Source organism: Podarcis liolepis (assembly GCF_965112155.1).
Source record: "Podarcis liolepis genome assembly, chromosome: 6".
NCBI classification, from domain to species: Eukaryota; Metazoa; Chordata; class Lepidosauria; order Squamata; family Lacertidae; genus Podarcis; species Podarcis liolepis.
In genome coordinates this window covers 47,035,244-47,951,415 of record NC_139559.1, presented here as the reverse complement: position 1 = coordinate 47,951,415, position 916,172 = coordinate 47,035,244, and the positions used below count along the sequence as shown (strand labels likewise).

Genomic DNA, 916,172 nt, shown 5'->3' with positions numbered 1-916,172 from the left:
GAAATTCCTACATTGCAGGGGGTTGGACTAGATGACCCTTGGGGTCCCTTCCAACTCTACAACTCTGTGATTTCATGATCTAGACCAGCCCCCTGCAGTGCGGAAATCGTTTGCCCAATGTGGGGTTCAAACCCATGACCTTGAGATGAAGAGTTTACTGACTATGGCTCTCCTGCCCACCCCCATTTCATCACTGCAACAACCTTGTGAGGTACTAAGAGAAGGTGGCTGGCCCAAGGTCATCCAGTGAGCTTCGTGGTTGAGTAGGGATTCATATCCTGGTCTCCCAGGTCCTAGTCCCAACTCTCTGAACCATTACACCACAATGGCTCTCATTACTATTACTATTACTATTACTATTACTATTACTATTACTATTACTATTACTATTACTATTATTACTATTGCAAAGCATCCCTCCCAGAGAATTTGTAAACTGTGATCAGGGCTCTCTGGGGCTTAATGTTCAGTGCCAAAGCTTAGCCCTGAAAGAAATGAACCAGTAATGAGCATGCACAGAGTACCTTTTTCTTCACATCTTAGAGCAGGAGTTGCCCACATAGCGCCCTTCAAATGTTGCTGGACTACAACTCTCATCATCCCACACATCCTTGGCCATGTTGGCAAGCATCCATGGGAGTTGCAACCCAACAACACCAGGAAGAAACCACACTGGCTGTGCCTCTCTTGGGGAATTGCAGCCAGCTTCCATATATCTGGGACTGGAGGAACGGCTTCTGGTGTCCTGAACACTTGGGGCTCTCTCGCAACATGAGAAATTCCATTTGGGAAAACCCCAACAGTTAAATCCTTTTAAAAAGCCAATTTATAATGCATTGTAAATACACACAATGGAACTTCTGTGCCTGGTGCATTTGGATGAGTAGACCCATTCTGCATTTTTATTTTTATTTTTAAACTACAACACAAAGTTGATGTGGCTATAATGGCTAGTACCAAGGTTTTGGGAGCTGAAAGAAGAGTGTTTCTGTTTTTTTTGCCATGGCATGCTATTCATTCTCAGCAGCTGTTCAAATGCCCATAATTTTCATTTTGCTGTTACGCAGTCTATTGAGAAAGTGACACCACAGAAATACTACTTGTATGCTGTCCTTGTATAAACATGCACAAAAACGCCGACTGTGTAGGCAAACATTCTGCATGGATTTCTGCACAGAAGCAGTTCAACTCCCACTCAAAGTGGGAATTAAGCAGCCAAACTCTGTGTTGAATTTCAATAACAAGTGTGGACAGGAATTGATAAGAGGCTGCCTCGTACCGGGTCAGACCGTTAGTCCATCTAGCTCACTGCTGTCAGCAAGGATTGGCAAGGTTTCAGGCAGGCGTCCTTAATCTATTTATTTATTAGATTTCTCACCTATCCTTGACTGTGGAACTCACTGCCACAAGAGGCAGTGGTGGCCACCAATTTGGATGGCTTTAAAAAAAGGATTAAATGCATTCGTGGAGGATAAGGCAAGCAGGGTCCACTAGCCATGATGGCTATGCTCTGCCTCCATGCTCAGAGAGAGTATGTTTCTGAATACTAGTTGCTGGAAACCACAGGAGGGGAGGGGGCTCCTGTGCTTGAATCCTGCTTGTGGGTTTCCCACCGGCATCTAGTCAGCCACTGTAAGTCCAGGATGCTGGACTAAGTAGCATCTTGTTTATAAAATGGGGAAGGACTGGAGCGTTTGCCTTGCACACAGAGGTTCCCAATTCTTGTCATCTCCAGTTAGGGCTGCAACCCGGGATAAGCTGCCGCCAGTCGATATAGACGATTATGGATCACATGGGTCAATGTTCAGATTCAGTGTAAGACAGTTCCCTATGTTCCTAAGAGCAGGATTCAGGTCTTCTGTAGCCTGTGAAATATTTTGTAAAAGAAAGAAATTGGGGTTCCATCTCTTCTTAGAGCCAGTTTACAAGACGACCATGGGTGGAGTGGGGTGGGGTGACTCTGTTCAATCAGTGCAAATCTTCGTTGTGATGAACTGAAGGAAGAAGCCTGTGCTAGTCAGACAAGCAGAACTGCATAGGCTACGCTGGACAGCAGCCTGGACCAGATACCCTGGCTGAAACCTTCTCTCTCTCCCCCCCCCCCCCCCATTTGACTTCTCCAGTGGGTGGGCCAGCGCCAATCATTCACTGGCTGGAGCCTGGTGCTTTCTTTCCCTTCCACCTCCTTTCCTTTTACACCAACTTTTGCAGCACATTTTGCTTGTGTACGTTTTTGCATGTACAAGGAACCTGCTTGCGCAAGGCTTGCCGCTCCAGGAATGGTGCTTCTTAAAAGGGCAATGCCTCCAGCTTTCTCACAGCCTCGCTCACTGCAGGTGCACAGAACCTCAAACACGTCCCTTTCTTTGGACTGATTCATCATAATAATAAAACTGCTAGTGGTGCTGCTGTATTCCCCACTTAGGTAGTGCCCACTATGTAATCAGAACTTCCGTTCTTTGATTTGGAACTCATGATGACTCACATACACAAATTCAGATCCTCTTTCCAATGAAAACAACAACAGCAATACACTTTTATGCTATTAGATACACAAAAAGAAACTGGGGGGGGGGGAGAGAAAGAGTTTATGTACATCAGGCTGCAATCCTGTACAGAGTTACTTGGGAGTTAGTCTTATTGAACTCACTGGGAATCACTTTTTAAAAGACATGCCTAGGATTGCACTCTCAGAGACTGGAGGTGTCTGTTATGTATTTCTGTTTTTAAACAGTTGCATAACGGAAAGCATTAGCATTTAAATACTACAGCCATAAGTGAATCAATAATAATAATTTGCATTGATATAGCAATTTAGAAGCACTTCCTATACATTATCCAAATACTTGTTACACAATAGGCCCATAATGTATGTCTCCACCCTGCTATTGCAGATGCGGGAGCTGAGAGGTAAGCGCCAGCGAGATGCACCTTGTGGGTTCACATCTGAAGGAAAATCTAAAACGGATGGATGTCTCGGATCGTACTACTAATCCCTTGAATAGACTATTACTCCCTCAACTCTGGATATAAAGGAAGCAATTTGACAGAAACCACAGCTGTACATCCTTGGATTATGAATGGGGACTCCATTCAAACCCAATTGAAATGAACTGAAGTTAAACAGAAGCAATGCATGCTGGTGGGCCATGGTTGAAATAACTAGGATTTTATTTTTTTTAAGACAGTTAACATTGTTGCCTCTTCAACTCGTCAGGGGGCTGCACAGGTATATTGTACAGGTGTTTGTTCACAACAACAACAATAGATCTAAAATGTATTCACTGGCAGGAGCTCCAAGAAAATGGTTCTCTACCTGGGCATTTTACCCTGAGAACAAAGGGTTTTTCTTTTGTCCTCAGAGCACAGTAGCCAAGCACCATCACCCTGGGCAAATGACCAAATCTATTTTAATGTTCTGCTGTGTAAACCTATGGCTGATGATGGATCGCTGGTGGTTGGAAAACTTGCAAAATGGCTGAGCCAATAAAATATAAAAATTATGCCTTTTCATCATTTTTTGTAGCACAAAATCCTATACACACCTACTCAGAAGTAAGGCTTGCTGAGTTCAATGGGGCTTACTTCCAGATTAATCAGTACAGGACTGCAGCCCAAGTCTATTCAACAGCACCCATCATCCTTTGGGTGACTATCTGCATCCTGATTTATAATAACAAAACAAAACCTCTCTGCTCTGCCAAGACAAACTCCTTAGCAATAGATAACTTGTTTTGAACTGGATGTAGACAACCAACCAGCCTAGAACAAAGCAGGTGCAGAAAACCCAGCATCAAAGATGCTAAACTGGAACACACAACTCCCTGTACATTGACATGGCATAACTGGAGGCAAATTAGGCCAAGTTTCTCTTAAACTCCTGTCTCTGCTGCTAAGGGCCAAGCAGTCCTCTAGCTGCAAGCCAATCAGGCAGGCAGGCAGACAGGCTGGAGCGACCAATGGCTCCCAAGGATACAGGGAGGAATGTTGCCTCTCCTCCTAGCCTACTGAGTGAAAACAAACAAGTTAGACAGTGCCATTCAGGAGGAGAATGGCCATCAATTAATTACACCCTGGATTTAGGATCCTTCCTGCGAGCCATGCGAAGGAGCCCAACACCATCCAGGACAAGAGCCGCATAAGGTTGGAATAGAACTCAGATACCCATTGTGAAGTCTCCAAAAGCACCTTGGGATATGAGCGTTATTGATGCATGCACTCTGATAAGAAAGGAATGCAGAAAAATGGGGCAGGGAGGGAGGTGTGGTGCTGGCTGACAGCCACTGTGTGAGGGAGGACTGCACTGCAAGTTACAAAAGCCATGTGCAAGGGCACATCTGTGTGGGAAGGAATAGGAAACAAGCAAGCGCACTGTAACATGCAACCATCACACACGGGTTATTTTCTCTTTTGAACACACACATGATGTCTGCAGGATGTCTGGCACGTTCGACTTGATTTGGTGGCAGATCTGAGGTTCTGCCCATAAGGAAAACTCAGGCTTGCTAGACTCCAGCTGTTTCTGCTATGAATTCAGAAGTAGAGAAAGAGTTGTGAGGAGAGGCTAGTTTCCAGCACTCTGTCTAGGATGGCACCGGGAGTAAATGGGTGAGCTGTACTTATTTGTAATTGTTCATTCATTATTTCATGAATACTCAAGTAGGCTTCTGCAATGAGCTGGATCCCCAGAGGGCTGATTTCTCCATGCTATTTGGATGGGTCTTTGCCATGGAAACAGTAAAAATAAAATTACTAGGAATTGGAAACTGGCTATATATCTTTAAAAAATAGCAGCAAGGAATTAAAGGCTTACATCATTTTAATGTCTTTTTAAATCAATTTGAATCCAAGTTGAGAATACCCTATTCTCTCAATTGTGTGCAACAACTAGATCTATTATGATAACCTCAGTCTAAAAAGTTTAGGGGATATTTTATTCAACCACTTTTCATTCAGGATTTGAGGGAAAGCCTTTTGCAAAGCAAAAGCAGAATACAGGATTTTATGGCTGTTATCAAAGATGGTCAAGGTTGTGTAATGGCTTTTAGCTACAGATTGTATGAACCTGTAAAATAGAATGGTATCAATTGGGGAAATACTGTACATTCAGTGAGCAATGGAACCACTTCAGATTGTTCTAGGTGAGAATCTCCTCCTTGCAGACTCAGGTATCCTCATGGCAACGCCACCATTATGGTAATGTGGCGGAAATCACAAAACAATTGGCCCAGTTTGTACATAACAGCACACCATTGTTAATGGCTTTCTGTGAACACAAAGATGGCTCCCATTTTGGTGAACAGGAGCAGCAAATCATAATTCTTGGTTTAGAATTCTTCCTGACCCAAGGATCAGGCTTCACTTCACTTAAGAAAATATTGCCTAACCAATTATTAGGGATTGCTGGTTTGGATGTAACACTAAGATGGGGAATGTGGGTTGTTGCTCCCACATGTGAGGAGAGGAGCTGCGTGGGAACAATCTGTACAGTCATGGCAAACCATTAGCTAGGCTTTACTGTGTGACATACAAATGCTGCCAATATGCTTTAAGCATGGAACAAAAGACCCTGGCTGCAAGGACCCCAAAGAGTTGTGTGGGTTCTGCTAGCTAAGTGATTAATTTCAGAAGATCTGTAAATCAGGGCTTATTATCTTCCTGAGAAGTCTATTATTTAGCATTCGAGCACTTGGAAGAACTGGCAGTTGCAGCCACAAAGAGCAGCATGAATTAAACTGCTCTGGAGAGTGATGATAATGGAAATGATCGCTCTGTGCTTGGTCCACCTGGCTCAGGCCATCCAGATGAAGTAAGGAGAACACACATTTAATGGAGAATTTGGGGCCCTGTGAATGCTAGTCCTGGAGGAGATGAGGAACTGCTAATTCAGCAGCTCCGCATTGCCAATTGATTGGTTATGGAGGGTGATGCAGGAGACGGCTGCATGCATCTGGGCTTGTTGCCTGAGCCACTGATCTGAGAGACGGGTTCAGAGGCACCAGGGCAGGAAGATATTGACCAGGATTTAATGGGGGAGTTAAAGAGGCTGCTGCACAGCTGAGGAAGCTGGTGCTGCTCACAGGCCAAGCTTGCAGTCCTGCCTCTTCATATATTTTTTTACTGTTGAAGTGAAGACATCTCAGCAGCAGCTTCCACTTCTTGGGGAAAGACCTGGATTCCTCTCTCCCCCCCCCCCACTTTGTACAAACGAACATAGCATAGCCCTAAGGCGGCAAGTGAAGCACACAGATTGAGAACAAGTCAAACAAGTATTGGAAAAGAGGCAATGTCAAGAGTGGCCGGGTGTGGCCCCCAGGGAACTGCTAAATCATCACATTGACAATAAAGGGAACCCTTCTGTATTGTGGACTCTGTTCTGGAGGGAGGACAAAGGAGGGAAAATGGCACCGCCTAGTGGAAGGAAGGGGGATGTGATCGGTTGAGAACCTCAGGAAGGAAATGGTGATAGCACCCTGGCCAGCTACTAGCTGGCCTCCTCCTAGACAGGAGTGTGGGGTGCTGGACAGACTCTCAAGCACCCTTCCTTCCCTGTGGCCTGCTGGCATGTTCCTTTGCTGCCCCACCAACCTCATCCTGACCCCACCTGCCTGCCTTCTTCGTTTACAACCAGTCCAGGAGGTGGGCCTTACCATCAGCTTCCTCCTCTTTAGTCTCAGCAGGGAGGAGGATGGGGGCAACATTAGAAGTAGTTGGCTCTGCCAGGCATTCTCTGTGGTGTCACTGACTGTTGGGCCCTACCTGCCCCAACGGGCAGCAACCACCACTGAACTGGAGGCATGGAGTTGGTGGGCAAGGCTCCAGGGGGTGACTGGCCTTCATATAGCAAGAGCTCCCAGAGGGTTGTGGCTGGTTCACAGTATGGTTTCTACTCACACAGCTCATGCGGACAAATGCAATGCATGCACAGAGTAATTACAGACCGAGCCAGCAACCGCTCCTGTAATTGTTGCAGCTGGGAAGTCACCACCTTTGTTTATCTCGCATTGTACCCGCCTGGGGATGGTTGCGTGGGCAGAGATGGCATTACGTGAATCGACCCTTGGCACCTGGAGGGTTTAGGTGGCTGCCTCCCCAGCCAGGGGCCAAAAGAAACATCTGCCCCGTGCTTGCTTCATCCTTTGAACTTAATGAGTAGCTTCACTTTACTGGTGACTTTTAAAGGGAAGCTGAGCTGGCGCTGTGCATCCAGAGCATTAAAATGTACAGGAGAGGAGGAGCTTCTGATTTCAAGTGGTGGTGGTGGTGGGGAATTGCATGGTTGAGCCAGTCAGATCATCACTCTACCAAGTTTCACTACAAAAAACAACCACCATATACTGTATTTTTCCATCTATAAGACTAGGTTTTTTTCCTAATAAATAATGTCAAAAATTAGGGGGCGTCTTATACACAGATACATCTCCCCCCATTTTCTTAAATATGAGTCCCCCAAAATAGGGGGTGTCTTATACATGGGGGCGCCTTATAGATGGAAAAATACAGTATTTCTCACCACCCTCTGTATAGTATAGCAGACTCATGTCTAAAGCAGACATCTTTAATTGACCTCTGGATTCTACTCCTGTTGGCATTTTGGTCTAGAAAGCATATTCCAAGAGACCACTCACATTTATTTTTTTTAATCTTGCTTATCCTTAAACCAGGACTCTGAGATAGTTCAGGTTTGTCCAAAGCAGTTTGTCCAAATGACTTCTTGTTTTGGTAGGGATTTCAGTCTCCCGTAGTGAATGCCCACACTGCATTTACTGCCTCACACCTGTCTTCTTGATGCAATCAAGACAGCCTCTGTAGTTCCTTTTCCCAACTTATCAAATGCATGCGGTAGTGATACATTCCTTGATCTGTTCTGGGGGGGAGGGGGAGGTTATGTGCCAGAAGTCAATCCAAGTATCTGAAGATAGGGTCACATGTGTGCATGCATACACCTGGGAAGGCAGAACTATACAAGTGCTGTCATGTTTAGAGAAGAATGGGGGTGGAACAGTGAACTGCAGCTGCTCTTATTTCAAAACCTATCAGTTAATTGGCTCAGAATCACCCCAACTGTATGCTGATACATGCGAAGTTTTCACAAATTTCTCCCACTGTGGACCAACTGCAGATGGGGGCAAGTTCACCTTTAGCACAGCCATTGGGAGTAATCTCACAAGTCAGATCAAAATTATGACTTGTTGCATCAATCCTTCAAACACGACACTTTTGATCACGGGGTTTGCTGCCATTGATAGGGCCGCAAGTCACGGAACCAACAAAAGGCAAGCCAAGATCTGATGGGTATACGATGACCAGGTGGTGAGAGCAATAGTTTGAAACCATGGTTCTGTTCCTTCTCCTTTCTCAGTCCAACCTTAGGCTTTACATGCATCTTCATGACATTTGGATGAGAACTCTGAAGCTGTCAGCAGGGTTGCTCTTTTCATAGTAGGAGAAAAGGAACCTCTGGGCTGCCTGCCTCTGTGCCTTGCAACTCACCCAGCACTGAACAAACGCTATGCAAGAAACACATGCTTGGTTATCTTAGCACACTCAGCTCTATTTTTTCTCACTCCTTTCAGGGGGTATGCTGTTAACTCTGGTACATTTACCAAGTTTGGATTAACTGGGACCCCACTGTGGAGCGTGTTGGATTAACCCACCTAAGCAGTCTGATTTTCATTCTTGGTTTTGCTGGGCCGGGCCAGTTAAAAAGACCACCACCCACCTTCCAGAATTAAACAGAAGGAATTTGTCTACAATGATTGGGTAGATTTTGTCTGAGTCTCTCTCCCCTAAACCCCCATCTTATTGCACTAGGACTGTGGCAGCAGCCAGAAAACAACACGCAATCATCAGGGGTGATGAAATCACGTCCCCCACCCCTCCTACCCTCCCCTCCCCTCCTACCCTCCCCTCCCCCTCAGGGCTGCAGCAAGCAGGAATGTGAATTTCCAACCCCCTTTTTTGAATTACAAATTGGAGCCTCTCCAAGCTGCTCCTTTTGTTCCTCTTTCTATTTAGTATTATTCTCCAGTGTGGCTGATCAAAGGAAGCCAGGGAGCAAGTGCTCCCAGTCAGATGGATGGAAGGCCCATGGCCATTGAAAGACTGCTCCTGCCTCTCTGGGTACCAGCTGCTCTTTCATGTGCAAAAAAAAGTCCATGGGGGGGGGGGGAGAGGGAGAGGTTCAAAACCAGCTATAGATTTAATAAGATCAATACTTTGAGGAACATGAGCATTTAAGAAACTTTGTAAGAAATCCTCTACGGGCTTCTCCTTCTTGTAGGCCAGGCTGAATCTTTCTTTTAATTAAATGTAATACTTTGCAGATTTGTTTAGGAGGCTTTCCCAGGTAAATACTAACCAGGTAGAGGAGCCAGAAATATTTACATAATGAGAAAATGACACACCATTGTAACCCGTAATCCAAATTCACTTCAGCTTTCTTGCTTGTGGTATAAGGCAACAAATGCAGAGTTATAAGTACCCAGAGGGTAGGAGCTATGGCAGAAGGGGACATTCAGTTCTAGAGTAATGCTCTAACAGGTATCTTTTTTTAAAAAAAGAAAAAGAAAAATTCATCCAGCTGAAAAGGCTTCTTAAAACAAAAAAAATCTTTGTTTCCAGAAAGTAGAAATAGTGAGTGCTATTCAAAATATTCACCCCCACCTTTCCTTATATAGTTCATGACAGCTTATGCATGTAGTGAAACAGCAGTATATATTAAAAAAGCCAACAATAAAACAGTATGAAGCAACTACAGTAAGAAATGCCATAAAACATCATAATAAGCCAGGGTGAAAAACCAGAAAGACTGGGTATAAAAATAGGCACAATGAGGCACTATAATCACTCTCATATATGCATATAACAATCTCTGCTATAGAGTTCTTTGCAAATTCACAAACTAATTCATATTGCTGTTAAGCAACACTCCAGCACTCCATTCACTAACTGCAGTCAAATATACTATCCATTCTTTCATATAAACCCACGCAAGAGAGGCTCCACTCTACCTCTCACTTACTTTAGAGACGTTATTATACAAACATAGGGTATATACCTGCATGCTACTGTGCTTGGAAAACTGCTGCACTTCTCCAGCTAAATTTCTTTGCTGAAATGGGATATTTCGCTATTATTGTTGTTGTTTAGTCATTTAGTCATGTCCGACTCTTCGTGACCCCATGGACCAGAGCATGCCAGGCACTCGTGTCTTCTACTGCCTCCCAGTTTGGTCAAACTCATGTTAGTAGCCTCAAGAACACTGTCCAACCATCTCGTCCTCCGTCATCCCCTTCTCCTTGTGCCCTCAATCTTTCCCAACATCTATAGCCATCTTGAGAGCTGTCATATGGAAGAGGGAACAAGTTTGTTTTCTCCTGCTTTGGAGGACAGGACTCAAACCAATGGATTCAAGTTACAAGAGAGGAGATTCCAACTAAACATCAGGAAAAACTTTCTGACAGTTAAGAGCTGTTTGACAGTGGAACAGTCTCCCTCAAGAGGTTGTGGACTCTCCGTCCTTGGAGATTTTGAAGCAAAGGCTGGATGGCCATTTGTCATGGATGCTTTAGTTGAGGTTCCTGCATAGCAGGGAGTTGGACTAGATGACTCTTGGGACACCTTCCAACTCTAAAATTCTATGATTCCACTATTTCTGTTCTGTTTTTTCAATCTAGGAAACTATTTAAGAAACTGTATTTTTTCTGCTCATCAGCAGCACGACTAGGCACGAACAAGCTGCATCCTACACTGATTTAGATGGGAGGAAATCCTACTGAATTAAGTTGGACTTAGCAAGTAAACTGCAACTTTGTTATTTCCTCTTACCTTAATCTTAAGACCATGACTAAATGCAAACTTTGTGGGTACAACATCAATCAGGGGTACCATTTCCCCTCCCACTGCACGAGTTTAACAGCTCGTCTATTAGAGTGTTATTGGAGAGCTAGCTATATTGACATACTGGTTGGTCCTGATAAACATAATTGTCTGACTCTAGGTTTCCCCTCCTTATCAACCAACAGGGATTTCTTTGCCTTTTGTATGAAAGGGAAAGCACCAATGATGGAGAAATGGTGTCTCTATTGCCACCAGCTGGTAAGACGAAAGCATGCCTCTCAAGCTTACTTATAGGGGAAAATTCTGGCCCTTTTGCAGCCTCTTCCCTAAAAAGACATGGGTTGTCTCCAACGATGTTCTGCTTAGGTAGGTAGACGTGTTGGTCTGATGCAGTAAAAAAAAATTGTCCAGTAGCACCTTACGAGATCAACTAAGTTTGTTCTGGGTTTAAGCTTTTGTGTCCATGCACACTTCTTCAGATACTCAAGAGTAGATGTAATTGGATTAATGGACCAAATTTCCCCTGGGTAGCTCAAAAAGGTCCCTCCTACTGTTGATCTGATAACTTCTTTCAGGTTATTGAAAAAGCTACATTAAAGGAAAGAAAATCCTTGATGATTTTTTTAAGTGCACTGGAGTGGAAGGAGTGTTTTGTTGGTCACCAGTGATGTCAGATATGGATAGGTCAACACAACCCAAAGATACATAAAAAAGGAATGGAAGTTTAGCGATGGCAGGAAATTTTCCCAGCAAGGAAATTGCTGTTTGAAGCTTGTAAAATGCTGTTTCTTCACCTCTGATATGAATGGAAGATGCCTGGACATTCCACCTTCTCCAGACAACTGCTTAGTGTTTGAGCTAATTGCTCAACTCCTATTTACCTTTGTGTCTTCTCTCCAAAGAGGAACCCTGTGCAATCTCATATAGGTAACCTGAACAGTTAAGAGGGTAGGACTGAAATTCCAGATTGATAAGGAGCTGGCCAGGAAATACTCATCTATGTTAGATGAGTTCAAGTCTTTAGGACCAGATTAATTGCATCCTAGAGTGCTAAAAGCTTGGTGACATGCACTCTCCATTTCTATCTTTCATCTGATATGGGATTCCTTTTTGCTATGCAAATTCCACAGATATTATTAAATATTACAATTTGAATGAATTAAATATCCAGAAAATTACAGATAACTGAGGTAAATGGAAGATACAGGCCAAGTTATGATGCTGACATGGAAGTATTGCACAAATGTATTTGAAGGCATACAGCTAATAGGCCAGTACTAACACAAAACAAAAAGTTGGGTTCTATTAACCTGCATTTCATATCTGCAAACTATGGCCGCTTACACATCTGTGTAAAACAGTCCGCTTCATATGCGAGCAGATACAAGTAATGTTGTTAAAGGAATCCAAGAAATACAGAAGTCATAAAATACAACTGAGAAAAGCATCATTTTTTTTCAATGCTTGCTTTATTCACTGAGTGCCACCATATCAGGTAAAATCCTATGACTATGCAAAGACTGTCTTTACAGTAAAATGCCTCATGCCTATACTTATTTTCCCTTTTGATCTTTGCTTTATCCCAGTGTTGCTTCTGCTCAGCAGAGATTTTCAGCAAATAAACATGATATAGCAGTTTGTTCCCTCTGCTTGGATTTGCAACTAGGGGTTTGAATAGAAACTGTTTCCGTAGATAATTAACATAATGTAAGACATACAGACTTCTGGGGAACTGGTCAGCACCTCTAGTGCTTTCCACATTCAATGTGAAAACAAACACCAGTGGATCCTCAGAGCCAGCATGGGAAGGAGCATCTTCCCAGGCTACAGAGGGTGGAAGCCGAGATGGAAAAAAGTAACTTGCCCATGGTGACAGGAGGGATGAGACAAAGCAGGAATTCATATCCAGGACCCCCTGCAGCTTTATGCACTAAACTGTGCAATCTCAGAAAAAGTAACACATACGTAGATCCCTTTTAGGGACTGTTCACATCCATGTTCTGCATCTTTCCTTCCAGTGCACAGTCCCCACCAGCCGATTTCTTTTTGCTTCCCTCATGCTGTTTCTTCTGCTTCTTGGAAAGTTCCTGATCAATAGGAGCAGGTTTTACAAATTTTATCATTTCTTTCAAGCCTAAAAGGAGGAAGAAGGCAGAGCAAGATAACAGAGTGAACACACCAGGGCCAAACTTCTACAAAGGAAGTATCAACAATAATCCTCCATCTGTTCTCACACATCACACCAATCTTACACACCAAGTCACCTTGATTAATTTACTCCATGTCCTTGAACAAAGTAAAGGAGACAGTGTTAGGGACAGCACATCTGAGCTTGCCCACCCTTTTCCAGCCAAGGACCAGAGAGACCCACCTGCATCCTCTTACATACTGCTCCTTTTGAAATGTTATGGGTCAGTAAAAATAGCAACTGTAATGAATTCTCTTTGTTTAGATATAACCCTTTACTCTAGACAGGAGGAAATTGTCACAATTGTTTTATGAGTTGAGAAGAGTTATTCGGCTCAGACAACAAGGACGATTAGACGGTATAAAATAAATAATTATGGATGGCTATGGGGAGGGCAACAAGCATTTTCTTTTTATTACCTGGTGGCATGAAGTCCCTTAATTTCTCTGGTACAATGATTCCTTCCTCTGTCTGGTAATTCTCAAGGATGGCACATATAGCACGTGTTGTAGCACACATCGTGGCATTGAGCATATGCACAAACTCCACCTTTGAGGGCAGAACATTTCATGTTCTCAGTAAGTAAAAGCAAGTAAAAGCAGCAGCAAGAAAACACATTTTTGAAGAGGATAAATACCATCTCCAAAATAACCATTCCAATAAACCTAATCTGTCATTCTGTTACTCAGTCATCTGAAAAGGCAGAGCCTTCAGTCTAATAAATAGTTGTTCCAATTTAGGAACACTACAACTAACATTTTCTAGCTTAGCTTAACCAATCACTTTGCAACAGACTTCCTTATCTAAACATTTTAGAAGCAGCAAGGTAGATTGCACTGTTAGTTGAACTAGATAACATCCTCCTTTTCTGTGATAATTGTGAGAATGAAAATAACTGAGCTTTGCCTTTAAATGTGTTTGTATGAATCTTGGTTTGTTTACTAATGTCCAATATCTGAACACCAAGTAACTATTAGGGGTTGTTTGACTTCACTGGATACAACCTCTGTCTTTCAAATTAAAAATAAATCTAAAAAAGAAAAGGAAAGCCCAATGATTATTCATTCTTCAGGTTTCCATTTCTACACTCTTCATAATTTTAAGGGATTACATTTTTTACTTTTTTCAAGAAAGCAATCCTAGGGCTCCTTGGTAGCAGTCAGTTAATTCTGAACTGGCAAGTGGACCATTCTCAAACTGGTCACTTCCATGGCAGAATCACAGAAGAAGTAGTGAGACAAAATGACAGGCAGAAAACCTGGATCTTTATGGGAAATTATGGAAATTAACAGGGCCTTTCCAACTTTTGCTAGATCTCCAGAATCAACATTACTGCCAACTTGTCTCCCTAGCAAGGACTCAAAGTTGCAACCTATTGGGACAATCAACTCAGATGGCGAATAGAAAAAACTTATCAGACTAAAGCAAAAAGGCAGATGTTTTCCTGAAGGCTACATGGGTAAACAGCAGCACCTTCTTAAGAACCCAAATAATTATTTAACTAGAACACCAGTATATTGTAAATGATGCACTGGGAGAATTGTATATGTAAAATATACAAAGCAGCCTACTTTGTCCATCATCTTCTTGGTTTGTCCATAACGGATCCGCAGCCGACGTGCCTGGTAGTCAGTGCAGTTCGAGCAAGAAACAAGTTCACGGAAAGCTCCCGAACCTGGGAACCATGCCTCCAAGTCCAACTTCTTACTGGCAGCATGATTCAAGGAACCTGTAACAACATGAGGTGGCATTTAAGTACTGATTCAGTGTTCTAATAATGGGAACTGAAAGATGTGCCTTTCTCACCCCACTCATAGTTTTGGAGATACAGAATGAAACCAAGAGTAACAAGGAGATCTATGGTCATTTCCCTCAATTAGAATGTGTGTTAGTCTGGACAATAAACATGAGTACATGGCTGCATGCTGAGATACTACAGATCTTACAATTAAGAGCAAATAAATCCTGATGCAAATGACCAGAGATTACTGGCTGTCAGGTGCAATTGTGTGCACACTTTCTAGGGTGCAGGCCACAATGAACACTGAAAGATTTAACTTTGAGAAACCAAACATAGATTAGGCTGCAAATTATCTGGGGGGTATATACATACCTGAGACAATATTCACAATATGGTAAGGGATGCCCAGAGATTGATAGAACTCTTCAGCAGTTGCAATCATCTCATCAAACATCTCCCAAGACTTGTTATCATGAGGTGATGCGTAGACAAATTGCTCAATCTGGAAAGGGTCAAAAGCAGAAACTTCAGAGGAGGAAATAAAAAACAAAAGAAAGTAGCAATCCTTCATAGACACAAAGAGGAATTTGAATCCCAGAATATAATAATTATACTGTTCTGTGTCTTCTGTGACTTAACATCAACCCCTAAAATCAGTTCCTTTGGGAACAATGCTTATATTCCCAAGCTTTTGACAGCATGAAAAGTCGGGGGGGGGGACCCTGCAAATTTTACTACAGATATCCTTACCAAGAAAAAACAACGAAATAAAACTTCTGAACACAATCATAAAATGGAGTTGAATGTAACCCAACAGCCTAATGCAACCAAACACAACATTCAGTTACCAAACATAAGCCAGCTTCTAAGTACTACTGAGACAGAGAAAAATAGTTATCGGTCTCCTACTGAATATAGACAACACTTTCAATTGACATAAACTGTTACAGAGGAACACCAATTTCATTTCAATTGCCCAATACATTTCAACAATGCAAACTTCTTCAACAGCACATCGCTGAAAAACACACACTATCTGGGGATTGACCCAAGCAAAGTCATTGTGTGAGTGGAACAACTTCTGTTCAGTTAACTTTCCTCCCTTCTCCTTTCCCATGTGCCCACCCCACCCTCAGATCTGATCTGGAGGGAAGCGGGGATTGGGGGAGGGAGAAGAAGGGGAAGTTCTGTTGTGTGAACAGAAATTGTCTCGTTTGTGAAATGAGTAATACAACCCTGGATTAATAACTTTTGCAACTGCAATACCTTTTCAAATTGGTGCACACGGAAAATGCCTCTGGTATCCCGGCCATGTGAACCAACTTCCTGGCGGAAGCAGGTAGACAGCCCAGCGTATTTGATGGGCAGGTCCTCTGGCTTCAGCCATTCATCCCTGTGCAATGCTGCAATTGGCTGTTCAGATGTAGCAATCAGGTATTTCTCATCAATAGTGTTATCGTCGCTCTTCTCACTGCCTTTGCCAAGTACCTGAGAAGTAGAAAAAGTTAGTCCGTTAGACCAGTGCAGCAAGATGTCATGTACATAGACAAAGCGTCAGTGGACCATTCCAATGAAAGCCCTTGTGAGCTAAATTACTGGTTCACTGGATCATATAATTTCTTCTATGATTGCTTTTCTAAGTTGTTGCTTAGCTACAACTTAGCTACATTAATTACCTTTCATATGAAAACATCACTAACCATTCTGACGCCCAATGACAAACAGTTAAGTACTTGTGGATCAGAAAATGGGGAAGACATGGCACAATGCCTGTGATGATTAGAAACAATGTTAACAAAACCTTTAACCTATCAACACAACATTCCTTTTCATTATCATAAATTATTAGCACTGACTGTGGCTGATGGTAGAAATGCTTCCTAAAGAAGTGTGCAGCAATTTGAAATGAAGGACAAATATTGAAATACAGTCAATTATCTGACTGAAAGTTTACCAGCAGTATTTGAAAAATTCCACATGGCTCCAGGGACATTAAGGGAAGCAACACAACACTTTTCTAGAAGCTTATAGAGTTTGCTACTAAAACAGTAATTTTACCCTTCCCACCTTACCTTGTAGAGCTCTTCATCGAACTGGCTTAGCTGGGCCACTTCCTGCATCACCTCTTTTCTCATGAAGAAAGGGGTATAAACAGGGGTGTAACCTTTGCTACGTAGCGTCTGCAGGGCATACTGGATGAGAGCTTGCTCTAGAAAAACCAGGGCACCCTATAGAACAACAAAGAAGAAAGTAGGTAAGTGAATATTCTGCTCCCGAGAACCCACATTTTGAAACGGCACTGGCAGGAACGTTGTATTCTGACAGTCTTCTACAGCTTAGATATTAAACAAACCACTTTGTGAAGGTGGTGTTTTGGCTTTGAAAAGCAAGGTACAATTTTCAAAATAAATAAGTTTTCTTCTGGGATCCCAATTCTCCCAGTCCTATAAATAGCAATGATTAAGAAGTTAAGTTCTCACCTTTAGAAAGTATCCTCTGCTTCCAGCAACAATGGCTCCCTTTTCTCCCTCATAGCCATCCACCATGACAACCAAGTCCACATGAGAATACTTCTTCCTCACTGTGCAGTCTCCCCATAGCCTCTCCACTTTGTTATCTGCATCCTACCCATGTGATAAAAAGGGAGAAAGTTTTGTTCTAGGCCTTTGAACATCCCAATAGAAACAATATCAATCCAATTATCTGATTATCTCATCCATGATTTAATTGTATGTGTTCACATGCACAATCCTGGCTGGTATTTGCTTGCACAGTAGCACTTACAATTGCCAGAAGCTTCCTGCACTGCATTTGCTCTCTACTTGTGGCATGCTGCCATCTGCATCCTATAGGCTGACTGAAGAGAAGGTGGTGTGTGGGTTTGCTCTGCCCTGGAGAAGGGGCTGAGATGCAGAGGAAGCAAGGAATAGATCTGATGGTCTTTTAGTTTCCTGCAGAGCTGTCACAGAAGCACCCAGCAACTCTCTTAAGTGCTTTCAAAATTACTACTTGCCAACAACTGGAATGAGTATGACGTCTCCATGGCAACACTCTTAGGCAATTATTCCAATGCAAAATCCAACCAGCCCAGTACTGTATCAGACTCACTAAATAGTATTATTAAACAAAATATTGTCTTGTTGGACAAATGGTTGGTTCCAAGCCACACATCATGGGTAGGATTCACCTAAGGGGCCCTGCCAGTGGAAGCCTAATGCAGGGACTTTCACTTGCACAACGGGCCTTCCTGTTGCATGAGACCTGCACCCCCCGAAATTGTCTCAGGGGGTGGGTGGGTGTCGGGAGAACCACCAGAATAGCACATGGGGGAGGGGAGACTGTTCCACCTGGCAGGTTGATATGCTTGCACAGATGCGACATTTGTAATACCATGATGTTGAATTCCAGCCTAAGTCTGTTTCCCATACATTTCCTAAACAAGATCAGGGTTTTGTGCTTATTTGGGATTTTTTTTTCCATTTGTGACTTTCTTTTCTATGGGGAACACTGTTTTAGAATACAAATTGCATAAACTTCTCAACCTCCTCACCTAGGATGTACTGTCTCACACCCTCAGGACTTTATACCTTCAGCTTGCCGTCTCCCCACCCTACCAGCAGGACAGTTTAATAGTGATGCACAAGGCTGTAACAACCAAACCACACACTGTCTTTCATGCACATTTATATAAAAGTGTGGAATTTGCTCCTACCTCATCATTACTGATTGGCACAGAGGGATGAAGGAGATTTCCAATTTCTCTGAGGTTTTCAAACCGCTCTGCCTCCAGCTTCAAGCGCTCCTCATCACAGTTCAGTATTGCTTCATCAATTAGAAGACGAACTTTCTTTATTTGGCTTACTTGAAGACCCTGAAACACAAAAGTGGGCCTAATATAAGAAATATAAGAAAAGAATAATATCTTGTGAAAATAGACACATCCATTTTTTGGAAACCGTAATTCTATCAACTACAGTTTCACATTTCAGCCGGTGGTCTAGCATCACCAAGAACCAATGTTGGTTCTATGGGACTCAGGGTAAAAGACAATACCTGGTTTACTACCAGCAGAAACTCAGATAAGATCTTTGGCTCACACATAGAAAGCCTCATCAAGGACTAGCTTTGCATTATGCATTACAGACATGTAAGTCTTAGAGTGGCACAAATTAGGGGCCAAAGGACAAGACAATGGTTGATTGATGAAGTTTCTGATCCAAAACTCATGTCAGCACAGTATCCTGTGCAAGAATGCTTTGTGCTACTGCTCAGTTTTTATTATCATAACAGAAGATTGGGCTCCGCAATAAAATACCATACGGTGGAGGGCTTCTGTTCAGGACCACAGCAAGCTAGCCATGTCTTTTTCCAAGATACTCCATTCCACTGCCACCCTGCTAACTGTCAGCATTTTGTGCCCACCGAACAAGCTTGGTCCTCACTGCGGTTCCTTCCCATACATCCCGTCCTGCCCTGCCCTCACTTTTTGAGACATCTGGAAACCTTGGTGTTTTCCAAAGCCTGCTGATGCTTCTCTCTTGTGCATGGACAATGCTGTTTTGGCTGTATAAGTACCTACACTCAGAAAGCATGTTTGCTATTAGTATATACAGGATCTTTCTCACTTCAGAGTGTGCTTGCTAACAAAAGGTGCCAATTGGCATACGAAGCCCTCTACCTATCTTCTTCACAATTTTTCTGCTTTTATGGCAAAATGAGTAATGCAACAAGAAACATGGCAAATAGTTTACTTATTAAATTCCTCTACCAACACATTTTATTCCTATTGTCAGGGTGGCTTACTAGTAAAACACAAAATAAAGCAATAATTAAAATAACGTAACCAACGAATATCAGCAGAAAAACAACAATCCAAAACAACAACCCTATAAAAAAAACCAGAGGTATAAAATACTTTGGCTTGTTGCTGAAAGGAATAAAATGAGGAAGCAAGTTCTAGGGCAGAGGTCCACTATCACAGTGTAGTAGAGCTGAACATACAATAGATGGTAAATTAACTGCTCTCGGATATAAAGCTTTTATAGTATCTGTAGTAGCAGCTGCAAGGCTGCAGTGTGAGGGAGAAATTCTGTGACTTGTGGAGTTATCAAAATGGCAGAAGATGTATGCCCAGCAGCTGGTGCCTGGACAAACGATTGTGCAAGGCAGGAGGCTTAGCTTCTTATTCTTTTTTTTTACTACAGCTGCACAGACAGTGCAAGCTGTGCTTCCTACTGAATCTCTGCATTGGCTTATTCTATATCCAGAAAAGCAGCTGCTTCTGGGACAATAGCAAGTATGAAATCTCTGTGATGATCTATTGCTCGATAGTAAACACACATCCTTTTAAAAAAATATTGTTACACTTATATCCAGCTTTTCTCTAAGGACCACCAGGTGGTGTACATGTTTCTCCTTCACCATTTTATATTCAAAATAACCCTATGGAATAGGTTATACTGTGAGATAGTGGTGGCCTAAAGTCACCCCACTATAAATTGTTTCAGTAGCATAAGAGGACTTATTGTTTTTAGTTCAGTGCTCACACTTTAAGTGCTTTTTACATGACAGTCGAATATAATCCAAAATCTTCCCAATGTAATTTTAGAATTAATTTGAGGCACCCAGAAAAACATTTTTAGGTTTCTCTGGACCACCAGCATAACAACTGTACTGAATACAGGTTAACAGTTCAACAAAATGTGTCTGGCTATATATGGAAGCAGAAGTATAGTATACACAATGGATTCAGTCCTCAATCAGTCAGAAACAAAGTTAAGGAATAAATATGTTCCAAAAATCCTCATTTTTTTATTGTAAACTTCTTTATTACAACGTAATTATCGTCTATACAAACTTTCTGAAACATAATAAAACCTTAATGGGCCAAATCCTAGACAACATAAGGAAGACACAATACTTCTCTTTAAACTACAATTGCAAACAACTGTCCTGAATAAACAATTTGTTATTCATCAATATAGCTATTAATACAAACTTTACTAGGCCAATTAATAAAACCAAAATTCTTTATGTTTTTTCCTACAGATTCAAAGCTCCTGGTTGTACGTGCATATACTCATACAGGGAACCTATATACTTTCCATCTTGGGGCAAATAGGAGCTTTGGGGAGGAGAGCGAGAATTTAGTTAGGAAAGGGTGCAGAGGGAAATGGTTAAACAATTTCCTTTAGCATTGTTTCCACAATCAAATTCCTTCCACAGACTCCTTTGATAAAAAAAATGCATCAGGAGACCCGACTGCAGATCTCCTGACATCTTATCTAGTTTGGTCCTTACTCTAACATAGGCTCCTACATTTTCACTCACTATGCTAGGGTAAATTAGCCGTCACTGTTGGCAAGTATAGTGACCCGAGTTTTATTCCCAGGTTGACATGTTGGGGTCATCCCAGCAGTTATGCAGCAAATCCACCCCTTCCTTAGCTCTAAGACTTGGAAGAACGCTGGGAATAGTTTGGCTCCAATGCTGCCAAGCCAAATGGTCCACACAGAGCTGAACCGGCCATGCCACTCCCTCTGTTCTACAGCAGGAAGGGGAGATGAGGAGCTTCCTAAACCTCAGCATCCATAGCCGCTTGACTGAGCAGTGGACAACAGGCAAGCCTCACAGTTCTCTTGCCCATGAGAAAAGGATGAACTAGCAGAGTGAGGGGCAAATTACAGATCCACCCCTCCCCCAAAATTGTATTTCAGCTCAGGGTATAAGAGAGGTGAAAAAACACACTTTAAAATCCACTAGCTAACCTGCATAGGGAGAGAATTACCACAGCTCCAACATTAGAGACCAGTTGGTAACTGATCAATTAATATAGTGCAAGGGAACAAAAGAATCAGAATGCAATTAACATATTTTCTTGTTCACACACGCTCCTCACCCAATCTGAAGCTGCACAAGTGACATGGGTGAGGCGAAAAGCAAACACCAGAGTATATTTCACAGATACAATACACTGTAAACCAGTGAATGGTCAAGTAAGAAACTAGTTGAAAATAACTTACTGCTAAGATGTCTGCTGTAAGTTCATCGAGATTTTGTGCATTTTCTGGTATGTGGTCATCATTTCCTACTGGCTCCTTTTTCTATATATGTAGAAATACAAAAAAAAAGCAATCAATTGGCAAATAAAAAAGCGATAGAACAAAAATATTCTACAAATGCAGGTTGTATTTGTACAAATATTGTACAAATGCAGACCTGCCTAGATCATTGGTTTACATTTCCTAGTAAAGATTATAAAATATCCATCATACATATCATTGCCATGTTCTCTCTCAGCAATTCCTGGAGTGCTCTAATGTGGGTGAGGAGAACAGAATGACCCCTTCAAAGTTCTACTTAGTCATGACTGAACTAAGGGCTCAGTGCAAGGAAGCCCCTCTTCATATACACAATTCCATTTTTGCCACCATCAGAGTGCTCTGAAGCAGGTGGAATATTACAATCTGCTCTTCATGGCAGTGCTGAGGACTTTGTGCAGAGGCAGCCTCTGATGCCATCATTTCCATTCTAAAGCCCTGCAAGCTTGAGGAGTAAAACTGGGGAAAGGATGCGGGGAGGAAATAGAGTTCCAATGGAGGTTATTGATCTCTGTGTGTGGCGTATGTGTGTCCTGCATGCCCGTGAAAGGATGATGGTGTACATGTTCATTTTAGCCGCACCCACTTTTACTTTGGCCATGCTGACCTTGCAGGCATGGTCAAAAGGTAATGCAGCCTTTGGGCAGAAGAGGGTAGCCACCCCTGCAGTAAACAAACAAATCTGGTATCACCCTTTATTTTTTCAACACAGTATCAATTGGAAATAAAACTGGAAAAGTACTCTTTCAGAAGTGTTAAATTAATAATTTGGAGATACTAAATCTACTTCATAAGTAAAAGAGAAGGCCTGTCTCCTGATCCTGCCAACACGTGTGGGCCCTCACTGTCATTACATGCCCATTTGTGGAACTCCTTCTCATTAGGGGCAATGTTATCCCACTCTTTACTTAAAATGCAATTCTTTTCTCAGGGATTTAGCTGCAAGGATTAAAGTCTTGGTATCTGTATTTTACAACTGCTACTGAGGGCCCATAGGTTTGTCATTTTATTGTATTTTTATATATTTTGTACACTCCCCTCAGATTCTGTGTATGAAAGGCAGTTTGAAAAGCCAGTCAATAAATAAAACTCACTTTCCCCTCACCCAGTTCTAAGTGATTCTGTCTCATTGCTTGGTGGGAGGGAATCAGACTGTGATCCTAAGATGACAGTGGGCTCAATTCAGCTTGACAACTTCTTTGTGCTTTAGTGTTCCGTAATATTAAAATGGGACATGGGTGGCACTATGGGTTAAACCCACAGAGCCTAGGACTTGCTGATCAGAAGGTCGGTGGTTCGAATCCCCGCAACGGGGTGAGCTCCCGTTGCTTGGTCCCAGCTCCTGCCAACCTAGCAGTTCGAAAGCACATCAAAGTGCAAGTAGATAAATAGGTACCGCTCTGGCAGGAAGGTAAATGGTGTTTCTGTGCGCTGCTCTGGTTCACCAGAAGCGGCTTAAATCATGCTGGCCACATGACCCGGAAGCTGTATGCCGGCTCCCTCGGCCAATAAAGCGAGATGAACGCCGCAACCCCAGAGTCGGTCATGACTGGACCTAATGATCAGGGGTCTCTTTACCTTTAATATTAAAATTAATAGTATAGTTGAGCATGCTGCCTCATCATCATACTCTCAGACATACCACTTTTCTTCTGGACAGCTCCCAATCTGTCAATCCTTTTATTTCCCTAATGGCGTTTTTCATGCCACTGATTGAACTCTACATGTTTTCTAGCACAGTTAATCACAAAACAAAATGGCATACATCATAGTGGTTTTGGTAACCAATCAGAAGCTGTGATTCCAATAAATCGCACCTTCATTTTCTCGCCTATAGTTTTGCTGCAAAGGTTCTTCAGTTTGTTCAGATTGTCTGCACGGAATCTGCCTGGAAGGAAAACATTTGAAAAAATGCTAAGAGGCGTCTACATTTAAAGGATAAGTTTCTACACAAAATCATAAGTCTATTGAACTATCTGGCGGCTGCTGCTGCTACTATGGGTGTAGCACAGATTAAAATACGTTCATTCTGTTAAACTGGAGATTTTATCTTATATTATGCATGATACTGCGCAAAAGTTACAATACCCAGGCAACCTCTGAGAAAGGATAGTAGTTTGTAAAGTATTATGGGAAGTGATGGCATATGCTTTTTCTCATTTAATCTCAGCAAGAAGATGCAATTCAGAGGCCTGCAAATACAGAACACTCCCACTACCAAAGGAAGCAGCTTCCAATTCTGAACACTCATTATGATTTTTGCATGGTACAGTAAAATGAAGTTTAGCATAAATTGAATATCTCATTTTTATTTTAGTTGTTATTGTTGCTGGATATATATATTTCAAAGTATTCCTCATCCTACTTCCAAAATTTCCATATACAGACAGCAGCCAACGCTGTACTTGATGGCAATGCTTTACTTGAAAACTGCTAAAGGTCTTAGAAATCACTTAATGATTTCTACAGCAACTTAAACACAATCTGCTAGATGCTGTATAACTTTAAATTCTATAATGATGGCTTCTTTAATTTAGTATATCTTGTATTTTATTATATTACAATTTGAATTCTATATCATTTCATAGACTCCTCACTACCCGCATACTGGAGATATTGAAAATGAAGTCTAGGAGAGATGGTTTGGGGCATAGGATCATATGGTGAACCTCCATCTGATTCTAAATGAGTAGCAGTGGTCTCAGGCACCTGAAGTGACAGGCCCATTCCATTTCCTCCCCCCCCCCTGCCCCTCATTTTCTGGTTAGAGGGAATAAAGCACATCTTTCATCACAGGCAATATTACCAACACTTTGTCACAATGTAAAGCACAATGTAAAAGGCATTTAACACAAGTTATCAAAATCGCTGGCAAGGAAACATGCCCACAGAAAATGAAGCAGTGCTGCGGCTGATATGAGCTCTAGCGTGCCAGAGTCACTTTCTATGATGCTGGTTACAGCAGGATTGCATCAGACTAGGCAGCACCAATGCCTGAACAGCGTCCTGCCAAATCGCAAGCCCGTCCATTTAAAGGGCAATGCAGCTGTGAAACACCAGAGAGGACAGCGAAGAGAAGAGGAAAACCCTAATTGGGAAATACAATTAAAACAACAACACCCTACACTTTTGGGAGGGGTGGGGAAGACAGATGGGAGCGCCCTGAAGCCCTCTGAAGGGATGACTTCCCCCGATGTTTCAAAAGAGCCACTCCAAACCTTCCCCTTCGACCGGGGCCTAGAAATAAAGCAGCAGAAGCAAAAACTGGCCGCAGGGTCATCCCTCCCCGTTGAACCTCATGGCTGGGGGGGGGGGGGGAGTGAGAGAGAAAGAGAGGTCTGTGTGCCCATTCACACGACGGCGGGGAGGGAAGACACGGCCGTGAGGAGCCCCTTTCTTCTCACGGGCCTCACCCCTTATCCCACGCCGGACGCCACCGAGGCGAGGAGTTCAAACGCGGCTCCTCACAGAGGTAGCGTGAAAGAGGTTCAAGGAAGAAACGTGAGGATGGGGAGACACGTGTCGGGGTCGCAAAGGCCCCCTTAGGCTGCCTGCTGGGGCGTCGCTCTTTCTCTTCTGCCTCTTTCCTAACGACACCCCTACAGCCTTATCTGACACCCCCATCCACCCATAGCCCCACGTACATCTCCGCCAGGCCCCGTCGGCGGCCACCAGCGCGTCCACCAGCGCCGGGTCCTTGAAGCGCTTCCGCTGCGTCTCCCGCACCAGCTCAGGGTCTCCGCCTTTGTCGGCGCGGAAGAGGTCCAGGTCGAGCACCATGGCGCCGGAGGGCAGCGACTGGAAGCCGAGGAGCGGCGCCGGCTCAGGACGGAGGAAGACGCTCGACAGACAGCTAGCCCGCCCGGCGCAAAGCGACAGGAGGAGAGCCCGGCGAGGCCACGCGTGCGCACTGCGAGCGCGGAGGGGCGTGGGAAAGGCGCTGCGCGTGCGCAGAAGATTCTCACGTAAAGGAGGAGGAGCCTCGCGCAGGGCGGGCGTTGGGTGTTTAGAGCGCCACCTAGAGGGCACGCGCTAAGCGTGGCGCATGCTCAGGCGGGCTGCGGGTCCTCTGCAAAGTGGAGCTGGGATGGTCCGGACAGGAGCAGCCTTGTAGGCTTCCGTGCTCAGTGAGGGTTCGTCAGGGTTACAAAGCAAGACCAGCGTACAGCGCAGAAGAAAAAGCGAGAAAAGGAGAGCTCTAGGACGGGCTGGGTAACATTGTACTGCAGCAGCAATTGCTAACGCTGAAGATACATAGCTGTCAACTTTCCCCTTTTCTTGCGAGGAATAAGGGAATTTCCCTTTGAAAAAGGGAAACGTTGACAGCTGTGTGAAGGTAAGAGCCCAGTGAGGACTTGGGAACCCCCAGCTGGCTGGTTTGAGCACTGTGAGTCAACGAGCAAGTTAGGGACACAATTCCATTATTCAGTTGTAGTGGAGCAATAAAGACAAGTTTTACCCACTGTCTGGGAATAGGCAATTTGTAGTAAGATCACAAATTTTATGGTCTTGTGTGTTGTTGTTTTTTAGTATACCTAAAATTATTTGCTTATTAGGGGCTGCCCCACATTTTCTTCAAAAGTTTGCTTTGCACAGGTAACTACCATAGTTATCAAATTTTTCAAAAGTAGGGGGTCCATAACTTGGCTTTTGAAAGATAAGGGGTCATCAGTAATTAGCTAATTCAGAACCACTAGTTTAGACCACAGCACCACCATGGCCCAGTCCCTATTGGTAAATACAGCTGTCACAAAGACACTCTTAGTCTCTAGTACTCAAGGGAAAACTCTCCTTCCTTCGAGGTTTTTAAGCAGATGTTGAGTGGCCATTTGTCAGGTATGATTCTGCATTGGCGGGGATTCGACTAGATAACCCTTAGGATCCCTTTCAATTCTGCAATTCTAATAAATAAATAACAATAATCTGATCCTATGCTTTCCAACACATAGCTGGCCTGGATGGACAACAATTGTTTTAATAATACTTGCACTCCCTGTTTCAGGGAGAGCATTACTAGGTTTACTGCAATCTCACGGAGCTCAGTGATCCCGCCCTTCCTTCCAAAAGGGCCCAAAGTCATCAGGTTGTCACCTCCCCATTTAGGACATGTCTCAAGATGCTACAAATGCCTTGCAACTGTTTTGAATTTGTACAACTTGCAGCTTTGGTTGTTGCTAAAGCAAGAAGTGCTATATGTGTTTAATTTTTTTAAAAGGTAAAATGGTAGCATGCACAACCTCCACAATCACAACAGCATTGAAAAAGCAGCCTTTTATGAAGCCTAATGGTTCAGGCAAACATTAATAAAAAAGAACAGTTCTAGCATTTAAGCTAATTGCTCTTGACCCTTTATTTTTTATCTAGAGGACCTGACTATTTTATTGGATGTGCACAATAAAACAATTCTTTTCCATATCTCAAACCATTAGCTGTTACAAGGTCTTGTTTCCACTTGTATAAATAGAAGACCTACCTTTAAAGCTATTTCCAAGAATGATGTTGATTATAGCATATATAATAAACCAGTGGGTTAAATGTTAGTTGCCATATTTATACACCACTAGCAGAAGGGATGTAGCTCACTGGTGGAACATATGCTTGGCATGTAAACAGGGAGAGATCTCAATCCCTGGTATCTTCAGTAGGGCTGCAGAAGACTTTCTTTGGGCAGTGCTTGAGCCCACTGCCAATCCACGTAGACAGTACTGAACTCAGTTTAACATGACTGGGTACAATGCAGCTTCTCATGTTTCTAATAAAACCAAGTTGCAAGTTCAGAGTGGGTTTCAATGAGAAGAGGCGTGTTGGTTGCTTTTGTGTGTTCTGCCAGAGTGCCTATCACCATGACCAAATTCATAATAGTATAAAAGAATATTTCAAGACCCTTCAGCTTTAAGGTGCATACACAGCACACTTGTAAAAGCAATGGTTAAGCAAAGTCATGCCCCATACTTTTTGTGTTTGTTTGTTTCACTTAAATGTTTCTTATTCTGTGAGACCAACAGAACTAAAAATACAGAGAAAGGAGGCATTTAAGGACTGGCAGTATAGATGCATCTTTTGGTGGGACCATAACACATTGGTTTATAAGAATAGTGTCCCAGCTTCAAACCACAGTACAGTATTTTCCATTAAACACAATCTCACATAGATGGGCCAGAAAAAAATTAAGATTCCACAACATGCTGCCAGTTAGCACAGCCAGAGATACTCAATAGTAGACCCATTTAAATCAATAGCAGAGCCATTAAAATTGAGCTAGATGGTTAATTCATCTTGATGTAAAGCAGATCCTATTTAATTTTTATGCTGTTTAATTGTTATAAATGATGCAATAGTGAGAGTTCTGCACCTTTACTTCATCTCCCTTATATCATTCCAAGCAAGAGAGAGATCAGACGAGTTCAGAAGTGTTATTGTTTTTAACCCCAAAAATGTACATGCAATTCTTGCCTCTAGAAACTATTAAATTCTATTAAAATCATATATAAAAGGAACCCAGCCCATTTTGCATACAGAGCAAGTTAACCTGCAGTTTATCGTCACAAAGCTGAAAAAACACAGTTATATAAATATAATCCAATCAATTCTGTAACATACAGAGTTGCAAAAAATCATTGTCATCCATGTAAGAAAGGTATCATATTGTAGTCCCTGAATAGCACTTATAACCTAGTCCACACAAACAATGAAAGTCCTTGAAGATTGCTGCTAGGACAACAACATATCTGGTATGTCAATCAAATCTTACAGATATTGGTTTAATCCATAAATAGTTTCAAGCATATACAAAATATAGCAAAGACAAAAAGCCAGAATAATAAATCACAACTTCATACAAAAACAGAAGCAGTGATTCTATGAAATTGTCAAAAGTACCCTTCTGATTTCACTTGATGCTCTGAATTAAATTTAAGAGCAAGTCCAGAGAATTAGAGAAGGGCCACTGCTGTAAACTCATATAAATGGCACTGGTCAGAAAGTCTGGACACTTCCTACCCTCAATAATAAGTATAGGAGTTAAACAAATAAAAACAAGCATTACTCTTGGATTAGCCCCCTTTGGGGAGCAAGTAATACAATCTGGGGTGAGAATGGCACTGAATCTTTTAAAGGTGTTGCTGCTAAAACTCCACATCCTCGCTGTACTTCCTGCTTACTGCTCAACCATGAATTTATTCAAAAGTTGGGGTACAAAATACCCACTGCCTGACCATAAGATTCTCTTCTCTACTCCCTGTTGCATCAGCCCCAATGGTATGAAGTGGTTGAATGTGTTTGACTAGGTGATGTTGCAGGACAGAACCAAGGAAAAGTTGCAAATGTGTTATTCTGGATGTCCAGCTGCTCTCCATGTCCCACCTCCACTGTCAGATGCTGCATGTTGCTGGGAAACAACTGTTGTCGCTGTGCTTAGGCGCTGCTTGCAGGCTTCCTGGAAGCCTATGGTTTGGCCATGATGAGAACATGAAGCTGGAGGAGATGGGCCTTTGGCTTGACCCAGCAGGGCTGCTCTTATGTTTGCATGCCCAACCAAGTGAATTGTTGCCTTTACCACTCAAACAAAACATCTAATTTTCCAAACCAAAGATTTTGTGGGGGTGTTTTGCACCACTTACATTCTTAATAAAATGTTTCCTGATCTTTAAGGTCTACTTTGCACCCTATCTAGATTGTGGCTGGTGCAAGTGCCCCTCCCCCTTCTCTCTCTCCCCCTCCCCCCTTACACTATTGAACAAATGACATACAAACATTAAGTCTATGTGTTAACAAAGCCGCAGAATCATCCCAAAGGATTTGTTGCTGCTTTTGTTTCTTCTCTTTAGCATAAACAGCAGAGGGTGAAAATAAGCTTTTTCAGCTTGATGTGAGATGCTTAGGTAAGCTGACCTCTGCAATAGACTCTGGACTTGGTTTACACATCTCTTTATGGTATTCTTTCTGCCTAGTGCTAGCTCTGTGCTTCTGGTTCTGTTTGGTTCTGTTTGCATAAGAACTTATTTTGGAAACAGTCCTGAGTTCCTCTTAACCTTTCTTCCTAAGCAATGGGGAAGCTATCCATCAACACCTTCTTCACCACTGGCAATTTATCAACAGCTTATTACCCAAGCTCCTCTCCCCTATCCTGGGTCTTGACAACAGGGTGCCACTTTCCACAGTAGTATTCCAGGCTGTCCCTGAATATATCTTTCTTGTGTAAAATAATGGAACCAGAGCCCAGAGATTTTCAGATGTGTCACTATATTAAAAAGGGCCAGTTTCTCTTTCGTGTCTCTTGAGGTCAGTTTTCTCATCCTCTGATGAGCATCTCAGGCTTCCTTAGGCCATAGCTTTGGAGTACCTTCCAAGTAAAATAAATCCATTTTCCTTCTGATTGAAAACAGGTAGCAGTGGCATTTAGCACTAGGGAAAGCTAGCTACTGGATTGGTTTCATAGTCACAGGATTCACTGGTGAAGAAATAAATCTCCTCTTCCAAGGAATAGCCTGAAATCTGACCGTAAAAAAGCTACATGGACATATATCAAAGTTTATGGTACGGTGACATTTCACTGTTGATGTAAGCAGCATTATGCTAAGGGGAAAAACATCCACAAGCCTCCGCAGGGTAACTCACCAAGTAAAATGCAGCCCATCCACCATATATGGCAGCTCCTCGATTACTCCATTTCCCATAACCTATAACACTGCCCACCGCCATCTTTGATTTCTTCTCTTGAAGGAAAAGCAACAGAATTACAAATCCCAATAAACTAAAGTCAACCTAAGCCAAGGTTAGCCCTCCTTACCTGCAGTTGTACAAATTCCTCCCAGCTGCTCTAAAGGTAAGTTGTTGTTGTTGTTGTTGTTTAACACTTGTACAATATAGATAGAAAAGTAGAGTGTGTGGAAATTGAGAAAGTTACTGAAAGCAGAACTAAGAGTAATGTCATTGGAATTAAAACTGAATGACTGAAAGGAGGAGCTGGGATTCTGTATTTTTCTTCATTGAAGTGCTTTATACTAAAGGCTATTTTAACCTGCCAAAACAAACAGAGAGATGAAATCAGTCAACATTGGCTTGGCAGTTGTCAGTAATGTTGACTGAATTCAGGAGCAGCCATTTGTAATGTATTCAGTGGCTGTGTTTGGATATAACACTGGCTAGTAAAACCAAAACCTAATTATTTCTTCACTATTTGCCAAATAAAAAATCTGCATGCCTAGGCCTGCACAAAATTACATGAGGAAGAATTGTAAAAAAAACAGCAACAGAGGGCTGTCCAGGGGTAGGAAGGGATATTTCTGGATAAAGATCAGGCAAGGAAATTGCATAAAATGATAAACATGTTACCTATTTCCCCAGTGAAAGTTGAGGAGCTGGATTTGCTTTAAGCTGAATTCTGTAATTCATGGTCGAGAGCTTTTTTTTCTAAAAGCTTTTCCACTCATCCTTGGGCCTGACAGGGAAATGATTGACTGTAATTCTCCAGCCTCTATTTGCCATGGCATACTTGATAATCACAGCCACAGATCTAGCACCTGTAATTCACATAACTTGAAAAGAAGTAAGTATTAATTCTCCTGGTGTTCATGCAGGATAATTCTGCTGGAAGTTCCGCCTGATTCTTGATACTGTGTAAAGTATTATACTTTTGTTCCTCCAAAGGAAAGTGTTCCAATGGGGCACGGACAATAGGCACACATTTTCCTGGATGGTAATTCTGAAGTCACATAAAAAATAACACCTCCTGCCTCAATATCCTAGGATAAGGGTTTTCAAGTATTGGAGAAAGTCAGCACAGGGATAAATGATTCCCTTATTGTTTTAAAACTAAAGGTCTACAAACAAGATGCAAGACTGCACAGCATTTCTCCATAAGTCATCGCTATAAAAACAGACGAGGAAAATCCAGCTACTCTGGGCCATAATCTTTTCAATGTTTAAATCATACCCTTTCTAAATGATTGAAGTATACTCCTTCCAGCCTGGACCACATGCAGATTCTACTATGACGGAATTTAGGGAACCTTTAATGGAATTGTCACTTGCAAAGTCATTGCAGACTGCTCTGGCATAAGAAACAGTCATCCTATAAAAGTGAGGCTGGTTGGCGGAGTGCAGAACTTTGCAATTTGAGCCCAAATTGTATCTCTTCTGAAGGATTCTTAATGAGGCAGGCAAGCCTCACCACTGTTTGACAAAATACTGTTGCTGCTTTAGTACACAGAGAAAGTATTTTGAAGGTCAAGTTGGTGTTAAAATGAAATGAACATTTACAGAGCAGCTGTGTGCATATATACTTCACCTAGGTGAGGATTGCAGCCTTAAGAGCCTGTCTCAATGGGCTGACTTAATTAATGGCAATGATATCTTGAGCTGTTTTACACATTTCTGGTGTCAGGGGAGAGAGGAAATGCAGCTATTGTCACCAGCATAGAACAACTTTTGTTGAAAGGTAAAACCCAAAAGCATTATAGAAGAGTGGGTAGGGAGTGCAGGAAAACATACAAATATATATCTACATATAATTTTAAAAGCACAGTTGTATTTGGCATGGTTTTGTTTCGGGAGGGAATGTTAAAATTTTCGGTTTTAAAAAAGTACAGTAAGAAGCTGAAGTTAAAAGTGTATCCAATAAGGCCACATGGCAAGTTCATCAAAGTGCAGGGATTAACCAAGGAGAACTCCCAAAGCATCCTGCAGGAAAGGCATGGGAGGTGGGCAATCCATTCCTAAAGATCCATGTCAGTGGTGCCAGAGGAGGTCTTCAGTGGGACCGAGTCAAAGCCATCAGATGTTCTCTAAAGACAACATAAAACGAAGTGTGAGTGGGACTATATAAAATGTCATTTGCAACTCTCAGAGCCCCCACCTTTTGTTTGAAGTAAACCAGATTATGTCATATCCCAGTATTTAGTAACACGGAAAGAACACAGAGTGCAATCCTGCACCCTATGCTCATGAAAGGGCAGTAGGGTGCAAGGGCAGCTCCCACAAAACTCTTATGATAACCAGCTGCCTCCATGCATGGTCTTCTGACCCTGTCAGAATGGCTATTGTAGGAGTGTTACGGGAAACACAGTGCTACCTAAGTGCTATATGGAACCACAGTTTAGTTCTACTTCCAGCTGACTGCAAAAAGCTACGTCTCTGGAGTACTTAAGGACCTTAGCATGGAAGCAACCTGTGCTGGATAGCAGTGCATTCAGAAGAGACAGTTGGTGGGGAGGTGAGGGTTGTCACTGAGCCTTGTGGGAGCCACTCAGCAACCAGCACCCAGAGAGGACTGAATTCAGAAGGATCCACCCTGTGGATAGGGTGCTGGACATGGTTCAAACTCCACTTCTGCAATAACCTCACCAGCAGCTTTGTGCAAAATAATTATTTTGGCCTCCGTCTGCAAAATGGGGGTAACAGTGATCGCAGCAGTTGCATCAGGCTGGTTGTGAGGATAAGGAACTATTATGTTGCAAATAGAAATATATGCTAACACCTGAATATTCATAATCTCTTGATTAAAGACCCTAATTCAAGCAAGGCAAGACCGTACACATGAGAGTTGGCCAACATTTTAACAGAATGTATTTACTGGGGTGGGGGTGGGAATAACTTTTGGGTCACAAGCAGAAAGGCCCACTTTGCTTGTAATTTGCAGGGGAGTGGAGAAAACCCACCCACACTCTGTGTACAGTGTTCAGTTCCCATAATTTATTCCAGACATGGCATTTGAACCCCACAGGCCCAGATTTCCATAGCTCTGCCTTGGTTCTCCCCAGCTCCATCAAGTCAGAGCAGCCCTGGCTCTGGCTCTCAGAAGACGAAACTGAGCAAAAGGCAGGCAGATATGTGACACAGAGCCAGTCATATATGATTCTGGACAGCACAACAAGCAGCAGCTACTTGTTCCAGAGACAAGCCAGGGCTCAAGGACCTTTCTGGGTAAGTTTAGCATCCTACACTTGCAGCCTGCATTAACACCCATTGGTGTGTCTCCAGCACACATTGGGCCTCCTTGCCTTCCTCCTCCAAAATAAAGGTTGTGGCACCATCCCCCTTTGGGAAAGGAGAGGCTGCAGCTGTAGAAAGCCTGCAGCGTGGCTTGGATTTCCCAAGAATACCATACCATGCTGGGTCCCAGTCAGATGTCACAAGGCCATATTGTCATCCCATCCAATGCCATTTGGTTACTATACACCCTCAGTCAGCTGTTTTTAGACATAGGGGACACAAGACAATACCATCTACATTTGGTCTCTATCTACCTGGAAGACTCCTCCTCTTAGCTTATTGAGAACAGCCCTACACACAGACTCCTGCCATGCCTGACTGTACCTAAGAGAAGCCTACAGGAAAACAAATAGCCACATTAGGGGGGGAGGGATAAAATGAAAAATAAAAGCAGCGCACCATTAACCAGAACATCAGTCAGTAGAATAGGAAACACAGTAGCACGTGAATATAGACTCTGAGGCTGGAGAAAGCTCACAGATCTAGGATGAGGACGTTACTGTAATCATGACTTTTGATTGGTCCCTAGCCTGTAGCATCCTGGAAGGTTAGCTGTGTTTGATGTATTTGTTTGGAGAGAAAATGTCCTTTTCCTTTTGCTACTCTGTCAAGATTGTTAACAGGATAGAGGAGGAGAATGACGCTTTAATCACTCTTCTCCCTCCCCTCCCCCCAAACCCCTACTACAGCCTGGGTCTTGCACAGTCAGCAGCCCATGCTAGAAATCATTACTTCAAAAATAAAAGGATAGTGACTACTAGAAAAAGGCACACACACACTTCAGGGATACTGTACATATTAAGTGAATTGGGAAGCTGTCTATTCAGATGTGGCCCCACAAGTTCAACATGACATGTTAGACATCTGTCAGGTTAGATAAACACTGGAGCCAAGCCCAAGGCCTCTGTTGCTTCATGCTGGCGCATTACATGTGCAGGCTGGGCCTCACAAAGCACCTTACCTTTGTGGTGAAAGCCCTTATTTTGCCAAAGAGAGAATTCTTGCTTGTGAATATCAGGTCATCCTCTGCATCTTCCCCCTCCATAATGGCACAACTGTCAGCAGCTGGCAGCTCACTGTCCTTGGCACTGGAATTCATCACCAGCTTGGAATATTTATACTCCAACCTTCAAAGATATAAGACAGACATAGAGAAAGCCAGATAGATGATGGATGAATAGAGTTTGAGTCCCAAAAATGGGACACTTGTGGGGTGGGGGGTCACTTTAAAATCTGGAGATTCTAAGCCATGCTTCAAGCCACATGAAAGCTGTCTGTTACAGGTAGAAAAAGAAATGTTTTGTACACCCCAACAAGCATGCACAGTCATACACATTCAGAATCCAAAGGATTTATTAGCTTAATCCTATGCATGCACTGCAAAGGTGGGATATTTTCCCTCCTGGAGAAAATTCAAAAGGAGCTTGAATTTCAGTTTCTCCAAAGAGGAAACAATTCTGTTTCCCTTCTCAGAATATTCAGCTGCTGATCTTTGCCAGCGAGCATTTCAGAGCCCCATCTGCTACTTGGAAGTGGAGACCTCTTTCCTGGGTGCAGATAAGCAAGCTGCGAAGGCTTCTATTTCAAGTGGTGGTGGGACTAGTATCCTCTCTGCCAGCAGATACTTTCATATGTAAGCATCCAAAGGGGACACTTATCATAGCATAAATCCACTGGCAGCAGGTACATTCAAGCAACAGTAGACCTGATCCCCTGTAGTTGTTGAGAAACTGATGGGTAAGAAACACTCTTCTTTGAAGAGGTTTCATCACAACTACAGCTGGAATTGGATCACTGCTCAGCAAACTCCACTCAATATTTGCTGGTAATGCCACCAGCTTTTTCTAGTGCATATGCTGGGAAACTAATTCACAGGATCCATCTGCAAGTTTTGTAGCAATATGGTGAAGGGGTGACTCATAAAGGGCTGTGGCTTGTGAAAAGTCATAGGCACTCCTAGCCAGTCAGCATCCCTGTAACTACACAATGCTAACCTGATGCCCTGTGTCTCATATTGCCCACAAGTAAAGAGTGGGGGGGGGTTTCTTCCCCTATATATCACTGCCCTTATGAAGAAGTCTCATTTCACAAGCTGCACCGCTTTCACAAGGTGCTACTGAACAGGGCAATGGATGCACTGTTTGTGAATGTGTTAAAGTTGCATGCACTTAACGCTTCTGGAAAATAAAAACTGGTTTGTTTTTGGTGGGTCTTTCTTGCGTTTTGGGCATGGAAGAATAGGCAGGGTTGAGAATGGGGTGATAAGAAGGCAAACTGGGGAAGGCGAGAATGCTATCACTGATATGTAACAATGTATAAAAGATAGACATATTATTGAAGAGCTTGTTATTTTTGAACACAGACTCACCTATTTGCTTCTGCTGTGCTGTTCAAGGTTGCCATCTGATTTAAAGGGCAACCTTGAAAAAGGTATTGGGCAGCTATGAAGCAAGCAAGTAAGCCAGCCAGCAAGCATGCATGCATAATGGGCAGCAAAAGAAGCAGCTACTCACTTCTGGTTTTTCTTCCAGAAGTAGCAAGTCATTGCAGCCAGCAGGATAGCAGCACAAGTCCCCGCCGAGATGCCCACTTTGAGCCAGAAGTCCATGGATTTGCAAATGCTGACTTTTTGATCTGGGAGCGAAATGCCTCCTGAACACAGCTTGGGCTCCCTCCATACATACGTGGTTCTCTGTGGAAGGAAAAGCAGGCATTGCCTTCTTTTAATCACATGCAGTCGCAGCTCATGTTGCATTTTTGTACTCTTTTTGATGCTGATGGTCTTACTGTACATTTCTGTTTTACCCTGTAGCACTTAGGAGAGATTTTATGCTAAGCCATTTAGAAATGGTTTTCAGGGAAATAAACTGAAACCAATATAGAAATGTAGCGTTGATGCCACCTTACAGATTCGAAGCAACAATAATAGTTGTACCACCACCACCACTCTAGAGGGATCTTGAATCCTCTTAACAAAAATAAATCGGTACATCATTGCTGAACCTGCTACTGAAGCGGTTTATTGTTGTGAAATCAGTGGAACTGACTTCAGGTAAGCATGTTTAAGATCAGACAAGTATGGTTTTGTGACAACTCCAGGGGGGGAAAATGTTTATTTCAATCTAGTGTCTCTGCCTGTCCTAACGGGCATGTTCACTAAATGATCATTGGGCTGCCGTAGCTGTTGATGACTTGTTTTAATGTTCATATAATAGTCACAAAAATGGGCAGCTCTCAGGCCCTGAAGATAAGAACTCAAAAGAAGGCATTCTGAGTCCCTACCTGAATCCCTCCAACACAGGCGCTGATGATAGCATGGTAGTCATCTGCAGAACAGAGGGGGCAGGCTTCAACGGTCTCCCACAGGAAATGGAAAGTGCATCCGTCACAGGTTCCTTCAGGGCACTTGCTGTTTGAAAAATTATAAAGTGCCATCTGAAATGGAGTCTAATCAGTGGCTCACCTCATGACCTAGCTGTTGTGGGTCTCAAGACATTACCTTGTCCCAGACCTGCCATGAAAGTGACTCCAGGGAACCAAAGCCATGCCTCATGTACGTAGCGCATGAACTCTGCTGCATGGAACACTTGTTCTTGCTGTAAATGCTATTTCTTTCATAGCTGTCAATAGGTCTTAAGCATTTCCTGTATCTGAGTTACACAGGCCTCTTGGAGACCTGTGACATTCATGAAAGAATTTAAACCCTGCAAGGTTATGATAGGCTTAATTGTTACCACCATTATACTCTGACTATACCCAATAGACCTCTGCATTTTAAAGAGGTAAAGAAGTTGTGTTGGTATGTGAAGGAACGGATATGGCAAAGCTTATGCCGATAGGTTAGGTCTGTAAATGTAAATGAGACTGAACTGGGTTCCAGAAGTGTGTCACAGTGATAAACGTCATATAAAGTTGGTGGCATATGAATGCAACTTGGTGTCTTTACACTTTTTGCCAAAAAAATAGCTACACCTCCCAAACCAGACTGGGACTATAGTGCAGCACAATAAAGTAGTTTTAGTATTCCTCCCCGTATCATTTTTCCAATGAAAATAACTCCACAGCAGGAAAATCATATGCACATTTCTATTTCCCCTGCATCAGGAACAGCAGCCTTTTATTGGGGGGGGGTAGCACCACTGGGGGAATGGTGCAGAGTGGAAAGGGTCAATGTTAACACAACTTCATCTTGTGCTATAGGCCTGACCCAGACTGGAACTGTTATAGCTACTATTGGGGGGGGGGGGGAGAAAGCTTTAAGCAGTGGAGATGCTTTTATGCATCTTTTAGTTTTGCCTTTAGAAGGGTTGTGAACACAGGAAGCTACCCTATGCCATGTCTGACCTCCAGCTACTCAGTATTGTTTATGTTGTCTGGAAGAGGCTCTCCAGATCGCTTCTCGGCCTTTTGGCTAAGATCAAGTGTAGTGGAAGAGGCTCTCCAGGATTTCAGACGGGACATTCTCAGCCCTATCAGGAGATGCCGGGGACTGAACTAGAGACCTTCGGCATGCAAAGCAGATGCTCTACCACTGAGCTACAGTCTTTGTTAAATCATTATTCCTTAGTTCTCATTTAAAAAAGCAACTATTAAAATGCATAAACAAGATGAGCAGCCAGCTTGAAACATAGGAGTGGACAAAACTGAAATATAAATTACAACTGGAATTGGAAGCGAGTGCACCCAATACGAAAGTAAGTGCTGTTCTCAGTGTGACTATTTTTACAGCATCGAGAGCATTTATTTACATATTTTTTCTCCACCAGTTTTTCCAGTTTTTGCCCCACTGTAGAGTTTGGAGGAGAATGTAGTTTTAACAGGGCGCACCTGCTATTGAGACTGACTAACCTTTGAACTTACCTCGGCACAGAGAGCACTCCAGAGTGGGGTTTTAGAGGATCACATCTCACTCTAATGGCAGTAGCTCTCCCAGCACTACAAGTCTGAGTCACATCACTGGATCTGCAACATATATGCATGTTATGAAATCCCTGCTAAAGCTGAAGGCCCTGTCCTTTACAAGGCTTCACGGTACTAGCATTCCTCACTAATACAGCTGTCACTCGGGGGCAACGCAATGCTGTATCTCCCTTGTTTCTAGCATGTTTTCATACTTTTAAAAAGTGGGAAACGCTTAAGACACGTGTACTGTATCATTTTTCTTTTTCATACAAAGGACTGCTGCACAGCTGTACAAATGGCACTAAAAGAGGAAATCTGGCCCAAGGAAAAGGAAGGACAAATCACAAGGATAGATTTTCCCAGGGTATGGGAATACTAAAGATTTCTTGAAAAGTTCCTTCAAATTAAGCATAGGAATGCACTGAAAAGTAGCATCCAAAAAATGATCCAACTTCCTTCTCACACATTCAAGTCCCACCTGCCAGAGGCTAGAGACGAGCTGAGATGAAGGCGGGGAGAAAAGATGCCAAACTGGTTCTGCAGAATCAAAGCCACTCCTGCTGGTAACAGCAGTAATACTGTGACTGGTTCACGTGCAAATCATCACTGTGTACCTCATGAACTGTGTACCTCATGAGCAAGCAAGAAGCAGCAGAACCCAGGACCTTCCAGAGAATGATTTGACACAAGAGCACTCTCTCCTCCTGCGGTTTCTAGAAACTGGTATTCAAAAGCACTACTATCTCTGATTGTGGAGGCAGAGCACAGCCATCACAACTAGTAGCCATTGATAGCTTTATCCCTTCATGAGTTTGTTCAATCCTCTTTGGAGGGTTCCAGAATGCCAAAGCCCCCCAATTCCCTGTGATGCTGAAATACTAAAAAATGTTCCAAGACACATGAATAACCCAGAGTTTTCCACAGAAGAAAACTGCTAAAACTGCCTTCACCTATGTTTGGCAGGCTTGTAGCTTACCTGTAAAAAAATATCACATCCGGTAAGCCCACATTCTCTGCAGGGAAATAGTCAGGAAAAGAAGTGATGTTGTCCAGAGTGGTCTCCCTTGTTACTCCTACAAGTTAGAAGCAAACCAGTGAGAAGGACAGTGCACTGAGAAGACAGTGGACGTTCCCAGGACCACCCCTCTCCCAAAACTGACTGTGCTAAAGAGCTTCACAGAGGAGAATCCAATTTCAATTCTCTCTTCACTGCTTCCAGAAAACAGGCTTGCCTTGTTCATTGCTTTCCTCACAAATGCTGATCAGGGTCAGAGAAACAAGTGAGGCCTGTTGTGCCTTTGGTTAGGCTCTGTTAGTGTGTGTGAGTGACCCAGGTTTAGCTATTGGATTGCCAGGTCTTGAAAAAAATAAAAATAAAATGACAATATATAAAATAAAAGTAGATTGCCAATTCCTGGAAATAAAATATACTTTATTTTATGGGCCTGGAGGTGGTGCCAGTGATTTGAGGTAGAACAGAACCCAGTGCAAAAAAAAGGAGAAGTATTTCTCTAGCTATATACTTTTTTTAAAAAAAAGAAGCAGCAAAAATTGGGAAATTGCTATGACTTTCCCTCCTTTGCTTTCCTGGGACCTGGACAGAAAGCAAAAAACACAGATGAGGAGTGGGGAACTAAAGTTTAGTGGCACTGAGTAGTGTAGGGTTTTCATCAAAGTTGACTTTGTTTTAGATGAAGGAGCCACACTGAACTCACTACTTTTCCATTCAGTTGTTTGACAGTGGAATGGACTCCCTTGGAACATGATGGACTCTCCTTCATTGGAGGTTTTTAAACAGATGTGGGATGGCCATCTGCCAGGGATTCCTTAGCTGTAATTCCTGCTTTGCAGGGAGTTGAGCTAGACAACCCTTTGGGTACCTTCCAGCTCTATGATTCTATGACTTATCTAGAAGGCATAATCAGGGATGTTCCTGTCACCTGAATCAGCACATGCAACTCCCCCAAAAGCCTCTATCAAACAGCAACCAGAGTCCTCTGTTCAAAGCACAGACTTATGCTCCCTGCAATTCTCACCTACAAAGCGGTCTGCCAGGCTCACGGGTTGGGAAGACACCACTGATTTGTAAGCCATCACATCAGAGGGGACAATGATGGACTGGCATACATAGGAGGAAGTTGATTTGGAGAACTCTGTCTCTTTGCCCAGGATGTGCATGTCTGTGACGTTATCCGTGCAGGTTGCCATTTTCCTTCCCTTCAGAGAATTGCAAAGGGGGAGAGAGAGAGTTGGCTGGATCCTTGTCTTTATAAAACCTGAAGTTCTTTTTAAAGGAACCATAGTAAGAGGACTCAGATGAACCCACCCTATTGCACTGAAAGCACGAGGAGGGTTTCAAAGCCTAGCACCAGCGCCTCTGATCACCGCATTTTCCATTACCCATGCATGTTGGAAGGGCGTCTATTTGTGTATCAATGTATGTGCGTAGAGCTCTCACATATAACAGGGGTGAGGAGTCTGGGATAAACGGACCCTGCTTTGCATGGAGAAGCTCTATGTAGCTCTATGTACACACAAAGAGCCTATTCCAAAGAGTTCTGTATGCATGGGTAGGGTGTGTGGTCACCAGCTGTCATTGGTAGTGGGGATAAATCAATGATACTGTGACACACACACTTTCAGTGCACAGGGATCTATTAACACCCATCCTTTCACAGGAGAGAAGGGCAGTTGCATCACGATAGTAAAACGTTTCCCTTAAGTTACAGATAAGAGACCTTCAAGAATTTGAGCTGTTTTGTTGCGGTGGTTCAGCTAGAGTAGCCAGGAGAATGGGATTCTGCTAAGGAAACGTTCTGCGGCTCCGGGGTGAGCATGGGTGCCTAGAAACTCTCTTCACATAAGAGTGATTTGTACCATATAAGCCACTCTCACATGTTGGGGCCCTGCATAGAGGATGGGCTTCTCAGAAGCCTCGCCACGTACTTACATGATTCCCACAGAGGCTGATGTTGAAGTGGTGAAAATACTTTAGCCCTTTGGTGGTAAAACTGGGCCCCACCAAAAAGGAGGTGCTATTAGACAGCGCTGAGAAGTCATACTCCAGAGTCCTGCCGTCCGCGATGACTGAGAGGTGACAGTCACTGTAACAAAGAGAATGGATCTGGGGAGCAGAACATTTTTTTACAGTCAATTTATTTCCTCATAGAGGAGCTCAGAAATTGTCATCGTCTCCAGCAGCATGTAAAACCCAAGTTTACTCTGAGAGGAAGGAGCCCAAATGTGGCTGATTATTCTCAAGCTGGCCAGGTTTATAGTGATCCAGAATCCCATAAGCTTCTGTTCACAGGAATCTCACTTGCCAATTTCCTCCAGGGAACCATGTGGATAATTACACAAAACAGAATATGTGGAGATGAACCGCTTAGCTGTTATAATGCCATTTCCATTTTGGCAGGAAATAACTTAATATTTCTGAGGAAAGACAAGCTTGGGGTTTTTTAAAAAGCAAAACTCTGGGATGATTTGGTAAGGGAAGAATCCCTTTCAGTCTACAGGTTCCACGTTTTCAATAACAAAAATGCAAAAATTTATTAAGACAAAGTTTTCAGTTATATATCTTCTTCTTTTTTAAGGATCTGGCCTCATGCATACCATGTGAGCGGGCGGGCTCTGATGACTGGGTGGGATCTTGCCTGCCACTTCAAGTGAAACTCTCTCCGGCTAACAGATCTGCAATTTCTTCTGCATGCAATTTCTTGTGCATGCATGTCTGTAATTTTGGATAAGGGGCGGTATACTAATACTAATACTAATACTAATACTAATACTAATACTAATACTAATATATTGATACTGCCCTACTGCTGCTTTTAATGGATAGCCCTCTGCCAACTAAATGATTTATAAACTTAATGGGGCGCTTTTATTTAGCTAACAGTGTAGATCATTGCAAATTGGCCAGAAACGATAGGCAGAAAGGAGGACAATATTACCGGGTTATTTTTTGTGCCGGGGCCACAAGGGATGCAGGCCTGGCTGCCATAGGGCTGGTGAGCTTTCAGGTACGTGTTTGCTGCACATGGGTAGCAGCCCCCAGAGCTTCTGTCAATGTAGTGGCCGTGTGGGCAGGAAGTACAGGACGAGCCCGAGGATTCCAGAGCGCACACCCGGCAGTATGACGCTACGCCTTCGATGACGTTGGTCACATTGATAGAGTACAGCTTGGCAACATCGTTGGTGTATTTTCTTCCCTAGAACAAAACACAGAAAGTGTCCATAGGGCCTTGGAGAGGTAGAAGCGTTTGATAAAGGGAAGGTGGGATGCTGCAAATGAGGATAGCATGCCTATTCCTTGCTAGGACATCTTTGATTAGCAAGACACTGGGGTATATCTGATTCCTGGCAAGGAACTCCCCATAAAAAGGATAACTGAGGAGCTGGCTGTGAATAGAAGGTTCCCCAGAAAGTGATAGTCCATACCGGCTCATGGTATGCTGTTCTTTGGAAGGCCCACGTGAAGCTCATGGTGGCGTTCTTTTCAATGATGTAGGTGTAGGATTGCTTTCCTTTCGAGCCAATCCAGGTTTCCACAGGTGTGTTGGTTCTGGAATTGACACCCTGCCAGAGATAAAGCAGGGGCCTAGTGAGTAAAGAGCAAGCAACATTTTCTACCTAAATAATTATTTATTATTACAGATACAGATATTTCCATAACGAGTATAAGCAGGGAAATCAGGCTAGGCAGATTGTGAGAGCCTTGGAATAGCCAACTGAAAAGGAGGGGGGGCATTAGTGGGAAGGAAGCAGTTAAGAGGACAGATGACACTGAAGTTGGGGAAGAGAGGCTATAGTGACTAGGAGGGATTTTCCTTCGCGCCCATTGTAGCCTAAGAGAAGCTGATTTGGGCTGCAGGTCAGAAAGCACAGGAAATTCAGAGCATCATTTGCAAAATCCAGTAATACTCATTTATTTTAACATTTTCACAAGTCTTTTTCATTTTGCACTGTGCATGATGAGTGACCTTGCTACCTGTCCAAAGTGTATCTCTGAACAAAATGTGCCTAGAATAGTTTTCCAGTTCTTACACTGTTTTTATTAATAATATTAATGTTATCAACAATGCTGATTTTTTAACATACCAACAGGTGGTATACCTATATTTATTTTTCTCGCTGCCATGGTGGCATTTTGACACAGAGTCCTCACAGAGCTGTAACTACAGGATGCAGGTGGGCTATTGTACCTTTGAAAATATCCCCATAGGAATATATTGATTTCAGATGAAAGTTTCCGGAATTGGGAAACAGCCAAGATATTTGCCTCTTTTTCTAAAGGCATCAACTACAGAGGAAGGAGGGGCATGTGCCTTCCACAGCCTGTTGTGCCTTGGGAACACAAAACCCCAAGGCAAACTAAGCAAGAGAAAGCTTATCCACTTTGGAGAGAGAAGAAGCTGGATCAACTTACCACCATGAAATAAAGCTCACAACTCATACTGCAGATCGTTTCAAAGACGAATGTGATTCTTGCAATCTCTTTACTTTCGGAGTCCTCCATCACCGATTGTGGGGAACTGCAAGAGAGCAAGCAAAACTCAGGGGGTATCTATTTGCTCAAGGTCTTGCTGAAAACAGAGCAAGGACAGGAGATGGGAGCAGGAATGTCTGGAAACAGACCACCTCAGTTAGCAAGGCTTACTTCAGCAAGCCATGAATCTGAATGTTTCCCTCAGCTTATCCTCTTGTTTGGAACACAGTTGAAGAATCTGAGGATGGCCGGTCCAATAAAATCAAGCACTCCAGTCACACGCATACATTGAAAGAATGGCTGGTTCCAGGACATGGCAAAAATCAGGCAGCTGCTGAGAGCTCATATATGTTTCAAGGATTTGTTAAACTGAAAAGCCAACTCAATCCCTCATTCATTCATTCTGTTATTGTTCACTAATGAGCACAGTGGAAGAAGTAATGCAAGCAGCAGACTCTTAAAGGGGAGAAGGTCCCACTGCTTGGACTCAGTGCTCCTACTGCATTTTGGATGCATAGGCTTGCCATCGCCAGCTCAGCTACACACTCACCTGAACCCAGGAATCACCAGTGTCAGTATCATGAAGTCATTGTCAGAGGCTCCTGCTGCTGTGTAGATGTAGTCACCAGCTACTTCCCACCCTGAAACAACAGACAGAACACCATCTCCATGCAGTGAAAGGGCATTACTTCAGCTGGATATCATTAAATACACAGCTCTATAAATGCTTACATACTTCTCAGAGACACGGGAAGTCCAGTTGCCTGAGGCCAGAACTAGACAATTTAGCATGACGGCCGCTGAAAGCAGGCAGCCCTGTGTCTCCCCTCTCTTTGATCTGGCAACATCTGACACTACGAGTGGAATGAGCAAGCGTCACTGCGCTGTGAACTTCCCCACTGCTTGAAGGGGCAAGAGACCTCACAACATGACAGTGCCCACCCATGCAAGAACTGCCCCAACGCCTCGGGTTAATATGTCCCCATGAAGATACCTGCCATTCCCTTATATTCAAAACTGGTTCCACTGAGGACCGTCGTCTCCATGTTTGCTGGCAGCGTGTTCCACCATTTGTATTCAAAGCCTAGAGCTGGTTCAGTCCCAACGGTGCAGTTGATGCAACCTGAGAACAGAAGGAAGCAACATTACAATGCTGAAACTCGGGAGGAGGAATGAACTCCCATGTGGAAGGCTGTCACTAGGAGGCTGGTGGGCGCTAGCAGCCCTTTCTAAAACAAAGAATGAGAATAACCTATACAGAGGCAGGCTTGGCAGCAACATGCTTCAGTGGTGTGCACATGCGCATGCATACTGAACATATACTGCACACTTTTTTCAGGTGGAAAAATCCCCTTGGGCAGAGCTTTCCCACTTGATATCAAAGTGGCAAAGTGGCCCGATGAGTTCTAGCCACTATTTTGCGGTATCTTGACATATGCTGGGGGGGGGGGGTGTTTTCCAGGACTTACACTTACATTGCTACCACAAGATAATATTACCTTGCAGGCCTTTACCAGGAGAGTCGTTGCATATTGATTCTTCCATTTGCAAAAGTGGTTGGGTAAGCAAACCCTAAGAATAGGCTGGTAGCCGCCTCTGCAAATTACCAATGAATTTCCTGATAGAAGGGGAGTGTCATATCATGCATTTTTGTTGTGGCTGTTTTTAATCAAGTAAGTGACAAAGAGGAGCTATCTGTGTAAGGACAAAGCAGCCAGTTCCATAAGCTGTATTCAACCTTACAACTCTGTTGCCATTGGCAAGAATGTGGAATTATGAGCAGTAACGAAGAATAGGAAAATGAAGAGCTCACACAAAGACTGGGCTCCTTTTTATGCCACCTCTGAATGCAGTAAGCATAAATAACATCAACTCCAAATCAGTAACTTCGGGTTCCCTGCATGCATCCCCACTGACACTGCACAGGTCCCTATTCATTGAAACGTTTTAAAGAAAGTAATTCACGTGACAATTTGGCCAGCCAAGAAGGAAAGAACAGAACAGCATTACCAGACCCATTTGAATATGATCCGTATGGGCAGGGCTCACAGGAACTGGTGTTTGTCTTGAAAAAACCAGGATTGCAAGGTGGGCATGTAGTTTTTACGCCAGAAGCAGGCAATTCCACAGAACCGGGGAGCTCCTCGCTGCAGATCTTTGGTTCGGCCCACTTATACATTAACTGAGTCTGTTGATATAAGAAAGAGATAGGAGCAAACATTTCTACACTTTGATCCGCAAAAAGCTGTGCAATGCCTAGATATCTCTTTACATGAACAACAATTACACAGGCTCTCTGCCCATCTGCAAAAAGCATTATGAGAATATTCCAGGAAAGAAGCCCCAAGATATTAGCTCCTCCTCCTCCCGGGTGTTCTGAGTTCCCTCCCCAAGTTTAGTAATATACTGTCAGTATGAAATGGTCCGCATGGGGGTGCTCTTTGCACACAGCAGTGATAAGAAGAGCCTTGCTTGAATTGACCCAACTACCCCAACATTCTGCTTTCACAGTGACCAGGTGCCAGTGCTGGCGTGATACATTTTGCCCCAGAGGGCAGGAGACCCCAAAGTCTGTCACTGCAAGGAATCCTACACAGGCTTCCTTCTCTGAGGCAGGACACAAGGGGAGAATGTGTTTCTCCCCTTTGTGTCCCATTTAGGCTTCCTTCTCTTGGTGGTGGTGGCATGATGATGGGAAGAACAAGTTTCTCCCCTTCGTCACCACACACCACCCCCAAGAGAAGGAAGCCTGCAGGTTCATGCCACATCCCGCTGTAGCCACTTCCCTCTTCCTGAGGTAGACAAGGAGCTGAGGCCTTTCCAAGGCCACACACCTCTTCTAATAAGGAGAAACCAGCAGCAGTGGGTTCTGCTAATTAAAAGAGGTGGGTAAGCTTAGCCAGCCATGCCATCTTCAGGGCCTGACTCCTTTATATTCCTGCATGCTCACTTACTCCTTATGTCCCTGCTTATTAAAGCATGAACAATGCTTTGCAGTACGGTCTTTTCCGTTAAAGGTAAGCTCTATAGCTGTGTACGTCAAAAAGCTAAACAAGAAATTTTCATTATTTAAACGCCACCATCACAAACAAGGAAATCCAGAAGGTGAATTACCTCTCCATTGGTATCACAGGCTGTATGAGTATAAAAATAATCCTTATCTGTGCAAGCTGGGCGTGGCTTGCATGATGCTGAACCTGGTTCTTCATTGAAAAGAGGAAACAATGGTTAAAACCACGTGAGCATGAAAGAATCAATCTAGCAACAATCAGCAGGAACTTCAGAAAGGTGCCATGCCCATCTCACACACATGCCCATATTTTATCTCTGTGTAGCGGGTACTAATCACGGCTACCATAAATCTATTCAGTGTATTTAACCGGAGCAATGAGAAGGGCAGTGTGTGCATGTTTGCAGATGTACAGGTCGTTTCAGGCTTCAGTTCCAACATTTGTTCTCCTAGAAATTGTTAGAAGCCATTTGCCTTCTATTTGCTTAAGACAATTGAATTTGACGGGAACAAAGAACACATTTTTGTATCATGTTAAAGGAGCAGGCAGTTCCCAGCCCTTTTAGGGTAAGAAAAAGTGGCAGCAATTGATGAGAAAATTGCAGGGATTTTGCCCTGAAGATGGAGCATTTTGTCATTAAGCTGAATACTCCCTTCCCCATGTAGGAAAGGGGAAACCCAAGGTCCATTGTCGTCTCCTATAGTTTCCAGCAGCCTGGTAAAATGCTTCAAGCATAAGGTTTTGAAGCTGATCAAGTCAAAGTCTTCCTACACGACAGCAACCAATCAAAATGCTGCAGTCTGATGTGCCAACTGCTGCCACTTCTTATAGGGGAACAGACAACACTGATATTGCACTTGCCAAATATGATGCAAGCCTGAGATAGCTAAGTCGGTAGAACATGAGACTCTTAATCTCAAGAGTAATGGGTTCAAGCCCCATGCTGGGCAAAAGATTGCTGCATTGCAGGGGGTTGGACTAAATGACCCCCGTGGTCCCTTCCAACTCTACAATTCTGTGATTCTGTGATTCTAAGCAATCACAAAGAGGAATGAAACTGCTATGAGCCTGTAATTTGAAAGTAACTTTCCAAGTCTTTCTGCAAGGCAGAGTTCCATAGAACTGAGCAAATTGCTCAAAGCATGAAGGCGCTAACAAAATATATCCCTCATTATGCAGAGAGCAATACATGAGAATGATGCCCCAAATCCAGCTGTGTAAAATTCCTCCAAAAACACAGAACTACGGATCAAAAATCTGCTTGAGACTTAGACCTACTTTCCATGGAGAGGATAAAAATGTGCCTACATTTAATGGGCTAGATCTTGCCAAACTTTTGTTTGGAGAATTCTCTGAAAAAGCTCAAGATTTCCCCAGTAATTTTCCAAAGCTCATATAGATCCAGGCTGGGCTAATTTCTCCATTGTTGCGAGTAATCTTGCTTGCCAGTCCCCACCCCGCAACTTTCTCAAACTTATCAAATGCCCAGGGAAGAAGGAAAATGGCACCCAAGTGGGCATGCAAAAGCTGGGGGGGGGGGTTCCCTATGCTTCCATCTTGCAATAATAAATGCTTCTAAGCATGCCAACACCCTCCAATGATGAAGGGAATTTAAATAACTGCACTTTTAAATGCCTCGCTATCAATAAGCCAGGAGGAAGTTAAAACGATACTTCTTGGTGCTTGTGTTAATGGAAACTGCTTAGAAATAGCTTTTGGCAAGGATAGCTAATGGGCTGTCTCCCAGGAGCTCCCATCATCTTTGACCCACTGTCTATTCTGGTTTGGGCTGACTGAGGCTCATCTGGGTGGGCACTACACTGGCTACCCCAGGCTTTTGGTTTCATCTTCGCTTACTGTTTTCCCTCCTCTCCCCCTCAGTTTCACATGCTTGTGAATGTTACTGGGAGAAAGAAAATGGTGTGTGTGATCAGAGGGATGATGCCAAATCATTACAAGCAAAAGCAAAAGCAGTACCCAACACTGCAGACTTAGCCTCTTACAGGGGAAAGAACATGGCTACATTAATTACATTTTTGAAGAGGAGAAAGAAGAGCAACTGGATTTTCTTCGTTAGAGCAGGTGCAATGGGTTCTAAGCTGGCAGGAAGATTTAGGTAGCATATTCAACTGAACTTGGAAGCTGGGCAAACAGCTGGGGATACGGGATACTTTTGCTTAGTAAAGCTATGGGAATACCCATAGCTCAGTGGTACTGCCCCTGCCTTGCATATAGAAGGTCCCAAGTTCAATCCCCAACATCCCCAGGTAGGGCTGGGAGAGATTCCTGCCATAAACCCTGGAGAGCCACTGCCAGTCAGTGTAGACAATATTGAGCAAGATGGACTCCATATAAAAGCAGCTTCCTATACTTCAAAGTCATAAATCAGCCTCCTTCATAAGTTTTCTGATAATTAGCTAAGGTGCTTACCTGAGTACATTGCCGGCTCGCACTGGTGACAGGAAGTAGCTGTTTTGCTGGAGTAGGAGTTTGCTGGGCATGGCTGGCAGAAGGAAGAACCTAATTTGGCTGTGTAGGTGCCTGCCTTGCAGGGAAAGCATTCAGAAGTGAAGGCTACTCCTAGGGAACAGGGGGGAGGAAAGGAGTGAGGTTGGATAGCAGTGCAAGAGAGGAAAAAAAACCTTTTAGCCGCTGCTGGGCACAACGACAGCTTGCATAGTGGCATCAGACCCGAGACATGCACCAACCAAACACAAACCTGTAATCTCAATGTTCCTCACCAACACAGGCTTGGGAGTTTTGGACCACACAGAGAAGGCTGTCGTTCTCCAAAACAGAACATTGTTGCCCTGACTCAGCTGCACCTGCAAATGTTCAAAGCACAGACAGTTCAAGTCCCAGCTGATACTCAAAGGCTGTACCGTTTGGGACTTCAGTACGGAGTCCCAGAAGCACACACAGGTCTCCTTCTCCAAGCTCCTGTGGGCCATAAGCACAGTTAAGGAGCTCTGTGCACTTACAGTGTGCGTCTCCCACCCTTTCTCTGTGGTTCTCATCCATCGTGACTCCTCTACAGTTGGCTGGCACTGGTCATTCTGAATCTGCAACAAATGAGAACCCGGGATGAGGATGCATGGGATAAATAAGTTGATTTGTAGTAGTCAGCTTAAGATATCACAGTAAAATTAACGTTTTTGCTGCTGGAGGGCAAAACTCTTTTGTAGGACCAAGTTCTAATGCTGTAGTGTAGAGAGAATGTATGCATAGCTTTAAAGGCTGGAAAGATAGGCTGCTGTAGGTTTCTCTGGGCTCCTACAAAGTACAATATGGAGAAAGTGCCCTAACTAATCCTCCAGCAGCAAACCTAGAGCACACTGTTCAGAGATTTTTAAGAAGTTAAATGGTTTTGTGTCCATTTTGGCATTCAAGGCAACCATTCCTGTATCTACCCACTTTCTTAAAGCAATGTAGAGGAAGAGCCACTTCTATGAAAGAAACTGTGATAAAATGCACCTCAATACACTTCGGAGTTGTTAAGTTATCTGAAGTGCACTTTAAAGAACACAGTGGTATATGTTAATGGCCCTGGAGATGGTATAAATGTTGGAAAAGTCTTCTTGGCTACTGTATTGTAGTGAATAGGGAGGAGAGGAGATGCCAAAGTAATAATGCTGTTGTTTTAAATGAGCATCATTATCTTTGAAGCGTTAAAGAAGGGAAACCACTGTATCTTGAAAGGACTGCAAAAATAACTGCTGCCAAAATTCATTTGTCACCGGATGAAGTCCAACAAGATGCAACATTCATTTTTCAGATAGGCCCAGAAAGTGAAAACTAGTGCAGAGGTGGTCATATAGGTAAAGACAGTGCCCAGAAGAAATCCTCCCTCACTTTGCATGCAATATTAGCAAGGTAGATTGAGTTATAGGAAACATACAAAGAACTCAAAGACGATGCTGCTGTCTTGGTAGATATACTCAAAGGAGACAGTGCCAGATTGCTTCAGATTAACAGCATACACCAGAGTGGCTGTGCACTCGTCTGTGTTGGAGGCAATGTAATCTCCCTTAAGACTCCACGTTGACCTGGAACAGAACAAAGAGAAAAGCCCAGCCGTTAAGGGAGTGCTACTGTACAGTTCCAGAGAACAGACATTCCCTAAACATTACAAGAGAGTTACATTAACAAGAGAGATGGGTAAGAAAGCTAAAAGCACAAATGCCAGATGTTATGTCTCCACTGAAATATGGGTGTAATATTTATGAAGGATTCGTTCCACCATTGTAGCTAATATACAAAATTGCCCAGAAACTTCATGATCTCCAGATAAGTCTGTTTTATCTGGAGATCAACAACACTTCAGCAGGCTGCACTTAGTTGAGCCATGTTGGCATTTTATACTGACGTATTCAAGTCTATTCCACATATTCCACATATGTGATATACAGGTCAGTATATTCCCTGTATATCACACTCTCATTATATGCTAGGCCACAGCATGAGGCTGCAGAATGATAGATGCAATTACAAGGGGACAAAGCACAGGTTCTGTTTTGTGCAATCATTTCTAAAGCAACTGAAGAAGAAAAAAGAAATGCACCCACCCTTATTTTACATCTGTTGTAATGTAAGGCAAAGGTGAAATAGGAATGTGGGGGTCTTAACTAAAATGGAGACCCTTTGCCAATCTGGTTGAAATTTGGCAGGTCTTATAACCTGGGGGGGGGGTAGCTGAATGTCCCCGTCATGCCATTCAAATAGAAAACCCCAAATTTACAAGCTGGAGATGTGCAGTTTATTCTCTCATTAAAGGGAGTGGGAAAATGAAAAGGCAGCAAGCAGAGGTAAGAACCAAAGTGGACGGGTGTTAACCCAAAACTTTCATCTATATCCTTCACATGCTCCAAGACAGGGGCAGATGATGCATCTCTTGTGCCTCCTAGCCCAGTCCTGGTTCTCTTCCCTACCCTGTTTCTCTGCCTACTATGGAGTAAAATCAGAATCATAGCAAGAAGGGGAAAGGACGGGCAAAGCAGTCAGTGGAGGAACATGCAGGGTCTCAAACTTTAGAGGGGCAGACAGGATCTCAAGGTTGATGATACTGCCCTAAGGGAAACTTGGTTTAATTTCACACATCATCAGTTTACTTAATTCAGAAAGAAATAAAAGAAATTGTGGTGATTATCATCATGCTTGCTTCTAATGACAAACAGTGTCACTTTGGGTGATAAAACTGGATGGAGGTGGAAGCAGGAAAACATGGCCAAGGGTAGCAATGCTGATTTGCCCTGCGCTGATGTGCAGACAGTAATGGGGTGAAGGTGGCTGTAAAGACTCCTGGAAATGAAAGGTAAGAGGCACCTTTAGCTTCTCTGACAAATGACAAGCATGAAGGAGGGGCAGAGGAGAGAAAACCACGGTGGGTGGTGGTGGTGAAAGAACTATAAGTCTCTCTCTTTCTCTGTGTGTATTTGTGCCTGTTTTCTTCCAGACTTAAGACAACCCTCCATCCCCCCAAAATTACACTTCCTGATCAATCAGAAGTGTTCCAGTCTGTGAAGCCCATTCTTTCCCCTCAGCTCATCATTTTCAGTCTGAAAAAATATGCAAGGATCTTATTCACTTTGCAGCAGAAGAGAGATAAAAGCCAAGAATACATACTATAAACTGCATACTTTGGGATTTCATACACATTTATGAAAACAAAAAGGCCACTTGCTCCTGTTCTTTTCAGCAAGAGGAACTCAGAACCTTTCACATGCATCGTCGCCACGACTCCATGAAAGGTATCCTGGATCTAAGGCAAACTGGAGGAACCAGACAGACCTTTACTTAATGAGACGAACTAGCAATGGTAATAATCTGCCCCTCTGCTTCTACAACTGTGCTTAGAAGTTTGATGAATAATTTAAGTGATATGAGAAGTAGGTTACATTTGCAAGTTGCACAAACACTTTTCAGCACCATGGTATTGAGTTTTTTTTAGCAAAAAACACTCTTTAAAGGACGTCTTCTGCCTGACGAGTCTCAGCTAGCTTATCTTCAGCATCAAAATGATTAAAGCACCAGGCAGGAAAACAAGGTCCTGGGCTCCGCTCGTCGGAGCATTTGAGGCCAATGGACAGACTTAAAGCCCCAGAGCTTGTAAAGCAGAGCTAACACACTGTACCCCTTCAAATCTATGCTTCACAAAATATCCTCACTAAAACAGTTTTAAGCTTAACATCCATTTTCCTATCAGGATTAAAAAGTACAAGTAATCTCAAAACACAAATGACTCAACTCCAGGTGACTGGGCTATGGCAGAGATCAGCTAGTGCTACTGTGGCAGCTAGGACAGCTATCTAAATTGAGGTCAAGGTGGTAGGTTGCCTTCCAGTCTTCACTAATGGACCAGAACAGAGACTCCTGTTCTACTGACAACATAGGAAGCTACAGTACATGCCTATCTTTGTGGGCTGCAATGTGTGGGAGGAGTCAGCCCTGCCCAGACTGCAGACCTGGATTCTCTTCAAAAGAGGACCAGCATCTTTCAGAAGATCTCCATATTGCCAGTGACCATGAAGAGCCATTGGATCTGGATATCCCTGCCTCAGAACTGGAGGCCCCCCCACCAGTTTCCTTCTAAGCCTTCCTGACCTGGGGAGACAGACACAGGGGCAGGTTTGCACTGCCTCCTATTAACAGACTAGCAGCAAGGAAGAATATAGGCACGCCACATGAATTTTCCAAGATGCATGGTTTCTAATTAAATGCACTGGCAGGCTGCTCCGAAACAAAAGGTAAGGGTTTGGTTCCTCCTCCGCGTCACCTTACTCATATGCAGACATTAGCACACCCACATTACACACAGTATCTTTAAACAGGCTTTGCGCCTTTGTGCTAATTATGTGAACGTGGGATCACTGTCAGTGCAGAAGAGAACACAGGAGAGAGGCACTCAAAGCCAACATGGTTAAAAATCCAACCAGGACCAGGGAAATCCAGGTCCAAAGCCACACTCAGCCATGAAGCTCCCTGGGTGGACCTTGCACAAGTCACTGTCTTGACCTTAAGGGATAGCTGGGTAAAATGGGGGTGGACAGCCATGTATGCCAACCTAAGCTCCTTGGGAAAGGGGTGGGGTGCAGATGCAATTAAGTAGAAAGAATTTTGGTGAGTGTAGATCTGAAGCTTTACATTCCAGCTGAAAAGCAAGTCAGGCAAAACAGCCCTCTTAAGCCTCATGTTCTGAAAGGAACAACCAAAACTCCAGGATAGTGACAAGGAATTTGAGAGGTATTATTGTTAGAGGAATATTGCATTTGAGGAGATGTGCTTCTGCAGGGAGGACACAAACACAGCTGGAGAAACTTCATTTAAGATGGTCATGTAAGGAAAAGAAAAACCTGTACAGATTCACCAGACCTTAACAACCCTGCTTCATGATTTATATGCTTAATTCCTTGATCGAATGCTTGTTTGAAGTTGATCTGTAAGTTTGTAGCATCTTAGTTCACTCTTGATTCATCCAAATAAGTTGTCTGTAGCCTCGTCCTCCAAAGCCACCTCCCATTCCTCCTGCATCCCTCACCTCCAGCAGACAATGACCCACCAACAGTGCAGTGTCCCCAAGACGAAGTCTCCTGTCACTGCTGATCACCCCTTTCCACTCCCTGTTGCTGCCCCCCAAAGACAAATCCTTAGCATTGGAGAGGGTACTGCCCCCATCATTCACCCCAACATTCCCTGGATTGGGCCTGCCCCCTCCCAAGCTGCTAGGAGTTTCATTGTTCTTCCACTCCCATATGAGGGTCATCCTCTCCTCAGTCTCCTACGGTCCAGGTCCATAGGTGGCATAAGTGCTGGTCTGGGGTCTGTTGGGTGGTTGAGGCAGTGGCATCTCAGGATCTTGTGCAGACCTACCCTGCTGAATGGCAGCCACAGCGCCCAGCAAGGCAGCAAGCGGGAGGCCAACCACCATGTCCATGAGGGCTACTGGGCCTCAGAGGCGCAGAATGCATGTGAGCAGAAGACAGCTCAAGTGCTGTCCATGGTGCTGATCTTTGTGGCTGGCAACTCTGCCGAGACATATTCACTGAAACCAGAGTAGAGAGAGGATGCAACTCATCCACAAAGAGAATGCACACCCACCTCTGGGATACATTGGGGAGAGGCTGTGCAGCTGAGCTGGTTGGATAGCCTCCATAGCCACACCTTCCTCCACTGGTGCTGGCACTGCACCACCACCTCTCCCATCCCTGAAAGATCCTTGGGAATCGAGGCCACTGATACATTACCGACATCACTCTGGCTGTTGTCCGTGTCTTTGATGGGATATGGGCAAGGATCTTCTTACCTGCCTCCAAGGCTTTGTTCAAAGCCTCCATTAATATCACGCCGGAGCAGATTAGTTCCCAGGCTCATTTCCTGATGGCACCAAAGGTGTCATTCCATTGCTTGCAGGTGGAACCTGTCATGCAATGGTGGAGGCAGAGGGAGCCAATCCTCTCAAATGCACTTATGTGCCACTTTCTCTGTAACTCCAGATAGGCACTATTATAGGGCACACTGTACTACCCATGTGGTGATCAAATGGGTGTTCAGAAAGCTGACAATGAGACACCGGTGCTTCCATGACTTGATCCCATAAATCAGTCACCAAAGCAGTGCAACCCATCAGAAGCTGCCCATGGTGGAAGATGTTGCTGGGCAGAAACCCCTGCCAGGGCACGGAGGATGATGGAGGCTGCACAGGCAAGCAATCATTCAGCCCATAATATTAGCAAATCCTGCTGATTTCTGCAGCCTTCTGAATGCACCCCCAGCTATCAATCACTGTGGCCTTCCACCACTTCTCCTTTCTTCCTGTGGCTGGGCCCCTCCCAGCAACTCTTCCTCCCCTCCTCCAGCTACTTGCTCCCACCACAGTTCCACATCTTTCATCCCTTCATTAGCTCCTCTGCCTGCCCCATCAGCTGCTGTTTCCTAATGCTTGGTGCCCCTCTGGCACCCACCAGAAAACTTACTCCCCTGGATGTGAACCCACTCATTCCCCCCCCAACATTGAGTTTTGCTTCCTGCAGTTTGCTGTGTTGGGTTTTCCTCCTTCCCATTACCCTCTGGATTTGGTTTCTCTCCTATCACTATTGAGCTTGGGTCCCTGCCTTCACCCCAGGTTGGTGTTTCCCCCCTCCCTTTCGACCATACCTCCTGTCTCCATTGCTGAGGGTAATCCTGCCCCCCGTTTTGGGGTTCTCCACAAGGTTAGCTGCTGGTGGGTGCATTTTCACCTGCCCTGCAATCTGTGGGTGGGCAGATGTATTTCTGCTGGTGTGGAGTCCCCCCCCCAGCAATATAAGCAGTTTTTCAGTGGGGGAGGCCTACTTATGTCTCATCCAAACCTTTCCCAGACAGGGAGTTATATAGTGGTCTGGACTGCTTGAGCAGAGATCTCAGAGCAGAACGTAAAACAAGGAATGTCAAGAGAAATTAAAATACTGACAACAAATCTTCTCTATATACTATTTGACTAATAGTATTCTTCATAATTAAAAAGATGCAAACTAGAAGTGACAGACGAAAAATAATGTGCTCATTAAAATTGAATGGAGATTCATATTAAAAACCTGCAGTAGAAGTTATTTTTCCATCTTCCTTTACTGCTAAGAAGCAAAAACTGAAATTTCAAAGATGGCCTTTAAATGAAAGAAATAATACACCGCTCCCCTGGCACACATTTGCCTTTACATAAAGGCATCTAATGTTAAAATTATTCCATTTCCTTTAGCACTTTGTACCCATTTTGCAAAATATTGATTTCCCACCCCCTATAGTTTTGTCACTTCCAAGGGGGAGAAATTAGAATAGAAAATAAAGCTATTAAATACTGGTTTGAACTGATTTTACAAACTAACCACATTACAATACTTTAGGAAATTACTGAAAAATAATATGCTGGTACATTTCTGCAGTGAAGTCTGTTTAATTTTAAATGTTTTAAAAAACCCAATACTGCTGTGAACTATTCCTGGGGCTATAATTCATAAAGCAATAAATTTGTCAGAATCTAGTAATGTACTTTTTTATTTAGAAATTAAATGGCTGTCTGTTTTGTAAGCAAACAAATCCCTGGACTTAAAAATGAGAAAGTCACAATATCTGTTCCCTAGGTAAAAATTAGCAGGTCAAAATAACCCAGTGGGAGCAATGACAGAATCTGCTATTGCAATTAAAACTTAATCAACTGTCTGTTTCTTACCACTGTGTGACCATACCAGTCTGGAACCTGGGCTTTCCTTTTAAAAACCAAACCAAAATGAGAGTCTAGTCTATATGGCTGCAAAATAAGTGAAATCTCAGGTGCAAAGGGGAGACAGAATTTCAGCTGGCAGGAAATGGGGATTCAGTGCATTATATATCCTCTTTGTCTCTTATGATTAGGGGAAGCAAACTGAATTATGCACAGTAAGTAAATATATGCAAAATGTATTTAATTTACTTAACCCTGGTGAAGAATTCTGGTCACATTGGGAGAATTTACACACTCACACACAGAGTGCCAAATGTCAGAAATGCTAGGGTGCTGGTGCACATGAACTTACCATTTCATCTATATACCAGGGCTGGCCCACCTATGAGGTAAGGTGAGGAAGCCGCCTCAGGCAGCAAGATCCACAAATGCAGCAAATCTGGCCTCAAAAAAATGCATTGTCCATTGCTGCTGCCATGGGGGCAGCAACAGCTATGACAGGCTACTTGGATGCTGGATCTGCATCCTCTGCATCCTCCTCCTCCTCCGCAGCACCACCATGCTGCCTCCACTGCATGCTCTCAGCAAATAGGAGGTGCTGTTGGTGCCCTCCCACCCTTATGAAGAAAATGGCAGGGACTATCCTTTGGGGTCTCCTGGCTCTGTACCAGCCCAATGTGATTCAGAGTGGGCCTCTTTCCTCATGCAAGAGCCCTCCCCCCCCCCCGACATCCACACTTTCCCCTGCTGTAGATCATCACTCACCCCCTTGTTCCCTGGCATGGGGGAGCACCATTTTGTGGTTCGCCTCTGATGCCAAAATGTCTTGGGCCAGCTCTACTATAGACACAGTGCAGCAACTGATCAAACTTAGGGAAGAGAGTATTTGCCCTTTCCATCCCATCCCATCGCTATTCTCTGGGGTTGCTCTGTTCCATATCCTGCTTTGCCTGCCTTTTGGTTTGGCTTGGAGAATTCTAAAGTTAGTTTTTACTTGGCACATTGCTCAATTTGCAGTTCATGGCTCTTCCTCCCCCCCCCCCCGCCCCCTAAAGTGACTAATCCACACCAGCACATATACATATTGATTAAATCATAGTTTAAAATTGAACCTTGATGCAACCACATCAGGATTCCTTTTTTTACACAGAGATTTAATCCATATGCATACATGCTGATGTGAATCACCTAGCTGTGAGGAGGGAGGGGAAGCTACAATTGAGAATGGCATCAACTGAGCACGTGCAGCAGTCTGGAAATCAAAGGCAGGAGACTAGCAAGATACTACTCCAAAAATAAGTCTGGGTAATTCAGACCCTCAGGATCTGTGGAGAAATTCACAAGCACCCCCACTTAAACAACGTGTTTAGCTTTTAGAATCAGCAGTCTATGTGATAATGATGTGCTCTAGCAGAAATGAGAGCAACAAGCTCACTCACATGCTGCAGTTTCCCAAGGACTCTGATAAGCTGTAATCAATTTCAAGGTTGGTTGCTTTGTTGTCAAAACCATGGGGCAGCTCATCCCACTCATCGAACCTGATGCCAGTGCCCAGAGAATATGTGCCCTCTGCACACGGCATGCATGACTGGTTCTTCATGTCCAAGAATTCGCCAGCTTTGCAGGAAAATGCTGAAATGCAGAAGAGAAAAACTGATCAGGGGAAAAAGACAAATGAAAACCAAACAGAGACTTCCTTGAGTGATTCCTAGATTTATATAACATGCTGCCCCAATGCATTTGCCCTGGCCAGACTGCACTCTGGGGATCTGTGGGTTGCCACTTAATAAGAATCACAAGTTGGGAGAGTCCTACTGTGCTCATGTCCTGCTTCTGTTTCCCATACGCATCCAGTTCACCACTGGTGTAGCTTCTTATACAATTTCAAACCACAGTTTCCTACAACATCCAGACTCCAAGAATTGTGGTTTGCTTAAAATTCATTGAATGAGAACAAACCAAGATGTAACTATGGTTCCTAATCCTGGTTTGCTCATTAACTAGTCATAGGATTTGGCCCCTGTGGGAATTCATGGGGCTTTGGATCCAACAGACTCACAGCCTCTGGTGCCCTGCAATGTCCCATTTCAAGGCTTTCTGTGGTTTACTGCCAATGGGAAAACCCACCAGCAGAAGCTTCCCACCTGTCAGAGAGAAGCTCAGGACCTCTGGCATAGCAGAGCACCGTCAGCAATGGAGAGGCAATACTGCACCATCCTCCCACTCCCCCAGCCATTAACATTGGGGGGGGGTGTCCAAATTTGTATCTAAGTGCATCATTACAAAATTTCAGCAACATGTCAATTTCAAGTCACGTATGCCAATGCTAACTGTATGTGTGGGAAGTTAACATACACAAAATACAGGCAACTCTCCACCTGTGTGGGGGTTGCGTTCCGGGTCATTGCACGTGTCAGCAGTCGCAAGTAAACCCATTCCATCCCCTTCTGGGGCCAAAAGCAACACAGGCATTGGCGGTTGCACGGCAATCAGATGCACGAAAAATGGTCACCGCCTGCATTCAAGGATATTCTAAGCATGAAATTGGTATCTCTCTCTTCTGAATGTTCAACTATTAACAAGGGTAGACCTCATTTTAACACATTGCACGATGTGACATCTCGTGCCCCATGGCTCAACGTGGCTCTGGAGCCTCCAGTTGGCTGGAATAAACCATGTAAAGGGAAGGTGTGGTGACAGCAGTCATAGCTTACAGCATTTTGTGCCTTTGATGGGGTCTGGCAAGCCGGTGCAGAGTCCTGGGTTGTGCGGCACAGCTACTCTCCATCTGGAGCCTTGGCTGTTACATGCTGTGTATTCATAATGGTATTCAGACTGAAAGAGAAAGTGCAGGGGTGAAATAACACCAAGCGCATTTAGCACCAATGATAGATGCTTTCCCACTTATTATAGAAGATTGGCTCTCCACAGGACATCAGGTTATTATGCTCAGAGCCGCAGAATTTTGCACAATAGGAACATGTAAACTAGATTTGGTGGCCCCAACATTAAGGTAGCACACTAAACGTGCCACGGGCTGGTCTATCTTATAGACACATGCAATTCTATTCTCTAGAGCAGCTACTTCTAATTTATATTAACTGAGAGAATAAACTGGACTTTTATAATCCTATGCATATGCCTACAAATTCCAGAATCAAGGCAGTTTTGAATAACTGTTCTGTTGATAACAAGCCAGACCTTAAAGCAGATAAGATTCCATTTACTAAGCACAAGCCCATTTCCAGAGAAGGTGTTCATGCCACTAGAAAGAAATTGTGCTGGTACTGTAGTTGTGCAGAGTATGAACAAATGTTATCCAAATCCATAGTAGAGCCAGGGTACACGAGAGCTCCAGTTACCTTACTACATGCAGCAAAATCCTATTTCCCCGACTCCTGGCAGGTCTACATGTTAGAAGAAAAAACACAGGATTCACAACCCCATGTTTTCTTTATAAGGGAAATGCTAGATGGGTGGCATTTTCAAGCGAGAGAAAATAGGGAGTGCTCTTCCTATACCTATGGATTTGGCTTTGCAAAACATGAGATCACACACAAAGCCTGGTGCAGGGAAGGCATCCTTTGCTCCCTGCATCATTTCTGAGTTATGCAGAGCAAGGTGATAGAATCCAGGGGCAGGGATTGTTGTTGTAGCTGTGGTTGTTGTTGATTTTACGAAGCATATTTATTCACAACTGCTCTAAATTCTCAGGGCTCCTCTAGATTCTAAATATTTAGCAAACAAAACTATGTTTATCCTAGCATTATTAGGGATTAGTGTAACAAAACTGGTTGTTCATTAAACAGGTTCCTGGAGAAACCCGGATATAAAGTGTTGCCTAAAAGGCAAAACAATATTTCTTTAGTTCTCTAAACAGATGGAGTACTGGAGTATTTGACCAGGGCCAGAGAGAACGCTTCTGGAAATGAGCCAAGTCCACCAATTCTCTCATGAGTCACCTGACCAAGTAATGCGCTCTCTGTTTCTTTGCGATGAAGGCATACAGGGCTGTTCTACATATTTATTCTGAGGCTGATCTACCGGTATATATTTATTTTGGCATTTCCTACTTGCTATGATGTAGCCATTCTCATTTTAGTAGAAAATGCAAACGTCATATGTTTAATCTGTTTAATGGACTCTGTGTTCATTCTATACATTTCATATGTACCGTATTCAGTTCTGCTGTTAGCCACTAATATTAACCAACTTAATAAAGATTAATCAATCCTACTGGGCAACTGCTCTTCTTCCTCTCTTAACAGCGACTCTCCTTTTTGTGTCCAGCTTCAAACAGTAAATATACCTAATTTTCATTTATAAAAAGAAAAAGTTATTCCTTCGGAGGTAGTAAGATGCATTAAAATGTGTGGTATGTAGTACACAGCCTTAGCCTTGGTTTTCTGTTTGGTGCCAGGTGAGGACCTTTTTATTTGCCCAGGTCTTTCGGCTTGTTTGCGTTTCATCACGCTGGAATGTTGCCTTCTTTATTAGCAACATATTGTACAGTTTGATATTCACAGAATCGTAGACTTGTAGAGCTGGAAGGGACCCTGAGGGTCACCTTGTCCAACCCCCTTTGATGCAGGAATCTCTTGCCCAATGTGGGCCTTGAACCCACAACTCTGAGATTAAGTCGCATGCTCTACTGGCTGAGCTATCACACTGTCATTGTATATTATTGTTTTAATTCTTATGAGCTGCTCTGAGAGCCTTGGCCGAAGAGCAGCCAACACGCAAACAAATCAAATAAATCAAAAATCCTTCCCATAAAAACAATCTTGACTTTTGCTTGGGACAAAAATACAGCAAACTACCTTGTTTAGGATCTATCTTGCTTCAGAATCTAGATGCCGTAAGAGAGAAGCTTGTTTTGCTCCCCGACAAGAACAAAGGCCGGCTTGCAAATGCATTGGTAACTTTCTTAGGAACAAATGTAATTAATATCATACATTTGCTTAATAGCAAATGCAATCTCCAGCTAAGCCCCCAAGTGGCTAGGTTAACATGCTTTTTATATGTTTTTCTTATAAAAACTCTTTATAATGTGTTCTATTGTCCCCTGAAAGGGCTGGCTCAAGACATTTTGCTGCCTGGGGTAAAAGGCACTCTAGGGCTGTCCATTCTATGTAGAGAAGCCAACTGGACCAGCTGTTGAATCTTACTTCAACACTAGCAAAGATCCACTAAAAAAACAAACAAACCACTAACACTAGCAAAGATGGCGCACTCCACCACATCCCATGGGGCATGCAGGGTAGACCATGTGGTGCACACCTACCTCTATCATCCAGCTTCTCGCTGCCACACCACCACCCACACAGCATGTGCTACCCGAGGCGGCTGCCTCACTCTGCCTAAGGTCAAATTCTGGTCCCCAACTACCTTCCTTGTGATCTAATGCTACTCATTTCATTTGTAGCTGCATACTTCTAAAAGCTACAGCGAGCCAGAAAATCTCATTCTGGCTTGGGATTTCATTATTTGGATATAGTAATATTTAAGAGCCAATGTAGTGTAGTCGAGAGAGCATTGCACTAAGACCAGGGTTCAAATATGCCCCCCTCCCAGGTATGAAGCTCACTGGGTGCTGACCTTGGGGTCAGTCGCTGCCTAACCTACCTCACAGGGTTGTTGTGAGGATAAAATGAGGGAGGAGAACTATGTACTCCTTGGAGGACCGTTGGGATATAAATGTAAAATAATAATAATGAATAACAGGAGGGAAGACCCTTCAAAATATTAAAGTATCTTGGAACGTAGAGGAGTGGAGTCAGAGAATCAGGCGTGCATTCCCAATTCCCAATTCACCCCAGAATTCCAGCATTTAATGGGAGGTTTCTTTGAAAGGAAAAAAAATGCACCACACCATCCCCATACCATTCAGGGTCAGAGCTGGCTGTGCCATTTTGTGGACAAAGGTGCTTTGGTGTTAAGCATAATTCAACACAGCGATTAGGTCCAGGTTGGCAGTTTGCTCACACATCACCTGACATGTAGATTAATCTCTTTTCTGTTTGTAATACATGAAGTAGCCCTACGTGAAACAGTGGCAACGAAAAGGCAGCCTTTTGTAAAAGTTTCCCAGATGTTAATTTTATCAGGATTGATGAAAGCCAGTTCTTTGCTTTCTGTGGACACCTGCCCTGCCCTTCACTTATCTTTGACTGTGTTCCACACATCCATATGGAGGAACAGCTGCTACATGGGTAAAGTGTTCCCTGCTAATCACCTTGAAAACCTGACACCTTCCTCTGTGCAGAGGCCAGGGAGGGTTGTTTATGAAGAAGTTAAGCTAATGCTCAAGGCAAATGCAGCCGGCTGGAAGAGTTAGCCTAAAAGCCTGGCAAAAATCACCTTTTGTGTTAAGCTGCAAGTTGAGCACGTTATCTTCCCACTCCCCCCCAAATCTAAATAGCAAGGAAATGAATAGATTATAATCTGTTAAGAAATAAGGTTCTAAGATTTCCTCGTTATTTCTTAAAAAAACAAAACACCTAATTATTTCTAACACCCAAATCTATATACCTGAGAAAAAGCTCTGCATTTGGACAAAGACATGTAGGGCAGCTGTATAAGAGCAATGATGTTGCTGAGAAACCTCTGCTTTTGTTCTTACAGCCTGTGTAGTGTCAAACTGCAGTCCTCTGTAGACCTTCAAAGTGCCTGCACAGTGATAAACAGGATTACCACCGTCCCCTTCATGGGGCACCTGCTGGTTCCACCTGCCATCCACATGTTTGACTTAAGGCAGTGTGTGCAAAAAAGCTTGCTTGCAATGAACTTAATATACACAGACCTCTGCACAATCTGTACATGCAAAGCCAGAACTCCCAAACTAAGAGGCTCCTATGAAAACCAAGAAGTGGTACGAGACTCAAATCTTTTAAAGATCTGATGAAGCAACCGACAGAAAGAAAGAATCTGAAGCAAATAATGGGGCCTCTGTTTGACATAAGCATAAATTAATCAGAAAGGGAGCTGTCAAATGAGGCAAAAGCACACACAAATCAAGCAAAAGGATGCAAGATTTCTCAAAGAAGCTAACTTTAAAGGGCTGTGAGAGAGACAATAAAACAGCAGGAGAAATTCAGAGCTGATAAAGACAAGTGTGGAAATATATCAAAAGAAAAGCTCAAAAATGGTAAGCAAATGTAAATAATGAATTACAATTTAATTAGGATGCAATCCCATACTGAAGATTTGACAGCTTTCAACTTTGGCAGAAGCCCCCACCACATTGGTGGAATACCAGATATGCAGCCACCACGGCAGATTTGCCAGGGGAGATCTGCTGGCGTAAACCCTCCACTGGTAGAGCCATTCCACCAGCAAAGATACGCCAGTGAAGCAGCTGGAATGGGGTGCAGGGCACGGGCAACGTGAGGAAAGAGCGCACTTGTACCATATTCTACACTCCTTAGATCTGCAGCCATGAATGCCATAACTTTACACCAGCTCAGGGAAAGAAAGAAAAAAGCTGTGCTATATGTCCATCTAGAAGGATGTAACCCATCAACATTTAGGATTATCACCCATGCCCTATGTTGGAGGACATAAAACCTGTTCTTTCACACCAGGGACAATGTATCATAAAACACAGCACTCCCACTATTATATTAAATTTATATTAAAAAGCAGGATTTCTGGGGAAAGAGATGGGGGCTTCTGGAAAAAAGGGAGCAGGGCCACTTGTCACTTTTTTATTACAAAGAGCAGTCTCTATATTCTTCTCACGGGGTCCAGGCTGTCTCATTGATTTGTCCACTTCCAAACGGCTGCTTTGTGGTTGGGTGGGGCCAGTGAGGGCCCCCTCTGATCTCTTGGGCCCTCAGCCAGCACTCCACCTGATACACCAGCAGTACAGTAGTACCTCGGGTTACAGACGCTTCAGGTTATAGACTCTGCTAACTCAGAAATAGAACCTCGGGTTAAGAACTTTGCTTCAGAATGAGAACAGGATTTGTGCAGTGGCCGTGTGGCGGCCCCATTAGCTAAAGTGGTACCTCAGGTTAAGAACAGTCATCCAGAATGAATAAAGTTCTTAACCCAAGGTACCACTGTATCTAAACCCCCTACACAGAAAGGCTACAACTCAGACAATAGGGCACACGGCATGGGCCTGTATCTCTCTGGCCTCTGGTAGCTCACATTTGATGCTCACATGCAGGTTTCCCCCCCTTGTTTCCTGTTTCCAAAGGAGCCACTTTGCATCAACACAGCTTCTCTCCAGATAACTCGTACAAAACACAAGGATATTGCTGAAACTTCTCTTCCCAGAACCTTATCTGGTACAGTATCTCACCTTGGAGCTTCAGGCCCAAATGCCAAGTTACCTTCCGCTCCCACAACTGGAGATGCAAGGACACAGCACCCCACACAGGTAAGCAAGTTAAAGAAAAACCCTTGCTGTAATGTATAACCGTTGCAGCTGCCTCCCATGTCTCCCCCACTCCTTTCATAGTACATAAATACGGTGTCTTGCTTGAACCATCTTGCCCCAACACACTTGGCCTCCCCAAAATCAGTGCTCTCTACATAGAGGAGGTACTCATCCTCACACCCAGGTGAACTCTTCATTGGCAAAGGCCAGGCACTCCTTTCCAACTCGGTTGGCAAGGCTATAAACAAGCATGAGAGGGTTCTGCTTCTTTTATACAGAGCAAAAAAAGGGGGAGGGGAATAAGTAAATCAAAGGATTTTGCCGAACTTGTTCAAGGAAAAAGTTTAGTTCTTCAGCACCTTCATTTATAGTGCAAACATGATATATTTTTCCTCCTGCTTAACTTAAATTCAGAAGGCTTATTTAGCTTTGTTGCAGAACAAGCTTTGGAGTTTTGTGACATGTTAAACAATGTTTTGGCACTGTATTAGCATTTTCTTAAACTAATAAGAAACAAAGGGCTCATGAAAATATAGAGCCTTTCTCAAGCACCATTTAAATTAGATCTAGCTAGTGTGTAAAAAGTGATTTTGTTCCTAGGCTGATGAACAGCAAGTGGTTCAAAATAGCAATTGAAAACAAGCCAAGCCTTTGAAGTTTCACAGCACTTGAATATCAGGGAAGGGAAAAGGTAAGACAAGAGTTATTATATTAAGACTGTTTGACAGGGAAGGTTTTTGAAATCCCTTGATCTTTCTCAGCACATCCAGTTTTCACAGAAAGGTGCAGCCACACACATTTTCTTCTAGAACAGTATATGCCACTTGATCACAGAAGAACTATCAGACTTTGGAAGAAAATGCATTTTAATACAGGAGAAAATGCTACGGGTTTTGTGCTTTTAAAAAGCACCCAGTATTTTCCTCAACCAAATACAAATATGTGCACTGCAAAACTTTTGCCATGTAAAACTTCTGCAGGGAGTATTTCACTTCTCTGTTCCCCTCCCCAGAACCAAAAAGTGTTGGCGATTATGTACTTGGCTTCATTTTAGTTTCATCACGTCTACCATCGCAACGTACATAATAGAAAGAGGTTAATGAATGTGTTCAAGAAGGGAGAGGGACAGAGGCTGAACCTAGAGAGTGAGCAGAGCCATGCAAAATCGGGTGTGTAGTCAGAAACAAAACCATGCATGACCCCGTGACAAAAACACACACACTTTTTCAGTACTTGCTCTGTCTGGTGTAAGTGGACTGTACATCTGCCCATGGAACAATGCTGAGTGGAACCCCCAGTCTTCCAAATCACAGGCATTCAACAGGGCTAAAGATCACCCTCTAAATAAAGATGTGCAGAATGTCACTTGGGGGTGGCGCTTGAAACTATGGTCAGCAGTGCAAAGCTGGGGGCCAAACTTGGCAACGGATGGTTGAAACTAATGTGCCTAGCTTTCTTATAATTTGTGGCTGAGGGGGGATCAGGATTTGGACCCTGTACCAAGGGGCAGTTAACAGTGTCTGTCAGCCATGTTCCTGGCAAAAATCGTTCTTGCCCCGTGCCCCAAAAGCTGCTATTTGAACCAGGAGGGAAAGTTCTACTGGCATCAAGGGAAGCTTCCCTCCTTGTCATGTCTCGTGTCCCTTTCCATCCCTGTACTGATGTCTGCACGTGTACCCTGCAAACATGTAAAGAGAAATACAAGAATGGAAAAGGACAAAAAACAAACTAACATGGAACAAAAGGCAATCGTTTGGGCTCAGCCCAAGAGATTTGGCCCAGATCCCTGCCCTTATCTGTATGCACAGTGGCACAGAATTCTCATTACTGGTTGAAGCAGAGAACAGGGCAGTGCATTGCTCTCTTTCAGCCTATGCAAGCAAGTCCCGGTACTGTAGCCAGCTTCCAGTATTTTTAAAACATTTCACTGGGATAGTAAAATTCTTGAAGGAGGAAAAATTACATAGTACAATTCCTGATGAAGCTCAGAAGGGCTACAACAAGTGCTACTTTTCTGTAATGAAAGTCAAGTCCAAGAGGTCTCAAGTGTAACAGCTACAAGTTGAGCTTCCAGGCTGGATCCACTGTCTTTTAACTGAACCTGCAGAGGCTCAGTTGCTGAGCACTTGCTTTGCAAGCGTGCCGCCCCAAGACCGAGAAAGGCCTCTGTGGGAGAGCAATTCCCAGTCACGGTTAATGAGGCTGAGTGAGATGCACCACTGCATCCCAACCACCTGCACTTGTTTAATGGGTACAGTGCCTTCCCTCCCACCCTTCACTCTGTGTGCCTAATTCAAGCTATTGTCAGAATATCCTCCAGACCTATCAATTTGCCTCTTTGAATGCCAGGGGTTTTTTTGTGGGGGGGTTTTTGGTTTAATTTTTGCTTCAGTCTTATATGCAGCAGCTTTCGGCATTTTGAATTAGATATGGAGCTAGAGCAGCCTACAATGCTTTTAAACCTAACTGTTTGTTGGATGTAAAAAATATGTGGGAACACAAAGTCAAGCACTCAGTTTCATGCATTCTGTCACTTAAACACCCAACTGAGATTGCAACCTGTGCTTTTTCGATTGCAGAGAAATGTATCTTTTTACGTGGCAAAACACCGAAGGACAAACCATTAGCAGCTCATATATATTCAGTCGTGTCTGGATGTTACACTAAACCACTGTTTAAAAGCAATGTGAATGAGTCTACCTTGCTTCAGGGCTCTTGCTACCTACCCACAGCTAAAAGAAGGAACATATAAGCGCTTGCTTTGCTTTCAGTAAACTATGACTTCCTGCATTGTCAAAACTGAGAATAGTAGTTTAACACTAACTATGGTTAGGGTTTTTATAAAAAATCAAGACAGCTTCATAACTCACAATTTGAAGTTGACTTGTTTGAAAACTAAGCACAGTTAGTGAGAAAACATTATTCCTGCTTCAGATAGCACGGGAAGTCACAGTTTACAAGTCACAGTCATGTTCTTGGCTGTATGGGAGGAATAGAGTTGCTCAGGAAGAGAGGAGGCTGATTCATGCAGTGTTAAATCATAGTCTAATGTTACATCTGAACTTGGTCATTGCCTTCCCATTTTCTGTAAGGCATACATGAGTCTGTCTGCTCCCCATCCCTCTATCTGCATGTATGTGTGCAAACCCATCACTCAAGAGCGGTAGATTAGCACAGAGTTTGACATTTCCAGGCTATTAAGGAAATTCCACTTTTAATGAGCAAGAACTTCTGTGCGATTCAAGACAATTCTCCTGGACATAAGCTTACTGTACATATCCATTTATTTTCCTTGGCAAGAGACTGGCATTTGCTCCTGGCACTTGCCTGAGCTGTTCTTTATTTGGCACATTGTAAGGATAACCTACCCGAGTGCAATGAATAGCAGGTAAGTCAGAAAAAGGGGGAGAAATAAAAAGAATTCTACTGACAAACCACTTTTCCAGACAAGAACATATACTAAATATGAAAAAAAAATTAAAACACAAATGAGGGGTATATTATGAAAAACAATTAACAGTCATGTAAAGAAAAGATACTTTTCTTCTGTAGAAAATAGATAGTAGATAAATTTAAAACACACACACACATTTGGTCTAACACAATGGGGAAGGGCTATTGTTCGGCTCTACGTTTTGCATACAAAACGTCCCGGATTCAACCCCCTATGTCAAAGCCTTTTCTTCAGTGTGCGGTTGGACAGAAATGAGGAGTTGAGGGGAAACTGTACCATTAGAAAACTAATAATGTGAAGTTTGAAAAAAAAGGGGGAAATTAGACATGTGAGGCATAAGTGTTTATTAAGCAGTTAATTGACATGAAATGTCAGGGACAGCATGTACCCAAATTGTATCAGGGTAGAATGTGCTCCATTTCCATACTTAAAATAAACTGCCCAAACCAGATTAAAACATCTTCTTTTGGGCGGGAACCACCTCTTCTTCACCTTTTGGCAGGTAACACTTCATTTTATCCTTGTAGTTACTCTTAAAATATTCCTGTTTTTGCACCTGTCACCAAACTAAGGCAGACTCATCTACCATATAGTGACGGTTCATTTATAAGAACTAGTGGCTCCTATGGAGAAACTGCCATTGATACAGAGTGAAAAGCACGCTTTGTGTTTGTTCAGCCTTTGCTATTTTGGTGGGGGGGGTACAATTGGTGCAGTTGCTTTTTTAAAAAACCCCCCCAGTGTCTCCAAGCAGAGCTGGGAAAGACTTCTGTCTGAAACCCCGCCAGACAGTATCAAGCAGGTGTGGCGGTACATTGGAAACTACTGGCAGATCTCTGGGTGATTTCCAGGAGCTTGGTAAGGGATTCCAACTGTCTAGTACAGTGGTACCTCGGGTTACAGACGCTTCAGGTTACAGACGCTTCAGGTTACAGACTCCGCTAACCCAGAAATTGTACCTCAGGTTAAGAACTTTGCTTCAGGATGAGAACAGAAATCATGCTCCGGCGGCGCGACAGCAGTTGGAGGCACCATTAGCTAAAGTGGTACCTCAGATTAAGAACAGTTTCAGGTTAAGAACGGATGTCCAGAACGAATTAAGTTCTTAACCCGAGGTACCACTGTAATAGCAACACCAGAAATAGGTGGGGCAACCCAGCCAGATGGGTGGGGTATAAATAAAAAAATAAATAAAATAAAAATAAAATATCACACACACAAATCCTAAATTAGGCTGCTGAAACAAAGAAAGGCTGCAGGGAAATCTAGGCTGAACATATGTTAAGGGGCACCTTGTCCTTAATTCTTAGGGCTTGTCCACACTTCTGCTTGCCCCATGCCTAGAAAGCATGGGTCTAAGCAAGTTTCCCCTTGCCCCACTCATTTCCCAAGAAAAACCTGCTCCTTAGCTTTAAATTGGAACAAATGGCAGTTCACGAAAAACCCGTGCCATTTGTTCTGACTGATAACAAAAGAGCATTTTTTCCCCAGGGGAAAGCAGTGGGACAACAGGAAGTGGATAAGCCCTTAGCTAAATTTATTTTGCACCTGGCTCTGGTTGGGGGATCTCATGAGTTCTAGTACAATAATATGGTAGATCCTGCAAGACCACCCTCCCCTGGTGTACAATGTAGATGACTCTGAGTTGGATGAACAGTGGTCTGAGTTGGTTGGTATAAGGCAGCTTTCCATGTTCTCAGTCCCTGCTTTCTCACACCTGTGATGATCAATCAATAGTAAAGAGACCCTTTTAAGCAGAAAGTGCTTTCATACCAGTAAAGGTCACTTAGCTGCTGTAAGGAATGCTAAGTTTATCACAAATGTGGAAATGGGTATTTTCAGGAAACTGCAGCATTCTTCCAATGCACTCAGAATAATTCTACCTCCAGAAAGCTGGACCCAGAACCTTGTACTGAATAATAATAACTGAAGCATAGTTGAAATATTGGCCAGTCTTAAAAGCCGCCCAGCTGCCTCTGTAAGGAACAGGTTGTAAAAGCAGCTAAGGAATAACAAGGAGTTCTTATCTGGATTCACCATGTACTCCTCCTTCGGGCATTCTGAACCAGGAAGCAAACAAGGCTGCAATCTGGCACTGGGAGTGTACCTGCCATTCCAACTCTACTTCCTTCTCCCCCATGCCCAAAGTATCTCTGCTGTTTGAGGTGGCTCTCAATACCATTTTACAAGCGGTTTTGTCACTGATGACCATACAAACAAGTTCTATTTCTTCAGAACATTTTGCTTTTTTAAATGAGCAATTTAATCTGTCTTTATGAGGCATGCAGACATTCTTTGAGAAGATTAGACACATGCCTATTATGAAGCAAAAGTGGTCCGTTTCCTGGAACTGTGTTAGAAGCCCAATCTTGTTTGCAATCTTCTGGTTTCACTGTACTTCTGCTGGCAACTCTCCTCATCCCTCGATTATCAGAATCAGATCTCTTCACTAACTTCCCTGTCTGAGATGGAACAATAGCAAGTTCATGGAATGCTGCTTAACAGCAAATAAAACTGCTGGTCCAAGCAAGCTGGGATTCTCTATCCTGGCTGGCACATGTCCTTCCCAGCCCAGATGGCAGGGACTAAACCCAGATACTTGTTTCACACAAAGCTTGTACTTTAGTATTAACCTGTGTTCCCTCCTCTCTTGCTTTGCTAGCAGGGAAACATTTCTGATGCAGGATCCGGACTTCCCTGGCCACATAGTACAAAACTTATCTAGGGCATCCACTATCCTCATTTCTCCACATACATCCTCAGAAACCCCTGGGCAACCGTTTATGGATTAAAAGTGGCTTTTCCAACTCAGCTGAGCCTCACAATGTTAGACAGCCTAGGCCCCTGTCGGTTACAAATCCTCCAAGTTACTGGTTTTTCCAGTTTTACTTCATGTACACATAAACCGCCACTCAGCCTCTGAAACCAGCAGCCTGTAAAAGGCAAAATCAACATTTTAAGTTTCATTTATTGCGTGTTCACCACCTGCTCTCCTTATCAGGTTGATTCTTCACTTCACTTTCTCCTAGCACTAATTTCCAGCATTTTCTTTCTATACGTGTTTCCTCTCTAAACCACTTCTTCATTTAACTGAAGAGATTGAAGGTATGCCATTTCATCTCTGTAGCAACAACTTTGAAAACGTGTGCAAAACGTGTGTGAGCACAGTGGGGTGTGTGTGTGTGTGTATAAAATGCATGCACTACCTTGAGATATTAGCAAACTGGATTTTACAAAGGTCAGAACCACCCTTTTCTTGTCTCTACCAGAAGAAATTAGCAAGGGGTCTGTGGTGAATAGGTGCACAACATGCTGGTCACAGATGCCAACTTGAAGAAAATATTGGGGGGGGTGCCTCTCCTCACTTCTCCCCTCTCTCCACACCACCTCCCTTCACCATGAGGACACAAGCCTGTAAAAGAGGGTGGTGTCCAGCTAGGAGGGAGGTGGCTGTCCAAGGGAGGAAGGTGCCAACTTGTGGAAAATAGGGAGGGTTCAGCTCCCCCTAAATATTCTATTGGAGGACCAAAGGGACCAGGGCCTCACAGAGTTGGCACCTATGTGCTGGGCTGTGTACACTGCACTCCCCCCCCCCCCTCGCCACCGCTGCCCAAACAGCATGTGTTGCTCCTATCCCAATATCCACTCCCAATCTCCAGGGGTTTAGAACCAGTGTCTGTTGAATATAGCTGGATTCTCCCTTCAGGCATTCACTCTAAAGAAAGGTTAGGAGAAGATGCAGCCGTGCACACACTTTGGGCCCTGATGCATTCAGCTAAACATCTGAATAGGGCTTAAGGAAAAATGACTAATTTTTGCTGGAATACACAGGGCAGAAGCTGAAAGGAACTGAAAAGAAAAATCTAAATGTGGAGACAAATGGTTCTAAATTTAACTCCATAGTGGTAGGATTACTACAATGTGTTTCAGGGTGGATATTTTTTTTTAAAGTGAGAAACGGAAGTTACAGCTCTGTGTTGTGCAGCAAGGGGGCTAGGTGGGGCAGGTGGATATATCACAGAATGTATAAGGATCTACTGGTGAAGCAACAATCACCACAGACCAAGCCAACCATTGTTGCACTTGAGCACAACATTTAAGAAACAGGCGAACTTGCACACGTTTGCCAGTTGCTCAGTTGGTCATCTGTATTGTTCATTCATTGCTACGGGGCTTCAGCTCAAACAATAAAACATTATCCTGGAAAGGACAATGCCTCATTAATGAGGCAATAATTGCACATATGTAAAACAAAGAAGAGTGCTAATTAGGCTGTTCATGCTATTGTCCATGACAGGCCACAACAGAGTGAATTCAGCAAGATCCATTCTCCAGTTTGCTATGGCTCCATACCTTTTCATACCTAAGCTCTGAGCGTGGATGCAAATGATAAGCATTACATAGAGAGCACTTTAAACTGGTGTCTCAGGCAGAATGTCCAATGTTGACACATCAGTTATTTGTAACACTTTGCCTTACAGGCTGCTACACACCTCTGTGTCTTGCAATAATGTGGTACACAATGGGGACCGCACGTGATGCTCACCCACAAGGAGCAGCACTCATGTGCCTGGATTTAAAAGAAGCCACTACATGGCTGCTCTTCATTACAAAGTCAAAGACTTGCAAATTATAAAACATTGCATGTATAGCAATGGTGATTGGCAGCCTTTTCAGTTCAGCTTCTTTGTGCCAAAACACCTGATCCAAAGACTAGCTGCAGCAGCACTTAAGTGTTAGGAAGGATGTGCCAGCAATACAAAATCATAAAGCATGAAAGTTACATCAGCACTACAGTACTGCTGATTGACATCTATGCAGAAAAATGATGTAAATTAGGAAATACCTGTATTATTTAAAATAAATTACCAGGGGATTTTCAGTCCCCTGAGGCTCCAAGACTCATACCTATTTAGAGTTTGGAAGCTGCAATGTGGCTTGTCTAAAGAGATTCCTAAAACTTGAGAACGGCAAGCCAAATCCAGTTGTACAGGATGCTTTGGCAGCCAAAAGCAGCACACACTGCAAAATTGAGTATAGCTCCCAGGACCTCCTGCTTCTTTTATAAACGAGGATAAGGATTTCCACAGAATGGAATCATTTTAATTGAGGTATATGGACCTGAGTCATCTCAAAAAGCAGAAGAGGGTGGTGCAGTGTAAATATACAGCGATATACATAGTTCCAAAAGGGAAGTAGCTGGGATTATGGCTTGAAAAATGGCACATTACCTGGAAAATAAATTGCTATCATTTATCTTCTGCTGGTTCCAATTGAGCAGCAAATTACGTGAAGGAAGTAAAATGTCAGTTTGTGTAGGAGAAACGTTTACACAGGGCAGAGGGGCTTCTGGAAGAGAGCTGAGAAGGAGGAAGCAGGTGGGACAAGCAGCCAATCAAAAATGATGACCAGAAAAAAACACAACTCCAACTGAAAGACAAGCCTGGCTATTAGTAGAAAGGGGTGAACAGGTAAGGGAGCTGATGAAGCATTGCAGGGGCAGAATGAGACTAATAAGCCTGATGTTTGATGACAATTTTCTACCTTGCTTTCCTCACTCTATTATATTCCTAGAACCTTGGGCCACTCAATGATGATGCACGTTGGACATTTCAGGACAGCAAAATAAAATACTTATTCTTACAGCAGATAATTAGAGTATGGTGATGGTGATGGCTGCAACCAGCTTTAAAGGGGTGATTTGATAAATTCATGGAGGGTAAGGCTGTCCATGGCAAACAGCCATGAAAGCTGTATGCTACTTCCATGTCTCTGAATACCCATCACTGAGGAATAGGATTGCAGAGATTGCTCTAGTGCTCATGTCTTGCTTGTAAACTTTCCAACAGGCACCATCACTGAGATAACAGGATGTTGGAGTAGATGGACCTTCAGCCTGATCCAGCAGGGCTCTTCCTATGTTCTTAGCTCTACAGAAACTGACCTCATGATCAAGAATCTGAAGTAGCACTATGTACCGTAACAGATCCCCTTCCTTGTATGTGGGTACTCAACAGCCCAGTAGGGAGCCAGTTATGCCTTCTTGTTTTATGGTTGCCACCACCTATTTCAGTCTACAGCCTGTCCTGCCACCCCAAACAAGGATGGATCTGGGGATGCCCCATTAACTATTAGATACTGGGATCCCGGACCAATGCACCTTGTGCCTCCAGCCAATCCCCTGCTCCTGGTATCTCCCAGAGGATAGATTAATGTACTAGTCTAAAAGAACTCTGATCCTAAATTCCTTGTAGCTTTAATTCCAAGCAGTCTGGACACATGGGGATGACTAGAATCCTGAGGTTGGCAAATGCACACATTTCAGTGGTCAAGTTATGAAACTCTATTAAGAATAGAAGAAAGAGGGGAGTAGGCAAATGTTCAACAGAATACTATAAACAAAATGAGAGCCTGGTGGCTCAAACCCCTAACTGATCTAACCAGTCAGCACTGTATTTCTAGTTGCTTATGAGTAAGCTGCAAGAATGGTCAGCTTCCCAGTGCATAGCAAAATGCTGTGTGGCCCTGAGGCAGAAAGGTCACAGGCCCCGAGGTGGGGAAGCAAGAACAAAGGGAATGATCCTAGAGTACCTTTTCATGGGATTCCTGCCCAATGACCAATCAGACCTCAAGTCACATTTTATAGGTAAATGGGAGATACTTTGTCAGAGTAAGGTGAGAGGCTGAGGAGTCGTTTAGGGTTTAAATTAAGACCCAGATTTTCCCAACTTTCCGTCAGACAGTTTTAATCTTTCTCTTGTGAGATAGCCAGCTGGGTGGGGAAGCTGCGAGGGCTTTGCTCACAGAAATAGAGAAGCAGGAGACCAGTGCTCCTCTGTCACAGTACAGTGGTACCTCGGTTTAAGAACAGTCCGGTTTAAGAACAATTTGGTTTACAAACTCCGCAAAACTGGAAACAGTGTCTTGGTTTGAGAACTTTACCTCAGTCTAAGAACAGAATCTGAACGGTGGAAGGGCACCGGCAGCGGGAGGCCTCATTAGGGAAAGCGCGCCTCAGTTTAAGAATGGTTTTGGTTTAAGAATGGACTTCCAGAATGGATTAAGTTCGTAAACCGAGGTACCACTGTACTTATATATTCAAGAGTTTACTCATACAGCATATGGTGAGGCTAATGGGGGTGGGGGTGGAGTGGGAAATGCAGGTGTTTATCTGAATATCAAATAAATCTAGTAAAGCAAGGACAGCTAAGTCCAGGCTTCCGGTAAGAGGAAACACACAGTCATCAGTGTACGGGTGATAACTGTAGCACATAACCAATTACAGTTGCCTTACTAGACCAAGGTTATAAAAGAGTGAGGAGAAGCTGAAAACTCATTGATGCACAAGATGTACAGTGAAAAGGGCGATATTAAGACTTATAAATGCAGCAGCAAATATTTCTCAATGTAATTGTCCTATACATCAGCAGGAGCTTTTATCAGTGTTTCCAATGCAGAACACTTTTTGTCTCACCTCAATATTTACGATCTACAAAAGCAAGCAAAAACAACCGTTTTTGTTTCTTTAAAAGAGTCCTCTTAATTCAGAAATATAGGAATTAGTCTGCGGTTTTATCTGGCCTTAGGCCAGGGAGGGGAACCTGTGACCCTTTAAATGTTGTTCGACTACAGCTGCCGTCGTCCTTGACCACTGGTTATGCTGCGTGGGGTTGATGGAGTCCAATGAGATCTGAAGAGCACAAGGGCCCCATCCCTGGTCTACAGAGGCGGCTTCAGACAAGAGTATTTCTCATCCTAACCTGGAAATGTCAGGGTCTGAATCTAGGGTCTGTTGCAAGGCATGTATGTGTTCTACCTCTGAGCTACAGAGACATATGTTTTATCCCATTTTTTGCTGCCTATAGCAAAGACATAAAAAGAGTACTTTGCAAACCTCTGTGGGACCATTGAGTAATACAAAAAGGAATTGGTTGAGGGGTTTGGGTTTTTTTGTTCCATCATAAGCATCTGCCTAAGCATTAGCTGACAGGCCTGAATCAAACGGGGTGGTGAAAAGGAGCATATGCCCTGCGTGGCAGGTTAGCGGAGAGGAAAAACTGCTGAGTGGCTATAGAAAGTCCTTCCTCCTTGCCCACCCCAAGAAGAGGAAGGTGAGAAGCTGAAGCAGATGGGACGCAAAGGGGAGAAAGGGGGGCCTGGTGCCAGTGGCAGACTTTGGGTTTTCAAATTTCAGCAGTGCCCTGTGCCATGCTGAAATTCAGCACATGCGCGCGCGCGCACACACACACACACACACACACACACAGCCTCTTGCCTTCCATTCGAAGTCATTGTTTCAACACTCAGTGCAGGTGAACCAGTCATGCTTGGCTAAATCCACCTCTGCTGCTACTCAACTCCTGCTGGGGAAGCTGAACCTGAACTTGGCCAGCAGACCAGGACAAGCTCAGAGTCAGAGCTTCCCAGCTTGTGTGTGTGTGTTGAGGTTCCACCATAAAAAACAGGGAAGGGGGGGAGGAGGAAAAAGAGCCTCAAGCAAACCAGCTCCTCCATCCATTGATCACTGCCTATCGGGGTCTTTGCACACCCCCAATCCCTGCATGCCATTTCCCAGGGCAGAGCAACCCACCATTTCTCAGTGTTGCAAAGAGTTGGAGGAGGGCAAGATGCTGCCTTCAAGACTGTCTGGCTGAGGCTGGGGAAGCACTTGAGGTCCCACCTGCCTGCCAGGTTGAGGTGTAGGGGGCCCCAGGCAGGCTTCCTTCTTGCTGGGGTGGGCAGCAGTACAGACTTTTGCCCCCTTTGGCAAAATTCGTAGATCCAACACTGCTAGCTAGAAGTACCGAGCAGCAGCAGCAACTGATCCTAATTACTTTAGGCAAAAAACAGGTATGAGTCTCCTGGAGCCAATAGTCAGGATCTATATCAGCATAAATTAAATAAAAATACAGCTATTCTGTTCTGCAGCTATTACTGATCCCATTGAGCAAATGAAAAGAGATGAAGGAGTTTCAGCAGGCTCCGCGCTCTCAAAGATGACACTGGGAGAATTGGTCATTTCTAGAAAATGATTTTCTGGTGGGTGGGGTCTGAAAGAGCAACACTTTGATATATGAAAATGCACTTCATATGTACCCCAGGGGTAGGACATGGAATTACAGTGGTACCTCAGGTTACATACGCTTCAGGTTACATATGCTTCAGGTTACTGACTCCACTAACCCAGAAATATTACCTTGGGTTAAGAACTTTGCTTCAGGATAAGAACAGAAATTGTGCTCCAGCGGCGCAGCAGCAGCGGGAGGCCCCATTAGCTAAAGTGGTGCTTCAGGTTGAGAACAGTTTCAGGCTAAGACTGGACCTCCGGAACGAATTAAGTACTTAACCCGAGGTACCACTGTATACATGATGACTGGAATGAAATACTAACTCATTTTTTTAATATTATTTCACAACTTACCCAAGTCCCTAACCATGGTCAGGTTTTGTCTGTTCAAAGGCCTTTCCCTTGATGCTGGGCTTTCATATTGAAAGAGGACAAACACTAAGGATGGAACCCTAATCCCATTTACATGGGAGTAAGTCCTACTTAATTCAATAGGACTTACTTCTAAATAGATACACTGTTAGCCTTTAGCAGGCCTTTCACTTTTAAGAGATATAACAAAAAAGAAACCCACATGCGGTATTCTACCAAATTGCTCATTAAGAAGAAAAACTGCTTCCAGGCTCCTGAGCAATAAATGCAAAAGCTTTGGGGATATTTGACAAGCTCTTGGTACTTATGCTTATTAATATTAAAATGGGAATTTCTTTAAAATGCTAATTGCCCCAATCCTATGCACGTTTACTCAAAAGTAAGCCCCACTGAGCTCAGTGGGACTTAGTCCAAAGAAAGTGTGTGCAGCATTACAGCTGACATAACTTTATTTTGAATTTCTTAGACTACCTATAATTAGCTACATACTATTTTGTACCTCCTCCTCTGTCAAATGGTTGGCTACAGCCTGCCCAAAATGCCTAGGGCCAAAGCAGACCAGACGCGATGCAGAAATAGAATCCCAGTTTTATTAAACTTCAGCAAATAGCAGCTGCATGGGAGCCCAATTATAATTCTCAATAAGATGAATGGGCTGAAGGCTTTCCCATCCTTGCTTAACACACACACAAAATAGAGGGTGGTAGTCAACTAAGTTTCACACACAGTTGAGTTCGGTCCGTTATATTCAATGAGTCTTTTAGCAGGGAATTTTCCTAAGGTTGTCTGACCCCACCCCCATCAGTCACTCCCAAGGCTCTGGACTCTGGTCCTGGATAAGTTGAGAACTAACATTTAAAGCCTGAAGCCACATTTAATTTCAATCATCACATATCACTCCATGTTCTACCAACCAGGGATGCATAATAACTGGCTTTTCAGCAGTTGCTCTTTCGAAACCTAGGCAGCAAACCTGATGCCAATCTCCAGTTTGTCCGAAATGCATCACTTCTAAGGCAGAACTAATTTTGCTGATATTCTGAAAACCTTCATCGACACTCTACCCTTGAATACATTATTCCTTCCTTCTCTCTCCTCCAGAACACTGCACATTAAAACCAGAAGCACTGCTCCAGTGAGGGCTGCAGGAGATTATACATTTAAATAAAACATGCACAGAATTAATAATAAAAGTTAAAAATAGAGAAATTAGTCAGCTTGAGTTTGGCGCTTTTTGAACCTGGCACTTTCTGTTGCTATGCAGGGCAACAGAAAAGGGTGCTGGATTCAGAGAGCGCCCAATTCAAGCAGAGGCTGGGAAGCAAGAATAGGAGCACCCATAAGAGAACACTTTTGAGTCTTCTTTTTCAAGCTGGCATCTCAACTTTACTTGTGCAGCACCTCAAATCATATGATGCCAGGTGATTAACTGGCTGACGTGTTTTTCCCCTAAATGGCCTGGTGGGCATAATTAGGCCCATGAGCCAGAGATCTCCCACTGCTGCTGCAAACTCTTCAGCACCACGATTCCATTCTATGAGAAGGGAGGCAGAAAGCACCACCCACACGCCCGCCTCTGAATTCATGAGTGGCAACTAACTGTCACAAGCCCCCACCTTGCTTGCTCCATCTTTACTCTGGACACCCAGAGGTGATCTTGTTTTAGCTCACCCCGGGGTGATTTTCCCCCTCAGTCACAAGAGCTGCCTGAAACTGGATTGCAGAAAGGGCTGTGTTATATATAAGTCTAGACAAGTTTGTGTTTGTGAGGTCTCTTTTCATGGCTGTGCTACATATGCAATGTACTAGTGCGATAAACTGCGTCAAGGTATGATACTTTAAAATGGTAGCAGTGGGCCTCCTGGAAAGATGAGCAAATGAATAAAGTGAAATAAGCCCCACTGCATCTCGGGGAGGAGGGATGTTTTGCTCTGGCTGTTGGGTTGCCTTTGGCCGAGTGGGTCATCCAGCTTACTCTTCGTGTAATTGGTTGAGCAAGACTAACTTAAATCCTTTCACAAAGTCTACCCTTGAGTATGACTAGATTCAACCTTCAGTGAAAAGGCAGTTGATTAATCAACTAAACATTATTTAATTGGCTGACAGGCCTAAAGCAGTGTTATTGCCAGGTTCATCTCTAACTGTTTGGCTGTGAGAATAATCCTCCTGCTGGAGCAAGTTCCACCAACACCTATGAGATTAACTTCCAGAAGGGATGGGCCACGCGGCATTTTTGAATGCATAATCAGCATTCATTCCCTGGGATTCATGCTTATGAAGAAATGGGGAAGTGCAAAGAACACCTTGGCTTGCCTCCTATAAATATATCATTCAGCCATTTCACATAGTTGAAGTTACGTGCTTCTCACTCTACCAAAATCTGAAGGAGAAAGAATTGGGGAGAACATTCATCCTCCCCACCTCCAATAAGCACTTAAGAACAGAGGCCTATGCCTCCCTTGGACCCCGAGGGAACTGTTGGAGGGTAGGTTTGCTGCTCCTGGTGTTATTTGGGGGAATCAGCCACCTATGGGGTGCTCACTTTGCTAATAGATGGCTCAATAATGGTAACTTCAAATTGCCTGCTTTAGTTTCTTCTCAAGTTCCTTTTCAAGAGTTCCAAAGTAATCAATTTTGTTTGTATTGTTTAAGTCTTGGGAGCTGCAGGCACAAACAATTATGCACAGCACTGCACCCCCAATAGAACACCATTGTTGCTACATTTTGGCACAGACAAAGGCTACAATAAAAACATCAAAATGGTATTTCTTGGTCATTTTGAAGAAGGGATTAGAATGAAGAAGAGCCCTACCCACGGCTACGATAGCCGAAATGGAATTCCTAAGTCCAGAGACCATATGCCACAGAATACAAGTTGCTGAGGGATAATAAGTTGTGAGGGCTCTTGCCTTCAAGTCCTGCTGGTTGGTTTCCAGAAGGCATTTGTTTGGTCCCTCAGGGAAAACAGGATGATGGCATTAGATAAATGGTTTGATCCATAAGGCCACCTTTGTTCTTAACAGAGAAAGAACTGTCAAGGGTGGAGCTCAGACATATAGTTACACCCACAGCATACATGCAGTACAAGAAGCCATACAAAAATGGAATGAAAGTGCATTCTGGCTGTTGTACCAGCTTTGTGCAGGTGCAATTTTGGGTGTAACAAGATACCAAAAAAAACAAAAACAAAACACACAACAAAGATAAACCAGTAACAAAATTGCAAGAGAGAAAATGTACTTTTACAGACTGCAAGTTAAATTCAGAAAGCCTTGACATTCCCAGATCTTTAAAAAGCACACACAACACACAAGTGCAAGTATATGGCAAGCGTGGTGAACTACCTCACCCATTTCAGCCAATGGAATGTAACAATGGTCTGCACAATGACCAGAGATTAAAAAGTGTTAATACCCATGCACCTGGCAGCTATTTACGTGTAATTTTCCTCTGCTTTGTTTCATTGCCTTTGATTTTTGTTTCCATTGTCTATACTGTTCATATCAGTTTTCATTAAGGAAAAACAGGCATGCACAGGAGAAATTAAAGTCACTCTTTGTTGACATACTAGAAAGTTACTGCGATCTGACTCACAGGCAACCTGCCATGTTACATAGGGGGGGGGGGAGGAGCAAACACAATCAGTTTCCCAAGGTAGATTCCAGTCAGCGGTCAATGGGGGTTGGACCGCGCTGATCCTCCAATTTAAAGACAGACAAACACTCTTCTCCAGGTTTGTGAGATGTGTCTTTATCGTTACTCCTTAGTTAAAGTGAAATGCAGGTGGTGGTGCTAAAAGTCCCTAAGGGACAGTTTAGAACTAGTTAGAACAGATAATCTGGTTTGATAGCTACTAAAATAATAATCCTGTGGTATCTTAAAGACTAAAACTGATCAAAGCGCAAGCCTATGGCACGCCAAGTGTGTTCATCCCATAAATGTACCTTTTTTTGCTACAACAGAGGCTACCCTCTGGAATGGGTCACTAAGAGGCACCAACAACAAAAAGAGAACCATGTCCAGCATATAGGAAACATGGAGGATAATGATCCAACAATGAAAATCACTACCCGCTACAGTACTGCCCTGGCTTCAGTCTGTTCCAGGAAAACTAGAGATTTCTTCCCCCTTCCCTGGTGGTGGCTTGAAGTTAGCCTCTCCAGCCCCCATTTAAACATTCCCACAAACGGCCTGCCAGCCCTCCAAGTAGGTTTTGCTCACAGCAAGCTGTTGTTAGCATGCTGGCTAGGTAGTGTACTGGCCCCCACAAGACCCCCCTAGGCGAAAAGCAGCCAAGTGCACTTCTGAGGTGTGCCTGCCTTGCTCCAACCCTTCCTGGGGCTACAGCATTCATTGATGCCGAAGAAACAATGCTCTTCTAGCGTGCCTTTTGCTCCACAAGCATCGCAGACTACTTTGGCGTCGAGTTTTATTCTAGTCAACACAATTAGATTTGCTTGAAGCCAAGTGTTTTTTCTAAGGCGTTTCAAATTCAGACACACACCCCCTCCTCTGCTCCAGGACATGAAAGCCCCCTGCTCTTCCCCGCCGGTACCTCTTTGCAGGCGTGCAGCTCCTCTCCCGGAGTAGCGGCGCCTGCCCAAAGCAGCAACAGCAGAGAAAGCAGCAGAAGCGGCAGGCGCCTCCGCCCGAGCTCGGCACCAGGGAGGCACCGCCAGCACCCAGCTGTATCCGGCCGAGGAGGATGGACCCCGCCAGCGGCCCCAGCCATCGTGGCGCAGGAGCGGCACCGAGCAGCTTCCCCGCGCGTCTGGATGAGGCGGCCACCGACTCACAGGTGCAGCGGCGGCGGCGGTGGCAAGAGCAGCAGCAGCGGCAACAGCAAGCAGCGCTCTCAGGCGGAGATGGGATGCGGGAGCCCCGCCCCCTGCCCGCCTCGCGCCGCCCACACCTCGCTGCCTAGCAACCGCAGCTGCCTCCGCCGCGCCGGCCTTCGGCTCCCGCGCACCTGAGGCGGCTTGAAAGATGCGCCCGGGGGACAGAGGCCGTTTGCTGCGGGCGCGCGCGTCTTTCGAAGGGCGCGCGAGCCTCGTGGCGCGCTCGCCGCCGGCGCGTGACAGGCCGCGCGACCATAACAAAACAAAAGCCCGCCCGCCTAATTTTGAACAATAGGAAACGGCGTAGCCGGAGGGAAAGAGGTTCAAGGGTTAGGGTGCAAGCGTAACGTCGTTGGCCCCCTGGGAGTCAGCCGCGCTGGATTCAGCAGGAGTTGCTTCAGAGTAGACGATGGTTAGGCTCGCTCTGGGAACGACTAGGCCACACCACCTGCTGAAACCACTTCAGGGGGTGAACAACTTGAATTTGGAAGAGGGGCGATCAAGCCCCACCCCACATAATCGATCACATGGCATACACAAAATAAAAAATTCCTTCCAGTAGCGCCTTAAAGACCAACTAAGTTAGTTCTTGGTATGAGCTTTCGTGTGCATGCACACTTCTTCAGATACACTGAAACAGAAGTTGCCAGACCCTTCTATATAGTGAGAAGGTGGGGAGGGGTGTTACTCAGAAGGGTGGTGGGAATGGGAGATAGGCAGATAGCTGAGATGAGCCTGTTGACGACTCTTAACGACTGCAATAGGTCTTACAGGAAAAGGCAAGGGGTGAGAAGGTGAGAAATGGCTTAGTCGTGTATAATGAGATAAGAATCCAATGTCTTTGTTCAGACCAGGTCTCTCCATGGTTTTAAGTTTGGTAATGAGTTGCAATTCAGCAGCTTCTCTTTCCAGTCTATTTCTGAAATTCCTTGTAGTAAAACAGCTACTTTGAGATCTTGTATAGAATGCCCTGGGAGATTGAAGTGTTCTCCTACTGGTTTCTCTGTTTTGTGATTCTTGATGTCAGATTTATGTCCGTTTATTTTTTGGCGTAAGGTTTGGCCTGTTTGTCCAATATAGAGAGCTGAAGGATACTGTTGGCATTTGATGGCATACACAATGTTAGACGATGAGCAATTAAATAGTCCCGAGATAGTATGTGTGATGTTGTTGGGGCCAGTAAGGTGTTGTCCGGGTGTATGTGTATGGCATACACACTATTTGAATGATGACGCACATCAACTCAGCGGGGGCCGTTCCCAGTGCCGGATTTATGTATAAACTAAATAAGATATAGCTTGCCCCCCCTGAAATATTTAAAGGGGGGGGACTGGATGTACATTTCCAAAATATAAGATAAAAAACATAAAATAAAACCTACATACAGAAAGTGTTTGTGTTGTGTAGGCTTCTATGATGCAAGCAATGGGCCCCCAATCATTTTAAGTTAGAGCTTAATAATTATTTCACTATTAATATACTTCTTAAATGTATTTCAGTTCAACAATTGCTTTGTTTAAATACATATTTTATGTGCAAATGGCTTTAGATACCTATTAGGTCCATAAATTACCATATAGCATATATTCAACACAAAAAACAGTGACAATTTGTTGTTGACAAAGGACAGCGGGACATATAAAGGGCCCCATTACCTTCAGTAGCTTAGGGCCTCATCAAACCTAAATCCGGCCCTGTTCAGCCCCCTCAAATATCTCATTGGAAAGGCCGAAGGAACCTCGGGGCCCGGGCCCTGGGAACTACGGTATCTGCTGTGAATCACTCGCAAAACACTCCCGCTCTTTAGGCTTAAAAGGACCTTGAATATTATAGGTTTGTTGTGACAGCTCAGATTTTTCCTCTTCTTCTGTTCTAACGGGCCTCCCAACCACGTTTACAGAACGACTATGCCCACTGATGTGGTTGGTATAAATGGGGTGCTTTCGGTGTAGGATGCTTAGAACTGGGTACCGATCTATTTGCAGCGCAGGTGTTCCATGATCTTTCCCTGGTTGGTGGTTTATTCGCGAGCACCACAGAAAAGCAGCAAACCACGGAAAGCCAGTTTAAAACAGCAGCGAAACTGAACATTGAAAGCGCGCGCGCGCGGGGGGGGGGGTGTTTTAAAAATCAGTTCGTCTGGAAAACAGCAAGGAAGAAGCCTGACCACTCTGAATTGGAAAAGTATTTCATTTTTATTTATTTTTCATAAATCATTTTTATTGGGTTTTACAAATACAAAGTACAAATAAACACAAATTAGGGGGGGGAGTATCTATATTGGAAGAGTATTTTCCATGCAGCTGCTATTTGCCGCCAGCGAGGAGGTCCTGTCTCTTGGGTCTCACCAAAAGCCCGTCGTTTCTAACTCTCCATGCTATTGCACAGTTCTAACTCTCCATGCTATTGCACGGCCGCGTGCATCTGTTGCACGAGCGTGCTGCTTGGAATGGCGCGTGTCTTTGCACCAGGCCCTCGCGGATGTCTCTTCCTTTCTTTTCCCGGGAGGTAGGCGGCCGGGATGTTGTTTTAAACTTAAGAGGGCAAATGTTCCTTCCCGCTTTTAGCATACCCACGCGGCTGTTATAAACCGGTTTTCCTCGCAAACGTTATTAACAGGGAACCCACTTGCAAGTCTTTAAATAGGAAAACTACATATACAATTAAGAGCGAGATTAACTATTCGGTGCACTTGAACTACCAGCTATATAAAATCCTAAAAAAAACCAAACCTATTTTGGTAAATAAAATAATAATAATCCGCCAACGTCTTTTATTTCTGGGGATCGCGGCGTCAAGTCTGGAGCATCTTCTCTCCTCCCCGCCCCCGCCTCTCCCGATCTCTGTGCTGACTAGTCAGCTAATTACACGTTGCTCTCTCAGAAGACCAATAGCCTTGCGCCCTCCCATTTGCACCGTCCTCCTTTCCTGCTGTTTATCCCTCCGGGAAAATTCTGACGTTTCCTTCCCTGCGCCGCTTTTTGTGCTACCATTTCCAGCCATTAGAGGGCGCCTTAGAGACTGTGCTGCGGGCTCTAAAAGCCCGGGAAGACGGTCGCTTAGCAACCGTCGCCGGTTCCTAAACAAACCTGACACGCGGCGAGAGGGAACCCGCGATCTGCTTTTGCTGCCGCCACTGGATCGCCCATCCTCTGGAGCATGCCAACCACCAGGGACCCCTTTCCATTCCCACACTATGAAAATGAAGAGACCTGCACGGGCAACAACAGATGTACCCAGGTAAGAGGGCCACCTTTTAAGAATGCCCTCACCCATTTAAAAACATTTTTAAATGCACCCCTTTACATTTATATTAACAAAGCGCCTAAAGTCATCCTCATCGGAGGGCTCATGCTATTGAACCTCTTTGGCATTAATGCAACACTTGCTTCTACCTGACCTCATTGCTCTACCGTCAGGTGGGAAATGTTATTTGATTGTATTTTTTTATCCTGCTTTTCAGACAAATATTGCCACCTAAAGAAGCTCAGGTCTATTGTTTGTTTCATTTCTCAGTAGCTTTCAGAAGAAAAAGTCTCAAAACAGTTTGACAATAAAATACAGCACGTATAAACTATTTAAAAGCAGAGAGGAAAAAACACTAGCAGAGAAGTCTGAACCTGGCAACTAACAGATTTTATTGCTTTGGTTTTTTTGTAAATTGCTTTGAGGTTTTTTACGGTCAAGCAGTGTACTAATTTTATGTAACAAACAAATAAATAAAAACTGACGACGATGGTGGCAGGCATCTCTCCCTAGCAACAGCATTCCATAGACAAGAACACAATGGAAAAAGGCCTTTTGTTGTGTTTGAATTATTTTTAAAGAGACACAAGACTCAGGCTTACAAACAAAACAACAACAACAAAAGGGGGGAGAGATACACAATAGTTTCAAACCAGGCATTTATACGCACATTTGGGCCAGGCCATTCTTCGCTTGTGTTTTTCGCAGAAATGCAAAGGAAGGATGCAAAAAGAGCCCATTTATCAACCAAACTATTAACCTGGATTAAAAGGGTTTTGAATGGGAGGACTGTTATACTCCTGCTTAACTTTCACTGGGTAGAGGAAACTTCTTATAAAAAATAAAGACTGATAAAAAGGAAACTGAGAGGGAAAGCCAAAGCAGGAGGGTTAGATATCTTCAGAACACTTGGGAATGGGGGAGGAAGGGTTATCCAAAACTACAGTAATAGAAGCTGAGCTACTACTTATACTGCAGATCAGGAAAGACGTCACAAAATCCAAAATAAGGCCAGAGTGATTAGCAAATGAGAACAAAACAAAACAAAACGACAATTTTTGGCAAAACAAATGCAAGCAGACAATGCAAAAGTAAGGCATGGAGGAGCAAATCACCAAAACCATTAGGACTAACAATAATAAAATGCTTTCAATACACCATAATCTGGAAAGCAACTAGAGAAGCCCCCCCTCCCCCCTTTAAAGATTTAACTGGCCCTTGGACCTCTCCTCAAGCCACTCCCCTCTCACGGGCCACCCCCTTACTTGGCTCCCTGAGCATTTTCCCAATTGCAGTTTGTCCTGGAACTCTGATAATGCCTCTTGCTTGCTTGTGTGTGCAAACCATCCTATTGTAGAAAGGTAAAATGTGCATATGTTGCTTTGCCTACTTTTGTCTTTGCCTCCAGCCACCATTGGCATATGGCCCTCAGAAGGTTGCAGAGAAGGGAATGTGTCCCTTGGGCTAAGAAAGAAGATTCCCTACTCCTCCCAAGGAGTATTTGTCCTGGTTTACTGGCCGCACTGGTGGGACGCGGGTGGCGCTGTGGGTAAAACCTCAGCACTTAGGACTTGCCGATCGTCTGGTCGGCGGTTCGAATCCCCGCGGCAGGGTGAGCTCCCGTCGTTCAGTCCCAGCTCCTGCCCACCTAGCAGTTCGAAAGCACCCTTAAGTGCAAGTAGATAAATAGGTACCGCTTTATAGCGGTGCAGGCTCGCCAGAGCAGCTTCGTCACGCTGGCCACGTGACCCGGAAGTGTCTTCGGACAGCGCTGGCCCCCGGCCTCTTAAGCAAGATCGGCACGCAACCCCAGAGTTGGTCACGACTGGCCCGCATGGGCAGGGGTACCTTTACCTTTACTGGCTGCACTTAAAGCATCTTAAAAAGTAGAGACATCACCTTGCCAACAAAGGTCCGTATAGTAAAAGCTATGGTTTTCCCAGTAGTGATGTATGGAAGTGAGAGCTGGACCATAAAGAAGGCTGATCGCCGAAGAATTGATGCTTTTGAATTATGGTGCTGGAGGAGACTCTTGAGAGTCCCATGGACTGCAAGAAGATCAAACGCATCCATTCTTAAGGAAATCAGTCCTGAGTGCTCACTGGAAGGACAGATTGTGAAGCTGAGGCTCCAATACTTTGGCCACCTCATGAGAAGAGAAGACTCCCTGGAAAAGACCCTGATGTTGGGAAAGATGGAGGGCACAAGGAGAAGGGGATGACAGAGGACAAGATGGTTGGATAGTGTTCTTGAAGCTACAAACATGAGTTTGACCAAACTGCGGGAGGCAGTAGAAGACAGGAGTGCCTGGCGTGCTCTGGTCCATGGGGTCATGAAGAGTCGGACACGACTAAACGACTAAACAACAACAACAACAACACTGGCCGCACTAAGCCAATCTTTGCCTTTGCGCAGAGAGGAGCCTGCAGCCACTTTCTTCCTCCACACTCTTTATTTGCTGCAAAATAAAAAAGGGGGCTGGGAGAAGTGGCCCAATGACGCAGGCAGCACTTTCCTTCTTCTCCACTGTCACTCACCAGGAAATCTATTTTCACGTGGTCATAAATCTACCTCTCTGCACCCTCAGATTAGGATGCACATTACTGGTAGTCCTGGGAACATCTAAGAGAACCCCTCTGACCCACCTATCCCACAAATCTACCTTAACCTCAGTTACGTTTGACCGGCTGGCTCCAGGTGTGAATCAACAGTGACTTGTATGTTCCTGGTCAGATTGACTGGAGGGCACATCAACATAAGGAAGCAGCTATTTAAACTGGCTTTTGAGTGCCAGGTGGCACTTTGGAAGACAGAAGGCAATACTGGAAGATGTTGTCACAATGCACTAACCTCAGATAAGAATGCACATTATCAATACATTCCTTTTCCAAGCAAGATAAAGGACTCCATCCATTCCCTTTCAACAACTTGGGTGAGGGAGCACAGAGACGTTCCCTACCCCATACATTATACTCTTTCCAGTAATGGAAGAAAGTGTAAGTACATTGCAAGGAGGATTGTGGGAATAGAGAGAATACCAAATTTTATCAAAGGATGGTTCTAAAATCTCAAAGCGCCACAATATATTTTGGGACTGCTGAAGCCACTAATTTTACACAAATGCACTTTTATGAAAAAGTACTTTTAAGAGTAACTTGGAGACTCTAGACGACAAGACTACTAGTCTCTACAAATAAATGTAGCCTCAGCAATATAGAAGTGCTCCTCGCTTAAAACACTTCTCGCCCTTCTCTTTAAACCAGAGGCTGCTTCTTGGTGGCCTGCACACAGCAGCAAATCCACAGCACGTGGTCCATCTGCTGCAACCTGTTGCCATGCCAAGGCTGTCTTGCCAGGCTTTGCTCACTCTTTTTGAGGAAGAACAGTGGCTCAGTGGTAGAGATTCTACTCTGATTGATTGACTGGTTTTCTATACCTCTTAATATATTAAAAATATTTCTACCGCTTAGTATATTAAAATATATCTAAGTGGTGTACAAAGGATGGCTGGCTAGCATCCATTGCCACATTCTCCACCCCAGTTCCAGGTACAGTAAGTTTGTTGAGTTTCCCAGGGTGTCTAGAGAATGGAAAAGCCCCCCCCCCCGGTTGTTCCTTCACCCTCTTGCTCTGTCCTACTCCTCCAGCCACTTTGCATGCAGAGGGTCCCAGGTTTAATTTCCAGACAGACACACAGACCTCTGCCTAAAACACTGAAGACCCTCTGCCAGTCCATGTAGGCAATGCTAAGCTAAATGGACGGAGGGTCTAATTTAATATAATGTAGCTTCCTGCATTCCCATCTCAGAGTATAGAAGAGAAATGATGTGAGGTGAAAGAACTCATGATGCTGCCTCTTCTGCCAATGTGCTGCCCTCTACTCTGAAAATATGAGAACCAGCAGGTTGGGAGTGTGTGTGTGGTCGTTGATAGGAGGAAGGTCATTTTAGCTACAGGTCAGAAGACAACTCATTTTTAACCTCATGTAAATCATCCCATAGACCCTAATCTAGCACAGGCAGCAGTGTCAGGCATATCAATTTTGGCTTTATAGATTTGATTTTATGTACTTAGCTTACTCACAGCCAAGTTCACTCTTGCACGAAGCTTTATGAATGAGCATGGGTTACTGTTCACCCAGAAAAAATACTGATAATGAGCGCTAAAATGCATCAACTGTTACCCAAAATTTGCTGATGGCTGAAGATTAGCAAATGTGGCATCAGTTCCCCAGAACACAGACACAGCATCCATACCAAGAATTTGTGGAAAACAGAAATGTCTAAAACAGCGTAGGACCTGGGTCCAAAAGGCCGTGGGAGAAAGGGGTAAAAGCAGCACCCAATATACAACCTCTTCTACAGCAGCTTCTATATGCACTTAACAAGAGCTCCAGATGCACATCCCAACTACTTTTGTTGCTCACTGGGTAACTATGAGAGAGAAAGGGGCATAAGCGAAAGTGTTACTTTATAATTTGACCAGTAATACTACTCAGTGAGGCACAATGCCTCATTTTGGTTTCAGATTGGTCATCCTGAAATAGCACTGCACAGGGTTGGCCCACCTCACAAGTAACTTGGCTGGCAGGGTCCATCTCCTCAGGCTGAACAAGCTTGCAATCACTCCTTTAAGTCTCTTATACTTCTTATTGATCCAGAAAACTCCCTACTGTATGCCTACTCATCTTGCACAGCAACGAGACCCCTGGAATCGACTACATGGAACACCTACGCTAGCAAGCATCAGAAGAGAAATCTGGTATACAGAACCTGAGGTAAAAATATTCCCCTGATGCTACCATCCTTTGCTTGTGTTGCAAGGCTCTTTTGCTTTGCCCTCAATCGAAATAGGTTGGGCTTTCATACACTGTCAGATTTGCTTTTAAATGGGCTACACTTTGACCCATCAACACGTGTAAGTTGCACTGTGTACTTAAAGCAGACTTATAAAAACATCAATACAGTGGTACCTCTGGTTACGTACTTAATTCGTTCCGGAGGTCCGTACTTAACCTGAAACTGTTCTTAACCTGAAGCACCACTTTAGCTAATGGGGCATCCCGCTGCTACCGCAGCGTGATTTCTGTTCTCATCCTGAAGCAAAGTTCTTAACCCGAGGTACTATTTCTGTGTTAGCGGAGTCTGTAACCTGAAGTGTATGTAACCCGAGGTACCACTGTAATGATTTCCCCATCCCTCCTTAAATGCCTAGGTTTCCAAAGACAGTCTGGATTTTAACCTCAGTGCCCTGTACAATCACCACAAAGACCTGCTTAAAGACAAGAGCAAGGTAGTTCTCCATAAGGAGACCCTATTTGATGACCATGGGTAAGTGTAATTCATTGCTCTTGTAGAATTCAGCAAACAGCATGACTCTCCACAGAATTTGCATGAGCCAAAGGTGCAACATTTGTAGCTATGAGGCAGGTTGTTTCTGTACTTTACTGAAAACGTTTCTTCATCTATGTGCAGATGAGACACACCATTCTCCTGCCACAGTAAAACAGTGCAGGAAGTGCTTCTGCTTTGGCTTGTATTGCATGGGTATCCCATATCTTATCCATCTGCACTTGCAGTAATAGGCACGTACAGACAATGCTGAAGCAAGCAGCTTTGCACTGCACACTGGAAACCCAAGCCAGTGAATGTTACCTTGGCAAAATATGGGTCTCTACTTACTTAGCACTCTATATTGTCTTAGGGTGCTTCTCAGTGAGAGCACACCTACAGATCTTAAATCACTTTAACGCTTACAGATACAAAATTCATACTCCAATGCAAAAAATATGGAAGTGATGGCCTCTGCCCAGAATTTATTACTTTCTTGCATGTTAACACATGTTCTCACTCTTGTTTTTGAGACAACTGAAGGGTTTAGAGCCTGTGAAGGAACGCACAGCATCTTCGATTCAGCAGCCTACTTCCAAGGGTATATCTGTGAGACACTGGGTCAACCCAGTAAGAGAGTCAATCCACAATATTGAAGGAGCTATTGGTAAGCACAAGTTGTAGACATTCATTTTACCTCTCCTAAAGAATTACCCCGAATCCCCGCAATGGGGTGAGCTCCCGTTGCTCAGTCCCTGCTCCTGCCAACCTAGCAGTTCGAAAGCATGTCAAAGTGCAAGTAGATAAATAGGTACCGCTCCAGGTGGTAAGGTAAATGGCGTTTCTGTGCACTGCTCTGGTTCGCCAGAAGCGGCTTAGTCATGCTGGCCACATGACCCGGAAGCTGTACGCCGGCTCCCTTGGCCAATAAAGCGAGATGAGCGCCGCAACCCCAGAGTCGGTCACGACTGGACCTAATGGTCAGGGGTCCCTTTACCTTTAAAGGGAGTAAGATCATAAATCCATAGTGACCAGCTCGTGTTCAGCAAATCTAACTCCTACCTAGACACCCTAATCTCCCAGGTCCTTTTTAATTATTTTGAATATCAAGCTTCTTTTATTTACATTATATAATCATATTCTTCAACCTATCCCTGTGTTAAAAACTAATACATTCAGAGTAGATGTACTTTTAAAATCAGGGTGATGAAAGCTCCTCTACATTTATATTCTGCTTGAGAAACCACTGAAATGAATGGTGTGGATCACACTTTAAACTAGACTGGAGAAAAGTCTTTAAAAACATTGTTGAAGAAGAGTTTGGATTTGATATCCCACCTTTCACTCCCTTTAAGGAGTCTCAAAGTGGCTAACATTCTCCTTTCCCTTCCTCCCCCACGACACTCTGTGAGATGAGTGGGGCTGAGAGACTTCAAAGGAGTGTGACTGGCCCAAGGTCACCCAGGAGCTGCATGTGGAGGAGCGGAGACGCGAACCCGGTTCCCCAGATTACAAGACTACAGCTCTTAAGCACTACACCACACATTGGCCACTAATTGATAAGAAATTTAGAGCTAAGCAGAACACGTGCAGGTTCTGTGCATTCATTTAGATCTCATTTTTTTTTTCTGTTATGCTGCATAACATCATCTGGAAACTTTTGAATTGATGGTTTTCAATTTAACACAAGAAATTAAGAGCTTCCTCTTAAATTGATGTGTGGTACTATTTAAGCTCTGATTGGAAAATTTCTCAGTGTATGGAATACTCAGAAAAAGTTGACTGTGACTTTTGTCTTTTCAGAGTCTCATCACACTGCAGCCACTAACAGTGGATACTCACGCAAAGAGAATGGTGGGATCTTCTACCACTAAGGGTTTTGCATGGCCATGATTGCTGCTTCTGTCCTTTCAGCCTGTGTTTACGTGTACCTGAGTTAAGTCTTCAATGTTTGCTTTCCTTTTAGGATCCTTGATTAAACCATCTAGCTTCACTGAATTCTAGTAGCAGCACAGCTATACTGTTCCCCAGTACTGTACTTGAGAGGAACAAACTGCTTCTTGCCTATCAACAAAGTCCAAGTTATCAGGCCTAGTAAATCCAGAGATTTTGGTTAGGAATTGAATCAGTTACAGTAATCTGAACTGAAGTCCTAAAAGGACAGCATTTAGAAACTATCACTTTAGGCAGGCAGTGCATTGCACTCTCACAATGAAAAATGCCAAGGTTAAACTGTTGTAAAAGCCATTTCTCTACTAATTCAGGCGGCTAGCTAGTTTCACTGTGTTTAAAAAGGGCACTGCACATATGGACAGGAATGCCCATCTTTATTACTACTGAGTCTTGTCTATGCAAACAAGTCCAAGGGCTGAACCCTTAAAAGAATTAAAGCAAATAGTACAGTGGTACCTCAGGTTACGAACTTAATTCATCCCAGAGGTCTGTTCCTAACCCGAGGTGCGCTTTCGCTAATGGGGCCTCCCACTGCCGCCGCACTTCAGCTCACATCTTGGGGCAAAGTTCGCAACCAGGAGCATGTACTTCCAGGTTAGCGGAGCTCATTACCAGAAGTGTTCATATGTAACCAGAGGTTCCAATGTATGTTTAACATTCTCAAATGAGAACAGGCCAATTATTTCTCAATTTAGCCTAGCAAGCAATCTCTCTAAGTATGTCTTCCTCCTCTCGACTCCAAAAGCACATGAAAATGCTGACAGGTAGAAGGAATTGTAGATTCCCTTTGTCATTTTGAGAACTTAAATTCTGAGTCTTAGGGGAGGCCTGCTTTCTGTAATTTTAACCACCAGAGGCCATTTTAACTGTTACTGTATTATCAGCCTCCACATGGTGGCAATAATTAGAGAAGCAGCCCTATAAGACATGGGCACATCTTGGGAAATATTGCACAGCTCCACAGAAGGAACCACGGAACATGCAAGCATCATGAACTCTTTGAACGGAGCCTGCAAGTGTCCTTTTATAGCACAAGGAAGAGGCTTATGACACCTTAAGGACTTAACGAAGAGCTTTCTTGGACTACAACCCATCTCACCATCAGTCCACTAGATGGAATGAAGTCGGGGGTGGGGGGAGCATGCCAGAATTAATTGTTCCAAGTTGTTTTCGCACCGCGAATTCCATTAGCATTTATTGGGAAGGCCTTTTCAGGAAAGCCAGCAGCCTTGTGCAAGGGACGGGGATGGTGAGCGGGAGTCGTTGTCGCAGCAAAGGAAGACGCCCGAGGCAGGAACAAAGGAGCGGCTCAGGCGGAGCTGCTGCGGTCGAGCCGGATCAGAATCGCTCCAATACACATTGGCCAGGAGGAGGGGGAAGGGGAACCCCCCCCCCCGCAGCCTCCAGCCTCGTCTATCTGATCAGTTCATCACCTCCGGCTTAAAACGGCCGCCCGCTCGCTTCACCTGCTTCACTGCACAGCGCCCGAGAGCTTCGCAGGGAGAAGGGTTCTTCTCATCTCAGGCCTGGGGAGGCGGCAACATCCCGGCCCGATCAAATAAGATCAACGTGTAAATGAGGGAAAGAAGTGCCGTAGCGCAGGGGCTCCACACGCGCGCCACTCAACCCACGCACACGCCTCACGCAGCGCACGTACCTCCTAGCATCCCCACACATACCTTCCGCGCCCCACCACAGCCACACACCACTCGCTCTGCCCCTGGCCACTCTCTGAAGAAGCTCCTCGCGCCCCGCCTCCGGCTTTTATACCCCTGCCCCGTTGCATGATGGGAACCGCGCAGATCGCGTTCTCGCGGTCCCTGCTGAGTGCCCCGCCTCTTTCGAGTCACCCTCAACTATCAAGAGAGGGGCGCGGTTTGTGGATTCGCAGACCCTGTTCGCTTATAGGTTTCCCTGTGGAAGTACCCACAACCCCGGAGATTCCGGGGTGGGAGTGGGGAAGTTCCCTGAAGGAAATCGGGGTGACATTCAGTATTCTGGCGTCATCTGTGGCTGGGCAGCGGCTTGTGTTCCCTCCGAGCCCCCAAAACAGCAGTAAAACTTGGAAGCCCTCGTGCTGCTTAAAGAATGATTCCCCCGCCCTTCGCCAGCTGCTGTTACCACCGAGAGCAAAATAACTGACCTTTGTGGGAGTAAAGTTATGGTAGACAAGCTAGCCACCTGCAGATTCGCTGCCCTGCATTTTTGCTGGAGACTCGGGGGCAAACTTTAGAAATCCTTTTCTTCTTCGTCCATTGCCATGCTACCGAGAGGAAAGCCATGGTCCGGGTTATCCTTGCATCCAAAACCAGCTTTTGATTCGTCTCCCATACAACGCTTGGCTTTGGGCCATGGTTTGTCTGGAGCAAGAAAGCCCTGTTTTATTTCCAAGCACACACACACTCTCTTGTTCACTCAGCCATTGTTTGCCTTAGCTGCAAGAACTGGGCTTGCTTTCACTATTACAAGAGATACAAACATAATCAGAACAAAAGTCCCATTATGTTATATAAAATTGGTTTCCTAGTAAATTCTAATAATAAATGTACTTGGGCTTGTGGCTGAAGTCTCTGTAATAACAGTAAAATATATAAGAAGCTACAGCTGTTTTCATAGCCATTCCTGCAGAATATCACTTTCCAATTATCCACAATGGGAAATGGAAAAAGACCCACTGCATAAAGAGCTGAGGGGCTGTAAGTGAACACTTAAATGGCATGCAGTGCAATATTTCATTTGCTATAACTAGAGTTACAATTCTAACTATACTCACTACTAAATTTAGCAGCCCTGGTTTAGTATAATGAGATATTCCAAAACTCCGAAAAGATATTCCATATCCTCCTCTTGAAATCTGCCTCTAGGAATGCTAAAACCCTCCAGAACAAATTTTGAGGGCACACAAAGGGCTGTCAGAAGGAAAAAGAAAGGTAGAGTCCATTCTGATCCTGCATAGACATCTTTAGATACAACTCATAGAATTTTGCAATGCAGTGCTAGCTTTTCAATGGAAGGGCAGATGGAATAACATCAAAATAAAGAACATAAACAGATGGCCTCCAATGGTGAACTGAGGATGGTTTATTTACCCAATATATTTCTAGCTTGTTGACTTTCTCAGAGGCAGTTTTTACACTTGTAAAAGAAACAAACCAGAAGATCAAAAATATGTGCTACCACCATCACGAATGCACATTTGAGGTCTCTTCTCAATATTCCTGCATTATTTTAGGGGAAAAAAAGTTTAAAAATAATTTTAAGGTGGTTGTTGTTGTTTAGTCGTGTCCGACTCTTCGTGACCCCATGGATAAGAGCACGCCAGGCACTCCTGTCTTTTAAGGTAGTACACATTTATTGCCTAACACCCTTTACATAGTCAGCTTCTCGTGCTAACGATTAGTTCCAGCTTATGTCCTGCCTTTTCAATATGTGCTTGTGTGTGAAGTTGACATTTCACTCCATACAAGAAATCAGGAGTATAAAGTCAAGCAATAAAAGCTTTTGAAGAGTAATAGAATGGCTCACACAATGATCTTGGTCCACTCTCCCAGCCTGAACTACATTGCAGGGTTCTTGTGAAGAACATGCTTGCCATACTGAGCTCATAGAGGAAGGCTAGAATAAAGATTTGATAAAAGAGAAATAGTGGTTCATACTGATTTTACAAATAATCACACTATACAACATGATAGCTTAAGCCATAATACAACTGTTAGTCTTTAAGGTGTTAAAGACTATTTAACTAGATGGAATTCAATATGTTGAGCTATAAAATCCAAGTTATCTTTTTTAAAAAGTACAGACATATTTAGGGACGCTCTCACTGCTATATCAATTCATGCTCCCTTGACGTGAACATGTCTTGAATTTCTTGAAGATTTTTTTCATGAGTAAAGATTCCAATAAGCTTTCCTGATATATTGGTTGAAAACTGAACAGAAAATACAGATGCAGCTGAACAGGCTAGAGCACTGTGAAGAAAACAGAAAAACACCATCTATTCCCATTTTTATATAATTTTGTATTTACTTTTTCACTAAACACATGCCTACAGTATAATTGTGCACATAACCTTTTCATACAGTGGCAAAGGCTGCCAATTTCCTCTTACCAAGAGATTTGGGGAAGCTTTAACCCTCCAGATGTTGCTGAACTACAACTCTAATTATCCCTGGCCATTGCCCATGTTTGCTGGGTTTGATGGGAGTTGCAGTTCAGCCAGGTGTGCCAACGCCTGGGGGTGGAGGGGGTCTTCACCCCCCTCAATATTTGCTGGCAGGGCCCCCTTGATGTTGGGAAGTTGGAGGAAGCAGACTGCAACACTGTCCAGTGTCTAGCTCCTCCCGAGTACAAGAGAGGAAGCCATGCTGCTCTGGGCTCCCCACTCAGCCTCCTCCCAACAATGTGACGTCACAGATATACATTGTGCATGTGACATCACACACACATGACACATCAGACACAAGATGGCACCTCCAAGTTCAGCAACATCTGGAGGGCCAAATGATTCCAACACCTGCCTTACAGATTCTGCACCTCTTTAAGCAGGCTTACTGGATGGGTAGCTCTTCAACTTATATTTCCCTTTCTTGCATTTTTATGCAAGGAAAATCAGAATCAAAGCAGTATGCTAGGAAAACTATTTTTCCTGTAACTGTAACTGCTTGGAAACTCACACAATATTGACAACTCAGCAGCACTTTCTGTTAGCAGATCAAAATGATTTTGTACATAGCATGGCTTTGTTCATAAAGTATCACACTTTGTTACTAGGGATAAATTTTGAAAGAGTACCAAAATGTTACATTTTCTTAAGAGCACCAAACAGATCTATTTCAGTTATGCTTTCTTCCTTATAAAAACACTTGCAAAACCACAACCCATGGCATCATGACTCCTTTGGCATGGTTTCTCTCAAGTTGGACACACAAAATATATTGGGAAACGTAAATTCTAATGTAATATTAAACTACATTTTTTTACATGTCATAAATTATTATATAGCACCATTAGTATAAAAATACTGTTTTCTAAAAGCCTGACAAGCTGAATGCTGTGTTCAATTCCTACACTTCATGTCCTCTCAGAAGGAAAGAATAGGAGTAAAGGAAGACAGGATATTTCAGATTTGTCCCTGGCACATTTATGGAACACTTCCACCAACAGCAGTCTTTGCTTCTTAGTTAGATTTTTGGTTGGTGTTGTGATTTACACATCCCCAGAACATGTACGTATTAACTAAACTTGTTATTATGGGTTCTCAATCTCTTGTAAAGTTACTTACATTCCTTGGAAAAAACAGAACTAGAAAGCAAATGATCATCTTTACAAGGACTTAAGGCCCAAATCTTTCCTACAGTCACTAGATAAATATAGGTATTTGGCTTACATAGCAGAAATTAGAATATTGATTAGCAGGCAAAGAAAAAACTTGCCTTATTTGCAGCACTGCATCCTAAACTGCAGCAGAAATGTTTGGATAATAGTACTGTTTTATCAATTGGTAGATACAATTGATACACGGGTGGCACTGTGGTCTAAACCACTGAGCCTCTTGGGCTTGCCGATCAGAAGGTCAGCGGTTCGAATCCCCACAACGGGGTGAGCTCCCGTTGCTCGGTCCCAGCTCCTGCCAACCTAGCAGTTTGAAAGCACGCCATAAGTGCAAGTAGATAAATAGGTACTGCTCCGGCGGGAAGGTAAACGGTGTTTCCGTGCGCTGCTCTGGTTTTGATGTTCCGTTGTGCAGAAGCAGCTTAGTCATGCTGGCCACATACAGCTCCTTCAGCCTGTAAAGCGAGATGAGCGCCGCAAATGGACTTAACTGTCAGGGGTCCTTTACCTTTTTTAGATACAATTTTATTCTGTATTGCATTGAGTCTGTGCTTTTATACTTATTTTGAAGTTGAAAACATCTTAATTTTAGTATCAGAAAACCACTCTCAAATCAAATACCACTCTAAACAGGAACTGAACATTATGTGAGCACTAAACTTGGTTTTTGCTTTCTCAGTTCCCTGGAACATGCAGCTGGTAGAATTCATTCATATTCCTTCAGTTCCGACCCATGAAAATAAGAAATAAAATGTCAAGAGGCTATTAGATACAAAGTATGGGGAAGAAAAATAAGGCAGGTTTATTCACACACATACTTCTGAAATACCCAAAGGCCCAGTTAGGGCTCCAGTGTACTTCTTGCCAATTTATAAAAATGCGGTAAGAGACAGTTCCTGTCTGTGATGACATACAAACTTGCCTTTTCAGTTTTATGCAAACTATGGATTTTTAAAAAATGCCCCAGTCCTGAAGTTACTTGTGAATTTCTGTCCATCAAGTGTTTTCAACATTGAAAACTTAAAATAAAACATGCACTTTTACTGCTTCTACTGTAGCTGCTTCTACTCTAGATGATGACTTCCTATAATGTAAGGACAAGGTTAAAAGGGAGTACAATTCAAATAAGGACAGTGAAGAAGAAAAAGAACATAAAAGGGAATCATTAAAAAAAAAGAAAGCAAACATAAATCTTTCACCTTTAAAGTCTATACACTTTCCAAAATATACAAGTTATGATCTTTAAATGTAATTTAAACATTTTAACATCTATTAACTTATGTAACAGCATATGTCCCCATTGCTTTCTCCTACACAGCAACATCCAAAAACTGGGTATGTTTGAATTGTTGTCAATTGTTAATTGTGTGCTACAGAACTTGCAGCATTTCAGCCATTCTTGGCTGTTTACAAGAGGTGGTAAGGCTGTTAATTATGCCAAGGTGGTGCAAATATATCACCAAACAGCATTTTATTTCCTTTGTGATTCAGATTGTTTTTTTCCTTCAAGGGTAAAAAGTGCATAAACACTTCTTTGAACTGTGCAAAGATTTTACTCTATTACTAGCTAGTTTACCATATCCAGTTACTAATTTTTATGTAGCTTTATCCTCCAATCTTAAAAGTGCATTAATAAAAGAAAAAAGCCAATGAAAGCAAAATCCACACCTGTACTTTGCTGTTCATTATTACATTTTTGGGATTTAGAGCAATTCCCTTTAAAACACCAGGAATGCAAATCCTTCCCCCCTCTATACTGTGCCAGACTCTGGAAACATAATTATTCACTTCCATTTGCCACAAACATTTGATGGTTTTCCTTGTGCAAATTGTAGTATTGATTTTAAGAATCTGCACATAAAACAATCTTTGTTGATCATTTTCAAGCTTACTAGAAGCACAGACGATGGTTGCTGTTATAAAAGCCACTCCCTTGGTCTCAAAAAAGGCTTGGTCATAGAAGAATTTCCCCTTGACATCTGTGCAGGGTTCTGTGTCAGTTCCTCTAAGAGATATTTTGTCCTCTGAAGCAAAAGAGATATGCCTTCTTTAGCATCTTCATTCAAACAACACTGTCCATCTGAAGTGCTGAGATTCATTTTATAAAGAGGACATAAAAAGCCATTACAATGCAGGATATTGCCACTGCTGCATGGAGTCTAGTACCAATCACTGCCGCTGGAAAACAAGAGAGAGATTTACAAGTTGTAACAGTATAGAGCACACATTACTTCTTAGAATTTTTGTGAGAATTCAGCATAAGCATTAGATCGTCTTTATTACCACATAAACTAAAGCAAGGGCATCAAACTCAACTACGCTGGAAATCCAAATTCCCCACTAAGTAATTGCCTAGTGACCATATTAGAAATGGTTAATAGGGGTGGGGAGAGATGCAAATTCTGCCTGAATTGAACAGTAAGAAGTTCTACCTCACTGAGTACTTGTTGCTTACCACTTACTAAGTTCTGTTCTACTAAAGTTAGTATTTTTTTTACAGCAGCTTTAACAATTTTGTTTGCTCTTAAGCAATTAAAAGAATGAAGCTGAGAACCAAGATTTATTATGCGCTTGTCCTGTTGTAACCTAGAGATCCTAGGAACAAGTGGTTCCCCACGCTCCTCAATAAAACAGCTATCAAAACTCACCATAGAACCAACAACAAACCCCCCCACTCTCTGAAGCGACCGATCGCATAAACAAGCCTGTTGTGATGCATCCCAAGTCACAATGCAGACGCTCCATTTTACCAACTGTCAGGAACATTTCCTTGAAGGTTTGTTTGTTTGTTTAACATTTTATGGCATGAACATTTTATGGCTTGAAATAGGCAAAGAACTTCTTCCTCTCCTGGCAGTTTGTGAAGGCTGCCCAGACTTGTTCCCACCCATTTCGCCTTCCCTCCCGGTTGATCCCTGGGGTTGAGAGCGAGAGGCTTACCTTTGTAGAATACCCCCCAGACGCCCCTCTTCTCCGAGAGCAGCCAGACTTTCAGCCGAGGCACCTTCCGGAAGTAGGCGCAGGTGCACACGAAGAGCAACCCGAACACCAGCAGCCCGTCCAGCGAATACACTGCAAGGGAAGAGAGAGAGAGGCCGTCTTGAGTCAGGGCCTCCCGGCTCTTAAGGGTGGCGGGCAGCGGGGGGGGGGGTCTAGCGAAGAAACCCCCAGGCCAGCCTCTGGTCCTCGCCCCGAGGGCGCTGCCCCGCTCTGGAAGGTGGGGGTGGCAGTTAGTCAGAGAGGAGGAACAAGGCGCAGGGTCACTTTGCGGGGCAGCCCCCGCTGAGGCAAACCCCCACCGCACCCGTCTCACCGTTAGCCATGACGGAAACCCGCAAGGCCCAGACCAGGTCTCGTCACCGCATCGCCCAGAATGAACGAACGGCCAGCGCGGCACCGGAACTTCCAGTGCCGCCAATAGAGCTCCGGCGATGGAGCGCTCTCTATGGTTCGCCTCTTCCTAGAAAGGTGGGTGCGCGTGTCGCGGCATCAAGGCAGCACTAGCAGAAGGACGGCTGGTCGATTTGTTTCGAGAGCGCCCTGGCTTGTCAGCGGCGGGTCTCGCGACCGGATTTCCTGCTATCTTTTGTTTTCGTGCTGTCTTTTGTTTGAAAAAAAAGTGCAGATATCCGGGACTGTGTTGTTGAAGTGCTGTTTGGCAGCCACACACAAAAAAGGGGACGGGAGTATTTTAAACTCGATTTTCTTGTGGGATGCGAACATGTGAATGGGGCGGGCTCACCTTTCTTCTAGCTATTTTTTCTTAATCGCCATGCAGATGATTCTGTAGTAGCAGAAAAATAAACTGCTCAATATTGTTATAATTTTCTCATAGCTAATGCGGGGAGCGACGCTTACAACAACCCTGCCATGTAGTCCAGTGTTACTTACCTCCATATTATAGACAGGGGAGTAGGAGTTACAGTGCATTATAATCGTTCCTCAGTCAGGGACTTACACTGTACTTCCAAGAGCTGTCACTTAATCGAGCACTACTGATGAAATAATCTAACAGACTGCAATGCTGCTCAATATTCACATATAATTAAAACAAAAACAAAAAATATATAAACCACTTACAATACAAATCTTTATTATGGTCATAAGGGACCTCTGACTGTTAGGTCCAGTCACGGACGACTCTGGGGTTGCAGCACTCATCTCGCTTTATTGGCCGAGGGAGCCGGTGTACAGCTTCTGGGTCATGTGGCCAGCATGACTAAGCTGCTTCTGGCAAACCAGAGCAGCACACGTAAACATTGTTTACCTTCCCGCTGGAGCGGTGCCTATTTATCTACTTGCACGTTGACGTGCTTTCGAACTGCTAGGTGGGCAGGAGCAAGGACCGAGCAACAGGAGCTCACCCTGTCGCGGGGATTCAAACCACCGACCTGATCAGCAAGCCCTAGGCTCTGTGGTTTAGACCACAGTGCCACCCGCATCATAGACGTCATAGACCAGCATAAAAGGGTGGGATACTTAAAAAATATAAAACTACTTAATTAAAAAAAATTAAGCAGTGTGTAAGAATAATAAAAAGTAATTACTAATAAAAAACAAAATCAGGACACACACACAGTAATGTCTGGGTAGGCTTGCTGGAATACAAACATTTTCAGCAGGTGTCTAAAGCAGTAAAGTGTGTCAGCTTAAATATCAATAGGGAGTTCCAAAGATTCAGAGAAATCTCAACCATCCGGTCAGCCCCATTCCCCAAATCCACTGCTTACTTGTATGAAGATACAGTGCATTCTTACCATTCTAAAAGAGGTCAATAGGGATCCACATCATTCCAAGATTGACTGGTTTTTTTAATGATGTTTTTAACTAGGCAAGACTGCTTTCTTATCTTCATGGGGTAGCATAAAGGGCTCAGAGCATGTGAAACCTTTTCCTCATAGAAGTTCTATGATAGGGCAAATACTAGTGGGAGAAAGAAGAGAAGGGATAATGGACACAATAGAAATTATGCTTTCACTAGAGGGATGGGTACCGGTAATTGTGCATCTCCAATTTAAGCCATCTGGCCAAAACAGAAGGCTCATCTGGTAAGGAAATGGTAAGCAGACACCTCCCCCCTGCCCCCGCCCCCGCCATACAACACTAAAAATAGTGCTGTAGCAGTAGCATTCTAATCTCTAGTCACACTGCTATGCTACCACATGCACAAAACTAATAATGGAGTGTCCAGTCTTATCAATGAGAACTCAGAAGGAAGTCCCCTTGTGAATAAGGTTACAGCCTTACTGTGACTTTTGAGTGGGTGTGTATAGGAATGTGCTATAAAATAAAATATGTGGGTTATACAAGCTGCTTCCCCATCCTCTCTTTATTGAGAATTTTATTTGTTGAAAAGAAGCTGGAGGCAGTTCCAGAATTCCAAAGATTCTGGATTCATTTAGGAACGGCAATTTTTCATACACTGGTACAGAATCACAAAATGCAGTGTAACAGAATGTAATCTTCATAAATGGCATGAACAAAAAAGTCCTGCACTGGGGTCACGTCCGTAGTGAGTTAATTGGTAGCCACTGTATGGGGGCAGCAGGTGGGCATTGGCAGCAGCACTGGCGAAGCTTCTAGAGATGCTATAGGCATGTCTGCCATGTTCCCACCAATTTGGTATTTTCTACCCATGTGTGCGCCCCTTTCTCAGCTGAGCTATAGCAGTAATAGCAAATCATCAGACCCAGCAATGTAATAGGTGTTTAGGATTGCTCTGTTAAGATGTTAGCCCAAACAACTTTATCTGATTTGTAATAATCTAAAGGGTGCATAATTCAATAATCCATTTTCTGCTGAACCTTGTTGATACCCTAGGAAATGTTTCAGCGTTCCAGACTTGGAAAATGACATCCTCTGCTTAATCAGCCAAAGGTTCTTAAAGGAACGTGTCACATGACACCTGTCCCCCCCCCTTTTTTTTTTTACATCCAACAACACACCCAGGGATTAGTCTAAGGGCTTTAATAGGTTTTGTGAAGAGCCTGCTAAAAGAAGCAGGGCCCATCCACAATCACATTACCGTCTCCACTGCCAAGAAAATCAACAGGAGGACTTAGTTCACAGGTGTTTTTCTAGAAGAAAGTGAAGCCAAGTGCTAAACTGTTCTGGCACAGTAAGTACTTCAGAGACAACGTTCCACAGCTTTAAAGGAAAGGAGAGTGAGGAGGGAAAAGCTTCCTCCAGTCAGTGCCATGGGGGCCTCCCAGTCAAAACGGGTGAGTAGCTTTCTTGTTGATGGTCTGATAAAGGGGATGAAGCCTGTGTCTGTCATATCCCTGACATCATGACGATATCTTTTTGATCAGTCGGCCACATTCTGTTGCGTATAGTCTTTGAACTAAGTCTATATGACAACAGAAGCATGGCAATACGGCAATCTATAAAGCAATCTCTTGAGAGGCAGAGGTGTTTCTGATGGCTGACAACTGTGGAATATTAATCTGCTGGGGGCTCTTGGAAGCTTAACCCTGAGCTTTTCTTAGAAATACTATATGACCTTTTTATTTGGGCTTAATCGTTTCATCTTGACTGCTTCTAAACTGATGAGTGGGTGGGCTTTGTGTAGTATGAATGATTAAGTAAGTATAATGGTTTAAATCTGAAATGAACAATATACTGTATATTAGACCTCAGGGCTGGCCCAAGTCATTTTGCTTCCTGAAGTGAAGGACAAGATGCCATCCCTTCTATTCCAGGAACAGCAGCCACCCAGCCTGGCCACTGAATCTTTCTTGACCACTGGGGATGGAACAGGCACCATATGGGGTACAGGGCAGGCTGTACTCCCTATAGCTGCACCATTTCACTATTAGAGCTTCATTAGGGGCTAAGTACTCCCCCCACTGGTGTCCTACAGTGTGAGAGCAAATACATTTTTATTTTTTTTTAATGTGAGCACCAACAAGGCTGCTTCTGCCTTAGAAGCAATTTCTCTTTATATTTCCTCTCCTCCTCTGTCTCCTGTTTCTCCCTCTCATGAGTGCCTCACCCCATAGTCGCCTTTGACTGGACTTAACCATCCAGGGGTCCTTTACCTTTACCCTCCTCTAGCACTGAACCACACATTTCTCTTACATTTAATGAAAAGCCAAGATAGGGAATAAACGTATTGTTCGATTGTTATGCTACTCACAGAAAGACTAAACCCTCCATTACAACTGGACTATGTAGAGGATGTGGCATCTCACACACTAGAAAACGGTGCTGTCATATTTCTCAGAAGTGCAAAAGATGGGAACTGTTGTTCACCCACAGTGCAGATGGACATAGTGTCATACACATGCTTTGTGTTAATCCTCTGGTAACCTCTCTTCAACACAGGGCTGTTATGGTGCAAAAAGTAATTGTGTCAGACCTGTCCTGTTCCATACAGGTGAAGGAAACAGTTCTTGCCCCCGCAAAACAACCTCCTGCAGGGATAAACTCCTAGATTATACTTAATCCTGCTTCTATGTCTAGTCATCATTTTCACTCTTACGTTGATCCACTGAACCTATCCCCTTTCCTCTCCACAGCCACCTAACCAAAATCCTAATTGAAAAGGATGAGGTAGATCTGCCAGAAAGGCTACTTTTAGAGATGGTTTGTTCACACTTCAGCTGAAGCAAGATGAAACTTTGTATTTCTTAGGGCTTGCTCAAACTGTCGCTTAATGTGGGTAGTAAGTTTCCTGTACCTCCATGAATTCTCCACCACCCATAGGACTATCTCCGTATCACTTCCTTCCCACAAGTTCCCCTCCCTCAACCTGGATTTGCTCATAGGAATGCTCTGAAAAGGAGAGGGTATGAAAAAATCCAGCTCAAGGGAGGGCAAAGTGTGGGAAGGATAACATCATATGGACAATGGAGAATTAATGAGGGCACATTATCCACATAAAGCAACAGTATGGATGAGATTTTAATCGGCGCAGAGCAAAGCAACACTGATCAACATTTCAATAAAAGGGGAGAGATTGGGTCTAAAGGCAGAAGGAATACTGATGAAGCTGCATTTATGTTCCTGAACTTCATAGGCATGGAGATGATGGTTTTGAGGACAACTTTAAAGCAGCTGAGCTAGTTTTCCAGGGAAAGAGCCACATCAGGTGAAGGGGAGCAGCACATGCTATTCTTTAAGCATAACTGCTAAAACTTGGCATCTAAGAAATCCATAACAGGAATGTTTGTCTTTTCCCTGAATGATGCATTCAATCTGCTGCTGCTGCAGTACATCCCTCTAGCAAATGTGTTGTTTGTCTTTGGAGATTTAAACCTGTAAGGATCAGGCAGGGCCAACCCTATGATTAGGTGGAGGGAAGCAGCTGTCTCAGGTAGTGAATGCAACTGCCCCACCCCCAATTGCTCCTGAACCCCTCCCCCCAGCCATTTCTCCCATCCTCCTGAACTGACACTCTGGCAGTGGCCAGCAGTCTCACCTAGTTATCTCCCAGTGCAGAGCCTTGACCTAGCAAACAGGAAGAGAGGCAGCCAGCCCAGGCTACACACCCCAGTAGGCACTATGTATGTGAATGCATTTCTTGGCACACATGACTGATGCTGAGGCATCCTTTGTCTGAGCAGGCAGCAAATGGGTACCAGGCAGGGCAGTGACTGAACAGGCAGCAGCAAGGTTTTGGAGGACAGAGCATGCTCTGAGCTAGCCTGTTGCCCTCAGTTTCAATGGTGGACACTGCCTCACCACAAGTGTTGAAGTAAGATTTGACTGCCTGTCTGGTCAGCTTCTCTATGGTGGAATATGTGGTGGGGAGATTGTTTGTGTTATCATATCCTTTGCCTCAGGCAGCAAAATGTATTGGACGGGCCCTGGATATGTGTTAGGGATGTTCTGCTTTGCCCGCAGCTCCATATGATTAGGATGTAGAAGAAATAGAGGTTGGTTTTGTCTGACCTGCTGAAAGTCTATGTGCAGGTACATTAACAGAAGTACTCATTTGCTCCTCTGTAAGACCATGCAGGGGGAAAGTAATGAGGATGCCTGGGCAGAAGCTCAGAACGCTCTTGTATAATGCCCCCCCCATGTGTTGTTAGTATCTTCTCAGTGTCCATTAAATGCCTGGGAACAGGCAGGGTAGGCCTGCTGGCATCTATGCCATTATAATAGTCTTGCATTGTTTACTTTGGATGAGGCGGCCACAAACCTGAGCCTGACAGATGACAGGCTAATCAGCAGTGGCTTAAAAGGGAAATCTCATCGGAGATGGAAAACCTAATCTTTCAAAGCTGCACAGAGAGACCGAGGGATCCAGAATAGCTTCATCAGGTTGAGATGATCCTGTGTGAATGATCAGAGCAAAATAGAAGAGTTGGGCAAATTAATGTCATACAGAAAGTAACATGGGGTTAGGAAAATGCACAGGCATCAGACATAAGGCAGCCTATTAGCACTGTGGATGACGGAAAAGCTTGATTTGCAAAGGAAGGAAGGTCTGTGAGCGGCAGCTGGGTATTCCAGAGCCAGAAGCGAACTGTAGTATCTGGACTCCTTTCCAATAGAAGGCAGGCAGGTGATTATGAGGGTTATTCTAATGATTTTGGGTTCAGCTAGAGGGTATGTTATAGTGACTGGCCCAAATATGGTCTGCATTTTATTCTGTCTGGCTCCTTTCACCTGCTAATTTCACAGCACTTTAGTAACATTGGCAAAGAGCTTTATTTTTCACAGAGACTTTGGTATAAAACCTTCATGCATTGGCCAGTGAAAGAGCTGGAGATTGAGCACCAGGCACTGGAGTGTTTCAGCTGTTTGCCTCCACTTGTATATTTGTAAACAAACTGCAATATTATAAAATGTCATAAGCCTCCCATGATCTCCTTTCAAAGGAAACCAAACCGGGGTGAGCACTACACCCCTGGGACGCAAATGTGGTGAAAGCAGAAGTGCAAGCATTTGTTGATCCATTGCTTTTTGAAATGCTGCCTTTTCTGTTCCAGGGTGAATACAGAACTCAGAAGAGCAGTCTGAACCCAGGTAAGAGTATTTCACAGCAGGCTGGGGGTACCTTCTTCAATCCAAGGGCTACATTCTCTTATGTGGGAAGTGCATGCCAGTGGTGGGTGTGGCCAAGGATAAAAGTGGGCAGTGAAGTGCATGTGGCGTTTACCTTTATGCATGGGTGGGGGCCAGCTGTCTGTCCTACAGTCCTAAGCAAAAAGCAGAGGGAGTAGTTATAAATATGGGGAGAAACTATGCAAGCATTATGACCTGGGGGGTGGGAAAATGGGGGTTGTGTTCCTCTTACTCACTGAATGTATTAATTGGCCATAGCAGCAAAAGTCTGTTGTATGATGCATAGAAGGATGGCGTCTATTCAGCCTGTGACTATTGGAACTTGCCCCAAGTACTCTTTTGGAGTCTAAAGGGTTTTTGCATATGATCAAAATAAGTGTGCCCCTTTATTTAGCTTCTTGTTAGCTCTGTGCTAGTGGGGGGGGGGGGCTGCCTTGTTAGAGGTAGGGAATGCTGGGTGATTCTCTTCCAGGTCCTTGCCAGTACTGCGTGTGTTCATTCCGTTCTGTTCAGCTTTTCCATCACCTTGTGAAACCTTTTTAAAACCCACATAAAATTTCCTCTTTTAAATGTCATTCACATGGTCATTTTTTAATGGAGTTATAAACAGTTTATCAAGGTTTTCATGGTTAAATAATGGTATAAATGTGCCCCGGAGTGGTGAAAAAAGAGGTAGCAACCATAGATTTCAGGTACTGAAATGTTCAGTGGTGGAATTTGTGGTTTCGCCACATGGGGGTGCATTTGTATAATAATAATAATCTGCGTGGAAGACTTAACATAACAGAAGTCTTGATGGACCACCTGTGACTGACCTGATGTGTCATTTGCATTACAATGCCAACCCTGTCTTAAAGGATCTCAGAAATGGAAGAGAATTCAAGCCCGCACTTCAACTGCATGTGAATTGCCTTGTTCTCAACCAAGTCATTCAGTAAGCCCCAAGTATTGAGGAAGATCTACACCATGGGTAGGCAAACTAAGGCCCGCAGGCCCAATTGCCTTCTCAATCCGGCCTGCAGACGGTCCAGGAATCAGCATGTTTTTACATGAGTAGAATGTGTCCCTTTATTTAAAATGCATCTCTGGGTTATTTGTGGGGCATAGGAATTCGTTCCTTTTTTTCTCTTCAAAATAATAGCCTGGCTCACCACATGGTCTGAGGGACGGTGGACCAGTCCACAGCTGGAAAAGGTTGCTGACCCCTGATCTACACTATGATATGCCTATCCAAGCCATTTCATTAACATTTAGAGATCTTTCCACAGCTCACTACTGGAATAGTTAGGGGACAACATGCCTCAAGAAAACAGCAATGGGAAGACCAACCTAGCCCCCCCCCCCCACGGACCAGAGAGGGAGCAGCTTCAGGGTGTTAGGACCCTGGGGGTCAGACTCCCCCAACTTCAGTGGGTGAGGCCAGGGATTCAGAGGGGAAGAGAGAATGACTCTCTGTGGGGAGAGTGTTGTTGACATTAGGTCCTACTTTACACCACTCTGGAACCCTTAAAGAAGAGCAGGTTAAAAATACTTTCAACAAATTGATGCTGAACAGCTTTGTAGCCAATTTACAGTATGAAAGCAGAGAGGAAAATTTGTAATGAATTTTCTGAAGGCTTCAAAACTGTTGTCATGCCATTATGTTCCAGAAGGAGACAGCAGAAGCTTTGAGCATGGCACCTACCAGGCATCTGAAAGCCACAGGAGTCTCATTGAGCCTAAGAAACTGCCAAACCCAGTGAGGGAGTCCAAGCACCATCGGGAGTTGCACCGGGAACTGATTTTCACTCAAAGGAGGTGAGAGTGTCTTTAATCCAGGAATTGCAGTAGTTTAGGCACTAAAGCTTTGAACAGAGAACATACCATGAATTGGCCCCTGAGGTGTACCACAAAATGGTGCCTCCCTGGCCAGGGAAGAACAGTTGAGTGAAGATCTGCATTGGGAACAAGGCGGGGAATCAAATCAATCTTACATGACCGTTGGCGTGAGAATCCAAGGCTGCCAGAGGGCAGGGGCTGCTCTGAATCATACCAGGGTGGTGTAGAACTTAGGAAATTCCAGAGGGTTGCCATATGTCCTCTTTTTCCAGGATGTGTCCTCTTTTTCATGGGTAGAGTTGTCATAGTTATAAGTAAAGGTAAAGGTAAAGGTACCTCTGACCGTTAGGTCCAGTTGTGGACGACTCTGAGGTTGCACGCTCATCTTGCTCTATAGGCCGAGGGAGCCGGCGTTTGTCCGCAGACAGCATCCAGGTCATGTGGCCAGCATGGCTAAGCCACTTCTGGCGAACCAGAGCAGCGCACGCATTTATCTTCCCGCCAGAGCAGTACCTATTTATCTACTTGTACTTTGATGTGCTTTCAAACTTCTAGGTTGGCAGGAGCTGGGACCGAACAACGGGAGCTCACCCCGTCGTGGGGATTCGAACTGCCGACCTTCCGATTGGCAAGCCCTAGGCTCTGTGGTTTAGTAGCACAATCTCTCTTAGGTGTGGGTCCATGAGATATCTCTCAAAAGCACTTAAATCTAGCATCTAGTATGGCGACTCGGGGTATCCACTAAGCCAAATAAGAAAGGGATTTTTGCCCAATACACAGGAGAGAAACCACACTGGGACTCCCAATCGACTTGACTGGGCACTGGAGGAATATAACAGTCCAATTCTTACAGAGCCCATATTTAGTTCTTCATAGGTCTGATAAGTTAAGCGTGTGCCCAAATATAATATTTTGTCAGGAGAACCCTGGGTTATCATGGAATCTGGTGAAAGTCAATGGGATGAAGGAGGGGGTGTAGAATAACAGGCATTGTGGAAGAGAAGAAAGGCTCATCAACTTCTGCTTTTGTGCTGTGTTGTCCTTTCTGTAGGGGGATCCTTCCAGAACACAAGCCCGAGCTTCAGAGAGTTCTAGAAGCCAGAAGAATCAAGCAGCTGAAGCAGCAGGAAGAAACCCAAAAGCCCTTGACAGATCTGGAAGAAGAGCTAAGAAAACGACAGCAGAAGCTTGACCAGGTCTTTACCATCTGTTCCCCAGTTAGTTTTTCTGGATGTATCACAACATCAAGTTTGTCTTATAACCTCCTTCATCCTACTGTGATCAGTCCATATTATTAATCCCTAACACACACCCAGCTCATCAAGGCTTATTTGTCTTCCTAGCAAAAACAGCATCTAATCACAAAGAATCCATTTAACCCCCACAGAGATAAAATTCCCAGCACCCTTAAACTACAGTTCCCAGGATTATTAGGGGATGTAGTATCTATATTGTATAGAACCCTTCTCCCTTGTGGCAGCCTTCCCCTCAGGTGTGACCAGCATCTCCTCTCTCAGTTCCTTCTCCATCGTTCATCTTCAGAAGTAAAGATAGCCAGTTCTCCTTCCAGGCCCAAACACACACACAGTTTTGATATTACGCAGACCCTGTCCTCCAAGCACCTCTTCCCTTCTGGTAAGCAGATATTGCTGTGTTTTTACTGTTTCAAAAACATACCAAATCAGTTTTAATCAGAAGTGACAATGGGACACAAAGGTGGAAAGCAAGTATAGAACCCACTAAGGAAGAAAGGAAGTGTAAAACGTTTGAATATGCTGAACTGGCTGGTCTGACGAACAGGATAAGAAAAAATGAAGAAAAGGAATACAGTACAAGGAGGAATGGACAATGTTTACTGAATATGTTAAGAACCAATATAAGCAAAAACATAGCTTAGCAGGTCTCGAGTAAATCCAGCAGAGTTGAAATAGAGTATTTAATAGATAACAAATTGGATGATTAAAAAGATGTGGATTAAGTGGAGTAGTAGAAAAGCAAAGGAACCAGGAAAAGGGTGGAAGGGAAGTCATATGGTGTGTGTGTGTGTGTGCGTGCGTGCGCGCACACACACACGTAAGTGGGACAGGGGGAGGGGAGGGAGTTAAATATGCTGTTTTTGAAAATGCAAAAAATAAAATAAAAAAAGAAGTGACAATGGGACAAAAGCTGTGTGTGTGTGTGTGTGTGTGTGTGTGTGTGTGTGTGTGTAAACCATGGGCAGCAATGCCTCCCTTAAGCATTTTCAGTCCTATCAAAATTGCTGCTAAATCCAATGTCAGTGAAGCTCAGGTGTGAGTGTACGACTTTCATTTAATCAAACAATAGGGGCGTTGGTTTTGCAATAGGCTGCAGCCTCATGTTTGTGCAGAATTGTCTCTCTGGCTAGAACCAATGAAAAGATGTTGAACATTTCCCCTCCTTTACAGTATGAAAGGGAGCTGGTCTTGAAGGGCGAGCAAGATGGCCGGCCTGAGTTCATCCTCGTCAAAGAGAGCCTGAGGAAGATAAAGCTGTCTACAGAAACAGACATCAGGCAGACATGAGAGCCAGGTGACCGCAAGTGCAGTTTCTATCCGAATGGCTCCTTGATGGAAGATCACATGGAGGAATCCTAGGATGCACCACAGCCTCCCATTGCTGGCCTGCAGAGCCCCTGCTCAGGTTAACCTCAGGCACTGGGCAGCAGGAGAAAGTCGGAAGCAAGGACTAGCCTCGTGGTGGCTTTGGGTGGAGGCTGGTTGTCATTCAGCCATGACAGTTAAGGAAACATGGAGACGAAAGGGCAGATTGGAATCTGCAGTGGAGGCGGTGACTTGGCATGGCTGCCTTTTTAGTTTTTTAGGGGGGGAGGGTTGTTTGTTGTTTGTTTTGCTATTCAGTAATGCATCATTACAAAGAAAATACTCTTCTTCTTTTATTTTTTGCATTCCAAGCCTTACTAGGCTCCCATCTGATCAAGGCCTCTCTTTTCTCTTTGTAAAAATGTTGATAATGCTCTTACCTGATAGCTCCAGTGTCAAATTTTCTATGCTTAGATTGAGATATAACCCACCATTAAAGCTAACTTTGGCATGGAGAAACGTGAATGGTCTAGTGGGGAGATGTATGTTTGCAACTGTATTAGGCTCATGGATCTATAATATACGCCAGATAATGTTTTCTGCTGGCCTCAATTTCTTACCTATAGAATTAAGGGAACAATTTCAAGTGTCTCACGGGTCACCATCCAGGAGAAAAGCATTAAGGATGGTGAGATACGCAAGTAGAGGCACAAATAACAGGTGGATGAACTTCGGATGGTTTGAGATGGTGGGAAAGGGTTGGGAAGCTTCCTTAGCCTGGCAAAGAGTTAAAAATGCAAGCTTAGCCTGGCAAAGAATCAAAAATGCAGGTGTGGAGGCAGGACTGGTTGTTTATCTTATCTGGAAGTACTGGTAAGAACCACAACAAAATTGCTAGCAGGAGGTGAGTTACAGTTCATGATGCTATTTGACCTGTTCATCTGGAGACGCTGCCATCAGTTGGTTTCAGCAAACGTTACACTTATTGCTCTCATTATTATTCATCACTTATATAGATCTCTCTTCGAGACAGGCTGCCCATGCGCCCTTTCACACTCCTCTCTTTGAAGGCATCCTCTGTTGGGTGGGCTGGCCAGTCCAAGCCCAGTTTGAAGACAAAGCAGGGAAAGAAGGGAGAGGAGGGCGTTAGTTGCCCGTCAACAGCCCCCAGGAAGCAGACTGAACAGGCATACACAGGCCACCTGGCCACAGCCTTCCTCACTATGGTGGGGTGCATTGTATTTCTATTTAAATGATAGGAATTATTTATATATCTACATAGGAAGCTGCCTTATGCTGAGTCAGGCCATGAGTCCCTCTACCCAGTATTGTCTACATTTACTAGCATCAACTCTCCAAGATTCCCAACAGAGAATCTTTACCAGGCCTACCTGGAGAGATGTCAAGGATTGGACCTTGGACCTTCTGCATGCAAAGCAGATGCTCTACCACTAAGCTAAGGTCCTTCCCAAAAGGGAATGCAAATTAACACATGACAAATTTCATCCACTTTGGCAATGTGTAAATGACCACCATACTTCTAGATGAGCTCCAAAAAAAAAAAAAAAAATAAATAAATCTGTCCAAGGATCCAATATCTGGGGTGGGGCAAAGGGTATGCTCATGTATAGGAGGCACAGTGAACACCTATATTACACTTAAATCATGTGCAGTGAGGTCACACACACACACACACACACGGGTGGGGAGAAGAGAGATTTCCCAGCTTTAGTTGTGGAAATAACCAAAGGAAGTGCCTGTCCTGAAGCAGAGCAGATGTGTTAGCCAACCTTAGCCCCACAGAACCATAATGAGTGGTGGGCTTCAGTGGTTATCTGAATGGGCAGGAATGTGGGCCAAAGAGCCAATGTTGCCTTGCCCAGTGCTTCTTTCCTCATCTTAAGTATATTCTGCAGCTGGTATTGTTTGGTGATTTTATTATTTTTTAAAAAAACCATGTAACGGTCTGGATATGTAGTATACATACACGAAGTATATGTAAATCCTCTTTTCTCAGTGCAGACTCAGCCTTAGGTTATTCCTTTTCTAGGGCATTAAAATACACTAACAAGCAGATTCATTGGGATTCACTTTTAATAGGGTAGCTGCAGTTTATGCCGTGGCAGCTGAAACTGCCCCTTCCTTGAAGCTGATAGCTTTCGTTTTGTTGACGCTAAATTCAAACACCACAGAAAACCAATCTGGTGAACTTAAATGCTTTTGAGTTGTTGGCTCTCCAGTACCTTAAAAGGAAAACAAACCAGCCTCTCAGAAATGTTTGCATTCGTTAAAGATGCTCTTTCAACCCTCCCATAGTACTATGGGAAGAAACCTGATGTTCCCAATGGGTAGTCAGCCTCAGACCTGTGTCCCACATCCAGTGGTGCCATCAAGGCAGGATTTGGGGACAGACGTCCAGGGCCTTATTTCAGCACAATGAGCAGGAAGCAGGAGAGGAAACATGAAGGATTTGTGGGAAGACATAAGGTTAAGAATGGCATTTTCTTCTGGTGATTTCAGGCAACACTTGTTTTCTTCTTCTTCTTCATTACATTTCTATACCGCCCGTCCTCTGAAGATCACAGGGCGGTTGACAATATAAAAACACAAAGCACATACCCTAGTAACAAAGAAAAGCAATAAATTCACCCTTACACACTTTAAAAAGCCATAAGTTGTTTAATTAGCCAAAAGCTTGGGTTTTTGCCTGGCACCTACTTTAATACTAGTAATTTAATAGATTTGAGAACTCAGGTGGAAGCCCTTTTGCAAAGAAAGCAGTAGTGTCAAAGAGCAGAGCTTGACATTATACTCTGTGTGAAGACAAACAATTTTGTATATGATGATCATTTTGTTTAAGAATCACTTGAGACATCCTGAAAACAATGCTATTTAATAAAAACATATATAAAACTATATATTCAAATCCATTATAGATACTAACATCTCCATCTAAAAGGCCTGTTTTATGCATGTTTATGGCCAGTGATTCATTGCACTTCAAAAAATAAAATCAAAATTCTGCAACGAGAAAAGCAATTGTCATTGGGTTTGCACATCGTGGCACACTCCACACCACTGAGTGCGTATGTGCCCCTGGCCACACCCAGGAATGCCAATACCCACTTTCTGCAATCTTGGGTTTCCAAAATTAGGTTGATCTGATACCTTCTAGCTTGGCCCCACCCTTTAACTCTTCTTGAAAACAAAAGGAAGTCACCGCAGATCGTTAAAAGCAACAAGAAAAGAACTTCTCCATTTTTTTAAAAAAAAATAAAGACACCCAGCCTGTTACAGATCATAGTGCTTTGGCCAGCCTACGCAATAGCAGCAACTTAATACTCTTTGGTGGGTCCTTGACAAGAGATGGAACCTGCTCAGATGGTGACCGGATCATCGATGACTGAAACCTGGAGCGGAGATTTTGAGTCATCCGCTATAGACAATTATGGTGACCGGGTGAATTATGACATTTGCCACCTGCAAGAACTGCCATTTGCCTATATCTTTATCCCCACCGTCTACTACATTACTTTCCTCATTGGTTTCTTCGGGAACCTCTTTGTGATCCTGTTGATGGCACGAAAGGAAGGCCGGAAGAGGCTCGTGGACACCTTTGTCCTCAACCTGGCCGTGGCTGACCTGGTCTTCGTATGCACCCTGCCTTTCTGGGCTGTATCAAAAGCCCTCGGTTACTGGTGCTTTGGCGAGGGGCTATGCAAGTTGAGTAGCTACGCCATCACTGTGAACCGTTGCTCTAGCATCTTGTTCCTGATGGGCATGAGTGTGGAACGCTTCCTCGTGATGACCAAGCAGTGGGATTCCAGGACCATCAGCACCAAGAAGAGCATAGCTGTGAGCTGTGGTTGCATCTGGGTGTTCTCCCTTCTGCTGGGGATGCCATCTCTATTCTACAGAAAATTGAACCTGGTGGATGACAAGTATTTGTGCCATGACGAGCCCTCCCCCACCTTCAGCTTGATTATGCTCATCTTGACCTTCCTCCTGCCTTTGGGAGTAATCTTGTTCTGCTACTGCTCTATCTTCTCCAAGCTTCAAAGCCATGTCCACCTAGGCAAGAGGAGAAACAATGCCCTCAAGATCATCTTTGCCATCGTTGGAGCATTCATCTGTTCTTGGCTGCCCTTCAACGTGTTAAAGGTATTCTTCGTCTTCACCATGGCCCAGGACATCCATCCCCGCTGCTCAGCAATGATGGCTCTCACGTGGGGGCTGACCATCAGTGCTTGCCTGGCATTCGCAAACAGCTGTGTTAACCCTATCATCTATGTCTTTATGGATCAGCAATTCCGACAGCAGGCCCTGAAGCATTTCCCTGCTTTCTGCAGCAAAAGGGGAAATGTGCAAAGTTCAGCCCTGTCCTTTTCATCCACAGACACAAGCCTCCTATTTGCCAGCAGGAAGAAGCCCACACCAGCAACATCAGCTCGGGTAGGAGACCCAGAGAGCAAAGGGGTAGGTTTGTAAGCCTCCAAGAGTGGTATAATGTTGGCTGGACTGCTGCGAAAAGCCAGCAAGATTTCTGGGCTATTCTAGTTGGGGAAAGGAGCGCAGGGAGATGAGTTAGAAGCCTGTATGCCAAAGGAATGGGTATAAAGATTCTGACCATTTGATGTAAATCACAGTAATATCAAGGAGGTAGAATTCAGTTATCCAAACATGTATATCAAATGCATAAAATCAACTCCCACTTATGTAAATTGCCTACCAATTGCTACTGCACAATAAGCAGGCAGATTTAACCTATGTAAGACTTCATAAAATGATTTCAACTGTCTAAAATGGTGGTATTATAGATTTAAATAGTTGCAATTACAGTAATATATGCTGGTGAAAAGTGAATGCTTTTAGCTGTATGTACAGTTGCTTGCCATCTGCTTATCTCCCCATATCTAGATTTCATGTAGCTTTTACTAGTTTGATGAACAGCTGTTGATCCTTGATTGAAAATATGCTTAAATGAATAGAGAAGGAAGATGAAAAAAGTTGTTGTGTAATTCTATATCAAATATTCTTTGAAGCAATTATGTGAAAAACCACCTGCCAAAAAAGCAATAAACATTGTATGTTTAACTAAACAATAACTATGCATTTTATTTTGTTTTGTTTTAAATGTCCTATTGCCATGATGAAGCTGTTCTAATTTAGTTTTTCAAACAGTTTTGTTTCCCTGAAGTCTGGGTTTCTTACAGTAAGCTTTCTTAATTTTGATTAAGAAATATATAACTCTGCAAATTTGTGAGACCTTGTTCCTTAACCAAAAGCAGGAAAACTCTTCACACAACAATAAATTCAAGACTACCTTTCACATAATTCAAGTCTATGGCTGAGAGCAGCTAAGTCATGAAATGTTGAAGGTGTCAACTAAAAGGAAAATGGGGTGGGGTAGGGTAGGGTGGGGAGACTGGCCAGCTTGAAACCATAACACAAGGGTGAGTGTTTTTGAGGTTGAGGACAATATTACCGCAGTGGACAGCTGCTTGGGGTCACATTTCAGAGAGGGCAAGGCTAGTCCCACATGCAATTACAACTTCTTCACACAGAATATGCATACACCTATTTCCTATTGAAACGGAGGCACATACTTAATTCTTAAGCTATATACCTTTAATGTACCTTTAAGGTATATTCAAAGCTCCCCCCACCCCAAGAATCCTGGGAACTGTAGTTAAAGGGTGCTGGGAATTGTAGCTCTGTGTGGGGTAAACTACAGTTCTCAGGATTCTTTGAGGGGATGTGCATGAAATGTATTTAATATTCTTGTTGTTATTCATCACCATTTACACAAGCATCTCAATGTGATGTACAATTAAAACAGCAAAAAGTGTTTTAAAAGCACCACAGATATATTTAAGAAACAATACAGTACAAAATAGGCACTCATGCCAGAGACCCATTCATCTAGCTGGGAAAGCCTATCAGACAAAAAGGTCTTCAGTTGTTTCCGGAAAGTGCAGAGAATAGGTGCCTGATATATCTCATACTATTCTGAAGAGCAGAGGCAGCTGCACCAAATTTGCTGCTTCCAGTTACTGTGGAACAGACTTCTGACATCTTTTGAACCTGCAGAAGCTCTGCTGCAGACCTCACTGACTTACTGGGTATATAAGGGATACCATAATAAGGTGGTCTCTCAGCTTGCCTGGCCCTGAGCTGTACAGGCCTTATATGAGATAACTCATTTCATGTTATGGTGTAACTCCACTCACGTTACGCTATCCCTTTTCCTAACAGACTTTAAAAATAAAACAATAAAACAAGTTTTGTAAATATAAGGGGGAAAGCTCTTCAACTCTGGCACAATTCCCAGCAGCTTTAAACTGCAGTTCCCATGATTTTGGAGGGGCAGATATGCTTTAAATGTACTGTGTGGCTGCAGCCAGGCTTAAAAAAACACACAGCAAGTTTCTATTGCCAAAAAAGAAAAAGAAATGACTGGGCTGGGGTGTGGGAGAAATGCCGCTTCTTAGACCTGCATTGACTAATTATGAAACACAGTCTTTCACAGAGACTTTGATTTTTTTTTTTTAACAGGTTCATCATAAGGTTTGCTGAAACTTAGGTTCTTAGCATTTAGCTCTGAGGCTAAATGCACTTAGAGAAAAGAATTAGCTCAAATCACTGCTTGTTGAATGCAATGCAATGATCTCTCGAAAATCTATTACTGTATGCAACAATCAATTTCAGCTTTGTTGTTTGCATTAAAATAAAGCTGCATTCCTAAGCGTGCTTACTTGAAAGTTACGGAAACTTACTTCAGAGCAGGTATGTTCAGGATGGTAACATTAATGTAAAATATTTTCCCTTAAGAAATCTAAAGTACACTTTCCCCCACTCAAACAAACAAAAACCCACGCACTTTTCCACCTCTGTGCCTTTTCTGGTAGCGATGATCCCACTACAACATCAAAGAGAATATACGCTCGAAGACCCCCTTTTGTTTTTTCTATAACAAACACAGCCACCCGCCTTAAATTTAGGAGCAGCACAGATCTTTAACGGGACGGCGAGGGGGGGAACCCAAAAAAGAATTCGAAAACACTCAAATATGGATAGGGTGTGTGTTTTTTTAAAAAAAGAAACGAACAATTTCGAGGAGAAAAGCCCTGGCCGCTTATCATCATGGCACGTTTTTCTGCTCTCCGTGTCTCTTGAAGGACAAAACAGCACTTGGAGCAAAAACCTCTCTGTGTAAAACTGCGCGTCGAAAGGCTCCGCGGGGATGAAGCCGCTTCGCCTCCGCCGCCCAGCTAGCGCGCAGCAGCGTGGGCGCTTTGATATACCGGACAGGAAATATCCTGGGGGGAAAGAATGGAGATGCTGCTTCTGCGCGGGGACATGTCCTGCCTTCAAAATCTCAAAGCCCACGGGGCAGATGCACAACACCATACTTTTAGAACCAGTGTTTATTTTCTTTTAAAAAAAATGTTTAGGGGTACTCTCATTTTGACTCGAGAAAATCAGCATTTTATTGTTCAAATCGGGGAAAATAAATACAGTAAATGAACAAAAGTACAAAGATTCACAAAATGTCTAGGGGTAAGTGCGTTCCCCCCAGAAAAAGCACTGTTTAGAACACATTCAAGGCTTAGTTCACCAGCAATTTCTCAGAAAGAGAATTTTTTTTAAGGAAGATATGACCAGGGCCTCTGAATAAACAAAGCTCCTGAGATACTGCCGCCCTAGCTGAAGCCTAATCTATTATCTTCAGATTTTGAGCATCTGCAAGAACAGGCAGTATTATTCCATGAGATGCCAAGGTATGAATGAGCCCAGTCTCAAGTTTCAGAAGTTTGCTAAAATAGTAATAATGATATTCATCTAAAACTTACATCCTGCTTTTTATCCCCCCAAAAGAGAAATTCTAAGCTTCTTGCGATAAAATAAAACCCCACAAAATACATTGACAACCATCAGAAAATAGCAACATTGTAAGAACAGAAATCCAAAATTGACAAAACTAACAAACAACTCAACACCAAGGAAAAACGAAGTGAAGGTAAAGAGAAAGGAAAATAATTCTAACATATTCATAGTAAGCGGAGAAATGTTTTTCAGCTGAAGGCCTTCCTAAAAACTCAGATTTGGGCCAAAACCCAAAAAACATCAAGGCTTGGTGAATTTAAATAGGAAGCAGACTCCATGGGCTGTGCCATCATAGAGAAGGCACTACAGTGGTACCTCAGGTTAAGAACTTAATTTGTTCTGGAGGTCCGTTCTTAACCTGAAACTGTTCTTAACCTGAAGCACCACTTTAGCTAATGGGGCCTCCTGCTGCCACCACGCCGCTGGAGCATGATTTCTGTTCTCATCCTGAAGCAAAGTTCTTAACCTGAGGTACTATTTCTGGGTTAGCGGAGTCTGCAACCTGAAGCGTCTGTAACCTGAGGTACTACTGTCTTTGTAACTACTTGCTTGCCCTTAGACAGCCACTCTCTGTCCTCTCTGTGATATCAGCTTTGCTGTCCTCCACACATTAGGGGTTGGACTTCTGCAGCAGGGGGCTTCTATACTCATGTTAGTAAATCTTGTAGGAATCCCACATGAGCAGAGAAAAGGTCCTGATGCAGAAATTGGGCCCCAATGCAGGATGTAATGGTGATGTGACAGAGGTGAAGCCAGGGCCGTCTAAAGCAGTGTTTCCCAACCTTTTTTGGGCAAAGGCACACTTGTTTCATGAAAAAAATCTCGAGGCACACCACCATTACAGCTCCGTGACGTCAGCGTGCAGCGTCACGCCGGGAGGGACGCACGAAAGTGTAAGTTTCAATTTTCCCCCTCCCCTTGCCTTCCTTCTGTGCCAACCGCCAAAAAGCCAAGACTTTAGGGCAGTAGGTCGACACGGAAGAAGCTCCTACCTAAGGACAGGTGCGACGGCCGTGTCCTCTTCTGCCACACTTGGCAGACCTGCCTCACGGTCGTGACTCCCACCCTGATTTCTCCCCGCAGGTCGAGCGGCACAGGCAGCCCAATGTGTCCAGCCCAGACACAAGCCCCGCTTCCCCACTCTAGATCCTGAATGCGACCAAGTGCTCTGGACTCCCGAGCAGGGTGGGAAAGAGGACTCGCATCTGGTAGCCTCCGGGCTCCTCGCCTGCTCGAGGGATGGCATTGCAGGCAAGCTGCCGGCCGTCGCCATCGCCGCCCCCTCATGCGAGTGGACCTGCCCGGAGTGGTGGGCCGGGGGAGGCTCGCTCTCTGTGGGGATGTGGCCCGCACGCGCGGCCCCGCTTCCTCCTGCCCAGGGCTGAGCTCCTTACCCGCGATCTCGGTCTCGCGCACGCGGATCCCACTTATTCCGAAGCTCGTGCCACTAGCCGGGGCTCTCACACCGTGCCAGGACGAGGCGGCGCGGCCAACTGACGTCATCGCGGCTCGCCGCCGCCCTCGACTTCCCTGTTCCCTCCCCTCCCTCGGGTCGCCGTGGTTACCGAGGACTCCAAGCTGCTCGGGCGAGCGTGGGGCATTAAGTGGGAGAAGGAAAATTAAAATTAAAACTCGCCTGAAGGCCGCCTCTCCGGATATGAAGCTATCTTTCGAATTTTTTAATTTTTCCCGCGGCACACCAGGCAACATCTCGCGGCACACTAGTGTGCCGCGGAACAGTGGTTGGGAAACACTGGTCTAAAGCATATCTGGCGCCGTGGTGCAAAGATCCCTCTGGTGCCCCCCCCGGCAACTCCAAAACAAGGGAGGGGGCGATAGAAAATGTCCTCTGCCTCCCCCACCGCCCTGATCCCCAGCGTGGTGGTGGCAATCAAGCAGGAAAACGTGCTGGCGGACAAGCTCTCCAGCATCTGGGTGTCCGAGAAGGCAGCCTGGGAAAGCTGCGCGCTGCCTTTCGCCAGGAAGCAGGAGGAGGACAACGACTGGGAGCAGGGCCATCTTTAGCAGATGCAGAGGCGTGGGAGGGAAGCTGCGCACCCGCCAGCCATATGGGCATGCAGGGAAAGGGGAGGCTGCCGGCAAAGCCGCACAGCTCCTCCACTCGCTAGGGCGCCCCTGAGAGGCCAGCGCCCTGGCACAACGAACCACTAAGACCAATGGGAAAGACGGCTCTGGGCAGGGCTGGCACAACACCTTTTCCTGCCTGAAGCAAAAGACAGGGTGGCACCCACTTTGCGTTCTGTGCACAGGTAACCAGACTGCCAGCTGAATCTTATGCCAACACTGGTGATAGGGCAGCATCTCCCACCACACCTGAGAGTAGCAGGCTAATTTAGATGAAATTAGGATTACGTACTTTAGGAAAAAAATAGGATGGGCCATGTGGCACATGCCACTCTGTCCTCCATGTCCTACCACTGCTCCTTGCCCTGCAGCACCTGAACCATCTCACCCTGCCCAATGGTAGAGCTGGCCTGTGAATAGGTTTAGAATTGTACTTGGAACAGGCAGAAAGAAACCAAGAAATACATCTAAAATGAATCAACACAGACCACAAAAAAATTATTTGGCAGTTATCCTGTATTTGGATTACCTTATCAGGTTTACAATTCTGCAGTTTCTCAGTTCTAAAAGCGCAACATTCATTCATGTTAGCGATATACCAGCAGCATCAAATGACAGAAGGTCCTCCAGAGGACTTGTCTACTGAGTATTCCCCTTGATTTGCAAAGCTTATGTGGAGTTTAGATTACATCTGGTCTTTATTTGGCATTTGTTCTGATATGTTTGCTGGGAGGTTGTATTTGTGTGGCAGTTATACATCTTCCCATTAATCATTCATTCATCTGACATTTCTCAGTGGGTTTCCCTGTTGCTTTCCTAACTGCAAAAAACCCATTGCTGTTTTTTTAAGTGGGTTTGAGGTACTAGGACAAGAACACCTTAATCCTACAAACCTACATTTGCACTTGATTCCCTCCCACAAAATACTGACCAATTTGGAGGTGACCAGAAAATATAAACAGCCAGGGATATATAATACTGTATATAAGCACCCAGGGATGATGCCTTGAGCTGAACCTGCTCATAACCCTGTTTTCTCAAGAGAGCATTATGTGCTGAGGTGGGATGTATTGCGCTCACAGTGAGTTGCAAATAACTGCACAGGCTCCCCCTCATCCACCACAGCTTTAGGCGGTCAGGTTGCACACCCAGCAGGAAAAATAAGCATTTGGTCTGATTGGGTGCAGCGTATTTGTGGGCTCAGAATGGTCAGAAATATGCAACCATCATCCTATGCAAGTCTGTTCAGAAGTAATTCCCACTGAATTGAAATGAACTTTCTCTTAATTCAGTGTGTTGATTGCAGCAGCCTTACAGTCCAATCCAATGTATGTTTACCCAGGAGTAATGCCTACTGTGCTACTCCTAGGTGAGCATGCAACACTTTACTAGACATGTCTCAAATCGCTGTTTTGATCAGTACTTGCTAAAGACCTCTGTGTGGTCCCTGCACCTTGCATAGTGTTTCTACAATGAGTAAGCTTTTAAACAACACAAACAAAGTGGGGCTTCCTTCTGAATTGCATTGTGTGTTTAGGATGGCAGCTTTAAAGTCCAATGCTATGCATGTTAACTCAGAAGTAATTCTCTCTTGTTCAAACATCACAGTTTTAATATGTTGTGGGTCTGTAATGCATAACTGCTAAAATCTTAACCTGAAGCGGATTGTTAGATTCGTGTCTGACAAAACCCAGGTTTTCAGAATTATGCTGGCTGGTAACCTAGGATCTCTGTTTGTACTCTTTCAGAAAGAAGAACATGTGATGTTGAAGTAGCAGCTAACAGACAGGCACCATAAGCATTAGGGTGTCCCCTAGTGGCACCATGAGAAAGACTCAGATTCTGATGCAGTGTGCATGTGGAGAGGGAAGGGATGTGATCTGTGCCCATTGTTTTGCAATTATGTAGATCCTAGCATTATCCCCCACTATTCTACATGGGAATCATGGAACCAGTTTTGATGCCACAGGGAATCTGGCACATAATATACACAATGCAAAAACATGCCAAGTTTTTTTAAAGTGTCAATCCGCATGCACAGAGACTGCTGGTATGTTATAACAGCTGAAAATGCATTTACCTGCATTATTGCAATAGCATACTGGAGACCCTTGCCTAGAGGTATCCTGAGCAGTGTCAACTCTTTCTATGCATGTATGGAGGGCTCTCTTTCACTCTGCTGTGGAATGAGAGTGTGAAAAGGGATTTTGGATCTCAAACTGGAAGTTTCAGCAGAACCCAGAAAAAAGAATTAAGGGCTGCAATCCTAAACACACTTACGAGGGAGTAAACCCCAAGTGAACATAACAGGAACTTTATTCTGAGTAAACATATGCACAGGATTGTGCTATAAACCAGATGAAACTAATCTAGATTGGAATCAAATGATTCTTCCCATTTTAACATGGAAAGTGTGGGCGGGAAAAATTATTCTTCACAAGAACAGTATAATTCAGGGTCATCTACTGAAACTGGTTGGCACTAAGTCAGGGCAAGCAAAAAGAAGAACTTCATTGCACATAGTTTATTGCTGCATGATATATAATTCATTGCCACAGATATAACTACAGTACTGTCATTACCATAGATTAGTTTTAAGGGTTTAGACAAATTATTTGAGAACAAGAATTTTATTTTTTTTACTAATAGTTATTATCAATAGCAGCAAAAAAATGGAGCCGCCCTAATCAGACCTAGTATATCTTTGTTTGCTGCACATATCATGCATCTCCATCATGCCTTCCATATGAGCTCCTCGGGGGCATCTGGCTAGAGACAGCTAAAAAACTGGGTGGAGTCAGCAACCTTTGTGCTGATCCAATTTAAAATAAAAATCAATATTTCCAACCAATTCTTAATGTTCTCAGTCTGGTGCAGTTGAGCAGGGTATCATTCTTTTGATGCTTACTTCCTTTTCAGTACTAAAACAGTAAGCCAATGCAAGATGTGGCTATGTCCCAAATACTGAAGTATTTCAAGATTATAGCTGTTCTAAGGCAGTTAACAATATACAATTTTATCAATAGTCAATTTAAATTACAGTCAATAAGACTGGTACAATGCTATTCAACAGCAACCAAAAAAACCTCCAGCAGTAGCATATATATGGTAGAACCTTCAATTAAAAGCCACAGAAAGCAAATGAGTTTTTAAAACTTTCTTAAAAGCTTGAACTGATGGAGCCAGTCATACATGTATTGAAAGGACTCCCCCCCCCCCGAAGAATACAACCTCCACAGAGTTTGCCAGCCCAGAGATTTTATGTCCCAAGAAATGAAGAAAGCATGGTGATTGCTTTTAGTGATAGGAGTGGAAAGATGAAACTAGAGTGGGCACAGTCTAGAGAACTGCACGACTAAAAGCCCAGTGGGTACATGACTCCCATTCTCTCCCCTACCCCACAACAAAGAGCAACTCCTCACATTTCATTTGGGGATTTTTTTTTTTTTTTTGCAGGTGAGTTTGCAGTATGCAGGCAATTAAGAGCTACACATCCCACAATGGTCTATTGATGTTTGTTTTTAATTTCTTTTTGCTTTTAACCGTTTTTTTTTAACTTTTTGTGATTTTATTGCTTGGTTTTATGTTTTTATATTGTTGTAAACTGCTGTGGTGTATTTTTATGATACAGTGGTGTGTGTGTTTGTGTGTGTGTGTGTGTGTGTATGTGTGTATATATATATGAACAAATAAATAAATATGGCAAAAAGGTCTCCTGCTTCCCATAGAGATGGGAGCTTTTACAGGTTGGAGTTGTCTTGGAGTGGAAAGCACTAGAGACTTATGGTGCCTATCTGCAGACGTGCAGGTTGAGCAGCCATAGGAGTGCAGAAGGCATTGCACAGCACAGCCAGGCAGTGCTAATCCTAAAGGCACAAAAGTCCCATGTCTCAAGGACTCAAACAAGTCATCCTTCTCTCTAAATAGGGTTTGCAATAAAAAATTAAAAACATTAGCAGATGCACCCAACGGGCTGCCTAGCAAAATGCTGAAAATCACCAGCTGTGTGTACTGGCTTTTTCTCATAACCACCATGTGTCAAAGTTGTTGAGAGAATGGGCCTTAACTCTATGATTCTGCAGTTCTAACTGCAATGCATAAGCTGAAGAACCAACAGCCAGAACAAGCTATAAGAAGAAAGCCCCCAGAACTCACCGTCTTGCAATGAGGATACAAGTCTCTTATTCTTCCTCCTGATGTTCCATTGCTATTGCATGAAAGTTACAGGATGTTTACAGGCAAACTGGTACATAGTCTACCGTTTTATATTTTATTTAAATTGTGGCTTTGCCCATACCAGCAGTGTTCGGATGGCCCGAGACAAAAATTTCCTACTGCCTACTCTGCCAACCACTCAGGATGTGGTCAGCTCAGCAAAAATCTCATTTTCGGTGTCTGATTCATCTCACATACCTTGTGGATACCTCCAAGAGCATTTTCTCATGGGGTACACAGACAGGGCAACCTAGATATGCCCTAAGACTTCAGCCACCTGCTCTGACTTTTGTTGGGAGAAAAGACAGCAAGCACTTCACAAGGAACGTGACCAAGTTATTCTCAGAGTGCAATTCAGCTGTGGACTTGCAGTCGCCTGATGCAACTGAACTAGACCAGAACATAGTGGAATCTGGCTGACTGAGATGTCTTCAGAGGCGTTGACATCAGCTGGAAATTGCTGAATTCCATTCATTTCAGCAGCAGAACCAAGGAGTGTAGAAGCTGGAACAGATTCATGTGTGTGTGTGTATCAGCAGCAGACTTCCAGTGTGAAGTCTGAAGCTCCAACAACTTTTCTGGAGTGTGATTTGGTTGTGCCACCCATAACTGTGTTTGACATACAGTGGTACCTCAGATTAAGTACTTAATTCGTTCCGGAGGTCCGTACTTAACCTGAAACTGTTCTTAACCTGAAGCACCACTTTAGCTAATGGGGCCTCCTGCTGCTGCCGGAGCCCGATTTCTGTTCTCACCCTGAAGTAAAGTTCTGAAGCACTATTTCTGGGTTAGCGGAGTCTGTAACCTGAAGCGTATGTAACCTGAAGCGTATGTAACCTGAGATACCACTGTAATGCAGACAGCATTTGGGAGAGTTGGCCCAGGGGTGTTGGGATCAGTTGGGGATTCATACCAGGAGCCTCTTGGTCTGTGCCCCTTGAGCCTACAGAGTGGAGGAAGCAGCAACAGTATAGTCTTGTTCTCTTGGGTCCCAGAATAGTTTTACCTAGGCAGCACACTGGTTCCTTCTGAGTTGACCTGGTTGTAAATGCTTCCAGGTCAGGGATGATCAATGCCAGACTTGCTAATTTGGTGGTCTAATCGGGGTTCATATTTTCAGTGCAATGGGACGCAAAACACAGTAAGTGGGAAAAGATCAGCACACACTCAAGGTAGTAACTTAAAACGAATTCATTGGTTTAGTGATGTATAATGCGTCATCCAAAGTACAATACCCATCTGACCTGAAGATTTGGCCTCCTCCTAGCATCCTCCAGCCCATATAATTACTGAACAGAATTTGTAAGTTCCCTAGCATGACCTAACTTCTAAGTGACCTAGCATCCAAGCACTTTGAAATAAAAGACATATTTACTTACAGTTGTGGGGCAGGCTCCTGTGGCCTTCAGCTGGGTAGGAGCATGTGAGGGACAGACAGACAGACAGACAGACAGACAAAGATTCTTGAAATATATTTATATTTATCAGGAACTGGACCAGGAAGATGGCACTTCCCAGTGCCATTACTTCTGTAGGCACATAAGATAAGGACCAGCCTACCTCAAGCTGGCACCCTCCAGGTGTTTTGTACTACAACTCCCATTAACCCTACCCAGCATGCCCAATGCTAAAGCAGGTCTGGACTTGGTCAGTGCCTGGATAGGTGACTACCTGGAAACCACATATATGCTGCCTTGGGGTCCATGCTGTAAGGAAGGCAGGATATAATAAGCAAGTTTTTAAGACAAGCTTTGCAAGAGGTTTGTTGTCAAAATTAAAGGTTTAGAATTTACAGCCAAACAGAACCAAGTTGTTAAAATAGGCATATAATCAAAATTGTAAGTCAGTACACAGTGTGTGTAAGATAGTGGAGCATGTTTACTTGCTTTACTTTACCAGATGTTGTTAGTACCCCAAGGTGGTACTCTGGAAGGCTAGCACAGGAAGACAAGATACAGGCAACTATTTTTTTCATTCTAGGTTAAAGTTAAACTAGATTTTTAAAGTGCCAGCTTTTCACTAGTTTGGGTCTTATCAGTGTTGTTGTCATCATGTTACACAAATGGACACGTGTCTCTATATATGGCAGGGTTGGAAACCCCCATGTCATGCATAAACACTGCAGTTGTATATGTGGTCAAGGCACTCTAGACAGCTACATAAACCAGCCTAAAACACTTACACCACCTGCACAAGCTGAGTATATTTTTCAGACACCGCAAAAACCTTCTGCAGAGGTTTACTGTTTCCTTATGTGAGCTAACATCCATTCTTCTAACCATTACACAAATCCCTAGTAAATGACAGGTTGTTCTTCAAAGACATTGTGTTCCACAAATAGGATTAAGAAAGCTGAAAAGGATATGGACTAGCACCAGGCAGCAGATTAGCGGCAAAAAGAAGAACAAAAATGCTTGTAATTTTGCAGAATCAGCAGCTCCAATTATGAATTTGCTGAGCTGGAATCCATTTCAAGGCCTTTTCGTAAATGGGAAAAAACCTCTCCCCATGTTTTGCTGCTGTTGTGTGGGAGACATGGCACATCTGGAAAATTTGCAGTGGCATAACTGCTTTTTAAAAAGTGGGTTAAAATTTATGTATGCATGTTCCTCTTATCCCACACATCACTGAGCTTCTCCTGTTGCAAGAGTGGTATCGGCAAGTGCACACCTTCCATTAAACAGCCACACTAAAAATTAAAGCTACGTCAAGAACTCCCTATTTGTCCCTGCCCTGAGTAAGCATCTCTACTCTGCCGCCATGGCCATTGGTGCAGGATAAAACACAACCCTTGAAAGTGGAAAACAAACAAAATCTCTACACGAAACCAAGATTCTCACTAAAGAAGAAGAAAAAGTCAGCAGGAAAAAAGAGCTCTAAGCTGCCCTTCTTTGTACTGGGTAGTATATGTAAGAGCGAGAGTCTCCTGACTAGTAGCCATACTGAACATATGCCTTCTAGCAGAGCTCTCTGGGTAGTCATAGAATCAGAGAATGGTAGAGTTGGAAGAGACCATGAAGGTCATATAGTCCAAACCCCTGCAATGCAGAAACCTTTCTTGTTTTTTATTTTGTTGTTGCATGTACAGTATTTAGTGCCATGAGTTTGAAGGAACTCTGGAAGTTAATCGGGGAAGCAGTACGATGGATAAATCCATACAGGGTGGAAAGCCTAACAAAGTGAAGTAACTGAAAGTGCTGCATTACATTTTACATATATATATCTGCATTTAGTGCATTGGCTGCCTGTGTCTCATACAGTACACTGGTCAAGAAGCAATAATCAGTGGGGGGTCTCTATTAGAGGTGGCCTTTCCAATAAACAGGAGACAACCACCTGGACAGCAAGATGCCTCCAGCTGTTCCTTCTGAGTGCCTCAGCTATTCTCCTCTGCTGCCTCAGGTGTGGTGGAAGACACTATCCTGTCACCAGGGTTGAAGGAAGATTCGACTGCCCTTCTTGCTGGCTTCTGTGCACAGGAGGGACGGCAGTGCCATCTTGACTTTCATCTCAGGCAGGAAAAAAATATTGGGCCAGCCCTGATCCCTATTAAGTGTAAATCATCTTGAGATGCTTGTTTAGAAGGGGGTTAAAAACAGATAAATAAATAATGATGATAATAAACAAGTGTAAACTCAGTGGCCACAGCAGGTGTGTTTGTTTGCTACCATGTAATATTGAAACGGTCCTTAAATCTAGCATAGTGCTTTACTTGTGGGGTTGCTTTTAAAACAACAATAACACGCACGCCTCCTGTGTCTTTAGTAACTGGGTGAATGCAGAAATTCACTAGATAAAAACTTTCTTATCCTGAGAATTCAGTGATGGGAAAGCTTCACCTGTTGCATTTCTGCTCGCAGCTTTGCTGGTCCTCACTTGGTCCACAGACAGAGATTTCAGAGATAAAGCCCTTTCTGTAATGGGTATTCAATGACGGATAAAGTCTCACCTGTTGGATTTCTGCCTGATCACTGATCCACAGCTGGTTCATGGGCCGACTCAACCCATAAAGCTTCTGACAGCCTTCTTCAGGACAGACCATTTATTTAGCGTCCCGTGTCAACTAGCTGCTTGGAGGGTTTAAAAAGGATTCGGTGTGGTTGTTTTTAGAGGGTTCAAAGATAGATCTCAGGTGGGTGACATCTGCCATCGCACACCAGCAGGGCTTTCCAGGGAAATGCAAACGAAAGCGCCTGGGCGCCACAGAGCAATAACATGAAATATCTCTTGCTTCGCGGGGCCTCCTCTCAGTGTCAACCTTTCCTGGGGCTACCTTCTCGCGGGGAGGCACCCCCCGCCCCTGCCCACTAACTTCTTGTTAGTTTGCCATTGTGTGTTGGGCCGAGAGTGCTGCTAATCCATCACTAATGCGACATTAATAGCCAGCTGCCGCGCACACTTTCCTTCTGGGCTGCCCCGAGGGAGAAGCGCCGCTCTCTCCCCGCGGCCATTCTTTCGCACGTTCGCCCCGGGTCTCCCCGCAGAAAAGCAACCACAGGGGGGTCATTGTGTGGCTTGGAAGAAGCGCTTTGATTCAGCAAATGACTCTTTCCTACCGCCAGGGCCGAGGCAATCCTGGCTGTAGAAAAGGGGGTCCCTGAAGTGAGGCTGTTCCCTCAAAGGGCGAAATTAATCAAACCCACCGACCTAGCAAACAAAAACTCGGTCGGGCCTGGCGTGTTGTTGTTTTTTTACGCCGCATTTCACAGAGACGCTCTCGGGGATTTCACATCTCCGTTGGAAAAGGAGAAGGGCAAGCAAGGCATTCACCCCTCTTTCCTTGGAGGGAGTGGTATGCCCCAGGGACAGATGTCTTCAGATCTTTTTAACATTTGGGATGCCGCCGATGCCGAAGTTAAATGAAATACCGCAAGGGGGGGGGTGGAGAATTTAAGCAAGCGCACCAGAAGCATGGCAGCGGAGAAGCTCGCGCTCCCGGGGGGTAACGGGGAAACTCAAATAAACTGAGCAAATCACACACACACACACACACACACACACACACGAAAGGTAAGTGGAAACAGAGCATAACTTTTTGTAAATGTAAAATTTAGAACTTCTAGCAGCTCACACCAGGTGAGTAAGCGTGCATTCCTTGGAGCTAAAGAGAAATAAGCAAAGAGCACTGCTGAATTAGCTGGTTCCTGGAAGTAATCTGCGACTGCCCAATTGTCGTTTTCTGCCCGGTTGTAGTTTCCTGAAATTTTCTGATTGGCGCTGCCTTTAATGGAAAGAGCAGACTAAAGCTTCTGCGGGGTTTCTTTGGCTTCCAGAGATTTAGGACCTGAACAAATGAATGCCTTAGCTCTGCAGGAAATGTTTTCAGGTTTATTGGGGGGGGGGGGAATAGGCACCGCGATTTCACATTACTACTTGTAAGATACATGTTTTGGCGAGCAACTTGTCTGAAATTGCCTCTCCAATTAGATCAGAGGTGGGTGAACTTTGGGTTTGTTGGGTCTACTTTGTTTATTGTTGGGGGTTTTCCTGGATCTCTCCAATATCAACGAACCAGAGCCAGATGCAAAAGGCATACAACTTAGTATTAAAGAACAGGGTACCTCTGAGCCTTGGGATTTCATTTATGTTGGAGTTTGAATTGCACTTACAGCCCTTTCCCACAGAAGTTCAGTCCTAGTTAGCTTTTTTTATTTATTTCAGCAGCCTAAATGGGGGGTGGGGGGTGGGAGTTGTTGTTGTTATTATTGTTAAATGATTGGGTGTCGGAGACACTCTCCAATCTCTTGCAAATCAGTTGATGGTCTCCCAATAGATCCTGATCTATCTACTGCCTGCTCCTGATTTAAATCAGCTGCCCTGTATTTGACTGCTTCCTCCTCCTGAATAGAACTGTGGCCTAGTGGTAGCTTGCATGGTTCCTTTGTTTTAAGAAAGAAAATTATTGTTTCTGACCACAAAAAGCTTCTTAAGGGGGCAAATCTCAAGGACATATTTTTCCTTGTTTGTTTTTTTTACTGTGTTCTGCTTTCCATGTGAGTTAAAAGTTCTGAGGGTTGAATCTTCAGGTGGTTGCTATAACATTTTTGGCACATAGCAACAAACACAGAAGTTAAGGACTATTACTGAGAAGCATGTGTGAGGCTTAATTTGATCCAGGGCTGAATGGCAGAACCTAACTGGATAATGGATCAGAACCTGACTGGATAATGGGGCACAGCCTAAGAACATGTGCAAAACTAACTTAAAAGCCCCTGTAAGCATGTGCAGAATGCACATCCTTACCACAATGCAATGTCAAGAAGCCCCCACACATCTGGGAGTAGGGCAGGAAATACTTCTAGGCAGTCCTGAGCTATATGATCTCTCACACTAGCCACACACAGCATTTTTGTCGCTTGCATTAAGCTTACATGTTGTAAAGTTGGGCCAGAACTGTGGCATTGGATTTCTGATTTCTCACTCTGCTTGTCATTCCTTGCTCTAACATCTCACTGAGGGATGGAAAGGGTTCCTTTAAACAGTGCACTTTTACTTTTTAAAATGGATTTGCATAGTAACTTTGCACAAGGTAATTTTGGGTGTGTTTTTCTAGTGCTGTGCTTCTATGACATGTGACCCTTGGCTGTTTGTTTGCCTGCATCGGGGATTCAATGCAGTTGCAACAAGGTCACATTCAGTCGGCAGAGCATGAGACTTAATCTCTGGATCATGGACCCCATGTTTGGCAAAAGATTCCTGCATTGCAGAGGGTTGGACTAGATGACCCTTCTGACCCCTTCCAACCCTACAATTCTATGGTCATTTTTAATGCACCTGTTTATGAAGAGGTTGAAGGACCTTAGTGATAGAGTCCTCAGCATTTTATTCAGAATTAAATCCAGTGGATATCAATGGGCTTTTACTTCCTAGTAAGCATGCTTACTAAGTTACAGCTTAGGTATACTGACTATGGCACATGCTATAGCTAATGTATGTGGAATTCACCATGAGGTGGTTTAGGCTGCAATTAGTCAGCCTAAAGTCTGCTGAGTCCCATAGACTTTGGAGGTTGGGAAACAGGTTGGCATAGCAGTTCACCCACAAAACAGTTTTGCAAGAGATGAGACTTGAAACCCAGATTTCTCAGATCAGACCACCACCTTCACTTCTTCGCACCCTATCCCAGCTTTTCCACCCTGTATCATGCACACAGAAACCTTTGCCTACAGAGCACTGGAGCATCGGCACTAAGGCGCAGTATGACAGTCCCTTGAGATCCATGTGCAGACTGAGGCTTCTCTCCCCACTCCCTCAGTTGCTGAAAGTCTTCACCATCAATTCTGAAGCTCCTGTTGCATGGGGGACAGCAATTCATCAAAGCTCTGCTAGTGTGAAATCGGCTTGGTTGGTGGGTGGAATGTTGCAGGTTCCATGCAGGATGGGAAGTAGGCAACTGCAGTGGCCTTTATCTCTCTGGAGCAGAGAAGTTGGCCTCTCCTCCCGGCCTTGATGGGATGATGGATGGCTTGCATGCAGGGGGCACTAAAAGGACATTTGTCCTTCAGTGTTCTTTATTTTCGGAGGGCACGTCTGGCAGCCAGCGGAGAGAGCGAAATGAATCCCTTCAGTGTTGTGGTGTTCCCTCCTGCGTGGCTGTCGAAGCCGACAGAGCCTGGGAGAAGGGAAGATGGGACATGGCTCTTTGGGAGGAGAGCCAAGAGGGATGATTGGAGTATTTATGATAAACTTCCTCCTCATAGTGTGGCTGGGAAGCCTCTCCGGAAAGCGCAATGTAACACAGGTTATTTTGTACAGTGTTTCCTTTGGCAAGGGGAAGCTTGAAAGGGAGGGGAGGAATAGCTGGCTTAAGAAGACAGCCCAATTCTCAGAGACAGGCATACAAAGCTCAAAAGAAGAGGTCGCTGTTTGCAGATCAACAGATTCTTTATTCAGTGGCACCTCCACAGATTGTTCAAAACAGAACGTTTCACATGCATCCTCCAACGCTCAGTTGTGGCTGCTGGATAAATACCTCAACAAAGAGCCAAAGGAGAAAGCAAGCGGGGCCTTTTATTTATTTTAACAGGCCCTGTAATATATGATTCCTATTTTTCATAAGGACTGTTGCCCTTTCATTGAGTAAGTTAGGGAATTCCAAAAAATGGTTTCCCATTGACAGAAGTATTGGGGAAAGTTCAGTGTGTTCTTTCTCCTACATCCCAGAGTCATGAGGTACACATATGTCCATGCTGACAAGGAGAAATATAAAGTGTGAACTGTGGGTGGCAGATGGAGTTGGCTGGTGGCCATTTCTGTTCTTATACTGGGTGCACAGTTATGTTGTACTTTGAGAACCCCCACATTGTTAAAATAACTACAGAGTCACTTTTTTAAAGCACAAACGAAAACATCACCATTTCACTTCTCTCAGCAGCCCCTACAGTAACACTCATAGGGCGACACATTACATTAAATCATAGCTGTCAACTTTCCCCTTTCCTTGCAAGGAATCCTATTCGGAATAAGGGAATTTCCCTTTAAAAAAGGGAACCGTTGACAGCTATGTGTTAAATGAACCCAGCATCCAAAGGAGGCATGATCAAGATTGGCACCACAGCACAGAGGGAAGAGTTGTTATTATCTTTAAATTTATTACCTGCCCTTCACCAGCAGGTCCTAGGGTGGGTTATAACAATTTAATATTCAGAATTAAAAGCAGTTAGAACAGATTACGCTCCCCCCTAAACATACCATGCTCCCTCCCAGGGCTGCCACCTTCAGTCAGGCAAAATAAGACACAGGTTGGGGGGTTGAGGCATGCACACACACTCATGAGGCCAGATCCTCCAACACTTTGGGATGGGGGCTCCCTGCATTCACCCTCCCACCTCCCTCACCACCCTGGCCCCGCTCTTCCCCTCAACTCACATAGATGGGCAGGGGCCAGGGTTAGCCGGCCAGCTCCCATGAGCAATTTGAGCCACAGCTCCAGCTTTTCGCCCATGCTGTTATTGGAAGAGACTTGAGCGCAGAGGAAGAGCAGAGGTCAGGTTGGGATGGCGGAGGGAGCCAAACAGCGGCAGACCCACACCATGCTAGACCATCAGGCGGGGGCTGAGGAGAACCAGTGAGAAGGGAAGGAGGGGGAGAGGGAGGAAGAGGAAGGTCACTCTGTCCCCCTTCTTCTGTTGTCGCTCTCACTGGTCTGGGCTCCTCATCAGCCGCACCCACAGTGACACAACCGCCATTTTGGGCCGGCTGAGCTTAAATATGGGGGAAAGGCTTGAAGTCCAAACAGGACAAGGATACTTTTTAAATATATATAATAATTTTTATTAATTTTTCCAAATATTTTTAAACATGACATACATCTTATATATAATACATAAAGGGGACTTCCGGGTTAGCGCGATCGGCAAATGGCGGATTCCCTCCGAGCCCCAGAGGGAATCGGCTTTGTAGAAGACGGGTCCTGCCGCGGCGGCGATGCGGGGACCCTCAGAAACCAGCGGCGCGGAAGCCTGTGGACCTGGTAACTCGGCAGGCACCATTTGCGCCCTCCCCGACCAGCGAAGAAGCCTTTTTAAAGGCTTCAGAGCCGGTGACGGAGAGTGGTGTGGTGCTGTGAGTGGATCGCTTCTTCTACGGAGTGAAGCCGCGAGCCATGGCCGGAGAGCGCTGACTTCTTCTTTGAACATTTGGGCTCTAAAAGTAACAACCCGTGAGTAATACGGAAATTGGACTTAAAAATTTCCTTTAATTGAATTCGGTACGACCGGGGGAGGTGCTAAAAGGAAGTCCGCCTCCCCCCCCCTTGCAGGCATTTTAAAAGCAAGAATCAGATAACTAAGGTTGTGAGACTGTTTCTCTCTTGTTGAGATAAAAAATTTTAATTCCACGATTTGGCTATATAAGTTTTGTGCTGGAGGACCAGAATTGACTGTGTGAGTTGAAGTTTAACCCCCCCCCCCCCCGGATCCGGGAGCGACCCGAGAGTGAGCCTGTGGAGGATTTAAATAGTTTGACAGCTGTCAAATGAGCTGCCAAAGTCAGGAAATTTGGCTTTGTGCTATCTCTACCGGTTATCTTTGTTATATTGGACTTTAAGCTTTTGGAAATAAGAAATAAGAACAAAATAACCTGATTGTTGGATACTGTAACCAGAATCCCTCTAGAGGGGGTTTGAGATACTACAATGGCTGCAGATGGAAAAGTACAGGCAGAGTTGGATAGAGTGTTTCATTTCCTGGGAATATTGCAAGAGCTGAGTGATGTTATGGCTACAAATCTTATAACCTTGAATTCTAAAGTAAACAACTCTGCTGAAATCGGTGAGGATCTGATTCAAGAAGAATCTGCAGCAGGAAAAGAAGAAATTTGTGTTGTTTTAGAGGAGTCGAATGGAGGAGCTGAAATGCGGCAGGTGGAGAAGGACAACCAGAGGCCTGTCAGGATGGAAGTTAAGGAAAGCAAGGTTCGGATGATGAAAACTTGGTATGAAATGGAGAATGAAGATTGGGGACTCTCTCCTATGGGGAGTCCGAAAGACCTTTGGATTACAAATTCGATAAAGGTGAAAATTGAAGCATTTGGGATATTTGGGACATTGGCATCTGAAAAGACCAAGAAACAGGATCTGGACCTTTTCTTTGAATATGGAGGCCTGGTTGGAAAAAATACAGACCCTAGTGGGTCAAAGCTGCTCCGAGACTTGATGTTCAACATGACGGAATGTCAACAAAACCGGCTGAAAGGGACTGAAAGAGACTTAAGGGCCTCGGACGTGATAGACCCAGGCTGAGAACTGATGGACTGAAAGACAATTTTTGGAGAGCAAAACCGGGAAAGGGGGTGGGGAGATTTTGGAATCCAAAGGGGTATAATTATATGTTTTTATTGGATAAGTTGATGGGTAACAATTATAAAAATTGGGAAACTCGTGAAAGGGAACTTGGGTCGACCTTAGAAAAAGGGGTAAATGTTATGTATTGAAATGAGGTTTAGAAGTTTAAATTCGATAAATTAAGATAATTTAAGTAAAATGTTAATAAGGGATAATTTGGGGATAAGAACTTGTTGAGTTAATTATTGGAATAGGGATGCAAGAAGGGGAGGTGGGGGAAGTCCAGGAAAGTGGTTAAGAAATTAAGATTTTAAAACTATATTTGTTGTGTGTGTGTTGTGTGTTGTGTCTGTTTGTTGTTGTGTTTGTCTAAAAAACTTTTTGAAAACCCTAATAAAAATTATATATATATACACACACACACACACACACACACACACATATATATATATATATATGCTTTCGTAGATTTTCACGGGTACAGGAATGCAGGTTTTGGTGTCTTCGGGTGTCTTCCCGTGTAAGAGTTGGGGTGTCTAGGCGACGTTTCGACGAGGTCTCACTCGTCATCTTCAGGCTGGTGCTTTCGGCTTCTTGTTACTGGAACAGAGCAGGATCTCAGTGTTTGAGTTCCTATAAATACTGTTGAGGGGGTGTGGTGTATAGCCTCCAACGTTCTGGGCAGAGAGGAAGTTCCCAGGTTAGTGTGCCTTTTCTTCTTTTGTTCCTTAATTACTTGAGGGATATCTTGAGTGATTTCTTGAGTGATATTCTGAGTACCACTTAGGTGGGTCATTAAGTGTGGATTAGTTGCTTTAGCACCAGCCTGAAGATGACGAGTGAGACCTCGTCGAAACGTCGCCTAGACACCCCAACTCTTACACGGGAAGACACCCGAAGACACCAAAACCTGCATATATATATATATATATATATATATATGCAGGTTTTGGTGTCCTCGGGTGTCTTCCCGTGTAAAAGTTCCAGTAACAAGAAGCCGAAAGCACCAGCCTGAAGATGACGAGTGAGACCTCGTCGAAACGTCGCCTAGACACCCCAACTTTTACACGGGAAGACACCCGAGGACACCAAAACCTGCATTCCTGTACCCGTGAAAATCTACGAAAACATATATATATATATATATATATATACACATAAAGACCAATTGACCATCTTGGCCTTAGACTTTCCTCCTCTACTAATGGTTTTCTTATTTATGCTCCAATATTGCATTTTGTTATTATTATTATCTTTAAATCCTAATCTTAAATAAATCAATTAAAAATCATACTTGATAATAATTGATAAATTTGACCCTACAAAACTTCTTGTAGCCCTACTTAGTGATGTTAATTGTTTACAATTGTCTTTCAAATACAACAAAAAATTATTCCAGTCTTTCAGAAAGATCTGGTCCTGCTGATTCTGAATCTTCCCAGTTAATTTTGCCAATTCGGCATAGTCCATTAGCTTCATCTGCCACTGTTCTTTCGTCAGAATCTCTTCCTGCTTCCTTCTTTGGGTCAATAATATTCTTGCTGCAGTCGTTGCATAAAGAAACAATGTTTTATCTTGCTTAAGCAAGACAGGACAAGGACACTTTTGTCCAAAAATGGGGTGATTCCCTTTTTCTAGGGATGGGTGGCAACCCTATTCCCTCCCTCCCCCACCAAAAAAAATTATTTACTGTAGGAAGTAAGCTGCTCTTGGGACTGGCTTAGAGAGGAAAGGCTTTAAAATCCCTTCGCCTTACAATCTTGATGGAGGACGCCCGGAATTGCTGTTTTAGAAATACATAAAATGCAGTCGCACATTTAATGTAATGTGTAGTTTGGCCTATCAGTTCACCAAGATTCTGTTCTCTTAAAAGTAAGTGGAGTGAATATATTGGTCAGACCAATAGAAAAGTCTACCAAATTGCGAGGAGCAATTGCCACTCCCAGCCTCCCTCACCCTCCCACCCACTCCAAGGCCAAAACATATAGGTTATCATCACAGTAGAAGGCATTCACCACCTGTCCAGGAGTAATAAAGATACAGGGACTGACCATTAGGTCCAGTCGCGGATAACTCTGGGGTTGTGGCGCTCATCTTGCTTTATTGGCCAAGGGAGCCAGCATACAGCTTCCGGGTCATGTGGCCAGCATGACTAAGTCACTTCTGGCGAACCAGAGCAGCGCACGGAAACGCCGTTTACCTTCTTACCAGAGTGGTACCTATTTGTCTACTTGCACTTTGATGTGCTGGAGCTCACCCCGTCGTGGGGATTCGAACCGCCAAACCGCCGACCTTCTGATAGGCAAGCCCTAGGCCAGGGGTCAGCAAACCTTTTCATCAAGGGGCCGGTCCACTGTCCCTCAGACCTTGTGGGGGGCCGGACTATATTTTGAAGGGGGAAAAAAGAATGAATACCTATGCCCCACAAATAACCCAGAGATGCATTTTAAATAAAAGGACACATTCTACTCATGTAAAAACACGCTGATTCCTGGACCGTCCATGGGCCAGATTTAGAAGGCAATTGGGCCAGATGCGGCCCCCAGGCCTTAGTTTGCCTACCCATGCCCTAGGCTCTGTGGCTTAACCCACAGCCCCACCCTCACTGGAGTAATAAGCATAATCTAACCCCACATTTCTTACTTGCTGGGGACAGGGCGGGAGGAATGGAAGATGCTGCATACTAGCGACCTCTACTGGCACAAGTATAATTATTCAAATAATGCAAATACAGTAGTAGAAACAGAAAGTGCTTGAGGAATTCAGTCTGCAGATTTTTCTACCTGATCTGTATCTCTTTGCCTAATATGCAGATTGGAGCTTAGCTATACACCAAATATTGGAATGAATATTTGTGCTGATGAGTGTTTTATTTATTAACCACAGGACAGTTTGCAACAAAAGATAAGCAATATGAAACATAATACTGTACATTATAAGCAGAAACATTAAAAATAATTATCATACAGCACATAAAAAAACATAATTAGCAGCATCACAACATAAAAAATGACATCAGCCTTTAAATATCTTTTTTTTTAACATGAGTTTTTACCTGGTTTCTGGTAATATAAAGTGGATCCTCCAGTGTCCAAGATATCTGGAGTCTACACGTTGAGGAAGGTTGGTTTAAATATTTTAAAAAATGCATTTAGATACATATTTTGCAATAAGAATGTATCTATACATTTAAATCATATTTTGAGAGAAAATACACATTTAAATATGCATCAAAGTATGTATTTACCTGCTTTTGAGAGGAAGTCAAAAAGAAATTTGCAGATCGTTGCAATGTGCAAAAATGTCCTGGACTGGAAATACACATATAAACCCATTCCTACTATATGCATAGCACCCTTGCCTGTTTATTTGCCATGGATTAAATAGAAGTTCTCTAGCTTGTTTGTTGCACAACCTTGCCTTTTCATTCTTTGAGAAGAATCAAAGAGAAGAAGCAGAGTTGGAGGTTATCTAAGTCATTTTCAGAAGACCTTGACTTGGTTTCATCAGGAGGTGGTTAGATCCCAGGCATTGTTTCCAGATGCTCCTTTAAGCACTTGGGAAGTGAAAATTGCCAGGGGCGGATCAGCTTATCAGTACATACTGGACAAACAGTTTACTTCTGGGGCCTTTTCTTGCGTATGCTTACCACCTTTTTCCTGCAAAAACTCCTTTGCCTTTAACACCTGCGTTCCCAGCAAACATTCAAGAGAGTGAAGCATTTCTAGAAATGGCTAGCCAGGTGAGGTGGAGCTGCCATGCTAAGTTCCTGGCAGGAGGGTCTCTATTATTTACCTGCACAAAGGGTGGATTGGTACAAATGCACCTGCTGGAATGCCAAATTGGTGGCATTGATGTGTTTGCCAGGTAGAGGGCCTTCTTGGTGGTGGCGCCCACCCTGTGGAACACCCTCCCATCAGATGTCAAGGAAATTAACAACTATCTGACTTTTAGAAGACATCTGAAGGCAGCCTTGTTTAGGGAAGTTTTTAATGTTTGATGTTTTATTGTGTTTTTAATATTCTGTTGGGAGCTGCACAGAGTGGATGGGAAAACCCAGCAAGATGGGCAGGGTATAAATATATTATTATTATTATTATTATTATTATTATTATTATTATTTATTAGCACTCTACTGACCTCCTCACCTCACTTCTTCCCAGTAAGCCAAGAGCATCCCACCTGCCAGGAATCTAGCATAATCAATCCACTTCACCCAGCAAGCTGCTTTGGAGCATTTCTCATCACTACATCTTGGGAAAAAACTTTGCCTGTGTTGCAGGTCAGTTTTATTTATTTATTATTACGTCTGTATCCCGCCTTTTCCCCAAGGAAGTCATTTTATCCTCACAGCAACCCTGTGAGCTAGGCTAGGTTAAGTGATAGGGAAGGGCCCAAGGTTTCACGGCTGAGTAGAGATTTGAACCCTGGTCTCCCAGGTTCAGCGTTCTAACTGCTGCACCACACTGGCGCTCTCATCAAAAGAAAACAATTTGCTAGTGTTCGAAAACAGTTGCTCCCTTGTTGCCCCACCGTAACCCCCCCCACTCAAATATTAAATATAAAGAAACAGATTAGGACCAGAGAGCAGATGATCCTGCGCTGTGTTTGTGGGGTGCTTCCAGACACGGGAGTGTTGTCTGATGGGTGCTACACATGCATGCATTTTTTTTCAAAACACTCACACGTTGTTGGCATCAAAATGCTGGCCTGTATTTTCCCCCATTTAATCTTTATTTATCCTTTCCAAGGGAAATCGGAGGGTGGTGGAAAACCTGTTTCCAGTGACTCATTTGTGATACCTAAACAGCCTGTTTGCAACATAAAACTGCTCTTTTTTAGATTAAGTAGCTAAGTCAGAAGGAAGAAAATACAAGAAAATGAGAAATCTAAAGGCGAAAGCAAGAAAAAAGGAAAAGAAAGAAAAAACTAAAGATAGAGAGTAAAATAAAAGGACTTCTGGCTCTCTGCAGCTACATATGATATTCTTTCTTTAAGATCCAACCATTCTATAGTCTTTAAACCAGTATTTTTTTTCAATTTTCAAATCCAGATATTACAAGTTCATTTTCTCTTTCACGCAAAAAATCCATAAGAAATTTCCAATCCTTTGCAAACATTAGTAATTATTTTTCTCTTATTAAACATGTTGGCAATTGTGTTTTCTATGGATGGCTGTTTGCTCCGATTCAGCAGTAAAGCATGGGATTTCGCAGAGAAAGAGCCAAGGCAAACAAAAACAAAAACCCTGCTCAGATAATGGAGCTTTAAAGTGCAGACCTGTGCCTGGAAAGTGCAGTGCAGAAGGAAGTCTGCATGAGCCCTGAGTTCAAGAGGCGCTGATTTGGTAGTTCCTCATTAAAGTGCTTTTGAAAAATTATTTCTCCTCCATCCCTAGCAAACACTTATAAAAGTCTTGCTGTGCTCTCCAGACACCAGTTCCAGACTTTAATGGTCACCCCCGCCTCCCGTGATGCTGTCTGAACACACATCACCCTGCTGTGTGGCAGGGCCTGTCCAGTTTTGCACCTAGACAAAACTTTCAAATTCTGTCTGGCAAAAAGATGATGATCCATCCCTGGCCATGTGCTGGGCCTTTCTTTCTCTGCTTGCTGTCTGGATCTGTCTGCGTGATCCAGGAAATCTTCACACCATCACCAGAAAAGGCAAAAGTCATGCATCAGTCACTGTCTCTAAATAGGTACACAATGGGTGATTAGATTAGTCGCTGACTGTTTCTTTGAAATGATGCGTTCTGTCGGCTGGTGCTTTCAGAACTTGGTTTGCACACTGTCTTTAGAGCATCCGAGTGGAATAAACCTCTTCAGATGCTGTATATCAAATTGTGTGGCCTTGTCCATTGGAGATGTAATACCCTCTGATAAAGAAAGAACATACTACACCTTCCGTAAAGGTTTGAAAGTTCTTAGTCACCCGGCAGCCTTGTCTGTAAAGGTAAAGGTAAAGGGACCCCTGACCATTAGGTCCAGTCGCGGACTACTCTGGGGTTGCAGCGCTCATCTCGCTTTACTGGCCAGCATGACTAAGCCGCTTCTGGTGAACCAGAGCAGTGCACGGAAACGCCGTTTACCTTCCTGAGCAATGGGAGCTCACCCCATCGTGGGGATTCGAACTGCCGACCTTCTGATCGGCAAGTCCTAGGCTCTGTGGTTTCACCCACAGCGCCACCTGCATCCCTTGTCTGTATCTGCAGCCAAATACCTAGCTGGCTGGTGGCACCCACTGTTTCCCCAAAAAGGTGCAGTTAGGGTGACATATGCATGAATTGGGGCATTTGGGGTAGAAAGATAATGGGGCAGTTGAGTGCAGCATGTTGCAAGTGAGCATAATATATGAGATTGTAGTATGTGTTTGCTGCTTATTTCAGGCCCAGGGGCCAAATGTGGTAATCTGGATCCCTCCATCCCTTAGGGCTCTTTCCAGGCAATACCACCCACCGGCTTTACCTCACACCCTCCTTGAGTGTTTTTTGGCTGGGCTGCAATGTGCCCTTGAGCTCTCAGACTGATTATCGCTTGCCTAAATGGAGGAGAGAGGGAGATGTGTGTGTCGAAACTAGCGTACTATACAAAGGTAAAAATTACATTCATTGTTCTGCCCACTTTGCCAGAGCTAAGGCTCCTGCTAGTGCAATGGGGCTTCCCCCACTTCCCCCCAAATCCACTTTGGAGAGTCATGAGAACCCCCCAGAACAGAATGTAGGGAGAGGAGAAACAGAATAGTTCTGTCTGGCAATTACAAATGCTCATGCTGATCTGCCTCAGCAAGGCAGCACCATGTAAAGTGCGTTACATTAGTACGTGTGACTGTGGCAAAGTCTGCCTTCCTCAGGACAATTTGCAGCTGGCACATCCCCAATATTGTGGAAAAGCACCCTTGGCCACAGCTGTCACTTGTCAATTCAGAAGCCGTGGTGGACTCGGACGTGCTTCCAAGTTGGAAATTTGCTCCTTAAGAGGGGACTGCAACTCCATTCAGAATGGGCTGGATTCCGTGAAAAGATCCTCTGCCAGAACCTCCATCTTGCCTTGATTGAGCTTCAGTTTGTCTGTTACATTATACCCCTCGTGAGACAGATTCTTCACACTTACAATGAGCAGAATTTTCAGGCTTTATAATGATATAATATGGAAAAAGCCAGCTGTCTTAACTCTACAGCTGCTCCCACAACTCCACAGTATATAGATAGATTACTGATAAGCCTAATCAGTGGCCGTATTGTATGACGGTCAGAGTTGAAGGGAAGATTACCACAAATATACTTTGGCATTTTACCTTGAAGTGTGGTAAACAAGCCCAGAGGGTTTCTTCCTCTGAATAAACACCACACATTTCTTCAGTAACCCGTAGAGCAGAGTGAGTAAAGTTTCCAGGGTAAGATTTTTGAGCTGTTCTGCGTGTTTGCCTGAACTGCAAATTAGTTGCTCAGAGCGGACTAAGAGGAAGCAGTTGTTATGACTGATAATCTTAATTAAAATAAATTAATTTATACCATGCCTAAGTGGCAATCATTTTGCAAGCACCATCTTATTCACCCAACACTATAATACAGGTTATTCCTGCTTCGCAGATGGGGGATGGGGGCAGAGAAGCAAAATTTGCCCAAGGGAGTCCATTGGCTGAATTTTTGAAGTCTTCAAAAGTTCCAAGGTTCACATTTTATCCAGTGTGGTCTTGTAAGGGCTAAGCCAAGAGCAGCAGTCTGAGGTGGGAATCAAGAACCGTAGAACTAAGTCATCAGAACCAAAGAACAAACTGGGAAGCAGGGTTAAGAAACAAGACAGGAAGTTGGCTGGGTCAAGAAGAAGCCACACCTTAGGGCTGAAAAGCAAATCAGGACTGTAGGAAAAACTGGGAGGCAGAATCAACAAGCAAGCCAGAACCAAAGAGCAACCAAGATATCAAAGCATGCAAAGACCTAGGAAGGTATTGTTTCTCAAACAAGTTTCAGCTGCAACAGGAAGCCTGCTTATATTGGAGTTTCCAATAACTAGCCTGGGTAAGCCTTTATTGAGCACCCAGGGTCTGAGAATACTTACTGTGAACCTCCCCCTGGAGTTCAACTACCACTATGGAACATCTACCCGCAGATCCCACTAGTGGTTAAGCGTTGGGTATGAAAACAAGGAGCCCAGACTGTAATAGCAGCTTGTTTCCAAAGGGCAGTATGGGGAATCTATGCTCAAATAACTATTTGTTGCTTCTGATGTTTGGTTGGGAACAAGTGAGGAAACAGCTGCACAGAGAACGATTGGGTTTTGGCAATATAGGAAACAACTTGATTTTCTGCGCCCTATTCTGAAGTACACTACTGGAGCAGGTGTCTTAAAAATGGTCTCCAAGCAACGTCTCTTCATCAGCGCTTCACTTTCTCCATGTCAGCACAGGCTGCAAGGCAGCTTCTGTGTAGAAGTAGTGAGGCTTTTGAGACTGACTGGGGACGGTATAACCAGTGGGTTTGAAAAATGATAGCAAATGCCCTCCTCTTTGTGCCTTTGAATTAGCTGTGATGCACCCCCCACACACCCACACCCCCCCTCTTATTTGCTGTGCTGTCCAAAGGGAAATGCAGCTGGACCCACACAGCTTCTGCCCTCAGTCGCACCTTGAGCAGGCTGGATCAGGCCAGTGCCCCATCTAAGTCAGCATCCCAATGGCCTGCCAGATGCTTGTGGGAGACAAGCAGGACCTGAGCACAAGAGCACTCCGCCCCCCCCCCAAGTTTGAAACAGCTGTGGGAGGAAGGGGGGCTTGACCCTTCCCCTGCCTACTTCTTTCTCACTGCAATTTCTGCCCAAAGGCTGTTTTCCTTGCTTGCAAAGGTAAACATGATCAGGAATTAAAAACAGTGGAGAGGAAAATGTATTGCAGGGGAAGGGAAGGAGGGGCAGTGAAATAGTGGCAGATGTGGGGAGAGGAAAGCACCCCTCTTTTACTGCTGCAGACCACCATCTTCCCTAAGTTGTTTTTCCTTAATACAGTGGTACCTCGGGTTACAGACGCTTCAGGTTACAGACTCCGCTAACCCAGAAATAGTATCTCGAGTTAAGAACTTTGCTTCAGGATGAGAACAGAAATCGTGCTTCGGCAGCGCGGCAGCAGCAGGAAGCCCCATTAACTAAAGTGGTGCTTCAGGTTAAGAACAGTTTCAGATTAAGAACGGACCTCCGGAACGAATTAAGTACTTAACCCGAGGTACCGTTGTAGTAGCAGTTGTAGTAGCAGCAGCAGCAGCAGCAGCTGTCAGGGTATTGTTAAATGTGTTTGAATGTAATGCATAGTAGTTTTACCCTCAGTACCAAGTACAAAACAGTGTTATAAAAAGTGGCCCCTGAGCTTTCTGAAGTGTAGCAACATCTGGTATCCAAATACTAATGATCTCATTACTTATCATCGGAGGGCTCAGAGTATGTTTATATTGCAATGAGTTATAAGTGTGGAATCAAATTAATTTTGGGTATGCAATGCCTGTGTGTTGGTCTGGATCTGGCTGCAGTGAAAGCAAACATACTGCTGCTTTCTCTTTTTCTTAAGGATCAGTTCAGGGGCGAGGGAGGGATTCCTGAAAGAGGCTGTCCCTCTAGTCCCTCCCCTTTGGTGCCATGTGTTGGCTTGTCCTTCTGTGCCTGGAAGGATTTGGCTGTGCTGATTCCACTGTGGCTGAAAAGGTATTGCTCACCTGCCCCTCCCCTCTGACTCAAGTCAAAACAAGTAACACAGTTTCTTTGGCAGAGCAAGACAGTGCCTGGAAGAGGGAAGCAGCCGAGGGGTCGGAAGTGTGAACTCAACAAAAAATCCAGCAGCTTTGGAGATTGGAACACTAGGACGGAACTGGCTTCCTCTCGCTCATTTTTCTCCTGATACCAGCTATTCTGAATCAGGGACCGAGCCCAGCAGGTAAGGGAGTCCTGTTGCTTTCTGATTCGAAAAGGGAGAGAGGGCTGTTGTTTATTGATGATCAATATTTCCAAATCATTAGAAAATGTTGTGGAGTATTTATTTTTCGGAATGTAAGTATCCAGCTTCCTGGTGTTCATGAGATAATTAGACATAGAATGGGACCTGTTACTTTATTGAGAATCCATTAATACTTGGTTACATTTTTTTTAAAAAAACAGCTCTGGTGAAATCAGCAATTCTCTTCCTCTTCTCTGTGGGTTATTTCACATGTTGCAGATTCCCTGCTTAAAGGAAGTCACAACTATAGCATTAAAATCCACAGATGGGTTGCCATGCGTTGCATGTGCAAGCTTTTTGTCCTGGTTGTGGCTTCGTGGCTTCTGAGTGTATGCGGTTACATCTACATGCTGCCTGCCTGTGATTTCTTACATGGAAGTTGTTTTTGTATTGGAAATCCATAATATGAGGTGCAGCTCTTGGTCTGCTGGGACCCTGGGTGCTGCCCTGTTGTTCGTTCTCTCTCTCTCTCTCTCTCTCTCTCTCTCTCTCTCTCTCTCTCTCTCTGTCATCCCTGTTTCTGCGGGGCAATGCAGATGAAGTTCTCCTGGGCTAAAAGGTGGGAAGGCAGCCCGGTGGCTGGAGGCAGAGCAGAGACAGAAAGGGCCTCAAGACAATATCATTTTCTGTGCTGATTATCTTGCCTGGTGGGAGGAAGGAACATTTGAAGTTTTTGGCAGGGACTGTATGCACATAGGAATGTAGGGTCCTGCAAAACTGGGGTTATTTCATGATGCTTTTATCCAGCCAGTAGTAACTGGTGAAGTGATACATTGGGGAGTAAGAGGCTGCCACCAATGAGGGATTACCAAAGGGCCGGCGAGCTAGATGCCTTTACCAGAGGGATGTGGCAGCAGAGATATAGGGGCTGCTAGGTCTGCAGGCATATGGCAGCTGGGCATGAGCTATGATACCAGCAGCCGACAATGGTTGTCAAATACCGTCGTACCTTGGATCCTGAATGCCCTGGAACTTGGATGTTTTGGCTCCCGAACGCTGCATACCCAGAAGTGATCGTTCCACTTTTTGGAACCCGAACGTCCAATGGGGCTTTTGTGGCTTCTGGTTGGCTGCAGGAAGATTTGATTTTCAAACATTTTGGAAGTCGAATGGACTTCCGGAACAGATTCTGTTCGACTTCCAAGGTATGGCTTTACCTGCAAGGTGCTGACTTGGCACCCTCACATGCCCCGGGCACTAATTCGTCAGATAGGGGCCCCTTATCCCTTGGCCACCATTCAATGTCCTCAGTGCACTGAGCGCCCCTTTTAAGCTCACTGCCTCATCTGCCAGCTGCTTCAGGCGATCTCCTAGTCCTACACATTTGCTGGCCAGCTCCACATTATGGAACTGGGCTGGGGATAGTCTTGGTATGGCTGGGGTTAGTGGTGGTGTTCTTCATTTGTAGGAAGTGTTTCCTTGAGCAGTGCAAAAGGGGAACACAGCCTTCAGTGGCAGCGGGATTGTGGGGAGGACCCCTAAACATTGGGGCGGGGCGTGTACATATAAGCCATTTCAAAATGGCACAGGGAGTAACTTGACAACTAGTATTGCTTCTAAAGGCACTATCCGCTTGCTATCCAGGACACCAGACCTCTTCCCTATACTGACCGAAGTGCAGCAGCCATTCTTGTTGGAGGCAGGCAGGGCCAGCCCTGCCATTGCACAGAGTAGGGCCACCACCTCAGGCAGCTGGTTGTGTATGTCATGCAAGGGCAGCAAATTCTCAAATTTTGTTTTTCCCCTTATTATATTTTTCCTGCTATAGGGGTTGCTTTTGGGATTTGCTGCCTCGGGTGTAAACATAACATTTCCAGCCTGAGATGTAGTGTGGCTTGAGGTGGGACGGGTGCCACTTGCTGCTTCACCTCGGGCAGCAAAATATATTGTGCCAACTCTGGGCTAGTGTTGCTGCTTCCCAGCAATTGGGGTTTCGTGGTTTCGCAGCTGAAACGCCACCGAATTCATTTTTGGTGCAATCATTTTTCTGGTTTTCTGAAGTCTGTGGTATTCTTCCAGGCAAACAGATACATTTTGAAGATACGCTTCAGTGCTGAGTATATTTTAGCCGCATGTTGGCAGCTGATACAAACAGGGAGAATATAGCAAACGAGGTATAATGGGAAGGTATTGAATTGTGGGAGCTCCCACCTGGATATGTGGAACCCTTCCTTCAGTGGAGGCAAAATAGACAGCCAAGCTTTTCAGGGTGTGGGGTATCTGGGAGGCTCCTTGGGGGAAAGGTGGTGATAATTATTGCTTAGTATTGAGATTTTAATCTCTTAATTGTTCAATTAATCAATTAAAACTGCACAGTTAATTAAAAATAATAATTCAGCTAGTTGGCAGCCCTGTTTCTGCCTTGGTGTGTAGAAGACAAACGAAAAAGAGCTCATTCAGCATGAGTTACTTTTAAAACTGCCCAGGGGGTTGTTTAAACATCTCTGTGACTATGGTGGGGGCAGGAGGAGGGCTTTGACTCACAGTCTGGGATTGGGCACCTGGAGGACTTTTCCGGATTATTGGTTTATTGCACGATAAACACACAGTTGTCCGTATTATGGTGGTAAATGTCTGACATGTCTTTCCTGAAGTAGGGGGTCTGTTCTGGCCAGGGATATTGTGTTTTCTGAGCACACGAATTGCTGTGATGTGGAATTGTAACACATTTGCCATAGCTTGCCCATCTATTTGTAGCGTTCAGCTCTGTCTGGACCATGATACTGTTTTGTCTCTATTACAGAGATGGGTAGAGAAACTCTGGCCTTCCAGGTGTTGTCATTGGACTCCCACTCCCATCATCCCCAAGCTAGTACAGCCAATGGTCAGGAATGATGGGATCTGAAGTCCAACAATGAGGGTCATAGGTTCACTATCTATTGTTTTTGACATTGCTGGTGGCAAGCAGCATTCGTCATAGGGACATGGGAGGCTTCCTGAGCCCAACGACTGGTGTGCTTAGCTCATTACTGTCTCCGCTGACTGGCAGCAGCTCTCCAGGGTTTCAGGGCTCTCTCCCAGTCCTACCTAGAGATGCTGGGATTGAATTTGGAACCTTTTACATGCCAAGTGTGTGCTATGCCACTGAGCCACAACTGAGATTATGTCCCAGTAACACTGCGACATATTTCCCTTCCCAGTCTTGCACAATTATATAAACTGTGTGTGTGTGTGTGGTGTGTTTTGTTGCTGCTGCTGTACTTATTTCTCTGGAGTAGAATGTGCCCTTGCTGTATTATTCCAGCACAAGAGAGCTTCATCACATCCATGTCCCATCAGTTTGTTAATCTTCCCACCACCTGTCTTTTTCCCCCCAGTTCCAGGCTGTGCACTTACTTTCTTCAGCCCTGGAACATCTTGTATTCAAAACCAAAAGTAGTGTTCTAAGTATAGGGGGAAAGGTAGGGGGCTTTTGGTGAAACCACACCTGCCTGCATTTTAGCTAAATCACAGTTTCGCTGCCACTTCTAAAAATGATAGCTATTTGGCCTCCAAGCCTGAGGCTCACCATCATCCCCTCTGGCCACCCTGAAATTTGAGCATGGAGAGCAGGGAGTAGGACTAAGGATGAATGGATCTGCCAATGTCTGTTTCCCAGAGTTTCTCATTATTCTGTGCTTCTTCCTTCCAATTCCTCAAGTCCTCATAAACGTTCATCAGCGTTTTAGTGCAGATCTCCCCTGCTAAACACATTTTTGGGGGAAGCAATTATCCCTAACATAATGCATTTTGTATGTAGTTTTCACTAATATATGCATTTCATCCACACTGTTCCCTGATGTACCCATTTTTGTACACATTCTTTGGCTGGACAACTGCTTTGCAAAATCTGGAGAAATCCAAATTTCTGAGGATGACTGTGTTTCAGTTTGCGTATTGTTTTAGGAAGTGTGGAACAGTGTGGAACAGGGCGTTTCGAATTGAAATGTGAACCAAACATAATTTCTCTCAAACCCTTAGGCAGGACATTGCTCCACTGAGTCCAGCTAATAGCCCCTCTTATTTAAACAAGCAAACCAAACTTTATTCATTGCTGTTATCTGGAAAGCCCCTGAGTATGTGTCAGTAGGTCAAAGCTGCAAACATATCCCGGAGGGAGTTTTGTCAGGCTGAGTAGTTGGGCAAGAAATTCGTAGAAGATAACTAATTTTCTTTGCAGAGCTGCAGGTGGGACACCACCAGCCCTTTGGAATTTTGGCCGCGATGCTTGATGTTGAATGTGCTTCCCCCGAGTAGGCATGTCCAGCACTTCTAATCTTCCAATGGGGATTCTGCAGACGTAGAAGGATATGGAGGCTGCTTCCCATAACCATTAGCTGCATATTGGTTACTGCAACTCCACATGAAATTGATTCATGCGCTGAGCTGGTTGTGTGCAGGCCACCAATTAGGTGGGAAAGTCACCTGCAATTAGCCTCACCCACATGGTTCTTCTGGTGCCAACACCCATGTGGGGCATTAAGCCAAAGGAAAGTGACTCCCACATCACACATGCATGTGAAGAGGGGCAGACGCTTAGATGTTGACTGCATGTTACGCACAAGTGAGCCCTGGTGCTATATTCCTCTCCTTTTTTTTTCTTTTGAAAAGCCACTTTCCCAGCTGTTTGCAGCAGTGGAACAACAGGCAGGGAGATGTTTTGGCATGCCTCCTCCCACTACTCCTCTGAAGTGCTTTTCTGTAATGATAATGATGGTGGTGGGGCTCTAATAGATGCATTTGATTATAATGAGTTGGCATCCCCTCCGTCTAGCTGACTTCCTACCCTGAGATTTCCCTTCCTTGAGGAGGGGGAGTCATGTGATTCCATTGCAACACGGCGGAGGTTTGATTACTCAATTATAAAACATCTTGTTTTGGTTCAAGACGCCAAGGTTTATGGCATGAGCACAGTTTCTCTACAGGAGCATGCAGACACACCTTTGGGTGCTAAAGTTTTCAGAGGGCGCACAATTGCCTTCCAGATTTTGCTGGGAAATGCTTGGAGTTTGCCAGTGATTCCTGCTAGTTAGAGCAGAACTTGGGAAGAGGGTAGCCTGGACGAGAACAGACCACCGAGACAACTTTTACAATACTTCCTATTCCAATCTTGCTCTTTTACAAGGAGCCTGGAATTCCGCAGTCTGCTTCCCAGCTTGGTATATTTGATATTACGTACATGCTCAGGAGTTAAATAAAAACTGGGCTCTGTGCCCAGGGAAACTAGTTCTTCTCTGGTAGAAAGGTTTATGCATCTACTCAGCGGCTGCCTGCAGCAAACTTCCTCTTGGCTAGCAAACAGGCAGCGTGAGTCTAATCCACGGGCGAGATAAGCTTATTTGGCACAGAGGACCACACTGGAAATGTTGTTTGCCATCACATATCCACACTTTTCTCTACAACCAGGAGTGTTAGAAATGTGCTGGTGTTTTTTAAAATGAAAACTGGGAAGTCTCGGGATTCTAACAAGTCCATAGGTTGCCTAAAGGACCTTGCCTTATATGTTGCACAACCCTCTTCTAGTCTTTCCCAGGCACTGAGAGCTGTTTGTGCAGCTTTAAAGAGGCCAAGTCAGCAGGGTAATAGCCCAGCGCGGGCAGAACAAAAGAGAGGGTGTAGACTTTGAATATTTGGATAGGAATTGGGCAGCTGAATAAATTCAGGAGGGGTGTGTGAGAATTGTTGGAACTAAACTTGCTTAGCTGCCTAGCATCTCTGCTTATTTTTGCAATCAAACTGGGAATAACCTACTTAAGGCCTGCATGTATTCCTGGTAACGTAGTGTCTTGCATCAGAATGGGTCTCTTCAGTTTTGGTGGTGCTTTAACATGCTTGGACATGTCATTAGGATGGGACTGGAGGAAGGAAGGACCAGTTAGAAGTATGTAGCCTTATTGGGTACACGGATGATCATGTCAGTCTTTGCATTCAGATACATGAATAGGAGAGAATGGAAACTGACTTGAATGAATGTTTCCTTCAGAAGCCCCTTGACTTGAAAACTTTGTTGACTGAAAAATTGCAGCCAGTTCACCCTACAGAGCAGATTAGGATTCAGGGGTTGTGGCTTTATTGCTTGGTTGGATGTTTATTCCTACATGTCAGTTTATTACGCTGTGTTATGTTTTTATTTGCAGTGGACTGCAAAAGTTTCAGTATGCAAAGGTTGCATCTCTTTGTTCAAGTAGAATTGCGCTCTGGATTTTATGCTGATCTTTGGGGCCTCCCACAGGGCTCTTCAGGTTTGGATTATCATCCCTTTCATTGGGGCTTGCAAAGCACTGTGCCTTTGCCTGTGCAGTTTCATTAAAAACCACGTGGGCTAAAACAGGTCACCTGGTGTCATTGTGATGTCATAGGGATATAAGGGTCTAACCCATGGGTAGGCAAACTAAGGCCCGGGGGCCGGATCCGGCCCAATCGCCTTCTAAATCCGGCCCACAGAAGGTCCAGGAATCAGCGTGTTTTTACATGAGTAGAATGTGTCCTTTTATTTAAAATGCATCTCTGGGTTATTTGTGGGGCATAGGAATTCGTTCATTCACCCCCCCCCCCAAAAAAAAATATAGTCCGCCACCCCACCACAAGGTCTGAGGGACAGTGGACCCGCCCCCTGCTGAAAAAGTTTGCTGATCCCTGGACTAACCTAACAGCCGGATCCAGTTCCCCACTCTAGATTTTGGCTTGGATATTTCTCTTTATTCATGCCACTTGATCCCTTAACAATACAGTAGAGTTTGGAATGGCTGTCCTTTTTGTTTCTTTGGAGTGTCACTCTCCAGTCATGCCTGTAATCATAGAACATAGGTGGGCTTCATCATCAGTGGATGTTGCAAATAGGAAACAGGCACAGTTCATGGTACTGCTTCAGCCACCCCTTCCTTGGTGGCTCTTGTCTTTCTACTTGTCCACGTTAACTAACTTCTGCTTTGTTTCATGGTGATATCTGTCTGAATGTGTGAAATTGTGGATATATAAGCTGCACAACTTTGGTGAAGGAACACTTTGAAGCTTAATCAGAGTAATGGCAAAGGAGTGTTGGCACATGTTCACAGGGCAGGATCGAGTCCTGCTGGTTTGATACCTGTTTCGCCCATGTGAGGATGCTGGACTAGATGGTCTGATCCAGCAGGGCTCTTATTACATGCTCATGTGCTTATCTCATCACTAAATGCAAAGTGCAGTAAGTGATATCTGCAGAATGGATGGAGGCAGCAAGGGTGTGTTCCTTGTCTGCTGTTCATCTGACCTGGCCCTGCAATTTCCCATGTCTGCCCATTTTTTTATTCGCATTGATCAGATGTGGAGATTATCACATGTGAGCCTTGACAAACCCCATGTGAGCATGCACACTTTAGGCAATATTTCATTTTGAAAAGAGATACGAAGCATTGTTTCTCTCCTCCCCTCCTTTTTTAAAAAAGCTAGACTAAAAAGCTTGACCATCTTGGCACGAGTCTTACTGTGGATCTTTGAAATATAATAGGTTTTGCTATGAAAGTCAAAGTGAAAACCCAACCTTGTTGAATTGCGAGTGCTGTGAATAGACAGCTCTGAAATGAACAATACTTTATTAGTCTTCATGGGAAGCTTATGCAGGCATATTCACTGTAACAGGAATCCCCAGTAAGGTGCCTGCGGGCACAATTGTGCCCTTTAGGATTTTCCCTGGCACCCACAAAACCTCTGTCCCCTACTGCCTCCTTTGTCAGTTGTAAGCAACCCCAGTAAAAGGAACCCTGATCCACAGAACCTGACATTCAGCATGCCTCCCTAAGCAGCTTTGGTAGAAGAGGGAATTTCTGTAGGTAGAGGATGTCCACAACAACCTTCTGATGGACTCTCCTTCTTGACATAATTACTGAAAGTGCAGCAGCCCTGTCCTCTTTTGCTTCTGGCCACCTTCCCGTAGCTGCATTGGGATCAGCTGCAGAGTTGTGGCATCTTGTAGTTCTGAGGGGGGTACACTCTGCCATTGCAACTGTGCCGCTTAACTCAGTTTTATGGATGGGAATAATCTTCAAAGGTCTGAAGCAGTGTCACCCTATAGCAGATCTCTGCTCAGTGCTGTGAACCTTGTCCGTCCAGGCCCAGCCCCCTTTGCGTTTTGTTTACCAGGAGACTGGTAGGGCCAGGATAAGCTCCAGACAGAAACTCAGTGTGACTCTCAAATTGACTCACCCAGGTTGGGGCAGGGGAGTGGCGTGTAAACACCAGGGGTTTGCTGCAGGAGGTAGGCTTGGAGCCACCCCCAGCTGTAGGGAAAGTGAGAGACTATCCCTGCTGAATGACATGTCCCAACATCTGCAATGGGACCTTGAGCAGCTCTTCTGTTACTGGAGCTTGGGTTGGAGGATGGAGGAGTGTTCTTGGCATGGGGAAGCTCCTTTCATTCATTGCCAGAGCTGAGGAGCTGTTTGCTTAGCACACCCCGCCAGGATTAAGAGGAGGCTCCCCACAACTTTTCCCCTCCCAGCCTAGCAGGAAAGAGAAGAGTAGCAGGTGAACTAGTCAAGCACATGGGGAGCTGAGAATTGCCAATCAAGTTTCCTTCAGGAAGCCCTCATAAATTGCAGTTAACTGTGACAGAACACAGCATGAATATTTGCTTCAAGGACTATGTAGTGCTGGTAAGACATGGACCTGAAGCCAAAGAATAAATCTGCCCCTGCCTCCCCGCAACTTTCCCCAAACCAGAAAATCCTCTTTCCGGTGTAGATATACAGAGCTGGTGGAGCCTAGAGGCCAAGCTACAAACCAGGGTGTCCCCAGTTTGCTTCTCACTCTGCCATGAATTCACTCTGCAGCCTTAGGCAAGTCTCTTTCTCTGAGGCCAAGCCCTTCACCTCCCTCCCATCTGCCATACAGAATAATAGCACTGACCTACTTTATATTGAAATACTTTATTGTCACTTGTAGAATTTGTATACAGTGAGACTACTGTTAGGTTACTATAGGGTTGCTGTGTGATGTGCAACAAAAAAATGTAAGTGAAGTGTTTTGAAAACTAGGAAAACGCTAAATCAATTCTAAATTATTACTGTGTCTGTTACAGTTCATGCTCTGTGTGCTGCTACACTTGAATTGGGTTATAATATGAATGTCCAACTTTGTATGCATCGGATAAATATTACCTGTGCAGTAGGGTTACAGACAAAGATTGATAATTCTGCTTGTTGGTTTGCAGAAGTTTATGGGTGTTTCTGAAGAGGAGCTTTCCCTGCCTTTGTTTGGGTGCCCCAAACAAAGTGTCAAGACATCTGCTGTTGTTCTGCTGTGTGGGTTAATTTTGGTCTCACATAGTGCACTGGATTGCACAACAGCCAGGCTGTAGTGGCCCAGACCAATTTTATATTTTATCTTTGCTGAATAGATTGATGGATAACCAGGATGGAATGCTGGGTTTGGGTTTGCCAAAGGCCAGTTTACACAGGAGCCCTACAGTGAGGCTCCACTTGGTCGGATGCTTCTAGGTGACTATTTCATGTATCACTTATGACAGACGCTGCAGTAATTGATAGAGAGCCCATATCTTGCATTCTCTCAGCCCTGTTATTGCCACTTGCCTGCTCTCTTCTTCCAGGACCTGAATTTCCTCCTTGTAGTAGTCGGAACCAAGGAAATCATTACAGGAATTTCTGCAGCACTGGGCTAAGGCATTTTGTTCCCCAAGATGTAGCAATGAAAGCTCCTCCCACAGTCATGGTGTACAGTATTCAAGGATTGTGGGGTGAGGGGAACAGCCACAAGCGCTTCTCTCCCCGCTTTCTGGCGGTCAAAATATAACGGTCAGAAATTAAATAGCTAATAATTTGCTACCCTTTCATGATGGCCAAGTTCAGCTGCTTGAGGCAGTTGCCCCACTATACCTAAGCGTAGAGCCGGCCCTGAACTTTGGAACTGGTAGGTCCTTTAGCAACATGGAGGCTCTGACCGTGTGGAAGCTCTATATAGAGGGGTTGTATATGAACTGGAGTGAAGATGTGGCATAAGTATATAAATAATCTGTGTGTAGCACACCTGTCTTTGCCTTATTGTGTTAGCAGGAGACATCACAGCACTTTCCAGGTGTGATCCTACTGCTTCCCTCCGTAGAGCTCGGTCATGAAGAGTAAGGATGAGACCAGTGACACAGACAGTGGGATCATAGTACAGTCAGGTGAGTGACGGATGGGGAAATTCCTGCTCATTATCATGTAGTGCCAGCATCGTCTCCTGGATTTGTTCCTGTGTCAACAGGTTTAAGCAAGAATGACTGCACTGTTTGGGGTGGGTGGGGGGTCTTCTTTCTGCCCCAAGCCTGTAAACTTACCATAGAAGATTAGACTAGAAGGTATCACCACAGCTGCATGGAGATCAAAGCACAGCTGTGAAAAGAACCCTCTGACTCATTAGTCATGGCTGGCTCCTTGTTGATTCTATTTCAGTCCGGCTTCCTCCTAGCTGGGCTATGATGTAGCCCAAAGTGTTCAGCTGGGGATGCCCAGGATACCAGAAAAGAGTGTGATCTTGCGTGGACACATGGAGACAGGAGCAAGGGCTATCAAGGGTGGGCTTGGATTTTGGGGGCTGGTGTTACATGGCGGAATCCTAGTGCTTTAAAAACAGGAGGAACCTGTGGGGAACCTGTGACACGTCAAATGTTGTGGGACTCCCATTAAGTGCAGCCAACTTGGCCAGTGTTAAGGGATTATGAGAGTTGTAGTCCAACAATATCTGAAAGACCACAGTTTCTCCCCTCCCCCAACCAGTTTAAAGTATTGTGCTTCTCAATCTCAGGCTTGTGGGTTCGAGCCCCACATTGGGTAAAAGATTCCTCCATTGCAGGGGGTTGGACTAGATGATCCTTGTGGTCCCTTTCCAACTCTACAATTCTATTATTCTATCTTGTGATATAACTGGTTCCTCATCATAAAAGATTTCTTTTCAAAAAACCTTAGTAGCATTGAAATACAGGCAGAGGGTAGTGTTCAACTTACTCAGGGTAGACCCATTGAAATTAATGGACCTAACTTAGTCATGCTCATTGATTTCATTGGTATTACTCTGAGTAAAACTTAGTTGAGTACCATCCGGGGTGTTGCAAAGTGGACGTAATCCCTACTGATGACTCCGTAGGAGACTATTTCACTAAAATCCTTTGGCTGCTCGGTATGTGGCATACTTTCTGCATGAGTAATATCTGATCATTGTACTTACTTAGTTATATATAAACTTTAGAAACAGCTTCCATGAACAATTAGCGTAAAAGTGCTGAACAACATACTTGTGGTAGAAGTAAATAATCAGGCCACACTTAAGATGTGATGTTGTATATACAACAAGATTCCCTCTCATGTAGGAAGCTATGGCATATGATGCATCTCTTAATGGTTTTGAACTATCTGTGTGTACAGACAATGAATGGTAATCTTTTTTCATAGGGTGGGCTCATGCCAGTGAACAGCACTACTTTGGGATCTATAGTGCGTGGCAGCTCTAAGCAAGAGTTGCAGTGGGGGATCCAGACAAACAAAATAATAAGAGAGTTCAGCGTCCACTTCCTAGTCTGATTCCTTTTGCAACCCCAAGTGCTTATTTGATATCTCAGGGCACATCTGAATAGAAACTGCTCCCAGTTTAGCAAGTTAGTTCTAAACTGGAGACGTTTCTTCTACCATCACCACTCAGAAAGTGTTGTATGGTTTCACACACCCCTGCACCCACCCCTACACTTATGAGGGAATGGTCTCCTATTGTCCTGTATGAATGAGCTAGTGTGGGTTGAGATCTGACCTTTATGTGGCTTGTGAGGAGTCAACAATCTGGCTGAGTGCCTCTGATCTGTGGAAGAAGCAGCATGAGCTAAAATCTTCTGGAACTGCTGTCTTAAGGCTTACAAATATCAAAGACTCCTTTTTGTTCCGGTCTGTGAGCAGAGCACCCAATCTGTTTGCTTAGTTCTGTAATAAACTTAATGATCAGGAATATCACCATGGAGTCTCTTCCTTATCTGATCTGTGATGACCTTGAGGTGCTTGCAGCTTGGAAGTAAGAGCTAATCAGTCCTGGCTGTTGTACACATTCCATACCCCACCTGATGAGCTGTCAAGACAGCCTCTCCTTTGATGTCCCATGCCATTTTTATGATAACTGCTAATGACACCGGTCTTTAAGATGCATTCGCAAGACCTGCAGCTGGCTCCAGAAAGTTGCCCAAGGGCATCTCTGTATGGGTCATTAAATATTGCTGCTTCCCTTCCCGCCCGTAGCACCTGACAGGTCATCAGTCTGTGTCTGTCTCAACCCTTCCAGGACTAGACAGCCCCATGTCTCCAATGAAGGATCTGACACAAGCTATGAGGAAACAGCAGAAGGCACTGGAGGAGCGACTAGAGGCCTGTGTGCAGGAGCTGCGAAGGCTGTGTTTGCGCGAAGCGGTAAGGGGCCAGGAAGTCTGCCGGGTTGCCACACACCCTTTGGGCTGCATGAGGTGTCCTGCTAAAGTAAAGAGGGCCCATCTTTAAGGGCTGTGGTTCTTTGGACTCGGACGCTCACAGAAACTGGAGAGGCTTTCCTCAAAGATCAAAGACACTCAGACATGAGGGAGGGGCAATGTAACCCAAAGGTAGTACTAGGAGAAAATATCTGGGGGCGAAGAAAGGGCAAAGACTGTATCAAGAACACTTTCCCCATTGGAGAGTTGCTCCTGCATTATTCAAGACGTTAACTTCTAAAGCAACCCATAATTAACAAGCTTAATTAAGCAAGCCTAGCCATATGCTGCAAGTGAATCTGATGAGGTAACTTTTCCCTCCTGACCTGAGATACTGCAAATAGTTAAAAATTGAACGTGGAAGTTTCTCCCAGAGAAAATTTTCTGGGCCCCCTGGATCAGAACCAACCCATCAAACCAACCACTATTAGTTGTGGTATTTTAATGCGTCAAGGAGAAAATAATTAAAACAATAAACTACCCTTTCTAGCCTATTGCTATTACCCTCAGTTAAAAGAGTACAAAACAAATGGGTTTTTGGTTGGTTGGTTGGTTTTGCAGGACACCAGAACTGTACCTTGCTCTCTTGAATGTTTTAGGGAATATTTTCCGGAACTTTCTATTACTTCCCCAGTCTATTTCCTACCTAACACTATCTCTTCATGTGCCTTGCCATTAGTTTTCAGGGGGCACTGGAAATAATTGGATTTGTAAATATGTTTAGGGAAAATGTTTTTTAAAAGGAAATTTAGAGCTGCCCAGTGGTTTGCCATTGTAATTGGAGCACAAAGCACACACTGCTACAGCACACCTGTGCATCGTGTGTGTGTGTGTGTGTGTGTGTGTGTGTGCGCATGTGTGTGTGCATACATACTTTCTTGCTTAGAGACACATTTCATGACATTTGGAAGCCTACAAAGAGTGGGAGAAAATCCCCAGAACTGGGAATCTGGCAGCACTAATGCAGAAGAGTGTTATAGTCAAACTTCACACAAGAGGAATCTTGAACTCCCAACTAACAGTGGAGTGTGGGGCATGTCTTTGGCAAAGGGAAGAGAAATGGGTATGGTTGAACAGGACCTGGTTTGCGGGAGTCTGGACTACTTAAATTACTTTTCACATTTTTATCAGTCACTTTTTCATCACCTAACATAATACAACTTTTGCATAATTTGAATTTTTGAACTGCCCACCTCTCCCCACCCAGTACCGTAACTGTCCATTTTGGGTCTGGCTGCACTTAAAAAAAAAAAGCAGCTTTGGTTTGGAATGAACTCAGGCCTGGTTATTTTGTGTGGCATCTATCTATGGCTGTCTTCTGTGCCTGAGGTTAACTTGATGTCATGGGACACTGAGGAAATAGAAGAAGCTGCCAAGCTAACAAAATAATGGCATGAGATCCTATTTAGAGAGAGAGATTGATAGACAGGTATTTTGTAAGCTGCTCTGAAGACCCAGGGTGTGACTGAAAGTACACAGTTCTAGGAACTGAACCTTCCCTTTGCTGTTTTCTTGACAGGAACTGACAGGATTGCTTCCTTCAGAGTATCCTCTGAAACCAGGAGAAGTGGCTCCAAAGGTCCGACGTCGAATTGGTGCTGCTTTCAGACTGGATGAGAAGGCCTTTCTCTCCAGAGGAGTGGTAAGGGGAATCTTGCTGAGGTGCTTCTCCTCCTGAGTTTAGGGAATATGGGCAGAAACAACACTTCCAATTATCCAGGGCGCTGCTTGGAAATCTGCTTGTGGTGGGAGTCACTACCAGCTGTCATGGCAACCCTTGCTGCAAGCACAGAAGTGTCCAGAATGAGATGGGAAGAAAAATGTTGTGCTGCTGATACTAGAGTCACTAGACCATTTTTTCCTGGCAGATGAAGCTGCAATTCAAAAGCAACTTCCCCTCTCTACTGGCAATCACCAGCAAACCACCTCACTGAGAATCAAACTGGTTTCTTCTGAGAGCCTTTACAGCCAGAGATAACAAAAAGCCACACAATTTCAATTTGCACAGTAAAAGAGTTCTCTGTGTCAAGTGCAAGAGGGCGAAAAGCAAGTTTCCCCCTGGTGAGGGCATGTACATACCCATGTAATTTTCCATCTGTAATCCCTTTCACCAATTGTCTACATGAACCTGCAGTTCTTAACAGGCAGGCAGCCTTTATAGAAGTGGGGAATTTTTTTGTTTTCACCGTTTTTGAAACCAAGTTAAACTAATCCAGGAAAAACCCAAACACGTTTCTTTCTTGACAAGGAATGGCTTGCATTAGGATTATGCTGTGAATTCCCACTGAAGACGATACAGTGCCAGGAAGCAGCTGTCAGCTAAAAGAGGACTTTGGGGAATGATGAGGTTGTTCGGGTTCAGCATCCTGTTAGAAACTCCCAAAGGGACAGAGACGCTTCAGGCTCCAAACACACAGAGGGAGTTAGGCCTCATTTCCATCAAAGGTGTGGGATCTGTTGACTCTTCAGCTATGCAGTCTCACTCTCTCTTTCTCTCCCCTGTCGTCTGTTTTAATAATAATCTTAGTAGGAGGCGGCCTAGGTGTGGTGCTGCTTATTATTTTTTTGCTGTGTACCCATAGTGGGTGGCACAGGGTGTGGGCTCCAAGTGGAATTGTGTGTGTTTTGTACAAGTGTTCTTGCTTACCATAGCTTCTTTCTCACACACACACTTAGCGTAACTTTGGAAAGCTTTTCATTTCACCTTCACCTTGCCGAATGTCACCTACTAACCTGCCTTTTTGCTCCCTTTCCCCAGCCATTAGGAAGCTCTTGCCCCAGAAACATAGAACATTTCCTCTTAGTCTGTGGATAGTTTTCCTCCTTCAGAAGCCTGGGCAGGGCAGACAGCTGGGAACTGGGCCCAGGACATCAGTCCTATGGCTCATACAGAAGAACACACCCCTGTGGATTTCTTAAATCCAGAATAATTACCATCCCTGGCTCAGGATTCGCAAATCCCTAAACTGGATTAGAATCTCCATTCTGCTCATAAGCAGGCATTGAAGGAGTGGGAAATCACCCGTCTATTGTTATTTAATTATCCTGACTGTGAGTGAGACAGGAAGATTTAGTTCAGCCTGTGATGCCTTTCTACACTAGTTGAATGCACTGGGGCGCTCAGATGCAAAAGAAGACATTTGGGCTCCTGTGCTTTTAATAGTTGAATTGCAGCTGGTGTCATGCAAGCTACATTTACTGAGGTTCCCACTTCTATGCAGCTATTAAAAATGCAAGAACCCTGCTATCTTTTCATCCGACCACTCTAGAATGCACATGGAATGTAACTGGGAGATGCATGAAAGCCATACTCAGTATCTGATTTGATCTACCAAAGGATGTAAGGAAGGAGCCTATGATTTATGAGTTGAAGCAGGGGATAGGGTAATGGTAGTAATGTCTTGGAAGCATCCAGCTGCCAAGAGTGCCCTAGAAATACAAGAAGCTGCCTAACGCCCAATCGGACCATTGGTCCATCTAGTTCAGTATTGTCTATACCCGTGTTTCTCAAAATTGGGTCTCTAGCTGTTTTTGGACTACAGTTCCCATTATCCCTGACCACTGATGCCTGCTAGCTAGGTATGATGGGAGTTGTAGTCCAAAAACAGCTAGAGACCCATGTTTGGGAAACCCTGGTGTATTACAAACTAGCAGGCAGCAGACTTTCCCAGCCCCAGCTGAAGATGCTGGAAATTGAACCTAGGATCTCTTGCAAGCTCTGCCACTGAGCTGTACAGCCTTTCCCCAGGCTTCTCCATTGCTGTGATTTTGGATTCTGCCACTTTAGTCCTTGTGTGCCCCCTTTTGAATCGCTGGGTCGCTCCATAGTTTCATAGTTTGGAATCCATGTCTGTTCTCCTCCGCAGGATCCTCTGAGCATGTTGGAGAGAGACCTAGCTCTGCAGCTGCAAATTGCTGAAGCAGCGCGATGTCTGTCCCGGGAAGAGAATCTCACCAAGCAGGTTCGGAAGCGCCGCAAAAGTGCTGTGCTGAAGGAGGAAAAGAAGCTGAAGGAGCTGGAGCAGTCTGTCACAGAGTGCCGCCAGGCAGCCAGGCATTCGTCACAGCTGAGGGCCAGTGCGCCAGCCTTACAAGGTGAGCTGGAGCTTAGAGTGGCAGGTCTGAGAAATGGGTCCTTTGCGTGTGGTGATAATGACAATAAAAATATACAAAGGGAGGTACAGTGGTACCTCGGGTTACATACGCTTCAGGTTACAGACTCCGCTAACCCAGAAATAGTGCTTCAGGTTAAGAACTTTGCTTCAGGATGAGAACAGAAATTGTGCTCTGGCGGCTCAGCGGCAGTGGGAGGCCCCATTAGCTAAAGTGGTGCTTCAAGGTTAAGAACGGAACTCCGGAACAAATTAAGTACTTAACCTGAGGTACCACTGTATAGTAAAATTGTTCTTTGTGGCCACTGTACAGCAGGACAAAACTGAATGGTGATAAATTGAAATGAGTAAGTATAAGGAAGAGGGTTTATTAATAATAAAAAAAACCCAACCAAAAAACCTTGAGTTGTCAGGAAATGAAGACAGAGTCTGGAATTAAATATCTGTCCTTAGAAATCAGAAGTAGGTCAGACAGGCTTCTGACAGGCGTGGTTTAGTTGGAATTCATCCCAGTTCAAGGGAGGAAACTGACCTTTTATGGCTTCTTCCTGCCCCTGTAATCTACGCAAACTGCAGTTTTCTGTCAGCGGTTGCCAAAGTGAGCTCAATCAAGAACAGGGAGAGCCAGCTGGAGGAGGAAGCATGTAGAAACTTGCAGCGAATGACGCAAAGACCTGCAGTGCCAGATTAACCCTTAGGAAGGCGTAGAAAGTTAGATAGCTCTGGATCCAAATCTCTTGGTTTTATAGGGACTTGGGGAAGTTGGCTGCATGGGGTGCAGTGGGAAATAAGCATGCAGGGCATGGCATTGTAACACTCACTCTCATAACACTAGAAACTGCAGGCACTCAATGAAGCTGAATATTGGAAGATGAAGGACCATGCACTGCGCTTCACACAGTGCATCGTTAAACCATGGAATTTGCTCCAACAGGAGGCAGTAATGGCCCCCAGTTTGGATGGCTTTGTTAGAGGATTGGACAAATTTGTGGAGGGCAAGGCTATCTAGCCATGGTTGCTATTTTCTGCCTCTGCTGTCAGAGGCACCATGACTCTGAATACCAGTTCCTGGGACCCACAGGTGGGCAGGCTGCTCATGTTCTGGCTTGTAGGCTTCCCTTGTGTGTCTGGTCGGCCACCGTGAGAACAGGATGCTGGACAAGGTGGGCCATTGGCCACTGGCCCGATCCAGCAGACTCGTCTTACATTCTGATGGTTCTTGCCCAGGTATTCCATTAAGGAAGCATCTACGGTATATTGATAATAGGTCCACTGGTGTGGGTGGGCGGTTGCTTATATTCTCTGTCCAGCGTTTTTTGCGCAAGACTGCAGGAAGATGCATGTTTGCACGTGAGAAATTGCTGCTTCCCTCCTCTGCCGCTTGCCTGAGGAATCCCACAGCTGCCCTGCTGATGGACGAGATGTCTAGGCAGATTGGGCAAGAGGTCTCAGCTTCTGAATGAGGCCATCTGGCCCTCCCGTTGGCCACAGAATCGCCTGGGGGCAGGCAGTAAAAGAAACTCAGTGGCTGGCAGCTGCATTTCAACACAGAGTTAAGCATGCTTAAGGCCTCCGAAAATCAATCAGATTGAGGGCACTTAACTCTGCATTGGATTACGGCCAGTTTATAGCATCCATACTGCATTTGAAGAGTGAAAGAATTTTTAAAATATTAATTCGTAATTAAGTGTTTTGCCTGTTTGGGAAGAAGATTCCCCAAATATGACTCTAAATCCCCTCCCAATTACTATTAATTCACTGCATCAGGGAATATCTCTTTGAGGAGCTTAAGTGTGTGTGAATGCAGGGCTTTGAATGATGTGGTTTGAGGCTCTGGGAATTAGCTCAGAACTAAGAAGTATGTGTGTGAGAGAGAGAGGGAGAGGGAGCTTTTATTTCCCCTTTCTAGAAGCTCAGTGGGATTTATGAGCACATATTTCTAGGGAGCATCAGAGGGTTCTAATAACTGCTTGAAAATCTGATCATTGTTCCTCCTTGTCTGTGCCAATTCTTGTGTCTTCCCCAGGGTTCAGTGCCTCTGATGAGAACTCTTTGTTGGATGCTGTTGCGGTAGAAGAAGGTAAACTAGATAACTGTGATCTCTGCACTGTCATTACCGTGTGCTTGTGACTTTCCTTCACCTAGCGTAAAGTGGTAGTTAAGCCTTTGAAGAGACAAACTGTATCTGATCACTGCTCTCTGACATCTTGTCGAGGTTTGGCCCTGATTCATACCACATGACTAAGAATTAGGCCACAGCAGCCAGCTAGACTTGCAAGACAGAGAAGAGAGTTAGTGAATGGATCTCATCTAAATTTTCAGAAGATTCAAGTACAAAGGTGACTGATAAGTGGGTCTTTTGTGACTGTGGATATCTGCTAAATTCCACATCCTGTTTTGGTTTAATCTAGAGTGATAAGAGTCTGTGATAAGTGATTTGGTATATTTTGAATGATATAGCCTAAACCAGTGGTTATTCATGCTTTTTAAAAAATCTATTATTAGATATCTTACTTGCCTTTTACTATAAGGTGCCAGGGTAGACTACAGCAATAAAATAAACAGTTTTGAAACAAGCAAAATAGTCACAACTATAAAACAAGAAAAGTGTAAAACAGTTAAAAACAGTTCTGTACATAAAACAATTACAAACAATTCCACATATGAAAACTGTTAAAAGTAGTTCCAGTATAGATGCAGTTTGGGATGAAGTCCTCCATTTAAATGGCTTGTTGGAACTGGAAAGTCTTCACAGGTGCTGAAAACACAACAGAGGGAATTCCAAGGGGCAGATTCCAGCACACTAAAGGCCCAATTCCTGTATTGTGCAGGGTTGACCCCATTACAATATGGTATTTGCAGGAGGCCCTCACCTGCAGAGTGCAGTGATTGAGTGGGTTTGTAAGGGGTGAGATGATATTTTAGGTACCCTGGTCCCAAGATGCATAGGGATTTGTACACCAGTTCCAGCACCTTGAATGTAACTCAGTAGATAATGCTACCATCCAGGTTTTAGCGTTGGAATGCTGCAGTTCTTTCCTTTTCCTTTTCTGAAGAATCCCAGGTGCTGAGCGCCCATCTTCCGCCAATGCTCACAGCTTCAGCTCGCCTCCAACCCCCGCCTGGTTCTTTGGCTCAGCCTCTGCGTTCTGCGCTACTAGAAGGGCAAACCCACTACCAAGCCACTGACGTGGAGTGCTCTCCCATCCAAAACAGCCCATGGAAAGAGACCAGTCTGGACAAGCCCTATGAAAAGCCAAAGAAATCTACTGAGCCCAGCAGTGTGCCAAGGTCAAGACCTTTCTTCTCTCCCTCTTCTTTGGATATGCTTGCGTGGTCTTGAGATCAGCCTCTGTTAATGTTTGTTTGCATGCATGTAATATGGAAGCTACTGTAGAGTCTGTCCTTTACTTCATTTTAAGAACAATAAGCATTGTATTGTTTTGCTGCTTTATTGTGATTGTGCAATGTTTCCATTTTTTTATTTCCACAAATCCACCTTAAAGTTGCTTAATTTAATAACATGAAATGAAATTGCCTGTAAATCCCAGCCAATATAGGCTTCACAATTGCATTGGGGAAAGTGTCCTTTGAGAACCACTGACCTAGAAACTTAGTAGTCCAATTAACTAAGCCAGAACAGCGGGTTTTGTGGACCCACTTGAGTCTTGCTTTCTCTTTTTACTCCTGTTTTTCACTCTTAGGGGAGATGAAAGGGAGGGGGATTTGACCCCTGACCAGAGCCTCTCACTCCTTTGCACACAAAGAAAGATGACAGGACTGCAGGCAGTTTCTTACTTGATGTTCTTATTGTGTTCTGTTACAGCAGTCCAGGCCTGCTGTCTCAACCGTCACCCAGCCGTACCCCTCAGACAACTGCTGAGGCATCGCCATGCCACTTTGCTCCTCCCAGGAAGCTGGAAGTAAGGAAACAGGCTGGTTCCAGTGCCCCACAGACACCTGAGTTCCTGGGAAGGAGAGGACAACCTCAACTGATGAGGTACTCTATGGACTTATGGTCAATTCACGTACTCAAGCAGGTGGCCCTGCCTGTTGGTACCTAATCACTCTTTGAAGTTTGAACATGTCAGATACCTTGGGGTGAGGCTATATGTACGTTGTGCTTCTATTATCAGGCCTCACAAATGCAAAATTTAAAATTCAGCGTTTTGGGAATCTCAGCTCTCGGTTATTTTTGTTGTTGTTATTATTATTATTATTTTGCAAAAAGGGTTTTCTAGTCCTCCTAGCTATGAAAATAGGCTTGAAGGCAAATGAGCAATGTTTGGGAATATGTTGGAAGCTAGAGGAAGGGCAAACAGGATTTCCAGCAGTTAAGGGCTGGGGCTTTGTTTCATGACCCTCCTTTTTCCAATTGCGTGCAGAATAAACTATACAAAGGAAGCATATAATAATGCAAAGCAGCTCTAAGGAGATTGCTGTGGCAATGTAAGCATTTCTCCTTTCTCCTCCCCACATCTGACATAATGTTCTTGGAGTTCTCCTGACAATTCCTAGAGTGGTTTAACCAGTGCTGTTTTTTCTAAACTGCTCCCTTGTTCTCTTGTAATGGCAATGGCGCCCACCTGAGTTCCGGATGAAAAAAGCCCTGGATTTAACAATCAATCCTTCCTTGTAGGGAACTCTAAGAACTGTAGGTGTGTGAGGGGAAGGGGGCCTCCTAACGACTCTCAGTGCCCTGAATGAACTACACCTCCCATAATCCTTAGGGGGAAGTGCTTCAAAGGTGTTAAGGTGGCCATTGCGAGCTCCTGATAGATGGTCTTAACTCTCTCCTTCTGGCCTCCAGGGTGTGTTCATCCCGGGAAGGCTTCGAGTCCCGTGGAAGAAGCGCATTGCCAAGGCGGCGTCCCACCTACTACACTGTCACCGTCCCCGAGTACTGCTTCTCTGTGCCCAAGGCCAACCCAGCCGCCAAGCCCACCTACCACTCCGCCTCAGAAGACAGCAATTCGGATGTCTCCAGCATCTCCTATACCACCTCTGCCGGTAGCAGCAGCCCCGACATCTCCTTCCTGAAGCCAAGCTCCTCGGTCCCCGTGGAGGAGCCCCTGCAGCCGTTTCAGAACCAGACCTCCAAGGGGAATGGGCCCGAATACCACTGCCAGTGTCCTCAGAAGCTGCTCTCACCGCTGGGCTACTTCTCTGCCGTTGAATATGACAACCACCTGCCAGCTGGGCGGGAGCTTGGCCACAGCCGGCCGCCCTTCCTGTCTGTAAGCTCCGCCCATTTTGCCTACAAGGAAGAGGCGGTGCCTGTGCGGTTCCACCGGTCGGTTGTTTCTCACAGCAGGGTGGTGCGCACCCCATCTCTGAAGGACTGCTCCCCGATGGGGCCCCGAGTCCTCTCCAAGTCGGCCGTGACAGAAGAGCTAAAATCGTGGCACGAACGGACTCGGCTGCGTAATGCGCGGCCACATTCCCTGGACAGACAAGGGGCCTTTCGCATGCGCAGCGGGCCCGGCCGAGAGTTGCGCCCCTCCTGTTCCATGGGGCAGCAAATTCAGGTGAGGATCTTTGGGCAGGAAGGTGTCTTGGGGAGAGAGGAGCCAGCCTCTTATTTACTGTTTCGGCAAGAGTTTCCTCAATATTCCAGCTAGACCTGATTAAGGAGAACATGCTAATGTGCCATGTTCATAGATAAGCTCATTTTCTATGAACAAATTAGTGCAGAAGCCTCTTAACGGGTGTGGGGAATCAGGAATCTGCAGCCCCCAGATGTTACTGGGACTCCAACTCCCATCAGCCCCAGCCAGCAGGGCTAATAGTCAGCATGATGGATCTTGTAGCTCTCCAGATGTTGCTAGACTACAGGTTTCCATTCCTACTTTACAGGCTGTTAGTATCTGGGCACACAAGGAATTGAAAGCTCTGTGTGTGCGCCCATGTGAATAGGAAAAATAGAGGAAGGCTTTCATGAGTACTAGCAGATCTGTAGAAGCATGCTATAGTGCTGCCTCCTGTAAGATGAAGGCAGGTGCCTCTCAGGTGCGATTCACTTCACTGCTCAGGTTGTTATGTTTCTTTTCAGTTTTTTGCGGCCTGCTATGGCTACCAAAATGTCGACTGTCTTACATATTCATGGGCAAAAGCTGCTGTTTTGGCACACCACCAGAATGTGTGTTGGTGGAAGCAGTATTCGCTCATGGCAACCAAGAAACATGGCCTGCTCTCCGTGAGTTGGAGAGCCATCCACAGGCTCAGGGAAAAACAGATTCCACAGACTGCTATCGCCTCACAAAGGCGCACTGCACTGCTGGGCCTTTTTATAGCTGGGGGGGGGGGGCAGCACAGCTAGTGGGTTTGGCTGCTTCTTTTGTGCTATTTTCTAGCAATGTTGTGAAAAGCTTTTTTATTATTTTAAAAGTGCATTTACAGGTCCACTGAAAGCACTATGCTTTGGAACAGACATTTGGCACAGCCCTACGACTAATTAGAAGTTAAGCACAAATGCATGCAACACTACCACAAATTCAATTTAAAGTAATAAGATAGTGCTTTGGGATGGACTGGGATGGGGACTTGAGAACGGTAGATCATGGGAGGGGTGCCTAAGCCTTTTCCCAAGGGCCATTCAGCTGCTTCAAATCACCACCCCAGTTTCAGATGTTTGTTTGCACTGAGAGCTGTTGGAGTGTTCCAAATTACTCATGAAGAGGAGTCTTCTGGCTCAGAGCCTATAAGAGTTGACTCATGTTTGTGGCAGAGGGGAAATTTCCAAGTTCTCTGCCCAGGTAATTTTAAAAATAATAGAGTTGTATCCAGTATTAATCCTACTCCGGAGTAGACCCATTGAAGTTACTGGACAAGACTAACAGGCTCCTTAATGGCGGTAGGTCAACTCTAAGTAGGACTAGCACTGAATACAACACATTAAGTAGTACCCACTTCCTTGAACCTCAGTAAAGTCCAGTAGTCCTTAAGCTTGTTCTAGTTCTTGGTTCTGAAAGTGAGATGAGCGCCGCATCCCATAGTCGCCTTTGACTGGACTTAACTGTCCACGGGTCCTTTACCATATTTTTTACTGTATGCTTGTTGGGCAGTTTGTTAGATAGGAAAAGGTTATGTTGCTGCTCCTTTGTTCTGATGGTTGGTGACAACGGCATTGCCTTCTGGCAACTCTGCACGCTGTTCCTTGAGAAACATAGTCAGTGAGAGGAATTCTGAAAGATATGAATCCTGGTGGTTCCGCTTGGAGAATTATGTTCTTTCGATGTGCAAAACTGTTGCACAATGAAGCACAGTTTTTTCCTCCTTGGGCATCTCCCTCGCCTGCAGCACAGGGCAGAAGCCCACAGCCATGCGAGCAAGAGCTTGCCCTTGGATTCCTCCCATCCTCTTCAATGCGTGCCTCCCCTCACCTGGAAACAGAGCTGTGAAATTTTAATCAGACAACTCTGTGCTGTGCTAGGAAGCATTCACATGAGCAAGAGAAGACAGCGACCATAGATTGCACGTTACGTGTTTGTCTAATCCATCTTCAGCACAAGGAAACCACCCAAAAATGCAACATCAGATAAATCCCTGGCAATTCTATGCCCATCAGTTGGGGCACATGTGCATTTTCAGGTAGTTTTATTTGTGAGTCCTAGAGGCCAGTTACGCTGTTTCAAAACCTCCTTTGGCCAGTTCATTTAAATCTGTGGTCCCCATTCAAGAGATAGGGGAGCTTTACTCACCTAAAAGGAGGAGCCATGAGGACAATCTCCTTGTATAAGCATCGGTTGAAATAGACTCCAGTCCACAAAAGCTCATTACTTTATTAAGTCTTTAAGATGCCAGTTTGCTGCAACAGACTAAAATAGCCACCCCTCTGAGAGTGAGCTCACACTTCAAGTTTGCAGGTGGGTGCTCCTCTGGACATGCCTGTGAATAATGGGTAGAAACCGTGGAAGCTTCACGTTGATTACCGTATTTTTCGCTCTATAACACGCACCCAACCATAACACGCACGTAGTTTTTAGAGGAGGAAAATCTGTAGGCATGCCACCCGTAGGCATTTCCTCCATAACACGCACAGACATTTCCCCTTACTTTCTAGGAGGAAAAAAGTGAGTGTTATGGTGCAAAAAATACGGTAATAGTTAGAAGCTGTTTTGGTTTTGCACCCATGCATGCCAATATAAATATAAGAAGCTGCTTTGTAGTCAGTTAGACCATCTTATGCCAATATTGCTACTTTTAAGAGCCTCTTTTAGTCCTCCTTAATGCATAAAGCTATGGCAAGCTCTGTTTATTTGCCTGCAGGGGCTCAGCTTTTTCCGTGAATTCTTTAGGATGCTCTAGACACCTAATTTGTTTTACAGCAGGGATGGGGAGCTTGTGGTCTTCCATTTGTTGCTGGACTACAAGGCCCATCATCTCTGATGATTGGCCATGCCAGCTGGGGCTGCTGGGAGTCCCAGCCTCTTTGGAAGGGCCACAGGTGCCGCAGCCCTGTTGAAAAGTGCCAGAGCACCTCCTTTCCATGACTCTCTATGTGGTGGGTCCTCTAGTCCAACCCCCAAAGGTGAAAGCATGAATGGTAATCTGGCTGGAAAATATCACAGCATTTTAAAGACACTTAATTTAATGGCACTGAATGGAAAGAATAGGAAAGATTGCCCTGGAAACTTTATTTTTACACTGCGCTTAATGATGGGAGAGGAATTGATTTTATAGGCATGGAGAAACATAATGGGCCACATTTTCCTGAGGCAATCAAGATAGGAAGTGACCGTCAGCTGTAACAAATGTTTTCATGTTTGATGAAGGAAATTGTATTTGGTGGTGGTAGGGTTGCTGCTGCTGGGGAGATGTGCTGTTGCGACAGTTCCATTAAGAGGCTCCTTTTTTTAACCTTCCAGGTTCCCCGTGTCCATATCCTGAAACGGTCTTTTGAGGGAGCCCCTGTGCAGGTCTACGTGCCAGAAAATGGAGAAATCATTACTCAGGTGTAGAGACTGCTGAATCACCGTGACTTCCTGCAATTCGGCAATGTCAGCAGGCTGGCTGCCTAGACCGACCCGTCTCCCCATTCCAGGTTGGAAAGACGAGGCTTTGTGTCAAACTTTGGTGTGTTCTTCAACCATCTGATCCTGCTTTATTAAAGAGAACACTTTAGGGGCTATTCTGCAACCTATGTGAGACTATATAGCTCAGTCTCTTCCTTTGTTCCTATGATGAACTGATGCAATAGACTACTGCAACAGACAGCTGGGTTTGCTGTCCTGTGCGGAATACAGAGCACAGCAAGATCCCTCACCCCTCTTAACTAGTGTTTGCTTGTCTGCCTATTTATTCACGTCTGTCTGTGGTGGAAAGATCTTGGGAGCCAGCTGTAGGTTATGAAAGCAAGAACTTTAGAACTTTTTATAGCTTTTCAGAAAAGAGCCAAGCCTGACTACATGAATTTTCTTTCCCCTGCGGAAGCAGAATCTGCCTGCCCTCACAAGTGCTAGATGTGGAGCCTCTGTTGTCTTCCTTTTTCTTGCATAAAGTAGTGTGATGTAGCAAACAGGCAATGGAGGCAAGCAAGCTTCCCCAAGTGTAGTTTGGTGTGCATGCCCTTTCCCTATTGTTTTCCCTTCACAACTGCTTTTCACAGCATTTGCCATGTTCTTGGTTCTGTACCTACATCACAACGATTCTTAAAAGGAGCCCTTTTCATGTGTGGCTCTATCTTTGTATGAAACCCATCACTTTGTGGAAGGGGTTTCTCATTATACAAGCATGTCACAAGGAACTGAGAGTGACTCTGTTTGGTCTCAGCCCAGAACCTTTTCAACTTACAAGTCATGGCAAAAAAAATGGGCATAAAGCCTTCGTGCTTTTAAGGCTAGAAATGTCAGTTTTGAAAAAGAAAAGCAGATTCTCCGGATGCCAGGTTTGTACTTAATTTGCCGTGCAATCCTAGACTGGACAAACACAAGATGTTTTGCTTAACCTCTACTACTTTCTATGGGGTCTTTTCTAAGTACCCGTCTCTCTTTAATATTGGTCTTTGCTTCTCGGGTAACCTAGGGATGTTAAAGCACTAATTATGGTATCATGATGATCAAGTGTGTGGTATTGCAACCAACACTGTTCTTAATATTAACTTATTTGTACAAGGTTTGCCAGTGGAGGGAGAGGGAATATGTATGATGTGCAACTATGAAAGTTACCTGGACTCGGCTCAAAACAGTGTTAAATCTACCTGAACATTTTTATATTGAATAGGATGCTTTTTCTGAGTCCTTGTGTGTTCTAATCCTTGCAAGTCATCATTTAGGAATTGACTCTGCTTTAATTACTTCTTTAGAAACAGTCAAAAACAATGTTTTGTTGTTGCCCCAAAGTGTGCTGTTAATTAAGTAAAGAAAAGGCAAAAAGCCAGGTCATAAAGATACAGTTATCAGATGACACTTAAATTCTGGCCAGGCTCGTTGCTTCTGGGTTGGTTTGTTTTTAACTTCCTAGATCAGAGCCACTTGCTCATACCTATATCAATATCCATTTCCTCATCAGCTCAATCTTCGTACCACTGAAAGAGCCTTTTGAACTTACACTTAATGGCCTGTTTTATTTTTATTAAAAATAATTATTCTCAGATCTTGTTTTGATGTTTATTTATTAAGAGGAGGAACAAACACATTCATTGGAAAACCATGTACAGCGGGAGCTTTAAATAACTTACACTATTTACATAGCGGTATAAAATAATTACACACCTTATCATGTACACACGCACACACACATACATACGTGTGACCATTTTGCCTGATGGTACAAAACCCCCAAAGAAGCCCTGAACACACACGCCAGCCTTGAGGGGGAGAAAACACCTTTCAGGGCAAGAAAAGGCACCTGTCAATTGAAACATGATTATATATGTATACATAAACCAAGAGGTGGAGCAAACGGGCCTATGGTGTTTATGCACCTTAGGGGGCGTCTTTCACCCCAGCTCCTTTCTTGGAATGCAGGGATGGTGCATGTTATCCTACCACCAGGAGGCCTATTCCCAAAGCAAAGCCTTAAGAACACCAGGAGAACCTGGCAGAGATTTTCCCAGGGCTGCTAGATGAATCAAACAGGTTGTACAAACCCACTTTTGAGTCTCGTTAATGACAGTGTTCTCTTAATGAACATGCACATTTACTCCCAAGGGCTACTCAAAGCAGACGAGGTTTTCAGCTTGCTTATTCTGACCCTTCCCACCGTGTGCTTCACGTAACTGTTCAGAGGAGGTAAAATGGCTCTCCTGGTTTGCACCCAATTTCATTTGCAGGGTTTTGCACTTTGTCACGTTGCTTGGATCAGGACTATTAAAAAATAAAGAGAGAAGGGGGTAGCTTCTTCAATATGAGAAAATATAATCCCATACCTAAAAAGCTAGCAATAGCACTGAGGCACATGGGACTATATGGCAATATGGTCAATAATTTAACAGTTAAGCAGAGTGCTGTCGGGCACAGTGCTTTCAGGTATATCAAGTAATACTTTACAAGACATTTCATATTTCTTGTACTAAACAGACTTCCTCCAAGGAAGAATGGAGGAAGTTTTAGGTGAACTGTGTGCAGCTAATTCACAATGTATTCCTAGAATATATTTTTTTACAGGCAACTACATTCACAGGTGGACTACAAGCTTCTGAAAATATCGGACAAGATAGCTTGTGTAGCCATGTGAAGGCGTGAGGATTGTGCTGATTTCATTACCGATGGAAGATGGTCCCTCTTCCAAGGCTTGAATCACTTGGACCTCTCTGTTATTCTCAGCTGAGAATGCTAAGTCACGAGAAGACTGCAAAGGACACAATGATTCAATAAATATCAGTCTTAACATTTAAGAAGAGCTTATTAAAATTGGTGCTGCTGGTGGACACAGTACAAGCTGTGAGCTTGAATGTAAATCAGTCAACAGCGAAGGCAAAGCACACTTGCTTTCACCTTGCCTTCACCTCACTTTTGGGACTTAGGGGTCAGTGGTAATGTGCGGTCCCCAGACTAATTCAAGTTTTATTAACATAAAAAACCCCCAAAGAGTAGAACTAGACACCTTGGACCATGAGGTAGGTTAACTCAAAACAAGCCCTCACCCTTTTTAAATTTCACTCATGCGCGTGCACATACACACACCCCTCTCCCTCCTGCTCCCCCATCCCCAAATAATGCACAAGACAATACACAGAACTTTTTGAACACCCATACAGAATTACAGTACAACAACCTACTCCCAATGGAAGAATCTGCAGCTTCACTGCATGGAGCGGATGAAGTTCACACCCAAAGCCAGTTTATTAGAGCAGAAGACTCCTATAAACCAGGGGGCAGAGCTGTGGAATGGTCCACCAGTGTGCTGCTTACCCCAAGTCTGCTGGTTGAGGCATGAACTTGGTCCTTGGTCAGGAGAGCACAATGCATGTCAAAAGTCCATTTATACCACATATTAACAGCCAAGTGAGGAAACGAAGGTTTTGAGGAGTGCTCTGTGACTCTCCAGTGAGGGCTGGGACAGCCCTGCTGTGTTACACACAAACAGAAAGCTTCATCTCTTGCAAAGTGATGCTCACACAGGGTCCATGAGAACACTTAAGTGGGTTGAAACTCCACCAGTGAAAATTCAAGTTGATTGAAGCACACAGAGAGAAGCTTCTCCTGCTTATTCATTGCAGAGTCTATTATAAAGACATGAGTATTGACGTGAACGGATGCCAAGCAGGTGTAAGTAAACAGGTGATGGGGCAAGACTAAGAGGGCAAGTCTCATCATCCCACATCTGGGGAAATGTGAAGACAGGAACGCATCACCACACGCTTGTTCAAGTGTTTCTTACCCTGTTAAAAATCTAAAGGAAAAAAACTCACACATTTCTGTTCCAATGCTTAAAAGGGTCCTTTCTCCACCTGAGAGGAGAGAGTCAGTTTCTGTTGCCATTATTATTTTCTCTTATTGGAACAGGACAATGTAAACAGCTTCACAGATTGAAATAATGCATGTTTCTCCCCAGGCTGCCTGTGAAGACTTTCCCAGGGAGAAGCCAAAAACATATTCCAGTAGCTCACATCTTTTTTTTTTTCTTCTCCTGGGAAATCTAGCACTATGAAAAAAGGGACCAGCATTACAATTTCAAGTCTGAAGCTGGAACACAGAAAGCAACCATTCTTCCAAACTAACAGAAATCTTGATTCCACAGTTGAAGAAAAAGTGATAATCCAAATCCCATATTAATCATCATCCATTTGACAGACCTCACTTATACAGTAGAGATTTTTCTTTTTTATGTTCTCTTGGTAGGGCTCTAAGCATTTGAAAAGGAAAACCTTTGGCGATTCTACTTTTGGAGCGAAAACTGAGAAATATCACATGTGCTTAACATTTTTTAAAAGGTGGCTAACTTTGCCACCCACCCTTCCCCCTTCAGAAAATCACACACACACATACACACAGCCCATCAGTGGTGGGGTGGCAATAAGAGAAAGGAAGCCAGCACATTAATACTCATGAAAGATCTAACTAGAACAAGAAATACCCTCTAAAACACAACAATCAACTATGCAGGAAACACATCCAGGAAGCAGCTGGCATGTTTAGATTTCCTCTGGTCAGTTTCACTGTTAAGCTCTGAAGGAATGCCATAAGCAGGGCACAGGCGGCCATAGGAGTCGATGGGTATGGATCGCTCAGGCGTGATGGAGTGAGGAATGAGGTTTCTTGCATCTTTCCTTGATAAACCCCCTTGGCCAATGAACACCTAAAACCACCTATTTTGCAGAGCTTCTCACATAGCCTGGGGGGTGCCTGTTTGGGTGGCATGTGGATTCTGATAGGAGAAATGCTCTCAAATGCCTCAGCTTGACCTTCCTCCTTGGCTGACAATGCCATGGTGGGAGTTTCACAGTTCAGTGTCATTGCAAAATCCTACCAAGAAAAAGAGACATGGAGCATGGAAACTGGAAAGGAAAGAAGGCTCCCTCACACCATCCAACCAACTCACTCACTGGGGCACATGGTACCAAAAAGCCAGGGTGCCATCTTTTCCTGAAGCCCTGAGTGTGTGAGATTCTGGTGGGAAGCTAAGCACGTCCTACCCTTGCAAGCATGGCTCAACAAGAGAACCACATCTTGTCTTCTCGTGACCTCCACCACAGTCACCATGTCCAAGTAGTTCCCCAGGTTCTATCTAGGTTGTGCTGTTCAGTAGCTTCCTTGCACTCCAGAGTTTCACTGTCCAGTCACTGGGGAATGAAGGGGAAAAGGTGGGAATATGACATTTAGAAAGTCAAAAACCAAACACTGAACAAGCTCAGATAAAGGGAAAATGGAGGTGCAAACCACAGATTACATAAATAACATGCTTGTAAAAAGTGTGCTTAGTAGATAGGTGAATATTTATTTTGAAGGAAAAGCAGCCACATGGGCTCCCAGTCTGGACCACACTCCTTAATCTGGGCACTGTGCTGATTTCCCACCCAAAATCCTTCCCCTCCTGCCTTTCACTCTCTTGCAATGCCCAAGGACACCATGAAGGCACACGGGCTACTCCAGAACAAATGCCCTGTTTAAAGCAAGAGAGAAATAATTCAAACACCTTCACTTACTGCAAAACCAGAATTCAAATTGGGACCTGCCTTGGGGGTTGTACTCCCCCACCCCCTACATGGTCCCCATTGACATTTAGACACACAACACACACACATACACACAATTTTATTTGTATGCCACCTTTCCACAGTTCAAACCATGCTCAAGGTGGCTTACAACATGAAAGGAAATGCGTAACTGCAACATAACAAAATTAGTCATAAACAATAAATAAAACATTAAAAACACACACAATCAAACTGAACAATTTCCACATAAATCACGCCAACCCTAAACATAGTTTATTAGAGGTTAGCTTCATTGATTTCAGTGGGACAGGCTTCCAAGTGAAGCATGCAGCCTTAATAATGCAACCAAGCAGGCATGTCAAGGAGGAAAGTGAGATGGGGTGTTTTTTTGCATGCCCACTTTGGAGGTGAACTGGGAAGTAATGTCTCCCTTGGAAAACACCTCCACTTACTGCCCTAAAGGGAAAGAAAAGCAAGTAAGCATTGCATACCGTTAAGAAGCAGCTGAGATCAGCTCGCAGAGAAAGGGGTTAGGGACGAGAAAGAGGGGAAGGGGGAACACAGCAAGAAAAAGTGAGCAGGAGAGTAGAGAAGACAGGAGGAGGGTCAAGGCAGACTGGTAGCACGGCCCTTGATGGCAAGGACGCGTCGTGGAAGGCAGGGGGTGAGCCCAGGCACGTAATTCCATAACTTTACCCGGCAGTCACTGTGGCACATAGAAACAGAGAGAGAGAAGAGAGACAGAGAGAGGAAGAGAGAAAAGGAAAAAAGAAACATGGTCGGAAAAGAGGAGATTAGAGACTCCAAAGGGGAAGAGAGTGAGTGGTGGGGCCTGGGTTGCCCTCCCTGGGGAAGCCCTCTTGCCAAGTCTTTGGCCCTTGCTCTGCCGGAATCTCCATGGGACCATGATGGGTTACCAAGAGTCCCCACAGCTCAGTTCAGTTCGTGACTGCTGGGACAAACCAGCTTGTTGTGCCTCAGTTGAGGAGCTATGTCCTTAGGTGCTAATCACTGGCTACTACAGCAAGGCACCCTTTCGTAAGGGGCAGTGCCAGAAATCAACCTGAGGTACAAACAAGGAAGCACCATGCAGAATCTCGCTGGAGATGTGATGAGGAAGAGGTGAACTAAAGAACCATGAAAAAGCTGGTCCTTGCTCTCAAGGATGCACAGTAAGCGACTCTGGGAGATCGGTGTTGAGACGGACACCACTGCACTATGGCTCTGTGAGCAGGGCAGCCACAGAAGCAATGGCTTCCTCTGGCTCCTCCGTCAACCAGGTGCTTGGGCCTGTAACCAGCTCATCTCTGGTGGCACCTCATTTTCTTGAGCAGCTTGACTACACATGATGGGATGCAGCGGGCAAAGAGTTCGTGGTAAAGAGAAGCCCTTGCCCTTAACACTCACCTGGAAGCTGTGAATATGTGCTTAGAATTGGTGCAGATGGCATTGATGGGGCTGTCGTGCCCCTTGATGTCCCCAACGGGGGTGAAGTTATCGACATTCCAGACCTTCACTGTCCCACCACGGCAGGCACTCAGCAGCATGGGCCGGCTAGGCACAAAGGCCAACGCACAAACCCAGTCTTTGTGTGCATTTGGGATTTGCTAGAAACAGGAGTCACAATGAGCTGAGTTAGCATGGGCCTGTTGCCACACCCCAAAAACTTTTCCACCCACGGATTTCTGAATGAGATGACTTGGGAGTTAAAACAAAGCCCAAGGGAGTGGACTAGATACTAAAGAAGAACTGGAATAACACTGCCATTCATTGTAGGTGTTGGTTATGCCATAAAAATAATGCCACCATGCCATTAATTTGTCCTGAAGGTTATGGCACAGTGGCAGCTAAAACCCAATTGGCCCACACACCAATCTTGCAAATGCAGGGGAATTCTTTCATTGGGCTTGTTCCTAATAATGCAAACAGTCTTAAAATGAGGACACCTAGCTGACACACCTCAGAAACCTGAACAAATGTTTGCAGATCGATATCACCACCTGGAATTGAGGCTAAATTTGAAATGGGGAACTGGCAATGCAAAAGCAAGGCCACACACTTGAAAACTGTGAACACTGCAGCAACAAGAGGAGAATTCTGCATGAGCAGGGCCGACCCTTTCAACAGGGATTCCAATTCTTAACTAAGCCAGGACAACTTCCTTCCTTTGGTTCTTATGTGACACATTTGGCAAAGACAGAAGTTACTGGATTGCACTCAGAATGGCTGTTGGCTTGGCCTTCCCACAGCCCTTGCCAATGGCCACCCAGTATAGGACCCACACAGAGCTTGGAAGATTAGGGTAACATCAGAGGTACTTGTCCTCTATAAGCAGTTTTATCCATTTAACTCTAAAATAGGGCACCGAAGGGCATAGATCAGCAGTGGAATATCTGTGGCTTGCTTGATGTTTTTAGACCCCCAACTCCCATTGGCACCAGTCAGCATGGCCAATGTCTAGGGATTATGGGAGTTGCCCCAAGCTCCCCAAACTGGGCACACACATGCCTTGGGACTAATTGTGCTTGTTACCAGTAGTAAACTAGATAACCAAGTCAAGGACCACTAAATAGCTAGAATAATAAATAATACAACACATAGGCAATAAATAAGACCCCCCAACAAGACTTTGAAGGCCAATGTTGTTTGACTGCTGAAATATACAATGGAAATATAAACTTATTAAAGGAAGATAGTAGGATTCTTTTACAACTGCTTTCCCTAGTCTGGTAGCCCTAAACATCTGGAGGACACCAGATTCTACTAGATACTGCCAGCAAGTCAGTGCTCCAAGAGATTTGGTCCTTGCTCACCCTCTCTCTAGAACAGGCATAGGGTAACTTTGGCCCTCCAGATGTTTGGGACTACAATTCCCATCATCCCTGACCGCTGGTCCTGTTAGCTAGAGATGATGGGAATTATAGTCCCAAACATCTGGAGGGCCGGAGTTTGCCTATGCCTGTTCTAGCATAATCACCCTGCTTTTTTGAAGAGGCTTACTGAGCTCAATACAATCACTATCTGAATTTCAGCATCTAAAATTTCCACTGGCCTCATGGTCCGCCCCCTTCAGGGATGTCAGCATGGGGCCTTCTTACCCCTGCACTACAAGAGGAATTTATGCGCCAAATGTATATTGACACCCTCAGCATAATTCACACCACACAAATGGTATACCGCCTCTGTCTTTGAAAACCCAGCATCCTTCCCTATCATCCCTCATACCTGGATGAGCTCCTGCTGGTCCAGGTCCCATTTCTTGATTCCGTTGTCCCTGGAGCCGCTGAAGAGAACATCTCCCTGAATAGCTAGGCACTCAATGCCATCATAATGTGGGGGTTCAAAGTTGTGAGTGGGGCCAATGTTCCCAACAACGCCTTCCACAATCTCAAACATCTGCAAAATGAGAAGTGGCAAAATAAGAATCCACAGCCCAGGTTCAACCTGCAGTTAACCCTGGGCTCAGTGTCCCACGCTTTCAGAAAGGTAGGCATTGTGCTAGATAGTCCTATAGCTTTCCCTGCTCCAGAGTAACTCTTAAAAATAATGGAATGGATTCAACCAATGAGTCTTGCTAATGGAAGGCTGTGCAATGACTTCTACTGGTGAAACAGGGCTTTTCTCCCCCTTCTCTGCCCATGCACCCCACCCAATTGACTTGATTGGGGAGAATAGCCCCCAGAATGGCATATGGTAGGAGGAGAGGAGGACTCATTCCCTCTAGCAAGCTGAAATCCTTGCACTGATGGAACATAGTGCTACTCTGAATTCTTCCCCTTTTTTATATATGATATTTATTAAAGTTTCAAAGAAAAGATTACATAAATAAAAAGAGAAAAATAAAAAAGAAAGAAATAAAAAATAAAAATACAAAATACAAAATACAGAAAAAAGATAATAAACATTTAAAAAACACATCAATCTTTCCGTACCTTACATTTCATTTCCTTGCTTCCCTGACCTCCTCACACCTCCCTTTTTTGTATTCCAGTTCTATTAATTAATTCAGCAATTCCTTTCCCTCTTTGTTTTTATCTTAATCCTTTAACTTACTAAATTATGACTTTGGATTTTCACCTGTTAACAATCCATTTTTACATACACCTTAATAACATTGCTGCTAAAACCACTTAACTTCATTCAGACATAATTCTAACATTCATTAATTTTGCAATATTTCTGTAAATAGTCTTTAAATTTCTTCCAATCTTCTTCTACCGACTCTTCTCCCTGGTCTCGGATTCTGCCAGTCATTTCCGCCAATTCCATATAGTCCATCACCTTCATCTGCCATTCTCTGAATTCTTCCCTAAGTATGTTTGGTTATGTGGGGGACTAAGGATGCTGCCAACAGTGAACTCAGCAAAGCATAATTATTATGTCCAATACCTTGACATAATGATCTTTAGATCCCGTGATGACTAGGTCATGGTTGCTTGCAGTCCTGTTCACCGTGAGACACATCACTGGCCCAATATGGCCTGTCAGCTTCCCAATGGGCTGCAACCTAGTCAAAAAAGCGGAAAGGGTAGTGTTGAGAAATTAACAGCAGGAACACCCCCCCAAGTAATGCCCAAATACTAAATGTATTCATAAAGGGGTTGAGTTTCAAGTTCTTCAGTGTGAGTAATTGAGGAGTTTGGGTCATGGCAACAGTCTCTTGCCATTCTCTTCTGGGCATTTTTGCAGATTTCCAAACAGTTTGGAATTGTAGGCAGTTCGCCTCCTCTCACCTGTTTAGCTCCCAGATGCGGACAGAATTGCCAGTAGCTGCATAGAGCATGGTGCCTGTGGGGTTCAGTGCAATCTGGTTGATCTGGTGCTCTCCTTGCACACTGGTGATGGTGCGGGTGGAGGTCCCAGCACAGGCATCCCCGGCAATCACCTGGCCTGATGAACTAATAGAGGGAAAGAGGGAAAGAGATATAGAATCATAGAATCATAGAATCATAGAGTTGGAAGAGACCACAAGGGCCATCGAGTCCAACCCCCTGCCAAGCAGGAAACACCATCAGAGCACTCCTGACATATGGTTGTCAAGCCTCTGCTTAAAGACCTCCAAAGAAGGAGACTCCATCACACTCCTTGGCAGCAAATTCCACTGTCGAACAGCTCTTACTGTCAGGAAGTTCCTCCTAATGTTTAGGTGGAATCTTCTTTCTTGTAGTTTGGCTCCATTGCTCCGTGTCCGCTTCTCTGGAGCAGCAGAAAACAACCTTTCTCCCTCCTCTATGTGACATCCTTTTATATATTTGAACATGGCTATCATATGACCCCTTAACCTCCTCTTCTCCAGGCTAAACATGCCCAGCTCCCTTAGCCGTTCCTCATAAGGCATCTCATATGATGGGGAGTCTCACAGAAGCAGGAATGGAGTTCAGCTGCAGGGCAAGAGACTGCAGATTTGCCTTTGCCTTTCGGAGGAGGCTACTCAGACAAAAGCAGCTCCAAAATAAAGAGCAAGGAAAGGTTCAACTCCACGAGGGCCAGGAACAGCAATATGTTTTCAAACCCACAGATCACCTGGAAGGAATTATTCCTCAGAGGAACAGTTCTAGCAGATTGAAAGGAGAGCCTACTGAGGGTTTGTCACAGGATTAGACCTGGTGTGCCATTTTTTATTCTTAAGAATAGTCAGTGCAGGAGCTCCTTGACTGGGACTGTTCTGATGTGACTTTGCTATGTTCATCCTTGCACATTGCACAGTAGGACTAAGCATGTGACAAATGACATGCATAATCTGGCCTGTAGATGTTGGAGGAAGCAAGTTTGGTGGGTAGAGAGATGGCCCTGTGTCAGATGTCAAGGCAAAGGAGCTGTGCCCTGTGGAGCATTGCGTTCCACTGCAAAACAGGATATAGTAGACCAGCAAGCAGGTGAGGAGCACCTGCAGATACAATGCTATCCAAACATCAGCAATCAGAAGCAGATTGTGGGATCTCACAGTTCACTTTCCCCTGCCTTATGCCGCAATGGATGATTTGGCACAATGTTGTGTGACCATGGATAGCAATGGATTATGCTCTTAAACCCCACTTTGTTAAACCTTACAAGGCCACAAATGAAGCTTCTAAAAACTCAAAAGCAGCAAAACAGAAAGCTGCCAAGTACTTACGTGAGAGTACGAATACACTTTGCAGAATCCCGGATGTCCCACACTTTGATGTAAGAGGTAGAGACTGTGAACACCAGGCCAGAGTGGTTACTGTACTTTATGGAAACCACATTGTTTGGGTGGCCTTTCAAGGAGGCAATTTCCTGGCCAGTCACCAAGTTCCACATTTTGCAACTCCGATCTTTGGAAAGAAGAGAGAACTTCAGTTGTGCCAGAAGTGCCCTAGTTTCCCATCTGAGAGCAGTAACCACCACTCTCTCCTAAGCAACGTATTTCTTCAGTGATTCTAAGATGTGACTACTATTTTAAAATGTGGACATACAGCAGATAAGATGGAAAGCAGCCGGTTTTAATTCAAATTTGAAAGGTTCAGCAGTTGCAGAAGTTTCTTTTTTTTCTGGGACAGCCATTGTCTTTATAGTCATCCTTAACTTTTTTGCCTCCCACTGCACTTATCGGAAAGAGACATGACACTTGTTATGCCCATGTGTGTGAGCAGGCACACACATGCTTGACTTGCCAAGGAAAATAGTGGGAGTGCAATATATCTAGAGGGCACTTGTCATGTGATACACCATACAGACTGAGCCTACTAAAAACTGTCTCCATGTAGTGGCTACTCCACATGTGAAGCACTTTAATGTCACTGTTCACAGGGGCGGGGAGAATGGCTGTCCCAATTGCAGCCATGGGGGCAGCTTAGTTCCGTCAACCATGTCCCTGGGGTGATGCAGCTGCATCATGACACAGAGTCCTTCAAACAGAGGTACTGGGGCAGGGGGGAAGGTTGCTGGGCAACTTGTGTAAGCTAGGGTAACTAGGGCGGGGAAGGCAATAGTATAAAAGGGTGGGGAAGGCAATAGTATACTTTTTCTTCCACCACCTCTGAAAATGCTAAATTTTTCACCATTTCTGAACATTGCTGGAAAAGCTCCAATCAGAACTTCTGGCTCAGTGTTCATTCATACCAGGCTTAAGCCACCAAAAGCAGCTCCCACCCCCTCTCTCAAACACACACCTTTGGATCCAGAGAACAACAATTCATCTGTAGCATCCAGGCACAGGACAGGCTTGGTGTGTCCTTCTGCCACAGAGATGCATTGCAGTGGAGCTGTCCGGGCACTCCTGGACCCTCCCACAGGGTTGATAATGCCCCTTGCATGGGAGAAAAAGAAAAATGCTTTGAGAGATGGTTCCTGCAGCTGCAGCAATCAGGCATCCTTAGAGTAACCGATCATGCACCTGGGAATCACACTGCTCAGGAGACACTGGCGTGCCAGAAGGACCAGACCCACATTAAGCTTAAAAGAGAAAAAAAAAGGTGGGGGAGCAACAGGCAGGCAAGCACATGCAGAATCAAGCTGAAGAGTATGTCACAAAGTTCTGGGCACAAACATCTTCAAGTTACAGGATGGGTGAGATGCTCCATCATTGGTTATATACTGGTGTCAGTATTATGCTGAAAGCTGATCCACTCAAATGCGCTTCAAGTGTTTTTTCCCAAAGAGGAAACATAGGTAAGAGCAGGGCTACAGAAAACATGTTTAGGCCCCTTTCCGAGCACAATTCAAAGTGCTGGTACTGACCATTAAAGCCTTAAACAGCATCGGCCCTGTATACCTGAAGGAGCATCTCCACCTCTAGCCTGGACACCTCAGTCCTCCTCCGAGGGTCTTCTTCTGGTTCCCTCACTGTGAGAAGTGAAGCTTTAGGGAACCAGGCAGAGGGCCTTCTTGGTAGTTGCGCCTGCCCTGTGGAATGCCCTTCCATTAGATGTTAAGGAAATAAACAGTGATTTGTCTTTTAGAAGACATCTGAAGGCCGCCCTGTATCAGGAAGTTTTTAATGCTTGATGTTTAGTTGTGTTTTTATATTATGTTGGAAGCTGCCCATAGTAGGCGGGGTGTAAATAAACTATTAGTTGTTGCTATATTAAAGCCAACTAATGTTTTGTGCATTCATAGAAGTTCTTAATGGAATTGAAAACTGCAATGCACAGCCCTGAGCACCAGAACGTGTGTATTTACATACAGCTTTGAATGGGAACACAGGAAGCCACTTTATGCTATTAATCAATCCATCTCAGAACATTGACTGAAAGTGGTTCTCCAGGGTTTCAGGCAGGAATATTTGCCAGCCTCACCTGGAGATATCATTGAACATGGAACCCGATGCATGCAAAGCATCCATAGAGTGACAGCCCCTTCCTCATCAACAGCTCCAAGTTACTGCATTGGCTGCTTTGTTTCTGAAAGATTATTTCAAATTTCAGCCTCCAACTCTCTTTGTGCAAGATCAAGGCGCAATGTAACTAATATAGTTTTCTTATCACATGCCAAGAGAGGCACTGGCTCTTTGTAAGTAACAAAAATCTCCTTTATTTTTTGCTCTGAAATGAACACATGGGTCCAAATGATTGTAATTATTTTAATAATCCAGTTGGTCCCATCTAGCATCATGTCATGTTATTCTAGACCTATAATCTTTGTAACTTTGACAACTCAAACTCCTCTTCTCCAGAATGTCTCCATCTGAGTCGGGCATGAAATCGGTGCACCACCTTGTGGTCAACATGGAGACACTTCAAACCTTCCCGGCAACAAGCTTTGTAACAGCTCTGAAAGTTGGCAGCAGTTTCTTATTTGAATACATGGGATCACCAAGACACATAAAGTTTAAAAAAGGAATGGAGCCCCTTCCCCAAAAATAAATCACATAAGAGTGAGTTAGAGGCTTGAACACGTCACACAAAACTTTTCTCCTAGATCAAAGTTGAGAAGCGGTAGTGTACAATACTGTTAAAATACATATCAAATATAGAAATGTAATGCAGTGAAAAAGTAGGGCAGAATTAAAGTGATAATATACTGAAACCAAGCTCCAGCTTGGGAGTACAAGTGAGTTTTTAAAAGATGCCTGATCAGCATCGATAGGGGCACTCACCTAAACTCAGAGGGAAAGTGGTTCTATAATAAGGGTGCCACTGCAGAAAAGGCCCTCCCGTTCTAATGTTCATGGATTTATGAGTCAATACCAAAATCTTAAACTTGGTCCAGTAGTTTATTGCCATTTTCAAAAAGTATGCACTCTTTTGGTTATTAGGACAGAAATAAACATAACAGATTACATTTCCCTTACACATGTGCGCCCCTCCATCTTCAGTGGGGTTGGCTAACGTCTTGAAAGTTTATTTTACACCCAGAAATAAGGGAAAGGCATTGCCGCTTGCTGGAGTATCGCTTTAACACGAAATCCAGTGACCAGAATCAGCATTCAGGGCCTCCGATGTATTCACAGTACGAGGCTGGACTCCATTATGCAAATTTTAAAACTACCATCCATCCATTTTAGCAACTATGGTAAAAATAACTCGCCCCAGATAAAAAGAAAACAGGGGCTGGACTTCTGGGCTGTAGTGGCAGATGGAAAAGACATGGGGTCCTCCCATAGGCTTCATGAGAGCAGGACTGCCAAGAACTGGAAGCAAATGGGAAGCTTGGGGGAGGCAGGGAGCTGTGGCTGAAGGGCATGGAAATGTTCTCAACTCAAATGACTCCAAGACTCTGAGCCTGAAGGGGAGCTGCCTGGACATTTCCCGATATTCTCTCCACCACGAGGCCTAGAAACTACTCAAAAGCCACATTCGTGAAATCATGGCGCAATTACGACACATGCAAATGGTTAGCTCCTAACTCCAGGTTATAGACATGCACTACCTGCAGGTGTATGCTTGGTCCATTCCAAACAAAAACATGCCACAGGATGGTGTCTATTAAGTGCCGGGGGAAAGAGACTTGAGATTTTCAGATACACGTGCGTGTTGGTGGATTAACCCCAGGGTGTGTCCTAATGAAGCATGCTGAGTGCGGTGAGCCCTACTGTTTCAGTTAACATAGGAAGGGGTCCCAATGGAGCACTCTAATCAGCTGGGAAGGCAAATCTACCAGCAAGTAGAAGCAGCACAAGGAAAGAAACGTCACACCGGGTTCAGTTACAAGCAGGTTTCAAATGCAGGGAGGGGAAAAGAATGAGAAAAGAGGAAAGCAAGAAGAGTTATATAATAAATAGTAAGTTTTATACCTCAGCACCTCCGAGACAGAGGAGTCACTGTCATCAGACCTAGGGACAGAAAATTAGCAGGATTATGGGTAATTAAAACCAGGAGAAGGAAAAGCAGCAGCATAGTCAGAAAAGGAAGGGTTGTTATTGCATCCAAGCTAGCAGGGCGGGCAGACATAGGAGAGCAGACCACAGACAGAAGGGATCAGGAACAGGGGGTGGGTGGGTGCGTAGCAGAAACCATCATGAGTTTTTAACTAGGTGCTTCACCACACACTTGCAAGCCTGTCATTGCAGCCGTAAGGCTCGGAGCTTGGATTAAGAACAAAAAGGAAGTGGAGATTCTCAGGATGCTGAGTTATTGTGCATGTGTGGTTCTTCTGCAAAAGAAGGGAATGTGCACACATCTGGGAATGCCTGCCCAAGGCATAGCTACGGGTGGGCCAGCTTCTGAGAATGTTGGCGGTGACTCCCATGCCACCTCCAAATGGGAATATGGACCCAATGGTCACAGAGGTCACTCTAATGCCAGCATAGCCCCAATAGGTTCCTTTGTTCATTTATTTATTCGGCTGCTGTTCTGTGTTTTGAAAATTCAGCATCATCCCTGTGTCCTTGAAGATCAAGGCAGCCCATGTTAGAGGAATCCCATTGTGTTAACTGAAGCTCTGTCAATACTGCCACCAGCTGTCGTTCAGGAGGCTTGTGGAACACACTCCAGAAAGGGGTGGGGAACCCAAAGCTGACATGCTGGTGTTTAGAAAGCAGGACTCACATGACCTTGTTTTCCAATATCTTTCCAATATGAAGACATATCTGGAAGGCTTAACTTACACCTGTGCTGGAAAAAGCATACCAATTCCTCCCCCACACTAAAACAGAGGTAACCTGTTAATAAAGGGGCACCAGAGCAGATGGCCCCTATAGGTTGCAGACAGGGTTGGAAAGAGATTCAGAACTGCTACCCATAACATATGTGGAGAATAGGGTGCTTTTGAGCTTAAAGCACCGACTCAGATACTTGGCCGCAGAGACCAAGGACTTTGATTCACATGCCTCCACAACAGCGCATAAGAGGCTCCCTGAACGATTTGACAGGTTTCACAGTAATTGCACCTAAGTGTCTAGCACCTAAGAGGCATGGTGCTAATTCCAGTGCAAATAGGGCCCAAACCTGGAAGTCAAAGAAAAACATGCCATTCTTGGTGCTGGGTAGAGTGGGACATAAGGGGACGATATCCCTGGCACTGCCAGTTTATCCATTCTGTTGTCACCTTCTATGGGGATACAAGTTTCCCCAAGTTCCGCAGGCGGCCTTACTTGTCTAGTGCTGAGCCCTGGCTCTGGTTGCTGGTGAGGCGGGAGAAAACATTCCGGTCGTTGCGTGGCCTGCTGGGAGGGGATGAAGGAGGAGTGAATCCAACATCTGGGTTCCTAGGCAAGAAAGAGAGAGGCAGTGGGTTCCACTAATTATAGAACTATAATCTTGCAGCACTGTTAGATCCTGCATCACACAACAGTTCATTTTCCTCATTATGAGCAAAGTGTAAGAACTGCTGCCAATTGCACTCACTCACTCACACTCACCTGATAGGCTGGCCCCGGTCATATGACTTCCTCCTGGTGAGGGGTGATGTGTCTGCACCACGGGACTGTCTAGGGCTAGATGAGAGGCAGCCATGGTTAGTAAATACCCTATCCAAAGTTGGGCTCCCTCAGCTTTGAAGGAAACTGGGAGGAGCAAAGCCTTGACCAGCTGGTTCTCAGAGCAGATTCTAATATTCTCCAGGGCACACAGAACAGTCCTGCACCACATGCAGGGAATTCCTTCTTTGAAAGCTCCTCCACATCAGAATCTCCTTGCAGATGCCAAGCGACACAACAGGGAGGCTAGGATAAAAACATTCTTACTGCACGTGCCAGCTGTGTGTGCGCGCAGAGATTTTGATGTGGAAGCACATTCTGGGACATGTTTCTCTACGTGCATTACAAGATGGCACACTTCTTGGGAGGGCTGTACCAAGTGAGTTTCCATAAGGTCTGAAGTAGCCCTCATTCTGGGGACTGGGAGGACTATTTCAATTTTCAGCACTCTTGGTGTCCACAGGAGCTGCCTGCCCTGGTTCCTGCCTGGCTGATGGTGGGCTGTAAAGGCTATGCAGTTCACACCACCTAGGTTTGTCCACCCACAGTAGCAGCATCTGGGGGAAAGGGGGGGTGTCCCTGCCTTTCAAGTCTTTCACTATAGTTTGTAAACCAGGAGTACTTGAAGCTGCCAGTTTATAGGTCTGGGGAGAGGACTTGGGGAACAGTTTCACAAGAATGAGGGATCCGATGCCGCCGTGTCACGGCTACTCCCCATGAAAGACTGTGCCAGCGAAGAGGGAAACTGACTGACCCCAGAACAATGGGGTCAGAACATGACTTTCTGTTCTTTCCTTGGTTGCGCTCCCTTTGCCCACCAACTCTTCACCCTCAAGTAGGGCAGAAATCATGGCAGAAATCCAAAGCCAGCAGTCACCTACACCACAGTTTTCCCAACACGATCCATACACAGATCACCAAGTACGCTACCATGGCTTACAATGTACTCCCTCGGATGGGCAGGCTGATGGTGCGGGAGACCTTCTCCTTGTAGTAAGGATCACGGATGGAGAAGCCAATCCCATCCTCTTTGATCTCCATGAGGGATGCCAACGACTTGGTGATGTTCTTGGTGGAGATGTCCAATGTGGGCCCTAGACACTCTGCAGACACAGCTTTCATCTGGCCAGACAGCTTGGGCTCCCCCTAAAACAAAGCCCCAGAAAACACAAAGCAAACTAAGGAGCAGCAGATGGCAGGGCAACACGGGAACTATTCCCTGGTTGCCACTGTAGCTGGTGCTCAAATTCAGCCTGGGAAGACTAGCATTTCTTGGTCACCTCAATCTCAGAAACCCCTGCAAATATCCCAAGCAGCTTTCCAAGACCTTCCCACTTCACTCTGAAATTAACATGGACAACAACAGAACACACCACCTACCACTGAGCAGCAATTGCTGGTCATTCAGAAGAGACCTAATGAAGTTCCTGTGCCCCCCACCCCCTCCATCCCACTAGAATTCAAGTAGGCCAGTCTAGGGCCCATTGTTTTCTCTGGATAAAAGGCTTATTCAACAGAGCCATGGCTAGGACAGACAGAGACATAACACACATCAGTCCAGGGCTTTGTTTTAATTTCATTGCCGATTCACTGGAGGAGGGCCAAAGCTTAAGAATCACCATCTGGATGTACAGCACCACGGCTAGCTGCCAAAATGCAGTACAAATATCATAACTTGGCCTCAGTGAAATGTAGGGAAGATGAAAAAATGGTGCATATATCCGTGGGGGGCTGTCCACCATTTGGAAAGCTACAGAAGAAGAACGTGGCAAGGTCAAAGTGCCATGTTCCGCTTTAAAAACAAACATATATAAACAAATATAGCCAAACATAAATCTGACCACATGGGGCACCTTCAACAAGAAAAAGCATTTCTGTACAAAAATGACCAGGATATCCTACAACGTTGTCAACATTTTCATGTCACTGACCATTGTTCAGGTTGGTGAAAATCTTAAACTCCTTCCTGGCTATTTGAAGCTTTTGTTAGTTCTGGATGGATCTGCTAACCATCTTTCCTGGGAATTTCCATAACGAAAATGTATAACAACAACAACAAGAATTGGAAGTGTTTGCCAGACTCAAACTTACCCTACACTTGAAGTCATCCTGACTGGCAGAGCCCTTCATGGAGAAAGACTGGGAAAAGCTGCAGGGACACAGAGAGAGTTTTGTGCACACATAGTTTCAGTAAGAACTACAGAGGTGCAAACTAACTAAGAGACTCTCCATCCCAGCAGAGCTTCAGCCCTTAACTCAGGAGCCCACTTCATTCTTGCACCACAGGTTTTCTAGCTTAATTCCAGAATTTTACAGAAAAGAACCATGTAGGGATTTCTTTCATACTCAAAGCTGACTTTGGAGGGTGGCTACATTGGTCAACACATGGAATTTACACCCTGCCCACCTTTTAAAGCCCACCACAGCCTAGAGGGAAAACAGGCAGAAAACACTCAACCTGTGCCCTGCAGTCTCTCTGGGTGCACAACTCACCTCCCCTCTGAGGCCATGCTGAATTCAGAGACTTCCTCATCTGTACTGGCATAGCCATTCTCTGTGCAAAAGGATAAAACAAAAACCAGGTAGAGCGCATCCACTAGCACATGGGTACTTAGCTCTGGTGTTGGACCAAAACATACCCCTGCTTCCCTCTGACCCAGGTCATGAATTAGGGTAAGCAAAAAAGAGGATTTCTAAGCGAACATGATTCTATCTCAAAGAAGCAAAAGCTACTCCAAACTCCCACCTTGCTGCACGTTGTGGATGAGCGCCTGTAGCTCAGGGTGGGATTCTGCCTTTTCCCGCAAGGCATCCAGGATGTGGTGGTTCTGAGAGGAGCCAGTCACATCTGTTTGTCTCAAGCGGCCTTCCAGCAGGCGGATCTGGGCTTCCTTCTGGGCTACCTGCAGGCTCTGTTTTGCAAAAATTGGAGGATTAGGCAAAAGCTCAGCGGCAGCTTTCCTACTTGTGAAATGCCCTCTCTAGTGAAACACCTCTGTCTCCCTCACTCCATTCTAAAGCAAAACTATTCAAAGAAGTTCATTAACCTTGTCCATCAGGACTGATCGGTCTACTTGGGGCCTTTGAACAGACCAACTTGCTACTGAAGAGTTGCAAAGCAAGATGTGGCTATCAGATCTCTGGTCCACATGAGAGAGAAAGGCTGCTTAAAAAAAATTATAACTTACCTTGTCTATGGATGCCTTGAGGAAATTGTCCAACAAAAGCCGTGCCTCAGCCAAAGAGCAGGAGCTGATCACCACAGAGGTGTCTGTGGAATCTAGTTCTTCCTAGAGACCCACAGGAGAAAAACAACAGAATGAGAAAGTCTGGGAAAGGGCAGTTGCAGTTTGCTACCCATGCCAGCAGTTGGACTGGTTCCTTTGCTAAAGATTTAGCTCCATAGGCTAAGTGGCTTTGCAAGAGACCCATCCAGCAGATTTGTGCATTAAAGGAGTAGTCAGTCTCATATTATCAACTTGCTCCAGACCCTGAACCCAAATCGTATGCACTACAGAGTGGCCTTCCCCAAATGTGGTGCCTTCCAGATATTTTTGAACTATGACTCCCATCATCACCCCTGACCATTGGGCATGCTGGCCATGGCTGAAAGGCATTGGGAGTCCAAAACACCTAGAGGTCACCAGGCTGTGGAAGCTGTTATAGGCCAATCAGAAGCCTTTGCTTGAGATGACTACAGACCAGCAAGTTCACTTAGGATGCTGAGACTTTCACACAATTGCCAAATTCTCAGAACTCTTAATAGCGGATTGATACTATTTTGTTAAGAATTTGAATTGTTATAATGTTAGTACCACTGATACAAAACCATTTGTTTGGACTGCTATTTTATGCTTTTGAAAGGAACTGATACACAACCGTTTATTGTGTGTTCGGGGGGCATACATTTATGTGGAAAAGGAACATACCAAATAAGAAGGGGGAGGGGGGAAGAAATAGCAGTTCCTCAGAGGAAATAGCAGAGACCCAGGACTTTCCATACTCTACAAGTTAACTTCCCAGTCTCTGCGTCTTACATTTCCCCAGCCCACCCCTTTTAAGGAAGCAGTAACACACTGAAACAGCCCACTGTAAATGAAACAAGAGTTTAACTCATTAAGGTAAGATCAGAAGACATAGTGCTTCCTGATCCACCCACTGTAACTGATTATCTACACAAGAGCTCAGCCAGCCAACCTCAGCTCATCACTGGGTCCAGGTCCAACTGCATTCCACCCTCCCAAACTGCTTGCATCATGGATAGATCAGACGCACCTTGGTCTCTTCAAGCTGCATGATGGTGGCCTGGCAGTCAGAAATGCCGTCATTGATGTAGTCAATGTTGGCTGCCAGCACCTCAATCTCCTCATTCAACTCCTGCAGCCCCTTCTGCTCTTCAGGGTTCTCTGTCTGCAGCTTCTCCCTCTTCCCCAGAAGCATCTCCTGCATCAGTGACAGCTCCTCACGTTTCTGAAAATGGGGAACAGAAGGCAGAATGTTTCCTCTTTGCCAGTGCTGTGCAGCCCCTTCTCTGGCTCTCTTCCCAGGCCCTTCGCCTTCTGCTCCAGTGAGAAACAGCCATTTTTCATCACCTTGATGAGTCGCTCCATATCCGACTCCAGATTGATGATGGTCATCCTCTGCATGACAATGTCAAAGACACGGCGCTCCAGGGACTGCCACTTCATGCGGGCTGTCTTACTGAAGGTTTGGTTTGCCCCTTTCTTTGCGAACTTCTTCCTGCAGATGGAAGTCATGTATGAAAAACTGAACAACATGATCTTGGAATTATCCAAAACCAGAGATGGAAAGGCTCCCAGATGTTGCTGGGCTCCACCTTGCATCAGTCACAGCAAAATGGCAAAGCTGGAGTCCAGCAATATCTGGAAGGATCCTCATCCCCGTGCTAAATATTCTGGGTCATTCCTACCCAAGCATACTGGGTGGATGGAAATGGGGGCACATAGAAGCCAGTGGATTAGAAGTCAAGACAGGCCTCAAAGGAATCTATATCAGACGGTTTTAGACACCTAGGTCAGTCTGACTTACTTAGAAAACTGCTAACTGGGCCAGTGTCTTACCTGACGGTTCGAGTCCCATTTGTGGAAGGAGGAGGATCTCCCAGAAAGGTGTTGATTTTCCGATTCCATTGGCGCACAATGCTGGAGACAGAACGAGAACTAGATTCTGGCTCAGAGGAGGTGGTGCTGGTGGAGACCTCTACACCTGAGTCCAGCATGGTTTGCTTCTGATTCATTCTTCCAGCAACCCGATCAGACATAGGTTTGGCCAGACGACGCAGAGCAGAGACCTGGACAACAACACAACAAAGCAGTCCAGAAGAATGGAAAATATAGAGGTGATAACAGACAGATACAGTCTTAAGCAGGGCTGCTATGTGAAAATTTCTTCAAAGTGTTAGCTGCTCAGTCTCCAGCCTCAACTCTAGTCTCTACTCATCCCTAACAGAGATCCACAAGTGCAAAGTGTCTGCTTACAGTATCAGCTGTTTTTATGGATGTTCCCAGTAATATTGGACATTCATGTTAGAATGAGAAAAATGCCACAAGTTACCTACATATGAGCTCAAATGTGTAACGAAATAAAGAACCATGTTGGCAATCACACACTAAGCCATGTGTGACACAGCAGGTATGACGCCCAGTTGGATGACACTGAACAACAAAGTTGCTCTGGGTAAAAAGAGAGTGGGCATCCTAAAGGAAGAGAGAGAAATCGTGTAACCCACAATAGCTCAAAAGAATTTTGGATGCAAATTCTTTCTGTCAGATCATCCTGCTGTGTCCTATCTTTTCTGTGAAATATGAGGAAAATTGTAGCTTTGCCAGGGTTTTTTCTGGTGGGGGGATAGGTTGTTTTTGTCTAGGTGAGATATTACATTCGCCTTTGTATTTTGGAAAGGTGGTTTAATTATTTTTAAGAAAAGAAAGAAATAGTTTGTCCATCGTACACTGTTCCATGTAAAGAATTCCTGATGAGTGGGAGAAATATTCCTTGTCTGGTTCATTCATGTCTCCAGTCTGAGTGAGTGCTTATGACAGGTAAAAGCACACCCACCAAAAATATCCACAAGCCTTTCTGCATGACAGTGAGAGGCTTTCAATATAGCAAAAGCCAAGGCGAGTGTATTTTTAGAGGAAACTAAACATTTGACTTCCTTGTGAGCAAGAAGGTCACCACTCACCTCTTGGGTTTTCCTGCGAAGTACAATCTCCTGCTGCCGCTTCTGAGATTCTAGCGCTCGAATCTGAAACTGCAGGCACAGCATGATAAAAGTTATTAACAAAACCCGCAGGCAGATGATCTCAATGGGGTGATGTCAGTCTTGACTTAAATGGAGACAAATGTGTATTGGTGTAAAAGGAATGTATGGAAGGAAGCCAACTCCTCCTAAACCACAATAGGTCTCAAGTTGCTTTGGAGCACAAGAGGGGAGAATGCTGCTGCTTTCATGTCCTGCTAATAGACTTCCCACAGGCAACTGGGTTGGCCACTGTGAGCACAGGACACCACACTAAATGGTCCTCTGGTCTGATCCAAGAGACCTCTTCTTATGTATTTGTAGACACACAAGTTATTTTTGTGAAGATAGCTGAAGGCACAGCTTCGCTTTGCATGATTGCTCTGATTATACTGAGCGTCTTCCCCTCTCCTGTCCACCAGCAGTCTATGGGTTTTTGTAAGCTCTACTAGGAAGAGGCTTCTCAAAGCTTCAGCAGCCACAAATGGTGCTCTTGCCCACCTCCTGCCTCCTCTGCTCCTTCTTCAGCTGGGCAATCTCCCGGTTCCTTTTCGTCTCTGCCAATCTGCGCCGCTGCTGCTCCTCACGCATTTGTTTCATCAGTGCCACCTGTAGGGCACAAACAGACTCAATGCCAAGCTTAATAACTGAGAAGCTGGCTTGCCCCAGTGACTATCTAGGGCCACTTCCCCCAGTTGGGTGCCCAAGCTGGGTGGGCTGAGGGTGGGAATCCAAAACACCCAGAAGGTGCCCTGTTGCTTGAACTCAGCCAAATGAAGAATTGCAAATTCCCAGGCAAGGTACCTTGGCTTTCTTCATCTCTGCCACTTCTGCATTCAGCTTCTTCAACTCTCGCTCATATCGCGACTGGTTCTTGAGGAGGCGGGCATGCTCCTTCTGGGCTGCCTGCAACTTTTGCAGGTCCCTGTTCATCTCCCTTAGACGCTTCTCATAATCTGCTTTGATCTTGTTCGCCTTCTCTTCTGTGTAGCATTCCATGGAACCTGAGGGAAAGAACAAAGGAAGTATGTAGATCAGGAGTGATGGACTACAGCTCCCATCATCCATGACCAATTGGCCATGGTGCCTGGGGCTGATGGGAGTTGGAGTCCCAACAACATCCAGGGGGCCACAGCTTCCACATCTCTTGATGCAGATTTTAAGTACTGTACTCAGTGCCAATGTCACTGATTACACTTTAAGTGTATGGGTAGAAATGTTGCTTAAGCAATCTTTCCACCCTTGTATCACAGCCTCGGTTGAGAATCCAAATGCAAAATCTTTCATTATCAGCAAACAGATGCTGTTCGAACTGTCAAAATCGAATTTCACCCCAGTGGCATGCCCTTACTCAGGTTTTGCAGGACCCTGTCCCTCTCTTGCTGTGTGTCACGGATCTTGTTCTGCAGTAGAATCAGCTTCTCCTCATACTGGTGCTTCAGAGTTTGCAGGCGCCGCTGGCTGTTCTCCAGCTCATCTATTAGCTTCTGTTTGATCTCGATCTCACAGGTCAGGTCAGCCAGATCAGCTTGGAAATTTGCTGCTACATAAGACACACACACACACAAAAACAAAAAACCCTTCACCATCTTGAAGATAGTGGTATCGAAACTCATTACAACCTCCACTAAAGACAAGAATAAGTTGTATCCCTTTTATGGAATTGAATGCTAAGAGAAATAGGCTAGCATATGTACAGACATGTTTCTTGTGCTATTAAAAGGATTACAACAGTAGTTCCAGATGGAAAGCATGGGGGCTGTGGATTCAACATTTCAAACCCAAATGAATTAAAGGCCATCCCCTCCAAATATCCTGAAGACTGTGTGTGTTGTATTCACCTAGAGACTGCACTAAGAGTCATCAGCCTTTCAACACTTGCTGCAGTAGCTTACCCTTTTCTTCAACATCCGAGTCAGAATCCACCAGGCTTTCTTCACTTCCCGAATCATCTTCCTCTTCCTCCTCCTGGCCACCTTCTTCCTCGCAGCCACTCTCATCCCGTTCCTCCTGAAAATAGAAGGTACAGTGATGAGAAAAAGGGGAGTGGTGATGCAGCTTGTTCCAAGGAATTGCAGTTCCAACCCTGCCCAACTTTTGGTTGCATATGGCAATCTGCTTTCCTTGGTTCGCTAATTTGTTCCTATGGCAATCCTTAATTCAATGCATTTTGCACTGCTTAGGAACACAGGCACCATGGGGATGTTACTTCTTACAGTTCATACTTCCTTTCATGAATTCAACCTTCTGTTCTTCTAGCTGACGAATTAGCAAAACACTAGAAGATCAGCGCTTACCATTGCCCTGGACATGGATTCAGAAATCAAGCCAGATGTTGGGAAGTGAAGGCAGAGAAGATCTAACACACACCACCAACAACTCAATCAAACCATGATGTATTTTTCCTGGCCATTCATTCTACTAACTTCCAAGCCTTTGGCTTTCAACTCTGCTCTTCAAAGCAAGGACCCTAGAATGTAATCCCAGTGTACACAGCGGGCCTACTGCATTCCCAAATGTTCATCTTAAATATATCAATATAACAACCCCCTGCCCCCAAAACAAGAACCAGTGCAGAAATAATGTAATGACTGTGCACAGTCAAAATTATGCCTTTAGCAGTGCACTGTTATTTCCTCCAAAAATAAACAAGTGTGTCAGTTTTAACCAATTTATTTAACTTTATTTAAATCAAAGAATGTTTCCATTTTGTAATGTGCACAGCCCCAGGCTTTTAAGAATCCAATGGCATCCCACAGAGACATCCATGTCTTGCTTTTCTTGACAGAAAAGCAAGACATAATTCACGTACTTAAAAAAACACACCTATTTGTCAGCCTATTCTGCTCCATTTATCCAAGGGCGTTGGATTAAAGAGAAGCTTGCATTTCTCAGAGGAGATGGCAGGAGATATTTTATTGAGACTCAGGAGCCTAAGGAATTAGTATGGCAATTGCTGAGGTCAGGAAACGTTTGAAGCAGATGTTAAATCTGGCTGAAGGGAATAGCACTTGAGATGTCCTTTACGGCCAGTTTCTCATTATGCTGAAAAATTGCCACAGGGCTCATCCTGATGCCACCAAAGGCCAGCAGTAAGTTTGGCACCCTTAATAATTGCTCAAAAGAACCCAGAAGTTGTATGCAAGAGAAGGGCAAGATCTCTTACCTCTTCCACTTCATTCTCATCTGTCTCATCTGCCTCATTTCCCTGCTGCATCCTCAACCTCTTCTTAAACCCTTCTTTCTCTGGGCTGCAGAAAAGAAGGCAGTTTTACATGAACATCTGTTTCTAAATCATTCATTTTTATTCCAGATTGCAGAGTCACAAAAACAGGCCGTCAGGGCAGCTAAGAAAACAAACACCACTCCAATTACAACAAATCAAAACAAAACATTTCATCTGCATAACTAATGGGAAGGGGACATTTGGCTAAGCTCTTTGCTTGCAGTCACTCTCACAAAGCTTTCTGCAAGACAGCAAGTATTTACCATCCTTACAATACAGAAGGGAAAATCAAAGCTCAACACAGAAAAGGGTGTTGTATTGTAGATCACGAGAGCTGCATTACAGGAGTCTCATAGAGTGAGAATGATGGAAAACAAATATATTTTGATACTTCTAAAAAGTTCTGAAGGCCCAGCAGCCTAACCAGAGTAGAAGGGTCCTGAGCAGATGCAAGACAGAGGAACCCATTTTACCTTTTCCTTCGCAGCTTAGTCTCCTTCTTCAACCGTTCTATATCTTGCTTGGCCCACTGGATGACTTCTGAGGCCTCAGCTTGCACAGAGGAGACAGGGCTATTTGAAGCTCCCAGCCCAGGAGATGAAGATAAGCCCAGGGAATAAGGAAGCCTAGAGGAAACTCGTGATAGACCGCGACGAAGTGATTCATTCATAGCTTCGCTCTCCAAGAGCTTTGTCCTACAAAGAAGACAAGAGACAGCAGTCACCTCATAGTGCCCATTATATACTGAAGTCCTGACATGAAGACAGAGACAGATTCCTATGGGAACTGTGGGGAGTAGAGTATCTGCTAGCCCAGAATCACATGGATACAAGTTCATCTGATGCCCTCATTGACACGCAGTTAAGGGACTCAAAAAGACCATAAGGGAGGATGCTCAGCTCTTAACTCTTGACAGCACACAGTTTCATTAACAGGAATGAGCAGGACCCAAAAGGCAGTATAATGTTTAATCTCTTGACTCAGCAGAAAAGAAAATCTGAGGGAGAAAACACTCGGGGGAGTGGGGGGGGGGCTGAGAAACCTTCTAGTTATGATCATTCTTGATGTGAGGGGGGAAAGAAGATGGAGTGCTGGGGGACACACACTCCTTCCTCATGATGTCTACAAAGCAGTTATCTCAGATAAAGGGAAGGGGCCATTGCTCTGCGGTAGAACACATGCTTTTCAATGAAGAAGACCCGAAATTCAACTCTTGGCATCTCCAGCAAAAAAAGAAGCCCAAGTGCAAGGTGCTGCGGAGATCATGGAGTGACACTGTCAACTGGAGCCATTTGTACTTATCAAATGCAAATTTTGATATCCTGAAATTCTGTTAGTCAGAACATCAGAAAATCAAGGAAGTCATGCTACTACTATGATTCTTTGACATTCTGAAGCAGAATATTTGACTACCATATTACTTGCATCTGCTTCTATCCCCCCAGCTCCATGCTTGGCTATCTGCATCCCTGTATCACTCCTATTGCATGCCTGGCCAGCAGGGGGCTCATGCTACTACATGCTTGTGTACTTGTGGGAGCTTCAGCTGTTTGTTCCTGCATCTGTGGCATACTGCTGCAAGTTTATGTGCATGTGGGACCTGCAACTGCTGCTCTCAACTTTATTGCCTTTGTGTGGCTGTGAAAGCCACCACTGCAGACAATGAGGTTATTTTAGGCACCTTTGTTTACAATGCCCATACCTTGGGAGCGCACAAGTGAATTTATAAGTACCACAAGTCTCTTATATCAAAGGGTTGTTTCTTTTTTATTATTATTAACGATTTCTTACTTTACAAAAATACGTGCATTGTCTCTTTTTTAAAGTTGTGTTTTCTACAGATCAGTTTCATTTGTTGTGAGACATTAGTGTTGCAAGCAGTATTAGGTTGGGAAGAAAAGAGGGGGAAAGAGGACAAGAGGGGATCTTGAGTGGGGTGGGGTGGGCAATGCTTCTATTCTCTTCCTTAGTGTATGTGTGGGGTTTTGTGTCAGCATCACTTGTATGGGTTCTCTTATTATTCGCAAAGGGTTGTTTCTGATCCTAAAGTGCTCATCATTTGAAGATTACAGTACACAAAGGGCAAGAAGCCACAGGGGTGAAAGTACTGGCTTAGAGCTACTTCAATAGTCACCAGTTTAGAAGTTAGATAGTTTTCTCTTTCAAGAAGGTATGGCCACTTGCAAAAAGAATAAAAGTGGGTGGGGGAATCCAGAGGACCACTCTGTCTTACCTGAGCTCCTCTATTTCCCGGATGTAGTTCTGAATCAGAGCACCAATAGCTTCGTTGCCATCACCTGGGAGAACAATGACGCAAAGACACAGAAATTAAATTCTAAACAATAATGGAGAAAGATAGACAAGAGCAAGCAAGATCCCAAAGAAATCAGAGAAGCCCAATTGCTACGGAAAACAAAAGCAGCCAGGCTAAGCATGCTTCACTGAACATATGGCTAACATCATGCACAGTTTGGTCCTTCATAAAACCAACCCTGAAATCTGTAAACGCAATTTTTCTCTTTTGACTTTAAGGAATATATAGTGCCATTTGTATGCTGTCTAATGAAATGGTCTCAAGACCCCAAACAGTTGCCCCTCTCAGCCTCACCTGCCTTGGCAAGAATCAAGTTGGCTTCTTGGCTCATCAAGTGTGTGACACGGACGTTGATGGCATCAATAGCTTCTTGCATGGCCTTCACACGCATACGCAAAGTGGTGTTCTCCTTCTGCAGCATGGCATTCTCCTGGAACAGGTCGCTGTAGCCTTCAGAGCCATCCTCTCCAATGACACGCTTACCCTTTGGAGACAGAAATGAATGAAAACACCAGTAGGAAGGGCTGGAGAGAACATGGACTGGGGTGGAAGACAGTCGCCCTGTGCGCATCCCAATTAAGGGGCATAATCATCACAGTATACTTCAGTCATCTCAAGCCTTCTGCCTGTAATGGTAGTCTTGCACATACAGGAAGGCTCTGAAGTTGGGGTACTTTTCAAGTATTTTATAATCCACCTTTCTGCAGAAATAGTTCAGTGACTGCCATGTTTTTTTGAACCAGCTCTTAAAGAGTTGCATAAAAGATTTATATTTATGTTTATACGCCAGTCTTTGATCATTGGGGCTTCTCAAAGTAGAGTATTGCATTTTAAAAGACAGTAAAATCTATCACCTGAACTTTTAAAAAAGAGATTAAAAGACCACCAATAAAAGTGCACCACAAGCAAGAGCTTGTGGCAAAATCATGCAATGGTGGACTTTGGGCTCTCAAATTTCAGCGGCGCACTATATACTGGGTTTGCTCTCTCCAAAATAGGTTGCTATCATCCCTATTTTGAAGATGGAGAAACTAAAGCTTAAAGAGACCTGCCAATGTTCATCTATAGCAAATCATCTGCAGAATTAGAACTTTTCAAATAAAAAAAGGGAGTAGGCCAAATATGGCATTGATATATTTTCTCCAGGGGAATTTAACTGGGTGTGCAACATTCCGAAAGAGGGGGGGGGGGAGAAAACACCACTAGGGACAAGGGACTTCGAGTGCTGAAGTTGTGCCACTCAATGCAAAATGCTCCTGACATCTCCTTACCGCCTTGTACTCCATGAGCTCCATCTGAAGGCGAGCAATTTCAGCTCGCAGGGCACTGATCTGCTGGCTCGTCTTATCCTGGTTCACCACCACTTTGTTCTTGATGTTGCGAGCTCTGTTGGCATACTTAAGGGTATTCAGGGTCTCCATAAAATCCCGATCAGAAGGGCTCACGCAGGCAATCATTATGGTTTGGCTACAAAGGTGGGAGAACAAATAAGGTCAAGCACAGGAGGGCTGCTAGTCTTCCTGCCACACCAGCTACCTCCCAGGGAGAGTAGCAGTGCAGAGGTCAAGCCATTTCCAATGCTGGCAGTCTGGCAGCTCAAACCAACCAGCTGCAGAGGGCTCCAATTTGTTGAATGGTGAATCAGAGTTCAGACAAGAGTTCTGAACAACCTTGCCCCCCCACACTTGCCTTGGGCAAATTACCAAATAGTCTGCCAAACAGAAAGCGGGAGTTCCCAAATCCAAAAGGCCATGATAAGACAGACAAAGAACATGAAGGAAATTTGGGGGGGGGGGGAGAGAGAGAAGGGCAGCTGTAAAAGGAAACAGACTAGAAAAGAGGGGGAAAGAAGAGATTACAGTGATCCCATGTTAGGAGGTACAGTTGCCAGAATTCTGGATCAAAAACAGCTTAGGCATATTATGTAAGCATCTATTCTGCAAAAGCCAATAATCACATTTGGAACCCAGCAAGAAATGAGGCCCGGGATGTGTTTAAAATACGTTCCTTGGCACATCTGCTGTGGCCTTGCCTTGGGACCTCTCATTAAGGGCTCCCATGGCCATGCAGTGTTAATTATAACACACAATCCAGACAGGCTCCTCACCTGCAACCCCCAATGCCAGTAACCCTGCAAAAGCTACAAACAGCTGTTCTAGTGCCTCTTTCCATTACCTGTTGCCACCAAGGGAATCTTGGAGGAGCCGAGTCAGCTTTGAATCTCGGTAGGGCACATGCAAGGCTCTCTTGCTCTGGTCCCCAAGGGCGCTGATGACGTTTCCCAGTGCTAGCTATCAATAAAAAGGACAAGTCGGCGAATAAGAGATGGACCCTTCCCTTGTGCCTTTATTCTGGCACCATACATTCCTCATAGAAAAGTCAATGCAGCTTCAAGCAGTTATTCCCTTTTTGAGGTCACAAATCAGCCCCCCACCCCCACTTACTGGGCTGAAACTTATACTGGTAAACACCATGACTTTTCCATTACAGGGATGAACCATATAAACCACATAAACTTTGTTGCTATATCATCATGACTGAACCTTAGTCTACAGAATCTGGCTTTCACAGAAGCATCCATCCAACCCTAGAGAATCTCAACTCATTTTTAAAAAGATACAAGCACCAATATTATACCTGTATTATACATGCTTGCAAATGTCACTGTCACTTTCAGACTATACTATAGTTCCATTTCCACAATTCCCTGTCTCTTAAATTTGCAGTGGCTTCAGGGACAGAGCCTTGCCCACCAAAAACAACATAGATTTCATGGCGTATCCCAAGGGTCAGCAACTTAAGGCCCAAGGGCCACAAGTGGCCCGCGGGAGTCGTTTATGTTATGTTGTGGGCGAGCATATCAGACGACACAGCGATTCTTCAAACAGCTCTTGTATATTCAAAGGCCAGAACAGAACTGAACTGAAGAGCTCAGTCAGCCTCCTTATATAGAGCTCCAGAACAACGTAACTGTAGCAACTTTCTAAAACTATCCAATCACTTTCGATCCTTCATTTGCATAACTATCTACAGTATCCCCCTGCTGGCCCAGGGTGAGAACTTCAGTACATAACAGTTTAACTGGCCCACGAGCCTCCCCTGAACTGAGTCGCCCGCTCAGCGAGTCCCCGCGCGCTGCGCTAAACCAGCGCAACACAGTGCGGGGCTCACTTTCGCAGCACCAGAAATCGCGTCTGCGCAGATGCTGGAAATCGCAGGTGCATGCGCTCCGGACCACGGAAAGATCTTCGCTGGAGTGAGCCGGCCCAGGCGAGGTAAACCTTGCGGACCCCTGGTGTATCCCATTCCATGAAGCCTGCATGCTACAACAAAGAGCTCTTATATGCCTAGACCAAGCCATGGTTTGTGCAAACTCCAAAACAGTAACAAAGGTGCTGGACAATACTTGGTTTGCCAGACAAAATATTACAGGACATGGCACCTGTTGTCATATCCAATGCTGACCCATTTGTATGATAAAGGCCATACCAAACCACAGTTGATGGAGATCCCTTCCTTGGCTCTCTCGCCAGTTGCACCAGTCCGCTTCAACCTCTCTGAGCCAGCCAGGTCAACAAAGTGGAATTTGGCTGTTCGCGTCTCATATTCACTAGAAGGTTGGGATCCCTCTAGGAGACTGTTGGAGTCTCCATTCACCTGCAATCGGAACACATCCCAGAATCATTTCCCGAGGTGTAATGGATTCTGCAACTGCTCTACCCCTGTCCTCCCCTTCTCATGTCCTTACCAAGTGTACAGGGGAGCAGACGCGCATTTGGCAAAGGTAGATGGTGAAGATGGCATGGGAGCGGGAGCTCTGGACATTCATCTGGGTGCTGGCTGTGGTTCGAGAGAGAGCTCCCTGCTTCAGGCACTGAATCAGCTGCAGGGACAGAAGAGATATGGGATGGTGGTTACACTTTCTACCAAGATGCAAGGCAACACATGCACACACAAAAGCAAACTGAATCATTTTTCAACCTTGCTTGAACAGGCATACAGCTTCCTGCTGGATGCTATTTCATCACTAGCTCTTGCAAAAGTCAACCCCCTACAGAACTATAACAATCAGGATCGAGCTAGATCTGACATGCAGTCGTGTGTCTCTTTCTCCTGACAGGGCCAGAAGGGAGAGTGACGAGGAGGCCAGGTTGGTAGGGTTGTTCAACTCTGTCTCCTCTGGTTTTTTCTCAGCTCAAAATCGTACAAACTCCTAGCTCCAAATACAATTTAGTACTTTGTTGAGGAGGTGTTAATTATTACCACTGGATCACTTATATAAACTAAATTATACAGCGACAGAAAACCTGGCGAGACAGGATTTGCAAATTTATCTGAACTTACAAGATTTCTTGGAAAGACTGGCTTTCTTTGATAAAGTAATGACTGTGGTGCCTGTTTTCTAATGCTTCTAATTGCTTCCTGTTTCACTGTCAATATGTAAATGACAGAGATAGTGAGTTACTGATTTTGTCCGTTTCTTCTTATAAATATGCAAGAACACACAAAGGAACATACACAACAATATAAATATTTATGTATAAATAATATGTCTAACACACAAACCCCTCCACTGCTTAGGGTCACAGCCACCTCAGGCGTTTCAAGCACATGAACCACAGCTCTGTGGAGGGTAAACTACAGTTTCCAGTATTATCTGGAGGAATTCTTCAAATGTATTTTAAGTGTATGGTGTGGGTGCAATCCATGTGCACACACGCACGTGCGTGCGCGCGTGCACACACACACAGTGGCGTAGCGTGGGGGGTGCAAGGGGTGCAAGCCACACCGGGCGCAACATCTGGGGGGGCGCGCTCGCTGCCTCCGGAGTCGCCGAAGAGCCTCGGGCGCAGGCTGTAGCAGAGCCGCATGTCTCGCGGCGCCCGGCTGAAGGCGCCCGGCAGGCAGCGGCTCTCAGTGCTCGCCGCGGAGGACGCGCCAGGCAGCCCCTCCTCACAGCCCCACCTCCGCCGGTGCTGCTGCAGCTGCTGGGCCGTTGCATTTTCCTCGCCTCTCTGCCCCCCTCCTCCTCCGGGCAAGCGGCATCGTTTGGGCGGCAGCGCCAGCGGCAACTCGCAGGTTAGGGGTTAGGGGGGGGCGCAAATTACGTGCCTTGCCCCGGGTTAGGGGGTGCAAATTACTTGCGTTGCCCCGGGTGCTGACAACTCACGCTACGCCGCTGCACACACACACAGACCTCCTATTGAATATAATACTTCTGGCAAATGTCCACAGATGCTTATCCCATAATAAATTTGTCTGTCTTAGTTGTTTATAATTGAAAGGAAATCCAGTCAATATTATATAAAATTAAGCTTGTCCAACAAATGCACTAGCAGTTTAATGCACACGCCAAAGAAGACACCTAAGAACGGAGATCTGGGATTACCTATTAAATTAAATGACAACACTTGTCAGATTCAGATGATAGCACAAGAAAGCTTCGTATGTAACGTACTGAACTGAGTCAAACCCTTGGGTCCCTCTAGCTCAGTACTGACTGGCAGAAGATCTTTGGGATTTTAGACAGGGGTCTCTCCCAGCCCTACCTGGAGATTTCAGGGATTGAATTTGGGATCTTCTGAATGAAGGGTGCTGTACCACTCAACAACAGACCCTCTTGAGATACAGAAAGGGCAGTTTGAACAGAAACGTCTTTACACCCTTTTCAGGGGTGTTTATTACAGACACCTGTATGGCTAAGGACTCCATGAACTAATAGAAAGATAACCGTTTTCTTAAAGGTCTGGAATGAAATACAAATGTGATCATCTATATCTCCCCATGCCACACTCTTCTTAAAGACTTTCAACTACCAAAATGAGGCATTTTTCAATACTGCAGAAATTGCCTTGGTGAGTTTTAAGGTATTGGGCAAGACAGTAGTTTCACTGCACATGAAGACCAAGCACCAAAAGGGAAAATAGAAGGAGAGTGCCAGTGTTTCAGCTTCTTTGTAATTAAGGCACTCTCTTATCTAAACTCTGAAACAATTGCCTAAGAGCTCTGGCAATATATGAACTGTGCATCTGAATCAAATGAAGGCCATGATATCTAGAAATTCACGGCGAATTATGGGAAGAGATATTAATTTCTCACTGTAAGAAATAATTAAATGTTCAATTGAATTGTGATAGTTAGAGTTCTGAAAAGGGCTTTTTTGTCCTATTTGCATAAGCAAATTATTTCCTATATTTTTAACCTGCTTTTCAGACAAATTATTGTCTCTGAAAACGACATGCATCAATTTAAAAAAGAAAGTGACACACAGAAAAAGCCTGCCCATCAGGTTTGCAAACTGAAAGAAGACACATACAAGAACTCAGTGAAGGGAAAAATTATGAGAGGGGCACATTCTATATGGATTGCTAGATGGTGTATATTCCTTAGTCTTTGGGGAGGTGGAAATATTGTTTGTGCTTGGGGCTCCTGCTGGAAAAATTGTGGTTCAAGGGGAGCATTCTTACCCATGTGGTTGAGTTGGCTCAAAATTAAATATTTCTGGTATGGGATATTAAATATAATGACTTTAATTACTAGTTATGTATTGCCTTTCAGGGTCAATGGAATTCTGACTTGGAATATTAAAATTTCATATTCAAGAACAGCATTGTCATATCTATTGATGGTTGCTAGGTTATGCATTGCAAATGTCTGGAAACATGCAGAAATTCCCAGTGATTAAATGTGGTTTAAAAAGATACCAGACCCTAGCCGTTATGGAGAAAGTGATGAGTATCTTTCAAATGAGAGAAGTGAGGATTCATGCAGATGAATTCACTAGAATAATGGCAGCTGCTCATTGCCTTCCAGAAGAATCACACTCATGAATAGATATTTGCAAATATGGATTGTGAATTATTTGATTCGTTTTATATTGTGAATGAATTTTATACGGTATTTGCAGGTTGTGTGTGATGGTGTGAGCTTCGTCTTAACATTCAGGAACTATATTATTTACTATAGAAAGATCTATGCCACCATGCAGTATAAATTCCCAGAGTGGGAACTTCTGTGAAACAAAACCCTTTCCTGGCTGCTATTGTCTTGCAGGTGGGAAGGGGTGGCTCTGTCTTCGTTGCTGGTAGAAAAGAAGTTTTACGCATTACATAAAATAATAATCGTAACTGGGGAAATAGATGCAGGACCTGCATATAAATTCTAGCAGCTCTCAGACTCTGCAAAGGAACAAAGAGACTATCTACTATCCAGGATCACTGTGATAACAAATATTAGTGAAACTCATAATGCTCCCAACCATATTCTATATTCCAATATATAGGATATTCTATATTCCAACATATAGAATAGCAGCTAGAAAAAAGGGATCATCATTTCCACCAAGGGGGAGAAATGTGGGAAAACCACCAGAAAGTTTAAGGAGGATATTCCACATTATTAAAAGCAAAATGCATAAGAATTAGAGCGCTGACTCATGGCTGAAAAGTGGGTTATGTTATGGACTCCACCCAAATAAAGCACGCAAACAACTGAGTTCTGCCATGCAGACTGGTAGCATCTGCAGTGAGATCAGGATACAATTAAGCAGCAGCCTGAAACACAGCTAAGGAATTCTCATCTCATAATGTTTCCATGGGAAAACAGCCATGGCTTATTCTTGCAGCACATACTCAAGATCACTTACAGCTTAGAACTCTTTAACCACCTCATAAGATTTGCACCACATGCACACCCACTGCAACACACCCACTCACTTACATTAGACGCATAATGATGGCTGAAGTGGAGACTGTTATCTTAAGCCCTCTCCAGGCATTCAAAAAACTCACAAGGGCATAAACAGTTGAGTGCCAGTAGAGCTGCACACACCAGCGCTGCCTCCAATGTCTCTGCTGGCTCCACCCAACCTGCCCCCAATGCCCCTGTTCCTGTTGGCTCCATCCAGCAGGCTGAACATGCTTAGAATCCCACAATCAGGAATGCCTAAAGAGGACTTTCATTGAACATGGAATCAAGACATTGTAGCTACTAATTAACATGAAACACAAAGCTGAGGTCTAATGTATGAGGAGTTGGCCACGTACCTCGTCCTGCGAGCCAATAAGACGTGATGTGACACCTGTGGTGTAGATCCCACCACTGGTATCTTCATGGATTTTGATGTTTGACTTCCGGTGGCGGCAATCAGGGTCTCGTGAGCTATCAAAGAGGTCCAGGATCTCTTCGTTATACAGCTGAATAAAGACATGGGTGGGGGGTGGAATTGATACTAGGTTCATTGATTCATGAAGGGCTCCACAGGTACAAAATGATAGAAATGGGTATTTGGGCTTGCAGTGTGCCTTGAAGATCAAAGCAGAGCTTGACATTTAGCTAAAGATTGGCCCTATTGATTACAGCATGAGAGATTGGTTCTGTAGTCAACAGCAAATCTGCAATTCTCTTCTAACAGGAATTTGAATCACAGCAATTTTATGGGGAACAGGGCTAGTAACAGGAAGAAAAACTGGAAGAACTAGAGATTCATAATCGTCTGGAGCAATAAATGTAAAAGCAGCATGGAATTCTTCACTCCTCTCACCACTGACAAGCCTACCAGAGAGATGAAATCTTAAGTTGGCTGAGGCTGCTGCATCCCCAGACAGAACAAAGCAAGCAGGTCTGCATCATTATTGCGATCTGTTGACTGATGCATGAATCAGCTGCATTTCCTCTATGAAAATGTTTACGCATTGTCAAGGTCAAGCGACGTCTTTAATGGGTCTTCTGTGCATGATAGCATAGTGGTGGTATAAAAGGAAGCACGTGCCAAGTTCTGCCCGAGTGAAGGAGCATCATGCCTCCTCATTTTCAAATGCAAATTCTAATTTAATCTCCTTCACTTACTCGTGGATGTACAGGCATGCCCCATGCTGTAATTTGTATGTTAACCCAGATTAAATTGTGCCCCTACACTGCACTTAAAGGTACCCTTGCCCGTACAGGCCAGTCGTGTCCAACTCTAGGGTTGTGCGCCCATCTCACTTAAGAGGCCGGGGGCCAGCGCTGTCCGGAGACACTTCCGGGTCACGTGGCCAGCGTGACGAAGCTGCTCTGGCGAGCCAGCACCAGCGCAGCACACGGAAACGCCGTTTACCTTCCTGCTATAAAGCGGTACCTATTTATCTACTTGCACTTAGGGGTGCTTTCGAACTGCTAGGTGGGCAGGAGCTGGGACCGAAAGACGGGAGCTCACCCCACCGCGGGGATTCGAACCGCCGACCATGTGATCGGCAAGCCCTAGGCGCTGAGGTATTACCCACAGCGCCACCCGCGTCCCACACTGCACTTACTGCTGCAGAAATTAAAGAAGAAATTAAAAAGCCCACTTCATTCAGTAGCCTCAGGCATACCTGTATGTGAACTTATGCCCTCCTTCTCACACTCCCATCTCCCTACAGACACCAAGGCACCTACCTCCAAGAACTGTGCACTGACTTTAAACTCTGGTACTGGCACACCCTGTTCCTGCGCTGCCCGCTTGCGCTCCTCTATGCCAGAGAATAGGTGGGTAATGGCCCGTGGAATTATGCCATTCTCATCTTCGGAAATGTTCACATCAAAGCCGGTTCCCATGGTGTACGTCTTACCTGCACCTGTCTAAAAGTAAATGGAAGAGATGCTTTATGAGAGCCCAGCCTCACTATGAGGTGGTGAAAAAATGGAAACACCAACAACTGGGAAACACTGGCCTGTGAGTGCTCCAATTGGAGAACAGCCTTTACCAAAGGTGTCATGGGCTTTGAAAATGCTCAAACTCAGGACTAAAGGGGGAAACATGCTAAGAGGAAGGCACTCTTGGCAAACCCTCACTATGATCAACTCCTGCCCAGAAAACTATGTCCCCACTGTGGAAGGAGGTGTGGATCCAGAATTGGCCTCCACAGACACTTACGGACTCACTGTTAAAACCGTGTTTATGGAAGACAATCTTACTCGGCTACAAGTGATCACCAAAGAAGAAGAAGAAGATTCCCTGGGACTCTCCACTACTGCTCCTTAAACCCACCACACAGAGGGAAGTACTTGAGCAAGTTTTACTCAGAGGAGACCCACCGAAATGAATGGACCTGAATAAAACTTAAGTTAAATAGCACTCAGAATCTTTACAAACCCTTCATTGCACTTTATAATTCCAGTTCAGACACTCCATTCCCCATACTTATCCTGGTTATTCAGCCAGCTTAGAGTCCACGTATATCTATTGCAGAGCAGAGGGAAATAATATCACCATGGCAGGTAACTCAGTGTAAAATTAAAGTGAGCATTGTATTCCATGCTAATTTGCAATTATTTTATTTTGTTTACAAAGCACTCTTCTTACACCTAATTAGTTCATTTCAAATTCTCTTCTACCCTTTCCCAAGGTTGTGGTGAAAGCCAGTGTGGCTAGGGCAATGGGCTGCGAGATGGGAAACCTAGCTCCAGATCCTCACATAGCTATGAAACACACTGGGTGGCCTTGAGCAAGCCAATGTTTCCCAGCCTCACCCACCTCATAGGGTTCTTGGGAAGCTGAAGTGCCACTCCTGAGGTGGTGTCTCTTGGAAGAAGGGTGCAAACCAACAAAGGCTGAGTCAATGATTGTTGGGGGAGGGAGAGAAACAACAGTGGGATAAACACAAGAACAATGTGATATGAAATGGCTATGAGATATGATATGGAAGAAAAAGAAATGATCCAATAGAAAAAATGATATAAAAGCAGAATATAATGCCCAGGCTAAAATATGCTATATGTTATAGTGTTGGACTAAGACCTGGGACCCTGGGGTTCTGGTCCCCACTTGACCATGAAGCTAACTAGGTGACTTTAGGGCAGTCACTGTCTCTCTGCCTAACCTACCTCACAGGGTTGTTGTGAGGATACAATAGGTGGGGAGAACCATGTACAACACCTTGAGCTCCTTGGAGGAAAGGTGGGATATATAAGGGCACTAAATAAATTAAGAAGGAGAAAGAAAGAAAGAAAGAAAGAAAGAAAGAAAGAAAGAAAGAAAGAAAGAAAGAGGCTTCGACAGCAGGACATTTCATTTTCAACCTTGCATGGCTGAAGTCCTGCCAGCTGAAATTGTGCAAATTAAATGCACACAAGGTAGAGACTTTAAAAGCTCTTTCTGCATCAGGTTTCCCCAGTGCAGAGTTTTTAAGGTCTTTGGCTTGTTTGGAAGGGGAGAGGGGTAAAGCCTTCTCAGAAAGGTAAGGAAGCTCTGCAAGGGCAGTTCAAGTACACACATCTTTGCATGTATGTGCCATCTCTGGAACGTAACCTCCACACAACGATTGATCGTACTGTACTTCTTCATACAGTGAATAGTTTAACTATGCAAATTGCTCCCAGAAGCAGTACTAATGTCCGTCAACTTGGAAAATAAGGATATCAACGGCTACTAGACATGATGGCTATTTTTTATCTGCCTCTGCCTCTGAACGCCAGTTGCTAGGAATCACAAGTTGGGCAGCACTGGTGCACTCAGGTCCTGCTTGTGGTTTTCCCACAGGCATCTGGTTGGCCACTGTGGAAGCTGAACCAAATGGGCCACTAACCTGATCCAGCAGACTCTTCTTACCTTCTCAAGGTTGGCATCATTCTGATGCAAATGGTAGCCTGAACCACTGCACTAATGAATTGGGTGTGTCCACCAGCTACCAGCTGGCTTTTTGTCATCATCAGCATTGACTCCAGGTATTGCAGTGTCCTTGGGCAAGTCTGTGCATCCCCATGTGTGGGCCCTCCTCCTCCCCGCTGTCACCACTGCTCATTTGTTGACCATCTCCCATTGGGCTCAATCTGCTCAGCTTCCCAGAGGGATCAAGCAACACAACCACAGTATGCTTTCCTCACTCATTACACAAGACAAAACCTCTGAGGCTGACATCTTCAAGTGATCTCCACATTTTTAAAAAAAAACAAAACACAATTTTGTGAAGCAGCCCTTTGTTTTGTTATCAATGGGTCTCTGAAAGGTGATAGAAGGCACTCACTGTATGTGAATGCACCAACCTTACAGAATTAAGGTCAATTTTAAAAATTGCAGTCAGAAGAGCTATTTTGCTGCTATTAATATTCATGCCTCTGGAGAAAACCTCTGTTCCAGCTGTTCAGATGCAGCATATGTCACTCTTAATAAATATCTATGACCAAGACAGCCTTCAGCAGCTAAATACTGGAGAAACTTGCGGGGTTACTGGCAAAAAAAATATTGGGAAAGCCCCAGTGTGGTTCTTCAAGTCATACCAATACATTGGGTTGTATTTAGCACTCTGGTTTCTCTTCAGATCATATAAATCTTTTGCCTTTTTCAATGTAGCACTAAAGAGATTTTCCCATCAGTGCAAGCATTTCTGCTTGTGCAATGGAACAGGCTCTTCTTCTCCTGCATGTTGTTCTAATGGATCTCCCCACCCCAGCAGCAGATTTGGGGAGAGAACAGAGTAACGTGTGGGAAAATCCCATTGTACCAGCTTCCACTAACCCACTGGCTTGTTCTGCTTCTCTAAGCAAGTGTCTGAAGTGGGTTTCACCTTTTCTGAAGGTTTAAGAAATTAGTTTATAATGCAAAGTATCAACCCTTCCCCAAAAAACATTTCCCCACTACCACCTCCCCTCAAGCCACCACCATCTTTGAAGCAATTATTTCACAAACATGAAAACATGGTTCCATCTTTGGGCAATTTGGCCTCAGGAAGCACCTGTAGGGTTCTGAAGAGGTTTAGATGTGCACCCACTGAATTCTAGAATACGGTATGAAGGCATGTGATGCAGCAACTTTGCTGGTCTGTGCTTGGATGGCAGGCTACCTGGGAACCCCACCTTGAGTTTGAAAGGTTGAAAGGAGGAAAAGATCTAAGTGCACAGAGGCTTAGTAACCACCATACAATAAAAGCACATGGTCCCCTTCAAAGAATCACGGGAACTATAGTTTACCCCCAAGGAGCTACCACTCCCAGAACCCCTAACAAACTTCAGCTCCCAGAATTCTTTGGGTGGAAGCTTGTTTGGTGTATACACAGCCATAATCTGACCCCCCAGAATAAATTCAGCTTTTCCCTTAACTGTCAGCAATGCAGACAACAGTCATGACTGTTCCATGCTAAATTAAGATGATAAACCTGAAAAGGCAACAAATACTCTGAACAGCTCCTGGCAGAGACTGTGAAGACGGTAAAGGAGCCACCTACCTGGCCATATGCCAACACAGTCGCGTTGTACCCCTCGAAGCAGCCCTCGATGAGTTTGCTCACACAGGTCGTGTAGATTTGTTCCTGCCACGTATCCAGGTCAAAGACAAAGTCGTAGGTAAAGGCTTTGTCCTTTCCCAGGAGCACCTGGGGTTCGCCAGGTGTCACTGATGTGCAGATGTGGCATCCTTCTATCTTCTCCTTTGGCATCTGAGGACGGATCCTGGAGAGAAAATGGAGGGGGAGGAGTGAGGACAAGTTCCCTTTATTTCGCAAGCCAGGGATGGGGAACACTTATCAGCCGAAAGTCTGATAAACCCTGGTTGTTGACACCTGAGATGTATATACTTAGGACCCATCTTCTTTCTTTGATTGGAAGTTTTTAAACACTGTGCTTTAATTATTGTCACCAACCTGTCAGGGTGACATTGACAGATAAATAACAATGATAATCATAATAATAACAACTCCTTCATGGGCAACCTTCCTGAGGCTGCATATCCATGGTATGAGTGACAAAACTGGGTGTGGTCAGACACACAACTCTCTCCGTCCAGGCAACAAGAGGTATGTGCATCAACCAATTCTGCAGCAACACTAAAGAATTCATTAGGGAGTGAGATGTCACATCCAGTAGCTATTCCAGGGCACAAACACCACAGAGGATTTGGGGCATATTAAAATTAATATTGATTGAATCCAAGTAAACAGATTCTCATGGTGCATCCCTAGTGTACAAATTCTGAAATATGTCATCAACAACACTGTAGTTTAATCTGCATGCTGCCTTTCCACAGTTAAAATCATGCTCAAGGTGGCTTACAACGGGAAATGATTTACATGATTACAAACAAAAGTAGTCATAAGCAATAAGGGAAACATATCAAAAAGTACACAACCATAATTGAACAATTTCAGCATAAATCATTATAAGATCTAAAAACAGAGAATGTATTGACTAATTTCCAGGCAAAACAAAACAAAACAAAACAAACCTCTAAGTAGTTAACAAAGTGCCATATATAAGCTTGGCACTATGTTAGTAATGTGGACTAGCCAATTTGCTATTTTTAAAAAACCCAAAACAGAGTCCTGTGGAACCTGAAAGACTTATCAGCTTTCAGGGGCTACTAGAGACATGAAACGTTAATCTCAGTTGACATGCTATATATAGCTGCACACGGGTGTACACACTGAAGAGGTGCATGCAGAAAGGAGGAATTTTTAACAGAAGGGCTAAAGGCCTTTAAATGCAGGAGGCGCATCTGTTACACTGCTATGCAAAGATCAAAATGTAGACAAGATAGATACAGTGATTCATGTGTTATCTCAGGGAAGGGGAAATCAGTATTTTCTACCATGGACTCCAGGAAAGGGGGTGTGGGAAAGAGGGGAGAATTAAAACATCCCATCCTGTCCATGGCACTCGGGAGAGCAAAAGGAAATGACACAACAAAAACTGCCTTGCATTCTGGTGCCCAAAAGGGAACAAAGCAGCTCCTTCCTACATCTGCTACTTGTACAGATCCTGCTCAGCTTTGACCATGCGGTGTTTGTGCTCAGAACCAAGGCTCTGGACTTTTGCTTCCTGGAACTTCAAAAGCTAGCACCGCACAGAAGCCACTTACAAAATTCAGGGGAGTTTCAAAATCCATTTGTGATATGGAATGGGGTGGGGTGCCACATCGGGGTGAGGCCTACTGTGCCAAAATAAAATAATGTCAGAAAGTCCTGCTGGGGATCCAAAAGACCTTTGACAAAATGAATCTAATTCAACAGGTTGTGGTCTTTCGAGCTGTTCACTAGGAAGGCTGTAGCTGCTAGGAAATCATCTCCATGATGGGCTGTTAATCATAAAATCAATAATGGCTTAGAGTCAAAGGGCAGCAGGTTGATGAAGGCCGGCTTAGGCTCTGAGGGTGGGGAACATATCCAGTAGGATAAGGCTGTCTCAAAAGGCTGTTTAATGCCCCCCCTTTACCTCAACCCACCCCGCCATCCCAGAGCGTTCACCACCCTACACCACCTGCACCTAGAAGAACTGGCAGCTTTGCATTAGAGAGATGGAAGCAGCTAAGCTATTACTCCATGTAACCCAGGCTTAACGAGTCACAAGGTGACTGGTAATAGCACTAACATGACCTGGCAGGTGTCACCCTTCTGAGCTGTTATGTCATAGCTTGGTGAACACAAGAGCGCCACAGGCACAATAGGCTTTATTCATCCAATACAAGGACCTCACAAATCCGCATTAGAAAAGACCCATTGACGGCTCATTCCACTCCAAGCCCTTTGGCCAAGCTGCTGTCCCTTTTTCCTAGCAGGAGGGGGAAATAAACTGGTATTTCACCAACTGGCTAGCTTAACCCTGCTGCATGTGGGCTGGAAGTATTAGACAAAAACGAGGGTCATGCCAGGACTTGCTTTAACACCCTTGCTGTGGAGCCATCTGCCATTACCTCTTCATTAAGAAATGGTGAGGAGATGTGGTAGGATTTAAAGGTCTTCTAAGCATTGCCCTCAAGACGGTGTTGGGGCCTCAGCCTCAACCCAATCTCAATCATGTACCGTATTTTTTGCACCATAACACTCACTTTTTTCCTCCTAAAAAGTAAGGGGAAATGTCTGTGCGTGTTATGGAGGGAATGCCTACGGGTGGCATGCCTACGGATTTTCCTCCTCTAAAAACTACATGCGTGTTATGGTCGGGTGCGTGTTATAGAGCGAAAAATACGGTACATGCAGACGGCTCTCTCAGCTTCAGGGTCTGACACAAAACCCCAAAGGGTATCTTCCAAAGACTTCAAAACCCACTTGTTAGCAGTCAATAGGAATTAGAAAAGGCCAGAATTAGAGAGGTATCTCATTGTCATAGGAAGCTGACTGACTGTGACTGACAGTGGCCCTCCAGGATATTGGGCAGGAGCCTTTCCCAGCCCTAGCTGCAGACACCAGGGATTGAACCTGGGACTCTCTGCATGCTAAGCATGAGTTCTACCACTGAGCTACAACACTTCCATGAAGATCAAGCGAGGAAAGCTTTGCACTAAGCTCGTTGCCTGGCCCACAGCAACTGAAGTTATCCAAGCCCAACTTCAAAAAGCAACCTCTCATTGGCAAAGGTAGGCACCTGACTGACAAATAAACAGCTGCTTTGAGTGAGGGGGCAGATGACAATGGATAGCACCCCATCACTGGAAGTGTGTGCTACTCCATGGGGTGGAGCACCACCAATTTAGTGTCACTCTAAACTTTTGAGTCCTGCAATTAGCAGCTCACCTTTCATGCAGTCTTGCAACTGTGTACCAACAAAACAAACACATAGTATATGGTTGTTAGGCAGAAGCACTGTCTGCTTCACCAGAGAAGAATTCTTGGCAATGTCATATTCCTGACCTATAAAACTAGAATGCATGAAACCAAAACCCAGATGAGCCGTCCTGGCAGCAATTGCTTTTTTGACCTTTTAGCACCCGAATCATCAAGCGATGCATCATCTATCATCTCTTGAAATTGCTGATGCTAACAAGCCACTTCCTCTGTTACGAATAATTATTTATTTCTAAAGAAGCTTGATTTCCATTATTATTATTATTATATAATGGCAAATTTTCATTTTGGTATTTCCACCAACAGAGACACTCTTTGAACAACTGGGTGAGAGACATGGAAACTTTCTTCAGTGAGATGCTCTTTGTGCAAACCTGTGTTCAGCCTCCTCTCCTCAGAGCCAGGTAAGTTGCCAAGAACACCAGATCTGATGCTTTGTGGAAGAGGCATACATTGCCATCTGGGGCTCTAGTCAAGCCCATGAGTGTGGTGGCATCGGGTATGTCTGACACTGACAGTCACAAGACTGCAACCTCTAGCGAGAGGTTTACCATGTGCCAGCAAGCCCACGTCCACTTTGCAAAGGATGTTCAGAAACGGTGGGGCTGCTCCCTTGGGTAGGCTACATATGAGCCTTTCTGTGCCGCCAGGATGGAAAAGCAGCAGCCCCCATGACATGATTGCCATGACAACTGAGTCTCGGCAGCAGGAGGAGGGAATGAGACAACCCAAAAAGGGAACACACACTGACACACTATACAAAACACCACTCGGGTAGTTTCTCCAGTGGCCCCGACACACACACAATGGCCTGGCTGTTTAGCTCCATCAGCAAAAGCCAACATTTATAGAGAGGGGAACCAATTGGGCTGGCATCCAAAGCACAAATGGGCTCTAGTCTTAAGAGTGAAAGCCACAGCCCTGAGGCCAAGAAGGAGCTTTCCCCCTTCCCCACCTCCTTGGCAGCCTCGCTACATAGAAATGTCTGATCCAGGAAGATTCCCCACAGAGAGGATTCTGTCCTCTTATTTCCCTGTCAGCCCAGACTCTGTCCTAATCTTTTTTTTGACAGCAGAATGCATCCTAAAACTATCCCTGCTAAAAACAGAGATCAGATTCTTTCTCACATACGGCTAGTACAGCGCTGTGCCTAGCAACTGCCCGCCAGTAATGAACAGCCTGAGTTGTGAGTGAGTTTATTAAGAGCTTCGGCTCACTGTTTCATGATCCACCATGGAGGACGTCTCCCTTCCTTTGCTTTCCAGTCAGATCAGAGGGTTTTCTTGCATTGGTCAGAACAGATAGGATAACTTGGGGACTCTTGTTATCAACATAAGCTGCTCATTTCCCTGTTTTATTCTGCAGCTGTTGAGAACTAGAAACTTAGGAAGCAGAGAAGCACAGTCTAGAACAATTTCAAAGTTAAGTACCTAATTGACATGGATAGAAAGCCCAAGTAATTGGAGAAAAGCCTGAGCCTATCAGACTCAATCAGCAAATGCTTTTTCTTGCTACTCAGCTTGAGAGAGACCATTAGCTCTTCTGTAAGAGCATTAGTGCTATCCTGAAAGTGCCTGTAGGAAGCCATTTCTGACTTCATCAAAGAAATGGGTAGTGGAAGTACCGAGAGAGAGCCCGGACTTTCAAGCACCTTTGCTAAGAGCATACGTAATGAAGGAAGAGTCTAGAAAAAGCACGGGTTGCATCATGCCAGAGCAATGAATATAGCTCAGTAGACCATGTGCTTTTATTTCCCCTCTCCATCACACCTTCCCCTCCTCCCATCACAAAGCACACAGAGAGAGAGTGAAACAGAAGGAAACCAATCCACACTATGGAGGATAACGACACAGGGAGTTGTGCTGACCATACTTCTCTTGATATATCTGCAATACAAAATCTAGCTAATGTTCAACTTTATGGGAACGAAAATTAGACCTTTCAGTGGCAGACATAGCTATGTACAGGGAATGCCAAAGCATACTTTTGGAGATTTTTCAGTGTGTTTGTGAATTTCCATCTAGCCTGGAGTCACGAATTCCTTATTTGGTAAGAGTCAGCCTTATCTTTTATCACTTTTCAAGGAACCAAGCGCTTTTCAACAAGGCATTATGCTGATATACAAGTCAGCAAGCAAGGAAGACTTTGTTAATAAACCATACAGTACTAACTTTCAGGACTGCAATTTAAACATAAATTAGAAACCTCTCTCCTCCCATGAGTAGGTACCTGGTAGGGTACTCTATATGCTCCTAGCATGTCTCCATGCAAGTAGTAGGAGGAGTTTTGATACGCTCCAGCAGCTATTACTCTGTGAAGAAAACAATCCCACATTTCCAGCTGTATCAAATAGCTAGGATTGAAAGAGACAATTTCCTACATCAAGCCACCAGGCTTAAGCAGACAATTAAGAAACATGTTTCCCATAAAAGTCAGGTGGCGATCTGTTTTAATTTTTGTGTGGTTTTTATTGCATTGTAATACATGCAGACTATACATGTAGACTGCTTTGATGTTATGAAATTGCAGTGTACAATTTTTTATTATTATAAATGGATAAATATTTTGGACTTCGCCCAAATGAGGGAAGCCTTTCCAATAGCAGCAAGAATAAAAGACATTCTCCTCATTAAAACCGGCTGTAGAAAATCGGCATCATTTTGCCATTACCGGCCTGCAGACGTCTACAACCACTACTCCGAAAGGCAGGCCCCTGGACAGGGCAGAGTAAGGCAAGACTTTATGAAGGGATTCAAATTTCAAACAGAAACAAATGTACACAGCTGGGGGGAGGGGGGAGCTGGATACAAAAGAAGGAAATTAGTGTTTTGTTTTGAATTACCCCTGCCAGTTTTACACTAGGGGGCTTGTTGGAGGCCTCTGCTTATGGGCGTCCTTGAAGGCCAAATAATACTAACCCTGATCGATCCTATACAGTGGTACCTTGGTTTACGAACTTAATCCTTTCTGCAAGTCCATTCTTAAACCAAAGCGTTCTTAAACCAAGGCGTGCTTTCCTATAGCAGCCGGGGACTCAATTTACAAATGGAACACACTCAACAGGAAGCAAAACATGTTCTGCTTCCAAGGCAAAGTTCACAAACCAAAACACCTACTTCTGGGTTTGCAGCATTCTTAATCCAAGTTGTTCATAATCTAAGCTGTTCTTAAACCAAGGTACCACTGTACCGGCACTGCATTACAGAAAAGAAGGCCTCAAAAGATCTCTCTTTCAGGATATTTTCACAACCTTAGGGAAAGGAAGTGCTTCATATGGATTCAGCAGCCTACTTTCCACAGGGCATTATACTCACAAATGCTTCCAATTAACACAGACTATAAAAAGCGGAGAAATTCTGAAGTAGGCACTCAGGGCAGCTTCTGCAATCTATAAAGCAGCTCTCATTCAGTGGTACAGTTAGGTAATTTGGGACTTTGGACTTAAAAGTCTTATGGGGTAGGGGGTGCCCCTCTTTAGATGGATTTGTGAATTACTTCACTTACTTAAAACTGTGGTAAGCCAGTCCTGCTGTATTTGGAACAGGCCCCTGGACTTTTCTGCACTGCCATCGCCAGGGCTCCCACTCCCAACTTCAAATATAGTGTCTGAGTTACCATTATCAAATGCACCAGTTGCATGCAGAACCACATTTGTATCATTTTTACAAATTGGAACAGAATTTCCGGTGTCACTCCCCAGTGTCACACTTCATGTCAAATGTAAGGACAAATTATGATATAAGGGACAGCTGGAGTCAGAACAACTAATATTATTGAATCACTGTACATTTCCAAATCTTTGCCTGGATTAGTCAAGGCTATGAAGTACTCTCCTAAGGACACTAAAATACAGATTATACAGCAAGACAACAGATTCACTGCAACTCATAAGAGAACCATACACTTCAAGAACCAGCCAGGTCCTTTAAACAAATGCTCCATCTTCCCTGGGCATAATTCAACATGTAAGAAGATCAAGGAAGAGGCTATTTAAGCCATAATGTCCATGACCAGGGGACTATTACCATGAAATATAGATTAGACAAGGCACAAATGATGAGGCTTCAGGGTCCCATTTATCACGGGAAGAGCTATTATCACCCCAAATGTAGGCTGGGAAACAGGAATGGCAGATACTAGCATAATCTGGGATGGTTGCATAAGAGGAATAGCCTGTCTTGTGCTAGACTTCTGAATTTTGCTCTTCCACTGGATAGGGCTACATTAAGGGTTTTCCACACATCAGTATTGGGCTATATTTATTTTATTAGGCAACTGGACCTGAAGCATCTATGCCAGGAACCCCCAAACTCGGCCCTCCAGCTGTTTTGGGACTACAACTCCCATCTTCCCTAGCTAACAGGACCAGTGGTCAGGGATGATGGGAGTTGTAGTTCCAAAACAGCTGGAGGGCTGAGTTTGGGGGTGCCTGATCTATGCTAACAATGTTTAGAAATGACTGGACAACTCAAGAGTGTCTTTACAAGGGACATTCTCTTATAAGAGAGCAAAATTTTCTTGCATGGCTATAGAACCTAGTTAAACCCATATTCTTAAAACTGCCAATGTGTCTCTCTGACTTTAGTTCCCCCCCCCCCCCCGATCCTCTTAATCCATTCTGCCTTGCACCATGAAGACAACTCTTCCAGAAAAGTCTGTTTCCAATCTTGTTTATATTATGATCTTTGAAGCGGACATGCCCATTGCTCTTATTCTTCACAATGAGTTTTGATCAGCTTGCATTTTTAATGCAAACAGCTGCTGAATCATGTCACCCAAGCGATACAAATTGAGCAAAATGGCAAAAACTAGCACCATTTGCAAATGATTTTGCTTCTTGCAACCATTAAGAAGGGAAGGAGTTATACAAAGCACTGAAGCACCTTTTCCTGATCACTGAAAGTTCTGCAAAGCCCCCATGCAAAGTTCCTAGGCATTCACGGTGTACTGCCAAACAGTTTCAAGCCTTGAGAAAAAGGTATGTGCATTTTTTAAGCCGAGATCCTCAGGATGTTGAATTCTGTGCTCAGTACAAATTTCAGAACTGACCTAGCTCTATGTCATTTCATTCTGATGTACCTAAACACACAATGTTTGCAATGGAAACATACATGTAGCATAAACTCCAGAAACTTAACTACATGTTGGTGCTAAAATGCTTTTCCATATATTTATATTTAAAATATTGAAATATATAGAAAATATGTTTTTAAAACTGCTTCCATGAAAATAGCTAGCAAGTGATAAATGAATAGGTACTTTGGTGCTGATTTAAAAATTGAGTTTAATGGATTTCTCAGGATTTATTTGTTTTTAAAGGGCCACTCAGGGGAACTGGACTTTCTCCCTCTCCACCCACAGGGCTATGTCATGGTCAACAGTATGGATTGTAATCGATTGCAGTTCCACTTGTAGCTCACAGCAGAAGAGCAATGCTTAGTAGCTCTAGAAACTCCCAGTCTGGAAGCAACCCTGGGTTACAACATGCTTAACCTCTACACACGTCTGCGATTGCAAGGGGAAGACTGCTCCCATTTAACAGCAACAGAAATTGCACAACATTCACAGCACCACTGCCTCCTCGCTTATACCTCCCAGGAGAGGGCATCTGGGTTAGATTTGCATGTAAAACTCCTCTTTGCACACACCAAGTCCCAGGCCTGTCCTTAGTTTCATGTAACAACGCAGAATATTTTGACAGCATCTGGTACAGGATACTCCCTCAGAGCCCAGGAGGTCAGATCAACCATGAAGAAAGAGCTAGGGAATAAATAGCCAAGCTTTCCTGTTCTCTGCAACCCCAAAACCTGCTGGCGAGGAAAGCCACTTCTCTTCCACAGACAACTACAAAGAACTGTGTTAAAAATATCCTGCCCCTCCCCTTAATAGTTTTGCCCCTATACTTCTCAGGACAAAGGCCCTGTTCATGGAAGAATTTATGTACTCAGTAAAATACCACTTAGATTCTGAGTAGTGAACAGTATTCTCTAGCCTTAAGAATGTTCAAAGTATTTTACACACACACACACACACACAGAGAGAGAGAGAGAGAGAGAGACAGACAGACAGACAGACAGACAGAGACAATTTCTCAGTCATTTTAGTACATGTGTTAAACAACATGTATTACATGAATTCTCTAGGCTGAAGTTGATAATATATCTTCAGAGTGCAGTGCCACAGCTACAAGCAAGAGCAGTTAAGACTGATATCAGCATCTTTACTCAAACCAACATTACTGAAAAACTACCACCTACTGCAAATATGGGTAACAGTAAGCAAACCATTCATTTACCCCTAACAACTCATTTTTTTTTAATAAGAAGCTATGGAGGAATAAAGGGATGAACCTTAAATTTCATTCTTTTCCTTAAATCAGGAGCAACCTTTTAGACCTTAGGGCCACATTCATACTCTGTCAGCTCTCTGTGGGCCAACTGTAAATGTGCGTGATGTCTAAGATATTTGTCAGTTAAAACAAGATGTCTTGACAAATGTCTCAACGGATCGTAGGATGTGGAAGCCTAGCAATGTTTTCCCATTCCCATTTACATATTCAAATATTGCTGCAACAGAGTGAAGAAGGGAATTGATTTTAATTTGGCATTTGCACTTTTTCATTCTAGAAAACACCTTAGGCATTTCCTCTATTCTTTGACTGGCTCTCATAGACCATCAGAAGATGTATTGTGGACCACATTCTGCTACCACAGAATGTGGTAGAAAACAACAGAAGTCCTGTATTTCAGATTTTGCAGCTCCTAAAGGTCTAAATTACAAATATGCAGGAAATCAGAAATTGGATCCCACAATGTGTGTGCCTGCTTTTATTGAAATGCAGCTGGGAGAAATTGCCCCTTTTTTTCTGAGCCACAACTGGGATGGGGTGGGGAAAACAGGATTTTGATTAGGAAAAGCGTTAAGTATCACTTACTAGTGATCATAAAACCAAAACCCTAACAACCTTCACCCCCAGGTGAGTAACAACTTTTTAAAAAAAGAAAATGAATTGGAAGTTCTAATTATTATTGCCTCATGATGTGCTGTTTGGTCTTACACACCTCTTATTTTTGAACAGCTCTATCTGCCTCACCTGACTATTCACAAATTGGTATATGAAAGTAGGACTTGCTGGCCCAGCAGCATCTACTGCACCTACTAAACAATATATCACCCTCCCCAGACACTGAGATCTCAACCAGAGGCCCTCTTGTGTTCACACACCCACACACCCTAGGTCTGTGAGGTGGTACAAGGCCTTTTGTGTGGCAGCTTTTTGAAGCTTTTGGGGACCCCCAAAAGATTTATGTAGTTCAGGTGGTCTTCCCTCAAGTAATTTTTGTCCCATTTGCTGGACTGGATTATGTTGTGGAGGATATGAATGAGTTTTATTGTTTTGAAGTGTACTGGTAACACTTATTTTAGTGTTGTTTTATTGTTGCAAAGCACTTTGGAAGGTCTTCGTCCAGAAAAGCAACACAGAAATGTTTTAAAATAAATAATACCAAAATAACTAAACTGGGATAAATTGTGCACCACCATGCTGCTAAAAGCTTTTATGTCTGGGACAAATGCCCTGGTGTGTCATCACAATGCCAGGGTGAAAGGGAATTCTGTGTAGAGCAGGGGTGCCCAAACTTTTTTCAAAGAGGACCAGATTTGATGAAGTAAATATGAGTGAGGGCTGAGCTTTTTTTAGGATTTAAGTTGTTGAACTTTTTTTTTCCCCCCAAAGTTGTTGTGGGTTTTTTAGGATTTTACCCCTGGACATATACTGCCATGGGGGCCAGATTAAATTGACCACTGGGCCCCCCGAAATAGACTTTGGACATTCCTAGTAGAGAGGAATTCACCGATCTTAAGTGCTTGTGCTTAAGCATGTTTTTAAAAGGTCCACTTTGTTTTTAATGGAACCCACCTTGTTCATGGAAAAGCACAAGAACTCTGTGGTGCAATCCTGTTCATGTATAGGCAGAAGTAAGCCCCACTGAGTTCAACAGGACTATGTTTCAAATAAGTGTGTGTAGGACTGCAGCCTAGAAGTCTGACATAACTTTCACTGTGCAGAAAACATGACAAGAGGAATCACCCAGAGACGAGAATGGTAACTGTCATCAATCCATTCCCTTTATTTGTATCACATGTTCAGAGCCCTCAAGGCGAGATTTAGCACAAAGAAAAGCAGAACTGTCTGAAGCTCAGCCCAGGCAGGAACTAACCTCATAACTCTCACCACTGGAACTCACACTCTTCAAACATGACAGTCCCATTTGCATAGGGGCCAGAAAAATTAGACAAAGCGGATGGGGAGGCAGTTTTGTGAATGTGATGCTAGTCAACACCATTCTGGTTCCTACAGAAAGAAGCTTGCCAGATGGGGAAAGAGATTAGAGCCCTGCTTGAAGCATGATGCTTGAAGAGGGAACGGAAACATGAATGGGAGTGAGGGGCAGTGCGTGCCAGCTTCCTCACACACATCCCTGCATGGGGCAGCAGCACCCTCTCCACCACTGACCTTCTTGCATTGAACTGGAATGTCTGAAGTGGGGTGCTAAGCACATTTTCCATTATAAGAAGCTTCCTCACAACCAGGGTCCCAGTAACATCACAGGGCTCCTAATCATTGGGAGGCTTGAGACCTTCCCAGGCAAGGCAAGAAGGACAAGGGTGGAATGGACAGGAATGTTGGGGTGTGGATGCCATGGACATCTCCCTGGTTGTGTTGCCATGCCCTGCTCAGATATAAAGCCTGAAACAAGTCTTCAGTTCTCCAGGACAGAAACTGGAGAGGCAAGAAGGAAAAGTGAGGGAGACCCGATCCAAATTACCATATTCTGCACTGCTACAAATAGGTAATGCAGCCTGAGCCATGCAGCAATAGACCATGTAGAAATAGAGGAATGGCAGGAATATATACCCAACCCAGGGGCTCATGGGAATCTTTGAAGGGGGAATCAAAGTCAGACACTGAAAGGGGGAAGCAGGCTTATTTCTCTCTCACACACACAAAAGATAAGAAAAGTGCTTGTTCATTTTGCCTCATATTTCAGGTTCTACAAATGCTAGAAACTGACATTAAAAAAGAAAACTGCAGAGCTAAAGTTTTAGCCATTCAGAGGGGCCATTCAGGGGGGCAACTTCTTCCCTTTGCCCTCCTTGTGGACCCCAATGACACTCCCCCCATCTTTTTGTGTTGCAAATGAGGCAGAATTATTGTTTCAGAAAGCATTTGGAGGAGCTTTATTTTAGTGTATGCTGAATTTTAACGGTTTTAATTCTGTGATTCTTATTACTATTTGTTTTGCATTTTGGGGGGCTCCAAAAACACCCTGCTGAGTACAGATCCGTGCAACAACTTAGAAAGAAATGAAAAGCTAGAGATGTGTATCATTGTATCAGAATGAATGAAACATTGAACCAAACTGTTTATTTATGAACCAATGTACTTCTAGGCCGATTACAAAGTAAAAAAGCATCTTACAATGATACAGTACATGCATTAGAGCATCAGATAAACAGTTGAGAGTTTAATCTCATTTGTTTTGAAATGAAAGCACAGACTGATGAACAGGTACATTTCTCATTGTTCCCATTCATTTTTCTAGTGGCAGCAGACCTGATCTCTGCAGCCATTCCTGGCTACCACAGCCCAGAACACGGCACCCCAATTCCTTCTCTTGTTACATACTTTCTCACAGATCCATATTCCTACCTATTCCTAATGGCAATCCAATGGCCAATCCCACCTGCCATTCAAGAACAGCAGCATCAGCTCTGCTGGTTACTGCATGAAAGTTCCAGAGCTGAGCACACAAGCCTGCTGTCCTTTGCTAGCTCCTACTGTGTCTTTCTTGCATGGACGGATTCAGTGATGCCAAATGAAATCTTGTTGACATGACATCAGGCCTTCCAAAACCCTAGGAAGAAAGGCCCCATTTGTGCTGAGAATTAGCCAATAGCAGCACTTACATCCCTTCACACGGGGTAAGTACTGTATTAGACAGCGCCATCCCCTTGGCAATGCTTACTCCAACTGACAGCTTTGTAGCCAAGGCAATAATATGCCTCCCAAGCCAGAGAAATAATGTCTCATCCAAGAAGCTACCATGATAAGACTCCTCCATTCAGGATTGTCATCCCCTCCAAGCTATCCTTTGCATACCTGACAAGCATGCAAGTGTAGATCCCACATACATTATGGCACACCTGAGATGCTCCAGCAGCATTGTGGAGAGATGTTTCTCCATGGCTTCATTCCAATTCACTGCTATAATGTTTTAAAGGTCTGGCACCACTAGTGCCCACTGCACTCATTCTTCCCACCTTGGCAAGGAAACAATTGCATGAGAAGAACCTGCAAGGGCTGGCTCCATCCACATGGTGCTGGGCCTTTAACTGCTGCAGCAGGATCCTGGGATTAAATACTGCTGGAAAAGCAGACCTCAACCTATTGCCAGAATACCTAAAAGATGCTTCTGTTTCTCATTAGGTGGTTCCTTCAGAATGCCATGATGCTGTAGTACCAAAGTGGTTTCCAGGTGGGCAGCTCCGGCCATACAGAGGAGGACAATTCTTGTGCTGCTCCCTCGTACCATACGTATGCACTGGAAGGGTACAACTTGCCTCTCATCCAAAACATTGAGGTATTTACAGATTCTTCCATATGACAGCTACAAAATGCTTTGCAAATATCTGATCCCTCGGTTTCTTTGTTCCAATTCAGCTCCCATCCTGTGCAGGTTCCATCTTTACAAGCAATGTTTTAAATGTGCTTTTGAGCCTCATTCACTATTTCTGCTGCATGTTGTTAACACGGTCACAGAATCATAGAAGTGCCGAGCTGGACGGCACCCACAAGGATCATCTAGTCCAAATCTCACAATGCAGGAATCACAGCTGAAAAATCCTTGACAGGTGACCATCCAACCTACGTTTAAAAACCTTTTTAAAATCCTCAACCTTCCAAGGCCAGAACATAGCAGGAACATCAATGCACATTGCAAAACTGACACCAGCTACAATCAGTTTTACACACCAGTTTAACCCATGGAAACATGAAGAACCCTGCTTGGCAGGGGGTTGGACTCGATGGCCCTTGTGGTCTCTTCCAACTCTAGGATTCTATTCTATGATTCTATGCTAAGCCAGTGTTTCTTAAACTGTGGGCCAGGGACCATCAAGCAAGCATTAGCATCACAGCCTATCCCCTGGTCATGCTGCAGCCTTCTGATTGGATGCACCCTAGCAGCAGCTCCCTGCATGTGCAGTGCATGAGCATGCCTGGGAACAGGAGTCAGGTTAAACAGCGGAGACAAGAGTGAGAGTGTAGCATGCAGATTTGCAATGGAAGAAATCGTAGCAAGGGGAAAATAGATAATGTGCCAGGAAAGGAACAGGAAGAAGGGAGGTAAAAGAGTCAAAGTGGATGTGGGAGGTGAAAAGGAGAAGACCCCGGGAGCAGCTGCTGAGACTTCTGGGTCCTCTGCTTCACACACATGCCCACAAACCACAGCTGGCCTCCTACTGAGCCAGGAAGCCTTTCCCGCCTCCTCTGAGGTGAAGGAGTCAAAGGGGCCACTGAAGGAAGTCAGAGAGACAAAAGTTGAATATTTTAATAAATAATAATAAACTGGGAATAGAGGTGAAGGGGATGCTCACTCTGCCAAGCTGTCAAAGAAGAGGAAGAAGTGAATGTTAAATGGAGCCAGGGAAGAGGAACGAAATAAACTGGCAGTGGAAACAGGGAACAAGTTAGAGTGTGAAAGGAGGATAAATAACAGCAGACAACTAAAGATACTTTTGAGAGAGATGTGCTGGGGTGAAATATAAAATAAAACAAACCCTTCTACACTTAGACCCTCTGGATCAGCAATTCTGCTTAAAATGGGGAGGCTGGATCACAATACTTCCAATCCCTTGACTTAGCTTGAGAGAACTGTGGAACTCTCTGCCACAAGGAAATCACCATGGCAAAGAATTTAGTGAAGAAGGATTAGATATCAGTAGAAAATGATGCAATTAATATTCTCTGCCTCCATCTCTCCCCACTATTTTTCCTGCATCTACTCTGCCATAAAGCAATCCAATATAATGGACAGCAACAGCTTCTACCTTCCCTGCGCCCTGTGGAAACAGACTATTTATACTGAGGACACACCTATTTAGGAAGAAACCAGCATTTTCACTCCCTCTCCCCCACTTCCATCTATACCCGCCAATTACATCCTCCACGTCTTCCTGAGGCTTGAATGACATCAGAGTAAATACTGGCAGCGTGGGAGCAAGGAGCTACTGGGAAGTGGGGGGCACACTTTGTGTTCTTTCACCAAGCATAGCGCCATTAACAAGTTGGCAAGCTATCATCTGAAACCAATTCCTATGGAATACTCCTGCTTTTTGCCCCAAAGGGGTTGGTACTGAAAACTTGCCATTTCACCCCCGCCCCTTACAAAAAGGAAAAGCCACTTGGCATATGCTGGAGTAAGACATGAGGAGGGAGGGGGCAGTGTTATTAGCAGCAGGGGGCTCCATCTCTTGGAGAGATCAAGGACATGGCATGCTTCAGCAAGAATGTTTACAGAAGTGGCTGAGGTCTGGAGGTTGCAAGGGTTTAAATAAACTTGAGAAATCTACTTCCTTCCCCCAGTTTCACAAGCTCCATTTCCTGGCCCTCCTCAGCTCTGACAAGAGCTCTCAGACACTTCAGGAAGTGCTCCGAGGCCAATCTAATTTTTCTAATTTTTATTTCTTGAAAGCACACATCTCTGGCAATTGGTATGCAACAGGTTTGTTTGTTCTGTTTAGCTCTTTTGCCTAGCAGTTCTAAACCAGGCCCATAGAAACCCTGTGATTCTCAAACCCTGTGAAAAACAATGGCACACAATACGCCATCACCACAGAGCAACCTTAAAACCGGCCACACCAAGTGCTATCATTCAGGTTTACTGATATCAACAAGCTTGCATTTTCAGTGGAAACAACCCATCCTGGGTGACTGAGCTGGACTCTACATAGTTATTTGCTGAAACACTAAACAGCAGAGACTAGGAGCAATCTTTGCGAAGCCAAGAGCTGAAGAATATGAGCATGCAACAATGGGCGTGGGTAATTTCTGAACTAAGGCGGGCAGAGCCTGCTAGATCATAGTGCAAGCAAGCAGGAAACCCACAAAGTACCGTAATCAGTTTATCTCCTGCAAAGCCACTTTTGACGACAGCCAGAGCCTGAGTTTTTATGCTCAAATTATTTCCACCTTCAAAACCAAACCGAGTTAACATAATGCCAGACTTAAAACAGCCTTCATTAAATTGGTCCCAAAAGCTACGCAGACATTCAGAATGACCAGAAATTGCACTGTGGTGTCTGAGATTGGTCTGGAGTGGACATTAGGCAGACTTAAAACTTAATGAAGCACATGTAAACGAATTTAAGCAAATAAGCTTTTAAGACAATCCACAAACAAGATAAATGTGATTATTTTTTAGTCTGCCCAGGGTCTGATGGCCCTTCTTCCTGCTGCGGGTGTCATTTTAAAGCAGTACAAAATGCACTTCTGTACAAAATGACAGTGTTTCTGTTTCAAGCACATTCAGATTGGGGGGTGGGGGGGAAATCCTTGATCAAACTTGTTCTTAAGTATTTAAAAGGGGGGTGGAATGGCAAATAATACATACACGAGCTCTACACAACTGATGCAGCACGTATAGATTTAATTTTGCACTCTGGTCCCTGTATGCAAGAAAAGCTGCTCTTAGCTGCTTGAATTAAACTACTGTATCAAAAACCCTGATCTGCAGGAAGATTCTGTGTCATCAGTTAGCAAATGATGTCAATGGCTTCCCAAGTCAGAAGTAGGCCTGGCCTCCCTAGGGATGTGCAGTTCTCTCAGAAGATACAAACTAAACTCCGTTCAGATCCCCCCATTGTTTGTATGTGGGACTTGATTGTTAGGAAGGCAGAACACCATTCCCTCTGTATCCTACCCCTTTTCAGTACAAAGAGCAATGACATGAGAGACTTTTCACTGGTTTTTGGTTTCTCTAGGATTTAGTTTCTCGTCCTTTGCCTCCACCGTCTCTCTAGTGTATTGCAGTTGATGCTCCCCTAACAACTCCTCCCTTTAAAAACACACACCAATCTGTCCATGTGCAAATCTGGCATTTCCCATATAAATCAGTTCCATTGCAAGGTGCCTCTTGGACAGTTCCCCAACCCCCTCTTGTAAACCACTGAAGAAGCTGAAAGGTTTGACATCACATGCTATAGCATTGCAATTAAAGTAAGAACAAAAATCCTTTCTTTCTTTCACACATGTCAGTTCCTTGGTTTGAGATGCCATTTCCTAAGCTGCATTGAAGTCTGTAAAAAAAATGAGAGGGCATATAAAACCTCAATCTCTACTGCAAATGCAAAAAAGAGAGAGAAATATATGGGGAATGACTCAGATACAAGCCTGTTTGAAACAGTCCTCATCACACCTAAAGAACCAACAGAGGCAGAAAAGCAGATTTCTTCCACTTTCAAAGAATGTGTCTCTAAGTATTCCACACAGACCTCTCTAAGCCTGCAAGTTGGCATCATAAACTAAAAACGGTTTATTATTATTTTTTTAAAAAAATCATCATGTGAAAAAGATTAAAGAGAAATCTGGATAAACGGATCAGCTGGTAAGGCAAACGGCAACCCATTCTGTTGGAAGCTGGCAGGGAGGCAGACATCGAGAGAAGGATGATCATTACCAATTTTTCTATATATAAAAAAGAAGGCCCCCACATAGAGATATGTGGTTGCACCACTTGAAAGAAAGTGTTACTGTCCTTGCTGTTTGTTTGAGAAGCTTAAAAAGGCTTCTGCTTGCAGGACACGCTCAGTGACAGACAAAAGTAGAACAAAGATAATTATTAGATGTGGAAGAAAATAACACAAGAGGCAACATGGAGTCGCTGAAGGTTAATTGTGCAGCCACTGTCTGGCACAACACCACAGTCCCAGGCTACAAGGGAAAGAACATTTATCCATCACCTGGCATGTCACAACAAGACATGAATGGAGTGGCGTGTAGAGCTCTAGGGGAGGTGGGAGGAAGCGGGGGAGAGAGAGCGTTGTGCAGGCTTCTGCCAGACTAATCTGATATTCTTTTTTGAGAAGATAATTGGTTTTCTGGGCAAAGGAAATGCCATAAAGCATTCGCTGCAGTACCACATCAGCAATTATTAATGAAACTGGAGGATATATATGTACAGTAAGATGGATAAGGAACTGGCTACAGTAAATGGAGAAAGGGTTTTGTTAAAAGGCAGACCTTCAAACCAGAGTGGAGTTAAGGGGTGGAGTTTCTCAGTGATCAATCCAGAAGCCCATTTTTAACCAGTATTTTCATTCAGTTGGCAAGGAAACTATAAGTGAAATCTGCTGATGATGCAAATTAGAAGATGCTACCGATAAAATGGAGAATCATGAAGCAACAAAGAATTGGCCCACTCCTTAAACATCAAAGCACTGGCATGTGGAGAGTCACTTTTCCATGGGTGTGTCCCACGATGGTGCTGCAACATTTAAAGGGACACCATGTCTAGGACCAACTGCATCAGAACCAGCTGTATGACAGCTGAAGACAAGGATCCACATGGCTGGCTCTGCCCACACCATAGCAGGCCCAAAAATGTTAAAGCTGCACCAGCTCAATGACCTTTTACTCACTAGTCTTATGACTGGTTCACACGCACACACAATTTTATTGTGAGATGGAGGGTGAAAATCCACTCTCTGCAGACACTATGGACAGGTTACAATGACCACAGAGAATGAAAACAACATGCCAATGGAAACTTCTCAGTGCCACAATTCTAATATGATGGCAGCCTGCTGTACAGATCCTCATCTCTGAATAAGGAGTTTCCATGGCCTCACGGGATATCTCTAGAAGTGCTTGGGAAAGGTATGGAGGTTCTCCATTCAATGATGGCTGCCCATGTGATAAGCTACTCTACATTACAGCTCCAGAATGGAAAACTCACCATGGGAATGTGGTTCTCAGCAGCATCCTTATTGGCTACTGTAATGTGTCAGTCCTTCTTTTAAATCAGGGTTGAGCAATTTGTGGCCCTCCAGATACTTCTGGAGTACAAACTCTTGTCATCCCTGATCACTAACCATGCTAGCTAGGGTGGACGGGGGCTGGAGTGCAACATCTAGAGCACCACAGGTTCCCTACCTCTACTCTATAGATATTAAGCAGTGTTTGATCTGTTTCTCAGATGTTACTATGCAACCATCTCCCTTCTGTCTGCTCCATATTCAAGGAGCTGAGCCACATTATCAGAAAGGTCCATCCACTGACTATTATGCTGGCTGTTTGGCTGTAATAATAAATGTCCATTCAATCAATCAATCAATCAATCAATCAATCCACTGACAGATCTTTTCCATTCTGCATGTGTAGGTTGTACTACCCACCGAAGGCAGAGTGATCATCCAGACTCCCTTCTGTTTTTCACCCCACTTCCCACTTACTATTATTATTTATTAATTTTTATTATTATTTTTATATCACCCTTCATTCAAAAATCAGAGGGTGGTTTAAGTATTAAAAATGCAAAAGTACAAAGCCTAAAAACAAACAAAAGCAGTAACCCCACACACAGTTTAAAAGGCCATAGATTGTTTCATTAGCCAAAGGACTGGGAGAAGAGGAATGTTTTTGTCCAGGTCAATTCATATGTGGAGAGGACAGCTCGAGGTATTGTGGTCCTGAACTGTTTTATAGGTCAAAACCAGCATTTACTACGTATATCCTGCATCCATTGCAAATACTTGTGCATTGCTCAGATGAAGAAGAGTTCCAATGAATTCTCTCAGAATTCTTAGCTCATCGCTCAAGTACATGTAGCCTTGTAGCTGTCCTAAGAGAACAATTTTGCTTTCTGAACATGTTTCTCTAAGTAAGCTAGCACACTGTACATATCGACATCAGAGTGCTTGAATATTGTCAAGAGGAGATCTATGAGTCAATGGATGGAGATGTCAAATTCACTTTCTCAGGAAGGGAGCCCAAGACACCCCTCAAAACTGTCATCTGAACACAGGCCAGATCAGCTTCAAATACAGGGGGAAGGCAATTAAGGTTTCATACTTCCCCAAATATATTCCAAGTCATTCCCTTCTTTCACATTTTTCAGTCACAGTGTGAAGAATGAGCTCCGCTCTTGAGCACAAAGCATTTCTGATGTCTGCTTCAGTGACTGCTAAGAGCTTCTGAAAATCTACCCATCTATATGCATTGTTAGAAGATTAAGAACTGGGCTTTCCTGTGGCCAGTTCCCAATGGGAAGGAGGGAGTGGAGGGAGAAGAAGATAGGAATGGCTGCATTTTCTGTATTGTTTGGGCAGGATGCAGCCTCAATTTGCCCTTAAAATAAACTCATTCCCCTCCCTTTAGTTTCTGAAATGGCCAAAGGCAAAAGAAAAAAAAAGCAGTTTCTACTGGATTCAGTCAAAACAGAGAGCAGACAAAGCAGGCTACCTTCTGTTTACAAAGAGAATAATTGCACAGGTGGAACCAGAGAGAGGGGCAGATGTCTGTCAAAGGCACAGGCAAGACCCCCACCCATCTCTTCTCTAACTGGCCTTCTCACCTCAGCTCAGTCCCCTTCTCATCTCACCATACCTGCAGTTTGACAAACACTTTCAAATGAAATGAATGATGCCTGATGCCAGTCCTCACGGCCCCCTGCTTAAGCACATTTAACTGAAACAGCACATCTTCCACTGCCTCGTTTCTTTGTTGTCTCCCCAGCATCAAATTATAGAATGTGTTTAAAAATCTGTCGGAATTATGCAAATTAAGAAGGCTTGCATAGATCTGCTTAACTAAGTGCACTTGCAGAGGAGGGGAAAGATAAGGAGCTAAGATGAAAGCTGAAGAATGACTTCCTCCTCACCTCAGGAAATCCTGCTGTGTCCCACTTGGCTTGAGAATGCACTCGACACAAGTCTCAGGTTCTCACCGAACCACTAGCAATCTAGGGGGTCCTGTGGCACCTTGAAGAACAGCACTGCTTTTATTGAGGTGTATGTTTTTGTAGACTAAAGCCCAGTTTGTTAGATGCCTGAAGTGAAATCTCAGTTAGGAGGTATATATACACACAAGAGTAAAAATAAGAAAAATGTAAGGTTGGAGTTGAATGGCAATGACAAGGGCTTTTTGAAACACATTGCCCTTCAACTGACACCTTACATATTTTTCTCTTTCATGCACATACCTGCCAACTGTGATTTCACTTCATGCATCTTAGGTCCATGAAAACTTCAGTCCATGAAAGCTTATGCCATGATAGATAGAGGATAGATAGATAGATAGATAGATAGATAGATAGATAGATAGAAATGTGTTAGTCTTTAACCACAGTACTCTTGGTTAATTTTGCTGCTATAGACTAACCCATGGTCATCCATTTGGAAAGCTAAACCATAAGGTCTAGAAACTTGGGATTGTTGAAAATAAAAGCTGAGTTTCTAAGGAGGAGAAGTGTCTGCACCAAATAAGGCGCCCTGTGCTAGTGTGATGCAAATGTAGACACTTAAATACTTAAATAGTCACAACACTAATAGGTAAAGCCTGTTCCCCATAGAGAAGTACACCTGTCTGGAGCAATAATGCCAAAATCATATGTAAGATCCAGTGCCTCCCCCTACACTCTGAGCAGGGAAAAAGAAGGGTCAATTTTCAGCACCAGGTCTGATGGACTGGAGGTCTGCCCAACTTTCTGTTTCATTATCTACACATACTCAGAGGCTCATCTGCTCGACTGAAAAATGTTCTCCTGTATTCCTGCCACAGAAGAACACTAACTTGGCAAGGAGGAGGTGGTTTTGTAAACTACAATTCTCTCCTTTGACCTCCCTGCTTAGAACACCCAGATCCTGAGTATCTCAGAGATGCCCTACACACACACACACACACACACACACACACAAAGGTTCTAAGGGTGGAGAGTTCACAAGCCAGGAAAGAGAGGCAGGAAAACCACCCTGTTTTCACAGTCCTCAGGCCAATAAATTAATGGTCTCTGGACAAACCTGGCCAGATGGGAAGTGCTCGTGATCACACAGCAAGAGATTTCAGGATTCCCGCCCCTCCATCCTTGCTTCTGTGTAACAATGGTACCCTGCTATGCAAGGAGCAAAACAATACAAGGCTCCATTTCTCAGGCTTTTTAAAAAGGTGCTCTGTCACTTTAGATTCAAAATGAAGAAGCCCAAACAGAAACCATGCTATGTCCAGGTGAGCGTCTCTGCGTTAGTGGCCTCACCCACACTTGCCATGTCTGATCTTAATACAGGGTTTTGCACACAAATGTGCCTCCCACCCTGACAGAGGCAATGAAGGGTTGCCAAAATGGCAGCTCCTGGTATCTGTGCTCAGCATACACTAGTATGGTGTTCGGATAAATTCTCCCATCACCGTTTCAATTCTATTTGACAAAGACCACTTAACGTCTCCAGATGACAGACTGCATTGGGAACTGAAGGCAATATCCTGAGACAGCCATCGCTAACCCTCCCCACTCTAAAACACAGCTCTCCCTGTGCAGAGCTCATGGACTCCACTGGTCATAGTGCCTCTGTTTCTTTTATTAAAGAGCCTTCAAATGCACAGACACATCCAAAGGGCATACATCTTCAGCGGCAAGAGTCAATACAAAGGAAGAAACCTTGGGCAGTGGGCCACTGCATTAACACCGCCCTTCTCCTGCAGTGGGAAAGCAAATTGCCTGGTTTCAGGTGAACCGAAAGGGGAATGTTGTACTTGCAATGCAATTATTACTTTCACAAGAAGCAAAATGGCTAGGGAGCGACAGCATTTGGCAAAGTGTGTGAGAGGGGGAGAGAGAAAGAGATGGGTGTGAAGCAGTCCTGCCATTCACAGAAGACACTGCATAGGCAGACTCACCCCCAACCCCACCCCAAACGAAAGGATGATGCTCAAAAGATATCAGGCACCTGCATATGGCAGATTAAAGCACAAACTCTGGTTAGAGGGAAAATGAACTGACAGCCAAACAAAACAGATTTCGTTGTTGTTGGAGGGAGATAAGAGCTTAACAAGGGGAAGGAACCAGCCAGCCCGTACGGAAACCTGACAGCAGCGGATTTATCTGAAATATCAATAACGGGGATAAATGGAGTGTGCAAAGAGAGACAGAGGCAGAGACGGGGCTGAAAGGAAATGCAGCAAAACGCAGAGCAAATGTGCAAAATACAGGATTTCCTTGTCTCTCTTGCTTTGACTTCAGAAAAAAATAGGGAGGGGCAGCTCTAGGTCTCTTCAGGAGACAAATACTCCAAACCTGCTTCTTGCACATTACTTATGGAAGCAGCAGAAAACTGGCTTCCACAGACAGAAACAGGATTTAATTGTAAGAAGAGATTTGGGTTTAAACTCACAGGGTAAAAGAGGAGAGGCAAAAAGGAGAAGAAAAAAGGACGGTGTGAGGTGCGGCGGCCAAAATATTGATGTGGCTAATCACATGCGCATAAACACAGAGACCGATCAGCCCAGCAATTGGACAGTGCAGTCCCCCCCACTCCGGGTGACCCTCTGCAGCAGAGACAAAGAGGAGCAGGACAATACGGATCGGAGTGTGTATGTGTCACCCATGCCCCACAACCGGTAAAGCTCACACGCCCCTGCCTGCAGGCGGAGGCGCGCGCCTCCCCCCAAGGATGCCCGTCTAACAGTCCCACAAACGCGGGTCTGTGTGCCAAGGGCAGGATCACCGCTGTAGGCAAGTCAGCCCAGCCCACGCCGCTTCCCAAAATGCCCATGTCACCTGAGGGAAGACCAATGGCACAAGCTCCCCTCTGCCGTAGGGAGGCTCCCCTCCCCACCCCCGACAGATCGGAATGAATGGACCGGCCTGCAGCGAGCGGCGCGAGGGACACCCTTTGTCTGCGCCCACCTGCGCCGAACGTCTTTCTTTCCCAGCCCGCCCCCCCCCCCGCTCTTTTCCGCCGAGCTCACCTCACGGCCACCTTGACGCTGCAGCTGTCCCCCTGGGCGGCCATGCCTTCCTCCTTCTCGTTCTCCTCCTCCTCCTCCTCTGCCGCCTCCCCGCGCCGCAGCAGAGCGCTGCCCCCCAACCACCATGGGGCCGGGGCCAAGACGAGGCTGAGGCGGCGACTCGGCTAAGAAGAGCGCAAGGCGCGGAGGCCGCCTGGGGCAGGAGAGGGCATGCTGGGCGGCGGCGGCGGCTGCTCTTCCTACGGCCAGCCGCGCTCTCTCGCTTCCTGCCTGGGAGAGGAGGCAGCGGCGGCGGCGGCGCGCAAAGCTACGCAGCGCCCTTCTCCCTCCTGCCCGCCCCGCGGCAGTAGCGGGACTGCTGAGGGAGCCCGCGCGGCAAGCTAGCCTCCAGCTGCCCAGCGCAGGGGGCGGGGAGGGGGAGGGGCGCCGAAAACGTCGCCCCCCGCCCCTTCCGTCGAGGAAAAAGGTGGGGGAGGGATTCAGTCGGATTTGGGGCGGTGGGAGGCGAAAGCCGAGGGGGGGGCGCACTACCAGTAGGACTCAGTTCGGAGGTAGGGAGGGACCCGAGAGCGTGCTCTCCATGCAGTCAGGGGTTTAAAAAAACAAAACACCAACAAAAAGTCCTTTAAAGACGGGGCGGGTTTTTAGTGAGGCATAAACTGCAGCCCATTTCATCTCTTAAGCATGTGCAGAGTGCCTTGATCTACCCACAGCCGCCCATGGTGCATTCAAAGAAGAGCCGGAATGAGCTTGGAAGTTGCCACGAATTTCAAGTGTGAGCACATGGATCGTGGGACTGTCCCCCCCGCTAATGTAATATATATGTGTGCGAACCGGGTGCAATGCGGAGTAGGAGGAGTGAAGCTGCAGGACAGAGCTTTTGTGCTCTTAAAAGATATGATGCGAATCTCCCCTTCAGCGCTGTGGATACAGTGGTACCTCGGGTTAAGTATTTAATTCGTTCCGGGGGTCCGTACTTAACCTGAAACTGTTCTTAACCTGAAGCACCACTTTAGTTAATGGGGCCTCCCGCTGCTGCTGCCGCCGTGCCGCCGGAGCACGGTTTCTGTTCTCATCCTGAAACAAAGTTCTTAACCTGAGGTACTATTTCTGGGTTAGCGGAGTCTGTAACCTGAAGCGTCTGTAACCCGAGGTACCACTGTAAACTGAGACGGCAATCGTAATTTCATGGGAATAATTGCCTTTGAACTCAGTGTGACTTACTTCTGAGTAGACCCACATAGGACTGCGGTGTGGAGATGCCCAGCAGCCTTTTCTCTTACTGATGGGTAAGAGATGTGAACTGTGTTAAAGTCCTAATAAGGGGGCAGGAGAGGGACACTTAAGTTTAGGGCAGTAGCAGCTTGAGATAGAGTCTCTTTTGCCCCCTACTGGCCACAGATTGCCAAGCTGCCCGCCTTGCATCCTAAATAACTAAACAAAAGTCCCCTCTTGTAAACGATGCTCTAAACCAGCGTTGGTCAGCCACCTGGTGCCCTCCAGATGCTACGTGGGGCTGATGGGAGCTGGAGTCCAACAACATGTGCAGGAACACAGATTCCCCCATCTCTGATGCAGGTGGCCTTTCTCCATTTCTGTGAGCATGGGAGGGATGCTTGTTTGCCTGTCCAGAGAGAGGGACTGCATGTATAGCAAACAGGAGTTCCCAGTAGTTTGTAACTGGAAACCTGTGCCTGCACACATTTCTGCTTTTTATTTATCACATTTATTTATCACTTGGTGTCCTACTAGTTGCAGTGGGTGGGAGAAGTGGGCAGGCAACACAACCAGGGAGATAATAGATGAGGGAAGCCAAGGCTGAACAAGAAACACACATGCATGTTCTCTGGATTGGGTGCTGGCAATTCTTTTAGTGCATCTCTACCTACCATGTGTCTTCTTCATCTCACAATAGGATAAATGTGTGTGATTGACGAGTTCTTTGTAGGTTAATTAAAAGCCAGAGGCTCTGGCTAGTGTGTTTCTGTTTAAGATGTTATAAATAATTTGTTTCAAGCAGTCATATTGGCTGGGGATATATATATATCTCCTTCTGCTTCCCTTAGCTTGTCTTCTTGTTAGGCAAGCAATGTTGAAATCCTGGTTTACGATGACCATTATAGCCAGCTGGCTAAGCTGGTTACCTTCCTTCCTGGGGAGTAATTAATAGCTCCCTTTCACATTTAAATACTGAGCCTTTGTATTGATGGATCACAGAAAGCCCTGCTGAGAAGACAGAGATGTGCTAATGGGGCCAGTATCAGTTCCTGGCATCCTTGGGCAGCTGCCAGGGCCCCAGAAGGGTCACTGCTTATAGCTGCCCTGGAAAGCTGGACCCAGGACAGGGATAGGAAACCTGTGGCCCTCCAGATGTTGTTGGATTATGGCTCTTATTGGGCAGGACCACTGGCCAAATGAGGCACAGCTTTAGACTTTCCCATTACCCAAACATTTTAGATGGTATTTTAGGAGTTCTTCAGTTTTACGTCTTTAGTCTGAACTATAGGTTGTTGGGGATGCGGGTGGCGCTGTGGTCTAAACCACAGAGCCTAGGGCTTGCTGATCAAAAGGTTGGCTGTTCAAATCCCCGCAATGGGGTGAGCTCCCATTCTCGATCCCTGTTCCTGCTAACCTAGCAGTTTGAAAGCATGTCAAAGTAGTAGATAAATAGGTACTGCTCTGGTGGGAAGGTAAATGTTTACATGCGCTGCTTTGGTTCACCAGAGTCATGCTGGCCACATGACCCAGAAGCTGTATGCTGGCTCCCTCGGCCAATAAAGCGAGATGAGCGTTGTTGGTGGCTGTTTGTTTCTTTGTTTAAATATAACTTCAGTGCCCTGAAATCTTCTGATGAAGGGCAGTTTAAAATGTTATAAATAAAATGAATGGATTTACATAAATGTCAGGTGGTTGGTATTAACTATTAATTAGCTTGTTGATTTTATTTTTTTAACTTTTAGATAGTTATTTCCAACAGTCTTTTACTGATAATTCTACTGTTTATTCTTTTAGTAAACCGTTTTGAGGTTTTAGTACAATGAAGCTGTATATAAATCTTGTGATTTTCTCTGAACGTTTATACTTTTGTAGCTCCCAACTGCAAACCTAGAGCTTCAAGACGTTTATCCTTTGTCAACATCCAACGGATATATTTTATTGTTATAGCACTGCGTGTGTATAATATATATGATGAATTGGTCAGTGTTTCACAAGCACTAACTGTATGATGGGTGGATTCATCATCTTTATTGTACTGCATGACACACTAACCCCTTTCTGATTGCTTAAGGAAGCTTTTTAATGGGATGCTTAATTTTGAATGCCTAATGCCAGCTGGCAAAAATACTAACCTCGAATGATGGCGCAAATGATGGAGCATTTCCATCTCTGTTTAATGATAACTGGTTGTCAACATGCATCTTCTCAATGAAGGCTAAGTGGACTATATATTGGCATCTCTAGCTTCTATCACAACGTTGATTCTGCACCAATGTGCTGCAAAGTCTTCTCAGCAAAGTGTTTTAATCAGTTGAGAGAAAAACTCTAGACAGCCTTTGGGGAGGGAATGACTTTGACAAGTCAAAGGAGGAAAGTTGATCATAATTTGCCTTGACATAAAGAGCACAATTGATTGATTTCCTTGCTTAAACAACAGATACTTTGCTTAAACAGCGGATACTGAAGAGTCCATTCAATTCCAAATTTACCCCCAACCCAAACATATTTGGTAGTAAATATCGAAAGCTTCTCTATACAAATGAGGCTCGATAAATTGGCTTCTTTGCATCTCACATCCACCTTTGCTGTCTAATGTTAAAAACTGTTAATGGTGGAGTCAGCGCAAAGGAAGGAATGGTGGCAACAGAGACTGTGGCAGATTTCAGAAATGGTGATGATATGTAGGGCTTTTTTTTCAGAGGGAACTCAGTTCTGGCACCTCTCATGTGGGAGAGTCCCAGCACCTCTCTGGTGGGTGCCATTGCCGTTCTAAAGGTGAGTTCTGACACCTCTTTTTCTAGACTCCTCTTGCCATTTGCTTCTCTTCCTAACTGTAATTTGTAATTAAATGCTTTGAAATGGAAACAATTTATTGGACAGCTGGGCATGTAACTAGTACTCACTGCTCCAGGGTGGTTCAGGATCCCTGGCTGGCTATAGCAGAGTTTGCCTCCAGAGGGAAGAGGATTTTCTTTAAGCACCCTAGAGAGAACCCTCTCCAGCTCAATATTCACAATGGCTTGGCTGTGCATTCTGCTTCCCAGCAGCCCTTTATCCATTCCCCATTTTTTTGACTTAACAAATAAAGGCCCTGAGAGCGGCCAGGCTCTATTGATTCAGCACCTCCCCGGGGATGCATAATTCCTCCGTATTTTAATATCTATTAGCGTTGAGATGAAGCCAGTTGTGTGGAAGGAGCTGGCTGCTGAGATTGTGTTGGGCTTTAAAACGCAGGATATATTAGGAGGTGGGGCGTCGTGGCATAAGAGGCACACCAGGCAGGAGCAGCAACGAGGAGCTACGGCAGCTTTTGTTGTCTGCAAAAGTGGTAATAGAATTTAGCTGCTTCTCTCTCCACTCCACCCCAGGAGCTTTTATAGGAGTAGAACCAACTGACAAGGGGGGGAAAGAGCCTGCTTCTCTGACTTTTATAGCTCAATCTGCAGCAATCGGCAAGCAAGCCTTTTCATATCATAGAGATAAACATTATCCCCTACTAATGTCTGTAGATCAAGCTGCTGTTAAAGGCACAGGATAGCAGGCAAAAAAAGAGGTTATGGCTGCATTATAAAGTCATAGAAAAGAGCACTGGGTAAGATACCCTTCCTCAAAGTTTTCACACACCCCATGTGGACTGAGGAGCTAAGCTAAGTGCAGTGGGTAGACTATAACTCAAGAATATAACTCATGTTCAAATCCTCCCATAGCCTTGAAGATCACTGGATGACCTTGAGATGGCCACGTCTGAGGCTGTGGGTTTTGTTTACTTCTGTTATTTCATTTATATCTGGTAGCACTAGGCTCTAGAGAAGCTGTCTGGTTCTGACTCATACTGTCTTTGAAGATAGAACCATAGTCAGTGATACTTTGCAGCTCAGGATTGCATCATACACTTTCAGATTTGTTCAGATTTGTTGTCCAGCTCTTCAGATTTTCATCTTTGTATGGCTGTCACTGTGGTTCTAGGAATTTAGTCCTTGCGGCAGTAGAGGCATGACTAAGTCAACATTTTGCAGATGAAAATTTCTGAAACTCATTGTGCCCTGAAGGATTGTTTCTTCCCCTTTTGAATGTTGCTGGTCCCTCTTCATTATTTCATCCATTAATCAACTCCAGAAACACACAGGGAGGCAATCTTGGGGGCTGCCAACAACAAAATTCCTTATACATATAATTATGGAATTCTAATTCAAAGACCAGGACAACTGGTAAGGTAAGTTTGAGAGCAATATATGTTTAAAGACAGTGTGAATCAGAACTCTATAACTTTTCTAAGAGTCAGTCTTTCAGTATTCTTGACTTGCCAAATCCCTAGCCCAAACTAGCGATTGTTTGTGTGATTTAATTAAACATGCTGATGTGCAATTATTAGTGTAAAGCACTATGAACCTAGGAATAATGTGGGCTAGAATTCTAAATGAATACACACTCAAATCTTCCAATATCTGTTAGCAGCCAGCTAGATAATTCAGAGACTCTGCAAAATTCAGCAACAAAACCCTTCAATCCTATTTTTGAGGTGTAGCTATGTGAGAGAGTGTGGAACAGTGTTTAGATTTTAATGCTTTCATTCTATTGCTGTGTTTTTATTGCTTTTACCTGTTTGTAAGTTGGCCCAGAAAGTTTTTGTTATTTTAAAGTGAGGTGTAACTATTTCAAATAAATAAAAATAATCATTCCTGGTTCTTTCAGTTTATTAAAAGTGCTAGCTTTTCATCATTTTTACTTTCTGTTCAAAACAATGTAATCAAAGGGCACTTTTCAAGATGTTTCCAAGAGGAAATAAATTCGCTAGGTAGGAGGGATCTTTGATATTAAATATTGGGAATATTTGGTGATCTATCATCTAGCTTGTATGCTGTCGATCTCATGAGAGCAAGGAGACCCTGCTGGGAGAAACACCTGGGGAGTTCTATTTCTAAAAAAAACTCCTCCTTTGATAGCCAAGGAAAATAGGTTTCCCTCTGCCATCTTTTCCATTAGCCTGTTATGCTGCCGATGGCAACCAGTCAGGGATTGCTATGAGCAAGTAATGCAGTGCTTTCATGGTAACCACCCGGAAGCAGACAAACGGGTAGCACTTTATAGCAGCCCTGCTGGGGAAAAAAGAGATAAGGCTGGGGGCAAGATCTCACAGTCTGGAATTTGGAATGGCCATGCAATGAGCCTTTTACAGAGATGTATTTGAGTCGGTTTCCCTTCTCTTCAACAAAGCAACTGCAATCTCCTCCACCTCAGTCACCTCCACCTGGAAGGCACCAGCCATCTCATTTCTTGCCAGTTTCAGGAACGAATAGTCTTTAGCCAGGGATTCAAGTCCTCCAGAATTCAGAGCCTGTGGGAGAAGAAATGGAAGCCCATGCAATTAATGTCAATGCATTTCAGTGAAAGAGAAATACCAAAAACAATGCAGAAAATAACACAGTTATTCCAAGACTAAAGAAATGTGTCAGTTCTGTTCTGTACGGATCCATGCTAATTGTGGTGATTTTTCACTCCCATTTCCCATTTAGGACTGAATTCTCTGACATCCCTATTTCCCTTCTTCAACATCCCATTTTGTCCCTTCCCTTGACCCTGTCTCAAACCCCAACCACTTCCAATGAACTTGTGTGTGATGCCCACAGCTGTACTTCCCGCAATGATACATTGGGCAATAGATATTGGTCATAATATCGATATGGAACCATGGGAACGATTGTGGAACATGGTTATAAAATTTACAGCATGTTATGGTCTAAGAGAAAATTACAGTGGTGCCCCGCAAGATGAAATTAATTCGTTCCGCAAGTTTTGTCGTCTAGCGAATTTTTCGTCTTGCGAATCACGAAATCCCATAGGAATGCATTGAAAATCAATTAATGCGTTCCTATGGTCAAAAAAAGTCCAAACAAAGCCAAATTTGGTACAACAACAGTTTATTAACTGCTCTTTAAAGTCACACATACTGTAAAGAGCAGTTCAAAAATTGAAGGGAAAATAAATTAACTTTATAAACAAAACATGTCTTTGTTTTTAGACAAAGGAAACAAAGTCGCGAGACGTTTTCGTCTTGCGAAGCAAGCCCGTAGGGAAATTCGTCTTGCGAGGCAAATCGAAAACGGAAAAACCTTTCGTCTAGCGAGTTTTTTGTCTTGCGAGGCATTCGTCTTGCGAGGTACCACTGTATATGAAAATGATGTATTGATGTTACCTAACACCAAGAAATTGGCAAAAATGTATAAATCCAAATCAAATAAGTATTGGAAATGTCAAAAGAAGGTTATTTTTATCATATGTGGTGGTCTTGTAGTAAGGTTAAAGCTTACTGGGAAATGATATATAATGAATTGAAAAGGATGTTTAAAATAGCATGAATAAAAAACCCAGAAGCTTTTCTTTTGGGAATTATAGGGACAGAACTACCCAAACTGTAAAGAAATTTATTCATGTTTGTGACTACAACAGCAAGAATGTTACTTGCCCAAAAATGAAAAGAAGAAGTCCCAGAAAAAGAAGAATGGATACCAAAACTTATGGGATATGCAGAAATGACAAAACTTACCGGAAGAATAATAAATCAAGATAACAGACTTTTAATAAAAGAATGGAAAGGGTTTATTGAATATTTACAAACAAACTGTAAACAGATAAGAACATTGGCAGGATTATTGTAATAACCTGCAGTTTTATAAGTTCTACTTTATATTTAAAGTAGATGAATAAATGAGCAAATTAAGTTAATTTGGATATGCAGAAAATATTAAAAATAAATTTAAGGAACTGCAGAAAGAGGAGGAAGGAAGACAAGTTTTGAAATGTTAAAAGGATTGTAAGATTATTGAAATGTATAAAACTGAAAATCATAAATAAAATATTTTTAGAAAAACAACAACAGCTGTACCTCTTGGATGAGCTGAATGGAGGCAGGGGTAGAGGTTTCCATACTCCTTAGTGCATATCCTTCATTGCTGCTTGTAGATGGTGACCCTTCACCATCATTGGACTCCTGTTGTGAGCCAATGGATGCCTTGGGGAAAATTGCATGGAAACAAGACCAAATAGATCTGAGTGGCATCAACCACCAGCCTCTTTATTACCCAGAGTGCAGCAGGCCCTGCCCCTGCCCCAGTGACCTTCCTTATTAAGATTGCTATCCCCATTGATCCTGAGGCACAATTTGCAGATGGACATATCTACAGTGGGGATAAAATGATTCCTGCCTATATTTTAAGAATTAAACAAACAAACAATCTTTATTACGGTCCAGAGACCAACAAAACATTACAAATCAATACAGAATTCATACAGCCTACCCCCAGGTTAATCAAGCACTTTGTTTGGAATATAGGGCTCATTTGTTCTTTCAACCACCGATAAAAACTTTGCCACTGCCAAAGTTCTAGCTTTTGTCCGGTCTTCCAGTAGGAACCTGACATAGTGAGCCTCTGACTTTCCCGGGAAAGGCACCAGCAAGGGTAGTATCAGTTCAGCCCTGGCCTGCTCATACTTCGCACAATGTAACAAAATATGATTTATGGACTCGATGTCTTGAGCACACGAGCAAAGTCTGTCCTGGTAGGGAACTCCTCTCAACCTACCATCCAGCACTGCAGAGGGGAAGACATTCAGTCTGGCCTTGGTGAAAAGGCTTCGATAGTTAGGTACTGTCAGGTTTTTGATGTAAGGTGTTAACTCAAAGACATACCCATATTGAACTCCTGCTGCCAGTGGACTACAGACTGCGTGTGACCGAGATCGCAAGTCACTGTGTGCATTGTCCCATAATCTTTGCTTTAAAGCCTTTTGGGCGCCTTCATAGCCCAGGTAATACAGTTGGGGGGGAGACAGACCAATAGAGGTGGCTTTTTTAGCCATGGTTTTCTGCCATTTGCTGACAAATTCCTCATTGGTGATATGTTGGTACAGACCCTTCCCTAGATTGAACACTGAAATCCTGAGCCAATGTCTTAGGGCAGCCCACCATGCTCTAGCTGAAATTGGGCATTCACCAGCTTCCAACAGAAGTACGGAGTTGGGGACGCAGTTAGGTACCTGCAGCAGAGATTGTATAAATTTTGCCTGAAAGCCATCTAGCTTTGGCAGGTCCCCATTATGCCAGACATTTGCTGCATACAGGAGTTGGGAAACGGGCTTTGCGTTGAAAACCCTTAAGGCTGCTGGAACATATTTGCCGCCCTTTGTGAAGAAGAATTTATGTATGGCTAGCTTTGTAATCTCCGCCTTTTGAAGGGAGGTTTGCCAATGGTGCTTCCAAGATCTTGTATGATGGAATGTGAGCCCTAGGTAGCTGAAGTATTTTACCTGTTCGAGGTTATGGCCATCCAGCACCCATTTAGACTGGGAGAATCTTCTTTCGAAGACTAAGATTTTAGATTTTTCATAATTAATGGATAAACCATTTCCAGAACAGTAATCAGAAAATTTCCTCAACAGATAATTTAAGCCCGGCCTGGAACGCGAGATGATGGCTGCGTCATCAGCATACAACAACAAAGGGGTCCTTCTCATTCCTATTTTTGGAATGTGTCCATCTGGGTCCATTAAGTTCTCTTCTAGGTCATTTAGGAATAGGCAGAACAATGTGGGGGCCAAAATACAACCCTGTCTCACCCCCCTAGTCATCTCGATGCTGTTCGATAGCTGTCCCTGTCGACCGCATCGGACCTGCAGTTTGGTTCCATTGTACAGGGCTTTTATAAGAAAGAGAAGTCGTTTGTCCTGCAAGATCAGACTCAATTTGGACCATAGCTGGGATCTGGGGATGGAGTCAAATGCTGATTTCAGGTCCATAAAGGCCACGAAGAGTTTACCCTGTAGGTGTCTGGTATACTTCTCAGCTAGGAAGGACAGCATTAGACAGTGGTCTGTTGTTGAATGATTCTCACGGAAAGCTGCCTGGGCTTCAGATAGTATATTATGTTCATTTAGAAAAGTTGTCAATTTGCTACTGAGGAAATGGGCATATAGTTTCCCAATTATTGAGAGCAGGCTAATAGGCCTATAATTGGAAGGTACATTTGGGTGGCCTCTCTTAAAGATTGGGACTACTATAGCATGTTTCCAGCTATATGGTACCTTACCAGAGTTATTTACTACCGTAAAGAGTGCTGCCAGAAGCGGGGCCCACCAGTGCTGGTTTGATGTAATCACCTCAGCTGGGATAAAGTCTTTCCCCGGAGCCTTTCCGCTCTTCAGCTTGCCAATTAATGTATGGACTTCCTCCACAGTTACCGGCCTCCAATTAGGGAGCAGTGACAATTGTACCCTGTCATCCTCCTGTGAACTGGAAGGGAGGTTTGGACTTTCCATAAATATATTTCTGAAGTGGTTCTCCCAAACCTGAGCTGGAATGACACAGCTGGGGGCTGAGGAGCTATTTCTCATTGAGTCGGAGACCAGTTGCCAAAAGAGTTTAGTTTCATTGTTTAGTGAGGCATTCAATAGCAGGGACCAGGAATTTTGTTCGGACTGCCTTTTTTTTGAGGCCAAAAGGGCTTTGTACTCTTTTTTGATTTTGAAATAAGATTGAGGTAAGTAGCTTAATCCAGCGTTTCTATAGGCCAAATAGGCGTTCCTTAGGGCTTCCTTCTTTGTGTGGCACTCTTGGTCAAACCAACTGCGCCCTTTCGCAGTGCGTGGCTTGCCGGCTGAGTTTATGTTAACCGAGACCACATCCTGCAAGGACTCAATGAGATTTTCGTAGGCTGTCAGGGAGGAGTCTATTGATAAATTGTTTATTATAATTGATCTTAACTTAAATGCAGTTTGTGAATTCAATCTGTTCTCAACTGCAATTGCTATCTCAGGTGTCCATTTTTTCCTACGCAATGCTGGATCATTTGCTTTGTCTATGTCCTCATGTTCTATGTGAGAGTGCTGAATTGAATTTTGGCCGGTAATGGAGATGATAAGAGGTAAGTGGTCACTTTCAGTCCTATTATCTATTGTGAATTTTTTAATTGATTCGAAGGCCTGTCTGTTAGTGAGACAGTAGTCTACTGTGCTGGCCCCATTTGAATTTATGAATGTGTACTCGCCTTCTCTGTCCCCGGGGAATGCCCCATTAGCAATGATCAGATCCAGACTTATTTGTAAAAAAGCCAGGCAGAATCCAGCATAGTTGATTTGGCAATCTTTCGAATGTCTGCGTGGGGGTGGGTTTAGCAAGAGGGCGCTATTTTCCTTTAGATCTCTTAATATTGGGAATTTTATTTCCAGGCTATCATCATTTGAGCCTATTCTGGCATTCATATCTCCCATTAGGTAAAATGGTGAGCCAGGGTACCTAATTTGTAGGGAATAAAGGAAACTATGGATTTTACGCCACGTGCTCTCTATCTGTGTTTGCACTGTATATGGTGGAATATACACTGAAACAAAAATAATACTCTTGGATTCCATATGCAAGGTGATCCCCAGTGCCAGCTGCTCGAAAACTGAGCACTCAATAACTTGTGACGTCAATTGAGTGGAAACCAGAGTTACTAGGCCCCCCCTCGGTCGTCCCCTTCCAAGCGGTTTAGAGGCCTTGATTTCATAGACGTCGTAACCGTCAAGAGCTATGTTATCAGTTGCCCAAGTTTCCTGCAGCATTATTATGTCAAAACCCATTATATAATCACGAAATGGCTCGTCCCCAAGTTTGTTAGCCCAACCTGCTATGTTCCATGAGATAATGTTAAAGCTGCTCGTTCCATAACTGGCTTGGCTTCATTGTGGTGGGGAAATTGTTATCAGCTCTCCCACTGGTTCGGTAATGATGCAACCGTTCTTAGGGTATGCACGGTGTTGTTGTTCTCGGGGTTGATTTGCAGCATTTTCCCGATTTCCTGGCATCGACGGTGTTATTTGGATTGCTGGTGCCATCGGGGGGTCTTCGTCAAAGATAATTAAATCTGTCTCTGGCTTTCTATGTGTCCCATTTCCCTTGGGAGGGTCGTCACTTGGCATTGGCTGATCAGATTCCAGTTGGGATAGAGGGTGGTGAAATTCTGGATCTGCCAAAGGCGTAATGGAGAGTCCTATCTTTGAATTATCTAGCTTGGGCTGGCGTTCTTTGTGTGTTTGACCTTTTTGGTCTGATGTTTTCCTCTCCAAGTGAGTGTTGCAGCTGGGTTCACCGCACATATTCATCTTTGACGGCCCTTCCGAATGAATCATGGCCCTGTGGCGAAAGCCCTTCGGCAGAGAGGGTGCTGATTGCTTGGAGTTGGTCCGGCTATATGACAAGTTTGGCAGTAGTTGTTTTCGTTCTGTGTCTTTAAAAACACGCCTCAAAACAATATTATAGTCCTGTAAAATGGCCCTATATTTCAATAGCATTTTAGGGGTAGCTGAGTCAGAAAATGTCAGCGTGAGTCTAGTGTGCTGGGGGTCCGTGCAAAGCAAGTTTATCGCGATCAGAGTGTTGCAATGGATATTTAGTAAAAGCTTAAAGTTTCTCTTCACACTGTCGATTGATTTCCAGTAAGGCAGGATACCATTAAAAGGATATATGTCCAGAGCTACTTGAGTACTTTGTAGGATCAGGTCCCTACTTTCGCTTTTGTTGTTTTTAGTATTTGTAGTCTCTTGGTTATCAAGTCTGGGCCGGTTGCACCCCTGTACATGATGGTCTAGAGGGAGGGCAACGCTATGGTCGGTCTCTTTAGTACTGAGTTGGCTATTTTTGGCTGTCAGGAGCACCAACTCCGCCAGGAGAGACGTTACCTTTTGTAATTTGATGTTAATTTCCTCCACTGTTCTTGCAGTCAGCAGACAGTGGTCCGCGAGTATTTCTGCATAGAGCGGTGCCCCCTCAGATGGTAGTTCATGGGATAATTCATGAGCGCTCATCTCAGCATTCTCCCCTGGGCGATCTCCGCCCAATAAAGCATCCCCACCTACCTGGGAATGAGTTCTGTTTGGTGTGGTAGGTTCTGAGTTCTGTGCTTTTACAAAATCATCCATTTTGCTCTGCTTTCTCTTCTGTGGGCTCCCTTCTGGAGATGAGGCCGGTCGTTTCTTTTTCCTAGTCATTTTCCAGGGATAGAGCCGCTGTAAATCAGAGCAGCTTCTGCTGTAAATCAGGAAGCTCGGCGTCTACCCACGATAGGGCGTCTAATCTCCACTCCTGCTGGGCTGGAGCTAATTAGGGCTTTCTAGACTTTCTGTAACTCAGGCCCTTGACCTAAGCTTTGTAAATTAATAGCTGCCAACTAACAAAAATAAAGAACTGAGGCTGATAAAAGCTAATAAAAACTGATAAAAAAGCTAGTAGAAACTGATAAAAATAATAAAAACAGCATCAACTGATGCGGAGTTCAAGTCGACGCTACTACTAACGACGACGCCATCTTTCCTTTCCACGTGTTTAAAATACTGTTCATATAACGTTGCCAGGTGTGTGCATAAAATATGGCTTGGATAGTTGGATATGCCATGATGCTCCCCCCCTCCTTTGAGTTTCATCTGATATTGGAAGAGGAGATAGACAAAAGTGCTTATCCTCTAATGGAGATGGTCTGGCACAACCTCAACATCAAATGAATTGCGTTTACTGCAAGTGGGTGCATCCGTCAGGCACTATCCACCTGTGTGGATGTTTAAGAGGGGATGCAAGACCCAATTTCCTTGAGTAGTCTAGATGACATTGCAGATATATTGAGTTCCATTTTCCCTGTGTTGCCCTCCGGCATTTTGTCAGAACTGATCTGTGGCAATTTTTTAAAAAACTGCAAATGCAATTGCTGAGTCAGCCTGTCCACTGTGAATAGGCAAACCACTACTGAATGTTTTCAAAGCTAATGTCCTTCAATTAAGTTTCTTCCTCAGTGGTTCTATCCTTTTATTGTTTCCTGTTGAGTGTGGCTGACATTCATCAATCCACAGAACAGTGCCTCTGAATTTCCCTTTATTGTCAGTTTCTGTTCTCATATGAGAAGGCTTAAATTACTGATTTCCTCCCATTATTTTACTTTTTTTCATGTTCATGTAATGAACTTTCTGTGTGTGTGTGTGTGTGTGTGTGTGTGTGTGTGTGTGTGAGAGAGAGAGAGAGAGAGAGAGAGAGAGAGAGAGAGAGAGAGATGGTACTTATTGTATGGAGTACAGTCACCTCTATTTCTGCTCCCCGTGGCAGCCATTTTGTACCACTTTTATCAAGGCTTGAGTATTAGCACCTTATTATTATAATACCAAAAAAGGCATACACACACACAGTGATAGACAATTGAAAACAAAACATACTAATGGGATAAATAAATAAAACCCTCCTCCAAGGGAACTGAAGCTGAAATTAATGAGCAACAGGGTGGTTATTTCAGAAGCTGAAAATGACTTTTGCTGAGTGAGGCTTAAATGCAAACAAACTTTACAGAAGGATTTTGGCTATGGGGGAAGGCCACTGCTGGGTAATATGGCACTATATTAAGTGTCGTGTGGAATCATATTAATTCTGCTTTCAGCTGATTGTGGAAAAGCAAACTTGAACAATGCTCAATCATTCTAATGGGACCGTAGCCCATATATGTACACATCCTGTCTTTTGTATCTGATGTTGTATGGGGAACACTGAAAGCACAGGGTTGTGGTCTCTTTAGCATGCCTAAAGTGAAGCAATGTGACATTTACCTGCTGGATGGAAAACTGTTGTTCTGATTGGCTCTGGACACCATGAGCTGGCACCTTGCTCATTTTTTGTTTACGGTTTTTAGGCTGAATAGAGCACTTGCTGGCTAGAGGGGAGAGGGAAAAGAGACAAAAGGAATCAGAGATAATTACATTTTCCAAGTCTTAAAAGGTGATATTTTGACTAGACCCATGCCAGTTGCAAACGCTTTCATTACACAGTCTCCTTTGTCAGATCAGCAGTTAACCTCCTCCCACACTAACCTGAGTATAGGCATACAGTGGTACCTTGGGTTAAGTACTTAATTTGTACTGAAGGTCCATTCTTAACCTGAAACTGTTCTTAACCTGAAGCACCACTTTAGCTAATGGGGCCTCCTACTGCCGCCGCCCTGCCGGAGCACAATTTCTGTTCTCATCCTGAAGCAAAGTTCTTAACCCGAGGTACCGGTACTATTTCTGGGTTAGCGGAGTCTGTCATCTGAAGCATATGTAACCTGAAGCGTATGTAACCCGAGGTACCACTGTATAGGGATTATGAGATTAGACTGGCCTTGGAAACTCCTGAATACTAATTCATTTTCTTCCCCAACTTGCCCACTCCAATTCCCCCCCCCCCCCAGCAATCAATGAAAAACTTTTGAAGAAAAGCTTTAGGACAATTCTAGCCCTAGCAAGAACTCACCTAGGTCAGGTAGCCGATGAGATGACGGTAGCATCCTCTCTCTCACTAGTTCATTCTCATACATCACCCTATGGAGCAAAGCACTGATAGTAAGTTCCAAGAAAATACCCTGTCCCAAACAACTATTAGTACTCTTTAGGGTGACCCAAGGGACGTGGGTGGCGCTGTGGGTTAAACCACAGAGCCTAGGACTTGCTGATCAGAAGGTCATGGTTTGAATCCCCACAACAGGGTGAGCTCCCGTTGCTTGGTCCCTGCTCCTGCCAACCTAGCAGTTCAAAAGCACGTCAAAGTGCAAGTAGATAAATAGGTGGGAAGGTAAACGGCGTTTCCGCATGCTGCTCTGGTTTGCCAGAAGCGGCTTAGTCATGCTGGTCACATGACCCGGAAGCTGTACGCCGGCTTCCTTGGCCAATAAAGTGAGATGAGCGCCCCAACCCCAGAGTCGGTCACGACTGGACCTAATGGTCAGGACCTAATGGTCAGGGGTCCCTTTACCTTAGGGTGACCCAGAAGACTATGATTTTACATCAAAAACAACAACCCAGAGTTATTGACCAGACCATAGCTCTCCAGCACTTTCTTTTCCATTTTCCAATCTTTTCCTTCTCTCTCTGGACTCAGCTAGATTAGTAAAGAAAAAGCGATTTATATGTGTTGTATATGCAATATAACATACTGTACCAGATGGTGCTGTGGAGTCCCGTTTTTCTCTACCTGTTTTCTCTGCTTAAATTTACAATGCATTTAACTGAAATGCTTCTTTGATGTGTCTAGATCCAGCCTGTGTGTGTGTGTGTGTGTGTGTGTGTGCGTACCACAGCTAAATATATATATGTGATGCAATCCTCAAAGAGGCTTCTCTTTATGATGGTTTAAAAGTTTCACTCAGTACAGAATGCTACTTTCTCTTCACAGAAAGAATTGAAAACATACCATACATGCTCTCTATCCCCTATCCACCATTTGAAGCTTTCAAAAAGTTGGGCGCAACCTATTGCCACCTGTATATCCCAAAGCATTTCTAAGGTTTAACATCCATGCACTAAGTTACCACTGCGAGGGCATACAGAAGGGCATTCTCATGGGTGCCCATCACTTCTGGAATGCTCTTGCCAAGAAAGCTAAAGCTCAGCACCTTTCAGAAGTGATCAATATGACTTCTATTTTTTGGGTGGGATTTTGGTGACAAGAAGGTGTTGGGTGGTGTCCCTTATGGTGGTTAATAGAAGGCACTTTGATAACATTCCCAGGGTAGAGAAAGTTTATTTTTTCATTTTTTAACAAAGGTGGGGTTACCAGTAAAGGCAGAGGTAATGGTGCATTTTTTTTTAAGAACCCTTATGTCACAAGAATATAAGAACAGCCTGCTGGAACAGGACAATGACCCATGTTCTCTGTTCTCACAGTGGCCAACCAGATGCCTATGGGAAGCATGCAAGTAGGACTCAAATTCAACAGCACTTCCCCCTCCTGTGGTTTCCAGAAACTGGTATTCGGAAACATACCACCTCCCATTTCCTCTTGCATAAATTTACCAGGCCACAGCAAGCTGGGCCAGCATGTTCTCCCATAATGCTTCATTTCGAACGATGTTACCTCATAACTTAGTGTTGCTCCATATGTATTATAACTTGGGGCGAGGGACTGATGGTATCCCCTACTGCTGCCATCTTTCCCCAAAATATGCATCAGGAACATTGTGAGAGAACGTGGTCGCCTAGCTAGCTACTGCTTGCAGCAGTTCTTGGCTGCTTCAATCAGTTGGAAAAATTTATTTAAAATGAAAGAAAGTGGGTTGTGGTTTTTTTTAGGGTTGTCACCTCCGCCTTTACTGGTAAGTCACTCTTTCTCCAGTTTTTTTTATAACTCCTGAATACTAATTCATTTTCTTCCCCAATTTGCCCACCCCAATTCCCCCACTCAACAATCAATGAAAAACTTTTAAATAAAAGCTTTAGGACAATTCTAGCCCTATCATGTTATATCAGGGCTCAGAAACTGTGCAAAATCCAATCTTTAGTGGTCCAATCTCATGCCAGAATCAGCCCTCTGAAAGGAATGCTGCTCTCTCAGCTTGTTATGCTCTTGGTTTCTTGGGCTTTACCCCGTTGTTGCATTGTTGTTGGCATTGCTGTTGCTGTTGTTCACATTGCCACCGCCTCCTGGTGGGAAGTCGTCAAGGAAGACGGGGGAATCCAAATCTTCGCTTCCCATCTCAGTGAATTGTAGAGGTCTCTGGCTAGCCATATGAGGTGGTAGCGGGCTGCTTGGTTCCATGAAGGTGTCAACCTGGCCAAACAACCCCCCTGTCCTCTGCATTCAAGGGCAGGGGAGAAAAGAGAGGAGGTTGTTATTTTGGTCTTTCTTAAGCCCTTTGTGTTCCAGCTGGGGGATGGAGGGAACAAGATCTAGTTAGTTAAAAAGCACAAATTATATTTAGGGGCAAACCAAACATTATATTAATAGTGTTTTAAACTACCATGTTTACAACTACCTAATTCAGGCTTCCTCAACCTCGGCCCTCCAGATGTTTTGAGACAACAATTCCCATCATCCCCAACCCCTGGTCCTGCTAGCTAGGGATCATGGGAGTTGTAGGCCAAAAACATCTGGAGGGCTGAGGTTGAGGAAGCCTGACCTAATTATTTTAAAGGGTGGACTCAACTTACCTAGTTATTATTATCTTGGGGTTCTCCATATTTAATATTTTACTTGTGTTAACCAAAAATAGTAGAAATGTGTGTGCACATTTTATTTTGCTCAGAATGTTTGGTATATAAATAGACACACCACAGAGAGCTTCAGGATGCCTCGGCTTTATTTGTTGTATGTTTCTTTAATTCAACTTGGGGTGCTTAACATTGAATGATGGCTGACAAGGAGCCACAATTTGAGGTAAATGTGTTGGGTGTCTCGCATAATCTGTGGGGGTCTCAACTTCCTCTTAGGTTAGAATTCCACTTCTGCTTTATCTCCTCCACCCACCATTACAACGAGTATTCTGTAAGAATATAAAAGACCACTAACACAAGTTTAGTCAATCAAACAAACAGAAAACAAAATAGCACAGGTGCTTCTGCTCTTTAACATTCAACCAAGGAAACAAAACTGAATGATGAATGATAACTTCATGGGGAGACAAATGGAGTGGGGAATGGACTCATTCTGTGAGGGGAGCACTGCAAGTGTGTTATTGCTGAAGCTTTCAGTTGAGGGTTAAAGGATATATTGGATGCCCATTAAGCAAACTTTATATCTGTGCTCATACTCACCCTATAGATGCCCTCCTCCATTGCTGCCTCAACCATGGCTCTCTCAAGTTCCTCCTCTGCCGTCAGATCCCCAGAGATTGCTCTTTTGATCTCAGGAGCTGCTTCCTCTTCAATGGTCCTCAGGCCAGCCTCATTGAAACAGCACAGAAATGATTATCATTGGCAAGGACCATTCATGCCAGAGAACAGGAAGTTAAGGTGTGACCCAAATCACTTTCTCCTAAGTCTTGATGACTTTCCTTCCCATGAAATTAACTTGGAGGTCAGGCTCTTACAGTATATATCCCTAGTCATGCACAGATATGAACTTGCCAGCATCACAAAGTACTGTATATAAACCAGTGCTTATGTTGACAGGGGGAACACTCAGTTAAGCTGCATCACACAAGTGGGTGTGGTATAGCTGGCGGGGGGGGGGGGAGTGAAAATTCACCTGAGCACAGCATTATAGTGGCATGTTGATCTTTTGAAAAAGTTCTTTTAAAATGTGCTATAACACCCTTAAAATTTTAAACATTACTGTGTGATGACTCCCCCCGCCAAAAAAACCTAGACTGAAAAGGGCAAATTTAAATAATCAGAGAGAGGAAAAAAAGCATGCTGCTAAATGGCGTTGACTGGAAAAGTGCTAACAGAAAGCATTGGCTTAGACACCCAGTTAATTTCCACACACATCAAAACCACGCTTCTTCAAATGCTAGAAAGCTCATTGCCGTACAACCACCCCATAAACAAATCAGAACTAATGCACAATAAAGGCCAGATATCATCTAACCTCTGCGTAAGCTTTGTGCAAGAAAATCAGGATGGATGCTCAATAAACAAGTTGCCCAGAGGAACTCTAAAACTAAGGCAATCTACATATGCAGATACTGTGCTATTGTCCAATTCTTTCCAAAAACAAAAATGGATTTCCTGAAACTGAAAAGAAGCATGGGGAAAGCACACAGAAACATTTGATGGCAATGGAAGTGTCCAGATGGACGTTGATTACAGGATGGACTTTACTGGGTGCTCCCAGTTGGGTGTTTATTGTAGGACAGCTCCTCATGCATGGCTCTTTTTTTTTTTAACTGGGTCCACACAATGTTGTTGGTATCAAAATGCCAGACCATATTGTCTTTCCTCCACCCACCATTGAATCTGAATTTCCTTTTTCCAGGGAAAATCTAATAAATCACAAAGGCCAGTTACAAGGTATGTGGATAACCCATTTGCAATATCCAGCCCCTGCCTGTAAACACCAAATGTCATTCAAATGCCCCCTGTAAATTGAATGAACCAAGAGCAGCAATTCCAGAGGAAACCCAAAGCATGAAAAATTCAAGAAAGATTTGTCCATAAGCATTTTGTGGGAGAAGATGGGGGGAAAGGGATAATAATTTCGTGGGAATATTTGCAAAGAGATTATTTTGTTTAAAATGCCAGCTCTTTAGAGAATCCCAAAATAGGGCCATGAAAACTGCAAACAACTGCATCACAGTACCTGGAATCTGCTGCATATGAGAGAACCCAAAGCACCTCCATTTCCCTCTCTTCTTTCACTCCATTATGGGCTGGAAATCTTTCTACTCTGCTGGGTCAGGTGTGTCCCAACTCTCACTTACCTGGATTTCAACAGCATTCTTCTTGGGCCGGTATCCGTAATACTCTTCCTGGCGCTTCATGAATTTTCTGAAGTGCTCCTGGATGAGGAAGGTAGCGTAGAACTTGCCCACGGTCACCTCATCATCTGGAGGAGGAGTAGGCACAAGTAGACATTAAGTTTGCTCAGCAAAAGAACCCAGCCAACTTGTATGCATATGCCAGGCTGCTTGAGAACACACAAAGGAGATTTGTGAAATGCAAGCTGCAGAAAGAGGGTTGGAGATAAATATATATATGAAATAGTTGCATTCTATGCAGTGCTTCCTTTAAACATATTTGTTTTGGTAAGCCTATCCAGGCACACAGAAGTTAACATGTTTTAATTTCTTTTTAGATTACAGCTGATTTTAATTGTTTTTTAAAAAATGTTTTTAATTTATTGTTTTAAACAATTTCTACTGATAATTCTGATATTTCTTGTAAACCACTCACAGCGGTTCTCAATCGGTGGGTCCCCAGATGTTGTTGGACTACAACTCCCATCATCCCTGAGCTCTGGCTTTGCTAGCTAGGGGTGATGGGAGTTGAAGTTCAACAACATCTGGGGACCCACAAGTTGAGAAAGGCTGGCTTAGAGTTTTTGTTAAGGTCAAATGGCATTTAAATAAAGAAATTAAGGACTTGCCTCCAATTGGTGGAATGACTTGATCCAGGAGCTTCATGCTGGTTCTCTTCCATATTTTTTTAATAATCATCCTTAACTCTTCATTGGCTTGTTCAAAGTTACCTGCAAAAGCACCAACCGCTTATATGAAACTTACTGCATCGGATCATTGGTCTGTCTTATCCAGCAGAATCGACAATATACCTACATCTCATGCAGATATCTTTCCCAGTTTCCTACACGAGACACTTTTTAATTGAAGGTGCCAACTGATTGAACCAGGTGTTTTCTTCATGCAAAGCATCCATGCATGGCATTGAACAAAACATTACCAATAAGTCAGCCACAATGGTCTATCCTATCCTCCTCATTATCTTCCCTCAGACAACAAGTACTCATGCCCAATTAATCAATGTTCTCTTAATTAATTCATTAGCATCTCTTACAATAAAATCTCATCATCTCCCCCACTTCCTGACATACTACCGTACAGCCTGGTACTTGTGTAAGATCCTTTTAAATCAAACATTAGCTTTATTGTTGGCTTGCTGTCCAGATTTGTTAAAGAAAAGTTGTTTCTGCTGCTCTTTTGGGGGGCTGCTGTTGCATTGCACTGAATATTTTTAGCTGCTTTGAGATGTCTCCAGACCAGATAAGGCTGGCTACAGAACAACAACTATAGCACATATTGTTGTTGTTAATATTATTGTGCTAACGTAGGTAATATTAATATTTGCCTTTGATAAAGCTTAGGCTCCTTAAAACTCCAGAAGCGGCATGGAGTTGGCACGGCTCCACGATGAAACTACTTATGCTAATTTAAAACAGATGAAGACCTGACTCTTGGAGGTCTTGTGATTAAATGCACCAGAAAGGCATTAGTTACTGTTGATTTATGGCATCATCTGCTGGGCCTATGTAATCACGCAGTAATGGATTTTGAGGTCAGCAGAGCTTCTGCTGACATATAAGGTGACTAATGTTCTTCAGAACTTGTGAGATGAATAATGGCAGCTGTGGGAGAGTGCAGAGGAGTTATTCAGGAATGGATGCAGCTATTGATACATTTCATCTCTCACCTTCTGTCTTGATCTTGAGAGCCGTTCTCACCAGAGCAAAGAGTGTTGCATTGAAAGTGACTGTGCCGTCACTATTCAGGGGCATATTCATGCTCACCAAGCGCTGCAAAACACACACCATGTCAGAGACAATATATCCCAGGTTTTTTTCAGGCAGAGCGTGCTGAAACTCACTTCTGGCACCTCCCAGGTGGGCGCCATTGTCATTATATGAGAACAAGGGTTCATGGTGAGTTCTGGCACCAATTTCCAGAAAAATAGCACTGAAGGTATCATTTACATTCACAAACAAACAAATTAAGTTTTAAATTGGGAGTGAGAGCTTGTAGAACCAAATTAACGAAAGGGGAATACGGTAGGGAGGGGGATGGGGGAGTCCCAGAAAGTTGGTAATGAAAGTAAGGTTTCAAATTTTTTTTCTTTTTTTCTTTTTTTTGTATTTTTACTTTTTGTATTTTGGAAACTTGAATAAATATGATTTTAAAAAAAATACATTCACAAACAAACACACTTGGAACACACCCATATGTCCCATACCTGAAGGAGCGTCTCCACCCCCATTGTTCAGCCCGGACACTGAGGTCCAGCTCTGAGGGCCTTCTGGTGGTTCCATCACTGCGAGATGTGAGGTTACAGGGAACCAGGCAGAGGGCCTTCTCAGTGGTAGTGCCCACCCTGTGGAACACCCTCCCATCAGATGTCAAGGAAATAAACAACTATCTGACTTTTAGAAGACATTTGAAGGCAACCCAAGTTTTTAATGTTTGAAGTTTTATTCTGTTTTTAGTGTTCTGTTAGGAGCCGCCCAGAGTGGCTGGGGAAACCCAGCCAGATGGGTGGGATATAAACAATAATTTATTTATTTATTTATTTATTTATTTATTTATTTATTTTTCTGTAGATTACCATTATTCATTTTCTTAAATTTATATTCCACCTTTCTTAAGTCCTGGAACCCAAGACATCCAGACACTGAGCAGACTAGATCTGCTTCACTTCAGTGAGACAAAGGTCTTGTGTGCCCTTCAGGCCATACCCAGGGAGTCAGTGTCCTACTCTCCATTTGACAGATAGCATTAAAAACACCAGTTCTTCATTCCTTCAGCTTAAAAAAAATATCTAGGCGATAAGGACTGAATTTTGTACAGGGGCCAGGGGGTGGAGACTAGGACACGAACTCAGACCTAGTTAGGACTGGTAAAGAAACATTTCCTCAAGATTCCTACCTTGCAAGCCACACGGTGTGGACAAAACTTCCCAAAGCCCAGGGGAGGCTGGATTCGTCTCAACAGAGTCACCACATCTAGATGTTTGATGCGGCCCCTGAGGAAGAGGAAGAGACAGCCATGTTGCAGAAAATGGCACACAAGTTTCTAGCTAGGGGGGCTGAAGAGACCACAATTCAATTGGCTATTTGGACCATTCTCTAATCCCAGTGAATGCACACACAGCACATGCTTATTTTCTTGACATGGTGATGAAGCATACAATTAAACATATATGTTTTGAAGTATCCTTGAAAGTGGCAGGTACTTTCTGCCTTAGAGCACACTAAGAAGTAGGAAACCCGCCATGTGGAATGTTGAGTGGTTGGGCAAGGTCTCAACGCCCTCCAGCTTTGTGGATAGGTGAGGACCCACATGGGCTGAAATCTTTTGCACATACGATATACAAATGTGCTATATGAAACAATGTAGTCTGATGAGCCACTGTGATAAAACACAGGTTCGCCATGACATGTACAGGCGATGCAATGGGAAGCCATAACGAATCCCAGTTCCCTTCTGTATGCATACCTCCATGATAAAGAAATGCAAAAACAGTTTATGCATTATTGTTATGTGAGCACAATTTGTAAAGTGGGTCTCCTGGTTTATAAAAAGCTCTCACAAGAGACAACTGTATTTTAAAAAAAAGTAATATTGACCCCATTTTATTTATTTAAAGGATTTCTGTCCTACACTGCAAAGGGCAATTCTAGATTTCACCAATGGGTGTTAGTCATGTGCCCAGGCAAATGTAAATCATTCTGAGTACTTGGAAAGTCCTTTCTCACACCTGATCTAGCCTGCTGTGTCTCAAGAGGCATCAGCCATTCTAAATCTACCCTGACATAATTTGGGAACAAAATACTATATCTTCTTCTTCTTCTTTGGCAATCACTCGTAGCCAAGTAAGATTGTCTTCCATAAACACGGCTTTAACAATGATTCCATAAGTGACTGTGGAGGCTAATTCTGGACTCACATGTCCTTCCACAGTGGGGACATTGTTTCCTGGGTGGGAGTTGATCACGGTGTGGATTTGCCAAGCGTGCCTTCCTCTTAGCACGTTTCTCCCTTGCGTCCTGAATTCCCTTTTACCAGGGCAAGAATGACCACAGCTAGAAGTCCCTGATGTCCCTATTTGAAACATACCTTCTAATAAATTAATGGGGATTCCAAGTCAGTATAATAAATCAAGGTTTTATATTAAGGCTGAAACAATCTGATAAATGAAAAGAGAGCTCATAGCAATATTTCTCATTCTATTATCACACATCTGACTTTATACTCATATGCCTTCCAAGCATTGACGTCCCACAACATTTCTAGGAAGTTACATTGAGCTCTCTTTCCAGTGCCAGTAGAAATTCAGAGCCAAATTAGACAAGACATTTGCCAAGTAATCTGTTTTCGCACAGCTGATTAAAAAAAGAAAAAGCTGGTGTAGAGCATCAATGGAAGGTTTCCTTTCACTGTGAATAGCAGAAATGGGGTGTGATTCTGATCAAGGCCATGGCATAAGCATGTACTGGCTAATTATTATTTTAACATAAACAAAAAAATTGACAATAGGTCAAACTACATGATAGACTTCATGTCTAGTTGGCCCACAGATCCAGTGATTACAAATGTAATAACTGATAGTTTCTCACTTGGCTTCAGGATCGTATTCTGCCCAGATTTTTTTGAATTCATCCAGGTGATGAGGACCCAATATGGACCAATCCCGTGTGAGGTAGTCAAAGTTGTCCATGATAACAGCGACAAAGAGGTTGATAATCTAAGGAGATATACATTGGCACAGCTTAGGTGTTAGATAGCAGAGAATAACGGTCCTCTGAGCTGCCCACTGGAATAAAGTTGGCCGAAGGCCTGTATACCAACCCATATAAAACTAAATAAAGTATAATCGAAGGGGTAGTTTGTCTGGGAAGGTAATGCATGTCATAGGCATTCTGCAACATTGGTTAGTTCAATTCTTAGGCTTGTGAATACACCCTTCTGCCCAGAATCCTTGGAACAGTGGTTCAACCCCCCCACAGAGCTATAATTCCCAGTACCCTTAAGAAACTACTGTTCCCAGGATCCTTTTGGTGCTGGTGAGGAAGAGGTGTGATTTAAGTGCATGTGTAGAAACAGCCTAAGTGGTCAGTTCATATGTGCAAGTCCATCAGGCAGCCAACCAGGTCAGTGTGCTAGGAGAAAAGTGGTCCTTATACAAGCGTGCTCCAGAAGTATAAACAATGACTGAGCACACCACTGTGCTGGGCTGCTTGTGGTGACACATTGACTTGCTGTTTGTGATTGTGACAAATCATTCGTGTGATTCCCTTGCCACATTGATCACCGCTCTCAGCCTTGGATGTAACAGAACTGACCTGCCACTGCCACAGTGCCTAAGAGGCAAAATTGATGAGAGAAGGAAACAGAGAATTCCAGGGCTACATTACACATTTATAGCTATGTGTTAATATGAACTGTGGCCACCTGAGAAAACTAAAATGAGACAGAATATTTAATGAGTGCCCAGGCCAGGGATTTGAGAAGAGTCATTTCTGTTTCCTCAGCATGACAAATGTCACTAGCTTATTTGCTGCAAGCTGACTAAGGAATGTTTATTGATGGGCAGCTTTATACGTTTATTATTTATTTATTAGTATTTATTGTTTAGTGTTTAGTATTTATTAAATACCGTACATTTAATACTGTACATTTAATAAATATAGTAATAATAAGCAATGTTAATCTAATCTTCCCTTAATTTTACTAAATAATTACAGTGGTACCTCGGGTTAAATACTTAACCTGAAACTGTTCTTAACCTGAAGACCATTTTAGCTACGTAATGGGGGCTCCCGCTGCCGCTGTGCCACTGCTGCACGATTTCTGTTCTCATCCTGAAGCAAAGTTCTTAACCTGAAGCACTATTTCTGGGTTAGCGGAGTCTGTAACCTGAAGCGTATGTAACCTGAAGCATATGTTACCTGAGGTACCACTGTATAGCAGATGAAATTTGGTATAGGGGTAAATAAAGCAGGTTAAAGACTCCTTCACATTGGCAACGCAGGTGGAAGGAGGAAGAGCAACAACCTAGCTCAATGCATTTTAGTCACAAGCAAAATTCCCTCTTTCCCTCTCTCCATAATGGCCATTGATTGCCTTTCAACAGCAAACACAAGGATACCTGCTTTCTGATTATTCCTGAATTTGCAGTCTTTGAGTGGGTTTGATGGTCACAGATTGGCCCCTGAGCTATGACTGGTGATCAGCAGCTCCTAAACCCCATTTCTGGAGTCCCCTTCCATCAGCAAGAATGAATTGAACTATGTGTAAAGCCAAGACTACTGCTGAAGAAATGCTAAAAGGTCTTTGAAGGAGAGAGGGGAGTATTTTAAAAAGTGAGCTGAAAATGGTTTGGGAGACATCATTGCCTCCTGCAACATATACACAAATTTCTGATTTGACCCACAGTTTTGCAAAACCTGTTTGGCCAAAGGTGAAGGTAGGATGATGTTATGCATCACGTGCAGCAATTCCCTCCATCAAACCACCTTCAATGCCCCCCCCCCCCATGATCATGTCTAGTTTGCCCCTTAATGATGATTGCTACTGTACCATATTTATCCATATGCTACAAGTATCTGCTAACTGACTAGGAAATAAGCACAAGATCAGAGAACAGAAATAGCTTACCAGGAATGCGCATAGCATGTAGAAGCTGACTAAGTAGAAATAAGCAAAGTCTGAGCCACAAGTATATTCTTCCCCAGGAGCAAAGTCAGATTCAGGGTCACATTGCTTGCCATAGCTGGCAGCCAGTAAGATCTCCTGCCAGGCCTCACCAGTTGCACACCTAGAGAAAGGGAGAAAGTGAGGCAGGGTCCCCTTTCCAGAAAGTATTCTCTAGATTAGAGGATATGGAATGACCAGCATTCTAGGACTCTAATCCTGGGTACTGCAAAATTGCAACCATTACCTCGTTTCCATTTGTGGGACTTTCATTTCTGAGTTGCCAGAATTAAAACGAGGAGTGCACCTAACACTAAGGGTCTATTCTGGCATGTTGTTATTGTTTATAGTCCGGCTTTTCCCAAAACTGGGGCTCAAGGTGGCTTATAAACAAAATAGTGACCATCAGCATATGAAGACTGAGGAGGTATTGTGGAAGTGCCAGGGTCATAACTCAGGGAATGGGCGGGACAGATCCATGCCATGTGTTTAAAGAACAAGGCTTTCCCCCCAAAATCCTGGTAACTGTAGTTTGTTAAGGGTCCTGGGAATGGCAGCTCTGTGAGGGGGAACTACATTTCCCAGGATTCTTTGAGGGGAAAGTGTGCATTGAATGCACTTTAAATGTACAGTGATACTGACCTGAATAGCAGCAGCACTGCTTGTGGGAACGTCTGAAAGTTGTTGTTCCGATTTATATAGGTTCCATCCACCAGAGCAATTTTCCCAAACATCTGTAAATCAGAAAGTGCCACTGTGATAAACCTGCACTTTTTGTACCAAAACCTGTTCTCTTTGTACCAGTTTCCTTTTGTTTCTTGCTACTTGGTTGGATATAGTCTTAGCCATGTTTAGAGTAGACTCACTGAAATTAATTGAACAAGTTAGGCATGACTAACGTAAGTCCCCTCAATTTCAATGGGTCTCCTCATGACTTGGCTCACATCCACAGTATACAGTTTAAAGCAATCTCATACAACTCTAAAATTCATGGCTCTCTCTCCCCCCTTTCCCAAAGAATCATGGGAACTGAAGTTTGTTAAGGATCCTGAAAGTTGTTAGGAGACTCTTAGAAAACTAAATTTCCAAGGATTCTTTGGGAGAAGTCATGACTCTTTAAGTGGTGTAAGAGTGCAATCTAAGTCTGAATCTAACCAATTGCTGCTTTCTACTTTAGTTGTTTACTGTCTTTCTGACTGCTGACATCCCCCCCCCACCCTACCCCACCAAGGAAGTGAAGTGACTGCAGTTGCAAACCTCAAGCTTACTAGAGATTAAGTTACACTGAACTCATACAAACATAGCAAGAGCTCTCCTGAATCAGGCCCAGGGAACATCTAATCCAACACTGCTTCATACAATGGCCAACAAGATGTTTCTGGAAGCCTACAAGGACAACATGAAGGGAACAGCCCTTCACTGTGCCATTTTCCCCACAGCAACTGGTATTTAAAGGCCAGTTGCCTTTAACCCTGGAGGTTCCATTCAGCTATTAGCTGAGGACAGATCTGTTCTCCATTGATTTAACTAAACCCCGTTTAAAGCCATTTACACCAGTGTTCAGTCCCATAGAACTCATGGGACTTATTACTGAGTAAATATGCCTAGGATTGGGTTGTAAAACTCCAGACTGAAAGCCCACGGGAACTAAATTCTTGTGGCATCCTATGGAGTGACATCTCTATTTGCAGGTCAATGGAGAAGGACATGAGACCTGCAAGGTATAATGATTTAATGGGTCAGATCAGGCACCATGTCAAGGGAGATACACCTTGTTTCAAAACCTCTGCAGGCTACATGGTGTCCCAAGCAATTGGGATGAGGAGAATGGGGAGCTGAGACTGAGGAAAGCTTCCAAGGAATAGAATGGAATGACAATATGATATCTGGCCTTATTACCATGGATGGTTTATAACTGGGATCTTGGCTTACACTGCCACTGAGAGAGTTTTTGTGTGTGTATATCCTCACCTGCATCCCAATCACAGCATAGATAAAGAACAACATCACAATCAGCAAGGCCACATGTGGCAGTGCCTGCAGAACAAAAGAGAGAAGAACCCAAGGGTCGCAAAACTGCAGTGCAAAGTCATGAGCCTCAAATGAGATGGGAAGCGTTGAATCATAATGCTTGTCTCCAACCTCACCCAACCTCTAGAACTCTTCAAGCTCACGTCCTTTCAGCCAATGTGATGCACTTGCCTGGAAAGACTTGATGAAGGTCCATAGTAGATTTCTAATGCCTTCTGATCGGCTCAGCAGTTTTACCAGCCGTAGGACACGGAAAAGCCGGAAGAAAGTGATAGAGATTCGGCCACCCTCATCAGGATCTATGGCTTGCTGTGGAAGGAGCACATCCCTTGGGCAGTGAACAAGCATGAAGCAGGTAGAAGGAGATAAACTTCATTCAAGAGTAGATCTGATGTGTTCATCAGGCATGCTCATAATAAGACAGCAACCCCCCACAATTTAATTGTGGATTAGGGGGCCAACCTGGTATGCACTACTGAGACCTGGGACGTCAGGCTGCAAGGTGTTGACTTTCATCAGCAATGTCTTTCTGGGTTCTCAGTGCACCACCAACATAGGCAAGGGCTGGAAATGGTGGGTAGGATCACTGTGGCCTATAAGGATTCAGTCTTCCTTTACTTCACTTCCCCCTGCTGAATTCCTGTGTCCACCAGTTTGGGCACCAGGGACAGATGGGAAATTTTGCTGTTGTACCGACTGCTGCCCAGCAGCCCCCACGTCTGAGCTGACAGAAGTGGTCTCAACATGGCTACTGACAACCCCCAGACTGATTGACTACTGTAATGTGTTGTACCTGGCTTTGCCTTTGAATACTATTTGGAAACTTCAGCTAGCTCAAAACACAGTCTCCAGACTGATGACTAGGACCAGTCAGTTGGTGGTGGTGATATATCTCAATGATATTGAAATAAATTCACACTGGCTTTCAGTCAATTTCTGATCACTCTTCAAAGTGCTGGTGTTTAAGGGGAAATGCCTACACAGGTTAGGTTCCTGAAGGACTTCCTGCTCCCAAAACAACCTGAGGCTGTTCTATAGTTGTCCCTGCCATCTGAGATAAGGCAGGAGTTTATGGAATTCCCTCCCCAGAAAATAATGTTGGCACTAGGCAGATTTATTGTTCTTGCTGCCTGACAACACCATTTTTATTCTCCCAGGCTTTGTAATATACCTTAATGCATTTTTCTTTTTTAACATGTTACGTTCTATTTCTCTGTGTTTCTCTTGTTTTTGTAAATGACTCTGGAAGCTCTGCTGAAGGATGGCATATATATACGTGTGTGTGTGAGAGAGAGGGGGGGGGTAAACAAACAACACTTACTTGTGTTGTGACGTCTCCCTGGATCACCGGATTCGTCTGTAAATATATCCCAAGTTATAAGTACAGCAATAATTTCAGTGCAGGTAAAACAAGGACCTCAGGGCCAACAGCATGCTAAGCTAAGGGGTTGGATAATACTGCAGGGGTCATTGCATGCTGACTCAGGTTTGGAATACAGGAAGGAGTTTCATGCCACCGCCATTAAAAGGTTCCTCAGTCTTCTAATAGATCTCTTGGTTCTAAGCCTAGCAACCCCTCCCTGGGCTAACTTCATGTTACCTGCAGAACTGTTGGACTGCTGGGTTTACTGAAACTAAGTATGAGTCTGCACCATCAAAAATCATGAGTCCAGCATGACAAGAAGGAAGTGAGAGGAACAGTCAAAGGACACAGTTTGTACCTTTTTAATCAGAGTTGGGAGTTGGATAATTTGGTGCCATCATATATTTTATTGGCACGCCTATGCTACAAGGGCAAACTAGATCAAAGCTGCCATAACTGCCATGGTCTCTCCCAAGGAATCTTAGGAACTATAACTATTTGTGGATATAAAAAAATAACCTTCACAGATGTACCAGTATGATAGAAGGCTCATTTTGGGAGAAGCCCTGGCAGGAAACTAGTTTAGATTTGTAGTGCATACGTATCCTAACACTGTGCAAATGTTCTAGTAGTGAGCACTCAGTGCATAGTTAATGCACAATCAGTCCCATGGCATATTTGCAGAGCAGATTGCCTGGGTCAGTTGTGCAACAGCACACAGCCAATGCAAAACTTTGTGCTTCTGCAGAGTAGTAAAAGGATCATTTTGAGAAAAGTAACTATTGCATTCAGACTTCAGTTTTCTGGCTGTTGGCTACAGAATCTTCAGATCTTGATGTATCTTCTATAATGAAGCTGCACAGAACACGTTGGCAAGCTGGACCAGGAATGGAAGGAAGCTATAGTGTAATCTAGATGTGCAGTGATGCACTTGCTGTGCATCAGAAACAAAAGCTGATAATTGCACTGCCAGCGCTTTGCAGGACTGTTATTTTAGTGCAACCATAAAAATGCCACTAAAGCAGTGTTAGAAGCTAGAAGCTGTTAGTTCTATGCAATAATGCCTGTACAGCACCTACAGAATGTGATATATTACTGCTAATCTTGTATTACCCCAACCTCTTGTGACAAGCCAAAAGAAATGCTTCTCTATTTGTTGAACATGTGAAAGGGGAGCAAATAAAAACCAGCACCCTCCCACCACCAGCATCGTCTTCTCTTGAGGCTCACAACTTTCTCTCCCTTTTCCTCCTTGATGGCAGAATCTCTGAAGACTCATGCAGTCCACACTAACACAGCAGGGCACAGCAATATGGAATGGTCTAGGAAGGGACAAAGGGATATATGAAAGAAAAAGGTTCTCCACAACAAGCTCATGCAGCTGATATTTACAATGCCATTACAGCCACCGCTTAGGCAGTACAATCCACCTCTGGAAGCAAGAATTATCTGTTAAGAGAATGAAAGAATCAACCGAGGAATCCTACAAATGTAGTGGGAAAGTAGAGAAGTGAAAGACAGAGAGAAAGAGGGACAAGGGATGGAGGAGAAGGAAGAGGAGCCATTTTTAGGAAGGAAGAAAAGGTGGTCCACAACAATAGAAGGGCATGATGGGAGATCCTATGAGACCAACAAAGAAGAAGACAGGCAGAAAGGAATAAGGGATAAAGGATAAAGGATAAAGGATGCAGAGACTGATGCATGGAATGAGGACTACAAATGACTTGAACAGAGTCTAGAGTGTCCTACTGGAAACAGATTTTTAAAAGCAGCCTAGATAAGAAAGTTCCAGCTAACAATATACTACAATAAGCCTTAGACAAAGAAACCTACTGGAGCATCATTGAAGGCACAGATATTCCTAGATTAGAAGCCTACAGAAGTCTATGATGCATGGCCAGCTACACTCAGATTCACCCACTGTCATGATCACCCACTCATGAGCCAGAATTCAAATGGGGGGGGGGGGCTCAAGTGCTATTAGACTCCTCCATAAGTGATTAGATTTCTTAACATGTCTTTTCCCTGCAAGGAGCTCCTACAGTGATATTTCATGATCAGCTCTTTGAAGGATGGGGCTCCTGGAGTGCCTCCCACCATGCTGAGTTCTTCTGAAAACATTGACACTTTCTTTTACACATTGAAATAATTCAAAGACTGGGCAGAACCCAAGGGGAAACAAGGAAGATGGATTTTTACAGAATTAAACAAGATGGCTCATGCCAAGAGAAGTATTTTATCCACAAATGCTTGTTACAATTAATTTTTTAATGTATTCAGACAGAACTGATTAATAGCCAGACATTTTAAAATCCTGGCTGACTTGTGTGCTATACCTGCGGCAGATGGTTATATTGACTTCAGCAGCAAATAAATGGTTGTGTGCCTTTGTCGGATTTGTGCTCTGATTGGTTATTTGCATTTTCTTGGCCAGAAACTCTGAGAAAAGTGCTGTATCTTGCGCAAAGCAACATACGATCCCTATGGAATGCCCACAGATTATGTTAGAGGCACTTTATTATACTTTCTGTTATTTGTTCTTGGACAGAAGACCATAAAAAGAGCATTATTAGCTCATCTAAACAGCTCACCTAGCAGGGAGTTTATTAAACATCAATACACAAATAAATGAAACAAATGGACTAGGAGGGAGGAAGGAGGAAGGAAAGACAGGAAACATGGAAAAGGACCAGGCTAGGTTCATAAGTCAAAGATACAGTGTGCTGGAAGGGGAAAACAGCAGCACTAATGGTGGTTTTGCTTTCTGTGGAATCAAAATCAGACTATGTGACCCAGTCAGCACCACAGGGTGTACAGAGAGTACTTTAGGAGAATTAGGGCTCCAAGCATTATCCCTCTCACTTTCTTGCAGTTCCCAGCTGTTCAATGGGAAGCAGCATTCCAGTGGGACAGACAAAGAACCCTGGAAAGAATGAACTCAGAGCCATTCTGTCTCTGGTACTGAACCAAACATCAGGTGCAAAGGCAAGGGAAGCAGAATATTTACCAGTTCCCAAGTCCTCAGACTAAATTCCTAAATACCATTGAACTTGATCTCCTTTCACCTTAACTACTTAGCATATAGATCTCTCACCAGAGTTTTTTGGCCATTTAATGAATCAGGGCATATTCAGCAAGTATTGAGGTGGATGTAAATCTAGTAGATAAAGTCTTGCATGTCCCCAAAGATACCTGTACCTTCCATCCCCTGCTCACCTAATAAGAGAACAACAAAAAGTTCAGCTGTATCTTAAAACTAAATCCTTGGAGTGACTCTTTGTACTTGGGCTTGGAAACAACTCATCAAGCAAGGTAGATATTTGCACTGACATTTCCTAATACTCTAGCACTGGCTAGAGGCAAGCTGGAGCTATAAAGAAACACAGCAGGTTTTTCCAGGGATTGGAGTATTTAAAGGAAGACGATGTTCAAAATAAGGAGATGATGGTTTTGGTCTTAGTAATACTGAATCAGGCACGTACACTATTGATGAAAGCTGTTCTAGATCTACCTCCTTCTAAAGCTGTTTCTATAGCCATAGATAACTGAAAATAGTAGCATTAGCAGTGCACTGAGAACATGAAGGCACATAAATGCATTCTTAACTCAGCAATATCTACTCTTGTCCTTTCTTTAAATTCATATGCAATGCAGAGTACACATGTGCTATTCCACCCATGGTATATTTTCAATATACTCTGGTGTATACGATAGCATGCATGCACATATATATAGAAGGCACAATTTATATATGCAAGTGTTGCCATGAAGATAGTCACACTGTAAGCAGACATAATAAGCAAATACTCGAAGCATGGTTGCCATGGACAGCAAAACAGAAATGATCTGCAGGTACCATGAGGCAAACCATCTCAAAGTTGACTTTATACTAAATTTGCCAGCTACATATTACTTGCTAAGAACATATGCTTAGAGAGAACACAGAGATTACTGGGCAGGTGAAGTTTCCTGGGCATGGGGCCACATCAGTCCATTAGTTATGATCAAGGAAAGGTCACCTCACAATACTTCTTGATGCCTGAAGCTCACAGTATCCACTGAGCTTATTCACATTTGTGGATTATGAGATGCCTACCATTCCCTTAGCTTAAAGGCAATAAACCCTCTTATCTCCAGAAGGAAACTGAAGTCAAACAATAGCTTCTGTGAAACAGATATTCTGTTTAGACATGCAATAATCATAACTGTGGAAAAGTTGGGAGACTGATGCTGCTACATAGCATGAGGAACAGTTTTCTACTCTTCTTCACTTTCATGGCTGCCCAGTTTGAAGTGTTCCCAGCCCCCACACTCATCCAGTGCTGGGAGCCTTTCACTTACATCAATCTGACTCAGGATGACATCAATGATGCTGCCAACGACTATAAGGAAATCAAAGACATTCCAAGGGTCCCCAAAGTAGCCCTGGGGGAAAAGGAATAAGAAAGTGGGTTCCAAAGAAGTAAGACAGGACCTTTCTGGCACCTTCCCAACCTAAGGACTGATGTCAAAACTTGTGTGACTTGGTTAGGACTAAAAAAAACTTACATGCAACCATTCCCTCCTCCCCAGCAGTATCCCCCTTAAAGTGTGGCATGTAACTCTAAGCCAGATATGGGGAACCTGTGGCTCTCCAAATGTAGTTTGACTACAACTCCCATCATCCCTGGCTATGACTATGCTGGCTCAGGCTCATGGAAATTGTAGTCCAAAGATGTATGGAGGGCCATAGCTTTCCACCACTGCTCTAAGCAAAATGACAGACCCACTTCCCTCAAGGAGCCTTATAGGTCCATATCCCAAACTCACCTTAGCCTTGAAGGCTATAAGTTTAAGGATCATCTCCACAGTAAAGAGAAGGGTGAAGACCACATTAAGGATATCTGAGAGATGGTCCATTGTCTCTGATTGATTATAATGCTGTAAAGATGGTTAAAAGTAGATGATTAATAGAGTTAGAAACAAAGCCCTGTAGACCAAAAGGAAGTCTATATTATGACAAAGGGAGAAATCATATTGATTGCTAGATACCAAGTAAAAGAGATACACATGTAGAGAACAGTTCATCTTGATGAGTGAGCTGTATGGTTGTAAAGCCCCACTTATCCAACATACCTGTACTAACAACGCCTCTCATTGCTCACTTGTACAGTGGTACCTTGGTTTAAGAACAGCCCTGTATACGAACAATTCGGTTTATGAACTCTGCAAAACCGGAAGTAGTGTCCTGGTTTGTGAACTTTACCTCGGTCTAAGAATGGAATCTGAACAGTGGAAGGGCACGGGCACTGGTAGGCCTCATTAGGGAAAGCGTGCCTCGGTTTAAGAACAGTTTTGGTTTAAGAACGGACTTCTGGAACGGGTTAAGCTCATAAACCGAGGTACCACTGTATTTCTATATTGGAATCCCTGGAATAACAGCCCAGTTCAGTTACATTGTGTGTAGTGTACAACTGATGGATAATAAGACCCACCCATATTTCTAAATACCAGATCAGCAAGTGCTCATTATAGGGGCCTGTTTTGTAATTCTTCTTCTCCAGGCACAATTCAGGATCCCACAATCATCACTACAGCTGCCATTCTACAGCTGGGCAGCTGTTCCACTCATCCATACCTGCATGCCCAAGCAGATGGTGTTCAATGTGATCAGGAAGAACATAAGGTACTCAAAGTAGGAGCAGGTCACAATATACCATATCTGGTACTGGTAGGGGTTCTTGGGAATGTAGCATCTCAGAGGGCGTGCTTTGAGTGCATATTGCACACACTGGCGCTGGAGCGAGAAGAAATACAATGTGGGAATGGGGCTAGGCAGTGCCTTCCATACTTTAGGTTCTCTTGTTCATTATCTCAGCATTATGTGCCATACCTGGTTCTTGTCCAGCTCACAGTTTTTGTACTCTGTTTCACCCTGCTCCTGGAAGGTTACGATGATAAAACCTACAAAGATGTTCATCATGAAAAAGGCTATGAGGATGAGATAGATGATGAAGTAGATGGCAACGCCCATGCGATAGTTGTAGATGGGGCCCACGTCCTCAGCGCTTGTGTCAATTGCTTTGTACAATAACCTGGAAGAGTTAGAACAGCAGTCAAGATTAATGGGCCTGGGCAAAAGACCTTTGAAGAAGTGGGCTATGAAAGGACTTTGCTCGATGGGTTATCAGCTCAGGTATCCATGCCCACTCTCAAAGGGTTTTCCCAAAAATCAGTATAGCTAAATAAATGTAGAGCTATAACTCTTTTACTGAGGGGTTCCAGGCAACTTTTCCTTAAATGCACTGTTGATGTATTATGCTTTCTGATTCTCAAAGCACAATATTTTGTTGCTGAGAAAACATGTTTTTTAAAAAACCCAGTAACTGCATCAATTGCCATGGTTACATGAATGTCTGGTGAAGCTCTCTGCGTATAGTGTCTATAACATCGTTAGTGATATGCATTAAAGCTTCCCCTTTCAGTGTTATTTTGCTTGCACAGTATAGCTAATTAGCAACAGTAGCAGCATACCAGCTAATCCTTCTGACAATTCCCAACAGCCCACCTTGCACTTTGCCCCATGCTGGGTTCTGAACTCACTTAGGCCATCCTTCAAAGGTGGAAACAGTGAAGAGAGACATCATGGCTGACAATACATTATCAAAGTGGAACTCATTGAGTGTCCACATTCGCTCTTCCTCCACAACCTGTGTTGGATCAGCATCGACGTATGTGATGAAGTATCCCCTGGGACAAGAAACTTTATATTAGTTACAGACAAGGAGCCTGCACCTTCTGTTAATTCGTATTAGACTACAGTACAGTTCTATGCAGGTCTACTTGGAAGCAAGTTCCACTGAGTTAAGGATTGTAGCCTAACATTTCGCCAATGCTGAGATAGTCACTCAACGGCAGTCACTACAGCAAAAAAGGAACTTGCTCAAGTTGCGTAAGACTGATCCAATGAATCCCAGGCTGGCTCATCCCCTCCTTGGCCCTAGAACATCCTGTCTGGGGCTTGCCACTGGCTGCCACTGCTGGGGAACCCACTGGTGGCACTTCTGTCTGCTCACACATTTGGTGAGTGGATGATGGATTACTGCACCAGCAGAGTAATGGAGGAGTCACTCTGCAGAGGGACACTGGCAGAGGCTGGCAGGGCTGGATGGAGGGACACCACCCACCCACTGACCCCATCCTGGCACAATAGAGGTGTTTTTCTTTTCTTTTATTGCTCTGTTAACACAAAAGCTACTCTGGCCCACAGCTTCCCGTCACAATTATCGTGTCCCAGGCTGCAGAAGACTATGACGCATAACCAAGGCTTACCTGCATTCTTCTGCAGTGATCTTGGTTGAATCTGTGCAGCTAAAGAACTTCCCCTACATTTAAAACAGAGATCAAAAGTTATAGGGATTGTTGGTATTTGGCTGTTTCCCAAATATGGCCTCAACAGTCCTGAGAGTACTGAAAAGTGAATGTTTCCAGCTACACAAAAGCCAGGGCCCAGTTTTTACTGTTGAAGGAGAGGAGACAGTAATTCATGACAGTTTCCCATTGCTGACTGGCAAACCATGTGGGAGTTGTATTGAAAGGGAATAAGATTTTGCAAGTGACTTACACATTGACTGTGAGGAAACTGCAGTGATGTTATTAGCTTCCTTGAGGTATGTATTGACAGGCTGCAGTGGCGCCATGTTGCACCCAAGATTGAGAGGGCCCGTTGTGCGTCATGTGTGTGTGTGTGACGTCACACACTTAGACCATCATTTGGGTAGGTTTGGGGGATTGAATATGCTTTTTTAAAGGAAGGTTACACATCACAGAAGGACCTGAGGGTGACCAGACCAAACAGAAGGTATTGGGCCAGGCGAGACAAATGAGAATGGTTAATTCAGTATAGTGGCCCTGAATTGATTATCTCTGGCAGCAAGCTATCCTTGTTTATATAAACAAGCTTTTACAAACTCATGGACTCAAACAGTGTGGAAGTTCATTCCATCTAGGAAAGACTGTCACCTTGAAGAGCTGCACCCCAATGCAGGCAAACATGAACTGTAGCAAGGCGCTGACAAGCACAATGTTGCCGATGGTCTTGATAGCCACAAAAACACACTGTACTACATGCTAGAGAGAGAAAGAGAGAGAGGTTGGTTAGATTTTATTTGTCCATTGCTCACTGTGATTTTTCTGAATAACTGTGGTCCAGCAAAATATAAGTAGGGATTGCTTTGCCTGGTTCATGCATACATTTCAATGCATGCTGCTGGCTTAGAGAGGTTGTCACATTTCCCTTACTATCCCTGATTTCTGGGTTATCCAGAAGAGGAAAACATTCCTACAACCCCACTCACCTTCAGCCCCTTTGCTCTGTTAATGGCTCTCAGTGGTCGCAGTACTCTGAGCACCCTGAGGATTTTCACTACTGAGATGGCACTGGACCTGTGGCAGAAAATGAGGAAAATATTACAGTGGGAACCCTTATTGTGCTTATGTTACATGGATTCTGCCCTGCCTACAAAGAATGACTATGGCCTTTTGATTATATCTAGTGATTGAATGGGGCATTCCATGGTTGGGACTGCGAACCAGAGAATGCTGTAGGACTGCCTTGCTTCAGAGAATTCTTCAGAAGGCAAAACCACTGCAGGGTGCATTCAGACATGTGGAATACTGCATTGCCCTAGTTTTCCTGATTATAATGCTACCACTTCTGAACCATTTTCTAACATTCCTTTCACATTCCTTGTGTTATGGAACGATGGCTTTTTGATAGATGTACGCTAAATTTAATTCACATCTGTGAGTGTGGAGTGACACAACAACAAAAATCACTGGGCGATGTCACTACTCCCCCACCCCTTCCGCACATGTGTGCTTCTGTTCTCCCATGATTCCCCCATGAAAACAGCAGGAAATAACTGTATGCTTGTACACCGTCCCAAATTTCCTCACTTTACTCCCAACTCTAGTTGGTACAACCAGCCACAGTAAATTACAGAACCAAAGAGCCTTTGAACGAGGGTGAGGGGACCATCGGAGGAAAAAGGCAGACCTTTGCAGCAACTAAGACTTTCACAACCCAGTCAGTAGGATCAAACTACAGGAGCTGATTGTACCTCCACTTCTCATACCGATGCAGTGGGGTGAAGGATAACTGTTTGACTCTCAGAGCACACCCACACCACAGACCTAAACTGGTTTAACAGCCAATCCCTTTTTCTGGGGAACTCTGGGGATTGTAGCTCTGTGAGGGGGATAGAAATCTCTTAACAATTCCCAGTACTCTCAAGAAACTGCAGTCTGCAGGAATCTTTGGAGAAAACAGTTAAAATGGTACAAAATCAATGCAAATGTATAGTGTGGATGAGGCCTCAGTATGTTGACTGATAATGATGGCTGTGAATATTTGTTGCTTTGGGAGCAGAGCTCACCACTCTTCATGGAGCTCCTAATTTTCAGGGTCTGAGAGACGGTCAGCTCCTCATTACAATGTTTCCCCTTATATTTCAGGGGGTTTCTTACTACTCTATGGTCACCCAGAGACATCCCTCATATCCCACAGTTGCTGCCAAAGACACAAGGAGAATGTTAACCCCTATCCTACTTCCCTCAGAGTTGGCCCTACCACAGATCGATGAAACCCAGGCCTGTTCTTCCATCACAATGCTTACTCAAATCCCATGGAGATAAGAGAGACAGCCACAACGAGCAAGTCCAGGATGTTGAAATAGTTGCGGCAGAAGGATCCCTTGTGTAGGATAGCACCGTAAGTAGTCATCTGTGGGGAGCAGGAAGACTCAGTTAGGCCCAGTTTTTGTATTACGTTGAGGATACTTCTCTCAGCAGCCTAATTCTGTAAATCATTGGATCTGTGGGTGTTGACTGCTGTGTTCAGGATGAAGCAGTTGTCTGAGAACGAGCACTTCATTATAAGCACAGAGTTGGCAAGCTTGAATTTGATGCCTGCTATCTGTACAGGTGGTGAACTATTCAGATTGCCAAATCAGCACAATGGAAAAAAGATGAATAAGTAAACATTGGCGATTTCCAGTCCCGTTTTATGATTCCATTGGAATTCCACGACATCTCTAAGTGTGACTCACCTTTAGAACAATTTCCACTGTGAACACAGAAGTGAAGCCAATGTCAAAATATCCTAGAATCTGGAGATAAAAACAAGCAAAGAAACAGGATGCTATTTTTGTCAGTGCAACTCAATTGCTATATACACAAACATGTCTTTTAGCAAATTTGCTGGGTTCTGGAATGAGAACTATAGAAGAAATATTATCTGAATATTGATTAACAGAATCTCCTATTTCTTCAAGCTCATTTTGCAGTCTCCAGGTAGTCCCAGCTAAACCAGCATGAACAGTACTCTGATTTCTAAAAACAAATGATTGCAGAAATGTTTTTGGTTATCCCCAAGAAAACCTGTTTTTCCTCTACATATTATTTTAGTTTGCAAATACATTTAGCCATGAATACTTTTAACTTTTTACTAGTTGCCCATTATCTTCTGCTTTTAAAATAATTGTATGGTTGTATGATTCTATCCTTATTTTAAAATAATTGTATGGTTGTATGATTCTATCCTTATTGAGTTTCATGAAGAGATGACTTTTTAATAAAGACTTTGGGTCAGAATGACACTTTTTGGCTTTCTGCGATTTATGCATGAAAACCAGTCACTTATTTTCATCTACAGCTTCCTGTTGTTGCCTTTTGCATGTTGTTTCAATTTCATACCAAGTAGTTTTCACCAAGAGGCAATTACAATGGATGCAGGGCTTTCGTAAGTCACTCTGGACCACCCATTGGTACCTTGCCAGTAGCTCAAGGAAGCCTATCTAGTCACCTTATTCCTGAAGGACTCGGCCCGTAATGGATCCTCAGCTGCCAGTGAGACGCTGCTGAGAAGAATGAAGAGGAGGATGAAGTTGGTGAACCAGGTGGCATTCACAATCCGGTGGCACAGTACACGGATCCTGAAGAGGACAATTTAGGGAAAGAAAGGGAAGGTCATATTCTGCTTAAGCAAAAGAGTTCATAGTACAAAGGGCACCCAATGGGGAATTATACTGTTCACCAATGTGCTGGCAGAAAGTGCACATGTGATGTTTCTATCCCCCTCAGAGTACATTTGGAATATGGGCACTCTACCAATTTGTAGAGCAGAATTGTTGAATGAATTGAGCCTGTGTTTATGTGGGTTCTTGGACAACCTAGTCCATAACATTACTAAAGGAATTACTACTTTACGGTCCTTTCACTGCCAAACTGCAGCGTTTTTACAGCTGTGGTGCTAGTTTAATAACAATTCAAGGAAAGTCTGAAGACCAAGAGGATAGTCTGAATTGAAGGCATCTGCCTATACTGATGTCTTTGCCGAGGTTAAGCAAGCCTGGCCAGGAAGGAATTTGTGCCTGGTGGCAAATATTCCCGGTTAGATCGTCTTCATATCTGAATTCCTAGCCAGATCAGAAACCTAATCAGTTTCTGTCGTGTGCCTAGGTAAGAGAGAGAGAGGAAGGAGTAAGGCCTACTTGTTGGTTGGGCTAAAGATGAAGAATGAGCTGGCTTCGGGCATGGGAACTGCCTTCTCCTTCAACTGCAGCTCTGCCAGAGGACGTGGTCGAGGACTCAGTGGAATTTCAGGCTCATCTTCTTCATCGTCACCTGCAGGGCACACAGTCGGTCACTGAAAAGCTTCATGCAGAGGCGCTACATGCGCAGCCAACAGGTTCACTCATTTCTAGGCTTGCTATTAAGCAAAAATATAAGCATCAGAGTATCTCAACATCCCTAAGGGGTGCGGATGGCGCTGTGGGTTAAACCACAGAGCCTAGGACTTGCCAATCAGAAGGTCGGCGGTTCGAATCCCCGCGACGGGGTGAGCTCCCGTTGCTCGGTCCCTGCTCCTGCCAACCTAGCAGTTCAAAAGCACGTCAAAGTGCAAGTAGATAAATAGGTACTGCTCCGGTGGGAAGGTAAAGGGTGTTTCCGTGCGCTGCTCTGGTTCGCCAGAAGTGGCTTGGTCATGCTGGCCACATGACCCGGAAGCTGTATGCTGGCTGCCTCAGCCAATAAAGCGAGATAAGCACTGCAACCCCAGAGTCGGTCACGACTGGACCTAATGGTCAGGGGTCCCTTTACCGTTACCTCAACATCCCAACACAGCATTAAGTCAGTTCAGCCCAGAATTCTCTTCATTCCTGTGGTAGGAATGAAAGAGACAAACCTTCCTTACCTGGGAAGTCAGCGGAGGGATAAGGGTCCTTGATCTCATTGACATTTGATTCAAACTCATCCACCTTCAACTGAATAGAAGAAATAAAAATGAAAGGAAGCTCAGCAGCGTAGGCAAGCTCACTCGGATACAGTTTCTGAAAACCTTCCTGAAGACTGATTTCTGCTGGTCTATTTAAAATGACATTGCTTTTATTGTATTGTTTATTCTTAACCATTTTAAAAATTTCTGTTTATACTGTCTCTATCGTCAAGTGTTTTGTGGGAGCTTTTTTTTTAAGAACCTAAACAAAAAAATAAAACAAAAGAAGGCACTTGTTGCTGTCACCCATGGGGGAGACATTCCATTCAGTCTGCATTGAAAGGTGAATCTACCTAAATCACACTCTCTGTGGGGAGAAATGCAGTGATCCGTTGAAATCTTTCCAAATTTCGCAACACGGTTCTTCAGCCAAGAAATGTGTACAGAAATGCACACACTAGCATGAAGTGTGCATAAAAATGCATATATTAATTAAATAACATCAAAAATGAATTCTATTGGGGAAAATGGATTTGCAGGAATGTGTTTTTTTAGATAAACCTGCATAGAAAATTCACAGGAGAAATTCGTAACACAATGTTGATGAATTTTCATGAGGACTTTTAAAATATAAATTTGCAGACTGATGTGGAAATGTGGGGAACTGAACTCTGGATTGGAAAAGGGACAAAATGGAGAGAAAGCAATATTGACTGATTCACCCACTCCTAGTCACCCCTGGCTGACCTTGGCTGTGGTGGGCATTCCTTCTCCCTTGGCTTTCTGTTCCAGCTTCTTAGCCAGCAACTGCTTTTCCTCTTCTGACTTCTCCGGGTAACCTCTAGAGTGAAGAACCAAGAAAGCAAGAGGAGAGGGAAGTGAAGCCAAGGGGAAGCTATTATTGGGGGGGGGGCAGGCAACACCTTACAGTTCAGCCAAGCCCCCTGTTGGGTCCCAGATGAGAACCCAGAAGTAGATATTGTCATGGCCACCAGGAGGCAAAACTGACCGGCCCATTTTCTTTTTCTTCCTCTCTTCAGCTTTGGCTTTCTGGGCAGAGGTCAAAGTTTCAGCTTCAGCAAGGTTGTCCACGGCAATAGCCAAGAAAACATTGAGCAAGATATCTGGGTTGTGGGGAGCAAGGCTAAGGAATTATTCAGTGTGAGTTTAGGTAATATAAACCTGAAGCCCTGAGCAATTTGCATCCAGGATATCCAAAGGACTCCCTGAGCCCTTCTATCCAAGCTTGATCACTGAGATCAAGAAATGCTGTTGGTTGTTCCCCATGTTTTAGAAGCTTGACTGGCTTCAGCAAGAAGTTGGGCATTTAGTATCCTATGCTATGAAATACTCTTCCAGCACAGATTTGGCAGGCACCCTCATTTCTGACCTTCAGATGGCTCTTGAACACTATGTCAACAGGCCTATTCAATGTTTTGATTGTTTAAGGTGAGCTAGTCACTTTTATGATCATTACATATTGTTTTATCTCTTTTGTAAATGTGGTTGTACACTGCCCTGATATTTGACATGAGGGGTGGTCTCTATATTTATAAATAAATAAGACTTAAGAGCATGTTCTTAATAAGCTAATAATCCTAATAATGGGGTACAGCTTCCCACACCATTCAGTTTGGCAGGTAGAGCAGAATGAAAAGTGCAGGAAGCAGTCAGAAGAAATGGGAACCTCATTTCAGAAATGAGGATCCTGGTGTGCAGATTGTGTATTGGTCCTCATAGCCACATGCACACACCCATCTACCTCGTGGACAGAAAACGGACCAACATGAAATGCTGTCACCATGAAAAGCTGTGAGAAATACTTACATTGCATCTTATGGTGATGTTGAAAAATGAATACATGAGAATTCAGTGGATAAGAGCTTTTATCTGACTCTATGAATAGAGGACTCCATCCCCCTAATGGGGCAAAGAAAGGATACAATTCCCACAGACAAAGAGAACAATGAAGTAAATGCAGACCAGCACACCAGGGTAGACTGGCCCTCCATAAGCCATTATGCCATTGTACATAACAGAAGTCCAGTCTTCCCCAGTCAGGACCTAGAAGTAGACGAGAGAGATTTTAGCAGCAACAGGGTATCCTGAGCACAGCCATTGTATGAGGCCTGGCTTCTCCAACCTGGTGCCCTCCAAATGTTGTTGGATATCTGGTCCCATCAATCCCAGCCAGTATGGCCAATGGTCAGGGGTGATGGGAGTTGTTGTCCAACAACATTTGGAGGACAACAGGTTGGGGAAGACTGCATTAGGTTCTCATCTGAGTTTGAAGACCTCTTCGTTAAAGACCCTTTTCTCACGCCCCATTGTCCAAAAAGTCTATGCGTTCCCAAAGTTCAGACAATATCCCACAATTCACAGATTCCTATTTCCCCCATTGGTCACCCATTTTCTGCCAGAACTTAGTACAAAAGAGAACAATTGTCACCTACAAAACCCTGCCCTTAAACTGGCTTATTAAAACCCCCAAGTTGTACCTGAAAGACAGTGATGAGAGCCTGAGGGAAGTTATCAAAGGTGCTGCGCCGTATCACTGTATCATCAAAGTCAAACCTCCCTCCAAAAAGTTGCATCCCTAATAGGGCAAAGATGGTCATGAAGAGGAAGAGGAGAGTGAGGAGGGAGATGATGGAGCGCACCGAGTTCAGCAGAGATGCCACTAAGTTGTTCAGAGAGGTCCAATACCTAGAGAGGGACACCAACGTTATGTGCACACCTATGTGAAGATGCTAAGATACTTACAGATCCAAGAGCCAAGCTTTGAAGTGCAGCTTTCTAGCTAAAGACAGAGAATATAAATCATCCTAATGACTAACTAACTAAAACTAGTTATAATCTCATGGCTGCCATCTTGAATGCAGTTGAGCATGTGCAGCCACATCCAATAGGGCAACAAACTCAATTTATTTATTTGCTTTTTTCACCCGCTCTTCATCCAAGAAGTGATGCCAAGGTGGGGTATGCCAAAGACTAAACAAAGACTATAGCAGCTCAAATAAAGGCATTAAAACAATATAGCATTGATCTGTATACAAGATATACTGTTGGCTGTATTAAGTACAGCTGCTCAGTGTGCTCAGTTGCAATCGGCAGGGAGATTGCTATGCCTGGATGACTCCATCTTCTGTTCTGCCATCTAATCTAGCTTGATACCTAACATGACTAGTTCCCAGGACTAGAGAAGCTATTTTCAAACATCATAGTTCATCCAAGGGAAAGTTTGACAAATCACTGCTCTCCACTACAGATACGTAGGCAGAGAACAGGGGGCAGATTTAATCAATTTGTTCAGCCTCACTCAGAGACACCAGGAGATGAAATCTCACATCTTCTTTTACTTTGTAGAGATGGACTTGAGGCAGGTAGCACACGGTGGTCACATGCACACCAAATATTTAAAGCACAGTGATACCACTTTAACAGTCATGGCTCCCCCCAAAGAATCCTGGGAACTGCAGTTCGTTAAAGGTGAGAGTTGTTAGGAGACCCCTTGCAGAACTAGTTCCCAGCACCCTTAACAAACTACAGCTCCCAGAATTTTGGGGGTGGGGTAGGGTTTAACATGACTGTTAAAGTGCTATGGGAGTGCTTTAAATGTATTGTGCGGATGTGACCAACACTATGGCCACCAAATGAATACACAGGAGCTCTGCCAGATAGTACGAGAGATGCATCTAGTCTAGCATTATGTTTCCAAAACTAGCTGGATGCTTCTGTTCCGCTTTCAAGCCTCCTGCATCTCACCAGGATGGCAAAGGTTCTGGAAGCCAAGTCCCATGAGAAATGGTTGGCATACTCACTTAGTTATTTTGAAGAGCCTCAGCAGGCGAATGCACCGCAAAACAGAGATGCCCAGGGGTGTCATGGAGGTAATTTCCACCAGTATGATCTCTAGGATGCCAGTGCACACCACAAGGCAATCAAAGCGGTTGAAGATTGACATGAAGTACTGTCGGAAGCCCAGGGCATACATCTTAAGAATCATCTCTATCGTGAAGAGGGCCAGAAGCACCCGGTTGGCAATATCTGTAAGCAGAATGATGAATGGACCAGATCTCCTCTGACCACGAGGAGCCCAATTCCTCTTCAGAGAGAGAGAGAGCATGAGGGTTGGGAGGAAGAAGTGGAGGTGGGAAGTCCAGAATTACTTCCTTCACTCTACTCAGCTCTCCTCTGCTGGGAAATAGTGCTTCCACTTGCAGAAGCCAGCTAACAGAAGTTGTTAAGAGTGCATGCAAGAACCAAGCTACCTGTTACATGTAGCGGGTGTATAATGTTAGGGGTTTGTGGGGGGAGGGGGGTAGCCTGTATGCTGAGACCCTTCTAATTCCTAAACACAGCACATTTGAAAATCTAAGGTAGGGTTGAAACTTCTTGATAATGGCCCTCTAAATATGGGTTGTTAAGGTAGCAGGTAAGGAAATAACTGAGCAAAGTTCTTGCTGCTCTTGCATTTTGAATAACATTTTCCAATTTCCAATTTAAATATATATACCAATATACTTCCTGTCCCATGTTCCCCTGCAGTCTGTACAGTTTTCCCTTTGACTTTTGCCTTTCACACCTTAGAATCAACCTTTTACATTATGGTTAGGGCTAAACTATATTATATGCAGTTGCTGCTTGAGGCAAGAAGGAAGTATATTGGTATGGGAACATGTTTGGCATGGGGTTAAAGAGGGACTAGGGCACTGAGAAGCAGAAAGGAGGATCAAGCAAGGAAGTTTAGGATTGAGAGCATCACAGCACCACCCCGTTAATCAGAACCTTCAAAGTTCCCTTAAACAGAGTGCCCAACTCACCTTGAGCCTTGGTCAGCCAATCAGGTTGTTGGTGATGCTCAGTAGCTATTGAGATGGTGTTCAACGCGATAATCAAGAGGACAAACCAATAGAAAAACCTGGACTTAACCAGTTCGCGGCATTTCCTGCGGAGAAGACGGTTCGATCGTCGCCAGTGTCGACTAGAGAAAAAGGAGACAGTTAAAACCAGAATGGTGGCAGATGAACCCCTGAATATGGCTTCAGAACCCTACCTATTCTTAGTTTTCACTTGCTCTAGCGCCCGTGTTTAGAATTTCACAGGACTTTTGAAAAGCATCTCTCTTACTAATATGGTCATTGTGGTGCAGCACTAAAGCAGGCCTGCAAAACACAACGTTCACCTTCCCTGGGTATCTGAAATCTCCAGGATGGCTTCCAAATATTTAGTTTGTGCCTCTTTAAGGGGAGCATATAAGGCCTAACAAGGCCATCAAAACTGCAGGTGCAGATGGAAGAATAAATAATCCCTGTGGTCTCTGGGATAAATTCAATGTTACGCTAAGTTAAAGTACCTTAGCAGTGCGCTAGCTGTGCTAGCAGAATGGCTGGCGCAAGGAAAGGCGGGAAGCGAGCATGGTTCTTGTGGTTGGTGGCACAACAGATAGATGGGGCTGCAGGGAGAAAATGCTTCCAACTCTATGATATACCCGCCATCATTTCTCTGATGAAAATAGGGACATCCTATTCAATAATAATAATAATAATAATAATAATAATAATAATAATAATAATAATAATAATAATATTTTTACTATTTATATCCCACCCATCTGACTGGGTTGCCACTCTGGGTGGCTTCCAACATATATAAAAACATAATAAACAGTAAAAATTTCCCCATACAGGATTGCCTTCAAATGGCTCAGGGGTAGGATAATTCCATAACCTCCAAATTTTTTCCGATAAAATAGGGACATCCTACCATACCCTCGAACATTTCTCTGATGAAAATATGGATGTCCTAAAGAAAAGTGGGACGTTCTAGGATCAAATGAGAAACTGGGACGGCTTTTGCAAATCTGGGAAGTTCCTGGAAAATAGGGACACTTGGAGGGTCTGCTATGGTTCTTTGACTCTACAGTGTAAAAACACAAAGGGGTCTCAATCCTTCATTTACTCAATTGACAGAGATGATCTGACTGATACTGGACATCTCTGGCTTTGGGATTTAACGAGCATTGCATTAAAGAGATAGAGTGAGAGAGATTGCTATGGAGTGCAGAAAGGTCCAACATGGGAAATATTTTGATTTTTTAAAAATGAAAATTCACATTTCCAAAGATATTGGGGGGGGGGATATTTGAAAAAAGATGTAAAAGTGATGCTCACAGCAAGATTTGAGAGCTTTGGGGCTCTTGCACTACAGCAGGACATGAGCATGTGTCAGGGAACTGACATCGGAGCGAGAGGCGAAGGGGAGGCTCCCAGATGATGCTGACGAAGGACCCAGCAGCAGGGGGAGAAACAGCTCAGTAGAGGGACAAGTCAATCAGCGTAACACCGGGGATAAAGGAAGGCAGATGGGGGGAATTGGAGAGAGGGCTCCAGGACTCTTCACTGGACATCAGTGAGGAGAGCCCAGGTCCTCCGCTACCCACGCCTTCCCTGCGCAGAAGACTCCCGCGCAGTGAGAGGAGGAGGAGACTGGGTGTCAAACAACTTTTATGTTGGAAGAGGTTCAAGAAATGCCCACTGACAGATTCTGCCAGTGACTGAGGCAGCCACCATGAGAAGGGGCTGCGCAGTCAGAAAGGTTTAACAAAGCAAATTAACCGAGAAAGGCACCAGTTTACGCACGAGTAACTCATACCCATTACAGCATGTTTGGATTGCCATGCATGATATGCATGCTACTTACAAAAACAAAATCCATTTATTCATGCCCTCAATCTCATACAGGCTCTCTGTCTCTGAGCCACCTTCGTCTGATGGCATCATTCCTGTGAAAGATAAAGAAAGGTAAGAAACCTGTTGTGTTATTTACAAAACTATTATCATCAAATGCTACGTAGCTCTGCAACTTTGCCCAGGCCTTCGATTTTCCTTCCTGCTTCCTAATCTCCTTTTCTCTCAGACTACATTTCGCAGCAAGCACTGCTCTCAGCCCTATTGATTCTAAGCAGTATCATCAACAGGCCAGAATAAACAAAACCAAAACGACAATCAAAAAAGCTTAGTACCCTCTCCACGTGTCCGGTCGCTATCCATGACTTCCGCATGGGTGATCCAGTCCATGTAGCCTTTCATGTCTTCCTCCAACTGCTGCTTCTCCCTCAGTTTCTGGAAGGTACCCCGTGATTTGGCTTTCTCACGCTCTTTGGTGAATTCCCTGGGGGGGAAACTCAGATGAGAACTTGTATGGCATAGTGATGGGTCAGGGAGTCGGTCCTGAGTTCAAGTCTCACTCAGTAGTGACTTGGTGGTTTCAGTCAAGCCACTAGCTCTGTGCTTTAAACACACAAACACACACACACACAAACATCCCTGCTAGAATCTGGATCTAATTAAAGTGTCCTACATTACAAGGTGAGGGTTAGAAGGATTACTAAGATAATAGCCTGGTTTGCACATCGTGTTAAGCCATACTTAATGTTTTACTGTGGTTCAACATGAAAGAGCAGTGTGCTGGTACATATTGCTGAAAAGTCCCTGCTTTGCTCCACCCCTGCTCCTGGCAGTGCCATGCTTGCGAAGTGTCCCCAGCCAGTCCAATATGTTGCAAGCAGAGCAACATGCAACTGCTTGAGTGTGCTCTATCCATGCTGCACCACAATATGTGCTCATATATCTATGATGTCCCTTTCAGGCCCTAGCATTCTATTGATGCATCAGGTCTGGCAGTGGGAAATGGAGCTACTGGAATATGGGACAAAGGAAAGGAAGCTTTCATGCATTTTTCCAGCAACATAAAAAAGTCATCATTTCCTCATAGGACTTAAACTGTTTTAAGTCACATTCAGGACAGACTGCCCTGTTGATGCTGCTGAGAGAGTAGATAGCATACCACATGCTATGAGCTGCTTACCCACTGAGCACACCCAGGATCAGATTAAGGATAAAAAATGACCCAAGTAAGATGAGGCTGACAAAGTAGATCCAGGGCCATTCATTCCCAATGGCATCATTTACCTAAGGCAGAACAGAAATGTGATGATAATGATTTGTAAGGTGGTCCATATACATGGCACTCTGGAAATCTTCTACTTTCTGTGGAAAGGGCTGGAGAAACAAACATGACAAATCTGGGAGTAGACCATGACTCATCCATCATACCTTCTTTTCCACTAAACAAAACAAAAACAAAACAAAACCTGGGAGACCTGGTGGGTAAACTAAAGGTGAGGATGTGGACCCCTCCTAGATTTTCTGCAGTATCTGTTTGACAAATTATTTCTTGTTTGTAAAGGTAAAGGTACCCCTGCCCGTACGGGCCAGTCTTGACAGACTCTAGGGTTGTGCGCTCATCTCACTCTATAGGCCGGGAGCCAGCGCTGTCCGCAGACACTTCCGGGTCACGTGGCCAGCGTGACGAAGCTGCTCTGGCGAGCCAGAGCCGCACACGGAAACGCCGTTTACCTTCCCGCTAGTAAGCGGTCCCTATTTATCTACTTGCACCCGGGGTGCTTTCGAACTGCTAGGTGGGCAGGAGCTGGGACCGAATGACGGGAGCTCACCCTGCCGCGGGGATTCAAACCGCCGACCATGTAATCAACAAGTCCTAGGCGCTGAGGTTTTACCCACAGCGCCACCCGCGTCCCTATTTCTTGTTTGAGTCAGTGCTAATTTCAAAGGTAGGTATGTTGTTCACTCTAAGTGAATGTTTATGAGGTTCCAAATATCTTATACTTTTGGGGACTCCTCAAACTGGAGCCCACACTTTAAGGATCTTCTAGAACTTGATGTCTAGCCTGTGCAGACAGGTGCCCTAACTAGGGGAATGCTCTGCATGTGGGGTGACCAATTTACTGAAACAATAGTGTCATTCTGTAGTGAGTGAGTCCACTACCCAGGAGATGACATGACTACATGCCCATAGTTCCTCATCCTCTACATTTTGCAAAAGAGCCCTACGTTATCTTCCTCCCTTCCTGCCCAAAGCTTAGCCTACCCAGTAGAGGACTTCAGTCCAGCTTTCCATCGAGATACACTGGTAGACAGTCAGCATAGAAAACCCAAAGTTATCAAAGTGGGTGATGCCATAGTTGGGTCCTGGCCAATAGCCCCTGCACTCTGAACCAGGAATAGTGCAGCGGCGCCCATGGCCTGAATTTGTACATGGAGATGGTTTTTCATTTTCCACGGTTGCAATAATATCTAAGGAAGGAAACAAAGGGACATATGTGAGGCTCTGTCAGGGTAGCTTGTGCTCACTGTTATCTGTCTATTTTAGCATGTACCCCTTTCTCCAGTTCTAATGGAAGCAGTTTCAGAGGATGCAGCAGGCTTCTCGTTTGCATCTACTTCCTATTTATGCAAGAGCACAAAAGGCAGATATTTTGCCTCATAGATGTAGCTCAAGGTGATGCCCCAGACCCCTCCTTGCAGCTTTATAAATTATGAGCAGATCAACTGCACCCCCTACCTGTTCCATTGTAGTAGCAGGTCTTGTGCATTTTGCCCTTGAAGAGCTCCTGCCCCATAATGGCATAGATGACAAGCATGAAGACAACAAGCACAGCAATGTGGATCAGGGGCAACGTCGCCTTGACGATTGAGTTCAGTACCACTTGCAGACCTGTAAGAGGAAGGAAGAGAGCCAGCTGTTCATACCATCTTTATTCTATTGACTGCATTGGAGATGGGGAACCTGTGGTCCTCCAGATGCTGTTAGACTCCAACTCCAATCAGCTAAACTAGCATGGCCAGTGGTGAGGAATGGTGGGAGTTGGAGTCCAACAGCATCCGAAGGGCCATAAGTTTCCCACCCTTGCACTACATCTTTCTGCTTTCCAGTTGCTGCCATATACTGTCATATGATCCCATCTACAATTTAACCTTCTAACCTCATGAGCACTGACCTGCATTTCATAAGGGAGATGTGGTGACTTCTACAAGACTGTGCAATAAATAAACAGTGGTGCTATGAACACAGCAACAAACTCATCGGGGGGGGCAGGGCTTGTGCTATTTTTCGGTTTTCCCCAGTTTTACAGCTGGGTGGGTAGTTGAATCTTCCTTCGGCAATGGTCATGGGACAAAACTTCCACCACACTTGGGGAATTTATTAGTAGGCACTTGACAGGGACTGGGCAGAGGAGGAATGGTGGAGACCTTCTTCCTATCCTGACCCTTCCAGTGAGGAGGAAGAGGAAGACAGTATAGATTTACAACAGGGGCTTGAGGGAGGTCACAGCCCAGAGGCAGATGAGGGGAAAAGCTGGGATATCATGGGAGAGCTAGAACCACTGGCGGAGGAAGAGGAGTGGGGGGGGAGCGCACCCCCCAGCCGCATGATCCCGGTGGGGTGCCGTTGTGGCTGCCCCCCACCCACACTGGGCGCCACACCCCCGCAGGTGGCGTGCCATGCCCCCAGGATGTGCACCACACCTCTGCGGGCAGCGTGCCCTGCCCCCAGGATGTGCACCACGCCCCTGTGGGCAGCGCGCCATGCCCCAGGATGCGTGCCAGCCCCGCCCCCACCTGCTCTCCGCCCCCCTGGTGCAGGAGCATGAAGCTCCACCACTGGCCAGAACAACACCCAGCTGACACGTTGTCATTAGAAAGCATTCCAGACCCTCCATCTCCCAGAACCCAGCGAGCCTTAAAAGTAGGAGAGCAAAGAGCTCAAAGACAGAAGGCACGTAGCAGCACCCGTAGAGGAGACGATGAGAATGACGGATGAGGTAGTGGGAAAGACGGTGGGGTGGAGATTCACTAGGGACAATGCCATTATCCAAGAGGCTGGGTTCTATAGCCTCTCTCTGTAAAGATTGAAATAAAAAAGGACAGTAAGAAACTTCTCCTTTGCCTTTATATTTTCCTGGGCAACCAGCCAGGAGCTGCTGACAGCATCCTGACAGCACTGGGCACAGGTTATGGCATATGGCACAAACAGCTGTATCCTTCAACACCTCACTGCCACTGCCCCATCAGCACCTGCCATCTGAGGCAGAATCCTAGCTTTGCCTCATGGTAGGACTGACCCTACCTGGGAGAAGTTTCCAACTGCTATACCCTTTCCGTAGCAACAAGGCTGCTCTTTTCTTTCAGGAGGAAGCAGAGACTAAAGTCAGACTCATGGTGCTGCTGCTCTTGAAGATGAGGAAGAGAGAACAGAATGCTACAACATCTTCAGCCTCCCATTCACTTTTAGCTGATGTCAAATAATGTGCACAAAGTTAGTGTCACAGGCAAACTGCATTATTTTGAATCATGCTGTTGGTTCATCAGTGAATTGGTTAAACAGTATTGTCAACACTGGGTGGCAGCAGCTCTTCAGGTTTTTCAGAGAGGAATCTTTCCTAGCCCTTCACAGAGGTACCAGAGATTGAACCTCGGCATTCAAAGCATGTATTCTACCACTGAGCCACAGCCCTCCTTTTGGTGAAGCAAATAACACAGAAGTTCTTGCCATCGTAGTCAATGCTCTCCGTGAATCAACAAATTGAGCCTTTAGTGTTTGTCAGTTACCTAGACTCAATTACTGTTTTGGTTGGCCATATCTGTTCTCTCTTCCAAGGCTACCTCACTGCCCCCATGAGTGTTTGGATGTGATTAAATACTTTTCAAACTCTTTGAAGGCCAACCTGCAGGTGTCACCTGTTCTAGTTACTTGGCATAGCCTGTTACAGTTTCCTGCTCCTCACCCCAAACAATTTAACATAAGAACATAATCCATTTTTATTTCTTATTTCTCTGATTATCAGTGGAGTCATGGATAGTCAATGGGGTGCTCTCTGGATGTTGTTAGATTCCAACTCCAGTCGGCCTCAGTGATGGCTGCAGTCCAATGATATCTGGAAGATATCTGGCTACCCCTGGCTTAAGGGAGTTGTGTCCAGTCATCATTGTTCTAGCCTTCTGCCTGCATCCACTCATCTAACCCAAAAGACATTTCACCCACTTGGTACTCCTGACACCAGGCGTAGGGGCCGCAGCACCCGAAAGGCTCTCAGGGCTTTGACATCAAAGCCACCCTGCCCACTGAGAAGGGCGCTTTCTATTACGCTGACTCTCTCCAGGATCACTGTGAAGACTCTGCAAGACAATGGACAAAGAAAATGGTGAACAAGGGACAGGAGTGTGGTGGGAACTATGCAGATACATCAAGAGGCAAATAACGAATTAAAGGGAAAGTTTTTAGACACCTCCCCACAATGTTCCCAGGAGGAAAGGAAGCTTGGCTCCTATGGCTTCTGCAGCCACAGTGTGCATGTTGCAGCTGTTGCATGGAGGCTACTTTTAAACAGTGGCGTAGCGTGGGTTGTCAGCACCCGGGGCAAGGCAAGTAATTTGCGCCCCCTAACCCGTGGATTTGTGCCCACTAACCCGTGGATTTGCGCCCCCTAACCCTAACCCCCAGATGTTGCGCCCGGTGCGGCTGGCCCCCCCCTGCACCCCCCACGCTACGCCACTGCTTTTAAATCACTCCACATAGATTGAGTCCAGTGGGAAAGCTCTGCAGTAGAATGACAAAAATAAAATTAAAAATAGCCTGATTTGCACACTGTGGGGCGCTGCACAAAAACAGCTCGCCACATCAGCAACCGCACGAAGCAAGGGCAGCATAGGCCAATATGTGTCATGGCTGAACCTCACCGCATTTCTGTGCTATATTAACTGGGTGATGCAGAAAAATACTAACTTCATCACCTCACTTCTCTGCAGCACACTGATTAGTAACTGAGCAGGCAAAACTGTATATTCTGGGTTAAAAGTCCGGCTCTGCTCTAAGCTGGAGTGCCTGGTTGGTCTCACAGCTGAGTCATAAGGTTCAGCAAGTGGTAGTCTCATATGCCTCATACCATACTTTACTACTTTTATTTGCAGTTTGTACAATGTTTAAAACTCTAAAAAGAAAAAAAGCTACAACTTACTGTGCAACCCTCAAAATGCCTATCCAGAAGCAAGCCCCATTATATTGCAATCCTATAAATGCTTACCAGGGAGCAATGCTTTTTTTCTGGGGGTACACAAGGGTGCGCATACCACTAAATATTATGTGAATCTTTGTATTTTTAGCATTTATTTGAATATGTTTAACATAAATTTCTAATGAAATCTAGACATACACACAGAAATAAAACTGAGCTTCTTTACCCCAAAAATACTATTGTGAAATCCAGCACATTCCAGCCATTTCGGAGGTAGGCGTCTGCATGGAATAAAAATCCATAGGCAATTATCTTTAGCAGTGCCTCAATGGCAAATACTGTGAGAAAGAAGTATTCTAGCTTCTCCTGCAAGACAGAGAACGGGAGAGGGAAGATGGGCAAGATTAGTGATATAGATTACAGTCTCAATCAGATCGCCACACTCTAGTTCCCTTCCCTGCAATACTTTGGACCACAACTCCCATCAGCCAACACATTTCGGCCATAACAGCTCTGCGCTATCTCAAAATTCATCGGAGCAGTTGCATCGTAAATCCATAATTTTCCAGGTATTGCTTGGGTCACAGTGGCATTTCCTCTTCCTTTTATACAGCCTTCCACACTATCAAGTAAACCTTGGTTCCTGTTTCCTTTAAAAGACTGGGATAGGGAAGCTCAGGCCTGAGGGCCACATGCAACCACCAGGTCACTCTATTTGGCCCTCAGGACTCCCCCCAGCCACACCTCTCACTGGCCTTGCCCAAGTATTTTTGCCTCCATAGTGTTTTGTCCTGAAAGTCTGTTAGCGCCTCTTGCTTGTCTGGATGGAGGATTGAGAGGGATAGATAGCAGCCTACTGCACACAGGTAAACTTTACATTCATTTACAGATAGGTAGCCGTGTTGGTCTGCCATAGTCAAAATAAAAAAATTCCTTCCAGTAGCACCTTAAAGACCAACTAAGTTAGTTCTTGGTATGAGCTTTCGTGTGCATACACACTTCTTCAGGTGTATCTGAAGAAGTGTGCATGCACATGAAAGCTCATACCAAGAACTAACTTAGTTGGTCTTTAAGGTGCTACTGGAAGGAATTTTTTTATTTTTACATTCATTGTTCTGCCTGCTTTCACCTCTGACCCCTGTGTCATTGGCATGTAGCCCTCAAAAGGGTGTGCAGAAGACAATGCAGAAAATGGTTCCCCACCACTGATACAGGAAAACACAAATGGCCGTTGCTTTTCCCCTAGATCAAGATGAAGGAACAATCCCAAATGCAAGATCCCTTTTATCAACAAACTTTAAAACATATCTTTCAAGTGCTCTGATTGTCCCACGACATCCCAGAATTACAGAAGTCATCCTGGCTTCTGATTTGATCCTAGAATGTCCCATTTCCACCGCTAACGAGCTCAGGGAAGAAAATGAACCGGCGCCTGCAGTGGTGTTGCACTCTCACATGAGCTAGCTGACTCACACGGTATCAAAAGCATGTGTTTTCATCAGAGGGATGTTGGAGGGTGTGTGTGTTTTATGTACATCAAAGGGTCTTAAAGACTAACTGATCCATTGTAAAATAAGCTTTGGCCTTTTGAGGACTAATTAAGATTGTGGGCCTTTTATAATTCTACAGCTTCCTTATTCATCAAATGCTAAGTAACGTGTTGCATACAATGTGATGCCAATTACACAGCCATATAATTGACATGGGGGTAATTACAAATATGCATGTTAACCAATTACTGAGAACTTTTCACTCAAAAGCATGCTGATAGAGTGTAAATCCAATCAGCATGCATACTACTGTGCCTTGATCTTAATTTAAAGCTGGATAAGTCTTGTTATGAAGTAGTTTCCAGGGGGTAGCCATGTTAGTCTGTTGCAGCAAAAACAACAGAAATATTGCAGTAACTGACAGACTAACAAATCTACAATGCCATAAATTTGCCCACTTTGTCAAATGTATTCGTTCATCCACTTTATACATCTGATGAACCGGATTGTAGTCCACAAAAGCTAATGCCATAATACATTTGTTAATTTTTAGGGTATCGCCAGACTCTTTGAAATGTAAGAGTAGTCAATATTAACTAGAAAGCTCAACTAATTATTCAAGATGCTGGGTGGTTTTCAACTAAGTTTAACTCGGAATAGACACATTGAAATGGACTTAAACTTGATGTCCTACTAAGGGCTTGTCCATACTTAACACTTGTCCTGTGCTTTCTAGACATGGGTTTGAGAGGTTTTCTGTTTGCCTCACAGGTTTCCCCCAGGAAAACCTGCCCTTTAGCACTAAATTGGAGCAAATGCGAATCTACAGAAAACCCAATTCACGATTGCTCCCATTTAGCAGTAAAGATCAGATTTCCCCATTTTGCTACAATCTATACAAGATGGATTCATGCTGACAGATTTTTCATGGAAGTGGATACCATATTTTCAGCCAATCATTCTTTTTAGAGTTGCCATCCCATCGGGGGGAAATAACGGCTGGCCCTTGCGATGCCACGGCAGCACTTTTCCCCCTGGCGCCGTTCAGCCCGCCCTCACTTAAATATAGTGCACCCACCTTACAGAACACCAGTTACCCGAATTCCTACAAACTACCCCAGATTATCTTGTGGGGGACTTGTGTGAGGGAAAACTTAATAATTTGGAGTCTCAGGCAGGATTTGATGAAATAAACAAGAAATATTTTATTAAACATAGGAAGTTCATGACACAAAGTGGGTAAAACATAGGATACATCAGATTATAAAGTTATTTCACTTCAGTTCTTTCTCTGTTGTTGCACAGCTGTTGCCGCTTAATACTTTGGTTCTTAAACAAGGTGGTATTTTCTGTCAGTTACACACCCCTTTGACAACCCTATTCCTGAGGTACTCCAAGGAACAGACCCAAGGGATCACCACACCCCTCTTAACTGGTTTGGGAGTCCTCTCCTTTTGTAGAAGTATTTTCCCCCTCCTGACTAGAATGAGTCCTAAGTAGACTGTATTCTCACAGCTTCTACTTCTCCTGGCTCAGCCTCAGCCTCCTAGTTAATTCCTGGCCTAATTTCTCTTACAGGACACCACATACTGTCCTTCACACTAAGCTCAGAGACTCCTTTCTCTAGCTTGTGATATATTCCTCAGAGTGGATGTTTCTACACAGAACCAACTCTCTCTCCTCTCACTCACTATCTCCCAACCTCTGTCCCAACCTAATAGACTGTCTCTCCAAATCCTCTCCTTTTCAACTCCCCCTCCTGGAACCCCGCCAATCATAAGATGCTGTTTGTTCACCATTTGCTGGCAGGGAAAAAGAAAAAGTAAACACTTAGTGACCCAACCTGCCCAGCAAAACAAACTTTTCTGTTACGGTCCCTTTTTGGGGGGGGGGTTTAATTGCCCCAAAGGTAAGGGCAAATCTGCTCCTCATTTCTCTGCAAAGCCTTGGAGATAATATGACTTGGCTCCCTTCCACAGCATCCCTTTTGCTTTGGCTCTCAAATGGAAGCAATATTAATCTGGTTTTGTGTTTTTATAGGGGGACCAATGGATTCTCTCGCCATCTGGAGTGTCCCTGGACCAGCACTCCATTGAACAACTCTGCATCCCTGCCAGCACTTTATGGCCTGGGAGATGTTACCCAGCAAAGGTAAAGACAGAAGGAAACTGGGGCAAAGAAGCTGCTTTAAAGCCTGGTCCATCCTTCTTGACCTGATTGTTGGCATGGTTACCTTCGCCTGTCACAGCCTAGAATAGTTACTGTGGTTGTACTTTCCTTCTCCCAGCATTCATACCAGAGGCTGCTGTTGCCTTCTTCTCCCTCACAGCTGCAACTGTCCGTCACCCTAAACTCCCCTCAGGGTTGCCAGGGCCCCTTCCCTGTCAGGCTTTGCATGTTTCAGAATGAAGCAGACTGAAGTTACCTAGAGTTATTCTTTCTTTATATATTTTGCACTCGTTCCCAAGACAAGACCCTTTCAAGTGTCTCTTAACATACAGGCAAGGCTGGTTTCAGGGTTTGAATGACAAGGGGGTGGAGAAGGCCCTTATGTTTTTTGATGGTCCTCTTGGTTTTAGAAGGCTATGGAGGATGGGTGGGCATAATCTGGGTAAAATTGGGGAGAGGCAAGGATAGGATTTGTGGAGTCCATTAAAGGCCCCCAAGGCCAGTCCTAGACATTTTGCTTCCTCAGATGACACCTGCTCCCCACTCCACATACAGAAGCCAAATAAACACTGGTGATGGGGCAGCACTCCCTACAGCACTTGAGCTATTAGGTTAGTTCAGGGCACTCAGAAGATGCCATGGGACAAAAAGCTGAAATTAGTAAGGGTAAGTGGCCCAGGAGGAATAGCTGGGGGCTGCAAATGTGCCACCTGAGGCAGGTTACTCACTCTGCCCAATAGTAGGGCCATCCCTGAAGGCCCCCCTCACTTATCCTCTATACTAATTGGCGGTTCTGCTAACACACAGTTCACAATTTGAAACAGCTTCTTACAATAGAACTACTAAATTCCAACTAGCACACGGTTCCTGTTTATTAACTCAGTGGGTCCTAACTGGGCTCTCATGTCTCAGTGATGAGGGGGGCATGTTAGCATGCAACTTGGACAGGTCTCCTTTGCCTTTAATAGCTTGAAGAGCATGGGGAAGTCTGACAAATGCAGCAGGGCTGGTGACTGGGACAGTCTGCTCAGCATTTCCTTGCCTTGTATCTTTCTATGAAACAGCAGCTCTATGTTGGATGTCGTTTAGCAATTCCAGTTATTTAGGAAGACATTCCACAGCTGGGAAGCAAATGTTAGCCAGAATACTGAAGCAAATTCCTTTAGAACATGCCCTGAAGAGGCTGAATTATTTCTCTCTTTTTGATATTTTATGGGGGGTGTTACTGTACATAATCAGTACACAAAATTGTTAAATATTAACAGAAAATTCATATTTTCCTTATGCAACTAGACACAGCATTTAGGAAGGGTGCAAGCAGTCTCTTACACACAAATGTTGCAGACCACATAAAATTATTCCTCTGTAGTACCTATTTCACTAGTAATTACAAATTATAAAAAGTAAAAACAGCAAATGTCCTTTAAAATGTCTCTCCCCCTCACCCACAAAGAATAGGTCTTTGAATCTGTCTGTGAATCCTGCCCTCCCTAGGCACACTGTCCTTTGCGCAACTAAATTATGCATCAGTGTGTGCAACTAATACATTCTTTCATTCTCATTCTCTCTCTTTCCCCGTTCCCATGTTCTGCTTGATGATTGTCAACTATCACAATATTCAAGATTACAGAAGAGGCAAGCTAAGAATATAATGGACTGGGCTTGCTATGGATCAACTTTCTCTTTCAGAGATGCTTCTGAAAATATGGGGATTTGGCATTCACATAGTCCCTGGTAATAAAGGGATAAAAGCCTTCAGCCATATGCAGTTGTATTCCAGATGATCCATCCCTGAAGTTTCCTTCTTATCAGTGAAGCCATGGAGGTCACCTCTCCCAAATGCATTTTGAAGAAATGCAGGGAAAAGACAAATAATATATTTTGGATGTGACATTGTTATGGAAGAAGAGGAATTCCAAAGCATCCCATTCTTGAACAGTAAGGTGGAACTATTTTTATGCTTGTAGACAAAATTTTGAAAATGATTGGGCAGAGAAACAATTGAATCCCCACACTCTGATCAGAAATGGCCAGGTGAAACTTCCAATGGACAGAAAAATGGCAAGAATGTGGTACACTTCCTTTCCCCTATCTATTGTCCCAAGATGCAGTTGACCAAATATATCTGTGCACAAAACAAGGTCATACAGTAGCTTGAGGTTTGAGATTTTGTACATTAAATATTAGGGACAGGGGATGATCTTTCCAATGGTGCCTGTCTGAGCAATTACAGTGGTGCCCCGCAAGACGAATGCCTTGCAAGACGAAAAACTCGCTAGACAAAAGGGTTTTGCGGTTTTTGAGCTGCTTCGCAAGACGAATTTCCCTATGGGCTTGCTTCGCAAGACGAAAACGTCTTGCGTTTTTTGCAAGTTTGTTTCCTTTTTCTTAACACCGTTAATACAGTTGTGACTCGACTTCGGGGAGCAACTCATAGAACGCGGTGTGGTAGACTTTTTTGAGGTTTTTGGTGATTTTTGAAGCTTTTCCAAAACTTTTCCGACACCGTGCTTCGCAAGACGAAAAATTCGCTAGACGAAAAAACTCGCGGAACGAATTAATTTCGTCTTGCGAGGCACCACTGTACTATGAAGGTAGCTTGGAGCGTCAGACACTGAAAATAAGTAATGGCTCGAGCCAGGGAGTGAAGCACTCCGAGAGAACAATAGCAAACAGAAATAATAATAGGAATTTCTTACCAGTCTTGTGTTTGCTTTGTTGGTGTCATCTTCAGGCATGGGCACGTAGATCGCCAGTGCAATGCAATTGGCAAAAATGGTCAGCAGGATGATGGTCTCGAAAGGTCTGTGGATGCTTGCTAAAGAAAATCTGGTCACTTAATATTGCAGCATGAACCAGAATAGTTAAAAACCATTTAGAGGGCATTCGTGTTAATAACAAATGTTAATTAAAGAGGATTGGGAAAGGCCATCGCAGATGAGAAGACTGAGCCAGAAGATGTTAAGAAAGAATGATCCTTATGGTGCTGGTCTTAATAATTATTTTATGTAAAATCTCATCTCTTTCTGGTGCTTAAATATATACCCTTTAAAATTACACATCACATTTTCCCACTAAGTTCCAGGTGTCTTAGAACACCAAGCATGTCAGACATCATAGAATGCAGCCACAGGTGTGCTGGAATCTTAGGTAAGGCAATGTTTTGCAAAAATATTTTCCCAGTTCTGCTGAAAACAGCAACATCACAAAAAAGGGATGGGAGGGAAATTCAATTCAGTTAACATTTAAAGGTGAACCTACCTAATATACACTCTCTTAAATAATATGTGAAATGACCCACAACCATCCTTTGAAATTCACACTTCTTTTAAATTAGCCATGCAATTCTACAGCCAAGTAATGTGTACAAAAATCCATGTACTAGGGTAAAATAGGCACAAAAATGCATATATTGGTGAAAATAACAAAATGTGTATTTGGTATGCAATATGGCGTACAAAAATGTGCATATTAGGAGAAATTTGCATTAAAATGCAGGTGGTTTTTTAAAAGGACCCTTTTAAAAATAAATAAATCGCAAACTGATGCAAAAATGTGGAGAACTGAAAAATGAGAAAAATGAGAAACTGAGAGAAACCAAAATGGACAGAATCATCCAGACTGTATCTAGCCATGATTGATTATTTTCTGGGTGCAGTACAGTTTACAAGGTGCCCAGAGTAGTTCTGAGGGCATGTAAGGTTGTTGGAGATGTGTATTAAATGTCACTTGATGCAAGCTCTCCCTCTGTCCGCCTCTCTCTCTCTCTCTCTCTCTCTCTCTCTCTCTCTGTGTGTGTGTGTGTGTGTGTATGTGTGGATCTTCTTCCCTGTTTGTGGTGATCGATCCCTTGACCTTCCCAATGAGGAAATGTTTCTTCTCCCTCCCCTATACCCCAGAGGCATAAGAACCCACTCAATCCTCTCACCTTCAAGGTTATACTAGTCCCAGCATGCTGCAGTTTGTATGTGTACAAAGGGTAGGTACAAAAGGCAGCTAATGGAACAAACCCAGACTTCAATGCCATGAGTGAGCGTGGTAAGGTGAGGCTTGGTGGTTGAAGTAGAACAACAAGGGGTTCTTGGAAATCAACCTGCATGTACAGTATTTAAAATGCAAAACTTTTTTTAAATGCAAAACTGTACACGCTCAGAGCATTTATCCTTTCCCCTCCTTGCCAGGTCTGGAAAACTGTTGTTCGTTTGTTGCCTTAACATATCAGCAACACAGAAGCAGTCATAAAGTTGGAATGGTGGTGTGGGAATAGCAGCCCCGCCAAGTATCCCAATTTTCCAGGGACATCCCTAATTTAGAGAAGCTGTCCTGGTTTCTGATTTGATCTCAGAATGTCCCACTTTTCCTTAGGATGTCCCTATGTTCACTGGAGAAATGTAGGAGGGTATGGAGTTATCTGACCCCCGAGCCGTCTGAAGGCAATCCTGTATAGGGGAGTTTTTGCAATGTTTCATGTTTTATTATGTTTTTATATATGTTGGCAGCTGCCCAGAATGGTTGGAGCAACCCAATAAGATGTGTGGGGTATAAAAAGCGAAATTATCATTACAGAATGGGACGTCCCTATTTTCATCCGACAAATGTTGGAGGGTGTGGAATACAGTGGTGCCCCGCAAGACGAATGCCTCGCAAGACAAAAAACTCGCTAGACGAAAGGTTTTTTCATTCGCGATTTGCCTCGCAAGACGAATTCCCCTATGGGCTTGCTTCGCAAGACGAAAACGTCTTGCGACTTTGTTAAACCGTTTAAACCGTGCTTCGCAAGAAGAAAAATTCGCTAGACAGCAAAAATTGCGGAACGAATTAATTTCGTCTTGCGGGGCACCACTGTAGAAGGTGAATTTAAACTTTGTGCTTCACATCTGAAGCAATACGTAGGACCACCTAAAGCCCCTCCCCACTCCCAAGACTATTATGCCCAGGATCTGAAATCTAGCTGCACCACTGAGAGGAGACAACTATGGTGGCTATGATGATAAGAAACAGCCGTGCATCAGCTATTAAGGCTGCAATCATGAGGTGGTGGTGAAATATGAAGGCAGTTCAACCACTTTGTCCTGTGCTCTGCCAGCAGAGTGGAAGCATGAGTGGGGAATCCTCCGTCCACTTCTGGGCTTTAATTTGAAAACAAAAACCCAAACTTTACTGGACACACTTGGAGGGAAAGGGAAGGTAGAGATTAACTCATGTTCAGGAGTGTGACAACATTTCCCCCCAATTTGAAGACATGTTTGGGAACTGGGATGGCCCTGGAAAAGGCATATACATTTTGCAGTAGAATTCTCCTTTGATGCTTCGCCCATTCCTAGTATACATACAGAGGGCCTTCTCAGTAGTGGCGCCCGCTCTGTGGAACGCCCTCCCATCAGATGTCAAGGAAATAAACAACTATCTGACTTTTAGAAGGCATCTGAAGGCAGCCTTGTTTAGGGACATTTTTAATGCTTGATGTTCTATTGTGCTTTTAATTCTGTTGGGAGCCACCCAGAGTGGCTGGGGAAACCCAGCTGGATGGGTAGGGTATAAATATGTTGTTGTTGTTGTTGTTAAGTTGGATCCTCTACATCCGAACTGCTGATTGGCACACACCCTTTGGGGCCCAACAGACATTGAGCTCTCATGTAAACTGGGCCCAGTTCATTGGAAGATCTGGCAATCACAGGGAGAGAGGATCCAACATCAGAATTCTGTCTCCAGCATTAGAGAAGCAAGCCCAATCTATCCCATGCCCCCTGGGGCACCCTTACAGGTGCCATAGGATTATACCCTAAGTGTTTGGGGGTCTACTACAACCACCACCACCACCACCACCACCACCACCACCACCACCACCACCTTGCATTCAGGCTTCAGCAGAGATGAGGAGCAGGGAGATGGCTTTACTTAATAAGTACACTTGAGATAAGCATATTTAAAATGTTTTCTGGGTGTATTGTGCAACTTGTCATTGATGCAATAATGGCGCGTTAGTAGTGGGTTTATACGGGACTAGCCACACACAATTCTGCTTTATTAGTTGTTCTGCAGTGCTCATCATTTCTATCTGGTGGGGTGGCACTTTTGCACTATGGAGCAACAAAAGGGACCGAAAAACAAGAACAAACCTGGAATATTTGTGGTATAAAAGCTACACAATTTCCGCAGGAAATTATGGCACCTTGGAAATGAAGCAGTATGGCCACCCTGAAATATTTGTGGGTATAAACAGTATTGAAAGTGGAATCGTGTATGGCCCCACACGCACACACACACACAATACCATTGCGAGCACAATAAATGCTCAAGAATGGGCAGTAAAAAGGACGGGGGTGGGGAGACTCTCCATATGCAACAGTGGGACATACTATATTATATGACTCTTCTACTGCAGCTGCTATTTTGATTCTGAAGAATCAAAGGATCTTTAGCGCTAGGAGTATGAATTGTGTTATAATGTAAAGCATGTGGTAATGGTCACAGTGGACACCATGTTTTCATAGCCATTGAAGCTGTTATTACATAAGGATGAGCAGAAAACAGAAACAACCATCCATCCAAGGAAAGAAACAATGATACTACCTGGAGAATCCCTGAAAACTTAAAAAAGGGGGGGGGGTCCACTATGTATTGCCATTAATTATTAGTAGAGTTCAGCATATGCGGTAGAGGTTAGTCTACTCCTACGTTATTGGATTTGGATGTTTTGTGGTTATGATTAAAAGGTTCAGCACCACACAAAATGGAGCTTAGTGAAAAGAAAAGAAAGAAAGTGAGAGTGAGAAAGAAGGGGAGAGCACAGGAAGGGGCCTCATACGGAGTCAGACTATTACTTCATCTAGCTCAGTATACCAACTCTGACTGGCAGTGGCTCTCCAGTACAGCCGTACCTTGGTTGACGAACGGCTTAGTTGCCGAATGTTTCATCTCCTGAACGATCGAAAACTGGAAGTGAGTGTTCCAGTTTTCGAATGATTTTTGGAAGCTGAACACCCAGCGTGGCTTCCAATTGGCAGGAATCAGAAGCCACACCTTGGTTTTCGAATGGTTCTGGGAGTCAAACGAACTCCCGGAATGCATTCTGTTCGTCAACCAAGCTCTCTCCCAGGCCTACATGCAGATGCCAGAGCCAGGGATGTTCTGCACGCAAATGAGATCTTCTCCTATAGAGCTATGTCCCATCCCCATTATGCAACAGCGTACACTTTAACACGAAAAGAAATACAAACTTCTGTTGTGCTAAGTGAACAAATGGTTTGTAGGAGGGAATGCAGAGAGAGAGAGAAACTTCTATTCCTTGGCAAAGTAACAATGAAATATGAAACACCAAAATAAACATTTCCATGCAACCAGAAAGCATATTTCCACTGTATAAGTGCTCAATTTGATTTCAACACACTTCCAGTCCCAAATTTTAACACACTCAGAATTTCATTTGCCAGGACCAAGGAATGTACTTAGGAGAAGGATCTAAGTTTAAGAGAGGTGATGCTGTACCAACCAAATAGGGAAAGAGAGCAACTGAACTTTAATATTATGTACAAATTCAGTACAATGTGCACAATACTCAAACACATTTCAAGATGAGGTTAGCAATGGAGATGAGGCGTAACAACTGGTGGGTGGAAAGCAAAGAGTAGCTGTGGTGATGGAAGAGATGGAGATTTGAGTGTTGTGTGTACTCTGGCATGTTAGAACACACTCACTGATTCATTCCAGGCAATTCAGAGCATCTTCCTGCATTGACATTCCTACTACCTTAATCAGGCCCCTGCAAATGTCTACTCCCTTGTAAAAGTGTCCAAACCAGTGTCCTATTAACTTCATGCTTTCCTTACTACTAAAACTATTACCTAGCATGTACAGACTATGTGATAATGCACATTCAGTGCTGGATGCAGGTGCTGTTCACACAACACTGTCCTCATGTCATTCTTGCCCACACTACTGATCTAAAACACATTCTTGCACGAATGGCTTTCATCTGCTTTATGCTGAGAATGCACTTCTCAAGTGCTTGCTGCCACCAGGTTAGTTATTTGTTCCTTAAAGCTAATCTTCACCATCCCAAGTTATAGTGTGTCACAAGCAGAGAGCAGGAGACAATAAGCAACCACAAAGCAGAGATGTCTATGCCATTCGAGAAACAGATTGGTAAAACAATTCAGAAGGCTCCAGCAAATGAGTCAATTTGCACACTATCAAGATAGGAAAAAGAAAGGAAAAAAATCCTCACAAGGTTAATAGCCAGTCTGACTTGGGGGAAATTCTTTCCTAACATCAAATATGTGGAGCTGTTAGAGCCTGAGCCTGAAGCAAAACTAGCCTGTCCAGAAATGTCGGAGACATTATCAGTGGTCTTTGAGCAGAGGACTTTCCTGCTTAACACTCATTGACTTCAGCTGTCAAAAACTTAAAGATACAAGATGGGGAGGGGAGGCTGTTCCTGAACTCATAGTACTCCAGTTGAGGATCCAGATGAAAGAACCATCATAAGCCTCCCCAGTTCCGTTTTGAAACCCATGCAATTATTTGCATCCGTGACTGTGTTAGATAAATGATTCCAGGACTGTATATTTCTAATAGTCAGGGACCAGGACTGTGTTAGTAGAAAAGCTCTTGGTTTACACTCACATCCACACATCCACTTGGCAATACAGACCAGAACCAGTGCTTTCCCCCTTGAGTTCTTCCCTGCACCACCCCCACCGAGAGCCTCTCTGTGACAGAGATAAATGCCAAGATCAGTTGCTTTTGAGCTCTTCTTAAGGCGGACATAAAAAGCAACAGCTGCTAGGTAGAGCTTAGAGGTTTACAAGAGGGTTTCAGCGCTAGCAAACATCTCCCAGCCCTTCCTCCAGTTATCAGCAACCGCTCTCTGCGCATGGCTGCTGCTGGGCTCCAGCTTAGAGACAACCCCACCGCCGCTTTCCTCAAAGGATACTTCCATTCCACAATGGCGATGCAGGCCTTGCGCACTGGGTTCTGGAGGGTGAGGCAGAATAGAGAGCGGAGAGGCCTGGGGGGAAGCTCCAGAGCTGCTTTCTTGGCCTTCTCCTTCTGTTGCTTTTTCTTCTGGCTGTCGTCCTGGCCAGAAGTGGGCTCCATGGTGACTCTTCCCCCGCTAGTTGCCTACTCCAGCCAGGCTTGGCTTACTGGGCTCCCTCCTCTTCTTCTTCTTCTTCTTTGCCTTCGCCCCGCAGCCAAGCCCCCTTCCTTAGTCCAAGGGAGGCTGAAGCCCCCTCTGGGTCCCTTTCCGGCTCGGTGCAGTGTGGGCTGCGGCGGGGCTGGAAATTGCACTCCCACAGACACAAATACACCAAGCACGAGTTTAAAATTAGCCACCAGCCTGGCTCCCAGGGCTGTCAGATTTCCTGAGACAGCAAAAGTGTCCCAGCAGCTGTTCCTTCTTCATACTCAACTCATGGCCATTTTTGAGCTGCCCAATCCAGGTCAGGGGAAAGGATGTGTGGGGAGGGGGGGCAGCAGATAGGCCTCGGACATCAACACTAGAGAAGGGAAGTTCTAATTCACTCCGATTCATCTCCCTTTCCAACAGCGTCCCCATGTTCTCTCTGTGCAAGCAGCAGCAGCAGCAAATATTCCCTTTGGCATCTTCACAATGGTTGCAGATGGATCTTGCCAAGGGGAGTCATGGCAAACACATTCCCAACCCCACCACAAAAAGTCAGAAGTGACTCGTGTTGGTGTTCATGTCAAGTCATGTGATGGCTGGCAGCCAGTGTGGCAAAGTGCCACACGAGAACAACATGGTGCTTCATGAAGATTTGCTGTGCTGATTCAGTTTCAGGCAGCCTGCATGGCACTTCATATTGGAGCCAGTGTGGTGTAGTGGTTAAGAGTGGTGGTCTCGTAATCTGGGGAACCGGGTTCGCTTCCCCGCTCCTCCACATGCAGCTGCTGGGTGACCTTGGGCCAGTCACACTTCTTTGAAGTCTCTCAGCCCCACTCACCTCACAGAGTGTTTGTTGTGGGGGAGGAAGGGAAAGGAGAATGTTAGCCGCTTTGAGACTCCTTAAAGGGAGTGAAAGGCGGGATATCAAATCCAAACTCTTCTTCTTCTTCTTCTAAAGTGGACCTTTGCCTTCGAATAATATCCAGGAGTCCCCAGACTGTCTTCAAACTATTTAAGGAGTAGTAGCGGCTGGTGAGGTAGTACAGGTGCGGCTCTATTGCTCTCATGGCTTCCCAACATAGTGGGTCCTATCTGCTTAGAGAGGCATGGCAAGTATGTGGCAACAGAGCCATACCAACACTCCTGCTGCCACACACCACCTCTTGATAAGCTGGCATGAAAATTTGTGTGCATATTTGAGCTCATGTCTCTTAAGAAACATATTTTTTTGTATACAATTCAGCCCAATTGTACACATTTTGGCAAGTAATTTCCCATAATATGATGCAGTTTTGTGCACACATTCCACTAATATGCACCTTTTGGATAACTGCATTGCAAAATTCAGGGAAATGCTAATTTCTTATGGAAGCTCTGTTTGGAAGGTTCTGGTAACGGTTCAGAAAGCGCCAGATAAGTAGATTCACATTATAATGTGTACCAGATCAATTTTCATCCCTACAATGATAGGGTTGTCACAAAGATGTACACTGAGAAACCTACAGGTGTAATATGTGAAGCAGCCCTGAGTCTGGCCTCCTGCTGGTGTCCTTCCTCTATCAGCCCCAAAGAAAGGGGCATTTCTAGAAATGTATATCTCTACCAGGGGAACCCCTGTCCTACCATTCCACAGTGCTGAACTGTTTTGGTGGCTTGGATATGAGTAGAAGTGGCTTCATTTTTAAAAGAAAATGTCAAATCTTGTGCTGAGTTATTTGTAAAAGTCTGCAGAGCCTGTCTCCTCTTGCCCAGACTTATTGTTTGGATCTTGATGGCTGCTCCTCATAACGTCAAGGCTTAGGTCCAACACTGTCTAGGAAACAAACCCATATTTTTGGCCATACTTAGCATTAATGATGCATTTGGGCCTGAGCTTCAACCCTGTGGAATGACCTTACGAATGATTTCATGAAGTGATTTTGGACCAGTGGCTTTTCTTGGCCTATCCTGCTTCATGGGGTGATAAGGAGGATAAGTCTCTGAGCTCCTTAGAAATGGCTAAGACTAAGCGAAGGAGACTTAAATTCAACATCAGACCACTTGTCAGATTTCAATGAAACCTAGCTCCTTTGGGCAGTGCAGGGCTGGTGTAAACAACCTCTGCTTATCTCTTGCCCAACGCAGCAATTGCTTACAGGTATAGGAATCCTTAATCCATGCAGATCTCCTCAGCCTATGACAGCTCTTCCATTATTTTCAGTTGAGAGACCTAATCCACATGTCTCCCTCTCCAACATTCCAAGCATCCATGAATTGCAGCAGCTCGTCAGCATTTGCCATTGGTTAGTTTGGAAGTCTCTCTACATTATATATTTTCATCTGAGCCCAAAACACTAACATAGCTGGGGGCCCTTTTGAAATAGAGTGTATGTGGCTTTCTCAGCAAATAACAAAATACAGTATATACATCTGGACAAATAATGCAAAAAGCATACAAACAAAAAACCTAAATAAAAGTTTCCTCTGATCAAAAAGCCAAATATCCTCTTGGCTTTTAAGAAAGGCAAAATACAGTTCTAGCTTGGAGTCTCTCATTCATATCCTCTCTTCTTATCAAAAGGTTCTATTGTTTTCACTGAGGACCTTAGGGAGAGCTTTGAAGCGCTTGGCAAAGCTCCCAATGCTTGTAATGGGTTATAGATTACAGTTTATTTAAAAATAGCACCAGGATCGTATTCACTTTGGGACCAATAGCAATAGGGAAGCTCTTTGGTGCCTGATAGACACAGCCAAATAATAGTAACAATTATAACACCGGTGTTATAGGGTCATGGGCTGTGTGCACAACAGAGTCTTAATGCGCATGTCGGTCACACAAATCAAACCTCACAGGCCCAAGATCGTAAATTTGTAGCTCTCCAGATGCTGTAGGATCACCTCTCCCATCACCCCTGACCATTGGCCATGCTGGCTGAAGCTGATAGGAGTTGCTGTCTAACAACATCTGGAAGCTCACAGGTTCTCCACCCCTTACCTCAGAGGTTTAAACCCTTTTTGAGTCTATGACTCCTTTGACCAATTCCTTCTTTCTGTAGCTCCCCTGTGGGGAAATGCACTCTGAGCCCCAGAAGCCTGCCTGCCTTCCTGCGCAGTCTCCCACTTGTCTGACCATTCTCAACAGCAAGGGCTGACGGAGGCGCTGGTTGGCCTCCCTCACCCACTTGCTTAGTTACTCCAGCACCCCTTGGCTAGCCCCAGAGGCACCATTCACCTGGGGAGCTTGTAGCCAGGGCTGCTGCAACAAACAGTCGTGCAAACCTTTGGGAGACAGGGAAACAAGAGGGCATCAGAGGAGGGAAGGAAGGAAAGAGGAACAGAGGCCCTCTGTGTTGCCCGCGGCACCCCTGACCATCATTCAAGGCACCCCAGGGTACCACAGCACACTGGTTCAAAACCACTACCTTACATAATCTCACTTTTCAATGGAGGCCATTCTTGCATTCTTTACATGATCATTATATAATACACGTGTAAGAAGAAATATGGTGTGTACAATGTTACAGACCGGACCTTTTGTTATCATCTATTAACATTATTTTGCAGTTTTTGTTGTGATGCCTCACATTTGGCATATAATCTGGTCTCCTTCTAAGTAAATCTAGGCTGTGCTGTCTTCTGACTCACCGATGATGACATAAACATTTTTATATAGCTCTTTTGGAGTGTTTGGAGCACTTTATATAAATTAGCTCATTCATCTTCACAACTATCCTAAAAATATATATGGGTGAGTCCTATTATAGGAATATTACTGGTGGGGCCTGAGCAAATGCTGACATGGCAAAGGCCAGCTAGGGATCTTGTGACTGAGCTGGTTCACACTTCAGACCAAAGCTTAACACAATCACATAAGGGTGCAGGTCTCCAGAAAAGAAACAGCATCCCTCCTCCAAACAACGCACAAGCACCAAACCCAAGAGCAGACCTTGGTTACAGCTCACTGTTTGTCTGGAGTGAGACACACCAGAAGTCTGGGTTTGGATGGCACACTAAGTCAAACCATGGCTTAGCTCACACCAGCAATCCAGCGGGAAGATTAGGAGAGGAGTGCAGCAGCCAACATCTCTTGCATGCTCATGCATTTGTGCTAAGCCAAACAACATGCAAACCGGCACTCTAGCTCAAATGATCGGTCTCACAGGTGGGGAACCTCCAGCTCATGGGCCAAGCCTGGCCCACCAAGAGGTCCAATCTAAATTGTTTTAAACTGTTTTCAACATTGTGCTTTAGTTGTTTTAACCTCATTTGGGACTTTAGGGTGAAGGGTGGGTAATAAATTGTAATAATAATAATAATAATAATAATAATAATAATAATAATAATAATAATAATACCCGTGATACCATTTCCCCCCAAACCATGCCAGCTTTTCAATGGTGGGTGGTGGTAGAGTTCAATTCTGCTGGTGAAGCAGCCCACCACAGAGAGCAAGACTGAACCCTCTGCTGATCAGTCCAATCCTGCCAGGACACCTCACTTACTAGTCACCTTATGTCACAAATATGTCAGATGGTGGGCAGGTGGATAACCCCACCCACCTATCAAAGATGGCCATGAGGTGTGGAGAGATAAAGTTCTGGCCCACCAGACCAAAACATTCCCCCACCTTGCTCTCTATGATCTTTCATGCAGAGAACTGTCATCGCTTCATTTGCTCTTGGGCAGGCCTGGATCTTGATGGTAGCCTGTATGTTGTCTGTCCTTCCCTGTGATCTTTTTCCAGATATCCCCTGGTTCTGGGATTCCCCGCCCCCTCTTCCTTGCAAAGTCTAAGGGGAAGTGGCATACTTGGCCCCTCTGCCAGCAGAAGATCTTGGAACAGAACCAGGAAGCCATGTTTTCTCTCACAGGGGTGCCTGAAGTAACCACACTGTACCGCACAGTGGTATGTGTTGTTGGGATCCATTTCAACATTGCTGAACTGACCATGTGGGCAGCTTCCCAGCCAAGAGCCGCCTGCCCTCTGCCACACAGTCCTAAGAAGAAGGGAAGGGCTTCAGGCATCTTGAGAAGCTGCCAACTGCGTGAGGGACAGGATGGAAGAAACTGCAGCTGTTCCGTTCTGTCAGTCTTTGATGTGATAGGAGGCCAAAGCTCTATTGTACAGAGATCAAACTAATGTTAAAAAAAACTCCAGACTTTTCTTATGTGAATTCACATTGTGGAATAGGCTATCCTGCAGAACATGACGCTGGATCCTGCCCTTTGGACACCTTGCATTTTATACTAGCAGCAGGCATGGCTATCTCACTGGAACTTGTTTTCTAGGGAACTGGGAGCAGGATTGTGTTTTTAGGACTGGTGTCGATTTGAAGCACACCTCACTGCCACTGGACCTGCACTGTAAAATCAACAAGCTCATAATTTGAAGAAAATGAAGACTTTCTCTAATTTATAGAACTGATACGAGTCAAAGGGGACCAAATGGCTCTTCAAATTCTTCCACAAGACTGGAGCGCCCAGTTGAAATCTCCCCACAAATAGAGGCATCCAAGCCAGACCACAATGTGCCACAAGAAAAGAGAGGGAACATAGAACACTGCCAGCAGAGAACGTGCCCTCAAATGACTCAATCTTCAGAAGCGGTGGGGTATTTCTGGTGCCTTCCCCAGGGCCATTTTCTATCTGGAGAGGTTTGTGGTTTTGCTGCTTTCTCCTTTACTGTATGATTGAATAATACTGCAAATCTATTAGAGGACCCTCCATTTTTTGAGAAATAATGCAGAAAATGCAGACGTTTCGCTGAGAGTATGGGCAAGTGGGCATTAACAATGGCACAGTTCTTGTAAGAGGATGGAGGAATGATCTCTCAACCAACCTTTGCCAACCTGGTGCCCTCCAAATATTCTGGACTAAAACTCCCATCAGCCCCAGCAAGCTATGGCAGGATTAATTTTGGGGTGGGGTGGGGATGGAAAATTTAAACCATAGTCTGTGGAGACATCTGCTGGATTAATGGAACATAGCAATTGTCAGAATAAATTGTGGTCGTGATGGTGACCTAAGATTTTTAAAATGTAAATAATAATAATTTAGGCCTGTGGTGTGTTTCCACTCCTTACTTACCTTACTGTATTGTTACCAATATTTAAAATGAAATTGAAACCTGCGTTCTGGTGAACATTGACCATCAACTGCCAATACTGTATTATATTGCTGAGCATACAGCAAGATGCCAGAGGCACAAAATTAAATTTCACTTACCGTACTAAAATATCTTCAGTAACCCTGCTGGTGCTCACTAGTTTGATGCCAAACATGATATAATTGCTGTTTGTGGTGGTTTAGGGCCAAATTAGACATTTTGAGGGAAACAATTAAGCTTATGAACTCATTATTTCCTCATAACATGAATACATTACAGGAGCATTTATGGAGCATTTATGGGGAGCAATTGGCAATTTTGGATCCAAATTGGATACAAAATGGCCTGTTTTCCCAAGCAAAATACCCCCCTTTCAATACCTTTGTTCTGTTTCCTCTTAACAGATTTTGCAATCTCCTGTGTACAGAAAAATAATAACCTTGAATCTGGAGTCTAAATCACAAACACACATGCAGGAAGCAGATTCATTTCACATTTGCCGGCCTTTCCAGATTTCCCCCATATCATCAAAGTACGAATTTTAAGGTGTGAAATGGCACTTGGAAAATGAGAACACCATATGGATGTTGTTGTTTAGTCGTTTAGTCGTGTCCAACTCTTTGTGACCCCATGGACCAGAGCACGCCAGGCACCCCTGTCCTCCACCGCCACCTGCAGTTTGGTCAAACTCATGCTGGTAGCCTCGAGAACACTGTCCAACCATCTCGTCCTCTGTTGTCCCCTTCTCCTTGTGCCCTCCATCTTTCTCACATCAGGATCTTTCCCAGGGAGTCTTCTCTTCTCATGAGGTGGTCAAAGTATTGGAGCCTCAGCTTCACAATCTGTCCTTCCAGTGAGCACTCAGGGCTGATTTCCTTATGGATACCCCTACTTTAATAGGGGTACAAGGCAGGTTCCAGTGCCCATTATGCTCCCGTGTGGACAAGCCCGTAGCATCATGCTTTGTGTGACACATGGCCTCTCCCCCATAGTGGAACATTTTCTCAACTGACTTATTATTTCATTAGGAATTTAGGTTTTACAAGCTGGTTCCAGATGGGAGTTTATGATGAAATTGGCGCTGCTCATGCATACAATGGTGTGGATTTTTTTCCAAGCACCTTCATGACATTATCAAAATTCCAGGCTGCATTTTTGAAAATCTAATCTGGATGCCCCCTTACTGTGAAAAATCAGTTAAGCAAAAAAAAACAATCTGCTCTGTGTCTACCATCACCACTGGGCTTTACTGTGAATGTGAGGCTGCCTTGTGTCCAACATTTCCGGGCACTGTTCACATGACCAAACCCACCCACCTTTTTTGTAGAGTTTATTTGAATTTCCCTATCCTGGGAAACACCAAAAGGAAAGCAAAATCCAGACCTAATCCACCATTGCTTGGCTGCTAGGCAGGCTGCTGCTGTTTGATTTCTCTTTAGTTAAGGCGATACCAGAAAGATCTATGTGACCTGTGGGAAGTGGGGGTGGGCTGCAGAGTTTGTGTTTGCTCCCTTGTTTGGAGAGCGAAAGGAAAAGGAGAATGTTCTTTCTTAAACCTGCTCACACAAAGCATGTTTTGAAGAACAGGTTAGGCTCTGTTGCATCATTAGCTCCTGATATGTGCTGGTACTAGCTTTATCATGATTCATAAAGCTTAAGTCCCATTTGAATGCAGCATATCATTAGCATGCATAAAGCTGTTACCTAACCATACCATACTTGCCAGGTTGTAAATCCCTTGAGTCATATGATGAATATATTCTGCATAAATTCTCTGCAAGTTGGAGTCAGACCTATAAGTCCATCCAGTTCAGTGTTGTGTGCACATACTGGCAGCACTCCCTATCAGTCCTATCTGCAGGTGCCACTGTGGGTTGAACCCGAGACTTTCTGCATGCAAAGCAAGTGGTCTAACCACTGAGCTACAGGGCCAATCCCATTGAGCTAGAGCCCTTATGCCTGGTCGGGCTGTTGGGCACCTAGGCTGGGGTTGTCTCTGTGGCGTTCATACAGAGCACCCGGTCGTTTCACAGACTATTGACCTGTACACCACTGCTTTATTCTTCCACTACCACCAACTAAGTTTCTTCGGGCTGAAATACTGAGTCTCAGTCAGGTTGTAAAGTCAACAACAAAGATTGAAGTTTATTGAAGAACAAACAAGTTTTAAATATGTCTAGAACGGTTTCTCAAATGCAGCCCTTAACTAGATGTGGCACTATCTCACACTGTCACACTCTTCTCTCTCAGTTCTATCCCTGTCTCCCACTCTTAACTGTCACAACCGCTATATTCATCTTTTACTCGCTCTGTCTGACTCTGACTCTCCTCTCTCCCAATGGTAAAAACCCTGGGCTGAGCCTCAAAACCAGGTAGGCTCCGCCTCTGAGCTTTCTCATTGGTCAGTCTACATTAACCATTCCCATCCCCCTGTACAAACATAATCACAAGGAATGGGCAAACGCCACATCCTCCTTCAGAGTTACATATCTGACAATGGATGGAGATGTAGAGGTGGGTCTTTCTTTCCAAGCCCCTCCAACTGTGATGCTTTCTCAACCAGAGAGAGATTGGATCTGGATATCGCTGCAGGCAAGGCCCGTGTGCTGGGCTGCTGGGTTCTGGCACTCTGGAAGATGCTGCCATGTCAAGCCAGACTATAGCTCAGCGGCCGAAGATGTGTTATGGAAGGAGAAGGTTCCAGGTGGTGTTGGAGTGAAGTGGCCTCTGGGATGGGATACTCCAGGCCTCCAGATGTTGCTGGACTATTGGTCCCATCATCCCTGGCCTGGTCCTTGTGACTGGGGCTGATGGAAGTTGTAGTCCAACAGCATCTAGAGGCCACCATGTTGGTAATGCCTGCTCTAGGGTAGGAAAGATGCAGGGTGAAACTGTTGGCAGCTTTATTCCAGTGGCAGCACACCCACTGCAAAAATTCAAAATATAAGGACAATGTTGTAGGGACTGCCACTGTGGTAGCATTGTTTGGGCTCCCACCCCACAAGTCTGAGACCTTGGACCTAGTGGCAGATACAGGTGATTACCAACAAATTTGGAGGGAGAGGAGTTTGAGCCACATGTGGATACCAGTTGCAGAGGGTGCCCTCTTTATAGTTCTCCACCAGAACAGCCCATTACAGTCAGTCACTGGACCAGTTTGAATGTACTGCAAAACCATCTTGTGTCTTGCAAGCTTAAAATTACTACACCCAACATGCACTGCCATGTTTACGCTTTCCGGAATAGCCCAGCTGTTGTGAAACTGGGTAGCACAGCAGCTGGTTCCTCAAAGAAGTTGCAAGAGAAACATCTGAGATAACAGGAACATTTTAATGAATATTTAGAACACATGTGGGCAATAGACCAAGGTCTTGTCCATCACGTTTACATTCTATGTCACTACTGCATGAGTTACTATAGCACAGATTATAGTTTAAAGCAGCCTCCCCCAACCTCGTGCAATAACAACCTTGAAAAATACAGAGTTTGGGGTGTCCCCCCTCCCCTTTGTTTTCTCTTCTGCACAGGTTCTGTTTCTGTTTCTCTTTTTTGTTTGTGTCTCACCATGTTTGGTGCATGTATACTGTATTTTTCGCTCCATAAGACGCACCTGACCATAAGACGCACCTAGTTTTTAGAGGAGGAAAGCAAGAAAAAAAATATTCTGATCAAAACAGTGGATGTATGATTTTTGTGGTTCATGCTGTGGCCGCAGACATGTGATTTGATGGTGAGTTTGGGGTAGCCCAATGCAAAAATCCTGAGGATCCATGTGAATCCATGCTTTGTAACCAGGTTTTTGAGCCATTGCGGCCCCACGCAACAGTGGGTGCATGATTTTTTGTGAGCAGGCTGTAGCCATGGACATGCTATGTGATCTGATGGTGAATTTGGTGTGACCCAATGCAAAAATCCTGAGGATCCATGGGCTTTTACCTCCGCCCTCCCAGGCAGCCTTCTTTATCGTTAACGTCCCTATCTCCCTCCCAATCACTTACCGATCAGCTGCTTCCTTTCAACACTCCCTTCCCTCTTGTTTGCCTTAATGTCTTTTCCTTAGCTGGAGCAGTTTTTTGCTCCTCCTTTTCTTCTAGTTTCTCTCCTCATTGCTTTAGTCTTCTTGTCTCCTCCCTTTACAAGTTCACTGCCTTTACCTCCCCCCTCCCAGGCAGCCTCCTTTATTGCTAGCGCCCCTTATCTCCCTCACGATCGCTTGCTGAACATTGGCTTTGTTTCAACACCCACTTCCCTCTTTCAAAAAAAGAAGCATGATCTGCTTTTCGGCCCTGGGCAATTCGGCTCCAGGGACCATGCATTCACTCCATAAGACGCATAGACATTTCCCCTTACTTTTTAGGAAGAAAAAAGTGCATCTTACGGAGTGAAAAATACAGTAGTTATGTACTTTCTGAACTTTCAATAAAGGTGTTACACGCGTGCACACACAAAAAAAGATCTGACCTGCAGACTCACTCAAGGTTTTATGGGTTATTCTAGCAGTTGCCTACAGAAATGAAAATATATTTTTCTTTTTTCTTCATAGCAGCACCTCAAATTTGAATAATTTAGAACCAATACAACATGGAGGGGGGATGGCCTGTCATTCTCTTGCCTCTGAGACCATGCATTGCTGAGCTTTGTGATGTCATGGACTATTTTATGCAGTTTGTAATAATTTGGGGAGGGGGAACCTATCACCCGCAGAATTTTGACAGGCAGCACACTTTCCATATATGAAGGCAAAAGAGCTGGATGCTCTCTGCAGCAGTTTCAGATCCTTTCTGCCTTTGGTGAATCGTCTTTCAGGCTTTAGAGAGCAATATGCTTTGTCAATACTTTGTTCCGGTTGCATCTGACAAACCATCACTTAGACCTTTTGAACTGTCTTCCAAACCAGCTGATCTCTTCCAAAACACGCCACAACCTTTAGAAGAAATGATACAGGATAAATCAAGGGAAAATTGGGAGCGAACACATTGCAAACTTTGAGACTGGAGCCAGAGTCTATGTATAATATTACATTTGAAAACACCCTCATTTGAGGTACACACCTGCATCTAGGAGTCAAGACAATATAAAAAGCCTGAAGTTCTAAAGACCAAAGATCAAGAAGTTCTGTACTCACTAAGGATTTCCATTCTCGGGGTCCTATACTAAAAGGCCTTGATCCCACCTATATCTGTCAGTTTGGGCCAGACTACATTCTGCATACAAATGCAGGAGACAGGAACTCAATGACACCTTTTAGACAGGAAAACCAATTTGGGAGAGGGTGACTGGGAAGTAGAGAAAGAGCAGGTGGGGAAAGGGTTAAGCGCACGCCTGACCCTCCCACCTCTTCTCCACACATAGATTGACATAGTTCTAAATCTTATAAATTCCTTATAAAATTGCAGTCAAATATCAACAATTAAGAACTACCATTTCCTCTAGCCAATCAGAGGCTGTCTGCTTGGTTAGGTTGGTTGGTTTTTTTAAATAAACCATACACTAGACAAAGAAATACCTAAGTATATTTCTGATCCAATCAACACAAAATTCACTCTTCTTGCTAAGTCATTGCTGAAACAATTAAAAATCAAACCCCATTCAAGAATCTCATCTAGAAAATCCTTACCTTTTACAGAAAGACCATGCCGCTCTTGTAGAAGGTTTAATGGATGTAATTTGTTGCAATATGAATCTTGTTACCATACTTAGCAATCCGGGTGTTTTCTGCATTTGTAAGATAGCTGAAGCTACATCCAACGGGGTATGAAAATAATAATAGTAATGGAATTAATGATTTATAGAAAAGAAAAATCAGATTACACCCACAAATCTCCACAATATATTTCCCTAGCAGCAGCTATTAAATGACTGGGAAATCCAATTGTCCAAGTAAGGGGGACATGGCAGATATATATATAACAATACATTGTGTGAAGACAGTGTATAGCATAATACTAGGACCTGGTGGTACAATATGTTCAATCTGTACTCTTCTGTTTTGGCTTGAAAGAGTTTTACTTGTTTTGATTATTGTGTAAATTGTTTTACTTGCTTTTACAGTCTGTACTATTGCAGTCTGCATTTATACAGTCTGTACTATTGCAGTCTGCATTTGTACAGTCTGTACTATTGCAGCCTGCATTTATACAGTCTGTACTATTGCAGTCTGCATTTGTACAGTCTGTACTATTGCAGTCTGCATCTGGGTTTCTCACCTTTCGGGCAATGCAGAGACAGTTGTGGTAATAGTCTGCTGCCTGCCCTATGGACTGTACCATTCTTACAATTAGAGGGCTTGGAGAAGTCTTTAGGAACTGTCCTGATAGGCGTGCTGAGGACGTCCACCCTTGGTTGTTGGCAGGAAGCCGCTTGACCAGCATGGAACAACTCTTTTTTACTGAAGACACCAAGAAATTCAACTGTTTTGGCACGAGAGCAGGTTTCAAAAATATCTGACAAGAAATAATCAAAGAAACAATCAAATACGTAACAAGACATAATCAAATATGCAAAGTAATACAAATGGCATTTTTAAGAACAGAAAAATATCTAAGGGGTTTATAAGCTTTATTGGCTATGCCCTTCCCACAAACCAGGTAAAAGTGAGAGCATATTGCTTATGAGACCAACTCTTCTTAAAATGCTAGAAGCAAACTCCAGAGTTACATAGAACTCTTCTCCAGATGTGAGTCTTCAAAAGGAGGGGGAAATAGATGTTGCATAATGAGCAAAATCTGCTGGTTTCGGGGTGGGTTGGGGTGCGCATAGTTGGTTGGCTGAGATTTTAAGGCACAGATAGTTACTCATAGGTGGCCATTATGCCACAATCAAGTCCAGTTTGGCCATTCTCATGTAAATGTTACTTCCATTGACAAAGGAGCTTCAAGACAGGCATTTATTTGCTTGCTACTGGTGTAAGCAAGGGGTGTTTGTTTGTTTGTTTGTTTGTTTTTGTAGCATCTGCCCGGTCAAAACGCCAGCCTGGATCCCCCCACAATTTAATTAGGATTTATGCAGAAAGTTATTTATTTCAAATGTGATTCCTTTTTTAAAACAAAAAACAAAAACCACCAAAACCCTCTCCAGCCAAGCAGCAGTCTGCTATAGCTGAACGACCTGTTTGCAATATTAAGCCCCCATCTGGAAGTACCCAAAGATAAGTGTTAGATGCTGTTAAGTCCATAATCGTCTTTCACACTGAAGAAAAAGTTACAGTCCAGAATAAACAGACCAATCTCCTATGTACAGAAGAATAATACCCTTAAATCTGGAGTCTAAATCACACACCAGCTTCAATGTGGGTTTCTCCTAGGCCAAGTGAAGAAAGGGGGTTGGGTTTATGGAGTCTGGACAGTGTACTCTTAATTCACTGTGCCTGTGAAAACAGAATAACGCTGTCTTCACATTACACCTGTGATTGCGGTATAGAAATCTCTCCAGAAATATATAATGCTGTTTACTTGTGTTTAGAGGCACAACTTTGGGCCAAAGATTGGGGGGGGGGCAGCGATGCAGCACATGCGTAATGTCGTGCCTGTGACATCACACACACGTCATCAGGAGGAGAGGCGCATTGTCAGGAGGAGTCATGTAACATTTTATGAGCCACGTAGCACTTACTGTTTCTCTGCAAGAAGAGAATGGCATCCAGATATCCTTGTGAATAAAAGTCATTCAAAACCTAGGAAAAGGCATGCAATGCGTCAAAATAATCTTGGACAATTGGACTGTTCCACTTGTCAGTGGTGTAAGAGAAGACTGATGTAAAATGTAAGCACTAAATTTATTTAAATTATATTTAAATGTTAAGAAATCTTTATCGTACGTAAGTTGTATTCTTTGAATGTGTCTCTTGGGATGGTTAACAGTGCCCTTTTGAGTTCATTCCCCGCCAGTGAAAAACCCCTTTAAAAAGCAGTGCATCCAAATATGGCAATTAGATCAAAGTCTGGCAATTTGAACACAGAACTTTTCAGACTGTATAAAATAAGTGCTTGTACTCCAGTGAGCCTTTGCTGGCATCCCCTCCCCCTTTCGGTGCTCTTCCCCACCCAATATTTGTAAGCCATTTCTTAATTCTACTCCCTCATCTTTCTTGACAGACTGATCAACAACATAATAACTAGACGATTGAGGAAACCTACCCGGCAGTTGGGTGGAAATATGGCATAGCTAATTCTGCACAAGTTCTCTATGGATATCTGAATGGTGCAGTTTGCGATATGAAAGCCGTAGAACATTGCTGGGCAGTTCCGAGGGCAGATGTCAGTCTCTCCTGTAAAAGGAGACACTGTGATGGCAGTCTCCAAGTCGGAACAAGGCTGCAAGTTAGTGAAACCTCCATCAACATACCGCTGCAAGAAAGCAACAGGGGTGTTTCAAGATAATTGTGTTAGGCGAATGCAGCACAGCTGAAGCAGAACTAGTACTTTGAAAGGTTAACAGAAAAAGCTGCATTCTAATACTGCTATTGTTGATTAAATTGCTTGGATTTCTAATAGCAAGTCACCATCGGACTCTTTCTTTTGCTGTGAAATATTTTTTGCTGTTTTTATTTTATTTTATTTTAAAATTGCTTGTGTTTTTACTTGAGTGGATGAAAATTGGTTTAAAAATTATATACCACCTGATGGTTAAAAAAAGAGAAAGCCTCAAAGCGGTTAACAAAATGATAAAAGAAGAAAATGAAAATAAATTTACAGCATTAGCTTAAAGCGTGCAAAAAGTTAAAATAATAAAACAAGTTAAGATTCACATCCACTTTCTAAGCTCCTTGTATAAACTTATGTAAACTGAAAGGCAATTGCTATTTATAGAATTCATATATCTGTGGTATCCCTGAAGGCGAGGCTTTTGGGGGGGGGGTAAAAAGTTAGGTACTGGCTGGCACTCACACCTTGCTGTGGGTTCCAGCACAAAATGACTGCCATTACAACACAAAAGAAAAGAAACTATGGTGATTTATACCAGAGAGTACCAGAACACAAAAAAGCAGTGCTGGAAGGAGTTCTCAGTCAGTGAAGCTTCATGGTATAACGACATTCTGCTGTTAGTATAGCAAACATAGTTTGCATACTCTCCAACATCCAGGGATCCAAATTGGGACACTCTTTTTTGGGTCCCGAGCTCTCGCAGGAGCCAGCTAACTCATGCCAGAGCACTGGGACCAAAAAAGCGGGACATTCTGGGATCTAATCAGAAGCCGGGATGGCTTCTGTACTTCTAGGATGTTCTGCTTAAATCGGGATGGTTGAGCACTATAAGTTTGTGCGTGTATTAGACAGCATGAAAAGACAGAATAACCAGCCTTCTCTAGGATGGTGCTAAATAAACTCACCACACCTCGGAAGGAGGGAGGGATGAAGCCAGCATAGATTGGGATAAAGCAGCTGCAAACCAATGCCTGTGGGAAGAGAAAGAAGATCTCTGTGTTGTGGAGGCATTAGATGGATAGAAGCAATTCTATCATATTCTTCATTTAAAGGGACAAGCTGGTGAACTTTAGTGGCTAAGCCAGAAAGTCCTTGAAATTCAAACCTTGATTCTGCTATGAACTCACAAAGTATTTTTATTATTACCTGCCCCTCACCCCATGGTCCCAGGGTGGATCACAACAATTAAAACACTTTAACAATTAAAGCACTTTATTCATTACAGGATATTTATTGAGGGTTACACCCCCCCCAATCAAGCAGTATATAAATTTCATGAAATTATTATTTTTTTAAATTCATTTTATTACTTTGATGTTAATTTAAGTATTATTTTAATCTTAATTTCATCCCATAGAAGAGGAACTGTGTAATTACCTGAAATTGCAGTGAAAAATACTATAAAGAGCTTTGAAAAATAAAAAATAAAATAAAAAATGAACTTTTTGTCACCTGGATAAGCTCCTCTTTGGAACTGTACTCAGAAACCACAACATTTTGGCCATCTACCAGACGGGTGAGAGAAACATAAAGCCGCCCTGTGGCCATCTGGTGAGAGTTCTCTGGCAGAATTTGGTGCAGTCTTTTCTGCAGGATACGAACCACACTGCAACCAGGGGCAAGAGGGCCAATTATGGGTTTCCTGGTATCTTGTGCAGCCCTATAGAAAAACCTTTTTACATCATCTGGCAGAGGAGAAAAAACAAGCATTTATTAGAAAATGGCAGACAGGATTATTAGAATCACCTGTTATTAAATTATGCTCTTGGTTGTTTATAAGAATAGTTATCCACACATTCCCTCCCATTCTTGCTATCTTGACAAATGCAGAGCTGGGACCAGGCATCTGCAGATATCACTTCCAGCTCTGCCCTTCTTCTGAACTGTTGAACTTAACACCATGATGGGGGAGATGGGTCGCAGTTAGATATGAACTGCTGACTGAAGCCTACATATGAAAATCCATGTTATTTAAAGCATGCTAAAACAATTAACAGGTAGCTGGAAGGGACAATTACTCATGCACATGCCACAGAAGCTAATTTGTCTTCCATGTGGGGAAATGAACAAAAATAATACAGAGTTCATTCGCAAACCATTATAATGTTCCTTCATGTTCCTTCATGTTCTCCCACAACCAATATTCAGACATATACTGTCTCTGATACTGGAGGTAACATCTCGCTATGAGTTTGTGGATGCCTTGACTCCCCTAAATTGGTTTAATGGGTGTTGGAGTTTAATCAGTGCTTGGAGTATTGAGCAGTATCAAAAAACAGTTTTTCCATGCGCAAGAAATTGCCTGGGAGAAAGAAGAGGAGCCATTAGCAGGGAACAAAGACAGGGAGATGGACTGTTAGCAAAGCAAGACTGCCAGCAAATGAGGAGAGCTCCTCCCTGAACTCTGAGATGGTGAACAGAGACAAAAGGAGAGGATTGGATTTAGGATTTGAGTGGGCTGTGACATCATCGAGGGGAAAAGGGGTCAGGCTGTGTACGTGGAAAGCTGAAGAGCAGGGGACTAGCAGTTGACTCTGAGGCTGCAGCAATGGGAGAAACAGGACTCACTTGGGGTGTAAAGCTGGGAGCCCCTCCATCATACACTCAGGTTGTATATATGCATAAATAAACCATATATCATAAAGACACAACAGTCTCAGCTGTGCCTCATTCCCAACGAAACACCAACCCTGATTAAGTGCCTGGAACCCCTGAGATCTCACACTGCAGTGGCGTGTAAGAATATATAGGCAATATGACCACTGGTAGCCTTAGCCTCCCTGAATTTGTCTAATCTTAGGGTGGTGATCTGAAAATAGGCCTTTTTCTGTTTTCCCGTGCTGTGGAATGCCCTTCCCTCTGCCATACGTGATGAAGCAACCATTAATTGCCACAGACGTCTGGTGATAACTTTCCATGGCCCATAAGAATGGACCCTGTTTTACATGTTCAAATCCTCTGGATTTCCATTTTATTTGCTTTTCTGTGCTTTTATATTGCTATTATACTGGTTTGAGGGGTTTTTTGTTTTTGTTTGAATAATATATTGTTTGGATCTTTGAGATACTTTTTGAACTATTAAGGCAGTTTATAAATGCTTTTAGATAAGTAAATAAAGAAAACAACGCTTTTATAAATCAACAGTTGTAAATCATTAGCAAGACCATTGTTGCATCTGCCTGAGAGGGGAAAATGCCACTTAGAATCATAGAATCATAGAGTTGGAAGAGACCACAAGGGCCATCGAGTCCAACCCCCTGCCAAGCAGGAAACACCATCAGAGCACTCCTGACATATGGTTGTCAAGCCTCTGCTTAAAGACCTCCAAAGTAGGAGACTCCACCACACTCCTGGGCAGCAAATTCCACTGTCGAACAGCTCTTACTGTCAGGAAGTGCTTCCTAATGTTTAGGTGGAATCTTCTTTCTTGTAGTTTGGATCCATTGCTCCGTGTCCGCTTCTCTGGAGCAGCAGAAAACAACCTTTCTCCCTTCTCTATGTGACATCCTTTTATATATTTGAACATGGCTATCATATCACCCCTTATCCTCCTCTTCTCCAGACTAAACATGCCCAGCTCCCTTAGCCGTTCCTCATAAGGCATCGTTTCCAGGCCTTTGACCATTTTGGTTGCCCTCCTCTGGACACGTTCCAGTTTGTTAGTGTCCTTCTTGAACTGTGGTGCCCAGAACTGGACACAGTACTCCAGGTGAGGTCTGACCAGAGCAGAATACAGTGGCACTATTACTTCCCTTGATCTAGATGCTATACTCCTATTGATGCAGCCCAGAATTGCAATGGCTTTTTTAGCTGCAATGCAAATATTTGTCTGGTAACTGGTAAAGGCATAGAGCAGAGCTTTCCAAACTTTTCAAGTTGGTGACACACTTTTTGAACATGCATCATTTCGCAACACAGTAATTCAGTTTTGCATCACTTTTTGACATGGTAATTCAGTTTTACTAGCAAACTGGAGATTAAACGAACCCTTTCCAGCCCCAGGAGGAGCTCAGGGAGCGTTCGTGCAACACACATTGCAGCCTACACACTAATGTGTCACAACACAGTTTGATATTGTGATATGATTACATGCATAATCATAGGCGCTTCTGCATTTCTTTGCCGTAATAGCCACTGAGATGACCAAACTAGTTCAGCTCACATGCTATGTCTGGGAGTTGCTTTAGAAAGATGGAACATGTCGCCAGACAGATTAGATTGATCAAAAATACCTGTGTCCTAAGCATACTGGGATACCCAGGAATTAGAACAGTTAAAGATGTTTGAGTAGATATTAAGGGAGGGTGACTTAACGACTAATGCATAACAAGTTCATGTAGGGTCATGATTGGCTAAGTCACTGAAATACAGCTAGAAAAGCAAATTCAGAATTTTAAGTTCTGAGAAACATTGACTTTCTTGTGGCCTGGAGTCAAAACTAAGGCTGCCATCTGCACTATACCGTTCAAGAAGTAACATACCACTTGAAACTATCATGACTTCCACCCAACAGTCCTGGGAGCTGTAGTTTTTAATGGCTCTGAGAGTTGATAGGAAATGTGAGGAATTTGGCAAGGGAAGCTTTTCCTACGATGCGTACAAGTATCCAGAAGGAAAAAATGTGTGTCTTGCTGGAAGACCTGGGACATTCTTGGCATGGCAGCATAAGTCTGTCCCCGCCCCTTCCCTTGGCAATTCCTGTTGGGGTGTCAGCACGTTGTGTAAACCGAAACATGGGAAGCAGCTGTTCATGTAGCAAGGACTGGATTTTATCTATGTTTCATGGGAACTAACAGACATAAATGTCCCTTCGATTCATTAAACAAGCAAAAGAGTAAGCTCTGGGAAGCTAGGGGTGCGCGTTAAAACATTGCAATGTAACTAGGAGCCTTTTTAAACTGAAGAGTGGGTCAAAAATACTTTTAAAAAACTAAATGGACAGATGCCAATACTCTGCGTCCCTGGGTAAATATCAGACCCTCCAAGTGTCCCTATTTTCCAATGGACAGTCCCAGATTTACAGAAGCCACCATAGCTTCTGATTTGATCCCATAATGTCCTGCTTTTCCTTAGAATGTCCTTATTTTCATCGAAGAAATGTTGGAGGGCATAGAGTTATGTGATCCCCCCCCCCCCGAGCCAAGGAGATAATTAACTATACAACCTTTGAAGACATCTGAAGGCAGCCCTGTATAGGGAAGTTCTTAAATGTTTAATGTTCCGTTATGTTTTTATTTATGTTGGAAGCTGCTAAGAGTGGCTGGGGCAACCCAGTCAGATGGACGGGGTATGTAACAAACAACGACAACAACTTTTGTTATTGGATAGGACATCCCTATTTTTATCGGATAAATTTGGAGGTTATAAGATATCTTATCACTGGTTTATCAAAGCAGCTTCCTTACCATAAGGGCAACTGAGAGGAAACACACTAAGATCTGAAATTATACCTGAGCACTCACAATTATAGCTTTTTAAAAAAGATTCTTAAAGTATTCAGATACATGCATGCCTCTGAGTAAGAGAACAATATTGCAAAGTTAAAAGCTCTAAGTCAAACAGTTGGACAGATACCCTGGTGCAAATTGATTACAATATATTCTTCAGGGTTATCCAATCTCCCGAGTAGGTGTTCAGAAATCTGAAGTCAGTTAAAGAACACGTTGGGATAGCTGTTTAATAAATCATTCTATATCTATTAAAATTGGTTTTTTTCTTTGCATGGGAATCTGAGGTATTATTCCTGTCTTTCTATAACAGTGCACTCTCACAGCATTACCTCTGTATGCTGCACTAAAAGAAGAAAGTTTGAGGGCTCAACTTCTCCCCAAGTCCCACCCAATAAATTTTGCAGTGAATTACCTAGTTAACAGACACAAATGCATATAAGTACATCTAGAACAAGCCAAACCAATTCAAGTGCTTACCCAGATTAAGTTCACACACCACAGCTGCTGCTATGATTGAGCCAGATGATGCTCCATATATTTTGGGCGCAGACCTCAATATTCCAGGCGCAAGTTCCAAGAAGCCCCGGATCACACCTATTTCATAAACAGCAAGAAAACCACTAGCCCCAAAAGAAAAAGACAATGGGGCACCAGACATGCTTAAATCCACTTCAGCCATCTTCAGAAGAACATATCCAGAATTGCCAATCTCTTCTTATGCAAAGCTCCCTTTTTATCTAAACGTCATCAATGCAATCAGGAGAGAATGAGTCACAGGTCTCTCTGCTCAGTACCAGTCCTCATAAAGTGAATTTTTAAAAGCTGCTTTTGTTTTGTATCCACAGCCATGTCTCAACTACTTTTCTGGCTAAAAATACTGTTGTGCAGCTATCAAAGTAGCTTTAGAGCAGTGCGGGTATGTCTGTCATCTTCTTTTCTGCATCAGACTGAAGCTCTTGTTTTTGGATAATAAATCCTGCATGTTCTAGTTGTTAGTCTTGCATCAAGTAGCCGGAGCTTGCCTTGCATTTCCTTTGCAGTCTCCACCCCACCCCACCCTACCCTCATTTCCCCCCTCTTGGGTCTTCTTCGAGAGTGTTTTTCTAAATTGGATTTTCTCACAATCTCTTCTTAGGAACAGCTCAACACTGAATGAGTAGAGCTTTGTGCAAGGAACTCAGACGCAGTAGCTGTTGTCCAATGGATTACACAGAAGGCAGGGCTAGGTTATCTTTGAAAACTTACTGAATTAACTCTGCACTTTATAATCTTGGAATAATATTGTTATGAGTTTGGTGGGGGCTGGGATAGGCTGAACACCCTTCTAATTCCTGGATCCAGCAAGTGTTAAAATCGAAGCAAGGATTCAAATTACTGAAAGGCTATTACTTGCCTGTATGCTAATTGAAAATTGGACAAAAACAGTGCCTCAGTCAGATTAACCTCATTGGGGCAATCCTGAGTTACCCGTAGTGCAAAGGAAAGGATGAACAGAAAGGTGAGGATCAATGTTTTTATTCAAATTGTCCAGTGGCTTATAGCGTCAAATAGGAAGCCTTTTCCCAGAATCTCCTACAGGTGAGCTGGAGTGTTTCCTTGGATGCGGACTGTAAGGAGGATGTGGTGACAAGTGAGGACATATACCCAAAACCCACAGCAAGCAGCTTGACTATCCCACAGCCCATCCCCTGCAGATGAACTGGAATACAGTGGTACCTTGGGTTACAGACGCTTCAGGTTACAGACTCCGCTAACCCAGAAATAGTACCTCGAGTTAAGAACTTTGCCTCAGGATGAGAACAGAAATCGTACTTTGGCAGTGCAGTGGCAGCAGGAGGCCCCATTAGCTAAAGTGGTACCTCAGGTTAAGAACAGTTTCAGGTTAAGAATGGACCTCCAGAACGAATTAAGTTCTTAACCACTGTAGTTCCTTAGCTGAGATAACCAGAGTGGCAGGTTCAGTTACTGAAAATCCTCATTCCAAAGGAAGACTTTTTCACTACTATGCTTCTCAATTTAAAATCAATGGATTGTGATGCTCCTACTGGAAAAAGTGCAGGGAGTCATTTATGACGAATTTCTGCTGCCCACTGGAACTAAGAGCTGCAGGGGATAAGGCAATGTCAGGAGCTTTTGCTGGATCTCCGCCCCTCTCACCACCAGATCCAACTCATTTAATGATTGGCTTAATTCATGATGTGACTTGGGCTTGGCATAGTACAAAACTGTGTAATGTTGCATTAAAATTCTTCCACGGTATTACTTACATATACACAGGGTTGTTTTATGAAAAGATTATTTTTCTCAGAATTAAACTGTTTGTTCTAGAACTATGTGGTTTGGCTTAAAAACTGTGAAGCCCTGATATGTCTCTGCTAGTTTCTGTAATATTTCATAAATATATCAGGCTTGGGGTTGTATCCAACACAGTGTGAGTGAAGTTCTACTTATGCAGTGGGGCTTCCATTTTATCTCCTCTCTATGCATGCCGACAAAAATCTGCTCCAGAGGGTCCCCCAACCCCTCCAAGCTGATTCTGAGGCAGTGCCAGGGGATGCTGAAGAGGACAGGAATACACATGGAGCTATGCCACTGGATGTGGTCAGGAGTATGATATTTTAAGATCTCTTAAAGTTGTCTGATCACAATGGAAACTGGTGCTAAACAAACCAACATTCATCCTTTTTTCCTTTTGCAAATAGCAGGGGCCTAACTCTTAAGGGAGATCACTGCAGGGGCAAAGGTTTAAGAACTCTTGTTCCTGCTCCCACAATACCACCTTCCATCTGGCCCAGGGCCCTTCCCCTGCCCCCCAACCAGTCATTTGTTAAACAAAAAAAGTTATGCATTGCCAAAATACATGATAAAGTGAAATCTTGCTTGACCTTTATTTTCAATGCATATTGACAAGATAAATCACCATGAGGAAAGTATCTAAGACTGATGTCAAAAATCACACCGATCTGTGCAGATGTGCTACCTTCAAGTCCCCTCCCAAGATAAGACATACGTATTATGAAAACCCTATTCATGTGTGCTTAAAGTGGATAAGGAATGTGATACACTGTATCTAGCATGATTATATAAAATTATTATCATTTTCTCTCCCTGCAACCTACACTTGTTTATATTGCTTACCTTAATAGTATGATTTATAGTATAACAGTTTGCTGCCTGTAAGACTTGTGACAAAGCAACAAGACTAAAAGCTTTGGGTTCATGGTTCTGGTACTAGGCTTATTTATAAAAATATTTATATAGTGCTATTTCATTTTTAAAAAATCAAAGTGCTTGACAACAATAGTACATAAAACCAGACACTGACCCACTGAAATCAATGGACTTTCCACTTCATTAGATGTATGCATGTACAGTGTGTACATATCTATATCCAACACGCACGCACATCAAAAGGAGAGAAAATTTAAGTTACGAGGTTCCTAGGAAGCAAAGCCCATGCAAAATTGTAGACTGACAAAATACAGCTAGCGAAACCTACAACCGACCTGCCAGGAAATCCTTAATGATCCACCATGATTTATATCTCAAAACCCTGAGCTGTGTCACCTCCTCTAGAGCAGGAGCGTGGACTTTAGGCTCGTAGGTTCCCCTTTGCTTCTCCCTAGTGCCCCTAGGCTCGCCAGTGGGAACCAAGTGCCAAACAGCGGCTCAGAAAGTGGGAAGCGAAGGGCTCCTGCAAGGCACACATTGCCGCTGTCTTCAGTCCCAGAACTGGAGCTCGCACACAAAAACCTGTTCCTGTTTGTCCTCCTCCACCCGGTCTTCCTAATCTCGGCAGCCAAAATTAAGAAGGGAAGGAGAGGACTGCCGCGCACGACAATCTACCCGGGGGATCACTCAAGAGATCCATCTACGAGTATCCCGGTCTACTTTCTGCCTGCCCTACTACAATCTAAATTTATCCAGCTACTTGAATTTCCCGGTGCCAATGGCGGAGTGGAGGGCAGGCATTTTAATTACCGGCTCTTTATTTAAAGCTCTGGAGAGCCTTGACTGCAAGAGCCAGTGAGCGCAAAAACCCAGCCTGTTCCGTACAGAAACTCAACTCGCCCCGAGCCCGAGCCCCACCTCCCTCCTTCCCCCCGTCCCCAAATGGCCGCGGCTGGCGAAGTCACGCGGTTAAACCAGGCGCGAGTCTCGCGAGACTTCCTGGGCTAGTTCTGGCGGAAGCGGAAGGGGGCGTGTCCTTTCCCTCTACGAGCGAGACGGCAAGATGAGGTGAGTCTGGGTGCTGTTTCGGGCCTTTGGGTTATCCGTCGCCATCCGCGCTTTCAGGGCTGTGTTCGAAGGGCCGCCATGAGGCGGAGGTGGAAGGTGCTCCAGCGGGGCGAATATCGAGGAGGATGGGCTCTGGCACGAGAGGCGTTCGCGTAGGAGAGGCTCACAGGGATTCATGGCTGCCTTCGACGTGGCACCGTTCCGGCTCCTGTCAGAAAGTTAGAAGGGTTGTTAGAAGCTACTCCTACAGGCTGTCAGATCCAGGCAACACAGGGAGTCTCGACCTCTGAAATGCCCTGAGGGTTGTAGGGCCGGCTTCCCTTCCAGGGCCTCGATGTTGGAAAGAGAGCTCTTCCTGCCAGAGTCCCTGAAAAAGGCCTGAGTCCGATGCGCTAACTTTTATTCCCCAAACCCTGGATAAGGGGTGCGGAGTGTGTATAGACACACTGTAATACCAGCGTGTGTTGTAATATGGGACACATGTGGTGTCACATGTTCACATTCACTTAGGAGAAGGGGAATAATAAACCCCAACGTCACATAAACGCATAGACTACATGGATATGCACGTGTACAACATAGGGTGTGGACTTTGGGGGAAAAGGTTTTCTTATGCCGGTTCCCCTAATTTGTGTATCTTGTGAAGTTCAGGAGTGATCTAGTTTAGCAGGTTTATTTGAATTGTATTTTAGCAAATGAAACTAGTTTTTTAAGAGGCTTCATTATTAGCAACTGGGAGGAATGTACAAATTTGCGAAGCCATTTATGAATCCACTCATGAATATACAAAATCACCTTTTTTCTGAAAATATTCTGCCCCCAATAACTTGCTTTTGTCACTTGTTGCCTTCTGCATTTAGTCATTCCTGCTGGCACCCATTTCTGGCCAGGGAGTATGTGTGCCAGGTCCAAATGTCACATTAGTCCTAAAGCATTAACTGTGAAAGTGAAACCTATGTCAAGAGTGCATACTGATTTACACATTCTTTTTCATTTCCCTTTCAACTGTTGGTAGAACAGTTGGTGCATTACAGTAACAGTAGTATGCACCCATACCACCATTCACATGTTTAAAACTTGCTCTAGATTAGGCTGGGCCTGTATGTGGCCCAGCAGTTTTTGATAGGAAATGTTAGGGATGTGAGATTAAAGGAAGTGCTACATCAGAAAGGCAAATGTAACACTTTCTTTCTTGAGTATAAAGCAGTCCTAAAGCTTGATATGAACCCCAGCTCTGCAGCCTAGTGGTTGAGAAAATTATACAGTACTTCCAAATACTTTGCCATTTCTGTCTTTATGGCAGCCAGGAGGGGGAGGGGATCATGCCTCAAGTGAAAATGGTAAAGTTACTGAAGTCTGTTCTTAGTCTTGGCACAGCTTTGAATACTTAGGTATTCAAGTCCTCTTATTCGTAATGTGTTAGCCATCCTCTGTTTGTGGTTCAAGTGATTAAGTCTATGGGTTTATTAACTGGGAACACCTTGTTTCAAGTAATTTCTGCTTTGCCAGACTCAATGATTCTGGCAACATTTCCTGTGTCCAACTTAGGCTAATGAGTGGCAAAATCTAGAATAGAACTAAGTGATTATTGCAGATAGGTTGATATTAAACAGTGAGCATGCCAGAATAGGCACCCCCAAATTTCACAATTGCTGGGGGAAATGGTCTTCGAATTAACTCCCCTCTATGAGCAGCGGTCAGGGTGATGGGAGTTGTGGTCCAACATCTAGATCAGGGGTTGGCAACTTGTGGCCCATGGGCCGGATGTGGCCCATGGCCATTTTATCGGCCCACGAGCCGCCACCCACTGGGTGAGTCCCCCCCCCCCCACTGTGCTAAACAGGTGCAGCACGGGGACCGAGCACAGCGCCGGTAATCACTTCTGTGCAGGCGCGATTTCTGGCGTTTCACCAGGCGATCTCCACAGGAGTGATCCGGCCCATGGCTGGTAAGCCTTGCCGACCCCTGATCTAGATGGCCACAGGTTTCCTATTGCCCTAGCCTAAATAAGCATGTGCAACATGGTTATTTTTTTTCTTTATTCTGCAGCAAAGTCTCCCGTGACACGCTCTACGAAGCCGTGAAGGAAGTCCTTCAAGGGAGTCAGGCGAAGACACGCAAGTAAGAATTTTCCTGCACCTTCTTGTTCTGTGCACCACATCAAAAATACTTCTGTCTCTGAGAGCCCAAGCAAGAAAGTGGAGATTTAAAAAGAACTTAGGTTGCATTCTGGCGCGCACACCCACCCATCCCTTCTTCTCAGCAGTAAATCCACAACTTCTATGGTTATGCAGAGGGGTCCCATTGAAATTCATGGGCCTAAGTTAGCCATGTTTCCAAACTAGGGAATATGGCGGGATGCTTTCCGCGCCTTTGGCAGAGAGGGCAATGCAACGTTTAGCAGATAGCTTGTACAATGGTCCTTTATTCCCTTTCTGTTAACTGAGGAGTGAAAATATGACCCAAGAACATGTGGCTTGGAAGTGCTGCAGCTGCTAGCATTCGGTTGGCAACATTGTTGAATCTTGTTTGCATTAAAACTGGAAGGTGCTTCCCAGTGTCTTCTTGACAGCGTGAATAGAAGCTTGCAGCTGTCCAAGCACATCAGTTGTCCACTTTTCCTTTTTGAATCACTTGAATAGCATGGAGTTTGGGTAGCTGTTGAAATTTAGGGGAAGCAACACAAGCTGCTCCCTCAAGGAACAACTGCAGCAACTTTGCCTATAAATTGAGAAGGAGGGATTGGTGATGCATAACAGGATGATCATCCATCCCTTGGAACTCTATAATCAGTTACAGAAGTTGTATTTGCTAAATTTATAAGGACTAGAAACATTTGTTTATTTTGTATGTGTTCATGCGTATCAGTGGATCATACTATGAACAGCCACTCTTTAAATTTCTGTGGTTTGCACTGTCTTAGTTTTTGTTTGTTTTGTTTTTGTAAATAATTGTAAACTACACTTTCATAAGAACTATCATAAGGTAGTGTAGAACATGAAACAAAATGTTGCAATAATAACATCAATAATGGCATGCCTAGAAAATGGTTTTTTTAAAAAAATCACAGGCCTGATTAAAGTGTACAGTTTTTAAAAGATTCCTGGCTCATGCACCTTCCAAGAGCAGTAGATTATTCCTTGGGTGGGGGCAAAAGAGAATAGGATTGCTATCTTTGCTTTTTCCCCTGGCAGGAAAATGCAGCTAAAAACATACCCTGATGCTATATCTGTACTGCTGGCTGAATCCAGGAGCAAGAATAAACAGTGCTGAATAATTGAGTAATCAACATGACATCATTTTACGGGAGCTTCTTGGTGATAGATACATGTGGTTGAGCTGCAGAAATTAGGAGAACATAAGTATCTTGCCCACCCACTTCTCAAATAGTACTTGGGTGTACAGCTTAATTCATCCGTTGCCTAACTGGTTTCTTTTCCTGTTTCTTTAGGTTCTTGGAGACTGTGGAGTTGCAGATCAGTCTGAAAAACTATGACCCACAAAAGGACAAGCGTTTTTCTGGCACTGTCAGGTTTGGCACTGTTCCTGTACCACCCAGCCTTCAGCCTGCACCCCTCTCCCTGTTACTTCAAGGCTCTTAATTCAGCCTACCTACCCTGCAGCATGTTGACTGAAAAGTACATGGCAGCTGGGTGCAATGCTGAATTGCCCGGGTAGTTCAGATCCCCCTGCTGCAAAGTGGGTGTGGCTGGACGGACCCCTACCCTGGGTCTTAAAACATGAGGGAAGGTGTGGTGAAGCTCTTCTGCTGATCCCACCGATCACTTTATGAAGCCAGATTAGACGCTGGTGGACGAAGACGTTCTAGCTGGCTGCGGTAAGGCTTTTCAGCCATTGTGCAGTGCATCCCTTTAGCGTTTCCTATCACTGGCAGTTGTGAGGTGGCTAACGGTGATGCTTCCTTTTCCTCTTCCACCAGGCTCAAGTCTGCCCCACGGCCTAAATTCTCAATCTGTGTATTGGGGGACCAGCAGCACTGTGATGAGGCCAAAGCTGTTGACATCCCTCACATGGACATAGAGGCTCTGAAGAAACTTAATAAGAACAAGAAGCTTGTAAAGAAACTAGGTGAGCAAAATTGGAAAAGGGCTTCTGAAGCACCAAGGATATTGTACAACATCAGCAAATAAGAATTAGCATGTTGGACATAACGGTCAAAGTTTCCCTTTTTTCAGTAGAAATTCCCTTATTCCAAATAGGATTCCTCGCAAGAAAAGGGAAAAGTTGGCAGCTATGATGTAGGAGTAGCTAAATATAAGGCAGGGTTAAGATATCCTTGGTCTTTCAAGCAGAAAATGCCTTAATTGCACGTAGGCAAAAACCTTCCCCCACCTATCATAGAGTTGGAAGGCACCCCAAGGATCATCTAGTCCAACCCTCTGCAATGCAAGAATATAAGAATATGCAGCTGTCCCCTACGGGGATCAACCATGCAACCTTGGCACTATCAGTGCTGTGCTCTAACCAACTGAACTATCTGCATATTCTGGCTACCATCAGATAGTGTGTCTTTTATCCAGTGCTGTCAATACACAGAAAAATTTCCACTTGTGCAGTGTTGCTGCTGCTGCCGCCACACACCTCCATAATCTGCTCCAGGCGGTTGGGGGAATTGTGGAACAGAATTTGGAATTGTGCTGGGTAAGGAGAGGATGCTGAAATCTTGTGTGAACAAAAATCTGCCAAGCAACGTTGGATTTTTTTGTTTGGTAGTGCTCGCTGTCAAAAGTGGGGAAACGTTGATAAGAGGGGGAGAAACAAACCATGATCACTGTCTCCCACATAACATTAAAGCCAGCCACTCTATGCCTTGTTTTCCTAGAAAAGGAGGAGCAAAGCTGAGCTAGTTCAAGCTCTCTGCACCAGCACAGAGCTCTAACACACATGCCAACTTGCCTTACCACAGTTTGCAGCTAGCATTATGTGCAGACATGGCTGCTATGTTGCGGTAACTTGTGATTTCTGAGCATCTTATCTAACTGGTGCAGCAAGAATGCTCAGAGGTCTTGTTGTGCAAACAAAACTCCTTACATAAGCCTTTGGATTGAAGGCTTTGTTTTCATGATCTGTAAATTAAATTTTGTTATACAGTTGAAAATGACCTAAAGAACATGGAACCCAAACTGCTTCTCTTGGGATCCTGTTGGATATGGTTAGGTTAGTTCTCGTTTTCATTTCAGGTTTTATTTAACCTCTGGTTTGAATTTCCCTTAAAAAGTAGGTGTATACAAGGAAAGTATCTCATTGGTGGTTTTTGAAGATGTCTGCTTTGCAAGCTTTTGAGGTGGGCCTCAGATGGTCTTGATGCTCATCCTTCTGTTTTTTTACAGCCAAGAAGTATGATGCTTTCTTGGCCTCTGAGTCCCTGATCAAGCAGATTCCTCGAATCCTGGGGCCAGGACTGAACAAAGCTGGCAAGTTTCCTTCTCTCCTCACTCACAATGAGAACATGGTGGCAAAGATTGATGAGGTCAAATCCACAATAAAGTTTCAAATGAAAAAGGTAATTTTCTTTTAATTGCGCAAGTATTTCCATTTTCTGATGTAGTACTGAAGCTAAAGAACTTTATAGTCATCTTTACTTGACTGAATTTGGTTGGGTAAGGTTTATTTACAGATACACAAATCTGGCTTATGAATGGCTGAATTTAGAGTACTATTGTACTCCTATAAGGCCCACAAAAAGTCTCTGTTAATATCCCTTCAAAAATCCACAATACAGAAGGAGACTTCTTCCATCTCAGTTCCTGATTGCACTGGCTCAGTCTCTCTTGTTGTTAATTAGATTTATATACTGCCCTTCTCTCAAAAGATCTCAGAGCAGTTCACAAAATAGCACCCTTCCTTAAAGTGGTGAAAAATAACTTGTCTCTGTCATCGAATTCAGTGGTAGCTGATGCAGGTTCCTTTTCCTGCTCAGTGGGGCAGGTGATTGGTGGTAGTTTTGCCTTTTTCATTTTGTGAGCTTATTCTGCTCTTTTAGATGTAGCAACCATTTTGTGTTGTGTTATGCCCTTGTGGCAGCCATTTTGTGACTGGCCCACAGTGTTCTCTAGAGTTTATTCCCTAGTAACTATTTAGTAATTCATGCTGTGTGAGCCATTGTAGTTTGCTGTGTAACAGAACAGGATAAGTACAGTGGTACCTTGGTTCTCGACTTAACCCGTTCCGGGAGTCTGTTCGACTCCCGAAGCGGTTTGAAAACCAAGGCACGGCTTCTGATTGGCTGAACGAGCTTCCTGCATTCAATCGGAAGCTGCGTTGGATGTTCAGGTTCCAAAAAGCATTCGCAAACCAGAATACTCACTTCTGGGTTTGCGGGGTTTGGGAGCAGATTTGTTCGGGAGCCAAGCCATTTTAGTACCAAGGTACCACTGTATTGGGACGACCCATCCCCCCCCCCCCCCCCCCCAGTATTCTGCTCACTTGGGTGAGGCCTTGCTGTAAGACTTGTGACATTTGGGATAACAACTTGAATGGATTTTTTTGTATGCTTGTGTTTTCCCAAACCCTAACCACTTTTATCTTATTGAGACAACTGAATGAGTAAATACTTTATTGTGTCCTCTCAGGTGCTCTGTCTGGCTGTGGCTGTTGGGCACGTGAAGATGACTGAGGATGAGTTAGTCTACAACATTCATCTGGCCATCAACTTCTTGGTCTCTTTGCTGAAGAAAAATTGGCAGAATGTGCGGGCCTTGTACATCAAGAGTACCATGGGGAAACCCCAGCGCCTTTACTGATGAAAATATAAATATTTTTGACTACCTTAACATGTGTGGATTTTGGCTTTATAAAAGTCCTAGTACCTGGAATCTCTGAATACTTTTTCATTTTAAGCAGATTCCCCTGAATTGTCTTTTTCTGTTAAGCAGATTCCCCTGCATGCTAACAGTGTTGGGAATGCACAGAACACTTGAAAAGGCCAAGGACTGGTAGCACACAGGTCCTTTCCAGCATGAAAAATGCCAAGGGGTTTGGAAATAGAGCAATTGTTACTTATTTGATTTATATACTGCCCTTACAAGATCTCAGGGTGGTTCACAGGATAAAAATGCAATGTAAAAGCACAAATAGTTAAAACTAAAACAACAAAATAAGGACACCCCCTGAAAAAAATAACACATTTAAAAGGCTGTAGAATGAGAAGAGGAACATTTTTGTCTGCCACCTAAAGATACACAATGAAGGCATCAGACAAACCTCCCTGGGGATAGTGTTTCAGGAAGGCCCATTCTTGGGTTGCCACCCTCCATGCCTCTGTACTGTGGAGGAGGCACACAAAGAAGGACCTTGTATGATGAATGCATGGTCTGGGTCGATTTATATGGGTGGAGGTGGTCCTTGAGGTATTTAGGTTCTGTGCCATTGGGAGGCTGAGGGTGGGAAAGGAAGCTACCCTATACAGAGTCAGACGAGAATAGCCCATCTAGCTCAGTAATATATTTACTGATTTGCAGTGGCGCCAGGATTTCAGAGGATGGAGAATGTTCTCCTTTCAAGAAGAGGAAAGATGGGGATAGGATGTCCTATAGTTTGTTACTTCCCAGTAGCCAAACTCACCTGAGCTGCTGAAGGCACCCAGTTTTGTGGGCTGAAGCTTTTCTGCCCATACTATGGAGCATAAGAGTACCATATTTTTCTGTCTATAAGATGCCCCCTATTTTGGGGGACTCAGATAATGGGAGGAGATGGCCCAGTGTATAAGACTTCCCCTAATTTTTTGACATTTTTAGGGCAAAAACCTAGTCTTGTACTTGGAAAAATTTAGTTTCATCTTGCCATGATCAGTATGATATACTTACAACTTACTCCTAAAATTTGGTTTCCAGATTCCTAATCGTCTTGGTTGCTTTCATCTGGACACACTCCAATTGCTCAATGTCCTTAAAATGTTTCCAGAAGAGGACATGCTGCCTGACCAATGCAGAATAGAATGGAAATAGTATACTAGTGATCTGGACAGTAGGTGATAACCAGCTAAGTTATATTCTGAGTAGACCCATTGAAATAAACTTACTTGTTAATGGGTCTACTCTTTTAACTTTGAATATTTTATTTACAGTATTTTTAGCCTCTTCATTTGAGTATTTTCAGTTTCAGAATGGAACAAAGTAATAAACAGGGACGGGGATACAAAAATTACAAAATCTGGTCCAATAAACTAATTAACTTGTCATAAGATGAGCAAAACTACAATGACAAAAATTAAAATTTATACTCTTTCTAAATAGGTAAAAAGCAAATTCAGGACATTCAAATATGAAGCAACCAGTGGGCTTGGCAACAATTCCAGCCTCATTTTTCACTTAGGGCAGCCCGCTGTGTGCCAGCAGCCTCTCACTGTGGCTTTGGAGCAACTTAACACCTTTTACTTTGTAGAAGAAAAAATAGTCTTCAGAATCAGTTTAGGGTTTAAAACTGGCAAGATCTCTGCAAAGAAATACTGCTTTGCAGAGTTACAGTGACCCAGCAAGATATTTTCCCGCTAATCAGAAAGCACTCTGGCCTAGGCAGATATTTACACAAATTTGTAATACAGTGCAGTCACAGCAAAAATTCAAATTCGTAGTAAAATGGGTGGGGGTGTTTCCTGCTCCAAGGGTTCTTTGTACACATGAAAATTGTGTACTTTTGGCCTCTGTGCCAAGTGGGCCTTGCTTTATGTGGCTTGGGGTTATTTGCTCAAAGTCCTGACATACATACAGTGTCTATATCCATGCTATGGAACAGATGGTACAGTACTGTGAAAATATAGAGTTTTGCAGACCTCAGCAAGACACTGAAAATCTGATGGATGTTTGGGGAATGCAGGTTCTACAAATTCATAAAATTATTGTATCGTAACTACATCCATAACTTTTAAATAACAGATTTGACGATATCAAATCTTAGTCATTTCTTTTATAAAATACTGTGAATATATTTCACAATGCCGTCAGGTTTTTCTTAGAATTCAGACTGGAATTTGCAGATAGAAATATGAGCTCAATGCACCTTTGTAGTTTGTGTTCAGATTCATGCCTATGTCGGAAGGGAGATTACCCAAGGTCTACTTTTGAAAATGCAATCCCTTATGATTAAATTTGATACTTTGCATCAAAGAATAAGTGAGACGAATCGTAGGTTTTCAATAACTTAAAAGTCGATGGAGTCAAGAGGTCTATTGCCAAATTAGATTTCAAGAACAGGCTGGCAGAAACCTACACTGCGTTTTATCATCTATGGCTTCAGTTAGAATTGTTGCTGAGTACAACCTAGTTTAAGTATCAACAGAGCATGGAAATCTCTCCCATCACCTTAAATAGGGTACCTATGAGGAAAGCTTACACACTTTTGAGGTTTCAGTTAATACTATTTTGTCATTTTGGATTAAAGAATTAGTCATATTACATATAATCTGGCACCATATAGAATGGGAAATGGAAGATTTATAATGTTTTGTTTTCCAGTACTGAAACAAAATCAAGAACAGATTCATCCTTCAACTGGGAAAGAAGCTTGGGATAATATGCTGAAATTTAATAATCTGTTTTCAAATAGCATCCAGGAAGTTCACCAGCAAATGACAAGTTTTGCATTGAATGATGTCAAAACAAAAAATTACAGCAGCTCATATCCATGTACTTGAAATTGACCCAAAATGCAAATCATATTCAGTTGTGTAATTAGGGTGTTCAGTTTCATCTCGTCTTAATTTTATCCTAATTGTATGGCAGTCTTGCTATGGCTGAACAAAAATAACATAAGAAGAGCCTGCTGGATCAGGGCACCTAGTCCAGCATCCTGTTTTCATAAGAGGCCACCCAGGTACCTGTGGGAAAACCACATGCAGGATTCAAGCCCAAGAGCCCTCTCCCCTCCTGTGGTTTTCAGCAACGCATTCAGAAGCATGGCTGCAACTGTGAAGCCAGAGCATATAGCCACCATGGCTAGCAGCCAGCAATATCCCTCTCCATCAATTTGTCTAATCCTCTTAAGAGTTATCCAAGTTGCTGGCCTTTACTGCCTCCTGCAGGAGCAAGTTCCATAAGAATGCACTGTGTGGAAAAGCACTTCCTTTTATCTGTTCTGAATCTTCCAACATTCATCTTCATTGGATGCCCTCGAGTCTAGTGTTACGAGAGAGGGAAAACCTCAGTTGTATACATTTCAATTATATATTTATTGCTGTACCTACATGTAGAAATAAATTTGGGGAGCTGTGCCAATAGGGAAGGTGCAGAATCTGGAGAAACATCCTATTTCTTATTAGAGTAAGGTCAAAACTCCACATGTTCCATGGGTGCTTGCTTTGCAGGCATAAAAGGGAGTAAGATGCAGAAGTTTCAGGGCGACCCAGCAGCCCTGTTTGCTGAGCTTCTTCAGCAGGGCACCTTCACATCTGATTTGACATGGTCTTGAGTGTGTGACATTAAGGAGCCGGTGAAGCTCCTTTCTGGCCAGTCAAACAATCTCTGCTTATCCTTATGCACAGGCATCACTGTAGCTTAAGTCTGATCAAAAGCAACAAAGCTGCTTTGAGAATGGATGGGGGAGGGATGAGGTTAGTTGGCAAGAGCAGCTATGTTGTGGATTAGTTCAGTGCTAGAGGTGGAGGGGTGGAAATTAGCCAGAAAGCAAGGCTGCCCTTAGCCACTTGGTTGCCTGAGGAAACAGGAGTTGACGGGGTCAAAACTAGCTTGCTAGCTACGTAAAATGTGATGCTTGCAATTCAGTTTTTAGCAATTCTGTACTGAAAATAATTTAAACTTTTCTCTTAAAAAGCTGCCCATTTAATTGGGCACATTTTAAACTGGTTTATCTTAACTGAATTGATTAGTCAGTCAGCCACACACACACACGTTCTACAGTTCAGTGATGGAATGTCGAATTCTGGATGCAACTTCCGTTGAGGCTTCATCATTACTTAGATAAACCCTAACTGGGCTTACCACAGACACGGCTGCAGTTTAAATGTCTTGAATTCTGCTGATGCAATTTCTGAAATGATACTCTTTCTGGAGGCAACAGTAGACTTCTGGGTCCTCCCCATTAGGTTAGTATCTGAGAGATGCTTGCAGTTCTTGCACACTTTGTTCTCCAACTGCAGTATGGCATTGGGGCAGGATTATGCAGAAATCCAGGGTCCCACTTAGCAGAATGAACAGGAGGGCCCCATACACAGCAGGGCTGGCTGACTGCATTTGGTAGTAAGTTTACCCAGGAGGGACCCACTCCCTTTCCAAGCTGAGACACTGGAACTGAGACAGTCTCCTTGTCAGTCTGTAAGCTGCTCTAACATATGGCTAGAAAGAGCTGAAACCATGACAAGCATGCAGTGTTTACAAGGCGGCAGCCCTCCGGCTTATAAACAAGGGGCTTCTCCAGCGAGCAGCAGCAGCAGCATAGCAAAAGTGCATTCCAAAGACTGCAAGCTTGGCAAGAGGAAGTCTGCTTTGAAGGAGGAGAAGCACTGCAGCCTGGTCTTCCTTAGCGGGTGGTTTTGTTTAGGGTCAGACTGTCCCTGTCTCTGTCCAGCTTAGGCTCTTGCACTGCATTCATCAACGTAGGCGGAGCACCCTCTTCAAAGGGATTTCCTTCGGTGCTCATGCTCAGACTTTGCGGCTCAGCACTTGACAGTCCTTACATCCCTGTGTCCAGGTAGGTCCGTTGTCCTTATATATTTGCTGCACAGGCAGGGGAACAAGCACAAAGGGGGAAAGGGTCAGAGAGCACTTGTGGCCATTTCCTGGCAGGGCTGCACACACTCAATCTGCCAGTGTCCCAGATCCCTTAATTTAACAGTAGAGCATGTGCTTAAGTGAGCTTTGAAATGAGATGTGGGAGAGAAGAAATTAAAAAAAGCATTACCCTGTCGAAAGGGCATGATGCAGTATTAATGAAGATATCCTTGCTCAGTCTGGTGCCCTCTGGATGTTTTGACCAAACCTGTCATTCCCCAGACAGTGTGGCTGCTTTCAGACACTTTAGTAGACCTGAATGTGATCTAGGAGGCCAGCTGAGTGAGCCCAGACACATCCAGCTGTCTAGATGAAGATAAATTCCTAAACAAGAAAAACAATGGAGTGGATCAGGGTTGGGGGGAACTTGTGATGCTCCAGATGTTGCTGGAATCCAGTTCCCATCATCCCTGACCATTGCCATGTTGACTGAGGCTGATGGGAGTTGTACTCCAACAGCACTGGGTGGGGGCAACAGATATCTCTGTGTTATAGTTGTGGCAATGAGAAGAATGAATTTCCAGGGATCACTTTTGTCTAACTTGGGTATTTGACATCTAGTTCTTTTACCCTCTAAACCAGGACTGGATGTCAAATATATGTTGCCCTGTTCTCATGCTTTATTTTCCTCCTATTTCTTATGTGCTCTAATGGTTTACACACCTCTCTCATTTTAATTATTGTGTTTATCTTATATAGTTTTGCTTTAAGTTGTACAACACATTGGGGACCATGCAGTCGAATTATTGTAAATAATAAGCCTCCGCTCCCAGCTCTCCTGAAGTATCAGCATGTGGCCCTTAAGAGTAGATTCCCATGGCCAAATCCAGCCAGCTTTGCAAAAGAAAAAAAGCACCTGTTAAGTTTGTGGAGAATAACAATATCAATGCAGCCTGTGTCCATCTGATTTAGAGGTGAGGAGCCAGCATATTGAACATGTTTACTAGTATACAGGGAGATACCTGTTTTGAAGCGAACAATCTGATGGTGGAAATGACAGATATTTGACTTCGTACTTATCCCTTCTCTGTTGTCTTATAAGTTTGGAAGCTTTAATGTTTGATGTGGCTAAGGATCCTTAGATGGAAAAGAGCTAAAAGCGTTAAGTCAAGCAATCCCTTCCTGCTTACTGCTTTGGTCCTGGACTCCCGGCTCTGTGCCCTTGGCCTGGATTAGAGTTGCTTTCTGTGGGAAAAGCTTTGGAGCGGGAGCTCCCAATAGCACCTGTGTTTTGCAGGTGTGATAAAGAGGCTGTGAGAAGAGATCCCTCATAGACAGGTGCTCTCGGGAGAGATGAATGTCCCACTGGGCATGGCGGTGAAGATGCTGGTGCAACAGCAGCAGCCGTGAATCCCCCTCCATTGCTTTCTCCCTCTCTCACCTTCCTGACAGCTGCTGCTTTAAAGCCAACTTGGGATCTCCAAAAGGAAGAAGAGCCTCAAGGTGAGACGAGGCAACAGCTCTCCCTGTTTGCACACATAGAATTGTTAGAACAGTAGTCTCGAAAAGAGTCAAAACTGTTTGTAGTGACCCCAGAGACTGGCTTCAACCAAAAAATATTTCACAAAATGCTGAGGCATGTATATTTCATGAGTGTGTTTATATAGTGGATTAGTTGCAGTGCGTAATTGCTCTTATATGGCCGCTCTGTCGGTGAATGCATGGCTGAGAGAGGCTTTTATGAAACTCAGTTCTGTCTAGGTTTCCATTACATATTAGTAGTACATCTTGGGGGGGGGGGAGATACATTTTTGACTGTATATGTCATAGGTACAGCTCCGATTGTACATTCACTTTATTATCTCTACGGTCTGGGGGCAGAGAGAGGATTAAGATGCTATTTGGCTCTATTCCCTTGTATTTTATGAGCTATTAAACCATGCAGTTTTAAGGAAGTGGGAAATGAGAATAACAATGAACATGTGAGGGTGGAATCCTCCTTTACGAACCAAGATAAAACTTCCACCACAAGGCAGCCTTGTTGCCTCTCAGCTGTGATATGTACTTATTGATCATCGCTATTGGACATTCTATTTTTCATCTTCCAGTCTCTGTCTTTTTTACCTAGGCATTCTTTCACGTGTCTTCTGCATTTATCTGTAAGGCCAGACTTTTCACAAAACCCTCAGAGCTTAAAGGCTGTTGCAATGCTTCTCTCACATTTGCAAACCTCCCAAAGTGTGGGCGTGCAGCAGCTATTATGGTGAAGCAGCCTTCCATGCAATGGCAATTTTGTGTGTATAAGCCCTCAAAGCTTGTCTACACACCAGCACTGAACTGAATTTGATTTCCCTGACAGCTAGTCTTCAGTGTCTGCTACACTGAATACATGTGACCATCAGTGTATGGGTGCTCCTAGAGCTAATATTTGATCAATTTACATTCCACTACTTGGAAGAGTATATACCTGCTTTTCATGATCACGACTTGTCTTTCTGTGTACTTCCTTGTCTCTTCTAATGTGTTTCCTCACTTCTCCTGTTTACTGCAAAACTACATGTAAATGCACCCTACTAAAGTGTTTGTTTTCCACCTGCTTTGCAGTATTTTGTTGTTGTTGGGTGGGTGGGTGGGTGCACAACTACAGATTTGTTGCCTGTCCATAAGACCAGAAAAGAAAACAATGACTTTTATTTAGAACAACTCCTGGAATGAGCGTTCTTCGGATGTACTTGAGACTGAAATATTAAGCCTCCCCAGCAGATGGCCTGCTTTCTCCATCCTGGAACAAATTTCCATACCTCCTGGATTACAGCAGATAGTTACTTAACAGTAGCAGCCTGGAGACTGCAAGGCCCATTTGTCAATGTAGTTGAAATGTGATGAACACAAAACCTTTGCCAGAGGTTTGTGACTCATAGCTTTTTTTCTGAAAATGCCTTTACAGGGAGCTTCTTTGTCCAGTTTACCAGGGAGGGAGAGGTCACAACAAGGACTCTGCAGTCTTGGCTGCCAGCCACCTGGTCCAGGATGGCGAGTGGAGCAGTGCTGCAGAGGTAAAGATGCTGAGTCCATGCCAGCCAGGATCCGTGGAGTAGGGGATGCTCAGAAGGGAATGGGATGGTTGGGAAGCTGTGCCTGCAGCACATCGAGCCAGATCACACTGCAGAAGGTGACCCAGCACCATGAAACTTTCCCTTTGACACATTACTGGCAATTGCTCCCAGGGTCTCCCTTCCGGAGTGGCAAAACTCATAGGATCTTGAAAGCCTGTGGCGGGGTGGGCAGAGGGAAGAGTTACTTGCCTGCTTGGACTGCACCTTCCTCTCCATGCTGGTGAGGCTCTGTGGTCGTTAATCCAGCCTGTTTATCTTTCAGCAAAGAGCCGCTGATGCAGCATCGGGCAGAGCTGGATGGAAGTAGGCTGTCTTTGGATTCAGGTAAGGAAACAGAGAAAGCCTGGGGGTGGAAGGAGGAATCAATTTCCCTGGGTAGGAGGAGGCTCTCTCTCTCTCTCTCTCTTTCACAATGCAGTAGCCCGATGTGGTTTGTAAGCACTGCTCCAAATCCTGGAAGTTGGCAGGGTCTTCATTGCTGAGCAGCTGACTTAAAGGCTCACAATCCAACAGGATGGCGGGGTTAGCTGCACTTCTAGGAGGCAGCCCTCTGACAGCTGACCTCTTGCACAGGCTACCCGCAAAGAAATGCTTTCTTCTTGCATGGTTTAGTGACTTGACTTTGAACAGCATCTCTGAAGTCAGGTACTGGTTCAGTGCTCCATGAGCACCTCAGGCTCCTATTGGCCAGGTGAGAAGACTATGCAAACTCACTCTCACAGAACAGCATCCAGATTTGGGTGCCACAATTTAAGGAGGATCTTAATAAGCTGAAACGTGTGCAGAGAGGGGCAACCAAGATGATCAAGGATCTGGAAACCAAGCCTTATGAGGAACGGTTGAAGGAGCTGGGTATGTTTAGCCTGGAAAAGAGACTGAGACGAGATATGATAGCCATCTTCAAATATCTAAAAGGGCTTTCATATGGAAGATGGAACAAGCTTGTTTTCTCCTGCTCTGGAACCAATGGCTTCAGGCTACAAGAAAGGAGATTCTTACAAAACATATGACAGTAAGAGCTGTTTGACTGTGGAACAGACTCCCTTGGAAAGTGGGGGACTGTCCTTCCTTGGAGGCTTTTAAGCAGAGGTTGGATGGCTATCTGCTATGGATGCTTTAGTTGAGGTTCCTGCATTGCAGGGGGTTGGACTAGATGACCCTTGGGAGTATCCTTCCAACTCAGTAATTCTATGATTCTAGGCCCCAGTTTCTGTTCTCTTTCTCCCATCCCAACTACAATGGAGCCACCACTCCCTGGTGTTAGATCTTGGATCACATGTCTAGTGTGCATTGACATTAAACAGGCATGGTCCTTCCTTCCTTCCTTCCTTCCTTCCTTCCTTCCTTCCTTCCTTCCTGAGACTGCGTACACACTATACTTTTCGAGCACGTTTGAAGCACTTTCTTTCCTGAAAAGAATTCTGAGCACTGTAATTTACCCCTCAGAGAGTCACAATTCCCAGCAACCCTTAACAAACTACAGTGCCCAGATATCGGCCTGGGGGGTGGGGGTGGTATTTTGAATGTGCTTTAAAGGTATAGTGTGCTTGGGAGCCGCTAGCTATCTTGTTCCACCCTTGTTGTTCAAGGGATGGGGAGGTGTACGTTGATGCCTCTGATTCTGTTGCTAGCTTCTGGTTTGGAGTTGACTGGGAAATATTCCATGCTGACTTTGCAGACCCAGCACATTAGAAGCTGAGATGAGTACAAGTCTGACCTTTTGCCCTCCATTCTCTAGGAACAATGGCCAGTTCAGAAGGTGAATCAGAAAGGGTGATGGATGAGAGAAGGCATAGCTCTGATAGCACAAACAAGGTGAGCAGCACTAAGGGGAGCACTTTACTTTTAGTTGACTTACTCTTAACAGGAAGTTCCCAAGTAGTGTCCATCTTAGGTGCTGATCAGCTCCAGAACTGCTTAGTTTCATACATAGCACTATTGGGGGGGGGGTCCCACTTCTCATAATCCATTTACCAGCTGGAACCTGCCTTGTTCCACCCTAGCAAGTCTTTCCCCTAAAAGGATGTTCCAGCGTGCTCTACATGGAAGGAGACATTTTCTTCTGCCTCTGCTCCTCACTACTGTGTGAGCTTAGCATCACTGGGGTTCCTACCTGTGTCACTCCTTCCTCTTCTAGGAGAGCCTGATCCATCACCACAGGGCTATGTGTCCTCCTTTACACCTGTCTACTGCTCTTTCCCTTTGCAGCGTTGTGCTAGGAAACTCCAGGAACAGGCACGCAAGGAGAGCACGAGGGGCAGGGAACCAACGGTGCACTTTGAAGATAGTGGTGAGAGTGATGAAGGTTGGTGAGTGAGACTTTGCCATTGCTTTCCTCATTTGCTCTTCTCCTTTTGGAGTGTCCCCTTCCCTTCTTTTAACGTTATTTATTTACATTTTCTAGACTCTCCCATCCACTTCCTTTTCTGCCAGTCATTCTCTTTTGTTTTGCTTCTCCTTCTTTCCTAAATAATTTTTATTTGATTTTACAATTATAAAAATATAATAATACACATCCATAGTTAAAAGATTCCTCCAAATCACTGGATTGCATCTTTACCAGTAATCCATATTTTTAAATACCGGTAACTCCATTATCTCCATAGTACCTGTTACATTACAAGTGTTATTGCAATCCTGCTAATGTTTTCATCTGTTTACAGTGGTCTCCAAGATAAATTATAACTTTTCCCCATTCCTTATTAAAGTTTTGGTCTTCTTGGCTCCTGAGCTTCCAGTCAATTTTGCCATTTCTGCATAGTCCAACAATTTAATTTACCATTTTTCTCTGGCAGGGTTTTTATCTTCTTTCCTGTTTTGCTTCTCCCTTTCCTTCTCTCTTTCTCTCCTTTTGCTTCCACTTGATTTATTGATTTATTACATTTATGTACCGCTTTTCCTCCAGAGAGCTCAAGGTGGCATACGTAGTTCTCCCCGCCCCCTCCATTTTATCATCACAACAACCCTGTGAGGGAGGTCAGGCTGAGAGACTGCGACTGGCCCAAGATCACCTAGTGAGCTTCATGGCCAAGTAGGACAAGGGTCTCCCGGGTCCTAGACTGACACTGTAACCACTATGCAACACTGCCTCTCAGTTCTGTTTCTGTCTCCATCCATAAAAGATCAACACATTCTTTTCTAAGCCCCGAGGAGATTACCTGGAGGAGTGTTTCTTCCGGTGTAGGTCACCAGGAACTCCCCTTGGTGAGTTCCACACAGGTCTCGTCCTGCCCTTCCTACCTGCCCCAGTGAAACTGTTCCTCCCTCCCTTGTCTTTCTTCACCCTCAGCTGCTCGCCTTCTTAAACTTCCTTGTTTGGTGTTTCCTGCTGAAAGTGACAGGCTGTAAGCAGCTAGAGCCTAGCTTTGTTTTGCATTGAATCCATGGTTATGAGACAATTCACACTGTTTTGCAAAAGTTAGCATATTTTGCTTGACTTCTTTGCTAGGTTCAGGTGGCCCTTTCCATCATTTCCCCTATATTCTTCCCTTATTTTTTGTTTAAAACTGAGCGATAATAATCTGTATTTTGAAACTGCATCATTTTTTTAAAAGTGTACTTGCTGCTCTCCCTCCTAATTTCCTTGTCACAAAAATCCTGTACGGTAGGCTAGACTATGAGAGGCAATGATTGGCGCAAGTTAGCCCAGGGAACCCCATAGCTAAGCGGGGATTTGAACCCTGGTCTCCTGGGTCCTAGTTCCTCACTGTTTTATTTCCTGCTTTATTTTAGCTATGTCATTCTGTTTGCTTGTTTCATGGCTGAAGAGCAATGGATGGATGGCTTGCCTCTATCCTGAGTGGGGAAAATCTACATTGCAACTGGTCTTGATCTAGGCTAGAAAGATCTTGACTATAAAGGCCTGGCAGTAGCTGGTATCTTGTAAATCTAGTGTGTGGGTGACCTGTAAATCAAGTGCTTTTGACCAACCTCCAACTCAGGGGTCAGAAAACATTTTCAGTAGGGGGCCGGTCCACTATCCCTCAGACCTTGTGGGGGGCCGGACTATATTTTGGAAAAATAATAATGAGTGAATTGCTATGGCCCACAAATAACCCAGAGATGCATTTTAAATAAAAGGACACATTCTAATCATGGAAAAACATGCTGATTCCTGGACCATCCGTGGGCTGGATTAAGAAGGCGATTGGTCGGATCCGGCCCCCGGGCCTTAGTTTGCCTACCCATGCTCCAACTAGTAGCTTGCCATCGCTTGGTGTTTTCTACTCAGAAACAGAATGATGCCATGGAGCTCCCATGGCACCTTGATTTTCCTTGTCTGGCTCTGGTTTGGCTCTGTTTCAAGGCTGATCTTTCTCTACCTAGACCCAGATCCCTCTGAAGATGCGCTGACTACCTCTGCGATGGAACTTTCTGTGCTGCAAAGACTAGGCCTGCATAGGTAGGAACCTTCCACGTATCTGTTTCTTGTGAGCAGGAAGGGCTGTATGAAGCATGGCACCTATTCCAAGAAGGCAGCACGAAAATGATCATGCAGTCAGACAGAAGCAAACTGCTGCATTTGGGATCATTTCGACCCACGTAGACAGTCTCGCAGGACATTGTGAAGCCATGGGGAATCTTACCATATTATTTCCCAACCGGTTCCCTTGTACAGTGGTGCCTCGCAAGACGAAAAGAATCTGTTCCGTGATTCTCTTCGTCTAGCAGTTTTTTCGTCTTGCGAAGCAAGCCCATTGAAGGATTAGCGGATTAGCGCTATTAGCACTTTTAGCGCTTTTAGCGGCTTTTAGCGGCTTATCTGCTGATCTGATCAGCTGATAAGCAGCTTAGCAGCTTAGAAAAAGGGGTGGGGGGAACCAGCAGGAACTTGCAAGACATTGTCGTCTTGCGAAGCAAGCCCATAGGAAATTCGTTTTGCGAAGCACCTCCAAAACGGAAAACTCTTTCGTCTAGCGAGTTTTCCGTCTTGCGAGGCATTCGTCTTGCGGAGCACCACTGTATACCTTGGGCTAATATTGGCACTGCAATCCCTTTGCCCTTCTTCTTGAACAGAAGTATTCCCATCTGGATCTCTTTGCTCAGACTTTTTGCAGATAAGAGGATCAAGAATGCAACATGTTGTGGATGTCATCAAATCTCTTATGGCTCTGCTTTCTCTTCCTTCGCAGGGTAGCTTTAACAGAGCAGGATGTGGAGGTGAGTTGAGTGCTGTTATCCCCACGTGGCTTGATGTCTAGTATCACTTTTGTGTGCCACTTTGAATGAAATATTCTGAGGCTTAGCGAGACCATCGTCAGAACAGCAAATGATCATAGCAACCAGCTTCAGTCTCGCAGTTAATTTGGGGGCCTTGCTTTCCAGCTGGTAGTTAGGCAGTGGGTCTGGCCCTTGTGATGCTCTGACTATTCAGTCAATCAGGTTGTTATTGTTCGTAGCCTGTGGCCATAACAATATTAAATCGCAAAACAAACAAACAAGACAATCCGAGCGTGAGATAAAACATCCATGCGTAGAACTGCAAATTGTCAAAACTTAAAGTTTACCCAAATAGTTTAGCTTTCAAAATTCCCTTGGCAATTTACACTGTTTTAAATAGCTAAACTATACACAACAAATTTGTCTACGTTGGTCAGCAGCCAACGAATTTTGAAATCATTTCATTTACCTTCTTAACAATTCTGGAATGAACAGAGAAATCTGTCGGAACCAAGTTGATGGACTATGCCAAAATGGCAAAATTAACTGAGAAGCTCAGAAATCAAGAAGACAAGAACTTTAAAAAAGAATGGGGAAAGTTCATAATTTATTTACGAGACCATTGTTAGCATGTTAAAACATTAGGAGGATTTTAAACACACTTGTAAAGTAATGGAAAGTATGGATAATTTGCAATGATAAAACTTTGGATAAGTGTTGATATGCAGTTGTAAATATCACCATTAGGACCCATGGAAGAGATGGGGAGAAGTCAGGAGATTCAGAGTAATTTTGATAGTTAGATCTTGAATTGTTTTTTGTTGTATGTTTACATTTTTAAGAAATCAAACTAATATATATAATAAAACCACCACCACAACAAATTGCTGGTAGGTGAGGGTGTGTGTGCAGTTCCACCCATCCTTGGGTGAGAGTCTTGGTGGAGCACAGCAAGCTGGGTGAGAGTCCATCTGTGTGACTGATGGGTGGCTGTTTGTATTGTTATTTACATTGTTCTGTCCATGAATGGCTTCATTGTCTCCTTGGTTTTTCCTATTCATTTTTGCTGAGTGGAGGGAGTGACTGGAGTTAGCGGTTGGTGACTGAATGGGAGACATTAGAGTGATTGGGTGGATGATGTGTTTGTGTGTATTGGTGGGAGCAAAATGGGACAAGTGATACTGAATGAGTAATCGGTATTTATGATTTGTGCAGATGTCAGGCAGAATTTGAGTCTCACATATTTTGCAAGTCAGGGTGTGCCTTGGTGAGAGGCAGGCTGGAGACGGAAGGGATTCCTGACTCTAAAGATGTTTTTAAATGTCAGTTTTAGTGATTTTATTGTTTTATTGCATTGCAGTTTCGCTGTTTCATTCTTTGTTATATATATCATATTTATTGTTTTGTAAATCACTTAGAGACTGATTTCAGTATTAAGTGGTATACAAATATTACCGGTATATAATGCACAATGTTTTCAGTATGGCTGATGCTCTGACTAACCACCTGCTGCCCTTGGCAGGGAACATCCCGCACTCATCTAAAGTTGTCCATAGAACAAGTGTTAAGTTGATCAGCAGCTCATTGCACACAGTTGGTAAATCTCTACATTCACAACTGCTGATCATTCCCAATCCATTTGCAGCACATTCCAAGGGCCTTGCTAGAAAGTATAGCATGGGAAAATACACTGTTCCCAATATGTAGTTAAGTCACATTTTCCCAATAGTTAAATCACAATTTATTATTGCTGGGAGGGTGCAATACTTTCTTCAGCTATCAGGGCATGTCTTGAACAATTATGACATTGAGATGTGCCTGGAAGATGGATTCTCAAGACTCCACAGGCACCTGCTTGATGGTCATGACGACACCAATAACAATGGACCTCCCAAAGTCTTACTATCTCCACCCAGTGCCCAGCCTGAATGTGTAGACATTAGGCTAGAAACATGGCGCTCCAACCGAAGTTGACTGACCAGTCTCCAGGCACAGCCTTGAAGTGCTTCTTATCAGTTTAACTCTCACACAGAGATGTATACACAACTGGCAACCTGATTTCCCCTTCTTCCCCCGCCCCCCCCCCGACTGGCTGTTGAGGTGAAACTGAGGTGAAACTGAGGCAGTGTGGTGTAGTGGTTAAGAGCGGTAGTCTTGTAATCTGGTGAACCTGGTTCGCGTCTTCTCCTCCACATGCAGCTGCTGGATGACCTTGGGCCAGTCACACTTCTCTGAAGTCTCTCAGCCCCACTCATCTCACAGAGTGTTTGTTGTGGGGGAGGAGGGGAAAGAAGAATGCTAGCCGCTTTGAGACTCCTTCGGGTAGTGATAAACTGGGATATCAAATCCAAACTCTTCTTCTCTTCAAGAGCCTGAAAACTTCAGGAATACATTTGCATAAAATTATTAAAATATTTAAGCAAAATATAGATGCTTGTTTCTAGAACTGGCCTTCCTTTTCTCACAAGCCAGGCCATAAACATTTCCCCTAAAATGCTTTGTTTTTGCAATGGTGCTGGTGAGTTTCCTTTCCTTTTTTTTCTTTTTAAACCTATGCTTGCATTTGAATGCCGGCTGAGTTTCCTGAGAGTCGTTGGCTATGTTTTGACCTGCCCCCTTTCTTGGCAGGCAGCTTTTGCACACTTGGCTCTTGCCTTCCGCTGTGACGTGTTCACGCTGAGGCGGCGAGTGCAGGTGGAAGAGCGAGCGAGGAACACAGCTGAGGAGAATATTCAGCATGAGCTTGGGGAATGCCGGGCAATGCTGCAGGTCAGTGAAGCCATGTCCCAAGAACCCTTGGCCATTTGGACCATTCGTTTGCTGCATTCCTCTTAAAGCATTGTGACTAAATTTGGCACAAAGGTTCCTAAGATCTTGGTGTTTTGATGCAGTTGGGTGCCATTTTGAATCAAGATGGTGGACTGAACCTTTCAAAGCCGCACTGATTATTTTGGTTTCTTAGAATTCTCAAGCAGTGCCAGGTATGAGGCTGCTAGTCTGTTGCAAGGTACAAACAGGATCACTGTTGGCTATAAGCACTTTTTGTTGCTTTTTGTTGCTTGTGTCGTACTGTCTTTCATCTAAACAGTACACAGGACATAGCCCAGTGAGTGGTGCTGTCTTCTCCCCTTTACTGATTCTCATGGTCACCATATACCTCTTTTCTCAACATTATTAAGTGGGTGTTCCTCACCATCATTTTTGCACCCCATTTAGTGTGTCATTTAAAAATTATGTTACTTGCACTATTCCACCATGGTGCAATTGCAGAAATCTGAAAACTGCAAAGTTATTTCCGAATATGGTTGGGTGATAGCTGTTGTTAAGCAGCCTAAGTTAATTGCACTTAGTTTCATTTAAATAAATGAGACTTGAGTAATGATTAACTTGATCCCATGGAGTAATGATTGGGCCTAATTTCAACTATCTTCATTTTGATCCAGCTGTTCACAGAATATCACAGATATTCACAGAATATGAGGTGCTGCTGGAGGAAAAGGGGGAGGTGATTTTGACAGATTCCCCCTAAAGACCTCATGGCCACCTCTCCACACTATTTTGGAGGTCCCCCTATCCTCCAGAGCCATTTTTTTTCCAGGGGGGCAACAACGGAGAGGGGGAATCAGCAAAAATCACCTCCCTCTGCTTCCTCCAGCTGGAGCACCCTGTAAACAGAGTTCTGCTCATGGGAACTGTGGATGCAAGCAATTGTCTAAACCAAACCTGATTAAACTGCTGGTGAAAATGTCTAATGCATAAGTAATGATCCATTGCTTGGGACTGCCTTTTTATCAGGTCTGGTGAGGAACCTCAATTAGGAGTTAGGCTGATAGTCCAGTTAATCCAATATTTTCCATCTTGTGTTTTATCTCTCCAGAAGCTGGATCAGGCCTGCCTGGACCCCAGGCACAAGGAATTGGTAGAACATTTGCAAAGCACTCTTGCTGTCCTAGAAGGAGCAATTGAACGGGCAACGGGCGCAGCGGAGAAATTAGGAGCTGTCCATCAGGTCAATTACAACGGCAAATGACTGTGGGCTCTTCTACAAATGTGTCTTTTTGCCAGTGTAGAACTTAAATTCACACTATCGGTTGTTTTAAAGATTTACCATAGGCATGAGGAATCCCATTTAGCCCTAAAGTCAATTTCCCTTCTAACCAACCTTCTTGGGGGCCACATGCCACAGCAAAAGTGGGCAGAACAATTGCTATCAATTTTACCTTTGTACAGCAGGCTAATTTCTGCAAACACTTGCACACCCCCACGACCCTTCATCCAGACAAGTAAGAGGTGTTTCCGGAGTTCAAGGACACATTCCAGCCAGGCAAAAACACTCAAGGAGAGTGGGAAGCAGGACTCATGAGGGATGTGACTAAGGAGGGAGTCTGGCCTGTGGTGAATTCTGAGGGCCAAATTGCGTTTGGCTTCTGGGCCTGAGCTCCGCCAAATTACTGTATCAAGATCTTGAAGCTTTTATTAAAAGGACTCTTGTTGTTTTCTTTCGAGAGCTGATACAGCACAAGTGAATGTGCTCTGGAGGACCAGGAATCCCCCAGTTTAATCTGCTATTAACTCTGTAGGTTATTAACTCTATAGGCAATCCATCACCTCTCACCCAAAGTACCTCCATGGCCAATGTGCAATACAGAAATAAGTAAACACGCAGCAATATCTCCAGGCCCCTACCCAAGAGGATTGTGCTGGCTTTTGGTCTCTGAGCTACCTTGCCCCACTGCTTTGCTTTAAACCACCCCTTGCCATCTCTCCCACAGGAGGCCCGCATGAGCCGGGCTGCAGAGGTGATGGTGCAGCACGTCGAGAACCTGAAAAGGCACCACCTGAGAGAGCACACGGAGCTGGAGGAGATGAAGAGGCTCATTCAGCAGAACTCGCGTAACCGGCAGCTGGCAGAAAACAGGGGTGAGGTGGGGCCCGCTTTCGTGCAAAGAGTGGCTGTGCGGTGCCTTGAGATGTAAACATAATGTGAACAAATGCTGATGCGTGGACAGAAGGGGCATTAGCGGGAATAAGAAGACACCAGGCACTGGAGTCAGTTCTCAGGAGCAAGTTGCATGGGGCTTTTTTGGGTGTTGAAATGGATTGTAGATAACAGCACACTGGTGAAAAGCCAACACTTGCAGTGCATCAGTTCAGTTGAACTGCAAATACATGAGAGGTGATTCCAGATAAACAAAGCCAGCTCTTTGCTATTGCTGCCACTATCCTCATAACCCCAACAGAGTCCTTCCCTGGCAACTTGCATCACATGTACCAGTGAAGCCCTTTGAACCGACTTGAAGCTTTGTTCAGCTGCCAGCAGAAGAAGCTGCCTTATACTGAATCAAACCATTGGTCCATCCAGCTCAGTATTCTCTACACCAACTGGCAGCATCTCCCCAGGGTTTCAGGTCAATGTTTCTTCCAGGCTGCCCTGCAGATGTCAGGGAATGCACCTCAGACCGTCTGCATGCAGGTGCTCCTATCCTATAGGGAAAATATGGGTGGGAAGTCTTCATACTTGACAGATATACTTTATTTTTTTGACTAAGACCTCTCCCCAAAAGATCTACCAACCAGAACTTGGAGCAAAAGCCATATAGAACAGGGTGCCTCTGTGTACATTATGAGCCTAGGAATTTGTTTTCAGTACCTCACAGTCCTGTCAAACAAAGTACCGTAGTTTTTGCACCATAACACTCACTTTTTTCCTCCTAGAAAGTAAGGGGAAATGTCTCTGTGTGTTATGGAGCGAATGCCTACGGATGGCGGGGGGATCTGCTGCAGTCGTGAGCAGAGGATCCATGGTTCCCCTTCCTTCCCTCCGTGGCTCGCTTTGAAACAGCAAAGTGGGAGAAGAGCTGCTTAGTGGGGAGGAGAGAGGGACAGAGAGCCTGCTTGCTTTAAAGGAGCAAAGTGGGAGAGGAGAGGAGCCGCTTACACGAGTGTAAGCGGCTCCTGTCAGGTTGGCTCCTTTAAAGCAAGCAGGCTCTCTGTCCCTCTCTCCTCCCCACTCAGCTGGCTAAATAGCAGCAAAGTTTTTCAGCAAGCCGGGGAGGAGGGAGAGAAGCAGAGCCTTTAAAGGAGCAAAGCGGGAGAGGAGAGGAGCCTTCTCCTCTTATACCCCTCTTCTGCATTATTAACAGCATCCTTCTCCACCCACCCCACGCGTGTCCCTTGTCCCTTGGGTGCTTTTCCTTCCCTCCCCACTTAAAACGTGGTTACAAAGCACGGATCCACATGTATCCTCAGGATTTTTGCATTGGGCTACCCCAAACTCACCGTCAGATCACATGTCTGTGGCCACAGCATGAACCACAAAAATCATGCATCCACTGTTTCATTTAGAATTTTTTTTTCTTGTTTTCCTCCTCTAAAAACTATGTGCATGTTATGGTCGGGTGCGTGTTATAGAGCGAAAAATACGGTACTTTCCTAGTTGCCGTTTCTGTACTTCAGCAGTCTAATTTACTGCCAGCTTTTTGTTGTTGTTGTTCAGAATATTTTCCATATTATGAAATCATAAATTATCCATATTAACCACAAATTATCCACGTTATTGCAGATTATCTGCAAGTTGCTACTAAATTCCAATCTACCTTCTGCTCAGGTGTGCTCTAGAGGATAAAGCAGTTCAAGACAGATGCAGTGATTGCCTTTATGAACATGGGCCATTGGTCCATTGACCTCAATATTGTCTACCCTGACCAGCAGCATCTCTCCAGGGTTTCAAACTGGAGACTTCCCCAGCCCTACCTGGAGATGCCAAGGGCAGAACCTGGTGACAAAGCATGTGCCGTACCACTGAGCTACAGCCCTTCCCCTGTTTTTGTCTCCCTAGACGATAGTGAGCAGAGACTGAAGCATCCTCCATTGCGAATGTTCCAGCAGGTAAAGTGGCAGGGTGGGGGGACTGTGTGCATATGTTTCATGGAGCACAGGACCTGTGCTGCTGCTGCTTTCCCTGAGATCATGCCAGAAGGCAAATGGGTCACTTTGGCCCTTCAAGTATTGTTCAGTTCCATGAATGGCTCCTTTTACAAATGAGCTCTTGAGCTGCCCTAACCAAACTAGCTAGATTTTTTTTGGGGGGGGGGTGTATATGCTAAAGGGACATCCAGTGGATGGGGGAGAAATCCATTCAAAACCAGGAGGCTTTCAGTACAGGTGACCCAATATGTTAGTTATTTTAATGATACTACATGTTAATAAAATAAAATGTAACAGATTCAAATGTTTTTAAATGCCTGCTGCTTGTTTCAGTTTCCTTGCACTCATTGACTTAATGCAGCAAAATTGGCTTCCTTGTTCCTGAGCAACTGGATATAATATTACCTGCAGACTTTCCCGTATATTCCATAACCCAACATACCACAGGTCTCTTTAATGAAAGCTGAACATTCAGGGAATATGCATTCTTCACAAGCCTCCCTGTAACTACTGCTCTGCTAATTAGGATTGTACTTCTGTGTCCCAGGGATCAGCTCGTCGTAGAGTCAGCATTGCAGTGATTCCCAGACAGCTGATGGTAAGGAAGCCCTCCCTCTATGATGAGCTTTTTGCAATGAAGGATATGCCTGATCTTTGTTGCTTGCTGGTTTGCAGTGCACCAAAACACAGTGACGTCCCACATTCCAACTGAATTGCCCGTTATGCATTGCACACATGTGTCTAATTCCACCTGGGCACATTCTGGAATTCCTCCATGAGTTTATTCAAATCTAAGTTGAGATCATTTTTGTATTGCCTGAAGCTGGAAAAGCAAGCTTTTACTAAGCCATGTTTATTAAAGCTTACCAGTATTGAAGGCTGTGTAATTCCTAAGTGCCATTGCAATGCATGATGGGAAATGAATCTGTTCATTTCCGGTCTGTTCCAATTCCCAGCATACACCTTTAGGCCTGAAAGTGACCTGAAAACATGTTGGTAGTGATGATCTGGTAATTGTGTTCTTATTATCAGTTTGTTGTTTTACATTGGTATGCGTCAATCCCATTCATTTTTTGGACATTGTTGCCACAGCACCACATTCAAGACCAGCCATGGGTTGCTCCAAGACGGGCAAGTTTATTGAACATATGTCCTGATTTGCTTGCACAATATCTGCAAGAAAGTTATATGGCACTGCCATCAAGTGGTAGTTATCCCACAGTTCCAGTGCTTTTCCCTGTCACTTTTCTTACTGCAAAGTTTTTGTTTTAGCACAAGAGCTCTGTATTGCAATGTGCCTACTTTCACGGGGTTGAGTTATGAAGGTGTTTTTTATTCCATGAAAGACATACGCTGGCATCCACTTGAATGGGTGAGAGGTCAGTGCAAAAGTGCTGACAGTCTGGAAGCGAACTTAGCTATAAGGATTCCAGGTTCTGTTCCAGATGCAATATATGGTATTCTAACAAGCCTGGGGGCAACAGGACACTATGCAGGAGTGGTGCCTTCTCTCCTGTTGCTACAGGTTTGCCTATTCTCCTTATCCACTGGCTGTGAAGCTGAACTGGAAGGCCTTCTTTACATTACCTTCTTCAGGATTAAGCAAAACTGCTATACACAAAGGAACTAGTGTCAACAAAAGGGACTGGCTGGCAAAAATGAGAGAGAAGTAACTGCACATCATGCTTTTGTCTGCTTTCAGTGTCCATGTGAGTTCACGTGACTCACTTTTATCTGACTCTTTGCTTCATGCGGCTTTTTGTTTTCATTAAAGTTAACAGTCACTGGCAAAACTGCTTTGTGCCAGCCTCTGAGGTTTCTAGTGAGCTACAAATTCCTAGCAGCACTGTTAACCACAGGGAATCAGCAGCCATGAGTCATCCCCACACCCTCCTCCTCAGATCCTGGGATTCAGAATGCCACATTTGGAATTCCCTTTAGTTGCTCAAGTTTTCAGGCTTTGAGGGCTAGGAGACTCCCAACTGCCAGTATTTTGCAGGAAGGATTTTGAGTGCAAACTGGGAAATTATAGTTTCCACAATTAAAGTGGATTAAAGTGCTCTCACTCTAGTGTGGTAAATCCAGTTATAATTTTGCAGTTAGGAACGTGATGAGGAAATTAACTGAAAAGTGTGGAGTGAATAAATAATTAACAGGAAAGATGTGTAAACACCCTGCAGGAAAACCAGGGTGGATGCTCATTGTTTTATAACCACCCTGCAAACAAATCAGAACAAATGCTCAATAAATATAGGATATAATTTAATCCCCGTGTAAGCTTTGTGCAAGAGACCAGGGTTCAAATCCCTGCTGAACTTAACAGGTGAACTTAGGCCAGTCACAACCTCTCCGTCTAACCTACCTCACAGGGTTGTTGTGAGGGCAAAATTGGGGTGTGGGGTGTGTGAGAACCATGTACGTCACAGGCGCTCCTTGCAGGAATGGTGGGATGTAAGGAAATAAAAATTCCCAAAAATAGAATAAATAGGTTATCTGGAAAAGCTCTTAGTACTACCAAATCAAAGCTGTATTTCTCAGAATAGTGCAGTTACAAACGGCTCATGCTCCATTATTCTGTTGATCCAGTTTTTGATGCTTGCTCTTTTTGAATTTTGTTACTTTCGTCCAAGGAGCCCCCCCTTTCTAGTCCCAAAAGAGATGATGCAAGTGGCTCAAGGCTTCCCAGTCTCTCTTCATCTTTTGATCACAATCTTCCTTGATTCTTATTGCAGCACTTTCACAACCCTGAAAATGAGCAGAGCTCTGAGGGGGAAGCAATTAAGTCAACGGCAGTGGAGGAGGAGGAGGTGGAGGAGGAAGAGAACACAGACAGGTAGGGATGGGTTGATGCAAGAGGCAAAGCTTGATTCAAGTGTGCAGAATAGTCTTGCTTGGTCCTTGGCATGTCCAGTGTGGTTATCTATCATTTCCTCCCCACAGGCAACTCCACAGTCTCCAGGAAGACTCTGCTGACAATTACTTTCTCCTGCATGCAGCATCTCCCAGCTTCTCCCAGCAGAGCATGGCAGGGACACCCAGAATCGAGTATGATGTATTATTATTATTTATTAATTTTGTGTAACACTTTTCATCTGAAGATCACAGGGCGGTTCACAACATAAAAATGCAAAATGTGAACACAAAATATGTAATAAAACAAATACAGTGGACGCTCGGATTGCGACCGTGATCCATGCAGGATGCACATTCGCAACCCGCAGCGGTGCATCTGCGCATGCGCAGGTTACGATTAGGCACTTCTGCACATGCACAAAGCGCAATTTAGTGCTTCTGTGCATGTGCTACCCCCGAAACCCGGAAGTAACCCATTCCGGTACTTACGGGTTTCGGCAGGTCCGTAACACAAAAAAATGCAACCTGAAGTGTCTGTAACCCGAGGTATGACTGTACAAAACAAAATCACTAAACCCCCCTCCAACAAACACATTTAAAAGGCAATAGGATGCCTGGTTGTAGACAAATGTTTTCACCTGGTGCCTAAGATATGTAATGAAGGCACTAGGCAAGCCTCTCTGGGGAGAGCATTCTACAAACAGGGAGCCACCGCAGAAAAGGCCCGTTCTTGTGTTGCTGCCCTCTGGGCTTCTTGTGGAGGAGGCGCATGAAGAAGGGCCTCACATGTTGTAGACAGAAGCCACTGCACAGAAGGGAAAGCAGTGTGATCTCTCTGCCTCCTGGAGGGAGAACCTGCCCTCTTTAAATGAGAGCAGACATCTGAGTGATGAAGACATCAAACTATGAACTGAGACCCAGGGTTTGTTTCCCAGATAATATGTTTTGGCTATGCACTGTGCAGCAGGCATTTTGCTGCAAGTGCATTGCTGGTTTCTGCAGCAAACAGGCCCATGTTTTAAAATACACACACCTGGGAGCTCCCAGGACATGTACACAGGTGCTGTGAGGATGCCACTTATCAATCACACTCCACTTTATTTGATGAGAGAAACACCGGTATGCCTGGGTATTGCCATGTAAAGTGAAGCTGTTCTTTGTGCCAGGGGACATGCCAATTAGTCTCTCTCTGTATCAGGGCCTATCTCCAAAATGGCTCTCGGTCTTCTTTAATTACCTCCTTGGGAGGACAAATATATTTTAGGCTAAGTCAATCTGCTGTTGCAAAGATGGGAGCCCAAAGAAGCTCCTTGAGTGATAGAGAGACTCCATTTCTCTGAAGTTTCATCCAGCATTACCAGAAATGTATTCCATTGCTGGCTGAGCTGTGAGCCTCTTTTTCTGGGGTGAGTTGACCACTGCAGGATCCACACTGTCTTTCTTCTCAGGAGGGAGTCAGAACTTCGGTGCAGAAGCAACATCAGTAAGACCGTAGAGGAAGAACCCAAAGAGGAATCGGGCAATGAGGAACTAGATGAAGAATGTGAGGAACTGAGGGGAGAGACACTTCTGTAAGTGAACAATGCTTTCTATGCTTGCCATTCATAGGATTGTTCTAGCCCTTCTCCACATGGGAAGTTTTCTTTGCAGTCTGAACAGAACTTTCTGTAATCCACAGTTTTGGTTGCCATGTCTCAAAAAAGCAAAAGCAAAAAAAAAAAGAGGATATTGTAGAGCTAGGAAAGGTGTTCTATTGAACTTGGGGTGTTCTATTGAAACAGATTGGCCAGAGATTTGGAGCGAGACAAAGGGATATACTCTTCCTCACATCACAAAATTAATTTATGGAATTTGTTGCCACTGGATGTGGTCATGGCCCCTCTCTTAGGTGGGTTTAAAAGGGGGATGAGACAAATTCATGGGTGAGAAATTCTATTAGTGGCTACTAGTCATGAGGAGAAGACTCAGAAGCAGCATTGCCACAAAATGCCAGCTGCTGGGAGTAATCTCAGGAATGGGCTTCTGTCTTCATGTACTGCTTGTGGACTTCACTGAGGTATTTGGGTTGGCTACTGTGGGGAAACAGGATTCTAGTTTGGGTGGATCTAGCAGGCCTGTTCTGTTGTATTTTCATTTTTGAGAATTCAGCATTCTGTGAGAAACTCAGGGTCCTGTTTTTGTAGAAGAAATGTAAAATGTTTAGCCTTTATGACCATGGAATTAATAAATGACATGAAATCATACAAAAATGTGTGTAAATTCAGTACAGATTGCAGAATTCAGCTGTTTCAGGAGGGATGTATAAAGAATTTGTGTTTATACGTTTTACATTTTACAGAATTTAGTGTTTCCTTAGTGTTGTTAAAAGTACTCTCATTCTTATGAAGGCTACAAATAATGGAAGCCAGAGCTTACTGGGCCTAGCTTATGGCAGGGCATCAGACTGATAGTTGACTGATTGCACCAGGTGATTATTTTCTCTCTTTTTTTTTTCCTGGCAGGTGCAAAGGATCTAAAATGGAGCTTTGCAGAGCCTGGTTCTCCATGCCCACCTACTATTGGGTTTTGTTGTGGCTGTTTTTTCTGGGGGTTGCTTGCCTCATTTTGATCAGGATCCTGGAGCTGCAGAAACAATACCCATTTACAACCTCTGATTCTTAAAGTCACATAAGGAGCAGAATAACCATGCCAGGACTTTGCACCATCAAAATCCTGGACAGTTTACTTCTGAAAAATAAAAATAGAAAGGAGGCCCTGTTTCATGTGTGACCAGTGAACATTGCCTGGGATGTGGTTCTAACATGTACTGGCTGGTGTGAAAAGAGCTGGAGAGGTCTGCAGGCGGGACTTCATCTGAATCCGAGAGGTGATTTTAGCTGCTACTACTCTATTGGTGGCCTCATCATAAGCCCAACAAGCCTAACAATTGTCTAACAGAGATAATGCTTGCAACTCTGCAGAGAACTCCAGCTAAGACATTTCTTCTATCTTTGGAGGTTAAATATCCTTCAGAGTCCCTGTGAAGTGGCAGGTATATTAGAACATTAGGTTTGTATATAGCGTTGTTCACACTGAGGTTCACCAGAGAGCAGGTTGGGACTATAGACCTCCTTTGTATCTTGCTACTTCATTTCAGCGCTGCTCATTTGAAAATGAATCTCATATTTACGGCTTGGCTTGTGAGTAACCCTAAGCCAAGCCATAGCTAAGTATGAATGAGAAGTTGTGCAGGTGCACCGTTAGAAAATTGCTTCACTCAGGGCTGCTGACAGCGTGGTATTGGGGGTGTGCATGTACCAGGCCCCAAGCCAGCAGGGACCACTGATTTTTAATTTTCACTTTTTTTTTGAAAACATGACTTTGGCCCTCAACAGACAGCACCATTGCTCAGGAGACTTGTTCGCTTAATCACTGTTGCTAAGTGACCGGAGGAAAGAAGGTTGATAACCCTCACCAGGAAAAACAAGCTCCTTATTGCTGCTGCCGCTGGCATAAAACACTACGCCAAACCATGGCTTCTCTGCCAGTTGTGCAGCAGCAGGAGAAGGAGGAAGCAGCAAAGCGCACTCGCATGCTTGCTTGTTCACTTAGCTCATGGTTAGGCTTACCATTATATGCAAACAAGGCACGTCAGCAGTTTTCCTGCCCTTTGTTTAAAAGGTTGCCCTCAGGTTTTGTTTGCATTGCAGCAGCAGCAGCATGGTAGAAGCACATCATTGCAAACATCGCTCTGCGAGGCCACAAAACGTTTTTAAAGAATCCGTAGTGAACTTGGATCATTTTAGCCTCCAGATGGCCTTACCGGGGGACCCTCCTTAGATGAGGTGTATTGCTTCAAAGTGTGATTTTTTAAAAAGCCCTGTTGTGTTTGGGGAGCCCTCCTGCTCCTCCTGTGAGTGGGGCTCTGAACATCTGCTCCTGAATGTACCCAGACGTGAACACGGAAAAGGATTTGTTATACTGTGACAGCTGTTGTACGGTCGTAGTGCATACCGATGGGTTGATGTGGCGCAGCATTTCTCTCTGCCAGCAGGTGGTGCCGATGCCCACTCAGTGCAGCTGAAGGGCATTGCTGTGAGAAAGGGTATAAACTTCCTTATTCACTACTACAATCCTAATCGTAATTATTTGGGAGTGTGCCCCACTGAATTCAGTCGGACGATCTTCTGAGTAAGGATGTAGAAGGCTGGTCTGCAAGAAGGAAAGGAGAAGAGGGCGCCTCTCTTCTGCCCGATAAGTGCCATTGCGCCAATAAGGAAAAGACAATAAAATTGGATGGTGAAGCAAGTGCTCATCTTTTGTGAAGAACAGTGCCTCCCCCCACCCCCGTTTGAAAGTCAAAACAAAGCTGGATTTAGTATCTAGGAACATGGGATGGAGGGGGGAAGTTAAAAGAAGGATGCAAGGCAAACCTGTAAGAAGTCGTTTAATGTGACTGGTGCTATTTACCTCAGGAAAGGATGCATGCAGAGGACAGGAAGAAACCCCGGGAGAGTCAACATGACCTTTCAGCAGCATTGACATGTGTCTCTCCCGCAAACACAACACACCTTTCTTCAGTTGCAGTCTGGGACCGTGGGTGGTGGAGGCTCAAAAGCATGACTGTTAGAGACACTCTCTCTCTCTCTCTCTCTCTCTCTCTCTCTCTCTCTCTCTCTCTCACGCACACACACACACACACACACACACACTATCAACAATGCTCACCAAGTTTTGTATACAGAGGGAATGATTATTACTCCACCCAGAACAGTCCCGTGCCCAAAGGAAACTCCTCCAACCAGCTCAGTACTGTCTACACTGACTGGCAGCAGCTTTCCAGGGTTTTCGTACAGAGAACATCCCCAGCCCTACCAGGAGAGAAGCTTGGACCTTCTGCATACTAAGCAGATGCTTTTACCAGAGCTAAAGGTAAAGGGACCCCTGACCGTTAGGTCCAGTCATGGCCGACTCTGGGGTTGCGGCACTCATCTCGCTTTACTGGCCGCTTGGCGTACAGCTTCCGGGTCATGTGGCCAGCATGACTAAGCCGCTTCTGGCGAACCAGAGCAGCACCCGGAAACGCCGTTTACCTTCCCACCGGAGTGGTACCTATTTATCTACTTGCACTTTGACGTGCTTTCGAACTGCTAGGTTGGCAGGAGCAGAGACCGAGCAACGGGCGCTCACCCTGTCACGGGATTCGAACCGCCGACCTTCTGATCGGCAAGTCCTAGGCTCTGTGGTTTAACCCACAGCACCACCCGTGTCCCTCTTTTACCAGAGCTACAGCCCTTGAAAAGCAAAGTTAACAGATTCAAAATCTTTTATAGGGCCAAACATGGTCAACTAGGAAAAGAGATGACCCCAGAATTGGAAGGGATCCCAAAGGTCATCTAGTTCAACCCACAGCAATGCAGGAATTGCAGCTAAACAAGACCTGCCTGTACTTCTGGCCAGAGGGGTTTTCAGGTGCTGCAATCTGAATTTGGCAAACCTGGCAGCAGCAAGGGCTAAGGCAGTGGTTGTCAGACTTTTTTCTCTAGGCCACACTTCCGGAATGAAAATTTGCTTGTGCCGCACTGATTTTTTTATTGGAAAACAAAAAGAAACAACTCCTAGTTGAACATAGAACACAACAATTTTATAATATGTTCATGGGACATCCAGAAATTATAAAACAATGCAGCTGCATAATCATACTGCTACTGAATATAGCTACTGAATCATTCCTAAGACATTGATTGTCCTTAAATCTTCCTGCCACACTTGCCATCCTCTCCTGCCACACCAGGTTGGTGTGCCACATCCTCTGAGAGCCACTGGGCTAAGGGGACTGTGCCCTGGTGCTGAGTGCTGTTAGTCCAAATGGCAGATTGGGAGCTTAAAAGATTGTTGCAGGTGCTGACACAATTCAACAAAAACAGGAACCTTCAAGTTAGTTGGTACCTCTTGCCTCCTTGCTGTACTTCCCCTCTGCCTCTGGTCGGGCACTAAATCAGCTAGACAGGAAACCACCATCTAAATGTAGCCTTCGGGCAGAGAACGAGCAGATAACCAAGAGGAATATGAAGCTGTGAGAAGAGAGGGGCATTTGAAGCAAACGAAGTTGATGCTGAAAGCGGCAGATGACACAGGTGAAAGTACAATTGTATTTTTAAATAGCATGTTAATTTCATGGGGTGCCTGTTCTTGTTGTAACGTTATGAACTGAATGTTCTTGTAGCATTTTGCACCACAGCGGTGCCAGCTGTACCGTGGCACCCCCATAGTTAGCCTGCTGCCGTCAACTGCGGTGGAGGCCATTGCCATCGTTGAAATATTATTCAGCTGTCCTGTTGACTTATGTACCTGGAACACTGAGGGCACTACCATGTCCTTTGCCTCAGGCAGAAAATGACTTGTGCCAGCCCTGCACTACAGCAAACAGAGGTGCTTTATTTTATTTTCAAAGCTACTTATGATCATATATATCCTATTGTCTTTTGATTGTGGCAACACAACCAACACCCTGTGTATGCATGTGTTTCATTGCGCAGTACTAGCACATGCGAACACCCAGGCCCTGCAATTCTCAAGCATCACCACAGATGAGCAAAAGGCGGTGTGTGGTGAAATTGAGGTGGGCTGTCACTTCATGCATGCCATCAGGATAGCATTTCCTGTGCAGCCACCACACATGTATGAATCAGCCCTAAGGAAAGGGCAAGAAGTAACGCTTAAAGGGATTTCTCCCCTCCCTGCTCTCTGGTCACAAGTGACGCTGAATTTCCTGTCCCAGACCACCGGTCCCGGATAAAATCGGAGGGCACAGGATGAAACACCCTCGCTGAAGCTAAGCCGATCTGGGATCCCGACGGTGCCTGTCCTGGAAGCTTCCTGGGAGTCCTTTGCATGCTGGCTTGAGGACCGTGGAAGAAAGGTAGGATATAAAAAACGTTGCACCGGCAGAGCGTTTTGGGGGCAACTCGTTTCCGGTGGGAGCAGCGCGCATGGGCAACACGTGAGGCCAGCGGGCTTCACTTTTAACTCGACATGTGTGACGGCTACACGGCAAAATAAAATAAAATAATAATAGTTGGATCGTACATCCTAGGACCCTCTGTGCTTTATGTCAGCATTTGTAAACGGGTCCCACGCTAAGCATTCGCGCATTTATTTGTTTTTCCAAAAAAAAAAAAAAAAAAAACCCAGTGAAGGGTCGTATTACCCTCGCTTTGGGATTATCTTCCTTGCTGCTGCAGTCTTCTTTAGGTTGCACAAGGAGTTTTTAAAGTGCCCGGGCAAGAAGCTCCGCCTCCGGGCTATGTGGCTCCGGCAGACTCGCAGCACAAGCGCGCGATGCTGCCGTCCCCTCTCCTCCGCCCTGCGGAGCCGAGGGAGCAGTTGAGCCGCGTTTTCCGATCCAGAAAGGCAGCGAAGGGGGGGGGGGAGCAGTCTCTGCTGGGGAGGGGTGTCTCTTCCAGCAGCCTAAGCACAAGCCACTCCTAGCGGGGAGAAGCCGAGGAGCCCCGGCGGCGGAAGAAGCGGAGCGCAACCGGGAAGGAGGAGGTAAAGTGGCGACAGAGCCGAGGGGCGCCCTCGATCGCCAGCCGGGCTGCGTGCTCGGCAGCCCCAGAGACCGGCGCTATCGCTGCGCGCTTGGCTCAACGGCGAGGCGGGCAGAAAGGAATTGCCGTGCGCCTCGGGTGCCAAGGCTCGACGGGTCGGTCTAAACGCGGGTGTTCGTGGCAAGCAGCCGCGGCTCAGCCTTGGAACGCGAGAGCCAATGGCAAAGCCCGGGGTCCCTCTGAGCACGTACAGAGTGCGCGGCTGCCCTGTTCTCTTCTTCCTCCCTCCGCGGCCAGTCATAACTAGGCCCTCTTTGGGTATGCGCTGAGCCGTGGGCGCGAAAGGTAGAGGATGCGTAAAACGGCTTTGAGAAGCGACCTTACGCGTGGGACGAGGAGCTCAAAGGAGAGGGACGCCCCTGCGGTCGGAGTTTAGGTAGGAGGGAGCCGCTTGCAGCTTAAAACTTTGATCTGGGTGGGGGTCCCCGCCCCCCTTGCCTTCCAAAGCAGCAGAGACTAACCAGGAAATATTAGGGCGCGGGTGTCCCCTATTAAAAGTGTGGGGGAATCTTAGCCCCTGGGGGCTCGGGAGAGGTACCCATCACAATGGGGAAGGGTAGGACTCCGGGCTGATAGTTGATGGGCGGGGCAAGGGTAGCAGTAGAAGCGCCCAATAAAAGTGCGTGATCTGCGAGCTGCGCCCCAGCATTCTCTGCGACCTCGCAAGGGATCCTCTTGGATCCTGCGGTGTGGATAATTGAGGACTTGGAGGACCATCCCTGTTGGTTGGATTACGGGCTCGGCTTTCTACACCACGTGCCTAGGGAATGGGAGGGGTTCTTTGAGAGCTCCAGCTGGCTTGAGTATGTTGTGTAAAATGATGTGACGTCTTTGCATCGCCTTACTTTTTGCGACTGGTAGAAAGGGCTCGGTTCCTCGTTCTTTCAGTCCCGAAGTAATACGAAGAGTGCGAGTCTGCATTGGCGGTGGTGGAGAATGGGCACTTTGCGCATCTCGGGTTAGTAGCGAGGCTGTTAATTCACACTGTGGCTTTCAAAGTGACTTAAGTCTTACATTTTTTTTAAATTCTACAAATTAGCACTTGCCTCCAGCAAATTAACCCTTGCCAACATCTTGCCTGGGACACTGGTGGCGCTGTGGGTTAAACCACAGAGCCTAGGACTTGCTGATCAGAAGGTCGGTGGTTTGAATCCCCGTGACAGGGTGAGCTCCCGTTGCTCGGTCTCTGCTCCTGCCAACCTAGCAGTTCAAAAGCAAGTCAAAGTGCAAGTAGATAAATAGGTATCGCTCCGGCAGGAAGGTAAACAGCGTTTCCATGCGCTGCTCTGGTTCACCAGAAGCAGCTTAGTCATGCTGGCCGCATGACCCGGAAGCTGTACGCTGGCTCCCTTGGAATATATAAAGCGAGATGAGTGCCGCAACCCCAGAGGCGGCCACGACTGGATCTAATGGTCAGGGGTCCCTTTACCCTTTACGTAACATCTTGCCTACACCTTTTGCTATTGGGGCAAATGGTATTAACTGCATCTCCACACCTGAAAAAGTTGTCAGCTGAATTACTGCCTATCCTGCACCTGCAATCTTACTGGCAACCCTGTGACCAAGTTCATTCATCCTCAATTTGAAGACAAGGAGTATAATTTTAATTTTTTCCAACAATGAGAGAAGATGCAACTATTGGGCTTCCCGCCTTATTCCTTCATTGAGCCTTGTGACCATCCAAAACCAAGACCTCCCACCCCTTTTGCCCCATTGCAAGTGCCTTATGTTTAATAAAACTAGGGCACATCTAAATTTGTGCAGATAATGTGCATGTGCTATCTGACCCTTTAGCACCTACGTGTGCTTGGCAGGCTTGATAACCACTGCAGCACCTTGACTAACAGAGTTTACACTTCCTGGTTCTCATGCTTACTTCCTCCTTGGCTTAGGCAATTTTAATTGCTGAAACGAAGTCAAGCTTATCTTCTATCTACTAGGTGCTTTGCTGAAAACAGGAAATGTTGCTCTCCTAGGTAGTGGAAGGTGAAGGGGAGAAGGACCATAAAACTTATTTCTGTGTTGTATACCTACTTGTAGCTAGTTAGGGATGCATGACTATTAAAGGGAGATTGGTGTGTAAGACCTCTTATAAGCCACCTCCACAGAATAAGCAGAGAGAACTGCTTGTGTGTGTGTGTGTGTGCGCGTGTGTGCGCTGATAAAGTGCAATGCTGAAATATGAATGCAAATTGCAGATGCTGCTGGCTCCCAAGTAATCCAGATTGGCCCCTTACTTTTTTAGCAGCCAGGTGGCATGTCTTTTGCTGCAGCAGATGTGCAGACGACGAAAAGGGATGGCTGTAGGGCTCTCTCTAGTTCTTACTCACACCACCTGTACCTCTAATTGTTTAACTGTCACGGCAGCCTAATTCTCTTGCAGGAAAAAAACAATTAAGTGCAACTCCTTGCTGACTCTAAAGGAAAAGAGTGTGTCTGTTAAGTCCTTGATGTTGTTTGTTACAATGCAGAGTGTAGCCTAGTTCCCTGGGGAGGCAAGTTGTACAAGCCTGTCCCATGCTGCTGGCTTTTTCATTAAGGACAGAATGAGCATTAGAGTGGTCTTGAGGGTCTTTCACAGCAGAAGTAAACAGCATGTGAAAAGTGTCTTCTGGAGAAGAGCAAAAATCCAAAAGTTTGGTTCCAGATCTAGACTTCCAGGATTTCAGTCGTTGAGCATACTCAATTAAGCTGTAGGTTGTTCTTTAGTTGAACCGGCAGCACTAGAAGTTTTCGGTGGGTTCTGAACTCTAGATGTTGTCCTTTCTGTTCTTACACTGAAAGCTTGCTACATTTTTTGTAAGTATTTTTCTTTTGTGTTTATATTATAACTGAATGCACTTCATTTCCAAACAATAAATAAAATAGGAAGGAAGGAAGGTGGGGTGTGTGTTCACATGTCGCCCTAAACAAGGTGGCTTGTTTTAAACAACCCATAGTTAATGTTAACCTCAGTTTGCCAATTTGGACAAAATGGCAAACTAATGTTTCTGAATTACTCCTGACTGTGCAGGAGCAGGGGGGAAGCATGCAAACACAAATCATGCTGCAGCTAGTTCAAGTTTGTGCATGTCACACTGAACTATGGTTTAGCACAGGCTTCCTCAACCTCGGCCCTCCAGATGTTTTGAGACTACAATCCCCATCATTCCTGACCACTGGTCCTGCTAGCTAGGGATCATGGGAGTTGTAGGCCAAAAACATTTGGAGGGCTGATGTTGAGGAAGCCTGGTTTAGCATGATGGTTTGTGTGCATTAGTTCTATTGTGACCAGACTGGCTCGCTAAATGAACTGGGAGGGAAACCCAGCAAAAGTTCAACATTTTTGTCAGTTATTATCTGGCAGGAAATATGAGGAAAAGCCTAAAAGTTCAGAAAGTATGAGGGGTAGATGAGGAAAGTTCAGAATGTTCTATTTGTTTCCCTTCAGCTCATGCCCTTTTAACTGTTGCAAGTCTCATGCAAAGCATGATTGCATAAGCAGTAAATATCCTAAACTTGCCCTACTGGATAATCTGTGACATACAGACCAACCTGCTCCTCCAGCAACTTCTACCCTTCTTCTTGTGATTTCATTATTCTGAAAGACCTTATTCTTCAGCACTGTACAAATCCAATGTGCAGGGCTCATCCAGGCTTTTTTTTTTTAAGTGACAAGTAACTTGCAGTGAAGCCCTGCCATTTCCTCAACTGCTTTCCAATGTGTGTGCAAAAGCATCCTTTTGTTACCTATATATCCAATGTTTTCTGCAGCATCAACACATTCTCCCTGGCTATTCTCCTTCCACACTTATCAGCACATTCTGTCCCATCAATAATGCTAAAAGGCTTTACATTTCACATGGCTAAATTAAGTTGGTGTGATGCTTTCACTGATTGCATGGGAAATTCTTAAATATCTTAAGTTTTGCTTTCATCCGGCATGAGCTTATTGCAGCCTAGCCCTCCAGGTGTTTGGGGCTACTGCTCCCACCAGCCACAGCCGGAATCGCTGCGCTGGCTGAGGCTGATCAGAGTTGTAGTCCAAAACATCTGGAGCCTGCCTTATTGCATCTGCATTAAGTTGTCATACTATGTTGGTTGACTTTCTTGGTGTGATCGAGACATTGGCATTCATATATCTGACTGCATATCATTGATTGAATGGGGTGAACACCACTAGTGTTATTGAGTCATGTGTGTACACTATGTTGGCATCTGTCTGCTGTCTTGAGGGACAATGGAGTGCTCTAGCAAAAAGCTAGAGAATCACAGCGCCTTCTGTGGCTGCAGAGACTAGGAACTTGTAACTGCGGCCTCTTGCTTTGTTTTTGCTGTGTTAGCAGCACTTTCTGAGGCCTCTTATGGGGCACCAGTGCAGTACCAGGTATGAAGAGATAGAGAATGTATGATTCTGTGGCCCTTGGAAATTACACAAAAGCAGTGTACCCCTCTCCTGGTATATTCCTTGATATTGCCAGCTTGATACTCATTGCAGTCACCGGAGAAGAGTGCTGGGGATGTGAACACTTTTTTTTGAAAACTTAAAATAAAATAAGGACATTGCTGCAGGGGGATAAGGTTGTGGGGACCATTTGCTTCATATTTCAATGTTTGTAACAATTCATAAAGTGGTATGGGCATGGGAGGAAGGGATGTGTTGCTGGTCACTAATTATGACAAAAAATATCTAACGGGCACCAGTTAATATATGTGGAGCCACATTCCATTCTACTTGGTATATTCATGAATAGCATGATTCCAGTCTGGGAAAGAATGCAATATTCCTAAGTATGATTGGCTGAACAGAACACTAGGGAAACATGATATTTGGAATTGCAGTCTAGTGCAGAATGTCCGAAGCAAATGGTAGACAGGTGCAGTTTACAGTGCAAAGTCTCCGGCACCATACTGTGCCACCTCTTCTGTTTTGCTTTCGTTGCCCAAGGATTAATAATTAATTATGCCTTTTAGCACTCTCTTAAATGTCTTCCTATGTCAGACCAGAATACTTTGTATTCAGATTGCTCCTAGCACCTCAGGGTTTGTTCCAGTAAGGAAGTAACATTGTACAAAGGGTCTTCCAACCATTGTGAAATGGTTACTCCTCATGGTTGCAATTTTTTTAAAAAAAATTGTTTGCAGCTTCCATGCAATATTGTTGGCATCAAAATACCAGCCTGTATTCCTCACCTTGCTTTTAACCTGGATTTACCCTTGGGGAGGGGATCCTATATGCTTTTTAAAAACACCCAAACAACCCATCTGCAATAGCAGAAGAATATGTTTACTGTGTTATGCCCCCCCTCCTGTCCCGAAGCACCCTAATTCTCCTTCACCTCACTGTCACATGGGTGTTTTGGCATCTCTTATGGCCAGATCTTGTGAAATTGTCAATTGAAAGCCTGCTAATTGCTGTGATTCATGACGATGTCCTTGGTCTAGAGTCAGTGGTCAGTCTTCCATCATTCCCTCCTACCACTCACCAGAGAAGGGTATTGTCTGTGATGGTTACAATCACCAACCAAGTAACACACAAGGGCTATAGATAAGGACTGCAGAACCTTGACAGCTGCTTTTTCTTCTAGCAGATGTTAACATTTTGGGATGTGGAGAAATTGCAAAAAGGAACACGCTTCCTTCAATCTAGCTGTGCCTACTTTCCTTAGAGTGAGGACCTGATTTTTAATGTGCAAGATCTACACTGCTTCATAACGTGGGTAAACTAAAGATGAAATATTTTGTAATACAGTCCCAGAACAAGTTTGTAATCTGTTAGATGGGGAATAAAGCTCAGGCAGGCTGGCAAACAAGTTTGGGTGGTGAATTTCCAAGCGATAACAGAGAGAAGGATTTGGATGTTTGTTTTTGCAAAACTGAAATCAAGCTCTGGGTAGGTTTAGTGAAGAAATGGTAGCTAAACTGAAGCTTAGTCTAGGCAAGACAGAGGTCCTGTTGGTGGTTTCTACTGCCCTGGAAAGTGGTGTTCACCCCACTCCAGAGTGCGTGGCATTCCCCCTTAAATCAGGGGTGAGGAACCTGTGGTCTGCCAGATGTTGATGAATGACAGCTCCTGTCCGTGTTGTCCATGTTGGCTGGGGCTGCTGAAAGTTGGAGTCCAACAACACTGCAAGGGCCACAGGTTCCCTTTCCCTGATCTAGACTATGGTTGCACCAGCAATCCTAGAGTGAGCAACGGGTGCTAAACGATTTTTTTAAAAGAGATGTTTCTTTACCTTCTGCATTATTCAACACTTTATGATACTTTATGAGCATCAAAAGGATTCCACTGTAAATATGCCTTGGCATCATTATATCCATTCCCCAGAAAAAAACAACCTGTTAATATCTATTTTGTGGGCATGTGCGGGGTTACGTAGCTTCCCATAATTGAGTGCTTGGTTCAAAAGAAACTGATAGCTCAGAACTGGTATTGCCACAGACTCTGTATCCTTTTATCTTAAACTCTGCTCACCCAGTGCATTTGAAGCTGATTATTCCCCCCAAAGTGTTCTGGGAACTGTAGTTTGATATGGGTACTGGGTATGATAGCTGTGTGAGGCGTAAAGTTCCCAGAATTCTTTGGGGGAAGTAATGTGCTTTAAATGTATGGTGCATACACAGCCTCTTATCCCTCTCCCACAATGTCCTGCACTAATTGCACAAAAATAAAAGCAGGTTAGGGTTGGCTAAAGGAGAAACGACTTTCAAACTGGACTGAAGTTAGCTTTTTGTAAGGCCACCAAAGTGGAAGATAGCCCAGTTTGCATCTTAGTGGCGTGCTGTGTTGTTTTTTTTTTATGTCTGTTGTAAATGTGAGTCACACAACTAGGTGTGTAATCATGCCAGCTGTGTAATCACTCTCGATATGCAGGTTCTCTGATGAAATGTGTAGTAGCCGAGAGGTGCACAGTCTGTTTATTTCTCTGCATAAGTTTCTTTTGATCCTGCACTGCATTGGGGAAGGGTTTTTGTTTGTGTTTTGATGTTGCGTGCTTTTGAAAGGATAGGTTCCTTCTTTGGTTAAGGCAGTGGTTTGGGATTTGGAAGGTCATTGCTTCAATCCTCTCTTCCTGTCTGGGAGCTATTACTCAAGATCACTTAGCAGGATCACTTACTCCTTTAATCTTCTGGTTGAACTCACACCTACAGAAGCTGAGGAGTCCAGTGTCAGGGCTTGTTCCTCCCCTGTGCAGTGCATGCTTGTGGGTGAAGAGAGGGCTGTGAATATGCAGTCTGGGGTTGGCAGTTCTTTTCCATCAGAGTGGTGAATGCAAAGCACAAGGATGTGGGCGTGGGGGGCATAGGAGTCACTGTGAAGTTTCAAAATATTTGGAATGATCTCAGAGTAGGGGTGTGACTTTCACAGGTATTTAGTATGCAGAAGTTCAAAACAAATGCATGTGCTTGGCAGCCCTGGAAATCAAGCTGCACACAGGGTGTCTGGGGCTTTAGACAGCCCTATGCAACAGTGGTTGCAGGATGGAGGCACGATGAAGGCAAATATCTGCAGTGCTCTTTGTGTCTTCCTTCTTATGTCTGCAGTATTGACAAACAGATCGTTTTCAGGTCAGATTGCTGCTCCTGCAGTCTATTGCTCCAGTTGAGTCTCTTCGGAATACAGTGGTACCTTGGGCTACAAACACTTCGGGTTACAGACTTCACTAACCTGGAAGTAGTACCTCGGCTTAAGAACTTTACCTCAGGATGAGAACAGAAATCGTGTGGCGGCAGCAGGAGGCCCCATTAGCTAAAGTGGTACCTCAGGTTAAGAACGGTTTCAGGTTAAGAACGGACCTCCAGGACAAATTAAGTTCATAACCAGAGGTACCACTGTATATTGAATAGAGACAGAATCTGATAGACACAGATGGTGTCTCCAGGCCTCCCTCTACACTTGCTTAATGCAGTCAGCGCTGCAGAGCCTTTAAACAAGCTACGCTGAGCCTGCCTGTCTGAGGGCGCAAGCATTTCCTCATTGGTTAAGGACCCATCTGGTTGCTTAGGATATTACATAAATAATTCCAAGGTGCAATTGGTTAATGTTCTTGAGTGTCTTCCTTGATCTCTGCCTTTGTCTCTAAAGCAGGTTTTTCTATATCAGTGCCATTGGCACAAGGGTGGGTGGGGGAATGGATTCTGAGATGTTCTTAGCACTGCCCAAGGCTTTTTGCTTCAACACAATGTTGTATGCTGTGATGATTATATGATTACTGTCACTCCACTTCACCTGAGTGGATCTCAGGGCAGTTTACACCACAAAACCACAATATAAAAAATGCAAAATATGTAACAAAAATAAGATAAAAAAAACACCAATAATCTCCCCTCTCACGATACATTTGAAAGTATATCTGATGTTATTCAGCCAAAGGCCTGGTTGAAGAACGTTTTCACGTGGTGCCTGAAGGTGTATAATGAAAGTGCCAGACCATGGGTAGGCAAACTTAAGGCCGGATCCAGCCCAATCGTCTTCTAAATCTGGCCTGCGGACGGTCCAGGAATCAGTGTGTTTTTATATGAGTAGAATGTGTGCTTTTATTTAAAATGCATCTCTGGCTTATTTGTGGGGCATAGGAATTTGTTCATTTCCCCCCAAAAAATATAGTCTGCCCCCCCCACAAGGTCTGAGGGACAGTGGACTGGCCCTCTGCTGAAAAAGTTTGCTGGCCTCTGCCAGACTAACCTCCCTGGGGAGAGCATTCCACAGATGGGGTGCCACTGCAGATAAGGCCCGTTCTTGTGTTGCTACCCTCCGGACCTCTTGTGGAGGAGGCACATGAAGAAGGACCTCAGGTGGTGATCTTGGGGTCTGGGGATGGGATGTAGCCAACAAAGTTAGCGCAAGAATTTCCACCTGTGCAATAGTACTTCCTCTTCCTCTTCTCTCCTCTTCTTATGCAACTCCTGTGCCCCTCTAAAAAAAATCTTTTTTTTGCAGTGGTAGGGTGGGTTGCACAGGGAATGGAGTGGGACAAGAAACCCTCTTGCATAGGAGGAGGTCCTTGCGCTAACAGGATGACGCCGTTAAATGCAACCAGATTTTGTGTGTATCTCAAATATTTCCCTGAGTTGAAACCTTGGGAAAGAGTCTCTGGGAAAGGGTCCTATATGCTGTTCAAACAACTGGCAAAGACAGTTACTGATTAAGCCTGGGCAGCATATAGTTTGTCATGAGTCAAAGTTTTGAGGAAAACAAGATTTACTGAAATATTCACAAAAGTTCATGCCGTAAAATATTTCTTTGTCTTTAAGGTAACTTCCGTTGTGTGTTTTCACTAACAAGGTAGCTCGTTTCACAAATTTGTTTCAAAAATTTGGTGGGTGTTTTTCCCCACAGTCAGCGAAATTTATTGCATGGTGGTTGGGGTCTCGATCACCAAGTGTTCAAAATGTGAGACGTATGCTTTCAAATTGCAAGTGTCAGAAGATACTTAATCTTTAAGTTTCAAGGACTGAAAGGAGAGGGCATTGAAACAGCCCTCAAAGACTTCCTTAGATAGCGAGTCTCCTGGCTAATATCCTGTTTACTAATACTTGGCACTGTTGGTTCCTTCCATACCCACCCCACCCCCTGTTTAATTTACAAGTCAAATGTACCCAGACAGTTTCCAGCCTTACATGACCCTCACTGGGGATGAGGAGGACTTAATCATACATGGGGAGGGATTATAGTCTTGGTTGCCATTGTCCTTTGTGCTCACTGTATAGCAAACAGCTTCCAGTTCTGGTTGATGTCAGCATAGGCTTATTAATCCCAAATGTTTGAAATGTAACGGTAAGCATTTTAAAAAAATCTTTTTTGTTGTTGTTGTTGCTTCTAGGGTTAGCCTGTACCCTCATGCATAATTTTCCAGCAGTAAACACCACTGGGTGTACTTCTGAGTAGATCTTGCAGCACAGAGCACTTTTCAATGTTATATATTCAAATCCTCCTTACCAACCATAGCCAAAGCGTAACTCCTGCCAGAAGAAAATGATTGAAAGAGAGGAACTCATTGGGTTGCCAGACCCCAGTGTATTTCATGTCTGGAAGATAGAGAACAGAGGAAGTGGGAAGGACGGCAGGAATGATGTAATAATCCTCCCCTGCCCCCACATTTTGAGGGAATAACCATGTGGCACACTGGAGATTTGTAAAAGTGGTTCCCATGACAAACAGCATGCTTGACAAACTGTGCAAACATTTGCATGTAATCAGGAAGTGTCAGTGAAATGCACTTTCTTTGTATGTGTGCGTGTCCAGGGTTGGTATACGTTTGTCTCAAGGGACAATGGAGTGCGCCTCTAGGGGTGAGGTCAAACCACTACATTAGCAGCGCTAAAGCCTGGGCAGTGCGTAGGTCCTGGAATGCCCAGAAGTCAACCCACCCACCCACCCACCCACACACACACACCCTGCCTTGCTGATATGGTCCAGAGGAAAGCAGAGCAATATGTTTGGCACCAGCTTGGCTGCAGGAATTGCCGGAAGGCAAGTGTACCAGGTGCCATCCAAATGCCTTGGGAACTCCACTCCGGATCTGTGTAGGGTTTACTCCATTAGTCTTGTCTTCTTCCAAAGATAACCTGCAAGGCAGCAGAGGTTTAAGATCAGAGTCTTCCTTCTCCTGGTTGAGCTACCTTCCCTGGTTGACGAGTCCCACCTGCACCCTACAGCACATGCAGAAACTGCCATCTTGACTGTTGGACCCCCTATTGGTCTCATCCGCTCAAGCCTTTCTTCACATGCAGGGGAAATTCCTGACTCACAGAGGGTTTGAGACCCATCAGCTACCCTCACCTGGTTTAGCTGGCCAGTTGAAGCTGTTTCCTGGGGTGTGGTCACTGTTGCATGCTGACAGCTTCTAGGAGTCACAGATCAGAGCTGAGTGCAGGGTGAGGACCAAAGCTGGACAAGCTACCCTAGAGGGAGCATTATGTGTCCCCCCACCTCATGGCATACTGCCCCCAACACCCCAGGGTAATGTGTTAAAGGGTAACTCTTGCATGTCCTCTCTGGGGAGAGGCCTGTGCATCTCATGTGGGGGAATTTTTTGCACTAAATCAAATTATTTCCTTCATATCTTTATCCAAGAAATCTAGAAAGAGGACATGTGCCTGACGTTTTCTTTGCCATACCATGAGAAATCACACTGGGTTTGTTCTGGCTGAGTACTATGATGCCACCACCAACCAACCTCCCCCTTTTTTGCTTCATGTGGAGTAACTCTGGAGATCTGTGAAAAAAGCAAAGGGAGCCATGTTGGTTCACAATAAATATTCCAAAATCCACAGTTGGGTAAAAGCATTCTAAGGACCAACAAAAATGTTACAAACTCTGTAGTGGACATAGCTTTCAAGCTTTGTCTTTGTACAGCTCAGCTGTTAACACTGAGCATAAAGATGTTTGTACAAGATGAAACATATATTAGAAAAAACGTATCTTAAGAGTTGGAAGGACTCACAAACAGAGCAGGACATCCACTGCCACACCACCACTGATAGGTAACTGTCTAGCCTCTGCTTAAAAACCTTTAACTAATGAGAGTTCACCACCTTCTATGACATGAGAGCTGCAGTGTTTAATGTTTAACTAAATGCAGCCGTGGAATATGTGACTGCTAATTTGATTAGGGAAGAAGCACAGAGGTGAATATTTTTAACTTCTTATCCCTGCACTGTTTGCCTGTTCTAAATTGCTCTCACACAGATGTGTGTATATGTGCACACGCGCACACACACACTTGCTATTTCTTCCATTCAGAGAAAAATACTGGCATGATACAAGTTCCTGTATCACACACACAGCAAATAGGCATCTTGGGGAGGGCAAGTTCAATCAGGAAAACATGGGGCAGATGGATTAAACACCAGCACCAAAAAACACTTCCTTGATCAAATTGGCTGCCCAATGACTTCACAGCTGCATTAAGTAAAAAAATAAATTAATGCCCTGGTGCTAAGAAGTCAGCATTCTAGGCAAGGAAAGCTGACTGATTTCAGTGAAAGACAACTTTCTCCATGCAATGCATGCCTGAAGTTATGCAAAGCACTTGAAAGAAACTTCATTAGCAGATGTTACACCAGTCAACTGTTTTATTATCCTTTCTGTGTGCAGAAGGCAAGAAGGAAATAGCTCTTTCTCCATGGTTAGTAAATGATATATATATAATGAGATGTGTGTGCACATTGGCTTCTGCAAACCAGAAGGAAGTCACCTTTCTCTTTAGACACTGCAAGGAAATTTCCCAGCCTGTGTCAGTCTTCTTTAGCAACAAATGTGGTTGAGTGGGCGCACAGGAAGTTGCTAACCGCGAAGCTGGGGGAAATTAGTACAGAACGCCGAGCAAGTCACTGTGTTAGGAAACTTAGGGCTGCGGTTAGAAAAATGTGCAGGCTGCTTTGTAGTGCTTCCAAATTACAGCTGTATCATTGACCGCAGGTAAACACATCACTCCTCCTTCTCCTGAATATGAATAAGCTGCAGCAGGACAAGTATATCAACTGCCCATAAGATTCTTGTTAGAAATATATAGACTCCTTTCTTGAAAATCACTACACATGTGCAGATTAATCACTTCATCAGTTTCCTTCTTTGCTACAGTCTTTTGTATTCCTGCCTTCTTTGCTAAAGTCTGTATATCTTGCATTCCAGAATTAATATTGATTAAGAAAGTCAAAGAGCAGCCAAATCTTGTGTAACCTCCAGTCTTCTGTAGATCTGCTGTTTAGCACAAAGCAAGCCTGAATTAAGACTTTTCATGCATACTCTGTAGTCCAGACTTGGCGGGTGGGATGCAAATGGACTAGGGGAAAAGGAAGTGGTGTTTTTCCACTTCAGATAATTTCCCAGCTATTTCTCTGGGCCCGACATGCATGAGTCAACCATGGTGTGCAACATTTTCACACTGACTGTTGGCCTTGTCTGTGAAAGGAGACAGACCTTTGCTTGGAGGTAGAGCTTGGATTTTTCCTAATGCTGCTGAGGGCAAAATGTGCGCCCTAACTGGGAATAAGCATATGTTTTTATGCTCTTTCCATTTTCTGTGCTAAATATGACTTGGGGCTTTTCAAATGCATAAATATGTTTCTTTGGGATTTCATAGTCTGTATATACCTATCACAGTTAACATCTGACCTCTAGATGCTAGAAGTGTTGTTGTTATAATAACTCGGGGTGGGGAACTTCTAGGCCGTGAGCCAATCTTGGCTAGGCAGGGGTCCAGTCTGGCCCCATGGGGCCATTTTCCCCATATCACGCCCACCTGTCAATCAGCTGGTGTGCTAGCTGTTTCTCTTGCATCTATTAAGATGGGCCATGGGGTATGGGAAGATAAAGATCTGGCCTGCCAAGCCAAAGAGTTCCCCCACCCCTGGAATAGCTCAGACAAGACACATTGCCTTCAGACTTCTGCATCTGCTCATACTGCATGCATTTGCTCTCATGTCTAAGCTTCAGCGTGTCTTGAGTTCAGACATAACCCTTCTCCTGAACAGGACCTATGTATAAGGCTGCATATGGGTGTAAACAGATAGGTTAGTTGCATTCCCCTTCATCTCCTAAGAGGGAGCAGCTGGAAGCAGGGAGTTATGTCTTGCTGCTGGGTGTTGCCTTGCAATGCCAAATTCCTGATCTCTCCAAGGAGCCGGAGCTGTTGATGCTCACCTGTTGCTTTCTTTCTTTTCCAGGCTTCTTCTTTGCCCCTGAGTTCCCAGGAGGATGAGCCATCAGAATGGGGAGCAGTCCAATCTGTCTCATTCGCTCTTTGACACTTTTCTCCATGCCAAGCAGTGCAAAGAGGTGCTGGGAAGTTTTGAGGCGCTTTGCAGACACCTGGGACTGGAGCATACTGGCCAGCTCCAGTTCTATCACAAACTCAAGTCTCGCCTCAACTACTGGAGTGCCAAGGCTTTGTGGACCAAGCTAGACAAGAAGGCCGGGCACAAAGACTATGATCAGGGGACAGCATGCGCCAACACCAAGGTAAGGTGGCAGAACTGCGGTCGCTATGCTTCAGAGAATAGAATAGGTTGGGGGAACCTTTTCGGCCTGGTGGGCCACATATTTATCTCCCCCGCCCTGAGCGGCCAGCTTTTGACAGGTCATTTGTGCTGCCCACCTGTCAACGTTTGCCCACTGGGGGAGATGCTACACAAAGGAGGATTGAACTCTCTATGCATCAGCTGATGTGCCAGGAGTTCAGTTTTTTGCAGCCGTGTCTCTATCTGCCTCACACCTGATGTCACAAATGACATCAGGTGTGGGGCAGGTGCAAGTGGTTTTAGAAAAATAGCCGTGTGGGCCAAATAGGAACACCTGGTGGACCAGGTTTGGTCCATGGGCTGAAGGATCTGCAGCCCTTGTCTACTTGATGGTCATCACATGAGATGCTGAACATTCTAGGCCTCTTCCCTGGTCGCCAATACCAAGGACCATCTTCCCATGTTTCCCAGATGCTGAAGCAGGCCTATTTCTTAAATGTGTGGAAACCTCAGCAGTACAGATTATCATATCTGGGTTATTTTTCGTATTCTGTGGTTGCTGTACCTCTAGCTCCAATTCCTGATTTGTTGCTATACGTAATGTAAACATTAGTTCTGCCTACCCCTACGTGCATTGCTACAATGTTTTACCATTACTTCCTAGTTCTTCCCTTACAGAAGTAGATCGTCTGTTGTGTTCCTTCTAAAAGATAACTCGCACTGATAATGGTGGGGTTTCCGTTGATTTCCAAATGTGTAAGCAATTGTGCTCCTGAAGAACCATTCCAAAGTTGACTTTATGCATTAAAATCAAGATTTAATTGCATCATCACCAACAAACCGATCATCACACAGCACATAAGCAAACGGAGATGACGCAGTATGGTTTCTTTGTAAAACCTCAAAAGAAAAAATGTAAATTAAAAGGAAAAATTGAGAAAGACCAGTGTCGTGAAAATCTTTCAAAATATGTAAACACTTGGAATTGTGAAACCTGAAGGAAAGGAAAGAAAGAGAAGAGAAGCCATTCCTTTATATATATATATTAATTTTATTTATTAAATTTCTACCCCACCCTTCCTCCCAAAGGAGCTCTGAGTGGCTGTTAAAAGATTCTGTCCATGAAACCCTGTAGCTCAGGAGAACCACCTTCCCTGCTTAACATCACACCCAGGGATGCCTAATATAATTGACAATCCAGCCATGGGAGAATTGCAGGGAGCCCTTGCGGTCGAGACTCCAACTGTTACCGCACGCAAGAATGTGTTGCAGGGGGATTAGATGCCCTACTTTTGTGCTAAATCATATGGCCAAGTAACCATGGGACAGAAAAGCCTACAGGATGGTAAACTGGTACTTTGTATTGTTTCCTAGTTGTCTTCTTGGGAGCGAGCTTCTGTTTCAAAAACACTTGACATCTTCCTAGCACTTAAGCAGCAACAGGTTGTTGCTGGGAAAACGTGACTCTTTGCTGAGCTTGTGGAGCTTTGGGAATGTGAAGTGCTGAACAGTCTGGACTGTGGTTGTGTGAACATCACCACTCATGATGAGTGACTCTTGGCTCCATGTCACTTTGTGACTCTGTACTGTGTCCAGGGATGGCTCCAGGTTTGAGAGTGATGGAGACAAAGGGAACTCTGGAGGGCCTTGCTGGGCTTACTTAGTGGCAGCACAAAGCACTGGATGACAAGGAAGGTGCCCGGAAAATCTCTGAGCCTTTGCTGGGCAGCTAGGGATGGTTGGTTGAATTTCCCACAATGCCCTGACCTGGAACAAAGCTATGCCATCTTGTGGGAGATTGCCATTTGGGGCTAGTCTCGGCTAGGAGCATCAGGCTGAATTTCTTTTTAAGCGGGGGGGGGGGGGGGACGGGACCACTGGCAGGAATGGGGTTGATCTTTGGCAGCTGCCCAAGGATGCTTGGTGCTGGTGTGTGAGTTTCTGCTCTATGGAGCAAGGGCTGCCTTCCTTCCAACCCCATATACGGATTCAAACTGCCTTTGAACGGAGGCTAAGCAGTTCAGCTTGAGGCGATTGCCAAGATAAGCCTTAAACGTACGCTCTGAGAGTAGAGCTCAGACGTATGTAGCAGATCTCGGAATGCCCTGCAAAAATAATGTTTGGATCTGCAGTGACTTGTTGGGGGTGTACAGGCAAGATGAGCAGCATTGGGCCTTAGGTGGTTTGGAGTGTAAACATCTGTTGCAAAAATCTTGGTGGATGTTTAAGAACTTCCTGTATGGCTGGATCTGTTGCAACAAAGCATGATTCAAATTCTGACTGTCCACTCATGTGATTGAACGGCTGCTTTGCTGAAGGAGACTGAGACAAGTCACTCTGTGTGGGTTCGCCAAACTTAAGTTCTGTGCTAAAACAGGTTTTTTTTAAAAAAAAAAAATCCCTGAAGAAGGCGTTTATAGTAGTGAGGGGACAAGACCACGGTAATGGCAAAAAGCAGTTAACTGCAGAGCAGTGGTGTCCAAACTTTCAAAGAGGGCCAGATTTGATGAAGTGAAGGGCCATGAGGGTCAATCAAAGGGCCAACCAAAGTTGTTAACCTTTTTGTAGGATTTGACCCCAGGAAGTAAGCTGCTACAGGGACCAGATTAAACCAACCAGCAGGCTGGATTAGGCTCCTGAATCGGACTGTGGACATGCCTGCTGCTGGGTCTTCCTTTGCCTCTGAAAAGCAGCATTGTGCCCGCCTGCTCTTTTGACACAATGCCAAGCTCACAGTCACTCTTATGGACTGTATGTTACCTGCCTGCTCCAGAGGCTGCGGCCACGGCAGCTTCCAAGTGTAAGCATTGTCTCCTTTATGGCACCATTTTATAAACTTACCACCCGGTGACAATTCTTTTTCCAGTGCCTGATTATTGGGGCAGGCCCTTGCGGCCTCCGCTCGGCGATTGAACTGGCCTTCCTTGGAGCCCATGTGGTGGTGGTGGAGAAGAGAGACTCCTTTTCCCGGAACAATGTGCTGCACCTTTGGCCTTTCAGCATCCAAGACCTGCGGGCTCTGGGAGCGAAGAAATTCTATGGCCACTTCTGCACAGGATCCTTGGATCACATCAGTAAGTAATGCAGAATGGACCAGAGCAGGGAAAGGATCTCCAGCATTATGGAACAGTGGCGAGAAACCAGCATTACCAGCTAATGGGAGCTAGTAGGGGTGGGAGTGGGGAGGATGGAATAATATTAATTAATTAATTAATGGCTTGGTCTAGAAAGCATTTACTGAAAAAGCCATTTAAAAGTGCGTTTAAAGGTCCAGCAACCTTATGTAAACTGAACATTTACTGTAAAATGTAGCATTTCTGCTTTCGAAAGGGCGTTCTCAGGAATTGGTTCTTACTAGATAGCTCAGTCGATGAGGCTTTAATCTCAGGGTTGTGAGTTCGAGCCCCACATGGAGCAAAAAGATTCCTGCATTGCAGGGGGCTGGACTAGTTGACCCTCATGGTCCCTTCCAGCTCTACGATTCTACGGTGTGTCTCATAAGGAGGGATGTGTTTCACTGAGGGAACTGCAGTGGGTACCCAAATTAAACTGTATATCAAGAAAGTAACTGTACATCAAGGTGGTACCAGTTCAGAAAGAACAGCATTGGATCAGTGTTTCAAATAAATTAATAAATTGTGTAAGTAAATAAATCAGTCAAATTGCCAGTGTGGCAGAGGAATTAGCTGACTTTAATTATCATTCCTGTCTTTTGGGCTTTGCTTTCACTTTAACACTACAGTGGTGCCTCGCAAGACGAAATTAATTCGTTCCGTGAGTTTTTTCGTCTTGTGGTTTTTTCCGTCTTGCAAAGCACGGTGTCGGAAAAGTTTTGGAAAAGCTTCAAAAATCACCAAAGTCTTTAAAAACCTCAAAAAAGGCTACCACAAAAAAGGCTATGAGTTGCTCCTCGAAGTCAAGTCGCAACTGTATTAACGGTGTTAAGAAAAAGGAAACAAACTTGCAAGACGTTTTCGTCTTGTGAAGCAAGCCCACAGGGAAAATCGTCTTGCGAAGCAGCTCAAAAAACGCAAAACCCTTTCGTTTTGCGAGTTTTCCGTCTTGCGAGGCATTCGTCTTGCGAGGTACCACTGTATTGGCTTATTGGAGTTTAGCTTGTTGCACACTCTTCCACCCAGTCTGCTTCTAGAAAACACTCCATGGTGCCATATTCATTAACTCTTTGGGACTCAGTATCCCTCTTGTTGAAGCTGGGGAAGGCCATGATTTTCCAATCCCATGACAGGGAAATCATGGAACAGGCTTCTTTCTGAAATTGGAAGAAGAGGCGGCTGGAAGGTGGAGCTGAGGTTTAAGGCAGTGCTTGCCTGAGAGCGACTTTGAAATGGGCACAGATGGGCTTGTTTGTTTGTTTAATTGGGCCAGCTCTGCTAATCCTCTCCTTCTCTGTCTTGCAGGCATCCGCCAGCTGCAGCTGATCCTGCTGAAAGTTGCCTTACTCTTGGGGGTTCAGGTTCACATCAATGTGCAGTTTAAGGGGCTCGTTCCACCTGCAGCAAATTCAGATGGACAAGGTAAGAACGACAAAAGTCCTAAGCCTTTGGAGTCCTTAAGGGCAATGCACCAATCCACACCCCTTGTTTCTGCAGGTGAGAAGGTAGCTCAGGACGTCACAGTGAAAAACTGTTTCATGGATGAGTTTCTTTTCTGTTCTGCCTCCACTTTCAAATGTTCATTTCCCCCTTACTTTGCCATAGAAGCAAAACCAGAAAGAAACCAGGCCATCAGACACACCCTGCCAAAAAATGCTCATGGTCTCTCACATCACTCACAACACATGGCTCTGAGACATGTCTTGGTCAAGCTGTTACATTTTCATGGGTGTCCTGTTGGCTACGGGTCCCTCCACAAAGGCAATCCCATCCCATCTCCAAAATTGTGAACAAATGCAGTTCTTGAGTTTCAGACCAGGACATTATGGTGCCCTTAACACATTCCAAGACAGGATTGGGTTGCTTTTGAGACAGAGACCTGCAGTTTCTCCTGATTTGTTCCTGCTTTCTTTATAAATATGCAAGTCTGGGGAAGGGTCTGGTGAATTTGACAGTCTTTGCAGCAGGGATCCTGATGCTATTAATAACATCCTCTGTTATTACAGTCAGTGGCTGGAGAGCCATCCTAAATCCTCCTTCATGTCTTCTGAACCAGTGTGAATTTGACGTCCTCATCTCTGCCGGTGGTGGCAGGTTTGTGCCAGAAGGTAAGCAGCCCTTTAAGACCTCTAGTTAAGGTTGTGGGAGAATTTTACTTCGGGGATTTTTTGATGCTCCAGGTGTCTTATCAACAGCTCCTTAGGCCTCTAATAGCATCTCTCCTCAACACTGGAGGAAACTTGTGCCTCTGGCCTTGTGATGAGCAGGTTCCCCCCTTCCTGTGTACTGAGCACCTCCAGCAGATAGAATAAAGGGCAAAGCTACAAGTTTTCTAGGAACAAACAGGGCAACTCAATGCAGATGCAGTCCAGTTTGTAGATATGGTGCCTAGCCAAGTGAAAGGCCAAAGCATTATTGCAGATTTTGGGGATGGTAGACACTTCCCCAAACCTCAGCTTTTATGACACTCAGAATTCAGGGGAGCCCTGCTTCCTATATTTTTGGTTGTTTGGGGAAATGTTTGTAGAGTATTAATATTTGCCCTGGAATCTGCAAATTGAGTGAAGTAGAGTTAACTGAAATTGCCTCTTTTTGTGTGTGTTTAAATTGATATACTGTTTTTCATTTTGTCACTTGGGGAGTTGGCCTAGAGACCATATGTTTGACACTTAAGGTTTTGGATTCAGGTAGGTAGCCGTGTTGGTCTGACGCAGTCGAAATAAATAAATAAAAAATGTCCAGTAGCACCTTAGAGATCAACTAATTTGGTTCTGGGTATAAGCTTTCATGTGCATGCACACGAAAGCTTTTACTCAGAACCAACTTAGTTGGTCTCTAAGGTGCTACTGGACATTTTTCCCCCCGACTTAAAGTTTTGCTTTCATCTGCTCTGCTTCTCCTGATCTCCCTCAATACCAAATCAAGGGCTCCTCAGGAGGGCTTTAGGTGCATCGGCAAGAGCAGCTGCCCAGCCTACCACAACGCCAACCATTGATAATAGCTTGGGTCATAAAAAATCTGAAAGGCATCTTGCCTTGGGGCAGGAGAGGAGATGAAAAGCAAAGGGAGAGGGAACATTCTCTGTAGACGCTTTGGCACCAGGAAGCTTGCTCTGGTGGCAGCTTTTACTGGGGCTTGCCCAGACCATTTTCAGAGCTGACCTGCCACTCCACTCCAGCATTTCCTTGCCCCTCTCCTTTCATTTCCCACACCTTTATAGGAGTGCTGCAGTATTTTTCAAGCCCTACCAACAATTCCCCAAACAGAGAGACCCAGTTCGGCTTTTGTGAAATGCTCCCAGCATTTCAGATCATAACAGATGTGTACAATTGCCGTCCTGCCATGGTGCTGAGCTTTCTTGCAACGTTCAATCAGAATTCCTCATGGTGTCACCTTGAGAGCTGGTAAATACCATGCAACTCTTCAGAGATCTTGATATTCAATGGAGCTGGGGCTTGGCGTTTGCTACTCCGCTACTAGAAATAGAGTGGCTAGTCTGGACACTTTTGGGGTGTTACCATATTTCAGATGAGGGAACAGGCCCCATGTTCTGTTCTTCTATCCTCTCCCTAGTTCTTTCACAAACTGCCAACCCTTCCCTTTCCTTCAGGACTAGCGCTCTTTGTGTGTTTATCTCCAGGCTTTAAGCGGAAGGAGACCCGTGGGAAATTGGCCATTGGCATCACCACCAACTTCGTTAATCACCACAGCAGGGCTGAGGTGGAGGTGGCCGAGATCAGCGGAGTGGCTCGCATCTACAACCAGAAATTCTTCCAAAACCTCTACAACAAAACAGGTCTGGGCCGGATGCTTCTTACCTACAGTTAATGACACTTTCCCTTTGTGCCTTCAATAAAATCTATGTCATTCCGTAGTTTGCAGTGAGAGAAAACGGGGAAGCCCACACAGCAAATGGAAAAGGGTCAACCTGTTTCAAATACCTTTTTGACCAGTCCTGGATCCTTGCCATTTTGGATACATTCCAATAGAAGCTGAATAAATTATGTAAATCTGCTTGTTTGGGTAGTTTAACAAATCAGGCTTTCTTGGCATGGGATTTTTGGCAGATAGGATATTTGTTTCCTCAAGTGCCAACTATATAAAGCTCTGAAAGCACAAAGGAAGAGCTCTGTTGGATCAAACCAAAGACCTGCTTTGTCAAAAATCCTGCTTTCTTACAGTGGCCAGCCAGATGCCTTTGGGAAGTCTGCAAACTGATCATGAGGGCAATGGCCGGCCTCCCTGACTGTGGTTCCCCAGCAATTAGTATTCAGAGACACACTGCCTCTGGTCTTGAAAGCAACATGCAGCTATCATGACTAGTAGCTATTGATAGCCTTCCATGAATTTAAATCCATGTAAGCCATCTTACATGTTAATAATAATAATAATAATAATTAATTTATACCCCGTCCATCTGGCTGGGTTTCCCCAGCCACTCTGGGCGGCTTCCAACAGTACATTAAAATACAATAACCTATTAAATATTAAAAGCTTCCCTAAACAGGGCTGTCTTCGGATGTCTTCTAAAAATCTGATAGTACAAAGTACCATGTTGCATCAACAGAAGGCTTTCCTCTTGTGCAATAGAAATTCCCTCCTCTTCTCCCTGCTGTGTGTGTCCTGTGTTCCCCCAAATCTACACCAGAGTGTTGGGGGAACCCCTTGAACAGATTTAGGGGCACAGGGGGAGAAGAGGGCAGAAGAACATGCCTTTGCCCAAGCAGAAGTCCTTGCCTTCGTGTAGTGCTAGGCTGAAAACAGCCCCCAGCCTTTAACCTTCTGCTTGTGTTTGAACAATTATAGGCATTGACTTAGAAAACATTGTCTACTATAAAGACGACACTCATTACTTCGTCATGACAGCCAAGAAGCAGAGCCTGCTGAAAAAAGGAGTTATCTTAAATGTACGTATAGAGACTGAAGCTCCTGCAAGTACCATGTGGGAGGGGATGGCGACCCAAAACCATCTTTTGAATTTACATGCTTTGGAGGTGAAAGATCCTGACAGGCCGAGAGCTGATTGACACACCCATAATCTTGAACTCTGCAACATTCCAACAAGATTTTTTTACTATTGCTATGGAAGATATCTTGGTCTCCATTCATTTCTAGGACAAGTCAGACATAGAGAGCCTGCTGTCTCCAGAGAATGTGAACCAAGAAGCTCTTCTTGCTTACGCCAAGGAAGCTGCCAACTTCTCCACCAATTACCAGCTGCCTGATTTGCAGTTTGCACTGAACCACCGCAGCCGCCCAGATGTTGACATGTTCGACTTCACCTGCATGAGCCGCTCAGACAACGCAGCTCTTGTGCGTGACTGCAACGGCGCCAAGCTGCTCATTGGATTGGTGGGGGACTGCCTGGTGGAGGTACGTGTCCCCATAATGAGACCACAACAAGCATATGGACAGAGTCCTTTTCACAGTGGGAGAGTGGGTGTGGTGGTGCTGCATCTCAACCATCCTTGATTGCAGTTCTCATTCACTTATCTTTCCATATGAACTGACCTACTTGTTCAGAAAAATCACATGGCACACTGCCTTGAGATTGTACTGGTTGAGTGGGGAGCGGGTGGTGCTGTGGTCTAAATCACTGAGCCTCTTGGGCTTGCTGATCGGAAGATTGGCTGCTCAAATCCGTGCAATGGGGTGAGCTCCCGTTGCTCTGTCCCAGCTCCTGCCAACCTAGCAATTCAAAAGCACACCAGTGCAAGTAGATAAATAGGTACCACTGCAGCGGGAAGGTAAACGGCGTTTCCGTGCACTCTGGTTTCTGTCATGGTGTTCCGTTGCGCCAGAAGCGGTTTAGTGATGCCGGCCACATGAGCCAGAAAGCTGTCTGTGGACAAACGCCGACTCCCTTGCCCTGAAAGCAAAATGAGCACTGCAACCTCATAGTTGCCTTTGACTGGACTTAACAGCCCGGGGGTCCTTTGCCTCATGCTGTTTTTTTTATTATTATTTCTGGTTCAGAAGTGGAGAGGGTTTCGTTAAAAGCTTCCTCATCTTAAAAAATTGCTGTCAGTTGGGAAATGTAGGTTTAAACAATTTGTGTGAAGTTTGTTGTAACTGCGTTACATGGGAGCTTTACTTTGGGATTTTTCTGACACTGGCTAAGCTTTCATTCCCATTGATTTCTATGAGTGTTTATAAACTTGCATTACAGTAAATAATGCTGTACTGATTAGAAAAAAAAAACTTTCCTCTTCCATGCGTTGTGATGGGAACCGTTGCAGAAAATGTGTTGAAAGCTGAAATGTTCTTTAAAGGATGGGAGTTAAGCAACCTGCTATCTTGTTTTAAATCTGCATGTTTCTCAGACAGACTGTCTTTCACCTGGACTTAGCAGGGAGCCATGTTACTTGACTATCTGGGCTTGAAGGCAAATCTGCTCCTGGATTTTGTGAGGCGTGAGGCTAACCTTTGGCCGGGGACCATATATATTGGGTTTTTTGTTTGTTTGTCTGTTTTTTAAATAACCCTGCCCTTCTGTTTGTCTAGCTTGGAGGGCTCGTCCAACATCTGGGAAACCTGCTGTCTCTGATCTAGCACTTTATCCTTTGCACTAATTCACTTCACTATGCAGCCCCCTTTATCTGGCAAAACAGAGCTAGCCAGCTGACACTTGGTGTGAGTGGGGAGTGGGCCCCCATTTAATGCAAACGTTTGCCAAAACAACATGCAGCACACAGAGGGGCTGCTGTGAAGTAACCATGACTGCCAGAATCACTCTGGAATCCCAATTTCCTGCTGCGTTTTTGATGCAGCTGAGCTGTTGGCCAACGTCTGCTATATCTCATTGACTCATTTTGCTAAGAGACCCCAAAACATCTCTTTGTTCTTTCTCTCTCTTTTTGTTTCCCAGCCATTCTGGCCTTTGGGCACTGGTGTGGGCAGAGGGTTCCTGGCAGCTTTCGATGCTGCCTGGATGGTGAAAAGATGGGCCTCGGGGATGCCCCCTTTGGATGTGCTGGCTGAGAGGTGAGCACTCTGAGAAGGGGCATTCTCTGCCCACAGTGATGGTGGGGTGACTGGCAATGGTGGTGGTATCTTGAGGTCTATAGATGTTCCAGGTTATGTGTTCAATGTAGGGAGGAGAGATATTGATACAGTGAGCCAGGACTGCCTATTTTGTCTAGAAGTAGTGCTTCAGAGTCTGGGGCAGTTTTCTCCCACTGAACATAGACAGTCTTTTCTGAAGGGTCTTCTGCTTCATGCTCTCTTGTTCAGTCTTTTAGGCCCTAGCCTGGTAGCCATAAGACACCAGGAACTGCACACAGGCAAGTGAGTGAGCTGGCGGAGCCCCTTTCTGTTCTGCTGCCCAACCTCAGGAAGTTCCCAGCATCATCTAGGAGACTGCAGGGCCATGTGTAACTGACCTGGAACATGGAATGGGGGACAGGAATGGGTGTAACTGTCTGATGTAGTGGGAATCTGAGAGCGCAGGAGAACTTGTTGATGCTGCTCACGCCACAGACCCAGGCAAAGGGTGAGGAGGGACTGCTGTGAAGATAAGAAGAGTGAGAGCATGTCAATCTTCCTCTTTTGCCTGAAGGCTCCCGAATGCTGAAGGCTGTGAGTGCCACGTACACAATGTATCTTGGTGCTGAGGGACTAAGAGGGGGGCATTCCTGCTTAATCTCCATGCAGGGAGAGCATATATCAGCAGCTGTCGCAGACCTCACCTGACAACACCAACAAGAACATCAGTCAGTACAGCATTGATCCTACTACGCGGTACCCAAACATCAACCTCCAAGCCATCAAAGCCTCTCAGGTATCGCTATACGTATAGGGTGGTGGTGAAGAACACAATATCTCCTCCTTTTCCTTGTCAGTTTTCTGATGATTCTCTTTGCCTCATTCACTCCTCTTTGCAGCTTTTAAACACTGGCACCATGCCACGTCCCTGAGCCATGTTCCGAAAATAACAGAAATGTATAAGAACGCTGGCATTCGCTGCAATAGGGCTTGGAGAAGAGACTCCCTTGCAAGACGTCCTTTTGTGCTGTTCTGGCACTGAAGGTTGTTCTTTGCTGAGTAATGGGGTGTGGTGTGTTTTCCAAGCTGGGACGCTAAGGGCCACACAGGGATTGTTTGGGCAGCTGCAGACCTGGGGGAATTAGCTGGGTCTTGTTCTGGATCCAAGCTGTGGTCAGTGATAGGAAATAAATAACTGGGTGCACCTGCTTCCAGGTTCGTAATCTGTATGTGACAGGAGAAATTGAAATGGATATGAAGAAAGGAAGAAGTCGTGGCAGCCCCGAGATAGTCAGCAAAGGCAAGTCTGGGTCATGTTCTCCCCTGGCTACTGGTTGCATGGATCCACCTGAAAACCAGTACCAGACCCCTCCACACTTGTTCATACTCGCTGTTCTCTCCCTTTAGATGAATTGGATTTCTCTGCAGCAGATCCTCCTCTTCTGTTTTTCTCTACCCATATGACCTCTCTGCTTGCTTTTCCTTCCCTAGGACTCTGCTTTACCCCCAAGCAGCAAATATCTGGGTCAATATTGCTGTCTCTCAGACTGGGATGTGGAAGAGTGATCCCAAGCATTCACTCTAACAGACTGTTCCTGCTTCTCCATAGACATTACACTGTTGCCTTTGCTAAAAACAAAACAAACCGAGATTCTGTGACAATGAAAGCTGAATAGGGTGGCTTCTTACGTATTAAGAAAATGAAGCAATGTGTATATATTTAGTTGTTTTGCGAGTTCCACTTTTGCTAGTTATGGGCAAGGCACCAATCTACCTCCTGCCCCCCTGAAGTCCAGTTTTAGTCACCTAATCCAGACCCCTGCAATGTAGGAATTACATTGCATCAGGAATCCCTGACCGATGGTCATCCAACCTCTGTTTTAAAACTTCTACCACCTTCCAAGGTAGTCTGTTCCACTGTTGAACAGCTCTAACCCTACAGACATTGCTGACACATTTTTCAAACCTTCCTTTGTCTCCATAAAGGCTAGAAATGTCCTGTTTTGAAATAATGATGTTTGAGATTCTGGAGATACTCAGTTCTGCATGTGCAGAATCCACACCGCTCTGCACATAGATTAAACATAAAATTGGGAGAGATTCAGTTGAGTCTGGAACAAGAGACCCACTGCCTGCAGCATCCCAGACAGATGTTTGTCTGGCTTTGCTCAATGGTCTGTAATTTGCAAAATAGTCTCTGAAGGCAGATTTTCTTAGCAGAGAGGAATCAGTGTTAAGGCTGACTACTTTCAAGTGTTCTGGCATAGTGCATAGAGTCCACAAGTCAATGTCAACAGATTGTTACTAGTATATAGGAGACCCTTTTTTTTTTTGCTGAGTTTTTGTTCTCTGATCTCAGTCCTTTTTGCAATTATTTTTCTCCCTCCACCCATTCTCTATGGTTCCACTTCTGGAAGTGCTTCAAATGTGTTACCCCAGAAGAAAACTGGTTCAGGATATTCCTTTCGGGGGGGGGGGGGAATTCCCAGTAATACACCTGCATTTTGGGCAATATTCCCATGATCCACAAGCACACAGCATACACCTTAGTAATAGAATAGCAGAATCTAGTTGTCTTAATAGGGTTGAGGAAACTTTGGTCTGTTATAGTCAGCCAGCCAGTTGACTCTGGACTGTAACTTGGTTAGCAACATGGCTGGCTTGTCTTGGGGCTGGTTTGCCTGTTGGTTGGCAAGAAGCCCAGAACTAAGGCCTTGCCATATTTTGGCCTCACTGCAGGCATGCCAAGGTCCCCTGGAGAAAGATGGTCCAAATCTTTCCACAGTGAAATTCCCTTTTATTCTGGTTTTATTTTTTTATGTTTAATCTTTTATTCAGGTGTAAACTTGGGTGTAAAAACCTCTGCCTCCCAACAAACTAACAATGCTGAAACATTTCTGCCTACTGCATAGGCACCCTCTATTCATCTCCCAGGAGAAAAACACACATTTGTCACAATCTCTCACTCCCAAACTATCACTTCTGTGGGGGGGAAATCCCCTGCTGCCCAGTTCTTAAACAATGGCGAGGGTGTTTATCTATTACATTTTGCTCCAGCTGTAGCATTTTCCTTTCCAGCTTTCTATGAAATAAACTAAAAATGCCTCAGAGCGCTCTGCATTTCTTGAACTGTTTTTCTGCCTTCTCTTACGTGTGTGCGCACATTTCTCTGTCCCTCTGGCTCCCCCTTCCCTCTTTAAATTACAGCTCTCTTGTTTCTTCTCTGTGTTTTCTCATATTTCCTCCCACACTGTCATTGTTTTCCATAGCCCAGTCTGTTCCCCTTGGCCTTGCTCTGCTTATGGAATAGCCCTTGTGATGGTTAGCAAATAACTGTGTGTTTTGGGAGGTGGAGAGATAATGTGACCTGCCCGTTCACTGTCACCCTGGTTAGAAATGGAGTGCTAGCTACTAGGAAGACTTCTCTGATTCACTTCCACTCAGCTTTTAGGCTGTGCGTTGATGGATTCCAAGCTAAGGATGTTGTTACAAATCTATTGCATGCTGATGTGTAAATCAGCGGTGCAGATGATGGCAATGTGATTGTTGTGGGTTCCTGTGTGGCATCAGAGTAGGGTCAGTGGTGCCAGGTTAGTTTTTGATGGAAGCAAAGTATACTTTGGTGGTGGTTCTTCCTATCACAACAGAGCTGTGGTTTAGGCAAAGCAGTCACATTTTGTCAGCATAAAAGCTGGCTGAAGCTCCCTATTTAGCTGGACTTGGAGTACAGCAGTCTGCCCTAATCCTAAAGTAGCACATACACAGTCTCATCTCTGTTGGTAGCTATGTGTTAGGCTTTTCCCCTTTTCCGAGCTCTGATGGAGGTACTGGACTGCCCATCCATCAGTCATCTGATGCCATCAAGACATCAGAAGATTAGAGTTGGCCCCTGGGGGAGGGGGCGGAAGAAGATTGGGCCGAAAGGTTCCCAATACCTGCTTGTCACTAGGTACATCTTGGGAACTGGACCAAGTGGCCCTCTTTCATGTACCCTTAGCTTGGTTTGCTCTTTCTCTCTCTCCCTTCCATCATCCTTCATCCACCCTTCTCCAGATTCCAACAGAGCCTATGAGGAGCTGCTTAGCTGGTGTCAAACTAATACAGCAAATTATCGTGGCATCAAGGTAGAAGACTTCACATCCTCCTGGAAAAGTGGCCTGGCCCTGTGTGCCCTCATACATCACTTCCGACCAGATCTTCTGTGAGTGAGCCTTGCCGGAGGGAGGGAATGCTTGTAGGCACATTAGAGGCAAACTTTATAAAGGCATAACGATTAGCTATTGCTGTACCGCTCAGGAAACGCTACTTCAGAGTGATTATACTGTCCATTTGTAGAAAAATATATTTTAAATTTGTTGTGCAGGTCAACTTATTCTGTGGCTAAGTGCTTTTTTTTCTAAATCACACACACATTCAGCAAACTGTGTATCCCAAAGGCCTAAATTAAGGGCTAGTCCATATATGCCTTTATTTCTTAATTCTTTATAACACAGCTGAAAGTGTGAATGGACTGCAGTGAAATGTCTTATGTACAAAGTGATATGCAGAGATTTGCAAGAAGTTTGATCTGTGGTGGCTCACAGACATGCAAGTTGCCATTTGATGCTGGGATAGAAGCTGTGTGTGTGAGCCACAGATCTAGTCAGCCTAGAGATCTCCATTACTGACCTGGTGATTTGTTCCATTTTGGGAAGCTCAGCATCTATCCCCCTCTAGAAATCACCACATGGTGCTGCTGCCTTTGTGTTGTGAGTGGAACTCTCCTACTCTATATAGTTCTACTTCAGAAAAGCAGAGCTGAACGCTTCCATCCTAGCCTTCCTTTGTGTTGGAGGTTCAGAACCAAGGGGAGTCCACTGAGCCTCAGATGTCAGGGTCAAGCTAGGCCAGGCATGGGAAGACCTTGTGGCCTGCAGGTAGCTTTTGCCTTGCTGATCTAGAGAGGTACCAATTCTCAAGCCTCTTCCCCACAGCAACCATCCTTTCTTCCCTCCCTCTTACCAGTCACGGAGAAAGAGAGGGTGGCCATAAAGGCAGATGTGACTTGATGGAGAACCTCAGGCCCAGGAGCCAAACACATCTCTCCAGCTCTCTCCTGTGGGACTTTCCCCACATGACATCCTTTATTTTGCACCTCCTTGAGTCCCTGTGCCTGGCTGGGATGTGTCTTGAGATCCGATCAGGCCTCTTACTTGCCTGGATGGAGGAGAGGGAGGGAGCTGCAGGTGTGAAGAAACCAGCTACTGTACAAAGATAGAATTTACACTAATTGCTCTACCCACTTTTCATAGAATCATAGAATCATAGAGTTGGAAGAGACCACAAGGGCCATCGAGTCCAACCCCCTGCCAAGCAGGAAACAAAAAAAAAAAAAAAAAAAGTCTCCCTGCCTGCCACTGCCATGGGACACTTACCCAAGGCTGTGGGAAGGGAGTGTGGTCTTCAGTCTGAAATAGGTGCCCCACCCCACCACAAAGCAGTCTCTGCGTGTTTCTCAATTCCTAGAGGGTGTTTCAGGGGGTTGATGGCCACAAAGCCACAGACTCCCCAACCTGGGAGTCTGTTGCTTCACAGTCTTGCCTGCCAGATAGGATGGCAGCGACATTTCATTTGCCTGTTTTTGATGATCAAGAGAAGCAGGGAGTCCTCCTGTCCTTGCATAGTGAAATGAGATGGGAGCAAGGTTGTTAAAACAGGGGTGGGAGGATTGCTGGCTGACATCCCATTACTGGAAGCAGTGCTGTGTGTGGTTTTCCTGTTTTGTTTAAAGTGAAACATAATTTGTATGACTGCCTCCTGGTGCCCAGTAATACACATGGCAGCCGCTTCACACAAGCCAGCTTGTCATGAGCTGGGAGTTGTTTTGCTATCGTTTTTAAAGAAACTGTCACACACTTCACCTTCTGCTTCAGGTGTCTGGTTAAAGTTTCTCTCAGTCTGGGCTAAGTCCTGTCAGTCACCTTGACTTTGTATCTTCCTTCTCTAGAGACGTCAACGCACTCAACCAGAACGACCCCATTGGGAACAACCAGCTGGCCTTAGACGTGGCAGAGCAAGAGCTAGGGATCCCTCCGGTCCTCTCCAGCACTGAAATGGCTTCGATGTCTGAACATCAGAGGCTTGGCTTGATCACCTACCTGAGCCAGTTTTATGATGCCTTCAAGAGCTCTCCAGGTAGGGAGTCCCAAGGAACCCAGTCCTGGGGATTTTCCTACAAGGGAAGCCTCACAAGGGGAGTGGGGAACCTTGTTTCCAGGCCTCTCTGCCTGGTCCTTGGGGACTCTTCCCAGGTTCAATTCCAGGTTCAATCTGCAGCATCTCCAGGTAGTTCGGGGACCCCTGGGAAGCTGCTGCCACAGTCATTGTAGACAGTAGAGTACTGAGCTAGATGGACTAGTATCTGGCAGCTTCCCAAGTTCCTAAACACTGCATTCTCTCTTCCAGAACCAGAAGAGAAAAGTTCGATGATTCTGTCAACACGTGGTACCAAGGGAGCGATCCTCTTCCTCAGCAAGCTTCAGAAAAGTCTCTCTCTCTCACGTAAACGTGCCCTGGTGAGTCTCTCTCCACAGCCATTGCTAGCCCATCACCAGACATTCCCAGCAGTGTGTTTGTTTGTGCCTTATGTGCTGGCTAGTGGCCTTTTGGCAGCTGGTATGATCTCTTCCCAGATCACTTTAGCTCTCCCCATTTTCAGATGTCCCTAGTAAGAAGCACAGGACGGGGGGCTGGCAGTGGGGGTTACGTTTATTGCAGGAGCAAAGTGTCTTTGGCCTTCTGTCTTTTCTGCTGCTCCAAAGTCATAATTTTCGATTGCAGGAGAGCTCTGCAATGGATGACCAAGCCAAAAAGACCAAGCAAGAGGCTGGGGTAAGTTCTTCCGTCATCGCACTTAGGGGTTCATCTGGTACTAGACAAGTTTTAGAGGATGTCATATGTGATGATTCCACATGGAAGGTACTGGCTTGAAAAAATGAACATGAAATCTGCATGTGGATCATTGTATACCAAACTCCTGTGGTATTTCACTGCCTGCGGGAAGCTTTAGCCATCTGCAGTTTCCCATTGCATGAATATACGGTGGGGAGGGGAACTCTTTTGAGTGCAGCATCTTCACACATTATGGTTACATTTTGGTTTTCCTGTGAATTTCTACATGGAAATGCCTTCATTGCAGGAATCTGGTTATGTGTGAAGTTAACATTAGATATGTCTGGGTCCAGAGTAGTGTTGGGAATGGAAATTCATTGCTTCTGAAAATTCATTGCTTCTGAAAAATTCCATTTTTTAATCCAGTGTGTATTTCAGGGAGTTTCATTTAAGGAAACTCCATAACCCTCCTTATTTGAGTCATTGCTATTGACTCTGTAGATTTTCTGACCTTTTAACACATGATGGGAAATCCAGTGCATGCAGTTTATTGACTGCAACTGCCAGATAACTAATATAACTTTAAGACTGCAGTTCAAAGACTGATCCCGAGGGTCAAATTCCGCCTGTGAAAATTGGAACTCAAATGTCATTTGGGAAATCCCACCCTGCCTCAGTTCCAATTTGAACTTTGCTGTGGCCCACCACAAAATTTATTTTTAAGTGCTCAAAAAAATATTGATTTCCTCCCTTTTCACACAAAACGTTGCACCAGAATTCTGGCTGGTAGGATACACTGGAGGCAAATAACAGTTGCGAGGAGGTTGGATGCTGCCTATGAAGGCTGACCACTTGCCCACACTCAGGGCGGCTGCTAAATGTTCCTCCCTGTATCAGGCTGCAGGCTGCTAGCTCTCATGCATAAGCCAAGCTGAAACAGCTGTTAGGCCTGGAAGAAGCCAGATGTCACTGGGCAAAAAACGAAGATTTTTATTGCATTCATGTGCTTCAGTTACATACTGGCAGAGAGCCTGGCAGCTCTCTTCTCTCGAGACTCAAACCCGCCCTTCCTCTTATCTGACGGAAAGGAACGACTTGCTGGACCTTGTAGCCATTGTCTTGTTGAGGCTGTTTTCTTGGCGGAAGACATTGGAATGTAACTTGTAATGCTGCCTGATACGTTTATCTCACTCGGGATGGAGTGAGGTCATCGCCAAATGTCGGAGGCAGAGAGCCCAGAGGGCTGTTACCATTACCAGGGGTGGGGGACCAGCGGCTCTCCCAGATGTTGTTGGATTACAACTCCCATCATCCCAGCAGGAGCTCAGGGATCATGAGAGTTGTAGTCCAGCAACTTGTGGATATTTGTTAATGTGTCTCATTGGGTTGAACCATGTATTTTGAAACCAAAGCACAAGATGACTTGGAACGTTTGGTCCTAAAGGTGTTGGTCTTTTGGCAGAGCCCTGTCACCTCCTCAGTGAGGAGCAGCGATGCCTGCTATTTCTGCGGAGATCGTGTGTACATCCTGGAGCGAGTCAGCGCGGAGGGATGCTTCTTCCACCGTGGCTGTTTCAAGTGTCGCCGCTGCAAGACGACACTGCGCCTGGGGGACTACGCCTTCAATGAAGATGACGGTGAGTGGAGTTGAGAAGACGTAGTTGCTTAGCCTGAATGGCACAGCCGTCAGTGCAGACGGGGGCATTGATTTCTCTGAAATCCAAACTGGCTGCCTTTCTTTGCATTGTGTCTCTACTTCCTGCAAGTGCATATCAAGATTCATTTGCGCCATTTGCTTTTATTCTCCTTCAGGTATCTGAATCTGCCCTGGCAGTCATGTTTATTGGCAAGTCAGGTGAATGCAAGCAACATACCCTACCTGATTATGGCTGTCTTGATTTTACTCCTAGGTAATTTCTACTGCATGCTGCACTGTCCTACCTCCGAGGACATAACTACACCCAGCAGCACAACCTCTGTCAGAGCAGCACGTAAGGTGAGTGGGATGGATGCCTTTTCAGAATTGGAGGCATTTGGTGCTGACTAGCAAGGCAGCTCCCTAGCTGATAATTAACCTAGTAACTCTGTCCAGTAGCGTATTCCATGTTACTTCCTGTCACGCTCATGGGCGACAGCCTTGCAACTTGCTTGCTTGGAAAACCGGCTTTTTTGTCTCCCTAGGATTCCTCCAAACTCCTCATTCCTTCAGACAAAGGCATTCTGGACTTGGCTGCCGAGGACAATAAGATGGAAAAGGGTCCATATCAACCACGCCTGGATGAGAACCTGCTGTCTTTCGAAGATCAGCTGCCTACAGAACTTCATAAATCAGCTGCTGAAGGCCACAGCTTACTCCCAGCCAGAGTAAATGGAGGCTCTTGTACTATGAACTCATCCTGGCATCCACATCGTCAACCATTAGTGGAGGTGGACAAGAAGTTGGCGGACTCTGTTTCTGAGGCTGGTTTAACTTCAGAGGTTGTAGGTGAAGGCAGAGATGGAAACAAGGCCAGTCCAAAAAGAGAGAGACTTGAACCAGAAAACTGGACTGGCAGCCAGTCCCAAGAAGAGACACGTGACAGCCTGGTGACAGGAATTCAAGGAACTGATACAGATCCTTTTCTTTCTGGAAAGGTGCCAACTGCTCAGAGCTCCAAACTAGAACAGAAGGAGTGTGGAAATCTCCCAAAGAAAAAGATTTGCTTGTCAGCCCTGGAAAAGCTTGAGTTATCCCGACTGAGTCCAATATCAGCCTCATTTCACTTTCCAGATATGAAAATAGAAGAACCCAGCTTCAGCACCATCTCAGAAGGTTGTTTTATTTATATATCATATGCCTTATCCAAAAAGTTTGGGGCAGACCATAAACATGGGAGGAAACCTCACCAAAACAGAACAACATCCGAGCCATTGAAATGGCTCCCCCACCTTTGATTTTAAACCTAAGTGTCAAAGGCCATGCTCAGCTGTCACCATGTGCTCTTTCCTGTACAGCTGCATATGGCTTCAGGGCTTCCTGAGTAGCATATCCATTTGTGTGTGCTGTGCGATGTTCATCCTGCTCACATGGGTTTTCTCCACCGTGCAATCCCATATTAAAACACATTATTCTTTGTGACATTGAAGATTTAGCTTGTTGCTTCTGAAACGGAAGCATTTGGGATGTTAGCAGATCAGAGTTGCCTTCATTGTGGCCCAGAGAGCTGTTTACTCTGGTCCACTTCCATGGTAGTGTCTTCTAATAAACCCTCATCCTTTAAGATGAGGTGGTTTAAGTAGGTGGTGGCGGCAGCATCAGCAGCATTCTCCATATTGCCTGCTTAATCGAACTCACATAGCTTGCCAGACCCATTTCTGTTCTTCGACATGGGAGTTAACCCTCCCATATTGTGCTTTCCTGTTATCTTTCTTAACCTTTGTCCTCTTTCTGGAGACCATAAAACAGGAAGCACGTGCCCTGTTCTGTTAATGCTTCATAAATGTTTAAGGGCTATAGTACCAGCATCCACTGGCCTCTATGGAACAGTTTTGTTTTGGGTCTCGGATCACTGCAGTACTAACTGGTGATGAGGAATTTCATTGTTAGCAGCGTTGGGCCCAGATTTTGATTGGTACAGAAGTAATTCTACTTTCACTGTCCGTAGAAAAGAAGTGAACATAGCATCAATGTGCCTGCTTCCCCACTTCATTATATAAAACCAGTTCTTCTCTTGGATATCTCTAGCTATAAAAGAAAGCTTCACTCCACCCCCAGCCCACAAATCACCCTTTAATTTATGGCGTCATTCCACAAGTCACTGGAATGAAATATTTTTCTCTTGTCCTTTTTTTGACAGATTCTCTGGAGATTGACAGTGACAGTGAAGAGGAAGAAGAGGAGGAAGAAACAATGAGCCAAGATCTTGCAGCATATATTGTGAGTGTAGAAGCCCAAACTTCAATTCCACCACAGCAGACAAGCACGACTCAAACCACTTTCAGGACCATTTTCAGTAACTCAGGAGGGCTGTGTTATCATCACGACATCCAAACATAGCAAAACTGGGATAGCTCAGTTGGTAGAGCATAAGACTTTTAATCTCAGTGCCCTGGGTTCGAGCCCTGTGTTGGGCAAGATTCCTGCTTTGAAGGGATTGGACTAGATCACCCTTGTGGTCCTTTCCAACTTCAATTCTCTGCTTTTAACAGCAGGAAAGCATTTTCTTTCGGTTTTTCACATAATCTCTTCAGCAAATCATGGGATTCCTCTCACCACCGCATCTCTCATAACCCTTCTGTTAACTCTACTTCTTTTTCTCTTCCCTCTCCAAAAAAACCCACTTTTCTCCCTCTCTGTAGCTCCTTTTTTGTTGTTTTCTGATTCAACAGGCTCACCTTCTCTCTTCTTTTTCTGTCTCTAGCCTGTTAATTTTTGTGTTTATATATTTTTTTAAAAATCTGCATCCCATCATTTGCTCTTCTCCCCCTATACTGTCACAAGTTTCTCCGCATCTGTTACCCCCTTCTCTTTCCTTACCCTACAGGTTTCTCTGTATACCCCCATCTTCATTCTCCTTTTCTTCCCCACACCCCTCCCATTGCCCCATCTCCTCCATCTCACTGGCAACAGGCCACAAGTCTTTCATACTCCCAGCACTTCACATCAACAAAGGGAGTCTCAGAAGTAGTTGGCCAAGTGGTGTGGCTGGTTGGAAGCTCCAGTAGGCACCTTGTTATCCATGGAGCTCCTCCCTATCCACAGTTTGCATGGGTGGTGCTAGGCCCTAAATTTATGACACACGATCTGGAAAAGGACCACAGATGAATATTTGGAATTCCCCCTCAAGGGGGCTGCAATTGGCTTGGGGGTCTGTAAGAATAGCAGCAGACATCCGTGTTCTGAAAGGATGACTAACAAGAACCTCACAAAGCCCTGAAGACAACCCTCTCCGTTGTGCATTCTGGGCATGGTCCTGTCTACACAACAAGTTTTGACTGGAGAGTGAGTCACTCTGTCAAGACTTCTTGCAGCTGCAGGGTAGGCCAGCTGCAGGGTAGGCCAGACTCTGAGCATTAAGTTGCTCTCGATTTTGCGATAACAATTCACTCGTCTTTTCCCCAGTGATGTCACACCAGGCACCTTGGGCTTATGTATTTATTTTTGTACCTTCTTGTAAAGGGGCTGGGTCACTGTTGGTTATAGCTGGAAAGTATGCAGTAGCCTAGCCCTAAACTGTGGCTGCAGTTTAGATGGCGGACAGCGGCTTTTAAAAACATCTCATTTGATTCTTGCTTGTGTGTTGCGGCTGCAGCATTTCCTGAGCTTCACTGAAGAACCTCAGTATCCAACGTGGAAGAAGACACTGATGCGACGAGCCAAAGAGGCGCAAATGAAAAGGTTCTGCAAAGCGCAGGTAATACTTGCATGCTCCGCTGGTGGACGGGCATTGATACTTTTACAGGGATCGTCCCAGTGAGGAATGGGGCTGCAGAAATTAAGGGTGGAAGCTTCAGATACCTTGCAGCCTGCTATTTCACATCTCAGGCCCCGAGGCCGTTAGGTGTCTCTAGAGATTCTCCCTGTTACTATAAACAGTTGCACACTTTATGTGGTGAATGTTTGCTTGCATATATCCAAGCTTTACTACCATTTCCCAGAGAAAATTCATTATGTAGACATCTAGCTGTTCCAGGAAGGGTTTCCAGCACACGAATGCTTAAAGATTCACTTGGGGTGGGGAATCACCCTTGTTGTGTTTGCTGCATAAAATGGGGAGCTGCCCTACACCAGGACTAATGATATGTGACTGTTGACCTATATAAAAAGTATTATTTAATGGATTTCTAATATGCCCTTTAGGATGGATACACACCCACACACCCACCCCTTCCAAGCTGGATTGCAACAAATGAACGAATGACTAAAAAACAGTGTTCACTTCTAATGTGAAATAGCCCATATCCACTGACTTGATAGTACCAGTTCCTGGCTTTAGTATCACCTGTGCACCACCTATTTTCTCCACTTTGGAGCCCTCTTCCTGTTAATTTAGATGTAAACTCTCACTTAGCTTCTTCCTCTTGTACCCTAGTTGCTCCCACTGTTAATGCCCCACCCCATATAAGTAGGTTAGGCTTCCTGAAACTGGAATGTGATGCACTTCAGAACATTGGGAGGATAACTCCCATAAGTCCCAGCCCCAGAAGATTGGACCAGGTTCTTAATTAATCTTTATACCATTTTACTGGTTTTTATGTTGTATTTTTTCATACCGCTTAGAGATGTTAAAATAGGGCCGAGGTTTAGAAATGCTTTTAATAAATAAAACACCTCAAGCAGACCTGCTTCTGGAAGGGTGTATATAACTACTGTGTACTGTATATATACAGTTGAAGCTCGCAGGTGCAGGATGTTTGGGTTACGTGGAAATGGTGTGCTGCTTCCTGTGCCAAAACACCGTCTGTGTGAAGCCCTAGGTTGACTATTTTGCTCATTCAACTAAATGGTATAAAGTATTTCAAAATTTAATTTATAGAACTGTATGAGCGTGATGATTATAATAGTTATAAATCCTTTGTGAGTTATTTCACAACAGTTGATAGGTTCTAAACTGTTGCAAATGGTGCGCACATATAAAGTTAATGGCAGAAATATTCAAGAGACTGTAAAATGACTAAATTACACTTATAGTCTTAAGTAGCCTGTACATCCAGAGTTTCAGGTGCAGGAGGGATTGGATCATGCCCTTAGATTTTTAATGATGTAACACACGGGCATTTTTTGCTTCACAGACAATCATAAACACTGCCAGGTTTTGCCAAAAAGTGTACTACTACCCTATAAGAGTTCCTGCCAGCTATTCTGGGAAGCTATCCACCCGTGCTTGGGTTCCTCTTCATTACACTTTGAAATGCTTTCTTGATTTGACCAACTCTTTATTGCTTGGGCATTCCAGTCAATCCAGAGGAGGCTGGAAGAGATTGAAGTGACTTTCCGAGAGCTTGAACAACAGGGCATAGAGCTGGAGCGATCTCTGCGGGAAGAGAGAGGTAAGAGCCTGGGCTTCTGCCAAGAGAGATGGGGGTGAGGCTGCAGCCTATGGATAATACATGCAATGGCAGCTGTACTCCAGGGATAACTTCTTCCCTCCTTTATCCTCCAGGAACAGACGCTGAACTAAAACAATGGATGAACCAGCTGCTTTCCCTGGTCCAAAAGAAGAACAGCCTGATGTGTGAGGAGTCTGACCTCATGATTGCGTAAGAGACCCAGCCTCTCATAGTTTTGAGACCTGGTACTCATGTCAGTTCTGATCACAGGGGAATTGGTACAGCACTGCTCCTTCCTGTACTATCACATGTAGTGCTCAGTTTTTCTTGATACCCCAGTGGCATTCTTCTGGTTCCTGCGCTACCTTGAATGCCGTTAACAACCCAACCTAGTTCATATTCAGAGTGCTGGAAGATGGTGTGTCACACAGACAGCATGAATAGAACTACTGTGCCAGTCAAGGGTGGGGAAGGGAGGTGAAGGGGTTTAGAGTTGCTCTTGGACTTACTAGCAGATCTTAGTCCCCTAAGCCATTTTAAAAAGTCGTTTTTGTCCCCTTTCCTTGCTTGGTTTCAAACAGCTAGCTCATTTGAAACAAAACACACACAGCTGGCAGAATGTGACATACACCAGCCTTTCATTGGACTACAGCTCCCATCATCCCTGTCCACTGGCCACATGAGCTGGGGCTGATGGGAGCTTGAGTCCAGCAACATCTGGGAGGCTGATGCAGACCAGCAGTGGGAATTCTGAGAATGAACCCATGCAAAGTTGGCACTGGACCAGACCTTATGTTGAAAGTCTGCCATGTGTATATAGAAGAACTACTCCCCTGGTAATGTTCTGTAGATAGAAAGGCCTCTGTAAACTGCAGAAGTATTGGCTATCTCTGGGAGAACAGGACCTTTCCCTGGGAAGCTCCAGTTAGACAAGGCAGACATGCCTTATTCATTACTACTTTAACTCCTGCCCAATAGTCTGTTCTTAATGAGGCTTAAAGTATATGGATATTTGAGCTGACAGTATACAGAGGACTGTTACTAACAAAGGGAGAATCAATTGGAAGACTTCTCAAGAGTGGATCTTGTATACTATCATGAGCTTCTCAATTATAAATGACCAAAGTTCTCAGTTGTTATTTTTTACCCCATAGGGTGCAAGAGCTGAAACTAGAGGAACAGCAGTGCCAACTGGATCATGAGCTGCGCCAATACGATAATATGGATGGTAAGAGAGAGTATAAGGGGTCCAGGTTTATACTAGGAAATGCAGAGAAACCCAAGAAATGCTTGCCAAGCTAAGTGGGAGCATATTTTTATTCATTCACAGAATTGATTACTGTAAATCAATTGATTGAATGAGGGGAGGAAAAGGTCATTTAGGATGGATACACGAAGCAGAAGCTTGCTACCCTGCTATTTACTATATCTGATTCCTGGGCTTTAAGGGAGTTGGCAAAGGAACCCAAGTTAATGAACTCTGGCATCTTATATGTACCTGCTTCTAATGGAAAACCTGTGTACCATTGCAGACAGCAGTGCATGCGATTCCTGCCCACCCCCTGCTAACTTAGCATGGATTAATTATTCAAACTTTGAACCAGCTCCTTTGTTCTCATGATCTGTTGTTAGGGTTAGATATTTTCATTGTGTGTATAGAATGTTTCTAAATACGCACTGGTGATGGAGAAGACGGGGTATGTGGATTAATTTGTCCTAAACAGAATGCAATTCTGGGAATGTCATAATGGAGACAAGCTGTCTGCCTGATTTCACTTAACTGCTGAGAAGAATTAAATATACAGCCGCTAAACAGAGATTTCATTCACAGCAGGGGTGGGGAGCCTGTGACTCTCCAGATTGTTGGGACTACAATTCCTGGCCAATGGGCAGAGATAATTTGAGATGCAGTCATGTAATATCTGGATGACCGCAGGCTCCCTGCTTTCTATGCCATAATAGTGACTGACTTTGAGCCACATTTTTTTGTGTGTGTGTGTGTTTTTTACAGAGACTTCAAAAACCCTAGAGGACCAGCTGAAAGAGAAGGAGATCCTGTCCCAGCTGCTGGAGGTTGTGAACCAGCGCAGTGCCCTAATTGAGATGCAGGAGAAGAAGCGTCTCAGTGAGCTTTACGAGCACGCGCCAGCATTTGGGGACCTTGGGAAGATTTGAGAGTTGGCTATATTGAAGCTTTTGTCTTCGTGCAAAAGCTACATTTTAACACAAGTTCCGTTTTAACACGTATCTGCAGAGGACTGGTTGATCTTCAGCAAAGATCTGTCTGAGGCACCCCAGCAATAATGAAGGCCAAGGTGCTGGCTGCAGCTCTGTGCTGTAAGCATCAGGCACTTCAGTGAGTTCGTTCATTAGCAGCCTAGGTCAGCTGCCTGGGATTGAGTCCCTTGCCCCCCCCCCCCCCGCCCTGCAGATTAGTGTTTGGTAGCTGCTATTAGGTGTAAGGAGAACAAGCCTGACCTTGATGCGAGTGTTTTTAAGTAGTAAGACTGGAAATACGGCCCTTTTTTATTTTATTCTTTTTGCCAATAAGTGATTTCATTATAGTGTGTCTTAAGATTGTCCTCCAAATTCTTCTTTACACTGGCTACAGGGAGACAATATTGCACATGTACTATCTATAGCTGCCTGCATTCTCCCCTATGAAAAAGGCCTCGCTTACCAGGACAGCTCCTCTTTCATGCCACTTCAGGCAGCTGCAGTGTTTGCCACTTGGGCTGCTGCTGTGCAAGTGAGCATTCCTGCCTTCACCCAAGCTCCAGCAGGGCAATATTACTTGCACCTCGCACCTCCCACTCCCAAACTAGCATGAGATATTTGGAGGGGCATAAATGCTAAATAATTTAATATATAAACCAGGTGTAGGGAACCTGTGCCCCCCACCCAGTGTTGTTGGGACTACAACTCCTATAATCCCTGATCATTGGCTGGATCTGAAGGGAGTTGGGAATCCCAACAACACTAGCAAGGCCTTTCTAATATAAACAGTTTACAGGGTATTACTCAGTTGAATGAGCAAGGCTGCATGCAGCCTGCCAGGAATTATAATAAAAAACAGCACGGCCACTGGAGAAGTGTGATCCTGTCACACAGTATCTGGATAGGCATCTTTGCCACTCACACGCTACTTACATGTGTAATGGATTGCCAGCTATAAAACCACACAGGTGTGGTCTGAATATAGTATCCCAAAGCAATAAAAGAACAGCCACTAGAGAAGAATTAGGAGCGCTGTTTCATCACCATAAACTGCTCCTGCAGCAAGCCCCTTTACAGAACAAGGGTCAGACCTCTTCGGCTGAGGAGATGGCTACCTGTTAGAACCAGGTGGTTGCCATGCCTGAACTGCTGTTAAGCCACAGCTCTTTTTACGGGCTGTGTGCTCCTCTTTCAATAAAGATGCATGGAGTGAGCTGGAAGTGTTGTCCTGCCTTTTCTCACCCAAGCTAATTTAACACAAGAAAAGAAGATATCCCCCAGGTATCTTCTGAAGCTTTTTGGGCTCTACTAAACTTTTTGAGAAGACAATTGTGATGCCTGCCTTTCTCTCACTAAATAAGAATGGCAAGGAAGGACACATAATGAAAGATACGCAGGTAATGTGCCCAGATGGGAGAAACCTCGATGAATGCTGCTCTAAATCCTTTGAGGAAGAGCAGGTTACCGGTTAAGCTTATAAACAAACACATGCATCAAAAAGATGCTGTTCTAGGCTGGACATGATTACCTCCATGCTTTCACAGACCTGTCTGCTATCTGGGCTATTTGCATGCAGCCTCTCGCAATGTTCTCAATGTAACCGTGGTTGACAACTACGTCTTCAGTAACACACCAAACACATTTTCTGCCTGCTAGATGAGAAGCACTTTTTGCCAGCTTGGCACAATGAAGAGGGGCATGGGGTGGTAGGATGGGGGTCATCCATGGTAAGAAAAATATATCTACATACCAAAGGTAGGATTCCTGGTCTCAATTGCATATAGGTCTCCATCTCTCCCAAGATGTTTTAAGCCGCTAAAAGGGTGAAATTCAGCCTGAAGACTGCTAATCCCAGCTCTACAGGTTGCCGCTGGTGTCAAAGGAGGGCTTTTCCAACAGAAGAAGAGTATTTAAGAGATTTTTTAAAAGACTCAACAATTACATAATAGGCTACTAAGAACTGTGCTGAAGGCTAGCTCCTTAGCTGAGAGCCAAAAATGCTCAGTGGCTTAACATGTCTTTTGCATGCAGGTCGCAGGGTGAGACTGGCATCTGCAGATTCCCAGGATCTTAGGCAAGACAGCTGGGAAAATGCCCCCTGCCTGAGACCCTGGAGGCCTGCATGGTTCAATGGTTTGACTTGTTAGGAAGCAGCTACACCAGCCTTAAGCTTGCTGGCTGGACTGCAGCAAGCCCTTTAGCATCACTCCCCCCCCCCCAAGAAATGCAAACAACAGTGATCTACTTCACAAGAGCTGCAGGAAGTATGATGTCAGTGAAAGGATTTTGGTACATTCAAGTGCTAAGCAAGCAATTAAAAAAAGGGTTTCAAGAAAAAGAATTTCACCAGTAAATGCTACTTTCTGCTCTGTTGTATTTGAAGAATGATTTATTCTGTTTTCAATTCAAAAAGGAACTTTGTATAAACTAGAAACGCTATACACATTTTAACTCGTCTGCTGAACACCAGGCTTTTACAGTACTAATTCAGCCACCCGACTCGGTCGGAACAGCATGGTTTGGTTTGATAAATGCTGGTTTCTAAACAGCCACAGCTGAACCGCATGCACTTGAACTGCTTTCGTTTCAAAATTCGCTTCTGCACAAATCGTACTTGTGCTAGAATCCCTTCAGCAGAAGGTCAGAACTATTCGTAGAAAGTTTTATTGCCCTAGGACTAAGCTAAAAATAATAATAAAAAACTTCTACGGCAATTGCTGCCACGTGCTTAAAAAACGGCTAACCCTTAGAACCTGGCGGCACAGAGGAACTTACGGCTCCCGGAAAAGCTTTCAGCATAGTCTCTTGGTCCCTGTTGGAGTTCCAGCAAGCGACAGGCCTCACCGAGAGCTCAGCTTGTCCTGGAGTGTCTGCAGCCCCACCCGCATCTGCTCCTCTGTCCCCTGGAGCACCTTGACCTCGATGGTGTGGAAGAGGTAGAGCACAGCCGAGATGAGCAACACCAGCACCCCCAGCAGGCTGAGCAGCGAGAAGGAGAACTTGGGGAAGGGCTGCAGGAGGGCTTCGCCAAACATGGAGCTCACGCCCATGGTCGCCTGCATGAGCAGCAGCAGCATGGCCAGGACGGCCATACGGCCGCAGGAGTACTGCTGCCGCTCGGCCGCGTGCAGCCCTACCCGCACCTCCATACGGGCTTCGTTCAAGACGTCCACCAGCACCGGTTCTAGGAAGACAGACGGCAACAGGACTCAACCACCATGCACGTTGAGGCAGTAAAAGTCCTAAGACATTTGTGTCCAAGCCCACTCGGTGGTCTGGAGAGACAGGCCAAGACTTCTACTTTATGCAGAGATACTGGCTTCTTGACTATGGTAGTGCATGCCTGCAGAGAAGCCAGGGCGCTAGCACAACGGCCACACTCTTCTCTCCAGGGAGGTTAATGGGCGAGAACAGGCCTTGAAGGAGCACCACTGGGGATGGACCAGGCAGGCTTTGCCATCCCTCCCCACTTCCCAAAGGCATGCGTACTTGCTCCCTCCTGTGCCAAAGCAATGAAACTGGGGTACTCACCAACTCTAGGATGGTTTAGGCATTTGCCTAACGCTCTCTTGTTCACAGAGAGTGTGGCTATGACAGCTTCATGGTCGGAATAAGGTATGTCCTTGTTGGGAGCTGTTCCAGTAGTTGTCTCATGGCGGTTGCATTTTACTTCATAGTGAGACAAACCCTACAAGAAGGGAAGTGAAGCAGGAGAGCAAGGTGCTTATTATGCACATGTGTTTTAAATAAGTAAGGCTCCCAGAAATTCAAGGCTGTGGGCTACAGGTGAAGAGGGTGGGGAACGATCTTATTAGAGTCCTCTTTGAATGACAGAAGTAGAATCATAGAATCATAGAGTTGGAAGAGACCACAAGGGCCATCGAGTCCAACCCCCTGCCAAGCAGGAAACACCATCAGAGCACTCCTGACATATGGTTGTCAAGCCTCTGCTTAAAGACCTCCAAAGCAGGAGACTCCACCACACTCCTTGGCAGCAAATTCCACTGTCGAACAGCTCTTACTGTCAGGAAGTTCTTCCTAATGTTTAGGTGGAATCTTCTTTCTTGTAGTTTGGATCCATTGCTCCGTGTCCGCTTCTCTGGAGCAGCAGAAAACAACCTTTCTCCCTCCTCTATATGACATACTTTTATATATTTGAACATGGCTATCGTATCACCCCTTAACCTCCTCTTCTCCAGGCTAAACATGCCCAGCTCACTTAGCCGTTCCTCATAAGGCATCGTTTCCAGGCCTTTGACCATTTTGGTTGCCCTCCTCTGGACACGTTCCAGTTTGTCAGTGTCCTTCTTGAACTGTGGTGCCCAGAACTGGACACAGTACTCCAGGTGAGGTCTGACCAGAGCAGAATACAGTGGCACTATTACTTCCCTTAATCTAGATGCTATACTCCTACTGATGCAGCCCAGAATTGCATTGGCTTTTTTAGCTGCCGCATCACACTGTTGGCTCATGTCAAGTAATTTGGAAGTGTCCTCAAGGATCAGCTAAAGAATTCCTATGTCTGTTCTATCATGTGCTTATTTGACCATGCAACTCCAAGGAAAACTATTCAGCAATGTCTTCGGGCAACTTGCTCCCGTGGCTTGTTCTTTCAGCAAATTCATCTTAAATCTAAGCTTTTGCCATTTAAAATCCATTGCCCGACATCTACAGTGTTTGGCAACAGGCGCATTCTTGCCATCAGCTTTGGGGTAAGATTTTGATACAGACTGAAGATTATTTTCAGGCTCAACGTCAATCTGATTTTCTCATGGGTAATAGATGTGCTCAGTTCTTTTCACCTTTTCTCAATGATGTGACCTTTAACCATATTTGCTACCCTCTTCTGAATTCTCCCCAAAATCAACATAGGGCCATGGTTCTCACAAACGTCCACCTCAAACCGAGGAATTAGTTACAACTGTAGTTCCCCTCTTACAGGAAAGGCTGGATATCTCGGGCAACTTTCCACACCCCTGTGTAGGAAGTAGCAACAGCTGTGGTCTAAGTAGTGCCCACATGTTTAGAGTTCAGGAAGTGATCAAGCAGTGCAAGCTAATCTAACTCCCCAAATGCAGCAAGTTCTTGCAGAAGTGTGCTTAGTGCTTTGCTCATTTTGGCTCTAAAGCTTTAAGTGTTATCCTCATATCTTGAAAAGCCAGTCCCAGCTGTTACACAGAACATGCCCAAAGACAACAACAGCAGGAAATCAAGCAAGTGAGTTCAGCCCGGTGCCAAGAGGTTGCCTGAGGCCATACCAGTCTGTGAGCACATAGTTTTGGAGACTATTGGACAAAGAAGACATTCCAGACTGAAGATACTGTCAGGAGACAGACCTGTCATGGGGCTAGTGCCAAACCATATTTGACAGCCTTTATTGCTTAACTGCTTTCTGAACTCTGTACTGCCGCTTTCTATGTGTTGAACTTGCACATACCTTATACAGAATGTAGTCAATACGAATCCCCTGGGGATAGCACCGCAGTTCTTTCTTGCTTGTGAAGCAGTTGGTGGGCAAGAGTGTAGAGCCATCCTCACCACCCTAGGAGCAAGACCAAAGTCTGAATTCTCAGTTCTAAAAAAAACCAGAGGTGGGGGAACTTTCTCAGCCTGAGGGCTGCAATCCCTCCTGGGCAACGTTTCAAGGGCCATATGCCAGTAGTGGGTGGGGCCAGGGACAAAAGCAGATGGAATACCTAATGCACATTTGCGTACCGTAGGCTTATTTCTACACACACTCTCACATAATCTCTATCAAGACAAGCAATGTGCATTATCAGAGTTGAAGGACACATTCCAGTGTGGCCTGGAGCCAGATAGGGAGGCCTGGAGGGTCACTTTTGATCACTGGGCCTGAAGTTTCCCACCCTTCTAATAAAAGATACTAGAGCATCTGCAGCAAGCTGTGTTGTGGAAGAAGCTGCCAACTGAGTCTGGCTGACAGTGCAGCCTGCAGAGCCCGGAGCTTTCAGGAAGGCAAAAGAGAGAGAGAGCCGGGTGGATGGAAGAGGCACCTTTAATCTGGTTGGTGTAACCTATCTCTTGACATTCTTACCCCAATAAAGATAAGGTTATAGTTTCCAGGCCCCAAGGGCAACTTTCTTTTCCTTTTACTGAGTGACCAAAGGACCATTTCATAGGGTGGTACCTGGAGACTCACCTCAACCTTCTCTGCAGCAATGAAGGAGTCCCGAAGCCCTGCCCAACCTCGCAACAGCCTGATGCCCACGTCTTCTGGGTGCATGTTCAGATCCCCACCAAGCAGCACCACATCAGCTCCTTTTGAAGTATGTCTGGGAAGATGAGAAGATGCCACAGACTGAGAGGAAACAAGCAGCCCTCAATGATACAAGGATGTTTTTTGTCATGAGAGATCTAAGCCACGTTAGACTTGAATTCTACCACACACCCAAAACCATGGCTGCATCCTCTCCCCCTATCCACCCATTCATTCTGTCGCTGGAGCGATAGCATTAGATGGACTGAGTATGTTCCAAGCCAGAGCTCTGAACTACTGCCAAGGAGGGAAACCAGCTAACAGAGAGAGGGACAAAGTGTGCGCACACAAACCTCATTATAAAGATTTCTGGAGTCTCCCCATGACTTACTGTATAAACTGGGCAAGTTCCCAGGCTTGAACTACTCGGTGTGGCAGGTAAGCATCCTTCTCCCGGCAGTACTCCGCATGGAGCTTGGGAGGAAGAAAACAAGACACACATGAAATTCACACTTGTATAGTAATATATGTGAAATCGCAAAGCAACAGCCTATGTACTCGCCTTGCTGCCCCACTTTAAACTGATTGGGGAGCCTGTGGCAGAGATCAAAAGCAACAAGGTAAGAATTCTATAACAGACAGTGGGTTTTCAGTTTCAGAGAGACACAAGGACCTACGGATGATCCAAGACTGTCAGCAAAGAGTACCATCTGGTACAGATACAACGCTAAACTACTGTTTTGCATTACTGGTCTAAATCTTGGGCTTGTGTGCGCATTCTTCTGCTGCTCCAGCAAGATCACAAGCTCTTGCTTCCACTTTCAACTAACCATGCATTATTGTTAAGCCCAAGCGTTGGAACTGTGGTTTATCTTAACAATGATTTAGAGAAACTAGATTACAGATTGAAGTTGACTTGAGTCCTTGGACCAGGGATGGGGAGCCTGTGACCCCCACCAAATGCTGGTGGGCTATAGCTCTCACCGCCCCTGACTATTGTCTAATCAAGCTAGGGCTGGTGGAATTTACCAGCATTGGGAGGGATACAGGTTCTCCAGCGCTGCTACATTTCAGACTTACCAGTATTTGACCAAGTAACTGAATAACAAGGAGCCACAGTTAGCTGAAAATAGAAGCGAAAGCTTCCATCTCCTCTTTGCGACTATGCCAGAGACGATGACGGGAGCTTGCGATTCCAAAGCTTATTTGCATTAATACCAACCACAGTTGCGTCCGAAATGCTGGTTGTGTGAATGGATGAACTAGTCCCTTGTTTCTGCAGGCAGGGTTTGTTATCTCCCAAAAGGTGCCTCAGAATAATATCCTCCGATCATGTAACCCAGGCTTCACCAAAAGAATGATCTCAAGATGTCGTTACACTACAACTCCCAGCATGGCCAAGTGTAAGTAGACCTCAAAAATATTTCCACATGTAGCTTTCAGGCTTCAGCAGACTAGGCAACACTGACGCTCCTGTGTTAGTACCAAGCTTGTAAAATCATACTGCTCATTAAGGCTGCCTCCTGTGGGAGTTTTTCTCACCCATTTCATTGTGCCGGCTTTCTATTCCTCCTCAACGCTAAGATAATTTAGAGACAGTCCCAGAAGCAGAAGTTAGTTTATTGATCTTTGGGACTGCACTCACTGCTTGCCTGGCATTACACAGAAATTTTATTTGCATTACCTACTAGCCATAGCAATAAAATAAAATACAATATGCTGAGGATAAAGCTAAATGCTTAGCTATACAAAATACGTTCTAGAGGTTTACATCAATACAAATGACAGAATTGATACATAATCCTTTAACCACTTAATCCTTTAACAGGCAGCTTCTATTCATCTATGCAATGTGGCTTGCATTTATTGTACCTTGGGATAAGAATGAACAGCAGCTTTCTAATGATGCATACATTTGAGAGAACACACAAAAAATCCTTCTTTAAAAGGTTGTGTGTCTTGTTCATTTTTAAGAAAGTGCCACCCAAGAAAATAAAAAGCCTTGGCTGTTCATGGACACCCCCTGCTGGCAAATAGGATGTAAAAAACAAGTATCACTTGTGAAGTCCAAGCCAGTACAGTCCCAAATTGGAAGTCGAATGGAATCCATTCTGGAAGTCCATTTGACTTCCAAAACATTCGACAACGAAAGCGCGCCTTCTGATTGGCTGCAGGAAGCTCCTGCAGCCAATCGGAAGTCCCGTCAGATGTTCAGCTTCCAAAAATAGTTCACAAACCGGAACAGTCACTTCCAGTTTTGCAGTGTTCGGGAGCCAAAACTTTCGAGAACTAAGCTGTTCGAAAACCAAGGTATGACTGTAATCACAGGATTCATTCAGCAATCTAAGCAAATCTGAAGTGCTATCCTGTGTTCCTCATGTAAATCCTACTCTTATCTAGACATGCACACACACACAGATGATCTCTGTAATCTTGTTCCAGGAGTTGAATAAGTTTGTAACAAATTAAAAAAATACAACAAAATAAATAAAACTGCTCACATGAGTCACATAGATGTTGAAAACAATCTCCTGTATCTTCAGGACCACAAGCCCCACCGATTTGCCACCAAACCAGTCTCCATGCTGGAACTGTAGAGAGAAGAATGTGGAAGACAGTAGAAGAAACGTAGGCAATGCGGTCACCATGAAAAGAGCCTTAGAAGAAAGGTGCTCTTTGGCATGTTCCCCACCCCCAAGCAAGGCATCGCCCACTCACCATGTAGGGGTAGCCATTTACAGAGTATTGGTACAGGAAGGTGTCCAGGATTTGGTATCTGGAGAAGATGCAGAGCCCACTGCCAATCACTCCACTGTGAAAGACACAGGCACCACAGGCGTCAGCTGGGGGGGGCATTGCCAATCCTCACTGTTCCCATCCTCCATTTGAAATCAATAACTAGAGTTTATAGAAAAGGGCTGGCATTTGAGACTCCTTGGAATTATTCCTGGTTCTAGGGACGAAGCGAAGTCTTCTGACACCGTGATAGAGTCAAGACTGAAAAGGGATGCTGCCTCACCATTATTAGCTTCTGTAACAGCACGCAAGGTCAAGTCACAGGTGCCCACCAAAATGTACATTTAAGAAGAGTTTAATGCCGTGTCTGCCAAAGAAGTGAACCATAAGGTTTGGTAACCATCAAGTGGCCTGTACAAGGTGAGTCTGTAAAACTCAGATTAACTAATGTCACAAAATTTTATTGAGATTCCCTGTGTTCCAAGCTGTGTCCCCTACAGATGAAGGTTGGTTTCACAGGTTGGTCTGCAGGTTGGTTTCACACCAGGTATATGCCAACATGCATCCAACCCATGGGTCCTGCACCAGGCTGCCCATGTAGTGATCCAGTGCGCAACCATGGGCTCTGTTTCACAAACACAGCCTTAAAAATAGACCTGTGGGCTATTCAGTCAGCATGCCACATCTGGAAGGCAAGGATTGCTAAGGGAACAAGGGCAATTAAAGAACAATTATCTGTCACAAGGGGTGAGGCTTCTGCACAAGCAACAAGGAACCTGTTTCCAAGAAAATATTATTCTGATCAGCTAAAGACCCAACTTATTCCAAGGCCTTTTATGCTAACCTCTCTGAGCCCTCAAGGAACTAAAGAGTGGGAATGATTTCTTACCAGTGTCTGAGAGGGTCCTCTCTAAAAACCATATAAATTCCACATCTGTGAAGTCAAGCCTATAATAAATGAGCTCAGCCATTGGCATGGACTATTCAAGCTCCTTTTTACCTTTTAAAATAGTGGGAAGAAGGGTAGCGGGCACACAGCTTCTTTTTCAGCTCCCAATAATCTCTCTCGCTCCACACCTGGAAAAGCAGAGAGGTTGTAGTCACAGTGACTGCAAACCAAAGAACAGAAGTGGGAATTGAATCAGTGGGCTAAGTTGAAGCTAGGTGTGTGGGGGGGGAGCTAACCCCTCCCTTCCCCTAGCATCCCTCCTCCCCAATTAATCATGTTTATATAACACTACAACAATGTATAGTGCTTCAAGATCTTGCCATGCTCTGCCCACAACCTATGCCAATACTAGATGCACTATAACAGATGTAAGTACTCACCTCCTGCAAGAGCGCCAAGTCATATCCCTCCTGGTTGAGGACATTGCCAATCAATTCAATGCGCTGCTGCCGTACTTTGCTCAGGTAGCGAATGGCCCTGGAAGGGAGAGAAAGGGAAGGAAACTGAGTGAAACATCAGGTTCCAACTAGGCTCATTGCTCATTTCAATCTTAGCCCTTCATTACTTACACCTGGTAAAGAAGGCAGTATCCTACTGAGAGCCAAAGGAAGCACTCCTCCCAATGCAAAAAGCACACCTGGAGGAGCAGTTTTAATCAGGACTACAGTAGGGAAGGAAATGGTTAAATCCCCTCTCATCACTGAGGCAAGCAGCCCTCTCACAGCAGCTGTTGTTGCTGCTGCACATTAAGGAAAAGATATGCACATTAAATGCCAAGAAACATTGAATGCATTTATGTACAAGCAGCACTATAAGAAAAACTGGTCAGACACAGACAGAGTCAGGCCTGGCTGTTGCATGCCCCCAAATGGGGTGGAAGATTCCTGGGGTAATACAAGGGACTATACATTCGTCACTGCAAAAAGGAATTAGCTGAAATGAGTTTTTCTCCATGACTTGCTAGCAACTGCTTTGTTTGTTTTACTTGTTTTACATGGGAGAGAAACAAAACAGATGGCCTCCCTCCCCCATTCTGAAACATGGCACGATAGACTCCATCACCTGATGATTCTACCATCTCATTATATTGTATACATGAGCCTGTGTTGGAATTGGAAGGACATAATGGAATTGGAAGGCTATAATGTAGGACACTGTACAAAAGTAAGGGTCTCATGCATTGTTCCATCTGTTTTTTCTCTGGCCTGCCCACTTGAGTCTCTGCCCCACCCCCAAAGTTTGTCCTCAGCATGAAAAAGATTCCCCCCTCTCTCCATTTAAGCATAGATGCATGTTCAGCCAAATCACTTAATCATTGGGTTGTAAAAGGGCAGGAATACACAGAGAGATTTACCAATACCCTGTTTTATTTACATAAAAACAGCCCCAGCCACGGGAGCTTCATTATTTCCTCTCTGCAAACAGGGAAACAAACAGGTGAAGAATGTGTTTGCCGTAACCCAGAAGACTCAGCAACTTCTTGATCAGAAAACATGACTGAACCTTTGCCAGCAGTCATGCAGATCAGAGCCAACCCTCACCTGCCTTAAACACACACAAAAAAATAAAGCAATGGAAAAACTCACCAGCAATTGAGGTCAAAGACACGCAACTGCAATTGAGGGTCCTTATCCATCACAGTGGGGACAAGACAATGCAGAGGTGGGTTCAGATGGTTGCACTCGCAATGCTGACAGGTTCTGCCTCCAGCTCTCCGGCAATCAAGGTGTCAGACTTTGGCTTTGCTTCTCTGCCAGAAGAACAGGAAGTGTGACTGTAATATTGCAGCTAACAGGTATGCACTGGCAGCTGGAAAACAAGGAAGGATGAAGCCTTGGTGGCACTGATTCAACAAGCAGCACATGCTCTTGTGGACAAGGCCTAGAATGCCTCTCTCTGCTAAAGTCCTCTGGGCAACAGCATCTGAAAGTCCTTGATAGGAGGGAGAGGTGCAAAGATAAGATAAGACCTGAAGATTAGCAGAGTTACAAAGCATTAAAGGGACACTCTCAGGTCAAGCAAGGCCCATATTTTGCCTGTTTCAATCCTGATAGCAGGAGTCTTTTGCTTCAGTGCTGTCGCTGCCGCAGTCCCTTGTCAGTGAGTGATAAGCGTAAAAAAATGCACACTTTTCCAGGCAATAAACCCTCATGGTAAAGACAATACTCTTGTAATCATTTAGGGCCCATCAAGCTTTAAAGGTCCACGGGCACACGTAGATCTTTGAGGGTGCTGGAACCCCATTATTCCCTCTCTGGGCACTTCTCTCTCATCCCAACCTCACCCCAGCCAGAGAGAGAAAGCACACACATACAAACTTAGCTTTTCCAAGGAATCTGGGTGAAAGCTGGAACCAGCAGAATGAGTCTGAATCTTGAAAAGCACATAGAACTGAAAGAAGTGGGTAAGAGTGGCACTCTTCCAACTTCCTCCTTTAGCTCTGTGTACTTCTCGAGGGAGAAAAAGGTAACCACCCTCACCAAGGGAGGTGTGTGTGTGTGACTTCAGAAGCTATGCAGGTACCACTGCATGCCACACTGATGACCAACACATCACAGGGCTAGTCCTTAAAAAACCATAATCAAGCATTATGAGTGATCCCACTTTTTAAAAATATCATGTGTTTACTTGGTAGATTCTAAAGCTCTCTCCTACTGGCAATCTCTCTGTGCAAAGTTCCAAGGACAAGAAGCTGTGTGCTCACAAGTCAATGACACCCAATCCAAGTCTCAGTTCTTGAATTTCCTTCAAGGATCTGTTTTCAACCATGCTGGAGTGTTGGGACACCCATGACCAAACCTACAGTATTTACTTATATCTCTCAATATCACAATTCCTCACAATCATTTATGGTTTTTACCAGTGCTTTCCCCCCTAGAAAAATAGTTGCCAGTACTCACTGTGAAGTTCTTACAGTAAGTGCCACACTTTTTAACCCAGAGGGAGAGAAAGAGAGGTGCTGGTATTGTGTACCCTGGAGTATCCCCTGAAAATAAGCACTGGTTTTTACTGCCCTTGAGGCTAGGGATTTGTGTCTTACTGGATTGAATCAGACTCTCAGTATGGCTTGCCCAAGAACCCAGGAGAGTGCGCATGGCAAAGCAGCGGGGGGTCTGCTCTTCAAACTGCTGCTTCCACCCTGCCCTCAAACCATTCCCTCCCATCTTCTTTGAATGCATTTTCTTACACTTGTTCACCTGGTGGAATTAGCAAGAAAGGGAAAGTAGCTTCCCTTGTGTTCACTGCCAAGATGAAATAAAATGGCTGTGGTAAATATTTTGACTCAAATATTTTCAACAATATACAGACAGCAAGAAATGACAACCACATGTTGAAGACATGGACATCCTCATTTTTGCATGGTTTTGCCACAAAATCGGTGGCGAGTTAGTGACGCAGACCGGTCCTGGCTTCTGGCCAGTAGCTTTGATCTGCGCTCTGTTTCCTGGTTTCTTCAAGGGAAAAAACAGTACTGTACTTTGTCTTAGGATGCTTCTCACTGTGTCTATTTCCCAGCATTTGGATAAAGGTGTTTCCATTGCCTCTCACTGCTCAATAGTGAGTCAGGCAGCCTAACCCAGTTTTCTCAGAAAGTACATGTATATTATAAATACACCAATTCAAACAAAAAAACCTGGAACAAACAGAGGGGGAATGAAGGAGCGCTGAAATGTCCACACTAGCACAGACTAGTATCAATATCTACAGGCCCATAAATTAATTGCTAATAAGCTTTTTCTGATTCAAAATAATAAATGATCTGGCATCCATTCAGCAGTTTTTTACATTCTTGGAATTTAGGGAGCAGAGTTTTCATTTACTTAGTCTATACATTCAAGTTGTGGTTGCTTCATCTTAAAAATACTGCAGAGCTGGCAAGGGTTCAGAAAATGACAAGGGGGTGGAGCAACTTCCATATGAAGGAAGGTTATAACATTTAGAGCTTTTGAGTAGAAGAGGAGGGACACAGCAAAATTATAACATTACTCAAGAGTCTGGAGAAATAATATTTTATTCCTCTTTTAATAGTAGTATAACACAGGCACATCCAATGGGGCTGAATAGTGAAATAAAATGAAGAACTACACACAGTCCATAGTTAAACTAGAGAATGCAGTATCAGCCACTAACTTGAACGGCTTCCAAAAGGTGCCTAGGAAAATTAATGAACCAGGCCACTGACGACTACTAGGCACGATGGCCCTGTACTAACAAGGTGTAGTTATGACTAACTTTAGAAGAATCGGAGACAATATGAGAGACTAGAGTGTATGCACATATCTGTAAAGGCAGGCAAAATCCAGAGATGGTCAATGCATGCTGTTGGATACAGCATAATCAGAGATTATGGGAGCTGTCGTGCAATGGCACCGGGAAGGCCACAGGTTCCCAACCTCTGTTCAGATTGCAGCTAATGCAAATGAATAAAGTCGCATTAGCTGTCAAAGCATCCCAGGCCAAGAGAAGATTGCCTTAAAATCATATATTTACTAGTATGCGTTTCTTTTGGGAGGGGGGCGGAGGAAGGAAGAACGCAAGGCGGCTGCAAAATAGTAAGAGATTAAAAGGGGGTGGGGGAGAGAGAACAGGCCAAGCAAAACAAATCCCTAAATCACACTAACACAATGTGGCAGCTTGAGATCAATTCCCCGGGTTGCGCTCCCTTCTCTTGGCCGCATTTCCCCAAAGGGAAGGCGACTTTGCGCTTTAGGATCTTTTCCCTTAAGCCCTATATAACCTGAAATGTCCCACGGGAAGGAGCCATAATTAAGCGTGCCTTCCGGGCTTCGATCCCAAGTCGATTTCCGAGCGCAGCGCTTGGCGCTCGCGGGAGTCTTCCAGCAGCGCACTTTATCGATCCACTATGTTAAATCATCGATCGCTCCGAGGCGAGAGTTGCCGGCTCAGGCAGAGTTTCGGTTATGGCAGAGCAAGACCAGGCGCGGCTGGAAAGAAGAAAAAGGGGCGCGCAGCGGGGGTTTGGGGGAGTCTTCGAGAGCCACTACGCACCTGGCGGGAGACGCTGTCTAGGCCACTTCTTGCTTCCCTTCACTTCATTCTTGGCGCGGAGACCTTGCCTAGCCGGCAACAGCAGCGGCAGCAGCAGCAGGATTCCCGCAGTTGAAGAGGGCCAGCCTCGCCTCTAGCCGTAAGGCGCGCAGTGCATCCCGGGGGTTGTAGGCCTCCTTCCGCGCAGCAGCCTCATCTTCAAGGCGCGCCTCCTGCCCTGAAGAACTACAAGTTCCAGGAGGTGGCGCTGTCGGCTCGGAAAGGAGAAGTGCTCGCTAAGTGGAGGCTTAAAAAAAGAAGGGAGGACTGCAAGTACCGAAATGCTTTGGGGCGGCCGGTGCCCGCAACCTCTTCTGTCGGCAACTGTTGTGCTTTTGAAGAACTTGCAGAAAAGTATGAAAAACTGCGCTGCCTCCGCGAAGAGCGGTTGCAATAGAAAGAAATATGAGAAAGCACGGCAGAAAATGGCTGTGCTTGCGAGAGTGAGTGAGCGCGGGCGCATCTTCACTTGTCAATCACTAGAAGCCTGCTTTTGGAAATTACACAAAAAAATAACACAGCATTCCTTAGTTGGTGGGTTGTTGTAGTGTTGGGGTTTTTTTAAGCCCATTAGCTTTTCAGGCATTTATTGTTAAGTACCCCAAACCGTGCTTCAATAGAAGTTTACATAATTTTGTGACTCGAAAGGGTTGAAAATCAGGCTCACAAGTGGGCCCTGAGGGTAGGAAGTTCAAGAGCCCCTGTGCTAGAGCATAACAACTACAAACAGAGTTTGTCACCCTGGTTAGAATAAAGAAATTCTGAGCATAGTCAGTTTCACATTTGAAACTTACTTATAGTGCCATAGTGATTACAGGAGTAAATGGAGTTTGCTTCTGTTGCCTTGAAGTTAAATGCATTTGCGTGGGAACTAGCACCATTTTGTTGTAGAAACATCGGAGTATATACTTGAAGTAAAAATAGTAAAAGAAGCACTTGTAATGTCTAGCTGCCAAGTTGTTTCTAGCTGCAATTCAAAGTGCTGGTTTGGAGCTTCAAAGCCTTTACATGGCTCAAAGCACTCTATCTAGAGCATCACCTTTCCACATATGAACCTGCCCAGGGAAGTGCCTGCTGTTGAGCTCCAGATATGCCCACCTCCCATCATCCACCTTGACTTGGACCCTCAAACCCAGCCCTAATGGCACCACTGGAAGTACAGAATACACAGCTGGCAGGAACCCTCCTTGAAGAGGTATTTCTCTTCTTGCTCTCACAAGAGAGGAGGCCCTTTCGAAACAATGTCTACTGAAAAAGGATGCTGCTTTTGACACAAACTATTTCTTTATTCCTGTGCCCATTTATGCAAAGACATACCAGTGGTTGGGTTGCTTGAAACCTAAGAATCCATATTCTTAATCTCTCTCTTTGCTGGCACCTGTTTGTCACTCCCCCATACCAAGACCACAAGTACTGTTTGATCTGTTGACTGAGAGTTGATTCAAAGCAGCAGAGTTCATACTTTAGCTAGTCAGAGTGGCTGTTTTATTGTTCAAGGTGAACATAAACACTTGAATAAACCCTCACACCACCAAGGAACCAAACAGTAAAATTCAGATATTCCAACAGTGAAATTCCATGACACTGTCTGCATTCAAACCATGGTTTGGAGGATTAGGAACAAACCATATGCTTGAGGGCTCTCTTCTTCCCCACTTTCTTTTTCCCCTTTTGAGAACAGCTTCTGCATTACTCCCTGTTCTAATCAAACCATGGATTGCTATTACATCCAGCCTAAAATCTATGGTTTCAGCAAGCCTTAATAAACCAGGATCAAACTAGTTTACAATTCTAATTTGGATGGCTCACTCAAACTCTATAGTTGCATGTAAGTGGCAAAATATGGCTTGATTAAACTAATGTACATCTGTGAGGGGAGGAAAGTAGTCAAGCCCACAAAGGATCATCTCAATGCAACCAGTCACACTGTAACTGCATACAGTACTTTGAAGCTAGTATGTATTATTATCATCCAAACACATTTCTATTTATTTCACACACCCACACAAACATACGTTTTGCAAAATATACATGGCTTCCATTTTGAGAAGGGGTAAATGAAGAACATATGAATAACAGCTGTGAGCCTATCCCTCACACCTTTGCAATCTGTCAAAACTCCAGCTCAGCTGTGAGCATTGCGATTTCCCTTTGGGCAGCTGGCAGTTTTTAAATGTGTTTTAATGTGTTTTAAACAGAACACATTCACAAAACAGTGCAAATTGCTTTGGGGATTGGGAAAGCTTCTTGATGACTTCACGGAGTGCCAGTTCTGTAAGCTTCGGAAAAGAAAAGTACGTTTGGACTGAACACAGTAGTATTGCTTCCAAACTGGGTTCAGCAAATTAACTCCCAAGTATGAAAGCCAGACTTGAAATCCTACCAGTCATAACTTCACAGTCACAAAGCAGATGTTAAACACGATTATTATTTTTTAAAACAGCTATTTACACAAATGAAGGCTGAATGCAATACAAAATCCCCCACTCACCCAGTGAGATTGTAGACATATATAAATACACAGACCAGTGTAGATTATGACCTGGTAAAACATTATGGACAAGTGGTGGAATTAAAAGCTGCACTCTTCTCATCGTTCAATCTGTGCAAGCATCCAGCTTGTCAGGTGGAATGATACGCCATACCGTCTCCCCATGTGGAATTTTTCCTGACACTCCTCCCCCAATTTTAGAGGACGTGGGGGGAGCACATGGTGAGGAGAGTGCCCAGTTGCACAAGTCCCTGTGGAGGACCTCTGCTGATAGGGGCTGATGAGGTGGATCCAATTGCAGCTTCTTATTGCTGGTGCAATGCTCATGAACATACAAGAGAAAATAAAGGGAAGAATGCGAACAGGTGTTTGAGCCAACCCATGAACAAATAAGTTTAATAGTTTTCAGCAGACCATAGCTTTCTAGAAGCTCCACTGTCTCATCTACTTGAAGATGGACATACAGTAAACACAACAATATATGATACAACCCATCACAGCTGGATTAAAAAAAAATACACAAAATATAATACATAAAAATGGTTTTACAATGTGGACTGACAGAGCTCTAAAAAAGGTGACCATAACCCTGGTAAGCTTTACAAAGTCTTTAAAAAAATAAAACAGTACTTCATGTGAAATTCATAAATACATGGGATGTGGGGTGACATGAGACTTGGTGACTTGAGTTTTTGGGTACCAGTATTATGTCCAACTAAGAGATTTGTGAAGCTGGCGTTTCTTTAGCCTTGCTGCCATTCTCTGAGGGACACCCAGGTGGGCAGTGGTTTGTAGGTCTATTTGTGCTCACAGACTTGTGGCCTGCGCAGGGGATTCTACAAGCAGGAAGGCTGGGGAATGGATCTAACTAAATGTTGCACTGAAATCAAGAATGGTATGGCATGGAAGGACTGAAAGGGGGAAAGACGAGAAACGTAACATAGGCCAGTTTTGGAGGAGGTTTATTCCAAAGGCTCCAGCTGGGTTAAAGATTGTGGATAAAATACAAGAAACAGTTTTTATATAAGAAAGTTGGGGTTTAGGCAAGACTAAGGCTCTGCTCCACTTTCCCCATGTTGTACACTGAAGTCTCTGCCCCAGGGGTTTATATATGCCCTCCCTTAAAAAAGTATGTTTAGCAGAAAAGGGAATTCTATTATACATAGGTTAAGGAGAACAGGGAAGGTTTTAACCTTAATTCCCAGAGTTTTTTGATCTAGGAATGAAAATAAACATGCTACATATAAACTAGCCAGCTCTCCTCTCCTTACAGCTGCAGAGGCTCTGGCTGTAATCATAAGCAATTCAACATCCTGTCTCTTTTAACTCTACCTCCTCCCACTAGAATAGCAATAACTGTTATTCAGTTCCAAGGACGCTGTACCTCTCCCCCCGCCCAATGCACAGGGGTCTCAGAAACGTACCTGAACTTCAAGCTGGCTTTTACAAAGTAGCCAGTTCTTCCTAAGAGTAATAATACACTGGAGAAAGAGTTGTGGCACTAGAGAGACCAGTTTGCCCAAAACATCACACACAGGAGATGCATGAGACCATCAGCTTTGCCAGAGGCAACGCAGTAGGATTATCACATTGGAGGCAGGGGGTAGAGGATGTGCTCACCTGAATTTAGACTACAACTGATTTTTAGAACTTTCTGCACCTGTTGCTCATCCCCCAAGAGTGCAACATGTGTTGCAAAATAAGGCACTGTTCCTGAGCAATTTGTGACTTGCTGCTCTACCAAACCAGTCCCCACGTACCATTCCCCTTAGAGCTACCACCTCGGGGTCCCACATAACACGCAGAGGAGTGTTCATTTCAACATTCTAGTGGAGTTTTCCAGAAGTTCTTGGGTGGCATCAATTAAAAACACTTCACAGGAAAAAAATTATTACATTAATTATAAATGTCCTTCAAAAAGCTGGGAAACCATTCTGTCAGTTGTTCTCATGGTGTCACCTCTCAGCTGCATGTTGTACTCAAACAGCAGTCCGAAGGATCCTGGGAACATTCTTAGTCTGCGTTAGCCAGACTTAAGTTTGAGTTAGCCAATGCCTTTGTACCTAGTCCTTCATCCACAGTCGAAACATGGGTGCTAAATCAACAATGCAGTGGTGATACAGGCCAGGCCTGAAGGAGAGGCCCAAGTCAGTTATGAAAAGCCAGACATCAAGACTTTATGAGGCATCTCCATTACATTATCTCCTACCTTCTAAGGCAGACAACGGAGAAGGGAGGAGCTCTAAATTTTAACCTGACCCTTATGTTCCAATGAAAGGCACCCAGTACTTCAGCGTCACCACAATCTGATTTTAACAGACATTTTTGCCTGCAGCCAACACACTCTGAATTCCTAGCTCCCTTCCACTCTCTCTTTGGGAATCTCTTTGCACAAATCTTGATACCACTATGAAAATGATCCTGGTGGTGAAATCTCTTCTTACAAATTGGATCTGGTCCTAGCATTAGGTAGAGTGAAATGGTCTCCTCAGGCAGGTGTGTTGAGGTGTCATGAAAATGGCAGAAACATGTGAAGTTACTATAGTATTTATTGCCAGGGGTGGGAAGATGCACCTGTGGGATTTTCTGCCCCAGGTGCCAAAATAACTCAACCAGCCTTGAGAACTATGCACTGGGGGCCAACCTCCATTTAAAGCTATAGTCAAATACCCCAAGCATAAAAAAATGTAATTGCAAACTCAAGTCTGTGCATTCCAATTTCCTCGTAGAAGTGGAAACCTCAAATTCTCTCCTTGCTTGCAAATGGCTTTTCTTTTTCTTTTGCACTGTATTGCACCTTTTCCAATGTTTTGAGGCTTCTCCATAGTAATCTCACCAGGTCCATGGCAGCATAGGGTGGAGATTAGTCTGAGTGGGTTGAGTAAGAGTATACCGGACTAAAGAAAGGATGGAGCAGCAAGGAGAATTCTCTTAAAAAATGAAAATCAACCAACTTAAAAGCAAACAAATCACCATGTGGCCAGGGGAAAGCTGAAGGACAAAACAGAAAAAAGTTCAATGGTAAAAAAGAAAGGTAGGAAGGCACAAATATTACATTCTGTTAGTTCCTCTATTATTTAAAACTACAAACTAGCATTTAGACAAAGTATAGCTGAAACCTATGGGCCTGAGCCCTGGAGGTGCCACGTACAGTGAGGTTACTGATATCTTGGCACTGTTCATGTAACAGGATTCCTATAAGCACCAATTTAAATCACAAGCCCACTGTCTTAGTCTCCAAGCTTAAGGTCTAGGGGCTCATGTTTATACTTAAACCCTACACAGAAACTTTCTTCAGCATTTCCAACAGCAAACAGTACAGCTTTCAAATGAAGAGGGATTCTGTATGACATATTGTACTTAGTTTCATCTTTCAGCACCTCCTTGGGTTTAGGCTGCCAGAATACGCAATTTTCGCTTTGGTTTTTTGTTTCGTTTAGCAGCCTCCACAAAGATATCCTAGGTGGGAAGTACATAATCCAGAGGAAAGACTTGCATCGTGATATTTAGATCATGCCCTTTCCTAGATGACTACCACAGATGAACAGAGAAGCAGAAGGGAAATTAATACCTTACCAGAACAATGCCCAGGCAGCAAGAACTTTGGTCTAAGCTTATCCCATGCTGTTTTTGACATGGCAGATGTAATAATAATGCTCCATTGAGAGCTGGTTAAAAATCCCATACAAATTCAGATCCCCCCCTCAAAGTTACTCAACCTTAGCCAGCCCTAATATTTTCCCAGTCATCTCATTGCTCACCTAGAGTCAGCCTGCTTATCTGCAACCCTATGATTGCAAATCTATGCAAATCTCCAAATCTATGATTTCCTGAATTGCTCTCCTCCAGCTGAGCACCCCTCCTTCCTCTTAATACATACTCTAACCTTTTAACATCCCACAGACAGATATCTTTAAGTCTCTCCATTTCTTGTTGGCGCACGCACGCACGCATGCGCGCGCGCACACACACACACACACACGATCCTGCAACCCTACTCCCGTCTATTATCCAAACATCTGGGACATGGATGTAAAAGCGCCACATTCCTGCCATAATCAACTCCTGGCGCCCTCCCACCACCACTGTATCCTGCAATAGAAAATGCCCAGGAAAATGTTGGAACCAAATCGTTTTCTTGCAATTAACCCATGGGTGGCATGTGTGCCACATGACGCAAGCCGCCAATTCCCTGTGCTGGCTCTGCACGCAGCCTGCGTCAAGAGATGGAAGAAAACTCTTCCTCTTCTTTGTCGGTGTCTCGAACAGAGTGGGATCGGTCACATAAACAAGGCAGCCTCTGATTCCCCATCCCTTCCCAGAACAGACAGCCTTAGCAGCCCTCTCAGAACGCTTTTCTCTAAATGAAACCACCCAGGTTTTGAGGACAAATTGGCACGGGATATATAGGCACATCCAGGTATTAAGAAGTAGTTGGCAGTCTCGTTTCACTAGATGCTGTTCTAGTGTTGTGTGACGGGAGAGATATCCAGAGGTACCAGGCCTTGGCGCCAATGTCTCCTGAAATACTGATGACCGAGCCCCCAGGAACAGTCCTCCTTCTTGTTGCCTCCAGATACAGCTCTCCTTCCGTTATATGCTTTCCTGTCATGCTCTTCTTTTCTGCTTGTTTTTTTCTTTTAAAAAAAATTGTTCCTAAGTAGAAAACATCTGTGATTGTGATACAGTCTTTTTGGCATTGCTTTTTGTGTGTGTTGTGTGTTCATTTTTCAAAAGACTTGCGTCAAGGCATCCTATTCGGGTGGCTTCTCTGACAAGACTTCTTCTCTTCTTCCTCAAATTGCCCGGTCACCCCAAGGGGGCCTCTAGTCTTTGACCAACTTGTACACATGATGCTGGGCTCCGTGCTCGCTGGTGGAGACCTCAAAAACAAAGGCTATGCAGAGCAAGGTTTCCTGGGTATCTCTGTTCGTAACAACCTGAGGGAAGAAGGACACACACATACCGTGAGATACAGGAAGATGGACTGGGCAAGTCAGACATTGAGACCAGAGAAATGGCATAGTTTTTTGAGCTATGTTCCTATAGTACGAGCTCTCATACTGTATTTTGTACAGAAGCTGAGTACTTTATTTCTTTAGAAAATTAATGTCTCCCACTCTTCAGCAGAAAAGGGAGTCCCAGAGTGGCTTGCACATCACTATCTAAAGAGTCAAGACACAAAATGAAAATGAGATTTGAGAGGAAGGTGGAGATTGCAACAGCTGCAAAGAACACACTTATTTCAATAGCCACCATCTCTTTTAAAATATGGAAGCAGAAGATTGATCCTTTCCCTGTTGCAATTTAACCATACACATCACAATCAACAAGCATAATACAGATGTAGTTATCTGCACCCAAGTACAAAATATTATTTCAATCTTCTTTACTTTTACCATCTATCCACTTGATTTCAGTAGGACTTATTTGATGAATTAAAAAAACCTAAAATCAAAGCCACAATTCTAAAGATTTAAGTGGTAACTTTTAACGGATTGCCTATAACCTGCAAAGAGATGAAGATAACGTTCTTCTGTACCTGAGAATGAATCTAAGAAACTGGTAAAATTAACCTCCTCTCTACTTGCAAGGATGAGACAAATGCCCATCTGATCAAATGAAAATATTTTGAAGTGGGGATTAAGGACTGCAGCAAGTTACTCAACTGAGCCAACACATATAATGGATGGCAGGACAGCGCTTTAAATGAGGAACAGACTACATGAGCTTGTCCTTGCCAAAGAATCTCACGTGCTGAACAAAATATTTTCCTCATAAGAAATGTCTTCATGACAAACCATTGCCTTCTTGAAAGAAGCAGATGATGAGCACGACATTGAAAGGTAGAATAAAAAACAACAGGAAGAAAGGAATGCAATTGTTATTTTGGTTGGATCCTGGTTATTGGCATCCATCTGTCTTGGGGAACAATGGAAGAGTGTGTCTAAAGTCAAACCATTGGAGAGATACAGCACCTGCTTGTAGCTGTAGGGGAGAGAGAGGTTTTATTACAAGTGGGGCAGATGAAGGGGTCTGCTTTTGCTGCTACAGGCCCAGATTTAGTCATATTATAGGTAAACTCATTGAAACCAATGACCTAACTTGTACAATTTATTTCAATGGGTTTTTACTCCAAGTATGACCAAATCTGAAACTATCCAGTTGGTGTCTTCAGCCATGAAAAGCCTACTATGAACATCCAGACAGAAGTTACTCCTTGCACCAGCTGGAAAGGATTCAGGATAGAAGGAAAATGTTATTTACCTGCAGGATGGTGAAATTCTCCAGGACGCTGTTCATCATGTATTTTTCTGGGAGGTGTTTCAGTTTATGGATAAAGTTGATCATATATTCGCACATGGGGGACCGATGGATTCGGTACACACACCGTCCGTTCTCCATCCGGGCAAATTCCGTCTGCAGAAAAAGCATTGATAAGGTATAGACCCTAACAAAGAAGCCACTGAAGGTGCAATAATATGAGAGAGATTTGTTTATTGATTTATTATTGTGTATCGAATGGCATTCAAGCTTGGTGTAGGAGAACTGGGGAGGTGGCACACCCTAATTATCCATAATTAAGCAGCAGGGGGAAAGGAAGAGAGGACTATACTGACATTCTGATAACGCATACATTGCTACTTATTATACATGTACTGTTAGCACTTAAAGAGTCCCAAAGCACTTTCCCCTTGGGCTGTACGTTCTTCCCAAGAACTTAACTTCCAGTCCCACATTAACTGCTATGCTCTTCACCCACTCTGCAACATTCCCTTCCTGCTGGTACCAGACCCAAAGGAAGCGCAGGACTCACCTCCACCTTCTCGACTACTTGCTTTCCGAAGGAGCACACTTTAGTGGAGACTGTGATGGTCATGTTTTCTGCACTGCTATACTGACTGCTTACGCCATAAAAAGCACCAGGACCATCCTGAATGGTGCTGTTCAGATCCGCCTAGAGCAAAGGCAAAGAAGGAGGTGTTATAAATCAAGTACGGATTGTGGCTTTCTGCTTGGGGCGCAGAGGTCTCCGACCCAAGAGTTCCGAGATGCATTCACTGAGGGGAGCGAAGATGCCAACAGAGAAGTGTATTCATGGTGATACTGCTAATTATTGACATAAGTATTTAAAAATAGCAAGCTGCTTTCTAACCCTTATCTCATTCAGCCTCACTGCCACTCTTTGCTTTTATGCCCATTTTGTAGATGGAGAATGGAGGTGACTCGCCCGAAGTCCACAGCTGAGATGGAATTTGAAATGAAGTCTCACAAGCATTCCAAGCTGGACCACATCGGCTCATGTATTTTTAGCGAAGGGCTGAGAAGACGAACTGAAAATGCTCAGTGTGGGATGACAACAGCTTTTAAGATTTGATGGCAGGGGAGAGTGACAGCATTTAGGCAATATTAAGCCACAGTTCCAAAGGAGGCTCAAACCAGGCTGAATGCTGCAGAGTGGCATTAAAAAATTCAGATGGTAGAGCAAAGCCAATGTAAAACACCGGCTGGTCTTGCAGTATGTGCTACGGGAGCCGGAATGTGTTCAGAGGAGGGCAACCAAGATGATAAAGGATCTGGAAACTAAGCCTTATGAGAAGCCTGGAAAAGAGGAGACTGGGAGGAGATATGATAGCCATCTTCAAATATCTTAAGGGCTGTCAAATGGAAGAGGGAACATGCTTCTTTTCTCCTGTTCTGGAGGACAGGACTCAAACCAATGGCTTCAAGTTACAAGAAAGGAGATTCCGACTAAACATTCGAAAAAAACTTTATGACAGTAGGAGCTGTTCGGCAGTGGAACAGACTCCCACGAGAGGTGGTGGTCTCTTCTTCCTTGGAGGTTTTTAAGCAGATGTTGGAAGGCCACCTGTCATGGACGCTTTAGCTGAGATTCCTGCATTGCAGGGGGTTGGACTAGATGCCCCTCGGGGGTCCCTTCCAACTCTTATAGAGTCTATGATTCTATGAACATTTGTGCGAGAATAATACCATGGCATTGCTTAGACCTCAAAACATGCTATTGAATGCAGCTCTTTTTCTAAAGGATGAACCCTTTTCCCCAGACCCCTTCAGAATTTCGTTTCATTTTTAATATCCCTTAGGCTCTTCTACCAAGATGCCTGGGTCAAGCCTGCTTAGCATATAAAGCCAGGCAAAACCACATGAAACATGCGACTGCCCACTGATGTGGAGAATCTGAGGCCAGAAAGCATCCCCCCTCCCATCATCCAAACAACATCCACATTCATATAGGAGAATAATGTAACCATGGTCCTCTGGTCTAATTTCCTTAGCCTCCTTGTCCGATGAAGAAGTACCCAATAATGGCTTTTTCAGAGGCATTGTTCGGCTTTGGGCTGCAAGATTCTTACCCAGAACTTGACCAGGAAAAAGGAGTTCTGGGGCCCCCTCTCATAGAGCTCCTTCAGGCCACCTTTCTTCTCAGGGAACTTGTCATAGATTTGGCGGATGTCCACTGCCTCCAGCAGCGGGTCGCTGTACGAGGGGTTCGTCTGTCCAATGTGCACAAAGAGGTGCTTGCTATACTGTAGGGTGGGAAACACAAATGGCAAAAAATGTGGGAGCGGAAGGTAGCGTGCTTCACTACAAAGATTCAGCCATGACAAAGGGAATCAGATACTCCTGCTGACGCCGCAAAATTCAAAACTCAGTTGCCTTAATGCCAGCTACCACCATCCAGACCAGGAGCAGCCAACATCTCCAGATGTTGAGCTCCAACTTCCAACAGCTCAGGCCAGCATGGGTAATAACCAGAGTTGATGGAAGCTGCATGCCATTGGCGACTCCAGCCTAGACAAAAGGGCTATATAAATACAGCCAATGTGATATGTGTCTATATTACACAAAACAGCACAGGGAGACCAGAGCTTGAGTCTCTGGCAGCATTTATTACATGGGGCTCGTAAGTGAATGTCAGGCTTTATGCAGGTTAGAAAAGAGGGCAGTTTTCTGCAGAGACCCAATGCACTGTAAGAGCTGAAAAACACCATTGCCACCGGCTCCTGCAGTGCCAAACACTTCCCCCCTAAGAGTTACCGTTTCAGGGTCACGCTGCACTTCCATAAACGCTGAATACTCAAGGAGCCGCAGTTTGGTGGAGGCGATGGTGCGGTCCTGCCAGACTGGCACAGCCGAGGCAGCAGGTGGGAGAGGAGCCAGGGGCTCGTAGCCTGGAAAAAAGAAAGTGTTGCCACATTCTTGAGCACTGCAGGGGGAGGTTTCAGCTGCAGAGATGAGGACAACCCTTTAATGCTCCTCCATCTAGCCTAGTTGCCCATCCTTCCAAGAAGCCAAGGACTATTTCCTTCCTTATTGCCCAGATGGCAGTTCTAATGCAACAGGACTCTCTGAAATTGTAATGATTCAAATTTCATTTTTAAGCATTTCATATTTATAATAGCTCTGGGATGCCCTTGCATTTAGAAGATGGGAGAACTGAAATGAATTAATTTCCCCTGAACGTTAAGCAAGACTGTTTGTAAACAAAAAAGGTGTAATCTCTTAAACTCCAGATGAAGCAATGAGGAATGAAGCAGACTGTACTCCCTAGATAAAATACAATTTAAAACTCCCAAGTACTACAGCAATCCAGGAAGCTACCCTTCTACTACCATGGAGGTGTCTTTAGAGGAGAGCTTTCCAAACTTTTCATGTTGGTGACACAGTTTTTAGACATGCATCATTTCATGACACAGTAATTCGGTTTTACTAGCAAACCGGAAGTTAAATCAACCCCTCTCCAGCCCCAGGAGGAGCGTGGGGGGCATTCGCGCAACACACCTACACACTGCAGTGGACACAGTAACGTGTCGTGACACAGAGTTTAGGAAGCTCTACTTTAGAACATCAAGAAGATCATTGGACAGGACAGATGGGCTTCCTGCTACAAAAACTGTCTTCCATCTACACAATCCATCTCACAGATGACATTCTGTGGGTAATATGAAGGGATCAAAGGGCAGCATAGAGGCTAGTTAAAATATAAAAAGCTTTGCTGAAATAATTAAATGCAAAACATCATTTACTGAGTCAAATTTTAAAATCTGGAAGCAGCTAAGGTGTAAAAAGAGTCATTTATTTATATTTTATTTCAGTGCTTTTGCCATATTTCCTTGCAAGCAAAATGTGACCATGGTTGGCAAGACAAGGTGGTCCATGATAAGTCTGCTTTCATCTCCATCATGCAGAAACATCCTAGGCAAATGTGAAGGTAGAATCCCTCTCACTCAAAGCAGGCGAGATGATGGAAAACCCATGAGTAGATCATCCTATTTTCTTTTTGAAAAGCTTAGCAAGTGGCATAGAAGGGGGCTGAATTAGGCCAGCAACAGCAAGGGAGAAATGGTTAGCCCTCTCCACTGCACTGTTTTCCCCCAATCCAAATTGCACCCCGAAAGCTCTGTGAGGGTGGGGAGAACCTACAGGTACCATCACTGCTAATGGCAGGATGGAAAGAATCAACCCTTTGGAATAGACAATAAGGCATTCAGTTTCTATGAATGAAATCAAAGAGATTCACCATCATGGCTGGGCCAAGAAAAAAGTTCAAGCTCTCAGTGAGGTCCTGAGGAAACAGCTAGAACTGTCTGTATGAATAAACAGGACTGGGCGCTGGTGGTGACAGGGGAGCCAAGAAAATGTTATGAGGCAGAGCATCAGTTAGTTGGAGAAACAAAATCACTTACTGGCTAGTGATGGAGGCATGGGTGGCTGGATGGGGTAGGCTGGTTGTGCAAAAGGTTTAATGCTGAAAAACAAAATAGTGTTAAGTATGTTAGTCAGTATGTCAGATTGTTAATGTTCCTGTTAACTGCGTACACCCTAAGTTACTCCAAGGGCAGATGTCTTGCAGAAATCATCAAGGTAACTCTATGGTGGCCTCTCATATACATACAGCCACCAGCCATTACAGGGCTCCCCCTCATTTGCCTTCCCCACTATTTCAGAAAAAAGAGCAGTCTATCTGCAGGCCTAATGTAACCAACCTTTAGGAACCTGACCAACAAACATTCCACTATATTATTCATTTTTAATTTAAAATAAAAATATTTTATTTATAATTATTTCATAAAATTTATACACAACTAGATTTTGTAAACTGCTATCAGGTTTCCTATGAAGAATAACAAATATATTTAGGAGGTTCTGGATACCCAAAGTAATTACTTTAAGAGGGTTTTTGGGACTGCAGTTTCTAGTGCATTTTATTATGGCTACATGAGCAGTGAAGCATCCCCACTGGAGATGCTGACTTAGTGAAATAAAGGAAGGGCCATTTGTGTACATGTTTCCCATGCAGAAGGTACCAGGTTGAATCCCTCGAATCTCAAGATACCAGCTGGGATAATCCTTCAAACCCTGACAATATGCAGCCGAGGAATTGTTTATTTGAAACACCGACATGCCCCCCACCCCGATGAATATTGTGTGTAATGTCAAAAATCTACCACATAAGATAAAGAAGTCTTGATCTTAACTCTCTCTCTGATTTTTCCCCCAGTGTGGCCCTATGTGGGGGAACTTTCAAATAAATGATTTCCCTACATGAGACTTGAATTGGAGCAATCCCCACAGGCAATTATGCATACCTGAGTCGACCCTTTGGAAGAATATGAACATAGCAGTTTAGAAATGGAGGCATAAGCGATCAAGTTGTGTGTGTGTGTGTGTGTGTGTGTGTGTGTGTGTGTGTGTGAGAGAGAGAGAGAGAGAGAGAGAGAGAGAGAGAGAGAGAGAGAGATTGCACAATGTGGCATCTATTTCTGTGGAACAATTCAGAAATGCTATGCAAGTACCGTCCTCTAACTGCTAAGCCTTTTAATTCTCCACCAAACGTAACAATTGCTTTTCACTTACTCCTGAGAAGGTCCAGACTGTCCTGGGATAGGCCCACTCCAAAACTGAGGAAACAAAAAATGAACACAGAAAACATTGTCATGCATATTCCTACCATCTGACTTCACAGCTACAGTTGTTCAGGTTCATCAAAGTTGTTAAAGGGTTGTTTAAGTTGTTTATTGTTACAGAATGGCAACGGCTAGTCAGTTTTTTAGAATAGTGTGGAAATACCACAACACAGCTGAGGAGAGTCAAGACTACAGCTGGGAGTTTCACACCAAGTCAGTACATGTCCTCCACTCTCTTGTGAGCCACTAAGGGGAGAGGGTGGGTCAGATATGCTACTCTTTGGTGGTGGTGCTGATGGCATGTGCAGATAAGAAGAATTAGGGCAGGGATGGAGAACCTATGGTTTTTCCAGATGTTATTGGATTACAACTCCCATCTTCTTTGACCGTTGGCCATGCTAGCTGAGTCTCAAAGGAGTTTTAACAACAACTGGAGAACCATTCCCATATGTGACAGTGAAAGGTGTTGGGAGGAAGAGCATGAGTTAGGTTTTATTTTTATTTTATTTTTAAGTAAACTGGGCAAAAATGAAAATTAGGGAGACATGGATGTTGGGTGTGGAATACGTAAATTACGCTTATGATGTCTGATTTAAACTAAGCCTATTGGGTCAGGAACACAACTACAGATAAGTTAATAAATAAATATCCTCTCTGGAACCATCTCTGCGTTAGTCACCTAGCCCTATAAGAGAAGCCGCTGTCTTGCAGAAGCATTGACTCCATGCTGTCCTTCTGGGCCTGACCTTCCTAACCAGGCAGGAAAAGTGTTGGAACATCCCTTACCCTGGGAGCAGCAGAGAAGACAGCCTGAGGGAGTGGAGGAGGGGGGCTGAGCTTGTTCTGCAGGACACTGGCGGATACGATCTGTGCCGACGACATGGAAGCCATACTCTGCAGAGCCTTGTCCTTTGAGACCTGATCCTTCAAAACAGGACAGAAGAGGAGAAGCAGAAGGGAGAGTTACTAACACTGGCCTTGACGGCCCACTAAAGACAAATTAATGGGGGACAGTGAGCTATTCAAGCAAACTGTTTTATGTCACTTCCCCTCCCCCCAAAGCTCATTTTTCCAGGGATCTTACTAGTCATAGATAATAAATCCTTTAGAGCAGTGCAACATGTCTGTAGATCAAAGGAGGAGAACACAAACATCCATTTAAGGTGCTGGCTTTTAGCCAGTATGGTCCAAAGTATCCAAAAGATTCTCATCTCAGCTATTAATTTTGCACTTCCAGCACCCCTGCACCTCATCTGCACTCTCTAATACTATTCATGGGGATTTATTTATTTAAAAGCCGTATGGTCCCTCCTTCACCAGTATAGATACCAAGGCAGCACACAGCATACAACAAAATTAAACACTCAGCATAAGGATAAAGACAATCACCAAGTAGAGAACACTTAATGGGGCAGAAACAAGACTGAAGTGCACTTACCAAGTTCATAGCCTGTGTGAAGAGGAGGGAGGAAAGAAAAGAAATATGGTTAGTGCCTCTGCTGTCATAATGGGCACTGCGGGGAGGGGGGGAGTCTGCATAATCCATAACAGGTATCAATAATGGGACTTCAAAGCATCACAGGATGTCAGACTTCATTTTGTAAACAAACTACATCTGTCCCGGGCTGCTTTCTAATGCAGCCTGTTTTACTGAATCCACTTGATGATCTGGGGCACGTGGCACAACGGGAATGAGGAAGAAAGGAGCGGATGGTATGAGGCTTATCTCAATAGGTAACTTCTTCAATTTTACAAATCAAGGAAGATGTGCAGGAAGTGAGAACAGACCGCCCTGTTCTGTGGTTCTCCAAATCTGATGCCGGTCTGGGTACTGAAAGCAACATTATTTTATAGATTGCAGAGTTACTAGTGCAAACAATGCACTAGATCTGGTCACTGCACTCTCCTGCCTGCAAAGCTATACAAAATAAACAGGGTGTTGCTGTAGGTGGACAAGCTTAGGCTTCTTGAGTTGCGTGCACATAACTCTTGGAGTAGTGCAAGGGGAGTAAAAAGTACCTAGGTAGTTAAATCATTCTTTGGTATTTGTGAGGGGCTACCGTAATTTGCAGAGTCCTAAGCCTGGATGTAGATAAATGGGCCAATAGATGTTCTGCAGTTTTCTCCGTTTACCTTTGGCTCTCTCTTTAAAGACTCAAGGTGGTAAACTGGACCTGCATACCACTGCTTTGCCCAGTCTTCTGCCATTGCAGAACACGAAAGCACACTGGTTGGAGGTAGAGTGGTTCAGCGATACAGGGCAGAACTTATGGGCATGCACTTAAAAGGTCCTCTCAAATAGGTTTGCAACGACAGTACTGCAAGGACAGAGTTGGGAAACCTATTTTCTGAGCACTCCCTCGCCCTAGTCAGACACTTTACTTACTAGGCAATACCACTGATGACTGTTTGCATTTCTGTTCAGATATGCCTTAAATTAAAAGCTTTGATGTGCTTCTAGGTTTGTCCCTGTCAGCTGTAAGCTTAGGAGGCAAGATACATTTGCTCCTCCCCTACTTAACAAATGAGACCATAACGATATAATAATTTTTAAAAACTCAACAACACTGCCATGGGCATTTTTTGAATATTTGACAAAATCTTGCCATAATCTAACAAGCATCAGTTGACTAGCATGCTAGCCCTAACTCTCAGGCAATGTATTGTCTGTCTTTTGTGGAAGACATGCTATTGACTAGAATTAACATATATGTAAAAGTGTTCTACAGTTACATCTGTTCATCATATAATGTGTGCTACTGACTACAAGGACAGATCCTTTTAAAAAGATATTTTCCTTCATTCCATGCTGTTCTTCAACTGTGAGAGTTTTTATTATTAACTGAATTTTGGGTGTGGGCCACTTTATGCACACAATTTAATCTTCTTATAAACCAGCCAATTATTTTCTTAGTTTGGGGTAGAGGAATGAGGGCATGGTGGGAGGGACGGCACACTATTTATGAGTTTTCCCAACCTGGTAATGGCAGCTCCTGCTTTGTGGACTCTAGAAAAGGAAGGGAGAGTATTTTGGACTAAATAAATTTGAACAGCTGAAAAGATTGGAATTTCTAGGTACTTTCCGATGCATAGGCCAAACCACAAGAATAGACAGAGAACCAGAATCAGTTCAAAATAACCTTCAACCACTAACCATTCATTAAGACCCCCCTCCCCCCTCAAAAACCCAAATCACAATACACAGAACACACAGAGGAAAGGGTAATAGGAAAGGTTAGCCAATCTCAAGTTACAGAAGAAAGAAGAAAAGAAAAGCCAACCACAGAAAGAAAGGCAATCACAGGATAAAAGCTCTCCAGTTTTATCCCTGCTCAACTTCCTTGGCTCCTGGTCCCATGTTCTTGGTCCAAGCATCCTGAATCAGCAAGAGCAGGCCTATGATGGAAGACACTCATCTCTGGTTCTGTGCATCTCCATCCTAATTGCCTTGTACCATTGCACTGGCCAACTTAGCCAAATATCCTCCCCAGGTATTAAAGACTGTTGGCCATATAGACTAGAAGTATGACAGAGGCACTGATTGCACAAATTCCTATGCCTGCTATATGAGCCTCAGCTGCATAAATCCATCAGAATTTGTACCTACAAAACTTTGGGGTCCCCCCCCTGTATACTTCCCCATCCTCATCCAGCACGGAATGCTTTCCAAAAGTCTGGCTCTTCTGCTTTGGGGTGGGGTGGGGGAGTGTGTTTTGGTTTTGTTTCATTGCAGCCTTGGGTCTGCTACTTTAATGGTCAGCCCTGCTTGATGCATCATTGAACATCAGTAACACTTATTTGAAAAACATTTTTTAAAAAAACAAAAACCTGCTCCAGAGCTCCAATGCTACCTAGAAAATCTTAATGCTACAGAGTGGTAGACAGTGAAGTAGCACAGCAGAAGGAAATGGCTTCTTCTGTTGAATGGAAACAGAAGGAGAAGGGTGTTCTGTCCTATGCCTCTACTGGGAGGGACCCTTCCACTCAGTTGTTGCTCAGCAGAAGTGGCTGTTTAATACCACGACTGCACATTTCATGAGCCGCCATGGATCCTACTCAGCTTTCCTGATTTAGGCAAGGTTCCCGTTCCTGTAACAACAGTGGAGCACTTACATGGATATACCAAAGATGGCAGGTGGACTGTGGAGAACTCTAGAAGTTCTCCTTGCTATGTCACCACCTGAAGGCTCCAGTTGTGACTGGAAATGCACTCTCCAAGCTGACAAGGGACAGCTTTACTGGACTGTTTAGAGGTGGCTTGTCCTTGCCAGATCCTGCCACGCAGAAGTGCTCTATCGCTTTTTCCTTCTGATTCTCTCTCACACCTCAGCGGCATTCTGAAAATTATCAGGTCCCAGGAACAAAGGGAGGGGAGCAAAGACACAACAAGCAGGGGGGAAAGAGTGGCAACCAACCACAGAGCGCAGCATGTTAGTTGCCAGCATGGCCATGGCTCAAAAGGTGGGAAAGCCGGGGAAGCGCGTACCTTCAGCTTCGACTGAATCTCACGAGATTTCCGTCTGGCTAGAACCTGCAAGTGGCTAGAGACCTGCAGAGAGAAAAGCAGAAGGAGAGGGGGGGAAAACAGCAGAGCCGTCAACCAGAGGAAAGGAGAGGAAGGAGAGGGGGCTGCCCATGCTCACACACCACGGACGCATGGGCAGGGTCTCCAACGTACCTTAATGCCAACCTGGTACTCTCGCACCTTCTTCCGAGCTAGAACCTGTATGTGGCTGGACACCTACGCCCCGCCAAGTCATTCAAAAAGGAAAACACAAACAGAATGAAGACATGATCCCAAATTGTTTTGCGTGACAAGAGTGCTTCAAGCACCTAGGTTGGACACACACACACACACAACACACAGTCAAACAAGCCTCTGAAGCCATGTGAGATTCCAGAGGAGAAGGATCTGTACTCAGGATGAATGGCAGGTAATACAGACTGTAATGATATGGCTAACCTATCAAGTGGAGGAAATTGCTACAGACCCACTGAATGCCATGGACTTGAGCATAGTGTGCTATATTTGGGGATTTTACCCTTTGCAAATAGCATTTAATAGTGTAAGTGTAGCTTACTCTCATGAGAATTCTATGTACTACTGATCATCATGCTTTTAGGAACCACTCATGCTTCAGTCTATGAGCCATTCCCAACATAATGTTTTGCTGATCCAGATCTGTACCCACATGACTCCTCTCCATAGCCATGTAAATCCAGATGCACTTCTTCAGTTCTCCTAATTGAATTGATACACAATCAAGCATTGAAAACAGTTTCCAATCTGGGTCTCAAAAACCTAAGTGCACAGTCCCCTGGTTCTTAAATATTTTTCAGCTCTTCATTCAGAGAGCAAGACAGAAGTAAGTAAGTGTTAGAGTGGAATTATAATCACCAACAGCTTTTCACAGAAGATTAATCTTATCTTCTCCTGCCTTAGAAGACGTTAAACATCAAGGGACTCAAACAAGCTTGAAATTAACCTCAGTATTGCCACTAAATTAAGCAAACAGAATCATAAGTCTACCTATTGTGATCCCTCTAGAACAACATGCCACCGCCTTACACAGACACTTTTTACCACTGACCACTAAGTGATAATATATGGCAGTGTTTTTATGCATCCAAGGCTTTGAGAGCAGAAATTGTCTATTGGACATGTGACCATGGCTCTGAGAGCTGTATAAACATTTTGGGTAGAAACCCAATTTCTTTTGGGTTTAAACCTGACTTCAGAAATAATATTTAAAGGAATCACAAGACAAAGCTCTTTGTTACCAAAATATAAATCAGAATCTTGCATATGATCCACAGAAAGGAGATTTGACAAATCTGAAGACTATATGAGAAGACCCAAGACTACACCAACTATTTGTCTATGTTAGAGACAACCAATGGAGACTGGTGTTTCCTTGCTGTGTAGGCTGTTGTCTACTTTAATTGCCTTTGGATGGATTTAGTTTTATATCAGAGAACTGCTCCAATGATTTAGCATTACTAGTCACATGCAGTGAGTCAAACAATAGAAAAAAGACAGGTTAAGTCTACTTTCTTTTACAATGGAGGCTATCCATGCTTTGCCATTGAAAAGGACAACTCTCATTTGCAAAAACATTTCTTAGAGTGTGCTACTAGCAAGTCTGAGCTAGGGGCAGCCTTCACAAACCTTGTGTCATCCAGATATTTTGGGCTACTGGCTAGGGCTGCCAGGAGTTTTAGTCCAAAACATCTGGAGGGCATTGAGTTGGCAAAGGCTTCCCTAGATTCACCAGAAAGTGTTAGGACTGCAAACCTTGAAGCAGAGGCAAGATTGACTGTATAATAGATACATATACTGCATAGCTCCTCTAAGTTTAATTCCATAAGATCTGCTTCCATCCAATCATAACTACTGCCTGGTAAAATCAGCACAGACATGGACCTGATATTTCCAACTTTGCCCTAATGAAGGAAACAATCCAGACGCAAATAAAGGGGAGCTGGTGATATCTTAATTGATGGATTTTATAAGGTTTCAGCCCTCCCAACAATGACTTTCATTAACATACCATACAAAGTGGTGCAGCAATCAAACTGCTAGCACATTGGCTAAGCTAAGCAAGATCTGGTTATGGTATCAAACTGGATGGGGGACTGTGTGTTGAGATTCCTGCATTGCATGGGGTTGGACTAGATGACTCTCGGGGTCCTTTCCAAGTCTTTGGATCCTTTCCAAGTTTGATTTGATAACATAATACACTACAAGTAGCTAATGAGAACTAGGAGTTCCAGAAGGAATTCTACGCTTGCCCACCACTGAAGTCTAAGCACCCTGAGCTTCTCTTACATGTTTGTGGGGAGGCCAAGATACAAGGAATAGCTCTTTGGCCATGCCTTTGGTTCTGTGCCAATTGTTCATTTGAGTATTTAAGAACAAGCCAGCATACAGGGTACGTCCCACCAGGAGGCAGTCCTAGAGTTACACAAGAGTGTGTTTCCCATGGCTTTTGGAAAGATGTTACGGATAAGCCTTTGGGTCTGACACACCGTCAACTGCTCCATGAATTCTGAGATTACAAATTCTGCAACCATTTAATGGATTGCAGAGCAGGAATGTGTTGACTATTACAAAAAAGAGGTACATCTGCCATTGCTTCCAAAAAAAAAAGGAGTGCCTTCATGAGGATTCTTTCATGTTCCAGGCAAAGTCTTTAGCTACGTTTGCACATCACACTAACCCAAACTACAGCTTAGTGCGAATGTGCAAACATGCCCGCTCTTGGCATTCACTTTGCTCCTCTCCAGGCTTTTGAGGTCTTAAAAGTGTTGTCCAAACCTGGGGTCATGTTTAAGGTCTACCATTCTTAACCACATTCTATAGCCAAGTGTTGTCCTGTGGTTAAAGAAGAAATACTTTAGACCAGGGACGTCCAACTCCCAAGAGACTGCGATCTACTCACAGAGTAAAAAAACTGGCAGTGATCTACCTCTCTTTGGGGGGTTCAGGTCAAATTGCGATCATGCGCAAATGGAGGATGGAGAATACAGGGTGTTTCAGGGTTGCATTTGCTCTTGACCAACCTTTCAAGAACTGTATGCCAGCAGTGGCTGTGACCAAAATTGTTGCTGCCACCTCATTCCTTCTCTCTCCCTCTCCTACTCTCCCTGCCCCATCCCTAACACAGCATCAAGACCAGTAATGGTGGTGGTGGTGGTGGAGTTAACTTGATGGAGGACAACCTGAACATGAACACAGCATGATAAGAAGAATCAAGTAAATAGATCTGTCACCAAATTGCTGACTGCCTGGGTGGGCAATACAGCCCTTAGGTCGAGTGGTTTTCACTTCTGCCCTGAAGATTCAAAAAGCACCCACAGCCAACTGAAAAGATAGAAGCTACAATTATGGACGCATAATTGTTGCTAGGGGTCAACTTCTATTTTGAAAGAAAAATCTTCCCCTTCACCACTCCCAATGCTGTGCAGCATCTCCTATCAAGCTCTACCTATGGTAGATTCAGGATTCTTCCCAGTCAAGTGGTGGAGACAAAATGATGATTTACTCTTCTAAGGGAATTTGGAAGGGCAATAAAAGGGCCAGGAAGTTTGCTGTGGTGGGAGAATATGAAGTTACAGAGCTCCTATAACTCCAACTAATTCTGGAAGGAGCATTTTTTTAAAGCCTTCACCAATTATGAGTGCTTGCAAAGGGGGGGGGGGGAGAGAGCTTGCGATGCATCAAGGCACCTGCGAGTTACAGTTGCCATTTCACACCCCTTGGCTTTATTCAGTAACTTCCTACCAAAGATCCCAAAATATTGAAGCCAAGGTCAATTCTCTAACTTTTAAGGCAGCTATCACCTATGTTAGGAAAAAAAGAAAGTGAAACAGGGATCTCAACCGTACCCAACAGAGCCAGAAAAAGAACTTTGATGTCCCAGACCTCTCCAACATATTCACTACTAGCTCTGATGCCTCATCACACTTCTGAGTGGTACACTGAATTATGGCAATGGAGCAGGCACACACACACACACACACACACGGAGACACACACACACACACACACACACACGGGTGATTTCACGAGGCCCCTTTCTCCTTCAGTCATCCTATTGCAAGGTTACTTTTTTTTTTTTTTAAAGGAAAGGGCAAGTGCTAGGTACATTTTTACCTGTTTCCTTGTCCTTGTTTTCCCCGTCCGTAACTTGATGTACCTTGCTATCAATTCATTGCGACCTAAGGGGATAAATGAATATATAAATGACATGACGAGAGAGCTGGAGCTTTGCCTTCCTTCTCCGACTACCTGCTGAATAAAGGCCGTCCCCTCGGAGAAGTCAGAACCACCTTCTGGAACTCTTAACTCTGAGAAACCAAAAACCACAAAATAACCGGAGCACGAGGCCTAGCTCAATGACATTTTACCAGAAGGTGGCACTAACACAACAGTTGTCCAAATGAAGGAGGTTAGCCAGAAAGGCAGCGCCCCCAGCCTTGGCTGTTTATACACTGAACAAGGCACCTACAACAGCACACCACGTGGATGGCAAAGGAACATGAAATTAAATGGCGTGAGCACAGAAAGCAGGGCACAAACACGGGACACCCAGAAACCTAGCAGGGAAGGCACCGCTCCCATTGTGTCAGCTACAGAATTTCCTCCCACTATGCTGGGAGAGGCCCGAGAGGCCACTGCTGAGAACCGGGCACGCTTCTTTCTCAATCCCAAGTTCTCACACGTGTGCTTCACTCCAGAACCTTACAAGGGTCCTTTGGCCACGATCCCAATGGAAAATAAATCAAAATATTGTGACCTATCAAGGAATTGGCTATGATATGGAGCATGCACACACACACACACACCCTCCCAGAGTTTTGGGTTTCATTTTGTGGCACTACACAGGACACCCAAACCCATGGGATATTTTAAGTGGTGCTGGCCTTTTAAGAGAGAACTTCCCAACCGCCACCTCCTCCTCCTCCTAATTTGAAGCAGAAGAGCTTTTGCTCCACATTTTACAGGCCAGCTGTGGCCAATCTAAATTCAAACGTCAGAGCAGCTGGGAGCTCTCTTTTTCCCTCATCCCCTCCCCTCTGAACATGGTGGGGTTGAGGGGGGGGGAATGGGGCGGGGAAGCACGCCAGATTTATTTTAATGGACCAGATGGTGGTGGCTGAGGCTTCCTGAAATGCCCTTGCAGCTAACTTAGAAGATCTCTAAATAATAATATATTTATTTTTTCTTAAAAAAAGAAAGCTGGAGCAACTGTGGCTGCCCTGGCGATACCAATGCCCTGTATTCCTTTCACGACAGCCACTGGGTGTCCGCTCTGAGAAGAGTCTTCACTCTTTGAAATAAAGACACACAACAGCCCCTCACCCACTCCTTTCCCTCCCCACCCCAACACACCATCCCAGTCTTGGACAGACAAGGCCAGGTGCTCTACAGGGTCAAGCAGCACCACGTGAGAGGGACAGAGGAGGATGATACCCTATACCGGAGTAACAATGCCCTTATAAAAGCCAGCTGGCTCAATGCACATCCCTTGATATCTGTAGTTCCTGGCACGCCTTTAAAACAAACAAACGGAAAAGCAGGCCCCAGAGGCCTTGGTCTTTCTTACTGGGGGACCCAAATAGGTTCGCAAACCACTCAAGTGCCGGCGTACTCTTTACAACCAAATCAGCATGGTGCCGCTCGACTCAGTTGAGGAGTCACGCCTTCGGCGTAGTGGGTCCAATTCTATGGAACTCCCTCCCCACTAGAAATCAGGCAAGGCACAGTCCCTGACAAATTTCAGGTTAAAATGGTTTTATTCCAGGAGGCCTTTGCACCATGATTTCTGTTCTGCGGGGCTTTCCCCCCCCCCCCAGCTGGATCTCGCCAGAACTCAGTTCTGGCACCTCTCAGGTGGGCGCCATTGCCATTCTAAGAGAATGAGGGAGGTGTTCATGGTGAGTTCCAGCACCTCTTTTTCTAGAGCAATAGACTGATGTTCTGCGATGTTTCTTTTATGTTTAAGCCTTCCACGTGGTACGTTTCGAATTTTGTAAGCCACTTGGAGATCCAGTCAGTCAGTCAGTTTTATTGCACATAGCCAAAGGCTGCCACAATGTACACAGAATCATTCAACAATTAAAAGAAAATATGCTAGATTGATACAAAAATCGTAAAACGTTTATGTTATCAAGACATTACCTACTCTAAACAGAGCTATAAAAGTACCTTAATATACAAATTAAGACATTAAACAATAAAATTTATAAGCTAAAATTATCACATGGCCACATATATTAAAAATATATATCCAGGTACAGTCAAAAGCTGGATATATTTTTAAAAAGGAATAGACAGACCAGGAATTGGGAAACTTCACCTAGCCCTGTTGAGGGCTGCATTCCTTCAGAGGTGGGGGATTGAAGCCAGTCAGGGACCGAGCCCAAACCAAAAGTGGGTGTGGTCACACCTGCGCTCACTGCTGTTGGGAAGGGGACGGATTGCAGAAGGCTTTCTCCGCTCATCCTTCCATCTCCATTTTGGCTTTCACTCCATCCCACTTACATGAAATTAAGACAAGGCTGTGGGTGCCCTGCAAGTAAGGCCTCTGACTCCAGAAGGGCAAACAGCTGTATTTGTGGGGACCCTTCCCCTCATTTCCCCCCTAGGCACTACACCAATGTGGCATTATAAGCAATTCACAAATATTTTATTTAAATTCCAGCACTGCCTCTCACTTGTGCACGTGCGCGCACACACACCTGATTCACAGTTGTGGAAAATGAGGCACAAAACTAAAACAATCCCCATGAAAGCCTAGCGTACCACTCATGGCATTGATAGTCTCATTCTCCACTCGCATGCTAGGATAAAACAGAGGGCCCAAATTTATAGACATAGAAAGTGGTGTTTCTGGTGTGATGAGGATACAAATGTTGCTGTGCAACTCAGCAATTCTTCAGCCTTTTAGACTAGCAAAAGTATTATTCGACATTGTCTGTCAACTATTTATTGGTTCAAAAAGGTGATGGGTTTCCAGATTAGACTGCCCGTTAAACATTGAAATAACTGCACCCAAAGGTGACCAATGTCAATTCCAGAACAATAGATTGTGGGCTGCCATAGCTAACTAGTTCTTAAACCCACAATGAAGTTTTGCTTCCAGTCTGGGCTATTGCAGGCAGCAGCAGCACAGCATGGGAGCAGCAGGCAAGCTAAGGGGCTGATTCCGTGCCATAGCCATGCCTGCAAGCCCTCCTACGCTTGGTCCAGGTGTGCTTCAAATGCCTTGATGCTTGCGGAAGGTTGGCCACCCATGACCCACCTGCCATTCTGAGAAAGAGCTATACAGTGGTACCTCTGGATACGAACGGGATTCGTTCCAGAGCCCCATTCACATCCTGAAGTAAACACAACCCGCGCCCGCGCATCTCACGATTCGCCGCTTCCGCACATGCACGTGACGTCATTTTGACCATCTGCGCATGCTTGAATGGCAAAACCCAGAGCTCAACCCGAAAGCGCTCAACCTGAAGCATCTTCAACCCGAGGTATGACTGTACAAATAAACTGGGAGATGCAGGCAATTTTGGCTAAGCAGAGTTCAGCAAATCTCTTTTTCCTCCTACTTGCCTCCCTATATTTTGTATGCATAATTCATTAACTGATCCTTAACTAGAAAAATTCATTGTTTTTGACTGGCTCTCCCCCACGTGGGATCTGACATCACAATGGATCAAAGGAACGCTTCTTTTCAGAGTGGAAGTTTTTTAATTGACTCAGGATGTCCAGGTCCTGTGCTGACTTAATCATTGTTTCCATGGATGCAAACTGCATGCCCACTGCTTGGGAGAAAATAATTTTGCCTGTTAACACTCTACAAACTTTTGCAATTCAATATTTTGCCTGTGGACATTTTGCCCCTTGCTTTTAGAATTCAACATCTTAAAAGTCAATTCAGAGTACTACCAAAAGGTCCACTTCTGTTTTCTTTTTTTTAAAAAAGAAGCTACCTTTATAGTGTTACCAGATAGTCTCTCTTACATGCCCAAACAAATCTTATTTTTGATGTGATACTGAGAAAAGCAAAATAACATGGCCAGAAAGCCACAGTTCAAGAATTGTATGCAAGGATACAGAATCTGGGCTTGCTGTGATTCTTCAACAGCTTAGATGAATTGCTTGTTATTTGCTGCATCTCATTCCCCTTTCCTCTTTGAGAGGGGTAAGAAGGAGGCAGGTTTTCTGTGCAAAACTCACCCAGGTCTGTTGTCAACTTACTCTGGACTTATTTAATACTTTGCAACTGCTTGTAGCAGCAGTGCCACTGCATGCAACCACATGCATACTCATGCGTGTTAATAAACACACATGGGATCTGAGCCATTCCAAAACAGAAGACCATAAGGAAGGAGACCACGCCAACACAGACTGTGAGATGGGGAACTAGGCAGGTGTGTAAACTGTAGTCTTTCTAGATCAGTGTTTTAATGGTTTTAGAAGCACTTAACCCTGAACTGACAACTTTCTGATGTTTATTTTATGAACAACTGACTTTTCAACTAACTGACTGCTATACTGGTTGAGAAATGAATTAATGGACTGACTCATGGTTTCACAGCACTAGTTGGATATCTTGTCTTAACTTAATGTCGCTCAGCATTTTAATTCTCCTCTTTTAATAGTGCAACCCTAGGCATGTCTACTTGGAATTAAGTTTCACACAGAGTCCAATGGAGCTTGCTTCCAGGTAAGCAAGTACAGGATCATAACCATAGTACATTAATTGATCATTTCACTGGCTGGACGGATTATAATATTGACTGGGTTCATTGTTTATTGCACCTTCATAGGTGTGACATCTGATTGGTTACTATGCTGCTGGAAGATAAAATGGAAAGAAGAGACACTAACTTTACTATGAATGAAATATCAACTCGCTTCACTCTATACATGCTGCTGAGGCCACTAATTCTTTCCCCAACTTTGGCTTAGTGTGGGGGGAAAGGGAGCAATGCAATTACAAGGAACGTGGAAGAGATCCCTAGCCACAACCATGCTATGTTTGCCACTTTGATAACAAGGCCCCAAACTCCCACCATTATCTTTCTCATCAGAACAGCAGCAGCTAAACTGAGATTTACAACAGAGCTAGAGATTTCAGCCTCTTTTTATCTTTCGGCATGTACCCTGAACAGAGAGGCAGCACAGGTCTCTCCAACTCAAGAAACAAAAAGTATTTTTGATGCTGTTCCCAACTAGGCATCGGCCGGGCAGGCACAACCAGTGTTAGAAACTCAGATATATAAGCTAGGTGCCAAATGGTTCCTTAAACCAAAGTTACAGTCGCCAAAACGGAATGTCTTGTTGCCATTTGGGGGCCAGATTATTCTAAAGGCTTGTTTTTCAAATGACGGACTGATTGTGATTGATTCTCAGTCAAACATCTGGCCAGTTCAGAGGACAACTTTGAGCTAGGTTAAGCACTTTGAGAACTTAAAAAAAGAAAAGTCACTTGATCCAGGGAGAGTCCATATTTATATTGGCATATTCCGACCTCTTTTTCCTTATCTGTGACATGGACCATTCATAACGTAAGAATATTCTTCACAACTACGAGCACTGCTGTGAGGTGGGGTAAGTGAAAACAAACTACAACAATTAGCTATAATTGCTCAGGCTGCACAGAAAAAGCATTTTGGTTTCTGAAATTCATTCTGATTGTGCAGGTAAAATATAATGGATAGAATTCTACGGGATGGGCATGAGTGTGTGAAAACAGTCAAGATCCAAGGAGGCAGTCACCTCCAGACAGTGGAGATGTCAGGCACCATTCTGGCACCCAGGCATCTTCACGTGGTCGCAAGTGGCCAAAAGGCAGATGCAATATGCGCCTGGCGCCTGGCTAATGTCAAACACTGAGCATGACACAGTCAAGCTACTGGAAAAACACATCAGCCTATTCCTGAACTTCTAAACCATAAATGAAGTTTTAAGATATTGAAGCACAGTAGAGCAAAAGGTCAATAAAAGAAACCAAAATGTTGAATTCACTCAGGTACTTGGGCAAATTATACAGAGGTAAACAAGGTAACTTACAGGAATTGCAAGATCAGTTACTACTAGTAACAACACTTCATCACACACTCAGTACAGAGACAGAGCTGTAGGTAAATACACCTGAAAGTTAACTAGTCTGACAAGAACAGTTTAGGAGTAAACAATGGGTGTTAAGACTCTAGTTCTGCTATGCAGCAGGGGGTGGGTGCTAGGGAGGTACAATGATGGGATGGAAACAAACAGATTGGTTTTTACAAAGCAGGCAGGACCAATGTGTGTGTGCTTTGAGGAGCATAAGGAAATCCTTAAATTGGGATCCTGAAAAGCAAAGCATATACCCAGGTGATTGGTATAAAATTATTTTTACAATTGATGTCAAGAACACAAATCAGTGCCAGTGTTTGCTGCTTTTTAGGTCTGGGCCCCACTGGGAATAGCAAGGGCACCAGGATAGAGAAATGTCTCCAAGGAAACTACTGACTCTGGATGAGTTCCTTAACAAAGGAATGCCAACATCCTGGATGTAGAACAGAATTGCGAGTGCTGTTTACAAGAAAACTGGAAATAAGGTGTTTGGATAGGAAGGAAAGTCAACAGAAAGAACTTCTCCCAGCACCTTCACAGCAACCAACTGATGATTTGCTGGAGTACTCGTCATTTTAGTATGTAGATGAACTGATGGGAGATAAAACCAACAAGCATTAGCAGTCTTCCTCCTGTTCTCAATGCCCCATCCGTCCAGTCTATGGCAGTGTCATTTTCGTTAACTTGTTGAAAGAATTTTCAGCTCATCTTATTACCGTAAAGTTTCCTGGTTGTTCAGTGCTCCAGATCCCACAGGACTTTGCACATATCAATTATACCTGTGAAGGATCCCTCCCTGTGGATGTTTGTGCTGTGCTACACACACAGGCATGAGTGGTGGTGTGGAGAGGAGCCCATGAGATCAGGGCATGGGCTACTCAGCATGGCCCCCTATTCCTTGCTGCCATCTTGCTGGATATGGGAACTGAAACAAACCTCATAAGGCTTAGAGAGATTGTTCGTCTGAACCAGTCTAATGGTTTTGTGTCTTTCTGTCTAAAGCTAAACATTTCTAGTCCATGTCAACACATATGGGCGGATGAGTAGAACTACCAAGGCATGCCTGTCTCTAAGAGCACACCTGTTTATTTTACACTCAAAACTGTCTTCTAATGACAAGACAAGTAACTGACTGTGAACTAAATCTAAACACAATGAAGACGTCTTTGGTAATTGTCAATATAAGGTATAAACTACCCAAATAATGAACCTATGTCTAGGATGCCAGCAGCAACCACTGTGCAATTTTCTCATTCTCTTGCAAGCAGATAAGAACCGTGCATACACAAGCAGCTTTCCTCACTGAAACGAGGCACAATTACATGCCTACTTCTCCATAACACATTCTTCACTGTTGTAAAGCATTGCAGCCAAGTAGAGAGGCAGCAGAATTTAAATATGGAAAAGTCCTGCTTACGCAAAATATTAATTATGTATGCTTGGAGAAGTCAGGCCACAATCCCTCCACGTGTTAAGAAGCAAACTAGATGTTACATAAGAGATGTGTGCAGCCATCTGACTTCTTTAAAAATGAACAAAAGCCTTAAGAGCCTGCGATTAGGAATAGTAGAAGGGGGGGGTGGACGGATGGACGGACGGACTTTATGGTCCAGGTACCTGTACTATTTTTCTCCATCAGCAGAAGTGGGGGGAAATGAATGGAGAATGAAGGGTTACACAAAGTTCCCCTCCACCCCTCTTCCTATCTGAACTGTCATCTCCTGATGGCTGCTTGTTGTTCACAAAAGCAGCAGCTGCCCTCGGTGCATCTCCTGCGTACCATATAAGCTTGGCCCTAAAGCACAAGAGGAACCCACCTCACAGAGTTGTTGCAAAGTGAGCACACTAGAAGACTGTAAAGCCTTCTTTAAATCAGAAAATGTATACAAGCCGGATAAAAAGAAAATGAGCACTGGCAGTAGCATGCATATGCAAAGAAACCGCTTTTGCAACTCTTCTCTCCCAGTGTCATTTTGTGTTCCTATCTGTGCCGTGAAGATAAAGAGTCAACTGAGAAGCTCTGTGCGTGCGTTCTTCCCACTGCAGGGCACCTGCCATGGCTAATTGTCTCCCTCTGGTACCGGCAGGCACTGCAGACCTGCCCCTGCTCAGCTGTCCCGGTCCCGTGATTCACCAGAGGCTGTGCCATTCCCTCCGAGGGCACGTCCTCCTCCAAATTACTACATTCTCCAAATTCCTCTTCCCTGACACCACCACGTGAACCAGTTGGACAGCTCTGTTAAAAATAACCTAGTGGGGCAACCTTCCAGCCAATCAGCAGCAGGCAGCATACCAGCCCAGGCGGAGCGCAACTCAAGTTACACCTGCTGTCTGGGGCAAGCGCGCAGCCTCCCCTGTGCCTGGCTCAGCTCCCTTCCTAACCCAGCGGAGGAGAAAGAAATGCCCCTTGCCATACACGGACCAGACCCTTCTGCTCTCTCGCTCTCTCTCTCCCTCTCTGGCTCTTGCACGCTGGCCACCGTTCAAGCGCTATAGGTTACCACAGGTCACAGCTCTCCCTCCTTCCCTTCAGCCGCTCTTCACAGCAGCTGGGAGATCAGCCCCTGTGTCAGTAACCGGCTCGCTCTCAGCCAAGCACGACCCATTTATCGTAGGCGTTCGGCTCGCCTCGTCAGTGTTCTGGGATTCCTGAGGCATCCTGCTTCCAGCACCTGCTCTGAAATGAAGCTCTCTTTGACCTTCCAGAAGCCCTTGCGCCCCTGCCCCCCCCATCTCATCCACCCACCTACCCAAGGCTGGAAAGCTATGGATGGAATGTCTCACCACCAAGTTCAATCTGGACCAAAAAATATATATACCCACAGCTGAAGAGCACCATTCTGTTAGTCTAAGAGCACCACAAGCAATGATGTTTTAGCAGTCTGCTGCTAGGCTTTTTGGTACGAAACATGGCATATTCTTAACAAGCAGCTGGAGCCTTTTGCAGAAATAATTTCTAAGAACTGTTAGCCAAAACGCTCGAAAAGGCCAGGCTGCATTCACAGAACACCCTTCGTGATTATCCTGAATGGCTACCCTACTTCTGTATGGACTGCACACTCTTTGTGTATCAACAACACCGATTCCTCACAGAAAGGATTTTGCTAAGCGGCATTGCAGAAGGATATCCCAGATGCAAACTCTACTTTTTTATATATAATCTTTATTTACACATTAAAAATTGCACATAATCAGATATGTTGTTCTGCTACGAAAGAAAAAAATCACACAAAAAGAAAATAGAAAAGGAAAAGGAAAACAAGAAAAAGTAGAAGAGAGGAAAAAGATGGGGGGGAAATAGGAAGAAAGTTTAACAAAACATCTTATCAACGACATACAGGTTTTTTTAGGAAATACAAACCATCATCGACATTATTTTAAACATATAATTCCAGTAAGCAGTCCTTTTATCTTCACCTTGTCGATTTCTCCTCACTACTATTACTCTCTTATCTGTGCCTATTCTCCAGTTTTATTCCCTGATTTGTTTAATGACTTCCTTCTACCACTATGTGGTTCCTAATTTCTCGTATCTTAAAATTTCTGTGTCCATTCTTGTCCTGCAGGAACCCATTCTCTTACCTCTGTGGAATTTAGTCTATGCTCAACCAAGAGTAATCTTCGGAAACATACTTCATCATTTTTAAAAACATCCCATTCTTTTTAAATTTAATTTTTAATTTTCTTTATGTCATCACAAGCCACCCAAGATTCTTGTAGCAAAATATTGGAAGAGTAATGTAATAGCGACAAAAGAAGAATGGCATTTAAAGCTATGTGAATTCCTTGAACTAACAGAATCAATAAGAAATCATTTGTGGGGGGGGGGGGAATAAAAAACCTCTACTGTTATTTAAGGCAGAAAGTATTGTTGTAAACAAAATCTCACAATTCCTATCACAGTATGCACCTATGGTATGCATGTGTGCACACACACTGGAAATGGGTGGACTTGTTCATGTGAATACAGTTCCCGAGTGGATAATATGCACCACTCGAAGGAGGAGTACCTACTCCTGCTCCTTCTTCAATAGAACTTCACCTCTCAGACCCTGTTCACACAGCACTTTTTTTTTACTTCACGCAATCAACTTTCCTTAGGTTTGTGCTCACATAGGAAAATATTAACCCATGAACTGGGTGTTCTCTGAGACGGCCGGCAGCAATTCCCAAGAATTGAGGGGGCACTTTCCCCATGTCCATTATCACTAGTACATGAACTACATTCATCCACATAACTGTATGCCCAAGGAAGTTCTGAGACCAGGGAGAAGGGGAAGGGGTGGTGATATTTTGTGCGAATAAGCCCTCACATGTGAACAGGAACTAAAGTGCAATTTGTTGTTGTTGTTTAGTTGTGTCCGACTCTTCGTGACCCCATGGACCTGAGCGCGCCAGGCACTCCTGTCCTCCACTGCCTCCCGCAGTGGTCAAAATCATGCTGGTAGCTTCGAGAACACTGTCCAACCATCTCATCCTCTGTCGTCCCCTTCTCCTTGTGCCCTCAATCTTTCCCAACATCAGGGTATTTTCCAGGGAGTCTTCTCTTCTCATGAGGTGGTCAAAGTATTGGAGCCTCAGCTTCACGATCTGTCCTTCCAGTGAGCACTCAGGGCTGATTTCCTTCAGAATGGAGAGGTTTGATCTTCTTGCAGTCCATGGGACTCTCAAGAGTCTCCTCCAGCGCCATAATTCAAAAGCATCAATTCTTCGGCGATCAGCCTTCTTTATGGTCCAGCTCTCACTTCCATACATCACTAAAAGTGCAATAAGGATTCATAAAACTGGAAGTTGCTACTTGCAAGAGCAGAAACTTGTAACTTCACAGCAGAAAAACTGAGTGTTGTCTGCTGCTTTCTACGTTATTTAACCTTACTTCCATATTTATAAGCACACAAAAGCATCAGGTGAAAGATGGTCAAGAAAGTGCATCTTTATAGCATGTGGCCCAGTAGATATAGATGAACGACATGCAACAGGCAAACTGCCAAAGCTGAATGCCTATATTTCCAGGTCATAAAGCTGCCCATCTTCAGCCATTTTACAATTGTTCCTTAAAATGCAAGCAGGGGAAAACTAACATATAAAGCAACCACTGGCCACAACACTATAAAAATCAGGACTAAGACTTTACAATAAGGCAAACAATTTTAACAATCCAGATTAACTTTTAATTCAATTATTCAATATAAATAAGGAGACAAAGGCAACAAGTAGTAGGGCAGACATGCAACTCTATTTTTACTTTGTTGCCCATGACTGTTTGCAATGGTAAGCTGTCTTTGTTCCTGATAGGGACTGTCCTTCCAAATACCACAAGGCCAGCTCCGACTCATTCATTATGGACAGCAAGTGTTGCACACATAAAATGAAGTTTAGAACAAAGTCCTGTGAAGATGGAACTCACAAGACCCTCTCCAGCCTGTGCCCTGAACATATGGTGCTAACAGTGTTGCTACTTTACATTTCTTTACCTAGTCCACATCAGTTTGTTGCAAAGTCTACCAGGCAAAAGAGGAAAGCTGCAACATTCCAGGCCATAACAGATCTGTGGCAGAGCACTTGAGTGATTCAAGCTTTCTTCTAACCAAGTAAGGTTAAGGATGGGCACAAGTGGGGATCAGAGATCCAGTGGTCCTTTTCCAAGACAGCTTCTCCCATCAAGACAGGTCTTGGAACAAGCAGGCTATTGGTACTGTAGCCAATTAAAATAGAGACTTCCCTCTCCTCACTCACTTGAAAAGGTAAGTGCAGATGGCATGTCCCCTTTCCTTCCAGTCATACTCTGGGAGAGAGGCCAACTAAAAAAGCCAACAACCTCTATGCTGCTCTACTCTTATTGCACATGCAGTCAAGAGGAGATTTCTAGAGAGTGAAGAAAAGCAGAGGTGGGGTAAAGTGTAAAACAGGGTTAAAAAAAAAAGATTGGGGAGGGGAGAGCAGCCAAATTTTTAAAAGGCAGAAGCAGAACAGGGCTGCTGTTTCTTTAAGCGATTGCCAGATGTCTCCAAGTGGCTGGAAAAACCAGTTTGTACACTTGGGCTTGATGAACAAAGGCCAAGCTCCCCAGCGGCACTCCAGCTATTCCTGGAGAAATCTAAAAAATGTGCCTCTTCAGAAACCTTCCACCCCTGCCTGTCAGAGAGACCCTGGGCCATGTTGGGGGCGCAAAAGGGGAGGGGAGGTGCAATGTGTCATCTCCCCTTTAGGCAGGCTCCTGGTAAGAAGGCATGGGAAACAGTTATGGCAGGAGCACAAGTACTCAGCCACATTAAAAATATAAGTAAAGTGGATAAAACAGGGGTCGTCAATTTGTCACCTGCAGGCACACCTGTGCCACCAGGGTCTCCTCTCCCAGCTGAAACCAGGCTTGAAAGCAGCATTCTGTTGTAGCCAATATATTAGGCTGTGGAATGTGCTTGGTTGTGTCTTCAACAGTTTCTCTGGTTTGCAAAAGGGTCTACAAGTCCAAAAATGTTAGCAACCCCAGGGCTAAAATAACTACTCAGGCCAGATTTCAACATCAGGCGTATGCATTTAGTGCCAGGGCTCAGCACTAGAACATGTGAAGAATAACAAAACACGCCACTGAACACAACAAGTTCTCTCAAAATGGGTAACCACAACCTATTCACCTATGTTTAGGATTGGGGCAGGCTTTCCAGGATATGGATACCTGCAGCACTCCCATTTTTAACGGTGAACTACTAGGACTACTGCGATGTGGGTGGCGCTGTGGGTTAAACCACAGAGCCTAGGGCTTGCTGATCAGAAGGTCAGCGGTTCGAATCCCCGTGACGGGGTGAGCTCCCGTTGCTCGGTCCCTGCTCCTGCCAACCTAGCAGTTCGAAAGCATGTCAAAGTGCGAGTAGATAAATAGGTACCACTCTGGCGGGAAGGTAAACAGTTCACCAGAAGCGGCTTAGTCATGCTGGCCACATGACCCAGAAGCTGTACGTCGGCTCCCTCGGCCAATAAAGCGAGATGAGCGCCACAACCCCAGAGTCGGTCACGACTGGACCTAATGGTCAGAGGTCCCTTTACCTTTACTAGGACTACTAAAGGCGACAATGTAACTTGAGGAAGACATCCCTTACCAATTCTAGCCAATCATTTTCAGCATCCATGCACTATGCTGAATATGTATATCTATTCTCCCAGCTACATGGGAACTGTTTATCCATGAGCATTTTGGACAATATTGAAACTGCATGACTCTATCCATCTGCACCTTTGTACATGGAATTGGGAAGCCTCTCTCCTTCCATGGTGCAAATTCTGTGGGAAGGAGTCATGGCTGGAATCATGTCAATGTCAGAATCACAGAGTTGGAAGGGACCATGAGCCCAATCCTGCAGTGCAGCTCAAACCCATGACCCTGAGGATAAGAGCCTCGTGTATTACCGATTGAGCTATCCTCTAGGGTTATCACAGTCTTACAGGAGCTGCACACAGATAAAGCAGCTACTGCACGGTTGGGAGGCTAGTGTCCCAGGAGGAGAACAGCAGTTACACTTGGGGAGGCTCAAACAATGTTAACAAAAAAAAAAGGACAAACAATTATGCACTTAAAACAACAGGCAATGTTCTCTTCCGATCCCTGACTCATCCAGCATGGTCATTAATCCAGTGTTTGTCAACAGGATGATCCATTCCTATGGAGATAGTGCTTTGAGGTCACAAACATAGAATTATGACATCACAGCAGGAGCTGATGAGTAGGAAGCAGCAATACGTGTCTGTTTACAACATTTCACTCTGCAGCAACACGAAACAGTTTGGGTGAAACTGTGCCTGAACCCTACGATCGCCACTGCCACCACAACCTGAGGCACTGGCATAAGGGAAGATATTCAAGCCCTATCTGGCTATTCAATCTCCTCACATTTAAGCAAGACACAAGGGGCACACTGCCAAGCTTCACCCCTGCAACATGACACCCCTAGACGGTTCAGAACCTTCCACAAGTTTGAGGGCAACTGCCTGAAACAAGGAGCCTCTTTCCTTCATGGAAGAACCCAGCACAATCATGACCAGAGACAGCATCCTACTTCAGATCCTCACCCTCAAACTTGTGGAAGGCTCTGAATTGGGACAAGTTAACACAGTGGAAGGGGCAGAGCTTGGCAGTCCACCCCTACCTCTCCTTCTGTGTTTACTTAAATGTGAGGAGACTGACAGAATTACTTAACTAAGCCAATTATGGTGGCAACATGGATTTATCACATTCAAACCAATCAGGAGTCAGAGACCTTCATTCTCACCCTCCCTCCTTTACTTTTTAACTGCTTTCTTGGGTGTGGTGGGCACAGAGTTCAGAAATGTATCATCTCAATGGCAAAAGGACCAAAGGTGCCCTTTCTTCTTCACCACCTCACCTTGCATAAAAGTATCTAGAGCAGCCTTTCTCAACCTGTGGGTCCCCAGATGTTGTTGAACTACAACTCCCATCACCCCTAGCTTACAAGGCAAGAGCTCAGGGATGATGGGAGTTGTAGTCCAACAACATCTGGAGACCCACAGGTTGAGAACCGCTGATCTAGAGCAATTCAGGATCTACAACCCATTCCTTTCATAAGCGAGAGAGCTCATGTTGTGTAGTGTATGCGCCTTTTTGTCTTCGTTACCGCCCATTTCACAACAGCAACTGATAAGGCATAATCTCCTCTCCTCCCTCCCATTCCAGATGAAACCATTTTTACACTGAGTGCTGGTTCCAACAAGATGCCAGGGGCCAGCCTGAGAAAAATTCCTATCCATATGAGTGACCTACTCATCTTATCAACCTAACATTGGAGTTGTGATCTTGTGAGTCTGTGGCTCCTACGTAATACTGCTTACACAAGTAAAGCACTTCTGTTTTGGAGGCGGTGGATGAAGACGGCTATTGGGTTTTTACTGGAGCCAACTGATGCAGGCTGGTTATCTCAAAGCTTGGCATAAAACCATGACAATTAAAATCTGCAACAGAATGTGTATACAAACTCAAAAACAGAAAAGGAATTGCAACGAATTAATATCCGACAACTGAGCCTTCTTCAGTTAACCGAGCTCTCACACTACACAGGCACTGGGAACCTGTGGCCCTCCAGATGTTGTTAGACTCCAATGCCCATCAACCCTAGCAAGCAAAGCTGATGGTCAGGGATGATGGGGTGTGTAGTCCAACAACATGTGGGGAGCCACAGGTTCCCCACCAATGCACTACAGTAAAATATCTCTAAGTATTTCTGATTGTTTATGGTAGTTTATTGCTGTAAGTCATTTTGGATGGGGATGGCCCAGGAAATCAGTCTATAAATATTTTAAAATAAAACAATAAGTAAGCATACCCCGGGGGGTAAGCTAAGGGTTTGAATTTGTAATGTCACCAACTTAATGAGGGCACATTAAATGCACAAAGAAGTCAACTGAAAGATGGGAGAGTTTGTTTCATTGGAATTCCAGCGTGTTTCTATAAATGCCTACTCAGGAGTGAGAGCGTATAGGATTGCAGCCCTAGCCTATCTGAGGTCATAGTATCATAATGAGAAGCAAGAAAATCACAGATGCAGACCCTGTTGTGGCATTTAATAAAACCCCAATACAAGGAAGGTGATAAACTAAAAAAGAGAGAATAGAGTGTTTTGCTTGCGAGAAGATACACCATCTTTCACACCCAACGGCAGGCATGTGGGATCCTCAAGCAGACGAAAATCAATCTCTCCTTTGACAGGAATGAGCTTACCAAACCAGTCAGTCAAGCCAGGCAGAGAAAAGAGTGGGAGGGAGAGGAGAGATGAGGCATAAGGGAGTGGGAGGGATATGTAGACCTAGGGAAGTACAAAGGAGATGTGAGTCAACAATCTAGGGAAGAAGAGTTCAGCGCTACCCTGGAGTTCTTTATCCACTCCAAGACAGCCACCTCCACAAACACTTCATCTCCCCTCTCTCAGGATGATCTTTGGGTAGTCCATCTCCTTTATTACCAGCCAAAGCGATCAGGGAGATAAAACACAGCAGGGACCAAGTCAGGCACACCGACTGGAAAGAAACATCCTGAAGTGCCAAAAGCAAAGCACACTTTTAGCATCTAAGGCCTGTGTGTCAGAGGTACATATTTTAAACCTAAGAATGTTTATAAGAAGCAAATTCCTACTCCCCCACCTGGATCTCCCTAGCCAGCAGCTGAAGGGATTTGGTATGTGCCTGCAAAACAAAACATGGTGGCTATTACACCATAATATTTTAGGCTGTAAATAGATGATAAATAAATAATGAAAGACATCCTCGATCAAATCCTCAGATACAGAAGGCAATGTGGTATAGCTCCCGTTGCTCGGTCCCTGCTCCTGCCAACCTAGCAGTTCAAAAGCATATCAAAGTGCAAGTAGATAAATAGGTACCGCTCCGGCGGGAAGGTAAACGGCGTTTCCGTGCGCTGCTCTGGTTCGCCAGAAGCGGCTTAGTCATGCTGGCCACATGACCCGGAAGATGTACGCCGGCTCCCTCGGCCAATAAAGCGAGATGAGCGCCGCAACCCCAGAGTTGGTCACGACTGCACCTAATGGTCAGGGGTCCACCTTTTTAGGACTTGTGAGACCCAGATACAAATCCCCATTCAGTCACTCTCTCTCAACCGTAACCTACCTCTCGAGATATTTGTAAGTAAAAAGGAGGAGGGAAAAGATGAAAATCACACTGAACAACTGCAATGAAAGGTGGGATAAGTGTGAATAAATAAATAAATATCCAAAGCTGCGGCCATCTGAATGGACAATGTGCAATGAATGGGTGTCCTGCATGGAATCTGGTTTAAGCCACATGAACATAGAAGCATGACATGGTCTCACTCACCATACATTTTGCCCTCGTCCGAGAGAATAATCTTCCGCCGGCCACATGGCGGGTATATTGCCAGCGCCTCCTGGAAGCTCTGTTCAATGTCTGGACTCCACACTCCTTCGGCATCATTGTCCAGGCTCTTGTCCATCCCCTCCTGTCCATCTTCTCGCCCCTCCCCGGGGCTGCCGCTGGCGTTCCAGCTGTTGGACGCTATTGTGATGGCTGCTCTGGGCTCTGACCCTGAGCCCCAAACGGCAACTCAGCAACCTAAGGGCAAGAAAAGTTTGCTGATTAATCAACCACGCCTGCGGACTCCTAGTTCTCCTTTATAATTCTAGACTATACAACTGTACTCTTTCAATCAAAAGTAATGGAGAAGTGTGAACGGTCAGTCTTTTCTTTCTTTCTCTTGTTGGGGGCTTGATCATCCTTCAAAAGCATTATAAACATGAATCTTTTGAACACACACAGAGAGAGTTTGGCATTAATGTCTGGAAATCAATATGGCCAAGTGTGGGGGTTTTTTTAGTGTTTGACACACAACAGATTTTCTACATATACAAGTTTCACATCTCTCTGTGTTGATGTTCTCCAAGCCACAGAACATACAATCCAAAACCCATTGGTTCCTTCAAGGCTACCATTATTGCAGTGATTACTGTGATATTCTTACAATAATCTGAACATTTGACTAAGGAAACGAAGATACACTGGGTGATATTCAGTGATGTGTATCCATTTAGACAGTGGGACTTGTGCTTTCTTTTCTCACTTCCCCAGCCCCCAAAATCTGTTTCGGAGGGTCCCCTAACCTTCTGAAGCAGATTTGGGGGGAGAGATGGGAGAAAAAGGAAGAGAAGCCATTGCATGAGAGGACAGCTGCTCGTGCTATATTAGATGTCACCCATCTTCTTACACACACACACACACACACACACACACACACACACACTCCCTAACAAGTCACTTGAGCTGAAGCAGGGATTAATTAAACAGCCTCACTTAGTATAAGGGAGAGTCAGATAACCCCCCATGGCACACAACACAACATTTTTTTGAAATCATTGTTTCTTTGAACCCCATCGCACACAGCATAATACCTTTTTCTTATTATTTATTTGACTTATTAGTCTCTCACTACAAGATAGTCTCTGAGCGACTGCCCAAAAGATTAAGAGCCAAAAGCATGACATAAAATCAGAAAACAATGCATCACAATAAAAACCATTACAATAACCCACAAAACAACATGACAGAAAACTTTAGAAACAAATAACAACAACAATAATCCATGTTCAAAATGCAGCCACACTAAAACATGTGCTTTTTCTCAATTTTAATCAAGTTTTTCCACAAGTGTCTTTTTAAAAAGTAACTGACTATAATACTGGATCATAGATATTAAATACTGATTTGAATGCTGAATCATAAGCATCTATCAAACACAGTGGCTTGTATAATAAGAAATACTTTAAGAATGAGGCTGGTAGGAGGGGGTTTTCCTGCCCTCACCCTGCAGTCTCCTGAGTTTCCTGAAAAGCATCTCCTGGAGGGTCAGAGGACCCTCCAGAATGGGGTCGGATCAGCAAGAAGGAGTAATTGCTCCAGTTTCAGAGAGCTGTAGACAGAAAGTGTCTGCACTCAATTTGAGGTGATTTTCACCTCATACCACAGTCTTTCCCAATCAGGAAAAGTGGGGGCAATCAGGAACCCCCTGTCTATTACTACTTCTGAGGAACCAGGCCATTTTGGTAAAGACAACTTTGTTATGCAAAAAACCATGAAGAAAAAAAGATCTCATTTCTGAGGTTAAGCATTTATAAAAAAGACACATTGCCACATACTGTATTTATTATTGCCGGCTTCCTACTGGACCCGGGATAATCACAGGGACCAGGAACCAGGATCTTCCATCCTGTATCATGATCTTGTACTTCTGCTTTATGTTGAAGATCTCTAATTCTCTAATGAATATTGATGACTCTACCTACCAAACATAGAAATTTACTTTCCATTTCATGGAAAGACACTAATGCATGGGTAGGCAAACTAGGGCTAGGGGGCCGGATCCGGCCCAATCGCCTTCTAAATCTGGCCCGCGGACGGTCCGGGAATCAGCGTGTTTTTACATGAGTAGAATGTGTCATTTTATTTAAAATGCATCTCGGGGTTATTTGTAGGACATAGGAATTCGTTCTCCCCCCCCCAAAAAAAAATATAGTCCTGCCCCCCACAAGGTCTGAGGGACAGTGGACTGGCCCCCCTGCTGAAAAAGTTTGCTGACTCCTGCACTAATGTGTCCAATTACCAGCCCTTACCTTTGGTAAGTTCTAAACACTTATGGCCTGGTGCTATGCAAGTTTGACTTTAAAAGTAAATTCCACTTCCAGTGAGAACTTACTTCCAAGCAAATGTTCACAGGGTTGCAGTCTTAATCTTGCTTGAGTATCAGAGAATGCGATCTTGCTCAGTATCAGAGAGAAATAAACAGAAACCAGTCTCTTGCTTCTTAGCAGATTTAACTCCACAGTGCATGTAGGCTGCATGACCGCAAATTTCTTGTTATGTTCTTAAGTTGTATGAAGATTTGTTTTAATTGCAAACCAACATGTTTTAATCATTCTAGCACTTAGTATGCAGGAACCAGTGTTTGAAACTGAGATATGAAAGTTAGGAGCTAAATGGCACCTTAAACCTAGGTTATGGACGCAACAACGGAATGTCTAGGCACACTTTTTTTATAACAAGAATACAAAGCTGAAAATGAATGAACTGCAGCTAAAATATTATGCTCATTTTTCACATGCCCTAGTCCTTCCCCTGCCCACCCCCCTAATATTCTAAAGAGGGTCTCTTCTCCAGTCTTCAGCTGGAAGTGGGGAGGCAGAAAAGGTCCTCCTTTCCTTCCACTCTGCAGTTTTAATCTGAAATCTTCGGCGTGGTACTGCACCCAGAGCTCAGAAACTGATCACGCTAATGAAATTCCCTGTCGCAAAATGCACCTAGAACAATGGGAGTTTTGAACACTGGCAGGAAGCGGACACGGAGCAATGGATCCAAACTACAAGAAAGAAGATTCCACCTAAACATTAGGAAGAACTTCCTGACAGTAAGAGCTGTTCGACAGTGGAATTTGCTGCCAAGGAGTGTGGTGGAGTCTCCTTCTTTGGAGGTCTTTAAGCAGAGGCTTGACAACCATATGTCAGGAGTGCTCTGATGGTGTTTCCTGCTTGGCAGGGGGTTGGACTCGATGGCCCTTGTGGTCTCTTCCAACTCTATGATTCTATGATTCTAGGAACCCCTGAAACTTGACTTACGGCACAATCCTCACCAAGTCTACTTAGAAGTAAGTCCCGCCGAATTCCATGGGGCTTACTGCCAGCTAAGTGCGGACAGGGTTGTAGACTTGATGGTTTAAAGCTGGCCCTTTGCTTGGCTTTTCCTCCCCTTATTTTCCAGGATACAATGATTTGGCATCTCGGGGAAAGAGGAGAAAACACAGATACAGACACACACACACACACAGCCTTTGGGACTCATTACTCAGAGGTCCTCTCAATGGCCCAAGTCTTCAGAAAGATCTCTGGGAGATGTGTGCTGGGCGCAGACTCCCATCCCCAGCCAGGCTGTGTCAGTAGGCCTTGAAATAGTGCCTGCCACTTCCACTTCCACTCCCACTCCCCTTTGCTCCCCCAGAGCAGCTAAGTGTTTTGCAACAACATGCTTTGCGGCAGCCCCACCAGCTGCTCCTGGGGGAGCTGAGAACAGAGAGGTGTCTCCTTTGGCTAGAGAGCTTCCCGGACAGAGCACAACAAAGGTCTCCAGTACAGACATCTCCTTTTTAAGAAACTGCCGACAAGGAGCTTGGCTCCAAGTGTTTGGTGGTGATTCCGCCCCTCCACGCACACACACACTCCCCAAGCAACTTCTTTCCTGCGGCTCCGAGCTCTGTGATGTCACCCAGTCTCTCCCTTGCTCCCCCTCCCCTTCCAGCCCACCCCACCCCTTCTTTGGGAACAGTGTAGCCAAATAAGGAGATCAGAACTGGAGCAGCTAGCCAAAGGGAAAAGGGGGAGGGATGGAGGGGAGGCTTGCTGTCCGCACACGGCTCCCAACACACTCTTATTCATAGTCAGTCCGCCTCTCTCGCTCCCTCTCATACATGCACAGCACTGCGAGGGGTGCCCAGGGATCAGGCTGCCAGTGAACATTCAGGAGGGCACAGGATATGCCAGAAAAGTTCAAGAGCAAGCAAAACATGTGTTCGCAGAAGACGCTGCGGGTACATTAAAGGAAGGCAGCTCTCAAGCAATCTGGGACACAAGCTTCGGTCGCCAAGTTGGTTTTGCTGAACACCAGACAGTTTGTTCCATCTCAACAAAAACCACACACACACACACACGGGCCTCCCTACACAAGTCCCAGACACAAGTGCAGCCAAGTCTCAATGTCCTATTGCTACTCATAAGCTGAGTAGCACAGGGTCTAGATTTTGAGTCCTCTCCAATACATCCTTAGCATGCCTACAACTCCTTGAATTGCTCTCACTCTCTCTTTGAATAAAATCACCACCACTGCGTTGGCGGCAGTGGGGGGGTGGGGAGTGTGATTGAGCAAACAGGCAATGGTGGTAACAGCTGCTCCACTGACTTGCTCCTGTTTTGGGCCCTTTGCTGGGATGTGGGCCTTAGCAGCTGCCCCAGCAGTGCCAACCAATATGACTGGCTCTGCTTACAATCCCCCTGCCCCACAAGTTTTCTCTAAAGTGTCTACAGCAGCAACTGCTGGGAAGAAAGAAATTCTCAGGCAATCGTTGACATTCGAGGTAAAGCCCCCTCTCAGGAGAAAAGTGTATACCTGGCATTGTTTGGATGGCTTTTCGATCCAAGTAACCTGCCCCCAAATGAACAGCTGTGCCACCATTCTAAAATACAGGCCAGGTGTGCACATGAAAATAAGCCAGGCTTTCCGGCTTGTTGGGCATGGGCAGCGCGGTTTATTTCTTCCACCAGCGCTGGGAAAGGAGCGAAGCAGGAGTGATCAGGCAGCATGCACAATAACACGATCAGCCAGAAATTTGACTTGTTGTGATGTGTGAATGTAGACAGGAAAAAGGTTGGCAAACACGTCTGCATTAGGAAAAAGTAATGCATAAAAGATCTTCAACAGCAGCTCCCTCTCACATGCCATTGCAAAGGTGATTGGGAATGTAAGTGTGATGGACCAAAATTTAGAAAGGTATAGTAATTGCCTTTCACTCCCCCCAAAACCCCTCTACCAGCACCTAGTTATCTGCCCTGAATAAACAGTGATTCCCTCACCCCAAAAACACTCAACAGGCATCTTGGAGGTCAGTTTTACAATGATTTGTTATGATTCGCACAAGGAACTTTGAAGGGATCCTACACAGAAAACGGGACCACTTTTTACACAAACAACCTCTCCAACAACCACACCAACTTGGTATAGGCCCTAATCAGAATAATAAAATGAGTTTTGTGCTTGTAGGTGTACTTGAAGCCAGGGAGAGGGTAGGAGAGGGTCTGTTCTGAAGGCAAAGAATCCTAGCCTTGGGGGAAAAAGAAGATGCCTATTGCCCCCTCAACAGATATGCTAAGGATTACCCCCTCAGTATTAAAGGACTTTGGGGGTGAGGCAAAGTAGAGAAAGCAGTGGGGAATGCTCTGGGGTACTGCCCTATCAAGGGACATTTCATGCAAAGTTGTCACCAAATTCACAAAATCTCAAAGCCACTACCTTTCCTGGCTCCCATACACTCATTATCCTTCCATTTAAATTTAGACACACATTTCTTGCATATTCAGGGCATGCTGACTGGCGACTTTCAATATAAAACTACACTGCTACTGCTATGTCCAGGCAGAATAACCATAGGAAAAAATAGCAGTTTACTAGTGTTAGTCCTTTTTTTTTTTTACCTTCTTGCCGGAGCGGTACCTATTTATCTACTTGCACTTTGATGCGCTTTCGAACTGCTAGGTGGGCAGGAGCTGGGACCGAGCAACGGGAGCTCACCCTGTCGCGGGGATTCGAACTGCCGATCTTCTGATCGGCAAGTCCTAGACTCTGTGTTTTAACCCACAGTGCCACCCGTGTCCCACAAACAGTCCTGGTGCAATATATATAGGTCTGCCTCTGGGTAGACCTATCCAAATCATGGGTGTGTGTTCTGAGCATGCTCAGAGCTGTTTCCTTGGAGTCCACCCCTCCTCATCGTTCTTGGCATGTTCTGGAAATCAGAGAAACAGCAGGGTGCATTTCCTATTTTGTAAAGTGTTTTTGTTTGTTTGTTCAATATTTTTTTGTGACAGAGAGAGAGAGAGACAGAGTGAATGCAAGAGTGGACACTGGTCCATTGGTCTATTTTTGCAATAATTTTTTATCTATTTTTTACTTAAATTGTTTTGCATTTATCTTTGTGAACAGGGGAATTGGGGGGACAATTTGCTGATGGCTTGTGTATGTGTTGCAAAGTGCTCTGTATTAACCAGTGACCTGCATTCATTCATGAGAGGCTGCAGCAGCAGCTGGGTGAGGCAGGACATGCTGATCTGAGCCATGTGCCATTTCAGAGTATTTTTCATACTACAGTGGTACCTCAGGTTAAGTACTTAATTCGTTCCGGAGGTCCGTACTTAACCTGAAACTGTTCTTAACCTGAAGCACCACTTTAGCTAATGGGGCCTCCCGCTGCCGCCGCGCCGCTGGAGCACGATTTCTGTTCTCAGCCTGAAGCAAAGTTCTTAACCTGAAGCACTATTTCTGGGTTAGCGGAGTCTGTAACCTGAAGCGTATGTAACCTGAAGCGTATGTAACCTGAGGTACCACTGTACTTCAAGAAAAGGGGGTGCGCGTGCGTGCGCACACCCACACACACCAACACACACCCTACTCTACGCTGTATATGCAGATATCGGCTTCCAATAAGCCACTCCCCTAGCTTAAGTTCGGAAATCTTGAATGCTGAAAGGAGGAAAATGCTGCTTTTGGAAACACCAGACAAACTCTCTTACACAAGAGAAGCTAAATGGTTGTACTCAGGAACTTGGTTGGAGGAAGGACACTGAACTTTCCTCCTGCCTCTGGAAATTCCTTGATTTGGGGGGTGGCATTGCCCCACTCAAAAACACTGTGATTGCAGCCAGTTAGGTTGTAGCAAGATACCATACAACCAGTGCAATTTCATCTGCATAGTCCTACTCTGATTATAAATCTCTCTGTGTGTATATTCTATCTACTTCTCCCATTGCTCAAGTGAAAAACACAGAAACACAAAGACAATACAGTTCATCTGGAAAATCTTACTCTTAAATTCTTTTTCATAACAGGGCGTGAAAACCGTACACTTTAGATATGAAGCCTTAACAGCACCAGAATACTGAAAAGGAAATTTAGGATTGCTACGAGTATGGGAAGGGCTTTTCCAGAAACTTTGCTTAATTGATGGAATCTGAACATTGAAACTACACAAACAAGCAAGGCCTGTAGGCAGTTAGCTGTGAGAGGTAGTTTGGCAAGATTGACTGAGAGGAGTTGGAGCAGCAGCAACAGCCCCGTGGAATGTCTTCCAAATAATTTTACCATTAATGTAAAACAAAATCTTTGTTTTCAAGTTCCTAGAGCACTTGAATACAACACCAACTGCAACAGCAGCTGCCACAGGACTATCTATGAGGAAAAAGACTTCATGATACCAATTGCAGAGACATAGACTTGGGGCCTGGTTAACCCACTTTCAAAGAGATTCCAATTAGGACTTTTTACAACAGCTTTGAAGTTTAAGCTCGAAAGAACACAGGTTAATCAGCATCAAATCATCATTATGCCACAATTATGTGCCACCACATGAACTACCTCCCCATCAGATGTAGGGGGAAATAACTCTCCCGTGTTTAGAAGAAGGAACAGGAACACAACAAGGGTAGTGCAAGTATCAGAGGACATTATATATGAATCTACCATTATATATGAACCTACCTCTGTCACAAGAGACTAGGGCCCTGCGGGACTTGACATCTTTCCGCAGGGCCTGCAAGACAGAGCTGTTCCACCTGGCCTTTGGTTTGGACTCAGTATGATGCTTATGTTTCCCTCCCTTGTGGTCTTGATTTATTGGCTACTTTTAAAATGAGGCTGCATTTTAATTTGCATTTTAACCTGTATTTTAAATTGGTCCCGTCCCCCCCCCCATTATGGTTTTACTGTGATTTTATTGGTGTTAGCCACCCTGAGCCCAGCTCTGGCTGGGGAGGGCGGGGTATAAATATTAATAATAATAATAATAATAATAATAATAATAATAATAATAATAATAATAATAATAATAAATAATAATAATAATAATAATAATAATAATAATAATAATAACAACAACAACAACAACAACCTTGCTCAGTCTACTGTCTATTTGAACTGGCAGCTGTTCTCCAAGACCCCAAGCAGAAGTGTCTCTTAGGCTTGCAACAAGAGATCCTTTTAACAGGAAATGCTTGGGAATGAACCTGGAACTTCTTAATGCAGTGCATAGTTAAACTATGGGACTCACCTCTCACAGAAGGCAATAGTGGCCACCAACTTAGGTAGCTTTGAAAGAGGATTAGGCAAATTCATGGAGGAGAAGGCTCTCAATGGCTACTAACCATGAAAACTATGCTCTGCCTCCACAAGCAGTGATGCTTCTGAATACCAGTTGCTGGAAAATACAGGAGGGGAGAGTGCTCTTGTGTTTGGGTCCTGCTTGAGGATTTCTCATGGGCGTCTGGTGGGCCACTATGAGGTCAAGATGCTGGCCTGGCCTGATCCAGCAGACTTCTGCCTTTAGACATCTCCATGCAGAGCATGTAGTGCAACCACTCAGCTATGTTTCTCGCTCTTCCACAATTAAGGGGCTGGAAAAGAACAGCAGCGACACAATTTGGGACCAAGAGGGTTATGTGAAGCCTTCTGAAATCTACTTACAGCTTTTACAGCAGCAGATATAAAAAAGGGGAAAAAATAAGCTGCAGATCCTGTAAAGCCTGGTCCTTGCTAGTCTAAACTTTCTATTTCCTGGAGGGTGGGTGCTAGCAAGCAAGCAAGTCAAGAATTAATCCAAAGCTCCACCCAAACCTTACAAAACAGCAACAAAAACCAGTACGGAAACTGACAGTGTTGGGTATGTTTTCCCCACAAGTGTTTTGTGCTGCCCATTTTGAAATCAATGGAGAGCAGAAAGAACCCCCAATTGATTAGAATAGAGCAGGCTGACCAAACTTGGCCTTCCAGCTGTTTTTGAACTACAGTTCCCATCATCCCTGACCACTTGTCCTGTTAGCTAGGGATGATGGGAGTTGTTGTAGTCCCAAAACATCTGGAGGGCCATGCCATGGCCATGCCTGGAACAGAGTGTGTGTGGGGGGGAGGGACATGCTGCCCCCACCCTTTCCATCATGTCCCCACTGCAAGAGCCACTGTACTCCACAAACTGGAGTGGAGAGCCTGCTGTCTTTGTGATGGTGTGGCGTTCTGTATCTCTCACACAGAGATATAAATGTTGGACCTCCAGATGTATGGAGAGAACTGAAGCAGCAATGGGGATTAAATGGAGAGGATGGAACTGGCCAGCACATCCTTGCTCTCCTCCTCCTTGCCTGAGAAGAATGCCTGAATAGACATTCACCGCCTCACAGTCTTCTCTGAAGATCATGGGGGTAGCCAAGGGGGGGTAGCTCCCCCCCAAATCAATAAAAAATACATGAAAATACATAGCAAACTGAGATTCTTCCCCCCTAACAAAAGGTCTGCCCTCCACAACAAAAATCCTGGCTACGTCCATGCTGAAGACCAACACCCTTGCAACATTTTACGTTGCTTCACTATTATGCCTCACTCTCTTAATAATTATTTTGCACTTCCTTCATCAGGCTTATGGGGCTTTCCCTTTAATAACACTTAATTATTCAGTTACACCCATGTCCCATTGCCTGACATACATGGTGCAGCTTGCCTAAGGCAGAGGTCATCAGCATGGTGCCCACACATACACAGATGGCTGCAGAGGCCGCCTCTGGTGGCCAGAGGGTCTCTCCCGCTGTCCGAAATCAGGCATGAAAGCAGGATTCTTTTGTAGCCAATAGAAAAGGCTTTGATACATGCAGTGTCTACAACAGTTTCTTCCATTTGCAAATGTGTCAATAGGCCCCAAAAGACTGGTGACTGCTGGACAAAAGAGGTGGGACCCTGAGATGGAATTGTGTGAAGGTGTTAAGTATAGTTTATGCTAAATGATATTAGTAGATAAAAATTAGCAAAAAGTACCTAGGCTTTTGTTTATGATTAAACATTTACGATTAAAGAATAAGAAGCCTCTGATAAGGCAGAAAGGTATGGCAATAGCCAGGACCTTGGAGACTGCAATATCTCTGTCCAGGCCAAATCACACAAAAAGCTGGTACTTCTCAGATGAGTGCAGTTATACAGAAACGGTGACAGGCACTGCTTGAGGCATTGACTGTGCCCTCTTCCTTGTTCAAACTTCCATAACAGTTTATACAACCAGCCTCACTGGTTGTGGTGATGGAGCCTTGAGTCCAGCATCTGGAAGGCACCAGGCTGGCAATTCCTGGCCTACATAATACACCTTCTAAAATATATATTCTAACACGGGAATTTCCCAAACCTTCAAGCTTTTATACTGGATCTTTCTGAGACTCTTGTGATGGCACCATAAATGGCAAAATGAAAGAAAGACATACTTTGAAGAGCTCTGGGCAAGGCATTCATACAGCCTCAAGGAAAGCTCTCCAGATTTCATGTTTTGGGGAACATTTAATGTCTCTAAATCCATTTTCTTTGGATTCCACTTGACTAATCAACATTTTTGGAAGGAGGGGAAGTCTTAAAGAAATATTGCTGCATTGTTCAAGGATTGTCCAGCACAGTGCATTTTCATAAAATCTGTAGTGTGATGTCACTGGATACATCTATTTTGTGGTTTATTACTTTTTTAAAAATTTCTTGAGATTGATTTGCAAAGGAACCTCCCCATGTTCATCTTCCTGACCAACTTTCCTCCATTACTTGAATGTCTTTCCCATTTGTGTGCATTTGTGTGTATAGACACATATACATAAGAAGCAGCTTGTGTGCACAGACATAATTCACCAAAGACCTCATTAATTAGTTCTGCTGAATTTCTGATCTTTCTCCAAAAGGGTGGGGACAGTTTCTGATCTTATACAACCCAACATCCACTTATCCCATTTCAAAGTTTCATCTCCTTTTCTTGGCCCATCAGATGAATGAATGATTATGGGGTTAATTACCTAACCGGGAAAAACTATCCTTCGATTTCATATTCCACAAGAAAGGACAGTGATAGTTCAATGGCAAAAAAAATGAGGAGCAGTGTGTGCTCAGAAACTTTGTGTCAGTTATTAAAGCCTGTATATAAGCAACACACCAATATTTGCATTTGAGTTACTCAAAGCACTTCATAAACACACAACACGGCACAAGGACAACTAAGAGGATATAATATATTTTTCTGCTACAAGGAGCAGCATACATTCTTGTCCAAAACTGGGGGAATGAAACAATTACTCCACCAGTTCTCTCCAGTAGCTGGTTAATCAAGTGTGGGCTAATCCTATCATCACTCTTCTTGGATACAAAAGCTGGTCCCAGGGAAACCCTTGCTGTCCTCCCCAACTCTAAACTAATGAGGGAAGAAGGGAAGGTCATACCTGACCAATCTAGCTTCAGAGATGTTCTACAAAAGCTTTCCCTCAACCTGGTGTATTTCAAATGTTTTAGACTCAACTTCCATGATCCATGATCACTGGCCATGCTGATGATGGAAATTTGGATGATGGAGATTTGGAGAGCCCAAGATTGAGGGCAGCTGATTCTGCAAGTGACAAGACGTCTTGCTGCTTCTGAGTCCTGTCTAGGTTCAGTGCAAGGTCACCCTTTCTTAGGCCCTAGAGTAGGGAGGCTTGCCAGTGGTAAATGCACTATAGACCCTTGCCTATAACTTAGAAAGAAAAGAAAAAGATTTACCCACATGGTTTGGAAATTCTTGATCATCCTACTCACACACAACCCCCTTTCCACTCCAAAACAAACCGTCTAGAGACACATTCTTGTGATTTTACTCATCTCATGCTTACAAAATCTTGTATCTGCAGCAGCTAACTATAACCAGGTGTAACATAGCTGTCATGAGTTCCAGTGAGGATGGGTAAATTTTGCAAAGACAGTGTAGGAGGACAAGGTCACTATTAGAGGATTCCTTCCCTAGACCCTCTGCATATAGAGAAAGGAGCACCAAAAAACAAACAGCAGGCTGAAGGAAGGTTCACCAAGAATGTGGGAGCTAAAGTTTTTCCACTAATGATTCAACAACACAACAGAGAGTAGATATTTAAAATAAGATTAAAGGAAACCCACAAGAGGCAGAGGTAGAAGATTAATATACAATTCAGGAGCATGAAATGATAAAGGTATGTTAAAGGAATTGCATCTTTCCAGGTGAGTTAATTTCATTTGTTGTGCTGGAGACATAGGCCAGAACCTACACAGGAAGAAGTTCTGGAGATCGGCCTTGATAAGACTCAAAGGAGGTGGCATCCAATAACAGATTAGTGAGTATGCTGCAGAGCTGAAATCACACTCTTGTTTCTATAAGCAGTACAGAAGAGACAGGCCTCCCAAGAACTCAGAAAAAAATAATTCAGGTGGCAAAGAAGAAGGGGAAAATGTGTTTCATGGGAAAGTGAACATTAGAGCCAGATATGAGACTATATTATGAGGCATCCTGCCTTTGTTGGTTGAAGGAATGGATATTAGAAAATTCACATATTCATGACAATATTTTTGGTTGGCACGCTTATTTATGGTATGAAAATGTGAAAGTTCATAAAGGATTTACAAATCATATAATTAGGGGGAAATGTATATTTATTAGAGGTAAAAACACCACTTTGGCTCTCACCGTTGGAAGCTATAGCGGTAAAGAAAAAGAATATGATAGAAGGGTGGACAACTTATAGAAATTTATTAAAACAAGAGGGAGGAGAGTATAAATTAAAAGAATTTAAGGAATTATCAGGGAAATTAACAACCTGGAAACAATATCATCATTTGGGTAATAAATATCACAATTGGAGAGAGATCTGTTGGAATGTAATGTAAAAGTGCTATCTAAAATGTATAAAATATTATTGGGAAACAAAGGATGAGCAAGTAAAATCCTCAATGATATATTGGTCATAATACAGATATGGAAGCATGGGGACAATTGTGGAACATGGACATAAAATTTACAGCATTTTATGGTCTAAGAGAAAATTATATGAAAATGATATATCAATGGTATCTAACACCGAGTAAATTGGCAAAAATGTATAAATCTAAATCAAATAAATCAAATAAGTGTTGGAAATGTAAAGAGAAAGAAAGTTCTTTTTATCATATGATATAAAATGAATTGAAAAGGATGTTTAAAATAACATTTGTTTTTTAAAAAATCAGAAGCTTTTCTTTGGGGAATTATAGGGACAGAACTACCTAAACTGTATAGAAGCTTATTCCTGTATGCTACTACAGCGGCAAGAATGTTACTCGCCAAAAATGGAAAGAAGCAGAAGTTCTAACAAAGGAAGAATGGATATAAAAACTTGTGAAATATGCAGAAATGGTGAACTAACCCGAAGAATAAGAAATCAAGATAACAAACTTTTTATAAAACAATGGAGATAGTTTATTGAATATTTACAGATAAATTGTAAACAGATAAGAACACTGGCAGGATTATTATAATAACCTACAGTTTTATAAGAGTATATATTTAAAGTAGACAAATGAGCAAATTAAGTTTATTTGGATATGCAGAAGATATTAAAAATAAGGAACAGCAGAAAGAGGGGGAAGGAAGTCAAGTTTTGAAATGTTAAAAGGATTGTAAAAGTAGTGAAATGTCTAAACCTGAAAAAGCATTTACACACACACACACACACACACACACACAACAAGAACAAGAACAACAACATTAGAGCCATCTTGCTGCATCTAGGCTCAGTCCCCAATTATTCATTAGGGAGTGACGAAGAGAGATGAAGCATTCCCCAAGTCTGCCCAAGTATATACAGTGGTACCTCTGGTTACGAACTTAATTCGTTCCGGAGGTCCATTCTTAACCTGAAACTGTTCTTAACCTGAGGTACCACTTTAGCTAGTGGGGCCTCCTGCTGCCGCTGCACCGCTAGCACATGATTTCTGTTCTCATCCTGGGGCAAAGTTCTTAATCCGAGGTACTATTCCTGGTTAGCAGAGTCTGTAACCCGAAGTGCTTGTAACCTGAGGTCTTTGTAACCCGAGGTACCACTGTATGCCCATGCTGAATTAGCCCAATTTATGCGATTTGCTGAAGTGATGGCTAAATGATTTAAAAATGGAAATGGAACATTAACATGTGCACTCTGTTTTGTGAAAATGCCCCATTCTTATTTGATCAGAGTTCTTGGGTGCCTTTGAAACTTGAACATCTGCATTGGTGTTTCCCACTCACCTCACCTTCCCCATCATGTGTTTGTGTGCTGACGGATAAATCCGGTTTAGGGTTGGGGAGGGATGAAAATGGGTGGGAGACTAATACTGTTAAGAGAGCTGTATGTACCGTATTTGAAAATACCTGGGGGCGTATCCAACACTGCAACTCCACTGACACAACAGACTTCTGTGCATGCAATGGAACTCTCTTTTCCCAACCCCATGCACCCTCAAAACCAGCTCTGCAGGGTTGGACCAAATCTTGGGGAAGTTTGGAGGAGAAGAGGAAACTGAATTCCTGTTGCACCAGTAGATCCCCTCCTATGCAGAGCTGAATACAGTCCTAGGTTAAAATTTCTGATTAAAATGCTGGTAGTGTTTCCTTTATCTTTTTAACACTGTTCTCTTTCCATGGGATGTAGAAAGTTCAATTATCTCAGAGGAGCTACTTCTTCTGAAATGTGAGCAGGTAAGACTTCCAATCAACTCCTTCTGCTTACCCGCTAGGGGTAATTCCTACTGTACACAGTTTTGCCAAAGCAAACTTATCCTGGCAACTTGAGTCTGCAGTAGGTATTTATCACAGCCAGGCTGGAGCTCTTGACATTTTCCCATTCCTTGCCACAGTTTGCTCTTATTTGTTATGGTCCCAAGTGCACAACCTAGGCACATGCTTTCCTAGAGCGGCACAGAAGAGCAACATCTGCATTAAAGCATGCATGGCAATGCTATTTAAAGAACTGCTGGCGTAAGCATTTCTTAGCACAGTTTGTTTTTACTGTCTTCTGAATGGGTTGCCGCTGCTTCAGGTGTTATAATTTGCTGAATCAGTTTATATGAATACTACTACTAATAGTAGTAGTAGTAGCACTTTGGCTGTGGCTGATCTGTTAGCCAGCATGGGGATATTATTTATATTGAAGGTGCAGGACATAAATCACTTTGCATATAACAGTTCTGCAAAACGTATGTGATGGTAGTGGCACTCAGTGTTGTGGTGGCTGTTCCACCTTGGAAGACCAGAAAGACAAAGACCACATAGGAACTCTTTCTGGTCTATCCCAGTCTGCATCAGCCCTCCGAAGGCATTCTCATAGAATCAGAGTTGGGAGGGACTCTGAGGATCATTTACTCCAACCCCCTGCAATGCAGTAATATGCAGCTGTCCCTTATGGGGATCGAACCTGCAACCTTGGCGTTGGTCAAGACCACACTCTAACCAATTGAGAAACTAGCACATTGTGTGAGCCTGGCCAAGCAATACTTTCTTGTTTGTATAAGCAGAGAGGGCAAACACTCCTTGTGGTGGAAGGCCTCCTCTTATCCAAAGTTGTAGAAGAAAAAATATACAGTGGTACCTCGGGTTACATACGCTTCAGGTTACAGATGCTTCAGGTTACAGACTGCGCTAACCCAGAAATAGTACCTCGGGTTAAGAACTTTGCTTCAGGATGAGAACAGAAACCATGTGGCGGCGCAGCAGCAGCGGGAGGCCCCATTAGGTAAAGTGGTGCTTCAGGTTAAGAACAGTTTCAGGTTAAGAACGGATCTCCAGAACGAATTAAGTACGTAACCAGAGGTATCACTGTAGTTATAAAGGAATCCATTCAAAACCTGTCCAATCCTCACTTTTACCTCTGCCACAGATCAATGGACAGATCAATAAAATGATTTAATCATCTATCTTCATATTGGGATGTAACCACTGGTGGGGCTTACTCCTTTACAATCACAAAGTCCTTTTTTCTAGTCTTCAATTTAAGAAACCAATTTTTAAAATAATGTCACTTAACACCTGAGGTTTAGCTAGAGCAATAGGCCTCTCATCCACGCAGCTGAACCAAACTGCCCATTTAACCCCTTCTTCTCATCAGCAACAACGTGGCTTAAGATCTGGTACATAAATCAGATACTAAGGGAGAGAGTCATCTAATCAGCTCCATCAGCAAACACCCTGAACAAGGACTTCCATTTGCACAATGGGGCTTCCCCTCCATCTCCTCCCTGCCAAATTGGCTCAGGGCAGGGGGGTCCATGAGAACCATAGCCAACCAGTGTCCATTTTATTCTTTCGTTTCTCAGCAGCAAGACCATGAGACCAGCTGGAACCAGGTCAATTCTTATGGTCCTCATATAGGAACTGGCCTGTTCCCTCCCTCCCCCATCCCTTAGGTCTGCATTTGAAGAAGGATAAAAGTTCACCAACATGCCTCAACAGGAAGCTGCTGCCTTAGAGCTACAGAAGCAAGCTGCACCCCTCTCACTTGCGGAGCCAAAATGTTTCAGCTTACAGGTTGGGTGTGATCTCCCCCAGCATAAAGTTTCCTCCTCTAGACACCACACACACAACAACACTGAAACACACGGGGGAGGGAAGAGAAACCAAACTGCCAATCCTTGTTTGCAGAAGAGTCTGAAGACAATGGAACTTGACTTTTCCTGAGCATTCCTAAATCACGTGCCCAATCTATTCAGCTTCCGATCAGCAAGGGAGAATTCGAGGCCTGGTCATAGGACAAAACTATTCAGAAGAGCAACCTGGAGCTGACAGAAATAAGCAGGCTTGTTTTCACTGTATATTCTACATAAACCTTTGAGACATTAGCTCAGACTTGGGAGTAAATGTGATGAGTACCATCGTACCTTGGTTGTTGAATGCCTTGGTACTCGGGCGTTTTGGCTCCCGAACGCCGCAAACCCACAAATAAGTGTTCCAGTTTGCGAACGTTTTTTGGAAGCTGAACATCCGTTTCGGCTGTCGGCATTGCTTCCAGGGCCAATCAGCCAATCAGAAGCCACACCTTGGTTTGCGAACGTTTTGGAAGTTGAACGGACTTCCAGAATTCCATTCGACAACCAAGATATGACTGTACTGGTAAATTCCTTCTCCTTGTCTCCTTAGTATCACAGGTTCAAATCTGCTCCAATTTTCTCATTTTTAATAGTCATCCCTGCAGTTTAATGTCTGAGGATTTACAGGAGGACTAGCATACAAAGCTTGTACAGTGGAACCTTGGTTCTCGAACGTAATCCATTCCAGAAGACTGTTCGACTTCCAAAACGGTCAAAAACTGAGGCACAAAGGGCTGGCTGCAAGTTCAATTGAGAAAATTGAAAAACACACAGCAGAAGCGAGGCGCGTTCAAAAATGGAATCATTTACTTCTGGGTTTTCGGCATTTGAAAACCGAAATGTTCAGCTTCCAAGATGCTTGAAAACTGAGGTACAGTACCACTGTATTTGTGAATGAGCGGAGAGGTTTCACACCCATGTAGTGTTTAGTTTATCAACTGTCCCCCTTTATTTCGTAAATGGGGAAAAAACTAAATCAAGCATCAGATGAAACTGAGTAATTGGCAAGGCACAAATATGTAACTGCCCCCTACAAACATGCAATTCAAACATTTGTTAGTTTCTTGTTAATGTCATTAATGTTGTTTCATTTTCATTTTCTAAGACTTGGGCTCTATTGGGCTCTATGGTAGCAAAAGGGCAGGATCAGAATGCCTTAAAATAAAATAAAAAGCAATAGATTTTGAAGCTTAACTGCCAAACTGTCCTTTGTGGGGGAACACTGAGCATTCTTCGGCAGAACCTGAGGTGTCTCTAAATGAAGTTTGAAATTAAACACACACAGCGCCAAGTGGAATAATTAAACTGAAAGTGTAACCTGATAACGGTATATGATGAAAGTTATTCAGTTGATTCAAGAGGATCTGTGACTGCTGACTGGTAGATACTCTTTTCCAGTTTGACGAAAGAAAGAAAGAAAGAAAGAAAGAAAGAAAGAAAGAAAGAAAGAAAGAAAGAAAGAAAGAGTCCAGAGCATCTTATTTTAGGGGAAGCAAATGGCTCTGCCATTCTCAGGGAGCCTTTATTGCATGTATTTACAGCTCAAGAGGACCACTCTGCTGCCAAATTCAGCTCACCAGTGCAACTGCAGTAACCTGTGAGCTTGGCACCTCTCACACTCACCCCAGAGGAGATAATGAAAGGTTGTCTACAGGCAGGAGGTGGTCTGTCCTGGATGAAAGAGCACAGGACACAGCCTTAGCCCCAAAGAGATATTAACAAGTAGGCCACAGTTACAAGAACTGGGATTAAGAATGAGTTGTTCACAGCCAGAAAGGTACAAGTGCAGGTTCATAAACTTTACTAATTTTCAAAGACAATGGTTTCACAAACCCCATTGTGCAGGAGAACTCAAAGAGAATGTTTCTGCACCAGGAAGAGACGGCTATCCATCAGCCCCAGAAACTAGAGAGGGCTGTGTTCATGTTCAGTTTATGGGCTTCCCATAGGCATCTAGTCAGCCATGGTGAGAACAGACTGCTGGACTAGATGGGCCTTTCTCCTGATCCGACTGAGTAGTTTGAATGTTCTTAAAACCAGCTACAAACATTCGACTTTCACAGTACAGTGGTACCTCGGGTTACGAACTTAATTCGTTCTGGAGGTCCGTTCTTAACCTGAAACTGTTCTTAACCTGAGGTACCACTTTAGCTAATGGGGCCTCCTGCTGCCGCCGCACTGCCACCATGCAATTTCTGTTCTCATCCTGAAGCAAAGTTCTTAACCCGAGGTACTATTTCTGGGTTAGCAAAGTCTGTAACCTGAAGCATATGTAACCTGAAGAGTCTGTAACCCAAGGTACCACTGTATTAGCAGTCCCATTTGCACAGTACTTGAACAAAACTGCTGGGCACCAGTGCTGCTGTGGATGTGAAGGCCACCAATGGCAGAGGTTCAAAAATAGCACAAGGGAAAATGAGCTGAGCGACTAAGCCAGCCTGACCATCTATCAACTCTGTATTGGAATAAAGCACGCTCTTCTACGGGAGCTATTGGATACCTTTTCTACACACCGGGGGGGGGGGGGGAGAGCAACAGCCAAATAGTCTAAATAAAGCAGGAAACATGTAAATCTTTGAAGTCAATTCTAATTCTTAAGGAACAAGAATCAAGAGTTGACCTACCACTCCCATAAGAGAAACCTTTTATAACATAGGGTCTTCATTAACTCAGAATTTTATATTATAAACACACGTCGTAATTTAATCCAAACTTTTGTACTACCCTGAGTCTGCAGCTTATTACAAGCATTTAAGACAAAAAATACGTCAAAATATATACTTTTCTGGATTATTACACGTTTTAGCCTCACAACAAACCTGTGAGGCATGCCACTGCTATCCCAATTTACATATGGTGAGTTTAGGAAAAGCAAATTTGGCCTGGGGCCCATTTCTGAAGCAGAACTTGAAAACAGGCCCTTTAAGTTCAGCTCTCAGTCCAGTGCCCTTTCCACTGAACTGTACTGGCTAGTCACCCACCATGCTGATCACAACATCAATACACTCTCTGCTTTGCCAAACAACAGTCACATTTCACATCCAGATAAGCTGCTTCTCATCAACGAGAGTCCTGGGGGTTCTGCTGGTTCTGACAGAGAGCTGATAGTGGTGAATCACAAGGATTTCATGGCATGGGGTGTGAGAAAACCCATTCTGCACCTCCCCCCTCCAAGAGAATCCCTGGCCTAACAGTGCTAAGGGTTTTCAGAAAGCAGCTCCCTTCCATACCAAGCATTTCAGTTAGGCAAGAAAAAGTACAGTCTCAAATGCAGGTTGCGGACTCTTGACAGGAGGAAACAATTTGCAGGCACGCAGAGGCCTTTGCGAATGTGCTTCTAATTTTGGGAAGGAGAGTGTTTGCCAGGGGCATTCTCCATGATGCTACATCCGACAAAGCATGACTCCTCGTTGCTCACCCGCCCTTGCTCCCAGCTCCTGCATGCTTGTTTTGTCTGTGCGCTAATGCGTTTTTATCCATCCACATACATGGGGGAAATGCGGAGGGGGGGCGGACACAATGAAAGTGGAAAGGGAATGATTTGGTTATAGAAACACCTGCAAAAGGTTGCACAGCTCAGATTGGCCCTTTGGCCTATGAGCATTCATTTCTCCAGGGGATGCAAAGAACAAGAACAGCCTGCCAGTAGGCAAACATCATTACAGACATTACTGAAAGATGTTAGGCTGTTTTGTGTATGCCACAACTGCCGCTAGAATTTTGCTAGCCAAAAATTGGAAATTACAAGAAACACCAACAGTGGAGGAATGGCAGATGAAGATGATGGACTTTTTGGAGTTAGCCGACCTGACCGGAAGAATCCGCGACCAGAAGGAGGAGGAGTACCAAGAGGAATGGAAGAAATTTAAGGACTATTTAGTTAAATATGCTAAGATAATTTAAATAGAATTACTTGTGAGTAACAGATTGGCCCAGGATTTAAATGTGTTAAATTCTATAATACTATGGATAAAGTCAAAATGAAAAGAAAGAAAGATGTCAATTGAACAAGTAAATTTTATTTGAAAATAGTATTGGAAAACTGCTACAATGTATTACATGGAAACTCAGCCAGGGGGATTTGATGAAGTCACCTAAAAATGGTAACAAAAGTGGGGTTATAACAGTTAGGATAAATGTTTGTTTGTTCTTCCATATTGTAATGTTTTTCTTGTTTGTTGTTATGTTTGTTATAAATTTGGGAAATCAATTAAATTTTTTTTGAAAAAAGCAACATCATTACAGACATTACAGGCACTGGCTAGAGACTCTTTCCAGAAACAAGGGCAAAAGAAGCAGTAAGCCCATTGTTTTCCTTTATTTTTACTCTGAAAACTGTGAGCGAGCGAGATCTGGTAGCTTAACTGTGCCTGAAGTTCCACGTAGCCGACATAGTAGATATTAAGCACACAGCCCCTCAAGAAGCTGTCAGCAGCATGAGCTTGTAGTCGGAACAGCTGCCCTGTAGGAAGTCAGCTGATCCTTTGATGGCAGGATACAGTTGAGGAAGGGCCCATAACACAGCGGCCTTGGGCCACGCAGAGATTCACTGCAGATCCCGTTTCACCAGGACTGCTTCAAGCCCTGGTGAAAAATGTTGCTCGAAAGCAACACTGGGAAGTGGTCTCTTCCAAGGCAGTTCAGATCCCTGCATATGGCTGCATTTGCAACATCCAACTGGATTTCCAATTGCTCAGCTATCGTAGCTTCACCCATCCTGGTGTCCGAATGATGAAGCTACCATAGCTTCGACAGACTCTCAAAAGTACAAATTTCACCATTCAAGGAGGTGAACTGAAAACAAGACATACACAATCTGTAAATTGTTTTAGACAGTAGATTTTGATCTAAATTAAGGTGTACTCGTTATCAGTTTTGAGCCCTGCCTCAAGCAGTGATTGGGTATATAATGATTGGTCAACACTAACCACTTATCGATGAATGCTTGCGATATTTAATGTAGAAACTCTGTGTACCCTTATATCACTGATCAAGACTTTTTCAGATTCACTTTCCGGAATCAACCCTCAGACCACAAAACTGCCTCCATAGAGTCTTCCTATCTGCCTTATTTTGCAATGACTCACTCTCAAGTACAGGCCAGATCATCTACAAGCTGCTTGTGCCATTAAGCTGTTACCTGACCTCTGTACAGAACTGAAGAACAACCAAAAATTGTACAAGCTTTCATGACTTCCCCAGTGCTTCAATTGACATAAGCAACCACAGCACATTCTACAAGAGTCAGGTGGTTAGTGCTGGAATGTGCTTCAGAGATCCATACACAAATTGCATGGATACAGGACTCACTAGATCTAAGATGTACCAGTGCCAGTCTGAAAAAGCTCCTCCCTTGGCTTCCTTAGGCAACCTGCTCTGTTCTTATCATTAACTACTTTTTGCCCTCCCTGCCACCCACAAAAAAACAAACTGGAAAGGATAACAACTCTGCTTCACCTGCTTATGAAAATATTTGAAATCCATATAGGCTACAAATATTATTTATTTTCTACTTGCCACTTCTTCAAGATGAGAACATCTATTCTCTCAACCTTTCTTTACATGTTCTGAATCTTCTCCAATTTGTCTGCAGCTTCCATAAAACATCATACCGCAGAATAATTTTTGTAGTACAGTGGTAGCTCGGGTTACATATGCTGCAGGTTACATACGCTTCAGGTTACAGACTCCGCTAACCCAGAAATAGTACTTCAGGTTAAGAACTTTGCTTCAGGATGAGAACAGAAATCGTGCTCCAGTGGTGTGGCGGCAGCAGGAGGCCCCTTTGGCTAAAGTGGTGCTTCAGGTTAAGAACAATTTCAGGTTAAGAACGGACCTCCAGAACGAATTAAGTACTTAACCCGAGGTACCACTGTAGTCTACCCAATGTCACTAACTGTCATCTTCTACCTCAAAATATTTTGAGAAAAGCACTAATGTTAGGCACCTTAAGGGCTGTCTGGGTGGCAGAATAATTTCATGATAAACAAAAGCAAACAATAACCAGTGGCCCTCCAAATCTGCATAGTCCAAATCATGCCACACAATGAAGAAGATTGCTGTTTTAGCACAAGTTACCTTCTTTGAATTTGAGGGGGTTTCTTTTTCTCTGTCTCTACATATATATTCCATATTTATAAACTCTAGCTTTGCCATCAAATCAAAAGGCAAAATGTACTCCAAAAAAGCTACAAACACCCACTAACCTCTGCCTTCATTACTTGTATATTTTCTTCACATGTCATTTCCTCAGCATATCGAGATCACTTAAAATGTTGACCCCTCCCACATGCCAAACGGTATAAGAACACTTGTACGCTATTAATTTTAATCAAATAAATGAAGAGCACCAGACTCATGGCAGACACAGAGTTCTAATGGATGCCTCCTCTCAAAGATTTAAGGACACTGAATAATTAAGAGTTATCCACTGGGACTGCGTATCACCCCTGACCAACATGCAACTCAAAAGGATTAAGCACCATTCATTGATTCCTTTAAGAATTACAGAATAATAGTTGCTTGAAAACTGCAAATGCCATCTGTCCCCAAAAGAAACTGGAAATATATAACACCACAACTTTTTTAAAGTCTTGCACTCTGGTGCCCTCCAAGCCTGAAACATGACCGAGCAGCAAGGCCTCTCGGCCAGTTCAGGTAAGTCAATCTAGTTATGGGTTTCGCACTCCAGCCGCATCTGTTAGAAATAATGATTCTCAGTGCTGCTCATCCAACTGCACAGGACAGGACCTTGTGTAGCCCATATTTTGCTGCTTATAATCTTTTCTCTTGTACTCACTAAGGACTGTTTCTACACCATCGTCCAAAACATTCACCAGCCCATGCTTCTTTTCATGCCACAGTCCTACGTATAATTATATAGCCATATGTTGTCCACACGCCATAGATTCAGAGTATGGAAAAAGAGGAGACTCAGTTAATGGAATGCTACAAGGGGCTACAACTTCCCCCCTTTGTGGGATTGGCATGCCAGTGAATGGACTGGTCATATACTGTCAGCTGACTACGCGTTATGTGACCACAGTCAAATGCTCCATGAAGCCTGCTGCCTATTTAGCACAGCTGCCTTTAAAAGCTAACAAGTTCTTTTAACAGTTGTTGTTAATTAAATTTACTTCTGTTTTATTTTCTCTCTTTAATCATGTTGTAACTCTAAGTTGAGACTGGTGTTCCAAAATAAAAGCCAAAGAAAAGAGCTGTTCAGTCTGCTGTTCAGTTATACAAACCTTCCTTCCCTGGAATTCTGAGGTTTCTCTCTCTCTCCCCCATACTTTTATTTACACCCTGAAACACATTGTTACTTCAGGTGACCCTCTGGGCTGCTTGTACATTAGGGCTGGCCCTGTGAATAATAAATACATATTACTTAGAGTGGTGGTCTGTTTGCTGATGGCGGAGCCAGAGCTTCGTACCCAGCGAGTTAGCTCCCAAGTTTAATGACTTATTGCGAAGCAATTTGGGAACAAGCAGTGATCCACAAGCAGGTTTTTTTTACTCCTCTCATTGCATCTTCTTGTAAATTCTAGTGAAGGAACTACTGCCAACTTCTCCTTGTCCCATGGAAAGAAACAGCATCTAGATATACCCATCTGAAGTTCATACTTTTAGGAGGAGGTTAACCAAAGTCTGGCCTGATGTTTATAGGGAATGGGGGTAGCTGCACTTAAAATAAATAAAAAATTAAAAGCAGCAGAGACCACTATGGGGGATTTATTTCCTAGAATTTCAACCATATGGATCCGTGCTGTGCGCCAGATAGATATCAGATCTAAACTGGACACACCAAGGAATTCAGAGCTTTACAGTCCTCAGGTTAATTCAGATCCCTGCAGAATCTGGAAACCGTACCAGTACCACTAAGCAGACCAGACACCCTTGTTGACTACAGAAGTAAAAGCAATGTTCTAAGAGGAAGTGAAAGTTGTTCATAGGTCATTCATCAAGTGTTATTTGCAACTCATTGAATCCATCAAGGGTTTTTGTCTTCCACCACTGTATACAGATCTTGGATGGAACAATCCTACTGAGGAGCAAAGGTGAAGCCTGCAGCATCCTTCAGTTTGCCCAGTCCCTTGCTCCCCTGTGAGAAGCCCTGATTAATTTCTCTTTCCTCTATCACTTCCTGTTCTTTCCGGCCTGGCACAAAGCTCAGGAAGCAATCCAAATAAGAAACCGCAAGAGGCCACGTGGCTGCGAAGCCGCAAGGGACACCACGGCATCAGTTGGCAGTCTTAGAAGGACTGCGAAGTAGCGTCAGCCTAGAGAGAGACCTAGTATGAAAAAAGGCTTTCAATCCCACCACATTCTGCTTTGACATGAAATAAGCTGAATTATTTCCGCCTGTCAGCTACAGACCAAGATGAAATGGATCATCTGGGGGTGACTCCCTGCAACTGGTTTGAGATAAGGGAAGACCAAGGCACTTTGCTCCAAGATGGAACAAGGCAAAAGCAAGAAGGATGCGGCCCCTTCCCCTGTCAAGTATTGTGGCCGCTTCCTTTTCTACTACATGGAATGAGGGATTATAGTAGCCAACACAGAACTTGCTTTAGCATCTTTTAAGTTTACTCCTGCCCACAGCAGCTGACCAGGTAATAGCCCGTGGGAGGTGGAAACATGAGAACATTCAAATGTTGGGCACCCAGCCAAATATGTTGCCCAAGCTCTTAAAACACATGTCTTTCTCCTGTAGCCATCCAGGAGCAGGTGGGAGTGGGGAAGGGCACATTTCTGCTTCTGAAGTGGGTCAGTTAAAGGATCCGCAGTCACTTACTCCTGCCTCTCTCCCTGTGAGACATGGGGCATGTCTAAATGCTTAATGGAGGGAAGGTTTGGATGTATTCAAGAAGCACATGGAAGCCATAGAATTCTAGCGTTCTAAAGGCTTGCAGGGGGCAGGAATGAGAAGAAAAAAAAGTTTAGGACAATTGTGATTTTCTCCATTTCTGCATGAAAATATTCAAAGCTATGGTGTATTGCTAACACCCAAATAATACAAGCCACTACAACTGTGTTCTACCTTCACTGTCTGATGCAGAATGCCATGTCCTGTTTGCAGGCTTTTCTCATGGGCACTTGGTTGAGATCAAGATGCTGGACTAGATGGCCCATTGGCCTGATTCAGCAGGCTTCACTTCAGTTTTTATAAGCTTTCTTGTGGGTTACCACAGGGTCAACTTCTTTTTTTGTCAACTTTATTCCAACTGGCAAAGGAGCATACTTAGGTCCTTTAGAAGTAGAGCTGCAAGCTGGTGCACTTCTGAGTACAGTGGTACCTCGGGTTAAGTACTTAATTTGTCCCGGAGGTCCGTTCTTAACCTGAAACTGTTCTTAACCTGAAGACCACTTTAGCTAATGGGGCCTCCCGCTGCCGCCGTGCCACCGGAGCACGATTTCTGTTCTCATCCTGAAGCAATGTTCTTAACCCAAGGTACTATTTCTGGGTTAGCGGAGTCTGTAACCTGAAGCGTATGTAACCTGAAGTGTATGTAACCCAAGGTACCACTGTATTCAGTGTTAGACTGAAAACTGAAGAGTATGCATTAGTTTCCAACGGGGAAGAGGCAGTGTTTTGGTGCCCAGCCCAGCTCCCTAACCTTCCCCATTATTAGCAGAGGGTAATTACACAAAATAAGCTATGCTAATCTAAACGATTTGCATAAATATATATAAACCAGCACATAATGCTCTGTTTCCTGGAGAAGAATGTGGATTTATTTATTTTCATTTATTAGTCACTTCCCATGAAACATTCCAGGGTGATTAATAATAAAAACCACCAGCAATAAATAACACACATAATAACATTTTCAGTACTGGAATAAAAATCTCCCCTTAAAAGGTTTCTTGAAAAAGAAAGGTCTTCAATAGGTAGGTGCTAAGAAGACAATAGAGACTATGTCTGTTCCAATTCAAAGTGGGAGGGAGTTCCAAAGGTGAGGTGCCACCACTCTAAAGGTCCTGTACAGAATGGATGTTGTGATAATATTGTATCTGCAGGAGAACCTCTTCTGTGGACACTCAGTGATGTGCTTATATAACGGGTGAGACAGTCTTTTAGGATCTTTATGTGCACCATACACTTTTCTTGAGGACACTACATCCTGTTCAAGTTGGGTGGCAACTCTCACTCAAAGACGAGCCTCTCATCGAAGAACCATCAGGGATATATTAATTATAATATCTAAAACTGAATGGAGGAGACCAATCCTATTACACAGCTTTGGATTTCTGTAATCTCATCTCAGTAAACTGAGCAACATGTGAAGCTGTAAGGCCAACGTAAACATAAATTTAAATGTAGCGCCTCTTTTTACATTATGTGCGCTGATTGCTGATTAATTTCCGGGTCCAATTCAAAGTGCCTTGAAAGTGGCCAAACGCTTTGAGAGCAAGATGCCGCTAAAGACTGTCTTCTCTTCTCCTGCACAATCCTTCCCACTCACTGAGGACATCTGGAAAAAAATGTCTCTTGTGTTTGACATCCCTATCCAAGGCACAGCTGGCAGGTCCAGCCTTGGAACTCCCTGCCCCAGGAAACTGGTTTGACCCTCCGTGGTTTCCTTTTTCCTTTTGTTAGGTGTTTGCCCAATCTGCCTAATTTTGTTACAGTATTTCTCTGTTATTGATGTGCTGCTGTTGTTTTATGGCACTTACGAATAAAGAACAGACAACAAATATTATACATATCCGTAAAGTGTGTTTTGACTGTTCAGTATGTTTCACATAAATTTGCTGTTATGCTTAAACCAATCCTGTAATGTAGGCCAACAGTATTATCCCCATACTGTAGAGATTGGGGAGGGGATCCTCAGATGGAAACCGCGTCTTACCAAAGGCTACCCAGCGAGTGCAACTCAGACATGGGACTTCCCAGTCCACACTCATAACCACTACAACTACATTAATTCTTGCTGAAGACAGGAATGACCTGCTTATATAAAGAATGAGCTAGGAAAGTAAACTGATTTAGTTATTTCTACAAACCCTACTAGATACTGAAAAACCGAACATGGGAGAGTCACACAGGCACTAATGCATCCTATTTAGCATTTAAGTTTAAAAAGTTGGCCTGTATCAGCTATTTCTAGCATTGGCATCTGTCTGCAAGAGGTTCCAATGACAGGATGCCATCATATACCTATTGAAAGACGGTGACATTTCAGGCCATTGAAATCCTGCACCCTGTAAAATGTGCTTAAGCCCATTGACTTTAAAGGAACTCAGAATGCATAACTCCATGCAGGATTCTGCATCCTAGATGTCTCGGACATTTGAAAGTCTTCCAAAGCGTGCGCGCGCACACACACCCCTTTAGAGATCTAGCAGCATCCTCCAAGGATGCAGGTTTCCTAATATCACTCCTCAATTTAATTACAAGCCTATTCTACAGAAGCAGGCTATTGTGATGAGAGGCATGCATTGGGTCCCTTCATACAAAACCATATAATCTGGTCCAGACTGGGCCTCCGTATAGGTAATATTCACAACAACAAACTATATTGCTAGAGTTTCCCCCATTCAGACAGTAGATATAGATATGCTTGTTAGGATCAAGCCACGTATTGCCTTGAGCTTCACATAATTTTTCACTTGCTTTTTCTGTTCAAGCAGGAAAAGCAGCAGTTGCAATCAGGAGGAGGCCAGGTGGGGCAAGGGGGTATTTAACTCTTTCCCTGCTGGCCACTTTACCTCTCAAATTTGCACCATCGAGGTCCCCGTATCTTTTCCTATGTGCAGAAAAGCAGCTTATGGAGACAATGCTTGGTTTATAGCTCCACAGAACTCTGTCTAACATGTAATATGGCCTCTTGGGTATTACACAAGTTTTAATCTCCTTACAGTCAATTGGTAAACTTCAGTGGATTTTGTTAGGCAGGGCAACCACCATTTACAAACAACACAAACTATTTAGCTTGAAGTGGTAAACCTAGTCTCCCCTTGACACTCACCATTTTATGTAACCCTAAAGTGGCACAAAACCACAATCCTTCCCAGCCTTTTGTTGCTGCTGTTGCTGTTACAAACCATTCACCCTCACCAAACACACACTTAAAAACCCTAAACTGGCAGCTGCAGCCCATACATAGTTATTTGGAAGTCTGTCCAATTGATAGCAATGAGATTTCCATTTATTTATGAAACAAAATGTATATACCGATTAATTTTAATAAAACCTCAAAGCAGTTTACAAAAACAAAACAGCAACATTACCAATAAAAGATAGGTAAAAACAGGTATTTAAAAACCTTCAAGAGCTAATTAAAATAAACAACAAACTGAAAACAGAACAGCACATTAGTAACTCTTCTAGAATAAGCTTTCCTAAACAAAAATGTTTTAAGCAGCTGCTGTGCTGGAAAGGATACAGCAAAGGCTCCTGCCTGATGTTAATAGACAGGGGGTTCCAAAGTGCAGGTGCTGCCACAATGAAAGACAGATTTTCTACAATTGAGGAACAAGTATTCTGTGGTGGCTGTAACAAGCCAGTTCTGCAGATTGAAGCAATGGAGTGCGCCCATATGGGGTAAGGTGATCTTGCAGGTAAACTAGTCTCAAGCCGTTAAGGGCTTTCTATACTAGTAACAATCTGGCCTGGCAGCAAATTGGCACCCAGTACAGATCTCTGAGCAGAGGTGTAATATGTTGGCAGGGTCTCACTCCTTTCAGTAGCAGTGCTGCAGCATCCTGCACTAGCTGCAGCTTCCAAATCCAGCGCAAGTGAAGCCCCGCATAGAGTGCACTGCGGTAATCCATCTTAGAAGTCACCAGGGCTACTAATGACATGCATTGTGGTTAACTTAAGCCCCATTCAACCAAGTGTGATTTTAGTTATGAGTAAACACGCAAGAGGATCAGGATGTAAGTCAAGTTTGTTCTGCATGTATATGCAAAGCAAAGCTCTAGACGTGCCCTGGCTTAGACTACTCTTGCAGGGAGCACGGGCAGATCCATGGAAGTTCCAGTTTCTAAGCAGGGTTTCCTGCAGAGTTGATATTATTGTTTATGTACAGGTGGGGACCGACTGACGTGTGACCGCCGATGTGCGGGTCGTTTTGGACCCGGAAGAGGGCAGAACAGGGACATAATGGGGTGGGGGTGGGCTCATGCATGCTCCATTGACATGGGGGGGGGCATGAAAGCAACCCCCATGCAAATTGAAGGTTGCCTGTATTGATATCTGGCCTTTTAGGGTGAATTCCTCACAGAGAGGCTTAAAGAAATTAATAAATGTTAGATATCAAACAAAAAAAGTTGTTAACAAAACCAGCAATTTAATGAAAAACACAAGAACTAAAAGCATGAAACAATGTTTAAAAGCCACCAAAGTGTGGGATTATACTCCTGTGGGAGTAAAATCCAATTATATGGGGCCAACATTGCAATATACCCACCCGTTGGTTTTTTTCACCCATCCATTAAAAAAATAAAAAAAATAAACTTCAGTACATTTAAAAGAAGCTATTATGCCTGCCAGGGAGCCAATCTCCCCCTTTTAAAAAGAGGTGGCAACGCTTCTCCTAAGAGTGATGATCCTTAACTGAAAATCCTCTGTGGACAGCTGGTGCATACTGCCAAAGTTACGCTGGAGGTGGGTGGGAATTAATCACGAAATTAATTCAGAATGAATACCAGCTCTCTGTTTCTGGCACAGCAATCACATCCATGGATTAAAACTGCTACTCCAACTTTCTAAAGTTTGCCTTTCACACTTCATTCCTTATTTTGTTACAGGAAGATGCTAAAAACTGCTGCATACCTTTGTTAACACTGAATAATTTCACCTAAATTGTCCTCTCAACCACCAATCTAAATGAGAGTTCACCACAATCCTTTGGAAGAGGGAGAAAGTTCAGCTTTTCACCGTTTATTAACTACCCTCATCTAAAAGAAAGGGTGTTTACAACATGTTGAAGTCTTTTAAAGCTAACCTTAGACTCTTGTCCCATAATGCACCACATCAGCACCCTCACAATGGTCAACAAATTCAGAGTAGAGCCTATGAAGACCCTTAAATCAGTTTAGGACTCAGGTTCAAGGAGATCAACTGAAGTGCAATCCTAACTAAGAGGCCAGCCCTGTTGGATTCAATGGGGGCGTGCTTCCAGGTAAGTGGGGTTAAGATTGCAGCCTTAATTAGGCTAATTCCCCCTTAGTACAGAGCAACACTTAGAGGCAGGTTTTTGCAGGCTCCCATCCAAGCTTCATGACCAGGCCTGAGGGTACCAAAATCAGACACAACACCGAGCCAATGGATCTTCAAAAGCCCATTCTGGATGAAGTATAAAGAAACTGGGCACAAACTAGCAAATTCCTATAGAATAGGAGAGCTAATGGCAAACTCCACTTCAAAAGGCACCTTTCTCCATTCACATAGTCTCAGCAAAACAAGGTTGTTTATCTATCTATGCAGATTGCATGAAATTTCCCATGTCACACATTCTGCTAACGCTTTCACAGAACCTCAGCTATGCCATAATTAATCCAGATATGCAGGTGCATATCATGTAATGCACATTTCATATGCAAGAAATCATCCTTGTGTGTCCTGGGCAAATGCATAAGTTCATATCAAAAACTTCACTGTGCAACTAAATGGTAATGAACATGAAGCTTGATGTGTCTCCTGGACACGGGAAGGAAATTCATAAAAAAGTCACATACTCTTTCGCAATACAAACTCAGTTCAGACACTAAACAGACTGACTTAAATAGCTATCTGTATATTTCTGCAATGTTAAGTTTATGCTTCTAAAAGGGGGCAGCAATTGGAACATTCTTTAGACATTCATAGCTTATCCTTTTCAGATGGTCCTGAGATTACCAATACAATAGCCTGTCCAAAATCTGTAAGAAGCCACTGGGTGAGGCTATGAGGAAACATGGATGCCAGTTGCCCCAATCTCTCCAGTGATACCTTGAATCTGGCAATAGTGGGGGGTCAGGTATGGGTGAAGTAACTGAGGCTGAATAATTGAGAACTCTAAGGAAGGGATGTGGGTGGCACTGTGGGTTAAACCACAGAGCCTAGGACTTGCCGATCTGAAGGTCAGCGGTTCGAATCCCTGCGACGGGGTGAGCTCCTGTTGCTCGGTCCCTGCTCCTGCCAACCTAGCAGTTCGAAAGCATGTCAAAGTGCAAGTAGATAAATAGGTACCGCTCCAGTGGGAAGGCATTTCCATGCGCTGCTCTGGTTCGCCAGAAGCGGCTTAGTCATGCTGACCACATGACCCGGAAGCTGTACGGCGGCTCCCTTGACCAATAAAGCGAGATGAGCGCCGCAACCCCAGAGTCGGTCACGACTGGACCTAATGGTCAGGGGTCCCTTTACCTAATGGCCTAAGGAGATTGGAATGGACTTCATTGATGCTTACAGACTCTCTTTACTCACCCCTACAGTAACTTTAGGTAGTTTATGAACAAGTTAACAAGCATCAGTCCTAAAACAGTTCCTTGGGGAACTTATAACCTTTCGTGGTAAAAACTGTCCATTTATTCCTACTTTTTTTCTTGTTCTTTACCAGCAACTGATCCAGAGAACCGGATTTCTCTTATCCCATGACAGCAACATTTACTCTGAGCACCACTTAGAATTAAGACCAAGGTTGTCTCTCCTCTGATCGGTTCCTTTATCAGCAATTCTGGAGTACAATCAATTGGGGTAATTTTACTTTTTTGCTGTGACTTGAACACACATTTACTCATTAAGTCACCCATTATGACAACACTTTCTCTTTTGAATCCTTCCCTGATTTGAGATCACCCCAAGCCTTTTGGTCTTTGCATGTGTGATAACACACTGCTAAATTACTTTTGGGTCTGATTCTGCCACCCACAGTGGTTCTGTGAAGGAGTTTGCCCCTTTTGAGATTTCTAGTTTATTTGACTCTTATGCCTTTCCTGCTTCTGGGAGGTGGGGAGAAGTGGTTAGATGAGCTGGCACACAAAATACCGCCCATCCTCCACTAACTGGAAGTCATTCTCTGCCTGTGAACTCTGAGCATCTTCTCTGGAAGTTAGTGACTATTATGAACAGCTGGATCTAATTTAGGAGGAGATGGGAGGAGACAGTCATCAAGCAACAATAACATATCTCAAAGCTCTTCACAAACTTATAGAATTCACAGCACTTCCCAAATAAGAGTGCTGCTGCGGATTTACGAAACAAACTGAAGTACAGAGAACTAACAAACAGTATCTGGATTATATCATGCAGATTAAGGCTGCAGTCTCATTTCCATGTATGTGAGAAAGCCTCACTGGACTCAGTGTGCCTTAGTACTGAAGCAGAGAAATATAAGGTAAGAAACGGCCTTGAAAAATAAAATTGGTTTATTTCAGCTTCTCTTAACCCCCTCCTACTTCCAAGTAAGATCAACTAGAACAAAACACCCAGTTCAAAACAGGATGCCCACACAAGATAAAAATGTGCTAGTCAACATTCAGAGGATCTATTCATGCTAATTGTGTTGTGTTAGTATAAGAGCAGTTCTGCCAGGTCAGACCAAAGGCATCCTTTTTTCACAGTGGTCAACCAGATGTCTATAGGAAGCCCACAAGAAGGACCCGAATGCGACAGCACATGCCCCACTTGTGATTTCCAGTGGAGGCAGAACACAGCCTTCATGGCTAGAAACCATTTTGTATAGCCTTATTTTCCATGAATTCGTCTAATCCTTTTTTAAAGCCACCCAAGTTCGTGCCACCTAGGGCTGCCATAAGTCCGGGTTGTCAAAAAAAAGAAGAAGTCCAGGATTCAGGCCAAAAAAGGCGTCCAGACAGATTTTTGCTGAATCAGCAAAATGTCTGTGAAAACCCATATATATGGCAAGTAGAGCTCTCTTTTTTAAAAAAAAAAAATGCCTGCAGAAAAGCTCAACAACTTTGACCAAAAAACACAAAACACAACTTCCAGTGCCACCACTATATCTTTTGGGAGAGAATTTCAGGCTTTAACTACTTTGTGGTATCTCCACGTGTCTGTCCTACATCTTCCAACATTCAGTTTTACTGTCTGGCCCCTGGGTTCTAGGATTATGTGAGAGGGAGAACATATCCCTATGCGCTTTATCCTTGCACAATCTTGCACACCCCTCTCATGTCCCACCCCCTCTTACTCTCCTTTTTTCTGAATACCCAAATATCACAATGTTGTAACTTTTCTTTTTGAAGTTTTAAATTTTAACTAACTTTTCACATTTTACATTTCAAATTGAGCACCATACATTCATTCACTTCCCTCCCACCCCTTCCACTGTTCATTTAACTTATCTACCATTCTTGCATATTTTGATATATCCATCTAATTCTATTTTCCTATCTTACATCACTTCAATATATATTATGCTGTTTGCCAGCGTTTTCAGCTGCACACAACTGTTTTCAAAAATTTGCGGAAATTTCCCCCCACTCCTCTACAATGTCGTAACTTTTCAAGTGGCTCTAGCCCCTTGTTCATTTTAGTTGCCCTATTCTGAAAGGTAACGAGAACTGTACACAGTATTCCAAGCGTGGTCCATTTGTAATCCCAACGGGGAATTCACATTTCTCACAGCTGCCACACATTGGTGCACATTTTCACCAACCTATTCCCTATGACCTCTAAACTCTTGCTCCTGTTCAGATCCATTGGTGCTTCTGTGTAACAAAACAAAATACAACAGAGCAGGAGTAGGGAACCAGTGGCCTTCCTGATGTAGTTGGACTACAACTTCCATCATCCCTGACCATTGGCCAATCTGGCTGGAGCTGAAGGAATGCTGAGAGTCTGACATATGGAGATTTCCCCACCCCTAGAATACAGTACAGGCCCCAGGCTCTTGCCTTAATGCCTATGATGGCAGTTAGCTCCGTTGGCTAGAGCAGGCATCCTCAAACTCTAGATGTTTAGGGACTACAACTCTCATCATCCCTAGCTAACAGGACCAGTGGTCAGGGATGATGGGAATTGTAGTCTCAAAATATCTGGAGGGCTGTGTTTGGGGGTGCCTGGGCTAGAGCATGGTGCTGATAACGCCAAGATTTGATCTCCATATAAGTCACCTGAATGTTATTGCATTGGAGGGGGTTGGACTAGATCAGGGCCAGCAAACTTTTTCAGCAGGGGGCCGGGTCCACTGTCCCTCAGACCTTGTGGGGGGCCAGACTACATTTTGAAAAAAAATATATGAATGAATTTCTATGCCCCACAAATAACCCAGAGATGCATTTTAAATAAAAGGACACATTCTACTCATGTAAAAACACGCTGATTCCTGGACCGTCTGCGGGCCAGATTGAGAAGGCGATTGGGCTGGATCCAGCCCCCAGGCCTTAGTTTGCACTAGATGACTCTTAGGGTCCCTTCGCACTCTACAATTATATGTGGTCTCATCTCCAAGAACTACCAAAGAATAGCAACATTAACTCTCCGCTAAGGGGGAAAGAAGGGGAAGAGAAATGGGTGCACAAGAGTTAAGAATTGATTGACTGGGTTTCTGTATTTGTGCTTGCTCTTTAAAATGTTCAAAGAATTCATGACACTCACGAAGCTGCTCCATGGGCATAGACAGCAAGGAGCAGCTACCCCCCCCCCCAAATCAAGTAAATAAATAAAAATACAGTGAAACCTCGGTTGTTGAATGTAATCTGTTCCGGAAGCCCATTTGGCTTCCGAAATGTTCGACAACCAAGGCGTGGCTTCCGATTGGTTGCAGGAGCTTCCTGCACTCAAGCAGAAGCCGCGTTGGACGTTTAGCTTCCGAAAAATGTTTGAAAACCGGAGCATTCACTTCCAGGTTTTTGACGTTCAGGAGCCAAAACATTCCAAAATGGAGATGTTTGGGATCCGAGGTTTGACTGTACAACTAACTGACCAATTTCGTGGCACATAACTCAGTTCTGCCCCCCCCCGCCTGCCCCCACAACTAAATCCTGGCTATGCCCATGAGCAGCTCTGCACCAAGACTGAACTATTCTGGCCCTGAAACTGTATGTATTTAATCAGAGTTTTTACTGACAAGTGCCATATTCAGCAAAATAAACTGATTATATGCAAAACTTTTCTATACCAGAACAAAAACAAAAACCACCCACTGCTTACATTTCAAAACTACTTTGTAGCCAAATAAAGAAATATGAGACGCAACAAAATATAGACATTGAACAAAGAATGGTTTTAAGCAGTGCTATTTTTCTAGAAAAAGAGGTGCCGGAACTCAAAATGAATGCTTCCTTTGTTCTTTTATTATAGCAATGACACACACCCCCGCAAGGTGCTGGAACTGAGTTCCGGTGAGTTCCTGCTGAAAAAAGCCCTGGTTTTAAGCACAGAAAGACTCGGGTGAAGAGTGGGTCAGACCATCAGAAACCTAAAACACACTATCAAAGATCACTGAAACCAGTTGGCCGTGCATACGTGTTATTCTACATGCATACAGCCAATGGTATACTCATCAAATAACTACTGTAAGGCAACAAAAGTTATTTACTGCAGGTAATGGACTACTTAGAGGACATTTTTATGGTTTGTAACTGAGAAAAGTATGGTATATATGTTTGACTCCTGAAAAGATGCTCAAACACACATACCCCAGACTGAAAACTCTAGGTTGGACAGACATCCTCAATATCTACAATGTGATCAATAAAAATGTTAACCCTGTGCCAAGCTATTGAGAAGCAGCTGCACTAAAACAGTTTAGGGAATGTATTTAAAGAACAACCAGTTTGTGAAAAAGCAGCTTATTAGAGCTAAGCGACCAGGGGGGGAAATGGCAAAATTACAAATAAATTGCCCAAGGGTTCAGTAGAACTCAGACAAGGAATATATAAAACTGAATTGTGACTTTTCATTAACCCACTCCCACAACACTTGGACTCGCTACCAAAGACAGACCTGGATGTTAGCCAGAAATAATTTCCATCTGTTAAATGAGGATTCCTTCATATATCACAATATTCCTACAAATGTAACTGTGTAGGGCAACCAGAGTTTATCGTGGTATGTGAAGCGTGACACAAAAATATATGCGTGCCATTAAAATAAAATCCCAGAATAATATATCACTGTGTTAAAAAACACAATAGGTAAAGATGCTCTGAAAGTTCAGGAGTAATTCTAGAATGTATGCACAGTAATCAAACCAGGACTCCTTACTAAAAACTTAAAATTGTTCGTGTTACAGTAGTCCATAAATTGGCTCCTCAGATATGGCACCTTTTATTAGGCACATAAGCACATTTACAGCACAGAGACAAATTCTTAGCTTGGCCTTTTCCAATCAGCTGCAAACTACATAGACATGGGAACCAGCTGAAGCCAAAGAATCAAAAGATGCAGCAGATTGTCAAACCTGCTTATATATTGAACTGATTTTACGAACCATTACTCTCTGCACTGGATGATTGAAAGACTGAAAAATTAAATAAGTAGGCAGATATTAACCCATGAGCATATCTTGATGGAGAATTGATTAAGGCAACAAACAATACCACAACTATTGGGGGAAGGTTGCCCACGTGTTATTGGACTACAACTCCCTCCATTTCCATGCTGGGGGTTGGAGTCGAACAATATGTGAAAGGGCACAAGTTGCCCACAAAGAGGTGTGGTCAGAAAGCCAGCTTTCCCTGCTTACTTTTGACACCATGACTACTTCTCACTAGAGTAATAAAAACAACAGGGGCTCACTTGAGACCACAGTGAAATTCAGAATTGCATTTTTGCAGCGATTTGGCGGCATTGCACTCACACTACCTCCAAAAACCAGAAGCTAAAGCTTCTTTCAAACTCAGATCTTCAAATTCAAATTCAATTCTTGTTGAAGACCTTAACAATGTGTCCTGCATCAAGAAGGAACACAGAAACTATCTAGCGTTGATACCCCTGTATTGTAGAGAATGAGGCCTTAGTCATGGGAGGGGTATCTTTCCCCAAGACTGTGAGAGGTGGCTGACAGCAACCTTGCAATGAAGTGCAGCCCCGTCACCCATGTATTTGAGGCCAATTGATGAATGGCACTTCCATGATGTAGTTCCAAGCATCAATATTGCGGACCGGTTGGAGGAGAGAACAACGTAGTGGCTTATGACAATCCTGCAATGTAGACCACTGGTAATATCCCCAAGCTGAAGATTGCTGGGAGACTTACAACTATCCTGCACTATGATTTTAGACAAGGGATGGGATTGATAGCTGCTAATTTCACAAAGAAAGATCAAATGGATGACGATCATCCAGATTTCCAAAGTAATTATTGCACGGTACCAGTAGTAGATAGGTAGCCGTGTTGGTCTGCCATAGTCAAAATAAAAAATTCCTTCCAGTAGCACCTTAAAGACCAACTAAGTTAGTTCTTGGTATGAGCTTTCGTGTGCATGCACACTTCTTCAGATACACTGAAATAGAAGTTGCCAGATCCTTCTATATAGTGAGAAGGTGGGGAGGGGTGTTACTCAGAAGGATGGTGGGAATGGGAGATAGGCAGATAGCTGGGAGAGCCTGTTGACGACTCTTAACGACTGTAATAGGTCTTACAGGAAAAGGCAAGGGGTGGGAAGGTGAGAAATGGTTTAGTTATGTATAGTGAGATAAGAATCCAATGTCTTTGTTAAGCCCAGGTCTTTTCATGGTTTTAAGTTTGGTAATGAGTTGTAATTCAGCAGCTTCTCTTTCCAGTCTATTTCTGAAATTCCTTTGTAGTAAAACAGCTACTTTGAGATCTTGTATAGAATGCCCTGGGAGATTGAAGTGTTCTCCTACTGGTTTCTCTGTTCTGTGATTCTTGATGTCAGATTTATGTCCGTTTATTCTTTGGCGTAAGGTTTGGCCTGTTTGTCCAATATAGAGAGCTGAAGGACACTGTTGGCATTTGATGGCATACACAATGTTAGACGATGAGCAATTAAATAGTCCCGAGATGGTATGTGTGATGTTGTTGGGGCCAGTAATGGTGTTGTCCGGGTGTATGTGGCAGCAAAGTTGGCATCTGGGTTTATTGCAGGCTCTGGTGCCAGTGTCTGTGTTAAGTCTGGTTGTAGTATTATTGTGGGTTAGGAGTTGTTTAAGATTGGGTGGCTGTCTGTAGGCAATGAAAGGTCTTCCTCCCAGAGCTTGAGAAAGAGAACTGTCATTGTCCAGGAGAGGTTGTAGATCTCTGATGATGCGTTGTACTGTTTTAACTTGGGAGCTGTATGTGATGACTAGAGGTGTTCTGTTATTTTCTTTTTATTTTCTTGTTATTTGCAAGACAGACCCAAAAAAGAAAATAACAGAACACCTCTAGTCATCACATACAGCTCCCAAGTTAAAACAGTACAACGCATCATCAGAGATCTACAACCTCTCCTGGACAATGACAGTTCTCTTTCTCAAGCTCTGGGAGGAAGACCTTTCATTGCCTACAGACAGCCACCCAATCTTAAACAACTCCTAACCCACAATAATACTACAACCAGACTTAACACAGACACTGGCACCAGAGCCTGCAATAAACCCAGATGCCAACTTTGCTGCCACATACACCCGGACAACACCATTACTGGCCCCAACAACATCACACATACCATCTCGGGACTATTTAATTGCTCATCGTCTAACATTGTGTATGCCATCAAATGCCAACAGTGTCCTTCAGCTCTCTATATTGGACAAACAGGCCAAACCTTACGCCAAAGAATAAACGGACATAAATCTGACATCAAGAATCACAGAACAGAGAAACCAGTAGGAGAACACTTCAATCTCCCAGGGCATTCTATACAAGATCTCAAAGTAGCTGTTTTACTACAAAGGAATTTCAGAAATAGACTGGAAAGAGAAGCTGCTGAATTACAACTCATTACCAAACTTAAAACCATGAAAAGACCTGGGCTTAACAAAGACATTGGATTCTTATCTCACTATACATAACTAAACCATTTCTCACCTTCCCACCCCTTGCCTTTTCCTGTAAGACCTATTACAGTCGTTAAGAGTCGTCAACAGGCTCTCCCAGCTATCTGCCTATCTCCCATTCCCACCATCCTTCTGAGTAACACCCCTCCCCACCTTCTCACTATATAGAAGGATCTGGCAACTTCTATTTCAGTGTATCTGAAGAAGTGTGCATGCACACGAAAGCTCATACCAAGAACTAACTTAGTTGGTCTTTAAGGTGCTACTGGAAGGAATTTTTTATTGCACGGTACATGCAAGTTACCACGATTCATGCAAACAGCAAAACACCTGCATAAGATACACAATAAACTTCATTTGATATCTAAATGTGTCTAAATTGGCACACATTCATGTTCAAACAGCACAGCAGACACTGTCCTGTACAAAATATACCTCGGAGGCAGTAACAGTAAATTTAATTACATTGCCACCTCTACCACCTCCTCAGCCTTCTCCCAACTTAAAAGTCAGCACTCAGCTGAATGCACACACTGCTTCATTCACTTGCATGCAGACACATTGTGCTTTTCCACTCTTGCAGAGTAAAATGGAGAGATTCCAAGTCAAATCTGGATGCCAGAGGAGATACGTTACTTTCTATAGCTTATAGCAGGAGTGTGGAACCGATGTCAAACAAAGAGTCACATTCCCTCGTGGCCAGCCTTCCAAGAGCTGCATGCCAAAGGTGGAGGGGTCCAAAATAAAAGTGGCTATGGGAAATGTGGACAGGATCAGAGCTGGTAATGGGCAGGGTCACACCCACCCCACTCACCACTTCACATACCGAGCACCCACCATTTACATTCATACCTTGGATCTCAAACGGCTTAGTAGCCAAACAAATCAGATCCTAAACACCGCAAACCCGGAAGTAGGCGTTCCGGTTTGATAACGTTTTTCAGAAGCAAAACTTCCGACGCAGCTTCCAGTTGAGTGCAGGAAGCTCCTGCGGCCAATTGGAAGCCACGCCTTGGTTTTTGAAAGGTTCCTGGAGTCAAACAGACTCCCGGAACAGATTATGTTCAAGAACCAATGTACCCCTGTATGCTCATATGCACACACGAATATACTCTACACACACATTCACTCTCACACGCACATTTTAGGGGGTGGCCATTTCGTGTCGTGCTATATCAGCAGCATATTTCCTATGCTTCTGTTATAACATGCATAAAGAACACTGTTAATTGATGGGTGACTGGAAATCTTTGAAGATATTAAGAGATGCTACATGGCAGAGCAATCCAAACTGAGCCAGACAGCAGCAGGGCAGGGCAGAGCAGTGTCTCCACTGCCAAATCCACTGCCCCAGTGCTCATGGCAGCTGTGGCAGAAGGTGGGGAGGGGGCAGGCAAGGCCTGCTTTATAGACTATAAAGTGTAGGTGTATAAAGTGTAGCAATCACACCCAGGTAAAACCCAATACTGTCAAGTGACAACAGTGGATCCTGAGTCAACCCCTCCCTGCCCCTAGAATGTCCCAATTTAGGATTTTCTGTGGGCTACTGCCAATGGGGAGCTCACAGGTAGAATGGGAAGCTGCTCATAGGCACCTCGCTCCTCAGGCAGAGGCCAGTGGAGCTGTTTTGGGCTGGGCAGAAAGAGACTGTTTTTGAGTTTGTTTAGCAATGGGATGGAAGAGGCTAAACTAGAGCGGGCTCCTCCTCCATTGCCACTGCAGATTGTCCAGTCGTAAATATGAGAATGCTAATGAGAACCAAGCCTGTTTTAACACCTCCATTCCTGCTTCTCCTAGGTAGTTTCCTCTGCAATAAGGCAGCAAGCCTCCGAAGTCCTTGGGGATGTCACTGCAGCTGACATCCACAAGTCCTATGTCAGAAACAAAAGAGCAAGTAACTCCTTTAGAAGGTAATGTGTCAAGTGCTGAGGATAAACAAACAAACAAACAAACAAACAAACAAACCAGAAGGTGCATTTCCAAAGCATATGCAGTCGCTCTGCATCAAGCAGAAACACACACACCATTTATATTATATCCTCATTTCATATGAGGGTCAGTTCATTCAAACTGATAGCACAAGCTTGAGGTGCCTCACGCCCCCTCCCCACCCAAACACATACACCACAACTGTAAGGCACCCAGAAATACTTTTGTAAAATCTAACAAATTGATAGAAATTATGAATTTACTATTCTACAGTTAATAAAACTTAATGCAAAGAGCAGTTACACCGCGACATCATGCCTCACCCCATAGTTGTAAGAATGTGAATAAAACTTATTACAAGCTTTGAAGAAAAGTAATCCTGGGAGTAGCAAAAGTTTTCATAAGCTTGAAGGTGGAATGCAAGTACAGAGTTCACCCCATGGAAAAGGTAGGCATTAATATTTCCCATGTACCAGTATCATATTCCCCTTATATTCCCTCTGTTCAATAAAAGATTTGGGGGAAGGAGGCTGAAAAATGAAGTGATGACACATGCTGACAATACCCATTTTTTATTTAAAAAAAAACATTAATGCTTTGCAGCCGCCTTATGGCTTTATTGAAATACCTCTCAACGCCAGCGGTCAGAATTAGGAAGCAAACCAGGAAGCTGCCTTACATCAAATCAGACCCACTGATCCATCTAGCTCAGTGTTGTGCATAGCAGCAGATCATCAGGGTTTCAGGCAGAAGTCTTCCCCAGACATTCCTGAAGATGCTAGAGAATGAACCTCAGACTTGAGCTATGGAGCCTTTCTCCAAATTAAATAGAGGCTGGAGGCTTGCTGAGGAGGGATTAAGCCATTAAGGGCTCTGTCCCCCCTGCAACAGGAGCCCGCTTCCATGTGGGTGCTCCATGAGTACTCCTCTTAGGTTTCTGTGCTGGTCACAGAGGGATGACGCGCTCCATCCATCTTCCATCCATCCATGCTCACGTGCATGTCTGCAGCTCTTTGTCACCTATGGCTACCAGGCGGATGTTTAAATACACCACTGGAAACATGTGAGGGTTGGTATCAAAACCTGTTTTTTCTTGGAAGAGGTAAATTTATGGAAATAGCAACTGGGTCCCTTGAGTTTGGGGAAATATTTTCAACCTCAGAAAGTTTAATGCGATTGACAACAAGGAATGGATTGCAGTATCATCATTTTTTAAATTACATGGCTAGTCTCTTAGTGTTGGATGATACAGACGAAGATGATAGTTGTGCTACATGACATTCACCAAATTTAAAGCATTGCAATGATTAATATCAAAGTGATTTACAATAAAAAATGCATAACACCATATGGTAAAATCCATATAAGCAAGTTTAAAACAAAATGCATAACACCACATGGTAAAATCCATATACAGTGGTACCTCGGGTTACATACGCTTAAGGTTACAGACTCCACTAACCCAGAAATATTACCTTGGGTTAAGAACTTTGCTTCAGGATGAGAACAGAAATCGTGCTCCGGCGGCACGGCAGCAGCAGGAGGCCCCATTAGCTAAAGTGGTGCTTCAGGTTAAGAACAGTTTCAGGTTAAGAACGGACCTCCGGAACAAATTAAGTACTTAACCCGAGGTACCACTGTAAGCAAGTTTAAAAGAAAATATTCCTTCCACCACTCTACCACGGGTGGCAAAATGGTTAACATCAATGGTTGCATTCAGACACAAAAAGAAGAAGCATTGCCTCAAGTTCTCACACTCCCTATTCTTTTCAATTTCACATTAACAGCAGTTTAATGTCTGGTCTGAACCCTAAACTGCTGTGAGGGTTAACTATGAGTAGTAAAAAGAAGCCAGCTACATAAGTTATGGTTTGAAGTGGGCTTGTTTCAACTCACCATTGTTAAGATAACCACCGTTTTTGCAGGTTTAGACAATGCAGGAAGCTGCAGTTAATCTAAAACAGAGGGAGGTGCATGAGCCCTGGGGAAGGCTCGTTCTCACAACACTAAATTATGGTTTGTGTTATATCCAAACTAGTCCATTGTCTAGGACCGACTTGCCCAACTTGGTGCCCTCCAAACACCCTTGGTTGTTTTGGGCTGCAACTTCCCTTGATGGGAGTTGTATGCCAAAACATCTGGAAGATACCAGGATGGGGAAGACTGATCTATGCACAGGCAAACATAAACACTGCCTAGTATGTTCCCACCCGCCATTAATATCTTACAAGCAATATCACACAACAAGAGGAATCTTTATCAACGGATTTAACCTGCTTAACATTGCATAAGGACACAATAGTCCTGTTTTTAGATTACATACACATGTTGCAACATGTGTCATATGGGGCATACCTCCTGAAAACATTTGCTATATCTATGGTATATCTAAAGCTGCTGCCCAAGTAATTTAAGACACCTTCTGAATAAATTAAACTATTTTAACTGATTAACCCATAAATCAACTAAGTGTTTCAGCCTTTGTTGTTATTGGAGTTTTTCTATTATTATTATTATTATTATTATTATTATTATTATTATTATTATTAAACATTTGTAAGTGTTTTAATCATGTTCTAGGATGTTTCGGCAGAGACCTAAAGTTATAATGACCTGTGTCACATACAAGCAGTGTTTGTGGCCCAATGTGGCAGTAAGTAGATATGTATTCTGGAGATCTGGATTAAAAACAGGACCCAGTAGAGCATCTTGTTCATGTCACCCAAAGGAGGAAAATCTAAATAACTTAGCACTGACATCACCTAGCTAAACTTCACCAATGACTTGTATGGGGGTGGATTTAGATTACTGCCAGGTGTTCATGAAAATCCTAGTCTTAATTCAGTGCTTTTTTAAAAAAAAAGAGAGAGAGAGAGAGAGAGGAGTCAAAAATTCACTTCAAATATTTTCCCTTAATTATTTTCACTGGAGAGTGCTGGGGTTCCACAGAGTTCAACTTGTCCTCCCATAATGTTTAACATCTACGCAAAACTACTGGGAGTGGTCATCAGGAGATCTTGTCTGAAGCGTCACCCATACACCGCTGATACCCAGCTTTATCTCTAGTTCTCATCAGACAGGTGGGGCTGTGGTTGTCCAGAACTAGTGTTTAAGCATGGTAATGGACTAAATGAAGGTCAACTTGATTCAGACAAGATGGAGGTATTGTTGGCTGGTGGTGAATGGTGTTCAGCTTGCTCTAGATGGAGTCGCACTCTTCCCAAAGGATCAGGCTCATAGTCTGTAGGTACTTATTAATCCAACATTGCCATTAGAGGCTCCAGTAATCTCGGCAGTTTCAGTTTATATCCAACTGTGGCCATACCTGGAGGGAGATCACTTGGCCAAAATTACCCATACTCTTGTAACCCTGTTCATAAGTTACTGCAACACAGTGCTGTCTTTAAAAATGTAGTTCATCCAGAACATGGCCACAAGATCATTAACAGGGACTGGACTGCCTTGACTGTATTACACCTGTGCCTTGTCAGCTAAACTGGCCCCCTGTCAGCTTCTGAGTCCAATTTAAAGTGCTGGCTTTTACCTTCAAAGCCCCCAACACCTTGGGACCAGGCTAACTGTAAGACCATCACCTCCGATATGCATCCACCAAAACTTCAAAAGCTCTACTCCAGGTGCCACTGCAAATGAAGTGAGACCTGCAATCACCAGAGAGAGGGCCTTTTTCCAGCCCAGAGGAGCTGAGGCAACCCAGCCAGATGGGTAAGGTATAAATAATAAAAGTTTTCTCTATCTCTAATTACAGAATCTTCCCAGGGAAGCTTTTTTAGCACCAGATTTGTGGTATTTTCACCACCAGTTGTAGGCCTTTATGTTCACCCGAACCTTTTAAGTAACTTTGGTAATCTGGATCTAATTTTTTAACCCATTTCTAATCGGATGATGAGTTCTGTTCTGCTGTATTTATGTAGTTTCCACCCTTTAATGGTTTCGTCTTTTCCTTTGTATTAAAGTGGTTTTTTACTTGATCATTTGATGTTGTGCATAACTTTGTCTTACTGGATAGCATACAAATGTCATAAGGCAGAGGACCTTCTCAGCAATAGCACCCTCCCTGTGGAATGCCCTCCGTTCAGATGTCAAGGAGATAAAGAACTACACAAATTTTAGAAGACCTCTGGAGGCAGCCCTGTATCGGGAAGTTTTTAACATTTGATGTTTTATTATGTTTTTATATATGCTGTAAGCTGCCCAGAGTGGCTGGAGAAACCCAGACAGATGGGCTGGGTGTGTGTATATATATATATATATATATATATATATATATATATATGTAGAAGTAGTAGTAGTAGTAGTAACAAACAAACAATGAACAAACAAATAAACAAACCTATAAATTTTGGTTGAAGAGGCTGGGATCTCCAGATAGCAACAACAGTAATTTATTTTCCTTCATACTACATCCCTGCACAACATTTACTCATAACATTTATTCTGTTGCCCAGTGTTGCACCATTAGGAGGCAATATCATCAGACTTACCCATCGCATTTCACAGGACTTACTTCTGAGTAAATGCACAAAGCTCAAACTGCTAGATATTTCACCATGTATATCTAATTTCTCTCATCCTACAGTGCCCCTCATTTGATAGCACAAGGCTGTACAGTGGTACCTCAGGTTACATATGCTTCAGGTTACACACGCTTCAGGTTACACACTCAGCTAACCCAGAAATAGTGTTTCAGGTTAAGAACTTTGCTTCAGGATAAGAATAGAAATTGGGCTCTGGCAGTGCGGCAGCAGCAGGAAGCCCCATTAGCTAAAGTGGTGCTTCAGGTTAAGAACAGTTTCAGGTTAAAAACGGACCTCCGGAACGAATTAAGTACTTAACCTGAGGTACCACTGTATAAGATTGTGCATCATACTGCAGACATAGGGAACCTCTGGTGCACATGCCAAATTAAGCCTGGCTCTTAATATTGTTTATTGTTGAGGTTCTCAGCTGCCTTGGGAGTGTTTTCTTTTTTTAACTTAAGGGCAACAATGGCTTGCCGTGGGTAACGAGGTGAGTGTTAAATTATAAGGCTGACCATCTTGAGTGCATGCAGGAACTGCTTGTGGGTTTCCCATAGGCATCTGGTTGGCCACAGTGGGAACAAAATGCTGGACTATAAAGGCCTTTGGGCTGATGCAGAAGGGTTCTTCTAACGCCCCTCCAAAATCCTGACAGTTACACCATGGTCCATTACTGCAGAAGGTAGATGACATAGGTGAGTGCTTTCAATCATTTTGACAGGAAAAAGAGTCAAATGTCTTTGTCCCCACTCAACAGAGTTAGAAAACTAGAGTGCTCCCAGCACCACAGGCCACAGCTCAGTGACAGAGTATCTGTGTTGTATGTAAAGGTAAAGGTAAAGGGACCCCTGACCATTAGGTCCAGTCGTGACTGACTCTGGGGTTGCGGCGCTCATCTTCCTTTATTGGCCGAGGGAGCCGGTGTACAGCTTCCGGGTCATGTGGCCAGCATGACTAAGCCGCTTCTGGCGAACCAGAGCAGTGCACGGAAACACTGTTTACCTTCCTGCCGGAGCGGTACCTATTTATCTACTTGCACTTTGACGTACTTTCAAACTGCTAGGTTGGCAGGAGCAGGGACCGAGCAACGGGAGCTCACCCCGTCGCGGGGATTGGAACCGCCGACCTTCTGATCAGCAAGTCCTAGGCTCTGTGGTTTAACCCACAGCGCCACCCGCGTCCCGTGTTGTATGTAGCAGGTCCCAAATTCAATCCCTGGCATCTCCAAGTAAGGCTGGCAGACCCCCTGTTTGAAATCCTGGAGAGCTGCTATCAGTCAATGTAGACCAGGCATGAAGAATGTCCAGGCTATGGGCCAATCAAGAGGTTGATATATGAACTGTCCCACTCACTAGTCAAAGCTGGCTCAAAAAAGTTCCCCATCCTTGGTGCATTCTCAAGCATAAACCGAATTCTTCCAAATGTACTCACCTGCGTCCAATGATGCTGTTTCTAGAGAAACGTTAACTATTCAGACTGTAGATTAAATGGCCTTACTTGCCTAAGGTTAGCCACTTTTCAAAACACATTATTTTATTGGAATTATTCAATTCAATGGATTACAATATATATATTTTGCATAATACACATCATACATGCCAGTCAATTACAGGAAAAGGTTACACACCTTTTCACTGGTCCTGGCTCTTGTGTAATATGGCTTGTAGACATGAGCAAGCAACGTGCTTATCTCCATGCTATGGAGTGTCACCTGTTAATGTCTGCAAATCAATCTTACATAAGAACTCTGCTGGATCAGACCAAAAGCCCATCTAGACTAGCATCCTGGTTTCACAGTGGTCAATCAGATGTCTGTGGGAAGTCCACAAGCAGAATATGAGGGCAATCTCTTGTTTAATTTTTATTGACGCCTACCGTTACACTTTGCCTATATAGCAGATAAATACTAGTTTTTTTCCTAGTCCATTGGTAGCCCTATACCTGCCTCCGATATCTAGGCCTATCACTGTTCAGCATCCCTGATTAAGGTCCTGTGAACTCAGCATTTCTTCTGGTCCAAGGTAACACATGGAATTAGATTATATGAACGATGCACCTAAAATATGGAATATGCATTTGGTAAGTGTATGCTGCGGGCAAGGGGAGCCATAATGGCCCCAAATCTCAGGCTAGTAGTATGATTAAAGAAAATACTTTCTGGTCTTAAATATTTTTTATTGTAAACCACATTGATTTTTTTTATGAAATAGTGATCTATAAATATTTTTATAAACAAACAAACAAACACCTGCAGGGTCACAGGTCCGCAAACCCCTGCCACAAAGGAACACCAAGTATTTCATATTACAGACATTGAAGAACAAATCTGCAGATGGCCGTTTCTGACCTGTGTTATTACAATAAGACTGTGAAAGGACCTAGTAACCAGCACTCTATGAATCACATCCAAGTAGGATCAATTCCTTATGCATCCCACTCAAGAGTTTGCTCATATGAAGCAAGCCAGATAACAGCAAGAGGGGAAAGCTCTCATCTGACATGTCTATATTCCCAAACACAGCAAAAGTAGGGGAGAAGACTCCAGATCCTTGGCACATCCAGTCTCTGCTCTCTACTGAAAGTGCAATTAGGGATGGTCGGTTACTGTCAATAGGACTGGTGGTTTCTATAAGACAAGCACAGGTCTCACAAGGAAACTGGACCAAGAGCTGTCAAACTTGTTTCACAAAATGTATCAGATTGTGACAATTGCCATTACTTCTAGCTCAGTTTGAAGTCAGACTTCTAGGCAAAAATCACACAGTCCCTGGCAGTTTAAAATGGTTGTGTCTTACATTTGGGGATGCTTAAGACCAAAACCCTACATCTGCCTGAAAGTAGGTTTAGCATGAGCATGTAGGCTGCCAAAGAAACCAGTCGCTTTGCTCCTCCTCCTCCTCTGATGCACTGTGTAAACTAAGTCATGATTTGGCTTAGCACATTGTCTGAATGGGGACTCATGGTTTGTCTCACTGTAGACAAACCACAAGCTGTAACTAAGATTTGTACTTTGGTTTACAGCTTGTTGCTCTTCTGCAGGAGAGAGACAATAAGTATTCTGCCTTTGAAAATATTAAAGCTAGCAGCTATTTGACTCCCTTTCTGTAACTGGAATATTAATAAAGTGGAAATAAGTTTTAAATGGTGCAGCGGGCATGTAAACTACCAAACACCAACTATCGCCTATCAAAATATACAGCAACTTGTCTACAGTACCATTTTAATGTGTTTTAACTTCCAAGTTTAAGCAATACTTTTAATCATGTGTTGAGTAAAGTAATGTAAAAACTTTCTAACCGAAGCTATAAATCTTATAATATGAAAGCCAATATGTCTGCAAAATTAAAATGGTGTAGTGAAATTATGGTTTCACATCCAAGAATTTCACAGCTTGAAAAGTTTGTTTTCTTACCAAAAGGTAGGAAGTTTGGGCTTAAGCTTAGTAAGATTTACAGTCACTTCTTCAGGTTCAAAATTGGATTTGAAACTTGCTAATGTGGGAAGTCAGTGGATTTCAGATCCCCACGACACATACGTAGTTTCAACACCAGTGTTAACCCTCCATAAAGAGAACATTTCTGGAGACACAGAGACCCACAGGCATGCATATCATTATGAAGTCTCCAACTGACCTTTTATGACTAGACCTTCAGCCTTATATAAATAAGAAAGTATGGAGAAGCTATAAATGACCCAATAATCACCATCTTGCCTTGCATGTTAATATACAGACACTTCTAAGGTTGAAGAGCAGGGCTACGAAGGCAGCACACAGCAGTTGTTGGTGCTAAATGTAATTACTTTGAAACAAAAGGGAGGGAACTTCAAACTTGTTCTTAGGAGGTTTGGGGTGGGTGATATCCAGTAAAAACTGAGAATAGCTCTTTTCTGCTTCCATAATACAAATACATAATAATAAACCATAATATTTCTAGAACAACACAGCAGCCTAATGGCTTTCTGGAAATGAAATATATCACTCCGAGTTTACTAGTAAACATTTGGAGGATATCCGCTGGAACTGTGATTGCAATTATTAAGCACTCACTCAAATCAATATATTACAGCATAATCCTAAATACGTTTATTCAGAAGAAATTCCTGTTGTTTTCAGTGGGGCTTACTCCCAGATAAGTGTGTATACTGTTTGAGTATACCCATAGGAAATTTGCACTGATTTGTGAGGACATTGGGGTACATGCAGTTATACTTGGCTGTATGTCTTGCTCACAATCACCATGGGAAAGTTGAAACCTTGCCCACAATCCCTTGCCTCAGTTTCCCAGGACAGGTAAGCGCCTACCCCATACCTAAAAGCAAGTAAAAGCCCTATTATCTTTATGTTTCATCATGGCACAAACTTCACAGCTTAAACAGCTTAAAAGACAATGGTGGAACAATCTCCCCAAAGCAGCATGTCTTTATTTGGGAGGTTATATTTCATGCAGTAGCATATAGTGCAACCCAGGTGCTCTTTTCGAGATAGCTATTCCCTTGAACGGTGTAAGCTCTTGCATGTCTAGGCCTGCAGGACCAACCATACATCCAGCCCTGCAGAGCCATGACCAAACAGCAACCTGCCTGCAAGGCCTCACCATCAGAAAGTGGCCTGGAGTACAAAGTGCCTTCCTCTTAGAAGTCCCATATACAAGAGCTCCTCAATAATGCTTTGCCTTATTCACAAGAGGCTATGTATATGACCTAGAAGAAACTCTCCAGTTTCCCTCATTAATGTTCTCCTGCACATCCATAAGAACTCTACAAAGAACAGGCAAGCGGCAGCCTCCAATACATTGCAGCCATTGAGAAAACTATTAAATGGAAGGGAGAAAGGGCCTGACACAGTCCGCCTGCCCTGGTGCAACAACCAAAATACCATGGATTATGACAGACAATAGGAAACCCTCAAGAGACCTCTCTTTTTAGTTCTTTGCCCTCTGATCTCACAGCTTCCCTATTTCTTTGTTAAACCATTAACACTGTAGGTCAGCTGCCCAGAACTAATCAGTCAGAACTGGATCCCCTGTTATGACTGATATAGGGTGGATATTTAACACACTGGTCAAGCCCATCCCATCTTGGGTTTTCAATATTAACACAGTTGTCATATCCTCTCCCTTCCCCGCTCCCCAGTTAAATTGCTCGTCCTTCTCCTCACCCTCCCCTTCTCTCTCACACACACATCAGTACTATAAACTTCCAAATGTAACTTTCCACAATACAACATAAATCTACACATACAACGAATCTACCAAAGCATTTGTTTTTACGCACGTGACCAACGAGTGAGAAACACAGCATTACGCACATAGCACACACAAAGGTAATTAATTGAGGAAATGTGTTTGTGCAATCCATGAGTTGTCAACACAGCGGCCCTATGGCCTAGGTTCAAGCTGGTGATAGATACAGGCACAAATCCTGCTTCAAAAGACTTCCTCTTGGATGTTAATAAATAATATGAATGTTATAAGATTTTTAAAAACTCACAACATCCGTAAGAGCAACACTGTGATACCCGAGAGACCAGAAAGATTATATAACCTATTTTTATACAGAGATATATGCTCCATTCTAGTTATCAATATACAGTCTGGATCATACACACGAAAGCCCTTTTGGCAGACGGACAGGCTCTGATTACAACCAACTGGGACGGACAAAGCATAACTATATATAAGGAGGAAATTAACCCAGCTCTGTTACAGGCCACGGACTTCAAAACTTGAAACGGAGCAGGAACCATGACTCGACGTCAGGCATCTCTGAGTGTACCCCCAAAAGGACAGTGTAGGATTTGTTGTTTTTCTTTTTTCTTTTAAGGGTTTGGAGCTCCCAGCAAAGCGAGCTCTGAGAGCAGGGAAACTTGCCCCCAAGGAAAGAGTAGCAGCCCAAGACAGGCTCTATAGACATAAACTGGTGGATACAATGTTCTTTCCCAGAGGAAAACCGCAACAAGGCATGGCTGAAACCCGGGGGGGGGGGCAAGGGGGTAAAAAGAAAATGGGCTCCCCCCCCCCTTCAACTTTTCTCTTCCTAGCGTGACCAATTCCATGGGCGGGAGAGAGGGGGGGTCACGGTTTGGGTCTGGGGGTGGATAAATATGGGAAGGGGCAGGGGGCGGGGAAACTCCCCCCGCAGCCCGGGACATCTGTGTGGGAAAAGGGGGGCGCAATAGAGACGAATCCTCTCCTTCCTCTCCCGGAGAGTTTCCAAGGCCGGGATGGGAGCGCTCGCCCGCCCGCTTGCTTGCTTACTTACTCCGTGCTCTGTCCGGGGAAGGGTGGGTGGTGGTCCCGCCGGTGCAGCCGCTTGAGGCTCTGGATCGTTTGGGTGAGGTGGGGGGAGAAGGTGACAGGGCAGCAGGAAGGGGGGGGGAGGCGCGGCTGGCTGGCTGGCTGAGGAATCCGCCGCGCACCGAAAGGAGCTCTAGCCGGGCGCCGAGCAAGAGCGACGGGAAAGTTTGTGCGAAGGAGGGAGGAGCAGAAACTTGGAAAGGGAGAGAAAGAAGGAGGGAGGGAAGGAAGGAGAGCAGGAGCAGCCAGCCCCCGCCCTTCTCGCCGATGGACAGCCTCCTCCTCCTCCCGCGACCATCTCTGGGGGAGGAGACCTGAGGAAGAGGGTCGTCCCCCCACCCCGCGCCTTCTCTTTCTCGGGGGGGGGGGAGTTTTTCTGCCGGAGGCAGGACGGGAGGGAGGCTGGGAGGAAACTGGATGCGTTTACTGGAAAAGGCTGGAACATTAGGGCCAACCACCTTCTTCTAATAAAGAGTGGGGGGGGAGTCTGTTTGCAAGGGGGAATCATGTCCGGTGGGTAAATAAGGCGGAGTGGACTTCGTGGTCAAATGTTGAATGGGGCCCCAAAGTTATCTTTCTTCCCTTGAGGGAGTAATGCATGGCTTGAGACAGAGCGTTTGACTTCAGCCGCGAAGCTCCAGGTTCAAATCCCGCCTTCGCTAGGAAGTTCAGCGTGTGACCCTTCAGACTGACACTTAAACAAATGTTGGGATGCGGGACGGCGGGGTGGGGAGTGGAGAGAGAGCAAGCTACACTATACACACTCAGGACCGAGTTCCTTGCAGGGAGGCTCGGCTCTAAAATGTACTTTTTAAAAAACGGGAGAGAGATCTAGGCCTACTTTTGAATGTAGCAACAGGCGCATTTGCGCAGCCCTCCAAGGCGAGTTTGCTTTCCTTGTTAGCATGCATGGGATTTGGAGGCTGCGGGTTTGGAGAACTTGGTTTTGTTTTTACTCTTGCGTGAGAGGAAGCCGTGGGATGAATGGTCTCTTTGGGGTAACTAACAGCAACTTTTCCAGAAGGGATGAGCTGCAGTTGTGGGGGCGCCCGCCTGCCCCCTCTCCCAGGCGCAGCCCAGAGGAACGCCTGAGCGCGGAGGTCGTCCTGGGCAGGCAGAACCTGTCTGCGAACAGGTTGGGCGGGTGGCGACCGCCTCGTCTCTCCTTCAGCCCCGGGCAAGGAGTGGCAGGGAGAGCGCAGGGGGGCTAAGCGACCCGCCCGCCTGCGTCGGGGGCGGGCGGAGGCCCGGCTGCACTGGGAGTCGCCCTCCGCTGGAGGAGGCGCGTTGCCGGATCTCGGACCAGCAGCCCCTCCTGCCCTGAAATCTCAGCCTCAGCGCTCGGCTGCTGACGTCACGGGCGGAGGAGCGGCCTTCTCGCTTCCCCAGCCGGCCATGGCGGCTCCTCCGCCGAGCCTCCCGCTGCAGCGACTCCTAGGGGTCACGGGGCGCAAAGGACGCCGCTCCCTCGGAACCGCTCGATTGCAAACCGACCAAGCCGCAGTCGGCAATAGAGGAAGTCGGTCAGACTTTTCAAATCTTATTTTCTTCCTCTCTTCGCCAAGAGGCGGGCTGCAGGAAACGGATCCGACATGGGGTGGGGTGGAGGGGGAAACAAAATCTCCTCGCGCGCGCGCTCCTGCTTCAGCGGCCGCCCGGCCTTTTTTCAAACGAGCGAAAAAACGCGGGTTATAAAACGCAGAGGCTTAGGAAGCGATGCGGAATTTGCGGCACGCGTGCAAATGCAATCGGTTGAATAGGGCATTTTATAAGGATTCTGGAGAACAGTCGTGCTTGGAAGAGTCGCTTTTGAAGTACTGCATTTGAGCACGAAAAAGAGGTGTCGCCACCTTGCTTTTTTGTCCGTGTTTCTCATTACTTCCCAGCCCGTGATCTTTCCACCCTCAAGTGTCCCAGAGTCTCCTGCACTCTCCTTGCACACCTCTGCCGGTTCTCCTTTCCAGACCCTCAGCCCGAAATGCATCTAGCCAATGCATCCCCCCGCTTCCTTGACACATCGCTTCATAAAACCCATTGATGAGTTCTATGGAAGGCCATAGCTGACTGGAGTCTGGACGCCTCCCTCGGGAATATTGCAAACCGCTTCCCCTGAACGACCAACTTTTATAAACAAAAACAATTTGTCTTTCCCCTACAAGTCCTTTTATTTGTGGAGGCAGAAGGAAAGGCAAGCAACTAATACTAGTATTCTTCCCACCTGCTCCATAAGAAGTAGATCATACGCATACCCTCCAACATTTCTCCTATGAAAATATGGGTGTTCTAGTCAATAATAAGAATAATTCTACTATTTATAGCACCCCTCCCCATCTGACTGGGTTGCCCCAACCACTTTGGCCAGCTTCCAACATATATAAAAACATAATAAAACATCTCTGCTTATCTTCCACTTTTGAAATTCAGTTTGCTTGGAGAGGCGTCTCTTTTGCTTATGTTATGTTTCTAGCTCTTGGAACAGGATCCTTCCTTGCAATGCTACTCAGACCTCTTCAGGGGCAGAGATCACAAATGGAGATTTATATAGGACATCTTCACCATCTCCTACCGGTTCAGAGGCCTTCCCCTAGTTAAGAGTCACCTCAGTGATATTGATGGGTAATAGATTAAGGATAAAGGATGCACAATCAACATGTGGAACTTGCACAATGATCTAAGGTGTGCTCACTTAGCACCCCACATGAGGGGCAGCAGGATCACACCCACTGGTCATACCACACTGCCATACTAACTGGTCCAGACCCATGGCAGCTGCACATATGCATGCATATGTAAGGGCTGCTTCATGCAGGTAGTTCTGTTTGCACCTGGGGTCCTTCACACTAACACCAAATGTGAAGCCACTGATTACACTGGGATTGGGGGGGCATGGCCAGCATGTACATTCCTCTGCCCTTCATGCATGTGATGATTGCATGGGTGGGTGTTGTGTTTGAACACCCCATTAGTAACAGTCACTGGTTAGATAGAGGCTTTAAAAAGTTGTCTGCTCCAGGCCCCTGTCACTCACGGATCATCTCCTTTTAAACTTCAACCCATTACCCATTTAGGACATGGGTGGTGCTATGGTCTAAACCACTGAGCCTCTTGGGCTTGCCGATCGGAAGGTTGGAGGTTCGAATCCCTGCAACGGGGTAAGCTCCCATTGTTCTGTCCTAGCTCCTGCCAACCTAGCAGTTCGAAAGCATCCCAATGCAAGTAGATAAATAGGTACCGCTGAGGCGGGAAGGTAAACGGCGCTTCCTTGCGCTCTGGTTTCCGTTACGGTGTTCTGTTGTGCCAGAAGCGGTTTAGTCATGCTGGCCGCATGATCCGGAAAGCTGTCTGTGAACAAATGCTGGCTTGATTGGCCTCAAAACAAGATGAGCGCCGCAACCCCATAGTCGCCTTTGACTGGACTTAACTATCCAGGGGTTCTTTCCCTCTTTCTTACCTTACCATTACCTATTTAATTTTGGAATAAGATCCACTGAGTATTTACTCCTGAGGACTGCATGGCTAAAGGCACATTTCAGGTACAGGTTTTGATGTTGCTTTGGGTCAACGCTCTTTTCAGAGATCCATTTTACTTAATGGCTGCTGCTCTTTTTTCCCTTGCATTTTCAGGATCAGCTGTTTCCATTTCCAAATTATAAAATAAAAGAGCTGTATTTAATAATACTATAAATAATAGTTCCATATAGCTGCTATATCCTAGTCAAAAAATAACTACAACTCTATAGAACTAAGTACTTTCCCCTGAATAAAGGTAAAGGGACCCCTGACCATTAGGTCCAGCCGCGGCAGACTCTGGGGTTGCGGCGCTCATCTCACTCTATAGGCCGAGGGAGCCGGTGTTTGTCTGCAGACAGCTTCCAGGTCTTGTGGCCAACATGACTAAACCACTTCTGGCGAACCAGAGCAGTGCAAGGAAACGCCATTCACCTTCCCGCCAGAGCGGTACCTATTTATCTACTTGCACTTGATGTGCTTTCGAACTGCTAGGTGAGCAGGAGCTGGGACTGAGCAACGGCAGCCCACCCCGTCGCGGGGATTCTGATCGGTAAGCCCTAGGCTCTGTGGTTTAGACCACAGCGCCACCCGCATACCTAGTTCCCTTGAATAGTTCAAATAATTTCTTTTAAAAACTGTTTACTGGATGTAAAACGCCCTTAAATTCACAGAGACAAAATTCATGATGTAATGCCAGTAAAGGATCCCCTCTCCCTACTAAAAAAAGGTTGAGATTAGTTATTTCTAAGTCTGTCTGCATCTGTTTCCGAACTATATCATTTTACTGTGATCTGTTATAAATGATGCAGTCAGTTCAAAATGTCCTAATACCTTTCTAATCAATTAATGCCAAAAGCCAGGGTAAAGAGGTGCATCTTCAGTATTCGCCAAAAGCTGCCGTATATAGTGAAGGCGCCAGATGTCTCCCAGGCCACCCAGAGCTTCTGAGGGCAGTGGAACAACCAAGAGGGTTGTTGCTTGTTGTTAGCAGATGAGATGGTCTGTAGGGAAAGAGGTGGTCTTTCATGTATTTGGGGACTGAGTCCTTCAGGGCTGGAATGAGCAAGGCTAAAAGCTGCAAAGGTCTGTCTGATCAGGAATACAGAAGTTGAGGGGGAAGAAACAGCAAGGCTAGGTGCTGGCAGGCAGGAGAGGTTAGGGGGAAGAAAAAAAGAGTCGGATGACGCTGGGAGGAGGCAGCAATAACTATTTCTCTGCTCTTTTCCCTCTAGTTTGCTATGATCGTTATGTGATTCAGGGTAAAAATTAGGGACTGAGGACTCATCAGGTTGATCAGTCAGTATATGCTATCCCTGTGCAGTTTAAGTCCGTTTTCAAAGACAATTGCGAATTCCTCCTCTTTTTATTTTAATAGGGCAAATGTGTGCTCTGGCTCAGAAGAGGCAGAAGTATTACAACCTTAAGGACGCTAAATGTGAAGAAGTTCATGCAACAGCAGAGCACTGCTGGTGAGGGGCAGGAGGTGTGTTGCATACACCAGTTGTTGTTTTTACAGTTAGATTTATGTTCCTGGAACAGTCCATCAGGGGAGCTCTCGGCCCCTAAAGCAATAAATAAAATGACCCCAAATGACACAGGCCAGGGTGGGGGAGTTGTGTCAATCATCATCACCCTTCATAGAACAGGCAGGACCCATTAGGTGCTCCTTTGGAATGGAAGATTACATTCTAAACGGCAGTCACAATTGCACACAACTGCTGCATTACTTGGGAAAGGATCGCCTATTTTCCCAAGTGCAAATTAGTGTGCTTTGAATGCCTAGAAAATGCAAATCGCCCAGAAAGAGAAGTGCTAGCTTGAGGGAAGACCTCAAAATCACATGCAACAAATGAGTAACAACCAGTTAGGTGTTTTTTTATTCTGGATTCCCATGGTCAAATGGAGGTCCCCTGCATTAGAAGGTGATGCGTATTACTTCCCTTACTTCAGCTGGGTAAGCCAGCCCAACTGTGTATAGAGGCCCTCCGGCCCCTCTTTTTGCTGATGTCCACCCCAAAGTCCTGCCCTGATGACACCACTTTTGTTATTATATGCAAAGGAAATTGTGCCACCTGAGCTCCCTCAATGCACCTTAGTATGTGGAAACATGGTGTTTCCACATGTCTAACATGGTATTTATGTTGAAGCCTTTCATCAAGGGAGGGGGCCCTCCAGGGGCTGTCAGTCTTCATCTCCCAGCATCCCTGACCATTGGCCATGCGGGCTGGGTGTGATAGGAGCTGAAGTCTATCAGCAACTGGGGGGGGGGGCACAGGTTCTCCATCCCTGACTTATTCCTCATGGGAAATAGGGAAAGGAAAGAGAACTTGGAAGCCAGTGCCTTTGAGGCCCTTGCAAAAATAGGGATGGCAAGGCAGCAATGAGTGGGCGAAGGAGAGGGAGTGGTAAGGTGTGAGATGTAGACACAACAAGGTCAAAAAAGAAATTAGGTCAGAGCTGTTGTGAGTGTGAAGGGTTATTGTACAGAACTTCTTGTCCGCCACTTACAAACCATTGTAATTAAGTGGTGTATGAATGGCTGAAATAAAGAACAGGCACGGACAGAATGGACTGTAACAGAGAAGGGGAACTATGGCCCTTCAGGCATGGGTTGGACTATAACTCCCATCATCCTTGACCTTTGGGCCAACCTGGCTGGGCTTGATGGAAACTCATTCAGCAGCATATGGAAGGCCATGAGTTTCACATCAGTGGACTGGAACCCTAGGTAGCAATATCAACACTAGATCATTTTAAAACAACATTTGGGTTTTCTCATTTTTCAGTCTTGGTTGATCGATAACATTTATAAGTTCACCCTTCATCAAAAGGTCCCATAAGGCAAGGTGAGGTGGTGCACGTCCAACTCCTGCGCTTGTTGGCCACTGCCTCCTCCTCCAGTGTGTGCCTGCACACCCTTCTCATTGCTTTCTGGTTTTGATGCACCCCCCCCCCCCAAATTTTCCTTCTGCAAATTGTTCTCTTTGCTGGCCTGCATTCCCTTTCCTCCCTCCACCTCTCAGGAGTCATGTCAGTTTTCTGTGATGCAGCACATGGGATATCCAATGACACCAAAGTAGGCTTCTCCCCTGACAGTCTGCTCAGCTCCTCCCTGGGATCTGAGTCACTTGTCCCCCAGCCCACTGAGCCTCTTCTCAGAGTCCAGTTCTGGCACTTCCCCATTTTCCTCCTCTGCTTCAGACCAGTCCTGCCAAGATGTCTCCATTTCAATCATGACCCAAAAAAATGAGCGTCCCAATTTGGATCACCCGGATGTTGGAGGGTATGACATAGGACTCCTTCCCACACTTGCTGAATGGTGCAGTTAGCAGGAAGCATAGCCAGTGGGGTCAGTAGGGATGGCCAAAGCTAGCTTAGGGGGGACTGTAGCTCCGTCACATATGAGGGGATTTATCTAAAACCCCTTAGTATTAATTTCCTTGAAAAACAAACAAACACTGGTTGAAGCTGCACATGTGAAAATGTGTGTGTGTGTGTGTGTGTGTAAGAGAGGGAGAGAGAGAATGAAATGGATTAGGCTGTTAGCAACAACAGAACTGAACAAGGTTTAGTTAGTTGGGTTGAACCCAAAAGCCATTAGCCTGCCATTAGCTCAACCTTATGCAGAAAGAGTGGGCTGAAAGTGTTGTAATAACAGGCCTTCTGGTGACAGTAGCAGGACTCATCTGTTTCTCACTGATCCAGAAACACCACCCAGGCATCCTATTCCTGTCCATTTCATGTCCACAGAGACAGGTTCTGGGAGTGGGATAATGCAACAACTTCCTAATTTCTTTTTTTTTTAATCAAATGTGTTAGGGATGTGGTATTATACCATGTGTACACTTCACTTGAATATGTCACCAGTTGGGACTTTGTGCCACTTGCCCAAACAGTGAAACTGTCAACTATGCAAGTACATATGTTGTACATATATGGAATTTATGTTGTGTAAAGCAACCCAAAGTTGAAATTGCATGCAAGCTCGGTTGTTTGCTCTCCAGCTTGAGAAGTGTAAATGTAAATGTGTGAAACCTCTGGAGGTGATGAAAAGGTTGGCTTTGGCTTCCAGGTGGAAAAATCAAAATTAGAAACAGAACTGCTAGAACCCAAAACTAAGATTTTGTCAAAGATGTATAACTTGCTGTTGAAATGGAATACACAGGATGAAACGGTGAAATCTGCTATGATTAAATGGGCACAAGATGTTGGACATAACATAATGATGGCTGACTGGGAACAGTTATGGACCACAGGTATGAAATTCACGGCATGTAATGCCTTAAGAGAGAATATTATGAAAATGATATACAGGTGGTACATGACACCAGTCAAGCTTGCAAAAATCTATCATTTGCCCAATAATAAATGTTGGAAATGTAAAGAAACTGAAGGTACATTCTTTTACCTTTGGTGGACGTGCCCAAGGATTAAGGCTTTCTGGGAGATGATTTATAATGAAATGAAAAGGGTATTTAAATATACCTTTCTGAAGAAACCAGAGGCCTTTCTCCTGGGCATGGTCGGCCAAGTGGTGTCAAAGAAGGACAGAACTTTTTTTATGTATGCCACAACAGCAGCAAGAATACTTATTGCAAAGTATTGGAAAACACAAGATTTACCCACTCTGGAAGAATGGCAGATGAAGGTGATGGACTACATGGAATTGGCGGAAATGACTGGCAGAATCCAAGACCAGGGTGAAGAGTCGGTGGAAGAAGATTGGAAGAAATTTAAAGACTATTTACAGAAATATTGCAAAATTAATGAATGTTAGAATGATGTCAGAATGAAGTTAAGTGGTTTAAGCAGCAATGTTATGAAGGTGTATGTAAAAATGGATTGTTAACAGGTGAGAATCCAAAGTTATAATATATTATGTCAAAGGACTAAGATAAAAACAAAGAGGGAAAGAAATTGCTGAATTAACTAACTGAATTGGAATACAAAAAAGGGAGGTGTGAGGAGGTCAGGGAAACAAGGAAATGAATGTAAGGTATGGAAAGACTGATGTATTTTTTTAAGTGTTTTTTATCTTTTTTGTATTTTGTATTTTTTCTTTTATCTTTACTTTTGTCTTTTTTCTTCTTTTTTAATTCTTGTAATTCTTTTCTTTGAAACCTTAATAAATATCATTTTAAAAAAAAGAAAAAAGAAAAAGTTGGCTTTGACTGAGTTGAGTTGGCTTTGATTGAGATAAAAACATTAATCACATCAGTTAGTCAGTGCCCAGTCAGCATCCTTTCAAATTAAGATAATTGTGCTGCATGGAAACAACCTCAAAGCATTTGTGAAGCTGACATGATACATGTTTTCTTATGTTACGGAGAATTGGGAAACAGTGCTTTAGAACAGGGGTGGGGAATATGTGGCCCTCCAATGTTGTTGAAGCCCTACTCCCATCGGCCCCAGCCAGCATGACCAATGGTCAGAGATAATGGAAGCTGGATTCCAACCAGATCTGGAGGATTGTTCCTGCTTTAGATGATAATAGAATAGAATAGAATAGAATAGAATAGAATAGAATAGAATAGAATAGAATAGAATAGAATAGAATAGAATAGAATAGCTACAAAACTGGACCCAGTTGTTGATAATCACTTCTTTCATGTTATACATATTCATTTAATAAGAACACACAGAATGGCTATGCCACATTTCCAGTCATTGCAGAGAATGAAGTGGTGCTAACTATAGTAGAAGCCAGAGGAACCAGATTTCATTTTTGTTTCCTAAGCTTTCCTCTTTAAGTCAGTAATTTCACTGAGTAATACAGTGCATACATCTTACTGTTTCCCTTCTTGAAGAATTACCCAGGGATGCAATATCTTGGGTTTATTTCCCAGTCTAAATGCTGTCCCAGTGAGAGATGGGTAGGAACTCGTGCGAAAACCATTTTGTTGTTTTAATCAGTTGAATGTCCTGTTTTCTTTACAGAGGTATTTGGTTAAATTGAACATTCTAATAATCCTTACTGCTGTTCACTTTTGTTTGTTTTATGATAGAGTCATTAATCTGTTTATGATATTTATTGGACCTGTTTTTATGGATTCTTCTCTCTCTCTCTCTCTCTCTCTCTCTCTCTCTCTGTGTGTGTGTGTGTGTGTGTGTAATTTCATTGTTCCCTGCTGTGGAATTGAAATATTCAATGAAGAGTGAGCTATAAATACTAGCACTACCACCACAAATACTGCTGCTGCTGCTGCTACTACTGCTACTGCTACGACTATTAAATGCACTGAACAGACCTAACAGTGAGCATGGTGCTTGACAATGATTGTCCTTCTTGTTGACATCCCTGTCCAACTCCTCTTGCTTGACATATTCCTGGCTAACTCATGAGGCACTCTGTGTTTCATTTTGCCTTAATTCCTGCCATGTAGGAAGCAGCAGGAGAATAGCAGGAAGTTGCAAGAGTCAGATACTGAGAAGAGGAAGGGCACTGGCACAGACTCTTGGACAGACCAATATAGCTCTACTGTACTACCAGAACCTCTGAACACCGAATGACAGTAAAAGGTTGGCTCTGAGTTCCTGTCACTTTTCCTTGCAAAAGTAGGAGACTGCTACCTCCTTTCTTACATACCCTCACCTCCCACTTCGGTTCCTCTTTTCATAAACAAAGCCTATCCTTTGATGGCTGCTTATAAATTCAGGGGTAGTAGACACCACAGAAGAAAAAACTGTGTGTGTGTCATCCTAGGATAAGGGTCTCCTTGCCCTTCTTGCCTGTTTTGTCATGCAGATTTATCCTCTGGCTTCCGGCAACAGTGGCCTTAGGCTGCTGGGAGTTGAGAAATTCCCGTCTATATTGCAAATGAGAAGCAGAAGGTAGCCAGAGATGGTGGTTCTGAGATCAGGTGCATGGTGGAGTGGGTTGCTAGAAAAACAATTTCTTCTAATCCATCCTGTTGTTTGGGGAGGCATTCAGAAATGAGAGTGTGCCAATTGTTTTGCCCCTGTTGAGGCTATATTTCCGAGGGAAGCTAAGCAGGATTAGGCCGAGGCGTTTCTTGGTTGGAGGAGGCCATCAAGGGAAGAAAGCATCAATGGGAAGGCCACACTGTTGCAGGAAGTGCTTGGTGGCAGTGACTCAGAAGGTGTGGTGCTCTTCTTTGTGAGTCACTTTGTGACACTTTGCAAGAGTATCGATGAGGGCTTTGATGATTTTTTTCCAGAAGTTGCTGGGAGGATACATGTCCTCATGGGGGTTCCTATGATGGTTTTATTTATGAATGGATGTGCTTCAATTTGGTTAGGATGCTGGAGTGGTTTAAGTACCTTCAAGCCTTATTTTTTTCTGGGTTTCAGTTGGACAGAGTGAGAGCCTTTACTTCCTGTCCTTATGCCTTTGTGTGGTGTTAATTGTGGGATGGCAGATGTCTTCTAAGCCATGATGAATCATCCAAGTAGGTGTGGAAGGAAGGTTGAAAGATGTTTTGTACATGTGAGCTGTAATTAATTGTTATTGTTAGTCTTATTAATTGCCAAAAGGAAGACACCTAGCAGGCAGAGCCTTGAAGGTTTCTGACATCTTTCCCCCTCCCCCTCCATCTTTAATATGGATCCAGTGTTGTAATAATTTACAATAGCTAAGCACCTCCAGGATTATCACTTTCCCAACCATGCTGGAAAATAGGAAGACATATAGTGAGGGGGGAGGGACCCCGCTGCACCTACAACACAGCTATATTTATGTTGTTTTCCTCCACTGGACTCTTAATCTTTCTATAATGTGTCTAGTCTGACATAACCTAAGAGTGTAAAGCAGGTAAGATGATGTAAACCTAAAGAAAAAGCAATCAGGCTGTACAGAATAATTTGAACTCGAGAAGTTCTGATTCAAGAGGAAGACAAAAGGAAACTGCTTTTACACAGCCAACAGAGGGGGCCTCTAGATACAATAGGGCTAATTTGGGTTACCCATTGGGAAATTAGGTTTACCTACATAGGTGCTTTATCATAGACAACACTTACACTTTTTAAAAATCCCTCTCCTAAACTTTCCATTTATTTATAACATTTACCGGTATATGGGGACAACATTGGGAAGTTAGTGCTCCCCTCCCTAGTAAAAATTCCTTTGTGCACATTACTCCTGAGTGATGAGGATGGAGAAATTATTTTGCAAGGTCTAGAAAGGTATTTGGGGATGGTTTCCCACTTGCACACCCTAGCTTCTACTCTGCACACCAGTTTGTGCACCAGTAAAGTTCCCAGACTATTGCTGTTTTCAGACGGGATCCAGGCAAATTCAAGCTGCACAATTATAGTTGATTGGGAGGCCTTGTGCAATAAACCCATTTCCTCAAAAGATCAGATAATTTTCTCTAAAGAAAGTGGTGGGGGAAAGCATTGGGGAGTATAGATAACACTTGTTTTGATGCAGTGTCATCTAACCTTCCCAGACACAAATGAGAATAAATGCTAATTAAATAGTCAACACGGCCTAATCTCTCTGCAAACAAATCAGGGGAAATGTTTTTTAAAATGGTCTCCTGGAATCAACTTTTGTCTTAACTAAAAAGAAGCCTAAGTATGTTTAACAGCATTTATTATCATTATTCCCTTGTTACTCTTGGCTTCCCATCGTAAGTTGGACTGTAAGCTTTTAGAGGACGAATCTGTGCTTTGTTTTTGGTGCACTGTAAAATGCAGTAATTGCCTTTTTTATTACCAGCAGAATTATCTTTAGCATACAAGGAGTGTGGCTTTGTCCTCTGGTAGAATCAGTAATAGAATTGTAGTATTGGAGGAGACCCCAAGGTTCATCTAGTCCAACCCCCTACAGGGCAGGGATCTCAACTAAAGCATTCATGACAGATGGCCATCCAACCTCTGCTTAAATGCCTCCAATGAAGGGAAGTCCCGCACCTTCTGAGGGGGTCCGTTCCACTGCCAAACAGCTCTTACCGCCAGAAAGTGCTTCCTGGTGTTTAGTTGGAATCTCCTGTCTTGTAACTTGAATCCATTGGTTTGGGTCCTATCCTCCAGAGCAGGATAAAACAAGCTTGCTCTGTCTTTTATGTGACAGCCATTTAGATAGGCTATTGTATCTCCTCCCAGTCTCTTCTTTTCCAAGCTAAACATACTGAACTCCCTCAACTGTTCTTCATAAGGCTTGGTTTTCAGACCCTTGACCATCTTGGTTGCCCTCCTCTGCACACATTTCAGCTTGTCAATATCCTTCTTAAATTGTGGTGCCCAGAACTGGACACAGTACTCTAGGTATGGTCTGACAAAGGCAGAATAGAGCAGGACAGTTATTTATCTTGAGCAGTACACTAGACTTCTGTTGATGCACCTAGAATAGCTTTAGAAGTTGTTGTTGTTTTTTGCTGCTGTTGCTGCATCACACTATTGACTCATGTTAAGCATGTTAAGCTAGATCCTTTTATATGTACTGCTGGCAAGCCAGGTGTCCCCCATCTTATATTTGCGCAGTTGACAAATATAGAATCTTACATTTGTCCCTATTGAAATTCATTTTGTTTGTTTGGGCCCAGTTCACCTTGAATCCTGATTCTGTCTTCTGCACAGAACTTTGGTGGGCCCAGCCCCTTCACTGAAAATTGGGAGAGAGGGGCTCAGGTCCCATGGCTTCACATAGATGGCACCCCTGCTTAGCAGGAAGGAGGATGAGGACTATACTAGAATTAGCTGGCTCTGCCTGTCATTGGCTAGGCTCTACCTACTGTTTTGGCTACCTGCATTCCATCTCACTAGTCTCAATGGGCACTGGTCGCCACTGGTTTTGAGAGGTTGCCCAGCTCACCCAACAATCCCACAGCAGTACTGAAAGTAAGCTGTTAGACGCCAGAGTTACAAATTATATAAATACAAATCGAATAAATACCCCAAAAGCAACTTATACATTTACATCTAACTAATTTAGATTAGTAGCTAGGCAGACCATGATTTTTAAAATGTCAAGAAATTGGAGCTTGTCCCACCACTTACTCTTTTATTGATGGTTATCAGGGGAGAGAAAAGAAACCCCAGCATCCATGTAAAACTTCCACATGTAAATTATAAATTATCAAAGAGAACCCATCACACCACCAATAATCTAAAGAAGTCAAATTCTCCTGGGATTCAAAGAACCAAACAATGGCTAGTATTGACTGTTAAGTATATATAAACACAGGAAGTGACTATTTGATAGCCTAAGACCATTAGCTGGTTCCAAATCCCTTGGCAGTAAGTAATTTAACAGAGACTATTTTTCCTCTGTTTTGTTTTGTAGCATCCTAGAGTTATGGACCTTCCAGAACACTGCAGCGTAAAGCAGCTGTTTTGCTGGGGCTTGAGCACTGTTCCTTTTACAAGGCAAATGCCAAGGACATGTGTGTGCATATGGTGTTGCCAACTAAACCTACCCTGTGAATATGTGTTCGTGCTTATTGATTCTGCGAGTTCTTCTTCTTCTTCTTCTTCTTCTTCTTCTTCTTCTTCTTCTTCTTCTTCTTCTTCTTCACCCAGTTGCATGTTGGAAACATTCAGCAATACCAGTTAAGCTGTTCTTCCTGTTCACACTATCTCATTTGCTTTATATCATCAGACAAATTCTTGTCCGCAGCAGACAGTCCAGATAGAACGGGATTTGTTTTGATTCCGCCTCTCTGGCCCAGACTCAGGACAACCTGGCCATGATGTGCTACTCGCAAGCCAGCTTCCCATCGAAGCTGGATAGGGCGATGGCAAAAGCTTGCACAGCACACAGTGGGTAGTTGTAGTCCAGGGTGAAAGTATCATCAGCTACGCGGCCAAACTGCAAGACGATGTAGTCCACTGTAGGAAAAGAGGTGAACACACCCATCAGTTCAGCAGATGGACCAAAAATAGGCTCTGCTACAATGCCATAACCCCCACCCCAAAATGAGTAATGACAACTTCTGGTCCTCTGTGCCTTCCAGTTGAAAAAGACTCTTCACCACTTGCCCACTGTCATGAGAAGAATGGGGTTCTGGAGAAAGACCCATTTCCAGAGCTGCCAAACGTTCATGCTCCCCCCCCAAAAAAAACCCTTGCAGCATTTCTATCTTGACCAGAACCTTTTGATGTTATTATCTTGGCATAGCTGCCTCCAGACATTTGAAAGGAAGTTGGATGTTCCTAAGATGTCGTCACCAAAGGTGACTTCCCAGAGAATGCCTGAAGAGAACAGGTTTTCTACCATATGGCTTATATCTCTATTTCCAGTGCTAAGGGAGTGTGGCTCACATGGAGCTGAACAAAACCTTTTTATTCCGGACCCTCCTATTCAAATGCTAAGGAGAAAAGAACAGGATGGGACAGGGAAGAGAACAGCAGAGTTCAGGAGTTGACTGGCCACCTGCTGGGCAATGAATGCCTGCTTCTTCTTCAACAGAGCTACCAAGTAAGTACATTTCTTTTTTTCCAGCTGGGTGGACAGAGCACAAGACCCAATATGTGCTGCCTCCCCCCTAGAGACCTGCCCCCTCACCAGAATTCCTAACCAAGACATTTGTGGCATTCTAGAGGTCTCTCTGACTCACTGCTTCGGTCATGACTCCCTTTGTTACCAGTGAGAGCAACAAGAAATCTGTAAAAATAACTGGGGCCCTGAGCAGGTTCTTTCTGTCCTGTAATCCTACACCCGAGACAGTAACATCCCCTGATTGGGCTGGACAGGTGACAAGCAGACAAGTCATACACTCGGCGAAATTGCTTGGCTGCCTATGTTTGTTGCTCTCATGTGAATTCTGCAGGGTGCTCACAGCCCCAGCACTCGCAAGGGGGATGGAAGTGTCAACGTTTTGTCCTCCTTTTGTATCAAGAGTTGCTTCTTTGAGCATCAACCAGCACAAGATCAAAGCACGCACATGCACGCACCCCCGCCCCAAAAGGCTTAGGCCCAGATTCTTATAGTCACACAGCAATGTGCACACCCAATCAGATTTTTAAAGACTATGGATCCTGCTTGCATAAACATTCAAGTTTGCAGCTGATTTCAGCATGTTGGATACATACTGGAGAGACTTTTGAGCTCATTGATCACAAAGCTTGGGCTATGGTTTCTAACGTGGTCCACCTGTACGCTCTCTTTAGGAGGATGTAATGTGGGCCAAATTAAGTGAGACACAAGTAGCAGTTGTGGGAATAGCTTTTGAGAATGGAATAGGAACGCTAGGAGGGTGGGCTCTAGATGTTGACCCTGGTGGTAGGGAGGCTTTAGCCTAGTGTGGTCCCAACCAAGGCTAAGCCCCAGTGCCTACCACCCTCTGCCAGGGTCCTGATCAGAATTAGATACCTCAGTCCTGCTACTTACTTTTTAAAAGCCCTTCACACAACTGCTCATTTCATGAATAACATTTCTTCCAATTTGACCTTGTCACCACCCAGCGAGGGGGCACAAAACTGAGAAGCCTCCCAAAGTCTGGGAGCAACCCAGTCAGGTGCGCAGGGTACAAATAATAAAATTATGATGATGATGATGATGATGATCCGTTTGTGATCTTGCTCAAGGCACCATATTACCAGAGATTATCAAAGTCCACCCCAGTCTTAATTTTGTTCTTATTTAGTAAATGCATCCCATATTATCTCATTTAGCAACCGCTAGCTCCCTTGGCCAATAAAGCGAGATGAGCGCCGCAACCCCAGAGTCGGCCACAACTGGACCTAACGGTCAGGGGTCCCTTTACCCTCTACCTTTTTAAATGAATTGCACTTCTGATTAGTACGTTCAAGGATGAATCGGAGCTTGAAAACTAGTTGGCAGCCCTTGGCAAGATCAGGGGCTCTTAGATTAGTCACCCTTGGATCAATGATTGTGTATTTGCTGCTATCCTTAGAGGGTGTTCATAGAGGCATAGGAAAACTTACATTATGAGCTGTGTGAGTGACCCAAATCATCATCAAAGGCATAAGGGATCCTGGAATCCCTTGTTCTGCCTATAGAATATGCTAACTCAAAATATCAACACTGTGATTAGAAAAACACCCTTTAGATATTTATTACATAAATAAGTCTAACACTATTTGCACATGCCTCTTGAGTGAAATCAATGCAGTCCTTGGCATCTTGTACCCCAAGGTATTTCATGACCAATGGGAAATGCCAGAACAGTTCTTTTGAGTTGGAGGCTACATATCAATTGGGCAATTAGTGCCCAAGTGGTACCCGTTATTGGCTATTTTGGATTAGCCCCATCAGAAACTGGATGACTATTTTGAGTAATCAGGAACACCTTGTGTACATCATCAGAGTTTACGAGTGTCTCATAAATTAACATTCAAAACTTTGAAGCATACCCAGGAAGAATTCCAACCTCAAACAACACAGAGACAAAACCAGACGAAAGCTTGGCTCCAAGTCATTCAGCAGATCCAAGGGGCTTAGGAAGGAACCCAAACCCTTAATATTCCTGTCTTCCGACTGTCATGCTCCCTCTCGTGGATGATTTGTGCATGCCTCCCTTCCTGTCTACATTTAGGCAAACTCCTTAGAGAGTTTGGTGGCTCGTTCAGGTCTGGTTGTAAAACTCAACACATTCCCAAATTGTGATTACAGAGAACAGGCTTCAGGAAGGTTCTTCTTACAGCAGATAGGTCAGGTATCCTTGTATCTGGAAAGTGGACATTCTGGTTTCCTCTGGCCTAAATTACACAACAACTCAGACAACTTATTTCCAAACTCTGCTGCCTTTTCTTTTTAGGTCAGTCCTGGTCCACACATGTACTCTGTGATATGGCTGGCATTTGGGGGGAAAACACAACCAATTGCACAGAGGCAACTCCATGTGGCAAGTCATTCATGGGAAAGAGCTTCACATGCAATCACAGAGATTGTCAACATGCCACCATAAAACTCTCTCATCTGAACCTCCTCCTGAGTCAAAAGCATGTGCTGATCCAGCTTTCTGCATGCCTTGTCTCCAAATCTGATTGGTTCTATAACTATTGTTAACAATGAACCAGCATCCCAAGCAATTTATTAGCAAAACATAAATGTGAGAGAAAAGCAAACCCCAACATAGGTAATATAATGACGCTGTCATTATACCTTTCCTTTCTGCCCCATCTCTTTTCGGATTACAAGCTGTTTGGAGAGTATAATACAAGGACTACCTTGCTCCACACACTTTATGGCCTAGAGTAGCAATAATTCCAGAGCCAATCCTGGTTGACCTCCTAAGTTAGCACAATGTAGGATTGCTCAGTCGGTAGAGCATGAGAATCTCAGGGTTGTGGGCTCAAGCCCCACATTGGGTAAAAGATGCCTGCATTTCAGGGGACTAGATGACCCTCTATGATTCTCTGAGGTCTGCCTTCACTCTTATGGGCCAAGAGAATTCCATAGGACTTACCGTCATTGCTGTGGACAATCTGGAAGTTCTTGACAGAGGCATGAGTAACTCTGCCATGGAAGTTGAGCACATAAGACTGGGTCTCGTCATTCCACACTGGGGCTTTGTTATGCAGTTCGATTAAGTTGTCCATTATCCTGTTCTGCCATCTGATGAGAAGTCCATCATTATCCTGGCAAGAAGTGTGAGAAAAGCACAAAATTAAATCATTTCCATACACGCTTCAGTGCCAGCTGCAGCATTTGGTTTATCTGTCTATGGATATACCTTTCTGGTTCCCAGAGATAAGGGACCATGTATAATATTATAGTGCTATAGCTCACTTTCATTATTATTTTTTTGTGGGAATGAGAGGACTGATTAAGAAATAAAATAAAATCAGGGCCATAAATGGCACCCACTGCAACAGTTATACTGAATGTGGGCTGAGTTGCAAATGGACCCACTTATCGCAGCTTCTTCAAGGCCACCAGTGTGGCCAAAACAAAGGTTCAGGACTCTGAATGTGGAAAATCACTTGCAATTCCAACTTGTAACGTAAAATAGCAAAACAGTGATTGGGTAGCACTAGTAACATCCTATCATGATAAGATACTAAGGTTCCAGTATATTAAGGGTGTCATGCTATGGTGAACATCCCATAGTACAAGGATATCAGCTTGCTAGACGGAATGACCCCTTTTCCTTCCCCTGTTCTGAGGATTCTTCCGATGCCTCCGAGCCAATTGGGGGGAGGGCCTGCAGGGAGAGGACAGAGGGGGAAAGCCCCCTTTGTGACAGCGGAAAACCTTACATGATTTGCACTGAGGGGACTTGTTAGGTTATTCTACCCCAAGTGTGTACACAGCACGGAGAGACACCTGCCAATCCTTCCAAGGTCTTCTGCCCCTCCTAATTTTAGTTGTTCATATTTTTTGAATGGAGGTCCCTGCCCCCTCTGGCCCTGGGGGCCCTTTTTATTGTTCCATTGGTGGTGCCAGGCTGGCTGGAGACTACAATGCTGGCATCCAGGCATCAAAATCTCCCATCTCCCTTTCCCCAGATTGCCTCTAGGATTGTGTCGTAGATGCTTATCATGTTGGTAACTTACATTTCGGGGTCGGATTGGCACCCTCTCATTGTCTGAATTCATTCCAGGGATAATCACTGTCATTTTTCGAGGTCCCTTGAACCCTAATACATTTGTCTCCTGAAACAGAAACCCCAGAATGCTTATAACTCAATCACAGTCATGTATCCTCAAAACATGATTAATTTGTTTATATTTCCCCAAACTATCTGATTCGTAACAGCTTAAAGCAGCTATCCTGTCAGTCTCAAGCTTGTGCTACAGCTTTGCCATGGGAGTGTTGCATCCTCCCAACATATAAAACAAAAACAACATTTCTATAACATGAAAAGGAGTTAGATACCACTGATTTATTATTATTTTTTTAAAAAAAACCTTCCTTTCTCTGCCTTCTTAGCCTGGCAAGAGTATTTGCCAGTGATGATCAAATGTCAGCATGTGGAATCTACCTTTTTTCTCTCAAATAAAACCCCCCAAGGTTTTGTGTTGTTTGTTTAAATAATGTTTTTATTATATGCTTCACAGTTTATTTTGTGTATGGAGAAGAATGGCTGTTTGACAATACACTCTAGCTGAGAACTATTTGTATATCTGGAAAAAACCTAATAAAAAGTACTTAAATAATAATAAAGACCCAAGGTCCACCAAGCAGTCAGATGCAAAATAGTGACTCAGGAGAGAAGAAATATGGTACATTTAAAATTAAAGAACAGGGTGCCTCTGAGCACATGCTGCTCAGCTCAATAATTTGTTTTCAGGGCCAGGATCTATCTTCTGCCTGTCCCTAGCCTAGAGAATGGAGGAGATATTGATGATATGAAGGTGCTTGCATCTGGAGATGGCAAACATGATTGTTCTGTTAGGTAAACACTATTGCTTATTATTTCCCCTCTAAGAATTCTGGGTAGTGCAGTTTAACCCTATCAGAGTTATAATTCCAAGCAACTCCTAACCAACAACCATTCTTATAAAGGCATGTGCCTTGAGAGAAGCCCTGGAGCATCCATGTCTGCAAAAATGGAGTCGGGTGAAGCTTGTGCCAGCTGCAGCATTTGCTTTACCTGTCTGTGGATGTAGATACCTTTTTGGTTCCCAGAAGATAAGGGACCACTCTTGGCTGGACTGAAATATGGCGGGTGGTTTAAAAAGTAAGCGGATTGGACAGGGACTTGGCTAATGTAACACATGCCTTGGAAACATCTGGGTTAGATTTGAAAAGGCATCAAGGTATGACAAGCATAACTCCACCCCCAGCCTTGAATTATCCCCAGCCACTCCATGCAATGTAGATCCTGCAGATTTTACCTGCATTGGGTGACACTAACTGGTTGGCATTAAGACTCTGTTCCACTCGGGAACAGTTTTTACAGCAGACAAAGAGTTCTCAAGCCTCCCTTGGGAAAGATACCCACAAGAATATTCTAGCCCAGGGCTAGACAACCTAAGGCCTAGGGGCCGGATGCAGCCCAATCGCCTTCTCAATCCGGCCCGCAGACGGTCTGGGAATCTGTGTATTTTTACATGAGTAGAACGTGTCCTTTTATTTTAAATGCATCTCTGGGTTATTTGTGGCGCATAGGAATTCGTTCATATTTTTTTTCAAAATATAGTCCGGCCTACCACATGGTCTGAGGGATGGTGGACCGGCCCACGGCTGAAAAAGGTTGCTGACTCCTGTTCTAGCCACTGCAAGCAGCTGCCCAGGAGATTATGGCTAGAAAAGATGGAGTGGCACAATGCGGTTCCTTACATAAACAACAGCTGCAAGCTCCTGGCGCACATTTGACCAATCCGAATTTGCTCTGTCAGGATTCACGCCATTATCAAACACCGAAAACCGAGTGCCCATCAAATTGGATCTAAAAGCAAAACAAAAATCCACAACAGCAATCAGGCAAAGCAGAGGAGGGTTTCAGAATCAAGGAGCCCCTTTGCACAATTACCCCTTTTCTGTTAAAATAAACACTGTAACATTGAGTTAACTAGGTATACTGTGCATCAATGTGGGTATAGTCTATATGTGTATGTGTGTAAGAGAGGGAGGGAATATGGGAGTGGGATGGGATAAGGAGGGAATGGAAAGGTCACTCAATCAGGGCATCTTCAGTATTTCCAAATGCCCAGGCCTATTAAATTGCGACATGCCTCTCCTCTGGATAAGAACCGGCTAAACCACTTCTGCCCTGCCCCGAGGGACAATCTTGATACCAGATCTGATAACAGGGTGCGTCTGGCTTGCTGGGCTAGGGGTGTAATTATTGACAAATCTCCACACCAGGGGAAAGAGAGGCCACACTTTAAGGGAGAGGCTGTAACTTGGTGGCAAGCTCAGGTTTTGCATGCCAAAGATCCCAGGTTCAGTCCCCAGCATCTCCAGGCAGGGCTGGCAAAGACTGCTTGATCACTTAATCTAGATGGAACAATGGTCTGACTCTGCATAAAGCAGCTTCCTGTATTCTGGACATTTTTGATTTACCCATGAGCCCCATCTGCAATGTAAATATGCAAAGACTCCCCTCCCCCTCCCCTCACATATAAGCTTGTTTGCAATCCTGCTACTTGGGAGGTCAATATGGGCTGCCCAAAAAAGCTAAAGTAGCACTGAAAATGTGGGACTTTAGCCATTCAACACTGTAAACTGCCATGCACATTTATGGTGCTTTATACACAATAATGAGGGACACGGGTGGCGCTGTGGGTTAAACCACAGAACCTAGGACTTGCTGATCAGAAGGTCGGCGGTTCAAATCCCTGTGATGGGGTGAGCTCCCGTTGCTTGGTCCCTGCTCCTGCCAACCTAGCAGTTCAAAAGCCCGTCAAAAGTGCAAGTAGATAAATAGGTAGCACCCCAGTGGGAAGGTAAACGGCGTTTCCGTGTGCTGCTCTAGTTCGCCAGAAGCGGCTTAGTCATGCTGGCCACATGACCCAGAAGCTGTACGCCGGCTCCCTTGACCAGTAAAGCGAGATGAGCGCCAACCCCAGAGTCGGTCACGACTGGACCTAATGGTCAGGGGTCCCTTTACCTATACACAATAATAGTAATAACCAGTGGGACCTGCAACAAAATATTGTAGTGTGGAGAGTTCCCTCCTTAGTAATTAGAGTTGCTTTTGGAGTACCGTAATTCCAAGCAAGGAAATCCCAGTTTGTGGCACCTTGCAGCAACAGAATGCATAAAGCAAGCCATCTATTGCAGAGATGGGGAATTTGAGACCCTTTTTTATGTTGTTGGACTCCAACTCCCATCAGCCCCAGCTAGCATGGCCAATGCTCAGGGATGATGGGAGTTGTAGTCTGGAAACATCTGGAGGGCCATAAATAAAAGGCTATCTCATTGGCTCCCTTCTGTGTAAATGTGCCCCAACTAGGCAGAAATTGGGAACCAATCAGAAATGAATCTTTCCCAGACCCAAAAGCTAGCTTGTTTTTATCAGCCTTCCTGTATTTAAAAGGAACCCTATGTTGTGTGATGGCATTGCTCCCTGCAGAGTGTCCTGTTATGTCTGAACCATATCTTGATGTCAAGCCTAACCTCAGCTTTCCAATGAAGTTCTCTCCATCCCGAGACAAGTCAGTGGGATCCATGGAAATCAGGTAGTTAGAGGTCTTGCTCTTTTTGCGCTTGCGACCAGCAAGTAGGAAGACCTGCAAGAGACAGGTGGAAGTAATGGCGGCTGCAGTTTCTGTCTGTAATGCATACAAAAATCCCATGCTCCACAATTATTATTATTTTATTCTAAGTCCTCAGGTAGTTTCCACGCTACATGCCTTTAGGGCAGTGTTTCCCAACCATTTTTGGGCAAAGGCACACTTGTTTCATGAAAAAAATCTCGAGGCACACCACCATTACAGCCCCGTGACGTCAGCGCGCAGCGTCACGCCGGGAGGGATGCATGAAAGTGTAAGTTTCAATTTTTTCCCCTCCCCCTTGCCTTCCTTCTGTGCCAACTGCCAAAAAGCCAAGACTTTAGGGCAGCAGGTCGACACGGAAGAAGCTCCTACCTAAGGACAGGTGCGACGGCCGTGTCCTCTTCTGCCACACTTGGCAGCCCTGCCTCACGGTCGTGACTCCCACCCTGATTTCTCCCCGCAGGTCGAGCGGCACAGGCAGCCCAATGTGTCCAGCCCAGACACAAGCCCCGCTTCCCCACTCTAGATCCTGAATGCGACCAAGTGCTCTGGACTCCCGAGCAGGGTGGGAAAGAGGACTCGCATCTGGTAGCCTCCGGGCTCCTCGCCTGCTCGAGGGATGGCATTGCAGGCAAGCTGCCGGCCGTCGCCATCGCCGCCCCCTCATGCGAGTGGACCTGCCCGGAGTGGTGGGCCGGGGGAGGCTCGCTCTCTGTGGGGATGTGGCCCGCACGCGCGGCCCCACTTCCTCCTGCCCAGGGCTGAGCTCCTTACCCATGATCTCGGTCTCGCGCACGCGGATCCCACTTATTCCGAAGCTCGCGCCACTAGCCGGGGCTCTCACACCGTGCCAGGGCAAGGCGGCGCGGCCCACTGACGTCATCGCGGCTCGCCGCCGCCCTCGACTTCCCTGTTCCCTCCCCTCCCTCGGGTCGCCATGGTTACCGAGGACTGCAAGCTGCTCGGGCGAGTGTGGGGCATTAAGTGGGAGAAGGAAAATTAAAATTAAAACTCGCCTGAAGGCCGCCTCTCCGGATATGAAGCTATCTTTCGAATTTTTTAATTTTTCCCGCGGCACACCAGGCAACATCTCGCGGCACACTAGTGTGCCGCGGAACAGTGGTTGGGAAACACTGCTTTAGGGCTGTTGAGGCATTACTTTTCCACAGATGGGAAATGAATTAAGGTGGTTGTGCCACAGGGTACTTAGTACAGGACTGTGTTATCTGGCAACGCCCATCCCCATGACCCTCCTATGAAGTTTTCTTAAAAGTAAGTCCCATTTGGCAAACATCTCCTGAGACTTCAGTTAGAAGCATCCTTATTGCCGCTTCCATCTCTAGTTGCTTCAGCATTAGTGATAAATTACCCCCTTCATTAGGCAGTTTCTGTTCTGTGCACAAGGGGTGGAGGGGGTTTAATTACTGGTTTCCTCTTGTTAAGAGTCTTTAAAATTGTGAAATAGCTCCGTTTCACAATTAGAGAAAGAAGAGAAGCCAAAGAGCCACAGCAGCAGTGAGCACATATTGGTTTGCCAGAGACAAATTGGGCAGAGGCTCCCGTTTCCAGAGTTGTGTGCATTCTGTAGATAGGAATGGAAATCGGCTTAAAGCTTTTTATCTCAAGAGTGGTTTGATCCATTTCCTCCCCTATGTATAGCTGCACTTGTGAGAAGAGATCGCTGTGTGTGCCTCTCCTAGCAAGGGAAAACTTGAGCAGCCTTGAGACTGTACAGTGGTACCTCAGGTTACATACGCTTCAGGTTACAGACTCTGCTAACCCAGAAATATTACCTCGGGTTAAGAACTTTGCTTCAGAATGAGAACACAAATCGTGCGGCGGCAGCGGGAGGCCCCATTCGCTAAAGTGGTGCTTCAGGTTAAGAACAGTTTCAGGTTAAGAATGGACCTCCCGAACAAATTAAGTACTTAACCCGAGGTACCACTGTACTGGGAGAGTGTGTGTTGAATTTCCTTTCTCCTTTCCCTATGGGTTCTGAGGCCACTCAGGCTTCCCCTGCAGCTTCAACATACATAACGAAAGAGAGCACGCGCATGTTTTGCAATTAATGCATGCAACCTGTTTGGCTCTTGGAAAAGAAGTTGACAAAGGATCTCTACCAAGAGGGATATATTACCAGCCCTTTTTACCAATCCTTATAAGTGGCTTTGCTGCAGGGCCATCTCTGTTTCCGCACAAAAGGCAACACTCCCACTGAGCAACTCACCTTTTTGTCATTATCCAAATGAAGGTAGTATGTAGGATAGAGGCCCCGGTCCATCCCCTTCTTGTCTCGAGTGACCCGACACTTGATGGTCACTCCTTGCGGAGCTGGCTGCAGCACAAATTCCTCCAGATTGTCCACTTCAATGACTGGGGAAGGCGGTCTCTCTTCCTTCTACAGTCCAGCACCAAGAAAGAGAAGGGAGGTTTGTTTCAAGGACATTGTTCTGCCCCAGGCTTTCCAGCATGACCTCCACTAATCACCTGCTGTGTTTGTGTTTCTTCTTCTTCATCATCATCATCGTCACATATATGGCTTCATCCCCAACCATGTCTATCCTGGTTGCTTGGTTGGCTAATTTCCCTGCCCTTTCTGTTGCAGTAGATCTTCTGCTACCTAAATTCCACTTGCTTAAAAACCTCAAGTGCGACCCCTGGATTCTCTGAGCAGAGCATCCTGGGACAAAGGGCCAGATTGCACTGGGAAGGAGGTGTCAGGGGCAACAGTGGCTGGTCTCTGTGTGAACTGAGACTGCTGCACTCTCTGAAATCACATGCCCTCCCCATCAGGGAATCCATGGTTGGCTTCTCAGATCAGGAATGTCGTAGAGAAAAGCCAGACGGCAGCAAAGGTGAACAGGGTTGCAACCTGGGCTGGAAATTTGCTTCCCCAGCTGTAATTTAATTGTCTATTCTGGAAGCTGGTCCTATATAAAGAAAACGGAGGAAGACAAGCTGGGGAAGTGAACAGTGTGCCTGTACAGTGCCTTTGTTTCAATGCACAGAGGTGGCTAGCGCTGTTAATAATACACCATAGCTTCATTCCTGCTTTTGGTAAAGATTTGTAGTCCCTCCCCCTTGAGAAATGACTTCGCTAAAGAAACTGCTCTGACTTTCACAAAGCACCTTCTTTCAAAGGGGATTTTGAATCCCTCACATGCCCTCTAGGTGCATTCCCAGCTATCTACCTTCTTGGATTTCTTTGTTTTTCCTTTTTTGTTGGTGTTCTTTTGAGCTACTGCTTCTGTGGGCTCATCCTCACTTTCATTCTCAGTGGCTTTGGGAAGAGCTGCAGGGAAAAAAAAGAACACTCTGCTTAGTGGCCACCCAGTGAGTATGCAGACTGGCCTTTGTCAGAGTCCTGGTGGAGCAGGTTGGAGACCCATCTAGTCCAGCATCCTGTTCTCTAGTCTAGCATCCTGATGACTTGGACTTTTCTGTATTCAGTCTGTGAAATGGGGGGTGGGGGTCCATACATTTTATGAAGTCCCCTAAGCGATCATAAAATTTCCTTTTAGAACACGAACCAGTAATGGATACAAGATAACTGTAAGACAACTCTGCTTATTTCTGGGGGTGTAACAAATTAATGAACACAATTGCATCAACCAAGGTCAGGCTACAGTAGCAGTAACTATTATTATTATTATTATTATTATTATTATTATTATTATTATTAGAGCATGTCAACAGTGGGGGGGAGGCAGCAATCTGCATTAGCTAAAGTTGCTGGACTAACTGCAATGACTGTGTTTCAGTCTTAACCGAATGCACCTTCTTGCTCCATCTCCTTACCCTGCTCACTGTTTGCAAGGGGCTGATGCTGCACCTACCTTTCTTTTTAGTTTTCTTCTCCTTGGCGCCTTCTGCCCCAGCCTGAAACATGGAAGCTGTGCTCTTCTTTTTTTCAGTTTTTGTTGGCTTGGTGCTAGAATCAGAATCACCTTCTGTCTCACTATCTTTCAGATCTAGTGTTGTGAAGAGCAAGGTTTTTAAATGGTAGAAAGGAATCAGGCTGTATTTTATTTTTGGTAATGATATCTGGCTATATCCTAATGCACGGGTCAGCAAACCATGGTCCACGGGCCGGATCTGGCCCAATTGCCCTCAGGATCCAGTCCACGGACGGTCCATGGATCGTGTAGATTTTGTTCATTAATTTTTTTTCTGTGCCGCCATTTTTGGGGGTCACCATTTCTCCCTCCCCTTCTCACACACTGCTGTGCCTCCTCCCTCCCTCCTCCTGGCTTCTCCCCACCCTGCGTAGAGGAGGAAGGGGGCTGGGCTGAGCTGGCTGAGCACCATTTTGGGCAGTGCCTCTCTGGAGCCAGCCAGCCCTTTCGGGCTGCTCGTCCCGCCACCGCTGCCACCAGCCTCTGCCACTTGCAAGGACAGGCACAAGAGCTGTGGTTGGCAGAGCGCAGCACAGCGCCTCTCCAAAAGGGCTGGCTGGCTCCAGAGAGGCGCTGTACTGTGCCCTGCCAACCACGGCTCCTGTGCCTGTCCTTGCAAGTGGCAGAGGCTGGCAGCGGTGGAGGGGCGAGCGGCCTGAAAGCAAGGGCAGGCACAGGAGCCACAATTAGCAGAGCGCAGCGCAGCACCTCTCCGGAGCCAGCTCGCTCTTGCGCTGGCAGCACCATAGGTAGGCAGGGCGAGGGGAGACAGGAGGAGGAGAGAGTAGTCCTCTCTGCCACGGGCACACAATGTGGCCCTCCACAAGGTCTGGGGGACTGGGGAACCAGCCCCCTCCAAAAAAAGTTTGCTGACCCCTGCCCACCTATGGGTCTCCCCCCAAACCCTCAGGAAGTGCTGATTAGCAGAAGAGTGTTTCTTAACATCGTATTTGCAAAATATAAGCATTGGCAATAGAACAATTCCAACCTTCATTCTAAATAATGGAGCTTGGATGCTTTCTCACTCAAAGTTTTGGAGACTTCTCATGCCTCAAACTAGGAACAAAAATATATACTTAGACTCGCATGTGCGGTGGAAGAGTCTCTCCTATCAACCCCAGCTACCATGTCCATGCTGGCTGGAGCTCCTGGGAGTTGTAGTCCAGAGAATCTGGAGGGCATCAGGTTGGCATAAGCTTCTTTAAGCCTTCTTTAAGAGGCTACCAGAATTGTTTTGGTTTTCACTATGCAGCTCTAAATAAACATTTTGGTTCCTTCCCTAGTTCATTTATCTTTGCATGGCACCATGGCATCCATGTAAACTTAACTTTTAGAGGGGGGGGAGAGATTATAGCACAGAATGCTTGCTTGACCCATTTATAAACTTCCTTTTTCATTTCATTTCATTTATTTTTGCCAAAGTAGGTACTTTACAATTTAAAATGCAAATGCTACAAAATACAGAACAGAGAGTTCTCTCTGATGATACAATCTGGTCTTTTGGATCTTCTGCCACCCCCTCAGGGCATGCAAGTGTTATGTAGTCCTAAGGAAGGTGGGTGGGACTTTTATCATCCTTCCTCTGGAACCTTGAAAGTTCAAACTTGATGTTACACAAACACCTTATAACAAGAGCCCTTTAGCCTTTGTGGTGGTGGTGAGCCTGGAAAAACCACCTCAGCAGGGTACCATCTAGAGCAGAGAAGTGCTAGGGGAAGGTCCTCTCTAGTAGCTTTCCCTCCTCCCCCAATGCCCCCAAACCACTGTGCAGTTTTGCCCTGGGAGACCCAAATTTGAGAGAAATAACAACTCTCAGCACCCTTAACAAACTACAGCTCCTAAAATTCCTGGGGGGAACCCATGACTGTCTAAAGTGGTATAATCCTGCTTTAAATGTCTGGTCACCAACAGCTAAAGGGAATCCTGCAGAGGGTGGAGCTGGGGGAACCACGAAGCAGATCTCAGTGCGGGGGCGGGGGCGGGTTTCACCTTTCTTTTTAACTCTTTTCTCCTTCTTGTCCCCACTGACTTGGAAGACAGACACTGGTTCCTTCTTCAGCGTCTTGACAGTTCTTGTCTTGACATCAGCTTCAGCTTTGTCTCCTGTCCAAGGGGGAAATGATTAATAAAGGGATTCACCAAGAGGTTGGAGAAGACAGCGACTGGAAAGTAGCTGAAGAGAGAACAGTCAAGGGAGATGGATTGGGGCAGATGGGGCGGAGGAGGATACAGCAGGGACTCCTCCAGGCTTCATTTTCTGCCAGGCAAAGGTTTGAGCTTCAAAGCTGAATGTCTGAGCAGTGTTGTTTGTTTGTTTGTTGTCTTGGCGCTTTCCCCAGGAAAACCCACGTTTTACCGCTGAATCGGGGCAAATGACAATTGGGTTTTCTATAGATGGACACTTGCTCTGATTCAGTGGTGAAATGCAGGTTTCCCTGGAGAAAGCGCCGGGACAACAATAACAATAGCTACTCTTGAATGCAAAGCTTTAAAGTGCAGGCCTGTGCTTGGAAAATGCAGTGCAACAGAGGTCAATGAGACTCAAAGAATGGAAACAATAAAAATGGAGAAACATTGCTGAAGAAAGGTAAGAGTTTTTATTCATTTAGTGCTCTTGCGCCTGCTATGAGCCAAAAAGGCTGAATCAATCAATTAAGACAAGACACTCCCTGCCTGTAGGGTTTTAATCTAAAAGTCATGAGACAAAATGAGAAAGGCACAAGGAGGGAAGAAGAAAAAAGCAAACTTGGGCACAAATTATTTTAAGATAAATAGTATTTCTTGCAATGACCAGCTGGAATGGAAATAGTTCAGGGGCAGTAGGAGGTGGTTGATGGAGCCTGGCTTCAATCTAAACATATGGGTGATGAGCAGAAAGCAAGGGAAGGGGGGAAAGGATGGCTATAGGACGAGAAAGGGGAGGTGATTGCAAAACATATGAGTCTCCATTGTAGCTCACCCTCAAATGCCTTTCCTTAACAATATTTCCTGCAAGACATAAAAGTCATGTGCGGCTGTGTGTGTGTGTGTGTGTGTGTAACTCTCTCCCATGGGAGGCAATGATGGTCACCAAGCTTGATGGCTTTAAAAGAGAAGTAGACACATTCATGGAGGAGAGGGCTATTGATGGCTACTAGCCATGATGGCTATGCTCTGCCTGCACAGTTGGAGGCAGTGATGCTTCTGAATACCAGTTGCTAGAAACCAAAGGAGGAGAGAGCGCTCTTGTGTTCGAATCCTGTTTGTGGGTTTCCCACAGGCATCTGGATGTCTCCTGTGAGACAGATTCCTGGTCTTCCTCACAGAATTACGGTTCCCAGGGGCTCCTAAGGAATAGGAAGTGACTCTTCAACCAGTATCTGTGGCTTAAAGATGGCCACTGAAAGCCACTGACCTTTACTTTTGGGCTTCCTTTCCTTAATCCCAGCAGATGGAACATCTTTGTGGATCTTCCTTTTGGGTTTTTTGGGAGGATCTTCGCTTTCTACATCATCTTCCTCCTCTTCATCATCATCATCATCATCATCTTCTTCATCGGAGTCCTCTAGAAGTTTGAAATTTGGACAAACAGCCGTTAAGGAAGGGAAGTGTGAGGAAACAACCACATCAATTGATATTATGAACAGAACCCAGTCGCATTGCACCTTGATGTATCCTTTAGTTTTGGAGCTGAGGACTTTGACACTGCATAAACAATCATTGTTGTTATTGTTGTTAGCCGCCCTGAGCCCGGCTTTGGCTGGGGAGGGCAGGATATAAATAAAATTTATTATTATTATTATTATTATTATTATTATTATTATTATTACCTACCTCCCTGCAATAGTAACCCAAAGGAGGAGGTGGAGATTCCAAGATGTTTCAAGGAGGAAGGTGGTGGTGGTGGAAAGAGGACTGGCAAGTTGCTTATGGATTAATACTAATTATGTTTCATTAACTATTCATTTTATCAATAAGTGCACCTCTGCCTCTTCTGCTTCAGAACAGATGTCTCTGTGACCTTTCTGTGAACTATACATAGTGTCCTAGCCTATTTCTTTGATGCAGAACAATTTAAGAAAAAGGGCTCCCATGAATGAATGAATGAATGAATGAATACTCATTTCATTTCCATTCACACAAATTCCCATTCGTTATTTTTTTTTACCATAACAATGGATGAACAAATGAAGTGCACACTTTTAATGACAAATGGGCAGCCACACTGAAAAACTGAAACTTTGACATGTGCATTTCTGCTCTGGGAGACTTTTAGCATAACAGCCTCTGCCCTCTACACACTCACCCCTCAAATCTCTTGAAGAAAAACATTCAAGAGCTGGAAATCAGAGGCAGGGAAATGGAGCATCTTCTGCCGCTGCTGCTCAAAACACTGGCTGGAGCACAGAATGGGGAGCACCTTACCTTGTTTCTTTTTTGATGCCTTGGTCACAACGAGATGAGAAGAGGCAGCTTCCTTCTTCTTCCTGGGCTCTTTGGTGCTTTTGGCAGGTGGGTCCTTCTCACCTTCTTCTTCTGGCTTCTCTTCCTTCTTCTTTCTCAATTTTTTGACAGCAGCTTATGACAGAAGACACCAGAGTCAGATGTCTTCTGACAAAAGGCACCGGAGTCAGGATGGATGAGAAAAGAGCACTAGAGGTGCGCATACAATGGCACACAACAGGAGGGAGGGAGTCTGTAGCTCAGTGGTAGAGCATCAGTTCTACATTCAGAAGGATCTAGATTTCATTTCCAGCATCTGCAGGAAATATTCCCTGACTGAAATCCCAGAGAACCTCTGCCTATCCGTGTAGACAATATTAAGCTGTATGGACCAAGGGTCTGGTTCGGTACAAGGTAGTTTCCTATGTTTCTGGGGGGGAGGGGTGTAGTGATGTGCAAATGGCCTGTCTGGGAGCCAGTCTTAGGATTTGTGAGGCTGCACATTTTATAAAGTGCAAGGGTGCCTCCAAGACTGTCCGTATTCTGCAGGAGGGATTCACACACATACTGGGGAACTGGATTTAAAGCGCCCTGTCTCCCTAGCACAACAAACCCACTTTTAAACAGCATCAGACCCGTTGTAGTTTGGAAAGTGACAGAATGAATGGGCAACTATCAAAGAAGACAGAAAAACATGCTGCAAACAAATCAGGATGAATGCCAATCAACACTCATTAAAGAGCAGTTGTAATCGAACCTCCATGTAAGCTTTGTGTAAGCAAATCAGGATGATTGATGCAACAAACAGGTCATCTGGAGGAGCCCCAAGTAACTCACAGAACTGGTGTTTTGGGAACAAGCACTCTCACAGCTGGGCCACTGGGAGAGTGGCAAGCACCTTACCTGTGTGAGAACAGAAAGAGTTTGCCCAGTGCTCTCATTTGAGGAGAAGGAATACCCGGAAGCTTTGGCTACATGTGGTAAAAGGATGATTTCACAGGAGTCAGTGGTGTGAGGGGCTGTGTGCAATGTCCTTCTGGCTGAGCTGCCTGCCTGTTGTGTTTCTGCCCTCTCCTGGATGAAGCAGATTAGGACACTGCGACCGCACTATGGCTGCAACATCAGGGTAAGGGCCAAACTGAGGGGTTATCCCTGCTCTTTCCAGGCACAGGTTTGCATTTTAAAGCTCTGTGTCCGAGCACCCTATCTTTTCCTCTGGAGCTTTCTCTGCGAAAACTGGCTGAACCAGAGCCAACGGCTATTCGGGCTTTTCACAGATTTTGCTCCGATTCAGTTTTAAAGAGTGGGTTTTCGTAGGGAAAGCTCCAGAGCAGAAAAAAGTGGTGTTTGTACATGGAGTTTTAAAATGTGGACCATGCCTAGAAAGCAAGGAGGAAAGGTGCTCCAGGAGCATGGCATAAGTGGGCTCATGCCAAATTCCTGCAACATGGGTATTTAAAGTACTGTAGGAGGGAGTGGGAGGAGGAAACTGAGCTCATCCCATTCCAGTCTTTCCTTCCTGAAAAGCATTTCTCCCCAACTCCTTTGTTTCCCAGTGGGGTTTACTTCTGGCATCAGCATCTCACCAGCATCAAATAGTGAAAAAACAAACACATGCAGGAAAAAGCATTAGCTTCTGCCCCAGCCACTATGCATGGCAGGGTTGTAGATGTGGCACCATCATAAACCCCTCTGAGCAGTAGCTAGCATTAGGGTTGCAGCCTAAATCACCTTTTGCAACCCAGCCATGCAAACTGCTGTCACCTGAGCCAGCCCCTGTGTGGTTGCTGGCTGATGGAGACAGCAGTAGGGCCGGCATGAAACTTGTTTGTGGACCAGTGCTTGAGATGACACTGCCATACTTCTGGTTTGGCTGTGGGGTGTAGGATATCCTGTGGGGAGGTACCTGAAAAGGGAAGAGCCCATTGCTCAGTATTAGATCACAGGCTTTGCATGCATAGGGTTTCATAACTGGTAGCATGGTTGGGAAGGACTCTTGGGGGAGGCCTTGGAGAGTCACTGCCAGATACGGGGACAAGTGGTTTGGATCACCATATGGCAGCTTCCTGTGCTAATATAACACAATTCCTGGAACATTGGTTGTGTCCCTTACCTGGTCGGGGGGCACTTGGCTCTTCCGCAGGGCTTGATTCCTCCTGCTTTTTCACTCTGGTCTTTCTTGGCTTGGCCTCCAGTGAAGTAGCCTCCTGCCGTTTCTTCTTTGGCTTCTGCTCCAGCAGGTGAGGCTGCATGAGGGGACATGGGTTGTGAAAACCAATGCAACATCTCTCTCCTGAAATGACCCCCCCAAATGACCCTCTTCCAGACAACTGCTGAGAGTAGCCTGGTGACGTGCTGCCTTGTTCTCTGATAGTAGGTTGGGAGGCTTTGGGGAAATGGCTTTGGGCTTTTGGGGAAATGGTAGTCCAAAGTCTACACAGCAAGCGTAGCCCATAAACAGTGCCCTGTATCTTGTTTTGATAAACTTGTGCCCCATTCTTGTTAGGAAGGGGCTCCAGTTTTGAGAGAAGGAAGCAAGCCCTGATGGTTACCATGAGAACAAGGTGTTGGACTAGATGGGCCATTGGCCTCATCCAATTGGCTCTGCTCATGTTCTTATGTTCACCTGACAGGTGTGTTGAAATCTTTACCATCTTGTTGCCCTAAGCTTTGCAACAGAGAAGAATTCCAAGGTCCTGTAAACTCAGGAGAGAGTGGCATAGTTCAGTAATTTTAGACTTATGTGGAGGCTCCATCTTTAGATGACAGTAGCGTGCCCTTCCTACCAAATGTGGAAAGCTAGCCCTGCTGCGTTTGGGGACCCTGGACATCAGCCTCAAAGTCCTGCCCTGATTGAACCACTGATCCAAAACATGCTCAAATGGAAGCGGGACTTCTCCTATGTAACCAGAATGTGGAGAGACCTCTGTAGCAGAGCAGAAGCATTGAATGTGGCATCTTATAATTAAAAGGTACCAGGTGAGGGAAAGGTCTCTGCCGGGGACCCCAGAGAGCCAGTACTGCATTAGGATGGCCAAATAGTCTGACCTGGTATAAGGCAATTTCTTAGGAGAACTGTGGATAACAGATGAACTTTCTAATAAAATCTAGTAGCAGTGGAGCCTGGTCTATAGGGGTGATTGGGACTCTGTCCCACCAACCTCAGCCTGCTTCCTTATTATACAACCATTTAGGGGACAGGGCTGCCTGTCATGGACTCTGGCTACACCTCTCTGCCTTCTGCTCCACCAGTACCGACCACCACGGTCCAATAAAAAGGATGAGGGCTGTGTATGTTGTGAGCGGAGAGGGACCGAGAGCATTACTATTCCCACCGCTCTTCTCTGCCCTGATATTAGGCTACAATGGAAAGAAAATTGTGCAGCAAAGTAAACTGATGACAAAGTGTGGGGATGGGGCACTGTTGGAAACAATCTCACATTCAGGTGATTCAAATGAGCATCACTGATTTATAAACCAAAAGAAGGCTGAGCATGACTCCCTGTGGTCATGCACATCTCCAGGACTATTATTCCTTCACCTTCGTAAGTAAGTATCCTTCCTAAGGGACTGTCCACCTTTTTCATTTGATGAGCTATGTGGGCCAAGTCCAACATTTTTTTAAAAAATTAAAGGCCCAGAATAAGAGAGAGCAGGGGCTTTGAAGTTGCCCATCAATAGAGTAGGTCAACAAAGGGCACAGATCACCAGGTCTTTCCCCACTGTAGTGAGATGTACTGCATTTCTAGTTAAATTACGGTAATTATTTCTAAAATTGAATCTGTATATGCGAATCAGCACATGCCATTTTAATGCAAATCTTGTTCCTCTCCCCCCCCATTCAGCAATAAGTGACTACCATAACATATTCCTGAACTTAATGTCTTTCTTGCCACTCAATTTACATTTTGAGTCTTTGCTACTAAAATAATCCCAAGGTGAAAATGCTAATGGAAAGGGAAAATAAGCAAAATGGTTAAGCTGGTTAATTTATATTGGGTGCGGATTTTCCCCCCTTCTCCAGCTTGGCATCTGCTGGTGAGAACATGAACCAACCACACAATATGTGCGCATATGCAACATGCTTACAAAAGCAAGTGAGTTGAGTTGGCCCTGAATCAAAACCGTGAAGTAAACAAAGCACTCTCATATTTGCAAAGCGCGAAAAGATGTAGTAACTCAGGCCCACTCAGAACTGAACAATGCAGGGAGGAGTAGATGAGACACACAGCCTTTAGTCGAGGAGGGCCTTGTAGGCACCAGGATAGTAACTGGGTGTGTGTCAGAATAAACAGACAAGCCCCATGCAGCCAATATGCAAAACCAGTCCGCTCCTGCCAATCCCACATGCTTAAAACTCATGAATCATGCCTTTAGAATGATAAGGTTGGTAAAAACGAAAAGAGATTTAGGGTCTTTTTTATGTGGCTTCTGGGTGTTTTTTGTTTGTTTTAAATAGGGAATAAACCATAAGCACATTATCATGGTGAGGTGTCTTATAACCATCAAGGCTAGAAGTGGCTCCCCATCTGTGGAATGCTCTCCCCAGGGAAGTTTGCCTGGCGCCTTCATTATACACCTTTAGGCGCCAGGCAAAAACGCTCTTTTTAACCAGGCCTTTGGTTGATCCGATTTACATCCTATGCCCTTTAAAAAAAATTTTTTTTGGGGGGTATTGGGTTGCTGTTTTTATTTTTATTAGGTATTTTGTGGTTTTATATCTTTATTTTATTCTGTGAACTGCCCTGAGACCCGGTATATAAATTCAATAAATAATAATAATGATTTTAAACTGAAGAGAAAAGTGGGGGGGGGGAGACTTTAAAAAAGAAAACAATACTTTGTTTTGCATTTATCTCAAGTCAATTATTTTTTAAAATAATTGTAGTTAAGAAATTTGCTCCTGTCACCCCAATAATTCTGGGCACGTTTTAAATTTCACAACCAAGCAACCAACGAAAATGTGACGAAACTACACAGCAACTGAACAATGATGAATAGGGCAGAGTCAAATACACCCATCTCAATTATTTTAGGCTGCATCACAATTAGCACCACTAGGTGGCTCACTGATACCTATGGAGAAACTAAACCGTCTGGTTTATGTAGTGGTAAAAAAGAGAATAAGGAAAGGTGCTACTCAGCTCTGTTGAGTCATCTGGAATTTTTGCCATAGGGTGATAAATGTGTATTGCTCTCTAAATATGTTGCAGAAAATGCAAATGCGTATGCTGAAATAGTGTGTGGGGATTTCCCAGAAAACGGCAAGGTTAAAGTCAATATTGCCATATGCACCAGTTGTTGGTGTGGTGTCCTCTATCCAGCTGCCACTACATACAACACCTCTCTGAGGTAATGGTTATTGGGAGTTTTAACAAAATTGCAACTAAAAACAGCAACCCACTGATGTGTACTTAAGTCATGATATCCAGACAGCTGGGAGGAGTGCAGTTGTTGCGCCAGTGTGTCTGAATGCAGTATGAGGAGACCTCTGAACCTAGTCAACCCATGACATGTTGTTGCCAGTTGAAGAGACACAAAAAACCATATGAACCAGCTACTAGTTTCCTGAAATTCTTAAATGGCAGCACCATGACAATGTTTTTGTAGAAGGGAGTAAGGTACTGATTTATGAGTGGTGCAGAAAAGTAGGAATGGTTCACTGTGGAAATGCTGAAGAACTATTTAACTCAAAAAGATATGGTGGCTAATCTTCATGAAGGATTTTTTTTTAATACCACCATTAGCAACTGGTGTGGCTGCATTCTTAGACACCTTGCTGTGCTAATGCCCAGTCCTTCTGTGTCAAGGGTTTTTACATGGACCTCACCACTTCAGAAACAATAATAAACCAACATATCACCTCTCTGAGGTAATGGATATTAGAGTTTTGAGAGAAGTTACTTCACTAACATCACATTAGTATACTTGTTTACTTAGAAGTTATTGAATCCAACAGGGCTTGCTCCCAAAGGAAGTGAGCATAGGATTGCCGCCTAAATACTCTACTGTGACTTCTGAAGTAAAATATCCACTGAATATTCAATAGCCAAGATTCATGGTTAACATTTGACATCCAGTTTTTGGTAACAGTGCTTCCAGTTGACAGAATGTGAAGTTGAAGGGAGAGAGAAAACATGAGAACATTTACTTCAGCTTCTCACATATAAACAACATAGCAAGAGCAGAACCATGTTACTAATTTAAGGCAGAAGCTGTGCCGGAATGTTCCCCACAGAGGTAACATCTGTAGTGTCTCCTCACCTACACAAAAATAGTCTACTGAAGACTTTTATTTTGCAGTGGTGGTGGATAAAACCTTGACCTTCTTCTTGTGCAGAGAAAAGCTTAAATTGCAATAAAATATGCCTTCTTAAACTTGACAAGCAGAGTTCATTCAACACTAATCTCATTATAAAGGTTATTTATGTGTTTTTTTTAAAAAAAGTTTATTAAGTACTACAGCCTTGTACTCGGCACTGCTTGGGAATCCTAATAATTTTTTTTAAAAAAAAATGAGTGCAGTTTTGAAAGATTTAGCTCACAATCTTGATTCAAAATGGAATCTAATTGTATCCAAACGTAGATAAAAATGTGCTCTCAGGTACCATGATGCCAAATTTTGTTGAGTTATCTTAAGAGGTGCCCAAATGCAGAACAAACAAAATATATAGCAGAAGACTGACATACGATAGAAGGTTATATTCAAAGCACCCCAATAAAAATAACAACAGTAATAATAACAAGAATAACACAACTTACCAACCAGGTCCCCAATTGATGGCAAAGAGGGAAACAAATAAGAAGATGTTTATTAACTTGGTCAGGTTAAAAATGGAATACTGCTACGTACTGAGAAAATATTGCACTCCAATATGGAGAAATCTTGGAATATGTAGATATAATTTATCTCAGCATTGTTACAATATGAGCTTCTTACTCAACATCTGAAGGGTCATAATTTCCCTCTCTGTGTTGCATTAATGGAGAGAGTGACTTCCTTCCAAATACAATATTCTAGGATCAATCCTGTCCCAGCAGGCTGAGGGGAAGCATATTTACTCATTTTTATTTTATTCATTAATTTTTAAAAAATTGGACTGTAGCTGGAAATAGCTAGTATATGTAAGTTCAAAGAAAATAAATGTTTTAAACCCACAAGGGAGGGATTGCATTGTGCATTATTTTCTTTCTAAGGGGCTTAATGAGAGCTTGTGTATAGTGATCCATTCCTTCAGTCTACCTTGGGAGCATTTTCACATTTCCTTTAAATGCTGAAAGATGTTTAACTCTGCCTGAACTGGCCACCTCATCTGCTTATGGAAGTGCTTAGGTAACTAAAGCCCTATAGGGATTTGCATTGTACAGAACACTGACCATTAGACAAAGAGACAAAGACTGATACTAGAAGACCTTTTGTAAGGAATGGACACACCTCTCTCTCTCTCTCTCTCTCTCTCTCTCTCTCTCTCTCTCTGTCTCTCTCTCTCTCTCTGTCTCTCTCTCTGTGTGTGTGTGTGTGTAATGTCCTTGACGGGAACACTCCACGTTACAACATTTTGTTGCAGCTCCCGCTTGTTGTGTAATAAAAGGAGGGCACAAGTTGGACACGAGTGGAGAGTGATATGCGCCACCTTCTTTCCTTATGTCAACTAAAGGCTTGCGTGTCTCAGTATTTTCAGCTGCCTCTTATTTAAAAGAATCATCTTAGAGCCTCAGCAGCTTTAAATTTTCATATTGGCTTCCAGAAAGGGCATAAGCTGCAGACACACAATATGTGGAGTGCTTTTGTTGAGAATGTTCCTTTCCCACTCAGTATTCTGCTTCCTGGTCCAGGAATCAGTCAGTATTCCATGGCCACTGAGCATGCTCAGTCCTCATTGGGTTGTTTTGTGTATCACTCCCCCCACTGGATATATATTTTATATATAAAAAAAAACCAGTCATTCTGCAAACCTTGATTCCCCCACTTCCAAGCCTGTTGATACCTTCCTTTTTTAGTATGAGTGGTCACATTCTAGCTACATAAACAATGGCACTCACTGCCCGCACATCAGAATTAGGGGGAAGGATTAAAACGACACTAGACCTCAACTAATCTGCACAGTCAGATGCATATACATGCATGTGCCTAAATGTGGGTGTCCTGAACAATATATTGCATTTGAGGCATCAGTGGACAGCTCACCAGTATACCGTCTCACACAGAGAGTAAGAAGACCATGACAAATATGGCTGTGTTTACCTATGAAACACTGGCAGTATAGAACGAGTATCGCGAGCCAAAAGGTGCTCATAAATAGCCTGTAACAACAACTCTGTTCTTCTGAGATTGAGGTCACTCGGAGCTACGGTGCAGAGGAAGAAGCAGATGGATCAGATTAGGTGCCCTGCATCTAATCCCATTTATCGAGGGCTATATATATGATTGATCAAACAGGAAGTCATGTATCTTGCGCAAGAAAGGTGCTAATGCAAAACTGCAACCTAGCGCTTGGAGACACCTATGGTCTTCTTGTGCCACACTATTGGTAAACAAATTATTTCATTGGCTCAGACTGGATCATCCAACCCTATGCCTAAGCAAGGAGGAAACAGGACATGGTCCAAGATCTGACCTGGACTAGATATTTCTACAGTGGGGTAATGAATAGAGATCTGCACTAGAGAGATGTGGATTCAAATGTCCACTTTAGCCATGAAGATTACCGAATGTCCTTGAGCTAGTCACTATCCCTCAGCATAAGGCTCACAGGGCTGTTGTAAAGATAAAATAGGACAACCTCCTGTGTATCTGTTGCCCCAAGCTCTTTTGGAGGAAGTGTGCAGTACAAATGTAAGAAACAAAGGTTTGGGCTTGGTTACTGTGACCCCACTGGACCCACATTCTTCAAGCACATTCAAAATGATGTTTTTGAGATAAACCAGTCTTCACTGAGATATGCTTTGAGGCATTTCTTGCACCATATACCCTCTTGAAGCATGAGCTGCAGAAATTTCCTGCACCTTTGTCCAGCTTCATGGTAATAATTAGGTCCAGGGACCTCACCTTTGCTACACCCTTGTGCAAATTAATTGAAACAAAGCATATTTTCTATCTTACTCGTAATCCTGCACTCAAAATGAACACGAAAAGTCAGTTGATCATTATGGTGTTAGAAGCCTGCAGCCAATAGAAGGAATGATGCACTCGCCACAATATATTGAGGTTCTACTAAAGAGAGTTATTCCAGAGCTGGAAAAGATATCCCTGACGATACTGGGATATTGCAGCAGGATCTAGCCCCCTGTCACACATCAAAAGTGGTGAAGAAATTCATGACAGAGCAGCAAATACAGGTACTTGATTGGCCAGGGAATTCCCCGGATGTAAATCCCATTGAGAATTTATGGACTATATGCAAAAGTCACCTCCTTGCTGTAGACTGTACGACTATGGAGAAGCTCATTCAGGCGCTGATTCAAGTGTGGTACAAGGATCCGAAAATCAACAGTGACTCTTCAAAACTAGCGGACTCCATACCAAACCATGTTCAAATGCTGCTTAAAAATATCAGAGGTCATATCCATTACTAATGTACATATATGTGAGTTTTGTACAATAAAATACTAAATTCATTGTTTGTTTCAATTTATTTGCACAAGGGTGTATTATGTAGCAACCACCTTTCTCAATTATTATTTTTCAAAATCATCAGTTGCTCAGAAGAAATGAAGCATCACTTCAGTTCATTGCTAGACATGGACAGGATCTCGCACACCGGCTCAAACAACTAACATTAGCCTCTGCTGTAATAGGAGCCCCAAAGAGAAACCAGAGCTTAGACAGACACATTGCAGCCTAGAAAAGAAACCAGGTAATAAGGGTGGTTGGGACAAATTTTCCTACCTGCTTATTAAGTCTCTGCTGCTGAGGGCTCCCAGGTTCCTCACTTGCACTGAGGGAAGATGGAGAGGAAGACAGGGAAAGCAAATATAAGGCATTAGGCAGACTTACTTTAGGTTATTATCTGAACATATTTATGGAGGAATTCCTAGCCATGTCATGATATCCTCCAATAATTCAATGAGCCTGAGCACAGCCATGGTGCCCAGAAACTATGTGTGATCCTTTCTCGTGTCAGCAGGTGGCATTATAGCTTATCTAGGGTGCTTCCAGAAATTCACAGGTGCTTCCAGAAGGGATTTTATTGTGGAATCAGTGCTACTCATGCCCACAAGTTTTTTTGTATTTTCCACATGACTGATATGATGGCTCTCCAACACAATTCCTCAAAGACAGTGTAATTGCAGCTCTGAATAGGAGATAGTTCTAGTTCCTAGGCTATCCAATGTGGAGCTTCCTGGAGGAGCCACTTCTGTCACTGGACTATGATGGCTAGTGGTCTGACTCCTTGGGATGTCAAGAGAGCTCTGAAGAGAGACGCTCACCATAGAAACCTCATTACCCCAAACAAGCCAATAGCTGGAGCAGAAGGCAGTTGCCCTATAACTAGCTGGAAGGCAGCCCTCAGTGGATGGGGCATCCTGTTAATGATGACCTAGCCTCATTATAAAACCAGGACTTTGCTAAGGCAACTTGGATCTTTGGCTTCAGCTGCATGAGTACTCTCCATGGTCCTGAACCCACACCTTGGACTCCCTCCAAGGTGCTGGCGCCTTTGAAACCATAAACCTCTGACTTCGCCTTGCTTGGGCCACCACACCTTCTTGTTGGGCATCCCTGTGAATCACAACAAATGCCAGTAAAAATAGAGATTTCTAGGATGGGGTCGAAACCCATCACACTAATAATACTTAGCATTTATATCATGGTCTAAAGAGCTTCACATCCATTGACTTGTCCAAATCCTTACATCAGCCCTGTAGGTCTGGGATGGGGAACCTGTGGCCCTCTGGATGTTGGTGAACATCCATCTGCACCAGCAAGCATGTGGATGATGGGAGTTGTAGTGGGATTTACTGATAAATACTGCTAAACTTCTGGAGGGTCACAGGTTCCCCATGTTTGCTCTAGGTAGGTTAGCAGATGGTGGCAGGGGGAGGTTCAGGCTGAGAACTTGTGCCTTGCCTGAGTGACTAGATGGGTTCATGGTTGAGATGAGACCCCCACCAGGGTCTTCCTCACTCTCTTACCACCACTGCGTATTTAAAAGTTACCCCCTTCACAATATACCCAATTTTTTGGTGCTGACCGTTGCCCAGTCAGCTTTTTAGCTATTTACATATCTGCACTATTCAATAAAAAAGTAATATTTTGTCATGTACCCCAACATTAAATTTAATATAGAATCATTTCAAGACAATTTCTTGGAGTTTTGTGAAGATGTCAGGACAGCATAGAATGTGGTTAGTTTTCATTATATTGCACACCACAAATTCGACACTTTCTGGTGCAGGGGGCAGTTTTTCTGTAAAACCCATCCAAAACCCTACATTACATTGTTTCATGACTCAGCTTAGTAAATGTCCTCTGAGTATTGCTATGGCCTAAAGGTAGGTTAGATATTTCTCCAAGCAATAGCCTTGGTATTTAATGGACATGTAACAAAGACAGCTGGGAAGTACCAATAAATGCAATATCATTCTGAATGGCTCTTTGAGTTATTTGATATTTGATAGATGCATGTAACTCCTAAAAATTAGAGACAAATCTCCAACTGTCCCAAATAACTTATAAGCAGTAGCCTATCTTTTAGTTGGATTTTGGTTGCCAGAGCCTATTGTTAGCTATATTTCTGCACTGTTTTGAATAGTACTTTTAATTGTTTTTATGGTGCATTTATAAATTGCCATGAGACTCACATGAAAGGGGATTAATAAATTAATAAAATAATAACATTAACTGGATCCAATGAGAGCCAAAGGGGCAGGGCCTTGCAATTCAAAGAACAGAACACTGGGATGAACTTTCATTTTTGTTTTGGTTCTGCTATATTCCCTTAATACCTATAAATTAAATGGAATTTAAGCTGCAGGAGGGGAACACTTGGTGATGCATATATATTTCATACCAAACTGTATGATGGAAGAAATACTGATTAAAGCATAAATCAACCCCCTCCCCTAATGAACAGTATTCCAGGATTCAGATTACGCCTCTTTAAAGTACAACATATTCCACAACATAATTTAATGTAAAATTCAATAAACTATAATGTACAATGCTAAATTTTTCCTTTACAGAGATCATTGCTTTGTATAACCTAAGATCAAAACAAATGACTCAATTAATTAGATCCACATTTCATTTTTCTTAATTTGCCTAACTCTTCTTCGGCAAGGATAATAATATCGTATTTCTAAAATCTCATTACAATTCAAGCCTAAGAGCTAAGAATGTTTTCAAACACAAAAGCTTAAAGCGGTTTTTGTTCATTAGATTTATATTCAGGCCAGAGATTGATGCAACATTTCCATGTGACTACCATAGGACATCTAACCCACTTGGTCCCAATGTGCCAGAAAGCTGATTGTGTTCCCAGTGAAGGTGTCCAGCATACAGAAAATATGTGTGTTCTTCCTCCCCTCCAGCAGATTAATTTTTTTTAAAAAAAAATTATGATCTTCTTTGTCTGCCCTAGAACAGAATATATCACCCTGCACTAAGAGCTTCCCCACCATGCCTACCATGGTGAGGTCAGAAGGACCGTGGGACATTCACTGGGCGCCTGCTGAGGTTCATGGCCCTGAAAGGGACTCACGGCTGATCCCTGAAACCTCCCAACCCTGCTCTTCCTTCTCCTTCTTGCTGCCATTGCCTGTTCTCCCATGACCTCTGAGCATGGAAGCAGTGACTGAGCAGTATCCTCCACAAGCCTTGCACTTGCACTCTGGGGAATTATGTGGATGGAGCCCAACGGAAGAGGCCAAGCAAATAGTGACGGTGCTGAGAAGGAGGAGGTGGTGAGCCCACTTGAGAGCAGGGATGAGTGGGAGCATCTTACTTAAGCCTTCCCCCCTCCCACAAAAAATAAAGACCCTGGAGCCTGCACTGAAGGACCTGATAAAATAGGGCCCCTTCTCACTTCCTGCTCAGGTTTCCAGGAGTCTTCCCTAGTGACTATCTACCCATACCTAAGGGTGGAGGGTCCTTGTACTTACCCATCTGATGTCCACACCTCACGGAGGATGTCTGACTGAAGGGGCATTGCTAGCAGCCAGTCTCCCTAATTTATTTCAGAGGTCCTTGGTCCAGGAGAGAGCAGGAATGCAGACCTGGGATTCAAAGCCACTTCTCTTGCAGACCTAGGGAAAGACGGCTCCTTCCTCTTTCCTTCCCCGGTGCTGCCTTGATCAAAGAAATCTGTACAAGAAGCTGTTTGCTGTGAAAATCAAATGGAAGACTTCAATGCAGCCGGCCTGTGGCTGTTCTCCTTTGCCTTTCCCATCGCCCTGTCCTTGCAAGGCAGCTCTAGCACTTCGTTCTGAGTATCCCCCCCCACAGTTTGAAATGAAATCCTTGATTTATATACACTGTGCAGCGGCATATAACTTCAGCATGGGCTTCTTGGGCAACCGAGAGAGAAGTTAGCGATGCCTCCGTGAAGCAGGTGATGAGAGGGAGTTGGGAAGCAGAGGAGATGATTAACTTTTTTATTTCTTCAAACTAGGTAATAGGATTTCAGGAGCTGACGGACTGCCAGCCAGGCCTCCTGGGAGATCTGTAGAATGGAACATCTGTCACTGTAATTCATTTAAACAGGGCCATGGGAAGATTATTGTAACTATGCAACACTGTGTCTGCCTTGCCAAGGACTGGTGCAAAATGTGTGAAACCATAGATCCAGGATGGAACTTTGCATGCCTGTGTGCCAGAGTCTCCCCCCCCCCTCGCCCCCTGTTCACAGCCTAGGACAGCTTTGCAGTTGCATCTCTCCATAGCAAAACTGTATACACACCATACGTTTAAGACATATGACTTTCCCCCAAAGAATCCTGGGAACCATAGTTAAGGGTGCAGGGAATTGTAGCTCTGTGAGGGGGTAAACTACAGTTCCCAGGATTCTTTGGGGGGGGTCATGTGCTTTAAATGTATAGTGCATACGTAGCCCAGGATGCAAATGGAGGAAGAGTCTGATGTGGGGGAGCTGATCCTGGAGTTAGATCCACAATATCTGAAGTCATGAAAATAAAACAAATGGGGGCAGGGGAAATGTCCAAATGAAAGCAAATGAAATGTCAGGTAATTCAGTACATAGGACAGTGATTAAGATTCTCTATTACTGGCCAAAACAGATGTAAATGGGAATTTGAAATGCCAAAGATTGCTTTATTAGCCAAAGCCTGGGAGAAGAGGAATGCTTTTGCCTGACACCTCAAGATATGTAGCGAAGATGCCAGGCAAGCTTCCCCATACCTGCCTAGAACTATTCCTCAGTTTGTATGCTTCAGTCTGTTTCCCATGCTTTTCATAAATCATCTACAGAGCCTCTTATCTATTTATATAAGATTGAATAAGTCTTGAAACCAAACCTTTCTCCCTGTCTCCACCATTTACCAGGTTAGAGTGTTGGACTAGGGCCTGGGAGACCAGGGTTAAAATCCCCGCTTGGTCATGAAACGTAGGCCAGTCACTGCCTCTCAGCCTAACCTACCTCACAGGGTTGTTGTGGGAATTTAATGAGGAGTGGGAGGACCATGCACACCACCTTGATCTCCTTGGAGAACAAGGTGGGGTATAAATTCAATAAATAAATACAACATGATACAATACAATACAATACAATACAATACAATACATTGCATTCTAATGGCATGTACAGTCAGTTGTAGAAATGCTGTTCCTAAGCAGCACTGAAGATCCTCATGCAAAAGCAGCCTCTGTTTATATTTGCCTAGCAGAAAACAGACTTATTAGCCATGTCTCCCAACTGAAAAGGAAATCTGCTTGCTAGGCTCTCTTCCCAAGGAAGACTAGAACCTTTCCCTCCATTCTTTTCAAATCTCTCTGTTTTAGACTCTTCAGTGATGGTGAGAGTGTACTTTATATGATGAAGCATTTCTGCTGAAGTGGCTCCATCTGGAGATTAGGGGAGCTATTCTGAGAGCTTCAGCAGAGCTGCGCTCAGCCTCTCCAGTGAAAGATTTCAGCCCTGATCGCCTTAGGAGAGATGCAGTCTGACCAACAAGGGCTGTACAGTGTGCTGCAACTTCCTGACACATTAACTCCATCCTGACCTGCTGCTCTAGTATAGCTAGGTAATAAACAGACTCTCTGCTCAACAAGCTTACCCCAGTTTTGAAGATGATAGATAGAGCCGAAACATTCACAAGTATTAATACTCCCCCAAATTGCCATTTTCTCCCAAATTATAAATGAGAAACACAGAATGCCAATTTCATATTTTGCAAATGGAATTTGTACCTTATAGTTCAAATGCATTGGACTTTACATCTCCTTATTTTCATAAGGTTCTCTTATGAAATCTCAAAAAACTGTCAGCTGTCAAATGCTAAATACTGCTGTGTGTTATTTATCAAATGCCACCAGGGTGTTTTCCATTCCAGTTCACAGGATTTGGAAAACATTGCCTAACTCTGCACTATGAAGGCCAGATCTTCCACACATTAGCTCTCACACAATCCAGATGACAGCATGTCAGGCACGGAGTCAGTGCATCATAAAGCCAGATGACTCAACCAGACAAGAGAAAGTTCCTCCTTACAAGTGGAATTCCCTCAACCTTCAGCATCACCGGATAATTTGACTGCAGATGGAGTAAGAGCTCTGGTAAAACCCCACCCACCGAGGCTTCCAAAAGGGGGGTGTGTGTAAGAAGCATGAAACTGTTTCAAAGAAAAAAATGTTTTGTTGGAATTGGAGAACTACAAATGCGCTAAGAGTATCGCCTTATAAAAGCCCCCTGGCATGAACACATATTGAAAATGAATCAGAGCAATGGAGAACCCCGTAGTTCACCAACATTTTGTTAGGTTTCTGTTATGCCACTGTGCAGTGCTTGGAGTCACAAGACTCTGTTTACATTCCAGACTGTTGGAAGTCTCACGGGAGATGGGAGACGGATGTTGATGTTACTGGTTTCCTGTTTCTTTGTTCCAGTTGTTCTCTGCCTTTCACAGAGAGCAGATGCATATTCTTTTCTGTCCTGTGTAGTTAGCAATAAAACGTAGTGGTGTAGTGTAGCACATATTTCGGCTTCTTCTGCTGCTGTTTGGATACCCTGTGTAATGGGAACATGCCTGAAACCTCATCAAAGGCTTAGATCGTTAATCACCGTCAGAGGAGATTCCGGAGACTCGACCGGAGGAGTGGCTCGGTTGAACGGAGATTCCAACCCATGTTAAGGCGAGGGGTTTCAAAGCACAACGGGGGGGGGGGGGACTGACTTCAATACACTCTCGGGTGAAAATGTGAACATATCCATAGTTAACCTAGTACAGCGAGAAAGTTTGTGACAAAAATATATATGTATTTCCTATCAGTGGGATAGATATCACGGGGCAAATTCCTCCCGATCAGAGGAATTCCGCCATTACTGGAGGCACCTCCCCGGAAGTCTCAAACTCAATCATTCTAGGATAGATAGATACCGGAGAGTTAAACTAGTTTCAGAGTCACTTCTCCCAAGGCAAGTCCATGATGGAGCTTTGTGAGGGGATGTGGGGGTGGGGTGTGTGTGATAGCCCTCCCTCCCTGCCATATCCCCAAACTACTATTCCCAGGACTCTTTGGGGCATGGTTGTGGAACTTGTGGCCTTCTAGATGTTGCTGAACTGCAGCTCTCATAATCCTCGACTTGGGCCACGATGGCTGGGGCTGTTGGGAGTTGGAATCTAACCATATACAGAGTGCCACTCCACTCCTGAGGCGTTCTCAAAGTAAATGGAGGATTGAACTCTGATTAATAAGAATACACACAGAGGCTTGAACCAGCAAGACTCTAGGAAGGGTGCATATAATAATCTCTGGCTGTCTCCAGCCCCTCGGCCCAGGTCGTTTTATTCACAAAAGAACTTTTTACAGAGTGTTCGAAAGAACCAATCAGATTTCTTCTAAGCATTTCAACAAACCCAGGTGGGGAGAAAGTTAAACTACCAAAACTAATTAAGCACGGGGTAAACAAAGAACAGAACTACAAAGGAGTACATTTGGCAACCCCGGAGGTGATAAACAAGCAATATACATGATAAGGAGGATTGCCAGGAGGACAGCGATCATTATCACCTTTATGTGAGATCTGTTTCATGGCCCTAAGATTAACATCCTAAGATTAACATATCAGAAAAGCTACATCAAAGAAGCTGCCCACTGTCTTTGATGACCCAGGAGCCTGCCTGGTGAAGCAACTGGCAACTGGTGTACGTGACTTGTGAAGAAAGAGAAATGGAACAGGGATGCACACGGGTGGATTGATCAAGAATCATATCAAAATAGTTTAAACCCAGTCAACGCAATGCTTTCATTGCTGACATAGATGTCTTACTCTATATTTGCTATAATTCCTCATTGCAATCTCACCTGATCACTACACACTCCCAAGCTTTAGAAGAAATCTGGCCACAGAACTGGCAGACGGAGATTGGTGGAGCAGTGCCCCATCTGCCCGAACCATTTATCACAACTGTGATTCACAGCCTTGTTCTCATCACCTCCCTCTGGATCTTGGTGAAGATGCCGAGATATAGTTATGTGCATCTTCCAACTTCTCTCCTTCCATGGAATTAATTTACAACAGCCAGTTTTTGGTCTTTTTTCACAAATAGTTGCATCTTTATCCCACTAGGTGGCAGTTTACTACCATCAACTTCAGCTGCCTACAAGGAATTTGGTGGTGTGTGGGCAGAGGTGAGGGGGGAAAGCTGAAAGAACCAAAGTCCCTTCTGTACAATGGCAGAGCAGTCGTTTTCTGTCCTTCCAGCTTAGAACAATGTTATACTTACAATTTCATTCTGAACTTTGCCCATGTGCTGCCTTAATGTTTCGGGTGGACACTTCCTTCACACACCTACTTGAGCACTAGGAAGCTCCACTGACAGTGCAGCCAGGTCTGGTTCCCTTTGGTTTCCACATATATCTTAAGTGACTCCAGATCACAATACCTCAAGGAGTGCCTCTCCCCATATGAACCAACCTGGGGCCTGTGATCATCATGTGAGGCCCTTCTTTGTGTGTCTCCTCCATGAGACATCTGGAGGGCGGCAGCACAAGAACAGGCCTTTTTGGCAGTGGCTCCCTGCTTGTGGAATATTCTGCCCAGGTAGACTCACCTGACACCTTTGTTACCTATCTTATAGGTATAGAGAGCCAGTGTGGTGTAGTGGTTAAGAGCGGTAGTCTCGTAATCTGGGGAACCAGGTTCACGTCTCCGCTCCTCCACATGTAGCTGCTGGGTGACCTTGGGCCAGTCACACTTCTTTGAAGTCTCTCAGCCCCACTCACCTCACAGAGTGTTTGTTGTGGGGGAGGAAGGGAAAGGAGAATGTTAGCCGCTTTGAGACTCCTTAAAAGGGAGTGAAAGGCGGGATATCAAATCCAAACTCTTCTTCATCATCATCTTCAGGTGTCATTTCTCCCAGGCCTTTGGCTATTTAAACAATCTATGGCCTTTAAAACTGTGGTGGGGGAGGAGGGATGTTTACGATTTTTGTTTGTTATCATGCTATATATTTTTGTGTTTTTATATTGCAAACCACCCTGTGATCTTTGGAAGAAGGCTGGTATAGAAATTTAACTATCTTCAGACCACACCCTGGGACCTTAGACCAGGTATACGGAAATTTTGACTTTCCAGATGTTGTTGAACCACAATTTCCACCAGTCCCAGCAAGCATGGTCAATGGCCAAGGATGGAAACTGTAGCTCAGCAACACCCAAAGGGTCAAAGGTTCCGCATACCTACATCAGACTAATGTGTCTATTAGCAGAAGCAATGCCTTAGGCATGCAGCTAGAAAATGTGATTCATTCCCACACTGTTGAGTAACTATAGCTGCGTAGATTAGCAAAACAATTCCTCTCCTGCCACACCATGACTTGACTATTCCATATACATCCCCCCCCTTAATCTTTAGAGGCTGAGTCCTTGGTTTGGGGGACCATTCAAGCAAGGGACCACTCTTTGCACTGCAGCATACAGACTCTTGCATACCATATTCCTGCTTTTGATGTTGAGAAAATATCCCCAAAATCCTGTTTTATGGTGGCTGGATATAATGCAGGGGAAGATGTCTAACAGGATTGTGCAAAGGGAGAAGGTGACATTGGGGTTGTGCTTTCCAAGGCAACAAGAACCACATCATGAATTTGCAGTACCTATTTACTTCATTTTCAGTTCTGAGCACATTTGAATGGCAGTTGCTTTTTTTAAAAAAAGGGAATCTAATAAAAGATCTCACAGTATTGACTGGCACAGCAACAGTTTTTCTCTATCTAGCTAATGGGCTGTGAATGCCTTAATGATGCATTCTCTCTGACAGTCTGTCTCTCATACACAAACATCTACCTCTCTTGTTTGTATTGTAATGCAGGACTGAAACCAGATCCATTTCTAAATACTGCAGGCAATGTTGGTTTTACAATGAATCTCAATGTAATGCCATGGAAACCCACTTCAAGTGCAAGATGATTCTGTGGACCAGTGCTGCTCTTCCATCACCTTGGGCATGAGCTGTGTCGAGAGTACAGCCCAAAGGGAATTGGGTGGCCAGTAGGCTGGATCGTATTTGATTACTGTGCACTTGACAACGGACATAATTGAAAGGCATCACTATATAAAAGCTCTGTCTGTGGCATATGATCTGTGATTGCCTATTTACACAATGGACATAGTTTGGCAACTTGAACTAGAAGGGCTCCAGACTCTACTATGACCCCAACTTGGCAGCCAGAATCTCCATTCTTCTTGAAATAATCATCTCTACAATGTGACATTGACACTCATAACGATATTGTTACCTGTGTCCAGTGAGTCCTCACATGCTTATTCCTGTGTTGTAGCAGTTTATTCCATCGACTTCTCCTTTTTTTTGTTACATCGGCTGTTGTAAATAATAAGAAATTTAACTCAGTGGGACTTCCAAACATTCATAGGATCCTGCTGTACATTGGTCATGCAGTACTCTCCACTCTACAGCACAGAGTGTAGTAGTAGTAGTAGTAGTAGTAGTAGTAATAATAATAATAATAATAATAATAATAATAATAATAATAATAATATTTATATCCCGCCCATCTGGCTGGGTTTCCCCAGTCACTCTGGGCGGCTTCAAGCAGAATATTAAAATACAATGATTAATCAAGTATTAAAAGCTTCCCTAAACAGGGCTGCCTTCAGATGTCTTCTAAAAGTCGGATAGTTGTTTATTTCTTTGACATCTGAGCGGAGGGCATTCCACAGGGCAGGCGCCACTACCGAGAAGGCCCTCTGCCTGGTTCCTTGTAACTTGGCTTCTCGCAGTGAGGGAACTGCCAGAAGGCCCTCAGCGATAGACCTCAGTGTCCGGGCAGAACGATAGGGGTGGAGATGCTCCTTCAGGTATACTGGACCGAGGGCGTTTAGGGCTTTAAAGGTCAGCACCAACACTTTGGATTGTGCCCAGAAATGTACTGGGAGCCAATGTAGGTCTTTCAGGACCGGTGTTATGTGGTCTCGGTGGCCACTCCCAATCACCAGTCTAGCTGCCACATTCTGGATTAGTTGTAGTTTCCGGATCACCTTCAAAGGTAGCCCCACGTAGAGTGCATTGCAGTAGTCCAAGCGGGAGATAACCGGAGCATGAAACTACTCTGGTGAGACAGTTTGTGGGCAGGTAGGGTCTCAGTCTGTGTACCAGGTGGAGCTGGTAGACAGCTGCCCAAGACACAGAATTGACCTGTGCCTCCATGGACAGCTGTGAGTCCAGAATGACTCCCAGGCTGCGCACCTGGTCCTTCAGGGGCACAGTTGCCTCATTCAAGACCAGGGAGTCCCCCACACCCACCCGCCCCATCTCCCAAGAACAGTACTTCTGTCTTGTCAGGATTCAATCCTCCAACCGCCTCCAGACACTCATGTGTATGCATAATTTCATGTGTATGCAGAATGTAGTTACTTCAAGTCAGTAGCTTCTTATTACAAGTGTAGAAAAGAAATACGGAAAACAGCAAACCACAATATGGTGGAAAAAAAGGTCAGATTTTATTTTTATTTCATGTTTTTGACACAAGTAGGGGTAAAAGTTTCCCCAACACTGATAAGTGCTTTAAGTTTCTGTAAGAGGTGTTCTGAGAAGGCCCCACTCTCCAAGGATATAAAGGCCATGAGGACACCCTTGGGACAACCCACCTCTGCCCCACCCCAGCAGTGTGCGATCTTAAGCAGTATGTAATTGCCTCTCTACTCCATTTAATAAAAATTGTTCTCATTCATTACCTTCCACTCAGCAGAGTCGTGCCACATTAGAAACTGTATTACATTGCTGTGCTATGTTTTAGTGAGAGGCATACGGTAGTTCTGCCACACCACCCTTTGCCACTTAAAATTGCACTGGAGGCATTTTCTTCTAATAACTAGACCCTGGTACTGGAAAGAAAACAAAACAGGCAATGCCAACAATGAGATTCGGAACAGCTTCTGATGTATGTGTACATCAGAACACAATTATTTTGCGTGATGCCCAATTGGCAGAGAGAGCTTGTTTATGACTCTTTTTCACTGTGCAGAAAAGAAAATAAAGGTGCGCGAAAGCCGGAAACAGGTGGTTTTTTCCTTTTTTACTGAATGACTTCTAGTTTCTAGCTATTATGTGCGCATTACACAGGGATATGCAATATTACTGGACTCCAAGTATATATAAGAAAGAGAGGGTGAAGTCTTGATCATCAGTTTTGACCCTCTCATTCTGCTTCAGGTACACTATGCATTATTTTTATTTTAAAGTGGCACATATACATTTAGTCATTCTTCCTCAACGTATTAAAAATGTAAACATGCAAGAAAGATGCAAAACTGCTGTGAGGATTGATGTGCACATATGTGCAATGATCAGGCCACCGGCACTTGCCAATCTGCACAACGCAGCTGGCTTTTCTTTGCTTCAAATCTAACACTGCAGTTTTATGGAACTGGTTTTTAAACATTTGCCCAAAAGAGGAAAATATATGTTTAAATTGAATATGGCCTCTCCACTCTAAAAATGTTATATGCCTTCACCCTCAAAACGCATGAAAACTGAACCCTTCTACAGATTTAATGCTGCAGCTGTGCTCCTTTGTTCCAGTTACTGAAAAAGAGGAAATAGATATCACTTGTGGCTATAGACTTATTTTGCCTCCAGCAGCATGGAAGAGAAAGGATTCAGATGTCTGCCTGAGTAGCAATACCTCAAATCCAATTGGTGAGAAATAAATGGACTCTGAAAAACCTGTAGCTTCAGGAAAGGTCTGAATGAAGAGAGAAAAGACAGTGAATGAATTTCACCTTAAGGCCATGGTGTCTGGGCTTCTGTTGCATTTGCAACAGGCTTTGAGGACACTTCAGAATAAGGTATCTTTCCCTTCCTCTGTTCCTCTAAAGTGCTGAAGCTGGACTGAAAGCAACTTGTAAAATGCTATTTAGTAGCCCTGCCCTTGTATCAAGAGCAAGGCATTTATTCTCCTGAAGAAGGGAGGTACAGAGTCTCTGGCCTGGAAAGGTAGGTGGCTTGCTCTGAATTTTTTCCTGTAAATGGTAATTGAAATTCTCAGTCGCCTCTCTCTTACAAGGCCACTTCATGTTATTTCCCCCCTTGACGGGGAGATAAGCATTCAGGTTAGAAAAGCTGCATTAAAAAGTAGCATGTGCTATTTCAACTGTGGGGGGTGAAAACCAATGTGGCCTAGTAAAGAGAGGCTGGACCAGGGTTGTGCAAGATGCCTAAATTTAAAGTGCGGTAAATTAGTAGTAGTACAAATACAACACATCAGAACACTATCGCATGCGCAGACAACCTGGCTTCCCAACACATATGCCCACTGCACTCATGCAACCACCTGTGTATTTTTTACACCCGTCCTGTACTTTGATATTTACCTGTTCACAAGGGGCAACTAACCATTTCCCCTGGGTAGCTATGGTACTATGGTAGCTAACTGCTCCTGCCAACAGCTTCCATAGTTCTGTGCTGTCTCTTTGGGTGCCAAGCATGCAGCTTTATTTCCAGGTATTAAAGTTCATAGTACTTTGGGGAGAAACAGCACACAAGGCCTGTAGGCTCTGTATCATAGCTCTTTGCATACCAGAGACCCAATCTGTAAGGGCTGCATGGGCGTAATTCTAACTCTCTATTAAACTGTACCCCCCCCCAAAAAAAAAACCACCTTCAGCTCCTATAGTTTGTTCTGTGCATTATGTTACTAAAACACCAGTTGCATGTGAGCTGGGAGGGGATGGACACCTTCCCCCTTAGTAATTTAGATGGCTGCTTTATACAGTTTCCCCAACACTTGCATTAACCTTGTATTATATATATGAATGAATGAATGAATGAATGAATGAATGAATGAATGAATGAAGTGGTCTCACATGCCACCAACGATTAAGCAAAGTGCAGTGGCTGCCTCAGGCAGAAGTTTCTGGGTGTTGCAAAAGTTGCCGTTTTATTCCAGCAGATAAACATTTGTGGGATTTTCTGCCTCAAATGCCAAAATAACCTGCCTGCCTCGTGTATGCACCTCAACTTTTTGGGGGTGTGGGTTCTTGATGTTCCACCTCAGACAAAAAGGCGGGCTAGCCCTGCTCACAAGTATGAGTTCTGAATCCTTAAATAATTTTCAGAGTAGACAACATAGTTTCTCTGAGTGTTGCTCCTCTCTGAGCACAATTCTCTGCTGCACACATGCTTGGAGTGGGCTTTCTGATTCTCAATAGAGCGGACAAGAGAAGCTCGATCTGTACAACACAACACACAGAATCCTGGGCAGGAAGCACATTTTTTTATATGCAAAGCAAAGCAAAGCTTAGTAGAGACCTCAATTCACAAGGATATGAAAATTGCCTTAAAGGATTAAATAAAAGTTCATTTATTTCTATTCCCCATAGTGACCAGGTAGATACTGCTGGAAGGATCACAGGCACGGCATGACGGTGATGACTTTTCTCTGTTCTTTTTCTCCAACATCTGTTAATTTAGAGGCACCTTATCTATGATCATGGAAATTTCTAGCTAGTTATTCTAGCTAATAGCCATTCACACCATCTGTGCATCCATCTAACCCACCCTTTTAAACCTTCTACGTAACTTGGCTCTCCCTATTCCAAAGTTTTCAGGATATGTAGTGGTCCAGAAAGTTAACAGAGGGTCAGAAATCCCTTGTATACTATCCTTGTAACATGAGACCTCTGGTAAAGTAGCTGGCTACAGTGCTTCATTTCCCAGCTACCAAGAATACATTAATACAGCTGTGTCTTGCCATCTTCTGCTTTTTGTGTGTTTTATTTGAAGAAAAACTTTCAAACTATTAAGGTGCAAGACACAGTTAACCCACTGGGATGATTACCAACCTACTTGTTCTTTCAGGTACTGATTTCTTAACTAGGCACTGCAAGGTCATTCTAGCCGGAAAAGAAATTCCATGCACAATGCAGAAACTTTGCTGACTTGGGGGAATTGTGTTGCATCCAAAATTTTACACCACAGCAAATAGCAACACAGTTATGGGTCCACAAATGAACTTGCCTGTGGCAAGCAAAGGGAGGAATTCAATGCAATGCTAAGCAGATCATTCCAAGCATGAACAATTCACCCCCTTCTCTCCATACACTGTTCTGAGGGTTCTCCTGACCTGCCCCTAAAGCCAATTTGGGGAGGCACAGGGGAGGAGAGTGGGAAAGGCCTGCTACACTAGGATGGGCTTCTGCTGACAGATTTCATGGGCTGAATCCTACCCATAACTTTTAACCTTAGCAGTTGCAGACACCAAGGGACAGAGTGCTAGGTGTTTATCTCTGAAGGTGTTTATCTCTGAAGTCACATTTGGAGTTCAGAGGTGCTCAGAAACAGTTTTTACTCCTTCTGAGTGCCTCAGAAAACCAAGTCCATCATTATTGCAGGCACAAGCCTGACCCCTTTTCACAAGTGGGCAACAGGCAGGCTCAGTGGTAACCACGCAAAATTTATGTATCCCTGGGTGTGAGCATCATGGCAGCGAAACAAAATAGCAAGAGGGGGTAGTGAGTCAAGCTAAATTTGTTACTAATTCTGGCTGTTGAATTAAGACTTTGAGGAAACCGGTGAAATTTACAAAATGTCTAGGTTTTCATGATGCCAGGACAAATGGCTCTGGATCAAAAGAGAAAGAGGAAAAAGTGCCTCAAATAAGACAGTATTAAGAATCTGAGTATTTGGCATTGCCTGTACTTCAGATGGATCTGAAGTGGACATTGAGTAGAATAATATATTGTGAATGGTGGGTGTGAAATTTTGAAGCTGGCTGGATTTTTTAGTCCGCTGTTACAACACAGATACAATGAATACATAATTATGACTTAGCAGAGTAAAAAGGCCACCTGAGTTGGTTAGTCACCCCATACAGGCACAAGAACTAGAGAGGGAGCATAGAAAATAGAAAAGGCAGTGCATGGTCAGCAATGTTTTGGCACATTAAGAAGTCATTTTAGCAAGTGGTCTGCTACTGATTCTGCTTTTTTCTTCTCAACAGACGATTCTAACAGGTAAAAGGTGGTTTTTGGAGTAACCTACTGCCAAGGAGAGCCACCACCCTCTGATAGCACAGGATAATTAGACTCACCCCACAACAAGGATTCAGCTGTTAATAATAGGGTGTGATCCTTTCTTTCTGATGAAGCAAAAAAATTACCACTTCAATGCCAAATACCAACGAGGACTTAGAAGTCACTTCTTTTTCTTTTATAAGAGTATCCTTAGCATAACCTAATCTAGGTACTACAGAGTTTGGGCTAGTGCAAACAGCTTGGAACAATACAACAGAGGTTCTAGTTCAGCGTGGAATAGAATTTTAGAAGAGAGCCAATTTAAGGTAGTTTAGAGCATGGAAATGAACATCAAATGGCTATGTTCAAGAACAAAATGATAGCCACTTAATACTGAGGTAGATGCAGTTATCTTGATGTTCCAACAGATATAAAACTAAAAATAGTCTACAGATCTACAGGATTGCAAAACAGGAAATTGCTTGAACATCCACCTTTAGAGGTTCAAGTTTCCAAACCACAGCAGGCACAAGACATAAAATTGTCAGGCATCCTCAGCAAAGTTCTATGATTAGTGGGCAATTTGATGATAAACAAGAGTAACTGAGCAAAGATGTAGTGAGAAGAGGAAGAATTAGTTAAGCCAAGAAAAGGGTTGCTTGAGGAAATTATGGAATGCTCACCACATGACACAGCCACAAGAGAAAATGGGGGAAAGGTTACAATGAATTCTGGCAGAGATTGATAAACTAAGGCTGTAATCCTAACATCATTCACCTGGGAATAAGTCCCACTGAATCTAACAGGACTAACATCTGAGTAGATATGGTTAGGATTGTGCTTAGTGACTACCTTGTCCCAGCCATAGGTTTTAGAAGAGTGCAAAAGTGAACTTAAAATACAGTATGGAACTCTACAAAACTTGGAACATATTTTGAATACTACATGGCCATCATTCTCCTTATTCTGAAATTCTATCTTTGGAGGACATAACATAGTAGCTTCTACTGCTGCTGCCTACTAGGGAGGGGCCTTTATGGACCAAAGCCAGGTCTCTTTTAGATGAAAAGTCTTTCCTGTATGGTCATAGCAAAACTGAAATTATAACTACATAAAATGTGTGCCTGGTATCATTTCACGTTTTAAAAACAAACAAACAAAAAACTGTGCTGAGTTGTTTGCCCTTTCTTGCATTTGTAGCAAGAACATATGGAGGACTAAGTCAGTTTTATCACTGGAGGCAGATAAATTTTGTCAGGAGCAAAAGGTCAAGGCTACCAATTTGGTCTCTCTTCCTAGCACTGCAAATCACCAACATCTGGGAAAAAAGCCCATCCTGAGAGCCCACCCCCAGGGCAGATTTTATTTTCTTTCTAGTTTTTTATGGGCAAGTTTAAGACTTTCACAATAAGCCACGTGGCTTACGTAAATATCATAGAAAACAAAAATGAAAATGATGACGTGCAGTCTTGAAGAACTTGCTCCCTGTTATGCCAATTTGATTCATGTAAGCAGAGTTTAAGCTTAAGATTTGGTATAGAAATGCAAAACACTTGGTATACAGCAAACTGTTGTATAAGCATTATGTCATGCGGCCAAATTGCTATTCTGTGAATGTTTAGTACAGTACGATTTTATCCCTTCATCTCACACTATCCTAAACCAACAAAATTTGTAAAAGAGTAATAATAAAAATAATAAAAAATTGTCCAGTAGTACCTTAGAGACCAACTACGTTTGTTCTTGGTATGAGCTATCGTGTGCATGCACACTTCTTCAGATACACTGAAACAGAAGTCACCAGACCTTTATATATAGTGAAGTCTAGTGACTTCTGTTTCAGTGTATCTGAAGAAGTGTGCACGCACACTTAAACTCATACCAAGAACAAACTTAGTTGGTCTCTAAGGTGCTACTGGACAATTTTTAAATTATTTTTATTTTTTTTATTTTTATACATTTCTACTGCATCAGACCAACACGGCTACCTAAATGAATCTACAACAAAATCTGGGTATGGAAAAGTGCTCAGCCACTTTCACTACGTAGAGAGATGTACAACAATTTACAGGTAAGGATTGGCTGTTGACTGAGTTTTAGTTTCCTTTAAAGTTGACAGAATAACCAGCAGGAAACTACCACACAAATTTCAAGTGCTGAACTCCACCAGAAGAGAACACCTGCCTTTTTCCCCTGTTCAAAGATTGTTCAGGGACATCCTCATGTCACCAGGAGAAATGGCACCATACCGTAGCTGGTTTTATTTGAATAAGTTACCAATAAGGTTTTAGCTCGTTTAAACAACCAAACAGTGAAGTAGAAAGGAGAGATGGAGAAAACTATGCTTCCAGCAGAACCAGGAAGAGATAGGAAAAAAGAAAATGCATTTTTAAAACAGATGCTAACAGGAAAAGATGTTAAACATTTGTTAATTCCCTTTTTTAAAATTAGAGCATTTTTTAAAAAAAGTTTGTTTAAAAACATAGCAGTGTTGTCTTTCTGGTATATAGGAAAGCAAAATGCCCTAGTCTGTAATGGTGCTATAGCAGTATATGCTGTGGATTTGTTTGCATTCCGTTACAGATCAGTAAACTTGCTGACCCAAACTCAGAAACATTTTTTTGCACTTAAAATCATCATAATTTCAGTGGGACATGAGTACAATTATCTTTCTCTAGGAGTTGCATTTCGGTGCTGTTACGTGTTTTGAGAAATAATGAAGATTGATATGACTCTGATACTTCATCTGCAGTGGACATTTGCTGCTTTAAGCTAAAATCATTTCGGGGGAAAACATTGGTTGGATGCAGAATGGACCCTCTTCACTTTATAAAGCAAACAAAAACAAGACAGTGGCACAGCTTCTGGGGAGAAATCCAAGTAAGAATTTGAGATAGAACAAGCAAGGAATTTTAAAACCAAAATATTATTTTTGTTTCTTAAGATGCTTATAATGTGATGGGAAAACAAAACTGGATTGCTAATAGGATTAATGGCAATAATTTCCTGAAAGGAAATGTAATTTTCTTAATATCTTCATTACTCGCTGTATTATAATCTCAGGAAATGTATCTGGAAAGCCCCTAAAAAAGGACTGAACACATAATCCAAGTCTATCACTGCATACTTTCCCCGCAAATCTGCAAGACAAATCCATAAAAGGAATCAGGCTACAGTACTTGACTATAGATGTGCCCTCACGCAACTGGTGTTGTGGGGAGAGGGGGGTTCCTGACTCAGTCCAGGTGCACCTTTCATTCTACCTGCAGCAGGTTATTGGGTGGGGATAGAAAAGATACTCTTGCCTTGAAGGTGGCACGCTCAGTCATCCATGGGTCAGGGACCTTTCCAGCAAACAATCATTTAAAAATAATAGTGTGATTTGGACTGCTCAGCTCCCTGAGAAACCAGTTTGTGCTACAGAAACCCATTGGAAATATAAGACAGACTGAAAAAGATCCCAGGAGTCTGGCTTTCAAAGCCATAAACTGCTTTCCACATGGTTCTAGTAGGGCCAGAGGGATGCCTTGCGTTGGTAGCAGTTGCATCTTTTGTTTTGTTTTTGTTTAAGACAGACAACATACACCCATGTGGTGCTACTACAGTACACCAAATGCAATGCCAAAATTATACAGCTGACAGCTCCTAAATGCTAACTCATTTTATAGAACCCTGGTCACTGCCTTTAGAACTGATGCAAACTGATTGAGTTCTCTTTGAGCCACCTCAGTAAAAATCTTCTATAACCAAGACTGTGTGTGTGTGTGTGTGTGTGTGTGTGTGTGAAAACCATTTGTTCCACTTGGAGTGGTCCCATACTGTCGCTCTGCTCATGTTCCACTGCCGAGAATGCTCACAGCAGTGGCTGTGATTTTATAGTTTCTTGTGAAGCTGCTGAATAGGCTTTTTGCTTCCACAATAACGCCTACTGTAACAACCTTTACAATAAACACTGTTGAATTCTGAGTTCTTCAGAAACCTGTTTGAATGCAGGCAGAATTCAGAAGGATTGTCTTTCTGCTGCACAATCATACGTGGCCCTCTGCTTCTTCACCTTCCGTCACTGTCTCCTTAAGCCCAATTTCAGAGCAAGACTTTTCTTCTCCCTCTCCGGGGGGTTTACTGGCCTCCTCCTGTAACCAACAGCAAACACACAATGTGGAGATTAGTGAAGAGGTAAAAACAGAAGTTCTTAAAGCATAAATTCAAAGAACTCAGAACTTTTAAGATAAAAAAATAATAATAATGCAAAGAGAATTGCTTCCTAGCAGTATTTTAGAAATACTATTCCATTAATTTCTGTAAATGAAGTTGGGCACATGAAACTCAACATGGGAAATGAATGTTTCAGGTACCTACAACTCTAACAACCTCTGAAGTTACAACATGAATGTAGAAAGGGATTGGAAGATATGCCTCTGTAAACTGCCTGTTACCTAAACCCCACTCTGAGTGTATGATGAACTGTGAAATGGTAGAAGCAGGTGAATCCTCAATGCTTACCAAACATTCTAGATTTTATCTCAGGCCATCTCTGATACACAGAGGTGAACAGAAAGAACTACCTCTACTTCTAGAGATAAGAAAAGGAATACAATGAATGCATTCATTTCATTGCTAGTCTTTGCTAGCAGTTGTAAGGGTTTCTGGTAAACTTTCAGATTATAAAAATCGTTTGTCACAAAATGAAAATGCATCTGGAGCTTACAATAATTTATGCATATAGATGTTGGTTGTGATCTAGAAGCTTCACACATGCACCTCTATAAGGAAATAGAGAATTTCAAAGCCTATATGGCCTGGATGAGCTATATAGTTAAGGTGCCACTGAACGGTAATCTGAAATAAATTAAAAAATTGTCCAGTAGCACCTTAGAGACAAACTTGGTCTCTAAGGTGCTACTGAACAATTTTTAAATTTTCTTATTTATTTTGACTGTGTCAGACCAACACGGCTACCTACATGAATTGGTAATCTGAAAATTATTCAACTATGGGCTCACGGCTGAGTGTCTACAATCTGACTTAAGCGTCTCCTCAATTGTGCCATTTTTTGTGCCCCAAATGAGCATTCATCATAGGACTGAATACCCCTCCGTAAACAAAGGGGGGGGGACCCCTCTGTGGTGGGATGCTGGAAGCTGTGCCCCTGAGACTCTGAGCCACCTCCTCCATGTGCTGCCAAACCACCTTAATTTCCCCCCAAGAAGAGAATTCTAAGAATCCATCACCACCACCTGTGGAAACTATACTGGGTGGTATTCCACTAAGTTTTATTCAGAGTAGACACACTGAAATTAATGAACATGACTAAGTCAGGTCCATTAATTTCACTGGGTCTACGCCAAGTAAAGCTTCATGGAATGCCACCCAATGCATTGTTAATATTTCTGTATAATTATATACCACACCCCCTCAGTATTTTGGCACAGTTAAAGTTGGACAGAGGTTGGAAGGAGGCCATATTGGCATGGTGCAAACCTTTGCATCTCTCTCAGCGAATTTCTTGAACATGTTGGCATATATTTTTCGGTCACGTTCATTGTGCTCCTTTGTCTTCTTCTGACACACAGTGATTTGTGACCTGGCTGCCTTGTTTTGTGGATTCACTTCTAGCACTCTCTCAAAGTCACACTTTGCCAATTCAAATTCATTCATGAGTAGTCGTGCTTCTCCTCTTCTGTATAAGCCCTTTTCGTTGAGCTGGTCCAGTGCTAATGCCTGCAAACATACATCAGCACATTTAACATAGCTAAAATGATTCCACAGACAGAGACAACAAGAATGAGGAAAACGGGACTCAAGAAAGGATGTGGGACAGAAAGAAAATATGTCAACTGAGTATGTCTGCTCAACATGACTAACCTGACCCAAAAAACACACCCCCTCACACACATAAACAAACCTCACTACAGCCAACCCAAGACAACCAACCACACACTCACAGAGTGTTTGTTGTGGGGGAGGAAGGGACAGGAGAATGTTAGCCGCTTTGAGACTCTTTTGGGTAGTGATAAAGCGGGATATCAAATCCAAACTCTTCTTCTTCTTCTTCTAGGCCACCCCAACCTCTCTCACCACCAAGGAAATATAACAAGCAAATAGAAAGAGAACCCACACAAGTGACACTGACACAAAATCCCACACATACACTAAGTAGAAGAACAGAAGCATTGCCCACCCCATGCACCCTCCCCCTCTTTTCTTTCCAACCCAACAGTGCACGCAACACTAATGTCTCAGAACAAATGAAACTGATCTGTAGAAAACAAAACTTCAAAAAATAATAAAAAATACTTTTTTAGGGGGGGAAACTGAGTATGTATGCTGGACATAAAGTCCTGTGCTGAGGTGTTATTACAGCTTTTGTTTTAATTAAGGTTGGCAACAATAGAAAAACAACAACAACCGCATACAGCTGTGACCAGGACTACCTTATAGAGGCAGGATAACCTAGAGTCTCAACTTCCATTTATGGAAAATAAGAGAGGAACATTTTTCCCCCAGTCACATGGTTTTCTAGAAAAGCCTGATTCTGCCAAGTCCAATGAAAAAGAGGGCTTTTAAGCGCTCAAGAGCAAGGACATGAGTCACTGACACAGGAATAGGTAATATTCTAGAAAAATGACTTCAAGCCTTAAAATGCAAACAGTACAAGGCATATCATTTTATTTTAATGTCTCTTATATGACCAACTGGTGTCATCCAAAGATTACTGTGCATGCACAGAATGCATTTCTATGCGCACATGTGAGTGTGGGGGAGAGAGAATTACTCCACCACCACATACAGCACTTTATCCCTAAAAAAAACCTGCAGCAGAATGGCATACCATGTGGGGGGCAGAGCTGCAGAAGGGGCAGGAGAAATGATCAACACATGCTGAAGTGCTTGTACATAATACAGTGGTGCCTCGCAAGACGAAATTAATTCGTTCCGCAAGTTTTTTCTTCTTGCGAGTTTTTCGTCTTGCAAAGCACGGTTTCCCATAGGAATGCATTGAAAATCAATCAATATGTTCCTATGGAGACCGTCCGGGGACAGAGGGGAAGCGCCGCGCGCCTTCCCCTCTGTCCCTGGACCTGTTTTAAAGCAAGGGAAGGGGCAGCGGGGAGAATCGCTTCTCCCCGTTGCCGCCCCTTGGTTCAAAAGGGGTCCGGGGAGAGAGGGGAAGGTGCGCGGCGCTTCCCCTCTGTCCCCGGAGATTGCGGGGCTGACAACGGGGAAAAGCGATCTTCTCCCCGCCACCCCTTGCTTCAAAAGAGGTCCGGGGACAGCGGGGAAGACGTGCTGCGCTTCCCCGCTATCCCTGGAGCTTGCGGGGCAAGCTTCGTTTTGCGAAGCAAGCCCATAGGGAAATGCGTCTTGCGAAGTGGCTAAGAAAACGAAAAACTCCTTCGTCTAGCAAGTTTTTCGTCTTCCGAGGCGTCCGTCTTGCGGTGCACCACTGTAATCTTGGGAGCCACACTAGACATATCAAAATGACAAAGCTGAGTTTCTAGCTTATTTATTGACCTTTGTAACAAAAGCTGTTTTTCAAAAAATAGTGAAGTAACAATTAAACCTCACGTACTATATATCTGCTGCATACCCTGAAATTTTGGCATTTGAACTTCTTAATCAAAAATCCAAATCCAGATGCCAGATGTTTTTATCAGATGTTTCTATGCTGCCTCAGTTACAGATGTAAAAATAAGAGCTTCAATATTATTGAATCAAGCATAGAATTTTAAACCCAACAAGGTAATTTTCTCAAACATCCTGGCACTAAAATGGTGGAAATCTCTCCACTGATCTACAAAATGGATTTGTCTCCAAAACTAGTTGGAAATGTGTATGTTGTAGATGACAAGTCATCTTCAACTACAAATAGAACATTCAAAAAAGAGTAATATGATACAGTGACTAAATGCAAACGGATATTATGCTTAAAGCTTCCAAACAGAGGCCCAAAAGAGAGCTTACAGGCAATGTTTAGATGATGACTCAGAAACCCCAGATATTTATAGTTGTACCCGTAAGCACATGCCTTACGTTTGCATAATTATTTTACTAATTTAAATGCTCTGGCTCATTTTTTAACACTTCATTCTAGCTGTGTGCTGCATTCAGAGACCTAAAGCACATAATAGCAGTTCCATTCTGCAGACTTCTAGCCAAACCCAGAATGTGGCCCATTCTAAAATAATACCTATGCATGCTTAACTGATGGAAAACAGTATGCAATGCAGATAAACTCTGCTGTAGCAACACGACAATATTAAAGAATAAACTTATGGAAATTGTAGCTATTATGTGACTGACTTTAAAACTGAAAAGGCCACTATTTCATGGCACCCCTAAAAATTTGCCTTGAGATGCTGTCATAGTTCATGTATTCCATGTACACCTGAAGGTGTTGCCTAAGAAAGTTCTTGCAACAGCAACCCCCAATTTGTGCAGGGGTTGTGTTCTGGGTCATTGCATGCTACGTCGGGGTGCATATAAGCTCACCCCACCCGCTTTCCCTGCCACTTCTAGGTTTGCAGAGATGCACGTGTGCATGGTCATGCATGCTTTGAACATGAGCAAAATGGTTGTTGCCTGCATTGTGTTCAGTTAAAGAATCATATACATTAAGGATCATATGCAGTTCTTCCTAACTCAGTTTACTATTTATGTTTTCTGTAGTTAAAAGGGATATTCTAGAAAGGACAGCCCTACTCCTGTAATGGTCATAAACAAATCGTAGAGCAGTCAGAATATTCACAGTGAAATCCTATAATGTCCTGTCTTTTTTTACATTTTTATTTGCCTTTGCTTTGTGCTTTCTTTCACTCATTTTTTTTACAAATGTCAATAAACAAACAAATAAATGTCACCGAGTTCAATGTGGCTTGCTCTCAGGTAAGTGGGTACAGAATCACAGCCATAATGAGGAATCATTCCTCTCAGTGTAAACGGTACAGTACAGGGACTAAACATCTAATGGATTTGTTAAACTTATATCTTTGCTTCCAAGATGCCACAGAACTGTTGTATTCTGCAGGCAATGGCCACACAATCCATCAGCACAGGAGTATTTATAAAGTAAGGTCTATTTCTAAATCTATCAGATAGTAGTTTGTTGCCTTTTTAAGTTTTTAAAAAGATATTTTGGTATCTGTCTCTAATATGTTAAAAGAATCAGGGTCAAAGGTTGTTTGAAAGAGATATAGGGCAGGATATGACCACCACCCACCACCACTGGCCTCCCAAACCCCACATGGCCAAATGTCTCTTTACCTTATTGCAATACTCAATAGCTTTCATATACTCCCGCAACTTCAAGTTGCACATGGCGAGATTGAGGAAGGCTGCCAACAACAACGATTCTGAAGCTTTAGATTCCCTTTCTGATAAGCCATATTCCATTTCTAACCAGGATACAATCTTCCCGTATTGAATCATTGCCTGTAGGTACTTGCCTTCCTAGCATGGGGTAAAGAAGATCAGATTATGAATGGTAATGAATGTGAAATATATTTGACTATGAAATATGTTATAATTTGAACAGCAACAGAATGAGAAGAAGGAAGCAATACAGAAGAGCTAGGTGCAACATCAATGGGAACTGAAAGTGTGGAAGTCAGGAGAGTACTAGCAAGCAGTAGTGTCATATAGTCTGGGTGCTGTCACATTCTGCCAAGACTACCATGTGCCTAGAAAGAATATTTCAGAAACCCTCCAAACCACCGCCAATATATCTCATGCCATCTCTACTCCTAGAGTCAGTCCAGCTTACAGGCAACACCACCTTTGGAATGAGAAGCTGAGGTGGAAAAGAGGCATCATTAGGGTTGCTTGAGAACCACAGTGCTTCCGAAATGTCATCACTGGCAATTAAACTACAGGGCATTTATCAGAAGAAATTCCAATTATTGGTGCTACTATTTCTAGACATGTTGACACAGACCTTGAAGTACACAGTCCCTTTCTCTTTGACGATGCCAGCCTGCTCTAATTTCTCTTTGGTGTCCATCTCCCAGGATTCTTTGGCCTGAAAGCAAACATGTATAGCAATAATTAGGTAATTATAAGGACAACAAACCCTGCTTCTTTCTTAGAAATTGTCTTCAGACCCCGAGACATGGTAAACTACACAGAAGCTCACTATTTCCAACTTTGACATTACTTGACATTACTTATTTCACGTAATGCAGTAGTGTTAGCAATGGGATCAGTGGGTAGGAAGGAATAGAGGGTATTACTATACACAAAGGGTAACCCAGGAAGCTGCCTTATGCTGGGTCAGGTCATTGTGTCCATTTAACTCAGTATTACCAACACTGACAGGCAGTGGCTCTCCGGATTCCAACAGGAGTCTCTCCCAGTTGGGGATTGAATCTGGGGTCTTCTGCACAGAAAGCACATGCTCTACCATCAAGCTATAGAGGGTACTAGGTAAGCTACACCTGGCTTTAGAAATTAAGAGCAAGTTTCAGAGTAACTAAATATTTATGGCACTAAAATTAAGGCTATGTCTTGCAAATGGGTTGTTCTAATCCATTTATTCTTCACACACATTTGGCATGTGAGGGTTTCACTCACTATATTCATTGCTATTTTGCTGCTTGTCATGCAGACCACTGGGCAGAGATTGGTAGAAAATATCCTGGGTGAGTTTTTTTGTCCCTCCTCTCAATCTCTTTCTTTTCCCCAGCAAGTTTACAGGATTAAACAGCAATTGTTTTAGTCTTAAAAAAATGTTTTAGTTTTGCACAATTCTGATTTAGCAGAATTGCACAATATCTGTAATAACAGAAACAAACCAGGCATGTTTAGTGCTCTGAATGTGTTGGGGGCATGTGCCAAGTTTTCTATAAATTAAGGTAATTCCTCTTTCCCACTCTTCTCCAACTAATGAGCAACTTCACCTCAAAGGCGAGTCTCCTGAACCTCTTCATGCCATTTTCCCAAACCTCTGTAATGATGCTTCCAGACTTGTTATTTTCAGGTGGGATTCAATCACATTCCAGAAAAATAAGTTTGCTTTGGAGCTCCTGTACAATAAACCCTCCAAAAGCGACAGGAACATGCACTGGAAAGTGTGTGATTACTTTTGTTTGATGCGACATTGTTTATCCTCCTCACAAACAAATCAGAATGCGTACTCAATAAATAGTCAATGTCATCTAACCTCCCTACAAACCAGGATGAGTGTTCAATGAAGAGTGTCTTGTACAGGATCACAGAGTGGTGGTGGGTGAAGTAAGAGGTGGCAAGGGGGGCTTCCTGCTTGCCTCTTCCTGCTGTTTCTCCCCTCCCCTCCCCTCCCCACCACCCATCATCTTCAATAGCTCTGTGCAGCAGGGCTTCTACCTACAGCTGTAAGAGACTCTTGGAGGGGATTGGAAAAATAGTGAGATGACACTCAGGACTGACTTGATTCCCCTCTCCTTCTCAGCAACATGAACAGATTCTCAGGTCCATTACATTTAAATTGAATGTTAGTTGGATAAGGCAAAGAGAGAGGTATCGTCTTAATTCACAGAAAGATTGGCACACGCATTTCCCCACCTCCATTCAGAGCATTAAGCAGCACTACACATTTGTTTTTATTATTACAAGGCTTGTGCAAATCTGCTCCATGTGGGGAGCAACTGGTAGCAGAAGTGTGGCAATGGAAGCTACCCACTGAAACATCACTACACATGTGCCAAATTATTCCGTCACCCAAAAAGCACTTAACAGGTTCCACACCAGCAATGACTGCAGATGCATAATAATATATTTATCAGATTTTTCCCAGTAAGGAGAAATCTGGATTAAAGGTACTTGCTGACACTTTAATGAGGATAGCATTCTGCGGATGCTGCCCTAAACTTGGGGACCCACTTCACAAATGATTATAGCTCTGCTAAAAATCTCTTTGGAAACACTGTCTTGTGTGCTAGGATGAAAAAGTCATGAAAGTGTGAGAAACCTCTACAAATCTTTCAAGAGTAGAAAGCGTGGAGAAGAAACCAACGCCTTCCTCCTGCAAACATTCCCCAGTATAGACTATAAAAGCACAGCTCCACCTTATGTACATCTTGTTCCTTTACTATACGGTACAGAGATGGGTACATTCTCCAGCACCCCAAAGAGGGCACAGCCTGCTTGGCAATTCTGCCCTGCCCTCCTCTTAGTGCTGTTTGGCAGGACATGATTTTTTTTGTCTGCAGCCCAGGGAAAAAAAAGAAGTACAAAAGGAACAAGCCCAGAACAAGTATTGGACCCCACCCAAAACAATAAAACAAACACACTCACAAGAACACTGTGACCTTAGTTGACGTATCTGCCTTACCAAGCTTTGTCACAAACATGCAGGGGCAGGGAGGGGGAAAGAGAACAGGACATCCTAAATGTTTTCATTGCAGAAGAGATATTGTAGGTAAATGTCAGCCGTGTGTGTGTGTGTGTGTGTGTGTGTGTGTGTATTATAGCTGTTTACAATTGGAAAAAAATCCCATTCTCACCTTTTCAAAGCTTTTCAGTGTAACTTCATACACAAGTTCAGCATTTGGCCCTATGCCAAATTTAAGCTTCCCAGCTTCACCAAATCCATATCTAAAACAAAGCATGGAAACAAAATACTAAACAAAAACAGCATAGGATGAGGCACTTAATTCAGCATTCTGAATATTTGCGCTCACGTGGAGATAACAGTGGGTAGCTACACACCGGCCCCTGGAAACAAAACAGATGTTGCCTAGGAAACTAGTGGCCAAGTAACTCATCTGTGGCAACACACACAGATTGTACACACTATACTAGGCTTATCATTACTTCCTTTGTATTCAGATTAGATACTATTATATACCTTGCTTCCTACTCAATTTTAATACCTTCTTCAATGGAACATGCATTTATTTTTCAGTAATGAGATTTTTCACAAATGTCTTAGGATCTTCAATAATCACACTAAACTTTAGAAGGGTAAATAGATAATAATATTTGGAATTATTGCCTAAATTCTTTCTACTCCAACCCTTAAAATCTGCCAGATGTGAATTATGTTACTCTATTTTTTTAAGAGAGATAATACATCAGAGGACATATGTAAGATTCCTACTATTAGCTAGCAATAGAATGTAGTTCTGGCACTATTAATTGCAAGAGCTGTATTACGATAGAAAATCATTTAACAAAAACACTTTACATGCACAATTGGTTTGCTTTAACATATTTTAATTGCCTCACTTGTGACAAAGGTTAAGACAGAATATGCATGTGTTAGTAGCTTAAAGCACAGCAAGGTAATTTCCTCCCTTGCATTTCAATTTGCATTTGTATGTTGCTGTATATACCTGAGAGGGGACAGTGATGTCGCCACCCATTGCGCTTTACCTGTTTGGTTTCTTGCCTATATCCCGCAACTCCTATTCATGAGGCTATTGTCTACACATGTGCAATAGCTGACTCAAACGTACACACCAGAGCTTAACTGTAAAGTTTTCCTTTCAGATTGAAGCTGCTTTGAAGTAAAGTTACCAGACATCCCATTTCCCGGGGACAGTCCCCGGATTTACCAATCAGTCCCCATACAAAATCCATTGAAGTTGAAAAGTGTCTCCGGAGTCATTGAAAAAAATCTGGTAATCTTACGTTGAAGGAAAGCTGATCAAACAGCAGTATTTTATTTTTTATAAACTACAGGACTGCTCTGCATTGTGGGTAACTGTGTGTGTTCAAAATCCAGCAATCAAAGCACTCTGGCACACTGGAGCCACAGCCACAGAACCTGTGGCAAAATAATGTCTAAATGCATCTTTGCTTACATTAGAGTTGAATGCTGTAGAAGCTGTGTAGCGTGTGCATGTGTAAGAGACAGACAGTAGTGGCCAGTATGGTGAGGCAGAGCTGTGGAGTTGCCCTCCGCAAACCAGCACTGCTACAGCTTACCTGAAAGGGACCAGGACAGAGCTGTGTGGTGGTGATGTTGTGGCTGTGTAAAAACATTGACAGGAGCACAATATTGGCTCTGTCAGTACATCCACACAGCATCAACCTCAACAGCTGCCCTGCTCAAGCACCAGCTCAATAAGCTGCAGCAACACCTGTGTTCAGAGGGTGGCTCCACATCTCTGCTTTATCACACCAACTACTGAAAATATTGAGAGAGACGGGAGAAATCTCAAGTTTCTTACTGTGCTCCAATATGTAGGATACAATTTTCTCCCCTTTGCATCTTCTCCAGAGCTTTGTCAATTCCAATGGGAATGTCATGGTCTTCTCCTTCTCCAACAGTGAATGCTACATCTCTGCAATCAAACATTCTGCCATCACAGAATCCTTTCAGATGGACTGTATGAGAAAGAAAACAACAATGCAGTGTAAAGCACTGTTTGACTGCAAATATTTTGACAGGCATTAAAGCACTTCATGGCTAAAACATTTTTGTCAGCATTCGGGCCCCAATATAAACCCCAAAGCCACATTGCCCATGACTCTCTGCAACAGAAATTCACCAGGGGACTTCTGTGCCATCTTTCAAATGCCTGCTGAATTTTTTTCTATTCTGTTCCATTGATTTTATTGTTTGGTTTTATGTCCTTATATTGTTGTAAACTGCTGTGATGTATTAAACATCAATATATAAATACATTTCCAAAATGAGACCTCTAGCCAACAGAGTTGAGTACTTCAGATGATTTCTACAGTCTTTGAAGTTTTCAGAGTCTAGTAAATGTTTTTCTACAAATAAATTAGTTTAGTCATGTTGTGGCCCCGTTTTCAGAGCCATTGCATAGACATCACAGCTCCTAGCACTGGGCAGTAGGCTCCTGATGCAGAAGTGAGCTTGCAACTGGTGTTTTTGTATTTAAACTGGGACACAGTGTTGCAAAAGCTACTGGCACTCTGCCACAGCATAAAATACTATACAAGGGCACCTGCATGGCACTGGCAGGCAGTGGCAGAGCTTCATGCTCCAGCACCGGGGTGTGGAGAGCAGGCGGGGATGGCATGCATCCCAGGGGCGTGGAGCACCGCCTGCAGGGGTGTGGCATGGCACCTGCAGGGGCATGGCACCCACCGCGCATGGGTGGGGGGAGCCGAAATGGGACCCTACTGGGATCGCGCTGCTGGGGGCGGTGCGCTCCCCCCGCACTCCTCTTCTTCCGCCAGTGCTAGCAGGGAAAGTTTCCTCTGTGACCCTGTGCAGCAATCTAGAAATCCTCTGTGTTTACTGGAATCATGAAGGGCTCAGTTTAGAGAAAGGACTTGTTTAGCCAGGAAGGGCTACTAGACAGTCTTGCCTTGTCTTCCCTTCCCTTACTAAGCAGAGCATGCAACAATAACTGCTGTAGAACAGGCCACAGGTTGCTGCACTGTTATAGCTACATACTGCTATCCATTTGTAAATCTTTGTACTTCCTGTTTGTGACTGGGCCAGATTGTGGTGCGAAGTCAAATAGTAAAATTACAGTAATACACTTGCACAATAGAAATATTACCTGGATTAACAAAGCTATGTGGACATTCTGACTGAACATCTGTTTGCATATATAAGTGCCTCCCAGAAAGAAAGAAAGAGAGAGAGCGAGCGAGCGAGAGAGAGAGAGAGAGAGAGAAAGAGAGAAAGAAAGAAAGAAAGAACGAACGAACAAGTGCTGTATAAAACACTATGTTCCCATAAGGACTAACTGTGCCTTTCTGGAACAAGGACAAAGCAACACATAATGGTTAGTCTGCTTCCTGGTTTCTAAGCAGCTCTGCTGGATCCAGATATTGAGTTTTGACATGCTGACTTGTAAATCTAAGATTGATTATTACAAAGTGTGCAAATATTGTTATAGCTGTATCTGCTAGCCACATGCAATAAGAGCTACAAAGTTTTCTTTAAAGGAAAACTACATGATACTTAGTGCTAGAACACAACAAGGTAAAATAACACATTCACTCTCAGATATTAAAAAAACTGACTTGAAAGATATGCAACAAACAGTTCAGTGGCACATCTTAAAGATGAACAAATTTATTGCAGCATGGGTGTTTGTAGCCCAGAGCCCACTTCATCAGGTGCATGAAGTGTTCTCCTAAACCAGCAGGGGGGAATGAAATGAAAGATACCAACTTTTATTCTTCCTAAAAGAGGAAACTGCTGATCTCAAAATATAATTACAGAAACCTGGAGAACTGAATGTAAGACTGGAAAAATGAAAAACAGAGATAACCTATCCCTAGATGCCATATAAGATGGCAGGTAAAGACATGGCTGAGTTAAAGAAGGTTTGCAGGCACCACCATGAGCTTATTGGTGGCATCTGTAAAGTCTCATGCATGGACCTATGAAAGCCCTGTGAATCAGCTGATGGTCAGGGTTCACATAGCTATGTGTTTCTGATAGCTAGAGATCTCTCCTCTAGCCAAAAAGCAAGGAACAACAAGGTTCATCCTTTAAACTGTACTTGGAATGGAATGCTCACATTGTACTTGGTGCACTGAATAAGGTGGAGGGCAGGCAGCTGAGAGATCAGCACTGTTAGTGCCTCTTTCCAGAACATTCATAATAGCTGGAAAAGCAGCCCTGTGAACAGAAGGCCAGTCTCTGAATTTAGAGCAATACTTCATTAAGTTGTAGATGGTTAGTCATTCATCACACACAGGGCTACAGGAACTGTACTTTCTACTCAGGTTTCTACTGGAGAGCAGCAAATCAAAGAACACAGGCTGCGAAGAAACAATTTCAATCCTGGCACACTTCCACCTCTTTGCCTTATGCTTCTAAACCTATGGTCTTCACACCCCTAAGCCAGCACTGTATGTTCAACCAAAAAATAAGTTTCTCATGTAAATAATAATAAAAAGAAACCAGAACAACCCTCTCCCTTGACCACCATTTGCATAGAAAGCAAACATCAAGATTTCTAGATGTCTGCTGATCATCAAGCATGAACACCACGCAGAAACAAAAACATAACTAGATGCCAGAACTCAGCAGGGCATAATGCAACAGTATTGCAACCATCCATCATAAGCTTCATTAACATGAACAAAGACAAATCATATTAGGTATTTCTGAAGGGTGAACTTCACTTCAGTCCTAGTGACATGCACAGAAGTATATCCCTCACTTTCTCCCTATGTAGCAATCTCTTCAGTTCTGTCCTGCTTTCTACTGAAGATACCTAGCTCTTGAAGCAATTACCTACGGTGACTGGCAATAGCTCTCTGGGGTTTCAGACAGGAGTCTTTCCCAGCCATAGAATCAGAGAATTGTGGAGTTGGAAGGGATCCAAAGGGTCATCTAGTCCAACCCCCTGCAATTCAATGCAGCCCTACTCAGGCGCATGCAGAGTAGGGTACACTTGCCCAAGACTTCAGAAGGCTAAGCTGCCTCAGACAAACTCTGCATGCACCTATCCCTATCCTGGGGATGCCAACACTGAGCCTTTCACATGTAAAACATGTGTTCTGTCACTGAGCTAAAATAATATACCGTAATAAACATATGATACATTATAGTATAATATATAACTGATATATAATATTATATAATTATAAAATGCAAAACTGATTTATAAATATTAAACATTATAAAAGAGCATTTCTGGAGATTAAGGACTTCTTTTATGACTCTTTCACATACAGTATATGGCCCAGCAGTGTGTAAGTATGCTCCCTATGATAAGTCGCTGGGGAGTGTTTGGAAGGATTCCAATTACACCAGCAACATGGGAGTCTTTGGCCTCCTCAAACTGATGCTCAGTTTAGATGGGTGATGTGATTGGGTGGAAAAGACCCATGCAATCAACTCCTCCTAGGTTTCCCTTTGTTTTTCAACCAACATTGTCAAATCTGTGGCTGGGTTCAAAAGTAACAGTCTTCAGCCAAATAAGCTCCTTCCAGAGTTTGTTAAACTACCATTACCCAGCTGATGACACAGGAAATCATTTCCGTTTAAGAAATGGAAGAAATCTTTGTGAAAGCTGGGTGCACAAGGGAAAGAGTAAGGAGGGAACACATGGCACACAGCTCATTTTCGCCCAAATAAATCATGATTTATTGCACTGAGATCAATGTGCCTGATCGTGGTCTATGTCTCAACGGCTCTCAACCTGTCCTCAACTCCTCCCACCCCCGTTATCCCCAACTGACACACTGTACTAATATTATTTCTCTCAGTTGCTTTCAATCATACACTGCGCAAAAAGTAGCAGCAAAAAACCTTAGTTCCTGTATCTGGGATTCATTCAGTGTGAACTTTGTTATCTCTATGCCCTCAGTCCTTGAAAATCCTCACTAAGCCATTTTTGGAGGGTTTAGATTTGCAAACTTTTATACTTCTCCATACCCAGGAAACCCCCTAACTGTACAGAAACATGTCCCTTATTTTGGGGTGCTTTTCTTTTGCTTCCAAGTTGATAGGCACTTTGGACAACCCCCATTCATTATTAGAGGAAGTGATTTCATATGAATTGTATAAACATGATATCAGAAAAACTCCACAACTTGATTATCAAAGTTACTTAAGTGCTGCCTTAAGCAGATCATTTGGATAGAATTACACTTGGATTACACAGTCAGAAACTCTAGCCAGACCAGGGAACATCACTTCAGCTGCTGAGCTAACTTATTGTTCTCTCAGTGCCTAGAGCAATTTTGTTTTGAAGAGCACAGAACACTGTGTTCTGAATGTGGCTGGCACATGAACTCTGTGCACTGACAGCAATTTGTACTCTGATTAAAACAGCAGAGGGGCTGTAACACAACTTGGAATGCAAATATTCAACTGCAGCCTGTGTTTTAGGAAGCAGAGATGTGAATTATGCCCCATCAGTCAAGCTAATAACACTGTCTACAAAAATTCTGCTCAAAGACTTCAGTTCTACTCCATGCATATTTCCTCCCATTCTAATTATAGCAGTAATATAATTGCCAGGAATCTTTGTATCAGCTCCCAAGTTAATATTGGGTTTTACTAAAACTGAGCAGAAACACTATCAGTTAAAGCACAGTTGCCGAGGTTTTACCACCTGCTTGGCTTCTAAATGCAATCATAACTACTCTTCTGGTTTTCTGCCAACCTGCTCTATTCAAGTCAAATTATCAGCACATTTCCACTTCACAATCCAGAGGCATTCACAATCCAGAGGCATTTGTCTACTGGAACAAGAAACAGAGGTAGCAAACATAAATTTAGTTTCTTCAAAACATCCCATCTCTATTTCTGCTTTACTGTCAATATGGGGACCAACTGAGGGCAGGAAGGTGGGCACTTGGTATCACTGTCTCTTAACGTGCCCAATTTCCCCTGGGTTATACTTCATGTATTCTGAAGACTGCTGCAGATGGTTTATTTCCATGATTCTCACAAAGCAGCTGTTCAAAGGGAATAAACTTAATCATTAAATTAATATCTCTGCTTTAGTTTCAGTCATGTTATTTTCGTGAACCACACAACTAAATCTATAAGTGAAAACACTTCTGAATTAATAAACTAATCAGGAAAAGAACAAATTGCTAATAAATTTACAATTCAGTTCTGAACATGACTACTCAGAATTCTCATTGGGAGTTGAAACCCTAATTGAAAAGCCTTTTGCTGTAGGCATACTTTATTGCAAGGAAGTCTAATCTAACTCAGTGGGACTTGAGTACACACGTCGGATCATACTACAAAAACTTTTCTTATTCCATGTCAACAAGCAAGTATTACTTAGGCAGATAAATTACTTGTTGCATAATAAACTGTAAAACATACTTCATTAGTATACAAATAGCAACCTTAAAAAAAGGTGTCTGCAGCTTACCAATGAAGTTTCGTTGGTTTGTTTTTCTCATGTGGGAGTTGTGGTCTGGCACAAATGTTCCAACCAAGAGGAAGGGAGGGAGAGCCCTTGGGAACTTCCAGCTTGCTAGAAAGAAGCTTCTTGGAAGACTCCACTAAACTACCCTACTGTTCCTGCAACAACCCCTTTGGACATGTTTTTAAACTTGAAATAAACCACAGACTTCAACAGCTATTTCCTGTAAACCTCAATCATCCGGGATTTAGCCAAGTGGGGAGGGAGGAAGAATAGGTAGCCTTATTCCCAAAGGAGAGGCAACATAAAACTGACAATATGCTACCTGGTTTTAGATACTGTATTTTTCGCTCTATAACACGCACCCGACCATAACACGCACGTAGATTTTAGAGGAGGAAAATCCGTAGGCATGCCACCCGTAGGCATTCCCTCCATAACACGCACAGACATTTCCCCTTACTTTCTAGGAGGAAAAAAGTGAGTGTTATGGTGCAAAAAATACGGTACCTATCACAAATGTGCCTGCCACTACATGCCTTACATAATGAATTCAGAAGAAAAACCTATGTGAGATTGCAATCATAATCATATACAAAGCATGGTTTTGAGACTGATAAAGGATGCTGTATGGTGTGTCCCAAAGCACTATCATTACAATTATGCATCCAGAATAGCAAGCTGTCTTATTCCAGGTAAGATCGCTGGTTTATATAGTTCTGTGCTGCTGACAATGATTGACAGCTGCTCTCCAAGGTTTCAGGAAGGACCTTTCCTAGCCCTACCTGCAGATACCAGGGACTGAACCTGAGGCCTTCTGCTTGCCCAGCATGTGCCCTACTACTGAACTTCAAGATCTGAACAGTGTAAATGAGGACACTAAAGCCTGGATTATCCATTTTTACACCTTCCAGCTTTCTTCCGTTTATCAGTTAGAAATCCTGCAGCCAAAAATTTACAGCTGTAGAATTTAAGGATGGTTTGCAGTCATTACCACAGGGGTCCTTATGACAGAAAAAGGATTACTATGACTCAGAACTCAGGTGACCTACCAGCAAACCCTTCCCTCAGCAGCTAACTGCCCTCGCTTTATAATATTTTCCATTAAGCCATGGGTGAGGAACCTGTGGCTCTTCAGATGTTGTTGGACTCCATTACCCCCAGCTAGCATGGCCAGTCATTAGGGATAACAAGATCCGTAGTTCAGTGACATCTGATGGGCCACAGGTTCCCTACCCCTGGGCTACACCCTCAGAACCCAGTAGCCCTGGTGCTTATTCAGTTGGATTTACCAAGAAAAAAGAATCAGTGTGTTCTAAACTGAAACCAGGAACTGGATAGCAGAAGAGGAAAGGTCTTTGTTACAGATTCTAAAACAAAAACACAACTGTTTTTCAAAGCCTATTGAGTGTTAATACTCAGCTTTTCAAACAAGAACAGTTCTCAAACAACAACACCCCCATTGCTTTTGTAAACTGAGAGAAAATGAAGCTTCATGTGGAACATATACCGTATTTTTTGCACCATAACACTCACTTTTTTCCTCCTAGAAAGTAAGGGGAAATGTCTGTGCGTGTTATGGAGGGAATGCCTACGGGTGGCATGCCTACGGATTTTCCTCCTCTAAAAACTACGTGCGTGTTATGCTCGGGTGCGTGTTATAGAGCGAAAAATACGGTATTTGGTAGATTAGATGTTCATCAAAGCCTGCAAGAATATGGGGTGTGCAAAACTATGGAGTTAATCAAATTGTCTGAAGCTGCCAGTTCCCCGGCAGATGAAAGTAACTGAAAGTGCTTAAAGTGCTAGATGTGTCTTTGTTAAATAGGTCAAAGCCTTAAAAGAAACATTACGTGGTCATCAGCAAGCAGGTGCACATTCTGATCTGTACTGAATTTCAGCTGTGACAAGAACAGAAGAAACATAGAATTCTGAAGAATCGGGGATGAACCCCATGAAGTAAGTGGCTACTTCAAGCTGATAACAAAGCAGAGAAAGATGAAAAGGCTCAGGTTTCAAGAATGTACCTGATGGAGGGTAAAAAAGGAATAGACAAAATTGAGAAGAAGATATCAGAAAATTAGGGTGACATGGGGAAATGTAGCTGTAAGAATCTGGGCACATGAGATCAGGAGTAAAAACTGATGGTTGAAAGGTGGTTCAGCACAGTGGCTAAGCAACTGAGCAGTGAAATCAGAAAATCTCTGGTTTGATTCACTAGGCCTCCTTTGACAAGCTACTCTCTCTCAGCCTCAGCTCATCTGCAGTATAGTGGAATAATAATACTGATTTTCCTTACAGGGTTGTTGTAAACATTACACTTGAATCCTCTAAACAAAGCTAAGTATTATCATCATCATTATTATTATTATTAGGTTGGAAGGACAGGTTTTGGAGCTGATGTTTGCCAGGGCAGTTAGTTCATATATTTCTGTCTCTATGAATAAGAGCTGGTAATGAACAGAGATAGCAAAGTACCCCTAGATTTCAAATGCTCCAAACAACTGACATGAACATCCTTGCAGTCCTGCATGCAAATTAACACTCACTTTGTACAGCAGCTCCTTCGTTGGGATTGGAGTATCCTTCACCTTTCTGTTTGATTCTGCGGATGATGCCTCCATTCTCAAATAAATCCTCTCCCTTGAAATCTAGCAGCTCAATCTGAAAATAATGGTAACAACAATAAGACCAAACTTCAAATGTGTGATAATCCACAAGGGTTGGAACACTCACAAACACTGGATCTATGGGCTAACTCACATGGGCCATCCTTCTAGTCAGCTGCTTCCACTACCACCCTACACATGACAAAAGGGGATTATGAATTATTCACTCCGTTCGTAGCATCTGCTCCCACATTTCTCATGGATAGCCATCTCCTTATCACACAGATTTACCATAAGCAACAAAAAAGCATCAACTGCAAGCAGAGTTCTCATGTAAATCCAGCCCTAAACTACGGCTCTTAGAACCAATGAGTGGGGATCAAAATATGCCCAATCTACAAAGAGTCTGACAAAACAATGAGAAAGAGAAGCAAGCTAGTGAAGTCCCACAATATAGCAAATGATACCTTATCTGCATAAGGCCTCACTAGGAAAAGTCATAAATTGTAGAAATCTGGAAACAACTTTTCCCCAGATTTAGGGTGCAATCTGTCTACTACACTGCATTCTATAAAGAATTATAAGACACAGATTTGATGTTTTGTTTGCATATACAATGGAACCTTGGATTGTGAATGTGATCTGTATGGGAGGCACATTCGCAACCCGCAGCGCCGTGTCTGCACATGCATGTGATGTGATTCGGCACTTCTGCGCATGTGCAAAGCACAATTTAGTGCTTCTTCACATGTGTGAGCACCGAAACCCAGAAGTAACCCGCTCCAGTACTTCTGGGTTTGGTGCGTCTGTAACCCGAAAACGCGCAACCCGCAGCGTTCGCAACCCAAGGTATGGCTGTATTCCAATGACTCTGAGGTGACTAAGAGCTTGCAGGCACAGCAGGCATATGTGCAAATCACTGTGCCGCTCCCCCTGGAGGGTTGCTAGGTGCTCAAATATCCAGGGCGCAAACCAAGAGGGTACCAATTGGCAAAAATGTTGCATATATGTGTTAATTTGGAAATAATTATTGGAAGGCAAATGCTGTGGAGGAGTGGGGGCAAGGACTCCTACTGTGGGCAAGCTGAACCCCAATATGTCTGCTTTCTGTCTTTGCTACTTTGCAACTTTCTGGCTTCAAAATACAGAGAAATGGAAACGGTTTTTGGAAACAGTTGTGTGGGGTTCACTTTTTTCAGGAATGTATTTTGAAAAGTAATTACAGTGGTACATCAGGTTACAGACACTTCAGGTTGTAGAAGCTTCAGGTTACAGACTCCACTAACCCAGAAATAGTACCTCGGGTTAAGAACTTTGCTGCAGGATGAGAACAGAAATCATGCTCTTGCGGCACAGCGGCAGCAGAAGGCCCCATTAGCTAAAGTGGTGCTTCAGGTTAAGAACAGTTCCAGGTTGAGAACTGACCTCCAGAATGAATTAAGTTCTTAACCTGAGGTACCACTGTATTATTATTAGTATTCTGGAAAGATAGGAGCTGGGAAAAGCAGTGAAGGATGGTTCCTTCTTGGAAACTAAGTTCCTATGAGGTGGAGAACAGTGGCAAGCCAGCACTGGCTAAAAAGTAAAAAGTACTCAGTGCTTACCCAGTCTCTGTCATTACTGCATATGTTAAGAATAGAGAGTCAGGCTGACCCAGAATGTCTACCTCTGTTCACCTTCTGCCACAGCCTGCAGAGCCTTAATGTGCCCCTGCTGCACAATGCTAATGAATTTATTCATGAATCACAACTCCTCCCATTCCAGCATGATGTCCACAAAATTTTGAAGAGTTGCAAAATTGGATAACAAATACTCTCCCCTCAAATCTGCATTTTCTACCCCAAGCTGATTTTCCAACATTTGAAGCCTATGCCTACTCACTCTCCAAATTGCACATCCCATTATAAAACAGTGACAGCATAGGATTTTCCCCAGTCAGCAAGGTTCTCCCCTCTGTTACATTTGAACAGCAAGCATTACTGCAGTAAGAGTAGGGTAATTAGAGGGTAGAAGAGCGAAAATGCTTGCATTGTGCCTTAAAATGTTTGCACAAGCCCTAAGCTTTGGGGCTAGCTATATATCACACAAAAAAGCTAATAGGGTCACAATATTAACTTCAAAAATACACACACACCATTTTGGGACAGGAGGGGATGATTCTGAGTAGGCAAAAAGAGGACACAATTCTTGTCCCCCAAATCATAGCTTAAAATTCTCTCCTAAACAGCTTTTCTCCCCATGGGGTCCAAAATATCTGGGCTCAAGTAGAGAAACAGCAAGCACCAAAATAATTAAGCACCCTTCCCTTTTGTTTTACGAATCAACGGTGTCCCTTGGAAGCTGTTTTTCTTTGAAAGAACAAATACAGGTAGGTTGGTTGATATTGGGGTTCAACATGTTTCCACATAATGTGTGCTATAGCCCCTCTGCATCCTTGCCAACTCTTCCAATTCTGGTGGGCAGGAATAGGGAGGCAGAGAGATTACTGGGAAAGAGGTGAAGAGTTGCCTGAATTTAGTTTCACCTTCAATGGGCTGGTGATTAGTGTTATCAGAATTAACAGTGGCACCCCACTTTATTTAGATCCCAAAACAGTATATGTATTTTTCCTGGGCTATCAATCAAAGTGGTCCCCAACTGCATTTTAGCCTTTACAGGAAGATTCCCATGACAATATCCTATCTAGTTAACTCAGGGCCTCTCCCAACACTGTGGAGTTTAGTGGATGGATTCATGATCATTGCTAGTTTGCTTCACTTCTGCCCATAAAACATTGTGCTGCACATCTGCTATTACTGGGAAATTACACTCACTAGGTAACAATGTACTTAGTCAAAATAAAATAAGCAAATAAAGATACACTTACCTCAAAGAAGAGTGTTGCATTTGAGGGGATCTTTGGGACACTGCCAGCAGAACCATATGCATATTCTGGTTTACACAACAGGTGGCAGATCTCCCCCCTTTTCATGGTGGCAACCCCAATATCCCATGCCTTAATGACCTGGCCTAATAACAAGAAATTTCAATTAAAAAGTTTCAGTTAGTAAGCTTACCAAAGCAAGACAAGACACAGACACATTTTTAAAAAAACATTTACAATTTGTGATCATTTAGACATGTACAGTGTAGTAGTCAAATAACCGAACTGTTATGCAAAATCCATGATACTAAACTGTGTGTCTCTATTGCTTCTGCATCAGATAGTTGCTCGAGTAAGTTGCAGTTTATTTTTGTTTACGTACACTGTTATCTGAAAACAAACCAGAATATCACACAAGGAATGTTAAACCATCATTTAGCACTAGCAGCCTTCACTTGTCACTTTTAACCTTGGTTATGATTTAAAGGTGAGCACACATCATGCTGATTCCCAGTGCAAAAACTGACTGCTTTGCACCTCTCTGCTCCTGCCATGGCTGCTGAGTGCTTAGCATTATGTCTGAACCCCGGTTCAAGGTTTGTTCAGAGAGAGAGAGAGAGAGAGAGAGATTATCAAGCTTGGGTTCAGTTTAGCCCTTGGCATTACAGCAGGACTGGTGAAGGAGCGAAATAGCTGTGATTTTCACACTGTGCAGTAGCAGGCTGCATGTTCACTTTTAAACCACATTTAAAGTTTATGGTTGAAAGCATGGGTGGAGAAGATTTCTCAGCTCATGGACTATGGTGCCATCTAGGCAACTTTCCAGGGTGCACACGGCAGTGGTAGGTGGGGCCAGAGGCAAAAGTGGGCAAGACCAAAGCAAATGAGAATTTTACCTTTGCAAGGTACGCTAGTTTCTACACACACTTACACACCCCTCTCTACCTTCCAATCAGGCAGCAAGAAGCATGATCAGATTTCAAGGACACTTTCAAGGAGAGTATAAAGTAGGGTCTGGGGTGGGGTGTGACCTGGTGAGAGTCCAGAGAGGGCTGGAAGGCTATATATGGCTCCCAGGCCTCAATGTTTCCCATCTCTGGCCAAGGCACCTATCATTTAAGAACTAGAGCAAGGCTGGGGACAGAAGAAAAATCAGCGTATCCCAATGGAAAGCAATTAACATGGAGCACATGTTAATTTCAAACATGGCCATATGAACAAATATTCTAAGAACAGTTTGCTGGGTCTATGGAGCTGTAGCTATTAATTTTTGGTAATCCATTTATTCCAAAGAACTCCCAAAGCATAACAAAACTTATAAAAGCAAAAGCAAAGAGGCAAGTAAAGCAAACCAATACTTTTTTGAAACCATTAAATGCTTGCCAGAAAGCAATGATCTCATTTCTGCTGATAGATTCTCAGCTTCAGTGTTTCATTGACCAGTTAGGCAAGGATTCTACAAAGCTGGGCATAATTACAGAAAATGTCTCTCAGTGGAACACACTGCAGCTGAGGAGTAGAGCACACTCTCAGGGGGCAACTCCATCCGTAATAATTTTTTTTTGCATTTCTTCCAGTTTACAGTAACTGCCAATTAATATGCTCATTCTTGTTTGAATTCAGGTATAGAAGACAAACTTGGGAGTTTAAAACCTCTAAATAATAATCATAAGACTCTAAAGGGTTCGTGAATTATTAGCGATACTTCGTGAAAACATTTGCCCTAATAAATCTGTTTCCTGCATTGCAGGGAGTTGGACTAGATGACCCTTGGGGTACCACCCAACTCTACAATTCTGTGATTCTATGTTAGTTTTTAAGATGCCACAATCCTTAACAAGCTGTTGATGCTACAGACTAACAACGACTGTGTGCTGATTAACACATACTTTGTTTTACTACATTCTGACAAATCAAAGGAAACAGAAAGATGTCAACACTCTCAATGTGACTGTGTCCAGAGAACAGTAAAGGGAAACAAAAAGCGAAAAATTTATTAATGATCAAAAAGGATTGTCCTAGAGCAGTGGTCTGCGGATCCTAGGGGGTCCTTGTAACCCACCCAGGAGGTCCGTGGCACCATTCACCTAAAAAAACACTACCATGGAGATACGTATCAATTTTTTCAGAAGTAAGGGGGTCCATAGTTTGGCTTTTGAAAAACAAGGGCCTACTTAGCTAATTGGGAACCACTGCTCTAGAGCCCTAGAGTTATAATTTAATGAGTAGTAACCACACTCTTTTAATCTATTATTTTCTTCCTGCCACTAAACAGATTCCTAGTTATCTGGATTAACTATAGTAGGACTGATGAGTACATTTAGAGGTGCCCTTTCTGGTAGCAGGTGCCAAAGAAGACTGTTGCCTGAGACTTAGGAGAGGTGCTGCCAATGGCCTCTTTCAGTAGAAGGCAGCTTCATATGATCACACAGGTTTCTGCCACTGAGATGGCAGGCTGAACAACGAGATTCTTTTCCTTTGTTGCCCTGTGATTAGGTCTGAAAAGTAATAGCAAAACAAGACATCTTCCAATACTCAGATTTTTCCCTGCTTGCTCTCAGTCACACAGTCTTTCTGAAAACAGGATTATAAACCAACTGTAATTTAATTGGCAAGAACCCATTTTATATCCCTAAGGCTCTCTTTACCTTTCTCCACCTTTTCCATTCTTTACCTTTGCCCAGGCTGAAGATAAATGGCTCATTCCTGTCACGGCTGGAATCAAACTTTTTCCCATTGGCCAGCTTTCCTTTGTAGTGGACATAAACCTTATCTCCAATCATGGGAGACTCATCATTATTCCCTGGCCTCTTCACAATCTAGAATGAAGATATGGGGGGGGGGGGGAAATGATATAAGAAATAAGAGCTCATGTGCATCGGATAACCTATTCTAGAGGGTCTTTCGTGTTGGTTCAGTACACTGATTTGTAAATTTGTGCTCTACATCCATATACGGGGAATGAGGGATATCTGAAAATCTATCACTAGATTGCAAATGAGGAATTGTATATGGATCACTTCCTAGAAATTATACTACTGTCAATCCATTCACAGTTGTATTTGATGAACTTCAATCTATTAGTTTTCATTGTTTTCTAACCCAGAAATACAGGGCTGATTCATACAACCAAAAGCTGTTACTATATGTTTGGTCAATCAGCCATATGAGGGCCAATAAAGATAAACAAAATCGCAGTGGACAGTGGCATACATTACAGAAGGCCACACAAAGTAGATCTAGAAGAGTTTCATTATAGGCCCAAATCTCTGTTCATCATATGGTGATGCCTAATCTACCACATATAGCAGAATGAGGTAAAGAGCTTTACCCACTCCAGGCTAGGTAAGGTAGGTTGTGATTCCTTAAGGACAAGCCTTTTAGTTGTAACATTTAATTTGTCCATTCATCTAGCTCCTCCTCATCCTTTTACATTTACCATTCAGGTGCCAATCTAGACCTCCAAGGGCTGCCCCCAAACTTAATTTTCCGGCAAACCCAGTCTGAGTATCTTAAGATTTTCAACTGGTTTTTGATAGCCAAGAATAAGGTCAAATAGAGATGGAGTTTTAAAACTGGCAGAACCTGACAAATATTATTAACTAATTGTTACAGTGGTGGGGAGGGATACATCAGTGGCACTTCATAAGACTATTTCCTAATTGCCCAAGGCCCCTAAAAGAGGGATGGGTGTTGGTCTTCATCTGTATTCCTTCTCCTTGACTCCAGGTTTCTTTTGACTTTGAGGTAAGCTTTGGAAGTCCTTTATGATCTGGTCTTTCAAATCTACTGTTTCTTACATAAGGTTTTCAAAAACATTTTTAACATCTTGTGATTTTCTTTCCCCCTCTGTTCACAAGCCTTTGGAATGGGTCAAGTGATGAATAAAATAAAATAAAATGAAGGTGAGGGAATTGCAAAATCAATGCAAAGCACTTATATATTTGCTCCAATTACACCATTCAATGGATTTATCACACACTGAGAATTTTTGTTTTGTTGTATTATGTTAAGGGGATATTTTCACAGCAGAATTAAGAATCTCTGCCTTGCTGTAATGGGAACAGTAAGATACTGGTGTTTGTCCAGGAGCTAGAAAGGAACATTTAATTAGCTTCTCCAAAGCCTCACCTTCAGAACTCCTTTGTCTTTGTTTGGTGTGATATCCTCGCCTTGTTCAACAAGAGTTGTTCTCTGGACATCTCCTTCCTTCTTTGTAGCCTCATCAGTTGTCATGGTCTCATTTCACAGACACAACCTTTAGAAACACACACAGATGCAAACAATGAGTGAAGAATGATAACCTGTCCTACTTGGGTTCAAAAAACCCTTAAAGACTGGTATTTATTATGTCAGCATTGTAAATAATAAAAGCTGAGCCAGTATGAATAGAGTAATAAAACTTAACTCCTTATTGGAATCCCTGGACATTCTAACAGAATAATTCAGAGGCAAATACTCATGAAGTAGGAGATTACAACACACATGAATCAATCAAATTCATTAATCTGTGTTTTAGATATTCTCCATTGTACATGGAATATGTGAGAAGAAGTTGGCCCAGTTATGCTCTCTCAGCCTAACCTACCTCACAGGGTTGCTGTGATGACAAAATGGGAGTGAACCATGTATGCTACCTTGAGCTCCTTGAATGATAGGCAGGATATAAAACGTAATAAACACAATAAGTAGGCCTAGTCTTCTTATTAGTCAACCACATACTCTGTCACTATACCAAATGACTTTCAATGTATTGTCAAATACCAGAGCAATCCAAATTCCTAACCAAAAACAACAAGGTGGTAGCTCTAACCCCATAGTGCCCATGCCTGCCAGCACAAAAGGTGATGGTGCCATAACATGCCCCATTTTGAGGTTGTTAGCTACTACTGGTGGTGCAACCATGGACAATACCTTCGTATCTGCTGTGGCAGAGCATCCCCAGCAGTGATTTTCTCTACCAGTCTCAGGCCTACACACATTAACCCCTTCAGCCATCAACATCAGAGGGTTAGTATTATGCCTCAAGACTAGCTCTTCTCAATAAGAAAACTAAACCTTATGCTCTGAACTACTCACTGTTTAATGGTAACAGCACAGTTTGTACCAAAATGGCCAACCAACTGGAATTACACCAAACCAGACTGTTTCCATTCTTCTCCACCCTACCACCACCAAACTTCAGCATGCAAACTTAAAATACAGTATTTGCATTCTTCAACAGACATGTGTGGTTAAGAGTGTATATGTCTCTGGACACACTCAACTGGACACAGCTCCTACAAGGAAGACAGGCAGAAGGTAGATCAGAATCTACTGGTAGATGTATGGATGATCTGTGGTAGGTCAGAACGGTTCTTGACTCCCAGTATAATAAGAATAGTAAGCAAAAAAACCACCTAGTCTGCCATAGCCTAAAATCAATGGCTTTTCTCTCAGCCTCCATGTTCCTCATCTGTGGAACAGGAGTGTTAATTGGTTGGCTTTGATCAGGTTTTCTGCAGCCCTGCTGCCTAGTTTTGGAGTGCTGTTAGAATCCCTAATCTATAGCCAGTCCAGACATAGATTTGGACATCCATAAACCAAGCTAGTGGGAAGGTGATGAAGCAGGTTTAGGAGCTGAACAGATATAGCAAACTAACCTACTGTAGATACCTCATTAGATATAACAGAAGATTTAGTAAGCTTAGGGGCACAACTTTATAAAGATTGTAGGACACAACTGAATTTTTTATTTTTTTAAAATCTATACTCCCTCTATCTAGACTGAGGCTCATTACAATCCACTGTACTTTACCAGTGAATGTTTGACAGCAAGGTGATGTGTTAAAGCTTTATTTAATTGTGACTCTTTTCAAGATATTTCCTGACATTCTGAATAACACCTGAACTATAAGATAGTTTTTTAGAAGAAGCTAGTTGATTTTTAAAAAATGCTGATCATAAGCCACCTCAAAATGTAAAAAGTAAAATGCTATAACGTACTTAAACAATAAACTTAAGTGTGTGCACATGCACGTACACACACATATATTTGGGAACTGCAACCACAAATGTTTTTAACTGATTTCACAATTTTAAATGTTAGATATTTAAGGCCAGAAACTCAGTATTAGGATCTTTGAATGCCTTGGATTGATGTTTGGAGCTGTTTTAGTGTGTTTCTAATTTTGAAGTGGTTCCAGGAAGAACACAATGTGCCTTCTTTGGTAGTGAGTCAGGTATCAAAATAACTGACTAATGTGGTAATAGAGTAATAAAGATTTTTCTTTTCAGAACACCACAGCTGAGCTTGCAGGAAAAATTAATGGCAGCCACGAAGAGCACAATATTACTTAATGTTATTCTTGTTCCAGTGAGAAAAGCTTAAGATGTGTATTTTGTAATAGCAAGCATCTTTGTTAGAGCCAGGATTATGCTCTCCAAATAGGTAAATCTCAGGATGTCAATAGATTAAACCCCATTTGGTTCCCCTGCAGTATAAATCCAGAGGCAGCATGAATCCAGAGTGCCTTATACAAAAATACAAATACAAAAATAAAATATGGTTTTTTGGAAACGAGCGTAGCTGAGCAACAGTAGTTATGATGACAGCCTCACATATGAGATTTTCTTGCACAGATATAATTTTCATGCATGTCAAAATGTGTACACAGTGCCAAGTGTTAAAGTTAATGAATGAGTTTATTTGCTACAAATTCATACATCAGGAAGTTAGGTATGCCCAGGTTGTCTTAATGAAAGGAGTCTTGATTAATTCTTCATTGCAAATGGTAGAAAGGGTTCAGCAGGTTAGCAGATGGTGCAGTATGAAAATAAAAAACTTGCATGTATTATCTATACTCAGCTAAGCTCTCAGATGGGGAGAAAGTTCTGTAATCGGACTATAACCACCAAGAATACTCTGCATCTCATGGCTACCCATCATGGTTCTTAGATGCCAGGGGCAGGGTGGTAGGTGTATTTTGAAAGTGTTGTTGCTGTTGTTGTTTAGTTGTGTCCGACTCTTCGTGACCCCATGGACCAGAGCACGCCAGGCACTTCCGTCTTCCACTGCCTCCTGCAGTTTGGTCAAATTCATGCTGGTAGTTTCGAGAACACTGTCCAACCATCTCGTCCTCTGTCGTCCCCTTCTCCTTGTGCCCTCCATCTTTCCCAGCATCAGGGTCTTTTCCAGGGAGTCTTCTCTTCTCATGATGTGGCCAAAGTATTGGAGCCTCAGCTTCAGAATCTGTCCTTCCAGTGAGCACTCAGGGCTGATTTCCTCCAAAAAGGATAGGTTTGATCTTCTTGCAGTCCATGGGACTCTCAAGAGTCTCCTCCAGCACCATAATTCAAAAGCATCAATTCTTCCGTGATCAGCCTTCTTTATGGTCCAGCTCTCACTTCCGTACATCACTACTGGGAAAACCATAGTTTTAACTATACGGACCTTTGTTGGCAAGGTGATGTCTCTGCTTTTTAAGATACAATATATTATTTGGCAAGGTTTACAACAGGGCTTGAAAAACTATTTTCTGGTGAGGGTCTTGGAACCAGAACCAAGGTTGGGTGAGCCAACTTCTTTTCTCATTCTTAATGCCATTCTTCTCTCTTTTCTGCCACCACTTTCTCCTATTTTTTCTCTTCCTCATCACCTGTTTGATATTACGTCCTAAGCATGTTTGGATTATTGGTGCTGAATATCAAAGTAAATTCTAGAATAATGTAGAAAATATTCCAAGTCTGTGACTTCCTGTTGCATATATAACATTCTTAGGTGGATTTCTTTTTCTAGAAACAGAAAAGGCTCAATAATTTGTATGACTGACTTGCAAAAATCTGTTTAGTCATGAATGCATATTTTTTGAATTGTGAGAACATTAGCACAGATGGGTGCTTTGTTTTGCTACAGTATACTGATTACGAGCCATCTCAATCTGGAGAGAGGAAACTGTTAAATGAGAGCCAATATTTTCAGTTACTTGTGCTAATGTGCTGCCTGTATTTGTGAAACAACAGATATGCAAGAAGAAAAATGACAGAATTCTCCTCTTTAGCACTTTCTAAATGCATTTTTCTTTAGCTGGGTTAAAAATGAGAACTCTAAAAGGTACAGAATTCTTTCTGGGTCAATAACATATGATGCTTTGGCATTTGTGTGTCCTGGTTAATAATCAGACATGGTAGTTGTTCACACTCTCTCAACTACTACCTTCTCAAGTAGGGCAGCTTTTGATTTTTCCAAAGTTCCTTAGTGCACCTCAGTTAAGCAAGTATATTATTTCATTTTCAGTTAATGCTGTTTGTCTATAACTACACTTTAAATGTGGACTAGCCTCCAGATGTTGGGTCACAGACTTTAAAAAGGTTTTCAAAACTGATTTAAAGAATATACAGGCATATTAAGTTTAGGGATCATCTGTAACAAAGTGGGAGAACAAAACAAATGAGCAATCAGCCCCCTTCTATAGTTGTATAAATGAGTTATGTAGCTGCATGAAGCTAATTTTTACAGCTTATAACCAACAGGAAACAATTTTCTCAACAAATTGATGAGGTAGGGAGAACAACAGGCCAAAACCCATTAGCAGAATCTGGATGTTAGGGATATGACAGATTGTCTTGAAATAAAACTTGGGTCTCGCCAATCAATCATTTTCATTATTAGAGGTTTTCATATGCTTCTATAAAGGACCGTTCACCCACTGGAAAAGTAAATTGGGGGTTGCTCCTGCTGGTGGGGAGATGCAGATCCAAATGTTAGCACAGCCACCCCATTTCTCTCCATCTTAGAGTTGGGGTGACTGCAGTTGCACAGAAGTGTCTGCTCAAAGCAAGCATTTTAAGGGTGGGCATGTAGGTGGAATATTACACATCTTTCTGACCATCACCACTGCTTCCTGCTCATGCTTGAATTCAGGTCATTGGCTGGATGGCTTCAGGAGTACAAATCCTCCCTTTTTGTATACACTCTTAGAAGTGGGACAGCTTCTGCTGTAAGGAGGATTCCACAATATTCTTCCCCCCGTCCCTGCAACTATCACACAACCAGAATCCACAAACACTACAATTAGCAGGTACTACATGAACAACCAAACCACTATAACATCAGCCTCCTGCTTTCTGCATAAACTCTAGATAGTGATGGCTAACCCATGGACCTCAATATGTTGTTACACTATAGCTACCATCATCCATGTCATGAGAAAAACAGCTGGTGGAGGGCAGTTTCAGGCGGAACCTCCACTCTTAATATATGATCTATTATATATTTTGGGAAATGGATTGTCTGTCTGTCTATAGATTGTCAGCTCTCAAGATATTGTCATCAAATTTGGCATGAGAATTCTCAAGGTGGGATGGCAGTTTTCATTGATGTTGGGACACTGGCCACCATTTTGAGTCAAGATAGAGGACCAAAATATGAAATTGGTATGACTTTGCCCGTTTTTTGCTTCAGATCAGCCGTATCTTGAGACATTATTGCCAAACTTGATACAAGGGTCCCAGAGGTGGGGGCAGCACATTCTGGCACTACTGGGACACTGGGTGCCCCTTTGAATCAAGATGGTGGACTAAGACATCATTATGGTGTGACTTCACCTATTTTTTGGCAGATATCGCCAAACTCAGGAGGGTTCACAAGACTGGGTTCTTCATTGACCATTGGGTACCGGGTGCCATTTTGAAATCAGATGGTGAACCAAGACATGACTTTGGTGACTGGCTTACACAATTCTGAAGGCATGACTGTGTATAAAGAATACAGCGGGCTGACTTACAATTTTGTGATCAAAATATTTTGGTAGGTGTGAATTATTATTTGACCAGTTACTGTACTTATGTAGTCTAGTACCTATCAGTTTGCCAGTGAAATAGGACCACTCAGAAATGTGGGGAGGGGGGATATAAATGAGTAAACTAAAAGAAAATTCAAAACCCCTAGAAGTGGCACAAAAACGACCTATTTTCAGTGGTTTCCAGAGCCTACGGAATGTTGAGAGATTAGGATTAGGGGCTTTATGAGGCTAAAAATTCATCTCCCTACACTCTGTGAAGAAGCTGCAGAAGAGAGGAAAGAAAATGATATTACTTTTTCCACTCTACAAAATACTCCTTCCTTTGCTATACTATACAGCAAAAAGTGTTTCGGCAGCCAGCCTAAGCATGAGCCCTTTAGCATTATAGCACAGTAGGGAAAGTTAAAAGAGGGTGGAAACGGAAATATTGTGATTTTTTTAATGAATGACAGGGGCATCTGGAGGATTGGGTCTAAAGATGCTATGGTATCAGAGTGCTGGGTTCAGAACCTTTGAAGAGGAAGGGTCTTGTTTCAGTTCTCTTGAAGTTGCTTGTAATATGGCCTAGTCAATCACTCTGTTGACTTGGATGGTGCAGCTGCAGCAGAGAAAACCAGCTGCCTGATGGCCACATGCAAAAGGCTTGCTAATATGAAGGTCCCCTCCGCATTTTAGCAAGCAGTTCTAATGCAAACTGTTTTGTGCTAATGTACAAGCCCCTTTGAAGATGAACTCCCCAAACCAGTCCTGGGGATGGCAACGTCCCTTCAGAGGTGGTTATCATAGCAGCCCATCAGTTGATGGGCAGTTACAGCAATCCCCTTTGCCATCTGTAAAAGTTCAATCAGCCAATGTCATTATGGCCAATCAAAGTTGACCTGCAGAGAATGGAGGATTTGGAGATCTGGCCCAGCATCTGGATCAATTCATGGAAATGTGATATGGGAATGAACACCTAAGGATGTCCTTATTAGATGAAACCATTTTATTTGCATTTTAGCAATCTGAGTTTTCCATAATTCCATATCCACTCCAACAACTGCAGGTTAGGATGTGAATTTCATGCAAAAAGAATAGAGGGTGGGAATAGTTTATATTTTCCCAGACTTCAGCCCTTCTGCTTATGAGTGCAAAAGATAGAATAATAATAAGAACTCCCTTGCTTTCTCCCTCTCCCTTCTCTTTCCTGCCCAGTAGCCTCATTGTTTTCAGATCTTTCTGGTCAATTCTTTTCAAAAAAGAATGGCTCTGATCTGTTTAATAAATATTTTAAATCTACTAATAATGTATTTAATTATATATATTAACCGTGTATATTCAATAATATTAACTACAGTGCAACTTCAGTTTTTGAACGTCTCAGCTGCTGAATGTTTTGGAAGCCGAACGCCAAAAACCCAGAAGTGAATGCTTCCGTTTTCAAACACGCCTTGGAAGTCGAACAGCTTCCATGGTGCATTTTTCCATTTTCACTATTCACTTTGCCGACAGCCCTTTGATTTTCGGTTTTCAAATGTTTCGGAAGTCAAACGGACTTCTGGAATAGATCATGTTCAAAAACCGAGGTTTCACTGTACAGTATATTGCAAACACTTTAATTTATGATATGGAAATTTAGGGGGAGAAGGAAGGCTTTACCCACCCTATTCTTGGAACATTTCCTAACAATGGTCTACACTATTCTTGTAACAATATTGCAGAGTTTACCTGCTTGCTGCTTGCTCTCTTCTCTGAACAAGATTTTTACAGAAGCTGGACTTCCCCTTCATAAAATAAAATTAGCCAACAGCAATCTGTACTTCCAGATTTTTACAAGTTTGAACATTATATCTGGTGCTGTAAACTGCTACAAAGGATTAATAATACATGGCTTTCCCCAGGTTTTCCTTGTTTTCTCATCAAGCTTAATGGGATTCAGAAACAATTTGGAATTTTAAACTGTCCTAGCTCCCCCAAGTGGCAGTATCAATTGTTCAAAAACCTCTGGAATACAAAACAAACACTATCGGGTTGCTTTAATGGACCAATCCAGTTATGTTTTAATCAACATTTCTCAACATGAATGCAACAATGAGATTGTGTATCAATTATTCATTTAAGTAACATGGCAGGCAAGGAGGGAGATTGTTTCATATGAAAACAATTAATCATAATGATAGCATTCTTTATTACACACTAAAAGACTGATTTGACCTAGAACTGTAAGTTTCTGCATTAATTAGGATCTGACATTCTATGACTACAATCTTATGTATATTTTTGTGGAAGTGAGTCAGATTTTCTTCTGTAATAATTACCTCCAAGAAAATATGCATAGAATCAAGCCATATAATAATGTTTCCTCTCCAATTTGCACTGAAACCCCACTTTTAAACCAACATCAGACTGATCTCATTCAAGTTGAAACCAGATCATTATCTTCCCTCTCATCTCCACATTCATTAGCATTATTATCTTCTATTGTAACGGCATTCCTTACAGGAGAATCCTATGCTCAGCAGCAAGTTCTGCTGTGTTCAGTGGTGCTTAGTTTGAAATAAACGTACACAGGATTGCAACCACAAGCTCCATGTTGCTGAACAAAAGAGAATGGGTGGAATCACGAAACAACTTCTCAAAATCCAGTATTTCTGTTTTTCATTCAGTCTTGGGAAGCTGAAACAGCTGAATATATTCATTTGTTGACTGGGCCAATTAATATAATTACAATACTGCTGAACTTTTCCTCTCATTCCTAGGACCAACAATGTATCAAAGGAGTGGAGAAAAACATGGATTTCTTTGTATGCGTGCTTGCCAGGTAAAATCATCTACCGTATTTGTTGAATGAATCTCCAGAACTAGTTGTATTCCCATAAGATGGCAAACAAATGATTCTAGCTGGTTAACATGCAAAGTTATAAATATTCACAATTTGATAACTAAGCAAATTGCAGAGCCAGGTTTAGACTGAGGGCGTGAAATAGGAACACTAGTTCACCCAGGAGGGCCAACAGTGCGTGTTTGTTTATGCAGAAGCAAGTCCCACCGAGAACAATGCAAATAAAAATACAAAATGCCACATACACTATGCAGTACACACAGAGGGACTTTTCTACATTTCTCTAAAGATGCTACCCTGAAATACTGGGAGATCCTTCAGAGCAGCACAATAGGAGAACCACCCTAAACAAATGCACAAAAGTGCCACATATGCAAAAGCACTGTGTGGGTATTCAAAGGTCTCTGAATCCCTGCCTATATGGTGCGAGTATAGCTACCATTCTAATGCAGATGCATAAATTATGACTAAAGTGTTATTTATTTAGGGAGCTATCCTAACTCTCCCTCTCCAGAGCAAAGGAACCACTGCTTTTCCCTGTACCCAGGGTAGCCACCAGATGTCACACACCCACACCCTACCTACTTATAGCTCATGTTTATACATTTTTACTAGGAAACAATTATCACTGATTTCAAAGAAGACTAGTCTTACTAAATTTCATTTAAGTCAACGATACCCACTTTTAAGTAAATATATGTATAGGCTCAGTTGCTGTGGAAAAGGAAATCACAATTCCTGCCGTTGTTGCTCAGAGCATTCTTTGTCTACTCACAAATCTCTCACTAAAAAGGAGTTAGTTTAACAGTGGAGGCTTCAATATGCATATGAAATGGTAGAAGATGGGGGACTATGAGCTGGGAGACATCAAAATTGCAGATTACACGTGTTGACTGTAACTTCTTAGCCAAATCTTGTGCTACAGGCCTCTAGTATTTAAAACGATTCCCAATAAGAAACTCATCTGATTCCGTCTATACTGCCTTGTTACCAACGCTGGCAACCTAGCAACCCATTCACAAGCATTCCATGATCTGCTGGTGGATTCAAATAAACTCTCTTAGAAAACTAAAGCATAGATTAAACAATAGTCTATTAAAAGATATTGATCCAGCTTTATATGCACACTGAGCTGTGTGATACTACGAATAACCTATCACTTCTAATCAAAGGAACAAAGTAGACCAGTAGGACCTATATCAATACTAACTGTAAATGCAACAGTCTCACCACCCCTTAATGACTCACCTAAGACCCTGTCATTAAAATTCACTTTTTTTTAACATAGCGTTTTTTATCTTCAGCAATACCATTTGATTTCTGACTGTTTTGTTAACCATGTTTTCAGGGATTTATAACAACTCTCAGAGTTGAAGCCTTGAAGAACTGTTGCTTAGAAGCTCAACCGTATGTTTTTTTTTTTAATGCCATTTATAAAAACAGTTTCCCTACTGTTGATGAAATCCAAATGATATCTAGAAAGCAGATTTTCTTTATTTTTCTGGGGGGGGGGGGAATCTAAGGCAACTAGTCACTTCCAAAGTTCTCCTGTGCATCAACAGCAAAGGGCTTGTATACTTTGGACTTTCACCAATATCATTTTCCCCAATTGTGCTTTATATTTTTATTGATTCAAACGCAAATGTTGTGTATCCTAAAAGCTTAAGACATGTAATAGTATATTAAACAAAAGCATAGACTACCGTTAAAATAATACTACACCTCAAGCCATCTACCAATTTAACCCATACCAAGAAAAGTTAGTTTGAACAGAAAGATGATACTACACCAAACAAGGAACTTCTGAAGAAAATAACTGCAGAAGTATGAAGCAGCCACTAGTATTGCTTTCTGGAATATCTTTCAACACAGCTGCACAGCACACAAATAGTACAATTAAAATGCAGTCCTAGTCAGTCTCTGAGGGTGCTAAGAGAAGAGAGTTCACAGTAAGGCTTTCTGTGTTCAATAAGTCTTAGCCTGTGGGCCCTCTATGGAGTCTTTCATTTTCATTTTCAAATCATTTTATTCTGCATCCATTATGATTTGTGTTCATATCAGGGCAATTACCGTATCTCATTTTCAATACCATTTATGCCTACAGAAGTTTTTGGGTGGACATACCGCTTTGCTTCCAGTCAGTGCGTGTCCCGTAGCTTTCTGCTGAATTTCCGTAACTTTTTATACCACAAACATTCTGTGTGGGGTTTTTTTGATCCTGTTTTGATTGCACTATGGCACAATAGTGCCCCTACAGGTGGCAAAAACCCAGTGACATATGCATCTTAGGACCAGGATGTGGATGGTTTAGTAAAAAAAAACAACCCAATACTAATGCATTATTATTGCATCAATGGCATGTTGCAGAATACACCTACAGAAGACCACTAGTCTGAAGGAGCCCCTAGGTGTGCTGGTATATCTTTTTAAAAATACATATTACCACACTGCACAATTGGCACATAGCCATTTTATATTACTGTACTTTTAAGTCTGTAATGCCATAAGTAAATCCATTATTACATTTTAGGAAGCTTGAATAGACTGCTTTTCAGCATTCATGTCACAGGAAGCGTCTGAAGTTGCAACTGAATTCTATTCCATGTAGAATTCTGCTCTGGAATCTGATAACAGAATCTGCATCCGTGTACTACTACTACTACTACTACTACTAATAATAATAATAATAATAATAATAATAATACCCCGCCCATCTGGCTGGGTTTCCCCAGCTACTCTGGGCGGCTCCCAATAGAATATTAAAATCACGATAAATACATCAAACATTAAAAACTTCCCTAAACAGGGCTGCCTCTCAGGTAGTTGTTTATTTCCTTGACAACTGATGGGAGGGCGAATCCAATAGATGTCCATGATATTCGAGTGGCCACATGATCTAGTTGCGATTCCTGCACAGCAGGGGGTTGGACTAGATGACCCTCAGGGTTCATTTCAACTCTACAATTGTATGATACTATGATTAATTGCAATAGCTATGTTAGATAGAAAAACAACAGTACCGTGTTCTCTGCTATACAAGATACTGTGCTTTCAAGATTTGAAAAAATGCTACCTTGAAATAAGATAAATTTATTGCATATTGACTGGTTGGAAAAAAAAATAGTAAGCCCTTTAACTTCACAGTAAATGCCTGCCTGAATGCGATGGTTATAATCTGTATTTTCCTTTTACAAATTTGTTGTCCTCACTTATTTATCCACAAAACAAGGAAGTTCCCACAACTCATGGAATTACACTAAAATTTTGAGGCTCTTTATCAAGCCATATTAAATCTTATTTTAACTATATATCTGTGAAGCTTGACAACATTAGACTGCCTTCTCCTATCAAGACTTTCCCCTCTCATTTTGATTATATACAGCTTTCATATCTTTCCCATCAGGCCCCTTTGCTACTTATGTGCACATATACCCATAAAGGTGTGAGTGTATATTGTGGGTTTTTTAAGATGTAATTTTTGCAGTGAAAACTAACCATTCACACCCAACTGTGGGAGACAGGAATACATGATCAAAAAGAGCAGACCTGCTGCCAAAAACAGTGGACCCCAGCTGTTTCACTCTAACCAGATGGAGTGAACAGAAACACCGGAATTTGGATGCTGCCATTAGTTAAGCATCTAAAGCACCTAAAGCTATTACTGGCTTTTAAAAGTTTTTGGTTTTTTTAATCTATTTAATCATATCAGGTTTTTACTGAAGTATATGCTTACCCATGTTTCCATTACTTTCTCAACTGTAATGAGGTAGAAACTTACTTCTCCAAAAATATATTTTATTAGTTTTCAATACAGTAAAATGAAACTTTCTTCTTAAAATAAGAAGTGCAAGAATCCTTGCAGTTTCACCATTCCCAATCTCAATAATTCTCATGCATTCTAATTGTATTACAGTGCTTCAACTTTGATTCAATATAAACATCCTTTCAGTTACGTCTGGAAAAACATTTCAGGGTGCAGTCATGATCAAGATTTACCAGCTGAGGTGCAAAAGAATTTGGCAGCATCCCAGCTATGTTTGCCAAACACTAGATATGTTTCCACAATGACAGATAAAAATAATAATTTAATTGTGCACTCCTGGCCACTGCCCAAACCTGGGTGTTCTAGGTTCAGGGATGAATCCAGCAGTATACTCAAACTGCAAACCTATGTTTTCAGGTGGGGGGCAGGAGGGATGAATCCCTATCCAGCACAAGTGCCTTTTAACTAACCAGGAACAAGTTCTGTCTTGTCTAGATCAAGTTTCAATTTGTTCACCCTCATCCAGTCCATCACTGACACCAGACACTGGTCTAGCACCAAAACAGTTTCCTAAGATTTAGGTGGAATGGAGGGCAAGGATTCCATACACAAGTGGTGGCTCTCACCTCTCCAAGGAGCCTGTCTGCATCCTCAGGCTGCACAAATTGTAAGGTATTCTTTAACACAGGACAAGCAGGGGCCAGTTATATCCACAGGACTGGTGTCAACTATAGCATCCACGACAGATATACTGACAGAACACGTGAATAGGATGGGCTTATGGGTGGGGCAAGGATGGCACAGGGAAGAAGGACAATTATGCTATACAGTGGTACCTTCGGGTTAAGAACTTAATTCGTTCCGGAGGTCCATTCTTAACCTGAAACTGTTCTTAACCTGAAGCACCACTTCAGCTAATGCGGCCTCCCACTGCTACTGCGCCGCCAGAGCAGGATTTCTGTTCTCATGCTGAAGCAAAGTTCTTAACCCGAGGTACTATTTCTGGGTTAGCAGAGTCTGTAACCTGAAGCGTATGTAACCCGAGGTACCACTGTACCCTATATTCCCTGGTCATGTCCACACCATACATTTATAGTACGTGGCTTCCCCCAAAGAATCCTTGAAACAGTAGTTTATTAAGGATGCTTGGAACTGTAACTCTGTAAGAGTCAAACTACCGTTCCCAGGATTGGGGGGGGGGGGAGAGAGAGCATGTGCCTTAAATGTATGGTGTGGATGCAACCATTCACTCCACAACTATAGCTCCTTCAACTATAGCCCCTTCAACAATGCAACTTTACACCAACCCTCCGGCTGCTTGTAAAAAATATATTTCCCTCCCTGGGTGGATCTTGCTATGTGTGCTCTCTGCAGGTCCCCTGCCAAAGCTATGTGGGTACTGTGTTGTGTGGGCTCTCCTTCCTCCCCTTTGGTGCTGTGTTTCAAAATGCTGATTGCAAAGAACATAAACACTATTGGCATATCCAACATTTTAATGGCATCCTTGTGTCCCCCCCCCAGCTAAGCGTACCTTGGATATGGTGGCTCTTCTGCTAGCATAGCAGTGGCGTATCTCCACTTCTAACATACAATGAGTACTGTATAGGAATGCTCTGCAAAATAATTGGATGCATTCATAACGTTTAAGGAAACAGAATATCATTTTAAAGCACCAGCTCTGTACAAAGATGAAATACGGTACTTTAATTCTGAGCCACCAGCACAAAATATTTAGGAATGGGGGTGAACGGAAATTTCCAGAGTTGCCCTCAGAACAGATTCAAAGCAAAAAGGCCAAAGGAAAGTCATGTTTCAAATACAGCTATTTTTTTGTTAAATATATAATTATCTAATTACATAAAGGTGGCCATGTTTGTTTTTACCGCAAGACACTGGGTCTAATGGCACCCTGACCACTAACAAATGTAGTATGGTATAAGCTTTTATGGGCCAGACAAACAAGGAAGGATTATACTTCATGCAGTTGATGAAGTGGTTCGGCTGCACAAAACCTTATACTGTAATACAATTGTTAGCCTTCTAGTGCCACAGGATGCTCTATTTTTTAATGTATTGTTCCTTGGCCAACACTTAAAATATGGATTACTTATGTCTAGTTTCTAAATAGATTTATTTGAAAATAAATCTAAATTATTTCAGTTAAAATATATTTGTGCAGAACTGGATTGCAAGGATCAAAACTTTCCCAGAAGTGAGGAAAACTCAATGCACAAGAGTAGGAGAGAAGCAAAGAGGGTTGATATTGGAGGAATGCTGTGAACAATCCTAGGCTGAACCAGATGGCCACAGGAGCACTTATCAAGGAGAAGAAGAGTTTGATTTGATACCCCACTTTATCACTACCCGAAGGAGTCTCAAAGCGGCTAACATTCTCCTTTCCCTTCCTCCCCCACAACAAACACTCTGTGAGGTGAGTGGGGCTGAGAGACTTCAGAGAAATGTGACTAGCCCAAGGTCACCCAGCAGCTGCATGTGGAGGAGCGGAGACACGAACCCAGTTCCCCAGATTACGAGTCTTAATTATCGCTCTTAACCACCACACCACACTGGCTCTCAAGGTATCAAGGTAGTGGCAGTTGCCCCTAGGCAAACAGAGAGCTAAGTCCCACCATCAAAAACAGGTTGGTTGTGTAGGAGACCAAGAGTGAGGAACACCTATTGCCCCTTCTGAGCCTAAGGAACTGTTTCTTACCAGCACAGCACTGAAAGTACAATATTTACAATTTCAGTTAAATGCACAAGATTGTTTTCAGTCTACCTAACGCAATGGGCCTCCTTTATCTACACCAAAAACAATAATCTGGTCAACAGCTCTGAGTTTTCACTATTTCAAAAGTGCAGCACTCAGCTCCATTGGTTTCTCTTTCATTCCAGCTAAGATGACCTACTGGGATCCTCCCTAGAAGCACCACAATGCATCAAGGGCCCAGAGATGCATTTTAAATAAAAGCACACATTCTACTCATGTAAAAACACGCAGATTCCCGGACCGTCCGGGGGCCGGATTTAGAAGGCAATTGGGCCGGATCCGGCCCCTAGTTTGCCTACCCACATATAAGAGCATGTACTCATTGTAAGCCAAATCCCATGCCTTCACATAAAACCAGTTGTTGCAGCCTTGTATACATCTTGCATATTTCTTAATCATAATCAATCCTATAAACTGTGTCTCCATAGTGACTCAAAGAGTTCAGCCATTAAACGGTATATGACTGGAACAAATAAAATAACAACTGGGTTGCTAAACAAAACAGATGAATGAATTAGTTGTTCCATCTCACTTATGCTAGAATGAAAAAGCACTCAGAGAAGTTTCCACAAAACAATAACTTTAGTTCTTTCAAGTCCCCTTATACTTTGTAAGGCACTCTTGAGAGCACAGAAGCTGTGAAGGGGAAAAGTGCTTTATCATTCCACGATGAATTGATTTTCATCCACAACTCCTGGCCACCAATCTGCCTTTATCTCCTCCCCCACCCCATCCCCCAATTCTAGACACAAGTATATTTTGACTTAGAGGTTACTGACAACAAACTGCATAGAAACGAGTACAGTGGTGCCTCGCAAGACGAAATTAATCCGTTCTGCGAGTCTCTTGTCTTGCGGTTTTTTCGTCTTGCGAAGCACGGCTATTAGCGGCTTAGCTGCTATTAACGGCTATTAACGGCTTAGCGGCTATTAACGGCTTAGCGGCTTTAAGAAAAAGGAAACAAACTCGCAATAACTCGCAAGACGTTTCGTCTTGCGAAGCAAGCCCATAGGGAAATTCGTCTTGCGGAACGACTCAAAAAACGGAAAACTCTTTCGTCTTGCACGTTTTTCATCTTGCGAGGCATTCGTCTTGCGAGGTACCACTGTACTCTTCATAAAGTACAACTAGTATACTTTTGTATTCTACAGAAAAATTCCTGGCAATTTAAACACTGAAATGCATGCTTTTATCCTTCACTTAGTATTGATTCCTGAAGGATACACATCTGACCACTGTCAACAGGTAGTTGTTTTCTACCTACCAATATGTTTAACCTAAGGATGGGGGGACCTGGGTAATAATAGTTCTTGTATTTTCAGAGGTTGGGAATCAGCCATTTTTATTATTCTTGTTCCTGGAAGGCCACGGTACAACCTGATGCCAGCATAGCAGCTAAATACTCTCATTTGAATGTCTGCTACCTCCTCCGCAATTTCATCTTAACACCATGACCATATGCAGATTCCATGGCTGTACCATCAGCCAAAAACAGATTTGTCCAACAGATTGCCTTGTTTACCATTGCCTTGTTTACCATTATTTTGTGAAATTTCCTTGGCCTAATAAAGGCATTGCCCTAATACAGATTTTAGAATTTTCCTATGAGACACGGCTCATGGCTACCTTCACTTTTTCTCAGAAAGAGGTTATATAATGAATTTTTAAAACTCAAAATGTCTGTTAAACTTTACATTAAATTCCATCTTCCTAAAAGGAGTATGAATACAGTGAAAGTGTAAAATGACGGATCACACAAAAATAACTCAATCAATTAGCATGCTAAGGATCCATGGCATTAGAATACTTTTTGTTGAAAATAATTTATGTTGCTCTTTGAAAGGCACTATGAAACATGATTCTAAGGATTCAAATCAGAAGTTTATTCTTGTTTGTTTAGATCAGATGATAAATTACATAGCCTTTCAGTTTTACCTTTCATAGTTTTTACAATCCCTTGTTATCAATATATGTGCCTATTTATTAGTAGTACGTTCATCAAATAAAAAATAAATGCAATAAAGTAGCTATTGAAGTTTACTTTTAGCATTTTGCCATTTGTGACCAATATAATCCAGCCTGGATTACAATTGTGTTGAGAGCAACCTTAATTCTTCTAGTAGGGGTAAATTTATTTTAGTATTTCTAATAATTTGTACAGGCTTTTGTCCCCCTAAGTGTGTGTTATAGGATTGGAAAGAGGATCCTTTAATCCTCTGGCTTGCAAATGCTCTATGGCCCTCCTATGTCGTGATTTTGCAGTTGTATATTGCTTTGTTTGTTGACTTTATTATTTCATTTTATTGTACTTTTATTAAATATTTTGTTTTAACATATTGTTTACCACTTTGGGGGCTTTGGGGCAGAAAAGTAAATTATACACACATATATTGACTGTAATAATAATAATAATCCACAGATTTGTTCTTCCTTTTCAGAAACCATTTTTGGCGTGGTTCTCTTGCACAGGCCCGCTAAAATGATTAGGAACTCCTTAATAGGACTAATGTACTCACTCTCTTTCATATACTACAATGTTTTCCTCTTGCTAGAAATTTCAATGGGATTTTCACATTAAAACTTTCTAGTGGATTAAGAGCTCCCTCTTTTTATGCATTAGGGCATTTCTATGGAAACTCCAAATACTGTTTTGGTAAAGTATATAATGTTGGGAATATGATGGTGTTTCTACCTCCACTATATAAGGAGACTTTGTACCATTTTGGAGATGAATCTACACGAAGCTTCGAAAGGCAAGATTAGACAAAAAGTTTTAAAAATAAACATTTTTAAATACAAGTGGGAAATGCCCCTCTAATAAATGATATATTGCAGCTTTGGACAGACACTGCTGTTTGGAATGAATAAACTTTGTCAACTTTTCATTCTCAATTTCCCAAAGACAGAACCCTGCTCGTTTATTCTGAGTTACACTCATAGCTCAAAAACAAAGAAGTCAGGAGCCCATGAAACAACAAAATACACCGAGACATCAGTTCTGTCTCAAAACTTCCAACATACCACTTTAGCAAAAGGGTGCTTTTCTTCCAAAGGTCTTTTCTCAAATCTTTAAGTCGGTCCAGTTGCCTAGCTCCAAATCAGCCATCACCCAAGTAAGTCTCTGATAGTATGAAAAAAGGGAAGTAACATGAGAGCTTAAATTCCTTCCCCCCAACTCCATCTCCACCTCCTCCTTACATAATGAAGAGGAGACACTAACGGGGGGGGGGGGGCTAATAACAACATCACTACTTTCTCTCCGCAGTTCTCCTCCACTGCAATGACTGAGGCAGCAGCGTTTGTATTTATTTTTTTAAAAAAACACTCTCTAAACCCGGGTTGGAAATGCCAGGTGTCTTGTCATCAGCATCCGAAGAAGTGATTGCTCGGCGGTGGTGGTGGTGTTGGGGGCGCGAAGCGTCTTCATCCTCGCCCTGCTCCCAGTTCTTTCATTATTTCCATCGCCCCTCCACCCCCGACACCAATATACACACACACAGCATCTGCCATTGTTCCTCCCCTCCTTTCCCACCCCCCTTTTAGTAAGAATGGGGCTGTTTGGGGGGGGGGGGTTCTTCCAAAGAAGAGGTCGGACAGAACGACGGCGAGTGAGAGAAATTCGATTTCCAAGTCTCCCAAGGCAACGCCTGGCTGGGGAAGTCGTGGCGGGGAGAAGAACAAACAGGGCTTGGATCCTACGGGGAAGTGCGCGGCCGGCGCCTGTTGTTATGGGGCTGCGGGGAGAGGGTGTGCGAGGCGCGCCATGGTGGCAACCAGTGCCTGAGCTGCCCGGAAGATTTCCCCTCAGGAAGGAGGGCGAAAGGGGCCTCTCCGAAGGGGCCGGGGGCCGAGAGAGAGGCTGAGGCGGCCCCTTGAGCGGAGGGAGACCGGGCTGGAGGTCCCGCCAACCCAAGAGCAGCGCCCCTTCCTTCCCTCCGAGAGAGCGAGAAAAGCGCGCCTCTTTCCCGCCGGACCCGCCAGCCAACGCCGGGTACCTGCCCTCGCCGCTGCCGCCAGCTTCTGCTGCTGCTGCTGCTGCTTCTACCGCTGCCGCCGCGTTATCCGACCGGGAATGACATGAGCTACCGGCGTTGGCCGCGAGTCCCCTCCGCGAAGCCCCTCCTCCTGCTGCCTACTGGCCCTGGCGCTTGCCCGTCTGGGAGAGCGGTCCCCATGGCGCTTTCTCATTGGGCCGCTTCTCCCCGCCCGTATGTAAATAGCGCCTCCCGCTCATCCACAATCAAACTGCCCTGAGGGGAGTCCGAAGTCTCGAGTTCCCATCCTCCCTCCGGGAAAATAAATAAGAGGCCGATAGATCGAGGGAGGGGAAGCCATAGTCCCACCACGCACCCAGTTCCCGCCCGGCGCTACAGCCCCGGGTCCTCTCAGGCAGCGGCCCGCCGAAGCCGCCTGGCCCCCCAGCGAGTCCCAAGGATGTCCCGGGCAGCAGTTCTGAGAAACCCCATATATCGCAGAAGGCGCTCTCTAGCCTCAGGCAACCCGGTTCTCCCTATGTAGAGCAACTACTACCGCATTTCACCCTCTCTTTCTCTCTCACACCACAAACCCCCGTGTACTTTTCCTGCTCCTCTCTGAAAGTTTAACAAGGGATCGAAAAATGTAGGCTGATTGAGCAACTTAACCTCAGTCAACCCCACCGAAGCAAACTTTTTAGCGACTTGAGGAGGCAGGTGGAGGGCAGGAAACGCGGCAGACTTCGGTAACTCTCGCGAAGATCATTGCTGACTGCTTTGAACTGTGTAATTTGATCTGAGTAGAGAGAGAGAGTGAACCCTTCCGACGGAACGGCTCGAACACAACTTTTGCCAACGCCTTTCAAAATAAGAAGAGGAGAGATCTCGCTTTCGGCTTTTCGCGTCGGGAGCTGGAGAGGAGCGGACAAAATTATGCTGCAAAAACCAAGGGGATGGGGGGGGGGGAGAGAGAGACCTGAACGGTGCGGCGTTTCACATAATATCTCGAGAGACTGTATTGATACGATGAGTTCAGGGCCGGATTTAGGTTTGATGAGGCCCTAAGATGCTGAAGGTAATGGGGCCCTTTATATGTCCCGCTGTCCTTTGTCAACAACAAATTGTCGCTATTTTTTGTGTTGACTATATATGCTATATGGTAATTTATGGACCTAACATGTAACTAAAGCCATTTGCACATAACAAAATATGTAAGTTTTGTTTTTTATCTTATATTTTGGAAATGTACATCCATTTTTCCCCCTTGATTTTTTGGGGGTCTCCAAGAGAGTGGGGCCCTAAGCTATAGCTTGTTAGCTTATACGTAAATCCGGCACTGAATGCGTTCCAGTTTGATGAGCTGCCCCCCCCCCCCTTACCTAACATTGAGAGAGTCTCCTTGCTGGGAGATCGTTTCTGTTGCTTTTGAAAGGAACCCATGCAGGGCAAACGCAGCACGTGCACAACTTCTGCCACGACTAAATGGCACCCGGGCTCGAGCCGGCTAATCTGACTATCTACGGTAATTAACGCAGGCAGGCGGGATTGCATCTCCCCGATTCCCCTGCAAGGTGCCAGCCATGAGCCACCGGCGACTTGCCTTCTCCCTCCGCTCAGGTGGTTGCGTCGCCGGGCCACTCTCGCCGAGCTGCGCGCTCTTCTGAAGGGAGAGGAGGGTGGCGGATCGCGGAGCATGTGTACGTTTTTTTTTGTTTTGTTTTTCCGGGAACTTCCACAATGTTACGAAACCTCGATCCGTCTCTCCTGGCCAAATTCTTTCGCGTGGAGACCACTTCTATCGCTCAGCCTAAACACACACACACACACACACACACACACCGCCATTTCTATGAATGTTTACGACCAGCTTCTCCAACACAAGAGGTCACCTAGCGGCTTGTTTCTCCTGAAAACGGGGCTGGGAGATCGCGAGCAAGCCGACCGTGGACTGGATCGATCCTGAGGAGGACTATCACGAGATCCTGAGGGCCATCAAGGGAAAGCTGGCTGCTGACGTGACGACCTCGCCTCTCTCTCCTCCTCGCACCCCCCCACGTGTGCATCCACATTTTTGGGGAGGGGGGTGTAGATGAAAACTTGCCCCACCTCCCCAAGGAAGGTGGTAAGTTTGTGGGTTCCCGTTGTCACCCAAAGCCAGCAAAAACACGAACTGCTGTCCTTAGCTCACCCGTGTAGATGCGAGTGTGGTTAATTGCGTTTGCACATCTGCTATGTCACTTAGCAGAAAACAACAAGGAGCGAGGATGGAGTTAAATGCTCACTGAAGGCTGCTTTTCCTTGGTTATGTGGGCTTAATATTAGACTGGCAGCATTATTCCAACGCATAATTCTTTCCTAGTTTGTCTCCTCTTGTGTATGTGTATGTAATATATATATGCGCCCTAAGGAAACACATTAGGAAAGAATTATGTGTTCAGATGATACATAATACGACTAGAAAAATGACCTCTCAGAAGTCAAATGGTGGAAAAAGCAGAAATGCAATTGCTGTATGCTTGTGGTGATAGTGACCCCTATATATTTTTCCTCTAAAGGCTCAATTAAATAATCTTGCAGGATTAATTCTTTGAGTTTTAGACAGTTAACTGATTAAATCTGCACCCATTTTCTTAAGAATAAAGGAATCCTTCCAAAGGAAAACTTCCCAGTGATGTATGCCTAGGTTGCAACAGGCACCATATTGGGATACCTCTTCTAAGTTGACCAGAAAAAAGTGGAAAGGAGTAGCTTCAAAAGAGAAGATGGAACCTGCCACCTGTAGTTTTGTAAGATTTTTAAAATAGGACTTGTAAAAAAGCAGGTGGCATTCCCAATAATGAACACACACACACACACACACACACACACACACACTGTACCCAATTACTTTTTTATTGATCAAAAGCAGTTGATGAATCTAACTGCTTAGGCAGCTAAACATTGCAGTCTTCTTTCCAGTAATCATTCCCCTGATATGATCATTTTAATCTTCAAGGTGAGAGTGCTGCTGTTTGTGTAGCCAAAATGGCACCACCAACATGCAACTGAGAGGTATCAGCAGATTTTGGGGGATCTCAAGGTTTGAGAAGTACAAATTATCAAAAATGTTCCCTGCAACAGCCTAATGAGAACTGAGCAATGCTCTGTGGCTATAGAATGCTGACCAACTTTTTTGGGTGAACAGAAAAACCTGTGAGTGTGGGATGGGATGGAATGGAGAATTGAATGGTGTAGCCTGGCATCCTATGCAGGGACACTTTAAACTGCTTTGAGTGTCCTTATGCAGCCAAACAGTACCATCCCCATAAAGGAGGGATGTGTCAGCAGGCTTGTGGGGAGTACAACAATCACAAACAGACCAGTGAGGACTGAGTGTTCTCTATGTACACCCAGACCAATGAGGGGGGCAGAAAACCCAGACAGGAAGGGGAATGGCATGAAATGGCTGGAATCCTAAACAGCAGTACTCCACACTGCAACATTTTGTTGCAGGATCCACTTGCACGTTCTATTGACTTAAATATTAACTTCTCACACAAAATTGCCAGCATGGACAATGAAACTACCAGTAGTCTTTCTAATTTACACAACCAATTAGAGTTCAAAATGTGTGTGGAGGCTTAAACTGGTTATTCCTGCATCTATAATATAGATGTAAAACCTACATACCTTTGACTAGGTCAATTTCATTTAAAAATAGCTGTATTCGGTACCAGGTAAACATTTAGACATGTGCAGCAGCAGTACAAGAAAGGTTCATAAGGCATGAGTGTGCAAAGCCCGAGTATGGTATGTGGTAGAATTGCTGTGAGATTGTTTTGCCGTCACCCGACTTCCAACTTAATCCACATGTTTGCATCATTACAACACAGCTGAAAGTCAACTTGCACATTAGGTATACATGCTGAACTCTGCATGGATCTACTCAGACCACATTCCTAGCACACCAGTCTGCTGGATGTGTGTGTGGCATGGGCATAGCAAAGGGGGGGGGAGCAGGGAGGGGCAGCTGCCTCACGCAGGGTAAAACAATAGAAATATACTTAACTAACTGACCAATCACACTGGTTCTGCCCCCCCCTTAACAAAAATCCTGGCTATGCCCATGGTGTGCCTCTCACTGTTTTTCAGTATCACTGGATTCATGCAAAAAGTTGTCTCTCCCTACCAAGGGGGGTAGATAATCAAACTATTCCTAGGACTGTGTATGTATGTGCTATGTGAGTCCGTGAATCTGGTACAAGATTCATCACCTAGCATGCCAAGAATCTCAGCTTTCAAAAAGCAATTTTCTCACTTTGAAGCAATAGCTGTGAATTCTGATAAGAACAGGAGAAGCGGTCATGGCCCTAAGATGGGGACCTTGGGGTAAAGTGTTGAATGGCCTCATGAAGAGAACTGCATCCATTTCAGTTTCAGATGCAGCATTGAAAGGCATGTGGCACTTCTTGGACCGGAGAATGAAAACCCCACCACCCCTGTCCTGCTCCAACTCTCCTACTCTCCTTCCTTAAAAACGCCCTACCATCTTTATCTCTCTGCAACACCTCTCTATCTCTGCTTCTCTCCACTGACATCCAACCCCTCTCTGCCTTTTCCCCTCCCCAAAGCCCCTGATTCTCTTTCATAGTTCTTCCTCTTGAACTGGCACTTGAACCTTACCTCTGTCACACAGGCCAGGCCCCATGACCCATGTCTCTCTCTATCTTGCCTATGGGGAAATGCCATAGTGCAGTGGCAGAACATCTACCTTGCATGCAGAAGGTCCAAGGTTCAACCCCCAGTTTCTCCAGGTAGGAAACACCCCTGCTTAAAACCCTGGAGAGCTTCTGCCAGACAGTGTGAGCAGCTTTCTATCTATGTATCCACCAACAGAGAAGAACAGCTATGGGGCGTGAGGCTCTTCCATCACTGGACTACCCCCCCAGCATCCTCTGCCTGAAGCAGTCACCTCATTCTGTTTGTAGAGCCAATCTTGGCTTACACTGTCCCTATTCCAGGAACCCCGTGGCTCTCTTTTTGGCTCTTCCTGTCTCACACGGCAAAGTTTTACCTTCCCCCATGGCAGCAAATAGCAACCCCTCATTTACCTAGGAGAGTGGAAAAGGAGGCCCCTGGGGCAGTGGCGTAGCGTGGGTTGTCAGCACCCGGGGCAAGGCAAGTATTTTGCGCCCCCTAACCCGTGGATTTGCGCCCCCTAACCCATGGATTTGCGCCCCCTAACCCTAACCCACAGATGTTGCGCCCGGTGCGGCCGGCCCCCCTGCCCCCCCACGCTACGCAACTGCCCTGGGGGCCCTGCCCTCCCCAGCCAGTCACCCACTCACTGCTGCCATTAAGAACCCTTCTGCTATCCCAACTTGAGATTGATTTCATGGTCAATCTAATTATGTGGGGCAGAATGTTGGTGAGCCTGAATATGCAGAACAAGTGACCCTAGATGTTCATATATTAGCCCTAATGAACTCAGATGTATATATGGTTGTGAATCCATCCCATCTCAGGAAACCTGCTGGTCTTCATGTGCATGGTGCTGAGTAAGGGGCTCAGGAGGGGCAGGGAAGAAAGCCCTGATTAGTTTGCACTAATGAAGTTGGCTGGGAGCTCTGACGAACTGGATAACTCCTTTGTTGGCATAAGGCTTTGTTCACACTCCCGTTGGCTGTGCACCCGCTGCATTTCCAGTGCTGGGTTTTTAATCCATGCACACACAAAGTTGCCCAAAATGCACAGTTTCTTATGAAGTGCTACGGTTTGATGCATTGTTTCTCAAACCACCTTCACACTGGTTGGAGCCCTTAAACCATCCTTACTTCATTTCCAGCCAAGGTGTGAACACCTTTGCAGAGGGCAAAGGCATCCTTGCCCTGTCAACGCTACCTGGTGTGTGCAAAAATAGAAACAAATCTGACACTAACAAAGCCATGCTGATGTGAACAGCTAGCAGGAGTGGGGAGTTGACAACAACTTACAGTACATCCAAGCTTTGTGCTTTTGGGTTTTTGAGTCTGAGGAGCCGTCCTGGGAACCTTTGATTAGGAAAGTTACGTAGTTTTGAGGAAACAAGTGGCTCATTTTGTTCCTTTTGCTTCCTCCCTCCCCAGCCTTTAACCTCTTTATATATATATTCCTATTGGGTGTTTTTTAAAAAAAAGTTTGTTTGATGGTTAAAATTTGGTTTGTTAGCCAAGCAGGGCATTGTTACAGTGAGTGCATTTAGACTGATGGAACGGGGAGCGAATGATTTGGAAAAGAGGAAGAAATAAATGCAGTGCGTTTTTTTTTGGGGGGGGGAGACTTACTCCGCTTATAAGCAACCAGTCGCATTGTCAGCTGTAACAAAGTGCCTGCAGGGAAGCTCAGCACAACATGTGTCCCCACTGCCACACCCACCTTTAGGCGACACATCATCATTCATAATAAAAATAATAATATGAATAAAAAGATTAATAAAATAATAACATCCATAAAATTCAGTGATGTATAATATGACATTTTTATATTTTCCTTCCTTCAAGGATCTTTTGATGGTATACATATACATAGTTCCACCCTACACCATTTTATTTTCACAACAAACCTGAGGGGATAGTATTTTTTAAATTATTGAAAGTTTGGGATATTACTATTACTAATTTCAGTTCCTTTTCTGCCATTCACTATGCGGTCCCAAGGCAGGTTCATATACTAATATTGCTGTTCGTTTATTCATATAGTCATATAGAACAAAAAAGCCCCCACATTCCCCAGATAGCCCATGCTCTCTAAACGAAAATGAGACGTAAGTCCCGATCTCATCTTCACTGATCAAGTGGAAGGAGGAAGGGGATTGTGGCCCCTGCCCCCAGTTTTGGCAATAAGACATTGGAAGGGATCTCTGCATATACAGATAGATGCTTTGGCTTTGTACAAATAAACAAATTACTACTGAACAGGGATATAGAAGGAGGAATTGAATTTCTTTCAGGTTCAGGGAAGCAACCACAGTGTAAGAAAACGCGGTGGTCCACAAAGAACAAGCAAACTAGAATAGTGATTTGGACTGCAGAAACAGAAAGGTTAAGTATAATTGAGCCAGTCCAACTCCTCTCCTGAGGCAGCGTACCACTGTGGATGTTTCAGGAGGTGGCAATGAGGAATTTTGCCTCCTTCCAAAGGAACATCAGCTTTTAAAAAGGATGAATAAGGCATTTCCCGTAACTACAGAAATATCCTACCTAGAGTGTGCTCTCTCTTGTTCTCTATTTATCCATACATACATTCAAGAGGAGCATCCCAGTTCCTATGGCAATCCATAGAAACAGGAAACAGTTACAGGAAACATAGAAAGGACCAGCCAGTTAGTGTAGGGAGACCATAGGTCATGCATCCGGTACAGCAAGAATGCCCCTGGCCCGGGCCTCCTTTCCCTGTCTTCTTTCAAATGTAAATGTACAGAACTTTCTAACTCACTTCCCTAGTGAGTAATCATTGCAGGGATGCAGCTTTTATAGCATGCCAGCAGTTTCATGGCACCCGTCCTGTAGATATTCCGATAATTAGATCTATGCTTTCTTTGAACTTCCACTCTTATTTGAAATTAGTATGTCTTTTAATATGTTTCATTTCACAGTTTTGAAATGATGAGTAAGTGCAGGTTGTGTCATCTGAGTTCATTGCAGCTACATACATTTTAAGCTTCCTGATCTACTTCTACCTTTCCTTCAACTCCCACGATGTAAATGCAAAATGTCTTTAAAACAAAACAAAAACAAAAAAATCCTTTGCTTATTTATAAAAATATTTATAGACCAGGGTGGTGTACAACAACACTGAGAGATCAAGACTCTGTAATTTTAAAGCTCATTATTTGTGTGGGGTCTGGAGGCTTTGTAGGGAGATTCATAGTGATTTTAAACGTTTCATTCCATGCGTCTGGTGATTTGTAGTCTGTGTAAGGTATTTGCCAGTCTCCGATTTTTCTCATGATTTGCCCCGATAGAAACTGTACTAGTAGCTCATGCCATCCCACACAATACCACACCCTGTATCAATTTGCATTGCAAAATTAGTGCCTCACAAAGACACTAGTCTTCCCATGGTGTGTCTTAATGCTAAGAAAAGGTTTTAGGACAAACATTTCCCAAAGCGTTTCCTCTTGGCCATTGGAGCAGCTCTACTTTGATCTTGGACAGTGCAAGCCCTGTGCCTGTTTAACTTGGTAATGCATGCAATGGGATTTCCCCCATAGTATAAGTGTGTTTAAGATTACAGCTTAAAAAATAAAATAACATGGTTGCCATGTACTTCCACTTATTCACCAATGTTCATAACAACAGTTTTTATTTTTATTTTTAACTTGGCACATCCGATTTAGTTTGCAAAATTGCTGTCCTCGTATATGTTTCCATCAATGATACCAAAACTTTTTTAAAAAAAAGTTGTTAGCAATATCCAAGATGGGTGTATTTCCAGTGGTCTATTCCTTTGGCATTTTTTTAAAAAAAATGTACACTTCCCCACTGAAAACCACATCCATGGAATTCCACTGGTGGGAATTCCACCCACAGAGCTTCTGCCCATTTGGCGGGCAGAATGGGGAGCTCCATGCTAGTAGAGGACATTAGAGTTGGGCAAAAGTGACACCTTCGTCCAGCCCAAACCTTCCCCCTGCCCCTGCTTAGTACAAAGCGGAGTTGAATTGCAGGCTCACTGCATTTATTGCAGCCTGCTTTGTGGTTTGGTGTGGGTTTTTCCCCATTAATAGGCTGCTGGCTGCTTTGGGGTCTTTGGGGCCAAAAAGTGGTGTATAACTAAATCATAACGTATTAACATAAGCATGGACAATATTCAGCTAATGTACCTCCTTTCAGTGCAAGCTTTTCTGCTTATGCAACAGGACTCTTCCTCCTCTTCCCCACCTGCCCAGAGCAGATTTGGGGAGGAAAGGGGGGAGAGTCCTATTATTTTACAGGAAGAAATCCTTGCACACATAAGACACCCTGCTCAGCTCTACTTTGGATACAACCCCATATGAATAAGAAGTGCACAACAGGAACGGTTGAGGGAGCTGGGTATGTTTAGCCTGGAAAAGAGGAGACTGAGAGGAGATATGAGAGCTATCTTCAAATGTCTCAAGCGCTGTCACATGGAAGATGGAGCAAGGCTGTTTTCTGCTGCTCCAGACGGTAGAACCCAAACGAGTGGATTCAAGTTACAAGAAAGGAGATTGCAACTAAACATCAGGAAGAACTTTCTGACAGTAAGAACTGTTCAAGGAGGTTGCTAACTCTCCTTCATTGGTGGTTTTTGGGCAGAGGTTGGATGGCTATCTGTCAGGGATGCTTTAGTTGAGATTCCTGCATTGCAGGGGGTTGGACTAGATGACCCTTGGGTCCCTTCCAACTCTACAATTCTCTGGTTCTGCAATCTAATACTGGCTGTGCTAGTATCACCACAAAGACCTTTTCTAAGTCCCCCCAATTGCCAATGGATGCCTATCTCTTGACATTTCCATGTTCAGCCCTTAAATCTTCCTCCTTCCATGCCAGTCATGTCCATCTAACACAGATTATACATTATCTGGGCGGGAATCATTTTATTTCTCTTTGCCGTACAGTGCCTAACCAACCATTGGCACTAAATAAATGTTTCTTAGTAGGAGTATGTACTGTAAACAGGATACAGTGTGCAGAGCTCACAAAGAAATAAGAAAAAACAATGCACCGAGAAACAAAATGTTAAGGACTGCATTGGGACAAATGCAGGTGTCTAAGTATTTATTATTAAAAACGATCTGAGGCAGGAGGCGGAAATGGGGCTTTGGTATTCATTTAACCTGTTTATGTTTGTGTGTCTGTTTAATGCCGGGCACTTTCATTATCCAGGCAAAGAGTCAGCAGGCGGAGCTCCCACACTAGTATGAAAGGAGCCCACAAAAATGATGATTGGTTTGCTCTTTAAAAGTTCTCCATGTGTTATGGAATTTTGTCTTGAGCTGGCCTTTGCAATTCAGACAGCCCAGCCTAACTATCTGAAAGACAACTGCGCACACATTTCATTCTTACCTAGTTCCAAGCCCCTACTTAATGGTGCCGATTTAAAGGGAAATAAAAATGGCAAAACCCACATTAAAATAACAGTGAGATTGACGTAAACTGACAAAAGCCAGGAAATTCACTGTTAAGGCAGCCACTCTGTCCTTGACTCACCCTATTGTGCCTGTGTATTGCAGTAACCCGTATGTTATGTAAGGTTGCACCATTCTGAGATCTGGGCAATACCTATGCTAAAGCAGTTGAGTTCCGGATCTAACCCATGCCTCGGAGTTGTTTTCTTCCCCCACCTCCAGCTGAGCAGGGAGCAGGTGCGAAAGCAGAGCAACCCACTGCTCAGACTCTAACTAGGTGCCAGCACAGTTGACCCACCGTCTATAGTTCCTCCTCCATCCTCCCAGTTCTGGTTTTAGGTGTGCTTCAGTCCACAGGCACTGTCTTTCAGCACTTGGCACTCTGGGCAGCCACCAACAGCAACCCTCGTGTATTCCAAGCAGAGCAGTTGCAACTTCTATGAGTCATGAGCCCACTCAGTGCATCTTAGGACCTTTCCAGATACTGAAGCTACCAGTGCTGACATCATCAACCCACTGCCAAGCTGATGCTAGCAGTATGGCATCCCACTCAATATGAGGGAAGAAGAATAAATTGGCTGCGGGGGGGGGGGGGTAGATTAGCCTAGGGAAGGAGAAGGAGTCATTTGTCCTAAAAAAAAAGAGGAGGAGGAGGAGCCAACCAGGAGCAGAATTGTACTCTTGAACACAACTTAGGCAGCTAAATACAATAAGCCACTACATTTTGAGGTAGCAAAATTGTGGTGCATTACTTCAGGGGAAAACAGAAGCATTGTAGGCAATGGTCACTTTCCATATTCCAGTTTCGCTCTCTACATCTCTAGACTAAGGGAGTGAGCCATTCCCACCCACACCATTGCAAGAGACTATCTCGACAGGGCATTATGAAGCCATTTGCCCCTTCTATCTGAATTGACATCCATCTGCAGAGCCTATTTTATTGGTGGAACCCGTGAAAACGATAGGAAAAGATTGTGTCCTTTTCTCCGAGAGGCCAGAACATAGCATGGCACACAGCTGGCCAAGTTCTAAACCTGGGAAGCCAACTGTGGCATCCCATGGTTGACTCACATGTACAAGGCAAACATTGGCTCCATCAGGAAAAGATACGGGGGCATCTGTAAATCGAAAGAGCCAGAGGTTTTGTCTGCCAGAGGTCAACAAATGAGTGGGTGGTACTTAACAGTCAATGGGTAATCCTGACTCAGAAGGGAAGCGCAACAGTTAGTAGGTAAAATAAGGAGCCAAGTAGTTGGGGTTATCAATTTGCCCTTGGCCAGCAATTTTATCCTAAGCCAGATATTAAATGTTTAAATAGCCATACGTTTCTTTGAGACCAATGCATATTGATAAGCACATACGCATCAGGCTATTTTAGTCACTGAAGCTTTTTCAGAATTGCCAGTGAAGATCTTTGTTAAAAGCTGGTGTTATATTATCTACCTTTCAGTAGTCAGGTACCAAGGCTGAATTGAGCGGTTGTGTTACCATGGTTATTTCACGACTGTGTTGCTCCAGAACACTTAGAGCTGATTCAGATGCTGAGGAAAGGCACGTAATGCTGTTCTCATGGGACTGTACCATCTCGGAATGCACATGGAGATCACATGTTTGCAATCAACGTGCCCTCACATTAACAATCTCCCTACAAATGTAAAGCAATTGTACTAGTTTTGTCTGTAAACAAAGAGACTTGGCATCAGGGCTCTGTTAAGATGCTTGAATCCAATCTTAGAGCACATATGCATTGCAGTTTTGAGAGGGGTCAGATGAGCTTTCAGGCCATCTACACATTGCTGTTTACTATGGCTCCACTGCATTCCCACTGCTGGTGTGTGAAGCCATGGGTGCATGACGTTAGCCACAATCCATATCTATCCTGTAGTTTCTTCAAAAATACTGCTTTTTGATATGCTTTCCCTCAAACCAGCTTCCATCCAATTTGAAAACATAAGCCATGTTTGCTTTCCAGTTAAGATGAGATGTTTACATTTGATATAGACTTTGCACATGGGCAGATGAGAACTTCATGGACAGGAGCGGGGGGGGGGGGGCTGCAGTTTTGGGGAAACCAAACTGGCAATACGCACCACCCTGTTCCCTCTCTGGTGTGTACAGCAATGTACAAATGTGACTTGAAATGAAGCAGGAGAAACCGACCTTGTTGATGATAATAATAATAATAATAATAATAATAATAATAATAATAATAATAATAATAATAATAATTTATTATTTATACCCTGCCCACTTGGCTGAGTTTCCCCAACCACTCTGGGCGGCTCCCAATCAAGTGTTAAAAACAATACTGTACAGCATTAAATATTAAAAACTTCCCTAAACAGGGTTGCCTTCAGATGTCTTTTAAAAATAAGATAGCTGCTTATTTCCTTGACATCTGAAGGGAGGGCGTTCCACAGGGCAGGCACCACTACTGAGAAGGCCCTCTGTCTGGTTCCCTCACAGTGAGAAACCACCAGAAGGCCCTCGGCGCTGGATCTCAGTGTCCAGGCTGAACGATGGGGGTGGAGACACTCCTTCAGGTATACTGGGCCGAGGCCGTTTTGGGCTTTAAAGGTCAGCACCAACACTTTGAATTGTGCTCAGAAACATACTGGGAGCCAATGCAGATCTCTCAGGACCGGTGTTATGTGGTCCCGGCGGCCACTCACAGTCACCAGTCTAGCTGCCGTATTCTGGATTAATTGCAGTTTCCAGGTCACCTTCAAAGGTAGCCCCACGTAGAGCACATTGCAGTAGTCCAAGCAGGAGATAACTAGAGCATGCACCACTCTGGCGAGACAGTCCGTGGGCAGGTAGGGTCTCAGCCTGCATACCAGGTGGGGCTGGTAGACAGCTGCCCTTGACAAAGAATTAACCTGCACCTCCATGGACAGCTGTTTTTAAGTTACTAATATGTCCACAGCCCAATTGTGCATAGTATTCCTGCAATGAAGGGGTGGGGATCCTTGGACCCTTTAGGTGATGCTGGACTACCACTCCCATAATCCCCAACAACTGGTCATGCTGGCTGCGGTAGATGTGAGTTGGAGTCCAACAAGTTACGGCTCCCAATCTCTGTTGGTAGTCAGTGGGTCACCATGGGACTTCAACCCAATGCAGTCCTTCACCTGGCATGGCTGCTTGCAGATATTTTATACAAATTCTAAAAACCACATAATGAATCCCTGTCTTGGGTATTTAAAAGCAAAAGGGCCAATGAGCTTCCTTAGAGGTTCTCCAGGTTAGCTAAAGTTCATAATGCTTTATTGCCTTGGGATGGGGGCATAGAAAGGAAGCTCTTTATATGTACAGACATTCTATTTCCCCCTCCTGTGGAAATTATGCATACTAATGCAAATTCCCACAAGAGGGTGGGGGTGGGACACACACACCAGGTTTTGTGTGGTACAAGCCGCTGATGCAGAAGATTAGCACTTAGTCAGTTCCTCCTCCCTTCCACTTGAACTCTTGCCAAAAGCATGATAGGAGGCATAATAGTTGGGGAAGAATTAGAGTGGATGGAGTGCTTCTTCTCCTGTTTTTAGAACTCTGGGTTTGGGTGTGCAGTTCCAGGAGGGCGGGCGGATGGACAAAAAGTTACCTTTTTTTTTGCTCTATAAGACTCACTTTTTCCCTCCTAAAAAGTAAAGGGAAATGTGTGTGCGTCTTATGGAGTGAATGCAGGCTGCGCAGCTATTCCAGAAGCCAGAACAGCAAGAGAGATTGCTGCTTTCACTGTGCAGCGATCCCTCTTGCTGTTCTGGCTTCTGAGATTCAGAATATTATTTTTCTTGTTTTCCTCCTCCAAAAACTAGGTGCGCTCTTATAGAGCGAAAAATACGGTATATCCTTTTTCTCTTATCAGCTGCAGCTGGGAGGACCACTGGATGTTGGGTGTTTATGGCTCATTCTCAGGCTTGAGACCTCTGCCCCAGTACTGGAAAACCCAGGAGGAGGAATAGGATTGAATGAGGCCCATCGCTTGCACACAGCTCTGAAGAAAGAGGGTCAAGAAGCCAAAGTCAAATACAGGGGTCGGCAAAGTTTTTGTGGCTTGGGCCGGTTCATGGTCCCGCAGATGCTGCGGTGGGCCGGAGTGTGTGTGTGTGCGTGCGCACGCACGCATGCATGTATGCATGCACAAACAATATTTCCAGCGCTCCTTCTGTTGCAGAGGAGGCATGCGCAGCTTCCCATTGGCTGCAGGAGCTTCCTGTAGCCAATGGGAAGCCGGCCAGCGTTGCGGAAGGCGGTCCCCGCTCTGCTCCAAGCCGCTCACGGGAGTCGACCAAGCAGACGGTAGCGGTCCCCAAGTGGGTGGCGGGGTTCATGGGCCGGTTAAACAACCCCCGTGGGCTGCTTGTGGCCCATGGGCCTTAGGTTGCCAACCCCTAGTCAAATGCATTCCTCCCTCCACCCACATCACAGAACAGTGTGGTGGGGATGTTGGTTCTTGTTTCATGGCTATCAGCAGTGCTTTCCCCAAATAAATAGGAAGCACCAGCTAAGCTGGTCATAAAACCTCTATAGATGGGAAAGCAGGTCTGAACAGGCAAATTCTGAAATTGCATATGGTCTGGGTAGCGGTTCATAAGAGCACGGCTGAGTACTCACCTTACTTTAAAGCACACGGCTTCCCCCCCAATATTCCTGGGAACTGCAGTTTGTCAAGGCTGCTGAGAATTGTAGCTCTGTGAGGGGTAAACTACATTGCCCAGGATTCTTTGGGGGGGGGGGAAAGCCCTGTGCTTTAAATATATTGTGTGTATGCAACCCATGTCTCTATTTTAAAAAATGAATAATAGGAAACTTGTTTCATTACTGAGGATCCCTACTAGGAACTTAATCCGTCCAAAAACAAAAACCTAGTTCCCATGGTTCTCTTTGGGGAAGTTCTGACAGTTAAGCCAATTTTAAACTGGTTTGAATTGTGTAAGCCTTTTCAGAGAGTATAGATTGAGAGTTTGAGAGCGCATTGAAGAATGGTTGTAGCCAGAGATGCACATTCTATTTTCCACCACTGCCACCCCCTGTCCTGTCCTGCAGTGGTCTCTCAGCAAGCTGGTTTTGCAGGTTTCTTCAGACCTGCACTTCAAACGTTACCCAGGAAGAACAAAAAGTAGCTTCCAGCAATATGACTGCAGTTGTTGCAACAGACCTGTGTACCTTTTAAGGTGGCTGTCGCAGCCTCCCCCATGCTTGTGACGCAATCGGTGCCAGATTTATGTATAAGCTAAACAAGCTATAGTTTAGGGCCCCACTCTCTTGAGGTAAAGGTAAAGGGACCCCTGACTGTTAAGTCCAGTCGCAGATGACTGGTGTTGCAGCACTCATCTCACTTTACTGGCCGAGGGAGCCGACTTTTGTCCGCAGACAGTTTTTCCGGGTTATGTGGCCAGCATGACTAAGCCGCTTCTGGCGAAACCAGAGCAGTGCACGGAAACGGCGTTTACCTTCCCGCTAGAGCGGTACCTATTTATCTACTTGCACTTGACGTGCTTTCAAACTGCTAGGTTGGCAGGAGCAGGGACTGAGCAATGGGAGCTCACCCCGTTGTGGGGATTCGAACCGCCAACCTTCTGATCGGCAAGTCCTAGGCTATGTGGTTTAAGCCACAGCGCCACCCGCATCCCATCCACTCTCTTGGGGCCCCCCAAAAAAATTAAAGGAAAAAAACCTGGATGTACATTTCCAAAATATAAGATAAAAACAAACAAACAAACAACAACAATTTATTTATACCCCGCCCTTCCGGATGGGTTTCTCCAGCCACTCTGGGCGGCTTCCAACAAAATATTAAAATACAGTAGTCTGTCAAACATTAAAAGCTACCCTAAACAGGGCTGCCTTCAGATGTCTTCTAAAAGTCTGATAGTTGTTGTTCTCTTCTGGTGGGAGGGCTTTCCACAGGGCGGGTGGATGTAAGTAATGGCCCCTGTGGAAAGTAATGGCCCCCACCTGTTGGCCTGCTCCCTAAAATATCACTGGTTTGCTCATTTCTTAATTGTATTTCACTATTAATATACTTCTTCTTAATTGTATTTCAGTTCAACAATTACTTTGATGAAACACACATTTTGTTATGTGCAAATGGCTTTAGATACCTACTAAGTCCATAAATTACCATATAGCATATATTCAACACAAAAAACAGCGACAATTTGCAGTTGACAAAGGACAGCTGGACATATAAAGGGCCCCATTACCTTCAGTAGCTTAGGGCCTCATCAATCCTAAATCCAGCCCTGGATGCAGTAGTGGTAAAATAAATGTTTCTTTCACAGCGATGATTCCACGTATCCCAAAATGAAGTTTGGCTTCCACGGCTGCCAGCATAATTGCCATGCGCATGCATCTGGCCCTTCAAAAAAGTGGGGGACATTTCAAGTCCCATCCACCTGGCCTCCACTCACCCCAAACTGTTTCACTCCAGCTTTGCCCACAAAGGACCCTCATGTCAGGTGGGACAGCTAAATGAAGCGTCTATGTTTGGAGACATTTCTCAACAAAACGTTGCAGGCAGACCTGTTGCCTGCCATGCTAGCATAGCCATTAATCCATCAGCAAACATAACAGGACATGGATCTGCATTAAATTTGCATATGCTAATATACAGATAGCAATTCTTTCTACGTTTATATCATTTTAATAGAAATAGAATCCATCTCACTGTAGTGGGGAACAGAGATTGTGACCACGTATGAACCTGTATGCCTCTAGGTGCTACCTGCTGATGAGCAACTTCAAAGCCTCCACTCTCTCTCTCCTTTATCTTACACTAGACCAGGGCAGGGAAGCCCTTCAGCTGGAGGACTTCAGCCTGTAAAGTAGGACACCTAACCATCCTACTTCATGCCCTGCTGATAAGCTTCTCAGAGAGGACTTTCCCTGGCCACTGTTGGAACTTAATGCTAGATGGACCCTCCCAAGACCAGAAATGGACTCCAAATTGGAGCTGGGGCCAGAGGCCCCAAATATTAACCCCCCCTCCCCGCAGTTCTCTTCCCATCCAAAACCAGCCACATTTGCAGCAATGCCATGCTTTGAATTGCTTCTCTCCCTACCCTCTCTGCACCTAGCCTTGTTTGCAAATCAGGGGGAAACAAATTCAAGGTGCCTCATGAAAGAATGTTGCACATGACTTCTTCACACAATGCAATAATTAACTTATGGAATCACTGCCAGAAGGTGAGGTGATGGCCATTAGCTTAGATGGTTTTCTCCCTCTCTGTCTCTTTTTAAGGATTAGGCACATGCACAGAGAGTAGGTCTATCAACAGCTCTTACCTGTAATCACTAAGCAGATGCTCAATACTCAAGAGACTGTAGAGAAGATGATAGAGACAAAGAACCAGACCGGGCAGCAGCACCCAGAATGACCAGGGAAGTGCTGGGATCCTTGAGGGTTCACCATGACTGATATGGGCACCATTTTATTCATTATTATTAATTTTTTTAAAGATTTTTTTTTACTGTTTTCTTTATGTATTTTTGTTTTGCCCTTAAGACAGCAGTTCAGCAAGACTCACAGCTGAATCAGCAGCTGATTGTCTGGTATTCTGTCCATTCAAATTGCAAAGGCAGGAGGAAGCTGGGCTCACCCCATTACTGGATGTGATGGGGCAGGATGTGAGTTCTATTTTTATATTGCGTCTGCCAGCAGAGGCTGGTGGCCACTGGGACTGGCAGGGCGGAAGGCAGGCAGACCTACAGGATGTGGAGTCAGACCCACGGCAGAGCCAACCCTGCTTTGGCTTCCATCCTCCTGCCTTCTGAGTTCCACAAGGACAACATGGAGACTAAAGAGAAGGGGAGGGGGGAGCTGCCAGCCAGTGCCACCCCCTGGACTGGTTGTAAGTTAGAAAGCAGGTAGCTAAGGACTGGCTGGGGACCAGACTGAAGTTGAGGGGGCACTGCCCCATTCACCCTAATAGTCCATTGATATCTACCTTTACCACCAGAAATGTACACTTGTATGACAAATTTCAAATTTCTCTATATAAAGAAAGCTATTAGATCTTATTACAAAGCCAGAAACCTGGTTTCCCACAAGCTGGGTTGGTACTTACCAAAGAGTTTAACTTAGCCTGAGGACCTGTTTCCAATATAATGACTCATCCCATGGATATCCTCAGTACAGGGGAACCTCGGGTTACATACTGTCCTCCTTACGAATGCTTCGGGTTACGAGCTCCACTAACCCAGAAGTAGATGCCCCTAGTTGCGAACTTTGCCTGGGGATGCGAGCGGAAGTCGCGCACCGACGGCATGACAGCAGCGGGAGGCCCCATTAGCGAAAGCACACCTCATGTTAAGAATGGTTTCTGCTTAAGAATAGACCTCTGGAATGAATTAAGTTCATAACTGGAGGTACCACTGTAACATTAAAGAAGAACATGCTATTGAACAAGTGCCCACCCATTGATACTGCAATCCAATTGTAGATTCCAGTATATGTGAACAGGCTACTGAGCATGTATCATTTGCTGGATCAGGCATCCAGTTGTAAACTGGATGTCCATTCGTACATGCATCAGATTATGTGGTCTATTAGCCCCACCTTGCCTTCGATGGAATACTTTCAAATGATCCCAGGATGTATATCTTTATCAATATTCTGGCACAATCACACATAAATGCATTTTTATTTTTTTTACTGAAGATGAGAGCTGTTTCTCTGAACTCAACGTAGTTTGGGCCAGGATATCTTAAGGACCAGGGTGACCATGTGTCCTAATTTACAGAGGACAGTCCTCTATTTGAAGGGCTGTCTGGTCTAGGTCTCGTTTAAAGGTGAAGCACTAAGCAAAGAGAGAGTAGGAGCCTGGAAGCTGACAATCAACAGTTAGCACATAGACAGCAGACTGAGAATTCACACAGGACATGTAGTCTTCCAAACTATGGTGATGTGTGTCTTTATTTAAATGACAGCAGTTATTTCTACATTTGTGTGTGTGTTAGTATAGTCACATTTTATACAAATAGTTGCATTCTTTTGTCCTTTTTTGGATGATATGCGCTCTTTTTTTACATTGTCCCCACATTGCATGCATCTTGTTGAGTTGCATAAACTCTAATCCTGACTAATTTTGTTGCCCCAATCCCATGGAAAATCCAAATTGCTGTTTGTTGCCCTTCAGCTTTAAAGAACGGATTTCTGCAGGAAAAATTCCAAAGGGGGGGGGAGAGTGATTGGACACGGAGCTTTAAAACATGAACCTGTGCCTGGAAAGCGTGGGGCAAAATTCAAGTGTGGATAAGCCCTAAGAGCTACTAGGACAAATGGCTTGGCTTTCCCATAGGCATGTATAGTAGTGCAGTTGTGTAATTTTTGATTCCAGACTTCCACAGTGCTACAGAGGACCCCCGTTTTAGATGGTAATGTGTATTACCTCACTTATTCAAAACATGGTAAGCCATCCATGCTTTGTTTGGGGAGCCTTCCTGCTCACGCTGCTGAAAGGCAGCCATGGACACCTGCCTCAAAGTCCTTCTCTGGTGACACCACTGGGCATAAGCCTTGGTCCTTTGCATTTTAGAAGCAGAGCACTATTTTACCCTTCAGTAGCCGGTCCATTTTGTTGGCATGTACCTGTGCCACCAACAGCAGTAAGACAGAACGGAAGAGAACCTATTAAATTCTCAACCGAAACACCAACTGTTTCAACAACTGGGGAATTGGCAAATAGTTCATCTCTATGTATCTGCGCATTGACATTTAAAACATTGCATGTCACAAATGGATCTATATATCTGAGGGACTGCATTGCAGATGGGGTGACATATGTTTCTCCCACAGAAGAATGCCTAGTGAATGTTTATTTTTTCCCCCTGAACTTCAAATGATAAAAAAGTTCTGCTTTTAAACAGGCAGTGTAGATGTCTCTTGCATAGTCTGGATAAACTATTGCCTCATTCAGGCACACCAATGTTGTTTTTTTCTCTCCTTGTACATTTTTCTAAAAATATTTGTTCTGAGGCTGGTATCTGAGTGTGCCAAGTTTTAACCCAAAATGGGGGGAGGGGGAGGGAAAGTATTTTCTTGTTTGCGCAAGAAATCCTTTATGTTTTGGAAGTTTACAATGGGGAGTGGCTACGTACTCTGAACTGTGCAACAGTACTGCCCTCCACTGCTAAATGGAACCTAGGCCTAAACACGTCAGTGGGTATAGGCAGTGTTTACAGCTAGCTGGGGCCTCTGAATTACACAATAGCCTGCCTACTCTTAGCACATTCTGTACCAGTTGTTGAAAGCATTGGGTGCAGCTGCTCCAGATGACAATTTAAGTGCTACAATAGATAGGTCTAAACAATTTTCAATTACCATTCTTGCAGGATCTTCACAACCTTAATAACGGTGCAGGAGCCCCATCTCTCTCTAACCCTTATTTACACCATTGTCAGTAAAACAGGGACAGGATGTACTAATGCAGAGGGGGATTAACGGAATGGGCTAAAATGACTTGCAGCCGCCTAAGCTTGCATTCTTTCTCCCATTAAGACTGTTTTGGAGGAGCAAGGAAGGCTCGCGGTATTGCATTTCTCAGATGAGTGGGATGCATTTATAGTGAGAGATGTTTTTAGCTGTGTGGCATAAGCTCTCAGGAAGAAACTTGAGTGACGAGTTTGTTCCTGCTTCCCCTATCCCAAATATTTACCGGTGACAATGTAAAGAGTACTTTATGTGCCGTTGCCTGAAGTGAATCAGTATGGGTAATCTGTGTCATCATAGGCCCAGTGCTTCCTATGAACAATTCTCATCTTGTGCTCCTGTAAATTGACTTAGCTTTCAGCATCACTTGGATTGAAAGAGAAGCAGCAGTTGTTACAAAACCACAGTTGATAACGTGTCCTTGTTTTTGTGTTACTGATCTGCTTATTCCTAAATGGTAACATTCAAGATATTAAAAGGATAACAAATAGAGGACATATGTTGAAAAAATGCAATTAAACTCTGTTATCCAAATGTTGCAGGGACTCCTTATCACAGCCTTGAATGTCTCCCGATAAATTCCGCAGCCTTTGTTCAGAACTGTACATGCTGTGTTCCAATTCCCAGCCACTCCTCCCACACACATTCACGCACGCACACAAAAACAAAGGAAATCCAGATTTTGCATTCAGAATTAATTATATACACCAGTGACACTGACATCTTTTGGGTTTCCACCTCATCCAGGCTCTTTGTTTTATCTAGCCATCACTGTGCAACCATCACACATTGTGATTCAAACAAATAACATCACCCTAATTATGCTTTTCTTGTGGGCAAATAACTATTTACCAGAACATGAACTACTGTCCAAGTTGCTAGTAAACTAGGATGTTCACTCCAGCAAGTGTAATTGTTCTGGGTGTTTTTCTCTGGATATTGTTCTTGCAATAGTGAGGCCCCTTTGAATGGAGCTCGTCATCACTGCCACTCATCCCATAAGACCTTTCTTTGCTTGACTGTGGCGTTTTGAATCCTCTGTTAGTTTAAAGAGACTTTCCGTTTGTTTTTTTCTCAAGAGGCTATGTGTTTACCTGCTCCAACACTTAAGCACTGACTTGAAAGTATATATACCTTCCTAATTATATAACAATGTAAGGCAGTCATCATTCTGCAGTTCACCTGGCTGCCAGTAGGCTGCAAACTCCAGCATCATGAACGGCATGCAGACAGGTGACCAAGCAACGGGCAGGAGTAGCAGATGGGGCAGGGGAGCTGTTTAATGGAGGTGGGAGCGGTGCTTCACAGAACACCTCCTCCTCTCCATTAAACACAGCTGAGGCGGGGTTTAATTGGGGTGGGGGAGGCATGTCACAGAAACTGCTCATACCATAGATATTCTGAAAAGGTGAGGGTATAAGAATATCCAGACTGAGGGAGGGGAAAGTGTGGGAAGGCAGCAAATTGGAAAATAACATCACATGGACAACAGAGAATTAATGGAGGTACAGGAAGCTTACTACTCACATTAAATGACTGTATGGATGAACCCTACATCTAACAGGGTCTAAGAGGGTCATCCTATAAAAATCCACTCGAAGCTGATCCTGTAAGGTCAATTGCCATTTTTAGTGCCATCAAAGACGTTCCAGGTGTGGTCAAGGCTTGCGAGGTTAGAGGTAAGTATCACTGCACTGAATGAGGAAATGAAGCACAAAGCCTTTCTGCTTTGCCAAGGTCACTTTGAGCCAGCAGCAGCCTGGGGCCCACTCTTCCCCATGCGAACTGCCCTCTAGCCAGTGCGAGTTCCGTCCCCAGCCCAGGCACTCGCACCAAATGGAAGGGAAATGTTCCTGGGTTATATTGCTCCTCACTGAATCTAAATCGATTGAGGGTTTGTACACTGGCGAGAAACGCAGGCAGGCAAGGTGCAAATTGGTTTCTGCTCCTTAAATGTTCCGAATGGATTTTTAAGACCAGGTTCATCCCTCTTGGAGATAGAAGCAGGGAGACAGACAGACATAACTGACAGCAGGATGTAACTGAGCCTGGAGCAGGGAAGTATAAATAAAGTCCAGCTTCTGAGTCCTGGATCAAAGCCACTTGTAACACAAAGTACATTCCGCCCGAGTGTAACAAACCGTACCAATCTCCTCCCAGGCTGTGACTTGGGGATTGTGAGTGGGGATCTGGGGGGAAAGGCTTCCTGCTGATGAGGCTACAGCATGCAGAGGGAGACAGTGCCTGGCACTGTACAGGGTGGTAATGGGAGCAACGAGACACAGCAATCTGGTTTACTGCTGAAAGCCCACAGGAAATTCTGGCTTCCTTTTCTCTAGGTGATATCCTTTTTCTTAAGGTGCCTTCTTAAATGAATCCTAAATGTTTGAAAAAGATCTTTGTCTTCCTTTGCCCCCCTCTCCAGGGGTTCCTTCTCTTGACTTCGAGGTCCAAGCCTTCTTATTTTGTTCCTGCTCAGAAGAAACTCATAACATGGGTCCCCTCCCACAGACATACCACAATCCTATCCCCTACATACAATCTCATGACTCAGGAAAGAAACTTTCTGTTTTAATTCTGAAATTACATTTTGTACATTTCTGAAATTACAACATGGCCCACACTGGAGCGTTTCTCCCATGCCCCAATCCAGGCTCTCTCCCTCTTCTGCTTTACTATTTTTGTTCATCATGACATTGAGCCTGAAGAAGAGTCCCACCAAGATACTGTAATAGCTTACTATTTTGTAACTTTTGGTTGGTCCTAGTTACTATATTGCTGCCGGACTATGGAAAGTCCTGTCTGTTTTGTGAAACGAGACTGAATGGTGTCCTTTTGCTTCTTTCAGTTCCCTTTGTTTCTGGTTGACTGATTTGTATTCATAGCCAGACATGGCAGCAGCAGGTAGTGTCTTCCTGCATGTGAATGCACTAGACATTTACTCACACATATATTGAGCACATAGATCCTTACAACAGCACAAGCTCCCGCTGTCCCTGGGATCCATGTCACTGATTATTATTATGCTCGCTTCCTCCCACCACCTGTCTCTCCCTCCTACCTATGCACAAGGAATTCTGGGACAAGTAGTTCTTGAGAAAGCACGCCACATTATGTAGAGAACCACACAGCTGTCTTTCAAGCTCCAAATCCTAGTTAAACTGTGCAAGCTCACTCTCTCCGTTCTAATGAAGGTCCTAAGCCAGCACTTCACTGTTCAAAGTATTGTTTGTTCTGGTGTGCTTCTGATTGGCTCCAAAAAATGCAACAAAATCAGGAGATAAATAAGGAAATAAGTTTCCATCAATATTCCCCTCTGCAGTTCCTTCATTGTAATGGGGGTGCATCCTGGGCTGGCCCTCCTTGATCTCCAGACCCTAGTAACGTGCACCCTTCCCCACGCTTAGCATCCCAGTCATCTACTCCCTTCCTTAGCTTATTTTGCTGCTACGAACCTCACTCTCACACTCCCAATAGTCTAGTGGACATAGCCTACCTATATGTGTTGTAAATCCAGTGGTGGGACACCAAAACACAATTTGGAAGTGTATAATTTGGACTGTTTGACTTGGATGTGCCTGAGGCTTTCAGTACCAAGATGCTCCTGGTATGATTTGCCTTTGTGATATATCCTCTTGTGTCAATGTCATTGCTTGCATACATGTTGGTGTAACATGATGCATCCTTCTGCAGTTTTCTTGGGACAGGACACACAAACACAAGAGATGACTCCTCCGTTACTTCCACCGGCAACAGAATTTGTTGGTTAGCCTCTCTTCCCATGAATATGAGGAATTCAATAGAACTCAGATGTCCTTTAGATATTCTCCGAGGCTCATGAGGCTCTTATCCATGAATTCCTCCTACGCAAATAGGAAAACATTTAAGTGACTCAGCCATGTGAAGGACCCAGTTGCACAAGAGAGTTTCCATGGAATTGTCAGACACACACACATGTGGGAAATACCTGTATGATTGCCTCCTGCACATGTGGTTGAGTTATTTTGCCATTCTCGCAGCCATGTGGGAGCTGTTTGTGAATAGGGGGTTTCCTATGTGATTGGCAGAACATCCAAAGAGCACATAAATATGTCTGTAATGTTCGCAGCAGGCAGTGATCCAATCGGGCCAAGCAATACAAGTGCTTTTCATTTCAAGGACTGTATGACCAGGCTCCCAGAATAGCTTATATGTTAGAATATCAGTATAGTGATACAAATGTGCTTGGATTACATATTTCTGTCTTTGGCTAAATGAGTGCTTTGACCACTGTTTTAAACAATCATTCCCAAAGTGCACTGTTTGATCTTCTGCGGGCACATGGGAGATTTGGAAAGGTTGGAGGTCATTGCAACTTCCTGGTCTTCTCATAGAACCGCAAACCATCCTGAGAGTGAAATGGACAGTTGGTGATAACAGAGAGAGACTCTGTGTTGGCAGAGTACACTTCAAGAAACATTGGTGGGTCTCGATCACCAACAAAAGTGAGGGATATGTGCACTTTAAAAGGCCTGAAACTCTCAAGTGAAGCTTGGCCAGAAATGATTTGGGCATTTTTGATCCCCACTGAGCCCATATGAACTCTCTAAAAGACAAAGCGTATCTCGCAAGCATTACATACCCTGCTCAGAATACCCTGCTCAGATTTCTTATGAGGAAATCTCTACACAAGCTGTTGGGTTGAAATATTTGTGCAGACAATGTGCTTGGTGGATGTACCTCCCATATTGTCTGCATTGGTTCATCGCACCGGCTATGGCTCTAAGGGCATCTAAGTCTTTTCTTTGGTATAGTTTCACATGTTTAAAACTATGAAGCGAAGCAACATTGTGGCAAATAGTCAGAGATGGAAGGTATAAGAGGGCGAGGTTGCTTTTTTGCTGGGAGCATGTGTGTGTGTGTGTGTGTGTGTGAGAGAGAGAGAGAGAGAGAGAGAGCGCTCCAGCCTAGGATGGATAGATGGGATGGTAGGGAGAAATAACTTTAATCAGGGCTCTTCAAAGGAGTACCAAGTAGCCCCATAAGTGTGTCCCAAGAGACCATTCTGTAGCCATGCATTTCAGCTATGCTGCAGGGTCTTATGTCGTTCAACTTGTTTGCCTCCGTTGAGCCACAGGGCGATGATTTACATTCAGAAATAACATAGAGACATGGAGATGACCTGAGTTAATCTCTTGCAAAACTGGTGGTTTGTTCCCCTCAGCCATCCCTGCCGTTACCCCCCCCATCCATATGTGAGGGCTTCCTTCTGGCATAAAAGCCCCAAACGGTCCCTCCTTTCTCTGTAAAGCTGAGGAAGGGGGTGGGGTGGGGAGGATTGCCGAGCTGCAAACCAGCCCTCAGTGCAAGCTGAGAACACAAACAAGAGTGAGAAGCTGATGTGAGCTGGGCTACGTGCCAGCGAGGCAGAGCTGGAACACAATGTACAGAGCGCGAGGCAGCAAAGGGAACAGCCTGACTCAGCAGCCGGGGAAGTGGGTGTGCTGTGTCGCGCTAGATAAACCACTCCTGCGGGCTTGTGGTCAGCAGCATCAGTCCTCCTGACACACAGCACCAGGCTTCTGAGACGGCAAGGCATAAAGAGAGACATTCATGAGTCCAGCTGTCTGTCCGTCTTTGCTGTCTAGCCCTAAGAGAACACATCCATACTGCTAGCAGTTCTGTACCTTATATATTCCTCCAGCTCTGGTTTCCACCTAGAGACCACAGAGGGTTCAAAGCTCCTCAGTTTACCCATCTCTAAAATGGGGATCGTACCTGTTCAAAAGCACTGGCTGCTTAGGCAAGGCTGATTTAAAATCATGAATGGTGCAAAGATTACACACTGAATACTCAGCAGAAGTATCAAATGTCCCCGTTTCCACTTCTTGGGCACTCAGCAATTACAGAGAACAGTTCATTAAAGTTCACTATTCATGATGTGTAGTGATGAGTAATCATTCACTGTTACAGTTAGGGTTGGGCTGAATTCTCTCAATCTATACCCCTGAAGGCAATTTTGCTTTCCTAACCCTGCTTTTGAGATCAAATTCTTCCCTTGTCTAGAACCTCTTTTGGCATTCTAGAACATGCAAAGGCCTGGCAAGGCATAAACACAGAGAACATTAAAAGGTGGTGTTGCCCTAGGGCAGTGGTTTTACACACACACACACACACACACACACACACACACACACACTGGACCACTCTAATGTTTCTGGGTATGGGTGTGTTAGGAAGCCAATATATTCTGTTCTGCAAATCAGAGCACTTCCCGCTTCCCTTTCACTGTGAGCATCATCACCAAGCCCTTGGTATATTATGAAAACCATGAGCCCTAGGCCAGGCCTCTGAAAAGAGGCCCTTTAGCTGGTATTTTTTCAAGGATGAGTTAGTAGGCAGCACCATATTATGAAAATCATAGGCCCCAGGCCACAAGGCTTTATTAGCTTCTTCAATAATCTGACCATATTATTAAGGAACTCACATTTCAGTCTAGTTGAAGCCTTTGGAACAAGGCGTTGGCCACTCTCAACCCATCACAGCTTACTTTCAGCTTTCACAGCTGCTTCATTACAACTCGTCAGGTGAGTCCTGGGGTTTCGGTGCTTGTTCATATACTTGGTAAATATCCCCTGCTGCACACTGCATACCCTGCAACATTCCTCAGATGAAAACGTTTCTCACAAGGACAAGCGCCAGCTGGTCTTCCTCCTTGAGCTCAGCAATGGTGGCGCTGGTGGGGGAAATAGGGCCATTCCTGGATCAAATCAGAAGCCAGGACGGCTTTAGTAATTCTGGGACTTCCCCTGGAAAATAGGGACACCTGGAGGGTATGACACTGCTGTGGTCCTAGTGAGGCTCGATCACCTGAATCTTTCCTGCACACCTTCATGACTTATGTGGCCCACACACCCAGCCCTACACAGCAACCCCAGCCATTTCTCTCTCTCTCTCTCTCATGTTAAGGATTTCAGGGCCCTTGGAGGAGACGCTCTTCAGCATGCAAAGCTTATCAGTGTCCTTGGCATACCTCCTGGAAGACAAACTAAGCACATGAGAACAATGGCATTGAAATGGGCAGCACAGCCTGGGATCTTGAGCATTTCGCAGGCTATGGAAACAAATGCAAGGGCAATTTGTATGTGAGAAATGTTGACAAAAAGTGCTTTGGATTTCCTTCAGCACCCTAGTGGGCATCCTTCTATGCCTGCTGCCAGATTAGATTGAAATTTGGAGTGTGGTGGTGGTGGTAGTAGCAGTAGTGAGGGAGTCTTACAGGTTTGGAGTGCTGAAAAACAACAACCGAATCTCAGTGACGTAGAAATCCCCATTTCACAACAAAATGGAAAAGGTGAAAATGTTGAACAGAACAGAGCAGATCTGGGGCCAAGGTGCCTTTTCATTCAGTTAGAACAGCTTGGCACAAAAAGGGCCAATTATTGCTTCTGACTTCCTCCTCTATCCCTTTAATCATCTGTCTTCTGCGGCAGGGGTGGGGTTAACCCTTTTAAGCCTGGGGGCCTCAATCTCAGCCTTTCAGGAATGGCATGCCAACAGTAGGTGTGCCCAAAGGTCTGCATGGCAATACCCGCCGAAGGCATATGCATGCGCACACCACACAGACACAGACTGCGTCCACACCAGAGCACGCAGAACCCTACAGAAAGGCTGCATTTTTGAGACAGTGCTGTAAAGAAGTTCACTTTGGTTTGTGGTTAGAAACCCCTTAACACATGCCATATGATATCAAACCATTTACCAGAAGTGTTCACATATTACAAAAGCCCTTGGTTTCTCATTGGTACATAGCTTTATCCATTAACAACTCTTAAGTGTTGGCCTCTTAAGGAGCATATAGCATGAATTTCCCCCACAAACTGTTACGCAAATGCAATGTACGCCCACTGCAAAAACCAAAACAACCCCCCTCAAACACCTCTTTTAACAACCATTCTGATACCAATCTGGACCCCCTTCCTAATCTGTGGCTAAAGATCATGGATCTGTAATCTGAGAGTACACCTTGATTTCATTCTGTCACTGCAGTCCCAAGTAGCTTCTGTGGCTAGAAGTGCTTTTGCCTAGCTTAGGCTGGTTCGCCATCTATGGCCATTCCAGGACTGGTTTAGTCCAGTGATCTCCCACTGGGACTACTGCATACACTCTATGTGGGGCTGCCCTTGAAGACAGCACAGGAACTTCAGCTAGTGCAGAAAGTGGTTGCTAGGTTGGTGAATGGGGCAGATCCTGCATCACTGGTCCTGAAAGTGCTGCACTGGGTGCCATAGAGCTACTGGGTCCAAGTCAAAGTTTCACACCCAGTGGAAATTGCAGGGATGTGGCTTCCAATAAGGATCAGAACCACAGCAGTTTTTCTATTTTCTGTTTTTTTGAAAAACGTATACTCACTGCTGTATCATAAAAATATATCAAAGAGGTTTACAACAACAACAACAAAATGTTACTCCTTATTCTGGGGTCCCAATCTGGATCAAGTTTCTCACTTCCCTGCAAGACTGTTGATTTGTGTAACAACAACTGCAACCTTGCACATAAGGGCACAGTACATAGCACATAGCTAACGTAATGTGCAGCTTGCTTGGTCTGTCTTCTGGAAAGAGGCGAGAGGTTTATTGGTGCAGTTTAGTGTGTAATCCAGTGAGGAGTTCCAAACACACGTCGCCCCATGTGAAAGTGCAAATCACATGTTTGGAAGAAGGGGAGAGGATGAAGGGTAAACTGAAGGCACAAAGGGAAGCGGCAAAGAGAAAGGTGTTGTGGGAGGATGAGAGGTCTCTGAAAGGGGCAGGCAGCTCACCAGGCAAGCTTAAATAAAGAAACTACAAAGACTTGCAGGGAAGGGAGGGAAGAGGAATGATGGCTGCAAAATGGGAAGAGATAAGATTAGGCTAGATCAGGGGTGGGGAATACTTTTTAGCCTGAGGGCCGTCCCCCCTCTGAGGTAACCTTCCAGAGGTCACCTGCCAGTGGTAGGTGGGGGTCAGAGGTAGACGTGGGTGGAGACATGGATGTGGCTTTTACCTTTATACTGTAGGCCAAATTCCTGCCAAACAAGTCAAAGGATTTTAAACACATGCCATGCCTCTTCATCCTCCATCCTAGGTAAGCTAGAGGCAGCCACATGGACACAGCTTTTCCTGGTACTGAGATGCACTGGTGAGATATGCTTTGCCAGCTGGATTTCTGCCTGTCATGTGGTGACAATAATCCTGCTATTAAGGGGGTGTGTGGGGGGGTCATGTTGGCCCCAAAATGTCAGTGATCTTGGACCACATAGAGAAAATACAACAGAAGAGTTTATGGTCACCTCCAGGGTGCCAGTATTTTGAGGGGGGTTCAGTTGCATATTGGAAATTTAGAGGCCCCACTATATGGAGGGTATTTCGTGGGAAGGATTCAAGCACATACTGGAAAGTTAAGTTTGCACAAATAAAGCTCTGTTGCCCTAGTGTAGCAAATCCACTTAAAGAATCGGACTTCTGTGCATTGAAAGTATAGGGTGCATGAATGACTAATGGAAAGATGTATAAACATCCCATAAGGAAATCAGCAAGAATGCTTGATAAAATCCAGCAAATCAGGATGAATGTTGCAAAAATAGGCAGTCTGCAGGAGCTGTTAGTTTTATTTTTATTTTTTTTAAAAAAGTGGATTAAAGCACTCTGGTCCAGCTAACCCACTTTTCTTTTTAAATACTTTTTGCAGTTAGAAAAGTGGCTAGGAAATGTTCTAAGAAGTGTGGGATTAATAAGTGATTTACAGGAAGCTGTGTAACCACTGTGCAAGTAAATCACTGTGAAATCAGGATGAATGCTGATTGTCATCTAACCTCCCTGCAAATGAATCAGAATAATAAAGACCTGGAATTGACTAACCGTAAGCTTTGTGCAAGCAAATCTGGATGAATGCTCAATAAACAGGTCACCGGGAGGCGCCCTGGATAGACGAGTGTGATTCTGTACAAGCACACACACTGTTGCATGCAGTCTGCAGACATACTGTCTTTGTGATAAGTAGTAGGCACTGCAAGCGGATTTCTTTAGAGGACTTATACCCACATGTCATTATTTTTCTTAGTGTGAGTCATTCAAGAGGTCTGGGGAAGAACAAGGAGCTGAATGTCCTGAACTGATTGCTCCCCGTCTCTTGCTTCTTGCTCAAAAACAATGCTACTGGCAATACCTTTTTCCTGTTATCCATAAATAGCAAAGTGCTTTGCTGAGAAGGCACTGTAATTAAACCCATTGTACAGCTAGGGAAGTGGTACAGGGGGAGGGCTTACCCAAGTCACCCTCAGAAAAGGAGCCAAGGCAGTCCTACCTTTCTAACCAGCCAGACTCTGGCATAATCCATGTCTGCACCATGCCATCACTAGACCATGTCCGCCACAGATCCGCGGTGCCCCCAAAATACTGAAACTAGGCAGATTACTCCATGTCACCACTAGACAACAATGTTCACCACAGGACCACAATGTCCCCCCCTCCCCGAAGCATGAAAACAAGCCCAACTGGTTTGGATATTGGGCATGTGGCTTCACTTTCATGCAGTGTGGAGCTGGGAACGCTCACCAAAAATTTCTGCAAAAGCTGATTCATCTGAAGGCTGCTCGACCCCACTTTACAGGGTAATTCATTCCACACACATACCCGACATGCTTTCTTTCCTCCCCGCCAAGGCTAGCTGTGGTGCTTCATGTTCTCTCCCATGGCCCCGGCTAGCACTCTCTGTCCACAGGAATGTGCCAGGGATGGGGAATGATCCTCCCCTGCAGAGCTGTGGGAATGGCTGGCAGCCTCATCATTTCAGTAAAAAATTCAAGGTGGGGGGAAATGGTTGCCTATAAGCAGCTCAGGCTTCGCAGCCCTTTGCAAGGCTGTGGCACACAAGACCCGTGATCCTTGCACAAATCGGGCATGGCACTCTTGGGGAGGAATAGAAAGTTTGTTCCTGTCTTTGTCAATGGCAAAGTTCTCACTGACTTTGTCAAGGAGGACCAGGCTCCTGCAAGGAACGCCTTGCTTGGCCTTTGTTTGTTGCTAGCTTATTCTAGGTCACGTTAACCTCCTATTCTACACACCCTCCAATTAGTCCTAATATTGTTGGCTGGCTCTAATAGCGGTTTAGCTTCCAGGCTGCTGCGAAGGTTGAGAAATGTATGCAGCAGGTATAAACAAGTGAGTGCTCTCCCATCTCTTCCTCTCTCTGCAGCTGGTGCTATACCAATAGACTGAGCACCACTTGCCTCCTTCCAAAGCATTTCCACTGATGAAATGGTCCACCAAACCTCAGATCTACATGGCCTAGGCTCTTTCGTAAACCAGGATATTTATAAATATCCCCAATATTGCAACATTGAATGCCACTATTTATTTGTATTACCCTTCCTTGAAGGAATGAATTTTGGAAACAACGGTGCCCTGGAAAGAGATGGTGCTTAGTATCCATGGTGACCCCTTCCGCACTCTGAGCATAAACATTGTTGGAGGCAGTATGGGTGGGAATCAGCTAGCAAGTCCTGCTTGCAGAAGCCAGTGCATGGGCTCCTACTAGTGCAATGGGTTTTGCTCTCCCTTACCTCCCCACTGCAAGCTGGCATGGGAGAATCACCAGAACAGTGCACGTGGGAGGAGCTGAAGCGTTTGCTTTGACAGAACAATTGCCATGGTTGCTACACTGAATTTCTCCCTATGCCTCAGATTCCCAGTGGTTGGAAATCACAGGTGGGGGAGGATATTGTTGTGCCACTCAGGTTCAACTTGCAGGCTTCCCATGGCCATCTGGTTGGCCGCTGTGAGAACAGGATGCTAGACTAGATGCTAGACTGTGGAATGCTCTCCCCAGGGAAGTTCGCCTGGCGCCTTCATTATACACCTTTAGGCACCAGGCAAAAACGTTCCTTTTAAATCATGCCTTTGGTTGACCTGAGCAACATCACATACACTTTTAAAATGTGGCTCTTTTGGGGGGGGTGTATTATTGGGTTATTACTCTTATTTTTATTTTTATTTTATATACTGCAATCTTTTTAAGAGAACTATCCTGAGAGCTCCAAGTATAGGGTGGTATATAAATTCTAATTCTAATGATAATAATACTAGATGGCCTGACTCAACAGGGTTCTGACTTTGTTGCTGTTGTGTGCCTCCTTTCTCTGTCCTGATATGCTATACAGATTCAGCCAGATGGAGGTCACGTGAGTGGCACAGACCTACCACACCATCCACTGCTGCCTAAACAGTTTGAGGATGTGCCTGCCAGTGCCTGGACATTGGCAATGGAGGCGATGCTCACTGGAATGCCTTTATGATCAGTTAGATAGGAAGGTTCAAGGGACAGGGCCTTCTCAGTAGTGACCCCCTGTCTATGCAGTCCATCTCAGGGGATGTGCAGTTGGCCTCTTCAGTCTTGGCATTTCAATCTTGGTGTTCAAAAAGAATTCAAATGCCTCTCTGTTCCAAGTGACTTGGGATTCTCAAATGTTGTAATTTTTGAAATGCTATAGTGTTTCCATTTTGTGCTTTATGTTGTTGTTTATAGTTATTCATGTTGATGAACATTGCCTTGAGAAGACTTTGTCTGGAGAGGAGGGCCAAATGTGCTTAAAAACAAATAAGTAAATATAGATTGAATGTGAATGTCATCAAAAATCAATAGGGCTTACTTAAGAGACAATGTATTAAGAATGGGAGAATTTCTGGTTCAGAAATCTAACATGTGAAACAAAGATCACCCCAATTCCAGTAAGAAGATGCACATTGTTCCCTTTATGCTCCCTTCAAACATTTCCTCACCCTTTGTTTTCCAGTTTGGTGTGCTCCCATTTTGTAACTGGTCTAATTTCTTGAATTATTGAAGCCTATCACACAATGAGGGGCAATGACAGGGTAGAGGCTCAGGCAGGCCCATTCCCAAGTAAGGATGGGGGTGGAAATTCAATTCAGTTTGCATTTAAGGCCGAACCTACCTACCAATTCACATTTTCCGAAACAATATACGAACCGAAATACATCCAGCCTTCTCTGAATTTTGCAGTGCTATTCTCCAGTCAAATAAACACCTATCATATAGTGCATATGAAGGTGCATCTCTTGTGAAAACAACATTTTAAACAATGCTTTATCCTAGGAGATATTGCTTTGGAAGACAGTGTATATTAGGCAAAATTGCGCAGGAAAAATGTGTAGAGCAGGAGAGATTCGCTGATGAATTTTCACAAGGACTAATAATAAAGAAAGAAACCTCAGCAAGCTCAAACTGATGTGGAAATGTAGAACCTAAGGCTGGAAAAATGTGAAGGTGAGGGGGAAATGAAATTTACAGATTCACCCATCCCTGTTCTCAGGTAACTAAAAATGCCAGCGTGTTTCCCCTATAGCGAAGCCGGCTCTTGCCAGATGGTTCCGCTTATCCCTGTGTGCTATCGGTGAATCCACGTCATCTTCTTCCCAACCTTGTTACCCAGGAACAGCCAACCTGTGGAGAAAAACCAGGGTCAGGAGGAGGGGCCAGAGGAGAAGAGACAACACGATCCGCAGGGGCCAGGCGACGGGAGGGGTTGTCTCGTTCCACTGAATGTCAGGGGAGGAAAGGAGAGGGAGGAGGAGGAGGAGGAGGAAGGGGAGAGAGAGAGAAAAAAGAAAAGCAACACTGTCTCTCTCTCTAAGCCACCTAGTAAACCGGCAAGCTGGTTACCGGCCAGGTCTTCAGGAAACCCCCTCATAAAAAGTAGGCAGAGCTGCTAGTTTATGGTGATGAGAGGCCGGGGAGTTTGCCTTTTACTTCTGGATTGAGCAATGCAGAGGCTCTGGGAGGGAGTCGCGGGGGGGGGGGAGGAAAGAGAGAAGTGGAGCAACAGCCACTCTGGTATTGTCTTCGCACAGAGCTGTGCCGAAGTGGCAGAGGAGGGGTTAAAAAGGTGAAGGCCACAGGCCTGAGAGTGAGGAACAGAAAGAGGGAGGGGTGCGCGGAGTGAGTGTGCCTGAGTGTGTGCTTGCGGGAGAGAGAGAGAACAGAACATCCTGTACCTTCGAGCATTAAAAACGGCCCTGTGAGGGCGGTGGGGGTGGGCGCAGGAAGACAGGAGCTGTCTTTAGGGAATAGCTGCACAGAAGAAGTGGGAGGCCTCCGTCTGTGTGTGTCAAAGGGAGGCTGCCGGGCCGGGCCAGTTCGGAATAGCAGAGAGAGAGAGCAATGACCTCCGCAAGGTCAGCCCCCTCGCCTGCCACCGTCCAGGCCTCGGCCTGCAGCTAGAGACACCGGAGGCCATTCCAGAAATGGAAACTTGGTCCTTGGTGTGAGGGAAGGGCCACCAGTTGGTGGCAGAGCAGCTGCATGCAGAAAGCCCCGTGGCCAGTCGCTGGCATCTCTGTAGGGTGGGGCATGTGCCCTGTCTGAAATGCCAGAGAGCCACTGCCAGTCAGTGTTGACCAGGCGCATGGAGCCTTTTTTGGACAGGTACAGACACACTCTTTCTCTCTCTGTCACGTACACACATATTCCTCATTCGTTTCATTTATTATATTTCTGTGCAGCTTTGCACTCTCATGAACCACATAGCAGCATCCATACAACAAATAGCAAGAAGAAGAAGAGTTTGGATCTGATATCCCGTGTTATCACTACCCGAAGGAGTCTCAAAGCGGCTAACATTCTCCTTTCCCTTCCTCCCCCACGACAAACACTATGTGAGGTGAGTGGGGCTGAGAGACTTCAGAGAAGTGTGACTAGCCCAAGGTCACTCAGCAGCTGCATGTGGAGGAGCGGAGACGCGAACCTGGTTCCCCAGATTACATTGCTCTTAACCACCACACCACACTGGCTCTTGTAATAGGACATCACAATCGCAACATAAATCATATAAAGTAACTAACAAATCACCAGGAAAGCAATTGCAAAATCATCAGTAAAACAACTAGCTCCTGTAAAACACTATTAACAAAACAACTGTAAAAAAATAGGCTAGACAACCACAAGAAAAGGCATATTATGAAACTTGCAAAGCATTACGGCGCTAAACAACATTAACAACCCAAAACAAGCTAAGCACTGTTGAATTCACTCTCTCTCTCTCCCCACCCCCATGACTCACAACTCCTCCCTCCCTATCTTCCGTCCAGGCAAGTGAGAAGTGGCTGGCCAAGGGCACAGTCCAGCCTGGCAAAAACACTCAAGGAGGATGTGAAGCAGAGTCAGAAGGGGACGTGACTGGCTGAGGAGGAGGTATGGCCTCTGGAGAACACCACAGGTCAGATAGAGAGGCCTGGGGACTGCATTTGACCCTCCAGGTCTGAGCTTCTCCACCCCTATTGTAGACAATGCTGAACTAGGTGGAACCAGGGTCTGGCTCAGTATAAGGCAGCTTCAGGTGATCGATCCACCTGTGGGAAGAGAGTACATGTGCAGAGAGCAGTTTCAGAAGCAACCCCAGGAGGCTTTGCTGACAAACCGCTGTTCATTAGCTGTTTAGAGCTGTTTGCAGACGCCTACATTTCTACAGTTCCCAGCACCCTTAACAAACTATAGTTCCCAGGATTCTTTGGGGGAAGCCATGACAGCCAAAATGGCAGAAGAATGTTTTAAATATATGAAATGCAGATAAATAAAAATATTGAGTTAGATCCAGACTTAAGTTAGTTGAAATCAAGTGGTGTTAATTTAAGTCATGACTAACTTATTCCATTGGTTTCAAGGGGACCTGTGTTCAGCTTACTTGCTCCAACCTAATGGACCCTTAAAAAAAAAAGTATTGCCTGATTAATCTGGGATGCCTCTTTAGCCAATTAAAACAGGTTTTTAATTGATCAACCCAACAAATTAACTCATTAACGCAGCCTCAACCTGATGCCCTCCAGATGTTGGGAGTTGTAATCCAAAACATCTGGAGGGCATCAGGTTGGAGAAGACTGCATCAAAGATTACAGCCCTGCTGTTAATGACTGTCCATATTGGGGTATCTTATCATGCATCTCTCTATAGTCATAAGCACAATTTCATAGGCATTCTGTTCTGGTTATCGTCAAGTGTGGAGTATCTCTTGAAGAGCTATGCGGGGCCTGTGAAATCTAGTGGAGATTTCAACATGTAGCAGAGGGTGCATTTTGCCGAACATACTTTCAAGTGTGCGCACGCGCGCGCGCACACACACACACTAGAGCAGGGGTCCTAGTGCAGCACCTGTGAGTTCAGGGGCACCTTGAGGTTTTCCTTTCATGCCCATGAAACCTCTGAGCTCCCACACAGGCTGCCCCCTTGGCCAGAAGGTGGTGAAGGTGGCTACCTTTATGCCCTTTCAAAAGTTGAGAGAGCTGAAGGTGGAAGTTTGAAAAGGGACACTCTTTCCAACTTCCTCTTTCAGCTCTATGTGCTTTCCAAGACTCAGATCAATTCTACTGGAACTGACTTTAACCCAAGTCCCTTGGAGAAGCAAAATGTGTCTGCATGTATGCTTCTGTCTGTCTACATTAGGGGACAGTTGTGACCAGAGGGGATGATACCCATAGCAGTCACTCAAAAACAGTGTAAGAAAATGTAAATCCATTAATTAGGTGTACTGTAATCTATTTATAATCTCTGAACAAATTACATGGAGATTTAGTATAAAATGAGAATGGAAAATACGCATTGTAATTATATATGCGCTTTTATTATCGTTTTTTCTCTCCTTCAGTTTTTCTTTTCTCTTTAATATTATATGTTATATATTCTGTATTTGTATAGTATAGGAAAGAATAAAATTGAAGGGGAGAAAAAAGGAAGAACGAAAACTCCTCATATGTGCCCATGAGCCTAAGAAGGTTGACAAGCACTGTGCTAGACTGTCTGTGTACCCTGCTGTACAGAGGGCAGGACTCCTATGTTAAGGGGCCCGGTCATCCTCTGTTGAAAGGCCTGCCCAAGTTCAGTTTAGAGAAAAGACCCATAGGAAGGGAGAACGGGGCCTTGAAGTTGTTCATCCACAGATAGCTCCCCCGCGGCAGACTGAGCAGCAGGCAACATCCAGGTCACCCGGCCACAGTCTTCCCTTCTATGGTGAGATGTATGGTATTTTTACTTGAATTACAGTAATTATTTCTAAATTTGCAGCTGTACCTATAAATTAGCATATGCAAACCAGTGTGGTCCCCGTGACACACAAACACACAAACACCTGACAAGAACCTTGGCAATGGAGGCATAAAGAAAGGGGTAGAAATGAAAGAATGCATATCATTCTGCCACTAGACAACCTCTGATCAAAGGTTACAACAGATTTCAAGGCATGGCAGAGAACAATAAGGAAGACTATCATTTTACGTGAAGGTCTGCAATGGTAACATGATGACAGGTACATTAAAATAGAAAAAGCATCTAATGTGTGGATCTGGCTACGTGCAAGCAGAATTTTATGGGCAGATGCTATTTTTATCCCCAGTAAGATGTTTGGGGTCAGGAAGGGTCCAGTTGCAGAGGTCACAGAGTTGTGTTTGTTGGCATGGTCCGAATCACTCTGCTCCTTAGCTCCAACACAATTCCCTGCAAAGCAGGTAATCATGACCAAGGTCTTGTGCATACGTGCAGTTGCTCTTGAGGTCCACTTCACATGGTGTGGAAAACACTTTGGCCTAGAAGGAAGTGGGAGCCCCAGTGTGTGGACTGTCAGATTTCCTACAGCTTTTGAGGATGGCTTCCCATGTAAATAGTTTCCATCACAGGCGTGTTTTGGCAAGACCATTCTAAAAACATTGAGCAAAACGGGGGGGGGGGGGGATTAAATGAGTCTGCTTCTGAGAAAGCTTCAAAATATGTGGGTCTTTCCTGCTGATAGTCTCAAAGTGTGGTTCCCAAGCTTTCAGTCAGGTCAGAAGGCCTGCATATTAGAAACTGAGTCTTGCAGTGTCAGCAAATATAATTTGTAAATGGTTAGATACATGTCTATTTCATTGCCAAGAACAGTTTCTGGGAAAACCTTGGAAGCTAAGTGCACAACATAACTTGAGAATGAGATGACTATTCTGTAAATGAGATCTGCAACAAAATAGTGCAGTGTGAAATGCTGCTGTCCAAGATGCTAGCTGCTCCACTGTTCCCCTTCTTTATTTTTTCATCCCCGCCCCAACAGCCAGGCTGCGTACACATGACATCTTGTTCTAGAATCAGTGGAGGCTTGGTTTTTTCCTATGTAAATCTGCACACCATCTAGATCTTCGCCTTCTTCTTTTTGCCCCTGAAAAGTACTTCTTGAGAATCTGGTTTCGTTCCAAATATAAAAGCTCATTATAGATTGATTTGGCATTACTCTGCACTGTGCCCATTTGAAAACAGATGTAGGCAGTTCTGGCAATCGGGGGTGTATCTACACCTGCCCAAGGATGCTGAGGGCATATGCCAGGATCAGAATCACTGCTTCCTTCTCCATTCACCTGGGGCATGTACAGGGAGGAAAAGGTGTGGATGACCTAATCAAGGGGAAAGTTTTCAAACATTTATCAAACAACCACACCCACCCTTGTGGACAGCAGGATCTAATCAATCTGGATTGACAGCAGCATGATGAGGACAAGCATGAACTATTCCAGAATGAGAAAAGCTACTTTTTGTGCTGAACATAAGAAAGAGAGCAAATCATTCTATTTTATTTTGGCAGATTGTGTTACCCCATATATTCCCACTTGACTGCTTCAATATGCAGAACTGACTATGTTACAGGTGCCACATAATATTCATCCCACACTTCTCAGAAATCATTTTTTTTGGGGGGGGGCATAACCTAAACTTTGGAACTCACTGCCTATTGACATCAGGCAGACACCTTTGCTGTCTTATTTAAGCACCTGCTTAAAACAATGTCGTTTAGGCAAGCATATCAAGACATGTTAAAGTTACATGTGTTTTATCACTTTTTAGCAACCGTTGATTTTAATTATCTTTGAATGTTTTAAAATACTCATATTTTAATCGAGAACTTGAAGGTTTTATTTTATATTCTCTTAAACCGCTAGGAGGTTTTCTGGCAATCAAGAGGTATAGACCTTTTGTTAAATGAATAAACCAATCTCCTCTTTTATTCCATTCTGTTCTAAGTTCTGTGTTTCCGTTCTCATAGAAGGAGACTCTCCACCACCACCTGCCCCGCTGACGTGGTCTTGGGGTTCTTGCTTTCTACTTCCTTTTGAGCTTTGAGGTTCAGAGCTTGCCAACCAGAGGGGCAACTCGTGAAATAAACAGCGGATCTAAAATAACAAAAAGGAAGTGGTTTTAACGTGTGTGCAGTAATTTCTCATCCTTTCCTGCCCATTGCCAGTAGCAGATGTGAGGTTAGATGGGCAGTTGCTCTGCTCCAATTGACTTGATGGCATAGTTTTACAAAGTCAGAGAGGTAGAAGAAAAGCTACAGGGATGGTTATTTGAGGTGGAAAGGGAACAAAAGAAGATCTTGTGAGTGGGAGGCTACAGCCTTTGCTACAGCCTGCTGAAGAGGCAGTAGGTGGAGAGTTGCCATATCAGTGTGGGGTTTCTCTTAGGAACACAAGTCCTGAATGCATTTGCAGCTGATCCTTGTATGTACCAAGGTTTCAAGCCATGCTAGTCCACTGTACATCTACAGAGCTGTGAAGAATGGCCCTAAATCCAGTGCAGACTGCACAACCCCTGCGCACTTGGCTTCCCACAGTGAATGCAAGGGGAATGCTGCAGCCTCCAGCAAAACAAAAGTAACACTCACTGTGCAGAGAAATGTCTAGAGAATACTTGAATAAAGAAGAAAGGAAGCAAGACGAGCTTGGAACCTGAGTAACATTCTTCACCCACAACATCTCCTTTCTGACTCACCAGGATACAGCATATAGAAGTGTTACATTCTTCAGTCTGGTCTCTGGGGAGCCCCGGGCCATCTCAAGGGTTTTGCTGCCCTCTTCTGGGGCCTGCCAGTGGTTCTTCAAGGAGCAAGGCTGATGCCTCCTTCCACCTCCAAGATCCCTGACCCAAGCACTCCCTATGCCTGTAAAACTGCTTCCAAGCAATAGGCTGGCTGTGAGTCCTAGGTTGCAGAGGATAGTCCGCTGTTTGTTGAGGTCAAGTCTGGTTTACAGATCAGGAACCATGAGAAGGGAAAGCAGAGGCCTTGAAGTTGCCCACTGAGGTGACTGAGCAAGCCCACAGCTCACCTAGTCACGGTCTTGGTGAGGTGCACTCTATTTTTATTTAAATAATATTAATTCTTTCTAAATTTGTAAATCTGGACCATCTCTTTGTCCTTTTTGAGGAGAGGCATTTCTTCTCTCGCTGGCAATATGTAAGTGGCCACCCGACTGAGTAAGTTTGTTCTGCACAAACGTATTTTTGATGCAGTGCATATTTTATTTCTGGGAAAGCATGGCAAGTTCATGCATATTCTCTAGCATGTGGCCTCCAGAAAGTTGCATATGAGGAAATGTGGCCCCCAGGCTGACTTCTGCTCTAGGTAGTTGTTAGAAGGAGATAGATTGATGAACCCAAGGAGGACCGACGAAACAGATGTGCCCTTTCCAGGCTTCTCTGTTGCCTTTTCAGAGTATAAAAAGGGGTGTTTTTTCTTCTTAAATTAGGACCCATATTGCCTGGAACCAAGTCAATGTGTTTGTCTCTGTAGCTCACTATTATCTATTCTGACTAGCAGTTGTCCTCCAGGGTCTCAAGCAGAAGTCTTTGACTTGCCACCTCAGGGATGGGGAACCTGTGGCCCTCCAGATGTGGTTGGATTCCAGCTCCCATCAGCTCTAGCAAACATGGCCAATGGTTAGGGATGATGGGAGTTGTAATCCAATAACAGCTGAAAGGCACCAAGTTCTTTGTAGTAGCTGATTCTTCTAAGATGAAATACTAGGGATTAAATTGGGGAATTTTGGCACGCAAAGCACTTGCTCTTCCACAGAACTATACTCCCTTCCTGTATTTTACTGTTTGAGATTACATTGAGAAGTAGTCTGTCAACTTCTCACATTGTTTTGATAACATCAGCAAGCGGGGATGGAGGACTCAGAAGTCTTACCTCTCATATCCTGTGATGATGATGTGCCACAGTTGTTATGGTGGACTCAGGTGACATCACAAACCATGTAATGAGCAGTCAAGTTGTGTTGTGTTGGTGGGTTGCTGGTGGCCAGAATTCCCTAGTAAGCTCAAGGCAGGATGAAGAAATACTACGATCTGGTAACTAAAAAAAATGTGTTAACTGCAGCTACAGGAGCTACAGCCATCTATCTGGTGTCCAAGACTCTCCTATCAATGTTCAGAAGTCCCCCCTACAACCCGGATCAAATGAATTTTGCCAGTGAGTCATATGGGATATAGGGAGATGATGACGCATTCTCACGCCACATGTTTGTTGTTGTTGTTTGCTGTTGTTCCAGAAGGGTCATGGCCATATAGCACTCCATCCATCCATCCATCCATCCATCCATCCATCCATCCAGCACATTCATTCTGTTTATGAGATAGCTGATAAAACAAATTATCTATTTGCCATGCAGATAAAAAAAAGAAGAGAATAAAACATAATGATAAAACCATACTAAAATAAAACAGCAATAAGTTTAAGAGAGATCCAGGTGGAATCTACACACACATTAAAAAAAAGCTGTGAAAATGCTTTTTTTAAAAAGGTTTTGAACAATAAATTGAATTTGGCATAGCTTACTGTTGCCATCTAGTGTCACAATTGTATATTGCACTTCACAACACATTTAAAATGTTTTATTTGCAGCTGTATAGCTGAGTCCCCAGTGTAAAAAAAAAAAAAGGATTCAGCACAGTAAAATACGATATACAACACCTAACTAACACAAACATCACATATCTACATTAGAACCATCAATTGGATAGCTGAGGTTTAAAACTAAATCTTATAAGCCCAGGTCTGGGAGAGGAAAATGTTAACCAGACACCAAAGAGACAGCCATGTGGGCACCAGCCATGCTTCCCTAGGGAGAACATATCCTAGGCCCCAGGGAGAGCATTCTAGTGTCTGGGGACACTACCACTAGTGGCCACCCTCCAAGCTTCAGATTGAAAGGGCACACAGAGAAACCTTAGGGTTTGGGTTTGGGCAGGTAAATACAGACAGTACTGAAGTCCCAACTAGTCCAGGAACTAATCATACATTTCCTTCATCATTGACTCTTCACTCCAGTTGTTGTGTGGTTAATGATGGCACATTTTTGTCTTTCTGTAACTCTGTTTCCTGACAGGTAATCATGTTAGTGTGCTGAAGAAGGGGGTAGAAGAAAAAAAAATGTGGCCCCTCAAACTAATAAGCCTACCATGGCATAGGTTTCAATAGTGCACTGCAGTCCACTACTTCAGATTCATGAAGTGTTTCCCCAAAGTGACACTGGCACTGGCACCCATACACATCTAGGTTTCTTCAGAACAGCTGCTTGAGGCATCACACATGAGCTTTGTGAATCAGCCTGCTCTATGCAGATTGCAGGAGGGACTGGTGGTATCAGCACAGGGAACCCCCATGCCAACTGGATAATCCAATGCCCCTTGAGATGTTGCTGGACTCCCAACTCCTAGCAACTCCAGCCAGAATGGCTAATGGTTGGGGATGATGATGGTGGTGGTGATTTATCAATTTTTTATAATAATGGTTGGGGATGATGGAGTTTGCAGTCTCGACATCTGGAGGGCCACAGGTTCCCCAGCCATGCTTTATGAGGTATTGAAATGTCCACAGAAGCTTCCTGTCACTTCTGTTGCACTGATGCAGAAATGCAGGAAGTTCTGGATCAAAAATGTCCGTAAGTTGTCCTAATTCACCTCTGGATTATTGCTTCTAGATCTAGCCGTTGAGTATTATCCAGCTCCATCTGCAAGAGCAAATGTTCCTGGAGAGCTCAGGAGACTCCTGCTGTCTCTCAGCCCAAACCTAGATGACAACTCCAAGAGGACAACACTTCATACCATCACTCAGTGTATCTATCTGAAGGAATCAGAGGTGAAAGTCAAAACTTGCAGGGCACAGATGCAACATGCAATATCAAGCCTGATTAGTGCAGTTGGCTCCTGTTCAGCATTACCATATTCCTCTAGTGATCAGTGTGGCTTCGTCCCCAGTATCTTTCAAGCCAAACATTCTCACTGGTGTGGATTTAAGGTGCCGCCTTGCACTGAGAAAAACTAGGCAGGAGTTTCAGCAGAAGCTGAAAGCTGCATACAAGACACAGATTGTGAAGGCTGGGAATGTATAGCTGAACTGGCCCTACTTGAGAGTATCAGTCTCTGGTTGGGGAGGTATTTTAGAGTTAATCCCCCCGACTGTTTGATGCTTGCTCTGCTATGGAAATCCTATTTGGTCCAGCATGGCTTTGTAGATTCAGAAAGCCTGCAGGTAGGCTGACAGGGCTCCCCATTTGGCGAGGTCCCACCCCTAATATTAGTTAATATGTATTTTGTGGTTTTTGTTTGTTTTTTAAAAATCAACAGCAAGGTAGCTTGAGCCTTGCAAGAGCAAATGCAGCTTCCCCATTGTGGACTATGGAACACTACTGAGCCCACTATGCCTATGGAACCCTTGGCCAGCAAGAGGAGCTCTGTGCATGTGTGGAGCTCAAACTGGGCAACTGATTGGGTGCATTTTAAAAAGCAACAACAACACCCTGTTTCTGCTTCAGTGCACCTTAAGTGCATTATTTTTAATGAATCAAAACTGGATGAGATTCTCCAAAACATAATGCTGGCCCCAAAAGGCACATTGTCACCTTAATACATATTTAACTCCGGGTACATAGGGAATAGCTACCCATAGCAAAATAGGAATATTCCTGGGACCAATGGGAAACCAGAGTATAACTTCTGAGCACATAAGAGTCCTTTGCAGTGACCACTTGTTCCTTCTACCTTTCTCTAGGAAAGTCACATGCTAAGCACCAGTGTGCATATTATAGCTCCAATGACACTCCAGGAGTAGATAATAGCAACTGAGGGGGGAGCACTTAACCCTTTTCTTCCCCTGCCACTGACCTGCTTCAAATTGCCCTCCCCACTGGCATTTCTCCATGTCTAGTTTCAAATTTATGCTTGCCAATGCATTGGTGTTGCTAGTCAGAGGTATCTGACCATGATTAAATTCCGTGTCCCAGTGGAATAGCTGTTCTTTCCATTCTGAATCTTAAAAGAGCATAGGCTGCTTCAGAAAGTGGGCTGGGCTGGTAAACACTTGGGTTAAGCCATAAGTGCCACAAAATCTGAAATCCCATTGTGAAATCTAGCCCTGGGTTAAGTGCTGATGAGAATTCATCACATCTCTTGCCAGTTACACCACCACCTAGACTGAACTGTCAGGTTCAGCATCTTGGCAACAAGGTGTTGTGTGAACATGAAATGCGCGGAGCACTCTAATTCAGGTGGCCTCAATTCAGGCATATTCCCATCTGATAATCTGCTTCTTGCTTTCTAGGCAAATGCTTGCACCAATGATGACATTAGATTGGTGGCATTATTCCTGGATGACGGAGACAAAGCCGTCAAAACAGAGGCACTACATGCCCTCAAAGCTTTCACTGTCGTCTGGAGGTTCAAAATCAAAATCCAGGTAACCACTTAGGGAAACTGTGCTAAAAAAACCTCTAGTGCATCTGAAGTTCTTACCCTAGATCATTTCTAGAAGGCGTCATCTATTAACATTGCAGGAAAACAGCTTTTAAGGTTTTCTCAACTGTTGTGCCCTCCATATGCCTTTCTTCCTCAGCATACTTTTAATATTAATTTGGTCTGTTTCATTTCTGCTGCTGATTTTATGTTGATTGTTCATATGTTTTGCCTATTTTTATTTTACTGTTTTAAAATTATTTTTGTAAGCTGCCTTTCAGATTTTTAATAATAATAATTTTTATTTATACCCCACCCTCCCCAGCCAAGGCCGGGCTCAGGGCGGCTAACAAGCAATAATAAAAACAAGTTGAATGATTACAACTTAAAAACAAAATTAAAACACAACATTAAAATATTGAAACATTAAAATATTAAAATGTAGCCTCATCACAGGAGGAGAAAGGAAAAGAAAAAAGAAAGAGAGGGAGGGAATCAAATTTTAAGGGAAACACCTATAAGAAATAAAATAAGCAAAGACTGGGAGCAAGAAGGTTCAGTGCCCTGCCTCTCTGTAAGGCAGAAACATAAGAATATAAGAATAGTCCTGCTGGCTCAGGAAACGGACCCATCTGGTCCAGCATCAATCAATCAATCAAAATGTTTATTCGGCTTTACGCCCATCATAAAGCACAACACACAAAACAAAACAAATAAAACAGTGGTCTCGTACAAGCCACAAGTAATATAACACAATTCACAGCTCACAAGGACAAATATTGGCAATTCAAAAGAAAAATTTAAGATTAAGATTAAAAATTTAGACACTACACTAAAATCAATATCTGATGTCATTATCAAAAATTCTTATAACTATCAATAATCAGCTAACATTCCATTCCGTCTCTTGTACGAGAGGACGGCTGTTAGGAATTTAGCAACCTGTAGGGTAATATAAGGATCCACATCTTGAAGAACCCAGGCAAGCTGTAGGTCTACTGGTTTGTCAGCCATAGGCTGGATTATGGAGTTTAGTATACTAGCACGAGCTGAACTGTACATAGGGCAGATAAACATAACATGATGTAGAGATTCAGATGTTTTCATTTCACAAGCACACATTGAAGGGACTTGGCCCTTAGTGAATCTATGTCTCAGCATGTTTGTTGGAAAAACATTGAACCTAGCTCTAATGAAGGCATATCGGTGAGATGCGGCCTTAAGCGATGTTAAGTAGGACGGAGCACGGTAGATAGGGGTTATGCCGAGATTTAACGGCGATCAGGCTCCACCACCAGCTAAGAAATTTTGGTATAGCATCCTGTTCTTATAGTGGCCGATCAGATGCCTGTGGCAAACCCTCAAGCAGGAACTGAGCACAAGAACTCGCCCCCTTTTTTGGTTTCCAGCAACTGGTATTCATCAGTATTACTGCCTCCCAACGTGGAGGCAGTGCCTAGCTCTGACGGCTACTAGCCATTGAGATAACCTTATCCTCTGCAGATTTGTCCAGTCCTCTTCCAAAGGCAATTAAGTGGGTGGCTGCCACTTCCTCCAATGGCAAAATAGCTTTGCCTTTGCATGGAAGGGACTTACTGTATATATTAGGATAACGGCACAGGGAAAGGGTTAAACCCTCCACCCCCAGCACTGCAGCCCCAGTCAAAATCTTAACACCCTCCACAGCTGCTTTTTACATAAAAAAAGAGGGTTCCTGTTCAAACTCTCCCTTATCATGTTTCATTTGAAGTTGCCTGCAGGAAGTACATGAAATTAGTCAATTCCGCCTCAGCCCCCAATGGGAGAAAGACCATAGCTCAGCAGCAGAGCAGCCGCCTTGCAGGCAGAAGGTCCCAGGTTCAATCCCGGGGGACCCAAAGTCAGACTGGAAGACACTCCCTGTCTGAAACACTGGAGAGCTGTTGCCTAATCAGTGTAGACAGTATTAAGCTAGATGGGCCAGTGGGTCTGACTCAGTATAAAGCAGCTTTCCTGTATTCCCTATCGGTGGTGGACTTTGGGCTTTACAATCTCAGTGGGGCCTTGTGCAACACCAAAATTTGGCACCCACCCATTGTTCATCATTGTTGCAGCGCCTCCTGCAGGCGAACTGGTTGTGCTCCCCTAATCCGCCTCTGTCCCTATGTTTGCATGGAACTTTGGATTGTAGCAGCTGACATGATGTTAGGCTGCACAAACAACTGTGCTCTCTTTCTGCTTCCGTGAACCCAATGATTGGCTGGTATGCAATTTAGTTTTTACTCAGAATAAACCTGTTGAAATGAACGGACTTTGTCATGCTCAAATTAGTGAGTAAAACTTAGCTGAATCCCACCCATGATTTTTAGTGAATCAAAACTGGATTAGTCTCACCAATGTTTGGCATCTTGAGCCCCAGCGGAGCACTGTTTTTGTCCCGTGCATGTCAGAGCTACGAGGGCACTTAAAAAAGAGCAATTCCAACCATCACCACCAGAGGACACCTTAGCCACTGAACATAAGACACTGCTTTGTGTTTTGTCCTTGTTTTCATTCACATTTTAAAATTTTGTTTTGAATGGGCAGAGTCCTTGCAACGGGCTGAGGTTGTTCTCAGCTGCAGCCAGAATAGAAACCTGAATTCTGGGCCAGGGGAAGCCAAAGGCTTTGTTCAAAACAAATTATAGGGATTTGGAGCATTTTGATTTCCTTTACGTAATCCGTTCTGCCTTGAGTGTTTAATTTCTTGCAGAATGTGAAACATTTCGCAAGGACTAGGCTGGCAGAGCGTGAGGAAGGAAGGGAATGAAAGCGGGTGGAGTGAAACATTAACCGTGGTAGACCATAATGACTGGAAACTAAAGTTGCAATGCTAGACGCACTAACTTGGGAGTAAGCCCCCTAAATGCAGTGGACCTTACTTCCAGGTAGACATACATAGGTTGCTTGGGACCTGGTAATCCCCACTCAGCCGGGAAGCTCACTGGGTGACCTTGGGCCAGACCCTATCTCTCAGCTTCACCAACCTCGCAGGGCTGTTGTGAGGATAAACTGAAAGGGGAGAACCTATGGCTCCTCAGAGGAAAGGGGGAATAGAAATGTACTCAAAATAAAACAAAAGTAAATAAATGCATAAAAATACATCATTAATTTTATTTAGTTCAATCCCCCCCCAAGACTCACAAAGCATCTCTGCCACTACCTACAACATTTGTACCAAAATGTGCCTGATAATCAAGAAGTGAGGAGCTCTTGAGGCTCACATCTCCCAGAAGGCAACACCCCTTGACCTCGAATACTAAAAATATAGGACGAGCTGTGATGACCGATGATTCAGTTGGTTAGAGCATGATGCTGATAATGCCAAGGTAGTAGGTTCGATCCCGGTAAGGGGTAGCTGCATATTCCTGCATTGCAGGGGGCCAGGAGAGCCAGTGTGGTGTAGTGGTTAAGAGCGGTAGTCTCGTAATCTGGGGAACCGGGTTCGCGTCTCCGCTCCTCCACATGCAGCTGCTGGGTGACCTTGGGCCAGTCACACTTCTTTGAAGTCTCTCAGCCCCACTCACCTCACAGAGTGTTTGTTGTGGGGGAGGGAGAGGAGAATGTTAGCCACTTTGAGACTCCTTACAGGGAGTGAAAGGCGGGATATCAAATCCAAACTCTTCTTCTTCCTCTTCTTCTTCCAACTATGATTCTACGATAATCATACCCAAAGCAAATGCATGCTTTGGGTATTCTCAGTCACTCTTTATTCTGCTCCTTCCCATGATTCTGAGCAGAAGCTGAAAAACAGGTACAGGGGGTGAGGTCTGCTCGGGATGATACCCTGATATGATATTCATCATAGCCATAAAAGGACTATTTACACTTCACCCTGGATTGCTAGTAGGCAGTGGTGCCTCTAGGAGCCCTCTCAACAGAATGAGCCGGAGGCCTGAAATGCTGCGGCAAAGACTTATCACCTTTTGAAGCCCTCGTTGCCATCTGTGGGGTGGGGGCCTAACTGCCTGCAATACTGCTGAAGGGCAGAGTGCGAGTCTTTAAAATAAAACGCTGGTCTGTTTTCTGATGCAGGAATACGTTCCCAAGATTGTTGAGCTGGTGACTGGCTCCTGGGACCCCACCCTTCAGGTTGCAGGGTTGAGGCTGCTGAACGGGTTGAATATTCCAGACAACACCCACACTCTCCTGAGAGGGATGCTGCCGAACTTCCTGGAAATCCTTCTCATGGCAAACACAATGGCCAAGGTACAAAAAATCACAGGCAGGTACCTTCTCTTCCTCCTCAGGTACAGCGTTAGCCTGGAGCTGGGAAGTAGTACAACTTCATGCTCTAGTAGTTCCTAGAAGGAAACACTGATGACTAATATTTCACCTTTTTGCTAAATGAATCTTTTATTTATTACATGTGGGGTTCTGCAACAAAATGTTGCAGCCTAGAGTGCTCCTGCTTGGCGTTCCAGTCACTACATTCCATTTCAGTCTCCCTGCACTCTGGTTCCCCTCACCCACAGGCAGTCTGTTTGTTCTATTGAGTATGTTCAGTCCCCACTGGGAGTTTTGTGGGCCCCTCCCCTCAGGATGTTTTTCTGTGTATTATTTTTGTATTTCTGCAAACTATGGGGACTTCTGCCACACACACCCAAGACTGCTGATACCTCCCTCTTGTTCCTGAATGGTTCTTTATTGGCCACATACTGGTAATTGATGGCACTCACAGCCTGAACATCAGAAGTAGAGTGAGAAACAGGATCTATACCCTGACCTTTGATCAAATTATCAGTGTGGCTTTGGAGAGCAGTTGCCAGCTCAAGTAGAAAGCACTGGACAAACCAGTGGTTTGGTTCAGTCTATAAGGTAACTTTGCACATTCATATTTTTGTCTGAAATATTTCAGTATGCTCTCTCTAGGGTTTGTGTTACCCGAGTCCTCCAGTAAGTCCAGGCTACCTGATCATCCAAGGAGGGAAAGATCAATCTATTCTCAACTCTGAACTTACAGCCTCAATTTTTATTCTTGCTCAGAAACCCAAATCTGTTGAAGAACATGATGTAGCCTGGAAGGTTGCTCCCTGTAGCTGAAAGGAGCAAATGTCATCTTCCTTGCTCAGCGTGGCTCAACTCTTTGCTGCAGTTTGCCCCCAGCCCCACTGCCCAACTAGAAAGCATTAATATTTTTTATTATAATTACTACTTTGCTTGCAAAGGGGGTCTAGTACCCACCAGTGTCCACACACCCTGACATTCTCACTTGTTTGTTCAGGTGCAGGTTCTCAAGCTTCTTAGCACGCTGGCCCAGAAAGAAGACCTGCTGTACGACATCATGAATTGTCGGGTAAGGACTGCCCTTGTGCCTGCCAACATGAGAAAGTTTTGTATTGGGGTGGGGGATAAAGAATATCAGAAGGACAGAGGTTGGGAAAGGTCAGTGTTTTTTTCTAGAAAAAGAGGCACCGGAATGCACCATGAACACCTCTTTTGTTCTCTTAGAATGGTAATGGTGCCCACCTGAGAGGCACCAGAACTAAGATCTGGAGAGTTCTGGCTGAAAAAAGCCCTGGGCTAGCTGCTCTAGTTATAAGAATTTATCCAGACATAGGCATGAGAATACATGTTGCCCAGGGACTGCAACTAGGGAATCAATGCTGGCTCAGTTGAAGCCACTTTGCATTCCAATGTACAAGAGTCAGCATCTGAATAGGAGCCAGAATCACATCCTTTGAAGGCGAACACCCTAGCCCACCCAATTTCTGCTCTGCCTGGAAGCAGCCACACCCTTTCATTGTTGCATATTGATATTAGAAATGTCAATCTTCTAAGAGGCATTAGGTAATTCATTTTCTCAGAACAGGATTATTTGCTCCTTGTACAATGGGAGTCTTTATGGCCACCAGACCTTTTGCATGCTCCAAACAATCTGGCTGCCGTACGAGACCCCTTTGACATTATTCATTATTCATTATTCAGTTTATCCAGGGACTCTGGTGTGTGCTGAGCATGCACATACACAAATTCCCATGGTGGAGAAATAGGCCACATCTTCTTCTTTTAAATCCTTAGCCTCTCATAGGGAGAGTTAGCTGAGAGGTTTAAGAAGTGCTGGAAAGCTGAAAGCATGGCTCCTCTGGCCTAAGTAGGAAACAGGACATGGCAGGAGTTCCTGGAAGCTCCGGCTAGGCTCATTTAGCCTGCCCAGGTGACTGAAGGATGCAGCCTCAGCACACAGCAGATGGCAGCTCTGTCAGCAGAGTGGTCTCTTATGCATTAACCAAAAGGAGGAAACGTATCACCAATGAAAGAGAACAAGATAACAGGTTTTGCATAAATTTGGCAAATACTAATGTATATGTATAGGTGCAAATTTTAAAATGGTTACAGTCATTTAAATGGAAACACAATACATGTCACCATAGCGGGGAAGACTGAACTTGGTGACCTGTGCTCATGCTCAGTCTGTGGTCCATGTGCTAACAATTCAAGGGAACTTCCTGCTCTCCCATTGGACGGTTTTTTGTCTTTAAACGAGACTTGGATTGGATAGCCCTTTAACCAGAGGCTTGTCCTCTGTAGAGTAGAACATATGATCACGCATCCCCTAAATTAGGGTCCAACTCTGGAGCAGAAACCCAGGAGGTCTTGGAACCAAGTTCAGGCTTTTAGTCTGGTGGCTCACTCTTTTACCATCACTCACACCTGCCCCCACTGGCACGAAAGTTTCTCTGTTGCCACAGGAGTGTAGGCAGCTGCACCATGCTCAGGACTCTGTGTTCTGGTGCATGTACAAATATCAGAACCTCTTGGTGGACAAAGGAAATAATGGCATCCTGCTGGTTGCAGCTGCTCCATTTCCTACACGCCCCCAGTGACAGAGGTTGAGAGTGAGGGTTACTATTGTCATTAACTACTTATTCACAGATCCACATGCATGGATCAGGGCCCTGTATACCATCCACCCCCATCGTTCAGCCTGGACACTGAGGTCCAGCACTAAGAGCCTTCTGGAGGTTCGCTCACGGCGAGATGTGAGGTTGCAGGGAACCAGGCAGAGGGCCTTCTCAGCGGTGGTGCCCACCCTGTGAAATGCCCTCCCATCAGATGTCGAGGAAATAAACAACTATCTGACTTTTAGAAGACATCTGAAGGCAGCCCTGTATTGGGAAGTTTATAATGTTTTACATTTTATTATGTTTTTATATGTGCTGGAAGCTGCCCAGAGTGGCTGCGTAGCACAGCCAGATGGGCGGGGTGTAAATAATAAAATTATTATTATCATCATCATGGGGATGAGGAGGAATGAGGGGAAGGAAGATGAGACATTGACTAAAGCCACTTGTGGTGTTTCTCCCCAAGACACCCGCCGAGTTCCTGAGCCTCTTCCAACCATCCCTGCCAGGGAACCTGCTCTATGAGATGTTAGTCTTTGTGGAGCGCCTCAGCGAAGGGCGCCTGTCCCCGCAGTACCAGTCGATGCAGTGGCAGTACAGCGACAACTCCCTTCACGAAACCATCTTTGGCAACAACTCCCGCCTCTCCGACCGCCTGCTTGCTCTCATCATCCACCCAGAGGAGGAGGTGCAGGCTCAGGCCTGCAAGGTCATCCTCAGCCTCCGGCTCAACAGGGAAGAGAGCAAGGTGGTCAGTGCCCTCCCCTTTGGGGCCAACATCAGTGTCCACCCCCTGGAATCAACAAGGATTAGCCAAGTCTCCAACCCCTCTGACCTGAGCAGCCACACTCTCGGTCCTAACAACGTCTCCTCTGAGCCCACCGGCACCAACATCTCCTTTGACAGCACCCATGACAACAGCGGGCGTAGCTTCCACACCCTCCAAGGCACTGATGAGACTGGACACAGCTTCTATCCCCTTCCAAGAGCTGACCACAGCTTCTACCCCCTTGAGACCGTCAGCAGCCACATTATTCAGGACCAAAGAGTCAACAGCTTCAATATTCCTCCAGTTTGCTATCCGGGTGAGAGTGACAACAGTGTTTAAAGGGCCCATTTCTAGACGAAAGAGCGAATGATAAAAGAGTTGGAGAAGAGATGACATCACCATTTGTCTCTCCCTATGTAAGGAAAAGGTCTGGGCATGTAAGCATTCAGGATCCTACCTTCTACCTAACAAAGCTTCTATGTGCATTAGAATCTGGAGTGTGTACTGATCATTTGCTCATTACCATCAGTGTATGGTCTGCTGAACTTTGCTGCTCCAGTTCAAGGTTCAGAGTGCTCAGAAAACCAGGTCCATCCAAATGTCTACCAGCCTGCACTCATGGTGGTCTCTGAAGGGGTGTCTCTAGAGTTCGGTTAGAAACATTAAGACCGTGCCAAAATAATTGGGAAAGTTGCATGGAGAGAAAGGTCTGGTGTGTTACTGAGAAACCAGTAGTTGGTCAGTAGCTTTTATTGTTTATAACCAATGGTCATCACAATACAGTATGAGCACAAACCACACAACTGCACAACGAAAGACATTGCATGCACCAGACCGGAACAAATCTACAATGTTCAAAATTTAGCAATGTTCCTTCTGGTCAGCATCTCTGGGTTTTGGCACTTGCACTATCCAGAAAGTTTGCCCTTATCTTTCTTGCCACTAATGCAAACTGTGCAGCCTATAGCACTTATCAACCTCTGCCAACAACCATTTAATTTTCAAATCATCTGGTTGACCTTCTAAGGCGATCTGAAAAGGGGAGATAAAGTTAGCTCTGGGTCAATCATACAATATCTGAAAAACAACTTTGGGTTATGTGTTCTTCTGGCTGCAATGATATTTCCCCCCAGTACAAAAACATGGATTTGTGTATACAAGCCTTTACAGAGGGAAGACCCAATTCAGTCCTTAGTAGTGCTCCAGGTGTACTGTGTGACAGTGCCAACATCACATGCAGGAATTTATTTTGAAATACATCAAGTTCCTCCCTACAATGGTGACCCCAGATAGGTGCACCACATAAAAGGTGAGACACAATCTTGGCCACAAAAATCTTTAATGTTGGTTCAGCTAAATGATGGCCCTCTGTGTAATACAATTTCTTTATAGGCCCCAATAAGCTTGTAGCTGAAAGTGTTGTTGCTCCTAAATCGGTGTGGTTCATGTTCTAAATCGGACACACTAGTAGATTGTGGCCTGGTACGAGGTTGGTTGCAACAGGAGCATTACCACCATGCAAGTATATGGTAAAAGATTAAGAAATGGGCCCTCAAATGCATATTTGGGTTAAAAGTGGGTACATGGTCTAGACCAAAGAATGCAATCTAAAGGGTATACTAAGTAATAAAATTATTTTCAACGAAATGGTGTGGTTCATGTGAATGGACAAAAGAGGTTTGAGAGTATGGGTATGAATATGCTGTGCTGAACTGATGTATATATGGATGTTTTGAGAAAGCATGTCTGATCTGTGTTAGATAAGGGCTTTTAGCAGGTTGGATGAGGAGTATATTTGGAAGTATTTTCCATTTAAACAAATTGTGGTGGTGTGTGGATTAGTTTAGAAACTTGTGAGATATGTGCAGACACTGGAATTATTTTGGACAATGATAACTGCTGCATGGATGTGTGAAGGAGAACAGGAGTGTGTGTTCATATTGTAAATGTTGGTTTCTGCTCTCTGAGTCCTATGCACCTGCTCACTACGTTCCTTCACTCTGCCGACGAGTTCCTTATGCAGAGTGCTGTGCCCATGTGTCAGCTGCTTTCTTCCACTGAGACATCAGAAAGGATCATGTGGCCAATTAAGCTGCAACATATGTACAGAGGTAGGAATTACATTGAGGAATAATAATCACAGAGGAGAATAGGAGAGCAAGTGCATCTTTAATGTTTTTCCTCAACTTTTAATTTTCTTGCTGGGTCCTCACAAATGCCATAGTCAGTGTTGGTGATAGTCCCGATAATTGTCCTGTCAGCCTCACAGCTTAATCCATTTTCACAGGGACACCTGTAGTATATCCCAGTAAGGTGCTGCAAGAGATACAAAGATGTAGATCAGAATTCACAACTTGACTAGAGGAAAAGCTACGTATACAATGTCTTCTCCATTCTGCTAAGCTGACTAGGCTTGGACATCATCCTGCACTCCTCACTTTTCACTGTATTTGATACCAACTTCAGAATATTTGCCACATATATGAGGCTGCTTTAAAGTGAGTGATGGGTTCTTCCAGAAGACTTTTTTTTAAAAAAATCTAATTCAATTCTGCTTCTTCTCATGTTCACTCTCTCACACAAATCTTTTCAGCTTCTCACCATCTCCAAAATTCATTACTTCATCCAATACCACTACATCCTCCTTCACTTTCCTAAGTATCTCTTAGGTTCACAGTTGTAATTACCTTCCCCAGCTCTCTTCTTTTGCCTCATCCTTCACTTAGACTCATTCCCTCTATCCTTAGTTCTGCTGCTTAGCTTAATCTTCCCAGCCCATCATTATGATCATAATACTTCTCTCTATTCGTCTCTCCGCTGGCTTCTTCTTTCTTGTCTGACATTCTTCTGAATCTCCACTGACATCTTTAAGCCACCAACAAAGAAGATGAAGGCCAGAAGAAACACCAGTCACTCCTAAGGAATAGGAAATGCCACTTACCCACCGAGAGCACTCCTGAAACTCAGCTGCTTTGTCTGCACAACGAGCCAGGCTTAGGCCACTCCCTCTGTGACAGCATCCATTTTTGCATTGGAGACTGTTGAGACATAGCTCTCCATTCTCCTATAAGGTAACCATGATTAGATAAGGTGTGAGCAACACGATAAATGTCCGTGAAGATGGACGCAGGTGGTGCTGTAGTCTAAACCACTGAGTCTCCTGGGCTTGCCAATCAGAAGGTCGGCGGTTCAAATCCCCATGACTGAGTGAGCTCCCGTTGTTCTGTCCCAGCTTCTGCCAACCTAGCACTTTGAAAGCATGCCAGTGCAAGTAGATAAATAGGTACCGCTGTGGTGAGAAGGTAAATGGCATTTCTGTGCACTCTGGCACTTGTTATGGTGTTCTGTTGTGCCAGAAGCAGTTTAGTCATGCTGGCCATATGACCCAGAAAGTTGTCTGTGGACAAACGCCGGCTCCCTTGGCCTGAAAGCAAGATGAATGCCGCAACCCCATAGGCGCCTTTAACTGGACTTAACTGTCCAGGAGTCCTTTAACTTTTCTCCTTAGCATGACGATGAAGGCCAGACCATCCATTCCCAAAGCATAGCAAAGCCAGCCAACCAAGGGAGTGATATGAAAGCTTGAAGCCAAACCCAGCTCTCACCGGTCTATATTCCTGAATAGAGGATTTCATTGAATCTTATGGACCTTATATTTAAGTAACATAAAGTTGATTCTGCAGCACTCCTGTCCTTTCCAGGCTGCCACTAGAGATACTGTGTTGTCGTCATCCCTCAACCTCACAAAAGAAACTTCCCATATAGGCAGGAAGGTACCTTGTGTGCCCTGGTTTTTATGCTGATATCCTAGAGTACCCTAATAATCAAAGTGTTTGTTTGATACTCCTATTCCTAAAGTGAACTGGGGCAACTAAAGCATTTCTGAAATGAATCCTGAAATGGATCATATGCATAAATCAAAGTGTCTGAAGAACTCCCTGTAAAAGTCTTTCCCTATTACATGACTGGGTAGCAATTTCAATACTAGAGAGAATCCCAAGAGCCAGACAACATGGCAAATCCCTCGCATCAGGGATGCTTCTGGAAAGGGTACAGCAAGAGTACCCAGTAACCTCTTACCAGATTCAAGATGAGTCCTCTTTGGCTAGAAAAGGCCTCTGCCAAGGCAAGTGTCAGCAGCAACAAAACCCAAGGGCTCTTCATTGCTTCTTAGCAGTAAGCCAAAGGTTTGATCTGGTGCACCTAGGACGAGAATCCAGAACATGGCATGTTGCAGATTTATAAAGCCTACCCTCAAAGTCACATGGGTGCCTTCTTGCAAAAGATATGAGTACATGTAATGGAAAAATGCTGTCTGGGTTAAAAATAAAGAAAAAACAAACAAGCCAGTCAAAATCACCCAAGGCCACAGGAGAGTATCATGTGCAGTCAGCCTTCATAGCTCTGTTGGTTAGAACAGAGGTTTCCAACCTTTCTGAGTCCATGGCTCCCTTGACCAACTACATTCTTTCTGCAGCACCCCTGTGGGGCTCAGGAGCCCAGTTATGTCACCCCTTGCATGCAGAATTAGCAGCCTCTCACCCTTTTTTGGAACTCCCTCCATTGCGGAATGTTCCCTCAGCCACCTCTCCTTGGGAGTCCTCTGGGCAGCTTCTGCTGCCACCCCTGGTCTCTGAGCTCTCTCCCCCTGCCTCACTCCAAAGAGAGGTGCCTCCTCACTCTGCCCCTCAGGGGCTTGGAACTTGTATCTCCCATTCCCAACAGTAAGGGCTGGTGGCTGGCTGGGCTCCCCTTCCCACTTGCTTACTTACTCCAGCAACAGCACCCCCTGCCAGAGGCATCATTCGCCTGAGGAGTTTGTAGCCATGGCTGCTGCAACAAACAGCTGTGCAAGCCTTTGGGAGGCAGAGACAAGAGAGGGCATCAGAGGAGGGAGGGAGGGAGGGAGGGAAGGAAGGAAGGAAAGAGGGCCAGGGGCCAGTGTTGCCCATGGCACTCCTGACCATCATTCAAGGCATCCCAGGGTACCATGAAACACTGGTTGAAAACCACTGGGTTAGAACATGGTGCTGATAATGCCAAGGTTGTAGGTTTGATCACTGTATTCTGCCTATTACTGCATGTTTACACTCTCATAAAGAACTGGAGCACGTGTCCAGATGTTTGGATATAGCAGATATAATCACACCAGGCATGAATCTGGCAGGGCAGGTCCTCCCTTCTTACCTTTCATGGAAGGCTTATACTGCCAGAGGAAAGGATAACTTGCCACTGGGTAAAAACAACAGAAAAGCTTATTGCTCACTGTTACTCATTTCATGGCCCTTTCGCCTTCTTGAATATCTAACAGGACTGCCAACATAAGGAACAGCAGGCAGGTGTGAAAGGCTTGCTCTTTCCCAGAGCTATTATTCAGACAGCCTGAGATATGAAATCACCTTGAGTCCAGTAACAGGTACAGCCTGCTGGAACTTTCTCAGGGCACAGGTGTGGACTTTTTGGATTACAAGGCCAGGCTCAGGTGTTCAGGGAGATGATTTTTTGAATGCTCTCAGCAGTTAAGTAAGTTTCAGTTTAGACTTCTGGTTCCCAATGTGGGGCACATGCCCCACAGAGGGGCAATTTGATTTTTAAGAGGGACAATTCGAGAATGAATTATTAACAGTGAATGGCCTTTTAGGCTTCCTCCACATGAATAGGAGTTCACTTTTTGAATTATATGTCATGGGGGGGGGATCAGGATTTTAAAGATGCTTAGGTGGGGCATGGTCAAAAAAGTTGGGTAACCACTGGTTTAGACATTCTAGATTATCTACTCAGGCAGCTCATGACTCTGGTATTAGTGACTTTGGTGGTATCATTCTTGCTTGTAACTCTCACAGGTTGTTGTCCATAGGGGCAATGGCCAAGTCAATGCACAAGCAGGAAAGCTTCCAGTTGTTGAACTGAACTTCCTCTTCTACCCTCCCCTGTATGCCCCTTGTACCTCACACACCCGATCTGTTTTGGGTTCCCCTCAACTCTGTAGAGCAGATTGGGGGAGGTGCAGGGGCACATGGGAGGAGGAACGGGAGAATTGGACCAGGTACATATAACATATAGTTATGAGTTTGGGTGGGATCGGGGAGATAGACTGAAACTGCAGAGTTTTGAGAAATTAAAAAAGTGCGAGACTGGCTTCATTATTATCAGATAATGGAGGCATACAATTTGGACAAGAAAATTGGCTTCCAGGTGAAAAAATCAAAATTAGAAACAGAACTGCTAGAACCCAAAACTAAGATTTTGTCAAAGATGTATAACTTGCTGTTGAAATGGAATACACAGGATGAAACGGTGAAATCTGCTATGATTAAATGGGCACAAGATGTTGGACATAACATAATGATGGCTGACTGGGAACAGTTATGGACCACAGGTATGAAATTCACGGCATGTAATACCTTAAGAGAAAATATATTATGAAAATGATATACAGGTGGTACATGACACCAGTCAAGCTTGCAAAAATCTATCATTTGCCCAATAATAAATGTTGGAAATGTAAAGAAACTGAAGGTACATTCTTTCACCTTTGGTGGACGTGCCCAAGGATTAAGGCTTTCTGGGAGATGATTTATAATGAAATGAAAAGGGTATTTAAATATACCTTCCTGAAGAAACCAGAGGCCTTTCTCCTGGGCATGGTCGGCCAAATGGTGTTAAAGAAGGACAGAACTTTCTTTATGTATGCCACAACAGCAGCAAGAATACTTATTGCAAAGTATTGGAAGACACAAGATCTACCCAGTCTGGAAGAATGGCAGATGAAGGTGATGGACTACATGGAATTGGCAGAAATGACTGGCAGAATCCGAGACCAGGGAGAAGAGTCGGTGGAAGAAGATTGGAAGAAATTTAAAGACTATTTACAGAAATATTGTAAAATTAATGAATGTTAGAATGATGTCAGAATGAAGTTAAGTGGTTTAAGCAGTAATGTTATAAAGGTGTATGTAAAAATGGATTGTTAACAGGTGAGAATCCAAAGTTATAATATATTATGTTAAAGGACTAAGATAAAAACAAAGAGGGAAAGAAATTGCTGAATTAACTAACTGAATTGGAATACAAAAAAGGAAGGTGTGAGGAGGTCAGGGAAACAAGGAAATGAATGTAAGGTATGGAAAGATTGATGTATTTTTAAGTGGTTTTTATCTTTTTTTGTATTTTGTATTTTTTTCTTTAATTTTTACTTTTGTCTTTCTTTTCTTTTTTTAATTCATGTAATTCTTTTCTTTGAAACTTTAATAAATATCATTTTTTTAAAAAAAGAGTTTGGGTGGGATCGTTCTGGATGAAACTGTGGGTCACTTCCAGGGTTGGCCGATCCATGAGGTGGGATGAGGCAATTGCCTTGGGGTGGCAGGCTCTGGAAAGATGGGAGGGGTGGCAGACCCAGCCTCCATGAAGCATGGCCTGTACTTGCTGACCTTCCCCCCTCTTCTGTGTGCTTAACCGTCTCTGCCAACAACAGGTGGCAGCTGGTGTGTAGGTGTGTGCCTGGCTGCAGGTGTGCAATGGAGGAGGGACAGGTGGGTGGGAGTGCTGTGGATGCTCAGTGGTGAGGGGGTGGCATTTTCTGTCTTGCTTCTAGCCCTTCCAAACCTTGGAATGGCATGGCATGGAATGAAGATGGAATGAAGATATGGTTTTATGGTTGCTTCACCCTGTTCCTTGCTCAACCCACAGTTGTATTATCCATGCCACTGCAAAGTTGCTGAAAACAAACTCACAAACTTCATAAAAACATTTTTTAACCGTAAGCTTCAAGCTACATTTCCCTTGAATATTCCAAAGACCTTGAAAAACGCAAAAAATGTAGCTACCTTGGAAAGTTGTCTCCATCCTTGCAGAACACCTCCTCAAATCACAGAATATGAAGTGTTGTGATTCAGGGGCAATGAATATATTTTATACAGCGAATAGAGAGCAGCTAGCATTCCTTTGCATTACAGCAGGTATGAGCACTTGGTCTCTGAGGGAGTCAGAATTATAATGGGTCAATCATGAAAATAATGAACAATTCATTGATAAAACCCTACTAAGCTTCAGTTAGTCCTGGAGGACGTGGCTGATGAAAGCCTGGGAAACCACTGTCCCCACTTGGATGCCAAAGGCATAAACAGATGTTCAAAATTGCCATTCGTCCCCGTCCTACACCCGGATCGGATTGTATCCCCGCCTCGTCCAATTTAGTGTATATTCGTGCTGCGCGCAGCTGTTGCAGCCTGCCTCCTTCCCCGTCGTTCTCCTCGCCTTCCATTCCCTTCTCTCCCCTTGGCTTTATCTGCCGGTCGCTGTCCGTGGTGCTGAAGCAGAGCGCGGAAGAGAGAACGGGCGAAGCAACAGCAGGGAGGAGCTTCGAAGGGCATGTGGCAGGCGCCGATTAGAAACCGGGAGATCCGGGAAAAGGAGGAGGAGGAGCCACGGCTAAGTAACCTTCAGGCTCTCAGGGAGCAGATCAGAACAGAAACTTAAGAGGCATTCTGGAGACCCGACGTCTGAAGCCCGGGAAGGGTCTCTGAGTCTAGAGCTACTTCCCAGAGCCCTGAGGTACTGGCTAGGACTGCGAAGCTGAGCCTGCAGCCCCAATTCCGCAGCTTCAGAGCATCTACCCGCTGCTCCCCCTCCCATTTCCTGGCGTAAGGAAGCAGCCAGCTTGCCGAGCGCCTGACTTTCACCTCCTAGGACCCCTGTCCAGTGCTGACCCTTACCACCTGTTTCCTAGAAGAAACAACCCACCCTAGGAGTCGCCATGGGGAAGATGCTCCCAGCCCAGGAGGCAGCAAAAATCTACCACACCAACTATGTGAGGAATGCCCGAGCCATGGGGGTCCTGTGGGCCCTGTTCACCCTCTGCTTTGCTGTGATCATGGTGGTGACTTTCATCCAGCCCTACTGGATCGGGGACAGCATTGACACACCACAGGCTGGCTACTTTGGCCTTTTCTCCTACTGCATTGGCAATGCCCTTACAGGGGAACTCATCTGCAAGGGCAGCCCGCTGGACTTTGGCACCATCCCCTCAAGTGCCTTCAAAACAGCCATGTTCTTTGTGGGCATCTCAACCTTCCTCATCATTGGCTGCATCTTCTGCTTCAGCCTCTTCTTCTTCTGCAACGCAGCCACTGTCTTCAAGGTGTGCGCTTGGATGCAGCTGGCAGCATGTGAGTGGGGCTTAGGGGACCTGGAGGGAGAGGGGAAGACACTCTTGTAAGAGTCACACACCTGCGCTAATGGGAGTAGCCTCAGGGCCAAGCAATACCATTTTGGGGACAACATAGCTCTTTGCCTCTGTTTTCCAAAGGCCACCTGTGTAGATATAATTCAAATCTGCCAGTGGCCATTCACGCTACATTGGCACCAACACAAACCAGGTTTCGGAATATTAAATTTGCTGCTGAAGCTCCCAGTACATAAGATGGTAAGTGAAATTGGTTTTGGATTGTATATATCAGTTCCTTAGAAGAAATAAAGCATTTCCAACTTCTTATACAAGTGGTTGCCCAGATTACATGGATGCAAACCCTAAATTGTCACTGCAGCCAATCATTGCTCCCTGATCAGTGCACCTATGTGCTTCATATGATGGCAAGTGAATCCTTGTACAATTCATATTTTCTTATTTTTGAACGTACACTTAAATATGCAATATGTGAAGTCTTTTTGCCTTAAATTTCCAGAGGGGTAGGCAGATCAGTCTATTGCAGTGCAAACGATGAAGTCTTGTGGCACCTCAAAGACAAACAAATTCAGTATGGCATAAGCTTTCATGGACTACAGTCAACTTTCTACTCTCCGTAGATTATCCTGTTTAATCTGGTGTTTACGTAATGAACAAGAGTGACTGCCTAATTAAGCCCTGCTAGTAATGGCAATGTCCAAGAGAAGGCACAGCTAGGATTTGGTGAAGCTTTTAGCTGTCCAGACTCAGTCCTGCTAGGTCTGTGCAATTCTACAGGCAGAAGAAGTTGACATATAATCAAGACACTTGAAACCTTTTGAAATATTTACACCAGTGAGAAATGTTGATAGTCTTCTTATATTACCTGCAGAGTTCTGCTTCAACAGGTGGAAGATACATTTGGTGAGAGACATTGGTGGCATAAACCAAGATGAACAACACTGTATTTTGTGGTTTTATATTCTGATTTTATCCTGTGAACCGCCCCGAGATCTGCGGGTATAGGGCGGTATACAAATGTAATTAATAATAAGAATAAGAATAAGAATAAGAATAATAAGGGAAGCCTCTGGTTCCAGCTGTCTCCAAAGCTTGGGAGTCAGAGGCTTGAAAAGGCCTGCAAGTGGCTCACAGTGACCAAAGAGCAGAAACACAGGAGGAAAAGAAAAGGATGGGTAAGCAGGGGTGTGTGTGTGTTTAATGATTTCATGTGCAAAATTTCATGTTTCATGTTGCCATATTGGCTGCCAAGGAAAATGCCAAATAGCAGCATTGATCTATTTTATGATACCCACTTGCATAACTGCAGGAGACTATTTAAACCATGTATGACTCTTCATCTAACTGGTTTAGTATCTTAATCCCATACATGACCAGTGAACCCATTTATTCTGAACTGGAGGGCCATTGAACTTATTTACCAAAGACTTACAGAATTGTCTGAGATCTCAGGGTGTGAAGAATGAACCTCTGCTTTCTGGAAAGATAACATTTATACATTTCAGTGTAATCTGGGAGAGAAGGTCAAATCAAACTGTGCATGGCACATTAAGTAGAAGTCACAGCAGAAACACCAACTAAGATCTAAGACAGGAAGGGATGTTGGTTATAATGAAGAGGAAGCTTATGGGAAGCTAATAATTCAGTTTTCTTTCTTTATAAAGTCCATCCTAGGGAGAAAGCAGTGCCAGAGAGTCATCATCATGTTATGGCATTGTAGTCTAGGCTATCACAATTCCTAGCGGCAGAGATCAATTGTGTCTGTAAGCAAGGAAGACAGAAAACAGCACATTTATTACTGGCATGAAAGAATGCTCTGCAACAGAGGTTATACTGTCTCTTGATGCACTGGTGTATAGTAGTATATCAAAGTATTGTAACTATGACCATGTGGCTGCTGTAGAGCATCAATTGCTGCATGTCACAGAAAGAACATTCACAATGGATATTAACAGAGCTTTACTGGATGCTTTTTCTACCACACTTGCCAGTGATGAAAAATGCTTGTGCAGCCCAGAAGGGCTTGTGTTAACATACAAATAATGATTCCATGACAACAGAAGCACTTAAACAAGTCTAATTCAGAACAGCAATGCTACCTAAATGAACCCTATTCCATACTTATGCAGTAATCCTGGCTTATTTGGTTGTTTACAGCTTGGTTTGTTTGGATGAGTCATCTTGAGCTTTTTGCTCCATTAGCAGCTTCTGTTCTCCTTGTAGGAGAGGTTAATGATCTGTAGATATCTCATTAGTGGCTTGTCTGTCTTTGCTACAGGCCAGCTAGGCTGACTGTCAGTCCCATTCAGCTCTTGGATTCTATTTCAAAGGGAATAGGAACACCACAAGTGCATATTACTGTTTTAACCCTTTAACTTTCATAGTTTCCCCGAAAGATTAATGTAATTCAGAGTTAGACGAAGTGCCAAGAAAAATCCACAGCTCTTTCTCACAGAGCTACTATTACAGGATTCTCTATGGAGCAGAAATTGAGCAGTCCATCAGATTAGCTAAACCATATCTGTAGTGTAGATAAAATGCCCTAACACAATTACTACAGGTGAAATAAAGCCAGTAACATCTTGAATCTGGGGATCTCCTGTTGGCTTAGAATGTCTGTGCAGTGTTGTAAAAACACATGAATGTACTGCGACCACCATTCTGCATCCCTCTTTAGACAGGATTACCGTATTTTTCGCCCTATAGGACGCACCGGCCCATAGGACGCACCTAGATTTGGGGGGGGGGGGGAATAAAGGGGAAAAAATTATTTTCCCTCCCCAGGCATGGGGCTGGGGAAGCTCGGGCGTTGGCAGCTTTGGCATCGCTCTGGGAGCTTGCGGGGCTGGAGGAGGGGAAAGCCCTCCGCCAGCCTTCTCCCGCTGTCCCCCGAGTTTGCGGGGCTGGCGACGGGGAGGAGCAGGCTTCTCCCCCCGCCAGCCTTCTAGCCAAGTCGGGGGACAGTGGGAAAGGCGTGCTGCGCCTCTCCCGCTGTCCCCCGAGTTTGCGTGGCTGGCGACGGGGAGGAGCAGGCTTCTCCCCCCGCCAGCCTTCTAGCCAAGTCGGGGGACAGTGGGAAAGGCGCGCTGCGCCTCTCCCGCTGTCCCGAGTTTGCGGGGCTGGCGACGGGGAGGAGCAGGCTTCTCCCCCCCGCCAGCCTTCTAGCCAAGTCGGGGGACAGTGGGAAAGGCGCGCTGCGCCTCTCCCGCTGTCCCGAGTTTGCGGGGCTGGCGACGGGGAGGAGCAGGCTTCTCCCCCCCGCCAGCCTTCTAGCCAAGTCGGGGGACAGTGGGAAAGGCGCGCTGCGCCTCTCCCGCTGTCCCGAGTTTGCGGGGCTGGCGACGGGGAGGAGCAGGCTTCTCCCCCCCGCCAGCCTTCTAGCCAAGTCGGGGGACAGCGGGAAAGGCGCGCTGCGCCTCTCCCGCTGTCCCCAGAGTTTGCGGGGCTGGGGACGGGGCTCTCCTGAAGCCTGGAGAGCAAGAGGGGTTGGTGCGCACCGACCCCTCTCGCTCTCCAGGCTTCAGCGAAAGCCTGCATTCGCCCCATAGGATGCACACACATTTCCCCTTCATTTTTGGAGGGGAAAAAGTGTGTCCTATAGGGCGAAAAATACGGTATATTACAAAAGGGATCTACATTAGTTATTGCAGTGGCACAGCTCAGCAGCGAAGATGCTGCTGTGCTTGCAGAGGACTTGGTCCTCACACTGCAGCTTCCTATGATGGATGTGGCCCCAGGCACTGCTGAAGAACAATTCACAGATCCCTTTTGTAATGTGTAAAGCATCTTCTGCGTTTAACTGTGGCGATGTGTTATCTCAGATATCTAAATAAAGTTGTCATAAATAATGCAAGTGGTCCCAAGGGAAGTCATTTTGCATTCAAGATCCTGGAACTGAAGTGTTGCTAAGGGAACAAAGAAATGATGCAAAACTACATCTCTCAGCAAAGAAACTCGAACAAGACTTATTCTTTAGAGATGCTACAACCATACCACTTAAATGTACGGGATATAATATGCTGATGTCACAGGCAAACTATATGCATGTGCACTTAAGAGAAACAGTAGATTGCATGAGGCATATAAATTATATTCCAGAAAAACAAGGCGCCTACTACAATGATAATCCATATCTGGCAGCCTTCTTCCTAGTCCTAGATGTATGAGGTTGGGGTGTGGTTACTCTGTAGTGAAGGACCTGGTGCTGAAAATTGCTTCCACACATTCATATCATCACTACTTAAGCTAACATAGAACTGTGCCCATCAAAGGCAGAGACGCTGAATGGCAATGACCTTCTGTAACGACGAGTGGCAGTTTGCAAGAGATTCTGCCTTGTGTCACCACTGATGCAACACTGAGCAAAAGCACTCCATTTGTGTCGTTTGGCTCTCTTAATTTTCATTCAGCCTCTCTTCCCCCTCAATCCCACAATTTCTGGGAGAGATTTGAAAGACATTACTGGAACCAAGATTATGTTTGATAACCTTATTGCACCATGCAAACATCCTGAATGAGACAAGATGAGATCACGTATGGCCTGCAGTCATCCATTTGGAAATCTTTTTAATGCAAAGCATCTTTCCCTGCAGGTGCAGGCTTGTCAATAGGCTGCCTGCTCTACCCTGACGGCTGGGACTCACCTGAGGTAAAACGTATGTGTGGTGAGAAGACTGACAAATACACACTGGGGGTGTGCACAGTGCGCTGGGCATACATCCTCTGCATCATTGGGATCCTGGACGCCTTCATTCTCTCCTTCTTGGCATTTGTGCTTGGCAACCGGCAAGACAATCTCCTTCCATCTGACTTCCAAGTGGATAATAAAGGTGATCCTATTGTGTATATGGAATCTCTCTCAGGGCAGACACCACCCTCCAACCGACTAATACCTTGTAGGATAGCATTAGGCATGCATTCAGAAGTACCAGGACTATGGGATATGATGAGGGAATGGTGGTTCCGAGCTGTGCTTAACTGCATAGTTTACCCAGATGTGTGCTCATGCAGCAACAGTAACTGCAGTGGGCAATTTGAGTTTATTTCAATTATTACTTTTACATCCAGCCTTTCTTCCATGGTGAAACTCCAGCTGGCAAATAGTATCCAACTTGCCTCCCATCCAGGTACTGACCACACCTGCTTTACTTGAGCATAGTTGCTTCATCATGTGGTGGTGGGGAGAAACCAAGTATTTAATAGAGAGGGCTTACTTGAAGGGTCCACATGTCAAGGCTTCTGCATAACTATATCCCTGAAAAACAGCCTGTAATGCAAATGCTTCTGCATGAATGCCAAAAACTCAAGCCTATGTATACAACTCCAAGCAAGCTTCTAGCAGGTGTAGGTATGACTCTCCCCTTAAATATATGTTTGCTAGATACTAAACAGCACCGCAATAGCCCTGTGGAGAGATGATCTATCTTTTCCTCATTGTCCATCATCCTTCAAAGCCCTGCTCATCCATGGAATTCAGGTCTAGTCAGTTGTGATGAAGCCGATACACTTCCAGTGCAGTCCTTATTGGTACATTGGGTACTAAATTGAGCCAGTTCTCATGAACTGCAAGCGCAAATTGCAAATACAGAAAGGGAGTGACATCCTTTTTTCATATATAATCATGGCTAGTGATGGCTTTCAATTTAGTACTAGAGGTTCAGGCTGCACATCACACACCTTCTCCCCTCCCTCAGTAAGTGTGGGCTCGTGTGCATCATGACACTCTTTTGGGCCATGAAAGAAGGGCTCCTTTCATAGCAGTCATGAGGCCTGGATACTTTTCAGGGTCACCATTTGTTGAATGTTGTTGTTTTTTGTCTTGCAGAAGAAGGAAATGAATGAAGACAAACAACCTCAAGTGTACCTTGACTGAAGTAGGCGACATACACATTCCAACTATGACGCTGGAGTCCAGAAGGCTGCTTGATACGCTCCCAGACTTTTATTGCCTGCAGACATTCAATTGCGCTATGACACAAAACCAAAGGCACCACAAAAGGGGGGGGGGAGTGAGGACTCCTTTCGGAAAACTAACCCTTCTTTCTCCGGAAAGATCACCTACTAGATTCTCAAAACCTTTGCCTTTGCCAAGAACTATACCCAAATATTCTTGAACTGAAGATCTGCTATGCAAGAATCAACATATTCATGACATTCTCTTTTAACTGAGGGATCCAATCAATCAAGAGACAATGCAGGCATATAATAAGTAACAAGCAGCCTATGTGAAGCAATCTGTTCCCTCCTTTGTTTACATGAAGCCAGAGTGGAAAGCCACAAAAGTAACTGAGACCCAATGACAGGCACGCCCAGGAGGATAGTAGACTTCCTTCTTTGAAGAATGACTTTCTACCCTGCACTATAGAGTGATCGTGAAACTTCCTTCCAGTCATGAGTTTGCTGTGCATAAAGGAGAGCTGCTGACCATGGAGAATATCTCTTGTTAGGTGTGCAGTTGCTTGCAGTTTTCAGAATTTGGTCTTTTATTCTGTTCTTATGTTTAGTGTAGCCAACTGAGGTTTTCCGTAAAGCATAAATGAAAGAAATCTGCAGCAAAAATTAGCAGTACCAACAAGATGCAGTAATACTCGCATCCAAGGAAAATAGGTCTATAAGCAAGTCCCAGACATCAGCCACAAAGTTAACCCTCCCCTCCCTTGGCCTTACAAAATATCCCACTAAGATACCAAAAGAACCACAGAACAAGCAAAACATGCTAGTAGTTGGGTAATGCATCTCTGCAGTAGGCTCTGTCCACTGCACAGAGCGTATTAGCAATAAACTCAAATGATAAGATTATGCTAAACAGATCTACTCTGAAACCCAAGAGTATTAACTGGATTTCTCTTTATGGTTAATTATCTGGGACAATTCAAACATCTCTTCCTGCAATGAAACCAGTATTGCATTAAGATGATACAGAGTTAAAGTAAGCTGCTAGTATTGTAATGTAAATCTTAACTTAGACCATGATAATGAAATGTCTGATCAATTATGCATTGTGGTTTATGCTTTCAAGAATTAATTTCATCATCTTTTCTCCAGCAGTCTAAAAGCAGACCACCATTTCCTGAACTCATCAGCCACCAATATTCTTTGTTTCCTTTTCCTGCCCTGCAGCCATGCAACTAGATCACTATATCCCCATAACACAGCAGTGCTTGGATTTAATTTAAGCTTCTCACTGTCTCACAGCCTGTTCAGATAAGAGGCTCTACTGTACGAAATCTGTGGATGAATATAGACAGCATATCAAAAGTACCTGTGGATTATTTAATAACCTGTTTATTGTGCTGCTGCATTTACAAAGAAAAAAAGACAATGCACCCAATAGAAAGAATAAAAATGTATTTTTTTCCTTCAGGTTTTAGAACGACAAAACAAGTACAAATCTGTTAGTGAGCACTTTATGGCAATTTGGAAGTTGAGTGAATCCAATGTGAGCCCCCAAATATGTAGGCGATCCTGACAAGCTACCTCTTGTATTATCCTAGAACTTCTCTCTTAGTGCAAAAGAGGTGGCAGCAGCCTTCTTCGGTGGAGGGGAACCTATATCAAAACCCAAGAGATGCAGCCCCCACACCCAGGAGCATTTTGTTCCATTCAGGTAGGCAAGATGTTGATGCAAACTAGGTTGCATTGACACCGGAAATTCAATTCTCCCTGCCAGCAAGTTTTCACAGTATTCAAAAAGAAAGTATGTATTTATACATTCTATTTCGATCCTTACAGTCAAGCAAAGAAGTGCTTCTTGGAGGTGAAGAAGATACTTTAGATAACCGGAGTATCATTTAAAACTACTGGAACCTTTTCCTTTTCATCTTAAGATTGTACAAAGAGAACATTGCTTAAGATCTCCTAAATGGACATGCAGCACAGATTTTGCAAAAGCCTCAGTCAGGTATAATATGACAGTGCAGCCAAATTCGAAAGTGAAGGAGGTATGATGGTTAAACTTCCATTTAAGATAAAGTAAAATAAAACTGCACCAGATTTTTTTTGCAAAGGATAACGAGGGTTTAAGATGACTATAAACTGGGATTTCTGCCAAGAGAAAACAACCGAGAAGAGTGTTTTCCTGCTGGTAGCTTTTGCATTGAATTGTCCCTCAGAGTGCCTTCAATTCTGAGTCCTCCAGCAGTTTCCAGCCTGGGAGAATTCTGCAATCTCAAAGGCCTATTTGGTCCATGGGAAGTCTCCAAACCTTACATTTGAGCAAGATGCTGGGGATTTAAAAAAAACCACAAACAAACCTGGGAAAACCTAGGAGATACTCATTGTAAAACTAGCAAGAGTTACATATCTTTCTAATAAAATAAAAAGCCTACAAGAGTCAGTCACAACTAACCCCTTTTCCTAGGAGTTTTACAAGCTTGCGTTGTATATTCTCTGCTGAGCAACAATGGCTGTAATGATTCTGGAGAACAGAATTTGACACTTCATCTCTAGGGGTGGGTGGGGAAGATTCAAACTACTCTGTTCCCCTAGATTATTTGTTCTGCTGTTAATACATAGGAAGAAATTCTATTCGAAAGGGGATTTCTAGAGTCCAGCACCTTGGACAGTTAACAGGGTATATATATCATTACATTCATTAACCTTTGGAAATAGGGTGATTGATAGTCTGGGCACAGCTGGAAAGACAGCCCCCAATATTATCTTTCCTTATTGTTGAAAAGGAAGAACATATCCTATTTTTCCAGACTGAAAACGTAACTGCTCTCTCCTAAAAATACAATTTCACACAAGGCAAACAAGGCCCCTGGGGGCATAAGGGAGACCTATGGAAAAAGTGGTCTGCCAGAGGCTGGATCACCTCCTGGCTTTTGTAGCAGAAACCATGCCATTGTCAAATGCCTTTTGGGCCACTGTACACTGTTGGCAAGCCCCGTATTGCCTGGGGCTGCATGTTGGGCAAGTCTGGCACTGAACCTGGGCAACCTGGCTGCCCCTCTGCAGCCAACAAATGCACAGAGCCAGACTTGTAAAGAGACAGTGACCTCTACCAATGCCGGCTGCTGCCTTTATTTTCCATGTGAAACTTACTGGAGTTCACATGCTACGGCTTTGGAGAGCAGCTTATTTCATGGGACTCAAAAACTCAAGTGAACATGGAGGGGTCAAAAAAATGGCGCTAAAAAAAGAGAGGTACAGTTCATAAGAGGTCGTTTCAAAGGATTAAATGGCTAAAACTAGAGAAAAAGAATAACGAGCAAAAAAGAAAGTTACCCAAGCAGCAGAGCAGACACCTTAGGAATGAGTCGAGTCGAGTTCAGTGCTCCACATGGAGCTACCACCTTGGTGCCATCTGCCATTTCTCCTCTTACTGTCAGCAACTGGATGTGCACTAAGAAAATGACTCCCAGAGTCAGTGAGCTAAGGAGGGATTCACAGCTCTTCACATCCCCCTTGGGATGACGGCAATATAGTTAAGGGAGTGTGTCCCAATGGAGATTTCCCCACACCTTCAGGGTTAGGTACTTGAGTAAGGAAGAGAGTCAGGGGTCATTTCACATTCCTGTAAAAACTCTTTGGCAAACTCCAATCACAGCAAAACATATTGGACGCCCACTGGCTGACAATAGTCCCTACTGAGTCGAGTACACAAACTCACATGAACGGTTAGATTTATCTAAAATCTCAAAAGCCCTCAAGGAGAAGCTTCACTCTGAAAATCAACAAGGAAAAAATTGACCTGGGAGGAGAGGGAAGGGGCAGCTGGGACATCTAGGTGTGTATATATTATGCTGTAAACCCGGTTATAGGGCCAATACATCTAGGAGTTGAGCCAGGGGTGCCTGAGACACTGTGCTGCTGTAGCTCTCTTCTCAGGATTCAGTTCCAGCATAGGTAATAAGAAGTCTGTGAATGCAGCTGCCTCGTCTTGGGACCACTCATATTTCTCCACCAAAACTTCAAAAAGGCCCCATGGCTTCAGTTTGGTGATGTGCTTCAGATCACCTGAGAACAATGACAGGAAGATTAACAAGGCTCACATTAACATGAACAGGAAGGCAAACAGAACAGGTATCAGGATTCTAATGCTCCCTTCTAAATGATATTGCTCAACAGAAAAAGGAGTATTTTTTCTCTTTCAAATTTAACACCCAGCGCAAGGCAAGTTGTAAATTATGGACTGTATGAAGTAGTGCTAGCTAGGCAGCGTTGTGCCAAATATGGACTACACTTTAAGGAAGTGTCTGGACTCTGGGAATTTTTTTTGAGAAGTCTGGTATTCCATGTTCTCTGTCTTCCTCACTTTCCAAAAAGCCTAAATCCCAATCCTGCTCTACACCTGCTGTCATACAATGTCAGGTGGGCAGGACTTGGGCAGGACAAATGGCATGGTGGGCCAAAATGGGACCTCAGTGGGCCTAATACAGCCTGTGGGCTGAAGCTTCCTGACCAGCGGCCCAAGGGGCCCCAATGGTTAAAGAAGTCTGACTTTGTTTCCAATGAATGAAAACTAGAAATAATTATAAGCAAATGAGTAACCCTCTCTGCCATTGCTCATATATGTCAGCAAAGTAAATGGGTGCTTTGTTATTATAAAAGAAAACAAACAAGCAAAATAATAAAAACTAGATATTCCAACTACCCCAGGTCTGGAACCCTCAGCCATTCAACCTCAGATTATTTTCGCCTTACCTTTTTTGGTGAAGAACTCCTTGGAGTATTTTCCAGCCACAATGAGCTTGCGAGGTATTTTCCCCAGAAGTTCTATGATTAATGCAATGTGGTCTGTATTCCCCAGGAGAGGGCATGAAAGAAATAATATGCAATAGTATAAACACACAATGGCTTTCATCCAGTTAGTGTGCTCTTTCTACCTTCTTCCCTGCTGGATTTGAGTGTTTGTCATGTTCTCTCCCCTCCCCCCCCATTTTCTATTGCTCTGGGTCAGTCTATTCTGGCAGACATAAATCTCTACATTGGGAATAGTCCTTTTTATGTGTTACCTTGCTGTTAAAAACAAACCATTGATTATTTAATAAATGACTAACAGTAACACGCTGGAACTTAAAACAATCTGTTTTTAAATCTTATATTGAAAATGAGCTGCATAATGTACCAGTAGACTCCAGCAGACCAGTATTAAAAGCTCTCAACAGAATAAAGAGGCTAGATCTCTTTTTGAGGTCTTGCTTTGTAGAGCTAGAACTTCCAAACCCCCTTGCGTAGGAACTATGTGCAGAAATAATTTAAAGTACTAGAAGTAGTAGGTACACACCTTCATCCCTTGAGTAATCTTCTCCAGAGTGAGGCTCAAACAGATAGTCACCCGTAGCCAGTTCGAAGGCCTAAACAAGGAAATGTCAGACAACTTTCAGGGTCTTTGGGGGGAATACAGTCATTTGGTATAAAAGCCACAATGCTAATCACACGTTAGTGTGCAGAGAAAAGGAATCCACTCTAAATTATGGTGCTGAAAGAGTATGTCAGGGACCTGCCATCACAACAGGGGTGGGAAACAGAAGGGCAGTTGTGTTACAGGGAGCCTCTGAAAATCTTGCGAAGCAGTTCCTCTTCCGGTGATGAGGAAAACCCCACCTCCAGTGGGGAAGAGGTGAAAGGACCAGAGGACGCTGGTGGGAGCCTCAGCACCACTTCTGGCAAAGCCGTCCAGGACGGAAGCACGCCCCCTCCGTCGCCCACCCTGCACAGAAGTCTAAAGCACAAAGAGGGAAGGAAAAGGCTGGGCGTAACAAGGCTTTTATGCTGCAGGAGGTCCAGGAAACAGGCACTCCCGGATTCTGCAAGCGATTGAGGCAGACATGAACTTTGGGGTTCTGCACTGTAAATAGTTTGCACCCAAATAAAACCTGTAAAAGACAGGTCGGAGTCCTGCCTGGTTACTCGTAAGCAGCCACCCTTGCCATCTGACAAGTATCATGAATACTTCAGGATTCTTTTAGTCAAGCAATTTTGATTCAAAACAAGGTCCACATCCCAGAGTGCCTTGCTCACCAAACTGCTGATACTGAACCCAGACATATAACTGGTTAGGCTTTAGACCTGTAAATTACTTGGTCCATGAAGTCTGAAACAAGCAGGCCTTACCGAACATTGGCAATGTAGTAATAATTTTTTTAAAAAAGTAAAAAGCTTGCTTCAATTAAATGAAAAGCTTCATTTAATTTCTAATAGCAAGCTTCATTTCATTTCAGGGCAGTACGGATATAACAAATGTAAAACACACACACAACAAAACCAAGAAAACAGCAGACAAAACTTTAAAACAGATAAAAACGTACTATCAGCTTATTGCAATTTAACAGTAATTTAATTCCTGCAGAATTCTGCAACGGACACCACTTCAAAGATTTAAGGCAATGTGATTGAACTTACCATGCAAGCTGTACTCCAAATATCAGCTGGGGTGCTATAACCGGCTCCAATCAGTACTTCCAAGGATCGGTATTGCCGTGTCTGAATGTCCTCAGTGAAATGTTTATGCTGTGGGTTTAAGATGAGAGATCAAAGGAGATTCCAGAGACCAAGTAGACATGTACTAGGGAATGACTACATCTCAGAAATGAATCCCAGTGAATTCAAAGGCATGTATAGACACTAGCTGATGTCAACAGAGCCCCTAGTTTTGCTATTAGAGGACAGATCTGCAAGATGTAATATAGCTCTCAATTATCTGGTGCTCATTACTTGGTCTGCCCTCCCTCACCCTCATCTTCTCTTCTGCCTACCCCAGTGCTAATTAGGATGCTATACAGCATCAACAAAGGCTTGCGGTCACTTTTGTGGCTCTAATATGGGGCTGAGGCAAACTTGGGTACTCAGTTTGAAAATGCACCTTGGAAATCAATGTGCCAAAAAACCCCTGACTCTATCTATCCTTGAGTCCAGTCTCAAACATGTGTTGAGATGAATCTGTACTGCTACCAAACAGAGGATTACTGGATCACTCCCTATGGAATGCTGGATGCCTGTTGATCGTGCAACATGTACTACCACAAGTGGTGCTCATACACAGTGATACAGGCCTTTTGGTCTCAGGTATTATAGGAAATCTCTGCTAACGTATCACAAATTGCACCTTCCTTGCCACAGCAGGCCTTGCTCTCTATCTTTCCAGAGGAGATGTGTGAAGGAGGAGTTTATTTCTTTTGCTGGCTATGAAGCTGACGGTTGCTCAGCATTGGAACCAGAGCTCCCCCTTCACTTTGGAGGAACGTTGGAACCAAGTTAGGAACCTTCCGTTATTAGAAAAGCCAACTTACATAATCAGGCTATGTACAGGCTTGAATGAAGTGGACAGGTTAGTTTAGAATACTGCTTGCATACATTGACCCCCTGGTCACCAACTAACTTGCTGCAATGAACTGATCCAACCGTGTCACATGAACTCTCAATGTCACATTGAAGATGTAAGAAGCTAGATCTCACTTCTCATTGTAGTCAGCGTATTTTTCAATACCACTACTAACAGTACCACTACTGTTTGGTTTCCTGCTTATTTGGTGGGAATGTGGGGGGTCTGTATGGGTGTCTGTGTGTAAGAAACCAATTTTTAATAAACAGTATTAATGGGGGGAAATATCAGAGGTATGTTTGCTACATTCACCTGAGCTAACTGCAAAGAGACAGCAGTTTCTGTAACAGTATGGAAAGAGCTTTAAAACTTACCACCCAGCAAGCATTTCCTAGGTCAGCTATCTTCACTTTGAGCTTATCTGCATTCCCAGGCTCAAGAGGATTAAGGAGGAAATTTCCAGCAGCCGATTTTCCTAGGCACAGCACAAACAACAGCCAGTTAACTCCACATGGACAGGCCCACCATCTGCCACACAAATTCTAAAAGCATCATTGTTTATTAGAGTACTAGTCACTCCTTGTCTGGAGTCAAGTATTAATTTCACATCCATGAGTTGGTTTGGATGTCACTATAAACCGTGGCTTAATGCGACAAGAAATGCAGAAGCCTTGAGCTCATGTGCTCCCCCCTCCTCCTTCAGTGCTACTGTAAGTGGAAGACCAGAAGCTCTTGCTTCTGTTTGTGATCAATCGCAGCTTGTCACTTTTTCCAAACCTGGCAAATTGTGGTTGACTTTAACTATTTAACTTTTAGAATCTTCAAGCCATGTGTTATGGAGAAAGGAAGAACCTTGACAGTTCTCTTTCCTTAGAACCAGGACCAGCTCTAATAGGGAAGTTTTCACTTCACAATGAAGCACAATAAAGGACAGAGAATAAACTAAAGCCAACTCATGCCCTGTCTAATCTCACCTCAGACTTTGCTGGATGACTTTAAACAAGCCATTATCTGGCTTCTCCCTGCCTCTCCCTTCATATGGGGAAAAAACAACACTAGCGTGCCTTACAAGGAATGCTACTGTAAGATTATCATGATCATGTGTGAGAAATGCTTTGAAAGCTTAGGAAATGTTGATAATATATCAACATGATTGTGGCATATTCCATAACACGGTTTGCGTCAAAATTGCACAATTGATTGCTTATACAGAACCCATGTCCTGTACCTTGGCTGTTCTCAGATGACTCATTATTCTCATTCTCATCCTCTGAAGGGATTTCTGCCCTGATGCTCTCTTGCAAATGGCTGATCTGCTGTTCACTAAAATACTGTCCGTCACTTGAAGTTGCTTGGCATATCATTGAATCTGCAACCTCCGAAATTAAGGGCTCGCAGGAGTCTGATAACGCTTCCTGTGTGCTGGCCTCTGGGCCACCATTACTTTGGTTGTAAGCACAGCTCTCCTCCTCTTCCTCCTCCTCCTGCTCCTGAGAGGGCCTGCTGCAATCATTGGCATTGTGAAGGTCTTCCTCGAGTCTCACTGACACTTGGTTGATGGACTCTGAGAAGGTAGCCATTTGCATCACTCCATTACAGTTGATCTCTGTTATGCATTTTTCAACTCCTTCCATTAAGACAGCTTGCTCTGATACAAGGGAAATGTCATCTAGATAAAACAGAAAAACCGGAAAACTTATTGAGGAGGATGGAGTTATAACTAAACGTGTTTTAATGACTAGTGATTAGGTACGAAGTGCAAACAGTATCCAATACTGCAGCTGTTCTAACCACTTATAAACAGTGGCTTAAGATGTCCATTACATAGGCTGGGAAAATGCTAATTCCTAGGGTAACAATAATGATCTGTTAATATTTTCTTTTCCTGTAGAGTTTTTATCATTACTTCTGTTATGTTTAATGTCTATTAATGATTATTTTAAAACCTCCTCCCTTTCAAAGGATGCATTATTACCAAGTACACCCAAAGCACATATTTTCTAGAAATCCATACCTGTCTTTTCTGGCAGCTCTTCATCTGGAGGGCTCTCTTTTAAGAGCAGCTCAAGTGGCTGTGGAATTTCCTGCTGCTGCTCCTCCTCCTGCTGCTCCTCAGGCTCTGCTTGCAGTGGGATGGCTTCCTTCTCCATCTCCTCAATTTCCTGAATTCGCTTCTCCAGCAGCTCCGCTTGTCGTTTCTGTTTCTTTTTCAATTTCTTTTTCTTATTTTTCGACATTTTGTCAGCCTGTAGGGTAATTGCAAATACATCAACCCTCAGGCATCTACTGCCTACTGCAAATAATCTGGTGGACTTTTTATATAGAAAAAGCAGTTAAATAAGGGAAAACAGAAGGAAATAACATCCGGATATCATGAACATTTACACTGCAATCCTATACATGTTTATATGAGTTCAATTTGGCTTATTTCCAGGTTTGCAAGTAAAGGATTGCCACCATAAATCCAGTATTTCAAACAAGCCTCAATCCTATTCTCATAATTCTAGTACTGTATGTGCTTGTTAATGATGCACTCCTATGCTTACTCAGAATTCCTACTGAGTTCAATGGCACTCCCATGTAAGTGGATATAGGATTGCAGTCTAAGTGCAAATTAGAAGATGTCAAACAAAGCCTCTCTGAGGTGAGCGCTCTTGGATGTCAATACCATTTACATAGCAGAACAATTCTCCATAATTATTCTTCCTTGTGTAAATTGCTAGCACTCATTGATAATAACTGACCACATTCTAGATCAGGCATAGGTAAACTCGGCCCTCCAGATGTTTTCAGACTACAACTCCCATCATCCCTAGCTAACAGGACCAGTGGTCAGGGATGATGGGAATTGTAGTCTCAAAGCATCTGGAGGGCCGAGTTTGCCTATGCCTGCTCTAGATATTTCAGATATTAAACAAGGAACCTTTGTGCACTACAGACCAATTCACATCATATTTATTTCATTCAAGTGAGCAGTTCAGACTACCCCCCAAGTACGTGTTCATACGAATAAATATAAGATACAAACAGAAAAATCATAGATTTGGTCATCAGAAATTTCTGCAATTGTAGTAGCTAGAAAAATAGCCAAACTAAGGCAAAGAAAGGGTAACCATTAAGAGAACTGAAAGAAATGAAGTGTATATGGCAGCATGCAATAATCTGAGCCCCTGGGATGGTGGGAAATAGAAATCTAAATATGTCCAGACACAATTGTGCTGTTTGGTAGGAGCCTTCCCACAGCACTGGAACTGCTCTGTAAAAAGACAGTGTACATCTGAATGCAAAGTTTAACTCATTTATAACATGCACAAGTTATCACACTTACTGGTTTGGGCTGTGGTGCAGTACTCACTGTGAAATAAAAAAGAAATACAATTAATATGCCTGCAATCATGCTATTAAAGTGACATACTACTCAAACTATTCTATAGTTAACAGAAAACTACTTCTGAAACATGACTGAAGTATAGAAAAAAAGGAAAATGTTCTCATCAAGTCATCAACAGATTAAATTCCAACACTGAGCAGCATTGGAAGACAGGCATCTACTTAAATCACTCCTGCAACACTGAGAAGCTGTTCCAAACACTAAATTGTTACCTTCTCATGGAAGCAGAGAGAACGCAATGTCAGATTATTATACATAACAACAATTATGTTATCAATTGTCAGGCCACTCAACCGTTTTCAAAGTGAGGGGAATAATTACATGCAAGTGAGGCAACACAGCAGCACGTACACAGTATTTTAAAAAGTGAACTGAGATGACACATAGGTAAGTCAAGAGTGCATTAAGTCCACTTCAAGTTCCATCAATTTCCAATTAACCACAGTCGTACCTTGGAAGTCAAACAGCCTAGTTCTTGAACGTTTTGGCTCCTGAACGATCAAAACCTGGAAGTGACTGTTCTGGTTTTCTAACATTCTTTCGGAAGCAGAATGTCCGACGGGGGCTTTGGCGGCTTCCAATTGGCTGCAGGAGCTTCCTGCAGCCAATCAGAAGCTGTGCTTTGGTTTTCTAACGTTTTGGAAGTCAAACAGACTTCCGGAATGGATTCCGTTCGACTTCCAAGGTACGACTGTACTTGAAATAGTAAATCGCAGGTGGTCAGCTGACAGCCCACAAAAATAATTTTCATTGGTCCCTGGCAGACCTATGTTTAATCAAGGGGTAAAAATGTTTAATAGACAAGAAAGAGCCTGACCACTGGAGGACAGGGTTGTGACCCCTGGACCTCTGTTTTGAAAACTGACTGGTCTTGAAGAATACAGATACAGCAAGACATTAAACAGTTGTCATGGCTACTGCTCTGTAACCATACTCTTATGAAAACTTCAGGTACAGTGTGCCACCTTGGCTGGTGACTGAAAAGGATGGAGTTCATGTAGTCTCAATAAAACACCACAGATTTGGTGGAGACCAAATTAGGAACACCCTCCCCGCTTTTACCATTAGTCAATGCTCTTCAAAGGTAATCCTGAGATACTGTTGCACAGCTCTTTGGCAGCACCAGGGAGGATTCAATTTCTATATCAGATTTGTCTTAAAAGATTGAACACCTATAATAGTAAAGCCACTTAACGGAGAGTCTACTTATACATAATATATACGGAATGTATGATGGAAAGAATTTTTAAACTCTCTGGGGAATACAAGACTGAGCAAGGCATATCCAAGATGACCTCACTGCAGAGGTCTTCTAAATTGAATTTCTATAAACTCTTTTATACACAACGCAACAGAAGTTGGCCTATCATCAATTTAATTACATGAGATCAGAAACAGCATTTTAAATAATTCTCCAGCGTGGCAATTTACACACTTTTCATGAGCTCTATACATAAACATACAGCTAGTACTGCAATGAATATCTATTTTATAGACAAACTGAAATGATGTTCCATATTAATCATGTTCAGGGTGATCTAGACAGCTAATATTTGTCATATCCTAACAAACCACTTCAGAATGAACTGACTTTAAGCTAAAACACAAAAAGCACCTGCAGAGCCAGAAGGAGGGGGGGCTCCAGATCGCTGCCACTCTGTTGCTTCTGCAGCCAGCCTGCGGATATACTGGTCATTAACACACAGCAGAATGTTCTCTGGTTTAATATCAGTGTGGATAATCCGACACTTGGCGTGCAAATAGTCCAGTCCCTGCAAAACCTGCAGAGAACAAACAACAAAGGAAAGTCACATACAGGTGACAAAATGTCATTGTGTAACTTCCAAAGTATACCGGAGAGCCAGTTGTGGTGCACAATGTGACCAAAAGCTTGATTTTATTATGAAGCAAGCAGTGAAAAAGCCAGGTTACTATGGAAACTATAGCAAAATGAGGGCTTTACTTGATCTTCAACCTACTGTTGCTGAAGGCGTAATTCCCATTCATTTTAGCACTATTCTTCTACTCCAGGCTTCCCCATCCTTCCCAGCTTTCATTTCTGTTCTTGAAGCATCAATTACAAATGGGACTTGCAACAAAGCGTTGCACAACACCAGTGTGTGTACGTGTGTGTGTGTGTTATTCAACGGGATGATGCCTCCAGTATTATATGTTAATGTACAAGTGTGTGCTATATGAAGGGAAGATACATTTTGCAGCCTGAACAACACACCCAGTCAACCTTACATGGGAATAAGTCCCATTAGGGCTTGTTTTCAAATAAGGATGCCTATGATCAGGTCAGGCCCTTGAGTGGAGGCACCACTGTGACATATTGGGATGTCCATTTGGCAGCACTTTGCCAGCTCCTTTTGCGTATCACCTGACTTGAGGGGCTGTTCCGTACTCACAGAATGAAGAAGCAGCAGGTCAGTGTGCCTCTTTGGTTCCACCTCCTTTAGCTGCACCCAGTAGGGACCAGGGCAAGTAGACAGGGCAACTGAGCAACACCCCACCTATTACCCTAGTTAGGTGCTGTCACTCCATCTCCTCTTCACCTCTTCCCACAGCCAAAGTGTGGGGCAGAGAGAAGTGAGCAAACAAAGGATCCATCATCACCATCCAGTCTTTTGTTCCTGTGTGTGTAAGGCAGTTGGGGGATGGCACCCACCTGCCTCAGTTAGTAGCAAGAGTGCCCACATCTTCCCTTTGTTTCACTCTAGCTGTGTCTCCTTCCCTAAGTTTACCCACCCAAATGATTCCCTCCCCCTCAAAACACACACACACACACACACACACACACACACACTTACTTTATATAAGCCCAACTGGAGCAAACAAAAATGCTCCTGGAGCAGTAAAGCACACATACACAGTCCTTTGCTTCCGCTTTTGGGAACTGTGCTGCCTTTTTAGTAGAGTGCCTTGTGGTTTCCAGTGATATGCAACAACCTACCCTGTTTTGCTGCCAAATCAATCAGAACAGGGTCACTGATTCTGCTATTAGATAGAATCTTATTCTGCTATTAGACAGAAAGCATGAGAAAACTCTTGAACTGGCCTACTGATTCACAGCAGTTTCTTGTTAATTCTTAAATACTGTGTGAAGGACCTGATCTTGGGATCCTAGAGCATGTGATGCACAGGATATCCACCAATGAGAAGTCATTGTTACAATTTTGATCTGTTCCAGCAGCCAAAAGTGCAGCAACTGACATCACAGAATCTCCAGCTGCACTTTGGAGCACCAAACGCTTGACAAAAACAACTTTTCACAAAAGTAGACCCAATTATAGTATATGTAACATGCCTGGTGGATGATCCTTTTTACACAGAGTAGTGGAAGACCCTGATAATTTGATTTGATGATCCATTTCAGAAGATGGTGCCCCAGAACTTCAAACACCATGCAAATATCTGTAGCTGAGTCAAGGCTGAATTTCCCAGAACATTTACAAAGTCAGCTATTGCTGAATACATAGCAACACGAAAAAAGAAATTTCATGCTTAGTTATCGCGTATATACCCATTTCCCCCTGACTATCTGCATGTAGTTTTCTAGAATAGCTACACTTTGTGGCAATTTTACACAGCCCCTGCCAGTGGTGTGGCATTCCTTGTGTGGCTTCCCCATGCTGTGCACTGCTGCCAGTCACCAAGAGGGAGAGGTAAGGCAATGGGGCGCTTGGTGTGGGTGCAGTGGTTGAGTCAGCCCAATGCTCCCCCCCCACTGCACATCCACTGCACTCCCTGCCCCCCCCCCGCTAACCAGCAGCAATATATGACATTGGGAAGCCAGATGAGCAAGGCCGCAACATCCACCCCATTACAGTGGTACCTCAGGTTACAGACGCTTCAGGTTACAGACTCCCCTAACCCAGAAGTAGTACCTCGGATTAAGAACTTTGCTTCAGGATGAGAACAGAAATCGTGCAGCGGTGGCGCGGCAGCTGCAGGAGGCCCCATTAGCTAAAGTGGTGCTTCAGGTTAAGAACAGTTTCAGGTTAAGAACACACCTCCAGAACGAATGAAGTACTTAGCCTGAGGTACCACTGTACTGGTATTGCACCAGAAAGTATTCTAATTATTAATAGTCCTATGAATTTTCACTGGTAAATTCCACGCACACAGGGATACAGAGATATCGTAAGGTGGTTACAGAGGAAGCTAAAGCCACATCAGTGGGAAAACCCAAACAATACTCTCACTTTTTTCAAATTGTCTTCTCAACTTCCAACATTCAAAAAGGTTCTTGCCACTCAGAATTAGAAAGGAAACCTTTCTGTAGGTTGTTTTCTTTATATGGCCGAAGGAAACTGAAAACATACTTGTGCCAAACGGCTACACGTTGTGAAATTTCATCACTGTGTAAGACAACCATTTATGTTTTACCCCAGTACTGTATTTTATTAAATCCCACATTTTGCTGGATTAAAGATCGCAGAAAAGTCTGGTTTTATTAAAAGGATACGGGAACCATTTACTCCTGAGATTTTGAAATCATCTAATAACTGAACTACTCTCTCTCGGTTTGGGTCGTCTGGGTCAGTGTTACGGACCTGTAGGGTGGGAGGAAATCAAACACCATAAAAAAATCATTTAATGCAGGTTCTATCTTTATCAAATTCCATAGGTTTCCAAGACACTCTCCAGATTCTCACCCCACATTCTTATTTAGCAAATCAAATAATCAATTTATGTTAGCATTTCTGACTATTCTTGAGCAACTATGTCCATACTAACCTTGCCTTATGCCCCAGCCGGGGCGGAAAAACCCTTCATTAATCAATTTCTAAACAACACTGTCTAAGTAGCTGTACTAATGCTGTTACTTAGCATGAGCCTGCATTTACCTTTCCCTTCCTCCATAAAAATGACTGAAAATGTACTGCTGGATACATGAAAGGAAGATAATGAGATGACATGATACCTACAACTAATGGCACAAATAGCAAACCAAACTTGAGATGAATTACCCACTTGCAATAATTACAATAGCCATATCTTTAAGCAGCAGGCAGAAATTTTCATCTCTAACCAAGACTTTGACCTTTAATTATCTGTGGCCTTTTAGAAGTGTGTGGGATGTTTTAAATGTATTCCACCCCCTTGGTTTTAATATATCTCTTGTGGATTTTTTTTTTGTCTGTTTGGTTGGTTGGTTGTAAGTTGTTTTGGGCTGCCTTGGGCAAGATAAAACGACTAATCAATTTAATAAATAATCTTCTGTCATCTTTTAAAATGCTCTGGAAACAGAGATAAAAATTGACGTTTACAAATTAAAGAAAAATAACAACAAATGCCTAATCTAATCCTGTGTACAGCATTCCCCTTTGTATCTTGTGTGGAGCAAAAGATTATATTATGGCTGGGAGCCATTTGCTGATATTTTTAAAGGATATAATTTGAAATTGAATCATAATCATCTACTTGTGGATACTCACAGATTTCAGCAGTTTGATTTCATCCAATGCTGTTTCTGTGTAGTGTTCAGCACTCTTTACAACTTTCATTGCCACAAACCTCTTCCCCCTAAGTGGACACAAAGTTTAGTACTAAACTGCCTTCAGGAATCAGATAACACTAACAGAAAAAGACCTGAATGATCAGGATCATTTCCTACAAAATACAAAAGCAGGTTCTCTGTCACTCCTGAATGCATGATTTCCCTCGAGTTCCATAAAAAGTAAACTTGAAGAAGTAATATGCAAGTGGGAATATGAATCAGTTTTCAGTTTGTACATAGAACTGTTACCATGTTATTATAATTATTTTTTTTAAAGCATGAGATGAAACCTCTGGATTTGAAAACAAGGAGGAACATTCTAAGGAAAAATCATGTTGCTGGTCTGTAAGAATATTCCATGCAACTAGCAGAAATTCCTTCCAAAACGAAATAAGACTTACTGGATGTCCCATGATAACCACACTGTAGAAAAGTGTCCCCATCCCAGCTTCCGGATCACATGGTATCTTCCATTGAATAGATCCCCTATTTTAACAAGATGGTAGCCTCCTAGGAAATGTAAAAAGAGTTATTGGGTCAAGAACCCTCAGTGATATTGAGAAACTCACAAGTCAATCTATGCACCCGCCACTTTTAATCTCTCTTAAAAACAAATGGAAAAAAGTGCATTGAGAATACAGAATTGTTTGTAGAGCCATGCAATGTCTTCATTTTAGATATCATGCAAATAAATCCTGACAGCTTACCAAAGAATAATATCAGGCACAATATAGAATAGATGGTGTGTTTTCCCTTCTCAGCTTCTGCGGAGAAAATAGCTGTAGAGTGTGCTATTCCTCTACGTGGGAAGGATAAGGCAAACCAGCACGGCTATGTGCAGGTGGTACAATCCCACTGGGAACTCTCAAATCTCTTGATTTTCTCACTAAATATACTCCACAATAAGAAAAAGTATCTTTTAAAAACACTACTGTTTAAGAAACTTCAAATGTCACATTAGCTATGAGTTCTGGGATTGGGAGAGATATAATGCATTGCTAACTGCTCTCTCCTAGCAGTAGCAAGAACATTTGGATTTAATAACACTTTTCCTTCCCTCCATAAGAACAGGAATGCTACCCTGGGATTTTCTTTATTTGGTGAAGCACATGATGACACACCACTTGGCTGCAACTGCAGCTGAAAGGGGATGTTGATTTGTAAGGTCTAGTCACAATATTAAGAAGACCTGGTGGCTACTCTTCAAATCTCTTCATAAGATGCTGGGCTCATAACAGAACAGAATGACTCAGCTAAAGCATAGCAATATCCTTAAAAGAATGAGAGCCTAGCGTGTCTCTAAGGTTTCCATGATGAGGAGCTTTAGCCATGAGATAAGAGAATGATCTGATGGGTAATCTACTCAGTATTACAGTCATACTGAGAACATGTAAATTCTATGTGCTACTACAGATGTGTATGTTTTGTTTAACACATTTGTCAGCCATCTTAAAAAAAAAAAAGTATTTTCTCAATTGGATGTCACCTACTGAATTCAGGAGAATTCCCAGATTGTGTCCTTGGACTTGCAGGCAAAGTGCAAGCCCCACATCCAGAGCCAATTGAACCCTCTTTCTGGAGAAGACCAACTTCCCACCCACAGTATCTCCATTTTGTCTGAATTAAATTTCAGTTTGCCTACCCTTGTTCATGTTAAAATTGCCTCCAGATACATAATTGACCACTAGTTTATTAATAGAAGCCAATGGAGATGCATACATACAAGCCCTGCCTTTGTTCAAAGAGCTTACTCAATATTTATCAAAAACAATCTAGAGAGAAGATGGGCATGGTGGGATCGGTTGCCAGTTGATGTATGAAGGTGTATGTCGTTGAATTACTGACTTTGAGACTTATCCCTGGACCTTGGCGATCCTGGATTAAGAAAAATTATGACCTATGTGAGCTCCTATTAAAGAGCTCCCGTACACCATTCTGCCAATGCATTCTTGCCCCCTTCTTGGAGAGCCAGTGTGGTGTAGTGGTTAAGAGCGGTAGTCTCCTAATCTGGGGAACCGGGTTCGCGTCTCCGCTCCTCCACATGCAGCTGCTGGGTGACCTTGGGCTAGTCACACTTCTTTGAAGTCTCTCAGCCCCACTCACCTCACAGAGTGTTTGTTGTGGGGGGGAGGAAGGGAAAGGAGAATGTTAGCCGCTTTGAGACTCCTGAAGGGGAGTGAAAGGCGGGATATCAAATCCAAACTCTTCTTCTTCTTCTTCTTCTTCACATTACCTTTGTGCTATGGTTGCCACCACTATGGTGAACTGCAAAGGGTCCAACCATGTGGGAAGCTGCATATCTGCAGAGGTTCACACATCATCCTAACCACCTAAATGGCATCATCAGCCAACCCAAATCAGCCCACCTCAAACAGGAGCTACTTCACACAAAAACAATTCATTTTCTGACATTCACGCCAGGCAGCTACAGTACATCACTGTGATCCATGAGGGCAGCACCTCCATTTAGGCCCCCGAGCTGTACTTGTTACACCTACACACATACTTCACAACAGCATCAAGCATTGTTTGCAATTGTGTTAACCTGCTTTTTAACAAGAAGTAAAGCTAACAATGCCATCTCATACATTGCTACAAAAAGATCCCATTAAATTAAAAGGTGCTTACTCTCAGGTATACACAAAGGGGAAACAGGCAACATCCTACCTTTTAAGAAATGGCTTGGTGAACGTATTTCCTTGAAGCCTGGTTTGTTCAGCATGGGGAGTTTGTTATTAATTTTTAAAATATATTTCTGGATCACTATATTGGATTAGATAATGCAAGGACTACAATGCAAGAACTATCAAAGCAGACCTGTTTTTAAACACTTGCCTGGTCGCCATGGGCAACAAGGAATTTCATCCAGGTGAGTGACTGGGCTGCTGGAGGATCAATGGAGTGCTTCAACCCTTCTCTGGTAGCTTGCTGCATTTCTATGCTGGGCTTGGAGGAGGTTCCAGGGGTGGGGATGAGGGGCTGAGCACCCATTCCCTTCTCCAGCACCCTTTCTGTGCTGGACAGGGAGGTGGGGAAACTGCCTCCTTCTGTCAAGCAAAGAAACCAGGCAGACTGACACGAGGCAGAAGTCTGAACACTCCATCCCTCTTCTGACAGCCCACTGCCATTCCAAGCTAGCTGATAATGGGTAAGCCTTAAATGGGTTCAGCATTAAAAGCAAGAGGGTTCGCATCAGGCTGCTCATTCGCTCTTGCTACCAGTCTACCATGTTTTCATATACAGGCACAGCAGGTGACCCCCCCCCCGGCATGTCTAGCATAGAACACGCTGGCTGGCAATAGAAAGACAGAGAGATCCATGCCTTCGCTGCCAACCTGCTAAATTTCTATGCCGGGCAAACAGTACACCCACACAAAATGAAGTCAGTGGAGACATGACATGTTTTTCATTCAGTTTATTCCATTGAGCGGGATGCTAAGTATACCAGTTTGGGTAACTAGAGCCAGGATTGGGGACATACAGTCATGTTTGCAACAATTTACCATTGAGAATTCCGTGATGTGAAGGTAGACATATGGTATTTAAGTGGAGGAAATGTCTGTCGTTTGCCAATTCCTGTATGTCACTATGTCAGTGCTTTATATATAGCAAGTGGACCCAAAATGTACAGATTTATATGGTAATTAGAGGAAGCACAATCTCAGCACCTGAAGAGCAACCAATAGCTTTCTCTAGGTGTCAGCAGGTATCTAAAGGTACCAGTACAAATTGAATTGCTTCACCCAGTATTCTCTAGCACACACTGAGGGTCCTATTCTGAGCTTCCTGCAAACTATGGATTGCAGACAGTAACTACCCTTGGGAATGCAGTCTCCCTCTGACCAGAACAATTCCCCCCTACTTATTCCAAATTCTACCACTGCATTGGTAGATGGGTTAATCCAGTGTTGTCCCTGGCATTTTCTATGAGGATGGTGTTGCTTTGGAATCTCACCCATCAACCTGCTGGAGAGGCTTACCAGACAACTACATAGTTTTTACTTTTCACTTGCCATGCTTATGAGCTATTAGGCTTTGTTTATTTCCTGGTTTCCTGGTGAATTTTATGGCTCCTAAAGTTCCATTTTTTTGTTATTAAGTTTTTATTTCTGATGTTTGTTATGCAGCTTTGATGTTAACTTTAATTTCAGTTGTAAATATGGAGCATATATTAAATGGAAAGCTGGTGAAGTAGTAAAAAGTTAAATGAATAAAAATACTGAGAAATACCTTAAGCTAGCATATGTCTTGATGTATTAACTTTGATATGCTAAACAAACGAGGAGGATGTAGTCTGGTAGATGTCTGGTCTTATAAGAAGAAGCATTAGTCTATCAAGTCCCCATAGATGTTTTCCTTTTTCTATCTACAAAGCAAAATCACTTACTGGTTGACACACACGATGTACCAAACCAGGTTTACAACCTTAATTATTGGTTTAAAATTATGATACTCAAATTGTAAAATAAAACCTCTCACCTTTGCAGTAATCATTGGGATCTTCCTGCTCATCATCATCTGATCCCAGGATTTCCTCTTCTTGTTCAGGAAGATCATTCTCTGCATGGGCAGCAGGGCCTCGATGTTGGGTTTCTGGCCTAGGAGACATCGTAAGTTTGTAAGTCGTAAGCTTTTTATTGTGTGTACTTAGAGCAAAGGAAGAAAGAATATGCAAAGACTAAAATGCAGTTTGAGGTTGGATAATGATAGGCAAAAGAAATATTCCTAATTTTTAAAGAAGTAACTGAAATGCAGATGCATCACATCTATCTCAGTTCACTTTGGTTGGAACAAACCCTCTCAGCAGATACAACTTGTGCAGACAACTCCACATGTGCAGCAAGTACCGACACTCAAATTAGTACAGTTTCAAAAGATACCAGTCACACCAATGTCTAGAGCTGTCTTCATGGAGGATCAAATGTTGCACAGTACACCAATCACTCCCACTATGATTATGCCAGGCATTTGCCTTGCTCAGTCATGGGGATGGAGTCAACTGCACTTTTGCCAGGTACAGCTGTGCTTTGTGATGCATTTTGTCTGTAGCAGAATGTCCTAAGCTGGAGGCGCTGGGCCAAATTACTGCCCCTCTCCAAAAAATGCCAATCAAGAGGCGAGAGACTCAGGCAGAGAGTAATAGCAGCAAGAATTCAGGCTTGTAACTAACTACTCACCTTGTAGCTATAAGCAAACAGGAATTTCATACTGGCAAGGGAGTGAGCTGGTAGAGGATGGATCTCTCCATCCCTCCTCTGCCCAGTCCACTTGGTTTCCATGCCAACCATGGAGGAAGGAAAGCACCTACCTCCCTGATCAGTGTGAAAACCAAGCAGGATGGTGGAGGGATGGTTCATTTTACGTCTGCTTGATAGCAGGGTTCTTTGTTTTTGGCTTTTTTGAGAACTTTCATTTCCATGCTGGTTGTGGAGGGGCTTCCGTTCCTCTCCAGCCAGCAGGGAAATGCAGGCTGCCAGTGTATCAATGGAACAGTAAACATTTCAACAGGCTAGTAGCTTTAGCAGCCTAATTTATCTGAAGGACCTTCTATACCTGTATGAATCTGCCCAAGATCAGAGTCCAAGACCCTGCTCTATGGCCTGTCATAAGGCGGGTAGGTTCTAGGAACAGGGCTTTCTCAGTGGTGATCCCAACCTTTCGAATTCCTCCCCAGGGAGATACGCATGGTCTCCTCATTACTGGCTTTCAAAAATATTTTAATAAAAAATAACAGGCATTCAGAAGGCTTCAGCAGTGTAGGATAGTCCTTAGGCTAAAAATAATTGCCAGTGGCTCACAGAAGACTTGCAGTGAAAACTGCTTGGTGATGGGTTCAGGATGAAGGGAAATTTTAGGATTCTGAATTATTTTCTATAGACAGCCCCTCAGAATGGCTTCAGTTTAGTCATCCTATTACAGGTACCCAAATGCATTCCAGCCCTATAAGTGACTCAGTGTGCTTCCATGCAGTGGGACGAACCCATCTTTATGGCTCCCTAAAAACGGGAATTTCAAGCTACTGTATAGAGTGGCAGAAAAGAAAAACCCAATCTTTCAGCAGAAAGAAAAATAGTCATGCATATCTAGAAACATGTAACTACAACTTGCATGCTGTCAACTACTAGTTGTCAGGCTTTAGACTGAAAGCTACAGTGATCCATGAATACCAAAAGAAACATACTTATATCTAGTCACTCCCTGAATTTTGTTTGTTAAATATTGAGTTGCTCAGCTGATCATAAGGCATAAATCAATGCTCTGAAGGTCCCCAACCCTCTGGAGAAGATTTTTGCGTGTGAACAGGGTTGTTAGTGGTAGGGGGAATAGCCAAAAATTGCTTCCCTCTTCATTCTCTTCTTATTGACAGCTATGTGACAACATTATATAAAACACATAACAGTTATTTTACAGAGTAACAAATAAACCTTTTGTAAAGTAACTGGTTTCACAAAACAATTGTGAAATACAGCTATCACGGGGTTTGGTGTAGGGATGTTCAAACAAAAATAAATAAATCAGCATACTTGCAAAGAGTGCTCATGTACACTTCTGGAACATTTTACACACATTCTAAACTGACTGTTCCCTCCACACACTCATCTCTTGAAGATTTATTTAAACTCCCTACACCTTTCTTTGGCAAAAATTAGAAGTTGTAAATATTCACAGTTAGCCTAATGCGGGCAGAGCACATACAGGAATAAACACAAAATCAAATGTTAAACAAGAGTTAAGACAATTGCAGACAATGATTTTTAAAAATCACAATGCTACCCAATAAATCTCAAACCTACAGAGGAAATGAATAAGGATGAAATTGATGTGATCCCTCTAGAAGCCACACCCATCACAGCAAATCTCTTCATTAATTACGTCATAACTATGGGAATGCTGAATTGTTAAGGTTTACTAGATCGGTTTTTAATGACAGAACGTTCTAGGGTCTGCATCGACAAGGAATTAGGTAAGTCTTAAAGCTATTTTTCCAGGCAAAAACGCTGTTTGAAATTCCCTGAATATTCTGCAATCACACATCTCTTCCACAAGCACAATCTTCCTGCAGCAAAGAAGTTACTAGAAAGCCTTCATAAAGCTTTTGAGAACTATCCTGATCCTGTATCTAAAGGAAGTCTGAATGTCTTATCACTGAGTGATGTTACAAAGACTCAGAGAGCTCAATATCTTTGCAATTAATTATTTCAAGTCCTTATACTTTCAAAATGAGAGTGAACTATTATTTGCCAGGGAGTGAAAAAGACCACATAACATTGCAGAGATGTGATTGCCTTTCAAAGGCAATATTTTCTCTCTAATGTTTCTTGGAAAGTATGTGTACTTTTGCTATTAAATCTTTTAAAAATGCTCAATACAATCCCCACAACTGCTCCTGCCCCGCCCTCCTAAAATGTATCCCTCCTAAAATGCACCCCAAACGGGCATGGGCAAGGATGATAAAACATGCATAGGAGGTACAAAGACCTTATTTTAATACATCATTTGATTCTAAACAATGATTTATTTGAGCAAATTGTTACTAAGAAGAGAAACCTGAAAGCATCTTTTGATTCATTTAAACGATTTAGAAGTCAGCTTGTAAGCAGGGACAAAAGGCTGATGTGAGAGTTCCAGAGACTGCATTTCAATGAATAAGAAACAGACAGCTGTCAGAACTGCTACACTGCTAGAAACACATCAAATGCTAACAGAAGCCTTGAATGAATCCATTTTAACATATCAGAACATTTGGCAGACATCCACCCCAACAAGCACCTTGGGCTTCTGAACATCTACTTGCTTTTACAACCTAACTTCATTGGATTTGTTCTTAAACTAAGCATCTGGTAAGATTACATGCTAGGGGAGGGCGACAATTGAATCAGTGACCTCAGGAAGATTTATGAGCTTAAACGGAATTCAGAGAAGTCCTCATTGAGGCAGCCAAACTCCCTTTTTTCCATCTGGGTTTTAAAAAATGCTGTAAAAGGTAAGCTTACCTGCACGAAGCACGAACTCCCATTGATGAAGGTATCTCTGAAGTCGGGCCAACAGTTTTCGAAAGAGCCATCAAAAATTAAATGGCACCCTGGTGCAAGTAATAGCGGTACATAAATTGCAAGCAGAGGGCTGGTTCTTCCTGAACACAGCAAAGCTTTGTGCAAAAGCAAGAGAGAAAAGGAATTTGCCTCCACCACCTAGCTGCAGATGCATAGCACTGCATTGCAGGTAAATGCCTTGCAGCATCACTGAAGAGAGTTGCTCTCAGCTAATTTGCTTCCCGAAAAATTTAGCCATGCTCCGGAATGACCAAAAACTCATTCTATTCTTTTGATGCTGACCAACTTCCAAAGTCTTTCCAGATATGCTAACTATGTAGCCTAACTGAAGTGAAGCTCCGAGTTTCCTGTTCAATAATAAATTTCCTTCAGAACTTTGAAAGAAAAGAGTATCACAGTATTGATTATACTGTATGAGCACAAGAGCTCAAAGTATTAGCTTCTCTGGGCCAGTAGGTGCCAATTATTTTTCTAGCTCTGCCCAAAACAATTCTATGGAAAAGATGGAAGACAATTTTCATAAAGACATCCCAACCTAAACAACACAAGCTTCTTCATCTCGTATGCTCTTATTAAGAAATAAACAAACTGGACAATTGCAGAGGCAGGTGCCAGAATCATTCTTGGCTATTGTATGGTACTTCTGCAACATATTTAGCCTTTCAGTTCATGCTGGCATTTCAGTGATTAACTGAGCTGATGAGCTATGAAAACCAAACAGCAACGTATCTGTCTATGTAAAAAGCAGTATACAGCTGAAAAGGCAGAGAAAAAGTTACACGAAGCAAGACAAATGAAGATGCAGCTGAAATACAGTCTGAATAAGTGTGGTCAGCGGCTCCGCCTGCAAACACATTCAAGTTCCAGCTTGCACATCTTATTCATGAAATAAGCACTAATTTGTGCTGTAACATTCCAGGTATTGCAAGGTACACTGCCATTGCCTCCTCTACCAACAGATCTACTCAGGAGAACAACAGAAGCTCTTGCTTGCAAGTGAATCTGCCTGGCTTCAGTTAGCCTGCTGCAGTTTTTCTTCTCAAACAGATCGGCAAAGAAAGAAGTACTACAGTCGTACCTTGGTTTCCGAACAGCTTAGTTCTCAAATGTTTTGGCTCCTGAGCGCCGTAAACCCGGAAGTGGCTGTTTTGGTTTGCGAACTATTTTTGGAAGCTGAATGTCTGACAGGGCTTCCGATTGGCTGCAGGAGCTTCCTGCAGCCAATCAGAAGCCGCGCTTTGGTTTCCAAACATTTTGGAAGTCGAACGGACTTATGGAAAGGATTCAGTTCGACTTCCAAGGTACGACTATACTTACTGTGAGAAAACAGACTGAAGTATTTTACAGCTTGTGAATCTGCTTGCAACTAAATGCTAAAACCAAACGGTTACTCTTAGGTAATTCCTTAGTTGCTCTGGGTGGGCGTGGAATGCATGCAAGTAAAAAGTGATACAAGAACTTAACCAGGGAAAAGAGGGACAAACTCTAAAGACTTCCTCCCATGAAAATTAGATGGTGAAAACACAGCCAAAGACTGGAATCCTATATGCATTTACATGGGATTAAACACCCATGTATGCAATAGAACTTCTTTTGAAGAATCAAATAACTAGTTCCACTCACTGAAGAGGGTCTGGGGCTTGAGATTCTCAAATGGCAACTCTCCCAACCCCTAGCCAATGTTACACAACAAGCCTTTTGAAACTAAAAGGATCTTTCAAACACAGTTTGTTATATGGCATGAGGCTTGCTGTTCAAAATTAAAAAATCTACTGGGCATGCTTTTTGGATCCCAGACTTGATTGCATATGCAATTCACATAACCAACAGTCCTTAACTAAGGCTGCCTGTAACTCTGATTCTAGTTATTCATGCATAAGCCCCATTCAATGTATGGGGTTCACTGGTGCAGAACTGGTAGCAGAATTGCCATACTAACTGTTTCATTTAGAATCATAGAATCATAGAATCATAGAGTTGGAAGAGACCACAAGGGCCATCGAGTCCAACCCCCTGCCAAGCAGGAAACACCATCAGAGCACTCCTGACATATGGTTGTCAAGCCTCTGCTTAAAGACCTCCAAAGTAGGAGACTCCACCACACTCCTTGGCAGCAAATTCCACTGTCGAACAGCTCTTACTGTCAGGAAGTTCTTCCTAATGTTTAGGTGGAATCTTCTTTCTTGTAGTTTGGATCCATTGCTCCGTGTCCGCTTCTCTGGAGCAGCAGAAAACAACCTTTCTCCCTCTTCTATATGACATCCTTTTATATATTTGAACATGGCTATCATATCACCCCTTAACCTCCTCTTCTCCAGGCTAAACATGCCCAGCTCCCTTAGCCGTTCCTCATAAGGCATCGTTTCCAGGCCTTTGACCATTTTGGTTGCCCTCCTCTGGACACGTTCCAGTTTGTCAGTGTCCTTCTTGAATTGTGGTGCCCAGAACTGGACACAGTACTCCAGGTGAGGTCTGACCAGAGCAGAATACAGTGGCACTATTACTTCCCTTGATCTAGATGCTATACTCCTATTGATGCAGCCTAGAATTGCATTGGCTTTTTTAGCTGCCGCGTCACACTGTTGGCTCATGTCAAGTTTGTGGTCAACCAAGACTTCTAGATCCTTTTCACATGTACTGCTCTCAAGCCAGGTGTCACCCATCTTGTATTTGTGCCTCTCATTTTTTTTGCCCAAGTGCAATACTTTACATTTCTCCCTGTTAAAATTCATCTTGTTTGTTTTTGCCCAGTTCTCTAATCTGTCAAGGTCGTTTTGAAGTGTGATCCTGTCCTCTGGGGTGTTAGCCACCCCTCCCAGTTTGGTGTCATCTGCAAATTTGATCAGGATGCCCTTGAGTCCATCATCCAAGTCGTTGATAAAGATGTTGAATAAGACCGGGCCCAAGACAGAACCCTGTGGCACCCCACTAGTCACTCTTCTCCAGGATGAAGAGGAACCATTGATGAGCACTCTTTGGGTTCGGTCAGTCAGCCAGTTACAAATCCATTTAATAATCTAGATAAAGTAGTAATCTAGATTATGTCTTCACAAGATATACATCATACAGTCGTACCTTGGTTCTCAAACAATGCGTTCCGGGAGTCCATTCGACTCCCAGAACTGTTCGAAAACCAAGGAAGCAGCTTCTGATTGGCTGCAGGAATGTCCTGCAGCCAATCGGAAGCCGCGCCAGACATTCGGTTTCCGAAAATTGTTTGAAGACTGGAACACTCACTTCTGGTTTTTTTATCATTCGGGAACCAAAACATAGGAATTCCAAGGCGTTCGGCAACCAAGGTATGACTGTACTGTCTTACAGTATGCATGCTTAGTCTTTTACTGTAATCTACATTCTCCACATTTAAATGTATGGAGAATGTAGTAAGGTTCATATTCTATGAAGAAAAACCAGTCAAGTTCTTGTTCTTAAAAGTTATAATTAAGCAAAAACTCTTGCTTCCTCTCCCACAGACCTGAGAATGAAGGCTTTCTATTTTCTTAAAGAAAACATGCCAATTAATCACCAGCTTTAGAACTAGAAAACTGTATGACTTCTATCACTGAGAAACAACCATAGGGTAGTTCTATTTGATCTATTCTACTTATACCGGAGAACACATACCAGAGTAATTCGTTCATTTCTTCCTTCAGGCATTCATTCTCAGGATGAATGCCACCAAACTGTGTTCGAACAATAATAATGCATAAAGAAATAAGATGATGCACTCCCAGCCCGTCTGTAACCATTAACTGTTCTAGACAGAAATTCAGAGGAAACAGATTAAAAAAATAAAAGGCCAATTAACATGTAGCTTCTCATCACAAGGTGAAACAATGAACATTCAAGCATTTCATTAGACACCATGTTGATTTATGAGTGAAGACAGCATGTTCTTCAAAGGTGGGGATGAGGTGAAAAAGCACTTGCATTCATGAGCATTTAACTCCCAGCAAGTAGGAATTTGGGGTTTAAGGGATCTCACCCTTGTCTCTCTGCCTATAGGAAGAAAGACAACAAAGAAGGAAAAACAGTATTGCAGGAGTGTCTTGCTCTCACAATCCTACATATTTTCCCACTCATTCAGTAGTGCCAGCGATGTCAGAAGAACAGAACACATGGCACAGAACACAGAGCAGACATATAAAGATGGATCTGTGTATTAATTTTAAAACAATTCATGGTTGTGGAGAGCAAAAAAAATTAGACCCAGCACACAGAATGGCTGCATTTACTTAAAGGGAAACAGCATTAGTTTATTGTATATCTATGGCTCAGAAGGAAATGTCATCTATATTGTTTTGAGAGTTATACATGCAAAAAAGTAGAATTCCATGGAGGTCCCTGATGGCCACATACTCACAGACCTCTAGGCACTCTTTCCTCTACAGACAGGAGGGCAAGTGGATATCTCCCTAATTACCTACAGCCTTAGCATTTCGTCAGTGCTCTCCATCATAATTAAATCAAAGCCTAGCTGGGGTGTGGAGAAGTGTGAGAGCTTGACTTGTTACCAGCTGCTACTGTTCTGCAGACCTTCTCCCCAAAGAGAGCCCTCCCCCTCAAAGCCCTGAAGTACAGGGATTTGGGGGACCTTGTGACCCTGCAAAGAAGGGTGTGTCACTCTCTTTTTGTAATTGAAAGAGGGGGAATGCTGCATCCCCACACTAACAAAAATGCACAGAGGTAGCAGCAAGAACAACTGTTTGCTTTCCAAGGTTCTGGGAGGGAAATGAACCTTCATTGATGCATTCTAGCTGATGCAGGCAACTAATGCTCACAACCAGTAGGACCTGTACTGATGGCATACTGACTAGGCCTGTGGGTTATAAATGTATTAAATATATTTTAAAAGGTGTAGGTAGTTATGTAAAACCACCACCTTGGAACACATTAAAAAGCAGCAAGCCCATGCTCCCACTCAGAGTACACTTGCCAAGAAGCTTCACCCGGTCCCAACTGACAAGTGTATGGAGGACATGTTTGCAAACATTCATAGCATACTTGTGTGTGTGAAGAGGCCCGCAGGGTACACACACAACAAAACAGTAATTCTACGTATAAGCACCAATGTTATCAGAAGGAAACCCATGGCCAGAAAAGCAGCACATATTTTGCAGTGATCACAGGTTATAATCACAGAAAGCACTCTATATGTATTGCCGTTTATCACCTCCATATTTGACCTCTGCCTTGACTTGAATGCTCTCTTTTCTTTAAAGTGTATTGGCTTTTAGCAGAGATCTGATATTTGACTGTCAAATACCACATGCACTGCTGGCAGCTTGTTGGTAACCACTTGCCTGGTTATGAGCAAGGCTTACCTCTATGCAGGGAAGCCTGATAAAAACTACTGCTTTTAGAAGACAGATGACTAACATTAGTATGTGCAGGCGGGTGGGTTAGAAACATTTTTGTGATCTTTTGCACAATTATATGCAAGTCAACACTGTATATTTAAATGCTTCTTAAATTTAAAATATATTTTGATAAATCACTGATAGCTTTGTATACATAGTAACATAGCTGCTGCTCAAAATTATTCCAAAAAGAAGGCGTTGTTTAAAGCCTGTTCTTTTAAATTTATGTTTGCTGTTAACAAATAAGCCTATCCATCAAGTTCAGGGGCAAAATCACACAAGCAGCAGCAGCATTGAGCAGAGAAATCCACCTAGGGCTCAAAGACCCATTTCTTCTGCCAACCAACTCAAGTGTATGGATGGGCATCAATTGGGAGTAGGGAAGAATGAAAAAGGAAGGCATGGGAAACATGCACAGATCCTGTTATACTTCTTCCACACATATCACAGCTGAGGAGAAATGGGGCTCTGTTGAAACCCATGGGGTTTTGCAGTTCAGTATATATTGTGTCCTAAGCCTAACTTTGTTACAGCAAAATTCAACCACTTCTCTTCCTCTATGATAAAGGATAGCCATGGCTATTTTAAGGCTCTCGGAACTGCCAGAGTATTAGCCATCTTACATATGAAGATTCACGACATGTTAGCTGCAGAAACAGCGATAAACAACTTTATGTCAAGTCCTTGATTTTTTGACAAGAACGGAACATTTTTTATTGTTCTTTTCTACAAGCAATTAAAAAACCGGAACTCTCTCAGAGCACTAGCATTAAATGGGAAGCTACCTTGGCTGAACATGTTATAAAAACCACTCTACTTAAGCCACTATATGAATTTGTAAATAATGGTTTTGGGTTGTATAATTAAGTTAACTGTTGGCCAGCTCTTTTAATTTTTACTAGAATGCTTCCACAGTGCACGACAGCTTTGAAAACATAGAAAAGCGAACTTGGGAAATTTGGGATTCAATTTCTGAATATTACTAGCTTGCCACAACTTTGCAGTAAACCTTCATGCAGTGGGTTATCACTATGGATTCAATCTAAATAGAGTAAAATATTTGAGACAAGAGACTACACTGAAAACAGTGCTACAACTATTAAAACTTTGCAATCACAGCATGATTTCAGAAAGCATTATTTTAGACACAAAAATTGCCTTGACTGTTCAGAAGTGACAGAAATGCTACATGGACAAAAAATAGTGAAGTGAACAATGGATGAGAAGAGGCATAAGGTAGGTGAATAAATGAAGCCACTTGACACCAAGTCAGAATATTGGTGCACCTAGACTAGGTCTATCTGGTTTTCCAATTGCTCAGAGGCAAATATTTCCCCCACTATTGCTACCTGAGTTAATTTAACTGCAGATTCCAGCAACTGAAACTAGGATCATCTACAAAGCAGTACTTCACTATTGCTTTTCTCCAATCAGAGATGCCAGATTTGGGAGCTTTTTGTGCACTGCATGAGAACTGGAGAAATATGAATAATGAAGGGCAGGACATAACAAACCAAGGGCAACCCAGTCAGATGGGTGGGGTACAAATTAACAACAACAACTACTACTAATAACCATTTGATAATGCAGACAAAGGGGTTTAATTCAGGCATATTTCAAAGTCAATAGGAAATAAAAAAATTACTAGAGCATTTAATGGCATATGATGGCATCTACACATGTAAGCTTCCAGTGACTGTGCAGTACAATCCTTTGAAATTTTACTCAGAAGTCTCACTTAAACGGGGCTTACTTGAGTCTTGTAAATAATCCTCCCCCTCCACCTCAAGTTACTAGCTTGCAAAAACTTTTACTCCTCTCACTTTCCCACATGTAACTCCTGCTTGCATATGGGTACTTGGCTAGTGCTTAAACAAGGGATTACTTTCCTTAATATTCCAGGCTTAAAGAACTTTCAGAGAGCACAATCAACTCTGATAATTACTCGCACTAAATAATGCACATTCTCTGGCTCCATTTTCTTAATCTGAAACCACTTGCCGCTTAACACACACAGAACACAATCTTATCCACACTTAACTGATTTCAGTGGGACTTCTCAGTAAAATTTCAGAGAACTAGCCTATCAATTTAGTCCACCAAAGTCAGTCTACAGCAGCTACATAGAGTACGGTATGGTCAAACCTCTTTTCGAGTTATAGTAACAGGGTGAAAAAGAGAAGACTTCCCTCTTCTATGTGATATCTGAAATGTTTAAAGTAAGTTCCACCCTTCAGTTTGAGTGGGATTATTAAATACTCTTATTACAGTATTAAACTACACAGAGAACATATGTCTATTGCATTTTAGTTTGCTGAATTTACGGGCAATCTTAGATGTTCAGAAGTTAGTGCACCATTTTGAACATGTTTCAAGCTTCTTGGATCTACAAGGCCAGAACAGCTTATTATGACTATGCAAATAACACTTGAAATCCAGGGTTAGCCAGAACGGCTTGCTATACAATATAAATGTAAATCTCAGGGTCACAATTCAAATTCTGCTTGCACCAGGCTGGGGGGCTCAATTAAGAAGAGATCTTGCTTCCTGCAGCCCTGCCAGCCTCTGCCTGCAGAGTGACATCGGCATCGCTCTGCCAGTGTGGTTTCCCATTTTGCCTGCTGAACCTGTGGGCAGAATTGCTGCTGGTGGGGAGGGGGACTTTCTGGGATGGCAGACATTCAAGACAGAGGGCTGAGCAAGCCTTACAGCTGTCATGTGACAGCAGCAGGCCTGATTGCCAGCCAGTATGTGCTGCAAGGCTGCAGATGCTGCAGTGGCCCTGTTGGACAGCGCCCAGGGCTTGGATTTCACCCTACTACGGTTTAAAATGTATATAAATAAATAAATAACATATTTGATCCATTAAGTTTATATACTATTTTAGATTAAAATATTATCCTTGGAAAAGGAGACGAGAATATTACCAGCAAGCTGATAGGCACCCAGAGACAAATTTAATGGTGCCCACTTAAAATATGCACAAGATGCAGAAGAGGGCATATCACTCATGTGAGTTGATGCGCTTTTAACACTGAGGCTACCCTCAGGATATAAAGAGTCACTTAGAATTGGAAAATCTGGAAGATTTCTCATTACCATGCAACCAAGGCTACCAGGCTGGCTTCTGCACATCATTTCAGGAAATTATTGTCACTGTCCAGGACACCATTCCACTTTGTTTAAGGCAGTAGGGTCACACTTACTTTCTCTGGGCTTTTTCCTTCTTGGCTTTAGTCCGCTTCTTCCGGGCTTGCAATGCTAGAACTAGGAAGAAACAGAGGGAAGAAGAAGAAGAAGAAGAAGAAGAAGAAGAAGAAGAAGAAGAAGAAGAAGAAGAAGAAGGGGTGGGGCAAGAGTCAGTAAGCTTCTGTTCAGGGTGAAAAAGAAGGGCACCTATCCGGTTTATTTTGTTCTAAGATTAACCCCTTCTTCCCTAGAAGCAGCATTAATCCAAGAACAAACCAGATTCGTGAGACACGTGCTCATAATAGACTCATTGTACCCATATTTATAATATATATATTTTTTAAAATCCCAAAACACGTTACTGGAGGAGACAGGCGATTATGTCACCCTCTTTTATCTCATACTAGGTAGCGGGGTGGAGGCCGAGGAAGGGAAGCCTAAGGGCCGGACATTTGCCAGGATACCCGAAGACTGGCAGTTAGGATCCGTGAGAAGAACTCTGCGAATAACAGCGGGACCTGACAAAAGCAAACCGACGCCCGATCTCGTGTGAATTGGGGCAACAACCAGGGACACGGAGGAAGCGAGCCGCCAAGACCCAGAAAGCTGAAGCCTGGCTAGAAGAGCCGAGGGGCCGAGGGCGGCGGGCGAGGGGTGGCGGCGGGGGGGGTATGAGTTTGGCGGGGAGGCGGCGGGGCCAAGCGCACTCACCTTTCCGCTCCATGGCGGCTAGAGACAGCAGCCCCCGCGACCCCCCGCGCGTGCGCTCCAAGGATATTTCCTGCGCCTGCGCTGGCCGCGGGCGAGCCGGTCGGCGCGTGCGTACGACTGGTATCTTCGCGCGCCGTTGCGCGCGCCACCAGATCTCCTCGCCGCCGCCGCTGCTGCTGCTGCTGTCACTTCCTCCCGAGCTGGGGCTCCCGGGGAAGGCCACTCCCCCTGGCTCTTCCAAACGCGTGCGGCGCCGCCCCCTGCTCTGCGTGACAGGCAGGAGCCGGAGCCGCGCGTCAGGCCCCTCGCCCGCCTCCCCTTGTCCCATGGGCGGAGCGCATGCGCCTCGCGGTGTCCCAGCCCACCGCTCGCTTCCCCGGGGCTTCGCCGGATTTAACTAGGGCCAAGCGAGGTGGGGGCGGCGTAAAAAGTGGCCTAGCGCGTATACAAGTAACTGCGTGCGCTGTCGCCGGAGATGGGATTGTGACGTGCCCGCCACGCGTTCTGGGTCCGGGCGAGTTTTCCAACTTCACGCGTAGCCGGCATGGGAGGGAGGGATGTGTTCTGCTATGGACCCCTTGCGCCACCAGGTTGCGCGATGACTCGCAGCAGCTAAAGTTAACGTTCGAATTCTCGAATTAAACTTCTTCTTTTTTTTTTACAATTTACATGACTTTGTACAAATGCGTGGCTTACGCAGTGGGAACTTTTGGAAGTTATTTTAATGTATGCAGCTTATTAAAAAATGAATTTAGTGTACACATGTTATCCCCAACAATGGTTAGAAGCCAACAGTTGGGTGCTACCAGTTCTATTTGCAAGAAACAGGAAAGGCAACTGGTGTTGCGTACGTGCAGCAAGCAACGTTGCAACTGGATGGTGAATGAAAGCAGCCTAGCTTGTCACTGCAGATAGTGACAATAGCTTTCTGATTGGAAAGGTTGGACAGTCCTGCAAAATGAAGCCAAAAATGGCTTATCTTCTGAGTTTATGCCAATAAAACTCAGAAACGTGAGGCTTACAACAGACCTAGCATAGGACTCTAAGCGAGAAAGGATCAGCAGTCATAGCTACGTCCATCGCTGCACCACGAAAATGGCCCCCAGAAGTTGGTGCAAGAAGAGAATACAGCCCATGAGCTGGAAAACGGTCCCTCATCCCGCATTAACCAATAACAAGGAAGACTGTGTTGTTAGCTACCACAATTTACTAGCCGAGGACTGTAACTCAAATGGTTGCTATGAAGAGAATTGCATTCCAACGATTATTTGTTAACGAACATTATGTACAACTGCAAGCACAAAACAGCTAATGCGCTTCTTCCCCGGGGGCACAGAAAGACCGGGAGGAGGAAGCCACAAGGTGGCGGGTGTGAACCTTCCTTCCGAGAAGGCACCTGTCCAGGTTCCCGCTGTCTTAAACAGCAGCACCTGCAAGCCTTAAACCTTGGCCGGCATCACGCTCCACCCTTCCTCTTCTTCCTCCTCCTCTTTCCTTCTCGCCTCCTTCCAGATCTCGCGAGACGCTCCCCGCTTTCTGGTTGCGCTCATCATAGGGCGCTGGAGCTGGGTTCCATATTGGGGCATCGCCTCAAAGCTCTTTCCGCGCTGTGGGTCTCGCGAGACCTCTGCAATCGGGGACTTAGGAAGAGGTCGGGAGAAGTCAGGCGGCGGCAGCAGCAGCAGCTCCTCCTTCTCGTCGTTGCTGCTTGGTTTTGCCGCCCCCCCCCCCAGTGCAAGCTCTGCTCTCCTCAGGGGGACCCCTCGCGCCCACCTGTTAGGCTCCCTGTCTTGGGGCTGTGCAGGAGGCCGCGGGGTTGCGACCCGCCAGACGGCGGGAGGCAGAAAAGCCCCCTTGGCCTGGCCTTCCCCTTCGGCCGCGGGGCGGGGTTGGGGCGGCGGCGGCACGAGGCCAGTTACTGAGGCGGCCGCTGGGCGCGAGCGACCTCTTTACCCTCGGAGCAGGAAACCCCCTTTCTCCGAAGGGGGAGGAGCCAACGGTTCTGCTTGAGGGTCTTCCCCCCCCCCACTCCCGGCCGCGCTGGGTGGGGCGGGCTCGGGGTCGAGATGACCCAAGAGCGGCCCAAGTTCTACCGGCAGGAGCTGAACAAGACGGTCTGGGAAGTGCCTGAGCGTTACCAGAACCTCTCTCCGGTGGGCTCCGGGGCTTACGGCTCCGTCTGGTAAGTTGCTGCCGCTCTCACGGGGGGGGGGGGAGGCTTGGGGAAACTTCGCTACTCGCACGCTCCCTTATCCCCCGCAGCCCTTCGTGCGTACGGGACGGCAGCCGCCACGAAGGCCTGTCATTCTGAATGGGATGATTGATTAGCTGGGAGTTCCTGAAAGCGGCCTTAGAAGGCGGTGGATCTCGCATGTGTCCACACCCAGTCCTCCTTGCAAAAGGAAGTCGGTTAGATCCTGTGATTCCGAGGGACCGGCTCTCGGTTGCAAATACTAAAAGAAAAAGCGTTGCCTGTTTGGTTCTCTTGCACGGTAATGCTGGGGCAGTGCAAGTTAGCAGCAGAAGTAGTAGAGGCGTTTGATGTACTTGTCGCTCCGTCTGCTGCAGTGCCTTGATCTCCGTCACTTCTTCCCGTAACCGCTATGAACTCATTCCCTACTTATTTGGGAACGCACAACCCGTGAAGTCCACAGTTGAGCAATGTCTCCAGAAGCAATCAAAATGTGCACCAAACAGTGGCTTTCTTCAAGTTCTCTAGTTTTCAAAAGGCATTATGTTAAGCATCTGATGCACAACCCTTTATTTTGCTTTGTGGTGCCAAGATTATTGACTTTGGTAGGAAATGACTTCTTGATTATTTTAGTTGCATTTGGCTTGCAAACTGTTGGGTGTTTAATGAGGTTTGGTTTTCTAGCAGAATCTTGAAAACAAAGATAAAGCAATATTCTCAACACTGCACAATTAAATAACTTGTAATTAGTCTTATTATTTTTTGCATTTTTATTCCAGCACTCCTCGAAGAAGCTAAGGGTTATGTACATAGTTTCTTCCCCCACCCTTCTTTATTCTCACAAGTCTGTGAGGTAGGATAGGCTGGTATCTCAATAAACACCATGAACCTGGATCTCCCCCAGTTTCTTACACTGATCTTGCTGGGAATTGGAGGAGGGAATAAGAATTTACTTGCAACTAGGGAAGATGTATAATGAAGAGGTTGAGTGCAAAGCTGCTGAAGGAAAAACAGCTGGCGAGGGGTAGCAGAGATTGGCAGGAGAGGAATTTGTGATTCACCTCCTCATGATGTCATAGGCACTATCCATAGATGTTTGACTTCACTACCACATTCCTCACAGCAAAATATGTATTACAGTTAGACTGCCAGGACAAAGCATAGAAACTTATTCAAGAATCCAACAATAAATGGATGTTGTCTTGGCTACAGAACCTCTAAGTCTCTTGGACTTGCCAATCAGGAGGTCAGCGGTTCGAATCTTTGCAACGGGGTGAGCTCCCATTGCTCTGTTCCAGCTTCTGCCAACCCAGCAGTTCGAAAGCATGCCATTGCAAGTAGATAAATAGGTACCACTGCAGCGGGAAGGTAAATGGTGTTTCTGTGCGCTCTAGGATTTGTCACAATGTCCTGTTGCACCAGAAGCGGTTTAGTCATTCTGGTTAAGAGATGCAAGTATTTTTGTATATAAAGCGACATAACCATTGCAAGTTCAAGGTAGTCATAACTTCTTTGGTAACAAATACTTGAATTGTACTCATCAGACTACCAGCCTTCTGTGATAGTTTAGCTAGAGTTACATGTATATATTTACCTTATTTACATGGCACAGTAAACTAGTGAATGGTTTGCAGTGAAAGTACCAGTCTGAGCCACTTTGTTCCTCTATGCTAGCCCAGTCTCTGGCTTAACATTGTGTCCAAACCAAGGGTTGTGGTTTATTTCCTTCCAGACAAACACTATGATCTGTAGCAAAAGTTTGTTCTTGACTTGGGAGGAGCAAACTGGCTCATGTGATAACTGAAAACAAAGACTCAGACTCTGTGTATTTGTGTTCTTCTGCAGCTACATAGCACCATTCTTTTAATTGTAGATATTAAGCCAATTTACTGCTTTAAACAAAACTCGAGAGTTCTTCTGCATTTTTTCCTAGAAAAACATATCTTGATCTACACTTTTATTATTTCATGTCTCGTTTGAAACAATATTTCACTTGCTTGTGTTTTGTCAGTAAGAACACTATCATGAGACAAGTTCTCATAGGAGAAAACAATGAAATTTTGTTTTTTAAACACCTGCAGCATAGATCCTGGTGGCCTCAGAAATTTGCATTCATTGATGACTGATAGGCAGGTGTGGTTCATTACACCATTGCCGTGGTAGGATAGGAATGTATACTGCAGAGTTTTGAAAGACCTTAGCCTTTTTGCTAGTTATTACTGCATCTAGTTATTGTAGTGATTAGTTTGCAGAATAATTAATGGTAATTCCACTGCTCTCTTTTTTTGATCACTAAGAATCAAGTTTTGTGCCTTGTATCCATTAAGCAAATACACATATATCTCCATTCCCTCTAATATCAAGCTCAGGTGGTTGAGTGCCCATCAATTTTGGAAGCAAAATGGAATTAAAGTAGTGGGCTACTTAGGCACACAGAAGTATATAAATCTAATAATATTAATAATACTAATGCTAATATATTTACAAACAGCCCAGCAAAGTTTTGTGAGCTCTTGAGATGTTTGGCATGATTTATCAGAAAATGTATGTGTAAGGTCGGGGGATAAGAATTGACTTACTCAGACCATTAACAGTTTATTGCAGGTATCCTGGAGGAGGGTAAATTAGGGTTAGGTATGTGATATTAGGTCAGAAAGTACCAACCGCTCTACACTATATATGGTTGTTTCAAGAGGAAAAAAAGCATTCTTTTCCCTTTAATCAGAATCACTATACTGTATAGCTATAAAATACAGCAGGGGAAAGTTTTGGGTGGGCTGGAAAAGTAAAAAGAAGTGCTTTTTTCTCATCATTAGAGACTCGATCTCATATAAAGCTTCTGTTTCAGGCTGCTTAGAGCACTACACATAGTGGGTATACACTGAAACCCTTGCAAGTCTTCCTGAAGCTCCCATACTTCAGTGAGGGAGAGCTATCTATATTCTCTATAATGTACCATTCACTTTCATGGTAAAAGTGAGGATAAAGCAGCTCACCTAGCCCCCTGAGCTTGCATTAAATGAAAGAATTTCTCATTTGTTATGGCCCACTACCACCACCCAGTAATTATTTCCAGACTTCATCTTCTAAGTTTATATTGCTTTCACTTGTTCCTCTCTACAGTTAGCTAGGTCCAGATAAGGAGTTATTGGGGGCACTTATGCATCCTGTGTGTCTTACGGACCTTTGTACAGTGGTACCCCGCAAGACGAATGCCTCGCAAGACGGAAAACCCGCAAGACGAAAGGGTTTTCTGTTTTGGAGGTGCTTCGCAAGACGAATTTCCCTATGGGCTTGCATCGCAAGACGAAAGCCCATAGGGAAATGCTGGCGGTCGGGAGCAAAGACTTTCGCCCACAGCCGGCCTTCAGAAGAGGACCTCTTCTGAAGGCCAGCGGGGGGCAAAAGTCTTTGCTCCCCCCCCCCGCCTGCCTCCCCCCCCCCCCGCCTGCCCCGGGCGATCTTAAAATGCTGGCGGGCGGGAGCGAAGTGTTCGCTGCCGACCCCCAGCATTTTAAAATCTCCCCGGGACAGGGGGAGATTTTAAAATGCTGGGGGTCGGCAGCGAACGCCTGCCCCAGCCGCCCCGCTTCGTAACGCTGTTCTGAAGCGGGGCGGGGGGCGGGAACACCTGCCCCAGCCGCCCCGCTTCGTAACGCTGTTCCGAAGCGGGGCGGGAACACCTTCTGAAGGCGGGCGGGGCGCGAAAGTCTTTGTCCCCCCTGCCTGCCTTCCCAGGGGCTTTTAAATCGCCCCGGACAGCGGAGAAGTCCTCCGCTGTCCCGGGGTTTTTTAAAATGCTGGGGGTGGGAAGAAAAGCCCTTGTCCCCCCCCCCCCCCAGCCTTCAGAAGAGGTCCGGGGACAGACTGTCCCCGGACCTGGTCTGAAGGCGGTTTCCCTAGGAACGCATTAATTGATTTTCAATGCATTCCTATGGGAAACCGTGCATCGCAAGACGAAAATCTCGCAAGACGAAGAGACTTGCGGAACGAATTAATTTCGTCTTGCGAGGCACCACTGTAGATCATACTAATATCACCAATAATTTTTTTTTGTTCAGATGCACACTGCTTCTGTTAAAACATCCAAATAATTTCTGACTGAATTGTTAGATATGTCAAATGTATGTGTTCTGATCTGAAGGATGGTGGTTTGCACTTCTTTGTAAGTTAGTAACTATCACAAATCATTACATTTTTGTTAAAATGTGTGGCACTTGTTCGAGATCTTCAGAAAAATTAACATATCTTTCTACTGTTTTCATCATGCCTTATCCCTACCCTGATTTCAGATCATTTAAGTCTCTGCTCACAATATTTTTGTCAGGGAAAACTTGATTTAGATGCAAAAAAAGGAATAAAAAGCAGAAGTGGAGTTTTATTTGCAACTAAACATTTTTGCCTGGCTCTTGCAACATGTGTTCTGTGGTAAGGCAAGGTGCAGGGCAGTGCCATATTGACAGGGTAAATTAAAAGGGAACTTGTTCTTTAAAACAATGCTTCAGTAGAAGCATACTAAAAATGCCCCATCAGTTCCATATTATGATCAGGTACCAAACATAAATTATTGAAAAGCAAATCCATACTAGTCTAGAGTCAATTGAGAAGTGCGAGTGGCTTCCTGCTTCTTGCTAGTGTGGCACTAGCCCTGCTCTAGGAATACAAAATTGGATGTATCAGTGGATCCTTGCAGAAAGGCATTTTGCATCATTTGTCTCTGCAGGTGTTTCCACTAATTTAACACAAGTCAGTGGGATGGTGAATTGCAAACCTAATCAACTTCATTTATCAGGCAAGTTTTGCCTAATGCTCCACTCCCCTTTTTTAAAAAAGACTTGATATGTATACAAGTACCTTTTTTTCCATACTAAGAAAAACAAATAAACTTTAGAAAATATTCCACAATTGTCCCAGGTATAGACAGGTGCCCATGACAGTGGCACCAAAGTATGCTGCTGTAACCACATTGGTTGTATGTGTGTTTTAGGGTGAGGAGTAGTCTGGCTTTCTGATGGTAAAACTTGGAATGCCAAAAAATCTGCAAAATGTGTACCATAGGCAAAGACATCTGTACCATACCACCTTCAAGTTATCATCACTGTAAAGCTATTGGCTAACATCACCTGATAAGTCACTTACTACCAGAGATCCTAGGTATTCAGTGCCTTATTTCTACAAAAAACGTGCTTGGAGACATCCATCATGTGTCTGCTAATGCTGTGACCTGGATACAGCGAGCACTAGCTTCTGAAATGTCACAATATTCTGTTAAGGTTGAAATATTCGAAGTTACAGGAAGTCATTGCTATATCTTTTGCTGTGAGTCACTAAATGATTGCAAAAATTGTCATTCTTCCTTTATAAATCCAGCTGCAATTCCCAAACTCATCAATACATTCTTAAAACTCTTCTAATGATTCATTCTAAAACTTGTAAGCACCTTCACCTTTGTTTTTCTGCCTGTTCTTACACAAACCTTAAACTTGTGACTTATTTCTTCTTGGGCACAAAGTTATATTCATTCAGTGAAACAAGATACCTATTAAATCATTTTCATGGGGAAATCCTATTTTAGTCTTAATAGGCATATTTAATGCTGTTTTTTTAAACTATTGTTTTTTAGCTCAGCCTTTGATGCTAAAACTGGCCTGCGAGTGGCTGTGAAGAAATTGTCCAGACCATTTCAGTCCATCATTCATGCCAAAAGGACCTACCGTGAACTACGTCTGCTTAAACATATGAAACATGAAAATGTAAGTTTGGGGAGGAAACTAGAAATGTACATTTCATTTGGTTCCAAATCCTAGGTTAGGAGTGAATGCTGGCTTGATAACCATGGTGTACTTGGTACAGATAAAATGACAGGCCGTAGTGTTGGGGTTTTGTTAAAAGAGTAGAGGGGCCAGAGCAAGAAAATGAATTATTCAAAAGTTCATTCCCAATACCTTCATCTTGACTGAAAGCTGAGAAAATGTAACATGTGTACCATAGTATTTTCAACATACTAGAGCCAGTTGGTTATAAACTGTTTAAGAAGTTTCTTAGTTCTGATTTTGTGGTGGTTATCGAGTCCTCTCTATTTCAAATGTTATGAAAACTTTCCTTACTGGTTAAATTCTCTAGTTTTAAAGTTAGCTTAATGCTTAATGTTTATTTCCATGAGTACGTGTTTTTTTCATTTCATTCATTGTTTTGGGTAATGGCTTCCATGTGTTGATTTCAATATTTTCTTACAGAACATATTAACTAGGGGAGACCCTAAACCTTGGGGGAAATAATGAGTCTGTTAATTACACAATTGTAGAATATGAGAACTGTTGCAAAGTATCTCACAGTCCCAGTTTGTTTCTGAAACACTACAAGAAGGATGTTGCAGAAACATTTCTACCTTTTATGCTGCTGTGAAGATTTTAGTGTTACTATTTCATAGTATGCAGGAATAATGTGTGTGCACAGAGTGCAAACTACTTCAGATCTGTTCTCCTGCTTTCTTCCCTTAACCTTAACCCTAACCCCAACAAATTATGCAATTATAGTACTAAATAAATACAACAGCATATACCTTAGGGTGATTTTTAAGTACCTTTTTTGGAACAGTTGTGTTTCTGTTCATAATATTTCTTCAGACATGCCAGCAGACACCAGAGGTGTGACAAAAGCAGGGTGACTGACATAGGAAAGCACCTCCTAAACTCCTAAAGCATGAATGAGGAACCTGCAGTCTTTGAGGTTGTTGGCCTTACCACCCCGATGTAAACCCTTGGTTCACTAGCATTTGGGTAGATTTTTTATGACAGCACTTAGTGTCAAACCTCGATTGACGAACGTAATCCGTTCCGGAAGACCGTTCAACTTCCGAAATGTTAAACAACCGAGGCACAGCTTCCGATTGGTTGCAAGAGCTTCTTGCACTCAAGCAGAAGCCGCTTTGGATGTTTGGGTTCTGAAAAACATTTGAAAACCGAAGCATTTACTTCTGGGCTTTTGGCATTCGGGAGCTGAAATGTTCGAAAATGGAGCCGTTTGAGAATCGAGGTTTGATGGTACTATTTACTGTTCATCTGTTTTAACCACATTGTAACGTTTGGTCCATAATTTTTAATTTTCCTATAAATGTAGGAGAATCTTTAGTTCTTGCATTTCAAACAGGAAGGTACTCTTGCAGCAGTTTTACAATGTAATTACTTGGTTGGGCCTGAGTGTACTATAAAAATAGTCTTTTCACGTATTTGTCCCAAGTTGAAGCTTTCTAACACGACAATGAGTGACAAAGTGTTTGGAGAGGACAAAGAAGGAGATGGGAGGAGTGAAAATAATTTACCACTGAGGCAGAACATAGGTTAGCAGCCATAGCTTGGGGCAAGGAACTACACATCACAGAAGCCCTAACTGTAGTCTTGACCACAGCTATAATGCCCAAGGCCCTTCTAGTTCTTGAGCCATCTGTATTCTGCCTGATCACTTCTTTGTGTCCATAGGGATTAGATTTAGCTGTGTTGGTAATGTTTAGTCAAAAGTCAGATGACAAATACTTTAATGAAATAAATAAGTACATTACAATGTATTTACTTTAAAAGAAAAGTGAGATGTTCAAGAATCCAAATTCTTTGTTGGATACATGAACATGTTGTCAGATAAATTCCAGGACATTTTGTAATCCTTGGGATTTATGCATAGGGTTTATTTGTAAGCACTAATATAGTGTCTGGCTCTCTTTATTTTCCATGTCTTGTGCAAAAATAGCTGCTCTCTAGCACTTGCAAAAAACATCCACTGATCTGTGTGCATTTAGATATATACAGTAGTGATAAGTAGAAATTTCTGCAGTTGAAAAAAGTTATCACACTTGGGTTTCAGCTGTGCATATGAATGAAAATATTGTATGCCTCAGAGATGGAGCCTGTATCATAATATGATTACCCTGTATAATAGCTTCACTTTACATCAGCCTTTTGGAAAAAGAAACATGAGTAGAATTAGTCAAGATGCCTGAGCCATGAATTAGCTTTCCTATTTACTATATGTGTATATTTGTGGGATTATTATTCTAGTGTGAAGCATGTGGTAGTCTTCTGGTCACATTTCCCCTACATTTAGTTTATTTTGTTTGTGAGGGAACAGACCATTTTTGTCAGTGCTGGAGAGGTTTGTACTGATAGCAGTACTTGCAAATGTATGTTTTTAAAAACCCTCTTCTCCAAATTCTAATTAATGTGATGTATCCCTACTTAAAGCCTGTTAAAAAAAGGTGAACGTACAAAGTCATATTTCATAGTCTCTGGTTTGAAATTACATGTTACATGTAAACGTGTAATGGAATCCTGAAAGCCCTTTTTAATTAGAAAAATCAGTTTGCTAGGGGGTGATTAAGATCAGATGAGTCACATCTCCCTTCCTCTGCCTTCAGAGTTCCATGATGCATTTGTAAGGGCAGAGGGTAGTCATAGAAAGTAGTGCTTGCCCTCCCATCCCCCTGATTACCCTATACAGGTACCACTGTAGTACTAACTAGCCAGAGAGCTATTTAGCTAGCTGACACTGACTCCTGTACTTGATTTAGTTGAAATACTACCACCAAATTACCTTGACTTGTACCCAGTGGCCACATTCAAATGAGAGATGAACAAGCCTTTTGTCCAAACATGCAGCTACTTTGTTTCGCTAGGTTGTCTTCAGTTAACTATAGATTTCCATTACATCTGAACTCATAACCTATAGTTAACTGCTTTCGAACAGGGCAGGATATCAAGCCATGCTTTGAAGTTAGAGCTCATATTGTGGCTTGTTCTGAAGCTGTTAACCAAGGCCTCCATTTCAGAGCCGTTGAGAAACTATACTTGCACAGTTCCAGATTTGTTTGCTTATACAGCAAAGAGAGGAAAGAAGTTACATGTGCACCCACAAGGTTCATTTATATCTCATCTCATTAAGCCGAGATACGATTTTCTGAACCAACCCAGTGTGTATCACTGCATATTTACATTGGAGGTAGCGCTGAGCTATTTGATATGCTTACACCCCTTGTTTTTGAAAAATAAGTAGGAATGATGCTTTTAAAAAAACAACTGTCGATTCTTTTCATTAAGGAAAATAGTTTACAATGGAAACAGTGATCTGGAGCCAAAGATGAAGCAGGAGGAGTCCATGCATGCAACATGATTCTTTTCTCTGATATTTTTCAACATGCCACATTACAAGATATTTGAAAGTTTGCCAGATTTAAAGGAACTATTTTGAGTTTGCATCTGTGTAAGGATAAAAGTCTTATTTATGTGCAAGTCCATGTGTTCATGTAGTAGGCACTTTGAATTGGGACAGTGTATATATGTGAGTTGGGAAATGGCAGATGAATGTAGAAAATGTTATTCCTTGTGTGTCTTTTTCCCTTTCCAGGTTATTGGTCTTCTAGATGTGTTCACACCTGCAAAGTCACTAGAAGAATTCAATGATGTGTAGGTAACCCTTCATAGCCTTGATGTTGGAAATAGTTTCCAGCCTTGATGGAAAGTCCTTATCTATAAGGAGCATTAATGTAATAGAATCAAAGGTTTCAGTTTAGACAGGACTTTAGATTGCTATTGGACAATGAAATTAGGCATATGGAGGAAGAAATGAATGAAGTCATTGCATTGACTTTACTGTGATAGAAGTATGTAGTCACAACCCTTCATTAATTAGCATGGAAGGTAGCTATGGGCTGTTTCACACACTAGATTTTCTTTACTCAGTAGTGGGAGTGAGAAATTATTCAGTCATGTGTGAAAACTGTAAATATCTACTTTGCCATGTTGACATTTGCCAAGAAGTTGACACCTGGCAAATAGTAATACAGTATATTGAACTCACTTTATGTAACTATTTCCCATCATGCTTGTAAATACAGTTCTCTAGCAAACACCGTTTCCGTGCACTGCTCTGATTTGCCAGAAGCGGCTTAGTCATGCTGGTCACATGACCCAGAAACTGTACGCCGGCTCCCTTGGCCAGTAAAGCGAGATGAGTGCCGCAACCCCAGAGTCGTCCGCGACTGGACCTAACGGTCAGGGGTCCCTTTACCTTTACCTTTACCTTTACAACTCTCTAGCACTGTAGCTCAGCTCTCAGCTGGTGTGATCTAGAATCCTCAGTGAAGGTCTCCCTCTTTAAAGTCATGCTATCAGTTTGAGGGTGTTTTTTTTACTTTACAGTCATACCTCAGCTCTTGAACACCTTGGGAGTCGAACGCTCCGGCTCCCCAATGCCCCAAAACCAGAAGTGAGTGTTCTGGTTTTCAAACATTCTTTTGGAAGCCAAACATTTGACGGGGCTTCCGATTGGCTGCAGGAGCTTCTTGCAGCCAACCAGAAACCATGCTTTGGAAGTTGAACATTTCGGAAGTTGAACGGACTTCTGGAATGGATTCTGTTTGACTTTCGAGGTACAATTGTACTAGGCTCTATGTCTTCTCATGCACAGTAGATCCCAGAACATGCTGTGTATTACTTAGGTTTCCAATTTCAAATACTCCAATTTCAAACTTTAGGCCATCCAAATTTTGGATCTTAATTCCCCTCCCCCCGTGGTTTTGTGCCTGGAAGGGGAATATATATGAGTTATTCTGCAACTTAACAGTTTTGATTTATTACTGAATCCAGTTCTCAGGCCTAAGCCATTTGAATTAAATGGCACAGTACACAGGATTGCCATGCTTATAGAAGCATAACAAATTTAAATGTTCCACAGTTACTTGTGGAGATAGATGTTTTAAAGCTTTTTAGTAGCAGAATATTATTGTTGCTTTAAGGTTACCTTATGCAGGTGCAGTTACTGTCCAAAGCAGGAATGGCAAGTGTATCTTAAAAAGGAGGGGGAAGCGTCACACATTGAGGGAGGAGAGTGGGAAATCAAGACTGAGCAAAGTACTTTAGTTGTATGGAAGGACTTTTTGGTTTTGGTAGCAAATTGCTCGATTTAGCAAGGAGGGGAGTAATGTATTAATCATGTGACCATCTTCAGTCACATAGAATGATTGAGCCCTGGTTTCTTTAGTCATTACTTTGTACCAAGGCAGACTCATGGATATTTGCAGTTGTATGATGAGACAAGTGACAGATGTTTTAAATAGCTGTTTATAAAACCTGTTGGACTTGTATGTGACAGTTTCAAAGCACATGTTGAGACAGGCTTCCTGTCACAATAAGTCCATGTAGAAGTATTTTATTAATGATGTACATACACCCTGTACACACCTTTTACCATGTTCTTACTCTTGTGGAGAACTGGAAAGACTGAATCAATGCAGAGATCAGCCTAGTTTCATCGTCGTTGAAAGGTAGTAAAATTACTAATTTCAGTAGGTCTTTTTCTCTTGGGGCTTCACATTTAAAAATACTTAAAACTAAGTATTGTACTAGGAGCTGGTTCCCATATAGCCCTGCCGTATGGGTGGGGTGGAGAATACATGTAAATTCTTGTGTGAATAGATCCTGCCAAACATTAGTCTGACTTAGGAAAAGGAGTAGATGGACTGTGTGGTTATACTGTAGGTCCTGTGAGTGGTCAGGGAGAGTGTGCAAATCTGAGACTCATTCCTTGGCCTCAGCCCTCTGTAACCTACAAGCTAAGACCTTGCATGAAGCAGGCCCAAAATAAATATAGGAAAAATATGTTAATTGTGAATTTAAATTACAGTGCATCCTTAAGAAGTCTCTTATTATCTACTGGAATTTTAAATAGAATGGATCTTTCTAAACAACAAGAGATGCAGGGTTATACAAGAATCTGCAAAAGATAGAACTGTCTTATTGCTTATTGTCTTACATTATGAATACACTCTTTTTTGCATTGCAACACAAGTGTATCGTATATCTCTCTACTAAATGGTTTACATTCTTTATAATGGCTTGTATCCAATATAGTGCTAAGTACCTGTCACATCAGGATTTCCACTTGTCCACTCGTGCAAAGGGACTTCCCCCATCTTGTCCCTCTGAACACATCTCAAATCTGTTTTGAAGGTTTTCTCAACCCTCTGGAATAGATTGCAAGAGGATGCAGGAGGAGGAGAGGGAGGGAAGTCCCATTGTGCAAAAAGAAATCCTTGTGCTGATGGAAACAACGGAGTTAGATACTACTCAATGTATTCTCACCATACATTTAAAATTGTATCTGTACCATAGCAGACTACTGGCTTTGAAAAGGTCATACATAAAACCAATGAATTTTCATAAATTCAATAGGTTGGATCCAGATTTAGTCGTATTTGAAGAAGTTGGTCAGTAACTGATTTCAGTGGAAACTAGGCAGCTAACAGACCAGCCTAAATCCCTGTTCTATCATGGTGGAGGGAATTTTAATGGGACAGAGTTATCCCTCTGCCTGGTTCTACCACCTTTTGCTGTTGGCAGGGAACAGCTGCACCCTGTTGCACCGACCCAAAAGGCAGGTCAGCAGAAGCTGCTGCTACTGCCAGCATACTTGCCAGCAGTAGCCAGTGGAAAACTCCCCTGCTAGGGGGTGATTGGGGGATGATCTATGCTGTACAGGATCTCCTGTGCTGACCACCCTGCTGCCATGTGATGGCAACAGGCCTTATCCAGGCAACTGGAATCCTGGCACAGCAAAGGGATATATTCCCTTTCTGCCACCTTCTGCTCTAGCTGGTGTGACTGGTAGGACTGTGGAAGTGGTGGTGACTACATGGCACTGTCAAAGCCCACCGCTGCCAGTGATTGATCCCTAACTTAATCTGAACAAAATCCAGTGCTTCTCTATAAATGCTCTGACTTGCTCATCTACAACACATGGAGGTAATACCATTGTTTAATTCTTGTTTTTTAGATACCTTGTAACCCATCTTATGGGGGCAGATCTGAACAATATTGTGAAATGTCAGAAGCTCACAGATGACCATGTACAGTTTCTAATCTATCAAATTCTTCGTGGTTTGAAGGTATTTGCATTGACTCTATTACTATTGTATTCTGTATGCAAGTGGCAAATAAAAGACATACTTTCTTCCCATTAGAGAGGTCCATAGGCAGACTTTGGATTCAGATAAAAAACGCCATCACATGGTCCTGAATTGGTTGAACTGACCCCCATTATGACAGTCATGAAATATTAGCTGTTCTTTTTGAGAGTCTGAAGAGAGGCAAAGATATCATTACATGCTGCTCTCCTGAATCAGCTCAGACTTGCCTCTTGTATTCTGCTCTCCTCATGTTCAGAGGAACTAAATGTTCTTTCTGTGTGGGAGGAATTAGTTTTATGTGTTATATTCCCTTTGGTGGTGGGGGGAGGCACTGCAAAAAAAAAGTTACCTAGAGGGAAAGAAGGGAACGGGATCTTGCTGGAGATACCAAGGCAGAAGCCAATACTTTCTGCTCGGTGGTGCTATCTTATTTCACCCTTCTGTGTAGGAAAACAAGGAAGGGTGTTGAGAGGCACAGAAAGATAGTGAGAGCCACAGCATTTGCAGCATGATCACAGGCACTTTTGTCACTTTTTCAAGTCTATATTTTCTGACCTGAAGAAGAAATGTGCTCCTAATTGGTTTGTCATATGCAGGTGAGTCTAATCTAGGAAACACACTGCATGCATTAGCTCAGAGAAACAGTTGTGTCGCTTTTGAATAATTAGCACAGCCTTACTGGAAATAAGTTATAAATTGTTGTTATTTTTTAAGTAGAAGTTCCTTCCAGAACTTCTAGATGCCCTCTTAAATGTTAAATGTTGTGAACCTTGTAAGGTTACTATCTCGTGAGATTTCTGGGGCACCAGACGGATGCAGACTTTGATTCAGTAGTTTCAAAATGCATCTGTACTTCGCCACAGAATGGGGAAGAACCAAATATGAAGGGATGAAAATATGAACATTGTGCAGGCATTATTCCCTCTTCCTTTCTGGTTGGAAATGACTTTGGTTATCTTCAAAGGAACAAACTTAGAGCAGACATTTCTCAAACGTCATTACAAAACCACTGAATGCTAGATGAGTAAATGTAATACAAGACATAGACTTTCATAAGCCATGGACCTTCATAATGGAAAATAGTGTCTGAACCTAATCTTCAAAATATTTTTATTTTCAGTATATCCATTCAGCTGACATAATACACAGAGTGAGTATTATTTTTAGTGTAAACTATTCAATGAAAGCAGCATCCTGGGAAGTTGTAGCATTAGATCTTTGTATATCAAAGCAGAAGTAAAATTAAGCTAAAAGTTCAATAAAATTGCAATAAATATTTTAGTTAATGCTCGGAGAGAGTGATTCTAGACAGATTCTGTTCAGGCATAGTTCACTTTACCATGGGGTTGGCTCTGGCCATCACTTTTCTTAACATGTGCCTGCAGAGTACAGAACTGTAATTTGACTTGTTTCATATATTTGATTGGCTGGTTGTTTTTTCAGGGCTGGGATTAATTCTTGTTTATATACATATGGTTGATGCATACTGTTGAAAATCTCAGTGAAGTGTGGATTATGGTAGGATTGTATTACAGTTAACATCTGAAGATTGTTTTTGAAAGTTGAGGAATACATTAGATGTTGCCAGTGCTAAATTTCATGGTTGGGACAGCTTTTTTATCATTGCAATGCTGTGACACCAGTATCTCTTTTTTTCCTTTCTTTTAGGATTTAAAACCTAGTAACCTAGCTGTGAATGAGGACTGTGAGCTGAAGGTAAGGTGGTGTTAGTGTACACATAGCTTGTGGGCAGCCTAGCAATCATTTGTTTTTAACAGGTCAGGACCTGAATATCTTAACAGGAAAATGTAGGCAGTAATATAAGCCAGTCTGTTGACCCCTGGACAAATATTTTAGAATTTATGAGTCTTTGTACACTGTTGGCTCATAAGGTATTTAATAAAAGTTCCACTTTAGTTATTCCATGGTTGTGTATTTGTGGTACTGTTGAACTGCTCTTGTTTGAAATTGGGCACAGTGCGGTTAGGGAGTCACATAAGAGCTGTAAATCCTTGACAAATTTAGTCTTACAAAAGTATGTTTCACCAAACCTATTTCTGGAAGTGTTCAGCAACATTTCTTTTCATCCATTTTTTGCATCTTCTGCAAATGTAGCTAATCAGATCAAAAATCCAGTTTGTCCTTTTAAAAAAAAATGTACCAGTGCATTACTATCTTCCCTGTTCTGCAGATTCTGGATTTTGGATTGGCACGACACACAGATGATGAGATGACGGGGTATGTAGCAACTAGGTGGTACAGAGCTCCTGAGATCATGCTGAACTGGATGCATTACAATCAAACAGGTACGGTGTCTCATTAATCAAACCATCAGAGATTTGTATAATAAAACTGTATCATATAATTCTGTGACACAGTGGAATTGCCTCACTCTGTTGTAATAAAAAACGACCTAATTTTTCAAGCATAATTTGACATCTTTATCATTAACGGAACCAGGTCTGTATCTGAAGTTGTCAAATTCATGTTTATCAAGAGTACAAATATGTGCTTTTTCTTGCTGTCATACTAAAGCTAAGCATTTTAGGATTAGGTTAACCATTGCAATTGGTTTTATTTAAATCTTTTGGAATACTGGAACAGAGATCTGGCTAGAGGAGTCTGGCTTCTAAATTCATTCTGCTTTTTCCTCAGTTGATATTTGGTCTGTTGGATGTATTATGGCTGAACTGTTGACTGGAAGAACGCTATTCCCTGGTACAGACCGTATCCTTTAAAAAGATCTAAAAATGAACTGAAACATTCATTTTCACACACAGCAACATATAACCCAAGGAAGACTTAGGAACCAGCTCTGTACTTTGGTGTTGGAATTCTTTCTATGCAGATGAATGCATTTTGAGAACTTCTGCATTCTCCAAGAATGCTTTTTGCAGGTGGTTGAAATGCATTATTTCAGTCTGTGGTTTAACATTAGGGTTTCACTTTCTCTGTCTTTGCTTGTTCTTCTCTTTAAAAGCTTTGAAAGTGGCCTTCCACCTTGAAGGGAAAATGTAATTACTTTTTTCAGCATCTCTGAGATCTGTTTTCCAGTTCCAGTAATTCAGATGTCCTGTCAAACTACTTCAAATTTGATACTAAGGTTCTATGAGAAGACCGGTTCCCTCATAATGTTTGGCAACCCCAGAGTAAAGGGATATCTTGACAAGTCAGTGTCTTGGCTAGTAAAAGGGAAGAATATATAATCTACAGGTAGATCTGTTAATCTGTTCTTATGTAACTTGTAAATATGACACAAAATAAAGGATTCTGTGTTGGCCCATAAGAAAAATTCCAAAATCCATATTATGGCAATACTTTTATTTAGCCAACCAAAATAGTGGACAAGCAATCGAGTTCTCAAATCAAGACTTGGGAAGAGAATGCATGGCTGGTGGTAATACCATCTTTTGGAAGATTCTAAAGGCAAAATGTGGAAAGAGGTAGTAGGCTCCAAAATGAAACTCTTAAATGCTGTGTTGCTGTTTCTTTGTACCAAGGTTTACTTGAAAGGAAGAAACAATGGCAAATTTCCTATCTTTGGAACTACAAAAACCAGCTGTTACTCAGGTCTGTCTCCATCCTTACATGAAGCACACAGGTTTATGTTTTGTGTGACTTGGATAGATGGAAAAGCAAAATAAAGAGGAAGGGCTATAGCTCTGGGTTAGAGCATCTGCTTCTTACCTTCCTAAAGAGAAAGGCAGTCTTAATAACATAAGTGTCCTTTTTTTTTACCTTGCACCCCACCTATACTTAACTTTTACCCACCTGAACTTTCTACCTCTGATAATATAAATACTATCTACTTTCTCTTCATTCTTCTCTACCTGTCCAGGTCACACAAAAAGTAAACCTGTATGGCGTTTCACCTAAAGATAGAAGCAAACCAGGGTACCAATTGTTTTTTGTATACAAATTTTGTTTAAAAAAATAAAGATGGGAAATCAGGCATTATCAGCCCATCTTTATACCTTGGTGCAACCTGATACCTGCATAGCACTTACAGAACCTCATTTGAATGTCTGCTGCTTCCTCCCGCAGTATGCCACAGGATTCTTTATCAAGTACAGACTCATGGCATTACCACTAGCTAAATATTCTGTCCCCAGCCCCCCATTTTATCCACACAACAGCCTTAGGCTGAGCAACAGGGACTGGCCCAAGATCATCCAGTGAACTTCATGACTGAGTGGGGACTTGAATCTTGGTCTCCAGGTCCTAGTCCAATACTTAAGCCTCTTTAATATACTGGCACACTCTATAATATAAAAAAGTGTTCTGTGTATAATTCAGAAGATGTATTTGGTCCCTAATCTGAAGTCTAAATCATTGGCAGGATCTGTGCAACCCTTTTATCAGTTATTAATGGAGAGATTTTGAAAGATATGAATATCTTGATATTCTGTCCAGTTGCACTGTGTCCACCAAAATATGTTCTATGGGAATGAAACATTTAAAAGTTTCCGGGTTATCCGTCTAAAAGTAATAAATAAATGGATTGAATCCTAGGGAAATAAAATATATTTTTGCATTTAGTTTTCCGACTATTAAATATTTCATGAAGGGGAGTGTGTGATGTTGATCTTTGTGGAAAAAACTTAACACATTTATTTTAGGTTTTAGGCTAATATTAGAAGGTGTGAAGATGGTCAAAGTCATTTATTTTATGGTTGTTTTTTACCAAACTTTCCCAGAATAGATGAGGCAAATGTGAAAACGATATGATACATTTATAGCCTACATGTTGGATTTTTCCTTGTTTTTGTTGTGTTATCCCTTTGCTTTCACTTCTTCCTGTTCACTTCTCCTTTTCCAAGACCCTTACAGTTGTCTTTCTTCTTCTCTTTTTCTGTCTGAGGTATGTAGAAAAAAAAAGTTTCTTGCCTAAAGGGCAAAATAGACATGTTTTAACTATGTTGGGTGCAATTTTCATTTTTACAATATAAATATTTGTACTCTTTTCTCTATTACATGTATATACTCCTCTTTATGAATGGTCCTAAATGAAGTTGTGTTTGCCTTCCACAAATCTTCACTCCAAATGTGGCAGTTATTTAAGGCTAGGGTGGGCAGTGATAACCATTTCTGTCAGCTTCTTAATGGGAATAATGGATATGCATTCAAGGAATAATAACACATTGGCTTACATCATAAGAATTCTGTGAGTACACACAGCATGCAAATTGGTTTAACCAGTGGCAGGAATTTGTAAAGCAAGCTTTTATTGCTCAGCTCTTGGAAATCAGCAGGAGATAGTGGGTTTGGGGGCTCCATTAGTGGGAGTTGCCAACTTTAACACTTGATGATCAGCAGCTACAGGTAAGGGAATGATTAAATGCCCAAGCTGTAATTGGTTAATATGCTGCATGTGCAGACTTAACTTCCATAGCTAAATTATTTGTTTGAAAATTGCTAGAGGTTTGAGCATAACCAAAGTTGTATTTGGTAGTACTGAGTAAAATCTAATTTGGTTATTGCTGAACAGAGTTCATATTTCTTCTACCCTGACCCATATTAGGGTGCTCTCCATATTTTGAAATCGTGAATAGGGAATCGGGGGCTGGGCCTGTGTCTTCAAGTAATGTACCTTGATTAACCTATTTGGGACAAGTTGCTTTTTAAAAAATAATAATAAATCCTACTAACTGAATTACTACAATGATCTGGAATGACTACCGGTAATTGGACTGTGATGTAGAATTTGTTATAAACATATTCTAAGTCAGGAAGATTTCTCAAAAAGTAGCCATATCAGAATAACGTGTTCTGGGTACTCTTGGTCTTGAATGCCCACTTGGACCTGGCATCTGGATTTTGCTTTAAACTTGGCTTTTTGATGTATTCACTGTTGGTTGTGGTAGCAAACTTTTCCCTTTTCTGTATGGTCAGTATTGGGACTTGCCAGTTCTTGAAATTCATTCTTTTCTGAGATCTGCATGCTTTTCTTTGCTCATGGCTTTCTATGCACTCTGTTTACTTTTGCTTTGAGTTTACTAACAACTCTTTTTTAGTTAAGTAGCGGTTCACAAATTATATTGTTGATATATAGATGCAACAATCTTGTAATATTTTAATTGATTCATTGTGTTGGTTAGCTGCTTCCAACTGACTTCTGCTTCTTGCCCTAGAAAAGACTTTGTAGTAAAGTAATTAATGTTTGTCCGTGTACGCAGCATACAGTCTGTAAAAAAATAAATAGCACTGACAGCAGATATAGTTTTCATTACATTCAGATAGCACTTAACTTTCAAATACTTCAAACAACCAGAAAATGGTTGACTTACCATTATTTAAATGGCACATGGATTCATACTTTTGGTTGTACTATATAGTGTTCCCTTGTTTTAATTTACAAACTTGTGTTAACTTGTTCTGGCTGAAGGCTGAAGCAAATAGATGAAAACTGGCATCTTCTTTCAAAGATGAGCCTACATTGTGCAGGTTGTGGTTGGAGGCCTTAATTCAAATCCAGCCCAGAATTCACAAAGTAGCTTTTGGGAAGTTACTGCTAGAAAGTAACTTGCTTTAAGGCTTAGTATAACTAAGGTGGGAATTATTTTGCAAATTGAATTTATATCCTGCCACTCCTTAGGACAGCCCTGAAGCAGTTTCAAATTCAGGAGATTAGATTTTAATATTCAGGGGCTGGAAAGTTCTCACTCTCCAATAGCTATGGGATTTCCTATGCAGTCAATAACTTTTTCTTACTCTCCCCACCATTGGGAGTATTTCTCATGAGCCCCAAGCCTGCTTTCTGATCTTAAGGATAGCAATTCCAGGTGGGGTATAAGTTCTAGGGTCCCTAAGGAGTTTGTGACTAAGAGTGGGACTTTTTCAATCATTTCCCTGCTATGTTACGCTAGCTGTTGTCTGCAAAACTCCCAGAGAGGACAGTGGAGGGAAGCAAGTGTAACTCATTAAAATACATATAAAGGTAAAGGTACCCCTGCCCGTACGGGCCAGTCGTGTCCGACTCTAGGGTTGTGCACCCATCTCACTTAAGAGGCCGGGGGCCAGTGCTGTCCGGAGATACTTCCGGGTCACGTGGCCAGCGTGACGAAGCTGCTCTGGAGAGCTGGCACCTGCGCAGCACACGGAAATGCCGTTTACCTTCCCGCTAGAAAGCGGTACCTATTTATCTACTTGCACTTTAGGGGTGCTTTTGAACTGCTAGGTGGGCAGGAGCTGGGACCGAAAGACGGGAGCTCACCCCGAGGCGGGGATTCGAACCGCCGACCATGCGATCGGCAAGCCCTAGGCGCTGAGGTTTTACCCACAGTGCCACCCGCGTCCTAAAATATATATAACTGCCCATTAAATACTATGATAAAATGTCCAGATGGGTTTGGTGACATGGGGTCTCCAATTGTAATAAAAGTCAATGATTTCACAAAAAGGATTAGGACTGAGTGTAAATAGTGTTGACCGCCAACTTCTACAAAGTAGAAGTGTTGACAGCACCTGAAGTAGCCAGCATCCTAGAAAGCATTTACCAACCTTTACCAACCTGGTGCCCTCCAGATGTTTTGGATTAAATTTCCCACCATCTCCTGACCATTGGCTGGGCAGGCTGGGGTTGATAGGAGTTGGGAGTCCACTAGGTTGAGGTAAATTGGTTTTGTGCACTATTAAAATTAGCCTCAAAGTTGCTACTTTACTCAAGCTTTAAAAGTTAAGTGACAGCAATTTCTACTTACAGGTAGGTAGCCGTGTTGGTCTGCCGTAGTCAAAACAAAATAAAATAAAAAAATAAGTAAAATAAAATTCCTTCCAGTAACACCTTAGAGACCAACTAGGTTAGTTATTGGTATCTGAAGAAGTGTGCATGCTCACAAAAGCTCATACCAATAACTAACTTAGTTGGTCTCTAAGGTGCTACTGGAAGGAATTTTTTAATTTTATTCTATTTGTTTTGTTTTGAGCAATTTCTACTTTTACTATCACCCGTGCATGCTAGTCTTTTACCATACTGCTTCTGCCACTAAATCTTAACTATTACTAATGACTGGGAGTATAGGTCTAACCTAAAATAATCACAGAGAGCATCAATTATACCTGTTAATCACCATTGTATTCTGATTGCAAAATGTGCATGTTTGCCACTATTTGATGGTAGCTTGGAATGGTGGACAAGCCTTAGTAGAGCAATTAGAATATAGAGCGCAGAGCAGAGCAAAAAAAAAAGCACTTTAACCTTAGAACCTCAACAAATCTGTTTTCAGTTTCAGTTCCTTTGGGCAGAAGCTTGGGTATATTTTCTCTTCTAAGGGTAGAAAGATTTAGACTGTAAAGCTATAGTTCTAAAGATTCTAGGTGCACTCATTCTATTCTGAATTAGGAATTGCCTCATCCCTTCCATGAACAGGAAAATTGCAACTTGTGAAAGAGGAACCACATTGGGTAAATTCAACCTTGCAACAATTGATCACTCACATAAGCAGTTGTCTCCATATGTTAGCTGCTTGCAGAAACAAATGTGGCTAAATGTGTCCACATTTCTTGAACAGATTTGGGTGTAGGATTTTCATCAGGTGGCTATTTAAATGGTATGTGTCTTCTACATTAGATGTGTGCTAATATTACTTATTATTATTATTTATTATTATTTTGATTGAGACATTTGGTTTTCTTTTTTCCCCTTTAGTTTTATTCGGCTGCTGCTGTGATTTTTTTTCTCCCATTTTATTTGTCCCAGCATTTTCCTTTATGGTCCATCGTTAGATATTGATCAGTTGAAGCTCATTTTGAGACTCGTTGGAACACCAGGGCCTGAGCTTTTGAAGAAAATATCTTCAGAGTCTGTGAGTTTAAAGCTTGACTGTAATGCCTTGCCTTTTTGGATTTTGTGTTTTCCCTTTTGCTTTGCTTGCTTGTAGACTGCATCTATCTCCTTCCTGGTTAGTTTTGTCTTAAGCTTGTTTCCTTAGACACATCTTATTTTCCTTGGACACATCTTGAATCCTCCCCTCTGCCTCTGTACTAGTCTTCATGTCCCATCTTACCTTCTATTTTCTGTCTGTAGGCTATACTAAGCTTAGCTGAACACTGTGTACTTCATTGCACACTCTTGTTAAACGCTGTTAGGCACATGCTGCTACCAATATCCCATATATATCACATCTCCTAATGGATAGTGCTTTCTTTAACTTGGATTTTGGGACTTGCTTTGAGTGCTCTTTCACAAACTGTTTCAAGAAGGGGGAAATGTTTAGGAACAAGTATGAGCATGAATCATGTTAAAAGCCACACAGTAAATTCCTGTTGTCACTAATGCAAACAGCTTGCTGTTGGATCACAACATTGACCTCAGCCCTAAAAGTGCTCAGTCATAAAGGTGATATGCATGGAAGTAATGCTACAGCTGGGGTTTCCCCTCCATAAGTAGGATTGTTCTGCATTCATGGGATGATAGCTAATCTACATTCTACACTTCAACATAGGGAGCAGCTGGGTGTTGCAGTTTACCAGAATAGCAATGAAAGTTGGGAAGGCGCCCCTGTGTGAGTGCAGGTTTGGCTTCACCAGTGTGCCTCTGCAATCCTGTCACCACTGCTGCCTGGTCCTCCCCTATCCCTGCAGCATCCTAGTAAGAAGCAGCAATGCCAACTCAGTAGGGTAGCACTGTAGCCTACTCTCATCACACTGGTCACTGCTACTTACGCATAGATGATTTTGTTGTATAAAATATTTTGATTAGAAACTCATTTAAAATAGATCTACAAGAACCCTAATTTAGATTAGGCTTACTGAAGAGATTAAAACGTGTTCGGAAATAAGAGGGGAAATGAGCTGAAAGGAACCCACAGATTCAACATATCCATATTTGTTTACTAAATCATGTTTGCCGGTGGTGGAGAGCCTGCATGGTGTAGTGGTTAAGAGCAGTGGACTTGTAATCTGGTGAACCGGGTTCACTTCCCCACTCCTCCACGTCCAGCTGCTGGGTGACCTTAGGCTAGTCACACTTCTCTGAAGTCTCTCAGCATCACTCACCTCAGAGTGTTTGTTGTGGGGAAGGAAGGGAAAGGAGATTGTTAGCCGCTTTGAGATTCCTTACGGGGAGTGAAAGGCAGGATATCAAGTCCAAACTCCTCCTCCTCCTCCTCCTCCTCTTCTTCTTCTTCTTCTTCTTCTTCTTCTTCTTCTTCTTCTTCTTCTATCACTAAATGGAGTGTGAGAAACCTGTACCCCTACCCTGCCTTACCCCCTTAAGGTCTGCTGCTTGAAGAACTGATGCTGGAACAGGGAGATGGGGAATTAAAGCAGCAGTTTTCAGGTAGGTAGGGCAGGGAAAGGGGTTGTTCCCACCAATCACACTACCCTTCTTCATAGGCTAACCAACAAGCAGGTATTTAACAAACACAGCTGTTGAGCCCCCAGTAGTTTTCTGGAATTAGGCTGATGGTACTTGAAAAATACTTAAAAGTTATAAAAATAAAAAGGATTCTTCCTTCTGTGAAGTGCTGTGAATAGATGAAGTAGATAAGAAAGACAATGATGCTTATAGTCCTACTTTTTCACCTTTTGTACATCTTAGTTTTTGCTTCAGGAGGACCGAGTAATCAGCAGTTGGGTCATACTGCAAGAATTTAATGGAACATTTTTTCTGGGTTAAGGAAATAACTGGCTCCTCAGAACGAGCATATATTGACAGATGGATTTTTATTGTTTCTATAGTGCCATCTGTGCATATTGCATTTTACAAAGAACATGTTTGATAGGACCCAACCCCAAAGCATGTGTTTTTAGAAGAACAAAGCATGTGTTCTTACCTGTGCTGTATATCCATTGAAGAGAGTACTGAAAAGTCTAGCCCATCCCTTTATAGCCTTCTAAATAAGGGTCTGCTTTGGAGTAATGGGATTTTAAATGGCTGCATCTGCTCATAACTTTCTGCTTTGCAGTATCAGTATCTACATGTGTTCACAGCCAACTTGGCCCAGATCTTATCCAGAAAACAATGCTGAGTGAAAAATTCAGAATTAGATGACAATGCATACTGCAATACAGCAGCTTGTCACCTTAAGCATCTTCATACAGTTATTTGAGATGAAGTAGCAGATGAAGATTCTTCTTAGGTCATACCAGATGGTTGTCTGGCACACCCTTGCTATGAAACATGGATCAGATGCAGTCTTGACTGGATGTGTGTTAAGTAGCAAAAAGTATGTAAACTGTTTAGATGAAATGTAGGAATGATTGCCAGGAGGTAAGTAAAGGTATAAAATGGCAGCATTGAAAAGCAGGGCATTTGAAGTTAGAGAGTGATTTTAACTCCCTCTGTGTGCCCCAAACTTGAGCTGTGTATCTTTTTAGAACAGGGAGGAGCAGCTTTTTTGTTCATATACTTGCTGTGTATGAGCCCTTTCGTTGACTGGGTGGGGGATAGAGAAGAGCCATGCTGCTCTTGTGTGTTTGAGGGTATTAGAGGGGTAATAAGAGATGGTGCCATTATAGTTGAAGCAGATTGGTCTCCTGCTTACCCCACCCATCTTACTTGCAGGTTGGGGGTTGTAACCATAAGATATCAGATCTGAATAGAATGTAAATCAAACTGCCTTGACAAACACATAGCCTTTGCCTTTCTTTACTGATGTGGAAGCTGGTAATATTCAGGCTAACACATTCAGTTTCCCCGGGACCGGTTTCCATTGGTTGTCTAATTTAAGGGAGATAATAGAATCTCTAAAACTTCCAGTCTGTAGTAATCTCCATATATGCATACCCTTTATACCCGTCTGAAACATATAAAGGCCTGAAAATAGGCTCACTTTCCAGCCAGTTTGGAGCCTGTGGTTTAATTAAAGATCCTACAGTGGTGGAAGAACTGTGGAGGATTCCTCCCTCCCAACTTGACATGAATTCCAATAAATAAGAAGTTTTTTGCTTTTGTAGACAAAGTAGCAATGTCAAATAGTATCAAATAGCAACATTATCTAAATAGGGAAATTAACTAGATTTTTTAAGTTGCGAAAACTTTTTAGGCTAGAAAATTATTTCAGTAAAAGGACTTCATTTGGTTCTGCATATAATTAAAGCATAGCTAGACAACATACTTGAAAAAAATCCTTGTCCTCTTTCCTCCCCATATATCATGTGCAGTTGAACAAAATAAAATGCTGTATAAAGAAATGTGCTACATGAAACTTAACCTGACTACTATGCACTACTATTCACTGTACAGATGTTTGTTTTGCCATAGTTGCCATTAAATTGGCTTTCTCTTGATCACTGACACCTAACATTTTTGTGCAATGCGAACAGCATTCTAACATTGCATATTTCTCTATTAGCATTCATATGGACGAGTATCTCAGATACTGCATCCTCAGTGTATTAGCTTGTGCAGCAAAAGAGTGAAATCTAAGCTTTGTAGAGCCAGATAGAACAAAATAGTATATCTTTAGCAGCCATCAATTGGCTCACTTCCTTGTTCAAGGTGACTTCTGTTTCTAAAAGGGGCCAGCACCCAGTTTAAGGCTGCCAATTGATTATTATAAACAGTGAGCAAGCATCTGGCTTTACCGAAAGATTATTAACTGTTTTCTGATTTTACTTTCTGGTCCGCTTTCCTGTAATACAAAGATGGTGTGACACACAGAGTGGTAATTGCCTGTAGTGTGCAGACTAGATGCCTTTTGCGTAATTGTCTTGATTGTATGTTCACACTGATGCTGAAATATTAACAAAGCCCTTGACTAGGCACCTAAGATATTAACCAGCTTCAGCAGATAATGCGTCTGACGGGGACACCCCCTGCATATCTCATTAACAGGATGCCCAGCCATGAGGTGAGATGTGGCAGGGTGTGCATAGTGGTCTGCAGTTCAAAACATTTCTTTATTCATTGATCTTTAGCCCATCTTCCAGAGCATAGTCCTACTAACGCTGCTCACAAAACTGAAACAGCATAGAACACTTAAATACATTATCACAACTCTGTCTCACAGTCTTAAACCAACAGTGTTTAAAAACCCCAGCACACTGCACTTAAACAGAAGATAGACCTGAACAGTTCAGAATCTACTTTAAGGCAAATATAATTGGGTCTCATGAATTCATAGAGGTGGAGCTACTACAACAGAAGTCTGTCTCTGCCAGAGGACTAGCGATTAAGGCTCTTAAGGCCCAGGCAGGCCCATATGGGTGCTGGCAGTCCATCAGAGAACCTGCTGCCAAACACTTTAGGTCTTTAAAGGCTAAAACCATCACTTTGCATTGAGCCTTGAAGCAAGCTGGCAACCAGTGAAACTGGTATTATGTAAGGTTCTCAAAACACCTAGCCCCCACAAGCATTCTAGCAGCTGAGTTTCCAGAGCACATTAAAAAGGTAAAGGTAAAGGACCCCCGACAGTAAAATCCAGTCGCAGACGACTCTGGGGTTGCGGCGCTCATCTCGCTTTATTGGCCGAGGGAGCCGGCGTACAGCTTCCGGGTCATGTGGCCAGCATGACTAAGCCGCTTCTGGCGCAACCAGAGCAGTGCACAGAAACACCTTTACCTTCCCGCCAGAGCGGTACCTATTTATCTACTTGCACCTTTTTTGACGTGCTTTCAAACTGCTAGGTTGACAGGAGCTGGGACCGAGCAACGGGAGCTCACCCCGTCATGGGAATTCGAACCACCGACCTTCTGATAGGCAAGCCCAAGAGGCTCAGTGGTTTAGATCATGGTGCCACCCGCGTCTCTCTATCCAGAGCACATTATGATAGTATAATTTGGAGGTTGTCAGAACATTGATAAGCGAAGCAAGGTCTGCTTCTCTGCATAGAGCCACAACTGGTGAACTTTCCTAAGCTGATAGAAGGCTTCCCTTTATAGTAACTAGGATTTTTTAAAATGTGCTACTGCACAGCTGTAGGCAGCATAATTAGCTTATACTTTGGGTCTTTTAATAGCAAGTAATGAAAATCCACAAAAGAGAACCAAATTTGCTGAAACTTTCTAATTAAGTAGTCAACAGATTGTAACTATCCAGTTCAAATGGGACTCTTCTAGTTAGTTGCAGAAACAACATTTGTATTTGGTTAGTGCTCAACTACATAAAGACACCTGGATGCCACTGCTGACCTCCAGGAACTTGTCCTCACTTGCAGCAACCTTCAGTATATAACAGGCAATGTTCTTCCAGCCTTACAACTCATAGTGCCCTAGTTCCAACGCTTGTTAATTGTATCTCTGTCGCTGTGGTCAGTCTGGATGAGAAGGGGATGAGGGTAAGATAGATGCTGATTAAGCTCAAGCAGGAAAAAGTAGGCACTCACAGGAGCTTATAATGATTAGGAGGCACAACCTTAAAAAAACATTTTTCTTTTTATCCAGGCAAGAAACTACATACAGTCTTTGTCTTACATGCCGAAGATGAATTTTGAAAATGTATTTATTGGTGCCAACCCCTTGGGTAAGACTTATCAGCAGTTCCATTACAGTGGAGAATTCAACATGCAAACATTGAGATGTTTAATGTCTCTCGAGACAGACCGATGTTTTAAAATAGTGCTCTTTGTCCAGGAGGTGAAATAACTATTTAAAATTTTTATGGACTGCCTTTCTCAACAAAGTCAATGCGAGGCTCAAGCCCACAACCCTGAGATTAAGAGTCTCCTGCTCTACTGACGGAGCTATCCCAGCTCATTAAGTTCAACTCTGCATCTTAGTGAAAACTTGCTTTATTTGTAAATTTTGGTTCAAGAGATAATACAACCAAGTGTTAGTTTGTTAAATACTACTTGTAGCTTCCTGTCTGAAGAGGAATCCAAAGCTGTCCACTCCGATTTGTTTTCTTGCAGGTGCTATTTGCAAAGCAGGTATTGATTGCATACCGTTTGGGATATATATTAAAGTAATACTCCCAAGTACAGCTTGAACCATAAATTACTCTCCATTGTGAAATTATAATAATCCTTGGACTGCTGGGACTGAATCCTTATCTACTATAGTTGGGATGGGGAACTTTTGGCCCTCTTGATGTTGGACTCCTGACTTCCATTAGTCCCAGCCATTATGGCCATTGGTCAGGGGTGATGGGAGTGGTAGTCTAGCCACATCTGAAGGGCCACAGGTTTCCTGACCTACAGCTTTAGGTGGGACTTTTTAAGAACTGTTGTACAATAATTCTCTCTCTTCCTCCTCCCTTGACCCCTGAAGCTGTAGATTTGCTGGAGAAGATGTTGGTGCTGGACACAGACAAACGAATCACTGCTGCTGAAGCATTGGCTCATGCCTATTTTACGCAGTATCATGACCCAGATGATGAGCCAGTGGCAGATCCCTATGATCAATCCTTCGAAAGCAGAGAACTTGATATTGAAGAATGGAAAAGTAAGTTTTCTGGGAGACTGATTTGGTAAGACAGGTCTTGATGGGTGGCATTCACAAATACTATTACTGTATGCTCATATAGTGAAAGCAAAACTTGATAAAATATAATGCAACTCAGTATTACTTCATTCAAAGTAGGGGCAGGGGGAAAAATAGCTCAGTTCTGGTGGTATATTGTAAAAATAAATAAAAAATACAGTCCTTTGAATTTGATGTCAAATTAGGCCTGAACCTAATTGGTGGGGGTTCACAAAACCCTTCTTATTTCCATGTGCTGTTCACTGTCAATAGTGCTTTCTACAACTTGCAACATATTTGCCTTAAAAACTGAAGAAGTGGGACTTCTGTCAGATTGAATAATTCTGTAGGGAATAATGTAGGCAGCATAATATGCAGTTAATCAGAACTGGATACATGATGTCACAATCAAACTGGAGTGAGGGGAGCCTTGCTCTGTGAGGGGTGGGGTGGAGGTGGAACACATCCAATGTTTCTCACATCCTGTCCAACCGTTGCCAAAGTGGAGGTGTGCAGTTCACGAGGGGTGAAGTCTGTAACACAATGTTCTCCTCAGTTTGTGCATAGTGTTGCATGAAACTGCTGCTCACAAAAGCAGTAAGTTTATCCTTACTGAATTTGCTTATTGGCCCAATCTACCTCACTGCAGATTCTAAATATCTATAATTGGGGATTCTACTGCTTCATTAGGATTTGAGGAAAAAGAGTCATCAGCATTCTGCACTTCAAATCCCCACAGTAGTTTGTAGACTTGACAGAACTGGGCTAGCAGCTGCCATGTGTTCTGTCACCTTGTTCTAGCACAGTGATGACCAAACTTAGTCCTCCAGCTGTTTTGGGACTACAACTCCCATCATAGCTAGCTAACAGGACCAGTGGTTAGGGATGATGGGAATTGTAGTCCCAAAATAGCTAGAGGGCCAAGTTTGGCCATCACAGCGGTCCAGCAAGTAGATTCAGGTCTGGCCTATAATTATGTGCCTTGAAGTATATATAAAAAGGGCACATAATTATAGGCCAGACCTGAATCTACTTGCTGGACCGCTGTGATGGCCAAGTATTTTATATATACTTCAAGGCTTTTACATGTTATTTTCCTTTTTACGGTTTTTATTTGTATAATGCCTAATAAAGGTTTGATTTCATTTCATAATTATGTGAATCCAGTGTGCAAATCTGGAAACAGCTAGTACTTAATTTTAGTTCAACAATCTTCATTGACTCAGGATTGAATTAACTAGGAGTGATTCATTATCTTGTAGGGAAGGAACTGTTACCCACCGGCTGCACTAAAGTCAATGTGTCTTTCTTTTTCTCCACCAGGCCTAACCTATGATGAAGTAGTTAGCTTTGTGCCACCACCGCTTGATCAAGAGGAAATGGAGTCTTGAGAATCTATTTGTCTCTCTTTGTCCCATATCACTGTGAGGGGAAGGCCTTTTTCATAGGGATTCTCCACATATCATTCAAGTGCCTCTTGCCGTGAAGATTCTCCTTGGTGGAAGGGTTTTGTGTGTAATTCTCGTGTGTGTGTGTGTGTGTGTGTGTGTGTTGAATGGGGGTGGGTGGGAGAGTATTTATACAGTAACTGTATAAATAATGCTGCATGTTCTCTTGTATTTTTGTATACAGCCTGGGACATGCTTCTGAAGACCTGTTTGTTTGCTCTTTAGCCTTTACAGTTGGTAACCAGCTTTCATCGCTTATATGGCAAGGCAGATATTATGCAGGGAAGCTGAGACTTCAAATTCTCAGTAGCAATTCTTGCCATTAAATGGCTTTCCTATCAAGAAAAGACTTAAGATGATGGAAGCTGAACTTTTACTTGAACTGTGCCCTCTGCTTTCGAAGATAAGAGAAAAGAGGGTGAGGGATGTCTTTCCATTCCATGCCATGCAGCTGCTTTACACCCATAGCCTCTTCCTAGTATTCTGTTCAGCAGGAAGGATGGGCCCATGAATGACTGGCTACCTGTTGGGAATATTTTGTCTGAACCAGTGTAAAAAAAAAAAGTGTGTGCCTTAAATGACTGAGGAGAAATTGGAATCGGGGTTAGTGTTCTCTTAACAGTGGGATTCTGAGCTTGCTGCTTCCTAGGGTGTTGTGGGCCACAGAATACCCATGTATTACTGGCTGCTTTGGCCAGGATACAAATCTACCAAAAATAGGATGCAGCCCTCATTTTTGGTATCCTCTCTCTTCCCTGCCCAACTCTGAGATGCCCAGCAGTAGCTCTGTCATGCTGCCTGTTTATTTTGTATATCTTCTTAAGACAGAGTGTTTTGCATGTTGTAGCTGTGTGTGCATGTAGGCTTCTTTGTGTTATCTGGAGGAGGCACTGGGTTGGTAATCAGCTAATAAATTACTGTATTCACTACCATGGTCAGAGCCATATACAATTGCAGAATCCATCTATTCTTGTTCAACTCATGGGTTGACATTTTGGGCACTTTTTGGATGAAAAGGGGCAAGCGAACATGCACCTTTCTTGGATCTTCCTTTTGTGGCTTTAAAAATGAGTTCATTTGTCAGTTTGTGTGTGCCTGAACACAAGATTCAGTTCACTGTATTCATATATGATAGAAATCACGTAATGATGAGATTGCCCTATTTAGGGACTAAGTGGGGGGCATCACTTCAAGTATTTTGTGTCCATCAGGTGTTCTGGGTATCTGAGGTCCTATTTTTAAAGTATTTTCTGAAATTTATATAATGCAGGTATCATGCATGGATTGTACGTCTGTCTCTGAAAGAGTGAAGCTTTGCAGTATTTTTGTTTTTCCTAATGAATCTGGGATTTTAATGTATTTATCCCTTTTGTACAGAGAAGCCACCAAAAAAGAAAAAGAAAAAAAAAGATGGCATGTGGATAATAAAGCCATCAGTTCCTTCCTTTCTAGTGATCTCCCTTCAGGTCATACCCTCTGTAGAGAGACTTGGGGTCCAGAGAGCAGTGCTGCTTCATGCTTCTGGTTTGGAGGCCATCTTAAGACCAAACAAAGTCAACTCCCTCTGCTGGACCTGCAGTCTGGGTATTCAGATGGAAATGTAGATATATTCTGTAAAACATAACAGGAAAATTATTTTTATCAGTCGTTTTATGTGTAGATGCTACCGTGTGACTTTCATGCAGAAATGCTATAAAAAAGAATTTAAAAACTTATAGGTATTTGTGTGAGTGGGAATATCTCAGAAGTTGAGAGTCTATGTTGGAGCCCCTGTGGAGAGCACTCCCTGTCATTTAGTGTGGTGCTGTTCTACTGCCTCAACTCTGGACAGAAATTACACACATTAAAAGATAATTTCTGCAAATTTGTATGTATCCAGGAACTTTGCTCTAACTGGTTATGCCATATAGGATTATCACACAATGCCACTGGTTTAAAATAAACCTATTTTTCAAACTTAATAGACTGGCGGTGGTGGTTGCAAATTAATGTGTGTCTGTAATTAAGGTGACTCATTCATTGAGGCAATGGATATGATGCGGTAATGTCTTACAGTTAGTAATAGCACTATGTGTAAAAAGCAAGGGGAAAAATCTTAACTGGCCACTGTGTGTTAGCTGGTGGTTGTGTTGCCTTTTTAAATGCCCCTCCCCAACCCAATTACTCTCTTGAATAAAATAATCAAACTAAGCCTGTTCAAATTTGTAAACAGATACCAAAGACCAATTACTCATCATTACATTTCAATGTTACGACTGGACTCTTGAAAGTACAGACTGCAAGGAATGGTTTTTAAGGTACCCCTGGTTTGTATCCATTTGAGTTGGTCAACTCTGAAAATGAGCTTCATAAACAAGTCTGAAGAAGCTGGAATTACATCTTCCATGGCCACACTACAAGAAGCTGTGCTTGTAAAGTTATAAGTCATTCTTAATCCTTCACATTTTACTGACATGCATTCATTGTGCTGGAACAGATATATTTTAAATAATAAAAAGGTGGTGTATCTGATTGGTGTGAAGTAGGTAGTGGAAAGAACAGATCAGAGGAAATAGCATCTGCCTGCACTTTCTTGTAAACCTGGCTGAAATGTAAACTGGTGTCCGTAAAATATTCAGGACAAAAGAGTGTGCTTCCTTTTGGGATAAGATGGTGGGAATCCCTTAGCTATAGAGCTGTTATTAAGCTGGAGTTGTCAGTGAGGTGGTTATCTTTACCTTTTGTATAATTGTTTCTACACACTATTCTCCATCCAGGCAGACAAGAGCATTCATCATTCAGGGATAAATTATAGCCAGGTAAAAACACTCAAGGAGGATGCAAAACAGGGCTGATGGGTATGGCGACAGAGTCCCTAAGGTCAGGTAGGGATGCCCTGAGGACCACATTTAGACCCAGGCTTGAGGTTCACAACCTCTTTAGTAGTCTTTAAGCCAATTCTTTACATTAATCTCCAGAAATCTAATTGGCTATTTGCATTCCAGAATGTTGAGGCTTCTAATCGTTCTTCATCCTGGGGAAAAAGTGAAAAGTAGGATTCAGTCCTGGGCCAGTGGTTGTTTTTATAAACAACTTGGATGAAGGAATTGAGGGCACATCCCACCAAACTGGGAGGGGTAGTTAAGGCTGCAGAAGACAGAACTGACATTCAATATGACCTTAACAGATTGGAGAACTGGCCCTAAACTAACAAAATGAATTTCAAAATAAATACAATTAGGGTGCCACAATAATTGAATTTATGTGTGTGTGTTTTAAATGAAAACAATTAAATAGACTGACTTCAGCAAAGATTCAGAGCCAAATGTTTGTTTCTATGTAAAATTTTCTTCATTGGATTTATTTGACAATCCCCAAAAACACTGGCTTGTACCACTGCAGTGCTAAATAAGCATCCCAGCAGTGCAAGGATGCCTGCTTGCACAAAGTGATTCACACACCCCCATCATCCTCCCCAGGCACACGATAAATCTGTTATGGGGGTACCCCCAATATTACAGAGCAGATTTGGGAAGCAGGCAGTGGGACTTGAAGAGGGAAATCCTGTTCCACAAGCAGAAATCCTTGCACTAAAGAGATGCTTCCATACTTCTGTAATGGAAACAAGCCTGAGTGAAGTGTGACTACTGAACACCTAAATCTACACAATACATTGAAAGTCAATTGGAAATGTGGCTGTAATTGTGATCACCTTTTAAAATTATTCTTCAGAGCATTTACAAAGATCTCAAATATGCATACAAAAAGACAGTGTTGTAAAAGAGAGCCATATGTAATATGGCTAGGTCTTCAAAGTACTCCTACATTGTCTAGCAGAGCCCAGACAGAATGAGATTTGCCCATCTGCTGTGGCATAATTTGTAGATAATCATAAAGGGACCCCTGACCGTTAGGTCCAGTCGCGGACGACTCTGGGATTGCAGCACTCATCTTGCTTTACTGGCTGAGGGAGCCGGCGTACAGCTTCCGGGTCATGTGGCCAGCATGACTAAGCCGCTTCTGGCAAACCAGAGCAGCGCACAGAAATGCAGTTTACCTTCCCATCGGAGTGGTACCTATTTATCTACTTGCACTACCTATTTATCTACTTGCAGGGACCAAGCAACGGGAGCTCACCTTCTGATCGGCAAGCCCTAGGCTCTGTGGTTTAGACCACAGCACCACCCGCGTCCCAATTTGTAGATACTCACTGTAATAGCACTCTTGCAGCCTTCTAAAATGTTTGATGTACCCTGGCTAATTTGAGCGCAAGGTGTCTCCCTGAGCAAAGGGATGAAAGCAATTCACAAGCATGACAAACTTGTCCATAATCACCATTCCCTGCATGAGCCTATTAGCCACAGATCCACATTTTTTCACTGTGATCAACCCTCTGACCGCTCATAATGCAATAATGCATTCATTTATCCAGCTAATTACAAGCGCCTGCAATCAGCATGTGATGATGTGATCAAGGGAATGGGAATGGCTCGTGGTAAGTAACTCCAGTAATTACCCAACCATAGTTGCCAAGCAGGGAGGCAACAAGCCAATCAGCTGGTTAGTTGTCCATCCAATTATGGTTATCATTTACTTGAAAAATATGAAGTCTCCCTCCGTCTCCATCCTACAGGGGAACTCCTAGAAGGTGAAACTAGAGCTGTAATCCACTGACTGGACTATGAAGTGAGCTATAGAATTGTTCCTGGATAACTGGTGTAAATGAACTCTGTTTGCAATCATCTTTCAGCTCCCTCCTGCTTATTTACACATGACTGTTGGGTGAAACTAATGATTAACTTTGTAGGCAGCTGCTAGTTGTACCACAGGCAGGTGATTTATCATCTTAGACCTACAAGTGGTTCTATTGCTAACTATCTTTGTCCTACTCCCCAGCCCGCCCACTGAAAGTCAGCACTTCTTCATTGTCTGGAAATGAGATCCATAACTTACAAAGCTGCACGCTGATCAGACAAAAGATATTTAAGAATATAAGAGCCCTGCTGGATCAAACCATGGGTTCATCTAGGCCATGGGTAGGCAAACTAAGGCCCGGGGGCCGGATCCAGCCCAATCACCTTCTAAATCTGGCCCGCGTACGGTCCGGGAATCAGCGTGTTTTTACATGATTAGAATGTCTCCTTTTATTTAAAATGCATCTCTGGGTTATTTGTGGGGCATAGGAATTCGTTCATTTATTTTTTTCAAAATACAGTCCCCCCCCCCCGCAAGGTCTGAGGGACAGTGGACCGGCCCCCTGCTAAAAAAGTTTGCTGACCCCTGATCTAGGCCAGAGGTGGTGAATCTTTTTCATTCTTCGAGGCATAGTCACCATTGCCCACCCATACCTTTTCAAGGAGTGCTTGCCAGTGATGGGTGTGGATAAATCCAAAAGAATGTGACTGCCCAACACACTCTAAAGTGCACACATTGCCACTCACCACGCACATGCATCTCTCTAAACACACCAGTGCTTTGTTTTCTGGTGGTACTCATTGGCACACAGTGCCAGCAGCTTAAAAATTAAATAAAATCTTGGCTTCTAAATCGAGCGTGTGAGGAGGGTGTGCCTTTTCTCCCATGCCCATGGTGGCAAGCCCCTTGGCATTGCCAGCTCCAGTGGCACCACTTCACCCTCCTCCTATGGCGGCACAGCTGTAGAAAGCTGCTGGGCTGCCACTGCACCCACCGCCGCTATTCAGCCAGCTCAGCAGGAAGCAGGTGGGCTGGGTTTATGGAGGCAGTGGCAGCCTTGCAGGACTCTGGCTTCCTTAAAGGCCTTGCAGATGGCATTGAGGCAGAAGGCCACACCTCCTGTCAGGGAGGAGCCCAGCTCTGGGTGCTCGGCAAACACTCGCCCCACACCGAGCCCAGCTTGCAGCACGGCCTGCCCAATAGCAGCTGCAGCCAGTTTGGCTGAGAAGGGTACTTCATTGTGAGTAACAGCACACACACACACACACACACACACACACAGAGAGAGAGAGAGAGGGGGGGGATAAACAAAGCACTGCATACAGCCCACATTTACATCTTAGCTACAGACCACATGCCTCTCCTATTCTCTCACAAACACACTTCTCACACACTCACCCTTCTTGACAGCAGTGGTGAACACTTGTCCAGATAATTCGCCACACCACCAGCACTTTTCATTGAGAGCTGCAATAGTGGCAGCTTTGCCAAACCTTTGCCCAGAGGACAGGAAGAAAGAGAACCAATCTCTCCCAAATAGTGCATGGGCCCACCAGGAACTAGGAAGATAGCTCAGTGTTGCAGGAGCACTTGACAATGAGGATGCAGCAATTAGCAGGCCAAGGACAGGGCTGTGGCTGCTGGCACCATCAATAAAAATTCTGAACTTGGTGGGGGACAAGCACAACAACCCAAGCTCAACCGGTGTTTAATGCAATTTAGTTTGTTGTTGTTTTTTTAAAAAAAGAAATGTCCCACCAATTTGCCAAATCCTGGTGGGTCTTGAACAGCCAAGGTAAGAACACTTGGTGGCTGGATATGGACAATGGGATGCAGGTGAGCCACCCATGATATAGATTCTGTTTCACACAGTGATGCCTCTAGAAAGATATGGTTACAATAACCCCCCACTATTGCTGCTACCCAAACGTTTGAGAAGAGCATCACTTTAAAGGCAATAATTATCAGCTCACCAATGTTCGTCTTGTTTCTGAAACCTTTCATCTTAAAATGCAGGATATGGCCTTTCGGTTTTGCCTCTGAATGTTTCCAATGAGATAGCCAACATTTTCAATAGCATTTTGTGCAACTATAGCTCTATGCTTCCTTTATGCTTCCTCACCAATTGAAGGAAGCCATGGGATAGACAAGCCTTTTACATGAAGCCCTTTTCGCCAGTCTGCATCAGTACTGGAACTGTTTTGATCTGTTTTCATTTTTTATATCTGGAACCACTTTTAATTGTTATATATGTGTGCATGATTCTGCTTTAAAAAACCAACAACCAACAACAACACTTTTTTTTACAGTTGTATCAGTTTTAATTGTGTGTAAGTGTTCATTTTATTGTTGTAACCCACTCTGTGCTCTTATTGTGAAGGGCAGTTAAGAAATACACGCCCCCCCTCCATTTTATATAAATGGCAGCTGGAGTCAAGCAGCTGGAATTTTGACGGCTGTTCTAAGATCTGATTATTCCTTTGCATCAATAATTTTCCAGCCAAGGACAAAGTCTAATCTACACCATGCCTTCTCTAGCTCTTTCTCTCCCTCCCTTTTATCCTTTATGGAAACTGGCAATCAGGGACACGAGGGAAGTGTTTAATTGTAGCAGTAAAAGCCTAATAGCCAAAAATGGTTGTTGTCTCTGCTGCTGGCTACCTTTAAGGTAGAAAAGGTGAGTCCTCTGAAAGTACCGGGAAAGAGGTGTGTCTAATTTGAAACCTGATGCCTCCTTCCTGGGCTGGTGTGTGGGCAGAGGAGGAGGGAAATGTAGCTCATTGAGCACAACAATAGCAGCTGAGACGGAAACCCACAGGTATTCCTTTTCCTAGAGGAGCTTTCAAGGTGGGGAGGTTCCGGATTTGGCTCTCAATCTCCTCTTGGGGCCCTGAGCACTGGAGGGTTCCACTCCAGACACACAGGAGATGAGCTTCCCCAGGAGAAGAGGCTTCTACAAGCAAGAAATAAACAAGACCGTCTGGGAGCTTCCTAGGAGATATACTTCTCTCAGCCCCGTGGGCTCTGGAGCTTATGGCTCTGTCTGGTGAGTGGCTTTTTTATGGATCCCAGGGCCCTTGGCAGATGGTGGCAGGGGGTGGGGTGGAAGAGGGAGAGAGGCTGGGGTACAGGACACTGGAAGCCTGGATTCTTGGGAGGAGTCAAGAGGAGGTCCTTCACTCTCCTCCATTATGGAGTGAAAGCGATTTGCATTTTGGTAAAGGTGCCTTGCTTCCGGCCATAGCCTGCGTCATTCCAAGTGTCAACAGATCAGCTCTAACGAGCTAGACATGTGGGGAAGGCTGCTTAATGTTCCATTGCTTCACTTCCTGCAAGGCCCCTTGTTGTTAATATTTCAGCTGTTTGATGCCTTGGTTCATAAAGCACCAGTGCAAACTCTGAGTTTCCACATCGGAGGAAGATCTTTCAGATATGGCAGGTACAGACGCATTTAGACTGCCAGCAGCTTTGCCAGTAGGGATGCATAGCCAATGACCAAGGCTGGTCCAAAGACATTTTGCTGCCTGAGGGGAAACAGCAAATGGTGCCCACTTGCCCACCCAGCACCACCTTCAAGGTGCATAGCGCCCCTGAGCAGACACAGAACTGGCATGTTTTATTTCAGACCAGGAAGTAGACCAAATATAGTCGACCAAATGTAATCTACATCAGCCTATACAGTGGCTGGTTGTTCTCCAGATACTTTGGACAGCAACACACATGCTGCCCAGTGGTTAGGAATGATGGGAGTTATAGCCCAAAAGTGTTAGAGGGAATCCAGTTATCAAAGGCTGATCTATGTTGCTAGGCCACTCACCTCAAATTCTTATATGACCAAAAATATGCCACCCATTCCAAATACCAAAGAACTGAGACAGGGCCAAAACTACCAACTAAAATGGTATGGCAGGCAAAATTATTTGACTATGTAGAATTGGCAAAGATGTTAAACCAAAAGTTTAACAAAGAATGGGATATATACAGATTATATTTAAAAGAACATTTTTCAAATATGAAATCTTTGACATGTTTTGATTAACTTTTGCAATGTCATACGCTACAAAGATTATAGATGATTTATAAGTTAAATGTGATACAATATGCAGTCAACAAGGAAACGAAGGACCCATGCCAAGGAAGACGGAAGTCTCAACGTATGGAAGAACTTTATTTTATATGTAACATTTTCTTTGTATTTGATATGTTTTTTTTTTGTTTTTTGTTTTTTTGTAGTGAGCGGATGCAATATTTAAAACCGATAAAGATTAAATTGCGGGGGGGGGGGGGGCAGAAACTGAATATTTGTTTCAGGGCAGTTAGATGACTCTAAAAGAGGATTAGACAAATTTATGGAGGATAAAGTCATCAGTGGCTACTAACCTTTATGGCTCTGTTCTCCCTCCACTGTCAGAGGCATCTTGCTGGCTACTGTGAGAACATCATGCAGGACAAGATGAACCACTGGCCTGATGCAGTAGGCTCTTCTTACAGTCTTATGTACCGTATTTTTCGCTCTATAACACGCACCCGACCATAACACGCACATAGTTTTTAGAGGAGGAAAATCCGTAGGCATGCCACTCGTAGGCATTCCCTCCATAACACGCACAGACATTTCCCCTTACTTTTTAGGAGGAAAAAAGTGAATGTTATGGTGCAAAAAATACGGTATATGCTTATGTATGTTCATGTGTATGTATATGAATATATATACTACTAGTTTATGCATGCATTTTTGTGCTGCTGCCCTTGACCCTTTGTCATTTGAGGCAACTGCCTCACTTTGCCTAATGGTAGGGAGCATATTAAAAACCATGCCAGACAATTAGAATGCAGGCATTTTATGATGATTTACCCCCAGAACTTTGAGCAGGACAGAACTTGCAGTCAGTAAAGAATGGTGTAAAGTCAGACTCTTTCCATGTTACTTATTTGAAAGGTGGGCACATAAGATAGCCAGAGCATATAGAAAAATATAAAACAAATACAGTGGTACCTCGTGTTATGAACTTAATTCGTTCCAGAGGTCTGTTCTTAACCTGAAACCTTTCTTAACCTGAGGTGCACTTTCACGAATGGGGCCTTCCACTGTTGCTGTGCTACTGGTGCACAATTGCCGTTCTCATCCTGGGGCAAAGTTCGCAACCCGAGGTACTGCTTCCGGGTTAGTGGAGTTCATAACCCGAAGCGTTTGTAACCCGAGGTGTTTGTAACCCGAGGTACCACTGTACATGTTTGGAAATATGCATCGTGCAGGTTAGGGAGCCAGATTTGGTGGTGGCTTCAAGGCAAGCGTACCTCCCATACCCTTGAATGGGTCCTGAGACATAAATCCTCCATTAAGTTTTTAACCCTTGCTGGATCCAGGACCCCAAGAATCACAAGGGACTCAGACATCATGCAGGCTAGCCCCCAAACTCACAACAATATTGTTGCCATCAGCAAATTGGGGAAGGGTTTTTTTTAAAAAAATGAGACTGAAAAGGTTTAGGCACTAAAAGGAATACAAGATGTGTCTGCTGGATCAGGCCATTCCAGTCCCAATGGCCCATGTAGCCTAGCATTCTGTTGTCACAGTGGCTGACCAGATGCCTGTGGCGAAACCACATGCTGGACCAAACACAAGAGCACTCTCTCAAAGCAGCTGGTATCCAAAGGCACAATGGCTTTGACAGCAGAGGCAGAACATGTTTAAAATATCAGAGCAGGCTGCTGAAAAGGACAGATTTCTTGGAGCTCAGCTGCTGCTACAACTTCCTAGAGCCCAAGAATGCCTGCAAAGGACAGCCACCCTTTTATCACATATACTCATCAGGTGGAATGAATTTGTGTGTGGTATTTTTGCATTTCTGCTGTGTTGGTTAATAAGCAGGCTAGAACCAAGGGTGGATTCATGGTATTTGCATAACGATAGCAATTGCCACATGATAACCTAGTAATCGTGTGCTGACTTGCTCTGAGCAACGTCTGGTGCCATATTTTGCAGGCACAGGACAATTCTACAGGCTGCATACACACAAAAAAGCATTGAATGTATAGACTCAGATTGCTTATAGGCGATTGTCTGTGCTGATTAAAAATTAAAAGGGCGTGATATTAAAACCTTTGTAACTCAGGTTCCAAGTCTACTTAGACATGAGGATTGCTGAGTACAAAATGGATGAGTCCCAAGTAGCATTTCTACTGTGAGGGCTGAGCAATCCAAACTGAATGAAATAGCACAACTCCCAGGCCACCTTATTCTGGAGAGGATAACCCCCCCCCCCTTGCCTCGCTCTGGAGTATCTTTTGGGGGATGGACTGGCAGCAGTGGTTATGGAACTGTAGCCTCAACCAAGTGACTTTACTCTAGCACTTAGCTGCAAGATTGTGAAAAGTATGACATCAGCCTTCAGGAATGGTTTATTAAATGAAGAATGAGTTTATTGCATAGGATAGAGCACGACTGGCTCATTGGCTGATTGAATCCTTCCTGCATTTGGGGGACAATAATTAGTTGACATAGGGACGCGGGTGGTGCTGTGGGTTAAACCACAGAGCCTAGAACTTGCCGATCAGAAGGTCGGCGGTTCGAATCCCCGCGACGGGGTGAGCTCCCGTTGCTCGGTCCCTGCTCCTGCCCTCCTAGCAGTTCGAAAGCACGTCAAAGTGCAAGTAGATAAATAGGTACCGCTCCAGCGGGAAGGTAAATGGCATTTCTGTGTGCTGCTCTGGTTCGCCAGAAGTGGCTTAGTCATTCTGGCCACATGACCTGGAAGCTGTCTGCGGACAAACACTAGCTCCCTCGGCCAATAAAGCGAGATGAGCGCTGCAACCCCAGAGTCGGTCACGACTGGACCTTACTAATTAGTTGACATGGAACATTGTTGGAATATCTCTTTTTCCCATACTCATTCACATATTGCTTTTTAAAAAAAAACACTTTTCAGTCTTTTTCTTTTTCTTAAAATTCTTAAAATTTCTTAAAATTGTATCCCAACTTTTCCACTGATAGATTGCCAAGATAGTTAATGATAATAGATGATTATGATAAATAAAGATACAGAATAACAATAAAAACATTGGAACCAGAGCAGAGGATACAAACACTTCAATAAAAATGCACATACAATGTGCACATGAACTTTCAGAGACAAAGATGGGTTACTTTGTTATATTGAAAACAGAAAAAGTGTCCCATGGCATCTTACAGACCAGCAGATTTATTGTGGCATAAGCTTTTGAGATGCATGAAATGTTATCCTCAGCTGACAGATACTGGCACACAATCCTAAACCCACTTTATAGAGATTGGGAAGAAAATTGATGTGGTTTGCATAATAATGCAAATCTACTTAAAATCCACACTTCTTGCAGCAATACTCAAAGCTGAAATGCAGCTGTTCTTCAAAATTCACACTTCTGTAAATTTTAGAGTGTGGTCCTCTAACCAAAGAAAGCGTACAAAAATGCATGTTTTAGTGAAAATAAAATAAAATATGTACTAGAGAAAATTGTTTGCATAAAAGTTTGTGATAGTGGCAATGGCTTACAAAAATGTGTTTAATATGAGAAATGTCCACTAAATTGCTGGTGAATTTTTATGAGGACTTAAAAAAACCCACCAAAATTTCAGACTAATGCTGAACTGAAGAAATGAACTAAAGTTAAGTCTGGGGAAATGAGAAACCAGTACTGATGGATTTGCCCTTCCATACTTTCAAGTAAACATGTGGAAGCTCTCATAGCACTCCACCTTCATATCCTTCTGGATTTCTCCTGCCTTATTTGCCACAGCTCAGCAATAGATAAGAAGACAGGGGAGAAAGTGGCAATCAAGAAGCTCTGCCGCCCATTCCAGTCTGAGATCTTTGCCAAGCGAGCATATCGTGAACTGACACTGCTGAAGCACATGCAGCATGAGAATGTGAGTAACTCCTTCCCTTTGCTTGCTTACACACAGTTGTCTATGCCTTTCATGCACAGCCCTGGATGGAAGATGGAATTGAATATTGGAATCTATCTCCACCCAAGTTTTGATAGTCAAAACAAAATCTGACCAAGTATGCAGTGTCAGAATTTGCATGCCCACCAGATTTCAGCCACATTCACACCACGCATGTAAAGCAGTATCATGCTGCTTTGGACAGTCATGGATTCCCCAAAAGAATTCTGGGAGCTGTAGTTTCTCAAGGGTGCTGAGAGTTGTTAGGAGTCCCCTATTCACCAGCCAGAGCTACAATTCTCAAGAGTGGTTTAACCATCAGTCCCTCTTCACAGGAAACTCTGGACAGCCACAAGTTCTTCATCCCTGTATTAAACTTTGCTGCTGTACTAACCATGTTACTAGTTGGCAAAATCTTCATGCAGAGGCTCATAAACTGATATGCCCTAGTCCTTATAGACAATGATGATGGTAAAAGATCAAGAGCTGATGATAGGTGACATCTAATAAATCTCCACCCCTGAGCCCTTTTCCCCCCTGCTTCTCTTCCACATGTCTGATGCACTTAGTTCAAGTGGACAAAAAAGAGGAGCATGGCCTGTGCCAGTTAAATGCACTCTTCTTCAGATCTGCTTGGGATCTCTAGTACAGTCGTACCTTGGTTGACGAACACCTTAGCAGTCAAATGTTTTGGCTCCTGAACGCTGCAAACCCAGAAGTGAGTGTTCCAAACGTTCTTTTGGAAGCTGAACGTCTGATGGGGCTTCCGCAGCTTCTGATAGGCTGCAGGAAGTCGAATGTTTTGGAAGTCGAACAGACTTCCGGAACGGATTCCATTTGGCTTCCAAGGAACGACTGTATACCAAATGAAGAGGACAGGGAAATTGCAATATTCCACTTCTGGACTGCATACAATGCAGAGATGAAAATCCGCTTTCCTTCAGAATTCACACTCTGGTGCGGGCAGGGTGCAAGTTCATACTCTGTTTTCCAAAATGGTAAACATTGGCAATCAGCTATGCTGGTGATATTCTAATCATGTGAGTAACTCCTGTTTTCTCAGCTTCAGGAAATTTTTGGCTGTTGGGCATGTTCCAATCTCTTTTGCAAGTTTTGCAGTATTAGTATTCTAGCATCTGAAAACACACATTCTTTACTATTCCTGGCGTTAGTCCCTAGATTTGGGACTTGCATAAATACTGTACAGCATATAGTATAAAATCTGGGTTTCCACCCAATGCATGAACTGCCATTGAACCATGGCTTTGCTTCTGGTGGGGCACAGAACTCCTCTTCTACAGTGTGTCCTTAATAACATTAAATTCCTTGGCTGGACCAATGGGAGAAATTATGGAAATATGATATTAAATTCACGGCATGTTATACAATAAGAGAAAATTTTATGAAAATGGTGTACCAATGGTACTTAACTCCGGTAAAATTGGCAAAAATTTACAAATTAAAGTCGAATACCTGTTGGAGATGTAAAAAAGAAATAGGAACAATGTTTCACATGTGGTGGGAATGCCGACCTATTAAACAATTCTGGAATGAAATCTATGAAGAACTCAAAAAGATGTTTAAATTATCTTTCAGTAAAAAACCGGAGGCATTCCTTTTAGGTTTAATTACAAATGAGATCCCTGAAAATCAAAGGAAAGTATTCCTTTATGCAACAACAGCTGCCAGGATGCTTATAGCAAAAAACTGGAAAGGGAGAAAAATTCCATCAGTGAAAGATTGGCAAGTTAAATTATGTGAATACATAAATCTGGCAAGACTCACAGCTTACATAAGGGGACAATCGAACCAGAAATTATTAAAAGAATGGGGTTGTGCCAGAGAGTATATGAAAAAACATTGTTCTGGAGTTAGTATATTGGTATGTAATGAATGATGCTTTACAGGGTTAAAGAAAAAGAAAAATGGTGTAAAAAAAAAAAAGTACCAAGGTGGATGTAATCTAATTAGACACAACAATACAGTAAGAGTAAATTTTTTGAGGTCTTAGAACAAAGGAAGGAAGTCAATTTGTGTTTATGTATGTAATGATATGGTTTTTTTCTGTAGATGTGTGCTTTTTCGTTTTTGTTTAGTTTAGTTTTGTTTCCTTTGTTGTTTTTTTCCCTTTCCCCTTTCCCTTTTCTGTCCCCCCCCCCCCCTATATGTTCCGGGGATTTTTGTTTGTACAGTATTATTTTGGATTCAATGTTTGTAATTTTTGTTATGATTCTGCATTGAAAATAAAAAAATTCAAAAAAACAACAACATTAAATTCCGTGTCCCCTTTTACTGCAGGTCATTGGGTTACTTGATGTCTTCACTTCAGCTATGACCTTTGACGGATTCCAAGACTTGTAAGTTTGTACTTCCTTCCATAAAATGCTGCAAAGTTCTACTGTAGGATTTGCTTCTGGTACAGTGTGTTAGTCTGTTGCCTGGTACTACAAAAATCAGCTGAATTCAGCCTGATTCCATTCCTCCTGAAGTCAGCGACTGAATCTAAACTATTGCTTGTGTATACTCTGAAAAGAAGCCAGTGTGTACTAATTTCCATAGTTTATATACAAGTTGCAGAATTCAGCTTTTTCTGGGCGCAGAATGTTATTTCTTCATTGCTGTTTTTATTTTATTTAAAAGCATATATAAACCACTTAATGTTTTAAAAATACTAAAGTAGTATTAAAAATAGAATATGTGGCACTCCTGTCTTTCTCACTGTGATCAATGTTGCCATTTCTGATCCTGAAATAGAGGATAGTTCTCAGAAATGCAATGTCTTAGTATGTCAGTGACAGTCTTCCTTTGAGATTCAGGGAATTGTTTTACTGTCTTCTAGCTACCTGGTGATGCCATACATGCGGACAGATTTACAAAAGATAATGGGACATCAGTTCAGTGAAGAGAAGATTCAGTATCTAATCTACCAGGTGTTGAAAGGGTTGAAGGTAAGCGTTTGGAAAAAACAGAGTAGGAATTTGATCCTGCTGAATTTTCCTTCATGTCTCTCTTCTGGTCTAAAAAGTAGATTCTGATATACTGGACAAACTAGCTTGCAAGTTCCTACATTTATAAAATGAATGCCTTTACAAGTCTGCTCATTATAAGAATTCATAACCTTTCAGTCTCCCCATGTTCTAGCTGATAACTTAGCAAGTGGAATAAGGTACATGGGTTATTGTTTTTTAGGACATAGAGGTTGGTAGGATGTGTGATTATAAGAGGCTTAGTGGAAGTCTAGTATATAGCAGCTGAGTTTCTTAGCTTTTTAGCTCACCATTTCAGTTTGGCAGAAACTATGCAGACTGCTTTGATTTTTCTCAGAGCCACTGGGGGCAACTTAATTCTCATCTAAATTGTAAGTCAGCGATGGAAAACTTGTGGCCGTCTAAATGTTTCTGGGCTACAACTCCCATCCTTCCAGACTTTGATCACTGGTCATGCTGGTTAAGGCTGATGTCCAAATAACCTATGGAGACCGACTTGGTTGGCCATCACTGTTATACGAGTACAGCAAGGGACATTTTCCGTTACACAAGATCCTGACAGATGATTGACTGTTGGGGGTTGGCTGGGAAAATACTTGTTCACAAATGACCAAACAGACGTTTGTGTGTTTTCTCTTTTTTAATTGCAGTATATTCATTCCGCTGGAATCATTCACAGGGTATGTGTCCCTTAACTTTCTTTAAAGCTGTTTCCCTTACAACTTACAGTGCATTCTCCTCCACGTGATACCTTTTCTGCCCTCAACCTTTTCAAATTCTCTTTTGATCTATGTTCTTGCTCAAAACACCAGCGAGTCCCTATTCATATGCCAAAGACTACCAAATGATACCTAATGATATCTGCCTGCCTCTACCAGGGACATTATCCTTTGTCCATAGAAGTTTCTTAGCTATGTGGAAAAGACAGTTGCTGGTTCTGCCCCAGCAGTGCGTTGCAATAAACCCGGAGCCAATACTATCATCCAGCCTGGCCACATTTGAGCTGCCACTATTCTGCCTTAAGGTGGCCTAAGGGATCACTTCAGTCCATATATCGCTGCCTGGCAACTGTACTCCTCAGATGGGGCAGTACTAAGTGTATCACATGCCCCAGAGCTGATCTTTGCTTGTACTAGAAATTGGGCTTTTAGTGTTGCAGCTCCAGCTCACTGGAATCAGTTGCCAGCCCAGATTAGACAGGCACTTCACTTCGTGACATTTAGGCACCTGCTGAGGTCACTGTTGTTTAAGGAGGCTTTCCCTGAGGTGTGACCCAGTCATTTATGGAATATTAATTGCACATCTGTCAGAATGATTTTATTGTTTTGCTTTGATGGCTTCAGGCTGTGAAGTGCTCAGCACATTTGTAAAATAAATAAAAGAGAAGGCCAGGTTCCTCCACCTTTATAAGAGTTGTGGAGAAGAGGAAACCGCAGCAGGCGTGGCTTGTTGTTTAAGCTCCTCCCACTGTGCCGCCTGAAGCAGGTTGCTCGCTTCGCCCTGCTGTGTTGCAGGGTGGCATTTTTCTGCCACTTAGCTGCACTTTCTTCAGCTCTTACCTCACATACTCCAAGGGCAAGTCCTGGACACAGAGCTGTGAGGGCCTCTAGTTCCTCCCTCGAAAAATATTTTGGAAACTGCCTGAGGAAAATGCATTGCATATCACCTGAAAATACATCACTACACAGAGCCTCTTCCACACCCTGACGCCAGCTTTCAACACAGAATGTTTTTGAAGACAGCATCCCAAAATGCAGAGAAAAAGCAGGCATAAATTAGAGGGAAGGAGAGCCTTCTGTCACATTAAACAAGGCTAGATACCTGTCTAGTTTTAAGTGTAGAACATAATCTTTTACCTCCCCCAAACCACAAAAGTACCTATGTGTCCCACATCTGGGGAGCATTTACTGAGAACATTAATAAGAGAGTGTAGGAACAGGTTTTCCATCCTTGAAAAAAAGCGAGACAGATTTTTTGTTATTAAATTTAATACAGTGGTACCTCGGGTTACAGACGCTTCAGATTACAGACTCTGCTAACCCAGAAATAGTACCTCAGGTTAAGAACTTTGCTTCAGGATGAGAACAGAAATTGTGCAGCGGTGGCGCAGTGACAGTGGGAGGCCCCATTAGCTAAAGTGGTGTCTCAGGTTAAGAACAGTTTCAGGTTAAGAACAGACCTCCAAAATGAATTAAGTTCTTAACCCGAGGTACCACTGTATATATTTTCAAGGGTTAAACATTTTTTTACAGCACAATCCTTTCCATGTTTACTCAGAGCAGAGTGGGACTAACTTCTAGGTCAGTGCATACAGGCTTGCAGCCTTATAGAACAAACTTATACTCACATTTGGCTAGAGACCAGATATATGCTTCCCCCATACGGTGGAACAGCTGCTATATCCAAAGGGTGCTCAACATGGGAAGGGAGTGGGAAAAGACACCACACAGAAAATATGAAAAGGGATGTAAAGTGATTTACAGGTTTCCATAGAACATGAAAAATGGAACAACAAACTTCCTTTTAAATCTGTATCAGCTCATATGTAAGGAAATTCTATAAAGCGAACATTATGCTGCTACCTGACCCCTGTAAAGTTAAATAGGATCGACTCTTCCATCTCAGATATGGCCAAAAGAGGACTTATTTCTTATCAGGTGGTCCTGTTCAGAGATCTACCTTTTTTAGACATAAGCCTTCAATAAAACTAGAGTGATAACACAACAATCACTAAACCATTTCCCACAAATTAGCCTCATTAAATATTTTTGATGATTCAATGAGAAATTTTTTTTGCCCAGAGACTGATGATAGTAAGATAGTAAGTAACAGCAGCTACATTAACATGAACAAAATAATTGGAAAAAGTCCCATTTGAATTTATTGTAAGTTTGTTACCAAGAAATCTGGTCAACTGCTTTGATGGAAAAATTAACACGTAAAACGAAAACATTAAGAAAAGCAAAAGAGTCAAGAGAAATATGGTATTGTTTTATTGAATTCGCTTCTAGCAAAAAAAACCTAATTTATTTCACCTTGAACTCATGGTAAATTATGGATAACTGACCTTGGCTGATGGTATTTTCTTCTTTCAGTCTGATTCTCTTCTTCTTTAGCTTTCCCTTCTTTGCTGTTGTTGTCCTGATGGTAATTTAACCTGTGCTCTTGACCTTGCATTAATTGTATGGTAACTTATCTGCAGTCTGTTATTGCTCCATTACATTTGTTAGCCCATAAAACACAATACATACACTTTAAAAAAAGAACCTCAGGAGGAAACTGGATACACAGTACGTATAGCTGCTGTGTTCACATTCAGCTGCAACAAGTCAGATCTCTTTCTTCATGCACACAATGAGAGATGGGTTGGGGCAGTTGGGTCTATTTACTTTTCACAACCTGACATTTCCCATGTTATTCTTGGTTTTGTCGCTTATCTGAAAAAGCTGTTACAATTGTAAACTGAAACATTGTACCTTGATTTTTGAAAGTGCCTAATTCATTGATTTTTATTTAAAGACAAGGGATGCCACCAACATGCCTGGAGACTCTGCCTGAGCCCAAAAATCAAGAGTCATGACAATGGGGAGACCAACATGTGGCATGGATGGAGGGAGGTGTTGCAGATCTGCATGTGCCAAGCTGGGTGGGTTTGCGGGTGTCTGTCACATTGACTTGCAGGCTTATTTCCTGGCCTTTCCGTGTTTTGCAGGATCTGAAGCCTGGTAACTTGGCAGTCAATGAAGACTGTGAACTAAAGGTAGGAATACTTTTCAAAAGTAAGAGGCATGTAGCATGTAAGATTGGTTTAATGGCGCTTTTTCTGAATCAGCAACCACATCAGATGTGTGGTTAGTTGGAAGTACATCTGACTGATTTCAGTGGAACTTACCCCAAAGATTATATAAAATTGCAGATTAGATAAAGACCCAGTTTTGAATATTTGTTTATGTATGCTGCTGAATTTGAAGCAAGAGGTTCAGAGTGCAAATCCAGGGAGATTCTGATGTAGTTTCATTTATATTCAATCTTTATTGGTTTATAATCAACATAGATATACAAAGAAAACTTAGAAAAAGAAAAACACAGCACACCATGTACAAATAAAATAATAAAGAAGAAAATAGTACAGTACATTGCAAATGCACAAAAATATTTCAGCCCCCAGTTTTAGAGTTGCACAATGGCACCTAAAATTATTCTCCATCATCGGTACTCTCTTTCACTGACAGATGGCTTTGGGATGGTAACAGGGACTTACCATGGTCCATGCCCCTGATTCATATCAGCTAGGTTTGAAAACCATTTGGAATATAGATATTGACTCAGCAAGATTCTTGAGAAATATATTTGATCTGGTTTTATGCTGCCAGCTTAAAAAATAAATCCTGTTAATTCTTATGTGTGATGGAGAAGATGTTTATTATCAATAGGAATAGATTGCTTCTAGTGCAGACAGAGCTTTGTGTCCAAATGACGATGCAAAGTGTTCTGGTGGCGCAGAATAGTCCTAGAAAGGAAGAAGTCTTCCCTTTCCTGAAGGGTGAAGGGTGGTCTGTTCTGTGGTTCCTTCATTTTATCTCACTGTGTGTGTGTTTGTGCTGTAGATCTTGGACTTTGGCTTGGCAAGGCATACAGACTCTGAGATGACAGGCTATGTTGTGACTCGCTGGTACAGAGCCCCAGAAGTGATCCTGAACTGGATGCATTACAATCAGACTGGTGGGTGAAATAATTTCCTTGTTCGGCAGCTGGGGGAACTTTTCTCATTAGAATGTGGGTGTTCTTAGACGGCTTTTCATGCTCTTACGATTTCAGTAATAATAATGCCACCTGATAAAAATTAAGGAATGTTGAATGATGTTGGTTTGGAATTAAGTGGTTTCAAGCTGTAACTATGATAAAATGGTTTTCTTTTTCTTTAAGTAAGAATCTGAAGTTATAATAATTTAAGATGTTGAGATAAGGTTTTGCTGTATAAACAACTTAATCTGGGGATACAAGAAGGGGAGGTATGAGGAGGTCGGGGAAATAAGCTATAAGAAAATAGGCTGTGAAATTTATGTGTTTTTTCATATTGTTATGTTTGTTTTTTCTTTTTTGTTTGTATAAAATTGGAAACTTTAATAAATATCTTATAAAAAAAATAATGCCACTTGATAAACAAGTACAATATATTTCCCTTATACCTCCTCTCAGTGCTTTCTTTTTCTAAAAAAATGTTTAAGGGGTACTCCCATTTTGACTCAAGAAAATCACCATTTTATAGTTCAAATCAGGAAAAATCAATACAATAAATGGACAAAAGGCCACCATCAGGGGTAGCAACGGAACTAATGATTTACCGTGCTAGAGAAGAAACAATTTTTTTTTATTTTTTAAAGTTTCTTCTCCCGTTATATTCGCAAAATGTTTAGGGGTATGCGTACCCCCGCGTACCCCCAGGGAAAAAAGCACTGCCTCCTCTGGTTCAAAGATGCATCTGTTTAAAATGTGTACAAACCAGATAGCACAACCCTATATTACCTTGTGAACCGCTCTGAGACCTGCGGGCAAAGGGTAGTATACAAATTTAATAAATAAAATAATAAATAATACTGTACATGTTTACTTAGAAGTCAGCCCCACTCTGTCCAATGGTGCACATTCCTGAATAAATGTGCATATGATTGCAGCTTGAACTGATTTTCTCCCCTTATATAGCCCATGAGCTAGTGTTCTGGACCTGGAAGAGGGCAGAACAAGAGCGGAACAGGCCATAAAAAGGCCGTAATGGGGAGAGGCGGGTTCATTCGCGCTCCCCAGAGGCACGCAGAGGCCAGGAATGCAACCCACGCACAACTCAGGGGTTGACTGTGTGCCGCTATGCACTGTATTCTCAGAGAAGCTAACAAGAGTGAGTAGCTTCTTAGCCTGAGTTATGGCACATAAGCGCAGGTGTTTCTGATGCAGCTGCTTCCGCTGCTATCCCTATTAGAAAAAGCTTGTGTTGCGTTAATGTGCACTACTCATTGTCTGCAATCGTCCCTGCACACACTCCACTATTTCCTTCAAGGGAGAGGAAGTGAAAATATTCAGTAAGACCCCGGAGGAGGAATAGGACATACAAAACATTGCTGCGGGGAATTATTTATTTATTTTTAACCTAAGGGTTTTATGAGCCATTCAATCTCCTCCTCCTGTGTTTCTTCTCCTCAACAGTGGACATTTGGTCTGTTGGCTGTATCATGGCAGAAATGTTGACTGGGAAAACTCTGTTTAAGGGTAAAGACTGTATCCTTCTCTAACTATGACCTGTAGGGGTGGGTTAAATGTGTTCGTTGAGGGTGTGATGGAGGCTGATACTCTCGGTGTATGGACTAAAAATATAAATAATGGGAAATAGGAATCCTTGCGGCAGGAGGTACAGGCAACTCCCCATTTACGTGAAATCTATTTGAGCGCAACCATGCACACACACAGTGCCGGGACCCTCAAAGTGGGACCCGGAAATGGGGAGCACCCTGGAAAGTTCTCCTGGCCTGCGAGGAGATCCGTCGCAGAGCCTGAAAAGGACATCCTCCTTGGCCTCCAGGGAAGGTCTCATGAGCCAGAGGCATTGAGGGGCTTTGCTGAGGCTGCTCAGTCTTCCCACCTAACAGCTGACATGCAGGGTAGCACAGCCACCACTGCTGCTTCCCTGCACCTGAGCAGCCTCAACAAAGCTCCGCTGCCCCTCCGGCTCATGAGGTGACCCTCCCCAGAGCGCGAACAGAATGTCCTCTTCAGGCTCTGGGGAGGGTCTCCGCACAATCTGGAGGCTTGGTGGGGCTGCTCAGCTGATATGCAGGAAAGCTTCCCTGCATGTCAGCTGAACATGCCCCACTGCCCCTCCAGCTCCTCCGAATCCCACCGCTGGAGGAAGCTGATTATGTGGGGATGGGAGACAGAGCCTTCTCGGTGGTGGCACTACATTAGTGGAATTCCCTCCCTTAGGGAGGCAAGAAGCACAATCCTATTCATGTCTACTCATTTCTGAGTAGTCTCATTGAGTTCAGTTGGGCTTATAATGCATATAGCATTGTAATCAAAGTTGTGTGCTATTACTGTTATTGTTGGTGTCACTGTAAGCACCCCAAAGTAGCCATTGTACAAAAGATAATGCACAATAATGCGGTGTGTGTGTGTGTGGAATTGGGTATTTCAGATATAAGTTAAGGCTCTGAAACTCAACATATTACCCAAATGTTGTAGACTGTAGCCACCGTTACCACTATGAATCAGTAAATGGGAAAGTCTCACCATCTCTTAGTCTAGCAAGGATAAAATCAGGGTGGTGGAGGCGAACCTCTATGGAGAAAGAAAATAGAAATGCATTAATAAATAGATACATAAATGTAATTTGTGCAGGTGCTTTGACATTAAGTTCCAAAGTTTGAGCCTTTGTTTTAATAAGCCTTAACTTAGCCTGCCAGATTTAGATCAGCTGACTCAGATCTTGAAAGTGACAGGAAGCCCCGGAGAAGAATTTGTGCAAAAGCTGGAAGACAAAGCGGTAAGAAAATTGCATCAGATGCTTCACTCACTTTTGTGCTTGGCCTTGCCCACTATTAGCATACGGTCCTCAGAATGTGGGGCTTGCTCTGTTCGCCCCCATGTGGACTGGATTTTTTGCTCTCAGAGTTGCAAAGGAACTTACAGGAGACACATGCAAAGACGAAAATGCTGTATTGGAAGATCTCTACACCTGTTTGGGATGCAGTGAAACAAAGACTGGTAACCAGAACTCCTTGGGCTAATCATTTGCTGTGTGACTTAGAACACATTGTATTTCTGTACTTAAGTTTACCTAACAGTGCAGCCCTTTGCATCTTTATTCAGAGTCTCACTATGTACAGTGTGGCTTACTCCCTCGTAAGCATGTTCAGAACTGCACCAAATTACTTGCTTGAAGAAGGGAAAGATAAACAGGCAATTATTGCATAAAGGGAGCTGCTGGAATTAAGAGCAAAATAGAGGAGGCGTTAATAACTGGTAGAATTATTACTGTGTCCTATTTACAGATATGTTGGCCATTGTAAACTACTGCTCAAGTTAAAAGCTGACTGCATGTGTGAGTCTTTGGTTCCCCAACAATATAGTAACTATTTAATATTGCTCCTTACACTTTCCGGTTGTGGGGCATTTGTATGCCTGTCTGAAAGTCTTGTTTCTTTCAGGCAAAAAGCTACATCCAGTCGCTTCCCAAGATCCCTAAAATGGATTTATCTCTCCTTTTCCCCAAAGCTAATCCTTTGGGTAAGTAGACACATTTTCCCTGACTCCACAGAACCTGCATTTAATACTTCACTTTTAGTAAGGCTGGCCGAGCTAACATTTTTTTACAATAGAGGCAGTGCAACTCTGCAGTGTCTTCCAGAGAGCTGGAGTAATCATCATTTTCTGTAGTGTTTTGATGGTGATGACAAATGAAGGGGGGGAAAACCCTTAAAAATAGGGTGGTGGGATGCCAAGGACGGCAGGGCTCTGGCAATTTCAAAAGTTGTGTTGGATGGGGAAGTTCAGCAGCCAGACCATGTCATGCAAGCTACACCTTCAAGATGCAAGTTAGCGATTGCTCCAAATTGCTCTGTGCGACAAAGGCATCTTATTGTATTCCTGTCATGATTTGGGGGGCAGGATTCTACTAACAGGCTCTGCCAGCACAAGGACTTTCACTAGTGCTGCAGGGCTTCCCCCCCCTTGCCTACACACTGCCATTGACAATGGAGTGGTGCCATGAGAACCTCTGGAACCAGAGGCGGAGCTAGCTGCTCTGGCATGCACATCCTGTGCATGCGGGGGCAGGGCTAGCTGCCCCCAGGGGCGGGGCAAGCATCCCAGGTGGGTGCAGCAAGTGGAGTGTCCCGGGGGACAGCGTGGCGATATCACTCTCCCTCAGGGATGGCACCCAGGACGGGCCGCACCCACCACACACCCCTTCCTCCGCCACTGCCTGGAACAGCACCTGGGGGAGAAGAGGGCAGGTTGTTCCATCAGGCAACCAGAAATGCTTGCACTAACAGAGCAGTCTGCTTAGCACCACATTGAATTCCTCCCATAATATCAAGACAAGGAAATATTTGTGTACGTAGCTGTGAACTGGAGCTTTTGAACTCTGGAAGAGACGTGTGCGAATCGTCCTTGTTGAATTCCCCCCACTCCTTCTATGTAGGTTGCAGATGAGAAGCAGCACTGCGCTTCGAAAACGGGCTGAGAAGTAAAACGGAGAAGGAAACTGTCTTGACAGATTGGTTAACTTCTGGGTTTCCTGCCTTCCTGTTTTCCAAGCCTAGTGTAGTTTAGCTGTCTTTTTCTGCGTGCAGTTTACCTCTTTTCTGCACAATTTGAGATGAGTGAGGCTGAGAGGGAATTTAAAATGTGTAATAACTCCCTGCTGTAACGTTTTGATTATTTACCTTAACTCTCCCCACTGGTTATGTCTCCCCACCCCCACCCCATTATGCAACACTCCCCAGATATGTGATCACATGGAGAAACATCACACATGATCCAGTGGATCACAGATATAGTTAGCAGAAGAGATGGGGGAGAAATTTATTCTGTTTGCGTTTAGAGGCAAACTTACTTACTCCTCACTTTCCAAAACAATACACTAACTGAAACACAGCAATTTGTCAATACTCACACTTCTCCAAATTTTGAGTGACCGTGAACCAGTCACTGCCTCTCAGCCTCACAGCGTTGGAGATAAATAAATCACCCCACTTCACCTAAATTAAATATGGAGTAAAATGCAAGCATGATTTTTTGGGGGTGGGGTGGGGGTTGTTTGATCCAAACTACTTGGTGATGTTGTAAATCTCAGAATGGTCTGGGGGCGGGACTGATGCAGTTTCATCACTGAAACTACGTATGTCTGGGACTGTGCAATACTTTGAAGAAGAGAAGACTGAGAGCAGATATGATAGGCAAGTTGTCATATCTGAAGGGCTGTCACGTAGAAATGGCATCGAGCTTGTTTTTTTCTACTCTGGGGTAGGACCTGAACCAAGGGGTTCAAATTACAAGAAATGAGATTCTGAATGTTAAGAGTTGTACAACAGTGGAACAGAAGGTGGTGGACTTCCCTTCATTGGAAGCTTTTAAACAGAGGTTGGGTGGCCCTCAGCCAGGGATTCTTTAGCTGTAATTCCTGTGTTATAGGGGGCTGCGGTCCTTTCCTACTCTACAATTCTGTGAGTCTATGGATGGGCTACCTCTTTTGGAATATGCATTTTCTCTCCTTTCAGTGATGTATGTGACCACCATCTTCTGTGCTACTTCAGTGGGGGGTGAGATTCAATATAATAATGAAAACCATTTTTGGCTCTGTCTGATGAGCTGATGCAATCAGCCATGGGAAAGTGCCTCAGAGGCCAAGCATCCCTTTTGGTTTTCGGCACATTACTCTCTCGGGCTCATCCTAGTCTTAAGCATTATTGCCCTAATTTACCTAGCCCCGTTTCCCTCCTTTCTTGCAGCAGTGGACTTGCTTGACAAAATGTTGCAGCTGGATGTGGGAAAGCGTCTGACGGCCACCCAAGCTCTGGCTCACACTTACTTTGACCCATACAGAGACATCGAGGAAGAGACAGAGGCGCAGCACTCCTATGATGACTCCACAGAGGGCGAAAAGCTTTCAATCAATGAATGGAGAAGTAAGTTCAGCTCGATAGCTTTGCAACCATGAGTGCAAGAAGTCTCTTGGGGAAAGGTAGGCACCTTCTCCACCCTCACATGCTATCTGGAGACATCCAGCTGCCATGGAAGTCCAGCAAGCCAGACTCCCCCTCATTTATTTCACGTCCGCCTTTCAACGGGCCTCTGACTCCTTAAACAAGAGGAACCCCCGAAATTTCTGCTTAGCTTCAGACACAGGCAACAATGACAGCCAACTGCATCTCCTCATCACTGTGAGGCAGAATTCATCTCATCCACCCTTTTGTCCTTCTAGGCCTAAGGTTGTAGTATGAGGAATCAGCTTGGCATGAGGGAGGAGAGTGATCCTTGGGCTGTTGTGTCCAAAGGACACAGTCAAAATCCAAGTTCCAAATTAGAAAAGGAAGGCAGAAAGAAAAGGCAAGTAGCAGGAAATAAACAGCCTAGCCAGACTGTTAAGTTGTGGGTGAACATATCAGACGACACAGCGATTCTTCAAACAGCTCTTGTTTATTCACAGGCCAGAACAGAACAGAACTGAACTGAAGGGTTCAGCCAGCCTGCTTATATAGAGCTCCACTAGAATGCAACAGTAACCATTTTCTGTAACTATCCAATCACCGAACGTCACTTTCAGTCCCTTATTTGCATATGTGGACCTGAGTGAAAACTATCTACAGTATCCCCTTGCTGGCCCAGGGTGAGAACTTCAGTACATAACACAGACCAAAGAATATCAAAAAGGGATTATATGCCATAAACAGAATGGATCTCTCATATACATCAGACAATAGTTTTCTACAGCATCCTATTGAACTTTAAAATTATTTGAGCCAGGGCATGGGGGCAGGTGCTGGCCATGGGGAGCTGGATATGCCCGTTTGGCATCTTGTGGCATAGTGTGTTCAGCATGTAGGTCAGAAAACCAGAAAAATGTCCAACAGGATTGCAGCCTTAATGAATTTGCTATGCCAAACCTGCCTGACTCCATTCACCTATGCTTTTATGCCTTTTATCATCTTTGCAGCTATTTTCATAACACTCAAATGAATTTTTTTCCTGCTCTAAAGCAGAATTTTGAAATGCATCATTCCACATGTTCTCAGGCCTCAAGATTTATGAAAATGCCCCATTATAGAGTCTTGTATACATCTGAGTTCCTTTTATAGTCACCTTTCCCTGAGAATCTCAGAGTTTTATGTTGTAAAGTAATGCACTAAGTAACCATTAAAACGTTTTGGTGTACATAGATTGATCACAAATGCAAACATGTCTTTTGCTTCTCTTTCAAGGGCATATTTACAATGATATACTGGCATTCAGTCCAATCGCACGGAAGGACTCCAAGAGGAGAAGCGGTATGACATTGTAAGCTCTGTCCTATCTGATGCTGAGACACCTTTCCTATGAGAAAATGTACATCAATATTTTGACCCCACTAAAGAAAAAATGTCAATCAGCATGGAAAAGCCTGTGTGCGTAGAACACAAGGACAATGAGTGTATAAGGGGAGTTCCAGCTTAGCCGGAAGGCCAAAACTACACCAGGAACATCTTTCAGTGCCAAAAGTTAATATGCTTCTCATTAAAGCTCTTTGTGATAAATGGTGAGTTGCACATTTCTCTCTTTTCTTATGCATTCTGTAACTGGTTCTTCACTTAATTAAAAATGCATCTGTGGATTCCATTATTCTTTTTCATTACACCTTCTGGAGTCTTCTCAACACCCCGTTGAAAACTCTTCAGCTTCCAGCAAAACTGACAAGGGGTGGTATTCAGTACTAGTCCTACTCAGAATAGACCACTGAAGTTAATGAACACAGATAACTCTGGCTCATTGATTTCAATGGGTCTACTCTGAGTATGACTTAGTAGAAACCATCCCAATGTTTCTAGAAATAAAATAAGGCTTATGTAAGATAGTGACAATTTTTTCCTACTTCTTTGAGGGCACCACAAGGAATACAGGTGAAATATTTTGGAGCTGGAAGTGATTTCTGATTTAGGACACCTCAATTCTCATTTGCCTGATATGAGGCCACATTATTAAACGCAATGTGTCAACATTTTAAAGTGCTAACATAACACAGAAATAATGTTGTAAGTGTTAACTACATTATGACCATTCTGAACTAGGGGAGGGCTTAGGTCAGTGGCAGAGCATCTCTTTTGTATGCAGAAAGTCCCAGGTTTAATACTTGACATCTTGAGCATCTAGCAATTAGTATCCCAAACCTTTCCACTGCATTTCCATTTCCTCCTCCTTCTGGGGGGTGGGTGGGTGGATTTATAATGTAAGAGCCCAAATTCACTTCAATTGTGCAATTATATGGCATGTGGCGAAATCCCACCTGCAGAAAAGCAAGTCTGGAAGTGCCCTGAGTCTCTTAGATTTTTCCATGCACATTGGATTCCGATTGCTGCCTGTTCATGGGAACTAAGAGAGGTGCAAACTCTAGGGAAAATTTTCCTTCTTTGCTAGACAGGACAAAAACATAGGGTATTCAGGAAAGAAAAACAAACCAGTATTGGTTTGCTTTGGGAATCATAGACAAAGGTAACCTGTGGCAGATAATTCTGGAGAATTCAACCTGTGGGGAATTCTGGGAAAAAGGACATTATGGAAACCCAGAAAAAAGGGGGGATTGTAATCTCTTTCATTCCAGACCCATCATAACCAGTACACAATCTTTTGTCAGAACTTAGCTACTTCCCTATTCCCTTGACTAACTTAATGCAATGTGAGAAACTGAACTTTAACAGATACCGGTACTTTTAAAGGGGTGGATGGAAATGACCACAGCCAGCTACCATAACAGATCATCAGTGACTTCCAAAACAGAACAGGCTTGCCTCACGATTCCTCTACGCTGAGAATGGCCCCCTGACACACAGGCATTGAACTGCAACCAATCACTAAGGATGGCTTCCCAGCTCCTCTACCTCCGGAATGGCCCCTGGACATAGGGATTGAATTGCAACAACATTTAAGTTCCTGCACTGGCTAAGTGACCCTTAGAATACCACACAATAAAACAAAATAAAATGTGCTAGCAGCTTTCTATGCCAGGATGGGCTTTGGTCAGCAGTGAAATATTAGGAATGGCCATAGTGTGTTGGTGCTGCCAACACACACTGGCAGTAGAGCATCAGTCAGATTGAGCACTTACTGTACAAATTCCATTCTTATCTATTGTTCAGAAGACCCCATCATAAGGAATGGAAATATGCGACTTTCCGAAAGCCAAATTGATGTGGCAATAAAAGGAGGCATCTCATTTGCAAGCAGGAGTGTTTGTTTTGAAAATGTCATCTGTTTCCTGTCAGTATCTATCTGAGTCATTTTATCTGCTTATTCCACATAGCTTTTGCCTGCAATGCCACCGTTGCTTTTAGCGCTCCAAAAATCATTTTGATGTGCATTTCCCTCTTCCATTGTTCAATATACTGTTATTTCCAATCCTAGTTTCATGCTGCAAGTTGTGGTACCTTTTCACTCTTTTATATAGGCATGCTGTTAAACCAGCACTTATTCCCATTTGCTGTCCATCAGCAAAGCCCTGCTGCCAGTGAAAGTTAAATGCTATGACAGCAATGAAGTGAATTGTTGGATGCTTAATATGAAAAGTTGGGTACCCTATATTACTTTACTGTTGGCTAACTCAGATGTCTATTCAGGAGCCTATTTTAAAAAAATGATTTTTTGGGGGGGTGGGGAAGGATTGCTCTTTTTGAATCTGCAGCTTGTTGTAGTATGAGTGGGACCACCATGCAGCCAGATTACAGGCATATAATCTGCCTATGACAGCTCTAGTTCTAATATTATTTTGCCTTCTAAAAATCCCATTTGCCAACATCCATGATGTAAGAGGGATGTTACCAGAGACACCAACAAACTCAACCCCAGCTTGATTTCACTGCAGTAGTGGTCAGTAAAGCAAGCATGGGTGGGATTTTTCAGGCATCCAGACACCACAGGCCACTGCCACTTACCACGAAGGGGACAAGTGAGGTGCAGAGTTTCCTACCCCCCCCCCCCAGTAACAGCCAATGTGACTTGCAGTATTGGAGAGTGACTTGTCCCCTTCATCCCACCCCATACTGCCGACAGAAGGAGCCCTGCATTTTAGTATCACATCCCATAGCGACAGAAGTGCAGTAGAGGGGAGTGAAGGGTAGACAGTGGCAGTGACAGCAGGAGTGTGGGAAGGCTTGCAAAGCCCATCTACACTGATCCTTTCAATCTCAGACATCTGAGGATAGACATCCAAGGTGTGATTATTACTAACTGAAAATGTATTGCTAATTGAAAACCTTTGTGAAATAGGATGCTGCGGTCAGTACAGTACAGTATACAGCAGCCACTAGAATGGAAGTATGGTACCGGTAATTTCAATCTCAGATATCAGAAGTGCTAGTTGATTTACATGCATCATTTACGGCATGTAGATGCTAGGCGTACATGTAGGTATACACCTTTCAAACATTCTCCATAAACAAAATGAAACTTTTTAATATGAGGTGCCCAACAACTACAGTTCTGAAGTCAGTATAGCTTGCTAGCATTAGAGAATAAGAGTTCTTCAACTGTGTATCTGGAAAGGTCACAGTCCCAGGATCCTCCATCAGTGACTTCAGTGTATTTGCTAGGTGCCTTGCTGTAGGTAGTTGTAACTCAGTGACAACTAAAGTTGTGCAAACCAAATAGTATGCCTATTGTTCTTTACTAGGGTAGGATTTGGAATATATAAATATGCCATCTTGGCATAAAGAACAAAAATACACGTCTTTATCTGGCTGTGCTCATACACAGTATGAAAGTGTCACCTATCAGATTACTCAATTTTATACACTAGGGAGAGGTTATAACCCTTAATCTGCTTTCATGCAGTAAATGGTATTACTTTCTCTCCTCTTTACTGCCTTGAAATAATAAAGCGGAGCACCCCATTAAGCTGGTAACATTGACAACCAAGTTTTCCTCATAAGGTAGGGACACCCCCTTGGAATAAGATTATTTGAAGGATTACAAAATATTTCATAGCTACATATACTCAGCTGGATACACCACAGAGAGAATAAGACTGGGTGTTTGTACAAAGCCATTTCTCCTACTCTTAGTTAAGCACTTTAGTATGAAACTAGAAACAGGCTGTTACCTGAAAAACATAGCATGTCATGAACCTGCATCACAAGGACTGTACTTCTAATACTGTTCAACTTTTTGTACGGTATCACTTTACTCAAATTTGTTATGTGGTAGCACACAGTTATAGTTTGTGAATTGTTTGCTGCAGCAAAGGAAAACAAAGCTCTCTGCATGTGTGCAATCTATGAAATCAAATAAACCAGCGGCTAAAACAGAAAGCCTGTATTTGGAATGTACTATGTGCGTACAAATATTTTCTTGGCCAGGGTTCCAACCTGAGTCTTCAATAGCAGTGGTACAGTCCGGACATAGTCTCACCACCTCATGTGCTTTTTGGAACTAGGCCTACTTTAGGACTGCTTCACACAAGAGGAGAGCAACTCTGTAACAGGAACCAGCGAAAACACCATGCGATACCCAAACACTTGTCACTTGCTGACCAGGTTCCCAAAGCCTGCAGCAACTATACACGTGTTAAAAGCTCAACATGCAGCAGTGGGATTCATCTATGTATGCCTACAGGGAAGTGACTTCCTGTAGGAATTTGATCATGGGTGGAAAAAGCCCGTAGGACTCTGCACCAGGAGGAACCCATGTAGCCTATGAGCTCGATCGACGTGGGCACCTTTTCCCCATGCCCCCCAGCCTGCTGATCGGTCCCCGAAGTGCTCCCCACAGGGGCCTCCCCAGGGTCGCCCCCACCCCTAATGCAACCTAGCGAGCCTGGGAGTACCAACCCGCGAAGCTCTGCCCGCCACAGCGGGAAGGCGAGTGGCGACGGCGCTCATTAGCCTATCTCGGTGCCCCCCCCCCCCAACCCCGCTCCTGACCGCTGTCGCCGGGCCTCCACGCTTTGTGTCCAGGGAGGAAAACGCAAGGGGGGGGCGGTCCCTGACCGGGGGGGAGAGAGAAAGAGCGGAGCGCGGTAGCAGCCCCCTCCCTCGCCGCCTCCTTCCCTCCCCCCCCTTCTCCCTCTCTCCATCGCTTGGCCGGGCTGCGCTCCTGTCGCCGCCGCCTCCATCTTGCCTTCCCTCGCTCCCTTCCCCCCACCCCGCAACAGGAGCCGGAGCCGCGGCGGAGGAGCTGAAGCGAGCGGGCGGCGGGTCCGAGGCAGGTCGGGAGCCGCGGCTATGAAGGGGAGGCGCTGAGGGGAAGCGCGCCGAGCCGACATCTTGTCTCCCCTCCCCGACGGCGTGAGCCCGTCCCTCCCGCAGAAGACCCGGCGCCGCCACGGAGGAGGACAGGCAAGTAGACCGTAGGACGCGCCCGCCCTCGCCACCACTGCCGCCCGCTTGCCTGCAGCCCCGTTCCTCCCTCCCTCCCTCAGCGGCGCCCCCAGGGTCGCGGGAAGGTGACCGGACTAGGCGGTGAGGGGGTGGCGGGACTGAGGAGGCCTCGCGCCCTCCGAGCTGCGGAGCGGGGCTTTCTCCACATCGCTTTATACCGAGGCTGAGAAGGGAGAGAGAGTGGGTGAGAACGCGGGGGAGAGAGAGAGGGAAACCGATGCCCGCCATCTTGTTCGCCCTCATAACCGGGACACCATTAGCCACGCCCACCTTCCCCTTCTTCATTGGCTCAGGTAGGGACACGTCGCTCTCGCCCGCGCGCTGTGTGCTGCTATTGGCCGCAGTGCAGGAAGATGGACAGCCATCGTATCCAATGGGAGGGTGATTACAGCTGTTTCCTTTCCCTGCCGTGTAATTAGTCGAGGGATTTCCCCCCTCGGAGGGGCTTGTAGATGTTCGCAAATTTATAGTCAACATTTCCCACCCCCCCTCCCGCCGCCTGCGACTTTAATCTTGCTGTGGATGGAAGGAGGGCCGCTAGCATCTGGCAGAGCGAGATTGCTGCGCGCTCTTGTCACGTGGAAAGGGCCTGGATTCTGACACAGCCCAGGCTGCCCCGTCCCCAAGGGAAAGGGTTTCTGCTGTGAGGCCTGGTGTGTTTTTGTTTCCTTGTGCACACTGAAAAGTCACCTGAGAGAGTTTGCATGTGGACTCAAACCTCCTTCAGCGGTCTGCTGCTAGAACCCTTCAGTTGCATGGACCACCCTTCCCCAACAGGCCAAAACACAGTTCAAAGGCAGATTAAAATGTTGTCTGCTGCTGAGAGGGTTAGTGAGAGATGTTTTGTTAGTTTATACTGATTGCATGTGATCCATAGACTAGGAGCAAGAAAGTTGTCCACTGGGAACTTATTCCAGTCTTTAAGTTCATAGTGGCAACAGGGTCGGTTTCCCTGAGGCATAAGGTACAACTCTTGAACAGGGGCCTCCTCCACTGAAGGATCCGAGTTTGTTCACCTTAATGCAAGACATTCCCTTCATTGGCTGTACTTTTCCATTGCTTAGGCTGCTGCTGCTGAAGTGGGAGAAGAGCACAGTACAACAAAGTGCATTTCCCTCTATTATTTTTTGTCTATTGCAGGATGTCCCTGCCCCAGAACTGAAGAGTTAATGTCCAACTTACTGAATATAAACTATAAGTCCACAGCCAAAGAACTGGTTGATTTGTTCAAATCAGTATTGACAGTTCAGCCCAATTGCTCCCCTCCCCCTTAATTTTTAAAATTTCCACATCAAGCTGTATTACAAAAGTAAATATAAATATAAACCTAGATTACATCCAACTCCCATGAACACTATTTTGAGATTAGATTACGTTTCTTTAAAACCTAATATATTCTCCAAGAAAGAATAAGAGCCTTCCGTTTAACGGAATATTTTATCTACTGTAATGTTTAATATTTTTTTTTCCATTAACAGCATTCATTGATCTCTATAATTGATAATCAAAACAAATGTCTCCATTAATTAGATCCACATTTTATTTTTCTTAATTCATCTATCAATTCTTTACTTGCCTATTTACCACACTACTTGTTGCTTATTCCTCCCCTCCCTTCGGGTTGCCAGATCACAATATTCCATTAACAGTAGAAATCACAACTGGAGGAACCCCCCTGTTAGGCTATAAACCTTGCATTTAACTACTCACTTAATAGTCAAAGACTACAGTATCAGGATTTCCATGAAGGTAAGTGAGTGGCATGGGACATATCACTCTCTCCTTCTGCCAGTCTACCTGGTAGAAAGCACATTTTAAAATAACCCACCAGGAAGCCAATAGTGCTTGTTTTCATATTGGCTTGGGAGGACCTTCCTTCATGGCTACAGCTAACATGGAACTACGGTACTGTACAGGTTTAGAATTTGTTAGCAAGCTAGTAACTTTGTAGACTTATATATATGGATCTCCAGGCTCAGCAACCCCATGCCTCCTTAGTTCCTCTCATGCCTGGCCACTTTATTCCAGCTAAGGGAGTACTGCTTCTTCTGCATCTTAGTTCTATGTGTAGTTTTGCCCTAATCTTGTTTTTTCCATGGCTCTGCCTTCTCTTCAGCCAATTGTTTCATCAGGTCCCTGCTTTTCAGCCCAGTTCCTCCTTTGTGCAATTTAATTTAGCTTCCCTGCTTTTTGACCAGCCTTCTTAACACTCCTTTCTCTTTCTTTCTTCTGATAATAAGCACTGTGAATTTTTTTCATAGCTCACTTTTCTGATTAGCCCATTCCGTTCTTGCCTCATTTCTCTGTCTCAAGTGCTCTTTGCCCTCAAGGCTCATTCATTTAGCTTTCCTTCAGATTCCTATTTCTCCATCTATTGCCTGCCCTTATTGTTTAGATTTCCTATGTTCCTGGTCTTCTCTGTGATCCTCAGTCAGCCTGTTTGAAGTCTTAATCCTAGCCAAACTGACAGCTACCTATCCCTTCCCAAAATCTATTCAGCAAACAGTTGGGTTTCTTGAGCAACTGAACATTCTGGGTTATCATACCAGCTTAGCTGTCAGAAGCACAAACTATTATAGATAATGGTGCAATAATCTGTTGAATATAATGATGCTAGTTAAATTTCACTCATCAACATGTGGCCAGAGCTTTGGCATAATTTTCATTGGATCATGTGTAATGAATTCTTTGTCTTTAATTCAGCATATGCATGATAGGAATAAGGAATAATGGCATGTGGGAAGAGAGGAATTTAGTGTTTTATGAATTGGGGGAAGATTATTGTATTACTGAAACTAGAAAAGACTAACTTGAAGACAAATAGCAAAAGAAATTTGGCAAGATTTCAGCATAAAAATGACATGCATTGTTGTTTAGGGACATTTGGAGATGGTGGCTAGCATGCACAGAAACATGGGTTCCATCTATTTACACTTTAAGCAGTATCATAGCACTTTCATGGTTTCCTCCCAAAAATCCTGATGCTAAGTGTTCTTAGCTTCATGGAGCTACAGTTCCCAGAGTCCTCTCAGAAGATGGGTTTATTGTTAAACCACTCCGCAAACTGTAGCTCTGTGAGTAGAATAGGGGTCTCCCTAACAACTCTCAGCACCCTTAACAAACTACAGTGTCCAGAATACTTGAGGGGAGCCATGACTGCTTAAAGTGGCATGATACTGCTTTAAATGTATAGTTCAGATTGGGGCCTTGGTGAAAGTGCCAAATGAGTCTAGTTTGTTGATAAGTGGCAAATGTTAGCAATAGGCAAGGGTGAAGTCTTGAAAAGTGTGGAGGAAAGGTAAAGCTGTTTTAGGAAGGTGAGATGTTGGGTGTACCTTGAGAAGGAAGACACTGCTAGAGTATCATAGAGGGACAGGGGTGCCAACTTGAACAAAATATTTGGGGGCAAGCCCTGCCCCACATAATCGATCACATGACACAACACACATGCACCATTTGAATGGCCATACCCATCAACCTTGGGAGTACCAGCCCCCTCAAATATTTTCTTTGGGGTGGGGGCTGAAAGGACCTCAACCCCTAGGAGTTGGCTCCTGTGCAGAGGAATTTGTATTAAGTCCACAAAGTTTATTGCTATAATGTGGCCCTGTAAGAAGAGTGACATAGCATCAGAGGAGAGAGGTGCAAGAAAGAAAATGAAACGATAAAGGGTCTGAAAACCAAGCCTTATGAGGAACGGTTGATGAAAATGGGTATGTTTAGCCTGGTAAGAAGATGATAGCCATCTTCAAATAACTAAAGGGCTGTCACATGGAGGATGGAGCAAGCTTGTTTTCTCCTGCTCTAGAGGCTGGGACCCAAACCAATGGATTTAAGTTACAAGAAAGTAGATCCAACAAAATGCCAAGAAAAAATTCCTGACAGTAAGAGCTGTTCAGTGAGAGGTGGTGGGCTCTCCTTGCTTGCAGGCTTTGAAGCAGAGATTGACTGGCCATCTGTCATGTGTGATCTAGTAGAGATTCCTGTATTGCAGATGCTTGGACTAGATGACCCTCGCGGCCCCTTCCAAATCTACAATTCTATGATTCTATGAAATAATTGGTTTATGGTTGTAAACAGTGACTAACATTTATAACAAATCGGGGGGGGGGAATCCAGCAAGTGCTAATTTAGCATAAGGGTTGAATAATTTGAATACTGAAAAGCAAGGGAATGTAAAATAAAGTGGTTTCTGTCTTCTGTAACCAGCTGGCATCTATAGTGTTTTAACATGAGAATAGAAAATATGTCTTCATAGGCAATCCACTAAGCTAAATTTTGCATGGCTAAATTTTGTATTCATTGCGGAGGAGGCACTTTTACAACACAACGGCCTTCTTACAAATATGCAAGTGGAACATAATGGAAGCAGAACATTATGGCATAATACTATGACTTGAGAATCATAGGACATAGTAATAGTAATAATTTTATTATTTATACCCCTCCCATCTGGCTGGGTTTCCCCAGCCGCTCTGAGTGGCTCACAGCATATCTAAAAACATAATAAAAACAACAAACATAAAAAAATCTCCTGATACAGGGCTGCCTTCTGCTCGGCCATTTTAAGGCTGTGCCAATAGAAATAGCACTGGTGCAGTTTCACACCAGCATACTTGAACTGCCAGCAGAACTTTACCAGTGGATTCACCAAAATGGGCCAAGGTTGAGTGCATAACAGAAGAGAATCAGATATACACAAAATGCTATGCTGCTAACTCCAACACACTGTTGTAATATTACACTGATGTCTGAAGTGGTGTAAGTAAAAAACAGTAATTGAACCCCAAAATCATTGGCTACCCACCCTGTGTCCTCTGCCACGGTGGAGCATAGTATTCAAACAAACTTTGTACCTAATCACAGTTGTATAGAAACAGTATATAAATCCCTGGGAGGGAGAGTATAACTCAGATGATAAGGGATGCACTATGGGACTATGTCTCTGCCATGCCATTAATTGATTTAATGTGTATAGTTTTGCCTTTCAAAGTAATAGTTTCAGGGGGCCCTGAGGAGGATTGGGAGCATGTCAACTGGAGAAGGAGAGTTTAATTATCCCCTCCTCCCTCCACTTTTATGGTCCTGATTAAAATCACCCACAAATGTACTGTTAGCCCTAATAGGGAAATGTCCCCCTGAGGCTAATAGCAGCTTTGGGGGTGGAAATTTTTAACTTGACCCTGGTGAGAGGAATGATTCCCCCCTCCCATTCTAGCTCGCTGCAGTCCCACTTCTGCTTATGTTTGTTTCTGTAGATGTTACTTTGAAAGGCAAAACCATATGCTAAGTCCACTCTGAACACACAGGGCGAAGCTTAGGAGATCAGAAGCACTGAGAAATGAAATGTTTCACAAAAAGGGGCAATTAAAGCAAGCTATTTAAGGGGCAATTAGCAGGCCCTTTATAACTTGTTTCCCAGCTGGGATCAACAGGAAGCAATAAAACTAGCAGAAACAACAAGCAATAAACTTTGAACTGAAGTTGTCAGGGACCTTTGTTTTAAATAGAACTTAATTGTGATGGAACATAGGAGAATTTGGTTATGGGGAAGGCCATTGCTTGGTAATATAGTGCTATATGCAAGCTCTGTATGGACACTCTGCTTTAATTCCTTTTCCAGCTAATTAGAGGAAACTGTGCACCTAAGGGCTCTAGGGTGAAAGCAGCCCTGAAAAGCAACATGGACTGGGACCTTATTTTCCTTTCACAGATTCCTCATCCCCATTTCCTCCCTCCCCACTCTCTTTCCCTTCCTATTGTCCCTCAAAAAACTCCACATAGACTTGATTCTTTTAAGGAAACTTTCTCCAGGAAACTATCATTGGCCTTCCCTGCTCAAAAAGCAATGCTCAGAGTCCTTCAAATCCCTCCATCCCATATAAATGGAATGCTTGCTCCATCCCCTGGAGAAAATACTGATTTCTCAAGACACATTTATTTAAAAGGGAAGATGGGATACATGCATTAGTCAATATTAATACATCATGATGTTGACTGATACATATATTCCATCTCCCCCTTTTCATATGCTAATGCACTTTTTCAATCTAAAATTGGTTCTGCGCAGTATGAAAAAATCTACTGACATGATAATGATAATAATATCATGACTATTATTAACTTGTTGATCACTTGTTACCTGAAGATCTTCAAGCAACTTACAATACATTTAAAACATAAATACATATACGATAACAACAGAGCAAAACAGCCCACATAACAACCACACGGAGCTTTGATGGCACACTACTTTATATTTATATAATAATTATTTTTATTTTATATTTATATAATAAATGTTTATATTTTTATTTCTATAGAGCAGTGCAGGCCACGTGTACACTACACAACTGAACCAGTGGGCTAGAAGCAGTTTGTGGAGTAGCCACATTGACTATTATAATTTGTTTCAATGTTCTTCTATATGTTTGTTTATTTAAAAGTTATTTTTCCAGCCACCTGTCAGTAAACTATCAGAGTCAAACACCGAGAACTTCTTTCTCTTTCTACATGAACTGATTCATTCTCATTAGCATTTTCAAAAGATGATATATGTAGCATTATTTCTCCCGCTAATGTAGCATTGCTCTGTGTTTAAAAGTATTAGGCTCGAACATAAGACTCCAGTATTCAAATACAGTATATGCTCAGCTATGAAGCTTACTGGGTAGCCCTAAGCAAGTCACTACCACTTATCCCACTGGTCACCAACATTCAGGGACCAGTGGAGGCACTGGGAGTTTTGAGAAAGTGCAATGCACTAGTCAATAAATGGCTGCCTTGAGGTGGGGTATAATAATAAGTAACTGAGGCATAGCTTAACAAAAATACCTGCCACATTTAAAGGAGCGGAAGACACAGGACCACAAAATGGTATTGGCATGGCTTCCATTGGCCCCCCCCACCAATGGAAAAGGGCCGCCTACATCAGCCACCACTGTAGTTACAGAGATAACCTCTTTGTACCTTTTCTCTGTTCAGAACAGAAGACATGGACAATATCCCTTCTTTGCATCCAATGAAATCTGGGCATGATTGAGGGTGCTTATTCATTGAGGAAAGGACAAAACAATGCAAACAGAAACTGAGCAGGAAGCGCAACAGTCTCTCTTTTCCCCAGGTTTTAAAAAAAGTACCATATTTTTCGCCCCATAGGACGCACCTAGTTTTTATGGGGGGAAAATAAAGAATTCCCCCCCCCCAGGCGCGGGGGAAGCCCGAGCTTCCCCCGACCTCAGCCCCCAGAACAGCCTGCTATCTGCAAGCCTAGGGAGCCGCGCCGTCTCCCCAGGCTTGCGGAGAGCTGCATGAAGTCCGGACGCGCTCTTTTGCGCGCCCCAGGCTTCGGAATGCAGGCAGCTCTGCGCAACCCTTTGGAGCCCGGCGCGGCTTCAAGCCAGTCTCCCAAGGGTTGCGCAGAGCTTCCTGAAGCCTGCATTCGCCCCATAGGACGCACACACATTTCCCCTTCATTTTTGGAGGGGAAAAAGTGCGTCCTATAGGGCGAAAAATACGGTAGTTTTAAAGTTGCTTCATCCATGAAGTAGCCTCTCTGACTTAAGTTACATCATCTCCAGAACAAGTAGTTTTAGAATTCTCATCCTTCTCAAATGATAGCCTTTAGCAGATGCAGTCTCAAGGCTCATATTTTGTAACCAAAGGGGAATTGTAGATTCTCAATTATGTCTTTAAGAATACATGTTTATCTTAACTCAAGTATTGTTACTTTGTTCTATGCCACTAAGACCTATACAATAGATATGGATTTCAATTGTTGCATTTCCATGTTTGGAAAACTGCCATTTGTTAAATTTATTCCTGGCATACAGTTACACAGAGGGCCTAGGAGAAAGGGCCTGGCTTTTTCTCCTTTCTTTAAATGCATTTTTATTGAATGTTTCAAAAATAATTACACAATAGGAGTAAATGTAAAACATTGTTACAGTTTAAGAAGAATATGCAAATGTAGGAAATATGTAAATGTAGGAAATATAGAGAAAGTTGATCATTGAAGGCATGCATTATAATAGTTATTGGGTTGGGGGGGTGTTAAAAGAATCACGCCAAAAAGAAAATTGGGTGATGGGAGGGCAAAAGGTTTTGTCTTTCGTATTTGCACACATAATACATGTTTGCCTTTTCAAACATTTCCCTCAACTGCAAGTTAAATTCTGTTCAAGAGTGCAATTCCAAATGAATGGTTGGTTTGTACACCCTTAATATCTCACAATCATGTGCCCCTTCCCTCCATGATGTGACTGCAAGGAAACTATGGAAGCTTTTGATTCCATTTTAGGTTAACATTATGCAGTGACCAATTTCCCTCACTAGAGCTACAGTGTTTCCTGGGGAGAGGGGCCGCTTGTTAAACCACTCTGGGAATTGTAGCTCTGTGAGGGGAATAGGGCTCTCCTAACACCTCTCAGCACCCTTAACATGCTTCACTTCCCAGGATTCTCAGCCATGCCTGTTTAAAGTGGTGTGATACAGCTTTAAATGTAAAGTGCCGATGGAGCAGAATGGCTTACAGCAAATTGGGTATCCACTAATTTAAAGTTTCACACACCCAAAAGTGCACTAAGAGATAAGGCTCCAGCCCAAATTTATCTTTTTAGTTTGCATTCATGTGCTGCTTTGCATTCTGTGTTTCAGAATCTTAGTTCATTAGAAGAGACAGGCTGATATTTAGCTCCTTTATTTTACTTCTTTGCTTGGGTTTGTGTTTCCTAATTAAATTCTTCTTTTGATCCACTTCTTCATTTTCAACCTCCTTGTTTGTTATTGTATTTTCTTTGCTTCCAGGTTCTCTTCTACAAGTCTTCTGTGTCTAGCCTTCCTAGCTGCTTGCTTATGATATCTTTGTCTTGTTGGTTCTGTGAATGACTCCTATAATGCTAAAACATTCTAAGACACTTTAGTAGAAAGAGGAAAAGAATCTAAGATTCATATTCAGGATAGCCTAATGTTTAGGGCTAACTATTTCTTAAAGAATTTGTACTTGGTTACAATTTGTTTTTTAACAGAGCAGTCAATTCACTTTAAATACTTTTCAGAATGAACATTACCTAGGTTACCTCAGGATAGGTGCCTTTTTGAGAAACTGAAGTGTGAGATCAGCCAAATCTGTCTACCACTCATTGTTAAAAGGCTTTATTTTCTTTCTTTTTTATTCCCACTAAAAAAGTAGTTGCCAAATAAACAGGTATGCTCTTGTTTCTCAGCCCTCTTAGTTAAAATTAACTTTAACCAATTAATCAGTTGAAGTTAGACCTTGTTGCCCTGAAATTTATGCTGCTCATGTTTATGCTATTTTTCTTTTGGACTATTCTGCAGGGTTTTTTGAGTTGCTGCTATGCGGAAACCTCGGAGGAGGTCCCGACAGACCCTAGAAGGGAGACGTTCTCCTTCACCGTACAGCTTGAAATGCTCACCCACGCGAGAGACTCTGACCTATGCCCAGGCCCAGCGGATAGTCGAAGTTGATATCGATGGGCGTCTCCATCGCATCAGCATTTATGATCCTCTGAAGATCATCACAGAGGATGAACTGACTGCCCAGGACATCACAGAATGCAACAGTAACAAAGAAAACAGTGAGCAGCCACTGTTTCCTTCAAAATCAAAGAAAACTCAGTGTAAAGGCAAAAAAAGGGAGACATGCACAAAACACGCTCCTGGGACATCATTCCACTTACCACAGCCCAGCTTTCGGATGATTGATTCCTTGAGCCAGCCAGATGCTCCAGCCCTGCCTTCAGCATACTATCAGTACATTGAGAAGCCACCTGAAGATGTTGATGCTGAAGTGGAGTATGATATGGATGAGGAAGATTTGGCGTGGCTTGACATGATCAATGAGAAAAGGAAGACTGATGGCTATGGGTCAGTTTCTGCTGAGACCTTTGAATTGCTAGTAGATCGGTTGGAGAAGGAGTCATACCTGGAGAGCCGCAACAATGGGGCCCAGCAGACTCTAATAGATGAAGATGCCGTTTGCTGTGTTTGCATGGATGATGAATGCCATAACAGCAACGTCATTTTGTTTTGTGACATTTGTAACTTGGCTGTGCACCAAGAATGCTATGGAGTGCCCTACATCCCTGAGGGGCAATGGCTTTGTCGCTGCTGCCTACAGTCCCCTTCCCGCCCAGTTGATTGTGTTTTGTGCCCAAACAAGGGTGGAGCCTTCAAGCAGACCAGTGATGGTCACTGGGCCCATGTTGTTTGTGCCATCTGGATCCCAGAAGTCTGTTTTGCAAACACTGTGTTTCTGGAGCCCATTGAGGGGATAGAAAATATCCCACCAGCTCGCTGGAAGCTCACTTGCTACATCTGCAAGCAGAAGGGCATGGGAGCAGCCATCCAGTGTCACAAGGTGAACTGCTACACAGCCTTCCATGTCACCTGTGCCCAGAGGGCTGGTCTCTTCATGAAGATTGAGCCCATGAGGGAGACCAGCCTCAATGGCACAACGTTTACTGTGCGCAAGACTGCTTATTGCGAGGCACATTCCCCTCCTGGCACAGTGAAGAAAGGGCGCACAACTACTGTTCACAAGGGAGAGGAGGATGTTTCAAGGAATGAAGCAGTAGATGGGGGCACTCCCAAGAGCAAGAACAAAGTGAAATTGAAGCAGAAGGTGAAGAAGGAAGCCTGTTCTTCTGCCCCTTTGCTGATGGTTGCACAGATCCCTTCATACCGGTGAGTAGTGAAACTGTTCTGGCTTTTGTTTCCATGTTGATCAGTGAACTAGCCCAGCGTTTTTCTCCTGTTTTCCAATTGGGTGGCATCTTTTATGCCCTGTGGCTACTTCAGCAAATGCTTTGTTTAATTACGTTAGGAAATGAAGTGCAGGCACAAATTGTTGAAGGTGGAAAACGAAGAAAATTTGCAATTTATGGTCCGAGTTTAGGCTTATCCCATTGACATCAATGGGATTGTGACAGTTTAACTTGGAGCGGGATTGTAACCTCTATCTACAGTTGTGTTTGTTGCCTAGTGTTTATATTAGTAATGCATTTAAGTGATTATATGAAAGTGATTGGAGTGATCAGTTGTGCTAAACCTCTGAATTAATTTGGTCCATTTGAGCTAAGCTGATGTCTGGGTGTTGCCCATTTTGCTGTTGCTATTGCTTAATTGGAGCTGTGGAGCTGTTTCTTACAGAGCAGCAATTTCACAGTTGAAAAGCCTCTGATGAACTTGAGTTACTTATATAATTCCTAACATGTAATGTGATGTTAGAAAATTAGGCACTGTTTTGCTAAAGTGAGGGTTTCCATGTGTTACACTGGTCTTCCGGAATCTGAAGTTGGGTTTAATATGTGATGAAATCGCTTGATGCTTTTGTTTTCCCTAGACTGAATAAAATCTGCAGTGGTCTCGCCTTCCAGAGAAAGAATCAGTTTATGCAGCGACTGCACAACTACTGGCTTTTAAAGCGTCAGTCAAGAAACGGTGTTCCTCTTATACGGCGTCTGCACTCTCATCTACAGTCCCAAAGAAATGCAGAACAGGTATGATTGTGGCATCATTGACATTTTACTGAACCCTGAAATACCATGAGAGAATAGTGTCACAAGAACTAATTAGGGAAGCTTCTGGGATACATGGATGGGAAATGTCCTTGGATGGAGTAGCTACTGCTAGCTAAAAAAAGCAGGAGGGTAGTTCACTTTGGGAATTTCTTATGAAGTATAGAAATGGAACTTCAAAATCTTCTTTAGTAGAGTTGTCCATGAATAATAACTATTGTGATTGTAATAGAGGTTTTGCAGCATGCAATTTTTGTATTATTCCACTAGCGTAACGCCAAGCCACCAATGATCTATGCCTTGCTCCTGAAAATTCTCTTAACAGTTCCTTCCTTTGAAACCACATCCCATTGTTTTTATCTTGTAGATGGTTATCAATGGATTTTATCCACATTGTTTTTCTTTCCTGTGTAAAACACTACATCTGTCTTTACCTTAGAAACAATCAGCACTGTGGAGACCACATTTCCTTAGTTGTCAGGGCCAAAGACTGTACCCACTGATTTACTGTTTGTGGTCTAGTCCTTTTGAGCTAGGCATACGCTTTACTATTTTCTTTACACAGAATCGGTGCTTGACATTTGCTGTGCCCCATAACTTTTTTTGAGTGACTTTGCTAGAGAGCTGCAGCAGTGTGCGAGGTTGGGGGGGGGGGGAGAGCAGCAGTGATGCCCTCCTGGTGGTGGTGCCACTGTGTTCACTGGGACAAAGATGGGGTGGGGGCAAGGTCGAGGGAGCACTCTCTTGACGTCATCATTGTTGTGTATGTGTGTCTGCACCAGAGAGATGCTTCTGCCATCAACCTGAAGCTCTCCACCCCACGAGTCCTGGTGAACACAGTCCTGGTGAGCACAGTGCTGCCACCACCAGGAGGGTGTCACTGCCATTCTGTGCTTCCTGTGCCACTGATGACACAGTGCAATCCTTTGTCAAAAGGCCAAAAGCAATGGAGCCTCGCTCTTGGTTATACCACAGGTATGAAGTAGCAACACATATTTGAGAAGTTAAAGAATGTCAGTGGGTATGGTTAAAACATTTCCAGAACATACTCAGAACATTGGTTGGACTTCTTTAGATAGTCAATCTATGCTTAGGACTCATAAGGTGCTTAGATTCTATGATCTAGTTAAAGATTGACTGTGAATAACTGTAAATATGAAGAGATTGGTGAATCAGGAGAGATATGAAGAGGGATCAGGTACCATTAAAAAAGAAAGAAAGAAAAATCTCCCATTTTACAGAAAGAGCATGATGAGAAGACTGGTGCAGTGAAGGAGGAATTGAAGTACTGGCAAAAACTGCGGCATGACTTGGAAAGGGCACGGCTGCTCATTGAATTAATTCGTAAGCGTGAAAAACTCAAACGTGAGCAGGTTGGTATGAGCATGACCTGATGATCTGTACAGCTGTTTACACTCCCAATGAGATGGACATTATTTAATGCCTTTGAATAGAGCTGCTAAGGTGGCCTGGATGTAGAGTGATTGCCATTTTAGTGTTAAAACAAAACAAAAAACAAAACACCAATGCAATCCTAAGCATGCTTATTCAGAATCAAGCCTCGTTGCATTCAGTGGGCCTTCCACCAAAATACGTGTGCACAGGATTACAGCCAAAAAAAGATTCTGAAATGAGTCAGATCCTATCTTTTATTGGACAAACTGTGTGTGTGTGTGTACGCATGTGCACGTACACACACACACACACACACACATCCACTGGCACTTTAAAATTAAATGGCAGCTTTTCCCTGCCCCCTTTCCCCCTAGTGCTGGAGTGAAGTTGAAAGGGAAATGCTATCTCTTAGTATTAAAGAGCTGGAAGACAACTTTCTCTGATTTCAGCGCTGTGGTGCTTAGCACTGCGATTGGAGCTCAAATATTTCTCTGACTGCCAGATTAAACTTTATCTCCATATCTGTATCCAAGATCACAGAGCTAAAGTGCTTAGTGTTGAGATCAGAGAAGAAAGATCCCACTGCCTGCTCTTTAGAGAAGATCTCTTTAGAAAAGGTCTCTAAAAAGCAGTCAGATGGATTTTATATTCTGATGAGTAGATATCACCTCCATCTCCACTTTAGAGATTACTGTGTAAAGAACAGAAAGGGATATTTATCTCCTGACCAGACTGGGGGCTCGTGGGCAATTTTCTATGGCTTGGTGGGCCATATCTGGCCTGTTGGCCTCAAGTTAGCCATCTCAACTGCAAATGCTACAATTAAACTGCATTCCTGTATAGATCAGGTCAGTTTTCTTCATTTCATAACCATTTTAAAAACACATGAATTAATACGGCTAGATCATTAAAAGAAAACATATATATCAAACTAGTAGTTTATCTGGCCCACGATATTGTTATTGAGATATTTGCCACTAGAAGTAATAGATTCAATAACAAACTTATTGTTGTTCATGGTGTTCAAAATCATCTGTCTAGTTTTGCCTAATGGTAGGGCCAGCCCTGCTTGTTGTATATTCTGTTATCCTTTTAGCCTGGTTTTATCAGAACTAGCATTTATAATTTCTGCAGTTTATAAGGTTTGCCTATAGGAAATGCGATTTTCTATCATTAGTATATCTGAGGTGTGTTGCTTTTAGTTGTCGTTCCTGCATTGCCCGCAGTTGAACTAGATGACCCTTGGGATCCGTTCCAACTCTGATTCTATGATTTTCAGGTAAAGGTTCAGCAAGCTGCTATGGAGTTGCAGCTCACACCTTTCAACGTGCTGCTGCGGACAACACTGGATCTTCTACAGGAAAAGGATCCAGCCCAGATCTTTGCAGAACCTGTAAAGCTGAGTGAGGCAAGTACTTTACCTAGAAGTGTAGTTAGATTTGACCTAAAGAACTGCTCATTTGAATGCCTGCAAAATGTAACTCTCAAAAAGCAAGACCAGTCTGGACTGTTCAAGGCATACTTGCTCTGTTCTTGTATAAATTAAGGACTTCCTCTAAGGTTCTTATACAGAGGATTCCCCAACCAGGCAGACTAGAGCACTTTTTCTGAGGGAGTTTGCTTTTGCTTCTCAGCAAGGTTATTTATTTGCTGGGGCTGAATGGGATAGGGACTTAACCGGATGAAATCATTGTGCATTTGTGCACTGCCCCAGTGCCAGTGAGAGGGCATTTAGAGTGCTTGTGATGGATATGCCCTGGTTGGCTAGTAAATGATTTTTGTAATTGTACAGGTTTTATATGTTTAGGTTCCAGATTACCTGGAATTCATTTCCAAGCCAATGGATTTTTCTACCATGAGGCGGAAGCTGGAGTCCCACCAGTACCGGACACTGGATGAGTTTGAGGAGGACTTTAACCTTATTCTTACCAACTGCATGAGGTATAATTCTAAAGACACCATTTTCCATCGAGCGGCTGTCCGGCTGAGAGACCTTGGAGGGGCAATATTGCGCCATGCACGGCGACAAGCTGAGACTATTGGCTATGATCCCCAAGTGGGGATTCACTTGCCTGAATCGCCAAAGACAGAAGATTTTTATCGTTTTTCTTGGGAGGATGGTGAGTTTCCATTAGGGATTTTTGTATTTAAAAATAAAAGACCATTAAGGAGAAAGAAGATTAAAAACCTCCATTTGTGCAAAGAAAGACAATAATTTAAGAAACTACTCTGGAGGCAGTATCACCTACAATATGTATATTTTTAATTTTGTTAATACAGACCTCCATTTCCCATTGATCCTATGGAGCAATCCCATTTTGCATCTTCCCCCACTCCCCATCTAATTGATGCTGTAAACAGCTGAGGAGCATTCTATTCAGTGTGTCTATCAGCCAGGGAGGTGCATGCTGTTTGCTGTTTTGCCACTCCTGTCTTCCCTTGCATTTGTTCTTTCATTGCCGTGCTGGGTTCAGTACTGACCTACCCTCCATACTGTGTCTTCTGCTTCCTGGCCAGATGATCATAGATGCCTACTTGGTGCTGTACCCTGCACTTTCTATATTTGTCTACCAGGAAGCAGGAAACAGTGGGCAGGAGATGTCTGCAGTAAATTTGCAGTAAAACCAATGTTGTTGGTGGGAATAGTCAGCATGGGGGACAACTGGAGGAGTGGGCCATACAGGACAACAGTGAGGGGTACATGTGTTCCACGGTCACAGGTTGCCTATGTGTGCTGTGGAGCATGTGATCTCTCTCTCTTTCTCATTGGCTCTGTGGTGTATTTCCTACATATTATTGGCATTTCATTTGAAGAATCCTTATGCCCTGTTTATTATATGAAGTTCAAAAACAGCTTTATTAATTGTCTGCCCTTCACTCAAAAGTTGTAGGATGAGTTACAACAATTAAAACACAATATTCAAAACAGTTCAAAACAACTTAAAATTACAGAAATAAGGTATGTTCTAAAAATAACCATCTCAGATGTCAAAAGTGAGAGTGAAGAGGTGCCACAAGCTGTATAATGAAGATGTTAGTCGACGTGAGACCTAAATGGTGGGTGAGTCACATTCTTGCTTCTCATTGCAGTTGATAACCTCCTCCTCCCTGAGAATCGGGCTCACCTTTCGTTGGAGGTACAGCTGAAGGAGCTACTGGAAAAGCTGGATATGGTGAGCACCATGAGGTCAAGTGGCGCCCGAACTCGCCGCATCCGACTCTTGAGACGCGAAATCAACTCTATCCGGCAAAAGCTGGCCCAGCAACAGAATAAAACCTTGCCAAATGGAGATCCAGCTCCATGGGAAGAAGGGCTGGAAAAGACGTTACAAGGAGAACGTGATGAAGATGGGGAGAAAGGTGAGGTTTTTTCACTAGGTCTCTGAAGGAAGCAGTTCTGGTTGTACTGTAAAGGGCTAGGTAAATGTGAAGACTCAAGGGGATCTGTGCACGTTAATTCTACGCAAGTCTGGTAGGCAGAAGTCACTATGTAATTACTGCCTTTGACAACAAACTCAAAAATCATCTTGAGAAATGGAGAGCATCAAGAACAGCCTTTGGTAAACCTTTGGTAAACAGCATTTGGTAAACCTGTACATTTTTGTAACAAGTGCTGAAAAGTTTTGGGGCCGAGAAAGAAGGAGTCAGTGGTAACAAGGGTTGCCAGTCTCAAAGCTTTATGGTGATAAGGCAGCCTTAGAGAAATGTGTTTGACAATATTATCCCAGTTTCTAGAGGTCTGCATCACAAAGACACCTACACTTGGAAGTGCTAATTTACCTCCTTGGCAATCTCACCAGGAAGAGGTTAAAAGACTGAGAAGACTGTCAGTCTCATGTCCTACATGTGTCTTCACCTGTAGATACATAGTTGCAACAATGGGCTGTGAATGTAATAGCAGGAAGGAGCTGTGACATAGATTGATCCAAAGGACAGTGGACAAACTTGGGCAAGGAACCTTGGGTTGTGATCCCACCCATGGTCATCTGTGAATCAAAGGTAGTAGAGACACTTACAGAATAGTGCACAAGTGGCTGCAGCCAACCATGATCCTAGTTTGCTTTTGAGTAAGTGGCTCTATTTCTTTCTATTTTTTCTTTAAAAGCATCATTTAGTTAGAAAGTTAGCTGTCTAACTTTCCCTTAAAAACAAAATGAGAAGCCAGTAAAGATGGAAGCTGTAGTATATACAAAAAAAAACCATAGAAGCAGTCTGGGTTGGCCTTTGCTGTAGGGTGGGTCAGTTCCCCTGGCAGGGAAAAGCGGTTCAACGCTGCCTTGCCCGGCCTTCTAAAAGGCTCAAAATAGTCAGCTGACAGCAGTTTAATGCCATTAATTGTTACTGATAAAAACAGTGTTAGCATGGTCCTGCCATCGTATTCTCAGAAAACGTGCCTACGTTAACAAGCACTTCTGTTCTCCCCTATACTGTTTCAAAGCTGCAACCATGCTGAATTGTTAAGGAAAACTCTTTTCTCAACTCCTGCATGTTTGCAGTGCTTTACATGCAGCCACAGAGCAGCAAGCCTCACTCAAATTCAGAAAGAATAGTGGATGCTGGTGCCACATGGCTGGAAAGTTCAAAAACAGGCAAAAACACGTGGAGTGTGAAGTGGGGCCCATGAGGGGTGTGGCCAAACAGAGTGGTCTGTAGGGGCATGAGGTTCCTCAGCCCTTCTGTACGGTTACACATCCATTCTAAAATCAACCAAATCCTTGCAAAAGTGCAACTTCAGTCATTACCTTTGTATACCACCCTTCATCTGAAGATCACAGGGCAGTTCACAACACTTTGTTAGAATTACTGGAGCAGCATAGTCCTCCACCTATGGGTGCCAGTAGTCCGTCCATTGTTGATTGGATTGATATGGTTTGGGTGCTACTCAGCCTGTGTAGGACGGAGGAAGGAGGAGCCAGCCTTGTTTGAGCATCCAGGAAATGGGGAAGGCTGTTAAGGTGGAACAAATAGTAATTTCCCCTCTCTTTGCTGCTTTTGAGAGTCTGTGAACTGTTGTGTATATATAGATACACACACATGTGTACACCCACCCACCCACAGGTCCTTTCATTGGACTTCATTTGTGACCTTTTGGTATATAGGTTGCTAAAAGTATATTAAAATCCTTACCCTCCACCATCTGTAAAAATTGAATTAAACACTAATTTTTCAAAATGTAGGTTGAGATTTTAAAACTTTTGTTACACACCTCACTGTTTGGTGCTTTTAGAGCTCTCTAAAAAGAGGCAATAGCTGTGAAATCCAAAATTTGTTGACTAACACAATTCAGTTTAATTACAATTTGAATTTACTTTTTACTTTTTTGCTGTTTTTTTTTAAGTTACAAATGAAAGTACAAGCTGCTGAGCAGTAAGGAATCTCTTTGGTTTTGCCAGTTTACGAGGACCAGGCAAATGATAATAATAAAAAGAAGAAGAAGCAATTAATATTTGTGAAACGAAGAACATTATTATGTCTCCTCCAGTTCTCCATTGTGAAATTTAATGTCTCATTTTCTGAGCTATTGCTATGAATTTCAGTTCCTGCGTCTTCTGCTTCTTCATATTTGTCATCACCATACTTATAATGAACTTCTAAAATCTGAAGGTTTGCCTGTATTGAAACAAACATCTCTACCCTTTCACAAGCAAATGGGGCACTGAAATTATCTTCCTTCTCTTGTGACAATAGCAGTGCCCCCTGAGGCAGAAATGCATCTTGCTGTTGCATTTGAGAGTTGAAGTCTCAGTTTACAACTCAGGACTTGATTGTCCTCAATGTACAGGAATTGTAATCGTCTGATACTGCACATAGTCTTAACATAAAAGTCTTCCCATTCCATAATTATTAGAAATCATTTGCAGAGAGTAAATATATGAGCACTTTATCTTAAACATTGTATTTGTCATTCAAACATAATCTATTTTCTTGAACAAAACAAAAAGCTTTTTTGGGGGAGGAATGATTGGGAGGGATTCACCCTTGAAAAAGTTTCTGGCTTTTCCTAGGCTATCACATCTTTTGTCATGGTTGCAGCAGATGGGAATCTGTTTTGACTTTTGCTGAATGGATCTCAGAAATCTTAATTTCTCTTCTGGATTGCTTTCAGGAATATTTAAAGGGACGTTTTGAAAAGTTGTTTTCCTTTTCCTTGAGACACCCCCTCTCCTGACGACATACAAATAGGGTACACCAATGGTCTACTGTCTCTTGGTGGGGGATTAAAGTATTCTCAACTAGTGGCCAAAAAACTTAAAAGAATATCAGTATTCCCAATTGAGATTTAGGGAAGAGCTTCAGTATGAACAAATTACCTCATGTTTATTGTTTTGGTTAAATCTACAATAATCTTTAGTTTATAAGCGTACCAGTCTCTGATTTTGAACCACACTAAATAGGACAAAAGGCTTCTTAATATACTTTGAATTCAGAGATGCTCTGTGCTCTATTTATGAGGTTCTTACGAAATTCCTGGATGGTGACATTCCTTCTTAAGGAGTTGTAGTCATCTTAGCAGCCATGCTTTCCCACAGTGCTTGCAATCCATGCAGTTTAGCTAGTCGAGGGAATAACTTGTTTTTCCCTGCTGACAACCAGAACGTTGCACAGATAGCAAATAGTGCTTGAACAGGAACAGAACCTTAAAAGGGGGAAGAATGAGTGCTAATCTGTGACCTCATTGCATCATGAATTGGAATGAAATGCTTAGACACAGAATTTAAGAGGAAGGAAGGCTCACTGGAGAGAAAGCTGAGCTTGGATTTGGTAGTTTAATGATCTCTGGGTGTTTTTGGTGATCTTAGTACACGGGACAGTGACGTAGTTTAAAAGGAAAAGATTACACATTTGACTGTTTTCCATTATTTGCAATATGATTGAGGTCCTTAAGAGACTTTTTTGCATTTGAAACTCCTCCTTTGATGTTTTCTAGTTCTCCCATTTCTCTTTACCCTCTTAGGTTAAACATGGCTATGTAGAGTTTAAAATACCTGAAGAATGAGGGTCTGAAAAAAAGAGTTAAGAAGGTTGGGGAGTTAAGCGTCATGCAGCCTGAACTTCAGCATGTAAACTTATAAGCAAATTCCATTAAATTCAGTGGGATTTGCATGCTTGTAACGATGCATAGAACTGTCACCATAAATAACATTGTTGGTTAAATGACAAGCATGTTGACTGGCTCTCAAGAGGGTGAATATTTTTTCTTCTGCAGAGTGCCATAGTTATTATTTTTTTCACCTCTGAGTGTCTTTCTTTAGGCTATTCAACAAAAGTTAGTTATTACCTGCCACTTACTTTCAAGCATAGAAAGGGGCAGAAAGGTGTGATCCGTACTTTGGGAAATACTTTCTAAAATGTTCAAGCAGATTCTCTTTCTCTTTAGCAGATGACACCAAGCCCCCACTTCCCCCCACCCTGGAGCCCACAGGACCTGCACCCCCCCTATCGGAGCTGGACTCTCTGCAGGACCCTCCAACTCTCAAACCCATTAGCGAAAGCAAGTCCTTGAACAGACTACATAAGCGGCTGAAGTCCGAGGGCGAGCTCTTTGATAAGAAGACACTGCAGAGGGAGAGCCACGCCTTCCAGCGCTTGCTCAGCGACAACGGCCTGAACGGATTGGCCCTTCAGGCCACGGGCACCTCTGCCAGCCCCCCGTTTAGCGGAGTGGGCAGGCGGACATCTGTCCTTTTTAAAAAAGCCAAGAACGGGGTGAAACTGCAAAGAGGTCTGGACTGCCCCCTTGAGAATGGAGAGGACCACAGCCAGAGTGGGCAGCTTTCCCCCTCCAGCGTAGAGGGTGAGCGGCCATCCCGGAAACGGCCACAGAGTGGGAGCTGCAGCGAGAGCGATGGCGAGAAATCCCCCAGGCAGGCAGGAGTGACAGGTGACTCCCCTGAGCTTTCATTCCTCTGATGTCTTGGAAAGCCAGAGATCCCCAGAGTAGAGGTGTCTTGTAGCTGCGCTGCTTGCCTGCTGGCAAGAAGTCTCCACGCCTTCGCAGCATTTCTCTGAGTCCCTTTGGGAATTGAGTTCTGCCAAATGTCTGTTGCATGAATCCCAAAACTAGCATCCAGTTTTATTGTACTAGAGGATGAGAGGAAGCTATGGGCTCTGGAGCAGAAAAGAATTTTATATTGCAGAGGAAGGCATATTAACCAGCCTATAAATCTGTGACTAATTTGGGAGTTTTCTTCCCTGATGCCTTTACCATGCTAGGCTGCTTTTGGGAGAAGTGTAATACCTGATGGTTTGAGTTGCAGGGGAAGAGTAGGTCTCTCTCTTTTCCTTTGCACCTTTTTCAACCTTCAGCTGAATCCGATACACATCTCTCTCCATTTTTAATGTATGCATGTGTGAACTATTTATAGTGTAGTGAACCTTAACACTATTGAGAATTTTTCAGTGAAATCAAGTGATGTGAAAAGCTTTCACCATATTCTTCTCCACTGTTTCTTGTTCCTGGATCTTGTGCAGTCATGTGCCAGAATTGGACAAATGGATATGCAGAGGGATAGTAATGGTTCTGTGGTGACTTATAGGTCTGTAGTATCTGGAAGGAAGCAGACAGTGTTAGGGAGACTTTTTATAAAGGCAAGCACCAGGGTCATAGTATTGATCTGAATGTGTCTCTGAGCTCAGGCTGTTTTGCACATGCTTACACATCATTGGAATAATATGCACATGATTACTCACAAGTGAATGTGTGATTTGATGCTATTGAAAAACATACTGTTTTGTTTATTTATTTATCAAAATTATGTCCCATCTTTCCATCAAATGTTGCTCAAGGCAGCTAACAGAAATAATAAAAATACCATAGCATGTAATTAAAGGCATAAGTTTTAAAATATGTAAAGACAAAGCAAATGTGCTCACATCTGCTTTCTTCTTTCAGAGTAAGCAACTAGCACATATCTTTTCTTAGTCATTAAAAACAGGCCCAGTTCTGAAGCTCTTTAGAGCAATCGGATGGGATTTTTGAGCCATTCTCAAAAAGTTGAATGAGTATCTATTTCTAAAGCAGTATTTGTGCATGTGCTCATAGTAATCCTGTGATTTATCTTTGAAAGGGGCACAGAGAATCAAGGAAGCGTTTGGTAAAATAGTGCCGTGCAATCTTATACTGAGCAATTGTAGTAGTACCTGTCAGAGGTATGCAACACCTTTTTAGCTAGCAGTTACTGATGTTAAAGTAGTAGGTGGAATCATCCACTTAGCTACAACCCAAACTTAGGAATGCATGCTAGCTTACACTTCTCTATTTTATGGTTTGTGTGCCTCACACTGTTTCATTTATTTAACTTTATATAACAAAGACTGATAGTGGGTTACAATTTTAAAAATAAAAGCATGAAGTCCAAATGCAAATCCTAATAAAAACATCTCCACAGGCCTTAACACTTTTGGAAGAGTCTCATGCTGAGCCTTAGCACATCCATAGGGGGAGACAAGTTCATAAGTTTGGAGCCACCACTGATAAACCTTATTGTATGCAGTTTGCTCACAGAGGAAATGAGGGTGCTCCTTAGTTTATTACAGAGCTGGTGATGGGGTAGAAGAAATAAGACTGTCTCTTTGATTTCTCAGGTGCCTTTATAGGTCAAGTGTAGCACCTTGAAGTCTCTGAATTGTATAGGGACCCAGTGCATGCTATGGAATACAGGTGTAACGTGCTCCCAGGGACCAAATTGTACAGCAGTATTAAGGCTTAGGTTACACTGATAGTAGTTGGTTCTTTGTTGGCTAAAATGCCTTTAAGATGGGCTGTGAAGGTGAGTTGTCCCCACTAGCTCCCCTCTCTACTTTATTCTGTGCTATGCAGCAGCTTTGTGTGGTATCGCTTAACTTGTGTGTTACCAGTTATGAGAGTGATAACCTATTCTGTTGGGATACTGCTGTGTCCTAGTTAGCTTGTGATGCTAGTACAGCTTGATAAGGTGCAACAGTCATTGCTCCCCATCTTAAACACTTGTTTGACAGCTCAGTGACTTGTGAACTGAGCTACAGGATGGGTAAAAGAGATGTAGGTGAAATTAGAGGAAATTCATTACCAAATGTTTCTAATAGTTGTTGTTTTTTCAATTTGATTTTCCACTGATAGTGTACATTAGTCAGCAGGGGACCCATGGATGGAATATTATACACCTTTCTCACCTGCTTCCAAATCTCATATATCATATTCTCTAAGTCTGGGGCTACAGTGAATTTTACCTGTGCCTGGGTTAAACTTCATTGGTGGAGTAAAGGATTTTTTCCATAACCAATATGTGGAAACTCAAGTCAAATAATTAAGAGATATCTACACATGCAGCCCTTGTTTCATCACTTATTATTTCTCTTTGTCTCTCCTTGTCCTGTGATATTATAATACTTTTATGTATGTACTTTCTCCTCCCAGAGTTGAGGCCTGCTCTTTGGTTTCTTTATTTCTAAATCCAGTGTCACTTGAATATGGAAAGGCTGTTAAGCAGATTGCACTCTTGCCATGAGTGAGGGCATTTAAAAAAAATCAAATAAGGAAGGAGAACAGACCTCTGTGGGTGACCAAACCTGGGATTATGCAAGAGCAGAAACAAACACATTCACACATCCCCAAAGGAAAGTAATGAGGTCTCTAGGGGATTGCTGTGTAGTGGATATGAGCCCAGTCTGTGTTTAAAACAAACAGTTAAAAAGAAAAAAAGGAATTAGTTGTGAAGTCTTGAGCTGATGACTGAGATGAGGGGCATTCCCAATGCTAGCATACCTGACCATAAGGGACAATGCATGAAAAGTAGTACTTCTTTCACAAGGTACTAATGCCAAACGCCCCCCCCCCCCCACAAAGCACTAATCAGGAACATCTCATTATATGAAAAACTTGGCATGCCCAAAGCTCAAGTTTCCTTCCTATCAATAATCATAACCAGGTTGCAGATGACATGCAGAATCAAATCCAGGCTAACTATACATTTAAGTGCAGACCTCTGGAATTGAAAATGGTTTTTAGAGTGCAGGGGGAGAAGCTTGGCAGATATACAGATGGAAAATGTGTCTTGTGAACATTTGTTCAGGCTGAATTTTGACTTTGTAGACAAGGCAGTGCTTACCATAATTCGCCAGTTATCAGTGGGGTTAAGGAGGTAGCAGTTTCTGGACTAAAGGGAGGTGGATGAGGAACATTTCCTTGCTAATGGGTAAGAGTTGGTAAGGACTGTTCTACGAACATAAGAACATGGTGGGGGAGAACTCGCTTTGAACAAGTTCTTTGAACATAGTTGTTGCAAGATGCCTCTTGACTCCAACTGTGCACAGACATTGGGAATGAGAATTTAATGCATTCTTTAAACTCTTAAATGCATTTTTTCCCAACAAAATTTTGACATGATTCAAATAGTCTTGTTAGCTGCGTTGTAGAATTGTGGTGTATGTAGTCTGGTTTCTTTCATAAGTGTCTAAAGTGGGGACGGGGAGCAAGTTGGCCAAGTTGGATATTTTTTTATCTGCGTGTTAAATCACACAGGTAAAAAAGTGGGTTCAGCACTTTTCTAGCAGCAACTGTTCAACTGATAGTTGGTGTTTAGGAAGCACTGTGCAAGGGGCTTTGCAGGCACTCTCAATCAGCTGGTTGGGGGTACCTGCAAAGCTTTGCCCAAGCGTCACCTTTACCTGCCCTACACCTTATGCCAGATGTAGGGCAGATAGAAGTGACTTGGCTGAAATTGCCTCACAGACCAAATGGGGAGGCGTAGTGGGCCTAATTAGGTCTGTGGGCTGGACATTCCATATCTGTGGTCTAAGGAACTTTTAAAATAGCATTGTATATACAGTTAGACTCATTCTCACATGCATTCTTCTCAGCACCAGTGACAAATGGCTTCAGGAAGCATATGGAAAGCGGGTCTGACTCAGAGTGCAGTTCTGGCCTCGGAAGTGGTCTCTCATCTGACATCTGCAGGTAAGTCTTCTTCCAGGTGCTTTCACCCAGAAAAAACATTATTCTCTTGGTAATTTTCCAGTCTTTTCTTTCCATTTATACTTTTAGGTGCCTCTTACATCCATATCAGAGGCCAGCGGTTTTTAAATAAAAAAAATCAGCATTCCAGAGGAATTATGGATCTAATCTTGATTTAGCTGCATGTGTGCTGTTTAGCACGTGGCAGCTGAGGGGTGATAAGTTCCAACCCTTGTATTCTAGGCAGTATAATTCTAAGCAGTATATAGTAAATTGGTGACACTGATGCCTGCATTATTTTTTCATTCTTTAGCATAAGTGTTTTCTATTATTTTGTGTTTTGTTACCAGTCTATTGCTGAGATAAGCTACCTTTTGATCCCAAGATGGCTATAGGGTCAAGAGTAGACCCCAGTCCCTTAATAATAATTAAGTAGTCCCTAATACTTAGCACAGGGACGCGGGTGGCACTTTGGGTTAAACCACAGAGCCTAGGACTTGCCGATCAGAAGGTCGGCGGTTCGAATCCCTGCGATGGGGTGAGCTCCCGTTGCTCGGTCCCTACTCCTGCCAACCTAGCAGTTTGAAAGCACGTCAAAGTGCAAGTAGATAAATAGGTACCACTCTGGCGGGAAGGTAAACGGCATTTCTGTGCACTGCTTTGGTTCGCCAGAAGTGGCTTAGTCATGCTGGCCACATGACTGGAAGCTGTACGCCGGCTCCCTTGGCCAATAAAGTGAGATGAGCGCCGCAACCCCAGAATCGGTCACGACTGGACCTAATGGTCAGGGGTCCCCTTATCTTTACCTTTAATACTTAGCACAGTCTTGCCATTAGCTTGCCTATCCCAAGTGAGCATCACTGCCAATACCATTCTCCCTCTGGCTTTACATCCAAACTTTTGTCTGCAGAACAGTCGATTGAGAACCAGCTTTCTTGCAATGTTGGTTTGCTTCTGCCCTATCACATCCTGCTTCCAATGTCCGCAGCAATGCACAGCCGGCCTGAATTAGCTTGTTTCCCACCTTCCGTGACCTTTGCATCAGATCCAACTCTCCTAGGAGCAGCTGATCAGATCTATGATTCATATGAATTTCTGCCTTTCACAGTAAGGTTTTATTTGCTGCTCTGGCTGCCCACTTCTGCTTATTTACCAAAAGAAAGGCTGCAGAAGACCCTTATCAGGTCCAGATGTTATTGCCCACAACGACATTCTATCCACTCCTCTTCCTTCACTCCATGAAGCTCAAGCTGTATTTTGGAGCTAAGCATTGTTTTATCACTTGGCTCTCTTTTCACAGTGGTCTGACTCCGCACAAACGTAGCCGAGGAAAGCCTGCTCTTGCACGGGTCCCTTTTTTGGATGGTGTAAATGGAGACTTAGAATACAGTAGCTCAGGTAAGAAAAACAGTGTTGGTGTTTCTTAAGCACAACGTGTAGCTATAATTTGTACAACTAGGTTATGGGTGTTATTTTTTCCTGTGGATTGTGCCAAAGGAGACTAAGGTTGCAATCCTTCCAACGCAGGCAAAATAAGCATTGTTTAACTCTGAAACTTATTTCCAAGTAAGCGTGCATAGGATAAGTTTCTAAGCATGCTCTTTACATTTGTTGCCAGTCTTATAGCTTGCCATTTCTATAACTTAAGAAATGGCAGGATCAGTTCCGCTGTAAAGATGTAGAGAAAACCTTGAAAATGTGTTGTCAATATATGGAGAAGGCTCAGACCACAGAGTGGGGCTAATCAGGGGTTAAATCGAAGGAGCAATATGCATTTGCCATGATTACTGTTATGGTTCCCTGCTTCCTAGTCCTTCCCCAGCTGACAGTCAAGTCTCCAAGCCTACTTCCTAAATGATCTGTGCCAATCAAGTTTTAGCATTTTAAATTCTTCAAAATGAAGTGTGTGTAATAAGGGGAAGTTCATAATTTGGGGAATAGAATAAATTTGGCAATGTTGCCTAAAATATATTTTCAGATCTAATTTCCATAATTTATTCTGGGCACAGAAATATTTTTGCATGTTTCAGAATTCAGTCTTTGTGGAAGTAGCTTAGTATGGCAACAGTCAATGGTAGATTTTACCTGTATTTTTCTCTGTCGTTGGGTCTTGAACCTTGTTCCAGAAAGGCTATGTATGCTCTCATCAGTCCCCTAAACAATGTATACATTGCCTAATTACAATTGCCTCCAAGTGGTATAGAAGAATACTATGTTGCTGCATGCGGTGTTCATAAAACAGGGATTGTGAGGAGCATAAGGGAATTTCAGCCTTTGCCTGGCCCTGGGGGGATGACTGGGCACTGACCTCAGTGGAATTGTTGTTGGCTTTGCCATTGATGTCATGGGAGTGTTAGGGTGGCAGCTTGCATATGATGTGTATTGTGATGCAGGGGCTGTGTTCCCATTGTTATAAGTTTATTGGTTCCTCCATTATGTGTGTGGCATGGCATGCACAGTCCCCATTAGGTGAGTATTCCCCTTGCTTCTAGAATATTGTGGGCATGTCTGTTTTTACGCTATTTGGGGATTTTCTTGTGTGTTTTTCTCCTTGTGAGCTGAGCACACATTGGATGTGGCAGCTATTCTCCTGACATAATGGTAGCTTGCCTTTGGTACTGGGTCAGTGTGAGTATAAGATTGCACTGCCTGGTGTGCAATGTATTGCCTTTATACCAGATCCATTCTTACAAAACATTTTATCTACTTAAAAAAGGAGGATGGTAGGATAAGTCTTTGCCAACCTGGCGTCTTCCAGGTTTTCTGGACTGCAGCTCCCATCAGCTATGCTAGCAGAGGTTGATGGGAGTTGCCGTCCAAAGCTTCCTGAGGGCACCAGGTTGGCAAAGGTTGCCTTAGATATTGTTTTCTTATGCGAAATAGAGAGCCAGTGTGGTGTAGTGGTTAAGAGCGGTAGTCACGTAATCTGGGTAACCGGGTTCGCGTCTCCGCTCCTCCACCTGCAGCTGCTGGGTGACCTTGGGCTAGTCACACTTCTATGAAGTCTCTCAGCCTCACTCACCTCACAGAGTGTTTGTTGTGGGGAGGAAGGGAAAGGAGAATGTTAGCCGCTTTGAGACTCCTGAAGGGGAGTGAAAGGCGGGATATCAAATCCAAAACTCTTCTTCTTCTTCTCTTGTTTTTTATTAACATGTTTGGCCTGATTTCATTTTTCAACCTGCAAGTTTTATCAGAAGTGATATTTAAGATGCAGGATATGTTTCCTCAACTTCGTATTCATAAGAGCAGCCTTCATCTATAGCTCTGCAAATGCTTTCAGTGAAAAATGTTATTGTCATGATAGACTATGATTCTAAGGCAGTTCATATTGCGATTCCTTAGGTACAAACCTACTGATGCCCTTTGAGGAGCACACGGAACTAGAACCTCTGGAACTTGTATGGGCAAAATGTCGTGGCTACCCTTCTTACCCGGCGTTGGTATGTATACCTGGTTCAGTGCTACCTTCTTTCCATGGAGGACATCTTGGTGGCGTATAATACAGTGCTAAGTTTGAAATGTAGTTTCAGCTGAGGAGGGAGGAGAAGATGTCCTCTGGAATAACCCTACACAACACTGAAGCTTTCGTGAAAACGTGGGGGCCTCTGAGCTTATTGTTTCATGGCTAGCCATATTGTTACTTTGTTCCTTCTAATCATCTTTAATGTTCTTTATGCATGCTCCATATTCTTTTTGTTAGCTGCCTTCCAGTGCTTTGGTGGAAAATAAATATACAAATAAATGACTCAGAATAGGTAGTAATCAACAATCCTCTATCACCATATGTTTAGCCATATGCCTAGTAACATCCACATTTCGAAACTTGGAAGGATAAACAGTGATAAAAATATAATAAACAATTTTAACTAGAAAGATGCCATCTCGGTGCTGGGAAACCTGGGATGATTTCCTCTTAACCAAAAAGAAACAGTCACCATAAATAGCATTATTGTTAAATATTTAAAAACACCTGTGCAATATAAATACTTCATATGCCTACACAGTAGAAAGCCTCACTGATTTCAGTGGGACTGATTCCCAGGTACAGGTGTGTAGCAGAGGTGGGGAACTGGATCTTCCTAGCAGGCCAGATCATTATCTCCCTCACCCCCAGTGGGCCAAATTTGACAGGTGGGTGGGGAGCCCATCTGCCAATCACCTGATGTCACTGTAATGTAAGGTGACTCTCTTTTGCCTTCACGGTTTTGAATCATACTGTGTAGGCAAATGCACAACTCACAAAGCACCTTTCAGAGTGCTCCTCAGGAATGAATAAAAGCCCACTGCAAAGTGCTCACAATATTGTCGTGTCTTGGATTTGTGTGTGTGTGTGTGTGTGTGTGCGCGCGCACACACAACTTTGCAGATGCTTTGAGTCAGCTGATCGGGGGTGTTTACAAACCCCTTTCAGTTGAGCCGGGTCTTTATCTGCTGCACACCTGAAGTCAGGGGCAGGGCAGGGTGAGTGTAGCTTGGTTGAAATGACCTGTGGGCCAAATGGGGAGGCTTTGCAGACTTAATTGGGGCCGCAGGCCTGAGAGTCCCCACCACTGTTAAAAGCTAATAACAAAATCCACTTAGAATAAAACATTCAAAAATTAGGTTTCAAGTTAGTTGAATGAGATGTAAGGCACACAACCCACATAAGTGCGATAGGCATCATGTGTATGAATATATAACAAGTAACTTGCTTGTGCTTTACAATAGTCATAATTTAAAATATCAAAACAAAAAGTTAAGGAGCACATATAGTATACAGCACAGTCATTCTGTAAACATGCATTTATGCAACAGAAAACTCAAGTGAAAACTCCAACAATGAATCCCCCACCTATGCCCAAATGTCAACAATGCTGAGTCTAATTATCAGCCAATAAAAGCAAATTAACTGATAGCCAGCTTGAATCAATAGACTTGTACCATAATGAAACTGGTGTGAGTGAGAGTAAACTGGGACAGCTGGATATTGGGTCAGCAGGGATGATGTACCGTCTCTTGAATAAAGTTATTTAGAAATCTAATTTGCCAAAAATTACACAAGTTTCTGCTTACTTGTTCACCTATCAAATTCTTCGGTACGGAATAAGAGAGAAACGCTTACTAAGTTTTCTCTAGACTGGAAAGCGTAGATGAATGGTTGTTATTCATCTTGCATTAAAGTACTTAATTCTGACCAATTGAAATACAGAGTGAAAATAAGCTGTGTTTTCTGAACCTTTTAGCTAAAACAGCTTCCAGCCTTATCACCTCTAGGCTCTGCCCTGCTTCACATAATTCTTTGCCCTTGCTAACTTCTTCTTCACAATTTTCTTGGATCCATGCTGCTTCCACCTGAATGCTCAGATGGTTGTGAAGCTTGTTCCTTTAATTGCAATCAAGAATTCACGTTCAACTACCATAGATGAGCTTTATTCACTACCCACTCATCCTTTCCCTGGTTTCCTTGGGTGATACAGAACAGGGCTTTTATCTTCAGGCAGAATTTCTAAGATCGGTGATGAGTTTCCATAATATAACCTGTGTATTTTGCTTTGTGTTTTTAGATAATTGACCCTGACATGCCTCGCGAGGGCCTCCTTCACAATGGAGTCCCAATTCCTGTCCCTCCTCTGGAGGTATTGAAGTTAGGGGAGCAGAGGCAAGCAGAAGTTGGAGAAAAGCTTTTCCTTGTCCTTTTCTTTGACAACAAGAGGACATGGTGAGTAAATGTAAACAGGTTAAGAAAAGAACATTTTTTTGACTGCAGAGTATCAAGAAGTTATACTGATGAATTTGCAGCTTAAAATTTAAGCACCCAGAAGGTAGAAGGGAAGACCTGCCATTTCTTCCTTCCTCTTTTGGCACCAAGCAGAGTCGTTACACAACTTCCTTCTTTTGGAGGGTGTACATGTCACAATGTTATTCATCAGACTTAGTTGACATTCCTTGAGGGTTTTGTTTCCAGTTAAAATGAATAGCAAAAAAACATGTCTGTAAATTTGGAAATAAATCTTTGCAGTCTGGGAGAAAACTAAGGCTCAGGATCATTGGAAATAGATTTCCTTGTGTTTTCTTATGCATTCTCATCCATAATTTTTGCCTCTTTATGTGCTCTTGAACTGCAGGCAGTGGCTTCCACAGGAAAAAGTTATTCCTCTTGGAGTAGATGACACAGTGGATAAACTTAAAATGATGGAGGGACGAAAAACCAGCATCCGCAAGTCTGTCCAGGTGGCATATGACCGGGCCATGATCCATATGAGTCGAGTTCGGGGAGACCACCCTTTTGTCACACCAAATTATCTGTAGGGACTGAAAGAGCCTGCTCTGCCCGTCCTGCTCTTTCTGGAAATAATGCCTGCATCTATAGGCACAGTGGGTCTCGGGTCACTTATCAGTAGGGGATTCTCCCCTGCTTGGAGGACGGTGTGAATGCTGTGTCTGTTTGCGTTCATAACAGAGATGCACTATTCCTAGTAGTAGGGAAAGCAGCTGTAAAGTATGTGATATGTGCCATAAAGCCTGTCTGGATTCTTTCTGAATCTGTCTCAATGAAGAGCCAGCAGGAAATGAAGTGATGTAATAGTCTGACTAGGAAGAGGATGTCAGGAGCAGCTGCACTGTCCTGCCGTGGCCTTGGTTATAGGGCAAGGGAGAAGCTGAACTCATTTGGCGGTTGGACTGCAAGTCTCACGAGTCTCTTGTGTTTCATTCTTCAGCTAGTCCCGAGTTCAGCTAACGAAGAATTATCTGGAGCCTGCCACTGCTATAAATAATCCTTTATCCTTTAGATGACTCTTGTGTGCCAAATTTAATATTCAACATACTTTTTCATGTTATTTTAAAAAGCACTGGTTTGCCCCACTGCATTTATACATTTAAAGGCTAGTCTAGAAGCCTCATGCCTAGGTTTATATAGGTTTTTATGTTAGATCTTACTGACAGGAAGGATAGAGATAATATTTTGGTGGGTTTTCTCTCCTCCCTCATGCACATTTAAATGCACAGAGCTTTAAATATGAAGATGAAATCACTTGTGAAATATTTTTTTGTGATTACGTTTATGAAGTAGTTCTTACATTTCAACTTCAGGTTAATAACATGTTTGAAACGGGGCAAAACAGTGTTTTAAATCTTCTTTTGGGAAGCACCTAGTCCGCTGGAGCAATGCTGTTCAGTACTAAGATTTACTAGGACACGACAAAAAACCTTGTTGGTTTTAAAAACTTCTAGCACATAGCTTCATTTTAGGGGCGCCGCGTACAGAAGTTCTGTCCGAGTAAGAGCTGCCTCATTCACTTCTGTACATCATCACCCTGACCCATAAAGCCGCATGATTGCTGGATGTCTATAGAGGAGGTTGGCTGTATGCAAAAACAGGTTTCCATGTGGCCATTGTGCACCTTGTAGATGCAGAGATTTCTCCCCCTTTAAATGGTGCAGTACCTGCTTGCATAGAGTGCCATGTGTGTATTGCCGTGTGGAGCTTTGGGTCAGGGCATTAGTGTCAAACTGCAGTTCCCCTTTGCCCTCAAAATTCCCCCCATCTTATTTTGGGTTGAATTTGGAATGGTGTCTGTTTTCTTGCTCACCAGAACACCTTGCAGTTTCACCCTTAGCTTCCCCCATAAATATTTCTTTCGCTATGAACCTTCATTACTGGAATCCGTTAAAGTCAAGTGTGCAACTCCTCCGAGAATCCTAGCTTTTAACTTGCATGCGCTGGAAAAACAGGGAAAGCTGAAGTTTGCAAGTTGACAAAGCATTTCACATTTGAATTCTGATTTGTCTAGATTTCTCTATGTCTTTTTAAGCATTACAAACCAAAGGTGCAAAGCAAGATTGTAATTTTAAAATATAATTGTTTCTTTTCTTTTTAACTCAGTATTTTTTATTATTTTAATTTTTCTTCATACTAAAGAGATTGTGGAACAAAATGTTAATAATAAGGGGGAAATCACTGCCATTTCTATGTGGTCTACTTTTTTATGAAGTACCACATCTTATATATTGGGGACATAAAACCACACTTTATGGAAAATATCTGTAACATATAAAGAATAAGAATAGGATTTTTTAAAAATAAGTTGATAATGCCTAAAGAGTGTGGCTGTGGAAGGAACTTCTGTACATAGTTGTAAAATACCATTCTAAATTATTCAGGCCGATTGTTACCATTCTTGAAGTCCTCGGTTGTGTTGCTGGGTCTTTTGTATGCACACAGTGTAATTAATTTAAAGCAACATACACTTTTCCCAGGTTGTAGCTCAGCTGTGGACTTGTGACTTATGTATAACTGTTTTAAGATCTTGCATTTTACTTTTTTCATTTTTTAAAAATTACATTTTAAGGATTTGAATTGGCTAATATCCTGCTGTTGCTATGGGACCTAAACGTGACTTGTCAGTCTGCTGTAAAGCACAGATGGCTCTATTTATTATAGAAAGTGAGTTTATTTGCTTTCTAGAACTGTTTATATCAGATGGTATAAAAGAGGTAATAAAATTCTATGCTTGTAAAGAAAAAAAATATGCTAATTTTACCTACTATAATCTGACTGTCTGAAGCTATATTTTCTCTCTGAGAAATAAATGTTCTAATGTAAAATAACTAATTGAATTCTCTTGGGAAATCCTTGACCTGACATCTGGACTTCGAAATGTAATGTGAATTTTCCTAAGTCCCAAGCATTCAGCAGTTTTCATATACAGTACCTCCTTTCCTGGAAACCTGTGTGCTCCCAAAGCTTTTCCTCAATTATATTTAAGTGTCAGATTTCGTAGAATGTTGAAAAGTTGACAGGTATTCATTTCTTTAAGGAAAATGTGGACCATTTTCAAGAAAAAACTTCCCAAAATGACGTGTCAAAAACACATCTGTAAAACAGCACAAAAATCTCAAAACAGGATTTGAAATCTTTACCAAAAGCCACGAGGACCAGCACTAATCCAGCATAAATATCAAAACTGGGCAAAAAATTGGTAGTAGTATCGGGAAATGGGAAGGTTTAAAATGCGAGGACACTAAACACATAAACCTGGAAAATACCTAAAAGGTGATGTTTTTATCTGTCACATGTGTAGTTTGTCCCCACTCCAGCCCTGCCAGTCCCAAACTTTCATGATTTTAGGCTTGCAAGGAAGAGCTCTCAGGCTACTGTGGTAAATTGAACTTATCGGTAAGCAGCTTGTGCAATGTTATCCACAACAAATCTTTTTCCAGCCATGGAAGCATATTTCAAATGCTTGTGGAGTATATGCTGCAGCAATCTCATGGTGATTTTCTGCCCGTTGCAAATGCTGTGTGAATCCACATAACACATAATCAGTGTGTCAAACTGGATTGTATGAATTGGTTTACGGAACTGGGAACAGGCCACTTTATGGCATAGAATTAAATTAGTTCAGCAGTGGCTTTTGTCATTGGGTCTGCTCATATGAGAAGGACTTTGGAGAGATGTGTTTCTCCTCTGGTTCTTGGAGGGCATTCTGGATTATCCATGGCAGAAATTCCTCTTGCCGAGAGGGAAGTGACTCATGTTTCTTGACGTAGCTCCTTTAAGGAGGGACACCTCTCCTTTCCCCAGCTACCCTACCTAGTGGCAGATTAATTATTGGGGCTTGTATCCCTTTGTGACCAGTTGGTTTTAACAAGGCAGCACAACCCCAAAGAAACATGTGGACCAATGAAAGCCATTCATTAAGGCTTTATTGAATCCTGGATGCATAATCAGAGAGATCAAGTGATAATAGCAATATTTCTCTTTGGTTTGGTCCCAACAGAATGAAGAGTTTGATCACATAGCTAGCTCATATTCTGGTAGCTCCCATGAAGGAGCATCTTCCTCACTCCATGCTCAGTACTTGGCTGGCACAGACCATAGTCTGCTGTAAGGACTGGGTGCCATTCCACCCATCCATGTACAAAACAAGAGTTTAGATGGAAGAATCTGAAGTTTGTATTGATTGATTCTGTGTTTGTAGAGCAGTGGGTAATAATCAAGTTTCACGAACATCCAAAATATTGTGACAGAAGTGAAGAAAGGAGCCTGATTGCTTCATAGGGCACATTTGGTAATTGGGTGTTAAGTATTTTATTTGTGATTTGATGTCTTGAAGTCATGCAGGAAGCAAGAGAGAAAGTCAACAAGTTTGCACCTTGTTAATTTGATTTATCCATTGTCCCTTCCCCCACTTACCACCTTCTCAGTCCACTTGGTGCATCTGTTGCCTATGAAAAATCAGACTATAATAAGCCATTTAAGGGTACAAGCCTGTATTTAGGCCTATACAGGCTGGGAAGCCAAAAGGTATAAGGTGGGAGTGGAAAAATGCTGGATACAACTCAACCAGTGAACATACGCCAGCACAACTTTGTGGATATGCCAGTGGAACTCCATGCAACACTGCACTGCCAGGACAACACTGCTGGTGGAATGACCAAAAAGGAGTAAAGACGTGGGAGTGATGAATGAGTAGACAGATGACAGCTCCTGTACTATCAACCCTACTAACATCAGCACAATACCATTTCCAGAACTCAATAAGGACTGGCTCCTTGTATGGCTGGCTGAGATGATGTCAGCCCATGATTGGTCGGCACCAGTAGTGTTGCCATGGGCACTGGGTGTGTGGCTGTTGCTCCATTCCATGTTACTTGCTCCTCAAATTTGTGCTGGGCTTTGCTAGATACTGTCGATAAGTTACCCCAAGCTTGCGGTGGTGCAACAAGACTAAGATTGCACTCTGCTTGTTTCTTAGGAGCACAACAGTAGTCTGCCGCAGACTTCACCTCCCAGCTGCTTCTCTGAGAACAGCTTAGGCAGGTCACACCTCACCACATCACTTCTCCCCCAAACCATTACTTCGCTCCGTGGTTTCTGTTTAAAATAATTTAATTATCTCTTAAATCCTACAAGGAATTAACAGCCCGATTTAATGAGTGAGCTGCCAATTTTGGAGTCAGAAAAAAAGGTAGAATCATAGTTGTGGAGGAAAGCCATCTCCCCTTCCTCGTTGAGCTGGAGCTTCAGGATGACCCTGCAGGCCTGGATCTGCACCTCTTCCTCGGGGTGAATGATGAGCGAGAGGAGGCGGTCAGCTAGGCGGGAATCGTCCCCAAAAAGGACCTCATGAAGGGACGACTCATTGTACTGCCAGCTCACTGACTGGTACTGGGGAGTCAGGCGACCCTCACAAAGCCGTTCCACAAATACCAGCAGCTCAAAGAGAAGGTTTCCAGGTCGTGAAGGTTGGAAGAGGTGGAGGAAATCTGGATGGACCTTTAAAAAGAAGAGCATAAGGTCAGCCAAGAGCATAAGGTCAAACAGATTCCTCACTGGCCTTGCAGACAACTTCATTGTCCAGAAAGTGGGAGAAGCAACAAGAGGAACAGCCATTTTAGATCTGGTCCTAACCAATGTTGATGACCTGGTTAGTGGGGTAGAAGTGGAAGGATCATTAGGCGCGAGTGATCATGCTCTTCTGAAGTTTACTATACAGCGGAAAGGAGCAGCCAAGCATACCAGGACTCAATTTCTTGACTTTAAGAAAGCCGACTTCATAAAACTTAGGGAAGTGCTGGGTGAGATCCCATGGACAGTAATACTAAAAGGAAAGGGAGTTCATGATGGCTGGGAGTTTGTTAAGAGGGAGATAGTAAAAGCACAACTTCAGGCAATACCAATGAGACGGAAACATGGAAGGTGCCTAAAGAAGCCAGGGTGGCTATCTAAAGAACTTTTAATTGAGTTAAGATTAAAAAAGGATGTGTACAAAAAATGGAAAAGGGGGGAAACCACCAAAGAGGAATTCAAACAAATAGCCAGCACATGTAGACACAAAGTCAGAAAAGCTAAAGCACAGAATGAACTCAGGCTTGCTAGAGAGGTTAAAAGCAGCAAAAAAGGCTTTTATGGGTATGTCTGTAGCAAAAGGAAGAACAAAGAAACAGTGGGGTCACTCAGAGGAGAAGATGGTGAAATGCAAACAGGGGACACAGAAAGGGCTGAACTCCTCAATGCCTTCTTTGCCTCAGTCTTCTCCAATAAAGAAAACAATGCCCGACCTGAAGAATTTGGAGCAAATGATTCAGCAGAGGAAACACAGCCCAGAATAACCAAGGAGATAGTACAAGAATACTTGGCTAGTTTAGATGTATTCAAGTCTCCAGGGCCAGATGAACTGCATCCAAGATTATTAAAAGAACTGGCAGATGTGATCTCAGAACCACTGGCAGTCATCTTTGAGAATTCCTGGAGAACAGGCGAAGTCCCGGCAGACTGGAGGAGGGCAAATGTTGTCCCTATTTTCAAAAAGGGGAAAAGAGAGAACCCAAATAATTGTCGCCCAGTCAGTCTGACATCAATACCAGGGAAGATTCTGGAGCAGATCATTAAGCAAACAGTCTGTGAGCACCTAGAAAGGAATGCTGTGATCACCAATAGTCAGCATGGATTTCTGAAAAATAAGTCATGTCAGACTAACCTGATCTCGTTTTTTGACAGAATTACAAGCCTGGTAGATGAAGGGAACGCAGTGGATGTAGCCTACCTTGATTTCAGCAAGGCATTCGACAAGGTGCCCCATGATATTCTTGTAAAGAAGCTGGTAAAATGTGGTCTTGACTATGCTACCACTCAGTGGATTTGTAACTGGCTGACTGACCGAACCCAAAGGGTTCTCATCAATGGTTCCTCTTCTTCCTGGAGAAGAGTGACTAGTGGGGTGCCACAGGGATCTTTCTTGGGCCCGGTCTTATTCAACATCTTTATCAACGACTTGGATGATGGACTCAAGGGCATCCTGATCAAATTTGCAGATGACACCAAACTGGGAGGGGTGGCTAACACCCCAGAGGACAGGATCACACTTCAAAACGACCTTGACAGATTAGAGAACTGGGCCAAAACAAACAAGATGAACTTTAACTGGGAGAAATGTAAAGTATTGCCCTTGGGCAAAAAAAGAGGCACAAATACAAGATGGGTGACACCTGGCTTGAGAGCAGTACATGTGAAAAGGATCTAGGAGTCTTGGTTGACCACAAACTTGACATGAGCCAACAGTGTGATGCGGCAGCTAAAAAAGCCAACGCAATTCTGGGCTGCATCAATAGGAGTATAGCATCTAGATCAAGGGAAGTAATAGTGCCACTGGTCAGCCCTCACCTGGAGTACTGTGTCCACCACAGTGGGCACCACAGTTCAAGAAGGACACTGACAAACTGGAACGTGTCCAGAGGAGGGCAACCAAAATGGTAAAAGGCCTGGAAACGATGCCTTATGAGGAACGGCTAAGGGAGCTGGGCATGTTTAGCCTGGAGAAGAGGAGGTTAAGGGGTGATATGATAGCCATGTTCAAATATATAAAAGGATGTCATATAGAGGAGGGAGAAAGGTTGTTTTCTGCTGCTCCAGAGAAGCGGACACGGAGCAATGGATCCAAACTACAAGAAAGAAGATTCCACCTAAACATTAGGAAGAACTTCCTGACAGTAAGAGCTGTTCGACAGTCGAATTTGCTGCCAAGGAGTGTGGTGGAGTCTCCTACTTTGGAGGTCTTTAAGCAGAGGCTTGACAACCATATGACAGGAGTGCTCTGATGGTGTTTCCTGCTTGGCAGGGGGTTGGACTTGATGGCCCTTGTGGTCTCTTCCAACTCTATGATTCTATGATTCAGACCAGGTTGATTTTGTCTTAAAGGACAAGGCTTGGGCCTGCAGGTCCTACCCATCTGGATGACTAACTCCAGATTCTTTAGGCAGAAACTAGATGCCACCCTCCAGATCTTTCTATCTGGCCCTTTGAACTCCCCCTGGGCCACACCCTCCCCAGCCACATTCTGCCCATTTTTGCCTCCGACCCCACTCACTGCTGGTATGTGGTTCTCAGAAGGTTGCCCAGAAAGGAAGGCAGCCCTCAGGCTAAAAATGACTGTATCCCTGTTCTACTAGGAAAACATCCCAGGCAACAGGAAGGCAATGCACTTTTCTCTGCTCCGTTAATGCCGCTGCTTTAAGCTGCAGCAGACATGGAAGTCTAGGATTGCCGCCTTCTGGCACCTTTTGCTTCCTTCCTCTCCCAGGTTTCCCAACAAAGACAGGACTGAAATCCTTACCTGGCAGTTCATGATGTCAAATAACAGAGCTTCCTTTTGGGCTAGCGTGCCAAGGAATTTTAGAACCTGCACCTGAAAAAGACAGTTGCAAGTATATCAGCATTACAGGTGAAGTGTCTCACTCTTGTTTTATGGCTTCCACTTAATGCCCTCACAGGATTTAGGACAGGGATGAGGGACCTGTGGTCGTCCAGATGTTTTTTGAGCTACAACTTCCATCATCCCTTGATGATTGGCCATGTTGGCTGGGGCTGTTTGGAGTCCCACAACATCAGGAGTTCTCCATCCCTGATTTAGGAGTTGGGTACAAGGGATAAGACTTGGTACCTGACACATAGTGTTTCCCATCTGCAGAATTTCCATGAAGGCCGGCATAAGCTTCTTCACCAGTGGAAATGTGTGATCTGACAACGGCAGCCCATTCAGCAGCCTCAGTCCAGCAGCATGTAAGTCGTGGTCCCAGATGCTGGCGACCATTTCGAGAACCTTGGGGAAAAACTCCTGCAGAAAACATAGTGATTTATGGTTACTGTGGGTTACTTTCTGTGACTGAATTGTCCCCTCTAGTGATGCATAAATGCCTCTTCCTTGCAGTTGTACGCTGAAGCAAGAAGACCACCCATTTTCTTCTTCTTATGGAATAATGTGGTAGGAAACATACTTAACAGATCAGATGGCCACAGCTAACAACATTCAAATGTGCTGTTCATAGCTCAAGTACTGTCATGGATCTAACCCCATGAGCAGAGTTTTCATAGGACTTTCCATTACTTTAGATCCTTTCATAGCTTCTCAAAGAAGTCCGTTCACTTGTTCAAACCACCATAGAATGATGAGACACCGAATGATGTCAAATGGCAAGCATTCTTGTGGGAATCAGTCGAGATCAACTGCATGTAGCCTGATACAGAAAAGCACTGTGGGGTACAAGCAATCACCTGAATCCTAATTCTAAACTTCCAAATGCCAGTGAATGCCTTGAGGGCATGCAGAGTCTGAATCTTGATGCCAATGTCTGGATCATCTAGGAAGGAGGCCACCAGTTTGATATCCTCATACGTACAAGCAGAAGCCTGGAAAAATAGAGCACGCAAAGTCAGAGGGATGTTAGGTTAGGTTTATTACATTTATCTGTTGCTTCCCAGTAAATAAAGTTCTAAGCCAGGCTTCCTCAACCTCGGCCTTCCAGGTGTTTTGAGACTACAATTCCCATCACCCCTGACCACTGGTCCTGCTAACTAGGGATCATGGGAGTTGTAGGCCAAAACATGTAGAGGGCCGAGGCTGAGGAAGCCTGTTCTACGCAATTTACATCCCAGGTAAAAAAAATGCCCTAATAAAATCACATATGAATTGAAAACATATTTAACAATACAATAACACTCAGGAAAACAAAAGCACATTTGCTACTGAAAAATGAGAAGGTTAGTTCCAGGCAGGCCTTCTTGGAGAGGCTCTGTGGGGTGGGGTGGGGGGCTACTATGGAGAAGGCCCATCTCTCATTGCCACCCTCTTAACTGTCCTCAGAGGGGCACACAGAGAAGGGCCTCGTGATGGTCTCAGGATCCAGACAGGTTCATAAAGGTAAAGGGACCCCGACCATTAGGTCCAGTCGTGACCGACTCTGGGGTTGCGGTGCTCATCTCGCTTGGACAAAACCATTCATTCATTCATTCATTCTTTCATTCATAGCACTTATACTCCACCTTTGTAGCTCCAGGCCAAAACCACTCAAGGCAGCTAATGGGAGATAATTGAAAAGACCATTGCAAGAAACAGCAAAATGCAAGCAAACAAGTGGCAGATAAAATTAACAAAAGAAAAGAAAAATATGGGGGGAGGAAAGGAAAAGAACCAAAACAAAAAAGAAGCAAGCCAGCAAAATTAACCCACATTCACACCAAAGGCCCACCAAAATTCCAGGTAGCGGCCAAAGGAGCCGGGTGGATTTCATGAGGCAGGGAGTTTCATAGGGTTGGTGAAACAACTGAGACATCCCTTTTACATTCTAAGTCCCCCCAAAATGTGCATTCTTCTGAAGGATTTGCCTCTCACTTTGCAGCAACTAGCCAGAAGGCAAGACTGTTGGCCAAAATATGCCACCTTTGAATATGGCTTTGCCCCAATCAGTCGAAAAATGCGTGGGTGGGTGTAAAACCCCCCCATCACCATTTCTCCCCTTGTAATCCACTATCCTCTCTCTCACACACAGCTCTTTTTGCCTTAAAGCAGACTCCAGTAATGAGAGTCCTGCTGGGAGAGAAGTGGCTGGTGGGAGGGATTGCCAGTGGAGGGGGCAGTGGAGGATAGGAGGAGAGTTTAAATCAAAGACCCGTTTTTAGATGCACAGGCTGCCATCATCAGGTGTAGCTTTAGTCATGAACAGTGACGGACTTTGGGCTCTCAAATTTCAACAGCACCATGTGTGATGCTAAAGTTCGGTGCCCCCTCACCTCTCCACTCCGTTCTACAGCATTGCTGTGGTGCCCCCTGGCGCCCAGTGCACCCCAACCGGTTGTGCTACCTCAAAACTGCCTCTGTCCTGAACTTGGTTACATGGGTGAAACCTGGCTGGCCAACCCTCACTTGATTTCCTTGGACTTGCTCTTCCACCACTGTACTTTACATCATGCAGTTCTGGAGTCTCACCTCATTGTCCAGTAGATAAACACACCGGGTGATGCCATGGAGTAGCATATTCTTGGAGTAGTCATCTAGCTTTGGATTGAGGGTGTTCAGGAGTCCCCTGAGTTCTCCAGAGTCCAGCACAGTTTGACTCTGGTGCTCTATAGCGAGTTCTAAACACAGGAAAGGGGGCAAGGAGGCAAAAAAGCAGCGATAGGTGAGCTGAATGGAGCATGTCGTACTAAATGGAATAACGTGTTTCGACATGGGAAGCATCAGAGCTCAGTGGGAGAGCATCTGCTTTTCTGGTGGGCAGGTTCCAGGTTCAACCCTTGATATGTCCAGGTAGGGGTGGGGAAAACCCATGTTTGAAATGCTGGATGGCCGCTGCCCAACATTATGGACAACACTGAGCTAAATAGACCAAATACTCTCAGTATATGGCAGCTTCTGACAGTGTGTTGTCTTCTTCACAGGTCATATGTTTATGCTATCTCCTATTTCAGCAAAGTCCTCTCTCAGAGCTGTCCTTCTCAGGAGGAGGACGTTGCCATTGCAAGGAGCGCAGCCAGTCAGAGGGACCTGATATTTAATTCATGGCAGTTCACATTTCATTAAGCAGATTGCTTCAGCCCAGAGAGATGCACAAAGCTAAGATGTCTACAACCGGCACTTGCAAGGTGGGTATTAGAAGACAACACAGACCCAAAAGAAGCAACTCTACAAGTATTTCTAAATCAGAGATGCAAATTTAAGAGCAAATATATTCCTTTGCTGCACGCTTTCAGAGATCATGTATGAGATTTAAATTTTAAAAACTGTGCCCAATCTGGCTGGGAGAAAGGCCTTGGGTGTGGCCTTTCTGCCTGAACTCTATTGGCCATTGGTAGATATCTGAGAGCCTGTTTTATGGCTGATTAGCAGAACGTGGCACCATGCAATAGTGCATATGGCATTTGTTTCAGCAAATGTCTATACCATTCTCACATATTCAGCGGGAGCCTATCCAAAAGACCAATTCCCTCCATACTGTTTGCTTGGAGAGCCAGTGTGGTGTAGTGGTTAGAGCATTGGACTAGGACCCAGGAAACCAGAGTTTGAATCCCTACTCAGCCATGAAGCTCACTGGGTGAATTTGGGCCAGTCACTGCCTCTCATCCTAACCTACCTCATAGGGTTGTTGTAGGGATTAAAAATGGGGCGGGCGGGGGGTGGGGGAGAGAATCATGTACGCTACTTGGAACTCCAAGAAGAGCAGGGATATAAATGTGATCGATAGATAGGCAAATGGTTGTTGAGAGTTAAACCAAGGCTTGTGAAAACTGCCATGCTGGTAGCATTACATAACTCACTGGCTAAGGTAAGTGGCTCTGGGTTGTAGGGAGGGCTCTTGATCCCTGCCATGATGGTCTTGGCCATTAGGAAGATAGCTCCAGCTCCTGTTGCCGCAGATACCACGTTTTTTGTTGTCACCAGCTCAAAATACTTCATCTCCTTTCCTCGAACTCCCAGGGATGTAGATAGAGCCCTGGGCGCTGACCTCAAGCTGGCCCTCCAATGGAAATACTAGATTGCTCTTGGCATGGTTTGTGATGTCACCAGATTCTACCAGGACATCTGTGACACACCGTCCGAGAAGGTGCAGGAAGCAGGTCCCCCCAGGTTCTCCGATATCAGTGCAGGAGGACATGGAAGCCTGTGCTGAGCTATGCAAAGGGAGCTGCATAATAATAATAATAATAATAATAATAATAATAATAATAATAATTGTATCCCTATTATCTGGCTGGATTGCTCTAGCCACTCTGGGCTGCTTCCAGCATATACAAAAACATAACAGAACATTAAACATTAAAAATGTCCCTATACAGGGCTGCCTTCAGATGTCTTTTAAAGGTTGTATATTTACTTATCTCCTTGACATCTGATGAGAGGGCATTCACAGGGCAGGTGCCACTAGTGAGAAGGCCCTCTGCCTGATTCCCTGCAACCTCACTTCTCACAGTGAAGGAACCACCAGAAGGCTCTCAGAGCTGGACCTTAGCATCTAGGCTGAATGGCAGGGGTGGCTGGTGAATGTTTCCCCACTGAATTTTATAGACCAAGTTGTCATAGGGGCCACAGCAGGGGAGGAGGGAACCTGCCCCAGTTCCAGACAGCAGGGTCAGCAAGGACAGGGGACTTTGCTCCCTCCTCAACAGCGTCCCCAAGTCCACCCCTTTATTTTTCTCCCACAGAAGTGAATGGTAGTGGAGTGAGGGAAGTGCACCACTTGAAAACAACTATTCAGCCTAACTGATGCCCCCCCCCAAAAGAGATCCCATAGGAGGAGTACAATAAATCAGTCAATCTGAGACTTCTGTTCTTAGAGACACCTTGCAGCCCCTGCAGTTTATAGGCTCACCTTCCCATCCTATCGATGGCCAATCATAGATGCAAATGGCAATATGCCAACTTTTCTGTACATGTTGTGGTGATGCCACTGCTTTCCCACACCCCACCACCCCTCCATCAGTTGCTCACAATCGCTCACAGAGAGAAGCCCTTTGCACCTCTCCTCACCTCAGCAGAGAAAGGAGGGTGACCAACCACTCCTCACATCTAATGAAATGTGGGCATGGCTGAGGGGTTGGAGAGGCAGAGCCAGTGGAAAGAGGAACTGAGCAGGAACAGAAATATATGGGAGGACCCAATGATAAGCCCACATTTCCCCTATTTTTTATGGCCTCAAAGGCCAGAAACAAACCTTTATGTGCAATGTAATGATAGGTAAAGGTAAAGGGACCCCTGACCATTAGGTCCAGTCGTGGCCGACTCTGGGGTTGCGGCGCTCATCTCGCTTTACTGGCCGAGGGAGCCGGCGTACAGCTTCCGGGTCATGTGGCCAGCATGACTAAGCCACTTTTGGCAAACCAGAGCAGCGCACGGAAACGCCATTTACCTTCCTGCCGGAGTAGTACCTATTTATCTACTTGCAATTTGACGTGCTTTCAAACTGCTAGGTTGGCAGGAGCAGGGACCGAGCAACGGGAGCTCATCACGTCGCAGGGATTCAAACCGCTGACCTTCTGATTGGCAAGTCCTAGGCTCTGTGGTTTAACCCACAGCGCCACCCACGTCCCAATGTAACGATAGGGACATGTTTATTTATGTTAAGTGTTGTATCTTCAATTCTTCTAGTTTTGCCCTGCTCCTACTCCCAGGCTGTCTTCTTTTCTTATTTCTTGGGATGAAACTTCTCTTTTTCCTGTTCTGAGCCCACAGCCTGAGTGCGCTGGAGTCTTCTGACAGATCCTGCAGCTTATTGGCTCACAGGGCAGCACATCAAATCATGCTCACATCTCTGCCTAAAAGAGATCTCAGGGAAGTATGGTGGGGACCCAGTTTTTGTCTTTCTTCTGCTGGAGTAACTGAACTGAACTCAAAGGGTATAGATCTGACGTGGAACGAGAACGAATAAAAGGAGAATGTGAACATCTTGGGTTATGCTTATGTTGCTGGGTGAACAACAGGACTTCCTGCCAGAAGATGGCGGCAGCAACCAAATATTATGTGGCTTTATTCCTTAGCACTGGAATTCTACCAGCAGTGTGGGCCAAGTATTGCCTATGTCACACTTACCAGGTAGATAAGAGCATCAAAGGCTTGATTTCCTTTCTGTACTTTCTTTGTTTTTAGTTCAGGCTAGGCTAGGCTTCAGGCTTGCAGGAACTATTTTGTTGCATTTTTTACTAGAACCTCCAAAGGCTCTCAACTGGAGCCAGTTGCCAAACAGTGGTGGGAGAAGGGGGGGGGGCAACATATCCAGAATTAAGGAGTAGAGCGTCTCTGAAGACATGCCCAGGGATTTGTTTTCAGTACTCACAGGCCTGTCACACCAAAACCCACTCCTGCTTATCCCCATCTCCCAGCTTTCCTTATCTCAGCAGCCTAATAAATCAATCCTTCTTGAACTACTGCAGGGATGGTGAACCTTCTGGAGGTTGTTGGACTCCATCTCCCATCTGCCCCAGCCAGCATGGTCAATGGTAAAGGATTATGGGAGTTGTAGTCCAGCAACATTCGAAGGTCCACGGATTCCCCAACTCTCACCACCTGCAAATCACTTAGAGATCTACCAGTAGTTCCCAATCTACCTTCTGCTCATCTCTGATTTAGAACACATGTTTAAGTAATTCTCTCTTTTTTTGCCCAGGGAACCTTATTAATTTACTTTATGGAAGATTTTGATGCTTTCAGATAATAAAAAAGCCTTGCATTCTGCTTTCCAAGAGATATGGCATGTAGGTCTGGAGATGCTTCAAAACCACCTGTGTGATGCTAGCTACACACACACACAGAGAGAGAGAGAAGTAGAAAGAAGAATGCTTGTATACAAATTTCAAAAAGTTAAATGATCTTGGAAAAAGCAAACTGGAGAAATTCTCATGATGATACTTTAGTTAGTCAAATGAATAGCCCCACACTAGCCCAAAGGCACAAGCTGGTAAGAAAACATTACAAATCAAATATAAATTATATAGTTGAAACTCATTTAAGCAGATAATGCTTCACAAAACCTTTTCAGAAACACACACTCACCACTGTATTCAGCTTCTCCAACACACTCACCCACACAACACTGTATTCACTTGGGTACCCAAAGCCAGACATATAGAAATTCTGGCATATCTCCAGGGGGGGATGGGAGTTCTATAGAGAATGCTTTTTTGCGTGGTGAAGCTGTTCTCATTTGATGCAAGGACAGTAGCCTCAAGGGGGCACTCTCTTTCAAAGTTAGAAATCACAAGAGGGCATTACAGAAGAGGCAGGTACGTTGGGCTAAGCTGTACAGTGCCTGGAATTGTTCCTGAAAGAATATGAGGAATAATGCAGACGCTGCAACATTGGGGTAACATGCTCCCAGCTGCGCTTTGCTCCAGGGCTGGCCATCTGTCTTGCTGGCACAGCAGGCAGGAAGACCAAAAAATGCACATACAGACTTGCCTAATGTATCGTATCCTGCCCGATGGGGACAAACGCCTCCACATGCCTCTTATGTTTAGGGGCAGATCTTCATCTGGTGGCTGGTGCAATGGAAATATGTTTGCATTCACAGAGCAGACCTTTTGTGACACATACGTACATGCACTACACATTCCCCAAGTGAAGTAAAGCCTCCGTGTGTGCTGCTGCTTTCTGTAACGCAGTTGTAAAAATGTACATTGGTGGAAAACGCACAGTTTGCAGTGTCATCTGCATGTTTTTTGCCCTGACAAGAATTGAAAGAGAGAGAAATAGTCAAGAGAGCCTCAAATGTGGTTTTTCCCAATGTTTCACATTAAACTGTGCAGCCATGACAGGTGATGCCTACAGACTGAATGGTCTGAAGGGTTTCAGTTGTACAGTCACAGGTAGCAACTCTGCGTACCTGCATAAAGAGCAATCAACCAAGCAACTGAAAGGGGGAAAAATCAAACCAAGTTAAAAGTAATGCAGACCAGCCTTACAGCTGAAATTAAGTAAAGGTAAATCGTACTCGTTGGAAGGGATAAATCTGTCCATTTCAGTTGTTTCCATTTATCACTTTCAAATTAAATCCAGTTCTCCACATTTCTGCAGCAATTTGTGAATTAAAAACACAAAATCTTTGCAAAACTTAAATCGGCATTTTAGTGTGAATTTCTTCTAATAAACACATTTTTGTATGTAGTTTTGATTAACACACACTGTTTTGCAAGCAGCTATCCCTAATATAATGCATGGTTGTAAGTTATTTCCATGACGTGTTCATTTTTATGCCTATTTTCTTTGTCTGGAGAATTTCATCACAAACTTTGGTTAAGTGCAAACTTCAAAGGGTAGCTATGTTTTGGTTTGTGCACTGGTTCACAAAGTGTGAAATGGGTCATTTCTCATTAAGATGCAAGCAAAATAGGGCTAGTTCCCCATCTCTGTATGCTTGTGTAGTGAGGTGTAAGAGTCTTAGCAGCAATACCAATAGGTGTTTTCCCACTTCTGACCTCTACAAGTGCGCTGGCATCAAGAGCACACCAGTGTGCAGCAAGATGACTTCAAGTGTGCCATGAAAAAGGAAACCGTCAAGGTGGAAGCATCCACCACTTTATGCCTGTCACAGTGGGGAAACCCCTGGTAGTATTGATTCCTTTTTTTGCTCATATATGGGCAGTGATGTCACATACCCTCCAACATGTCCAGGCTCAAAACCAGGCCGTGTGTCTTCCAGGGTGATTTGTTTGATTCTGCGCAGTGCCAGATTACCAAACAGGCCGAGTAGGCACCGGTTTAAGGGCCCCATGCCTTTTAGGTTTTTTTGTTTCTATGGAAGCCGCCCAGAGTGTCTGGGGAAACCCAGCCAGATGGGCGGGGTACAAATAATAAATTATTATTATTATTATCAAAATAATATTGTGTAATAAAATTGGTTTATCAGAATTGTCGATTGGCAAAATCAAGAACGTATTAAGAGATAATTTGTGTGTGTGGGGGGAGCCCTCGAGATTTCGACTGCCTGGGGGTCTCCACAGGGTTTAATCTGGCACTGGAGCTACCTTTTCAGGGTGAGGTTGTGGCATCCAAAATGGCCGCTGTGCTCTTGCATGGTAAAACAGGATGTCCTGGTTTTCCCGGGACAGTTGAGAGGCATGACATCATCTCAGGGAGGGAATAACAGAGGAGCAAAGTATTGCCACTGAAAAGTGTGGGGAATCCCAGACACACCCCATTGTCTGGAAAGCATGGGTCCCATCCTTGTGAACTCTGACTCAGAGGTGATATTAGCGCAGCAATCTTACAGTTGTGAGAAAGATGCCAGCCCATTGTTCTGGGAGCTGGCTGTGGAAATATATGTATAATCTTTTGGACTTCAGGAGTGAAGTGAGCCCATTTCAATGCCTCAAACCCTGTGGCCTAGATATTAAAGGTTTAGGAAACACTGCATCAAGGTGAGGTACCAGGACTAAAACATGGGACTCAAGCACAAACCTTGCACACCCTCTGATTCGACTGTGCTGCCCTTACCATTCCAGGTCTCCCTGACAGACAGTAAACAAGCTCTGCTTCCTGCCCCCTTTCTTTGAAATCACCTCCTTTTGTCCCTCTTATCTGTTACTTCCACAGCTTCCCAGCCCTCTCATCAGAAAGCAAGGAGCCTCCTTCTCTGGGTTCCCACAGCTGTCAGTCTGATTCGTGAAGAAGCCTAATTTCTGGTAATCTGCCTTCCTTGATGGCCCTTCTGCTGTTGTGCTTCTTGATCCTCAACTCAAACTGCTGATAAAATACCCTGTAATTAAATTCCTGTTCCTCCTAATGGACTTGTCCTTTTTTGGATGGCACTGCATCTCATTTGAAGCATCTGCAGGTGGTTTCGATTTGAGGGCGGAGGTGGGAGCTGCCTGTTGCAGGAATCAATTTGGTTTTCATTGACGAGCACTTTTGTCAGAAGGATACCTCGCTTCTTTATTTCACCTTTTGGAAGTGAGGAAAGTGACGCGATGTCATGGGGAGTTTCTCCCCGTGTGGAGTTTGATTAATGCCAATGCCAGAGAGCCTCGTCCATCTCCTGGCACAGAAACTCATCTCCCCATGCACAGCCCTTTGGGCTCAAAACTGCCTTCTTGTTGGAATGATAATAGCTGAATATAAACATACTAGCAGTAAAATCATCCTTTCTACCTACCAGAGCTGAATGTGATAAGACATCCCAGCCGAGCTGTCATTAAATGGGCAGCCTGTCCATTTTCATTCACTTGTACTGTACATGTTAAATGCTCTGCTCTGGGGAGAAGGATTGCTAAAGAGGTCTTTGTTCTCCTGTATTCTGAAGACTCTGAGCAACAGCCATATGTTTGAAAAAGGGAAATTGTACACCAACTGACCCAAATTCAGCACTGAGAAAAGTGGGAGTCTCTTAATTGTATACAATGCATTATGCGAGGGTCGTTATAGTCTGCAAAATTTATTTTGCTGCTGCTGATCATGGGAGGTCTGTCAAAGGAATAAACTGAAGCTTTAGAGTTCTTCAGAACTCTTCAGGAGGCTAGATGGTAAACAAAAGGGGGAGGATGTGGTGCGGGGTGGGGGAAGAGTGAGTGACGTAATCTGAGGCTGCATCTGGTATGAGTGTTAAGGTCGAACATCAAATGCTGCCTTATACTGAGTCAGAGCATTGGGCCCTTGTTAATGGGCATCTAGGTCAGTCCTGCACTGACTTTCAGCATCCCTGCAGGGTTTTAGACAAGGGGGCCTTTCCAGTCCTACCTGCAGATGTGACATTCAAATGAGACTATTTAGGTGCTATGCAGGTTTCTGGTTGCACTGTGATGAGAAGGAGAAACATACAATAGCATACTCTCCAACCGTCCCTATTTTTATTTTTTTAAAAAACATATTTTTATTAATGATTTCTTGGTTTATAAAAGTATGTGCAATGTCTCTTTTTTCAAGTTACATTTTCTACAGACCAGTTTCATTTCTTGAGACATTAGTGTTACCTTCATAGCTGTCAACTTACAGATTTGAAAATAAGGGACCAGCAGCCTTGAAAATGAGGGACCAGCAGCCAAAATAAGGGACCTGCAGCTTCACCTGTTCCAGGCACTCCAGTCTTCCTGTCCTCCTGCAGCCTGGTCAAACTCATGCTGGTAGCTTTGAGAACACTGTCCAACCAACTTTGTAACCAGAGGTTCAACTGAATAAAATCTGAATCACATGCACCACAAGGCCTATGCAGGCTTAACTTAAGATGTCTCCCCGGCCTGGCTTTGCACTGCAAAGTTTGCAGCAGCACGTGCAACAAAATGGCATCCAGCATTCAAAAACCTGCTCGGCTTGCATTAATTAGTCACACACAAGGCATGCAAGCTCCACCACCCAGTCGTTCTTAGACTTCTTATTGGGTGAGCAACACAGCCAAGCAACACAGTTGGAGCCTCCCTCCTCCCTGGCCGGCAGGGAGGGAGGGAGAGGAGCTGCTTCCTTTGAAATTTAAGGGACATCATTTAAGGGACATTTAAGGGACATCCATCAATAAGGGACAGCAGGGGGACATGGCGCTGGAATAAGGGACTGTCCCTTCAAATAAGGGACACTTGACGGCTATGGTTACCTTAGGAAGAAAAAGGGGGGAAGAGGTGGAGGGGGGCATGGTGAGTGAGGTTGGGGTTGGGTGGCAATGCTTCTATTCTGCTTAATGTATATGTGGGGTTTTGTGTCAGTGTCGCTTGTGCAGGTTCTCTTTACTATTCACTTGTGTTCCTTTGGTGGTGAGAGAGGTTGGGGTTGGCCTAGGGTGTGGTTGGTTGTCTTTGATTGGCTGTAGTGAACTTTGTTTTCATGTGTGAGTGGAGTGGGTGGGTGTTTTTGTATCAGGTTAGCCATATTGATTCATATGCTGTTTGCGGATGCTTGTCGTTGTCTTGTTGGGCTGTGTATGTGATAAAGGGGAGGTGTCTTCTTCTATTTGTCCCCGTGTCAGTTTCAGTTTATTGGTTAGTTTTTCTAATAAGGCTGTTTCCCATACTATTTGGTACCATTGGTCAACCGTCCCTATTTTACTGGGACATTCCCAGAATTACAGAAGCCATCCTGGCTTCTGATTTGATCCCAGAATGTCTTTGGAATGAGCCGGTGACCACAGCTGATGCTGTCCTCTCACGCGAGTCAGATGATTGGGGTGAGAGTGCGGTGCCAAAAGACACACATCTCCTGGTGTCGCACGAGTAAACTGACTCACACAACAGCATGGTAACAAAAAATGTGTGTCTTTTGATGCCATGCTCTCGTGTCCCGATTTTCACCAGGGGAATGTTGCAGCTGATTCCATGTTGTCAGTTTTTGTATTTCCGCAGATGGGGAATAAGTCACTGTATATTTCTCCTTCCCCCACAGGGTAGTGGAGAGTGTAAAGCACTATGATAGTGTCTCTGCTAAATTTTTATCTGAAAATAGGTAGTTTGCAATACACTTTGTTTCTCTCCAAACTGGGGTGTTTCCATGAAACTGAATCTGAAAGTGTGAAGTCAGAAGGGACTGCTGAGCTAACGGGTTCTTCAGCACTCAAATGGTACCACTCAGTGCCAATTGGTTTCCAGAACTCTTACTTAAAAATACTCCCTCTTGCCTGGAGGCTCCCTTCCTTTGGCAGAGGAAGTTTGGCCTGAGTGCTTCCTGGGGGAGAAGAACAGGAGTGTTTCTAGAACCACAGTCCCGACTAGCATGAGTGATGATTATACACTCAAACGTGGCCAGATTTGGCTATAGACTGAGCACTGATTACATAAATACATATTTAAAACCAGAATCTTACAGCAGTGAATCTAATTGTCCGTAGACTCGTATATGTGTGCCTAATTAGCATCACATAAATAAATCAACAGTGGATAATTATACAGTGAATCAGCATTTATTTTAGCAAGCACTGCAGCTAACGGCAAAGTTGTGCCTCCGCTGTTGTGAGTTCCTGTTGTGTTATATAAGAAAGGCTCTGAACACAAGCACCTGCTGCCCCCGAAGGATGGCAAAGCCTTGGAGGAAGGCAGAGGAGAGGTCCTTGCCAGGAGCTGCAGCCAATCATCTGCAGCAGAAGCAGCCAAACAGGTTTCCCTCAGCTGCATGACGAGGTTTCCATGCTGCCTTTTGAATTGCAAGGCTTGGGTGGATGGTTTGACACAGTGGCAGCAGCAGCATCGTCTGCTCACTCGCCCACTGCATCCAGTTGGAGTCCTGGAGAGGAGGATGACCTGTGGGTCAGTTGGTCTGCTGTGTAGTGGCGGCAGGCTTTAAGCTTTCTGGCCAGGTGTCTTCTGTTGTGCACACACACAAATTTGCACAATGGCCCTTCCAAGCTGTCCTAGCCATCCACCTGAATAGAAGAGGACGAGGGAGGCAAAGCTGCATTTATTTGACCTGTACCAGAAACAGGGATGATCCCCAAACCAGCTAGGGAGACAACTTACCGTAGCTTTTAGCATCTCCGTGTGTGGTTGAACGTGGTTGTTGTCAAACCAGCATCTGTTCAGGGCTGCCCCAAGTAGCCCTGTAACTTACTGTAACAACAATAGGTGAGTTCCGTCGCCTATTTTTCTGGGGGAAAGGCACCAACTATGGCAATCTGCAAAGAGTCGAAGGAGGAGGATCACTCTCATCCCCCACTGTCTTCCACATGTGAAGAACACTCATTGCTATTCCTATGGCACCCTGCCTCTAAGAATGCTTCCACTTCTTTGTCACCCAGCACTGATTTAATAGCCATAAATTCTTCAGGATTTTCTTACCTGAAGGCCCCTGTTGAACATCAATCTTGTGGAATTCCACAATATGGTCCCCAGCCGTGGCCCATTGAGATGGACTGACCTCAGGCTCATCTGCCCGTGACAAAATAAGAGAGCGCAGTGCAGAATGAGCACTTTACGGGCAGATGGATAGCAGGTGACAAAACTTAATGGTGCTTGCTGTTGGGATAAGGATTAACTCCTCATTCCTGATGATGTGCAATTGTGGCTTGCTGCCATCTCAAGGCCTCCCATCACCAAATGACCTCCCTAATGTGCAGGTGCCAGGCTGAAATGCCGCCTCTATTGTCAGGTCAAGCAAGAAGCCCAGGTCTTAAGAAATCCAAGAAAACAATGTTGTTAGAAGCGCAAAGGGAATAACAGAATGGTGGAATCTGTGGAAAGGATTTTCCCTCTCTGAGGAAATGGTATGTGGGTTTACGCCCCAGTAATTCTGCCCCCAACAAGCAGATATGCCAGGGGTCAGCAAACTTTTTCAGCTGGGGGCCAGTCCACTGTCCTTCAGACCTTGTGGGAGGGCTGGACTATATTTTGAAAAAAAATAATGAACGAATTCCTATGGCCCACAAATAACCCAGAGATGCATTTTAAATAAAAGGACACATTCTACTCATGTGAAAACACACTGATTCCCGGACTGTCTACGGGCTGGATTTAGAAGGCAATTGGGCCGGATCCAGCCCAGGCCTTAGTTTGCCTACCCATGAGATATGCTGTGCTGGAAATACTCCAGATTCAGGGGGGTGAGGAGAGAGCAATATTGAGCTCCTTACTGAGTAGGAAAGGAGTAGGACTTAGTTTCTTGTTGAGCGATGCAGCAACAGACTGGTTTCCGGTACTCCTGTTTGCAGTCCCCCCACCATGGATCCACAGGTTGGTTGCACCAGATGTCACAAAGAGATTGATGCTACCCTGTATGAACCTGCCTGAACTCTGTTCTCTGCTCTGGAGGATCAGCTCTCAGGTCCATCAATATGAGAACTTAGACTGACAGGTATTAGGAACAGGGCCTTTTCAGTGGTGACCCCATACTTATGGAATATGATCCCCTATGAAGTACATCTGGCCCCTTCATTGCTGGCATTAAAAGAACAACCCTCAAAGCATTTTTAGTTCAATCTGCTTTTTAGTAATAATTTTAATTCCCATGCCTTGTTGGTGTTTTTTCTGCCAGTTTCAAAGGGGTGCAATTGGAGATTATAAATGGCTGATTTATATGCTTTGTGACTGATATTGTACACCATCTTGTGAGGACACTTGTCATATAAATCTTTTACTGATTAAAAAAAAAATTAAATAAATAATAAATAAATAATTTATTTTGCCAGCAAAATTATTTTACTATTGATAGGGGTCATCATGAGAGGTTTGACTATATGTATGGTTGCTTTTTCTGCATGTTCCCAGTATTAACGCAGCAGATTTCTGCATCCCCCTCAGAGTTCTGCATTAAATATACATTCCCTCCAAATAAGAACAAGTGGGGCTTTCTCCTTCTGCTTTCTGTTTTAAATATGCCGTGCTGTAATACTGTAATTGTGCTTCTAATGATGTTCCCTGGGCTATGGACATGGAATGTTTCTTTGTTGATGCTCTTGGATTTCTTAGCAACTGGGGTGTGGGGGAGGACTCTGCAGTAATTCTGGCCCTATCTAGGGGTAGATTCCAGAAAGTGGTGCAGATCCTCCCCTTGGCCTTCTGCTTGTAGAGTGTCACAGGATTCAATCGGGTCTTGACACTGCTGGGGGAAGTCATCCAGAGGTGCTGTTGTGCTGGTGACAGCCAACTCTCTCTCCCTCTCTCTGCCACCCATTTCCCACCAAGGCAGTGAATGTTCTGAACTGGGGCTTGGAGACATTTATTCTGATTTGCTTGCACAAAACTTGCACAGTGGTTAGAATATGTCCGGTCTTTATTGAGTATTTGTTTGTATTCATTCATGGGTTGATTATATAACAAGGATCATTCATCCTGATAGGCTTTGTTTACACATGTTCCTCTTCATCATTTGCTCCTCCCACACTTTTCAGTGAACTTCCCAGTCACTTTCCAAACTGCAAAAAGGTTATTTAAAAAACACACACGAAGCGGATTTGTTGCACTAGGGCTACAGAGTGCTTTAATCTGCTTGAATTGCACAAACCTAATGTTCTGTTAGGGACGTGGGTGGCACTGTGTATTAAACCACAGAGCCTAGGACTTGCAGATCAGAAGGTTGGCGGTTCAAATCCCCGTGAAGGGGTGAGCTCCCGTTGCTCGGTCCCAGCTCCTGCCAACCTACCAGTTCAAAAGCACATCAAAGTGCAAGTAGATAAATAGGTACCACTCCGGCAGGAAGGTAAACAGTGTTTCCGTGTGCTGCTCTGGTTCACCAGAAGTGGCTTAGTCATGCTGGCCACATGACCCTGAAGCTGTACGCCGGCTCCCTCGGCCAATAAAGCGAGATGAGCGCCGCAACCCCAGAGTCGGCCACGACTGGACCTAATGGTCAGGTGCCCCTTTACCTTTGCCTAATGTTCTGGTAAGCAACTGAATCCCTCCTGCAAAATAGTGACAATCAGGAGGCACCCAATGATGATAAGAGTGATCAAAACAATGCTTAATCAAGACATAGGGAGGTCCTGTTGCTTGAAGGTATCTCTGATCTAGAGATAGGTATATAACTGGTGGTAGACCGGGTGGCTTAGGCTTTTTCTTGGAGAGGAATGGCCCAGCTAAGTGATGCCTCACTTGTACTACTATAAAGAGCTGCACACGACTGCTTTCAAAAAGTGCTTATAAACCACAGCTGCTTCAGAATGCAGCTCTTAGGATTTTGAGTGGAGCAGTCCATGGAGGCCTGTAATGCCATATTTACAGCAACTTCACTGACTTACAGTTAGTTTCTGATCCCAACTGAAAGGTCATGCACAGCCTTAAATCTACTGGGTCCAGGATATATTTTTAGGGCCACCTGATATTGTATAAGCTTACTTTGAAGTCCTCCTCTGCATGCTCCTGATCATTTGAGATACTCTCTCTCTCTCTCTCTCTCTCTCTCTCTCTCTCTCTCTCTCTCTCTCTCTGTGTGTGTGTGTGTGTAATAGGAAACACACATGCACATGCATGCAGTGCTTTTTTCTAAAAAAATGTTTAGGGGTACTCTCATTCCACCTGAGACTCAGGAAACACTGTGACAGGAAATGAGGTCGCCATAGGGGGTAGCAATGGAACTGACAATTCACCGTGCTACAGAAGAAACATTTTTTTTTTAAAAAAAGTTTCTTCTTCCGTTAGATTCACAAAATATTTAGGGGTATGCGTCCCCCTGCGTCCCCCCAGAAAAAAGGATTGTAGATAGATAGAGTGTGTGTGTGTTTTTATTGAAAGTTTTCAGCATACAATAAAAAAATAAACTAATTTAAATGAAAAAGAAAGAAAGAAAACAGAGAAAATAGAAGGAAAAAGAAAGAGAGAGAAATAAAATACAGAACCCTCTTAACCGTTATCTTACAAAAAAAGGGGGGTGGACCCTCCCAGCTCTCCGCTGGAAACTTCCATTTCTTCTTCCAGCCTCCCACCCTGGGAGTTCTTCCCTTGCCTGCCTCCATCAGTCCTCCATCACCTTCCTGTGAGTATCCTCATCAACCAGAATAGTACCTTCTCAGTGATGATTCCAAAGTTATAGAACTCCCTTCCTAGGCCAAGTTGGGGTATTCTGAATTTTTATGACAACTGTATGCTGCCCCCCCCGCCCCCTTGTTTCTGCTATTTGATGTTTCTTTTGGGTTTTATTGCATTTCCTCTTCTGCACTGTGTTACCCTCACTCTGAATGGGTGTCCAGGGATCGGGGAGATGGGGAAAGCACCAAAGGATGCTGGGAAGGAAAGCACAGGTGTTGGCTATGCTGGTGCTTTCCTGCCTATTGTGCTATGATAATTGGATGGTCTTGGTTGGGAAGCCCGACATATTGCTTCCCCACCTCCTGGTAGATTCTGCCCCTGCACACTTTGGCACCTTGGGGTGGTGGGAAATCACGCCAAAAAGGATGGATGCTTTTTAGATCAGGTGAAAGGGTTCGCACACGGTCACAAACACTTGTGGTTTCTGCTCAGATGTACATGAAATGCTTTGTCCTTGAGATGACTGCTGTATTGCAACACTCTTCATGCTTCAGGGGTCATTAATAGCACCATGGCAGCACTTGGTGACAAAACAGAGCATTAACCTGATTAGCTCATATTTGAGCACATCCTTTGCAAACAACCTGGTCTTCCTTAGGATGAGACAAATGTCTCCAGTTTTGTGGAATGAGACTATATATGGGTTTTTACACAAGCACACCTGGGGGGAAGGCTGGGAGACTTCATGTCAGGGACATGAACTGGAAAAGAACCTACTTCACAATGTGGTTTGGAGGGATTTCCAACCATGGCGGCTTGCATCCAAATATGCAGGGACCAAGGATACAGATAATGGGTTGTGGGTGTGAGATCATGTGGGTCTTTGATAGTTTAATTTGTTCCCAGGTTATTTCTCAGCTAGAAATCAATGTAGTCATCCAGTGGCTTGGGATAGTTGAGAGAGAAATGAGTTCTGGAGTCATCATTACTGTGGGATGAAGGAGTCATGGCAAAACAACACTAAGTACATTTGTAACTTGACAAGGTTTGAAATGCTTAGGAGGGGCACAGTTGCACTGGGCTTCAAGTTTCACAAACAGCTGCTGAAGTGAAATGGGCATAGGAGATTCCATGGCAACAAATGGGACCCATGTAGTATCGCTATTGCCCTAGTCCAAAGGAGAGGAAACGCCATCCTTTGGGCAAATCTTGCTCTGCCAGGAGTTCCAACCTGGAATGCCATTTTTCACCTGTCAATCATCTAACAATCTGTTGAGCAGAGGAGTAAATCCTGCTCATTTTGGTAGGGTTCAATGCAAAACTGTTCCCAATCAGGGGACTTGGGCACTTCAGAGCACCAAGTCATTTGTTGGCCACCAACTTGGATGGCTTTCAAAGAGGACAAATTCATGGAGGCTAAAGCTATCCCTGTCTGCTAGCCATGGGGTGACTGTCTTGCATCCCCTGTTGGAGGCAGTGTGCTTCTGCATGTCAGTTGTTGGGAATGGCAAGTGGAGAGAGTGCTGCTGTGCGCAGGCCCTTCCTTCAGGCTTCCCACAGGTTGTTCATTGTGGGAAGGGATACTGAAGTAATTGGGCCTTTGGCCTGATCCAGCAGGACTCTTCTGTTCAAGCAAAAGCTTATTGGCAAAATGGAACGATCCTTCTCCTGACTCTGAGAACTACTGTCACGTTGCCACTTTCTAACAGCAAAGACAATGCCAATTTCTTAAACTCATCTCTGGAGCAAAGAGGCACTTGCAGGAGCAGCCCAATACTGTGGCAGTTCATTTACTCCTCTGCTGCTTGCAGTGGGATGAAAATGGAGCCCTGCTTAAACTTCATTGATGGTAGGTGGCAGAAATTCTTCAGGAGAAGCCAGGAGGTGACAGCTGCACTGTATGTGGCACTGCGGTGTTTCCCTACAGGATGCCATTTTGTGAGTTCCAGCTGCAGCCTTGGAATGGCTCCTCCTAGTGGTGATGAGGGCAAGTGGGGTGTATTTGTGGTCCACACACCATCCAATTCCCCTGTTGCTGACACTCTGCCTGCATTGCTATCTCTCGCAGAGGGAACCTCCCCCCCTGCTGTCTGTGCCTCGACAATAGTGTCAGCAGGCTCAAAGTAAATAGTTATTTTATAATCTTATGTTTCTATCAGTCAACTAATGGGCTCTCTCAAACACCAGGGCTGCAGGAGTTCTGTGCCATTAAGCTGTATAATGCCATATTTCTCAGCTGACAGTCCTGTGCTCTCATCAGCATTGCTTACAGTGGCAGAATCATAATCAAAGCAGGTGGAAAGAAAAGAGGAACAGCAGACTCCTTTACAGAGCAGCACGATGTGAAGGGCAGGCTGGATGCCTTGGGAAAGGAGCTTGGGGGCAACTGCTGGACCAGCAGCTTAAATCCCAGTAGTATTTCAGAGGGAGAATTCAGGCAACGCAGCATATTTGGCTCCCAGATGCTCAATCCCCACAGCATCTCTCTGCAGCCTGCTTGACCTTCCTTGCAATGCAAGATGTCAGCCTCAGATGCTTTGCCTTTAGGAGTCACTACATGCCAGGGTGGACCTGCCCTAAAAGCTGGCTTGAATGCAGACAGACAGACTCCATGGAAAGGGAGTCTACAAATCTTCTTCTTCTTCTTCTTCTTCTTCTTCTTCTTCTTCTTCTTCTTCTTCTTCTTCTATCACTCGTAGCCAAGTAAGATTGTCTTCCATAAACACGGTTTTAACAATGAGACCTTAAGTGACTGTGGAGGCCAACTCTGGATCCACACGTCCTTCCACAGTGGGGACATTGGTTTCCTGGCAGGAGTTGATGACGGAGTGGATTTGCCAAGCGTGCCTTCCTCTTAGCATGTTTCTCCCTTGCTTCCTGAGTTCGAGTGTCTTCAAAGCCCATGACACCTTTGGTAAAGGCTGTTCTCCAATTGGAGCACTCACAGGCAAGTGTTTCCCAGTTGTCAGTGCTTATACTACATTATTTTAGATTTGCCTTGAGACAGTCTTTAAACCTCTTTTGTTGACCACCAGCATTACACTTTCCATTTTTAAGTTCGGAATAGAGTAGTTGCTTTGGAAGACGATCATCAGGCATCCGCACAACATGACTAGTCCAATGAAATTGATGTTGAAGAATCATTGCTTCAACACTGGTGATCTTTGTTTCTTCCAGTACACTGGTATTAGTTCACCTGTCTTCCCAAGTGATGTGTAAATTTTTTTGGAGACACCATTGATGGAATCTTTCGAGGAGCTGGAGCTGGCGTTTATAAGTGGTCCATGTTTCACAAGCATACAGTAAGGTTGGTAGTACAATAGCTTTGTAAACAAGCATTTTGGTTTCCCTGCGAATGTCCTGGTCCTCAAACACTCTGCACTTCAATCAGGAAAAAGCTGCAGTCACAGAGCTCAGGTGATGCTGGATTTTGGCATCAATGTTGGCTCTTGTGGAAAGATAACCAGGTAGGAGAAGTGCTTGACATTTTCCAACATTACATCATTGAGTTGGATTTGTGGCACTGCAGAGGGGTTATTTTGTACTTGGTTTCATTTGGGAGTTCCAACAGTATCTGAATGGCCATTGATTCCCCATTCCAGCTTTAGGGAAGCAATAAGGGGAGCTTTTTGCTGAACCACGGGAGTGGAGTGAGAGTGGCACTGGAAAAAACTATGAGAGGGAAAACCAGAGCATTGTAGAGTGGGGACAGAGATTCTTTATATCAATGACTGTAGCTTCTATGCAGCAGCAGCAGCAGCAGACTTCTCCTACAAGGGTATGGCTAACTAGGGAAAAAATATCAGTTTGTAATTTATGATTATCATATGCAATTTGTGCAATCAGGAGCTGATACTGGAAGGAAAGAGATGAACTGCAAAAGAGGGTCAAGCAAATCAGAGCTCTGAGCGGCCAATAGCAGCAGGCTTATTTTGGGTGATGGTGCTTCAAAGGCATCAGTGTGAGCCAATCAAGATAACATGCAGGAAGAAGTGGTGGTGAATGAGTCATATGCTGCTTCCTTGGTCTCTTGATAGGTCCCAAAAGTGGTGCATGCTGCAATTTCTGGCTACCACCACTGAGTAAAAGGCATCTAATTTGACATCTTTACAGCTGCCTTGCAGACGTGCTTGTAGACCAGTGGCTCCAGCTACATAGTTGGTGCAATTGTGAGGCTCGGGTCTTTGGCAGTGCTGTTGCAGGCTTGTCCTTCTTTCAGAGCTATGCCAATCCCTTCAGCTGTACCATAATTAAATGCAATGGCAAGAATGGGAGCCCCAAACAATACAGAGAAGGGATGCCTTTTGCAGCCACACAAAACCATTAAGCATGAATCAAGCAGAGAGCTTTGTGTTTTTGCTTAGTGGTGCAAGGTGTTGGGATGCATCTTCAAAAGCAGGGTCCCATCATCCCCAAAGCAGAAGAAGAGACGGCTGCCTGGAAAGGGAAAGGCCGGTCATGCTATTTGCTGCTGCTCCACACATCCCCTCTTTGCTGTGCTCGTGGCTTTCCAGCTCATCCGTCATACAGCAACGACAGTCAGCGTGTGACTAATTTACCCGTAGCTGACTTTAATAAATCATCAGGAAAGCACCGGCTCGGGCACAAATGAAAAATTACTTAATTTTAATTAAGACTGCACAATTAATTTGCAGGACTCCTGCCAGGAGCTGGGGGGTCACTCCGTTCCTGAGCCAGTGCAGTTGGCTTGCGTTGCAGATGGTAATAGAAATCCAGGCTGTTTGGCTGAAATCTGTGTGGGATGAGATGAGGGCAGGAAGCCTGCAGGGCTGGCAGGCACCTGCCTGTTTGGAAACAAGCAAAGCCTTCAGGCAGCATTAAGAGGAATGCAAGGCAGGAATAGATACAGTGGTACCTCAGGTTACAGGCGCTTCAGGTTACAGACGCTTCAGGTTACAAACTCCGCTAACCCAGAAATAGTACCTCAGGTTAAGAACTTTACCTCAGGATGAGAATAGAAATTGTGTTCTGGCGGTGCGGTGGCAGTGGGAGGCCCCATTAGCTAAAGTGGTACCTCAGGTTAAGAACAGTTTCAGGTTAAGAACGGACCTCCAGAACAAATTAAGTTCTTAACCAGAGGTACCACTGTACGTAGGTTGGATACATGAGGTTGGATCCCATGAGCTGCTTTGGATTTGAGCATTTCTGGAAGGGTTTCCTGGCTCTTTTCTGTAAACAGCAGAGCTCCCCATGCACCCATCCCATATACCACAGCACAAATTCCTTCTGAAAGTCACCTCGGCCTCAAAAGCAGTTTGCCACCTATACCAGGAGAAGTTCCCGTTCAAGAGACACAACAGGCAATGCCCCTTTGCATATGGGTCAGGCCAATGACCCATCTGGCACAGCACCCTGTTCGCACAGTGCCCCCCCGATGCCTGTGGGAAACCCTCAAGCAGAACCTAAGCCCCAAAGCACTCCCCGCCCCCATGGTTTCCAGAAGCACTGGAGAGATGCATGATTCTGATCATAGCTAATATTGACACTGAAGGTATTCCTGCACACAGACCAAACATAGGAAGAGCCCTGCTGGGTCATATTAAAGGCCCATCTAGTCTAGCTTCAAATTTCCCACCGTGGCCAAATAGATGCCTATGGGGAGCTCACAAGCAGGGCATGAGGACAATGGCTCTCTCCCACTATTGTTCCCCAAAGACTGGCATTCAGATCCATACCTCCTTTGGTGCAGGGAGCAGCCATGATGACTAGCAATCATTCACGACCTTGTCCTCCATGAATTTGTGTACTTCCTCTATTATTATTATTTTTTTAAATCTGAATAGCACTATAAACATATTTTTATATATATTTTTATATATAAATAAATAAGCTCTGTACTGTATACACAAGGACTATGCAATGGTGGTGACATGAGGGGCAGGGGACAGGTGACAATGAGCATTCACCGAAGAGTCGCTACCTTGTCTCTTGTGTTACCGGCACACCAATTTGCTCCTGCTGTGAGCTCTGACAATGTGATTACTCTCCTGGGTTCCAAGACTATCTTAAGGCACAGTTGAAAACAGATCAGACATCAAGGTTGCAATTGTAATGGCGACTGTCATATAAAATGATTAGATGAAGTAGGGATAGAACTGTTGGGAGATGCAAGCTGATGATCAGAAGTGCAGTTCTGTTCTGAGCTGGCGTGTTTTGGTGGCCAGATGCCATGGGTCAGCACCGGGGGGATGGGGGGGTGGGATGCTGCTATTGCCCGTGCTTCTTTGTGGCTTTTAACTGGGCTTGATTGATAGGGCAGGATGCAGAGGCAGATGGACGAGTGTATGAAGCAGCCTGGCCATTCCTGTGTTTTTAACCTGAACCTACTAATATATAACCAATTCTACTGGAATCAATAAGGCCATCAAAGAGTAAATGGATTGAGGATTGTGGAGCGTTTCATCTTATGCAGAAGAGGAAAATAATGCGGGAAAGGAAAGGGAAGCTCTTTCCAAACATATGGTTGCTTCCCCCCCCCTTTCGTGTTACCAGCAGTTTGATGGATGCTGCTACACTGTGAAATAGCCTGTAATTACTCAGTGGGACAGTGTGGATTCATCAAGCAGTGATCAATATTCACAGCATCCAATCAGGTGAAAGTCTTCAGTCCTGGTCTTCGGGCATAAAGAAGCTCTAAGCTGATGGATAGATGCTGTTTACGTGACAAGCCACATTACAGGATTCTCACAGTAATGCAATACACACACACACACACACACACACACACACACACACACACACACCTTCAGCTATTTATTGTATACATGGGGGGTGTGGAGAGCAAAATGTGGGAGAGGGAGGAAAGTGGGTGGAAAAGATTGGGGGGAGCTGCCTGCCCACCATTGGCTGTGACCTCATACACCACCAGCAAGTGACCTCCAACAGATTACTCTGAGGGAATGTGACTCTTGACAGGAAAAAGAAAGTTTCTGCACCCGTGTTCTATTGGATCATTCACACAGGGCATTAAAGGGAAGCAACACCATCCCTCCCTTCCACGACAATGTCATTTTGTGTACCTTTTTGTTGTTGTTGTTGTTGTTTAAAAAATCAATGCTGAGTGTTAGTCAAGTGTTGGGGGGCCACCATCTAGCTCTTGAGTGGAGCTGATCCCAACACAATTAGGAGTTCCCTCTAAGGCTCATCTGCCGCCGTGGCATCATTCTGCATCAGCGGCAAGGATTGTACCACGCCTCTCCAGTGCAATGGTGGAGAGGTGTGGTATAGTCCTTGCCACTGATGCAGAATGAATGCACATCTCTCCTGATTATTTAGGGGAGAAGGAGACTATCAATTTCACTTCAGGGTTCCCAATAGTGAAACCAGCAAGCATCCATTTCCTTTCCTTTTACATCTTTTAATCTTATTTTGTTGATCATTTTAATATACAGAAAAAGACAGAAAGGGTAAAATTGTGAAAAACAAATAAGCTGATGTCCAGCTTAAAAAAAAACAGATTGCAGATTTCCATATCATAATCAAGCAGAGTCAATTAAAATCATAAAGGTCCAAATAATATAAACAGATCTGCAGTCTTGAACCTTCTTACTTCAGTACCTTATAAAAGCACCCAATTTTGCTACCATTTTTTTTATCTTGTTATCTGCCTTCTCAGACTCCTACCATAACATCCTTTTTCAGGGGAGCAAAAAGAGAGCTGTGAACTATTTGCCCAAGGGAGAGAGTACACCTGGAGTATGCTTTCCATGGGCATGTGACAAAGATTTGACCTTAAGTATGCATGTTTGGAAGTAAACTATGTTGATGCCAGTGGAACTTATTTTTGAGTAAACATGGTTGAGATCAATATTCAAGCCCATCATTTTCAGAAGAGGTAATTGTATTTGCAGTGGTTCACTGAGAGGCAATCTCTTTCTGCAAATTTAGCTCCAACTCCCTGGTGAAATCCTTGCAAGTAGTCATCGGGGTTTGCTTGGAGATGATAGTTGCTGTGAGTGCAAGAGGGCATCATGTTTCCATGCCACCAAGCTGTGATCAGAAAACATAGCCTTTTTGGCTGGTCAGAAGGGGATGGAGAGGAGGTGGCAGTCAATGGGAATTAATCTGGATTATTATTTTTAAAAGAGGAAGTACCATCTCACTGCAAGCAAGGCGACAAGATGAAGTCAACAAATGCCTGTGTTTGGTAGATACCCGACCCCCTCCCTTCTCCTTTTCTGACCCCAGGAGTACATTTGCTTAGTAACCTGCATTCCACTCTCTTTCAAAATTCTACTGAGGGAAGGTTTTACTTCTTCAATTTTGTTCCATTAGAAGTAATGAAAAGGATCTGTCAGCATGAACATCTGGAATTTCTATTGGGGAAAACTAACTTTCAGCCGAGGAGCTGACTCCTGCTGCAAGACAACAAGCCCCTGGATACATCAGCAACAGGCAGGAGGTCTTTTAATGCTTGCCTTGCCCTCAAGCGGCTCTTGCAGCTTTCAAGTGTTCCACCAGGAGGACCACTGTCTCTGGCGAAATCTGACTAAATGGGTGCATTGATTTAATGCTAAGCAGATGCTGTCAAGTAATTAAGACTCTCCACTTGGAGGAGTTGCATTGGGAAAGGATGAGAAGACACACACACAGCCCAAATATGACTAGGCTTCTTTTATCATTGTTTAAGATGGTATGGGTGGGTGGATGGATGGATGGATGGATGGGTAGATAATAAACGAATGAATGAAATAATGAATGAATGAATGGAGGTATTTTGCTGTGGTGTGCCTGGAAAATGGAAGTCGCTAAGCAGGCACATGACAAATGGAGAGAGAGAAAGAGAATCTGAGACAGATAGCAAAGAGAGATCTCTGATGTGGCCTGCTCTGGCCTTAGGGGCCTTTTCAGATGATGAAAGAAATGGCCTTTTTTGTTTGTTCAATGGGGAAGGGTCATGAGTCTTGCATATGGAAGGTCCCACATTCGGTCCCTTGCATATCCAGGTAGAGCTGGGAGAAGACTTGCTGTCTGAATCCCCGGAGAGCTGCTGCCAGTCAGCATAGATGATACTGAGCTAGATAGACCAATGGCAGCTTCCTATGTTCCTATGTCCGCCTTCCCCAACCTGGTGCCATGCTGGCTGGTACTGATGGAAGCTGTAGTCAAAGTATCTGGTGCCATGCTGGCTTAAACATCATGATGGCAGGCTTTGTAATCTGACCCACAGGAGGTAGGTGCCCACAGTTTGCAAGAACATTTGTCTTGCATGAACAAAGATGACACACAGGGAGGGGGAAAAGCCAAATATTATAGGTCTTAAACCCCAGAAGAATGTGTTTATTATTCCTGCTCCAACATTAAGTAATAGGATTGCATCTGCTCAAATGAAACATGCTGGAGTCTAAGCTTTATTCTAATCCAGATGTATCAGTGGAAAGGAAAAGGAACTCTGCATAGGCTCCAAAATATATTTTTGCTTAACGTGTACTAAGGCTGAGCATGGGTCTTGCAAACGGGTTCCAGGGGCTGGTTCTGATGGGACACATTTTAAGCCATTTCTATATAATTTTATTGTAAGAGCATTGGCCATGTGATCCTACGCATATTTGCTTGGGAGTAGATTCCCCTATGTTATTGGGCTTATTTGTGTGCTTAGGATTGCAGCCTGAAACCTGTGGAGGCAAGCCTTAATTCTAGCATTATATTTGCATGGGACAAAGTAATGCCTTCTTCACAGAAATGGTACCAGCCCAAGATCCGTGCATTGCCTCTGTGTTGCTTATAATAAGACTTGTATTAAAACTAAAGAGGGTTTGGTTGATGGATATCCTGCCTTTGAAGTTATCAATTAAATTTAAACAAATTTTCATGTCACCAGAACCTTTTGGGCTATTGAAAGGACTATTAAGATAACTTAACAATTTAATAAAGAAAAGCTGCAACGCGTTGTGAGAAGGAAAGGCCCCACTTATTATATTATAATTCCTTTTTCATTTCCTATTGCAGTAACACAATACTATTACCAAACCAAAATAGCCTCAGTATATAAACTCGGGTGCCCTAAAACTCCAAGCCTTGCCCATTAAGATTTGCCTCTGCCAATTAATCAGCTAAAGCTTTAGCTGATTAATGTAGTATAAGAAGCTCGCAGCCTTCATTAAAACTTGCAGTGCCTTTCCGACAAAGCCATCGCTTCTCAGCAGGACTTTCCATGCATGTACCCCATGCGTATCTCTTCACTTGTGACAAATCTGCCTATTTTACCATATTTTCACATGGCGAACATAGAAATGCATGTCTGTGGGAGTTCCCACATTGCCTCTGCAAGTTGTGCATCACAAACTGGCCATGTGGAAATGGTTAGGATAATTTCTGGATGCTGGGCCAGCAGGCTGAGTGGGGGTGGTGGGGGTGGTTGTGACCAGCGGGGGGTGGAGGCGAGAGAGAATCTCACTGTTCTGCACTAGCTCCCAAGCCTGTCAGAGGCACCAGCTGGAGTTTCACCCAGGTGTCAGGCACAGGCAGGTGGAATATGATTCTCATTTCACAGAATCATTAATCTTCTTTTGGCAGCCTTGCCGAGGAGATGGGCTCATGTGAGATGTGGCCTCCTCACCCCCATTCTTTTGGCAGAGGGAGTGCCTGTCCCAAGACGTCTTGCTCCCTCCACACGACATAAACAGAAATGTCAGTGCAAGAGAGAAAAGGGGCTTCTGCTCTGTCTAGAGGCCCTGGGCACAAAGTTTAGTCACTGGGAAGGTTTGATCTGCATGGGCAGTCAGCCCTAAGCTGACGCGGCATTGCACAGGGCCTGGGCTGTGGGGAGGAAGAGCTGCCAGGGAGAAAGAGGAGGCCTGCAGAAGATCCCATTGAGCCGTGACACCATCTGGTCAGGACTTCAGGGCAGGAGTCCGGAGCCTCACTTGGCAGATGAACGGGGAGGGGGGGACTCTGCAAATGCACCTACTAGGTGGGGAGAGGATGCCCTAGATGATGCAACATGCTGGGGCATGGATGGGAATGAGGCAGTTACTGACACCAGATCTTCTGCTGCTGTTACCACAAACTGAGGGGGGACGACATGATTCAAATGCGTCTGTAGCAAATGTTGAACAAAAATGTGATTTTAGTAAAGAAAATACAAGAGATCTTCAAAAGTGAAAATGAACATAACTACAGAGCAAAAGAAAAATATTTCAACACCCTTGTTTCATATGGAAGAGCACTTGAAGCCCATGGTCCCTTTGCCTCAATCTCCCAGATTTTCATTAAACAACCGTTTGAGCAGTGCTTTTTTTCTGGGGGTATTCAAGGGTATGCACCTTTTTTTTCTAGAAGAAAAGCACTGGTTAGAAAGCACTGGTATTCACCAGAGCAGAGATGAGGCGTCTATGGTCCTGCAGACATCATTGGATGCCTATCATGATGGGTGCTGCAACGGAACAGCACCTGGAGCCTTGCACAGGTTCCCCATTCCTGGACCAGAGCAACTTGTAGGTCCATTTCTCTTCCTTTAAAATGGAAGCCAAGCTGTTCAAAAAAGTGAAAGGCAAACTGCTGGAAAGTTTGTGTGGTCCCTTGTAAGAGTCACCTTGGAGTCAGAAGGTGTAAATCACTTGACTTTGTTTTGATGTGAGGTTGATTCCCAGCAGCTGATGGGCCAGCATGGCAGAGCCAATGGAAGAAGCCTTGGGTAAAGGTAAAGGGCCCTTGAATGGTTAAGGCCAGTCAAAGGCGACCATGGGGTGCAGCGAACATCTTGCTTCTGACCGAGGGAGCCGGTGTTTGTCCGCAGACAGCTTTACAGATCATGTGGCCAGCATGACTAAATCGCTTCTGGTGCAATGGGACACCGTGATGAGTGCTAGAGCGCACAGAAATGCCATTTCCCTTCCTGCCACAGCGGTACCTATTTATCTACTCGCACTGCTATGCTTCCGAACTGCTAGGTTGGGAGGAGCTGGGACAGAGCAATGGGAGCTCAGCCCTTCATGTGGACTCAAACTGCCAACCTTCTGATCAGCAAGCCCAAGAGGCTCAGTGGTTTAGACCACAGCACCACACACTCCCTTTGCTGCCTCTGCAACCTCAGCTCACTTGATGCTGGTCCATTATACTCCATTTTGCTCTTCAGCTGAAGCTGATATGACTGGTCCCTGACCAAAGTGGGGTGGTGAATCTTAGTCCACTTTTTTCCATGCCAGTATCAGCTCTGATAGGGAGGCATGGTTGAAGTCATAGCTCTCCCCACCCCCATCCCGCTCCCAGAAGCCTCTTCCAGCAGCAAAACACAGACTGGATTATGCAGAAAGAATGTCCTTCAAGGTTAGTTTGCTTCTCATTTCTGCTCCCTGAGATGAGAAACCTGCTGAAAGTTTGAGAAATCTGAAATAAGTTTCCAGGGCATTACAGTCCCTTATTACTGCTGTTTGTTTCTGAGACCAGAGGGATTATCTGAATCAGTGAACTGAGAAATTCTATCATTCTTGCAAAAATGGGTTGAAACAGAGGTGGCTTGAGGCACGAGGGAGCAATTAGAGTGACCTTGAAGGCCCAAGAAGAGCAGCTCTTCAGCAGGACGGACACCTCAATTAGGATTGCTGCGGGTGACCAGAGGAAGGGGTGGGAAGGTGGGAGATGACCGGCAGCAGCCCAGCAGGTGGCCTCAGGGCCAGAGCTAGAAAACAGCAGCACCTTTACTCTCCCTTCTTCCCCTGGAAAATACAAAACAAAAAGAGGTTACAAATTGGAAGCATGCCTCTCTGGGTGCCTCCAGACTGCCAGTATTTTGTGGGAGAGGTTTAGGTGAATCCTGAAAAACTAAGTTTGTACAATTAAAGTGGATTAAACTTCTCTGTTGCCCATGTACAACAAATCCATTCTTAAAAAAGGACTTTCATGGTAAGGAAAGTGATGGGAAAATGCATTGAAAAATGTGGGTGAATGAACAATTAATGAGAAGACATGCAGTGTGCAAATTAGGATGCATGCTCGTTGTCCTATAACCAGTCCATTAATGAATCAGAATGAATGCTCAATAAAGACTGAATCCAATCTAACCTTTACAACTGTGCCTCGTACCTTTTGAGTATGTGCTGGTTTGGGGATGGGAAACTGGTGGACCATGATGGGTATAAAAAAAGGAAAGTGGAGAAGGTATAGACAGAAGGATGAGTTTCTTGTTTGAAGGATTAGTTTGACTTCACCTCAGGGACGCCACCTATAGGGGCTCTGGGTACCCAATTTTGTTGTGGGTGCTCATCAGTCACACCCCAGGACCCCCAACGCAACTTCCAGTGCCTTGCGAAGCACCAGAAGTCATGTTTGAGGCCTCGCGTGACCTCGAAACCCGACTTCTGGTACCACTGGAAGTGAGGTTCTGAGGCTGGGTGTGTGTGTGATGTCATGATGTCACATTGCAATATGATGTCACGATGTCACACACACTGGGGCCCAGGTCGATTCCCCTGCTTCACCTAGACTCAGTGTTATTTTTCTAGAAAAAGAGGTGCTGGAACTCACCATGAACACCTCTCTCGTTCTCTTAGAATGGCAATGGTACTCACCTGAGAGGTGCCATAACTGAGTTCTAATGAGTTCTGGCTGGAAAAAAAGTCCTGCCTAGACTGCTGTCTGATTTTGGGTGCCGTAATCTTGGAAGCGTGGCTGCAATCCTACCCCAGAGTGAACCCCATTATTTCAATAGGACTTCACTGAATAGGTATGGATGGGTTTGTGTGCGCACTCTCTCTCTACATATATAGGCAAAGTGGAATGGGTTCAGGAAAACAAGTCCCATAAGAAAAAGTTGAAGGAAGTGAGAAGAGAAGATTGTGGGGGACTAAGAGAGAGCTGTGTTCAGTGTTTGAGGTGCTCCCTAATCCCAAATCTGGCTTGGCTGTCAAGGGCTCCTGACATGTGGGTTTTTTTTTAAAAAAATCTAGACATTTGACAAGGACAAAAAAGTGGCAAATGCATCAACAAGGCTAGCTGCTGTTCTTGCAGTAATATCTTGACACTTCATTCATCATCATCATCATCATCATCATCATCATCATCATCATATTTTTAGCTCTCTGAAGGCTGGCATGCACATGAAACCAATGGAGCTATCAGACTCTGAGTCCATCTACCAGCTAGATTCTAGCTCATCAGTAGGTGCCGTAGCTATCACTCAAATACAGTGGTACCCCGCAAGACGAACGCCTCGCAAGACGGAAAACCCGCTAGACGAAAGGGTTTTCCGTTTTGGAGGCGCTTCGCAAAACGAATTTCCCTATGGGCTTGCTTCGCAAGACGACAGCCCATAGGGAAATCTCAGGGACAGCGGGGAAGCGCAGCGCGTCTTCCCCACTGTCCTCGGACCTCCTCCCGCCGCCCGGCTTCGGAACGAAGCTCCGATGCCGGGCGGCGGAGGGGGAAAGCCTCCTCCCGCCGCGCGGCATCGGGACGAAGCCCCGATGCCGGGCGGCGGAGGGGGAACGTCTCCCCCCGCCGCGCGGCATCGGGACGAAGCCCCGGTGCCGGGCGGCGGAGGGGGAAAGCCTCCCGCCGCCGCGCGGCATCGGAACGAAGCCCCGGTGCCGGGCGGCGGAGGGGGAACGTCTCCCCCCGCCGCGCGGCATCGGGACGAAGCCCAGATGCCGGGCGGCGGAGGGGGAAAGCCTCCCGCCGCCGCGCGGCATCGGGACGAAGCCCCGGTGCCGGGCGGCGGAGGGGGAACGTCTCCCCCCGCCGCGCGGCATCCGGACGAAGCCCAGATGCCGGGCGGCGGAGGGGGAAAGCCTCCCGCCGCCGCGCGGCATCGGGACGAAGCCCCGGTGCCGGGCGGCGGAGGGGGAAAGCCTCCCACCGCCGCGCGGCATCGGGACGAAGCCCCGGTGCCGGGCGGCGGAGGGGGAAAGCCTCCCGCCGCCGCGCGGCATCGGGACGAAGCCCCGGTGCCGGGCGGCGGAGGGGGAAAGCCTCCCGCCGCCGCGCGGCATTGGGACGAAGCCCCGATGCCGGGCGGCGGAGGGGGAACTTCTCCTCCCGCCGCGCGGCATCGGGACGAAGCCCCGATGCCCGGCGGCGGAGGGGGAACGTCTCCCCCCGCCGCGCGGCATCGGGACGAAGCTCCGATGCCGGGAGGGGGAGGGGGAAAGCCTTCTCCCGCCGCCCGGCATCGGATGGCTTTCCTGAAGACTTGGGGTGGGAGGAGGGTTTTCCTTCCCACCGCCAACATTCAGAATGCTGTTCTGAATGTTGGCGGTGGGGAGGAAAAACCCTCCTCCCACGCAAGCCCCGGGAACAGAGGGAAAGCGCTGCGCCCCTTCCCCTCTGTTCCCGTACCTGTGCTGAAGGCTTGCGGTGCGGAGAAAAGCCCTTCTCCGCACCGCCAGCCTGGCAAGCGGTTTCCCTAGGAACGCATTAATTGATTTTCAATGCATTCCTATGGGAAACCGTGCTTCGCAAGACGAAAAACCCGCAAGAAGAAAAAACTTGCGGAACGAATTAATTTCGTCTTGCGAGGCACCACTGTACTAGTCCTCTGATTCTGTCAGCAACCTTCTCCTACGTTTCACAGATGAAAATAGGAACGTCCTTGTAGCATTCCATTCTGCCTTGTTCAGGCTGTGCACAGTATGGCAGGTTAGTGCTGTGCCATCCTCTGAATGACTGTATCCTAGAGAAAAGCAGTGTTTACCTTCTAGAGTCTCAGGGGAGAAAGCAAAACCCAAAATAATGACAGTGTTAGCATAAAGAGTATTAACAAGGCATCCTCCAAGACAGGACCAAGGAGAAGAACCGTAAAATAGAATCCTAGAATTGTAGAGTTGGAAGGGACCCCAAGGGCCATCTAGTCCAACCAAATAACAACCAAAAGGGACACCCTGAGATTGTGTGTTGGTAAAATTGTGCTGGGCACAACCATGCCCAGCTTACTTTTTTGCTGCTGCCCACCAGTAAGCAGAGTGCTGCCTCTGCCTCTGCCTCTGCCTCCTCTATTATCAGGTGGCCCCAGCAGCAGCAGCAGTAGCAGCAGGCACCCATGGAATGGCTCAGGCAGGCAGGCAAGCAAACTCCACACCCAGTTGTGCCAAGGGGAGAGGACAGAAGGACCACATGCAATACTGGCTGCAGCAACAGGGATGCCAGCCTCTCTCTCTCTCTCTCTCTCTCTCTCTCTCTCTCTCTCTGCCTCTTAATGCCTTAGATGGCTTCTCATCGGTTTACAAAACAGGGCAACCCATTGCACGGCATGGTTTAAAATGCAGAACAATTTAAAACCCGCCACGATTGAAATGCTCAATAAAGCAATCTTATTAAAGCATTAAAATATAAGCACCCACAATTAAAACACGCCATGAAGCACAGCAACTGAAATGGAACGCCTCGGGTGAAGGAGATCCAAGGTGCATCAGCTGCTTCTGGAACCCGGCTGCTGCTGCTATGCACACCCTGCAGCACGTGAACCCAGGCCCTCTTGGGTGGATTGGCGGTGGCAGCAGTCAGGCAGGTCTGTGGACTACCCTCCTGACCCACTAGGGACCTGAGCAGGCAAGCAGATGTGCAGGTAGCAGCCTGACACCTGACCCTTGTTGGTAAGCAGGCCAAGTACACTGGGGGTACACACACACACAAAGCACGGCCATGGGGATGATGATGATGATGATGATGATGATGATGATAATAATAATAATAATAATAATAATAATTTATTATTTATACCCCGCCCATCTGGCTGGGTTTCCCCAGCCACTCTGGGCGGCTTCCAACTGAATATTAAAAACAGTACAGCATCAAACATTAAAAACTTCCCTAAAGAGGGCTGCCTTCAGATGACTTTTAAAAGTAAAATAGTTGTTTATTGCTTTGACATCTGCTGGGAGGGCGTTCCACAGGGCAGGCGCCACTACCGAGAAGGCCCTCTGCCTGGTTCCCTGTAACCTTACTTCTCGCAATGAGGGAACCGCCAGAAGGCCCTCGGCGCTGGATCTCAGTGTCCGGGCTGAACAATGGGGGTGGAGACGCTCCTTCAGGTATACTGGACCGAGGCCGTTTAGGGCTTTAAAGGTCAGCACCAACACTTTGGATTGTGCTCGGAAACGTACTGGGCGCCAATGCAGATCTCTCAGAACCGGTGTTATGTGGTCCCGGCGGCCACTCCCAGTCACCAGTCTCCTACCAGGGATGGTAGGAGAACCTCCTTGTATAGAGTAATCTGTCTAGATAGGGGATCAAAGATTTTCCGACACTCCCCAGGAACTCCCTTCCTTTATGGCACAGACAGCAACAAGCCCCAGGCCAGCCTCTTCTTGTCGTTTGAGAATCAGGTCATGTCGTTTAGCTTTGGCTGCTCTCCAGGAGGCAATGAGCATTAGAGAAGTGAGAGCAAATGGCTTGGGGGCTGTTAATTCCAAGGGTACAAAGTGAATAACTAGGCTCCACAAGGTGAGATCTATTCACTTGGACTCTGTAATGCCAGCTTCAAGGCAAAATGTGTATGTGGAGGGGCAGGGTAAAGGGGGGGAGAGCGTTCTTTCTCACACTAAATAAAGGCTGCATGTCTATTACCATTCACCAGCTAAGTCCCATTGAACTCAATGGGGCTTGCTTCTGAGTAGATCTCTAGAAGGTTGCACAATTGGGTTGCAATCCTAAACATGGCTCAGGACCGCTATACCTCATGGATCACCTCTCCATATATGAACCCACCTGGACCCTGCGATCATCATCTGAGGCCCTTCTTTGCGTGCTTCCCCCATGAGAGGTCCACAGGGTGGCAACATGAGAACGAGCCTTTTCTGTAATGCAGGCTTCCTCAAACTCGGCCCTCCAGATGTTTTGAGACTACAGTTCCCATCACCCCTGACCACTGGTCCTGCTAGCTTGGCATCATGGGAGTTGTAGGCCAAAAAAATATCTGGAGGGCTGAGTTTGAGGAAGCCTGCTGTAGTGGCTCCTTGCTTGTGAAATGCTCTCCTCAAGGAGGCTCGCCTGGTGCCTTCATTACATAAATTTATGTGCCAGGCAAAAGCACCCCTCTTCTCCCAGGCCTTTGGCTAATTAAAGAAACTATGGCCTTTTAAGCACTCTCTGGGGTGGGTGTGTTATTGTCTTTGCTTGTTACCACGTTGTGCATTTTTGTGTTTTTATTTTGTAAACCACGCTGATGAAGGGTATTATAGAAATTTAATAAATAGTAGCAATAATAAATACACTAAGTGCCAACCAAGGCATGTGACTCAGAAGCAGGTCCCACTGATTTTGCTTGGGTTTATTTCCAGGTACAGATGGAGAGCAGGGGTGAACAGGCTTGATGGATCTACTTTGCTTTTTAGAATAACCAACTTTACGATCCACCAGTGAGGGCTAGATACAAAATTATGTCACAGGAGACTTTATGTAAATGTATAATTAAGGACCGGGGGCCTCTGAGCAGTTGCTCAGCCCCATAATTTGTTTTAGGGAGCAGATCTAATCTCACAGTCTTCTCACACACAAATCAGTCCTGCTTTCTCCTCTGCCGCATTTCATTTCGCACTCTCCTCTTTCTTCACTTCAGAAACCATGTGGTGTTTTTTTTTTTTTTAGGGGGTGGTGCTATTGTTAAACCACTGGGTGCCAGAAATGCTTGTCAATCTACTACTAATCATGTCGAGATCTCCCATTAGATTCTGATTGGCCTATTGCCCACTCCTAATGTGTAAGACTGCAGTCTAAGTTCAGTGATTAGACCTGTGTAGGAACTTGCTTAAACATTTTTTACTTGCTTGGTGGGGGGACTGACAAAATTGGGGTGTGTGTGATGGAGATATATAAAATTATGAGCAGTGCAGAAATAGTGAATAGACAGATTACCACCCACCCACCCCCAGTAATTCAATAGAGTTATTTGGCAGCAAATTCAGAACAAGCAAATGGTTGCATTTCTTTCCATAGCACTGAACTAACTTATTGCATTCCTTAGCATGAGATGTAATGATGACCAGCATATTCAATAGCACTGAAAACATATAGACAACTTCATGGAGGAAACACTGTCGGTGGATATCTGCCATAAGAACTGAATAGAGCCTCCATGTTATAGGTTGTATACATCAGAGCCAGTTTATACACTGCTGAATTGCTCCATGTGGTTATGTGTGCACAAAGAAGCATGAAGAAAACAAGTCATGTGAACTGGGTTGCACCTGAAATGAGCTGGCAGCCATACTGGTGATTGTGGTCGCACTTTATCTAGCCATCTTTCCCAGCATCTGGATGGGAAACTACCTTGTGTCCTGATCCATGGAGATGCCTACTACTGCAGATAGGTGACTGTTCAAGCAAAGGGGTGGTCAATAGTTCCAGGAATGGCAAGGCAAGATCAGCACCTTGGAAAGGGACTTGGGTGTGGTTTTCAGGACCATGGCCAGTGATGCTGTAGCTGAGGAAGAAAATACAAGTTGACTTAGCAACCTCCTGGTACAACTAGCAGGTATTTATAGCCTGGGCTAGGTATTCATTGAGTAGAGGCCACACTTCCCAAAGTCTGACCAGTTAAAGTGCCACTGCCTTCTTCTGCTTTTTCCACACCACAATATTTCAGACTCTCCTGATCCTTTGAGGAATCTGTGAACCAGTCAACAGAGTCTAGTGGCAGAGTTGTCACCCTGAGGTTCTGGGGAGGAGTTTTAGGCTCCACATGGGGACGGACCAGGGAGTGGATTCATCTCCTCCTCAGGACTGCCATTGTTGGAGGGCTCTGGCTCTGAGTATTCCTGGTCTGGGGCCATGACATTTGGTAATCACAAATGTATCATTTTGATCTGCTCAGAAAAAGACTAGGATAAGAAGCAGCAGCAGCAACATAACCCACAAACTTACTCTGTATCACATGCCAACTTTCAAACTTATGCGCTTGACCTATGGATGTTTGGCAGGGAGTCGACTGTTCGAGGTTACTCAGGAAACAACATGTTTGTTTTGCAATATCTTTATTCCTAACACCATCTCATTCTGGTGTCTTTTGCCATAGATCTAGTCCCTCCATAAAGCTTATCGGGATAGAAAAATGATTTGATTTACAAATTGGTGCGCTAACAGAAATTCTTCTCTGGTAATTTCCCACTTATAATTAAATATGAGAGGACTTCATTTGTGTCTTTTCTAAAAAGTTGACATTTCTACTGAGATGCTAACCATCCTGAAAGCTCAATGCTTTGATTGATAAAATCACCAGCCCATGACATTTCCATGCAGCTTCTTCCATCTCATCATTGATTCAGGGCAGAAACCTATTCTAGCATATGCAATGTGCATAGATTTATTGCTGTCTTCATGGTGAACAGGATACAGAAAAACTATCATGCAAGGAGTATCATACTTTTCCCTAATTGCATGGTTTAGAGTCTAAATGTTCTTGGTTAATCATTAGCCTGCCAAAAAGCTGCTAAAATCTTCCTGACATGGGGGATATAGTGGATTTAGATTTTGGAGAGCTGGATAACTGGAAGCCATTGAAAAGTGGGTGGATGTACACCACACAGAAGAGGCTGGCTCCAGAGTGCAGCAAGGGTAGGCATTTGCTGGGGAACTATGACAAATGGCCCACCCAACCCCAAGTGGGTCATTCAACTCATTTGGCAAAGTGCATCCAAGACAGTTGACAGTATTGTAAGAAAATTCTTGGATGATGTGCTCTGCCTCTAGTAGGTTTAAGATGGGCATGGGTCAACATCTGCAAAGGCAAAAGATCCCCCACATCTTGTTTAAGAGTGTATATCACCAAAATATGGCCTCTGAAATCCTGATGCCAACACTGAATGGATATATAGATTACAGCCTGGTGCTAATCTGAGTTGGTATGCTGAATTTTCACTATGATCATCTGCCTTATTCAAACACATTCTGCATGTTTTGCTTCATTTCTGCAGAAGCGAATGTTCAAACCAAGTGCAGCTGTGCATTTTAAGGAGAATCCACCTTCTCTCCCAAGGCATACACACATGGGCACAGTCCTCATTTTGTGAGCTGAAGCTAACAATAATTCCATAGATGGCCTGAAAACAGCTCCTTAATAAAAGGGCAGTGAGCAGCTGTCATTCTACTGTGCCAGCATCTGTCAGATACAATGATTATCTATCATTAGGTGTAGCTGAAATAAGGGGATTGTGATAGAATGTGATAAAATGGGAAATGTCTTGGTTCTGTCTGGAATTTATGTGGCTGAAAGAGAGCATTAGCATGAGACATTGTTCTGTTCTACTGGCATTACCTCTTAATACATTCCTAATACTCATCATTATAGCGTATAGCCCCCGCTTCGTTCCACGCAGCCAGCCAGAAATGTCCTCCAATCAGTCAGCTGTCACTATTCATAGATCAAGATTCATGATCATAACACATTCAGCACACTGTCCACGTGGCAAGCTGCCTTCAAACTGTGCTGCCATCCATCATGCGCAGTGACCTCTGGCACAGGATGGAGAAGCTGAAGCAAAGGGCTGGATGACAGCTCCAGAAGGAATGGCAAGTAACAGGCGGCAACTGGACCTTGCTGGAACCAAAGCTGGATCTTTGCCGCAAGCACACTTAAACCTGTTTATTTGCTGGGATTCCTGTCTTGTAGGGATTCAGAGCCTGGGATTTAGTTTTATGAAGGTGCTAAGGTTTCTCAACTACAGGTCCTTGGACTCATCAGAATGACCTTTTCCTTTGAGGTCATGTTACCCATCAAGGGATTTTTATACCCTGGGCATTTTTCAACTTTTACATTCAAGGGTGGAAGACATATTTGGGGTGAAAGACATGGGGCAAGGGCTACTGATGAAATGAGGCAGGGATTGGGATGAACAACAACAGACACCTCTCTTCCTGCTTTCCTGAGAGTCAGGCATGGATCTCTATTTTAGAAGCCAAGAGGCTGTGGAAGCAGCACACATGTCCTTCTTCTGGAAGCCCCATTCCTCCTCCTTTGGAAGTGTCTAAACAGACAGTATGATTTGAGAGCTGCTTCCAAGATCCACCCCCCTACCCTCTACTGCACTGGTCCCCAGGGAACAGCTAGTGCAGTAAAGTGTCGTTTTGGAACATGCAAAAGGAAAATAATGGCTTTAAAGTTTATTTACTTTTTAACAGCAGACTGTGCATTAGTTCTATCTTACTTGTCTCCATTGCAGAATTGTACAATTGCCCTTAATGCTGCCCATTCTTAATAATGCTACCGTGCGTGTGGCTATGACAGTTAAGCAATCTTTTATTAGACCAGCTTGCCTTTAGAAGAAGAAAAAAATACTGCACGTGCCTTGTGCTGTATATGAAATGCAGATATTTTAAAATGCATTTGGACGTTTATACCCTGCCTTTCTATGCTAGAAATCACACTCAAGGTGTCTTACATATAGGGATATGTTAATCATCAATGTTAATCTCTGTCAATCCAATTCAAGCTGTAGTGGGCATTCATGTTTGCATATCTACACTGCACATCTCCCAGGGGGCACCACTAAGGTTGAGGGAGAAACATACAGGTACATGTAGCAAACATGAGGCACGCCTTGTAAACACAGGGATCTGTGCTGTAGATGCACAATCGACTCTGACTACCAGGAAGGTGTTGCTCATATTTTTGCAAACATGTCCTCTACTCACTATGAGCCCTGTTTGCTTCTGCAAACTCCAGATTAACTCCACCAAAGTTATCATATGAACAGAACAGCTTCCACTCACACAACTGAACTTCTCCTGTCTCCATCCCTAAATCTGCTCTGAAGGTTTGGGAGAATCTCCAGAGATTGGAACCCCCATAAAATTACAATGACTAGATGCAAGAGGAGCTCTGTACAAAATGTTGCGGTGTGTATGTTACTTGAGCTTGAGGCTGAGCGGGTTGGAAAAAACAAGAGAGGCCATTCGAGACAGGAGTCTTGTTTTACTTTGTTTTCTATTGTTTTGAGCATTTAAAAGGGGGAAGGTGGTTTGCAAGTCAGTGGAGTTCAAAGCTCCTATTAGTAGTTAAGGTTTATTTGGGCCGGGAGGAGGTCTAAGGGTCAGTTTAGGTAGCTCCTCCTCTGGCCTGTGGCTGCAATACTGGACTACATTGCAAGGCTGTTGTAAGCTACTGTCTCAGCACAACTTTCCAACTTGCAATAGGAACAGAACAGTAAACTAAGTGATTTTTGTATCCTACTCTCTCAGTCCAATCTGTAATACAAGGGGGGGGAGCAGCAAATAACACTGCAGTGCTGTTGAAATCTACTCTCTCAGCTTCTGCTCAACCAGCAGCCTGCAAAGAAGGAGCAAATACTCTTGGGCAATATTGCAGGGTTGTTGTAAACCACTCAGAGCCTGATCTGAAGTATTCTGTGTGAATGACACTGCAGTACCATCATAAGCCCCAGTTTGGGGGCAGTGAACTGCATTTGCTTTGGAATCTGCATTAGCAAGGCTGTTTTTTAAAAGCGTCACACTAAATAAGAACTGAGTCTTTCTGAGGAGGGACTATTGGCTTCTGAGTTTATTGCTTGGGTTGGGGCTGGTTGGCTGGGTGGACCCACAGGCGGTGCCCAATCCCAACTACATTAAAAATCTTGATTTCTGTGGGCAGGTCTTTCAGAAATAGGTTCTCACGGTGAACCAGTGTGGCCAATCCACAAAGGGGTCAACCCAGACAACCCAGACTCTTTCTGCTAGGACTCGTGAGTGAGTGTATGCGTCTTCTCCTGTTGCAGGCACTCTGTTTCCCCAACCCAGGACTCTGTCCCTGGCCCCCTCCATCAGCCAGAATCCCATGCCATTTTTGTGTAATAATTTTTATTGGTTTTTTAACACATATTCAACACAAACAATACACAATACAAAAACAAACAAACACATAAACAAGTATAATTTCGAAACCTTCTTTTCTTAAACCCTGTTTCTCCGACTTCCCCATACCTTCCCTTTCTGCATCCCTGTTTTCAAATTTCTTTCAGCAAATCCTCACTTCATAATTTAATTAATTAACCTTTTTCTCCCCTGTCTTTTACCTAATCAATACAGCTGTAACCTCTTAATTTCTCTAACCTTGACATTTTAGCACTCATTTAATTTATAAAAGTTCTTAAGATAAACTTTAAATTTCTTCCAATCTTCCTCCACCGTCTCTTTTCCTTGGTCTCAGATTCTGCCAGTCATCTCGGCCAGTCCCATGTAGTCAATCACCTTCGTCTGCCATTCTTCCAGTGTGGGTAGTTCTTGTGTCTTCCAATACTTTGCTATAAGAACTCTTGCTGCTGTTGTGGCGTACATAAAGAATGTTCTGTCTTTCTTTGGCACCAATTGGCCGACCACGCCCAGGAGATTCTCCCAGAATCCCATGCCATTGAGCTAATATGGGGCTGTATGGGGTTTTCTTGTCTATAGAGAGCCTGTGTGGCTGGGGCTCTGGTCCCCACTCAGCCATGAAGCTCAGTGGTTGATTTTGGATCAGTCACTGTCTTTCAGCTTAACCTACCTCACAGGGTTGTTGTGAGGATAAAATGGGGAGACAGAGAACCATGCATGCCACCTTGACCTCCTTGGAGGAAAGAGTGGGATATAAAGGTTATAAATAAAATATATAAATAAGGATTGTCTTGCATATCTGCCTCTTTCTTTCTTTCTTTCTTTCTTTCTTTCTTTCTTTCTTTCTTTCTTTTTTTCTTTCTTTCTTTCTTTCTTTCTTTCTTTCTTTCTTTCTTTCTTTCGTATGATGTGGTTTTGACTCCAGCTGCTCAAGCATGGGAAGACTCAAATTAGTGTTAATACATGGTGAAGGTGATGATTCCATCCAAGGCTGTTTGATGCTTAGCATTTCAGTGGTCAGTCAGTAGCAGCCAAATATATATTTCCCAGATACCTCTTTTAAAAACACAATTGGCAAGGTTCATTCTTCCTAACGTGGTGGGGTAGACCCCTCTGGCAGATTAGCAGGATACAGTCACATTTTACAGTCATTCTTCAAGGTCTAGGTATACACACACACACACACACACACAAACACACACACACACACACACAGAGAGAGAGAGAGAATGAGAGTGAATATCTATGAATACAAAGCAAGTTTAACGAATGCACAAAATATGTAACAAAATGCAGAGAGCCAGGGAAAAAGGCTCAGAACTTCCTCATCCGTTTCAGTGTGTGCTTGTTCAGTAGCTGGCTATTTAAATTCCTTTCCCCTCCCTAAAAAACAGAGATTGCTGCTCCCCAAGATTGTAAAAGAAGAATAAAATGGCAGCAGCCAGAGTGGCAAGAAAAGCTACTAAAGAAAAGGCATGATCCAGATCCCTGCAAGTCCCTGTTCATTCCAAGGAAACGTGCACAGGATCTTCCACAGGGAAGCGAATCCTAAAATAGTTAAGATAAGCACCGCAGCCATCTGTTTTATTATGAATGAATTCCCACACAGTGCTGGCTGGTGATGATGATGGGCATTGTAGTCCAAAAACATTTGGAGGGTGCCGAGTTGGCAAAGGCTAATTTGGGATGTTGTATCAGATGTATGGCAACTCGGCTTCTCTCTTGAAATTCCTTCTGGGGTGTCTTGAAGGTTGTTCCACAGCTTAAGGGTTTAAATTCGCCTGTTTACTTTGTAACTGATCAGAAAAGAAATGAAATTGTCATGCTAATATATTTTAATTGACCCATTAGAATTGCTAAATAAAATAAATTTTCACCGGCAGATGCATCCAGCGAAGCGTGAACTTTCATTTCTCATTCTTGGTTAGCACAAAGCAAATTATTATTATTTTTTGTACCTTCCAAGAAGATTTAGATTACAATTCATTGTCTGACAACCAGTTCCAACCCTCAATACACGTTATTCTTCCATATACATATACACAATCATGTATTTTCCTTACCTAAGTTTTGTGCGTGGGTAGGTGGGTGTGTAATAAAATATTAGAATTTTAGAACTGGAAGGGACCTCAGAGGCCATTTCTATGGGTGGGGGAGAAGTGCAATTCAGGTCATATATAAAGGGGAATGTACCAAATTCCCACCTCCTGAAACAATATTTGAAACAAAACACAGCCTTCCTTCAAATTTCATACTTTTCTGAATATTGAACTCCAGTTCTCCAGCTGTGCAATGTGTGCAAAAATGCATATATTTGGGTTAAGTATGCATATATTAGGGGAAATAACATGAAAAATGCTGCATATTAGGGAAAGTGCTTGTCAAACTGCATATTCATTCAAAACTGTGCTTATTAGGAGAAATTTGCACTGAATGGCTAAGGAATTTTCATATGGATTAAAAAAAATAAATGCAAATTGCTGCACCTATGTAGAGAACTGAATCTAAGACCGGAAAGTGAGAAATGAAGAGAATGGACATAGCCATCTAATGTAGTCTCCAGCTCAGCGCAGTATCTGCAGTGGAGGATACAATTGCTATAGCATCCTTGCCTTTGCTTAAAGACCTCCTGTGAAGGAGAGCCCACTGCCTCCCATGGCAATCTGCTCAACTAGTAGATAGGTAGCCGTGTTGGTCTGCCATAGTCAAAATAAAAAAATTCCTTCCAGTAGCACCTTAAAGACCAACTAAGTTAGTTCTTGGTATGAGCTTTCGTGTGCATGCACACGAAAGCTCATACCAAGAACTAACTTAGTTGGTCTTTAAGGTGCTACTGGAAGGAATTTTTTTATTTAATCTGCTCAACTGTCTTAGAAAGCTTCACCTAAGGTTTAGTCAAAATCTGCTCTTCTGCAATTTCAACCCATCGGGTGCTTGTCTTGCCCTCTGGAGCAACAGAGACCAAAGTTGCTCCTTGTTCTGCATGGCAGCCCTTCAGAACTCAGGGTCGCTTTTCCTCAATGTGTTACATTTGGTGAAGAGGACACTAGAGACATAAGAAGAGCCTGGTGGCCTCAGACCAAAGGCCCATCTGGCCTCCTGTTTCTCCACAGTGGCCAAACAGAGAGGCTTCTGGGAAGCTGTTGTGACCCGGAAGCCAGTTCCCCTATGACCAAGCAAAGGTTCTGAGGACTCTGCGGAGGGTGAAGATCAAATTATCCTCTGAATCGGCACACCCTGAGAGAGACAGGGGAAGAGAAGTATCCTGTATATGTCCCTTAAATCCTTGGAGGAACAGTAGGACATATACATAACTAAAAATAAGAATGAAATACCAGAAGCCAGAAGACAGCACTCTGCCAGAAGCCTCTGTGTGAGAAGAACCCCTAGGACCTTTTGCACTGGCACCTCCATGGCCTGAGGACAGCCAGTGCTTGATGAAGAGGGCATGGCCCCTTTAAGAACAGGAATTTCCATCCCTGTCCTGGCATGAAGGGAGGACCATTTCTCCCTCCCTGGTGCTTCATGGTGGGGAGAAAAACCACTCCATTCAGGTGATGGAGGGCAGTTTTCTTCCTGATTGTGGCACACAGGAAGGGAGGGGGTTAACCATCCTTCTCAGTGCACAGAGATTGGGATGATAAATAGGCTCTCCTCAATAAACTGAGAAGCAGCTGAGGAACTGGTGGAGGGAGCCTGGGTTGAGCGGGGTGCTGAGGGTTGGATGAAGAGGTCCAGCAGCCTGGATTAGACCATGCCTGCACTATCAGTTTCCTCAATGATGGGGTGGAGTTAGGTACACCAAACTTGACAGTAGGGTTCATGGGTGCCAGGGGTGAATAAAATATTGGGGGGATCAGGCAAGCCCCACCCCACATAATCAATCACAAGGCACAGTGCATGCACATCATTTGAATGGCAATGCTCATGAACTCAGGGGGGCAGCCTCCTCAAATATTTAATGGGGTGATGGTGAAGGGACCTAGGCCCCTAGGATTTGGCTCCCAAGGTAGGGTTATTTAAACTCTCAATTGCCATGTCCAAGGGACATGGAAAAGAGTTAAGAGCCTCGGACATAAGATCACCAGGTTGATGGACTAGATGGAACAGACAGAAAGGACTGACAGAACCCGAGACCAGGAAGAAGAGACGGTGGATGAAGATTGGCAGAAAGTTTAAAAATTCATTTAGAGAAATATTGCAAAATTAATGACTGTTAGGAAAATCTTGGAATGAAACTATTAGGCTTTAGTAGAAATGTTATAAGGAGTTATGTATAAATAAGTTTTTAAGTTCTAAGGTTTTTTCTTTTTTATGGTAAGATAAGGCTAAAATAAATTAAGACAACTAAAGGACAGAATACAGTAAAAGATGGAAAGGATTTGCTGAGATAATTAATAATTAGAATACAAAAAAGGGAGGTGTGAGGAGGTCGATGAAACAAGTTAATGAAGATAAGGATATGGGAATATTGGATTTGTTTTTAAATTTATTCTTTTGCTCTTGTTTTTGATTTTAGTGTATTGTATGTTTTGTACTTTTTATTCTCTTTTTACTGATTTGTATTGTTTAATCTCTTTTTTCTTGCTTTTTCTTTTTCTTTTTTTTATGTAACTTTAAATTCCCAATAAATATCATTTAAAAAACAACAACAACTCTCAATTGCCTCTGTCTCCCTGCTGGAGTAACATCCTGGTCTGCTACTGTTGGGTGTTTGTATCCATCCTGGACTTTGGCCAGCCTCACTTAGAGCTGTCCATGGTTTTCCTTCCCTGTCTAAACTCTCGCTTCTCTCTCCTAGTCCTCTCTCTGGATTTGCTAAACTTTGGTGTGGTCTAATGTTGGATTTCTGAAACAACATGGTTTGGGCAGAGTCTTGAAGAACAGTTAGAGATGCTTGGATTGTAACACCCAGTCCCTCATCCTTGTCCAAACATTTGCAGTGGCAAACATTACAAGATCTGTGTGAAATTCTTGCTCATGGAGCCTCAGATCTTTATGCGCAAAACAGGTTGGTTGGAAGGAATAGCGGTGAATTGCCTTTCACTAAAGCAGGCACACCCAACCTCGGCCCTCCAGCTGTTTTGGGACTACAACTCCCATCATCCCTAGCTAACAGGACCAGTGGTCAGGAATGATGGGAACTGTAGTCCCAAAACAGCTGGAGGGCTGAGTTGGGAGATGCCTGCACTAAAGGAACATATGTGATTTGAACACTTTAAATATGAGATACCAATGCTAAATGTGCATTTAAAATATTTTAGGCCACCCTTCATTACCATGAGTTCAGGGGAGGGCACATCAATAAAAATATTAAAATACAATCCCATACTGTTACAATATAATGTGAACACTTAATACAGAATAATAGAATTATAGAATTGAAAGGGACTCCCAGGGTCATTTAGTCCAACCCCCTGTGATGCAGGAATCACAAGTAAAGAATCCCTGCAAATAGCCATTCAACCTCTGCTTTAAAACCTCCAGTGAAGAAGGGGGGGGGGGCAGGAGAAGAATGTACATCCTTCCTGTTGCTGTGAAACATGAAGAGCTGTTTGCTATATTATTAGCAGCTGTTCTACAGTCAAGACAAGGCATCTCTGCAGCTGCTACCATCAGATGTGCCTCCTCCTGTCACTACATGGGTGACTTGAAGAAGAGGCAAGGAAGAAGTGGAGTTATTATGTTGCTCCAGCTGTGTCAATGACTGTAGCTGGTTGATAGGTGAGCAAAGAGGGAGGTACACCTTTTAACCAAGAGTAAGAAGGGTGCAGAACATCCCCCCTCTTACAAACATTTCCCAGTCTCCATAACTGTGTGAGCCTGTCACTTGGTGAAGCAGATTTTTTTCTCACCTGCTCCTGGTTCTGAGAAGAGCAGGTAAATCTCCCTTGCTGATGCCCAGACTAGGTGCCTTGCAAGGTGGAATTGATTACCTGCATTGGACAGGAGTCTTGTCTGCCAATGAGAGGGATTTTTCTGCTCCCCTCCTGGCTTAAAGGTGGGAAAGGTGGGGTGAAAATGTGAAAAGTATCTGAGTGAAATCTACTTCCACTAATGGGTCCATTTGAGCATGTGAATTGGTCTAACACTTTGGGATGAGAGAGAGAAAAACTCAGCTGCTCTTTGCCTACAGCTCCTCATTCATCAAGGCTGCCCTTAGAGGTCGGGAGCCACCTCTGCTTATCTCCTGGTCCAAAGCCCTTTGCTTCAGCTAGGATGCATTACTGCCTTCCATGTGATGGATTGCCAGTGTGGCCTTGCTTGCTTCCAGGTGCACAGTGTGTGGCATTGTTATTATCCAATCAATCCCATCATCAGGAAGCCAACAGCTGAGTGATCTGACAGGCTGACATGGGAAGGCATTAAGGAGGCTGCCAACAAATAGCTGGCAACATCACTGAACAACAGAGCCACCTTCCACTCCAGCCGGTGACTGGAGACTTGGCAGTTGTGCCCAGAAGGAGAGACTGAATAATGAACACTTGCCAGTAAGTAACACCTGCAGCCAGAAGGGCACCGGAGAGCCAGTTACACCTGCAGCCAGAAGGACAGGCACTGCCAAAGCAACATAGTGGGCAATAACAGCAAGATCAGAGATAGGAAGAGCAAGATGGCAATGCCCAGAAATGCTATTGTATATTCTGCTGTCCAGTGTGTGGACAGTGCCTTGAGTTGCTGGAGAGCAGCTCCACCATGCCTGCTACACTTGTTGCAGTACAAGTTTTCCTTAATGAAAACTTTGAAAGCATCAGAGATGGGCAGGTTTCATTCTGTGCACAGAGCTCATCAGAAGGGAGCAGAGCATTTCTAAATGGAAGACAGAGATTGGGCTCAATGTATATGTAGTCTAGGCATTAAGGAGCAAGCTAAAAGGAGCATGAAGATGTCCAAGAAATGACTCAAACTTTCTACACCAGGGATAGCCAGCATTGTGCCCTCCAGATATTGTTGGACTAGTTTCCATCAGCCACAGGGAGCATGGCCAATGGTCAGGGATGATGGGACCCATAGCCCAATATCTGGGGGCCACCATGTTGGCTTCCCCAGTTCTACAGTATAGCACCAGCAGAGAAGACTTGGTTCATATCTGCTGAACCTGGTGAATATTTAACTTTAACTCAGTGGACCCATTGAAATCAATGACTATGATTAATTTCAATGAATCTATCCCAAGTAAAAGTTAGTTAAATATAATCCTTTATTTATTTCTCTCTTATCAAAGTATTTAGATGTTGTGCTGACCATCACCTGTTTTGGTAAGCACTTTTTCATCCTGCATTATATCCCACCTTTGCTCCAAATTGCTCAAGGTGTCATTCATGATTCCATGTACTGGGAGTGGGGGGCAGAGGGAAGGTTAGGATTGCTAATGTCGTAAAACAAAGCTTGGATGAAATATGTGCTGCTGTAGGTGGAAAGAAGTATAGTGCAAAGGCTTAAAAATGCACCCGGGACATGCTTTTAAGCATGCTTTGATGGTTGATGGGGTGGGAGGACCTCTGTAGCTCAGCAGTAGGACACAGGAGTGGGAAGGAGCTCTGCTGGCGATCTTGGAAGTTGAGCCATTGGACAAGGTTGAAAGTGTTGAGCCAGATGATCCATTGATCTGTCATGTGTTCCTGTTATGGAAAATACTTCCATTACCTCAGCTCGCTTTGTCACTGGAAATACGAGCATTTGCCCACTCAAGGCTTTTTAAGGAGTCACTGAAGAGCTTTGGGCTAAAAGGTTAGGTTGAGTACTAGTTCCTTGGGACACCAAGAGGAACTTGCGGTGGATGAATGTGACACTCATTTCAAGTTTCTCAGGCTCTTTCCCCACCATCGTCACAGTTTCTCCTGGCCCTCAACTTGACCCCTTCTGCTGTGATAAACACAGGGGGATTATGTTTCTTGTGGGTTTCACTTTATTGGATTTATCACCTGCAATTCCTTCTTTGGATAAATATGTTGCACTAAAACACTTTACCTCTTTGGATTGTCATGCTAACCCACAGAACACAAACACCTAAAGGTGAATCTTACGAAACCTAACTTAAAGGGTGTTTCATAAGGTGATGGATGACCACAGATGGCTTCACTGTCTACTTCTGACTTTACTGGAAAGGAAGCTAAGTAGCAAAGACTGTTCTAAGATAGCTGACAGAAAGGCAGCCATTTCCTTATGTGTTTGAAAAAGGACTCATGGGAGCACTGGGACTGCAAGCGGTATTCTCTGCAGACGAGGGACCTTTCTATTCTCACCAGTACTGTGTTTTATGGATAATTAATGGCTCCCAGGATCCAGTGTGTCCAGACTGCAAGCAGCCTCTCTGTTGTTTAAATGGATTCTTTAAGAGGGCCTCACGTAGAACATCTTCAAATGGTGCTGTGATAATGAGAGAGACTGTTGTATGTGGAAATCCAATCAATGGTAATTAGGCCAAGACATGAATTAGTGCCTTGGAGACTTGGTCTCTCTCTGCACTCTGATTGCATGCAGGTGGGCAAAGCAGAATAGGCAGGTATTTAACTATTGCTGGCTAGACACATACATATTCCATTTACTTGGACATTTGCCCAGATTAAGAAAAATATGTTGTTGTTCATTTCAATTGCATTGCTTGGCTTTTTCCAATTTGTAGGGTGTTAATGTTTGCTGTTATTCATGAAAGTCATTTCTCTGAGCAGAGTATCATCCACAATACCATGAGAAATGAATTTTGCACAACAGGAAGGGAGAGAAAGGTATTGAGCCTCGGGCACTTGAAATCATGGGGCTTGAATCTTGCTTTATTACATCACTCTTCACATAAAAGACCTGTTAGGTCAGACCAAATGCCTACCTAAACCAACAACTGGTCTCCTAAAATGGTCCATCAGATGCATTTGGGATTCCCAGCAGCAGGGAATGAATGAAATAGCCCCTCCCACTGTAGTAGCTCCCCACAAAGTGATATTTTGAGGCATCTTAGAAAGTAGGCTCACTAGGAGCCAGGATGCAGGATGCTTCCACAAATCGAGTTAGTTTTCAAAGATCTCTGTCCTTTGAGTAAACACAGTGGGTTGAGTACTCATTCTCTTCAACTGCTCTCAGGACCACTCAATACACAAATTTATTTTCCTCCCCTGCACTAGAAGGAGAGCATACCATATATGAATCCTCCCCTTAATCTGATGACTAGGAACCCCCATCCCTTTCTTACAGTGACTCTCTTCCAAGTATGGCAGGAAAGTGGGTGAACGCCCCACATTTTCCAAGTAACATTAGATCCCTCAAGTGCCTATGTAACAGAACATTTACCACAAACAAGTACAATGGTTGTCTCCCATGGGATTCCACTTCCTGTGTGTCATATACCAATCCTTCCACAGGTGTGTGAAAGGTACGCTCTTGCATTTTATTTTTTGTTTCTGTGCCCAGCGACAAATTGTTGCATGTTTCCCACATGGGATTCCTCCTCTGAAAACTGCAGATCCTGGGTTTTTCCTTTTTCCTTTAACCCTTTTCAAGCATTCATTACCTGTGTGGGTAACACATGAAGGGGACCACAATGACACACATGACAGCAATGTCTCCCAGCTGATGTGATCAGCTCAGTCGGATGGGAACATGTAGGATTTCCTCCAAAGGGAGAGAGACCCAGATTGGTCAGGATTCTCATTCCTGTAAAAAGATGAAACCTACAGCCAGGTTTCAATTATCTGTTGGCTGGCAGACATCAATAGCAAATGCCTCATTATCAAAGGGACAGGACTAGCTGGCCCCTTCACTTTCAAAAATGAATGCCTGGATACTGTTTTTTAAAAAATAAACGCTGAATGTGCACATTGATACCCCTACACCTCCCACTGTCTGGGTGCTATAGTTTTTACCACTGAACGTACACAGATGCAAAAAACCAGGAAGGATGGGGAGTGTCCTTGTTGACTAATAAAGTTAGAATTTTATTTCCTTACCTTTTTCTCTTTTTTGACATCACAAATTTTGGAAATTTATTACAGTGGAAAAGGCCCTTGCAATGTAAGAGTTCAACTCACAGTGAGACCAGAAAAGGTGGGGAGGGATGCTGGGATGAGAGCAGACCCCCCAACCTTTGATATTTACAGGTGAGGGAGAAATTCTCAAATTGTTGATCAGTGCCAACCAATGGGGCTTGGAAAATTTTAAATGTTTTGTTGAGTCACCAGAAGAGGGTGATGGTAGAAATGAAGAAGTACAACATGTTGCACTTCTAGGCGAAGGGAAGAATTGAAATCAACAGGGCAGATAGTGCATTAAGAAAAAAGGAAAACCAACAGTGAGTCTCCGGATAAAAACTAATGACAGCCTTGAACTAATGGCAAGAGACTCTTGTTCTTCTCCAACTGGGCATATGTGTTGATTCAGGGATGAGGAACTTGTGGCACTCCAGGTGTTACTGCACAGGTAACAGGTTCTCGACCCATATTGTTAGTCTCTGCATTTTGAACTGCTCTAGTTTTCTTGCTGTAGCTCTATCAATCACTGATCAGGTCTTATTGTCTCTTATTAAGTGTTGATTGGTTGTTCCTAGGTAGAATTCCTATTTCTGCTTAGGCCTGTTTTCTGCAGAAAGTCTTCTTCTGGCCTTCTGTCTTGCCAACTCACCCACCCCATCTCTTTTACCTCAGACCATCTGATTAAGCCTTCCATTCACCCTCCCCCACAGCTGTGTATTTGATCATCTGCATTTACTATTGTTGCCAGTCAAGGTGAAGACAGAATTTAGCTGGCTGGGTTAACACACAAGCCAGAACAACTTGCTATCATTTGCCTGGTGAGACTTGGGCTAATTGACCCCGACTGCTGTGATATGTCAAAGTCAAGGAAAGGAGAGCCCATGGTTTACCATGCAGGCTCAAGGTATTAAATTACACCCCCCACCACCACAAAAAAGAGGCAAAGCCATGATTAGAACTGGAGTGTATAGTGGAACATAGCTATAATCACCCTAGGATGCTACTGGGTCTTGCTGTGGTTAGCATTACAAGCATCTGGAGAATGGTGGACCACAGCTATCTCCCCTGTGACTTGGATTCTTCCTGACACTGGCAAACCACAAATAGCTGTACCAATCCCCTAGCTGTTGGTTGATAGTGCAAAGGGCAGGCTGGGGTGGACCAGGACTGGTGTGGATGGCCCAGGCTAGCAATTAGGGCAAGGTCTCTGCCTTAATCTCAACCTTTGGTTTGTGGTAGTTTCTCTTCCACTTCCAGTTTAGCACTAGAGCCCAAATCAATCATGGGAGAAACTGCAACCTGGATGCTTTAATTCCTATATAGCATAGCTTGAAGAAGCAAGCGCTGCAATTAAGAGTTCAAACATTGAAGAGGGATCTCTTTCAAAGGCCCAGGGCCGCAATATGCCTGGCAAAAAAAACAACCACTTCAGAGATTTCCAAGGCTGTCCAAACGGGTTGAACTAGTCTGAGGGGGGAAATTGGATGGGAGTTTTATGCTTTTCTAAAACCAGTCATGAATGAATATCTTTTTCCAGTCAGAATGCATGAACAATGGCATGTAGCTAATCATATTAAATCAATTCTGCTCAAATTTTGAGCTTGCTCCCATTTAGTGGTGAAGGGCAATGTTTGGGCAGGTGCCATGAGTAAATGGAGATAAATAAGAAGCTGTAAACACAAAAGGAAGAGGAAAGCTCATTAAATACACACATTTGTTTTTCTGTCCGGGTTATTTACCCTGTCATTTCACAAGGACCTTTCTTTCTTTCTTTCTTTCTTTCTTTCTTTCTTTCTTTCTTTCTTTCTTTCTTTCTTTCTTTCTTTCTTTCTTTCTTTCACACAGTATGCCCCATGCCTTTGGTGAACTTCCTCCCCTATGTAGGCAGAGAAGGCCACAGTCAGGAGTGGCAGCCATGACGCGTACCATTCCCCCCCCCCATCTCCTCATCTCCATTGGATTTGGGGGAGGGAGGGGGAGAGAACGAACAAGTGAAAGGAAGAGGCACAGGGAAAAAGAGAACATTTTCTTCACAGCAACTGGAGAACATCCCAGACTCTTAGCAACTGCCTCAGTCTGTCACAGCCATATGTCTGAAGGAGGCAGCCATTCCCCAAATCCAAGAGACCTGTAGAAATCTTGAGTACCAAGTGGCACAAATCCTCTGTTGTCATTTCGAGGGGGGAGAAATCTAGGGAAAACTGCATTTCATATTTAGAAACCCACAAAGTAAGCCAGAAATAGTTATATTTGCTATGAGGAAGAAAGGGAAAGAAAAAAAGTGGAGGAAATCTCACAGGTACAACCTCAATATACTCTGTTGGTAGCCTTTGTGTTCCATGTTCAGGCACAAGAGGAAATACAGTTGGCATGGGCCCCAATTCATGGGGATGAATCCATGTTGAAGAAGCTGGTCGCTCCCTTTCCCCCAAGATGATTTGATCGCTGAACTGCTGCATCAGTGTGCAGGAAGTAGAGAAGCTGCTCTCATGGGCAGGTGCACCATGGCTGTCAGGAGACCTAGAGAAGAAGAAGCCATAAAGAGATTGGGTATATTGTATTGTATAATCTCTTGGAGTTATAGTTTGCCTCAGGCAACAGGCTTTCACACAAAACCTTGTACATGTGTACTAAAGACAGCTTGTACCTGTGTCCAGTGTAACATGTGAACAAGCCTAGGAGATATCAGAAGTCGCAGCATTACTTTGTACAAGTCAGTCAGCACAGATAATGCTCTCGATCAACCTATTGTCTTTTCTCTCTGCATTCCCAGTTTTTCAGATTGTTCTACCTCAGCCAGGCAGCTCCATGAGCCAACTGGGAGCTCCTGGAAGCTCAAGGGGAACATTGATACCCTCCACTGAACAAAAGCCAAACCAAGTGTTTCACAAAACAAAATCAGAGTATGTGCCTTTGAATGCAAATATTCAGTAGTACAACTCTTCAAATGTTAATTCCACATGCCATAGATCCTATGGCATGGTGTTCCACCTCAAAGGTTTAATTTTGATGTACCATTTGATTAACACTGCACCTCAAACTCGACTAAATTTAAAATTAAAAAGGGCATAATGTCACATTACATAAATGACGAAATTGGCTGTGTGCTGTGGTACAGGTGTCACAATGCCCTCTCCCCTGCCCTCAGGTCTTGTATTTAATTTTTGTAAGGCCACAACTTGCTTGCCAAGTGCATCATTAGCACAGCATGGGGGTAGGGCACCTCAGGTCCAAGGGCCAAATGCAGAGTGCTGTGGCCCTAAGACCTCTCCTCAGGCCCCACTCCCTCACTGATCCTGCTTCACACACTGCTTTTGCCTGGCTGGACTGCTGTGGCCTTGAATTCTGCTGAGGCCTTTTGCTTGTCCGAATGGAAGATACCAAGGGCTGTGTGAGTGTACGTGTAAAAACTAGCCCCCGTTCATTTGTTGTGCACACCGCTGACATGTGGTCTTCGGAAGGCTGCCTGGAAGAGAACACAGCTCTCCGTTTGAAACAGGTTCCTTACTCCTGATGTAACATGTAGCTAGGTCCCATTCTTGTTCTATGGGACCAGTTCCCTCCTCCTGTTCACTACAAACAGCCCGACACCTGTAGGCTCTTTGGATGTTCAGTTTTACGAGCCCAGACATTTAACACAAGTGACATTCAAACATGACCGTGGAACACATGAATGGGTGCGCTGAGATGTGACAGAGGTTTGACGGACACTTTGTGTCCAGTATATCTGAAGGAGTGCCTCCACCCCCATCGTTCTACCCGGACACTGAGGTCCAGCGCTGAAGGCCTTCTGGCGGTTCTCTCACTGTGAGAAGCCAAGTTACAGGGAACCAGGCAGAGGGCCTTCTTGGTAGTGGCACCCGCCCTGTGGAACGCCCTCCCACCAGATGTCAAAGAGAAGAACAACTACCAGACTTTTAGAAGACATCTGAAGGCAGCCCTCTTTAGGGAAGCTTTTAATGTTTAACAGATTACTGCATTTTAATACAGTGGTGCCTTGCAAGACGAAATTAATTTGTTCCGTGAGTTTTTTCGTCTAGCGAATTTTTCGTCTTGCGAAGCACGGTGTCGGAAAAGTTTTGGTAAAGCTTCAAAAATCACCAAAAACCTCAAAAAAGGCTACCACACCGCGTTCTATGAGTTGCTCCTCGAAGTCAAGTCGCAACTGTATTAGCGGTATTAAGAAAAAGGAAACAAACTTGCAAAAAACGCAAGACGTTTTCGTCTTGCGAAGCAAGCCCGTAGGGAAATTCGTCTTGCGAAGCAGCTCAAAAACCGCAAAACCCTTTTGTCTAGCGAGTTTTTTGTCTTGCGAGGCATTCGTCTTGCTGGGCACCACTGTACTTTGTTGGAAGCCGCCCAGATGGGCAGTGTATAAATAATAAATTTTATTATTATTATTATTATTATTATTATTATTATTATTATTATTATTAAAAATAATAATTTTTGAGCCTCGGCTCAAGAGCACAGACAAAACCAGCTAAGGAATTCCTATCTTTCCCAGCCCCTTGTGAATTCTGGACGTTCAGCTGTGTACGAAGGTGCAGTGGAAAGTGGCCCACGCACCGACCTACTCCTAATCAGCTTGCCTTTATCCTGTTAAGTCCCACTGACATGTGCCACACTCGCAGGTGGCAGATCGTAACAGCTTTAAGCACATTCGCTCCGGATTTTCCTCCTTAATCTCACCCTCGGCTTTTTCCTTTGGGTTGGAGAATGATATGCAAGAGTTTGGGAGCTGTGGAAAAGGAGGAGGGAGCAAGCGTTTTCCCCAGAGGACTAGATTAGTACGAATTCTTCCACAGGAAAGAAAGAAAAGTAGGAGTCACTTATTCAAAATTTTTGCAGAGTTCGGTAGAAACCTGATTGATTTTTTTGGTATGGGCATTAACATTTCTATCAGACCTGCCCTAAGAGAAACCTCAATTCCCCATTATGGGGATGATTCCAGGATGAAGTAGAAACGCTGCCCTCATTCTCTGTTCTGTGAGCTTTTCAAAGTGCTGCCTCATAAAATGTTAGTTTCTATAGAAGGAAAGTGAACACAAGTTACAGAGTGGAGGCTGTGCATGGCTCCCAATATGGAAGGTTCAGGAGGTGCACTGTTCCTGCTTACAAACCTTCTTGCAAAAGGCCACAACCAGGTGGATTACACTTTAAAGTAAGAACATAAAAATAGCCTGCTGGCTCAGGCCAGTGGTCCCTCTGCTCCAGCATCCTGTTCTCACAGTGGCTCCTCAGATGCCTGTGGAAAGCCTGTAAGATGGACATGGCAGCAGTCTCCCCTCCTATGGTTCCCATCAACTAGTATTCAGAAGCATTGCTTCTTCAAACTGTGGATTATCGGGGCTGCCCTTTTCTGAACCTTTTCCAATGAGGTGCTTTTTTTTCTTTTGCAGGGTTCTGCGTTTCCCCTGATTTCTACATAAATGATTCAGTGGCAAAAATGTGCAAACCCCACATTGTCAACCAGCTTGCATGAATATTTAATAATGCAAAATAAGAGCCGGGGCGATCGGGACGGGATTTGCCAAATCTGCGATTGTGTTTGATAAATATGGATGAGTCTCTCTGCTCCTCACACACCCCTCCTCCATCATCCCCTGTCCCGAAAGCCCAAGGTGGATTTATCTCCCCTTAACAGCCGGAGAATTACATGCGGGGTCTCAATGCATGGATGAGGCAGTGGCATTGGGAGGAAAGGTTTAGATTTGTTAGGCACTAGGGAACTTCTGGAGAGAGACTGAGCATGCACAAGAGAGGCAGGTTCCGCCTGAACAGCAATGGAACCAGACTGCTGGTGTTTTCATATCCAAAAGGCTGCAGAGCATCTTCTGGGAAGTTATCTGAAAGGAAGCTGCCAGGAGGTGGGGGACCATCTGGTTCAGGATGTTACTTGTCCCTTGAGGGTAATGGTGTCAATGTTTCAGGTCATGGAAGAAAGGGAGAGGATAGATCCTGGCAAAGGCCATACAGGAAGAAATGACAGCCGGCGAGGCCAAAGAGTTGTGGGTGAAAATTGCACATGAAAATGATGTATGGAGAGGGACATAATGTTCTGTTTATGAAACAATGCTAGCTGGAGGCTTCCAGGGCAAGATGGGGGAAGTGGAGGGCTTGATGCTAAATGGGAACATAAAGAGGGTGGATGTTTCAGAAACCCAGTGGGACAAAGGGAAATCAGATGTCCCGGGATGCAGAAAAACTGAGGAGGGGGATATTGGGAGTGATGTTCCTCTATGCGTTAAAGAGGGCACTTTAACACTAAACTAGAAAACGTAAGAGGAATAAACTCTTCCACTGAATCACTGTGTGTGGAAACTTTAGGGTCTATAAAATAATTTGGTGTTGGAGAGTAAACATACAACTCTGAGCAAGCTCTGGGAGAGATCTTTGATGGAGAAAGAAATCAAGAGAGGTAGCCAAAGGAGGAAAAGGTTGGAATACTGGGTGGTTTTAACTTTCCGTATGTGGAATGGGTGCAAATGCACATACAAGTCATAACATTTGTAAATATGACAAAGCCTTAGAACACACTGCAATCCTATGTCCCATAGGAGGGCATCCTAAGGGGAATGCATCAGATCTCCTTCCGCCATAAAAGAGCTCTGTGTCAGAAAGGGAGATCAGATGTCAGATTCTCAGATTCCCTACCAATATGGAAACATCCAGGACACTGGCCCTATTGACATATCAGCTTCAACATCAGTTGAAGGGTCTGGCAGAGAGGACCGGCAAAAGGTATGTTCCGAAAGATCCATAGTCTTCTCAGCCTCACCTGCAAAACCACCCCCATATTTCTAATGGGAGGGAAGTTGTTTTAAAAAGTCAGGCAAAAGGACAGAACACAAGAGTGCTTTTCCAATCTCCCTTCTTCCCTGCTGCTGAGAACCTGGCAGGGTTTTGAATAAGGTTATATCCACTTGTTGTTGTTTAGTCGTTTAGTCATGTCCGACTCTTCGTGACCCCATGGACCAGAGCACGCCAGGCACTTCTGTCTTCCACTGTCTCCCGCAGTTTGGTCAGACTCATGTAGCTTCGAGAACACTGTCCAACCATCTCGTCCTCTGTCGTCCCCTTCTCCTTGTGCCCTCCATCTTTCCCAACATCAGGGTCTTTTCCAGGAAGTCTTCTCTTCTCATGAGGTGGCCAAAGTATTGGAGCCTCAGCTTCAGAATCTGTCCTTCCAGTGAGCACTCAGGGCTGATTTCCTTCAAAAAGGATAGGTTTGATCTTCTTGCAGTCCATGGGACTCTCAAGAGTCTTCTCCAGCACCATAATTCAAAAGCATCAATTATTTGGCGATCAGCCTTTTTTATAGTCCAGCTCTCACTTCTATACATCACTACTGGGAAAACCATGGCTTTAACTATACGGACCTTTGTTGGAAAGGTGATGTCTCTGCTTTTTAAGATGCTGTCTAGGTTTGCCATCACCTTTCTTCCAAGGAGAGGGAGTCTTTTAATTTCGTGACTGCTGTCACCATCTGCAGTGATCATGGAGCCCAAGAAAGTAAAATCTCTCACTGCCTCCATTTCTTCCCCTTCTATTTGCCAGGAGGTGATGGGACCAGAGGCCATGATCTTCGTTTTTTTGATGATGAGCTTCAGACCATATTTTGCGCTCTTCTCTTTCACCCTCATTAAAAGGTTCTTTAATTCCTCCTCACTTTCTGCCATCAAGGTTGTGTCATCTGCATATCTGAGGTTGTTGATATTTCTTCCGGCAATCTTAATTCCGGCTTGGGATTCATCCAGCCCAGCCTTTCGCATGATGAATTCTGCATATAAGTTAAATAAGCAGGGAGACAATATACAGCCTTGCCGTACTCCTTTCTCAATTTTGAACCAATCAGTTGTTCCATATCCAGTTCTAACTGTAGCTTCTTGTCCCACATAGAGATTTCTCAGGAGACAGATGAGGTGATCAGGCACTCCCATTTCTTTAAGAACTTGCCATAGTTTGCTGTGGTTGACACAGTCAAAGGCTTTTGCATAGTCAATGAAGCAGAAGTAGATGTCTTTCTGGAACTCTCTAGCTTTCTCCATAATCCAGCGCATGTTTGCAATTTGGTCTCTGGTTCCTCTGCCTCTTCTAAATCCAGCTTGCACTTCTGGGAGTTCTCGGTCCACATACTGCTTGAGCCTTCCTTGTAGAATTTTAAGCATAACCTTGCTAGCGTGTGAAATGAGTGCAATTGTGCAGTAGTTGGAGCATTCTTTGGCACTGCCCTTCTTTGGGATTGGGATGTAGACTGATCTTCTCCAATCCTCTGGCCACTGCTGAGTTTTCCAAACTTGCTGGCATATTGAGTGTAGCACCTTAACAGCATCATCTTTTAAAATTTTAAGTAGTTCAGTTGGAATACCATCACTTCCACTGGCCTTGTTATTTGCAGTGCTTTCTAAGGCCCATTTGACTTCACTCTCCAGGATGTCTGGCTCAAGGTCAGCAACCACACTACCTGGAGTGTACGCGCCATCCATATCTTTCTGGTATAATTCCTCTGTGTATTCTTGCCACCTCTTCTTGATGTCTTCTGCGTCTGTTAGGTCCTTACCACTTTTGTCCTTTATTATGGTAATCTTTGTACGAAATGTCCCTTTCATATCTCCAGTTTTCTTGAACAGATCTCTGGTTCTTCGCATTCTGTTGTTTTCCTCTATTTCTTTGCATTGCTCGTTTAAGAAGGCCTTCTTGTCTCTCCTTGCTATTTTTTGGAAATCTGCATTCAATTTCCTGTATCTTTCACTATCTCCCTTGCATTTTGCTTGCCTTCTCTCCTCCGCTATTTGTAAGGCCTCGTTGGACAGCCACTTTGCTTTCTTGCATTTCCTTTTCATTGGGATGGTTTTCGTTGCTGCCTCCTGTATAATGTTACGAGCCTCCATCCATAGTTCTTCAGGCACTCTGTCCACCAAATCTAAATCCTTAAACCTGTTCCTCACTTCCACTGTGTATTCATAAGGGATTTGACTTAGATTGTATCTTACCGGCCCAGTGGTTTTTCCTACTTTCTTCAGTTTAAGCTTGAATTTTGCTATAAGAAGCAGATGATCTGAGCCACGGTCAGCTCCAGGTCTTGTTTTTGCTGACTGTATAGAGCTTCTCCATCTTTGGCTGCATAGAATATAATCAATCTGATTTCGATGCTTCCCATCTGGTGATGTCCATGTGTAGAGTTGTCTCTTGTGTTGTTGGAAAAGAGTGTTTGTGATGACCAGCTTGTTCTCTTGGCAGAACTCTATTAGCCTTTGCCCTGCTTCGTTTTGAACTCCAAGGCCAAACTTGCCAGTTGTTCCTTTTATATCTTGACTCCCTACTTTAGCATTCCAATCCCCTATAATGAGAGGAACATCCTTCTTTGGTGTCAATTCTATAAGGTATTGTAAGTCTTCATAGAATTGGTCAATTTCAGTTTCTTCAGCACCAGTGGTTGGTGCATAAACTTGGATTACTGTGATGTTAAAAGGTCTGCCTTGGATTCGTATCGAGATCGTTCTATCATTTTTGAGATTGCATCCCAATACAGCTTTTGCCACTCTTTTGTTGACTATGAGGGCCACTCCATTTCTTTTACGGGGTTCTTGCCCACAGTAGTAGATATGATGGTCATCCGAACTGAATTCGCCCATTCCCATCCATTTTAGTTCACTGATGCCTATGATGTCAATATTTATTCTTGCCATCTCATTTTTGACCACATCCAACTTACCAAGGTTCATGGTTCTTACATTCCAGGTTCCTATGCAATATTTTTCTTTACAGCATTGGACTTTCCTTTCGCTTCCAGGCATATCCGCAACTGAGCGTCCTTTCGGCTTTGGCCCAGCCGCTTCATCAGCTCTGAATCTACTTGTACTTGTCCTCCGCTCTTCCTCAGTAGCATGTTGGACGCCTTCCGACCTGAGGGGCACATCTTCCAGCGTCATAACTTTTATATGCCTTTTGTCTTTGTCCATAGAGTTTTCTTGGCAGGGATACTGGAGTGGCTTGCCGGTTCCTGCTCCAGGTGGATCACGTTTGGTCAAAACTCTCCACTATGACCTGTCCATCTTGGGTGGCCCTGCACGGCATAGCTCATAGCTTCTCCGAGTTATTCAAGCCCCTTCGCCACGGCAAGGCAGTGATCCATGAAGGGGGTTATATCCACACCATGCATTTAAAACTCACTTATATCACTTAAGAGTTGTGGCTTCTCCCAGAGATTTCTGGAAACTGTAGCTTATTAAGGTCTCCTGGGGCCTTTCAGCACCCTTAACAAGCTACAGTTCCTAGGATTCTTTGGGGGAAACCATGACTCTAAAAGTGGATTGCAGTTGTACCTTAGAAGTCTAACGGAATCTGTTCCGGAAGTCCATTCGACTTCCAAAACATTTGGAAACCAAATCACAGCTTCTGATTGGCTGCAGGAAGCTCCAGCAGCCAATCAGAACCCCCTTTGGACATTCGACTTCCAAAAATAGTTCGCAAACAGAACAGTCACTTCCAGGTTTGCAACGTTTGGGAGCCAAAACGTTCGAGAACTAAGCTGTTCGAAAACCATAGTACGGCAGTACTTTAAATGGATGGTGCAGATGTCATGTGACCTAAGGCAGTCAAAATTGTCTTTAGTTCCCTCCTCAAACCTGAGGAGCCTTAGTCATAGAACAGACTGTAGGGGAGGTGACACTGGGCATATCAGACTGACTGGGAAGACTGAACACAGTGCAATCAAATGTAACAGATATGGTTATGAGGAGAAAGTTGTCCAGGAAATCCAACAGTTATATTTAATTTTAAAAGAGAAAACGTTTTTTTAAAAAAGGAGATTAAACAGGAGGAGGTTGAATTAGAGAGTCAAGAGGGTCAAATCCCTTCAGGGAGTTATTTAAAACCACCACAATAAAAGCTCAGTTAGAATGTATACCACAGAACATGAGAGTGACTAATAAGTCCGACAGAATGCCAGCAGAATTAATGAGCAGAGTCAAGGAAGCTTTAAAAGACAAGAAGGCTTCTTTTAAAAAGCGGGTCTTGCCCAATGAGAATAAAAGAAACTCTCTGGAAAAAAAACAAATTTAAGTTGACAATAAGGCAAGCAAGCAAAAAATAATAATAAAAAGTATTAGTGCACCATATTGTTAAAAACAATATGTCAATGATTAAAACATCTTTAAACGCATCAGAAGTGTGAAACTAGCCAGGAGGCAGTCAGGCCGTTAAGAGGACAAAGATGTGAAAGGAATTACTGGAGGAGGATGAAACTGAATGCATTCTTTGTGTTGGTCTTCATGGGAAGATGTTGGATAGACACCTAAACACACTTTTTCTGGGCAGGAAATAGGAAGCGACAAGAGATTAAGTCCTTCCGCTGATTCACATTATTTTTTTTAAAAAAAAATCAACAACACAGTATTGACAGCATCCACCAGAGAGTTCTGAAATAACTCAAATGTGAAATAATTGTTCTTATTTATATAGTACCATGATATAAATGCGCATGCCACTTCACCAAGAACAGGTTTTGAAAAGCCCCTGTTTCCAATGGGCTTAAAATCTAGAAAGTGAGATATATATGGGGACGGCAGAGGAAATGGGTAAAGAAAGCACTATATTGAAAAACAGGCATGTAGGCAAGGAGGAATATTTGATTATTTTAATTGCATATACTTAGGCTGTGAAAAGACAATGTGGTTTGTAATAGGTACTGGTGACTGTAGCTCTGTGAGGGGTAAACCACATTTCCTCTCTCTGTCTCTGTCTCTTTATATGTATATATTTGCTGGGGAAAGCGTATCAAAAGGCAGTGAAAATGATTAACAGGTTGGAGCACATTTCCTTCAAAGAAATGGCAATGTGTTTCGATGTTTTGTTTTGTTTTTAGGATGAAGAAAGGCAATGAGGTGTAAGAGGTGAAAAGGTAAAGGACCCCTGGATGGTTAAGTCCAGTCGAATTCGACTATGGGGTGCAACACTCATCTCCACTTTCAGGCTGAGGGAGCCGGTGTCTGGGGACAGCAGAGGCTCACAAAATTATGTGTGAGGAGGAAAAAGTGGAGAGAGTTTCTTATTTATTGAACATAACAGAAGAACTCCAGGTTACCCAACTGAATTGATTGGTGGCCGATTCAGACAAAAAGAATGCACTTCCTTCATACTACGCTTAACATAGAATGGCTCCCATTACTGATGGCTTTAGTGCAAGCCTAACCCTGATTGCACCGATGTGGCTTTACTGCCCTGTCTGCAGACTTGCTCAGCTTGTCAGCCAGGGTGGAAGGTAGGGGTGCAGGCAAATCACTGCCCTAGGCTGGAGCTGGCAAAATCACTGGGCCCATATCAGCCCCAATGTTGTTACACGATGGAAGCAGGGCCAGCTTGGGACCCAACAGATCAGCCTTGCCCCTCCCCACCCCAAAAGTTTGTTTTCTTATCTCCATAATGTTCAGACACATGCACCCACATTGCAATATCATCATGCTATATATTTCTCCACCCAACTCCCCCACTGTGTGTGTGGCAGCATGGAACAGGGAAATGCACAACATGCTTGCATGGTAATATGGGTGTGTGGGAACTTGAGGTGGGGCTGCCATTTTCCATGGCAGCCCTGGATCAAGTATGATGCCTAACTTCTGCCCTAAGCGTTGCACTGGGGGAAGGAAGAATTTCAGCAGATGTGAAACGTGGCCGGGGGGAGGCCAGCAGGGGAAGTTGCATCTGGTGCAATTTCTTCAGCACCATTATTTACAGGTGCAGAAGCCCTCCTGGCAGCTGGTCTTGGCAGCCCAGCTGATGCCCAGAGCAAAACGTACTTGGGAGGCAAACGGGCTTGGCCTGGCAATGCCCATCTCTGCTCTTCTGTGGGGAGCATCGCTCACCTCCCTCTAAACCTCGAAGCCTCTGGCATTAATAAAATATCCCAGTGTGCTTCTGAAGCAACCTCCAGCTCCCCATTCATTGTTATTCACTTACTGAGCTGACTGCAGCACGGGCTGCTGGGCCTCGCACATCCAGTAGCCTGCCAGCTGCTCCTGGATCCGTGTGATCATCTGGGAGGGTGCTGCTAAAGGAGCATTCAGCTCCGATGCCTTTTGAATAAGAAATCAACTGGCACACACCCCTCTTCTTCCTGGGTGCACTCTTGACCCTACGTCCCTTCCCACGTCAGGTGGTGGAAGACAGCCAAGCAGCTCTGCTCAAAAGCCAGCTCCAGAGAGGCTGGGAGAGCATGAAATAGGCCAGCCATGGCTGCAAAGGCCCCAAACGTAGGAAAGTGGAACTGGAGGCATTACAAGTTTCTTGGCAGACCAAAGATAATCCTCAGCTCTAGAATGGTAGCAGGGGGGAAACAGGTTTTCAAGTGAAACGTCAAGTTTCTCCACTACCCAACATCCGCAAAAAGCACTGCTATGCTGTTCTGATGTGCCTGTTCCCCAAAACTACTAGAAAAGGGTGAATAACCCAAATTACAATCCACACGTTCTCCTGTAGTTAACAGGGTGGCTTCAGATGTTCCAGGAAAAATGTTTTTAAGCTTTAAGACATTGTGAATGTGGCGTATGAAGAAGTGGTTCTCCAGCATCACCACACCTCCGCTTCCCCAGATTTCTGAAGGGCAGCAACCCTGGGCTTGACCATGTCATTGTTCCCCATCATCACTGAATCCCCACGGGGGGGGGGGGGACCACTTCCTGTGTCATTTCTGATATAGAAGTGACATGCTCTGAATTGCCATGAACTGAAATAAGAAGTAGAAGGTGGTCTGCAACGACATTTGTGCAACTCAGTTAAGATAACCATCCATCCCTGACTTCTTCTTGGTGCCTGCTCAAGACATTCTTATTTAGACAAATCTACCCAGATGTTTAGAAAGTTTGTGTGAGTTTTAATTTGAGTCTATTCTCGCTTTCACTGTCTGCTTTAAATTAAGGTTGCAAGTTTTTAAAGTTTTTTATTGTTTTATCTTTTCTGTAAACCGCTTTGAGTTTTTTTCTACAATCAAGTGGTATATAAATTTCACAAAACAAACAAACAAACCTGCCATTCCTGATCTACAGAGGTTGCCATATTTCATGGGTGACCTTGGGCTAGTCCCTCTCATTAGGTCTTACCTTTGCAAGGTTGCTGTGAAGATAAAATGTGGGAGGGGAGCAAGACATGGATGCCACCCTATGCTTCTTGAAGAAATGGCAACGCAAAATCCTAACACCCACCACGATGGGACCTACAACAGGATATTGCTGTGCAGAATAATCTTTTCCGCATTTCAGTCATGGCCTCCTCCTCATATTCCATCCCCCCCCCACTCCCATCCCACATGGTTTTCCATTGGCTGTCTCTCCCTTCACCCCCCTGCTAATGGTCAGTCATTCTTCCACAACCTTAGCATGCTTAGTCTTCATTAGGTTTTTGGGGTGGGGGGATGCCCTTCCCACTTAAGGTCCCCCTCCCATGTTTTTTGCACATTTGTGAACTCTGCTATTCCCCTGAACCTGTTTATTCTTTCCCTCTTGTGTATCACTGGTTCCACTGCAGCTACATTCAGAACAGCACTCGCAGTCTGAACATGGGCAATAGGAGGAACAGCCACCATAAAACACAGACAGGTGGAAGGAGAGATGCAGCAGTTGCACTCGCAGCCCACTCCTTCTTTCATCTTCTTCCCCCACCTGTTAGACCAGCAGGCGGAGAAGGAGATTAATGAGAGAGACCAGGAAAGCAATGGCATGGGAGGTGCCTTAAAGCACTCTAAAGCATGGGCGCGGTCTTCAGGCTGAAGCCTGGCAAACTGAACAGAGGGAGAGTGGCTGGAGTTTCCCTTAGGAATAAAGAAGAACCAGCTTTAACTATGATGCACATTCATTTTTGCTGAAGCCACACTGCAGCACACCCAGCACAAAGCCAAGGCAGTAATCCGGGACTCTTACAATTCTGCTGTTAATTTGCATGGAGGAAAAAATGGAGCTCCTTTGTTTTGCAGGCCTTATTACTCCCTCTCTGAACCGCCAAGAGCTTTGTTTAAGATCCACCCAAATCCATCTCTACCTGTCTAGGCAGCAGTCGTTTTAAAAGGCCCTCAGAGAGCACAATCCCGCCTGCGCCTGCGGTGAACTCAACAAAACAAATTGCTTGATGTGGGTCCCTGCAAGTGAGTTATATTAATAGCTGGCAAAGCCCTCGTGCATGGCCCATGTACCAACTCTATTAGCAAGGCTGATTCCCCACAGGCAGAAGGGGCAGGCGATGCCTCCCTGTGCTCACAGGATAAATGGGAAGAAATAATGGCACCGCATATTCTGCCGAAGCTGAGCGTCGCTTCAGGCATCCTTTGCTTCCCAGCATTCCCCCCCCCCCTTGTTGCATTGCGATGGTGCATATAGTGACCCCCTCCCTCAAAAACAGCCCTCTGGATATGGTGTTTTGAAGGCTAATATTCTCAAAAATCTAGATGGTAGGCCACATCCCATTTTTGAACTAGTTCAAAGAATGCAGGTGAGAATAAATGCATCCCAGCCTCGCCTCTGACATCCCATCCCCGCCAGCCACACCCAAGACAAGATGGATGGAGATTCTTCATCTATTTGCCAGGATGTGCTTAGAAACCCTCCTTGTGGCTGGGAACCCTGGCTGGGCATGGTTCTGGATCACAGAAACCTTCTGAGCATCTTCAGCCAAATGCATATGTAATCTTCCTTCAGACAATGTGGGAAGGAAAGGAGATGTTGAGGGCAGGCCAGTCCGATATCCCCTCCACTATTTATTCCCTACCAGGAGTGCTGGTGAAATTTGCTATGAGCTGGCCAAGTCTCTAACTCAGGGGTCAGCAAGCTTTTTCAGCAGGGGGCCGATCCACTCTCCCTCAGACCTTGTGGGGGGCCAGACTATATTTCTGGGGGGGAAAGAAGAACGAATTCCTATGCCCCACAAATAACCCAGAGATGCATTTTACATTCTACTCATGTAAAAACACCAGGCAGGCCCTACAAATAACCCAGAGATGCATTTTAAATAAAAGGACACATTCTACTCATGTAAAAACATGCTGATTCCCGGACCATCTGCGGGCTGGATTGAGAAGGCAATTGGGCCGCATCCAGCCCCTGGGCCTTAGTTTGCCTACCCATGCTCTAACTGGCCTGTAGTCTTGCTTGCAGGATTTCCCCATACCTTGGTACCAAGAATCAGATTACATCCCTATTCTCCATGCAATCTTAGGATGACAGAAAAGGGCTACACTACAGGGTCTGGATACAAAGAACAGAAACAGACCTCGCCTTGTCGTATTTCTGCACAGCTGGTACCTGCAGAATTGCTCTAGGCAGAACACGGTTGCTGCAGCCAGTACAGATCTGCCATGGGCCGAAAAGAAGTTTTTTGGCTCACAAGCTGCTTCTCTCTTTTCACAAGATGCCCTCTAGCAAGAATCCTGCCCCTGCTATGGGCAACTCCCTCCCTCCCTCCTTCCCTCCCTTCCCACGGCTCAGTCCCCAAAGGAGGAAGTTGGTTTTGCTCAGCGACTCCTAGGGCAGTTTGCTTACCGTAACTGTTTTTATTCGCCCCAGTTGCCGAGTGCAGCTCCAGCCTGAACGGTTTATTAACAAAGTGCACTGCTCCCCATCATCGCAAGGCTCCATTCCGCACCACTGTTTGTTGACAATGATCTGGGCTGCCGAACGTAGCCAGGGAGGTAAGGAGGAAGGAAAGTATGGAGAGAGAGAGAGGCAAAAAGGGACAAAAATTAAGCACAGGTTTAACAAGAACCATGGATAAAATGTGAGATTTGGGCTTTTTCATATGTCAATTTCATAGTGCAATTCTTTACTTATTTTTATATTTATATCCCACCTTTTCTCCAAAGAGCTCAAAGGGGTGTTCCCTCTCTATTTTTATCCTCCCCACATTGCTGTTCGGCTGAGAGATTATGACGCATGAGCTTCATGGCTGAGTGGGGATTCAAGTGCTGCTCTCCCATGTTGCAGGCCAACACTCTAACCATTGTGCTACACTGCACCACGATAAAGGTGCAGTTAACCAACTGCCCTCCCAAATGAGTCTGTTTTCTCCCCACCAGCGAGATCACCTCCTCCACTTCATGGGAGTGGGATTCCACAAAACAGGTTAGCATGTCTGCACATACTAACTACTTATTTAAATAGAGTGAGGTTTACTTCTATATAAGCACGCATAACGTGGCAGTGGCGTAGCGTGGGGGGTGCCAGGGGTGCCGGCCGCACCGGGCGCAACATCTGGGGGGGGCGCGAGTCCAGAGGGAAGGGACAAGTTCCTTCCTCCGCCGGGTTCCCCGCCGCCACCGCCAGCCTTGCGCCCTAGCGCGCGCGCCCCCCGCCGTCGCTGTGGCTGCGCTCCGCTCACTGCTCGCAGGAGGAGCAGCCGCTGCAGCAGCGCCGACGCCGCCACCGACGCCTGGCCGGGCACGGGCAGCCTCTGCACCCTGCCACCGCCGCCATCCCCTCGGCCCAGCCACAGGCGGCGGCTGCTTCTGCCTCCATCCTCCTCCGGGCAAGCAGCGTTGTTTGCGCGACAGCGCCAGCGGCAACTCGCAGGTTAGGGGTTGGGGGGGGCGCAAATTACTTGCCTTGCCCCGGGTTAGGGGGCGCAAATTACTTGCGTTGCCCCGGGTGCTGACAACTCACGCTACGCCGCTGTAACGTGGCACTGTTAAGACATACGGTATTTTGCTCATCATTGAGAAAGGCCCTTTGAAACAGAGTACTGGAAGAGGAAAAGGGGGGAACAGAGTGGAAATAAAAGCAAAGGAAGAGGGAAGGGGAAAAGGGAGAGTGGATCAAATCTATGAAGCTTTATGATGTGGTCATAACACCCCCTAACGTGAGAAAACAGGCCACCTGTGAGCTCAGAATAGCCTCATATTCGCCACATGTACCAAACACCCACCCACAGGCGGGGGACACCTTCCCACACACACATAGCAACACTAGGTAGCATGTCACTGTTGCACAATCTCAGCACATTACAACACAAGGTAACACATGCCCACACGCCAAAGCCTCAGGGAAGCTACTTGTAAGGCCTTAAGGTCCAAGAGAGAATCCAGTGCATTTTTGTTTTGTTTTTGCACAGTAGCTCCCAAAATATGATCAAGTAGCTTCCTAGAATGGGAAAGTAATGATTTTGTGGAGCCAAACCATTCCTGTGCAGTTCAAGACCAGGTTACCCTCAGTCTCAGAATCCAAAACACATGGCTATTTCCCTGAGGTTTTCTTTTTTCTCCCCAGACAGGCCAAAGCTTTTCTGATCACTCTAGTTAAAGGATATCAGCAACAGCAAGTGTATTCTCAGGACCTGTCCACTAGGTCCTATTCTCTCTCTCTCTCTCTCTCTCTCTCTCTCTCTCTCTCTCTCTCTCCCTCCCTCCCTCCCTCCCTCCCTCCCTCCCTCTCTCCCAGCTTACCCACCACTTTCCTCTGCTTTCCTCTGCTCTTTCTAGTTTCTAGGCACAGCCTGCAATTTAAAGCTCTGTGTCCAAGCACCCCCCCCTTTTCTTTTCTTTTTGCTCCAGAGCTTTCCCCATGGAAACCCACTCTTTAAAGCTCAATTGGAGCAAACTTCAATCCAAGTTGATGTTTGCTCAGCACAGAGCCTTAAGGTGCAGACTTCCGCCAGGAAAGGGCAGGGCAAAAGCTAAGTGTGGATAAACTCTGCTCCCCTCTCTCTTACTCTCTCCTTCAGAACTTTTGTCGTCCAGTGTTTTAAGTTACAATAAAGCCTCCACACAGATAGTGAGTGGCCCTTCTCCCAGAGATTGCCTCTGTCTCCTCAGATGCTCACAGCAGAGAAGAAGAAGCAGTGCTTCTTCAAACAATCTGATATCCCACCCGCTATAGCACACAGCCCATGAGGTTACCTAGCGATGGATGGAAAAGAAGGAAACAGTGAACAAGCGGAGCAACAGAATGAGAAGCAGAGAAGCAGAGAAGCTGCACACTCTTCTTTAGTTGCAGAGCTTTTAAAGAGATGGGCTTCCTCTTCAGGCGGGCACCTAGAAATGCTAAGCACCGATAACTGCTTTACAACAACATGCTTATCGGAAGAGGGCTTATGTATCTCCTCAGAGTGAGAGGGGGCTCTTGAAGCACGCAGATGGAGCGGCACTGCACATCAGTCCAAACCCAAGGGTAAGGGGCCTTTCCCAGCCTGAGACCCACTTTCCCTTCTGGGCAACTTTCCTGAGGCAGCAGGCTAGTTGTGGGTGGGGCCAAAGGCAAAAGTGGGAAGCATGAGGCATTATCAAGGACACATTCCAGCCAGGCAAAAACACTCAAGGGGGTTGCAAAGCAAGATCAATAGGAGATGTGGCTGGTGAGGGGTTGTGGCCTAGGAAGAGTCCCTGAGGCCAGACAGAGAGGCTTGGGGGCCACATTTGTCCCCCAGGCTTGAGGTTCCTCACCAAAACTGAATGTAATAACTTTATTCTTTTTTATAACTCTATTGGATCTTAGTTTTGACTAGAAAAACCTCAGCTGGTTAGTTTCAGCACCCCTGGCAGAGACCTATAGATTTAGAGTGGGGGGAAAGACAGCAGTCCCTGCTAGCATTGGAGAGTTCACAGAGACTGTGATGTATATCAGTAGGAGAGCACCAAGAAGCCTCAACATTTCTCTCCATGTTTAAAGATGTTCTTATTCCTTGTTGGACCTGATCCACAGATATTTGGAACAATCAACTGAGGGAGAAGGAGACCTTGCTCTCTTACCATCCACACATGCAGGTTTTGCTTTCGTTGTTCCAGCCACTTGACCCCTCCGACAAGCACACCGCGCTGTCTGCCTGGCGATCATCCTCTTGGGATGGCTCATATCTCTGTCCAATGCTGTGATTTCACACGTCCCCACCTCCAGCTCCTTTCCTGCAGTGAGAGATTGGGGAATGAGACAGACTTAATCCCAGCAGAACAGGAGAAGTACGCAGCCTGTTTGCCAGAGCAGGGCAGGAGGAGCCAGGCCTCTTGGGCTAAAGAGGCAGCCTAAAATGACTCAGCGCCAACTGAGTATGCACACACTACATTTCAAATGCAACCACTCCCCGTGAAACACTTTTGTGCATACGTGTACACTTTTATTCACTGAAAACAAAAATGATTCTACTTGTTTTGCATCTTCCAGTTTTGGCAATCAGCCAAGAAGATAAAAATCATGCCGAGAATAGAGACACCTTCCAAGAAATGTGAATCCCTTTCTTTAAGTATGTTAATGACCAAAGACTTTGTTATACCAGTCATTCAATATTTTCAATGAAGAGGTTATGTTAAGCATTATGTTTCAATGTTGAATATGTAAGTTTACGTCTAGAGCCAATGGATAGAATGAACACCATTAGATGTACTGCTGGATAAGTGCTTACAAGTGGTTCTTGTATTTATTTATTTTTAGAAACCAATAAAAAATTGTTTGTTTGTTTAAAAAAAAAATTACACCAGGCCTGTACAGTTCCAGCAGCCTGGTTACCCTGATGCTGAGAGGAACCCAGCCTATCTCCATAGGATAGCTAGCAATGTCCCAAGTCACTGGACCAAATTCAGCCATTCTGCATAGCTCAGCTTTGTGACCTGCCACTAGATTCTCAACATGCTGAATCCATTCCTCCTCTCACTAGTCCCCCTGGGGATGGAATCTGGAAGTTTGGAAGAATCACACTTCTTCTTTTTTACACTCTATATGAGGCTGAAACGACGAGCCAACAGTCCAGGGGGTGAAATTCAGATGAGAAGCTGAACCCAGACATTCAACAGAAGATTTTATCTCCTTTACAAAGGCTGTAAAGCACTTGGGATCTCAAAGCAGGGACTACTGCCAGCCATGCACCCAAGTGTTTTACCTGGAGAGCCACCTTTAGCCAGCACGGGACTTCCCAAAGCCCTTTTGTTCTTCTCTCCACTTTTCGGCTCAGGGGATGCCACGCAGGGGCTGGGCAGTAGCGAAACACCCTCACGTTCACCTTTTCCCATTTAAATGGGTTGGCCTCACACAGACTCGCTGCTTGTGTAGCAAGCATGCAAGAGATTGCTCCTATGGATTCTACTTTGTCTTTGCCACCTATCTACCTGGGCAGGCCAGCAGGCTGGCCTTCCTACCTGCCTGCCTGGCCACCCTGATAACAGCATGTTCCATCTGTTTCCTTCAATCTCTATATACTCTTCTTGCTGCTTGCTGCGCTATCAGCTGTTATCCAGAGCAGGGAAACAGAATGCAGATCTACTGGGCCTGCGGGCTCATAAACCCCTTATTGTTACTTCTTGTGCTACCGTCTGTCCGAATTCCTTTTACTTTCTCCCTGAGCCTTGAGTATAATATACTCAAGATATGTATCTCCACATATCTATATCTATAACCTGCCCCTTTGAATAAGTTGAAAAGCCCCTCTGCTTCCCTATTAGATGGGCAACACCACTTTCTCATTTCCTCACATCTTCTTCAGTGGCATTCATGTGACGGAAGTGCATGCGATCACTGGGATTTATACCGGCACATGCAACAGCCTTTTCATATTTATTTGGACTGTAATATATACATTCAATCTCCAGCTCCCTGTTCTCTCACTCTCCTAGAGAGAGTTATTTGTTATCTGAATAAGTAGATGTGAGCGGCTGAGACGTTTCTATTAGAACTGCATTCACTGGGTATGATTTACCTTGCTGCATGCTCTGTTATGCCTTTTCCTGCTTATGATGACTTGGGGACTGATCCTGCCTGGCCTGCTCAGTGCTACTGACATCAGCAGGGAACAGACTCGTAGTAACTTTGCTTTAAATAACTCCTTATCATCAGCATATCCAAGTGCCACAAGTTACTCACATTGGGATGTTTCCGTGACCCAGTGTGGCTGAGGGAGCTGTTTCACACAGTGGTTGTGTTTCTCAGAGCCCAACTGAATGTAAAGTGTGATGAACAAAACACAGGCTCCTGATTGCAGAGTAGGTATGGGCCAAGTATCGCAGCCAGTCAAGGACCCACAGTAGACATCCCAAAGTCTTAAGGTGTCTGCACCTGCCCTTCACGTCTTACAAGTTTGCTTGTAAGCAACTTTTCAAACAGATGCTGGATAGTCCCCTTGATAGAGATGGGGAAATCTGTCAATTTCAGGGTTTGTTTTTCCCCCAGTTTCCAGTTTTTCCACATTCAGTTCCTCATATTCCTGCATCAGTTTCTGAATAATCTTTTAAAAACAAGTCCTCATGAGAATGCAGCAGCATTTCAGTGCAAATTTCTAATGTATGTAGGCAAATTTGCCTTGCAGTGCACACAATTTTTCCTGAAATTATAATTTTTGTATGCTATTTTCACATATGCACACTTTATTCTAATGCATACTCTTTTTTTGTACACCTTTCTTGGCTGGAGAACAGCCTGGCAAAATATGAAGAAGTGCAGATTTTGAAGGATAGCTGAGTTTCAGTTTGCGTACTGTTTGTAACTTTGTGAATGAGGTAGGCTTGCCAGCAGGAGCGCTGGGTTGGCTACACCACTTCATCCAGACAACCCTGGTCTTACTCTGCCTCCCAGCCATGCTGCTGCCAGGAGGCTACTGTTGCAGCCCTGCCCCGCTTGGCAAGCTGCTTCAGCTACCAGCAATGTGTCCTGCAATATCTATGCAGGCATTGCAGGGAATGCTGCCCCTTTTAAGACTGTCGCTTGAAGCAACAAAGAGGCATGCCTACAGGAAAGTACGTTTACTTGTGATTAGGCACCCCAGCCTGCTATCTGCTATCTTTCAAACAGTGCAGGGGTGGGGGAACAGCCTGAGGGCCAGATTGCCTTCTGGACAGCCTTCCAGGGGGCCAGTGGCGGGCAGGGTGACAGGCAAAAGTAGATGCATCAATAAATGCTAGTTTTACCTTTGTACCGTGGACCTGTTTCTTGACACATATGCATCTCTATCCATCATCTGTCTAGGCAAGGAAGGTAAGAGCTCTGCCTGGCAGAAACACTCACAGAGTGTGTATGGCAGGGCTGGTAAGGGGTGTGGCTTGGGAAGAGGGCATGTGGCCTGGGAAGAACCTCAGGGGCCAGGAAGCTAAGTGTGGAGAGCTGAGGTTCTTCATCCATGAAGTAGTGAATTTGTCCCTGGCACGCATTATAATCAAGAAAAGGAGGGGGGAGGGGGGAGGAAGGAAAGAGGGACAATGAGAGAGGAGGGACAAATCAAAATGGAAATAAAACAGGGGGAAAGGCACCGCTCTGGAAAATATTGATTGGAAGGAAGAAAGAGGGGGAAACGCTTCAACTTCTTTAACTGCCTGAGCAAAGAGGTGATTAAAGCACATTAAGGGATAGCTGCCATGTTCTGTGATCTCAGAAATATGCCCTAAAGTGTAGAAAGGCAATTATCATCCATGTCAGTGATTGCAAAAGTAGAAACAGACGGTACAATTTATTCCAAGCTAATTCTTTCTGGAATAAAAATGGTTGCTTTTTAACACCCGGTTCCCTAGTTTTCTGGGTATGCTAATTGCTGAACGCTCTTTTCTCCCAATTTGCTTAATATCAATGGAATGCTTTGTCACCTCGGAGTCTCAGCACCATTGCTCTACTAATGCATTTCATTTTTACATCCTTCTTTATCTTCACATGAATTGATTTGGCATCGTGGGGCTGGAACGGATCTGAAAATGATCTATAGCAACCCTTTGTCCTAAAGGAGCCTTAATGCACCAACCCTCAGCCACATCACACGCGAGCCCACCAAGAGAGTAACAGATCATCTAAAGCAGCAGTGGGCAACAGTAGCAACAGGTGTTACTGCTGCCTACCTGGCTGGGGTGGTGGTGAGGTTAAGCAACAGGGTTGCATCATCAGGACTGCTGGATTGGCTCCCATCAATGCAACCTGCAGGCCCAACCTTACCTACACTCCAGGAAAGTAGAAGTCAGGTTCTGTCCCACCACATAGGCTTCAAGTGATGGGCTCTGCTAGATTATTTGCCATTTTGAGGCAGATCAAGGTTTTCTGGCTTCCAGCTGTTTAATAATAGAAGGAACAAAAAGACTCCCCCCTATTAGGTTGTTAGGAATCCCTGATCTGTAGTATTTCAGATGCAGACTTCGACACATGGATCATCCCACTGGATGGCTCATGGGGAGGCAATAGGTCACTGGCTCCACTGCCTGAGCCACCCTTTTGTAGCTGGCTCCACCTTCCTGGTATTTTGCACCTGGCTCTGATTGGTGGACAGCTTTCGGGGTCTATTAAAAAAGAAATCAGATCCCACAAACCTAAAGTCTGCCCTCCCTTTACTTAATCTATAATGAAAGTGGAGAACTGAAAGTGGAGAACTGCTCATTTTATGGAAGATGCTTTGCAGAGTTTCAATACTAGTTTAGTACTGATTTGATAAAGAGGTTAAGAGTTTCCGAGGCCCTGGTTCAGATCTCATATTGGCCACAAAAGCAAGCCTTGATCCTTTATAGAGGTGAAGGGAATAATATCTCTTCACTTCACGGGTTTCCTCCTCTGTGCTAGCTCTGGGGGAAAGGGAAGCTGCATTTCTCCATCTCTGGATATGTATTTTTCCGCTATTTGTAAGCATAATCAACAGTTAGCACTTGTGCATATCTCTCTACATCTGCAGAGTATGGCATTAAACTGGACTCACAAACCCTCATGCAACTCATCTAAAGCAAGCATGAAATATTTATTATCTCCCTTGGGTAAAATGGCAAGCCAAAAATAGCAAATTTTAGCTTTGGGTCTACACTTGACTCAGAGATTTTATTGGCATCTCTCCACCCACCACCTATTTGGCTGATCAAAGAGAAGCTCGAACAACATATGAAGTATGGTTTGCTCAAAGCAAAAAGGCATTAAGCAGGAGCTTTAATTCACACATTGCCGCACCATGCTGAAACGACATTAAATCCCTGTGTAGTTTGTCATGTACGACAATTCTACTGGAACTTTCTGCTTTCTTCTTCTTCTAAATTTCACATCTGTGGAATTCCCTCCCATTAGAAATCAGGCAGGCACCATCCCTGCTTAAGTTTCAAAAGCTGGGTTAAAATGGTTTTGTTTCAGGAGACCTTTGTACTATGAATATTGTTCTAATGTTTCCATTTTCTGATGTTTCAATACACGTTTTCCATGTTACACATTGTACATGAGCTGCTTTGAGACAGCTACTGAAATGTGGAGGATAAATTCCTGAAATAAACTAACAAACTTTAGTCTTGACTGAAACTGGAGCAGAGTTAAGCATTTACACAGCATACATTTCACTTTACGAGAGCAAACCTCTTTTGCAATGGAGGCATTCCTGGTCTTGCGCACTTTCAAAAGTCCTGAAAAACACAACCATGGCACATATTGAACAAGACTGTATTAGAGGGAAATGAGCAGTCATTGTCACTCTTCCTGATTTTGTTTCTAAAGCCATTGATTCTTTGTCACAGTATATTAAGTTTAGCCTAAAACAGGAGTGGGACACTTTCTGTCCACATGCCTAATGAGGCCCAGAAGGGGTCCTAATTTGGCCCACAAAGCCATTTTCCCCAAACAGTGCCCACTTGCCTGTCATCTTACGTGACATCAGGTGTAAGGGAGGTAAATGCATGACTGGCTGCCATTACAGTCGTACCTCTGCTCCCGAATGCCTTGGGGTTGAACATTTTGTCTCCCAAATGACCAAAAACTAGAAGTTGTTGTTCCGGTTTTCAAACGTTCTTTTGGAAGCCCAACGTCCAACAGGGCTTCTGCAGCTTCCGATTGGCTGCAGGCGCTTCCTGCAGCCAATCAGAAGCTGCATTTTGGAAGTCGAACATTTTGGATGTCAAACAGACTTCTGGAACGGATTCTGTTCGACTTCCGATGTACGACTGTACTTTGAAGCCTGTTTGCAAGAGGTTTGTATTGAAACCGCTCAGAGACTTCACAAATATATCTCTCAGCACCCGTCAATCGAGAGGTACTGAATGACAGTGCCTCTGACGTCCATCAACGACAAGGCCCTTTCAACTTGATACCTGGCATAATAATGAGGTCAGGTGACTGACAGTTGGGTCGCCCTGCCCACCGGTCATAGAAGGGTCATAGGGTGGGGCAAGGAAGGATCTAGCCCACCCACCAGATCCAGTTCCCCACTCATGACCTAGCAGGTAAAGCCCAATCTGCACTATACATTTAAAGCAGTATCATTCCACTTTAAACAGCCATGGCTTCACCCAAAGCATCCTGGGAATTGCAGTTTGTTAAGGGTGCTGAGAGTTGTTAGGAGTCCCCTTATTCTCTTCACAGACCTATAATTTCCCAGAGTTCCCTGGGAAAAGGGACTGCTGGAGAAACCGCTCTGCGAATTGAACTCTGTGAGAGGAATAGGGGTCTCTCAGCACACTTAAAAAATGATAATTCTCAGGATTTTTTGTGAGAAGCCATCCCTGTTTAAAGTGCTGTGATACTGTTTTATATGGGATGTAATACAGTCCACAATCTTCAGCTTGCCACTGAGTCTAAATGCAGACTTTACAACTACAACATTGAGCCAGTTGGGTTCCTTATTGCTTTTACTCTTCCGCCCATTTTGCTTAACATCCAGCCAACGAAGAGTTCTGAAGAACTCAAAACACTTGCTCTGTTTTGTGACGTTTTCCTCGGTCCGCCTAAAGCTATTGCCCAACTGTGGATTTCAGAATCTTTCTTATGGATCAATGCTGCTTCCATCTGTTTTATTTATTGCTGAATTCCAGGCAAAAATCACATAGCTAGTTTTGGATTTATGAGATTCTTCTTAGAATTTTCGCTATACAGCACATCTAAAAGCAAGTCTGTTTGGGGTGTGTGTGGTATGTACACACACTCACACATCCCAGCACTCGGTTTTCCTTGCCATGGAGGCATAGCAATGAACTGCAAGCAATCTCCACCTTAGCTGCTTTACAAACTGTCCAGTGAAAGAAGCTGTGCAGCAACCGGCCTTGTGGCCTATAACACACCTAGGGCTCTGGCATGGAGGCTGATAATTTGGCAGTGTCTTGCCTCTTGCATGCGGGTGATCAGCACTGAACTCATAGCTCCTGCTCGACTGGCTGAGGCTGCATCAACTGAATTATTGCATAAATGTTTGATTTCAGTTGCTAATTGTGACATTATTTATGGATCCACGTGGATCTGCAAAGTGCCCCTCACATCCTGGTTTGCAGGAGGCCTGTCTTCGGAGCTCTCGGTAGAACATTTACGCTGACAGTGCTCTTTATGTTTCTGGGTGAGCAAACATCAGCACAGGATTTCTTCTGCAGCTTCTGGGCTTGCAGAGCTATTTGTTACACAGCGTAAACTGGGGGAAAGTTAGTTGGGGAAAACCAAGGGCAACAAATCAGTTACTTAACAGGGCTCAGTGGATCTTGCACACACAAGGAGGGGGGGGACACCCAGGAAATGTTGGTTAGCAGCTACCCATGCAAATTGCCAACTGCTTCTAATAGTCTACTCCTTGTGTAATTCCTATTCATCACTCAGTGGTGCTTCATGTGGAGTGTTTCAGACACAAACATGGCTAGGATTTTCTGTGCTAAGTCAAAATGAAAATAGAAAATACACAGAAAGACATTGGGTTCCTCTTCTGGTAGATGTCTGCCAACCTGGAAAACTGAACTCCCCTTAGAAGCTATCATCTGAAAATGGGACCCTGAGCGAACTAAAACTGAACCACAGAATTATTAATGGTGAACATGGGTGGTTCTTTTCCCCATTGTGTGTGGGGGGGGGGCAGCCAAATGAACAAAGCATTTGACTTCCTCTCCCAAAGTTGTGAGCTTGTGCCTTGTAAAGAGTTTTAGAAACCAACTGTCTCCAGGGCACTCTTCTGTAAACGAATACCGAATCAAGTGGGCTGGGAAGTCAAAGAGGTGATATATCATTCTCTTGAGTGCAGAAAATCATAGCATCTAGTTTCTCATTAACAACCCAACCACACACAGGCCTAGGTGGCTCTTGCCTTTGGAAAATAATCTCTTTCAGGACCAAAACTGCAAATTTAATGGACTATGGGACTTTCAAGGAGACCTCACTCATAGCAGACCTTCTTCCTTTCCCCACTGGTAGCTTTTGCTTAAAGTAGGGGGTAGTACCACATTGGCTACCTGTGACTGAAGAGTTTTAGGACCAGAAAAAATAAGCTCTGCTGAAAGATAAGAATGACAAGTTTGAGGGTCACTGTGTTTAGGCTGCAGAAAGAGACCCAGTTGTGGCAAAGTGATGTGTTCAGTATCACAAGTGAAAGCTAGTGACAGGATTGGAACCTGATCTTAAAGGAGACCAGACCATTTGCCGGTCTAGTATTGTCTACTGCAATTGGCACTGGCTCCCTATGGGCTCAAGCAGAAGCTTTTCCCATCACCTGATCAAGCTCCATGATGCATCTCAGCAACCAAATATCAATGAAACTGGGTTGATATATTAAGATAGCATGTCCTGAAGATCACATATCTCTATGCCTTAGTGTTTTCTACACAAAGAAGCCCCTTTCTCTGTTCATCTCCTTCTCTCTCCAAAATCATCTCAATTAAGTGCATGTTGAGCATGTTGAAGTACTTAATCGTGAAAGTGAAATGGAATCCTAGAAATAAGCCAATGTCTAAATCAAATGTCTAAATCAAAACCAACAATGCAAAAAAACCCCTCTTCCTTAGACTGAGGTGTTTTCTCTCCCATGCAAGGCTTGCTACTTGGGCTACTCGGCCTAAATTTTAAAACTTTCTCCAACTGGACTGCAAGTATCAGATTAAATCAATCTTCAAACTCCATGCAGTAAACATGGTCATGTCACTTGCCACCCACAGCAGTACTGCTCAAAGTAGCTAGCAGCCAACAGACCCGAGCCCTTCCAGTAAAGGTTTGCGACGCAAAATTGTTCAGCCCACTAGAAAGGTCAGTGGGAGATTACCCAGTGTGCTAAGAGCAACACAGCAGCCATGAACTGCCCCCATTAAACAAGGTGGGCACAGAAAATGAGTTTGATGCAGAGAGAATGTGAAGTCACAGGGAGGAATTCAGTGCAGCCCTAGGCAGATGGCTCCATTAGTGAAAACATTTCTGCTTGCTTCGTGGAATGATCTGCCTTCTCCTTTCCCTGTTCTGGGGGTTCTCCTGCCTCAAACCATTTTGGGGAGGGTCACAGGAGGCATCCATGAGGAGGAGTGGAAAGTCGGATTGTGCTAGAGGAAGTTTCTGCTTGGAAGGGCCACTGAGTTGAATCCAGCCTATTGTGCATGCCCATGCGCAGATCTTCAAAAATGAGTCCACTGAACTAAGTGGGACTTACTCCCAGATTTGTGCATCTAGAGCTGCGATGGGAAACATTGGGCCTTCCAAAAGTTGTTGCATGGCCAAATATCAGGGATAATGAGAGTTGATATTCCAACAACTAAAGGGCCACAGGTTCCCCATCCCTGGTATAAAAGGTTGCAGCCTCAGATAAAGATTTAAACAGCCTTCCTGAAGTCCTCCAGATCTCTATTTTCATGAAGGTTTCCCTTTTGTGTGTGTTTGTCAAGTGGAAATGTCTCTCTCCTGGCTAGAACCACCATTCTTCTGCCCTGGTCATTGGCTCTTCAAGTTCTGAATCCTTCTTAGATATTTATTTTATTATTTCATAAAATTTATAAACTGCTCAATTGTAAAAAAAACAACAAAAAACAACAAAAAACCACCTCAAAGCAGTTTACAGATATGAGAAATTTGCTACTTAAATCTCCTTCCAGGAGGGTTGTTATTGCACATGTAGCTTGACTGAGCTTACAAATTTCGGCTTGAAGGCCCTCATTTTTCAATGGGCCTTCTTCCCACACAACTTTGCACAGAAGTAAAGCCTTAAAATTCACTGTTTGCTCTTTTATTCAACCCTGCTGCCTCCTGTATGGAAAAACTGTAGGAAATGTATAGATTGTGTCTTATGCCTTTGAAATTTAAATTCTTCAAATGACCCACAGAACCCAGGGAAGGAAAAACTGGGATGGGTTGGAAGTGAGGTCAACAGTTCCTCATTCTTGCCTTTGTAGCCTTTTATAAAAGGAGAGGTTAGTGGAATGACCAAATGTGTTCTTGGAGTCTTGAGCCCTGATTTTAATTTGAAAGGACTCTCTAACTCATCTGTGAAAAGGTAACCCAGGCCGTGTCCCTTGGATAACCTGGGTGCCACTATGGCACAGCATTTCAGCTAGCTTCCAATTGCTTGCTTTTGTTTTCTATGCCCATACTTGGGCTGGGTTTTTTTTTTTTTTGGTGGGGGGGGAGGGAGTGGAATATGTAATTTGCTTAAAGCAATTCTGCCAGGGTGGGTAGGTGGGGTGGCCTTCATCTTCCCTGCTTCAACATACCAACTGGTCTGAAGCTTACCAGGTGCTTTTATAAAATCCGAGGAGTCCTGGGTGCCTGAAAGGCCTTTCTGTCCAAATCTCTATGTGCCTTTCTGGTTCTGCTTGCTCTTTCCAACCTAAATAAAAGGAGGGGTGATCATGGCCAAATGGGCAGGCATTTAGATTTGTTTTAACATGTTCTCCTCGCCAAGCAACCCCAGGATAACCCTCAGGACCTTAGACAGCGGCAATGATCCCTATTTAGATTACCCCAGCCTCATCGCAGAGTTCCGATTGGTGCATAGCCTTGAAGGCGGAATAAGGGAAGCTCCTTCCCTGCACTCTCTGCAAAGGCCATAAGGTGAAGTGGCGAAGTGGTGTATGAAACGGGCACGAACGTACCTTCCTTGGGTGGATGAGAATACAGGAGCCAGAAGAAGAGGAGGCAACAAAGTGTAGCACTTATCCCTGTAGACAGCTCTCTCCATCCGGCCAGCATCCTTATAGAGGTTTTCCCAGATGGGCCAGCAGATGGGCCAAAGAGGGTGGTGCCCCCTCTCCGCCCCCTAAATCCAGACGTTCACGCAATCCAACTACCAGGGGGGTGTTTTCCTGGCACAGAGGGGCTCCAGCTGTGCCTGGAGCACAGCTGCATTCCCTTCACAGCAGAGCCAAGCGACAGGCAGTAGCAGCATCAGGCTTCTGAAGGGGGGGCAGCTTCAAACTACTACTTTACAGAGGCCCCGACGAGCTCCTTTTAGGATCCGGCGCTTCTCATCCCGAAGTCCAGAAGCGCCATAAGTCTTATTTCTCACAGGATCCCGAGGTGGGGGGTGGCGATGGAGAGAAATGTCTTCTTTTTCACGTGCTCTCTCCCAAACTCCAGCCTCCCCGCTCGTCCTGGGAAAGAGGGCGCTCCAAAACCCGACGGGCACCCACTGAGTCGCTTGAAAAGTACCCCCGGGGTCGCAGCCGGAGGGAGCCACCCCTTTCCCGGGTGCCGGCGCAAGTCCCGCCCGCCCTGCAGTTGGGTTCTGGACTTCCTCCGGGCCTTTCAGCTCCTCGGCGATTCAGCAGGCGCTGCGCCCGTTCCTGCGAGCACTTGGGCGCCGTTGGTCAGGCGAAACCCTCGCGGCGGCGCGCTCTCCTCCTTGCAGAAGAGCCCACCCGGGAGCAGATCGGCTCCTCGCCTGCGCCGCCGCTTGCTCCGCCGGCCTCCCCAGCGCGCGAGGAGGACGATTCATCCTGGGATGCGAGGAAGAGCACGGGGGGTGGGCACGATGCGGCGGGAGTGGGCGCGCGGGGCGGGGGTCCTCAGCCAGAAGCTTCCGCACCCTTTTGGGGAAGGGGGGGGACACACGCGCGATTCCGGGTGTGGACGCGCGTCGCGGCTCTCCCTCCAAGCGTGCCGGCGAAGGTAGCGCCGCGGCTACCTGTGGCAGGGCGCCTTCCCAGGACCCGGCCGTCGGCTGGCGGCGTGATCTGTCGGGGTGTTTTTGCGCGCGCGCGCGCGCGGGGCGGAGGAGGGGTGACGAGTCGATCCGAGGGATCCGATGTGTGTGTTCCAAATGTGCATACACAGAAAGATACCCGAGCAAGATCCGGAGCTGGGGCTCGCAATAACCGCCCGCCTTCTCTTTTTCCACGACGCAACACGGCCTCGCCACACACACGCGCGCACGGGGAGAGAGAGAGACTTCCCGGCTCTCCGCAGCAGGAGCGGGCGGCACGTTCCCTGTGGCGGAGGAGCCCCGGCGCCAAGCCGAGTCCGACCGAGGGCTGCGGCAGAAGCCTCGCCTCCTTCACTTTTGCTCAGGCCGGAGCGGCGGCGCGGAAAGAAGCGCCTCCGGACTCCCCCGCGGAGACACCCCGAGGGGCATCTCTCCGCTCCCGCGCCGCGCTGCCGCCTCCTCCGCCTCCTGCTCCTGCAGGGTGCCGGCGATCCCCGCGAGAATCAGCCCCCCCCCTTCCACTGCTGCAGCGGCAGCTTCTCGCCAGCCGGGGGTGGGCAGTGCCTGCGTCTTCCTCCTGCTCGTGCAGAGAAAAAGATCCGGGGAAAGTTTTTCTCTCGGCGATGGGCTCTCCTGCACTGCCTGGCGCCCCGAAACGGCGGCACCGGCAGCAGCGCCTGCCTATCCCTTTGGCCGCGGGCCGCCCTCCCAGACGGAGACCACCTGCTCTGAATTCTCCTTGGCGGAGTGTCTCCCTCCGCTTAACCCCTTCCTCGCCGCGCGCCCGGGAGCCGCTGCCTGCCCACCTGATCAGCTCGCCGCCGCCGGGCTGCCGCATTCCCTCGCTCGCACGGCGCCTTTTCTCGCTCGCTGCTCCGCTCAGGCCGGATAAGAGTCCGGCTTAGAAGCGGGGAGCGCGCCCTCCTCCTCCCCTTAGAGAAAGGTGAAAACCGCAGGGCATGGGGGGGGGCGATCAGGCAATGCCGCATTTATGCGCTTTCATATCCATCCCGGACAATTATGGAGGGGCTGGAAAGGGCGGCTGGCCGTGCGCTCACCGAGAGCGATTCGGCTTCTCGCGCCGGGCTCCCTCGCTCGTGGGATCGGCGCCGGATTGCCGCGACCCCGCTCCCCGCGAAGCCGGTGTGGCCTCCGGGTACTGCCCCCGAAGGGACAGCTGCGGAAACCGACGCCGCCGCGCACAATGCGCAGAAGCCGCGGGACAGGATGCCGGACGGGCTGCTTCCAGAGCTGTGCGGCTTGCCTGCTCCGCTGTGCTTGGCGGAGCTCGGGGCTGGACCCGGGCGCCAGGGGCGGTGAGCGAGCGAGGAGATCTAGCTAGAGATCGGGCGGGGGGGGGGGGTCGGCTGACTTGCCTTTGGGCTCCAAGCGACCTCCCCAAAAGGAGGGTGTTTGGCAGCCATGGAGGCCTCTCCAGTTCTCTGGGGGCTGCTGGCATGCCCTAGCCTAAGGCGCCCATGGGGGCATTCGCTGCCCTAGGCAGGCACGCAGGCAGATTCTGCAGGAATCGGCCACCGCACTCACGGCTGTGGCTGCCTCTGGCAGAAGTAGTACTTGTGTTTTCGCTCTCATCTGGGTTGCTTCCATAGGCTGGGCAAGAAGTGTGTGCGGGGGGGGGGAGGGTATTTCCGGGAAAAACCCCTGCATGGAACCCTGAAGAGTGGCTGCCAGCCAGTCAGTGTAAAGCAACCTTCCCCAATCTGATACTCTGGACCGCAACTAGGACAATTTGCCATACTGGCTGGGGTTGATAGAAGTTGCACTCCAGGCTTGGGTAAAGACTGGTTGGCACCTTTATTTTCTTCCTATATTGCCAGCTTGCTGCAGAGGGGGAAAGGGGCGTGGGTTACCTAGAGTGCCAGGAGGGCAGATTAAGAAGTTTGGTGGACCACCAGTAGAAGTCTGCAGGCCAGAGGTTTCCAGTATTAGTGTAAACAGTTCTAACCAGATGGACCAGTAGTCTGACATAATATAGGATGAACCCCCTTGTTCCAATGTATTCCCCCATCCCCTGAAATCCTGATCAGATCCTGGTTTCTTCTGGAAATCCTGCACAACCTTCTGACATGCCACCACATGTAGATTAAAACATTTTCAGACCTGTGTTCACATTCTGATTCATTATGTTTATATCCTCTCTCAGGGCAGTTCGTGTGTTTTTCTTCCTTCCTTTAATCCTCTCAACAACCCTGCAAGGTAGGTTGAGCTGAGAGATGGTTACTAGCTCAAGGTCACAGAGGGTGCTTTCACAGACTCTCACCATTTTTAGTCACATAGTGGCAACTTCAGGTTGCACAATTAAAGTTGATTATGAGGTCTTGCACAGCAAATCTTGAGTCTCCCCAAAATCAGACATTTTGCAATAAGGAAAGTGGTGAGAAAATGCACTTGGAAGTGTGGGATAACACTTGCTTTGATGTAACATCATCTAGCCTCCCTACAAATAAGACTGAATGTTCACTAAATAGCCAATGTCACCTAATCTCTTTGCAAACAATCAGGATGAATGTACAATAATCAAGTCTGAAAGCACCCCTAGTTATCTTGGGTGGGTGAGTGGGATCCATTGACACTAACCACTACACCACATTGTCTCTTAAAGATTGGCCCTTTCTCCTTTTTTTCATAATATACTTAGGATGCTGAATCCTCTTGGAAGGATTCCTTTTTGTTTTGTTTTTTGGTCAGAATCATCATGGAAGATGTGCAGCACAGGTTTTTATTTTTTAGTTGTTGTTTTTTTACTTTCCATCCCTGCTGTTAAACAACAGTATCTGTTTGGGTCCCATCATTCCCCTTCCTAGACACACCGCCTTGCCTCCAGCGCTCAACTGTCAGAACTGCTTCTCGTTGCTCTTTCCAATTTTGGGTCGTTCCTGGGTTGAAAGGCTCTCTTCTAAAGACTTGTGCAACAATTTAGTTCCCTTCATTCAAATGCAGCAAAAGGAGCCTCTCCCTCGCCATTGGAGGCTTCTACTGTAATGAAAAGCCCCTGCGTTCTCTCTTGGCCCTCTCCTTTGATTTGGGGGAAATCAATACATGTGTTCCACCACAGCAGTGCCTGTGACTGGTTTGTTAACTATGAGGGGCCCTGAATGAATAGCACTCGGGCGGGTAATTTACCATCAGATCTGTGGGGATAAAGGGAAACCAATATAAATAGTCAGTAATAAAACTGTTTACTGACACTGGGCGTTCTTTAAATGAGATTTGTATGCAGGAGAGTACACCTCAGATAAGCTCTCCAGCTTACAGTTATTGACTCCCTTGTCCAGTGAAGCCGGGGCTATTATTAGCACCAGAAAGCTGGGAGACTCTGTCTTCATAATGCACCTGATAATATTAATAAGGAAGGCAACCATATCAGAGTTGAAAAGGAGCCGGTGCACAAGTCAGCATTATTAGTCCTGCTTAAAGAGTAATTGTTGAATGCTGTCAGGGCAGGCATTCTTTGCAAGGGGCAATGCACCAAGATCCATTAGGCTCCCATCGATTTTTCATCAGGAGCTAAGAATGGCCAGAGCTTCATGGGACTGGGACCAAAATGCAGACAGTGTGTGTGTGTGTGTGTGTGTGTGTGTGTGTGTGTGTTGATGCTCCCATTTACTGTGCCCTGCACTCATTGCATCTCCATTGCTGGGTTTTTAATCCATGCTCCCATGATGGTATCCACAATGCATATGTATCCTTTACTTCGTTATAAAAATTGGCTGTTTCTGATACACACATTTCTCAAACCATCTTCACACAGATTGCAAGTCCTTAAGGCATTCCTAATTCCTCTCTAGCCAAGGTGTGGACACCTTTGCATTGGGGTAATGACATCTTCACCCATCAGTGACCCCCCCCCCCCAACAAATATGACACTAACAAATACATGCTGATGTGAGAAGCTAGGGGGGAAAGAATTATGAAATGTGCTATGGGGCGGGGGGCAAAGAGCAACTTCACTGTGGTAATGTGAACACTGTGTGTGTTACAGATAGGTAGCCGTGTTGGTCTGCCATAGTCAAAATAAAAAAGTTCCTTCCAGTAGCACCTTAAAGACCAACTAAGTTAGTTCTTGGTATGAGCTTTCGTGTGCATGCACACTTCTTCAGATCTGAAGAAGTGTGCATTGTATCTGAAGAAGTGTGCATGCACACAAAAGCTCATACCAAGAACTAACTTAGTTGGTCTTTAAGGTGCTACTGGAAGGAACTTTTTTATATTGACTGTGTGTGTGTGTTGTGGCCTTATTGAATGGATGAAACATTTTAATAAATTGCCTGCTTTGTCAGATTAATATTTCCAAGCAAGTATTAGGTGTAGCTGCTGCAATCCCCATCATTATCTCTGTTTTATTATGGGTGGGGTTAGTTACGCAGGGAGGGAAGGTTTTCATTGATTTCCAGTGTCTAGTATATTTTCCATGCTTCTGTAAACTAATGGTGATGAAGATGAAGTCTAGGAGCCCCATTGATCAGGGATGGAGAAACTTGTTCATCCTGAGGCCCCACATTCCTTTCTGAGAAAGCTTCTCGGGAACCACATGAGAGTGGCAGGTAGGGCCAGAGGCTAAGGTGGATGGAAGAACAAATGGAGCAATCATATTACGTTTCTACATTAGGCTGGTTTTTGTATGCACACCACTCACATGCCTCTCACTATCCTCCATCCAGAATTTAAGGACCATTCCAGCCCAGCAAACACACTCAATGAGAAAGCAAAGGATAGCCAGTAAAAGGCTGTCAAGTTTTG

At 44.0% G+C, this 916,172-nt stretch overlaps 26 protein-coding genes and 6 long non-coding RNA genes across 79 annotated transcripts; 17 read left to right on the top strand and 15 right to left on the bottom strand.

Moving 5' to 3' along the window:
- Nucleotides 1–12,292: 12,292 nt before the first annotated feature.
- Nucleotides 12,293–25,807, bottom strand: SARS1 (seryl-tRNA synthetase 1). The gene is made up of 11 exons (XM_083509870.1): nucleotides 25,516–25,807; nucleotides 23,689–23,759; nucleotides 21,794–21,874; nucleotides 18,484–18,642; nucleotides 17,252–17,395; nucleotides 16,844–16,999; nucleotides 16,038–16,259; nucleotides 15,144–15,273; nucleotides 14,602–14,759; nucleotides 13,450–13,579; nucleotides 12,293–12,976 (listed from the first exon to the last, which is right to left on the bottom strand). Exons 1-11 carry the CDS (start codon nucleotides 25,649–25,651, stop codon nucleotides 12,819–12,821), a joined length of 1,545 nt encoding a protein of 514 aa, XP_083365996.1. The 5' UTR covers nucleotides 25,652–25,807; the 3' UTR covers nucleotides 12,293–12,818.
- Nucleotides 25,808–28,377: 2,570 nt separating this feature from the next.
- On the bottom strand, nucleotides 28,378–89,615 carry ELAPOR1 (endosome-lysosome associated apoptosis and autophagy regulator 1). 3 transcript variants are annotated; one of them, XM_083509787.1, is made up of 23 exons: nucleotides 89,484–89,615; nucleotides 60,173–60,293; nucleotides 58,898–59,090; nucleotides 51,165–51,312; nucleotides 50,248–50,328; nucleotides 49,986–50,091; nucleotides 49,697–49,846; nucleotides 47,370–47,458; nucleotides 46,266–46,443; nucleotides 45,250–45,378; nucleotides 44,806–44,896; nucleotides 44,196–44,301; nucleotides 43,208–43,345; nucleotides 42,721–42,978; nucleotides 41,715–41,888; nucleotides 40,801–40,981; nucleotides 39,741–39,837; nucleotides 38,723–38,824; nucleotides 37,145–37,271; nucleotides 36,376–36,554; nucleotides 34,824–34,989; nucleotides 34,117–34,197; nucleotides 28,378–32,655 (listed from the first exon to the last, which is right to left on the bottom strand). In XM_083509787.1, the coding sequence occupies exons 3-23, from the start codon at nucleotides 59,056–59,058 to the stop codon at nucleotides 32,587–32,589; spliced, it is 2,811 nt and encodes a 936-aa protein (XP_083365913.1). In that variant the 5' UTR covers nucleotides 59,059–59,090; nucleotides 60,173–60,293; nucleotides 89,484–89,615; the 3' UTR covers nucleotides 28,378–32,586. The 3 variants fall into 3 exon arrangements, with proteins under 3 accessions (XP_083365913.1, XP_083365911.1, XP_083365912.1); XM_083509785.1 differs by lacking the exon at nucleotides 89,484–89,615 and adding an exon at nucleotides 83,293–83,700; XM_083509786.1 differs by lacking the exons at nucleotides 34,117–34,197; nucleotides 89,484–89,615 and adding an exon at nucleotides 83,293–83,686.
- Nucleotides 85,403–94,149, top strand: CFAP276 (cilia and flagella associated protein 276). 2 transcript variants are annotated; one of them, XM_083509799.1, is made up of 5 exons: nucleotides 85,403–86,815; nucleotides 91,482–91,598; nucleotides 92,036–92,151; nucleotides 92,685–92,818; nucleotides 93,955–94,149. In XM_083509799.1, the coding sequence occupies exons 1-5, from the start codon at nucleotides 86,735–86,737 to the stop codon at nucleotides 94,023–94,025; spliced, it is 519 nt and encodes a 172-aa protein (XP_083365925.1). In that variant the 5' UTR covers nucleotides 85,403–86,734; the 3' UTR covers nucleotides 94,026–94,149. The 2 variants fall into 2 exon arrangements, with proteins under 2 accessions (XP_083365925.1, XP_083365926.1); XM_083509800.1 differs by lacking the exon at nucleotides 85,403–86,815 and adding an exon at nucleotides 89,699–89,817.
- Nucleotides 94,150–94,769: 620 nt separating this feature from the next.
- Nucleotides 94,770–98,078, top strand: LOC310709765. Its single transcript, XR_014527676.1, has 2 exons — nucleotides 94,770–97,365; nucleotides 97,445–98,078. It is a non-coding gene; the product is annotated as an uncharacterized lncRNA (long non-coding RNA).
- A 2,137-nt stretch (nucleotides 98,079–100,215) lies between these two features.
- TMEM167B (transmembrane protein 167B) lies at nucleotides 100,216–102,893 on the bottom strand. Its single transcript, XM_083509802.1, has 3 exons — nucleotides 102,752–102,893; nucleotides 102,379–102,510; nucleotides 100,216–101,616 (listed from the first exon to the last, which is right to left on the bottom strand). The coding sequence occupies exons 1-3, from the start codon at nucleotides 102,759–102,761 to the stop codon at nucleotides 101,534–101,536; spliced, it is 225 nt and encodes a 74-aa protein (XP_083365928.1). The 5' UTR covers nucleotides 102,762–102,893; the 3' UTR covers nucleotides 100,216–101,533.
- LOC310709761 (protein FAM107B-like) lies at nucleotides 102,528–114,668 on the top strand. 3 transcript variants are annotated; one of them, XM_083509798.1, is made up of 6 exons: nucleotides 102,920–103,320; nucleotides 105,501–105,659; nucleotides 109,377–109,413; nucleotides 111,102–111,249; nucleotides 112,322–112,466; nucleotides 113,697–114,668. In XM_083509798.1, exons 2-6 carry the CDS (start codon nucleotides 105,636–105,638, stop codon nucleotides 113,811–113,813), a joined length of 471 nt encoding a protein of 156 aa, XP_083365924.1. In that variant the 5' UTR covers nucleotides 102,920–103,320; nucleotides 105,501–105,635; the 3' UTR covers nucleotides 113,814–114,668. The 3 variants fall into 3 exon arrangements, with proteins under 3 accessions (XP_083365922.1, XP_083365924.1, XP_083365923.1); XM_083509797.1 differs by lacking the exons at nucleotides 102,920–103,320; nucleotides 105,501–105,659 and adding exons at nucleotides 103,848–104,243; nucleotides 104,275–104,672; XM_083509796.1 differs by lacking the exons at nucleotides 102,920–103,320; nucleotides 105,501–105,659 and adding an exon at nucleotides 102,528–102,906.
- Nucleotides 114,669–114,793: 125 nt separating this feature from the next.
- Nucleotides 114,794–120,661, top strand: GPR25 (G protein-coupled receptor 25). The gene has a single exon (XM_083509795.1). It carries the CDS (start codon nucleotides 117,198–117,200, stop codon nucleotides 118,317–118,319), a length of 1,122 nt encoding a protein of 373 aa, XP_083365921.1. The 5' UTR covers nucleotides 114,794–117,197; the 3' UTR covers nucleotides 118,320–120,661.
- Nucleotides 120,662–140,833: 20,172 nt separating this feature from the next.
- LOC310709587 lies at nucleotides 140,834–620,257 on the top strand. The gene is made up of 3 exons (XR_014527594.1): nucleotides 140,834–141,114; nucleotides 513,442–513,477; nucleotides 606,292–620,257. It is a non-coding gene; the product is annotated as an uncharacterized lncRNA (long non-coding RNA).
- INAVA (innate immunity activator) lies at nucleotides 142,974–175,936 on the top strand. 4 transcript variants are annotated; one of them, XM_083509391.1, is made up of 11 exons: nucleotides 142,974–143,083; nucleotides 148,555–148,719; nucleotides 158,805–158,917; nucleotides 161,053–161,177; nucleotides 162,753–162,875; nucleotides 165,100–165,328; nucleotides 167,372–167,425; nucleotides 168,402–168,636; nucleotides 169,172–169,345; nucleotides 170,156–170,873; nucleotides 174,213–175,936. In XM_083509391.1, the coding sequence occupies exons 3-11, from the start codon at nucleotides 158,863–158,865 to the stop codon at nucleotides 174,303–174,305; spliced, it is 1,806 nt and encodes a 601-aa protein (XP_083365517.1). In that variant the 5' UTR covers nucleotides 142,974–143,083; nucleotides 148,555–148,719; nucleotides 158,805–158,862; the 3' UTR covers nucleotides 174,306–175,936. The 4 variants fall into 4 exon arrangements, with proteins under 4 accessions (XP_083365517.1, XP_083365519.1, XP_083365516.1 ...); XM_083509393.1 differs by lacking the exon at nucleotides 142,974–143,083 and having other exon boundaries at nucleotides 146,966–148,719; nucleotides 169,175–169,345; XM_083509390.1 differs by lacking the exon at nucleotides 142,974–143,083 and having other exon boundaries at nucleotides 146,966–148,719.
- Nucleotides 175,939–241,458, bottom strand: KIF21B (kinesin family member 21B). 6 transcript variants are annotated; one of them, XR_014527577.1, is made up of 36 exons: nucleotides 241,098–241,458; nucleotides 216,746–216,968; nucleotides 212,982–213,164; nucleotides 211,610–211,759; nucleotides 207,313–207,447; nucleotides 207,054–207,221; nucleotides 205,740–205,855; nucleotides 204,836–205,031; nucleotides 203,859–204,048; nucleotides 203,484–203,547; nucleotides 201,724–201,945; nucleotides 201,191–201,275; nucleotides 199,920–200,034; nucleotides 199,376–199,564; nucleotides 198,829–199,028; nucleotides 198,526–198,633; nucleotides 197,968–198,036; nucleotides 196,844–197,073; nucleotides 196,355–196,502; nucleotides 196,038–196,232; nucleotides 194,951–195,052; nucleotides 194,509–194,674; nucleotides 194,256–194,316; nucleotides 193,854–193,911; nucleotides 192,703–192,908; nucleotides 191,706–191,780; nucleotides 191,439–191,552; nucleotides 190,140–190,178; nucleotides 187,078–187,214; nucleotides 186,060–186,240; nucleotides 184,678–184,842; nucleotides 184,334–184,451; nucleotides 183,170–183,340; nucleotides 181,352–181,551; nucleotides 180,436–180,650; nucleotides 175,939–179,569 (listed from the first exon to the last, which is right to left on the bottom strand). XR_014527577.1 is itself a non-coding variant. In XM_083509368.1 (35 exons), exons 1-35 carry the CDS (start codon nucleotides 241,139–241,141, stop codon nucleotides 179,515–179,517), a joined length of 4,881 nt encoding a protein of 1,626 aa, XP_083365494.1. In that variant the 5' UTR covers nucleotides 241,142–241,456; the 3' UTR covers nucleotides 175,939–179,514. The 6 variants fall into 6 exon arrangements, 3 of the variants coding, with proteins under 3 accessions (XP_083365494.1, XP_083365495.1, XP_083365496.1); XR_014527578.1 differs by having other exon boundaries at nucleotides 199,376–199,567; nucleotides 241,098–241,457; XR_014527579.1 differs by lacking the exon at nucleotides 190,140–190,178 and having other exon boundaries at nucleotides 199,376–199,567; nucleotides 241,098–241,457.
- On the bottom strand, nucleotides 246,992–309,857 carry CACNA1S (calcium voltage-gated channel subunit alpha1 S). Of its 2 annotated transcripts, XM_083509366.1 has the most exons (45): nucleotides 309,332–309,857; nucleotides 303,096–303,201; nucleotides 296,964–297,103; nucleotides 295,768–295,901; nucleotides 293,287–293,439; nucleotides 292,813–293,018; nucleotides 291,730–291,833; nucleotides 290,885–291,033; nucleotides 290,563–290,644; nucleotides 288,684–288,844; nucleotides 287,682–287,907; nucleotides 286,359–286,566; nucleotides 285,804–285,924; nucleotides 284,870–284,984; nucleotides 284,608–284,701; nucleotides 283,840–283,909; nucleotides 283,136–283,268; nucleotides 282,448–282,577; nucleotides 281,693–281,752; nucleotides 281,261–281,367; nucleotides 279,941–280,028; nucleotides 279,606–279,713; nucleotides 278,916–278,968; nucleotides 278,187–278,333; nucleotides 277,477–277,678; nucleotides 277,222–277,380; nucleotides 276,414–276,524; nucleotides 275,946–276,029; nucleotides 272,997–273,053; nucleotides 271,563–271,598; nucleotides 270,413–270,550; nucleotides 270,182–270,247; nucleotides 268,853–268,944; nucleotides 268,175–268,334; nucleotides 266,134–266,261; nucleotides 264,443–264,539; nucleotides 263,217–263,319; nucleotides 262,159–262,260; nucleotides 261,494–261,618; nucleotides 259,887–260,015; nucleotides 258,719–258,927; nucleotides 256,612–256,679; nucleotides 255,930–256,033; nucleotides 249,199–249,324; nucleotides 246,992–247,650 (listed from the first exon to the last, which is right to left on the bottom strand). In XM_083509366.1, exons 1-45 carry the CDS (start codon nucleotides 309,493–309,495, stop codon nucleotides 247,486–247,488), a joined length of 5,520 nt encoding a protein of 1,839 aa, XP_083365492.1. In that variant the 5' UTR covers nucleotides 309,496–309,857; the 3' UTR covers nucleotides 246,992–247,485. The 2 variants fall into 2 exon arrangements, with proteins under 2 accessions (XP_083365492.1, XP_083365493.1); XM_083509367.1 differs by lacking the exon at nucleotides 272,997–273,053 and having other exon boundaries at nucleotides 309,332–309,777.
- PNPLA1 (patatin like domain 1, omega-hydroxyceramide transacylase) lies at nucleotides 318,920–330,524 on the bottom strand. The gene is made up of 8 exons (XM_083509415.1): nucleotides 329,959–330,524; nucleotides 325,484–325,716; nucleotides 324,937–325,002; nucleotides 323,744–323,953; nucleotides 323,220–323,280; nucleotides 321,815–322,051; nucleotides 321,226–321,346; nucleotides 318,920–320,532 (listed from the first exon to the last, which is right to left on the bottom strand). The coding sequence occupies exons 1-8, from the start codon at nucleotides 330,158–330,160 to the stop codon at nucleotides 320,472–320,474; spliced, it is 1,191 nt and encodes a 396-aa protein (XP_083365541.1). The 5' UTR covers nucleotides 330,161–330,524; the 3' UTR covers nucleotides 318,920–320,471.
- RPL10A (ribosomal protein L10a) lies at nucleotides 333,507–340,514 on the top strand. Its single transcript, XM_083509427.1, has 6 exons — nucleotides 333,507–333,720; nucleotides 335,770–335,841; nucleotides 337,172–337,252; nucleotides 337,661–337,809; nucleotides 339,072–339,244; nucleotides 340,314–340,514. Exons 1-6 carry the CDS (start codon nucleotides 333,716–333,718, stop codon nucleotides 340,482–340,484), a joined length of 651 nt encoding a protein of 216 aa, XP_083365553.1. The 5' UTR covers nucleotides 333,507–333,715; the 3' UTR covers nucleotides 340,485–340,514.
- On the top strand, nucleotides 345,422–366,201 carry LOC310709567 (uncharacterized protein). The gene is made up of 16 exons (XM_083509400.1): nucleotides 345,422–346,907; nucleotides 348,352–348,460; nucleotides 348,783–348,844; nucleotides 350,259–350,335; nucleotides 350,729–350,825; nucleotides 352,847–352,922; nucleotides 353,653–353,680; nucleotides 356,309–356,449; nucleotides 357,558–357,689; nucleotides 358,453–358,600; nucleotides 360,519–360,568; nucleotides 361,155–361,205; nucleotides 363,340–363,440; nucleotides 363,548–363,652; nucleotides 364,909–365,031; nucleotides 365,962–366,201. Exons 2-16 carry the CDS (start codon nucleotides 348,435–348,437, stop codon nucleotides 366,119–366,121), a joined length of 1,377 nt encoding a protein of 458 aa, XP_083365526.1. The 5' UTR covers nucleotides 345,422–346,907; nucleotides 348,352–348,434; the 3' UTR covers nucleotides 366,122–366,201.
- On the top strand, nucleotides 369,477–412,426 carry MICAL1 (microtubule associated monooxygenase, calponin and LIM domain containing 1). Of its 4 annotated transcripts, none has more exons than XM_083510843.1 (25): nucleotides 369,477–369,576; nucleotides 369,979–370,361; nucleotides 384,700–384,994; nucleotides 387,860–388,067; nucleotides 389,412–389,528; nucleotides 390,113–390,214; nucleotides 391,747–391,902; nucleotides 392,913–393,013; nucleotides 393,222–393,479; nucleotides 394,975–395,090; nucleotides 395,760–395,886; nucleotides 396,306–396,390; nucleotides 399,144–399,291; nucleotides 401,077–401,264; nucleotides 401,535–401,644; nucleotides 401,910–401,960; nucleotides 403,423–403,597; nucleotides 403,871–403,956; nucleotides 404,142–404,772; nucleotides 405,797–405,876; nucleotides 407,252–407,353; nucleotides 408,896–408,989; nucleotides 409,103–409,199; nucleotides 410,144–410,217; nucleotides 411,001–412,426. In XM_083510843.1, exons 3-25 carry the CDS (start codon nucleotides 384,731–384,733, stop codon nucleotides 411,162–411,164), a joined length of 3,534 nt encoding a protein of 1,177 aa, XP_083366969.1. In that variant the 5' UTR covers nucleotides 369,477–369,576; nucleotides 369,979–370,361; nucleotides 384,700–384,730; the 3' UTR covers nucleotides 411,165–412,426. The 4 variants fall into 4 exon arrangements, with proteins under 4 accessions (XP_083366969.1, XP_083366968.1, XP_083366967.1 ...); XM_083510842.1 differs by having other exon boundaries at nucleotides 369,506–369,576; nucleotides 370,221–370,361; XM_083510841.1 differs by lacking the exons at nucleotides 369,477–369,576; nucleotides 369,979–370,361 and adding an exon at nucleotides 370,461–370,990.
- Nucleotides 397,779–398,080, top strand: LOC310710208. The gene is made up of 2 exons (XR_014527888.1): nucleotides 397,779–397,895; nucleotides 397,929–398,080. It is a non-coding gene; the product is annotated as an uncharacterized lncRNA (long non-coding RNA).
- On the bottom strand, nucleotides 413,578–426,336 carry SMPD2 (sphingomyelin phosphodiesterase 2). Of its 5 annotated transcripts, none has more exons than XM_083510846.1 (11): nucleotides 426,119–426,336; nucleotides 422,695–422,917; nucleotides 421,489–421,585; nucleotides 421,160–421,236; nucleotides 420,142–420,235; nucleotides 419,925–420,014; nucleotides 417,815–417,897; nucleotides 417,367–417,499; nucleotides 416,644–416,748; nucleotides 414,738–414,894; nucleotides 413,578–414,390 (listed from the first exon to the last, which is right to left on the bottom strand). In XM_083510846.1, exons 2-11 carry the CDS (start codon nucleotides 422,742–422,744, stop codon nucleotides 414,047–414,049), a joined length of 1,230 nt encoding a protein of 409 aa, XP_083366972.1. In that variant the 5' UTR covers nucleotides 422,745–422,917; nucleotides 426,119–426,336; the 3' UTR covers nucleotides 413,578–414,046. The 5 variants fall into 5 exon arrangements, with proteins under 5 accessions (XP_083366972.1, XP_083366971.1, XP_083366973.1 ...); XM_083510845.1 differs by having other exon boundaries at nucleotides 422,695–422,858; nucleotides 426,119–426,273; XM_083510847.1 differs by lacking the exon at nucleotides 426,119–426,336 and adding an exon at nucleotides 425,847–425,928.
- TEAD3 (TEA domain transcription factor 3) lies at nucleotides 429,017–518,854 on the bottom strand. Of its 6 annotated transcripts, XM_083509408.1 has the most exons (15): nucleotides 518,556–518,854; nucleotides 466,041–466,295; nucleotides 449,235–449,299; nucleotides 445,257–445,319; nucleotides 445,065–445,127; nucleotides 443,556–443,585; nucleotides 442,017–442,028; nucleotides 441,365–441,502; nucleotides 440,529–440,572; nucleotides 439,358–439,419; nucleotides 437,709–437,842; nucleotides 437,024–437,197; nucleotides 435,466–435,606; nucleotides 434,916–435,068; nucleotides 429,017–433,588 (listed from the first exon to the last, which is right to left on the bottom strand). In XM_083509408.1, exons 2-15 carry the CDS (start codon nucleotides 466,174–466,176, stop codon nucleotides 433,475–433,477), a joined length of 1,329 nt encoding a protein of 442 aa, XP_083365534.1. In that variant the 5' UTR covers nucleotides 466,177–466,295; nucleotides 518,556–518,854; the 3' UTR covers nucleotides 429,017–433,474. The 6 variants fall into 6 exon arrangements, with proteins under 6 accessions (XP_083365534.1, XP_083365535.1, XP_083365536.1 ...); XM_083509409.1 differs by lacking the exon at nucleotides 443,556–443,585; XM_083509410.1 differs by lacking the exon at nucleotides 445,065–445,127.
- On the bottom strand, nucleotides 531,777–563,094 carry TULP1 (TUB like protein 1). Of its 4 annotated transcripts, XM_083509389.1 has the most exons (15): nucleotides 562,555–563,094; nucleotides 559,340–559,388; nucleotides 551,564–551,696; nucleotides 549,433–549,585; nucleotides 548,423–548,572; nucleotides 547,018–547,131; nucleotides 544,969–545,103; nucleotides 544,324–544,424; nucleotides 543,360–543,530; nucleotides 541,035–541,147; nucleotides 539,253–539,361; nucleotides 537,524–537,622; nucleotides 536,434–536,605; nucleotides 532,579–532,891; nucleotides 531,777–532,530 (listed from the first exon to the last, which is right to left on the bottom strand). In XM_083509389.1, exons 1-14 carry the CDS (start codon nucleotides 562,599–562,601, stop codon nucleotides 532,758–532,760), a joined length of 1,680 nt encoding a protein of 559 aa, XP_083365515.1. In that variant the 5' UTR covers nucleotides 562,602–563,094; the 3' UTR covers nucleotides 531,777–532,530; nucleotides 532,579–532,757. The 4 variants fall into 4 exon arrangements, with proteins under 4 accessions (XP_083365515.1, XP_083365514.1, XP_083365512.1 ...); XM_083509388.1 differs by lacking the exons at nucleotides 559,340–559,388; nucleotides 562,555–563,094 and having other exon boundaries at nucleotides 531,777–532,539; nucleotides 548,423–548,570; nucleotides 549,428–549,585; nucleotides 551,564–552,747; XM_083509386.1 differs by lacking the exons at nucleotides 559,340–559,388; nucleotides 562,555–563,094 and having other exon boundaries at nucleotides 531,778–532,530; nucleotides 548,423–548,570; nucleotides 549,428–549,585; nucleotides 551,564–552,747.
- FKBP5 (FKBP prolyl isomerase 5) lies at nucleotides 570,568–623,665 on the bottom strand. 8 transcript variants are annotated; one of them, XR_014527580.1, is made up of 12 exons: nucleotides 623,456–623,665; nucleotides 604,456–604,582; nucleotides 602,999–603,143; nucleotides 600,328–600,470; nucleotides 597,402–597,516; nucleotides 589,252–589,408; nucleotides 587,581–587,671; nucleotides 585,036–585,119; nucleotides 584,366–584,551; nucleotides 580,583–580,822; nucleotides 576,970–579,234; nucleotides 570,568–576,907 (listed from the first exon to the last, which is right to left on the bottom strand). XR_014527580.1 is itself a non-coding variant. In XM_083509402.1 (12 exons), the coding sequence occupies exons 3-12, from the start codon at nucleotides 604,558–604,560 to the stop codon at nucleotides 579,130–579,132; spliced, it is 1,371 nt and encodes a 456-aa protein (XP_083365528.1). In that variant the 5' UTR covers nucleotides 604,561–604,582; nucleotides 622,482–622,579; nucleotides 623,456–623,529; the 3' UTR covers nucleotides 570,568–579,129. The 8 variants fall into 8 exon arrangements, 6 of the variants coding, with proteins under 6 accessions (XP_083365528.1, XP_083365532.1, XP_083365527.1 ...); XR_014527581.1 differs by having other exon boundaries at nucleotides 602,973–603,143; nucleotides 623,456–623,598; XM_083509402.1 differs by adding an exon at nucleotides 622,482–622,579 and having other exon boundaries at nucleotides 570,568–579,234; nucleotides 623,456–623,529.
- On the top strand, nucleotides 599,039–604,228 carry LOC310709585. Its single transcript, XR_014527592.1, has 2 exons — nucleotides 599,039–600,971; nucleotides 601,018–604,228. It is a non-coding gene; the product is annotated as an uncharacterized lncRNA (long non-coding RNA).
- A 41,397-nt stretch (nucleotides 623,666–665,062) lies between the features above and the next one.
- Nucleotides 665,063–676,652, top strand: LOC310709572 (armadillo repeat-containing protein 12-like). Its single transcript, XM_083509414.1, has 6 exons — nucleotides 665,063–665,269; nucleotides 666,780–666,937; nucleotides 668,399–668,533; nucleotides 672,583–672,756; nucleotides 673,772–673,843; nucleotides 675,859–676,652. The coding sequence occupies exons 1-6, from the start codon at nucleotides 665,128–665,130 to the stop codon at nucleotides 676,498–676,500; spliced, it is 1,323 nt and encodes a 440-aa protein (XP_083365540.1). The 5' UTR covers nucleotides 665,063–665,127; the 3' UTR covers nucleotides 676,501–676,652.
- Nucleotides 676,653–678,222: 1,570 nt separating this feature from the next.
- CLPS (colipase) lies at nucleotides 678,223–684,476 on the bottom strand. Of its 2 annotated transcripts, none has more exons than XM_083509429.1 (4): nucleotides 683,991–684,476; nucleotides 680,242–680,364; nucleotides 679,103–679,225; nucleotides 678,223–678,477 (listed from the first exon to the last, which is right to left on the bottom strand). In XM_083509429.1, the coding sequence occupies exons 2-4, from the start codon at nucleotides 680,323–680,325 to the stop codon at nucleotides 678,331–678,333; spliced, it is 354 nt and encodes a 117-aa protein (XP_083365555.1). In that variant the 5' UTR covers nucleotides 680,326–680,364; nucleotides 683,991–684,476; the 3' UTR covers nucleotides 678,223–678,330. The 2 variants fall into 2 exon arrangements, with proteins under 2 accessions (XP_083365555.1, XP_083365554.1); XM_083509428.1 differs by lacking the exon at nucleotides 683,991–684,476 and adding an exon at nucleotides 681,349–681,433.
- Nucleotides 684,477–684,565: 89 nt separating this feature from the next.
- Nucleotides 684,566–693,599, top strand: LHFPL5 (LHFPL tetraspan subfamily member 5). The gene is made up of 3 exons (XM_083509426.1): nucleotides 684,566–685,331; nucleotides 689,941–690,177; nucleotides 691,173–693,599. The coding sequence occupies exons 1-3, from the start codon at nucleotides 684,920–684,922 to the stop codon at nucleotides 691,187–691,189; spliced, it is 666 nt and encodes a 221-aa protein (XP_083365552.1). The 5' UTR covers nucleotides 684,566–684,919; the 3' UTR covers nucleotides 691,190–693,599.
- On the bottom strand, nucleotides 692,611–725,270 carry SRPK1 (SRSF protein kinase 1). The gene is made up of 16 exons (XM_083509385.1): nucleotides 724,827–725,270; nucleotides 724,133–724,193; nucleotides 711,992–712,110; nucleotides 707,914–708,022; nucleotides 707,451–707,538; nucleotides 706,478–706,565; nucleotides 705,317–705,423; nucleotides 703,622–703,787; nucleotides 701,944–701,969; nucleotides 700,630–700,861; nucleotides 699,844–700,284; nucleotides 698,990–699,090; nucleotides 697,697–697,804; nucleotides 696,579–696,648; nucleotides 695,996–696,088; nucleotides 692,611–695,308 (listed from the first exon to the last, which is right to left on the bottom strand). Exons 1-16 carry the CDS (start codon nucleotides 725,152–725,154, stop codon nucleotides 695,124–695,126), a joined length of 2,322 nt encoding a protein of 773 aa, XP_083365511.1. The 5' UTR covers nucleotides 725,155–725,270; the 3' UTR covers nucleotides 692,611–695,123.
- Nucleotides 725,271–726,274: 1,004 nt separating this feature from the next.
- Nucleotides 726,275–758,720, top strand: MAPK14 (mitogen-activated protein kinase 14). 2 transcript variants are annotated; one of them, XM_083508680.1, is made up of 12 exons: nucleotides 726,275–727,008; nucleotides 732,641–732,770; nucleotides 736,411–736,469; nucleotides 739,837–739,948; nucleotides 741,090–741,119; nucleotides 741,638–741,685; nucleotides 742,161–742,275; nucleotides 742,625–742,696; nucleotides 752,684–752,763; nucleotides 754,295–754,373; nucleotides 755,120–755,293; nucleotides 756,635–758,720. In XM_083508680.1, exons 1-12 carry the CDS (start codon nucleotides 726,893–726,895, stop codon nucleotides 756,700–756,702), a joined length of 1,083 nt encoding a protein of 360 aa, XP_083364806.1. In that variant the 5' UTR covers nucleotides 726,275–726,892; the 3' UTR covers nucleotides 756,703–758,720. The 2 variants fall into 2 exon arrangements, with proteins under 2 accessions (XP_083364806.1, XP_083364805.1); XM_083508679.1 differs by lacking the exon at nucleotides 752,684–752,763 and adding an exon at nucleotides 748,694–748,773 and having other exon boundaries at nucleotides 726,351–727,008.
- Nucleotides 758,721–764,161: 5,441 nt separating this feature from the next.
- Nucleotides 764,162–784,628, top strand: MAPK13 (mitogen-activated protein kinase 13). Its single transcript, XM_083509416.1, has 12 exons — nucleotides 764,162–764,479; nucleotides 769,210–769,339; nucleotides 771,656–771,714; nucleotides 772,197–772,305; nucleotides 772,995–773,024; nucleotides 776,057–776,104; nucleotides 776,952–777,066; nucleotides 778,546–778,617; nucleotides 779,799–779,878; nucleotides 780,543–780,621; nucleotides 782,847–783,023; nucleotides 784,317–784,628. The coding sequence occupies exons 1-12, from the start codon at nucleotides 764,361–764,363 to the stop codon at nucleotides 784,394–784,396; spliced, it is 1,098 nt and encodes a 365-aa protein (XP_083365542.1). The 5' UTR covers nucleotides 764,162–764,360; the 3' UTR covers nucleotides 784,397–784,628.
- Nucleotides 784,629–787,553: 2,925 nt separating this feature from the next.
- Nucleotides 787,554–822,908, top strand: BRPF3 (bromodomain and PHD finger containing 3). 9 transcript variants are annotated; one of them, XM_083509376.1, is made up of 14 exons: nucleotides 787,555–789,420; nucleotides 791,087–791,207; nucleotides 798,795–800,162; nucleotides 800,821–800,977; nucleotides 802,237–802,368; nucleotides 803,670–803,798; nucleotides 804,198–804,510; nucleotides 805,481–805,750; nucleotides 809,769–810,272; nucleotides 814,229–814,325; nucleotides 815,623–815,720; nucleotides 817,665–817,762; nucleotides 819,866–820,020; nucleotides 820,427–822,908. In XM_083509376.1, exons 3-14 carry the CDS (start codon nucleotides 798,814–798,816, stop codon nucleotides 820,608–820,610), a joined length of 3,486 nt encoding a protein of 1,161 aa, XP_083365502.1. In that variant the 5' UTR covers nucleotides 787,555–789,420; nucleotides 791,087–791,207; nucleotides 798,795–798,813; the 3' UTR covers nucleotides 820,611–822,908. The 9 variants fall into 9 exon arrangements, with proteins under 9 accessions (XP_083365504.1, XP_083365502.1, XP_083365503.1 ...); XM_083509378.1 differs by lacking the exon at nucleotides 791,087–791,207 and having other exon boundaries at nucleotides 787,554–789,420; nucleotides 809,772–810,272; XM_083509377.1 differs by lacking the exon at nucleotides 791,087–791,207 and having other exon boundaries at nucleotides 787,555–789,416; nucleotides 809,772–810,272.
- A 2,269-nt stretch (nucleotides 822,909–825,177) lies between these two features.
- LOC310709576 (armadillo repeat-containing protein 12-like) lies at nucleotides 825,178–832,606 on the bottom strand. Of its 2 annotated transcripts, XM_083509421.1 has the most exons (6): nucleotides 832,396–832,605; nucleotides 831,068–831,216; nucleotides 829,357–829,491; nucleotides 828,746–828,919; nucleotides 828,419–828,490; nucleotides 825,178–825,582 (listed from the first exon to the last, which is right to left on the bottom strand). In XM_083509421.1, exons 1-6 carry the CDS (start codon nucleotides 832,532–832,534, stop codon nucleotides 825,223–825,225), a joined length of 1,029 nt encoding a protein of 342 aa, XP_083365547.1. In that variant the 5' UTR covers nucleotides 832,535–832,605; the 3' UTR covers nucleotides 825,178–825,222. The 2 variants fall into 2 exon arrangements, with proteins under 2 accessions (XP_083365547.1, XP_083365548.1); XM_083509422.1 differs by lacking the exon at nucleotides 829,357–829,491 and having other exon boundaries at nucleotides 832,396–832,606.
- Nucleotides 832,607–841,426: 8,820 nt separating this feature from the next.
- On the bottom strand, nucleotides 841,427–843,253 carry LOC310709586. The gene is made up of 2 exons (XR_014527593.1): nucleotides 843,108–843,253; nucleotides 841,427–841,904 (listed from the first exon to the last, which is right to left on the bottom strand). It is a non-coding gene; the product is annotated as an uncharacterized lncRNA (long non-coding RNA).
- A 736-nt stretch (nucleotides 843,254–843,989) lies between these two features.
- On the top strand, nucleotides 843,990–854,468 carry LOC310709584. The gene is made up of 3 exons (XR_014527591.1): nucleotides 843,990–844,095; nucleotides 845,887–845,944; nucleotides 854,233–854,468. It is a non-coding gene; the product is annotated as an uncharacterized lncRNA (long non-coding RNA).
- Nucleotides 854,469–880,941: 26,473 nt separating this feature from the next.
- LOC310709582 (chemokine-like protein TAFA-5) lies at nucleotides 880,942–910,992 on the bottom strand. Its single transcript, XM_083509430.1, has 6 exons — nucleotides 910,363–910,992; nucleotides 910,001–910,097; nucleotides 904,907–904,953; nucleotides 899,377–899,529; nucleotides 896,180–896,307; nucleotides 880,942–882,173 (listed from the first exon to the last, which is right to left on the bottom strand). Exons 1-6 carry the CDS (start codon nucleotides 910,457–910,459, stop codon nucleotides 882,165–882,167), a joined length of 531 nt encoding a protein of 176 aa, XP_083365556.1. The 5' UTR covers nucleotides 910,460–910,992; the 3' UTR covers nucleotides 880,942–882,164.
- Nucleotides 910,993–916,172: the final 5,180 nt, after the last annotated feature.

Excerpts from the sequence above, each read along its gene's own strand:
- LOC310709572 (XM_083509414.1), top strand. The coding sequence starts at position 665,128 with ATGAAGAAATACTACGATCTGGTAACTAAAAAAAATGTGTTAACTGCA. Across the intron at positions 666,938-668,398 it reads TCTATCTGAAGGAATCAGAG|GCAAATGCTTGCACCAATGA; the intron begins GTGAAAGTCAAA and ends CTTGCTTTCTAG. Across the intron at positions 672,757-673,771 it reads TGGCAAACACAATGGCCAAG|GTGCAGGTTCTCAAGCTTCT; the intron begins GTACAAAAAATC and ends TTGTTTGTTCAG.
- SRPK1 (XM_083509385.1), bottom strand. The coding sequence starts at position 725,154 with ATGGGACAAGGGGAGGCGGGCGAGGGGCCTGACGCGCGGCTCCGGCTC. Across the intron at positions 705,424-706,477 it reads CTCAGGAGTAAATGGTTCCC|ATATTTGCATGGTGTTTGAA; the intron begins GTATCCTTTTAA and ends ACTCAGCTACAG. Across the intron at positions 699,091-699,843 it reads GTCATCTGAGAACAGCCAAG|GAAAATCGGCTGCTGGAAAT; the intron begins GTACAGGACATG and ends TGCTGTGCCTAG.
- MICAL1 (XM_083510843.1), top strand. The coding sequence starts at position 384,731 with ATGAGCCATCAGAATGGGGAGCAGTCCAATCTGTCTCATTCGCTCTTT. Across the intron at positions 405,877-407,251 it reads AAGATCTTGCAGCATATATT|CATTTCCTGAGCTTCACTGA; the intron begins GTGAGTGTAGAA and ends TTGCGGCTGCAG. Across the intron at positions 408,990-409,102 it reads ATCTCTGCGGGAAGAGAGAG|GAACAGACGCTGAACTAAAA; the intron begins GTAAGAGCCTGG and ends TTTATCCTCCAG.
- TMEM167B (XM_083509802.1), bottom strand. Across the intron at positions 101,617-102,378 it reads CTGGGGGGTATTCTACAAAG|CGGCAGTGATTGGTACTAGA; the intron begins GTAAGCCTCTCG and ends CTTGTTTTCCAG.
- CFAP276 (XM_083509799.1), top strand. The coding sequence starts at position 86,735 with ATGCCAACCACCAGGGACCCCTTTCCATTCCCACACTATGAAAATGAA. Across the intron at positions 86,816-91,481 it reads GCAACAACAGATGTACCCAG|AAAACTCCCTACTGTATGCC; the intron begins GTAAGAGGGCCA and ends TTATTGATCCAG. Across the intron at positions 91,599-92,035 it reads TCTGGTATACAGAACCTGAG|GTTTCCAAAGACAGTCTGGA; the intron begins GTAAAAATATTC and ends TTAAATGCCTAG.
- LOC310709576 (XM_083509421.1), bottom strand. The coding sequence starts at position 832,534 with ATGAAGTATTTTGAGCTGGTGACAACAAAAAACGTGGTATCTGCGGCA. Across the intron at positions 831,217-832,395 it reads AGAGCCACTTACCTTAGCCA|AACTCGCTATAGAGCACCAG; the intron begins GTGAGTTATGTA and ends TCCTGTGTTTAG. Across the intron at positions 828,491-828,745 it reads TGGGAAACACTATGTGTCAG|GTGCAGGTTCTAAAATTCCT; the intron begins GTACCAAGTCTT and ends TGTCTTTTTCAG.
- GPR25 (XM_083509795.1), top strand. The coding sequence starts at position 117,198 with ATGGAACCTGCTCAGATGGTGACCGGATCATCGATGACTGAAACCTGG.
- BRPF3 (XM_083509373.1), top strand. The coding sequence starts at position 798,814 with ATGCGGAAACCTCGGAGGAGGTCCCGACAGACCCTAGAAGGGAGACGT. Across the intron at positions 810,273-814,228 it reads CAGGCAGGCAGGAGTGACAG|CACCAGTGACAAATGGCTTC; the intron begins GTGACTCCCCTG and ends CATTCTTCTCAG. Across the intron at positions 817,763-819,865 it reads ACCCTTCTTACCCGGCGTTG|ATAATTGACCCTGACATGCC; the intron begins GTATGTATACCT and ends TTGTGTTTTTAG.
- SARS1 (XM_083509870.1), bottom strand. The coding sequence starts at position 25,651 with ATGGTGCTCGACCTGGACCTCTTCCGCGCCGACAAAGGCGGAGACCCT. Across the intron at positions 17,396-18,483 it reads TGCCAATCAGTAATGATGAG|GATGCAGATAACAAAGTGGA; the intron begins GTAGGAGCAAAT and ends TCACATGGGTAG. Across the intron at positions 17,000-17,251 it reads GCAGAGGATACTTTCTAAAG|GGTGCCCTGGTTTTTCTAGA; the intron begins GTGAGAACTTAA and ends GTTGTTCTATAG.
- PNPLA1 (XM_083509415.1), bottom strand. The coding sequence starts at position 330,160 with ATGGCTGAAGTGGATTTAAGCATGTCTGGTGCCCCATTGTCTTTTTCT. Across the intron at positions 325,003-325,483 it reads CCAAAGAGGAGCTTATCCAG|GCATTGGTTTGCAGCTGCTT; the intron begins GTGACAAAAAGT and ends CTCTTCCCACAG. Across the intron at positions 322,052-323,219 it reads TCTCTTCTTGCAGAGAAACA|ATATTTTTGAAACCTGCTCT; the intron begins GTAAGTGCTACG and ends ATTTCTTGTCAG.
- LOC310709582 (XM_083509430.1), bottom strand. The coding sequence starts at position 910,459 with ATGCTGGCCGGATGGAGAGAGCTGTCTACAGGGATAAGTGCTACACTT. Across the intron at positions 904,954-910,000 it reads GGATTTTATAAAAGCACCTG|GACTTTTGAAAGTGCGCAAG; the intron begins GTAAGCTTCAGA and ends TGTGTTTTTCAG. Across the intron at positions 899,530-904,906 it reads ATGCCTCCATTGCAAAAGAG|GAAAGGAGCTGGAGGTGGGG; the intron begins GTTTGCTCTCGT and ends CTCTCACTGCAG.
- MAPK13 (XM_083509416.1), top strand. The coding sequence starts at position 764,361 with ATGAGCTTCCCCAGGAGAAGAGGCTTCTACAAGCAAGAAATAAACAAG. Across the intron at positions 771,715-772,196 it reads TTTGACGGATTCCAAGACTT|CTACCTGGTGATGCCATACA; the intron begins GTAAGTTTGTAC and ends ACTGTCTTCTAG. Across the intron at positions 779,879-780,542 it reads AAAAGCTGGAAGACAAAGCG|GCAAAAAGCTACATCCAGTC; the intron begins GTAAGAAAATTG and ends TGTTTCTTTCAG.
- LOC310709567 (XM_083509400.1), top strand. The coding sequence starts at position 348,435 with ATGGCGAGTGGAGCAGTGCTGCAGAG. Across the intron at positions 353,681-356,308 it reads TAACAGAGCAGGATGTGGAG|GCAGCTTTTGCACACTTGGC; the intron begins GTGAGTTGAGTG and ends CTTTCTTGGCAG. Across the intron at positions 358,601-360,518 it reads GCAGCTGGCAGAAAACAGGG|ACGATAGTGAGCAGAGACTG; the intron begins GTGAGGTGGGGC and ends TTGTCTCCCTAG.
- CACNA1S (XM_083509366.1), bottom strand. The coding sequence starts at position 309,495 with ATGGAGCCCACTTCTGGCCAGGACGACAGCCAGAAGAAAAAGCAACAG. Across the intron at positions 283,269-283,839 it reads TCCCTCCGCTGACTTCCCAG|GTGACGATGAAGAAGATGAG; the intron begins GTAAGGAAGGTT and ends TGTGCCCTGCAG. Across the intron at positions 262,261-263,216 it reads TCTCAAGATCAAGACAGAAG|GTAACTTTGAACAAGCCAAT; the intron begins GTGAGAGATGAA and ends GTGCTTTTGCAG.
- LOC310709761 (XM_083509796.1), top strand. The coding sequence starts at position 102,760 with ATGACGGAAACCCGCAAGGCCCAGACCAGGTCTCGTCACCGCATCGCC. Across the intron at positions 109,414-111,101 it reads GAAGAGCAGTCTGAACCCAG|AAGGAGACAGCAGAAGCTTT; the intron begins GTAAGAGTATTT and ends ATTATGTTCCAG. Across the intron at positions 111,250-112,321 it reads CTGATTTTCACTCAAAGGAG|GGGGATCCTTCCAGAACACA; the intron begins GTGAGAGTGTCT and ends TCCTTTCTGTAG.
- KIF21B (XM_083509368.1), bottom strand. The coding sequence starts at position 241,141 with ATGGCCGCCCAGGGGGACAGCTGCAGCGTCAAGGTGGCCGTGAG. Across the intron at positions 207,222-207,312 it reads TCTGCTCCCCTGTACACTTG|GTGAATGGAGACTCCAACAG; the intron begins GTAAGGACATGA and ends TTCCGATTGCAG. Across the intron at positions 196,503-196,843 it reads AATGGGACTCGAACCGTCAG|GAAGAAGTTCGCAAAGAAAG; the intron begins GTAAGACACTGG and ends TTCCATCTGCAG.
- CLPS (XM_083509429.1), bottom strand. The coding sequence starts at position 680,325 with ATGAAGAGCCCTTGGGTTTTGTTGCTGCTGACACTTGCCTTGGCAGAG. Across the intron at positions 679,226-680,241 it reads GAGGACTCATCTTGAATCTG|GAGAATGGAGAGCTATGTCT; the intron begins GTAAGAGGTTAC and ends GTTACCTTATAG. Across the intron at positions 678,478-679,102 it reads TTCAGGAGTGCTCTCGGTGG|CACCTTACTGGGATATACTA; the intron begins GTAAGTGGCATT and ends TATCTCTTGCAG.
- RPL10A (XM_083509427.1), top strand. Across the intron at positions 335,842-337,171 it reads AGTCAGGCGAAGACACGCAA|GTTCTTGGAGACTGTGGAGT; the intron begins GTAAGAATTTTC and ends CTGTTTCTTTAG. Across the intron at positions 337,810-339,071 it reads GAAGCTTGTAAAGAAACTAG|CCAAGAAGTATGATGCTTTC; the intron begins GTGAGCAAAATT and ends GTTTTTTTACAG.
- FKBP5 (XM_083509401.1), bottom strand. The coding sequence starts at position 604,560 with ATGACAACTGATGAGGCTACAAAGAAGGAAGGAGATGTCCAGAGAACA. Across the intron at positions 597,517-600,327 it reads ATGCAACACTCTTCTTTGAG|ATTGAGCTGCTAGATTTCAA; the intron begins GTAAGTGTATCT and ends CATTATTTTCAG. Across the intron at positions 584,552-585,035 it reads AAGGGACTGTGTACTTCAAG|GAAGGCAAGTACCTACAGGC; the intron begins GTCTGTGTCAAC and ends ACCCCATGCTAG.
- SMPD2 (XM_083510846.1), bottom strand. The coding sequence starts at position 422,744 with ATGGATAAGGACCCTCAATTGCAGTTGCGTGTCTTTGACCTCAATTGC. Across the intron at positions 420,236-421,159 it reads TCTTCCCACTATTTTAAAAG|TGGAGTGATTGGCAGTGGGC; the intron begins GTAAAAAGGAGC and ends TGTCTTTCACAG. Across the intron at positions 417,500-417,814 it reads GAACTTGCCCAGTTTATACA|ACATACTTCAAAAGGAGCTG; the intron begins GTAAGTCATGGG and ends TCATCTTCCCAG.
- TULP1 (XM_083509388.1), bottom strand. The coding sequence starts at position 552,104 with ATGGTAAAGATTTCAACACACCTGTCAGGTGAACATAAGAACATGAGC. Across the intron at positions 541,148-543,359 it reads ATTTGGATAATGACAAAAAG|GTCTTCCTACTTGCTGGTCG; the intron begins GTGAGTTGCTCA and ends TGTCTCTTGCAG. Across the intron at positions 536,606-537,523 it reads TGCCAATCCGACCCCGAAAT|GATAATGATGGACTTCTCAT; the intron begins GTAAGTTACCAA and ends ACTTCTTGCCAG.
- MAPK14 (XM_083508680.1), top strand. The coding sequence starts at position 726,893 with ATGACCCAAGAGCGGCCCAAGTTCTACCGGCAGGAGCTGAACAAGACG. Across the intron at positions 736,470-739,836 it reads CTAGAAGAATTCAATGATGT|ATACCTTGTAACCCATCTTA; the intron begins GTAGGTAACCCT and ends CTTGTTTTTTAG. Across the intron at positions 742,697-752,683 it reads GCTATTCCCTGGTACAGACC|ATATTAACCAGCTTCAGCAG; the intron begins GTATCCTTTAAA and ends TAGGCACCTAAG.
- TEAD3 (XM_083509408.1), bottom strand. The coding sequence starts at position 466,176 with ATGGACAAGAGCCTGGACAATGATGCCGAAGGAGTGTGGAGTCCAGAC. Across the intron at positions 445,320-449,234 it reads AAACAAGGACAAGGAAACAG|GTGTCCAGCCACATACAGGT; the intron begins GTAAAAATGTAC and ends GGCGGGGCGTAG. Across the intron at positions 445,128-445,256 it reads AGTACCAGGTTGGCATTAAG|GTCTCTAGCCACTTGCAGGT; the intron begins GTACGTTGGAGA and ends TTCTCTCTGCAG.
- LHFPL5 (XM_083509426.1), top strand. The coding sequence starts at position 684,920 with ATGGGGAAGATGCTCCCAGCCCAGGAGGCAGCAAAAATCTACCACACC. Across the intron at positions 685,332-689,940 it reads TTGGATGCAGCTGGCAGCAT|GTGCAGGCTTGTCAATAGGC; the intron begins GTGAGTGGGGCT and ends CTTTCCCTGCAG.
- ELAPOR1 (XM_083509785.1), bottom strand. The coding sequence starts at position 83,469 with ATGGCTGGGGCCGCTGGCGGGGTCCATCCTCCTCGGCCGGATACAGCT. Across the intron at positions 50,092-50,247 it reads AAGGGTGGGAGACGCACACT|GTGCAGCTGAGTCAGGGCAA; the intron begins GTAAGTGCACAG and ends GAACATTTGCAG. Across the intron at positions 39,838-40,800 it reads CCTGGCAGACCGCTTTGTAG|GAGTAACAAGGGAGACCACT; the intron begins GTGAGAATTGCA and ends TCTAACTTGTAG.
- INAVA (XM_083509391.1), top strand. The coding sequence starts at position 158,863 with ATGAAGAGTAAGGATGAGACCAGTGACACAGACAGTGGGATCATAGTA. Across the intron at positions 167,426-168,401 it reads TGCTGTTGCGGTAGAAGAAG|AATCCCAGGTGCTGAGCGCC; the intron begins GTAAACTAGATA and ends CCTTTTCTGAAG. Across the intron at positions 169,346-170,155 it reads GGACAACCTCAACTGATGAG|GGTGTGTTCATCCCGGGAAG; the intron begins GTACTCTATGGA and ends TCTGGCCTCCAG.